Raw genomic sequence first — 1,153,433 nt, forward strand, 5'->3', positions numbered from 1 at the left:
TGTGTGTCACTTTAGACTATGTTATTTTTTATACCAAGACCGAATAGCACAATTGCTACACATTTAATTAATAAAATATTTGAGCCAACATATTAGTACATCAAACAGTGAGTAAATAAAACTCCAAGTAGAAAGAGAATCTTCTTTGCAGAACTAGTTAATAAACCATTTTATTGCTGTTGTTTAAAAAATGGTAGTTTATCATTGAGATCCAGAATCAAAAAGTGCTTAAATCTTTCATAAGAAGAGGTGTTATCACATAGTGGTTGAAGCCCAGACTCTACACTCAGCCTAGCAGACTGGCAAAGCTATTTGTTCACTCTAGGATCTTGAGTAGATTCATATAGTCTTCCTGTATCTCAGTGTTCTCATCTGTGAAAGGGTGACACAAACAGCACATATCTTTTTAAAAAGCATGAGAAAATTAATACTAGTAAATCTGTGGAACTGTGATGAACATATAATAAGTACTTTATAAATGTTAGTTATTATAATTGTTAATGAATAAATAAGGTAAACCCCACTGCAGGAGATGTTTACATGCTGTAGAAAATAAAGAACAGCAAACAGGTTTGCTATGTATCCATGTTTCAGTCTGAAAATTGTGCAGCTAGGTAGATATTTTTTTCCTAAGAAATAATACTCTGTCTCATGATGTGTATGATGGGCATCTCTGTCAATTATTCTGAAGATCTCTGGGCTCTGCTGAAACCCCCACTATTTCTACAGATATATGGGATAATCCCAGCCAAAGGTAAATAAAATCCTAATTCAAAAAATATATTGTACAGCAGGTATGTCACATTATAAAACTCAGGTTAATCGACTAGTAAATATTTCAACCATCTTTTGTAATCTCTGCCATAATCAGGGACAGTGGCCCTTTAGATACTAAACGTAATTTCATTAGAGATGCTTTAAACAAGCAGAGGAATAAGGACCCATCACTGAGGCTGGATCTGTACCAATTTTCTTTCATAGGAATATGGTCATCCCAGCTATGGCAACCAAGGTAATTATTTTCTGCTTTTGAAACAGTAGGCTTTTTTTTTAAAGAAATATTCTTTTTCATAATGCAAACAGCAGAAATGGATAGCAATAGGGAACTTGACGATCTGAGCTGCCTAGCGGTGAATCAGCAGAGATGCCATTATTGTAATGTTCCCCAAAGGCTGGAACTTGTAAACAGGATTACTTAAGTGATATATTTAACATTTAAAAATATTACTCTAAGTGAAGTAAAAACATGTCTTATGTAGAATTTTATATAGTTTATACAGTGTGAATCATGATATTTATAAACTATTACTTAAAACAATGATAAGTTAGAAAAATATAAGTCCATTTAAAAGTATTAAGATACTAATGTCCACTGTTATCATGTGTTGGAGAAAATTGTAATAGCGGCATGTGATCCACTGAGATGTAAAAATATATTTTACTTATTCTACTGGTAAATGGCATGTTTTTTTATTGTTGTCTATTTGATAGTTTTTCTTTAGCTTTCAATAATCCCAGAATCAAAAGGATAGTCCATTCCTGGAAAGTGTGCAGAATTGACATGAGTTGGTATATGGCACATACACACACAAACCCACACATTCCCTCTGCCTTAATTTTCTGTTACTTTTATTTTTTCTGTGATGTGTGGAGTTTTTTGGGGTTTTAAAAGTGATCTAAAATCTCTTTGTGGTAGAAATAAAATACTCTTTTTTGTTGTTTGTTTTGAGACAAACGACAAATCGGTTGCCTAGGCTGGAGTGCAGTGGCATGATCTTGGTTCACTGCAACCTCAGTCTCCCAGGTTCAAGCAATTCTCCTGCCTGAGCCTCCTTCGTAGCTGAGATTACAGGCACCTGCCACCAAGCCCAGCTAATTTTTGTATTTTTGGTAGAGACAGGGTTTTGCCATGTTGGCCGGGCTAGTCTCGAACTCCTGATCTCAAGTGATCCACCCGCCTCGGTTTCCCAAAGTGCTGACATTATAGGCATGAGCCACCGTGCCCAGCCGTAAGATGCAGTTTTAAAATGACACCTGATATCACCTTAGCTTTTTTCTGTAAGGTTGATGGCCAAAATAGCATCTCCTGGCTCAGAGTGCATAACAGTGGGATGGGGATGTGTGGCAAATGCAACAGTGTCTAAAGGAGGCTTTTGTGATCACCTCAAGTCATGAAGTATCGAGGAAGAAACTATTGCTTATCAAAGTAGCAGTCACACACCACAGTCAATGGGATGTGCAAATTTCCAGGTACACAGAGAGAAACCTGAATTCTATAAAATAAAAGTTCAAGTTAAAAATAAATACTAATTGCATTATCAGTACTTTCTTCCAAAGCAGCAATTTCCTAGAAAGACATTAACTTTGCTCTTGAAAGTTACTGAATTTTATTGAAGTCAATGGTTCCCCTGCGGGAAAATGGACAAATTCCAGCAACTAGATGGAGGGGAATAAAAAAGAACAAATGTGGAAAGCAAAATGTTGCTGTTATTTACAAATAATGTATTTTGTTAGAATTTTCCCACCATGTAACCTGAAGGAAACTAATGTTATATTTATTGTTATAAGGACCTTGTTTTACATCTGAAAATTGGACTATTGCCCAAGTAGAATCAATTTCTTCCTATTCCATGTAAACACTGTAAAAATAAAAAGACCGATATTTGGGGTAGTAGTTCATTCATTCACTCATCAAATATATGTTGAGTGTCTGCTTGGTACCAGGCATGATTCTAGGGGCTTGAAATACATTAGTAAACTAGAGTTTATCTTTCAGTGGGGAAAGACAATGAACAACAAGCATTGTAAATGAATAAGTAAATTATAGCTATGTTAGAATATGTTCAGTACTATGGGAGAAAAGAAGGAAAGTAGTTTGTAAATAGGATTGTTAATGCTGGAGAAGGAATTCTAACTTTAAAATGCAGTGGTCAGGCTCAGGTACGGTGGCACATGCTTGTAATCCTACCACTTTGGGAGGCCAAAGCAGGCAGATCACTTGAGCTCAGGAGTTCAAGATCAGCCTGAGAAGCATGGCAAAACTCCCATATCTACTAAAAATACTAAAAAGTAGCTGGGCATGGTGATGTGCACCTGTGGTCCCAGCTACTCGGGAGGCTGAGGCAGAAGGACAACTTGAGCCCAGGGGGCAGGGGGCAGCAGTTGCAATGAGCCATAATTGTGCCACTGCACTCCAGCCTGGGTGCTGGAGCAATACCCTATCTCTAAAAGAATAATAATAATGATAATAATAATGATAATTTAAATAAATAAATAAATGCAGAGGTCAGATACATTAACCCACAAAACAAGATTAAATACATTTAAATAGTTTGAAATCATACAAATTATATTTTCTGACAACAGTAAAATGAAACTAGAAATAATAATAAAGGAAAACTGGAAAATTCACAAGTATGGGGAAATAAAACAACATACCCTTAACCAACCAATGTGACAAAGATGAAATCACAAAAGAAACTAGAGTATATTTAGGGATGAGTAAAAATGAAAACACAACGTATCAAACTTATGGGATGAAGTGAATGTGCTTGGAGAAAATTTTGTAGCTATATACACTAACCTTAAAAATATCTTAAATCAATAAATTAATGTTGAACCATGAGGAGACAGAAAAAGAGAAAATTAAACCAAAAGCTGGCAGAAGGAAGGAAATAGTAAAGATCAGAACAGAGATAGATAACACATAATATAGAAAAACTATACAGTCAACAAAACCAAAATTTATTTCTTTGAATAAATCAATAAAATTGACAAAATTTAGCTAGACTGACAGAGAAATAAAAAAAGAAGACATAGTTGACGAAAATCGGAAATGAAAGCGGGAACGTTATTGCTGACTCTACAGAAATAAAAAGAATTATAGGAGAGTAATGTGAACCAATGGATTCTAAACAATTAGATAATCTAGATAAAGTTAAAAAATTATTAGAAGCACATATATTATCTTAACTGACTTAAGAAGAAATAGACTGTCTCAAAAAACCTATCAAAAGAGATGGAATCAGTATAATAATTTAAAACTTCCCAAAAAACAACAGTCATGGAACAGATAGCCTCACTCATGAATTTTTCCAAACATTTAAAGAAAAATTAATGTCAATACCTCTTGATTTTCTCCAGAAAACAGAATTTATACCATTTTATGATGCCAGCAATACCCTCATAGAAAAACTACATACAAAAATCACAAGGAAATAAAAATATAGGCAAATATCTCTTATGAATATAGAATAAAAAGTCCTAAAAAATACTAGCAAATCAAATCCAATATTGTATTACAATTAATAATTAAGCCACAACTAAGTGTGATTTATCCCAGGAAGGGAAGGATGGCTCAATATAAGAAAATCAATCCATGTCATATGCCACATTAATAGAACAAAGGGAAAAAATAATCATCTCGACTGATACAGAAAAGGAAATTGACAAAATCAACATGAAAATAATAAAGCCTTACCTTACACTATATACAAATGTTAACACAGCATGGATCAACAGCCTTAATATAAGAGCTAAAACATTACAATACTTAGAATAAAACATAGGGGCAAATCTTTATGACTCTAGATTTAGCAATGAATTCTTAAATATGACACAAAAAATCATAAGTAATGAAAGAAAAAAGTTAATAAATTGGACTTTGTTAAACATTTAAAAAATTTGTGCCTCAATAGACATTATCAAGAAACTGAAAAGATAAAAATGGAAGAGAACATTTGTAGACCATGTGTCTGATATCAGGAGTAAATATCCAGAACATATAAACAGCTCCAAAAACTCAACAACAAATAGACCACACAATTAAACACAGGCAAACAACTTGTATAGAATTTCCTCCAAATAAGATATACAAATGGATCAACATCCTTAGTTATTTGGAAAATTAAAATCAAAGCTACAATGAGATACCACTTCACACCTGCTAAAATGGCTATTAAAAAAAAAAAAAAAAAAAAAAAAAGAGCACCAGCATGGGCAACATAGTGAGACTCTGTCTCTAATAAAAACTTAAAAATTAGACAGGCATGGGGGTGCAGGCCTGTAGTCCCAAATACTTCAGAGGCTGAGGTGGGAGGATCAACTGAGCCCAGGAGTTTGAGGCTGCAGTGAGCCTTGATCATACCACTGCACTCCAGCCTGGGCAACGGCCTGGGTAACAGACTTTCCTCTTTCCAAAAAAGAGAAAAATAAGTGTTGGTGAATATGTGGAGCACTGGACCGCCATGCATTGCTTCTGGTAATATAAACTAGGCTAGCTACTGGAGAAAACGACTTGACAGTTCCTCAAAGAGCCAAACAGAATTACTATATGACCCAGCAATTCCATTTCAAAGAATATGTCCACAAATTAGAGAAATTCACAAACAGAAACTCAAACAGGTACTTATACACCAATGTTTGTTGCAGCATTATTCACAATCATCTAAAGGTATTAATAACCCATGTCCATTAACAGATGACTGAACAAAATATGATTATGATGACAGATGTATATATATTTATATATTATATATTTATATGACATATTATATATTTATTTATATAGAGAGATAATTCAGCCATAAAAAGAAATAAATTTCTGAGACATGACATAACACAGATAAACCTTGAGAACAAGCATTATGTTAGGCATATAAACCAAACTCAAAATGGCAAATGTACATTTTTACAGATATAAAATATCTAGAATATGAAAATTCACAAAGACATGAAGTATATTAGAAGTTGCCTGGAACTGAGGGTAGGGGAAAATGGGGATTTATTGCTTAATGGTTATAGACTGTGTCTGGAGTAATAAAAAGTAAAAGTTGTGAAATAGTAATAATGATTGCACAACATAGTGAATGCAGTTAACTCCACTGTATAGCACACTAATAGTTAACATAATTAAAGTAGCTAAAATGGTGATAGATAAATAGATATATAGGGAGAGAAAGAGAGAGGGAGGGAGATGGAGAGAGAAGGAGGAAGAGAGGGAGATAGAGATGATAGATAATAGATAGATATAGATAGATAGATATAGATAGATGATGATAGATAAGAAATAAATAGATGATAGTGATGGAGATAGAGATACAGAGATGAGATAGAGATAGATACAGAGAGATGAGATAGAGATAAATGATAGAGATAGAGATGATAGAGATATCTTCACAATAATAATAAAAAAAGAAGTGAAGAGTTGGTGCAGGCCTGAGGGTGAAGATTGTATTTAAACGAAGACTTGAAGCTAGGAAAGGAGTTCTTTACAGATATCAGAGAAGCCTATTTCCAGCAGAGGAAAAGCTGACGCAAATAACCTAGGCAGACATATGCCTGCATGTTTGAGAAGCAATGAGGAACCAATGGATCATAATGGGGTGAGAAAGATGGTCATTCAAACATGAGATTAATGAGAAGAGGGGCATCCACACTTTATTGGCCTTGTAGGACAACATAAGGGCTTTAATTTTCATTCTGAGAAAAGCAACTGACTCTTGGAGTTTTGTGAGAAGAGGAAGGATGTCTGGATTACCCCTTTTTTAAGAGGATCACTCAGGCATGCTTAGAACAGACTAGATGGGGGAAGGTTACACGAGGAAGACCAGTTACAAGGAGAACAGTTAGGAGACCCATAATAATCCAGAAAAAGGATGATGATACTTAGCCCAATTGGCAAGAGGAACTATTGAGACATGGTTAGATTGGATGAACTTTGCAGTCAGAAAGAGAAAGATGCTCCACAAGTATAACAGAGAAGAGATAAAGAAAACTTTACATTTTCTGGCCTGAATATCTGATAGAGGTGCCATTAACTAGGAAGTTGGAAGACTGGCTGCAGTAGCAGACTGTGTTTTGTGTGTGTGTGTGTGTGTGTGTGTGTGAGAGAGACATGAGAGGAGATGATGAGTTATGTTGGATATGTTAATTTTGACTCATCTTGGAAATGTCCAAGTATACTTGTTGAAAAGGGATTTGAATCAGAAGTTCTGATGTTTAGGGGAGAGATCCAGACTGGAATATGAGCTTCCCAAGAGAGTAAGTGCAGATAGAGAAGAAAAGAAGCCAAGGAACTGAGCCTTGGACCTTACAAAACATTCAAATAAGTCATAAACAAAGGAGAAACTAACCAAGAAGCCTGAGAAGAAATGGCCAGTAAAGTAAGAGGAAATCAAAAGATTGTGGTTTCCAGGAAGCCTGGGGGAAAAAAATGTTTCCAGGAGGAAGAAGTTCAAATATGTGCCTGTAAATTCAAAGAGATTTGAATTCACACCAGCAAAGCCAAATTTTCAGTTATATTCACATTGAAGTATAATTGTGTATGAATAAATTTAACGGTGAATGAATTTAAGGTTACGTAAAATCATTTTATGACTTGCTTCCTGTAATAAATCAAATGTACATCACATATAAAATAATTTGTCACAATTGGTTATGAGAATTTTCAATTAAAATAAAGTAGATGTAATCTCATTAAATATAAAAATATTGTAACTTTACTTATAATCACACAATAGTATGTTGTAGAAAACTTTGTGTTAGAGTTTCAGAGCAAAAATTTTTACTACTGTTGTTGGGTATTATTTTTCAAAACAATGTCAATGAAAAACAAACTAATGATGAAATTGGAGGTGAACTGGTTCAAACAGAGGAACCACAAAGGTCCATAAAAAGCAGTGTTTGAATTTAAGAATTTAAATGGGATTGTAATATTATTTGAAAATCACTGTAATTCAATATATTTGCAAATATGTGAACCTTAAGTAGGTGGTATTGAATGAGTCCAAAAATAATTGTGTTGTACAAATGCTGTTAGAAACACAGCCATAAGGTACAAAGAAAAAATAAGAATAAAAATCAAAGATTTTTATTTAAAAATAAGAGATTTTTTGCTGTAAAGCTTCAAGAATAATGTAATAGGCTAAGGTAACATAAATATGGACAGAACTCATTTCAATATGGTGCACTGTTTAAGAATTCTAAGAAATAAAAAATGCATAGGTAGAGGTAGAACTATATTTCAACTATATTTCAACTAACTATATTTCAACTCCTTATGTTGAAATATAGATGGTGGTATAATAGAAAATTGATACCTTTGGAATACATATTAATTTATACTTTCAGTGAACTAAAATATGAATAAGATATTATTTTGATAATCATGTTTTACAGGTATATATTATACCTTACAAAAATACTGTAATATTAAGATACTAATTTTCCATTTTTTAAACAGTGCAAAGTCTGGCTGATATCTACTAAAATTTAGATTGGTAGTTGTGAAAGCGTAAGAAAAGTGTATGGAGAATTTATTGTGTGATCACTGTGCCTTTAAGCACACTGGAAGAATTTTTAAGCACTCTCTCTCGAAAGAACAAATAAAGGAGCTTCCTTTAGGGAGGGAAGATCAGCTCTATTTAAAACAAAGCAGAACAATGAAGCATTTTTGGACTCACAACACCACTCCTCCTTTTCATAGGTTGGTTTTGCCCTCATGCAAAGTAACACCCTGGCATCTACATTAAAAATTGAAATTGACAAGGCATCCCTTTCATCTTTCACTGCCAAAACTCCTCATTAATAATAATTAACCATCTCTGGCCTCTATCCAACAGTTTAATAAATACTGGAACAACTCTGGGCCTCAGCTGCATTTGTAGCTTTAGCCACAGAATGGGAATGATGGGATTCTGAATGAGATTCACTGAATAGCATCAGTGCAGCAAAATGACTACTCAATTGTCTGTTAATGAATACCCATTATTTAAATACATATTTATGTTAGAGTATGTGTAGGAATGCTCATTCAAATAGGTCCTATTCAGGTTTATAAAGTTAATTTTTATATGTGCTCAAAAATTGCTAGTGTATACAATCATAATATTTGATAATTGCTATAAAAATCATTTTATACATTTCATGTAGGTATGTTCTCTTAGGTAATGTAAATAACTTTTGTTTCCTGGTAAATGACGACTCTTATGTCCAATGTCAACAACATAAAGCAATATAGATGATACTTAAGGAATAGTCATTGCAAATGTATTATTTTATTTACTTGATGGGTAAATTCTTCAGTTTGGTGTGTGATGTTATTACTCTTAAAATTTCACAGAGCATACAACCAAAAGCCTTCATAGGACTAGATATTGTTGTATTTATTAGAAGAAATATGGTAGGAATGGGAAAGGTGAGTGCCTTTTCAAAATTCCAGTTTATTCATGGCGAGAATATGAGCTTAGTTTCTCTTTACTCTTCAAGGCAGAGGGGAATGACTTACCTGATTGGTAAAAAAAAAAAAAAAAAAAAAAAAAAATTTGGCAAAGTTATGGTGCAGGCATGGATTTTAATTTCTGTTTTTCAGAATGTCCTCTTTTCAGGATTCATTCCCTGTTTGTATCTTGGGGCAGTCTCTACCCCTGTGAGGGAAAGGAGAGTGGTGCTACAGTGTACCTCAGACTAGGGGATAGGTCTAGCTTATTAGGAATGAATGGTTAGGATGTCATATTCCGACAATGGTCCAGGCAAATAACTTTAACACTATGCCTCTGACTCCCGAATCCTCTTTCACAATCCTTCAAAAAGCTCTAGGGCTTGAAGAGTCAGGCTCACTTACCTAGCCCAAAACTCCAGCATGAGTGAACATTGATGCAATTGCTCTAGGACGAGCATACACACATGGCATATGTTTGAGTGTGTCTTCTTATGCTTGATAGCTTTCTGTGCCTATTTTCCTAAACTGAAAGAAATACAGATGAAGTTTGACTCTGGGTTTAAATCCATAATCCCAGAATGATCTTCTGCCTTGGTCAATGATGACGTAAGTGACAGTTTATTCCATGAAGTCTTATTAAAAAGACAAAGAATCAAAAAATAACCTCACTAGTGCTACCAGCAAAGTTTCTGATTTGGGATTTCACTTTGATGAAACTTGCATGAATCTTGACCAGAAAGTGAGTGAACTTTCTTCGTGAATTTCCCTAAAAAATAGTTTTGAAGACCATTAGGGTAATTGAACACTTATCATGGTACTCACATTTTCAAAGAATAGGTACTAAATCCTAATGAATCTTCCTTAATTTCTAAATAAAAGTTAAATTTTATCCACATATATTTACCCAACAATTAGAAGTATAAATAACCAATTTGGATGTTGACTAAGAATTAACACACTACAATCAGGAATTCAGAACATTTATTGCAAGAGCTGAATAATTGTAAATAACGTAGAACTGGCAAAGCAGTAACAAGGATAATTGTTTAGATATTTATTCTGTCAAAATCATCAAACACCCCTCACAAACTGACAAAAATGTACTTCAATAAGCAATGCACCCCTACCCATTATTTTCCATTATACTGTGGAAAAATGTGAACTGCTATTTACAAAGTAATTTTATTTTTTGGTAAGAACAAATTAACTATCAGATTAGCAAACCTTTTTTTTTTTTAATTTTTTGGGTTTTTTTTTGTTTTTTTTACTTTTAAATTGATGGTGAACCGTGGCATTAAGATAACTTCCACTTCTTTCAATAAAGACATTTTGTTGCATGCTATTTATTTGTTTAAATCATCTGTCATGCCTTAACAAAAACCTCCTAAGAATGTTCGAATTTGGATTTGTTTGCACGTGCAACTGAGATCTTATTAACATTAGTTGTCACTTTGTTGGTTTGACCTAAGTGACAATATGCTGGTACCTGCCAGGCATTGACCAACTATGATAACAAACAGTTAAACAGCAATAATTAGAGATTTATCCCTTTATTTCCCCCAACTACCCTACCTGGAGAATGTTGTTACATCATGAAGGCACAACACATTAAATATTTTGTGGCTATGGTCTAATAACACTTGTGTTACAACAACATTATTGTATATGAGGATCAACACAAACTCTGCCATTTCAACAAAGTTGTAGACACACATTTGCCCAATTGAAACTATTTTAGAATAGTGATTTGTCTTCCATATATGCTAATTTTGATACATTAGTTTTGCATGAGTGACAAGTACAGGATATTATATCACTTTTTATGGATAACACTTTTCCATTACTCTCTCACTTAATGGTACTAATTAGATGATTTTGCTTTTGCCTACTTTGAAAACAAGGATGTAAAAATAGGTTCTGAATTTCCAAGCTTTTACAGAAGTCCTTTTTTGTATAGTTATCATTTTTTCTTTCATCTTTATTGTTTACAGAATTCCAGCATCATAAGCTATCATACAAGAAGCAAGATTTCAGAACCTTTTTTAAACACAAGTGTTTGAGATTCTTTGAACAATGTGTGTCAAGACAGACTACTAACGCAGAAACACCTCACTAAAAGAAACAACGAAAATAACAACGAAGAGGTAAATAAAAAGGACAGAAGCAACCATAAAACACAGAATTATGCTACGACATTTTTAGGTGAACATTATAAGTACACAAAAGTTGTTAATAATAGCTTGCTTCTATTTACAAATACTTTAACACTGATTGACTTACAAGTGTCCACTAACGTTGTTAACAGCACAATAGGTTTAATGCTTATCTCTTTAAGTTTTGTTTGCAGTATAATGTCAAGTATAGCGGTCCCAGCACAAATCAATGCCAAAAAAAAAAAAAAAAAAAAAAAAAAAAAAAAAAAAAAAAAAAGCACAATTTTTTAACTGGGTATGTTTTTCAGTCACTCTAATCTATGAAACTTTCTTACTTTCCAAATGCATATTCTATTGTTCATAGCAGCAGTCCAGGGTCAAAATAAAATGCAATAATAAAAAATTTTTTTGCACAATGGAGAGATCTCTGGAGAGTTTAATCAATTCTAGTAAACAAGATTGCATGACTAGAACTATCTTCTCTCATATGTTGCAAAATATTGTATTCTCCACGGTGCTAACACAAAGTTATAAGTATCCCTGCTAGAAGGGGCATAGACTTGTAGAGATCTATTGAATACATAAAGCTCTGACACACACGGTATTAGCATGTCTATTTAGATTAAAGTTATTAGGTCCCATATAGCCTTTCTTAGAGTTGGTGCTCCTTAGGACTCTCAATAGCACCTCCTGCTTGCTTATAAGACTTCAGATTTGCCAGAGGAATGTCTGTCATGTGGCTGCCATTGTTGAAATGGCCTTCGTTGGAGCCATACTGCTTACGGTCATTGAACTGGTTCCTGTTGCTGTCTTCTTTCCAGGCCCTCGTCAGGGTGTGCCCATTCACAAGCTTGTCCTTCTTCACCCATTCTTTCTGGGGTACAAAGGTTGAGAGAGGAGATTTGGGGTGTTGATATGGACCCAAGCCAGGAGGCATCCAGCAATTATCAGAGTGACCCAAAACCAAGCACTCTTGAGTGCACATCTCTGTAGCTTCGGCTAATCCTCGGGGACCCAGAGGCCCATCTGCAGAAGACAAGAGGGAGAATATAAGAAAAGAAAGTGGTTAAGATTTTCAATTAAAATTATCTCTTAGAGAAAAAGTATGTTATTAGTGATCTTACTTTTTCATAAAGTCAAGCATATCTTTGAGTCAAGTCAAGCAACTCAAAGATATATTTCTCCATCTTTTAAAGATTAATACAAAAGGAATCAAATTTGTTATGGAGGTAAGATTGATCTATTAATATTTTCCTTCTTAATCCTTTATTTAGTTATTTAGATCCAAAGACATGGATAGATAGATAAAAAGACAGATATGGGTGAACAGATATAACCATGATGTATCATTTTTTATCAAGTCTTTGATAAAGGCATACAGATTATTACTAATTTATGTTCTAAGAAATCCCAGAAATAAACTCATATTTATGATAAATTATAAAAAGTAGAATAATTTTATGTGCAATATTAAAGAATATAAAAATAATACAACTCCACTAAGTTAAAAAGCAAAATTACCACTTGAAACATAGCATCATTAAAAATAAATACTCTAAATGGTTATATAAAATATTGTTTTGTTTACATAAACACATTATTTTTATATGAAAATATCTTGCCACATTTTTTAAAAGTGAAATACTCATTTTGAAGAATAACTATTGTATCTTACTAATGATACACCTGGTCAGCTACAAACATTCTGAAATCCAAGTAAAGAAGAAGCCATTTGCATCCGGACAGTGTTTGGTTCCTCTGAGCTTAACTATTTTCTAAATTTCTAAGGGATAAAACTGAAGCTAAATTACAAATTGAATCACATGGAGTCTAACATTCAGGGGAAAGAAAGTGATCACAGAATTTATCTTCTACTTTTTTACCAGCAGGTTAGAATATACATTTTAACCAGGATTTCAAAAGTAAACTATTTTCTGATTGTTTAAAATAGAAATCAGCCCTTTACTAAAAAACAACATAAGCCAAATGGTTAAGAAATAAATTGGGTTTCTTTGTTGCTGTTGTCTTACCCCCCTTGATTAAACAGCCACGTGATAGATAAATGATAGCTTGGAAATTAGGAATTGATTTTACGAATGAAGTTAAGTGGATAGGCAAGAATGCCTGAGGCATAAAGCATTTTCAAAAGCAGAGAGTCATCAGAAAAAAACGCAGAACGAAAAGTAAAGAAAACATACCTGCAAGTTTGCTTACTCATCAATTTAAATCGCTCAATAATTGGAATGTAGGTCTTTGCTAAAATCCAAGTTAGCACAACTAATATTTTTAAATGTCCAATAATTGTGAGCTTTCTATTTGTCTTAATAATATTCTAATTATTTCTTGCATGTGAAAAAAAAAAAATTCCCACTGAGACAGGCAACAGTTGATGGCAAACACCAGAGGCAGCAAACCACAGGCAATATCAAAATAGATACTGAATGTACCTTTCCTGGGTACGATGTATACTACTAGGGTGATGGGTGCACTAAAATCTCAGACCGCACCACTATACAATCATCCATGTAACCAAAAACCACTTGTACCCGAAAAGCTATTGAAATAAAAAAAAAAAACTTATTTAAAAACAGAACAGATACTAGATGTGAAAAAAGTGGCTGAAATGCACTATTTCATATAAACTCAAACTTCAGCGATTTTTTTTTTTTATATCTAAAAGTCTTCCTTTTAGAATAACCTTAAAATTACTTCCCATCTGAACCATATTCCCAATCCCCTCAAAAGCAAACAGTTTTATTTTGTTTAAACACATATTCATTACTTAAAACTTTTCCTCTCACATACCTCCAATGATTACTTACTTTTTCTGGATATTTAATTTAAACTTCTCTATGAGCCTTTCTTTGCCCTCTACAATCTGGCCACATTTTAAAAGTTCAAACTAATTTCTCACTTCTAGACTCCCTTAGGTGTACTCAGTGACTCTGCATTCACAGAGCTAACACATTTTGCTTAAACCAATCCATGCTCCCTGCATTAGGATCACAGGCTTAGAAGACGTTTTTGCCAGGCCTGTTTTCATTTAATTACTGATCTCTTCAAGGGTCACTTTATGTCCCACACACCAAAAGCAAGCTTCCGTAACTCTACCAATTCATGCTTCATATGCACCTTGATTTCCACAGAACTTTCTTTATTGATGAATAACAAATTTCCTAATCGAACTCCCTCAACTCTTACCTTAATTCCATTTTTGTCTTTTGGAGGGGATTCGGTACATTTGCAAGTTTTGATTTTAACTTCCTCCCAACTAGATTGAAAATTGATGGGGAAAAAAAAAAAAAACCGGCACATCGGTCTTCTGATTCCTCATAGTGCTATACAATAGTAGTGCTCTACGAACAATGTTAATTGTTAATTAAACTTTTATGAGGTTGAAAATGTTCTAAGGATTATTAACGATATCCCCTGCTTAAAGGCAGAACTAAAGTAATTATAATAGAAGGTGCTGATTTCACAAATCTTACACCAAATGCTTCCTCAACAGCAAATTCCTTTGCCTAGTAATACTTTGTGACAGTTTATAAATGAATAATTTAACTTATCTGTTAAATATATTTACTCCTTTCTAAACATCAATGGAGTTAATCACCAATTTGATGTGTAACATACCTTGAAGCCTATAAGCAAACTTTTAATCTTTACATCTCCAGCGTCATTAGTAAGCTTTTTATTGTTAAAATCTCCAAAGGGAAAAAAATTACCAGCTACCTCAGAAATGTCACCACATCAGGGTTTTATTAAGCTCATCAAAAATGAGAGGATGTGCAAGGCTATTTTAAAATTAGCCTTATGCAACACACCCTGCCATCTTATTAATTTAAGACATATCACCTAAAGATTGAGAATGTGTTGTGTGTGTGTCTATAAGAATATTTATACCTTAGATTTTCAGCATTGAGTGACACATTTTAACAAATAGAATTTATCCTTTTAAAAAATATTTACAACGAATAACATATATTTATTCCAGAAACATTTACTGAGCATGTACTATGTGCTGGCACTGTGATCGGCACCAGAGCTACAGCCTTGACAAAAACAGATGTCAACACTGTCCTCATGGAGCTGGGAGCTATTCTGGGAAACAAATAATTGGCTTCAGAGCAGTGAGCTGAGAGGGAAGTAAAAGTGTCATTAAAATGAGCTGAGGGCCATTCACTGTTCTAGGAAGGTTTTTCTCTTTATGACTTAACCAATAGACTTTGTTTCAAGGTACATCATTTCTTCTTCAATTTCTTTAAACTTTTTTTACATAATTGACATTAAGACATTTACAGTTAAAATTTTTATGCACAAAATCTTTAACTTGCAAAACATGAGTTTATTTTCGTTAAATAATATTAATTGTTCTTTGTGCATTGTACTTCCCATGATTCATTCCTGTAAGTAGACTTGAAGGATTTTGATAAAGTCTATAAATAAATTTATAGAAGTTTTGTAGATTTATAAGTAAGTCTTTCAGATAACTGGTTGCTGTAAAAATTTTAAAGATCTATCCTCAGGCCAGTCACACACAGTGGGACTCTAGATGAAAGGCAGAAGTTTTTTGTTAGAGCTCTAAATGGGAGAAGCCTGTCAGGCAGAGCCATACAAGGGACTAAATCTGGGAATAAGGTAACAACAAACTGGAGCTCTAGGGGACAGTTTATGTATGAAAAACTGACTAGGGTTAGCTAGGGTTTTAGGGCTCTCTAAGGATTGGCTAATTTGAGTAATTTCTCAAGAACCAGGTCAAAACAGCAACGTCAAATTATCTAATATCAAAGCATTTGCTTAAGGAGGTTGCTTAGTGACTCAGAAGTGTGAGATCACTAGAAGAGAAGTAGAGGAATATGGATTTAGCTGCTCAAAAAGGGGAAACTGACCAGTCTCTAGACAGGGGCTCAAAACTAAGCCAAGACAGCAAACAATAAAACAAAACAAAACATATATACATCAATCAATCCATCAACAATCTACTTATCTGCTGTGTGTCGTTATAGTATGAGCTGTATTGTTGGAAAATATAATTTGCTTTATGCTTTAAAAATTTTTATTTTTAATTTTTCTGTTACATGGTAGGTATATGTATTTATGGGGTACTTACTTTATGTTTTGGTAAGTTTTTATTTTGGGACACGACATTAAATAAGGAAAAGTTTAATTTTTTTCTTTGGGCCTCTATGTAATTCCCAGTAATTGCTGTGATATTAAGGACAAAACAAAACAAAACAAAAAACAAAAGCCCAGTGAGTTTTATCTTGGGAAAATAGCAATGCTTCCGTGTTTTCTTCCTTAAAGTCAGTGTTGTAAATTGGTAAAAAGAAAAAGTAAGTATTTTTTCAAAATTCTGTGATGAATTATTAAAGGGAATACATTCATTCTAATGGTCTCCTAAGTCAGTCCCTGCCCCATACATGTTTATAATCTGATATATGCTAATAACTACCTAGTTTCTAATTCATTTTTCTCATTTTTAGAAGTACTGAGTTTTTTATACTTTTAAAAAGGAGAAAAACATTGTTTTTAAAATGTTGTCAAATATTGAAATTTTCCAAAATATGATCGAATGTAATCTATAGTTCTCCATCAATATATAGCATTTTAAATCTCAGATGTTTGCTAATACTGCATAAATTATACGCACTAAACTATAATCCTTTTTCTTTGATATATTTTTATTATTACTTTAGGTAACTGTATTAATTGATGAATAATATTTGTTTTTCATTCATACAGTCTCTCAAATATTTATTGAAACCTAACGTGCATCATAGCTCTCATTGTACTGCATTCTTATTAGATGTTTTGACCTTTTGTTTGTGTGTGAGTGTGGTGTGTTTGTGCATGTGTAATCATGTGCATATGTGTTTTTTATTCTGTTTCTCTATTTTTTTCATAAATTTTATAATGTAATATTTGTGCTACGTCATAAAATATATGTGTAGAATCCTGATCAGAATTCCAAACTACTTATAAATACTTCCTATAATTTTATCATTACACCAGTTTATTTCCTTTCTTTTAAAATAATTAAAATCATCCATCATAAATTTTTTAAACACAGAAACATTTATTGATTTTTTTAACTCAAATTCTTTGTTGCTTTGTACAATCTCAATGTCTGAGTTTGGTTATCTGTGGTTAGGGTATGTGTAAAATCGCAAGTGCAGATAACACTGTGCAAGCCATCTGTCTCTGCATTTAAATTTTGAAAGCAAAAACAAAAGCACACAATGAAAAGCTTCTGGAAAGTTGTTTCAGATAATGTTTATGTCAGGTCTCAAAGTTCATCTTCACACTACTCACCTTCTTGTTAAAAAACAAATAATATATTTTTCAAAGTTTTAGGCATTAGCAGCTCTCAGAAAGGTGCCTGAATTACTAACTTTAAAAGATGCAAGTTTAAAATGTAAAACAATCCAAGTTAATGGAACTCCACCTATACTTAAGTAGTAGGATACTGCAGTGGTTTTTTATGTCATTTTACTATAACTGGAAGCAGAACTGTTACTTCATTAATTCAATGCTGTAATTAAGAAGTAGCTTCTGGCCTGTTGACCACCTACATTTCAATCTCATTATTTGAAACCCTTTAATACCAAAGCTAGAAACTGGCAGTTTTTTAAAAAAACTATGGGACTTTTTATATTCCTGGCTAGTTTTCATACTGTATGAAATTTTGGTCTTTTCTATTAATAAATTTTTCTTACAATTTTTACTGGTAGGTAAAATAAGTTTAAACAGACTGCCAAAATTGATTTGTAAAATAAACAAGTCATTTTCATATGATTTAGGATCAAATTCATCACATCTCACTCTGTTTTTCATTTTGTTCAATTTTTATTATAGGCAAATTCCTCTTCCATTCAATACACATCTGACTGTCACGTTATAATATTATTTCTGTAGTAAGAACATATATTGCTATTTTTGTGTAAAACGTTTGTTCGTAAGTTCCAATTTTGCTGTACTTCTCCTTTATACTATCATGGGTGTCTATTGTGCAAAAACTTGTGCACCCCAACCACTTTAAAGTGAAAGATGCATTCCACTGATTTGGATTTGCTAAAGCAGTTTCCCTGATATTTAGGCATAGTGATGTTTTAAAGAAATTTCCTTTTTATGTAAACTTTTACTCTGTAATTTTGCTTTGTACTTACAGCTATTAATATGCTCAGCAAAATCTTAATCTTCATACTTGCTCCTTGCCTTAACCAATATTTCTATAATAAAATTTCAGGGAAACAAATATTCTCATTCATTCATTTGAAGTTAATTTTAGTGTCTCCAGAATACTAACACAACAAAATTTAGTATTTTTACTAGCTCATTTTATCTCTCAATTTATTTCTCTCTCTCTCTGTGTTGTTGCGGGAAGTCAGGGACCCCGAACAGGTGGACCAGCTAAAGCCATGGCAGAAGAACATAAATTGTGAAGATTTCATGGACATTTATTAGTTCCCCAAATTAATACTTTTATAATTTCTTATGTCTGTCTTTACTGCAATCTCTGAACATAGATTGTGAAGATTACATGGACACTTATCACTTCCCCAATCAATACCCTTGTGATTTCCTATGCCTGTCTTTACTTTAATCTCTTAATCCCATCATCTTTGTAAGCTGAGGATGTATGTTGCCTTGGGACCCTGTGATGATTGCATTAACTGCACAAATTGTTTGTAGAGCATGTGTGTTTGAACAATATGAAATCTGGGCACATTGTAAAAAGAACAGGATAACAGCAATATTCAGGGAACAAGGGAGATAACTTTAAATTCTGACTGCCGATGAGCCAGGCAGAACAGAGCCATATATCTCTTCTTTCAAAAGCAAATAGGAGAAATATCACTGAATTATTTTTCTTAGCAAGGAACATCACTGAGAAAGAGAATGTGCCCCTGAGGGTAGGACTCTAAAATGGCTGCTTTGGGGGCGGCTGTCTTTTACACTCAAAGACAAAGGGATGAAATAAGCCCTGGTCTCCTGTAGCACTCCCAGGCTTATTAGGACGAGGAAATTCCCACCTAATAAATTTTGGTCAGACTAGTTGTCTGCTCTCAGACCCTGTCTCCTGATAAGATGTTATCAATGACAATGCGTGCCCAAAACCTCATTAGAAATTTTGATTTCCCTCCATCCTGTGGTCCTGTGATCTCACCCTGACTCCATTTGCTTTGTGATATTTTATTACCTTGTGAAGTATGTGATCTCTGTGACCCACACCCTATTCTTACACTCCCTGCCCTTTTAAAAATCACTAATAATAACTTGCTGGTTTTATGGCTCAGGGAGCATCACGGAACCTGCCAATGTGTGATGTCTCCCCCAGACATTCAGCTTTAAAATTTCTCTCTTTTGTACTCTTTCTCCTTCTTTCTTGGACCAGCCAACATTTAGGGAAATAGAAAAGAACCTACATGAAATATGGGAGGTGAATTTCCCCAGATAGTGTGTGTGTTATTTATTTATTTTTTTGAGACAGTGTGTACCCGCATAACATTTTTTTGTGGATTACCTTGAATAGAAAGCTGAAACTATAGGTTTATGTAAATCTAGAGGGACCTGAAAGAAATGTCAGAGGCAAATTTACTTGATAGACACCCTAAGATCCACTATTCTGTCCTACATTCTATATTTATTGAACAGTTGCTATTAAAAATAAAATCCATTAATTTGACTCAAATCTAAACATGGTAAAATTAATTTCAAATATGAAAGTTGGCATGAAAACCAAGAAATAGTTCACCGTTGCCCTTGTGCCCTTTGGAGACTGTATTACTATTTCAGACCATTTTATTCTATGCCCACTTTATTCTATGCCCAATCAATACTTTTAAATGAATGTCATACAATAACAAATAGTTGTTTAGTTATTACTCTGCTCTTGTTGTACAGAAAACCAGTCAGAGGGTGTGAATCTCATTGCCATTGTATTCAGATTTTATATGAAATCATATACAATAGTTATGCGAGCAGTTCAAATCCAAAAGTAAATGTGACAAATTTGTGTGTACTTTGGGGAGAAATGCTTTCCATTCATTTATTCAATAATTTCTGATTTAGCTTATGTTAGATTCAAAAGACTATTGTATAGAATATCTAAAATCAGAATCAATAGGAAAAGCTCAAGACACAAGATTATTATAGACAGGCAAACAAATAAATATATTTTAGCACTAGTTGAATGATGAATTGCTATGGACTTTGAGAAAGTAAGCATAGACTCCGTAGCTCCTAGTCTCTTATCTATAAATTGAGAGGATAAAAAGGCTAGATTTTGATGCATGCCCTCTGTACATTCTTTTATTCCTTAATTAAATATCATTGTGGTTTGTCATTGATATAACGTGATAATCAAACTTTTCAATGCTACTTCGTTTCAGTAAAAAAAAGCCCAAAAGAGAGCAAAGAAATGATAAATCTATTGTTCAGATAGATTAGGGTAGGCATGGTGGCTCATGCCTGTAATCCCAGCACTTCGAGAAAAGCGTGGACAATATGGTGAAACACTGGCTCTATAAAAAGTACAAACATTAGCCAGGCATGGTGGTATGCCCCTGTGGTGCCAGCAACTCAGGGGAACTAAGGTGGAAATATTGCTTGAGCTGAGAGACTGAGGCTGCAGTGAGCGGTGATTGCAACACTGCACTCTATCCTGGGAGATAGAGTGAGACTCCGTCTCAAAAAAAAAAAAAAAAAAAAAAAAAAAAAAAAAATTACTCTAGTACTGAGGTCACATTAGATTTTTGAGTGTGAAATTATATTGTGAATAACTACATTTTAAAATCTAAATAAAAATCTAGTGGCTCTATCAGAGTTAGATCTGCATTTGTGAATGCATCTACAGTAACCTTGAGAAACAAACACATGTGAATCCACACCACCAGGATTTGACAAAACCTCTGGTTAACAAGTAAACAAGGATTAAACGTTTTACACGTTTTTCATACAGATTTCTTCCTTGGTCACAGATGAAAAGTCAACATTTGCAGATGGAGACAGTCCAAATACAATAACACATGGCCATGCCAAGCCGCGGATTCGCTGCCAGAGAGGATATTGCTATTTGAACAGACTTTATGGCTCACAAAGAATGAAGAGCACTTCCTTGTACATCTTCAGCCTTCTTCTGCAGGGCATGAAAATCAGCTGCCTTTTTCTCATCTACTAAAGCTAATTGCTGTAAAGAAAAGCTTCTCTGATGATTTTATGTGTTCTCTGTTAGTATTTTACATTGCAATTCATTGAATGACAATAGTCCAAAGAGACAGACCTTCATTATTCAAACTAACTTTCAATTTTCAACCAAATTGCTTGATGTGAAACATTGTATTTACTTTATTGCAGATCATATTTACTTTCTTCTATAGTTCATTTCTTGTATTAGTATTTCATGTTTTTTGTTTCAAAAATTCATTCATATACTGCTATCTCCTGAATTACTCTCCATTTCTTGCAATTTGCATTGTTTCTCAGACAAACTCGGTAAATCTTATTTGATGTGAAACACATTTTAAAGTGCAGATCTAAGGTGTTAAGCAGTGAAGTAATACTTTAGAGATTGATTTTCAGACTATAGTCCAAGTGAAAAATAAGCCACTTACATAATATTTTGTCCCCTTTAAAAAATGTTGCAATTGCTGGCCTGAATACAGGTAATACACAATGGTAGCACACAATGTTATGAAGCAATTTGCCTTTATACAACTCCACTGTTTCCTATATTGCAGGGATATTTAATCACATGAGAACAGGAAAAACTGATGATGTTCATTTTCATGCCTGTGGTCTCTGACAGTTTTTACCCAGGACACTAATAATATAACTTCAGCATTTTTCTTTCCTAGTCTCTGGGTTAGAGTTTCTGCTTCTCACAATCAGCAGAGGCGATAGAGACTTGCCCCAAGTGATTTTAAGCATTGGACAAATGGGGGAAAATATTTTGCTAAATTAATAAGGATTTAAAGACATAATAATTTGTATACTTTAAAATATGTCTGAAAGATTGGATTTTAAATGGAATAAAACATCAGATATTGTCCATGTGATCTGTAGGTGTATATGTGTGTATGTACACCTGGATTGTCTTTCCATCACTTTAAATTAATATATCACAGTTTAGTGCTTCTCAAATGTTAATATGTATATGAGTCACCTAGGAAAATCATTAAAATGCAGATTCCAATTCAGTAAATCTGATTGGGTACTGAGTTCCTGCATTTCTAACAGTTCGTTAAGTGATTTTGCTGATGGTGTTCAAGAATCACACTTTGAGATGCAAGACATTTAGAACTTACCTGTCTTTATTCGCTCCTTTCCTAGTGGTCTAAATTAATAACGTTTTCAGGCATCATCTTGTATTAGACTTCACCAGAGAGTTTTAAGCACATAAATTGTTCTCATCAACAAATTCTAAATCGGTAGGTGTGCCAATTCTCCTAATCCCCCAAGTCACATTCTCCTATTTTCCTAATCCATCACTTGCCTTCCTGTTCAGTTTCCTTTGATGGTACCACACCCTTGTCAGATCCTGAAATGTTAGAATGCTCAGAGCACTTTATCTGCACTTCACTCATGTGAGTGCATGTAATCACTTGGTCTTGCACAACAGGCATGTGCAATCACTGGCTAATTTTTGTATTTTTAGTAGAGATGGGGTTTCGCCATGTTGGCCAGACTGGCCCCGACCTCCTGATCTCAATTGATCCAACCTCCTTGGCCTCCCAAAGTGCTGGGACTACAGGTGCCAGCCACTGTCCAGCCTCTAGCTTTGTTTTTCTATTTTTTTTTTAAATTTATTTATTATTATTATACTTTAAGTTGTAGGGTACATGTGCACAACGTGCAGGTTTGTTACATATGTATACTTGTGCCATGTTGGTGTGCTGCACCCATCAACTTGTCATTTACATCAGGTATAACTCCCAGTGCAATCCCTCCCCCCTCCCCCCTCCCCATGATAGGCCCCGGTGTGTAATGTTCCCCTTCCCGAGTCCAAGTGATCTCGTTGTTCAGTTCCCACCTATGAGTGAAAACATGCGGTGTTTGGTTTTCTGTACTTGTGATAGTTTGCTAAGAATGATGGTTTCCAGCTGCATCCATGTCCCTACAAAGGACACAAACTCATCCTTTTTTATGGCTGCATAGTATTCCATGGTGTATATGTGCCACATTTTCTTAATCCAATCTGTCACTGATGGACATTTGGGTTGATTCCAAGTCTTTGCTATTGTGAATAGTGCTGCAATAAACATACGTGTGCATGTGTCTTTATAGCAGCATAATTTATAATCCTTTGGGTATATACCCAGTAATGGGATGGCTGGGTCATATGGTACATCTAGTTCTACATCCTTGAGGAATTGCCATACTGTTTTCCATAATGGTTGGACTAGTTTACAATCCCACCAACAGTGTAAAAGTGTTCCTATTTCTCCACATCCTCTCCAGCACCTGTTGTTTCCTGACTTTTGAATGATCGCCATTCTAACTGGTGTGAGATGGTATCTCATTGTGGTTTTGATTTGCATTTCTCTGATGGCCAGTGATGATGAGCATTTTTTCATGTGTCTGTTGGCTGTATGAATGTCTTCTTTTAAGAAATGTCTGTTCATATCCTTTGCCCACTGTTTGATGGGGTTGTTTGTTTTTTTCTTGTAAATTTGTTTGAGTTCTTTGTAGGTTCTGGATATTAGCCCTTTGTCAGAGGAGTAGATTGCAAAAATTTTCTCCCGTTCTGTAGGTTGCCTGTTCACTCTGATGGTAGTTTCTTTTGCTGTGCAGAAGCTCTTTAGTTTCATTAGATCCCATTTGTCAATTTTGGCTTTTGCTGCTGTTGCTTTTGGTGTTTTAGACATGAAGTCTTTGCCCATGCCTATGTCCTGAATGGTACTACCTAGGTTTTCCTCTAGGATTTTTATGGTATTAGGTCTAACATTTAAGTCTCTAATCCATCTTGAATTAATTTTCGTATAAGGAGTAAGGAAAGGATCCAGTTTCAGCTTTCTACTTATGGCTAGCCAATTTTCCCAGCACCATTTATTAAATAGGGAATCCTTTCCCCATTTCTTGTTTCTCTCAGGTTTGTCAAAGATCAGATGGCTGTAGATGTGTGGTATTATTTCTGAGGACTCTGTTCTGTTCCATTGGTCTATATCTCTGTTTTGGTACCAGTACCATGCTGTTTTGGTTACTGTAGCCTTGTAGTATAGTTTGAAGTCAGGTAGCGTGATGCCTCCAGCTTTGTTCTTTTGACTTAGGATTGTCTTGGAGATGCGGGCTCTTTTTTGGTTCCATATGAACTTTAAAGCAGTTTTTTCCAATTCTGTGAAGAAGCTCATTGGTAGCTTGATGGGGATGGCATTGAATCTATAAATTACCTTGGGCAGTATGGCCATTTTCACGATATTGATTCTTCCAATCCATGAGCATGGTATGTTCTTCCATTTGTTTGTGTCCTCTTTTATTTCACTGAGCAGTGGTTTGTAGTTCTCCTTGAAGAGGTCCTTTACATCCCTTGTAAGTTGGATTCCTAGGTATTTTATTCTCTTTGAAGCAATTGTGAATGGGAGTTCATTCCTGATTTGGCTCTCTGTTTGTCTGTTACTGGTGTATAAGAATGCTTGTGATTTTTGCACATTAATTTTGTATCCTGAGACTTTGCTGAAGTTGCTTATCAGCTTAAGGAGATTTTGGGCTGAGACAATGGGGTTTTCTAAATATACAATCATGTCATCTGCAAACAGGGACAATTTGTCTTCTTCTTTTCCTAACTGAATCCCCTTGATTTCTTTCTCTTGCCTGATTGCCCTAGCCAGAACTTCCAACACTATGTTGAATAGAAGTGGTGAGAGAGGGCATCCCTGTCTTGTGCCAGTTTTCAAAGGGAATTTTTCCAGTTTTTGCCCATTCAGTATGATATTGGCTGTGGGTTTGTCATAAATAGCTCTTATTATTTTGAGGTATGTTCCATCAATACCGAATTTATTGAGCGTTTTTAGCATGAAGGGCTGTTGAATTTTGTCAAAAGCCTTTTCTGCATCTATTGAGATAATGATGTGGTTCTTGTCTTTGGTTCTGTTTATATGCTGGATTATGTTTATTGATTTGCGAATGTTGAACCAGACTTGCATCCCAGGGATGAAACCCACTTGATTATGGTGGATAAGCTTTTTGATGTGTTGCTGAATCCGGTTTGCCAGTGTTTTATTGAGGATTTTTGCATCGATGTTCATCAGGGATATTGGTCTAAAATTCTCTTTTTTTGTTGTGTCTCTGCCAGGCTTTGGTATCAGGGTGATGTTGGCCTCATAAAATGAGTTAGGGAGGATTCCCTCTTTTTCTATTGATTGGAATAGTTTCAGAAGGAATGGTACCAACTCCTCCTTGTACCTCTGGTAGAATTCAGCTGTGAATCCATCTGGTCCTGGACTTTTTTTGGTTGGTAAGCTATTAATTATTGCCTCAATTTCAGAGCCTGCTATTGGTCTATTCAGGGATTCAACTTCTTCCTGGTTTAGTCTTGGAAGAGTGTAAGTGTCCAGGAAATTATCCATTTCTTCTAGATTTTCCAGTTTATTTGCGTAGAGGTGTTTATAGTATTCTCTGATGGTAGTTTGTATTTCTGTGGGGTCGGTGGTGATATCCCCTTTATCATTTTTAATTGCGTCAATTTGATTCTTCTCTCTTTTCTTCTTTATTAGTCTTGCTAGTGGTCTGTCAATTTTGTTGTTCTTTTCAAAAAACCAACTCCTGGATTCATTGATTTTTTGGAGGGTTTTTTGTGACTCTATCTCCTTCAGTTCTGCTCTGATCTTAGTTATTTCTTGCCTTCTGCTAGCTTTCGAATGTGTTTGCTCTTGCTTCTCTAGTTCTTTTAATTGCGATGTTAGAGTGTCAATTTTAGATCTTTCCTGCTTTCTCTTGTGGGTATTTAGTGCGATAAATTTCCCTCTACACACTGCTTTAAATGTGTCCCAGAGATTCTGGTATGTTGTATCTTTGTTCTCATTGGTTTCAAAGAACATCTTTATTTCTGCCTTCATTTTGTTATGTACCCAGTAGTCATTCAGGAGCAGGTTGTTCATTTTCCATGTAGTTGAGCGGTTTTGATTGAGTTTCTCAGTCCTGAGTTCTAGTTTGATTGCACTGTGGTCTGAGAGACAGTTTGTTATAATTTCTGTTCTTGTACATTTGCTGAGGAGTGCTTACTTCCGATTACGTGGTCAATTTTGGAGTAAGTACGATGTGGTGCTGAGAAGAATGTATACTCTGTTGATTTGAGGTGGAGAGTTCTATAGATGTCTATTAGGTCTGCTTGCTGCAGAGATGAGTTCAATTCCTGGATATCCTTGTTAACTTTCTGTCTCGTTGATCTGTCTAATGTTGACAGTGGAGTGTTGAAGTCTCCCATTATTATTGTATTGGAGTCTAAGTCTCTTTGTAAGTCTCTAAGGACTTGCTTTATGAATCTGGGTGCTCCTGTATTGGGTGCATATATATTTAGGATAGTTAGCTCTTCCTGTTGAATTGATTCCTTTACCATTATGTAATGGCCTTCTTTGTCTCTTTTGATCTTTGATGGTTTAAAGTCTGTTTTATCAGAGACTAGTATTGCAACCCCCGCTTTTTTTTGTTCTCCATTTGCTTGGTAAATCTTCCTCCATCCCTTTATTTTGAGCCTATGTATGTCTCTGCATGTGAGATGGGTCTCCTGAATACAGCAGACTGATGGGTCTTGACTCTTTATCCAGTTTGCCAGTCTGTGTCTTTTAATTGGAGCATTTAGTCCATTTACATTTAAGGTTAAGATTGTTATGTGTGAACTTGATCCTGCCATTATGATATTAACTGGTTATTTTGCTCGTTAGTTGATGCAGTTTCTTCCTAGCCTCGATGGTCTTTACATTTTGGCATGTTTTTGCAATGGCTGGTACCGGTTGTTCCTTTCCATGTTTAGTGCTTCCTTCAGGGTCTCTTGTAAGGCAGGCCTAGTGGTGACAAAATCTCTAAGCATTTGCTTATCTGTAAAGGATTTTATTTCTCCTTCACTTATGAAACTTAGTTTGGCTGGATATAAAATTCTGGGTTTAAAATTCTTTTCTTTAAGAATGTTGAATATTGTCCCCCACTCTCTTCTGGCTTGAAGAGTTTCTGCCGAGAGATCTGCTGTTAGTCTGATGGGCTTCCCTTTGTGGGTAACCCGACCTTTCTCTCTGGCTTCCCTTAAGATTTTTTCCTTCATTTCAACTTTGGTGAATCTGGCAATTATGTGTCTTGGAGTTGCTCTTCTCGAGGCGTATCTTTGTGGCGTTCTCTGTATTTCCTGGATTTGAATGTTGGCCTGCCCTACTAGGTTGGGGAAGTTCTCCTGGATGATATCCTGAAGAGTGTTTTCCAACTTGGTTCCATTTTCCCCCTCACTTTCAGGCACCCTAATCAGACGTAGATTTGGTCTTTTTACATAATCCCATACTTCTTGCAGGCGTTGTTCATTTCTTTTTCTTCTTTTTTCTTTTGGTTTCTCTTCTCACTTCATTTCATTCATTTGATCCTCAATCGCTGACATTCTTTCTTCCAGTTGATCGAGCCGGTTACTGAAGCTTGTGCATTTGTCACATATTTCTCATGTCATGGTTTTCATCTCTTTCATTTCGTTTATGACCTTCTCTGCATTAATTACTCTAGCCATCAATTCTTCCACCTTTTTTTCAAGATTTTTAGTTTCTTTGCGCTGGCTACGTAATTCCTCCTTTAGCTCTGAGAAATTTGATGGCCTGAAGCCTTCTTCTCTCATCTCGTCAAAGTCATTCTCCGTCCAGCTTTGATCCGTTGCTGGCCATGAGCTGCGCTCCTTTGCCGGGGGAGATGCGCTCTTATTTTTTGAATTTCCAGCTTTTCTGCTCTGCTTTTTCCCCATCTTTTTGGTTTTATCTGCCTCTGGTCTTTGATGATGGTGATGTACTGATGGGGTTTTGGTGTAGGTGTCCTTCCTGTTTGATAGTTTTCCTTCTAACAGTCAGGACCCTCAGCTGTAGGTCTGTTGGAGATTGCTTGAGGTCCACTCCAGACCCTGTTTGCCTGGGTATCAGCAGCAGAGGCTGCAGAAGATAGAATATTTCTGAACAGCAAGTGTACCTGTCTGATTCTTGCTTTGGAAGCTTCCTCTCAGGGGTGTACTCCACCCTGTGAGGTGTGGGGTGTCAGACTGCCCCTAGTGGGGGATGTCTCCCAGTTAGGCTACTCAGGGGTCAGGGACCCACTTGAGCAGGGAGTCTGTCCCTTCTCAGATCTCAACCTCCATGTTGGGAGATCCACTGCTCTCTTCAAAGCTGTCAGACAGAGTCGTTTGCATCTGCAGAGCTTTCTGCTGCGTTTGTTATTGTTTACTGTGCCCTGTCCCCAGAGGTGGAGTCTACAGAGACAGGCTGGTTTCCTTGAGCTGCTGTGAGCTCCACCCAGTTCGAGCTTCCCAGCAGCTTTGTTTACCTCCTTAAGCCTCAGCAATGGCGGGTGCCCCTCCCCCAGCCTGGCTGCTGCCTTGCCGGTAGATCACAGACTGCTGTGCTAGCAATGAGGGAGGCTCCGTGGGTGTGGGACCCTCCCGGCCAGGTGTGGGATATGATCTCCTGGTGTTCCTGTTTGCTTAAAGCGCAGTATTGGGGTGGGAGTTACCCGATTTTCCAGGTGTTGTGTGTCTCAGTTCTCCTGGGTAGGAAAAGGGATTCCCTTCCCCCTTGCGCTTCCCAGATGAGGCAATGCCTCGCCCTGCTTCAGCTCTTGCTGGACGGGCTGCAGCAGCTGACCAGCACCGATCGTCTGGCACTCCCCAGTGAGATGAACCCAGTACCTCAGTTGAAAATGCAGAAATCACCGGTCTTCTGTGTCGCTCGCACTGGGAGTTGGAGACTGGAGCTGTTCCTATTCGGCCATCTTCTAGCTTTGTTTTTCTTGATAGCACTCATCACTACCTCTCACAATATATTTATTTGTTAATGGTCTATCTCTCACACTAGAATATAAGCACCATGATGTCACACACTTTGCTTTTTCATACATCTATGCAGCTATGAAACAACATCTCTTACTATGGCATGGCACATGGCAGATAATTACTAGATATATTTGAAGAAAAAAAAAAGTTCGTGCTGAGCCTTAGATTGGTGAGCCAACAAAGAAACTGCATGTAAGACATTATGTGGCAAATAATTTTCATCAAGAAAATAGTAAATAACAGGGACACCTGTAACCTGCACATGAGAAACTTTGGTAAGAATTTATAGCATAATATTTTTAATAATATTTGGAAATGTCTAAATGAAATTAACAAAGGCAAAATAGCTGCATTCAGATCACTTATATCCCAGCTATTTTAGAGTTAAAGGAACTATGAAATCCCCAAAGTAAAATATAATTAGGTTGTTCCTTGTATCCCACCTATCTATTTAATCATAATTCCTTTAACCATCCACACTTTTAGATGTCTTCAGAAATCCAGATTCACAGGATACATAACAAAACATTTCCTTAAAGCCTAAAGACACTAAAATAATTATTAATAATTTTTCTGAGACAGAGTTCTAATGTGATGTAGATAACAGTGCAGAATTTAGTCCTTTGATACAGGTATATTCAAGGAAGTGGGAGGATATTTAAGAAAAAAAGATGATTAGCAAATTTATTGAAAACTTAAAAGTGGTTTAGATTTTCTATAACTATATTGGCTTACAATGATAAGGGATGCAATTACTTTTCACAAAGTTTAGGGGGAAAAGGTGACTTTTTAAAAGGCTAATATGTCATTTTAGTGTACATATAGAATACCATTGTGAAATACATTGCTTAAACTCAGCTGTATATAAAGAAGAACTACTCTAAAATGGGAAGAAATAAAATGTTATATTTTGAAAGAATCTCCTAAGGGAACTGTTGAAAATGCCATTACTCCATTATTGAAAATGGCCTGTAAAATAGAGTTTGTAGAGAGAAATCTTGCCCTCTCAGGGTGATACATAGGAGGATTACGTTTTTCAATCTAAAATGTATGTTTATCTCTGAACACACCTTGCAAATCCGGGGAAATTACTTCATTAATATGGGTTCTTGAAAGGTAAATTTCTCTCTTAAAATAATAAATATTGCATTTGAATTTTATGACATCCATATACATTTTGCAGAGATTTTCCTGCAATCGTTTCTGCTCTGTTTATTGCCAATCGTCAACTGCTATTTTTTGACAAAAGAAGAGAAATTGTGTCTCTTATACTTTAGTTACTATTTTATTAGTAGTTTGAGGATCAGTCCCAAATATTCAATAGATACAATGTTGCCATATTTATCACAGACAAACCATTGTCATCACACTTTTATATAAGGCATGAATCATTTATCATGTTTCTGAAACATAAAAATTTTGTTGCCACATCAATATGCTTTTCAATAATCTTTAAAAATCTCTCAATATGAAGATGAAATTTGCATTCAAAATTTTAGGAAAGCCTGCATTGCCCTCAGAATAAAATGTCTTAGTTAATGTGAGGGAACAAAGTGGAGGCAGAAGGAGAAATTTCCATGAAGTCCTGTATCTAGAAGAAAACAGTCTTAGTGCACAAATAGACCTTGTCTTCTGAAGGGTTATCTTTTTGCATCTTCTGGGTTGTTTCCAATAATTTCTTCTGAAAAGTTATGGTTAATCACATTTGCTTTCCATCTAGATTTGCTTTCCCTTAACAATTAAATATGTTTTATTATTTTCCAAACTGTCCTATTAAAATTACCCATCTTCTTGGTATAATAACTGGTGGTGACTTATCTGATAAGTTTATTGATATTACAGTGTTATTGACCAAAAGGCCATCATTCTCTGGAAGGATATCTACACTTCAGTAAGAGTGTATTAGTCTGTTTTCACACTGATATAAAGAACTGCCCGAGACTGGGTAATTTATAAAGGAAAGAAGTTTAATTGACTCACAGATCTGCATGACTGGGAGGTCTCAGGAAACTCCCATCATGGTGGAAGACAAAGGGAAGCAAGGACCTCTTTCACAAGGCGGCAAGAGAGAGAAAGTGTGTGTAGGAGGAAATGTCAAACACTTATGAAACCATGAAATCTCTTGAAAACTCACTATCATGGCAACAGCATGGGGAAAACTGCCCCATGAACCAATCACTTTCCTTCCTTCCTCGACACGTGAGGATTACAATTTGAGATGAGATTTGGGTGGGGACTCAGAGCCAAACCATAGCAAAGAGCCTTATAAAATTTGCTTTAATCCAAATGCATGGGTTCTTGAAACACAGTGGCAGATGAATTTGACTTTGTGGTAGACAAGGCTTTGATGCATTTATGAAATCACAATGTGAAAGCATGACTCCTCCCTGTGAGGTGACATGGCTTGAGCATCTTTCAGTGTACTGGCATAAAAGAAATGACACTGAAAGGTATTAATCCAAAAGAGTTTAATGAAGGACTTTTTATGGCATGTGGGATGGTGAAATTAAACTAATAAGGATTTAGTAAGGGAGACAAGGACCTAAGAAAGTAGGAAACTATCATTACCCCTAGGCCTGAAGGGGCAAGAGGAGGGTGAGATGTGTCTAGAATCTACAAAGAGCTATGGAGGATTCAAAAGAATCTATTCAAGACAGCAGAGAATGAAGAAACAAAATAACTTGTAATATAAAAGTCAAAAGCAAATGTGGAAAAATTTTGTTTTTGCTAATTTGAGATTCACGTGGTATAAGATCATTACACGTTCTTCAAGATAACCTTCCAAATTATAATCCAAATTGTGAAGACATAAATGGTCTAAACATAATTCCAAATTCCTTTGTCATCATCCACCATTAATACTGACGGGCACAATCAACTTAGAAGCAATGCTGCCTTTTACCTATAGGTAATATGCAAGCCAATTACTAAGATAATGAGTCAAAATAAAAAATATAAAACTAACAGTATCCTTGTGAATTGAAGAAAAGTGAGCTAGTGAAAATGAAATATTCTATTGTCTTTAATATTTTAGTAAAAATTTTTGAAATGTGCTTTATATATTTAACAAACACTGGGGCATTTTGCAGCATGGAATATTATAAAATAACTAATCTAGTTTTGTATTCATTGGAAGAAAAACTTTATGCTGAATTTATAAATCGTAGTCAATATGTCTTTTTGATTTCATGCTGTAAAGTATGTTAAGATACGTAATTCCTTTTTTGAGTTCTTGACTTGGCCTCAGTGCCTCAGTCTACCATATTAATAAAATCGTAAGACCGTTGGCCCTCACCAAATATTATCAATACTGCTTAGGATGTCAGTCTGTTTCTCCCTAATAAAAGTGAACTGCACAGTGAACCTTTATTTTTTAATCTAGATGACAGTCAAAGGTTTCAAGATCTGTGAACCTTTGGCAAGATTTATAAAGTTAAGCTGTTGTCTAGAACAATTGGCTTCGGTTCAAAATCAATCACTAAAAGTATTTTTTGTCTGTCTGAAACACTCCCAAATGTTCTCCCTTTCAGCATGAAATGTAAATGGAACACCAACAAACAGCATGCTTCATGACCATGTTCTAGCTAATGAATTACTTGGCGTATGTATCCTGAGAGAATCTATAACGATATGTATCTACCTATTTATTCATAAATAAGCTAATTTAGGACTACCTTGTTGACAGTAGTATTATTTTAGTTAATGTAACCATATTATGTGGGTCTTAATTATACTTCCCAAGCCTCATTGATTAAAATGTGACACAGGTGATAGAGGATGAAACGGTGTTATTTGACTAAATAAATGATTTTAAGATCATCACATATAGCGTGCATGTTCTTCCTTTAAGCAAGGCTACTGAACCAAGTTTCTTTTCCTTTCAGAGTGTTTTTCACTAAATCAAAAGCATGGCTTCTTGATAATCACTGTTATAGCCACCACAATGTATTCTCCTTTCAACTGGATATGCTACAAACACCTCAGGCAGAGCTTAAGACATATACCAGGCCTTGCTACACTGTCTTAGCTTATAGGGCTCCTGAAGCAAACTGTAAAAATATACAAATGATTAAAATCTGCTCTTCAAGTTCTATGACATTAAGTTTAAGAAACCCAAAGTCATGAAACAGGAAACATACCGAAGTTTTTCCTCAGAAGCTGAATGCTAATCTGCCCTTAGATCACTCTTCATTTGTTATAAAATAATGATTTAATGGTTTTTTAATATGCTTGTTTGCAGGGGGTGAGCAGATTATAAACTAACTCATTTTAAAATATGAACTAGAAATCACAACAGCGAATTACATTTTCCTTATATAAAGATCAGATTTTTGAAGATGGAATCCAGGTGATTGAGCATGGATGATCAGTGTGATGCCAACAGCAGATCTGAACTGATATAAACTACGTTTTTTGGTTAATGGTCATTGCTACTACCTTAGGAGCTAGTGCTCTTTGAAAGTGTGTTGTTTGGCTGGCTGCCTATCTCAGAGCCTTTTGAATTCCTAAGGTGGTCTGTTAAATACATTGAAATTCGAACCTATTTTCATTGGTTTGTTTGTTTAATTAAAATGGTCACTATAGATGAGTAGGTCATGTTTGTAAACATACAGAACACTTATTTAAAAAGAAAACAAACAAACAAAAATTCTAATCACTCATGCAAAAAGATGAGCAAACCCTGTGTTTTCTAATTGCCTATAAGATTTAAAATTACTTTTTAGTGTTTTCTCTTTCAAGGCTGCTTGAAGTTTCTTCTTTGGAACTCACTATGGAGTAGATGTTTTCTTTCTTGTCATCCATTCTTTGTTTCTTCCCTTACTTGACACCCCAGGGTCCATTTTACTTAGCTTCAGTGCCAATGGACTAGAATATTCTAAGCCTGTGATCAGGCTTAGAATCCTCATCAACTTCATTAAATTTAAATTATATGTGAAATGGGTAAAATGATATAAATTACATTGACAGAGCCACACACTGTATATTTGGGAGCATGGGGGGGTGTGATTACTATCATTATTATTATTCTTTGAAATTGATGCTAAATTTGTGTCACATTATTGTTCTCTGTTTTCTTGAAGGACATGCTAGATTTTTGCTTTTAAAAATTTCTTTCTATGATAATACATTCTGGGTTCAGAGTACTCAAGTCCCTAACAAAATGTACCAAGCGAATGGAGAAAAGTCAAGCCGTTCCATTCCCTCTGGTTATCTCAATGACAGGTATAAATTAACCTATGATCATTGTGGCTGGGATGATCAGTACTGATTGTGAAAATGGCCACAGTTCAGTTTCACATAGATTGTCTATACTGCTTACGTGTTTAAAGATATCAATAAAAAATCTGACACGGTTAAGTTCAATTTGAGTGACAACACTAATGGATCTTTAGGGACTGGAAAGTAGGCTGGATTTAAGGTAAGCTGGCAATATATGCCTGTTTATGATGTACCATCTTGCACTGACACATCTTTTCTCAAGCCATCTGCTTCCTTCATATCATTAGAGAATCAGGCACAGGCCACATTTCCTCTGTTTATTTAACAGCATACTTGTTGGCGACTGCATGATAGAATCCTTATTAATTCAAGAACTTGTTTTTTCAGATAGAAAAATAAGCTATACAGGCATTGGAAATTATATACTCTAAGAATCAATGACATGAAATTTTCTGAAGTAGATCCAGTGATTTTATAATTAGTATTTATTGGACATTTTGATTTCATTTATGTAGGCACATATATTCACTCTCAGCTTTGCTAACAAAACTAGATGTATAAAAAACATCTTTATATATTTCATGCTCAAATGGATTACAAAAAACTATGTTGTGGTAAAGCTCTCTGGCTCTTTTTAAAAATTCTTCTAACCAGACTTAACAGAAAAATTATTTCACTGTGAACTGTGATGTGTTATATGTTTCCATTTTTAAAAGCAAAAATATAGTCTTAACAGAACTATTAAGATAAGGAGGAAAAGAATTATTGCATTTCCAAGCGTTAACATATTCAGTGTTTTCCTTTCTTGACAAGATTAGCAGTGCAGATGTTAATTATGATACATAACATGACTCGTCAAGACACCTAAAATCCTTGGTCTCTGGTTCTCTTTTAGGTTTGATGACTGGCTTATAGAGAAGAATAAGGAAATGGTCCTCTAAGAATCATTTTAAATGAGTCTTCATATCCTCCCAAATATTTTTTGAGAACATTTGGCATTACTTCAAAAATTAACTTTAGGAAAGGAACTATTATAACATTTTAAGAGGGGAATTGCAGTCGCACTTAAACTAGAAACTTCCACTTCCACTTGGTGAATTGAATTATTAAGGAATAATTGCAGAAGAAAGCGTAAGTCATTTACAGGCAATAATAAGCAATAAAAATATACATATATGTGCATGCAAAAAATTATGGCAAAAATAATAAGATTTTAAAAAATCATTGTGTTCCTGAAGAAACAAAGAACGGTTTGGTTTTCTTCTAAGAAATTAAATAGTTTTGTTTCTTCGGCCTCTCTCTTGTAATTTGCATTATTTCTTTTAAAGTGTAGATTTTGTGGGCAGTATGGAGATTCTTTTATGGTAAACAGATTTTTATTTTGTTCCCTTTTATTGGTTTTGTTTTGCTTTGGAACTTCTTTTTTTTTTTTTGAAACCTATGGCAGCATCACATCTTAAGTAGGTTTTATAGTGAGTGATGAAGACAAAATTCAAGTATAGTCAAAGCTATCCTTGAAGTGCATTCAGTATGTCAAGATGCTTACATTTTGAGAAGCATGAGCTTTGAGGGAACACATACATTTGTCACCCACAGCAGTTTACTCAGGGGCATCTGCTTAGTATCCTTGGAAGGAATGACCATCAGAATCATCTGGACTATTGAAACTGTCTCTCCTCTCTGTCTAACTTTCTTGGCTCAGCAAACACAGTAGAAGTTGCATCACTAAAATGCACATTGCCTATATGCATTGTGACTTTCCTCTGTAAGATAAGAATTCCTTTCTGATCACAATTCTTCTCTTGCTCCACCCTCCTCTTCTTTTACTTTTTCTAAAGGAGGACTATTAGAGAGGAAGACAGATGAGCTCTGAGCAGAGTACTGTAGACAAAGATGGCAAACTGTGAAAGACCATGGGAAACCCATGAGGCGGGAGCTTCCTTTTGCATCTGAGAGAATACTTAAGGGGTCCTGCTATATAACAATCCTACTCCACTATCCTGCCATCTGCTCCCCTTCACAAGATAAAAAAAGGTAGAGCTATTGGTGAATATTGTAGACAAAACCTGCTGTTTTTTAACTGTCCAAGAGAAACATTAGAGAGCATTCCCCTTAACCCCATTATTTCCATTAAGAAGAGTGGGTTAGAGAGATAAAGTGACTTGTTAAAAGTCACAAGTTACTTCGACCTGGGATGAATTTAGAGCTTCTAATTCCAAAAACAAGGCCATATGCTGCTGCCTGTTATTGTTAGAGGACATTAATTTTAGATGAATAATGGTAATTACAACGAGCATGACCAAAATAAAATAAAACTATATGTGCCAATTACAATAGCCTCAAGTGAAAGTGCAGCCACTGGCCATTCTATATAATAAAACATTTGAAAAGGTAGGGTAGGCAGTGTAAGAGTGGCACAGAAAAGCTAATTGCAAGGCGAAGTGTAACAGAAAGTTAAATTTCCTAAGCAAGCAGAGCAATTAATTTTATAAACACAGAAAGACATCATCTATAATCTGGAAATATTCAAAACATGTAGATTAATATAATTCACCAAGTTTTACCACTGTAGAGTTCTGTCACCAATATTTTCATGTTGGTCATCAGAACCTTAAAGTTTTACTCATGCTAAAATTAAGTAAACCTGGACACATATGCAAACTTAGAGCATCTGTCATCTCTCACTTCAATTGTGGGATACTAGATGTCAGCATCTAGTAATCTAGATCTAAAATGTTTCCATCTAAAATTTGACTAAGTTATAAATATTATACCCATGATAACTCATAAGAATATCATTTATTGTAGTAATAAGATAGTAGCAATATTTTTCACTAGAAATCTGTTACACTGCTCAAAATTCCGGACAACAAAACACGTAGGGTCCCTGTAATACAAACTTGATGTGTATTTGTACAATGAATTCCATAGCTAGTTTTAGTCTTAGATGAAACATATTTGCCATTTCATTCTAGCGATGGATGTTGTGGTCTTTCTGAGGGAGAATAGCTATTCAGAAAGCTATTCTATTAAGATGAGAAGGATAAGCGCTGGTCTTTAGGTCTCTAACAGATTGCTTCCCAGTTCCATGAATTAAGGTTAAAAGGCACTCATGATGTCTCTAGGACTTATGATGAGTTTTCTGTAGCCTATGAGATGGAGGAAAAAAAGTTTCCAGAAGCCAAAATAACTTTAAAGGCAGAGATAACATTTGTGTAGAGTTAAACTATGTCAGCCTATTCCACAGTTAGAGCTGACAAGGTTAAATTTCTGATTTTCTTTTATTAAGTAAGCCAGCCTTCAGAGAGATAAAGGATGCCTTCCCGTACATCATTTCAGAATTTACTTAGACTAATGGTACTTAAGAATGATCATGTGCACTTACATTTACATACCACACATATTTTCTATAGGGTCGCTGTTCCTGGTACATATATTTAATCCAAGCATATATCAATGGGAGGTCACTCTTATTTTATTCACAATTTTCAAAGCTAAGACTTCTGGTTGCTATTAGTGAATACAAGTACTTTGAAATGATACTAAAAAAAAAAATAGTCACAGAATTAGATTAACTATGTGATCTTGTGTCTATGGAGTTTGACTGAATTACAATTAAATAGCTTTGAAGCACAGGTTCATTACAATCGTAATGAAGTAAAATTGTCAGATCATTCCCACCTCCTATTCAGAAAACTGACAGGAAGTGTGGCTTATTTTTCCCTTGTTATATGTCTCAGGTACATTATTCCTCGCAGTACTCTATCAAACCTCTGTCTAGTTTCGGGTTGTTTCATGTCCAGAAAACTCCAACAGCCTTGTTTTTACCAGCCTCTGGCTTTTCACATTTTTAGTAGTCTGCTCTAAGTATGAGGACAATATTTTCCTCCTGTACCATCTTGATTACATCATTACATGTTTGAAACCAGAGTACGGGTGGATAAAACTTAATTATCAATCCTTTCCCACTTACATTTATGTAACCCAAGCAGTGTTCTCTTGACTGTCTCCCCAGTATTCCACATTTTCCCATTATAAATCTTATGAGATTGAGTCATGTATTTTACATTGCTTTATAAACATACACATTGACACCTGAACAATTTTATGGATGTGTAATTTTTTTTTTTTTTTTTTGAAACAGAGTCTTGCTCTGTCGCCCAGGCTGGAGTGCAGTGGCGCGATCTTGGCTCACTGTAGGCTCTGTCTCCCGGGTTCAAGCGATTCTCCTGCCTCAGCCTCCCGAGTAGCTGGGACTACAGGCATGCGCCACCATGCCTGGATAATTTTTTTTTTTTTTTTTTTTTTTTCAGTAGAGATGGGGTTTCGCCATGTTGTCCAGGCTGATCTCCAGCTCCTGGTCTCAGGCGATACACCTGCCTCGGCCTTTCAAAGTATTGGGATTACAGGTGTGAGCCACTGCACCTAGCCACATAATGCATTTTAATTCATGATAATTATATTCCTGTGAGTGAAAAAAGGCCAAAGACATCTTGAAATTTTATCCAATATTTAAACTTTATACATAAAAATAAACGTATGAATTTAAGTTTTAAAAACTATTAAAAATATAAAACAAAATGCCTCCTCTTCCCCACCCAACTGAAGCACAGTTTCAGACCTGTGGCTTATCGCTCAGACATGTCCGATAGTTATAAGCTGGGCTCCTTGTCTACAAACAATGAGTGTTTGTTTGTTTGTTTGTTTGTTTTCTGTGTTTCGTTTCCTTTCCAAGGCAGTCCAAATTGTCTTTCTTAATACAATTATCTTTCCAAAGTTTAACATACGCTTTTGTACACAAAGCCTTAGGAATAGCCGTATCAAACTCTGAAGTAAATACACCAAGTCACATTACTAAGAATGTAATATGTGTTAGTTTGCTTTGGATGCTAAGGAAAAACCTCCACAGTAAACCTGTTGCCAGATTGACACGTGTTAAAGTTTTGATATCAGGGATGCTTCTGGTGCTTTCGCTAACCTAAATCCCCCCTGCTGTATCATAAAGCCCCAGTATCTAGTTCCATGTTTGGTGGAAAGAAGGGTAACAATCTACTACGCTCTCAAAATGTACTTTGAATTATTTTGGTTTGGGGATCTCACCTCCATAAATAGGAGAATGGGAGACCACTAAGTGTAGAACTTTGAGAAGCAAAAGAGATTGTTTTGTTTGGAACTATGTCCTTTGTGTGTCTTTCCTTTTCCCTACATGTACCATATTAAAACTCTTTAAAAAATATTAACCTAGGAGAAACAAAAATATGCACTACATAAGTATGTAAAACATACACTGAGAGGCAGCGTAGTGTGGACTAGAGCTCTGGACTCAATTTTGAGCACCGAAGTTCAAATACCTATGCTATTATAGGAGTGGACGCTGGAGGGCTTATGTATTTTCTCTGCACTTTAAATTCTATATCTATAAAATTGTGAAGTATAATACTTGATGCATTATGAGGCTATTGTGAGCATCAGAAATCAAGTAGATAAATGTACTAGGTGAAAATTGTATGTAATCATTACAAAGTAGAATGAAGGATGTATAACCAATGCATCCCAGTTCTTATACTCTATCTCCCCAGCTGTGAAACCTAGAAAGAACTTATTTTGTTTATTCCTGCCTAAGTCTTTAATCTCTCTAAAGCTATATTTCTCCATAATCCTTGGGACTGATTTGGTATCATCTGACATCTAATTAATATGCCTTTAGTTACTTATTAAAGATCAATGTTGAAAACATAAATAAAATATCACCAACCTTTCAAAGATCCTATTAAACATCCAAAATGGATGTAGGGTAATCTATAATTAGTTGTTGCATAAAATTCATCAGTCAATTTTTAGTCTTCATAGATTTATTCTCATCAAGGCCAGAAATATTTTATTCCTCCAAAATAATTTTGAAGCATTGAACAAAATGCTTTACCAAATTATTATAATTTATTACTTTTATTCTTTCTTTTTTTAATTACAGAAATCAAACCAGGAATATTTTTCAGACACAAATAATACTGGCTCAGCTCTGATTCAGTAGGCTCACATCATTTAAACTCAAGAGTACCTTGACAGCACCAGAAGAAAAATAGGAAAGTAAGAAGTGCCTTAGAAGTATGATATTATCATTTATCACAAAGGATACAATAGTTAAGGTGGGTTATTAGTATATTATTTATTCATTATTTTGTTTTTATCTAAAATGCAAAAAATTTACAAGGTGGTATTATGATCCAGCCTCCCTGTATAGCAGAATCCTCCCAGACTGCTCTCATTTCTACTGAGCACTCAAGCAACCTGTGTGAGAGTTGACGTCCATATGTCTTAAGGGCAGTGGAGTAGTTTATATTCTTTCCAAGTGATCCATGTTAACTGAGAATGGGTTTTCTGCCTGGATTGAGGACATTCACCAAGTGTGACGCATGTGACTGACAGCAGCAGCACAAGTAAGCACTTTAGTGTTTCAGTATGATTTCTCCAGTCAAGAAGTGATTTTTTTTTTTTTCCCTTAGACAAAGATATTGAATTGAGTTTCAAATTCAAGGACAGTCTTGGAAACTGTCCCTAAGAGCTGAACATTAATTTTTTAACTGGAAATTACCTTAAAGAAGTAATTTTTAAACCTTGTTTTTGTCCCTGAACTATAGTTAATATTTTAATTTGTCAGTTTTCAGTTAACCATTCAAAAATGTCATTTTTTAACAGCTTTCTACTTACCTTTTCTTTTCTTATTTTCAAGAAAATAAGTTAAAAAGTATTTCCACTTCAAATTAAATGCTGTATTTTTGCTCTATGTTAACTATAGGAATTTAAGAATTTGTGAAGTTATAATGGAGGAAGACCGAAAATAGTAAGTCCTGTCATACAGCATATATCATTTAACCAAGGTAGGTTCTGCTACAGACTAAACTGTAATTTCAGTGCTTTTATAACTATAACTTTGAGTCAAAGCCCTCAGCTATAGTTGCCTATATGACTGTGTGATTGGCAGACACTGAATGCTTGACAATTATTCTGATTTTTACTGAGATCTAGGAAAACTAGATTAAACAGTCTGAAAATAAATGTTTTAAAAAGTTAGCATTAACTGATTCTGGGAGCTGCTCAGTGACTGAAGGTGCAGATTCAATTCAAGTATATAATTTCAACTAATTATCTCATCTCCCCTTATCTTTCCTCCTCATTTCCCAGCACTGTTCCCCTAAGGAATCTATGCTCAACGTTTTCCAAGTTCCTTTTTCCTTGAGAGAGTATAGCACTGTAAAAAGAATGTCCCCAGTTGATGAAGAACAATATGATTCATGGTGCTCTCTAACATCTTTCCCTGTGGCTAATACATGGAATGGGCTTTTAATAAAATATCCAGGGATCACTTTTTAACCCTTGTCAACCAAAGGCAGCCTTACTGTTTCTCAGCTCTTAATAGTATGTGCCTGTGTGTCTCCATGCGTGTGTTGTGAAGTTTGTGTGTAAATGTAATTGTGCACAGGTAGGATGAATGGAAAGTATAAAAATAGGCCTCTCTAAAATGATACAGATAGCACTATATATACATATATATATATATATATATATATATATATGAATTTTCTTTTCTAGCTTAGCCAAAATCTACTGAAGCAAAACAGGTCTTTCTTATTATAAGAGAGTACTGCATTTCTAGAAAAAAAAATGCATAACTTTGCAATAGCTACAATAAAAACATCTGGTAGCTGTTGTGAATATAAACGTTGTATTAAGCACTTAAACTGCATCTTTTCAGTGCTAATTAAATGAATTGAACCCAATTAGAGGATTAGAAACACTTTGTAAGTGCTCAATAGCAAAACTGGCTGAGAAACATTGCACTCCATCACTTCATTCCCTTACACGCCACTTGCACATGGCATGAATCATATAGAAGTCTGTTCAGTACTTATTTTGATAGTCTCTTCCTGTTTTTCTCTGCCCTTTAAAATCCACTGGTCCAATAGCTTGGCACTGGCTGCTTATTCAGGATGCTTGCTAATTCACCAAGTAATTGCTCATAGGGTCCCATTTTCAGAATTGAAAGTAGAAGTAGGGAGATCTTCTGTTTCCTGCTGATCCAGTGACATATTTAGAAGCAATTGTCTATACAAGTGTCCGCCTCAGCATGTCCTGCGGCAAAATTCAGCATCCACCATAAGCACTTGCCCATGCTGCATATTTACCATGTTTCAGACTCTCATTCTTTCTGCCAACACCTACTGTGCTTCAACTATAGCCCACTGGACAGATTTGTTGACAGTGCTGGGTTTGTTTTCCACCTTACTCCTCTGCTAAGGTGAAAGGAGGAAAATGTAATTTGTCAGGGGGAAAAAAGCCCAGTCTTAAAAGAAAAGATCAAGGACAAAATAACTTCCAGAAAAAAATTAAATTTTTCTGGTATAGTAGAGTTAAAAAATAGATCCTATAGGCTTTTAAGACTTGTTTTATTTTTACTTGAGAGAAAAAAGAAACCCTGCACGTAATCATACAATTCTGCATAAAACAAATGCCAGCAGTATGCTATGTGTTCAAGTACGAATGGCCTCTATTCATCACATCCAGTCTTAGCACAAGATCGTTCCTGAATTGACTACTATATTTTAAGCAAAAAGGATACTGTTTGGAAAAAATTAGGCTCACATCTGACAGGCTATGAAATTTGTTGAGAATAAATGTGTGTTGCAGGATATTTTATTTACATCTGAGATAATATCTCATAATGTACTTTGCCATTTTAAGAGAAAATTATACTTGGAAGGATCCTGATTAGGAGTCAGTCGAATCAGTCTCAGAAAATCATGGACACATTTTTAAACTGTGCTGAGAAGAGAAAGTTTGTGTGTCTGTGTCTTTGTGCGTGTGTTTGTGTGTGTGTACATCCATGTGTGTTTGCATATCCTGGAACATATTCAGTTATTTAAAACAATAATTTATATTGCATAAAAAATAAGACAAACAAGGCTCCAAGGCTTCCATACAACTGGGGAGACTTTTCAAATTATAGTCATGTCTCATTGTTACTGGGAAAAATCCAGTCTTGGCAAATCTATACATGAATGAGATGAAGGTTGGTCAACACATACTGAAATATTATTATGGGAGTCCTCTGGCCCCAAACTTCATGAGTGCAAGAGGACAAGCAAATGGTTATAATACATCTCTTTATTTGAATTAACACTTGCTGGAATTTCTCATTGGGCATATCCACATGCATTAAGAAACTATCATATAAATGATCCAAAATTATCTGAAGATTTGGTGAAATAAATTTTTTAAGTAGTATAAAATGGCCCAAAATGTTTAATGACTTAATGAGAAAAATTATTGAAACTGGTGATCAACCCAAATGAATTAGCAGAAGGTTTGTTTTTCTGCAAATCTTTATTGATCCTCTGGTTGTTTCAGTTACTCTGCTAGGTATAGGGAATACAACTAGGAACAAGACAGAGTATCCCCATGAGGGTTACACTTAAGTGGCAATAAATGAGTAGGCAATTCAGACTTGCTCTGTCTCGGAACTTAGGAACAACAAGTTCCTTGGCAAGAAAGCTATGAGACTTTACCTGAAGCACAATGTATTTATTTAACTTCTATGTTTATTTAAGAGATAGGCTACAGAAAGATTAAATGAAAATAGAGAGGGGCTACAGAAGGGAGGATTCTGTATGTTGCTTCCTTGGTAGTCCTGCAGTGAGATAACCAAATGCTAAATTAAAGTAATTGCAGATTGTGATAAATGTTATAAAGCAAAGGAAGAGAGCGCAGTCAGGGAGATGACAGAGACTCAAGGTTGCCAGCAGATGTTTGCTAAAAAGCAAAGAGAAGGCTGCTCTCAGTGGTCCCACTAAAATGAGGATTCAAAGCCTCTCCACGCTCCTTGGCTTACCTAGGAAAGAATTTCCTTCCAAACTTCTGAGGCATTTAGACATGCTAAGTAACTTTCCACTATGAAGCGATACTGCTGTGCCCATTCAAAGGAGATGGACGAAACCAGAAACAAGAAGATATATGCCAGCGAGCATACACCTTGTTAGAATGAGGTCTTCAATCAGCTCTGAACAAGCCACTGTTGTCCATGACAATCTTCATTTTTTTCAAAAGAGAATGCTGCCAAACCCTTTCATTAATACAATTGACACAGTTCTAATTCTTGAATCAATGGAGCTCACCAGTTGTTCACCAATTTATTACTTTTTGGTAGCTCACTGGCTCAACAAATAAATACTGATGATTCTATGGACTCCAGTGCTGGTCTCTAGGGAAACAAAGACCTTTAAGGAACACTTAAGTCTCATGGATGAGGCACACAAGTCAACAGAGGAGGTGAAAATGCTATGACAGGGAGATACTCGTGTGCTATAAAAGCACTGAGGTCTAGCCTCTCAGAGGAGGGGTGGTCAGAGAAAGCTTCCTAGGAGGATGACTCCTGGGATCTATTCCATAGGAAGGACATTTTGGGCAAAAGGAACCAGAGGAAAAGGGGACAGAGCAGTGTGCATTAGAAAAATCACTGTTTAGCACAACTCTAAAGAAAGGGGTGTGTGTGTGTGTGTGTGTGTATAATCACTATGTGAAAACTTATGTACTTGATAATTCTCTTCTTTCACAGAACTAAACAGGAATGCGTTTATGAATGTTCATTGAGATGACAAGCTCATTTCAATGTAGTTTGAGTTTTACTCTCTTAGCATTTAAGGCATTAGTTGCTCTCTTACATTGATGCTGACAGATGCTTGGTTTATATTTAACCTAAAGGTGGCATTTACAACCGCAAAGACTTTTAATTATGATAGAATGGAAAACATACAGAATTCCCACTGCAAGGAAGGCTTTCTTACTAGCACCTGTCAAATGCAAGGTAAGATGTAAAAAGACAAGAATAAGGCACTTTTATCTTAGGTAAGATAAATAAGCAAGTAGTATGTGTAGATTTGCAGGAACAAGAATAATATAGTAGTCTTAGCATAGTTGTCAAAGGATACAATGGAGATTTTATTTTTAACCTGCTCCCAGACATTAACTGCATGTGACATCAGAAATCTGAAATTCCCTTTGCTACAGCAGTATAGCACTGAGGCAGAAATGATGGACTAGGCACCCTGTATGATGGCCAGACCAGCAGGGTGCCATGTTCTGCACAATCCAGCCTCAAGCCACTGTCCTTTGGCAAAATGTTTTCTTCTCTGTCTTGTAGTAAACAGTTGGGTCCCCAAGGACCAACTACCTCTGTGAAAGATAAAAATTATTTTAGATAGAAATTTTAAAATAGATTGACCTAAGAACAAAGAACTTTATTTTTCATTTTGTTTGTCTTTTTCTTTTGTATAAAAATTACAGGTTAAAAATGGAAACAGGAAAACTTAGACTTCTTTCAGAAAAAGGTTTTGAAGGGTTATTTTTGTTGATTAGAATAAGCATCAAGAAAATATTTGTTTCAGCATGTTTGCTTTGATGCTTAAAGTATATATTACTAACAGAATGATTTAAGTTCAATTCTGTAAAAAATGCATGTGACCCTGTGATGGTTAATGTTCTATGTCAACTTTTTGGCCATGGAACCCAGATATCTGGCCAGTCATCAATATAAAGGTCCCTGTGGAGGTATTTTTCAGATGAAATTAACATTTAAATCAGTAAACTCTTACTGATATGTAGTAATTATACATGTGATATTTTGATACATGCATACAATGTGTAATGATCAAATCTGGGTAATTAAGATACTTATCACTTGAACATTGATCATTTCTTTGGGTTGAGAACATTCTAAATATTCTCTTCTAGCTATTTTCAAATATGCTTTTTTGTTAACTACAGTCACTCTACTGTGCTATCAAACATATGGTACTTATTTCTTCCATCAAACTGTGTTTCTTTAACCCATTAACCAACCTCTCTTCATCTCCCTACCCTACTACCCTTCCCAGCCTCTAGTAGCCACCATTCTGCACTCTGCTTTTATGATACCAACCTTTTAATCTCCCACATATGAGTGAGAATATGTGATATTTGGCTTTCTGTGTCTGGCTCACTTCACTTAAAATAAGGGCACATTGATGTTGCTGCAAATGACAGTATTTCATTCTTTTTTATGGCTGATAAATCAGCAGGCTTTTAAGTAAAGAAAACACCTCTGTAATGTGGATGGTGGGCCTCATCCCATCAGGTTGAAGATTTTAAGAGGATAAATGATGGAGACCTCCAATAGAAGGGGAAATTTTGCCTCCAGAATGCAACATCAACTCTTCTCTCCAGCCTGCCCTCCTACCATACAAAGTTTGGACTTGCCAGCCTCCACAGTCATGTGAGCCAAATTTTTAAATCTCTCTTTTTCTGTTTCTCTGGAAAATCTAATACTCACTCTTAGAATAAGTATGTCTTTACTACTAAAAATCAGTTTTATTATCAGGTCATACCATACAACTAATTTTTTTTTTATAACTTACTTTTCATGCTTACTTGGTGGAATATTTGTGACTCAGGGCACACACTCCTATTAGTTTCACAATAAAAAATGTTCTTTTGATTCATATTTTATGAAGATCAGATAAAGGCATGAATTTCTATATTTGAACCTGTAATTGTATACTACAAGCTACCCCGTATAACCATGTAATATTTTACAGCATATTTATATTCATTAGTTTCATATTATTTAATTTTACACCCCCAAATAGGTATTTCTATACCTATCCATTCAATAGGTGATGAAAGAAGACACGAATCTTGCCTAAAGCTTCATAAAACCATGTGTGGCATAGTTAGGACTGAAATTCATCTAAATAGCTTTCAAACCCTTGTTTTTTTTTTTTTTCATCACATCACAGTTGCCTAAGTCAAAATCATACACTATAGAAATCATTACTATTTGCTTAGGGTGTTATTATTTGTTAGCCCAGCAGGACATATAAAAGAAAGCAATAGGCAGTCATCCTTATCCTATGAGCAAACTCACTTCTACTTACATTGAAGTACAACATTTCTAGATCCTAATTGTTTTTCTCATTTGATTTTTGAGAGTTGTGTCATCTCCTACTTATCTCCTCTTAAAATCGAGCTTGCTCTGACATTTTCTACATGCTTAATAATATTTAGGTATTTCCTAGCTTGTTAGCTTGTTTAGATTATAACAGCAACACTAACAACCAACACCAACATAAAACCAGTAAAACCAATTAAGTGAACAAACAAAAAATGCTAACATTTTTGGAGTACTTGTATACCAGGGACCATGCCAATATCAGATACACATTATCTTATGTAATTCTTAATAACCTTGAGAGGTAGATCTTTTTATTCTTATTTTGGCAAAGAATAAATGGAAAATCAGAAACATTAATTTGTATAAAAAAACTGAGCTATTAAGTGGGCATGAAAGGATTTAAACCAAGAGATGTCTGATTTCAAAACTTATAGCCACAGTGGTAGGCAGGATGAAATATTGTGTTACTGTGAAATATGTTTTGACTCTATAGTTTTTCTTCTTGACAGTTTTTATTTTATGATTTTTAACAATAAATAAGAGGAACCTGACTATTTTCTTCATAAACCAGTAACATATTAGTATAAAGTACAAGGCAGTGTCTACTGTATTTGAGAGCGTGGTTTCCAGAGGCCTATACTGCCAATGTCAAGCAAGGTTTGCTGCACAAGACTGGTCTAGCAATAATCTGGCTTTTGGCAGAGCACACACTGGAAAACCCATGAGAATAGATCGTCAAACTCCATTCCCCGACATCCTCTGGACTGTGGCCCCTTCTAAAGATAAGCAGTCATGTGCGGTAATGGGTACATAATGGAAAGAGAAACCTTTCAAATAAACGAGATACGAAAGACGCCGTCTAGAGACTCTATAGGAATCTACTCCCTATGTACAGGAGTCATAGGACTACTAAAGATCTTGTTAACTTTGTCAATGTAAGTGTCACTTAAAAAGTATATACAAGAAACAATTTGTCCTACATTTCAGTATCCCACTTAAAGGTGTGGCAGAATTTTTTTTTTTTAATTTACAAAATCCACAGTACTGTACCCACTGAGAATACATGTTTGGATGGTCGGAAGTGGGTAAGATTTGGTGCTAAATGCAAAATCACAATGCAGACCTGATGTGGCCTATGTTATGTACTTCAGAGCTGTTCAAACTGAATTAGAGAGATGATGTCACCCTCTAAAAATAACAAAACTATCTCAATGATTTTAATAGAGATTTTGGAATTAAAAGTTTATTATAAATTTACAAAGAAGAGAAATATGTTAATATAAAATAGCCTATGGATGCTTTAAAAAATGCCAAATAATCTTTGATGGACCCTAAATAAAGAAAAAATAGTTTAATTTTATTGTAGCTTTATGAAGAGGACAATAAATGAGTTTGCTGTTGGATATAATGAGGTTGAAGTTAAATTTAATAATTCATATGTTTTTTAGGTTTTGAATAATAAGACGCATGTTGGTAATCTGTGGCTCTTTAACATCATTTTCTTTGTTTATCCTAATGGAGAAGTCAGCATAGAAACTATTTTTTGATTGTTTTGTCAACCTCAGCCCAGAAGCATCTTCCTCCTAATTCCAAATACTCTATTTTTCAGCAAGTAAATATAGGCAGTTAGATTAAATGCATTATATTATATGCAAGCTACTGAGACATTTCTTAAAAAACTGAAGTAAAAAGTAAGAAAATTCTCTTTTGCAGTTATAGAAGATACTGTTAAATAATTAGACAATTTTGTCCTTATAATAATTTTTTTTCTTTCCCTTAGGGAGTATTTATTTCCCTAAAATAAAGTTTGAAGATCATTTGAATATAAATTAACATCAGATACTAAGTAGATGGTGTGATGAGTATGCCTGTAAAATCACTATGGGAATATAATAACAGTAAAAGCAATATTTGGTATATTTCCAATATCAAATATAAAATCACTTTATTAAAAATACTAAAAATGACATAAGGTCAAAATTAGACTCAATAATAATTATAAAACTTTCTACTCAATTTATACATATTTATCAACTAGATTGCCCTGAAAATTATTCCTGGACATTTTATTTGGTCTTTGGCGATAAATGCAAACACACAAGTAAACGATAAATCTTCTTTGAAAAACCACATAGGCGATTTGCCCAAAAGACCTCAGAGTTCTGCATTCTGGAAGGCCCTTGGTGATTGAGGTATGAGAGTAGAATATCTGGCTTTTAATGATTATATCCTATCTCAAAATTGGTTAATCCCAAGACTCACACTATTGAATTGCAATCCTGTTATTCAGTATTTTCAGTATTTCCAACTGTCTTCATGGGATGCAAACTCATCTGTAGGTACTCAGTAAAACAAACAAACAGAAATACAGACTTCTTGGCTATTAATGTCTGATAATAACTTTTATTTCTGAGTTTAGGACAAGGACATCTCAAGCAATTTAAGGATATTTTAAATTGTACTAGGAGACTTTGAGATTATAGTCATAACCACTACACAAAGTAAATAAAAGGACAATGAGATCTCATGTTTACTTAAGAAATGTTTGTTTCAAATGAAGAGAAATGTAATTAAATGCATTTTTAGCCTGATCTTGGAAGACAAATCTGTGCTCCTGATTTTAGAAACTCAAAATACCACTAAGAATATGGCAACAGTGTTGAATAACATACACTACAATGAGGATGGATAAAGGGAATGCCCATATTCAGGGAACAAGCTTCTCTTCTTCATTGAAATCAGATGCACCTGGCTCCAGATAACTGTATATTTTACATGTGAGCCTTGTGACTTTGGGAAGTTGATTAGGCAGCCAAAACCTCAGTTTTCATATTCATACATAAGGAGGATAATGTCTACCTCTCAAAATTGTTGCAAAGCTTCTTGAAACACATGAAGGAAATCATGTAGCATAGTACATGGAACATAGTAGGTGTTCAATTAACACATTCCCACTCTTTCTTTTTCTTTCCTTTTCTGCTTCCCTAACACCTATCTTTCTTATGTCTATATTATCACAATCCTTACTGAATCATGTGCACTGGAACATGAACCTGAAGTGTTCAAAACATGATTTAGCTTACTATCCCTAGTAAGTATTAACATTTTTTTTATAACTAATAATTAAAATGAGAGGTTTTACAAATTTTAAGATGGCAAGAAATGATAGAAACACCATCAAAGTTTTATTTTGGGTCTGAAAGTAAATATTTTCTGAAGCTTTTTAATATTTGGTTTCATAATTATTTCACAAACTTAATTAACAATATTTTAAAATAAGAGAATACTTATTTTTAAGGCATTACATTCAATAGCAGATGAGCTCTTTCTCTTCTCAGCATAATTTACTGTGAAAGGTGTGCATATGTGGAGGGCTAGGGGGTGTTCTGTGTGAGAAATTCTATCTGCCCTCTAGCTAAGTTTGTTTCAGTGGAAATGAGATCCTGACCACTGGGTTGATGGATGTACACATAACTGAGTTGTTCAATTCTAATTTAATTCTGGAAATCTATCTCCTTTATGATTTTAATTTTTCTGACATGAAAACGTTCTATCTTTTTAGGCTTCCATTGCTTCTGCAGAGATGAAGTATTCTCTTGGTGGAAGAGAAAAAAAAAAGAAGTAAAGAAGCAGCAATAAACAATTCCACAAAACCAATTTTCACATTGGCAGAAAAACACGAGAACTCCAAATAGCCATAACTTGAAACAGTGGCAGATTCTTGGCAGCGTGTGATTTGAGATTATTTACGAAAACCTTTACCAAAAACATGCACATCCTTTAGTTTCAGGAGACGAGTTTTTCACCTATGCAATTGTCTGAAAGTATATTAGACCAGAAGAGAGAAAACGTAACTTCAGCCCTCAGCGTGGCCACAGTTGTAGCTTTTATGATCACAGGTGAGATGAAACAAATTCAGTAAAGTATTCATTTTTATTGTCTGTAGTAATGAGAACAAAGAAAGTAGCAGCATTACTTTATTTTTTAAACTTAATTAACAGTATTCTTAAATAGGAGAATATCTATTTTTAAGACATTACACTCAGTGAGCCCTTTCTCTTCTCAGCATGATTCATTGTGAGAGATGTGTGTGTGGCGGGGGATGGGGGTGAACCTAAAGGGACTCTTTCTACACCTCTTTTGATTAACCTAAGTTTTAGAGAGAGCCACATTCCTCTGGCATTCTGACTACATTAGTAATTCATCTTTTTATCAAAGACATACTTTTACTTGCTTCTTTACATCACAGATATTTTGTTGAAAACTATTAAGATAGTATTTCTAGAATATAATAAAACATTCAGAATAGCATTGCTAAGCAAATACACCGGGTCATGATTATATATTTTTTGCAATGTGTGTGCAATTGCTTTATTTTACATTAGGAAACAGATAAAATGCATCCATTCATTTTTCTTTTTAATCTTAATCTTTTTGAACATGCATTTGTGGTTGAGTCAAATAGCAGAATGAAAAAATAGCTCTATCCACACTATGGGGCACTTTTTTAAAAAGGGAATATTATAGCAACCTGTGGCTTCTTCTAGTTCACTTCTCTGGTTTTCTTCACAACTTCTATCATATCAAAAATGCCCTTTATTCAGTTTTTGTTTCTCTAGGCACAAAATTTTGATTCTCTTTGAAGCTGAATCCCCCAACACCTCTTAAAAATCTATTGTTCCTAAGGCTTAGCAACCTACTGACATGAACTTCCTCCTTCGTCTTCCCTGAGCAACTATACTTGGAGAGAATGATAAAGATGAGGTTTCTCAAACCAAAAGTTAACCACTGTTTTCCTCAATTAAAAAAATCCAGAGTAATTACACATATCTAGCCATTTGAATAAATAAATAATGTAATGGCAGTATATTATTTTCAAATATTTCAAATTAAACCCTTTATATGGTGAAACCAAAATTCATTTGGCAAAAGAGAAGAAACAGCTAATGTTTGAAAAGTCCTGAGGAGCTTATCTTTTTTTGTCCTCAACTAGTCTGAGGCTAGCAATTTTCCTCAGCTAGGAGAAAGGTAGAGTTGGGAGGCATGAAAGAACCTAAAATCTTTTCTTGAAGGGATAGTTTTCATGGTGACACTTTTCTACTACATGACTTGTTTTTACTGCCCCAAACTAATGGGCTTAAATGAATTTGAGCAATATGTAATACCGGAAGGACTAGATGTAGATTTTTAATTGCAAACAAAACTGAGTTCTTTTCACATTTCAGTTATGCCCATGGAAGGGTGGTTCAAAAACATGACAGCTAAACCCTCTCAAAGATGTTCTTCAAAAAGGATCTGCCAAATATGTGCCACTTCACACTTCACATGCTCACTTTCTTGAAAAGACTTTATTCTTTTTAATCTAAGCTTTCTTTTTAAGTTATTTCCATGGTTAATTCATTTAATCCTGACATAAAAACTCTAGTCACAGGCACTATCTGATTCTCCACTATACAAAGAGGTGAGGTGTTCTGCTCAGATCGCCTACCTGTGTGATGACCCAATGTATGACAAGTAGATCATGGGTAAACAGACATTTCTTTCTTTTACAAAATCTGAATTACTAGGAATTATTTTATTAGTAGATTTTCTGAATGTCTTAATACTAATGTGCAAATCTCAATTCTCTGCAGGGTTTATACGTTTATTTCAGGGGGAAATTATTTAACATAGAAGCCTTTATCTTGATTACCATTGCCCTTACATAGAAGTCAGACACTGAATCTATATTCCTATAGTAAAATTCAGGTACTATGAAATTTTTAAGTATTACAGTGCAAAGTTAAATATATTGTCACTTACTCATAAATGAAAGATGACTTGCTTTATTTAGTTGCTTTTAATTTTAATTTAATTTTTTTTTTTTTTTTTTTTTGAGACACAGTCTCACTCATGACTCACTGAAGCCTCAACTCTCCTGGGCTCAAGCAATCCTCCCACATCAGCATCTCACATGGCTGGGACTACAATCATGCATCACCTCAGTCAGCTAATATTTTAATTTTTTTGTAGAGACCAGGTCTTACCTTATTACCCAGGCTGCTCTCAAACTCCTGAGCTCAAGCAATCCTCATGCCTTGGCTACTCAAAGTACCGGAATTACAAGCATGAGCCACCATGCCTGGCCAACTTGCTTTAAAAGAAGACACTTGCTTTTAAATGCTGTTTTAGGTTTTGGCTATGCAAATGGTGGCACAAGGAGCTGCGGCAGTGGCGTCACCTAAGAGGTTGTTAGAAATGTCAAGTCTTAGCCCAGCCCCCACCTCAGATCTCCTGAATCTGAACCTGCAATTTTAACAAACCTACAACTGATTCCTATGCACATTAGAGCTAGAAAAACACCAACCTAATTAATGATTCTGTTGATTTTTCTGCTGTGCAAGTGACCCAGAGACAAACGTCTTATATCTAGGTGTATTCTGGGGTACAAGGTGTACACTTGCACTGAGCTGGTTTGCTAGAACTAATCCTATACTAACAGGCACAGGACTTTGGTATAGCAATGGGCATAAATCTCCAGAATGGGGCCACGGTCAGGGCAGAACAGAGGCAGATTGGAGGAGAACTTGTGGCTCACTGCACTCAAGGGAGACATAAATATGCACACTTGAAGTGTGTACTTACGTGCACTTTGCTAGCAGCTGTATGGGCTGCAAGCTATAACAGGGCAAGTGTCCAGCTCACTTAGACTGAAGCCTCAGAAAAGTGAACAGATGGAAAAGAGGAGACTAGGCTGGGTGGGGACTGTGTGTTCATATCTTCGTAAGTTTAAAGAGAGAAACTTGACATCATTATTTCTGAATAGGAAAGAACGTGTATTAAAACTGTTATCTCTTACATCACTGAATTAAATTGAATCTGAACATATAATTTTAAAATATCCATAATATGGAGCAGTTGCCACATAAAAGTTGAGTCATCACTTAAGAATATGTTTCAATGTTAAAAGAAATAGCAGTTGTTTCAAAATTTTAAGTGCAAGAACTGCTACTATTTCATTTTTAAACATACTCAAAACTAATAAAACATGACAATTCCCTTTTAAAATAGATTTCCTACGAAAATAGCTAAATGCATTTTACACCTATAAAGATGGGCAACTATAATAATCATCAAAATAATTTTTGTTTATAAACTGTTTACTATATGCCAGACATTACATGTATTAAGGAATTTACTCCTCATAACAGGATAGGTACTATTAATATTCTCCTTTTAACGATAAAGAAAGTGAGGCACAGAAAGTTTATGAAACTTGACTGAAGTTAAACAGAACCTATGTGTTACATTCAGGAGGCAAACCCTTTCAGTCTGTCTCCAGAGTCCTTTTCTTTCTCTTTTGGTTTTTCTTTCTGAGACGGAGTCTCGCTGTGTCACCCAGGCTGGAGTGCAGTGGCACAACAACCTCCACCTCCCAGGTTTGAGTGATTCTCCCTTCTCAGCTTCCCGAGTACCTGGGATTACAGGCTCCCGCCACCACGTCCGGCTAATTTATTGGTTTGGTTTGGTTTGGTTTTGTTTTGTTTTGTTTTGTTTTGTTTTCAGTAGAGATGGGGTTTCACCATGTTGCCCAGGCTGGCCTCGAACTTCTGAGTTTGGACAATCCACCCACCTTGTCCTCCCAAAGTGCTAGGATTAGAAGCATGAGCCACTGTGCCCGGCCCCAGAGTCCTTTTCATTATTGGACTCCACAACCTTCTGACATGCTATTTTTGATAAACAGACATCCTTTTTCATTTCCACTCCCCAAATCAACAAACAAAAAAACAACCAACCCACAACAACTTCACTGGTATCTGGAATTGCTGTAGCTGGGGACATGTATTTAATTCCATCAATAAAAATAATAGTTACAATGCAGATGTTCCCAGGAAGAGTAAACTTCTGAAAGAATACTGGAGGATAGGTATATTAATTTTCTATTGCTACTGTAACAAATTACTCCCAAATTGAGTGGCTTAAGAACATCCATTTATCATGTCACAATTCTGCAGGTCACAAGTCTGGTACAGAGTGACCCAGCTGAGTCCTCTGCTGAGAGTCTCGGAAACACAAAATCAAGGTATTGGCAGCAGTGCATTCCTTTCTAGAGGTTCTGGAGATAAATCTGCTTCTCAGCACATTCAAACTGTTGTCTGACTTTAGTGTTTGTAGGGCAAAGGTCCCTGTTTCCTTGCTGTTGCTGATTGTCAGCTGGGAACCAAGCTCATCATCTTAAGGTCTCCTACATTCCTCAACACACTGGCACCTCCCACTTCAAACCAGCAACAACAGGGGAGCCCTCTCACTTTGAATCTCTCTGACTTCTCCTTCTATCCTATATCTTCTGTCTGTAGTTGGAGAAATATATCTGCATGTCAGCACTCACGTGATTAAGCGCTCACATGATTACTGGGTCCACCTGGACAGTCTAGGAAAATCTCTGCATTTTAACATCCAATTACATCTGCAAGGTCTCATTGGTCATGTCAACTGACATATCTTCTAGTTACAGGAGTTAAGACATGAACATCGCTGTGGGAATGGGGACATTGCCTACTGCTCTAGATTTGGAAAGGGCTGAGGATAGTAAATGAGCCCAGAGAGATTAGACTGGAGGGGGACCAAAAGTGATCTTTGAAATCGTCTCAATTTTGCCTAATATATTGTTTAGCTCTCACACATAATCTTTAATTATTTGTTTCATGCAGGAGGGTGTCACATTATTTGCCAAAGTATTCCTCAGAAAAGAAAATGTTTAAAAAGTTAATTTGGCCACTTACTGTAAGTAAAAATTCTGATAGAAAGTGTAAGTATCCTCATTAATATTGTCCAAAATATTGCATACTAATGAAAAAGAAAGTTTTGTTTTGTTTTGTTTTGTTTTGTTTTTTGAGATGGAGTTTTGCTCTTGTTGCCCAGGCTGGAGTGTAGTGGCCAATATCAGCTCACTGCAACCTCCGCCTCCCGGGTTCAAACAATTCTCCTGCCTCAGCCTCCCAAGTAGCTGGAACCATGCCCAGCTAATTTTTTTGTATTTAGTAGAGACAGGATTTCACCATGTTGGTCAGGCTGGTCTGGAGCTCCTGATATTAGGTGATCCACGCGCCTCGGCCTCCCAAAGTGCTGGGATTACAGGCACGAGCCAGCATGCCTGGCCAATAAAGTATTTTTAACTCTTAACTTGATAGTGGCCCAAACGTGCATTGACATATTAATATAATCAGCTGGATGCAATGTAAGTATTGCTGGTATATATACGATAATGAAAAAGTATGAGTCTTATCACAACCAAATAAATCAAATGTGCTACCCAAGTGTCAAGTTAACTAGGGTAATATGTTTCACTTTTTACCAAAATGTAAAATCCAATACAAGGGGTAAAATTAATTTTAGAGTTCTGCCCTTTAGCTATATAATGGCTTTGTTTTTATGATGTCTTTATTTCTGAGATACTAAATATTCTCATGACTAATTCTCTAAATGTTGTAGGCCTGTTGCTGCTGCTGCTGCTGCTGCTGTTATTAATGTTTCTTAACGGCCCCCCTGTAAATACGGTGCAGTTTCAACCCAAACATACATGCACGTCTCCAGAGAAGAAGACTGATACAGGACTGCTGACACATGAATGGGATGCTTTGTCTAACACACACAAAAATGCAAATTAATTGCAGAGAAAGAAAACTAAGGAATTCAAAGGCGTTCTTGATTGCCTTCTTTAAAATGCCAGGAACTTAAGCTGGCCTTTCTTATCTTCCACTACATGCTTGTGACACTTTAGGAGGTCTTTCTTATTGTGCTATAATTCAGGGATTGTTCCAGCTCTGTGCTCCATGCCTTTTTCCAAAGGGCAGCCTGAGATGTATAATTCGGGCAATGAACAGCTGCATAATTTAAGGGTCGAGCTAGTAGGGCAGTGTTCCTTATTTTGTGTTGCTTTAGCAGTTGCCAAGATGTTCCAGGCCTATTTAGGAATACAATTTTTTGACTGCTTTATTTCTCTCAGATGATATATGCTGGGATTTGGTTGTGTTCCAGAAAGTGAATTTTATCAGCAGAAGTACCAGAGCAAGCTTTTCTCTCATTTTACTCCAAAGGGCAACAGCACTGAGCTATAATGAGGTAATTTTTTTTCCAGCCATGCACACTCTGTTTTATCAGGCAGGATTGTTTAAACCAAGTCCTGTCCCTTTCCAAAGCATGATAGACTCAATCACTGAGCTATCAAAGGCATTTCCACAGTACATCCCTCTCACACAAGGCCAATCTCCTGAACATTCAAAAGGGCCAGGCAATGAGGCCCTTCAAGATGAAGGCTGCATGCTGATTAATCAGTTGCCTTTTTATTCCATCTTGGCAAGTATTCCTTGTTTGTAAATAAAAGGTTTCCCCTGAATTTCCTGTAAACTAAGGAGCATAAGGCTGATTTGGACCTTGTTCACAGAGCAAGAAAACTGCCTGCTGTCCAACCCAGAGATGCCCCATGTCTACCATTGTAAGTACTCCTTCAGGTGTCTTGAAGCGTACCCTGCGTATGAGCTAATCTAAAAACAATTGTCGTGTCATTGCGATAAAGCAGAACAGACTGACTTTAAAAAATATTTTCCATCTCTTTTACAATAACACTCCCTGTTTGAGGAAAAGACCCCAGTGAGCAGTTTGCAAAGGCATTGAAGTGTACACCACGCAATAAGCGTATAGGGGAAAAGCCTTCAATAAAACAGGATATCTTTTTTCAGGAAATAAATTAGTGTACTCTTTTCCTCGTCAGATGGTAAATAGCTAATAGAAAAGAGATGTGACAGACCACAAAGACTAGGAATTGTCTGTAAGCTGGCAGATGCAGTGATTTGTTCATGACCCAAATTATATTCAGGCAGTTTGGCACATCTCTGTTTGTCACACTTACACTACCAAGCCAAATGTGTTTAATTAATATGGAGTATTTTCCTTTCCTTGAAGTAGGAACAAAACAGCAAGCATTTCTTGATTGCTCTCAAACACACCAAACAGCAAGAATTGTAAGCAAGGCTCTTGTCATCACTCATCACTCATCTTTGGTTATCTTCCATGATGAGCACATGACCACAGAAACGTTGCTTCTTGACTAGGAATTTGTGTGCATACAGACACATCTCTACTGCATATGCTGTGTGTGTGTGCAGAGGCGGAGAGCTTAGAAAATGTGGTTGCTGAAATAACTAACCTTCTAGGATACAACTTTGGCATTTTTCCCTCAGTTTTGAAAGCAAGGTGTAGAGGCTTACTTTGTGAGAGTGAAATCTTCTGAATCAATACCAGAGCTTGCCACTGCTGTATAAACCCATCCATCACAATGCTTCAATTCCTACAATACCCCCATTCTATGGCCTATGGCTGGTAGAGAAGCCTGGGTATCTAGGATACTTCTGGAAATGCAGAACTGGGGAGGATTATTTTAAAAATCTCTTCTGTGATGAAACAGAGGTATATCATCCCGAGAGCACTGGCTCTTTCTCTAACTGCCTGTGGGTCAGGTAGCCTGTGTTGGTGTGGCTTCTCACATCCTTCAAATGAGGAATTAGCTCGGATGAATGCCAGTGGGCCCTCACAGCTGTGTGAATTGCAAACACTCTAAGAAATATTTTTATTAATTCTAAATAAAGGCGTAAGAGTGAGCAACACTCATTTAAAAAGCCAACAATAGTGGAAACACAAATGCTAATTTTTCCCCCAACAAAGTGACTTCATTGTATTCAATTTAAGATTATGGAGATATATTAACTCTTTCAGGCTCTGAAGGGCTTTTTGTTTAAAGAACACATTTTTATAACGAAACAAGTACTATGTATTACAATTATAAGTTACAGCTAGCTATATAAATTTTATACACTGATATAAAATGTACCTGGCATGGAAAATTTAAGAATGTCTCCAAAGAAAAATATATTAAAACTCTGGTTCAATTGCATACCAAGTACATTTTAATGTATTCATGTTTCTGAATATATGTAATACACAAATAGAAGGCACTAGTATGTTGCATTTACATCTTGAATTTTAATAGTTTTAGTGAGTCATTTTGTTTAGATGGAAAAAAATATCTTTAACAGTTATAATCCCTTCATCATTCAGTGTACTTAAAATGTATAAATATTTCAAGCCTTAGGCTATGGTGGAGACTGCAAATTAGGAACCAAAACAAATGTCAGATTAGGAAGAAATGATTCTATCACTCAGGAAAAAAACAAAAATAAACAAAAAACACTATTTTTTCTGCACCACTTCCCAAAAAACATAACTTCAGAAATTACCTACAAACAAAATTCATCATGTCTTCTTTCTTGTGCCTACTGAATGTATTTGTCATCCTAATCGAGATCTGTAGTACCTTAGCCACTTCCTAGTCCCTGGTTCATTAACCTCTCTTCAGCCTTACCTGCCCTCCTGCCCATCCTTGACCCCATGGTCAGTCATTTTAGATGTTCCTGCAAGGACCTGTAAGCCTAGCTCTGCCCACCTTCAGCTGTGCCCACTTGGCTAATTCTCCAGGTGGAAAAAGCCTCTCCCCATCTGCTTCCTTTACATCTCTCCTGGGCTGCGAGCTATTGCTGAAACAATTCAGACACTGGAGTTGACATGCTCTTCTACAAATCTGTGCTGTTTGACCTTACCTCCACTCCAGCTGCTGTTCAACAATTCCTTTAATCATCACTTACGGAGTCACAGGACAATTCAAATGGCAGCCTTTCTTCAGGCCTCAGTTCAGTCCTAATCACCTCATTCTTGGAGAATGGTATCATCTGATATTTAACTCAGACTACTGAGGTTCTAATTTTCTTTATCTCTTCTTTACATTCATTCCTTCTTTCTTATTAGTCTCTGAGAAAAAGAAATGATCTTTTTCCTTTTTACCATCTCCTGCTTTCCCTCTAATCTTTTCCCTGTTTTCTTTTACTCTCTTTTGTGTCACATTTCTGGTGTCTTCTAGGCTTACCAGCACACCTGCATCTGGATCAGTAAATTGTCACTATTCACCCCCAATCCCTGCCACCATGCAGACACACACTTCTATTCAACGTTCCCTGTCTTCAGACTACTTCTACCACAGAAATGTTCGATAACTGCCCCATGCCATAAACAAGAAAAAAAAAATTCAACAACAAAAAGTAACATTTTCTTTTTTGTTGTTTTGTTTTTTGAGACAGAGTCTCACTCTGTCACCCAGGCTGGAGTGAAGTGGCGAGATCTTAGCTCACTGCAACTTCTGCCTCCTGGGTTCAAGCGATTCTCCTGCCTCAGCCTCCTTAGTAGCTGGGATTACAGGCATCCACCCCCACGTCCGGCTAATTTTTACTAGAGACGGGGTTTCGACATTTGGTCAGGCTGGTCTCAAAAAGTAACTTTCTCTTCTAACCTATTGCCATATTTCTCAAGTGCTTATATGGTGCTATTCACTTTTTTTTTTTTTTTGCTGCCAAGTTTCTCCAATGGTTAATAACTTAATACCAAATAGATTCTACTTGCTCATCACCCTAAAAAATCTTTGCAATCAGTACCTACTCCTTGACTGAAATTAGTTTTTCAAGGTCACATTTGACTTTTATGTTAAACAAATTATATTTTATTTTCTGAAAACCACATTGTTCTTCCTCTCTATAATACTCATACTCCTTATCACACTTGTAACCTTTCCCTTCCCTTGTATTGTGGGAATTTTAGCCTAAGGTTTAAGCTGTGTACACACATAATTCAGATATACATGAGATGCCAAAAATAGTCACCAGACATATCTGTACATTAGAAGTATCTAGAAAATAGATTCCTGGACTCAAACCAAACATCCTCAATCAGACACTGCAGTTGTGCAATTCTGAATTAGTGAGAGTTTGACAAACAAGGGTCTAGAGGCCTGCTGGCATGAAGAAGACACCTCATCACCTCATTGTGTGGCAACCAGTAGGCAGTGTTTCCTGGAGGAGGGAAGATGGCACATACTAGACTCTCCCTAAATATTTGTTGAATAAATGAATGCATGAGGGCATGCCTTGGTTGTTGAAGGAAAGGGGTGATTTAAAGCATATGCCTGTGCTCTACACTTTGTTTATCTTCTGTCTCAGTTTCCATTATCTCCTTGATGACAAGTTACTGCTGTAGGATATTTGAGACCCAAAGCAGAAATGATTATGACAAATACATAGAAGGCAAGAGAGGGCTTCCTCCCACTTTATGTCAGAGTGTGGCATTGTGCTTTGGAGAAGACAGAAAATATGTCACAGCTTTGGCACACCCAGAGCTTTTTTCACAGCAGCAGAGCCTGCAGCCCTGGCAGGGCTTCTAGGATCTGGTGTTCCAGGGCTACCAAGTGCCAATATCTTCAAAAGCAACTGATGAGAGTACTAGTAGCTTTTGGGGCAATAGGAGACAGCACTGAAGAAAGTAGTCCCCAGAGCAGCGGTGCTACCTTTACCTGGCTTAGTTGGTAGTGAGAGATTTGCCAACTTGATGAACAGAAAAGGTAGCAGAAGGAAAATGTCAGATATCAGTTACGAGCTAAAACAATGGAGTTCATGAAAGCTGCAGGTCTTAACAAGGTTGGAAAAGTTAGTGCTAGGGAACCACTGTTCCTTATTGGTATGCAAGCACATCTTAAATATAGATTTGTATAGCCAAAATAAATTTTTGACTTTATAAATATTATAACATTTCTAATTTTCTCATATTGCTCACACTGTCATACTTCTCCCCATTTTAAAAATTCATCTTTATCCTGCCCTGTGGTTTGGCATTTCCAAGATCCCTCCATCGGTCACGTCACACTCCACATGCTCATTGATAGTATCTAATCCCACAGCTTGGACACAATTTGTATTCATAGGACAGTCGATCTTCAGCTTCCAGTCCTGACCTGACCATGACCTCCACACTCAAATTTCAAGTCAAAAATATGTAACTTAAGATCTCACCCAAATCATAAATTCAACTTGACATAAAGCAAATTCATTACCTTCTGCCCCAAACTACTTCTTTCGGACTCCCCAGTGCTAAGTAAAAATAACATTATTTTTCCAATCATATAGACTGAACATCTTCAAGTAATTCCATCTTTCCATAATACAGCCCTTAATGACTTCTTCCTTACTGAGATATTGTACTTTCTTCATTTGACTTGGAGCAAACACTCTCTTGGAGTTATGTGACATCACTGTCCACTCCTTCTCAAATGTCTTAGTTACAACTACTAGGTCCTGGAGCCTTACAGGCTCACTCCTTAGTCTTCAGCCCTCTTATCTTCTCTAATTATATTTGTTGCAGAGCTAGTCTCACCTAGTCTCAGATTTTCCTTCTCTGGCTCTCAGTCAATGAAAAAGCAATTCTCCTGGTGTTTCAAGACAAAAAACATGTAATTATGTGACTATCCTTTATTCTGTCTCACATTCAGTGCACAATCATATTCTGTGGATCTTCACAACAATCCAAAATCTGACACTTCTCATCATTTCCACTCCTAGCACCCTTGTCCAAGTAGCTATCATTTCCTGTCTGGATTATTGCAATAACCACCAAAACGACATTCCTGCTTCTTATTGTCTACATCTATGTCTCAAACAGAATCAGAATCTCTCAAAATTCTTCTATAGATTCCATCTCACTGTAATCTCAGGATCATTGAGAATGCCTTTGTTACTTGATATATTTTGAAATCTTTCATAGGCCAAAATGTAATTTGCCTTCTTACTAAATATCATTGCTAATCTTTTCTCATGTCTAACAAGGTCCTAAGAATACAGCACCAACTGAACATAACCAAGAAGATGGACAGTATAGCCCAAAGGATATAATTATTAGATTAATAATGATTTTAAAATAACTCTATCACAAGTAATCATTTCTCATGAACTTGCTCCATGCCAGACACCCTACTAAATACTTTACTTTTTTTTTTCATTTAATTCTTGCTATAACACCATAATTTATGTATCAAAATTATCCTTCCAAGTTTTGGCAGATGAGCCCAGCCTGGCTAGGTGTACCTTGAGTAAGTTCATTTAAAGAGTACTGGAAGATAATAGGATCATGATAGGAACTAATAATGGAAAGGTAATTTTGACTCATTTTACATCTTTCATGCCAGAAGTCTCCTATTGATGATAATACCAAAAGCTCCAGTCATGGGGTTACTTCTGTCCTTTCTAAGAAATTAGTTGTTTGTTGTATATTTCAAGTAAGTAATGGGTGTAGGGAAAAAGAGATGTTTGATTTATAATTATCTTTAAAAAACATATAATATTTTATTTAACCAGAGCAGTATTTATGAAATAATGAAAAATGGGAATAGCCTTTTAAATCTTCAAATATTTTTGACTATTTAGTACCAAGTGCTAAGTTTAGTTCATATTACCTTATTCAATTTTCAAAATAATCACTTAGTGTATTATCCAGAGTTACACATTAAGAAACTACATTTTAAAAAAGACTAACTGACATGCCCAAAATCATCAAGCAAAAAAGTCAATGAATCGGTATTCTAAGCTATATCATCTCAATTTTGGTCCACTGCAAATTATCCCTATAACAATATATATTAAAAAACAAAACAAAACAAAACAAAAAAAACTTTACCTTACACATTCCTTTTTTTTTTTTTTTTTTTTTTTTTTTTTTTTTTTTTTTTTGAGACAGAGTTTCACTCTTGTTGCCCAGGCTAGAGTACAATGGTGTGATCTCGGCTCACTGCAACCTCCGCCATCCAGGTTCAAGCAATTCTCCTGCCTCAGCCTCCAAAGTAGCTGGGATTACAGGCACCCACCACCACGCCCAGCTGATTTTTGTATTTTTAGTAGAGGTAGGGTTTCACCATGTTGGCCAGGCTGGTCTTGAACTCCTGAACTCAGGTGATGCACCCACCTCAGCCTCCCAAATTGTTGGGATTACAGGCATGAGCTACCGTTCCCAGCCTACACATTCATTTCTATGCTGCATCTTTTTCCTCAAAACTATAATCAGTGTTATACAATGAAACAGTCTCAAAAAAGTTTATTAACTTTAACCACAAATTAATAAACATTCCAACCAAAGATACCTCTTTTGTTCCCTTCATCTAATTCAGAGGGTTTTTTGACATTATCTGTGCCTTTGACTGTCCTTGCTGTTTTATACACTCTCTATATAAGTGTGTTTGCCTGCTTGGACTGTCATAACAAAATGCTACCAACTGAGTGGCTTAAACAACAGAAATATTGCATAGTTCTGGAGGCTGGGAAATTTAAGGTCAAGACCAGCTGGCTGAATAGGTTCCTTTCTGAAGCCTCCTCTCATGGCTTGTAGGTGGCCGCCATCTCATTATGTACTCACAGGACCTCTTGGAGTTCCAGTGGAGAGGGATAATGAGTGAGCTCTCCTCGTGTTGCTTCTTATAAGGACACTAATCTTATCAGATCACTTGCCCCACCCTTTTATATTCATTTAACCTTAATTACTTCCTTAGAGGCCCCATCTCCAAATACCACCACACTGAGGTTTAGTGCTTCAACATATGAATTTTGAGTGGACACAAACATTTAGTACATAATAATAACCTATCTTGTCACTTGTTCTGTATAATATGGTTTATAAACAATAGCTAAAAGTATTTCCAGGAAGTTGCAGTTCCAAAATAAAACTGCTAGTTGACACTGATTGTCACGAACATCTGGCAACTTACAGAAGCACCACAGCACTGTAGAACACTTAAACGAATTCCTCCACTCTGATCTAGCCATTAAATGATAACCATGACCTAATGCAGCCATGATCAATACAAATGTGCATAGAGGCTGTAAAACAGCCTCTCTAACCAGGGCGGGTAATCCTCCATTTTTACAGATTTAAAGAGCGAATCAATTAAATACTGGATAAGGTCAAATACTATTGATTCAAGATTCAATGAAATTCCATCCTTTACCTTCCCCTCTTTTGATTTTTTCTTGTGATCTAAGTATAGTTTCCTTAAAATACATTTTTCCAGCAGCTGCACTTACATACTGGTAGAAAGCAAGTGGTCCTCAAAAAACATAATGATTCACTGACACTGAAATCAATAGTGTTATAAAACCTTGAAGGGATGAAGAGGCTGAAAAATACAAAATATTAACGCTTAAACTTCAAGAGCATACTTAAAAAGTAGAATTTAAGACATATCCATTGCTAGCAGGAGGTAGATAGTTCATACATCAACTTAGACAAAAAACTTCCCATAGTGTATCTGTGGATGTTAAAAATAAAACAGGATAAGGTTATTGTTAATGTTGTGTTTAAGCATCACTTTTCGTTCAATTCAGATTTTTGACTCAATTTTAGATTATTTCTTGAAAGTGCTCTTGGTGGTCATGAGGCAAATTTTTAGATACACTTACAATATATTATGTATGCCTTTCGGTTTTTACTGGTGTTTCTCTTTACCTGTATAGCTGATTACCTTTTAAAATTTTTATCTCATAAACTACACTAAATTCCACTTTTCTATGCTTATTTTATACCATTTTTTTTTTCATGGTTGTAAAATATACTACAATATTTCTGTATGTGAAACAATGCATTCCTGTTTGAGTCTCAGATACTTATGTACACTCTTCTGGAGATAGAACTATTTGCTGCTATATTTTTATCTAACTGTCTCCAGCAACCAGTAAAGAGAGAATTGTAAATACTGCATGCTTGGAAAAATTCCACCTGGCACAAATCAGTCACTAGGTGGCTAAATATTGTGAATGAAAACAACTGGTAAGAAGGAAAATCCTCTTATTAGAGTCTAACAGCACAAAAGAGCTCCACATTAATGTGAAAATAAAAATTTGCTTTTAGGAGCTTTGATACTATTTTAAGGGCAGCAAAACTCTTCCTTTTTTATACTTCCCTCTTATCACTGAATTCATAACCACATGCCTTATAAGCTTGGTCAAAGAGGGTTGTTTTTCTTTTTTTTTCTCTCTTTCATTTTTTTTTCAACTTTACCCAAAGAGGAGTTGGAAGCAATAAGATTAAATACAGACTCCTTCTGATTTTCCAGGAAATTTACTCTGCAACTGGAAATTTCTTTGATATATTTAAAGAGAGATATTCCTTCAATCATTTTCAAAAGGCAGCAATAAAAGATAAAGGTATTTCACATTATATCCATCCATTAAAGAAATCCCAGCATGGTCATCTCTTATTTTTCAAATGAAGGTGATTTATTTTTTTTTTGTCTGCTTATTTTGCTGCTGTTGTTCTTAAATGAGAAAAATTATTGGCCCAAATGATCTTGAGAATGACATTTTAAAAATCTAATTTGGCCTCTTAGTTGCAAAGCTTTTTCTTGGGATGAAAAAATTGACATACTCTGTTTCTTTTTAACATAGTCAAAATAAATAATAGTAGAAAGTGGTACTTTCAAATAGGGGTAGAAGGGAAAAAAATGGAATAGAGTGCAACTGCTGAAAAATGGATTTTAAGAAATTTAGACTTATAAAATAAGAAAAAAATAGAAAAGCTTTCAGTTTGAACAGGTTGATTTAGCTATGTAATAAATATACCCCTCCCTCTTTTCACCACCATTAGAGTCCATTGCTTGACTCTCTATATTTTTACGGCATTTAGGAGTGTACCTAGAATCGTCATATAAACTTGCCTCATTCAACTTTTGCCTGGACAGACAAGGTAGACATTATTATCACCACTTTAACCAATTAGAGATTAACTTACTATATTCCAGGAGTTGTATTGTTCAAACCTTCATGTGCATACAAATTGCTAAAACCCATATTCTATTCAGTTAAGTCTGGGTGGGATAAGGCCTGAGAGTCTGCATTTCTAACAAGCTCCCAGGTGCTGTTAATGCAGCCTGTCCATGGATCACACTGGAGTGACAGGGCTAGAGTACAAGCTGAAGGTTAAGTTTTCCCAATTCAGCCTAACAGCATACTTACAGAGGTGCCATGTAGTTTCTCACCTTAGTAATGGCCTTAAGCCAAGTAGAAACTGTTTTTTTTTAATCCCCAGGCTTGATGAGAAAGCAAGTACAGTTGGTCATGTTTATTCACAGATTCTGTATTTGTAAATTTGTCACAAAACTCAAGATCACCCTTTTGCAGTGAGTCACAGACATGCACATGCTGGGTGCAACAGAATATATGAGTAACCTAATATCCATGTTTCCAGCTGACCTCCAACATGGAAACCTCCTGCCTTTTTATTTCAGGAGTTACACTGAAAAAAGTGTCATTTTCATTGTCTGTTTAGTGTCATGTCTTCTGTTTTTGTGTTTTGTTTGTATTTCTGTGCTTTTTGATGGTGATTTTGTTGTTTAAAATGGCCTCAAGCATAGGGCTGACATGCTGTCTAGCGTTCTTAAGCACTAGAAGGCTCTGATGTGCCTTAATGGAAAGAGCGCATGTGTTAGGTCAGTTTTGTTCAGGCATGAGCTGTCAGGCTGTTGGCCATTAAGTTTAATTTCATGAATTAACAATATATATTAAATAAAGTGTCTTTAAACAGAAACACACATAAAACAAGGTTATGTATTGATTGTTTGATGAAAATAATGTGACCACAGGCTCACAGGGGCCTAACTTTGTATTGCCCCAAGGAGAAATGATTCAGTATTGGCTAATTCAGTGTTCATGGAGACTTTATAAAACATAAGTACTGAAAAGAACAAGACTTGACAATACCTTCTGGACCATTTCTCAGGAGAAAACTTCAGTGGAAACACAGACTTCACAATGATGTTCTCTCTGACTAATATTTCCCTTTAGGTGTCTACCCCAAATGACTCTCAAGCTAGATATTTTTAAACTACTTCTAAGTTTAAAAAAAAAATATTAAATAAGATAACTAAAATAAATGAAATTGTGTGGAAATCAACATATACTGTAGGCAAAGTGAAATTTTATTAGAATAACGGTGTACTATGCATTAAAAATTAAAACATTTACTAATAAAAATCAACTCAGAACAAAAGTTAAAAGTCTTGGAGGGCTCCAATGAATTAACGGTTTGAAAATACAATATGTTTGAATGGGTTCTTTTGAAATTACAGCTTTAAAGTCATATAAAATGGAATGACAATTAAGCTTTTACAGAATCTCTGCAGCACCTTCATGGAAGTCTTGTATTTTAAAGATTAGTTTAAAATCCACTCTCTAAATAAATCTGCCTTTTTAGGTATTTGACAAAATCATTAGCTTCTATAAATATACTTTCTTTTCCAACATTTATCTTTGATGAACAAAAATCTGATTTCTTCAAATCTCTTCTATATACCCTCTCTGCAGATTCATAATTCTTGTTCTACAATTCTAATAGCTTTAATTTGTCTTTCTCACTAGTATTTTCTTTTTTCTTTGTCAGTGGTTTTCACTCCAACAAAAAGGAAGGGTTTTTAAACATCTGCCATTATATCAACAACATTAATGTAGCTTTCACACAAAAGGCAAGTGAAACAAAGTGCAAAAACAAAGATGATACATTGGGACCATCACAACAATTGTATCAGATTCAATTAAACAAATGACTTCTTAAAAGGAAGAGGACATCTTGTTGTGATAGTAAGCTGAATTACTTAAATACTGAATAAATATATGCTACATCCTTACTAGGTAAGATAAAGCTTTTTACATGAATTAATATCTTATCTAATTATTACAACATTCTCGTGATGACAGTACTATTATTATGTACCATTTACACCCCTGAAGACAGAAACACAGCTATTGGGTAATTGGCTTAAGGTTACAGGGTTAGTACATTGTAGACTTGAAAAAACAAGCCTGGCAATGCACTTTAAAGCCCACCTTTCCATTTCTCCCTACCAGTGTGTCTGGGAAAAAATATTAGAAAGATTAGTAAGTTATATTCCCTGCCACAACAAAATGAAACTTGTAGCTTCTGGAAGAGAGAAGAGGAGCATAATATGATGATATAGCAAAACATAATCAGGATCTCAAAGGAATTAAGAGAGAGAAATAAACTCAGAAGTCCTACCCTAACCATCATAAAGAAAGATGCACTAAGGTGGGCCTTGGTGATCAGGTAAGATTCCAACGGGTAAAGAGAAGTGTGGGTAGCATTTACATTAGGAGGCATGGAGAAAACTGCAACATGCAAACAGACAGTAAAAGGTTTAAATCAGTACATGGGTGAAATCAGATTTTCAAGATCAGTGAATTTCTTCAGGGTAAAATTAGGGAGAAAATCTTGAAAGGCAAGTTGTTAGGGAAATTGTATTTTCCCCATAAAAGTAGGGAGTGTATTGTCTACACTAACAGAGATTAGCCACAATGAATGAGACAATTTATCAACTAATTTTTTCATCATTCAAACTAGCAGGATGTCAAATCCTTCATAGCCACTCTCAGACTCTTCCTGTGAAAAAGCAGATTATAAACAAAGGAATGTATATAACTCCATGTGTTAAAATTCTTAGTTGCTTAATTGGATACAAGGATTCAACCTCACATAATTTATTTCTCTCAGATGTCTATTCTTACACTGCAAGACCATGAAGAATAACAATTATGATCAATGTTTCTTGGATTGCCAAAGATATGCCTTGATTAAAACCTACGTGTATGCTCTCACAATAAGTTCTCTGCAACTGAGAACACTACTTAGATAGCTATAAACAACTTCAGCGTGGAACAGAGAGTTTTATTTGGGTAACAGAGCAAACACTCTTCAAATATAAACTATATAATATACCTTTTAGAGTATTTTCTCAATATCCTTCATTAAGTTTATTAATGCAGAAAGCGAACAAGATTTTTAATTCTATTATCATAGTAAATGGAATAAACATATTGCTTCTGTTACTAGCATAAAAATGTTAATCAGTAATACACTCTGAGCAATGCAACATGAATTGTAATTCTAATTAAAACTTGATACAATGCAAGCAATACAATTAAATTGTCTGCCAAAATTCAGTGTAGGTTTATAATTCTAGAATAATACTTTTCATAACTTTATCATTTCTTTAAAACAATATGCACTAAATTATTAATTTTGACTTAAAGCTACTACTTAAGGGAAAGTCTCAGTTTTATAAAATATTAAATGCATAATCATTTTTTAAAATTTATTTATTATTATTATTATACTTTAAGTTCTAGAGTACATGTGCATAACGTGCAAGTTTGTTACATATGTTTACTTGTGCCATGTTGCTGTGCTGCACCCATCAACTCGTCAGCACCCATCAACCCATCATTTACATCAGTTATAACTCCCAATGCAATCCCTCCCCTCTCCCCCCTCCCCATGATAGGCCCCGGTGTGTGATGTTCCCCTTCCCGAGTCCAAGTGATCTCATTGTTCAGTTCCCACCTATGAGTGAGAACATGCGGTGTTTGGTTTTCTGTTCTTGTGATAGTTTGCTAAGAATGATGGTTTCCAGCTGCATCCATGTCCCTACAAAGGACACAAACTCATCCTTTTTTATGGCTGCATAGTATTCCATGGTGTATATGTGCCACATTTTCTTAATCCAATCTGTCACTGATGGACATTTGGGTTGATTCCAAGTCTTTGCTATTGTGAATAGTGTCGCAATAAAAATACGTGGGCAAAGGATATGAACAGACATTTCTCAAAAGAAGACATTCATACAGCCAGCAGACACATGAAAAAATGCTCATCATCACTGGCCATCAGAGAAATGTAAATCAAAACCACAATGAGATACCATCTCACACCAGTTAGAATGGCAATCATTAAAAAGTCAGGAAACAACAGGCGCTGGAGAGGATGTGGAGAAATAGGAACACTTTTACACTGTTGGTGGGATTGTAAACTAGTTCAACCATTATGGAAAACAGTATGGCGATTCCTCAAGGATCTAGAACTAGATGTACCATATGACCCAGCCATCCCATTACTGGGTATATACCCAAAGGATTATAAATCATGCTGCTATAAAGACACATGCACACGTATGTTTATTGCATAATCATTTTTGTTTCAGTATAGTACCTTTGTAAGATTATAATTATTTACTGCACATTTATTACTCTTTCTTCAAAAGTGAACTACTTAATTTCTTAGAAGTAATTTAGCAGATTTCATTCAGCTACTGTTACATAGAAATAAGAGGAAAAAATATCGCTATATGAGGCATACATAGGAACTTTTTAGAGCTTGCATGGTGAAAACAAGTACTTTATAAATTATTAAAAATAATTTTAAAATAGTTAAGTTCACTTATCCATACTGGATAATTACAAATTTTCACTTTTAAACAGTAATAAATACCTACGGAAAACTTTTTTTTCAAGGTATACATTATGTTATAAATGCTTGTTAGGTTTGAACCTACTTTTATAAACTATTGCAAAACAGTTGGCAACTGGATTTCAATATTAGTATAAAAATCAATGATGTAAGAGGAACAAATCTGTCTCCTCTATATAAAATAAGCGTATTGTTTATTTCCATCTCCAACCTAACCATTAGACCATTAGTTTCAGCGTGTGTGTGTGTTTGCCTGTGCTGTTTTTCATATGAGGATAAATGACCTCTCCCAAGGTGATTTATAGATAGAAATCCCTAAAATGTTCACAAGATTCCACATTCATTTCCAGTTTCATTTTAAATGCTACCAACGTTGATTTTTTCACAAAGCTTCCCTCCCACTGCTGACTAGTAAACAATATTTTTTTCCTCTAGAGTCATCCAAAAATAGTCACAAATTTCAGGCAGAAGTCACTCATTAATGGTGGTTTCACACTACATTGACTTATTGGGTTTCTTTTTGGCTACTTTCAAGTATAATTAAGCCTAAGGAATGTCATGGGAGTAAAGTGAAACATAGAGAAACCCAGTGGACATTGAGTGATACAATTTTATATTTCATTCACATAATTGACTACAATTTCGTTACCTAAAGTTTTAATTCAATATCTAAAAACACAAGAAAATCATTACATTCCTTATTGTATTATTTTTTTCATCTGAAAGGCATTTGAGACATACTAAAGGCATCTTAGTTTGAAAGAATGTCAGCATTCCACAGGGGCTGTTGATATCCTTCATTAGCTATAACATAGTTAAAATGTAGCACCCGCAATAAATCAAAGTATTGGGAAATTGTATTAAAACTTATGACAGTTACAGAGTTTGGTGGGTGCTGGTTGTTTTTTCCTCCCCAGGATTCTAGGGTCATCACTCATAATAGTGGAAAGTATAGCATAAAGGGGAAAAAAATTTAGAATGTTCCTAAAAATAAAATAGAAAGCCCTCAGGAGCCCTTTCAGAACAACAATAAAAAGTATTGCTAGCTGTAAAATTTGTAAGCAGGTTCCATCCTGTCAGCACAGAAACAATGAAGATGAATTATATTCTAGGAGAAACATTGAGACTGTCTAGTAACACAGTGCAAATCTACTACAGTGAGGACAAAGCAAAACTATTTCTTCTCTGTCTTGAGTTGAAGGTGTCAGAACAGGAAGGCCTGAATTAAGTGGAAACAAAGGACCGTCTTTAGAAATTACTTCTAAGCTTAACCATTCAGTTTATTCATTTCGGCGTTGTTTGGGCTATTCAGTTTTCAGAAATCTCTATTATCTCTGCACTCATAAAGTATATAATTACATTGTTAAAAGTATAAGTATGTATATTTTAATACATAAAAAAGATGCATGTAAGTTAGGGTGATGGTAGCTATTTATACATCTTTAAATATATTTAGGTTTGATGAAAAAACAAGTTTAAAGTTTGTTTGGTTAGCTCTGTGCAAAGGTGTTTTTGTCTTAAGTAAAAGACATTTGGTCTATGTGGGAGATGTTGGCAGTAGGTATGAAATGTTGGGGAGGATAACACAGAGTCCTGCAAAGCAGATCTACTGCACAGTCTCTTTTGCACAAAAACTAAGAGTTCTTTTTTGCATATGTCCTTGTTTGATGCCTCGGATATTAGTGTGATCTCTGATAAGACATGCTGCTAAAATAAGAAATATATAGATAGGAGTAGTTTTGCAAAAAGTTGACGTCCACCTTGATGGCAGGTTGTAAGTTTAATAACAAAATTTCCACATCCAAAACCAAGGTCAGTATATGCAAAACGAAACTCACACCAGCAGCAAAAACGGGGGAAGTGTTTATTAATCCTTAACTGTGATTCTCAGAGGACGTTTCTGTGTGCAATATGCCTATGCTCTACTAAAACAACTTGACTTTTAATTTAAATTTAAAACTCAAAGGTTTTCTTTCTTATGTGCTTATGAATGTTAATTAAAGGAGACATGAAATAGTTTGAACAACTATGTACAGTCTTTATTTGACAATATTTGAAAGTTGCTTTCCTTTTATGTTGGTATTTAAATTGTCTACCTATAAGTAATGAATGTGGCTTGAGTCTATTGTATATTAAAAAATTGAAAGTAATATTAGGTTCTCTGAAAATCACTGGAAATTGACACAATTCATGTTTCTGGGGTCAGTGATTGATTGCATTAAAGCAGTGGTGGATTTCAAGGTGAATAGAAATAAATGTTAAGCAAAGACTTTTTTTGTTTAACCTCTTCAATACCTTTCTAACAATTCTTTTAATTTGGAGGAGCAACTCACAGGAACTGAATCTAAGCAATTACCCAGCACTAGGTAATGTGTTTGTCGGAGTACCTAATAATCTCTTAAACCTTGCTTCTCCCAGCTGAGCTAATTTTTTATGGAAAACCATTGAGAACAGTGGGTCACTGAGAGCAAATGAAGTGGGGCGACCACTGTGTTTCCTCAAGTGCTCTTATATAGCCCAGTGTTGGATAGCTGATGATGTAATCTGCATAAAAACATGGCCCTAGTGTGTTTCTATTAAGTCAATGGGGCATTGACTATAGACAAAAGCACCACTGGCGTCTATTAAACGGACTGGATCTACAGACCTACAATGACTTTACTCATCCGATAGGAAGAGTTGTGCACTAATTTCATAATTATACCCCTTTACTCCTCCACTCAGTTTAAATTTTGTCTATTGGCAGTAAAATAAGTATCTATCTAACTATAATTCTAATTAAATGAGTTAAAATGCACTGCTCTAATTATTTGTCTATGTATGTGATGTGAATTAAATGTGGGTAATTATTAATTCAGATTAATACATTTTAATGGAAATGTATCCACAACAATACACAAACAGTATTCTCATGGATATGGTAATAGATGAAAATGTGATTTAATTAGGTAGTAATACATAAATTAGTTTTTTATGTCATTAGTTGTTTGTATCTGAACAGGATTTTCTTTTTCTAAGATGTCATTCATTTCATATCTCAGGTGTCAGAAAATTAAGGCAAAAATGATATTTCAAAATTGAGCTCCTGAAATAATTTTAAACCATATATTTCAGGATGCCTGCCATGTTCAAGAAAAAATGGAAAAATAAACCTATTGTATAAATTCATCTATTGATCACTAAGATATACATTTTAAGGTAAATAAGTTTAAACTTTTAAATGGTACAAAGTATTGCATTTTTCAAAAAGGTATATGTTATATAACAAGCTTATTAAACATGCATAGGTTTATGTGCAATGATAGCCACTGCCTTGATTAATGTTTGAGCAGGTATCCAAAGTTCCTTACTTAGCTGGCTAATGCAGTACCATCTACTATCTCTTGGATTACACTAAAACTAACATTTTAAAATGTAGAATAAAACAATCTCTTAATAATTTTGTAATATTATCTTTTTTTTTTTTTTGAGACGGAGTCTCACTCTGTTGCCCAGGCTGAGTGCAGTGGCGCGATCTAGGCTCACTGCAAGCTCTGTCTCCCAGGTTCATGCCATTCTTCTGCCTCAGCCTCCTGAGTAGCTGGGACTACAGGTGCCCGCCACCATGCCCAGCTAATTGTTTTTTGTATTTTTAGTAGGGACAGGGTTTCACCATGTTAGCCGGGATGGTCTCGATCTCCTGACCTCATGATCCACCCACCTCGGACTCTCAAAGTGCTGGGATTAGATCCGTGAGTCACTGTGCCCAGGCCATATTTTTAAATTGACAAAATTTTAATTAAATTAGGGAAAGTTTTATTTTAAATCCCTGGCCAAGGTTTTGGATTCATCTTCTTACTCTGACATCATTTTGGAACAAAATTACTGATTTCTAGAGCACTAAATATCATTAGAATACACTTTAAACACAACCTACATTTCCTCTATTAGCTTTCGATAAAATTAATTAATAAAATTGTCAAATAGATAGAGTACCTGTATGTTATAACAGTGATTTAAAGTCTTTTATGAGTTTAAACTCAGTCTATCAGCTTAGAACAGCTTATTCTCCAGTGAGATATATTTGTAATGGAAAACTTTTAGTCAAATTGTTGTTTCATGTAGTAGTCTCTGTGAGCACTCCATTTCAAGACTATTCAGTTTAACCATTAGCCAACTTTCAGGCTATTCCATCAAGGGACTATTCTCAAAGTCATTGTTATGGGAAGATCCCAACATTACAGATACGTTACTGTGATTTTGGGAGTGAAAGTCATTGATAAATATTTTTAGAGGTGAAATCCTTTATTCATTGTAAAAAGCCTCTATGCATGAACATGTACTACTGGACATACGTTTTTATGTGATAAAATAATGATTCTCTGAGAAGTTCCAGAGCTGAAGGATATGTGTATGTATGTTTCTCTTTCTTCTTCTTTGTCTCTATTTGTTCCTCTCTTTCATTTTCTCTCTCTGTGGGTTTCATTATGGGTATGTTTCTGTGTGTGTGCATATGATTATGGAAGCTGATGGGGACAAAACAGTTGTGGCACAGTGTGCAATAAAAGGATCATTGTATCAGGCTCTAATTGTAGCCCTTGTGAATTAGTATGAGCAACATCTTACACAAGGCACATACTTTATCCCACTTATATCTTCCTTCGTTCATAAAGAAAGGCAGACCAGGCATGGTGGCTCAGGCCTGTAATCCTTACACTTTGAAAGGCCGAGTTGGGAGGATCACTTGAGGTCAGGAGTTCGAAATCAGCCTGGCCAACATAGCAAAACCCTGTCTCTACTGAAAATACAAAAATTAGCCCGATATGGTGTCACACGCCTGTAATCTCAGTTACTCAGGAGGCTGAGGCTTGAGAATCGCTTGAACCTAGGAGGCAAAAGTTGCAGTGAGCTGAGATCGCACCACTGCACTACAACCTGAGTGACAGAGCAAGATTCTATTTCAAAAAATAAAGAAAAAGAGATACAACTTGTATAAAGGTCCTTTTATGTTTGAGATTCTCTGTGTGACTAAACAAACTTCTTTCAGATTTATTAATCATTATTTTAACAGATCTTTAATTTTTCCTCATTAGGAAATTTAGGATACAATATATTTTCTTATATCTTTTTAGTTTTTTTGGCAAAAAAAAGATAAAGATTAAGATTGTCCGTAAGGATATCCAGCTTAAGCATTAGCTAGAAATGATTTGAGAACTATAGGTATCAGGTTCAATGCAAATGAAAAAAATGAACAATGTATTTGTAATAAGAAAATTAATAAAATAGAAGTTTAATATTCAAATAATACTGCAGGGGGTGTTTCACAAAAGGCGTACACACAACGTTTAAGGAAGAATTATGTAGCAGACGATTTCAAGTCCATCGTTTTTGCTTATTTTGTGGATGCAAAACCAACTCCACAGAAAATTCTATAACTAAAATATGTAAAATCCAGAAGGCAGAGATAAACTTTTACTGAATTTCATATGAGACAATGTACTTAAATATGAGTGACTATATTTGTACATGTGAACATATTTAATTCATGCATAATGCATTATTTTCCCCATGTCGTATGTAGATACTCCAGGAACACACATTGATACTTGGGATAATGATGTTGGGCCTACTACTTTCACAGTTTCTATGAAACAGTTTAGGCCAGGTGCGGTGGATCGTGCCTGTAATCCCAACACTTTGGGAGGCCGAGGCAGGTGGATCAGCTGAGGTCAGGAATTCGAGACCAGCCTGGCCAACATGGTGAAACCCTGTCTCTACTAAAAGTACAAAAATTAGCCAGGCATGTTAGCAGGTGCCTGTAATCCCAGCTACTCGGGAGGCTGAGGCAGGAGAATCACTTGAACCCAGGAGGAGGAGCTTGCAGTGAGCCAAGACCACAACATTGCACTCCAGCTTGAGCAACAAGAGCAAAACTCAATTTCAAAAAAAAAAAGAAAGAAAGAAAGAAAGAAAGAAAGAGAAAGAAAGAAAGAAAGAAAGAAAGAAAGAAAGAAAGAAAGAAAGAAAGAAAGAAAGAAAGAAAGAGAAAGAAAGAAGGAAAGAAAGAAAGAAAGAAAGAAAGAAAGAAAGAAAGAAAGAAAGAAAGAAAGAAAGAAAGAAAGAAAGAAAAAGTTTTTCTCATATCCCTTTTACTTTTTATGCTTATTTTATTTACATGCATATTCATCCAGTGGATCAAGTTTAATAAACTATCTGTGATTTGATTGTCATCTACATATACTCAGACACATTTAGCCATGAAACTAGAAGGAGGAAGAGACCTTACATTTTTAATTATGAGTGATTATATTATCAATAGGAAATCTTTGCAAGTCCTTCATCATTGGAACTTCAGTAGTGACTGTAATTGGTGAATGTTTAAGATGTGTGTACAGAAAAGAATATGTTGAGCAACTCTCTGAATCAGGATCTTACTGAGCAGTAAGTTTATTTTTAAAAATCCTTTTTTTGTGGAACTAATACACTTGGAATGTATGTGGAAATGATTAGGGATATCTCCTTTCTACCCACTGCATTAAATTGCCTAACTTTCTGACAGCTAGGAATACATTACCAGTGTACACAGAACATGGAATGAAGTAGAGAAAGAAACCCCATTGTAGATTAAGGAAGAGAAAAAATGATCTCTATATAAGAAAGAAAACCTTGGAGAGAACAAATAGCTAGGTACTGCTACATCCTTCATAGACATGAGGTGCAGACTGATTTTCTTGCATTTTCTGCAGAGTAGATGCACAGATTATGCTGAAAACAGGAGAGAGCATAATTGTACAACTGCCAATGTGAATGGCAGACTCAAGTCAAATAGAGGCTCTGATGTTAACAAATTCAAAACCTGAGAAACACTCAGAAGGTATTTCTCACAAGCTCTTCCATTCCTTAATTTCTGTAACATTGCATTTCAGAAAGGATGGTTGTGTCCTCAGAAATACTTTTATGATGACTGCTCTTTTAAGCATTGCCACTTCCTTTTTCATAAAAGAAAGTAACACAGATGAACTTAATTTATTTCTTTGATATGCACACAGTTGGGGTTAAAATACAGTCCCCTCTTACACTTGTTCAGTACCTTCCTACATGCTATTTTCTAGCTCATCACATGGCAAAAGTGAAGCCCCTACAGTAGGCAGGGAGCAGAACAACAAGGTTCTCTCTTGGAGAAATGTCATCTAACGCCTCTTGTAGTCCAAGTGATATGCTACCTCTAGAGAACATGGTTGTCTGACAGTTATTTCTGAGTCATCCTGGTGTATTTGAAACAGTTGGTTCTCTCTTTCAGACACTTGTCAACATGTGCAGATGACGTTATAACTGGCACAATGTCACCAGCTCCCTCAAATCAGGAAAAGCTAGTAGCTGTGAAAAATGTGACTTCCAATTCAAGTAAAAATTAAAGTCCTAGAAACAGAAGCACATCTCATCAGATGAGGTATTACTTGAATTGATTCAAATGTGTGAATACTGTGTTAAATGATAACCAGTTAGGTATATTTATTTTGTCTTTCTTGCACTCTGGTAGTGATGGTTGAGAAGAATGGACTTATTAAGTTAAAAAGTAGAGAAAAGTTATCAAGAGGTATTTTTAGGTATATGGATGCAACTACAAAATCCATCTCAACTAGTTAATTTTTCCCTTTGCAGTAACAAATTTCGTTTGTCTTTAAACCTCTAGTGCCTAATACATTGCTTGATATATAGTAAGGTTCAAATAAATGTTTATTAAATGTGTATTTTTCTCTTCCTTTCTCTCTCTTCTCCTTTTACTTTGTTTCTCTCTTCCTCTTTCTCTCATTACTGAATAAATGAATGATTTGATTAATTATTATAAAACACATGTAACCAAGAGAAATCATGTAATTATATAGGCATAATGGGAGATTAGCATTCAATTTTGCAAATATGAAAAGTATCACTTTGTGATTTATTGTAATAATTTCAGAATCACTCAAAAAGTATACATAGTAAAACTTTCAACCAAGTTATATTAATTCCAGGATTTACCAAATCAAATTGAGGGGATAAAACAATGGCCAAGAAAATCTATTATTTCTTCCTTGGGCTATAGCTTGAACCTGGATGATTTTTTGGCTTCTTTTAATTCCATTAGTTTTTCTTTTTCTTAATCTTTTTCTCACCCAAAATGCTATTATTGTCATCATATTATTGAACTTTGCAGAATTAAAAACTTAATTTCCTAATTATAATCATTCTTTAATTCTACCTATGGAACACTTAATATTAACAGATTTCCATATGTAATTTTTTTGCATATTTCTAAAATTTATTGAATAATATTTTCTCAAGAATCTGTTATTTTTCTCTTCTAGGACATTATCCTTCAACTCACCCTAAATCAGACTCCGTCTTTCATTTAAAAATGTCCACCTAAATTGATTTATCTCTCTTTTAAATCCTTCTAATAGCATTTCTTGTTTGTAAAATTGAGCTATGAGATTTTTTAATATTGACTATTTTTAAATTTTTAAATATGTGAGTACATTATTTACCTAAGTAAATTGCATATCTTAGAGGGAGGTGAAGGTGTTAAACTTTTAATAATTTATCAGAGAGCATTTCATAGTTCTTAGGTTAAATGTGTGCAGAGCTCCTAGACATATAGTAAGTATCCCAAAAACATTAGCTGATAAAAATAGCAAAAGCTCAATAAATAATTGATTTCATTATAATTCAATGTACCTGGATGGTATATGTGATTATACTTAAATTACCGTGGTTTGCCTGAGTTACTTTTATAGTATGTGATAGAAGTAGCATAACTCACAAACATTTATCATTACAATTTACCTCAAGTTTTGCATGCCCAGTAAATCCCAGCAATTTTCATCATCTGTGGTTATGTTTAGCAAGAATCAACACTAATCATCTTTTATTTCTTATTTTTAATATTGCACATAATCTATAAAATAATCTTCACAGCTTTTTGTGCTAGTGCAACATTAATTTTTAAATTTATTTAAATTTATTTGTACATTTATTTTTTTCAATATTATTCATATGTCTACCCAAACCAAACCAATATTAAACATATATTATGTAGGTCATTTATTCATTTTATTTCTCCTTTGCCTTCAGCAACATTTTATTTTTCAAATGCTTATCTGTTGACTTCAAATCCATTTCCAAAAATAGCTAATGGAATGAGTCATTTTAAAAATTACAAGCAAAGAAATAGAAACATGCTTACAGAGGTAAATGTAATAGACACTGTGTTTGCCTTAAGTTCAGAATAGAGGCTACAATATATAAAAGTCAATAAACAATTATTTTAAATAAACACACATTTCCTTGTCAACCAAAATGTTTCACTTCTAACCGTTGTGCTGAAATTGCAACTACAGACTCAAGAGCTACGCTCCAGGGAAGCATTTTTAACTAAACATTGACTGTCTCCTTACAATATCACATGAAGACTGAAAAATTCTGGGTTCAAAGGTGGCCAGTGGGAGAAATAAACAAAAAGGTTTCACATGGTCCTGCAGAAAGAAATAAAATGGCAAGCATAGAGAACTGCATGATATGATAGAGCCTCACATTTTTGAATGGGGGGACACTAAATAGATAATCAGGGAAGTAAAAGAAGTGGCCATTTACAAGCATTATGCTTTGCTCAGATGTTTGGACTATATTAAAATGAGTAGAGGAAGTCATTTAAATATCTTTGAAGAGGATGTAATAAAGTTTGCCTTTAAAAAATAACTCTGGGAACTCTGTAAAGCTTAGAAAGAATGAAAAAGACACCTTCCTTATGTAACACATAAAATTAAACCTATTTGTAAGCAACTTCCATGCAATCCTTAGAAATTTTCTAGAAATTCTTCATCTCTTGGAAGTGTAATCAAAAGGTCAAGATATAAATATGTTTTTGAAACACAAATTCAACATTTAAGTGAGGACTTTGATTAAAAAAATGTAAATGACTAAATATTTGAAGCCAGAATAAGTGAGATATATATTAATAAAATTTAGCTTAAAAAAGAAAGAAAAATAATGCATTTTTAAGAATAACAATTAAATTTAACTTTTCTAGAACAGAGAGTGGACATTTTCTAAATGTCTTTAACATTACTAAACAAGTTAAAATTTTAATGTAAAAATTAATTTGAAAGTATACCAGTTTGTGTTCCTTTTACCAAGAGATACAGCCAAAATGTTTTTCAGAATTTTAAAGACAATTTTAAATTGTTGAATACATCATCAATGAAAAATTTTAAGATAGTTTTCCTCTCTCTTAAAATAAGTATTTGTTAATTCCTTTTAGTGCTCAATTATTACGCCTACTAAAATAAGTGACACCTCTAATTTTATAGTACATAAGAGTGATATAACCTTCCCTGTACATTTCAGAACCAGTTTCTGAAAAAAAGATTAAATATTATGAATTTACTTTCAATGCATTCTATTTTATATATATATGTGTGTGTGTGTGTGTGTGTGTGTGTGTGTGTATCTATATGGCTAGAAAGCAAATGTTGTATCAATTAAATCACGTTACATTTATATGATTAGTGTATTAGTACATTTTCATGCTGCTGATAAAGACATACCCAAGACTGGGCAATTTAAAAAATAAAAAGGTTTAATGGACTTACAGTTCCACATGGCTGGGGAAGCCTTACAATCAGAAGCCAAGGAGGAGCAAGTCACATCTTACATGGATGGCAGCAGGCAGAGAGAAAGCTTGTGCAGGGAAACTCTCCCTGATAAAACCATCAAATCTCATGAGACTTATTCACTATCATGAGAACAGCATGGGAAAGACCTGCCCCCAGGATTCAACTACCCCCCACCAGGTCCCTCCTACAATACATGTAATTCAAGATGAGATTTGTGTGGGGACACAGCCAAACCATATCAATTAGGACTCTTCTTTTGTGTCCTTTTCTGCAACTACATAGTTTGATGCTTATCTGAGAAGAATATGTGGTTAAACTTGTGCACTGTACCTGCTAATTCACTTTATTTAGCATAAATCAGGAATATTTATAGGTTAATTCTGTATCACTTTGAGATGCCACTTTATACTAACACAATTTTGTTTCCTGTAGTTAGTTTATGACAAAATATTAGAATCAGATGAGTTTTTCTTTTTAAATGGGATTTTGACTTGGTGAGAAGGAAATGCAAGATCTCTTCCTTCTTTCCTCTTTTCTTTAGTAAAATGCAAGTTTCTTGATGTAGAGAAGAGTTCTCTGCATTCCTGCACTCTTGACAATCTCTTTGACTAAAATAACACACTACCTCAGCAAGTATACTACTACTTATTTTTTTTAAAAAGAAGGTAATTTTATGTTCCTTATTACATAAATAATGGTAAAATGGGTCAAAGAATAGAGGGAGACTCTTTCGTCATAGGATATGAAGTTAAACACTTAAAAGTAACTGAACTTAAAAGTAACAGTGCTTCTTTCTGAGTTAGCAAGTGATTACGGTATATGGTGAAGGCTGGCTGGGAATGAGTCAGCCAAAAATACTTTTGATTGAAAGACTGTTATTGGAAATTGTTGACAGAATGGCCTAAAATTGTTTATTAGTAGTCCTTTGGGATGATATTTTATTTGTCAAAAATATCAGAAATGAATATTCCCCAGAAAGCAGTGGAAGTATTTTCTTTGGAAAGAATTTCTGTCATATATTGGGTCAGAATTTCTCCAGTGAAAAATACGATGAAGAATACATGTGGACGTTTTGCTAAGCAACTATTATTGCTTTTAAAATCAAATATCCACTGGTCTCAAGAAGGCCTTAACATTCCTCTCCACTGCACTCAACATTAGGACAAATAGCTTTCTGACTCTAGGTACCTGATCGCCTTTTCTTTGAGCTTTTACCTTAAAAAACATGTGATTTTAAATACTTGCTCTGCCCCTTTGAGATTTAAATCTTCTACAAATCAGGAATGTCTTCCTCAAGGACCTAGGAGCCATCCTTCTGAAATGTAATACTAGAAAAATAGAGGCCCTGTCTCCCAGTCTCTGTGGGAGAGTAGAAGCTTAACTTGGATAAGCACCAATTAGCAAATACAGATGGCTAATTACATAGCTCGACCTCCCTGCTAAAGTTCTCCAGTACTTTCCCATTGTTTACCCCTTTTTGTTTCAGTAAAGTGTGTTCAACTTCCTCCCTCATTACAATAAATTGTACTTCTATTGCCATAATGGTTTTGTTTCTTTGTTTGTTTTTGTTTTTTTTTCTTTTCTTTTTTATTTATTTATTATTATTTTTTTGGGACAGGGTCTCCTTCTGTTGCCCCAACTGGAGTGCAGTGGCATTATCATGTCTCACTCTATCCTCGAATGCCCAGGCTCAAGGGATTTTCCCATATCAGCCTCCTGAGTAGCTGGGACTACAGGTACATGCCATCATGCCCAGTTAATTTTTTCAAAAAATTTTTGTAGAGACAAGGTGTCACTATTTTGCCAAGGTTGGTCTCAAACTCCTGGGCTCAAACAATCTGCCTGCCTCAGACTCCCAGCATGCTGGGATTACAAGTGTTAGTCACTGCTTTTGGCCTCCTATTGCCATAGTCTTGAATGAACTCTTCCTTGCTATTTTTAACTAGTGTCTATCATGATTTTTCTTTTAAAGCTGTCAACATTTCTTTGAATTTAAGAATTAAAATCACGGTATTCAACTACATTTTTTAAACTTCTCATCATGGGTAAATTTAAAACAATATTTTGCTGCCTTTATTAGAAAGTTAGAAGTGATAATGACACAGACATAGCTGATTAAAGCTTTATGAGCTTTGAGGGAAATCATAAATGTTCTTTTTTCATTATAAGACCATCTTTCCTAATGATATAAGATGCTTTTTTTAAAAGTAATATTGTGAGTTCAAAAATAGCACAAAAGTGGTAAAATTATTCTCTGTATTTGAGAAAATCTTTCATGGTCGCATTTGTCCTAATCTTTTTCAAGTCACTAATGTTAAAATAGCATCTCCCAGAAAAAAGTCAATCAACATGGGAAAAGTGAGGGAATTAGCTTGGTGACTTTTCAGTTAACCTGCCTTTACTACATGATATTGAGATTTTCTTGGATCGTTGGATATTACACATTCTTACTGTGATCAAAGAAAGATATAATTTATAATCATACCTTCTTGACATTCTGTATACTCTGCCTGTATAGGAAAAACTTTATCTGTATTTCAAGGGATATATCTTTATTTCAATTAATTAAAGTTTTGTCCTTTGTTGGAGGGGTAGGTATTGAGGTATATTTTATAATATTTTTGGAGAAAAATTTGTTTGTTCAAAATAGTGTGTCCTCTGCACCAACTAACTACAACAAAACTCTCTTTACATTTATTTTTTCTTTAATTTTTAATACCCGTGAAATAAGATAGAGATGTAAGTTAAAGAACCTAACAGATTAAAGCAGCTCTTAATTTTAAATTGAGCTAATTCTTAGCTTTCAGGCTAAAAAACTAAGAACAACAACAAACAGGATACTAAACACCAAATGAAACACTAATTTTGATAATAAGAAAAATCCTGTGCCATTATTTACATTTTTTTCCTCAGAGCTTTATTTCAGAAGTCAAACTTTTTGGTTTGTTTCCCTCATGATCTCTTCCCTGCAGAGAAAAGTTGCAGTAGTTTGCCTAAAAGATTTGTGATCTTCAGGCTCAACTACAAGCCCTGCTTGAATAGCTTTTTCCTTATTTTTTCTCTGCTTAGCAAATACAAAGCTATCACCACCTTTAAGAATCTGAAGAGACTCTCTCCCACTTCTTAATACTTATGTTAATTTATTTGTTGATTCATTACTCTCAAATATATATATTGATTGCTAATTGTGTGCAGAGTGCTCTGTTATGCACCACAGAAGTTGAAAAGATGAAAACACATGCACAATCTGCCCTCAAGTTATAGCTTGGAAGCTAAATCTTGTATAAAAATTAAGATCTATAAATAATTAAAGTACAAGACAGAAAGTGATAAGTTCCATAGAAGAAAAATCAATAAAGTGCTACCAGAGTTCTAGTTTTGAAAAGGTTGTAAAAAACATGAAATCAGGGATGGTTTCAGAATTTTATCTGGGGCCTAAAGGACATAAAGGATTTAATTGAGAGAGAGAGAGAGAAAGTTCCAGATGGTGAACAACATATAAAAAGAGTCGAGAAGATCAGAAAGTAAAAAGTGAAGGAAATATTTCTGAAATTAAGACAGACCCAGTGAAGGGAAATGGAAGAAGCTAGATGGGTAAGAAGTTAAAATTATAACAAGTCTTGATCACATAGTAGCCAATGAATGGAGAAGCTTTTAAATACCAAACAGAAGAACAGCATCAGAGTGACATTATAAAGACATCATTGGTAAGAAGTTTAAAAACATATTGGAGGAAGGGAATTTCCATTGGCAAGACAAGACCCTAAGCACGTAAATATAATGATCTGGGTATGAAGCAATTTCGTCTATAAGCATGACAGCATCAGGACATGTTGCAGAGGTAGAATATGTAAAATACAATCACTGATTGGGCGTTAGGAGTAAGTCAGAGAACAGAGAATATTAGATGACCCTGATTTAGCCTGGTTCCTAGGGTGCCTTGTAACATAGATGGCTGGCTCTACCGGTAGGGTCAACACTACGATGGTTCTTCAAAAAGTAAAAAACTAAATATACTTATTACACAATCTAGCAATACCACGTCTGAGTATGATACATATCCAAAAGAATTAAAAGCAGAATCTCATCGACATGGTTGTAAATTAATGTTATAGCAACATTATTGGCAATTGACAAAAGGTAAAAATAATCAAAATGGTCATCAGTCAATAATTGGATAAACTACTAATAAATATAGTATACTTTATAATGAAATATTATTTATCCATAACAGGGAAGGAAATTCTGACACAAGTCACATGAATAAACCTTGAGGACATTATGCCAGATGAAATAAGACACAAAAAGACAAATACTGCATGATTTCATTTATGTGAGATGTCAAGAGTAATCCAACTTACAAAAACAGAAAGTAGAATGATGATTGCCAGTGGTGGTGGGTGAATAAATGGGAAATTGTCATTTAATGGGTGTAGAGTTTCAATTTTGCAAGCTGAAAATGTTCTGGAGGAGATTAGTTGTTCAAAAATGTAAACATATTTAACAATACTGAACTATATACACTTAAAATTGTTAAGATGGTAAATTTTATGTTATATATGCTTTATTGCAACAAAATTTTTTAATTAAAAAAGGAAAGAAAAAATGAAAGATGAAGAAAGAAACACAGATATACTCATATATTTAATCAGAATCATTTCTTCAAAACAGTGAATAGTGGACAGAGAATGTCAAACAGAAATGACGTTTAAAAATGACCAGGATCTATTAAAGAGCAACACAAATAAGGAAGAGAAAGTTTGGTCTATATAAGAGTAGGTAGTAATATTTTAACAGATGGATAAAATTAACTGTTGAATCCTGTCAAACAAAGGTTTTCATAGTTCCCACTTTGTGGGTATGAGCACAATGTTATAGAAGGTCAGACTTCCAGTCTTGGCTTCGGATACCTTCTATTTATAAGACCTTGTAAAAGTCACTTAATGATTGAAAACAAACAATTTATCAGTAATACCTGCTTATACGATTATTCAGAATTTCAAAAATACATTTATTAGTGTTTTGTGTACAAGAAAGGCAAATATTATTATCATCTGTTGACCTCCTTGATGGGTTTTGTATAAACAATGATAATTGCTAGGTTAATTGCTGCAGGGGATTGCCAGAGACTGTCAAAGGCAGGCAAAGGTCATTATTAGCTATGAACATTGCATAGGGCATTGTGATCAATGCTGAGAACAAAGGAGATAATATAGACTCAAAAATCTGAACTCACCAGGTCTGTATATTTATATTAATATAATTCAATTGTAAACTCCAATATTTATTTTCTCCTTGATACATGGTATTATTAAGTGTTGATCTTTCAGGTAAGTTCTCCATATAGCATTAGAGAGGAAGGAGTGGGAAGAGAACAAGCCACATGTGAATTTGACAGAACATGAAGAGGAGATAGGAAAAATGAGCATGAAGGAGAAACTAAAAAGTTGCTACTTTTAGAAATCTGATTAGAGAATTTTTGTTCATTTATATTGCAGCCCATAGGAAGCCAGGGAGACAGGAAATAGCAATTTTTATCATTGAGCTTGGTACTCTACACGTTATTTAATTTAATTTTGACAATAATTTAAGAAGACAGATTTATATTTTCATTTTTAAATGAGGACATTGTCATATAATTTGCCCCAATCACACAAGTAGTACATGGTAGGTGGATTTCCAGTCAATTCTCTCTGTCTGCTGTGCATAAGCATTTTTCATAATGTCACTCCATCAAACTTCCACTTCCCAAAATGCATGCAGATGGATTAGCAGAAAGATCGCAGCTCGTGTGGTATTTCACATTCTAAACCTAAACTGTCACTAACTGGAGGGTATGTGTCTATAAAACAGAAAATATTCCTTTGTTGATCAACAAAATGAATTTCTTCATTGAGGACAGACTGGTCAAAGTTTGTTAGAGCTGAAGGAATAGCAGATCATTACAGCTAATGTTCTCATTGAGGACAATTCGAATCAGAAAAATGAAGAAATTTACCTAAAGGAACTCAATAAGTTGACTGTTTGAGCTAAACAGATACGAATTGTTAAGTATAACTTAGGAAGATTTTAAAGCCAGTCAGGGATTAATAGAGTACTGTCTAATACATGATTAACTCTATTTAAAATATCAAATATGCTACTAAAGATAACATGAATTTCATTAACAATAGTATAGTTACTTTATCAAAAGTTGCCAGTCATTGACAGATGAAGTTAAGGCAATTTTTCTGTAATTCCATATAATTTGTAATATTATTTTTACTCACTCATTTCGTATATTTTTTACTCATTCCCAAAACTAGGCTATTGCTTTGTTTTTGTAAATGTAACAAGAAAAAAAAAAAAAAACTTGTAGTATATTTGCTCTTCCATTCTCAATCATAATAGGTAATATCTAAATACTTTAATAGGAAATAGCAGGACAAGTAACAGAAAGGAATGTCTTCAATATTTAGTGACTGTGTTTTACAAAATTTTAAGTATCATTTTGTAACATTTCTTTTGTTTTTACACTTTATGTTCTAGGGTACATGTGCACAACATGCAGGTTTGTTACATATGTATACATGTGCCATGTATACTGTGCTGTACCCATTAACTCGTCATTTACATTAGGTATATCTCCTAATGCTATCCTTCCCCCATTCCCCTACCCCACAACATGGCCCAGTGTGTGATGTTCCCCTTCTTGTGTCCAAGTGTTATCATTGTTCAATTCCCACCTATGAGTGAGAACATGCAGTGTTTGGTTTTTTTGTGATAGTTTCTTGAGAATGATGGTTTACAGCTGCATCCATGTCCCTACAAAGGACATGAACTCACCCTTTTTTATGGCTGCATAGTATTCCATCATACATATGTGCCACATTTTCTTAATCCAGTCTATCATTGATGTACATTTGGGTTGGTTCCAAGTCTTTGCTATTGTGAATAGCACCACAATAAACATATGTGTGCATGTGTCTTTAGAGCAGTATGCTTTATAATCCTTTGGCTATATACCTAGTAATGGGATGGCTGGGTCAAATGGTATTTCTAGTTCTAGATCCTTGAGGAATTGCCACATTGTCATCCATAATAGTTGAAAAAGTTTATAGTCCCACCAATAGTGTAAAAGTGTTCTTATTTCTCCACATCCTCTCCGGCACCTGTTGTTTCCTGACTTTTTAATGATCGCCATTCTAACTGGTATGTGATGGTATCTCACTGTAGTTTTGATTTGTATTTCTCTGATGGCCAGTGATAGCACTTTTTCATGTGTTTGTAGGCTGCATAAATGCCTTCTTTTGAAAAGTGTCTGTTCACATCCTTCACCCACATTTTGATGGGGTTGTTTTTATTGTTGTAAATATGTTTCAGTTCTTTGTAGATTCTGGATATTAGCCTTTTGTTAGACGAGTAGATTGCAAAATATTTTTTTGCATTCTGTAGGTTGCCTGTTCACTCTGATGATAGTTTCTTTTGCTGTGCAGAAGTTATTTAGTTTAATTAGATCCCATTTGTCAATTTTGGCTTTTGTTGCCATTGCTTTTGGTGTTTTAGACATGAAGTCCTTGCCCATGCCTATGTCCTGAATGGTATTGCCTAGGTTTTCTTCTAGGGTTTTTATGTTTTTATGTCTAACATTTAAGTCTCTAATCCATCTTGAATTAATTTTTGTATAAGGTGTAAGGAAGGGATTCAGTTTTAGCTTTCTACATATGGCTAGCCAGTTTTCCCATCACCATTTATTAAATAGGGAATCCTTTCCCCATTTCTTGTTTTTATCAGGTTTCTCAAAGATCAGATGGTTGTAGACATGTGGTATTATTTCTGAGGGCTCTGTTCTGTTCTATTTGTCTATATTTCTGTTTTGGTACTAGTACAATGCTGTTTTGGTTACTGTAGACTTGTAGTATAGTTTGAAGTCAGGTAGCATGATGCCTCCAGCTTTGTTCTTTTGACTTAGGATTGACTTGGCAATGTAGGCTCTTTTTTGGTTCCATATGAAGTTTAAAGTTGCTTTTTTCCAATTCTGTGAAGAAAGTCATTGGTAGCTTGATCAGGATGGCATTGATTCTATAAATTACCTTGGGCAGTATGGCCATTTCCATGATATTGATTCTTCCTGTCCATGACCATGGAATATTTTTCCATTTGTTTGTGTCCTTTTTATTTCGTTGAGCAGTGGTTTCTAGTTCTCCTTGAAGAGGTCTTTCACATCCCTTGCAAGCTGGATTCCTAGGTATTTCATTCTATTTGAAGCAATTGCGAATGGGAGTTCACTCATGATTTGGCTCTCTGTTTGTCTGTTATTGGTGTGTAGGAATGCCTGTGATTTTTCCACACTGATTTTGTATCCTGAAACTTTGCTGAAGTTGCTTATCAGCTTAAGGAGACTTTGGGCTGAGAAAATGGGGTTTTCTAGATATACAATCTTGTCATCTGCAAACAGGGACAAGTTGACTTCCTCTTTTCCTAACTGAATACCCTTCGTTTCTTTCTCCTGCCTGATTGCCCTAGCCAGAACTTCCAACACTATGTTAAATAGGAGTGGTGAGAGAGGATATCCCTGTCTTTTGCCAGTTTTCAAAGGGAATGCTTCCAGTTTTTGCCCATTCAGTATGATATTGGCTGTAGGTTTGTCATAAATACCTCTTATTATTTAGAGATACATCCCATCAATACCTAATTCATTGAGAGTTTTTAGCATGAAGGGCTGTTGAATTTTGTCAAAGGCCTTTTCTGCATCTATTGAGATAATCATGTGGTTATTGTCTTTGGTTCTGTTTATATGCTGGGTTACTTTTATTGATTTGTGTATGTTGAACCAGCCTTGCATCTCAGTAATGAAGCCCACTTGATCCTGGTGGATAAGCTTTTTGATGTGCTGCTGGATTCTGTTTGCCAGTATTTTATTGAGGACTTTTGCATTGATGTTCATCAGGAATATTGGTCTAAAATTATCTTTTTTAGTTCTGTCTCTGCCAGGCTTTGGTATCAGGATGATGCTGGCCTCATAAATGAGTTGGGAGGATTCCCTCTTTTTCTATTGATTGGAATAGTTTCAGAAGGAATGGTACCAGCTCCTCCTTGTACCTCCGGTAGAATTCGGCTGTGAATCTGTCTGGTCCTTGACTTTTTTTGGTTGGTAAGCTATTAATTATTGCCACAATTTCAGAGCCTGTTATTGGTCTATTCAGAGATTCAACTTCTTCCTGGTTTAGTCTTGGGAGGTTGTATGTATCCCAGAATTTATCCATTTCTTCTAGATTTTCTAGTTTATTTGCGTAGAGGTGTTTATAGTATTCTCTGATGGTAGTTTGTATTTCTGTGGGATGAGTGTTGATATCCCCTTTATCATTTTTTATTGCATCTATTTGATTCCTCTCTCTCTTCTTCTTTATTAGTTTTGCTAGCAGTCTGTCAATTTTGTTGATCTTTTCAAAAACTAGCTCCTGAATGCATTGATTTTTTTGGAGGGCTTTTTGTGTCTCTATCTCCTTCAGTTCTGCTTTGATCTTAGTTATTTCTTGCCTTCTGCTAGCTTTTGAATGTGTTTGCTCTTGCTTCTGTAGTTCTTTTGTGCTGTTAGGGTGTCGATTTTAGATCTTTCCAGCTTTCTCTTGTGGGCATATAGTGCTATAAATTTCCCTCTACACACTGTTTTAAATGTGTCCCAGAGATTCTGGTATGTTGTGTCTTTGTTCTCCTTGGTTTCAAAGAACATCTTTATTTCTGCCTTCATTTCATTATGCACCCAGTAGTCATTCAGGAGCAGGTTGTTCAGTTTCCATGTAGTTGAGCAGTTTTGAGTGAGTTTCTTAATCCTGAGTACTAGTTTGATTGCACTCTGGTCGGAGAGGCTGTTTGTTCCAATTTCTGTTCTTTTACATTTGCTGAAGAGTGCTTTACTTCCAACTATGTGGTCAATTTGGTATAAGTGCGATGTGGTGCTGAGAAGAATGTATATTCTGTTGATTTGTGCTGGACAGTTCTGCAGATATCTATTAGGTCCGTTTGGTGTAGAGCTGAGTTCAATTCCTGGATATCCTTGTTAAATTTCTGTCTCATTGATCTGTCTAATGTTGACAGTGGCGTGTTAAAGTCTCCCATTATTATTGTGTGGGAGTCTAAGTCTCTTTGTAGGTCTCTAAGGACTTGCTTTATGAATCTGGGTGCTCCTGTATTGGGTGCATATATATTTAAGATAGTTAGCTCTTCTTGTTGAATTGATGCCTTTACCATTATGTAATGGCCTTCTTTGTCTCTTTTGATCTTTGTTGGTTTAAAATCTGTTTTATCAGAGACTAGGATTGCAACTCCTGCCTTTTTTTGTTTTCCATTTGCTTGGAAAATCTTCCTCCATGCCTTTATTTTGAGCCTACGTGTGTCTCTGCAGGTGAGATGTATCTCCTGAATACAGTACACTGATGGGTCTTGACTCTTTATCCAATTTGCCAGCCTGTCTTTTAATTGGAGCATTTAGTCCATTTACATTTAATGTTAATATTGCTATGTGTGAATTTGATCCTGTCATTATGATGTTAGTTGGTTATTTTGCTCGTTAGTTGATGTAGTTTCTTCCTGGCATTGATGGTCTTTACAGTTTGGCATGTTTTTGCAGTGGCTGGTGCCGGTTTTTCCTTTCCATGTTTAGTGCTTCCTTCAGCAACTCTTGTAGGGCAAGCCTGGTGGTGATAAAATCTCTCAGCATTTGCTTGTCTGTAAAGGATTTTATTTCTCCTTCACTTATGAAGCTTAGTTTGGCTGGATATGAAATTCTGGGTTGAAAATTCTTTTCTTTAAGAATGTTGAATATTGGCCCCCACTCTTTTCTGGCTTGTAGAGTTTCTACTGAGAGATCCGCTGTTAGTGTGATGGGCTTCCCTTTGTGGATAACCCGACCTTTCTCTCTGGTTGCCTTAACATTTTTACCTTCATTTCAACTTTGGTGAATCTGACAATTATGTGTCTTGGAGTTGCTCTTCTTAAGGATTATCTTTGTGGTGTTGTCTGTATTTCCTGAATTTGAATGTTGTCCTGCCTTGCTAGGTTGGAGAAGTGCTCCTGGATAGTATCCTGCAGAGTGTTTTCCGGCTTGGTTCCATCTCCCCGTCACTTTCAGGTACACCAGTCAGATGTAGATTTGATCTTTTCACATAGTTCCATATTTCTTGGAGGCTTTATTCGTTTCTTTTTACTTTTTTTTAATCTAAACTTCTCTTCTCACTTCATTTCATTAATTTGATCTTCAGTCAATGATACGCTTTCTTCCAGTTGATCGAATCGGCTACTGAAACTTGTGCATTTGTCATGTAGTTCTCGTGCCATGGTTTTCAGCTCCAACAGGTCATTTAAGGACTTCTCTACACTGTTTATTCCAGTTTAGCCATTCGTCTAATCGTTTTCCAAGGTTTTCAGCTTCTTTGCGATGGGTTCAAACTTCCTTCTTTAGTTTGGACAAGTTTGATCGTCTGAAGCCTTCTTCTCTCAACTCATCAAAGTCATTCTCCATCCAGCTTTGTTCCATTGCTGGCAAGGAGCTGCATTCCTTTGGAGGGGGAGAGGCACTCTGATTTTTAGAAATTCAGCTTTTCTACTCTGTTTTTTCCCCATCTCCGTGGTTTTATCTACTTTTGGTCTTTGATGATGGTGATGTACAGATGGGGTTTTGGTGAGGATGTCCTTTCTGTTTGTTAGTTTTCCTTCTAACAGTCAGGACCCTCAGCTGCAGGTGTGTTGGAGTTTGCTGGAGGTCCACTCCAGGCCCTGTTTGCCTGGGTATCAGCAGCAGAGGCTGCAGAACAGCAAATGTTACTGCCTGATCGTTCCTCTGGAAGTTTCATCTCAGAGGGGTACCCGGCCGTGTCAGGTGTCAGTCTGCCCCTACTGGTGGGTGCCTCCTAGTTAGGCTACTCAGGGGTCAGGGACCCACTCGAGGAGGCAGTCTGCCTGTTCTCAGATCTCAAACTCCATGCTGGGAGAATCACTACTCTCTTCAAAGCTGTTAGGCAGGGACATTTAAGTCTGCAGAGGTTTCTGCTGCCTTTTGTTCGGCTATGCCCTGACCCCAGAGGTGGAGTCTACAAAGGCAGGCAGGCCTCCTTGAGCTGCAGTGGGCTCTACCTGGTTTGAGCTTCTGGACCTGTTTGTTTACCTACTCAAGCCTCAGTAATGGCGGGCACTCCTCTCCCAGCCTCGCTGCCTCCTTGCAGTTCAATTTCAGACTGCTGTGCTAGCAATGAGCCAGGATCCATGGGCGTGGGACCCTTGGAGCCAGGAGCGGGTTATAATCTCCTGGTGTGCCCTTTGCTAAGACCCTTGGAAATCTTGTAACATTTCTTACTGACTTATAATGTAAATGTAGCCATGCTAGAAAACACTCTAAATTACAGGCAGAATTAAGAAAGTGCATATAACAAATTGAGGCTTTTTTATAACAATGAAGTTATTTAAGATGAAATATGACCTGAATAAATGTATTATTTTATAGAGTATAAAATCATTATATTTAAGCCAAGAATATATATTCCTCCTCAAAAATATATTTTCCGTCAACTACTCCATTATTCCATAGTGTAAGTTAAGCCTCCATTAGGGTCAAAGTGCTGCATGAGGTAATTAAAGCAAAAAACAACAACAAAAATAAGCTTCAGTTCTCCTCTGTGAGTACTGTGCCTCTAATAAGAAACAGATGTTTGACTTACAAACAACCAAAAAACACCCATAAAGGCAGCTCATCCTTATAACTGACTTCCATGAAGTTAGACAATGCAAAGTTTTCTAGAGATGAGAATCATTCACACAGAAATGTGGAGAGAAAATTCCGTGTACCCAAATTTACCACTACCAAAAATAGAAGGAATTAAACAGGGTTGATGGGAGAACCTAGCACCTTAACCCACATCATAATACTGTGGAGGTTCACTAGGTAATCACCTTTGCCTTTAAACAACTCACTAGATAAAATGAGGGTGTCTTGTAGTCTGGAGTCTAAAGACTAAAATCTTTCACACACTGAATGCTGAAGCGAAGTAAGCCAGCTCCTGTTCCTCAGCTCTCACCAACTGGGCTGCCTGCCTAACTACTTTTGATTGTTCTCGAAATTGATCTTAAAATTGAAATTTTTCTTGTTTCATATAATTAATATGATCTTTTTATTGCAATTGTTCTCTTATAATTGTGTAATTTCATTAAAGTTTTATGCATCATTAATATTGACCTGTAAAACAGATGACATTTTTTCATGAAAACTAAGATGCTTTCTTTTAAAAGGCAAAAATGAAAACAAGTTATAGAAACAACACAAAAATATAAGTATTTTTCAATTATTTGTGGATAAAATGTGTGACAGTTGAAGGTAAATATCATAAAAATTCAGAGACGTGTATATCAAAACTTCTTTACATATATCTTTAAATGCTAGCTCCATGTAGAAGATTATGAAATAAATGATTTTTACTACTGTTAGGCAAGAAAAATAGAACTTCACTAAGGAGACGACTGCCAAAAGACAGTTCTGGCATTACATCAAAAAGATTGGCAAATGGCTGTACATTTACATGTTTAAATTAAAATGTTTTTTGTTGTTCCTACTTTATTCAAAATTGAAATAATCAACCATTTATCTGGGATGATAACATCAGTAATATGGCCTTCTGTTATACTAAATTATTAATAGTAGAAAAATAATAAAAAAAGTATGCTGACAATACTAGAAACCAGCTTAACCAAGATGCCCTGCACAGAATATAATAGGTACAGAGAGGATTTGTATTTTGGTGTGGTCATATTGTCATTTGTAAGTAATCACCATATCTGTGAAGAAAACATTATTGGGCCAGAATTGTTAGTTTTGCACGCACATGGACCAAAGTGGGACAGTCATATTTAGTAGCCACCCACTCTGTACAGCTCATTGTACAATGAGCATATTTGAGTTGAGACCAGTTGTTCTCAAATCTTAGAAGGATCAGAATCACCTGGAGGGCTTGTTAAAACCCAGACTGCCAGGCCGCACCCTAAGTTTCTGATTCAGGAGGTCTGGGATAAGGCTTAAGAAGTTGCATTTCTAACAAGTTGCCAGGTGATACTGCTCTTGCTGGTTCAGCAACCATGGTAGGAATGTTTTGGTATATGAAAAAACAAAGGTAAACCAAATCAAGATAGTTTTACTAGTTTTACTCTAGAAACATTTTCATTCTAAAAAAAAAAAAAAAAAAAAAAGCTGAAATCACACGCAAAAAGCAAAGTGTATCCATAATTCAACATATAAGTTAACTGCTTGGTTGGCTGTCCACTAATGCATCCCAGAGTCCTCTGGAGTCAATAATATGAAAGGACTTGGAAGGAATTAACCAGAAGAAAACATTTTCCTTCTTAACAAAAAAGCAGGGTGAGTGAGCACTTGTGGGAACAAACAAATGTGACTTAGCATGTGCTAAGAAATATTTTGAAAGCGCACTGAGAAAATTGCATCTGTCTCTTTCCTTCAAATTTGACTGTGCAATTTAGAGGCAACTGATAAGATTCTTGCTATCAACACTGTTATCTATATGTCCATCATTCTTTCACCTTAATTTTTCTGCCTGGTATTCTCTTTTCTTTTCCTAACGTTTCTTTCTGTATTTTTAGGTGTAGTCACTGTCACAAATGAGATTTTCAAAGTCAACATTTCAGTAATAGTTCCAGTTCTGTTATAAGCTGGTTCTAAATATATCATTCTATTAATTGGTATAATAGATTAAAATCTACTTGGAAAACATTTAAATGGTGGAGAGAAAGGAAAATTTATTCAAAAAGAGACTCTGGGTTACATTTTTCTATTCCTCTTTAAAGGGTTGATCATAGAAATAACTTTGCCGAAAAGCCCTGAGGATGAAGAGAAGTGCAATCTGTGTGCTCAAATGAAAATAGATTTAATTACATGGACTGTGCTGGAATTATTTTCATTCAACATTTCAAAGATATAATAATATTTTATGCCAACTTGCCCAAGCCCTAGTTTTTATGAGAAGTAATCCATCCTGAGTTCATTTTACAGTGGTTAGCTCCTTAACTGGAGATGGGTAAGTGCTTTTTTTTTTGTCTCCAAAGATACACTCTGCAAAATAGTCCTTCTGAGATTGGAACAATGAATAATCTCTGTGTGTATGTGTATTTGTTTAACTGTAAATTTTCACACAGACCTCATCAGACACTACAAGAAAGTCATTGTAAAGAGTGCATTTTTTTTTAAGTTAAATGAGAAACCTGAAAATATGTTTTTAGGAGCTGCACTAAAGAATTATGATTGTAGCCAGGTGTGGTGGCTCATGTCTGTAATCCCAGCACTGTGGGAGGCCAAGGTGGGTGGAGCACGAGGTCAGGAGATAGAGACCATCCTGGCTAACACGGCGAAACCCTGTCTCTACTGAAAATACAAAAAAAATTAGCCGGGCATGGTGGCAGGTGCCTGTAGTCCCAGCTTCTCACGAGGCTGAGGCAGGAGAATGGCGTGAACCCAGGAGGCAGAGCTTGCAGTGAGCTGAGATCACACCACTGCACCCCAGCCTGGGCGAGAGAACGAGACTCCGTCAAAAAAAAAAAAAAAAAAAAACAAGAAGTACGATTGTAGAATGATTCTAGAATTTCCTAACCTAGACCTGAGGCTATGTGTGGTTAGGAAATGCTCTTGTGTATCACTATCATAGTTATTCTTGTAAATAAGTATTCATTAAATGTTATTACAAAGGAAAGATCTAGGAAGACTAATTGTTGTAGCTCTTAGAACTTGTTATAACTACCTATGAATTAAGCTGTTGAATGTTTACACATATAAGGACTAGAACTAAGTTTTATTGTCTCACTCATAGCTAAGAGTGATATGTATGCTTAGGATTGTTAGACATCTAGTAAATAAGGAAAAGAGTGTAGGTCATTCAATTCTGTGAACCTGGAGTTTGCTGCTGAATTAGAAAGATGACAAAAGTTCACCAGGCAAGTCACCTTTGAGCTGTCAATATCTGGCCTTTGTCTCTCAAGGGAAACCATGCAGTAACAGACACTTAGAATTTTCCACTGTATAGGCAATCCCTACCTAATTGTTTAGCAGGAAGTATCTCAACAATCTGTACAGCAGATGTCACTACCTCGCTTAACACTAGCAGATGAAGAAATAAGGGCAGAAGAGTCATATGCTAATGGAAAAGATGCACAGAGAAACTGCTGCATGGGCATAGATAATACACCTCTCTCCGGCCATCTGTCCTACCATGTGTGCTGCACATCACAAGAGGATGTGAGAAGGGGTGGACAGCTGAGTACAACTTACAAAGAGGTTTTTCAGAGTGAAAATATGATTGCTTTCAATAGTAGTGTGACACTGGAGTATGCACATTTTTATTAATATTGCAAAGAATGTGTTACTAATATTATTTAAAGAACCAAAGGCCTTAAGTATTACATACTTTTATAAATATAAATTAGTGTCATGTCACTCAATACTTTCCATCACTGTGTTCTGGTATTATTTCTTGAGTGGCAAGGAAAAATGCATAGTTATTCTGAGATGCAAGAATTACACGTGGCAGTTTCTTTGTGTGACACCATTTCTGCATAAATGAATGAAACAAAGGCTGAGAGGAGATTCTGTAGGACACCGCAAACCAAGGTAATGCTTACAAAGCTCTGAGCCAAAGAGGTGCGGTATCTATAGTGCTGTATTACCCTGGCATTAATTCATATTACCCTGGCAATCAAGTCAGAACTCAGCTTAGTACCTTAGTAGTTTGAGTGCCATGTTAAAAAAAATTAAATTTTAAAATACTGCCTCTGAATTATATTTTTGCATGTATATATAAACAAATCAAATTCAGGCAATCAGCTTTCCAGAATTATTTCTTAAAAAGTAGAACTATCTTTGACTCTGTTTGAGGGAAAAAAAAAACAAAAAAAACCAAAACATACTGAATAACTAGTTGGGGGAAACGGCCTGTGCCTCAAAACAAGCAAACAAACAAATAAAACCCTAAAACTAGGTTGTCAGTTTTTAGATAGATAAGAAGAAAGATAATTCCAAGAATTTCACTTAGAATATATATATTTCACTTAGAATATATATGGACCTAGTTAAATCAACAGCCATTCAAACATACAGTTGACATCAGGAATTAATATGTAGCATGTAGAAAAATTGTATAACCTCTTTGAGAGCAAACTGGCTCTCTGGTCATAAACAATTTGGTGGCAACAATATAGATTTTAATACTGAGAAAAATATTGTGTTTTGTAAATAGAATATGATAATTAGCTTCTTAATACTAGGATAATAAGACAGTCAAACTAGGTAAAATAATAGCTATGTTTGGGATTTCAAGAAATAAACTTCAAAACTGTTGTCAATACCAATGGTATCTAAAGATATTACATATTCTTTTTCTAGTTTATGGATTTCCTTAAGCTTTCACACTGAAACAACTGAAAGCAATCTGAGGAAATTGTGAAGTGATAAGACAAAAAACAAGATGAAACTACACAGTGAATTGACATTGTAATGAATATAGTAGATTACACACAATGTAGGAAGAAAAAAAACTAGAGAATAGATGATATAGAGCATGTTCTTTTTTTTTTTTTTTTTTTTTTTTTTTTTTTTTTTTTTTTTTTTAAGAGACAGTCTCCCTCTGTTGCCCAGGCTAGAGGGCTCACTGCAAGCCTCGCCTCCCAGGTTCCCGCCATTCTCCTGCCTCAGTCTCCCGAGTAGCTGGGACTACAGGGACCCCCCACCAAGCCTGGCTAACTTTTTTGTGTTCTTAGTAGAGAGGAGGTTTCACCGTGTTAGCCAGAATGGTCTCGATCTCCTGACCTTGCGATCCACTCGCTCCTGTCTCCCAAAGTGATGGGATTACAGTCGTGAGCCACCGCGCTGACCAGATCTTGGTTATTTAAAGAGACAAAATCACATTTCCCTCCATGGTCTGTAAGATATGATGTAATCTGTTTTTCTTTAGGACCCAAAATTTAACTCTGATTAAAGTTGAGGAAGTAATAGGCATGTCAACTTTCAATAAAAGGCACACAAAACAGTGTTTCTATCAATGTACAAATACTTGCAAAACAGTCTAGTTACCCCATCTTTACTCTTGTCAAAAAACAGTTTTCTTTGAAGAAGAGAGTGTGAAATTATACTTCAAAACTAGGAGTTATATGCACTTCTTCCTCTGAGACCATCATTTTGGCAGCAGTCTCTCAGAAATTATTTCATATTCCTTAAGCCTCAATCAGGTCTTCAACTTACTGTTCCACAGGTGACAAAATTACATCTTATAAAGAGTTTTGAATTCATTATGAAAAATAATAGATCTTTAGGATTTAAAAGTAAAAGAAACATGCTGGGCAAGTATGTGGATCATCCATATCCTCATTTTATAGTGACATAATCTTTGATTTGATTAAAATGTTTGACTGTGCTCAAGTAGTAAAAATTACGTGTATTAGTAGCCCCTTAGTAGCTTCCATAGGGGTTACAAAGAATTCAAAGCAATTTTCTTCTTGTCACACTGTGTGAGGCTTACTTTCAGCACTAAAAATAAACAATATAAATAAAAATAAACAAAATAAATAAAAATAAAAAATATAAAACAGTCTTCCCTGAAACACAGAAACAAAATACAACAACAACAACAAATGTGCCCTAAATCATAAGCATAGCGTATGTCTTGGTTGGCCATCTTAGAAAAAATAAGCTTACAGCCAGTCAGTAAAGCAACCAAAGGCTAAGGCAATGAAAAGCAGTCAAAATTCTAAGCTAGGTCTGTTCAAATTATTTTTTTTATAAAAAATTCTCCTGGTTATTTCATTTCTCCTTGAAAAGAATTTCAAACTGTACAGACTTCCCTGTAAGCATCTTATGTATGAGTGGTTTTAAAACTTTCCAACTCTCACCCTGGCTCTACTTTAGAACTGCAGTAAATTAGACAGGAGTTTTTAAGTTGTCTCTAAATGGCTATAATTAAATCCTCACTTAGCACTTTGCCATCTATACCAAGGGCAAGCTCAATGTGATAAGGGATGTGTAAGAGTAGGATTACTGAAAGAAGAAAAATTAAAAAGAAAATCTGTGACTTGGCATAGATTCTTGTGTAAAGAGCACAGGTTAGACATTCCAATAATTTATTCTACAGAGAAGTTGTTATATAAAGATGAAAAAGGGTAGGTGAATAGATGAAAAATAGTATAATCTTTCCTTTTACAGCTATGCTTAAAAGTGAACTCTTACACAAGAAATCTATTACTTGCTAAACTTTTCATCTTCTAAATTCATCGTGAAAACAAATGTACTTTTTTGAAAATGACCCTAATTCAAATCCAATGTGTACTGATAGGTCAAATTGTTTGAAGTGAATCTAATTAGCAAGAATAGGCCACCTAGCCCATGGGTAAGGAAAAGTATCTGATGAGACCTAGAAACAGGATGATATTAATGTCAAGAATGGCAGGGTTGGTGGTTACTCAAAAAATATAACTGCTAAGTTGAATGAAAAAAAAAAAAAAAAAAAAAACACTGTCCTATTTGAGATAAGAAGGGAATTACTAATTGCTATTTTCCTAGCTACTAAAAAACTTAAAATAGAAACAAAGACACAGAACACTGCTGTTGTAGCAATTATAATCGTGTTTGAATGAATTTTTATGAACTTCTCACTTGATCAGTTAGTAAACTACTTTTTATTTTCAGGAACAAATTAATTTTTAGAGATGAAGTGAACATTTATCAGACAACTACAGTTTAAGAGTGAGGATTTCTGATTTTTCTATAACTGAAAGACAAGCTGGACTATGATCTAAGTATTACAAAATAATACTTCATTATTTTGTGGCAGCGTGCGGTGGCTCATACCTGTAATCCCAGAACTTTGGAAGGCCAAGGCGGGTGGATCACTTGAGGTCAAGAGGTCAAGACCAGCCTGGCCAACAGGGTGAAACCCCGTCTCTACTAAAAATACAAAAAATGAGCTGGGAGTGGTGCTGCATGTCTGTAATCCCAGCTATTGGGGAGGCTGAGGCAAATCCCTTAAACTCGGGAGGTGGAGGTTACAGTGAGCCAAAAACATGTCATTTCACTTCAGCCTGGGCAATAGACCAAGACTTTGTCTCAAAACAAACAAACTAAAACATACAAACAAAAAATTATTTTGAATATGGAGGAAAATGTACCATATATTTACAAAGCACAATATAGTTCACTTGAGTATTATCAGGCATTATTTTCTGATGATCAACAACACTGTCTGAATATAAGGAAAATTACATTGTGAACATTTATCTGAGAAAAAGGAGATGCAATGAGAACAAAAAAATGGCATGCCTCCATGTGAGTGCTTCACCAACATATAAGAGGAAGGGTCTTTTGACTCCTTCTTCATTCATGTTTCACCCTCATAACATTGGTTTTAAAACACTGTATCTCATCTACCTTTCTTCTAAGAAAAATTGAGTGCTTGGTGTTCATGTTTCATTCAAAATGCTCAGAAACATATCTCCTCCTAGGGGAGGTACAATGTCATTTTCAAGGGTAGTGCTAATCAAAGTCAACTTGTTAATTGGTTGTGATTGTTTTCCAAGTATTTGAATGCTACCTAGTTATTCCAGCTGCAATTCTAGGACATTAGACATCTAGATCTCAGCCAAAATAACAAAAATACATTGTAATCATGGTTTTCAATATAAATTTAAAAAAAAGTATAGAACTCCTTTGCTAGTGTTTCATTGATGAGCTAAAATCAATCTTTTCACTTTCTAGGAATTTATTACAATCATTCTAATTTTATATATTCTAAGTTTTCTCATACCTAATATACTATATTAGTATCACCACAAATACTGTAAAATATTTCTAGACAGAAATAATCCAGGCACCACATTGCCTTAGCAAGCTAATCTTTTAGCAGAGAGTAGCAATAACATTTCAAAAACTAATGTTTATAGTAAAATGCGTTAATTGGTTATTTACTTATGATAATAGGTGATTGGTGAACATTATTAAATATATGTGCCCTAGTTCTTCTTTCTTCAATATGTTTGTTTTTAAGGACTTAGATTTCACATTAAAAATATAAACTACATGACTGTATTCAAGTAGAAATAACTAGTCAAAGTATAAATAGTAATTTCGAGAACATGAAATTTTATATAAATAATTAACATATAAGTCATTATACAAATAATTTTCTCTTTGTGCATCCAGCTACAGACATCATAAATAGTTGATCTTTAGTTTTCACATATTTATACACTTTGTTGGTTTTTGGCTTTAGAAATATAATTTTATTACATATTGTTAAATGCTGAATACATCTAATTTTATAGATGAATTCTATTGGAATTTGACTATAGTTCCAGAGAGTAACCTTAGCTTCAGAAGACTGTACAATGAAAATGTGGAATGTTAAATGTATTAGGGTTTACAAAAATATTATTTCAAATTTAAAAAGAGAGAATATTATGATGAATGTTACATTGTTTGTGTTGTTTCATCAGAAAAAAAATGTATTGCACATATTTAAGGTGTAAAATATAACGCTTGATATACTTACACATAATGACATAGTAATTTTAGCCAATTAACATATCCATTCTCTTGCATAATTACCTTTTGTATATGTGTGGAGTAAGAGCACCAAAAATCTATTTCTTAGGTAATTTCTAGTATGTAATATAATATTCTAACTATAGTCCTCATGTTGTACCTTAGATCTCTAGACTTATTCAACCTACATATCTGCCACTTTAATTTTACTTATTTATTTACTTATTTGAGATGGAGTTTCACTCTGTCACCCAGTCTAGAGTGCAGTGGCACAGTCTCAGGTCAATACAACCTCCACCTTCTGGGCACGGGTGATCCTCCTGCCTCAGCCTCCCGAGTAGCTGGGATTACAGGCAACTGCCACCACACCCAGCTAATTTTTTTGTATTTTTAGTAGAGACGGGGTTTTACCATGTTGGCCAGGCTGGTCTGTAACTCTTGACCTCAAGTGATCCGCCTGCCTTGGCCTCCCAAAGTACTGGGATTGCAGGCGTGAGCCACAGCGCCCAGCTCATATCTGGCACTTTAATACCTTTTGTTCTACATCTCCCATTTCTTCACATTTCCCCCTACCCCAACCCCTGAAATCACTGTTTTATTCTCTATGTATTTGTCTTTTTCTTTTTTTTAAGATTTCACATACAGGGAGATCATGCAGTATTTTCTTTCCCTTTTTGGATTATTTCACCTAGCATAATGTCCTCCAGGTTCATTCATGTTGTTGCAAATGGCAGAATTTTCTTCTTTCTTTACACTGAATAATATTCAATTGTTATGTACTTACCATGATTACTAGTTAAGTACCCTGTTTTAAAATTTTATAAAATCTAACATTAAATCTGTATGTATAGTACAAAGAACGATAAATGAGCATATTTTGTGGGTAAAAAAAAATGAAGAATATATGAACTGGATATCAGAAAAGGTAAAAAAAAAAAAAAAAATACATATAAATCAAATCCCCTTTGTAATTTTTTCTCATGCTTCTTTCTAGCCTGCCCTAAGCTCCCCAAATAACAGGACTTCAAGACTATTAATTCAATTATTGACTCACGAAATACTCCCTTTTCCCATTCCAGCCCCACAAATTAACCAGAGTGTTTAGATTATCTAAATAAGGTGTTGATGGATGTAATGGAAATAACTAATCAGACTTAAGATGATATTTTCAATAGCCTCCAGGAACTTTTGTATTTTTTCATTATTCCTTCTTATTATATAATTTAAATTTATAGCTGTGCTAAAATGGTTATGGATTTTTAGAAGATTCTAACAGTAAGATTACAAGAAGGCAATCAAATATCATTATAATAAGAGTTCAATGGGTCTATTTACATCTTAATTCTATTAGCAATTTCAAATATTGCCTGTCAAGTAAGGTTTAACTGAAACCAAAATCAGGTTTAGAACTCTGGGGAATAATGTGTCAATCTTGAGATAAATCATAGAATGTAAAAGTCTTTGGTGGACAGGCATGTATTTGTGTTTAACGTAGCAAAAGAACACAGTTACAACGGTATTTCCTATTTTGTTTTAAGATGCATATCTGATAAAGAAAGGTAAGAAAAAATATCTTATAGCTAGAGTAAAAAATGTTGGTAATACATTAGTTTAATGGTCCATAGGTTCTTCTCTTATAAATACACAAATTAAATATTTTTGCGATGATGTTGTATATTATCCATTAGTTCAAAATAGCACTGTGTCTTGCACTGTTCAACAAATAATATTATGCCATTATGCATTTTTTCTCTAAAACTTATAATTCACTATTATTTTATGATACTGACCTTCAATCTTCTATCTCAATACAAAATCCTGTGAAATGAATTCCCCTCTTCATTACTTATGGTTATTTTTTGGTGTTTTATTGTTTAAAAGTCAAATACTGTTTCTTTGACTACTTTTGTATTCTTACTACACTCCACAGTGTAGAGTCCCCTGACTAACATGCAATGAACATGCCTTTTTTGGATGGGGGTTGTATTGGCAAATTAAGTTTAAGGTGGATGAATCTTTTATATCATCAAAGAATATAAGAAATACTTACTAAATGTAATTTTAAAACATGATTTATTTACATATTTCACACAGCATAGTCTTACTAATAGTAGCAATATTTTTGCAATTATTAATTATATTAATCTGTTATAGATTATTTATACTATAGTCTCTACATTGCAAATTCATTCCAAATGTTATGGCATCATATAAATATTCATGTAGTGATTGGCAGGAAGGGTTATTTAATTCAATTCTGAATTAACAACAAAATTGGGTGCTATTCAACATCATTGAGCATGTGTTACATGGCAACAGCCTTTATTATTAATATTAATTTATTGGGAGGAAAATACCAGAGAGAGAACTAAAAATTAGGCCATTATTAAATTTTTACTATATGTCAACTTTGCCATATGATGTTACAGTTTCTCAGTGTTTCAATTCATGTAGTAATGTCAAGATAGTTATACTTGTATTTTAAAATAATTCTTAAGGTTTGTACTTTCTACCAAGAAAAATCAGAACTTGTCAATTTACTGACCTCTGAGACACACAAAAAACCAAGCCTATAATTAGTTCTCAGCATTGCAATAACGATTTACTCTTCTACACTCTAAGGATAATATACCAGTTTTGAGAAATGGTCTTTATGAACATATTTCTTTAAAAGCACAACCAACAAGTAAAAAACTCAGACTCAAAGCATCTTCTTAATTATTGTTCCTCTCCTGACTATGAGCCATTATCTATTAGGAGACTCTCTAGCCAATGTAGTAAGCAACAGCCTCCAACTTTTGGTTGATTTCTACACTTCCTTCAAATGTATCTCAAAAGTTATGTCCAATGTGAAATTTCCCATAAAATTACAGAGCTTGTGTCTTTCTCCTATGAGCTTCTCAAGTAGGTTTACTCTCTGATATAGTTGGATATTTGTCCCCTCCAAATCTCATACTGAAAATTGGTCCCCAGTGTTGGAGGTGAGGCCTGGTGAGAGGAGTTTGGGTCAAAAGGGCAGATCCCTCAAGAATGGCTTGGTGCCATTCTCATCAGATTGAGGAAATTCTTACTCTTATTTCCCACAAGATCTGGCAGAAACAAAAAAAAAAAAAAAAAAGGTCTAGCACCTTCCTCCTTTCTCTGTCTCATCATTCCTCCCTCTTGCCATGTGATGCTGACTCCCTGTTGCCTTCCCCTTCTGCCATGAGGCCCTATGAGGCCCTTACCAGAAACAGATGCTGGTGTCATGCTTCTTGTACAGCCTGCAGAACATTTTCTTTATAAATTACCTGGTCTCAGGTATTCCTATATAGCAACATAAATGGACTAAGACACTGACAAAAACCTTTTTTACTGCAGTTATTACTTTTGTGATTTTTGACCAGGAGTTTCTCAAACACAGCATTCTGTTCCATTTACACCTCAGTCTCCAGAGCCTACTATGTGCTGGTGCATGCTTGCACGATTATTTGATGAATAAATAATTCAATAAATTAAATAGATTTAAATAGGTCTCTTCCTCCCAAGCTAATATTGGGCAGTTTTTAAAAATCAGCTTGTTATTATTTGGATGCCAGTCAAATCCCTTGGAATATATGTCTTGAGAGAGGGTGATTATTGCAAACATATTTTAAATGAGCATTCTATCAGATTGATTTCATTAATTTATAGTTGTCTCAAATTTTATCCATGACCACTCAAAGTAAAGACATATTTCCCTTAAATAATTGTGTTTTCCAACATAATGAACTCTTCCAGACTAAAAGGAATGGAGAATATATCATTTATATCTATGAAACTGTAAGATGTATGACGATGTTTACACTCATAAGAATTATACTCCCTACTCACTGGAAATAGAATTAGTGTATATAGGATAATTATTTCACCTTCAGTGAACTGATTTTAGTTTTTTCTCATTTACTGGATTAATATAGATTTCACAGTGACTTTTCCAAAGTTCAAACATAGTCAATGAGGTATTTATGATTTTTACCAAGATATTTTTCCTTTTAGTTCCCTCCTCAAGCACTTCACAGGATTTTTCAGAAATATGTAATGGCTAGATGTGGTGGCTTTGAAGATTTATAGGATTTATTTTTAACTTTGAATAGTTTATAGTTTACAGTTAAAATATTGTTTTGTTCCAGAATTGAAAGAAAAATGTTCATGCCTGTGATCCAAGTGATGTGATTTAATATGCACAAAATACAATTAGAAGTTATATAAGTTCACTGTATTTTGAGGGTAAAAATATTCATTTCATATGACACTGTTATTTATATTGTTGGATATCATGAGTACTTATTTCAAAATTCTGTTAACCAATATGTATTTTCACAGAGGTGTTCAGGCAAGTATCTTGGAAAAAAATAGTGCCACTCTCACAAATATGTAAAAATGTAGCCCCCTCAGAATACATACATAGTAGGTCCATACATATTCAGATCATATTTCCAAGAAACAAAACAAATAAAGACCAACATAAATATTCAGCTTAAATTAACCATATTTTATCTTAAATTATTTCAAAATAAATTATTATGCAACATTTTATTTTAGATTGTGTGTCCAATCTCATTTTTTCTGTCCATGTGTTTTCCTTAATCATATTTTTCCCACTACTGCATTTGTAAAATCATTACAGTAACCAAAAATCATGCACAAAGTAAATTTTCCTTATTTTATGAATAAAATTGTTGGATCTAGAAATTAACCATTTCAAAACTTAGCATCTAGTCATAATGTTTATAATGTGTTTAAAAATATCTTTGTGGGCCCATTTATCATTTTGTATTCTCCAATATTAACTTTTCTTCATTTTCCAAACTATGTTTTAAAATGACTGAAACTGATGTGAAAGGACTTTGAAAAAAATGTGACCTGTTTCCTTATATTGGCTGCAGATGGGAATTGGTTCATGAAAAGCAATTTCTAAAAATGCATCAACAAATATGTTCTGCCATTATGCACAAGTCAAGTTCTGGTCAAGAATAAGGGTGACGATTTGAAGCTATAGTAATTCTCAAACATGGTTTAATTTTTCAGGACCTTCAGATATGGAATTTTAATTAACCAATTTTGAGATTTGTACATGAACTTTAATGGCATATAAATTCATTTCAACAGGATTTCCTGTAGATATGAACACAGGGTACAAAAAAGGCTTAAAACTTGATGTTTATGTCTGCTCTCAGCTGGCTAAAACTTAACTGGTAAAAGGACTTCAAGTGCCTTGACGAGCTAGAGGGGTCTAAATGTAATATCAGATAAGAAGAGCTATATTGATCTGCTTCTGCTTCCTAGATGCTAATCTTCCAGTTTCATGAGGACTCAAAAAACAAGTCAATGACTTCCATCATGAAAGTTCTATTCCAGATAGTGATTTTGCCTGAACTAAAAAAGTATTTAAAGAGACCATGATTAGAATTTTATACATTTTCTCCTAGAATGTTATCTCCTTAAAGTTCTTTTCTTGAAGAAAATGGTGCCACACAGACACACGCAAAATTATTTTTATTTTCATAGTCACTGACTTTTTGCAGTCAGAGAGAGTGAGAGACAAAGACAGAAACTGAACAGAGATATCTTCAGGCACATGTATCTATTTGTGCCTGTTTACATTATTTGATATCAAAAAATTGCTAATATTTAATCACTGTCTAAAATTCACATATCAGTTTTTCAAAATGCTGTTCCAAAAGAGAATACATTTCCCCAGAGAAGTGATTTATGTGCCTCTCAAATTCTGTGGATGAATGGTAAGCATGATAGACTAAGCCTAAGTTACCATTAACCTGAGAGATCAATGTGGACTATTGGCCAGTCTCATGGCACTCCATTTCTTCTTCACTCTAATCGCAAAAAGAAGTCACCCTTTGACCTTATAATTAGATCACATTCTCTACTAGATCTCCAGAATAAATAAGAATTCCTGGGGAAACGACAGCCACAAATGGATAGGACAGCTAGAGGTCGTGTAAAAATCTGGGCAAGGCCAGGCATGGAGGCTCATGCCTGTAATCTCAGCACTCTGGGAGGCCGAGTCGGGTGGATCACCTGAGGTCAGGAGTTTGAGACCAGCCTGGCCAACATGGTGAAACACTGTCTCTACTAAAAATACAAAAATTAGCTAGGCGTGGTGGTGTGAGCCTGTAGTCCCAGCTACTTGGGAGGCTGAGGCAGGAGAATCGCTTGAACCTGGGAGGCAGAGTTTGCAGTGAGCCAAGATTGTGCCACTGCACTCCAACCTGGTGACAGAGCAAGACTCCTCTATGCCCCCCACCCCCCAAAAAAAATCTGGGCAAAATCATCCCACCTACAATGTTGCCTCAGAGACCATGACTATCACATGCTAGGAAGTAGAATCTGTATGATAAGCATAGAAACTGCTATCATGGAGAATTGGGAAGAGCTTCTCAGTTCATCAATCCATTGATACAGAGTACAGTATGCCAAGGTAGTTTTCCCAGCTGTATGTCCTCTATCCCAAACCAGCACCTTAGCATTAGGAAAAGATACAATGAGAGAATAACTCCTGTAGAGTGTTTGGTTTGCAGTCCTTTTAGAAAATAAGCTCAAATGACAGCTTTAAGTTTCACTAAGAGCATTAGTGGAAAACAATATGTAATATACTACCAATATTGTCTCTTATTTTAACAGTGCTCTGTAATTCATTAATTCTTTTCAGTCTAATGCTGTAATGTACAACAAATTGCCTCCTGTAAAATGACAAAAAGGAAAATAATGTCAAATAGTAACCACAATTTCAGGAGAATTGTGCTACACTGTGATCAAAAACTGTTTTAAATTTTACGTTCTGCATATGTACTGCCTACTGACAAGCTATGCCATTACAAATATATTCTTCATGTTGATGTCTTGAATGTTCCTAATGAAAGTTGCATAATGTAACGAGAAGGTTTCAAATACTGCTAAACTCTACAAATGCTCTGTCTGTTTTATCATTTTCTTCAGTGAACAGGTACATTTTTAAGGCACCCAAGTGTCAGCAAGTGTATCTAATAGAGCCTTGAGCTTCAGTGATTTCATAAAAGAGGAACTTGCCAATGAATTTAAGAAAAGTACATTATATATTCAGGTTAGATTCACAAATTCAATGTTGCATGGCAAGAAGTCTATGCTCATTTCTTGGTATCATGAATTGCAATTTTTCCCCCAATTCAGAGAACCAAACCTAAATAAATGAACAACTTGAAGGTAGCTTATACTGTAGAAGTCTTACAGAAGGAATTTATCATGTATTCAGTTTAAAGGGTTCAGTTTATGAGTGCCATGAAAGTGATACATGTCATCTAGTATGCACTGATATGGAATCAGGTGGCCCGAAATAAATCTAATGTACAATTTGTAGTAAAAATATGCTTCAATCATTCTCTCTCTTTTCCATATATATATATACACACACACACACACATACATGTTTGTGTATACATACACACAATCACACATATATAAACATACATATGTTTTGTTTTGCTTTTTAAATTTAAATTGTAACTGCTGTTGTAGGAAAACAATATATTAATAGCCACACTCGCAGCCATCTCAAAACATACTGCTATGGAAAGCTAGGAATTAGAGATACATTTAGAATGACTGAAGAAAGGGTGATTTTCTTATTTTGGATACCAAAATAAGTCAGGTAGCAAATAAAAATTTGTCACTGAAACTGAATTGAAATACTAATATTAGGAAGTGACTGGAGAAAAAAATATATATCTTTTTAAGGGTAAACAAAATAAATTTAGTTAATCATTAAAGGAAACCATTTCTTAAGCCAAGTGAGACATATATTTTAAGATGAGATCATTAAATATTAAAGAGTAATAGGATAAAAGATTGCAATACAAGACAAAATAATTGTTGTTCATGACATTTTAAAAATTATATAGCTCTCATAATTTTCAAAATATTTATTAAATTCATCCTGGAAAATTTAATAACAAGTCCAAAATTCATTCCATCACTCATTGAATTAAAACTCATAATAGTACCATTCTCCCCAGAATGAAATCTTTATTCCTTAAGCTGCTCCTCAATTTGTTTGCAGTGCAATTCAGTTATTCTTTAAATTTAAAACAGTGTTGTTTGCCACAGGAACTGTAAACTTTAAAGTCTGCAGAGCACAAAGTGAAGTGGAGATCAATCAGCGGGTTAAATATATTTTCCTGGGCAGTCTACATTTCGTGGCTTGAATTGCACTCTCGTTTCTTATATAGATAAAATTAGCCAGCACCACTTTAGGTTAAACTGCGTAGAAAATGCTATGAAGGTAGCATCTTTATATTTCTGAACTGCCCCACCATGACTGAGCTAAAAAGAAATTCCCTATCTCTGCAAGCAACATATTGTTTTATTTTCAAAGGGTAAAAATATGGGCATTGCTTTTTTTTTTCCCAAAGGTAACACTTTAAAAACCCACCGGAAGAGGAATAATTGATTTATTCCTTGTGTAAACAACATTGATAGCTTTTTAAATCTTGCATGTTGTTTTAGATAGAAATTAAAGCATTGTCCCATACCTTCAACTTTTCTGTGCTCTGAATATTTCATCTGACTTGTGTGACCTTGAGTAGAGCTATTGAAAAGTCTAGACTTGATCGTTCTAAGTGTAAGTTTCATTCTATTCTTAAAATGGCATGATTCTTATTGATGTTAAAATCCTGAATCTAAAAAAAATGTGCATTCTTCTAAAAACATCTGCACACTGATAATAGAAAATTCGGAATACAGGTGGTATTTCATGTCCACAAGTAGCCACTTATCTACACAGGAAAGATAAGTAATGATTTGTGTTTAAGAATAGGTAGAAAAAAAGAAGTCTTGTAAACAACCATAGGCACAGCACCACTGCTAACTCTTTTTTATGTAAAGAACGAGGTTGGCACTGTTTCTTCAAACCTCTGTAGGGAAAGAAGCTGGCACAGTGCTGGAGGTAGCTGATGCCTGGCTGGAGAACAGAAACCCATCAACACTGAAAATAATGCAAAGTATGGACATGTTGACAGAAATAGGAGATTCATGTCCTTAGGGAGTGCCCACAGGAATCCAAAGTAGCTTTTGCCAATGACCATTCACTAACACATAATTAATACTGAATATAAATTTATTAAATAAATTAATTACTTCAAAAGTAACTTCTGCATAAGAAGCTCAGAAATAAATAAAATAATGTGCATAAACTATTCTAAAATTTCAGGATGGTGAAAGAAAGATCAAGGTTAACTAAAGATAAGGACTTGTTTCCAAAGGTCATGCTTGAATTGTCTTTTAAATGAACAGTGCACTGTAAGCTGTTGGTGACAAGACCGAAGTTCATTTATCTTTGGCTTGTCACACATTGTAACACCTACTGGATAGTTAGGAAATATTTATTGAATAAGTAAGGAGAAAGGAGGTGAGGCAAGAAATGAGAGGCATCTGTACCGTTTGTTAGGGGCTAATTTGTACAATGCTAAGGCCTTTAAGATTATACTATGACTGGAGAAATGGAGGGTTGTGAAGCTGAGGAGAAAAATATGATTTCATTTTTTATTTGGTAGAAATGTGGAGGGTGACTTAGTGGGCTGGGATTTGATGGCAGGGAGTCCAGTTAGAACAGTACTGTGATTATGTAGACAGAATGATGAAGATCTGATAACTTAGTTGAAGAACCTTCTCAGATTTTTAGGGGTCACTCACTTAAATGATAAATTGTAAAGGTACCCTTCCATGGCATTCAGTGAAACAGGTCTTCTTGAGTAAAGTATAAAGATACCATATATATAAAGTACCATAGTTTAAGAAACATCAACATCAAGATTTCCTTCTATTAAAAGCTAACTTCTATTATGCTTTCCAGAAATAAGTTAATATTTATATCTCTGGTGGAATACCTACATGCCTATCTGTTTGCTTAGGAGTGGAAAAGAAAAGAAAATCTGACTAAAACACTGGGATTGGTTACTATTTCAATGTTTAATGGTCCTTTTCTTTATAGTTTATCAATTACATAAAAATCTACAACATAACTATGTGTCCATAACAGAATTAAATATGCTTATTTATGGGTGATATAGGCATATTTCCATTTAATGTTCTTTCCAAACTATAAAAAAGGATGGAAAAATTTCCAACATCCATCTCATTTAAATATATATTAAGTGGCTATCACCTTTACAATGTCAACTGCCCTCTTTTTAATTTGATGTTTAAAGACAACATGTAATTAATGTACAATTTTAAGGAACGAACAAGATAGAAACTAGTGGGTTAGATGATGATATTTCTTGAGTGAACACAAGCTATTTTTTAAAATGAATTAAAAGTACAACTATGCACAGGAGGTGACACAGCATAGTTAACAAATGCAGCTGCTTGACAACTAGAAAATGAAGAGAATATTCTATACTGAATGAAAACAAATTATTGTAATGTATATCAATGATAAGATGGGAGTATATATATTCAAGTAATTCTGCTGGTCTCTCAAGAGAGAGGCATTCCAAAAGTTGCAAGGCTCACGAGTATGTCCTCACAAAACAGTACTGGTCATATACAGTGTTCTTTTTTGCTTGTTTGTACAGTTCTGTCTCTTGAGAAAGAAAAACATGACATTAGTCCTCATACATGAGAACAACTCTAATGCCAATGAAATGCTCAATAAAACTAAAATTTAGTAATGGGCCTTAAAGGATGGAAAAAAGTAGAGGCACTCTTCAGTTTTGCATTCAATACACAATTGATGGATCTTCTTCAGTAATATTGATACATTCAAAAATCTCCTGCTCCCTTGAAGAGTGACTTTATAACAAAGTTGGAAATAAATAAACTGAGCTTGGCCAGGTGCAGTGGCTCACACCTGTAATCCCAGCACTTTGGGAGGCCGAGGCCAGTGGATCACGAGGTCAGGAGTTCGAGACCAGCCTGGCAAAGATGGTGAAACCCCGTCTCTACTAAAAATACAAAAATTAGCATGGCACGGTGGTGCACCCCTGTAATCCCAGCTACTATTCAGGAGGCCGAGGCAGGAGAATCGCATGAACCCAGGAGGCAGAGGTTGCAGTGAGCCAAGATCATGCCACTGCACTCCAGCATGGTGACAGAGTGAGACTTTCAAGATAAATAAATAAATAAAATAAAAAATAAAAATAAAATAAACTGAGTTTGTGCAGTATCAAAATAACAGAAGTCATATATTAAGAAAAATGTTTTATATCAGCAAAGTTCTCTGCTTCCTCTTCTTGGCTTATAAATCAAAACATCATTATGCACATGACAAGTATAGGGTAAACCATGTGGGGTAAACATTTGTGCATTCTAAACGGCAAAAAATGCTTTTATAGTATCTTTTCTTGTGTTGTATTCTGATTCATACTGAAGTCTTGTTGCACTATTTTGTGATTTTTAAAGTTACTACCAAGTGAAAAGCACTCTTCTAGTATAGTTTACCTCAAGTATGAATTGTGGAAGCATGATTTTAAAAGTATTTATTTTCTCAAAGAAGATTTAAATCTATTGAAGGAGGCAGATATAAACAAAAAGAGTTAGAGAAAGTAAGAGTAGGAAGTTTGAGTTTGTATTTAGAATGTTTCTAGCTAGTTTCGAGGCTTGAAGTTAGTATAATCAAGAGGAGGGTTTAGGTATAGGGATGTTAAGAATCACAATTATCCTGGGAACTTGAGAAAAGTACACACACCCAGTGCTTCTTGCCTCTCAAGAAATATCAGAATATTAGGAGGGCATTTGGGGAAGATGGCTATACTTCTGATTGTTATAGAACTCTTTTCAACTCCCCTTTATGAATAACCATGTTGCTAAAACGTAAATTGCTCAAAGACAATAACATAATCTAACCTTTGCCAAGGGCATAGTAGCTTCTCCCGAATAGGTGATGAACTGACTGGATAATTATCTACCATATGCTGGAGACCTGGACTAAAGCTTATTTTACACAAACTTTCAAGTACCAGCCAATGTCATTTGAACACTAATTCCACGTGTAGCAAATACTCATCAGCAGCAGTCCTTACAACCCCTGATGCTTATTTTATTTTTGTGAATGATCACAAACGAATATATGAAATAGATGGACAGACAGATAGACAAACAACTAAAGATCTATGGCTCTAGGGTCACCTGTGTTGCAGTGGGACATGGGATATAGCGAAAGTCTCAGTTTACCCACCTTGCACATACCAAGTTTACAGATGGGAATAGTAACACCCTTATTCATATGATGGGAAGTAATAAAGACAAGAATGTATATGAAAATGCCCATCATGAGGCTTGGGACATAAAAGCTTTCAATTGAGTACAGTATGACAGATTTTGAATTTGGAAGTCAGAAAAGGGGAGTAGGTAATATTAGGACTCATAAGAAAAGTGGATCTTTCATTTGTCTTACATTAAAACCAAAATCATTTGGGTCAATAATTCCAACATTCTGAAAAAAAAAATGTATGTACACAACTTTGGAATCAAAAACACCTTTGAATTCAGGCAGAACATCCACTCGAAGAAAACATTAGTGTTTGATATTATGTAATCACTGATTGAAATATATTCAAGGAGTGTTCAGCCCTGTGTCTAAAAACAGGAACAACAAACCATAAAAATATTATTTTTGTCTGGGCACAGTGGCTCATACCTGTAATTCCAACACTCTGGGAGACCAAGGTAGGGGAATCTTTCAGGTTAGGAGCTCAAGACCAGCCTAAGCAACATGGTGAGATACAGTCTCTACAAAAAAATTTAAAAGTATCTGGGTATAGTGGCTTGCACCTGTTGTCTCAGCTACTTTGGAGGCTGAGGTGGGAGAATTGCTTAAGTTCAGGAGGTCGAGGCATCAGTGAGCTGTGTTCACATTTTATTTATATATATATGTATATATATTCAATATATATACATATTTTGTATATATACATGAAATATATGTACATTTATATATTTTTTATTTTTAAACAACTATGTGAAAGTGTTCCATATGTTCCATGTCATCATTGATGTGTCAAACAGCTCTAAAATAATTCCTGAATTAATTTTTCTTCCTCTCAGTATCTTCTTTTATTCTCCATAAAGAAGCAGATAACTGGAAAACAGCTTCTCATATGAATGCAAAATAACAAAAATTATTGGTGTGAAGTAATTGCTATTGCCCATGAAAACCTTTATAATTATTGTTGCCTTTGTGAAATAATCAATATTTTTGAAAAAAGAGAAATTATATATACTGAAATTATGAAATTAATAATACCAATAGTTTTAACTTTATGTAATCCTAGTTCATTCAGAACTAAACAAAATGTTGTGGTTTATACCATAGAACATCATTTTACATCATAGAACAATGAAATTCCAAAAGGTTATATGACTTCTTCAATATTATATAATATATGACAGGCAGAGTTAGGACTGGAAGAAGTGAGGTCACCAGATACACCTCAGAATTTAAATAAAACATTAAGTGAGAATTGTAGCTTCGAGAAAGTTTCTTTAATTAGATGCTGTGTCCAAATTAAGGACAAAAGTTTTAGTAAAGAGTACAGAATTTTTTGGGTTGACATTTCTTGAATTATTGTAGACACATTCAATGCATGTATTTAGAAATTCTGCCATTGGAATGGTTAAGACTTCATTTTGTGTATAATATGCTGTTGGGTTTAGGTTTGCATCAGTGAAAAGCATAAAAGACCTGGGAGATTTAGAGACATCTAAATTAATTGAAGACTTGATTTGTCTATTAAAAAAATACATATCCCTGTTAGGTTTCTTACTCTCTCCTTTGTTGATTCTCACAAATATGTTAAATTGGTATTTCCCATTAATTGTGAAAAAAGTTTATAGATAACATTTAAATGAATTATAAATTGACTTCTGGAATTAACACATATAATTTTATATACATTCAAAAATAACATTTCAGTACCTATCTAGAAAAGTTTAAAAACTAAGAACAATGCACTATTCATGTCAATCACCAGACAATGGCTAATCGTTATTAAAATATCTGTGCGTAATTGTTATTACAAATGAAAGTATGATTTTCATCCACTGAACACAAAAAATTTATAAGAAAACAAAACAAATATCAAAGATGATACATTCTGTGTAAATAGCATGCACCCAGAGAAAATAATTTGTAATTGTATACTGTGAGATTTGTTGTTTATGCTGCCAAGGGGTAAGGTTTACTGAATCCCACCTTTCATTAAATCAGTGGCCTTGAATTGCACTGTGCTGGGGGAAAAGCTTTGTATTTGGAATTAGGCACAACTTTAATTGCATCCTAGTACTAACACATGCAAATAGTGGACTGGAAACTATTATTATGCTTTTTAGAATCTTGTTTTTTCTTTTTTGTTGTTTATAAATGTTGGAATAACAATTCCTATTCTGTAATGCACAGTGGAGTATCAATGAGAATGTATATGAAGTCTCCTAGGACACAGCTTGGCCCTATGAGTATTCAATTGTCTTTCTCTCCTGAGTAATCAACCTGGGTCTCTACCTAGGCTCTTCCCCTGATCTAAACTGGAAATCCACAGGTTCACCTAGGGTGGGGCTGTACTATTTCCTGTGCCAGAAAGAAACTTCTGAAATGTGTGTATTAAGCCTAGGGTCAGACTGCATCTTTCTATCTTTTGTCAGCGTCTTATTTTTAACGTTCAAGTGGTTTAGACAGGAGTGAAGATTCCCCTCCGCTCCTCTTCTTTTGACCATGCTTAAAATAGGAAACTGGGAAGAGAAGTTTTGTACTGTTACTGATGCTTGTTTGGAATTAGAATGAGAGAGTCAGAGTAAGTAAATATGAAAACACATTTGAGTGTAGTAAGTAAGATATGTCCCTAAGCCTACAGGTCATTTGCTCATTTTATTCTAAGGCATGTTAATAAAATCATTTAAATTTAAAACAGTCAAAACAGAATTACAATTCTCATTATTTACTCTAGAAAATGCCCTTTTGTCAAAAAAAAAAAAAAGGAAGCAAAAAATAAAGAACCATAAAAAAAAAAAAAAAAACAGGCTGGGTTTTTAAGTAAAATGCTACCCACAAAAAATCAAAAATAAATATCTTAGTCTGGGTGACAGAGTGAGACCCTGCCTCAAAAACAAATAAAACCCATCAAATATCTGTTTATATATACAAAAATATTTAATTTGTTAAGTGAGAAAAAGTGAGAATCAGACCCTGGGTTACAATTTATTGTCTTATGTTTTGATTTTCTGACTTTCCAGTTCAATTTAAGAGAAGAAATCTGGGCTTCATGAAGCAAAGCTATTCCTAGTGCAGTCTACAGATTGTTAACCCCCTAACAGCTCAAGGGGCTCCATATTCGCTCACACTCCGCAGTCACTCAGGCCACTGCAGCCTGCTCCTCTCCTATCACCGCAAGAAGTACTTGCTGTCATTGGTTATCCAAGCTAAGGTTGGATTTAGAAACAGTATTTTTCTACTTTCATGTTTTTGGCATGAAGCCTACCTACCTGATTTCTAATATTCAGCTAAATATACTAGTCTGTTAAGGTACGGCTTTGTTATCAATGCCAGAATGAAAACCGCTGGTACAAATGAGTATCATTCTTAGGCAAGGAGTTGCTAATAGGTGAAGATTAGAAAAAATAGATACTTTTTAATCCTTAGAAATAAACCTTAAAAAGGAAATGCATAAGTATGTCATATCTCTGTAATAAATCTGTAAAAGCAAAATGTGTGATCATCATTTATCCATAGTTAGCAATTTCTCTCCAATTATAGCTTTTCTGCAGAAATGAGTCATACTATATCCAGATACCTTTATCAATTTACATTTGCAGTAATAAATAGCAGGAGTGGCAGATGCTTTCCAGTCACTATTATTGGGTTTCCACATCCACTGAAAGCAAACTCATAGACTACCTATTCTACAGGTAGGCTGAAGTGGGCTAATCTAATGTATAATGGATTGGAAAAATAATTGATTAAGTCTCAAGAAAATTTGAGTGAAAAATGCACAGTTTTTTAACAATGATTATACAACAAATATAATAAAAAGTGTTAGATTTCAACTGTTCAACTTGATAATGTAATATCTAAGGAAAAAAATATAGTCTAGTGGATTCCAAGACTCTTCAGTCGGTGATTTTCATTCCTCTGTGCTTTAGAAGTTAAGATGAGTCCTCCGGGGACTGATAATGTCATCCTGCAGAATGCAATAAGCAATCTTGCCTCCTTGAACAATTAACAGAAAAGTAAAAATTAGAAATGACATGACTCTCTGACACCATCTTAATTGTGTAGGGAAATCATAAGTGTGTGAAAGTGCTTTTTGACCTAGTGCAATGGTATATGATTACATGGACAACCCTTATGCTGGTTTAATCTTAGCACTATTTGAGTCTTGAAAACATACCCACACACAGGTGGGTAATATGGTCTGCCTGTGTGACCCCACCCAAATCTCAACTTGTAGTCCGAATTGTAATCCCCATGTGTTGGGGGAGGGATCTCATGGGAGGTGATTAGATCATGGGGGTGGTCCAACCATGCTGTTCTCTTGATATTGAGTGAGTTCTCATGAGATCTGATAGTTTTATGAGTTTTTTTTTTTCCCTGTTTGCTCATTTTTCTCATTCCTGCTGCAATGTGAAGAAGGACGTATTTGCTTCCCCTTCCATCATGATTGTAAGTTTCCTGAGGCCTCCCTAGCCAGGGCAGAACTGTGAGTCAGTTAAGCCTCTTTCCTTTATAAATTACCTAATCTCAGGTATGTCTTTATTAGCAGCATGAGAATGGACTAATACGGTGGGGGAGAAATGCATTCTAATTACCTTCTAAAAAATATAATTTATAAAATGAAAACTGGCCCTCACTAACTGAGATCCCTTGAGACTTTTTATATCACTTAAGGTCCTAGATAAATATTTTTATGGTCGCTTTTCCATATGTCTTTACCTAGCTAACTCTTACTCTACCTTCTAGACCTGGATTATGTACCCCGCATTCAAGTGTACCTCCTGCCAACTACTCAGATTGGGCTTCCTGATCCTCCTTTTGAGCCTCCTGTGTATGTTTCTGTGTTTATAACTTATCATTTGTGGCAAAAGCTATTAGTTTCCCTTCCTGCCAGAACTAGCATATTTTTCAGAGTGTCAAGGTACCTCACCCAACAGTTGACTAAATGGTATAAATCAATTATTCAGTTTGTCTTTGTTCCACTTGATATTCACTATCCAAGCTTTGCTTGACCAGGAGGATGACCAAGTGATCCACTTATGGGCAGGGAGATATTAGGAGAAGTCTGTCAGAGGGTTTCAGAGCAAATCTTTCTTTCTGCTTGAAAATAAATAAATAAGTTATTCTCCTTTCTCACAGATGGCTTTCTGCCTTTGGAGTTGATATGTGATATTTGACTCTATCATAGCCATGTTGGAACCAAGTGGCAAGAAGATGAATAAAGGTGAGAGTAGAAGAAGGGAAAACACTTCATTCCTTGCTGACATCATTAACTTGCCATTAAACCAGTTCTGAAACTAAGTATTGGCAGAGTTTCTGTTAAGTAAACAAGAAATGTCTTTATGCTTAAGAAAAAAAATGATTTGTTTTTTTTTAATAAAAGCAACACTGAACTTAAAAGTTTGCATAAGAAATGTGTTTAACATCCCTAATATCTATCTTATAATAACAAAAATATATTATTACTGGGTATATAGAGTAATGTCAGTGTAACTTAGATTCAAGATTTATGTCCATCTTCCTAATATAAGATTTTAAAGTCATAATGATCACAATCTGATTGTTGATTGGCCTGAATCTTTGATTTATTAAATTGCCTTTAGGGATGCAGCAGAGATGTCACTATTAATTTTGTTATAAATTCAAATTCTTATTAATGTTGACACACCATATGAATATGTAATATGTTAAATTTACCTCTGCTGAAAACTTCGGTTTCTCAGCATTTTAAACTGAAATCGTGTTCACTCTTGACTTAGTCATGAAAAATAAACTTGACGTAATAGAAAACAAAACAATGAAAAATGAAGGTTGTTGATCACATGGTCACAATAATGACAGAGATAATAAGCAAAAGCCAATGTACATTATGTCTCTAAGTGTTTTAAATACTTTCCAATATCAGTTAATTTAATCAAAAGACGATGGCAGTTAACTAAAAACATACTACTACTAATATGCTTTAATGAAATAAACACAAATGTAAATACTGCTTAAAAACAAACACATTGTCCTTAGACATAAAAGTTTCTATAGGTATAACAAACGTATCTGAGAAAGGAGAAAAAGACAGGAGAATTACTGGTAACTTGAACTGTCAAAGGAAAGGCTCCTAAAGCCATTTAGGAGTACAATTTTTAGACGTACAATTTATTCATTTTTTTCAAGACAGGGTTTTACTCTGTCACCCAGGCTGGAGTGCAGTGGCACAATCACAGCTCACTGTAGCCTCAAACTTACAGGCTCAAGCAATCCTCCTACCTTAACCTCCCAAGTAGCTGGTATTACAGGTACCACCATGCCTGGCTTTTTTTTTTTTTTTTTTTTTTTTTCTTTTTTCTGTAGAGATAGTGTTTCACCATGTTGCCCAGTTGCCCAGGCTGGTCTGGAGCTCATGGGCTCAAGCAACAAAGTTTGGATGTAAAATTTAAATTTCACTGAGTATGAGAAATAGGCAAAATATGTTTGTAATTTTAAACAAATTATGCATTTTATAGTGATAAATTGGGACTTGGTAAAACACTATTTGAGTGACCTATAGCAGTGGTTCTCAAATATTTTATTCTTGGGAACTACTTATACTCCTACAAAATACTGAGGACTCTAGAGAGCTTTTGTATGTGGGTTACATCTATCAATATTTACTATATTATAATTTAAAACAGAAAATTTTAGAATACAAAGAATAATGGGATCACTCTTTACCCATTAAAAATCAGAACAATAAAGCCATCACCCACGATGTAGCCTTTGAGTTGTCATCTCGAGACACCCATGAGAGAACAAGCCTGGAAAAAGCAAAGAATGCCTTACTATTACTGTGAAATAATTCTGAACTTCCAGACGCCAGGAGTCCCCAGCGCTAACTCTGAGAACCAATGGATTACAGTAATAAGAGGAAAAACTTGAAACAAAATGAATAGTCCAAAGTTTCTAGGAGGTACATTGTTTTTCAGGTAATCATACAAAGAGAACAATTAATTGGAGAAAGAAAGATAAAGGCTGAAATTCTACTGAAATATCTGCAACATGGATAATTCTTTTCTAATTCAGTTTAAATTTGACAGTGCTCATGGATACGTTAACTATCAGGAAAACTGCAAGGTAACTCAGTTATCTAAAAGTAGAATATCTGATATAATTTAAGACTTGTCTTGAAGTCAATTTTATCTCTTAGAAAGTAGACATAAATAGAGACACTGCTTACTCCTGGCTTAATTCTGATAAGGAAAATACTGATGCTTGTTTATGTGTAAGTGAATGGAACCATTGGAAGACACAAGTTTCTCATATTTGAAACAATAAAGCAAAGAAATTATAGTCAGAGAGAAATGTGAGGGATGAGCAGAGGCCAGCATTTGCAAGAATGAAAATGTGATTTTATTTCCGGAATTTCTGAAAAGTAGGAACAATAAGGGAAGGGGGAGTTTCCCAAAGTGTAAATGTAATAGTACAATTAAATATAAAACTGGTAATGAAAAAGTAGGGTAAATCTCTTCTAAGGAAATTAAATTCACAAGGAGGCCGATAATCCACAACTATGAGTAAATAAAATAAAATTTAAAAAGAATGAATCAAGCAAGAATAGAGAAAGAGAGGGAGGAAATGAAAAGACAATAAATACAATTACAAGGTGTGAATTATTCAGTGAAATATGCCACTGAAATTCACAATGTAATTGTAAACCTTATAATTTACATACGCTGTTTTAGTGCATTTTTGGAGGGAGGGTAGAACTGAATAATCTTTTAATATTTTTACTCACATCTTTATCTTCATGCTTTTTTCCTCCCTTTCTACTTTAGGTTAAGTTTCTATCACATTAAGATATACTTACTTCACTTATGTGTTTTGTGTGATTTTTAAGGTGACTTGTTGAAATATTCCTGCTTATAACAATACTATAAAACCAGATTCATAATCTATCCTCCTTCCATTTTTTTATTCCTTGTATGCTATTTAGAGGTTATGTCTATACAATAAAATTGTTTTTAAAGAAATTAATGATATTTGTTTTCATCACAGACACCTGGTAAAGATGGGCTGACATATGCATTTAAGAAAATTCACTGATCCTAAATGGATAAATCTCAGCAAAATCTGAGGCAAACACGTAATACAGATAGCTACTTTTTGTCCATTTCCATCTGCTCTATTTTTTTCTTTCTTCTCCTCCACCTCCCCTCCTCTTGGTTCAATCATCTTATTAAATAATCTGCTTATCTCTTCTTCATTTCTCTTTAATATTCTCATATAAAAGATTTAACCTAGCACCAGTTTTCAAGATGTTATTTGCAATAAGAAACTGTTGCAAATAACTGGTGGTTGCTGTGATAGCAAAATTTGCATTTGCACAGTTTACAAATGCATCTTCCTTTGCAGAGATACTTAGCTACGATTGAACAAATCATTTTCCACAGCACATTTCTTTCTAAATACATAGGTTGTGTATATGGCCACTGACCAAAGGATTTCAAGGAGAACATAAAATGCTTTTATCCATAGATCCTCTGAACATAAAATAGATTATTTAAATGTTATAAGGAGAAGGTGCCAGTTATTCATATCCCCTTGGTCTGAGGGAGCAAAGAAAGTTAGAAGTTATTACATTGCTACAGAGGGTGACTGAGCATGAACCAAAGGCTGCATTAGTGATGCAATGATTTTACTCTGGCCTTCAAAAGGAAAGGTGTATGTGTCCATATATAAGAGGACAGAATGTTCTACCTGTTATCATCAGTATTTTCCTAATTAACCCTAATTTAAACTTTGGAGTCTTATAAATGTGGTGACCATATGTCTTGGCCTCTCCAGGATGGAGCTGGTTTATAATGGTTAATCTAGAGTAATGATTATTAGTGCCCCCTTTCACTCCTCCAAATGCCCTAGTTTGGAAGATAAATTACATGGAGACATTATGTATAAGGGGACTGATTTGGAATGGAATGAGGGAGGAGGTGATGCTAGAGAGAGATGATTTTAATAGTAGTTGACTAAAATATGTTCTGTGGTTTTGTTGCCAGAGTGCTGTATTTATGAAGAAGTTAGCTAACTGTCTTGCTGCTTTGAGTATGCCGAATTGTGGATAGAAAAAGGTATAATTTGTTTCTCTCTCAAAGAGGAAAAAAGAGAAGGGCTTCTTCAAGCAGTGCCGACCTCGGATTAAGCATCAGATTAATACAGGAGAAACACATGGGCTTTGGCATCAGATAAATGTGGTTCACCTTTGTTCTGACAAGTAGCAGCTGTGAGACTTGGGCAAGTTTTAATTAGGCTCTTGCCCTAAGCCCCAGATTCTTCAGTGAAGAAACAAGATGACTACATGTACACCTCCCAGAATTGCTGGGAAGTTTGCAGACAATATTTGTGATGCACACAGTCAATGTAAAAACTTCTCCTGTTACTACTAGACTACAAGCACACATCAAGCATTACTGACAACTAGTATTTACTGTAATGCTCCCCATTAAGGCTTGACTTAGGCTCCTTACTTTCATTATGCAACATAAACTTCAAAAAAGTGATAATGATCTGTTATTTACCCATGAGAAAATTGTGACTCAGAGAATTTACCACATATATTCATCTTCATGGGGCTTGTAAGTGGTCAAATCAGGATCACAGTTTAGCTTTGTTTCAACATAGTTATATTCTTAATCTCTGTATGACTTAGGACTTAAATCCTGTAAAGAGGAGCTGGTGTTTTCATTCACCACTGAATCATCCGCACCTAGATGGTGCAAAAACGAAACAAAAACAAACAAATCACTAAAACAACTGTAGAAATTAAGCATTAATGACAGCAAAATAAATATATATTAAATTAATAAATGCCAATAAGTTGTAGATTCCCTTATCATGTTTTCATCTGATATCATTTTTTTTGTTTCAAATACATATAAGAGATTTTTTAGCTGCAGAAAAATTTCTATTTTCTCTGATTCAGCAAAACCATATACAGTGGTTTAGAAAGAAGTACCCAAGAGGCAACTAAAGAAAGCAGTACCTTAGCAAAACAGGGTTTATGTGCTCATCGCAGAAACAAGGCACAGATCTCACTTACAGCCTAAAAGACACACTTAAAAGCATTAGACAGTAAAACCTTTCCACTGGAGCAATGTCCTACTACTAAACGACTTTCATCATTTCTCCTCGGAGATGGGAAACTTTTCAAAGTTGAAAATGCTAGTAATACTAACAAAGCAGTGAAAAAGGCAGCAATAAATATGCTCAAGCGTAAATACATCTGAGAGAGAAGGAAATGTTCCAGGAAGGGGCTTAGGAATGCTCCCTGACAGCATCTCTTTCTTCTAATCTATGTTCACTCTTGCATGCTAAATACTGTGTTCAATAAGGGACACAGGTTTGGACTCACTAATAGAGAGACTTTCTTTGTGATTCTAAATTTATTCTATAACTCCATAGCGGAGAAGCAATTGTGTGGTCTGGCCTTGGGCAGCATTCATCCCATCCTAGTCACGGGGGAGTCCTGAGGAGGAGATGTTGTCTTTTAATGCTGTTGCTCTAGCTGTAATTTCCATGTAGGCATAAAACTTAATTTAGAACATTTCAATGCATCACATCTTAAACATTTCATTGAGACGTCTACAACATTCAAAGGAAGATTGCTTTCAGTTTAACTCATTACAAAGTATTAGAAGCGATCTAAAATTACCAATAATTTTTAACATGAAAACTTACTTTGTTGAGCATTTAACATAAAGAACTGTAATCCATCAGTTTTGGTATTCTTGACGTCCCTGATTATTTAAAATAAAACAAATTTTTATTTTTTTAGCCACTGGAAAAATCCCTGTGATCGCTCTCTTTACATCTTTAAACTGCGGGTACTTTAATATAAGGCAACTTCATTTAAGTAGACTATCGTATTTCAGTATTTTAAACATTGTTAAAGAATATAAGTCAGGTTCACTAGAATGCAGTGGATTGTATGATTGAGACAAACAATTCCGATTTTAAACAAAATTCAAGTGAGTATCCTCAATAGAAACAAAGTTTTACTGGCAGGGATCACTTTTGAAGGGCAGAGAAGCTACAGGAACTTCAGTATGATTACTGGAGAACTGTCGCCATTTGCCATTTTCTTAACAGGGACTACAGAACTTAAATGTTAGTAAATGTAACATAAAATAACTATTTTTTCTCTGGATACACATTTTCATAAACAGGAGATAAGTAAGCTAGAATCATGGATATGCATGGATACATTTTGGCTTATATTCCTTAAAAATTTGGAAATGTTAAACATAATTACAGTCTTTGGTTTTAGTTTGTTTTACTTTCATTAAATAGTAGAACCTACTATAAACATTTGGATAGCTCCTTGTGAATATCTAGTTGCTTTGATTCTTGAATAACCAAATACAAATATATTTTTCTCTTCTTCCTATCCCTCACTGCTTTCCCCCACTCTCTCTTTTTGTCCTTTTCTTCTTCTGCCTTTTTTTTTTTTCCAAACAGTAATTATGGAAGTCACGTACACAAAATCACTGAATAGGCTTAAGTTAAATGGCATGAGGTAGTAAACATTTTCCAGCTTCAAAATTACTATTTCTGTTTCACTTGATAAATTTTAGCTTTTAAGATTTTTCTGGGGAGGAAAAAAGTCTGTACTGACATATAAGGACAAAAATCTTCCTACTTCTAAGGCTACAGAAACATATTTAAGAGATTCTGTGAAGTAAAGCAGACAGTATAGAAATGCTTCCCATGTAAGGATTAGGTAATATAATGGAAAGAATACATACAAGAATAGAATGAAAGGGCAGGGAGAAAGAAGAAGAGATTAAAATAAGGATGACTATGTGTGGACTGGATTGGGTAGAGGCAGAGAGATTTAATGCTTGAATTCCATACAGACTTTGAGAAATGAAAAAAAAAAAAGGAGCCAGAAGGCCAAAATTTTTTTTATAAATATGAGAAAATAAATTCAGGGCATAAGATTTAAAATACACGTCAATAGAAAAATATGCTTAACATTATGTTCCCTTACTGTGAATTCCATGGTCATTTAAACATGATTTAAGTATTTGCTGTATTTCAAATGCTGGATTTTGAAATACAGCAAATATCATATTTACATATTTACTTTAGTTTGCACTAATTGTTCTCATCCCCATTTTTTCCCTATTAAAATACATTTTGCATTGCAAAGGTAGCAAACTCTATACTTCTAGGAATTGTCTTCCACAATTAAGCTCACCATGAATGCCATAAGGTGTGCAGTATTTTCCACATCTGAACATTATTGCAAATTCTCTGAATTAATAACATCTCTTTATCCCTAGGTATTGTCTTAACTTGTCACCAGCACCAAAACTAGATTTCTCCAACATACTCATCCCCAAAATTGAAAGCCACTGGATTAAGAAAACCAGTTTTTGAAATAACATTCAAGTCTAGACATAGGCTCATGGGTAATCTGTATATTCAAGATCATCTCATTTTTATTGCTGAATCATGAATTTGAGATGGGAAGCAGGACATGTTTGGGACATCTGGGCTCCCATCTATGGCATTCAACAATATCAGTACCTAATACATTAGCTAGTCCTGCTGGTCTAAGTGCACCCCTCCCTGCCCCAAATCCCTAGTAGACACATATGCCTACTCCACATTCTGAAAAGTTAAACCTGGCAATCCTATTTTAAGGTTCCCAGTAGTCACCTAACAGCAGTGAGAAGCAGCAGCAGGAAAGAATAAGCTTTGTCTGCCTTTTCCCTCTCCTGAGCAGATGGTTGGCTAAAACTCACTTCACACGGGAAATCCATTTTAGATTTTTAACTTGGATATAAAGTAACAAATATAACTGCCAAGTATGAGAAAAATAGCCTTTGTGTTTATTTTTAACTTTTATCATAATAATGGAAAGATGAAAAATAGAAGTGTATTTCTGAAGTCTTTATTCTTTTTTTTTTTTTTTTTTTTTAAAGCTCAATGGCAATTTTTAAAATGACATCTTGAGGAGGACTTCAATGGAGAAATGTGATTCTCTATATAAGGATTAGTACCCTAACATTGTTTCACAGTGATCAAACCCATAGCATGTTCTTAAGTTTGGAAATGGTTGAGAACAGCAAATTATATTCATATACAACTAATGAACAATTAGATGTAATCACACAAGTAATGCTGAACATTCCTGAGTGGCCACAGGAAACTACAACTTATGCCAATGTCACTTTCTGATTATTTTGAATAGTTACCATTATGGACATTTTTAGGGCCAGATGTTACTGTTCAAAACGAATGATTTCTCATGTTCCAGAAAGTGGAAGACCAGATATTTGGAAATGCTCCAGCCATTGCAGTCTTACCTAAATCTCTTGCTGAGTAGGTTAGCTCCTGAAGGACAGAAATATTGCTGAGTGTAAGGATGCTATGAGGAAAGTGAGAAGCTGAATATCACTCACTGAATTAGGAACCTTTGGAAGAGATTATGACTTAGAATCATTTCATTCTTTTTGCCCTACAAGTTTAATGTTGTCAGCTACTGTAGTAGAAGATAAAATGCTGATGTTTTCCACCTAAGGAAGATAAAATATTTTTAGTTATTTTTCTGCCTATATCTCTGTTACAAAAAAAAAAAAAATCTGGAAAACTTCTGACTAAGAAATGCATCAATAATGCAATGTTTTGAAACCGATAATTTCCAAAACAACAACAAAAACCTAAGTGCTGACAGAATTCTCTAAGCAAATTCAACACTTGTTTCTGTTATTTCTCAAAATGGTAACAAGTGAATTTTCAAAGAAGCAATTTCATCTGTATTATGTTTAACTTCATATTACCTTTTGATTTTCCTCCTAAGTTTCTGAAATTTACTCAGATCACAGGAAAAAAAAATATTTTGTACTTCTCAATGACTCCACAGTTCTACATGATGTCTGGCATCCCATGTTATTGGAGTCTTTCTCTAAATTGGATGCATTGGATAATCACTGCTTGATGCAGTGGCTTAAAATATTTTTGATTTTTTAACTTTGCCTAAAATGGTATAGACAATTTTCTGAAATGCAGACTATTGTAATTTTGAAGATTTTGAAGAATTGTCCAGGCTGGAGTGCAGTAGTGTGATCACAGCTCACTGCAGCCTCAGCTTGCTGGGCTCAAGCAACTCTCCCACCTCTGCCTTCTAAGTAGTTGGGACTACAAGCGCATGCCATCACATCCAGCTAATTATATATATATATATATTTAGATATGGGGTCTCACAATATTTCCCAGGCTGGTCTTAAACTCTTGGGACTCAGTGATCCTCTTGCCTCAGCCTCCCAAATTACTGAAATTAAAGTACCTCACCCAGCGTTAAGAATTGTAATTCTGAAGATGTTTGAATTTGATCACTGAAGATAGATACATAGATGATAGATAGATAGAGAGAGAGAGAGACAGATAGATAGACAGGTAGATAGATATCCTAAAATAAACACCTTGGAGGCAGTAAGACAAATTTAATATGTTGCATATAAAAATGGATTTATGTTATAAAATGTTCACAACTTTTACCATGTAAGGTCAACCTCACCTGAAGGTTTATATGTCAGTGTTGATCTAGACAGCTACTTATGAATGTACCAAAGGATATCAAAATCCAGCATTATTCACTAGAATGGGGGGCTGCTCCCATAGAAGTGGAAATAGCATTCTGCAAACTATTTTCAAACCACTCAAAACTATTTTCAAGTCACTGTTCCTTTAGAAACCACAAACAAATTCTAATGATCTACATAGGGAACATAAGAACATATATCAACTAATTACCTGCTGTTGACTTTTCATGAGAGAACACACATATAAAACTATCAAGCCTAGCTTGAAAGCAGATATTAATGTTTGGGAGTTTGTAAAAGTTATACTCAAAACTCAGAGTTGCACTACATTAAGAGGAATATCTCTGATAGGTCCTTTCCTTAGCAGAAATGTAAGCCAGGGAAGGACAGAAGGATTTTTCTAGAACACATCATTCTTTGGAAAGAGGATTTTGTTATTTCTATTGCTACTCCATTTATCATAGTATCTTTGCAGCCATGTTTTATTTATGTATATATTTTATACATTATTTAATTTGAAACACTTTTTTCCTCTCAGTGGTGATAGATAATTGGTGTTCTGAAGATACAGTTAGATAATTGAACAATGCTATTAAGTAACATTATTTTTTCCTCAGGCCAACAGTCTGTCCATACCGACACTAGTGCCCAAAAACTTGTATTTACTTTTAGTTGCTTGTATTTATTTTAGTTGCTTTCATTGACCCCTTTTCAATTTCTGTCCTTCTGCTAATTGAGTAAAAGTAATCTGGCATGACTTTGAGAGGACTGGAGGCTGAATTTGGAAAATTGCCTTAGATACAGAAAATGTTTTTTAGGGAGAGTTAAAGGCACTAATTGTGCTAAACAAACAAACACAGAGAGTATGTTCATTATTTGCTGCTCCTATACATGAATAGATATTTTCAGTGGGGTCTGTAGAGATTTGGATTAACAAGCCTTGTTACTGTTAACAAGCATCGTACACCTAATTCCAAGTACATTTTTCTGCTCGTTGACACCTGTACGTTTGACTTAAACTTTCAAAGACAAGGAATTTTGCAGGAAAAAAAATGCAAGTGCTTCTAATTCATTCCCTTTCTTTCCATAACTTGCCATGTTTCCATATGTCCATTGTATTTACAAACTACAGGATACAGTTTCTTGATTTTTAAATACTTAAGTTGTTCCTAAAGAAATTATAAAATAAAATCATTGTAATTTTAAGAGCTTTATAATTAAGACATGTATTTTTGCATGAATCTCCCTATACCCACATGTCACAAATTTAATATATAAGCAACTGTAAAGATATAGATATTTCTTTTAAATTGTCTAAGAATCCTCAAACTTGGCCTGCAGTGGTGGCTCACACCTGTAATTCCAGCACTTTGGGAGGTCAAGGCGGGCAGAACACGAGGTAAGGAGATCGAAACCATCCTGGCTAACATGATAAAACCCTGTCTCTACTGAAAATACAAAAAATTAGCTGGGCATGGTGGTGGGAGCCTGTAGTCCCAGCTACTCAGGAGGCTGAGGTGGGAGAATGGCGTGAACCTGGGAGGTGGAGCTTGCAGTGAGCCGAGATCACACCACTGCACTCCTGCCTAGGTGACAGAGCAAGACTCCTTCTCAAAATAAAATAAAATAAAATAAAATAAAATAAAATAAAATAAAATAAAAAATAATAAATAAATAAATAAAATAAAATAAAATAAAAATTTTATAAAAGGATCCTAAAACTTTTGATTATTTTTTGTTTGAAAAATATGTGTTTGGATTGAGCTATAATAAATCAAAAAGAAAACAATAAATATTTGTATGGCTAAACTATGCATCTGTGACTTAGGAAAGACCACCAAAAAATGTATGGTGTCTAAGCACTATGGCCAAAATAGCTCCTGAAGCAGCTTCACATGCTCAGTTTCAGATTTTAAACTGGTTCCTTTGGTACGTTATCTTCAAATGTGGTTCTTTTTCTTCCTTACATAAAATTCTTATCTAAATAATGAATAGAAAAGGGGCTTTTGCTCATTGAAATACCTGAAAACTCAAAGAAAAAATGTATTTTTATCTTAAAGGATTAAAAAGAAGACTACACTGGAAAAAAGAAATCAAAGACTAGACATGTATTTTATATAGTTCATTTATTTTCATCTCTCTCCTAACACTTTTAATTTCACTCTGCAATTTGGAACAGATTTGATCAACTTGCTTTCATGTGTCAGTGTTTTTCAACTGCAATGAAAATAAACAAATGGGTTTGGTTTTCTACAAAATTGTGGAGATGCTGACTTAACTACAAAAGTTATTTACTTCGGCATATGTCACTTTGTACAGCTTTTATAGAATAAAGTAGTGTCTGGTGATCCAAAGTTTACATAAATTCTCTTGTCTGCTTCAGGTTCCTCACATTAATAAATTCCCTTTTGGATAGGAAAGTGCATAGTTCTCTGCAACTGCTCCCTTTTATTTTAGAAAGCTTAGGATGTATGGATTGCTTTACGATGGATCCTAAGGTAGATCTTATTTTAACTTTATGGAAACATAAACATGTTTGCTTTGTGCAGTTGAGCTCTGTATGGCCTATAAAAATAGCTAAAGAAGTCCAGGAGTTAAAGAAGTTTAAAGGCTTATAGTTTTTGCAGTATGCCACTAAATACTGCTGAAAATGTGGAACATATGTTATTTCTGAGAGATAAGACTTGCTCATGTGATTAAATTGCTGGTATAATTCTTCTCACTATAATTTGTTGTCAGCTTTGAAAGTAGAATATTTCAACATGAAAACTATTATGTCATACTTTTTATTTTGCCCCCCAGAAAATAAACAGATTTGAATTTTAAGAATAAAAATGTTACGGATGCATGAACAAAGCCAAATGGATATCTGTTTTCCTGTATGAATAAATGAGCTTACAAAAAATAAGACAAAAAGAAACATCTGAAAGAGTAAAAATAATGTACTGTTAAAATAACTACCGTTGCTCAGAGGAAGATATTCATAACATCTTAGCTATAGATATGGTGTTAAGGATCAAAACTTTGATTCTGAAAATGTACTTGAGGGAAATTGATGAGATTAGGTAGAGTCCAGTATAATACTGAGTTTCAATTTTTAAATAGGCAAGATGAATACAATTCAGATATTAATTTTGTTTATTTTGTTTATAGCATTCTGATTAAAGTTATTCTTAAATATTAAACTAAACTTGGTTACCCTCCAATATTTTTCTCACCTTCCACCCTTCACCTTTCTAATCAAATTAGTATACTTTTGTTATTCAAAAGAAAATAGCTGTGCTATGAACTAAAAGCCCAGGAGAGTGTTTATAATGAAAACAGTATTTGCCAAAATGTTTTCCACAAAATCCATCTGTTCCTGAAAACATTTCAGATTTATTAACCACAGACTCTGCATTGCCACACTTGTGTCTATTTCACATGATAAGTGCCATCTCTTCATGGGTGGAATTCATCATGTGTCAATTCCCACAACACACAAATAAATAGTACCATAATGTGACTAGGTAGTATCCAAACAATGTATAACAACCATTAGATTGTTTGGTTACACAATGTTCTACCCTTTGCTAAAGAGTGTCATCTTACATTCCCTTATGCTTCTCTGTCTTTCTTGGAAACTGCTTCCTACTTCTTTACTTCTTTCAACCTGCACTCAACTAGAAATAATGAAAGATATTTATCTCAAAGGCAGATAGGTAAGAATGTCAAGAAAATAAAATAGAGACATGTAAAATAAGAAAAAATGAATCATAGGAAAAACTAAGATAAATGAAAGAAACAATACTTTACCTTATTACTTTACCTTATTACCTTATTACTTTACCTTATTACATTATTACTTTACCTTATTACTTTACTTTAAAGACAAAAAGTATAAAAGTAGCATAAATAAAAGATCGCTATATTAGTATACTAGGAGGTTGCAAAGTAATTCATAAGCAGTAACATAGTACCTCCCTTTAAAAAAAAAAAACGTTAGAAAAGGCATAGTGTCTTAACCCATCAAAATTTTGTTGATTATTGTCACAAATTTTTTATTGGTTTCCCTTGGAATCTTAGACTATGGCAAAACATTAACAGATGTGAAGCCAGAGGAATGCCTCATTACTAAATCCTAAGTGTTGCTTCAGTGAATTCCAAACTGTTTTAGTAGATTTTGCAATTTTGGGGAGATGGGTAGAGGAGAGGGGAATATGTTTTGTTTTTTTCTGGGCACTCTGAATAAAGTATGACCTGAGTATTCTGAAACCATCTTTGCCTTCAGTGATAGCAATCAAAGTCCAAAGGAGATAACATCTGGAGATTATTAGTTCATGTGCCCCAGGAATATAGTGTATATCATTAGCCCATGGAATGAAGCTTAAAAAAAAGGAAAAGAAAAACTAACCTTAAAAAAATGCCAAAATTCCTACATATTCTGCTTCAGATCATATTCAGGACCCCAACAGCCTACCATATGGGCAGTAGACCTCAAGATGTAATATTATGCCCAATGTCTTCCAAAAATCTAATTTAATACTTTTATAAATGTCTAAAATGAGAGTAATTAATGCCCTAAGATAGGATGTTATTTTCAGAAGTCAGAGTTAGTTATAATGCATGTGCTTTGAATCTACATTAGTTTGCCCAATTTGACAAGCCAAGCTTTGCAGCAGGGAGTTTTATCATAGGGTATGCTTAGTGTAGTTCAGACGTGCAAGAAGTCCAACAGCAACTTGACCTGGAGGTGGAGGCAAAATACATTAACAAAGTTGCAGGGTTCACACTTAGAATTTTATCTGTAGCAATGAAATTGATAGTCTGACTTCTAGTCTGCATTGGTCAGAGACTGAAGATATTACTGTGCTGAGCTCTGAGTGCCAAAGAGAGAATTTGCTAGAAGAAGTTATTAGGAGACATATCCTGAGAAAACTTCCTGAATGATACAAGAGCTTAGATCAGCAGCAGAAGGAGATGTTCATCCCAAGAAATAAAAATGCCATCAAATATTTTAAGTGTTATAATGTTATGAAGTATTGGACTATTTCTGTATAATACTGAGTAGGACAAGTGGGTGATGATGATAATTTTTTTTAAATTATACTTTAAGTTCTGGGATACATATGCAGAATGTGCAGGTTTGTTACATAGGTATACAGGTGCCTTGGTAGTTTGCTGCATCTATCAATCTGTCATCTACATTAGGTATTTCTCCTAATGCTATTCCTCCCCTTACCCCCTACCCCCAACAGGCCCCAGTGTGTGACTTTCCCGTACCTGTGCCCCTGTTTTCTCATTGTTCAACTCCCACTTATGAGTGAGAATATGCGGTGTTTGGTTTTCTGTTCCTGTGTTAGTTTGCTGAGAATGATGGTTTCCAGCTTCATCCACGTCCCTGCAAAGGACATGAACTCATTCTTTTTTATAGTTACATAGTATTCCATGGTGTACATGTGCCATGTTTTCTTTATCAAGTCTAACATTGATGGGGATTTGGGTTGACTCCAAGTCTTTGCTATTGTGAATACTGCTGCAATAACCTGTACATGTATCCTTATAATACAATGATTTATAAACCTTTGAGTATATACCAAGAAATGATATTTCTGGTTTTAGATCCTTGAGGAGTCACCACACCATCTTCCACAATGGTTAACTAATTTACACTCCCACCAACAGTGTAAAAGTGTTCCTATTTCTCCACATCCTCTCCAGCATCAGTTGTTTCCTGACTTTTTAATGATCGCCATTCTAACTGGCGTGAGATGGTATCTCATTGTGGTTTTGATTTGCATTGCCCTAATGACCAGTGATGATGAGCTTTTATACATATGTTAGTTGGCCGCATCAATGTCTTCTTTTGAAAAGTGTCTGTTCATATGCTTCACCCACTTTTTGATGTAGTTGTTTTTTTCTTATAAATCTGTTTACCTTCCTTGTAGATTCTGGATATTAGACCTTTGTCAGATGATTGGATTACAAAAATTTTCTCCCACTTTGTAGGTTATCTGTTCACTCTGATGATAGTTTCTTTTGCTATGCAGAAGCTCTTTTGTTTAATTAGATCCCACTTGTCAATTTTGGCTATTGTTGCAGTTGCTTTTGGTGTTTTATTCATGAAGTCTTTGTCCATGCCTATGTCCGGAATGGTATTGCCTACGTTTTCCTCTAGGGTTTTTATGGTTTTAGGTCTCACATTTAAATTTTTAATCCATGTTGAGTTAATTTTTGTATAAGGTATAAGGAAATGATCTAGTTTCAGTTTTCTGCTTATGCTAGCCAGTTTTCCCAACACCATTTATAAAATAGGGAATCATTTCCCCATTGTTTGTTTTGGTCAGGTTTGTCAAAGATCAGATGGTGGTAGATATGTGTTTATTTCTGAGGCCTCTGTTCTGTTCCATTGGTCTACATATCTCTTTTGGTACCAGTACAATGCTGTTTGGTTACTGTAGCCTTGTAGTACAGTTTGAAACCAGGTACCATGATGCCTCCAGCTTTATTCTTTTACTTAGGATTGTCTCGGCTATATGGGCTCTTTTTGTTACCATATGAAATTAAAGCAGATATAAATAAGTTATTTGAAACCAATGAGAACAAAGACACAACATACCAGAATCTCTGGGACATAGCTAAGTCAGTGTTTAGAGGGAAATTTATAACACTAAATGCACAGAGGAAAAAGTGGGAAAGATCTAAAATCAATACCCTTAAATCACAATTAAAAGAAAGAGAAGCAAAAGCAAGCAAATTCAAAACTAGCAGAGGATAAGAAATAACTAAGATCAGAGAGGAACTGAAGGAGATAGAGACACAAAAAGAACTTCAAAAAATCAGTGAATCCAGGAGCTGGTTTTCTGAAAAGATTAACAAAATAGATAGACCACTAGCCAGACTAATAAAGAAGTAAAGAGAGAAGAATCAAATAGACGTGTAAAAAATGATAAAGGGGAGATCACACTGATCCCACAGAAATACAAACTACCATCAGAGAATACTACAAACACCTCTATGCAAATAAACTAGAAAATCTAGAAGAAATGGATACATTCCTGGACACATACACCCTCCGTATATTAAACCAAGAAGAAGTCAAGTCCCTGAATAGACCAATAATACATTCTGAAATTGAGGCAGTCGTGAATATCCTACCAAAAAAAAAAGTCCAGGACCAGATGGATTTACAGCTGAATTCTACCAGAGGTACAAAGAGGAGCTGTGACTATTCCTTCTGAAACTATCCCAAACAATAGAAAAAGAGGGACTCCTCCCTAACTCATTTTATGAGGCCAGCATCATCCTGATACCAAAACCTGGCAGAGACACAACAAAAACAGAAAATTTCAGGCCTATATCCCTGATGAACATCAATGCGAAAATTCTCAATAAAATACTGGTAAACTGAATCCAGCAGCACATTAAAAGGGTTATCCATGGAGTGTTGCAGAAAGTCAGGGACTCTGTACGGAGGGACTGGCTGAAGCTGTGGCTGAAGAACATAAATTGTGAAGATTTTCACAGACATTTATTAGTTCCACAAATTAACACTTTTATAATTTCTTATGCTTGTCTTTACTGCAATCTCTGAACATAAATTGTGAAGATTTCATGGACACTTATCACTTCCCTAATCAATACCCTTGTGATTTCCTATGCCTGTCTTTACTTTAATCTCTTAATCCTGTCATCTTCTTTGTAAGCTGAGGAGGATGAATGTCACCTCAGGATCCTGTGATGATTGTGTTAACTACACAAATTGTTTGTAGAGCATGTGTGTTTGAAAAATATGAAATCTGGGCACATTGAAAAAAGAACAGGATAACAGCAATCTTCAGGGAACAAGGGAGATACGACTTGGTGTCTGACTGTGATGGTGAGTCAGACAGAACAGAGCCATATTTCTCTTCTTTCAAATGCAAATAGGAGAAATATTACTGAATTCTTTTTCTCCTCAAGGAACATCCCTGAGAAAGAGAATGCTCCCTGAGGGTAGGTCTATAAACGGCCCCTAAGGGTGGTCGCCTTTTATGGTCGAAGCTGAAGGGATGAAATAAGATCCGGTCTCCTGTAGTGCTCCCAGGCTTACTAGCACGAGGAAAATTCCCACCTAATAAATTTTGATCAGATAGGTTGTCTGCTCTCAAACCCTGTCTCCTGATAAGATGTTATCAATGACAATGAGTGCCTGAAACTTCATTAGCAATTTTAATTTTGCCCCATCCTGTGGTCCCGTGATCTCACCCTGCCTCCACTTGCTTTGTGATATTTTATTACCTTGTGAAGTCTGTGATCTCTGTGACCCACACCTATTTGTGCTCTCCCTCCCCTTTTGAAAATCACTAACAAAAACGTGCTGGTTTTACGGCTTGGGGAGCATCATAGAACCTGCCAACGTGTAATATCTCCCCCGGACACCCAGCTTTAAATTTCTCTCTCGTACTCTTTCCCTTTATTTCTCAAACCAGCCGAGATGCCTAGGAAATAGAAAAGAACCCACGTTAACTATTGGGAGCGGGTTCTCCCAATAATGGAGGATTCCTGGGCAAGATGGCTGAATAGGAACAGCTCCAGTCTGCAACTCACAGTGAGACAAACCCAGAAGGTGGGTGATTTCTGCATTTCCAACTGAGGTATCTGGTTCATCTCACTATGACTAGTTAGACAGTAGGTACATCCCATGGAGGGCAAGCAGAAGAAGGGTGGGGAGTTGCCTCACACCAGAAACACAAGAGTAGGGGAACTCCCTCCACTAGCTGAGGGAAGCCATGAGGGACCTTGAGGTGAGGAACGGTGCTTTCCAGCCCAGATGCTATGCTTTTCCCACTGTCTTTACAACTCACAGACCAGGAGATTCCCTCGGGTGCCTACAACATCAGAGTCCTGGATTTCGAGCACAAAACTGGGCAGCCATTTGGGCAGACGCTGAGCTGGCTGCAGGAGTTTTTTTTTTTTTTCTTCCCCCCCCCCCCCCCCCCAGCCAGTGGCACTGTAACGCCAGCAAGAAATAACTGTTCACTCCCCTGGAAAGGGGGCTGAAGAGGGTCTGGCTTCAGACCAAGTGGTCTGGCTCAGCAGATCCCACTCCCATGGAACCTAGCAAGCTAAGATCCACTGGCCTGAAATTCTCATGCCAGCACAGCAGTCTGAAGTCTATGTGGGATGCTCCAGCTTGGTGGGGGAATGGTGTCCTCCATTACTAAAGCTTGAGTAGGCACTTTTCCCCTCACAGTGTAAACAAAGTCTCAGGGAAATGTGGACTGTGCAGAACTCACCACAGTACCACAAAGCCACTGTAAGCAGACTGCCTCTCTAGATTCCTCCTCTCTGGGCAGGGCATCTCTGAAAGAAAAGCAGCAGCCCCAGTTGGGGACTTATAGATAAAACTCCTACCTCCCTGGGACTGAGCACCAGGGGTACTGGCAGGTGTGGGTGCAGCTTCATCAGACTTAAACATTCCTGCCTGCCAGCTCTGGAGAGCAGTGGATCTCCCAACATAGCACTCGAGCTCTGCTAAGCGACACACTGCCTCCTCAAGTGGGTCCCTGACCCCTGTGCCTCATGATGAGAAGACACCTCCCAACAGGGGTCAACAGACATCTCATACAGGAGAGATCCAGCTGGCATCTTGTGGGTTGCCCTCTGTGATGAAGCTTCTAGAGGAAGGAGCAGGCAGCAATCTTTGCTGTTCTACAGCCTCTGCTGGGGATACCCAAGCAAACAGGGTATGGAGTGGACTCCCAGCTAACTCCAGCAGACCTGCATAAGAGAGGCCTGACTGTTAGAAGGAAACCTAACAAACATAAAGCAATAGCATCAATATCAACAAAAAGGACCATCATGCAAATCTCCATCCGAACAGCACAGACCAAAAGTAGATAAATCCATGAAGATGAGGAAAAACCAGCACAAAAGGCTGAAAATTCCAAACACCAGAATGCCTCCTCTGCTCCAAAGGATCACACTCTTCACCAGCAAGGGAATAAAACTGGATGGAGAATGAGTTTGACTAATTGACAGAAGTAGGCTTCTGAAAGTAGGTAATAGCAAACTCCTCTGAGCTAAAGGAGCATGTGCTAATCCATGCAAGGAAGCTAAGAACCTTGATAAAAGATTAGAGGAATTGCAAACTAGAATAACCAGTATAGAGAAGGACATAAACAACCTGATGGTGCTGCACAACATGAGAACTTCGTGAAGTATACACAAGTATCAATAGCCAAATCTATCAAGCAGAAGAAAAAATATCAGAGATTGAAGATTAACTTAATGAAATAAAGTGTGAAGACAAGATTAGAGGAAAAAAAAAAAAAAAAAAAAAAAGGAAAGACATGAATGAAGGTTGCAAGACATATGGTACTATATGAAAAGACCAAACCTATCTTTGATTGGTGTACCTGGAAGGGATGGGGAGAATGGAACCAAGTTGGAAAACACACTTCAGGATATCCAGGAGAACTTCCCCAACACAGCAAGACAGGCCAACATTGAAATTCAGGAAATACAAAGAACACCACAAAGATACTCCTCGAGTAGAGAAACTGCAAGACACATAATTGTCAGATTAACCAATGTTGATATGAAGGAAAAAATGTTAAAGGTAGCTAGGGAGAAAGGTCTGGTTACCCACAAAGGGAAGCCCATCAGACTAACAGAAACCCTACAAGCCAGAAGAGAGGGGAGGCCAATATTCAACATTCTTAAAGAAAATAATTTTCAACCCAGAATTTCATATCCAGCCAAACTAAGCTTCATAAGTGAAGGAGAAATAAAATCTTTTACAGACAATCAAATGCTGAGGGATTTTGTTACCACCAGGCCTGCCTTAAAAGAACTCCTGAAGAAAGCACTAAATATGGAAAGGAAAACATGGTACCAGTCACTGCAAAAACAAAATAAAATGTAAAGACCATTGAAACTGTGAAGAAACTGCACCAACTGGTGAGCAAAATAACCAGCTAGCATCATAATCACAGGATCAAATTCAAACACAACAATATTAAACTTAAATGTAGACAGGCTAAACGCCCCAGTTAAAAGGCACAGACTGGCAAATTGGATAAAGAGTCAAGACCCATTGGTGTGCTGTATTCAGGAGAACCATCTCATGTGCAAAGACACACATAGGCTCAAAATAAAGGGATGGAGGAAGATTTACCAAGAACATGGAAAGCAAATAAAAGGAGCAGGGGTTGCAATCCTAGGGTCTGATAAAAGAGACTTTAAACCAACAAGGATCAAAGGAGACAAAGAAGGCCATTACATAATGGTAAAGGGATCAATGCAACAAGAAGAGCTAACTATCCTAAATATATATGCACCCAATACAGGAGCACCCAGATTCATAAAGCAAGTTTTTAGAAACCTACAAAGAGACTTAGATTCCCACACAATAATAGTGGGAGACTTTAATAGTGGGGTCACTGTCAATATTAAACAGATCAACAAGATAGAAAATTAACAAGGATATTTGGGACTTCAACTCAGCTCTGGACCAAACAGATCTAATAGACATCTATAGAACTCTCTGCCCCAAATCAACAGAATATACATTCTTCTCAGCACCACATCACACTTCCTCTACAATCGACCACATAATTGGAAGTAAAACACTCTGCAGCAAATGCAAAAGACAGAAATCATAACCAACAGTCTCTCAGACCACAGTGAAATCAAATTGGAACTCAGGATTAAGAAACTCATTAAAAACTGCACAACTACATGGAAACTGAACAACCTGCTCCTGAATGACTTCTAGGTAAATAAAAAAATTAATGCAGAAATAATTAAGTTCTTTGAAACCAGTGAGAACAAAGACACAGTGTACCAGAATCTCTGGCACACAGCTAAAGCAGTGTTTAGAGGGAAATTTATGGCACTAAAGGCCCATAGGAGAAAGTGGGAAAGATCTAAAATCGACACCCTAACATCACAACTAAAAGAACTAGAGAAGCAAGAGCAAACAAATTCAAAAGCTAGCAGAAGACAAGAAATAACTAAGATCAGAGCAGAACTGAAGGAAATAGAGACACAAAAACCTCTTCCAAAAAAATCAATGAATCCAGGAGGTGGTTTTCTGAAAAGATTAACAAAATAGATAGACTGCTAGCCAGACTAATAAAGAAGAAAAGAGAGAAGAATCAAATAGACACAATAAAACATGATAAAGGGGAGATCACTACTGATCCCCAGCAATATAAACTACCATCAGGGAATACTATAAACACCTCTACAGAAATAAACTAGAAAATTTAGAAGAAGTGGGTAAATGGCTGGACACATACACCCTCCCAAGAATAAACCAGGAAGAAATCAAATCCCTGAATAGACCAATAACAAGTTCTGAAATTGAGGCAGTAAGTAACAGCCTACCAACCAAAAAAAAGCCCAGGACCAGATGAATTCACAGCCAAATTCTACCAAAGAATTTCTAACAAACGTACATACAAAGAGGAGCTGGGGCCATTTCTGAAATTTTTCCAAACAATAGAAAAAGAGGGACTCCTCCCTAACTCATTTTATGAGGCCAGCATCATCCTGATACCAAAAGCTGGCAGAGACACAGAAAAAAAAAAAAAAAAAAAAAAGAAAGAAAGAAAATTTCAGGCCAATATTGCTGATGAACATCATTGTGAAAATCCTCAATAAAATACTAGCAAACCAAATCCAGCAGCATTTTAAAAAGCTTGTCCACCACGATCAAGTCAGCTTCATCCTTGGGATGCAAGGCTGGTCAACATGTGCAAATCAATAAACACAATGCATCACATAAACAGAACCAATGACAAAAATCACATGATTATCTATTGAGATGTAGAAAAGGCCATTGATAAAATCCAACAGCCTTCATGCTAAAAAGCACTCAATAAACTGTGTATTGATGGAACATATCTCAAAACAATAAGAGTTATATATAACAAACCCACAGCCAATATCATACTGAACGGGCAAAAGCTGGAAGCATTCCCTTTGAAAATCAGCACAAGACAAGGATGCCCTCTCTCTGCACTCCTATTAAACATAGCATTGTAAGTTCTGGCCAGGGCAATCAGGCAAGAGAAAGAAATAAAGGATATTCAGATAGGAAGAGAGGAAGTCAAACTGTCTATGTTTGCAGATGACATGATTGTATATTTAGAAAACCCCATTGTCTTAGTCCCAAATCTCCTTAAGCTGATAAGCAACTTCAGCAAACTGTCAGGATATAAAATAAATGTACAAAAATTGCAAGCATTCCTATACACCAAAAATAGACAAACAGAGAGCAAAATCATGAGCCAATTCCCATTCACAGTTGCTACAAAGAGAATAAAATACCTAGGAATCCAACTTGCAAGGAATGTGAAGGACCTCTTCAACGAAATCGACAAACCACTGCTAAAGGAAATAAGAGAGGATAAAAACAAATGGAAAAACATTCCATGCTCATGGATAGGAAGAATCAATATTGTGAAAATGGCCATACTGTCCACAGTAATTTATAGATTCGATGCTATTCGCATCAAGCTACCATTGACTTTGTTCACATAATGATAAATAAACTTTTATTCAGGTTTGTAGAAAGAAAACTTTCAAATTGAGCAAGCCTAAGGATAACAGATTTCTTCAGGAAGGGCAAATGCCTTTCCCTAGAGTTATTCAAACATGGTATAGAGGACCATTTGGGAGAAGTATGGAAAGAACACAAGCAACAAGTGATCTGCATGGATGGCATTTTTTAAACCTAAAACTTCATCATCTATATGGGCAAAAGACTGCCAAGTCTAAATTGAAGATAAATAAAGTAAAAGTCTGTATCCTGATGACAACACTGCATATTTCCTGATTTACCCAGAAGTTTTCTTAATCATCCTTGAAAAGTTTCCATTACTGCATTCCTTGTACACTGGCCAAAGATTTATATAACCAGAACAAAATCAAACATCAACAGAAGAAAAAGGTGAAGAAAAAATTTCATCTGAGATGATCACATTTATAAATTTATATAATTTTTATTTGTGTAAATATCTCTGAGATTCCAGGTAAAAGGCACAGGGATAAGTCTATAAATCATCTTTTGAATGATTTTGCTAACAGGAATTTTACCAGCCAGTCTTTAATTTCTTATATTATATTGAAAACTAAAGAAATATTTAACTGGAAACTTCACCAGTGATACCCACAATTATAATTAAAAAAAACACATCCACTCAGTTTATTTGCTAAAGAAAATTATGAAGTCGGGAGGAAGATGGCCTAATAGGAACAGCTTCAGCCTCCAGCTCCCAGCGCCAGCGACACAGAAGACAGGTGATTTCTGCATTTTCAACTGAGGTATTGGATTCATCTCACTGGGGAGTGCCAGACAATCAGTGCTGGTCAGCTGGTGCAGCACGACCAGCGAGAGCTGAAGCAGGGTGAGGCATTGCCTCACCTGAAAAGAGCAAGGGGGAAGGGAAACCCTTTTCCTAGCCAAGGGAAACTGAGGCACACAACACCTGGATAATCGGGTAACTCCCACCCTAATATTGCACTTTACCAAGGGTCTTAGCAAATGGCACACCACGAGATTATATCCCACACCTGGCCAGGAGGGTCCCACGCCCACGGAGCCTCCCTCATTGCTAGCACAGCAGTCTGAGATCTAACTGCAAGGCAACAGAAAGGCTGGGGGAGGGGCGCCTGCCATTGCTGAGTCTTAAGTAGGTAAACAAAGCCTCCAGGAAGCTCGTACTGGGTGGAGCCCACCGCAGCTCAAGGAGGCCTGCCTGTCTCCGTAGACTCCACCTATGGGAGGAGTCTGACAGCTGTCTGACACCTTGGAAGAGAGCAGTGGATCTCCCAGTATGGAGGTTGAGATCTGAGAATGGACAGACTGCCTGTTCAAGTGTGTCCCTGACCCCTGAGTAGCCTAACTGGGAGACATCCCCCACTTGGTGCAGACCAACACCTCACACCTCATATGGCAGGGTACACCCTTGAGACGAAGCTTCCAGAGCAAGAATCAGACAGCAGCACTCGCTGTTCAGAAATATTCTATCTTCTGCAGCCTCTGCTGCTGATACCCAGGCAAACAGGGTCTGGAGTGGACCTCAAGCAAACTCCAACAGACCTACAGCTGAGGGGCCTGAGTGTTAGAAGGAAAACCAACAAACAGAAAGGACACCCACACCAAAACCCCATCAGTACGTCACCAGCATCAAAGACCAAAGGCAGATAAAACCACAAGATGGGGAAAAAGCAGGGCAGAAAAGCTGGAAATTAAAAAAAATCAGAGCACATCTCCCCCTCCAAAGGAACGCAGCTCATCAACAGCAATGGATCAAAGCTGGATGGAGAATGACTTTGACGAGTTGAGAGGAGAAGGCTTCAGTCGATCAAACTTCTCAGAACTAAAGGAAGAACTACATACCCAGCACAAAGAAGCTAAAAATCTTGAAAAAAGTATGGAAGAATGGATAACTAGAATAATCAATGTAGAGAAGGCCATAAACGAACTGACAGAGATAAAAACCATGACACGAGAAATACGTGACAAATGCACAAGCTTCTGTAACCAACTCGATCAGCTGGAAGAAAGAGTATCAATGATTGAAGATCAAATGAATGAAATGAAGTGAGAAGTCAAGTCTAGAGAAAAAAAAGGAAAAAGAAATGAAGAAAGCCTCCATGATATATGGGATTCTGTGAAAAGACCAAATCTATGTCTGATTGGTGTGCCTGAAAGTATGAGGGAAAATGGAACCAAGTTGGAAAACACTCTTCAGGATACTATCCAGGAGAACTTCCCCAACCTAGCAAGGCAGGCCAACATTCAAATTCAGGAAATACAGACAACACTACAAAGATAATCCTTGAGAAGAGCAACTCCAAGACACATAATTGTCAGATTCACCAAAGTTGAAATGAAGGTAAAAATGTTAAGGCAGCCAGAGAGAAAGGTCAGGTTATCCACAAAGGGAAGCCCATCAGACTAACAGCGGATCTCTCAGTAGAAACTCTACAAGCCAGAACAGAGTGGGGGCCAATATTCAACATTCTTAAAGAAAAGAATTTTCAACCCAGAATTTCATATCTAGCCAAACGAAGTTTCATCACTGAAGGAGAAATAAAATCCTTTACAGACAAGCAAATGCTTAGAGATTTTGTCATCACCAGGCCTGCCCTACAAGAGATCCTGAAGGAAGCACTAAACATGGAAAGGAACAACCAGTACAAGCCATTGCAAAAACATGCCAAAATGTAAAGACCACTGCTGCTAGGAAGAAACTGCATCAACTAACAAGCAAAATAACCAGCTAATATCACAATGACAGAATCAAGTTCACACATAACAATATTAACCTTAAATGTAAATGGACTAAATGGTCCAACTAAAAGACACAGACTGGCAAATTGGATAAAGAGTCAAGACCCATCAGTTTGCTGTATTCAGGAGACCCATCTCACATGCAGAGACACACACAGGCTCAAAATAAAGGGATGGAGGAAGATCTACCAAGCAAATGGAAAACAAAACAAAGCAGGGCTTGCAATCCTAGTCTCTGATAAAACAGACTTTAAACCACCAAAGATGCAAAGAGACAAAGAAGGCCATTACATAATGGTAAAAGGATCAATTCAACAGGAAGAGCTAACTACTCTAAATATATATATGTATCCAATACAGGAGCACCCAGATTCATAAAGCAAGTCCTTAGAGACTTACAAAGAGACTTAGACTCCCATACAATAATAATGGGAGACTTCAACACCCCACTGTCAACATTAGACAGATCAATGAGACAGAAAGTTAACAAGGATATCCACGAATTGAACTCAATTCTGCACCAAGTGGACCTAATAGACATCTAGAGAACTCTCCACCCCAAATCAACAGAATATACATTCTTCTCAGCACCACATCGTACTTATTCCAAAATTGACCACATAGTTGGAAGTAAAGCACTCTTCAGCAAATGTAAAAGAACAGAAATTATAATAAACTGTCTCTCAGACCACAATCAAACTAGAACTCAGGACTAAGAAAATAAATCAAAACCGCTCAACTACATGGAAACTGAACAACCTGCTCCTGAATGACTACTGGGTACATAATGAAATGAAGGCAGAAATAAAGATGTTCTCTGAAACCAATGAGAACAAAGATACAACATACCAGAATCTCAGAATCTCTGGGACACATTTAAAGCAATGTGTAGAGGGAAATTTATAGCACTAAATGCCCACAAGAGAAAGATGGAAAGATCTAAAACTGACACCCTAATATCATGATTAAAAGAACTAGAGAAGCAAGAGCAAACACATTCAAAAGCTAGCAGAAGGTAAGAAATAACTTAGATCAAAGCAGAACTGAAGGAGACAGAGACACAAAAAACCCTCCAAAATATCAATGAATCCAGGAGCTGGTTTTTTGAAAAGATCAACAAAATTGATAGACCGCTAGCAAGACTGATAAAGAAGAAAAGAGAGAACAATCAAATGGACACAATAAAAAATGATAAAGGGGATATCACCAACGACCCCACAGAAATACAAACTACCATCAGAGAATACTATAAACATCTCTACACAAATAAACTAGAAAATCTAGATGAAATGGATAATTTCCTGGACACTTACACTCTCCCAAGACTAAATTAGGAAGAAGTTAAATCCCTGAATAGACCAAGAGCAGGCTCTGAAATTGAGGCAATAATTAATAGCTTACCAACCAAAAAAAGTTCAGGACCAGATGGATTCACAGCTGAATTCTACTGGAGGTACAAGGAGGAGCTGGTACCATTCCTTCTGAAACTATTCCGATCAATAGAAAAAGAGGGAATCCTCCCTAACTCATTTTATGAGGTCAACATCATCCTGATACCAAAGCCTGGCAGAGACATAACAAAAAAAAGAGAATATTAGACCAATATCCCTGATGAACATCAATGCAAATATCCTCAATAAAATACTGGCAAACCAAATCCAGCAGCACATCAAAAAGCTTATATACCATGATCAAGTGGGCTTCATCCCTGGGAGGCAAGGCTGGTTCAACATACACAAATCAATAAACATAATCCATCATATAAACAGAACCAAAGACAAAACCCACACAATTATCTCAATAGATGCAGAAAAGGCCTTTGACAAAATTCAACAGCCCTTCATGCTGAAATTTCTCAGTAAAATCGGTATTGATGGAACGTATCTCAAAATAATAAGAGCTATTTATGACAAACCCAAAGCCAATATCATACTGAATGGGCAAAACTGGAAACATCCCCTTTGAAAACCGGCACAAGACAGGGATGTCCTCTCTCACCACTCCTATTCAACATAGTGTTGGAAGTTCTGGCTAGGGCAATCAGGCAAGAGAGAGAAATAAAGGGTATTCAGTTAGGAAAAGAATAAGTCAAATTGTCCTTGTTTGCAGATGACATGATTGTATATTTAGAAAACCCCATCATCTCAGCCCAAAATCTCCTTAAGTTGATAAGCAACTTCAGCAAAGTCTCAGGATAGAAAATCAATGTGCAAAAATCACAAGCATTCTTATACACCAGTAACAGAAAAACAGAGAGCCAAATCATAAATCAACTTCCATTCACAATTGCTTCAAAGAGAATAAAATACCTAGGGATCCAACTTACTAGGGATGTAAAGGACCTCTTCAAGGAGAACTACAAACCACTGCTCAGTGAAATAAAAGAGGGCACAAACAAATGGAAGAAAATACCATGCTCATGGATAGGAAGAATCAATATCGTGAAAATCACCATACTGCCCAAGGTAATTTATGGATTCAATGCCATCCCCATCAAGCTACCAATGAGTTTCTTCACAGAATTGGAAAAAACTTCTTTAAAGTTCATATGGAACCAAAAATGAGCCTGCATTGCTAAGACAATCCTAAGTCAAAAGAACAAAGCTGGAGGCATCACACTACCTGACTTCAAACTATACTACAAGGCTACAGTAACCAAAACAGCATGGTACTGGTACAAAAACAGAGATATAGACCAATGGAACAGAACAGTGCCCTCAGAAATAGTACCACACATCTACAGCCATCTGATCTTTGACAAACCTGAGAAAAACCAGAAATGGGGAAAGGATTTCCTATTTAATAAATGGTGCTGGGAAAATTGGCTAGCCATAAGTAGAAAGCTGGATCCTTTCCTTACTTCTTATATGAAAATTAATTCAAGATGGATTAAAGACTTAAATGGTAGACCTAAAACCATAAAAACCCTAGAAGAAAACCTAGATAATACCATTCAGGACATAGGCATGGGCAAGGACTTCATGTCTAAAACACCAAAAGCAATGGCAATAAAAGACAAAATTTACAAATGGGATCTAATTAAACTAAAGAGCTTCTGCATAGCAAAAGAAATTACCATCAGAGTAAACAGGCAACCTACAGAATGGGAGAAAATTTTTGCAATCTACTCCTCTGACAAAGGGCTAATATCCAGAACCTACAAAGAACTCAAACAAATTTACTAGAAAAAAACAAACAACCCCATCAAAAAGTGGGCAAAGGATATGAACAGACATTTCTCAAAAGAAGACATGCATACAGCCGACAGATACATGAAAAAATGCTCATCATCACTGTCCATCAGAGAAATGCAAATCAAAACCACAATGAGATATCATCTCACACCAGTTAGAATGGCAATCATTAAAAAGTCAGGAAACAACAGGTGCTGGAGAGGGTGTGGAGAAATAGGAACACTTTTACACTGTTGGTGGGATTGTAAACTGGTTGTGGAAAACAGTATGGAGATTCCTTAAGGATCTAGAACTAGAAATACTACATGATCCAGCCATCCCATTACCGGGTATATACCCAAAGGATTATAAATCATGCTGCTATAAAGACATATGCACACGTATGTTTACTGCGGCACTATTCACAATAGCAAAGACTTGGAATCAACCCAAATGTCCATCAGTGACAGACTGGATTAAGAAAATGTGGCACATATACACCATGGAATACTATGCAGCCATCAAAAAGGATGAGTTCGTGTCCTTTGTAGGGACATGGATGCAGCTGTAAACCATCATTCTCAGCAAACTTTTGCAAGAACAGAAAACCAAACACTACATGCTCTCACTCATAGGTGGGAACTGAACAATGAGATCACTTGGACATGGGAATGGGAACATCACACACTGGTGCCTATTATAGGGAGGGGGGAGGAGGGAGGGATGGTATTGGAAGTTATAACTGATGTAAATGACGAGTTGATGGGTGCTGACAAGTTGATGGGTGCAGCACACCAACATGGCACATGCATACATATGTAACAAACCTGCAGGTTGTGCACATGTACCCTAGAGCTTAAAGTATAATAAAAAAGAAAATAAAAAAAAAGAAAAAGACACGCAAATGTGAAAATGTATATGAAAAAATGTCAACATTGCTATCACCAGAGAAATGAAAATCAAAACCACAATAAAATATTGTCTTATCCCAGGCACAGTGGTTATTATTCAAAAGACAAAAAACAAACAAACAAAGAGATGTTGGTGAGGATATGAAGAAAAGGGAACTCGTATACACTGTTGGTGGGAATGTAAACTAGTACAGCCACTGTGGAAAACAGTATGGAGATTTCTCAAAAAACTAAAAATAAAATTTCCATATGATCCAGTAATCCTGCTCCTGGGTGTCTACCCAAAGGAAAAAAAAAAATCAGTATATCAAAGGGATACCTGCACTTTCATGTTTTTTGCAGAACTGTTCACAATAGCTAAGATATGGAATCAACCTAAATGTTAATCAACAGATGAATGGATATACACAATGAAATACTATTTGGCCATAGAGAAGAATGAAAACATGTCATTTGCAGCAATACGGATGGAACCGGAGGCCTTTATTTCACGTGAAATAAGCCAGGGTCAAAAAGACAAATATTGCATATTCTCAGTTATATGTGGGAGCTAAATATTAGATCACATGTTTTTCACACATGGAGGTAGAGAGTGGAAAGACAGATGACAGAGACTAGGAAGGGTACCGAGGGAGGGAGGCAGGAGGATGAAGAGAAATGGTTTAAAGGGTACAAACATACAATAAGATAGAAGGAATAAATTCAATGTTTGATAGCAGAGAAGGGTGACTATACTTAACAAAAGTATACTGGACTCAAGTGATGGACACCATAAATATCCTGACATAATCAGTATGCATTATGTACATGTAACAATATTTCACATTACTCTGACAAATAAAACATACAAAAGTGTTAAAAAAAAAAAAGAAAAGAAAAGAAAATTATGACATGCCAGGGTGGTCAAACCATAACAAAGAGAAGGCTAATATTTCAACTTACATCAACTACTTCGCATAACTTGAATGAGAAATGGAAAATGCTATTATGTTCATCGTTTTATGACACTTTCTGTTGCACACAAAAGAATGAAGAGTATTGCACTATATATATTCTTTGAAAATATTCCACTGTCAAACAAATAACATTTGATCTCTCCCTCTCTCTACCTAAAGAACTTTGTGAAAGACATTACAGGTAAAGACGGTTAAGCTTTGACAACTTTGATCACAGTTAACTTTTTAATTTAATGTGTTCTGAAATTATTACATTTAACCCAGCAGCAGACACACAATCTAGACTGACTCGGTAACCTCCTATCACACTGACTAGATAACTAATTTCCCACAGCTTGCCAATAATAAAAGCAAGAATTCAAACAAAACATAGCCAATAAACTGTAGGTATATCTTTAAATATTTCAATCTCATCAGAGACTCTTATGTTTACCTTTTTTGGAAAAGAAAATTCATTCCAATAGTTGCAGAAGTTACCCTACTTTCAAAAAGTGAGAAAAAAAATACCTTTGGCTGTGTCTTTGTCCTAACAGAGTTCTATTATGAAATCCTCCAAAGTTATAATTTATATCCTAGGAATGAAGGAGGGAACCAGGTGAATAGATGTTCAGGTCATCAGGATTGTCTATCATAGCATTTTATATTGTCTAGGTACAGAACAAACCTTTAGAAAAACAGTTTTCATACAGAATCATTCTGGTTAGAATGACTAATACTCATCAAACATTGGATGAATTTGGACATCTGTCAATGGTTTACCAGAGTGAGGACAAACTGTCCTAAGAAAAGTCTAGTAAATGTGCTATCTGTTGAAGAGAGAAGGGTAACTCATGAGGTCATTACGAATTCTAATCTCCATCAAATCTCATCAGCAAAAATGGACACAGACATCCGTCTAAAACATAATGAAAGATAAATTGTAGTCTAATAAATTATAACAATGTTCATCATGATGTCACGTTATGTGGTAGAAGCTGATAGGTACTGATAAGACAGAAAGAAAAAAGAGGTAGAATTATAGTTTCTTCATTTGTACCAAACACTGATTATGGAAAAAAGTTATCAAATCGGCCAAATGGATACCCTAATCTATTCAGTGGGTGGCAGGAGAATTATTTTTTCTCTCTGTTGAACTCATCATATGAATGAAAAAAGAACCCTATAACGAGTAGAGAATTAGAACTAATGAATGGCAGTACAACCTAATGAGAGTAGTAGACCCCATAATTTTAATTACCATTTTTCAACCAAAGAATATAGTAAAGTATATTTCCTAAATTTAAACCACATCTAGAGAGGAAATCTTCAGTGAAGTGGTTAATAATCTTAAATATCCTTCAGTTTATTGGTGTATCTATTTTGTTACAGCATTTTATTTCCCATACTATTATTTGACCTTTGAAAAATGCAAAATTAAGTTTCCTTTGATTCTATTTCTAAGTACAGGCCAAAATATGCTATGTAATATTAGAAATTCATATGTTAAAGTTTTATTATTCACATAAAATATGTGGATACTAATATAATTATAAAAATTAATTGAAAACTCATGGTAGCAACAAAAAAAAAAAGACCTTCAATTAATTAAATTCAAAGTATCTGGCATTTACAAAAGGCCAACACCTTGCTAAGTAATTTTATGCATTTTTACTGTCATCTTAATAAAGGTTTACCACATTTAAAGGAATCATGTATGCTTTACTATTAATAACTCCTTTAATATTTATTACAATGGATATAGATATTTTTCTTTTGTGTAATAAATTCGCAAGTAGAGTTCAACATGAAAAACAATTTTTAACATTTTTTATAATTAGAACATTTTGTCATTGTATTTTATATTAAGTACAATTACCGTTTAGTTTGTGATAAATTCTGATTTTATATTTTGAATTTGAAATCAGGAAGATAAATACCTTGATTTTGATGGCATATGAACACATAGCAAAACAAAAAAGAGAGGAAGTTTTAGCTGCAGTGTCAATGTCAGACAATTTATAGTTGTTTTGAAAAGACTAATAAAATATTTTCCACATGAATAAAACAACATTAAATATCAAGCTACTATTTTTCTAAAAGTTATAAAAATAGAGATGGTCATATTAATATAGATCATGAACCTGTGAGGAATAAATGTTTTATATATCTGCTAAATACGTCTGATTACAAAGCTGAATTGCTACCATAATGATTAAATGTTAATTATATGATTCTCAATTATCTATAATACCTCTTGGCTGCACATTCATTGACAGAACAGGCAGAAATGTATTTAATTATTTAAGTTATTGATAGGCAATCTCTCCATTTTCTTTCATTGTTTGCATTTATTCTTGCATAAATGCATATCCGTTCAAATTCACTTGACCACATGTCATGCTTGGGAAACTAAGAGTTCACTGGTATACATAGACATGTGTTTTGTGTTAGTTCAAGATATGAAAGTTTGCTCTTGTCAGTCATAAATTGGAAGTCAAAAGCCTAGGAATAAAATCTGGCCAACTGCCCCATTTCTATTTGAATTGCATCCTCCTAGAATGGCTTCCTTTCTTAGTATAGATTTTCAGAACAGAAAATATAAAACTTTTAGCCCCTTGCCATCTCTTTTTTTCCTCAAGTGTAGTTCATCAATAACTGAAAGTGGGCTAAAGTATTCTTGCGAAGAATGCTCAAGTAGTTGCATCAATTTGAGTTTTAGTGTCTTTGTTTCAGGTATTCTATCTTACACAACTTATTCACAGTAAGCTGTCATAACGATTCACAGTAAAGCATTCAGTTAGTCATTCTTAACTCCAGGAAAATATTTCATAGTGATAAAAGAAAATTAATGGAAGTAAATAAAAACGCTGATAATTGTTAAGTAATACAGTAAGCAATACAACAAGATAATTACCATTATATATTCTGAGGTAATCAAATATTAACTAAGTTTGCAAATGAAAACTTTGATTATTTTTCTCCTCTTGATGAAAAATATGTTATTTAAAGAAATGATGTGTGGCTGTAAGGAGTAGCATTTTGGGCAACAGTGTATATTATGTTCTGCAGTACTGTGAAAAAGTTCAAAATAAGTTTTGCACACCAGTGTCCAGATTAGTTGGCAAATCAGTTTTCTCTAAATCTTTTTTTTTAAAAACCTGACTTAGTTCTACATAACCAAATGCATAAAAGATAGAAACAAATATCACAATCAGTGAATCCAGCATGTCAGGAGAACTCTCAGATAAGAAAAACTATGTTGGGTTTATTAATAAACATCTAGAACCAGTATGTGTCCTTACCGTAACTCTATATAAAATATTACTAAAATATGTACTATCCACTCGATTTAAAGTCCACTGGAACTAGATGAAGGTCTTAGCAAGGGACTGTATAGAATACATATAAAATGTAGCATTTTGAAATGCCTCAAGACAGATATTAGAGCTGTCATCCTTTTATTGACAACTTTTAGTCTATGGTGAAATGTAAAAGACAGTCAAGGGCTACCACTTCAAGTAAGTTACTTAATCTTTTACCCTCAGCATCCTTATTTATAAATCAGGGAAAATAATATTTACCATAAAGCTTCTATAAGAATTGTATATATATATTTCTACATAAATATATATATATTTCTAAACTGAATAAATATGGAATGATTGACTATATGGGATATATGGGATATTTAGGGTAAATGGATTTGGATCATTTGCAGATATTCTTTCTTACTTTCCATAAATTAGATTATTAAATTCAGCTCTTGGTATCCCACTTATTTAAATCAATAAAAATGGAGCATTAGCTCAAACTTAATATTAAAGTATATATTCAACCTTTTAAAAATGATATGCCCCAACATTAAAAGTTAAATTGCTTAAAAATATAAATCTATAAGTAACCAAATAGCTGCACATTTAGTGTAATAATGGCCATATTTTCATGGTGTATAACAGGATCTTAGTCTAAAAGAAAGTTGAAAAGACGAAAGAGAATTTTAGTTTCATTGTAATATGCATGTGATTAAATTAGTTCTAGCACATGCAGTTTTATATTACTGACCTGAAATAAGAAAGAATACACACTGTTTCTTGTTTGCTTTGTGGCAAATTATGCTCATACAGTAAAATTCACTCTGATACTGACTATTGCAATTTAGCAAAATAGGAGACTGTATTTCAGACTGTAGGTAAATAAAGCATTTAAAGAATGACATATCTGAGAAAAGCAAGAAAGATTAATAAGAATGTACCCAAAAGAATTCAGTGCATAGAAAAAAAAAAAAACAAGCTAATGTCATTTCCTAAAGAACAAGCAGTATAACTAGGAGGAGAAAAATTATGTAAATGATGACTATGGGAACAACAAAAATCTCTGGTTTGATTTGATGTTTTTCTTTTTTAGATTTGTTATTTTTTTCTGTTCTTTCTTAAATATTTTGCACCCACAGTGGGTAAAAAGATTGCACAAAAAATGTTTTCTAATACAGAACATTTCTGCCAGAATAAATATGTTAGGAAATAGGTTTGGAGGATACAAAACACTGAGTTTGAAGAGTCCAAACGGAAGAGCTCCCTGAGAGGGATCAGAACGTGGTCTATAAATATCTTCAAGGTAACTGTGAGTCTAAGGGGAGGACATCATTCATAATGTCAGAAGGTAGAAAGACACAGAACAATGCCCTGCAGCTAAAGAAGAAGAATAAAAAAAAAAATAACTTTTTTTCTGGTTATTTTAAAAGTTCTTAAGACTGAGGTCAACTAGTTTGAATCACTAACAGACAAGGGCACAGCAGTGATTGCTGCTGATAGTCAAGGACGGTTTGTTAAAGGTGTCAGCACCAATGGTGATCTTGATCATACTTAGCATTACAGAGCCTATGAAGCACAATGCAAATACCGGTGAGAATATACCTTCATCGATCCTCCTCTTTACCCATAGGTACGTAGATCAGGGAGTCAGTTTCTATCAACCACACTTGAGGTAGCCAAAAGAGCTCTCTTGTGTCTAGATAGAATTCAAATCCAGATTCCGTGGCCATTTCACATTTTGTTTCAAGTCAAAGTTTCTTCTCTGTTTTTAGAATGTTTTTTCCCCCATGTATAAAAGTAATGCATGCTTACTACAAACCTTCAGAGCAATAAAGCTAACTCTTTATTCAACCACACAGCAGAAGCTACTATAAACATTGTGGTTTGTATTTACCTGTATTTTTACTAATGACAGACACACTCATACATTATCCAAAAATGAGATCATGCAACACATTGCATTTTAACCTAACTCTTTCATTTAATATATCAAGGGCACATTTTCCACATCAATAAATATAATAAATTCCGCTTGGTATAAGAATAGGCTAAGCTAAAAGTAGAGTAGGATTGAGAGAAACTAGCTCTTCTATTTTCCTCACAGCTGCAAATCTTGGCTCTGAGTAGTCTGTAAGGGAGAGTGAAAGATGTATTTTTAAAGATGTTGCTAAATCCTTCCAGTGAAGCAATAACATAGTATATCCATTTATTCATTGAGCAAACATGTACCAAGTAGCAACCAGGTGTTGGCCCTGTGTTAGTAACTGAGGGACACCCACATGGTGAGAGGGTCCTCCCATCAAGGATGCTTCCTTACCCTGCTTTCTTAACCTGCTGTTCACTGTGGGATAACAGTAAACAACTTTTATTCATTTTTATCACCAACACATTAACAGTGTCTTGGCATATTGCGCCGAATTAAAGGTAGACTTACATATAAACAATTATTTGAAATGTAGTGTGAGAAGAACTGCAATGGGGTCTGACTCAAAGTACAGTAGAGGCACAAAGGGTCTGTGGTGCGGGTATAAAAGAACCTTCTCTTCCAAAGTTGGAGAGAAATTTGAATTGTTAATTCCCAAGTCACAAGGAGAATACATGTAGCAATTCATATATTCACAAATAAATTTGCAAATCTACAGTTTAGCTACAAGGCATACTTTGGATACTCATCAGTGCATTAAAATCTCTTTGAGCACTGTTTCAACAAAACTGGGATGTCTATATATCTCACCAAAGTCCCTTTTTCAAGAAATTTGACTATAGCCATGTGCATGTAGGTCCTAGGGAATGAAAGAGTAATTTTCCATTCACTGCAGGTCTGTGTCTATAATAGTTAATAAATTCCAACTACCACATATTCTATTCAAAGGAACAAAATTTGAGTTTATTTTTGATTCAATAATAAAGCTATATAAAATGTATTTTGCATCCTCTATGTGTAAGAAATAATACAAAGTACTCCATATTAGCTCAATTAATTAGTACATCAATACTACAAGTTAAGTATTAATATCTTGATTTAACTAAGTAAGAAACTGACACATAAACAGATTAAACAAATTGATGAAGATCCCAAACCACTAAATGGCAGAGATGAGACTGAAACTAAAGGAATCTGTTTTGATTCCACTCTACTCCATGATTTTATTCAAACTGTGAACTGTTTATGGTGATTTATCAATAATGTATTACATAGCATTGTAAGTCCACAGGGGATATGCATCATATCTAATTTGGCAAATCATTTTTAAGGATTTTACAATATTGCTACCCAAATACCAGTATAACATGAACGTACATGTGTTTAACAATACACATTGACACAATGTCTGTCAAACTTTTTAGTAGGCCTAAAAAGCTTTCACTTGAAAGTCTTGTATTTTGAAACCAAGATACCCACAGACAAATTAAATGATTCATTCAAAAGCATTGACGATATAGAAAGAGGCTTTAAAAAACAAAGCTTTGCAAGAACACAGATGATTACATTTTAATGATGTCTGAGATTCATTAGGGTTTGTATCTCATCATACTCTTTGATATGATCTCATAGACTATTGAAAAAAGACAAGTGAAATGACAAGACAAAATAGTCAATGAGCAGATTCTAACATTGTTGGTTTTGATTAATAACAACAGTATTCAATTTACTATTTCTAAGTAGTTTCTCAAAAAGTGCTTACAATGGCAAGTTTTTTAATTATTATTATTGGTTGTGTTTTTCATGATTTTAAGCCACAAATTTTTCTTCTGTGCACTTTCCTTTACATTTAAGCTAAACTGGGTATATTTAAACATGTACTTCTTACTTATTTGTTGTAAGAAAATGTTAGCAACTAAAGTAGATATTTATTATCCAAATGTTTAAGTAAACTTCAGCCACATAGAACCCTTGAATCAAGTGGAATATTATAGCATTTGGAAGGTCAAAAATATCCAATGAATACAAGAATGTAACAGACCCAATAGAAGAATATCAGAGAGGAAGCCTGTTTAAAGATAACTCTGGGAATTTGTGGCAATATGATGTCTGAGCCTTGAGGTAATTTACTTAAGAAAAGCAGAGCATGATTACTTTCAAAGTAATAATTATTCATGACTTTTATCGTAACTATGACAACATGCCTGATAGTCTTGAATATTTCTTTTCTTGAAAGGTATTAAGCTACTTAATTTTTATAACAATATGTAATATTTAGTGAAATTAGAAAAAATAATGTTTAATCATGAAAGGCACGTTGGAAAGGCACCCATTTACGTACCAGGCTGTAGCAGAAAGAAAAACACAGACTACCGAACAATGACTAATGAGTGTGATGGGACAACTTCTTCTTGTCTTTTGGGACCCTCTCACTATTAACAATCTCTGGTCCACTACGTCTTCCCATCACAATTGAACATAAGACTGAAGACATGAGAGAAAGCAAGAAAACAGAATTATGGATGATGATTAGGAAATAGAAATGATAACATGCATAAAATCATGAAGAAATAGTGAATACCATTTAGTCTAAGCCATTATTTACCAAATAGCATCCTATTGGCTTGTATGAGTTCACATGGCTTCCCAATGTGCTTCACTTAATCCCAAGGCAGAGACTGTGCATACCAGAAAAATATGGCTCAATGCCCTAAGGAATATATGTAATTTGCTATAAGGAAGTAAATTCTAAATTGGGAAAATCCTATATAGCATAAATCATATAAATGACAGTCTTAGGGCAGAAGAATATTAAAATTCTATTGTTCTTATTAATCTGTGAAATGAAAGGGATGCTTAAGCAGGTAATTGTCATTTGAAATGGAAGGCAAAACAACATATATTTTAATCAACACACTTATTAAATGTCAATTAGAATTTTCATCAACCAAATTATATCAGACTAACTTGCAATAGCAAGTTTGCCAAATGTTAATTAAAAGAATAAACATTAACTATTAGTTTAATTTAAATGCCTTTGGAGTTTTTCAAAATTGTGTATTTCGGATTATAAACCAATTAATCTTTCCGTATACTTTCATCATTTATTAAAAATCTAAGTAACCTTATCAAACAGAAACTGCTCTCAAAAAATTATCTTAATTAACATGTAATTGAGAACTAATGAAAACCTGAAAACCTTCCTTATTTTTCAAGCTATTTATCTATTTCATAAATAAATCTGGAGAACAAAGAATAACGCCTGCATGCTAATATGAACAATTCAGATCCTGCAGGAACTGAGTATATTCTTATGATTCATTTAAGCATGTGTATGCTGTCATATTAAAGTGCATATTTTAATTGATTTATAGTAGTTGAAGAGTTGAGCTGCAATGTATTATAATATTATAATCCTTATTTCCTAAAGTTAAGTATCCCACTCAATGCATTGCTATGCTAGGTATTGAAAACAGAGTTTAAATATTGGTCTTATTCAAGATTGCTCTTACTTAAGTTAGAGAAAATATATTTTGTTGTTTGCATATACTCTCATATTAGGAACATATTTTTATAAATATAACATTAAATCACAGTATTGTTCAAATAAGCATTTTCCCTGGTAAATATTGAAGGAGTATTAATTAAACTTTCAAGAGTCAGTCTTTATTTTAGTGGCACTGACTGATCTTTTGCTTGAATAATTTTGCTTGAAACCAATAAAATAATCAGAGCGATATTATTCCTGGTCAAGAGGCAATAACTAATTTTCTAAACCTTAGACTTAAATACAGGGATGTTGATGGAGTGGTATTCAATGTCCCTTTAACTTACAATGGCTATAAAAATAGAAATATATTCAATGTAAGGTTATCAAGATATTATTATGTGAAAAAATTGTTGGAAATTTGAGAACTTTATCAAAATCCGCAAGAAAGTTATATTTGACCACAATTGATCCCAATTCATTTTTATGGTACGATTTCACATGAATCTTTTCAATATTCTTTAACTGACAAACAAAAACCAGGGACATTTAAACATCAATAAGGACCTGGGTTTTATGTAGGAAAAAAAAAATACTTTTCAGGTAAGTTTTGTTTTTACTTTTGGTAAATTTCAGTCTTTAGAAAGTAAGTTTAAATGAATTGTCCATTAAACTTAATCAAAAGAACTGTGCATTTCCTGGGCTAATATTACATATCACATATTCATGTGTTTATATTCTGCCTCTAAAGTAAGGTACATTAAAGTGAAGGATATCCCTATTGTGTTCACTGCTGCATCATTAGCGGAATGCAGTGTTTGGCACATAGCGGATGATCAATGCTTGCTGAACAGATAGAAGTATGAGCAAAGCTAAGGAAATGGAATTACAGTAGTTGGAATTGTCATCACATTACTTTTAATCCCATGAACTTAAAATATATGTACATTTGTAAATAGCATGCATTTAAGCTGAAAATTATGTTCAAGCACTCTAGCTTTACTTGTAAGCTACTTCCCAATGTCAAACTATAAAAAAATGTATTCATTGTGGTTTTGATTTGCATTTCTCTGACGGCCAGTGATGATGAGCATTTTTTCATTTGTCTGTTGGCTGTATGCATGTCTTCTTTTGAGAAATGTCTGTTCATATCCCTTGCCCACTTTTTGATGGGGTTGTTTGCTTTTTCTCGTAAATTTGTTTGAGTTCTTTGTAGGTTCTGGATATTAGCCCTTTGTCAGATGAGTAGACTGCCAAAATTTTCTCGTTAGAATGGCAATCATTAAAAAGTCAGGAAAAAACAGGTGCTGGAGAGGATGTAGAGAAATAGGAACACTTTTACACTGTTGGTGGGATTGTAAACTAGTTCAACCATTATGGAAAACAGTGTGGTGACTCCTCAAGGATCTAGAACTAGAAGTACCATATGACCCAGCCATCCCATTACTGGGGATATACCCAAAGGATTATAAATCATGCTGCTATAAAGACACATGCACATGTATGTTTATTGCGGCACTATTCACAATAGCAAAGACTTGGAATCAACCCAAATGTCCATCAGTGACAGACTGGATTAAGAAAATGTGGCACATATACACCATGGAATACTATGCAGCCATAAAAAATGATGAGTTTGTGTACTTTGTAGGGACATGGATACAGCTGGAAACCACCATTCTCAGCAAACTATCGCAAGAACAGAAAACCAAATACCACATGTTCTCACTCATAGGTGGGAACTGAACAATGAGATCACTTGGACTCGGGAAGGGGAACATCACACACCAGGGCCTATTATGGGGAGGAGGGAGGGGGGAGGGGTTGCATTGGGAGTTACACCTGATGTAAATGACGAGTTGATGGGTGCTGATGAGATGATGGGTACAGCACACCAACATGGCACAAGTATACATATGCAACAAACCTGCACGTTATGCACATGTACCCTAGAACTTAAAGTATAATAATAGTAAAAGAAATGTATTCATTCATTCTTAAAAAAATTGTGAAAATTTCCATAATATGCTGGCCATAAAGTTAAGGATCTATGAGTCAAACTCAGAGTCTATGAAATGAAAAAGTGATGTATAAACTAGTTCAACAATATTTTTAAATGTTGTTATAGGGTGTGGAAAAAATACAATAGAGGAGCCCAAAGAAGGCCATGTTTAATTGCTTAAAAATTAGTACGGGCTGCAGTAGAAGTGAGGTTTGACTTAAGACTGGAAGGATAAATCAGACAGTGGATATCAAAAATCAAGGAAGGCATTCCTAGGAAATCATAATGGTGCAAAGGGCTTCATTAGATGGCTTAGGAAACTGCTCACTCTTTAATAAACTGTAACCCAAGATATGGTGGAGAGAATGATAGCAACAATGTCTGGAAGAGTTGTAGATAAAATTATTCATTATTTAAAACTGAGGAATTAAGAGAGACTATAAATTGTTGTGTCTTTGACAAGCACTGTGTCTATATCTAGTTTCTTTTAAGCAGAAATCCATTTTGAGAAAGGCAAATAGGATATATGACTCCCTTAATGATATGTCCACTGTGAGTTTTTATGACATTATCTAGAGCATATAAATCAGTTATTAAATGGAGACTACCAGGGTTTTATCAAAGCTAGTAATTCAGTATAAAACTATTACCATAACATTTGCATTGGTAGCACACTGATTGCTTTCTTATCACATGAGCCAACTTGGAGTTTCAAAGTCACTAATATGTTGAAGAAGTGATAATATTTTAAGATGTATTAATAAATTTCATAAGATTCACTCATTTCATTTTCATTCACATCCTAAGACTTTAATATTATATAGCAAAGCAACTTTTACATAATAACCATTAAAATTGAATTCATTAAGACAAAGGAGATACTAGAGATATTATATATATTGACTGAGACTAATGAAATGTTGACTTGATTGGTGAACTACGAAATGCTTCTGTTTTAATTATATATAGATATTCACAAAACACTAAACAGCTGAGAAAATAAATCTTTATTAAGATTTCATGGCTGCAGGCACACCCATGCTTGGAGATTACAATGGGAGCCAGAGACTTGGAGAAGAAAGTTATTTTCTCTAGAGCTTTCACATTTTCATTCTGTCTTGAAACTCTGGATATCAGTGATTCTTCACTCTTCATTCTGATGTTTCACATATTTTGCAATGTTAGGATGTGAGCAAGAAAAGAGCATTATTTTTCAAAATACCCTTTTTAAAAAAATCGTTGCCTAGTAATCATAATAAATCTCAATTTGCTGGACTTTATTTTTGCTTTGCAGTTTAGTTTTTTTTAATTTAAATTAAATATGAGGAGAGTGACTGCTGTGGCTTAAATGTTTGTTCCCTTCAAAACCCATATTGAAAGTTCATTGCCATTGCCATTGCAGCACTGTTAGGAGGTGGGACATCTGGGACGTGATAAAGTTATAAGGGCTTCACACGCATAGGTTTGAATAATGTGTTTTAAAAGTGAGTCCTCTTGTTGCCCTCTTTTGCTTCTTTGCCATTCTACCTTCCGCCACAGCAAGAAACACCTCACCAGATGATGGTGCCTTGATCTTGGACTTCCCAGCCTTCAAAACTGTGAGAAAATGAATTTCTATTCATTATAAATTCCCCAGTCTCAGGTATTCTGTCAAGGTAGCACAAAATGGATGGATCCACTTACTAAAATCTTTATAGGAGTGGAGATTCCTAAAGGTTTTAATCTATTTTTACTTACAAAAATAACCCATTTTCTCAGCTTTGCTTCTGGATTGTTCAATTCTACCTATTCTTGTGTCCCAACTTTCTTTCTGAATGCAGTAAAGTATAGTATTCTAACTTTACTTCTGAAGTGGTTTGTTAAGTTGACTTTGGAAACCTGGACTGTGCCTTAGTTTCGATTATTTAAATTGTCATAATTGTTGACACAAATATAGTGCAGGCCTAAATTACATCACTTTAGATTGTATAAAGTTATATATAACATACAAATGTGTTCTTTTTTGAAGTCAAAGAAAAATTATACAAGAGAAAACTTCATGAGCAATTTTTATTCAGTAGTGTGCCAGTTTTTTTATTGATTTCTTTATAATCAATATTTATTCAGAAAACAACACATTTTGTGAGCTGCAAAAAATTTATAATAAAATATTTTTATGTCAAGTTCAGCTGAGTAGACATAGGTAATTCTCTTTGTTGTATGTTAAAGGAATTATGATCTAGCAGATCAGAGTTCCTATTCAGCCTCTATCCCGTGATGAGAAAGTAGGAATCTAGAATGCATACCTCACCGCTATGGACAATCCCTACAGTTCTACCTTGTTAAAAACAAGGAGAGAAAACAAAGGTAGTGTCTGAAATGTCAAGATATACTTTGAAAATAAACAAAAAAGGGTAGCAAAGAGGAGTAGGATTCTTATCACATAAATAAAAAAAACCGTGGCTGAAAAGATGCTCAATAAAATTAGCCATCAAGGAAATACAAATAAAATTAAAATGAAATAGTTTATATGCCAACAGTATGGCTAAAACGAAAAGGAAATACTATTGGTGAGGATGTGGCACACTCAGAAAGTCTCATGCACTGTGGTGGGAGTAAATTGGCATAGCTACTTTGGAATTCTGCTTGGCTTGGCAGCATCTGCTAAAGCTGAAAAAAAATGCATGTCTTATGCCCCGCAATTCCACTGCTATGTATATACCTAAAATAATTTCATACATATGTTGACTAAAAGATATGTACTAAAAGAAAGCTGGAAGAGTCCTAGGGGGAATTCTGGGATATTGGCAATGTTGTTTCGTGATCTGGGTGCTGTTTCTATGGTTGTTTTCAGTTTATAAAGGTACTTAGGGCTGGGCGCAGTGGCTCATGACTGTAATTCCAACAGTTTGGGGGGCTGAGGCGGGTGGATCACCTGAGGTCAGGAGTTCGAGACAAGTTTGGTCAATATGGTGAAACCCCATCTCTACTAAAAATACAAAAATTAGCCGAGCATGGTGGCATACATCTGTAATCCCAGATACTCAGGAGGCTGAGGCAGGAGAATTGTTTGAACTCGGGAGGTAGAGGTTTCTGTAAGCCAAGATCATGCCACTGCACTCCAGCCTGAGTGACAGAGGGAGACGCCTGCTCAGAAAAAAAGTACTTAGGATATGTATACTTCAATTTAACTCTATTATAATATTACAATGCAATACAATTTTTCTTTTTATTTAATACAAAGTTTTATTTTTATTTAGTAAAAAGAGTGTCCTGGCTTCTTTTTGACATCAAAGGTGAACTATTTTATCTGAACAAATTGGGCATTCTTTTGCTGAGTCATACATGTTTAGGCACTAGCAAGGCAAGGAATGCTAAATAACTTTTGATAGCTAAATAACTGTTGATGTGTATTTGAATCACTAAACAATTCTAGATAAAATGATAGAGACTAGTCAATTATTCAGAGAACAATTTCCCTTTCTCTTCTGAGCATACACCAAAGAATATTTCCTGTTCTTCCTTGTTGGTGGATAGCAGGTATGTGACTGTTATGGCCCTCGTAACACACACGAGTGTTATTCATCACTGGCAGGCCCAACCCATAAAAGCCCACATAACACTCCTTATCTCTTTCTCCTAGTCTGAAAATTCAAACATTGAGGGAGGTGGTCTAAAATATAGAAAATGATGCTGCAGCCAAGACTCTGTCCTTTGACCCATTCTGGACAATGACACAAAAAGGAATAAATGGCATTGTGTTTAGCCACTGAGATGTAGGGTTGTCATAGCAGCAAGCCTATCTTAATACTGCACTGAAGCCAACTCAGTAAGCAGAGGTAGCTATAGGCAGTCAAACAGGATGGGAAATAATAGGAGTTCTTCCCAATGCTGAAACTTTTGTTCCAAAATAGGTTTAAAGTAAGGGCAGCCTGAGCTTAGTCAAATTTAAATAGGTCTGATGGAATTCCAAGATACTGAAAAAACGTATTTATATAGAAAATTACATACAAAAATGGTGACTCAGAATGAGATGAAATGGCTGTTTCCTCCTGGATTTTAAGTACGTAGCTTCCCTTCATCTTTGTTAACACTCCTATTGCCTGTTTCTGACCCAATCTTGTGTTTTCAAATCAAGAAATGCCTCAATTCACTCCTTTTAATTTGGCTGAGTTTTATCTGAGATGGCCACTTCTATCTGTGTGAACTTCAGAAGAACATTTAATGTATTTTGGCATTTGTTATCTCATCTACAAAATACAGTGAACAAGACAATGGTATTTTTTTAGCGGGTTAAAAACATAAAGTACATCATGAAGACTTTAATAGTTAATAATACTGTATTGTGTACTGGAAATTTTCTAAGAGTAGATTTCAGATATTCTCTCCACAGAAATAAAATAGGTTACTATTCAAGATGGTGGATATGTTAATTGGCTTAACCGTATTAATCAATTCATTCTGTATACATATATCAATATGTCATATACACAAATGCATACAAATAAATAAATAAATAAATGCTTGTAAATTATGCTGCTTGTTGTGTGGTGAGCATCCAATAAATGGTATCTGCCACAGTTTGTTTTGTTAGTGTTTTTATTATTGACAGATCCTAATTACGTTTCATCCTTTCAAATAGCTTATTGTTAGGGCTATTGTTTCACATAATTATTTATGGTGTTAGGCTTCAGGGTATGTATAAATTATACAGAATGTTGTACATACATCCTTTTTAATTTCTCACCACCGACTCTTGAGTTTTCCATGGTTTCCATGAGGTTCAGATTGGTTTTGTGTTCTAAACTAGCTGCCACAGCACCATTCTGTTAGAGGAATTAATAAAGGGTTACAAATTTGACATCCAATTGCACAATTCATTTTAGATTGTAGGTAAGTTAATGAGAATCCATACTGTGCCCTTAATTTCTCAAGTTCACTTTTGTTGAACAACTCAAAGTTCACCTTGAGCTAAACATGCATCACACAAAGTAAAATGACAGGTCATATCAAGAGTAACAACAATAAAGATCCTTAAACGTGACATAATCACTCAGTCGTTTTTTATAGTAAACAAAGATGAAAACTAATTTCTGTCTACATAATGAGAACTCTTTCATCAAACTGTTGGTGTAAGCATGTGCTTTCATATGCAATGTAGCAACAATTCTGCAGAAACATTTTGCACTTTTATCATAAAGGAGTGTCTCAGATAATTTTCCTTACACACTTAACTTTTTGATCCATGCAGGCCAGTTTTGAAATCACTGCTACTTTTGTTTATAAAGGAAAATTCCTGAGTCATTGCAAAAAGAAATTAGGCCATTGCTTAATTGATTATTCATTTCCTGTGCTTGATGTCTGGAGATGTCTTTTAGATTTTTGGCTGGATATTTCAAGTGTGTAAAAAAATCTGTAATGACTATTATATTTATAAATACTCTACTAATAACAAAATGTTGAAACTATGTTAATTTTATAATAAATATAATTTTTATGATCTGCAATATGATTTATAAAAAGTAGGTATCATTAACTCTAATCTGTAGATGATGAGAAAATAAGTTCAGAAACGTGTAAAGTCTAAAGGCAAATAGCTAATGAATAGAAGGAGTTGGGACTCAAACAGGGTCTTCTACAACCTGAGTCATAAACCCTGTTGCATTTCTTCTTTCTTTAATGCAACTCTTCAATAAATATTTCCAACAGAACAGCATTTTTATTTTTTTGCTCTAAGGAACCCTCATATTCTTATTCTTATTTTCTGTCTTTATTCTTCTAGTTTTTCTCCTTGCCAGCATGCCTTTCTAATGCCTCCAACATAGACGCTGTACCTGTCTTGTTTTCAAAGAATGGCCTCATGGAAACACACAGATTCTGCATTGCATATATCAGCTACACAGCCACAAGATCAACTACAAGCATAATTAACTGTAAAGTGACTCAACTTCATTCACCATGATCGTGCTGTCTTTATTGAATTTTAATGTCTTTTATTTTAATCAAACAATATCCCTTCACAGAATATACACTAAGAAATGAGTTTTCCTAAATGAAATTGCTTTTTTATTGCCATTCTACCATACACTCCACTTACATCTCTAGAACATTAAAATCATTCTTTGGATGTTGCTTCACCAGCAAGTGAAGTGTGTCATCTGTAAGAGCTCTGGTGGATGAAACACTTTCTCTCCAGGCATGGGCCGAGAAGCTGCATTAACAAGTCTGAATATCACCAGTGTTTCCAAAAATTACCCACCAAAGCTATAGACAAATTTTGTATCCTCAAAGCAATGAAAATTTGAGAGATCTATCCTTGGTTTTAATTTGTAATTTTTCTATGTCTTGAAGGAGGGAAGAAAAAACATTAGAAAACCACCTGAAAATATATGAAAACAATTTTTTATTTTTAGAATGTGTGTGCAAAGCAAGATAAGTATGAAATAAATTCTGTTTATTCTAACAGAATTGATTGTTCTTAAATAATTGTAAAAGGTATCAAACAATATAGGCATGAAGTGTTTTAGCTTCAGTGGTTTATTTTGAAATTCCTAAATTAAAAGACAGAGTTTCCAAAGCTACGAGTTATCTTTACAATAAAAACATTCAGGACAAAAACTATCATTAAGTTGGTATTTTTGTATTTACATTTTATTACTTTGTATTATGATTAAATTTATTATAGCTTTTATTTTAATAATTTAAGGAAGGAAATGGATGATCATTGGTTAATAAAGAGAAACTAAGATGTTTTAAAAACAATAAAAATTATGCATTTTTATGACTTCTTAGTAAATTTCTTCACTACTATATAGTTTCTGGGTTTCTACATTAGAAATCTTAAAACCATTTCTTTATATGTACTAAGATAACATCCAGCTTCCAAGTTATGTATGCAAATAGCAAATTGGAATTCCATTACTCCAGAGGAATAATCTATTTGGGTTTTTAATCTGAACTGAATGACTTTTGGAAAACTATATCTGGTTGTATCCATATCATAAGTTTACAGGTAATATTTCCAACTGCTTAAGGGGATGGGGGAGGCTTCTTTCTCTTACTTTTACAAGAGTTCTTGTCCAGTGCGCAAAGCATGGCTGTATAAAAACTGACTGCCACATACATCAATTGGCTTTCTATCTCTGGTGAATATCTTACAAAGGAGGCATGAAAATAAATAAATAAAAGTTTAGAGATCACTGTAAAAGTCCCTGGAGGACATACAAAACATAGATGTGCTCATAAGGAAGAATGAGAGAACAGGCATGAAATCACATACTCTGATCTTTCAAAGAGAAAATGCATATTACCCCCTTATATAAAACCATAGAGGTGTCTAAACAAAGAGGTGTTATGGCTAGGTGAGGCCTTTACTTACTTAGTTGGAGAAATGTGCAAAAATGATTTCTTCCTCTCCTCATTAAGTCATGGAGTAGCATTCTTTTCATAGAAAAATGATAAATGGAATAAATCTGTGATGATAAAAAATCTCTTTTCCAAAGAATGAGATTGTTGAGATTACATATATATATATGTGTGTATAATATTTTAAGTATTCAAGTAACTAAGTATTAGATCTCAAAGTAGGAACTAATAATTGTCTAAAATAATAAGTTCACCTCCAGTTTGTTGTTTTTTTAGTCTTATCTAAATTATTTTGGCGTGAACTTTAGAGAAAATATTGCTGGGACAGAATATGAATTTAGTGATGAATGATGAATTTGGTTATGAAATCATTTGGACTCTCCTCACATAGTGCCATTTATTTGTGCATCACAATATTTTTCCAGGTTTTTGAGATTTAGTCATTGACAAAAAAAATACTTAAACATCTAATTTACCTTCATGATTAACTTTTAAGTTAGCAAAATGTGTAAATGGTAGTTCCCAATTCCAGGCATATCTCTACATGATATTTCCCTTTTCGGTTTACACAGCTGCGAAAACTAACACATTTCATCAGGGCAAGCCAAAAATACATGGCACAAGTGCCAATTGAAGCCTGGACCCTCTGTGAATGCCAAAACAAGAGCAAAGCAAGCGGCTAACTGCACATATCAGAAAACTAAAACAGACAGAAAATATATTAAGTAACATGAAATGTCAGGAAATATTGACTTGTTTTTTGTATTATCTCTCATAAAAGAATCAGATTTAAGACATAGCCAGAAACTCAACAAACACTTTAGAACAAATATTCATTCATCTCTGGGACAACAAGCTGAAAAATGTTTAGTTAGTACTGATGATGGGCTTTACATATGTGCTGCTGAAGGGAGCAAAATGATGGATTTTAATGGTCAAAAATGGTATAGCATTTTAAATTCTGACAATTTTTGGAACTGTGTAACAATGTTTGAGATTTTATGTTTTTATTGTTCTGAATAAATTATTTCTATGTTACTGTTAATCTTGTGTGATTTTCTACATATTTATTATATACCAATAAACCAGCATCATAAATGAATTTCAAAATGTTCATAATTAATAGTGACAACATTCTAATAAAACTAACAGTGCTGCTTTTCATGTATTTTTTTCAAATCTTGAAATGTAAGTTGAAACTCTGGGAAACATGGTTTTGTCACAATTTTACATGAAATGACTATATGAAGAGTTTTTAAATTAAGAGCTTGTCTTCAGTTCTTGGTAATATTTATGTTATTTGATTTATTATTTTGGAATTTTACGCAATAGCTTGAGTAAATATGTAGATATAGATAACTAAATTGAAAAATCCTTAAAGAATGCTATGCTTTTCATCACAGCTAGTTGGTCATTACCCTCCATATATTATAGTTATACATATGCAAATCAGAACAATAATCGTTCAGTATTATGATCTGATTTTTTGGAAATTACCATGAGCGTTGTTTAACAAATTTCAAATTTCTTGTACATTCTTTCTTCCCTGTTTAAATTCCAATTTGAGAAGGCAATCACTTGGTGAAGTCAGCTTCAAAATTATTTTCCCCCTCTACAAATTCACCTGTTTATCTCTAATCCCTGGCTAGTTCAAGACTGATCCTATAATCTGTTAATATCTGATTTACTGAGAGCCAGTTGTGCCCCACAGAGACTAAGCCATTTTTACTCTCCAGCACATTAAGAATTAATATTTACCCTTACTGGACCTTTAAGCTTCCACAAGAAACTTTAACAAAAGCTGTGCAAATCCCTATCCGACATATCCTGAGAGGATTAATAATAATTCCTTTTGATCAGAATTACTCTGTTGGCCAGCAATGGTTTCCATGGTAATCATGTGGTAGACAGGGCTGAGACTGATTTTATCAGTTGTAGGACATCATTAGAATTATCCTACATGTCTAATTATAACTTACCAGGACTGACTTTTACATAGTGTAGTTCAGAGGCACAGGAAATGAACTTACACGTTACAACTGTTAGAAAGCTTCCAAGAGGACAAAAATTATTTTGCTTTCTCCTAATAAGACTTTTTTTTTTTTTCCTGCAAAGAGCATTAGAGAGGAGATATTTTAATTTGTTTTGTTCTGTTTTGTTTTTCCGTTTGAGACAGAGTCTCACTCTGTTGCTCTGTCGACCAGGCAGAAGTGCAGTGGCGCAATGTCGGCTCATTGCAACCCCTGCCTCCTAGGTTCAAGTGACTCTCCGGTCTCAGCCTCCCGAGTAGCTGGGACTACAGGCATGTGCCACCACGCCTGGCTAAGTTTTGTATTTTTAGTAGAGACGCGGTTTCAGCATGTTGGCCAGGCTGGTCCGGAACCCCTGACTGTCAGGTGATCCGCATTCCCGGCCTCCCAAAGTGCTGGGATTACAGGCATGAGCCACCACGCCCGGCCTTAGAAAGTATTTTTATGAGAACTGGAGCCAAGAGCAGTATCAATGAGAATTTCACTGAAAGACTATTGTGCTAACAACAACAACAAAAAATTTGGTTCCTAGACAGCTTAGACTTCAGAAAATATTAACATATTAGAAAAAATTGTAACACACGATGATTGTGGTGATCTTTTCACTATATATATAAATAAAATCATCATGTAGTACACTTCAAATATATACTTTTGCCAATTATATCTCAATGCAGTTGGAAAGAGGAGATAATTTCACTAAAAATAAAAAATCTGAGTATCTTCTTTGTCCTCTTCTGATTCCTATTTTTTCAAGGAAAAGATTTAGTTAATTGCAGAAAGTTACTTTAAATGCTATACGTATATTTACATATGCACATATACACACTGTTCTATATTTATCTAACTATACAGATAAATTAATATATATAGATGTGTGTATATATATATACACACACGCACACACACAAGCATACACATACATGAAGAAAAAAATATATCTATATTTTCCTTTCTCTTCCATGTTTATTTCATAGGCTTGATAAGCCTTTCAATGCCAATTTCTAAGCATGAGCTTCCACAAAATGGAATGTCATCACTCAGATATTACATAATCTGGAAATTTCCTGCAAACTTGTCTTTCAAAGTATTTAAAAACAAAGCGTTTCTCCAACAGTGCAAAATTGAAAGAATTATAACATTCAAAACTAACAGCTATTAAAAGATAAATAATCAGGGTTTATATGTGATGTGTGTGTGTATGTATTTTTGTGTATGTGCTTCAGGTAAAAACATCTGAACCTTTTAATTTTTGAAACAGGAAGTCCATTAGCAGAATTTTATTCCAGTGTCCAGCTGGTTACCCTAATAAAAAGAGTAACCAGCATTTGCCAAGCTTGCCAGTTCAGCAGTTAATCCTTATTTTAAAGGCAAAATCCATACTGAGAAACGTTTTAAAAAATGGAAGACAGCTGGATATTATGATATAAATTAAATACTGTGGATTTGCATGTTTATGCCAACATATAGCAATTCCATTAAAAATAACTATTACTGGAATTTCCGAAATATGAGTGGGAAAAAGAGGACCCAAGATGAAGTACACCTTGAAGAAACTAGAATTATGAAAAGGCTAAAAGCCATGATTTACAAGGGATATTAAAAGATCCATACTACATTTGAAAGAAATGTTACTAGTTCTCTGTGCTGGACTTTAAAATGATGACTTTAACATTTCCTTTCTAAGCCATTTAGCTTGTTCATAAGTTTATGAGTACGACAATAATCATACAACTAATTAATAAACATTTTTTTTAACTCTCTGGAAGAAAGTGTTTTTAAACTAAAATTAGGAATCCAAAATTCATACTTATCTATTTATAGTCAGAAAAATTTAGTAAATTTTTATGAAGTGTTATTTTTCTGAGCCCGATAAAAAATATTGAAAAGCTTCTAATATATTTTTAAGTTGCAAAATATATTTCCTTTATCAACTGAAGCATCCATTTTATGGTATTTTTCAACACAACTCTGCTTGAACATGTGTATTAAGAGTTAACATAATTAATAGCCTCAGAGATTTGAGTCTAATATTAGGCTTATAAATTACACTGTTCATAATATACTGCTAATGCTTCAAAAAATATAACTGGGAATAATTACCACAAATTATGATACTATGTCAAAGGAATCTGCCCATATTAATGCATCTTTTTGCAAGAAATTTACTTGTGTCTCTCTTTTTTAAAATTTTTGCAAAATAAAAAAATTAATTTTGCAATATTTTCTACATAATGTTTTAATATGTGTGCATGGTTAAATCTATCTGTGACAATTAGGGCTGGGCTCTGTTTTAGCAGTCTGTCATTTATTGTAGTTAGTTTTAAATAAAGGTTGCAATATTTAATATAACAAAAACTGAAAGCATGGTTAGCTAGGATAAAGCTAATCTGTTTATTAGAAACACTTGAACAAATAATAATTGAAATAAAGTGAGTGAAAGTTGTCTTGTAATTTGTAAAAGGTGGGTATTCAACAAATTAAGTTTAATGTTGCAAGGGGAAAGAAAGTAAAACATAATTAGATTATTGTCTTGAATGTATCTTTGCCAGATTGCAAATCCTACTCAACTTATTTTCAAGTAGTGAAAAAATATAAGTTAATGACATTATAGCTGAGTTGTTTCCATCAGTTTGGAGAACAACAAGAAAAAAACATCCTTCCTCTTTCTCACTGTGTGAGCCTCACTGTAGTCATTTATGCCTTAATCATTTAGTTATCACACTGTAATTAGTTCCTAATTGGGTAATATTTGGCTGAATAGGTTACTTTTTTTTCTCTTTATCCAATAAAGAAAAAAAAATTGCAGGTGGGAAATTTAGTTCTTGGCTCTTAGGAAACAATTTCCAGTCCAAAACAGACACAAATTCAAGTCCAAGAAAATGGTGTGCTTGAGATGTGAACATCTCATCGTGTAGTATTTTCTGATGACAGAGTGTTGGAAATTTTGTATTTCTGATGACTCAGAACCACAGTACTCCATATACATCCCCAGAGAAATAGCCGTTTGCTACGTACAGTGGATGTGTGAAGTTCACATGGATGTGTGCAGTAAATTGAGTGAATGACACGTTTTACATTGTAAGGGCCAAGCCCTAATTAGAGTACTGTGTTAGTTCTTTTCACTACATAGCAAAAAGACATTGCAATATTTTAAAGAAAAGATTAGTAGAATTTTAGCTAGGTTAATCCTAGGATTAAAGAGACTGGGTTATGAGGACAGGTCAAAATCTTAGTGTAAATGGAAATGTTTGAAATTCTGTATACAGACCTTTCTTTATAACATGTATAAAATCACATGCAGTTTTGATAATACCACATCAAAGAAGTTGGGACAGAGACTTAATTGTGGGCTAACAAAGGCAAATTAGACCATATATTAAAAGTACCACACTAATGAAAGGAAAACACTAGGATACGGAGGCGGGAGGAAAATTATTTGCTTGTAGCAGAAATAACTAAAACATTTGCTGCATACTATTTTTGAATTTCAAATAAGTTTTTTCAGTCATATAATCAAGTTAGTAGATTTGTTTCAGGAAATTAATAAGTTATGTTGAAAGAATTTATTTGAAAGCATAAAATAATTCTAAGCTGAACAAATGGTGATCATGGAAACTTAGCCACATTTTGGTATTTTTGGTCCTCTTACTAGTCCAATTCCTCCTTAGTTTCAATCAACACTTCAGCCCCCAGCAGAAGTGAAAAGCCTTTAATATAAAGAAATTGAATAGTTTAGACAGTCTTTTTAATGCAGCTCAGCAGGAGACAAGGGAATAAAATCATCTGCTCCTCCCAGTGAGCTTATATAATCTTCTATAAAACACTGACTGGAACCAAAGAAAGAAAAAAAAAATCTATATCTGAAGGTACTTTTATATTAAATACCCAATTAGCCACTACTATTTGAATATGTAACCAGGAGAAGGCCTTCAGAATGTTTCAGAAAAACAGGAAAATTAACGAGAGTGAAATTGAATATCATTTCATGATTAAATTTGCCGTGCAATGACAAGATAAAACTTCAAAGTGATTACTTAGTCTTTTTTTCATTTCTCATTATAACGTCTTCCTGTCTGCCTTCTTTTCTCTTTTTTCTTCTACTATGTTTAGTTAAGAATATGGTTTGTTTTGAGAACAAACAATGATCTAGACTTGATATTTTGTTCTGACACTCTTAGCTTTAGGACTAGGAGCTTGCCACCTTACTTCCATCATTTTCCACTGTGTTATGGGTATAATGGAGATATTAACGCTGCTATGCCCACCTCACATGAGTGTTCAGAAAATCCTGTCTCACAAATAAAGTGTAAAGCTGAATAAAAGGTTTTAAAATACATAAAAACATACATAAGATCAAGACCTCTCTGACAGAATTTTTCAAATAACTGAAATAGTCAAATCATGCATTTAAATGTATGCATAATGCCTCTCTAAATTTTTATTAAACTTTTGTACCCCAATTGTACAGTAGTATAAACTGATTATAATATTCCTTTAATAAAGATTATATTATGCATCTGTATTAATTTTATTTAAGAGTTAGAAAAAGTTTTCTGTATATACTCATTAGATTAACTGTATGTGAGTGACTTTTCAATTCCTAGATCAAAAGACAGATAAATATTTTATCAATTATACTTTATGAGGGTTACCTCATTTACACAATAGACAGGACTGTTGCTTTGGAAAACGCCATTATAAAATACGAAGGGCGCAGAAGAATGCTTCCAATACTTCCATTCATTCATTTCAAAATAGCTTATTTTTTCAAAGTATAATGAAACAATGAAAAAATATAGACAGCCACACCTTATACTAGAAAATGTCAGTAGCCATCAGTTTATTTTATTTATGATCTTTCAATATTGTACAAAATCTAGAGGATGTGCAATTAGTTAATACCACAATAAACAAATTTATTGCCATTTTGTACCAAAAAGATATTCAATTTAATAGCACATATTATACCTATGCTATTATACACTATGCTATAAGATTTAAAGATGATTAGGAGTCTCAGCCATTAAGAATCTTTCATATGGACATGAGAAAGCATTGCCTAATAATGGTAATGAATGATAGGATATTTTCTAGAGAACTATGACTAAAGAACAATGGAATGTGAAAGCACTTTCCTATTGACTTGAGGGCTCCGCAGAGACTTTGAAAGAAGTTTAAGCACTTAGAATAACATAGAAGGATCTGTACTATTTCAATGCAAAGAGAGTGGAGAACAGTGGGGAGGAAAGAATGAACAAGAGTTTGAACATACAAGACCATTTGAGTAATACAAGTAGTGACCAATGGCATTTTCAAGTGAAGTTGTGACAGTGCCAATGTCATTAAATGGTAATCTATATCTTATGTAATTTTTATGCCAAAATTTCTGTTAGCTTAGGAAAGTAATGGGTATTAAAAATCACTCAAAAAACAGTATTTCCAATGCCAGGTCTATGCTGCAAAAAATGAATGAAAGGAATTACTTTACAGAATACAATTCAGGAAATATGAATTGAATTTAGACGACTGTCTATTTTACTAACATTTTAGAGAATTACTTTCACAGAATGTGTTTTGTTATATAATTTACCAAATATGATTATTGCAAAATAATAAGTAGGCTCTATTATTTCAAGTTGAAATTTCCAAAGTAGCTGCTATGGGGATATTTTAAAATGAACCTAAACATAACAACAATTTTGATTAATTTCAATATACCTTTCTCTTCTAAATTATTATTTACTTAATATTTTCAAAGCTACTATGAATTAGTTTAACAATAAAATAAGTCCTTTCAGTAATTATCACAATTATTTGTAATCACATAGTACATTTTATGTTCAAAACACTAGCACATCCAAAAGTTGTTTACAAATGAGGAATCTAAGGTTCATAAAGGCTAAATCAATTCCCAGAAGTCACAAAGCTACCAAATGAGACGTGCATTACTAAAAATCAAGTGTTTTGCTATCTAGCTATCTGGCATCAAAAAATAAAAAGCATAAAGATCTAATGTATACTATTAACATATGGAAAATTAATCTACACTTTTAAATTGGAGATCCTGTGATATTCCTTTTTCACTAGACTGTTTAGCAGCTTAGAATGTATTTGCACACTATTACTATTAATTCAAAGATAATAATGGCAATAGCTATCTTTTTCAATACTTTTGTTACGTTAACAATATTTCCTTCAGCATTTTTGCTTGTTTGTTTTTAAATTTGGGCAAGTGTCTAAACTATGATAGGGCTCTTAAATTCTGAAATATTCTTTTAAGTCTTGATGACTTGTGTCTTCGGTAATACTATGAATGTATGTGAACATATCACAGCAATCAATAACAACTTTATCAACTAATATCTGAAAGAAAATTACTTGATAGTATATATAAGAAGACTGCAAAAGAGAAGCATGTAGGTAAATACTGAGAGATAAAAATGCTTTTTGAGGAGAGGATGGGACATTTTTTCCATTCTAATAATATAACCTATGACTGGTCTTTGTAAAGAACCTCACTGCTCTTCAATTAGATTATGTAAAGGGCATTGCATATTATGCTCAATAGATCCAGAGCATAGCATAATAAACATCCCCCTCCAAACAAACTCCATTTTGCCAAGTTTTAAACTCTGCCAACATTTTAGCATTTTCCGCATAGTCCAAACTTAAAATTTTGGATGGGTTTCTGACTGTTCCCTCTTCCTCATCCCCATTTATAATATATACGTATTTCTTGAAGATTCTTTCTTTTGAGTGCTTTAGAACTTACCTGAATTGTCACATTCTTACACCATTTCTTTGGTTTATGACCTCATTGCTCTATGCCCAGATTGCTGAAATAAACTCCTGACCTTTAGTCTTCTCAATCTGCTGAGATTACCAGTTCTATGACATCATTCTCCTGAATTAGAGAATGCAACTACTTTCTCAAAGTAATTGCATTTAAGAGTTTGCAATTACTTTTCCAAAGCTTCTTAAGTCAAGTGCACAATCATATTGGTGGCCCCTGAGAAGCTCTATAGGTTCGTCTTGACTATACAGGCAAATGTATCACTTTACCTAAACATATACTGTTTTAGACAAGACATTACCCTGAGGAATATTATCCCTTTTCATAAATATCCCTTCTCACATGACTTCAGTCAAGATAATCTTTTCAGTTAGAATATGCTCATTCATCCATCCATCCATCCATCCATCCATCCATCCATCCATCCATCCCCACAGCCATCCATTCAGCCAGCCAACCACCCTACCAGCCCTCATGTAAGGAAAAGGTGCACAGCACAGGATAAGACATTTAAAATACATTCTAAAATAATTTTCTGTCCTCAGGATGCTCCCAGACAAGTTGCTAGGCAGAAATTATCTAATTATAATACACGACACTGTACGTTACAGGTAAGACAGGTGTTATGTGAGAATTTGAAAGGGCTTTTAAGTCAGCCTCCAAGGAGTAGGTGACATGTAAGGTAAATCTCAGAATTTCCTTTTCTTTGATCTCTAACTATCTAAAATTCTGCCTTAAAAATCTGACTCTACTCTTTCAAAAATCATCTCAAATCTAACTTCCTACATAAAACCGTCCTCAGTAAAGTAAGATGACCTAGAGAGCTATTCTTCCTACTAAAGGGCAAATGTATTTTTTCACATAGTGATAGCCTATGTGATATTGTTCCCTCATATTTTCTTTTTGCAGGTCCCCAGCACTAAAATCTATCCCCACGAAATCACTACCTTCTTTAAAGGCAGACTTGTTCTTCTTCTTTGTTCCTCCAAGTGCCTATTATAATGAATAACCTTTAACTGTGCTAGCATAAACACTCTCGAAGTTAATTAAATCAGCTTCTCTTCCCAGCAATCCTTTAACCATTGTGGACACCCATGGGGACATCTATACAAATGTCATTTTGGGGTCTCATGGCAGTGGTATAAGGCCCAAGCTGGACTAATCAAATTCCTTCTAGGATCTGAAAATAGGACATCAATGGATTCTGCATTGGCCAAAGCTGTTTTGCAAAAATTATTGTTTAACTTTTACTAATGAGATATGCATATGTCATTAACAGTAAACCAAGAATAAAAGTGAACAAAATAAACATTTTTATTAAAGTTCATTTTCTTATCAATAACCAATATACAAGGAACTCATAAAACTTAAAACATGTAGAAGAAAATATGATATTTGTCTTTGGAATAATTATTTTAAATACATAATCAGTACCCATTTTTACATTTGAATGTATACCTTGGGAACTAAAAAAACTCCCAAGATCTCCTTTTTGTTGTTGTTCTTTCTGATAAGAATCGTCACATAATTTCTTTCCAAACCAAAATACATCCACTATGGGAGGAAAAAAAAGTAGTCTCCAAATAAGACTTGGTTTTTATTTTTAAAAATGCATTTTCTTTCTAAAACTAATTTGCAGCTTTTGAGTAGTTAGGGGAAAAAAAACATTATTGTATAGTCAGATAACATTTATATCTGAGCAAAGAAAATATAATGAGCTACAGCGAAGGAGATAAAATAGCAAACTTGAATTTATCCACTGTCACGTTTTTAATTAGCACCTATAATGTTTAAGAACATTGACAAGTACACTGGACACACAAATTGTATGAAATTAGAGGAAAGGTCATAGGGACCTTCCTTCTCTGTCTATCTAAAACAGAAATAAAATTTCACCTCTCCAACCATATGGAATATGCAAAAGGCAGCAGTGCTGAGGAGAGAACTAGCCTCTCTTTCCTAGCTAATGGTGTCCTGTATAAAAGATATATATGAAAGGCTGTTTTCTTTATTCCTTAAACATTCATTACCTCTTCATGGAGGCCTTGAATGGAAGGAGGCTCAGACTATCCACTCCCCTGGGAGGAGGGTAATGAAGTAAACGTTAGGGGTTCCTGGCAAGATTTTCTTTCTTTGTGAAAAACATAATCATCGCAAATCATTTTCTAGAAAATGTAGGGAATGCAAATTTTAAGAGTATAAATTAGTCCTGTAAGCTTCTTAGTTGATCCTTTTAAATGTATAGTTGTAAAAAATTACCAAATTTCGAACTTCTGACCTCAAGTGATCTATCCACTTTGGCATCCCAAAGTGCTGGGATTACAGGCGTGAGTCACCACACCTGGCAAAAATTACCAAATTTCTATCTTACTATGGGGGAATCCATTTTAAAAACAGTAAGAATCACTTGCTATTTAGGAAAGCATTTTTTAAAAAAACAATTATTTGAGTTGATTTTCTTTTATTTCTTATATCTTTCAGAGATGTTTGCCAGTTTTCTTTTTACATATTTCTGTGGTTATACTAAAAAAAAAGTCTAGGTAAAATCATCACCTAGCCAATTCAATTGTAAGTTTAATAATTCAATCATAAAACAATATAAACTTTTTAATATTTATTGATTTCAGTTCTCTTAATCTTAGCCTACAGCATCATTCTTGATTTGACACTAATTAATATTGACTATATATTTCTTGTCTTTATACATATATATATTTGTTATACATATTAAAACCTAAAAGGTTATAAAAAAAAGCAGAATTGTGCTTTTGAATAAATTCTTATTCTCCTTAACAAAGAATCTTCTAAAGAATTTTAACAATATTCTCATAATAGTTTTTAATCACTTTTTAGAATAAAAATGTAAAGTTCTATTAAAAACATTCTTTGCTGTTCCTATACCAGAATTCAACGACAAACTATTATGTTTCACTCTTGGCCCAATCCCTCTTGGAACATTTTAGAACCCCAATAAATTTTTTGAGACTGAGAGCATAAAATAATAAATGAATACAATTCTAGTCAATTCCAGTTGGATAATCCTTCCAAATTGGATTTCTCCTTCCATTCTAAATTGCTCAGTGGGTCTATTCATTTTTACCAGTTCTATATTTTTAGAGCAAAACTGAATGTGATGCTGAAAGATGATTTCTCTTCATTTAAAATATTTAGTTTCTTTTGATATTGTTTTACTATAGAGTATCACAAACTTGGAAAGTAATCTTTTTTCTTTTCAATTGTTATTATTCATTGTAAGACAAAATAACCAGCCAATATAGTGCTTTATGGTAAATTTTTATATACTAAAGAATGGAAAGAAAATAAAAAGACTGTGTTCAATATTTTAGTCTAAAGGTAAGAGATTAGCCTTCAACATTAGCCTACAAGCCATGTTGAAACGTCAGAAGAATTCTGCACTGGCTATGAAGTTATATAAACAATGTTGCATGAATATACATTAATTTATCTGATTTGAAGGTCTATTGATCTTCTAAAAAGAGTTTAGAACACCTATTTGAAAACATCATGTAGTGTGTCTAAATGAACATATTCCAATATATCTGAATAATCTGAAAATACTAAAAATTAAAGGCTTTTTATCTGATGGTTATGCATTAAAAAACAAAAGTTAATACAATTATCTGGATAATTCAAACCAAAAATTTCAAAATCCGCATTCTGCTAATAAAGAACTGGATAAATTTAGAACTTGAATTGTCTATGGTTTTTCTTTTTAGAGACAGGGTCTGGGGCCTGGCTGTGTTATCCCAGGCTGGAGTGCAGCAGTGCAATCACAGCTCACTATAACCTCAAACTCCTAACCTCAAGGGATCTTTTGGCCTCAGCCTCCTGAGTAGCTAAGCCTACAGAGGTATACCACCACACCCAGATAATTTTCAAATTTTTTGTAGAGATGGGTTCTCATTATGTCGCCAGGCTGGCATCAAACTTCTGGCCTCAAACAATCCTCCCACTTCAACCCCCAAAGCACAGGGATTACAGGCCTGAGTCACCACGCTCAGCCTTCAAATTTTCTTTATGAGTTCCCTCTCTGTTTAATATTACTTTATTAAAACTCTGAATTTCATTTCCCCTATGGTAAGACTGTAGCATCCCAATTCTTGTGCTTTCTCAACATGCTAAATTGTTCAAAATGTCATAGCCTATTCAGTTTGATTTTTTCCCCTTTTTTTTTCTTCCAAGTATCACAGCATAATTCGTTCTTGTTTAGTTTGAATAATAGATTTGGAAAGAATCTTTCATTTTTCTGTGGAGTACGGTAATCAGACCAAAAAAGAAAAAAAAGAATAATATAACAAACACATGTGTACTGCCATAGGCTTTGTTAAACCTTACCATTTTGCTGTATTTTATTGAGATATTATTTAAGGATATAAAACATAACTGTGTACCCATTCCTAATCATGTTCTTATGCAAGTGCCCAAAAGTAATCACTATCCTGAATTTAGTAAATATTATGCCTTCATGCTTTTAATTTCATATTTTCTAGAGGGAGATGATGTGAATTAAGTCTGCGTACTTGTGCCTATAAGGGAGGTATTGCAATCTGAATAGTTTAAATAAAAAGTGGCTCAACATAACTCAGTGATTGCCAACAACAAAAGCAATTATTTTATGTCTCCTTAAACTTTATATGAATGATGGCATACTGTATGAAGGCATCTCCAGCTTTCCTAAACTAAAAAAGCTTATTATTTGATTATTTATCCTCAATAACATGTGAGGCTTCAATATGTTTATTTTTAACGCTTCATAGAATTTCATTGAACACATCTAACACCAATTGATGAACCAAATAATTCACATTGCCTTTTGAATACAATTAGATAGAGCATTTCCAGTTTTAAAATAAAGAGCATGTTGATGTTTATAATCAAGGAAACCTACAAATAGAAAGTTTGTTCATCAAAAAAGGAATACCTTCCTTCATATACATAATTTTTAAGAGTATAACACTTATGCCATTAATCCTCAAATATTGCTGTACATGAAACAGCCTAAGGACTTTTTAAAATCCCAATGCCTAGGTCACACCCCATAATAATTAAGTCAGAATGTCTGGAAGTGAGAGCTAGGCGTTAGTATTTTTACAAGATCCCCAGGCGATTGCAAATTACAGCAGAGTTGGCAACCACTGAGTTATGTTGAGCCATTTTCTATTTAAACTATTGGGATTTCAATACCTCCCTTAGAGCTGTAAGCACACTGACTTAACTCACATCATCTTCCTCTAGAAAGTTTTCCTTGAAAAAGTGTTGGTGATTTTTGTGTGGGACATGGGGGCTTAAAATCTAGATACATGTTAATCGTAAAACAACCTACTCCAGTCCCTTAAATTGTTTCATTCATCTTGCTCTCAGGTTTGCTGTCTATTGTTTTCAAGTTTTGTGTGCATATATGTTTATACTGCTATCAATCCTATATTTCAAGGCTCCAAAGATGTGGAAACTGGTTAGTTAATTCTCTCTATATACTACGTAACAAACCGTTACATGCAGAGACAAATCATGCTTTTTTCTGTTAATGATACCTCATGTGAAATAAAAACTTTAACTCCCTAAAATCTGGTCAAAGTCTCTTAAATCATACATAATGCCTGCACTATTTTACTCCAGACTTTATTTTTGTTGAACCTTGCATATTATATGTAGTGATCTAAGTAGATTTCTGGTTATTTTAGATCACAATTTTATTCTTATTTATTTAAATATAATTACATCTAAATGAAATGGAAACTACATAGTATTTAGATTTAAAACCAACAATCTATTCTCAAAAGAATATTTTATTCTTTTAACAGTGAATATCTCCAGTACAAATAAATCTACGGATTGGGTTCTTAAGTTCTTATTCAACCTTAGGAAGCCACATCTCCAATAGAAGGAAAGTATTAAGAAAACACATGACCTTTTTCTGTTTTCTACATTTTGCTGATTTCTACTGCTTTCTTCACTTTCCTACTTTCTCTCTCCATCCTTTCCAAAGGTAGCAAGTGTTTAACTTATCCATACCTACTTTTAATTGGAAGTGTAGTGGAATGAAATCAGTTTACATACATCACCAGTACAATAAAACATCACATTGATTCTATCCAAAAATCTTATTCAAGAGAGTTTGTGTTACTACCTAGAAGACAAATGGTGACATTCGAAGAGTCCAAACTTGCTGTGACCTTACCAAACCTTTCCTATGAGAAAACACACTATAAAATTGTCATAAAGTAGACCTAACCACTTAAATTAAGTTAAATAACTCTAATTCAAATTATGCCAACTATACATTACTGTATTAAATTTCTCACCAAGATGATACTCTGCAGGAGGTAGTAATGTTTATGCAGTGGAAAAATCTAAAGCTAGGGCCTGAGTTACGACTCTATCAGGGTTATTAAATGAAATGAAAGCAATATGTTTTGAAGTGTTTTCGGCGGGGGAGGGGGAGCGGAGGGTGCTTTAACTCCAGAAGGACCAAAACATGCTGCTTTTGAGTCTTGAAAATAAGAACGTGTTCCACTGCTGCCTGTTTACAGTCGAAACTACAGGGAAAAATACTTTCAGGGGCCTGATGTTTCAGGTGCAAGATATTAAACTTGCCTGTGGAGAGGTTGACCCAGAGGATAAAAATCCAACGAGCAGAGTCACAGAAGCATGTATATTCACAGGTTCTGCTTCAGGGAGGTTTATAGTGTTGGGAGGTCCAGTTTCTAACTATTCCTGTCATTTAATGCAGTAATGCAGAGGAAAGTAGCATTGTCAGCATTTATAACATTGGGTATGATCTCTGGGTGAAAAACAGGTGTTCCTTTCTTTCTTCCAAGGGTAAGCCAGTGATTGCAATGCCATGAGGTTTTTACTTTTGATTTTTTTTTTAAAGTTGTGTTTTTTTTTTAACTTTTTATTTTTTAGTTTGAGAATGTATTCATTGAGGTAGATTCATTGATGTAAGTTTCTGGAGTGCTTAAAAATGTAAAACCACAAAATAGATGACAACTACAAACATTTTAAAACAGGGGAAAAAGCTTGTTCTAAGAGGAATACTAGAAAGTCAGTTTGAAGATTACTACTTCAGCATCCAGCTGCTTTGAGGCCAGTTTACTTCACTTTCTTAATTAACATGAAGACAAAATGTATTAGCAAGCTTTAAGCTATGCGTTAATGTTTGATGTTTTAGCATCTAATAAATATCTGCATCTCATATCAGATTCTAGATTCAATACAGTTAGCTCTGGGCTTGGTTTTGAATACTTTAATGTTTACACAGATTATGTAAATCACACATAGCTCATAATGTGATAAGGAGATGTGTGACTGTAATTCTCATGTAAAATATCATTATCTAAGTCCCACCCTCAGTTTATAGTGCAAGGTATTTGTTTAAAGAGGATCTGTTTTCAAGACAAAAAGAATGAGGAGCAAAAACAAGAAACTAACATCTATATGGTATCATTTAAAAAAATCAGTGGTGTCATTTTAATCACTTTATACCACTTAATTTTTACATACTTTTTGACAGGGAATGACTTCTATGTAGAGATATAAAACATAAACATTACCCATATTGTTTAAAATACACAATGGAAATTAGCATGACAGATAAACAATGGAACTATCAAGTAAAACTATGCTATTATACAATAGGAAAGATAAGGAAGATAGAGAAAAGTAGTTTATTATTTATAAATACAATACAGATATCTAAATGCAGAACTGCTACTTTTTCTAATTTGAAGAGCTTTATCAGCCAGAAGTAACTTTAACAAGAAATAGAAACTCATGCAGGAATGAATTCCACACCTGCCCAGTGCCTGCTTACTTAACAAGAATGTCCTTCAGGGTCACATTAGGAAATCTATAATTGTGAAGTGAAATGGTGGGTATCCAGAAAACTTGGCCAAGTGAGGTGAAATGTAAACTTTAAAGTAGAAACATAACTAACGGATAAGTACAATTTATAAAAAGCCTGAGCCTTTTCTCATGGGCACTTCAAAGCATTGAATGGTTGTTGTACCTATACTACTATAAGATAGCTCAATATAAACCATCTTCCTGTTTTAAAGATATCAGAATAAAGATACCTGGAATTTTAAGTGACTTTTTCCAAGGTCACATAGATGAGTCAGTGGGACAGACAAGTATAGCTACTGAGTGACAGAGACGAAGAGCTATAGACTTTTCTCTCCACACCCGCAGAAATGCCTAAACTACTCCAGCATGTAAACCCTTCACTGGTGACATCCCATCCTAATAATTTTAGAATCTCAGCAGAGATGGCAACACTGGAAGCTTCTACCTACATGCTGGTTGCTTCTTCATTTAAAAATAATAATACTGATAAAATTATTAGCATTTATGAAAAAGAGCACTGCAAGAGAAATTGGCCAAGGGTTTTTCATATCTGTTCCAACAAATTATTAGATACTAAAATATGGAAGGTTAATGGTAGGCAACAATTTAGACTGTCCATATCCTCCTCCCTCCCAGTGCTAAGTATAGCCTCAAGAGACTGCCTTCAAAATGCTAAAATAAATTAATCGGGAGTCAGTTCCTGAGATATCACTAGCATATTAAACCTTCTCAAAAGATTATGCCTGACTCATATACATCTTTAGTTATTCAGTCATGTGGAATTTGAGACTACAAATCACATTTGTTACATTTTAGAAAATTCTCTTTGCATAGTTTCAGTTATATCAAAACTAAATAAATCATCTTTAGCCAAAAAAAATGTTCTTAATCTTCAAGTTCTTCTGGGACACTTTACATTTCTATTCTCAGACTTCACTGAACTAAAATTAGCGTTTTCTATTGAATGCAGAAAAGTGATTAGAAGTAATATTGACCTTGAAAACAAACGCTTAGCTAAAAATGGGTTTAGTTTAACTAACTTATATTTTTTAATGCATACACCTTCTAATCCATTAAAAAAAGAACTGTGTCCATATAGTCAACTCTGCAAGAAAAAAAATCATGACTTATATAAATTGTGATTTTGCATTGCTTGCAGGAGATACCATGACATTAAAGCAATATACACAAAATGGGAAGTCTACCATTTTAGAAGTTCATTGTTTTATGTACATGTATAGTCCTTTTGTTTTTCTGAGAAATGTTGTCAAACAATGCCTTGAGAATTAACAAATAACTACTTTAGACACAATATCAATTGCACTGTACAATATGTAATTTCCAGGTAAATTGTGAAGAAAAATAGAATAGTACTAAATAATAATTTTTCTTTTGTTATTTAAAAATTAGTATATTGGTTTATAAAGTTGAACAACTTATCTATTATACAAGTGAATAGATGTTAATGTCAAAATACTTAAATAATCAGAGGCTTTACCATACCATTCCTGTTTCTTGCCCAGTGATTCTATTTAATGACTTGCATTTATTCAGTACTTGTTGCAGCAGTGCACTGGTGCTAGTTCTTACCAGCTTGCAAGAGCCAATTGTTTAACATCTACAAATACTGTAAGTTTTCGTTAGTGTGAAATCAGCCATGATAGGAATATTTACACTATGGAAATTGGCAGTGTTACAAATCATGCACCCCCAACTCCTTTACCAATACACTACTGTGATTTTATATATATATATATATATATATATATATATAAAAATAAACTGCACACAATGCTATAGGTGGCAAACAAGAATAACTAAGACCCAGCCCAGTTCTTAACATACTTATTTGAAAGGATTGGATTGGAAACATAAAAATAGCTTAAAAACTGAAAAGAAGTAGAGTTAACGCATATTTTGAAAGCTTAAACCTTTATGGTTTGAAGAATGAAAAGTGCCATTATCAGAAATAAGGAAGTCAGAAAGAGACATCTATTGGGGAAGTTTGGTTGGAACATGGGTTATTTGCCTAAGAATGAATTCAGTAGAAAGATCATGGGAGTTAAATATCAGAGTTCAAATTATCCATGATCACATCTTTGTCTACAGGCATGGTTTCTAAAATTATCCGCACATTAGAATCAGCTGGGAAACTGCAAAAATTACTATTGTTGTCCTAGCCCTGGAGATTGTGACTTACTTGGTCTGAGATACGGCCTGGGCTTTGAAATAGTAAAAAGATTCGCAGGTAATTCTAATGTGCAGAGTAGCTTGGGAAACACTGGGCTATGATTTAAACACTTTTAAATCTTTTTACACCTAAATTCCTGAAATGGAAAGATAAATGGATACATCACAAGCTTTAGGGCCTGCAGGTCAGTCCCCAAAGCATGCTTACTATTTGCCATTACCTAGAGCTGAGGAAGAAAGTCAGTCCTATTTTCTATTATGTAAGAGGAGTTCAGTCAAATAAATTCACTTGCTTTCCACTATACAAATAATTTTAATAATTGATAGGAAATTGTGAGGAAAAAAAAACTAATTGTTCTTGGTACAAACTGAAATGTGATGTCACTCCTTGCACAAGCTAGCCCAATAAAATGCCTTACGCATTTCATAATATGTGTCTAACCCATCAAATATAATTCTCTCTCTCTCTTCTCATATATATATATATATACACACACACACACACACACACACACGATGCAAACTCACGTTTGTAATTTTGGTGAAAGAAGTACCTTAATCACCTAAGTGATTCTTCGTAAGGAAGAGAACTACCTCCTTAGGGATATATATGCTCTTCAACTGGGAGAATTCAATGAGATTATAAACAATCAGCTTGATTCTCCCCTTTGCATTCAAGAGAGCAAAGAATGCTCTTGACATAGAGTCAAAGGTCTCCCTTTCTTTTTTCTAAACAGCATGTAGAATTCCAAGTTATTCAAGAAAACAGAATGACTTAAAACACGTTGTATAAAATTTGAGTGATGTTTTTTCTTCTCCAGTTGTGCTTTATTATATATATTTGTGCTGCACATCAAATAACAAGACAGCGAGAGAGAGAGAGAGAGAGAGAGAGAGAAAGAGAGGAGAGAGAGAAAACAGAAACAAGGTCTGTCAAACAGGATTTGTAAGTATTTATTGTGCATTGAAAACACAAGTTTTGATTCAATAGGTCTGGATTGTGGCCTGAGATTCTGCATTTTCACCAAGATCCCAGGTAAATCTGAGGATGCTTTGTAGTCTATTTTTTCATGGATCACACTTTGAGGAGCAAGATGGTGGAAACCTGAAAGAAAACGTTTGTTGGATCCATTGGAGTCATTCCCTTATATCCTTATAGGCAACATAGAAATACCATGCTCAGACACAGAAATATCATATATACAGCAGGAAAGATGAGGAAAATCATCACATTTTCCTCAAAGGTACAATTAGTCATTATTAACAAAGGTTGTTTTACCAGGCATTTGCTTGAGTGAGCCACAAATCTACATATGATTCTGTATGATTTATAAACATATGATTAGATGTCTGGAGGGAAAAGAACAAAACAATTCATTGGCATTAAAAATTTAAATTTATCTGATGCTAGAATTACAGAGTATTTCTCTTTTACACTAGGACTACCAAAGTGACCAATGGCATCCTTTCTGCTGAAATATTTATTTTGTAATATGAAATCAAAATATTGGAATCTCCTCTCATTATGTGTATTTGCAGATTCAAGTGTTTAACCCAGTATACGATGCAAAGCAGCCCATTAAGACAAACACAGTCACTGTTTTATGAAGTAAAGTGAATGATTAAAAAAAATGAAGAGTGCTCCTGCCGCAGTTTCGTGGTGTGATCAATGGCATTCACCTTCCCCTCTCAGTGTAACCGGAATGTCTATCAAAACCAGAAAACGGAAGGCTTCAGAAGCATTATGTAGCTAAAAAAGGAGACTATTTTACCCATTAGTAATAAATGTACCTGCTGAGCAGAACACAGCTATACCTGAAAAGGTTCCACAATTCTCTTTTGCTTAGCTCTCCCTGCTATGAAAGAACCAGTGTGCTAAAGAGCATTTTGTAAAAGCAAAAGAGTTCATATAATTGACTTTACTGGAATTAGAAGACGGAGTACAGTGTGCTAAACCTGAAGCAGCCCAACTCTATGATGAAGGAAAATTGCACAATTTAATAGCCAGATACAGGAACTGTGAAGTAATAGAAGTAATCAAAGGCTTGGCCATGCTTAAAGGAACAAATCTGTTACTTTTCCTTTTGCTCCAGAGAGGGGCCTGCAAGTGGACTATTTGCAGGAAAGTGCATTAACACAGCTTCCTAAATTTGGGTAGTACTTTTATGAAAAGGAGAATTTAGAAAGAGATAAGTATCTTAATGTTGAAGTGTCCTTTGGAAATTTGATTTATGAGTTTCATGATTCTAACTTCTATTTCATGTGAAACAATTAAAAAGAATACATCTAATAATTTCAGTTAATTTTTCCTCCTCTTCCCCTTGGCCTCAGCAAACTTAACCTTCATTAAGAATATCATCTTGCTATACCAAACGCATATTTTCTATAGAAAGGGAACAAACAAGCCGTATTTAGGGTGAAAACATATTAGCCTTTCTTGAACATCTGGTGAAAAGTGAAGTTTCAGCAGTAGCAATTTATACATCTGTACCATCTTGGGGGAAATGTGACTTGAGTGATTTAATAGCAAGAAGGAACACTGATTTACAATGCAGCATCCACACAACAACAGCCTGTGAAAATCAAAAGTATTAGGATCATAACCTTGAATGATCTTAATAAAACCTTAATATAATCAGAATTCAAGAGATGAGAAATATTTTGCAGAGGACCAAAATATTTTTAGCAAGTCCAGAAATTTAAATATAGAAATTATGAGGGTTGAAAAACTGCATTAGAAATCATTTAAATCTTGTCATAACTTGAATCTAGCAGTGTTTATAATGATTCAGATGAAGTAGTTGAGCTTTAGATTACAACTAAATTGTCAGTTAAACACATATAAAATTAATTTCAGTAAAAGGTAAGTATATGTGACAGCTCAATTAGTATGATTCATATACTTCAAAATAATTATACTATTAAGGTAGACAGTATACCGTCTAGTTTTATTCACATCAAATTTTTCATGCTTTGGTTAGCTTAAACTAACCATGGCATTTTAGAAGAATGAACAATGAACTAGGCTCTTCCACTAACTTTACTAATATAAATATTGTTTTATGTCATTATGCCTCAGTTTTCCCATTTTTGAAATTAGTATTAAAAGTATGAAATCTCCTTTCATTATCCACATAATGCCAGAAAAATTAAAGGTCTAAGATTTATTTTAATAAAATAAATGCATAAATTTCTAACTGGAATCTTTTCTGTATTATCCAATAAAATGTTTTATCAAAATATAAAACTGTGGAAAATTCAATAAGCTCTTATTGAAGCTAAGGGAAATAATACTATTAGATCCTATGTAATGTCATTCAAATTTGCTAAGTAAAGAAAGATTGCCTTAAGTCCAATGTTACTGTTTCCTACATGTTTTTCAAGAACCACCAAGTTCACTAAAATAAACGAAACATTCTCACAATAAAAAATAATAGAAACTTGGTTCTGAAATTACTTTTTTTACATATTGTCAGATTCTTCATTTATCACAGAAACACAACTACATCCCATGACATAGTTTTAAAATCAGTTCAATTCCATAAAATTAATTTTTCTCTATCTCTTCTCTCTACCTATTTTTCTATCCCTCCCTCCTCTCCTCCCTTCATTCTCTGTAAGTCCTCCCCAACCATGGACAAGTGAGAAGAAAAAAAGTTCACATTGGAAATACCTTTTACTGTCCACTGATATACTATGAATTTTAATTCAACAAATCCACTCTTGACTTCTCATCTCCTTCACACCTCTCACTTCTCCCATTTCACCAATAACCTACTTTGTGTCATGAATCTCTTATCTTGATTTATGATGCCAGTATTCCCTCAAGCCACTCCATAGGAAGAATAGGCAGATACTTTTAAGTCTTAAATTCCCTCATCTTCCAACGATTTTTTGCATCTCCATGGCATGCTGAGTCTAAGCCTTCTGAGGACTTCTCAGGTAGTACTTGTACTTTTTCATGTGTATTTCCTGTGCACTTTCCTGTGCTTTGTCTTGGTTCAGGGCCCCATACTAAGGCAGGCATTGCTGCTCATGAAAATTCCCACTCCCATCGCGTTAATTTATTCTTCCTGCTACTTTCTAAAAAGATATCTGCTCACATTACTTTTTTAAAAATGGCAACCTTTTATCTAAAAATGTGGTTTTCAAACTGTAGTGTTTGAAAAGATCATGTTTTAATATACCTGGAGTGTTAAGAAACTGTTTTAACATATATCTCAGGTGATTCAAATATAAGTGATTGGGAAACACACATTAGAAAAGTAGTTATAAACCAAGAAGTACACCATATGGATAATAGTGTTGCAGTTTTGACAATTTTGTTTAAACTCAAATGCTGTTGAGAAGACTTAAAGAAGTACCAGGTTCCATAAAGAATCTCTCACTACTTACTGACTCTGTTTCAGGCATTGCAGAGGGGCTGGTGGCAAATAATTTTGACGAAAGATGCCCCTAACCTGGAAGAATTCCTAATACAATGGGGAAGTAGCTTTTTCTTTAAGTAACTAGTGTAAAATGTGATAATCTAAGAGAGCACCAAAAAAGTACATTACACCTAAGGAATACAGCAAATCACTTCACCATAGAAGTAATACATTTAGATGTTTGCATATATTTAAATATGTACATGTGGAAAAAACAATTGAAACAGCCTGAAAGGACTACATTTAACAGAATGAAAAAACAGCAGTTTCTCCTCATGCCAACCCTCAGCCATACTGGTCCTCTGTCATAAAGAGAAGACTGCTCCTGGTTTCCTGTGGATTCTTGGAGAAAGCCTCCATGCATAGTCAGGTACCTACGTCTACTCACTAGAAATTGTCTACTCCTTCTCAAACTTTTAATACTTTCTTTCCCGACTTTATCCTTAGATGTCTAACTACCTTTGCTAACTACCCTGAGAAAGAAGCACCCACATCTACCAGCCAGCTTACATCAGTGTGCATATCCTCAAGCTTTCCTTCTAAGATTGAGTTGTCGATTCTCTTATCCCATTATCTAAGGGCATGCTCTAGATACCTTCCTGAGTCTCTAACTTAAGAACATTGTTTCAACAATTATCCCCCTGTCCAGTACAAACTATGATTTCTTTTGAATGGATCCTATATATCAGAAAAAAGAAAAAGAAAACAAATTTTAAAAAATCAAAAATCTATTTTAACCCTAAGTCCTACTCTGATTATTGCATTCTTTGCTCTTATTTATAGCAAAAATTTTCAAAATTGTATGATACTTGTTTCTCCCTTTTTGTTTTCTATTCACTTATGAACTCACTCCAATGAGGTTCCTTGCTCATTTCTCATTGAAACCACTCTTGTCTATGTCAATAATGATTTTCCTGATACTAAATCCAACAGCGAATTCAGAGACCTAGTAACACTTTGTCATCTGTCCCCTTTTTCCCTGAAGTCTCCTAAATTTGTATTGCTACCCTATCATCTCCTGATTTGTTGATCCATATCCCTCCTCCCTGCTCCAGCTGGATGTCTAAAAGGTTTCTTAAATTTAACATGCCCAAAAGTGTCCTAATTACCTTTCTTCCCAAGCACCAGCCTGTCCACCCTACACTCTCTCATCCCAGGAAATATCACCACTATGGTGTTTCTGAAGTGAAGGCCAAAAACCTTCAAAGTGTTGCTTGTTTTTCTCACACATTGCCTGCAATCTGTCAACACCCCATCTACCTTAAAAATCAATTGAAAAACAGTATATTCTCACTATCTCTACTGTCACCACCCCGGTAAAATCTACCATCATCTCAGACCCTTCTTCAATGACCTGTCAAGTCTCAATACAGAACCCAGAGTAAAATTTTGAAAGAAAAGGTAGATAACTGTCTTTTCCCTGACTCACCTAGTAATGAAACTGTTAGAATTGTCCAATTTTTATTAACCTACTCTCGTACTCTGATGTCTTGAGAAGCAGATTTGTCAAGCCTTACACTTCATGACAATACATACTCTTCTTGTAGTACAATGATGATAGTGATGCTATTAAATGTTTCCCAGAAAGCACATTCCCAGTCATGTATATTTTTGACTAGAATCCTAGTTTATTCCTACATAAAACCTGGATGATAATATAATCCTCTGCATAATTGCTTGTGCACCTCAAATTTATACATATTAACCATTAGGATAACAATTAACAATTATACATATTAACAATTAGGATACACATATGGTGTCCATATCTACAAGTATCACTTTGGTAATGAGTTGAAAAACGCTGTGAGTATATCTATTTTATAGAAAAACTTTCCAAGCGTTCCTCTATATACTCCCTGAAGTCTTAAATACTTGAAGTTATAGTCATGTCCACAAAGATATAGTCAGGCTGCACCCAAGAAAATGGGGTTAGGAAATAAATTTGGCCAAAATATATTCAAAAGTGCTATTCTGGAAGCCTAATGTAAGTAAAAGTAAAGGGCTAATTTATGCATTTGCACATGTGTGTGATTTTTATAAGTTGTGTGTGTGTGTAGGACCTAATCGGAATTTGAGTTAAAAATATTTCTGTTGCCAGGCTAATATATTTCTCATATATTTATCATTCTGAGACTGAACTGTATCCTTTGTATTTAAATCCAGCTAAAATTTTTCATCATACTCCTTCAGAGCTGCTTATAAATTAAATAATTAGATATGCAGTTAGAGTTGACAGTTTAATTTGTTTTAATAAGGGTAGTAACATACCTGTTTGCACAAAAAGAAACATTTTGCTATGGCAAAACCACATTATGCAACCTTGTCAGATAACTTCAAGATACTTTAAAAATGTATAATATATCAATATTGACTCACAGAAGGCAATTATTGTAGGAAGTAAAGAAGGAAAAAAGAAAGGATGGAAGGGAGAGAGAAAGGAAGAAAGGAATGAAAAAGGACAAAAGGAAGGGATGGAGGAGGGAAGGAAGGAAGGAACAGAAAGAGGGAGGAAGGAAGGGAGGGAGGGAATAACTGTTCAAATTGTAACAAATGCTACAAACTGGATTCATTTTCTCTATTAACTTACAAGCTATCTATGACCCAGTAGATATTGATATTATTTCTTCTATGCCACAGTGTGTTTTAATTATATTATAGTTTTAAAATTATAAAATAGTCCATCAAGGTGCGATTACAGTGCGTGAAAAAGTGTCAATTCTGGTATCTCCGGTCGCCTCTTATTTGTACATAGAGCTATGCATTTCTGCATTCTGCAGATTTCTCTATCACTCACGGTTTCCCTCTCCCTCTTACTTTAGTTTCACCCATTCTCTTTTTTATCCTTCTATCACAGACATTTTATCTGCTGAGTCTGTAATTGATATAGAAAGCCACCACATTTCATGGACAGGGCCACTTTAGTCATCCTTCAAAGCTAATGGCAGAGTGGTGATACTGTGAATTATACTGTCTGCTTGTCTTTCTAGACTTTTTCCACTTTTAACCATGATCTCTGGTGAATTCTTGAACTACAGAACCAGCTCTACTTCTCTCTTTTTCTTCTCTGTGCTTTGTTTCACAGGAATGATTTTGTTCTTGGTAAGTGCTAAGGAAAGCACTGATTGATGCCACTTCTATATTAGTATAATTGCCTTCGTAATTAAAACAATATGACATGACCTTCCTTGCTAGTTTGAATTGTGACATCTGTAGGTATATATAGACACAGAAGAAAAAGAGAAGATAACAAGAAATTAAATTTAAAAACCCAGTGTACCTTAACAGCACTTTTGTATTCAGAATTATATATACCCTTCTGTTGAATTTTAGCATGTATGCACACCTAACACATGGTTTGTTGTATTTATCCAGTGCCTGCTCCCTAAAATGTAGGCACTTTTATAAGATGCACTAACTCAATTCCCTAAGTACATTAGTACCAGTCACTAAAATACTCTGGAAATCTGAAAGTGTTGATACATCTTTGAAAAGTGAAATGTTGCTGAAGAGTATTGGTGACTTATAAAAATCTGGGTCAGTTTAACTTTGAAGAGAAGCTCACCTAAGCAGGGCCCCACTGAATGACATATACAAACACTTCTCTGTTCTCTATCATGAGGTACAAAAAAACCCTAAAAATGTGAAATGTTATAAATAACTAGAGAAAAAGCCAAGGGGGATGTATCTAACATTGTACAGAACAGACACGAGCTCTGAAATTAAAAAAACAAAACAAAAAAGACTTTGGGAAGCTCATATAAGAATTAGCATTAAGGACTGTGTAGACAAATGACTGGGATCAATTCTACCTATCCTTGCTGAGCTAACTTGGACAAGTGTTTCATGTCTCTGAATCTCAACTTTTACAGTTCTGAAATAGAGGCATATAGAAGATCTGATCAGCAGGTCATTTGGAAGAATTTTAAAAAATAAATGCATCGATATGCACAAAGCACACTAGATGGAAATTATTAAGTGCTCAATAAAAGGCAGCCTTTATTAATGCTGTTTAACTACTAAGATCTGATTAGAAGCAAGTATAGTACTTCTACTGAGCATCTGGGGGAAAGGATTCCTTATTGTGTAAGCCAGATCACCAAAGAATGCTTGCCTAGAGCTTTAAAAAAAATTGCTACTTACACATAAAATCAATCTGTGTTTTCTACTTAATATTTTTAGCTACAGTTTTAAAAGGACTGATCAGTTTGTACATGGTTTTTTTCAGGGAAGAGGGAGGCAATGAGAAGAGATGATTGTTAAATTGTTACTTTGAAAACAAAGAGAACCAATAGTGAAATAAGCAAAAAGACATTCTTAGCAGTTACTTAGCTTCTGTAAGTTTTGCTAAAAACAGTCAATACTATTTAATTGATCTTATGGAGCTTTTTTCTTCAAAAAATGATTTACTAAAGGAATCTGCAAAAATGAAAGTTAAGCATAATGTTAATTTCACTTTAATGGATCTCAATTTTCTCAGCTTGTGTATGTGTAATTCTTTGAAATTACCAAACCATTGACATATGTTTAGCTTAACATTATAATACCTAACACATACATCATATTCTATTTGTCAGACACTATGTGAAACAGCTTGTGATTAATGCATTTAATCATTAATAATGAGACTCTGAAGAAGATACCATTATTACCTTTTTCACATTTGAGGAAACTGAGGCAACAGAGGCTAAGTAGCTTGCTCAAATTTCCATAGCAACTAAAGAACGGAGTTAGAATTTGAACTCTGGTAGTCTAGCTCTAGAGTCTCATGACTCTGCTAGTATCAGAAAAGTATAAAGTAACAGAAGGGAAAGTGTAGGTTATTTGGTGATTTCCCAAGATCTGGGTTATTTGGTGGTTTCCCCAAATTACATTTTTTCATGTAACGTTTTTATTCATTGAAAATAGAAATATGGCCGTGCGCAGTGGTTCATGCCTGCAATCCTAGCACTTTGGGAGGCCAAGGCGGGTCTCGGCCTTAATCACTTAAAGTCAGGAGTTCAAAACAAGTTTGGTCATCATGGTGAAACCCCGTCTCTACTAAAAATACAAAAAATTAGCTGGGCGTGGTGGTGGGCACCTGTAATCCCAGCTACTTAGGAGGCTGAGGCAGAAGAATCTCTTGAACCTGGCAGGCAGACGTGACAGTGAGCTGAGTTTGTGCCACCCTACTCCAGCCTGGATGTCAGAGAGAGACTCCATTTAAAAAATAAAAATTAAAAAAAAAAAAAAAAAGCGGGGGGGTGGGTAGTGGGGAGGGATAGCATTAGGAGATATTCCTAATGTAAATAATGAGTTATCGGGTACAGCACACCAACATGGCACATGTATACATATGTAACAAACCTGCACGTTGTGCACATGTACCCTAGAACTTAAAGTATAATTAAAAGAGAGAGAGAGAGAGAGAGAGAGAAAGAGAGAGAGAGAGAGAGAAAATAGAAATGTGGTTCACATTTGTCTGAAAGAAAAACGTAGGTCAGGCGTAATTGCTCATGCCTGCAATCCCAGCACTTTGGGAGGCTGAGGTGGGTGGATCACTTGAGCAGAGGAGTTTGAGACCAGCCTGGGCAACCTGGCAAAACCCCCTCTCTACATTTTTTTTTTTAAATTAGTCAAGCGTGGTGACACGCACCACCTGTAGTCCTAGCTTCAGAGGCTGAGGAGGGAGGATCACTGGAGCAAGGAAAGTCAAGGTTGCAGTGAGCCATGTTCATGCCACTGCACCCCAGCCTGGGTGACAGAGTGAGACCCTATCTCAAAACAACCACCACCACCAAACTCATCCATATTATAACAATTTGTTCTTTGGATTGTCTTACTTGAAGTTATTGACTTTGGTGACTATGTATTAACATTGAAAGTGATTCCAGATCTCTCATCTTTGAAAATCGTTTTTTTCCCAGTTAAGAGTTTTGTATACAGGTTTTATGGTTTAAGCATCCAAGCCTGTCTTTATTTTAGAATCTTCTAAAACTTACAAAGCACGAAAAGAAAGAAAAGAATATAAGCATCAAGCATTTATATATTCTATATTGTAAAGTAAGTAATATATATGCTATTAATTCAATGAAACACTGAATCTTCTCCTAAAGGATGAAAGTTCATTTTTTTATTATATTTGGTACTTTATGATTTGTAGTTATATTTATTCCATTTAAAAACTAATGTGTGATAACTAACATGTAAAACCTTCTTACTACGTTATATAAATTTTATGTCTTTTATGGATTGATTTGCAATAGGTATCCCAGGAATCTCAATTGACAGTTGGAGTTTCACATATAATTTAAGACATTAAACACTGGCAGTGGCAGTTTATTCAAACTTTTTTGGAGACTTCACAGTGATGCTAAATCTTACAAAAGAAGTAATAAACTTTATGATTATTATCTATATGACAATTTTTAAGGTAATTTCGGTCATGATGTTAATAAAAATCAAAAGCAAACACAGAAAAAAATGAAAAAAATAGCAGGGAATGGGAATTGATCTATCGATATTTGCTATGCTTACTTTCAATAACCTTTCTAGTATAAATATGAATTATAAGTTAATAACAATAAAACTACATGTTCTTTTTTTTCATTTCCATTGGTATGTGTATGCTTCTGTGGATGTTCGCACACAATCCACTTAGTAACATATGCTAGAATTCTTACAATAAATACTACTAGTAGATGCATACTGGAACCTAACATGTATATCTCTATTAAAATTGTATCAATAACTACCGAATAATGCATTTATTAGGACTCATGATACAATGTAACTAGTAATTTACTACATACAATGTGATAAATGACAAAAGATGAGCCCTTCAGGATCACTTTGTACATGTCATTAGCAATTCACTTCACATTCTTACCTATACAAAATATCTTAAACCACTTAACAGCTTTCTAAAGAGAGCTAAAGCTCAAGTTATTAATATCTTTATTTAAATGTAGATCTCGACTTCTCCTTGGGGACTAGTAAAGCTTCTTTCATAATGCTACAAGGAAAAAAACAAATTTTGAAGGAACATATCTGGCTCTCTGTCTCCTGTGGATATGCAGGTCTCTGTATGTTTGTGTAAGTTTGACATTATCAAACAACAGTGCCTTGAACACTTGTCTTAATAAAAGATATAAAACTCCTTAATTCTTTGATCTTGATATGTGTATAGCAAAAATAAACTTTTAATTTCTATTTAAAATTTCCAAAATCAAAATGTTTTCATTCACTTAGCTTTGTTTAATGTCAGCATTTAAGGAAATTGACTATGAAAACAAATGCATTCAATATACTATTATAAACCTAGACATAACTAACCTATGAATATTGTCATCATCATGACTAAATTTAGTCAACTCACACATTTACATCCATGTCTCATTTTGACTTACCTATCTGCATGGGTAAGCCACAGTGTGAATTAGAAAACACAACTGCATGGCACAAAGAACACAAAGATTGTCTCCGATTAATAAAATAGCTCTTATTTCTCTGGGTTTATACTGGTATCTGTTTTGAAGGCAGAATTTCAATGGATAAAATGAAGAAACCATAGAAAAACAGATAAATTCACTTCTTCCATCTAATATGCTGATCTGAAGCAAGGTACAATAGATGGAGCTATGACTAATACATGGCATAGTAGCTATCCAATAAATATCTGTCAAATTAAAATTATGAAAGTTATATGTAGTCAATATTACAAAAAAGCCTTTGCTATTATTACAAGACATTAAGTAAACTAAAAGTCATTTAAACTATTATATGAAATATATCATAATATAAACATTAATAATGGTTAATGGTTTATGTTGATAGTTTATTATAATTTTAAAACATAAAACATAAACTTACAGTTTAATAGGCATACATAATATATTGATAAAATCATTTCAATGACTACAGTTGAAACATAAATGGTTGATATGTCATGGCTCTTACCACTATCACTGACCCATCAAGTGCTTCTTAGGTTGGGAGTCACTATAACCTATTCTCTCTCTTTTTCTTCCAAATTCGAAATTCCAGAGTTCTTAAATTTTGGTCGCTAAGGTTTCTGTCCTTAGTGCTAATGAATTCTGAGGTGGAGCAGAAGACATTACCTAGAGTCTCCTTGAATGAGTTTCATTGTCCCAAGAATAATTGACAGTGTGTCTACAGCTGCAATTTTCTCTATGGGTTAATGTTATCTTGGGACACTCTGTCACAAGAGACAGGTTAAAAATATATAACCAATCCAATTAGATGATGTACAAGGACTTCCAGATTGGTAGAAGAGGTTAGTTATATAAAATTTCTAAGAAAAAGAAATCACTGAATATAATGACACTCTTTTCTCATTATACAAGTGCTATATGCTCACAGCATAGAGGAAAGCATTTGTTGTTGGTTGTAGAGACTATCTAGATACAAGATTAGCAAATATCTGCCAGTTTTGCTAAAAGAGACCATATGTATGAAGCACACTTGCTGGCACATAGTAGATGCACAAAATATGTTAATTACCTTCTTACAGTCCTGCTGTCACTGTGACCTAAAGATAGCTTTGCAGAAAATATGTTTCCTTATAAGGATTTTCATTATGATATTTTACTACATACTATTGAATTCATAAACAATAACTTAAAACGTCTATATTTTTGTATGTAAGGTGCCATATTCTCATATGTAAGAACTTATCCATTCTGAGACCAACCATTTGGAACTAACATACTATTTTTTGCAACTTTCCAATTTTTCATTCACAAATGTATTCTTTTCCTCATTTGTCTTCCCTCTTCTCCCTTTCACAATATTTTCCTATCTTTATCTTTCCTATGCCCACACAAAGTAGAGAAAAGAGAATGCAATAAACATGTATTTGATATGAATTCTATTTAGTAATGCACCCTCAAAATGGTCTCCTGTCAGGGGAGAATAATATTTAGCTCACCAATGAAGACGCACAGTTGCATTCCCAGAAAGGGAGATATAAGACCTACTTTTCTCTAAAAAAAAAAACTGCAAACAATTCTTTGATGTGAATATTGCCACAAAGCATTCACAACCACATTGCCTTTCACTGTATCTCTTCTACCTATCTCTAAATTCTGACTCCAGAATTCACCTCTAAGTCTCTTCCTTAACTTAGCTCTGTCTTCTGATTTGTCCCTTGGCCTTTATCTTTTGTTGTTCTTCGAGTTAACTCTGTTTTTTCATGGTTTTAGGTTGAATGTTATTTCTTACTCTTTCAGCCTTCAGCCCTCACCATTGTGCCCTTTCCTTGCTGAGAACTGGGTTCTCTTTCTCTCTTTGAAGGTCTTCTTAAATCTTCTCTAAGACGAATGCCCTAGAATCATACCTGACCTCACTTATAAGACCTCCATATCCTTATAAAACCCAAAAGTTTGTTTATTGTTCAAGTTTTTCTGATGTATCCTAGAAGTTTGTTTTGTGATTGTTCATTATTAGTTACAAATCCAAAGTGTCACCACCACTTATCTGAAGGCTACTCCCTCAACAGGAAAATTACATTTTAAAAAAACACTAAACTATTATATGATGTTACTAATACACAAATTATTAGACTTTATTACATAGAGATAGATAGAAGATTATTTTCTTATAAAGAGAACTGCTAGTAGAATTACTTTTATATATGATGTGTTTCAATCTTGTTACCCCATTTGATGATTTGCAATCCTAATTAACTGTAACTGTATTAAATTATCATCAGATTAAAAACATTAATATAATTTTAAGTAAATGAGAAAGATGAGTATACATTCTCAATAGTGGAGATGAGTTATATTCCCAATGTTTTAAAAGGTTACAATAATATTTCTGTCACAAAGTGAACACAATGTAAAATTTTGACATGTCCATGCTTTAAAGCCCAGCAAACTGGATGCTTGTCTCTCTTCCATGTCATCTAAGAAGGCAAATACCTTCTTGTGTATAAGTGACATTGTTTTAATATCACAAACCAGGAGTGTTATCAGGAGACTAATATTCAAAAATATTGTCAGGAAGGGAGGTATAATGTTAACATGATGGTACTAATGTTACTTCAACCCTCAGTTTGTCAAATGAATAGCTCTGTAGAAACATTACTTCTTAAGATGTAAAGATCCTTAGGCCATACTCAGTTAAATATGTAGGTGAATTATCATTATGAATAATTCATTTTTGTTAACTCTTCTAAGTTTTTATTCAATGATATGAGTTATAGAGTGACTAATCCAATAGTCATTTTACTTAAACAATTAATAAGGCTATTTTACTTATTTTAGTCACTAGGCGGAATGCAGAGTAGAAATTTTGACATTAAGAGACTAAGCAATTCAATGTGCGTGTATGCTTAATGAGACAATATGACAAGACCACACATTTTATTAGGAAAGTTTTGTTAAGAGCATGTATTCTAGAGTCAGACATACCTGAAGGGTCTGGAGGCCACTTATTTATAAGTGATGTGGCTTGGGCAACCTATTTTCTGAAACTCAGTTTGTTCACCTATAAAACTGAATAATAATATCTAATTAATAGGATTATTGTGAAGACTAAATGGGATCATACACATTCAAGCACTTGGCATGTATATTATAAATGTAAACCTCATTGTAGGCTATGATTATGGTCTTTCATGTGAATTTATGCTTACGTAAATTATATGATATTTGAGATGAACTGTGGATAAGTTATAGATATTGAAAGACGGCAATCCAACAGACATTTTGGGTTTGAATTACTTCAAACTTACTGGCTGTATGGTATTAGGCAAATTGCTTTGCCTCTCTGTGTCTTTGTTTTCTTGTTAAAAAGGCAGAGATAATAACACCTAACTCTGAGAGTGTTTGTGAAGATTAACATAATTAATATGTAAGACATTTATAGTGCCTGGCATATTAAGTTTTCTACAAAAGTTGATGATTATTGTTATCAATAGAAATCATGTGCAAATCATAGTCGAATCCACATCCCACAGGGATTAGCTTCAAGAAAAGATAAGGTGATAAAAATCATGCTTTATCTATCCTCATCCTCTTAAATTGTACAAACTTGGCTTACTTTGCATAAACTCATAATTCTCTTCAGGATGATCTCAGATGATCATGACACTCTACCAAGGTGTGATTATGAGTACAAGTGTGCCTCTTTTTATTGTATTTCCCGTTACTGTGCTTCCCAGATGCTACATTTTTTTACAAATTGATAGTCTGTGGCGAGCCTGCATTGAGCAAGTGTATCAGCACCTTTTCTGCAGCAGGATGTACTTACTTCTGTCTCTGTGTCACGTTTTGTTAATTCTTGCAACATTTTAAATGTTTGGTGCATTATTATTATATCTGTTATGGTGATCTGGGATTGGTGACTTTTGATGTTACTGTTGTCAGAATTTTGGAGGACCACAAGCCACACTCATATTAGACAGTGAACTTAATAAATGTTGTGTGGGTTCTGACTGCTCCACCAACCAGCCGTTCCCCAGCCTTTCTTTATTTCTTTGGGCCCTCCTATTCTCCGAAACAAAGCAATATTGAAATTAGGCCAATTAGTAAATCTACGATGGCCCTTAAGCGATCACGTAAAAGAAGGAATCACAAGCCTCTCACTTTAAATCAAAAGCTAGAAATGACTGCGCTTACTGAGGAAGACATGTTGAATGCTGAGGCAGGTAAAAAGCTAGACCTCTTGTGCCAAATAATTAGCAAGTTATGAATGCAAAGGGAAAGTTATTGAAGGAAATTAAAATTGTTACTCCAGGGAACACACAAATTATTTTAAAAACTGAAACAGGCCTATTTGCTGATATGGAGAAGGTTTTAGTTGTCTGGGTAAAACATCAAACTGGCCACAACTTTTCTTTAAGCCAAAACCTAATCCAGAGCTAAGCCCTAATTCTCTTCAATTCTATGAAGACTGAGAGAGGTGATAAGCCGCAGAAGAAAATTTTGAAGCTAGCAAGTATGTGCTCATGAGATTCAGGGAAAGATGTTTTTATAACATAAAAGTACAAGGCGAAGCAGCAAGTGCTGATGGGGAAGCTGCAACAAGTTAGCCAAAAGATCTAGCTAAGATAATTGATGACAATGGCTAAATTAAAAAACAAATTTTCAATGTAGATAAAACAGCCTCTGTTGGAAGAAGATGCAATCTAGGACTTGTATAATTAGAAAGGAAAAGTCAGTGCCTGGGGTCAAAGCATCAAATAACAGGTTAACTCTCTTATTAGGGGCGAGCACAGTTAGTGACTTTCAGTTAAACCAATGGTCACGTAACATTCCAAAAATCCTATGGCCCTTAAGAATTATACTAAATCTACTCTGCCTGTGCTCTAGAAATGCAACAAGAAAGCCTGAAATGAGAGCATATCTTTTGACAGCATGGTTTAGTGAATATTTCAAGCCCACCATTAAGACTCTGCTCAGGAAAAAACATTCCTTCCCAAATATTACATATTACTGCTTATTGACAATGTATGTGATTATTCAAGAGCTCTGATTGAAATGTAGAAGCAGATTAATGTTTTCATGCCTGCTAACACAACATACATTCTGCAGCTCACGGATCAAGAAGAAATTTTGACTTTCTGGTCTTATTATTTAAGAATTACTTTTCATAAACCTAGATCTGCCAGAGACAGTGCCTGATGGATCTGTGATGGATCTGTGAACACTAAATTAAAATCTTCTGGAAAGAATTCACCATTATTGATGCCATTAAGATCATTTGTGACTCATGGGAGGAGGTCAAAATACTGAGAATTGAAGCCAGCTGGACTTCCTGGATCGAGTGGGGACTTGGAGAACTTTTCTGTCTAGCTAGAGGATTGTAAATGCACCAACAGAGCTCCGTGTCTAGCTAAAAGATTGTAAATGCACCAATCAGCACTCTGTAAAAATGCACCAATCAGTGCTCTGTGTCTAGCTGAAGGATTGTAAATGCACTAATCAATACTCTGTAAAAATGCACCAATCAGCACTCTGTAAAATGGACCAATCAGCACTCTGTAAAAGACCAATCAGCAGGACATGGGCAGGGACAAATAAGGAAACAAAAGCTGGCCACCCCAGCCAGCAGTGGCAACCTGCTCAGGTCCTCTTCCACACTGTGGAAGCTTTGTTCTTTTGCTCTTCACAATAAATCCTGCTGCTGCTCACTCTTTGGGTCCGCACCACCTTTAAGAGCTCTAACAGTCACCATGAAGGTCCGCGGCTTCATTCTTGAAGTCAGTGAGACCAAGAACCCACCAGAAGGAACAAACTCTGAACACAATACCAACAGTAACAGGAGTGTGGACAATGTTGATTCCGGCTCTCACAGACTACTTTGAGAGGTTCAAGATTTTAGTGGAGGAAGGAACTGAAGATGTGGTGGAAATAGCTAGAGAACTAGAATTAGAAGTGGAGCCTGAAGATGTGACTGAACTGCTGCAGTCTCATGATGAAAACTTAAACAGATGAGAAATTGATTTTTATGAATGAGCAAAGAAGGTGGTTTCTTGAGATAGAATCTACTCCTGGTGAAAATACTGAGAACATTGTTGAAATAACAAGAAAATTCTAGAGTAGTACACAAACTTTGTTGAAATAACAGTGGCAGGTTTTGAGAAGTTTGATTTCAATTTTTAAAGAAGTTCTACTATTGGCAAACTGCTGTCACACAGCATCATATTCTACAGAGAAATCTTTCTTGAAAGGTAAAATCAGTTAATGCAACAAACATCTTTGTTGTCTTATTTTAAGTAATTGCTTGCAAATCAAAACCACAATGAGATACCATCTCACACAAGTTAGAAAGGCAATCATTAAAAAGTCAGGAAACAACAGATGCTGGAGAAGATGTGGAGAAATAGGAATACTTTTACACTGTTGGTGGGAGTGTAAATTAGTTCAACCATTGTGGAAGACAGTGTGGTGATTCCTCAAGGATCTAGAACCAAAAAATACCATTTGACCGAGCAATCTCATCACTGGGTATCTAATCAAAGGATTATAAACCATTCTACTATAAGGACACATGTACACATATGTTTATTGCAGCACTGTTCACAATAGCAAAGACTCAAAACCAACCCAAATGCCCATCAATGATAGACTGGATAAAGAAAATGTGACACATATACAACATGTAATACTATGCAGCCATAACAAAAGATGAGTTCATGTCCTTTGCAGGGACATGGATGAAGCTGGAAATCATCATTCTCAGCAAACTAACACAGGAACAGGAAACCAAACACCTCATGTTCTCACTCATAAGTGGGAGTCGAACAATGAGAACACATGGACACAAAGAGGGGAACATCACACACTGGGGCCTGTCGGGGGATGGGGGGGTTAGGGGAGAGATAACATTAGGAGAAATACCTAATGTAGATGACGAGTTGATGGGTGCAGCAAACCACCATGGCACATATATACCTATATAACAAACCTGCACATTCTTTACGTGTACCCCAGAACTTAAAGTATAAAAAAGGAAAGAAAATTTAAAAAAAAGAAACTGCCATGGCCACTTCAACCTTCAGCAATCATCACCCTGATGAGTCAGCAGCCCAGCAACATTGAGGCAATATCCTCTAACAGAAAATAGATGACAACTTGCTGAAGGTTCAGATGATTCTTAACATTTTCTGGCAATAAAGTATTCATAAATTAAGGTATGTACATTTTGAGACATAATGTTGCACACTTAATAGACTACAGTGTAATGTAAACATAACTTTTATAATATATGCACTGGGAAGCCAAAAAGTAGTATGACTTGCTTTATTGTGATATTTGCTTTATTGCAGTAGTCTGGAACTAAACCTGCAAAATCTCCAAGATATGCAGATAACTATATATTGTAATTTAAAACATCTGTCTTGTTAAACCATGTAAACAGCACAGCACAATGTTGAATTTATTCAAAGTTAGTTGTAGATCTAATTACAAATATTCTGTCTTTGAGAAAATAATTGACAATCATAATCTACCTCTTGCTACCCAATTTCTTAAATTAAGCAAAATCTAAAATTCCTACATCTGTAAGAGGTTTGTTGGAAAGATATCCAAAGCAAAATCATTAACAAAAGTACTTCAGAAAACACCGAATAACAATCATAAGTCCTGACACACACATACACACACAATACACACTCAATCAATCAACAGTGAAAAGTAAAACACAAATTCTAAGTTCTTTAACCCAGTGTGTTGACCAAAAACCATAAACTCTATTGTTGGGCACTTTTCATTTTTGCAGATAGAGAGGGAGTTTATTAGTGTGGGATGGTCTCAGGCACATGTAACAGTATCAATAGAATTGTAACTGTAGCGGAAGCCATCAAGGCATTCATATCCCACATAGCTGGAGATAGGAAAAACAATGGTGGAGCTGGGTCTCAAAAATGTCCTCAAGAGCCAGTCGCTTTCTTCTTTTCACTCTGCCATTTTTGGCAGTTGGCCTTTTAATCTAACATTTGTCATTTCCGTCTCCCAATGTGGCTACTGCCGCTCCAGGAATAACATCTGAAAGCAGCCTTAGCCACTGCTGTCTATGAGGGAGAAAGCACACTTTTCAGGACACGCAGGCCCCTCTGTAGGAGACTTCTCATGTTGCTCTAGTCTGAAGTGGGTCACTCTACCACCCTTAGCTGCAGGAAAGCTGAGAAATTAAGTGCCTCAAAAAATAGAATCAAATTGTCATGATGGGTTTAAACAACACACCATTTATCACATGATGCTAGACTTACTGCTACCCCAAATACAGTCAGTCTCTGAAAGCAAGGAAAGGAGACACATCCCGGGAGAGCTATTGGTTGGACAACTCTCAGTATTGTATCTACAAAAAGTAGTTCTTTCATCAGCATCAGCAGTGTTTCTAATTGCTATAACATGATTTACTTCAGTTTTATGTATTCTTTATTTTGATCTCCCCTATATTTGGTTAATGCTAATCATTCTCCAATACTGTGATATAAACATTATTCATACTTGTAACAATGTCAATCTAGAAATCCAACCTTCACCACTGGGATAAACAATGTGAAATAAGTTTGAAGCTTTGTTTCATGATTTTAACAGAACAAATGGTTCTGTGGTAACCTTTTTCTAAGAGCCTCTGGCTATTTCTCCTTGCCTTTGCTGCCCACTTCCTCCTACACATACTAAGCCCCACCGTGCTTTGCTATGGAATTCATGGACACTGAAGAGAGTTTTTGCTACTGGGAAGAATGTATGCCAAATGATTGATGCTAGAAAAAAATATTCTTTGTGACTCATGTTCTAAAACGTCTACAATCTATTTTGGAAATTGTTAATTCATCGGAACTGCGCAGAAGAGATGTGCAGTTATATCTGTATGTTTGGCCTTGAAAGTGTTTATTACTTTCTCTGATTAGAGGAATTACACAGAATTGGCTCTTTCTGCATTATATGCACTTTTTATTTTATAGGAAACAAGCGTATACTGACACAGGAATTATGGATTAATATATTATGGCTAGAGAAGGGAATATTTGTGTCAGTATATTTATTTCAATGGACAATAGAGGTGAGAAAACTAGAGTCAACCACACCTTCACCAATACAACAATGTCCTGAAATGTAGGGTGAAGGAAGTTCCTATTATGTCAACAACAACTTGGAGACATGAAGTGAGTGTGAAACATGGGAAAATTATCACCATCAGTGTCTACTTATTTGAGTGTGCACATAGAAAAGTAAATAAAACTCATTTTGTTAAAAGGAATACTCTTTCGGTATTCCTTTGCTATTTGTGCTTCTAACAGGAAATGGCAGCAGGATGTTATTGATAGGGAAGTGCTGGGAAGGGAAGAGCATGGTCCCTTTAAATGATATCGAAGTGGAGGAGAGAAGTGCGGGGTAGAGGAGGGCATGGTCCCTGGCTAGGGCTCCACCCCACGGACCTAGGTGAGAACAGGCATTTCTTGCTCAAATGTTGCATTTCCCAAGACCACCCTGGCCTGCCACACCCCCATCCTGGGCCTACAAAAACTGGAGACCCCTAGCAGGCAGACATAGAAAGGGCTGGACATCAAGAGAAGAGGATGGGTAGAAGAAGAGACAAGCTGTTGTAAGGCAATAGGACATCAACGGGAGCACCCCCACATGCCTGAAAGCCATCAACCGGCAGGACAAGGCAGAGTTTGGCGGGAGCACTTGGAGGAGAGCCCTGACCACCAAGAAGCCAACTCCAGGGGAAACCCATCTCCTTTATGGCTCTGCCATCTGCTGAGAGCTACTTCTACTCAATACAACCTTGCACTTATTCTCCAAGCCCATGTGTGATTGGATACTTCCTCTATATACCAAGGCGAGAAACCCTGGGATACAGAAAGCCCTCTGTCCTTGTGGCAAGGAAGGAGGTCTAATTGAGCTGGTTAACACAAGCTGCCTATAGATGGCAAACTAAGAGAACACCCTGAGACACACGCCCACTGGGGTTTCAGGAACTGTAAACACACACCCCTAGATACATACTGCCCTGGGGTCAGAGCCCCACAGCCTGCCCATCTGTATGCTCCCCTAGAGGTTTGAGCAGCCAGACACTGAAGAAGTGAGCCACACACATCACACACCATGCGAGGGGGATAAAAGAACTTTTCCCATTTCATTATTTTTACCTGGTATACCTTTCATAAAGTACCCTAAATTCGAGATGGAAGAGTAGATTCTAGAATAGCATATTTCTAGCAGTATTAAACAGTTTATATGATTAAACTACAGTTTCCTAGCTGCCATTGATACTGAGAAAGAAACTCTAACACAGACCCCTGTATGAGATGGTTATTCAGTGCCAGGTGCATTTTATGATCACACAAATATGTACATATAATGAGAGAGCACTAGCTTCATGCCATGGGAAAAGCGGGCTATCTCAATTCTTATGTGACTGGATTCAAACTCTGCCCTGGGAACATCACTTAACTCCTCTGAGATTTTGTTTCCCTATCTGTAGAATAAAGATAATTATGTGAATACCTCTATGGCTTGTTGTAAAAATCAAATAGAATAAAACATGTAAGAATGCTTTGTAAAATGAAGCAAACTCTACAAATATTTGTTATGAAATAAAGGATGTATAGATATACACATGTACCCTTTAAAGTTCACCCTAGTATTAAAAATAAAACGTACCTGCAATTTTTGTTATTTATGTATTCACAAAATCAATTTTAAAACACTGATATCTGTCACTTTTTTATTCCATTTTGCAAGAAAGTGAAATAGAAAGGTGGATGATAAATTCTAAGGTGTTCAGTACTGACAGTTAAACAGTATTCTTGAAAACTTGAAGCATAGCTTAGGGAAAATTTAAAACCACTTTCGTTTTCTGTTTGTTTCTTTAAAGAATAGAATATTATGCCACGGAAACCTGTCTAAGGCTGATGGGAAACCTCATCAAGGCTAATTTCCTTCATAGTTTTTTCATGTACTAATTGCTATAAAATTTACCTTGAAAGGTTTATACATTATTTCTTGATATTTATAAGCATTCTATGTAAGAATGAATTATTTTGAGACTATTGACCATTAAGTTAATAAAATAATATGCTGGACTGTTTAAATTAATATTTCTTACAGGAATTATTTCGTGTGTATACCTACATCAGTCAGTGAGGTCTGGATTCAGATTTAACAATATTAAATAAGACTTGGTCCTTGCATTCGGTTTATATATTCAAGGGAGAAAAAAGAAATGCACCAGAAAGGTATACATGTATGTGCATATATGCATATGACAAAATCATATATAGAGACATAGAGACTTATGATAATACATAATTTATTATAAATTTATTTTAACTAATAAAGTATTCTTCAACCCTATTATTTCATTTTATTTATTTATTTTTTGAGACTGAGTTTCGCTCTTGTCACCCAGGCTGGAGTGCAATGGAGTGTTCTCGGTTCATTGCAACTTCTGCCTCCTGGGTTCAAGGTTCAAGTGATTCTCCTGTAGCTGGGATTACAGACATGCACCACCACATCCGGCTAATTTTTTTATTTTTTTACTAGAGACGGGGTTTCACCATGTTGGCCAGGCTGGTCTCAAACTCCTTACCTCAGGTGATCCACCCGCCTTGGCCTCTCTAAGTGCTGGGATTACAGGTGTGAGCCACTGTGTCGGGTACAAATCTTTTATTTTTAACACAACATAGTAAAAGATGTTATCATATACAATATGCATGATACAAGTCAAGTCTAGTTTTTAAATAATATCAAAATTTCTCAACTTTAGAGAGGACTAAAGAGTTTCAGTTGTGGCCAGGTGCGATGGCTCATGCCTGTAATCCCAACATTTTGGGAGACCAAGGCAAGAGGATCATTTGAACCCAGCAGTTTGAGACCAGACTGGGCAACATGGTGAGACTCCATCGCTACCAAAAAAATAAATAAATAAAACCAAGAAAAACAATTAGCTAGGCACAGTAGCACACAGCTGTACTCCCAGCTCCTGGGAGTTGGGGATGGTGCTGAAGTGGGAGGATTGCTTGAGCCTAGGAGGTCAAGGCTTCAGTGAGCTGTGATTGTGCTGCTGCACTCCAGCCTGAGTGACAGCTAGACCCTGTCCCCCCCCAAAAAAATTAAATAAAACAAATTAGCCAGGCATAGTGGCATATGCCTGTAGTCCCAGCTACTTGGGAGACTGAGGTGGGAAGATGACTTGAGCCCAGAAGGTTGAAGCTACAGTAAGCTATGATTGTGCCATTGTTCTCCAGTCTGGAGGACAGAGTGAGATGCTATCTCAAAAAAAAAAAAAAAAAAAAAAAAAAAATTATTTGAGTTTCACTATTTATTCAAGTTTAGATACGTAATACGTATGGTCTCATAAATTAAAATTTGCTTATTTTTCATACTTCTAATTTAAGGATAACCACACTATATGTTGTACTGGTTGTCCCGAATAATAAAGAGGCAATCTGGCTAAAGGTTTATGTCTATTATATGAGATTGGTACTGACAATACGTGTGGCCAGAAAAAGCTCGTAGTGTATCACTGGAATTTTAGTGGGTAGTGCAATTTCAGAAGTGACCTAGAGAATGCATACCTGCCACTAAATGTACTTCATTAAAAAATTCTATGGAACCATTGATGGTGTGCATATACATAATTTTTTCACATGACTAGTGAGTTTAACAATTAATTACATTTAACTTGTCTGTATTATAGATTTTAAAAGGATCATTTAACATATCACCATATGTTCTCTTTTATAGTAACATATCAAAATAACAATAAATATATGCATTTGCAAGTGTTTTGACAATGATTCTCTTGTTTTGCCAGGATGCAGTGCTATAGATTTCCATTGTGGATCAAGCTGTACTTTGAATAGGTAAATAATACAGGCTCTCAATATCAACTGAGTATATGCTTGATGTTGTTCCATAAATTGCAATGTACAAAAGTATATAGGTGACTTGCAATAATTCCTCAAAGCATTATCTAAGTCTGTGCACATCATATCTAGGATAAAAGAACAATTCCCACTTTTTAAGGGAGGCTTAATTTATAGCTATTAATTTACTAGAAGTACATATATGTCCATCACTAAATTTCTTTATATGGATTTTTTGTTATAGTAATTGTTTCTATAAATTTAATATAGCACTGAATATTTATAGTATTGCTATAGTAACAACTCTTCTATCATTTGCCAAACTTACTTTGTCAATGTCCATATAATATTTGCAATATTATATGTACATCTTTAAACGTAAACTGACTTGTATGAATAATCAAAATATTCTATCCCTATGAAAAATGAGCTACCACTTCAAATCCCTATCAAGTATGGTTTTATTGGGTGAATTTTAGAAACATACCTGAAAGTTTCCCCTCATCTCTATTACCAAATCCACTTTTTAGTTTTCCTAAGTTAATCTGATGGATAATTCAAGCCAGATGCAATGAAGACTAAGGATCTATGGAATGAATTTGACTATGTAAGCTTGTAGAGCAGGATCAGTGAACCTTTGGATGAGAACCAGAAGATATCTCACTCTGGGAAGATACTGCAGAAATCTGTGTTGCAGAGTTCACCATCAGCACTGAGTCCTCAAATGGATGAGACATATGGAGTAGAACCACAGCTTTCCTGTTGCAGAGCCATACACAGCATCCAACATGCTTTCATGGTTGAGAACTTACATTTGTTTTAAAACCACTGAGATTTTAGGGAAATTTTATGCTGCAACCAATTTATGTTTACACTATACAACTCCAACAACCACTCCTGAGCTAGAAAGAGCCGATGCTGAAATCAAGCCAACGTGTCCCAATATCTGGTGGGAGATGGTTCAGAGAAATACAAAACGATCTAATGACATAGAATTGCTTAAGAAGAGAGATGACCTCTAGAGATACAAATGCAATACCACGGAGAATTCTACTGCTAACAAATCTGATTTCCTAATTAAAAATTCAGTTAATAAAGGGATGGTTCCAGTTGAGGGCCAAATGAGTGCCCTAGAAAATCAAATGCAATCGGTATTACAAAGCCCAGGGGAAAAAAACCAACAACATATTATTTTTAAAAAGTGATAAATCGTGGAGCAAAGATAAGAGATTTTAACGAGTAATTATGTGGCATAAGTATAAAAACTCAGCAATTTATGTGGAAAAATAAACAGCCAAGACAGCTAATAATGGAGTAAAAAAAAAAAACAAAAACCAAGAAAATTCTATCAGAACTATTGTGATCAAATAATATGTATTGGTAGAGGAATAATTTACATAAATAGAGATATATACAGGTCCACATAGATGAAAATTTATATATGTGTGTGAATTAATATAATTACACTGGTGATAGCTCAATTCTATGTGAGAAGAATCAATTATTTAATAAAAGTTACTGGTATAAAAAGTACTAGTAATCCATCTTGAGGAAAATAAAATTGAATCTCTATATTGCATTACATAAAAATGCATTTCAGATGGATTAAACACTTAAATAAAACAAACCAACCTATAAAAATGATTTTATTAATTAGTTCCCATAGGCAAGTACACCAAAATATATAAAATATAAAATAAATGAACTGAAATATGTGTTTGTATACATACAAAAATAGTTGCATTTTAAGTGCATTATAAATCCTTTGCTATTTGCTAAGTGGTGTTATAATTTTAACAACTTGCAAAGTTTTCAATCTACAGAATTAATATATAGGTAGACACTTTTCAAACTAAATGTAAATTGTCTTTAACTTTATTTTTTGCTCTTTGGAATTAGCCATAATGTTTCTGTTTGGCATGATTGATAGTGATGTTGTATATCACATATCACTGTTATCACATTGAAAAATTATTATCTGTCTACTCAACAACCCAGCATTCCAAGACTTGGAATTTTGCCCTTTGTTCTTACTCCAGAAGTCCTCTAGCAAATTTTTTTTGAGACAGGGTCTCACTCTATCACCCATTCTGGAGTGCAGTAGATTACAGCTCACTGTAGCCTCAACCTCCCGGACTCAAGCAATCCTCCCACCTCAGTCTCCTGAGTAGTTGGAACTACAGGCAAGCACCACCACACCCAGCTAATTATTTTATTTTTTTGTACAAACAGGGTCTCACTATGTTGCCCAACCTTGTCTCAAACTCCTGGGCTCAAGGGATTCTCCTGCTTCAGCTTCTTAAAGTGCTTGGATTATAGGCATGAACACCTTACCCAGTCAACATTTTTTTATTAGTATACAATTACATGTTTGCTGCCACCTTATAAATCTACCTTCTCCACTGCAAATCCCATGAAGAAATTTCCATCTTTATATGCCTAGTTTGTAGCATGATTTTCTTGTTCCCACAGAACACAAAATAAGTGAAGAAGCCTCATCAATTACACACATACATTCTTAGCAAAACTTAAAGTATAATCAGTTTCTGTTATGATAAGAACATGGAGAGCTAGCTACAGTCTTAAAATGTTCACACTTCATTGTCCTCAAACAGGATAAACCATATCTATTGCAAAACTCTTAGCAACTGAGTAAGCTAGTGATATTCTGATTCCTCCTGATTTCCATAAACACAGAAATTCAAGCACTGGGTAGAAATATTTCTAAATCTTGTATTCTCTTTTCTGACTTCTTGAGGAGAATGTGGTGTATAAAAGGGATGATCTAGGTTCATAATTAGAAACATCTGTCCTTTTTAGAAGGCCATCAGTGCCATTAAGGCCTCCTGAGTTCTTTAGAGTTTTTGACTTTTACCAAAAGTTCTGAGACGGTAATTTTTCCATTAATGCTTTCTCTGTAGATTTGCTAAGACCTGAACACTGTTATACTGGCCGGCTTCATGTGGTGCTGCTCTCAATGGGAGAGCCTGTTGCTATCCATCTCTTCTAATTTGCTTTTTAAATCTGTGGACTTTAAAACCAGATAATTAAAGTGGAAAGAACAGGAGAGGAATTTTTATGGGTGTAGTTCCTGATATTTAGCACAAGGTTTATTTATTTTTTACATCTACCACCTCAATTTCTGTGGCTTTTATTTTACTGGTTTTGTTTTTTTATTTTTGTCTTTTTCAAATCAACTCGTAATGTCCAACTGTTTTTAATAGGTGAGGTGGTGGTCTAATAGAGTGTTTTAGGGAAGAGAGTTATCAACTGTGTAAATCTGTAGCTTCCTGAACTATTTTTAATAGATGAATCAAGGCACATAAAATTCATAAAAAAAATTCCTAATGTAAAATCTGTGAGCAAAGCTAAACAATTATAATCTCAGAACCTGATCTAAATAAGCCTTTTTTCTCATAGGTAAAAGTTAAATCTGGATAAATGTATTTCCTTAGTTAGAACCTTTTGTGACTTTTTTTGCCCAGCATATCTGTCCCTGCTTCAGGCTACGCTGTTGAGAATGACAGCTTGTCTTAAGTTAGTTTACCAATTCTTTTGGCTAATTAAGTCCTCAGTTTATAGAAATGAGATATACTCTCACATTGGTATATACATTATTTACTGGCATCTATTTTAAACTAATGCTAAACTTCAGTAAATTCTTTCACTGCCTCTTACAAAACAGGCACTTCTTTTGCCTCCCCTCTTTAAATGAAAGCACACTTGGATAGGATTCAGATATGTAGATTGTGTTTGATAAGTCCATAGGTGTTCTTTTTTAAACAGTGGTTAACGATCACTTGGCTTAAAGCACAATAGGAATATTTAATAATTATTAAATTATTTTCAAATAATTATTTTCAAATAATAAATTATTAAATGGTTTTCACTGAAATTCTCAGGTAAATTTTGCCGCCTAGAACGAAACAGGTTTTGGCCAAAGGAATGGTGTGTGTGTTGGGTGAGGATGGGGGATATCGTGTGTGTGTGTGTGTGTGTGAGGGTGTGTGCTCAGTGAATATGTAGTTAGGAACTACAGTACTGTGATCAGTGAGGAATGCAAATATCCCATGTTAGAGCATTAAGTGACTTGTTGGTTTCCAAGTTCAACACTTGAAAGCTGATTATCTTCTCTTTAGTTCGTATACTTTCCACAAAGTCTGCCATTGATTTGAATTGTTTGGGTAATACTTAGCTATTTTGAGAGTTTAACTGATACACTGCGTCATGTAAATGCAATTCCTTTATTCATTTTGTTATATTATCACTTTCCCAGTTAAGTTTAACATAGCATATGTGTTTTTCTCATAGAAAGGTAAGTTTTTAACGTATGCTTTTATTAAACAATCATTGATTACTTCTCATGGTCCATTTCTCTCTTCCTCTTTCCTTTAGACATATGTTCTATTAGCCACACCTAGTGCAGGTACTTTGGGTTAAGCTGATTGCACATCACGGGACTGTGATAGTGGTAGGCCCCATCTCCTGTTCTCTAAATTTTGCATCAGTGAAATTGATTCAGGTCACCCAGACCTAAGCCATAGGTGCATGGCACTCCCCTGGCCACAAAGCTTGGTTTTCAAATGGGTATATATGACTCAATTTGGATCAATGAAATGAGGGAGAAGATTTGTGCTCGGGTTTCTGAGAAATAAACTCCTTTAAAAGAGATCTTAAAGAGAAACATCACAGAAAAGATACTTGCTGTTTGTCTTCTGTTCTGATATTACTTTTTCATGATGTACATTTATAGCTGTTGTGATTTGTAGTTATTTACTTTCACGGTTGTATTACCTTATGAGATAATAAGGTTCCTCAGTCTACCGGCCTTGTCTTACATAGACACAAATCTCAATATCATTCAACTTTTTCTCCAATCAATACATATAAAAGCTTTCTGAGTGTTGGTCATTCTATCCTTAGCATTAAATAGGTTACATATATAAAATTATATATAGATAGATAGATATAGATATATATGCATTTTAAAATGGGTTCAATAAAGGAATGAAGAATACATGGGTGGATGTTTTGCAAGTGGCATTAGAGAAAAACATGATGCTGGGTTAGTAACACTGTGAGCTGTCAGAAAAGATAGATGGCTTTGCTGGTCATGCTATAAATAACCACCAGGTGCCACTCAGAGCTGGTGGGAGCCTCATTTTGCATGACAGCCATTGATCAGCTGCACGACTAAGATGCAACCTTTTGTGACACCACTTGAGGAGAAAAGGTTATGTTTCACATTTAAGCTTTGAATAATAAGGTCAGGATCAAATTAAATGAATTTCTCTGGTGAATACATGAAATATACACAAATTAATACAACAAATTAGATACATTGTTACAAAGAAAAGGTGAGCAAGCTGGAGCTAAGTGCGATCCTGGGACTTTGTCCTTCTGAATATTTTATTAATGAAGTGGATTAATAAAAATATCCAGAGTCTCATTAAAAATATCCAGAGTGAGTTCTCACCACCTATGTGAAGATACTAAACTGCGATCTAGACTAGAATACTACAGAATAAAGAAATAAAATAATAAACATGTTTCCTATGTGACTATATGCTTATTAGAGCATATTCCAAAGGAATGCAAAATACTCAGAAGAAAATCAGATAATAGGAGTTTTTACATTTAAATCTTTTTGCAGACTTGAAGTAAATCTCATATTTATTATTTGGAGGAAAAGTTCATTTATATTTTATGTCAGTGTGGCAAATATATGTTTGTGGCATTTGGATACTAGCCAGCAAGTCTTCTTTTATGAGACAAAGAAACAAATTACGTCCCTAACTTAAACTTTCAAAGCAACTGCAGATTGTTCCCAAGGTTCTCTTCTTTATAATCAATTATTTTATTACAATAACAGTTGTATTAGTAAACTTAGCACATGTCTATATGTTATTTGACATACTTGAGTAAATAATAATACAAATGGGTTCATATTTTCAAAATTATCCACTTATATCTCATGCAACCATGGTAATTTAATTGGCTACCATAAAAATTTTTTAAAACCGTTAAATGAGATTGGTCAACAAAAAGCAGACTAAATGCAAATAACTGAACAGCATAAGTAGTTACCAAGGAGCTGCCATAACCAAAGAAGTTACCACATCATACATTTAAAACATTGTGTTATCATGGAAACCATGTACTCATTCATTCAACAAGTAGTAATTAATTTCTTACTCTGTGTTAGGCACTGACATAATCAAAGTTTGAAAGATTAGCTGATTTATAGAAACAGCTCACTTCGTCAACACATTTGTTTTTCATAGAGTCACGCTATGGGTGAATAAACCATTTAATCAATGCTCAATGCCTATGATGCCACATACATTTTATATTTAATAATGATTGCAATTGCAATACTAAAAAGGTTTAATAACATTTTCAACATAATAGTAAAATAATTATGACAATATGATGTTTCACTAATAATAACAATAGCAATGATAAACCATGATTATGTTGAATAAATGGTTCACTTACATTTTTAAGACTTATGAATTTAAAATAACTTTATGTTAATTTATCAATGGGGAAACAAACTGTAATAGTTGAAAGAAAATAAAATATAAATTTTTGCTCTATGAGAATGCAGAGATGTAGAACCTGGCTAGAAAAGGAATCTAGTTGGCTAAAGAATAAGTTCAACAAAGTTACTAATCAAAAGAATTTTCTATGTAAAGAATTTCTATCAAAAGAATTTTCTACGCTTTTAAGATGGCAAACCTTCAGAAAACAGTAAGCTCTCAGATATGATATTGATATTGATATGACATGATATTGGATTAACTGCTAATCATTGACAAGATACTGAAACATTCTACCACACCATAAAATACTAGGAATAGACAAGGTTTACATGGACAACAAACCACCAAGCCTGACAAAAAATGAAATGCAAATCTAATGGAGGTAGCTTTTGATTTTGTAAATAAATCATTAAATGATTGAAATAGCTTTCTGAAATTTGCCATGAGTTTGAGGAGATAAATATATCCTGAGTGCACATCAGACTTACCTAATTTAAGTGTGTGCTTGTGACTCTCTCTCTCTCTCTCTCTGGCTCTGTCTCTCACTCTCTCCATAGCCCACCATTCTACTGCCAACAATTGCACCAGAAACCAGACACTCTGTGGTACATACCCTTTAAGGTATGTGCATTTAAAAAATCTTTATAATATGTTATTTTTAAAAATTTAAAGCATATCCAGTTTGTGGGATATTTTGCAAGATAACTGACCTGGTTTCATAAAAATATCCATTACATTAAAAATTGTTTTTAATGAGTTGGGCAGGGGAGAACGCTTTAGATTAAACAGATTTATTATATGTTACAAGCGAAGGCAATGTCTTAATTCTTTTTGGTCCCTGAATTGAAACAAAAACCAAATGTACAAATATTGTTCTTGAGAAATTTGTCACAATTTGAATATAAATGACAGTAAATAATTACTAATTTTATCAAGTGTGATTATATCAATGGGTTAAGTAAGACCGAGGAGAGGATGGAAGGAAGGAATAAAGGAAGAAGGGAAGAAAAGAAGAACAAGGAAGGAGTTAAAAAACATGAAAAAAAAAATAGATTTTTAAAGTAATTGTTGAATTTAGCAATAGGTATATGACGTTTCATTAAACAATTCTCTCTAAGGTTATGACTAAAAATTTTCAAAATTAAAAGTAAGTACAACAAGAAAATTAAAAATTCTGGCAAACAATTAGAGATTTTTGTTAGCATGTTTCAACATCATCTTTGTTAGCATTCTGATTTCTAATTCTAGCTTGAGCCTAGGAACCTGCATTTAAAAAAAACACTTCAGGTACATTACATGCAGGCTTTAAGCAATGACAAGTTGAAAAACACTAAACAGAATTATATTTTCTGACTCCAGAATAAATAATCTGAAATAACACATTGAAACCAGCTAAGGACATTCAGCTCTTATTTTATTCAATGGTATCACCTTCAAGGCCAGATGGGGATCGGGAAGAAGTTATCCTCGGTCAAGGTGGACACTGAGATGATGCTTCTGATTCAACATAGTGCTTTGGAAATGGAGAACATCCATTCCATGTTTACTTGCAAAACACATACATACATACATACATAACTCTGGATGATCAGTCAAAACCCTTCCTTCTTGAACTAGAGCATTCTAAAAAGGCAGAGTTGTTTAATTTGGTTCTGGATAGAGACCACACTGATGACTCTTTGACCTCTATTTGACAGGCTGCATTTCTGCCTGTCGCCCCCAAACTATGCATGCCACTTAAGGTTAAGTCCTTGATCTCTTTAGGAGCCACTGCACACTAATTCTTCCTAGTAATCATGGGCACAGATGCTACAATCCCATTGTTTATGACCAAATCGTGACTCTGCCACATATTGAGTGTTCCTGAGCAAATGACTCTACTCATCTTCTTTGTAACTCAGTTTCCTCTTCTGTGAAACAGGGGTAATAATGATACCTACCTATGTTGATTTGCTGACAAGATGTACTTTACTTGTTTAAACTGTTTAAGATTGTACAAAACCCATAGCAATACTTGTAAAATTTTGACATTCATTATTGTTGTGCTTCCCTCATGCTGTTAACACTCAACTATCCATCTCTTACATTATCTTTATTCATTTTCCCCTGACTAGGGAAATTATTAACTTGGTTGGCCCATGCTGAACTTGTTCAAACTATAACTCTTCTTCTCCTACTCAAAAATCATGCTTTTGAAAAATTAACATTTGTCCAGTAAACCAAGTAAAAACTTGGTTTCAATCTTTGTCCACTATATCCAAATTATCCTCATGTGTCAGACATCACATACCTCCAGTTCTGTTTTCATTTTTGATCCCCCAAAGCTCCAAGCACATTTTCATGTAGCTACTGATTGTCCTAAAGTTCCATCCTTCCATTCCTTAAATCTTTCTTGCACTACTACATTTATTTCCTCCTCTCATGGTTGACACTAAGCCCCTAGTACAAGTTATTACTTCAAACATGACATGTATTTATAGCCCTCTCAGTGCTATGAACTTAAAAATAATAATACTGGTTGAATAAATAATTATTTTATATGGCAGTTATCTGTTATAAACATCTGTCCTGTAATGGCCTTTAAAGGTTTATACAAGTTAGTTATTACAGAAACAACATGGAACATGTCAATAATTCCTCAGTGAGTTACAATCACATACTTGTACTAACAATTAGCTACTTGTCCCTTATTTAATAGTGAACATGGCCTCATATCACAAGCAATTAAGTTCTCAATAGTGCAATTAGTGGCAAAACCAAATGCAAGGCAAAAAAGAAAATGGTTTTTTAAAACTAAAATTCCAAGGCAATGTGGGATTGTGTATCCATGATATTCTTTGAAGGCTCTTATATCCAATGCATAACTGGCTATGATTGGTTATCTCTTTCACAAGGCCACATGATTTGTGTATTATCTTTTATTTTCCTGCCAATCCCTAAAATCCCCATATTGGCTTCATGTTACAACAGTTTTATTTTTGCAATGGATTTTTCAAAGTTTCTGCTTACTTTTGTAGTTTTCTTTTCTTTTTATTTTTAAACGGGTGCTTGCTCTGTTGCCCAGGCTGGAGTGCAATGGTGGCATCTCAGCTCACTGCAACCTCCTGTCCCCAAGCTCAAGTGATCCTCTTTGCCTCAACCTCCCAGATAGCTGCAACCACAAGCGTGTGTCACCACACCTGGCTATTTTTTTGTATTTTTGGTAGAAATGGCGTTTTGCCATATTGCCCAGTTTAGTTTCAAACTTTTGAGATCAAGCAATCTGCCCACCTCAGCCTCCCAAACTTTCTGCTTATTTTTAATAAATATGTTAGACTCATATCAAGAATTGAGTGGCACTTCCAAATTATCTATATTTCATAGGTTATGCTTTGTTTAGCATTTTGTGAAGTCCTACTTATTAGCCTAGTTGAATATAATTTCAGTTGAATTTCTCATTTGCCCAAAAGTCACACAGTCAATATAAATCTGAATTCATGCTAAAAAATCAACCATCTCTCCACCTTTCTTTCTCAGCTTGTCAGGTTTACAGTTGAGGGGGACATTAGAGATCATGTTTCAAATGCTACATTTTAATGATGAGAAATTTGAGATCAAGATATTAGGAGACATTTTTGGCATTACTTGGTGGTTAAGAGGGTTTGATAACCCAATTTCAGACTTGTAAGCAGATGTTCCTTACACAGCAGCAATTTGCTCCTCATGAAGTTGTAATAGCTAAGGACATATACAGAGTTGAGAAAAAATGCTATACACACTCTTCCTTTTTTTTGTTTTTGTTGTTTTTGTTGTTTTTTTTTTTTTGAGATAGATTCTCACTCTGTCATTCAGGCTGGAGCACAGTAGTGTGATCTTGGCTCACTACAACTTCCGTCTACTGGGTTCAAGTGATTCTCGTGCCTCAGCCTCCCCAGGTAGCTGGAATTGCAGGCACCCACCACGATGCCCAACTGATTATTGTATTTTTAGTAGATATGGGGTTTTGCCATGTTGGCCAGGCTGGTCTGGAACCCTTGACCTCAAGTGATCCTCCTGCCTCCTGCCCTGGCTTCCCAATGTGATGGGATTATAGGCGTGAGCCACCATGTCCTGCCTACACTCTTACTACATTTTTTTTTTTTTTTTTTTTTGAGATGAAGTCTCGCTCTGTCGCCCAGGCTGGAGTGCAGTGGCGCGATCTTGGCTCACTGCAAGCTCCACCTCCCAGGTTCATGCCATCCTTCTGCCTTGGCCTCCCAAGTAGCTGGGAATACAGGTGCCCGCCACCACGCCTGGTTAATTTTTTGTATTTTTAGTAGAGATGGGGTTTCACCATGTTAGTCAGGAGCACTCTTACTAATTTTTGACACTCTTTTGCCTCTTGATTGCTACCAACTTTTCCCAGTCTAATGCCCTATTTCCAAGTTGAAAAAACATTGGCAAGAAGTGTTGAAAGAATATAGGGAAGAACATACAGGAAAACTCCTCGCATTGGCTACTCACCTACTGACTTCCCCAATATCCCTGTGATCTGAAAAGAAACTTATAACACTTTGGAAATTGTCACCTACATATAATATTATAATGATGTATATAATTCCCAACCCCACAAATGTTCAACTTTTCAAGTATAGCATTCAAATAATTTAATCAAATAGATATCTCCACAAAATTAAACAAATGTTTTATAAGGTCCTGAAAAAAAAATTTTTAATGTAATGTTGATACGGTATCCCATATTAGGTACATAATACCTAAAGGACAGAGAAGTATTTGTCACCTTGCCTTTGAAAAAATTAGTTCTTACAGTTGTCTTCAGTTTGTCTCTTAAGTTCATTGGCAGCCATACCAAAAGTTGTTTTTCACCAACGGAATTGAAATACAAGACCAGAACAATTTTCAGATTTAAACATCTAGGATGTCATTCTCAAATGTCACATGGCAATAGTTCACTTAAAGAACAACAAACAGAATGAAGTGTTGAAGGAACATTTTACTTTCCATCATTGTTTACTTATATTCTGATAGATATGTCAGACCTGAATGCCTAAAAGCAAATATGAATGAGAGAGACAAAAATAAAAGCTTATGAGTTTGTGAACCAGAAAAATCCTTATACTCTGTATATTTTGAACTAGTGTTACATTTAAAACATAATACTACTACAAATTGAAATTAAAAGATAGACGATATTTGAATGAGAAAAAAGAAAAGGTGATGTTAAAATGATATTTTATTTATTCTTTCCTTTATATTAAATCTTTAAAGTAGATTTTTATTTTTTTATTTTAATAAGGTCAATATATATAACAAATTTCTAAGATATACATACTTGAACATTAATGAATGAATAAATACAGTATACATAAATTCATTTTTCAAACTATGTCTAAAACAGTGTAGCAAGATACAAAAAACATTGTTCTGACTAACCAGCTACGTGACTTGCACACTTCTTAAGATGGTTAAAACTCATGATGCTCAAGATGGTGGTGATGGAGACAGTGTTGTTGGAAGCATATATAAAAACCTCCAGCAGACCATGCCAAACTACACTGCCCATGGGAGTGGGTGGTGGCTCAGAATAGTTATTAATCATTTACTATGATGAAAATATGTTGTTTACATGAATATTGTAATGACAAATAAAGTTTAATGAACTGATATAGGTTGAATGTTTGTACCCTTAAAATAGCATGGTAATGTAATCCCCAGTGTTGCAGACGGGACCTAGTAGGAGGCATTGGATCATGGGGATGGATCCCTCCTAAATGGCTTAGTGCCATCTCATAGGTAATGAGTGAGTTCTCAGTCTATTATTTCACAGGAGAGCTAGTTGTTTCAAAGAGCCTAGCATCTTTCTACCTCCCTTTCTCATTATGTGGCATGCCTGCCCCTCCTTTCCCTTCCACCATGATTGAAAGCTTCCTAAGGCTATCACCAGAAGCAGATGCTGGTGTCATGCTTCTTGTACAGCCTGCAGAACCTGAACTAAATAAATCTCCTTTATTTGTAAATTACCCAGTCTCAGGTATTCCTTTATAGCAATGCGAGTGGACTAACACATGCAACCATTAAGATACTTTCCTTTTCTATTTCTATTAGATTATATGACATTAATAAATTATTAAGCATATGATGAAAAAGAGGGTAATTACATGGCTACAATAATTGTTATTTCTAATTGTAAACCCTGTGTATGTCTCAGGATTTCTATCACATGATCTTGCGATTTCACTTCTGGGTAAATATTTAAAGAAAATAAAATTAGTATGTCAAAGAGCTATCCGGGCTCCCATGTTTAACACAGCATTATTCCCAATAGCCATAAAAAAGAATGAAATATTGTCATTTTTGACAACATGGATGAACCTAGGGGACATAATATTAAGGAATTGCTTTTTGTTTTCATTTTTTTCTAAATATATAAGACAAGATAAGTAAATTTTTTTAACAGGGTTTTTGTTTGTTTGTTTGTTTGTTTTTTAAATAGGGTAAGCATGGAAAACATTTAGTAGGGTAACTAGTGGGTAAGAAGTGCTCAAAAAACTGTGATTATTGCTATTTTTATTGGTATTATCCAAAATCTGAAATGATTTTTTAATATTTTGAAAATTATAACTTTTACCTATTTTATTATCAGTTTCCAAAAATGGATTAATTCACTTACAACAAAGCCTACAGTATATTCTTGCTGTTTAGCTTTTCCTATATGTTTCCTACTGTTTCTATTTTATTTCTGTCCTCTACATTGCATTGAAATTCTAATATCACCATTAATATTCTAATATTATAATGCCATCATTTCCATTACAAATGAAATATCCTCTCTGTATGTTAGGGCAATTACTTGCCCTTTTTCCCTACATCCACATAGCAGTTTTTTTATTTGGATGAGATTAAGCAAAGCAAAAAATACTTGGAAAGCTCAGATCTGAAATACAATGATTGACACATCCAAGAACTTTATTAGGTTTCACTATATTTCAAACAGCTGAATTAATTGATAAGTGGTAATATTTATATAGAAAAATAATCATCAAGAACTTCTAAATTTAACACACAGCAGAAGAATTCTCAAGAGGCAGGCCAAACTTAAGAACTGCTAAAAATAAAATGTCTTTTAATTTATAATAAATGCACATCCTTATGAGTATGTCATTTGAAATTAATGGAATTTTTGAAATTGATACTTGTCAAGTTTTTGCACTGCTTTCCTGTGAGGGGAATTTCTCCTTCTTAATTGTGAGACTCATGAACATCAGTGTTTTACATACCATTTCTCTATTAAGGATGAAGCAGTCTTAGACTCTACAGTATTTCATTATGTTGTGAATCATCATTAAACGTTTTGCCGACTCTCAAATGTCAAATATTCTCTTGTGTCATAAAGAATTTCATTAAACAGCATGGGGGAAAGAACAGAGTAATTTTAGGAAATCTTCCCTTGTGTTCATTATGAACTTTGTTATTTATCTCCCATTCCATTTTCTCCTGGCAACTATGAATGATCTCTGCCTCATCCAAATGGTTCTATTACAATTACAGGTTTATATGTTTAAGCAGAATTTACCTAGTATGAAAAAGTCACTTTCTCAATAGCAACAGTAGTTGTACCAGTAAATTCTACAAGCATATTAAAAAATTAAGATAATGAGAATATCAAGTAATAGTCATCATTGTAGTAATATGCATTCTCAATGACTAAAAAAATCAAACTGACCAAAAAGAAAAAAAAAACAAAAAAAAACACCTCCCTTCACCTTTGGGGACATTTTTTAATGTACTTTGTGAATTTTACTTAACCTGAAGCATTAAGCCCTTTGGGAAGGATTAAAAAACTAGAGTCATAGTTTTCTTAACAAAACTCTGTAATGTAACAGAAAAGAGGGTGGGTATATAAGAAAATTCATAAAAACTTAGAGTGCTGTTCTAGTCTGGAGTTAGTGCATTAGGCATCCTGAAGGTGACGTGAAGGCTTACTTTAACAAAGGTGAGAAACAGATGCATTTTTGCAATTTTGCCAATTGCCAGTTTTGATATTCTCTCTGAGCTACCTGTTATGGTAGCTGTTACTTACAAGTGGGTATGCAACACTTGAAATATGCCCAGTGGCTACATTGGGTGAATTAAATTTTAAATATAAAAATGGAAACAAATTAAAGTATTTTTTCTATCAAGTAAACATTCTTGTTTTGAGTACAACTTCATTTCACATTAACTATCACATTGAATAAGGTTATTGTTGTTGTAGTACACATGTACTTTTTACAATTTTAATACATGACTGTGAGAAAATTTTAAATTTTGACTCATATTTAATTCACTTCTATTGGCAGAGCTGTTCCATATAATAGACTACTTATAAAAATATGGTCTATCTTTTATGATCAAAATATTTTTTCTTAAAGTTTGTTTTATTAAATTTAAAGAAACACACAAGTGATATATTCCTTTTGTAACAAATAAAACTATATAAACACACTACTAAAAAATTTGTCATCCTCTGAAGTGAGCAATTTTACCTGCCAAGATTTTAAACAATTTTCCTGTGTGTTGTAAAAGGATGTGAAGGATACAGAAGTACATACTACGGAAGAATGTCTAGATAGTGAAATAACAGTTAACTTAATGAAGAACAAAACCTTTAATAAAATAGAAGTGCTCATGGCAATTGGTGGAAATATTAATAGGGTAAAAATTCCACTCTAAAATGTTGCTTTTTAAGTTCATTTGTTTAAGTTTTATTTGTTTGGCCAATTAGGAGTATACTAAACTACACAGAATTTGCTGATGTGAATATCTCATTTTAATTTTGTTCTTATGGCTTGTTGAATGTGATTTGCTTCTACATTTGCAAGGCCAAGGAGAAATTTAAGAGAAAAATACAACTAATTTAAGTCTGCCAAGAATACTGGGTACTTGTGCTAGTTGCTCCTTTTGCAGAGGAAAAAATAATAGGCATGGTCCTGCCTACATTCTTTGTAAATACTCCTTCAAGAATCAGTCATTCTGCTGAGCAGTCCGGGCCAGGGCGGGAGGGAAACATAAATATAATTAAATAAAAAATACAGAATCAGTCAACACTTCCCCCAAACATGCTTATTATCTACAATGTGTAATTACATTGACTCTTACTGTTAATTTATCTTCACAAGCATGTGCTTAATCTCCAGTATCACATCATTCTTAAGCGATAGAGTAACTTGTTTGCTAGAAGTTTCAGAATACATGACTTTACCCTGGAAAGAAGCATTAAGGCATTGTGTGCCAAAATAAATCAGTGTTGGGGAATGAGAGGGCCTGTTTAAAATACATATTTCCAAACTCCCCTGGGGGACTGTTTGATTTAGTAGATGTATATTTTGGTACTAGAATCTGCATTTACCAATCACACAAAGTTCATTCATGTAACCTCTTCTATGTAACTTTAAATAATACTATAGAAATACTATTTGAAGAAACTACTAGTGTTTATTTTTTCTTCGTTTAATGACATGTTCTTTTGTTTTTTAAAAAGAGAGCGTAAAACATACTGAGTTTTGGATAAAAATAAGTATATACCAATAATGTCTGGGTGAATTGAGCCGGTGACTTGCCTTATTTCTGCAAAAAGAATGATAATAATATGTATCCCACCTCTCTGTAAGATCCAAAAGGTAGTAAAGTGAAAGAACTTTGTATAGTACACTTTTAGTTCAATGGCTGATTTAAATCTGAATATTTTTACATTTTTGTGGGTACTTCTTTTTTCTCTTATCTCTTTCACTCAGATTGCAAACATTTATTGACCACCCATTATGTGCATAATTATTTGAGCCCTTCTTTCATGAATATATATATAAGATCCTACCACATCAGCAAAAAACTATTAAGTCAACAGAAGAGACAGACAAAACAGGTCTGGGGAAGTCAGGCTGTGTCCTAACTACATGTCCAACTTCATTTCATGCCAACTGCTTCTTAGCATCAATATGCTAAGGACAGACACACTGACTTGATCTCTGCTTCACAAACACAACCACCCTTTATTCCCTGCCTTTCCCAGCTGAGTCATTGTACTTACTGGCTCCATTTGTCTTTCAGGTTGCTGGTAAATACCACCTTCTTAGAAAGACCTTGGCTGACACTTTTTTCTTAAAAGGTCTACTGAACCTACGTGAATCTTAGGATTAGGCCTGTTTCCTTCAGAGCACAGTTTTATATTTGTGATTATTTATTCAATCTTAATAATTATTGTAATCAATGTAAATCTTGTAATTATTTATTCAATCCTCCTATGGTCGGATGACAATATTTCTTTTCAGTTTCTCCCTTCAAAGGATGAACCCTATTTCTCTGACCCCTGAATCTGAGCTGATTATATTAGTGAGGTCATCATAGCCTCCAAGGTTCAGGTGGATTCCAGTTGAACACAGCTGCAAGAGTAAGCCCAGGTAAGACTAGTGATAAATTGCACAGTCAACCCACAGAATCATGAGGAAGAAAATGGTTATTTTCTTAAGCTGCTAAGGTTCTGAGTGGTTTATTACATATCAGGAGGTAATTCATACATCAATAGACTGAACTTGTGTGAGCATGGAGACTATCAACTTTGGTTATCCCTCTGTCTGCGGAGCCGAGGACCATGGCTGGCATAATGAATGCTCAGTAAACACATGTGGGAAATGGTGACTGGATAAAAGCATGGACTGATGAATGCTACCTGCTGGGAAAAGGTGTCAAGGACATTTCAGAGAGATCTGAAAGCTAGATAAGTAATGCTTATGAGGTAAAACATCCCTTGAGTGAACATCCATTGCCATGGTTATCTTTTCCCAAGTAGTCTTAACAAATCTCTCTCCTCAGTGGCTGCTAATTGCTACCACATACATTCAAACTCCTTACCAGAGCAAATGTGATTCTTCAAAAACTTGGCTTCCAGGCATACCTTCAGAAATTCACTGCTACACATCCTACACCATTTCCATATCATATTACTTGTAATTATCTATAATTTTGAGAAACATTGTGCTTCAAGATTTACAAATATTTGCTGATTTATTCCATTTCTCTAGAACACATTTTCTGTGTTTCTCAGTCTTAGATATTACTCATCCTTCAAGGCCTATTACTTTCTATTTATTTCTTTATTTTTAAAAATATTTTAAGAGGCAATATGTATTAGTCTGTTCTTACGCTGTTAATAAAGACACACCTGAAACTGGGTACTTTATAAAAGAGGTTTAAGTGACTCACAGTTCCACGTGGCTGGGGAGACCTCACAATTATTATGATGGAAGGTGAATGAGGAGTAAACTCATATCTTACATGGCAGCAGGCAAGAGGGCATGTGTGGGGGAAATGATCTCATGAGACTTATTCACTATCACGAGAACAGCACAGGAAAGATCTTCCCTATGATTCAACTACTTCCCACCAGGTCCCTCCCATGACATGCGGGGATTATTACACTGCAAGGAGATGTTTGGGACACAGAGCCAAATCATATCAGAGATTTGATTGGTTCACAGTTCCACATGGTTGGGGAGGTCTCACAATCATGGCAGAAGCTGAAGGAGGAGCAAAGTCACATCTTACATGGTGGCAGGCAAGCGAGTTTGTGTAGGGGAGCTCCCCTTTATAAAATCATCACATCTGATGAGACTTATTCACTATCACGAGAACAGCACAGAAAAGACCTGCCCCCATGATTCAATTACCTCCCACTGGGTCCCTCATACAACATGTGGGAATTATGGGAGCTACAATTCAAGATGAGATTTGGGTGGGGACACAGCCAAGCCGTATCACAAGGTATTGCTGTGCTGCCGAGGCTGGACTCAAACTCCTGGCTCAAGTAATCCTCCTCTTCAGCCTCCCAAGTAGCTGGGACTACAGGTGCACTGCCACCATGCCCAGCTCAAAGTCTATTCTTCTTTTTTCTCTGATAAGACACGTTTACTAAGGCAGGAGGGTAATCTGTACTCTCACGTAATTCTTATATGTATATAGAGTAAATTTCCTAACCATGCTCTTACAGTAAATTGTTAATGCTTATGTTTCTCTCTTTAGACTATGTGATTCTAGAGGAAGGGCATCATGCTTCATTGCTTCACTGCCTTCCTTATCCTTGTCAAGTAGATGCTCACCAGAAACCTTTGTGAAGCAAATAAATAACGCCTAGAAGTAGGTAGGGGAGAAGCATCCAGTTTTCAGTGTCTTTTGTGGGCCTCCAAGTTTATGCATGCTTTGCTTATAGACAGAGTTAAGTTACCATACACAGCAATCCTGAATGTTTTCTGTGATCGTATTTTCACAACTGAAAATGTAAAAAGCTGCAAGCTACTGTATTTCTCATTCTTCCCTCTTACCCTGGAAGATGGACGTAATAAGAGTTTATTATAAGGTTCCCCAGAGACAGAAAAACATGTCAGAAATGAGAAAATGCTCATGGATAATAAGAAAGATCTATTTATAAGCATCATTAATAGAAAAGATTAGATAGTTACAGTCATTATTCTTAAACTCAGTAAGCAAAGACACTGAGTGGGCTGGAGTCCATTTTGCGGTCAGTGAGCAGGTTACAGGTCATGCTGTTCTAATGGACAGAGACCACGTCTGTTTCCAATCCTGACTATGGCATTATGGCGCCACACACTAAGAAAGCTTAATAAATGCTTAATGATGATAAGATACTACCTATTGCATTTGAGGCTATTTGAATTTAAAATAAAAATGCAAATTAGTTTTAGATGCTCACATAAAAAAAAAGTGTTTTGTAAAACCACCTTTGCTTTAATAAATAATAGCTGAGGAAGAAATACTTTTTCAATATCTTTAAATGTCTATGCCTTGCTTTATAACACCAGATTAAATGCATGGAAAATACTCTGTTGTGCAGGAAAACCTGGAAGGTTGTAACAAATGATGGACAAGTTCTCATTCTTAGGCATTGCCTATAGCTAGAGACTTGCATATTTTTATTGTTATGATGGTATTGATTGTTAAGTCAACAGAAAGCTATCACAAGGGATTGCAAATTTCTATACCAATACTCTGTTCTGTAAGATTAAAATGTCATTACTGAATCACCAACTTTTCCCCCTGCTGTAATATTATGCTCTGTTGATTGCCTGCCTGAGCTGAAATCTGAAACTGTCACCCTCAGACTTGCAAAAGTGATTCAACTTCTCTTATAAGGAAAGTGAAATTAAATATTCATTCACGGGCTGCATTTCAAGTTCAAACTGTCTGAAGCTCCTTAAGGCAAGATGTATTTAAGTTGAAATACATTTTTGCTTCATTTCTATGTAGCAAAAATTCAGAATTGCTATCACGGGTGGACAAATCACAAAATAATAATTTATTTTGAACTTTACAAGGGAGAAGAGTTAAGCTTGCTTTCTTTCTTTCTGCCACCCCTCTGCTGTTTCTGGCCTATCCCATTTATCTCCTTTGTCAGGAAAACTGTATGTGTATGTTTGTAGCTGTTGTTTATTGTTTGATTTTTTTGTATGTGTTATGTTTTAGCATTAATCAAGTTGTAAAGCATCGAGGTATTGAATGAAAATACAGTTGTGTCTCTGTCTGCCACGAAGATATAGGACTGCCAGTGGTAACGGGATAAAATGGGTTCAAATCCTCTTAATATACCTGTACTTTGCATTTCCTTTCTTTTTTGTTTCTTCATTTGTTTGTTTGTTTGTTTGTTGAGATGGAGTCTTGCTCTGGCGCTCAGGCTGGGATTCAGTGGTGCGACATTGCCTCACTGCAACCTCCAACTCCCGACTTCAAGCAATTCTCCTGCCTCAGCCTCCTAAGCAGCTGGAACTATAGGCGTGTGCCCCCAGGTCCAGATAATTTTTTGTATTTTTAGTAGAGACAGGGTTTCACCTTATTAGCCAGGATGATCTCAATCTCCTGACCTCGTGATCCGCCCACCTTGGTCTCCCAAAGTGCTGGGATTACAGGTATGAGCCACCGCACCCGGCCCTATCTTGTATTTTCTTTGTGTCCTTCTGCAAATTGATTGACCTCTCTGCCTCCATTTGTTCACAGAGTTGTCATAAGGATCATGTTATTTGATAGAGAGAATTTTAAAAAGTTCCTGAAACATGGTACGCCCTAAATAACTATTTCTCTAAATGAGTATTAACTGTTATTTCTACCCATTCATACCAATAACAATTTGCATTTGGAAGAGACCTGATATTTGTGGGGGTTAGGGGAGGAGGGGATGGGGAGCAACTGTTTAATAGATGTGGGATTTCATTTGGGGTGACAGAAATATTTTGGAACTAGATGGAGATTGTGGTTGCACAACATCGTTAATGTACTAAATACCACTAATTGTTCACCTTAAAATGATTAATTTTATGTTATGTGGATTTCGCTTCAATAGAGAAGGTATGTAACCCACAAAATACTGTGCTAGTCAGATAACAGACACTGAATTTTTCACTCTTGTGTTGCTCACCAGTAATCATAATACCAAAGAATGGACCATTACTTTGAAACACAGGTGATGCTAAATACATTCAAAAACACATCAAGAACTTCGTAGTCGCTTAATCAAGTTTTCACAAGCGCTGTGACCTTCATTATACAAGGGATCTTAGTACCTCAGGGATATTCATTAAAAAAAAAAAACAACAACAAAAACACCAAATACAGTTACTCAGTACCACACATCACATCAGTTTAATGGATGATTCATTCCTACTATCTTGCACAGTATGACAAGCTGAATAATAGATATACTGATATCCAATCTGTTTTGTGAAAATATGTTTAGGTTTTCAGTGAAGAATTTGAAAGCTACTTTCTTTTGGAAAACTCTTGGGGAGGTAGTAGAGTATGATTGTTACTAGGAATGAGATACACAGTCCCACCTCCTTCATATATAAATTGGTGAACATGAGAAAGCCTTCTCAGGATGTTGTGAAGACGGACTAAAATAATAAACGTAATGAATTTTGAATTCTGCTTGGCATTTAATAAGTATTTATAAAGGCTCCTATGGAAGAAAGTTTATTACACAATAATGTTGTATGTTGTATTAGACAGTGCTGTGATTCTCACAGGCATACACTGTGACTGAGCTCTGACTAACTTCCCCCCTCAGCCCAACTACACTGTAAACAGATTTTTGTCCTGATTCTAGGCCTTGTCCTCTCTTTTATTAAAGCATTTACTTTAGAAAACTTGAAATTGTGGGGTCTTTCTCTTACTCTTTAAAATGTAGGCAAATCTTTTCCCAGCCTCTTGCCAATTTTACAACCCAGACAATGTCTTCTTCAAGAACCTGGGAACCTTCTTGTTGGAATGTAAATATTGAAGGATCCCAGTCACTGCAGGAGGTTATCAGCCTAACTTCTTAGATGGGTAGCAATTAGCAAACACAGATGGCCTAGTCAAAGAATAAAAACATTTGCAAACTCAGAAATAACTAAATGAGCTTGACACATCCCATTGATCAACTTCCCTTTTGTAACATCCTCATCCTCCGGAATGTTTCCACAGCCTCACCCCAATTATTAAACATCCTTTCACCTTTTATTTTGGTACGTCTTTCTCTCTACTCTATTGCAATAGTCTTTTTTTCTTCTTCTTCTTTTTTGGTAGAGACAAGGTCTCATTATATTGTTCAGGCTTGTCTCAAATGCCTGGGCTCAAGAAATCCTCCTAGCTTGGCCCCAAAGCACTGGGACTGCAATCATGAGCCACCACACCTGGCCTACAATAGTCTTAAATAAAGTCTTCCTTGGCTGTCTAATTTTTTCCAGTGAAATTTTTGCTTTGACGATTCACACAGAGCCAAATTACATCTTCCTAAAATTTCGTTTTATGTGAAGATTTAAGAAGAAAAATACAACTTAACTGGACATTTAAAACATTTTTCTATGAAAACAAAGATGGATATATCATAGGGTAAAATTCAATTTTCACATGCACTTTCAAGGTAAAGAAATTTTAAATGTTTCCAAATAATGGCTGACAAATTTTGTCTAACTTTTCAGGACCCCAGTGATTTTTGGCTTTTATTCTTTTTTTTTCTGAGCATAATTCAGCAGAAAAAATTCCTTTCAGGTTTATATGTGGTGAAGCCAACTCAACACGTATACTGAATTATTAGTTATGAATATACATTATTATTTCTATATTTTCTATAAAAGCATTTTTGCTTAACCAATCTACTGCATGGTTAGCATTTTAATGTGCCTCGGTTTAAAACTGAATGAATTATCTACTGCTCAAGAATCTAATAATTTTGTTTTTAATTTCTAAAGCAGCCAGTCTTGAATTGTATATTTTGATTAAATATACATTTTAAAAATCTTTTCATTACATCTTCTACTTACAGAGTAGCTATGAATATATATGCAACACTAGACCTTTTGGATGACCCCTGAAATTTTTCACTGAAGTGCTGTTAAAGTTTAATTAGGTGTAAACAACTAGGTAATGTTTGGAAGCCAAGAAATTTGTTGTGGCAATGCTTCCTGTGCTCACTAAAGAAAACTACTCTTTCCACAAATACACGGGACAAATGGTGTCAATGAGGCTTGAAACTGTGATGAGTTTTGAACGTTCCAGTGCCTCTCAACATTCATATCCAAAAAGATTCTTACATTAAAACTGTCACATTAAAAACCCTGAAGTAGTTATGAAACACACAATCACCATAAATTTGAGTATTTCCCTGTATGAATACAAAAATTTTTGTATTTGTTTTGTATTGTAGTTATTATTAATAAAATTCAAAATAAATTTAATTTATTGAATTTACATTCACATATACTTGGATTAGAATTCTTGCTCCTCCATTTGTTAGTCTGCATGTTCTGGGGCATGTTATTTAACCTCCCTGAATATTAATTGCTTCATCTCTAAAATGTAGATTAAAAAATCACACATACCTCATGGAGTTGTTAGAAAATTCAATGAGATTATTAATGCAAAGCACTTACATAGCGCCTGGAATGTTGCAAGTGCCCAATAAAGGACGATGATTATGATGGTAGTGGTGCTATCAATTGATCAAGTCATGATAAGTAATCTAGTGTGGATGTTTTTCCTGCTCAAATCTCATGTTGAAATGTAATCCCTAATGTTAAAGCTGGGCTTGGTGGGAAGTGATTGGATCATGGAGGTATATTTCTCATGAATATTTTAGTATCATCCCTTTGGGATTGTCCTGAAGATAGTGAATGAGTTCTCATGAAATTTGATTCCGTAAATATGTGTGGCACCTCCCCCGACTCTCTCAGGCTCCTGCTTTTCCCATGTGATATACCTGCTCTCCCTATGCCTTGTGACATGATTGGAAGCTTCCTGAGGACACTCCAGAAGTAGAAGCTGCTATGCTTCCTGTACAGCTTGAAGAACCATGAACCAATTAAACCTCTTTTCTTTATAAATTACCTAGTCTCAGGTATTTCTTGACAGCAATGCAACAACGGCCTAATAAAATAACTATTTACCTTTTACCTATTTTTTTTTCAACCTATGACTTTTACCTATGTTTGAGGATTTTAAAAATCTACTCTATTTTGTAAAAAAATTAGAGATGAGTTTATCATGACGTTAATGAAGCTTGACTTTTAAGAATTTTCACTTTTACAGGCCTCATCCTAATTAATATTTACTTCCTTAAATCATGTTTGTATTCACACTTTTACATTTCTTTCTTAAAGTCCTGCAAGACTGACCACATTTAGGTTGGCTTCATCCCTGCCTATTTTCCTAAAGAGCTTGTAGAGAAACATATTATACAAAGCAATTAATATATCTAACAAAATATATATAGATACCTTAGGAATTATATATATACAATAAGAATTCATGAGAAACGAGCTATTAACAATCGATAAATGGGTTGTGTCAATTATATATAAATGATTGTATTTTATAAAATATGTGATTTTCGAACAATATTAGTTAATGTTCCCTTTGAGAAATTAGAATGAGGAAACTACAATAAAGATAAATTCTAATAGTTACTAGAACCACTTCAAAGGAGGGAAATGAAGATGTTTCTGGCTTTCTGTAGTCCTGAATGAATATCCATAATACTCCCAGATTCTGTGTGTCAGAACTTTGCTGTGAACGTCTAGTCCCATTACTTTGTCGGTTTGCCTATTTTTTTTTGAAGTAAAACACACACAGACACAAACACAGATTTTAGACTTATCACAAAAAGAAAAATTATTTCATATTGTATATTGTTAATGTGATAGAAAATTCTGTAAAACTGAAACTGTAAATGATTTTAAAAATCTCCATTTTGTAAAAAAAAAACTAGCAAAAAGACAAATGCACTCATTATTTTTTCTTTCTTTCTTTTTTTTTTTTTTTTTTGTTTGAGACAAAGTCTCACTCTGTTGCTCAGGCTGGAGTGGAATGGTGCAATCTCAGCTCAATGCAACCTCCACCTCCCTGGCTCAAGTGATCCTCCCAGCTCAGCCTCCCACACAGCTGGGACTGCAGGCACATGCAGATAGTTTTTGTATTTTTTGTAGAGATGGGGTTTTGCCACGTTGTCCAAGCCGGTCTCAAACTCCAGGGCTCAAGGAATCCACCTGCCTGGATCCCCAAAGTGTGGGGATTACAAGTGTGAGTTACCGTACCAGACCAGGACACATTCTTATATATATTACATAAACAGACTAATCTATTTCTGTTTGCTTATAAAATAACAGATATTTTTTCCTGTCAGTTAGAACACTTTATATGCCAGGGTGAATAAAGTGCCATTTTTTCTTGTATCCTTTTATTATTTTTTTTTTTCAGTAGCAGATGAAAACTTCTACAAAATGTCTGCTATAGTATATGTAACTTTCTTTAAAAATAATTTAAAAATCATGCTGTATTATATGTTTAAGATACTTTAATACTTTACATTTCTTTCAAACCACCTGTCCCTAAAAATTGCCATGTTTTACATAATCTCATTTGCTAGCAGTGTTTTTATGCCCTTGCTCTCCACTGAAGACAAAAGAAGACAAAAACTACAGGCCCATCAATCAAAAACAACACAGTCAGCACCAAGTCCAATAATGAAAATCATGATTTCATAAATCATCTTCCACAGGTTGGGGTCATCTTTAAAGAAAAAATCTTATCAGGTGCAGTTGAATATCTTCTTGGTCTTTCATTCTTCAGTTTTTAATAAAACAATAGAATGGCTGTCAGAATACAAATGTGTAACCTTTCTTAAGTAAGAAAAAAAAAAAAAAAAAATAGCCCGAACTATATCCTGACTGTGCCCTTGAAATAAGTTGAAGTCAAGATATTTTTTCCTCAAAAGGTCCAGCATTCCTTTTTTAACAGTTTGGCAATGAGATAACTTTTTTTTTTTTTTTTTCTCTTACTCCCTTTTCAGATATGTGTGGTTAATTCAATCAAGCGGAGATTAAATTTAAGAACTCAGTTTCAGAAAGCTATTTCCTGGCAGTGACTAACACTGACTGCAAAAGGAGATTTGACATGGCATTTTTGTTTTAGCTGAATCAACAATTCTTGGGTGAATTCTGTTTTGTGACCCCATGTCCACATCCACATATTAGGAAGTAAAATAAGTAGCTTGTAATGACTGGGTAGATTCAGACTGAATGGAGATTTATCTCTTTAAAAATATGAACTCTATATTTGCAAACCTGGTTAAATATGTCTGAGTAAAATAAGGTTTGATTAGGCATACACAGTACTGTATACCTAATCAAAGTTTCCAAATTGATTTTGCTAAGATATCGCTGCCTGGCATATCTATCCAAGTCCCAATGTAATCCAATAAAATCTATTTTTTGGACTTGAATTAGCCACACATATTGGGACATTCACCTTGTTGCAAAGACATAGACCTGGTTTGTATAAAATAAAATTCATTTAGCAGTAGTATTGAGACATGGTGCAGGTTCATGTCCTTATATGTAGACAGAGAATGGCAGTGCGTCTAAATAACAAATCATTTTGAGTTTAAAAATTAATGAATGGGAAAATGGAGTGAATTTAAAAAAAAAAGAAAGACATGCAAAATAGGTTGCTGAGTGTAAGTAGGAGATGCCTTAGGCAACAATTTATGTTAAAAAAATTTAAGTATATTATAAAGAATTTGGAAATTCGACACCAAAGGAGTTTATTCTTTGGGTGTGCTTTTGTGGCTGACATGAGAAAACCTTTTGCTTTAGCAAAGCTCCCATTGTCTTATTTAGTAAGCATTCTGGATACCTCTATTCAGAAGAGGTTGATATTTGCAGGCATTTTGAATTCTTACCAATTTTCTGCCTGCTATATAATGTAAAAGCAATGAATGGCTATGCTGCATCATTCACACTTTCAACTATATGTGATTATCTGGTCCACTGGTCTACTGTAGTGTATTTCTGAATTGAATTGAAGATAAACCCATAATAGTCCATTTCATACAAAGACATTTGTCTCAGTTTAAATTCAGGGCCCACATATCTACTTATTTCCATTCTGTTTTATAAGTGTGGTGTTTTCATCATCATAAAATCATATTAGCTCCCTGATTATACCTGGAATTCTGCAAGTGCTGTGAGAGCACTACCAGTCTCATTTCTGGTTCTTTAGCATCTACTTTAAAATAAATAACATAGTGACTAAATAAAGAACAAAGGTTCAGAAAGGAGTTGTGGGGAATTTTCCTCAAGATACTGTATTATGTCCAGTTTTGCCTAAACAAAAGGATTTCTATATATTATCAAGCTACTCACATTAACCTTGCTTTGTTCACACAAACACTTGTTACATTTGAATGAGAAATAAAAATATAATTGGTGTTTGAACAAATTCAAGTTTATTATTCAATCAGACAGCATTACTTAAATGTTTAGTAACTGTATGTGAATCAGTTAAACTTATTTGTACAACTAATCAAATTTATTATTATAATATTCTTGAGATAATCTGATTTTTAAAAAGAAGTTCCAAACGATAAAAACATGATATCATGTTGTTTTAAAAATCATAACATCGTACATATTTAGAAATTATACTCCTGAGCAGCAGTAATGCTTTTATTTGGTATAAAAATTAGTAACCAGAAGCTAATACAGTAAAATGTTAATATCTGCTAGGTCCATGTAGTACGGACATAGATATTTCATTTTTCTCCATACTGGAAATCTTTCATAATTATAAAAGGAAAAACAGAACATACAATTTAACAAGAATGTAAATAATTAGTAAAATTTATAGAAAAATTATGAATTATGTAGAAGAATTGTAAACATGTTTTGTACAGATGCAAATTTGTTGTTTCTTCTTAATAAAACTAATTTGGAAAACTTTCTCAAATGAATTTCAAGTATGTGAGCTACACAAGTTTTTTTGAGAATATGAGATCACCACCTGAATTTCTTTTTGTGTTTTTATACAAAGGAGGATGACTTTACCACATTTACAAGTTTACAAGAGAACATCTTTCTCCCACACCCATTGACTTTGCTGTCACTGAAAATGAAATATTTTATTTTCAGAGTTTCTTCTTAACACCATTTGAAATACTTCAACTTGAAAAGACATTATTGTCTCATCTAACTTTTTTTATTAATTCTCATCAACATGGAAATTGTGTAATAATTCAATGTAATTTCATTTTCCTCAGAAGTACTATTCAGTAGATAAAACATGTTAGGTTTAGAAGTCAAGAGTCTACTGAATGCCTATGATACCCGATAGATACAACTGGCAAACATTAAGACAATCACTTATATAGTAGTTCAAGATTATTACTGGGTCTTTCTAGTAAAGCTATAATATTACTCAATATTGCTAATACTATCAATAATAATCTTAGAAGTTTGGCCTTCATTTTTATGCTATTCTATCATGCTATGTAAACACAGAAAAGCCAAAATGTTACTGTAAGGCTTTGATATCTGCACTCTAATATGTATTAACTACATCTAAAAAAATTTTATATATAGGCCAAATTAGAAAAGTTCTGAAATAAAACATATTTGTAAAGGATGAACACAGAATAATAAGACAGTGTAGCACAGTTTATCATTTTTCTATATATTCTTTGTGAGCAATTCAATATTTTGACTAATGGATCCAATTATTTTTTAGATTATCCACTATCTTGTCTTTAGGCATTTGACTACACGCCTAAAATTGACAATCTGCCATCCTCCAAAAAGAAAACCATCCCAGATCTTTCTCTGTCTCCCTCTCTCTCTCTTTCTCTCTGTGTCTACGTGTGTGTGTGCTTGCATGAGTCGTTTTATCTATCCTGAATATAATCAAATTCGTCCTCCTCATCAAAACCTTTAGCGCCTATCTCAATTAAGAATATCTTTCCTGTTAATTTTTTAATACATCTATGGTGAGTGTCACGTAGTTTATAATTAATTTAAATGCTATTTGCTATAACAAGAGTTTCCAAACTACTGAAAATCAGATCTAATAACGTCCATTTGTTTAGTATTTTCTGTGACTGCTTTCCTGTTACAATGGCAAGATTGAGTAGTTGCCAGAGACCTTAGGAAGCTAGCAAGACTTGAAACATCTAGGCCAGTAGATAAGAAATTTGCCCATACATGGCAAACTATATATGGGATATTTCTAGTATCTTTATGTAAAGTTACTTTTTCAGGTAAAATACAATATAGTTAAACTTAAGAATAATTTTTAAAAATTTATATTTTGAACTCAAAGTATTTGTCATTGTTCCAGGGACATATTGGACACTTTGTAACTGACCAATGTATTAAGTCATTGCAGAGCAAGAAATCCATTTATGATATAAACTGTACTTCCTCTAAGCTTGATCACTTTAGCTTAAGAGATCACCAGAATGCTACACATTTGGGTTGCATAATTGTGAGATTAAAGATAGCTTTGAGGACTTTTGATAGTAATTAAGCTTTTAGCTTTTCCAATCAAACAGGCATTCTAAGACATTTCTGCAATTTAAAAACAACAACAACAACAAAACTTGCTATCAGGGACAATATCCACTGTGTTCTTCACAGACCCTCTTAAAAGCTCATGTGTAATTCCTACCACAATTCAGCAATAAAGAAAAAACATGTCTTGGAATGAATTACGGTTTTCTTTATAAGATAATGAAAACTTCTCAATTCATTGCCTTTCCTTTCTAAACTTGGCCTTCAGGAAACCCAGAACTAAGATTTAAGCTCTACTTTAATAGCGAATCTTAAATTTCCTTTCCTGTCATGTACTCCATACTTTTAATAAACAATTCTTGATTTTTTTCCTCTTAATGATTTTACATCTTTTAAAATTTTGTGCTACAATAAACTTATTTTTGAAATTGGCATGATAGAAAAACAATGAATGTTTGTATGAATTAATAAATGAATAAATGAAAAAATGTGCCCCCACATTCTGCCATCCATTACTCTCAACAAAACGAATGGACATGTTCTATCCATCCTGTGTTAGTTCTTTCCTACATTGCTATAAAGAAATACCTGAGATTTGGTAATTCATAAAGAAAAGTAGTTCAACTGGCTCATGGTTCTGTAGGCTGTACAAGAGGCATGGCTCCAACATGTGCTCAGTCTGGGGAGGCTATGGGGAACTTTTACTCATGGCAGAAGGCAAAGCAAGAACTTACATGTCACATGGCAAAAAGAGAGGAGGGGAGGTGCCATACACTTTTAAACAACCAGATCCCATATGAATTCAGAGCAATAGCTTACTTACTACCAGGAGGATGGTGCCAAGCCATTCATGAGGGATCCACCCCCCATGATTCAAACACCTCCCACCAAGCCCCGCCTACAATACTGAGGGTTAGATTTCAACATGAGATTTGGACAGGCACAAATATGCAATCCCTATTTTCCTGAACCATCAATAAAGTCACAATAAGACAATACTTCTAAAAGTTTCAAAAGTGAAATTTAGAAATAATAGCTGATTTTTACCCTAAGTTGCAAACTCCTCCTTCTCGATAAAATTTGGATTTGAATATTATGAAAGCACACTTTTTTATGGGCAAGGTAGGGCTGATAAGCAAGGATTAAAATGATATACTTTGGAAGATTCAAATATTTTGTTAGTTTATTTACCCTCTAGGGATAAACCAATGAGAAAACACCTGAGGTTTTGAAGTTATATAAGTTCAGGGGTAATATAAATTTACTTTAAACATATGTGGGGTGGTGGTAATAAGTTTGACTTACTATACTCCAAAATCTCTGGACTGCAGTGCTGTTGTTGGGAGGAGTAAGGGGATTCAATGGGCAAGGAATTTTAAAACTTTTTGAGTAAAAGGGACCAAAACCCAAATGCATGAATTAACACCAGGGCAAATTGCTGTATTGGAACACAGTGTTTCCAAGAAAAGCCCAAGGGCATAATAGTGCAAAAAGATCTCTGAACTAAAACTGTTTTAAATAAAGAAAATCTAGTCTGGTGTTCCAGATACAACATACAATTTTCTCCGGATTCATGCGGAAAGACTAGTTTCTGATATAGTTTATATTCGAGGCTGGGAACTACTGTGGATGTGGCCACACAGAAATAATAGTGCATTTTGGAAAGTTAACTGAGCACATGAGCTGTATAAAGTTAGGCTGGTTATCTCCACTGGCAGTGCTTTGATATCCTATTCTGAAAAACAGTGGTGATAACAGAGCATTCCTCTTAGGGTTCTGTAAGGATTAAATAAATTAATGTACAAAAATCCTTTTAAAAAAAAGATACCTAGTAAGACCTATATTAGAAATTTTTTATTATATTATAACCAATCAGTACAGATATATATATATATATATAGAGAGAGAGAGAGAGAGAGAGAGAATGTTAAATTCATCGTTAATCAGGTTATACACAAACTGGTAATAGGAAATGGGCAAAAGTTTAACGATGATCAAACTGACCATCAACGGAAAGAGGCAGACGAGCACCCTTTATAACCCCAGGCCTGCTTCTAATTAGCAGTATGCCCTTGGGTAAACCACTTAGAGCTTCTGAGTCTCAACTTTCATATATGAAAAATAAACGAGTTAGTCTAGAGAATCCCTAAGGTCATTGTGGCCCTAAGATTTTATGAGTCTATGACTCGTCTTAGAGTGTGCATGTCATATATTCAGACCTTTGCTAGGCCCTAGGAGAGACACAGACAACACACAGGCCAGTTCCCTTCCCTGCAAGAGGTTATGATCCTGATATGATGAAAGAAGTTTGTTACCCACATTTGCATGACACAGTAACATTCTCAATTATATAAGCTTTGTAAAGCATTTTTCTGATTTTGTAGACCAAAGCAGCTCTCGGCCACTGGCAAATATTGTGAGCCAGGATGACTAGCTCCACAGACTTAGAGCTTCTCTTCTTACTCGACTGGTCGATGGCAGTCCTATTAAAACAGAATCTACACTTTCATATTTTACTGACAAGGGATTACACTAAATAAACTTTTTGACTGACGTGTGTTTTCTATTACTCAGATTGTTCTTTTCTGACAAAGCAGCAATCCAAATACGTTTAGGACAAAAAACTGAGCAGCCCTTGTCCTCTCCTGACTGTGAATAATGATGAGAAGGAACACTGTGCCTCAGTGCTCTCAGAGTGCCGTAGGGTTCTTCGTGGCTTAAATGCCCTTTACGTCCTTTCCCTACCTTCAATACTATCATTATTTTTAGCATCTTTTCTTCTGAACTTCTTAAACTGATAGTAGTGTGGTAATAAAATGTCGATGTCAACAGACTTTCCTGAATTTGTATTAAATGTGCATACAATGATTTTTTTCCCCCTACTTCATTTGCTTTGGAATTCACAATTGTCCTGTAATTCCTTAGGTCTTCCTTTCTAGTAATAGAAGAAAACAGTGATTCAAATTTGAACTAAATGCATTTACTTTTATTCACAATACTGTGAGGGAGATATGATTGGGTGGGAAGTTGTCTTTTTTCCTGCATTACTGCAATTTCCTGCAGTAGTTCTGCAGATCAACTTGCAGGTTCAAAGCCACGTGAAAACCCGTGATGCAAAGCCATTTCCTTGGGAACAGACATGCTTCATTTCAATGCTTGTTGCCTTTAAAATTAATCTATTGAATATCTGATTATTTAGCTGATCCTTTCCAATGGTGGAATCTTCAAATCCTGTGTATCCACAGGATAAATTCTTAACTCTGGACTTTATTTATGCCTCAGGGCTTATCAAGTCCATAATAGAAGCACTATGAACCATAAATGGGGTATTTGCTTCACAGTAATTGAACCATATGATGCTTTGTGTTTAGGTATCTTATGTCTTAATTCATACCCGATTTTAAAAGGGCCTGTTTCTGTGACATCGGGAAACCCTTGTCTTCTAGGACAGAGGAGAATGAAATGCTTCATGATTAATGACACTATCTAAATACCGGCAGAAGCTGGTGAGCTCTTGCAAAGGAGGCGTGTTTGACTGTATTCTGCCCAAGACAACAGCTCATTAGGCAATATTTTCCCCATTAATGCTTAGTATTAAACACTGAATGAAAGACTAAATATCATACGGAAAAACAAATTGAAAACAGCACAGTAGGGTCTAGGGTAGGCAGCCAACAGCCTCCCCTTCATTTGGAAGATAGCTTGTATACCTATTCCAAAGATTAATGAGCAATCAGTTCTAAATTAAGCCAAGACCTGCATTTAAATCTTTTTTTCCCTCTGTTGAAAGCATGGCTATGAGTTACACTAACTGAGATAAAATACAGTATTAGCCTTTCCATGTGTTGTGTAATGTGGTTAGAAACATGAAAGATTGTTTCTGAAACATTTCCTTCACATTTTTTCATCATTTATTTTCCTGCACAATTTGAAAGGAAATGGACCATGATGAGGTCGGTAGTTCCTGCCATATGATGCAGAATCTTGCTCTCTGTCAGTCACTCAAAAAACAGTCACCACTTTGAAGATGGAATAAGAAAACTGCTTTTATGAACATCACAGATCCTATCATAGGTAGCTAACACAGAATTTCAATTTTATGAAAACTGTCAAAAGAAACTACCTTTCAGTAGAAGCACAGATACTGTTATAGTGCGTGAAAATATGGAAGATTCTGCTATATTGCTGAAGCCTCAGGACACTGATAACACCCGTGGTATGTGTTATGGTGAGATATATTATATACACAGAGAGGCTTGGTTTAACAAACCATGTGATTCAATCCTCAAACTGCAAAACTGTTTCAAGAGGAATTCACTTGGTTAGAGGGCTTACTTTAGAAAAATTTGATATAGGATACAACAATTCACAAAACAAAAACAATATTTAGGGATCCTTAATCTGGGTCTCTCTAACCTTAGTATATCTATGAAAGAACTGTGTACACACCTAATTTTTAATACATGATTCTGTTTGTGTGTGCATATATATACATTATCATGAAATATATTTTCATTAAATTTTGAAAGAGAAATTTGATAACACACTTTAAAGAATCATTGCTGTACTCCAGCCTGAGTGACAAAGTGAGACCCTGTCTCAAAAAAAGTGTGTACATATATAATATATATAATATATAATATATGTAATATATAATATATGTAACATATAAAATACATAATATATACACACATATATTACATAAAGTAGTCAATTTTCCTCCTTTGACTATACTTTAAAAATTACCTGAGGAACTTTTTAAAAAATACCAATATAGAAAACCCTTCCACAGCTCAATTAAATCACAATATCAAGGGGTAAAATCAAGGCACGGCATTTGTTTTAAAAAATCTTGTATCTTAAAATAATACATGAATAGGAACCAAAATAAGTGACAAAGACAAAAAGAAATTACATTTTCATATGGAAAAGGGGAATCTGATGTAAATGGAAGATCTCTTAGAAAGATTTGACCAAGACTTCAAGAATTGTGTAGCTTTCAGTATGAAGAAAATAGATTAAGTAATTTCAAAATTGAATAAGAAAGACAATTACAACAATTTTTTTGAAACAACTGTCACATAACTTACGCATATCAGTAGGAGGTTGAATGGTGTTCCCCCAAAAGATGTGTTTGTGTCCAAATTCTTGGACTTGTCACTTTGACTTCACCTGGAAGAATAGTCTTTGCAAATATGGTTTAAGAGATGAGGTCATGGTGGTTTATTTGAGAGAGCCCTAAGTCCAATGGGAAGTGTCTTAGGAAAGGACACACAGAAAATAATGAGGCTCTGAGACCATGGAGATAGAGAGAGTGATGCAGCCACAAGCCAAGGGGCATGTGGAACCAAGAAGATCTGCAAGAGACACGGAGTGGAATCTCCCCTAAAAACTTTGGAGGAAGTGGGGTCCCTCGATTTCAGATTTCTTGCCTCCAGAGGTAGGAGAGAAAAAAAATGTATGTTTTTTGTTGTTGTTGTTGTTTTTGTTTTTTAATGTCACCATGCTTATGACAATATGCTACAGTCACAGGAAACTGACACAGTATCTTATTCTTATTTGTCTGCTAGCAGACAATATAGTATCGTAACATTAGCATAGTTTGCTGGATTGAAATTACAGTCTCTGAATAGCGCACACTGCATTTCTTTTACTTGCAGGGTGTTGCTTCAAAATGATTTTAAAGCAAGTCTTGTTCAAGGTGAATTCATAGCAATTTGTTCAAGAAAGAATCATCAGCATTCTTGAAAGTTCAATCATTATCTCATTTGCTCTTCTTGAATCATTACCTTTATGTGAAATGCTGTGTCCTCCTCCTCCTCCTCAATCTTCATTACTATCACCATCAAAATATACAATTACAATTACATAGAATTTCCACTATGCCAGCATACTATATGAGAATATTTATTTAATAATGGGAGCAACCCTACAGAACAGGCACTATTATGACCATTTTACAGATGAGGAACTGAAAAGCAGAGCTTCAGAAATTTGCTCAAAGTTGAAGTAAAGAAAGGAAGATAATATGAGAAAAATAAACCACCAAATGGTAATATTTTTACAGATGATGACAATATTTCATTCATTCACATAGCATATAACGTGTGTCTTCTGAACATAGTTTCTTCACCAAACCAAGATTCAGATGAATTTAACATATATATACACACACACACACATACACATACACACACACACACGTATGTATACAGATAATACTATGTGCACAATGATTCAGTGGAAGAATGCATATACAGGCTGCTCTATAGAAGTTGGCAGGGGAGGGTGGAGTGTAGCATCAGGGAAAAAGCATAATGAGGGGTGAGAAGAGATTAAGGATGATTTTTAAAATTATTATGATTACCATTATCACATAGAAGATAATTGGATCAAGTAATTTCTATGCAGACACAGAGGGAAAAAACTATGCATTATAGAAAATAATTTTGTTATGATTTTTATAAATTTAAACTTTTGAAAAATACTTAAACATAAAATAATTTCTATAGCAGAAAGTTTTATAATAGGTTATATACTTCATAAGTTCAGTGTCTACCAGTGAAGGCTTGATCAATATTCAGAGGTAATCAAGGTCATCATCACTCATTATGAGGTGGTGCTAAATGATATTTAGAGTGCTTGGTCTTCAGCCCTCAGATGGAGAAGTGAGGGAAATAAAATAAATAAATAGTGGGTGTGGGCTTTAATGAGTTAATGATTAATTTTTCTTTTTGCCACGATTAGCTTTCATACTCATTTGTCACAAACTATTTGCAGGAATTATTCAGTTAAAATCAAATATATTGAAAGTAATAAAAAAGTTGAAAGTATTTTCTGTATGAAAACTCTTTATAAGTTAATAATCATATGAAATGGCTATTAATTTCCTTTGATATGTATTCTGTTTGTATCAGAATTTTTGCTTTGCTCTTTTGTTGTACCTATATCTTTATTCTGCTGTGGAAGCCTGGAATTTTATTCTTGTTAATACTGTGTCTTGACATTTTAATGTGTAATTACAGAACAGGTAACCAGCATCCTTTCTGCTGATGAAATCTGGAAAGGGTACTGACAAACCTGGCAAATTTCAAGACCTGTTTCAAACTCTCACATTTTTCAGCTAAATGGGAGTGTTAATAATAACATACTTTGGACTTGCAAAATCATATGGAGAAATCTGTAAATATAGAGCTATTGCAAGATAACCCAAAGAAAGAAGAACAGAATTAAAATATATTAGTGCATCCCGTTCCCACACATGATAATTCAGCATTTGTTGAGAAAAAGGACTAAGGTAGTTATATTAGCTTTCTAGCAAAGCAAACACAAGCCAATATGTTGCCGTTTATCATAATGTATTTTGGGAAGTCAAAAAGTAGAGACATTTCATTCATAAAATGGGGAGTATCATTTTAAATCCAAAATTTATAGGTACCTCTGCTATCCTGAAATTATAGCCATCTTTGCTCCTATTTCAATATATCTTGCAATATTCTGATGAAATCATTGTCTATTAAAAATCTTGAGTGATGTGTGTGCGTGTGTGTGTGTGAGAGAGAGAGAGAGAGATAAAGAGAGAGAGAGAGAGAAAGAAAGAAGAGAGAGAGAGAGAGAGAGAGAGAGTGCGCACATTAACATGTGCTTGTATGCCTCAGGAGAAAAATCTTAGAATCTCACAGGTTGGTGTCACTACTAATCTGTGGTTCTAACCTCAGCTGAATATTCCTCAGAATTGCCAGACACAACTTTCAGTTCTCCCTTGTCACTCTCATTTTCTTTCTCTACAGTGGCAATTTTACAACTTCTCCACTCTCTTTAACTCCTGATCTCCATCAGCGTCTCTCCAACTCTTAAAAGGTCAGGTCAATTCTGGGAAGCAGATGTCATCAGTGAAGCATTCTCCCAGTTTACCACCTCTTTACAGTCCTCCAGGATTCCTGAGTTATTCTTTCTGCTTTCATGTGTTTAGAGTTAGCACTGGCCAGTCTCCTGCCAGTCCTAGCCCCTCCACATGTGTTCAGCATCCAATTTCCTTTTCCCTTCCCAGGAACTAAATACTCAATTACATCTCCTTTATTCACTCTTCAATGTTTTCTTCTTTTCTGGAACTCTTCCATCAGCATTTACACTTGTCCAAATCTTTTTCCATCTCAAAACAAAGCAAAAATGAAAACAAAACAAAACAAGCAAACAAACAACAAAAGTCCTTTATTTTTAGCCCACTTACTTATTCTTGCTTTTAAATGCCAAATTTCTTTAAAACATTTGTCTACATTGAATGCCTCTAACTTTGTATGTCTCATTAAAGTTTCAAGCTGTTAAAATGTGGCTTCTTCCCACAGCATATATTCTAGTGCACTTCAGCCATTTTATTTGCATCTTCCAAGAATACTTAAAAATCAGCGTGCCCAAAATGAAGCTTGTCGTCTCTTTAAAATTCCCCAGCTTTCACCTTGTTGTCTAAGCTAAGACAACATAAGTTCTTGACTTTATTCTCTTCCTTAGCTCACGCAATTTAATCCTGACATTATAGCTCTTAAATGGTGTTTAAATCCTTCCATTTATTTACATCTACGCTGTACAGCTGTTCCTTTTCAACACACTTATTGCACTTTTTCAGTGGACATTGATCTGATTCCCCCAATAGAAGGAACCATGACTATCTTATTCCTTGCTATATTCTTAGGGGTGAGTTCCAGGTTTGGACATGATTGATGCTCAATAAAAATAAATATTAGTTTTGTGTGTAAAACCAAGTTTCCATTTTTATCAAGAAGGGGAGAATGCTTCTACAAACAGGAGTCTTTCTGTTGCAAGCTCTTTAGAGAAGAAATAATGCTATTTATTTTAATTTGAGCTGAATGAGCACAAAGGAAGAATACCTGAGGTTTGAATTATAAATGCTGTGTAAAGTGACTGTGATCTTGTGGTGTTAATAAAACACGAGAATAAAAGTATTGAGTCATGGGCAAATATTTTGATTAACCATTTTGTCAGAAGAGGAAAATCTCAACTCAAAGTTCAGAAATTTTGCTCAACTAAAATGTCTGAAAATCATGGCAGTCTTAAAATCCATGTATTTATTTTTACTTATACAATGCTTTGAAATCTCTCTCTCTCTCTCTCTCTCTCTCTCTCTCTCTCTCTTTCTCTCTCTCTCTCTGGAGTGCATAGCTTCACAATTCCCTCTAGATCACAAATATTTGTCAGTTAACCATAATTTGTCTTTTTATGTGTACTTAGGAAGAGATTAATTCTCACTGCATTGGGAGTGAATATACAAGACACTTTTGATATCCTGGGTTTGCCCTGCTAGAGTAAAATATATGTGAAACATAATAATTTCGAATTCATTATGAAGTTACTATATTCCCAGCAAGAATGTCTCAAAGTGGCCTAAATTTAACTTTAAAAAATATAAGAACTCTGTAAATAAGAGAACCTTGTATTTTAAATTACTTATACATGATGAACCTACACAATATATTTGATGCAAGCAAAAGTGCATAAAGGTACTGTGAGCATATCATTAGATTTGCACTACTACCATAGTGATAGAAAAGGCTTGGTTGAGCTAAATGTTAGCAGGTAGGCCACAAAGTGGCTATGGGGTTAGCATAGTAATGTTTTGGTGATTTCTACAGTCCTGGGCCTCCTTTGTGTTGAGATATGAAAGCCAACTACCACCTAACTTCTGCAAAAGCTTTCCATAAAACTATCATTCTTATTGTACACTTCTCGGGGAAGATACCTGATTATATAAAACTTATGTTTTAGCTTTTATCTATCTTTCTAATGTTATAATAATTCCCAAATTACTGTAAGTAAGTGTCAGGGTGAAATATAGCTGGTCACCTTTTTTTTAATTCAAGTTGTCAAAATAAAAAAAAAAAAAAAAGAAAAATTCCAGACCAGAAAATATTTTCACATCATTTTTCCCTAAATTAAAAGACAGAAGTATCTCATCTCTCTTTGAATTCATCACTTTGTGTGGTAGATACAAATCTTCCCTACTACTCTGACCTACAGGTGATTAATGTTTTCTTTCTCTGTATTCATCTTTGCCTTTCCCTTTTAATTTGTATAAAACAGGTAACACTATTAAGGTCCTTATGTGAACGTACTTCTGATGCATCAAAATAGAAAGTGCAGTCTTCTAAAGAACTTTTTTGGGTTTTTTGGACTGCTTAATATATTTTGTGCTAAAGAGGTTCCGTATGGTTGAAACTACATAAGGAAAAGTTGTTACCTTTAAAAATGTTTAAATATGACTTGACACAGTGGTCCAAATTGTGTAAGGAAGTCAAAGAAAAAAAGAAAGTATAAAGGAACAGGTCACTTACTAAAGATAAATTATCAGTTGGGCACAGTGGCTCATGCCTGTAATCCCAGCACTCTGGGAGGCGAGGCAGGCAGATCACTTGAGGTCAGGAGTTCAAGACCAGCCTGGGGAACATGGCAAAATCCCGTCTCTACTAAAAATCCAAAAATTAGCTGGGCATGGTGGTATATGTCTGTAATTCCAGCTACTTGGGGTGCTGAGGCAGGAGAATTGCTTGAACCCGGAAGGCAGAGGTTGCAGTGAATCAGGATCATGCCACTGCACTCCAGCCTGGGCAGGTGACAGAGCAAGGCTCTGTCTCAAAAAAAAAAAAAAAAGACAAATTATCAAAGACATCATCATGTATACATTGATCAAGTATACATGAACATCCATATTTGTCCCTGAGTACATATTAATAGAAATCAAATTAAAGTAGTTGTGCTGATGATTTATTGTGGGATAGTCTTTACAGTGAAGGAGGTAAAGATGTTGTTAGAAGGAAAACAAACTCAATTATACAAACAGTAAATAATATATTGTTAAAGGGTGACAACCCTGAATAAACAGCTTTTTATTTTCCTTCTGCAATTTCAGCATCTCTCAGATGACTAGAATTAGAAATATAAAAACAGAAATGGCAGAGGAAGTGAAAGTGTGGTCCCTTTGGAGCTAGCTTTATAATTTCCGAAAGATCCACCCCCTCGCTCTGTTATATTGGGCAATGAAAACTCTCAGCAGTTCGCTTCACAGGGGAGTCTTCCATTACCGACTTGGCATTCCTCCTCCGCAATACAAGGTCACTCAATTATCCTCTCTTCAGATGCCAGCCCCACAGAAGGAAACTACTCTACTGAGGAAGCTCCCCGTGATAGTGCAATTGTACAAACAGAAACAAAGTACTGGCATCTTGCTAAAATGTGTTTTCCCAAGCAACTGAAGTGTAATTTTTAGTCGTACAGTATCAACTACTAAACTACACATAAAATGTGAGTGCCTAGTCAAAAGGAAACAATCTTTTTTCGTTCTAAGCCAGTCACACCTTTTGTATTACTGTGTGAAATATCATTTATTTAAGTCAGAGTAACCTATCCATGAACAAGGAAAATCCATTTAGAAAGTATTACTTTAGCACAGCAATTGCGAGCAAAATTCTCTTAAAAGGATAGGCAGGAAGAATAGGACAATGCCTCCTTTTTTTATTTTAAACAGTAAAACCGCACTGATTTACAAGCTTATAAGAGCTGCAAAACTTTTACTGAGAGTTATAAACTTCTTTTTCCTCTTGAATTTGTCCAAATGAATGCATCACTCTACTATTCACTTGGATAGGTTTGTAAGAATGAATGTGTGTTTTTAAAAAATAACCTCTTATTACTCAATTAATTATCAAGGTAGTAGAAAATTCACCTAGGAAACCACTTTTAAACTTTGAGTGGTACCCTTCTCTACTCTTCTCTAGCAAAGTCTTATGGGGATTGATTGCTCCACAGTATACCTCCTTTAATCTCCTCTAACTGCTGTTGACCCATCTCTGCCATTCCTCTCCAAGTATATAATAAATCAAATGCATTTTACATGAAAAATGAAGTAATTACTCAGTGAATCCAATGGCTAATTGCACATAAAGGCCTCTGGGAAATATAGGACAAATCAGTGTCAGATTTCAAAAGACAGAAAGGAAGTTGAAGTTAATAACTCTCAAATACTGACAGGTTGAAAAGGACTTGAAATGCACCATCTCTTCAGACACGAACTGATTCCCCACTTAAGGGAATTGAAAAATTCTAGATATACGCACCATCTTTATGCCAATAATAGTACTAACAACTAAGAAAATAGAACCTATTGCACTGAAGTGAACTATTTTGGAGAGAAAACTGAAACTGCCTTTTATTACTATTTGTATGAAGTCTTTGAACAGCAAAAGGGTCTGTGTCTCTTTCCTTTTGTTTGTGTGTTGGTAGAGTCATATTTGTTCCAAAAACTAATAACTAAACTATTTGTTTAGATGTAATGAAATCTGATTGCCTCTAGAATGTTGAGTAAAAACATATTGGAATTAAATATTATGCAGTCTCTTTTTATTACAAGAAGTCCATTTGAAAGTTTTTTTGTTTTTGTTTTTTTTTTTCCTGTTTGTAAAAGTATCTGATAGCTTGCACTGATTTGTTTTGCCTCTTGCTTCTTATATCTCTTTTATATGGCAGGTAGTATGTATCTATGACATAAAAGATGATAAATACCACAGTTACAGAATAAAGGTATAAAGCAAAATGTTCCTCATACAGATCAATATCACCTGAATACAAGATAGTATTGTGTACTAGAAGGAGTTATATCACTACACTGTAAAAAAAACTCCTTAATTTGTTGCAGAAAAAAAAAATTATTTTTTCCTAGGAATTTAATGATCCACAACTTTTATGATGAATTAAAATCATAAATACACATACAACACATTTACATCACGCATCATGAACACACACATGCAAACATTTCTCTCTCCCTGCATATATAGTTATTATATTGATATTTTGTATTATAAATCACTATTACTGGAGTTTATTAAGAAATAATATCTCTGCTTCCAATTTCAAACAAAAATGCAGGCTTTAATTTCCTTTTAAGCTCCTCCTACTTTTTTCTAATATGACCTAGGGTTCTGAAGGTATTTTTGTCTGCAGAAAGAAATTATAAATACTGTCAGAGCAGGAGAAGATATGTATTTGTGGCAAGGATTCCCAGTGGCCAACCTTTCAAACTTCATTATTTTTAGACAGTGTGTGGCTTATCTCCTGAAACATGAAAACTTAATGCTGACTTGGTAACATTTTACCTCCCTTTTGCTGTCGTGCTTTGAGTATTAGATATCTATTCATTGAGATAAATTACATCCATAGTTACACCTTTATTTTGAGATTCTTATCTCTGTGTCCTCTATCAAGTATCTTTATGTTATCTTTTTTTATTCTTAACAGAACTATGACATTAAATAGCAAAAGATAATAGGTCTCCTATCCTTCATCAATCTAGTATCACAGTAAGTCTAAACAAATGCTATTTACAATTAGGACAATCCTCAATATACATTAGTGATGCCTGTGTCCATGTATCTGTTGATCCAATGAAAACATAAACATATGATTAATATCAGCAACATAGGTTTTTTTCTCTTTTCTTACCAGCAAGTAAGATGATAGTAAGAAAAGAAGATGTTTTACCCAGTTGAATAGCGGGACTACATCCATTGCTGATGTTGGTTGCATTATAATTGTGAGGAGTTTGTCTAGGGAGAACACTAACTGCTGAAATATACAACAAATCTGTTTCTATTCTGAAACATTTGCATACCTTTGTGTGAAACTCGCTGACTTTTACCACTGATTTCCTCCCATTTCCTCAGGCCAGGCCATGATTCTGGGTGAAAAAAGGATTCTGTGTTTTGTTTTTTAAATCATCCATTGTGTTTTTCCCATACTTATTATCATGACAGTGCTGCAGTGTCTTAAGAGAAAGGATTTTTAAAATAACTTGAAATGATTAAAAAGTGTTGGAGGTAAAAAAAAAAAAATTCATTTTTTTGTTTTAAACATTTTCTGTATCTTTGATTCTTTTTGTCTCCTGCTTCTTTGGTAATATTGGTTCTATCAGACTCAGGTTGCGATAAGACTTGCTAGTCTAAAGAACAAAAGACAAATGAGAACTTTCTGATAATAGATAGCTCCACTTTTGCATTTATTTTGAGACTGGGAAGATGCATTGCTTTATTCCTATCAAGTACAAGAAAACAACTGTCTTTATCCCCACTTAATCACAATGGATTGCCACGGTGTACTTATTAATAGTTATATATGGAAAGCTGGTTAAAAATCATTGTTCTCAATCTGGAGATCCCAAGCACTGTTGTGAACATCAAGGCAGAATATTAAAACAAATGGATAGTATGTTATAAAAGTCTCAAGAAACAATTTTCTTGTTATGATATGCACCAATTTCATTCACTTGAGATTCTTTACTGTTAAAAATCTAATCTAAAGGAAGAAAAGTGTCAACTAAATTTTAAGGATTCTTCTAAGCAATATTGATTATGCTTTGAACTACGCTTTAAATTGTTTGGGGTGGTCCATTCTCTAAATGCGTAAAGTGCAAGAGGGCGCCTGGACAAACCAGGGAAAAACATTTATTTGAAGCTCTAAATAAAAGTCATTTTAAGATACTGTTCATACATTGTACTACTGCATTAAAATAAATCTGTGCATTAGATTTTAAGGTAGAATTCCATTGAACGATTATTAATCAACAGTAGCACAAATGGAATTTAGACATATGCTACATGCTTGCATTAACTTAAATTCTCTTGGCTGCGATTTTCTCTCCTATAAGATGAGGAGAATATCTATACCTCTCTATTTGTTATTTGCATTCTAAGACGTTATTTGTGTTCTGATTTTGTTTTGGTTTTGTTTGAGAGATAGGGTTTTGCTCTTTTGCCCAGGCTGGAATGCAATGGCACAATCACAGCTCATGGCAGCCTCAATCCAGGGCTCAAGTGGTCCTCCTACCTTAGCCTCCTAAATAGCTGGGACTAATTACAGGCAAGTACCACCATGTCCAGCTATTTTTTTAGTATTTTTTTTTTCTTTTTAGAGACAGTGTCTCACTAGATTGCTCAAGCTGGTCTCAAACTTCTAGGCTGAAGCAATCCTCCTGCCTTGGCCTCCCAAAGTATCAAGATTACAGGCATGAGTCTTGTATTTACTTTGTAAGGTGGAAATGCTTAAACCACATCTTTATGCTTAAACTTTCCCCATGGGTGAATCAGCATAGAATCTGTCTAAATAAGGATTGGAAAACATTTACAAATAGATCAGTATGTTTTAATATGTAAGACACTAAAAATGAACTGTAAATGGGGAAGCAAAAATTAAATATTTAAACAAAAATTCTTGGCAATGAATTGAAATGCTATTTTATTGTCAAAATACATATTCGATTACTTTTTGTTTGTTTGTTTTGTTTTGTTTTGTGACGGAGTCTTTCTCTGTCACTAGGCTGGAGTGCAGAGACCCGATCTCGGCTCACTGCAACCTCTGCCTCCTGGCTTCAAGCTATTCTCCTGCTCAGCCTCCCGAGTAGCTGGGACTACCGCACATGCCAGCTAATTTTTGCATTTTCGGTAGAGATGGGGTTTCACTTTGGGAGGCCAAGACTGCCAGATCGCAAGATTAATTTTATTTTTTTTAATCACTTACTTCCATGTCTTAGTAGCCATTCTCCTTGGTCTTTTCTTTCTACCTGTTATTAGTGACTGCCTGTTGTAGCACTTTGGCACAGTATTATAGTATTTGAGACTAAGTGACAACAATAGAACTCATAATTTCTAAAAAATGGCTTAACCACGGGTAAGATGTAGCAGTTTAAAGCTATGCATGACTCAAACTATCTCTGAAGAAGTTAAAAGGTCATCTTATGGTCTTAGCAACACATCTTTCTGTGGTTGAGGAAGCCACTTATGTGCTCACACTGGGTGGAACTCCGGCAGTTCAGTGCTGTTGGGATTGAGGGCTTCTGGACTGATGTCATTTCCAGCAGAAAAGCATAACACTGGAGCTTCACTTGAAATGATGGTGAAAGCTGTTTCCAGATAATCATGGGTATGTTCCAGACTATTAATATATTCCTTTGTAGAAACTTTAAAGAAAAGTCATTTTAAGATACTGTTCATACATTGTACTAATGCATTAGTTCATTAGATTTTAAGGTAGATTGTCTGCTTTTCTATTCTCTCATATTAAACCACTGCACCTCTTTCTATATGTCATGGTTGATATATTTTAGTTAAATATTAAGGATATATAAAAATAACTGGAAAGTGCAAAACTATTTGTAGATCATCATAAATTAACAAATTATTTTTGTATCTAACTATGAGTTATTTTCAGAGAAAAATTTTAAAATAAAAATCACTGTTCCCTAGATCCTAAGATTCTTTGTTAGCTAGCTCTTAAGACATTAGTCAATTAATCCAGAGGACATTCAAATTAATGATTGAAGTCTACAAAATAGACATGATATAATAGTTGTCTGAAATAAACAAAAACCATTGTTAAATAAAAAAATATACTTGCAAACAGTATGCTGAACCTGATTTCTTTTATATTTATATCTACATCTATTCATTTAAAAATCTTAAAGATGCACACTACCCAGAAAAGGGAAGTTACGGAAAATTTTTATTGTCACTTGTATTTTCAAATCATCTAACTGTCCTTCCAACCTCCATAAACATATGGCCCACACTGAACTCCCAAAGGCAGCCGATCACATTAAAATTGGATTAGATGAAATAAAATGAGTTGACGTTTTTGTTCTATGTCTTTAGATATAGAAAATAACACTATGAAATAACATCATGGCAGCATATATACTTCCTTTGTTTTTATTCCATTATCTTCCTTACCATAGCTTTTAGAAGTGGTATTTTCATTAGTGCATATCGAGATTTCAACTTTAGAGAGTAAACCAAATAAATTCACAACTGAAAATGTAGCTAGCCCCAGCTCTACTATGTCACACTGATATAACAATGTAACTTAGAAGGTAGCAGATATTCTCTAGGACTAAAAGTCAGGAAAACTTTTTGTAAAGAGTCAGAAGAATGTGAAAACTCTAGTTTTATAAAGATGGATTGTTTTCAGTTGTTTCTTTTTAAAGTTATTGTCTTAGTTCAGGCTGCTATAACAAAGTACTGTAGACTAGGTGGCTTATAAACAACTGAAATTTATTTCTCACAGTTCTGAAGGCTGAAAGTCTGAGATCAAGGGGCCAGTATAGTCGTGTTCTGGTGAGGGTTCTTTTAGTTTGCAGAATGCTGACTTATCTTTGTATCCTCATGTGGCAGAAAGAGGGCAAGACAGCTCTCAGGGGTCCCTTCTATAAGTATATTTATCCCACTCATGAGGGCGCCTCAAGATATAATTAATTCTCGAAGATCCCACCTCCTAATTCCACCACATTGGAGATTAGGGTTTCAACACATAAATTTGGGAGGACACAAACATTCAGTTCATAGAAGATGGCTTAATTCAATTTTTATTGTATGTTTCTTTTTTTTTTCTCTTTCCTACACACATTTTTCTTTAAGTTATGACTGTAGTTACACACATTCTTATAAGAACTATGCGAACTAGTGACTCAGAATAATTGTCTCATGAATGTAGTATACATCAAGGCCGACAACCTTTATTAGTACCTTTAGGAATATGGGAAGTATAATCTGTTGTTAGAGATTCTGAAATTCATAACAAATTCAAAAATAGCTCTTGTCAAGTGTGACATAAGCTATAGTTATTAATACCTGGCAGTCATATTTTATTATAAAATGGTGACTCACCTTTTTTCCTCAATTTATTATGTAAAAATACACCTGGCTCCCAAAGTATTAAATGGCTCTGTAATAAAGAGGTGTTACTGAGTCCTTTGATCCAAACCTGCTTGATTGTTCATGTATAAGTGGCACGAATAGAAACTAAGTCAGAGAACCACTAAAATTTTGACATTCTGATTAGTAAAAATAATAATAATAATAGTAATAAAGTACCAGAACAATATTTAAATTATATTCTTCATAACATGAAACATTAGAAAATGGAAAGTAATTGAAACAGTAAATTACATGTTAAGTAAATGTTTGTAAACACTTTCTGAGTATTCCCATTTCTTTTGCAGCTACTTACCAATAGGTCGGGAGTTATACACGGAATAAAATGTTCTCTTTTAACCAATATGAATTTTTTTTAAAAAAAGAAACTGAGTATCACTGCAACTTCTTTAAGTCTAAAATATCTTACTATGGCACCAAATATTATTGTTAAATGTCTCTTAGAATTACAAGCTAATAGGTCGGCTACATTTACTAGCTATGCTTAATTCTGCTCAATCCGCCACTAAATACCTGGTGTGAGAAAAGCAATAGCAGGAATAATCCCAACTACAACAATTTATACCACTTTATATATAAAGTATCACTTTGTTTTGAATTGCCACGTTCCAGAATTTCTTACTAAACTGGATTGATTATGAATGTAACACATGAAAATGTGCCCTTTACCAGCTGGAAAGCAGATATTATGCTTATTATGCTTCCTGGAGGATCCTAGACTCAAGAGACTTGAATCTCAAAAATCCCTCTTCTTTTATGCTCATCTAATTAAAATATTACTCAGAAAGGGCTCTGGTTGACACTGCTTAGATAACATGCTCTCCAATTTTTCAAGAATCATGATATCATCATTGGCAGTCCCCGCTATAACTACAGAGTTGAAATAGGAGTTTGATGGAGCACTTCTCTCCAAGAATATGATGCTAGTCACCAGAAAGAAGAAAGTTTCGAAGACTAAACCAGAAATATCCACTATAAAGTGTTTTTGAATGACTCTTGCTATATTTGTAATACCATTAAAATGAGGAAATCAGTTATCAAATGCTATCTTAAAGATCACATGTGTGTCTGCTTCTCTGCCCCTCTTCCCCACCACCTACAGATTATCTGTTAAGTTTAAAAAGCAATTTTTCCATTAATATCTCAATTGATTATTTATACCACCCCATATGGTTGTAGGAAAAGTATTACTTCTATATTATAAATAATGTGTTCTTTGAGTTTATAAGGTGAGTTATTTAAGGTCTTAAACCTCAGGGAGTACATAGCTAACTCTCAAACATGGATCTTCTGATTCCTTGCCCAGTGCTCTTCCTTTTATACCATGCAGGTGTGAATGTAATAACAACAACAACAAAAATATTCAAAATAACCAGGTATTGGAGTAATCATTTGGTACCATCTTTTAAACATTAAAAGTAAACTTAATTTGTTGCACTTTTAGAAATTTTTTGTTGTGTTCTTATTTTATATCTTCTAAATGTTTCCTATATATTTTAATATTCAACTGTCACATGTCTGTGAGGAAAACATTACTCAATGTGGCTTTTTCTGCTAGGTACAAATGAAGAAAGTCTTGATATTTTGTATTTTCAAGATAACACAAATACAAATGATCAAGAATAATTTGGAGAAATTAGAAAATTGTTAACTGAATTCTGCAAACATTTTCAAATGAATAGATATAGCTTCTGAAAATTAGATGAATGGAATATTTTGAAAATGTATATGCTAAATGAATACAGTACTGATTTCAAATTATGAAGCCACGCTTTTATATCATCACAGAATATGTACCCAAATAATTATAAGCAGAAGTTGAAATGAGTGGGCATTTAAAAGCAGATATGACACCAATTTTATCAATATATAAATAGACAAGTTGAAGAATAAAAAATAAAAATTGCAGATTTGCATTCAACTCATGAGTTTCCAATGACTCAGTCAATGAATTTTGGAGCTAAAAGCTCCCAAAATATTTTTTGAAATCCCTTGGGGGTACAACATGGAATTATTAAAACTCTAAGTGTACATGAATTTGCTTATTTATCTTTCAACACTGCTGTTTTGACAAATAGACCTCAATTTTGGAAAGGATGAGGATAACTGAATGTGTAGCTATCAAGTATGTGTTTGTGGGAATGCCAGAAGCATGCTCAGGTATTTCTAATTATCTGCCTTGATGCGAACCGCTAGTTGCATTGTACACACTGATCATGAGCACCCAAGTCTTCAGGGCTCATTAGTCAGCCAATGATGCATTACGCTCAGTGAGTGTTGAACACTGGGTTACTCTTTCTAGATGTAAGATCTGGATTGAAGTAAACCCGAAATCTATATCGTCCATATTAACTATTTAATTAGTATATATTTTACATAATTGGTATACATATTTTGATATATATAATAAATAGGTAAAAGAAATAGGCTCAGTTGATATATTATGTAGCATAAAAGGCCTACAGAGAAGATAACATCTAAACAGAAAACCTACACAAAATAAAGGAGTTTGATATGCAGATAACTGAGCCCAGAGCATTTCAGAAAGAATTTGCTTTGCAAGTTTGAAGAATAAAAGAAAGCCTGTAGTGTGGGAGCAGAGGGAAATGTGAGAGACATGTGGGGTGATGAGGTCAAGGAAAGAACCTGGGGCTAAATTACAAAGAGCTTTCTAGACTGTTAAGAAGGCTTTAGTATTTACTCTGTGAAGATTAACACAGAAGTCATTCAAACAGTTATTTTAATTAAAATAAATATTTAATTCAGGACACATTTGATCAGTGAGTAAGTCACTAAATAGGAAGTCTTCTAGCTTTGGTAGTTTAGTGACCAAAGTGAGTTAAGCATTTTTGTTACATGTTCATCTTAAAAGCTATCTAGTAAAAGTTTCATTAAACTACAAATGGACCCTCCAAGTAATTTATTGTGAATTGTTCCTAGGCAAAAGTCAGTTTACTTTTCCTTTTATCTTTTTATGTTTTTAAGGCCACTGAAAAACCAAAAATTCATTACAGGAAAGCAAAAAGGTAAAATATGTTTTTCTTTACCCTTCTCATTAGAGTTACCTTGGTAGCCTAGTTCAGTGACAAAGATACTCTTAAAAAGTCTTTCATGCTAGTGATGTTCAGATAATACAAATGTTTCACTTATATTTTCATTAATTACTGCTTTTGCACTTTTGGTTTCTGCATATTATTCATGGAAATAGAAAGAGTGATGGACTAACAATTAAAATATGTATATAGAAAGCAATTAAGACTGGGGAAACATCTACAAAAAGAAATATCACAGGAAGGCAATGATTTAATACTTTTCAATACCTTTTTATAGACAAATGTTCAATAACCATTGTCCACAACTGGAAAGTTCAAGGAAATTATTTCACTAGAATGGTGTCTTTTACTGAATTACATTTCCCTATTCTTCAATATTCACATCTCCTGGTGTAATGTAATGTGATGGTCAGGATTCTCCAGAAAAACAGAACCAACAGGACATATATACATATTGGAAGCTCACAAGTCCCAAATCTGCACAGCAAGCTGGCAGGCTGGGGACTCAGGGAAGGGCTGCAATTTGAGTCCAAAGGAAGTGTGTTGGCAGAATTCCCTCTTCCTTGTTGGAGGTCAATTTTTTTTTTTTAATTAAAATCTTCAACTGATTGAATAAGGCTCACTCAAATGATGGAGAGTGATCTGCATTACCTAAAATCTACTAATTGAAATGTTAATTGCATCTAAGTAATGTTTAATCAAATATCTGGGTACTTTGCCTAGCCAATTGACACGTAACTATCATACATAGAATGAAGACCATTATAGGTTGGGATGGAATGTGTTTTTCCCTAGGGAGTGTTAAGAGTCTAGTCTCAGTAAAATATTTGACAGAAGATTTTTCTTCGGTGAGAAGTGTAATTTTAAATATGGTGTCTTATTCTAGAACAATTAAAATAGAAACAAAACTTTAAATTATATATACACATGTCTATACTAATCTATATTTCTAACATAGTATCTCATGATTCTAAAACCATTACAGAAAATTGAAGCAAAAATATACAACAAAATATATCTACATATATATTTATATATTGCAATATTTAACTAATATGGTCATAGAAGATTTTAAAATTAAAATTTATCTCCCTCTTAATTCAAACTTCTCAGAAAAATAGTTTACATCCACTGCCTTCACCTCTTTAATAATATTCACTCAAAATCTTACTACAATCTACTGGAACTACCTTCATAGAAATTACCATTTACATCTTGATATGGTTTGGCTGTGTCCCCACCCAAATCTCATTTTGGATTGTATTTCCCATAATCCCCATGTGTCATGGGAGGGACTCAGAAGAAAGTAATTGAATCATGGGTGCGGTTACCACCATGTTGCTGTTCTCATGATAGTGAGTGAGTTCTCACGAGATCTGATAGTTTTATAAGGGCTCTTCCCCCCTTTTGCTTTGCACTTTTTGCTGCCGCCATGTGAAAAAGGACATGTTTGCTTCCCCTTCTGCTGTGCTTGTAAGTTTCCAGAGGCTTCCCCAGTCATGCTGAGCTATGTGTCAATTACACATAAATTACCTAATCTCAGGTTTCGCAGCATAAGAATGAACTAATACACATCTTTATAACTAATGAACACTTTTCAGTCTTCTTTGTTTTATAAACTCCTTTTTCTTGCCACTCAACATATCTTCTCAAAGCCCATGATCTTCTTAATCTCCTTCATGGGTTTTTCATTTTCTGATCATTCCAGGATTTTGCAGATTCTCTCCTCTCTCTACACAAATTCCAAAGTCTGTATTATTCACATAGAAAGATTTAAGGTTCCTATTTATGTAAAAAAAATTACTTTTCATCTTCTGAATATCCCCAGATATCTCACAAAGTAATATCCAAGCCTTTTGCCTGGTGTCCAAGACCCTCTGGTACAGAGCCTTAGCTTTATCCCTTTTCTGATTTCCATGCCACATCGATCACTACATTGTATCTTCATGCAGATTGGGTTATTTCTCTTTTTCCTATCTCGCGACTTGCTTCACACTCTCTAACCTTTGGCCTGTCCTACTGTCCTCAACAGTAAGACTTAATTCATATGGAACCTCCTTAGGCATCCTTCCAAAGAGCCACAATCTCAGGTGTGTTATATGTCTCTTCTTAGCTTTGTAAGAAATAAAATAAATAAATAAAAATTAGGGCATACCTCAACCAGGAACGTGTCCCTTTTTTTGTATTACAAAACACTCCATATAAAGTGTATGGCATTGAAATAAGCTCTATATCAAAGCACAAAAGCCTAAAGAAAGATATTTACTTCATACAAGTGTTTTAATCTAGATAATATAAGAGCCTTATAATTTAAAAAGACCTATTACGTTGACATTTTATATAAAAGGATACCATTTTTCTAAAACTGACCCATTGATTTGTAAGTATTAAATAGGCCAGGCACAGTGGCTCATACCTGTAATCCCAGCAGTTTGGGAGGCTGAGGCAGGTGGATCACCTGAGGTTGGGAGTTCAAGAGAAGCCTGACCAACATGGAGAAACTCTGTCTCTACTAAAAATACAAAATTTGCCAGGCATGATGGTATGTGCCTATAATCCCAGCTACTCCAGAGGCTGAGGCAGGAGAATCACTTGAACTGGGAGGCGGAGGTTGCGGTGAGTCAAGATCGTACCATTGCACTCCAGCCTTGGCAACAAGTGCAAAATTCCATCTCAAAAAATAATAATAATAAATAAATAAAAATAAAAAGAAATAATAATTTACCATAATGAGTAAGATATTTTTGTAATAAATGTAAATTACTCTATGTAAATTGGAAAATTCTTTTAAAAATTGGTGTGTAATACAGTATTTAATAATTGGAAATACTTTCTGAGGTCACTGAAGTTAGCTGGCAAAAATTGCAGAATTGATTGGACACTTAGAAATATCAACTGTAACTCAAAATTTTATTGTTGGGGAAATTAATACTCAAGAGTGTGATTTACCCTGACTTTATAAAAGCATTGGTATTTTGAGTGCAATTATAGGCTGTTTTGGTAAATGTATGTTTCTGAAGTGGTTTCTAGACTAACTAAATCAGAATCTTTGCATGGAGCCTTAAATACTTTTTAGACAAGCATCCTTTGACAGACTGCAAATACAATCATAATTGCCCATTTTTAGTTTTTTAATTTTTTTGCATTTTATCTGGGCAGCTTCTCCCATCAATACATACAGTCTGTATACTTACACCTTGTAACCTGGTAAGATTGTGACATGCTTTGAAGCCATAGAATTTGGAAGGCAAAATAAAATTGTTTCAGTTCTGAGCCTAGGATTCAGGAGGCCTTTCCCACAGTCACTCTGACTCCAGAAACCCAGAAGGGCTTCCATGTGAGCAAGCCTAAACCAGCCTATGAGATAATAACAGACATGTGGCCTAGTAGCTCTGTCATCTCAGCCAACAGAAAACTAACAAGAGATGTGAGTGAGGGTTATCTTAACGCAACCATCCCCTAGTCAATCCGCCATAATACTGGGAGGTGAATACAATCATAGAGCTCAGACATGGCTGGAAGAATCACTGAGCTGAGCTCAGCCCAAGTTGCTGATCCACAGAATGTGAAGCTAAACAAATTGTTATTGCTTTAAATCATGGAGTATGGGGTTTTTGGTTTGTTTATTTTGTTCTGTTTTTACACAGTAGTACACAACTGATAAACATCCTTATGTTATTTTTGTAAACACAAAAAGCTTAACATTTACAACTTTTTTTTTTTTTTTTTTCAAGACATGGTCTTGCTATGTCACCCAGGCTGCAGTGCAGTAGTGGAATCAAGCTCACTGCAGCCTTGACTTCCTGGGCTCAAGCCATGCTCCTACCTCAGCCTCCTGAGTAGCTGAGATTACAGGCCTGTACCACCATGCCAAGCTATTTTTTAATTTTTACTTTTTTGTAGAGACAGGGTTTCACTATGTTGCCCAGGTTGTTCTTGAACTCCTGGGCTCAAGAAATCCTCCCGCCTCAGGTGCCAAAGTGCTGCGATTACAAGCGTGAGCCACTGTTCCTGGCCCAAAGTTTAGAATATTAATGACTGATTGCTAAATAATCTTCTAAATAAAACTGAGCAATAATACATTGAATTTTGGGGGAAAAGAGGCAATTTATACACATGTACACATTCATGAAGGAACTACTGAAAAGCAAATTGAAGGCTCATATAAATATATAATGATGTAGTGCTGCTTTTGTAAACAGTAATTTTAGTAAGAAATTAAATTTTATCATAATCACAAATCAAACTTTCAGTTCTGTTCATGTAAGTTAAAGATAACTTGTGCTGCATCAACAACATAAGCAGAAATTTTGTTAGTAAGCTTGTTTTACATAGCAACTAAATTTTAAAGGTTTCTCAAAAGCTCTCAAGGATAATTTTACATTAGATGCCACCCAGGACACAATTAAAATTTTATGTACACTTATGCTGACAGTTGTCAGAAAATGCCTTGAGAACTTTGCATATTTTTCTTTCTGTATAAGAGTAATTAATACAGATTCCCAGAAGGGTATGGAGTGTACAAAAGTAACTGGCGGCTCCCTTTGGGCAGATTTTAACTGCATTATACTTTAGATATACAATAAACCATTAGTGGTAATTAAAATTCATTTTGTATCAGTGATAAGCTAAGGGATCATTAAAGGTCATGACTTTGTCCTTAATTATTTGGGTTTTTGTTTTTATTTAATTAGATCCGTTTAATGAGTCTTTGGTTGCAGTGTGACTCTAAATTGAGCAACACACCTTGAAGGGCCACATCTTTGACAGCCTTAGCTGCTCATTCGTAATCTAATGGAGTTAACTTATTGCACTTCACACACCAGATTAGGTTAATGAATTATCTTAGGAAAGCAGACTGGATTTTGTTACAAGTTTTGTCTAGATTTAGTAGAATTCAATTTAATTCAACTAATGATGTACATTAAACAAATTCCTCTGAAGAATCCCTTTCTCCTTTTAACTATAAACTACACTTATCCATTTCTCTAATAGCTATAAAAGACTGAAGGGAAGTTGCAAAATGGGGCACTACCTCTTTATACAGACAAAGTTCCAACATTCTTTCAGATAGCGCAAAAATCATTTAAGGTTTCTCTGTGGAAGTGTCATTGTTCTTTTCTAAAATAATGTAAGGTAGAGAAACCTCCAGTTGTTAAGAGTAATGAGAGTATATTCATTTATTAGTGTTGTCATACAAAACTACCACACACAAGGTGGCTTAAAACAACATAAATTTATTCTTTCACATTTCTGAGGGTTAGAAGCACAATATCAAGGTGTCAGCATGAAGATACTCACTCTAAAGGGTCTAGGAAAAAAAATATTCCTTTCCTCTTCTAATTGTCAGTGGTTTCTGGTGTTGCTTGGCTTCTGACAGCCTAATTTCCATCTGTGCCTCTGTTTTTACATGACCATCTTCTCTGTGTGTTTCTGTGGCTTCATATAGTGTACTACTCTCTCTCTCTACTCTTCCAAGAGTATGGCATTGGATTTACGGACCACTCTAACCCAGTGTAACCTCATCTTAACCAATTACTTCTGCAAATATCCTGTTTCCAAATAACAGGGCTACATTCTGAGGTTCCAAACGAGCATGAATTTCGGGTGGAAACTCTTCGACACTACAGAGTAGACACTCATTTATAGACAAATCACTGAAAGAATTCTGAAAATGTACTCCTGCATCTACTCAGAGAATCAGAGAAGTTCCTTGGAGTTTTGTTTATCTGTAAATTGATTACTATTTTCCTTATCTGTAATTGGTGAGTAGTTTTCCTCCTCTGTAAATTAATGAGGCTCTTTCAATTTTTAGTTCCTACAATGTTTGTTTGTATTTAAAAGGCTTCCACATATAGATAAAATGAGTTAAGGAAAAGCCTTGGGAGATCTGTGTAAAACAGCAGATGAGAAGCCTTTAAAGGAGACGATGTGAATATTTTTGGTGGGTTTAGACTAATAATCATTTTTACCATAAATTATACCATTTCTATCTTAATTATGTAAAGTACTCTATGAAATATACAACAGAACATTTCCACTAGTGACCTAATGACACCAGACTACAAAATTAAGTTTGACCAGTAGAATATACCAATAAAGTATGTTATAGTTACTTTAATGTATTGACTTGACTAGGCTATAGCACCCAGTTATGTAATCAGACTCCAATCTAGGTGTTGTTGTGAAGGTGTTTTATAGACGTTCATATCTATAATTTGTTGAATTTAAGTAAAGAAGGTTGCCCTTACTAATGTGGGTGGGCCTTGCCCAATCAGTTGATGGTCTTAAAATCGAAAAAATAAAATTTTCAGGGAAAGAAGAAATTCTGCTCTCAGGCTATGACAGCAACTACTGCATGAGTTTCCAGCTGCTGGCCTGCCCTATCCACTTTGGACTTCCAGCTCCTACAATCATGTGAGCCCATTCCTTAAAATAAATACCCTTATGTATATCTGTGTGTGTGTATTTAAATATTAAAGTTACATTTTTATATGTATCTGTCTCCCATTGGTTCTGATTCTGTGGAGAACCCTATACAACTATTACATATCCATCATAATGAGAAATAAACTTTTTTTTTTTAAAGGTGAGCCACAGAGTCATCATAATAAAGGAAATTTTCAATATTTATAACTTTCAAATTAATATATGTGTGTAGAAAGTCATATGGTCATAAAATGCAACTTTCCTTAGAAGAAATACACAAATATAATTATAATGGAGTGTTAATCAAAATATCTTTACTTTTCAATAATTTTATTTTTTTTTCTTTTTACTCCATTGTACATTCTCATTAACATAATGCTCTTCTTGAGGAAGAGACATTAAATAATATCAAACCAGTTGCACATTAGATGAAAATCACTGACACGTTATTGTTTCATATCACTAGTAGAATGAAATAATCAGCAGTATGTATAACCTGCACCCCAGATTTAGAGAAAATAGTTATATGAGTAAAATGATGGCTGGGCACGGTGGCTCACGCCTGCAATCCCAGCACTTTGGGAGGCTGAGGCAGGTGGATCACGAGGCCAGGAGACCGAGACCATCCTGGCTAACACGGTGAAACCTCCTACTAAATATACACAAAAATTAGCCAGGTGTGGTGGCACACTCCTGTAACCCCAGCTGCTTGGGAGGCTGAGACAGGAGAATCGCTTGCACCCAGGAGGTTGAGGTTACAGTGAGTTGGGATTGTGCCACTGCACTCCAGCCTGGGCGACAGAGTGAGACTCTGTCTCAAAAAAAAAAAAAAAAAGATTAAGTGATACAAAATTTAATCTGTTCAGTTAGTAAAATTCTTTCCAGTTTCAGAAGTGAATATTCACCACTGTAAGGAAATTAAAGAGGGAATACAGAAAAGTCAATTGAAATAAACATATTTAAAAAGACACGTCATAAAAACCCAATCTTTCAAACACCATGCAGTATAAACAAATAAGTAAGAAAAAGAAATTATAGAAATGAAACATAGTGGCACTGCGCTACAAGAGTTTTGTCTCTAAGCAAAAATCATGGAGACTGAAATTACCCTTGGATCACGTTTTGTGAGGCATTCTGGAAATGAACATAATGGGGACATAGCCAACTCCCATCACACCTGCAATTGGTGCTCACCTCTAGAGGGGCATCTACCGAGTCCGAACAGCTCCTTACTGCTGAGTGGTTGAATACACGTAAGTTCCAGACAGTAATGCCTTGACTCCATTGTTTACAGATACAGAATTATAAATGTACCAAAATTGAATAATTTTCTTCCTATCTGATATAGATAAACTTTATACTTACAACATACAGGACTTTTGATGCCTTATTTAAAGAGCAGCAAGCTCCCATGACTACAGGGACTGGATCTCTCTATTTTGCTGATGTTTCCCTACTTCCTATCACTCTTTTTCAGTCCAGGATTATATTACCAGGAAAAACTTCATAATGAACTTTTACCTATTTCCTAAATTGAATGAAAAGGTACACTTACAATGTCGACTAAGAACATGCCTAATTCTTATATGAACTTCAGAACTTACCAAACATATTCAATTAACTTCAATAATGGTGGTTTTACACAAACACACACATTCATATGACACATATATCTGAAAGTGATGCAGGCCAGGCAGGTGAGCCGCAGAATTGGAGCTTAGGCCGTGAGGGTTCTTGTTTTTTCCCAGGAAATAATTCAAGAAAGAGCCAGTGGTTTTAGGAATCTTTTATTGAATGATATTGCTTCTAGTAGAGCAGTGCTACCTCATAGGCAGTTCACCCAGAGATGGCTACCTGTGGGCTGTTGACAACTGTATTTGCAGGCTCTTGCAATTATATACAAATTAAGGAGCAGTTTAAATGTAAATTGAAGGACAGTTTATTTAGAACTTTCTATGAAAGGAGAGGTAATTTCCAGGTTGTTGCCATGGCATTTGTAAACTGTCATGAGATTGATGCTCCCATCAGTGTGTCTTATGCTAATTAACAATTAGAGCAGCTAGGGATTGCTTTCCTCTGCATGTTGTTTCAGCCAGTTTCTTCATTTTACCCTGCCTGGACCAGATCTTGTTTTAGTCAGCAGGGTTGTGAACAGAAAACAAGTCTTGCAGTTCTCCTACCTCAAAAGGGCAAACTCATTTTTATTCAGGCTGATCTAATATTACTTGGCCAGTTTGAATAACAGACTGTTTAGTGTAAATACAGATAGGATATAAAAATGGTTCAAGCAAACGTAGATGTCCTTTAAATTTTTGGTACCCTAAGACTATATAATTACATTGAATAAGAAAAACAAGGTATTTTTATTTTCCTTTATTTGATTTGCATGTTAATTCCCATTGTTTGTTTTATTGGTCACTAAGTGAAACAGAATAAACATTCTGATACTGATAAACCTATCTCTAGGTTTTTATTCTCTGTTAAATAAATTCAAAATAGAAACATATCAAATGAGTTAATAAAATATTTCAAGATATGTAATAAAAATCAGGCTGTTTTAATTATATTATGGCATGTCAATTTTGCTTCCATATCTGATAAAATTTGTCTTTTACATTTTTACAAATTATATACTTATTGTCATGCACAGTAATGTGCCATATTATAACATATCAGTCAATGACAGACCACATATATAACTATGATCTCATAACATTACAATGGCACTTGAAAATTCCTATCACCTAAAAATTCCTATCACCTAGTGATGTTTTAACCATGATAATATTGTAGTTCAATGCCTTATTCAACTGTTTGTGATGATGTTGGCATAAAAAACTCTACCAGTTTATTAAAAGTATAGCACATACACTTATTTACAGTAGGTAGTACTTGATAATGATAATAATCTACTTTGTGACTGGTTTATGTATTCACTATGCTATGACTTTTATCTTTATTTTTTATTTTATTTTATTTTATTAATTAATTTATTTATTTTGAGATGGAGTCTCCCTCTGTTGCCCAGGCTGGAGTGCAGTGGCGCATCTGGGTTCACTGCAAGCTCCACCTCCTATTCTCCTGCCTCAGCCTCACAAGTAGCTGGGACTACAGGCGCACGCCACCATGCCTGGCTAATTTTTTCTATTTTTTTTTTTTTTTTTTTAGTAGAGACAGGGTTTCACCGTGTTAGCCAGGGTGGTCTTGATCTGACCTTGTGATCTGCCCACCTCAGCCTCCCAAAGTTCTGGGATTACAGGCGTGAGCCACGCACCCAGTCATCTTTTTTAAACTATACTTCTTCTATTTATTTAAAAAAAAAATTAACTATAAAGCAGCCTCAAGTAGGCCTTCCAGAAAGTAGTCTAGAAGAAGGCATTGTTATCATAGGAGATGACAGCACACAAACGTTATTGCCTCTGAAGACCTTCCAGTGGGATAAGATGTGGAGGTGGAAGACAGTGATACAGATGATCCTGATCCTGTAGGCCTAGGCTAATGTGTGTGTTTGTATCTTCATTTTTAACAAACAGTTCAAAAATTAAAAAATATATATATAATAAATAGAAAAAGTTTAAAATAGAAAAAGCCTTATAGAATATGGATATAAAGAAAGAAAATATTGTTGTACAGTTATAAAATATGTTCATGTTTTAAGCTAAGTGTTATTAGCAAAGAGTAAAAATGTTAAAAAAGATTAAAAGTTTATAAAGTAAAACTGTTACAGTAAACTAAGGTTAATTTATTACTAAAGAAAGAAACAACATATTTGATTTAGCTCAAATGTTCAGTGTTTATAAAGTTTACAGTAGTGTACAGTAATGACCTGGGCTTTCCCACTCACTGCTCACTCACTGACTCACCCAGAGCTATTTCCAGTCCTGCAACCTTCATTTGTAGTGAATGCTCTGTATAAATGTAACATTTTTTTACTCCTTTATACTGTATTTTTATTGTATCTTTCCTATGTTTCCATATGTTCAGCTACACAAACATGTCATTATGTTATAATTGCACTTAGTATTCAGTAAAGTAACATGCTGTACAGGTTCGTAGCTTAGGAGCAAATTAGGCTATGCCATATGGCTTAGGTGTCTGTAACCATCTAGGTTTGTCCAAGTACACTTTATGATGTTCACACAACTATAAAATCACCTAAGGACACATTTTTAAGAATGTATTCTGTCATTAAAGGACACATACTGTAACTACTTCAGTCTTCCACTTAGTTATTCATCTTACTAAACTTTATAGAAATGAAATTCAATTTAAAATTTGTAAATTAATCACTTCTTATTTGTGATGTCAGCAGTATTTGCTAACAAGCACTAGCTGCCTTGAGATCACAATAAAGCTTACATACTTTGTATGACACTTTGCAGAGCCAAGAGTGCCTTAGGAGCGTTTATTCTTAATCTGAGGGTATTATATGCCCTAGTGGAAAACAAAACAAAGCAAAACAGTATCCTTAATATTCTGCACTTCATAGTTAACATTTTTTTCTTTGTTCAAATCAACAGATTCTGTAAGGCAATTGTTGTGAGATTAAGGTTAATTAAATTGACTTTCTAGTAATCACTGTCATACTCTCCCACAGAACCATACAGTAGATTTTTCTAATGGGTGCAAAGGTGATTACGTTCTGCACTGCTTCCCGTATTAGAAAGAACATTCTTACATCCCATCTGTACTTGTTTTAAAATACAGTCTTTCTCATTAACTCTGATCCAAGTTAAACATGCCATGATAGTTCCACTAATTTTACCCAAAAATAACATAAATAATTGCCATGTTGTTGATAGTCTTTAATAATTTGTGAAAGGAAATTTTCTTGGGAGTATTCTAATTTTAAAGAGTGATTTGCCCATTTCCCCTTCTGTATAATAGAGCAAGACTATGAGGCTCGTAAGATAAAATGCACATTTTTAAGTAATCTTGATTGACATGGGTATGTCAATATATAAATTAAGTCATAATAATTTTTAATTATATTATTATATGTTAATATTTAATTATATTATTACATACTAATATATAAATATTTAATTATAAAATAGTAAATTTAAACCAGATGTATAGAAGCTTTTTGTTGTTTGCATGTATATTTGCATGTATATATGTATGTGTGTTTATGTTTTCATGCCCATCTTTTCATTACTTTAACTGTTGAGAAGAACAATTTATACTTTCATCGTGTAATGAGTTGTGGTATGCCAAAATTTAACACTGAAGTTTCCTGGAATAGACCGTTTAAATTTTGCAATATTAGAGCCTCATAATTGAAATTGTCACTCCATTTATTAAAGGTCTATTCCTGTAAAAACTTTAAGTGTAATTTTTTTTCTTATTTAAAATTAAAAAAAAAAAAAGTTATCAGGCTAGGCACGGTGGCTCACACCTGTAATCCCAGCACTTTGGGAGGCCAAGACGGGAGGATCACCTGAAGTCGGGAGTTCAAGACCAGCCTGGACAACATGGTGACACCCCGTATCCACTGAAAATACAAAAATTAGCCAAGCTTGGTGGCATGTGCCTGTAATCTCAGCTACTAAGGAGGCTGAGGTGGGAGAATCTCTTGAACAGAGGTTGCAGTGAGCTGAGATCATGTTGCTGCACTACAGCCTGGGTGACAGTGAGACTCCATCTCAAAAATAAAAATTAAACGTTAAAAAATTAAAAAAAATAAAAACAGTTTCTGTAAGTTATGAAACTCTTGCCTTTGTATTTGTATTTGTTATGATCATAATAACTATAGTGATATCCACTTTAAAAGGCCTACATTTGAGTAAAATAGCATTTCATTTTCATGAAAAAAATTTGAGCTTTTCAAAGTTAATTATAATTATTAGTCATGACATTTATGAATAATGCTTATACTTACCTTTTATATTTAAGAAACACTCTTCCAGAGTAACCAAAACTTGAAAAGAATCTTGAAGTTTTAATTTCATTAAAAATTTAATGTTTTTATTAAAATATTATATGATTAAAAATCAGAAGCTTATTTCTGATTTTTAACATTTCTTTAAAAAGGAAGTTTTTAAAGTTTCTTTTATTTGGATAATTAATTCAAGGAAAAACATAGCATCATAAGTGAGAGAAGACTTAAACTTCTCAACTCATTGCAATTTGTCTTATTCTATTTCCAAGAAACTCTTTTCCTCTGACATATGTTTCCAAAGTAGCTTTGACAATTTTTGATATATGTATTTTATATATATACATACACAATATATATGTGTGTATATATATCTCAAGTCTATATATAAATGAAATATATATAAACCATATGTATATGTTAGCATGGCAGTATTTTCAGATAGCTTTTTGTTTTTTAGGAAGTTGGGGTTTGAGCGGAGGGGGAAGGATTAGTACTTTGCCTGAAATAGCTTACTTTATAATGGCGGAATTGCTTTTACTTTTCGTTTGTGATTTTTTTTTGAAGTGAAATTTAGCTTTTTGCGCCAGTAGTACTATTACACTCATCTTCAGTGTCTTCCATGTACTGTATCACATTCCATACCCTCATTTAATTCTTAATAAACTGTTCACTTATTAAAAAAAAAAAAAAATTGGACTGGGTCCAAGGCCCTGCTGCTCAGTTAAATCTCTTTAATTGACCTCTAAAGAGGTCAAATCAAATTAAGTTTTTAAGAGTTTGAATCAAAAATTTGATCTAAATATTGAGTATATCTTGGGAGCACCTACAAAGATCATTATGTTGGTTATATGGTAGTAATCAAAATAATTAAGGCTGGGTGTGTTGCCTCATGCCTGTAATCCCAGGACTTTGGGAGGCGAATGCCAGAGGATTGCTTGAGCCCAGGAGCTCCAGCCAGGTTGGGCAACATGGTGAAATATCTCTATTTAAAACAAAAAGAGAATTAATAGATGAGCCTGTAAGAAATGCCACTTAGGACTCATGGCCAAAATAATACTATTTTTTTCTTAAGATTCTTGAATAGAAAACAAACTCTTCCCAAATTAATTGAAAAAAAAAAAAGATAAAATCTCATCTAAAAACTCACCTTCTATATTTAGCACAAAAGCAATAAGAATTTTTAAAGGAAGAAAGTCTATAATTCAAAAATGTTTTTAGTAAAGAGCACAGAGATAATTCGATACAGATAACTTTAACTCTTTAATTTGAATTTATTGTTTATAACATCTATATTCTTGTTTAATGTTGGTTGATTTGTGTTTTTTAATAATTGTTAAATGATTTAAGCTTCAGGGATAAATTTCAGTAATAGACTATCACAGAAAGTTCATAAAACCCTCATTATGAAACAGAAATTAAAATCTACTTAGTATTATATCAAAAACTGTAGTATAAGAATATTAATATTTTAAAAGAGTTCTCAGAAACAAATGAGATTGAGACTTCCGGTTTTTCCCTAACATCTCTTCCCACATTACCCCAGAGAAACATATGTTATGGTTGTTATGTGGACACCCTGATATATTTTTCAACCTGCCTTGGGAGGCTAAATGAATTGTAAATGCTTTGCCTGCGATGTGTTTGGCCTCTTCTTCATTCCCTCCACCATCTTTCTGCCAGGTTGATGGAGCTAACATCCTGAACCTTAAGTTAAAGGCAATGCATGGTGGAGCAAACAGTAAAAAGAAGCCTGTGTCCTTGATAGCACAGAGCCCCGTATCAGTTCTGAACTTTTACATGAGAGAAAAACAAACTTTCATCTTGTTTAAGCCACATGCCGTTCGCGTTTTCTGTCACCTGCAGCTAAACCCCCTCTTACCTAATACGAATTTGTGGGAACGAAGAGAGATAATGCCAACTAAATAGGCTGGCATCTTTATCAACGAACACTCATTCTTTACCTGTTAAGTGATTCATGAACACACAAGAGAGACATTGTAAACTGAATGTTTATGACATTACAAATGATACTCTAGACTAATATCCCTGATTTCTCTGCTACAACTTGTTTGATTAGCCCCTTGACATTACTCTCAATTGAGGGAAAGCAAAAGTAATTCATGACATTTTTAGAAATGTGGCTAATCTACTTTTACAAGCTTTCCAGCTGGGGATTTCAAGTTCAGAGTGACTATAGTTAATTTTTTTTTTATTATTATTTCTCATTTTCTAAGGGAACCAGAGCTTTTCTACTAACAAATATTTTTTGTTGTTGTTGGCTAAGAGTGTCTTTACTTTGATGTGATGTGTAACCTCCCTAAAACGACCTTGGAACTCAGATCCCCAAGGACCATATCCAATTTAAGCTCTCTCCGCCAAAGGGAAGCTAGATTGTTATTTTTTATAGAGACAGACTTGTAGCACAATGCATTTCACTGTGGAATAGATACAGAATATGATTCATAGCACTGCTCATCAGGTGAGGAAAGGGCACCTGCAATCATATGTCCTTCTGCTGTTCCTCAGTTTTCTCTCTTCTGTTAAAAATAATTACAAAGGAGGTGGCAACATAGGGGAAAACTGAGAATGAGGAGGTGGCAGGATATGAAAGAGTTCTAGAACCATGTCAAATTTAAGTCACACTCATGGTGACAGCTAATCAATTTTTTAAATTCTCCATATTCTCTACATCTAATTGATAGTGTAAACATAAACATTGATGTCCCAATGACATAGAAGGAGTCCTTTAGTAGATTTCAAGTCTGAAGCAGAAACAAACTTTGGTTAATTTAAACTTCAAGGCTATGGTCAACTATCAGTGTACATTTGTAAATTATATTTTTTCATCTTCTACATTATAAACCACATAGAATAATTTTCTACCTCAAAAGAAATAAAAGTATATATAATGTAGGACAGCAATTTCAGGGTCCAAATAACCTATATTTGCTTATTCGGTTTTTTGAATAAAGAAATAAGTATATTTCATATGGAGATTGTATCCTAAGTGAGAGAAGTATGTGATTTTTGTATCATTCATTACTAAATATTAAAAGCTAAATGAACCTACTTGTGAACAGGCTGAACACAAAGAATATTAATATTGCTTGTCTTATAGTTGTCAATCCCCTATAAAGTTCTCTCTCCAGTCCACCAAAGATGAGGCAACAGATGCCTTGTTTGGTCCTACCAACTTTCTACCTGAATCTGTTTTGAGGCAGATGTTCACGCTGATCTCTACTCTTACATAGTCTGTGGCAAAACAGTGAGACTCAATATTATCCATGTCACTCCCAAACGTGTAATCTTGGTTGAAATTTACTGATATTGATTCCTGGGTTCTAAATTATTCCCCTATCTCAACCTTTACTGCTTTAGTGTTTAGTTCAGTGGAGAATTGCACAGTCAGCGTTCCTTTGGGCTATTTTTCTGGTGTCTCCTAGGCGCAATATTTGCATGTCTGGATGTCTACCTCCTATCTCCATTATATATTGCCTTAGACTCTCAATACGGATATGCCTAATAGGAGACCAAAATTTGTATGATGTGATTCCCTCTAAAGTTATGTGAACATAACTCCAATAACTGCTGAAATATTCAGTGAATCAATGCCAGAGCCTGATGCCTGTCTGAGTTCTTTGTGTTGTTGAGATAGTCAGTCTTGCCTTCAGTTTAGTTCCATAAACTTATACTGAGAACCTACCACATGCCAAGCACTGGATACATGAAAGTAATAAGATAATGATTAAATCCTTTGGGGGAAAATCACACATGTAAAAATCAACGTAATGTGTTTGATAATGTCAATGATTGTTCTGGAGATTTAATATTTTGCAGTAGTGAAAAGAAGAAAGATGGGGAATGTATTAGTTCGTTCTCATGCTGCTAATAAAGACATACCTAAGACTGGGTAATTTATAAAGGAAAGAGGTTTCATTGACTCATAGTTCAGCATGACTGGGGAGTTCTCAGGAAACTTGCAATCATGGCAGAAGGGGCAGCAAACATGTCCTTCTTCACATGGTGGCAGGAGAGAGAAGTGCCAAGCCAAAGGGGGAAAATTCCCTTATAAAATCATCAGATCTCATGAGAACTCACTATCACAAGAACAGCATGAGGGTAACCACTCCCAAGATTCAATTACCTCCCACCTGGACCCTCCCACAACACATTAATATTATGGAAACTACAATTCAAGATGAGATTTGGGTGGGGACGTAGCCAGACTATATCAGGAAACTATACCAGTCAAAAAGAACATCCGATTCCAAAACAAAAAACCACGAACTATTTGGATGAAGGCTGAAGAAAGAACCAGCATGACAGCAAACCTTCCTTATGGATCCTTGTATCTCCAGCACATAGCTTATAGCCTAGAGAAGATTTGAAATTTACTAAATACTTGTGGAATGGATTATTGATTGACTGAATTAACAAATATTCTTAGAATATATTAAACTGTTGGATAAGTTAAAGAGATTACGTAAAATTCTTACTGAGACAGATCTGTGACTTACATATATACCGTATGTACTAAATTGTAGTATGTCAAGTTGTTTTGCAAAGTGGCTTTATTAACTACTTTCATTAAATGGGCACAAATGCCCAAAAAGGGAGTGAATACTCCACTAGAAATTGAAGAGTTGGCTATGATTTGCGTAGATTGGTATGCACAGGAAATAAGCCTGGCCCTCAATAGAAATGTGATTTGAGTGAATGCCAGGGAGTACACAATTTTGTGTTAAATTATTTGGAAATTTACAGAAATCTCCAGAGATATTGCTTACCAATGCCAAGTACCTCTTGAATATAATACATGCAGAAACACGTGTGCACAAAATATGGACATTGTATTTTCTCTGCAATTTCTCCATGTTGCCACTTGTACACATTTGGAAACCATTTCTATTTCCATTTTAATAATATAATTCCCAAAGAACTATTTAATCTTAGTTTTGTAAAGTAGTTTTATATACAAAAAATAATAATTGATAGGTGCCATAATGATTTCATTCCATTTACATAGAGTTCACATGGCTTTGTGGAGGTTTCTCAAAAATAAATAAATAAATAAATGCTTCTTGTATTTCAGTTCTGTACTAGGCTATCTATTTGTATTGGAGACAAAAGAGTCATTTCATAGAAACCAATAATATTTTCTTTCAAGTGTTTTGTGTCTTTTTATAGATTCTCTAATATAACTAATGGAACTACTGAGTCATCTATGTTAGAAACCTAGATAGCAATTTCATACGTCCTTGTTCCTTTTATCATCTGAATAGTGGCTATATTCTGGGGGGGGGGGGGAAGCAATAAGCAATATATGTTTTTTACTCTTTCTTACCACTGTTACTGGCCTATTTCAGATTTGTGTTAATTCTTTTAACCTCCCTCCTGAAAGTATTTGAAGTTTTATTTGCATACTATAGTTCTCAATTTGTTGTACTATTATAATCAACTTATATTCAAACTTGTCATTTACACATCAATGTTCTCCATTAAAACTGGTAGATCACTTAGGGCAGGGCTTTTGACATTTTCATTTTTTAGCCTCTGCTATCTAAAACAATATATGAGTTGAATGAAATTACGTTCAGACTCTTATCTTCAGCATCAGCTGCTATTACTAAGCTTTGAATGCAATATAAAACCCAGTTTAAATTTACTCACTGTGTTCTATAAAAGCAACTTAATTAACAATGGGCATGGTCCCAATATATACCATGAAATTTTAAAATATTATAGATAATTGTGACTATAGTCACTACCGAAGTTTTATATATATATAATATATATACATATATTATATATATAATCAATATGCTGAAAAGTGTCTTTATTTCTACTGAAAGACAGAGAATACAGTTCTGATAACTTTTCTAATACTATTTTTTGCTAATGATAATTAATATATGTGTCTGTTCTGTATCATTTTTAATTTATTGATTATCCTCTTCATTATATGCTGCATTTTTCTGCTTTTTTGTGTGCCTGGTATTGAATGTCAGACATTTGAATGTTATCTTTTCAGTAGCACTGTATTTTTTGACTTCATATTTTTTATAACTATATTTGAGGATATATAAGCTAAATATATGTATATATATATCTTAAAATCTGTTTGTTTCTCCCAGGGCATGAGTGTAAGATACGGGGACTAAGAAAAATTGGCTACAATAAAATTAATAGTTTGCCATCCTCATGTAGCTGTTCCATTAGGAGCATACAGTCTTCTAGGTCACCTCAGCTGAAAAAAAGAGACAGGCTGGAGAATTGGAATTTTTATTAGCCTGAAAATGATATATCACATTCCATTGCCCTGAACAGGTCAGATGACCCTGCCTAACTGCAAGGCAGTTGGGAAATACAGGAAGACAAATAGGATATTTTTAGTAAGAATGACCCTATCTCAATAACCAATAGTTTACATGTTATAAATGGTATTGTAATATGCTGACCATGTTGTACTAGTAAATTATTTCTGTGATGTTTGCATGAACTGCATAATTTAATCATAAAAAAATTTTCAAGTAAAACTGAGAATAAAATTCTAAAGTATTATTATTTTTACTTAAAACTATATTGCGGCAAATACTCAGGCTACAGCTGTTTGGTAGAAAGAACAAACAATTCTACAACGCCTCTTTGAGACAAAAGAGTACATTATTTCATAACAATAAGGGCAACAAGGAGGTAGATAGAACAAAACCTAAGAATATAAGTATGTTACAAGTACAACTAGATTGGCAGCTATGTTTTATTATTTAAAATCAATACTTAAGAGCTTTTCCTTCTTCACAAAGACAAAGGAGTTATCAGAGCTAATGGTTGATGTGAGAGCTAAGCACTGCTTTAACAGATTACAGGTCGATTTTAATTTTGCTTTACAAATTACAAAGGAGCTCATCAATAAGATTATGAAGGAGAGACACCCAAATACTGCTGAGGAAGTAGTCCACCCTTTCAAGTTCAAATGGATGCGAGGGGAATATAAGGGGAAATAATTCTGCCAGCAGACATGGAAAATGAATGTATTTTTAATTTGTGCATAAACCATTCAAAAACTTACTGACATAATTACATTGAAACAGTAGCTAGTAATTATATATCAGTTAGATTTGGTGAGAAATTTAGACAAATTTCCTTGATTAATCCAAATAGAGAACTTTGTGAATTTTTTTAAATACATAAATTATCAATAACAAATAATATATTCACTGAGACTTTTAAAATGTAAGTGTATAAATAGTAATAGTAAGTGTAGTCTATTTTACAAATTTATATTTTGGTATTACTTTTTATTTAGGATATTTCTTTCACAGATCATTAGAAAACTTCAGAGAAACATATGCTTCTCATCTGCTCATAAATATAGAAATCATCGTGTACGTAATTACATAGTGATTTATATTGCTTTCTCTTCGCTGTAACAGAAACCAGGATTGCTCTCTGCACTGGTTATAATAGAACGTTCCCATAAATTTAGCAGGCGTTTTTAAAAATAAAGGGAAAACTCAAAGGAAGATGAACTGTTATAAGTATTTAGAGTTCTGTTAAGCTTAAGGATACAACCAACATCTGAAGGAGAAGATGTGCTAATGATACAGTGGATTCTGATAAATATAAAGGTAGATGGGGAGTACTTGTCAAGACTGGAATAGGATTATATGCAAAGGTTAACATCAGATATATAATTGCATTAGAGACAAAGAACAGAAGTGGGCTGGGAACAGTGGCTCATGTCTGTAATCCCAAAACTCTGAGAGGCCAAGACTGGAGGATTGCTTCAGGCCAGGAGTTTGGAGACCAGGGTGGGCAACCTGGGGAGACCCCAATCTCTACAAAAATACTTTTAAAATTACGAGATGTAGGGGTGCGTGGTTGTAGCTCCAGCTACTCAGGAGCCTAAGGCAGAAGGATTGGTTGTGTCCAGGAGTTTGAGACTGCAGTGAGCTGTGATTATACCACTGCACTCCAGCCGGGACAACAGAGCCAGACCCTGTCTCTAAAACAAACAAACAAAAGCTAGCTCTGCCACTATTTCTTTCACTTTCATTACTACATTTCATTAAATACTAAAATGCATTAGTACATTGAAAGAAAGTAAATTTGAAAAGACTTTTCAGAGATCATTTTATAAACTATTGAACAAATTTATGCTTTCCTTAAAAAAGCCTTTTATGACATGAAAAAATTAGCATAGTCATAAAAGAAGTCAAGGGTTCTGTCCTGTGCTGTCTTGTAAGGAGGTGGAGGAGAGGTCATACTGCATTTGGCTCCTGTCTATATTTTTCTGAAGTCATTTTGCTGGGCCTCTGGTGAGACCCCATTCTCTGCAAAGCACACAGGAAAATATTTCAGAAGGGGAGAGTTAAAGAGTTGCTGTGGAAGAAAATACCTCCAAAACCCTCTTTGGTACAGACAGAAATTTTTTTTAAAAACCTTTCCTTCCTCTCTGAAACTTTCAGAAAGTGCTCTAGTGCACAGTCAGTTCCTCTGGAGCAACTGCCAAAGTCAGCACCTCAAGCAGAGAGGGCAGGCACTAACAGTAAAAGAGCTCAGTGATGCAAAGTATGGGCTTAGTCTGGAAAACGCTGGATTCCCTTCAGACCACTCTGGATGCAGTCAGTCAGAAGCTAAAATTTGGTTCTCAAGACTCTTTAGGGCAAAGGTTCAAATGGCTTATTCCTTAAGTTGTTCCTAGGAGTTTCTAGGATTGTTTGTAGTTGTAATTAAAGGAACTAAAATTCTGTAAACCAAATGGAAGAATTCGTCTATGAAGTGAGACATAATTATCTGGTGAGTTCTTAATTTATGCTTCAATGACAGAACTGACATGCACAGAGTTTTGAAGTCTTGATAAGTGGGATCAGTAGGAATGATTAAAAGGCTAGGACTGGAAACTTTCCCCTTAATTTCTCTTGTGCAGTGATTTACAATCTAGTTACTTCCTTAGCAAGAATTACCTTCAATAGAAACCAGAAGAGAATTGTCAGGAGTAAAGAATGAAAGATCTAAACCTTCTAGTGACTAACTTATATCCTATCAAAACTACTCATATGTTCACTTACTGATACTTAGTAATCTTGGTGATGTAGTAAAGGATTGTGTAAACAAATCAGCCAAGAGCTCATATTTCCTGAACTCCTTCTTTCCCATGCTTATAAAGAAGGAAAAATTGCCTTTGGTGTTGTATTGGAGGCCACTGTGTGTTGGCTTTATAGCTAGAATTTTATTATATGTTATCTTATATAATCCTACAAATCTCTTTAGGAGGACATGATCTTTGCTTTAACATTATGAAACTGGACTTCACAGAAGTTAAGTAATTATGTGATAACAAGTAACTTAAAAATATGAATCAGGATTCAAATGTATTAACATGATACAAGGCTCTTTTTCACTTCACCATACTGCATTCTCAGTTATTTAAACATATACAGCTAAAGAGTATCTTGTTTGCACACTTAGGAGAATAACAGAAATTAAAAGTTTAAAGTATGGAGTCTATTTCGTCCAAAATATAACTGTTGTTTCTCTGTGTTAGGAAAGGCTGTCTCCTGCACTCAGTCCTGTGTGTGGACTCCACTGGATCACAGAAGAAGGAGCCTTCAACCCGAACACTTCCTTACCAACAGATAAAGAGCCTTCACAGCACGTGCCGGGTTTATCGCCTGGTATGGGAATATCTTTCCCTGTTTCAGACTCTGTATACTCCTTTATTCTGCTTAAGCTCATGTGTCAATGGCCCTCAGACATACCTCCAGCTTTCTGTATTTCAAACTGCATGGGAAGGCGGAAGGGTCCCTCTACTGCAGCACAAAGAGGGGTGTGTGCAGCTAACATACAACGAAACAAAGTCAAGACAACATGGCAATCTCTGATTCCTCAGGCAGAATGGTGTCCAGCAAAACCCATGAATGTTAAATAAACTTCAAAAAGTCAATGAATTCCATAAGGAAAGAAAACTTTTAAAGGGCATGTAAAACTGAATTTTCTTTAGGGTATTACTACATATACTATATGTATATTTATATGTATGTGTAGTACATTAACTTCAGAGACACAAATATACACACTACATATACCCCAGTTTTAATATGAATGAGGACTGTAAGCATAAACTGCTAGTTTTGTTTTATCTTTTCTCATATGAGATGGTTCTATGAGTTCTGTGACTCTGTTTCATAACTCTCCATCCACTTACTCAAGGGAGTCAGCTTTGCTCTGACCACTCAGGCATTGATAACATTTGACTGTGTCTCCACCCAAATCTCATCTTGAATTGTAGTTCCCATAATCCCCATGTATCGTGGGAGGGACCTGGTGGGAGGTAATTGAATCATGAGGGTGAGTTGTCCTGTACTGTTCTTGTATTAGTGAATATGTCCCACAAGATCTGATGGTTTTATAAAGTTTTCCTTATTTTCTTCATACCTCAAGCCCATTCAATTCTCAAGACATTCACATGATTCTATTTGGGAATACTCTTTGTCAAAACCATTCCTCCATTCCTGACACTTTTCTGTTTTTGAGTTTTGGCTTACCTGCTGTATCTTAGAGACTGATTCCTTATCTAGCCATTCTAAATTGGCAGCCTAATGCCCACCCCCTCTTTTTTGAATCACATTACCCAGTTTTATTTTCATCAGGACACTTTTTGTAACTGAAATATTGTTATTATTAATGTAGTTTTGTTGTTGTTGTTGTTGTTAGTTCTACTCTCCCTTACTACAGCCCTTTGGACAAAACATTGTCTATCATTACCCTTTGTATCCCCAGTGGCTAAAATATGTTTGGTACATAATCCAAGCTTAAGGCACAATTGTGGTAGAAAAGAAAGGGCTTTGTTATTAAAATAAACCAGGGGAATACAACAATAACAAAAGCTGGCAATCAAAAAGCAACAATGACATTGACCACTTGTTTCAATATTTTATGGGAAATTTTGATTTTTTTTAAGACAGTGTTGCTTTGTCACCCATGCTAGAGTACAGTGGCATGATCATAGGTCACTGGAACCTCAATTTCCTGTGCTCAAGGGATCCTCCCACCTTAGCTTTTCAAGTAGCTGGGAGTACAGGTGCATGCCACCATGCACAGCTAATGTTTAGATTTTTTATAGAGATGAGGTCTTACCTTTTTGCCCAGGCTGGTCTTGAACTCCTGGGCTCAAATGATTCAGTCACTTTGACCTCTCAAAATGCTAGGATTACAGGCGTGATCCACCACACTAGTCATTGATTTGCTCTTAGTAATGGCTTGGTAAACAATTTAATCATGTTTTTTTTTAAATATGGGAGGACAATTGATAACAGAGAATTGGGAGTGTTAATATATATGATGTCACTGACATAGACTAAAATCAACAGCCTTCTGAAAATACAAGACAATTTTAAAAACAGAGAGTACCACGATTTTTTCCCCTTTCTTCTAGTTATTTGAATTCTCCTCTCTAAAATGAGTATATTCGTCATAAAATATTCCTTCTTGTTGCTGAAATTCTAACACATTTTACTTTTTTTCTGCTGCAAAGTCAATAGGGAGTTATCTCCCAAAAGTGATTTTTCTACAGCTTTTATCTATCTCACAAATGCAAATACAAAATTAAACTCACTCAGAAACATTATGCACATAATGTAGGGTTTTTTTGTTTTTTTTTTTTAATTTTTGATACCCTGAGGATTTCTTTGTCCATAAATCAATGGAAGGCTTATACTCATGCACATGGATGTAACCTCTTTTCTCTCTGATAGACATCATGGGGAGAATATTCTTCCCTCAGGAAGCTATACAAATATAATGCAGTATCATAAAATGTGTACATATTCTTTTAACTGTTTCAGGGCAATAATTGTACTTTCAGTGCTAAATTGCTAAATCATTTTTGTGCCTTAAATTTCTGTGTATTGAAATTGCAACCTAACACTATTACTAATGCTTATGTGCTTGTACAAGGAATGTGTTTGTTTTTATACAAGAAAGAATTAATATGTTTCACTTTGTATCAGTAGACTTTGAGACTCCTGGAATGTTTTCACCCTTATGCTGAGAACATAACAACATGCAAATAAATAAATGGTGATAACAACTTAAGTGCAGAAGAATAATTATCTGGTTTTTTGATAAACATTGTTCTTCCATTTTCATGAATAATGTACTCTCAAGATTCACAGGGTATCATAAAGAAAAGCTGTATGAGAAACCTAGAAAGTACAGTAAAACAAATTCCTGGAATGAACTTTCTCAGTAGTGGGATCACAGTAACCAGAGAGAGTGGCAGATTTTGACAGAGCAGCTGTTGATGCTAGTACAGAGAAAGCTTGAAATTTATCTCAATCTTAGATTTCACACTCCGCTGTAGACCTCTCATATAGTTAGTGATCTCATCTTTAGGCAATTCCATCATTCAACATTTTCATACTCAATCATAAGATTTTGTGTGTGTATGCTAAAAATGTCATTTTCTGAAAGAACACACGTATCTGGATAAAACCTTATGGCTAGACTCAGATTCCTTAAGGAAATTTACAGATATTCAGACATATTCCTCTATATTTGTATACATTCCTTCAATTACATTGGTCTATTAGGATACAAATATAAAGGCATTTTATTCATTGTTTTAACATCTCTCCTCCTATTTTCTCCTATGGAAAAAAGCAAAGTTGTTTGGGAGAGAAGCTAAGACTTTAGAAAATGACGGAAAGAGCCTAAATAAAACAAGAGAAGCCCTACTCTACTATTCCTGAGACAAGAAATCTTGTTTGTGTGTTTGTTTTTCTCCAGCAAGGAGGAGGGAGTGAGGATAGCAGATAAGGGAAGATTTGGGGAAGAGAAAAGAATCCCAGGATCATGCCACAGGGTGAAGCTAGGCCTGAGAGAAATTCAAGGTGGCAGAGTCTCCAAAAGAACTTTTAAAACCATGAAATTTTAATGCTCAATTGGAACCTATTTGACTTTTGATGTACTTTTTAGAGTTTTCCTTCACTCTAGAATATTGGAAAATACTTTGTAGGAATCTGCTTGTTTTTATACAAGACAGAGCTAATGTGTTTCACTTTGCATCAGTAGACTTTGAGACTCCTAGAAGCAGACCAGCCATAAGAATGCAAGCCCACTGTACATACCCATAAAATATAAGGAGAGCTTTCGATTTCCACAGGATACCAAGGATGTTAATCCAATTTTACCTCCATAAAAGCAGCAAGTCGCCCTTAGATATTTTTGTTTTCTATATATATGTGCCTTGCCCAATAAAGAAACAGCAATAGGGTCTGAATAGATCACTTCTCTTTCTTCACACAAAACAGCTAGGCAGTGTAAAGGTAAGAGAGTTCACAACACAAAACTCAAACAAAAAAAGTAAAATGATTATATTAAAATCACTATATATTTTACATGCATTTCTTTTACTAACAGTAACTTTGCCTGTCAGGAATTTAATAATTGATATGTCAAAGTGATTTGGCCTGTTATTAGTTGCTCTGAAGTGAAATTGTCTTTTACATCTTAGAAACCAAGGGCCAGTCTTGATGGTCAATTAGCTCATAATTTTAACATCTAGTTATAATTTTGTTAGACAGCGTCTTATAAAAAAAATGCTTAAATTTTTGATGCATTCATTTAATTATATACCAAGAGTAAAAGATAGCATTTTAAATGTTAATGGAGAATATTTTGACATTGCACAGTCATATAAGCATACTGCAATTAGTAAGCTGTGGAAGGAGATGATAACATCACAGTAAATCTACTAGGATCATGTGGAAATATAGACAAAACAAAAATGATACATGAATGAAAGAATATAGTGAGGAGAAAGTTCTCCATTCTTATATTTAAAAAGAAATCCTTAAAATCAAATTGCTTATTAGAACTTTAGCAGTCCTAGAGGAAAAATCTTATTAAATTTAGTGCCATTCAGTTTAAGTCAATATCATTCAAGGTGCATTAAGTATTTTTCTGTGAAGAGCTCCATGCTGGGTGCTGCATGGGGTATAATGGAATCTACCTACCTGCTTTTTTCCCCCGAGGAGTTCATGTTCTAATTAGGGAGGAAAAGTTTGTGTATGTGACAGAACCAGACTGGATTTGAATAAAAAATGCGTGGTATGGGGATGGCGCTTTTAAAGGGTTATTGTCTATTGTTTTTTAATTAGCTCCTTTTTCCTCAGACACTTGTCTTCTTTCTTCCTTTCCCATTCATTACACCAGAATGTCAATCTTCAACCTTTGATTATTACTTCGATGTGTTCCATATTTACAACACTGAATAAATCCATCTGTCTGCTAATAAATCAATAGTCTTGACCTCAACAAATGATATTACAACGCAAATGCATGATTCTAACAAAGAAATACAGAGACCTCTTAAATATTCACACTTTTTATTTTGCATAATGGACCCAGAGGACATGTTTAGAGCAATATTTAGTGAAACACAACTTACCACCATTATCAACAACTCAACAGAAAGTTTTCTTTCAAATGATCAGAAGTATCATTTTAAAGTACAAACCAAATTTAATTGACATTATAATCTGTAACTTTACCTTTTTACCATCAAATTATGCAAGGAATACATAATTTTATTCAGGAACACAGAAAAATTGTAGTGCTTATCAGGTTTCTGATGTACAATTTACTTCTTATATAAACCAGAGTCACCTAATTTAGAACTACATTTTAGTTAAGACATATGTTTTCCTTATTTATATTCCACTAGTGCTGATTTGCATCCTAAGCCTAAATAATTGCTTAATAAACACACTTAATGTGTGTTTATTATTAACCGTATGTCTGTGCCCCCCCAAAATTCATATTTTGAAGGCCTAACTCCCACTATGACTGTGTTTGGAGATAGGATCTGTAATGAGGTGATAAAAGTTAAATGAGATCATGAAGGTGGGGCCTAATCTGATAGGACTGGTTCTCCTAATCATAAGAAGAAGAAATAGCTGAGTTCTTTTCATCTACCATGTGAGGACACAGCAAGAACACAGCCATGTGTCAATCAGGAAGAGGGCACTTGCTGGGAACTTAATTGGTTGACACCTTGATGATGGATTTCCCAAACTTCCAAACTGTGAGAAAACAAATTTATGTCGTCTAAGTCATCCAGTACTCATGTGGTAGATTTTTTTTTACAGCAGACTAAGATTAATGCACAATTAAGACATGGAAATATTTAGTCTCACACACATACATACACGCGCACGCACACACACACACTAACACACTCACTCAAAATGATTTGCACCAGCCTAAGCAACATAGTGAGACCTTATCTCTACGAAAGAAAGAAAGAGAGAGAGAGAGAGAGAGAGAGAGAGAAAGAGAGAGAGAGAGAGAGAGAGAAAGAGACAAAGAAAGAAAGAAAGAAAAAGAAAGAAAGAAAGAAAGAAAGAAAGAAAGAAAGAAAGAAAGAAAGAAAGAAAGAAAGAAAGAAAAAAGAAAGAGAGAAAGAAAGAAAGAAAGAAAGAAAGAAAGAAAGAAAGAGAGAAAGAAAGAAAGAAAGAAAGAAAGAAAGAAAGAAAGAAAGAAAGAAAGAAAGAAAGAAAGAAAGAAAGAGAAAATAACTACATGTGGTACCATCTACCCAAGAGTTTGAGGTGGAATGATAGCTTGAGCCTAGAAAGCTGAAGCTGCAGTGAGCTATGATCATGCCACTGCAATCTAGCCTGAATGGCAGGGCAAAATCCTGCCTCAAAAAAAAAAAAAAAAAAAAAAAAAGATTTGCAGGGGAGTGGGAGAAATTCAGGTGTCCCTTTAACACTCAAGGTAAGCCAAAAAAGTCAAAAGCAAAATATATTCAATATAGGTACATCTTGAGCAACATTCAAAGGAAAAAAAGGAAAGAAAAAAGAGGTACAGTTTGGGAATGAGAAGGTGAAAAGTATGGAAATTCTGGAGGGGTGGGTTTCTAAACACTAGTTGAATATAGGATAAACAGTTACTGATATGCAAACACTAAGTAATATGTAGTATGAAAGGTTGGTATATTTGGAGTTTCTATTAACCTTCTGTTCCTTGAAACATGCCTTTTTATCTTTTTGTTTTATTTTTGAGAGAGGGTCACCCTGGCTAGAGTGCAGTGGCACGATCTCAACTCACTGCAACTTCCACTTCTTGAGTTCAAGCAATTATCTTGCCTCAGCCTCCCTAGTAGCTGGGACTATAGTATGCACCACCATGCCCAGCTAATTTTTTTTTTTTTTTTTTTAGTAGAGATGGGGTTTCACCATGTTGGCCAGGCTTGTCTCAAACTCCTGACCTCAAGTGATCCACATGACTTGGCCTCCCAAAATTCTGGGATTACAGGTGTGAACCACCACACCCAGCCAAAAATGTCATTTTAAAACAATTAGAAAGACTAGATAAATAAAAATAAATTATAAACTCACCTAAAATGCCACTACTCAAAATTAACCACAATGAAAGTTCTGTTGTTTCTTTGGTATATATTGTGTACAATACATACAATTATATAAGTCTTTTCCACTTAAGAATATATCATTAATACTTTTCAGTGTCATTATATGTCATTGTACAGTAATGTCATTACAAACGACATTATATGCCATTTTTCCTCAACATAATTTTTAGGATACCATGCAAACCATTCATTCTATAGATACTCAAAAAGTTGTATAGTCAAATTACCATTCATGAACATTTTGGTTTTTTATTGATTGAGGGTATTTCTATTTATGAAGAATATTCAGAGCATTTATAGGTTAATTATATAAGAGATGGGATGATTAAGTATTAATGGAAGACAACACCAAATGCTGGTGAAGAGGTAGAGAGGATGGCTCACTCATCTGTTGTAGTGGGAATATAAAATGGCACAGCCTCTGGAAACTAGTTTCAGAGTCTTACAAAATTAAACCTGCAATTGTCGTATGATTCAACAATCACACCCTTGGTTATTTATCCAAGAAATAGAAATTTATTTGATTTACATAAAAATGTAAACACAAATATTAAATAGCAGCTTTATTCCTAATACACAAAAATTTGAAACAGTCCAAGTATCTTTCAACAAGTGAATGACTCAAATAACTGCTATTATCATGGAATTCTACTCACCAATTAAAAAGCATCAACTACTGATACATTTAACCATTTGGACAAATCTCCAGGGAATTATACTGAATGAAAAAAACCCATAAAAATGTTAAATACTGTATGATTCCATTTATGCAACATTGTTGAAATGACACAATTAAAAAAATGAAGGACAGATTATGGTTACCATGGATTAGGGAAGAGGAGGGAAATGTGGAGGGCAGTGGGAAACAGGTGTGTGTGATTATGAAAGAACATGAGAGATTCCTGTGTTGTTGGAACTGTTGAGCATTTTGACTACTTTGGTGGATACACGAACCTACACGGGAGATAAAATTGTGTAACACTAAATATAACACAGACACACACAAATGAATACCAGTAAAACTAATGAAATCTAATGAATAAGATAGGAAGATTGTATCAATGTCAATATCCTGGTAGTGATATTGTACTACAGTTTTGCAAAATGTTACCAATGTGTAAACTAGGAAAAGTGGACTAGGGCCCTCTCTGCCTTATTTCTTCCAAGTATATGTCAATCTTCAATTATATCTATCAACATTTCAGTTAAAAATCACTGATAGAAGATGTATAGTGACCACAAACTAAGGAAAACTGAGATTTTAGAAAAGAAAAGGGAATTGATTAACTTGACAAAGTAGTTAGATTTAGGCAATGGATTCTGAATACAGGATTGTAGAAGTTGACAACAGAATACAAATATGACAGTTACTTTTGTAAGACACATTTTAAAAATGTATGTATTTCATTTGTCATTAGAGGACACATTAAGATAAATGGCTTTCAAAATCTGAGAAAAATTAATGTCTAGTACATATTTTATAAGTTTCAGTGCTTATATAATGGAATAATGCATATGCATAACAGGGAGGAGGGAGGTGAGATAGAACAGAATGCATAAATACCTGAGTGAACTATTCAATAATAGAAATATATAATTTTTATTTTAGAATTAACCTTCCTAATATTTTATCCTGCTATTCTAGGCATCATAGATACAAAATCTTACTCTTGGTTAAAAATAACAAGAATTTTTGCTTTGTCAAAATATATTTGATGAAGCCTAATAACATTTTAATTTTGTTTCCTATGAGAGAATATTTATTGTTACATGGTAAGTTATCCTACACAAATAGCACACTCACATATTATATCAGATACTCTGATCTAATTTTGATCCTCCCAGACATTTATTGTACATTTTTATGGCTTTATATCAAACAATATCATAATTCATCTGGAAGCCTCTTTATGAGTAACAAAATATCTGTAATTTGAAAACATTGACCCTTTGCTTGGTATTTGCAGACCTATGATTTGCTCACCTAACTGTACATGGAAAATTATAATAGCCATAGAATGAATGTTATGACAAAATATAAGGGCATTATCAAATACTTAGCAAGCTATGTTTAGACTAAAAATAGCAACTAAATAGCACTAATGTTCTTTTTTTTTTTAACATTGTTGCCATGAGAAATAATTGTCCTCTTCTGCCCTACATATCAGTTGTACTCCAGGCTACCATCCTCATTATCACTTGATAGTTCAACGGCTAAAAGACTGCTGTTTTTCTGTAATTATTCTTATTAGCCATTTTGCATAAAAGCTTATGAGACAGTAAGCCAATTGTATATGCAATTATAAATGAGAAACTCAAGAGTGAATGGGTAAATAATTCTTCTGAGGTCACAAAATAGTCAAATGTTTGGGCAAAAATTAACATTTTTCTTTTTCCAGTCTCAGTCTAACATTGTGTTCCTGATTATTTTGGCTGGGTCTTGGATATAAATGTTTCATCATGTATGCCTAAACTAATATGAATGTTTGATTACATATAAAAATCTATAATTTATTATGGTTGTTCTAGAAAATTGGTAGTAACATTAACTTTTAAATATATATGTTTTTGTAGACATTGAGTCACAATGGTAAAAAAAGAAAGGAAAATAATCAACTCAGAATTCTTGAATTCTCTTAAACTTTTAACTCTTTTTGACCATATAAGTTTTTTTATTGATACATAATAATTGTACATATTTATAGGGTACATGTGATATTTTGATACATTCATACAATGAGTAATAATCAAATCAGGGTAATTAGGACATCCATCACTATCAAACATTGATCATTTCTTTTGGGAACATTCCAAATCTTTTAGCTATTTTAAAATACACAATAAATTACTGTTTACTTTATTTACCCTACTGTGTGTGCTAGCAAACACTCAAGCTTATTCTTCTTATATATCTGTATATTTGTACCCATTAGCTGACTTCTCTTTATCCTCCCCTCCTCAGTCACTTCCCAGCCTCTGGTAACCACCATTCTACTCTCTACCTCCATGAGATAAATTGTTTTAGTTCTCACATACAAGTGAGAACATGTTATATTTGTCTTTCTGGGCCTGGCTTCTTTCATTTAATATAATGTCCTCCATGCTCAGCCATATTGCTACAATTGACAGTATTATATTCCTTTTATGGCTAAATAATATTCCATTGTGTATATCTGCCACATTTTTTTTTCATCCGTTCATCCACTGATAGCCACTTAGGTTGATTGTGTATCTTGGCTATTGTGAATAGTACTGCAATAAACATGGGAGTGCAACTCTCTTCTACACACTGATCTCCTTTCTCTTGGAGATATACCTAGCAGTGGGATTGCTAGAACCTACAGCATTCTTTTTTCTTTCTTTTTCTTGAGACAGGGCCTTGCTGTAGCACTCAAGCTGGAGTGCAGTGGCATGATCACAGCTTACTGCAGCCTCACCCTCCCAGACTCAAGAGATACTCCTACCTCAGACTCCCGAGGAGTTGGGACCACAGTTGTGCACCACTGCACCTGGCTAACTTTTTTTTTTTTATTTTTTGTAGAGGGGTCTCAGGATGTTACCCAGGCTGGTAGTATTTCTATTTTTAGTTTTGTGAGAAACCTCCATACTGTTCTCCATAATGGCTGTACTAATTTACAATACCAAGAACAGTATACTAGAATTCCTTTTTCTTCGCATCCTTACCAGCATTCACTCTTTATCTTTTTGATGATAGTCATTTTACCTGAGGTCGATGATATTCCATTATGGTTTTGATTCGCATTTTTCTTATGATTAGTGATGCTGAACTTTTTTTTTTTTCATATACTTGTTGGCTATTTGTAAGTCTCTTTTTGAGAAATGTCTATCTGGACCATTTGCCTACTTTTTAAAACGGTTTTTTTTTTTTTTTTTTTGCTAGTGCATTGCTTGGATTTCTTATATATTCTGATTATCAATCCTTTGTTGGATAGATAGTCTGCAAATATTTTCTCCCACCATTCTATAGGTTGTCTTTTTAATCTGTGGATTGTTTCTTTTGTTACTTGGGTAAATCTATTAGCCCCTTCTGAATCCCTTGTTCTCAATTACAACTCCATTCAGCTATCTTCTCCTATTCTTAATTTTGCCTGACCCTCCTAGATAGATTTTCTTGTCACATGTGTGAGTTTCTTAAAAGAAAAGATTATGTCTTGCTCATCAATTTATCATTAGATTCTAGATAGTATCTGGCAGAGGTTGAGATGCTAGGGTAAGACAGTCCATTTGCAATGTTTTATAAACTAAAAACTAATTTACAGACTTACATCTTTTTATATTGCAATCAAATTGCAGTCAGTTAAGGGTATTTTGTTGAGAGCAGCTGGAATTTTTTTTTTTTTTTTTTTTTTTTTTGGTGCAAAATCAACAGAAATGCAATGCAATTGATCAGTCAATATTACTTGTATGTGGACATAGGAATCCTGAACCATCCCACTATCAGTTTCTTTTACATGATGGAGTGTTCAGTTAATTTTTTCCTCTACTTTCTTCCTTTCAACCAATATTTTCCAGCTGTATTTCTCTTCCCTACTTCTAGTTTTAACATTCCATAGGACATCCATAAAATGCCTCTAGTCAATAGCTTAGATACTCTTATCATTTTGGACAAAATCACCTAGGAAAACACCACCTGTCAATAAATTCAGTTTTCTGCTTTCCTACTTGCCTACACCAAAGCTGTAAACCATTACCAAAGAAAAATCACAGGGAAAAACAAGAATATCTCAACAACACATTCTTAGTTGAGCTATTGAATCTTAATATTGCTGAGCCTTAATTTGAATCTCAGTATTACTGAGCGACAACTATGTTAGTTTTCTGGTCAATTTGTTGTAAGCTCTCTATAGTCAATTTTCCCAACCAGCTTCAGTCTCCTCAAACCTGTTTTGTCTCCCTGCTTCCACAATCTCATTTCTCTTCCTCTATGTCTTTACTGAACCAGACCGTCTTCCTCATGCAAATGATCTTGTCTACTAATACCTACAGAAAGTAGAACTTTGCAGGTGAAAATAACCTTAAATTGATGATATACAAACTACCCACACATCCTCCGTTTATATGCTCCTTTAAAATGGAGTGCATGCTCCTTAATATTCTCTTGTGTCTTCCGTATCCCAATTCCTCCAGTCTTCTAAACACTTTGCTGCTCAGTCTATTTTCTGTCTTCAAATTCCCACACTTAATACATCTTTCAAAAAGGTGAAATCATATTTGTCCTCAGAAATAATTTATTTAAGCCAATGTGTCTATCTACTACTGAGCTGTTCTCCCTTTCCATCTGTAATTCCTGTAAAAGACATATTTCTCACAATTTCTATCCAGTCATTCTCACCCTTCAACAAACTGGAATGTGGCTTCTGCCCTTGACTGTTTCGTAGAAGCTGGCCTTTCTTCAGCCACAAACAATTCCACTGTGACAAAACTCAATGCAGGAAATAAAGAATTGAGAGGTGGCAATGTGCTAGCAGCCCTCACTGTCGCCTCGTCGGCCTCAGTATCCACTCTGGCAGCACTTGAGGAGCCCTTCAGCCCACCACTGCACTGTGGGAGCCCCTCTCCAGGCTGGCTGAGGCGGGAGCTGGCTCCCTCTTCTTATGGGTAGGTGTGGAAGGATAACCACTGGCGGGAACCAGGGCTGGGCGCGGTGCTCACAGTCCAGAGCGGGCACGGGGACAGGCTCAGCAAGCCCCACACTCACAGCTGCAGGCCTGCGCCCAGGCCCAGGGCAGTGAGGGGCTCAGCACCCGGGCTAGCAGCTGCAGAGGTTGCACCGGGTCCCCCAGCACTGCTGGCCCACATGCACTGCGCTCCAATTCTCACCCGGCCTCAGCTGCCTCTCCTCAGGGTAGGGCTCGGGAACTGCAGCCCGCCATGGCCCAGCCCCCTACTCTGTGGTGGGCTCCTGCTAGGCCCAAGCCTCCCTGACAGGCACCGCCCCCTGCTCCATGGTGCCCGGTCCCATCCACCGCCCAAGGGCTGAGGAGTGCAGGCTCCGCTGGGGACTGGTGGGCAGCTCTGCTTGCAGCCCCAGTGCGGGATCCACTAGGTGAACCCAGCTGGGCCTAGTGGGACTTGGAGAACTTTTATGTCTAACACTCTGTATCTAGCTAAAGGATTGTAAATGCACCAATCAGCACTCTTGTCAAAACAGACCAACCAGCTCTCTGTAAAATGGACCAATCAGCTCTCTGTAAATTAGACCAATCAACTCTCTGTAAAATGGACCAATCAGCAGAATGTGGGTGGAGTCAGATAAAGGAATAAAAGCAGGCTGCCTGAGCCAGCAGCAGTAACCTGCAAGGGTTGACTACTGCTTGTGGAAGATGTGTTCGCTGGTCGCTGTTTGGTTCATGCCACTTTTATGAGCTGTAGTACTCACCGCTAAGGTCTGTAGCTTCATTCTGAAGCCAGAGAGACCACAAACCCACTGGGAAGAATGAACAACTTCAGATGCTGATACATTCACCTCGAGGGTCTGCAGCTTCACTCCTGAAGTCAGCCAGACCACAAACCTGCCTGAAGGAAGAAACTGCGGACACATCTGAACATCTGAAGGAACAAACTCTGGACACACCATCTTTAAGACCTATTTCCATCTTTAAGAACTATTTAACACTCAGCACCAGGGTGTGTGGCTTCATTATTCTCTAAGGCAGGGAGACGAAGAACCCAGCAATTCCACAGAATGACCTAGTAATAACAAAGATATTTTTTGGGCCAGGTGCAGTGGCTCATGCCTGTAACCCTGGCACTGTGAGAGGCTGAGATGGGAGATCACTTAAGGTCAGAAGTTCAAGACCAGCCTGGCCAACATGGTGAAACCCCTACTTTACTAAAAATACAAAAATTACCTGGGCATGGTGGCACATGCGTGTAATTCCAGCTACTCGGGAGGCAGAGGCAGGAGAATTGTTTGACCCTGGGAAGCAGAGGTTGCGGTGAGCTGAGATCTCACCATTGCACTCCAGCCAGGGTGCCAAGAATGGAACTCCATCTCAAAAAATATATAGATAGTTGTTAGGAAAATACTATATTTACATTTTCAGTCCTAGCTTTCTTCTGGTTCCTGACACATACATACCTGTTAGTATTTCTCACAAGTGTCTATCATACTTCTATGAGTTCCTACTTCAGTAAATAGCACCATAATCTGCCCAGTTGTTTAAGTCAGAAATCTGGGTGTCTTTATTGGTATGTTCCCTGAATCCTCCTCACATCCAGTCCCATCAGGATCTACTCAAAAATCTGGGAATGGTTCTTAACTGGCTTTGGAATAATGCTGAAAAGCCTTAGAAAGTCCACGTGACCCTGTAAGATCACACCATGCCTACCACTTTCCTCTTCAATGAGTACGCTCCAAACACATTGCCTTCGTTTAGTTTTAAAAATATGTCTTGCTTTTACATCCCTCTAGGCCTCAGATTTCCCTCTTCTCACTGTGTGGTATCCTCTTCATCCATCAATACCTTTTCATCCTTTAGGTTTTAGCTAAGATATTCCCTCAAAGACATTTTTGAAACCATCTCCCTCTAACTATATCAAGTTATATCAAGTTTCTCTTTTATTCACTCTCAAAACACACTAATTTTTCTTGATTGAATTTAATGAGATTTTTATAAATTAATGCTATGTGATTTCCTTATCAGACAAGCCTTATGAGATAAGAAACTGTCCTATACTCAGCACAATCTTATAGATAGTAACTGCTTACTAAATATGTTGATTTTATGTTTTTCTACTATAATTAGCACATAATCATAGTACAAAAAAAGTCACCAGAATAAAATATGTAAGCTAGACACGTTGGATTACTTTTAACCTAAATAAAAAAGATCAATTATCATAAAACATCACAGATTTAAAAAAAAAAAAGTAAAGGCAAAATTGAACTGTACAAAGCAGGTAGCCTTTACTTTCATAATCAACATGAGGTTAGAAACTATTTTGTAAATTCAAATCAAGTCTTCATTTATAAACACTTTATTTCTTTGATAGTTTTATTATTTTAAAACTTCAAAATTAATATATATTCCAAAAGTGTTAATTATAAATGAGAATTGTAGCTCTGTGATTAGGTCTTCCAATTGCTTTATACGTACACACACAGACACACACAGAGCTATGTGTACATATATATATTTTTATAATGTCCATAATCATAGCAATGAAATTTCAGGTCATAGATTTAAACCTTTATGGCTATTACAGGGCCTCTGGCCTCTGGAGGGATCTTGTTTAAGATTGTTAAAGATAGCATTCACAGTTAGAGTCCTAACCTTGGTAGATCATTAAATAAGAAACTACTAATGAGACATTCACTTCCTCTAGCCAATGCTTCTTTTTTATTCAGCATGACAGAATCCACACCATAACTGCAAAGTAATCTGTTTTGTTTTGGAATCATAATTACATATTGACAAGTTAAACTGTGAGACCTAAATAGGGGAATTTAAGCTATTATGGGAGCATTCTCATGGGGAAAACCTAAAGGGACATCAATTATTTTGCCACAATCTCACTCCTTTTCAATTTTCCATTCTTGTGTGCAATGAAATCCTGGGAGAAAAGAAGCTATAAAAATACTGGATGCAATACATTGCCAGGAGATTGAGAAATAGCTTCTATGGGTAATTAAAATAAAAACAGGTACAACTCATCAGTGAACGTATTCAAGGGAAAACATTTCTATCAGTGCAATATATTTATTTTTATTTTTCATATAAATTTACACTAAAAAATTGTAATATCAAACTACATATGCCTGTGTGTATACAAATACATATAATTATGAAGATATTATAACTGCTTGAATAAAAACAACACATAACCTGATGGAAAAAGTAATTGACACAATTATCTCACCGAGAAATAACCGGGTATTATATAATTTAAATTCATTTTAAAAATCTTTGCTACTGTTACATGAGATCAGAATTATTGTTATTGATTTTGTCAGTGAACCAGTCTACTAACAAATAAATATATAGGAAATTAAAATTAGAAATATTACCATGTATACTATTTGCCAATAATATATGTTAAGATGGATTTTAACATAAAAAATATTATTTCCAGAATTGATTCATCTTAAGCATAGAATTATTACTTGCAGGAACAATACTCTATCCTGGACTTCAGAAACAGGAATTATAAAGTAAATAATAGAATCCAAAGTGAATAATGAAAGCATTTTTAAAATTTAAATTTTATTTCATTAATGACATTAAAAAATAGTATCTGTATTATCATTATTATATGAATTCTATATTTGAAGCACAAAATACTTACATTGAAAGAAAGCTTGGTATGCTCTGACACCTATTTTGGAGATTTGTCATTGTCCCTCGTCACTCAGTAGCCCAGAAATACACTGCATAGGATAGACAGTTCATATCTGTATTTCTATTACTTTTGTACCCCACTCCCCGCCCCGCTAACACACACAAATTGAAATAGAAACAGCCTGGCTTACTGATAGGAGATTGCTTTCACATTTTCTTAAGTTTTTCAGTTCCACTTGAGTTGAAGAGCATTAGTTATTGGTTAAAAGAGGGTTTTCAGAGTTATGGATTTTAGCACTTTGTTGACAGGATTCAGATGCTTGGCAAACTTGGCTAAAACCTAGAAAGTGACAGATGCGTGAAAAGTTGAAAAAATAGGACACATAACTCTAAGCTCAGCTGATAAACTTCTGCCAGAGATTTATTATTTCTTAAAGTGCGGATTCTGAGAGAAAGGTAGAAAAATTATAATCACAAACTAATTTCTGGTCCCTTAATCACAACTAGTGATTAGCCTGAAATCAAAATTAATATTTGTCTCTATGTAAAAGGCATACTGTATATTTATCAAGAGAGGTATAGATTATCTAAAAGTTTATTTCATGTATTTTCCCTAACGTATTCAATATGCTCCATAAAGACACTTGAAGCAAGTAAAAAATGTAATATTACAAAGATACTTGTAAAGTAGAGAAATTTACTTTTTCAGATAATTTGTTAAAACATTCTTCAGCATCAAGGAAAACGTCATACCTTCCAGCCTCATATGATCTTCCTATCTGAATGTGGTATTTACCTACTCAGGGGAGGCTGAAGCTGTAGTGAGAGTTTTCAACAGTGAGAACTGACTTTTGAGTTGAATATTATTCGTTGTCTGACTTCAAACAAGTTATTTAGGTTTCATGAGCTACAATTGTTTTTCATCTTTAGAGTGAGGATAATAGCTACCCACCCTGCAGGATGGATGGCCGAGAGGATGAAATACTTGTAGTCAGCCTGCTGTAGGGACTGGATAAGTACTCTACATGTTTGTTGAGTGGTTGTAGTTTGACTCATGGGAATGAAACAACTAGAAATTTTGCTTTTGATAGCACCTCTAAAACAGTGATCTCAAATGCTTCCATTTCAGACTAGCATATTTTACAAGAAAAGAACAAATGTACAGAACTGGAAGCTATATTGAAGTCTCCAATGGTTCATGCGTTAAGTAGAAAAAAGAGAAAGTCAGGCTTTGAATGGTCCATTGAACATCTAATTTCTTGTATTTATTCTTCTGTGTAAACAATGCTAAAAACAATGATTGTCACATAATGACATATAATATGAGTTTAGAAAGTCAATTCAGTAGCCATGTTGAGAGCCAACTGAGTTCACCCTGCTCTCCGCCAACTAGCCACACTTTCCTCTTCCTGTGAATTTCCAGTCAGTCTCTATGCTTCTTAAATCTTTGCACATCTGAGTGATGCTTTAATGTCTCTGCAAGGCAAGGTAACTTACAATTCCATCATTGACCCTATTGGAGACACGCAATGTGGGCCTTTGTTTTGTTGCCGTAGGAGATAAAGAAGACCTATAAATCAACCAGTAAGGACTGGGACCTGTAGAATAAACTTTCTCTCCATTGTTTAATGGCCACAAAAACTGCATATGTAATAGATGCCCCTCTATTCCACAGGTACATGGTTCCTTAATTGCCTTGTCTGTAGTTTTGGCATGTATAATGAATAAGAAACTCTTTCTCCTAAAATTGATGTTCCCATTAGTTTTATTTTGCAGTAGTCATTAGCCACAACTAAAATATAAATATATAAATCAAAATAAGTGTTCCATAATGGAGATAATAAAATCTACTACATAAAATGGCTTCATCTAAATATACTGAAGTATATCAGCAGCCCAAAATGCTAAACTTCAAACTGGAAAAATATTGCTTCAGGGACAAGCAATGTTAAATTATTATCAAACAAAATCGTGCCATATTAATTTGTTGAAGGTCAAAAACATGAACAGGAAAATGACTGCTATGAGAAATACATTCCAGTGGTAGAAAAATAGATTTTCTATGCTGACAACTTTGCTGTGAGCCTGGACACCTGATACCATGGTGTGATGGGGAAAAGAAGAGGTAAAAGGAAACTATCAATTGTAATAATTGTGGCAATAAAATTATAGCAAAAAATGGGCATGTAAAGTCAGTTAGATTGGACATATTTATGTATACTCATCCAATAAAAAGATTTGAAGTGGCTTGATTGTCTAAATGAGTACACTAAAATAGTGTCTGGCACACAGTAGGCTCTTAAATATTTGAGGAGAAAAAGAAGGATAAAAGGTAGCAAGGAAGGAAACATGATAAAGGTAGGATTCATCTTAGATCTATTTGACAGAACTAGTGTTCTTAACTATTAAGTTAAAAAGAAGTAATCTTCAAAGACCCCTCACTGGAGCACATTAAATGAGCTGATACTGGAGATAATTTCAAAAGTCCAGGTAACATTTTCAGAGTCAAAATTAGATATACACCATAAAAAGATTTTTGAAGATGTTCAAATACCTTTCTTTTATATATCTTTTATCTCTTAAGTTTCCAGGAGCAATAGGATCTATACATCTCTAAAGATTATAGATTCAAGTCTAACAGAAATATGTTATTGTTAGAGTAAATGAATATTTTAATTAAAAGTTAATAAATAATTTCCTATAGTATCTGTATACAAACTTTGTATTTTCTTTACCTCATGTAAATCTAACCAAATATTCTCTTATAATTATGTATCAACTTAAAACATCTTTGTTAAATTATTTGTCTTTTTTTCTAAGAACTATTGGCATATACAACTATTTATTTTGAGATTATTTTCTTACTAGGTTGTTGGAGGCCTAGGATCTAGTGTTATATTCAGTTTTCTATCCTCGATACCTATCATTCTGTCTGGCACCTGGGAAATTGCCAATAAATGCTTGTTAAATAAGTATATGTCTGTTATTAGCATAAATGCATGTATAGAAAAAGTCATTAAACCTTGATTGAAGTGCCTAATATTGTCAAATGCTCAGAAATACAGAGTGGGTGGTGGTGGGAAGTATTTGTCAATGGTATGGACGTCTTTCTGGGGTGATAAAAATGTTGTACAGTCATTAACACTATCAACTTTAGAACATTTTTATCACCCCAAAAAGATGTCCTTACAATTGACAAATACTTCCCACCACCACCCCACACTGTACAGCTTAGCATTTAACAATGAGGCACTTCATTCATAAAGCCATAGAAATGTACACTTTAAATGAGTGTATCCTATAAGCAAATGTGTCTCAAAATTGTTAAAAAGACAATAAGCTCAATAATTGCCACATTAATTTTGACGATTTTTCCCCTATCCATGCAAGCTGATGTCAAAAATAACTGAGAACAATCTGAACAGGAGAAGACAGAAGTGACTATGAAGGATTACAGAGGTGGGTATCTTCTTAATGCTGAACATGGCGTTATTTCTATCCACAGTGGTGGTCAGCAACTCTGATCTATAGGCTACAGCCTCTCCAAATTTTATTTCCACTGATATCTTTTCATTTATGAAGCTGTAATTCTTACATTAAAATCTTTATACCCATTTTTGAAAATGCTATGAGAGCTACTAAACTTTACCAGAAAATAAGCAATGCCTTCACATTCATCACAAATAGAAACCATGAAATGGTAATTTTTGAATTCCAGACAGCAAAACATTGTAAATAGATTATGTCTGGAAAATGGGTTAGCTGACTACAACAAATTTTAAAAAGCAAATGAAAGTTTTAAAACCTTAAAACTTCATTGTCACTGGCAACTCAGCATCATTCTATGGATGAGCTAAAATAAGCATTAAGATAGCATAATTGTTAAACCAGATCATATTTTGCTATGTGAAGGTTTCTTGCAATACTGGGTAGTGAATAATAAGGATATTAACATTAAACACACCATCTGTTGTGCGTTTTTTGTCTCAAAGAAGATGCACAGCAAAAGTGAATTCCCTGAAGTACAATGTTATCAGAGATGCTTTTAATTATAGTATTTATTCCTTCTCCTCACAAGAACAAACTTACATTGGAAGGGAGAATGCAGATAAAAGATGGGTAAAAGGAAGTACGTTACTTCAAACTTAAAAACAAAAAGTTTTCATCATGAAGCGGAATCATTTAATTACTCTAAGATTTCCTGAAAGGAGTTCAATTTCATCCCCCAAAATTGAATTATATCCATGTGTGCCCAAGAAATGAAGTGTGCCAGGTGCTGCTGTAAAAACGAGCAACTCAATGGCAGTCCCCATTTCTTTCTTCAGTCTCTTTGTGGTTTAATTGCTTACCACTTGAAGTTGTGCCTCAGAGATCTACATAATAATACAAAACTTACACCGTCCACCAGTCATCCTATTTAGATCTTGAAAAATGTACCTCATCTAGTCTGCATAATGACTATTCATATGGATATGGAACAGAGGATCAGCTAATCTATTTCTCTTCATGTCGTTGTCCCTTTTCAGTGTAGAACTTAAATCTTCCTCTGGAAAGCCAATGAGAATCCCATGCTTCAGGAAATCACTCTGGGTAATGTCTTGAGATCAAAGCATATATCATTACACACCTAACCTATCATAATGAGATAGAAAAGTACTCTTATTTTTATTAAAAAGGACAGAAATTGCATTCTGTTCTCTTAAAAAATAATAATTTTGGCTTACCTTTGGAATTTCACACTGTTATATTCCACATTAGAAGAATAGGTTATGTCTTTACTAGATGTCACCATGCTAATAATAATCTGGATAAGGTAAAATGTTGTGAAGTCATTTAAGTAATTATCCTGATATTTCACTCATCTCAAAAAGCTAATCATTTCACATTAAAGATAAAATAATGCCGGGCGTGGTGGCATGTATTTTGTAAAAATACAACAATTAGCCTCATGTGGTGGTGTGCACCTGTAGACCCAGCTACTTGGGATGCTGAGGCAGGAGGATCTCCTGAGCCTGGGGGGTGGAGGTTGCAGTGAGCCAAGATCATGCCACTGCACTCCAGCTGGGTGACAGAGTGAGACTCTGTCTCAAACAAATGAATTAAATAAATAAATAAATAAATAAATAAATAGATAGATAAAATATTAACAAGTTGACTGATATTTGCTACTTCAAGAGAGACTTGTTCTTTTAGCATTTCTTTATATGAAAGATATCTTTGTGTGAACTCCCACATTCAGTGTAATTACCTTAGATTATATTTCATAAACATTTCCAATGCTGAAGGTACTATGGAGTCCAGTGTCTTGTCAAACTATGACTTTGGTCACCACTACCTAAACAGTATGGAGGGATAAACAATAAATAGACAACTAGATTTCAAATAGTAAATACAAATCCTCTATTTACTCTCCACCCAAACACGTGATTACCTCTCATCTGGTTTAGATTCCTCTTTTTACTTGAACCCCTCTACCATGTTTATTAGTCTTTTAGACTTCATTTACATTTTGTCCTCTGCTAAATAAGGTCCATACGTGGGCATAAGAATGCTCTTGAAATTGTGTGTGCATGTGGTTTATTTATTTTTTAATTATTATTTTTTTTTGCATTGGTTCATTTTGGTGTCATGAACTATTTGCATAATGAGATTAAGGAAATGAATATCCTCTTCAGAAAAAATGCATATATACATTTAATAAAATAAATAAATGCATAAACCCACCTACAACATCATGTTCATTTTAACTTACTCGATTATAATTTCTTACCACTTGATTGTCTACTCAATTTTTAAGAATAAAACTCTTAGGCTGGGCGCTGTGACTCACGCCTGTAATCCCAGCACTTTGGGAGGCCGAGGCAGGTGTATCATGAGGTCAGGAGATTGAGACCATCCTGGCTAACACAGTGAAACCCCGTCTCTACTAAAAATACAAAAAATTGGCCGGGCGTCGGGGGACGCACCGATAGTGACAGCTATTCGGGAGGCTGAGGCAGGAGAGTCAGTTGAACCCAGGGGGAAGAAGTTACAATGAGCCGAGATTGCAACACTGCACTCCAGCCTGGGAGACAGAGAGAGACTCCCTCTCAAAAAAAAAAAAAAAAAAAAAAAGAATAAAACTCTTTGAAATAGTTTGTCATTTCTTGCTCTATTTAATCATATTCTCTGTTTAGCAAGAAATTAGCTGTTTCGATAGGAAAAGCCTAAGAATGCTACTTCCACTGTGAAACAAACATAATATTTGTAAGAAGGTTTTTTGTTTCTTCATTTATGGAACAGAGAAATATAACTTCTTGCTAACTGTTCCAAGAGTTTAAAATGATGGCCAATAGGAATACTATCATCATTTTTTAAATCTACAGCTCACTACATGTAGGTTATACAGATGGTGTGAGCTGATGTTACCATTTACATAGTCAAACTATAATTTGGCCTTTCCTCCTTTGTGTATATTTTCTTTCATGTAAGAAGCCCAAAACCTACACCTCACAACTAAGATTACTTCCAAACCCATTGCAGACACTTTGATTGTTTGGGAGAACCCAATAAAGTAGTATGTTGTGTTTGATTTGAATCAGTGGCTTTGCGAGGAACTAAAAGCATCTGGCTAACTTTTTAATTTATCAAAGGATTGTGATTTGGTTATTAGATAGAGTAGAAACTTGTGGTTAAGGAAAAGGGATACCTTCACCTTATGAACTATATTTTACAAGTTTTATATGATATTAATAGAACACTAAATCACAGTGCAATATCTGAAAGCAATCCAAATAAAATATATACTCAACAGAATCAATTTGGAGTACAGAATTAATCATTCAGTACAGAATTTCTCCCAAAAGCAACAATTCCAAGATTGATACTAAATATTACTGCTAAAAACAACCTAGGCATTTTATTTTGCTTACAAGTTTCCTAAAGTTGCTAAAATATTGAACAATGTTGATAAATATTAGATACTGTCACCACACAATCGTTAAATAAGTGATTCATTTAAGTTTCAGTTATCATTCAGGATCAATGGATTCATTATGCTGCTATAACATTTATTTAAACTCAAATTCATATTTTTCTAGATCATTTCTAACTCTAGAAAAATATGATTTAAATATTTTTTATAACAGTCTTCATCATATTAAAGGCTATCAAAATATATCACTCCTAATTCAAACAGCATTTATGTAACTCCAAATATACACAAGGAATGGTAGTTGATAGAGGAAGGAATGAAATACAGTTACTGGCCTGCAGAGGCTCAGGATGGAAATGGGAGGCAGTTTTTTAAGTGCTAAGAAGCACCTATCTTAAGAATATGAGGTGAAGAGTTTAATTGCAACTAGCAATAAGCTAAGAACACTGTGAAAACAAGGTGGTATTTAAAATGTAGATAAATAAAATTCTGTTATGTAACGAAAGTGATATAGTCATCCCAGTTGGAGAAAATTGTTTGTAGAAAGGCATATCATTAGAAAACAAAGGCATATGATTGGGGGTAGGGGGGTTGGGTAGAATTAGAAATTTGAGTGACCGAGGTATGGGGGTTCATATTCAGAGAGTGCCTCAACAACTCCAAAATATCGAGGAGGTGGTGTATGCATTTATTTATTTTATTAAATGCATATATGCATTATTTTTCTGAAGAGAATTTTTATTTCCTGTATGAGACACATAAAAATAGAAAATTCTCTTTGTACTATATAAAGTTTTGATTATCTGTGAGAAATTGAAACTAGTTAGGTAGTTTTTCAATATAGCTGGGACCTTTACCATCCCTCAAAAAAAAATCTGATGCAACTAAAATTAATGTAAATGTATATCTCCCCTTATTTTTTAACAGATTCTTATCACTGCATTCCTGAGCAAACTTCCTGAATAAATAAGAATAATCAAATTTCCTTCCTGCTTTATCAATCTATTTTTCAAAATAAAATATGTTGCTTTAAAAATATTTTATCTCTTCATTTAAGAACTTAAAAAAATATTTCAGAAATCAGATTCCTTAACACATTCCCCACTATTCATTATTTTATCTTAAAAATAGTTGCCTTGTCATAAAATGAAAAGCTAATGATACTAACACTAGGCAGAAGACTTGATGATAACCTCACTTATTCTGTCAGAGAACCTCAGGAGTGGCCTGGCCTCAGGAGTGATGCCACTGGTCTTTTTCTCTTTTCTTTTCTCTTTTCTTTTCTTTTCTTTTCTTTTCTTTTCTTTTCTTTTCTTTTCTTTTCTTTTCTTTTCTTTTCTTTTCTTTTCTTTTCTTTTCTTTTCTTTTCTTTTCTTTTCTTTTCTTTTCTTTTCTTTTCTTTTTTTTCTTCTCTTCTCTTCTCTTCTCTTCTCTTCTCTTCTCTTCTCTTCTCTTTTCTTTTCTTCTCTTTTCTTTTCTTCTCTTTTCTTTTAAAGGACTAGCAATTACATTAGACTGTATTGCAGTGTGCAGAGGTGAACAAATGATCTTAGAATAAGAATATATGACCAACAAATTCAGTTTCGGTTTGGACCTAAGACAAAGAGACAAAAAGTGGTCTTTTGTGGTCAACCCTCTGCATTTCAAGCAGAGCCCATTAAATGAGTGATTTATCTTCGGTCAAGACTATTGGGTTAGCACATTATATTTCTGTGAGATAAGCTTGCTCCATTTCAACCCACATCAAACAAAGACCTTATTGAAAAGTTCTAGCTATGAGACAGGAGCAAGGAAATGCATTCACAAATAAGAGTCAGAGGATACCCTTGTTAACTAAATGATGGCTAATAGCTTTATTTAGATTATTCAATAGATACAGGGAGAAATGAGTATAAATAAATTAAAAGTAGGGAAAGTATCAGCATAATGACAGATTAATGATACAATATTTGCAAAATGAAAAAATATCAGTGATCCGAAGTAATGCTATGTAATGGATGCACACATACACACACACACACACACACACACACACACACACACACAGAGAGATACATTAACTAAAATTTAAAATTTAGAAATTAAATTATAGATTGTTCATTTTCATTGAGTCTGGTTTTCAACCAAAGCAATGTTTTTTGGAACAAAGTAATCACTGTGACATCATATGCATTCCTGAGAGAAGATCTAAGTGTGCACCTGTTTGCCTTTGCAGCAACATTAAATGGTTGGGGCTCTCTTCCTCCAGGAGGCTAGCCCAGGCTACTTGGTACAGATGTCTCAAGGTTCACAGCAATAAACAGAGCAAAATCCAATGTGAAAACACTTTTCAAGTCTCTGCTGGCACCACATTTGTTAACACATAATTGGCCCAAGGAAGGGAAATTACACTCCTAGATGGATTGTGTGGCGAAATATATTTCACCACTAGACAAAAGGAGTTGCAAAATATTGACACATCAAAAAACCCTACTGTAATACTATTATTATACAATATACTCATGACTTAAAATTTTAGGTGGCAAATGTGGAAATAAATTCAAAGTTCCTGGTAGTAACATAATCTGTTATTTCTAAAAATAGATTTTAAACAACCTCTCATATCATCATGGAATCAACACTTTTGTTGTTGCGAAAGTAAGTAGATTTTATTGACTGAAACACTACTAATTCCTTGACCATATGAATGTAACTTATTAGCAGGAAAAATGAAAATAAAATTAATATTATCACTGCGAGTATGGCATCCATCAGCTGGGCACAGTAATCCCAGCACGGGAGGCCAAAGCAAGAAGATCACTCAAGCCCAGGAGTTCCAGACTAGCCTGGGAAACATCGTGAGACTTTGTCTCTGCAAAAAATATTTGAAAATTAGCTGGGCACAGTGGCACAAAACTCTAGTTTCAGCTACTCAGGAGCTTGAAGTAAGGGGATCCCTTGAGCCCAAAGGGTTGAGGCTACAGTGAGACATGATTGAACCACTGTAGGCCAGCCTGGGGAACAGAGTGAGACCCTGTCTCAAACAAAACAAAACAAAACAAAACAAAACAAAACAAAACAAAACAAAAAGACTATGGTATAAATCAAGGAGTTAGAACACAATAAAAAACACAAACATACAAACAAAAAGAACATCATATTAAATAGATAAAAAGATCTCAGATCTCATCTTCATTAGCTACCATCTTCTGAGCAATTATATAAAGAAAATCTGAAGGCAATGTTGTTTTAGCACTCTAAAGGTAAACCACCCTCAGTAACCATGAAATCTACTTAGCTGCTGTCATCACTATATGCTTCCAGCTGGGAGAACATCAATGTCTGTTTTCTGAGCTCTGAACCTCAGGTTATTTATCAGAATTGGCAGATGGATGGCCTAATGCTATGTGAAAATAATACAGTACTCTATGTGTATATGAGGTTCAGGTTTCTAAGATGGTCAGAGGTAGACTTCCTGAATCACTTCCTAAATCATCTTTCTTTCATGGGAATGAATGATTCAGCAATACAGTAGAAGTGAACTTGCAGCATAATTTAAAAAATAATAAGAAGAAAGTTTTGGAGGTTATAAAATCATTCATGAAACTAACTTTCAAATCAAATAAAATATTGCCCAAAGAATCAAGAATGCTAAACAGGTAGAGGATAATAATTCATGAACTTTCACATCTTTAGTGGACCTCATGCTTTTGGATGAATGTCGCTCACCTCTAAGATATCTCTGCTCCTCCCTCCCTCTTGCAGCTATCTTGTTCTTTGATATTCTGGGAGACTGGGCAAAGGAAGAGAAAAACTGACCATAACCTCTTCACTTCTTCTTTACAATAACTTTGTAAAAAATCATTTCTTGCTTGACAGAGCTTCCCTATGGCATTGGGCCACCTTCACATAGACATCTGTAATTTTTCTCCTGCTTGAAACAATCTCCCACATGCCACTCTTGTTAATGACGGAGATACCCCTTGATGGTGCTTAACATTTAATAGTGCTAGAGCTCCAGATTTGCCCAAACAACCTTTTCCATTTACCTTACCTCAAAGGCCTTCTAATTTTTCTTCAGAGACAGAAATCCTTTAAGCCCATTGTATCCTTAGGCTACAAATTTACTGAGATTTAGGTTTCCAATAAGAACGTTGAGATGAATGCCACCATCTCATTTATGAATCAATTTTTGCCCATCGGCTTTTTGCTGTTATTACTTTTTATTTTATTTTGCACTCAGAGGAGAGAATCTCATATATATATATGTGTGTGTATATATATATACACACACACACATATATATGCACACATCATATGTTTATTTAAACTGTTGAAAAATTAAATAAAATTAAAATCAGTGCACAAGGAAATTTCTAAATAATTTTTTTGCCCTACAATCTATTATACCTTGTCATTCATTTCTATGTTCACTGGAGAAAGATTCAGGATAAAATTCCTGAGGATTATGTTTAAAGCTGATTAAACAAGTTATTTTCTTGAAGATAATTCATGAAATGCAATATAGCTGACAGTATGATATATGCCATGTAATTGCATGGCTTGGGGTTCTAATGCAGACAGAGTGTTGAAGCAAAAAACAAAAAACCTACAGAGAAAAATTATATTTTTTCAGGGGAATTACAACTCCATTATTATGAGAATTTAAAAAAAATTTCATAGTTTTATTAAAAAAGAACAGAAAAAAGTAGACTTTTAAGTTCCTTAGTAATCAATATTTCTGAAGGATTTCCCATTTTCCATTTGACTTTTGCTCTTTTCAGATGTACATGTTATATAAAATGTTCACTTTTACCTAAGCCAAAATGTTGCTTTAGTTGTTGGTTATCTCTCACCTAGTTTCAAAAGAAAATTAAATGTGTCCTATTCTTTAAACCCAACTAACTGAAGAGTTACTGCATGTTTGCCTTATAAATAACATGTTCCTGTACCTACATAATTTTCCATCATACTTATACTTACAGATTAGAAAGAGCCAGTGTACTTGAAAGAAAGCAATCAACTCTGAGAGCTCTTCAATTACAACAAAATTGTCAGCTAGATAGGAGGAATTAGTACTAGCGTTTGATACCACTGTAGGATGACCATAGGTAACAAAAATACATCATTTAGTTTAATATAGCTTGAAGGAGGATATTGAATGTTTCCAGCATTCAATAAATATTTATGATGATGAATATGCTAATTACTGTGATCTGATCACTATATTTTATATGTAGCAAAACCTTGCTCTGTACCCCATAAATATACACAATTATTGTGGATCAGTAAAGAAAATAAAATGTAATTAAAAAGTATAGAGTGGAATCTCATGAATATTAAAATATTAATTACAAAATAGCTATATGGGATAGTCATATATGATGCCATAACTTGAAAACCAGAGTTCCATTGATCCCTAGAAGCTCCTAAGTGCCTGGGGGTTATTTGGAGAGGTAGGGATGCTGGTGATGTGGGCGCTGGGATGAATCCTGCTGGGGTGGGCAACAGGCTGAACTCTGGGTCTCTTATCCTATATTCAACCACAACAGCTGTTTTATATTCCAAATAATACTGCACTTGATTGAAAAGTTCTCTAATTTAAGAAATTAAAAAGTTCGAGAATACATATTATAGTTAAATGAAATAATTTTACATCTGGTAAGATTGTGTGACTGCAGAAATTTCACACAGATATTTATTAGGAAGAAGAATATTTTTCCTTTAAATATTAATATTCAAATTATTCCATGTGGTTCTATAAAAGTATAATTTTTAAAAAGTATGATTTAATAAGAAGGCACAATCCAATATATTATGTCATGTCATAAACCAATGGCATGCCTTATTGGACAAATTAAAAGCAGAGTGTTATGGTTTTTGTGCACACAAAGCTTTATCATCTAATGGGAAAAATAAGGAGAACCCTAACAAAATTAATTCTCAGTCCGTTTCCATAGATGTCATGTAAATTTGTTTCATGCTGTTTTAAGGTTTCCTATTTTTATACATTTATATAGGTTACTATGATTTAAACTAACCAATCAACCAAATAAAATTGATGGCAATTGTATTCCAGAGTGATAATTTAAGTACCATGAGATAATGGTCATATTGAGGCTTTGATAAGAAATTCTTAAATCTATAAAAAGCTCTTAACATGATTAATAACTCCAACTAATATTCTAAAGATATTAAACATAATAAACATGAAACAAAGTCTTTTTGAAAGTTATCTAAGTTCATGTTAAACTATGAATTGGTTGTTCCACAACCAAGTGAAAATTAGATTCTAAATATAAAATAATAACTCTCTGGGACAAAAAATCCACATGCTATTTATTTAGCAGAGAATGAGGGTCCCTTCAAGGAAATCTAAATCTAATCTACGTTTACCAGTTTCAGAAAATGACTGGAAGTTAAGCTAATTGCAACATACAACTATTTGTTGAAACTTGTTCTCAGTGTTTGCTTTTGATATTTATTGCACAGATATAGTATAGGTTGAAAACAATGTCTCTTAAAATTTACTTTTCTAGCTTACACTCAGAAATCTTAAAACTAAGTATAGAAGAGTAAGTGTACATCTTTAACTCCCTAGATTTAAAAAAATTGTATTTTCTTTACATATAGCTCTATTTCTCCATTTATTTCCTCATAGTGATTTATTCTCTTCTTTCATTAAATATATAACATAATAGGACATATAATTTAGCACAAAGTTTTCTTTCTTTTAAATATCAGTATCCAAATAAACCCAAAGCATGTGGTTCTGTAAAAGTATGATTTTAAAAGACATACAGAATTAACACCAAGACTCTAAACAATCTTTACTTGATGTTTAAAAATATGTACTTCACTTGTTCTTTATTATTTAATGTTTCAAGTTAATGTTAATCTATAATAACCAAACAGAAGTTTGTTTTCTATATTTGTTTCAGTTAAAACTTTCTATGGGAATTTTGTATTAATATCCCTAAGGAGGCATCAATCCATAATTCAATATTTTGTCTTTGAATAATTTTGATATTAGACCTAATTTATTGTTTTGCACATAATAAACCAGTGATATATTGGTTTACACAGAATCTCACACACTTTATGCAGCTCTTTTCATGTCAATATTTTGTAAATACATGATCTAATAAAATATATTTCTTGTTTAAATCTAGATTTTTCTAATATTGCATTTATCTTAAGATAAATCACATTAAAGGTAATAGCAGTATGGAAAATTAAGCCAATATAAACCAAAATTTACACATAGATGGTAACTATCTTAAAAACAAAAACAAAAACAAAAAAAACGTAAGAGCAGAAATCTCACTTTAGGAGTCTTGTCAAGTAGTGTGATCTACTGCAATACAGAAAGCAGCCAAATTAAACAGAAATCAATTAGCATGTAACAAGTAATGATCAGCTATGATTTAAGCTTCAAGGAAATATGAGTTGACTCAGACAGAATAACAATTGGCCTAGAACATATTTTAATTTGTAATTATCTGACAACAATGAATTTTGAATAAGCCAGTAAAAAAAGATCTGCAATGGTTACAGGATGTAAAATATTGAAATAGTATAAAATTGTGATAGTTCAGTTATCTTAATATAAAGTGTTGCAGGGTGGGAGGGAGTACTCATACTGCAAGGAAAAGAAGATGATAAAATAATTTAGAAAATTAAATTACCTGCATAATTTAAACATTAAATTATAACGTTACAAGTAAACAAAGTGTGTTCTCATGATTAATCTTGATAGAAAATATCCACTGAAAATATGACAAGAAAGAAAGAAAATTGAACCTATCTGCTGCTTATGTGAGGTCAACTATTTAATGAGTTCTACATCAGGGAGTATAAACGTGATATGAGCCTCTCTGTAGTAGTACTTATCAATAAATGAAGGACAAATAAATACAATAAGATAGAGGCCTTTTTTATAACCTGAAAGTGATTGGACTAAATTCATCATTAACAAAAGGCAAGGTTCAATCAACCAAGCAGTGCTTTATGTTTTAAAAAACAACAACAACAACAAAATAGAACACAATTTCAGTTAAACTAGAGTTCTGGGCATGAAACATGATCAATGCTCTGCCCTTGTTAACTCAGAGATCAGTATTAAGCTTCCAATGAGGGGGGGGAGAAAGGAAGAAAGGGTTTAAAATATTCTATTTGATGCTTTCCTGCGTCAATATTTAATTGATGGTTCAGAACTTTTCAGAGTGCAGCACTACTGAAGTTTGATATATCTTTGGTTTAAGACATTAAAAGCAAAAGAAATTAACTCAATCTACATTGACAGCAGGAACTTATAGTGCTTCTCAAAAACAATACAGTTTATCTTTATTTTCTGTGATTTTTCTCTTCTAAATATCAAGTGTAGAAGAAAAATTCCATGAATTGAGGATTTTATAGTGTTTTATTCCAGATACATATGTTTTTTACTAAAACTGGTTTGTCTGAACCTTTTCTCATTTTATCTATGCTGTCTATTGTAAGATAAATGCAGATTAATTTTCTGTAATATTAGTGTAGAAAAGTAACAAACAAAAAGTTCAAAAGAATAGAACAAGGAGAAAATGACCAGAATAAAAGAAGTTATAACAATAGTTGTTTCTTCAGGGGTTAAGACTACTTTACATGAAAATGTTTAGGAAGTGAAATGTATAGAATAGATATGATAATTTAATGTCAGAGGAAAAATGTAAAACTAAAGATAGAAAAAAAAATTTTCATGTAGTTGATTTTCTATTATTTTAAATACAAAATAAGCATTATTTGGACATTTACTTTCCACTCCACCTGAAGGTTAAGGATGACAGCAACAAAGGCACAACGAAAGATACTATCTCAAGAACATGGTGGACAACGAATCCTCAAATCTCTATCAATGGTTCTGTAATCTTATGTAAATTTGGAAATATTTGTTAAGAGCTGATAAAATTTCATGGTATATTTTGGGTATATGATTAAATGTATTGCTTTTACGCACCCAATGTTTACATATAGATGCTTAATTGAAGAGAATCTTCCGAGGACTATTTCTTCTTATCATTTTGTAAGGCAATTTTAATGACTGAATTAATCAGAGCTAGATTTTCACTGTTGTATCAGAAACAAATTATCACGATATGGCTGGAAGACATGGAATGCAATGAATTGATATATGAATTTTAAAAAATAAATTCAGGAAAAGCAGATATGGAATACATTTTCTATGATTATATGTTCTTCCCCTAGAAAGTGGTTTCCATGTGGATACAGTAGTCTAAAGCTGAATAAAGATGCCACCATATTGGTAAGTGATGTTGCTTTATGACTGAGTATATATTATTCTGTACATAAAAATCATTTATAACAATGAGAAAACATTAAAATACAAGGTGGTTTTTCTTACAGGAGAAAAATTTTTGACACTGGTCATGGAGCCAGAGAATCTATTTTTCCAATACCTTCAAAGCATTAGTTAGTAGTAGAATTACAAGTATCCGCAGAAAACATTCATTTTGAAGTTGAAAGGGGAAAATCTTTGCTTTTGTTTTATTTTTAAATATAGATTTGTGTTTGAAAACCAAAGAGAATACGTACTTTTTGCAAAGGATGAAATTTATTTGGAATTTGTTGTACTTTGTTAATAATTTTCTTCAACATGACACCAAATTCTTCTACACATCTGTAGAATGTGTACATAGTCCTCATCAGAATTTGGAGCATGAAGAGATTAATATTATTACATATAAAGTATTTTTATAGTTTTTAATCATTAGTTTTTCTCAGGAAAAATGGTGTTTTGGACAACACGTGATATGGCATAAGTGACACAGTCACTGTTTTTTAATGCAACATACTACAGGACTACACAAAATATCTATTTGGAAATAGGGCTTTGCTAAAGTTAAGCTAATTTAGAAGTGATGCATTAGGACAGAATATTTTCTGAAGTCAGAATAATATGACTAAGAAATGTGTTATATGAGGGCACAGACAGGAAAAATATCTAAAGCATTTTCAGGAGAACAGTATTCTACTTAGCCAACCACAGCATTTGAACATCACCTTTCAAATCAAAGGCAAAAAGCAAAGAAAACCTCCAGCTATGGCCCTGTGAAAAATCATCCAGATGTAAAATTTCTGTGAAAGAAACGTGCAACTACCACTCCAATGTCTTACTTTAAGGAAAATAAACAGGTCTTGAATATAAAAATATTGATGAGCCCAGATTATAATTGGTTATGATAGCCAAAATTAAGGTAGCATCAGGTTGCTTTCTGTTTATTTTGTTTTATTTTATTTTAAGTTATGGGTTACATGTGCAGGATGTGCAGGTTTATTATAAAGGCAAACATGTGCCATGGTGGTTTGCTATACCTGTCAACCCATCACCTAGGTATTAAGCCCAGTATGCATTAGCTATTTTTCCTAATGCTCTCCCCATCCTCCTCCATCATGCCCCAGTGTGTGTTGTTCCTCTCTCTGTGTTCATGTGTTCTCATTGTTCAGCTCCCACTTATAAGTGAGAACATGCAGTGTTTGGTTTTCTGTTCCCGCATTAGTTTGCAAAGGATAATGGCTTCCAGCTTCATCCATGTCCCTGCAAAGGACATGATCTTGTTCCTTTTTATGGCTGCATAGTATTCCTTGGTGTTGATTAAATAAATGATTGCAGCTTCGATAGTTTAAGGACAAATTAAAATGAAAAATAAGAGAATTAATATTGAAAGTAAGGGGAGAGCTCCTCCTCCCCTTCTTTTTCTTAGAGCACTAACTTAAAAAAAAAATTAAAATAGTAAGCCCTTTTTCTTTTCCCTCTCTAAAATAAATACAAACACACACAAACACACACATTTTTCTGAAAACTAGATAGACCTCTTGAGATAGGCCTTATGTCAGTTTAATGGCTCAGGAATGTCTTTCTCAAGAACCTGGGAACATCTCTTTGAAAAGTAAAAATCATCAGGAGAGAAAGCATTTTTTTTTTTTTTTAAATTTTCCACTTCCTGTGGGAAGGTAGGAGCCTAAATTTTGTGGGAATCTTGCTCCATGTTGCAAACCTACCTCCTGTCATAAAGACATGAGAAATGCAATTATCTTCTGGACACAATCCAGTTAACCAACACACATGGTCACCCCAATTACCAGGAAAAGTTATGTTGAACTATGTGTGACAAATGGTCCTGTCAAGTTTTCTTAATTGAGGACTAATTATGGTTTATCTTGAAAACATGGGTATAATGCATTGTATATGCTTGGTTATATAAAGGGGTGAGGTTTCTTTTTGTGTTTGCAGTCTCTTAGTGGATTGCTTATCATGAATATCACATTCTAATTTAAGGCTTATTCAATTATAAGTGTTTCCTTCCTCTATTGCCTTTGTAAAGAGGATTTCTGATTTGTTAGGAAATTGTTTATAATTATAATTGCTCAATAATGACAAAAGTAGACAGAAACGAACAATTCAGGATATTTGCACTAAGAAAAAATACATTAAATATAAAATAAATTTAAAAATATGTTTTTTATTAGTAGTGGAATAAAGTAGAATAACTTATGAATAGTCATTGGTAATCACATTCTGCATACAATATATTAACATATAGGAATTATTGTTTTTGTGGATAAAAATGAATAAACACAAACTCTGAAAAGATTGTAAGATTCTTAGCATATAAACACCACTATAAAGTAAGTGAAAAGAGAAGACTGTGACCTTTCAAAATAAACATAAAATTTAGCATAATCTTCTAGCAGAATAGGATTTTAAAAATGCATAGAATTGTATATGAAACATACAAGGTCAAAGACTGCAGTAATAAACATTAAGAAATATTCATTTTTAATCAATAAGATCATTTAACAATAATTTGTGATAAATCATTACAAACAAAACCAGAATATATTGGATTCCATGATTCAAAAGAAAATCACATCATTTTGATCCAATATCGAAGGTAACTAAGGAATGCAAAATTGTCTTCCATGTTCTGTAGGGATTTATTTCATGCACAAAAAATGATTAATATTACATACTGTCTTGCCCAGACAGAGAAAAATTGTTATTCTATGCCTTCATTAAACTTATCTGTTCTCTGTCTCATTTCCCAACAAATGATTCTTTAGTGAATACATAATCAAATTGAACAGCGTCCATTTGTTTCAGAAGAATTTTCACATTTAAAAAATAAAATACAGAGATTAAAATAAGATGATTGTATGTAAGCTTGTGTGCATATATATGCATATTCACACAAGTATAAGAATACATGCACATATATACATCCATATATATGTAAATTTCAAACAGATACATTATATTTTCATTTCTTCTATATGTTACACATATTACAGGACATTTGCTATTTGGAATCTTTCTTTTTATAATTTTACATGTGACCAACATAATTAAATGGATGCATCAAATATGAGAACATGACAAGAAAGTTCTCCATCGCTGGATCATTGTTTTAGCTAAACCATAATATGTCAAATGATCAAAAATTTCCAGAAATACTTGAAGTCTATATGATGTAATTCTCATATATACTTTGTAATTATTCATTGCCTTACTGGAACATTTTTTTTTTCATTCACTTTTTCCTGATTAACCTCTTTTATAACACACACACACACACACACACACACACACAAACAAACAAAAAAACACATGGCTTGAGTTGTTTGTGCTATAGCTTGTGCTGTAGCTGAACATGGCTATTCTAAAGATAACCTAATTTTTTTTTTTCTGTTTTGTTTCATTACCTTTACATTAAATGGAAAAGTAAATGTACAGGATATACAGAAACAAAAGACAAGTTGATAGAGGATTGTTCAAATATTGTAACAGTTTATATTTAAGATTATACTCAAGAAATTAATACATGTTTATCTTTTTTAAACTAAATGAAGTATTTGAGTCAGAAAGCTTAAAAATGGCTCAGGGAACAACCATGATAAGGGTTTTAGGGCCTTGATTTATGCAACAAGTTTAGTTTAATAATGAGCAAAACTGCTAATCAGTGCCCACAGATATTAGATAATAAATTCAACAGGGCCAAATGGATATTTGCAGCATAGCAACTACTGGCTTAATGATTTAATTAATCTAAACATGCAAAATTTTGTGTTTGCTTAAATTTGTTTAGCACATGACACATTAATGGAGATTAAACAACTAGGGGTGTATTCATAAATTTAAAATGTGTTTTAAGGGAAAAGGGAAAACTAACAGATCTTGTATAAATGCCTCCTAAGAACCTCATCAGGAACATGAGACAATGAGCTCATATATTTGGCCTTGCAATTATTTACCTTATATCGCTAAATTGAAATAGCTTTGATTAGTACAGTGTATCTATAAAACTGCTCTAAAGAAAACACAGTGATAATCAAAGTAGCATACAATTAGGAGATTACTAGCTTTCCTTAGAGCTGCCCTTGTAACAATTACTTCTAGTGAATAATTTAAAATCAAGTAATTTATTTTTTTCTTTACATCTAATTGGAAATTTAGTTATTTCCTTTTTTGTAAAGTAACCTTTATGAACATTTAGAAACATTTTATTTCAAAAGTTATGTTAATATACAGAATATATATGCATTTTATTTTCATTTATTGTTATTTTTACTAATTGTTCATAATATAAATTGAGCTGTATATTTTACTACTTCATGTAGTTGTGAAGTACAATTGTATGAGCATCCATTAAAAAGAAAAATATTGTGGGTTTTTTTTGCTGTGGAAATGCAATATGTATTTGTTTTCATTGAAGAGATTTTGAATTTAAAAAACCAGATATATTTAAAATCCTGATTGAGAAATATTTAAAATCCCTAAGGATTTAGGATATCACTTCATAGGTTACTTGTAGAGCACTTGTCAAATATTAAAAGTTGTTACCTGAAATGTTAATGTTTTGTTTACATTTGCAACTGTTTTTACTTTCCAAAAATTAATTACATTACACATCAATTAACAAATATTTAAATCATGGGCTGTCTTTTTAACTTTTTTTTTGTTTTTGAGAGGGTTTTACTCTGTCACCCAGGCTACAGTGCAGTGGCACAATCACGACTCACTGCAACCTCGACCTCCCAGGCTCAGGTGATTGTCCCACCTTAGCCTCCCAAGTAGTTGAGACTACTGCTTGCCTCAGCTTCAAAAAGTGCTTAGATTGTACTATTTTTAATTGTTTAAATGCTCTCAGTTTAGACTATATCTACTAGAGAAAAGTCATGCCAGACACAAAATTTTAAGAACTTCAAAGTTTTCTAAGATTGATTTTGTCCCTAAGATAATTTTCTCAAAATTTTATTATAGGGGGATTTCAGAATTGGGTCTCACTTTCGATGTTTAATAATGATGAGCTTCTTCACTGATAGGATATTATGCTTGCAAATGGCATATTACCTTTATTATGGCACTTGTCAATTTGAGACCATATTTCATTGATATTTCCTTCTCAGTCACATATAAGCTGGCAGTAAAATTTGAATTAATAAAAGCACAAATGAATGACTGGAATATGCATCCCGGAAGTAGAATTAAATATCTCCCCCTGCATCTACTTCTAATGAGTTTATCTGATAAACAGACGAAGACCTAACTATTAAAATATTAAATGGCTAAATACTGTGTAGGCTCCCAAAGTGATTTGAATTCTGTAATATTCAACATCAAGTGTGAAAATTCATGATCAGAATCACAGCTGTAGAATTCATTGTAAGATAATTCAAAAACAATGTATTTTAGAACTACGAAGTCTACTGAGGAATTGTCTCACAGTTGATATTATCCGATTTTCAACTATATTTTTTCTAGAAAACAAAAAATCCTATTTTACTCTGCTAGTATTATTTTCAGTGACTGGTTTTCTTGTGTTTCTAATAAGCTGACAAAAGATAAATACAAACTAAAAGTACATCAAGCAATTCTGTAATTATAATTTTTTTCCCTAACATTTTGTGTAAGGGCATGATTTAATTGCCTCATACCAGCACTTAGGAATTGTGTCTGTTACATATTCTGCACAAGTGAAGTATTATATTGTCATATCTGTTTTGTGCTTTATATTTTATTAACAGTAATTACGGATATTGGTATGGATGTCAACATCACAGTTTATGCCTGAACTCTTTCTTATGTATTCATAAAAATGAATGTATAATAACATTTTGGAGGAACTAATTAAGAGTGTGTGTGTTTGTGTATGTGTGTGTGTGTGAGAGTTAATTTTATACCGTGTAATAATTGTTTTTTCCCTTAGATTTATGCATAAAGACAAATTACACACAAGTCCCAGGGAACACTCTAATTTGCTTGAGAACACTTAACCTTAAATTTTTTAATGTTTTTATTCTTAATTACTATAAAACTACAAGGAGGGAGAGAGAGTATATCATTTCATTTCCATTGGTTTTCATAAATAAATATTTCCCAGGGGCACACCTGGGATTTATTTGTACACGTCAATGAAGTCAGGCTATGAGAAAACATCAATTTATATTTGAAATGTCTTTATGACTCAGGTTACTATTTTATTCATACAGCATATAATTCACAGAGGATCCTATTCTTTAGACTATAGCTATGGGCTAGATCTAATGATTTCTAGATTTTTTTCCCCACAACTTGTAGAAATTATTTTGAAAGGTATTTCTAGCAAAAAGATATCATTGCCTTTTCTCTTTAAAATTAGTGTTTAGCTTTTTAAAATGCCTTCTATGAACCTTCTTAAAATGTATCTTGCTCTATTTCTTAAAATACAAACACACATACCACTCCAGATAATTTTTGCTAGAGAATTACAATGGCTACTTATATATGGTACAAGTGCAATTAGTTTGTTAATTAATTTTATTAATAGAGACAATGAAAATACATATACGTTTCACTGAGTAAATGAAATTGATTTTATTTTGATCAGTGAAGGAAGAGCTAACTAATCAGGCCATGCACCTATTGGAAATGTAAGTAATTTCATTGTACTAGTAAATTTTTTCTTTTGACTCTGTCATCGTTAGTATCACCATTAAATTAAGTCAAATATCTTAAAATATGTAGCATGTTATATGTGTTGACATTTTTGCAGAAGTCTGCTTTAGCAGATAGAAGTCGAGCCATGCACTGCGGAAGGACATTCCAGTTAGTGATGACCTGTGTATAGGATGAGATCTCAAAAGATCAAAATGGAGCTGAAAAATTCCTATTGCTGCCTAGTGATGTCATGTCCATCATAATGTTGTGTAAGGCATTATTCATGTGTTTGTGGTGATGCTGGTGTAAACAAGCCTACTGTGCTGCCAGTCATATAAAAGTATGGCACATATAATTATATACAGTGCATAATACTTGATAATGATAATAAATGGCTATGTTAGAGCTTTAGGTATTTACTATATTTTACTCTTTATTTTAGCACATACTCCTTCTACTTATTAAAAAAATAAGTTACTTTTACTTTAAGAAAAAAATGCTTGGAGGACCTAGTCCTCCAGGTGTTAGTGTAGAACAGGGGTGTTCAGCCTTTTGGTTTCCCTGGGCCACACTGGAAGAATTATTGTCTTGGGCCACACAGAAAATACACTAACACTAATGTTAGCTGATAAGCTAAAATAAATCACACACACACACAAAATCTCATAATGTTTTAAGAAAGTTTATGAATTTGTGTTGGGCTACATTCAAAGCCTCCTGGGCTGCATGTGGCCCACAGACTTGTGGGTTGGACAAGCTTGATCTAGAGAAATCATTGTTATCATAGGAGATAACAGCTCCATGCATGTTATTGCCCCTGAAGACCTTCCAGTGGGACAAGATGAAGAGGTGGAAGGCAGTGATATTGATCCTGACTGTGTGTAGGCCTAGATTAATGTGTGTGTTTGTGTCTTAGTTTTTAACAAATTAAAAGAAAAAAATAGAAAAGGATGATAGAATAAGGATCTGAAGACAGAAATATTTTTGTAAAGCTGTAAAATTTATCTATGTTTTAAGCTAAGTGCTATTACAAGAGTCAAAACGTTCTTAAAAATTAAAAGTAAGCTAAGTTTAATTTATTACTGAAAAAAGAAAAAAATTTAAATAAGTTCAGTGTGGCCTAAGTGTATAGTCTTTATATAGTCTATTAGTGCAGAGTATGTCCTAGGCCTTCACATTCACTCACCACTCACTCCCTGACTCACCCAGAGCAACTTCCAGTCCTGCAATTTAAATTCATGGTGAATGACCTATATAAGTATACCATCTTTGATTTTTTATACTGTATCTTTACTGTACCTTTATAATGTTTTGATATAATGAGATATACAGACATTGTATTATAATTGCCTACAGTATTCAATATAGTACCATGCCGTACAGATTTGTAGCCAAGGAGCAATAGGTTGTACCATGTAGACTAAGTGTGTGTAGGCAATACCATCTAGTTTTGTGTAAGTATCCTCTTTGATGTTCACGCCATGACCAAAATCATCTAAGGATATGTTTCTCAGAACACATCCCCATCGTTAAGTGATGCCTGACTATACTCTGGAGCATATTCAAGAAAATAAGTCCTATGAGTTTAAAAAGAAATTAGAGTCTGAAAGATTTCTTGTGACTAATAATTGTCTTAGTGCTGGTTCTGACTAGGCATACACATTTAACATGTATACATCCAATAGAGCTTAGTTAATTAGAGAAGAGATTAGCCGCTTTTTAACTTAAAGAATGTGGCTACAATAACCACCAAAAAGGTCTTAACATTTTTATTTAAAATTAGTTTGAATTTAAGAAAGTAAAATACCTTGGATACATTTAGCAACATCTTTCTAAAATCTAAATATTTTTATATTCTACCAAATAGTTTTCTTTCATGTATGAAGTATAGTGATAATTAGTCTTCGAAAATTGTTCAATGCATTTAATATAAACTCATAAAACGTTCATAGAATGTATGACTGAATAGACACTTACAAGTTATACATTGATATTCATATATAGGGCAGTAAGGAATATTTGAACTTTAATTAATGTATTTTCATGTTTATAATCAGGTCCTCATTTACCACTTTTGTATGTCATGTGGAGATATGACCCTTATTCAAAAATGTAAGAATTTTTTTTAAAGTATGGCATGTATTTGGTGCCCCAAATCGTTTCTTCACAATTACTTAATGTAAGAGTTTTACATTTTAGTTGTCTGTGTAATGGTTCCCATTAAGACTTTGTTATGTAATAAGCAGTCTAAAATCAACAGAGAAATATTTATTATAAGCAAACAAATCAGTACTAGAACATAAGATTATAATAAATATGCCTGTTTAATGAAATTTTAGGTGTAATCTTTTCTTCTGATTTTCTTTGGTAATATTTTCTTAAATTAGATGTGGTTGTAACTATGAACTCCCCTTTCATTTATGATGATTATTTTGACTTCTCTTTATAAAAGTAAATATGCTTTTTATGTTATATTTATAATTTAGGTTGCCAAATTTATATTCCAATATACAGTTTCTCAAAGTGAGCCCTCACCATGGCATTCCTCCTCACTTGCAGATTTCCCCTTGCTCGCACTTTATTCTCTTATGCTTTCTCTGACTTGGTCAGCAATCCTCTCAGTAGCTCTGAGTTCTTCTTCTGCATGCTTCAAAGGGAGCTGTTCTTTTTCCGGTGGAAATCTATTTTTTTCCAATGAACTTGACTGAACACATGATTTTTTATATTATAAGCATTCTTCGTAGAATGAAAATATTATACATATAATTTAAATGTATAATGGATGAATAAATAGTGTGTGTACACACTTATTTTCATCAATTCATTCTGAGGATGGGGCAAATAATTACTTTTATTCAAACTAAATAATTCTGCTACATAAATGTATAATTAAACCTATGTTTGTGATTTCAGGTACGTTATTATATATTATTAATGATTAATTTATTTCCATCCAAAATTAGTATATCTTTCCTTTGTAATATGAATCTAAATAAGTGCTAATGACCACTTGAGTGATGGATTTTTTTCTAAGGTGATTACTAAAACTGTTAACTCAGTATGTAATAACTTCAAAAAGTTGTTTACAAGAGCTCTTTTATTTAATGAGAACTGAATGTAGTATATACACAAATAGAACAAATCATAAATATCTTTTCAACCCCATCATTCAATAGAAACCATGCATTATCAATTTTTTTTTTCAAATACTTTTTATGTATAACTTTTCCTAACGAGATCTCTACTGGTGGGGACAATAGCCACATTACTTTCCATAGTATCTTTTTCTCCAGATTTAATTCTTGCATCTTAAATAAGGCTGCAAAATTCCAGCTACATAAAGTGGTCATGTACTCATCAAATGGAGATTTTTATTAGGTTTCTTGGATGTTAGGAGAAAATAAGACATCAGAATCATTGAGAAACTCTAAAGTATATTTTAAAATACTGTAATCTCTGAATTTCTTTATTTTAATACAGTAACATTCATTACTAGAATATTTATGCTATATCAAATATATCATCTCTCAAAACTTACCACAACTGGTGTGTACAGGTATATATGAACTGAAGTTGCTTGTAGATTATTTTGTAATAGTTTCTAAATATTTGAGCAAATACTTGGCAAAAATAATATTTGTACCACTAGTGACCCAAGTGTTGCAATCCTATGATAAACTCATTCGATTTGTGGAGAGAAGGTACATTCTGATAATAATGAAAATCAACAAGTAATATATGTTGATTAACTCTGTGGAATCCAGAGGACTCCTCATATGTGTTTCTTTATGATATGTTACAGTTTCAAGCAACCAAGGTTAAGCATAAAAGTTCTGAAAGAAAGGACACAGAAGAAAAGGACAAAAGAGAAAAGAGCAAAGGCAAACATATTATTTTTACAAGCAGCACTTACAAATATTGAACTGTAGGCTTAATAATGAAGCCTCATCTATATTTAAAAGTTATTGTCTGTTTGGCTACTGCTCTCTGTTGTGTTCAGCCTTCAGCTAAACAGTAAATGAAGTGTCCACATGGCAGACTATTCAGCAGAACTGGCACTCTGATGATTTATTTAACAGTTTTATTTATTTATCAGTTTTGCCAGACAAATCAACATGTTTTTCATACATTATCTTAATAGACTTGATGATGCAAAGACAATATTATGCAATATCATGAGTGGCTTGAATGATTGTAGTTTTTTCTTTTTTTTCTGTAATTCCTAGTGTCGGATAGTAAGACTTCATACACCATGTGCTAGGGACATTTTTTTTTTCCCCCTGACTCCAACAGTAACACTGGCCGAGTTTACTTTTTCAAGTACAATTCATTATTCTGGAGAACAGGGACACTCGCCTCCTTGAAGGTCTACTAGATTTGCAGGATCTAAAATGCAATTTGGGGTAGTGACATAGAAATCATGGGGCTCCCCTCACCATTCCATGGGGTTCACCTCAGCATTCATGCAGGCAGCTCCTTCATCTATCAGTGGTCCTTAGGATTAAAGTTTGTAGGGGTAGAAGGCTCTCATCTACTCACTTAATTTTTTTCCCCATGCAAAACCAGAATGAGGACAGGCAGAGAGAACAAATGGCTTGTTCACTGCCTTGGGCACAGAAAGTCACAATTTTTGTGCTTCTATCAGTGCTAAGAAAAATGCACACATCTCCCTCCTTAATACATTTAGAATTTCTAATGTCATTATAATAAGTACTTTTAATCATGCCTCCTGTGTGCAGCCATGATTCTTGGCACCATGAATGCAACACTGAACAAAGTTTCTCATGAATCTTCTATTCCAATAGGAGAAGCTCATAAGTATGTTAGATAACAATAAGTGCTTTGGAAAATATGATGAAGGGAATAGTACTGAGATTTTTGGAGTAAACCTGTATGCTTCTACAGGGAGTTGGGATGATAATAGGTCTTATTTTTTTGTCTCATTGTACTAGTATTCCAGCACTGTAATAATAGGAAAGCACAATCAATAATTTCCACTAGGCATATAGTTGCCAGATACAATAGAATGCCCAGTTAAGTTTGAATTTCAGATAAACAATAAATATTGCTTTAGTATGTCTGTCCTAAATCATTTATGTTCCATGTTAAAAATTATTATTTGATTGTTTGAAATTCAAATATAACTGGATGCCCTAAATTTTTATTTGCTAAAACTGGCAATCTCAACTAACTGGTGTTTTTTTTTTTTTTTTTTTTTTTTTCCCAGGTAGTCCTCCTAGACTGAGTAGCAGGAATTCTCTTTCACTTGAAGCTTAAGTATTAATATCAAAATCATCTAAACATTGCTTAAGCAAATGTTAAAAGGTAATCTGAGCCACCGTATTATTGTCGGTTACCACCTGCACATTTATGTTCAAGTCATCTGTAATACTAGGTTGTAGTAATCCTTCTGTGTTTTGTGATTTCAAAAATAAAGTTAGTTAATTAATTGCTAATCTGAGATTGCCGATTCTACTCATATTCAAAATAGTCCAAAATTGACTGGCTTTCAGAGGTTCTATTAAGACACAAAAAATTCTCACTAAAACACTATTTTCTAAATATAAAAATATTAAGATTAAAAATAAAACATTAATTAAGGCAGTGACTTGTGAAGGCTGTTAATTAAGTTGTTTAAAACTAATTCAAGACCCTTTCTTCCACTCATCAGCACTGTGACCTTGAAACAATTCTTCTCAAATTTAAGCTTCAGGTTTTTTTTTATGTGAAAATGATAAGTACGTGTTATGAGAATGCAATGATTTTAGTAAAGAAAAAATACAAAACTGCCTAGTACATTGTAAGATTGTAAGTGCTTGATAAATGGTAATATTATTATTAACGTCCAAACTCTTACAAATTATGTAGTGACTTCTACTTTTCTATCATTAAACATGTCATGCTAATTACAGTCCTCTGAGTAAAACATTATGGAGCCCCTACAATATGAACTACTCATAGTAAAGGCAAAATAAAGTCTTCTCAGGCAAAAATTACTACAATATCCCAAAGTCAGTATTAATTTCTGTCCTTCTGTAATTAGTTATGCTACATAAATATACAATATATTTGATTAACATCTTATACACCCATATCTCTGTATTGTCATAGTACCAATGAATTATTCTCAAATGTTATTTGATTGTATTGGTTATAGAAAAATAAATCCAAGATCTAAACATCTGCTAAATAGAACAGATTGTTGGTTACGGTAAAGTGGTACATTTTTCAAATGAGTGCATGTTTAAATTATAATGAAAATAACTGAGGAAGGAAAGAAATGAATCATTCTGTGACTATTTCATAATTTATCTAATTATTATGTGACTACATATTTTATATATAATCATCTCTTCCACAGAAAGAAAAAAAAGAGTGAAGAGATGTGAATGAAATATAGCACATTACAAAAACAGTTTTTCAAACATACTATAACATGGGAAGCAATTGAGTAAAAATTTGCCAAATGTATGAGTAAATTGTTGCAGGAAGTCAGGGACCCTGAACACAGGGACCAGCTGGAACCGCGGCAGAAGAACATAAATTCTGAAGATTTCATGGACATTTATCAGTTCCCAAAATTAATACTTTCATAATTTCTTACTCCTGTCTTTACTGCAATCCCTCAGCATAAATTGTGAAGATTTCATGGACATTTATCACTTCCCTAATAACACTCTTATATAAATTTCTTATGCCTGTCTTTAGTTTAATCTCTTAATCCAGTTATCTTCCTAAGGTGAGAACGTATGTCACCTCAGGACCACTATTGTACAAATTGATTGTAAAACATGTGTGTTTGAACAATGTGACATCAGTGCACCTTGAAAAATAACAGAATAACGTGATTTTCAGGGAACAAGGGAAGATAACCATAAGATCTGACTGAATGCGGGGTCGGGCAGAATACGGCTAGATTTTTCTTCTTGCAGGGAGGCTATAAATGGATGTGCAAGTAAGAGAGATATCACTGAATTCTTTTCCCAAAAAGGAATACCCTGGGGAAGGAATGCATTCCTTGGGGGAGGTCTATAAACGGCTGCTTTGGGAGTGTCTGTCTTGTGCAGTTGAGATAAGGACTAAAATATGCCCTGGTCTCCTGCAGTACCCTCAGGCTTACTGGGATTGGGAAATTCCAACATGGTAAATTTTGGTCAGACCGGTTCTCTGCTCTCGAACCCTGTTTTCCATTAAGATGTTTATTGAGACAATACATGCACAGCAGGACATAGACTTTCATCAGTAATTCTAATTTTGCCTTTGCCTTGTGATCTTTATTGCCCTTTGAAGTATGTGTTCCTTGCGACCTAATCTCTGTTCATACACCCCCTCCCCTTTTAAAATCCCTAATAAAAACTTGCTGGTTTTGCAGCTCAGGGAACATCACGGACCTACCGATATGTGATGTTACCCCTGGAGGTCCAGCTCTAAAATTCCTCTCTTGTACTCTTTCTCTTTATTTCTCAAACCGGCTGACACTTAGGAAAAATAGAAAGAACCTATGTTGAAATATTGGGGGCTGGGTTTCCACTGATAGTAAATAAATGGAAAAATGTACTCATCAATTAATCAATGAAGTGAATAAAAAAGGAATATTCTTCTATGGGAGAAATCAGGATCAGAAGGTGTTTTACAACTGTATTTTGTGGAATACTTGTCTTTTAATACACAAGAAATATATGTGTGTGTGTGTGTGTGTGTGTAGGTATACATATATACACCAATACACACATGCACACACCCCTATATATATAAACTGATAAAATAGTTCAGTATAACTCTAAGTTACAGGTCTTTGATAGCTGATTATAAAGAATGTACACAGTATCACAGATTTAAGATTATACTTTCAATTTATTGTGTAATTTCTGTAAGCTGGTCCGATTGCCTAGAATAAACATTCTAAAGTCTAAAACTTCAAGGAGATTGTGTGAGTTTTTAAAATAATTACAAAATTTCACATACTTATGTTCACATACATTTCTTGTAAATAATCCATTGGAAGGTGAAAACAATTTTATTATTAAGAAGGTGTCTTAGTTTGGTTTTATATTGGTACAAAGAGGCAGCATTATAGTTGACATTTTGTTCCAGATGCTTGGAATAAGAGAATAAATCACATCATTCACTCAAACCTCCAATTCCCCAAACTAATAGTGTTAGGAAAGAGGCAAAGGGAATAGACAGAGTTTGAACCTCACCCTAAAGGCTAATAGAAGATGGCTCTGTCAAACTCCTCCAAGCAGGAGACACCCTGAGCAACACTCAATCCCAAATTCAAACCTACGTGCTCTTTAGGCAAAAAGACCTCCATATCACCACAGCACAAAAGAATAAAAAGTAAAAAAGAGAAAGCAAACGTTCTTAATATAGCTGGAAAATATATTTAAAATGTTTTGCATCAAAATTAGCATCTTGAATTGTAATAAGAAAAATGTATTTGTTAGTGCAGAAAACAGAGAGAAGATGATATTTATCTAATACAGCCTTGAATTGCAGCAAATACTTTAGCTAAGGGACCTCACACTCTCCTTTACTGTCTCATTTTCATTCTAGGGAGACCCCAACTTGGCATGTATTAAATGAGATCTTCAAGTGGGTGTCAGGAATGCTGTTGAGTACAAACTTTAGAAGATAATCATATTGTAGCATGTAATGTTATACATGGAGAAAGGAAACACTCAATAGCTATATAAACTAACTGTTTATATAATCCAGTGAAAAAGAAGAAGTAAGTGCCACATAATAAGCTTTCTCTTAATGCCAGGAATGTCTATCTGCCTGCAGTTAATTTGAAAGACAAAAATGACATATAGAAAATAAAAAATATGCTCCAAACAAAATAGAAAATTGATTTATGTATCAACAGCATTTTAATGCAATATAAAATAAGTTAATATAAATATATTTCTTTTGGTTAACTTAAAATGTTTTGTAACAAAAATCAATGTTTTATTTCATGGTTATCTCTTCGTAGAACTTTTATTTTACTACAGGTTACCACTATTATAACTCAAATGTCTATTACTATAACTTAAATTAGTAATTTGTGAATAGCTATTTTGTGAAGAGAAATATAACAGAAAACAGAGGGAGGATTTTAGTTTTGAAAACTCTTTATCAAAATGTATACTTTATATATGCATTTGACATATATAAAGCAGATTTTTTTGAATAGCTGACCGTTTTCAGAATTTTAACACTCTTTATTCAATACCACCTAAAATACCTTAATTCCCCACATGGCTTTTTTTCTGATTTTACATTTTAATAATTTTTAAAAAATTATTAAAGGTATTTAATTTTGAGAACAAAAAAGCAAATCAAATATCCGAACAATCAAACATTCATATATTCATAAAATATTCATAAAATATAAATGCTTGTACTTCATTCATAAAAATATACACAGGTCTGTATCCAAATTTTCTCTTCAGCTTACCAAAATTGATTAGAAGCATCATGTTAGAAGGACTAGGTCTGAGAACACTGATACCAGTAAGCAGAAATAGCATTTCCTCTATATTTAATAACAATAGTACCGGGATTTTTCAGCTCTTGTTATCTCCCAGATTTTATTCATCACACCTTGCTTATATTATTACTAATGAATCAAATATCCACACTGTAAGATATTTGTATTATTATCTTACAGAGATAGAGAACAGGGGTAAAGGGGACAAAAGAGAGAGAAAGCAAGAGAGCAAGCGAGAGTGAGAATGAGCATTTAGACTTCACAACCTAACTTGAAAGTACAGGGCCAGTGGCAACTTCAATTTGCTTGATTCTGAAGCTTGTGCTCCTAGGACCTTGCAGATCATAAAATACCTTCATACTTTATACCCTTTGTGAACAATAAATGAACTAAAGCAGCAAAAAGCCTTCTGATTGTGCTAGCAAGATATAAAACTGATAGAATATAGGCCAATTTCTCTTTCCTCTTTATTATGCTGCTTGTCGCTTATGTCAAGATTTTACTATCTGTGGAATATTGGTATTTCTGGTTCAAAATACCTGTACTTCTTATTTTAAATCATAATCTTCTACTCCACAATTGTTATGACTTAGGAGAGATTACTGAAGAGTTACTGTTAGGTGTTCTGTAGTTATTTCTTAAGCAGCTTAAATCGGAACACAACATCCTCTTCTGGATGAAGCACCTTCTTTCACGTTATTTAAAAATATTTTTTCATAATAAAGAGAGGCTTTGAAAAACATTCTAATGACGCACTACTCCTCCTGTGACAAGATGATACCTTTTTTAAGTCTGTGCTTGTTTTGTGGGGCCTCTACATTTGTGTTTGGTCTGAATCATTTCACAACTGTCAGACTGTGCATAGTCTAAGACTCCATCTTACAAAACATAAAAGATAATGTACTCCCTTTCTTGACTGAAGCAGTTTCCTTTTTCATTCATGGAAAATTTTAAAAGCTAGTTCAAGTTTTCTTACATTATTCTTAATGTGAAAAATGTTTTCAGTAGAATGTTCAGGCATGTAAAATACCCATTAATGTTAGAACACAAAAACATGAAAAAAAAAAAAGTCAATGAAACCAGTGCCTGAACTTTAGGAAGTTCATAGTTTAATTCTTTCCTTTCATTGAGCACTTGAATAAAAATTATCATTTTATTTATAACCATACATTTCATTTGCAGAGACTAACTGGCAAATTCACCCAATAGTATAATGTATTTTTGCAGACTTGACTTGCAGTCAAATTATGACTAATTACAAAGAAATAAAGAAGTTTATGGCTAATTAGAAGAAATAAGTTTGTAAAGGTCTAAAAATCTAATAGAGATTGGGAGTCTGGAATATCATAGGATTTTTATTCATGTTCCTTATATGTAACCCAAAGCTCACCACTCAACCTATTTGAGATGATTGGGTTGATCCTACAGAAATACCCAAATCCCTCCATGTCATTATTCAAAACTGTTTTTCAGCTAAATCTGTGTCACTCTACAAACAACTTGTGCTAAATCACGTGATTTTTTAGAAAAAAAATGACTATAATTAAAATGAAATGCAGAGCTAAGATTATCTTGATGACTCAAGATACACTAAAGGAATACTTATCTTTCTTCAACTAGTTAACAAGAAATTTGACAATAGGGAAGACTGGTCCAATATTTCTTTCTTTCTTTGTTGTGAGGACAGAATTGAAGTCAAAGAGTGCACTTAGCTAATTGTCATTTGACTTTAATTTTCATAACAGCTAACATAATTGAAGACTTATTATTAACCCAGGACTATTCTAAGTGGGTTACACGTGTTAACCCATTGCAATCTGTATGACAAGTCAGAGTTACCTGCTTAAGGTTATGTAGCTGGCAAACAGAAGACACATTATCTGTACTCTCTACAGCAGTTAACCACTACATACACTTTTCCTCAGTCTCTTACTTGAGATGTGTTAAAAATATATTTTATGGATTCTCCATGGATATATTTGCTGGGATATTTAACCTAAGTTTTAGAAACAAATTTAGTCTCAATATGTCCCTCTCCTAACCTCATTCAATGTTAACAAAGGACCTTACGGAGTGGTTTAATCCTGAATCTATAGGTTAGATCATGAGAGCAAAAGAAATACATGAAAGTCAATGAATATATAAAGAATCTAAAAGTATGATGTACCAAAAGGATCATTAAACAACAAGCCAAATAATGCATCAAAAATTTTAATCACAAACTATTTGCAACAACCAGTGAAAGGCCAACTTTTTGCAATAATCAGTGAAAGACTAACAAACAACCAGTGAAAGACCAATGGTGATCAAACTCAACATTCTATGCTAGAGCAATGCATTTATAGTGTTAAATATATAAGCAAACTGAAATTCTGATGTTGTGATGATGTTGTTTCCTGGACTTGCAAATAACTACAATATAAATTGTAAAGTTGCCAGGTAAAATACAGTAAGAGAAGTTAAATTTGAATTTCAGAGAAACAATGAATGATATTAAAATATTGCAATATTTGGAGCATACTTAGACTTAAAACATTTGTTTATCTGAAATTCAAATTTAACTGTGAGACAGCTAGGTTATAAAACAACAGCCAGGTTGGAGGGGATCCCTGAAGAAACTTGAACCAGTCTGGCCACTGAAGTGGAGCCTGGGGAAGTTTATGAGGTTTGCAGCAGGGAGGAGTCTGGCCTCTCCTTTTCCTGTGTGGAAATTAGGATTTGAATGGCTGGGCAGGTAACACTCTAGCAGGGACTCTGGCCTAGTGAGAGTCTATGTTTCTGCTTTTTTATTTTCATTTTCACCCAATAACACCCTGTGCTACTCACCATTCAAATTGTCTGTCAGCCTGAATTTTCATGGCCTTGGGACAAAGTACCTGGTCTTTGTTAGGCAGGAATCTAGACCCAACATGGCAGTATCACCCGGCATGGCAGGCCCTTTGTTAGGACTTCCCGCCCTTCACTTCCTGCTAAGACTCTCAGCCCGCGAAAAAACCCCTGCCGGCCAAAGAACCCCTGCTCTGCGCAAGCTCCTGGACACGTCATTTCCCCAGAAATCGAAACCTAATTCAGGAAAACTGAAACCTACAAACCCCGCCTACCTCGCCCTATAAAAGGCCCCCCACATACCCGCCCCCAGCGGGACTTCCTCGGCCCTCCCCCTAGAGGACCGGTGAACCTTGTGTGCGAGCCCAATAAAGGCTACCTTTGTTCTCATCTGCCTCGTGTCTTCTTACTCGGCTCCCCATTTACATTACAGTCTTTAGTTGAACTAAGGAAAAGTACTGCAACATTTTTGGTGTGCAATATGGGGGCTCAATAAGTGGTGAATGAAATGGGGACTCAAAACCTCTCACTGTTGCTTCTAAGCCTTTTCATCCATAGACTTCTGAGGGTGGGGGAAACCATGTCCCCATCCCTGTCACTCCTGGGCCTTTTCATGACCTTTTCTTTTTCGGGAGAGACCCGAAAACAGAGGCTCCCCTCCACTTCCACTCTCTGCAAGGCCTCCACACTTGGTCCAAGGGTGCAGCAGAGCCGGCTGGCTGGAACCTGCCATTGGCCACTGCTGCAGACTTCCCCATCCCTCCGTCAAACAGTAAATAAGCTTAAACTTATGCCCCTGGTGGAGGAACCACTTGCATGAGAATAAGAGGTTCTTCCCCAGGCATTTTTACATCTTTTGTGTTGCCTCTTCTCGACTCCAGTCAGCAATTAACCTTTAAAGTTCTCTTTTTCTCTTCATTAGGCTAGGCCCCTAAACTATCACTGTTTATATTTTCTATAAAGCTTTAATTGTGAGAAAGGATTTGTGGGGCTTGTCTTGGTCTGTGGCGAATCTGGTGTGCTTTGCATGTCTGTATGGTTTGTGTGGCAAGCCTCCATCTTGCTTTACATCCTGGCGCCATGGCCAGTAACCACTTGGAAAGGTTTTGTTTAGCAATCCTGCCTTAGAGCATGAGCTCTCTTAGGTTAGATATCTGCATGTTCTCCTCTCTCTGCATGGGTTCCATCCAGCCACTGGGTTTTCTTCTGCCTGTGTGTGTGTACTGTGTGTGATGTCTGTAAAAAGAGCTCTAATTAATTTGGCCTAAAGAAAGGGGATCAAATACTTTTTTTTTTTTTTTAAGGGAAGGTAAAAGCTATGGTATCTTTCAGTTCACATGACTTTAATATTTAAGAAATAAAAACAGTCCTAAAGACTATTAGTAAAATTCAGGTCAGATGTATTTGCTAAGTATTTTGAGGTTATAAACTGCTTTTTGGGTTTTGAGAACTATTTGACTTGCAGGCTTCACAATTGGTAAGGTCTGGAGACACATGGAAGTAACCACACCATACGAAGGTCAACCTTGGCTACACTTAGCACACAACTAAAGCAACCTACCAAATTTTACCTTAATGTTAAAAATTGCTAGGAGTTAATCGAAACTACTGGAAATAGATTTATATGCAAGGGGAGTAAAAAGAGTACAATGTGCTTTTTAGTAAAAGATTATTAGAAGGCATGGAAATGTAAACTTTGGCCTAGAGTTAAAGGATTGTTTTTTGAGTTAATTAGGAAAAAGCTGAAGGTTCAAAGAAGTGGTGGAAGAATTCTGGAAATTAATCTTGCAGAAGAGATTCTTTGTGTGAACATATTGACTAAATTCAAAAAAGGGTATTATATGGTTTTTCTGTAAATTGAGCATTGAAATAAAAGCATAACAAGGTTTTCCTAAGGCACTAATCTGCTCTTTGGTAAAATTTGTAAAGGATTATAAAAGGCTTTTGCTTGTTTAAAATTTCTGAGTCATCATTTTGGCAAAATAAATAACTTATGGTAATCTGGAATTCTGTTTCATAATACCAAGTGTTTTAACACGAATATTTAACAGCCTTCTCAAAGTCAAACTTCAGTTTTAAAATTGTCTTCCTTGGAAGCAAACTTTTCAAATACTTCAGAGGGTCCCTGAAGTGTCCAGAAAAGATAGGTAAACAGGATTATTTGACATGCTTATATTAGAAATGCTTGTTCCCTGGTGCCGTAAAGAAATAGCACTTGAACATAAATTTTATTTCCTCAGCAAGGCCATTTTTACTTTCTGCAGAAAGGGTACACTCGCCAGCAGTTTTGCCATGAGAGAACACTGAACAAAGGAGGCAGGGTCATTTATAACCTGACACATCCACCCTACTGGCTATGTCCGACTTCCATTGGCTGGAATGGGGCCTCAAATTCTGTATTTGTCCTGATCGACTAGCAACTTAGAACTTTTTAAAAGAGGCAAAGGCAGAGGAGAACAAAGGAAGGAGGAAGTAACTTGTAGAATTCTGAGAAAGGTAAAACCACTTTCAAATAAGCAAGAGGAACAAACTATGACCTAATGCTTGCTTGGACCAGTATAAGCATGCCAGGGCACATATTTAGGCTAAATTGTGGGAGCTAAGAACATAAAGTACCTTGATTTCTTTATTATGGCTAGTAGATATTTAAGAATGTTAACACAGGTCTTTGAATAAATTTTTCTTCTAAGAGAAGTTACTATTTATTCCTAATTAGATGGGGAGGAAAGTCTTTGAAGAGGAACCTCTACTTTTTACACTTAGGTATATTGGATTGCCAAAATGATGCTCAATCTTCTTTAGGTTATATTTTTGTGAATAATGCTAATATTTGTTCCAAAATTATATGGGATTTCTAAAATTATGTCTGAGTATAAGCTATCAGCTATCAGTCAAAATTAAGGTTGTTATCTTAAGTTATTGTAAACCACGAAGATAACCAAACTTCTTCGTCAAATGTGTTTCTAACTATAACTACCCTCGACATTTTGCTATTCATAGACAATTGTCATCTTGTTTCAATCCTTTTCAAAGATGGTTCGTAATGAACTATAAAACTTTAGCAGGTGCTCTCAAATACAGGCTTCTGATAACTTTGAAGATTGTGACATCGGTGTACAAAAAATGTACAAAAATCAAGAAGAGCTGAAATGTTCACAAGTATCAAACAACACCAGCGTTAACTAAATGACTCAAATCAGAAAGCTGAAGCAACTTTTTTGACTTTTGGTTGGAATATTGCTGATCCTTGTTAACTTTGGTTGGAATATTGTTGATCCTTCTTGTTCAGAGTCAAGGAAACTTATTTTAAACTAATTTTGAAACTTATTTTGAACTAATTTTGAACGTTAATAATTAAATAAGGTGTATTCCTATCAACAAAATTTGAAGCATGTTTGTTTCTCCCTGCCTGGTTCCTCTAAAACTTGGAAACTATCTGTGAGTATTCTTATGGCAATATAGTTGTTGGCATCAGTGCAATAAGGATCCATTTTTCTTTTGCAACAGGACACAATTGGAAATACCGGTAATTTTACCAAGACTTTGACTGGAAGTCTATGCTGCCCTTTAAGGATTCGAGCTTGACTTACAGAGTCGATAGAAGCCCAATGGGGAAACAGGTCTCATACCCTTGTCTATGCAGTCGCTGTGCTGGGTTCCTGACCTGTGGTCAGTAAAGGATGTCACTTTCTAACAGTCTAGGAGCTCCAAATTTATCTTGGGATCTTAAGAGGAGAGGAACATCCAACTCACAGGTGTTTGAGGATATAAACCTGTGCTTGGGCTCTGCTTTAAATGGTCTTATCTGAGATTCTTGTGGAACAGACTTGATCAAAGCCAATCCAAAAGGCCTATGTAGAAAAGTAATTATTCTCACTGCACTTTATGCAAATAATCAGGTCAAGTATAAGTGTAACATCTATTTTGAAAATCACTCATTCCTATCAGAAGTTTTTTGTCTGCTTGTTTGTGTTGTTGTTTTTAACAAACAGGGCTGGAAAGAGATAAATCATGTTTCAAAACTTATCATATATTTTGTCATTAAATTCTAAACTCATTAGTTGTTTGTTTTTTTTTTTTTAATTTTTGCCTACATTTTAGACTAGCCCTGTTTCTTCCTGTGAACCTACCAGCAATCTCTGGCTGCAGCTCAGAAAGAACAAGAGGGATGGGTAATGTAAAAATCTGGATTAATATTCTAGTTCTGAGCAATTATCCAGCAAATCCTGCCAGGTGATGAGAATTAATAGGATGCCTATCACTTGGAGGTTTCCTTTCTGGGAAAGTAGGACCAAGGGAGCTAACCAAAGCAAAGCACCATGCCCCAAAATCTTACCAAGCATAATTATAGCCACTAATTATCTGAGTGTCACAAGTCATCCTTTCCTCTCTCTTGTTTGAGGAGGACTGAGTTTGGCAGTTTCACCTTACCATTCCACTTATGATAAGGAGTCCGTATAATCCCCCAAGACACATTTTTTTGTCCCAGACTCAATTCCAAGCTTCAGGTCAAAGCCCTAGGAGGGAAAACTGGATCTAAGGAATCCCAAGTCAGATGGCAGCAAAGCTTAAAAGGCACAGCTAAGGTGAGTGTGACTGATTCCTGCTGATTAAGCCAAGCCCAACCTTCCTGTTTCATGGATAAAGGCCACGTTAATATCCATGGCATAAATGAAGTCTAGGGAACTCCAAGGCTACTGACAGTGGGTGGGAAGGAGATATAGGTCAGAGCAGATAATTCCATTCCTTTTCTCTAGGCGCCCCCTGCTTCATGGGTACAAGCCACTTTTGTACTCATGGTGGAACCTGCCAAGGTTGCCAGAACTTGGGGATGCAAGGATGGAAGACGGAAAGAGGGCACTCTTCCCTGTCTCCCTCACATACCCTGGTATCTGCTAGGAAGAGAAGAGAACCACGGATGCCTTCTCCCCTCTTTCTAGATGGGTAGTCATTCATCTTCAGTCCGTACCCCTTTCGAATGCATCCTAATCCCTTGGGACTTCTTTAAAAAAGGCTAACTTTTTCCTTTCTTCTCCTCAGTTCTCTCTTCACTGATAGGTAATTGTGTCTCTGTATTACAGGACACTCCCCTCAGATGCATCCTCTGAACTGGAAAGAGTTAATTTCCCAAACCTTAAACTGGTTGACTTAGGATTGGGTTCACGGGAAGGGAATCCAGAAGCCCAACATGCCAGCAAAATGGTAAAGTTTTTTTTAACCTGTCAGGCTTTTGGTCTCCCTCTCCCTGTGCAAACTGGTAAAAGGCCTAGGAAGTTTTGAGCTGTGCTTACTGCTCTCCTTGCTTTATTTTGATACTTGTTTTATAATAACCTGTTTTGTCTGCTCTTGCCTTCAGGCCATCAAACTCCAAACAGTGATGCAATCAGAGCCTCTGATGATGGCCTCATCTACTGGGAACCCTTAGGTCGCTGAGGGAGCTCTGACTGCCATTTACACAACACAGAGGCCCCTGTCAGCAGGAAGCAGGTCTTTGTCCTTTAATTGCAGTTAGATGTACCACTTTAGACGGGGGGGGGGGGAAGGAGACAGCCAGGTGAGAGGGGGTCTGTGCAGAACCTCCAGCCAACCTGCGCACTGAGGGGGAGCCTCGGGAAGTTCATGATGTTTGTAGTGGAGAAGAGCCTGGCCCCTCCTCTTCCTGGGTGGAACCTGGGATTGGAACAGATGGGTGGGAAACACTCCAGCAAGGGACTCTGGCCTAGTGAGAGTCCCTGTTTCCCCCCTTTATTTTCCTTTTCACCCAATAAAACCCTGTCTGACTCACCATTCAAATTGTCTGTGAGCCTGAATTTTTGTGGCCATGAGACAAAGAACCTCACCTTTAGCTGAACTAAGGAAAAGTCCTGCAATAAATGGACATTCTGTATTTCATCTGGAAACCGTCCTTTAGTATTATTAAAATCCAGGCACTCATGTATTTGTCAGCCACACTAATCTGAGTAATTCTCAATCACTGGCAGAAATACATGTTAAAATAGCATTAAGGTAAATTTGGGGGAGTTTAGACAAATTACTATGGTTTCTTTAAAAATTTCAAATTGTTTTGTAACTCTAGATAATTGTATGTCTCTATTAAGGTGCATATGTATGTTTATATGTATCTAAAGATAAATATATTAATTTGATATTATGAGAATATATTATTTATAATTAGTAATGTTATTTTCTGTAATATAACTTTATTTTGAGGTATTTGAAAAGTTAATTTTATACTTCTAAGAGTTACTGATATCAGCAAGTTTCTTTATTTTTAGATATAGATACTGATTTGCATATCTATTTATCTCTCATTTTTACCACTCTCAAATTACAATAAACACAGATTGACAAATAATAATTTTCTCCCATTGGGAAGATTACATATCCAGGGTTAAGTAAATGCCATTTCTCTTTGTTATTTCTTAGAAGAATGGATCATCACATGACAGCAGCTATGGAAATGAGATTCCACGCAGTACACCAGGGAAAGTTGACATTACCCTTACTTTACACTAGGAGGCATATTGTTACTATAGACTTTTCCACCATACTAAACATACTATATTTACGATCTCTTAAAGAAGCTTAAACATGATAAAATATTACTAGCTTTAAAATTTTTATACTAAACAATATTCAAAGATAATTCTTTTGTAAGAAATAAAGTCATATTTGAGATTGACAACTTCTAGCAGACAAAACTGTGTCCTTGCTTATTTTATATCAATAGCTTAACTACATTAAGTAATATTATAGAAAATTATCCTGTGGTACCCCCTTTTAAAATAAAATGGTAGTAAAACATTAAAGTGTACTGTGAAAAGTTAATATTTAAGAAATTCTTTAAAATCATAAAGTGAGTATAACTGCCTTTAAGAAAAACAATGAACACACTGTAGAAAAAAAATGTTTTACTATGGATTTTATTAGTCTTTAGAAAATGGGTGTTTTGGAGTTTCCATCAGGCATGGTAAATACAAATAAAAAGTTACCCAAAAATAATTTTAAAAATAAAACTTTGGGGGCGGAGCAAGATGGCCGAATAGGAACAGCTCCAGTCTCCAACTCCCAGCGCGAGCGACACAGAAGACTGGTGATTTCTGCATTTTCAACTGAGGTACTGGGTTCATCTCACTGGGGAGTGCCAGACGATCAGTGCTGGTCAGCTGCTGCAGCCCGACCAGCGACCAGCGAGAGCTGAAGCAGGGCGAGGCATTGCCTCACCTGGAAAGCGCAAGGGGGAAGGGAATCCCTTTTCCTAGCCAGGGGAACTGAGACACACAACACCTGGAAAATCGGGTAACTCCCACCCCAATACTGCGCTTTAAGCAAACAGGCACACCAGGAGATCATATCCCACACCTGGCCGGGAGGGTCCCACACCCACGGAGCCTCCCTCATTGCTAGCACAGCAGTCTGTGATCTACCGGCAAGGCAGCAGCCAGGCTGGGGGAGGGGCGCCCGCCATTGCTGAGGCTTAAGTAGGTAAACAAAGCTGCTGGGAAGCTCGAACTGGGTGGAGCTCACAGCGGCTCAAGGAAACCTGCCTGTCTCTGTAGACTCCACCTCTGGGGACAGGGCACAGTAAACAATAACAACAGAAAGCTCTGCAGACGCAAACGACTCTGTCTGACAGCTTTGAAGAGAGCAGTGGATCTCCCAACACGGAGGTTGAGATCTGAGAAGGGACAGACTCCCTGCTCAAGTGGGTCCCTGACCCCTGAGTAGCCTAACTGGGAGACATCCCCCACTAGGGGCAGTCTGATACCCCACACCTCACAGGGTGGAGTACACCCCTGAGAGGAAGCTTCCAAAGCAAGAATCAGACAGGTACACTCGCTGTTCAGAAATATTCTATCTTCTGCAGCCTCTGCTGCTGATACCCAGGCAAACAGGGTCTGGAGTGGACCTCAAGCAATCTCCAACAGACCTACAGCTGAGGGTCCTGACTGTTAGAAGGAAAACTATCAAACAGGAAGGACACCTACACCAAAACCCCATCAGTACATCACCATCATCAAAGACCAGAGGCAGATAAAACCACAAAGATGGGGAAAAAACAGGGCAGAAAAGCTGGAAATTCAAAAAATAAGAGTGCATCTCCCCCGGCAAAGGAGCGCAGCTCATCGCCAGCAACGGATCAAAGCTGGACGGAGAATGACTTCGACGAGATGAGAGAAGAAGGCTTCAGTCCATCAAATTTCTCAGAGCTAAAGGAGGAATTACGTACCCAGCGCAAAGAAACTAAAAATCTTGAAAAAAAAGTGGAAGAATTGATGGCTAGAGTAATTAATGCAGAGAAGCTCATAAACGAAATGAAAGAGACGAAAACCATGACACGAGAAATACGTGACAAATGCACAAGCTTCAGTAACCGACTCGATCAACTGGAAGAAAGAATGTCAGCGATTGAGGATCAAATAAATGAAATGAAGCGAGGAGAGAAACCAAAAGAAAAAAGAAGAAAAAGAAATGAACAAAGCCTGCAAGAAGTATGGGATTATGTAAAAAGACCAAATCTACGTCTGATTGGGGTGCCTGAAAGTGAGGGGGAAAATGGAACCAAGTTGGAAAACACTCTTCAGGATATCATCCAGGAGAACTTCCCCAACCTAGTAGGGCAGGCCAACATTCAGATCCAGGAAATACAGAGAACGCCACAAAGATACTCCTCGAGAAGAGCAACTCCAAGACACATAATTGCCAGATTCACCAAAGTTGAAATGAAGGAAAAAATCTTAAGGGCAGCCAGAGAGAAAGGTCGGGTTACCCACAAAGGGAAGCCCATCAGACTAACAGCAGATCTCTCGGCAGAAACTCTTCAAGCCAGAAGAGTTTCAATATTCTTAAAGAAAAGAATGAAAAGAATTTTAAACCCAGAATTTTATATCCAGCCAAACTAAGTTTCATAAGTGAAGGAGAAATAAAATCCTTTACAGATAAGCAAATGCTTAGAGATTTTGTCACCACTAGGCCTGCCTTACAAGAGACCCTGAAGGAAGCACTAAACATGGAAAGGAACAACCGGTACCAGCCATTGCAAAAACAAGCCAAAATGTAAAGACCATCAAGGCTAGGAAGAAACTGCATCAACTAACGAGCAAAATAACCAGTTAATATCATAATGGCAGGATCAAGTTCACACATAACAATCTTAACCTTAAATGTAAATGGACTAAATGCTCCAATTAAAAGACACAGACTGGCAAACTGGATAAAGAGTCAAGACCCATCAGTCTGCTGTATTCAGGAGACCCATCTCACACGCAGAGACATACATAGGCTCAAAATAAAGGGATGGAGGAAGATTTACCAAGCAAATGGAGAACAAAAAAAAGCAGGGGTTGCAATACTAGTCTCTGATAAAACAGACTTTAAACCATCAAAGATCAAAAGAGACAAAGAAGGCCATTACATAATGGTAAAGGGATCAATTCAACAGGAAGAGCTAACTATCCTAAATATATATGCACCCAATACAGGAGCACCCAGATTCATAAAGCAAGTCCTTAGAGACTTACAAAGAGACTTAGACTCCCATACAATAATAATGGGAGACTGCAACACTCCACTGTCAACATTAGACAGATCAACGAGACAGAAAGTTAACAAGGATATCCAGGAATTGAACTCATCTCTGCAGCAAGCAGACCTAATAGACATCTATAGAACTCTCCACCCCAAATCAACAGAATATACATTCTTCTCAGCACCACATCGTACTTACTCCAAAATTGACCACGTAATTGGAAGTAAAGCACTCCTCAGCAAATGTACAAGAACAGAAATTATAACAAACTGTCTCTCAGACCACAGTGCAATCAAACTAGAACTCAGGACTAAGAAACTCAATCAAAACCGCTCAACTACATGGAAACTGAACAACCTGCTCCTGAATGACTACTGGGTACATAACGAAATGAAGGCAGAAATAAAGATGTTCTTTGAAACCAATGAGAACAAAGATACAACATACCAGAATCTCTGGGACACATTTAAAGCAGTGTGTAGAGGGAAATTTATAGCACTAAATGCCCACAAGAGAAAGCAGGAAAGATCTAAAATTGACACTCTAACATCGCAATTAAAACAACTAGAGAAGCAAGAGCAAACACATTCGAAAGCTAGCAGAAGGCAAGAAATAACTAAGATCAGAGCAGAACTGAAGGAGATAGAGACACAAAAAACCCTCCAAAAAATCAATGAATCCAGGAGTTGGTTTTTTGAAAAGATCAACAAAATTGACAGACCACTAGCAAGACTAATAAAGAAGAAAAGAGAGAAGAATCAAATCGACGCAATTAAAAATGATAAAGGGGATATCACCACCGACCCCACAGAAATACAAACTACCATCAGAGAATACTATAAACACCTATACGCAAATAAACTGGAAAATCTAGAAGAAATGGATAATTTCCTGGACACTTACACTCTTCCAAGACTAAACCAGGAAGAAGTTGAATCCCTGAATAGACCAATAGCAGGTTCTGAAATTGAGGCAATAATTAATAGCCTACCAACCAAAAAAAGTCCAGAACCAGATGGATTCACAGCAGAATTCTACCAGAGGTACAAGGAGGAGTTGGTACCATTCCTTCTGAAACTATTCCAATCAATAGAAAAAGAGGGAATCCTCCCTAACTCATTTTATGAGGCCAACATCATCCCGATACCAAAGCCTGGCAGAGACACAACAAAAAAAGAGAATTTTAGACCAATATCCCTGATGAACATCGATGCAAAAATCCTCAATAAAATACTGGCAAACCGGATTCAGCAACACATCAAAAAGCTTATCCACCATGATCAAGTGGGCTTCATCCCTGGGATGCAAGGCTGGTTCAACATTCGCAAATCAATAAACATAATCCAGCATATAAACAGAACCAAAGACAAGAACCACATCATTATCTCAATAGATGCAGAAAAGGCTTTTGACAAAATTCAACAGCCCTTCATGCTAAAAATGCTCAATAAATTCGGTATTGATGGAACGTACCTCAAAATAATAAGAGCTATTTATGACAAACCCACAGCCAATATCATACTGAATGGGCAAAAACTGGAAAAATTCCCTTTGAAAACTGGCACAAGACAGGGATGCCCTCTCTCACCACTCCTATTCAACATAGTGTTGGAAGTGCTGGCTAGGGCAATCAGGCAAGAGAAAGAAATCAAGGGGATTCAGTTAGGAAAAGAAGAAGTCAAATTGTCCCTGTTTGCAGATGACATGATTGTATATTTAGAAAACCCCATTGTCTCAGCCCAAAATCTCCTTAAGCTGATAAGCAGCTTCAGCAAAGTCTCAGGATACAAAATTAATGTGCAAAAATCACAAGCATTCTTATACACCAGTAACAGACAAACAGAGAGCCAAATCAGGAATGAACTTCCATTCACAATTGCTTCAAAGAGAATAAAATACCTAGGAATCCAACTTACAAGGGATGTAAAGGACCTCTTCAAAGAGAACTACAAACCACTGCTCAGTGAAATAAAAGAGGACACAAACAAATGGAAGAACATACCATGCTCATGGATAGGAAGAATCAATATCGTGAAAATGGCCATACTGCCCAAGGTAATTTATAGATTCAATGCCATCCCCATCAAGCTACCAATGAGCTTCTTCACAGAATTGGAAAAAACTGCTTTAAAGTTCATATGGAACCAAAAAAGAGCCCGCATCTCCAAGACAATCCTAAGTCAAAAGAACACAGCTGGAGGCATCACGCTACCTGACTTCAAACTATACTACAAGGCTACAGTAACCAAAACAGCATGGTACTGGTACCAAAACAGAGATATAGACCAATGGAACAGAACAGAGTCCTCAGAAATAATACCACACATCTACAGCCATCTGATCTTTGACAAACCTGAGAGAAACAAGAAATGGGGAAAGGATTCCCTATTTAATAAATGGTGCTGGGAAAATTGGCTAGCCATAAGTAGAAAGCTGAAACTGGATCCTTTCCTTACTCCTTATACGAAAATTAATTCAAGATGGATTAGAGACTTAAATGTTAGACCTAATACCATAAAAATCCTAGAGGAAAACCTAGGTAGTACCATTCAGGACATAGGCATGGGCAAAGACTTCATGTCTAAAACACCAAAAGCAACAGCAGCAAAAGCAAAAATTGACAAATGGGATCTCATCAAACTAAAGAGCTTCTGCACAGCAAAAGAAACTACCATCAGAGTGAGCAGGCAACCTACAGAATGGGAGAAAATTTTTGCAATCTACTCCTCTGACAAAGGGCTAATATCCAGAACCTACAAAGAACTCAAACAAATTTACAAGAAAAAAACAAACAACCCCATCCAAAAGTGGGCAAAGGATATGAACAGACATTTCTCAAAAGAAGACATTCATACAGCCAACAGACACATGAAAAAATGCTCATCATCACTGGCCATCAGAGAAATGCAAATCAAAACCACAATGAGATACCATCTCACACCAGTTAGAATGGCGATCATTCAAAAGTCAGGAAACAACAGGTGCTGGAGAGGATGTGGAGAAATAGGAACACTTTTACACTGTTGGTGGGATTGTAAACTAGTTCAACCATTATGGAAAACAGTATGGTGATTCCTCAAGGATCTAGAACTAGATGTACCATATGACCTAGCCATCCCATTACTGGGTATATACCCAAAGGATTATAAATTATGCTGCTATAGAGACACATGCACACGTATGTTTATTGCAGCACTATTCACAATAGCAAAGACTTGGAATCAACCCAAATGTCCATCAGTGACAGATTGGATTAAGAAAATGTGGCACATATACACCATGGAATACTATGCAGCCATAAAAAAGGATGAGTTTGTGTCCTTTGTAGGGACATGGATGCAGCTGTAAACCATCATTCTTAGCAAACTATCACAAGAACAGAAAACCAAACACCGCATGTTCTCACTCATAGGTGAGAACTGAACAATGAGATCACTTGGACTCGGGAAGGGGAACATCACACACCGGGGCCTATCATGGGGAGGGGGTAGGGGGCAGGGATTGCATTGGGAGTTATACCTGATGTAAATGACGAGTTGATGGGTGCAGCACACCAACATGGCACAAGTATACATATGTAACAAACCTGCACGTTGTGCACATGTACCCTACAACTTAAAGTATAATAATAATAAATAAATTTTAAAAATAAATAAATAAATAAATAAATAAAACTTTTAGAATTTGAAACTAACAATTTTCTAGAATTTTATTTATTTGTTAAGTGTGTAACAGTGATTTTATAGTTCAGAATTCACCATAGTAATTTTTTAAGCTTGAAACTTTGCTAAATAGCTAAGATACATGTTTTGCTGCTTCTATACCTTTTCAGTATCTATTGATAAGAATAATAATTAAATGTAGTAATTTTGTAAGTTAAGCTTGCATTATATGCCAGCAACCCTGTAGCTCCGAGTTAGGATCTAGGTTAGTCTGACCCCACCGTCTGTGTTCTTAATCGCAATTCTACATTACTTCCAAATATCCACCATTAGCTATGTGTAGAGCTCAAATATCCCTGAAGCTTTCAAATAATTTTCTGGCTGTACATTCTTAATTTTTTGATCTTTGCTCCCATCCTGCCCCCACCTCTGCCTGGCCTAAATATAAGGTTGCAGTGATTTCTGTCTTAAACTTCTTCTGTCTCCTCTAATTATCATACCTAGAATTTTATTCAGTTTCTGTGTTGTAAGTTTTCAATTTCCAATTTTCAATCACATTTCTAGTTCCAAATAATCTTGCACAGCCGCTCAGACTTTAAAATTAAAAGAGTTAATTCCTAATCTGATTTTATTTTATATTCTCTTTTTTAATTATGCAATTTTCCAATAAATCTTGCAAATCAAAGAAATATTCTCAATTTTTCCTTTTATCTCCTATATCCAAATGAAATCTATCCTAGACTTTCCAAAATTCAAAATCTGGTCCCAACCTATGTCTCAATCCATTTATTCTGTTCAAGTAAGTGACAATTTGTTTACTGTCACTTACTTGAACAGTTAGTCACTTATTGAGCATCTACTGTGTTTCAGGCCTTTTAATTTTTATAAGAATATTCTCAGATATTACTAGGCTCATTCTGGTGGTTAAGTATCTGAGACTTAAAGACCATGTTGACACTAATTTTACATGGATATGCTCTAAACAAACTGAGATTTTAACTTCTATGCCTTACTGGCCATGACCTTTTATAGGCCAAAGAAGGCTACACTGCATACAAACACACACACACATACACACACAGACTTTACTTCGGTAAGATCTATTCATCCCATGTCACTTGTTTAAAGCATCACTTTATCTACAGATTCTTTATTGATTATTTATCCAAGGCTTATTCTATGCTAAAACCCACTTTTTTGTATATTTACTAGTATTTATTCTAACACACTAATTTTATTGGTATCTAGTACTTTCTCTCCAACAAAAATCAGTGTTCCTTTATTTGTCTTTTTTATGGTTTATAACATCTTCATAGCATCACAGCTTCATAGGTCATAGAACAAAATTGCAAAACAATTTCAGGAACCTCACATATTCCTAAAAATCTACCTGTGGTCCTCTTGGACCAAGTAACACAGGCTACGAACTCTTGCACTAAATTAGAAGTTGTTTAAGCTTACTGAGTCTTGTTTTTAATGTCTTTCACCCAAACCTAACATAGTACCTAGTACATAATTGGCTTAACATGAATGTTTGCAGAATGAATAGATAAGTGAATTTAAAAATTGGTGAATCATGTAAAGCTCAAATGAATAATGTATACTAAGGTATGTCAAGGTAACATTTATATAAGTTTAATATGAGTTTCTAAAAGTTTCATATAGACTGTGGCAAACAAATTCTAGGGTGATCCCTCATGATGCCCATCTCCTGATGTTTATGACCATTTGTCACCTTGAGTGTAGACGAGACCTGAGGCTTGCTTCTAATCAACAAAGTAAAGCAAAGATGATGGGAAATCACTCTGATGGTTATGTTAAGTTATATAAGACTCTATCTTGATACAGACATACTATAGAGACCTTGTCTGTGTAGCTGGCCTTGAAGAACTAAGTAGTAATGTTAACAGGTCTACATGGCTAGCAGCTGAGTGTGGCCTCTAAGATCTGAAGGCAATCCCCAGCTGACAGGCATGGAGAATAGAAAAGTGAGCAAATAGTCCTTAGAGATTAATGAGGAGACAATTGCTAATCAAATAATTGTACCTATTTTCTTTGAGGTAAAGGTATAAGGTTCATGATAAGAAAGTATTGTTCCAGTGAAAAGAGCACTTACAGAGGAGTCGGCATCTATGAGTTTTATTGTAGACTCATAAACTATGTGACTTCAGGCAAAGCACTTTTCTTTTTATGCCTCTGTATAAAACACTGTTATACCAGATGATCTGTAGGGTCCTAAGATCTAAATTTTTATTGATCTAATACCAAAAACAAACAAAAAACAAAACAAAACAAAAACACTAAAAACTGCAGAAGTAGTTCTCTCACAAGTTATTTATCCTATCAGCAGACTATTTGACCAACGCATTGTGTTAACATTTAATTTCTCAAACTTCTTCTTAAAAATAAGATTACTGTCCTATAATTAAAAAATGCATCCCCAGTAGTATTGTGTTGAGTCATGTACTGTGTTAAACCATGTATTCACTGAAGGACGTCTCTCTGAATAGCAAAAGCTGTGGAGTCAGACACTCCTGAGTTCATATTCTGGGGCTCACCTACTGGCAAGCAGGCTTCCCCCCCCCTTTTCTTTTTTAAGAGACAGAATCTTATCATGTCACTGGGGCTGGAGTGCCTGGGCATGATCATAGATTACTGCAAGCTTAAACTCCAAGGCTCAGGCAATCCTCCCACCTCAGCCTCCTTAGTAGCTAGGACTACAGGCACACACCACTTCACTTGACTAATTTTTAAAATTTTCTGTAAAGACACGGTCTTGTTATGTTCTTCAGGCTGGTCTCCAACTCCTGGCTTCAAGTTATTCTCCTGCCTGAGCCTCCCAAATTGCTAGAATTATAGGCATGAGCCACTGCACCCAGGTCACACTCAGCAGTTTTAGACAAATAACTTAAAATTTCTGAATTTAAGTTTACTTATAATACTATCTAATTTACAGTAATAATGTGGGATCATATACAATGTATCAAAATATTTACTAGAATTCCTGGGTCATAAATAGGACTTATTAAATATTAACCATAAATGTCAGGTATTAAAACTATACTCTGAGAAATTCATCAACCGATTCATAACATAGTCTAGATAAAGTCAGAGGCACATGACAGGCAGGCTTTTCAAAGGAAATCTAACTTGTAATTTTGTACATGATTAAACAGCAGAAAATCCTTTAAAATAACATTCAAAGAAATATCAGATACAGAAATAACTCTATTCATGATTCTCAATGGGACAAGATTAAGACTTAATTTTGAATTAGTGGTAATAAACTGTTCCTAATCTGAACACATAATTGTTTTTGTCTGCTCTTGAATTAGTGAAATTCTTTCATCATCCTAGTTATATTTGTTTAAAAAATAAGAATCCTCAATTGAAAATCATTTTACCATTTTCTTAGAATTAATGGTTTCATTGAATTTTACATAGAGTTTATGATCATGTCAATGAGTTAACTTCTTAAGTAAATATGATTTACTGCTACTTGAGAATGGAATAAATCTTTACCTACAGTAAAAGGTAACAAAATTCAGTGCAATAAATACTGTACATGTGTGCCTCATTAGGGCAATTGATTAAGTGTGCTGTAGGACTTGGATATTCCTAGAACCCAGAGACCCTATCTATTTGGTTACCAGAAGGATACAAGTTAGGCCCTACCTTCAACTTCTCTTGGGCACCCTACAGACAGAAAAGCACAGACATTTGTGGTTAACAGTTTTATTGCTAAGTTCCAGAGGGAAGTTTTGAAAGACTTTATTTTACTTAAAAGGTCTTTAATGGGAGCAGTTACCAGTTTATGTTCTAGTCTTACAAATACACAAGTAATTACTGAAAATCTCTGCTTAATTGCAACGTCATTGGAAACATACTTAAATGTATGAAATATGCTTGCTATATACAAAAATATCCACCCATACTTGTGTACAGTGTACAGTAAACCTTATTTTTGAATCAAAACAATAGAGAAAGAAAGAGGAAATAAAATGTGAGCTCAAGTATCTTACATATTGATTCTGAGTTTTATACCAGTCTGACACTTGTATTTTGGAAAATTTAAAACATGTGAAAAAATAATGAGCCTAATGTAATAAGTACCCATATAGCCATCACCCAATCTCAACAGATACTAATATTTTATTGTTTAATGTATTCCCACCATTATTATTATTGTTATTATTTTGATAGAGTAATATTAAGGCAAATTCCCAGACATTATATTGTTTCTTTTATACTCTTCATAATCGATCACTATCAATGATAAATTTCTCCTAACAAAACACAATTCTATTATTACTTCTAACAAATAATAATTTTAAAATATCATTTAAAAGCCAGCCCACACTCTTACATCTACAATTATCTCAAAATTTTAGTGTCTTTATGATATTGAAGAAAGGAAGAAACCAACAAAATTTTAGGTCACCATTAGAGTTTTTTAGGGCACCAGCTCATTCTGTAAATTGATATTCAAATCAAGTATGTATATTGCATTTCCTGTAAGAACTGTATTTCAGGCTACTCAATAATTAATGGAGGGAAGTTCTTCACATATGTTCTTTAAAGCCACTTGGCAAAAGAGAAATAATCCCTTTTGTATATCATTTTCATATCTATCCACTGTACATTTAAACTGAATGCTGATATAATCATTTTATCAATAAACAAATATAATTTTACACAATTATTTTTGATAATAATTTTGAAATGTTAATCTATGTTGGGTTTATTTTTTTCATACATACATGTATGTATTCCTTTGCCTACTCCACTTTTGGCCAACATATATTGGCTCTTTTTTTTTTTTTTGAGACAGGGTCTCACTCTGTCACCCAGGCTGTAGTGTTGTGGTGTCTGTCATCTCGGCTCACTGCAATTTCTGCCTCCTGGGTTCAAGTGATTCTGGTGCTTCAGCCTCCTGAGTAGCTGGGATTACAGGCACGTGTCACCACACCTGGCTCATTTTTTTGTATTTTTAGTAGAAATGGGGTTTCACCATGTTGGCCAGGCTGGTCTCGAACTTCTGACCTCAAATGATCTGCCCTCTTCAGTCTCCCAAAGTGCTGGGATTAAAGATGTGAGCCATGGCACCTGGCCTAGATGTTGACTTTATAATTCATTGATTAGATGAGGATGAGACAGGATGGAGAACAGTAGGAAAGCAGTTAATTTGCAAAGCTGTAAACCTATCATGAGATTTTTTTTTTCTTGTTGCTGAGGCAAAAAGAAAATAGAAGAGTTGTGCTTTTGATGAAAAAATATCAAGAAAATCAGTAGGAGTCTCTGATCCTAGATGTTAAATACATTCACTCAACCTGATTGGGAAGAAGAAAGAGAAGTGAAAGGGGAGGGAATATAAAGAGGAGAGATTCTGTATCATGTTTGTTGAGCAGAACTCAGAGAAACCTAGAGGATAAAGATTAGAAAGACCTTGAGGCTAGATTACATCGTAGAGTCCAGGGAGTCAGGAAGATCCCCAAGAGTAGTGATACATGCTGTCCATCTAGACATGGGAGTCCAAAGATAAACTCACTGAAAACCTATTTACTATCCCTATGGCATGAGGTATCAGCAATTTCCCAGAGTCCAGGAGGACTGGAATGAAGGCAGTCTCATTTGAGATCCCTCTGGGCAGATAAGACAATGGACATAAAAGCAGATCAATGACCCAAGGTTGAGAATATTGCACTTCCTTTTGATGATGACGATCCCCTGGAATTGAGATAAAAAAGAACTGAAGTTTCTGTCATACCAATGCAATGGGGATTCAATATTTTTAAAAAATGGAAGAAAAAAATGAAAACTCTATTTCCAGCACACAAAAATTAGTGACTTATGAGTCATACTTTATGTAGTAGAGACTGCTTTAGATTTACATCAACATCATTCTTAAAAACCTATCAATTATTGCTTAATTTGCAAACAATTTGTTTTTGGCAATGCAGGTAAAGACTTTCATCATTTACTTATTGTTTTAATTAAGAGTTAGATATAATATAAAATCGATAATGCTAATAATCCAAATGCATAAAATTGGGAATAAAGAAGAATATTGTAGATCAGTATTATCAGATCAAATGCCACTGTGTGTGTATGTGTGTGTGTGTGTGTGTGTTTAGAAGCAATAACCTATATGGAAGCTTGAAGTTTACAAAAATGTCTCCACATGTTACTACCATTTGTATTAATTTCTTTGAAAAAAATACCCACTGGAAATAGTTACTATAGAAATTAGTACTAGCTCTCAATGACTTTCTTTATATGAACCATATTTGAAAAAATAGAAATATAGATAAGTATAATCAAAATTACTTAGTACTTCTACAGATAATACTGACATCCAATAGAAACCTATTTTACGTGCTATAAAATCACAACTCTTCAGGAACTATCAAAGCCCAGTCAAAAAATTCCACTGAATTCAAAGGGGACAATAGAGAACTAAATAGCAAGATTATTGCTAGAGATGATTACTGCATCAATATCACTGTACCTCACTTCACAAATTTCTCATAATTCCCAAAAATGTGACTGCAAAATTTAAAGATAATATGTAATAATTCTATCCTAATATGAATGAACATTCAGTTTGACTATCTTAATATTTCTAGGCCATTCTAATTAATTCTGCTCTAGACATTTACAAAGGAGGTTTAAATTTTATGTCCCATTAAATGTCAAGAGAACTGCTAGCCTCTAGGGGCTCTCAGGGGCTCTCGCTTCTCCACTTTCTCTTTTCTCCCCTTCCCAGTGATGAACAAGGCACTGTTACAACCTAAGAGCCCTGTTCTTTCCTGTTTAAAGACATTTTATTGATCATTATGCTTGTGAGTGATGTCACTGTGTTGGGTGAATGTTGGACTGCCCAAGGTTGTGCTGTCCATTGGGTCTCTTTTTCCATGTGACTAGATTGATAAAATGTCTAGAGATTTCTTGAAGCTAGTTTTAAAGGTTTTTGTTTGTTTGCTTTCTTTTCCTGGTTTCGGACCTCGGCTATCTTTTTCCATCTGGCACCTGGCCCATTGCCGCTGCCTAGGTCAAAATCATTCGGTAAATTGTTATATGTATTGGATAATATTTTGGCCTAGGGAGTTTAGTTTAAACATACTTTAAAAGCTAGCTAGGAAAAATACTTTTTTTCCTTTTCCCTTTTCTATGATTGGAAAACTCAAACATGGGCTCTCTTAAGTGTGAGCTTAGGAGAAAGCAGAGCTATATTGGTAAAAATCATTTCTAGCCTAAAAATCAAAAACAAATACAAAACAAAACTTGTCTGTCCATTTGGTCTAGATATTTGGTCTAGATGAACTTACCAACCATCAAAAACCTGCTACTTTTTTCTCATTCATGTTTTATTTTTTTCTTTCTTGAAAATATATTTCTCTTAGAGACTTCAGACTCTTTGTGTTAGACTCTGATTAAAGTATTCAAAGCATCCCTGAATCTCTTGACAAACAAACAAACAAAAAATAAAATGAAATATTACCACATGATTCTTTTTAGCAATATATTTATCATAATAACTTTATACATTTGCCTTTAATTTAGAATTTACTACTTCTAAAAACTAAGCTATAAAACATAAACCAAATTTTTTATTATAATACCTATGTTTTGAGACACTCCCATACTTGAGGAAAAGGTGGTCTTGCTCTGTTTCCCAGGCTGGAGTGCAGTTGTGTGATATAGCTCACTGCTGCCCCAGACTCCTGGCCTCAAGTGAACCTCTTGCCTTAGCCTCCATAGCAACTGGGACTATAACCACGTGCTGCCATGCCAGGCTATAATACATATTTAAGTGAGCCTTTGCACATAAGCCTAAATTTTACTTTTCTCCAAATATATTTTCAGTAATGCATTATTTCTTATGAGTCAACACAGTTTTCATTTTTGTGCATATATATTACTGCTATGATAGTGAAGGTATAGATAACATAATTTTGCAATTTTTTTCTTTACTCAGATACTTCTCTGTTGGCCCTGGCTGACAGACAAAAAAATTCTATGGCAAATAAAATATATAACTCTCATTTTATCCCTATAGCTATTAAATTTGAAAAGCTGCCTTTGCTTTCTAGTTGAAATAAATTTTTAAATCTCTAATTCAATTAGTTAACTAGAAAATTACCCAGATGTTCATTGGTTTCTGCAACCCATTGATTAAATTTACTGTACCCAGATATTCTTGCATATGTATCTAAAATATTTCATTATTCTAGCTAAAAAAAAATCATGAAATATTGTCTTAATCTTATTCATTGTAAATATTCTACCTAGAATTGCACATACTGCAAATACTTTGAAGATATCTTTGTAAATTAACTTTGGTAAACTCTATAGACAAGCCCTAAAACAATTTGTGCAACTGTGTTTGAAATGGGACTCTTTCTTGTTTGGTTTAGTCTGATGTCCATAGACAAGAGGAGTCAACCACTCACACACACTTAGAGAAAACGTGGTCAGGAACCAGCTGTGAGACTCTTAGCTTTACTCCAACAAGAGATGTTTTAAAGTTGGATAGGGCAAAGTCAGAGACTAGGAAAACAGTTTTGAAAGAGCTATGTGAATTCCACCTACACAAACCTCTTCACAGAAGTCTACAGAAGGTTGATTCAATGAAACCACTTTGATTCAGTGGTGCTTACACTGGTCAAAACCTTGAAATCGAAAGAGGATAGTTCTCGTTCTCCCAAATTCAGTGTAATAATAAGAGGTTGCTTCTTTGGGTATGTCCTGTTCTCCTCTATGTGTGAAATCAAAAGATGCACTTATGTTTTCTTTATGTGACAAAGGTATAGGACATGAAATAACAAAAGCCAGAGCTGGCAGGGAGTTTACTTAGATCCTCCTGAAAGAGTTCCTTGAGTAGAGAAAATTGTTGGTAGAGAGACGATAAAATGTAACTTTGCCTGCCTTGTATTTGCCAATGAGAAGAGATTTCCAAAAATGGGGACATGCTGAGGATTGGGAGGAGGCATACCTAAGAAAGAACTCTCTCCTTCTTTTGACAAAAAGAAGAAGTTTAAAATTCTGGAAGTCAGAGAACACCAATGCTGTATTACTATCACAGAACTGGTTAAGAAAGCCTTTTTGTACGTTTTACCTCCTCTTGGTATTCCTACTTCCACCATAGAAATGCCAGAGATATTTTCATGTTCGAAAAAATAAGAAGCAAAATAGGCAGAAAATTAAGAAAAAGTCATCATACTTCAATTTCCCACTTCATGCAACCAGTTTGGAGCATGCTCAAGACGAGTTAAACAAACAAAAACAAGCAAAAACATTTTTTTTTGCTCTGATTAGTTTAGATGCATTTTTATAATTACTATTTGTATTATTTACTTCTTAGAGCAATTTTAGGATCACAGCAAAATTGAGATAAATGTACAGAAATTTCTTATATATCTCTTGCTCCCACACATGCATAGCTTTCCCCACCATGAACATACCCCACCAGAAAATAATTTGAATTTAAGTAAAATAGAAATTATGGTCATTAGACTGGGGATAATAATTGATGAAATGGTCTTTTATTTATTTAATAAAAATAAGCTAGTCAGTTTGTTTTATTAGCAAAATCATTAGCACTTGCCCAAGATTTCCTCCAAAGGCCAAGGAAAACATGCCCCCCAACAATGTTTATTTGGAGTGGGCAATGATTTCTGGAGTGGGGTATGGGTCTGTGGAGAATAAAAGTTTTGGCCAAATATATCTCCCTCAACATATTAGTAAAAGAACAAATTATCCAAGAATTCAAGTAGACGATAAAGGAAATACAACCCCCAAATTGTTATCTTCCCTCTTTACGCTTGTTTTAATCACGATTTAATCCTTTTTTTAATTTTTTTAATTTTCTGGTAAAACCCAGAAAATCTGACAGACAAATTCTAAAATACCTTTAATTCTAATATTCTTTATTTGTTTTTGTAAAGTGTTCACTGGAAAATCAAATTTCATACGACATTTATATACACAAATAGATATTTCTTTTTTTAATTGACTGTATTCTACTTAACTATTTTTGCAGTTCTAAAATGTGTTCAAATTTTGTAAGATCTCTGACACCAGAATATCTTGCAACAAATGGCTTCTTTCAGTTATATTTATAGCATGTTTTTTTCTTTTTTAATGGTTCATAAAATGAAGACATATCATACAATTTAACAGCCAAAATCATATCAAACATATTAAATGTGTATCTCAAACAATACAACAACAATAAAGCCAGCAAAAAAAACAATGAGATGTTCATCCTTGCACCCTACAATTACTGTTGAAAGCTCAAGTGCACAACAAAACCAGAACAACTCCAAGCAATCAAAATTTTGAAGGGGACTCACCAGAGTTGGGATCAGAGTTGCCATCTGCTTCAGTCCTCTTGTCCGGAGAGGCCTGGTCATAGAATTCGTCCTGTGGCTGAACCAGAGGAAGAGGGTGTGAGATCAGGGTTCCACTACCCACCGGCTCGTGGTCTCCTAGACCACTGTCACTGCAGCTTTCCTGGGAGCCATCAGGGAGGTGAAACGTAACACGGCGCTGCGACTACAAAGAAGACCACAGGACATGCTGATTAACACTCCTCTCAAATAAAACAGACCTAGTGGAACACAAAATCAAAACACTTTCAACAAGTGACACAATGTAAAAGCAAAATAAACCAAACTAGGAACAAAGCTAAGAACAAGTATTAATTATATGCCATTTACTATGTAATGGCAAACCAGCAAAATACCAAAAAGAATTTCAATCTTGTATAATTCACGACCTTAAAACTAAAGTTGGGGCTTTGAAAAGTGTAACAAGAGAGGCAAAACAAAACTAAAAAAAAACTCATACTAGTCGACAAAATTACAGAAAAAAATTAAATAAGATGAAATATGCAAATATGCTTTTGATAAATCTAAATAAATACTTAGAAAATGCAACATTTCATTTCTTTTGAATGGCCAGACACTGCACTTACTTGATGTTTTTAGCATAACATTTGTAGTCAATATATTTCCTACAGTACCGCCTGTCTTCTTTTTTTTTTTTTTTTTTTTTTTTCTTTGAGACAGAGTTTTGCTCTTGTTGCCCAGGCTGGAGTGCAATGGCGCGATCTTGTCTCACTGCAACTTCCGGGTTCAAGTGATTCTCTTGCCTCAGCCTCCCAAGTAGCTGGGATTTCAGGCACATACCACCATGCCTGGCTAATTTTTGTTTGTTTGTTTGTTTTTTGTTTTTTTTGAGATGGAGTCTCGCTCTGTCGCCCAGACTGGAGTGCAGTGGTGCGATCTCAGCTCACTGCAAGCTCTGTCTCTCAGGTTCACGCCATTCTCCTGCCTCAACCTCCCAAGCAGCTGGGACTACAGGCGCCCACCACCACTCCTGGCTAATTTTTTGTATTTTTATTTGAGACGGAGTTTCACCGTGTTAGCCAGAATGGTCTCGATCTCCTGACCTCGTGATCCACCCACCTCGGCCTCCCAAAGTGCTAGGATTACAGGCGTGAGCCACTGAGCCGGGCCATGCCAGGCTAATTTTTTGTATTTTTAGTAGAGACGAGGTTTCACCATGTTGGCCAGGCTGATCTTGAACTCCTGACCTCAGGTGATCCGCCCGCCTCAGCTTCCCAAAGTGCTGGGATTACAGGCATGATCCACCATGCCCAGCCCACCTGCTATTTTTAAAGGACACCGTATCCATGTGAGTGTCCCTAAAGCAATACTGGAATAATTAATGAAAATTATTATTTGAAGAGTCTCGGGGTCTACTGACTGAGCTAGCTGTGCTAAAATTATTATTTTAAATAACCAAATTCTATGCAATTGCCATTGATATATATAAAAAGAAGACTATATTTTAAAAGAGATTAAATTAGAAATTATTCTTGCCCATTGACCCAGATATGACTCTAGTCTTTGGCTACATTGCTAGTAGAATAGAATATCCTAGTTGAAAGGTATTTGGAATATCACTTTGGTATCTGTTTGCACAATGTCACTCTCAGATATGACCTAAAGTGTATACATGGTAACTTCAATAAACTGTAATGTTTACACAAAAAGTTATTTTATAAAAAATAATGAATAAATTTTAATGTTTCCTCAGCACAGATAAGTTTAGCTCTCTTGGAAAATGCTCTTTTAGCTGCTATGATCCCTGAAACTATCTATAATTATGTGAGGTGGAGATTTAGGCCTCAGAGAATTGTATGCGAGCAGTACATTTGTGTTATTTGAATAAACCTAGTTTTCTTTCTGCTTAGCAGCCAAAAGACCTTTCAATATCATGCCACATATGACCACTTAAATTCAGAATTAATAAAATGATGAATGTATATATCAAAAAATATATAATATACAAGTATATAATGTATAATATAATCATTTTCTAGTACCTAAAATTTGTGCTTTTCAAGAGACAATTTATAGATTGTATCCATTTCAAAGAAAAAGGATTGCAGTTAGAAACAAAATGGTATAGATAGGTATACTGAAACTCTATGAATGCATACTTATAGACTGACAACCGAAGGGAGCCTATATCCTGTGAGTCACTGGTTTGAATACAGCTCAGAGTCATAATGGAGAAGAAATGATATCACTTTACTGCTGCTCAATGATCTGTGTGAAATGAGTTGATAGTTCAGTACATTTTTAATGAACTGATGCCAACATCATATAAACTATAATCATAAATAGTACTAATTGCCTCTATTGCAACACATTTCACCTTCATGCACATTTATCTCAAGAATATCATTCCCTTCTCAAAGGTATTGAAACGTGCCTAGGTGAGTGCTATAGAGAAGGCAAACTAAGCCTGAATATTAATATCTGATATGTATTTCTTCCTGGATAAGAAAGATGATGCTACATGAGTATTTATTGTAGTGTTTACTCTCTTATATATATTTAACTCTTCAGGGAAAGTCAATAATACAAATATTTGCTATTTATGTTTCAATATGCCCTCAACCTATCAATATCCTTTTGTGATAAAGACTATACTAGGAAACACACTGTTAACTATGGACGACTATCAAACATAGCTTTTACAGTGACTGATCTACTAAAAACTCATAGATTTTAATGTATCTTTGGTATTATCTCTTGAGGAATACCTCTTAACTCTGGTGAGTAAAAAAAAAGTCAAGACTTAAGAGAAAAGCAATGAAACAAATGATTCTTGAATCTTTGTAAAGCATTTCTGGAAGTGCCTTAAGCCATTAAGAAGTTTTTGTTTCATAGACAGAAGTAAAAAAGAAAAAAAATACATCTGCGATATTTTTAAACATAGTTAATACTGTTTTAATGACAATATTTCTTCCTCATAATGAATGTTTAAATATGCACCACTAGTTATACCTTAATCCTGCAGTTCTTGCAGGTTGTCCATGTAACAATTTTTTATTGAGCATCTACTATATACCTGGTACAAAGATTACACTGAAAAGCAAAAGTAAAACATTGTTTTCCAAAATTATTTCAAATATAGCTTATTACAGTACGTTTCACATACACTACACTATTTTTCTTTAACATTTTATAAGTGAGAATAAGAAAAATGTAAGTTTACTATAAATTATTTGAAATGATACACTGTAAATTGGAGTGCTATAATGTTTAAACAATGGAGGCTTATAAAAATCTTTCTGAATTAATTTGACTCAGAGACGTTTAAGTCTTAATTGGCAGATTTGTGCACAATTTATCAGTCTGATGGGAGGGAGAGTGGTGATGTGTATGGATTAAGAATCAGTACATGGATATTATGGTATGAAGCAAATTGATGAAACAAACCCATCTTTAATTTATCATCATAATGATTGATGCAAGCAAAAGAATATCTAAATTATCAAGGCAGATGTAAGGAGACTAACTGAGTAAACTGACATGCAGAAAAACAAAGACCAATAGGGTGTAGGAAACAAGGATTTTTGGTGTGTTTAAGGGCTCAGTAGTACTTGCTCTGGTTGAACTGCAGAGCACTAATTTAAAAAGAAGCCGGAACCAGATCTCATGGCTGTTGAATGAGTTCCTGGCTTTGAGAAACAGAAAATAACACCTTGCCTGTGGAAGTGTTGAAAGGCTAAAAATAGTGTTTCTGGTATGCAATACATGACACATAGTAGACAATGTTCCTGCTACGCAATACTTGACACATAGGAGATAGTCAATACCAAGTAGTTGTAATTATTGAAATTGAAAACGACATTTTTAAAGCTTATGGTCTATCTATGTTTGGCTGGTTTTAAATATGTGATTCCCTCATTCCTCCCTCGTTCACAAGAAAAATATGTGATCCACAGAATTTGGCATGCCTCACCATATGCCCTATTGATCCTGTCAACTCAGGGCCTTCTCTGAAGTGACACAGCTCTTAGTGTGGGGTGGGAAAGACTGAAAACCGGGAATACATGTTTTCTCCATGGAGAAAGTGAATACTTGTCCATTATCCTTCCAGTGCATCTATAAAGGCATATTCAGAGGAAAAAGAATTTACTTACTGCCTCCAAAAATTTTGCATCTTGTTTCATCTTTATGGAAATAAGCTCAGTCTGGGTTATAAATGCAGTCAAATCCTGACTAGCTGAAGAGGGACGCCACATATTACAATAAGACTCCTTCAGCCTCTCCAGAGCTGGGCAGTTACATTTTGTTTTCCTAAGTCTATTTCTTGCCCATTCAATTTTCTCCTGTGGGAAATATTTTTATTATTACTCCTTCTGTCTGGTTAATTGTTTGCATGTCACATTTGTTTACCTGATTTATCATAGACAGGTTATATCCAGATTCTGGGCTGGCTTGAGAAAGAATAACATGAAAGAACTAACTACTAAGGCTTCCACACTTTATGTTCTGTCAGGACTGCCGCTATGAATCCTGATTAGGCAACGTTTGTATCAGAAGTTCTACTCTACACAATTAATAGTGCCATGTGTTCACACATGGGTGTGTACAGGGTCCTGAAAGTCAGAAGGTGACACACTGGTTGGGTTTGAGAAACACCACCAAGAACCTCTACAATACTTTTTTCTTCTTGCAGCTTAGAACAAAAGCAAAAGAAGGAACATTCACGATGCCTAAAGAAGATATGCATGTCCAGCACTGAGCATTGTTCTTCAAGAGTCGCTGAAAGAGTGAGTCACCTAAGAAATCCCAATCATTGTTTGAATGTTTCTCTTATGTATTTCTTACTGGTATAGAATAGCATGCACAAGTGAAAGAGTCACATTCAAGCCTACTATTTCAGTCTTATGAATTTAGAGACATTCCTATGTGCAAGGATTTGGGGGTAAATTTCATTGTTTTCTGCATAAAATAGTCTAAAGGTAAGAAAACAGTAAAATGTCTAACAGATGATTAATAAGTTATGTAATATCGTGTAAAGATTACACCATACAGTTGTGTTAAGTATTGACAATACTAACAGTTATGCTAATTAATATGTATTGGCATAGAAAATATTTATAATCTATTGTTAAAGATAAAAACCAGGTTAATAAATATTTTGATAAATTGAATTTTGTTTTTGTTCATGTGTATTTATGTGTGAATCTGCATAAGCTAATTTCTAACCATGCATATACCAAGTGTTTAAAGTAGTATTGTTTGGTCATGTGATGATGGTATTCAAAAATGTTATTATTTTGACCACACTAAAATTTCCACACATTATCTTTGTAATAATAAAACATATCCCAATTTTTAATTGTTTATCTTCATCACTTATAGAAAATTAGAGTTTAATCCAAAAGAACAAAACATTTGATATATGGCATATGGGTTTTCCCTTGAGCTAAGGAATGCCAAACCATCTTCTGATCCCTTCTCTGTTATTCTCACTTCCATTCTTCACTTTCTTTACCTAGTTTTTTAATCATTGCAGTTAAAGATCCTTGCCTTCTCAGGTAACATGATAACAACATGAGTCTAGAACTAAGCCAATTATTACCAACTAAAAAAACCAATTATGCAATAATGACTGACATTTAAAATAATTATTGTCCAATGGAATGTTATACATTAATATTATGAAAATAGAAAAAAACAGTTATTTGTAATTGTTTAAATATGGTTTTATATATAGAGAGTCTTTAAATATCTTCTCATGGAAATATACCTAATTTTGATTTAATTCCCTTGCCAAGCTTAAGAAATAATATGTCATTTATTTATCTATCATTCTAACTACATATCTATGTATCTGTCTATTGCTAAATAAATACACACGCACACAAACACACATACACACACGCCATCCAGAAAGTACTCATGATGAAGTAAAATATAAAACCATGGTAAAATTTTATATTCAAACATGTTTTTGCTTTATCTCTGCATAAATCCAATAAAGATTTGATTTTTCTTTATTTGAAATATTTTCTTATATATCTCTTCCGAAGTAGCAAAGGAAATCATTCCAAAGAGGCTTAAGAAATATAGAGACCAGGAACTGCATTTTAACATGCATATTTCTTATAATATTCACTAAAAATATTTTGAACTTCCTTATTTTTATAAGAACACAATTTAATTGTGATTTATAAGTAACTGTCATAAAGATAGTCTATGGTAAGTTCCTCAATAGCTTCTTACCATCTAAAATCAATACATGCACACATTTCCTCTTAATAAAATCCAAAACTCATTGTGGTTTAGAAAGTAAAGTAAATTGGACCCAAAAAGCGATCTATGGTTATGGCCTAATTTGCTATTACTCTGAATATGTGCAGACTCCACTTAAGGGTAACAAATACTAATACACACATGTACTTCATGTTTGAAAGATGAGAATCAAACCTTAAGAAAAGGTTTCTGAATTTATGATTTATGGAAATTACTAGTACCTATGTGTGTTCATTATCAAGGATAATAAACAGTTTTGAAGGATAAAATCACAAACACTTTTCTAGTGATGATAAATAAAATATTTTATGAGCTGAGAATTTTTTTATGAGTCATTTTATCATTTGTAGCTCGAAAATTGACTTAATTTTCTATGCTGTTTATTGGAAGTACTTACGTTAAAAGGGCTCCACTAATGTAGAAATTGCATCTTTTTTTGAGTGGGAAATTGTTTAGAAATTTAATTTTCTGGCGGGGTGTGGTGGCTCATGCCTGTATTTCCAGCACTTTGGGAGGCCGAGGCGGGAGGATCACGAGGTCAGGAGATCGAGACCATCCTGGGTAACACGGTGAAACCCTGTCTTTACTAAAAATACAAAAAACTACCCTACCGTGGTGGCGGGCGCCTGTGGTTCCAGCTACTCGGGAGACTGAGGGGACAGAATGGCATAATTCCAGAAGGTGGAGCTTGCAGTGAGCCAAGGTCACGCCACCGCACTCCAGCCTGGGCAACAGAGTGAGACTCCGTCTCAAAAAAAAAAAAAAAAAAAAAAAATTTAATTTTTAATTTTCTATTTTAGCCTGTTACATTTTTTTAGACAAGGAAATAAGGTAAAGTGACTTGTTTATGTAGGTTTCAATGAGAGAACCAAACTAAAAACTACAATCTCTGATTTCCAATATAAAGGTATTAGTACTGCTCATTCATCTCTTCACTTAAATAATTATTGAGTACCAACTATATGCTTGACACTATTCTAGCTGCTAATACTACAATGGTCAACAAGACAAATATTATATTCCACAACTTCGTAAATAAGATCATATTCTAAAAAGTAGAATTTCATTAAGCTCCTCGCCATCAGTCCTGACGACTGTTTTGACTAGCAGCTGTGTCACCTTTTCATAATGTCATTCTCTTCTAAATCTTGCAAACTATGCAGACTTAGGCAAGGTCAGTGCGTGAATGGGAGACTTGCACTGTATTCATCAGCAGAAATCTAGGTAGGAAAAAAAGGCGAGGGGACTGTATCTGAGTTTATGCCAAGAAAACCTGCAAAAAAAATCTGTTTCCAGCCATAAATTAACATTCACTACCAATTTGTGAACATAACAAATAAAAGGAATATAAAAATATCAAAGACTGCTAGAGTAATTCTGGACTCAAAAACAGAATACATGTGAATTTTGCATGTCTTAATGAGCAATTTTTTTTCATCTAGGTAGTTACAAAAGTATCAACAACCTCAATGAAATAATGATTGATGAAATCAAAAGTAGCAAATTTTTATGAGGAACATATACACATGACATGTTATGAACTTACAGTAAATATTTATTTACTGAATGAAGATGAGTTAACCGGAATTGACGTAGGAAATCTAAACGGGACAGAGGAGAAATGAAATATTATTGTCCATCCTTCAGTGTGATTTCTCACGGGAAAAGTCCCCTGTCTCCTTTACAATAACTTTTAAGAACCCTGCCCTGTTTTAGAAGTTCCAAAGTGAAACATGATAACATTCCACTAGCTGTCAGCCCTTCCTCCTTTCCTCTTTGAATTTTTACATTTTGGAATATTTGGAGACAAATGGGAAGGTTCAGTTTGTGTTTGAGAAAAATATGCAACAACTTCACTGATCCTATTTGATAAACGTAAAGGTGTCAGCAATTTTAAAAAGAATTTTTTGATTCCTAGTTTTATGCATGTTATATAAAGTAGAAATTGGGCGCAGATGATAACTGGCCATTTAAAGTCAAGCAGTGTTTTCAGAGGAAGTGGAGGAGTTTGTCTGCACTATACTTACTGCTCTTTTAACCAGTTTGCTGTCTGCTGCTAAGCAACTGCTTCTTTTGAGGATAGAGCTGTCAGCTTTTGTTCTAACTTACTATTCAACTGCATGCTTAGTTGTGGAGACTTGTTTTCATGTGTGTGGAAAACTCACATGGACTTAAACTTGGCCTGTTTGATTTGTAAATGTCTTTTTGTGAAATGAATTCCTCAAACTAAGGATCTGCATTTTGTCTGGGATTTGTAAAGTGTATCAAATATCTCTTAGGACTCCCTGTGGTAGAGGACTCATATTAATGTCATATGGTGATAAGTAGTATACTGTAATTTGATATTTATTTCTTATGATTTCAGTTAAGTAGCATTTATCATGTGAAAAAACAATTGGTAGATTTAAGAAACTTGAGAGAAAAATATACTGTGTACTCCTTTTGGGTGTAGTCTTGGTGCTTCAATTTAAACATTTGAAACAAACATAAAACAAAACAAAACAAAAAAAACTCTCCTCTACATCTTTTTCCCCTGTGGGATATTAGAGAGAAAAAAAAGAAAGAAAAAAAGTTTCTGAATTAACTTCCCTTTATGGTTTGGGGACATTACCCTACCCTTATAAGCCTCCTCAGGGGTTCAAAGCAAACAGAGAGGATTAAAAATTGTCTGCATTGTTGTTGATTTGCTTCTTACATTCTTATTTATTAGTCCCTGCTATCAGAAATGTCCTCAACCTATTTCTCATTGCCCAGTAGGAATGCGGTACTTTATCTGAGCATACGAAATATAAAATGACTACATTAAACAGGAGCAGCTGTTCCTGAATCTGCAAGCAGAATTTTGCATCTATAAATGATATGTACAGAAATATGGAGGAAAAAACCCAGCAAGAGTCCTTTCCAATTTAGTTTTGTAGAAAAAACAAATCCAACTGACAAAGTAAGTTACCCCTACCATATTTACAGAATCAGCATACGTGATGGTTGTAGCAATTTAATTATAAATTACATTAAATTATCACTATTATTAGGTAAATATATAGACATCAGAGATACAACATATGGTCTTTGAAAAAGGAGGCTTTACTTTGGATAACAATGTATCACTACAAAATGTGGGATAAACCTCTTGTCAATGTTTATGACAAAAATGGAATCTGATTCAGTGTCTACTATTAAAGAATTTGTCTCAGTTCCCTGTAGCAGATTTTACAAAAGAAGTAATGGGAATCCCCCTAGCATTCCCCTTGTTAATAATTCTCTATACAAAATAAGACTTGTAAAACCAAAGTAGGCCACGTTTTCAAAGTAAGTTGCAACTTTTAGGACATAGCCCCAATTTCATACAATAATTAACCTCAGACTATGGCCACTTGACTGGGAAAAAAGTTTAAACAGGCACACACCCACGCAAAGACACACACACACACACACACTCACACATACATCTAAACATGCTTTAAACTTTCCTCATGTATTACAGAAAAAGGAAAAGATTGTAATTACCTAGTAAGAATGAAAACTAGTAATTCAAGCCTTTAAAGGACTGATAATGTTATTCCAAGTTAGAGAATGAAACACAAATAGAGAGGTTGAAGAAGTGATCTCTGCAGAAAGTCTCTGAGAAGTATTATTACTACACAATAAGGTTGTTTAAAAAATGGTCATGAAGGATTGTTAATTTGCACCTATAATGTAGCATAATATGTTTCAACTGATCCTGTATCACACAATTCAGTTTTATTTCATTTATTTAACTTTTGGATTTTTTTTTTTTTTTTTTTTTTCTGGCGTCTCGCTCTGTCTCCCAGGCTGGAGTGTAATGGCACAATCTTGGCTCACTACAACCTCCACCTCCTGGGTTCAAGCAATTCTCTGGCCTCAGCATCCTGAGTAGCTGGGATCACAGGCACTTTCCATTGCGTCCAACTAATTTTTGTATTTTTAAAAGAGATGGGGTTTCATCATGTTGGCCAGGCTGGTCTCTAACTTCTGACCTCAAAAATAGTGAAGGAGTAAGAAGCTCTTTGCAATAGTCCTAGATATACATAGCACTAGATATATAATGGATATATAGCACTGACAGATCATGGATTATGATTAAGTCTGAGCCATCAGTCACATCTTTTTCAGCAAAAAAAGAAAAACGTCAATGGGAATGATGTGTCCCTGTAGCATAGCTTTCTAGTCTATGATTCAAGGAGACAGCCATGTAACTATTAATTAGGATAGGATTCACAAAAACAAGCAGTCACATTAAAGAACTTGATCCTCTTCAGTAGGTTAATGAGAGGATTAATTTGTATGGAGAAAGTGCATGGTCGTGCATAGTCTACAAAATGTAGGTAAAGATCCTAATTACACTGCAGGGTATGGAAATATGTGCATGCAAGAACAGAACATGACAATGACACTATTGACAAATTACCGCATTCTCTCCTCCAGACTCTGCTAAAAGCATGATATGTATTTGAGAAATGTTTTCCAGAATGGAGGACAGAGGGGAAACAATAGATTTGGAAAGGACTGTCTCTAGCCATATAAAGGACACAAAAAAGCATCCTTTGAATTTCATCTTAAATCTTAGACTTATTAATAAATGATATGAAGGGACAGATAGATGATGGATGGACAGAGAGATATAGGTAGTTAAATAAATAGAAATATCCATATGGATTAACTGTCCAATGCAAAGCTGTGTCTGTAGTTAACTACCAAATAAAAAAAGAAAGTTACGAAAAATTCATTTATTTCTTCTTAGTAATGGTATTGTGAAAAATGTTTGTATTGTGAAGTGTAAGCATATTCCAACTGGACTTCTTTTAATTTTCTCAAAGGTTGTCAATAAAAATGTTTGCAGTTGAAATATTTTGATTAGAAATGTACAATATTCAAGCACTATTTCTTTACTTCCAGTTATGTAAGTGAAGAACAAAATAAAGACACGTTTAGGATGTAGATAAAATGTATATATACATTTGTGAACACATGTATAGGTCTCTATATATTTATGTAACAAAACGGATGCACAAATACCAATACAAACGTATTATTTGTGTCTTAAAATGCAGACTTTATATTTTTAGACAGTAAAATTGTCAAACATATCTGAGATCTTTACTTATTAATGTTGAAAATAAAATCTAAACTTTATTAACTGAATCTCAAAAAGCCTAAATTAATGAAGATAAATTCTGATACATGTTATAGTCCGAAAAAGCCCTTTTTGGCTATGTTCGGTGCCAGGCAACATATAGCCTGAACAGGTAACAAAAAATTACTTGTTTAGAAATATTTCATTGAGTGTAGAATTTATCATATGTAATTGTGGTTATAAGATGAGAAAAACACATCCCGAATTAACAGAAATCTTATAAAGTATCTATTCTATTCTTTGTTAGGTACTTAATGATTCATACGTTATGGCAGTAATACCACTAGATTCTTTAAAGTTTTCAAATTTGTAGTTTTGAATTGTTTTGAGACCTTGCATATTATAGGACACAGCCTCAAGGGGTCAACACTTTGCCTTTCATGACCTGATTTTATTTTATTTTTTTGAAACAGCTAAAATACATTAGTAGTAGTGAATAGTACTTTTTAAAAAAGAAATTATAAAGTAAAAATGGCACATTTTCTTCAGTAGCTTAACAATTATATTTGAGGACCTTTACAAAAGTGGAATTCCAAAACATTTTGAGAAATCACAATATTAAGTGTAGCTATGAATGAGGACAAATTTGAAGGACAGCACTCATTTACATGCATAATTTCTGTTCTTTAAATAAAGATCAGTCTCAATTTTATTCTCAAATTACATGCAGAAATGTTCTTTTTGGATTATAAATTTAGTAATAATAGTAAAGGCAGTACGGTATGAGATAATGTGATGAATAGTGGACTTCATAAGGGGTTTTGAATCATAGAAATCTGAGAAAAAGCTTATGAAACAAGTTTTCAACATACATATTGAAAAGTAACAGATATGGAAATAATATCAAGATATTTTGGGAAGTTTTAATAAGCATTAATCAGTAGATGGAAAAACACGGACGTCTTGATAAGCTGGAGGAAAATATGTTTTAAGCCTCTCTCGCTTTGAAAAATGTAGTATGTAACTACTACTCTACTCTGCTAGAATCAGTGTCCTTACAATGATCTTAAGGAAACAGAGAAACTAACCCAGTTGGAATAAACATGAATAAGATTTTATATCTCTTTTCTGCTGGGGAGAAGAGTCTTTGCTCAGAACAGTCGAAGTAGCTGGACTTCATTTTTTTTAACCCACCTGTTATTTCAGACAGCCACTGTGACTTTGAGTCTGATATTTGAAACAAAAATCACTCCTACATTTCAGCGATAACAGCTACTCGCCCTATGGATTTTCAGTTAGTCTGTCCTTTGAAAACATTACCGAGTCACCTATCTCAGTTATTTGTGTACTAGGGACAATTTGTTTCCTCTGGATACAAATATAAAATTCAAACATATGTTAAGAACTTCTATATGTCAAAAGCTTCTGTAAGTTTAGGTAGCTTCTGTAAAATACTGAATTGTACCAAAAAATGTAGTTACTTTAGAAGGCATACATTCTCAAGCATTATGTTCTAAATGTGGATAGAGCAATCTAGAAGGTAAACATCCTAAAATAGTAGCAATATGTTTTTTGAAGATAAAAATGTAAACACTAGTAAGTTCTCTTGACTCTAAGATCTAAACAATGTACACAGAATTGCCTTCTCATTTTTGTCTAGGGCAGAGAGGGAAAGATAGTTTCAAAATAAAATGTGTGCAAAATTTCCCACACCTGGGGGATCTTACTGTCTAATACAATTTGGCCTATACGTTAAAATTCAAGAACAATAAAACAGCCTGCAATTAGAAAAAAAACATTAATTTTTCTAAAATTTATACATAGGCTCACAAATATCAGAAATACATTATTGTATGTATATAATGTTAAAGATGATGAAAAAATTGCAAGTCTGAAATAACTTTTTCAATGAAATTATTATAGTCAACGGTTGCTTAAAAATGTGTATTGTAACAAAATGGAGGAGAAATAAAAACAAATAAAAGAAAAAATTTATTATCTAGGTTTAAAAAAAAACCCATAAAACACAATGAGTTAACACTAACATAAACTATAGATTTTATTAATAAAAATGCATCAATACTGGTTCATCATATGTAATAGATGTCACACTCACGCAAAATGTTAATCGTAGGGAAAACTGTGTTCAAGAAGACAGTGTATATAAGAATTCTTTGTACTTTGGGCACGATTTTTCTGTCAGCCTAAAACTGCCCTAAAAATAGTCTTTAAAAAAAAAGATTAGAAGAGAAAGTAGACAAACTTTTGTAGTAAAAATAAGAGACTTTGGGCAATCTTCAAATAATTTAAATGATAGCACTGTTCTATATTATGTTGAAACTTATTTCTATTGAGCCTGTGTGCATGAGAGCATGTGTGTGTGTTAGTGATATAGATAATTATGTATCATCATTCTTATATTTAGCCCTAAATGAGACACTTTACATCAGTCATCAAGGCTCTATATTCATATAATTACATGTATTTCAAAAAAAGTACTTCTGCTTCCACAAATTTGTAATTGCGGTCCTCAATAGTCCTTGGCTTCTATTTTTTAATTTTTTAAACAGTATAGACTTTAAAGTTTCTACAATAAATAGACATTTAAAAATATTTTATAATGATTTAAAGAAATATTTATTATCCAAGAGACATATTTCAGAGAGTTAACTTCATGAAGATGAAATGAAATACTCCTCATATCAGAAAATAATTCTGATCTAGTTCATGTCCTGGTCTGACAGATGGAAGAAGACAGATGATGGCACTTTGAGAATTAAGAAATCACCATTCCTGGAATACATCATAGAGCTTACTGTCTGTAGAAGGCATCTTATCTGAGGCTTCACCAGCTGATAAAGCACACAGAGAAAGCAGTGCAGATATCTTGTTTTATCACTTACTTTTCATAGGTACAAAAATCTAGAAGAGTTTCATCAGACTTGCAGTTTGGGTGATAACCAATCAAACACAGCAGTTCAGCAATATTAGTTACTAAGAAACTCTGATAGAAAAAAGTTATTTTAGTGTAAGAGTATGATCTTATGACCCCTTCCTCCTCCCCATCACCCCATATATATAATCACCCATAATGTTTGTAGGGCAAAACTGTTAGAAGAAAAAAGTACAATCGCAGTGTTTCTGGTAAAAGAAGAAGTTGAAAATGAATGATTTGAGATATAAATATATTTTAGCAACATTGTTTTAAAACTTCCAATCTATTCTCCTTACTAATTTCATTACTATTTTCCAAAATTCATGCAACAGACATTCATATTTAAAAAATAGAGTACAAGAGAAAGTAGCTAAATTATGAGTCCTTACAAAACTGATATTTTTAAAACTAAAACATACATAGAATTTGAAAACATGGAAAATGCCTGCTAAAATAGAAGGATATAAGATATACTTGTAAATGTGGAGAACCATATTCTAGGATAGAAAAGTTTAAGAACAGTCGAGATTCCCTAGAGCTTTTTAGTCAGCTATTCAACAAAAACTGTTGATCACCTACTTCTATCAGAGACCCTGTTAGATACTGAGATTTTTGTCAATTAAGAATGGTATAGTCTCTCCATTCATAATGTTTATAAAGTAGTAAATGAAATAGACTAGAACTAGTAACTACAAATGAAACAGGTATTATGAAGAAAAAATTCAGGGTACAATAGAAATAAGTAATAGAAAGATCCAGTCTATACAGGGAAGTCTTCCAATAAGGGATATAGCAGGACATGAAGGGCCACTTGGCTTACACTGAGAGGCTACAATTCATAGTCCCACTAGCTTATAATTCTATGCAAAACAATGAAATAATAATTCTACAAAAGCAGCCTCTTGTCAGCTTTGTTTGCATTCCTGTGTGGAACACAAACTCTGTATACCTGAAATAAAACTAATAAGAAAGATTCTAGATGTTACTGAAATGTTTCCCAAAGCTCCCAAAGTTCTCTTGATTTTTACTCTGTCCACCTAAATACATTAACATCAACATAGATGTAGTGATGCTTACCTTTTCAGGATTGAATTATTAAGTTGCAATAATGCTGGGTGCTTAATAATTCTATCCTGTTATATTCTCTATTGTTCCTTTCCGGATTTCTTAGGATAGCTGAGATTTTCACTGTATTTTCTGAAATTATTATCAAAATCATACATTAAGAAAATTATAACCAGCTATAGCTAGAAATAGAAATTTCTAAAAGGCAGGGACCATGTCTTATTTGAATTGATATATCTCGCACTTCACATCATGCTTAGCACATGACAGGCACTTGAAATACGTGTTGAATGAAAATATACAACCACGTACATAATCAAAAACTATTTTTTCCTTAATGACAGTGAAATGAAGTAACTGACTTGACTCTTTTTTTAAACATGAAAAACATGTTACTTATCAGTTCAGAAAAAAATACTGAAGAGATGGAGCAAGATGGCTGAATAGAAGCCTTCACCAATCATATTCTACACAGAACACCAAATTGAATAACTACCCACACAAAAAAGCACCTTCATAAAAACCAAAAGTCAAATGAATGATCACAATACCTGGTTTTAACTTTATATCATTGAAAGAGGCGTTGAAGAGGGGTAGAAAAGAAAGTCTTGAATTGCCAACACCACCCCTCTTCCATGCCCCAGCAGTGACCTTGTGGTGCAGAGACAGAATCTGTACACTTAAGGGAGGGAGAGCGCAGTGATTGTGAGACTTTGCATTGGAACTCGGTGCTGCCCTGTCACAGTGGAAAGCAACACTGGGCAGAACTCAGCCAGTGCCCATGGAGAGAACATTTAGACCAGCCCTAGCCAGAGGAGAATCACCCATCTCAGTGGTCAGGAGTGAGTTCCAGTAAGCTTTGCCACCAAGACCTAAAGTGCTCTGGAGTGCTAAATAAACTTCAAAGGCAGTCTAGGGCACAAGGACTGCAAATCCTAACCAAATTCTGATGCTATTCAGGGCTTGAAGCCAGTGGACTTGGGGAGCATGTGACTTAGTGAGACACCAGCCAGGGTTTCCAAAGGAGTGCTTGCACTATCCTCACCCAACCCCAGGCATTATAGCTTGTGACTCCAGGGGAGACTTCCTCCTTTATTTGAGGTGAGGAGAGGGAAGAGTAGAGAAAGATACAAACATTCACAAGTATCAAGAGCATCCAAGAAAATCTGACCTCACTAAAAAAAACTTAAGAAGGCATCAGGGATCAATCCTGGAGAGATGGAGATATTTGACCTTCAAGACAGAGATTCAAAATAGCTATTTTTAGGAAAGTCAATGAAATTCAAAATGGCACAGAGAAGAAATTCAGAATCCTACCAGACATATTTAACAGAAAGTCTGAAAAATTTTTAAAAAACCAAGCAGAATGCTAGACATACTAAAGAATTTGTCAGAGTCTGTTAACTGTAGAATTGATCAAGCAGAAGAATTAGTGAGCGTGAAGACAGGCTACTTAAAACTACACTGTCAGAAGAGACAAAAAAAGAATGAATAAAAAAGATTGAAGTCTTCCTACAAGATCTAGAAAATGCCCTAAAAAGGGCACATCTAAGATTGATTGGTCTTAAAGAGGAGGTAGGGGTGGGGGGAGAAGATTATTCAAAGGGATAATTACTGTAAACTTCCCTAACATAGAGAACATATCAAAATTCAAGTACAATAGGTTATATCAGAACACCAATCAGATTTAACTCAAATAAGACTACTTCAAGACATTTAATAATCAAATTATCAAAGGCCAAGGATAAAGAAAGGGTCTAAAAGCAGCAAGAGCAAATAAATGTATGATACAATGGAGCTCCAAAACGTCTGGCAGCAGACTCTTCAGTGGAAACCCTATGGGCCAGGAGAGAGTGGCATGACATATTTGAAGTGCAAAAGAAAAAGAAAAAAACCCTTTTATCCTAGAATAGTATATCAAACAAAATATCTTTCAAACATGAAGGACAAATAAAGAGTTTCCCAGAAAAACAAAAGTTAAGGGATTTCGTCAACACCAGACCTGCCCTAAAATAAATGCTAAAGGGAATTCTTCAGTCAGAGAGAAAATGGTGTTAATGAACAATAAGAAATCATCTGAAGGTACAACTCACTGGTAATAGTAAGTAAACAGAAAAACACAGAATTTTATAACACTGTTTTTGTGGTGTTTAAACTACTCATTTCCTGAGTAGAAAGACTAGAAGATGCATTGATCAAAAATAATAACTAACTACATTCACATTTCACCACATCAATGGTACAAAAAGATACAAATAGAGACAACAAAAATGTAAAAAGCAGGGGGGCAAAGTTAAAGAGTAGAGTCTTTATTAGTTTCCTCTTCACTCGCTTGTTTGTTTGCTTAGGCAATCCGTGTTAGTTATCATTATTTTACAATAATGCATTATAAGATATTATTTAGAAGCCTCATAGTAACCTCAAATTAAAACACACACACACACACACACACACGCACACACAACAGTTACAAAAAAAATAAAAAGCAAGGAATTCAAACATACCACTATATAAAATCACCTTCAGTAAAAGGAAGACAGGAAGAAAAGAAAGAAGAGTAGGCCACAAAACAACCAGAATACAACAAACGGTAGGAATAAATCTTTACTTACCAATAATAACATTGACTATAAATGAACTAAACTGTTCAATTAAAAGAAATAGAGTAGCTGAATGAAAAAATAAGAGCCAATGATCTGTTGCCTGCAATAAACACACTTTACCTATAAAGACACACCTAGCCTGAAAATAAAGGGATAGGAAAAGACATTCTATGCAAATGGAAACCAAAAGAGAACATAGTAGCAATATTTATAACAAACAAAATAGATTTCAAGAAGAAAACTCTAAAAGAGATACAGAAGGCCATTATATAATGATAAAGGGGTCAATTCAGCAAGAATATATAACAATTGTAAATTTATATGTACTTAGCAATGGAGCACCCAGATTTATAAAACAAATGTTATTATAACTAAAGAAAGAGATAGACCTCAATACAATAATAGCTCTTATATATATAATAGCTCTTATTATATATATAATAGCACCCCACTTTCAACGTTAAAAAGATCAACCACACAGAAAATCAACGAAGAGCAAAGGGATGTTGTCTTGCAAAGTCCCCTTTACAGTGGACTTAATATTCCCTATAGACCAATTTGACTTAATGTACACTATAGACAATTGAATTTACTGTGTACTATAGAGCAAAAGGGCCTAATATTATATAATATTTCATCCAACGGCTACAAAATACACATTGTTATCCACAGCACATGAATCATTCTCAAGGGTAGACCATATGTCAGGCCACAAGACAAGTCTCGAAAATTTAAAAAAATTGAAATTATATCAAGTATCTTCTCGATCACAGTAGCATAAAACTAGAGATCAATAACATGAAGAATTTTGGAAACTATACAAATACATGAAAATTAAATAATACATGCCTGAATGACCAGAAGGTGAGTGAAGAAATTAAGAAGGAAATTTTTTAAGTTTTGAAACACGTAATTATGGAAACACAACATACCAAAACCTATGGGATACAGCAAAAACAACACTAAAAGTAAAGTGTATAGGTCTAAGTGCCTACATCAAAAAAGCAGAGAAACTTCAAGTAAACAACCTAACAATGCATCTTAGAGAACTAGAAAAGAAAGACCAAAGCGAACCCAAGTTAGTAGAAGAAAAAAATAATAATAAAGATCAAGGGAGAAATAAATGAAACAAAAAAAGTACAATTGATCAATGAAACAAAAAAAAAGTTTTTTATAAATAAAATCCACAAACCTTTAGCCAGACCAAAAAGAAAAGAGAGACAACCCAAATAAACAAATTAGAGATGAAAACAGAGACATTACCACTGATACGGCAGAATCAAAGAACTAGAGGCTAGAGGCAAATATGAGCAACTATGTGCCAATAAATTGGAAAACCTATAAGAAATGAATAAATTCCCAGACACATACAACCTACAAAGATTGAACTATGAAGAAATCCAAAACCTGAACACACCAATAACAAGTAATGAGATCAAAGCTGTAATAAAGTAATAAAAAGTGTGCCAGCAAACTAAAGCCTAAGACCCAATGATTTCACCGTTAGATTTTACTAAACATTTATTTAAAGAACTAATATCAATCCTGCTAAAACTATTCCAAAAAATAGATGAGGAAGGAATGCTCCCAAACTCATTCGACGAGGCCAGTTTTACACTGATACCAAAACCTGACAAAAACACATTAAAAACAGAAAAATATAAACCAATATCCCTGATGAACATTGATGCAAATATCCTCAACAAAATGCTAGCAAATCAAGTTCAACAACACATTAAAGGTAACTCATTATGATCCAGTGTGATTTATCCTAGGGATGTAATAATGGTTCAATATATGCAAATTTCTCAATGTGATACATCATCTCAAGAGAATGAAGAGCAAAACCATATGATCCTTTCAGCTGGTGCTGAAAAAGCTTTTGATAAAGTTCAATACCCTTTATGATAAAAACACTCAAAAAACTGGGTAGAGAAATAACATACCTCAATACAATAAAACCATATATGACAGACCCAGAGCTAGTATCATACTGAATGGAGAAAACTGAAAACCTTTCCTCTAAGATTTGGAAGAAGGATGCCCATCTTCATCACTGTTATTCAACATATTTCTGGAAATCCTAGCTAGAACAATTACACAAGAGAAAGAAATAAAGGGAATCCACACTGGAAAAGAAGAAGCCAATTATCCCTGTTTGCAGATAAAGAACCTAAAGACTCAATCAAAACATGATTAGAACTGATAAACAAATTCAGTAAAGCTACAGGATACAAAATTAACATATAGAAATCAGTAGCATTTATTTATGCCAACAGCGAACAATCTGAAAAAGAAATCAAGAAAATAATCCCATTTACGATAGTCACACATAAAATAAAATACCTAGGATTTAACTTAACCAAAGAATTGAAAGATATCTTCAATGAAAATTGTAAAACATTGATAAAAGAAATTAAAGAGGACACACAAAAAAGGAAAGGTATCTATGTTCATGAATTGGAAGAATCAATATTGTTAAAATGTGCATATTACCTAAAGTAATATACAGAGTCAGTTCAATCTGTAAACAAAAAAATGCAATGATATTCTTCACAAAATATTATTTTTAAAAAGTCCTAAAATTTATATGGAACCACAAATTACCCAAAACAATCCTGAGCAAAAACAACCAAAATGGAGGAATCACATTATCTGACTTCAAATTGTACTACAAATCTATAGAATCCAAAATAGCATGGTATTGGCATGAAAAAGACGTATTTACCAATGGAACAGAATAGAGAACAAATGGAGAAGCAAAATAGAGACACAAATCCGTACATCCACAGTGAACTCATTTTTGACAAAGGTATCAGGAACATACATTGAGGGAAAGGATAGTGTCTTCAATAAAAGATGCCATGAGAACTGCATATCCACATGCAGACGAATGAAACCAGATTTCTATCTCTTGCCATATACAAACATCAAATAAAAATGGATTAAAGACTTAAATCTAAGACCCCAAACCATGAAACTATTAAAGAAAACACTGGGGAAACTCTCCTGGACAGTGGTATGGGCAAAGATTTCTTAATAATACCCTATAAGCACATTCAATCAAAGCAAAATAGACAAATGAGATCACATCAAGTTAAAAAGCTTCTTCACAGCAAAGGAAAGTCTGTTGTCTAACAAAGTGAAGAGACAGTCCACTGAATGAGAGAAAATATTGGCAAACTATCCATCTGACAAGGTACTAATAACCAGACTACATAAAGAGCTCAAATAAGTCAATAGGAAAAAAAACCCTATTAATCTGATTGTAAAATAGTCAAAAGATCTGAATAGACATTTCTCAAAAGAAGACATACATATGGCAAACAGGTAAATGAAAAGGTGCTCAACATCATTGATCATCAGAGAAATGTACATCAAAACTACAATGAGATATCATCTCACCCCAGTTAAAATGGCATTTTTCCAAAAGACAGGTTATAACAAATGCTGGTGAGGTTGTGGAGAGTAGGGAAGCCTGGTACACTGTTGGTGGGAATGTAAATTAGTACAATCACTATGGAGAACAGTTTGGAGGTCCCTCAGAAAAAGTAAAATTAGAGCTACCGTATGATCCAGCCATCCCTCTGTGAGGTATATACCCAAAAGAAAGAAAATCAGTATGTCAAAGAGATAGCTGCACTCCCATGTTTATTGCAGCACTATTCACAATTGCTAGGATCCAGGATCAGCCTTAAGTGTCCATCAGCACACAAATAGATAAAGAAAATGTGGTCCATATACACAGTGGAGTATTATGCAGATAAAAAAGAATGAGATCCCATCACTTGCAACAACATGGATGGAACTGGAGGTTATTATGTTAAGTTGAAATAAGCCAGGCACAGAAAGACAAACTTCAAATGTTCTCACTTATCTGTGGGAGCTAAAAATCAAAACAACAGAACTCATGGAGATAGAGAGTAGAAGAGTGGTTACCAGGGACTGGGAAGGGTAGTGGTGGAGTTGGAGACATGGGAATGGTTAATGGGCACAAAAATATAGTTAGAAAGAATGAATATAATCTAGTATTTCATAGCACAACAGGGCAACTACAGTCAATAATAATTTATTGTATATTTTAGAATTACTGTAAGAGTATAATTGGGTCTTTTGCAGCACAAATAAAGGATAAACACTTGAGGTGAGGCATACCTATTTATCCTGATGTGATTATTACGCATTGTATACCTGTATCAAAATTTTATGTACCCTATAACTATGTACACCTACTACATACCCACAAAAATTAAAAAATACTGAAAATTCATTTGAGTTGACATATAGAAAAAAAGACAGATATGCTTGTTTTTCTTTGTTTTTTGTTTTCTGTTTGTTTGTTTTGAGACAGTCTTTCACTATCACCCAAGCTGGAATGCAGTGGCATGACGACCTCAGTTCACTGCAGCCTTTGACCTCCTGAGCTCAAGCAATCCTCCCACCTTAGCTTCCCAAGTAGTTGGGACTATAGGGATATGCCACTATGCCCAGGTAATTTTTTTTTTCTTTTTTTTTTTTTTTTTTGTAGAGACTGGGTTTTGCCATGTTGCCTAGGCTGGTCCCTAACTCCTGAGCTCAAGCAATCCACCCACCTTGGCCTACTAAAGTGCTAGGATTATAGGGGTGAGCCACCACACTCTGCGGCATTTAAAAAAAAAAATTAAAAAATGATTCTGTGTAAGTGTTGATTGTCTCAAAGGATTTTTCCTGAAGGCCTTTCAACAAGTTGCATTTCTGTTCAGAATGTCTTCTTTTCTGGGAACTACAGAAGAAAAAAAAAAATGGAAAAGAAAATAAAGAATCACAGCCTGAATTTCAACCATGAAAAACAGTAGTTAAGAGTGAGTGAGTACTGTGTGACAAGTGGTAAAACTCTTTCTGATCATGGGGAAAATAAAATAAGGCCCAAAAGATCTGTGCAGAATGAGGACTAGAAAGGAGGAAAGTGCTTTGCAGCATTGTTTTATTCTCACATGAGGAAAATATTTAAATATTGAGAATTTTATTGTTTATAAAACTTCTTAACGTTAAGGACTATTCAATACAATGAAATGCTGAAATAAGGCAATTTGGGCTAGAATATTTTTCCATGTAATCTTTTTAATATAAAGTCAATCCTTTAAAATATTTAGTTTAAATATATTTTTAAAATTATAATGTATGAATTTAATGTACTCTGACTGTAAAATGATTTATCAAGGGAATATATAGTTACAAAATGTGTTAAGACAAATAAGGTTCAGCAATATTAAAATCCTAAAAATTATCATTGTACAAGTTATTTCTTAAGCTTTTTGTCGATGAATAATTTGTTGCTATGGTAATTGGTAGGTACATTTTGACACAGCAAGAATGATGTCTTTTGCTTCAATCAAAAAACATCCTAAAATGTATTTACTCCTAATTGTGTTTAATTTCATATTACAGTGACTAATCAGACTGAATGTCTTTATTTTCTGCTGTTTTAACTACAAGAAATGATCTCTCCTGTTTTTATCCTATTATAAGGATTGTTACAAAAATGGAAAACAATTAACACAGGGTTTAATGCCTGAATGCTATAGAGCTGAAGTAATTGCACTCAAGGTCTGCTAACTTTTTAATCAGGCATTTGGTTGCAAGCTGCTCACAATTGATTCTGAGAGAACTAACACTATCTGAAGAAGAAAGCAGGTGTGCCAGGAAAGCAGGCATGTTGGCAAACCAAATGAAATATTTTAAAAGGAAGAGAAAAAAAAAAACCAAAGCGAAGTGCTTGTCAGCAGGCCATTTTCTTGCTGAGCCTGTTACTGAACAAAGCCAGTATATGTACAAGCACTGTGGTGGAAGCCCCACTGACGTACTACTGCTTTCAAAGTGGCGCACTAAAGCTTAGCATCGAAAAGTCCTGTCCATCCCAATGTTAGTGAATTGAGTTAATTAACAGAGAAGGTTTGCAATATCCATATTCAGTAGAGTTAAGATGCCATCAGAGGTTTCTGGAATTACATTCTAATTAGAAAAGTTTCCTTTTCTTCTCATTCAGGTTACTCTTTGAAAACAAATTTGTTCTCTCATAAAGGAAAAAAAAAATCTGCAGTTTTCCTCTGAAAGCTAATTATTTCCTTTCTTTTTCTTTCTTCAATAAGTGTCATTCTCCAGCTGTGAAACTGATGTCTTCTAGGCATGTCGCACACATTTAAAGGTACACATGTTGCTCAAGAGCACTGGGGGGATGGGGGCGGGGAGCGTTGAAAATGTCCTCTTCTGTAGTTTCTTGAAAAAGGAGCCACTAAGAGTTAATTAATGCTCCTGTGAAAGTGCCTCATATTCACTAGAGAATATTCTGACAAGTAGGGGGATATTTATAAAATTCCAAGTTTGAATTTTTTTTTTTTTATGATATGAGTTAGGTACACTGTTGATCTCTCTTTATACAGAAAGAGGAAACCAAAGGAAAGATTTGGGTATTTACCTGGTGAATTCCAAGATGCTTGCTATTTCTTTCTTAAATCCCCAGAAGGAAATGAGAGCATTTGAACTTTTAAAAAGGAGTATAAAGCAGAAATAGCTCTTGCAGCAGAAGAGCAAGTCAGAGCAAGAGGAACAAGGAAAAGAAAACAACAGAAATGAGCTACCTCAGACAAAAGCCTATGTACATTTTAATTACACCGATTTGCCTAGGCCACCAGGCAATCTGTTAGAATTCATTAGTGTGGCTCAGGGTCCAGAATAAGTTACATAGAGATCAGTGGATATAAGACTTTATAACCAATTACATGAGTTTCTACTCCAGTTCCAGACATGTTACGGAAGTCTCAGCTCCTGTGTGTGGCATCGCTTTAGCCTCCAGGAAGCTATCTCTTAGTCTCTCCTACTGTAAATGTTTCTCCCTGAGTCACCACAGCATCTGTTGTTTCTAGGTGAAGGGTTAATACAAATAAAAGGGAGGTGCCTGGCATCTGGCCACCTACACACAAAGTCACTTAATCATATGGGAGTCTCTTCATTGCTATGATCTCAAGCATTTCAGGAAGAATGCCAAATGGAGAACAAAGAGACAGGCAGGCAAAGAGCTCCTTGGTGGCCTGGATTACGTCACAAGTATAGTTTTTGCCAGATTAACATCTATGCTTTTTCTGACTCCGAATGTGACTTTAAACAAAAATTCTCATTCTCTGTGCAGTATTTTACAGCAATTGGAAATCCAGTATTGAAGCAATTCTTTGGAATCCAGCAGATCTGAATGATGGGTGTCAGTGTATGCGTATATGTGAATTATATTCTAAGAACTCATGGAAATAGATGTCATAATATCTCCTCCTGCCAATGGAGCAGGGAACAACATCCTACACTCCTGGGCATATTTGTGGGCGTAAAGCATCACCACTTAGAAGGATTACCTATCTATTATGATGTGCATTTTTAGCCTAATGCTTACTCTTTCAGAACCTGAACATCAAAGAAATCTACAGTCCAGTCGGCCCTCTGTGTTCCAGGGTTCTGCATCCTCAGACTCAACAGGCTGCAGGTTCAAAATTCACAAAATAAAAATGCTTTTTAAAAAACGGCATTAAAGAGAAAAATACAGTGTAACAACTATTTACATAGCATTTACATTTTATTGGGTATAGGAAATCTAGAGATGATTTTTAAAATATGGGGGGATGTGCCTAGGTTATAATCAAGAACAATGCCATTTTCTACCAGGCACTAAAACATCTGAAGATTTTGGTATCTTCTGCAGTCCTGAAACTAATCCCCCCTTTGTACTAGTAAAACCTTGCTTTTGTTAGATTTTTGTTGTTTGAATTTTTTGTGTTGAGTGGAAATAATGAATATTATAATCAGAAACACTATTACTTTGAGATATGTTAAATTTGTAGGTAGTTCTTATATCTCTTCTAATGTCTCAAGTTGAAATAAAAACACATTTATTTTAGATTAAGAGGTACCTTTAGCTTTTAAAGATTATTTATATTTCTGTTCCAGGCTATTGCTCAAACTATAGAATAAACAATTATTAAGGGTAATGTTTAGTCGTGATCATTTATTGGCTAATTTACTTTTTATTTTTATGTACTTCCTCAACACTTTCATGAATGTATATACATATAGCAATCAATTTTATCTTTTGTCTATCGCATTAACATGAGTTATCTTCAAATTTAAAATGCCAAAATCATTATATTTTACAAACACAATTTTAAACACTCATTTGTTTATTCACAATGTTTTCTTAAACATGTATCCATACATTCTAAGTTCAGGACATGCTACATAATCAATGTGCTAAGTAAGTATGATGTTGTAATTTAATTGTTAGTATTATTTTCTTAATGGTATATAAAATGATGGTACTTTGTACTTTGCAATCTATGACTTTTCCTATCGTTGAAATACTATGTTGATATCCAAGAGGAGGAAAAGATCAGAATGAACATTTTTAAAGCATTTATTGTTTTCTGGTGACTACATTAGGAGTTTTACGTTTTCTATCATATTCATCAAATTATGACTTAAGAATTGGTGTCTTCTTTTTGCAAAGGATAAAGTAGACTTCAAGGCATATAAAAACTAGCCTACTCTAAGTCATATTTTTTTTACTGCAATTATCAGGATCAAATCCCTTTCTTATTTGCATGTACTTTCTCCATTTGCAAAAAACAAAACAACAAAACACAACAACAACAAAAAGCAAAGCCTAAATTATCACAGATGATGAGAAAATTAACCAAAATTAAATAAATAACAATAATAACAAAAATATATTAAATGGTCAATGCAATGGAAAAATCAAGTACTCTTCCACTAGCTTATAAGCACCATATAGACAAGGTTATGTTTGTTTCACTGTCAAATATATAAATGTATCCCTAGCCTTAGAACAGTGCTCAATAAGTATTGACTAAATCATAGAATTTGTCTCAAAGGCTTATTTTGTGCATGCACTAGTCATCCAAAAAAAGGTAAAACACCATTAGATGCATCAGACTTGATAATAAGTCTCACTACATTTTACATCCTTGGGGAGGACCACTGCTCCAAGTCAGAATGACTTATGGAAAAACAACTGCTAAAATAGACCTTGGAACATTTGAAACCAGATACAGTTTAATGTGGTTTATTCCTCCATTTAGGTTATGTTTGTGTGTTTGTGTGTGTGTGTGTGTGGTGTGTGTTTGGTAGAACAAGCAAAGAAGAGGTTTGCTTAGTCTTTACAGGTTTTAATTTTCTTCTCCAGTTTTACAGCACATGAATCCTGCTGTATCTTCCCTGAAAGACGTTTTAAACATTTTTTTGTTCTGTTACTGCTTCTGCCAGCTCAGCCTCCTTCCCCAATCTCTTAATTCTCTATACCTTCTGTTCTCAACTTAACTCCATCAAAATGTGGTGTGACTTTTGTCACAAAGGTGAGCTGATTTGGGGTGTGTGCCTATATGTGTGTGTTTTAGTTTATTTTTAGCTAGGACTGGTACAAGTACAAGTGGCCAAAATGAGTGAAGCATAACAAGTAACAGCAGAGTCAAGGATGACACCATTAAGGTGCCATTGCTTTGAATGGCACTGAAATAAGCTTATTAACTGCTGGTGAATTCTAAGCTACACTACCTGAAAGTGGTAAGGATTTAAGTCTTTCCAATATTTGGAGTGAAACGAATGCCTAAAATCTTTCTCTTTTTCTCTCCAGCTTTTCTCTGAGTTGAAAGTGATAACACACTACCACACAATCAAGTGAATCATAACCTGCTGGGACTTGAGGTATGGAAGATGAACACCTGAGCAAAAGGTATCTTCCAGCCTGGTGAAATGTCTGTGGAAATGTGAGGCCATTTATGTTTTACTAAATGCCTCAGCAACAGCTCTCATTCACCTGCAGAAGCAAGAGCTGTTCTGACTACTCACAGTATATGGTGTTGAGGTCTTTATTTCTTCACCATTTTTTCCTGTGAGTTTCCTTTTATGTCATCATTGACCTTATAATGAATCACTGCACTGTCTGAGTAAAAAGACTGCAGTAGATAAGGTTCCCTGAGAATATGAAGGAAGAGGTAGGTTCAGCAACTGCTCACTGACTTACCCACTTCATTATAGTGACCAGTCTACTCATATATCTGATTTCAAATGCTCAATACAATGTTAATAATCTTATTAAAACTTATTTGCAGTAAAAATCAAACTTATTTGGTTGATGTTTTTTCTTTAGTTTTAAAATTCTAAGTGGAGCAGTAGTTTTAAAGTTGCACAATACAAATATTTTAGTGATAACTTCTGGAAATCCCTCTAGCAACTTGTTATTTACAATATACTATTAGTAGTACATTATAAATAACTGAAATCTAAAACATAATTCATAAGGAGTATAGAAAGAAAATAGAAGGGAGGATATCGGTTTAAATATCATAATTTAACAATTTGATATTTGGAAACAAAATTGTTAAAATAATCAATCTCATTTTAATTTCTTTTTATATTTTATTTTCTTTTTAAGAATTTTGATTTGGTGACATGCTGGTTTAGCAACAGCCATAATTATGCTGCCATTTCCTGTGTCCTTTATTAACTAAGAATTTTAAGATGAAGAATCTTATTTCTTACAGAAAGTTAGCTGAGTATTTTCCTTTCCCTTTCTGGAACTGAAGAATTGAGATAACTCAGAAACCTGACACTTTGATATGAGTTCTAGTGCTAGGAGGATGAGTGTCCTTCACTTTGATCTTGGCTAACTTTAAGTGACACTTCTCATTACCCCTCACTAGCTCTTCCCCAAAGCATCCTGCCTTTTCACAAGCTGTGAATGAGAACTCTGACTGGCATCACCAATATTGTTTGCTGAGTAATAGTTTGTTTTCAATGTGCAGCTTCAGGATCATTTACTAATTAAAATTGCTTTACCACTGAGAGGCCCCCTGAGGTATGCCCTTGTTTATCTAGATTAGACCATGAAATCATATTTGAATCAATCCTTAGACCATAATTTTCTGCTAATCCAAATGAAAAGTTGGAAATAATAAATTGATAAAATTCACACAATTTTATCGGCACACATGTACAATTAGGTTCATCATAAATCAAATAAACACAAACACAGATATCCACAAAGCTTAAATGTGGAGGAGTGGAACTATATGACTAACTTTTAAATATGCTACTAATAAAGGGGGAAAAGTGCACTTTAAGGAAACTGCATTTTCTAGTTAATTTGTATTTATAATCTAAAAGTTCTGGAGGTATTTATAATATCATAGCCTTTGGAACTTAATTAACACATCCACACTTTACGAAATCATCACTCAAGTAAACCAATAAAATAGCTTAGGTTGACTTTCCTAGGTTAATATTGTGACATCCTCAGGTTCTCAGTGTTACATTTGTTTAAAGCTGTGACATGATGAAAAATTATCGTTTGTGAGTACGTGTGTGTGTGTGTGTGTGTGTGTGTGTGTGTTAGGAAGTGGGGATAAGAAAGCCTCAATAACTTTGATTGCTTCAGCGTAGCTAGCAACATTGAAATAAACTATCAAGTATATCAAAGATGAGAACGTAAAGAATGTCACATAAGGCCAGGCATGGTGGCTCACCCCTGTATTCCTGGTACTTTGGGAGGCCGAGGCGGGTGGATCACCTGAGGTCAGGAGTTCGAGACCAGCCTGACCAACATGGAGGAATCCTGTCTCTACTAAAAATACAAAATTAGCCGGCCGCAGTGGCGTAGTGGCACATGCCTGTAATCCCAGCTACTTGGGAGACTGAGGCAGGAGAATTGCTTGAATGTGGGAGTCAGAGGTTGCTGTGAGCTGAGATTGTGCCATTGCATTCCAGCCTGGGCAACAAGAGTGAAACTCCATCCCAAAAAAAAAAAAAAAGGAATGTCACATAAATGATTCAAAATCATTAAGGAAAATAAGACTTAAATATCAAACAAATAAACAATTCTACTGATTTACAAGAATTGTCCAAGACATTGAATATCCAGTATCCAACATAAGGACTAGCATGGAGCAAACTGTCATACATGTTTGAGGAGCTATGTGGGGAAAGAATGGATGGGCGAATGAAGAAACAGTGGGTGACATAAGGAGTTGGTGGTGTAGGGTTCTGGTCTGTTTTATTCGTAGTTAATAACTCCCATTCAAGGGCAAATAAGAGAAGACAAGAAAGTAAGGCCTAAATATTTCAATTTTAAAACATGGTATGTTATAAGAGAATTAGTAAGTAAAACTGTAAGAAAGTGAATGAGTAGATAAGACATACTATTTTTTGAATTGAAACACTTCTATCATAGATTTCTAGTGGCATGTATTATTTTCTATAACTATGCAATATCAAGAGTTCCCTTATAGATTTAAAAAGAAGTAACAGTGTATATATGATTCTAAATGACACAACTCAATTGTTTTACTTCTTTTTCCTAGTTAGCAGTATGGAAAAACAATCTCTCTATGAGAATCTTAACACTACAGCCTAAATGATGTGAAGAGAGATGAACAAAAATACAAGTAAATTGTCATGTTCCTGTTTAGGTTGTGGACTTAATGATATTGGCTTATGATATTTCACAAGTGTTTTGGGAAGATTTCTCATTTATTCTATTTATGAGATTGATGTCCTGGATACTTAATATAAAAAATGTATATTTATCCAAAGCAAAATAAAATAAGTCCTTTTCACCATTAATATTTATCCTGTAGCTTAAATGCAGCAGGATTCTTCCAAATATCAGAGCAAAAAAATCTGGGCAGAACCTGACAGCATAAGAGAAAAACGCTGCTGAATTAGCACTTTCTGAGAAGGCCTTAGGGACTAGACATATATTATCTTTGGAGTCAATGACAAAAAGAGATTTGAGAAATAAACGTGAGCATGAGGGTTTTCATGACTATGCAATAAATATATGTTGTAACATAGAAAAGTGACCTATGTTCTAAAATATTGCTAATTATATCTTCAAACAGATGGATGTCTATGTGTGTTTATCTGTATATACCTTGACACTAATGACCTGTAAATTACTACTGTATCTCCTGACACATGAACTAGATGCATGGAGAGATTCTCAACATAAAAATTAGTTAGGTTTACTTTATAAAAATCTAAATATCTTAAGTCTCTTTCAAATATAAGATTCACTCAGATTTACTCTGTAATTCATAATTTCCTCTTGTGAATTATAGATGTGTACATGCCTTGAAGGTTCCATGGAACCCTTTCCAGATAGAGCCTGATCTAAAAGGAGGCATATGTTAAATCTTCTAACACAAGGCCAGGCTCTCATCTTCCTCTGCACCCCACAGTGCTCATTCAAGTGAGGAGTCATCTTTGAAGGCAATTGGAGCTTCTTGCTTGGCTGAGCATCATGGAGCTTGGAGCAAGATAAAAAAGGAACTACAGACTTTCAACTAGAATTCTGCTAACAGGACTCACTGAAACCAGTCAGGCAGACCACTGTGGGATAAGTTTCCTAGCCCTTTAGCCACATACAAAGTGTGATATATACTAATTGGCCTACAGTAATTTCCATCAAACAAATAAAAAAAGTATTTCCAATCATATCCAAGATTTATTTTATTGAAATTCTCTCCTGAAAAATTTGCCTGCTTACATAATTATGCTATTTATAGTCTGCATAATTTTATCTGTCTTGGGATATGTACAAATAAGACATTCACTTTATTAGTTCTCCTTAAAATAGCTTATAGCAATGTCATCAGGTTAAGAGAGCATTAATAGAAGTTTGTTATGACTTCCAGGAAAGCTGGAGGTTGAACATGGACACTCTTGTATCATAATCAGCAATTTTCACATCCCTTCCCAAACAGCAATGTCTTTTTTTTTTTTTTTTTTTTTTTTAACAATGATTCAAACACCTCACCCAATGCTACTAAATATGAGTAAGAATTAAGGAATTGTTCACATGATTCGGATACATAATCAGGTTTAGGAAGCACTGTAGTGGACAACAGTATGACTCCTAGAAACTTAGATGAATTCAAGAAAGAATTCATGTTTAAAGTTTATTTTCTAAAAAAGGAAAATGTGACTTATTTCTCCTTTAAACTATGATATACATTTTCCATGGACAATAAAATCCTTAAAGAGACAGGCATAGTTTAAACATTTTAAGCCTGCATGTGTCCACTCTATGCATTGTCTCCCCATCCATCATTTCCTCTGTATTCTCTACTTTACCTTTTGTTTAGGCACTTATACTCTCCTACCTGGAATGTCTCTAAGGCTTCATCCCATCCCTTCATCCCATGCTACCCTACTTCCAGTCTTCCTTCACTGCAATTTAAAAAATAACCTTCCTAAGGCATAGATAAAACAGACCCTGTCCTGCCATTCCCTACATAATAAAATGCAGTCTGCTTACACAAACTTTGAAGGTCCTGGTGGAAAAACCTGGCTTAATAGTCAACACTGTTCTATTAATTTGCTATACCCATAATATCCCTTTGCCAAAATAGAAGGCTAAGGACTTTCTTCCTTTCTTTCTTTTCTCTCTCTCTCTCTCTCTTTTTTTTTTTTTTTTTTTTTTTTGACAGAGTTCTGCTCTTGTCACCCAGACTGGAGGGCAATGGTGAGACCTCAGCTCACTGCAACCTCCACCTCCCAAGTTCAAGTGATTTTCCTGCCTCAACCTCCTGAGTAGCTGGGTTGACAGGTGCCCGCCACCACACCCATATAATTTTTGTATTTTTAATAGAGAGAGGGTCTCATTATGTTGGCCAAGTTGGTCTCAGACTCCTGACTTTGGGTGATCCACATGCCTTGGCCTCCCAAAATGCTGGGATTACAGGTGTGAGCTACTGCGCCCGATCAGAAAGCTAAGGACTTTTCTAATGACATTCCATATTTAACCAATCCTATGCATTTTCCCTTATTGTTTCCTTACCCTATTTGGTAGACATATTTCCCAACTTTCTGCCCAAATCCTGGTAGTTCATTAAGGGTCATATCAAATTCTTCCTGGACGAGGAAGACTTCCTTGATGCCTCCAATATACATTGTTTCTGTGACTTATTAACTTGCTTTGCTTTGTCTCTGTTGTTATTTTGTAATATACCTCTGGGGCACCTGATGTAGTCTGTTTTTTAATGTGGTCATCTTATGTCCTGTGCTGTCCTCTGTACATGCTTTCCAATTGTATGAGCTCAATATAATTTTTAAATTTAATTATTGAGTTTTTTTTAGACTAACATTTGTGTCCTTCACGGAAGAGTAAATACATGCTGGAAAGATTGGTTTACTTATGGCTTTGAGAGATACTAGATTAGGGTAGGAAATTATTCCCCACTAAGGGTAAATAATGAAATGATTTTCCAAAACCACCCACTAAAGAGGGACGTAGAGAGGATTCAAATAGCCTCAAATAATCAAGCCAAAGATTTATTCTTCAGGGTCATTTTTGAGACCTTGGGTGAAACTCAGGAGGTTACAGCTGAATTAGAGGCCTGAAGCAAGTGCACAGATACTGTTGCAAATGAATTCAAGGCCAAGAACTGAGCATGCCACTGTGTGTGAGTGCAGGAGCCGCGACCAGAAGCCAGGCTTAGTCAAAAACCAAGGACTGGTAGCCATGGCAACAGGGGCACATCCAGAAGTCAGAGCTGGAAAACAGAGCAGGTCAAACATGGAACGGGCTTTTGGCTGGAGTAGAGAGGTGATGCCAGAAGACCAGACTAAGTGGAGGCCCTGAGACACTCCATGGTGCACAGGCAGCAAGGGAAGTCCTGTTGTCCGGGCCAGATGGCATTCTGCTGGATGTCTGATTGCGATTCCAGCTGGCTCAAGGTCCCATTTACTCCTCATGCCACAGATTCCTCTACCTGGCTTCTGATGTTCTATTTTTTTTTTTCCCCTCCATATTTCGGATGTTCTCAAAGCAGCCTCATGAAGCTATTTTGCCAGAAGCTCTGTAAGGTGACCCTAATTATAGAAATGCCAGAAGTAAGTTAAAAGGTAGGTTTTTCTCTTTAAACTACCTAGAAAGAGACAATAAATGTTTCTGTACCCTAACAAAAGTCCAAGAATTTTGTTGCACTATCCTGGGCAATTCCAGAATAAGTTTCCAGAATAATTGTCCTACAATGTGTCAAAAATACTGTATAGTTATTAATACTGATTCAAAATAAGCTAAATAGACTGTTGTGAGAATCAGAGATTTTCACATTCCATTAATTCCTTCTTTATAATGGCTGACACTTCCTGATACTGCTTTGACTTGCTGTATTTGAGGTATGAGGCAAAAAGAGTTGAATATATGAAATATATTAACAGTTATATTTGTCTTACCAACTCTCTGAAGTAGGTTATTTCCATTACTCTCCTCCTCTTTTATATTTAAGAAAAATAAAACCTAGATACACTTGTGGACCAAATAAATGTGGAGTTAAGATATAAACAAGGAATCTGTAATGCCAGCCTTAGATTTGAAATAGAAATAATTTATTTAGGGACATAAAATTTTAGAACTTGTAGGGTCACTGTCAGCACATTTAATCTAAAAATATGAACAGAGTATGTTGAGAAAAGAAAGGGAGAGAAAAAAATCTGGTGAAATGGATCTAACAGTGGATAAAATATAGCTATTCCTGATAGTCCCTGGTTTGAGGGTGGTGGAAAAAGAAAGCAAAGAAAAGACTGGAAGGAGAGAGGGATGGAGAGAAAGGAAGTTGGTTGAGAATGTGTCATCCCTGTGAAAGCTCTTTGCAGTCACAGATGTGGTGGTTTATTATTTATGAGAGTCTCGTTATTTCTAAACATTTGGATATTTTATAAAACATCCATAGCAATGGAAATATAAATATGCTGAAATAAAATTCTACAGAATGGATGTTTACACAATCTTAAAATTTTATGTCCTTATTTTTTTCTCTCAGTGCCTTTTGAGAACCTATCGAAATCCCTCCAGCAAAATGCAAATGAGCACAGAAACCTGCAAGTACTGTACCTAGGTTCATGGACCTAGTGGAGCTGATGGGTCCTAGGTTAAGAACTCCAAATGTATCATGTTTTATAACTTAGTAGCTTTTATAACTCCTTTTGAATATTGAAATCATGGTAGGCTCTGTCTGCACATAAAAATGGGCATATTTGAACTTGATCTTTTTGCCATAGAGGACCACAACCATTTTACTCCCCTAAATACATAATTTATTCCTGACATCTAAAATACACATCTAGTATTATGCACAATATTGTGTTATATATTATTACACCTCGCTGATATAATTTGAAGGCAACCTATACTTAGCTTCGCAATTAAATCAATCTTAATAAGTATTTGTCTAAGTAATATTAACTAAGTATTGAGGGAAAAAACCCTGCAAATGTGTTCATGAAGCATAGATTTAAATAACTGTAATTTAAGCTTATTCTAAAGATTTATGACCAATAGCAAGTAAAAAGAATTATGTATTTCTTTGTACATCTAATTTTACAGTGGAATAAACATAATGAATAAAATCCACTGAATGACTTGAAACAATAAGAGCTTCGGGAGCTTGCGAATTAAATTACTTATTTGTTTCTCTGTCTCTGTAGATTCTACAGTTTTAATTCCTAGTGGCCCAAACTGAGTAAGGCAGATTCATGTGAATATTTTTCTGTCTCTTCATTTAGGACAGTTTGAAAAGGTGAGTGACAAGTATATAACCAAAATATTGGCAAACCTTTCTCATAAAGGCATGGCATTTTTAGCAGCACACATGATTTTTGTCAACAAAATTCATATTCAGTCACTTTTCTTCTGAGGGTTTTTCTAAGCTTTCTTTGTCATTCATCTCTCCTACTCTTTAGGAGCCCAAATGCCACAAGATTGTATTTTGCTCATCAATGCCATAGCTTTGATGGCACCTAAAAACTGCTCTCCACTGAAGGACCCTGAAGCCTGAAATCCTGGTAATTCTTTCATTACTATCCTCCAAACTTAATTCATAAGCAAATTCCCTCATTCTTCATTCATTCACTCAAAAACTAGGTAATCTAAATGTCCTCATTGTTTGTTTAAGCAATTCGTAGTAAGAAGTGAATTTCTTGGTGAAATATAGATGGTAATATGCAGTGGTGATGGAGAGAGCCCTCTAAAAATTTCCAGAGAATCTGGCTTTCATTAGTGAAAATTTGGGGAGCAACTTATTATTGAAAATCATTCCTTCTCTGAAGAAACTCTCTCTTACTTCTTTGCAAAGATATATGTTGAGGGTTTAGTATGCATACGTCAGTTCATTATAATGCAGAGGTATTTGTATTGTTAGCCCTAATTATTTTTAAATCTAGATTCTTTAACAGATTTTATTCTTTCATAGTAGTATTATGGTCTCAGGTTTATTTTTAATAATTTCTACTCCACTGCTTTAGAATAACTAATTTGATAGACATAGAATTTTCATCCTCTAGGAAAATATTTCACCTAAATATGAGATTTATTTAATCTCATGTTACATTTGGCTTTAAATTTGGCTTGACCTCATTGAATCTATTTTAATTGTTTTACATCTTCCTGTAAGCAAATGGAATGTCTACATGTTCCCTTGTGCATCTAAGGCAACATCATTAATTTTGATTCCAGCATTTCACTTAGAGAGAGACAATTTAGTTCCTAATTGGTCTGAGACACAAAGAATAAAAATGTAAAGCTAACACTGCTTATTCCTTAATTTCTATCTCTCCATATCTATTTTTTTTTCTTTAAAAAATATCTCACAGTAACTTTTCAACCTCAGCAAACAAGTATGAAAACTCAGGTTGTTTTCACTCTGAAAATGAACCAGTTTCCAGCCATTGTGTTTTATGTCGGAATTGTCTAACTTAAATTGCGTGTCCTTGGGGCAGAGAACAGTCTTCTATCTTTTTGTTGTTGTTGTTTTAACAGAGCCAAGTATTCTGTCACTGTCCTACAAAACAATAAATAATGAAGTAAATTGAAGATGTATGAATTGTGCCAGCTTGACAGAAACTGGAGCCGATATTCTTGGAGGTATTACAGCAGTATTTCCTAACGAGCAGCCAGAGCCTCTCTTTAGCATCTCAGAAAACCAAACATGAATGCAGGATAAGAAAGTGGAAGTAAAAACAAAGGGAATATTTATTTGGGATTAACTTGTAGTTACTTGAGCTGATATACCTATACTAAAGGAACAAAGGAAATGATGGATCTTGTAACCATCAGGCTTATTGTATAAACATCATTCTCTTTCATTCCACGTTGGGAAAAACAAACCCTTTCTCCAAATTTTACTTTATATATAAAATGTGTTAATAAAACTAATGTGTTTTAACAAATGTGTATTAATAAAAACTAGTGTATTTAATAAAACTAAAAATAGATGATAATATTTGTTCAAAAGTTCTTACTTGGTTTTTCTTGTAAACGAGGCATAAAGAGCTTTGTGTACTTCACAAAAAGGTACCTCTAAGAGAGGACTTACTTGAATACCATATATAAACTAACTCTGATCCTCTAACTCCTCCCCCAAAAGTCACTCTTCCTCTATTCTGTGTTATTTTCCTTATCAAATTCACCACATCTGAAATTATGCATTCAGTTTTTTTTAATTATATCATATTATGAGCATATACATTTCTGTGAGGGAAATGTCTCTGTATTGTTCCACTAGCACCTAATAGAATTCTGCAACATAATAGTTTTCAGTCAATATTTGCAGAAAAGTAAAAGACACGCAGCCTTAAAATAACCTAAGTTGTCTAAGTAATCAATACTTTGGTAACCCTAATAGAATGTCAGTAATAGCACATCAATGAGATAGCCTTGATAGAAAATATGGCACAGAGTATTTAGTCAAATATGATGAAAGAAAAAAAGAATTGAGAATTGAGAATTGAGATAAAAGCTGTATGAACATCATCATCTTAATTATAAATTATGATTCTAAAATTTAAAGATGCATCTTTTGAAATACAGAAACTTCTCCAACTTGGTGGCATGCAGTTTTTAAAAAGTATGTATCTCTATGTATTTATACCTTACAGCAGATGATTGGTACTCAGTTAAATGAGAAGAGGAAGGGAAGTGTAAGGAAAGATGAAAATTGTAGAACACTAACTAAAACAGAAAAGCATATTCTACCTAATTTTGCCTGTTTTCACACATTCACAGGTACTGATTATATATCTGGAAAAAATATATTTGTATGATGTCCATATGTTATGGATTGAATTGTGTTCCCCCAGTCCTAACCCCCAGTATCTGTGAAATGTGAACTTAGTTGGAAATAGGGACTTCGAAGATGATGAAGTAAAGATGAGATCATTAGGGTAGACCCTTATCTAACATGACTGTGTTCATATGTGTGTGTGTGTGTATCTATCTATATATATATGAACAGAGCCAAGTATTCTGTCACTGTTCTATAAAACAATAAATAATGAAGTAAATTGAAGATGTGTGAATTGTGCTAGCTTGACAGAAAATGGAGCCAATGTATATATAAAAAGGGAAGTTGAGTAATATGGTTTGGCTGTGTGCTCACCCAAATCTCATTTTGATTTGTAGCTCCACATGTCATGGGAGGGACCTGGTGGGAGGTAATTGAATCTTGGGGTGTGTTTTTCCCATTCTGTTCTCGTGATAGTGAATAAGTCTCAAGAGATTTGATGGCTTTATAAAAAGCAGTTCCCCTGCACATGCTGTCTTGCCAGCTGCCATGTAAAATGTGACTTTGCTCCTCATTCACCTTCTGCCATGACAGTGAGGCTGCCCAGCCATGTGGAACTGTGAGTCCATTAAACCTCTTTTTCTTTATAAATTACCCCGTCTTGGGTATTTCTTAATAGCAGTATGAAAATGGAATCATACAGTAAATTGGTGCCAGTAGAGAGGGGCACTACTATGAGGATACCTGAAATGTGGAAGCAGTGTTGGAACTGGGTGACAGGCAGAGGTTGAAACAGTTTGGAAAGATCAGAAGAAGACAGGAAAATGTGGGAAAATTTGGAACTTCCTAGTGACTTGGAGGGCTCAGAAGAAAAGAAGATGTAGAAAAGTTTGGAACTTCCTAGAGACTTATTGAATGGCTTTGACCAAAATGCTGACAGTGACACAGATAATGAAGTCCAGGCTGAGGTGGTCTCAGATGGAGATGAGGAACTTGTTGGAAACTGGAATAAAGGTGACTCTTGCCCTGTTTTAGCAAAGAGACTGGTGGCATTTCTGCCCCTGCCCTAGAAATCTGTGGAACTTTGAACTTGAGAGTTGATTTAGGGTATCTGGCAGAACAAATTTCTAAGTAGTAAAGCATTCAAGAGGTGACTTTGGTGCTCTTAAAAGCATTCAGTTTTATGTATTCAAAAATACATGGAACTTTGGATTTGAACTTATGTTTAAAAGAGAAGCAGAGCATAAAAGTTTGGAAAATTTGCAGCCTGACAATGCAATAGAAAAGAAGAAGAAGAAAAAAAACATTTTCTGAGCAGAAATTTAAGCTGGCTGCAGAAATTTACATACATAATGAGGAGCCAAATGCTAGTCACCAAAACAATGTGGAAAATAATTCCAGGGCATGTCAGAGGTCTTCACAGCAGCCAAAGTGTCCCATCATAGGCCTGGAGGCCAGGGAGGAAAAAAGAACGGTTTCATGAGCTGGGTCCAAGGTCTTGCTGCTTGTGCAGTCTTTGGACCTGGTGCCCTCTGTCCCAGCCATGGCTAAAAGAGGTCAACATACAGCTCAGGTTGTGGCTTTAGAGGGTGCAAGCCCCTAACTGTAAGGAAATTATTATCATAACTTGTTCTGTATTCTGGAATTATATAGCCTATAGACAAACATTCCATTTGTAGTTTTCTTGTTACGTATTGTAAAATTGAAATAAGAACTTTTCACTAAATGGGAGGTCCATCAAAGCAAAGCTTACACGTGGCATTGGGCCTGTGGGTGCACAGAAATAAAAAATTGAGGTTTGGGAATCTCCATCTAGATTTCAGAGGATGCATGGATATGCCTTGATGGCCAGGCAGAGGTGTGCTATAGGGGAAGAGTCCCCACTGGGTCACTGTCTAATGGAGCGGTGAGAAGAGGGCCACCATCCTCCAGACCCCAGAATGGTAGATACACTGAGAGCTTGCATCATGTGCCTGGAAAAGCTGCACAGACTCAACATCAGCCTGCGAAAGCAGTTGGGAGGTGGGTTGTACTCTGCAGAGCCACAGGGCCAGAGCTGCTCAAGACCATGGGAACCCACCTCTTGCATCAGCATGACCTGGATGTGAGACATGCAGTCAAAGGAGATCATTTCGGAGCTTTTAGATTTGACTGCCCTGCTGGATTTTGGACTTGTCTGGGTCCTGTAACCCCTTCATTTTGGCCAATTTCTCCCATTTGGAAGAGGTGTATTTACCCATTGCCTGTATTCTTATTGTATCTAGGAAGTATTACTAACTTTCTTTGATTTTACAGGCTCATAGGTGGAAAGGACTTGCCTTGTCTCAAATGAGACTTTGAACTGTGGATTTTTGAGTTAATGCCGAAATGAGTTAAGACTTTGAGGGGCTGTTGGGAAGGCATGATTGCTTTTGAAGTGTAAGGACATGAGATCTGGAAGGGGTCAGGGCGAAATGATATGGTTCTGCTGTGTCTCCACCCAAATCTCATCTTGAATTGTAGCTCCCATAATCCCCACATATCATGAGAGGGACCTGGTGGAAGGTAATTGAATCATGGGGGTGGGTTTTCCCATGCTGTTCTTGTGACAGTGAATAAGTCTCATGAGAACTGATGGTTTTATAAAGGGCAGTGCCCCTGCACATGCTCTCTTGCTTGCTGCCATGTAAGACATGCCTTTGCTCCTCCATCACTCCTCCTTCACCTTCTTCCATGATTGTGAGGCTTCCCCAGCCATGTGGAATTGCGAGTTCATTAACCCTCTTTTTCTTTATAAGTTACCCAGTCTTGGATATTTCTTCATAGCAGTATGAAAATGGACTAATACATTGGGACACAGAGATAGACACACAGAGATATGCACAGAAGGAAGATGATGTGAGTGCATAGAAAGAATGCTATCTACAAGCCAGGGAATGTCTGTGGCTACCAGAAACTGGCACAGAGGCAGGGAACAGATTCTCCCTCAAAGACATCAGAAGGTAGAAACTCTGTGGACACATTGATTTCTGACGTGTAGCCTCCAGAACTATGAAACAATACATTTTTTGTTGTTTAAGATGCCCAAACTTCATACTTTGTTATGGTATTTCTGGCAAAGAAACATACGATTCGTTCTCAATTTCAAAGACTGAAATCACTACGTAGGCCCAATATCTAGATATTGGCAAAATTAAGTGACTTATATTCCACAGCATTCTGTTAAATAATTAACATTATTTAATAACACTTAATTCAATTATCCAGTTAACTAATTATATGGTTGTAATCAATTTGTATTCCTTGTATCATTCAATCTCTTGGTACAAAATTAGTTTATGATATCATTCTATTACCACCAACACATTTAGGAAATTATAATAGGGCCTAAAATTTGCAAATATTATTTTTAATTTTATCCACAGATCATATAAAATTTAATATTAACACATTTATTCACATAAAGTGAGGAGTTAACATAATTTTTGAATCCCCTTCAAATATCAGATAACAGATTTTCCCACCATCAAACCAGATGTTTAATAAAAATAATACAGATAATAGATAATATAACATTATAAAACTCAATGGAGTTGATTTTATGAGTGATTTACCAATCTGTTCTTATATTCATAAGTGAATATTTTAAATAAACGTTGTCTGATTAAAGTATGAAAGGTATTATCACTGTTATTTTGCTTTAAGCTTAAAAACACATTCTGTTTTGACTCTTCATAGTATAAACTGAAAAGAATAATTTATATTGATAGCATTTATGTACATAGAAATAATTTCTACTTTATATTGTATTGTGTTAAAAAAATTGACTTTACATGAAAAACAAATAGGAGAATTTAAAACTACTGTAAATGACCTCTGTGATGAAACTATTATCTTAACTTGTGCTGTATTCTGGAATTATATAGCCTACAGAAAAACGTTCCATTTGTAGTTTTCTTTCTACATATCATGAAATTGAAATAAGAACTTTTCACTAAAAGGGAGGTCCATCAAAGCAATATAAATCCCATAAGAATCAGAACAAATTGATATTTAAGTTTAACTCAATGATCTGTTAGAATAAATGCATGTCTTTAATGTAATTCAGTTTCATTTAATTAGTATTCATTTGATTTCTCTAAGATACTCTAAACATTACAGAACAAAACTCCATAAACAAGTTTCCTACTATGTATATATGAAAATCCAGATTGAGTTTAGATGTCAAAGTATGGTTAATTTATGCTTCTGATGGAATAAAGGGAACTACCATTAAATTACTTTTCTAGAAACATATCTGAGTATATTTCATTTTAAATCAGTCCAGATAATCTTTTAATTTAACTTGTTTCATGATTTGTGTTTTTATTTATGAGTCCAATCTTATGTTTGTGGAGTTTGCTTAGTCTTACTAGAAAACTAGATAGGGATTTGTGAGAATAAGAAATTTAAAATTTTGATGCCTCAGATTCCTTATCTGTAAAATACAGTGAAGATTTTAAGATAAAAGCCTATAATTGCATTTTGTAAATTTTTTTGAGTTTCAATTCTCTAAGCTAAAGAACAAAGTCACTAAACACAAGTGACAAAGAGCTGTGTGTTCCTTTCAGAAGACAGTTTCTTGTGCCTTTGTCCATGGTTTGATTTTTATTCAAAAGAGTATTTTAATCGCAAATATCACTGTCATGCAATTTACAATAATATTAAATAAGCAAAAGATATGCGTGTATGTCTGGCCCTCAAAGTTGCAAACTTAGTAGAGTCTGCATAAAATTGTGTTGATAATTGTTTTGTGAATTATTGCATGTTTCTGGTTATAGACACTGCTGTCTCCTGCAAAGTAGAGTGGTCAAACACATTTCTTTTAGATCAGGGTCTACATTCAAGATTTAGATCCAGGATAAAATCTTCCATTCATGAATTTTGAGTAGTAACTCAGGTGTCAAAGGAATCAACATCTTAACCAAATTGAGCTTCAGGTGCCTTTTCCCTAAAACAATCATAATGATGTCTGCTCTGTAGGATGAGTAAGTAGTGTTAAAGCATCTAGCACAGAATCACCAATAGGCATTTAGCCAATATTACTTTTCATCCTTAACCTGTCCTTCATCTTTCTTCAGAATGGTAAGAATTGGTGTCAGAATCCTTGGACTTTGTAGCTCTGTTGACAAGAAATCTTTCTCTTGTGTAAGTCAGTTAAGTACTGTGCCAGCTTTTTGTTTGCAGAAGTACGGCATTGTCTTCTTAGATCTCTTTCCCATAATTATTGTCTCTACTTTTATTATTCTGGCCTATATTCATGCATTACACAAAGTAATTTGAAACTGGCAGATTGTTAAATTTATCCCTAACATCGTGTAACAACTTAGAACTGCATCTAGACAATTTTAACATCCACAAATAAGTGCTGTTCTGTAACCCTGGATTTTGTTAAGGGGCATCTATCATTTGTCAGTCTCTGTGTTATTTATTTTACATATTTAATATCAATCTTCACAGCATGAAGATTCACAAATTCAATAACTTTCATTTCATGTTGGTTACTGTGGCAACTCCAAGTAAACTCTCACCTTAGCATTGTAACTTGAAAAATAGTGAAAAAGTATTTGCCTCATTTTAAAGTGACTCATTGAATAACAAAAGAGATAATTGTAATTATTATTACACTTCAAAGTAAATATCACAGGAATTTAGTAACAATATTCTATTCCATGGAACTGAACTTATACATTACTTATTTTTAATCAGTATCAAAGAATTCTTTGAAAAACTGCAAAGATATTAGGAAAAGTTAAATACACCTAGCCAATAATACTGCGTGTAATTCTTACATGACTTAAGATATATGCTTTAAACTTGAAAAGTTGTAGAGAGGTTACAAATTTGCTTAATATCCATGACAGGATATCAGTGAAGCTGGAATTTTCACCTACGCCTGTTACCCCTCAAACAGGTCTCTTTTCATATATCATCATTTCTCTTTAAAAATAACTTACTGAAATTCAGGATTCATGAAACATAATTATTATCTATCAATTGACCAATCTTATATCCAACTAAGGGGAATACATTCAATTGTATATTTAAATGTACACAGGAGGTTCTCATTCTATAACTGTTTGTCATGCATGTTTCAGAGTGCAGATCATGTGTCTCCTATTAGTCATAAACTATAGGACTTCAGATATAGAGAAGCATAATTTTCTGTAAAATATGTATTGCAATTAGCAAACACAAAATAATTTATATTTGTTTGCCTTTATATTATGCAATTTTAAATATCTATTTACATGTCAATATTGATTCAGTTTCCAACTACTCTAAGTATGTGGATTAAAAGTTCTTTTAGATCAAACTGAAGAAGATACAGATAGTGATACAGGAATGTCATGAAGATTAATGGATTGACCATGGTTATAAAATCATTAAAGGGTGTGTAGCCATCAGAGTACCTGTCATCTTAACTTCTTTATGAAGCAATTTAGAAAACCATAAACACAAATGCTCAGACAGCAATTTTAAGATAATAGAATTTTTATAAATGCTATCTAATCAATGGGAAATTTCATTTTAGGTACTTTAGAAAGAGAAGAAATGCATGTCTAGGTTAACTTATAAAAAGCCACTTGTCAACAATGTTTTTATTTTTTTTTTAAGTTATATAAATAAAACCTCTGCTCTTTCAACATCTAGGATAGTAAGTAAACTGGTTTAAAATGTATATAAAAACGTTTAAACGTTTTTTTGAAGTAAACAGGCAGCTGATATAGTTGGATATTTGTCCCCACCCAAATCTCATGTTTAATTTTAATTCCCCAAGGCTCAAGGTGGAGCCCATTGGGAGGTATTTAGATCATGGGAATGGATCCCTCATGGCTTGGAATGTCTTTGTGATAGTGAGTTCATGCAAGATCTGATCATTTAAAAGTGTGTGGCACTTCCTTCTCTGTGCTCTCTCTCTCCCTCTCTCTGCCTGCCCCCCATATGCTCCTGTTTTCATCATGCGACGTGCCTCTTCTCCCCTCACCTTCTGCCTTGATTGAAAGTTCCCAGAGGCTTCACCAAAAGCCAAACAGATGCCAGCACCATGATTCCTCAAAAACGTACAGAATTGTGAGCCAATTCAACCTTTTCTCTTTATAAATTACCCAGTCTCAGATATTTCTTTATAGCAATACAAGAATAGCCTAATACAGAAGCACATACAATATTGAATAAATATTTTAAAGTATGTACTCGTTAATATTCTGCTTCAGTGATAGTTGGTTTCCCTTCAAAATACTTGCTTTGCACATAAGTGCTTGTTATAAAAAACAAATTCAGCATTACTTAAAAATCAGCAAGAGTAATTTTCCTTTTTAAATTGTAATTCAACAATCATGAACAGAATCTTCTAAAGAGACATTGAAATATTATTGTAAGTTATTTCTAAAATTTTGAAAATTCACAATTATTTTATAAAGCTATGCTATAGTTCTCATTTTCCTTCCACCTATTCCTGATGTTACTGTTCAAACGTTGACCTTAGCTTTCTCTTGGTTTCCTTTATCTTTTCATTCTTTTCATTAGTTTCATTTTGAAAGTTCATGGAAAATTGTAATAAATATTATAGTCAACAACTGTCATGGTAAATCATGTGATTTTAAGTGCGTATATAAATTAATGCAATTAATGAAATGAGTTTCAGAAACATATAGAAGTATAGAATTTAGATCTTATCTTCAATATTCTAAGACTGGAAAACTTCCAAATGTAGTACTAATTTAAAATGCATGAAGCAAAATTGAACAAAAAATTTTTGATGTATTATAGAACAGAGCCATTGAGATTCACAGGGTATATTATCTTGTAAAATACATATTTTACAGAATTGGAAGCCAAGTTTCAGGGTGACTGAGTAAATAAATGATGGTTGATGCTTACATAATAAATTTTGGGGGCCAGGCACTGTTCTAAACATGTCTTACGTGCTTAATATACTTAAAAACCTATTGATGTGTAAAGCCAAATACCAAATAACAAGAAAAACTTGGCAAACTTGCTAAAAAATTCTGTTGAGATTGGCATAAGCAATTGTAGAAAAATCGAGAAATATTCAAAAAATCTCAAAGAATTCCCTATTCAGACTTCCGAAAAAAGAAAACAAAACTAGAATTCACATTTAGTACACTCTTTTAGTTGCTGTTTTGCAAGAAAGAAGGGGCAGAGCTCTAGTGAACACTCAAAAGAAAACCTTGGCCTGGTATCAAAAGTTAGGTGACTGGATGCATATTACACACACATCCAAGGGAAAATAAAAATTCGAAAGCACATATGCATTATATTTAACCTACCCACCATTAATATTTGAATGAGTGCTTATATTATATAAATAATACATAATACACACCTATACACACCTGTTCAAACATTTTAAATTAATTGAGGTTTTTCAGTATTTTCTCAATCATTTAAACGCATTTCTTGTCAAGCTCTTGATCATACTGTACATACAATTATATTCTGAAAAAAATTTAATATTTAAAAAGGTTTAGCTATGGTCTTTTTATAATTCCTTATTATCCCTTATTGACATTTACAAGATGATTATATCCTAATGGTCATTCTGTCATAAAACACATACCTACATTATTATAATATCACCTCAGTGGAACTAAAATCTTAAAAAGTTAGAGCTCAGTTGCATTTTGCACATTGTAATAGCGCACACACCCATGGGCACAAAAATATACAAGCAGAGCACTGGATCCAATAGCTTTTTGAATCTTTTAAGCTAAAGATTACACTGTCTTTTCAACTCAATATAACTTTCTCGTGTGTGTTTAATTTTTTTTTGCTCCAAATTATTACTGCATTTTCTCTGAAAGATGAAGAGAATAAAAGGTTTAGATTAGAATTAATGTATCTGAAACCTTTTTGTATGAATATAGCAATGTTAATGTTACAGTAATTTAATTTGAAAAGCAAATCCCCAATAGATTATTTAAATGTGTTATCTAGGAATATAGAGACATAATTGCTTTTAGTAATATAATATGCATAGCCTTTCTTTCCAATGTTGAAAAGAACAATTTCTATAATTTTATATGCAAATGCTTTTGAAAATTAGCTCACCTGATATATGGCAGTGTCTTGAATACATCTAATTAGATAATCTTTTGAAAATTCAATTTAAATAATGGCAGATGATTCATGGGAGAAATAATCAAATTAAATTACTTTTTTAAACATCTGTTTTAATACTACTAAAAAATTCTGATAACCTCACTACGGTTTTCATAAATGTTTTCTTGTTATCTGGTAAGAATATGCACAGGTGTTTAAGAGTTCAGATTCCCAATTTCAACTTCTGGATTGCTTTGGCAATATTTATGGGGGATTGACTATGTCCAAGGCATTTTGGAAGTTGTCACATGCATGCTGTCATCAAAGAGCATTTCAGTTTTATGTTGTATCTATCTTGGACTTCTGTGAAATTAATCTAAGTCAGAAAGCAACTGAAACAATACACAAATATTTTGATGCTGATTTAGTGTTTCCTCACTTTGTAATTAACAACCATTCTATTTTTAGGTAATTTAGAAAGTTTCCTTTCATTGAAGAAAGACAAAGATTAATGGCATCTTTCCAAGGTAGAATGAAATCAATCAATCAACTAATTCTGCAACCTGTGATACTTAACACAGAGTTTATTCTCTAGATAACATGGATAGTTTTATTTGAATTAGTATATTTAATTCTTTTAGCATTATAAATTTAAAGACAACATTGTATCCATTGACTCTGTAATTTTCTTTTTTTCTAGTAGTTTGCTATTTTATAAAGTGTTTTTCAACAAGCTAACAATTTTTTCAGGTCAAACTTTTATCCACATGTTACTGCTATAAAGTAAAATTGTGCTGTCAATTATAATTTCCCGTTTTGATTAATGACATTTCGATAGTTCTGTAGCTTTATAAATGAACCCAGGGGCCACAACCAATGAGCAATAGAACACAATATACAGTAAAAAATTAAATTTTCCCAAACTCAAACTCAAAAGAGAGCCACAAAAGTAACCTGATTCAAGGAAATGTGATTAATATAAATGTAATGTTTTATAAATATTCTTGCAGTCAATATATTCTAACAAAAAGAGAAAATAGCATTAATATTAACATATCAAAAATAAATATTATACATACATACATAGTAACTATGCATTGATACAAGAATAAAAGCTGTTGTAAATAAACTGAAGTCATATAGGTCCTGGGAAACCAGCTCAATTATATTCAGACATAACTACCTTTATTCAAATTCTGTGTCTAGTTATTCCATCATCATAAACTAGTGCATTCACTGCAGAAATGTAAGGCAGAAGTCACAGACAACTTAATCAAAACATCCCACATGCCCTGTAAAAACCTGTCACAATCACTTTATCCCACACGATATACTATTTGTATGTTTGATTAAAGAAACCATTGCATTATTTCTTTCCTTTACTCCAATTTCCAGACAGCATATTGCCAAACACACTAGCTTCCAGTCTTCATTTTAAACAAGTGCATTATATGGTTCTAAAGTATTCATTAGTTCATAGAAGAAAATCTGTTTCTAGACATTTAGAGTAGTTTTGTTTCCATTACATTGAAAAACTAACTTGACCTAATTCAGTATTTTAGTCACACAACCCTAATGAAATGAATCTCTCTCCTTTTTAAAATTACAGAATGGTTTCTCTTTTCCTTTGGGAAATACTCCAAAATGCTAACAGGACTTATGCAGCCTCCGTCTGTATCGTCTGAGCTATAATCTCCGCAGTCTCCCCGCCTTCTACTGGCGTCTTCTTTTTCTCTAGGCCCTACTGGATCCCATTTGTTTATTTGAACATGTCACACTGCCTCTGACTTCTGGGCTTTTGAACATGCTAGTTCCTTTGCCTGACTGCTTTCTTTTATCATCCAAGTCTCATTAAAAGTCGCCTTCCAAGGGTTTTTCTGCTATATGCTCTCCCAGCATTGTACTTTTCCCTTCCAACATCATCTCTGCTGGTAATAGTTTGATGTCTGTTTCCATCTAGCTTCTGTTCTTTATGAGATCACATTTACTGTTCTATTCCAGAGGAAGTACAATGCCTGGCATAGACTAGACATTTCATAAATAAATGTGGAGTCGTGTTGAAGTTAAAGATATGTTTAGTAGGATATATCTGGGTAAATATCAGTATATATAAATGTATATATATTTGAGAGATTTTGGTTTTTGTTTTGTTTGTTTGGGTTTTAGTTTTCACGCTCCTGTTGTCTCTGACACACTTATCTCTGTGCAGTTAGAGGACCTAAAAAATAGTTATCTACGTATGACTCAAAGCCTGCATACCTGTATCATTTTTCCACAGATTCATTTTTCTCATTATATCACTACTGAATCTTTTTAGAGATTGTTTTTCCCCAATCATCCCTGCTCCATGAAATTTTAAGACCTCATATGTAGTGAATAGCTGTTTATGTACTGTGGCCCTTTAGAAGGTCCATCATCATTATAACACATACAATTTTTGTGTCACTTCAGGCAATATTGCCTCCTTTATGAATGCATGACCTACCACTATGCCTGTAGCTGTGTTTATTATCTATTATCTATCTATCTATCTATCTACCTATTATCATCATCATTTTATTTAGTGAGAAGAAAGAGAGAGAGAATGCCTAATTGAGTACTCTTTTATGTATTGTTTCTGCTGTTCATTGCAGAATTTTTTCCTGTTTCCAGCTCAGTTTCGGAGTTGAGTCCACCCAAAGGCTTTGCACAAAAAAGAGCATCTTTCTTTCTGATTGTTGTGTTGGTCTCCTGGCTATTGAGTACTTTACTGAGAGTTAACAAAGCATTAATTTGTATGGAAATATTATAGTCAGAGTGTATTGTAATTTTTAGAATTTCATATTTTATATTTACCATAGTTATAATTTTATTCATGTCAGTTTCCAAATGAAATGTTTTATGTGTTCCCAACCGGAATTAATTTTCTTTATCTAATTACTTTCAAAGCTTTATCAGAGTTGAAGCTTTGAAAGCTATTGGTGGCATTAAGATCCATTCAGTTTTAGCAGGCAACTTGAAAAATAGCTCTGTATGGGCAAACATCTCAGGTGCAGGGAAAACCATGGTCTTACATGAGTAGCTGCAGAGAGAATAGGATTGCAGCCCTATTTCTCGCTTACTCTGGCTTTTATTAGTTCACAGAATGGTTAGAAACAAATGGCAGAGGTTTGCTGGGAACATTTTATAGTGCCTCTAGGGACCATTGACTTGTTAAGTCTATTTGCTGTGGCAGTTGTCATTTAAATACAATGTCACAACCTGTTATGACACCCAAGGTGAGTGGCTTGTAAAGCCCACAATCAAGGAGGCTTCAATGGTGATGTAAAGATAAAAGACTTCCCATTCATCTTTTTTTTCTCCCTTTTTCCCAGCGGGCACTCATAAACTACCTGTCTAGCATCAGTTTAGTCCAGATATACTGTCAATTTACATGGTTTAACTGACAAGTCATGCTTGGCACCATTCATTAGTTATTGCCCTCAATGGAGACATCTAATACCACATTGCTTTCAATAGCAAACAGGCATTAGTTACAGCAACATTGAGAGAAATGTTCAAATGTTCCCACTTTCCCTCCCCTACACTAAACACTCAGCCACAGGGATGATGTTATCTTATTTAGCTACTGCAGGAAGCCTCTGCTCTGGTCCAAGGGATGCATTCACAACCCATATCTTGACAGCAACAGCTAGCACTCACTATGTTGGTGGGCACCCTGTTTAAGTGCTTCACTACATTTATACTCACATCAGTGACATGATATATGTATTAATATCATTCTGTGATTTTACAAATGAGGAAACAGGCTAAGGAAAAAATACAGGGTTTTGCGTGAGGTTAAAAAGGCAGGAAACTGTAGGTCACAGGGTTTTAAATTGTATGCATACAGAACCAGTCAGCTTAATCTCTACTCTAAACTGCATCTCCTTGCTTAATATTCTAAAGCTAAGCCAATTCCCTCCCCACCTTATTGACACATACCCAAACTGTAACCAAAGTTAAGCCCCTTTTTTCACACAGTCTCCCTAAAGGACTGTAGTTCATAGTGATATATCCAGTGTACTCCCTCATATAATTTATTTGTAAAATGACATCAATATTGTTCTGTATGGTACTATTTAACTTTTCAAGATTCTATGCCTTATTGCCTTTAAATAGAGCATACACTTATAGGGAGAGGGATGTTTCTTACAGTTGTACTACTTTTTAATAATGAACAGTACAATGCCTCACACATAGTTTGATATAATACATTTTAAAAAATCCTTTGATTTGATGATAGCTGGGAAATGTCTGGAGTTATTACACACTCCAAGAAAACAAATGACAGTTTAGTCTAGTTTTATACTCGACTACTAAAGGTTAGCCAATTAAGAGAACTGTATTTAACTACAATTGGGCTTCTTGGTTGTCCTGGAAAATAAATCATTTCGCTGATTTAACCTACTCTGATTGCTATAATCTTATTTATTAATACTTTAGAGGCATGCCATCAATTCAGTAGTATTTTAAGTTACTTGGAGAAGTCATCTGATGTGGTTTGGCTGTGTCCCCACCCAAATCTCATCTTGTAATTCCCATAATCCCTATGTGTCATAGGAAGAACCCAGTGGGAAGAAACTGAATCATGGGGGCAGTTACCTCCATGCTCCTTGATAGTGTGAGTTCCCAAAAGAAAACAATTCCTGATGGTTTTATAAGGGGCTTTTCCCCTTTTGCTTGGCACTTCTCCTTCCTGCCTTCACATGAAGTAGGATGTGTTTGCTTTCCCCTCAGCCATGATTGTAAGTTTCCTGAGGCCTCTCCAGCCATGCAGAACTGTGAGTCAATTAAAGCTCTTTCCTTTATAAATTATCCAGTCATGGCAGTTCTTTATAGCAACATAAAAATTGACTAATACAGTAAAATGGTACAGGGTAGTGAGGCGCAGGTCTAAAGATGCTTGAAAATGTGGAAGTGATTTTGGAACTGGATTACAGGAAGAGGATGAAACAGTTTGCAGGGCTCAGAAGAAGATAGGAAGATGTGAGAAAGTTTGGAACTTCCTAGAGACTTGTTGAATGCAAAATGCTGATAATGACATAGACAATGAAGTCAAGGTGGAGGTGGTGTTTAAAGCAGTCAGTTTTATATATTCACAACATTTGGAAAATTTGCAGCCTGACAATGCAACAGAAAAGAAAAAAAAAATTTTTTTCTAAGGAGAAATTCAAGACAGCTGCAGAAATTTGCATAAGTAACAAGGTGCCAAATGTTAATCGCCACGACAATGGGGAAAACGTCTCCTGGGCATGTCAGAGGTCTTCTTGGCAGCCTCTCCCATCACACACCCAGGGGCCTAGGAGGAAAAAATGGTGCTGTGGGTCAGGCTCAGGACCTTGCTGCTTTTTGCAGTCTTGAGACTATTTGTCCTGCATCCTAGCTGTGGCCAAAATGGGCCAAAGTGCAGCTCAGGTCATTGCTTCAGAGGGTGCAAGCCCCAAACCTTGGTGTCTTCCACATGGTGTTGGGCCTGCAAGGGCACAAAAGTCAAATATTGAGGTTTGAGAACCTCCACCTCTATCTCAGAGGATGTATGGAAATGCCGAGATGTTCAGGTAGAAGTTTGCTGCAGGGGTGGAGCCCTCATGGAGAACCTCTACTAGGGCAGAGCAGAAGGAAAATGTGGGGTTAGAGGCTCCACACAGAGTCCCCACTGGGGTACTCCCTAGTGGAGCTGTGAGAAGAGGGCCCTATCCTCCAGACCCTAGAATTGTAGATCCACCAACAGCTTGCATTATGTGCCTGGAAAACTGTAGGCACTCAATGCAAGCCTATAAATGAAGGAGGGCTATACCCTACAAAATCATATAGCTGGAGCTGCCCAAGGCCATGGAAGCCCATCTCTTGCATCAACATGACCTGTATGTGAGACATAGAGTCTAAGGAGATCATTTTGGAACTTTAATATTTAATGACTACCCTATTGCATTTTGGACTTGCATGGGGCCTGTAGCCCCTTTGTTTTGGCCAGTTTATCCCATGTGGAAGGGGCATACCCAATGCCTGTGCCCTCATTGTATCTAGGAAGTAACTAACTTGCTTTCAGATTTACAGGCTCATAGGTGGAAGGGACTTGCCTTGTCTCAGATGAGACCCTGGACTTGGACTTTTGGGTTAATGGTGGAATGAGCTAAGACTTTGGGGAATTGTTGGAAAGGCATGACTGTGTTTTGAAATGTGAGGTCGTGAGATTTGGGAGGGGCCAGGAGCAGAATGATATGGTTTGGCTGTGTCCCCACCCAAATCTTACCTTCAATTGTAGTTCCCATGAGAGGGACCCAGTGGTAGGTAATTAAATAATGGAGTTGGTTACATCCATGCTGTTCCTGTGATAGTTAGTTCTCACAAGAAAATCATTTCTGATGGTTTTATAAGGGGCTTTTCCCCTTTTGCTTGTCTCTCCTCCTTCCTGCCATCATTGAAGAAAGATGTGTTTGCTTCCCCTTCAGCCATAATTGTAAGTTTCCTGAGGCCTCCCCAACCATGCAGAACTTTGACTCAATTAAACCTCTTTCCATTATAAATTACCCAGTCACGGACAGTTATTTATAGCAACACGAGAATGAACTAATACATCATCTAACATACTCAAATTGTAGCTTCAATACAATATTTGTAATTAAAGTAATACCAATTTATCTATATGCTGCAATAATATTATAGAACAAATTTTCGGCACTGTTCACAATGTATACATTGCTCTTATCTACTACTATGTCTGTGTGAATAAGAGTTTATATTAGTCTAACCATTTTTTACTTCCTACCACTTTACCACATTTGCTAATCAGTGTGTAGTTTGCTAAGTAAATAATTTTCTAATAAACACTGGATCCAGGATTTGAACAGAGGCCTCTCTTACTCTCAAGCCTTCATTCTTTCTTTCAAAAGCAACATTCTGGACAGGGCACAGGACTAGAAAAATGAACATATGGGGCTTAGAAAAATTATCAAAAAAAATACCGTTAAAATTTAAATTATAACCTCTAAACTTTAATCAGAGAAGGAGACTGAATACAGAGAAATGGAACTTTTATCAAAGACTACTCAGAAGAAGAAGAAAAGCCCTGGGTTCTAATTGTGCCCCCCAAAATACATTTTGATTTACCTTATAAAGTAGGATCAGATATAGTTTTGGGAACTGCAAAGTAAACTACACGTGACTCATAAAACAGGAATATTATGAGATGAGGGCTATTAAGCATAAGTTATTCCTGTGTGATAATCACAAGCTCCAGTAAACCAAGTTTTGTGTTTATGTCCAAACTGAGGAATGTACTTTATTCGAGCTTAGAAATACTAGGAAAGGAATAGACAATAACATGCGTGAGTCATCTTCAGAGTTTTTGTGACAAGATTTTTCTCTATTCTCCAACATTTGAAAAAGTTAGGTAGTAACTCTTTAAACTTCTGCTTCATCAATGTCTACTGGTTCAATACCTTTTCAATTTTATTTGCTTTCTCCTTCTTTGATTCAGTTTGTGTCACGGTATTTTTTTCTTGCAGATACTGCCAAAATACATTTCATTTGACTTTCATCATGACTTTGTATGTTCTCAGAATTTGCATCTCCTCTAATTAGGCTCAGTCATCACTCTATGTAGATCTCTCCCAGTTTTATACATCAAGTTTTGACTTACTTTCCATATTCTATACTTAAATTTCCAATTACTTATTGGACATCCATAACTATGTATTCTTTTGGCTTCTAAAACTTTAGTGCCTGCTACTTGCAAAATAAATATGCTTTGGATGAATGAGTAGATATGCAAACCCAAGTAAAGTAAGACACATTTTTACCCCTTACTCCCTAATTTTGGCCACTTAATTCCCATCCATTTCTACTGACACCACCACTTCCAAAAATAATCAGTAAATGAGGTTGCAAAGTGCCCTCGACTGCTCCCTTTTTTACCTTTCATTTTGTACTGTAAGGTTACTCTCTTCAAGAGATCTTGATGTTCCTGTTGCTCATTACTTCTATGACAGTTCTTAGAGCATGAAGTTCAAAAGTTTTTCTTTTGACTTCAAAGTTTATGTTGTGAAATTGAGTATTGTTCTTTTCTGCCTGGGAAACTTTCCCCACGCTTTCCTTTCTCCTTAATGGTTTTTTGTCTGTACTTTTCAGTATTACCCAAATCCCAAGTCTCTCCCAAAGCCCATCTTGCTTATGCGTGCTTTACTAACACTTCCTCTTCTATACACTATTTTCTTCATTTAATGTTTCTTTCATTTAAGACACTTTTATTCTGTCTTCTTTTACAACTGTGTGTATACTTCCTTTATACCATTGACTCAATGGATTTCATCTAATCATCTTCTGTCATAAACGCCTTAAGCTACTGCCTTCATCCCTATACCTTTGATCCTCTTAATTGATGTACTCCTAGCTTTGTAATAATTACACAAACTATTTAGAACATGTGCCCTATTTATTTTTTGTTTATGCAGACTGAGATGTCTCAGTATTCTTCAGGTCTTCCTGATGAATAGAAACCACTGAAGGGATATGTGATTAGGCATCTTACAGAAAAGTGTTTTTCTAATTTTTAAAGAAAATTGAATTAAAGAGAGATATGCAAAAAGTGTTAATATCTATTATGCCTGAAAGTAGAAGTAGAAAGCTCGTGTTAGCTTATAACTAAAAGTTGATATTAACAGATGTAAGTATTGAAGCCAAAAATAGTATGGGAGAGTTATCTTTCTTTGTGATGTGGTTTTATTTCAAATGCTTCACCAGTAAGTGCAAATTTATCTAATCTAATTCAGTTTGCTATTATTACAGAAACCACTGTCTGAAAGTAATCAAATTATAGAAACTTACTGATTAATAACAATAATTATAGCCACCTTACATTTATGTAGCACTTGCATATTTTCAAAGCATCTTTTTGAGCTATTTCCTCATTTCCCTTCCTAACACCCCTGTTGTTATATATATGGCACAAATAGCAATACATTCATTATAACTACATCCAAATTTTTTATATGAAATCATTAATGTGCTATTAGAAACATACTAATTATGTAGGAATATATATTACCTATGGTAGCTGTGTAGGAAAAATCTATGGTCATTTAAAAAATAAGGTCATGTTTCAATGAAGACCAATAGATTCAATACACAGGTGTTCTCAAGTACAAAAATTATGCAGTGATATATACCATATCAAGGAAACACAAATGTGTGTATCTAGCCACTTATATATGCTGTCCTTATAAATTCTGCTTTCATTTTCAAATATTGAGGCTTAATTTTAATTTATAACATGAACCTCATTTCTCAGGGAATCTAGCACCATTATAGGTTATTTTAAAAAGACTTATACAGCCCTCTAGTGTTCCAAAGTTAGAGACCCCCAATACAAAATATATTCAGGCATGGCTAAAATCGTTCCCCCATTCACCTCCTTTAATGTGGAATCACTGCTGACAATACTACTGCTAGGAGCCCGTATTATTTAAACTACTAAAATTACAGCGTTGGCCGTGGAAACGGAACTGTTCTCATTCACATCACTAAGGAAAAAGCGGAGTACGTGACAGCTTCGAAACTGCCTTCATGGGGGAAATGTTCAGATAAATCAATTTTTTTCAGGAAAAAAATTAATTTACTGTGTACTTATTTAAACAACTGACTGAAGAGTTTATTATGCTTGATTGTAGGCCTTCAGCAATAGTTATTGCCTTCTTTTCCTTCCCTCCCTCTCTCCCAATGAATTTCCATTGACAGAGCCTACAGCGATCCTCTCAGAAATCATATAAAACCTGACATTGCTAAAAAATTAACCTCAAAAAGGTATCTTCGGGTGTTGCCTTTCACATCAAATTTTAATAGACAACTGCAGGCTGAGGGCTCATTCTTTATAATCTGATCACTAAGCAAGATTCACGAGCTGTCCCTGGTCTGCAGATGGAGCTGTTGACAAAACAGTACTATCCACTTGAGAAAAAATAGGGCACAGACTTGAGTTTTATTGAATGTTTCTTGTCTTCTTTTTTATTTTTTAAAGACTGTGCCTCAAGATATATCCTAAGTATTATCTTTTCAATGAAAAGAAATCCATCCTTTGAAAATTAAATACAGCTACTAAATTTGAGAGCATTATCTATCTTAGTTACAGAATTGGACCACATTAAACCTACATAAATAAAAGCAGAGATGTATGCCAGTAAAAGTGGTTCATGCACATAAATAAATCATGCAATAAGAAACAACTGCACAGAAATAAACATTCTGTATTATTCTCTTCTAAACAAACATGGTGCACTAAACTATTTAACTTCTAGTATTTAAACAATACTTTTTTTGATGGAAAAATGCAGTTTTCTTTTTGCATTTAAATAGTTCATCATCACAATATAGTAGGTAGGTGACATAAGTTCCTTAGGAAAATCTAAGTATGATGTAGGCAAATACAGAATTGTCTAATTTTAAAGTCAGAAGAAAACTTCAAGGTAATCCTGACAAGGATTGATAGATTTTTTAGTCTGAAGACTTCAGTGATGATTCAATGGCTCTTCAAAGGAATACAAATGTAACCTATACAAAAGGTTACATTTACTTGATATTAGGGTTGAAGAATCATAAGCCATCTTCTGCTCTCAAGAAGCTTACAGTGAAGGTGTGTAACAGACACACCACAGGGTTTAGTGCAGAATTTAAAAAGGCTATGAAAACAGAGGGAAAGGCTCTAATCATAGTACAGGGGGTATGTCAGAAAAGGCAATTTAAAAAGTCACTTAAACTGAAGTTTTAAAGTCACCAAAGGAAATCATTTTATGGAAGTGGAAACTGAGTTGGCAAAGTAGTCCAGAGGATAGATGTCAAAATCAGGGTCAGAAATGAGCTTTCCTGAATTTTTTCCCTGAATTCTGTCCACAGCAAAACATATTCCTAGGTGAAATATGTGTTAGTCTCTACTGAGAATGGAATTAAAGAGTCCCTGTGAAAAATCTAAGTAAATGCTAGAACGCAAGCAAGACCTCTGTCCTCCACTACATCTCATGAACTATACCAGCAGTGTCATCAATTGAAGCCTGAGACATACTGCATTAAGGTTTTACATTATTTTAATATTCCCTTAAGTTTTAAAAAATATATTTTACCTAAACATAAATCATTTTATTTTCTAAAATATTTATTTATTGTGAGATGGAGTCTCAACCTGTAGCCCAGGCCAGAGTGCAGTGGCACAATCGTGACTCACTGAAACCTCTGCCTCCTGCAAGCGATCCTCCCACTCAGCCTCCCGAGCAGCTGGAATTACAGGCTCCTGCCACCATGCCTAGCTCATTTTTGTATTTTTAGTAGAAATGGTATTTCACCATGTTGGCCAGGCTGGTCTCAAAATCCTGACCTCAAGTTATCCTCCCGCCTTGAACTCCCATATTGCTGGGATTACAGGCATGAGGCACCGCACATGGCCAACATAAACATAAATCATTTTAAAGTGCTATATATTTTTATTGACATAGTTAGAATAGCAGAATACTGAATTTCTTTTATTATGGAGCACTTAAAGTATGCTAATAAGTAACATCTAGTCCAATGTATTGTCAAAATATCTACTGTCTTTTGTTTCATTGATGTAAGATTGGACACAATTAAATTAAAAGATACTTTATTTTTTTTACTATTATTTTAACTTTTAATGTGATAAGCAATAGAAAAAAATAAACATAGATTCCTTTGCATCTGAAAATTATTATAATACCTGTTCTGATATCTCAGAAGAAAAATAATCATTATAATCACCACTGAGAAAATGAACCCACATATTTTTACTCATTGAAATTGGAGCTCTTTAGAAGAAAACAAGATAAGAATACATGTCTTATATTTGTAAAACTGTATTGAATACCAAAAATGTTATACTGTGTTTACAAATTTCATATTATAGTCATAATATTTGAAATCATGGTCAGTGCCTGTACTTCTTATCTCCAAAGACATGCTTATTATATATTTGAGTCCTGTGAAAATATTACCACCTACATAAGCCTGAGCGATATCTGTTGCACATGGAAAATAAATTTTTAGAAATCCACCATTACTCATCCAAATCTCTGGCTAGGTCATTTTGAGCCATGGGGCACTGTGCTTCTGTATCCTATTTACAACTTTACACATTGGTGTATAAATCAGCTGCAAATAGACTAGATGAGGAACATGCTATAACAAAGCTTATTTGATATTAGCTTCTATATGGCATGAAGCAATTTTGTCAGTCTTCAATTTACCTCCATATTATGAATTTGAAAGAGACATCTGTTAACCTGGAATAAAATTAAAATCTATAGCTTTATCATCAATGTATGTAATGTTGAAATATTAGAGGGCGAATATTTCCATGATCACAATATATACATTATTAAAATTAAAAACGCATTTCTTAATTCTGTTGGACTGAAGCATCATATTTGGTTTTGAAGACCTTTGCATAATTTAGTGTTCTTCATCTATAATAAGAACTCTTAAGGAAGTCCTGAGATGAAATAATATAATTATGTTCACTCTACAGCTGTCGATTAAAGTTCACATGGTAGGAATGAATTTAAAAAATTCTGAAATATTATTTTTGTTCTTAAGATATTTAATTACAATTCCAGTGGAGCCAATGGATTTGAAAAGATAAATACAAACCCATATTATGACATAACCACTCATTTAATTGAATTCACTTAAACTGCTTCTACTTAAGATACTATATAATATTTTACACAAATACTCTTAATTATGGTATAACAACATAACTTAAATATTATAGGTATTACAATTATATTTAGAATTACTTTTAATTTTGTTCTAAAATATTCCAATCATGGTACTACTATTTACAGACGAACTGAAAAAACAACTATATACAATCTCTAATCAAAAAGAATGGCATATATGAATCTATCACCAGACAGTTAACAGCATGACACTGTACACTCCTGGGCACAGTTAGTGATATAAACAAGGAATGGACTATTTGAGGAAAAATGCGCAAGCAAGGCTATGATACAAGGAACAAAATAAGAAACAATGGGTACAATATATGTGGTAACAACAATATCTATTATCAAAACTCAAAAGAAATCAAACTCTTTTTGGTGGACCTACTTAAGGTTTGGAGAAGATTCATGGTAGTATATTATAAAGTGCACTTACCAAGATAGCAAGAGGCATATATTTTATTCCACGTTCTACCCTAACCTTGTCATCTTGTCAAAATGCATTACTCTTTATGAATATTAATTCTTCGTCCACAATTGGAATGGCAACATTTTTCTGCTTATATCACAGAACTGTGATATTATAAGTCTTTTCATAAACTTTGACTAGTTTTCAAATTGTCAAGTCTCATTCAAATATATATTGATTATAAATCATTTTTCAGATTTTATTATCTGTTCCAGTAAGCATTTTATATTATACCAAGAAAAAACACTTTCATCTAAGATTTTTACAGAACCCACAGACAAACATAGAAATAAAAGTGTTTTTAAGACGCTATACATCATTGTGACTTGAATATAATAATTACCAATGAACATTTGGTGATAAAATTAGTAAATGATCATAATTCATGATTTTATTAAATACATTAGTTTTAAAAATTAAAATGCCCAGACATTTGCTGACAGTGCTCCCTATGGACAATTTGTCAATTGTTTACATATCCAGGTTCCCTAGAATTTTGTCAGCTGTTTTCCCAATAGCAAATAAAAATTGTTTTAGCAGACTTTATATTTTCCCAATTGTATACAAAATGGGTCAAATTGTATCTTCCGAAATAGAAGCATGCAATGATTCACATGATAAAGACAAATATATTATTAGGTGGGTCCAGTTAATTAGTCTTAATATCAGTAACACAAAATGGAAGTGGTGGTTAGGAAATTGAGCTTCCATCTGTAAGACTCTTTTGCATGCCAAATGGCAGTGTTCCAGTTAACAGTTTTAGAAGAGAGAGTAGAATATATTGACAAGTCTTCAGCTACACATTATCTCACAACTATAAGGTTGAAATACACAAAAAATTAAAAAAGAAATGAAGGTGAAATGTGCAGGGCATTTAGCAGTCCCGCTGGTTAGCATATAGGATACTCCCATAGGGATATTCCAGCTAAGAAAGCTAGTTAATGCCCTGCTGTTTTCAAAAATGCTTTCATACCATCAGTTGAAAATATACTTCTATAAATGTGAAAAGTCAACTATGGGTGACATTGCAACTCAAAGCTGAAAGAATTTCATCTGAATTCCTATAATGGGTGTCTGTAATAAAATCTTGTATGTAATGTGATTTGAAGAAATGCATTAGCAGAAGCATAAACACCTTGTTAATAGTGGCTGTGCACAGCATTGGCCTAAGGAGCTGTCAGATGATCAACGTAAACTAAAATATCAGAACACCGCCATGTGGGCTGCAGGTAGGTTAATTTATAAGGTCAGTTAAGGGAAAAACATTATCACGCAACTAAAGTTGCATTTACTTCTCAAGAGAGTATTTTGGCTTATACTGATCGCATCAGGGACACGCTTAGTTTTTGTCAGGCATTAACTTGTGGCTACTCTCACACAAACATACTAGTAGGTTAAGAAATATGACCCATGTAGGAAATAACATCATTATAAAAATTTGTGATTGCTACATGTTAATCACTGATTTTAAACAAAGATTTTAGCAGATATTTGAGTGAAAGTTAAATAGTCAAAAGGAATATATATAAAAAATAAAAATATATGAAAACATTTTTTATAAAATATAAAAAATATTAAAATAACAAAATAGTATGATATCATATATATGTGTATATATACAAATGTGTATGTGACTATACACACTATATATATTTATATTTAAAATTGTTTCTTATTCATGTTTGCATATCCAGAAACTTTATGGGCATATCCAAGTACATTTCAGGTCCTCAACAAGTATTTGCTGAATTAAATATATGAACATTGATTAAATAATGTATATTCATCACTTACATAGTTTTTTTTTTTTTGAGACAGAGTCTCGCTCTGTCATCCAGGTTGGGGTGCAGTGGCACAGTCTTGGCTCACTGCAAGCTCTGCCTCCTGGGTTTACGCCATTCTCCTGCTTCAGCCTCCTGAGTAGCTGGGACTACAGGCACCTGCCACCATATGTGGCTAATTTTTTGTATTTTTAGTAGAAACGGAGTTTCACCATGTTAGCCAGGATGGTCTTGATCTCCTGACCTCGTGATCCATCTGCCTTGGCCTCCCAAAGTGCTGTGATTACAGGCATAAGCCACCGCACCCAGCTATATACAAGCTTTAAATTACTAATGTATAAACTGAAACCAGTTTAAATATGGAAGTCAAAATATATTAGCTCTAGTTTACTAAATCTGAGAATTAAGGACTATAATACAGTCTATTTTCAATCCAGTTTCTTTCAGTAACAGCTTCAATGAAACCTGGGTCTATTGTCTAGCTACCATATCCCCAAGACTGGGATATTTAAAATAAGTCTCGATAATTATGACTTACATGATGTGACTGCATCTTGAGCACATATAACATAATCAGGCTTTTTTCTTCACTAATTTGCTTTAGGTACATTAGTAAGTTGATAGCAATTTTCTATGCTAGAAGTAAATGTCACATATATTATACCATAATTACATCGTAAGAGAGGCTTTGAAACCAGTTTAGATACTGTGCTATCCCTATCTTAAAAGCTCTCTGTTAAAATAACCAATATAGTTTCCCTTTACCTAACTGGATCCTGAAAAACTCAGGTCCTTATTTTATTTTAACATTTTAGCTCTATAAAAATATTTTTAATTAATCGATTGCACTGTAAATACAAAAATACACCTGTCAGTTTTAATGAGTCTGAACTTCAATGTGAGATTAAATGTAGTCCACATAATATTAGTTTAATTATAAGGGGATTAGATTTTGTCCTATATTAGTATGGCTATTTTAATATTTTTTAAGTGGTTAAAAATCAATGTTATGGTTTATATTCTGAGAATAAATATTAAAAGCAATTAGAACATTATTTCTTTTGTATTATCATGCAATCATTTCATTTATCATGACTCAGAAAATATGAACATGGCGAAGAACCACAAAAAATTTAGTTATGTATTTTGGATTTTAAAAAATCTTTCTTACATTGAAAATTATTTAATGCATGAATTACATGAATTACGTTTGGCTACTTAAAAGCAGAATATTATTCACTGATTAAAATTCATGGTAATTAGAATTATACTATAAGTGATGAATGAATATGACGAATTTTTTAAAAAATCACTTTCTTAGGCTATATCACACTAAGAAGAGGAGAAATAATTTTCAGTTTCACTAAATTAAAGATCACTGAAACTTCATTTATGTTACACCAACTCAGTATTCCGTTATCATTGATGTACTTTTCTAATAATTATTCAATCAATGTTATAAGAAGAATAACTGAAATATTAATCTGTGCTTTTTATTTCTGCATCTATTTTAGAAAGAACATAAGGTAACCTTCTTAAAATAATTTCCATATTTATAACAATGTCAGGCAAAACAAATCTTCTCTAAACTTTCCATAAAGAAGCAGCGGTATGCCTTGTTCATTTCACTGGGTCTTCTACACGATATATCTCAGTTTATGTCCGCACAAACCATCACTCTTGCTGGGTAACATAATTGACTTTCTAACAGCAAAACTGGATTCCTCTGAGAAGATGTTTTGGTTAATAATACGCTACGCAACACTACTTTGTGCACTCAAATGTTTGTAGTCACAACATCTTACCTCTAATTTGTACACCAGATGATCTAATGGGAGCTGGCATTTCCAACACTGAAAGAGAAACCTTGCTGGTTTTTCAGGCAAACTTTTTTTTTGGAGATTTTAAAGGGGACCAGGTGCAGCGGCTCATATGTGTAATCCCAGCATTTTGAGAGGCCAAGATGGGAAGTGCTTGAGTCCAGGAGTTCAAGATCAGCCTGGGCAACATAGTGAGACCTACATCTCTACTATATATATATATTTATATAATCCAGGTATGGTGGTATGTACCTGTAGTCCCAGATACTCAAGGAGGCTGAGGAGGGAGGATTGCTTGAGCCTAGGAGCTTGTGGCTGCAGCGAGCCATGATCACACCACTGCACTCTAGACAAGGCAACTGAGCAAAACCCTACCTCCAAAATAATTTTTAAATAAAAATTAACAATAATAATAAAAATATTTTAAAAGGCCCCAATGTGCTTAACTTTTAAGAATGTTTTTAAGCTATGGTCTTGGAAATCACAACTTAATAATATTAAGACATTAATATTAGCAGTCCTCATGCATGATATCATAAATCATTTTCTAAAATTTATTTCTTCCCCCACAACAAACCCTGAGAAAAATATTGCAGTTGAGAAGCAATTTTCTTCACTGTCCACCTCTCATATCAAAATTATAGAATAGAACAACAGAAGAGAAATGTGACAGGCTCTCACATATGTAAAGATAAATTGTACTATATAGTGTCTAATGGCTGGGGCACTACTTATAAAATTTTATAATGCCATATGCTATATTTCCCTGGGGATAGTTGAAAGAATTAAAGTAATTGCACCAAGACCATTCTTAGTTTAAGACTTATTTAAAGCAAGATTTTTCAATAGAAGCATTATTGACATTTTGCACCAGAAAATATTTTGCTTATGGGGGACAGTGCTGTATTATATTATATAAGATGTTTAGTAGCATCTCTAGCTTCCGCCCACTAGATGCCAACAGCACCATCACTCCCAGTCACAGTGATGAAATTGTCTCTATAGTAAGATGGTTCTTCAAAAGACTAAACATGGAATGATCATATGATCCAGCAATTCCACCTCTGGGTATTTACCCAAAAGAAGTGAAAACTAGAATTTGAATAGCTATTTGTATACTAATGTTCATAGCAGCATTATTTATAATAGCCAAAAGCTACAAACAACCTAAATTTCTGTCTATGGATGAATGGTAAACAAAATGTTATATATACATCAAAATGTAACATAATTCCATCTTTAAAAAGACTGAAATTCTGATGCATGCTGTTATATGGACGAACATAAAAAATATTATGCTAAGTGAAACAAGCTAGACATGAAACGATAAATGCTGTGTAATTCTACTAATATCAGTATCTAGGGTTGTCAAATTCATAGAGTTAGAAAATAGAATGGTGATTGACAGGGTCTGTGGGGCAGTAGAAATGGGAAATTATTGTTTAACGGGTAGAGAGTTCCAGTTTGGGTAATGGAAAAGTTCCGAGGTGGATGGTGGTGATGGTTGTACAACAATGTGAATCTACTTAATGCCATCAAACTGTATTGAAAATGGCTAAAATAGTAAATCCATGTTATGTGTATTGTACCACAATAAAAAAATCTCTGAATATTGCTAAATGTCCCCTGTGGGTGGGTGCTCTAAAATATGGTTTGTATTTGAATTATCTTTAATTTTAAACAGCCCATTCCTTTTATTTCACATAGTGCTACTACTATTTGTTTCATATTTCAAACTTTTCCCTCATAAAGGAAAACATTGTCTCCTATTTTAACTAATTAGTGCTACTTTTCTCACAAATCCCTTTTAGATGGGAAAGAATTCCTATCTTATTTTATTAATTCGAGACAGGGTCTTGCTCTGTCACCCAAGCTGGAGTGCAGTGGTGTGATCATAGCTCACTACAGCCTGGAACTCCTGGGCTCAATCAGTCCTCCCACCTCAGCTCTCAAGTAGGTGGGACTACAGGTGTAGGCCATCACACCTGGTTTATGTTTACATTAATTTTTTTGTAGAGATGAGGATCTCACAATCTCTCCTGGTGAGGCTGGTCTCAAACTCCTGTACTCAAGTGATCCACTCACCTTGACTTCCCTAAGTGTTGAGATTACAGAGGTGAGACACCTCACCAGGCTCAATTCCTTTGTTGTTGTTGTTGTCATTGAGATAGAGTCTCGCTCGGTCACCCAGATTGGAGTGCAATGGTGAAATCTCAGCTCACTGCAACCTCCACCTCCCAGATTCAAGTAATTCTTCCACCTCAGCCTCACGAGTATCTGGGATTACAGGCGCCCACCATCAAGTCCGGCTAATTTTTGTATTTTTGTAGCAATGGGATTTTACCATGTTGGCCAAGGTGATTTTGAACTCCTGACCTTAAGTGATTCTCCCTCGTTGGCCTCCCAAAGTGCTCGGATTACAGGTGTGAACCACCGCGCCTGGCCCCAATTCCCATTTTAAAATGAGTTTTTAATTAGCACAACAGGAAATAAATGTTTGAAACTAGAAATCATGTGACAAATCCCTAAACACACTAACACCCCGCATGTCTGGGATCTAGCAGATAAAATAGCGGTTCCCCAAAGCATACGTCAGCGTCCTAATTCCTAGAGCCTGTGAATGCAATGTTATATAGAAAAAAGCATCATCGCATATGTAACTGAGTCAAATATTTTCAGACAAAATCATCCAGGATTATCCAGGTGGACCCTCAATTCAGTGACGTGTCCATATCAGACACACATAGAGGAGACACAGAGAGAAAAGGGAAGTGTGCGGATGGAGGCAGAGATTAGAGTGATGCCACCACAATCCAAGAAACGCCATGGGTGGCCACAGCCACTAGAGGCTGGGAAAGAAACATGAAAGGGATTCTCTGCCTAGAGACTCCTGAGGAAGTAAAATATTGCAGACCCCTTGATTTTTGGACTTTCAGCCTAGAATTGCTAGATAATAAATTTCTATTTTATGAGATACCTAGTTGGTGGTAATTTGCTATGGCAGCCGCAAAACTTTACTACAAAAGGCAACTACAAGTTTCAATTTGAAATGCTATGCTGACTCTTCTCTAAAGTAAGATATTAATATAAAATATTTAACTGTATCTGAAACATAAGGTTGACAGTGAGAGACTGTGTTAGGCTGATTTTTTTTTTTTTTTTTTTTTTTAAAGGAACTATACTATGTAGTGTTTCTATTATTACCTTTTATTGTTACCTATAAAAAATCACACAATATTGTCTGTAACTGTTTTAAACATGTTAATTTAGAGACCTCAGAAATATGTACAAGACATCTGTCCCTGTTCCAGTGTTGCTAAGGCCTTTGGTTGTGATGCAAGGAGCTAGTTAACATGCACCTACTGTAGCAAACCCCGGCACCTGTATTGCCAACACTAATCAAAGTGCTCCTTCATGGGGTGAGAGAATCGCTATTTGTAATGCAATAATTAGGCTGGGTAGAAAGGCTTGTAAAGTAAATCAATCTAGTCTGCTCTCCAGATCTGACTCCATTCTCTTGGCAGATTGTTAACATAATGAGACAGAAGCCGACAAGAGGTCCTGCAGAAAAAAACAGTGTCATTCCGTTCCCTTCTTTCTTTAATTTTACAAGGTTTCTTAGGACATAATTGTGATTAAAACTAATATGAGCCATTGATAAAACATGGAATTCTAAGCCTTTCAAAGGTTATGGAAAGGATGACCTGAAATGCAGCAGCAGTCTGAGCCCATTACAACTTCTGTACTGTTTTACTGCAAGCTTTCAAAAGACCACAAGAATTCCCTGTGAATAATTACAATTGAGAGAAAAAACAGAAGAACATAGGAAGGCTAGCTTGAAAATACTGGATTGATTAATCTGAAGTTCAACAGAAGGAAATAAATTAGGTGTTCTTTATAAATCAGGACGAGACTTTCAAAAGCAAACTTATTTGTTCTGTCTGACTTGCTGAACTGGCAAAATCTGCTGCTCTACTTCCACAATGAAGATATTTTCTATATACTGCAGGGTTCTCATGCAGACTTTCAAAAAACATATAAAATGAAAATAATTCTCATACCTCCAGAAGCTATTTTCTTTCCTTTTTTATGCTTTGAAATCCTCTTTCTGAATATCTATTATACATATATATGAAAGTATATGTGTGTGTGTATATATATATGTCTGTACTTTTTCATAAGTATAGGGCATTAATTTAGAGGACTTTTTCTCTCCACTTATCTATTCTAAAGTTTTCACAGAATTCTGTTTTTAAGTTAGGTTTTCTCTGGAACAAGCAAATATAAACTTAATGAGAAATAAAAATTTGAGATATTTGCATTTCATAAACTGCGTCAAAATGACCATTTATATGAGGAAAAGCATTAGACTTTACAGTGAGGCTCCTCTGGATTGAATTGTCCATGATGCTCTCATTTTGCCCAGATTTTTGCATCATGGCTACTGTGAACAACAACTGTTCATGTGTGTATATATATATATACACACACACAAACACACACACGCGCGCACACACACACACGTGTGGGTGTCTGAGTATGTAAATATACACACTGGTGTACATATATGCATATGTAAATATACCAGTGTGTGTTTAAATATATATACACATATATGTGTGTATATATGCATGTGCATATATGTATATGTACATTCATATACACATATATGTACACACATATATACATTTTATCAATGCTCAGGCCACTTAATACTTGAGAGTAATTCAGAAGAAGTTAAAGAAACATTAAATTCTTAATTAACAGGATTATCTTTTTGTTTGGCCTAGCTTTTTATTTATCCTCAGAATAAAACCGTATTCTTTTAAACTCAAGTTCACAAGGCTTAATCAACAACTGAATTTGCTGGTGTTTGTTGTTATTGCTATTGTTTGGCTTTGTTTGTATTTTTCTTTTCAGTAACAAGATAATTTCATAGATTTCTGTAAGTTGAATTTTATTTCTTTAATATTCTGTGTGAAGCATAGTAGTGATTAATCATGTGGTTAAAAATCAGCAACAATTTTCATTTAATGCTGGTTAACTATGTGCTCAACACCGTGTACATTATTCTCACTTAATCCTGATAATATTTCTTCTTGTGATGCAGGGATTGTTATTCTCTTTGTTCAAGTGGAAAAGTGAAGTCTAACAAAATGAGTCCCTTGCCCAAAGACAGGAAGCTGGGAAACGTGCAAGTACCCAGATCTGACTGTGAAGAACATGCCCTTCGTTGGAAAGCTAAGCTGCCTAGACAGTATTTTCAATTATACTCTCTTTAATATTTATTATGTTCATTTTTAAATAGCAAAATAGGCAATACATACTTGCAAAGTTTAATAACTTCAAGAAAGTAAAATTGTCACAATTTGATAGAGTAAGTACTTCCTTTATGAAATAGGTTCATGTTTTATTTTTTAAAATGTTGCAAAGGGGAATATAGAAAGTATAAAGAATTTAAATTTTAACACTAAAATTGCCATCACTAAATATATTTAAAAGGAAATCTACAAAATAAGCCTTCCAGAACACAGGGTTTCCAATCTAGAAAATAGATCTATGTATGCATGAAATCAAACGAAAATTAATGCACAAAAGCAGAGAGCATAATGATAGTTGTCAGGTACTGGAGGAGGGGGGAAATGGGGAGATATTGGTCAAAAGATACAAATGATCAGTTATGTGGGATTAACAACTTCTAAAGATCTAATGTGTAACATGGAGACTATAGTTAATAATATTGTATTTCACACTGAAAATTTGCTAAAAGCGTTGGTCTTAAGTGTTCTCATCACACACCAAACCCCTGCCCCCCACAGATATACAAAGGTAGCTATGTGAGGTCATGGATAAGTTAATTAGCTTAACTGTGGTAATCTTCATAATGTATATGCACATCAAAACATCATGTCGTACACCTTAAATATATACAATCTTTGTCAAGTATATATCACTAAAGTTGGAAAAGTATATCAATGTACTATGAATAAAGGAAACCTGGATGAAGACAATAAAATCTGATGTTAATAAGGGTTGCAGTATTTTAAGCGAGAACAAAAATTTGGAATATACAGCATGGAAGTTTTATATGAAAGTTTCCATCTCCAATGTCACCACTATAGTGGAAAGAGACTTCTAGTGATAGAAATAAATCAGTTTGGAAAACAAAATGCCAAAAAAAATATTAATCTGTCCATACACACACACATATATGTGTGTGTGTGTGTGTGTAAATGTGTCTGTGTGTGTGTGTATTTTCCAGGATAAATCTGTAATAAACAATAAAATTACAAATTGAATACAAATGAAAACAACTGAGTTCTTATGGCTACTGAAAAGTTTTAAAATGAATAGCAGCATACATTACCCAGAATTTTAATATTTTAATTTATTACTATCATGCAATGTATTGTATTATCACTGCTGTTTATCTTTAAATATTTATCTATAATGCTAGTCAACACCTACACTTGAGCGAAATACTTTCTTCCAAGAATTGTCTTTCCCTCTCACTAGCTCATATGAGCAATACCACAAATAACTTCTGTCTTTTATTCTGAATTTGTGTAATGGATTATATCCACTTTGTTTATGTAATTAATAGTGCAGAGTGCCAGAATTTTAATAATTGACCTAATGAACTTTAGTTAATGCTATAATAGATCAAGCTTTGTGTTATAGCCCTCAAACAATCATATTCAATTCTTTATGTTGCTTACCTCCAGATACAGAGGAGTACATGAGATTGAGGATATTTGTTTTCTCAGATTTGTCTATACAGATTTAATGGACAGATAGATTAACTGAAATTAAGAAAACATTACTGGCAGGGCATGGTGGCTCCTGTCTGTAATTTTGGGAGGCCAAGGTGTGAGGATGGCTTGAGCCCAGGGACAAGAAATCAGCGTGGGCAACCTGGTGAGAACCCATCTCTAAAAAAAACACACACACAAAAATTAGCCGGGCATGGTGGTGAGTGCCTGTAGTCCCAAGCTACTCAGGAGGCTGAAGTGGGCAGATCGACTGATTGAGCCTGGGAGGTAGAAGTTGCAGTGAACCATGACTGAGCCACTGCACTCCAGTCTGGGCAACAGAGCCAAACCCTGTCTCAATTAAAAATAAAAATAAAAAAAAATAGGAAAATATTTCTATTTGGTAAAATCTTTCTGGCCATACATTCACTTTCATTAATTTTAATTCAGTTCATAAAGAATAAAAAGTGATCAGATTATACATGCTGTGTGGATCATTCTTTCCTCTATCAATACTAACAGTGCTTTATTACTTTTAGAATATTATGATTCAGAGTTAAAAAAAAAAGAATTTTTCAAAATATTTACTTTTGTGTATTTAGACATGTAGCTCTCCTATAGAAACTAACATTGTGAATAGATACATAACCTTGATTAAAACAAGCTGGTTCACAAAATAAAATTTGATATGTTCAATTATGAATGAAGTAAACTCATAATACATTTAAAAATTATAGCTTCAATTTTGTAACATGCTTTCACTTCAGTTAAAGCAGAAACTGATGTGATACATGTGACAGACAGTTTAGTTGCCCAAGGCTAAGCTGATATGAGCCACAAGACTAGACATTTCTTAGGGCTGTTTTCTTTCTGTAACATTTTTGCCTTACATAGATAATTCATGTTTTATTAAAAGTCTAAATAAAAGCAAATTTAGTTGTATTTATTCATTCCTAAACTTAAAATGAAAAAAAAAAAAATGACAACAAGGGAAGTCTCTGACACTTGAGAAAACTAAATTTAAAAGGTGGTGAAGAAGAAGGGAGAGGAAGATTTCCAATTCATTTACAAATTGTAGGAAATTATTATAATATCGCAAGACAGAATGATGACAATGGAAAAGGTGTTAGGACAGAAAAAGAGAAAGCGTAAATTTTTGCAAAGTGAAGGAAACTCATATTTTCATTATAGTAGACTGATTAGAAATGTGTTCTAGAGAAACAATTCTCTAGATGCTGATTTGGAAAATTCAAGTGGCATAAGGCACTTAATTTGCTCACTTTTATTCCATTTAGAGTCTCTTAAAATACATTTTTCTTCATTTGGCTAAAAAATACATTGGGATTAAAATATTCACATACCAAAACATATTTCTAATGCTAAACCCTTTATTATTTTATTGTTTATAGCAATTTGTTTTCATCAATGCTTAAGTATTAAAAAAGTTAAATTGGCAAATTTTTATTTTTTTGAATTTTACTGTTCCATAAAATTTAGGGCTGTAAAATATATACCTTTTCTCAATCGAGTAAGCAGTTTTTCTTCAAATGGTTACATAGGGGTAAATGTATAGTGATGGTTTATACCGTAGTGTGTTTATAGAAGAGACAACTCAGTTCCTTCTACTCCTGAAAATAAATAAGGTTTCTTAGAATATTTTTACATTATAGAAATATTATAAATGGCACATGTGCATGCCAAGACATCATTTTCTAAAATGAAGAACAAAGGAAAATGTGTAGCATATAAACTGCTGCTATTGTAATAATGTTTATAGGTGACATGGGAAGGATTTTTCTTTATGCTGGCATTAATCAAATTTGGATGCTAACACATTTTTCCACGCTTAACTATATGTTGATTCAACATGTTCGTCACTTATGTTGACTTCCTCCTAAATTACACAGTTTACTAGAGGAAAACAACAAATCGTCCAATCCCCCATCACATCTAAATAAAGTTCACCTCATCTATTTTAGTAAGACAAGTTTGAAAGTGCCTGAGATCTGGTATAATGTATGGCATTTTCCATAAATAAATTTATGTTTCACATATATCTTAAAATTTTGCAAGCAAAGAAACCTCTTTTTGTTTGTGAAAATGTCACATAAAGTAATAAAATCTAAAATGCAGTTTTCGCTCCTCTCTCCCACATACAGAATATAGAATTACAAGAGAAGTATATATGCTTATGATGAAGAAAATGTATCACAAAAATAACTGAACGACAAGTCAAAACTTTACTAGGGATTTAATTCAATAAACCATATAAATAATTATAAACATATAAGAACTACAGGAAACTTAATTTTACATATCATAAATATATTCAACTATTCATTATTGAAAGGAAAAAGTCCTTTATTTCATGGCTACTTTTTCTTAGCTCTGTAGGCATCTGATTTTAGACAATTTCCTCTGAAGTTATTCATCAGCTATTGATCACAACTCAAGTGGCTTTAATGAAATACTTTGATTGCGGGAGTATAGAAAGCACACTTGGGGCCAAAAGACAGCAAACACTATGTAAACGAGGAGTCGTCAATTATAACTCAGCCAATGCATGAAGATTAGAGTATGTATTTGAATGGGAGAAATACTCTTACAAAGAAATAATTTAACTTAGAATTGCTTAGAAAACAGGGAGTAAAACCAAGGCCATAAAACTTAGTGGCATCATTATTGTCAGCTTCAAGAACACTTCCACATAATGGGTTATGTTGGATGACAGGAATACAAAGACACTAGGCTAGATTCATAAACGATGTTTTCAAAATTCAGTCAGCCTGACCTTGGTTCAAATTCATGTGCTGCCAGTTACCAGCTGTGCAAATTTGGACAAGTTCCTTAACCTGTCTGAAACACTTTTTCTCCAACATACCAGAGTAAAAGCACACTTAGACCGCAGTGTTTGTGTTAGGATCTCATCAACTGAGGTATGTGAAGTGATTAGACAAGTATACCTGGTAAATATTACAAGCTTAACTGACATTAACTGCTAGTAGCTGCAGTAGTGGTAGTAGCAGTAATATTTACCAGTTATTATTAAAACTCTTCAAAGTCACAACCTAAGACAAATGCCAAGTGACAAATGATGTTTCAGAGAGTAGAAACAGATCAGAAATTGTGACTGAGAAGCTAAGAGTGGAAGGCTACGAAAGACAAGAGGCCAGCCTTGGTTTTATGCTTTGCCCAGTGAAAATGTGGAAAGCGAAATGAAGACAGGAAGAGTTAAGAAGCAAGATTTGTCAGGGCAAGAAGTAAAAGGAGTCAGTTATCAAATGTTCATGGTGCTGCTCCTGAAGCCAAGAGTTTGGGTCACTGGGCATCTCACTCAGTCATGGAGACTCCCATATTTCCATGCATCAGGACACAGATGTTGGGTCCTAGGCCTTTAGGAATACAGATGTGGGGCACAGGGCTGGGGCCAAAGCTTTGAGCCAAAGGTAAAGAAGAATAAATCAGAATAAATAATCTTCCCAATTAATATGAGCTGAGGCTCCTTTAAAATTTTTTCTACTAACAAATATTTTCATTTTAGCCCCTCTTCCACCCACCAAACATCAGGGAATAAACTATTCATGTGAAAGAGGTGAACCTAGCATAGTAATACTTTGTCCTTAACCATAACATGTAGCAATAACATGGTCTAGGAACCTAAGCAGTTGACATTTAACATAGATACAGTAATTTTAATTTTTTGTCATTTTGAACCCTACAGAATAATTTTAACTAGATTTTCAAAATCTAAATATTTGTGCTATTGACTTATATTACCATATTGAAAGAGACACTATGCACTTAGAAAAAAACAAGTGACAAATACAAAAAGGTAGCACATATTGCCAGTTATTAAGTTACAGTTACCCTCAAGTGCTGGCAATTTAAAATGAACTTGTCTTATCTTAGGCAGGAGTTAATTCACTCTGCACTTACAGAGAAATGCTCATCACTTTTAGATGTTCATGCCGATCAACATAGCAATGAATGAGATTACATAGGCTCTTCTGCTAAACTGGGATAATAAACATTAATTAATTAACTAATCAATGGAAATAACTCATAGAGATTATCAAGATTGTAAAGATGACAAATTAGCAGAAATTGGAAAAGAAACATGCTGCTCTCTCTACTCAGATCACTCACTTATCTTTGCTGTGCAAGGAGAATATTTGGCAGGATTTTATCAGACAGCCGTTATTTAACATGTATTGAGTGCTTCCTGACTATATCACACTGTATTGAATTGCCAACCAATGTAATATTCAAAATATTTACAAAGTTTAACATGCTCTCCTTGATAGGCCAGGATAAGCACTTTTTGTTCATCTTAGATAATTATTTTGCCTATTTATTTTTCCACCAATTTCTTAACACCAATTTTCATATCAATGATCAGTAGAATTCTCTTTGCCTTTTTTATTCCATTTTCTTATTTTGAAGAAAATCTTTAAATTGAACACAGATAACACTTTATATTAATTATTATTTTAAACTTTAAAGTATACTTTGTGATTTAGTTTTTTTTTCTTTCTTCGGTCTAGTTTGAAATAGCTAGGTAACAACTGAAATTCCAGGGGATACTCCTTTAGACACTATTTTCACAGCATAGTCTTATATTAAGGAAAATGTAAAGACACAGGAAATTACTGATGGATAGGCAGATATCCTTTAATGAAAATAAGGTCAATATTACAGTTTGGGTATTTAAAAAAGAGCCGTAAATATGCACTATCAGTGGGTAATTTTCCATATCAGAAACACGTAGAAATGTGGAAGATACATGGCTTCCTCAGTCTAAGTATGTGACTCAAATAACAGACACTGTTTTCAGTGATAGGAGAATCAAATTTGCAATTAAATCACAGCCCCTGTAGCCCAAAAGTGGAGTGTTGGCAAAACAATCCCTGACTTCAAAACTAACACCCAAGAGCAAAATCCATGACATTCAGCTGCTGTTTTAATAGAGATCATTCATTCTGCCCCCAACCAAATCTTCAGAGGTCTGGTTTAGGGAGATGATTATACCACCCATCAAGTGTCATAGTAGTTATGGTGCTCTCTGATATATCTTTGGGAAACATACCATTTCCAAGTAAGCCCTCAGTTAAGGGACAAGATCAGAATTGAGATTGAAAGCTTTAGCCATAAGAGAGTCTTCAGGCTTTTTCGTTTGTAATATATTGTGAGATGTGCTGGTAGAAAACACGACTTGACAATTGATTTACTGTACAACTTCCTAGAAGGAGGTTTTTCCAATTCACTGGAGAAACAACATAATATTTCCTACACTGCTATTATTAACATTTACAGACTTAGGGAACCATGGCACTATGAAGGACAGTAAGAGAATACACAGTTAAACCGGTTACTCTAAAAATAAATTACATTCACAACTATATTTTACATTGCTATTTTAAAATATCTTTCCTAGTCTCAACAATAGCTAAATACAATTGTATCATAGAAAATCATTATTTAGGAATTCTGAATTGAAACCGGTATTTGCTTCTGTTCCCAGTTTCATTCAATCTAGGAAAAGCAATGTGGTACACTATGCAATCATGCTGTCCCAATTTCTAAAGCCAAACTTCATTTCAAGCCTCGTTACCTAGAAGGTAAGTATATGAATTAACAGATCTTAAAAAACAGAAATATGACTAGATTAGTGAGTTACCAATAGGATGCTTTCCCAACAAATAAGCAAACAACAAATCTGTCTTCTGGTGCCTGAAAATGTCACTGCCAAACTATTTTGAGTCAAGAAAATAGCCTTTGAGCAATAATTTTAAAATAAATATGTTTGCAACATGGGAATCATATGCTAAAAATCATTGGCAATGAATAATTGAATTTGTCTTCCAGCAAAAACCTCTAGGGATGTGATACAGGACAGGAAGGTTTAATGGAATAATAGAAAAAATGTAAGAGAGTATATACTTAACAGAGTCAGAGAGGATTCAAATTTCAGATCTCCCATCATTTAAGAAAAATATCCATTTTAGGAGAAGGATAAACTAGACAAGGTCTAGACTGTCAGCAAAAGAAATATCTTCTCCTTTAATAGAAATAACATTTATCATAGTAATTTAAAATATCAATGGATTTTTCTGTTTTTAGACAGTTGAGTGTTAAAAATTACCCAATGTCCTATGTCAGCTATTAAGAGAAGTTTACAAAAAGGAATAATCATCACTTTACTTGACATTATACACATTCACTACACAGTGTGATGTGAGACTTATAGAGTGAAATCTGACTCATTTAACATACAACTAGAACTAGAATAAGTTTTATTTTTCTTACTGAAAATTAATATATAGTTTTTTAGTACATTTGTACCTCTACTAATTATAAATATGATGATGCAACTGACTTGATTTGATTTTAATTTCAAATTCTAGAAGGAAACAGAATGTCTTGCTCTATTCTGGCACCATTAACAATAACACCTAACCTTTAAACTTTTAAAAGAAAAGTATACAAGATGACAGGACACAAATGCTCTTTGCTATGTGTGAAATTTGCTTTTACTACGAAAGATATGTTTTCCAACTGGGAAGCCTTTATACCCCTCTTGAAACACCTAAAGCATATTCTGCTCTGTATTGTAGTAACTCAACTTCTAGAAATGGGTATCAACAGAACTGTTGTTGCAAACATAATGTACTCTGTTTTTTATTCTGCTGCTAAACATCACTACAAACTTGTAACTTGTAACACTCAGATGCATAACCTTACATTTTCATAGGTCAGAAGTTGGACACAGGTCTTACTGGGCTACTATCCAGGTGTTATTGATTTTAGGGCTCCCTTCGTCTTGAGGTTCTCCGGGAGAATCCATTTCTTTGCCTTTTCCATTTTTTAAAGCCTGCCTACATTCATCGGCTCGTGAGTCTTTCCCTCCACCTTCAAATCCAGCAAGGTCGCAGCTCTCTAACCATTCATTCATAGCCACATTCCCTTCTCTCTTATTCTGCCTCCTTCTTCACTTTTAAGGCTCTCCTGATTACATGGATCATATCCTGGTACTCCAAGCTAACCTCCCCATCTCACATTCCTTACTTATTCACATCTCATAGTCCATTTCCCATGTAAAATGATATATTCACAGATCCTTGAGATTAGGACATGTGGTTTTGGGGATAGGGAATATTATTTGTCTACCAGCCAAACAAAATTATAGAGTATTATTTCTTCCCCACAGTACACTAGAAACTACCCACCAACAGAAAATTGACAGGAAATTTTGATACATGAGTGCAATGCAACATTATGAACTTGCTACAAATGACAAGGCACTCCCATATATAATGACATAGAAATATGATTACAAAATCTTAAATACAAAACACAAGATTTCTAAAGTGTATTTGTTAAGACCATTGGGTCTGTGAATTCAGGTCTATTTTGGTTCCAAGTTTGTATACTAACTTCTTATAAGAAAGGATCTATACGTACTGATGAAGAAGAAAATTGCAAAAAAAAAAAAAAAAAAAAAAAAATTACCTGACATACAACCACCAAAGTATTGCAGCTTATGTTCATAACAGGTCAAATGGAGTCTGTGATGTTGAGAGTGTATTTTCAGTCTTATTATTGCATATCACTATCACTAAGTGACAAAAATAAAGAAAAAATCAGTCATCTTTTCCTTAAATTAAAATGTTATTTCATATTCATGTTTTACACATAAAAGATCATAAGACCCAAGACTGGTAGACATTGGGTTATCTCAGTAATTTTGGAAATAACGAAAATTTCAGTTAATGTTACTTTTGAAATATGCTCATTTTCTAGGACAAATTACTTATCCTTTTTATCATCGATGATCACATTAATTGAGTCTTTTACAATCTTAGCCATGAGCTCTTTGGAGTCTGCTGTATGCTCAGCATTTTAAAGAACATCTTCTACGATAGTTTTACTTGATTTTTTAGCCCTTGTTGTCTTCTCCTCTAGACAGCAGCGCATTGCTGAGATTCGATTCAAACTCACCAACAGCATCTTTAGCTTTACTTTATGTCTCTGTTTTCCAGTTCCCAGGTTTATGACATTGCATGATCCCTTTCCAGCTCATGAAGTTCTTTTTCTCTCTTTCATTACGGTCCTCCTTCATGGGTTATAGAGTAAGAGCACTGCTAAAGCCCTTACTTGTGAATCTGAATTTTTAACAGTTATATAGATAGTTATTGGAACAATCAGATGTGGAATCATATTTAATTTGTTTGTTGAACTTCTGAACACATTTTAACATGTCATGATAGTCCTTTGCATATTTTAGGATTTCTAAAAATATTTCCTTTGAGTTTTATTACAGGTATCATGCACATAGTCAAAAGTATATGACATAATACATTTGTCAGCTTACATTGAATGAAAATACGGTTATTGTTTCATAAAACTGATATTCAAGGGAAATGAAACAAAAAAGACAGCACTTATTTATTTGCTACTCAGCTTAAATATGATAGTGTTAATTTTGATAGTTGTTAAAATTCAAGCCTGAATTTAGAGTATTTATTTTCCATAAAATAACTTATATAAAATAGAAGAATTGTCATTCCTTTAAATACAAAAACAACTCTTATATAGGCATGAGAAAATTAAAAAAAAAAAAAACTTAAACATGTAAATACAACACTTTTTTATTACAACTTTAAAATAAAGTATTTTTTTTTGAAAGGAAATTAGGCAATGCCAAGCTTCAAAGAAGTCCTTTGGATAACTTTTCCAGCTATTTCATACTGGAAATTACACCATCAGGTGATTGTCCAATTTTTATTTTCTATTGTTGCTAGTTCTAAATGTAGAGTTGTGGAACTATTGATGTTGCACATACATTGTATATTTGCTAGTATATTATAACAATATTCTACCCTTTGGCTTGACTTTTCCTGCATAAACTAGAAAAGCATATATTATATTAAATGTATGCATAGAGCAAATGGCCAAATTCAGCCCTCAGTGACAATCCTAAATAATTAAATGGTTTAAAAGAGAAAGTGCTTGCAAACGTGTAAGAAGACAATTAAAATATTTACAGCTTAAATTTTGTTTGCAATAAATCTTCTAATGTCTTTATTGTTTGTCAATGCTTCCAGTGAACGTGTTAGTCATCCAACACTCGTATGTTTTCAAATGGCACATTAATTTTTAGGCAACATTACGTAGTTGTTTTTGTTCCCTTAAAAACTGCCTGGTCACCCCTGAACAAGCTGAGCGTGGAATGAGTTTCTGTGCTTTCAGAAAGGCGAGTACAGACATTAAAGAGAGTGATCTTACCAAGAGGTTTTAAAATAAACACCTGTCTTGTTTATTCTTTAAATTATATACCTTGTAATAAATGTTTTGTGTTGTGCACAATGTTTATGTTTCATATCACTGCCTTATTATTTTTAAATAAAAATGTTAAAATGATTGTTCTCTTTGGAAAAAAAAAAATTCAAAGTAGTGGCCAGACATAGCATTATCCTAGCTGTGCCTCTTGGATTTTTCTTTTATTCTTCTTCTCCATTCTCTACTTCAAAGTTTCACTCTCTCTCCTAACAAACTACATTATTACCACATGTATTACTACATTAAATCGCATGTAAATTTCAATATTGCAACATTTTAGATTCTTTCAGATCATCTCTGCAAAGTCTAATTACATATATATATAGTGTATAATATAAAGTGTATAAATATATATGTATATAAACACACACATATACACTTTATATACACACACACACACGGTTGACCCTTGAACAACACAGGTTTGAATTGCATAGGTCAAACAGACATATCTTCTTACCCCTCCACCACCTCTAGTATAGTAAGACCAACCCATCTTCCTTTTATTCCTCTTCAGCTTACTCAACATGAAGACAATGAAGATGAACACCTTTAAATCTATTAAATCCGCATGAGGCAAGCAGTCTATGTAATATATTGAAGTCCTCATATCCCACCACATCTCTGTGTAATGCAAAGACATGGAAAGTGACTTCTGCTAAATATTCTTTTTGTAACTGATGACTTGAGCCCTACCTATTTCTTGTGATTGACAAATTGATTTATTGTGTCTTCATCCTATAATTTATTCTTAATGTAATACAATTAATATACTTTTGAAGGCTATTGCAGGATCCTAGGTAACGGCTAACTGCTAATGAAATAAAATTGTAACTATTAGGTTACAGTTGCTGCATATAAAGAAAAGAATTTTGCTTTTAAATATTGTTTTAAAGAAAATGTTGGCCCGGTGCAGTGGCTCACGCCTGTAATCCCAGCACTTTGGGAGGCCGAGGAGGACGGATCACGAGGTCAGGAGATCGAGACCATCCTGGCTAACACGGTGAAACACCATCTCCACTAAAAATACGAAAAATTAGCCGGGCGTGGTGGTGGGCGCCTGTAGTCCCAGCTACTCAGGAGGCTGAGGCAGGAGAATGGCGTGAACCCAGGATGCCGAGCTTGCAGTGAGCCGAGATCGTGCCACTGCACTCCAGCCTGGGTGACACAGTGACACTCGGTTTCAAAAAAAATTAAAAAATAAAAATAAAAATAAAAAAATTACATTGATTTTATAGGAATGAAGAGCAGTTTTATGGTTCAATAAATAAGTAATGACTATGAAAATATTAATATTAGTAACAAATTAATGGTATATTAATGGTCTGTCTATCTAATCTGGCTTACTTAGGTGTTCATGTACCCTGTTAATCTTTTATTAAATTATCAGTTGAGATTATATTAACAAATATTCACTGAATGTTGTAATAAAAGTATGAATTTACCATTTTATGTGGGTTGAGTTAGGTTATTAAGGAGTCGCTATCACATAAAAGATTACTACTTTACTTCTATGTGAGATTTTCTTGAAACTTAAATAGCATTAAGAACCATGAAAGCAGCAGATATTCAAAAATTTTAAATAATTTTAATTCTAATAACTCATTGTTATTACCTCTACCCAAGCTCAGAATAATAACTAAGAGGGAATGGCCAGAAAAGTAGGTCAAACACCAGGAATTGTCTCTTAGTTCATCAGAAACATTTATCATACTGCCTCTATTGGAGAGAGCATGAATAAGAAAATGTTAACAGTCTTATAGGATCACTGAGATGTTAGGATAAAAAATTAGTATTTTTGAGCAGAGAATAATGAACACATGTATTGATTGTACCTGCCATATCTAGCACATTTCGTCCCAAATCATCAGTCACTGGGCATCTTTCTGTTTCTTTAGACTGACAGAGATCCCTTCAACTTCAATATTTGTAATATTTACTTGGCCACAATTCCAAATTATTTTCTACTACACAGCATCTATGATGTATAATTTCTGCCATAAAAGGTATACTTCTCTTTCTAATCCTAAATGTTAATCTACTTCATTAAAGTGACAATATCTTCCCAAAATCATGTTTTGCTTGTGTTTCAGTAATGCTAATTATGAGGATTTCAAAAATATATGACTTAAAAATGATGCAATTAATAAGAAGATCATGCAATAATGAGATATTTGTTTACTTGAAAATGAAAGATCAATAATTCAGTAGTCAATATGTTGTATTTACAGTATGCTTGAGCCATATACAATTTATAATTGGGATTCAACTCTATTATTAACTCCATAATTTACATAGCATTGTAAGAGGTTATAGTACAGATGATATGCATGTATAATTCATCATTGTGCACATCTTTGTGTGTAATGTGCTATCTGCTTCCACAATGATCTACTTCCCCATAATAAAATGTCTATTCTTTATCTGATTCCACTGAGTAAAAGGTGCCAATAAATAATGCACAGACAAATAAATGCAACAATATCCAGATAACAAAAACCAATAGATCAATGTGAATGTGCATTAATGTCTGCATTTCAGAGGTGGTTTAACTTAAAGAAAAGCTCAATTTCACATTCATGTTTTGCCCTCTTCACTATTTCAACATTTGATTTCTCAGATGTACTGGTAAGAAGGGGACTTTGAAATCTTTAAAACATTTCATAAAGCAAAATAGAGGTAGTAGAGTGGTAGTACATTATCTCCATCTGAAGTAGTTGCGGAAACCACTCCAAGAATTAGAGCCACTATAAATTGTATGAAATAGAATTAATAAAACATGCTTAATACTATCAGAGGAAATTAAGAGAGTAGCTGTAAAACATTCAGAATAGGTTTATATCCCTGATTTATGATTGTTTTTAAAATTTCAAACAATAATCTCAATTTATTTTGAGAAAGCATTAGTTTTTGTCTGGAAGATTAGTAAAACATCAGCTAATATAAAGAGTGCTACAGAAATATAGCTGTATGGAGTTGACGAAAGCAGAAATTCTGGGTTACTTGTTCAATGTTTGCACTATACATTACATTTAGAGAGATAATTAAGCAATGCTTAGGCTTAGACAAATTAATGTGTGTAATTTGTTGGCCTGTTTACTAATTTGCAATAAGAAGTGTAGAGGAGACCATTGGGTCCTGACTTATTTTGCCTGATCATTCTCTTCCTGTAAACAGAAAATGGGGGTTTGGGGCTTGGGAGAGTAGAAGAGTGAGAGGACTTGGGTGGGTATTAATCTAATGTTAGCTTTGTAAATAAGGAGTCAGATCCCGGTAAGATTCTACAATAGGCAGATGGATTCATCTCACATTATAGGCAGTTTTGCTGACAAAACTCAAATCCTCAAATCTATTAGCTATGATTCTTCTCCCTGGCTTTGCTTGGATGGGCAATGTCAATATTTATCTCAGGGACTCTCCTGATTATAAAATTTCTTGGCTGACCTACTTTTTTCTTATTGACATGTTCTTCTTTCAGATATGCTCATACATTCAATCAGCTGTACTCAGTGGTAGAATTACCCTGAAGCTAAGAAGCTTAAGCTTCTCACTCAAACAGGCCTCTTCAAAGCCTGGGGAGAAGCCAGAACAAAGTGTCCACATGGTAATATATTTTTATGAGATTTTCAAAACTAACATTTATTTCTGAAAGAAGGTCTTTCAAATTGTATATACTTCAGGCCTCAGAAAACCCAGATCTGTTCCTAGTTTGGTTAAATATAGTGATCCTAGCCTGGGAGCTATTTTTCAAATCACAGTGATTTTTCATGAGTACATTCTGATAATAGAGCTTAATTTTTATGAAGTTATCTATTTTTCTTTATTTTGTTAACTTCTTAGAGGACTCCAAGGTGTTTCCCAGATTCTTACACCATATGGCAACTTTAAAAATACAATGAAGCTGGCCGGGCACGGTGGCTCACACCTGTAACTGCAGCACTTTGGGAGGCTGAGACAGGTGGATCACCTGAGGTCAGGAGTTCAAGACCAGCCTAGCCAAAATGGTGAAACGCTGTCTCTACTAAAAATACAAAAATTAGTCAGGTGTGGTGGCTAGCGCCTGTAATCCCAGCTACTCAGGAGGCTGAGCTAGGAGAATTGCTTGAACCCGGAAGGCAGAGATTGTAGTGAGCCAAGATCACACCACTGCACTCCAGCCTGGGTGACAGAGCAAGACTCTGTCTCAAAAAAAAAAAAAAAATTATATATATATATATATATATATATATATATATATATATATATATATGCTACAAACCTTAGTGCAATATATGTCTCACATACAATTGCAACTTTGATTAAGGGTTTTAGCAGCCTCAGTGTACACATAATCTACTCTTTAAATGGCCCTAATTTTTGCACACCACCTTTAACACTGCCTTTAGAACACAGCAAAATGTACAATCAGCTTGTAGTCAGTCTTCTATCTCAAACCTCTTAATTGTTCTTTATTGTGATATTTTCAGAGTAGGTGCAGATATCTATGTATTAACAATGTCAACTCTTCTTAGATCTGATTATCAGAACAGAACTTCCTAAATGCCTCATATGTACATATTGGTATGTCCAACACAATTTATAAGTATGTATCTATTTATTTACATAGACCCACACTTCTCAAATAGAGCAACACAGAGATCATTTTGGTATTCCCAATAGTGATCGAAATAATTAGGATCATTTAACGCACACTGTTGCTATTCATAGCTTAAGAATTTTAATAACTACAGATTGTTTTTCATATTAAAAAACAGTTGAAAAAGAGTACTTTGATTTTATTTTCATGATGGGAAGTAAAGGGAAGGACAGAAAGTGTTTCTCACTATTGTTCTTTTTAAAAATATGCTCAGGGTCAAAACACTGGAAATAAATATTTTAATTGCTAAATTGGGGTTCACACACTTAGCAGAATTAAAAGGTAAGTACAAGGGCTAGAATTCATATTTGCTAATTTATCCTGAGACTCATTCAAACTGAGAGAGAAGTTGCTATATATAACACTTTATAAGGTGTTTTTGTATATGTTGTGTTACTCAAGCCCCACAAAATCCTGTTGCATCAGGTTTTATTCGTGTACAAATTGGTGTTCAGAGGGTTAAATAAATTAAAAATGCTCATAGTATACTATCCTGTTGAGGGGGGATTTCAATCTTGGGCTCCAGAGGTAGTCAACTTTGATTTCATAATCCACTATGCCATGCTGCTGAAAAAGAAAGATTATGTGTATATCTATGACAAATAGAACTAAAAGACAAAACATGTTTCTATTGTTACCTGTCTCAAAATAGCTAAGTACTAAAACGCAAAAAAATAAAAGGCATAAAAGCTATCAGCAGAGTATAATACCTAGAAAGCATATAGTTAAGTTACCATGTGAATTATAAGTAATTATCAAGGGAACAATCAAAATGGTTCAAAGTTTACAATAAGACAAAAGCACCAAAAGATATGTTGGTCCCCAAAATAAACACCAGGGTTAAGCATTTCCTGTGGTGATGGAAGGTCTGAATTTAAGTCTGGCCTGCAAGAAAAGTTTTAATATTTTCTTGAGCAAATTAATTTTCTCTTTGCAAAGCCTTAGTAGTACCTGGCTTGCACCGTGGAGCAGATACTCCAGAACCACAGACATGGGATTGTTCCAAGTGCCAGCCTAGATATGAACTAAGACAAACTCCAAGACTGAGGTTGGGTGATCAAGAAGATTGTTGAGTTATTTCACATGCACAAGTTTTGTTTTTTACAAATTTGTGAAAATTTGCAAATCTAAATTTACAAAACTTAGTTAATATGGGCTTATGTTTTTCTTATCCTCAAATAGGAACCCCATATGTCTTAATAATCAATCCCAAAGATGCAGTCGAAGATGTGGTTTAATAGATTGCAATTTGGTCCTGGAGATAGCCATATGGGATTTGTTCCTAACTCAACTACTCTGTAGCTAGATGGACTTAGACAGGTCATTAATATTCCCGTGGGTCAATTCCTCATTTTTTTCAAATACTAATATTATGGATTAAAGATTGCTGTGATTTGAAGGTATCCCTCCAAAATTCATGTTGAAACCTAGTGCCCATTGTGGTGTTATTAAGAGGTGGGGATTATGGGGGAAGTCATTTAGTCATGAGGTCTCTGCCCTCATGAGTGAGATTAGTGTTATTATGAAAGAGTTTGAGGAGCATTACCTGGGCCCTCCACCATGTAAGGACTCAGTAACAAGGTATACTCTACGGACCAGAGGTCAAATTCTCATGGGACACTGAATCTGCCGGTACCTTGATCTTAGACTTCGTGTCTGCAGAACTGTGAAAACTAAATATCTGTTGTTGTTGTTGTTGTTGTTGTTGTTTTAAATACATTATTCAGTCTGAAGTATTTTGTTATAGTAGCCTGATTGGACTAAGACTAGTTTGAACAACAAACATGATAATTGCTCAATATATGGTGATAATAGTAATGAAGAAGGAGATAGGTAAACATTTGTATCGAGTTTGTTTAAATAAAATATTTGAAACATATTCTAGACCTTTCTTTAAACAACCACAGTTAAGTTGCTCACCATTAAGATGTTCTTAGCATACTAACTTGAAAATAATCCAGATCATTTTATAAGTATCCATAGGGAAGTTGTTCAGTCAGTAATATAATTAACAACAAATGGGAGGAAAAAGATTGATGAAAATACAGTGGTTTAAGTAAAATCAAGCTTGGCAGTTCCACAGAAGAAGGAAGTATGTGTGGACTTTATGTCATAATTAAAAATTCCTTCTACTACCACAACATTCAAATTAACTGCTGATCACCCAGCCACCATGTTTTAGCTCTTAGGATGACTAAAGCATGACTGGGAAGAATCAATATTAAATGTTGTTAACTGTATTTAACTTAGGACCATTTCCTAGATTTCATCTATTTTTTTTTTATTTTTTATTTTTTTATTTTTATTTTTTGACACAGTGTCTCACTCTGTCACCCAGGCTGGAGTACAGTGATGCTATCTCGGCTCACTGCAACCTCCAGGTTCAAGTGATTCCCCTGCCTCAGCCTCCTGAGTAGCTGAGATTACAGGCACCTTGCCACCATACCTGGCTAATTTTTTTTTTTTTTTGATAGAGACAGGGTTTCACCATGTTGACCTGTCTGGTCTCAAACTCCTGACCTTAGGTGACCCACCTGCCTCAGCCTTCCAAAGTGCTGGGATTACAGGCATGAACCAACACACCCAGCCTCATTTCCTAGATTTCATTTAAAGGCTTATCTAGTAGACAATGTAAAAATAAAGATAATGTTTATTTTGATATACAGTACGGGTAGTTTTTTAAAAAATGGACATTTTTTTCTTCTAAGACCACTAAAATCCTAATTAAAAATCGTATATACCACATAAATTTCTGCTATAAAATGCAAAATTAAGATTTTAGGAAGCAAATCTGGCAAGAGACTAAAATGTCAAATATATTCTGTGAAATGATTTTTAATTTTCAGTTCCCAGTTATAAGCAATAACAAACTCAAAGTGTTAAGTAAAATTAGGATAGCAATAAATTCTGCCACACAATAAAACCCAAGAGAGAAAATTGTGATAATAAGAGTAATTAAACAATGTAATAGGAACTTGATAATTGTATAGTCTGTGTCCAAAAATCCAAATAGAATCGTGGGTATATGCAGGGGAAAAAAAGCATAAGGTGGAATGAGAGAAATAGCAGTAAGTTAGTCCATTATGTCTGTGCACCTACACTGAATGGGACTGTATCACAATGTTACAATCACTGTTATACACGTAAAAAATAATTCATTGATGAAAAAGCTTCCAAGTGTAATGGGTTATAACCATTAGCATTAATTTAACACAAAAAGTATTTGTGCACAGGAGTTTCAAGTGCTTTTAATGAAGTATGTATGAAACTGTCTTGCTGTTGTTGTACAGGTTGTGCTGATGATATTTGACTAATTTGGGAAAATTATAATGTGATAAGGAAAAACAATGTAATGAACTTCCGTTTTCTGAAGTGAGGTCTTCCGAATACCAAGTCTCGCAAGGTGGACTGTGGAAAGGGCACTCAAGTCAAATATATCTTAAAAATTCACCATATTATCTATTCTCAGCATGGACTTCATAATGTACATTGGCATTTTACAGTCTCTCTGAAGTCCTGCAGTAAAGATATCCGTTTATCTTAGTTTAATCTAGTGTGTTTTGTATCACCTATTAACATTTACAGAACGTGCAATATGCTTTGAAAGGTGCTAATCTAAATTATAAAAGTTTTCTGAGTATATTTATGTCAGAGCATGGATATTTTAGTGTTTTCATTTTCTTATTACAGCATGACAGAACTCATGTTCATCCACAACCACATCTTGACTCAGATAAAAACACCTGGAATTTAGAAAACAATATATACATTTAAAACTCTCTGCATTTCAGCTGGCACTATACTGTTAAGTATTAGCAGCTACTCCCATTCTGAAATCAAGAAACTTGACATCACTGCTAGGCCTCTCATAGCCAATATCATTTACACCTAGTCAGTAAGTAAATGCTCCAATAACTTTCTAAACACATTTAATCTTGTATTTTTCCTTTTGCCCTTCCACTGTCTCCTGTTGTAGTGCTGCTCTCATTCTGCCTCAAGTACTAGAAATTCCTCATATCTCCCAGAACCTCCAATGACATGAGCGTCCAATTTATAACTTCACTGTGGTTTCTAATCATTTTCTGCAGAAATAAATTTATGAACACAGACCTCAAGGGGACATCCTAGTCTGTTTCATCCTCTTGGGTATCATTTATCTTCCACCATTATCTAAATATACTTGCTGCAAGGAAAACTTAATACCCTCTGTATCTTCTGCAGTACTTAGAGTGACCTAGATAATCATGGACATTTGCCAGTACTGTTATCCATGTGTGAATGGCCTCATAATATTAAGAGGTAAGTGCTGCTTGGCTTTTGAGTATTTGTTTTCTTAAAACCGAAGCTACATATCATACATATGTGTATACCAAATTAGAATGTCTTCTACAATAATTGTATGGTTAGAATATAACTGCACTCAGTGTTTTATTTTTGGCAATAATAATGCCTACCACATAATGGTCATCTTACTTAATGAGGTATGTATTGTAACTCCAAAAACTCAAATCGCAAAGAGATTGAGCCTGTTGTTCAGGTTAAACAATTAGAAAGTACTACAGAGACAGACTTCCCCGTAAGCCATGGTAGACTATCCAGGGTCACTCCTTACACTACAATGGTTATTAATTGGACCCTATTGGTTTAGGTAGGCCAAGCAGAGTTCCTTCCCCTGAAATTCTCCTGTGAAAGAGATTCCTGTGTGAGTGTCTGCTGATATTTTGAATGTGTGATTAGTGGGATAGCCATTTTCTTCTTTGTGGACAAAGACAAACAGAAAAGAAAAAAATAAAACACGTATGTGCCGAGCGCGGTGGCTCACGCCTGTAATCCCAGCACTTTGAGATGCAGAGGCGGGCGGATCATCTGAGGTCAGGAGTTTGAGACCAGCCTGGTCAATGTGGCAAAACCCTGTCTCTACTAAAAATATAAAAATTAGCCTGGCACGGTGGTGGATACCTGTAATCCTAGCTACTCAGGAGGCTGAGGCAGGAGAATCGCTTGAACCCAGGAGGCGGAGGTTGCAGTGAGCCGAGATCATGCCACTGTATTCCAGCCTGGGCATCAGAGCCAGACTTCATCTCAAAAAAAAAAAAAAAAAAGCGACGATAAACAATGAAAAGACTTTTAATTGTGACATGCAAGTTCCTAATTTCTGTTCCTGGGTCGCAAGGCATACTCATACATTCTCATAATATAATAAATCCCCTCATAATTTTTTCTGGCTTGGGTAAGTTAACATTGCTTTCTATTATATGCAATCAAACACTTTCTAATTAATATTCTGGGGTGCCTCATTCTTCCTTTGCCCTATATTACATGGTGTTTTCTTCATATCTATTTCTTCAGCTTTTTATTAAAAAACAAAACAAACAAACAAAAAAGGAGTTAACAGGCCCCTCTAGATCTCTGAAAGAAGAGGTTTCCATATATAACATCTTATGGAAAAGAAATCTTCACTCAAGAAATGTGTAATTGTTTATAATTTAAATTTTCAGAGTAAAGTTTTCAATAGGGCATAGCATTAGATTTTACAAATTCAGGGAAGTGATATAGGAAAGTTATACTAAAGGATTTGTCAGTGTTTCATATAACTATTAATGAGAGTTATTTCAATGCTCTGTTTAAAAATTCAATTGCAAATAAAGACAAGTAGCTAAGCGAAACATTGTGGTTTAAGGTAAGGATTTCGCTTGGAACCAGATGGCCTGAAGAAGGAAACCGTAGGGCAAAACTATAAATCATAACAGAAGAAGACAAAGAGGACAAGGAAGCAAGTCAAAGAGGGTAAAAGAGGTTGGGTAACAAAAGATCCAAAAAGAAGCAAAAGAGAAAGAGGTAAAAGGAAGGGCACAGTAATAAAGGGAAGGAGAGGGTTGCCAGCACAGTGTAACATGACCAGAATACTAATGAAAAGCTGTAGCACTGGAGAGTCCAGAACCAAGGAGCAACGGTAAAAGGCCACACAACAGTTGGACAGTTTTTAAAAGTCACATTGTGCCAGAGGCTTGTAGCAATTCCAGTCCCAAGGATAGTCCTTTAAAATGTAAAGTACATGGCTTTCCTTAATTGGAAGTTATTCTTTAAAAGAAAGCTACAAAATTTAGAGAAGAAAAATGTGACAACAGAATGCAGTGAATGAAGTAAAGAAATGAAAGTCACCAGTGGGCAAAATGACAGTAAGGGCAAAATTAATCAGTTATCAAGTTGACTGTGACCAGGAATTTTTCTTTTTTCCCTTCAGAAAATTTGCTGATTCTTTCCAAATGACCTTGACTGCATGCTTTGGTATCACTATATAACAATCTAATACTGAATGTCTGTATACAATTCATTTGATTGTTGTTCACTTCAGGTGTTATTTAAATGAGCCAAAACAATATTTAAGTGAGCTGTGTCCTTGAAGAGACAAGTAAAATTTGGATCAGAAGTACCATGGAAAATATGCAAAACCATAGGGTTTTAAAAAATTGCCACTAGCAGTCAGGAAAACCATACCCCTGCTTCATCCAAGGGAGCAACAAAATAATTCAATACACATTGACGTGGATATTAATCCTTACATTTCTCTCCTTATCTTTTCCACCTATGTTTACTCCCATGGCTATCTTATCTATTGCAAGAGAATGAAGGTGCAAAGTCTCTATGTCCAGACCACGTATGATAATACGATTCTGACCTACAAATGATGTCCCGGAAGCCAAACCACAATCTCTGCAGCCATTCTTCCATAAAGGTCAGGACTGTGTCAATCAATCCTCCTTATTTTGGTACCCTACTCCCATCTCTCACCTTTCCAACTCCAGACCAAACAGAGAAAGCCAAATAATCTAACCTGAAACCAATCACATAAGATGCTACACTTCTAGTTAGCCTATCTCCAGCCTCCCTATGTTAACAACCTCCAGAGCATGTCTAGTGTCTAGTGTCTCGTGTCTTCCCCACATTTTGCCCACTTCCCTACCTGCCTTGAAGTCTGCAAAGCACAACTAATAGTGGCTGACTTCCTTGATATAGTAAGCTCTGAATTAATGACCTCTTTTTGTTCTTATCTGGGTAGTCATTACAAAGTTCAACCAATGCTTGAGATTTAAAAATTACATAGTGCCGATGACTCCCAATATCATATCTCTAGCCCATAATTCTCTCCCAGATGACTGGCGTCCTCCATAAAATTCACACTCAGAAATTTAATGGGTTCCTTAAACTTAACATGGGCAAAAATACACCCCCACACTCCCTAAATGCTCCACCACTCCAATTTCTTAAGTCCAATGCTTTATATAATTGTTGATTTCTCTCATTCTCACATACCCTGCATCTAATTCAACAGCAAATTCTGCTGTCTCAACTTTCATAAGATATCAAGAATTGTATTTAATTCTACTATTTTACCATTACCTACTTGGTTGATTGTCCAAGCTATTATCACCTTTCATCTGGATTAGTGTAATAGCCTTTTAATTGATTTCCCTGCTTCTACCCTAAGCCTGCTGTTGCCTATCAGAACCACAGCCAGAATGATCCTCTTAAAGTGTCAGTCAGTTTGGCACTTCTTTTCTACCCTTTTTGCACAGAGTGAATGACAAGCTTTTAATTTTTTTCCCATAATCCTACATGACTTCATCACCAACACCCTCTTTCTCCTAGTTACCTCCCAGCGACTATTGTTTAGACCGTGATAGGTACTTTTCAATGGCTAGAGGATGTTCTAGGATAGAGTGTGATTTTTTTTTTTAAAGTATTGAAGGATACACTTCAAAAGAGAGTATAATCATAACTTTAATAAAAGTATACAACAAAATGTGTCAGATAATTTGTTTACATCATTAATTCATGGTTGAACCAGTAATGAATGGGATTCAAAATATAATCAAAAAAGCAGAGGCATGTATAGAGAAAAAAGAATTCTGACACACATTTACAAATAGAGGGGGAACAGAACTATCCACAAGGCAATAATAAATTTCATTCCAAGGGACAATTAACTTATATCTCTAAGGATAAGTATCATTTCCATTATTACAACTTTTCTACAACCTGTGGAGTTGTAAAATAGCCTAATATTAGGTTGGTGTTGGTGTAAAATAGCCTAATACTAGGTTTTGCATTGAAAGTACTGCCAAAAACAGCAATTACTTTTACATCAACATATAAAATGACAGAGAATAATATTCTAGGTAGGTGAGCTAGATAGGATACTTGCTAATCTATTTCAATTGTGTTTTTTAGATTGAAAAATGTTTTACAAGTTTTCCTGATAAAAGGAAGAGACAGAGAGAGAAAGAGAGAGAGGGAGAAAGAGGAGAAATATGTGTTCCTACATTGGAAGTAACTGGATAATCTTTCTTTAAGATTTGAAAAAGGAAATATGGAACAGTCACCGAAGTGTTCTGAAGGAGAAAGGATGGAAGAATTTAGGAGAAAGAGTCAGAGCTGTAATAGGGAGGAAGTAGCATTGAAGACAAAGGGTGGCCTTGACAAACAAAAAATTTTAAGTTAGTGACAAATTGCACAATGTAAAGAAAAAGATAAAAGAAAAAAATGCAATTAGATGGCGAAAGAAGCATACAAACTCATAGGGTAATAACAATGGAAAGTAAGTGAATCTGTTTGAAGCATAACATTAGAGTCAGAAGATCCAAAAATGCACTCTACACAAGTCCCTAGAGGTACACTTAAGTCACTGTGACTCTCTCATGGCTCTGAAAATAAATTCTCATCTCTGCGAGGCCCAGATGTTTCAGGGCTTTGGTGGGATTTCTGCTCCACTTATTCCCCAAATTACCTCCAAATAATCTTGCAATGCTTGAAGTAGCTTGAATGAAAAGTTGTTTTTTCCTCCCTGCATACCAAAGACCCCACATAAAGCACCATTCGTGTTGGTATCCGATGTCTAGCACAATTCTTGAAGTGCAATATGTTTTAAGTGAATGTTTGGAGAACTAAACTAACTTTCATAGATTTATTCAACTTTCTCAGCCATTCTGGCTTTTAAAGACTGCTGATTATCTCAAATATTTTCATATTCACTAATAACAAGAAGCTTCCATCCCACTTTATTGGCCTACTTGTTTGCCTTATTTCTGACAAATTCCTAAGTATTTGGATTGTTTTTAAAAATCTAAAACTAGAGTCAGGCAGTGGCTCATGTGCATAATCCAGGTGCTTTGGGAGGCTTAATTGGGAGGATTGCTTGAGGGCAGAAGTTCACCAGCCTGGGCAACATAACCTGGACAACATAGCTAGATCCCATCTCTATAAAACATTTAAAAAATTAGCCAGCTGTGTTAGCACACACCTGTAGTCCTAGCTACTTGGAAGACTGAGAATATCCCCTGAGCCCAGTCCAAGGCTGCAGTGAACTATGATCATGCCACTGCACTCCAATAAGGATGACAGAGTAAGCTCCTGTCTCAAAAAAGGTAAATTAAAATAAAATAAAAATATAAAACCCTTAATAAGATCATAATTTACACATTAAACTTATATTCTCTTCTAAATATAAGAGGAGTGTTCATGTTTTTAATTTGCTATCTGCTTAATAATGAAATTTAAGCCTCGATTATTCATTGCCTATCTTTCTGTCTATGCTTTCATTTTCAAGAAAATAAAATGATAAAGAAGAGATTTATGGAAATTATTACGCTCGTGGGGAGAAATGCCACTAGAGTGTGCTACAAAATATTGAATTCCAAGGAAAGTTAAATAAAAATATATTATATTTTTGTAGCCAAAATACTACTATGTGAGTGTGTGTATTATGGATATATATGCAGATATATATAGGCATAGACTTAGATATAGACTAGAAATAGACACAGAGGCATCTATATGGCAAGTAAAACTGAATCATTCTCCTCTCTCTCATCTTACATTCTTCCTTTCTCTTCCAAAAATGATGTTTGATATTGAAATTAATATGAACTAGGTACAAAATAAAAAGAATGCCTATGTTTCATTTTTTCCAATGGGGTTTCAGTATTGAAGAACATTATAACTAAATTAAATGATGTTAAGGCATACATAAACTTAGAGACTATAAAAGCCTCTAGTAGTAGTTCACTTCTAAGATGTAGTGGCAAATAGCTCATTATATTGAGAGAGAGTCATTGTATTTACTGATAAATATAAGTGTTATAAATTTATTTTATTTCAAAATATATCTCTCCATACTTTCACTTAATTTAACATATGCCTCCTCTCAATTCCAACTTGGTCATCCAGCGTAATAAAAAATAAACATAATCTCTATTTTTCATCACAAGCCTTTAGATATTTAATGATATTTGCCATAGTCTTTCTAAAGACACCTCAATGATGTTAACTATTCTATATACTATATGGTGTACATACTATTCACTACTTCAGTTATGCTTTTGATAGCCCTGGTTTTGCAGCATTATTTTAAACTTAGGTTGTCAATCCTGCATTAATAAATTTCTTTTGTACACCAGAGTTTCAAAATCAATTTTTGTTCCTCATTCAACATATACATTTTAAACTAGTTTTTGACTAATTAAGAAGGTATTCCAGGAGTTGGCATGCTGGGAATTTGCTGAAATTAATATATATATGTTTCCAGTTGTTTACTAAAATCATAGTAGTGCTAACCATAATCACTAGTTTTAGTGAACCCAGGCTGGCTCCAGGCGATCTTTCTTTCCTAAGTGGTTATGAAATTCTGGATTCACAAGGACTCTATTTTTTGGCATTGAGTTATTGTTTCTGCTATTGACCCTTATGCACATGGGCACATTCACCTAACTTTAATCTCTCAGTTCGGTTCCTCTCCTACTTATTTCCAAACTAAGAATGCCTTCAAATAACCAAGTATATAATTGTCTGATTCTGGAAACAAAACCTTTCTGTTGTAATCTATTACTCTAATATTATTTTCATATTTAGACTTTGACTCCATCACATCTTTCTTTCCTTTGCAGTTGATTCTTTTTGACAAAGGTCCTTGATACCATCTTATACCTGTTTTCTGCTCTTGTTTTCAATTTTTAACTCACTTATGTGTTCTGCTTCTTTTATCTGATTCCAAAATGTTAGCTTTTTGCCACATTTTTATTCTTTCACATAGTTGCTGTCCATTGTGTTTTTCTTGTTATAATAATCATTTAATTGTCATAAATTATCATTTATTCCCTGATGACATATATTTGTATGATCAATCTAGATACCTCTTCTGAGCTCTCAGTCTATAAAATTTTCTGCTTCATAGACATGCATATCTATGAAATGTCAACTTGGATGTCCCAGAAAGATTTCATATCTAACATGCCTACAGCAGACTCATTATCTCTCCAAATTTGTTCCTCTTCTTGTGTTTCTTCAGTGAGTGAAAGATGATGGTGTCACATCCTTCCCAGTCAAGTGAGTCCCAAATTAAAAACCCTGCTAAGGCATGTTTAATCCTCCATTTCCTTGAGGAATTCATCATGGCTTCCCACAAATCATAAATTCCCCTTGGATCAAGCTCTTATTATTTTACTACAGTTAGTACAATAGACAATCAAGTGCCCTCCTGACTTTTAGTCAGGTGCATCTATATTACTATGCATGTAGTTTTAAAAATTCATACATTTTTTGCTTCCAGAGACATGGTCATAAATTTCAAATTGATTTGTTTTACTCCCCTATTTAACAATCTTTATACCTTCCTCTTAGCTTCAGTAGGAAGTCTAAACTTCTGAAAATGTTTTACAAAGTTTCTGATGATTGTTATTTTTTTTTTTTTTTTTTTTCAGCTGTCTACCCTCCTCCCCAACCTCTATACACTTTCCTTCCTGTCACACTGACCAAGGCACTATTTATTCTAGTTAGCAGCTTACATTGCTATTGTTGCTCCTTCTGTGTGTGAAAACTCATTTGACTATCTACCAGGCCAATTTGCCTAGCTAATTCCTATTACTTTTTCAACGTTAACTCAGAAAAAGCTCCTCCATGAGGCATTTCCTGAAATGTCTTGCCTTTTATGCATTGATGATCCTCTATCCTAATCAAGATTTCCACATGTATCACAATGTGCTAAGTCAGACCATGTTACATGTCTGACTTCCCACAGTAGACTATAGAATACTTGAGAGCAGAAAACCTGACATCTTATTCCATCTTTGTCCCTAAAACCACAAAGTCTGTAGAATAATATATGTTTAACAAAACTTTTCTGAATGACTGTGATACACTTATTTTGTATTTATTTCCTTTTAAAAAATATTTAACCATCCACAGTGGGCCTATAGCCCCATTATACTACTTCTGTAGAGATAGGATTTTCTGTATATTCAATAAAATTCAAATCATTTGATTAATTCTACTGACAAGATTTTATATACGCATTCATTTTTTTCACATCCTGGAATCTTCCTTTTTCTTCTTTTATTTCTACTTTTCTTTTAAACTGAAGATATTGACAAGCTTTCCTGTCATTTAAAAATATTTGATATCTATACTTTTTCATAGCATGTTTCCAAATTTTATAATTAAAATCAATTGTTATTTTAATCTTCTACTGCATAGTGTCTGTGACGAAATGTGGTCAACAATCTTAGAATCATTTTGCTTCTTCTTATAATCTAGTGAACTACTACCACGCAGTTTGCAGATCTCAGCTCTAACATCTCTTCCTCTAGAAAATATCATTACCTTTGTTTTGATCTGTATTCCTTTAATATAGGCTCCCAGGGCACCATGTACCAGCCATCACAGTCAAAATTGTATACTTTACAATCACTAACATTTGCATTCCATGAGGGTGGAGCATATGTATACATCATCTCATCATTTTATATCCTGCACCTCACATAGTGACTGACTGACATAATAGGTGCACATACAATGCATACTTCCTTTTTTTTTTTTTTTTTTTGAGACAGAGTCTTGCTTTGTCACCCAGGCTGAAGTGCAGTGGCACAACCATACCTCACTGCATCCTTGACATTGCAGGCTCAAGTGATACTCCTGCCTCAGCCTCCTAAGTAAGGCTACAGGAACTTGCTATCAAGCCTGGCTGTTTTTTTGTTTTTGTTTTTTGTGGTTTTTTTTTTTTTTTTTTTTTTTTTTTTTGGTAGAGACAGAGGTCTCACTATGCTGCCCAGGCTGTCTCAAACTTCTGGCCTTAAGCTATCTTCCTGTCTCGGCCTCCCAAAGCACTGGGATAACAGGCTGAGCTATCAGGACCAGGTGTATAATATATATTTCTTTATTCATAAAGACTATATAAATACAATTCCACAGGGGAATGGTTAAATGTGACTTCCTACAATCTGTAGATTTACAAAAGAATCATTCGAAGAGAATGATGGGTTATTTCTCAAGTCTATGGAAGAGGAAATGATGAAAATCAGAGGCATAAATCTCAATTAGAGGTTTAGTTTATTTCCAGTGAGAAGGTTTAGAAAATAAAATAACTCGCTAAGGAAGCTTATGGAATTTCTTCAATACAAACTCATGGTTATATAGAGGATTGGTGTCAAAGTCAGATGTTTTGTATAAAATTTTTATACAAATATGGTTCTAATGAAAACAGTGAGATGGCTTTCTAGGTTTACCTTCAGCCTTTAGATTTTAAACTAAATTTATTTTACTCGTGATTAAAGCATTCTTGAACTGCATGCTCAGATAATACTCCATATTGTATCATTAGCCTAATAAAATCACACTTTGTGTTTCCTATGCAATAAAATGAAAATTATCTATACAGTATTAAGTTTACAAATATGTTTCCAAAACAAGAGCATGATGGATTGCAGTCCCACTGAACATTCAATATTAGCTCTTGCAGGGAAAGAAAAAGAAAATTCACTTTGAACTGAATTGAGATAAACATATCTCATAAGTGAATCAACTTTCAATAATTCACAGCAGTAAAACCCAAAATAAAGGTGATATATTATAAATACCAAACCTCAAACCAAAACTAGCATCATCAGAATATTAAATTATACATCCTATTTATCACCAGATTTCCCTTCCATTGCCTGTCTTTAAAACACAATTCAAAATATTTTGTATCAGTATTAAAGAAAATTGATATATTATATCATGACAAATAGACTCCACTATATTTCTTAAAATTTCGATGCTACTGTTTATTTTTTGTGGACCATAAGAACTTCATCATATGTGGAAGACTATAAGCAATAGTATGTTGGCTTTGAAAGTAAAAATACATTAAAAATATTTTTGACATACATTTTCCTTCCATATTCAAGATATGCTTTTGATTTCACAGCAAAATGAAACCTTTGGTTTTATTATTAGAAAATAGTATTTTAAATTTATTTTTATTTTTAAAAACTTTTCATTGATATACAATAGTTGCACATATTCTTGGAATACATGTCATATTTTGATACTTGTATAAGATGTGTCATGATGAAATCAGGGTAATTGAGATAGGTTTTACCTCTTATAATTGTCTTTATATGGGAACATTATAAATCTTCTAATCCAGCTATTTTGAAATATACGGTAAATTATTAACTATAGCTTTCCTACTGTACTGTTGAAAACTATTATTAACAGTCATCATACTACCGTTATCTGTGATATAATATAAAATTTAACACATATATTGATCTGACTCAAATAATATTTATATGTGTCTATAAGGGCATTGCCAAGCTTGGAAAATTATTAATTCAATAATTAGCTTCTATTTAAACTAAAAGAAACAATATCACTAGCCCAAAGAGAATCTAATTTACAAAATAAAATTATTTCCCAAAGGTATTAAAGCCAAATTTCCAAATCCTAAATATCTACCAAGTACTTTCATTGCCTTGTTTCCTTTTCTTACCTATGTAAGAGCTGCCTTTTTTTATTTCTGCTAACTTGCCTATGTCTCCCAATTAGGTTCATGTAAGACTCATTGAGCCACTGAACGTAAGACAGCCTCATTTAAAACTATCATTTTTTTTTTGCAGATAGAAAAACATGAAAACTTAGATTATTAATATTTTAAATTGTCTCAAAACTTCAAAATATTCCCCAACCTGAGATCTATGAGAAATATTTTATGGCAGATAGTAATTATTAATATTTTACCTACTTAGTTCTTAGAGCTTCCTTTACACCAATTTGGACATACATACACACAGATGTATATTCATATGCACATGTATGACCCTATCTCTGATAATAAAATGGAAATTCACGTTTTAAGCATATATGTTTACATTTTACTAAATTACATATTTTAACAGCAACAGGTGTTGGGTCCACCATTGAGAAAACAAATAAAGCCTTGTAAACTGTGAGGTAGACCATTATCCTATAAAGATTTCAGACCTGGCTCTGTGGCTTTGAATTTAACCTTGAAAATCCTCTGCATATAATTTTATAAACTTAGTCATCAGGGAGTGTTTTCATTTACATAATTATCCTCCAGGATATTTCCATCTCTCAAAATGTCCCTTTAACCATGACATCAATAGGATAGAAACTTAGAACTCCTCCTTACTGTTCTATTAGGTATAGCTGCAAATTATTCCTATCACATTTTTAAATTTTAAAAAGTGCTATTCAATCACTTTTAGTTAATTATTTAGATCACCTTCTTCCACACTAATTATTTTTGATGGATAAATTTATTAATCTTTTAACTAAAAACACACAAAGTACAAACCAATGACAAGAATTCATTCCCTAATTTGGCAGGTATAAGCTATAGAATATATGCTAATATGCTACAAATTAACAATCATGTAGATAGTTGAATTTCCATATAGATCTCAATTTCTCTAGAAAATCTGTTAAGTGGCATCCAAACATTTATTGGTAAAGTAGTTTTAAGATTAGTGGCATTTTCATATATAGAACAATGTATAAAGGTGTTTTGTTTGTTTGTTTGTTTTGTTTTGTTTTTTTACAATATTAACACTTTGAAGGTCACAAAGCTGTCTATCTTACAGGTGTCTTTATAATATTGACTATTAAAGACTGTACTCTGAAAAATTTCACCAAAATAACAATATTTTGTATTCATATTCTTATTTTTTATTACTTTGTTGGTCATTTTACTGAGTTCTTATGAAATAACAATGCAATAAAAACAGAACACATCAACCTATTTGTATTCAGGCTATATATCTGTGCAGTAGGTAGTTTGGCCTTGCCCTTAGAGAGGTCTGTCCTTTTTCCTTGGCTTTACGGATATAATTCATGCCATACCCAATAGAGTATTTTTGCTTAGGTCAGGGGCTGGCCACTCTGAATCTTATGGTAAGATTTCCCACACTAAACAGTCTTTGGGTATTGGCTAGTCAGACCAGAAAAACAAACCATATGATTTTAGGGTAGGGCTTTGGGTCACATGATGTAAATTGACTTGGAACTGAGTTTAAGCATGTGGGCATTTAATCAACTAATCAGTTTTGCCTACATAATTAAAGCCCAATAAAATATCTGGACAGCAAAGCTTGGGTGAGCTTCCCTGGTTGGCAGTACTCATTGCAAATTGTCATACCTTGTTGACAGGAGGGTAATACATCACAACAATAATTGAAGTTTTAAGTTTGGAGCATTTCTAGATTCAGCCCTATGCATTTCATCCTTTGACTAATTTTAGTCATATCTTTTAGTCATATACTTTCCCTGTAGTAAACAGTAATTGTGAGCTTCATGGAGTTCTTTAAGTCCTTCTAGTAAATTATTGTACCTGAGAGGGGTCTTTTGAACCATGCAAATTTGCAATTGGTGTCAGAAATGAAGGCTTCTGTCTCAAAAAAAAAAAAAAAAGAAAGAAAAAAAGAAAAAGAAATGAAGGCTTCTTAATGACTGCGTCCTCAGATTTTTCAGTTTGGCTAACTCTGGGGTAACAACTAAGTGTCAAGCTTCCACCACATTCATTTTCTACACTAGACACCAATATTAATCAATGTCTACTTCTGCTAAGTTTCAAATTTTTGATGAACAATCAAAATGTGTATGAGGTTAAATAAATAGCAGCTCTATTCATGTAGCAGCAATTACAAGCTAGGTACTGTCCATGTATTCTATATCTCATTTCTCATATCAGGCAGTGAAATACACATTGTTATATGTGTATTTCAAAGTGGAAGAGAAATAAATAACTTATACAGCACTTAGTATGTACTAAAGCCAAAATTCAAAACCAACTACATTATGAATCCCATGCTCAAAACTACTACCAAATGCAGCTTGTCCTTGTTAACATAACTCCCAAATCTATTTTGAGGCTGAGTAGATTAAGGTGGAAATATCTTACAGCTAGAATAATATGGACATGTTGAATAACATGATTTATTAAAATACAAGGAATAGCTTGTTCGGTCACACGAATATATATAGTACTGGGCGCTATTCATAACCTCAAAATATTAGATAGTTGTTCACTGAAAAGTTATATCTACAACAGATTGTGCTATTGACTTCTCAAAATTTCAAAAGTGTATCAGCTAATTGGGGCAGCTGAGAAATCTCTGCATATACCACTACCTTCCTTTGACACATATGCTGCCTGGATGCTCCAAAATATAATGTAAAGTTTAACTATCAAACACTTGGAAAATCTTGTATTTCTAAAGCATATGCTGTTAAGGAAAGGTTTCAAATTAATGAAATAGAGAGATTTGTGAGACTCAGAATATATCTCATAAACTAAAGATTGGGTACATTTTGTTCACAAACAGAAGGATATACCATATCACATACATTTACACAGACAGATGCATATATAACCCTATGTATATAGAAACATGTGAGGCTTAGGCAGAGTACATTTAATAGATTCATAAATCTTAAATATGGGCACATTTAGAAAATATGCCAGGTATGAAGGAACTGTGTTTTTAAAAAAGCAACAAAATTAGAGTCAGAATTTCATGAAACAGAATCTGAGATATGTCACTGTGTGAATTTGGTCTTATCTTTGTATGCAGTATTAATAATTTTAAAGATTAGGCTGGGCATGGTGGCTCACGTCTATAATCCCAGCACTTTGGGAGACTGAGGTGGGCAGATCACCTGAGGTAAGGAGTTGAAGACCAGCCAGGTCAATATGGTGAAACCTTGTCTCTATTAAAAATACAAAAATTAGCTGGGTGTGGTGGTGCACGCCTGTAATCCCAGCTACTCAGGAGGCTGAGGCATAAGAATCGCTTGGATACGGGAGGCGGAGGTTGCAGTGAGCTGAGATTGTGCTACTGCACTCCAGTCTGGATGACAGAGTGAGACTCTGTCTCAAAAAAAGAAAAAAAAATAAAGATTAAAGAAGACATAATATATATGAAAATATTCAGTTCATATGCTGGAACACTGTACTTCTTCAATAAAAATTAACTGAGTATAATTAAATATTGATTCATGTATGTTTCATTATCTATTAATTAAATACAGCATACTATGATTGTTAATGTATCTATGATACTTATTTTCTTATGCCTGAACTTTGGTCTTAGTTATGGGCTGAATTCTATCACCCCAATTTCATATGTTGATGCCGTAACCCTCCATAGTTCAGGTGTGACTAATTTTGGCTACAGGGCCTTTAAAGAGGTGATTAACTTATGATGATGCTATAAGGCTGGGTCCTAATCCAATCTGATGTCTATAGAAAGACCCAGCTTGGTCACCCAAAGGGACACCAGGTATGCACATTCACAGAGGAAAGAGCATGTGAGGACATAGGGAAAAGAAGGTGCCCATAGGCCAGCCAAGGAGAGAGGCCTGGAGAAACCGAATACACCCATACCTCGACCTTGGACTTCTGGTCTCAAGAACTGTGAGAAAGTAAATTTCTGTTGATTAAGCCACCCAGTCTTATTTTAGATTTTGTTACTGTGGCATTTTATTACCGCAGCCCTAGCGAACGAATAGCCTTATAATAAAAAACAAACTTTTCAGGGTGATACTTAATTGACAGTACAATTGCTTGTTTAGGCATTGAAAAGTGATCATTGCAACATTTTTAAATGTCCTCAAGCATGGATTTCATAATATGAATAGGTAAATCTGTTTTTATCTTGAAGATGCTTAGAAGAGTCTCATTCCTATGTGTGTTCTCCCATTTCTGAAAATACACTTCCTTTACACCTATCTGAATCCAATCTGTCATGCAGAAACTAGCTCTCTTCATAAAGACATACCTAACAACTCTGTCTTTCAGAGATCTTTTCCCCGATTCGACCCTTAACTGCTGCCTTCTTTATCAGGCAACTTCTCAGGATCATTTGTCTTACTTATAAAGCCATATAAAATATACATTTCTGAGGGGAAATAACCAGTGTAGCCTGTATTGTTTCCATCTCCCATGTAACGCAGGGTAGTGCCTTGAATAAAATAGCACAAAAATAATGTAGAGTTAATAAATAATTTTAATAAAATGCAAGTGAGAAGATGTAATAATTTTTATTTTATATTTATTCATCAAATAATAATTGTTTTAGAAAGATTGCACTAAGTTAACACATATACTTGTTCTCTCCTTATTTCTATTTTTCATATAAAAACACGTGATTGCTTGCATTTTCCCTTTGTCTGTTTTCTACCATGCCATTAGCATAGTAATTCAAGGCTGATAAATTTAGTCCTTATGCAGTTGTTCAGGCCTTAATAATAGACCACTCGTTCTTGAAACTTTCTTTCTCAATATCTCTTTCAGAACTTAATTAAAAGGTTTTGGTGGTTCTCACCAAAAGTGGGATATACACATGAGTTGGCAGTCTATTTACTTTTGTTGAATTAATATAAATTAAAATTGGGGAGAGGTTAATCAAATGATACAAAATTTCAATTAGACAGGAGAAATAAGGCCAAGAGATCTATGGTATAACATGGCGAATATAGTTAACAACAACGTATTGTATGCTCAAAAATTGCTAAGAGAGTAGATTTTAAGTGTTCTCACTACAAAAACAAATGTGAGTAACACATATGTTAAATAGCTTGATCTAGTCATTCCCCAAAGTATACATATTCGAAAACACCATGTTATATACCATAAATACATACAATTTTAGTTGTAAATTAAAAACAACTAAGTTAAAAATTAAAAATAATTTTAAAATTTATAATTTTTTAAAAACTTCTGTAAGAAAACAAAACCCAAGTAGGGTTATGAGATAAAACTTAAAGATGCATTAGACCTAATGCCTGCTCTTAAAATGGCTTAAAGTCTACTGGCAAAAACAGACATGTCTACACACACCCACATACCAAATTGAAAAAAAAAATGTAAATGGGAAAGGGCAGATGAGAAAGGCCATAAGTGCATAAAAAGATGGCCAGAAGGTGTCAAACAAGGTTACTGGTATTATTCATGTACTATTTAAAATCTTCTCCTATCATCGTGACTGGAATTAGAGAGCCCCACGCATCTAGGTAATGGAATTCTGACTGTCTCCACACTTCCAAAACTGTAAACCCTTCTTTAAATGATCAACAATTCCTGGGGCATGTATTTATTATTTTGTATTAATCAATTCACATATCCTTGGAGAAAGATGCTTCATGACCTGATGAAGGCTAAATAAGCCTGACGGAGCCAAAATACTTATTTTATTTATGAAAAACAATAAATCATCTCTATACATGGATCACATGCATAAAACTATGCAGGAAGACTCTAAAGCATGACTTGAAGTAGAGGTTATCAGTGTTATTAGTGAATGTTTTTTAAATTTATTTATTTTGAAAAGCCCAAAACTAAATGAAAGGTACATGACCAATCTCTTGTCCTAAATATCATGTTTGTGTTAGTCTTACAGCAACTATCACACACAGAATATGTTCACATGAGAAAATACATTCCCAGTACTTGTTTAATTACTAGAAAGTTGTATGTCATTTTACTGTATATATTAATCAAATGCTAATAACAGAATATCATATATACATATATAAAATTTCCTCATTCTATCTATTACTTTCAATATAAACACAAGAAAGAAATCCAGGTATAAAAAATGCAATATGTTATTCTTCCAAGGTAAACATGGACAGAGTTTTAGACTGAAAGGAAATATGGCTTCTGGTCCCAGCTGGCCCACTGACATATTGACTTCCATCAATCTGACTTCTCAAATATATATTAGTTCTGGCATTTACTGATTACTTCCTCATCTCCAGGAATAAAACAAGATTACTTGTAAATATCTCAGACAGAAAATTTTTGGTTTCTTTTCTCTATTTCTTTCATTTTATTTCACATTTCTTTTCTCTATCTCTTTCATTTTATTTCACATTTGTACATTCACCTATATAAAATGAGCACATAATCCAGAATCATATTGCCTGGATTCAAACTCAGTCTCCATAACTTAGCTATATAACCTTAGCAATTTACTTTTTGTGTGTGCCTCAGTTTTCTCATCTGAAAAACAGAAATAATAGCACTCAGCTCATAAGGATGTTTTGAAGACCAGTTGGTGAAGGGATCTTTGGCAATTAGAAAAAATATCTGACATTTAATAGTATTAAATCACTACTGAGTATTGTTGTTGATGACGATCTGAATAATGTCTTATCCATTTGAATATTTTATTAATCTATGTTTCACACCTGTAGAAATTCATAAGTGATAGAAAAGTTCTTCCTTTCAAAACCCTAATACGCAATTTCTTTCTTGAGTGAAATTCATCATTGCTCATAGGGAAGACAAGAAGAGTGCCATCTCAAAATGTGACCAGAATAATATGCCTGATTCAACAAATGATAAATTGCACCTGAGCAGGAATTTTCCTAATTTGACTTGAGGGATCAACCAAGCAGGGGTGAGTCGGTTCAAACACCTCAGTACAATGCTAATGATTTTTTCATGTTGAATTAACAGGATTGAAATGTTTGTGATTTCAGTAGCTGTTGGGAACAGTGGGAGAGCTTTCACCAACACACTGACAGCCTTGTGCCGCTCACATGGCTGTGTTTAGATAAAACACAAATGCTAACAGTCTGTCTAGAGTATGCTAATCTTAAATTAATAATAACTATTTCCACCAAAGGCAGCTATCAAATATATCCCCCATTCCATGGAGAATTTGTATATAAATTTTTAATGTGTGCATGAAAGAGTAATTTGTTGTGCACATAAACTAAAATTTATGTTTTGAAGCAGGTGAGTGGCTAGTGTTTAGCTGTCAGATTAATTACCACAGCAAGATATGATGAGAATTTGCCAACAAGGAGAACATTTTTACTTTGCTCAAGCACATTATTTCTCCCTTAGATCCTTTCTCTGGCTCCCTATTGCTTCCTGTTTAAAATTTAAGTGTTTCCCCAACATCTGTATTGAGTTTTTCTCCTCTCAGAAATACTACTACCAACATTCATTTCAGCTCATTTTCCCCCAACACATAAACATATTCATTTAAGTCATTTTTTTCCTTATTTCACTCTGTCTCCATTCACTTGGCATTACCTGTATGTTATCATACCCTTTTCACTTACCTGTTTTTTTGATAACATTAGATTGCAAACAATGTAATGAGAATGCTTCCTTTCAATGCATTTTACTTATACCACCTAAAATCAATGCTATGTTAATAAAAATAATAAAAAGAATCTTCAGCTCTGAAAGTGTGTTTTAACTGAGATTAACTTTAGGAATAATACTTGATTTATAAAAGCAATTATCAGTGAAACCCCATCTCTACTAAAAAAAATACAAAAAACTAGCCAGGCGAGGTGGCGAGCGCCTGTAGTCCCAGCTACTCGGGAGGCTGAGGCAGGAGAATGGCGTAAACCCGGGAGGCGGAGCTTGCAGTGAGCTGAGATCCGGCCACTGCACGCCAGCCTGGGCGACAGAGCGAGACTCCGTCTCAAAAAAAAAAAAAAAAAAAAGCTGTCAATATTTCTTTCATTTTAAATTAAATATTGTTGATGTATGCAAATATCTGAAACAATCATGAATAAAGGTGCCAGATAAATCCAATTCCTGATCAAATTGTATGTTCTTTTGCTGAAAACACTGAATTATTCAAGGCAGATAACCAGAGAACTACAATAAAGAGAGAAAGAAAGAAAGCAGGAATCAAAGGGGAATAAGTCATTAATAGTAAAATAGCTCTAAAAAAGTAAGCAAAAAAAAAATCAGTTGACAGCCTTAAATACTTTGAGAAAAGTGAAAATAAGTATATACAATTTGATTTGTATAAAAGAGATTTAGACTCTTTTTTCCTAAAAGTGTAATGTCATCTATTACACTTTTGATAGGAAATTTGAAATCAAACTTCTTCAAGAATAAATAGTAATAAATGTTTTCACTACTGAAAGTCAAATGGGCAAAACCAGAACAAGATTAAATTTTTTTCATCATGTAGATGAAAAAGAAATTAATGTTTTGGAAAACCAATATTACAAATAGTATAATAAAGTTTGGTACTTTTAATGTAACAATTGTGTGACTACTACTAAATATGAATAACCTTATCCCCCAACTTTTGTGATTTGTGAGTTTCTTGCTATTTTTTCCTAAATGTCAGTGTAAGCACATCATTATAAACATTTTATTCAAAAAACTGTATCTATAATGGAATAAAATACGACTGTGTTTAATATATGGCATGACCCGGCTGGGCGTGGTGGCTCCTGCCTGTAATCCCAGCACTTTGGGAGGCTGAGGTGGGCGGATCACGAGGTCAGGAGTTTAAGACCAGTCTGGTCAATATAGTGAAACCCCATCTCTGCTAAAAGTACAAAAATTTAGCAGGATGTGGTGGTATGCACCTGTAATCCCAGCCACTCGGGAAGCTGAGGCAGGAGAATAGCGTGAACCTGGGAGGCAGAGGTTGCAGTGAGCCGACATGGCACGACTGCACTTCAGCCCAGGCAATAGTGCGAGACTCCATCTCAAAACAAAACAAAACAAAAAACAAAAACATATATATACACGTACATGGCATGACACAAACTTTTTTCATCAAAATGTTTAATTGTGACCAATGTGAACATTTTGTTCAAACTCCAGACCAGAAAGAAATAAAGAATCCGTAAGTGTTAAATATACTCAGGAGAGGATAGCTTATACCTGAAATGCAACTTCTGCAAAATAAATTAAGAATTTACTTATTAGGTGGTGCTTTTTTCTTCCAAAAATGTGTGTCTTAATATAAATGCATGCATATATGCATATATATGCATATACATGTATGTTTATAATCAAAAAATAAAATATTCTAAATGTACATTTTTTCAGACATTTATCTAAGATTAATACACACACATATACAAACATAAATTCACTGAAGCACACATATGTGTATATAATCTTCACATTATTATGGAAGCCTTAAGATTTCTGCTTCATAAAAATATGACAATAATTACTAATTGTGGTGTCTAACCTCTAAAACTGCACTGTTAGACCTTGTTCGTTAAGTCATAATTAGAAAGAGACCATTAGCATCAATTCTGTGAACTTTTCAATGTAGTTCAGGATATAGTGTGGTATAGCCAATTAAAACAAAAACATTTAAGGAAGTAAGGAAATCATTAAAACCAATTCATTAGACCTTCATATTTTGGGTTCAGTGGTACTGAATATGTATATTCAACCACATAAACTTGAATTGCTGATATATCTCAAAGCATATTGTAAATTTAAGAGGTAAGAAAGCTTAGCTTAGATTGCTGGTTTTACTTTGGCAAGACTACAGAAGTGACTTAAACTACTGTTAGGAATATCAAAAACCAAAATCAATAGCAATAGTTGAATATAAAGTGGATGCTTCTAGAATTATCTGTTTTGTTATTGTTGGGATAACTTTAATGAGATAAATTTAATTTCATGTATACCTTGGCTGTTGTATGCATTTGTCAAAAGTCTGATTCATTCTTGAAGCAAATGAGTGTACAATATCAAATCAAAAAGGAATGTTTAGGACTTTTTCCTACCCTGAAACACTCAGAATATTCAAGTACATGTAAGATAATTCTTTAGAAGTGGTCATGCATTCTCAAATGCAGTTTTACATTTGCTTTGATTTCATTATTTTCTATAGCTATACTTTAAATAATTTTGGCCACTCTGTCTCTACTTGATCACAAAGGGATGTAGTGTGTCAGCAAAACAGACTCCATGTGCAACTCATTGAAAGTTGCTCTTGAGAGCTTAGGAAAGAGAACGAATAGTATAAATTGTGCAATTATTTGTGAGATCCTGGGCCTCTGTTGATAATCATCATTATCACAGCATAATATTGCTTAAGGATACACAAACAAACACAGATACATAAGACACTCAGCTATATCATTGACTTTTAGGAGCACAAAGAGCTTCAACTTCTCTAATATGGTTTGGCTCTGGGTCCCACCCAAATCTCACCTTGAATTGTTAATCGCCATGTATCAAGGGCAGGACTAGGTGGAGATAATTGAATCATGGGGGAAGTCTCCCCACCCTATGCTGTTCTCATGATAGTGAGATCTGATGTGGTTTTATAAGGGGCTTCCCCCTTCACTCATTTTTCTTCTTCCTGCCATTATGTGAAGAAGGACATGCTTGCTTCCCCTTCTGCCATGATTGTAAGTTTCCTGAGGCCTCCCCAGCCATGTGAAACTGTGAATCAAACCTCTTTCCTTTAGAAATTACCCAGTCTTGGCCAGTTCTTTATAGCAGCGTAAGAACAGACTAATACATTCTCAAAATTCTATATCAACAAATCAGATGATGTGGGTGCAGGGAGCACTTCAGCAACCTCTGCCATATACAACAGTGACTTTCCTGTTTAAAATTCTGCATGTATTTTAGGCAATCATCAGCTATGATGATATAAAAATCAAAATCCATCTGCACCCTCTTGCACCCACCCAGGAGGAATAACAACAAATACTACATCAAAATCAACCATCATTTATGAAGTGCTTAACATGTGCCAGACAATTATCTTCTTTTCCTCAGAGCAACTCTATGACCTAAGCACTGCAATCTGAATTTGCACAGGAGAAAACTATGATTTAGAGTCCAAGAGACATAATCATATTAAGAATTCAGTTCTGGAATTCAGTTTAATTCCAAAATGAATTATCTTAACTGCCATAGAAAATTTTCTTTCCCATTCCTACCAGCTCAAGACCAGAATTTAGAAAAAAATCTCTACCATATTTTAAAGCAAAAATGCTCAATGCCTAAATTCAGGTGTGAATGCCTGTACTAGAAGATGGGCACCTACCCCTTACTAGTTATATACCTGTAGGTTCCAACACAACCCTCTAGTTTAAGCTGTCCTTTAGACATAGGATGAACTAGTGACAGAATTCAGACAGTACTAAGACAAAATTACAAGGACTTGACACTGGTCCATCCCTTGCACCCTAACTCCAGATTATACTTTAAATATTCCACAGTGCATATACATACTTTAAAACATCATGTTGTATATGATAAATACATATAATTTTGATCTGTCCATTTAAAAATATTTAAAAAGAAAAAATGATGTAAAATGTTCTAAAAGAATAAAGGATCATGAATAAGCACAAAAACTGTTTAGGTACAGTGGGAAAGGTTCATTTCAATCTCTCACACACACACGTGCATGCACACACACTCACAATAAAAAATTAGGAGATATCTTATTTCTCCTTTAAAAAGTGAGCATCATTTAATTTTAGATAAAGAGGAAGGGCATTATTACTATTTAAGAAGAATGACAAATATTCACTAATAGAAGAAATAGATTCATATTTAAAATCAGTTAATTATCAAACAATAAAAATACTAAATATGTGAAATAAGTGCACTCAGGAAACACATATAGAAAAATAATTTTTCAAAAAGTAGTTTTCCATGAGTAATAACAGCCATTTAAATAAGTGGCAATCTTGGTTATGTCTATGTTTTAAAACAATGACTCTCATAGCACTATGAAGGCTAAATTATAAAGAGAAAACAAATAAAACCTTGGGACTGCTACAATGGTCCTGGTGAAAGATAATGTTTTCCTGAAATAAAGTAGTGACATCAGGGATGGAGAAAAGATTTATGAGGTATTTAAGAAGTAAATAGACAGAGCTAGATGCTTGACGGAGAGTGTAAATTAAGCAAAAGGGAGAAATAAGATACGCCTGTAAGACTAATCTGGTAAATATTTCTATAGGTAAAATTAATCAGGAATGACTACATAATTTGTAGGGCCCAGTGAAAAATGAAAATGTGGGGCCCTTTGTTCAAAAGTATTAATAATTTCAAGATGGTAACTGCAAAGCATTAAAATAAATGCAGAGCCCTTCTGCACATGGTACCCTATGCAACCACATGGGCCACAAGTCCATGATGCTAATTCTGAAAACAGTTTACTAATTTGATGGAGCAGGGAAGCAAAATAAAGAAGTTGGGAAAAATTGGTCATGAAATATTTTAAATAAGTTTCATATTAGAAAAACAGGTTCAATGATAAGAGAATCTCATCTTTTGTCCCCATTTGGGCTAGGTCTGCCTTTCATGACAAACTTTGCCATTTGCCCAAGAGCAGTAAGCATACTTCCACCCCAGGTTTTGGTCCTGTGGGAAAGTAGCAAAGCCCTGCCAATTCATTGCATTACTTAGATCTGTGCTCAATGACTTAGCAACAGAAAACATGGTGACAGGGAGGGGATGAAGGTGTGGCAGAAAGGGTGTAAGAGAGTGGAGGATATTACTGTCTTGCTTTCTTCTTCAGCTCTGCATTTCCCAATACCTTTTCTTTTCTTTGGGAGCTAAGGTCTTACTCCTTCTTGATCAGACAACACTGCCAAAATCATGATACATACCTGGGGTGGGGGGCAAAAGTGGGAGTGGTGGGAGGTGAAGGCAACTCATGGTCTACTGGGGCCAGGGTGAAGGCAATCATTCCCATTATGATCTAGTCTGTTTCCTCTCACTGGGGCTGACTTGTCTGTCAGAGTGGATGCAAGACTGGTGGGGAAGCTTTCTTCACCTTGCAAATAAGTGTGACATTTACCAGCCAGGTGCCAAGACATAACACTTTCTATATATTTTCCTGGGTCCAATGAGAAAGTCAAAACACCGTCAAACAAGGGAGGCTCTGTTGCTTACTTGGAGAATGAGACAACTTCTTCAATAAAAGCCCCAGCTCTTTATTTACATAGATGTAGGAAGATGGAAGAGAGGCAATGGGACATAGAACCTAGGGTGTTGGAGTCAAAGTGGACATTTCCTGACATAGGCATGTAACTCCCCAAAAGGAGACTGGAGGAACAATGGAGGGCTTTTTCCCTTTCACTGCTAATAGAAAGTGTGGAGGGGTAGTAAAGGCATCTCCTTGCTGTGTAAGGAAAGCCTAAAATGTGAAGTGAAATTTCTGCTGGTCTCTCTGCTATCCCTGAAGCTGCCTTTGTGTTTGTGACAATACAAAGCCAATCTCTCACTCTCTCTAAAATCCATCTTTGTAAAACAAAAAAGAATAAAAGAGAAATCATAAAAGCATAAATCAGAATGACAAATGAAAGACTAAATTTAACTAGCGTAACAAAATAGGAAAAATCAAATCTGCTTAAATTAACCCCTTAAACATGTACTGGGTTGAATTTTTTTAATCTAAAAATGTTGTCCAAAAAATAAACAAAAAGAGGCTTAGAAATAAAATTTCATAACAAATATAAAAATAAAAAGAGCACAGCTCTACCCATAAAACATTAGCAAAAGGGAAGCAGATGGGTTATATTACTAGCAAACTAATATTTAAACCTTTGAGGCTAGATGGCATGTTTTACTCATAAGTCTAATACATAGCATTTTTGTAAGACTTAATGAGTACAGCACATTCATGAAGTTGGATTATTAAGACATGAAACATCAGAAACAGGGGCCATTTTAATTTTGTATTAAACACTAACTTATAACAAATATCTAACAATTGACTTCGACATTCTCATGCTTTTACTTAATCTCTTTATTAAGTTCTTCCCTTCGCCTTCTACAACTCGCACCCCCTCTTCAGGGACTCTAGTTTTCCTCAGCATCTATATTTCATAATAACATAGGTACCTTGCAAGTTCTGAAGCAGAGCAAATAGACTGCAATTCATCAAATATTTTTTTTTTCATTTTATAGATACATGAAAAGAAATAACATTTTGCCCCTGGCTCAATTCTTCTATCTCCTATTTCTTTTTGGATCTCCCAATGACTTCAAAGAGATATTTTCTCTGGGAGAACTGAGCAAGGTCGGTAATGTATAAATCTAAGTTCTTTAATGTCAAGGCATAAAATAACAATAATTCACTTTTTAAAAATGAACAAAAAGCCCAACAAAAACAAAAACAATTTTAGAAGCCCCTCCTACTATTAAAATCTCTTTGTCCTACTGCCAGAGATAGAATTTGACTAAGTAAGTTCATGTACCCAAAACATATAATTTGTTCAACTTTGTTTTATGTTAACAATTATATCTCAATAGAGTGATGTAGAGATTTCATGAAAGCAAGCAACTGAAATGTTCATTCCAAAGCAGCACAGTTCAATAGGACTCTTTACCTCAATCATGGACATGGTCCCGGCACTAATAAGGTAGCCACTTATGTGCCCCTTTTAACAGTTCAAATGTGGCGAGTATAACAGAAGAAATAAACTTTTAATTTTGGTTAATTTTTAATTAATTGGAATGTAAATAGTTACAGTGACTGTTGGCTACCATACCAGACAACATAGTTCCAATTTTGCTTCTACAACAGGCAATCTGCTAAACAGGAGTGCAGTGAAAAGTGAAACCAGTCTTAGACTCATGAAACTTATGGTTTAGTGCTGGTAGCAAGAAACATGTAAAGGAATAAACAAAAATGTGAACTGAGTAGAAAAGCATGTTTTTTTTTTAAAAAAGGAGATTAATTTACTATGATTAAGGAGACAGGGAAGACCACATAGAGGGTATGGGCTAACACCTGAATGATAGAAAGTGTTCAATCAATCACATAGCTCAAGGAAAGGGCATTGGTGGCTAAGGTCAGCAAAGCTAAGTCCCAAGCATCTTGGCTTTCTCATGGAACTAACAGAAACTTGTGGCTGGAATAGTATAAGTAGGAAACAGAAAAGAACAAGTCAAGTTGAAAGAATTTAGCAGTGTCCAGTATTATGTCCCATCTTCAAATTTATAAAAAGTCTTTGATCTTTTTTAAATTGCAAATTAACACTATGACTTTATTTTATTTATGTATTTATTATTTATTTGTTTTGAGACATGCAGTCATGCAATCTTGGCTCACTGCAGCCTTGACCTCCTGAGCTCAAGCAATCCTCCTGTCTCAGCCTCCCAAGTAGCTGAGACTATAGGCACATACCACCATGATCAGCTAATTTTTGTGTGTGTGTGTGTATTTTGTGTAGAGACAGGATTTCACCATGTTGCCTAGACTGGTCTAGAACTCCTGAACTGAAGCAATCTGCCTACCTTGGCCTCCCAAATTGCTGGGATTACAGGCATGAGTCATGGTGGCTGGTCACAACTATGGCATTTTTAATGGAAGAGAAACCTTATTATATTTGTGAATTTAAATTTTTACTTTCATTTGCCTCATATAGAATTAACCAGAGAGAGTGACAATGGAATCTGGGGAGAAAATTTAAAAGGATGTTACAGTTGTCTGATTTGATATAGTAGGAGCATCTGAAGTGAAAAGAAGGATCTAAGGTCCACATACACAGTATGGATTAGATTTGGTGTTACGAAGAGAAATAGGGGTTAACCTTTCAACATGAGAGTAAACAAATCTCACTGAGACAGGGAAAGCTGTGGGAAGAACAAATGCCAGGCCTCAGTCACATATTTGATTTTATCAATTTTAATGTGTTATTGAAATACTCAAAAGGAGTTCTCAACTAGGTAATTGGAGCCAGAGAGTGGAGTTTCAGCCCGAGAGACAAATTTTAGAGTCTTCTAAACAGAGATAGTGATTTGTTTTTCATTAGGATTTAAATTTTTAGGTTTAGTTAGGTAAATTCTTCACAGCTTTATTTTGTATGAAATGCATCCTAAACTATTGAAATAATTTATATTATGTCAATATTTGTCATTTACTTAGAAGTACTATAAGTTTTTGTCTTAAACTTTTTCATATTTGTGTGCCCCCAAATTTTTTAGTTGATTCTCAACATAATACAATGTTATAGCTAGATAGGAAGAATACGTTTTAGTATTCTATCCCATTGAAAATGACTGCAGCTAATAATAATATAATAAATCATTTCAAATAGCTAGAAGAGGAGTATCAAATGAACCCAAGACAGAGAAATCACGTTTGAGATGAGGAAAATGCCAGATCTAATCATTATTTATGTATCAAAACATCACTATGGACCCCATAAATATGCACAATTTTTATATGTTAATTAAAAAATTTTTTTAATGTAAAGCAGTAAAATTTTATCCTAACAAAAAAATATGTTACAGGAAAAATCCATAAAATAAATACAAATGAGGTAATGTCATTCAATCAAGAAAACTGACTCAGAGGATCCTGACAGGAGGGATAAGGTGAGCAGAGCAAGCTCTCTATAGCACACTGTTCTCTATTTCTCATTATCATCTGTCTTCCTACTCTCATCTCAGTCATACATGTAAAAATGTTTCAATGCATTGATCCAAACCTCAATACTGCTAAATCATTCTAAAGAAATGATACTATACTTCTTTAAGTACTAAGTATAAGACAAAAATGTGCCATGATTTATTTAAACATAAGGTACCTAATCAAATCAAGCGACAAAAACACACATGGTGATGAATAAATATTGTGAACACAAAATTTGTTGTAATAACATTAATACTGAACCTTCATATTCTTCTGTTAGTTAGAAATGCATTGATTATCAATGAAGTCAACTTAATCATTCATTTTCTTCTAATTTCTGGTAGCATATTGTTAGCCATTTTTTTCTGAACCTCTCTTTTTATTTCATTAAATTACTTCTTGACTTTTATTCTCGTTTTTCTAAGAGGTATGTGTCAGGAACAGAAAACCAAACACCACATATTTTCACTCAAAAATGAGAGTTGAACAATGAAAACATATAGGCACAGGAGGGGAACATCACACACCGGGGCCTGTCGGGGGGTAGGGGGCAAGTGGAGGGATAGTATTAGGAGAAATACCTAATGTAGATGATGAGTTGATGGGTGCAACAAACCACCATGGCACGTATATACCTATGTAACAAACCTGCACATTCTGCACGTTTATCCCAGAATTTAAAGTATAACAAAATAAAATTTAAAAAATAAAATAAATAAACCTTATTTATAAAAAAGGAAAAAAAACCAAGAGGGGTGTGTATGTGTGTGTGAGAGAGAGGGGGGGAGAGAGAGAGAGAGAGACACTGTAGGATCAGGGAAGAAGCAAAGCCATTTCTGAAGCAAACTGTATAGTCCAGAGCTTTGAAGAAATATTTTATGAAGAGATTAAGAAAACACATCAAGATATACCTAATCTATAGACGCTGTAGGAATTCTGAATTCTTGAGAATTCCATAGAGAAACACAGTTGCTGATTGACAAATTTCATAACAATGTAATAAATACGTCAACCAGATTAAACTGGTGTAAGTAGAAATACAGCTAGCATTTGTATTGAAACTAAAATGAAAACTCTAGTCTTTCTTAGATCAAAATAATACATCATAATGGTATCCAATTATTTTTCTTATTTGTAAGAGCTCTTCACCAAGATATTACATGCATACTATATATTTATAAATACATAAGTCAGAGCTCTTCACCAAGATATTACATGCATACTATATGTTTATAAATACTTATGTATTTATAACACCAAGATATTACATACATACTATATATTTATAAATAACATTATGTGTCATACATAATGTTAATATTCTAAGGTTGAAATTTATATGAAATTAATATAACTCTAGAATTTATTTTGTGTGAAGAAATCTCTTATCAATGGGGAACAAATTATATGAATTATATCAATGTGGAATGAATTTGTGATAAATTACTCATCTGACATTACTCAGCTTCTAACGCACTTTGGGGATATTTACTTTTTGCTTCCTCTATCCAAAGTCAATATTCAAATAACCCTGAAAACTGCAATGTTAAAATTTTAAAATCACTTTGGTTCATAGAACCAAAATTTTGCTGAGCCTAGACCTGAAATATAGAAGATCATATTCATTATAATCATGGGAACAGAATAAATGTAATTTGATCCTCACAATATTCTTATGAGGCAGATATTATTCCTTTTCTACAGAGAAGGAAACTGGCATGTATGGATATTAACTACATCACACAGTTAGTGTATTGTAAACACTCTTGATAATTAGGACTGTCTTATGCTTTTCTGAACCTGCAGGACATAGTTGGAGAGTGACTGACATGTCATAGGTGCCCAGCATATGTCTGTTTAGTTGAAATAAAGCAGTGGTGCTGCAAATTAAATTGAATATTCCCTGACATTAAATTCATTACCTTTCCCTCTATTGTATAACACTCTACTGAATCGAGGACTAAGCTCCCTCCCCCTACCCAAATATAGATGTCTACTACCTTGAAGATTTCTCTTACTTAGCTTTCTTTAAAGTAAACCAAAAAGGTGTGGGTTGGCGGACATCACAATTGCATAATTACCGCATTTTTAAAAAGCATACCACTGACCACAATTGAGGATCCAAGATGTCAGTAAATGGGATGGGGAAATCTCATAAAATCCATTAATTGAGGACATAAATAGCATAAGCTCTGGATTTGAAAAATGTTGTCTAGGGAAACAAGGATGAACAAAACAGTGGAATAGAACAAAGAAAAAAATCCAAGGAATAAAAAATTGACACATGCAGAAAAATACTCCAGGGCGCACTTGAATCCCAGACTCACATGTCCAGATGGCGACAGATCAGGAGGCCTCTGCAGTTGAGTGGCTTTCTGTGCATTTCAAAATCATTTGCATCCCTTAGAGCTCTCAATATGGTGCCTATATTAATAATGATTGCCCAGTAATGGTGGTCAAATATTGATTAATACCAAGGACCCACTGAAGGCCCCAAGTAAACAATCACATTTCTGAAGAGAGTGAAGATATGGATACTGTTTGAAATAGTCTGAAATTCTATTTAGATCTACAAACTTGCAATTAAGTCCCTATTGTGAGCAAAACAGTGAATTCAATGCCAAAGGAAAAATAGCTTTTCCATTCAGAATTACATTTTTAAAATCATGAGGAATATAAGGTAAATATAAACATGTTAAAGAAATTCCAGCATGTCAGTACAATTAAAAATCAATCATCTTAAATAAAATATTAGGATGAGTTGGTATTTTGCAAACTGAGTTAATTTATTAAGTAAATTAGCATACAAGACTATCAAGTCTGAAAATGTAAATAAAGAATTTCAATAGATGACACACCACTGTTTACAATTAAAGACTGCAAGGAGATATTGGCAAATTGATCTATAACTTTGATATTGGTATCAGAGAGGTCAACAAAGTGTTTTGTAGGATAATCTTTGATGTAATCTGAATCTACAGCTGCATGCCACGGGAACTGCAAACAGATCCATTCCACTTTTCTGTAGCCCTATTTCTGAGCCTTATACTTTTTTCAAAATACATGCTTGTGTCATTGACAAGGAGACAGTGATTGATACTGCTAATTTTATACCAAATTCTGTTTTCTGATTATTTTACAATAATGGAATTGTAGTTGGGGACTGCTGCCCATCTAAGGACAATATTTTTCAGTACTCCCTGTAGTTATGTGTGGTCACGTGATTGATTTATTTTATTATTATTATTTTTTTTTTTTGGAGACAGATTCCTCGCTCCATCACCCAGGCTGGAGTGCAGTGGCCGCAATCTTGGCTCACTGCAACCTCCACCTCCCGGGTTCAAGCGAGTCTCCTGTCTCAGCCTCCCAAGTAGCTGGGACTACAGGTGTGCACAATCATGATCTACTAATTTTTGTATTTTTAGTAGAGATGGGGTTTCACTGTGTTGGCCAGGCTGGTCTCGAACTCCTGACCTCAAGTGATTCACCCACCTCAGCCTCCCAAAGTGCTGAGATTACAGGCATGAGCCACTGCACCCCAGCCTCATGTGGTTGATTTCTGAGCCAACTTGCATTTGAGTTCTTCAGTGCTCTGTCCCTCTGTCTTCTAGAGTGACTTTGAAAATTCTCATTGAAGATGGCAGAACTGCCCTTCCCTTGGATTGAATGACTTCATGAATGACAGCCATTCATTAACTGGAATAGCTCATTTGGACCATTACTTTATAAAATAAATTTCTTTGTTTCACTTTACTCTCATCTTACTGTATTATTTAGATGACTAAATTATTTTTAGGTATCTTGCTAAGGGCTTAGTTTAAATTAATTCCACCAGTAACATAGCTCTGAGAATTTAGGCCCAGGTTTACTTAATTTACTATCATTGGGTTGTTTCTTTCATTTATTTATTCAATCAAATTCTATGTGTCCTCATTAAAAATTGAAAACTTCCTGAAATATGTAAATAGTAAAAAAACAGACTAGAGAATCTACTTTTCAGAATGTAGGATTAGAATTCAAGCATGTCATATACAATATAGAGCCAAACATATATAAAACATATGAGGAAAATTATTACTCCACTTCTTAAAAAAGGGAAAACTTCATTTCTTTTTGCTTATCCTATTTGTTGGCATGTAATTGTTCATAATAATCTCTTACAAACCTTTGTATATTTCTGTGGCATTAATTATAATATCTCCCTTCTCTTCTCTGATTTTATGTATATGAATCATCTCTTTTTTTTCTTAGTGTAAAGATTTGTCAACTTAATTGATCTCTTCAAAAAGCCAACTCTTTGCTTCATTAATCTGTTTTGTTTTATCTCTATTTTATTTTTTTCTCTGATCTTACTGCTGTCAATATTTACTTTATATATTTAGTTGCTCTGAAGTTGGGTACATATATATTTACAATTGTTACATTCTTTTGCTGAATTGGACCCTTTACAATTATATAATGATCTTTGTTTCATTTTATAGGTTTTTTTTTGTTTTTTTTTTTTTTTTTTTTTTTTTTTTTTACTTAAAGCCTAATTTATTTAATTAAATATAGCTACTCCAAATCGCTTTTGGTTGCTATTTGCTTGTAGTATCTTTTTCCATACCTTGACTTTCAGTGTGTGTACCCTCACAGGTGCTGTGAGTCTCCTTTTGGCAGCATATAGTCAAATCCTGTTTATTTTATATATTCATCCACTCTTTGTTTTTCAATTAAATAATTTAATCCATTTACATTAAATCTAATTATTGATAAATAAGGACTTACTATTGCCATTTTGTTAATTGTTTTCTAGTTATTTTAGAGATCTTTTTTCTTTCTTCCTCTCTTATTATGTTTCTTTCTTCCTCGTTTATTTTGTTTCTCTGTATACCTCTAGTAATAGTACTTTCTTGCTTTTTACTTTTTGTGTATATATTCTAGAGTTTTGCTTCATAATTACCATGAGGCTTATAAAAACCTTTTATAGCTGTAACAGGTTATCTTAAGTTAGTAACAAGTTAACTTTGATGGAAAATAAATCTTTATAATTTTACTTGAGTCTTCCACTTCGTTTTGAATTTCTGATGTTATACTTTACATATTTTTAAAATGCATGCCTTTTAACAAGTTATTCAGATTATTAAAATGTTTAATATTTTTATCTTTAAATCTCCATACTAAAGATATTAGATATTTACATATCACCATTATAGTATTAGAATATTCTAAATTTGACTGTCTAGTTAATTATAGCAGTAAATGTTCTGTGCTCGATGTTTTTGTGAAACTCATTCATTTAATTTTCTCTCAGATTAAATAACTCCCTTTAGCATTTCTTACAGATCTAGTGGTGATGAACTTCTTAAGCTTTTGTTTTTCTGCAAAATTATTTATCTCTCCTTCATTTCAGAAAGATAGCTTTGCAGGATATAGTATTTTTGGTTGCCAGTCATTTTTTTACCCCTTCAGCAGTCTGCATATATCATCCCATTCTCTTCTGGCCTGTAATGTTTCTGTAGAGAAGGCCTCTGCTGGACATATTAAAACTCCCTTTTATGTTATTTGCTTCTTTCTCTTGTTGCCTTCAAGACCCTATATTTGTCTTTTATCTTTGAAAGTTTGATTATAATATGTCTTGAGTTAGCTTCATTTTCACTGAATCTACTTGATGTCTTTGTACATTACTATACCTGGATATTTATATTTCTCTGGGTTTGGATACATCTATTCTTTTTTTATTAAAAAAATAAGCTTTCTACCCCCTTTATCTTTCTCCACCCCCTCTTGAATGCCAACCACTTGAAAATTTTTTTCTTCTGATGGTGTCCCATTAATTCTGCAAGCTTTCTTCATTTCTTTTCATTATTTTTTTCCTCCTCTGACTCTATGTGTTTAAATAACTTTCCTTTGAGTTTAAAATTCTTTCTTCTACTTTATCAGTTCTGCTGATAATACTTATTGCAGTTTTCATTCCAAGTATTGTATCTGCAGTTTTCATTCCCATCATTTTATTTTTCATCTCTAAGATTTCTGTTTTATTTTTAAATAAATAAAAAGCTCTGCTAACTTTCTAGTTCTGATAACATTGTTTTTCTCATTTTGTTTATTGTTTCTTCGTATTTTTTGAATATTGGTGAGCTTCATTAAAAATTATTATTTTGAATTTATTGTCAGGCATTTTGTACATCTTCATCTCTTTAGAATCAGTTACTGATACTTTATTTTGTCCATTTGGTAGTATCATTTTCCCCTAATTATTCATGATCCTTTTGGTCATGTGTTGATGCCCTACACATTGAAAAAACATTTTTTTTTCCAATCTTTGCAATATGGATTTGTCTGAAAATGCCTTCCAACAGTAAGTTTTTCCAGAGATTCTGGGCAGGTCGTTTGCTGTGGTCCTTAAACCAATGACTCCTGTAGGCTTTTCAGTGCTAGGTGATGCCCTTCCCTCAGAACTACCATGGTTGGTGCAGTACCATACTGGAATTCCATGGATGCTGAGGCTTGTGCGGTGCCAGGGTATATCTGCAGCCCATGGCTGCTGAAGCCTGCCAGTTGCTGAGGATTGTGCAGAAGCTATGATGACTGTACATGGCTGGTGATGATGCAGGCCAAAGATTTTGCAGGGATTATGCATTCCCTCCTGGCACTGAGACAGGCCAGGAGGCTAAATTCATGGACAACAGCCTGAATTCGAAGGCCATAGGTGTCTTCCTGGTGCTAGGTTTTACTGTGGTAGGTCCAATACTAAGGACCAAGACAAAATCCTGTGCTCACTTCCCATCTTTCTTCAAGCTCATGATACATTTCTTTGCATTGCACTTCCTGGGGTTGGTGGAGGAATTAAACAGGTAATGTAAAACTGTCATTCCTACCCTCTTCAGTTCATTTTTTCCTGTTATTATGCAACAACGAGGTACTGTAATCTCCCAGCTGGTTTTCTTACCTCTTCTCAGGTAGTTTTGTGTACATATAGTTGTTCAAATTGATGTTTCTGTTGGGGGAATGGCAATCGCTGGAGGGCACTATTCTGCCATCTAACTCGACTCAATCCTAAGCAGATCATTTCTAGGTGGTATATCTTGAAATGTATTTATTTGGTATTATGAAACATAGACTAAACCAGGTTATTGGGTCAGCTGATATATGAATATCCAAATTCATTAAGATACAAGTCTCAGAGAAAAAAATAAATTTAATTTATATACACAATGAATCAGGTCATATCTAAATTCAGGAGATTCAAAGCGAATGTATGGTAAATCAGTTTTCACAATAATAAGACTTTTTTTTTTGAGATGAGGTCTTATTATGTTGCCTAGGTTGGCATACAATGGCTATCGACAGGTTCAACGATAGTGCACTGCAACCCTGAACTCCTTGTTTCAAGCAATTCTCCAGCTTCAGTCTTCCAAGTAGCTGGAACTACGGGTTCCCAGCTAAGACTACTTAAACTTTTTGTGTATATATTTGTGTAGGTATTTACAAATAAATATGAATTTTATTAAATGACATATATTTTATATATAATCTATATACCTGAGTGAAGAAAGCCATGATAAATATATATCAAAGTGGAAAATAAACATACAATTTTGACAAGGCAACATTCAAACAAGAGCAAGCTGTATTTAACTATGTAATGGTTATATCGAAAGATAAAGTCAGAGCCAAATAAAAGGCAATATTTAGTTGCTAGGATGTGAAGTATAGAAGCATAAGGGATATAAGTACGAGGTCAGACCAAGATAAAGATGATTCCACAAAGGTCAATAGAAATTTCATTCAATATTTAAAATGTACCCAATACAGTCAAATATTTTATACCTGTAACCACTACTCCACCCCATTTGCCTATGGATGTTCAAAAGGAATTCCAAAGAGTCGAAGAAAAAATTATCTTGTAACAGTAAGTAGAGAGGAATGAGAAGTCGTCTTTACAAAAAGTGCAATATTTGGTAGAGAGAGGAGATACTGCTAAAGCTGACTACAGAGTAGAAGTCATGTGGAAGACAGTCAGCACACTCAGTTTATATTTCCAATGATTCTTTGACCATGGTTGCCTATACCTCAAGTTTTGTTTAATAGTATACCTCAGCAACTTAATCTCTCTATTGGTTGTTTTTTTGTTTGTTTGTTTTGTTTTTGTTTTTTCTTTTTTCTTTTTTGATGGAGTCTTGCTCTGTCATCCAGCAGGCTGGAGTGCAGTGGCACAATCTCAGCTCAGTGCAACCTTTGCCTCCTGGATTCAAGCAATTCTTGTGCTTCAGCCTCCCAAGTAGCTGGGATTACAGGCGCCCACCACCACACTCTACTAGTTCTTGTATTTTTAGTAGAAACAGGGTTTCATCATGTTAGTCAGGCTGGTTTCGAACTCCTGACCTCGGGTGATTCACTTGCCTCGGCCACTCGAAGTTCTGGTATCTCAGGCATGAGTCACTGCACTCAGCCTATTTAATTTCTTCAAAAGTTAAAATTGGGCAATTATATGTAGAGCCTTCCATATTATATTTCTTAAGAGGTGGAATATGGAAAGATTTATATATTGATAAAGATATAATGATTGATCACATACAAACACATACATTTCCATGTATGCACTGAAAAAATAAAAATAGAGAACTTTAATTCTCATTCTGTCTTTATTTTAGAGAAAATTTTCTTTGAGTTAAACAAAGTCCGATTAAAAGATGTGGCCGAGGCAACAAAAAGCTTGTGACTTAGACAGGAGTCAACTTACTTCAATTTCTTTGGGTTACAGTCATTAACATTTGCATATAAAACTTTCTACATAGATTATATGAGGTGTTTCAGTTCCAGACCTCGAAACAAGCATAGATCATTAAGTTACACCTTTATCAAGGTAAAAGTTAAATAGTTTGAAGAAAATGACAGGAATTCTCAGAGCATAATGTAATTTTAGAATTTAGCTTCAAACTCTCTGGTTTCTAAGACAGAAAAGAACAAAAGTAAAGAAAAAATTATTCTACATCCTCTAAAGCAGATCTATGGAATGGAGTTTGAAGTCATGGGCAAGGCTCTTCAGCTTTATATAAATTAAGTAATTTTTGAGCAAGCAAAGAAGTGATCAGCAATGCCAAAACATGCTTCTACAACTTTGCTTCATTATTAGATGCACATTGATTAAGAAAATCCTGAGTTATTGGCATTTTTCATATATATAATTTTTTATCAGAACTCTGAAGTAGTGCTAAAAATACAATAAAAGAAAAACACATCATATCAATTTCTTCAGAAATTCATAGGAAAAAATAAATTCAAAACCATTATCATCATATAATTTAAGAAATAATTTTTTTCTGTCTCTCTGTCAGTCTCTTTGTCTGTCCATCTGTCTGTCTCTCTGTCTGTCCTTTTCTCTTTCTGTATCTTCGTCTCTGTCTCTCTCTGTCTCTGTCTCTCTCTGTTTCTCTCTCTCTCTCTCTGTATCTTTCCCTCTCTCTTGTCTCTCTCTGTCTTACTCTCTCCCTCCCTCTCTTTTTTTCTGAAGTAAGCTGAGGCAGGTCTAATCGAATCCATTACCAAGGCCTGAATTCTTAATTTTAGAAATCCCAGATCTGATCTCCATACAGAATCCTGTACAAAACTGGCAAGTTGATTTCTGGGCTTGGACACCTCATAGATATTAAATATTAATAAAGATCCAACCCTGAACAAAAAATAAAAATAAATTTTTAATTTTTCTATCTGGACCCCAAATTGATAAACACGTTCTAATATATTATATTTGGGAGTATTCTTAATGTGTAAGAAGTCATTCATGCCTGTTTCTTTTTTGGAATGGACTACAAAATGGGACTACCTCACACTAAAATTTGCTTTCTCATGAATAGAGATGTCTAGTATGAGATGCATGGTTGAGGTTAATTTTTGTTTTGCATGTGATGTTCTTCATGAGTATTCACAGCAATCAGCTCTAAGCCGTATTTCACAGAGTCTGGTTTCCAAAGTAATTTAATTCCTGTCTGTAAAGAATAATTTGTTAGGAATACGAAAGGATAATAGATTTGGAATAATTTACTTTCAAATCCTGTACTTCAAAAGTATGCTGGAGCCGATTTGTAGGTACCTAGCACTGAGGTCTTGTTTACTTTCACTCAGGTATGTTTAGTGTTTAGCTGTGGGAGAGAGAAATAGGTGGAGCTGGAGTTGTCTTACAAAGGATTATGCAGTTTGAGTGCCTATACTGGCAAAAATGGACCAAGACTAGGTGTCTACACTATGAATACAGAACCAGAGAAAGAACATTCCTTGACACAGTGCACTATCTTTGTTAGCTTCTTAATTTTTTTAATCTAAAAACATGATATGTATTATTATTTAAAAGTTTGTAAATAAGTTTTACACTAGGGGGATCTCTTACATAGTTTATTTTATGAAGCCAAATTTTATCACTGAAAAATTATTTTAAATTATTCCAAAGAGATATTTAATAAAAAAAAAGTTGATAAAAGCATGGGGAAGTGTTTGGTGATATATATACATGAATATGTAACCTATATACAGGAATGAAGAAAGTCATAAGCCAAATACAAGTAGCTGCAGCTCTGAGTGTGGATACTGGAGATTTTGACAAGGGTAGACAGCAGTAGTCAGTCTACCAGCTCTAGGAGAGTCAGAGATGAAGATAGACTTACCAAGCCATGGTACTGCCAAGGTAGAAGAGGCTGTTCCTTAGAAAGGGTAGTGTCTAAGAGCTTTCTGAAACCTTAGGCACACAAATGTAAGGTACATCTAATCATTCCCAAACATAACTAAAGTATTAGAAGAAAAAAATAACACAATACAAGATCCCACTTGAGACCTATCAAAACCTATCTTCACAAGTATTTTTAATTTCAAGTATATAGATATTAATACTTATAATGTAGATAGCACAGCAGTAGTCTACAAATCTGAGTTTGGGAAATATTTTATATTTCAGAGAGAAGAATAAGAATAAGGAGGGGGAAGGGAAGGAGAGGGAAAAAATGCAGAGTTGGGAAAGGAAAGGGGAAAGGGAAGGAGGAGAGGGATCAGAGTACTAAAAATAGCTTCAGTCAGTCAAATATTCTAACTTTCTAACTTCTCTGTGTTTGGAAACTTCAGTTATTGGGATGGATCAGTCATTAGTGATGTTGTATGGCTTGAAGTTGACTGTATAAAACAGCAAACTCAAATACAAATTGAGTCTTTAGTTTTCTTAATAATATTTCTCACAACTGATATCAGCTATGGTAACATTGTGTCAGAGTACCGCATAGTGGTTTCATTCAATAAGTTTTTTAAACATCTAATGTACTTGTCACTTGAAGCTATAGTAGAGTTCTACATTCAAAAGAAGTGCAAAAATACTGCTTTAGAGCAAGTTAAGCTATATAATTAATACATTGATAAATATATAATGTTTAAAATCTCCTTACATTAACTGACTGATCTAGAGTGTAAAAATATCATTGAAGTAGAAATCTATGTGAAGAAACGTTGTGTCAATCTGAACAGGATATGACAGAGAAAGCAGTCAAGAAAAAGAAGTTACGGAAACACACAATGACAGTGACTTCCCGGAACTGTGCTGGGGAGATGGTCTCACAAAAAAGAGCAAAGGGAAGGTTTAATCTGGAGAGTGTAGATGCATTATGTTTAAGGCAAACATCTCAGCCTAATTCTTCTAAACAGATCCCACCATTAGAATTGCTTGATCACTAAGCAATATCCTGGCAATTTACTTTTCATTCCACATCGCATTCAAGAACAAATGTGAGTCAAGTCAATCTTAATGGTGCCTGATTTAATGTTTATTCAGGTATTTTTCACTTAAGATTAATAACTGGGGACTCTGGTTTATATATAGTTCTGTTAGTTTATGCCAGCTGGAGACTAAAATTGACACCCACATTAATAGCAGTGTACCTACAGATGCTTTCGAACTTCTAAAAGTACATGGGAGGTACTTTTCAGGAAAGAGTTATGTGGAACAGCTTGACAGTAAAAAGGTTCTCTGTAACTTTTTTCTAACAATACACACTAGAGTGTGGAATTCAGGATAAAATAATTCTATTGAACTCTGCTCAATATGCCTTTTTCTCCTGAAGTAATAAAAGAACATCTGTAGCAGTCAATCTTGTCTATGGAGCAATTTCACCAAACAGATATTAAGAAAATCCTTTTTCCCCTTCCCTCTTTCTTCCAGAAACATTTATTGAAACCATGTAAATATTCCAGGCAATACAAGAAGAGCTGAAACTGCAGAGACTCATAAGGTTTAGTTCTATGTCTACTTTGACTAATACAGTGGACAGACTTGAAAAGTAAAAATAGTAACACATTGTGAAAATATATATAAGACTGCCAAATCAATTCTTCAGGGGAAAAGATGAAGATTGAGCAAGCTCTAGAGTCAAGCAAGGTCCCAGTTTATCAGTCTAAATGCTCTCAGCCAAAAAAAGACCTATTTTAGTACAAATCTTGTATTTGATTTTTTGGTATCTGTATGTGTTTTTTGTATATTTATGACTTTTGTTATTTGTTGACATCCTGTGAAAATATATCTGTCCATTAAATGTGTAGATGTTCCCCCTATGGCAATAGTAGATAAAATCAAAGGCATAAATAATGAAAAAAAAATGAACTAAATTTATAACTCATGTGGTCAGCTAGGTTTTCCAGAAATTGAAATTTATACTTATGTATATAAGGCTAAGCATATATAACAAAGCTTTTGAGGTAATCCAGTTCTCATGAAGCCTGATTTCCTAAACTACTATAATGTCAATAAATTTAAGGATGAGATGGTTTACTTCCTTTCTCTTCAGGGAAATATGCTTTATACTACTGAATAGGGTATGAAGAATATGACAAAGGAAATTCTATTCCTATAAAGTTGTATAAATTCTGAATCTAATGAGAAAGTTTTACTCATACATAAAACAATATTTTTAACAGCTTAGAAAGTTGGCCAGAAAGAGTAATACAATTTTAGATTTTAATCTATAATTTCAAAGCATTTTCCTGATGAACTCTAAAGAGAATACAAGAGTGTACCAGCTACCAGAAAGCAAATATGAAAGAAACCCCTTGCTGACAAAGCAACCTTTTATCCTTGGTATTTTATCTATGTCCTAGAGGAGATTTAACAGGCGAAATGTCACTGTGGATCAAATGTCTTCCTTCTAGAGCTCATTTTATTATATCTTAATTTATAACATAAATTAATGTCCTCAAAAGTAATAAAGTTAACAAACAGGTAAATCAGATAGTGCAAAACAAACAAACAAAGAAAAACCCGTTAACTCTATGCTGATTTTCACATTCAGGGAGATTATGCAAAAGATCAAAAGGATTTAATGAGAAAAATGTTAAACTTAAAATATACAAGGTATGCATCATCTTACTTTGTCCACATTTGCATTTAATTTTCATGGAGAAGGACTGTTTTATATTTCTACTCAGACACTGACTCTGGTTAGAAATATCATCTTTATTAAGTCTCAACCAGCCATCAAACAAACAAGTACATTTAAAAATAGTATTCCCATCCTACAGGGTTCCAGTAAAGGAAATAATAAAGTAAAATATGAAAAAAAAAATTGTTCTTTGAGAGGAAGAGACCTAATTAAGAGGAGGCCCTAACAACTCCGAGGATTAATTGGGAGCCCACTGAGATAATTGGACCTATGGGAGTTTGATTACACCCATCATAAACTGCTTTTTTCACAAGTATAGGTTAAATGTTTGATGCTTTAATCGGGTGTAGCCCTAAAATGAAAGTAGGGATCATATAGAAAAATTAATATTTGGGAAAGCGATCTCCTGAAGTTTTCTGGCATTGTTAGTAGCAACATTTTTTTTTCCGATATGTAATTTTGTAGGTTTTTTGGAGCCACTTTCATAACAGTGTGGTTACAATCCTATCAACCAAAATATACTTATGCTATTAAAAGTTGACCTGTAGACCACATGTAGAGGCTTTGCAATTTGAAATTCAACAAGACCACGTCTCTCTGCAATGGAAGTTAAAATGGGCTGCTGTTTTTAAAGATGATGTCCTTAAATGTTCATTGCAACAAACATTGGCTTTCAATCATATGATTTTCCAGGAAATAGAACCACAGAATTGTAGGGCCTAAGGAAACCTCATTGATCATTTATCTGGCCAAACCTCCTATTTTTACAGTTGTGGGATCTGACATGAAGACAAAAGGTTGAAAGTTCTAGGTAAAAGCTAGGTTTTTATTAGGGGCTGGGAGATGTAGGGGCTCATCGGGGCAAGACAGGAGGGGGCAATTTCTTTTTGAAAATAAGTGACTGAAAAAGGGCATCCATCTGCATGCATCTTAAAATCTTGTGCTTCTGCAATACTTTATAAACAAATCTCTATTGAGGGAGGTATGGAAGTGGAAAATTGAGAGTCACCTTATTTGCACTGGGAAATAAGGTTGATGCATATTTTAATAGTGAAGATATATTCCTTTTGTTAGGATAAAGGCAGAAACAATATTAAATTATTATTATAGATAGAAAAGATACTACTCATATACTCGAAGTAGGCAAATAGATTAGCTTAAAGAATAGGGAGGAGGGTGAGGGATAAAAGACTACACACTGGGTACAGTGTACACTGATCTGGTGATAGGTGCGCCAAAATCTCATAAATTACCACTAAAGAACGTATCCACGTGACCCAAAACCACCAGTTCCCCAAAAACTGCTAAAATAAAAAACAGGATAGGTTTACTAGCAGCCTCTAGCGTCTATAGGTTTTAGTAGTATGCCCAAAAGTCTTAGACAAGCCACTGTTATCTCTTAAGAGGACAGATCTCTGAAAATGTGCTGGATATTTCCTTTTCTCCACCTGCTTCATGCCTAGTAGGCTAACCTTTTTAGACAATTTCAATAGGGGCCTCCTGCCCTCCAACTTTTCTGGGGGGTCCAGCTAATGGGTCATCAGCAAGTGATCAGTGATGGACAGAAATACAAGTGGGAGTAATTAAAGATAAGTCGTCAATGGACTGTTCTTGAATTCAATCTGTCCCTCCAAAAAAAGGCTATAGCTTCTGCCAGACAGCCTCTTCTACTCATATAGCAACAGCTCTTTTTCCCATTCTGGCAAACTCTTCCTTCTTTGTCTTTTTGAGCTAAAAATCCATATTTTTGACTCTTCAATACTATTTTGAACACTGAAGCCAGAGAAACATTTCAAAAAATACAAATATGGTCACTGATAACTCCTAAATTCTAACCTAAGCTAAAAATTGCAGGAGATTCTGGCTGCTTCTCATCACTCCAGGATCACCTGAGTTAACTCCTCCTACATACCTCTCAGGACTCAGCTTAAGTGTCACATTTTGGTACATCTACTATGTTCCAGTATGCCTACTGTATTCCACTATGTCTTCATAGCACTCACCTGAAATTTATTTTTATTTACTCTTTTTTTTTTTAAGAGAAGAGGTCTTGTTAAGTTGCCCAGTCTAGAGTGCAGTGGCTATTCACAGATGCAATCATGATGTACTATAGCCTCGAACCCCTGTTCTCAAGTGGTCACCCTAGCTCAGCCCCCTTAGTAGCTGGGACCATAGATGTGCACCATTGCACTTGACTCATTTGAATCTTAATATAGTAATTTGTTTAATTAGCTTTTGATCTATAGGAGAACATGTTTCTTTTCCTCTTTCCTTTCTTCCATTCCTCCCTTCATCCCCTCCTTCATTTCTTCCTTGCTTCTAATCTTAGGTCACTGTCATTTAGTCTTTATTTCCCTTCAGTCTGTTCTTCTTTTTGTAAATAGTTTGCCATGGTTCCTGCCTTTCTGGATTTTACATTTGACAAGAGAGGCAGATATTAAACCATTAAGTACGATAGTAGTAATTCAATTACAATCATGATAAGTGCTAGGAGGACAAGTTTCAAAGTCATATACCATCTTCCTTGAATGAACATCAGAGCCTAAAACAGAAACTGGCAGATAATAAATTGACCTGCAGTGAGGTAAGGAGGCAGTATAGAGTTTTGATAAAGAACATCAGTTGTGAAGTCAACTCGAATTAGATTCAAGTTTTGGACTCTAACTTTTGCTGCCTATATACATTAGGCAAATTGATTTATCTCCTCAATTCTCAGTTTTCCAATGATAAATGAGACTTACAATTTTTTCCCCATGAAATTATCATCAATATTAAATGAGAAAAGGTTACAGAAATCACTGAAAAGAGGCCCTGATAGACATGTTGTGCTAACATTATGGTAGTATTTTTAGAAAAGCAAAGACATCTCGGACTATGTGATAATTTTTAGAAAAAAGAACAACAAGCTCAAACATAAACCATTTATTTCTTTTCTATTTTTAGCAGACTATCACAATTTAAATTAACCATAATTAAAATTTCACAAAAACATGGAACAATTGAGATCTAAGCACAAGGCATAAGGTAGCCAACATACTGGCATAAGGAATTTGGAAAAAATATTATATCAGCTTCAGACATACAGCTTTATGTACAAGAAGCCACCTGGTACATGCAATAAAACAACTTTATTAATACAGTATGTTTCATGCATCAATCTGATCAGATTTGCTCTAGCAATCATCCTGCGTGCCTCAAGACACCTGCAGTAGGAGAAGAAATCATGTTCTATCCATTCTCAAAACTCCCATGTTTTGTGGCATCATTTGATGTTAATTTGCAATCCGAAGTTAACTCACATCTCATTATCAGTGCCACAATTTGTTTACATGCAAGTGTTCAATTTCTAGCTCATTTTGTCCTCATTTATAAAATTATCTTTGGATTATTTTTCTGTTTAGTAAATTGTAAGCAAATGAAAGCTGTGTGTTATTCTTTCATATTATAGAGTCTATTACTGAAAGGTTTGCTTGAATTGTCTGTGAGAAAATTAACTCACACATTATTTGTATTTGTATTTTCTATATTTTATACCACACAAACTCCTACACAATACCCAGAACATGGTGTGAATCTTGGTTGAAATAATAATATTTCTAAATGTCACTAAGGGGCTCCAAATAAATATAATGTAACATTTTAATAAAATAAAAAATAAAACTAAGAAAATATCAAAGTAAATCTTACAAGTTGAAAATATTTTGATTTATCATTCTCAAATATTAAATATATAATTTTTTAAGCAAAGCATTACAAAGCATACCAGTGTCATGCAGTTATCAATATTTACATTTGGCATATTAGAGTAATTTTAATTTCTCCATTATCTATATACAGGTCCACACTGTTTGGTGGAAAGTAAAACAGAAAAAAAAAAAAAAATGTCTCGGCCGGGCACGGTGGCTCAAGCCTGTAATCCCAGCACTTTGGGAGGCCGAGACGGGTGGATTACGAGGTCAGGAGATGGAGACCATCCTGGCTAACACGGTGAAACTCCGTCTCTACTAAAAATACAAAAAACTAGCCGGGCGAGGTGGCGGGTGCCTGTAGTCCCAGCTACTCGGGAGGCTGAGGCAGGAGAATGGCGTGAACCCGGGAGGCGGAGCTTGCAGTGAGCTGAGATCCGGCCACTGCACGCCAGCCTGGGCGACAGAGCGAGACTCCGTCTCAAAAAAAAAAAAAAAAAAAAAAAGTCTCAGAAGTATAGTTTCAGTCATTTAAATTTCATTGATTACAAAGGATACCCGCGACACTGTTAAGCTTGATTAGATGTGAACCTGAATAAATTAAGCTAAATGTATAACTGGTGGAATTTTACTTTTTATAATAGTATGTATCCATTCAACTACATGACTGATCCTAAGTCAGCCAGCAGGTGTGTCTTGCATGTGTAACTCTCCATCACATCAAAGACAAAAGAAAAAGAAAATAACATGCTCAGGGCTTTCCAATAGAATTTTCTTCAATGGAAGAAATGTTCAATGGCTGGAAATGTTCTAGATATGTGCTGTCCAATACAGTAGCTTTTAGCCACATGTAGCTATTGAGCATTTGAAAAGTGCCAAATCTCACTAAGAATTGAACTTTAAAATTTAATTTAATTATAATAAACATAAATCTGAACAACATGTAACTAGTGGTTACTGTATTAGAAAGCAGAAGATGGCCTGCATAATTGTCCCTGGACCAATTTCTGTAATCTTTTTTATTTATTTATTTATTTTTTAAGATGGAGTTTCACTCTTGTCACCCGGGCTGGAGTGCAATGGCACAATCTTGGCTCACTGCAACCTCTGCCTCCCGAGTTCAAGCGATTCTCCTACCTCAGCTTCCTGAGTGGCTGGGATTACAGGAACCTGCCACCAGGCCCAGCTAATTTTTGTATTTTTAGTAGAGATGGGGTTTCACCACGTTGGCCAGGCTCGTCTCGAACTCCCGACCTCAGGTTATCCACCTGCCTCAGCCTCTCAAAGTGCTGGAACTATAGGCATGAACCACCGCACCCAGCCATTCTTGTATTTTTTACACTAACATTTGCATTGAGAAACGAGACAATTATGTCAGGAACATATTCATAGTAACCTGCTTCAACCTGCAGACTACAACCCTTCCTGAGTCTCTTTAGTTATATTCATAAAGGACTAAAGACCACAGGGCATAGACTTGCTATTAGGAGAGCCAACATCTGACTCACCCAATCTTCACCTGGTGGAATAAAAAGCCAAAGCCACCTTGCAAGCCTCACACGCTTGCAGTGTCCCTATGTGAATCATCTTCTTCTTCTGTGTTGAGAGGATGAAAGCAGCTCCCAAACAGATGGTTTATCATCATGCAGAAGAAAGAGGGGGGAAATGATGGAGTCACTTCTTTCTCCTACTCATCTACTAGATTTCTTTTTTTAAAAAACTCTGGAGGGAATTCATCAGCAAATTTTAAAAGTTATTTAACATATGAACAAAGCATAGAAAATGAACAGATTGAGGTGGCTGTGCACTGTGTTTATATTTTAGTCCTACTTTTTCTATAAAAGAAACCCATGCATTTATTGTGCTTCATCAAGGTACCCACATTTGGGCATTGGTTAGCCCTAGAGTTTTCATATCAATCCCTCAAGGTGATTTACAATACCCCAAATGACGTATTGTTATTATCACCTAAGCATTAAAGTGGCCTCCATTCAAGTAAAATCAGTACTCAGTGAGCAGTAATTCTGTTGTGTATAATTACAATTATCCCTGTCCTCCTAACTTTCAGCCAGTGTGCACACTTGCTCACCTTCAATCAGACAGCTTTGTTTTGTTAATATCTATTCAAGTTTTGGCACTTGGTTCCTTGGAAATTTCATCCATTTTATCAACTACCTTGTTACTTTTCTTCATTTGATTTAATTTGGATATTATTTTCTAAGTATATGACATTGAAATCTATTATAATTATCAGAATCTATCTGCATGATGATTAAGTTCCCATTTTTTATGCTGATTACTGCTAATGTTTCACAAAAGAAAGTGCATTTCACCTGAGCTGCTTTGATTTAAGGATTATTAGCTAACACAGTGTTTCTTTTAAAAATGACATAACATTTGTTTGCTTTTTCAAAAGTATCACTTTTGAAGAATAGAAAGTGGGATAAAGAGATTTATTAGTGTCTCAGGAAGCATGTAGTAAAATTAAATTACTTCACGCTTTCCATATGCCTAATGTTGCTTTCAGATTTGTGTGGAGTGTACATATAATTTATTGTCCCAAATAAGACCTTTTCAAGAGCAAAACAAGGCTTTGTTAATAATTAAGCTGGACCAGTAAATCAGAACGGAGTGACCCTGGATTCAAGCATGCTTGGATATATATCTGACTTTCGAACAACACAGGTTTGAGCTGTGTAGGTCCACTTGTACATGGATTTCCTTCTGCCTCTGCCACCCCTGAGACCGCAAGACCAACCCCTCCTTTTTCTTCTCCTCCTCAGCCTACTCAGTGTGAAGATGATCAGGATGATGAGCTTTGTGATGACCCACTTCCACTTAATAGATAATAAATATACTCTTCCTTATGGTTTTCTTAACACTTACTTTTATCTAGCTTACTTTATGTTGTAGGAATACATATAACGTACACAATATATGTTAATTAAATTTTTAAGTCATTGATAAGGCTTCAGGTCAACAGTAGGCTATAAGTAGTGAAATTTGAGGGGAACCAAAAGTTATACACGACTTCTCAACTGTGTAGTGTTGGCACCCCTAACTCCAACGTTATTCAAGTTTCAACTATGTTGACCCTTTAGATGGAGACTGACAAATGGGAATAGATCCAAGCCTTTCCTGAGCGCCCCTATGTTACAAGGGGACCTATTATCAATATAAAGGAACTTACATCCACCATGTTGGAGGCCCCATGCAACTGCTTCTGTTTTTGTCTCAGGTCTTTTGACACGTTGCTGTTGTTCAGGATCTCACTCTGTTTACCCTATTCTTTAAAATGTCATTACCAAATTCCATTTCAAAAATACTCTCCCCTCTTTAATCTTCTACTGAAATATTCCTCTCTTCCCAATATCATCACCAGTAACACTTACAAAAATAGTATTTTTGGCCCCTGGGTTTGCACTATAGTTTTAGCCTCTCATTGTAGTTCATGAATATTTCTTCAAGTTGTATTAATTATTTGCATATCATTCCTCTATTATGGCAGGAGTGATGGCTCTTCCAATGTTTGTACTTACCATGTGACCTGTCACAGTGTACCTCAACATCCTGTTCACTGAGTTAAAAAAAAATAGTGAAGAAGTAATGGGGAAAGTTCGAAATTACATAAGAATTACATTGAGGTTATATAACTAAACCAATATACTGTTTTCTATGTGCCTGGCACTTTGATAAATGCTCTAAAATATTATTTCATATAAGTCCAGACTACCCATATGTGACATGCCAATGATAAAGCTGAGATAAGGAAAATTCAATGCTATGTCCTTATTCATAGAAGTACTAATTGGGCAAGCTGGAGTCAAACTCAAGCCTATCAGATTTTTATGTTGTTAGTGCAATAATGTGACGAGCAGCCCCATGGTGCTTCATCTAGTCACTTCTGATAACATAAAACATCTTCCCAGAGTGGTTGATCTCTACTTTCTGTTTATCCTTTTATTTACAACATAGGTAAATCAATTTTAGTTTCCTTCACATTTTCTCATGTTCATTCAGGATTTGAGCATTATTCTGACAAATTCAGCTACTCTTTTCTATTTATCTTAGGTTTATTTCCAGTTTATTCTACCCATATTTCATGTTTTTAAATATTAGTCTCTCAGAGTTCCCTATGCAATCTCCTAGATTTTGATAACTATTTTGGTATCTTTTTTCTCAGTGAGATTGTTCATATTTCTGTAGTTCAATGACTTGTTTTTTGTTTTTTGTTTCTTTTAACATTTCCATTCTCCTTGAGCAATATTTCATTTCTGAAAAATCACCCAATCAAAGAAAATGAAATCACTATCTCATAAAAATGTTTGCATTCCCATGTTTATTACAGTATTGGTCACAATAGCCAAGATATAGAAATAACCTAAGTGTCCACTGAGAGATGAATGCATAAAAGAATCTGTGGTACATGCATACAATGGGATATTATTCAGACCTAATGAAGAATGAAATCTTGTCATCTGCCACATTGGATAAGCCTGGAGGACATTATGCTAAGTGAAGTAAGCCAGCCAGACAAAAAAATATATTGCATGATCTCACTTATATGTGGAATATTTAAAAATATGTCCAATATGGCTGGCGCGGTGGCTCACACCTGTCATCCCAGCACTTTGGGAGGCGGAGGCAGTCGGATCACAAGGTCAAGAGATTGAGACCATCCTAGTCAACATTTGAAACCCCGCCTCTACTAAAAATACAGAAATTAGCTGGGTGTGGTGGCGTGCTCCTGTAGTCTCAGCTACTTGGGAGGCTGAGGCAGGAGAATCACTTGAACCTGGGAGGTGGTGGTTGCCGTGAGCCAAGATTGCGCCACTGTACTCCAGCCTGGCAACACAGCGAAGACTCCTCTCTCTCTCTCTCTCTCTTTATATATCCAGTATATAGAGCTAGAGAACAAAACAGTGGTTACCAAGTGTGAGAAAAGATGGAGAAATAGGGAGATATAGGTCAAAGGATATAAAGTAGAGGTATGTAGAACAATCAATCCAGAGATCTAATGTATAACTTGAAGACTATAGGTAATAAAATTGTACTGTGTATGAGATTCTTTGTAAACAATTATGTTTTAGCTGCTCTAGGCACACAAGAAAGGGGTACCTATGTGAGACGATGCATATGTATGATTACTTCATTATAGTAACCACTTCACTATCTTTATGCATCCCGTAACATTAAGCTATATACCTTAACTACAGACAATAAAATGTATTACAGAGTAAAAGGAAAGTTTGCTTATGGAAGCAAATCTATTTTTTTGCCTAATTTTATTTTTTAAATCATATTTCCAAATACATGGTTTTATATTTCACTAGGAGCAGCATCTGCTTCTTGCTTTGGAAAGCATGTCATATGAGGCTGTGCAGAGCATTAAAGAACACAAGCAACCCAGGTGCAAATCCTGACTGCGTGACTCTGCTGTTGCCATTCTTTAAGCAACCAGATGCTACCTGTCTTAGAAACAGGTCCATTCTCTCTGATTAGAGTGCCATTCTTTCAGATTCCCATGTGGCCAGATTGCTCTTTCCTTGGGATATTCACTCAACAGCTATTTTTTTCAGTGACTTTCAAGACCATCTATTTAAAAATGACCCCTTCCCACTTTACTCCCTAGTCAATATTCTTACCTTACAATTCTCCATGATACTTATGAGTTTCAGTGCAATATATAAATATCTTATACATTTATTTCTTAGGTCTCCTCCACAATAGAATATAAGTCCTAGGAAAGCAAATTGTTTTATTTCGCTCAGTGCTTTATCTCCAGTGCCTAGGACAGTACCTAGTACATGGTAGATATTCAATAAATATTTTTTTGACTGAGCAAATTTTGAAAATTGTGTTTTTATTAACCTGCAGTTTAGAAGACCAGTAACAAAGCCTTAACTGAAGTAATTGCATGAAGCTGTAATTGTGGAGTTTGAAATCAGACTAAAGACTGTGGGATGGGGGTGGGGATTGAATTAAAATTAACTAACAAATACTCAAACAGAAAATGACTTTCAGTGTATTAGCTGAATGAAAGTCATTCTACATTCCGCCTTTAATGGCAACAACTGTACTAGGATTCACCTCTTGCAGGGCAAAGTCAAAACATGGATTTAATCCAATTTTTAATCAGCTGTACAGATGGGTTTATTTCACAAATATGCTATGCTGCACAGATGGAAGTTCCTGAATGCCTGACAAGGTGTTAAAATAGTTACTGATATTACAAAGGAATTAAAAATCAGCATACGAAATTATAATTAGTAGAGATTTGGTCTCTGAAGAGTTTATTAACTTAGCACTTATATTTTGTCCTTGGCACCAAAATAATACATTTTTTGTGAAGAAAATTTACAAGTACACGTTAGGCTTATATGATCTTACATTTTTACATGAATTATTTTTTGGCATATAAGGACCTTGTGACTTCTATAAAATAATAAACTAGAAAAAAATATATAAATTCATGTATCTTAAAAGGTATTTTTGAGATTTGGATGCTTTAAGTGTCATCCTATCTAAAATATAATTATAAAAGCAATACTTCAATCATGAAACTGGCACATAAGTAATGAACTTACTTTAGTTACATAGTAATTCATTTCAATAACATCTATCACATAATAATCAGGAAGAAATGGCTGCATCTCGGGCTCAAACAATCAAAAGCCTCTAGGCACTCTGAAAATCTGTCCCAAACACCTGTGGTTCATTATTAAGAGCTTATTTTCTTCGTGAAAAAGAACAACTATTAAAGAGATAAGATGTTTTAATTATTTTGTCCAAGTAAATCTCAATATATCAAACTTCTTAGGTTCAGAATTTGGTATTTCAATTCTCTCCAATTTTTCTAACATGAACCTATTACAACTTGCCTGGTGAGTCCTTCCCTCTTTCCTTCCAGCCCCACTCTATCTATCTCCTCTGCCAATTGCGGATATTGTTAAGAATTTACAAGCATTTTATTCATGAAATGAAAAAATCCTTAATTCCTACAAACTTGGAATTGGAAGAGTTTTAATGGCACAAGCATGCCTAATGTATTTTTAAATTTACATTTAATAGTTTATTAAACATAAATTTTTCCTAGTTTAACAAAAGAACTAAGTAAGCAAGAGAGAATGCAGGAGAGATGGCTGTCAGCTGGCAGATTGATTTTTTTCAGTGGGGTATCAATCACGGTAATCTCTAGAACTAGGTGGCCCAATGTGGTAGTCACAACACGTGATTAATGAACACTTGAAATGTGACTAGTCTAAACTGAGATATGTGCTCTAAATGTAAAATACACATTAGATTTCAAAAGAAAAAAATTCAACAATGTCATTGATATTTTTGTAGCAACTTCCTGCAGAAGTGATGTAGGCATATAGGATTAAATTAACATATTATTAAAATCAATTAATTAATTACACTTTATTTTCCCCATTCTTTTTACTTTTATGAACATAGCTACTAAAAAAATTAAAATTACAAGTGTGACTCACATTTGTGGCTCAAATTATAATTCTATTTTACACCACTGGTCTAGAGTTCATTCAGAGAGAATATCTCAAGTACGGGAGTGTGTCCTGTAAGAGGTAATTATACATAACTTCAGATAAATAAGCTTGCTTTTCTGTTATATGGTAATGGATACTATTAATATTTCTAAATTAATGACCCACTATTCAGCTGTGGCTCATTTAACATAAATTAATCTAAACAATTTCACATTTATGTGTTTTATTTTTTTTTTTCCCACTGTAAGAAAACAAACTTTTTGTAAAACAGCAAGGCAGGTCTACAACTAGAATCACAGCAGCTCCATAGGCCGTTTAGCTCATTTAAGGTCTTACTTGCTCACAGATTTCTACTTCTCTCTGCATGCTACTTCGTCTTTTTTATCTAGTACATATCTTCTTGACTCCTCACTGTTTTAGTTCTTGTTCCTCTCAGCTTTGGCCATTACATCGCCAGAGTGCTGTTCTCCAGACTCTGCATGTGAATTTCTTTTCTTTATTGCTTTTGTTCCCAGTGTTCTCAGCCAATTCTTTATTTCATAATTTGCATTCCATAGAGAGGAAACCTGATGGTCCTTGCTCATCTTGTCCTACCCTTCCATAGTTGAAAGGTGACTGGCTAGGCTTTGTATGCTGGAGCCAAGAGAGACTAAGTCACCTTAACAGACACCTCAATCATACTTTAACCTAAAATATAAGCAGAATAGTTCTTCTTAAAGGAAGGCAGGTATATTGTGAACAATGTCATGAATAATAGAAGAAATTAAATCAACCTAATTGAAACCAATATATAGTGTCTCCTACCAAAATCAGAAACTGATATTTATAAAAAATATGTACAGATTTTAATGGTTATTATTTTAGGGTAATTCAAATTCATTTACAAAACGAACAAAAAACAAACACACAAAAACACTCCATATATATTACAAAATAAATAAACAAAAGGAGTGAGACGATCTTGCTGTTATACTTAGCAATGCATAATGTTTGTATTTGACATTATCTATTCTTTTCTCTAAACATTATGCATCCTCTATTTCTTATATATTTAAGGACTTCCTTTAGGTACAACACAGCAGTATTAAAATACCTTTAATATTATCAAACCTTATATAAATTCACATATTTATTTCTTTTAAATTCATTTTAATGATTGCCACATCCTTGAACCTGATTTAATTTTACCTAAGGGCTGAAATATAACAGAATAAATCTCAAAATTCAAAAGAGTAAAATGGGATTAAATAATTGAGAAAACCTTCATAAACAAGTTAGATTATACATAAACTTTATTAAGGAAAGAATAGCCATATAAAAATTATGTATTGTGGTTTATCATACATATAGTTTATCACACATATGTTGAAGATGCTGTTTACCTACCTCCAGAGCCGCTCTCGTCTTCCCCCTTAGTAATAGTACTATAATGTTGAGCAAGGTTCATTGCCACCAGATGTAAAAGACTACACCTACCAATATCCCTTACATTTAGGTATTACCAGATGCCTAAATTTGGGTCGATAGGCTATTAGCAGAAATACTTTATGAGACATCTGAAATTTTTCTTTAGAAAAGGTTAGTTTTACCTGGTTTTTTTCCTTTGTGTTTTACCTACTTGGACTGAAGAAATGCAGTCTAGAGTTATAAAAACCCTCCTAGGACCTGTGGTGAATTTGAGAATGAAAGCCACGTTCCAAGACATTATCTCAGTACTCTGGCACACTGGGAAGCAATCCAGAAACCCTGGACCATACATCTTCAGACTTAATTTACATTCAGGTAAATAACCCTCTATATATCTTAAGTGAGTCTTATTTTGAGTTTTTCTATTACATGCAGCTGAATCTGTTGACAGAGTGTTACAAATGTTAAAACCATGTTCTTATTTTAATTCACACAATTTCCTCAAAGACTTATAAACGTAAAACCCTTCCATAAGTGTCTCCATAGATGTGTATTAAAACAATCAAACTAGCAACATTTTATATTTGGTTGGGCATACACCTTATCAATACAAAACAATTTAGATTGTAAATATTATTTTTATATAAATAGCCCAGTTAACATATAGTCCTGAGGTAAATAAATTACATTGCTCTTTCCAAGAGAGAAATCATATATAATTGCCCTGATCATACTTTATAAACTATCAAAAAACTCTAAATAATAAACTTCTGTATTTTTTTAACTTTAAAGGGTTCTTCTGCATACAATCTTTCCCTTTTATTTTGGAAATTTCTCATTAGTAGTTCACTATTATTAAAAGTTATAGGCCGGGCGCGGTGGCTCACGCCTGTAATCCCAGCACTTTGGGAGGCCGAGGCGGGTGGATCACAAGGTCAGGAGATCGAGACCACGGTGAAACCCCGTCTCTACTAAAAATACAAAAAACTAGCCGGGTGAGGTGTCGGGCGCCTGTAGTCCCAGCTACTCGGGAGGCTGAGGCAGGAGAATGGCGTGAACCCGGGAGGCGGAGCTTGCAGTGAGCCGAGATCGCGCCACAAGTTATAAACTTAACACATGTAAAAATTCTAATATTGTATTTCTTTCTTTAAAAATCAGATGATGCTAATCACAGTTTTTACACCTACTCTATTCAGTTAACAGGATAACAGCTTCATTAGCCATGGCATTATTCTCCAGAAGTAAATAACTTTTCATCTAGAGTTAAAACGTGTTTTATATATCCATTGGATGTTATAGGTTTGTCTAATGTTTCACTAAAATAAGCCATAATAAAAAGTAAATAAACCCTTGTCTGTATCATCTACTATACCTCTAGAAAACTGATGAGTGAAATTTTGAGTTAGAAGATTTGAGTGTTTTTAGTATGAATACTTTCAAGTTGATCTGTTGGAAGAGTGTATTATTTTACAGTTCTCTTCACTGTACCTTTACTCAAACAGGTCACTTAATGATTTCTTTTTATTTTACTGATGATAATTTTGTTTTAATTTACATTTAGTGGATTAATAGATTTCTCTTTACTTTTTGATGTAAGAGAAGTAGAGATATCCTAGAAGCATTTACCACAGAGAATGTATATTGATCAAAACAAGAAAAGTGTCATGGTTTTCAATCCACTTCAGGGAATTTCATTCTATGAATAAGTCATAGGATATCAGCAACATTAAGGTGACATTTCTGCATATTTATCTTTTGGCTGTACCTCCTTTGATTTGGTTAATCCAACAGAAAGTTGTTGACAAAAAAGGTGAGTATTAATTCACTCTTCCACCATGTTCCCCAATTGAGGAGTGTCACTGAATAGAGCATGTAGGGATCACCCTACATCTTGATTCTTACTCACTGATTATTGTGAAGATTTTGTGGGTTTTTCAAAAAAAAAAAAAAAGAATTTACTGCTTGAGACTCTTATTTATCCTACTAGGAAGAGATAGCAGTGATCCATTTTTGGAGTTTTAAAAATAATATTGATAGAAGTATAATATTGCTATAAAACAACTAAGTAACAATTTTGCCCATAGAGCACTGCCCAGCAATTAAATGATTACTTTATGTTCCATTATCTCATTTAATTTATTAGTTCCTTATGGAGCAAAATTTGAATATTCATATTCATACTGTTCTGATAACCTAATCAACGTTCCCCTGGTTACATGGCTAATTAGCACCCATAGCAAATAGGTTGAATGGGCAATATCCATTCCTCTCACTTTCCTAATAGAACCCTGGTAACCCTGGTATTATTTGAGCTGTTTACCTGTGTTACATACAGCAACATACATCAAGGAAAGCTGGGCACAATTCCCTTGAGAAACCAATTTCTCATGAGTATCAGCTATGTGGCATTGCCCTGATGACCACCTCCAGTCAAGAATTAAGTCCATTATGCAAGCTGACCCAATAGAATCCAAGGAGAAGGCTCATGCTAGGAGGGAAAGCTTGCTTTTATAGACTCCTACGCATCAAGAAAACTGTCCCAATTGTCACTTGCATTCATCTTGAATGAAACTGATGCTGGATGGCAAAATATAGAAGAAGAAAGTTCTATTTTCTCAGTGATATTATTGAGCTATTGATCTGATTGCATCAAGATATTTAAGCGAAGTACATATTTTCTTATTTTTTAAAAAGGCAGTTTAATTCAAAATTTCTATTACTTGTAGCCAAAATCATCCAATTTGTACCCCTGGCCTATCTTTCAACTGCACTACCCTGAAAGAAGGCAGGACTAGCTTTCTTTGGAAAATATCCCATTTGGGTAACTGTATAGTTTAAAGGTAGCAAATACCTTGGAAGCCCTGACAATTAAGACAGACATTATACAAACAGTAAAGTCGTTTGTATTTGAGAAAATTTAACCTTGATTAAACTTCAAAGAAAAGAAAGGAGATAAAAAATGCTCATCATGCATATTAAGGAGAAGAAAAAATAAAGCACAACTGATTATGAATCACAAGAGATGTCGAAGCATTGCACTAAAAAGTACAAAGAAGATAATACACATGATAGTGACAGATTCACTAAAACAAATCAAAATAATATTTATCCAACATCTTAACCAAGCTTCTCTAAATGACAAAAATTTAGTCAAAAAGGAATCCTGACCTTGAATAATTTAGGTGGGAAGTAGAATAAATTATGGATTCCTAGTCTGCGCTTATTTTTGTGTGCAGTTAATCACAAGACCCTCAACTCCATGCAGTACCACTTGGTGTGACTCCTGTCTCTTTAGACATTACCTCTGATGCACAAATTTAAGACAGTACATGGTAAAGAACATAGCACTTTTTATATGTGAGCCTGTATTGTTAATATTTTTCCATAGCGAAGACTTTTCAAGAAAGTATATGTTAAGACAACACTGAATCTGGGCCAGGCACAGTGGCTCATGCCTGTAATCGCAGCACTTTGGGAGGCTGAGGCAGGTGGATCACCTGAGGTCAGCAGTTCGAGACCAGCCTGGCCAAGATAGCGAAAGCCCGTATCTACTAAAAATACAAAAATTAGCCGGGCATGGTAGCGTGTACCTTTAATCCTAGCTACTAGGAAGGCTGAGGCAAGAGAATTGCTTGAACCCGGAGGACGGAGGTTGCAGTGAGCTGAGATCACACCACTACACTCTAGGATGGGTGACAGAGCAATACTCCATCTCAAAAAAAAAAAAAAAAGAAAAAAGAAAAAAAGAAAAAGAAAACAAAAAGACAACACTGAATCTGTATTTGCTACTTTAATTTAGTAATTATTGAATGATACTTTTGAATCATAACCCAGCACTTTCCAAACGTAGTTGACCTTCTGAATAACCTAGAGAGAATTTTTCTTCCCCTCCATTCAACCAGTTGGCGACCCAGTGCCATAACTACTTATTTTTATGTGGAATATAGGCCTTCTATTTTACCTATGACACAGTAATAAAGTTTTTAATATGAAAGTATATCAAGGTAATTAATCCATTTATTAAAAGAGGAGAGGTCTCCAAAGATAAAGGTATAGAAGTTGATATTATATAACCTTTTTGTACCCTCATTTGGGCTCATGTTTGAAACAGGGAACAGTGTGGGAACAGGATACCTAGAGTTTGTGCACATTTCTGTTGTACTGTACTGATATTTACCAAGTATCTTAGTCCGTTTTGTGTTGCTAGAACAAATACCTTGGGTTAGATAATTATAAGCACCATAATTTATTTCTTCACAGTCTTGAAGTCCAAGATCAAGGCACCAGCATCTGATGAAGGCCTTCTTGTTACATCCTCACATGGTGGTAGGACAAGAGAGAGCCAAGGTCTTCCATAATCCCTTTTTATAATGGCATTAACCCATTTATGGCATCAGAGCCCTCATCAACTAAATCCCTCTCAAAAGACCTCGCCTCCCAACTCTGTTACATTGCAGATTGAGTTTTCAACACATGAATTTTGAAGTGGATACATTCCAACCACAGCATTAACCTTGGGTAAGTTATATGATTCACTTGACTTTCTCCTGCCTCATCTATAATATAGAATAATAATATACATGTAATAAGAATTGATGGTTAAGTTAAATAGCATTTGTAAAGGCATTTATCGTGATGTCTAGTATGTTCAGCATCTTCCTGTTGTTCTAATATTAGGTTTTGGAATTGGCATGCTAGCTCACTGACTTCCACTCCGAATTTCAGGTTGAAACTTCAGTCTATCATCTCCCAGGGTACAAAGCTAAACAGTATTACAGTATTCTTTTTTTTTTTTTTTTTTTTTTCTGGGCTCCAAGTCAATATCTTAAAGGCTCAAGGGAAAAGTCAAAACAAAACAAAAAACATCCAAACAAACTTAACTCATCCTACTACTATCCTCACAGCAGTATTGTAAAAATCAATGGTCCATCCCTGTTGTTTTTTCTATTTATTCTTTCCTCTTTCCCAGCAACACAGGACTCTGGCACAATTTAACACTTCCAGTCTGACTAGCACATGTAGAATTGTCCTGATTTTCTAAAAATCCACTTGATTTAAGAAAATCTAGCACATGTAGAATTGTCCTGGTTCTCTAAAAATCCACTGGATTTTAAAAATCTCTCTGCTCTTCTTTTTCTCCTGGAGCTCAACCAGAAATCTCAGCAATCCTAAACCCTCAAGCAACAGTTACAGCAAGGAACATCTCCCACTTGCAAGTCGTTTCTCTGTGTCAATGTCGAACCAAGATGTTTATAGATACTATCTTCTTTAATCTTCACAAAATCTCTATTGTCTATATGGGTAATTCAGCCCCTCAGTAACTGGCTCAAATTCAGCAGGGTGAAATCTGACAAAATTGAGATGTGAATCAGTGTTTGACTTCGTAGCCTAGGCTCTTAACCAGCACCCTTTCACCTCAAGGCAGTCTCCTCCATGGCTAACAGTTTCTATTAACCAGGCCACTAACATTGCGAGAACTTCTATTTCAATCAGTTTCTGCTGTTTTAGTACATATTGAGACCATTCTTTCCTCAGCTACTGGGCAAACTTAAAAGTTTACCTCCAGCTTATCAAAAGAATCTCTATACGATACGGCACAAATCTATCCAAGGTGGGTTTATTTTTTTATTTTTATCGCAGCTAGGAAGTTTTTTGCTCAGAATCTAGGTTTTACTTAAGAGCAATCAAAACTACTTTAAATCTCCAAAATAGATTATATATATTTTCTGACCCTGAATATATTCTCCATTAGTAAAGCAAAATTTAAGATTACAACTTCCTCTCAGCACTATGTATCACTGTTTTATGCTCTATTGGTCTTACTAACATTTATCAATTTCTGTAGACCATATAATTAACTTATTTCTTTTGTACAATATCTGGCATCACAAAAGATAAGCTCCATAAGAATAGAATTTTTGTCAGTGTTGTTTGCTGCTATATTCTTGCATCTAGAACTCTTTCTGGCATATACTTGGTGTCTAACAAATAAGTGAACAGTGTACAAACTGTTCTATTCTTCAGCAAAAAAATCTGTCTATTTGAGTAAGGCTAAAGGCTAGTTATCAATATTGTTGTCAACCAAGATTATTTCTAGGGCATCTATCTTCTAATGCAATATCTGGGTTGCAGGGTAGTTACTAGGTAATACTAAACTTTTTTAAGGTGGCTTTACCAATTTTTGTTTCCACGTTAATAAGAATTTTACTGAAGCCACATGCAGACCACTTAACAATGTCAGACATATATATACATTTTTTTTTTTTTTTTTGGTCAGTCGAGTAAATGTAAAATGGTATTTCACTGTGGTATTACTTGACATTTCTGTAATAAATAATAAGGTGGGACAGTATTTTATATAGTTATAAACCTTTATGCTTTCTCCTCTATAAACATTTTTTGGCAATTTTTTCCCCAAAATATTTTATTGCTTTCTTATTGATTCCTAACAATTCATAATATGCTTTGGGTAGTAATCATTCATGAGTTAAATAAGTTGCAAATATCTTCTAGTTTGACTTTTTACTCATTTTTCAATCACCTCTTGAAAAGAGAGGTTCTAATTTTTTGTAGTTGAATGTATTAACCTTTTCTGCATAATTTATAATTGTGTCTGCTTTATAAAATTTCCTGTCTATGAAGATATATTTCTATACTGTCTTCTTAAAGTCTATTTGTTTTGCATTATATATTTGGTTCTTTAATTCATCTATAATCGATTTTGTGTATGGTGTGAGGCAGGGCCCTATTTAATGTTTTTAGTAAAATGAATAATCACCTTTTTCATCAATAGAGTAAATTTTATACTTTTACCCATGATATAAATTGCCACCTCTTATATATCAAGTATCCCTATTTATTTTTCAAGTGCCCAATCTCACATATAATTCCATATGATGTTCCTACCTATGGTTGGAAATCCTTAGCCATATTATTAATCTATGAAACTTTATACAGGATTAAAAAGGAAATCTCATGTCATGTACAAGACTAATCACCTATACTGTTTTTAAAATTGTATTTTATCTTAGCCAGCCAATGTTGGCTCTCTGTGGGAGTTACAGTTCAATAAATAATCAATCAAACATAAGGTAGAAAAGTTAATACTCAAAGGCAAGACAATTTCTAAACAGGCGATTTACCATTACTACGCAAATTCTCTAGCTCTAAGCCTTTAGTGCAGCAGAAGCTATTGTGTGAGGTTAGCTATCATCCTACACCACGCACTGAATTTATTGCTAGAGGAGGTGGAGTAACTTCATTTTCTATTGTAGCTCTGTTCATCTGTAATAATGCAAGAGTGATCCTTTGCACATAAACACATGGAGAAATTAATACATTATAAATAAGTACAGCAAAATCAAGGTAGGTGAGTCATAAAACACAGGATACAATGTTTGACAATTATTAGATATTTGAACTTATAATGAAATTTTCAATATATTATAACTCGAGCAGTGTTTTTTTTTCTTTTTTTTTTAAATTGAATACATGTTAAAAAAGGGAATTCATTACTATGCTATGCTGGTAAACATTTCAGTAAAATAATTTTAGTCCCTTGACAATGTATGAATGACAAACTGCAGGGCTATAAAGATTCTGTGATTATATACACACATATATTAAGTTGGTGCAAAAGTAATTGTGGTTTTTGTCATTACTTTCAAATATAAAAAGTGATTGTAGGTTTTGCCAATGAAAGTAATGGTATAATTTGTAAATACTTATATATTTACATGCATGTAAATAATGTATAATAATCGTATTACATACATGTAAATAATGTAGTGATGGTATAATTTGTACATGCTTATGTATGTATTATGTAAATGGTATAATTTGTAAATGGTATCATTTGCCATTACTTTCAATGGCAAAAATCGCAATTACTTTTGGATTAATCTAATAACATTTGTTGTGATTGTTTTCTAAACATATATAAACCACACTCTGTAACTCTTTTTTCTATCATATGGACTTTTCTACAATATAAATAATATAGTGTAACAGATACACACTCTGCATACCACCCATAAATACACTGCATTACGCACACAAAAATATTTGTTTTACTGACCCAAAGTCAATAGACAGTTATTCCAAGACTCTTAAACACTTGGGTTATGAATTTTATGATAAAAATCAATATTATCCTATTTTGAAAGCTTACTTTGCTCTATCAAAGTGCTCTGTAAATTTCAATTCAAGAAACTCCAAGGGTATATTAAGGCATATTTGTGTGATTTTATATAAGTCAGTAATTACATGTAAGTCAGTAATTGACAATATTTTTGTTGTTGGTCAATTTATCACCTTCAGGATTTACTTCAGAATCACCTGAAGAATTCTGCAATAGTAGAAAACTATCTGTATTATCATATACAACTGGATAAATTATTCCAAGGACATGCCATTTAAAATGTTGTGATGTACTCCCAGCTACTCAGGAGGGTGAGGCAGGAGAATGGCGTGAATCTGGGAGGCAGAGCTTGCAGTGAGCTGAGATCGCGCCACTGCACTCCAGCCTGGGTGACAGAGCAAGACTCCGTCTCAAAAAAAAAAAAAAAGTTGTGTATATAGATTTTATTAAACATAGAACATATGTATACATTGTACTCCTATAGAGTTAGGAGAACACAGACCATATATATGCAGCTTGTTATAAAACCCAAACCTGGGTCAGGCATGGTGGCTCACACCTATAATCCCAGCACTTTGGGAGACTGAGGTGGGCAGATCACCTGAGGTCAGGAGTTCGAGACCACCCTGACCAACATGGTGAAACCCCGTCTCTAATAAAAATACAAAATTAGCTGGGCGTGGTGGCGCATGCCTGTAATCCCAGCTACTCGTGAGGCTGATGCAGGAGAATCACCTGGACCCAGGTGGTGGAGGTTGCAGTGAGCCGAGATGGTGCCATTGCACTCCAGCCTGGGTGACAAGAGTTAAACTCCATCTCAAAACAACAACAACAAAAACAAACAAACAAACAATAAAACCCCAACCAAACCTGTGGTAATTTGCTATATTACTACAGGTTACCTTTGAAAAAATCTGATCATTAAATTGACCATACATGTGAATGCCTAATAAATATACATACACACACACACACATATATATATATGTAGGTGTTGCACTTAAGGGTAGTGTAACAAAACAGATTCGATACTAAATTCAATTAACCTGAGTAGTTACTATAGTGCATTGGTAGTGAATAGGTTAAATATAATCACAAAAATCATTTAGAAATAGCTTATTTTCAGCAATGAATCAAGGAGTGAAGAATATTTTCACCTTAGTTGATTGGATTACATCATGGTAAGATTCCTTGTGAACCAGAACAAACAGAAATTAAAACTTACATTTACTGCCAATTTTAAAATTTCATAATACTGCACATGTAATATATGCATATATATATAAAGATATATATAAATATATAATGCATTGTCATATGATGGTCATTAGATGTAACCCTGAGCCTACAGTTAGTCTTCAAACATCGACCACTCACTAAGCACTCATCTGGAGAGAACTTGGACTCTTCGTGTTAATTAACTTTGATTATTTGCATGCCCAAGGCTAGTGTATTTATTCAACAAATACCTTTCGCTATGTATAGATAGAAAGATGTTTTCTGGTAAGAAGATGGAGTCTAGAATAAAAGAGATAGAAAATAACTTAGTATTACTTTAGGATGAGTCAGTGATTTTATAGGTAAAGTGAAACAAGACCCAAGCTATAAATTAATCCTAAATAACATTATATTGGCTTTAGTGGTACCACTCACTTACATTACCACTTCACTGAAATGTATCTAAACAACTTTCACATTGTCTTTCAACATTTATAATGTATTTATTTGTAACTAGTGCCAGAACAGTTAATTGAAGTATTATAATATGGTTTATTGGTCCATCACCTTTTTTGCTCTTTCTAGAAAAAAAACAAATACGACTATATTGTTTAAAATCAAAAGGAAAGAAAAAAGGCTATAAAGAGTTGACTAGTAGAACCTAATTTCTTTTCGAAAGAACTGTGCTGAAAACTTTTAACAGCTGTTGTGCTTGATTATTGGAGCATTATTTTCACTGGCTTCTAAAATAATGCTGTTACATTCAAGCAAGTAGATTAAATGTTATTAGCTTTAATACCTTTTAAAACAAGTAATCTGTTGAAATGATAATGGAATTCAAAGTAAGTACATTTGTTAAATTTGTTTTACACTATTGTGTTTTCCCTGTTGGCCACATGAATCTCTAAACCCAACATTGCTAATTAAAATGATCATACACAATACATGTATATGTGATTAACTTCACACTACACTTAAAGCAGACATAAAGGTAACTGAAGAACTCCACTGTCATGTATAATTCTATGAAAAAAATAATTCTATTTGCTATTTTATTTGTCTTAGAAACAAGAAAGATTTTTTTTCACATAAATTTATGAGCCCATTAAAATAAAAAACATAGACTGTAATGTTAATTTACTATGAGATGATAGGCATCTGGTCTAATTAGGAAGAAGAAGGAAGGAAGGGAGAAAGCCAAGAAAGAGAAAAGGAAGGAAAGAAGAAAAGAGAAGGAGGGATAGAGCAAGGGAAGAAACATGGATGGGAAAGATCCTAGAGTAATCTTTCCAATTAATACACACCAATTTAGATTTTCAGTTACTTAGGTTTGAAGAATTAGCTCCACCGTCATACATGGTTAGAGGCAAACTTTCAATATTTCTTTTTGTGTCAAGACACCTGTCTTTTTACTTCAGTGCCAGAAGGGTTTAGCATCTTGTCACTGAAGCAACACAGCCTGCACATTTAAAGGTGTCACTCTCTCTACCATCTGTTCCTTAGGATAACAGCCACCATTATTATCACCCAACCTCCACCTAAGGCTTTAACAATCTTTGTGGATTAAAGTTCAGATCTACAAGGAAGAATGGCTGGAAGTAATGCTGCTGTTCAACTTTGCTTGACCTTAACTCTCCTGCTGTCAATACTGTATTGCAGCCTGTTAACTCTCTTTTTCATCCTATGTGTATATTGCCCTATAAAGTTCTTGATGTAGCAATGAAACAATATAACATCTTTTGCACTGTTATTACCATTTTTGGTCCCTTTTCACTTTTAGTTCACTAAAACACTCATGACTACATCTATAGTACCTTTAATAAATAAATTCAAAGTGAATGAATCCTAATTAGATTTCAGTTCTGGTGTCACTAATCACAGTTTCACAAATGAAACTAACCCAAACACACACACAGGCATACACACACACACACACACACACATTGAAATAAGAATGAAAAGGAGGGTATTGTGTTAAATGCCAGCCAATACAGGGTAATAAAGTTTCTTAAGAATGCATTTACTATAATTTCACTTATTTTTCTTTTTAGTATAAAACGAATACAGTTTATTATCTCTTCTCTAACATGCTTGGGACCAGAAGAGTTGTGTATTTGGAATTCGTTTAGATTTTGAAATATTTGCATTATATACTGACTGGATCAGCATCCCTAATCCAACAATTAGAAATCTAAAATGCTTTGAGCATTCTTTGAGAATCATGTCAATGTTTAAGAACGTTTCCAATTTTGGAGCATTTCAAATTTCCAGTTTTGGGATTTGGAATGCTCAATCTATAAGACTATGTGTAAATATATGACAAATTGATTAACAAATACTTATTGCTAACACCTTTATGAAAGGTACTACCTGACAAATAATTTACAAATAGCTTTAATCAATTAATTCCAGTCAATATATGACTGGGGGAAAATATCACAGTGCACCATATTCTCATTATTTTATTAATTTACTTTCTCTCTTTATTGTTGATATGATGCTTCCTGATTAGTAGTATTTTTATGCTTTTGTGGCTTTTATTCTTCTTATATAAGATATTATGCCACATTCAAATGAAAGAGAAAAGGGAGTGTGTTCTGTTTACTCCTTGCCAATCAAACTAATAAAAATGTTTTGCAAAGATGGTAAAACAAGATAGTGCTGTCAATTTAAAGCAGCTCATTACAGATGGAATGTTTGCACTCATTTTGTTCTACAACTGAACTTTTACTGTGGCTATAAAACAGCATCTCTTTGTTACTACAAACACTGAATTCTGCTGAATCCTTTTGCTTTCCCCACTGATTTGTTTGTGTGCTCACTCGCTCATGGCTTTTGGAAGGATTCGTTTCCTCTCTCCTCTGGGAAGCAGTAACTGCTGCCCGGTAATGTTCTGGCAGGATGGCTGTCTGCACACTGCCTCCTCCATTTTATAGGCAACGTTAGCAAGTTAACCCATGATTTTCAACAAAATAGATAGTTTCGGATTTTGCTTAAGGATGATATTTCCATAAAAATTAGCATGGTCTTTGGAAGCATTTTCTACCAGTTTTCACTAGCCATTGGCTTAGGGGGCACCTGTGGCTTTCATCTGCAGTTAGCTGGCACTTACGTGTCATACCCACTCCTGATCCATTTGAATGTGTGTGAAGAAAGCTTATTTATTCAGCCAGCTCCATTTATATACAGCATTGTGGCATTTTTGTCGTGTGTACAGAGGCTGGGGAAAAAGGAATGTTGCAGCCCCTTGTCTGTAAAACATGGAAGCCTACCATGGAACATGTCAAAGGGATGTTCTCATGAATGCAGTAGTGTTGCTTATAACTAACTAGTCTCTTTTCTTCAATTAGGACCAGTAATTTAAGCAGTACCCCAGTTTTCTGCTGATAATGACAGCTTCCTCAAACTAGTTGGCTTCTCTGGTTTGAAAAATTAAGTAAGTGCAACTATGTTTTTGTTTGAGATGATACTCAGAAAAAGCAAACATAAGGCAATGTTTCTCATTTGATGGGTGCATAAGTAATAAACTGAACAGAGATTTTTAGTAATATGCAGAATATAGGTTCACCATAGAGAATTAATCCTTTCAACAAATACTTGAGTTTCTACCACACACTGTGAAAATGGTGAATAAATTATTTCTTGCCTTCAAGAAGGACAAAGCCTAGGAGACATAGACATATAAATACATAGTTATATTAGATGTGTGTTATTAATATAATAAAATTGATGAAAGTGTATTAGCAGTTGAAGAAAAAAGTAATTAGCACATTAGGAGAAGTGGGGAAATGCTAGGCAAGAATATAAACAGGAAGTAAATTTTAATTTCTGTGGCAGATGAAGACTTTAAAAGGTGGGTGAGCACTGAGGAAAACAATTCTGTGCAAGGAATGTAAGAGGTGAGAAAACATAAAGTAGTGCAATAATACAGTTTATTAGAGGAATTTTGAGAACTTCAGTAGAGCTAGTTCATAGGATGAGATAAGGAGAAAGAGTTAGGGAAGTGGAAAAAGAAATAATTAAGGGGATAGTTCCACACCATGCAAAATAATTAAGATTGTATCTCTTAGGTTACAGATATCTTTTGACTGGGAGTTATATTTTAAAATATGTGTTGCTCACATTTTTTTTTTTTTTTTTTTTTTTTTTTTTTTTTTTTTTTTTTAGTATTCTAGACCATTAGTTAGGCATTGCTCTAAAGACTTATTAAACCTACCCATATATAGATTTCATGGGGAAACTGGGGTATGGGAGTAATTAAAATGCAAGATAATAATGATTTACGGTTATTTAAAAGTAATTTATACCCCATAATCTAAATATACGTAGGATTCCAATTAGACTCCAGCACTTTACCATAGGGACATAGTGCTTTGAGTTGCTAATCTTTGTCTGTTTTAAGGTTATTAGAGAATAAATTTCTTATAGAACATAAAGTCCTAACCCTATAATAATACACTTTCTAAGTAAACCATCAATGTAAATTTTAAAACAATTTTACGTAAATTGTAAGTGGAGATAAATCACTAAGTACAATCATATGTATGCTATGGTGAATAAAACACATGTGATACTTTCTTCAAAATAACTCAGCATTAAACCTCCACCATATGAAGACATGTCTTTCATTTGTACATAATATAATCTCCCATATTAATATGTTTGCATTTATAGAGTATGTGCATTTAAATAAACAAACATATTGATTCTTTTTTTAATATGGGGCATCACTATTTATAGAAAAGAACAGAAAATTGTGACTTTCAGCAGGGTCTTTAAAGCAAGATCTACCAATCTTACCTGACTAAAACATGGTGTCCTCAGGTCATACACACAGAAGGCATTAAACAATGTGTTCTGTTTTTGTTTTTTTTTTGGGGGGGGGTGTGTGTGTAAGAAAGGGAAGGAAGAAAAACTAAGAAAAGATAGGGAAAGGAGGAAGAGAGTAAGAGAGAGAAAAAGAAAGAGGGGGAAGAAAATGACAGAGGATAAAAAGAGAGAAGAAAGCCATGCTTGGGAGCTCAACAAAGTCAGTCTTTTTTTTCCTGTTTTTCCAAATATGGGCATTAAATTAGATATTTACTACACTCTTAACCAACACCAATACAATCCTACAAAATGTATGGCTTTCTCTGCAAAACCATTAGTTCTAAATATAATTTAACCACAACGTTCTAATAATTTTTGAACATTAAATGCGCTAAATAATTTGATTTAAAAATTGCATCTTTTTATGGCCACTGACTTTCTTGATCCAAATGCTGCTTTAAGACAGTCACTAATCCCATCTTCTCTTCCTTTGGTCTTCCTTTCTCCTCTGGAGTATATGCATTACTGTTCCCATGCATAGGTGTGCACAGACACTGAATCCAGACAAAAGACTGATGTCCCAGAGATAAGTGTCTCACCTTTCCATGAAAATTAGAAAGAGAAAAAGCAGCTCCCCATTCATTTGTATAATAGGTAGGCATATTTGAAATGATCTCTTAGCAACAGAAGAGTTATCCTGGAGGAGAGTTTTGCGTAATGGAAATCTACCCTGAGCAACTGACCTCAGGGCTGCTTCATTCAATTTGCTTAATCTTCATCATCTTCCCAATATCAAACACCTTCATCTTAGACCCACAATATTTTCTACCCAAAGAAGGTGCTTTTAATCTGAAATGCCTGGTAGAGCATAGGCGCAGAAAGAAAATAGCTCTGAATTATTAGAATTATTTGACTATATGATGTTTATTCCTGCTCCTCGTTTTTGTTTTTGTTCTTTTTTGTTTGTTTGTTTTCTTTTTGAGATACAGTCTCACTCTGCAGCCCACGCTGGAGTGCAGTGGTGTGATCTCTGCTTACTGCAACATTTGCCTCCTGGGTTCAAGGATTCTCACCCCTCAACCTACTTAGTAGCTGAGATTATAGGCGCATGCCACCAGGCCCAGCTAATTTTTTGTATTTTTAGTAGAGATGGGGTTTCATTACCTTAGCCAGACTGGTCTCAAACTCTTGACCTCAAGTGATTCACCCTCTTCGACTTCCCAAAGTGCTTACAGGGATTACAGGCGTGAGCCACCACACCTGGCCTGTTACTCTTTATTAAGATGCTATTTTACTATGCTTTCTTTTATACATTTCATGACTTTAAACTCCCTTCTTCTCTAGAAGCTCTGTGATTTATGTCCACATACTGCTTTTCCCTAACTTGGAAAGCACTGGAAATAATCTATGCAGTCAAATGGTCAGGAAGGTAAGCAAATTGATGGAAGAAGGGAAAGTAGTCAGCCTGTTGTGAGAAGCCTGTCACATGCATCATGCCAATGACAGATGGCGGGCAAAATCGAGACTGGGCACGATTGGTATCACTTAATAAAATCTTTCTGCATTGAAAGACTGTCACCGATAATTTATCTCCCTGATGAGTCACTTCATAAGCATATGATCTACTTTACTAGCAAGGTGTCCCATATGGAATAAACTTGTGTTCCTCTAATAGATAGCAATATTCAGTAATTATCTGCTAAGAAATATAAGGACCAGTATTAATTTCACTCATAATTTATTCTCATTGAATAAGAAATGTCTATATATTGTCTGTTTCGAGTTGCCCTTTAACACAACTTACATTTAAATTAAAACATTCAATGACTGATTTGTAATAAGGAACAATTAGTGATTTTAAATTATTTCTCTTAACTTTTGTCAAAACCTCTCCTGTTAAATGTCAATTTACAATATCAGAAACCAGGTCAAAAAGTTTTATGAACCTGCTTAAAATTCGGGATTTTAGCAATCCAGTGACATGTTTAAAACTCCAATCATCAGAGAGTTTCGTTGGTCAAATCGTTTAACCATTTCCTGAGTCTGACTGGTCTGACTGTATTCCACTACATCCATCATACCCTCCTGGCCCCGGTCAACTGGATGGTGACAGGAACTTGCTAGCTTGTCTTCCTGCTTCCCTTCTTGCTGCCTTAGAGTATGTTTTCTACACAGAAGCCAGAGCCATCTTTTACAATTATAACCCATAGCCCCCAACTTCCTTCTTCAAAATTCTCCATTGGTTTCACATGATATTTAGAATAAAATCCAAACTATTTTTCTTGGTCACCAAAGTTTACACTATTTTCCAGATGTTCCAATCCCTCTAGCCACATAACGCTCTCAACTCCACCCTTCTATCTATTTCCCTGTAATATAAACCCTGCCTTCCCACCCCCAGCCTGGGGTCTATTTCTTCTTTCTGAAGCACTTTGTCTCATGTTGTTGAAAGAATCACTCCTCATTTCATTCAAGTCTTCGTTCAACTCTTCAACAAAACAATTCCTAGCTACTCAAACTGAAATTGAACCTTGCCCTACCCCCACTGGCAATCACTTTGCACTTCATTCTTTTTTTTAATCACTACCTGAAAATATATTTTATATATATGTCTTTAGTTGTTTATCATTTGTTTCCAGCACCCTCATGTAAGCACCAAGACTGCAAGGCTTTGTCTGTCTTACTGACCATTGAAATCTTCAGTGCCTAGAACAGCCTCATTGTAGATGCTCAAGCATATCCTCATATGCCAAATGGATAAATAAAAAGTACTTTGCTAATCTGAAAATGTGTAGGTTAGGATTGCAGTCAGTAAGATGCATCACATGCATACTGATTTTGGTTGACTGCCTTAGTACATTTAAATCTAGCCAGAAAATCTTGGGGAAAATCAATCTTTGATTTTTCAATCACAATATAGGTCAAATTGTTCTTTTTACAAACATATTTAACAATCTCATTATTCCTAATTTTCCTCACTTAAAATTGAGATAATAATGCTACATATATTTTAGGGTTTTTATGAAGATCAAACCAGCTAATACATGTCTAGTAGTTAGAAAAATGCCTGGCACATCCTAACTATTCAATAAATGTTACTTCTTATTATTACTATTGCCATTTAGTTCAGCTCAAACCAAAATGCATTTGGAGCATTTTCTTTGTTTTTTGCCACAGCAAATGTATTATTCTTAACTAAAAATGTGTAGGCTGAAAGCTCGAGGAGGGGGATGTAGGTCTGTATATATCCTCAGAACCTCACACATTGCTTGAAAAACAGTAGATATTCAACAAATGCTAGTCAACTAAATTAATGAACATAATTAAAAATAAGCTTGATTTTTTCTAGTGAAGGGTAAGCAATAACATTAGCTTTATTTTGAATAATGAATGCTCCTTTCACTATACTTTGTTGGAATACCTAGAACTACATGTAAAATGTAAGTAGTGACCAATAGAAAACAAGGTGACCTTAAGTTTCTTTTCCCTGTGTGTTCTAGGACAGAAGTATAGACATTGCCAAGGTCAGAGAATCAAATGCTCATTGAGACTGATTAATAAAATTATACTTACTGATATTTACACTGTAACAAATTTCCATCTTAAAGCAAAATGAAGTTTACATATTGCTGCAGGCATTGTGCAAATTAGAACTTCATTGAATATTAATGAATTACTCTTTGTAGCCAATTGTTATGCAAATTACCAGAGTGTCAGAATTTATCATTTTATTTGGTTGAGGATTAAGGGGAAAAACTGCTTTCAAAATCAAGCAGAACTCTATATAAACTAATATGTGAATTCAATAAATAAAATATAATTTCTGAATGTTCAGGATTAACTATCAGTTTTTGGTTATAAAAATATTAATCAATGTATGTTCTTCAAATTGCAGAATGGTTAAGATATATTATTAAGCAAGTGGAGAGTAATCTTGTGGCTTTTTGAAAATCTTTATAACATTAAAAAAAATCTATACAGCATGTCTTTCTACAAATAATGTAAAATCACTATAATCATTCTAGAAGTAGTTTAAACTACACACTCAACAAATTCCAAATCATGGTAAGAAATGTATATATATGTTGAATTTCTAATTTTCATTGTATGTAGACCAGATGTTTTTCTGTTTGTTTGTTTGTTTGTTTGTTTGTTTTAAACTAAAGTATCTTTAAGTGTTGGGGGAAATATAACTAAATGGCAATACAACTTCTAAACAGGTCAACTGTGCATAGAATTTATTAATCAGATTTTTTTTTCTCTTAGAGCTGTTTATTATTTGTTTTAGTCTGCCCTTAAAAAATAATTCTAGTTAATATTAATCAAAGTTTCATCAATACAGTTCTAATAAGTGACTTGAACATGAAAAGATCACAGAGACAAAACTTCTCAAAATAATGAATTCCTTTTAAACATACTGCCCCTGCAATATAATATGTTGTGAACAGTCAGGCACATATAAGGCTGTTGATTCATACAGGATAGTTAAAAGAACGAACAATTTCATTAATAAACACGATGCACATTTTTTCATAAAAATAGAAATTGAGATTATTCACCTATTTTACCCTAGAGATTTTAAGAAACACAGATGTAACAAATATTATTATAATGACACATCTTGTACTGCATATTTCTTAAAGACAATGGAGAATCTTATTCAAATGAAAAATGTGGCAGGTACTATCCCTTTCATTGATTATTTAATCTGATACAAAAAATGTACACTTCAATAGGGTGTTGTGTTGTAAAGTTTAAAAGTAGTTAATATTTCTCTCACAAGAGTCATTAAACTTTTAAAATTATACTCAAGTAATTAAAAAACTATTAATATGTGATTTATTAAATTTTTTTCTATAGCATTGCAGAACTGATAATAACAAAAAAATCTTAGAATGTAATAATTTCTTACAGTTTTCTCTTTATTTTATTATTTTCTCAATTATTTCAGAGCAAGAGGTATTTTGCTAGTTAAATAAGGTGACAGTGGGGTCAGCAGCACTCTAACACTATTAACATATTATTTTAAGGGAACATTTTTCTCCCAGATTGAACCAGGTATTTAGGTACTCTAACAGAATCATCTCTAATTTAGCAGTCAAGTAATAAAGCACAGAAGACATTACTAATTTAATTCCGTACTTCTAGAATTTGAGTTATTAAAGTGAAGTTTATCAATTTACAAATAGAATCAACTCTGACCACACAGCAATGTCAAGGTTGAATTTCATTCCTATGAAAAAAATGGGTGTAATTAATTATGATGTCAGCCTCTCTAGAGGGGGCATCCTGTCCCTAGAGGTATACAACTAATGTGTGCTGTTTGCAGCCCCAGGCCATAAAACAAGTATTCTTTTTCTTTTATCTGCTTTCTATAAACATGAAATTCCCAATACAGTAAATGGTCTGATTAAATCTATCACATGCAGGGATGGCATGTGTATTGCTACTGAGACAGCCAGTAAAGTAACCACCAGGTCAAAAGATAACATTTAAGAGGTAAATTAAACCAATTATCCCTTTCAACTCCCTCTAATTTCAAATACAATTATGTACTATTCTGGACACCAAAGCCTTAATGCTCCTCACAAGGCACTTAATGCCACTCCTGAGCATCCAGTAGAGACCACCTAACTCCACCAACTGCCCCAGCAGAGCTCCTGCAGCAACCCTATGAAATCACAAAACCACTTGTTCACTGAAGCACTCCCCTTCTTTTGGCTGTCTTCAGCACCGGGGCAGCAGGTTTGGTTTTATTTTCCCTTTCCTTTCCATTACTCCAGGGTGTTTTGAATTTCATTATAATAATGAATCATTTCATATGCATATTATAAAAGGTTTAGAGACTGCTCAGTGCAGAAATGGATGGATAATGTTACAGAAAATTTGACCCATGAGAAGGAACTGCCATATATATTCCTTCGCTTAGTAAACTATTTTAAACAGTATCTAAAAATGTGCACCATAACTATTCTGGCTTATGGAATAATCCACAGAATATGAAGGTGCTTTCCAACTGACTGAGACAGACATGCTGTTAAGTGATCTGTGTGATTTGCTTGGTGTAATAACCAGTTGTCCCTGGCTCACTGGGTGCCAGGGGCTACTAGAACAACTCAGCCTTGAGTTTGACAGGGACTGCTGAGTGACCACACATGATTTTGCTACAAGCAGCCATTTGCCTGGTTAAAATCAATAAAATCCTGTTGTAATAGCAGCATTTGGATATGTGACTTTACTGTTTTCATTGAGAAGTCTTACTATTTAATTTACTCATATGCATCTAATTCTCTCTTTCTCTTCCCCTAGCAGGATGTCACAGTTTACTACATTGTATTTTGGACAAACACTCTCAAATAATTCAGCTGTAAACTGATCCCTGGGTTAGCAGCCTTTCCAGGGTTTTGTTTACTGAATCACCAATAATTAGATCATAAGAGTATATTTCTACAGTCACATACATGTGAGGAGAAGAGGCGACTGGTCATTTGGAATAAACAATGAGAAAATAATACATTTCAAGACACTTTGCATGGCTCCTAAATTGCTTAACTTTTAAGGACAAATTTTAAATTATTTTAACAGTTTCTTGGTTAGGGTAGAGAGGAAGATTGTAAAGGGAACATGATTTCACAAGCACTATAAGAGATTGCAGAATTGCAAGATAAGCAGTGTCAATAAACAAATAAATTAATAGGTAAAAATAAATAAACAGCAAGCCTCTTTTGCCCAATTACTGTTCAAAGGATTTGTTGTTAACTAATTGGAATTAGTCCTGGAAGAGTTAAGCTAGTTCTCATCATAGCTCTTATACTTTTCCTATGTGAAAATTACTTATTTCATTTTCTGCAAATTTGGGATATAAATGACACATCCCAACGTTTCCCAGAAGAGTAAGAAGAGCAATTTCAAGGCTAGACAGTTTGTGGGGTTTTTTTATACTTCCTATAGGAGGGGTGACTATATATAATTGTTTAATTTCAAACACTTTTGAGAGCGAAAGGAAGTATTATTCATAATTACATGAAGACAATCAATACAGTTCTGGACAAATTAGGAATATATAGTCAACCAGGCAATGTTTCTCAAGGTTCTAAGGACACTGGCTAAACTTACTAACCACAGGAGATCCATGGAAGGCATACTTTGGTAGGAACACAAGAATGTATCCTATTCTACCACCTCCTTATCTTGACAGACAGGTAATAAATATGTTTCATCCATTATTTACTTACGTTCCTTAGGACTTTCAAATGCTTCATTCCATGATACTGTAAAGAGCCAACTTTGTTCAATGTTACATAAAGTAAATAGTTTGAAAAATTCAATTTTGCAGTGTTTCCTAAAGTATGGATACAACAGAAATCCTACAGGACATGTAGCACAGATCTCTAGAGATATTGTTAAGTCTTAATTGTCAAACAAGGGAATTAATTCTGCAGTCAAATGTATTCAGTATACTTAGTAGCACAGGTCCTAATGCAATAATTCAGGGATGGTGCACATTTTTAAAGAATCCAGAAGTGACAACAATGTATCCACATAGTCTTTCAATAAAGATGCAACTTGAAAACTAAAATAGGTAAAAATAAAATTGCATGTTAATCTACAAAATTAGAAATACAGATTTTCTCACTGGGAGGAGGTGAATGGTGATGTACTTTAATCACCTTATTTACACAGGATGGACATCAGGTTCACTGACGTTAAATAACAGACTGAAAACACCCAACCAGGTACTTGTCCACTGGGACTGCAACACAACCGTGCCTCCATTTCATATCTTATGAAAGAAAAAAATAGTATTATTGATATAGAACATAGAAATACTCCAGTTCTTTCCTATGTCCTCAGATCAAGATGATACTATTTCTTTCTTATTTATTTTGCTACAGTATTTTTATCCACTCTGGATACAATGCAATTACATTTGAGGTTTGGCAGACTGCCCTTTTGGCTTAGCAGAGTTGATAAAAGGTTGCCAAATACCACAGTAGTTCATATTTATTTTCTTTTTTATGACTTTTTTTTCCCCCAAAAATCCTGTGTGCTTTTACTCAGTAAACCATCAATCAACTCTAGAAAAAAAAAACATGACTTCTTCTATGGGTTGCCAATGTCACTCTAGCTATGAACAACATGCCTTTTATGCACACAAAATATGTTTTTAATAGTTCTAATCCAGGGGGGAATATCATATTTTAGAAATCTTATGTATATATGCGTTTGTGTGAATAGATCTACATCTCTCTGTACATACATATAAATATGTGTTTATGAATGTGTAAACCTTCCATCTAAAAATATGTTAAAACTTATTTTAAATCCCAAATATGTTTAAAATTTGATTTAATTTTTTCCTTTTTGAGACTTGACATTCAGAGTGGTTCAGTGTTACCAGAAAACCAACAATTTGGAGCTCTGGTAATAAATACAGAATAGCCCCAGGCGTTATAATCAAATGTTGACTAATTCATGGATTGGAAGATATTTGAATATATATAACCATCTCTTGCTGCAGAGTTAGGTTTCCAAGCCAGTATCCAATGTGAAATAGACTATTGGTTACTATGTTGGAACAGGCCCATCTGCTGAACATTTGTGCCCAGTATAGTCTTGGCTATACATGATTACCTTTGCCATTGTTGTTATGGAAGCAAAGAGTTAGACACCAACTCTACAGTTTCTACAGCCCACACATACTCACTAACATAATTAAGGAGCTAGTATAATGATTAGCAGCATTATTTCTGGGTTTGTAGTTTGGATCTGCCGTGTACAAATTCTTGCTTACTTTAAGTGAAGCACTTTCTCTCTCTAAGTTCTGTATATAAAACTGGGATAATAATATTTCCCCTACTGTGCTGTAGTTAATGAGACAAGGAAGTATGGTGCTTAGCACAGCACCTGCAGGCAAGCATTCGTCAACCAATTAATTTAATTTTCAAATATTGGCAACTTGTATATGCATAATAAATAATAGCAATTGTTTTGCACTTTTCAAACGGAAAACAGGGCCATTTGTATCCACTTATGATAAAGAATTGTTTTTAATTCTGTCTATCATCACACTTCCCCTTCTACCCCTTTTATATAAATAACTGAATTTGGGAATGATCATAGCAGGCACTTTACTGCTGCTTTTTCCTTAAAAATGTAGATATAAGCTCCACTAACATTCTCAAAACTCGTTTCATTCATAATTGAATCCCAGATTTATAGTGTTTTTTACAGTATGAAATTAGACAATCTTCAACCATCTTACTCCTATGAGAAATACAAATACAAATATACTATAACTTACAGGATTATTTAATATTATAAGCTTAAAAGCTACAGTTTTGACACTCCACCACCACTCCTTTCCTTCACCTAAAACATACATCATTCCAGCCTACAGATTCCCAAACATATGTTATCATAATGCTGGAAAGATTAAATGATTACCAAATGGCTGGATTTGTGCAACACTATTAAACATACTATTTTTCTAATTCTTCAAACTGAAAAATTTGAAATAATCCAACTCTGGTCCATCTCATTGTTTAAATAAAAACAAATATTATGGGGTGGTATATAAGAACTTGTAGCTGGGATCAGAAAAGTTTCTAGCCCATTTTTTGTTCTTCAAAAGATGTATAAGTTCCTTAACTTCTCTGGCTCCAGTTTCCTACTCTGAAATGGGAATAAGTACTGTTTTAATGAGCTTTAAATGAGATAATTTATAGAAAAATGTTTACACAATGCACAGCATAAAAAACTCTAAGTGTTTGTTATTTTATTGATATAATTTTTGAATGTTTTCAAAAGTATAAAATATTAGGCAAATGAATGTATTATGTTTCTGTTAATAATATATTTCAGGCCCTTAGAATTTTTAATCCTTTTTGTTATATAAAGTACAATGTCTTAATTGATAAATGTTAAACTTACCAATTTTTCTTTACTTTGCAGAGGTGTTCATAATTATAAAAAGTTTATGAACTTTCATGAACTCATTGATGGTAAAATCTAAAGAAGTCTGATATACAGCATTTCAGTATTGTCTGTTTTCTCAATGCATCCTGGGAGGTCTGGGTGTGAGTGTTACAGGGGTAGATGGGGGAGAGTTTAGCAGTCATTGCTCTAACAAACCAGACCAGGGGGACAGGTTGTCTGTGCCTACGAGTGTTTGGAGGTAGTTTCCCCTTCATTTTACATCTGAACTTAGGCAAGTGGCCATGTCTGAAGAAACACCTAGACATTTGACGTTACTATCTAATAACAAAAAATAAGTAGAACAATCATAGTCCATGAGTCCATTTTACGGAGCAAAGTAAATCTCTGCAGTTATGAGGAAAGGATTGTATTTCAGTATTTTGATTTCTTTCTGTTATTGAAGGAAAGCAGGTCTGCTGAAATTTAATTTTAATTATTTTCTTAGTTTGATGGTATATCCTCAATAAACTATAAAGCAACGTAGACCAGATAAAAGGTCTATAAAGATTATGGTCCCTAAAAAACATATAGGCAATATGAGTTTACTATTTGTAACAAATATAAGACATATATTTTTTACATTTACAATAATATCTTTAAAAACAATTACATAGTAATAGGGCAACTTGTTCCCAAATTATATACTGCTAAAGTTAAAAAAAAAAATGAAATAAAAACAGAATTAGCAAATCGTTAACAGATTTGAGGACATGTAAACCAGTTCTTCATAGTTGCCTGATAAGTCCTTCAAGTCCCAGATGATTGCATTCAATTTTGTTGAAAATATTTATATTCCTGCTTCCCTGTAAAGCACTAGTAGGCTAATTGACCACAGTAGTGAAATATGCTAGAGAATGCATATTTATAAATTGCAGTTTATTCATTAATACTCTTGGTCCTTGTTACTTAATGTGCAGACCCTAACCCAGTTGCCTCATCAGAACCCAGAAGCTTATGAGTAATGCAGTATTTCAGGCCTTACCCAAGATTACTAAAAGCAGATTTGCATCTTAACAAGATTCCCAGGAGATGTGTATGTATAGTATATTTTGGGAAGTCCCACTAAAGGTATTTTTATGATTTAAAATTTTTAAATATATTTTTAATAGAAGAGTACCTTGAGGCTAGGTATAAAAATTACTGTGTATACAATATATTGAATATGTCTTACCTTTTATAGAAAATTTGGTTTACATTAATATGACAAAACAGGCAAAATGACAAAGATCACACAATCTTCATGGAGTTTGTGGAATCCATTTTTTAAAAAATCTACTCTGCAATATATAACGTTGCTTAAATTATTACCAAATCTGTAGTCAAAGTAGGAAAAAATCAATACATTCTAGAGATGAACTAAATATGGTAGCAGGGCTTTCTCTCTCTATGGCTTGGATAAATTGCTGCTTGGAATCATCAAGACTACTTTTGTGTGTGTGTATCCAGCAATGGTGCATGATTATAACAGTTTAGTATCTACATGTAGAGACTTTCAGGTCACTGGTTTCTAATTTCAGTGCATTTCTTTGTTTAATGTCTTGCTCTATTTACAGACTCTTGAAAGCAGGGACTGTGTTTCATTAGCTTTTATAATTCCAGCAATAGCTTTAGTCCTTGGCAAAAAAAAAAGAGGGTGCTTAATGAATATTTATTGAAAGTAACTGAAAATACATTTAACAAAGTGATCAACATAGGATCAAAGGCCTTTTAAAATTTTTTTATAAGAATATTCCATATATTGTCCTTGTCCTTAGTGGGCAAAAAAAGTAACATTTAAAAATAATAATAAGTCCAGTATGGAAAAACACACAAGACACAACAATAAAACAGACACATGAAATGCTCAGAGTAAGAAAATTAAACATAGAGGAGAACATATGTGGAAAATGTTCACCGAAATGACTGCATGTTTGTGAAATTATATTTTATTTGCTATGTTTCTTACTATCATAAAACCATGTGGGCATAATCCATTGAGCATACATATTTTATAATCATTTTATATTAGACTTTTTTACTGTTAACTTAAAAATAGTTTTAAGCATAGGGCTTAGAATCCTTTTTTACGAACTCAATATCCTTTTTGAAAGCAGAGTGTTAGTATAAATACAGAATTTTTTTCTTTAAGGTGGCTTCTATGTGATATTTTTGATAAGTGGTTAATCAAAAGCAATCAGTATAGAAGGTTTAGGAGTCTTAACAGTTCAAAAGATTGACTCAAGTTTAAATTCAGCCATCTCATTTCCTAGTTATGAGCCAATGGATACGTCATTTAACTTCTCAGATTCCCAGTTTCCTCATCTGTTGAAAATTAGATAAAAATATAGAGCTGATAATATTCTTGGGAATATAATAAATGTAAAGTACTGGGTGTATGTACCTCCTCAATATCAGCTATTAATATTGTTTATGCTACTCTATATATACAACAGTGAGCACCTAAGTATATGATGAAACATTCTTACATTAAACTTCTATCACTAGTATTCTTTATTTCTATCATTTCTAGCACTCTTCTTAAAGAGAGCTTATATTATGCTGTAAAATTTCTATCTAAAATACACCAGAGATGTAAAGAATCTTATAACTGACTACTAGAGAGCAAAATATTTTCAAGTAGCAACTATAATTTTGGTGAAATATTTCAAGCTTAAGAAAAAGAGGTATTAATTACAGAAGCTGAATGTATATATATATACAGTGTTTTAACACAAGATATATGTTGCTATCTTCTTTTGTAGATGAAGAAACTGAAGAAATACAAAATTCCTTTTATCTAATATTAATATTATTATTTCATGATATTCATCATTGGTAATTGTCTTAACACTGATAATTATATTGAATCTTTTCTTTTTAAAGTTTGAAAATTTATTGTAGTTTCATTGAATATTATTTTAACATAGACATACTTGGGTCAAAAAGAAATCAAGCCTATTAAAAATTTTTCTTCAAATTTATTTACAAATATAATTTTAATTCAGTAAAAAAATTTGTTAATACTGTAAATACCAAGATATTAAGCATGTTGATTTCAATTATTAATTTACAGCATTTTGAGTCTTGTATTGACCAAAGGGCAAAACAAGTGGAAAGAGATATTCTTGCTATTTTGAAAGGAAATTCTAATTGACACATGGCCCCGAACCAGTGGATTAACAATTCTGCTATTAAAGTCCTTGTGATCCTATATTAAACACCCTCCTGTGCACCACGTGTGTGATTGTGAAAGATTTTGTAATCATGAAGGGAATAAGTAGTAAAAATATTTTACGTAATACTCCCATTCAGCTTCCATAATAATGCTATTTTTCCTATATTTAAAATGTTACGCCAAATTCTAATAGTTGCTACTTGGAAAAAGTTTTGCTCACTTCCTTCCTTCCTCCTTCCTCCTTCCTCCTCCCTCCCTCCCTCCCTCCCTCCTTCCTTCCTTCCTTCCTTCCTTCCTTCCTTCCTTCCTTCCTTCCTTCCTTCCTTCCTTTCTTCCTTCCTTCTTTTTCCTTGGTTACAAAGTTTGTGACCCAAAATATCTTCACAAGCCTAGCTAGAGTAAGTAGTAAAGGATAATTAAATATATTTTAAGTTTTTTGTTTTCCTATTAGTTACTGGGTTACACACGGTATTTGTTTACGTGAGGAAGTTCTTTAGTGGTGATTTGTGAGATTTTGCTGTACCCATCACTCAGACAGTAAACAGTGCACCAAATTTGTAGTCTTTTATACCTCACCCTCTCCCACTCTTCTCCCTAAGTCCCTAAAGTCCATTGTATCATTCTCATGCCTCTAAAATTGCTTATGGATTGAGCCTCTTCTTTCAATATTTTCTTATGCGCAGAACTTTCAGGATAAGCATAATAACTATGAAAGATTTTAATGGAAGAAAAGGCAGTGCCAAAATATATAATGTGACAACCTATAAAACATGGGAATAAAAATCCCTAACATTACTATACAATAAAATGTATGAGAATCGGATAGTACTAAACTAGACATCTAAGGAAAAACAGAACAAAGAAAAAGATACTAGAAGGACTAGTCACCATTCCAACCAAATCTTATTGGGTCAGTAGGATTCTAATATTTAAATGGCAAAGAATAGACACTGATAAATCACTGTGTCAAGCGCACAAATTAATGTACTCTGATGATACTAAGGAATAAATTATTCACACAAAATGTACCTGATTTGTCTAGAAGCAACTCATTTTCTATTCTGATTTCACTGCCTAGGGCACTGCTAGAGCCTGCAGGGATTAAAAAAGTATATGCAAGAAACAGAACAACTAAATATCATAAAATAGAACAAGGCAGAGTACTACATCTAGTTATGGAATGTTATTTCCATGAGCAGTAACATACATAAAAAGGACTTATCTTACGACCAAGTGACTACAGTGTAGTTGTTACAGAAGAGAAAATAAAGTTTAGGAGATAATTAGGAATAGGTTTATTGAGTTCCATCATTGCTCTTTGGATTAAACTTTATTTGTCCTATAAAAGCCAAGTGGTAGCATCATTCCCTGATATTTATGACTCTGATGGCAACAATCATAGGCACCAGCTTGTCCCAACGCCATCCTAAATCCATGGCTAATGATTTTCAGGCTTGTCACTCTGTAGCATCCAAAATGGGGATAGATCTCCAAAAGAGCAAACAAACCCCTCTCCCTCCATCAGACAATCCGTGTAGTTCCTCACACCTGTAAGTGCAGATTGTTCATCTGGAACAGTCCATTTTCCTATTTCCTGACAGGAGCATGAGGAATTGAATCAGTGATGATTGTGGGGACTGATTTTTCGCCAGTTCCAACTCTTTTCACTGGTCGGTAAGAGAGATAACTACCATTGGCTGATTCATATGATGTAATGGAACAGAGACAGTCACTCAAAGCATTATAACTCTCGGAATGCCTAAAGTAATTCCGACAGCAATAAAAATTGTATCAAATGTAACCATAAGCAAGGGAAGCATGAAGAAAAGTGGATGTATCCTATTATTTTACCAAAATATTAATAATAGAGATTATCACTGTGTAATCCCTGGTGTACAGTTGATACTCAGATATATGTTGAATGTGTAAATGAAGGAGATGAAAGGAAGGAAGGAAGGGAGAAAGGGTGGGAGGGAGGAAGGGAAGAAGGGAGGGAAGAAAGGAGGAAGGAAGAAAGGAAGGAAGGAAGGAAGGAAGGAAGGAAGGAAGGAAGGAAGGAAGGAGGGAAGGAAGGAGGAAGGAAGGAAACAGGTATCAAGATAAACATAAACAGTATTTATCTGGATTTTATTGTACATATAAATAAAAATCTGAAAGAAAAAGATATCATTTGATAATGTATTATTTTATGGTGCTTATTTAGGTATTACTTAGTATAATTTGCCTGTTATTCTATTCTTTATCAAATATAAGAGGTTAACCATTGTTGTCAACCATGGTGCACTATATACTATATGACAAATGGTCCTTCGAGTGTTCTTATAAAAGAACAAGGATTCGTGTGTTATTATGCACAATATAGTAAAATTCAGGTTCAAAAATAACCTAGACTTTTTAGAGAGTTGGTCTAAATAAAAATATCGGAAGTCAAGTTGAAAAATAGTAAAGGTGACTACCAAAGCACAGGCTTTAAAATACCAGCAGGAAAGAGTACAGCAAGTGACACACAAACTACCAGCAGCTTAGTCCTAATTAGTAAAATAGTCACATTAATGTGTAAATGTAGCACTGAAGTAAAACATACAAATGCTACTACTTTTTAGCTTATCCACTGGCGACAGGAAAAAGTAGACACCAAGGCTATTAGCATCTGAAAAGTCAACACATAATGTTTTATGGAGGTACTTAATGCTCTTTTTAGTTAACAAAAAAAGTTTAAAAGATGAGATTTAAGAAAGTAGTGCCCTCCAAATAAATGGGCCTGTTCAGAATGAATTCAATAACTTCTCTCAGAGTAATTACAAATAATCACCATGGAAATTTAAGCTCCAGCAACTGCAGCTTAACTTTATATTTTCCCCTTATAATTTTCTTTAGTAGAAATTTATTAGGCTATTATTAATTAATGCTGAAGTTTATAAGAAAACTGTACAGTATCTAATGCTATATTCTGAAATATCCTTAGATATTAATGTAAAAGCTATTAAATGTCTATGCCATTTTTGTAAAGGATTATAATTTTATCAAAATAAATACATATCAAATTGGTATAATAATAGAAGCCTTTTATTCAACCATAACTGGAACATCTTGGTTTGATGCATACACAAAAAAAAACTTAACATTTATGTCTCTGGTTACAATACTCCAAATGTCCATTATTGGGCTCCTAATAAAATACCCGGCTTCCAATGAGGAAAGGACTTCTCATTTGATAAATGGTGCTGGGATAACTAGCTAGCCATATGCAAAGATTGAAAACTGGACTTCTTCCTTATACCACATTGTAAAATCAACTCAAGATATATTAAAGACTTAAATGTAAAACCTGAAACTAGAAAACCCTTGGAAGATAATCTAGGAAATACCATTCTGGACATAGGACTTGGCAGAGAATTCGTGACATGGACACCACAAGCAATTAAAACAAAAACAAAAATTAACAAATGAAAACAAATTAAACTAAAGAGATTTTACACAGCAGAAGAAACTATCAACAGAGTAGACAGGCAACCTACAATATGAGAGAAAATATTTGCAATCTATGCATCCCACAAAGGTGTAATATTCAGAATCTATAAGGAACTTAAACAAATCAACAAGTAAAACAAACAGAAACACAAATAATATCATTCAAAAGTGGGCAAAGGACCTAAACAGACAATTTTCAAAAGAAGAGATACACACAGCCAACAAGCATATGAGAAAAAACATGCTCAACATCACTAATCAATAGAAAAATACAAATCGAAACCACAATGAGATACCATCTCGCTCCAGTCAGAATGACTGTTATTAAAAAGTCAAAAAAATAACAGATGCTGGCAAGTTTGTGAAGAAAAGAGAACACTATACACTGCTGGTGGAAATGTAAATTAGTTCAACCATTGTGGAAAGCAGTTCAGCAGTTTCTCAAAGAATTCGAGCAATCCCATTATTCAACCCAACAATCCCGTTATTGGGTATACACCCAAAGGAATATGAACTGACCTCCCACAAAGACACACGCACAGGTAGGTTCATCGCAGAACTATTCACAATAGTGAAGACATGGAGTCAGCCTAAATGCTCATCAAGAGTACACTGAGTAAAGAAAATGTGGTACATATACACCATGTAATACTACACAGCCATAAAAAGAACAAGACCGTGTCCTTTGCAGCAACATGAGTGGAACTGTAGGCCAGCATCCTAAGTGAACTAACACAGTTACAGAAAACCAAATACCACATGTTCTCACTTATAAGTGGGAGCTAAACATGGACTACATATGGACACAAAGAAGAGAAAAACAGACATCAGGGCCTACTTGAGGGCGGAGGGACAGAGGAGGGTGAGGATCGAAAAAACTACCTATCAAGTACTATGCTTATTATGTGGGTGGTGAAATAATCTGTACACCAAACTCCATGATATGTAGTTTACCTATATAACAAACCTGTACATGCACCCCGAACCTAACATGAAAGTTAAAAAAAAATAACCAGCTTCAAATGCACTAGATCTATAAATTGAACTCTTAGATTAAGAACAAATACTACATTGGGCTTGTCCTCCTAATGATATAACATAACTCTCTCTAATACAAATGCAGTTACTTTCCATGACATTATTTCAAAGTTTAGGAAAAAGTTCATTGAGTGCCACTAGGCATTATGACAGGTGCTTTACATAAATAATTTATGTAAACAAAGCAATTCTAAGCAATTATAATTCCATCTCACAAAGTGGAAAATTGAAGTGTGAAGAAATTAACTATTTCAAATACATATAAATGTTAGGTGTGCAGAATGGAACATAAACATCTGGGAGAGACTGCACACTATTTCCAGGACACTGTGATCTGGCCCTAGATTAGAAGGCACAGGTGTCTATGAAACAAACATGCTAAAGCTAAACCTGTCCTAGATCAGTAGGACTATGATCAAGCAATAATATAGCCCAGGTAGAACCCGTGCATGAATATGGGTATGCACACAAGTGGGTTTTTTTTCTCTCTCTCCACCTGCCCCCCAACACACACACTCACACTCACCATTCACAGTCACAGTATTTTAAATTTATTCCTTTTTTTAATCTAAATTAGCATTAATGTTCTCTTCCTACCCTCTCCAGGCCTGGAGATACTTATGCACATCCTGAAGAGAGCAGGAGGATAAATTCCTCTTTGGGTATTTCAAAAATTAGGTGTAATATAACAAATATTTTGGGTCGGGTGTGGTGTCTCACACCTCTAATTCCAGCACTTTGGGAGGCCGAGGTGGGCGGATCACTAGGTCAGGAGTTCGGGACCAGTCTGACAACACGGTGAAACCCTGTCTCTACTAAAAATACAAAAATTAGTGTGGCATGGCGTGGTGGCACACACAATATTTTAAATCCCCATGGGTTGAAATTATGTTAAAAGACACAAGTCTTTGCAAAACAAGGTTTTTTTTTTTTTTTTTTTTTTTTTTTTTTTTTTTTTTTTTTTTTTTTTTGGTAAGTGTTGGTGTGTTGATGGCATTTTATGTGTAAAGGGTAAAGTGAGCTGACTATAAGTCAGCCCTCCTTATCCATGAGAGGGTTCTGCATCCTCGAATTCAACCTACTGTAGATCGAAAATAGTCAAAACAAAACAAAACAAAACAAAACAAAAAAATAACAATACAACAATAAAAAAATACAAATTTAAAAAGCAATGCAGCAAACAACTATTTGCATAGCAGGTACATTGTATTAGGTATTATAACTAAAATAGAGATGACAAAGTATATGGGAAGATGTGTAAGAGTTACATGCAAATACTATGCTATTTTATATAAGGGCCTTGAGAATCCTCAGATTTTGGTATTGCCTGGGGTCCTGGAAACAATTCCACGAGGGCTGCATAGCATATTAATGAGGTCACAACATTTTGGAATTTTATCAACTCCTTTAAGAGAAGGCAGTGTGCAGAAGACATACTGTAAAGGATACTATTTTATTTAGAAATGTTAATTTGTATAAAATGTGTTCCCTCTCATTCTCTTTCTGTTTGATACATATTACTGAACTTGTTTCTCTAATGAACCCTTCACAATATTCTACATCATGTATTACAAAACATAGATGGAAGCTACATGAGCATATAAATACCTTAGTATTTTCTATTTTTGATGATAATTTTTATAAAATATCACTGTAATATTTACTACTTAGACTTTCTTAGTAAAATTACCTTGGTAATTTCATACCAATGATATTATACACTTAAATGTATTTTTATTTATTTTTATTTACTTATTTATTTACTTTTTGAGGCAGAGTCTTGCTTTGTCACCTAGGCTGGAACGCAATGCCATGAGGTCAGCTCACTGCAACCTTGACCTCCTGGGCTCAAGCAATCTTCCTGCCTCAGCCCTCTAAGCATTAACAAGCGGCACCACAGGTGCACGCTACCACTCCCAGCTAAGTTTTTGTAGAGAGAGGGTTTCATCATGTTGCCCAGGCTGGCCTTGAACTGATGAGCTCAAATGATTTGCTGGCCTTTGCCTTCCAAAGTGCTGGGATTACAGGATTGAGCCACCACACCTGGTCTGATTTTTATTTTTATATAGATAAATATTTGATTCCAAGAATTATTTTTAAGATTCTAAAGAACTATCACACTGGGGACCAAAATAAGTATATCCAAATAAATCATTGATCCTGATTCTAAACTATACAGTCTTTCCCCTCAATGGACAGTTTTATTTTGCTTTCTTCATTAATAACATTTTCATTTTAGAATAAATTTTTTATCAAGGTTTGAATTCTTGACTGGTTTCAGCATATTGATTAAATTTAAGTGTATAATTATGTCCCTTTCTCCTAGCCATGGGCGGATTCACTAGCTTGGGCAAATGAGAAAACATATATTTTAATTAAAATGTGTGAAAAAATTAGCAGGACTAAAAATTCCATTTTATATTTGTATTACTGTTTTTAAGTGGTGTTTAAGTTATTCTGTTTACTTTTTCAATTCAAAACATTTTGATAAGGTTTTTCAGGAGAGAAGGATTTACTTCAAATCCAAATTTAATTAGTATTTAATTTTTTGTTTTTAGAAAAAGTGTTTATACAGAATAAACACAGAAAATGACATCTTAAACTCATATGCTATGGCACAGTATCTGCAGGAGAGAACATGAAAAAAATTAAACTCAAGAATATATAAAATCAATAGACTAATAACTTACTGTAGTCTCCTTCCATATTGTAAATCCTGGTCAAGCCAGAAATATAAGACAAATCAGTGTTTTCTGTCAAAAAGGTATGGTGATTTATTTCAAATGAAAATCCAAAGGGTTTAATTTAAATTTAAAATGGGTGTCAATATGCATGATGACAACAAAATACCTTATAAAGAAGAGGTTCATGAGGATAGCCAAAGCCAACAGGTGTATTTCCAGCTCATCAGGTCCTCCAACTGAGCATAGGAAAGATAAAATGCTTGACTGGGGAAATCATATTCTACATACATAAAAGAGAAAGCCACCAGAACCACTGGTTTGCCAAATTTAATCAGGTGCCCAAATTTTACCAGGGTGCCCATTCAAGCTTTATTATTTACTTATGTACCCCATTGTAAAACTTTCCACTTGCTTCCTCCCAAAGTAATTGATGGGGGGGAAAAAACAACCTTTCAAAAGGTATTTTTGCTTGACTTTTTCTTTACTAAAATGATTAACCTTGGAAGGACCTTAGAAAAGGGCTGGGGATTTGATTACCTCCTCATCTGCAGTCCAGATGAGTTGGGGATAATGACTTTTACTATGATAAAAAAATATATGATATCTTTATTATTGGAAATGATTCAATGAAAGGACGATAATTCCCATTGGACTTTCGGGGAGTCCCTTAAAAATAGTTAATTAGGGAGAGTATCTGTTGTAACGTTTAAAATACACTTTTGAACAGGCACAGCGGCTCATTCCTGTAATCTCAACTCTTGGGGAAGCTTAGGCGAGAGGACTGCTGGAGGTCAGGAGTTAGACACCAGTCTGGGTAACATAGTGAGACCCCATCTTTACAAAAACAAAAATTAAAAAATTAGCAGTGCATGGTGGCACCTGCCTCTGGTCCCAGAGGTGGGAGGATGACTTGAGTCGAGGCTACAGTGAGCAGTGATCATGCCACTGCACTCCAGCCTAGGAGACAGAGCAAGACTCTCTTTCAAAAATAAATTAAAAATAAATAAATAAGTTTTACAATAATCTCTTTAGTCTAATTTATTAGAAAGGGTAACCAAGATGTTCAATAGAAAAGATAATTATGGATGCTTTAAAGTAAACAAAAAGAATGCTTACCTGTTTCTCTTCATCAGAAGTAATTTTTAAGATAAGTATGACATAACAAATAATCAATACATTTTTATATTGAACTTGTTCCAATAAGCTATTTTGTAAATATTTAGTTTAAAATGCTTATCTGACTTTTCAATGACAAATTTAGTCATCAAAAAAATAACATACATAAGCCATATTATACACTATGTACTATATTAAATACTACTGCAAGATAAAAAGCAGGTTTTGGTTTATTATTTCTTTACTCCTAGAAGGACATTTTTAGTCAATACCCCTAGATTTCTATCTTCTGTTTAACTCATTGAGTATTAAAAGGTTTCCTCCTAGAAAAAGTAATGCTGATACACTGTTGGTGGGAATATAAATTAGTTCAACCATTGTGGAAGACAGTGTGGTAATTGCTCAGAATCCTAAAGACAGAAATGCCATTCGACCCAGCAATCTTATTATTGAGTATATATCCAGTGGAATATAAATCATTCTATTATAAAGGCACATGCATGTTGTAGCACTATTCACAATAGCAAAGACATGGAATCAACCTAAACGCCCATCAATGATAGACTAGATAAAGAAAATGTGGTACATATACACCATGGAATACTATGCAGCCATTAGAAAGAATGGAATCACGTCCTTTATAGGGACATGGATGGAGCCAGAGGCCATTATCCTTAGCAAACTATCAGAGGAACAGAAAACTAAATACTGCATATTCTCACATATAAGTGCGAGCTAAATGATGAGAACACATGGACACATAGAGGGGAGAAACACACTAGGGCCTATTTGAGGGTGGTGGGTGGGACGAGGAAAATGATTAGGAAAAATAACTAATAGATACTAGGCTTAATACCTAGGTGATGAAATAATCTGTACAATGAACCCCCATGACACAATGTTTACCTCTGTAACAAACCTGCTCATGTTTCCCTGAACTTAAAATTAAAAAAATAAATAAATAAACAGATTCCCTCCTTTGACAAAATTATTCTATTCATAAGCTTCAAATACCAAGTTCTGATTATAGAGCAGATTCATATTGCACCATGTTTCTAGTTATTTACATTTTGTAAATGTTTTATATCACCAGTGACTTTGAATTCTCTATTATACAGTCGTAAGTTAAAGGTGGAAATGTTGATCTCCATTTTTATGTTCAGCTGAAAGCGGTATTTTGCACTGGATAAATAAGTACAATTATGTTTTCTCACTCAGATCTTTCTTAGACCTGTGGGTCAGGAAAAAAATGAAGATACTTCAGAGGATCAGAAAGAAATAGGCAACAAGAGGAAAATTGAATCATGGAAATATAGTAGCTATTTCTTTTTGAACCTTACAGAGTAATAGGGTTTATATAAACATAAGCTAAACGGACCATTTTATATTCCTCTGAGACGTTCTGGGAAGCCAAACTCATAAGAGTCATACTTCACTAGCAATGGTACAACATATCTCCTACCAAGTACTCAGTAAGTATTCATAGAAAAAGTCAGTATTTTAAATGGCATCCTTAAGAGAGTAAGCCAGACCATTTATTTTTTGAAAGAAATAAATTTGGAGTGGTAAATGATGCAGGAACTTTTTTTTTATTAAGTTATTCTAATTTCAAAGTAGTTCTACAAATTATGTGTCCAGAATCCCCAACTTAAGAATAAAAATATATATTAATTATTTTCATATGAAATTATTATTCTTATGCAAGGATTCTCATGGTTCATTCAATTCCCCATGTGCCTTCATACCATAACTGGAAATAATTAGCAACATGTCTGGAAGATTTAGCTAAGAAACATGTTAATTTTGCCTGAAGACAGTTCTTTTATGCTGCACATTAATTTTCACAAATTTCTTACCGAGTTTGTCAATGTGATTTTTATGTCAACTGACTACTCTGTAAAATAGCTGTCTATATGAACATCGCTTTATAAAATGTTGAGAGCTGTTTCTTTTATTATTGAATTTGATGCCTCAGCCTATATCAGGGTTTTTAATACATTGGTACAGATCAGCATGATTCAGCTCAGTAGTTCCTTGGCTTTCCATTCTTCAAGAGTTACAACTATATAATAAGGTTGGCCCATTACACACGCGCACACACACACACACACACACACTCATATATACACATAACTATTAAGATTTTCCTCTTATATATACATTCATATAAGATTTGATTGTTTCATGTATTTATTTTTTCTTGGCATGTAGATTTCAATGTTTACCATGCTCTCACATTTATTTATAATTGCTAGTAAATCAGACATCTCTCATTAAGTTAAATGAGAGTTAAATGAACATATTTTATGGATTACCAATATTGATACCAAAGTATCAAAAAAAACTTTCAGTTTGTGACATGTTCAAAGTCATAATTATAAACAGAAGTTTCCATGATGTAGTGCTAGAGCTATACTAAACAATAGACTCGTTTGAATTTGTGATACTCTGAATTTTTTTTTTTTTTTTTTTTTTTTGAGACGAAGTCTTGCCCTGTCACCTAGGCTGGAGTGCAGTGGTGCTATCTCGGCTCACTGCAGCCTCTCCTCCTGGGTTCAAGCGATTATCTAGCCTCAGCCTCCCAAGTAGCTGGGATTATAAGCATGTACCACTACGCCTGGCTAATTTTTGTATTTTTATTAGAGATGAGGTTTCCCCATGTTGGCCCCTGACCTCAAGTGATCCGCCTGCCTCCATCTCCCAAAGGGCTGGGATTACAGGTGTGAGCCACTGCACCCAGATGATATTCTGAATGTTTAAAATAATTAACATACTTACACTCTTATTATATTAAAGGGATATATATTAAATAAAAACAAGTGAATTTTCTGAATTCTGAATAAATATGCTGTATCACATATACACTATATAGGAATTACTAATATATTTGTGTTTAAAACTCTATTTTAAAATGTTAACTTGTACGTGTATTTTAATATATACAAATATTTTATATATTTTTTAGATACTATAATACATAATTATACATATATTTAGAAAAACAAGTGAAAATTTTCAATTTATTTAAAATTATTGAGAAATACAAATGTGGTCTATCTCATATTCTCCATTAGGTTATAAAATAACAGTACCAAAGTTGTACATATTAGAACATTTATTTTTAGAGGCCAAACAGAAAAAAACAGTTCTACTTTTTTATAAATATATATATTTATACATTTTTAGTTCTCCATAAATATTAAAGTGTAAGAATTGCTTTTTTGATGATCACACTGTTTTCATATAATGTATCTAATAAAGGCAGCATGTTGAGTCATGTGCTTTTTTTTTACGAAAGAGAGAAACAGGGAATATACATGTACTGAACTACACTAACAGTATAAAATATAATACATAAAGATAATTCCTTCAAAATATTGAATTGTATATGCATACACTAATATGTACCATGAACATGCAGGCAAAAATAGACAGATTTTTAAAAGTAGACATTTCACAGTATAGGATGAAGATGATAATTTGCAGATGGTTCCCATAGGACGTCTTTATGTGAGTTTAACTGCGAAATTATAATATATGGATTTTTCAGGAAAATTTACTGGTTTTTGAGATACAGCTAAAAACTTGTCCTGTCCTCAAAATGTATATTTGGTTCATCTCAGCATTGGTGCTATAAATGAAATATTCTAAATAATTCAATACAGAATTCATACAATTGTCCACAATGTTTACTGTATATTTTATTTTCAGACCATATAAAGGCTTGTTCTAGTCAACAAAACTGATTTTTTGACCCTATATTAGTTAGCAAAAATGTCGGGTTTTTTATTTCCTTTTCTATGTAGTTGTCACATCAAATGTGTTCATCCATTCAACCTAAACTTATAAAACAGCTAATATTTATAAAGCATTCTACTTAGGCAAGTACTATATAGATTCCAAAACTGAATGAAATCTAAACTTGTTTTATAGGGCCCTACTTGTTTGGTATCAAGAAATTCTTTCATAACATACTGTACAGTCAAAATTAATAATCTCAATAAAGAGCATTTTAAAAAGTTTTTTTTCTTAATAGAAAAATGGAATCTCCTTTAAGCATATTAAATCCACTTAAATAATTTAAATCTATTTTAGAAATACTTGCTTTAACTAATATATTTTCAAAATAATTTATAAATTTATCCTTATTGACTTGTCAAAGATAGTTAGAACTAATTTTAAAATTTTGCCCTCATTTTTTTTGAAATAATATATATATATATAGTTAAACGTTAAAAAAATATATATTAAGGCCAGGCATGGTGGCTCATCCTGTAATCCCAGCACTTTGGGAGGCCAAGGTGGGTGGATCACTTGAAGTCAGGAGTTTGAGACCAGCCTGGCCAATATGGTAAAACCCCATCTCTACTAAAAATACAAAAATTAGCCAGGCACGGTGGCGGACACCTGTAATCCCAGCTACCTGGTAGACTGAGGCAGGAGAATTGCTTGAACCCAGGAGGCAGAGGTTGCAGTCAGCCCAGATCATGCCATTGCACTCCAACCTGGGTGACAAGAGTGAAACTCCGTCATATATATACACACATACACACACACACACACACACACACACGTGTGTGTGTGTGTGTCTATATAGTCCAATTATCAGATGTAGAATATTAAAATATTAAAATTCAATTTTCAACTCAGCAAAATGATCAAGGTGAGACAATGGGGCATATTCCAGAAATGTCCCCAGTGAAAGTCTTAAATCTGTCTAAAAGATTCTATCCTCATAACAGGAGAGATTTTACAGCTGTTTTTGTGTCCCAGTGCCAGGTATCTCAAGCTGCAGGGTACTTCTCTTATCAGCATAGGTTATAAATTGTGAATCAGGGTTAAACTATACTAGAATAAAATATTTTGAAAGGTTTAAGACGTCCATATTGTTAAGAGAAATAGCATGTCATTTAAAAATTTTATTTTAAATCAATTCTAAATTTATTAGCATTTTTAAGAATGTGAAACAGAAAAGTGGTTCTGGAATGTTCTCATTGTATTTGGTCTGCCACTGAATGACCAGAGGGGGCAGGGGGGTGGGAAAAAATATATATATATATTTTTTCTTCCTTCGAACAGGTATGTTTTCTTACCATATTGGGATAATATTAAGAACTCATTATAAACCTTATTGTATGGACTGTAATTAACACTAATAGCATAGTGTTATAAAAGCTTTTAAAAACCATAATATAAGTTTATGAAATTATCAGTTTAGCTAATAAAAATTACAAAGGAAATGATAAAAGTAGGCATGTTTCAAAACAAAATCAACATGATAAAATTCTAGTTTCTCATACATCCAACAACTACTCTACATGAATGCAATGATTCAAGAATATGGCTGATAGACAAACAGCTTGATGCAATAAATGGTGCCGAAACAACTCACAAACTACATGGCATTATAGAATAAGGTCATTAATGCTTATCTTTAAAGAAATAATAAATAAAAAGTAACAATTTTATGTATAAATTTATATTTTCAGCACTAAATTAAAACCTAAAGGCTTACTAAAGATTTCAGTGAAAAACTACCCAAAGAATGAATATATTTAACATTCCATAATCATTTGTAGGGTGATCTGAAGATAGCTTGAATATTAAGGACATATTGTATAACATATTCAAAAACTTACATAAGTCACTTCCTGTGCCTGTATCCACCTCAGAGTCATGGAATGGATTCCAAAATGGCACAATGTCAGAAAAGAAACAAAAAGGGTTTCCAAGACTGCTTATCAAAAATATCACTTGCCAGGATTCCCGAAAAGATGTGTTTCAAAAACACATCAAAAAATGATCTATTTTTTGGTTTTGGTTCTTTCTTCTTGTGGCTTATGTTGATACATTATAAAGGCCATGGATAAAGTTAGAGTCCATTAATAAAAGAGATAATATAAAGAATGTAGGTTTTTGAGGTCAGACATGTCTGAGACAAAATCTCAGTTCTGCCACTAATAGTTCCATGACGTTAAATAATTTCATTAACACCTGTTAGGTAGTTTACTTACCTGTATAATTGGAATAGCATATTATTTTACTCAATATATATTTATGAGATTACTGTGTCCTTGCCAGTACTGTGAATCTAGGAAATGATTCAGTGAACAGGACAAATGCTATGACCTCAGGGTGGTGAAGGCAATAAGACAGTAAAAAAAGAAAATATTAGTGTTATATGAACTATGAAGAAAATAATACAAAACTAAAGAGTGGGAAGAAAGGAAGATTTTTAAAACATATAGTCAGAGAAAATATTTTTGAGGAAGTGGCTTTAAGCAGAGACTTAAAGGATGAGACTAATCATATTCTGGACAGAAAAGAAACAACAAATAGAACAACTTGGAGGCTGTAAAACCTCGATTTGCTAAAGAAACTAGCTTTGGTTTCAGCAGAGCAGTTCAGAGGATGTGTTAAATTAAATAATGACTCCTCATCCCTACAACCTGTAAATGCTACTTTATATGACAAAAGGGACTTTGTAGATATGATTAAGAATCTTGAGATGAGGGAATTATTCTGGATTGTAAGGGTGGAATACACTTGTAATCATATATATCTTTATAGCATGGAAGCAGAGGAAGATTTGACTATAGAAGAGTGGTAGGAGATATGAAGCAAGAGGTTGGAGTGATGTAAATAAGGAGTCAACAGCTAAGGATGTGGGAAGCAAGAAAAGGCAAGTAATTAGATTCTCCCCATAACACCCAGAAGGGCCAAGCCCTGCTGATACCTTGATCTTAGCTCAGTGAAACTGAATTTGGGCTTCTGACTTTCCTCACTGTAAGATAACTTTGTATTGTTTTAAGCCATTAAGTTTGTGGCAATTTGTTACAGTGCTAATAGGATACTAATGCAGAGGAAAATGGCAAAAAGAAAAAGAAAGCTTAGATAGGTAGCAGTTACCGGATCACTTGAGGCACTATAGAAGATGAATAGCGAAGAGAAAAATAAAGGCTCTCAGAGGCTTCTACTAATACTCTAAGCAGCAGATGGTGATGAGCTGGACGTGGGTGGTGGTGGTGATGGTGGTTGAAGTGAGGGAAAGTTTCAGGCACCTGCTAAATTTTGAAGGTGGAGTTGGCAGGACTTGTTGATGGTTAGGATGTATGGAGTGAAGAAGAAAGCCTTCCAAACACCTAGAGCAACCAGGTAACTTTGCATCATTCATGAGAGATGGTTCAACTTACACAAAGATTTTGACAGCTGCTGGAAAGAAAATCAGAGTTCATATTTTGCCCATGTTCAACTATAAGCAGTGAAGTCACTTTAAATGTCAACTGATGGGTAGGGAAGACTCACCTAGAGGATGACCAGGGACAATGAGGATGATATTCTTTTACATTCCCAATCCCTATGGGATACTTAGAGATACACCAGAAAGGACAAAAGATAAGAAACCTACTCCAGGGTTTACATATTTTCTTAAAATGTATTAATTTTTTTAAAAAGTTACCTATTTTTAAATTTTGATAAAAATATAAAAATAGATCTCATCTTCTCTCTGTCCAGTTTCTGTACAGATAAAATCACAAACATAGCCACTGAGAAATTAAATTCAAACTGACATGTGAAGTAACATCTAAGAAAAATACTGACAGACAAAATAAAAGAAAAATACAGAATACTAAGTTTAAAACGAGAAAGTACTAATAACTATAGGGCTGAGCATCAGTGAAAGTGTAAGTGAACATCAGTAACCTCACAGAATAAGAAGGTAAATCAAAGCACTATTTAGAACTTCAAAAGTTCTATGTGATAGCTAATTTTAATCCCCAAAGCATGATAATTTCTGCATTCCACTGATGTAACCATTGCAGAAGAGTGATATGAATTTATAACCATAAAAATGAAACTTCTAAAACATACTAATGACAATATTACCAACAGGAATAACAAATACTAGGTTTACCCCCACTTATCCAGAGTACATGCTTTTTCTACCACTATTCATATCTCTCTTAATTGTGTCACTTAATTGACTTTTCAAGGTTAAGCCATGGACATCTATAAACAATACTGCATATCATAAATCATCCTGGAAAAGCACTGTTTTCTTAAAATCTATCAGATAGTACACAATGTTTTAGAACAGCAGAACAAAGCTAAACTAATTTAAATGTCCATAAATCACTGTCTTGTCTTAGTAAATATTAATACAATATATTATGAAAAAGAGACAGAGGGAGAAACACAGAACAATGAAAACATTTCAAAAATACACTGAATAACTTATTAAACATAATTCGGAGAATTACAATGATTGCTCCTTAAATTTTGTTGTTAAGCCATACATAAAATAATAGTAATAATAATAATAACAATGTGGGGAAGAAAAAATGGTCACATACATACATATATATATATGAGCAGCATTAAAAGTATACCTTCTGCCACACTTAGATTCAGTAAGGATGTTTATCTCTATTAGGTGTTATATACAACCATATAACGGCATTGATAATGGTATTATTAAAAATGAAAGATTATATGGGAATTTTTTTTTTTTTTTTTTTTTTTTTTTTTTCTGAGACGGAGTTTCACCCTTGTTGCTCAGGCTGGAGTGCAATGGTGCGATCTCAGCTCACTGTAACCTTCGCCTCCCTGGTTCAGGCGATTCTCCTGCCTCAGCTTCTCGAATAGCTAGGACTACAGGCATGCGCCACCACACCAGGCTAATTTTGTATTTTTAGTAGAGATGGAGTTTCTCCATGTTGGCCAGGCTAGTCTTGAACTCCCAACCTCAGGTGATCCACCCACCTCAGCCTCCCTAAGTGTTGGGATTACAGGTATGAGATACCGCGCCCATCCAGGAATCTTTTTGTTTTATTTTATTTTATTTTATTTTATTTTTTATTTTTAGAATTTTTTTTTCTTTTTTTTTATTATCATACTTTAAGTTCTAGGGTACATGTGCACAACGTACAGGTGTGTTACATATGTATAATTGTGCCACGTTGGTGTGCTGCACCCATCAACTCGTCAGCACCCAACAAGTCGTCATTTACATCTGGTATAACTCCCAGTGCAATCCCTCCCCCCTCCCTCCTCCCCATGATAGGCCCCGGTGTGTGATGTTCCCCTTCCCCAGTCCAAGTGATCTCACTGTTCAGTTCCCACCTATGAGTGAGAACATGTGGTGTTTGGTTTTCTGTTCTTGCGATAGTTTGCTGAGAATGATGGTTTCCAGCTGCATCTATGTCCCTACAAAGAACACAAACTCATCCTTTTTTATGGCTGCATAGTATTCCATGGTGTATATGTGCCACATTTTCTTAATCCAGTCTGTGACTGATGGACATTTGGGTTGATTCCAAGTCTTTACTATTGTGAATAGTGCCGCAATGAACATACGTGTGCATGTGTCTTCATAGCAGCATGATTTATAATCAGGAATTTTTTTAAAAGGCAGAATCAAAAGATTACAAACTATAAAATTATATTTATGACAAGAAATATATAATTGAAAAGGCAAAAAATATGGGGACAAAAAACTAGTGTACATGGGCTGAACTGGGATTGGGGGAGGAATTGGCTACAGAGGAAATGGAGAAAATTATTGGAGTGATGTGCTGATAGTTACATAACTGTATATATTTGTCAAACACATTAAATACTAAAAAGGGTGAATTTTACTGTATGTAAATTATTTCTCAACTAAACTGATTTTAAGAAAAGTGAAATAAATATAAATCTTCTTTAGAATACTGAAAAACTATAGATTTGTTCTAGAAATCTGAGGTTCTATAATTTATTTCAAAATTCAAGTTTTTAGCCTATTTTTAACTTACCAATTCTTTCTTCAGAAATCCAGAGTTTAGATTCAAAAACAGCTCATTTATATTCGACCCTAAGGCTAACACATGTAAAAATTATATAAAAGAACAGAAAATTTTTCCAACTTTTTTTCTATAGTTTTGAATTTGTTGAGGTAAGCAAAATAAAATAACAACAATGTAGTCTAGCCAAGTGATACACATTACAAATACATCAATAAAACCTAATGTAGATAAAGCCAGTACAAACATTTGCAGCTAGAAAGAAAATATGCAACATGAACTTCGTTTCTTAGTGGTTAGCAGCATTCTCATAAAACATAATTTTAGTAATAAAAGTAGGAATATATTATATTACTTCACATTATATTCTATTCAATATACTGTGAAGTGAAATGAACACTGGCTGATTAGACAGGTGGCTCACACCCATATGACTGCTCAACCTCTGACTTGGCTTTCGAAAAGTCTAGAGGCTACTTCATTTGAGGCACTTTGGCTGGTTTGTCAGAGGTCATTAACCCTACTTCATTACTGACTGCTCTAAAAAGAAGCAGGTCACACTAAATTTGTTTTCATAAATAAACAACATCTCAGAATTCTCAACGTTAATAAATATATTCTAATTAAATATAACGGAAACTAAAGATGCAACATTAATATATACATATGCTTACATATTGGGCACATATAACTAAAAGTATTTATATTTACACTATGAGAAAAGATCAAGAAATTAAGTAATGAGTTATGAGTCAGTGGGGATTTAAATTAAGGCCTGTTACCTAATTGTAGCTGTCCATATAGTAAAATTCTTAAGTCAGTTCTATTAAATTCAAAATACATTAATTTTAGCTATTTCAATTTAACCATGGCCAACAAACATGTAAGTCAACTCAAGATATTTTAAATAAACAGTTACATGGTTGTTTATTTTTCACAATTGCATAAACAAAAAATTTCAAGGGGGTCTAGAAAGAGAAGGAAAGAATGAATTAAAGTTGATTAGTATATATGTAAATTAGATCTAGGTAATATTTATGCTAAATTTTAACTGTTTTAATTTTATATTACACAAATTTTGTACCTGGGGCACAAGTGCCATACTGAAAACACTAATAGAAAACACATAAAATGTGAACAGCTGCAGTTATTAAAAAGATCCCTTAGGGTAGGTCAATACACAGACATGAGTTTATATCATAGCCTGTTGCACACGGACTCTAGGAGGCTTAAGGGAAATATGAGTTATAGAGAATCAAGTTCTCCATGGACAGATGCATCTACAGATAAGATTAAAATTAATTCTTGGGCAGTGGTGTCTCTTTCTGTCATACTGATCTTTGGTACATACTAGGTTGTTGACTCAAAGTGTATTACTATTATTTCTATGGGCTTGTGTGCAGCATTTTGCATTTTGAAAATGCATCTACAACGTCTTTTTTGTTTCTAGCTAAAAAGCTCTTTAACATCGACAGAGTACTGCATGAGATGTAGCTTCTAGACAGCAATCTTTCCTGGAGATTAAACTGCAGTAAGCAGGCATTGTTTTACTTATCTTTCGTATTTTGAATTTTTACAAGGGAATCCCAGAATGATAGCAGCTGTGACAAGCATATAAATTTGTGTTCACCATTTGTTTATTAGTTGGTTTGAGGAAGTGAGTCAGGAAGATGACACCGACACAAACAGAAATAAAACCTGGATGTCTCATGGTGTCATATTAAAGCCGAGAACATTTAAAAAGCAGAACAGCCTAATCTTCAGCTAACCTCTATTTAATTTTCATAGATAGAATTTCATCTCAAGCACCAAATTAAAACTGAGACTGAGAAATGAGCCTGTATATTAAGATGTGTCCAAATCAATTGTTGTCATGATGAGTTGCTGGTTTTCAAGCTCAGATTTACAATGTGAGTCACCAGGTTACTATATTGGGGTTAAAATTAGTGGGGGAGCATTTAAGTATGGATTTTACCCTTGTATAAGAACATGACCATGAGCATCTGGGACAACACTGCTTATAGAATTACAAGTCATTAGTGTAATAAAAACTTCAGTGGAAAAAAAAAGTGCCAAAATATCTGCATAATTCGTTATATATCATTTTTTTAGGGAATACAACATTGGGAAATGATTTCAAATACATTTCTTGTCTTTTCATATAGCTGTGTGCCTGTATTGGGTACAGACCAAAACACAGGAGGCCATTACAGTTTTCAGAGTTAAAGGATGACAGTAACTAATCAACTGCCTAAAAAAAGTTTCTTTAACATAATAACAGTACAACCAGGGAACATTGCTAGCTGAGAGGAACAAAATTCAATTCAAGATTTAAAAAATTAATGATTTTAAATAAAAATTATATTGTTTGTTTTCAACAGAACTGAAATTTACAATAAATGAATGCCATATGCAAGTTTTATACAGAGTTGAGTTTACTCTGTTTAAAGATGATTAATAACTGAAACAGAATTAGAATATTCTTACATTTAATGAGGTATCTAAAACACTTTACAAAAATTTAGACACTGTATCTAAAATATTATATGTTTTTCCTTAAATCTTATCTTGAATAATGATAAATTATAATAATTATTAATACTTTATAGATATTTATGCAAAATCAAATCTCTATGAAATATGAATATTTTATAGAAATATTTTTCAAACACATCTATATATGTGTATATTTAGTATACACATGCACAGATAGGCATGAATAAGTGTATTAAGAATGAGTAACAGTTATCCATTTACAACCTCATTATATATTTTCCTCCATATGGGATGATACCATTTGGATAAGTTTAGGTTATAATGCTTAAATGCCTTTCCCAAATATTCAACAAAACAAAATTTAAAATGTATATTTTTTTCCATGATCGGAATCTTATAAAATAGCTGTTAATGTCAATTCAGAGATGTTTAACCATTAGCTTAAATCAGATGATTAACAAACGTTTCTCTGGTCCTATGCACTCCCAAGATCTCAAGTCACTATGATACAATACCAGTTATATACTAATCATAAATAGCACTGAACTTAATTGTACTACCCCTTGTATTCCTCCTCTACTACCTATACTTGTTGATGCAACCAACATGCCCCAAATTGCTCTGGCTCTGAATCTTAGTGTCCCACCTCTTCACATCATAACAGAATCAGCTGTCAACTCTCTTTCTATCTCAAAGTTTTCCTTTCTTTTCATTCTCATTGTCCCTATTTTAAATTGTATATTCTACCATGTGGTCTCGCAGCCAACAAATATTTCCCCTTCCTAACAATCCTGCCCATTACTGCCAGGTACATGTACCTTGAGGAGAGCTATGCTGCTCCAACCTTGCTACTCTAATGTGGTTACTGATTTCTCAGAGTAACATTACACAATATGCCCAAACTTATTTCCTTTCTTTCTTCTTTCTAACAAAACGGAACTGAATCTCTTCATTGGATTCCATATCTTGTTTTGTTCACACTGATACCTTTGACTTCTCTCGGTCCTTTATTTGTATTTCTATGCATGCAAATTCAGCTTGTTTTCAGTCAGACATGCCAACTCCTCCATAACATTTCATCTGATCCTCTTTCCACTCCAAGGCAGAGGGTACCCTAATATTGTCTTCCTCACTCACTCTGTACCTCTCTGGTGACCAGCATAACATTCTATGTTTTCTATACTGGCAGTGTAACTGTCCTTCATATTTAGGGAGTGGAATCACATTGGAATTGGGAACAATTTCTCATCTTTGTAGTCTTCACAATGTCTAAAAGATTATATTTACAAGGGCATGTGACAGACACTTAATTTTTAATAGGTGAGTGATTTAAATATAGTAATTTTTACATTTCTCCCTATTTCTTCCTATAGTTTGAGTTTAAGTTAAGAACTTCATATAGAAAAAAAGATCAAATGTTTGCAGAACAGGCCTTTATGAGTATATGATCATTAGTTTCCATATTTAAACCTTGGAGAGGACGAAGAAACCAGTTTTATAAATTTGTAATTTAAGCAAATTATTTCTCATGCTATTTAGGAAAATACGAATAGCAGCCAATCAGTTGACAGAAATGACTTGTCTATGACCTGTGCTGGTTAAATAACTGATAATGAGCTGACAAATACTGAAGTTCATTGAAACTGCTACCAAAATATCTGTTTCTATGGGGAGAAAAAACTTTTGTAGAATGAAAAAAATCAAATTTTATAAATCAATTTTTTGCAATATGGCACACTTTATATATACCTAATCTTTATACTTTGATGTCCCCTCAACATTTGTTTGACAATTTGTTATTTGTTATCCTGAATCTAATTTTATATACCCATGGTCTTTTTTTTTTTTTTTTTTTTTTTTGAGACAGAGTCTCACTCTGTTGCCAAGGCTGGAGGTCAGTGGTGCGATCTCGGCTCACTGCAACCTCCGTCCCCCGAGCTCAAGCAGTTCTCATGCCTCAGCCTCCCAAGTAGCTGGGATTACAGAGGCCCACCACCACACCCAGTTAATTTTTGTATTTTTAGTAGAGACAAGGTTTCACCAGGTTAGCCAGGCTGGTCTTGAACTGCTGACTTCAGGTGATCCACCTGCCTCGACCTCCCAAAGTGCTGGGATTACAGGCATGAGCCACCACCCCTGGCCCCGATGGTCTTTTGGTTTACGAACTTTTCGAGGAATGCATTTTATACAGTTGTACTCCAAATTACAATTTATAGATATCTTAAATGTTGTAGAATCTCACAAAAACACTAGAATGCTCTCGAACCCTTGGACATTTGCTTTGAAAGAAGTACAATGTAGTATACTGTATTGTTCATATATGTAGCTATTATACACTAACTGTAAGATGCCAATTCATTGCACATTGGGGAATCTAAAAATTAACCTTTCTGGTTGTGTTTCAGCTAGAACACTCTATGAAAAGAAATATAGCAAAGAATCAAAATGCATAACGTTTACTCAAATGCCACTAATATTTAAATACATCTGTAAGTGAAGCTTCCTACTGATCCACTTAACACTTCAGCAACAGGCTAATGAACCACAGAATGCTTTGTTCCTCTTCCTAAACTGGATGCTATGTTTAAGAGAATGCTCTCTTTTAAGTTAAAGCAGGAATTCTGTTTAAGTTGAGGTCAGAAAATATCTGTCTAGTTAGCTAACTTTTAAACTTAAAAACAATAACCTAAATAATTGGGACAGATCCACAATCATTACAGAAGTGTATTTACATATGCGGGCTTTACTGGGCTTCGTTCTATGGAGAGACAGAATCCAAGGATAAGGCCTGGTATGTCCTGAGGACTGACTACCAAATTGACATAGTCACTAAAGACAATCGTCAGCCAGGCCTAGTTCCAATGGGAAACAATTTCCTCTGGCAGCTTTTAAAGTCTGTTTTTGTAGGAAATTGCCTCTTGGAGCATATAAAGCTAATTCATGGCGGTTCCCAGAACTCCCGCACACCCGGCTGGAGCTCCCCTGTGGATGAGGCTGTCTTGTTGACATAATCGAGCTCGGCTCTTGGCAAAGCTCCAGCTGTTTGTGTGGAGCCAGTCAGATTAGGCTGAAAGCCTCTAAATCTTCCAAAGTGTCCCCAGGAAGGGAATATAAAATGGTGATGGTGATATGGCAAGACCCAGGGAACACAGCAAAGTCACGACATTTGTATTTGGGTCTGTCATTGTGATTAAATAACACAGAATTTGTTAGTAGATTTAGCAGAGGTCACGACACAAAAGTGATGAACGATCTGCAGTTCTATTTTTGCCCACTGAATCTGTGTTATATGCCGGGTTAACTTTTCTTTGGGGATTTGTTGTGGTGCTACAAAACCTGTCCTCCTGCTAACCATCCAACAATTTTTTTTTTTTTTAATGCTAGAATGTCTATAAATATCTGAATTAATACATTTACAACCAATGGACTTTATTTCTTTGGCACAAAAATATTAGAAAACTGTTATATATATTATATTATTGAAAGATAGGACTGCTTTTCATTTGACTATCCTCTCCCCAATCCGTTTAATACATACTTATTAAAGAAGATTGTCAAAAAAATGTTATTTACCTTAATTATAAAAAGCAAGGATGAAAAAAGCTTAAATATGACCCTAGACATTTAATTTGAGATAAAAGTTAAAAATCAAAAGCATTTCATTTTAAAATATAAAAGAACCAGCATATCTTTTCCCAGGTGTGATAAATACCAAAGTTTGAACATTAAAGTAGTATTAAGTGAGTAGAAACATTAGAAACAAAGAAAGCAGCAGCTATACACAGAATAGATAGAAATAAAAATGAGAAAACCTTTAGTCACATGAGGAAACAAAGTTGAAATAAACTGTATATTTGTTTGAATTTGATATTATCCACAATATCATATATTGTGGACACTGATGTTCAAAACGAAAAGCGATTTCGATTTCTCTTATACTCTTGACTCCTCTTTCTTGATAACCAAAATCTGACATGAGACCTCTCCCCAATAGTTTAGGATAAATTTGAGGGCTAGAGATTATTTTTATGTTATCCAATTTTTATCCAATTCTTTATGTTATCCAAATTTTACAAATTATCCTTCTTTTATCATATCCTTCTTTTATCGTTTCTCATTTAAATATTATTTTCATGTATTTTTTTTAAAATTACATAATGTTCATTTTGTTTGAAATGTCTTGCTGATACTTAGTCTTATCTCCCTACCAAACTTGACCCTCTTAATAATTCCATTCAATTTCCTTTCTTTGTTATATTTTCACCTGAATCCTACACTTAACAGGAGCAGAAGTTAAATCTATTCTCTGTGCACCTGTGTCAGCCCTGATTTCACTAAGTGGTAATTTTTACTTTCAATCTGTGTTATCCAACAGAAACTGAGCTGTTTGAAACTGGAAATGCCATTTTCCCCAACTGTTGCTACATTGTTGTCTAGAAGAATTTCTAGCCCTTTGTGGAATTTGAGTAATGTCTCCTAACAAATCCATCATGGACTTGCCTTGTTTCTGACTTTCCATTTGCTACCATTGGTGGGTAAAAGTAAAATCCTCGTTCAGATTTTCTTTTCTTGAATTCCAGATCTCTGATGTACCATCTGGAATAAGTGACTTTTTTGAGCTTCAAAACTTTCCTATAAAATAGTCTACCTCATGTAGTTCACCAGAGGAATAACAGTGCTCAAGTACAAAATTTGCTTAAAAAAGCTCCAGTATTTAAAATGTACCCAAGTACATGCTAAAAATCAGTACCCTCCCCATCACCTCTTGTCAGCATCCACGTAAGAGACCACCTGTGTGGAAACAATGAGGATTTCCTTGGCATATGTTCTCATGCATGGGTGGAATTGCTAGGTTATAGAGCATGCTGAATTTCTGAAGGTCAACTGCTTCAGCTTGCACTTTTGAGGTATAATGTTAACTGATGCTTTTTATTTTAAAATTTTTCTTCCTAATTCCAAAATCTCCCCAAAATGAGTTCTCGTTTGAGTTTCTCTTTATTTTGTACTTCATAAATACAGAGCACTTAAAATTTCCCAGGTCCTTTTCTGAATGTTCTACAAGTGTTAATTCCCTTGGTCTTCATGAAATAAGGTACTATTAGTGGCTTCGTTTTACAGTGGGGAAAAGTGAGGAATGAAGAAGTTAACTGACCTGCCCACAATGAGGCAAAAACATATGGTGGAGCCGGAACAGTCTGGCTCCAAAGACCCTGCTCAGGACCGCTGCATTCCTCTGTGCCACGCTGAGTTGTTCTGCCTTTTTTAAGCCTTTACTGCCCTCCTTTTATTTGCTCTCTTTTCCTTGTCCCTTTCTACTTCCCTTCTCCAACTCAAGTAACGGGGAAGGCAAGGAGGAGAACAACACTGTGTAGGGGACAGAAAACTTTCCTTTCTTTCTGTTCTTATTTCCAATGTTGCTCTGCTTTGATGCCTACTAAGAACAAGTGTAAAATATTTCAATTCTTTATGCCCAAATGACTTTTTCTTTAAAAAATAACCTTTCCAGTCATCTTTGTGTAACTATGAGGTCTTGGTAATATTTTCATCAAATAGACTTCAAGGAGATAAAAGCACTCCCCAGGCAATAGAGTTTCAGGACACAACTGCCAAACACACACCCAGGGGAATGAACGCAGGGTTTCTTCCTCCCCCATTTTAATCAAAGAGTGCCAGGAAACGCAACAGTAATAAGATGATGTAAATGGTATTGAATACTAAATTTTCACTGAAATGTAAAGAAAAAAATTATACATCAAAAATTAAAATTAAAGCATAAAACATTTAAAATGAAATTAATCCACTATGCCAAATTTTCCAGTTTTGTACTTTTTACCATGACTTCCAGGTTTCTAAATATGTATTCATGTTACAGAACATATATTTCATTCCATAATATTTTTTTCTCCCCTTTAATTCTACTGTAAACCTGAACAACTCATTACAGTCTAACTGGAAAGCTATTTCCATTCTCTTCTTGAAAGTTCTCTTTGGATACACTGCAGACATTTGAGAAGTGTAGACCAGCAAAATCAACTGAGTAGTACCATGCACATTACACTTTATATTTGTAGGAGTATTTTTATTTCCCTTAATCTTTAAAAATATTCAATTCCTTTTTTAATAAAATCCATTGTCAGTGCAGTTATTTGGAAAAAAGTAAGTTCTGAATTTTTATAAATAAAATTAATACTTTGTACACATTCATATACCCACTAAGAATAAAGTTAAATTTAGCCAGCTTTTCAAAAGAGAACCTGCTCTGATATTAATAGCTAAAATGTGTTTGATATATGTTACAACCTTTTGTTCTACTTCATTAAAATTAAACCAATATTAACACAATTTTTCATGCTAGCATGAAAAACTCTAGTACATAAAAACCCATGTGAATGTTTGCATTTTAATAATTCAATTGAAATAAAATGTATGAGTTTATAGCCATGTTTTATTACAAACACAGTTAAATATAAGTGCTGTGATTTTATTCTTTTTTTCATTTAAAAGGAAAACATGATGTACTAGAATTATTTAGAGCAACTCGTTTCTCTCTTCTGCTTATAATGTATGATGCACTAATCTCTAGTAACAGACTTTTTATTCAAAAAGGAGAAATGATCACTTTAAAAATAATGTCACTTATTTAAATAATTCAGAACCAAAAAAAAGGCACTGCAAATATATTTTGAACTAGTGCAAAGAAACTAACTCCCTCAAATGATTATCCAATCTGTACTTTTGTAAACTGCAAAACATAATAATGAAATTTTAATCAGTTTCCTAATACATTTTGTATAAACATTATTTATTCCAAAAGACAGAGTATTAAAAAAACTTTAAAAATAATATTATAAAAATTTCAACATACTGATGTTCAAAAATATCATCTTATAGAATATTCTGAGATATATATATATATAATATTATGTAACTTATTAATGTGCAACAATCACATTGTATTTTTTATGTTCAACTAGACATCTCTCTTTCTTGGACTCCAGTTTCTTGCTTCTGAAAAATTACCTTATGTCGTCTCTAGATATTTCAACAGAATTTCCAAGATATGATGTTCCAATTTTTAAAAATGTATCCCTCAAATCTATTGTTTTCTTTTCTCTTGTGTCTTTCCTCTTTTACTAACGGCAAAGCATTTCTAGTCAGTCAGGCTACAGATACCTAGGTCATATTCTAGTTTTTGCTTCATACTTCACAGAGCGTGGCAGCCAGTCACACCAGTTACGCCTCTGAAATGTCTTCCTGTGCGATGGGTACTTGCAGCGGCCTTTGCCATTTTCTTCTTCAGTTCAGGTATCTTACCTGCATATTTTAACAAGCTTTATCTTCATCTCCCTGTCTCCACTTCTGCATCTTCAGATGTACTCACTATCATATCATCAATCATTTTTCAAAAATGCCTCTATGATACCATAAGTCATTCAGTCATCTGCCCAAGTTAGCTAATTAGCCCTTCATGTGTCCACCAGGGCTTAGAGTTCTGATGTGCATCCTAAAGCCCTTGACTGGTGTTCTATCACACTTCCAAACACTTGTCAATTATTTTTCTCTGCCACCCTAGTCCTCACAGTCTCAGGGATTGCCTGGGGTTCTGAAAAAAACTGAAAAGAATAGTTGGAACTATGAGGCAGCCATTCATTATATTTTCTGATTCACAACTATTCAAATATTTTTCTTTCATATTTTGCCTTCTTGATCTGACTTCATGAGATTTTTGCCTAAAAATCTTAGTGCCATGGACACTACATTTGGGCATCTCACCCCACCTGGACAGGTTGTTGGCCATTCCTAGGATGTGGTCAATTCCCCTAGTCCTTGTGGTGCTCTGTTCACACCGTCTCTTTCCACAATAGTCAAGCCACTGTGGACCCAATATACCCATACAAAAGTCTATCAAGCAATGTTAAAAAAAATCTAGCACCATTTTCTGAATACTGAATATGTCGTCTAATATGGAATCAATTACTCAAAGATCCTTTGTATTACATCAGAAAGGCAGTATTTCTTTTCAAAGCAAAAACTCTGCCTCTTGAATAGAGTTGTAATTAGAATTAGATGACCTGGAGTTTCCTTTTGCATTTGCAAGTATTTCGAAAATAAAAATATAGTTAAATATTCAAATACATCTTAATTTATTCATGGGCATTGATATGTTTATGTAAGGTTAATTATTTAATCAAAATAAGGTAAAATAACTTGACAAGCGAAGTATACAGAGAACCCTGTCTTATTTAATGTATCTATCTTATTCTTTATAACCCTTACTATACAGAATCACATAAAAAAGTTAAGAAGCATTCTATATTAAATCACTAGAATTTTATATTGACTTGTGCAGCAACAAAGTACTTGCAAGGAGGCAAAAACCTAAACTGTTGAGAGAATGGGAACTGTGCTATAGGAATGGCTCTGATTTCACTCTAGTAGGGCAGTTTTTCCATATGCCACGTTGAGTGTTTCTGTTTGTACATCTGTTGTATGACAAACATAAAATGGTTGGGTTCACTATCAATTATAGGCTGGAACAAGTAAGATTTCAATTACAACAGGAGAGCAAAACAGCTGGGAAATCCCCAAAGGGAGGTGCAAGAACCAAGGGGGTGAAGCAGGCATCATAATGGTACATTGCACACTACTAATTAGAGAGAGATGAAGTCAAGTTAAAAGAAAATATACCCCTGGATGCTCTGTTTTGTAGAAGCCATTTGGGTACTGAAAACGGTACCTCGGTGGCTTGTCTCTCTCAATTCTCATGTAATTGTTGCCTCCCGAGCAGCTTAAATAAAAACTCTAGTATGAAGCTATGGGTTTTTTTTTTTTAATAATTTATTTTTCAAAAAATAAATGTGATTAAATCTAGGCATTTCTGTAATATCCAAATTTATTCAAAGACAGATATCTTTAAAAGGTAGCAAAATTTAAAAATGGAGAAAATGACAATATTGAGTTTTACAGCAGCCTACAGCCACCTAAATAAGGAATGCATAAATATAGGCACATATAAAAGTCTTCTTGACAAACATATGTATGAAAAAAAATCAGGGTTCATTCTACTGCTATGTGTACTGCATGAAAATGATGTGATTCCCCCCACGCTTGTTTTTCATGTTTAACTAAGTGAACTAGAAGCAGTGCAAATTAAAACAGCATAATATGCTATTGAAAATAAATTCTTTTCACACACAGCTAAGATCTAGGAACATAATTAGGAATTAGCTATAGGTTATAAAATGTTAGGCAATTTAAACAGCAAATTTTCTCTTTTGTTTTCATACTCAACGTATTTCATAACAATAAAGAAAACAACAATAATAATAATTTTAAAAAGATGCCATATTTGAAAAGTCTGATCTATAATCCATTCCATCCACTTTTGTTGGAGATTCACTTTTGTTGAGCTATGTGAATATCTTACATAATAACAATATCAAATATAATAAAAAATATTATTTTGACAAGTGTTAATGGAAACACTCTAATGTTTACTGTATAGCTCAAAAATGGCTGCTCTGAAATATGGAGGGTTTAACATAAATGTGAAGTTTTATCTGGAGTCCTCCCACAATGACTCTGTTGCTTTATTTTTCCTACTAGAAAAATGTTTGGGAAAATATAAAATCATGGCATTAGTTCAGGTAAAAGTGATTATGGGGTCAATTAAGACAATGTGAGAAAAACTATGACATTCCAAAAGGAGAAATTACAGATGTTAGAGAATAGTTGGAGGTGAGGATGAGGGGAGGGAGAACCTAGCATAACTCCAGGATTCTTAGCTTGGGAAATTAGGAGCAGAAAAGGTAGGAGAGAAAAACAATTTGATAGGAATATTAGCATGGACTTCTCTAGGCACACAGTATGATATTTTACTAACGTCAAATGTAGCTTCATTTAACTTCATAATTTAAAATTATGTTTTTCCTTAATTTTTCTTCTACATGGCATGGTCATTTTTGAAATCCAATAAATCCTCATATGGTCACCTTTATGTCTGAGGGCAACATCTGCTACAAAATAATTTATCTATGACCCAAGTCTTATTTAAACATTATACTGAAAAAGAAAATGCATCTCCCTTACTTGCTCTCCAGATGTATACATAGTAAATTAATTCTAATGTAGTTTAAATCCCATTCCTGAAAGTTACTTGCACTGAAAAGAAAAGTGCAGTTCTTGGCCCCTCTTTCTCTCTCTGCCCTTTTCTTTTGAAACATTTGTAGGCTTTGTATGAGACTTCCAAAAAAGCCCAGCATGGCTCCTATTGACGATTTGCCCTCTTTTAGCCCCCAAAATTCTGTATTATTTTCCTCATACTATAGAAATAAGGACATTTCATCTCTTTTCTGAACTTAGAATAGCATAAAATTACTTCCAATTTGAGAATAAAACAACAAAATAGTATCAATTTTGTATACATCAGTGTTTTTGTAATGACGTTAACTGTTAATCCCAAGATTTCAAAAATAAGAGTAAAATATTATATCCTGTTTTGGGTAATGGGAATTCAACATTTTAAAACTATTCAAAGCGCTAATGAAGAGGGAAAGTAATGAATTGGATGAGGGTGAAGGGAGTGATTTTCTTTTCAGATCTGGTAGTGTGAGATGTCTCTCTAACTCAGATGTATAGGAAGGAATCAGGCAGTGTTTCAAAATTAAATTCAGAAACATACCCAGCCTCTATGGAAATGACGAAAGAAGGGCTCGGTATGACAGGCAACAGCAAAATTGCAGCTGTTGAGATTGTGTGTGTAGCCAAGTGCCACTTCATTCTTGATCTATGTTAAGCTGACTGAAGGAAGAAAATCAATTACTATTGGCAGTGAACTTCAGGTAGACCCAGGTTTGAAATGCCAGTTACACACAGGTGTGCGCCCTCAGCAAAGATAATTCTGACTGAACATTCATTAAGAAGTAGTGCTACTGTATTCCCTGCTTTGAGATTTAAAGTGGTGGTATTTTACATGTAGACAGAGACAGATGGAGAAACCCAAATATTGTAAATCTCCCAACATCACCAACAAAAATATCTGCCTTTACTAGTTAAAACTTTTCTAGAAGACTAGGCCTATTAAAGTAGTATTCAGCTACACACGTGCACATACACACACACACGCACACACATATACATGCAATTATACACACATTATAAAATGTTCTGGTGAATACCATCTAAACTTATTAAAACTAAAATTCAAAGGCCACATGCATTGAATATTTTCTGTTGCCTTCTGACTGGAATCCACTTCATTTATTTTAGTAACAGTGTCCAAATTTGCTCTGGATAGATTCATTACTTTCCCTCTTCATTAGTGCTTGGAATAGTTTTATAATATTGAATTCCCATTACCCAAAACAGGAGATAATATTTTATTCTTATTTTTGAAATCTTAGGATTAACAGTTAATGTCATTACAAAAACACTGATGTATACAAAATTGATGTTATTTTGTCATTTTATTCTCAAATTGGAAGTATTCTCAAATTGGAAGACATCTTCACTTTCAGTCTCTGAATCTGAGGCCAAGGGCAAGCAGGGCCCATTAGAAACAGCACCTTCTGTTCTCATAGACACTAACATTTGTTCAGGGATGGCCTTGTGGCTCATTTTCATAGGGAGATGGGGTGACTATCACAGCTTATATTCTGTGTGTGTATTCTGGACAAGACTGCATGCTGAGAACATATGAACTAGGCCTACTTCTGGGGCGCCATAGCAAAGTCTTTCAAAGGAACAACCCAGAGGAATGAGGTTAAGAGATGGTACCTGGTGGTGACACTGTTTGGCTCTGAAATGAATGTACAATCAAACTGCAAGTCCACAAATGTCCTTATAAATGGCCTTTTGGGGTGATATCATGTATGTTACTGCATTTGTGGCTTAAATTACCAAACATACTTCTGTGGTGTCCAATGCATGATGGAACTAATAGACCTGACTCTAGAATGTAACAATACTTCACTTTCTAATATATTTTTTTCCAGAATATCTGAGCAACTACTGACAAAATGAAAAATGGGAAGTGAGTAGTGTGTGAAATTCTGTGATTGAGTTTAGTTCTCAATCTAGTTAATTTAGAGAGGAAACCCTACAAATGTTCGAATTATGATTTAATCCTGTATTTGATTTTATTTTTCAAATTCTTCATATTCAACACCAATAAAAAGATTAGTTTCTAGCTTGAATCAGTGGATAAAACTTCAGAGAAATAAGAAGAATATACTCCAAACACTACAAATGGCATAAAAGTTCCCATATTGGCTGGGCATGGTGGCTCACTCCTGTAATCCCAGCACTTTGGGTGGCCGAGGCGGGCGGATAACGAGGTCAGGAGTTCAAGACAAGCCTGGCCAACATGGTGAGACCCTATCTCTACTAAAAATACAAAATATAGCTGGGCATGGTGGGGGACACCTATAATCCCAACTACTCAGGAGGCTGAGGCAGGAGAATTGTTTGAACCTGGGAGGCAGAGGTTGCAGTGAGCAGAGATCGTACCCCTGCACTCTAGCCTGGGTGACAGGGAAGGACTCTGTCTCAAAAAAAAAGTCCCTAAAATTGACATAACCTAAGTAGCATGGTAACCATGAGTATCCAGCCTGTAAGAATTCTTTGTAAAATAGAGAATGTCTAAAAATCATATTTCATGCAATGGTTGTTTTTATTAGAGAACAGTTACCTCATCCTGCCATGTGTCCATGCTTTTGAAGTAATTTAGTCCAAAAAAAGAAAAATAAAATCCAAAAAGCACTTCTCATATTCTTATCGAATCTTAGGTAGTACGTTCATACTTTCCAGGACAAAGAAAATAAAACATTAAGAGAAAGCCCAAAAGACATGAGCATATTGTTATGGGAAACTTGGGGTGTTGCTTCACCAGTCAGAAAAATCTATGGCCAGTGGTGCCTTTGCCTGAGTTTTACTTGGACCCACTGGGCCCACTCAGCCTGGCAGGTTGCACTTGGCTCACGCTACCAACCTGGATCTCATGCCTGCCAAGGGCAAGTGGAGCAGTGAAGGGTATGTGAGCAAGCAAGCCTGGGTTCCAGCCACTATGCACAGCTAGGCATGCTGTCTGCGGCAGGGTGGCTATCTCCAGAAGCTGGCATGGGCATTGGTTCCCTGCAAGGCTGTGACTGGACCAGGTGTACCACAAGCAGCTTCAATGATTGGCACGAAGGAATGCAGTGGTGCCCAGAAGCCTGGAGACACCAAGAACTGCAGATCCCCAAAGATTATGTCCCAGCCCTGGCTCAGGAAGCTCCTTGGTTTGGGCTCCCCAAGGGGCCACAGCTCCTCTCTCCTTCTTGTCGCCCACAACATGGTGAGCAAGGGGCACGTTTCAGCCCTGTTGGTGTTACAGCTCTTTCAGTCCTGCCATTTGGTGGGTCCCGAGTTATTGTCCTGCACCAAGGAAGAAGGATTTATGCGACAAATGGAGGGCAAGCAAGGTGAAGAGGAGCTTTATTGAGTGATAGAACAACCCACAGGAGACTCACAGTGGGTAGTTCCTCTCCGCAGCCACCATGTCCCAACGAGTGTTCACCTCTCAGCAGAGAGGAGCCCTTGGGGTGGGTGGCTTCTCTCCACAGCTAGTTGTTCCATTGGTCCCTCAGTTCTCATCAGAGAAGAGAACACACGGTGGGTATCTCCTCTCTACAGTTGGTTGTCCCGTCTGGATGAGTTTGGGTTTTTTATGGGTTTCAGAGGGGAAAAGTGCATGCTGATTGGTCCATAGGCAGCCATGGGTGGGCCTGGAAAAAGAGCCATAAGTTCTCACTCCAGTCTGCAGCCAGGCCTCCAGGTTTCAAGCTGCCCTAGCTTGAAGGTGGGGCTTTACGAGGGACCTCCCTTTTTCTGCCCAGGAACCTGTCTGCGTCCAGCAGCTGTTCATAGTGCCCAGGCTTACGCTACGGGGCACCTGCAGGCCAGTGACAAGCTGCCCTCAGCTCTCCCTCAGCCTCCATCCCATGCTCATCGGTACCCAAAGTCCAGAGGGGGCTGAGGCAGCAGGGAGCTGGCATTTCAGCGCTGCCCTGAGTGTGTGCTCACATGGCCAGGTTGTGACAGCGCCCTGGATCAGCCTCACCTTTGCTCTGAGATCTGGCGAGGGAATCAGGGAGAGGCTAAGTAGCAGGACCAGGCATTTCTGAGTCTGTGGGGGCAGGGAGGCTTCCTGGGTCCCCAAGAGTGAAGAGATGCCTGGGTCCACAGCCATGCGTTGGGTGGCTGTAGCTGCGACTGGGAAGTTAGGGATCTTGCCTGCTCCCGGCCCCCAAGTGCACAGGGATACCTGGATCCACAACCCTAGCTTGGGCAGCAGCAGCTGTACCTAGGAGGGTAGTGCTCCTGCTTGCTCTGTGGAGGACACACTGCCAACTGCACCTCCCCCACTGCAGCTAGAATCACAGCAGTGGCCGCTCCTATGGGCTGCCACTGCCATCAATACTTTTGCCACAGGTTTTGGAACAATTCCTCCAAAAGGAAAATGTTAAGCTCTCAAACTCAGTGTGTTGCTTATAGTTAAATGTACCTTACAGCTTTGTGTATTTTTTTACTACTACTACTACTAATAAATAGTTATAACATGCATAATACACTTTATCATATAAACACACATGTATGGGCCTTTCAAGACACAGATTAAGCTGGTAAATATGTATTTACACACTTCAAGTGGGGATCAGTACAACGATAGCTGATAATGTCATCCATGTATTTACAGAGTTTCAAATATGGATTATCAACAAGATGGGCCATAATACTTCGACTGGGGCCATTACAATCCAGGATGTAAACACACATAGATAATGCAGGAGGGAAAAAAGACAAAAAACAAAAAACAAAAAACAGCTTATATACAAGCAGTGAATTAAAACTTTCTGGGAGCTAAATACAGGATACTCGTATGTATTTAGAAAATGATTTGTAAAGAACTTGGAAAAAAATTACTAAACACGTAATACCTTTTCAATAGCAAAATCTAATTTTGTTTTGTCTAAATATAAAAGGAAATCTCAAATCTCAATAAAAGTTAGTTAACATATTTTGTTAATAAGCAGATTTCAATCTCGCTGACTGATGGAATATATGAATGCCTTTTTTCACTACCAACATGTTGAACCAGACATTTTTTTAAGCCACCTAAAATACTATAAGTGGAAAACAATTAAGTCACCTAAAATAATGTAGATATTTCCTTCATATTTAAAAAAAATATTTTTAGGAATATGATTCGTATTGTTTGTCTTGTGAGAGTTATTACATTCCTTTTTCTTTATTTTTCTCTTGTTTTATATTTTATCTTTGCTTTCCTTCTCTTCCACTTCTTGTCAGAAATAAAACTATTATTCACTATATTAAGCTAGAGTTCCTTTATATCAGATGAATATCCATCTATGAAAAATATATGCCTATGACTAAGAAAGTACAAAGTTTTTAAACACTAAGCAAAATTGTCAACAATTTTTAAAGAATACTTACTTCTCCTTGATTTTCTGTGTAAAGGCTGTAATAGTTCAACTTGCTATGAAAAAGAACAAAATCTTCCTCTGGGCATTCTATCAATTTCTCTCCCTTTCTCATAATACACACACACACACACACACACACACACACACACACACACACACACACAGAGTATATCACTAAATCCAGTTTTTCCTGATAAATAAGATAACTTTTAAAATCTGACTTCAAAATTCAAATGAATGAGTTCCCTCATTTTTTTGATAAGGTAAATAAATAAATATTAGAAACTATACACATGAAATAAAAATGTCTAAATAGCACATTTTATAAGTTTAATACACTAAACCTATTAAGTAACATCTCTTTTAGAAAAGATTTGCATTAATGTTGTCATCAAAAGATGGATTTAGAATTATTTTCCTACATCTAAATATTAATGTAAAGTATTCAAGTTGTTTTTTTAAATAAAATTGAGTCCATAATAGGTTGTTTTCCTTTTTACTATGATTATAAGCCATTTTAAAGTAAGAAATTTGCTATTTCACTCCAACAAGTTTTTATAAAATACATTTCTATTTGTATGTATCTAAACTACATCTCCCCCCTTATGAAGGGGATGTGTTCTAAGACTCCTAGTAGGTGCCTGAAACTGCAGATGTTTTTTTCCTGTACATACACACATACACAATATGTATGTACATATTATACCTGTACTTAATTTCCTGTACATACATACATAAAGTTTATAAGTTAGGCACAGTAAGAGAATAATGACAGTAGCTAATAATAAAATAGAAAATTCTAACAACATACAGTTCAACAATTTCACAAAAGAAGATTCATTCTTACAGTAGATCTTAGCAATCTCAACATACTATTTTTTTTCCTTATTAATTCCAGAGCTTTCACTTATTTACTTAAAAGGAAGTATTTTACGACGTCTTTTTGACATATCTGAAGTGCCAGTATCACTACTCTTGAGCTTTGGAGGCCATTATTAAGTAAAACAAAAGTTACTTGAACACAATCATTGCAATACTGCAAGTCAATCTGCTACTAAGTGACAAACGAGTAGGCGGCATATAAAGCCCAGAGACAGAAGATGCACATGCCACCTGGGATGGACCAGGACAGTGTGAGATTTCATCATGCCACTTAGAGGCCGCAATGTAAAAGTTATTATTTATTTCCAAAATTTTCCATATAATATATTCAAATGATGGTTGACTATCGGTAACTGAATCTGCAGAAAGGGAAACCTTTCGTAAGAGGAGCCACTATGACTATTTGTGTATTTGTGTGTGTGTGTTTATAACTGTGCTGATGTGTGTTTATGTTTTTAGTTTGATTGTTCCAGCATCTCTGATTTCTTATTACCCATGGCTTATAAGAAACCCATGGCTTATAAGATCTCCTGTATTTCAGCATATCTCCTATATTCAGTGCCTAAAAGGCAAGCAATATTTGAATAAAGTTTAAAAGAATGATTTTTCCCTTCTATTTTGCTATATTAGAAGAGAATATTAAAAGTATTAAGCTAAATAAAAATAAGCTATATTTATAATTATGGGACATTTACAATTCAGAAATAGCTAACATTTTTTAAATTCTGCAATTACATTTTTCACCTCTGCTTTTGCTAAAACCAGACGAGATTATCTTCAAGTGGCCATTCACATTTTATTGTTTCCTTACATTACCAAAAAAAAAAAAAAAAAAACTGTCATTTTAATTGTTTGTTAGAACCTGATCAATCAAACATTTACACTTAAAAAGCAATAACAGCAGATCCTAAGTAGTATAATTTAATTAGTTGAATGTGGGAGTATTAATAAAAATCTACACTGTGTCACTAATGGCTAAATATAAATAGCACTCTATAACCCAAATCTTGTCATCAGTATGCAGTTTAGATAACATCAGATACTCTGAGAACATGATTTCTAGAATGTATAAGAGGAGCCAAAATAGGCCGGGTGCAGTGGCTCATGCCTGTAATTCCACTACTTTGGGAGGCTGATGCGGGCGGATCACGAGGTCAGGAGAGTGAGACTATCCTGGCTAACACGGTGAAATGCCATCTCTGCATTAGCCGGGCGAGGTGGCGGGCGCCTGTAGTCCCAGCTACTTGGGAGGCTAAGGCGAGAGAATGGCGTGAACCCGGGAGGCAGAGCGTGCAGTGAGCCGAGATGGCGCCACTGCACTCCAGCCGGGGCGACAGAGCGAGACTCTGTCTCAAAAAAACAAAAACCAAAAAAAAGAGGAGCCAAAATATTTTTTCGTTGGTTATAAAGAGCTTACAGTGACTTCACTACCAAATATTCTGTGTGGTCTCCTTTAAGTTAAAAGTTCGAATACATTAACGTTTTAGTATATGATTCCTTTGTTGCAACTTTTATCATCTGTTCAAGTCATAATAATTGAATATACAAAGATTTTTATTGTTTAATTTTTCTTCCATGGTAATATATTGATGATATATGGTCATTTGACCAATATTACTATAACTACTACTACTAAGTACAAAATGCAGTGATATTAATCTGTTCTGTTAAACTAGAAAGAATACCTAATTTCGAATGCATGTGGTTTTGTTAAATTACAGGTTGCAAGACGTTCTTCTTCAAGGTACAATGAATTTGATGAATTATTGGGTTTGCATCTACACAGATGTTCTATGGGACCCCATGTGAGAAGACATTTAGGGATGATATCATATGAAAATATATGACAATATACATGACTATATATATGACAATATATGACCTCTATGACAATCAGGTAGGTAGGTAGGTAGGTAGATAGATAGATAGATAGATAGATAGATAGATAGATAGATAGAGATTGCAAGTCTTACCTGGGAATGCCTTTAAGGCATGAGTGGGATGGGAGAACTGTGCCGCTTTAAGGTAATCAAATCTAGGAGAATCAGTAAATGTAACATCTAGCCTCAGGGAAGAATGTGTGCTTAAGTCATTTGAAGAAGGCAAAGAAGCAGAAATCAGAAGTGTGTAATTATGACTCGGACTCAGTGCCAACGAGAAATGAGATTGGAAGAAGTCTCTGGTAATGAAAGGAGCTACCAAGAGATGCTGCTTTTTTTTTTTTTTTTTTTTTTTGGTGATAATCAATTTTTTTTTTTTAATTTATTTATTATTATTAAACTTTAAGTTGTAGGGTACATGTGCACAACGTGCAGGTTTGCTACATATGTATACTTGTGCCATGTTGGTGTGCTGCACCCATCAACTCGTCATTTACATCAGGTATAACTCCCAATGCAATCCCTCCCCCTCCCCCCTCCCCATGATAGGCCCGGGTGTGTGATGTTCCCCTTCCCGAGTCCAAGTGATCTCATTGTTCAGTTCCCGCCTACGAGTGAGAACATGCGGTGTTTGGTTTTCTGTTCCTGTGATAGTTTGCTAAGAATGATGGTTTCCAGCTGCATCCATGTCCCTACAAAGGACACAAACTCATCCTTTTTTATGGCTGCATAGTATTCCATGGTGTATATGTGCCACATTTTCTTAATCCAATCTGTCACTGATGGACATTTGGGTTGATTCCAAGTCTTTGCTATTGTGAATAGTGCTGCAATAAACATACGTGTGCATGTGTCCTTATAGCAGCATAATTTATAGTCCTTTGGGTATATACCCAGTAATGGGATGTCTGGGTCATATGGTACATCTAGTTCTAGATCCTTGAGGAATCGCCATACTGTTTTCCATAATGGTTGAACTAGTTTACAATCCCACCAACAGTGTAAAAGTGTTCCTATTTCTCCACATCCTCTCCAGCACCTGTTGTTTCCTGACTTTTTAATGATCGCCATTCTAACTGGTGTGAGATGGTATCTCATTGTGGTTTTGATTTGCATTTCTCTGATGGCCAGTGATGATGAGCATTTTTTCATGTGTCTGTTGGCTGTATGAATGTCTTCTTTTGAGAAATGTCTGTTCAATCCTTTGCCCACTTTTGGATGGGGTTGTTTAAGCTGAAACTGGATCCTTTCCTTACTCCTTATACGAAAATTAATTCAAGATGGATTAGAGACTTAAATGTTAGACCTAATACCATAAAAATCCTAGAGGAAAACCTAGGTAGTACCATTCAGGACATAGGCATGGGCAAAGACTTCATGTCTAAAACACCAAAAGCAACGGCAACAAAAGCCAAAATTGACAAATGGGATCTCATCAAACTAAAGAGCTTCTGCACAGCAAAAGAAACTACCATCAGAGTGAACAGGCAACCTACAGAATGGGAGAAAATTTTTGCAATCTACTCATCTGACAAAGGGCTAATATCCAGAACCTACAAAGAACTCAAACAAATTTACGAGATGCTGCTTTTAGTACCCGTAAGTCTTCAAGAAGAGCTACCGGAAACAGACATTGCTGAGAATGATGACTGACCTTGGTGCTGGCACATTAACATACAGGGAATGTCAGGTCAGGCTGCATAGATGCCTGGGCACAACTGTTCTTCAGCATGCATCACTCTTCAGGGAAGGAAAGGGCAGTCCCTAATGGCCACTTAATATCCTGGGAGAGAACTAGATAGCTGTTCTTGCAATTTTCCACTTGCCAATTTTCTTTGTAGTGGCACAAAATTATTGTTGTAATAATACAATTATTGTTGTGTTATAATATTACAACAATAATTTTGTGCTACTAAAAAGGAGGTGCAGAAATCTTGACTGATTGCTCAAGAACACTAGAGTGACACCACTAGATAAACATATCATTTTGACGGTAAGGTGCAACTATCAGAAAGTAAGTTCAATTGACCAGGCATGGTGACTCATGCCTGTAATGCCAGCATTTTGGGAGACCAAGGCAAGCGGATCACCTGAGGTCAGGAGTTCAAGACCAGCCTGGCCAATATGTGTGGCGAAGCTCCGTCTCTACTAAAAATGCAGAAACTAGCTGGGTGTGGTGGCAGGCACCTATATTCCCAGCTACTCAGGAGGCTGAGGCAGGAGAATAGCTTGAACCCGGGGGGCAGAGGTTGCAGTGAGCTGAGATTGTGCCATTGCACTCCAGCTTGGGCAATAAGAGTGAAACTTTGTCTCAAAAAACAGAAAAAAAAAAAAAAAGTAAGTTAAATTAGCAACATAATAAGAAAAGACATTAAACAACAAGGCACGATTATCATTTCCTTTGTTCAGAAGGTTATCTGATAAATTTAAAATCTATTGAAGCTTCACCTAAAGATGATAACAAAAATGATTTCTTCCCTTGATGTGAAAATATATTCCAGTGATTAGCCCCTTCGTATTTGCTATTTTTCATTTGCAATGACTGCAAATTTTGATATGATTGTACATTGAGCTAAAACATTAAAGAAGTTTTAGTTCAAACAAAGGAATCAATCTTTATAGGAAATATTTCTGTTTGAAAATACACCCAGCTGATCTTTCAGGTATCTTACGTGGAGTCTCGTGTTCTTCTCAAGTTATATCACAGTGTTAAATGCTTTGAAACAGTGTACTTATGGACAAGCTAGTCTTTTCTAAACTGAAATTTTGGACCTCCTTGAGGAAATTCTGCCTCTGCCAACTTACATATTTTCAAAGAAATGTTGAATTAAACCAATAGAAATCTAGTTTAGGTTCTTCTAACATCTTTTGAATATGAGGCAATGTACCTACTTTCAAAGAACTTGAAAATATAAAGTATAACAAAAGACAGGAAAGCATTTGAGAAACTCTTCTAAAATACATGCTGCCCTTAGACAACTTTCCTTTGAATTCTGTAACAAAAGCGTTAGTATCTAGAAATATTTCAACCTATTAGAGAAAAAAAAAATCTCCTCTGAATGAATTGCAAAATTCTTGTCTGTATTATAAAGGCTCACAAGCTCTTTAAAACAGAAATATGAATAAATTTATCAATAAAGGGCCTATTCAACATGTAACAGTAGGTTTATACAATGATGAATTGCAAAACTTCTCAAAACATAAATTACTTAAAATGAACAGTGATTTTTAAAAGTAAAATCTTTAAATTGTATGTCCATACTAAAAATTTAAGAGTTAAATCACACACATCTATAGGAACTATGTATTGGTTCATCACTAGGAGTTTAGATTCTGAAGTTAAACCGTCTGAGTTATATTTAACACCCACCCCCACCACCCTCACATGCACACATTTTATTGACCTTGAACAAGTTATTAGGTTGATGCAAAAGTTATTGTGGTTTTTGCCATTACTTTTAATAAGTTACTTTATACTTGGGTTTTTTGACAACCAATGGCTTATACTAATTTGTCTTAGAATTTGTAGCACAACAAAATGAGAATATATTAAAGTTCTTTTCTTGGTCTGCTAAGAAACATGACAAAATACTGTAAACTAGGTGGCTTAAAAAAACAAAAATTTAATTCTTACAGCTCTAGAGGTGGGGAAGTCCAATATGAAGGTGTCAACCAATCTGGTTTCTGGTAAAAGTTCCCTTCCTACCTTGCAGATACAGCTGCTTTTTCTCTGTGTTTTCATATGGCCTTTCCTCTGATTGTGGATATGAAGAGAGAGCTCTGGTCTCTCTTCTTCTTCTTCTTATAAGGACTTTAATTCTATCAGTTCATGGCTCTACCCTTATAACCTCATTTAACCTTAATTACTGCCAAAAAGGCCCTATCTCCAAATAGTCACACTGGGGGTCAAGGCTTCAACACATCTTTCTACAATGTAGTAAGAGTAGTCCTTAATCTTCAAGCAATAGTAGCTCTATATGTTGACAACTATTATAATATTGATGATGATGATGACAATGATGATAATGATAATGTTGCTCACTCACTAACAGAGGGACATCTTCCCAGAAAGTGTCATTCAGTTATGTTATCTGTTAGACAATGACTTACTATTTTCCCTCCCAGTCTGTTGATGCAAGTATTATCAATCATCCTCCTCTGATCTTAGTTTCTCTCTTCCGGTTCTACTTAAACCCCATAAAGGTAAAGCATTTAATGACCAAATTATCAGTTAAAAGAGAAAAAGAAGGTGTGAACAAGAAAGATACATATGTATAATCTCTCATTTTCCTCCTGAGAACTGGGGCTGAGAGGAGGAAGTTCTCCAAGGCCAAATTCACAAGACCCCTTCCCCCAAAATTGCACCCTTCTTACCAACTTCCTCTTCCTAATGGTGTGATCAAATATTTTATAGAACTTGTTTCTGACCTCTCTGAAATGCTGATTGCATTCACCTAGGTGTATTTGTAAGTAAAGTTTATTTGGTAACATTCATGTATGAACTTCATTTTCTTTTACACTGTAAGTCACATGACTCAAGTAGAGGGTGTGCCATATCATCTCTATGACAACTACCTGGGATACAGGTTACAAATACAGATTCCTGAACTCCATAGCAAATCTACTTGATCAGACTATCAGGAGGTGATGTCCACATATCTATACATTTTTTAAACAATAGCATCCTTAGGTGATTTTTATTTACACTAAAATTTGAGACACAGCAAAAGCAGAAGGAAAAAAGAGGAAAAGAGAAGAACAGAAATAGTAAGAAATTTGAGAAACTTGTTTCTTTTCATTAACAGCACTAAATAATTATTGATGCAATCTGAACATTAGAGATAAGAATATAAATTATAACTTTAAAATCTGTAGAATTATTTTCTCCAAAAGAGTACAGAAATGGTCAAAAACAACAAATGGTGGTTATTTAAAAAGTGAGTTTACCAGTCAAAATCTGAAGTCAGTAGCAATAATAATAATAATAAAAGATACTAGTTAGGTAGTATCTGATTCTAAGAGGATCTAAAGAGTGCTAAAATCACTAGGAATCTTTCTGGTCTCCATTCCTTATTCTCAGCTACTTCACTCTTTCCAAATTTCAGATCTCAATGTTTCCTTCTTTTCACCCTCTCCTGCCCCAAAGTTTCTGGAGTCCCATCCATTTCCTTTCTCAGACCTCCAGCAATGCCTTTGATCTGGAGGACTCTCCATACCTGTTGTTTGTCAAGTGAATGTGAGTTCCTAATCAATTGCACTAGGGATATATATTTTTAGCATTTCAACTAGGAACTGTGTTTTCCCAAGGAAACATTGTTGTAGAAGGTGGTTCCAAAAGTGCTATTGGTGTTCTTTTTCCAGTGCAGTTTCACTATGAGATAAATGGGCTTAGAGGGGATGGTTTGGGATACGACCTGATGTGTTTATATAGAAAATTTCAAAAAGACTCGCTTACAAATAAACCTTGGGATAATGACCGATTCATAAATCATTTCCTTTTTTTCTTTTCAGGAGACAGGGTCTTGCTATGTCACTCAGACTGGACTTGAACTCCTGAGCTGAAGCAATCATCCTGCCTCAGCATACTGACTAGCTGGGACTATAGCCACATGCCACTACACCCAGCTACGAATCATTTTTAATGCAAATATACATTGAGAAAACTATGAAACTATTTAAATGATGTAAATTGGAGAAAAATATAACCTCACAAAATATACAAAGAGGAAAATATTATTTTACATTTCAATAGCATATTCAAAGATGTGAGGTAAAGCTTTGAACATGAGATTCAAAAATCAAAGCAGCACTAAAATGTACAATGCTGTTCTTTTAGCCACTAACATTGCTCTATTGTGAGTAAATGAGTATTGTACTGCTTATAATGAGAAGTATAGCATAGTGGTTGGAGCTTTGAACTTTAACAGACATTAGTTCGAATCCTGGCTAGTCCACTTCTAGTTGTGTGACCTTAGTTTTATTTCTTTAAGCCTTTACTTTACTTTGTCTACAAAAGAGCAGTAAAGTCATGGTTGTTAAATGGATATAAAGTCCCTGATCTGCCATTTACTCAATAAATACTTTCATTATTATATTTTATTATGAAATCATCTCTGTTCCATTGTTCTCCTAAATGGTTCTGAATAAAGAATCTTCATTGTTCATGGATTCCATATTCGTGAATGTATGTACTTGCTAAAATTTGTAATGCCCAAATCAATATTCATAACGTTTTGGCAGTTATTCACAGACATGTAGAGCTCTGAAAAAGTTGAATCATGGATGCACATGTTCCCAGCTGAGGTTGAACAAGGCAATGCTGTTTCAGCTCTCATATTGTAAACAAGTGTCTTTTTTAACATCTATTTAGTGCCACTTTTTTTTTTTTTTTTTGCATGGTGTTGCTTTTGTTGGTGATTTTGCCATTTGAAATAGACCCCAAACATGGTGCTGAAGTGCTGTTTAATGTTCCTAAGCACAAAAACTCTGTGATATGCCTCACAGAGGAAATGTGTTAGATAAGCTTTGTTCAGGCACGAGTTATAATGTTGTTGGCCAGGAGTTCAATGTTAATGAATCAACAGCATGTGTGAAATAAGGTGTCTTTAAACAGAAACACATATAAAACAAATTTATTTATTTATTGATATATGGAAATGTAATCAGAGTTTTCCAGGAACCTAACCCTTTATTTCCTCTAGGAGCAACGTTTCAGAATTCACAAATACAGAGTTTGAGGTGACTTTAAAGAACATAACTACTGCGTATAACAAGACCTGAATGCATTCCTTTCTAACTGGAAATATAAACACAGAGTTTGAAAATTTAGGTAACACTAAATTCCTCTTTCTTGTACTTTATAAGTAATGAAGTATGAGGAAATTATAAAAGGTGTAAAAGTCGGTTTGGCATTGTGCTACCAATGCTAATTGGAAGATGACTAGTCTGTGCCCTTGGATCATGTCCTTCTGATTCTATTGTATTTAACAATAATGTGAATTTGGTCCAGGAGAAAGATGCCATTTCTCTCATTCACTACGAAATGATAGTATAAGATGAGAAATCAGCTCCAACCTTTGCCTTACAACTAGTATTTCAGAAATGAATAATGGATTATGGATTGCTGTGTTGCAATAATGTCTTGATTGATTGTTTCCTTAATATGTGCTGAGTGCTGACAAAGTGCAAATCTCCCAATCTGCTGTGATGGGACCACTGTTATTAAAGAGTACAATTATGCTTTTGGAGCCTTCATTCATATTCTGATTTTGCTGTACTTTTCTTGAAGAAATATAAACAGTTCTCTAACTGACAAAGTACTGAAATATATAGTGAACATTTATTGAGCTATTAGTCCAGACACTATGTTAAGGAGTATATATATATATACACACACATATGTATACGTGTAAATATACGTGCAAATCTATTAATTATGTGTTATTATTGTCCTTATTATCTCAACTCATTGTGAGTTAAGGAATTTGTGTAAAGTGAATGATTGATAAAGCTGGGAAGTCAAACCCATGGATACTGTACTGGTCTACTGTGCTTTCTTTTCACAGGGAATGATAATTTGTTGATATTATATATGCATAAACATAAAAGCTCATATATTATCTTGTTAAAAATGAGACATTTTTATCATGGAAAAGATGTATTGAAAGGATAAAACCTTAGAAATTCTATAAATGACTTCAAAATAAAAAGACATGAAATCATGAATCTCAAAAAAATGATGAACACAGTTTACTAAGTGAATGATTGATAAAGCTGGGAAGTCAAACCCTTGGATACTATACTGGCCTACTGTGCTTTCTGTTCTTTTCACAGGGAATGACAATTTGTTGGTATTTATATATGCATAAACATAAAAGCTCATATATTATCTTCTTGTTAAAAATGAGACATTTTTATCTTGGAAAAGATCTATTGAAAGGATAAAACCTTAGAAATTCTATAAATGACTTCAAAATAAAAAGACATGAAACCATGAATCTCAAAAAAATGATGAACATAGTTTACTAAGTTTTTTGGTAGAGAGGCAAATAGAGAAAGGTGGATTACTTGAATACATTATAGGTGTAGGTTTTTACTTTAATAAATACTGCTTTACTTTCAGATTTTCTTCAGTCCTTTTACTTTCCACAATAATAAATAATTTACTAACTTCAATAACGAATATAAATAGAAACCTTAAAAAATGATAGTGTTTTGATAATTTCTCACACATTGAAGCATGTTTGACAGATAATACATTAGTTTAAACTAAAGGTTTTATTACCATCTTAGAGACTGTAAAAGAAGAGTAAAATACACTACACATCAAGGGGCTATGAGAAAGTTGCAAGTAATCTCTTTTCAACTTATGAAAGCAATGGGAGCTCAAATGCATGTAAGACACTGAGCCTTACAAAATAAATATGAAACAAAGTAATAATTAGTTTCTCTGATCACTTGAAAATAGGTTATCAACCACAATAAATAACTTATTTTGAAAAAAATAGTTTATGCCTTGAAAGTATTTTTTGAAACCTGTAGCAACAATAACAGGAAGTTCATTTTCTCCCAGGGTTTTTTTAGACACAGGATATGTGTGTTTTCTTATTATCCTTCCTCTGAAAAATCATGAGTTCCCATTAAATTTTTTTATAAAAGGTTTATCCACCCTGTCCCTTTGATTAGCACTATTGCCAGAGGCCTACAAATTAGCAGGTGATGTAAGCCTGCCATGGCATTATAAAAATAAAACTTTTATTGTAAATACGGATTTTCAGTAACTGTCTTAGCATTGATATTAATGGTATCTTATGCCAGAGGTATGATATTCATCACTTAATCTCATCTATACTTATGTGCTTTCACCAAAATAGTGTTTCTACAATCATATACCCTAATAACCAGGTACAAGTCTTTTTACTTTGAAAAGGAATGGATTTACCTTGTAGGAGGGGCATACCCTATTAATTTTTTTTCATATAAAAATAAAGTCTCTTAAAAAAACACATAATTGAGTATAAGGAATCTGTCTTTCCCTATATAATATTCGACATCTTAACCCATCAATCTCTTCACTTTAAAATAATTCTGTATTTTTTTAGTCTTTTTATTTTTTTCTTTAACTTTCTATTTTTCAAGAATTTAATCATTCCAATTAAATTTCTCCAGCCATGATGCTAAATTCTCTGCATCTGTCTTAAATTCTAAGGTCCCTGAATGTTAACAATATTTTACAGCAATGTCTTTGAAGAGGTCAGAGGCTATTGAGAGAGGTGTGCTTTATTATAAGTTCACAATGTGTGTTTCACGTTTGAAGTTCAAAGGACTCATTTGCCTTGGAGCAAATAAGCATTATTCTATTGGTACATTTGGTTTACTGAAATCCCTTAGAAAACAAATGAGCAGTCAAGAATTTTTTTTCATCTTACTGATTAGCAATAAGTGTGCAAAGGAGTGAGAGTGGAGGGGGTAAGAAAAAAGAATCTTAAGAAACAAGAAAGCAGTCTATGAAAATGCAGCTTCTCTACTTGTACATTGCAGAAAGTTGGACTGCTAAAAGCAACAATATCTAAACAAATACAGAACTTTATTCATATTGACCTATTGATACCCTAATATAAAGTACCTATTTTGCATCAGAAGTTTAAACAAACTCATTCTTTTTTTTGGTACTGTATATTCATTCATTTTTTTTCTATGTATAATCCTCCCATTCTGCCTAGATGAATGATTTCAGATTGGTTAGTATTCTTTGACAGGGAAATGAAATGTAGGACACATAAAAGCTTCATTGATCATTTTGTCCTATAATTATTTCTTTGTAAACATGATCCACATACTGAAAGTACAGCACCTTTTCCTCCCAACTCATAGACATACTGATACCATCTGCTTTATCACAGCAGTATCCCCAAAGCCTCAAAGTCAGGGACAAAACAAAAAACAAGCCCTCAATCACTGAGCTGCGTATCTTCTACCTTGCGTCTAATAACCCAGGAAGTATCCCACTATCAATGTGCTGGGATGACTAGACTCTGGAATCTTCCTTTCATCAAATTAGTTAATGTGCCTTTAAAATAGCATCCTTACTAAAATAAATAACACAATTAAATTACTAAAGTCACCTCTGCCTCTTCCCAAAGTTTAAACATTGTAAATTTATTCCACTTTTATTTGATTTGTTTTTTCTCCTTTGGTTCCTAGAGATTACACTGTGGAGAGTATGCCCTTAAATAACAAGCTCCATAAACCTGATAAAACAATAGGATAGTTATTTTCAAAAACTTACTGGAGTTTTCATTTTGTTTATTTTATCTAGAAATTAGTTTTGATCCTTATAAACTTTGCTTAAAATATGTCATTGTTCTTCTTGTGGTACAGATGAAATGTCCAAATTCATTAGATGACATACAAGGTTACAAGTGGCCTGTATTCCTGTCTTTTCAAATCTATCTTGTGCCATGTCCACACCTAACACCATTGGGCCAGCCACTTTGATTACTTACGTTACATTAAGCCTACACGCATTGCACATAATTTCTCTCTGTCATTTCCTAGCTTCTCCTTCTTCCTCCCCTTTTTTTCCCTGAATGCTCTTCTATATCTTAAGAATCAGTTCAAATTTTAACATATCTTTGAAGCCATCTCTGCCCTGCCACCTTCATGTCATGGCGGCCGTGAGACAGAGTTTGCTAAGTATTTCTGAATATTCCCAGAAATCTCTATTTTATTAATATGAATCTAATAAAAATGTAATTGTAATAATTCCCACAAGTTGTAATTATTTGTTTACATGTCTGCCTCCTTGATTAGGTAACAACTCCTCATACATCTATTGATATTTGTTTCACAGTGCTTAGAAGAATGTCTGGCTGACAACAGACACTTAAAGCCTCATAAAGCCCCTTCTGTTCTCTCTCTGACTTCCTCTGATATCAATTTTATGATGTCTACAAAATCACTACATCGTTTTATTTAATATTTTACAGTAATTACTGGTATAAATGTTTTGAGATGTTCAGTGCCCTGAATATGAGCTGCTTGAAAATATCTCGAAACAAAGACATTCATTTACATCTCTGTCCATGTCACCTTCCTGAACATGTAGACTTGATAAGTCATGATTTTTATAAAGAACAACAAATGGCTGTCATGTTAGTTTGTACATTTGAAAGTAGAAAATACAAGTAAAACTCTTTCTTCTCCGAATCACGAATCAGACCTTTCTATTTGCAGGACACTCGGGACTCTACTCCACCATTGTTAACATTTTCTTTTTGGTGTAGTAATAGGCAGTATGATTCATCATTCCTTTGACTGTCATTTCCTCATATTAATTTCTATTAGTGTTTGTATTTGAACAAGAAGGGTGTTTGAAATGCCAACACTTAACCAACACTTCAGCTTACATACAGTTCAAGGGTAAAATTTAGGTTAAGTTGATTAATTGTATTTATGCAAAATCCTATAAAAACTATCTTCGGGTTTTACAGTCACTATTCACAGGAAAAGGAAGTCTGTATGTGTTTTCAGGCACAAAAATCATTTGAGTGCAACTTTAGTGAAGAAATTTTGTGATTAAACCAGTATATAATACTGTTTCAAGTAAAGTAATATAAAGTAACCAAAGTTTAATGAAGTAATTTCTTCCTTTATCAATATTAACCTGAGTGTGAAGGCATTTCTAAACGCAAATTTTACAATTATTTTGAGAAAATACAGTATAAGATCAACTATATAATCCCCGAAGAAGGTACATGCGGAGAATCCATGCTGGTGTCATTGTCACATAATTATTGATTGCTTTGTAACCCTTTAAGGAAATGCACCCCTACTAATACAAAAGTTAACTTGTTTGTAACCTAAGAAAGCACAAGCCATTGTAATGAAATGGATTTTCAAATTTTAAAAGTTTACAAACATCTGCGCCCTAGATTTATTATGACCTGTTGTATTTTTAGGTCCTTAGTTAGTCTTTTGCAGTACAAGGTAGACTGAGTTACAAAGAAGTATATAGGGAATTATGCAGTAGGCCAATCATTCAATGTTATGTAAATGAAATGAGGGTAATACACTCAAGGATCCCAGAGCAAATAAATTATATTTCCAAACAATGCCAATGTCTACTGCAGTCTAACAAAGCCTGTCTTGAGTGGCATCTGTTTTTAGCTAGGGACAAAAAGGAGAATCTTCTCACTCCTAACCTCCAGCTATGTGAATGAACCCACAGTCCATAAGACCTCGCTCTACCTAAAGCTATATAAGCATTTGCAGCAGCTTCTGGAAAGATGCCACTTCTGTGCTTTATTGGCTGGGGGAGGGGAGGGGTGGCATGGGGGGAGCTACTACCTTTCTCCCAAGGTTCAGCTTGCTGGTGAGCATAGCTGACACCAGTTTCTGGCCCCAGTTTTATAGGAAACTAATATAAGGAGGCATCATGGGAGGCTCCTGTCAGTGCCACCGCACTTGATCTGTAAAGACATGGAAAAATTCAAATTCCAAAGCTGTCAGCTTGCAAACTTTCAGCAAAGAGAAAAGCCTCACTTTAGGAATGTAAACAAGGACAGTGAAGGTCTTGCTATCTAAAGATATCAGCATGCAAGAAGTGCTCTGGCAGCTTGAACACGCTGAAGCGGTGGCAAACCCCAGCGCCCTGTTGTGAGACTGAGCCTACCTTAGAGACTCGTGGCACTATCTTCTTCCTGCTAAGTACTTTACCTGTGATTGCAATGGCAGATTCTTCAAAAGAGTGAAACAGAGGTCTGACTCTTTAGAAGCAACAGCAGTCTCTCTGAAAGAAGCAGTTTGGCATTTCCAGGGGAAAGGTCATTTCTTTACACCTCTGAAGAGGATAGATAACAATAATAGAAAGAATATCAGGCATGAAAAGCTTTATTTTCCTAGACCCCTAAAGGAAATCATGACACAGCTGTGAAGCTGGTACTATAAGCCAATGCACTAATTTATCCCACTTGAGTGCATTGACTTTCCTCTTCTGTGAACTGGCATCCCAGCTGGGAAAAGAAATGTTTACTGAGACTTGCTGAATTGTATTTACAGATCTAGTGGCTTCTTCTAAGTTGCAAAGAAGAGGTACCTCTAGTGTTGGTGAGATATGAGGTGGTGTGAAAATCACCCAAATGTACTTGAAAGATAGTACTCTTGTGACCCAAGGAAGGATAATATCGAGTTAAGTGCGGCACTTTCAATTCATCCAGCATAAATACCAGTGCCAAGGCAATCACATGGAGGGCCCTTGGGATACTGGGGTGATAAATCAGAACTTGGAAGGAAGCCTCCAAAATTACCCTGATTGCAGTTCCTAAGGAACAACTGATTGAGCCCTGTATTAGAAACTTTTCCCCATCAGAAAACAGAGAAATATTTTGTCACACATTATCTAAAAGAGCTGCATTGTTACAGACATTCCTATTCAATTATTTATATATCCTCTTTCTGGTAAATCTCATCTGATTCTCTCTCCTTTCTAAATGTCACGAGTTTTACTCTCCCACTGGCACTGATGTTAACATTTGAAGGGGGGCAATGTTGTACTTAAGTTTAATAGATTTCATATTTAATAATGTAGTCAATAAAGTCTGTCCACTTAATCAGTCAAAGGCTATTCCATTCTGGACAGTAAATGCCTCCAATGGGCTATGTTGCTTCCATTACATACAACTTACCCATTATTTTTAACTCTCAGAAAAATATTTTAATATTTCCAGATCTTTACGTGTCTATAAATAAATAAAATGGCACTGCTTTCAAAGACATGAAATAGAGCCGACATTATACTTCATACACTACCATTAACAAAATCACAGGACAAAGAAAGAAATTCACATCTGTATTGAAGTGGACGATTTCAAACTCTTGTGGAAAAAAAAAATATTGTTATAAATTTTTATCTCCTCTCTTTTCTCTTGCAATACCCATTTTATAAAAGAAGGACTGCTGCAAAAGGGAGAACAAAATGAGAATTCCATAACCCAACTGTGGACTTTAACAGTCTCATTTGTTGTTTGTGTCACATTCAACTTACAGCAATATACCATCATTAGTCATAGCAATATTATTCTAAACAATATCAGCAGCATGGCTCTGTTATCTTTACATTAGCTTTGTAGTCATTTAAATAATATTTTCTCAAACTTCAAATACTAGTACCTAACAATCTTTGGAGAAAGGGATGGTGCATGTCTAAGCATTTCTTTTTCTTATCTTGTGGGTGTTCTATTAGCGCAAAAGGAAGCGCATGCAAGAAAAATCACTGCAGAAACCTTCAAGTCAGCAGAGCATCTACTCGTGGCATATGTCTATAGTGTGTGGGTGTAGGGTTGTAAAGCATAATATGTCTAGCAATTTTCAGAATTGAGAAATTGAGAAAAATACTGTTTTGTTAATTGAGAACATATTTCCGTGTTATAGAGAAACAAAAAGAATTACATTCCCCGCATCATTGCTTATCACGGACTCCCATATTTTTCTGCTGTGTAGACAGCCTGCACCCAAATGCCTGTTAAATTTAAAACTCTTACTTTAATTTGATATGGATAGATGCATTTTACTTTTGGTAGTTTTATAGTAGTGCAATGAAAATTAGTTGTTTATTCTTTATTAACTGTTTTTAAACTATCTGAAATGTAAACTGCTAAGAAAATGAAGTCCCTTTTTTCCTAATATATTGAATTTCAGTTGAGGGTCCCCTTCTCAAAAAGAATGACCCATGACTCATCATTGCTGTGTCTGTCATTCTCAATTAATATGTATGTGCCACTTATTCTGTATATTTTCATTTTAATAAACACCCCAGTAGAAAGAATAGTTATAAGGTAGAACAATTTTTAAAATAACAAAAGAAAAACTAAATATTGAAAAATGTATTCCATTTTTTTCTGGATATTTGGGAAAATAAAAATTTGTGTTTATTTTTAGCAGTCCATCACAGGTAAGAAATTCTTATCTGTACAATATTGCATTTGTCTTAACAGTGGAATGTTTGAAAGTCACATTTTCAAATACATAGCATTCTATTTCTTTAAAAAAGTTGATACCTTTTAAATATGTAAATATTTGTACTTAGAGGCTAATTTAAATGTACCATAGTGCTGCAGTAGTGTTAATAAACAAACAAAAGCAAGATATAAATAAAAACTTCTTAGATTTTAATTCTGGATCTGTCCTCTCTGGTAATGAAAGTTTTAGAAAGTTGCCTAATCTTTCTGGACTTCAGTTTTCTCATCTGTAAAACAATGGAAATAATAGTAACTACCTCAAAATTTGATTTTGAGGATTAATTGAGATAATGCATGAAAAAATGCACTTAGTATACTGCCTAGCAAATAACAAATGATCATTAAGCAAATCCCAGAAAGTCAATTTCTCAGTTTCAGTTGTTTAAATAAAACATATGATTAAGTACATTTTGAAACTGAATTGGTATAATACCAATTTTTATTTGTTTGTTTTGTTTTGTTTTGTTGAGACAGAGTCTGGCTCTGTCGCCCAGGCTGGAGTGCAGTGGCGTGATCTTGGCTCACTGCAAGCTCCGCCTCCCTGGTTCACGCCGTTCTCCTGCCTCAGCCTTCCGAGTAGCTGGGATTACAGACACCCACCATCAAGCCTGGCTAATTTTTGTGTGTGTTTTTAGTAGAGATAGGGTTTCACCGTGTTAGCCAGAATGGTCTCGATCTCCTGACCTCGTGATTTGCTCACCTCGGCCTCCCAAAGTGAATACCAATTTTTTTTTTAATGCCACTTTATGAACTATGACTCGCAAAATTTCTAGGGAAATTTTGGTACTATAAGACATTGTATTAGTCCATTCTCCTGCTGCTAATAAAGACATACCTGAGACAGGGTAATTTATAAAGGAAAGAGGTTTAATTGACTCACAGTTCAGCATGGCTTGGGAAGGCTCAGGAAACTTACTATTATGGTGAAATGGGAAGCAAACACGTTCTTCTTCACATAGTGGCAGCAAGGACAAATGCCGAGTAGAAGGGGGAAAGCCCCTTATAAAACCATTAGATCTGGTGAGAACTCATTACCTATCACGGAGGTAACTGCCCCCATAATTCAATTATCCTCCCACAACACACGGGAATTATGGGAACTACAATTTAAGATGAGATTTGAGTGGGGAAACAGCCAGAGCATATCAGACATTATGGGACATTATAATATAAAGATAGTTCACAGGATTATGAGAAGTCATAGTGAAAACACTCTGCATGGCACTTTTCATTTTCTTGGTCACAATGGCGATATTTCTGAGGTTCTTCTGTCCTTGGCCCATTCAGTTCCTGAGGTTCAGGCCAGACACCTCCCTCTCCTCAAAATGGGGGGATGGGTGTGAAAAGACAAAAGCAAATATCAGATGTTTTGAAACAAGACCAACTTTATTCTAAAATCTTCATAGGCTTCTTTTTGGTTGTTGTGTTATCCTTGAAGTTATTTAATAAGATATGTGATTGTGGATGATTTACTCTCAATATCTCATTACATCACTATCAAAACACATTTCAAAATATATTTGGACACTTAGAATGTTTCTGTTATATTTCACTTTATCCAAAATGCATGAGCAAACTAATTTTCTCCAGAGTCAAACTCTACCCACTTTTTTCCTGCCCCCAAAATTTCTCATGCAATTGTCTCTTTCCTACTAATCACAAGGCTAATTTGGTGTTTTGCAGGTGGCTAGACTGCACTGCTTGTTTGTTTGTGTTTTAGAAGTGAAACTAGGAAGCATTAATCAGATCTGAGGGTGTTTTATTTTGTGCATCGTTTTAAAAATGCAAATAAACTTTAAAGCTGACCAATTGCTTGGAAAGCAGCAAAAATGAACAGTTGTTGAACAAAGGTGCTAAGAAAGAAAACCTAACACATGTTCTCAATCACTTTGTGATGGTGAGAAGCTGGAGGAAAGATGAGAAATACAGAAGGAGGACAAATACAAGATAAAGATTATGCCAAGATCTTTAAATCAAATTCTTCCTATTAAGTTTTGCAAATATATTAAAAATTAAAAGTGTATTTCCCTGAAACAGAATCTTCATACTTTTATGAAGTTTTTGCTTCATAAAATAAAATTTTATTCTTTTCCAAAAGATACTGTCTAAATAGTTTGGAAACATGGCCAAAAATTTTAAAATGAATTTTTAGATATGGTTTAAATATTTGACCCTTAAGTACACTACTGGCATATTAAAATCCATTGTACTCATTATGGGCATTGATGGACACTTCAGGTATATGGACACACTTGTCTCACAAGAGAATACTAATAATGTACCAACAGGCCATTCAATTCCAGATTATGGTATTTCGTTTTTTGTTTTGTTTTGTTTTGTTTTTTGTATATAGTCAAATTGTTCTGTACAATTTTAAACATTTATTTCCATGCTGTCATTATAAATTGAATTTTGCTTTACTAAAATGACTAAATAATTTTATTTGAGTAAGTAGAACTTACGAACAAATTGTATCTTTTGATCCTTTTCAGCTTTCCTTTTACAGATGCAGCTTTAATTCTTTTATTTTTCCATTGGTCAAAAGTATTAGATAATAGAGATTTGACAATTTCCAGTGGGTCTCTGCCAAGACACATCACAAAACGTATCTTCCCTCTGGCGTAGGTATGCCTGATGAACATTACAGGGACGGATGTGGGATATGTTGGAACTGTCCACTTCCTACACAGTGTGCTGTGGTAAAGCCTCATTCCAGTGTGGTAGAGATCACTTTAATTTTATACTTCAAGTAAACTCTTGAATTATGGCAGCTGTAACAGAATTTATATGTAGTAACATTAAGCTGTCAAGTTTTTTGAAAATGCACCCTTTTCTGTCTATACAAGTAATTTGAATGAGAAATGTATATGGTCTGTGTAGAATTCAAGGCTATCCTTAAAGTTCGTTGTATCAAATTCATTAGTTTACCACACATTTTTATTTTTATTAAACTTTTCCATTTCTATCCAAGAATAAATTGTGAATAGAAGTTGTGTGGCAGATTGCTTTGCTGTGGTGGGAGAAAAGTGAAACAAGAACATGAGAGAAGAAAAGGAGGGAATATATATGTGCACACAATATTTGTCGACTGAGAATCACTTTAAACCTGTTCATCACTCTGTGGGGGCAATATATGATGTTGGAGACAAAAATGTAAAACTTGCTCTGCTGTGCGCGGTGACTCACGCCTGTAATCCCAGCACTTTGGGAGGCTGAGGCCGGCGGATCACGAGGTCAGGATATCGAGACCATCCTGACTAACACGGTGAAATCCCGTCTCTACTAAAAATACAAAAAATTAGCCAGGAATGGTGGTGGGCGCCTCTGTATCCCCAGCTACTTGGAAGGCTGAGGCAGGAGAATGGCTTGAACTCCGAAAGTGGAGCTTGCAGTGAGCCAAGATCGCGCCACTGCACTCCAGCCTGGGGGACAGGGCAAGACTCAAAAAAAAAAAAAAAAAAAACCAAACAAACAAACAAACAAAAAAAACTTGCTCATGACTGGGCATAGTGGTTCACGCCTGTAACCCCAGCACTTTGGGAGGCTGAGGCAGGGGGATCACTAGAGGTCAGGAGTTCAAGACCAGCCTGGTCACAATGGTGAAACCCCATCTTCACTAAAAATACAAAAATTAGCCGGCCGTGTGGCGGGCTCCTGTAGTCCCAGCTACTCAGGAAGCTGAGGCAAGAGAATCACTTGAAGCCAGGCTACGGAGGTTACAGTGAGGCCAAATCGTGCCACTGGACTGTAGCCTGAGAGACAGAGGGAGATTCTATCTCAATAAAATACAACAAAACTTGCTCACATGTATGTGGATACCATCATTTCACAGTAGAGAGAGATATTTCTGACATTTCTGAAATCCAGTAAGTCTTATAAGAAAACACAATTCTTCTAAGACAGTAGCATATTATTACTGGAAAACCAAACACTAACTGTGGATGGTTTTCAAATTGTTTATGTTAATAACCAAATCAGTTTCTTGTGACGTGGTGTTTTTTTTTTTTTTTTTTTTTTTTTTTTTTGCATTTAACAATTAATAGCACTGAGGGCTGGATTGCTCTTTCAGTTATGTATTTTGAGCTTTTTATTCTTGAACTCACACAGAAAGAGCAAACTAAAAGATAAATGATCATTTTCTTGTTAGTGGTTATCTCTCAGACCCTAAGGATCCATTGCAAAGTAAGTGTTACTCACGGTTAGTCTTCATTTAAGTTAAAATCCCATTAAACTATTTCCCAGTTTCTACTGAGGCACATATCTAATGATTATTAATGTTCTCTCTGGTGATGTTTATGGATGCAGAAACAGGGAACAATTTGTCTCAATAAGAGAGACTAAGACCGTAGAATGATATTTGGGTATCTAAATATTTAAAATACCTAATTGCTTATCTCTAAGTAATATATCCTCCCTTTAGGGAGGCTGCAGAGTGTGATGTTGAGCTACTGAAAATTACATAATTTAATATTTTCATATGAACAATCAAATGCAAAAGATAAAGCAGAGGTATGTATGTTTGATGAGAATACCTTTGAAAAAAACTTAAAAATATAGAATGTGCTGAATAATTGACAGTGGAATGAAAAATAATTTGTTAATCCATGCTAATGAAAAATATAGCTAAAATGTATTATCAAGGGATGTATATTAACCTATCATCTTTCTTTGACAACTTAGGTTTTGCTATTACCAAAGAGTAATCCTTTCAAATACCATTTATAACATGCATAATGTAAATTTATGATGTAAATAATTTTGTTGGGGTCAAGTATAGAATCTGATCCTACAAGTGTTATGAACTTTTTGAAAAAAATCCAGTTTTTATCCTTCTTTCATTGTTTTTCATTTTCCTCTTAAAATCAAGCATAAAAAGCCTCCTGTTCTTTTTGTAAGTTGATGGGCAAATTAATGTGGATTTCAATTAATTTCATTCTGATTAATTAAAAGCATACTTTATAGTATGTATTCATATAAATGTAATTGGCAGATTGCTGAAATATATATTATTTAAATAATAAATTAGCTAAAATTAAAATGTCTCTAAATAGGTTTCCTAGACTGATTTACTGTCATAATATAAATGATGAAATGTAATGAGTGATTCAAATTTCACTGATATAAAATGACATCTGACAGTTAATATTGGGTTCCTGAAACTGCTGCTAAAATGTAATATACAGTATAAATTTAGCATGGCTAAATTCAATACTAGTCTATGAAGATAACAGTACAACTGGGCAAATTAGGTAATTTTACCGTGACAAAATACTATAATTAGTTTTATAATCACATTTATTTACATGGTGAATTTCGATAACATTGACTAACTCGTTTTTAAGTCATCATCACATTTTTTATAGAAGATAATATATAATTATAATGAAATACTAGAATCATTTATAATCATTGGTGGTGGCTTTCATATTCTCATAGATATATTTACACAAATTTACCAATGTACTGTTACATATTTTTAATAAATATTTGAGGAACATCAACCATATGCAAGAAAAATATTAAGAACTGTGAGAACAAAAATGTGCTAGGTGTTCTGTGGAATGTGTTCATACTATTTATCTGTCATCATGGGAAGAAAGAACATCACAGACATGAGTCCACAGTAAATAAAAATCAAAGATAAATATTTTACCTGTGAAATTTGCCAGTGAAATAAATTTGCAGTAAAGCACAATGATTAAGAGACATATGACATAAAAGTATGGAAAGAGTAGATTGAATCCTAGTTGGTAAATTGCGTTCACTTGAAGGCAAAGTTGGGAAAAATTAGTTGTATATCAGACTTAGTGAACAGATATTTATTGCATACTTACCATTTGCCAGACACTCTGCTAGGAATTGTAGTTTTAAAACATGAGAAAAATATGATTATCTTTGAGTAACTTATAGACTAGCATGATAAATATACACTTAAGAACTCTATATAATAAAGTAATATAAGCAAATGTGTTATGCTGTGGGAAAAAATTTATTAATTCATAGGTTTGGCTCAACTGACTATACAATGAAATTCAGATTACATTAAACCACACAATATTTTCATTTATGAGTTTACTCAATGAAAATAACTATACATTCTGTATCTTTTCTCAGTCTGACCTGTAATTGTCAGTCATGGTTCAAGACTGCCTACAGTAAGATGTCCTTCATCACAGTTGCTGGTCCCTCACTGTGGGACACTTGAAGAGGTGATTGAAAGGTGACAAAATTAAAGCTGAGTTTAACAAGTAACAGTGGTAACAATGAAGAGTTTTAATAGTGTCCTTGGATTAAAAGAAACTTCATCACCATCATCATTGTCAAAACTGGCATTGCTTGAAGGCTTACCGTAGGCTAAATACTACTTGCATTATTTATTTTATTTTTGCAACCCTTCTAGGGAAGAAAACTGAAGCACTTTTTTCTCTTCTCTTTGAAGAGAGGTCAGTCAAATAAATTTCCTAAGGTTTTACATCAGAAGCAAGAGAATTGGGATTTAAACATAGATTTGTTGGATTATAAAGACTGGAAGTTCCCTTTTTAAATTGTCTGGTTTCCCATCTTTACTTTTTGCCCACATGCTGTTCTCTAATAGAAATATTTTGAACAATGATAATATTGATGCAAAAACCTGAGGACTTATTCTGTGTATCTGTATGTTTAATTGTTATAAAAGAACTGTTAAAAATTAGACTGATGTTTTTTTGCTGGTCAAGTATGTGTTCATTCCACTTGAATTTGAGAAACTGCATCAACACCACCACGCCAACCCCCAGCACACAAACATATACACATTCCCTGTCACCCTTTTCTTACTTTGTACACTACTATTTCCTTAGTAGCTAAAAGAGTGGGCTTAGACTAGAGAATCAAAAATATTTTGGGATGGAAGGAAAGAAGAGAAGTGAAGGTGAGAATGGGTCCATAGAGAGCAATCAAAGTCCAGTTCACACGTGATACTCTTAAATTCCTCTTCACACAGAGGAGAAATTGAGCATAAAGAATAAGAATAATAAGATGATCATGATGGTATACCGTAGTTAGTCCTTCTGTTACTTATTGTTTGTTACTTATCACTTTTTGTGATAGTTTTCTAATTCATCCTTCTGAATCAGGATAAGACATACTTTAATCCCTCTGTCCACATGCAGCCAGAATGGTCTTCTACCATATATGTATGGTGCTGCCACTAACAGCTTAATGTTTACATTATTTATATTTGTTATATGAGAAATATCTTGATCTACCCTTGTGCAAATTTTCAGACCTATTTCCTGGCATGCAGACAAAGTCAAATGTATTTTCTAGCCAATGCTATTTCATTTCCCCCAACAACAGTTCTTATTCCCTTTGTCTGAAACATACTCCCCTCATTTCACTGCATAACAAACTTAACCTTCCAGGCATAGGCTGAAATTTATCTCTATGGAATACCTTCTCCAAGCCCCACAGTTAGAATGAGCCACAGTTCCTTTCACACATTCCTCTGGAATATTTGTAAAACTGCATTTTGATTATCTTAACATACCTGTCTACTACTAAGTAGTAGTAGACCTGTCTTATTACTACTGTAAGACTTTGAGCTCTTACAGAATTGTCTGAAACAGCACGAGAGACTGAAGAGTCTCCATAAAGGACATATGATTAAATTATGAAAGTATATGCCAAATCTGAGGACAGTGTCAAAATTAATGATGTTGCTGATATATTGTAGATCTTTGATTTCAATATGGTGAAATATAGCTTTCATTATGTGCTGCAACTATGTTATTGCCAGATTTGGATGAGTATTAGTAAAAGTATTTTATTTTCATTGAGTTAGTGAGTCAATTCATAGGGCAACATAAGATTCTACTTTTTTTTTCCCCTCAAGAATTTTCACATGCCCTTTTCAATTCTAATTTTGATGGATAAAGTTGAAATAATTTTACTATATCTGGCTGTGCCCATGTCTTTGGCACACATATAGCAAGGATACAATGTTTGGAGAAGCATTAAGCATACAGTAATTCTTTACAAAATCATACAGTCCTGGGAAAAAGAGCATAATAAATTAAAAAGTTTAAAAACAGCATGAAGAAATTTTATTAAAATTTAATAAATGCTTTTTTTAAACAATAAATCGCTTCCTGTATTTATTCTCTTAAAACATTATTTCACATTTTTCATATTATATTCTTCAGTGAGGACAACTGAATGCAAAACTAAAAAATCAATGTGATATTTTAACACAGATATCCCATAGATCAAATTCTGTGGGATTCAACTTTCAACTCTTTGAAATTAAATAAATGTGCTCAAACATATTGGCTAATTGAATCTCCTCTACTTCTCCCTCTAATTATATATATACTCAAAGATTGTGCTCTTCTGAAATCAGAAACATTTTTGAGAAACAATACCTGTAAACTTGGATTGAAGTGTCTGAAAGGATGATGGCAATACACACACTAATCAAATATAAGATAGCTCACACCATTTAGCTGTGAATGATGATAGGAAGAAGATAGCTTCTCATTTTTAATTTATAAGTCTAAAACTTGAGTTCTAATATCTAACCTCCTAATGTGTATATAGAGGCATTTTTAAAAGTTACCTTTAAATATTATAAAGCATTCCTTTTCTCCCATTTATCCTGAAATACATTACTTTGGCAAGAAAAAAAATAGTCAACCTAAGCCGTGTCTGAATAAGATCTTATTTTTGCTAGCAATATTCATGCGTCAGTCTACTTTGTTATTTTATGTTATAATTGCCTGCTATGAAATGTCACCCAATATCTATAAAAACATTTAAAATAAAAATTAAATTATAGGAGAAATGACATTTTTATATATTTAAAATATACATAAGCTATTTTCTCTCTACTTCATCCTACATTTAAAGTATAAAATCTTAAGCATTCATAGGAGAAGTAATAGTGAATGTCAAACAGTCCAATTTATTTTTAAACATGAGAAATGCATTTCCAAGGACAAGAAACTCTTTACTTACCAAGTCAACCTGTTCCATTGTGGGCTTGATATTCTATTGTGGTTCTCCCTATTTGAAAGATTTGTCTTTCAATGTGTCAGGTTTTTCTCCTAATCTCCCTGTACAGGTTCTATTTAATGTTATAAATGTGTTTACTACACTTCCTCAAGATGATTTTTTTAAATATTGAATGATACATAGACAAAACATAGCTCCTCCCACACTCCCACTCCACTCCCCAGCTTCCCAAGCCTTCCCGTTTTCCAGATATACCACATTCCTGGTTGCCACAGGAAATGGGGTACAGATTGCTCTGCTCCAAGTTTTCCTCCTTTGTACACACTACACTCTAGATATGCATCATTGAAAACTTGGTGCCCAGAATTGAATATAAAACTTTATATATGATCTGGCCAACCTAATTTAAGGTCAATCACATCATTAAATTTCATCTTTTCTTTTCTTTTCTTTTTTTTTTTTTTTTTTTTTTTTTTTTTTTTTTTTTTTTTTTTTTTTTTTTTTTGTTGTTGTTCGTTTGATATAGCATCTCACTCTTTTAGCCAGGCTAGAGGGAAGTGGCACAGGTATGACTCACTGAAGTCTGTGTCTCCTGAGCTCAAGTGATCCTCCCACTTCTACCTCCCAAGTAGCTGTGACTACAGGTGTGTGCCACCAGGCCCAGCTGATTTTTGGATTTTTAGTAGGGACAGTATTTCTCCATTAAACTTCTTAATATAGATTGTGGACATTTCCTAATCTGATGTAAGAGAATATTATCATTTTCAGTAACAATCTAAACTTGCTGGATTATAATAGATTATGACAAACTCAGCCCTGCAAATCTTAACATGGTATTTACTGAAAAGCTAGGTCAAAGGCATGTTGTATTCACATTTTTCTTTCGCTCTAACTCATATTGAACATCACATATAAGACTGCTATTTTTTGTATTTTTATTGTAGTCACTTAAAGATATTTTTACCCTGATTCTGTCATCTGCCTTGTAGATTTTACTTTATACTATGTGTAGATATGATAAACATACTTTATGGATCTTTACCAAAGTCAGTCAGTAATTAAAATAAGGCCAGGCTATACTAAAGGCAGGGCAGCACTGTGCCCCTTAGTAAAATTTAGAACTCCTTTCTCTTTACATAGCTATCTCACTGTAAAGATTACATCAGAAAACTATGAGAAGTAAAGGAGGTGAATGAGGATACACACGGAAACATTTGGCATAAGATAGGTGCTCAGAAAATATACTTAGCATCATTATTTTGGGCCTAAAACAATACATAATTCTCATTTAACGAGATAAGATGCATTTCAGCTGGGTATCTGAAGGCTTGAAGGCTTCTGTAAATATCAAATCTTCTGTGAAATTGTTAAACTATTTCAGACTTAAAATTCCATTAATTTTTTTCTCCATCAGAGTTTTTGAGGTAAGGAAGCAGATAATATATTGTGTGTACAAAAGCAGCAGTGTGTGCGTGTGTGTGTGAAAGAGAGAGAGAGAGAGAAAGAGAAAGAGATGTAGGAGGGGGAAGGAGGAGGAGAAAATGAGAAGTTATCAGAATTTTGGTATCTTAGGGGAATTGACACTTCATAAATACATGAAATTTTAAAAAAAAGTAGCTTCAAGCCACTAGCTAACGTCTATTGTACCACCTACAGGGTCAGTATCAACATCTCCCCTAAAGGAGCTAGACTTGATTATGAAATTTTTTCAAATATGATGCCAGCGGCATTCAAACAGCAAGATGACTTTGATAATTCAAGTAGCATAATTCAAACACATGGTTCATGAATGAGGGATTACAATACCACAACCCACTGTGTAAAAATCTGGTTACAGAACTCTGTGTGTGTGAAAAATTAATTTCATATTAGATATAGATCAACATGTGTCTTCTAACAAATTATTTGGAATATTCAAGCATATGTTATGCTTGTCTTATGCACTGTGGTAGGAAACTGTGCATCCTGCTGTTAGGTAAACATCAACATGTGTGGATACTCATTGAGTGCACATGATGCCAGACACACAAAGCATACAAAGCACAGGGGTAAAGGGCTGCTTTAAACATTTTTCTTCTTTTTTACACGAGAGAGTTTGGGCAGTTTCCATTCCAATGTCTATTTCAGTGAAAAGAACTGCACTATGTATTTTTAAATGTCAACCAAGGAAAAATTCCCACTTACCATAAGAATCACATTTTACCCTGACTTTTCTATATAATACCATATGCTTGTCATCTAGATTCTAAAAAGTAATCTTTCTCTAGTTTTACAGCTTACTGCTAACAATTTACAGTTGTTTACAAATGCTAAAGGGTGAAGAGACCCCGAACATCTATTCATACTGTAATGTATAGATTATTAAATTTGGCAATTTGGGAACTGGAATATATACTTGCCTTTTTCCCTAAATACTGTAAACACATGTTATGTGTCAGGCAGCATGCCAGGTCCTGAAGTCCTACCCTTCTCTTGAAAGACGGCCAATTCTAAATGCCTATGTTTTATAAAACGTTGAGTTTGGACTTTAAATTTAGACACTGCTGACCAACAAAACAACTCATCAAGACGTTAAATATCTTCATTGCAAACTCGGCTATCCATTGTGCCATCATATGAATGATAAATGCATTGATAAGTGTCTAGTGTGAATTATCACAATATTTAGTAGTTGATAAAGTTATTCATTAAAATGTCATCATAACTTACTAAAACCAATGGCCAGAGTGGATTACACTTAGTACTATAAATTACAGTGAATAATATCCATCAAGAATAAGAGAGTAAAAACGTTAAAAAAAATTACTCAATTACTGTGTATCTGTCTTTCTTGGCATAAACATAAGATCATAACTACAGATCAGATATTCAGTTACTGCTGATTAAGAATGAAAGTATGGCATAACAAATAATCTTGCCATAAAAGGAGTAAGGTAAAAAAAAATTATAAAACATCATGTTTCACATTGTTAATTCAAATCCGATTTATTAACTCTAAATTAAAATACATATCTCTGCTCTTCAACATGTCCAAAAGACCAATGGAACTTATGTTTTAGTAGAATGAATTTGAGGACATGTCTGTTTATCCAATATCAGATATCATTTGATTTTTGTTTTTGCTTTGTAGACATGATCTTCATGGGCAATTTTAGGTTAAGCACAGTGTCTGTAGCTTAATTCATAGTCAAAACTAAAAGTGAATCATGAAAAAATACATTATTATGTCAGAGAAATTATTTTTGAAATCAGTAGAGAAAAGAGACTTCTAGAGTTTAAAATGCTTTAAACATCAGCAGGCAAAATACAACCTTACAGTAAAGAAAATTTGATAGATTCACAAATACTATTTTATTAATATGGTGATATTTTTCAATGTCCTAAAGTTACATATATCTTTGGAATATTGTCCAGGAATTCAGACAACTCTCACCACTTGATATTGGATCCCTCTCACATATGGTAAGGGTTTTACAATCCTACTATGAAAATAATATCTATCTCATAGATTTAACTGAGTAGATTAAATATGACAATGTATATGAAAGCTCCTGACAAGGTTTGATGTTCAATTAATCTTAACCAAATTGAAAAAAAATGCATTAACTGAAAGACAGAAAAGTCAGTCTTTTAACCATCAAAAAATATATTTATCTTTAAAATAATAAAAGAGACCACTGTATGCTATTTTTGAAAATTTAGCTTTCTATTATTTCTAATACTACACATGGTCTTCATGAACAATTTTAGGTCAAGGACAGCGTCTGTAGCCTAATTAGTAGTCAAAACTAAAAGTAAATCATGAAAAAATATATTATTATATGAGAGAAATTACTAGAAATAGTATTAGAAATAATAAAGCAAAATATATATATATATATATATATATATATATAGTGACTACCATTGGATTACTTTCTGTCCTAGAAGCTTTAGTGGGTTTTATTGCTATTATTTTTTAAACCTCAAACTTTCAAAGCTTCCCAAAGTACTTTTAAATTCAAGGAGAATGCTGAGTCATAAGCGGCCAAAGAACAAGAGAATATGAGCTTACATAAGCCTTGGAGTCACCAGCTTCAGTTAAACAGGCTTTTAGGAGTTTCCTCTGGGAAAATATGCCAGCATTCTGCCCATTCTGAGATTCAGAGATTTGTGAAAGCAATCAGATCATTTTTACTACAGTTTTTCCCTCTAGGCATCTTATGGTTAGTTTTATGTTTAAACCAACACCTCAGTCAAGGAACAACATCTTCATTGGACTGTACCTTTCAAGTACACAATATTTGATGTTCATAGAGGGAAAAAATATTCTTCAACTCCTTAGAACCTACTTTTTTTTTTTTCTTTTCTCTGGTGGGTGGCTCCTGCGAGTTAAAATACCTTATGTGGCACTGTATTCTTTTGAACTCAGTAAAAAATAGGGAACACTTCCTCACTTCAGTGACTCCCACCAGCCCTTTCACCTTACTGTGTGCTTAAATTAACTTTTAGCTTGCTAAACACAGAACAAAAATTAGAGAAGACAAAACTTTTCATCTAATACTCTCTTTTCCTTGATTAGCATTTGACACCAGTCTTCAATCTAAGAGGTTTTTAAAACCTTCATGAATGTCTTCACAGATAGTGAAAGATACAAAAATAATGACTGAGTTCTAAGGAAGAAAAAAGAAGATGCAAAGCATGAAACAGTGAGATGACTAAAGGCAATCCAATTTATGAAGAAGCTAAATGTAAGGGTCGTGGGACTAATTTTTTATTATTATTATTATTTTATTTTATTTACTTATTTATTTTTTTTGAGATGGAGTCTCACTCTGTCGCTCAGGCTGGAGTGTAGTGGCGTGATCTCGGCTCACTGCAACCTCTGCTCCCTGGTTCCAGCGATTCTCCTGCCTCAGCCTCCTGAGCAGCTGGGATTACAGATGCCCACCACCACACCTGGCTAATTTTTGTATTTTTAGTAGAGACAAGGTTTCACTTCGTTGGCCAGGGTAGCCTGGAACTCCTGACCTCAGGTGTTCAGCCCGCCTTGGACTCCCACAGTGCTGGGATTACAGGCATGAGGCACAGTGCCTGGCCGGGACTAATTTTTTAAAAAAGAAAAGAAAATCTTATATTTGGGCCTTGAACACCTGATTTTATCTTTAATGGAGAATGATGTTGGGTACCATCATGGAGACAGAAAATGAACACCTAAGTTGTAGCATCTTTGAACTTGAAAGTGGACTGTGAAATAGGTGCAACATACACTTAAAATAGACAAAGTGTAAGATAACTCTATTTATAAACAAAGGTATCTGCAAAGGAAAATCATTGGGAATTTGAGATTAAGGAGGAATCTTGGTGGGCTTAAAGTATAAAAAGCAGAGATCAGAAGGTAAAGGATGTGGCATAGGACAAGCAAGAACACCAGAAAGACAGCTTCAAGTGTTTTGTAAGGGTTCTTTTCTAATGGGTGGCCACTAACTGGGCAGTGCATCATTACCACAGTAAACAATTAAAGAAATGCATGCATCAATGTGAATAACCTACGATTATGATACACTGTCATTCAGCATAACAAGGAGGAGGTATCACTATAGAAACAGTAAAGCTCTTATGTGTGAAAGGTATGCTTCTTCTATGGAGTAGACAGTCATTTTGGAAAAACACTTAGCGCTCATTTAAAAAGAGTAGAGAGTCGTGCCTTATTCTTGAGTCAAATAAAAAAATCTATACTTATGCACAATTATTAATTATATTTCTTTTATTTTGAATTTTGTCATGTAGAATAGTAGGAATTCCCACTTTCCAAACACTAGCAGAAGCATTGTCTAGGGTGGCAGAGAAACAAACAAATACAAATCTTAAGCTAATTTTACAACTGGCTACATAATTGCTTTGGCAACAGTCATAGACCAGTGTCTACTCTATAATGTATTCTTATATTGAAAATAGATGGTTAAGGAAAACAATATGCCTAGAATGAGGGAGCCTAGCAGAATAAATATGATTGCTTTCCTTGTAGTCCCCAGTGGTTGGCTGTCATTTTCTTTCTTCTGTGAGATATACATACATACATACACATCACTACAGATGACATGATAGCTTTGGAAAAGAAACTAATGCACTTCCAAATATCAAATAGCAATTTAGAATTAATTATGTGTAAATAGCACAAATATGAAAGAAGTACATTTCCTCACCTTGTTCATGTTAAAAATAACCTCAACTAAAAGATACCTTTTAGAGCCAAAAAATGGCTCTACTCATTTTGTCCAGACCTAGAGATAGGGAGAAAAAAAAAATGAAAGGAAATCTCAAAAACCCTTTTGTAAGACAACACAACAAATGTCTAATTGAATGAAAAATCATTAAAATTAAATTTACAATAGGTTGAACAATTCCTAACACTATAAAATTAAAAAGAACAGGAAATGAAATAAGACCTCCTTTAGACATTACTGACATATTTAAATAATTTAAGTTGCTTGGCTTGAAGACAAAAAGAAAAAAAAAAAAAGAAATTTATTACAAATGAATGCAAACAAATCCTGGAACCAAAACACAAACAGAAGGAATATAAGCAAATCCAAAAAATGCTCCAGGGTACAGAACAAGAAAGAAGATGTTTTTATGGAAGGAAGAATAGCTGCAAAGCACTCAACTCAATGCATAGCTGCAGTGAATAGAACAAACCAGAGGCTGGCTGCATTGTGCTATTTAAGTACAAAAGAATAAATCAAAGTAAGTAGAATAATGATAAAACACTGGTTGGATTCATAGTACTTACTATATAACTAGTACTTTGTTAGGAAGCTATGGTGAGGGCATCACTTTTAATGTCCATGAGACACTACACACAGCTGCCTAAAAAACCCCTGGGTACAATCATCCTATGAAATTCAAGCATAAGACATCATCATTTGTGAACAGCAACAACTTCAAAATAGATGAGAATTGATGACGGATAAGACAAGTGCCTTTCAAATGAGATAGTCTATTCTTAGTAATTGAAAACAGGCAATCATTAGCAGAAAGATTCTGAAACTTCATTGGTTTACAGAAAAACAAATAATTACATTTCCAGATAGGAAAATCAGCTTAAATATAAAGAAAAAAAATCTAACTTTATTCAAGTATCTTTCCCAACCTCTATCAATTAATATTTTCTAGTCTCAGTATGAATAATCTTAATTGACTTAAACTATCTCAAGGTCTGACCCCCTTCTAGGTCTATGCATGAAAAAGGGATTCTTAGCTGCAACATGAGAAGAATTAACTCACAGTGTATTTCATTGACACGATATAAATTAAGGCATAGAATGGGCACTAGGATCAAGGAACATATTAGGTTATTTCCTTTAACTTGTCATAATAATTCAAAAAATTAACCAGAGAGTAATTGCTTATTGCTTGAAAATTTCTGATGATATTGAGTATGATGTTGTGGTAACAATTGTAGATTCTATAGTCACAATTCAAATCCCAACACCAATCCTGTTGTATGACCTTGGACAAATTACTACACCCTTTATACCTCAGTAATCTCCTGTGTAAAAAATGAAAGGTGGTGATACATTTTGAGTTTTCAATGAGATAATTCAATAATTCATGCAAAGCATTTCAGATATACCTGACAATAATAGGTTGTCAACTGGTAGTAGTTAGGCAGCCATCTATATAATAGTGATCTAATAAATGCAGTTAACTGAACTATTAGTCAAATATTATAACTTGCAGTTTTGATTTATGATTTAGGGAAGGTGGTTTTATATTAGTGTGTTAATCCATTTTCATGCTGCTAATAAAAACATACCCAAGACTGGGCAATTTACAAAAGAAAGAGGTATAACTGGACTCACAGTTTCATGTGGCTGGGGAGGTCTCATAATCGTGGCAGAAGGCAAGGAGGAGTAAGTCACATCTTACACGGATGGCAGCAGGCAAAGAGACAGCTTGTGTAGGGCAACTCCCACTTTTTAAAACCATCAGATCTTGTGAGACCCATTCATTACCAAGAGAACAGCACAGGAAAAACTCGCCCTCACAATTCAATAATCTCCCACCGGGTCGCCCCAACAACACGTGGGAATTGTGGGAGCTACAAGATGAGATTTGGTTGAGGACACCAAACCAAACCATATCATTCAATAAGGAATATATAATAATATATGAGTCTGAAGCATATTACTTGAAGATATTTCACAAACTACAATTACAAAATCATTTAAAATGGGTTATTGTACAAGGTGTGGGAAAATAATATAAGTTTTCTAGAATTGTATTTCTGAAACCCCAGAATTATTTCCAATGCCTTCTATAAATATCTAATTTGTGTACATTCTTGAATTCATACTCATAGAAATGGGGCAAAAGAAATAAAATAAGTGGGTATATGGAATTTGGGGAAGGAAATATCTCTAGTGTTATAGGGAGGTAGAACAGGAGAATTTTATAGGTTTGTCGAAGATAACCTTAAGCAACGCTTTAAAAATATATGACCTGTTCTTAATTTAGTAGTGACACTATTTTATGTATAAACTATTAAATCTGAGTGTAACACAATCCGTTCTTTAAAGTAAATTTATGCTTATGTAAATGTAACTTACTATTGTATTGAATACTTGGGCTAGAGAGCCAAGCTGCCAAATTCAAAAACAAGTCATGTTCTATTTTTGTGGAACACTGGTGTCTCAGAAGTTCTCTTTGTGGTAATGTCATCATTTCTGAAACTAACATTTATCTCATGTGCCATGGAGAAACTCTGGTTAACATTCTCAAAAACCTAAAAATATTCTACTCTTGTCTAAATTGAAAGGCTTGATTGTCATAATGTGCCTTTTATGTCCTTAATGAACTTCTCCTCCATAAATAATATTTATTTGTGATGTCAGAATGGTGCCTCTTCCTCTCCAACACCAGGCAAATGATGTAACAAAACTTTATGCCACAGTTTTGCTCCTGCTTTCTCCTTCCAGCTTAACTTAATTGTCCCTCTCTACCTTTCCAAATTTTCTTCCTCCATCAAAACTTGGCTCTGTTTTTCCATTCTTTTTTATTTTGTTGACTTCTTGTTCCTGTACTCTAAATTGATTGTATTTATACTTTAATTCCATTCAATACAGCATATAGTTGCCCTCAAAATGTCATATATGTAAGTATAACTTACCCTCAATCAAACTATCACTTTGATAAATTTAATACAAATTTAATTTTGTATGTCATCAAAACATACTCACAAAGCAGTCACTCAATGGCAATGTGTTCGCTGGTTTAAATCCAAGGTATCAGCAACTACGTTTTTACTATGACACAAGTTAATGGGAAAGAAGCCCCTTTATAAGAGGATGTTTAAAAATATATGAATCTCGTGAAACAAAACTGTCATCCACAAAATACCTCAGTACATAAGGTCTATCAGTCCACATTATCTTAGTTGAAGATAAATAATACTGACCTCACGAAGTCCTCCACGTTTCTTCCATTTTATGATGTCACAATTCACAAACTCACAACTTCACACTATCTAGAGAATGACTTTCAAAGTCCTTATCATGATATTCAATACCCTTCAGTGTCTAGATAAAATTAAATACTTTTTCTCATTTTTCTCATCTTTTATTTTCAACACATGCTGCACACATTCAGTCCAACCAGGGTTCTTCACCACCCCCTGAAGCCCTGGACAGACTTTGATTTATGCTTTTTCCTCTGCCTAGAAATCCCTTTATATATATCTACATCACCTCTAAGGCTCTGATCCAATGCCACCTGCTCTACGAATGTTCAATTATTTCTAGAGGTGAAAATAATAATTTAACTCCTTTGTAAACCTTGAACACAGCTGTAAGTTACATAGAGACTAAGGGTGGGTTTAAACTCATTTTTTATTATGCTTACAGTGTCATAGGTGTGTTGCCAGATGTATAATCAGCACTAATGTGTGTGTGTGTGCATGTGTGTGCGTGTGTGTGTGTGCATTTATTTGAAAGAATGTGTCCCAGTTTCAGGTATCCAATGAATCTAGAATACCTTGGTCTCCCTTCCTCTAACAAAACAGCCATATTTTACTTGCCGACTGAAGATATTCTAACTCAGCCTTTCCCACATTGTGTTCCATGGAACACCCCTTAAACAACCATTAAACACCCCTTGAAATAATGGTTCTAAGCACAACCATTTATTTAATGAGGGAATGTTCCTTTTATGAGAGAGTAATAATATACATTAGTTTATTAAAGGAGTAAAACAAAAGGCCTTCGAGAAAGAAAACTGGGGTTTTTAATATTTGCCTTTGTTACACTATGATGTGGTCACTGTGTTAGGATTTTGTGGTTGCTTGTTTGTCGCAGCTGCTTTTCCACAGAACACCTTCTCATTGGACATTGTTTGAGAAGTGCTCACTTCTCTCCTGCACACAACTGCATGCTTACACCTCAGTTCCTTCATTTCTAACCTGTTGTTCCCTTCACCTTGAGCGTTTTTTGTTGTTGTTTTGCTTTGTTTTGTTTTGTTTTGTTTCTTGAGTCCAAATCTCACTTTGTTGCCCAGGCTTGAGTGCAGCAGCACGATCTTGGCTCACTGAAACCTCTGCCTCCTAGGTTCAAAAGATTCTCCTGCCTTAGCCTCCTGAGTAGCTGGGACTACAGGCACACACCCCACCCAGTTAATTTTTGTATTTTTAGTAGAGATGGGGTTTCACTATGTTGGCCGGGCTGGTCTTGAACTCATGACCTCATGTGATCCGCCTGCCTCCGTCTCCCAAAGTGCTGGGATTATAGGCATGAGCCACCATGCCCGGCCACTTTAAGCATTCTTGCTCTTAATTCCCTACCTACTGAATTTCTGGTTATTATTTAAGATCGTTCTTAAAATTCATCCACTACTGATTCTTCAACTTGGCCTCTCTCAGAATCCAATTGTTTCTGTGTATTCCCATAGCATCTGTAATATAGTAAGTAGCACATTGCTGTTAGAAATTTTAACTTTGTCTCTGATTCTTAATTTGTGTGAGTGTAATGTCCTGCACTCTCCAAGCCATCCAAATTCTTTGCAGCATTGAAATAATCTTGTGAGTTAGGATGATTTTCTGTGGATGTGTGTTGGGAAACTGAGTTCGTGGGGGTGATGTTCATTTTGAAGGAGTAGAAGGTAAATGGAAAAATAGCACAAGAAAAGGATTCCAAAGCAAGACGGGCTTTCCTACACTATAATATTTTTATTAGCTAACATACTGAGAGTTGGCCAGACCATAAATGATTCTGTGGACTGACCAAGTTTACAGCATTTTAAGGTATTCAAATAGAAGACATACCTTTGAAGAAGAAGAAAAGGAAAGAAAGGAGATACGCCAAATGAATGTAATTGATTAAAGTTTCATCTTCTTTTTCACCTATCAAAACATTACTGCATGAAAGAGAAATTTTCTTTATGATAAATTTAGGGAACTACAAAAAAATGACAAGTTACATACTGTGCCTCTCAAAAATATTTTTAAGCATTTATATTCTTATATTCTATTACTGCCTATCTCAGTAAGTCTTTACTAACTGAATATTATTTCTGATTTACAAATTCATATCAGCAATAAAATTGATTACAATTTCTCTCTCCTGATAGTATACTTCCTGTACCACAATATACCCTGATTTTTTCTATCCTCTGCCCCTCACTTTTTCTATCTAATTTGCCTAGATGGTACTACTCCCATGATATCTTTTTTTCCTGATTAAGCTCCAATCTTCTGATTAGCTCTCCTAGTATTCTCTGATGTTCTGCTCAAATCACACAACTTCCATGAGACACTCCTTGATATATCAGCCTATTTCTATCTCAACTTCCACTCTTCTTCCAACTTTTTGCCCTATTGCAGCATGCAATGAAAATGTATGTGTAGGATCTGTCTCAAGCTCTAGGAAACATGAGTGTAGGAGTTAGGAATTCAATAAATACGTATCTCTAAAATGCCTAGGAAAATATCTATGTGTAGCAGTACATAAGCAATATGCTAGTACATGTATGTTAAATTGAAGAATAAAAGAATATACTTAAATAGCTTGGCTATTCTGTATTAAATGTACTTAGTTTTGAGCAATGATGATATAAAACAACAATTTATATTATATAATATTTTTAAGATTTTGAATTCTTTATGAGAAAGAGAGAAAGAGTTCAAGTAAAAATTGGGATTATGCATTTATATTGCCAAACCAGCTAATGTTCCAATTCACTAGCTGATGTTACTGAATTCTAAGATGCTTTTAGTTTAATAAAGGCCTTTTAGTCTCCTACTTGATAAAACTTAATTTCTCCTCTATATTTATTTTGAAACTTATAAGAATAAAACTTGAAATAGAATGGAAGAATTGTAATACCACTGATAGTAAATGGAGATGTCTGCTGTGCTCCAAATACCTCAGACCCAGAAAGAGCATATACTTCTTCTGATGAAACTGTTTTCTTTATCCAAAAACTAACTTGTATTTAAGGATGTCTCTGTTAGACTTTTCCTCTATTTTTTGCATATGTTTCATGCTCTACCCCATAGGATCCTCTGGTATTTTAATAAAATATCATCTCTTTTCTCATTAGTGAAGTCTCTTCAGCAGGAAAAGCTTTAACCATGGATCAATTTTCACACCATGTTTCAATGGAGAACATGAACTCAGGTACAGTAACCACACCTGACCTTCTTACTGTTTTTGTTCTGTTAATTCATTTGTCTTTGTTAGGCCATTAAACCTATAAAAGGAAATTCTCTGTTTAGCTCTGTTTTTTATAGGGCAAAGAGGTCACTAAGCCCAATCTCTGATCTGTGTTTTTCAGAGTATAACTGACCAGTTTTCAAAAGGGTTAGCTCACCCTGAGGGGTTGCAAAAAAGGAAGAGAAAATTGGGTGAAAGAAACGCCCATTCTCTATTTACCTTCCAATCTCCCGCACAAAACAGGCAGAGTTAAAATCAGAAAGGAGGCTGTGAACATGAGTCTAGGCTACGTAGGTGTTCCTCAGTGTCTGCAGCTGCAGCTTCTACTGTGAGCTTGCTGGAACTTGATTCTAAGTGGCTTTGAAAAGCCACTGAGGAGTTTGTGTTAGCCAGAGGCCACGAAAGCTGCCATCCACAGCTGAGCGATTCTGTTCAAATTGGGTTTATGCCCAATTTGAACAGAGAATCTGTTTTCTTCCTTCCAGTTTGAAAGGGTACATTTCTGTATGCACCCTCATTTGCAGGGGTGAACTGGGAACAATAATGTTCATCTATGAAAGAAATCATAATGCTAATTATTATAACTAGGTGTCAGTAAACAGCTAAGTAGCAGTGTGATATGGACGTGTGTGGGTATCTGAAGAAGCAGGCATTCTAGCCCCTTCTTTAAAAGAAAGATATTTTTCAAAATTATTTAACATTCAGGAGCTAAATTCTTCAAATTATAAAGTGACACCAAACTATCTGAATATTCTACAATTCATGCACTCTGAGATACATATACCTTTATGATAGAATTGCCATGTTTATTTAACACAGTCTTGAGGTAACTGAATACTCCCCAATCTCATTATTTCTTTTAACCTTTCTCTATTCTGTTGTGCTCGCGCTCTCTCTCTAATAACCCACCAACAAATATAATAACACACACACACACACACACCCCGTGTATTTCTAGACAATTCATTAAATTATTCCAGAAAATCTTCTAGCAATGCCTTTTTTTTTTCTGGATTTGCAATTTTGGCACCGCATCACCAAGTTCACATCCTGGACCATGCCTTCTATTAGTGAATGTCTGGGCAGTCTCCCAATAAAGCTGAGCAGCTTCAGTATCATTAGTGGGATGATGGTATTTCAGTTCCTCTTCCTTTCATTCCTCTTTAGTTTACTATCAGTGCCACTGAGCTTAATGAACCAAAACGCCTGCTTATGCATTAAAAACGGAGACGTGCATTCTGCCCTAGAAAAAAAAAAAATGCTACATTCTACTTTCTACAGCAGAGATTTTTTTTTAACAAAGTAGGAAAGGAAACACAAGTATATTTGTATAATGTGGAGATGTTAGTAAAGGCATTTTGAAATTTTCATAGAATGAACTAATTTGCAACTATAGAGTGCCCTCATAAATAGCATGCACTTATAACAATATGAAATCATGAAAGTATTATCAGTACTAGCTGCTGCTATACTTAAGCACTAGTTATGTTAGTATTAATACACTACTAATATACATCCAGAAGTGAGTATTATGTAAGAATTATGTTATAGAATATTACTGAGATCTTCCATTCATATCTTTATTTCACATCATCTCTGGTATTGTAAATAAACTAGACAGTAATTTAGAAGTTAAAGCATACTCATATGGCTAAAGTTACTTAAAAAAACCTGATTGCAAAATGTTAATGTCATTTTTCCACATAACAAGGATATCGAAAAAAGTCTATTGTTACAAACCTAAAAGTAATAATATTGCTTTTAAATCAAGGTATGATCATATGTATAATGTGGATGATAAAGGTACATTGTTATACAGGTAGTTTTCTGAAATTTTATCCCCATAGTTTGTAGTTTTTGAAAAGTCACTCTATGATATATCAAATTACTGTGACATGGTTTTACTGAACTCAGCTTGCAAACACCTCTGGCTATTATGCTAATTCATTTTACTCACTTGCATCTCAGTGAGAGTGAAATGGGAAACTGGCTTCTCAAAATCGTCATTCTCATCAACTACATGTTCCCCAAACTTAGCTCTGCTGCACACTCAGAAAATGGACCACCGGCCAGGTCCAGTGGCTCATGCCTACGATAACAGTTCTTTGAGAGGCTGAGCTGGGAGGATCACTTGAACCCAGAAATTCAAGACCAGCCTGGGAAACTTAGTGGGGCCTCATCTCTACAAAAAATATTAGAAACAAAAAATAGCTGGGTGTGGTGGCAAAAACTTGTAGTCCCAGCTACTTGGGAAGCTGAGTTGGGAGGATTGCTTGAGCCTGAGCCTAGGAAGTCAAGGCTACAATGAGCCATGATCACGTCACTGCACTCTAGCCTGGGCGACAGAAGAAAATAAAATATAAATTAAAAAAAAAAAAAAAAAATCAGCCTGTCTCAAAAAAAAAAAAAAAAAGAAAAGAAAAGAAAAAATAAGAAGATATTAAAAAGAGGAAAGAAAATGGGAAGGTAAATCACAGAAAAGTGATTTTTGAAGAGAAAGATGGGCCTTAGAAGAGTAGGTGTATTTAATATCTGCTGAGGCAAAGGGCAGAAAAGGCAGGGTTCAGAAAAAGGAGGCAGAGAACAGGAAAGACAATCTGAAAGTGTCTTGCAATTTTACTTCTTTCTTTTAGTAAACAAATTTTTATCTGCCTTTCTCTACCAAGAAATGCACTGCACAGAGCTTGTGAGCTTTCCCAACTTTCAGAAACTCTTAAAAGCAGTCAGGGCTCCTCTTTACAGAAGCTGTGATTTTCCTACAATAATTTTCTATACTTGTGCCAAAGAGCTAAAAATAAAAATGACATAAGAAGTTTTGCCACAGTGAGAATCACAAGCTCAATTGTAGAACTGAGTCATCATCTTCAACTTTGAGGAAGATATATGCAGGTTAGGAAATTCACTGTGCTGATTGCCTTCCTCCTGTCTGTGCTGGTTGATGTATAAAGTCTAGGGTATGGTTATCAATAACTGCTAGGAACTCTGGCCATAATCGAGTAGATAGCTGTAAAGTACTATTGTATTGAGAAAGTAAATGTAGTAAGAACCATAACAGGCTGAGGTTTATTGAGAAAGTCCTGATTACTGTGCAGACTGAGTACCTCTGATCCGAGGCCAAGGCCACAGAAAGCAGTTATAGAATTTATTGGGTCTTATTTAAACTAAACATATATGTAGCTTTCTCCATTTTATTTCTCTTCATCATGTGGAAGAACATTTTTTTTTTGGTTTATCACAAAACTTCTGTCTGTTTCATTCTTTAAGTCATTCATCACATATCTCAAGGTCACGAGCAAGCATCAGAGGGCAAGTATATGTGCTAATTGATTGCTTCTATGGTTCTTATGCCTATAGGTGCTGGTAAATGAGCTTTTTGTATTTTCAGTGAAGTGACTCAAGTGGAGTAGAAACACTTGTGATTTATGTTAATAAGATACATAAAGCACACTGTTCCCCAGAGATCTTGGTTCCCTGCATCCCAAGCTCCTTGTCACTTACTCCATGGTGAAAATGAGAACTTTGCCCTCCGATTGCTACTACCAGGAGAGTAAACACTCTCCGGTTGTAGAATTAAAATGAAACATTCTGCAGTATAGAGTCAAAATACAGAACCTCTCTTTTCTCTTTCTGCCACTGTACTATTGCATTTTGAGAAAGAGGCACAATTCAATAAAGCAAAGTTCACTCCTACTGAGATGCTTTTTACCTGACTATGTACATCGCTTGTTGGTGAAAAAATAGGACAATTGCCTCAATTCTGTGAAGCCATGTGGATGCTGAGTTTGGAGATAGCATTTGGATATATTGATATATTGATTCAAATCAAATACATTTCTCTGGGTAACAGCTTCTTGCTCTTCTTAACAATTCAGTAAACAAAAAGATATGCAAGCAAACACATTTTGTTATGTATAGCAACGATGGTCTCTGTTTTGTATTTCTTAGCAGAGCCTGGGTATCTGGGAATATATTAGGTTTGTAAATTATCATGTCACTAATGAAAGATGTTAGATGTTCTCTATATGGAAAAGAAAAAACTCATTCTCTAGGGTTATAATCTTACTTTTCTCTTCCTGCATAGCATCTTTATTCTATTGCTCTTGTTCTCTGCCAGTAATGACATCTTACCTAGCTACACTTTTTAAAATGTCAGGTTTATTGGGGTATGATTTGCATATAGTAAAATTCAACCTTTTAGGCGTAATTCTATGAGTTCTGAAAAACACATGCAGTCATGGAACCTGACTAAGACACTCTTAACCTTCTGCTCAGCTTGACTAAACTTTAGATAGATTTCTTCCTAACTGTAGACTTCTGTATTTTTATTTTTTATTTTATTTTATTTTTTTTTTGGTTAAGGCATTTACTCTGGAAAACTTGCAATTGTAAATTCTTTCTCTGCTCTTTTGAGAGGTTGCTGATTGTCAGTTTTACAAACGAGGATGGTCTTTCTCAAGGACCTGGAAGCCATCCCTTTGAAATGAACTCATCAAGAAAGATAGCACCCCTATCTCCTAGTCTTAGTGGGAAGGCAAGAGCCGAACTTTGATAAAAAGGCAATTAGCAAACTCAGATGGCCTAATCACATTGACCAATCTCTCACCTAATAGCCTCCAACATTTTTCCACTAGTTTAAGAGCTTAAAAACTCTCCTGCCTTTTGTTTCTACTGATCTCAGTTCCACCTCTCTCACCCAATGCAGTAGCCTTGAATAAAATCTCCCTTGTCTGTTTAACTCTGTCATTGTAATTTTTCTTTCACAGACCACCACTACAATCAAGTAATAGAACATTTGTATTGCCTCAAAAACTTTCTCTGTGCTCCTTTGTATTTAATGCCTTCCTTCAGTCCCCAGTTCCTGGCAACCACCTATCTGATTTCTGTCCCTATCACTTTGCCTTTTACAGAATGTCAAAGAAATAAAATCATGCAGCATGTAGCCTTCTGTGTCTGTTTTGTTTTTGTTTTTGTTTTTGTTTTTTTTACTTAGCACAATAGTGTTGAGGTTCATCCATGTTATTGCCTGTGTCAGTGGTTTCTTCTTACTGCTGCATAGTATTATATTGTACACTACCACCATTTGTTTATCTATTTTTCTAATCCATATCTTGAATATAAATTTGGCTATCTTTATTGTATCAATACTTGTCTTATCTAAGATATTACTTATCATGTTGTGTTTTCTAAATACATTCTTAATCAAGACTGGACTCACCAAAATGGTTCTTTCTTTTTCCTTTCCATGGCCTCAGCTGAAAGGCTTCTTATATAACTAGGCAGATAAATAGATGAACAAACTAACCACCACTTTAGAAAAATTACTAAACCTCCTGTGAAATTTTGGAAAAAACACATGTCTACAAATTGCTTAAAACTAAACAGTAATATAAGATTTGCTGAAATTTTATCCTAGCTGTTTATTTTAGATAGATGTTATGTCCTAAATACCTACTGAGTCAAAACTGAGATAATTTAGCCAGAAAGTGCATTTAAAAGTAGCTTGGCTTCCAGGGATAAATATGGAAATAATTATACACCAATAGAAGAGTATTAGAGTATGAGATCAGTTTCAAAAAGTATAAACATCTTTCCTAACATATGCTTTTTAAAAAACAGCATTTCTGCATGTGGGCTAAATTCATATATTAAGTATATTTTAAATGAGTGAACTTCCTTATTTTATAATTCACTATATACTCTACATGTATTATATATTTTTTTGTTTTGTTTTATGTTTTGTTTTGGTTTTTGTCTCATCTTCAGACCTCAGCACTGAATGGAATTATTTGAGAGAATGTAAGTCCTGGATATCAGGGCCCTGCACCTTCTGCAACTAGAAAACAGACTCTAAAACAGTTTGTGCTGGCATTCCTCTCACTTTTATTCCAATTTGAAGATGGAAATAAATGATGTGGCATATTAAAACTTGAAATATTATAATAAAGTATCAATTAAAGAATATTTTTCCTCACCTCTCTTAATACCCTATGAATCTAATTAGCTAGTTTTTAATAAAAGTGGCCACTGTGAATCTACTTAAATTACGTGTGTGTGTGTATACTCCTTATTACGTGTATGTGTATATATATACACACACACATAGTGTAAGTAGATATTTACATATATAAGTAGTTTACTTTTACAAAATATACTTTAAACCATATAAAATGTACTTTTACGATGTTACAATTAATAGAATGTCCATAATAAGATGTCCATTTTATGAAAAATTCAAGCTTTTATACATTACCTAACAATGAAGCTGGAGTGGCCTGACATCGAAAATGTAGCTACATGTGTGTCATTCTTCACTATAGAGCAGTATTTGTACAATCATTTCAACATATCACAGAATTTGGGCTTTACTACATTGTAAAGTGTTTAGAAACCAGAAAAATTATGTTTATCTTATTTTTTAAATATTCGCATAAATGGAAAAAAAATAAGACATGTAAGTCCTTTAAAAAAAAAAAAAGATATTTTATAAAGGGAAACAATACCAAAACCAGGAAGGCTTTAGCCTGTGTAAGAAAGTCTTCGGGCTTCTGCTGTTTGAATGAATATACATTTGAAAATAATATGCTGGACATATATTATTGAAGATTATATCTAAAATACAATGTAGAAGTGAGGACTTTAAAAAATACCTGTACCTATTTCATAAGTGTGCAGATAATATGTACACATATATACAAGCACATCTTTGATATCATATATTCATGTCTTTTTAAATTTCTGATTTGCGTGTTGCTTAAAAATGGAGGATTAACTGTACTTAAATTTTAAGAGTCTTGATTATAATATTAGAAAATCTGTTTAATCATATAGGATCATTTATGACCTATGCCAGCATTCTCCAAAATAAGTTGTATGGAATATGTGTTCTTTGAATATCATTTATAATCAAATAATTTTACAAGTGAGTGGGTTAAACAAATGTAAATAGATTAATTTACTTTAAGTTTATTAAATGCATGTTTATGTAAATCTGATTGTGAATCACTGGTTGAATCCATTGAGGATGAACCTTCTCAACTTCATTTAGACAAATAATCCATGAAACATATGTCAATAAATTCTGATTTAGGATTGGAATTTGGTCAAACAGAAGAGGTAACTGATGAAGTAAAACAGTATTGCATTACACTGTGAGTCAGAGGGCTGGTCTCCAATCCTGGGTCTGCTGCCATTTTTGTCAGAAGCCTTAGATTAGTGACAAAGAGCACAGCTTCTCTGGGGTTTAATCCAGCACAGCCCTTTATCTGCTAAATGACTGTGCAGGTCATCTCTTGATGCCTTCACTTAATCAACTGTAAATAAGAAGCCATAGGAGATTTTACCTTTAATTTAATTAATACAATCAAGTGTTTTAAAGAAATATGTGATAAATAAGAAGTGGTAGGTAAGTATGAGCTATTTTTTTGTCAGTGGTTTTCAAACTTGGGACTTGGACTTACAATAATCAACCCACACTGAGATGCAGTAAAAACACACATGCACACAATAATATATACAACTAAAATAAAAGTTTAACTGAAATAATACTTTGCTATGCTATATGACATGCAGTCTAATATAACCTAATATTTTTTATTCTCTTCTAATTTTTCACTTGTTCCCGTTGTTTCCACATGCTATTCCATTCTAACCTATTTTTTTCTATTCTATACAATCTATTCTATTCTACTTTCTTCCATTACATTAAAAATTGTCCTCATCCTCAGGTTTCAAGACACTAATTTCACTGTATGACCTGCTGAACATCATTTAAACTCTGTCTTTAGTCCTTCTGTTCAATTGTCTCATAAAATCCATTAGTTATTTCAAAAAATGTAAAAACAAAATTCTAATATTCAATTTCAAACTCCATCTCTGAACTGTGGAATGTGGATCTCCTGGTAGTTTTGGCCCCAGAATCTCTCTGTCTCTCTCATGCATAAGTTTCTGTAGACATCAAATAATCTAGGTTTATTCTAATTCCAAAATTGAAGAAATAAATGACATTTAAAGAGAAGCTCGGCCGGGCGCGGTCCTGTAATCGCAGCGCTTTGAGAGGCCCAGGCGGGCGGATCATGAGGTCAGGAGATCGAGACCATCCTAGCTGACATGGTGAAACCCCGTCTCTACTAAAAATACAAAAAATTAGCCGGGAGTGGTGGTGGGCGCCTGTTGTCCCAGCTACTCGGGAGGCTGAGGCAGGAGAATGGCGTGAACCCGGGAGGCGGAGCTTGCAGTGGGTCCAGATCACGCCACTGCACTCCAGCCTGGGCGACAGAGCAAGACTCCGTCTCAAAAAATAAAAAAATAAATAAAAATAAAATAAAATAAAATAAGGAGAAGCTCATTGCTTACTTTATTCTTTTTAATGATTTAATCTGTATTTAATATATGCACCATACACCTACATTCTGACATAAATACACTGTCTGAATTATCTAAACAAAAAAATTAAATTCAAATAATTTTCCTTAACAATTAGAATGATTACATTATGCTTCCTATTTGTAAATAAGCTTTTAACATTTTTCAACTCAAAATTATATAAAATTGAAGTATAAGCTAAAATCTAGTCAACCCTGAGATTATATAGCTTATGTGAGCTGCATTTTTTTTTAATTTCATGGTCATAAATAAGTGTATCAGGCAATTTAAACAGATATAACATTCTTCTGCTATATCCAGACTTTTAGATACAACAGAGCCAATGATGAGAATAGCTATAACTGAACCTCCATTTCTCCCAGAATTTGGTGAGACACCAAACAATATCTCAGAGCCTCTGATGTTATTATTACATGTGACTATAGAGTATGATAATATTACTTATATTTTATAAACTAATAAATATCCATTGCAAACATCCAAAAGTCTATTTTCAGTTTAAAATATCACTCATTATTAGGATTTGTAAAACATCTAATACATACATACAATTTAAATTGTATCATAAAATATGAAGGTTTTTTTTTTTTTTTTTTTTTTTGCAAGGTCTTGCCCTGTTGGGCTGCACCTCCAGGCTGCACCAGGCTGGAGTGCAGTGGCACAATCTCAGCTCACTACAACCTCTGACTCCCGGGTTCAAGTGATTCTTGTACCTCAGCCTCAGCCTCCCAAGTAGCTGGGATTAAAAGCATGTGCCACTATGCCTGACAAATTTTTCTTTTTTTTAGTAGAGACAGGGTTTCACCATGTTGTCCAGGCTGGTCTCGAACTCCTGACCTCAAGTGATCTGCCCGCCTTGGCCTCCCAAAGTGCTGAGATTACAGGCGTGAGCCGCCACGCTCGGCCAGTATTAGATATCTTGTATTAAAAGATTATTTACAGTCAGTATTTTGAAATTAGAATGGGTATTTTATAATATGAAATGTTTATGTGAAAATATTTATTTAATTTGATTTGTCAATGTGTACTTCTAACCATAGCTACTTTTCATTAGATTTCTAGTTTATGTGAATAGTAGGTAAAATGGGATCTCACAGTTTTCAATCATCAATGACTGAAAAAAATTTCATTCATTATTACATCAACATAAGCACATTTTTCTAAAAATGAATAGTAACTTTATATTTTTAGTTTTCCCATGTCTACACCCTTCTCACATATATGTGGATGACTTTTATTCCTCTCCGATGTCTCCAATGTCTTGAGATTTTTAGCATCCCAATATTATTCATGACCATGTTCTCTACAATAGTTCAAATACAAGGCTTTCTGGCCAGCTTTCACATTAGTATCTATGCACATGTGTAGAAACTTCTGAAAACTCCACATATCTACATTAATTTCATTAGCAAATGCTTGAGCAGCACTAATTACAAGCACATGCAACTTCCACGGATTTTAAAAGAACTTCCAAGGCAGCTGTATTTTCCTGTCACTCTCACAGTCTGATATTATTTATCATCATTTCATGTGTGGGTTCCACATTCATCCAACAGATATTGATTTACACCTTTTTTGTACTCTACATTTTAGTTGTTTTGTTATATCTTTAGGATCCTTCAGTGAAAGATACTACGGTTGTCATTTATCTGAAAGGCTCATTCCCCTCTCTCTTTGTGCTCCATTCTCTCCACGAACAGCTGCATCACAGCTGTCATGCTGAATGGTAAAGATGTCTTTGGCTGATAAGCCTATGCCTGTGGCACACAGAGTGGCTTCAAACAACTAATTAGCAGGAGCTGGGCCTCAGCGAGGTTTGGTGCTGTCCATCAAGCCTGTGACCAACGCTGACACCATCAGCAAATCTGTCAAATGCGGCTCTTCCTGTGAATAAAACCAAGCCCACTTGTTTTGTGGTGATGAAAGAATTGGCAGAATGTGTTTAATAAAAAGTTAAAGAAGGTGATGACCAATCTTTATAGCGTGTTAAGTAATTGAAAAAATACTGAACTGGTGGAAAATTTGATCACTGATTTATACACGGGAATTCAACTAAAAATGTCTCCATGAATTTACAATGAAGCAATTCATAAGGCCACTCACATTGCTCAAGTACATTTGTTTAGCCTCAGGAAAACACCACAAATGTATGCTGTTTTTAATAATAAGTGACTTACAAAAATAATAGTTATAACAAACCTGCATGTCCTGCACATGTACTCCCGAACTTAAAGTATAATTTAAAAAATAAGAAGCTATGATCATATGTAAAATTGGATATTAACATTTACATACATATGCAACCATATACTAGATTTACATAATTATAAAATTGTTATGTATAATAATTTCTATAAAAACCAAAATCTATTTGTAGGAATGTATCTGTAAATATGCATATCTGCATTTACAATTGTTTAAAAGTTTCAAAGCTGACTCTGTTGAACACACATTGCAAAACATTATATAGTCACTGTTCTTAATAACTAAAAATGTGTTTAGCTACTATACTAAGTAAGAATGCAAAGTTTAATAGTCACTGCAGTTTTACATTTTGAACCACGTCTTAGATCGGAGCCAGGAAAAAGGTCTGCATTGAGGAGACAAAGAGCCAGTGGAACTTTCCTTAAAATTTGTATGTCCTCTCCTGACACCTGGCCTTCACACAAGATTTAAGTAAAATTCTCATTTTTCTACCAACACACACCAACACATCGCTCCTGAACATTCACCTTGTAAACTCTATCAAGTCTTATCTTAACAATATACTTTTCCCGTGCTATGTTAAATTGCTCTTATGATGTGTTCTTCCTGCATCTTGAATATCTCTTATTTTAGCACTGCTTACACTTTATGGTAACACGTTGATATGAGTATACTCCCTTGGACTGTAATATCTGAAACACAAAGAATCATGTTTGTATATACAAGTGATGTACTTGGCATGTGTAGCATTGCCTCTGGTATACTTGCTGGATAAATATTTATGGAAGGAAAAAAGGAAGGGAGAGAGGGAAGAAAGGAAGAGCGGGAGATTAAAAAGGAGAGACAGATTAATACATGACTCATAGACTAAGTTCAGCATAATTATGAAAAAAGAGAGGTTGGATAATTTGTTTCCCCTCCAAAGAAGTCTCAACTTTGTGTTTGTGAGCAAAAACAGAGGAAGGGATGTCTAGTACCCTATCCATGTTTACTTGATTTAAGGAACATACTGACGGCCCCGTTTACAAAATGAAATCAATTCACATCAGAAAGCAGAGATATGTAGTATAGAGTTGATCAAATATGTCTGTTTTTATATTTGCCTACATCCCTCTTAAAAGTAACACAAAATTTTCTCAAGCATAAGTTCAATAGTCTGAAATAAACCAACAATCATGTTTCTAGAAAACTGTATTATACATAGGCATTAGTGTATGTAGTGTTTCTATACTACTGTAGTATAAGTTCTTTAAATTCTTGGTAATTTGTTACAAATTCACATATGCTTATTTCGCAAGCAATAGGATCCTGTCAAATATTTTAAGGAATTTTTTGAAAATATATCTCTATATAACACAAATTTTACATAACAGATCTATATTAAGTTCCAAGATTCCTAAATGCTATTTGGAATTGTAGCCAGAAATTGTCCTGTGATTTGTTAGAAATTATTTTCCAGGTCAATCTTACCTAAAATGGCATAAGATCTTTGACTATTCCCAGTTGGGCATGTCAGGGCTTAACTCTAACAATTCTCCAATCCAATATGTATTTTATTTGTCATTTTTCTGAAGTGCAGTTTTGGAACCTTCATGGTAAAAGGGTGAAAAACTTCTTTATCTAGTGAGTGAGCCAGACTGACACCCAACATGCTTTCTCTAATACTTGTCATATATGCAATGTTTCACAGTGACTGAGATGTAAAATATTGCTTATCATTTCTCTTAATTTATTGTACTTTGGAGAGTGATGTTACTAAAAATTTAAATATTTTAACATGTTAGGAGTTATTCCCCAAATATGCACGTATGTAAGTATGTAAATAACATGTACGTGTGTGTATATGTATCTTTTACTACCCTGGGGTTTTCCAAAAAGCTGTCCTTATGAAGAAAGAAAAAACTAGCTTGTGAATTAATTTCATGTTATTAGTAAATAGCTATTAATTGTAAATAACTTTATTACTCTAAAATATAATGTAAAAATCTTCAGAGAATTATTGCAAAATGATTTACCTAATTATTTTAATTTTAAAGCTGATATCAACAGCAACACCTATTCTAAGGACTGAACATATTTATTTGTGTACTTGTACATAATTATGTAAATGTACTTGGGTAATATGACTACATAATCACGAAGAACAGGAAAATACAGGTATGTGGTATAATATTCATAATACAGCAATAACAGGAAAATATAGGTGGGTTGTATAATCTTCATACACCAAATCAGATTTAATGTATGAATATTTTTTTTAAAAGAAAATAAAAGACCAAGTAAGACAAAAGCAAAAGTGTTTTGGCTTCATCTCTTTCATATTTTAATATTTAAAAGTAGCAGATAATGTTACCATGTTGCTCCTGCTCCATTTGGTATTATTTAGACAATAACATTCTAGACTGTGTAACAAACTTGAGCCCCATTGTCCTCTAGCTATCAGTGTGTCCTTGGTTGGTGATCTAAGCTCAAGATCACCTAGGCACCTATAACTTTATCTTAATGGGGAGGAAAATTAGACTTACTTTGAAGACAATTGTCTTGAATTAGGTAGCAAATGTGAAATACAAGACACATAAAAATAGTTGAATACATTGTAGTTCTCCTCTCACACACTCCTCTTACTCATCATTTGACATATTTTAATTTTATTAAATATTTCTGTCACATGACACAATTGGCAATTTCATGAAACCGATGGTAATTTAACTTCTACTCATTTAATGAATCCAGCAAAACTTGTGTTATGAATTTACATAAAAGGTCAAAAATATGTTCCTTATCAAAATGGTTTTCTCAATTTTTCTGTGGAGATTTATAGCAGTCGCCCATCCTGGTATATCTTAATCAACCATCTGCACCCAGGAATTTCATACTCACGATAACTCCCACATTTCCAAAGCCTAGAGGCTAAAATTCACACTTATTTTAAAACCCTTCCACCAATCTCCCTAACTCTTAGAGCTAAGATTTCCATCTGACATTGATTTTCGGATTTCACCCCTACAAGGGAGAAGTCTTATCTCAAAAATTCATACACTGAACGCTAAACCATTTTGTAAAATATTATTTAGCTCAAGCATCAAAAACAGTGACAGGGAACAGCTACTCATACTGAGATGCAGTCTTGTGTGAATTCCAGTAACTATGAGACATTTTCCTACAGATTGCAGAATATAGACACTGAAAGCTCTGCTTGCATTATATACTGTTTCATGGGAAAAGGAAATGAAATATAATAGAAAAGAAGTGACAACGAAATATGGATCAAAGATGCTTATTAAAGGCGATAGGCATTTATGGCATAAAAACAATGTGCACTTTTTTATGGCGGTGCTTCGATTTTAATCATTGCAATGCTTTGTGTATCCAATGACAAAAGGTATGTCAAGGAGAGAAAACTTAAACATGACAGTTTAAATTCCACACCATTTTTAAACCTAGTTTAAGAAAGAAATTCAAGTGTAAACTATTTTATTTAACATTTGCTTGGAAACTTTGTGTTTGAAGGTAAAGTCTTATTTATTTATTTATTTATTTATTTAATTATTATTATTATACTTTAAGTTCTAGGGTACATGTGCATAATGTGCAGGTTTGTTACATATGTATACTTGTGCCATGTTGCTGTGCTGCACCCATCACCTCGTCAGCACCAATCAACTCGTCATTTACATCAGGTATAACTCCCAATGCAGTCCCTCCCCCCTTCCCCCTCCCCATGATAGGCCCCGGAGTGTGATGTTCCCCTTCCCAAGTCCAAGTGATCTCATTGTTCAATTCCCACCTATAAGTGAGAACATGCGGTGTTTGGTTTTCTGTTCTTGTGATAGTTTGCTAAGAATGATGGTTTCCAGCTGCATCCATGTCCCTACAAAGGACACAAACTCATCCTTTTTGATGGCTGCATAGTATTCCATGGTGTATATGTGCCACATTTTCTTAATCCAGTCTGTCACCGATGGACATTTGGGTTGATTCCAAGTCTTTGCTATTGTGAATAGTGCCGCAATAAACATACGTGTGCATGTGTCTTTATAGTAGCATGATTTATAATCCTTTGGGTATATACCCAGTAATGGGATGGCTGGGTCATATGGTACATCTAGTTCTAGATCCTTGAGGAATCGCCATACTGTTTTCCATAATGGTTGAACTAGTTTACAATCCCACCAACAGTGTAAAAGTGTTCCTATTTCTCCACATCCTCTCCAGCACCTGTTGTTTCCTGACTTTTGAATGATCGCCATTCTAACTGGTGTGAGATGGTATCTCATTGTGGTTTTGATTTGCATTTCTCTGATGGCCAGTGATGATGAGCATTTTTTCATGTGTCTGTTGGCTGTATGAATGTCTTCTTTTGAGAAATGTCTGTTCATATCCTTTGCCCACTTTTTGATGGGGCTGTTTGTTTTTTTCTTGTAAATTTGTTTGAGTTCTTTGTAGGTTCTGGATATTAGCCCTTTGTCAGATGAGTAGATTGCAAAAATTTTCTCCTATTCTTTAGGTTGCCTGTTCACTCTGATGGTAGTTTCTTTTGCTGTGCAGAAGCTCTTTAGTTTAATGAGATCCCATTTGTCAATTTTGGCTTTTGTTGCCGTGCTTTTGGTGTTTTAGACATGAAGTCTTTGCCCATGCCTATGTCCTGAATGGAACTACCTAGGTTTTCCTCTAGGATTTTTATGGTATTAGGTCTAACATTTAAGTCTCTATTCCATCTTGAATTAATTTTCATATAAGGAGTAAGGAAAGGATCCAGTTTCAGCTTTCTACTTATGGCTAGCCAATTTTCCCAGCACCATTTATTAAATAGGGAATCCTTTCCCCATTTCTTGTTTCTCTCAGGTTTGTCAAAGATCAGATGGCTGTAGATGTGTGGTATTATTTTTGAGGACTCTATTCTGTTCCATTGGTCTATATCTCTGTTTTGGTACCAGTACCATGCTGTTTTGGTTACTGTAGCCTTGTAGTATAGTTTGAAGTCAGGTAGTGTGATGCCTCCAGCTTTGTTCTTTTGACTTAGGATTGTCTTGGAGATGCGGGCTCTTTTTTGGTTCCATATGAACTTTAAAGCAGTTTTTTCCAATTCTGTGAAGAAACTCATTGGTAGCTTGATGGGGATGGCATTGAATCTATAAATTACCTTGGGCAGTATGGCCATTTTCACGATATTGATTCTTCCTATCCATGAGCATGGTATGTTCTTCCATTTGTTTGTGTCCTCTTTTATTTCACTGAGAAGAGGTTTGTAGTTCTCCTTGAAGAGGTCCTTTACATCCCTTGTAAGTTGGATTCCTAGGTATTTTATTCTCTTTGAAGCAATTGTGAATGGAAGTTCATTCATGATTTGGCTCTCTGTTTGTCTGTTACTGGTGTATAAGAATGCTTGTGATTTTTGCACATTCATTTTGTATCCTGAGACTTTGCTGAAGTTGCTTATCAGCTTAAGGAGATTTTGGGCTGAGACAATGGGGTTTTCTAAATATACAATCATGTCATCTGCAAACAGGGACAATTTGACTTCTTCTTTTCCTAACTGAATCCCCTTGATTTCTTTCTCTTGCCTGATTGCCCTAGCCAGAACTTCCAACACTATGTTGAATAGGAGTGGTGAGACAGGGCATCCCTGTCTTGTGCCAGTTTTCAAAGGGAATTTTTCCAGTTTTTGCCCATTCAGTATGATATTGGCTGTGGGTTTGTCATAAATAGCTCTTATTATTTGGAGGTACGTTCCGTCAATACCGAATTTATTGAGCGTTTTTAGCATGAAGGGCTGTTGAATTTTGTCAAAAGCCTTTTCTGCATCTATTGAGATAATCATGTGGTTCTTGTCTTTGGTTCTGTTTATATGTTGGATTATGTTTATTGATTTGTGGATGTTGAACCAGCCTTGCATCCCAGGGATGAAGCCCACTTGATCATGGTGGATAAGCTTTTTGATGTGTTGCTGAATCCAGTTTGCCAGTATTTTATTGAGGATTTTTGTATCGATGTTATTCAGGGATATTGGTCTAAAATGCTCTTTTTTTGTTGTGTCTCTGCCAGGCTTTGGTATCAGGATGATGTTGGCCTCATAAAATGAGTTAGGGAGGATTCCCTCTTTTTTTATTATTTGGAATAGTTTCAGAAGGAATGGTACCAGCTCCTCCTTGTACCTCTGGTAGAATTCAGCTGTGAATCCATCTGGTCCTGGACTTTTTTTGGTTGGTAAGCTATTAATTATTGCCTCAATTTCAGAGCCTGCTATTGGTCTATTCAGGGATTCAACTTCTTACTGGTTTAGTCTTGGAAGAGTGTAAGTGTCCAGGAAATTATCCATTTCTTCTAGATTTTCCAGTTTATTTGCATAGAGGTGTTTATAGTATTCTCTGATGGTGGTTTGTATTTCTGTGGGGTCAGTGGTGATATCCCCTTTATCATTTTTTATTGCGTCTATTTGATTCTTCTCTCTTTTCTTCTTTATTAGTCTTGCTAGCGGTCTGTCAATTTTGTTGATCTTTTCAAAAAACCAACTCCTGGATTCATTGATTTTTTGGAGGGTTTTTTTGTGTTTCTATCTCCTTCAGTTCTGCTCTGATCTTAGTTATTTCTTGCCTTCTGCTAGCTTTCGAATGTGTTTGCTCTTGCTTCTCTAGTTCTTTTAACTGCGATGTTAGAGTGTCAATTTTAGATCTTTCCTGCTTTCTCTTGTGGGCATTTAGTGCTATAAATTTCCCTCTACACACGGCTTTAAATGTGTCCCAGAGATTCTGGTATGTTGTATCTTTGTTCTCATTGGTTTCAAAGAACATCTTTATTTCTGCCTTCATTTCGTTATGTATCCAGTAGTCATTCAGGAGCAGGTTGTTCAGTTTCCATGTAGTTGAGCGGTTTTGATTGAGTTTCTTAGTCCTGAGTTCTAGTTTGATTGCACTGTGGTCTGAGAGACAGTTTGTTATAATTTCTGTTCTTGTACATTTGCTGAGGAGTGCTTTACTTCCAATTATGTGGTCAATTTTGGAGTAAGTGCGATGTGGTGCTGAGAAGAATGTATATTCTGTTGATTTGGGGTGGAGAGTTCTATAGATGTCTATTAGGTCTGCTTGCTGCAGAGATGAGTTCAATTCCTGGATATCCTTGTTAACTTTCTGTCTCGTTGATCTGTCTAATGTTGACAGTGGAGTGTTGAAGTCTCCCATGATTATTGTATGGGAGTCTAAGTCTCTTTGTAAGTCTCTAAGGACTTGCTTTATGAATCTGGGTGCTCCTGTATTGGGTGCATATATATTTAGGATAGTTAGCTCTTCCTGTTGAATTGATCCCTTTACCATTATGTAATGGCCTTCTTTGTCTCTTTTGATCTTTGATGGTTTAAAGTCTGTTTTATCAGAGACTAGTATTGCAACCCCTGCTTTTTTTGTTCTCCATTTGCTTGGTAAATCTTCCTCCATCCCTTTATTTTGAGCCTATGCATGTTTCTGCATATAAGATGGGTCTCCTGAATACAGCAGACTGATGGGTCTTGACTCTTTATCCAGTTTGCCAGTCTGTGTCTTTTAATTGGAGCATTGAGTCCATTTACATTTAAGGTTAATATTGTTATGTGTGAACTTGATCCTGCCATTATGATATTAACTGATTATTTTGCTCGTTAGTTGATGCAGTTTCTTCCTAGCCTTGATGGTCTTTACATTTTGGCATGTTTTTGCAATGGCTGGTACCGGTTGTTCCTTTCCATGTTTAGTGCTTCCTTCAGGGTCTCTTGTAAGGCAGGCCTAGTGGTGACAAAATCTCTAAGCATTTGCTTATCTGTAAAGGATTTTATTTCTCCTTCACTTATGAAACTTAGTTTGGCTGGATATGAAATTCTGGGTTTAAAATTCTTTTCTTTAAGAATGTTGAATATTGGCCCCCACTCTCTTCTGGCTTGTAGAGTTTCTGCCGAGAGATCTGCTGTTAGTCTGATGGGCTTCCCTTTGTGGGTAACCCGACCTTTCTCTCTGGCTGCCCTTAAGATTTTTTCCTTCATTTCAACTTTGGTGAATCTGGCAATTATGTGTCTTGGAGTTGCTCTTCTCGAGGAGTATCTTTGTGGCGTTCTCTGTATTTCCTGGATTTGAATGTTGGCCTGCCCTACTAGGTTGGGGAAGTTCTCCTGGATGATATCCTGAAGAGTGTTTTCCAACTTGGTTCCATTTTCCCCCTCACTTTCAGGCACCCCAATCAGACGTAGATTTGGTCTTTTTACATAATCCCATACTTCTTGCAGGCTTTGTTCATTTCTTTTTCTTCTTTTTTCTTTTGGTTTCTCTTCTCGCTTCATTTCATTCATTTGATCCTCCATCGCTGACATTCTTTCTTCCAGTTGATCGAGTCGGTTACTGAAGCTTGTGCATTTGTCACGTATTTCTCGTGTCATAGTTTTCATCTCTTTCATTTCGTTTATGACCTTCTCTGCATTAATTACTCTAGCCATCAATTCTTCCACTTTTTTTTCAAGATTTTTAGTTTCTTTGTGCTGGGTACGTAATTCCTCCTTTAGCTCTGAGAAGTTTGATGGACTGAAGCCTTCTTCTCTCATCTCGTCAAAGTCATTCTCCGTCCAGCTTTGATCCGTTGCTGGCGATGAGCTGCGCTCCTTTGCCGGGGGAGATGTGCTCTCATTTTTTTGAATTTCCAGCTTTTCTGCCCTGCTTTTTCCCCATCTTTGTGGTTTTATCTGCCTCTGGTCTTTGATGATGGTGACGTACTGATGGGGTTTTGGTGTAGGTGTCCTTCCTGTTTGATAGTTTCCCTTCTAATAGTCAGGACCCTCAGCTGTAGGTCTGTTGGAGATTGCTTGAGGTCCACTTTAGACCCTGTTTGCCTGGGTATCAGCAGCAAAGGCTGCAGAAGATAGAATATTGCTGAACAGCAAGTGTACCTGTCTGATTCTTGCTTTGGAAGCCTCCTCTCAGGGGAGTACTCCACCCTGTGAGGTGTGGGGTGTCAGACTGCCCCTAGTGGGAGATGACTCCCAGTTAGGCTACTCAGGGGTCAGGGACCCACTTGAGCAGGCAGTCTGTCCCTTCTCAGATCTCAACCTCGGTGTTGGGAGATCCACTGTTCTCTTCAAAGCTGTCAGACAGAGTCGTTTGCGTCTGCAGAGGTTTCTGCTGCGTTTGTTATTGTTTACTGTGCCCTGTCCACAGAGGTGGAGTCTACAGAGACAGGCAGGTTTCCTTGAGCTGCTGTGAGCTCCACCCAGTTTGAGCTTCCCAGCGGCTTTGTTTACCTACTTAAGCCTCAGCAATGGCAGGCGCCCCTCCCCCAGCCTCGCTGCTGCCTTGCCGGTAGATCACAGACTGCTGTGCTAGCAATGAGGGAGGCTCCGTGGGCATGGGACCCTCCCGGCCAGGTGTGGGATACAATCTCCTGGTGTGCCCGTTTCCTTAAAGCGCAGTTTTGGGGTGGGAGTTACCCGATCTTCCAGGTGTTGTGTGTCTCAGTTCCCCTGGCTAGGAAAAGGGATTCCCTTCCCTCTTGCACTTCCCAGGTGAGGTGATGCCTCGCCCTGCTTTAGCTCTCGCTTGTGGGGCTGCAGCAGCCGACCAGCACTGATTGTCCGGCACTCCCTAATGAGATGAACTCAGTACCTCAGTTGAAAATGCAGAAATCACCAGTCTTCTGTGTCGCTCGCGCTGGGAGTTGGAGACTGGAGCTGTTCCTATTCGGCCATCTTGCTCCGCCCGGTAAAGTCTTTAGATTACTCTGGGATCAGTAATTCTAGGATCTAATTCTAGTGCTATCACTAGCTAGCTCTGAGAGGTAGGGCAAGCTACTCAATGGCTCTTGTCTTCACTTTGTGTTTCAGTAATATGTATAGGTAATCTCTGGTCCCTGACAATCAAATAGCCTGTGAGGTTTTTTGCTTGTTTGTTGTTACTTAGATAATATCATGGCATAGTTATCTTTGCAGTTTCTGAAGCCATGTAGCTGTGGCTATCTTCCAGCCCACTCATTCCTGTCTGTGTGCATTTGAGCAAATTATATCACCTCTCAGTGTGTCCTTTTCCCATCTGTAGAATACGAATAATAATCATACCTACCTAGTGGGATTGCTGTCAGAATTAAATAAGCTATATTTCAACAATTCTAATATAAAAATAAACCCTTATTTTTGCACATATTAAAACAGGACAAATGTTAAAGAAATCAAAAATAAGCATTTGTCAGAGTTAAATTGGCAGCATTTTACCCTAGCAGTTCATAAAATTGTAGCATGTTTATACTCTAGTGGTAGATTAGAAGAATTATTGTAATGCATATGACCTGCTTAGAATAGTGTCTGGCACAATTTTTTCTCAATAGCTGATATAACATTTCTCTATAAGTAAGCAATACTTCTTATATCTAAGTTAAGAGTGATAGGTTAATAATAAGCTAATAATAATTAAAAACTTGCTGATCACATCATTCTCGGTTTTATTATGTATCTAGTGTCATAGCATAAATTTAAGAATTTCATCCAGATTAGTCAGCATTCATTGACATTGAATATGACTCTATTTAACAGTATAGTTTTCTACAGTTAAATATTTGTGTATTTGTGTGTGTTAAACAGAACAATCATCTTTCTTTTTACTATATTAAGGGGATTAAAAGGGAGGGGAAATATACATTGTGAAAAAATAAAAATTAGGGAACACCACGCTTGGTACAGAATTGAATATATTGAAAAATAACATTGCAGATGCCAATTTTGTAGGTTATAATCACCTTCCATTGTTAATTCTCAAGAATAATTAACACTAGATTAATAACCTTTAAAAAAGTGGTTACTAAAACTACCCATTTTATTATTGGTCTACAGATATTAAGCATATATACAGAAACCTTGTATCTTAGAATGTTTTTTAAAAAACTTGAAAGATGACATCACTTATCTCTTTTCTTCAAGTTTTATTTTATAAGAAATTTCAGATATTGTCTCTCTGAATTTAATTATAAATGCATGTTAAAGAAATTAAATGTATTATGATCAAAAACAGTTTAAACTAACCAAGGATAAAATGTGAATGATGGGAGAATATACAAATAAACTTCTTGAAACGGTCCCTAGCACAGAGTACAAGGTACTATTTAACACAGAAAGACATTTAACTATAGAAAACTATGCTGTTAAGTAAGTATAAGTTGTCAATATCATCATCATTATTTAGTATCACAGATCATCAGGGATGGGTAGGGCCTTCCAGATAACATAGTTCAAAACCATTCAGAGGAAATGGGCCTGGAGCATGATGGTTAAGAGAGAATTTATGCAATGAAAGATTTATAGAAATATTTTGCCTTCTTTGTTTATAAATAAACCACAGTAGATTTATTTTCACTGTTCTTTGACAAATGGTCTAATAATATAAATAAACATCATAATTCTAGATGTCATTTTTTTTCTTCAAATTCTCTAGACTTTTAGTCAAACCCTGTACAAACTGTCTTCTTGTGCTTTGGACCTTATAAAATATCTAAGGGAGAAAAAAGTATGATTTATAGAAAATCATTTGAATTATATCTCATTTAAATTCTCTACAAAAAATAATGCAATCTTCAATAAATCATCTCACCACTTTTGGTAATCAAGGGGATTTTCTGAGGAAGATGGTTTCTGAGGAGTATGGTTAAGTCAATAAACACAAACATAAAATGTTATAAAAATAAATATAATTCTTAGAAATCTGAAATCTACTTGGATCTTAGTGACTTTCACAACATCCTAGGAGGGTTTTGTACTATTTATTTTAATCTTCACTTATGAAAAAGAAATTTCTCTGCCATCCAATTAGAACTATTGTGTTATTGTTGGTAATTAATGGGAACAATTTTATTGTCTTAGATAGTTGAAATGTACACAGTGAAGAGGAAAAATCAAAGGGTTAAAAACTATGGTTCTTCGCTCAATGTTCAAGTGATTTAGGTTTTGGATAAAAAAAGAAAGAAAAATATTAAAAAGTATATATACCGAAGTTTAGAAACACATTTCTAAGTATTCAGACCCACACAAAGTAAAATAAATAGAATAAAAATATGCGAAGGAAAATTAGGGGGTAGAGCTGTTCAAAATATTATTCAATCCTCTTTCAACCTCCACTCATGTTTTATCCAAAAAGAAGTTGCTTTCTATATTAAGTCTCTATTAATCAAAGCAGTTTCTTCAATATACATTACCAGTGGGATTTTTGAAAATAATAGATTCCTTTAGATGGTAAAAGCAATAATTATTACAATTTTTTTTTTTTTTTTTTACTAAAATGATTAAGAAAAGGTTTTAAGGGAATAGAGGGGACCTACGTTCTGTAAGAAAAGAGAATACACACACAGGCACACACACATACGCACACACATACATTACCTCTCTTTCTACAATCTATATGTTACAGCTGAAAAAAAATACGTGAAACAGTATGTATGTTTTAATACTCGTTAACTATTAAAACATAATTCTTTAAAAATGGGACTCTTCTTCCATTTCACAACAATGCAAAAATAGTTAACGCGACTGAACTCTACACTTAAAAATAGTTCAGATAGTAAATTCTATGCCATGTGTTTTTTACCACGACTTGAAAAAAAATACATGAAAGATAATAGATTTCTATACCCAGCCATAGTGGAATAATTGGCAGTAGAAATGCCCTTCCAACATAAAAGAAAAAGATAAAAACAACTATGGATCTTCTACCTTTTAATGTGGATGAACTAACTTTTTTAAAAAAAGAAAGTAATGGCTTTTAAGTTCAAAAACACAGGGAAATAAAAGATCAAACTGATAAAAAAGTAGTAAAAAAAAAAAAAAAAAGGAAAAGCTTCATTAAAATTCAAATTTAACCAGTCATATTAAGCAGCAATGTCTTTCTCATTTTCCTGAGTATGGGAGATGAATCGAATCAATCTTTCAAAATAGGTGTGCTTTTCTTTCAGTTCAATTAATAAATACGAATCAATCCAGAACATCTAGCTTTGAAATAAAGTTGCTCATTACTTTCTTTAATAGGTAAAAATCAGTACTTTTCATTCCATGTTACTAACATTATGTTTAATAGTTGGACCTTTACTCAACAGAAAAAATTATATATATATATATATATATATATATATATATATATTCCTGGATTTTTGTTCTAAAATTATTTACTTAAAATTATTTTCAAAAGCATTAGTATAAAAATGTGACCACAGAAGAAGTGGGCAGAGAAAATAATACTAGTTAAGATAGAGTATTTAAAATTATGAAGACAATGAAAATTTATCAGTACTAACATGGTCTCTATAGATATATGGCATACCTCGTAATGGCTTTCTTCATTCTCCTGAATGTGGAAACCCGCAGAGCTGGGACATTTCTGAGGAGTGACAGGAATATTGTCACTTTTGCTGTGTGAGTTACACTGAAAGAGATTACCAAATAATTGTGACAAACTACTCCACATTTAGAGTGTCCATTGAGAGACATGGCTGTTTGCTATGAGCCTAATAATGGAATACCACTTGAGCTAACAAGGGTCCACACCCAGAGATACATGCATTAAGACTGAGTCTGTACCACAAAGATTTTTTAATTGTCCCCGGATAAACAAATTGTTAAAATGTTTTTACTAAAACTAGAGAAATATAAGATTCAATAATTTTACTTTTACTTTTTTTAGGCAATATTTATTTATTACATTTATGACTTCAGTAGCTAAAGCTCATATGGTGCTATTTGGGTGAGATATTATTTAAGAGTTTGATATATATTACACACATATTAGCCTGTGACACAGATATTATTAACTACCTCCATTTACAGAAGAGGAGACTGAAGCATAATTCCTCCCCCCATAAAGTTATGCTGTTGCCTAGCCTTTCTGGAACCATTCCCCATATCCTTATCTACCACATGAACTGCCTTTTAAGTGATACATTTGAAATAGATAAAACTGAAAAAGCAGAAGTTTAGGATCTTAAAATACTAATTGACTTATTTCTGTACTAAATAGACAGCACTTTTAAAAAAACAGGTTATCTAAAATAATTTACCTGGAAATTGATATGAATTATAGAACATAAGATGTTACATTATGGCTTGGCCTTTCTCTGTGAACATATTAAAATGACAGTTTTCCATATTCCTCACACAAGTTTTTCATGTGAAAAGAAGACATTTTCCACTTCCTGTTTTCTTACTTCTTTTCTAAATCTTTAATTAGACTCAAGGAAAGCAATATTTGTAAGTATTGCTGTTTGGCCATTTATTAAACATAACTTTGTAGGTTTTAAGGTTTCTACTTTGATAAAAATATATTGTTGTGCCTCCAGAAAAGGTTCATCATTATATATAACCTTTCTTCTTAAATAAAACTATAATATATGCATAGATTTCATGACATTATGAGCAAAGAGACTATTCTTTTCAAAACTAGTATGCCATGTTTCCTATTCATTGATTAAATGCTACCTTTACTAGCTTAAAGAAAAATCTGTTAGAAAATTACTGTTAGACATTTTTAAAAGCAAATGTGTTTTAGAATTTTACTAGCTCAAAGAAAAATCTGTAAGAAAATTACTTAGACATTTTAAAAAGCAAATGTGTTTTAGAATTTTAATATATTGTGTTCACTCTATTTTCATTTCAAGACCATCATTTTATATATTTAAATATATGTTAAAGCACTGTCATTACATTTTGAAGATATCAATTATCTCATTTATTTTTATTTGTTTAAAATAAATAGCTATGTGGCAATGAAGAAGGCATAACTTTAAATTCATATACCCATCACTATAAGCCTTTTAACATGAAAAATTATTTTGTATCTGTTCTCTCTTTACAATTTAATTTTAACCCTATTCAAAACTTACCTCCTCTAGCAACTCTCTTCATGCGTTATTCAACAAATGTTGACTGCCATTTTAATCTGTTTTTAAGTAACTTTCATGTGTAATTTGTAAAATGTTCCCTTGCAATATTAATTATTTGAATGTTCCTAAGTTTGTCTGAACAAATTCACTGTTAGCAACAAAGGCCTTTCCTCTCCACAGCAGATTTTTGGCATTCAAAAAAAAAAAAAAAAAAGAGCATAGACCTTAAAACAGTTATTTTCATCTGTGATGTCCATAGACATTTTAATCATTCAAATCCTATCCCTAGCCTCTCCACATATCTATTCATGCTGATTAATCTTTTTAAAAGATTTCATGTATTATACAGTTTTTCTCCTAAGAAACATTTCCTAAATTTCTCTGGCCCAGCAGTGAGTCTCACCCTGACTATATATTAGAATCACCTGGGGAGATTTTTAAAAATGTCAATGACTGAGCCCCACCTCACATCAGTTAAATTGAAGCTCAGATATAAATATTTTAAAAATATTCAGGCAATTCTAATGTGTAGCCAGAGTTTAGAATCCTTGGATTAAGGTAAAAATTTCCTTGTCTAGCACTCAGGAAGCTACATTAAATTTTGGCCTCACTCCTATTTCAATCTGATATCTTCCTCCACAGAATTTTTTCTTCCTTGTTAAAATTTAACCCATCATATATTGGGTTTCCCCCCACCCCATGCATATATCATAAAAGTGTCTGAGTCTGAAAAAAATCCTATATTTGTATAACAGTTTTTGCTTTAAATACAAAATCTTATGTATTATCTACAAGGAACCTCTGTAGACTGGTAGAAAATATAATCCATCCTTTAACAGATTATGAAGACACAGGTTCAGATATATTCATTGCCATTTGCTCAAGGATTTGCCCTGTAAAAACAGGACAAGTGTTCACTTCATTCTATTTTGGGCAATTTCTACTGTGCCATATCTCCCTTAATGGGTTCATCTATTACTCATTCATTCACTCATTCTATTCTGTTTGTTTGTTTGATAATCAGACATTTACTGAGTGCATGTTATGTGTCAAGATTGTACTGGAGCATCAAGATATGGCGTTTAATACTCTCACATTAGCCCTGAAACAATACATGAAAATAAATAACTGCCATGATGCATGAACATGCCACCTGCAGACTACTAAGGGACAGAGAAGAGCATGCATAGACTCCCAGGTTAGACACATGAATAGAGAGTCTCAAGAGATGGACTGATGAGGGAATCATGGTTAGCACACATTTGTGACAGAAGGAACTGCATATGCAAAGGCCAGAAGACACGAATTCTCATGAGTCGTGAGTAATTTGATAGTAGTTCAAACATGAAGAATGTAAGGATTGATTTCAGAAGAAATAGAACCTGTCAGTGCATTAAATTCAATAGTACAACACATAACAAGATGTTGTAGAATTGGACTTAATATAAAGGCCAACAGTGCCAAGAGTGAGCTTTAAAGGTCATTCTTTTTCTTCCAACTTTTCCAAGAAAATATGCAACATAACAAAATGAGTGCATTTGCAATATCATTGTGATGCCCAGTTAAGTCCTTCCGTCCCTAAAAGATCTCACCCCTAAGCCTCTCCTGTATTTCATTCTGGAGCAGCTCTTGTTTTTGGAACAGTGAATGGCATCAAAGGAAAATTTTTAACTTACTGTTCTTTCCTTATTTTTTAAAATTGAGTCTTATGAGGTAAATTTCCTCTGCAAATTATAAATATATAACTCAGAGCAAAATAAAAGAAAAAAGTAACACCGTAAACAATATTTTGAGATTAACTATTATAAATAGCCAAACTTTTAAGAAAAAAAAATTCTTATGGGAAAAAATTTAATCACTATGAATCCTTCCTAACAAATTTCTACTTCCGGAAGAGTTGCAGCATTTTCTAAAAATAATATTTATTTTAGAAGTCTCAGCTTGGTGCAATGGCTCACGCCTGTAATCCCAGCACTTTGGGAGGTTGAAGTGGGCGGATCACCTGTGGTCAGGAGTTTGAGACCAGCCTGGTCAACACGGCAAAACTCCGTCTAATGAAAATATAAAAATTAACCGGGTGTGGTGGTGCATGCCTGTAATCCCAGCTACTTGGGAGTCTGAGGCACAAGAATAGCTTGAACTCAGGAGGTTGAAGTTGCAGTGAGCCGAGATTACACCACTGCACTCCAGCCTGGGTGACAGAACGAGACTCTGTCTCAAAAAAAAAAAAAAAAAACCTCTCGAGGTTCATCCAACCCAACAATTTTACTGTTTGCCAAATTTAATATAAATGACTGCATATTGGATTATGGGTAAGATGGATTTGCTAAATCAGATTTATATTGGGGGGTACATATGTAAATCAAACTTGAGAAGTCTAAAGTTCAATAATAACAATCATATTCAATGAAAATCACTGAAAATACATTTGATTTATACTTTAAACCAGTTCTTTATTTTTCATCACCTATGACTGAAAGTCTGTATTGTAATATGTGGATAAATCTTGCCACTCCAAAACATCCATTGTAGTTCCTGGGAAAATTATCATTCACTACCTATAGAAATACTGGCTCTAAGTTTTCACATAATCAGGTATTTTTTCATTTTTGATACAAATTTTCAAAAAAGAACTTCTAGCCATATTAAGAGAAAAATAATCAACAGTAGTAAAAACAACAAAGTTTTATGAAAGATCTTTTTATGAAAAACACAGCTGGTTTTTTTTGCTAAAAAGAGGGTTCTTTACATTTTCCACTCAACTGTAATGCAGTAGCAATGTTTAATATTATTTATGATTCTATTACTACTCCTACTTTCTTATAAAATCAAAGTTGTTTACTAAAAATCAATAGCACTTTCATAAAAGTTTTGCAGTCATTATAGAGGCAATAGTTTTGTGCTTTTGTGCTATAGGTTTCATTAAATAACACTTCCACTTATTTAAAAACTCCCACTGAAAATGTTATTCCTACCCATTTTAATAAACTAAAGATTCTTTTCATGAAGAATTCTAAAACAGAACATTTGTTTAATAATTCAAAAGAAATTCATATTTGCAGAAATGAATCTACTTTAAATAATAGTCTAAACTTAGTGTCTTCAACTTCTCTCTATCCATTTTTTTAGAGATCCACATGTATTAGGTTTCAAGCACGCCCATTCCACTGAAATGGCCCTACTACAATCACCTATGATTTACACATTACTAATTCAAATGGCAATTCTCAGTTCTTATCTAATGCAACACAACTGAGTACTACCTCTTGTTTCATTTATGTACTGGCTTTCAAGGACGCTATACACTCATGGCTTTCTTCTCGTGCTCTCTCTCTGGAATCATGTAACTGTTTGTGCTGTTGTCAAAATTGAAAGGACTAGAGAGGATGAAACTGAGTACTTCCTCAGAAAGTGTTTTCTTCAGTGGAGTCAGTTTAGCAATTACACCCATATTGAACAGGTTCTGATTCCAAAATATTTTCTCAGACACAGGAACAATCTTCTATCCATAAGAAGATAAGAAAAGGGCTCTTAGAACACCTCCAATCATTCTTTCATCAAACCACGTATCTTTATACTTATATCTAGAAACTAATAAAATTTTTATTTTAAGAGACCCACAGTACAGATTCTTATTCTTTCTGAAAAATTGTTCTAATCATTTAGTATCCTGAAATTTATTCTGGCCCAAATAAGGAAATCTTGAGCCTATACCCACAGCCTTTTCTTTAATGTTTTCTATGTACTTTCTTTTTTTGCTTATTTTTTGTTATCTTTAAACATAACTAGAAAATTGAGCTAAAATGCTCATCAAACTTTATTGAACAAATCAATGTTCAGCTGCAGTGACACATATTTTGATTTAAAATGAAAATGTCATATGACAATTTTTTAAAACCGAATGTTATATAAACGCCTAATCAAATCATAGAAATGTAGATGGCTATAATACATATTAATTTCAAAATAGGGATTGCTTATGTGAAATAAGAAAAATAGGCAGACCATAAAAGGATATGAAGGAAATGTTAACTCTATCTATAGTATCCAGAGAGTCTTTTTTATTTTTATTTTTTGCCTCTCTTCTTTAAAAAAACATTTTTTTCTTTAAAACTTTGAGACAGAAATAAATACACAAAAATCAGTAGCATTCCTGCACAACAATAAATATTCAATCAAGCACCAAAACAAGAAGTTAATCCCATTTACAATAGCTACAAAAAAGACCTATGAATATATTTTACCAAGGAGTTGAAAGAACTTTACAAGAAAAACTACCAAACACTGATTTAAAAAAAAGTCATAAATTGCACAAATGGAAAAACATCCCATGTTCATAGATTGGAAGAATTAATATTGTCAAAATGACCATACTGCCCAAAGCAATCTATGGATTCAGTGCAATCCCTATCAAAATGCCAACATCCCTTTTCACAGAAGTACGAAAAAACATATCCTTTTTAAAAGACATCTGTTGAAAATCCGTATAGAACCAAAAATAGCCTGAATAGTCAAAACAATCCCAAGGTGGAAAAAAAAAAAAAAGCTGGAGGCATCATATTACTAGACCTCAAATTATACTACAAGGTTATCACTGAAAAAAAAAAAAAAAAACTGGAGACAGAAATAACGTAAAATGTTAGCATATTTTAATTCTAGGTGATGAGGACAAAGGTATTTTCTTTTCTTTTTTCTTTTTTCTTTTTCTTTCTTTCTTTCTTTTTTTTTTTTTTTTTTTTTTTTTTTTTTTTTTGAGAGGGAGTCTTGCTCTGTCGCCCAGGCTGGAGTGCAGCAGCGCAATCTTAGCTCTCTACAAGCTCCGCCTCCCGGGTTTACGCCATTCTCTTGCCTCAGCCTCCCGAGTAGCTGGGACTACAGGCGCCCACCACCACGCCCGGCTAATTTTTTGTATTTTTCTGTGACGGGGTTTCACCCTGTTAGCCAGGATAGTCTCGATCTCCTGATCTCATGATCCGCCCACCTCGGCCTCCCAAAGTGCTGGGATTACAGCGTGAGACACCACACCCAGCCAGGTATTTTCTTATTTCTCTTTTTTGTTCCTAAGTTTTCCAGACACCTGACAATGAAAATACACATAGGAAAACAATTCGCAAAAATAATTTGTTAGTTTAACAAAATTGATAGATCTGGTTAAAAATCTGTTTCATCCAGCTCAAAAGGTTGATGGTTTTGAAAGTGCTTTATAAACTGTAAATGTTGAAATTATGCATTTTCAGAAATAAAGATGCCACATGCATGTAAGGTTTCTTCTGATTTGTCTCAATCATTCTCCTTTTTGGAAGAAATGTTTTTCCAAAGTTCAGTGAGGAACATGCTAGCTTTTCCTTTTCCTATGGCACTATAGCTTATAGGTCTTTCTCTACTTAATTTAAATACAGTTTTCCCTCTTTTATTTCAAGAGGGTACAGTGATTTGTATTTACCTAGTTGGTTTTGGCTTTACCTTCTAGAAATTATTATTTAAAATTAGGAACATTAAACAAAGCATTTGGCTTAGTCATCATGCTTTGTTCCTCCAACTGAACCCTTGGCAGTTCATGACAAGCAGTAACTTGGTCACAGTAATATATTAACTAACTAGATAAACTTGAATTTATCCACTGCATAAATCAGCTTATGTTCAACTTCGAGAGCCTGACACATGTTCCTACCCAGTGGATTTTGCAAAGTTCACCTTTCCAGTTCTTCTAGGGGCAGGAGACCTCCTTCAACCCCACTGCAAGTTGACTGGCATCCCTTCAATACTCTCTTGACCCTACACATAACGCTCATCAATTCCTCTATGTAAGTCCTCTTCTATCCTCACAATTCCCATTCCAGATCTTTCCACCGAGAGACACCCTTTTTTCTTCCTTCTTGATGTCTTCAAGGTGGGAAAAGTCCTCTCTTCTCCCTCAAAAGCACTTCCTCTCTCCTTTGTTCCAACAAGCCATTTCATTTTTAACCAGGTTTGCAGAGTCTAGCCAGATGGAGGCAGTCACTACTGCTCAATGAACAGTGAGAAGCTGACTGTCGCACATGGGATTTATAAGAAAACAAAAGCTGATTTTAAATGGTCTTCTGGAACAGGTCATTAAATAGACCAGTTGACTTCCCTCAGTTATAGTTCCACGTGATCAAGTGAAATTAATAGATAAGATATATTTCTTATTGTGTACTTAGTTGTTGCAAGTGGGCCACTTGTAAAGTGTTTGTATAATATTTACCTCAATTTGCTGCCTTATGGTACAATAAATGGAACCAATATGTTCCAAAACAGTTAAGATATAAGAGTGCGTTATGTGTAAAAAAACCTTAACAAATCTAAGTAAAAAGAGGATTGGGGAAAAAAAGCTAAGGATGTTGAAGTCTGAAGTAATTCAGTAAGTGGATTAAGCTTATGTACCAGATAAAACACTTTTTTTCTTTGTTTAGAAATTCTCCTTTTATATGCTATTCCAAGATTTAATGGTCTCTATCATAGGCTGGCTGACATTTTTCAAACAATTCTAACAATTTAATAAAATGTTTAGGTGCCATGTACCGTAACCAAAAAATAGCTTTATCCTAGCATTTTATTGCGCAAGTGGTATTTCAGAGAAATCTTTTGCCATAAATATCTTGGTTACTATAAAGTTTTAGCAACTCTGTGCATTGTTCATTTCCTGAGAATGCGTGTTCCATTGAGTTTCTGTCTATGTGTGACTTTCAAGGCTTTTCTTAAGAAACTTTCGACAAATGCAGAAATAAAAGAGATAGAGATAGCAATAGAGTTATATTCCCAAAATAAATAATCATTTAGCTTTGGAGAAAGCTCTACTAGGCTGAATTTATTCTCCTTTTCTCAGCAAACAATTTAATGAAAGTGGAGAGAAAGGCAAACATAGTTTTTTTTGTATTCTTACAGAATTTTTGGTAATGTAATCAAGAATTAAGCAATAGAACCCTATGTCAAACTTATTCAGCAGGTTCCCTCTAAATGTGCAGTAACAGAACTGACCATTAAATGTGCCAGAGTGTTCAAGGCAGATGTGCTAGGTTGCTGGGCATGGGGGTGTGAACACAATTCTGCTAAGTGAATAAATAATGGGAATAAGACCATGTATTTTTCGACATCTGGCTGTAAATTCCTTCATAAGTAATTACTATACTTCTAACCTCTCTAACTTAATAGAGATAAACTGGATGCAATTTCAAGTCATTACTAACCAAGGAGGAACAAAACAAAACCACTTTTATGAGAATCACAAATCGTAGCTCCTTCTGTGCACATGTCACTTTTTCTTTAAATGGTTCGTGGATGTTATATGAGTTTTACGCAATTCTTTTAACCCAGTTGCTATGAGCATGCATTGAAATAAAATTTCCTTAGAAAGTATACTTCAAACGCTAATGGTCTACACTTCACAATTTTCCCATTGGTTCCCTCCTTGTATTATTACCTTACTGTAAAGCCATTTCACAAGAGCAATAATGCATTGAAAGGCTTTAAATTACAGGATTACATGTTATATTGCTTGAGCAAAGCTCTATTAGTCAGCTTTGCACATTGCAACTTAATTCTGTATTTTAAATAAGTGGATGCAAGCAATGCAGGACTTTGGAACTTCCTAGACACTTGAAAAGAAATGAAAATAAATACTTCTGTTCAAACGCATTCCAAATAATACAACAACAGACAATTTTGGGTGCCAGAGTTAACCAGGATTATGTTTAAGACCATTGTTTTGCAGTTCATTTCAATTTATTTCATTATTTACTGTGATAAAATCCCTGGGATTTTCCCCATATGATTATCATTTAACCATATTTATACCTTGAAGAAAAACTAAAGTGGAAATTTCTGCAACACAGATAAACGTAGATTGACTAAACATTTATTAAATTTCAAATATAATGGGAGAGGTCCTGTTTTAAAAGTGTTCACTAAGAATTTAAGGGTGAACATTTCCAGATTAAACTGAAAGACTTCAGGGATGGAAAAATCATCAATTGCCTTTACTGATTTCCACTGTTGCGTTTCATTTTCTCTCCAGGTAATTAGTATTCAGAATACGAAAGTCAATCCCTTTTCTAAACTTTCTAAGGAGTTCTGAAATACTGACAGATACATACTGAAACTAACTTGTTAGAAAACAACAGTATTAGTTTATAGCATGTTTCATTAACTGCATATATGAGCCTAAAATGGAGATGAGCCCAAGTATGTAGCAATGGGCTCTCCAGGCAGAAAATAATCTTCTTTACAAAGGTGGCCATTTGTGAATTACAATCATAAGTGTGGACACACACACACCATGCTTATGAATACATGTTTTATGTATGTGGTTATCTTGTTCAGGTAAGTGATCACATAAACTTGTATTCATGGAATATTTATTAAGCAAAATCAAGCACTGTATCTGCATAAAATATTTCATTTTAAAATATTTTAAAAATTATACATTATATTAATACAAATATTTATTTATAAATTTGTGAAAGTGCTATAAATAAACCACATACCTTACTAAGTTAATCTACATAATACTTAGCATAAATGCATCCTGGATTTTAGGGCAGAATATTTCTGAAAAGATATCCTCATTAAGAATTATAAATACTTTTTGAAATTTCTGTGGTAAAGAGAGGAGTTTTAAAAGCCTAAATTGCATATAATTTCTAGTAATATGGTTATATTTATTTATATTATGAAAATTTTTTGTCCAACATAAACCTTTAACATAATATAAGCCTTGGCTATGTGCATGCCAGTCTTTAGAAACAGTCTGCAGATCAACCTTCAGCCAATGAAATCAGGTAATAAATTTGGAGATTCAAATCTGGCGTGCTTTAAAGTGAGTTTAAAATTCAAGGCTGTGTCAATTATTTGAATATTGTCTTTTTGAGGCAAATTTTTTAAAAAGTTCAGTGGTTTACTATGCTTCTCTTACTGTATAACACTTTATAAAATCAACCCTGAAGCTTGAATTTATATTTGTAAGAGGGTAGATCGAGAGAGAATGCGGTGAGGGGGGAGGGAAAGAAAGGGAGTGCATAAGCTTTCTTTTTTTTATAATGCAGTAAAAAGAAACAAACAAACCCTACACTCTGAATATATCATTTCAAATTGTGTTTTTGCAAGTGGAGTGTTTCATGTTTTGATTTTAAATTCATTTATGCAACTTGAACAGTATCTAAATAGGAGTAAAAATGTCTCACTTTTTAATTACTGATTTAGAGTAAAAAGGATGTTCCTGAATACCCTGGAAATGTGCCACCAGCTATGTAGGGAGTATTGGGCTTGAACCTCAGCTCCATCATCATCTGACTTAGTTTCACAGCCTTGGTGGCCTTCTCCATACTGTATAAGTTTAGACCAAAGGATCGCCTCTGCTTATCCAAGTCAAAAACGTAAGATATTATTAGATGTGTTACCTCAAAACTTAAGGTAGATTTTTATTTGCTTGTTTGTTTAATATCATTCTCTAACTTTAGACTTTTATAAAATGATGTAAATAAATGATTAGTTGATCTAAATGATTAGTTGTTAGCTGTAGGAAATATGAAACTTTACCATGACTTTAGTTATACATTTGCTTATCTCACTGATATCTTTGAAAATATGTGATACTCTATTAAAACTAAATTATGATTTTTAACTCTCATTTCCACATATGTTTTTCAGTTCACAAAGAGAAAAACACCACAATCAAAGGCCTGATGTTTGTTGACTGTACCTCCACTTTCTTCCCAGAAAAAGAATTGGTGCTTCGAATACCTTTTGGAATAGTTTAGAATAAATCAGGCCAAATTAAAGAAACTAATTACAGTAATGTTGGATGGGAACTCTTCAACAAGCCTGAAACCTAACTAACTGTGAATGTTTAAAAGGCCAGAATGTTTTTTTAAATCTATTTTTAAAATGAAAGTTCTATATATTTTAAGGAACAAAATCAAAGTATGTGAGAAACATGCTTATTTTCAAGGTCTTAAAAATGTTTCTTCTTATAGGTCTGGGCAAAGAATCCCTGAAGGAATATACTTTAACAAACAAGGAAATGTCTGTAGATGTAGTCACTGTTAATAGAGTCTGTCTTTTGAATTACTTCCTTTGTCTCCAAGCTTCAAACTAATATAACTTCAGCAAAACTACTTTACTGTTTATCTTTTAATCCTCAGGCCACAGAACTGTAACCCTTAGAAGACTCTCTGGAATACTAACACTTCTCTGATTGATCCTCATAAAATTGTTTTCCTGATGAAAGGAGGTATGTAAAGAAACCAAAAGAGATTATAGAAACCTATACAAAAACCTACTTTGAAAATGTATATTAATAAATATGAAGCATAACTAAGAAACACATTTCATTTTTAGAGAAGAAAATCATAAAATACTATATGATTCTATACTCTCCTCAAAAAGCACATGGAATGCTGTAACTTTTATTAAGATTCTCTCAAATAAATGCATGCATGCATTCATTCATTCAAATAGTTTTGAACTTCATTAAAAATACATATAAGAAATAATTTTGTCTTCAAAGAGTTGACAGTATATCAAAGTTCATTTTGATCAACTCTCTACATCTCACAGATATATTCAGCAATATATATATCATTTTAGAAAATTAAAAAATGATGGTGAAAGAAGAATAAAATTCAAAAACAAGAGAGTAGATAGTGTTATTTCTACAATGTGTGTGTGTGTGTGTGTGTGTGTGTTTTTTTTCCTGCAGTGTTCTTCAAAAGAATACAGAATGGATATCTTTGTTAGAGAACAACCATATTTTTGTTTTAAAATGATATTAAAATAAATACATTTACTTCAAGTAAGGATTATTAAGTTCATAGCAGTTTTCTGTGACATGGAAGTGGGGGGCAATATTTAAACATAATTAAACAATATATAGAGAACATTTTATAAAACATTTATTTTAATATTAATGATACTGATAATAGCAATCCACTTTGAAATGAAAATAATAAATAATTCAGGAAAATAATTTTGGAAGAGCAATAAATACATTCTAATAATTTTAGGAAAAGCAGTATATAAATATGTATATTAAATATATATATTTATAAATATATAAATTAAATATATATATTAATATAAATATACATATAAATTAAATATAAATATATATAAATTAAATATATATGAATTAAATTATATATAAATTAAAATATATATAAATTAAATATAAATATATATAAATTAAATTAAATATATATTTATAAATATATAAATATTATAAATATATATTATATAATATATAATATACAATATAATATTATAATATTTATATTATAAATATTTATATTTATAATATAAATATTATTATAAATATTATAAATATATATTAAATATATATTTATAAATATATAAATATTATTATATGTAATATATATATTTATAATATATAAATATTTATATATATCTTTATTGAAGCGTGCCTTTTTTGTGATCTTGGATTAGCATTCTGTTACAATTCTAAGCTCTTTCATATAAGTTTTTCTTCAACCTTACATGATAAGGATCTAACAAGACCAAGTAAACTTTTTCACTTCCTTTCAATGAACTAAAATAAAAGATGTTGCTAGACAACTCACATAGGTATTTTTTTCTTATCATTTGATTACCAGGAGATCTAAGATAAACAGAAAATGAGACCATGAACACAACACTAATTTGTGTTGGTGTTCTTATATCATTATGGCAAGATGTTGTTTAAAGTAATCCTACAATCCAGAATATTTTGCAATCACCCAAACAGTTATAGATTATGTAAAATACATATGCATAACTTTATTCAGCTTATAATGGGTAGGAATCTGTTGGATGTTTATGTGCATGCAGCAAAGTGGAAGAAAGCAGCATCATAAGGTAGCTGGCTCCTTGGAGACTCAACATGAAAAGAAACAGGAAATCAGTGTAAATATGATCCACCTTCCTGATACTGAGCTCAGTAGCTCTGAATCCCTCTTTGCCCTTCTTTTAGCCCTAGCTCTTTTTAAGTTCTATTAGGTCTTTTTCTCTCTCCTCTCCATGGCACAGAAACTCTGAGCTTGGAAACAGGGCTTGAAAATTGTGCTTGTAAGTAAGAATTTGTAGCAATTCCTTTCCCTTTGGGTGATTTCAGTATCTGGTAGACTCATGGAATATTAGAGTTGAAAGGGGCATTACAGATTGTTTTCCTCACCTCTATTATAGATGAAGAAATGAAAGCATAGAGACTAACTTATCTGAGATGAAATTTTCAGAGATCAATGAATGATGTATTTTATTTTATTTAGATGACCTAGGGTAAAAATTATCTGAATTCCCTTTATGATAATTGAAGCAAAGACAAATTCAGATATATTCTCAATCCCATACTTTAAATTATATGTTGACATCCTTTTAAAAGGACCTTCTAACTCTGCTCAATGTTTCTCACGAGTCACCCAGATCACTACTATGCAAAAGGCTAATAACAAACACCTAACATAGACTAGATTTAGACCACTAGCTCATTCAATTCAGATGGCCATTAATAGGGGAAGAAAACTCCCCCTGGAGACACTTTTAACCAAATCTGAAGAAACTGTCTGCTTAACTCAATATTCAAATGTATTCATAAAACACACCTTTTATTTAAGTCAAAATATCTCTTCAGAATCTGTGAGATCAAAAGGGTCAATTGGATATTCTAAAAGATCAGCTAAAAAGGAGGATCTGATGAGTTTAAAACCAATTACTCTGATAAAATGTATCTGAATACAATCAAAATATAGCTCTGAGTGTAAGAGCTGTATATGCAATTTATTCATATAACTTGGATCCTGTTGTGTTCATGGTTGATTGTGATCAAGGTTTGACTGAACTTTACTAACCTGTACTTTGTGTTTTTAAGCTGATGCCATTGCACATATCTTTTCAAAACTACAGAATATTATTTCCATTCCTATTCCCTAGTGAGCTCTCTAAAGCATGAAAAGAATAGAAATTTGCTTACCATCTTATTAAAATAAAGAGCTAAACACGATAAGGGAAGCTTAGCTAAGGAAGGAAAACCCATACGCACACATACACCTAATAAAGTGTGCATTCAGCAAATACTTACAAACTTTTAAACAAGCAACAGAAAGTACATACGAAAGATAACAAAACCTTATTTTCTGCTGCTCATTAAACTGAAACTACTTGCAAATGAAGTTTTCTTTAAAAATAAAGTCTGTTCCTACATTCCCTTATTTCAATTGCCTACCTTATAAATTGAACACTAGCTAATAAAACACACTTCACTTGTTGAAACCTTTATCCACTCTTTTGATGGTTTATGTTGATGTCAAGTGAGTCAAGTTAAACAAAGCAACAACTTCTGCTCAATTTATTCTTCATGTATAAACAAGCATACATGCATACATTTTAAAATGGCCTGCCACAAAACTGGGCCTTTGAGAATATGTTGCTTGTAAAATTGGTACACACTTGCCTCACATATATTTTACTAATACAGTATATTAAGGGCTAAAATTGTCCTTTCCATTTTTTACCATCTTTGAGAAGCCTGAGTCAAATGATTTACCATATTTTAGAAACATTTTATACTTCAAATCCTTTTTGAAATATAACTACTAATGAGTTATTTGATTATCATAATCAGAAACACTAATCACTACAGTCTTGATGAAAATTCAGACATTATCTCAAGAGGGCTCTGGTCGAATAAATGTGTTGATATGCTGTTTGTTTTTATGATAGTTATTCAGTGATTCAGTGTAAAATAAGTTTGTGGGAAAGAAGTGACAAATACTTGGTGTGAGAATCCGATACAAATAGAACATAAGCAAGACAGAATCTGCCATAAGTTTTCTTTTAAATCTACTAAAAGATAAAGAGATACATGAATATTCCCTTACTAAATGCCTCAGAGTAATAATGCTCCTTATTAATATAAACTGTTCTGCAGGTTTCAGGTGTCATGCTTTCATTTTAACATCATGTATATGATAAACTGTTAAGGACATCTCCCTCTGCTATACCCAAATCCCCTGAAGAGACATTCCCTATATACAGGATATGATCATCTCTCTCTCATTCCGTCCCGTCTACAGAACGGGTACATTAGGAAAATGGTGTGGCTTGGGTGTCCAGATAAGCAAAAGTGGGGCTGACTGACCAGTGTCATGAACTGTGTATGGCTATGTTCAAGGATGATTGGCTCCTTCCCAGTGATTTTGTGAACATTTAAGCTAAGAGGAAAAGAAGAAGGCCTCAGTTGGTGATTGAGATTGAAATTGAGGGGCTAGAGTATAAAAGGATCCAACTGCAGCCATGTACAAGTTGTGAAGACACAGTCTAAAGTAAACAGATGTTTTGAGTAATGTACAAGTATAAACTAGAAAGGAAGAGAGAGGTGAGAGGAAGAGAAGGAGAGAGAGGCACAGAGAGAAACTGCCTTATTTAACATTTTTCCACCACTTTAGATAAAGACTTTAGTGTTCATTTTTTTCTCCTTGGTTTCCATGAGATCTCTATTTTAATTTAGTTAGTGTAAGTGAATTTTTGCTTCTTATAACCAGAAGTGTGTTCAACAGTAACTTTTATAATTGTAACATTATACATTATTAAGACTATCTTTTTAAACTGGTAGGAGACTTAGCACTTTGTTACTGTTTTTGATAGTAAGAGCAAGAAAAGAGAAACAGACTTTCAAATGCAGTATTACTTAGGCAAAAAAAAAAAAAAGATTTGTATCCTAATTCACCATTTTAAAAGTTTTTATACTCATGGTAGCAGTAAATTTTACTAATTTTTTCCTCTTGTAAAAAAATAGGCAGAGAAGTAGAGTATGTACTCATAAATAAAATAGATGACCCACTATTTTTATATTATTATGATAAGGCTACTAAGTACTCCCCACATATCAAATGCATTTAAATCTAAGGATTAATACAATTTTATTACTTCTTTTGTAAAAGATTTATATTTTTCATCATGCAAAATAAATTTACTTATAATTAATTGAACTCTTATTTGTGCTTTCAACGTTAGGTTTTCTACTTACTTCTCTCATCATGCACTTTGGAAGGAGTATTCTGCACCATCTATTTTCAACCTACTTAATTCTGTTATGCCTCAGCTTTGCTAAAACTTGACAAAAATTACTCTTGGAAAGTCATCATTCTTTTTTCTTCCAGAATGCTAAGCTCTCCCCTACTGTACGTCTCTGTTCATTTCCCTATCCTTTACTGTTCCTTTCCCGTTGGAAACATCCTTCATGTTGGTGTTTCTCAAGTCTGTATTATTGATTATTTTATCTTCTCACTATTTAGTATTTCTCTGGAGAACTTCATACAATTTTGTGCATTCAGTTACCTCCAATATATATATCGAAGTGATGACATCCAAAGTTATTGCTTCAGGACCAATTGTTCTATGCTTCATGCCAAACAAACAAAATATTTTTTGCTAAATATTTCAGCTGAGATTTCTTCAGGCATCTTAAAACAAACTTGTCCAAAACTCAAGCTTACACCTTCCTTACTCAATCCTCTTTCCCTTTCGCATCCAAAGCAAATACAGCTTCTTTAACATTCATTCATCTGTATGCTAATTGTGTGCATGTTTTGTCTGTTTCTTCCTTGATGTCTTCAGTGCTGTGCATAGTGTCTGGCAGGTAACAGATTCTTAAAAAGGTTTTGAAATAAGCTCAACATTTTCAATTTCAAATTCTGCTGTGGAACCACACATTACATTGCCATTCATAGAGCTATACAAATTTGCTATGGCTAATTGGAAAAACTGAATATTTGGGATTGTTTAGTTCAGAGAGTTTGCATGGAGGCATAGTCCTCAGAGTGTTGTAATGGAAGAGAGCACTGTAGTCAGTGTAAACCCATGAGCAAGTGATAAAACACTTAGCCCTCAGTTCCCTATGGGGATAAAAACCCCTCTTCTGCCTGTCAAGGAAGATAGACAAGAAGTTCAAATGAGATAATTAGATGTGAAATAATTAGAAAAGTATGAGGGAATAAAAAAAGTCAGTTTCTGTTAATATTAAAATTTAAAATTATATATAATATATTCTCACTATTTCTTATTAAGTTTTAAAACTATCCTGATGTTCATTTTTCAAAATAGGATATTAGAGTAATGTATTTTTAACATCCTTACATTCTTGAAACATATCCATGTAACCAATAACAAGTTTACCCCTACAATAACCTGAATAAGATGCTATCTGTTCCCCTTACAGATACTATTCCAAGAATAAGCATTGGCATACTATTGTTCAGAATAAGCATTGGCAAACTGATACTTGATATCTAAACACTGTTTGCATTTACATGTAAGAGATATGACTTAATAAACCCACACATTTTATGTAGTTTTAACTTTTGCTGGGAAATGATAGGATTAGACAGATTTTTCCCATGCATTTTTAAAGGAGATATGCAGAATAAGAATGAAAGAAAGTATCCCAAAATTGAATAGGTTTCCAGGTAAAAGAGGAAAATATTAACTGTATTCTGACTGTCACTAAAGCTCAGGACCCTTATCACAACTTTCTGAAAATTCCTGAGCTGTAGCATTAATCCCCTTGAAAGGGAGACACTCAATTTACAGTGTATTTTGCATGTCCCTAAACAAATCTTGAATGATGAATTTCACTGTCTGACTGAGGTGGTTTACCTCAGCACATAATTTCTTATATTAATAACCTTTCCCACCAGAGTGAATGACCTTCTATAAATATAATTCCTCCATTCAATCAAAAAATTAAAGCCTGTAACCACCTCACAATTCATCATCTTTTCATGGGCAATTGTTGAGGCAAAAACAAATACAAATCCCCACTCCTCAAGCCGTGTAATGTAAAATTATGCAGTTTTCTGCATTTATGTAACATGGATATATTGAAAATTATGTAGCATTTCATACTTCAAATCAATTATAGTGAGTGAATTCCTGTTTCCAGTGAGCTATAATTTTCTGAGAAAAAGATATATCTCTCTCTCTATATATAAATACATATATATATATAAACTCCTTTCCAAAATCAAAGGTATCCTAAAACAATAACTTCCTGAATGTTTGTATATTTCCTATCTGTCTTTTAAAAAATGCTTCTTCCTATGAATAACTCTGAAATTATAATAAAACCAGATTACATATTTATCCTTAGAATCTGCAACACTACCATTTACATAAAACTATCTTAGAGTGAATCTCAGAATTTAGGAATGAAGGTTTCTTCTTTGAATGAAGATGATCAATGCTTATACTGAATTTCATAATGCATAAAGATCCTAAAATATATACTTAACCTGACAGAAGTTATGTTTCCCTCTTGCAAAAATCTCTACCTACAAGACCGAATCTAAGAGCAGATAATTGAGTTGTGTCAGAGAATCCCCTCGTAAATCAGAAGATTGAAGACAAAAGACTTCAGATAATTGGTATATTGTCAAAGTAAATAAATTAGAAATATTGAATAGCATTTTAAATTGCAATATATTTAACTACCTTCAATTATGGGAACTATGCAAGCAGACATTGTATTTACGTGAGAGAAAGCGTATTTTTAAAAAAACGAAAAAGTGAAGTTAGATTTAGTATAGCTCTCTGTGTAAGTTAGGCAACTCGGTCATCTTGAGCATGTTCTGTTGCCTTATCCAGTTGACAAAACTAGAGTGAAGGGTTGTATTTTTTGCATATGGTCCTTTCATAAGCCATCTTTATTTTACCAGGAATATATAAAGTCAAAGCCAATTTCAGCGGAAGTCCTGACAGATCTAAAATTTGCCACATGAATACACACACACATATGTCATGAATATATGCTTTGCATAAAGCAGGAGAAAAGCACATATTCAAACCTCACTGGGAGAATAAAAAAGACTAATACACAGTATTTATGTCTCAGAATATCAGACCTTAAGGGAAGACCACGTGTACAAAAAGTAATTTAATAAAAGGGGAATTGTTATCTGAGTGCTTCCTATTTTGAGTACAGTGGGGCTGAGGTGAGAGGTTAACAAAACTTCTGGAGAAATATACAAAACAATGCTAAGAGTAATAGTTTCAACAGTCATTTAAACTGTCCTGAAATGTATTCAAGTCATTGGTAGCCGATTTCACATAGCTAATTTGTAGAACAATTAAGGTCAATTTACTGTTCAATTTAAGGTCAATATCACTGCTGAGAGAACAAAAAAAGTTCATGTAAACTTTGTCAACTGTTCCCTAAGATGACTTGCGACTTAGGTTAACTTGTCTTATTTGTAAATAATGTCAATATTTATTTTCATAAAGATAAACCAGATTATGTCTTCAATTTACTATATTCAAGTATCAGAAAATGCTTCTAACTGAAACTAGTAGTCAATGTGATTGACTGTGAATTGATTAAACAATTGTGTGGGAAACAAGTGTGATACAAATGTACTTTATCAGAAATTATTAATATTTTATAAAAATGTTTGATAGTATATAAAATATATATCTAGCTGTAAATGTCATGTTCCATTTGGAATTTTTAAAAATTGATCAGCTATTTCTTCTTCAACACCAGGAGAAGAATTTCCCTGCTTTCTTTTTATGTAGACTTTCCCTTCCTAACCTGAGAATGAGAACTATAATACACTTTGCTTCCAAATGGTCAGGAGAGCTAACTCAAGGAATGCTAATAGACATTTTCTATCTTTAATTTTCATGATTCTACAGATGTGTAGGAGGAAAGTAATAGGACAAACTTATTCCAACAACTCACCCAGAATTAACTTCCTTATGTTCATAGCTTCCCTCGGCTTTTGGCTTGAATAACCTTGTTGGTGAACAAACATTGCTACTGCCTCATGCTTGGAAAGTTCTGAATGTAATTGTCTGTCAATGATATGATGATTTATAATGCAATCTGCTCCTATTGCTACTACTGCAGATAACTCTAATTTGCTGCTCTTATATTAGAAATGAGGAGCTTAGTCTTTTTCAGTTTTAAAGTTTTTCTTCAGATGGTAAAGCCAATCGCAACTTTTATACAACTTGGAAAAATGATAATGCTACCAAGTTTAGCTACTTTTTCCAACTCATTCATTTTTTTCTCCTTTAAAAGAAAACTCATTATTAATTTTTTAGAAACCAATACATTTTAGAAGTGTTTTTCCACTTTTTATTAATATCTTATTAAATATTTAGTTATATCTTATCACTAGAGTTTGAAAGAGATGAGAATATTTACACTTAAGTCAAAAACTCAAAATAAAAAATGGTTAACATAGCATGATTCGGATAACTGAAAACTATGTAGAATTTGATAAAAAAATAAATACTTGGTGAGAATATAATCAAATAATTGTAGGCTCACCGTTTGAATCGGGACAAATTGGATAATTAATAACTTAATACTTTTCACAGAATTAATTTATAAACCATGCTGCACCTGACTAGTACACACAAACAGTTCTATAATTGACATACATTTGATAGCTAATTATATGCACCAAATCTCGACTATATGGAAAAAGTAAAATGAGAAAAACACAGATCATCTTCTAGTTGTATACATAATTATATGTAAACCCTGTTTCATAACAGAGTTATTTCTAAAATTTTGTATTCAAACATTTTTATTTTGTAAACTGAATTATAAAGACTTTATCTTAAGCAAGACAATTAACATATCTAATTTATATAATTGGGGCTTTTAAAATATTCAGTTTAAAATAAAAAATCTATCATCATAGGTAACATTAATAACTATAAGCCAGACACAGCTATAGGTAACTCAGATATAGTCTTCTTTTGGTTTTTTATAACTACCCAATACAATGTATGCAACCAATATCTTAATTTTAACAGATAAGGAAACTGAAGCATAGAATGATTAAGTAATTTGCTTAATGTCACAAAGCCAATTGTTTCAAAAGCCCAGATGTGAATTCCCTGGCAGGTTTACAGGGCCCAAGTGTTGCCGTTGCACTTTTCTATTACTGCTTGATTAAAGAGGGTGGCATGGTTACTAGAATCAGCAAAAACTTAGGAATGCATCTCCACAATTATTTCCATTTTACTAACTATAATCTACTTTATGAAAATGTTGTCAATTTGCTGTTTAAATACAGTACTTATGGGCCGGGCATGGTGGCTCATGCCTGTAATCCCAGCACTTTGGGAGGCCGAGGTGACACCTGAGGTCGGGAGTTTGACACCAGCCTGACCCATATGGAGAAACCCCATCTCTACTAAAAATACAAAATTAGCCGGGTTTGGTGGTGCATGCCTGTAATCCCAGCTACTTGGGAAGGCTGAGGCAGGAGAACCTGGGAGGCGGAGGTTGCGGTGAGCCGAGATCGCGCCATCGCACTCCAGCCTGGACAAGAGCAAAACTCTGTCTCAAAAAAAAAAAAAAAAAAAAAAAAAAAAAAAAAAAAATTCTTATCATACTAATGAAGTTTAATATATTTATGTTTTTAAAGGGTTTAAAGATATATAATCCTGCTACCACATTTATTCCCTGCAGTGAACTTGAACCTTAGGGCCAACTACAAAAGCACACACTCATGTTGGTACAGACGTAAAGCAAGAAGCATGAGGGCCAAGAAAAGAAAATGATGCTATACAAGTAAAGAGACCACCTCTTCTCAGAACCTGTAACCTAAATAGTGCATCATTTAAAAACTATTCCTGTAATTTGTAAACCACTCTTCTAAAGCCTTATCAAATCAAATCGCTAGTGTTATATTCAACAACGTATCTATTCTTATCTCAGAAAGTCTTCAAATACAGATAGCTCAGGATTAATTTTTAAAGCATTAACCCTTTCAGGTAATACTGCTTTGAAAATATTTTAAAATATTCCTATTTTAAAGTATTCTTCTACCATGTTATTGTTTTCAAACACATTGCAGTGTTAAGCACCTGCTTTACATAAAAATATAGTGTCTGTACTTTGTACATATTTTCAATCATCTTTTTAAATTAGGTCTGAGTGGAGGTAAGAAATTTGATGTTCTTAGTAATACTACTTAAAATCAGATTCTACCAGTAGTTAAATATACTAGAGAAGCTCTTCATGTAAAGAACATATATAAGAAATTTCCTGATGTAATGAAAAATCAAACAAACATATAATCTGCAAATCTGTATAATCAGTCTCATACATATTTTGAAGAGCATATTATTAATACTTATATAAAAACTATAGATATATGAGCATAGCTACATACATACAACAAATATATACTCATGACAAAAATGTAAAACGTAATACCTGCAGGTTTGCTCAATATTAAAGGAATTTCACCGCTCAGAGTTAGAATGTTTAGAATTTTGAGTTGGCTGGTGTAGCTATATTACTATTTCAGTCTGTAAGGATTTGGATTAGTAGAAGGCAATATTCCACAGGGCAAACTGGAACACTGGAAGGCAGAATATAAGCCCTTAATACTTTTCAATACTGACAAAGTACCATGAATGGATAAATGAATGGCACAAATATAAACATGATTTTTTTAAATAAAAAACATGAAAGATCTCAGCAAATGATCTGAAACTGTCAAATTGGAAATAGAAAGAATACAAATTACAAAACTAAAAGGTAAAAAAGGCTTAAAAATAAAGTTTAAATCTGTTCACTGTCAATTTGATTCAACTACTAATATTTAATTCTTAAATACTTTTAAATGGACTGGGAAGTGTGATGCCAGTGATAGATGATTGTTCACTCAGAGAGTTTAAAATACGATTTCTAAACATTCTTTGTTCAAGCAATTTTATTTTTAAAAATCGAGTGGTATTCAGTAGTGAAAATAATTTACTTCCCCATGTTCAGCATCCTAAAAGCCTACATTTACATTGTTGGCTCTACCGTATTTACAATATATACCTTATAAAATATTTTTTCTCATATGAATTCACTTAATATTTTAAGAATTTTATATGTATTCTTTTTTGTAGTTCTATGGGGAGAAGCCACAATTCACAGATCTTATTTAACTAAATGACACTAGAATATAAAAGTTTGTTTTTCTCTGCACATTATCTTAGTTTCATTTCCTGTTCATTTCTTAGTTCAAGGTTGGCATATGTAGTCTTCACTTGTTATTTATTGATACTCTATTTAAGCTTTTTAACTACATTTTGTACATTCTCTCTTTATTTGTATTGCATATTAAATGCCCGTTTTTAAATAGCATATTTGGCCACTTTTTAATGTATATTCCCTTTATCAAAACATTCACACAAACAAACATATTGTAATATAATAATATGTAATAAAATAAGTAGATAGTATCATAAAATACTTTCCTAAGAATTTTCTGTGATACTTTGTAAAGTTAATTTTTTCCTCTGGATATAATTTAATCATCATTCATTGCAGAGCTTTATTTATTTATTATGTACACATAATCATCTGAATAACATAGCAATGGCAATAGTAATACTGAAATTATGATGTTATATTTCCAGAGATTATTTTGTTTCTTAAACCATATTTTCCCAGATAATCTTTATTAACCAAATTGTGAGTTTAAATAGAAAACTAGTTTCCTCACATATTTCACATTACATTTGACTCCTCTGTGTTGTCTAAGCAACGGCAGAGCGTGTATTTTTTAAACAATTTCCCCTGATTACAACTTCTCCTGTTCCCTTTCATAACTACTATATAGTACCTGGGAAAAAAAATGAATATATCACTTTTTTATGTTGTACTTTTGTTCTTTAGATTCAGTAAATGATGTTGGAAATACTGTAAAAAAATAACAGTACCTTATGGTAATTGTTTAAAGCTGCAGTGCCTGCAAGGTACCTCGCAGTACCTTGTAGTAATTGTTTAAAGCTGCAGTGCCCTTTGTGGACAGCACCTTATTCACTACCCAACCCACTCATACACACACCCTATTGATGCTCATACTTTATCACTAGGCTCCTAATCCAAACTTTCTGTTTTCTTCTAATTAATATCACATCACCCTAATTGGATTTTTCACTTGTAAGCTTTGTGGATTAGCATTTCTATTGTTATGTTAATTAGCTCTTAGTTACCAAGGATGATCTCTACAACCAGGAACCAAAATTTCCATTCTAGAATTTTACTATAATAACAAGGGCATGAGCAATCTCTCCTGGAAACTATCCAAACAAATTTAATTATTGAAGTATTTAAGAGATTATGTTATAAAACTGTTTTACCACCAAAGCAGTCAGTTACATAGCATAGGTACTCATATCAGCATTTTGAAGAGGTTTCAGTCTAATTCCACAAGCATTTTTCATGTACTTACATGTGCTACATACTACAATTTTTTGTGTTAAGTGCTTGCTGGTAGAGTTCCTGTTTTACATGAGCTTTCATTCTTTTAGGGGTGATAGATACACAAAAAAATCAGTGAAGCATAACATAAAGAGTTTTATCAGACAGACAGCTGCATACAAGAGTACAAGGTGATTTTAGAGGAGTAGACTAGGGAAGTCTTAGAATAACATTAGTATGGCCTTCTAATGAGAGATTTCCGGGTCTCTCTGTTTTTCTTTGACTCTCAGATGGTCATTATTCCAAGGAAAATAGTAAAGTCTTCATTTGGGAAAATTATATTTATGTTTACACTAAAATTAGAATGACCGGGTTTAAATTTCAGCTCTGAATGCCACAATTTACAGTTTCAGACAAGTGCCTAGTGCCTAGTACATTCATTTGCTAGGGCTGCCATAACGAAGTCCCACAGACCGGTGGCTTAAAAAAAAAAAAAAAAAAACCAACAAATAAAAATGAATAAGATCATGTTCTTTGCAGGGACATGGGTGGAGCAGAAGGCCCTTATCCTTAACAAACTAACACAGGAAAAGAAAACCAAATACCACATGTTCTCACTTGTAAGTGGGAGCTAAAATGATGACACCGAACAACACACACTGGGGCCTATTGGAGGGTGGAGGATAGGAGGAGGAGGAGGGAGACGTTCGTGAAAAATATCTAATGGGTAAAAGGTTTAATATCTGAGTGATTAAATCTGCACAACAAACCCCATGACACAAGTTTACTTATGTAACAAACCTGCACATGAACCCCTGAATTTAAAATTAAAGTTAAAAACAAAAACAAAGAAAACTCTGGTAACTTATTTTCTCACTATGCTAGAGGCTAGAAATCTGAGAATGAGGTGTAGACAGGGCTGGATTCTTCTGAGTCCTCTTTCTCCTTGGCTTATAGATCCAGCTCTCTTCTTTCTTTTTCTTTACATGTTCTTCCCTCCATGAGTGTCTGTGTACTAATCTCTTCTCATAAGGACACCAGTCATGTTGGATTAGGCCCACTCCAGTGACCTCATTATCGTTTTCCTTGTTAAAGATCCTGTCTCCAAATACAGTCAGCTTCTGAGGTACTTGGGGTCAAAACTTGGACATATTAATTTTGGGGAAACACAATTCTGCCTATAACCCCTACTGAATTGAATACACATTTGTGAGCTGGAAAATAAGTAGACAAAGTAATCACCATTGATCAAATAAAACTAATTAATTTGAGGTCCTTTTTGAACTCATATCCCTCTCTCTGCATCCCTGCCACAACCAGAGTAAGGGTGGAAAATTTTAGGAAAGACACATTTAACATATTTCTTCTCTCTGAAGGTAATCAAGTGGAAAGAACACTACACTGGGTGTCATGAGTCATGGGTTCCTTCCCAGTTTGCTACACACTTGCTGCCTGGCTTAGAAGGTCAGCTACTGGGGTCTCAATTTTCTTATTTTTAATATAAAATATAAAAGAGAAATATTCTGATTTTTCTCCAAGTTAAAGGAGACTTGACTGGCTTCTATCTTAATAACAGGGTGGGGTCATGATGATGAAGGTGGTACTAACTTCCAGCATGTATTTAGCACAAGGTTCAGACACTCTATTCGTCTGGCTCTTAATATGGAATTTCTTTTTTTTTTTTTTCATTTATTATTATTATTATACTTTAAGTTCTAGGGTACATGTGCATAACGTGCAGGTTTGTTACATATGTATACTTGTGCCATGTTGGTGTGCTGCACCCATCAACTCGTCAGCACCCATCAGGCCCAGTGCAGCAGTGTTAAGAGAGGAGCCCATTAGGAGGTGATTAGGTCTTAAGGGCCGATCCCCTATGAATGGGATTAGTGCCCTTATAAAAGAGAGCTGAATGGTGCATGTTTGCCCCTCTACCATGCAAGGACACAGCAAGAAGTCACCATGTCTGATCTAGGAAGCAGGCCCTCAACCAGATTATTACTAGTGTCTTAAATTTGAACCTCTGAGCCTCCACAACTGTGAGAAATACATTTCCATTTTTTATAAGTTATCCAATCTAAGGTAGTTTGTTATAGCAGTCTGAACAGACTAAGACAGACATAACGAGGGAAAAAATGACTTTGTGTTTCCAGTTAATAAACTTTCCATATCAGGGTGAAGTAGGACTATACTTTCATAGTCATGACTGGTACAGTTATTTAAAAAATCTCTTGACTCCATCTGCAATGCTGAAAAATGCTTTTTGGACAGAGAATAACTTTGATACAGAATGCATATGTTACAGGAAAAAAATATGTTCTTTTAAATGTATTTACCTTTAAATTGATAACTTTTTAGCAAAATGGAAACATGTCTTCATTTTTCCTCTCTAAAATTATACACAAAAACATAGAAACTTATGCTATCAAAATTATAATTATAAAATATTTTAGTCAATTTACACAGAATAAATTTTTATGCTCTTATAAAATTCTATTTACTAGATTTCTTATTTTATTATGATATTCTTTCATATTTGGTGGCCTTATAACTTGAAGCTTATCAATTTTTTTAATTTTTAATTTTTTATATTTTTTTGAGATGGAGTTTCACTCTTGTTGCCCAGGCTTGAGTGCAATGGCGTGATCTCAGTTCAATGCAACCTCCACCTCCCAGGTTCTAGCAGTTATCCTGCCTCAGCCTCCAGAGTAGCTGGGATTACAGGCATGTGCCACCATACCCAGCTAATTTTTGTATTTTAAGTACAGATGGGGTTTCAGTATGTTGGTCAGACTGGTCTTGAACTCCAGACCTCGGGTGATCCACCCGCCTCAGTCTCCCAAAGTGCTGGGATTACAGGCGTGAGTTACTGCACCTGGCTGACTTACTAAATTTTTTAAAAATTGTGTTCTCTACCATAACAATCTGTACACAAAAATACTCATTCCCATGATAATAGATAGTGGTGTATTTTTTGGAATGCATCCGTAACTGCATTGCATATTTTACAAATCTTATCTAGCCTTCATAAGGAAAATGTTGGGAGATACTGAGGGACACAGTGAGACTGAATTTTCATATAAAGTGTACCATGCAAAGATCTTTGTAATTCCTGGCAGTAAAATAAATAGAAAACTGAAAGAGATATTGAGCTCTTCCAAGCTCTCCAGTGATCTATAATCTAGTCCTAGTGACAAAGTCAGGCTCGTATTCTCATACTACTAATTGGTAGTTATGTGTTAGATAATTTTGTCTCTGCCTTCTGATTATCTATATTAATAAGAAACCAGTATTCATCTCATAAAATGGAGATGTGGTCTTTTCGTCTGACAGATATTCCTATGATAGGATCTAGCCCTGCAGAGACTTTGAGAGTACTACCTCAAACCAATGTTCTATGCACTTTTATTTTATTAAGGTAATTCTATTTAGCATTCTGTTTTCATTCAAAGATGACAGTCATTCAAAACTGTAACACCAATTGTGACCTTAAAGATCGTTTTGTGTAGTTTTTACAAAATGACCAAAATTTATTTCCTCTATTGTTCCTGTTATAAAATATACTCTAAAAGAGTAATTTTGATCTAGTACTTTCCTATGCCCTGTCAGTGACAGCAGTGGTGAAATCTTCAACTAAAGATTATTTACAGGTGGAAAATGAAACTAGAGAGGATGCTGCTTGGTTTTCCATTTCAGAGCTTTGTTTGCATTACATATTGCCTTTCATCTATAAATATAGGATATCTGGCATAAAAACCGTTGAAGAAGTATGAGCATGAAAATTTTATGAAACCATTTTTACAAGATTACTTCATCTGACTACACATATATTGTAGGGATTATGAACAATTGTCCTGTTGCCATTCATCTATTAATGATCATGGTGATTAATTCCTTTGTAGGGGAGGGAAGAAGGTGGAACCAAGTCTAGAGACATACAAAAATGTATTTTGCACATATTAATGGTAGCTTGCATCTGGAAAAAAACAAGCAATAGCATAATGGCATCAATGTTACCTCTTTTAATGTAATTTTTTGTAGGTCTCCACATTCTCTGCCCCCACTGAAAAAAAATTAAAATGAGAAGGCACACTGGGAAACCAAACAAATTTCCTTTTTATGACAATGACCTCCATATAAGAAGCAAACATACAAGTGGTGAAAGGAAATGCGATTAAACTGTCTACCAGAAGCCTTGTAAGGTTTTCATAAAAATTGGATGTGCAGGAAATACTTGAACAATGCATTAAGTGGCAGCACACACTGAATGTGCTCAGAGTTTTAAAATTGTCAAAAGGGAAACCTGTCTTTTCTGTCCACATCAACTAATGTTTTTCAACTCTGTTTTGTTGACTGCAGCTCACTGAACTACTATCCCCACCCTACTTACTTCAAAAAAGGAATCAGCTTAGAGCTTTGTAAAATCTGCATTATTTATAAATAGAATGTTATGTATTTTTAGTTATGAGTTCAATTCCATTTATATATGTCACCTTTTTCTGCCTTGTTCATTTAACATTCAAAGATGAGCTAGCCATATTATAGTAAAAAATTAAAAATGTAAAAGTATTCTCAGACTACATGGGGTCTCCATTACAAACAATATATTAAGAATAAGAATAAAATGAATTCATCCCTAATCAACTCACTCTACTCAGTGATTTATAAATATATGGTTGAGGAGTCTCCAAAAAAATAAATTATTTGGCCAATCAGAAGATTTATGCTGTATCCTCAGGAAAGTGTAAATTAATGTGATTGATGTAGGAAAGAAATATAACTTGCTTAATTTTATTCTGAAGTGAATGATGTTTGAGAATGGTGGGGGGGAAGGAAGTCAAAGATACAAATGCTATCACTCATAGAATTTCTAATGCATTGTAGTTCCAGTGTTCTCAAGAGTAGGAAGCAGCAAGAAGCTCTTATGACTTTTCTGTTCCACAGGTTTATCCATAGGTTGCCTGTGTCAAGCCCTTAACACCCGATATCATCAGCCATTGATTCCCTTAAACTAAGTGTACTCTAGTTTAATATTATTAATCATTTCAATGTTTGTGAAGATTTTCCAGAAATGACAATATGGTTACCAACTGGCACCCCCGACACCCAAAACACTTATCTTGCAAAGTCCTATGGAGTGGCTGAGAAAATTTATATTCACAGTGACTGAAATGAATAAGGTACTAGAGTGCATATATGTATGTTTGTGTGTGGGGGTGTATGTGTTTTCTCCCTTGTGTTTGAATAAAACAGTTATATTCCTATGAATGAAGTATATGGTAAATTAGAGGAAAGTCAGTAGCCAAATGGACACAAACATTAGTACCTGTGATCATAACAGGAAGGAAATTGTGCAGTCTCTCTTTCTGGATACCTTACAGAATAATTCATGATCCAGCTTACTTGAAAGAGTACCAGGGCACTTTTGATTCATAGCATTCAGAAGCCTTGAGTAAAAATCTTGGCTCTGCCACTTGCTAAGTGTTTAATATTAAAGTATATTCACTTAGGTTTCCTGTGTCTCAGTTTTTTCTGCCATAAAATAACAGCCTAAGCCAGGAGCATCCTTTCTGTTGTCTTTCAGCCATAAATCACTTTGAAGAAATGAATTCGTGGAGTCCTCCATAGTTCTTTAATTCCAAAGCGATTTCTGAAATATTTCTGCTATAACCATCAAATTGGATGAATATTCAAAATTCATATCAGCAAAATCAAATAAAACTAAATAGGAGAAAGAAACTCTGAAAATATTACTTCTCCAGGGAAATTGTTTAAAGGGTAGCATATTCTAATTAAATATCCTATTTAATTCCCACTTGTGCGAAAAGAAGCTGAATCATTCACTTTTGAAAGTTTTGGGAAAAAAACACTATTTTTTTCTAGTCTTAAATGTGTAAATCCTCATATATATGTATATATGTATATATCATACATATGTATTTATATGTGTATGTATATCATATAATGAACTTGCGAAGCTCAAGTTATACATTACAAATTCAGAATACAGTATAATCACAGTGGAATAATTGAGGGTAAAAATATGTTCACTAAAACACTTCTAGAATATTCAGTAATGTGCTAAAAACGTACAAAATAGCCAGTTGTTTAGAAAATATTAACATCATTTTGTACATAAATATATAAATATATTATGTAATATATTAATATATAGTTAAGATAATTAAATGTACTCAGTTTCTGAGAATCTTATTCTTTGAGCTGTTTAAGGTCCATATTTAAATTATAGAGTAAAAACTTTAGAAGTATTGGACACTTTATATTTTGTTACCCAGCGAACCATAATATTAATACTACTCAGTGTTATAGGAAACCAACACAATATTTTTGCCTTTTTAGGTCCTACCCTTTGCTTCCTGAACATGTGATTTCTTAGTGTTATTTGAGTCTGTCAGAAAACAAATGCCTTATTTTAATAAAGAACTTTCTTCTTAATAATCTAGGAACTACAATGTCTTTTACCTATGACATCAGTATATTTTCAGCATTGTCAACAAAGATGATATTAAAGAATCAGTTTAGAGGAAATAACTTTCTCAATTTCTCAGCTGAACAAGGTAAGTAACTGTTTTGTAAAACTCAATAGGAAAGATTAAGACGACTTGTCAACAGTATATATTATCATGTTGTAGTTGGTATTCTTTCATAATCCAAAAAATACAGCCAAATTTGGCACCCACTAGGAGAAACTTCAAACTTGGTATTGCTACAATAGCAAAGCAGATTTATTAGACCCCAGTATCTAAATTGGGAATAAGAATGTTCTAGTTGGTTCATAGATTAGATTTATGAAAGTACTTTACTGTACTTAGGGTAAGAGATATTTTTAGTTGTTGCTTTTTCTGTCAAGACAAAATGTTCAGTTCTCCTATTTAGATCTTCAGCAATTTCAACGTCAGGCAAACAAGGCAAGGAAAAGTGTCATCAATCAAATCTTAGAACCCTGTGAAGTGTCTTGTGTTCTGTAAATATTAGTTAGAAAATTTGTATTAATTTGCCTCAGCTCTAATTAAACAGCTCAAAACATGACATTTGTTTTTCCATGAAACACTTATAATCCAATAATTTTATAAAAACATAAGCTATGCAAAAAAAAAAAAAAAATGTACGGGGGGGCACAAGAAACACTGAGTTCCAACTAAAAGAAGACAAAGCTCTACTTACGTGTAATCATGCTGAACAAAATTAATCAATTTTTCAATGTTGGCATTTATATAAACACAAATCATGCTGACAAATACACTCATCATACCTGCAGTCTATCTGCCTACTGCCTGCCTTGCTACTGGACAAGCAAATGACCCCCACTAAATGTTTCCCAGTGAATCAGCGTTGACTCAGCAGAATGACTTGACAATATGGCATTGTAGTTATTTAAATAAGCTGATTCTTATTCAATCATCTTCACCAATCTCTACCACCTAAGAAAAATGCAAAACCTCCCCCAGGAGTGGTGACTCACATCTGTAATCCCAGCACTTTGGGAGGCCGAGGCAACCGGATCACCTGAGGTCAGGAGTTCAAGAACAGCCTGGCCACCATGGTGAAACCCTGAAACCCCGTCTCTAGTAAAAACACAAAAAATTAGCTGGGCGTGGTGTCGGGCGCCTGTAATCCCAGCTACTTGGGAGGCTGAGACAGGAGAATCACTTGAACCCGGGAACTGGAGGTTGCAGTGAGCCAAGATAGCGCCATTGCACTCCAGCCTGGGTGACAAGAGTGAAACTCTGTCTCAAAAAAAAAAAAAAAAAAAAAAAAGGAGAAAAAGAAGAAAGGAAAAATACAAAAACTATGAAGCATAAGAACAAAAAGCAGATAAAGCAAAAAGCAGAATAGTTGTATGCTGAGGAAATTTTAGTGAATATTTTATGAAGATAACATTTCCTTCTGACATTGTATTCAATTTCCATGTGTTTGCATTTTTACACTTCACTAATTCATTCATTTTAATATTAATTATTAATATTTTTTGGAGACAGGGTCTCACTCTCTCCCAGGCTAAAGTGCAGTGGCGCCATCATGATTCACTGCAGCCTCGACATCCGGGGCTCAAGCATTCCTTTCGCCTCAGCCTCCTGAGTAGCTGGGACTACAGGCATGCACCACCATGCCTGACTATTTTCTTAATTTTTGTAGTGATGAGATCCCACTGTTTGGCCCAGGCAGGTCTCGAATTCCTGGGCTCAAGGGATCCTCCCACCTCAGTCCCTTAAAATGCTGGGATTACAGGCATGAGTTTCCATTCCTGGCCTCATTCATTCTTTGAAAAATTGAGCACTTAAGGTATGCAAAGTAAATTTTAAGTTGGTACTGAGTTTAACTCAAAGGTCTCTGTGTTTCCCTATCTTTACTGAAATGTACTAGGTGTAACTTGTAAAAATAGAAATAAAGTGATAAATTGTGCAAATAAATTGAAGAAATAAGCTCCACCTAAGTAAAGAGTTACTATTAATTCTAGCGCAATAATACAAAGGGAAATTTGTGTATAATTATTCCATAATAGTTATTCAAGTGGAAGTTCATTGTTTTTATTACAATATAGACCTTAACAGAGAAATCACAAAACAGTAAGAATCCTTAGCTCAAACTAAAGGAAACAAAAATACATGTTAAATTATCATTAAATAGTTCTACTAGTCACAAAGTTAGTTACAGAACAACCCTTTTAAGTATTTGTTATAGAATATATTTTGTTGCTGGGTGCCATGGCTCATGCCTGTAATCCCAGTACTTTGGAAGGCTGAGGCAGGCGGATCACTAGGTCAAGAGATCAAGACCATTCTGACCAACATGGTGAAACCTCGTCTCTACTAAAGATAAAACATAAATAATAAATAAAAAATAAAAAAAATTAGCTGGACATGGTGGCGAGGGCCTGTATTTCCAGCTACTGAGGCTGAGGGAGGAGGATCATTGGAACCCGGGAGGCAGAGGTTCCCGTGAGTTGAGATCGCACTACTGTGCTTCATCTTGGTGACAGAGTGAGACTCTGTCTCAAAAACAAAACAAACAAAATAAAATATATTTTGCAAAATTAAAATTGGTAGGCATTTCTTTGGGTCTAAAATGATACCAATTTTCTCTTAAATATCTTATGCAGGTTATGCTTTGAAGTGTTAGCAGACTCAATCAATCTCATTTGGAGTATTTTTTAAGTATAATGCAAGTTACAGCTTAACATCAGGGATCTATACTTGTCAATTGTAACCATTTTCTAATTTGAAAGTTTGTAGTATTTTTCTGAGATTCAGATTTTTTTGTTTTCCAATTAATATTTGAGTCCAAAAACTCGATCTAGATCTTTGCAAGGAACAATTAAGAGCTATTTTTAGAAAGCTTTAATTCTTTTAAAGGCATATTTAGCCAAATTGCTGGAAGAAAAAATTTAATGCAATTATACCATCATGTTGGGTGACAAAATTCTAAACAGCATGTTCTTAGTTATCTGAAGTTGTTACATGGAGAATAGAAAACTGGGATCAGATTTCTCTATCTGCATCGTATGTATCACTATTTGAAATTATATATTTCTTCTTTATTCTTATTTCTGCCTGTCTCCACAATTTGTTTCTAAGCTCCACAAGGGCAGAATCTGTATTGGGAGTTCACTACTTTATGCCCGTTTAAGGAAACTAAGTATGACCTGAGTAGGCCTCCATACTTACTTCCATATTTGAGCCCTTGTGGATGAATTGTAACCTAACTTAATAGTCAGACAAAGTCGAAAACCTAACTTAGTAGTATATCACTTGTAACAATGGCTGAGTATTGACCAGTCCCAGTGGTCATACTTCAACCACTCCTAGACTGCTGAATGTTTAAACTGCGTTCAAATAAGGCAAGCACCGAGCCTTAACCAATCTCACTGTTTCTGTACTTCACTTCCAAATGCTGTGCATCATTTTACCTTTTTTTTGGGGGGGGGTCTATAAACTTATTCTGACCACGAGGCACCCCTGGAGTCTCTGTGAATCTGCTGTGATTCTGGGGGTTGCCCAATTCACGAATCATTCATTGCTCAGTAAAACTCCTTTAAATTTAACTCAGCTGAAGTTTTACTTTTAACATGCCTAATGCCTAGTTTGAATAAATACATAATAATCATTTACATGGGCCAGAACTGTGTGTGGATTACACCACAGTGCTCTAAAAGAAGAGTTCATTCCCTATGGTTCAGAATAGATTTTAGCAACTTCTATAAGTAGCAGACATTTTAGTCTTTCAAACTAAGAAACCTTGGCCTTAACTCCCACAGATAACTGATGGGTGAACAAGAGTTCAATTACAATGACATAATTGGTTATCATTAGGATAAAGTAAAAGAAGAAGGCGTCAACAGGGCTTCTTTAACAAAAATATTCATAGTTACAAAGTTGAGTTTAACAGAATAATTTCCTTTACATTACATACCAGAATAAATAAAGCATTACTATTTGAAAAATAGAGCCATAGAATTACATAGCTGTAGTGTTTCAGTTATAGACTTCTATGATGCTTGCACCACAGTTCTTTTTGAATGGAGGATGTGGACTGGATTCAGGTGAAAGAAATAAGCTGTGGCAAACTCTGTATACAACTGCAGCACACACAAATCAAAAAGCAATCATTACATGTGATGGTTATTTAGAGTTTGCAATGTTCTCATCAGTAATTCCTATCTTCATGCAGAAACCACTGCCACTGATGTTATAGACAAAGAAAAAGGAAACTTATTTCCTTCTTAGTTCTCACCTTTTTCCCTCCACTCTTTCATCTTAAGCCCATCACCATAACATCACTGGAAGACTGAGGGAAGGCCAGAGAATTGTTTTCGTTAAATTCATAGAAACATGTTTTGCTTTTGAGTAATATGTGTACATTTTTGGCTTGTCTGTCTACATGCAAACTTCATATATGTAGATCATTTTAAAAGAACTTACATGTGCACACATATCACAAGTAAAATTATTGTAATAGAATTATAAAAATTGCATTTAGTTTATATAATGTAATTTAATTTCAGAATTGTCTATCGGTGTATTTATTTGTATTGAGATATAATACTAGAATATTTATACTAAAAGGGTATATCTATTTATTCAAGTAGTATCTGATGAGTTAACTACTCTAAGATAATGGATTTTGCTTGTATTTGGGCCCAATGTTTTTTTTTTTTCTTCTTCAGGTTGTTCTGTATTTTAATGTTGAGTCATTAAAACTATACTTTGAGCAATCTATACTGTATAAGATTCCATGTAAAGCCAAAATATCACCACCAATCACTAAAAAACACACTGCTTAAATATGATTTTTTCCTTAAATATGTTGTATTTATTAATGAAGAATCATGATTCTAGGATCAAATGAAGTTCAATTTAAAAACCATGAAAGATTATAGTTTTTCTGAACTGTATATGTTTTCCAAACGTGTTTACTTAATGTAAACAAGAAAGAATCCCAAAGGATAATTTTTACTAAATAAATTTCTAAGAAAAATGAAGTTACTTTAAAATATATATGTGTGTGTGTGTGTGTGTGTGTGTGTGTGTCTGTGTGCGACGGAGTCTCACTCTGTTGCCCAGGGTGCAATGGTGTGATCTCTGCTCACTGCAACCTCTGTCCACCTCCCAGGTTGAAGTGATTCTCCTGCCTCGGCCTCCCAGGTAGCTGGGATTACAGATGGCTTCCATCATACACTGCCAAGTTTTGTATTTTTAGTAGAGACAGGGCTGGTCTTGAACTCCTGACCTCAAGTGATCCACCCCTCTCGGCCTCCCAAAGTGATGAGATTACAGGCATGAGTCACCATGCTCGGCCTTCAAGTATATATATCTAAATAAATTAAAACTCACAAGTTAAAACTCACATGTTAAAAATTATGAATGAAAATAACTGATGGAAGACTACACAGGCTCAATGTACAGGTGCATTTAGTATGCTGTCAGATAATAGTTATTTCTAGAGCTGTGTATCAACATCTTTGGGAATGAGAGAGGTCTATATGTTTTATTTTATAATACTTAGTTTTTCCATTTGATGTATAACTCCTTAAAAATGTTAAAGATATTCTGTAAAAAGACTGTTCATTACATGTTTGGGATTTCAAAAATTATTTTGTTTTTTTGATGCAGCATAATATAGATTTGGATCTAGGTGGAGAATAAGAATGCTTGTAAGGAAGGTAAAAATGGGTAAGAAATAATACCATTTGACTTATGCTTTAGTAGGTGTGAAACTTAAACGCTTGGTGTAAAAGCTTTAATTCCGATTTTCTTTCCATTCGAGTCCCATTTTCAATTCATTGGCTTTCATATTCTAATGAAAACTGGATCAATTTGAAGGCACTTATACAACTGTTTCCTAACACGGAATGAGTCATTTTGTCAGCTGAGTTCTTATTCACAATCACCCTGCAGTGTAATACTTTGTTGCTGTTGTTGTCGTTGTTGCTGTTCAAAAACGTGTTGTGAGTCAGTAATTTTTTCAGAGAACCATTAAGTATTTTCTGTGTTTATAGAGAGAAATTTGAGGTGATGATTAAACAGCATATATAAAAAAGCTTTTTTTTCTAATTTCTGATTATCTTAGTACCTTATTAATCCCTATTAAGTTGTTGTTCAAATGAATTTGTATAATCTATATCTCATGTTTAACTTTTGAATAATAAAGAGTATCAAAACTGTAATTAAAGAAAATGAAAATCAGTATATTAAACTCTGAGGACCAAAATTTTTCTATAGACATCCAAAATAAGTTTACTTTTTTGTAAATCAGATTGGTCATAATTACCAATTAATAAAAATTCCATAGTACATTATGTGAGAGTAAAAATACCTAAAATAAGTAAAAAATGTCAAAAAAGAGGACAAATAGCAAACTATAGGAAAAAAATTTCAGAGTCATTCATTTTTCTCGTACTTGTTTTTCTTGTGTTATAGGTAAAAATATTATCTGCTGCTGGGGAGGTGTTTTCCTACATTCATTGCTTTTACTCTTTAGGATGCTTATGAACAAACTGTCCAAATTATAAAAAAATATTGTTTTCATAATATATACTTGAAGGGAAGTTTCATGGTTTATGTACTTGTAGGAAAAATACGTAAAGGGCATACTGTAATTACCAGTGGATTCACTATACCAAAATGCAAAATAAAATACAATTTTATTTTTAAGAGCTCCTGATTATAAAATTAGAACTTACAGTATTTATGATATAAAAGTATACTCTATCACTATAATGTAGTGATTTCACTATAATGTAGTGAAATTTCTGTATTATATATAAACAGATATAGTATTACTGGTAGGTAGAAAGTAGTAAGTTGCAGATGTACTATAGTATTACTGGTAGATAGAATGTAGTAAGTTACAGAGCCACCCTAAAGCAACCAATAAAAATTTTAAAAAATGAAATACATGGTAATAGTCCAACAATAAATATAAAAACATATTATAAAATAATCCAAAATAAGTCTGAAAAAAACAAAAAAAAATGAACAAATGGGGCAAATAGATAACAGCAAGATAACAGATTTACAGCTAATGCTGTGAAGAATAGCAGTTACGTAAATTGTGTCAACAACCCTATAAAAAGGCAGAGACATCCATAATGAATAAAAAGCAATACCTAATATGCTGTCTATAGAAAATGTACATTAAATATAAAGACAATGGCTTGTAATATAAAATGTGTTCTCCCTCCTTTTCTAATAATTCATTCTATCATTTTTCTATCTACCTTTCCCTATGTGCCTTCATGGAATAAATTGCTGGATCTATTTTGGTTTTAGGCACAGTTGTCTGTTTCAAGTAGGACAGTGAAAGATTACTATATCTCTTTGGACTTTTCACCCCAGTTTTCTACATAGATAACCAAGATTTGTGGAAATCACAGAGGACTGACATTTCTCTACTTCACTATCCCCAATAATTTTTCTAGTGGTAATTCTAATTCCTCAAAAATTTTGGTTTACTGAACTTAGAAAATTTGAAGTTACATGAAAATGATCTCCATTAGACTGAAACAAAATTACTCTAGGTTTTGAAAACCCCTTTTTCAAATTGACTATAGACTTGTGAAGTTACAGCTTTTCTCTGGAGACTCCTGATGATTGATACAGTTCCCTGTACTCAAAGGATATGTGTATTTATGCTTTGCATTCAGAAAAAGGAATGTCTCTTAGTGTAATTTTTCTGTCAATCTAAGGATATGAGAAAACCTCAAGCAATTCATCTGTGTGGACATGGGGAGGAGGAAAATGAGACTATAGATATATGTTGCTTTGGATGCCACCAATATGGGCCAGAAAGCTTGCTTGAAACAAGATGAAAGTATGATTTGGAGACCAATGAAGTGACTTTTTGAATCCTTGCCTTCCTAAATACAAACTGCACGACCCTGGATATACCTCTTAAAATTGTAGCAATTTATTTTTCTCAGTGGCAGATTTGAATTATAATGATTCTATGTCTATAACTTAACACTATTGTGAGAATCAAATGAAATAATGATTAGTAAATAACTTTGAGAATCATTAAGCAATTTATCAAACATGTTTTGTGCAAGGTACATATAGGTTATAGTAATTATTGTAAATAATTTAGGCATAGTTCAAAACCATAATGCTTTTTAACAACTGACCCACTTTATTTCTTGTATGAAATATATTTTCAATAAATGTTCTATATTTTTCTAATAAATCTCTGTTTATTTAATGCAACTATCTATTTAACTTTAAACAAGAGAAATTTAGAAAACATATTTTGCATAAAGAGATAAAGTGTTCTCTAGTTTGTATAATATGCAATTTTTTGTAAATATTTTCAGCTTCTTGTCTCATTTCTTAGTTCTTCCTACAAAACAACTGAATGGTTTGTACTGAATTATTATTTGTAACAGGCACTATGCCAACTATATTTTCTACTTTACCTTATTCAGTTTTTAACTGGAAACTGTGGCCCAGAAAATTTCCTAAGCTCTTACCTGAGCTAAGAATTATCTGAGTGTAGAGTTTGGAAGGGGATGTGGTCATGAAAAGTTTGATCCCTCCCATTTTGTCCTCTTTTCTTAAAAAGTTTGATCCCTCCCATTCTGTCCTCTTTTCTTAAGCCAGCTGCCTCTGGAAAACACACTTTATACTGTGCTTACTTCTTCATGCTCTACATTTGGTGGATAACCAACCTTACCTGGGGAGTTTTGAGGTTGTGCACACATCTCTGCCTGTGATAGAATGGGCAAATGTAATTTTATCATTCATTGTTGGGATACCTATTTCTGCGGCACATTTAAGGCCCATCTTCTAACCGTGTGTGTGTGTGTGATTTAACTGTATCCCTCCCACATTCCAAATTAAGATAAGCAAAACTCCAATTTAAGATAAGCAACCTAAATTCTGATTTGATTATTCTGTTGTGGCTCAGGACACACTACCCTAAAACCTGACTGCAGGATATCAGAATACAGGACTCCAAAATTAACCTCTTTGGCATATTGAATATCTCTAGCTGATTATTTTGAGAAATTGCAGACATAGAATTAGCTCTGAAAAGGTACCTTTTATAAAAAAAATTTACATTTATAAAGGAAATTTCTATTAGTAAAGGTATCTATGTTGCTCTGAGCCAACTTTTACCATCTGAGACTTATCTGCCTAAAAAGGCAACATTTATTCACAATTCCTTACTTTCCCTCATCTTCCCATAATTTGTCTCCCCCATACTCCCCCAGCAGCCCCAAGCAACTAGTTCTTTCTGTAGTGCAGCATACTATATAAGTTTTGATCATCTGGCCCTTCTTTGAGTGCCATATTCTTGTGGTACTTCTGTGCATACATACATAGTTAAAATTGTTTTCCCCCATTAGCCTGTCTTATGTCAACTTAATTTATAGCTCAGCCAAAGAATCTAGAAGGGTAAAAGAGAGGCATCTTTTTTTCCTCTCCTAAAATACCATTACTTACTTTTTCATATAGTTTTATCTATTTGTATCCGTACATTTTAATGGTTATTTTTTTCTTTTAACTTAAAAAAATGTAATCATATTCTATGTAGTCCCTTGAAATATATTTTTTTCTCTGAAAATTATATTGTTAAGATGCAGCCATGCTTTTGAGTACTGTTGCATTTGGACTCTTGTGAAATATTTCATTCATTAAATATACCACAGTTATTTTCATCTACTCTCTTATGAGGTGGACACTTTTTCTTCCCTTCTCATATTACAGGTTTATATTACTGTTAACAGTACAGATACCAGCATTCTTGTATGTGTTTTACAGTGTACATGTGTAAGAAATACTCATGGGTATGTATCTTAGCTAGGTTTTGAGATATGTGAATTGTAGTTTCAAAATGTAACAATTTTTTCAAAGTAATGGTACCAATTTACATTTCTACTGATAATATATATAAAAAACTCTAAAATTTTCCAACACTTGGTATTTTCAGGTATTGTAACATTTCCTCATTGAATGGATGAAAATAGCATCAAATTGTGGCCTTGATATGCATTCATCTGGTCACTAATGACTTCTCTTCTTATTTTTATTGACTCTATATATATTTCTTTCTTTTGTGAGATGCCTGAGCTTGCCATTAGCCTATTTTTATTGTTTAAAATAGTTAAAATAAACACCAATAAAAAGTTATGAAATCTTACAAAAGGGAATATGATTAGTGTGTTGAGTAGTTGAGAACAAATAGATACTCATTAAACATTAGTATAATTACATAATATTGAAAACATAGAATGCAAAAACTATCATACCTTTACATTTATGAGCATATATAGCATCCAAGTTGCACACTTAACAATATTTTACAAGGCTGGGCATGGTGGCTTATGCCTGTAATCACAACACTTTACAAGGCCAAGGAGGGAGGCTCACTTGAGTCCAAGAGTACAAGACCAGAATGGGCAACACAGCGAGATCCCATCACTAATGTTTTAGAAAGGATTTTCTAGTATATACAAAAATGGTACATATTATGGTACTAAATATTTGGCAGTAATCATGGTAAAGTAGGAAAACATGGCAAGGGCCATTAACATGTAATACTAAATTATAACAGCTTTTGAAAATTAGAGAACCCAAGAATGTTAGGCTTCTCAAAGCCCAAAAGGCTTTATGAATTTTATGGCAAAACTATCTTTTCACCTATTTCTGACCATATCATGAATTGTATATATTTTAGAAACAAACAAAAAAATTCTAATAGAATTTTAGTCCCAAAAGGTGTAATATATAGTTAATATGTATTTTCAAGAATAGCCCACAAAATATGACGTTCTTCTGCAAAATGAATGTACATATGCCTTATACAAAATGTATGTTGAATAAATGTGCTATGTTTGCATTATGAATCTTTCTTCCTTAACACAAATAGGCTCCTTAACTTTCAAACACAGAGAAACTTACTTTAGAAGTCCCATTTTAGCACAAGGATAAAAAAATGTTAACCGGGCAATTAAACTAGATTGACTTTAGTGCATAAGATTCAGGTGTGTTCAATTCCAAATTTGTCCTGCCATGAAGCATCTCTTGGAGGTGTAGCTGGTTGGCACAACAGCAGGACAGGTTGCAATGGCTGGAATATACAAGGTCAGACAATTCTTTGAAACTTTTCATTCTATACAATTTCTATCTCTGACACCCCAGAATGAGAGGTAAAATAAACACATTTGTGCTAAAGCAATTTCACATAGTGTTATCTAACTAAAAATAGCCATATAATAACAAATTATTACCCCTCTTTTACAGTTGAGGAAGCCAAATGTCAGATACAGTAAGATTGTAGTGTAAATTTTGCTGTAAAAATAAACTTTTCTATAAAAATAAATTGATAATCATCATGTTCTCTTTCCAAAAAAAACCCCTTATTATGAGGGTTATGACAAATACACAGATTACTGCAATACAAGTCAGAAAACTATTGTCTGGAAAAGTAAAGATAAAGCCTGAAGAATTCAAAGAGTGACATCTTGCTACAACTTATTTTACTGTTTGTTGGTGGAAGAAGGGGGTGTGGGTAGGAAAGTCCTCATGGAGACAGATGTGAATAGAGATTAGAGGACTAGACCAAAGGCATTGAATCAGCATGAGCACCTGTCCTGTCCACCATTGGAGAAGTATGAGATCATTTTTGTAGGAAATAATAAATCACTTATTTCTGCTAATAACTTGGATATGTTAAGGGAAACAATCAGGACAAGATAAGAAAGGTAGGTTGGAGGTGACATTGTACAGGATCATGCATGGCCAGGCTAATAAGTTTATGCTTTATCTGGGAAGCAGTCAGATCTCTTTGAACAAGGTGAATCTGTCTTCAGTGAGTTGGATGAACTGAAGAGGAGGCACTGGATGAAGGGAGAAATATCAGGTAGTTATTGGAACTATCTAACCTAGAGGAAAATAGAATGTGGTAGAAAGAATTTTTTAAAGGGCAACGGGGGGATGATGTGAGAGACGCTATGGAAGTAAAACTGACAAGACATTGTCAACTTACGTGGGTGTGTGGAGGCTCATGCAGTTTTCAAAGATACTTTCATAAACTGCAGTTGTATGCCTCAGAGTGTAGTATTGATATTGAAACCAGTTAGTACTCTGGAGAAATGGTCTGTTAATCATGTTCATTTGGAGATAGTAGAAGGTTATTCACAGACTTCAAACTATATAAATGGTAATATTTATTTGGATGTCAGAAACAGATGCAGTTCATGCCAGTATAGTTTCTAGAATATAGCAGGAATTGAATACATAGCTTGTGTCTAATGATTAACTGGTCAACCAAAATAGAGGTTAGGGACTTCTTAAAAACTTCAGTTTGCTAAATGAGCTATTACAGTTTTGTCTTCCCTTTTCACTCCTCAAAATTAGTCATGCTTACTCTTGAGAAGTTGGTTGGAATGCAGAATTTGTATTTAGGGTTCAGATTTTCATGCTTATTATTATTATTTTTTGCTTCATTCTTGAATATGTATAGTGATACAGAAAAAAAATATATATAAGTATGGCACTGAAAAGCTTATCTTTAATTGTAAACTCCATGATACAAAAGTATTCTCAGAATGTAGGGAACAATGAATGCTGTAAAACAGGAAACAGCTAAATGTCTACAGAATTTCATATAAAAAAACAAAATGAGTGGCAAATGTTAACATTTTGTCAAGAAGGAATCTTGAACTCAGCAGTCTAATACGAGGATATGAATTGATTGACGAAATGAAGACCAAGTTTTTCAGGATGTTTCTGTAACTTTCTTCATTACAAGAATATATTTGAAAGCCTCCTTAAATTGTTTTCCATTTTTAACGCATTATCATCACATTTAATTACTGAACCTTTGGGGAAATTATTCAGCATTTTAGGTTTGAAACTACCCAGTAGGGTGTCTATTTTTGCATAGAAAATTACTACGTGAGAGCACACGATTTAATCTAGCATACATGCTAAATCAGTGCTTAAAAGGAAAAAAAAATTCTCTTAATCTTTTCAGTTCTTTCATTTGATAAAACAAGTAGGCGTACGAGCTTGGCTAAATATGCTTTAAAGAGAGAGTTCTGCAGGTGAAGCGACAAAAGCTTTTTGGGTGCTTTATTATGCATTCTTTTCTTTATATCTAAGAGGATTCTAGCATTTATCCAAAATGGTATTTCCCTTTTAGGTGTGCATGATAGCACGGCAAAGAAAAGATGGCACTTCCAGACAAGTCTTTCATCCTGTGACAGCTGAATTATTCTCTTCCAAATATGCTAAAACAACAGATTTTCATTTTGTTCAAGGCCTTACATCATCGTTAAAAAGCCTTTTGGAATTTGTTCCAGTCATCAAAAATGTGGAGGAGAGAAACTAAACATGGAGTATCACACCATCTCTAAGACAGGGTTCAAACCTTCGAAAAAGCATGTGCAATTACAGATATCTTCTCACTGTAAACAGCAAAGCCAAGGTCTTACAAATAAATGGAGTAGGCAGCTTACGGGATGTGATTAGAGGGGCAAGCCAGATGCTCCTATCTAAAAATATCTCTCATGCCTGTACCTTTAGAATTCATTCCTCTGCATCTTGGAGGTTTTTTTGATTGGCAAGAGATCCCCATTAAAATGTAAATACTGCTGGGAGATGCACAACCTTAATCTTTTATCAAGGATCATCTCGGTCGACTAGTTGGAATGAAACAAGAAATAGAATAGAGCTTTGGAAAAATGAGTAAAGAAACAAGTTAAAGGCAAAAGGATACTGGCAAGAGAGAGAAGACCCTGAAATAGAAACTTCTATATTTTACAATTTGCCTGATGCCAGTTCTGAGTAACTGGGGTAAATATATAAAAGAAAGAAAACAGACATAGAAAGGCTTTTAAGGTGAAAATTAAACTGCTATTCAAGCAACTTATAATAATTTTAATTTAGTGGAAAAATCTAGTGATTAGAAGACCATGTCTTCTAGGTTTGATGTTCATTTTGTTTACTTTCAGATGATGACCAGAAGATTAATTATCTCAGGAAACAAGATTATCACATTAAATGAAAAATAATACTGCTTATCAAATGATTTATATCAACATTAAATTAGGAGATATATAGTAACAAAAAAAGAATAACTGTATTAAAGCAAAATCAGATTCAGCTACTGTTTAAGAATAGTTGTATATGCTTCAATTTAAGCCACCAAATTCCTCAGAAGTTGGTGTTTCTGCTTCCTGTGCCTGTGACATCCTACAGCAATTGAGTAAAATCAGATAGAAGAATATTTGAATCCAGATTCTGCCACTTAATAGCTGTGAGATTTACAGATGTGAAGTTTATTCAACCTTTAGAAATGCTAATTTCCTCATCTACAAAATCACTATTGTTATGCTATGCCATGCAGGAATCTTTTAAACATTTGAGATGATTTATGTAAATATCAAGGATTGGGAAACGTGGCAAGTTCTTCATAAAGGATATACGCTTTTTTTTTTTTTTTTTTTTTTTTTTTTAGTTTTAACATTCCTAGTTAAGTTAAAATGTTAGCTTTTGTTCTGGGAAAATACTGTTCTCTCTTTGTGTATTAGGCCATTGCATATATTTGGTAAGTAAGAGATTGTCTTCTTAATGTTTAATAATCATAAGTGCCAGAATTTAAAGAAAAATAAAACAGGTGACCATAGGTATCTATACACAGAAAATAACTTCCTGGAAAATATCAACTCAGCACTGCCAGGACCTTGACAAATAGGTGATCATGTGAACCTTTGAAACAATCAAAACCATGTGAAGAGCTTAAAATTGTCTACTTAACCAAAAACAGCTCTGCCTCTGCAAGCTATCTATCCATCCATCTGTCATACGGCATGGGACAGGTTTTCCCATTGTGTATTTATTTTTCCTCATCACTAAGGACAGCTGGTTGAATGTGAATGTTCTATCAGATACACTTAACCCTTGGCTTGTAAGCAAAAACAAAACAAAACAAAATTGAATTTTGTCATTTAATTTATTTTTCTCAAAGTTTACTGGATGAAATATCTTCCATCCTACCCTCATCCTTACTTATCTGGAAAGCTAAAGTATGTGGTGCAATGAGCACCTCACTTACTCCGCGAGGCCTCTAACACAGTGCCACGTACAAACAGGTTATCAAGAATTGCTTCATAATGACGAAAGGTTTGGGTTTAAGTACTCATTTATTCCTCTTTTTTTCACTTTTCAGTGCACAAGAAATACATACCATTTCCTTATAATGATGTAATTATATAAATGAGGTGAAGATACATAGAGACACATACAAGCGCTCAGAGTGAATGAAAGTCTACAAAGCTGTTTGGATTGAAAGATGTCTCTGGAAAATCAGGAAAATTGAGTGTATTTTTCTGATCCATAAGGGTTTATTTTGTTTGTTTGTTTGTTTGCTTGCTTTTTTGTTTGTTTTTCATATGAGAAAGAGTGAATGCAGATATAATTGAGCTCATAACTTCAAATGAGAAATAAGCAGCAGTCACAAATGAAATTGTCATCAAAGAACCTATTCTCATAGGCGGAATTATTATTTTAAATGCTGGGGGAGAGAACTAGAGAGAAGAGAGGAAAGATGGGAGTATCTGAGCAAAATGTTCTCCCAGGGCACATCACTTCTAACAGAGTCACTATCCATTATGATGCAAATGTCAAACACCAAAGCTAGTTCTCCCGACAAAAATAGACAGATTTGATGGTGCTATCTAGATTTTTCTTACTGAAATTTTTAGAGCATTCGTTTGAACAGAGGGTAGTTTGGAGGTCACATGTTCCTTTCTTGATAACAACCTAATTTCCTCATTCCTTTTTGTATGTAGATACAGTTTCTATCTTCTAAGTGCCTGCAGGGATCTAGCTGTTAAAAGAAAATTTCAAAGGAGAAGGTGAATTTGTATGTTAATCCCCTTCCTATAAAATAAACATGGGGTATGTTGTAATTATTTCTTTCATCTGTTACTAGAGATGATTTTAACTAAAGTAGGGGTGAGCATCTGTGCTAAGGTAAGCAAGCTGGCTTTCCCAAAGGCCTGGTAACTGTACAAGTTGTTTCTCTGAATTTTGTTGTATCTTCTACATTTATATTCCTCATATGAACATCTTATAGGGTTATGTACAATCTAGTTTCCCCTTCATAAAATAGCAGGATGCTGACAGCACACTGTCGGGTACATACGTTTCTCCAGCAAAAGCACAATGCATTGTGGAAGGCACCTTGGGTAGTAATTGATACAAGTCTGTTTCCCTGTATTTATTGAGTGATGTTCAACCTCCTGCATCTACAGCCACCACTGTTCTAATTATTCAAGCTGACATTCCGTACTGTAGTGCTATATGACTGCTTCATAGACATGTCTTAAAAATTGGTGTAAGTTAATAATTTATTTCAAATACATGAACGTACCTAGCATATCATCGGTGCTCTAGAAATGAGTGTTTCTTATTTTTATATTCTATTTTTTTCTGATTCCTCCCATCCAAAATAAATTCCTCATCAAGACAGTGAAATAGTTTACCCTGGAGGGTAAAGAGTAGCATGAAGCCAGATAATTGTAAAGTATTAAATGTAAGGTCACTGATTTAAGAGTTATCGATTAGGTGCTATAACCTCCATTACACCTTGGCTACCCATTCCTCAATGCTATTCATTGCCTCTAACTCTCTCAATGGCAGAAACCACCTGTGGCCACCAGGGCACCAGTTCTGTGTAGGTAACAAGATGGCTCTTTTTCCCAAGTCACCATCTTCTATTGACCAGACTAAGCTCTCACATCCAGACAGCGGGGGTACAGGTCTTAGGTTCTTAGTATAAACAAGGGAGGAATAAACATACCAGGACAGATACTGTACCTGTCAACCTCCCTGCCTCTTATCTCTTGTGTGGGCCCTGGAGGCCACACATCTTTCTTTGTCTCTTGGTTTCAGAAAAATTTGTGTTCTTAACCCATATTTAGTTTTTTTTTTTTTCCTATCATTTCTATTTCATACATTCTCATACATTTAACTTGTAAAATGGACTGTAGTATTATTACCTAATGTAATTAAAGCATATGAATTAAAATATTTCTATAGTCAAAAAAAAAAAAAAGTACCCAAACAGGTTACTAGATATATGACCTTTGAGAAAAAAATAAAGCCAGAACATGTATTCACAAACATACATATATAAACACGTATTAGAGGCACTAGTCCATATAACATTCCACATGTAAAGAATAATCATTCATATGTGACAGTATAGTTTTTGACATTTCCACCTAAAAATGCTAACATTGAAGCTACATGCCAGAGAACTGTAAATATTTATCTGGAGTCAATTACGTAACCGTGTTTGTTCATCCCCGCACCCCCAGTGTCTATAACACCTGAAGCACAGTACATGTTCAAAATACACTTGCTGAATAATTGATGAGCACTCCACTTCTCTTAACTACAAGGTTAGTCATTGCAATATTTGTTTTATATTTTGTATACATGTATACATAAACTTCTTACAAAAAAGGCAAGTATTCTAGTGTACAGTCTTATTGTTACAATATAGTATTCAAGTGATTGATAACTATATTGTTATCAATCACTTGAATACTATATTGTAACAATATACAATATTGTTGTCCCTTCTCTCCTGTTTTCCTGCCCTTTCCTCATCACAAGTCTGTCCTACCCCTGCACTCATTAATAACGGTGGGTGGTTTTATGTTAAGTCTTTGTAGGTCCTCATTTACCACTTCATTCCCTTCAACAACAAACCCAGTATGTGGTGTATGTGTGAAATAGCTTGCTTCACAGTCATTGTACCTAGTATATCAAGTGTACATATTTTCTCCTCAGGTTCAGAATTCTACTGGGTGAGCTTACATTAAATAGGGGCCATCACAGAAGATCAAGAAAAACACACTCTCTTTCCTACAGAGATACCGGAAGACCTAATAGTCATCTTTACTTCACCCCTCCGCTTTGCTTCTAATTGGTATATAGTAGTTTTGCAGTTCAGGAAAACAACTACAATTTCAGGGACATGTGACAGCCAGGATGCTTCACACTAGGTAGCTAAATGTATCCAGGGCAAAATATCAAATGAAGAAGCATCTGATTAGGAAGGGCCACCCCTCTAAAACAGTGCGGCTGAGCAATAACATCTACCAAGTATCAGGAGCTGTTGCCACCTTGAAATAACACAATTATCTACTTTTCTTAATGTTCCCCAACTGCTCCTAGCCCATGTCTTATGATCCTATGACACTTACAACATTCTCTCTTTAATATGTGTGTGTGTGCGCCATATGTATAAATACATAATTATATATGTACATATTATATTTATATAATCTCACAACAATCTTGCAAGATAAAAACTATTTTCTTCATTATCCATAAAACTGGTAATCAGAGAGATTAAGTCCTTGCACAAAATCACTCTCTTAGTGATTTCAGATTTAACCTGTGCCCATGGCTCTGCACTTACTGCATAGACTCCCACAATTTTTCAATCTAAATATTGGATAAGCTGGAGCTGACAGAGAGAGCTGTTTCTGGGTTATTGCAAGGGAAACACTACCTTGAATGATCAAATTTACCAAGGATGCTGGGTGTATCAGTAAAGGATACTTGGGTTCCTTCCATAGTATCTTGGATGAAATCCCTGAGATGTACACTACCGCAGGTCTCAGTCCATGGACCCAGTTATGCTCTGGGCACAAAGTACAATACCAAAACGCATGCCCTCCCTCTCACAGACTAAGAATAGGAGCCCTCGTCCTAAACTTGCCCTTTCTGAGATAGAATATTTTAAATCACAACCCTGATCACCACCTACCCTTGCTCAAGAGCATATTATTGACTATTTGCCATCTGATTACTTAAAACCTCTTGCCAGGTTAAAATAATGTGAAAGATCAGAATTCTGAGAGAATTAAAGATTCTCTGATAGAGCTCTTCAATCACTATCAATCAATCAAATGTTGGTCATCCAGCTCTATGTTAGGGGTTTCAGTGACAGTAAACTTACTCTCCTAATCAGCTTATTTATTAGAGCATTAAAATTATGAGAACATTAAGGAAGAATTTTAACTATGAAAATAAATAAAATCAGTTGAGATCTGTCCCCCAAAATTGGTCCTTTGGAGCCAGGAAGAGTCATCATTCCACTTTTTAAAGATTTATCAAGCACCATATAATGCTTAAATAAGGTGATTTTTTTTTTCTGAAAACTATGCCTCAGAACAAAAGGGATCACACTGTTGGGCCTTTTAAAGATTCTTTCATGTTATGAAACCTGTTTGAAAAAAACACATCAGCCTTTGCAAACATGAATCAATTCTTATTTTGGATGCGTAAAGAGGTCAACTATTTAAAAAAAGATGACAAAGTGCTTTAAACACACTTTAATAACTGGTCAGGAGGGATGAACTAAAATTTGCAAGTATTCTATAACTTAGATAAGATACATTTTAAAGATCACTTTAAAAATTCAAGGGAGAAATTGCATTTGTTATGGCAATGACAAATAGATACATGAGGGATGAACTAAAAATAAATTATTCTCTTGTTATGCAAATATAAGAACATAGGGCTATTGGTCAGGCACGGTGACTCACTTGAGGTCAGGAGTTCGAGACCAGCCTGGCCAACATGGTGAAACCCCGTTTCTACTAAAAATACAAAAAAAATAAATAAATAAAATAAAAGGTGTGGTGGCCAGTGCCTGTAATCCCAGCTACTCAGAAAGCTGAGGCAGGAGAATTGCTTGAACCCAGGAGGCGGAGGTTACAGTGAGCTAAGATTACACCATTGCACCCCAGAAACTCCGTGCCAAAAAAATAGAAACAAACAAAAAACACAGGGCTGAGCTTTGTTACCTTTCTCACTGAGTCAACCCCATTACCTGTATCTACAACAGTACCTGACAGCTAGGAGGGGCTCAAAACTCATCTGCTGACTAAAAAAATGAATGAAAATATGGCTAATTTTGGCTTGAAACAAAAGTTTCTAGGAAGAACATCAAGTTCAAAAAGTACTGTTTCTCAAGTAACTTGTAAATGGAGATGATGTATTAAATTGCCTCCAAGGTGACCTTGGTAATGACTGAAGTGCAGACAATAATGAGGCTTAAATTTTTTTAAAAAGGTGAGGTTATGTAATAATCAATAAATCATAGCTGTTTTCAGTATTACCAGTAGAAATTTGTCCAGGTGCGGTGGCTCACACCTGTAATCACAGCAATTTGGGAGGCCGAGACGGGCTGATCACCTGAGGTCAGGAGTTTGAGACCAGCCTGGCAACATGGTAAAACCCCCTATCTACCAAAAATACAAAAATTAGCCGACCGTGGTGGCACACAGCTGTAGTCCCAGGTACTCGGGAGACTGAGGTATGAGAATCGCTTGAACCCAGGAGGTGGCAGTTGCAGTGAGCTGAGATGGCACCGCTGCACTCCACGCTGGGAGGCAGAGTGAGAATCCGTCTCAAAAACAAAGAAAGTAGAAATTTGACTATGTGTCATATCCCTAAGTGTTTGTATATTTGGATAGGCCATTATTGCTGTTTTGCACTGCAACCACTTCTTCCCTACTCCCCCCACCAAAGCATACTCAGGAATTATTTTTAATTTGGACTGGCATTTTATTCCAATATATGAGACATTTGAAACCCTGGCTTCCAAGTTGGTTTATCTCCAGACTGAATTTTCTATATTTTCACAGGGGCTAAAGGCTTGGTTTTGATTCACCCTAATATTATCACTGAATTGTAGCACCCACAATTTAATGTAACAATGCTTTGTAGTTAGATACAGCATAGAGTGAGGTTTTTATCTCCCTTACTTTGGAAGCTGTGTGCTGACTAAAGAAGCTTAAAATTGCATTTGCACTTTGGCAGTCACATCACACTATTGACTAATATTGAGACTTCCTGAAACTAAAATCCCAACATCTTTCTGACATGTGCTGATAAGCCACATAATCCTCCAACCATACTTGTGCAGGTAGCTGCAATGAACTCTTTTTTTACACTTACTTTTGTCCAGCTTACAAGATAACCTTCTAACAGAGTACTATCCCTCCAAGTTTTACATAATCTGCAAATGTGATGCCTGTTGGGAATCTGTGACCTCACTGATGTTTTTGATAAAGTAAATGAAGATGCATTGGAGGGATGTCATGAAGTGAAAAACAGGTTCTCTCCTAAAGAAAGGCCAGTCAGCAATGTTAAATATTTTAGAGAAGTTGCTGTGAACTGAAATGAAAGCCCTAACCCTCCATTCCTCCATGAGGTATTTGGAGATGGGGCCTTTGAGAGATAATTAGGTTTAGATGAGGTCATGAAAATGGGGCCCTCATGATGGAATACTGTCCTTATGAGAAGAGACACCAGAGACACCTCTCTCTCACACACACACACACTCACTGTCTTTCACTCTCTGCCATGTGGAGACACACTAAGAAGGCAAGCTAGGAGGACAGTCCTCATAGAACCCAACAATGCTGGTCTCTGATTTCATACTTCCAGTTTCCAGAAATTTGAGAAATAAATTATGTGGTTTTAATCACCCAGTCTGTGGTATTTTGTTTTAGTATCTTGAGGTAACTAATACCAATGTAAAGTATAAAGGGAGTTATTAGTAAAATTTGAGAGGTGACATTATACTTTTTATGATGAATTAATATGATAAGATTTTAAGAAAAGATAACGAAGATATTTGGTTTATTTCACCTAACTGGAGAATTCCGGCTTCAAAAACCAGGAGAGATATGATTGATATGTAGAAGAGGAAGAATTATACACAAAGGTATGTTCAAGATTAAGAGATCCCCCCATTTGAGGGCAGAAGAAATGAAATAAATGAAAACACAAAAGTGAATTTGATGGAGTGTACAATATGGTTGTAACAGAGCAACTCCTTGAAATGAAAGCTAATAATGAAGAGGGTAATCCTGGAGACTGAGTACTATAATAGGAGTGTTTACAAAGTTCAAAGTATGAGATGGGCTGGGTGAAAAACACGGAATTCTATGACTAATTTTGCAGACTGGAAATAATAAAATCTAAAGAAGTAGAGATTGCTTCAGATGATAAAATACAGTCAGGGAGTTGCATTGATATAGAATAATTCATTGTTCACTTTCTTTCATGACATGCCTTAAATTTTATGAGGCTAGAAATAAACAGAGTAGAGAAAGATGAGGAATCAGTAACATGGATTTAAGTGGCTTTAATTTTATAAACACACACTGTATAGCAGTTAATATTGAAGGGCTGATATTTTTTTCACACATATTACGACATTACCAAAAACATTCTTCCATTCATTTTTCGCTCTTAGAAGTACAACTAGGACAGGCTATTCATTGATGTATTTTTTTTTTAAAGTTTTTGTTCTTTTATTTTCTCATGAAATGGGCTAGATCTTCTGAGAGCATTTCTATATTAGGCACAGAGCTTTGCTGCTGTTTTTAAGCTAAGTTAAACATAAATAGGAGCTCTCCCCATTTCCACTGAAGTGTCACTCAGCTAAGTACCCACGCTAGAGAGGAGGTGGTTCTCTCTACAGAGATTCGTCATGCCATGTTTTATACTTAGACATTTTTCTCAGAAATGAAACTATTTAAATTTCCCTTCTTATTGGTCTGACTGTAGTTTTTCTTGGAAAACTTGCTGTTGTTTCTGTACTAAACTCAACCTTTAGCTTTTCTTCCACTTTTAGTACTTTAGTTTTAAATAATCACAAATATTTTAGTTTGTGAGAAGACCGTACATACATTAAAATAAGAGCTTATGCGGGTTAATACAATTTTAAATAACAGACGTACATCCTTAAGTTTAGAAAAATTTAAGTAATTAGTCACCTTTTAAAGAGCATGATAAAAACACATATTTGAAGGTAATATTTCTCACATAACATGAAACACATATAAGAGGTGTCACTTAGAACCTCCAAAAATCTTAAATGAATTTGATAGCAGGTACAATAAGGAAAGTGTGACTTTAAAATTTAAAAAACAATAAACAACATTCTACATCACTTTTTTTCTATAAGAGTATCTGTCATTTGTAAATTACCAAGAATAGCATGATTTCAATAAGAAAGAAATTCTGAAAATATTTGGCCAATTGTAAACTTAATAATTGAAATGATCAATTAAGAAATTACCTAAGAAAAGACATCCGGGGCCTGATTCAGTGGCTCAGGCTTGTAATTTCAGTGGCTTGGAAGGCCCAGGTGGGAGGATTGCTTGAGGCCGGGAGTATGAGACCAGCCTGGGCAACATGGCAGGACCCTGTCTCTGCAGAAACAAAAAATTAGCTGGGTGTGGTGGCACACACTTGTAGTTCCAGCTACTTGGGAGGCTGAAGTAGGAGGATTACTTGAGCTCAGGAGTTTGAGACTGTAGTAAATTATGACTGCATCACTGCACTCCACCCTGGGCAAGAGAGTGAGACCTTGTCTCGAAAAAATAAAAATAAAAATAAAAATAAATAAAAAGAGAAGAATATACTTTTGTGACTAAGAAGATGGATTACCTTTTTTATTAAGTCACCAAACCTTAATCAATGAACCAGAAATTAGCATATTTTATGAAATGCTTGAGACTCTCTATGTCAAAGTTTTTCATGGTTTCTGAACCCATTTAACTTACTAAGCACACTGTCATTTCTTAGTGACTCAGTATTCTAAAACAGCATCTAACAAATCAGAATACTTATTAGGGAGAGATTTTGACACGAAGAAGAATAAAAGACAAAGTTCTCACAGAATTATCTGAAAGCTTTGTTTGCAAATTGACTTACATGCAAGAAAGATCAGTTTTTAAATTTTTGTAACTGGACTGAAATCAAAACCCCCCTGCTGACCTCACATTCACTTACAAATATATTTAATTTCAAACAGAGCTCTGATCATCAGCCAGAATTAGTTGTCAGTGTTCTATAAACATCTTACAGAAGCAGTTTAAAAGAAAATAATCACAAAAGAATGGTTTTAATTTTTTAAAGTGACATACAATTAAATATTTCTAAGCAATGCCATTTCATTGGACACTATGTGAATCACAGTGCTTTGTTGACTACCATGTAAGTTATAATCTACATTTATTCCATCTACTGTCTTTCATTCAGTAATTTTGAAAACCCTATAAAGAATTCATGATAGAAACTCAAGCACTCTAAAGAATTTCAAAGGGTCACAGTGGGTTGATGGAAGGAGTTGTTCTTCTGTTAATTAAATTCTGCCCAAGAAATAATGAAGGTCACTCTCACGTCATTTTCTTTGAATTTTACATGAAGTAGTAAAGATACAAATAATTTCTATTTACAAACTGTAAATATTTTAGCCATTGATGTTATAATTATTACTTTTATAAAATTTACAGCTGGGCAGTTAAGAAAACATAAAATAGTAGCTTTCATTACAGTCTCAATGTACTGTATAGAATGAAGAAAATATTCAAAGAGGTACAGAATCACTAACACAATTCATGTTAGTAACATTCAATCAGCTTACTAAATTGTAAAAATAGTGTTTATTTTGTTTTTCAAAATCATATATATTTAAGCATCTTGAGTTTTGTTTCTATTGAGGGTTAACCTCTTTAGAGTATCAATTGGTAAAATAATCAAAACACTATACAATTGATTTATTGGTTATCTCTGAAAACTAGTAACTATAAAAATCAATTTTAATGAATAAATATATACATTCTTTTGTATATTCAAACCTTTGTCTATCTTCTATTTGTGTCTTCAACTGATTTGTACTGACTTTGACATGATTATGGTACAAAAAATTACCATGTCTACTTATTTTAAATATACAACTTAAAAATAAAGCCAAAACAAACACTGTAATGCTATTGAAAGTATGTGCTCCAATACTCTACTGATGTTTCATTTTAAAAGGGGTGGTATAAAAACAATCAGAGAGTGCAGTGTTTTTTCTCTGCCTATGTATGACATGGGGATTATATTGCTGAAATAAGGTCTGCTGGACTTTGAGCACAATAATGGCAAAAAAACAAGTCACTTTTGTGTCAACATTGTGTCCCAATACCAGACCCATCTCCTGATGCTAAAAAAATAATTATCGATTTAACTAACAAAATCAGTGGAATCCTTAAGTGGGACCTCAAAGGAAGGAATAGAAGCCTCTATGTACATTTTCAAAATTTAAGAAATACTGAAATTAAATTAAATCAATGAAAGGCTGGGTATTGAGGCTCAGGTCTATAATCTCAGCACTTTGGAAGACTGAGGTGAGGGTGTTACTTGAGCCCAGGAGTTTGAGACCAGCCTGGGCAACATAGTGAGTCCCCATCTCCAAAAAACTAATGTAACTTAAATGTTAACCCAATCAATGTAAGGCTGCAAAGCCAAAAGTATCAATTTTTCCATTAGAATGAAATTGATTAAGAAAAAATTACATTAATTTTTTTATGTTGATGATAAACTTTGATTATAAATCATAGATGGCCAGGTGCGGTGGCTCACACCTATAATCCCAGCACTTTGGGAGGCCGAGGCGGGTGGATAACGAGACCAGGAGTTTGAGACCAGCCTGACCAACATGGTGAAACCCTGTCTCTACTAAAAATACAAAAATTAGCTGGGCATGGAGGCATGCACCTGTAATCCCAGCTACTCGGGAGACTGAGGCAGGAGAATTTTGCTTGAATCCAGGAGGCGGAGGTTGCAGTGAGCTGAGATTGTGCCACGGCACTCCAGTCTGGCAACAGAGTGAGACACCATCTAAGAAAAAAAAAACATAGCTGTCTTTGGCTAATAAAAATTGTAAAACAAGCAATTTCTTAAAAATTCATTTGATAAAATTGGTTCCATTGGAGAGAGGGATAAGGAAAAGGATTTTTGATGAATAAAGTTTGATGATGGCATGACTAAGAATTTTAATCTTCTAAATGAAGACACATGTCACTTTCGTAGATCCACAGTTAGATAGGGATGTTAGGTATCTGCAGGTACTCCAGCACAGCTGCAAAACTGAATGAGTTCGAAAAGCTTCTCAAGTACTTCTCAAGACACCTCCAAAGAAAAACATCATCAATGACAGTCATATGTCACTTAATGAGGGTGATTAGAACTGAGAAATGTGTCATTGGGTAATTTTGTAATTGTGAGAACATCATAGAGCACACTGACACAAAGCTAGATGGGATAGCCTACTATATACCTAGGTTATATGGTATAGCCTATCGCTTCTAGCCTACAAAAACTAGCGTTACTGTAGTAAACACTGGAGGCAATTATAACAAAGTGGTATGTATTTGTGTATCTAAACATATCTAAATATAGAAAATATTGTATTCTAATATTATGGAAACACCTTTGTATATGTAGTCCATCATTGACTGAAATGTTGTTATGCCACACTTTGCTGTATAAGGAGATCTTCCCTTTTATTTAGAATGCATCAGTGGTTCCCAACTTTTTGGCACCAAGAACCACTTTCGTAGAGAATTTCCCATGGATCAGGGTTGGGGGCCAGGGGTATTGTTTCAGGATGATTCAAGCACATTACATTTATTGTGCACTTTATTTCAATTATTATGTTGTAATATATAATGAAATAATTACACAGCTCATCATAAAGTGGAATCAGTAGGAACCCTGAGCTTGTTTTCCTGCAACTAGATGGTCCTATCTGCAGGTGATGGAGATAGTGACAGATCATCAGGCATTAGATTCTCATAAGTACACAACCTAGAACCCTCACATGCTCAGTTCACAACAGGGTTTGCACTCCTATGAGAATCTAATTCTGCTGCTGATTTGACAGGCGGCAGAGCTCAGACAGTAATGTGAACAATGGAGAGCAGTTATAAGTACAGATGAAGCTTTGCTCGCCAACACTCATCTCCTGCTGTGCAACCCTGGGACCCCAATAGACCACAGACTGGTACCAGTTCATAGCCTCGGGGCTGGAGACTCCTATAACACATCACTGAAATATTACAGGAAAAGGCAAAGTGCCAAAATCAAACATTAGATTATTGTACTATGAAGAGAGAAGCAAAACATTGTATAAATTCCCAAATTACACTTTGGCTTTTAAGTACAATCTCATTTCCAGCGTTTCATATTTGCTCTTTGGTTTATTTCTTTTTCATAATTGAATATCTAGAAGTTGGGTTCCAATGGGAATTTAATTAAATTTTTTAAATCACTACTTCGAAATTTTTAATGATTTCCTTACTAAGTGCACCACGTTGATAGACTTTGATTTTTATCATTGGTGTTAGCACTTCTTAAAATTTGTCCCCTTTTCCCCTAATAATGCAGAGATATGTGATATAATATTCAAATAATCTTATAAATACATGTGTTAGGCAAAAGTGACAAAGATAGGACCAGCATCTTCACGTGAACACTCCAAAAATTCATTATTCTTCTTTTGGGATATAACAAAAAACAAAATTTAATGAGTCAATGTACAATGGACATATGAGTTTTTCAATCTAAAAACAGAGAAATTTGTATGTTTCTGATCTTGTGTATAGCAACAATTTTGATAATGCAAATTTTTTATATTTTTTGTGGAAATTGGTGTAATATGTTAGATGTTCTCTTAGAGTAAGTTTATGTGTCAAGTAACACATTAAAATTGTAATGTAATACATATTAAAACTACTAGCAATACTATTAGTAGTTTCCAGACTTAATAATAAAACAAATAATAAATTAGATCTATATGGATAATCTATGAGTTCTCTAACTGCAAAACATAAATAAATAGTGCAAACTTAGCTGTTGCCTATATTCAAAAAACCAAGTGTAACATGGATATCTTTATTGGTAACAGAGTAAGCAATATATAGATATGTAACAAAATATTATTCTCTATAACTTTTTAGAGAACAAAATGCTGTCTGATACATTTAAAGATTAGGCTCAAATGGAGTACTCCCTCTGTGCTCGTATTTTTTACTTCCTCTAAGACAAGGCTAAGCAAACCAGATAAAGACAGGCAAAACAAATCTAATGGTACTAGTAACAAAAAAAAAAAAACATTAGGGAAATGAATTGCAGTGATTGTACACTTTAGCACTGAGAGAGAAAGAAACTCTACACCTATGACCCAAAGCTATTGCATTCCTTCTTGGCTTTGATCTACCAGGTCACTGTCAAATTCTCTACGTTAGCTTTTTCACTTCAATGATTGCTTTAAGGTAACATGAACCTACTATGTGCCTTTTATGACTCAATCTATTTATATCTCAATCTGTGAGCAGAAATCATCTATGAAATGCTTTCCCGGGCAAAATGTAATACATATTTTATATATTACACACACACATATATATATATTTTTTTTTCAGGATTCTAACAAATCTTCAATTAAGGATTTTTTTTAAATCTCTTGAGTCCTTTCTTGGCAAAATGTCTGTCAGAATGATAGACAAGATGCTATTCTAGAAATATTCCTTCACTTATCTAGAACAAACACCTATACATAAATACTCTTTTAAAGTGAATGTGTGTGCTCAAGACTAATTCATGTTGTAATTTTTTTTGACTGAGAGATCTGGAGCACATGAAAATCCAAGAGCATTACCAAATTACACATTTTGTATCTACCTAACAATTGTCAAATAAAAGTCTAAAATTATTAAATATATATATATATCCATTTACTAGAGATAATGCATTAAATAATTACAGCCAGCAAGTTCTTGCACATTTTGGAGAAAAAAAAATTTAAACATTTCTTTTTAGAAATGAATAAAGTATTTAAAATTTTTGACACTGCAAAATATCCTTACATGAAGAAGAAAAATAACACACATTTTAAAATAAAATAATTATGTTATATAATGAATAAAATTTAAAACTCCAGCTTACCCATTACTGGACAATCTTAATTCTAAGTTCTACTTTAATCAATATGTGGAAATTGGAAACTTACATTATGTAAAATCTTCCTTAACCATTTCAGCCAGTGTAGCCCTTTATTGAACTATTATAGGAGCTTATTCTTTTAAAGAGCATAGTCAAATTAATCTCCTGATGTCAAAAGACACAATGGCCATTTCAACATCTGTTCTCGTTTCCTTCCTCCAGGCATTTCCCTTCCCCCAGGCTTTTCCCTTAATTTATCCAATTTTCATCTTTCCTAGCTAGCATTTCTGTGCCACTTTTTCTCACCACTCCATATGCTTAGGAAGTCTTCCAGATTACACTCATCAAGCTATTGCAGCTTCCTTTATATATCCCAAGAACAACCAGCTCAAAGATTCCAAATGTGACCGTTTACAAGTCTCCTTTTCTTTTATTTATATTAAATTGGTTTTTTTCCTCCATCAGGGCCATCACATCTTAGACCAGAAGTTTATTATTAATCGATTGCAGAAGTTTCCATAATTTATTTATTGTATTGCTTATGAATAAACGATTATTTTTAATCACAGCAACTCATTATGCCTTAATAACATCGTGAAGGTTATAACATTATTACCATATTAATAGAATAAGTTCTGATTATTTTTAATGTCGGTTATAGTAATTGCATTAAACAGAAGATAAAATATGTAAAAGTAGATGTAAATTCTTATGTAAAATATTATATATATATATTTCTTTAAAACATGCAAATCAATACCTAATCATATATTAAGCGAAAAAGCCAGAAATTCAAGGTCAAAGAATACTTTATATTTTTAAGAATTGAATTTAGGTCACCTAAATCTTTTTGGAATTGTTCTCAGTACTAATTTATGACATACATGAAGAAATAGATGAATTTGCATGCCATATTTTAAAGAAATATGTATCATATATTTACTTGGCTCTTCTTATTTCTGGACATGGAGATTAGGTGTTTCAAGCCAGAGAGGGCCTGGTTCATCTCCCACCTCAGCAACTCAGTACACACAAACTCTTGCGCAAGCCCCTTGGGTTTCTGAGCTTCTATTTCCCTTTTCCAAACAGGGACGCTACTGACTACCCCACCTACCAAACTTGTTGTTTGAGTTGTTTCAAGTATCAAATGAGGTAACATAAAACATGTTTATAAAAGATACCAAACTGAATAAGAAACAAGTGATGCAGTAGAAACTGTGGGTGACGAAAACAATTCCAAACTTTAAAACAGCTAAATGAAGGTGTGTATGTAAATTCTTCAGCATACTACTCTCTATGGTGTCTGTAATGATAGACCCTCAGTCAGGGCTGCCAATAAGGAGGATGATTTTAGGAAAATAGAACCATTTACTAGGAAATATTCAGATATATTTCCTTGAAAGAGTAGAAGTGACAAGAAAACCAGGTTTAGCAAAAAGCAGTAGAGAGGTTGAAACATTTCTTCAATTCATGTTTGCTACAAATTTCTATAATTCCATGATTTTAAGATGACATTTTGTTAGCTGCCTTCATAGTAAAGTAAAAACTATTCACAGTAATTTTTGCGCCTGAGCTCTTTTGATGAAGGGTCATGAGGGCATGACAGTGTTCATAGTTGCAGTGGCTCATCCAAAAGAATATTTAAAAATGAAGTCTACAGTGAAGAGGTGGGAGAATGAGACAAGGAATATGAAATAGAGAAGAAAATTGGAAAATCATTACAGGAGTTGTTAGTAACTTTGAATCAGGATATGTGAGCAAACAGAATGGAATGGCATCAAGTCAAATGGGTAAACTAAAAGCAGAACATAGCCTACCCCCAAATATATGAATAAATAAATATATCAAATGAAAAATTCAGTGCTTAACTTGCAGATCAATGTAAAAGAAAAGGAACAAGGAAGGAGGACTATGCGAAGGTGGCTCCCAACTTGAAAATTGTGAAGTCAGGTTTAAAGAACCAAGGATACTATACTCTGTCAAACATAAGACAGATTCCAAGTTATATTAGAGAAAAAAATCACCTAAAATGGCAGAATGTATCTAAATCCTTATAATGGCAAAGAGAAGAAATAGTTCCTTTAGTCTTATATATGCATGCTCATTGACAGGTGGAATTATTTGTAGTAATATCAGATTAATCCAGTTGTTTAAAGCCACATTGTCCAACACTGTTGCTCTTCACCACAGGTAGCTATTTAAATTTAAACTAATAAAAATTAAATAAAATTTGAAAGTTCCTCAATCACACTAGTCACATTTAGAGTACTCAGAAACTACCTGCAGCGATTGCACTGGCTAATGTACACATAGAACATTTCCATCATTGCAGAAAGTTCTTTAGGAGAGTCCTGTTTTAATGCAATACATTTTTTCCCTAATATTGAGACATACATGCATATTTAATAAGTAACAAGTTTATCTAAAACCATAGATAAGCCCAATACAAGACTATAATAACACTGAATGCAAAATAACAACAAATAATACAAGTACAAAAAAATACAGTTTTTCCTTAATAAATGCTATGCAAAAGTCTTTAAATCAGACTAAATATCTTGACATCCAAGGTTTAATTTGATCATTGTATTTTAACCTGTTAAACTCTACTATAGAATTTGCATTTACAGGATAATTAGAAGACTTGGGGTGGTTTAGATGGTCCTTCATTGAATCCTAGAAAATGATGCTATTACCCAAGTTATGTCATATACTGGTCTCTGTTTATTATTTTTGAAGCCCTGGAACCTAGCATGCATTTGGTTCATGTTTGTGGAATAAGGGAGTCTCTCATCCAGTTCTAACAGGAGATCATTCAGCATCTGCTTCAACACTTACATTGGCAAGAGATTTACCACCTCATAAGGGAAAGCATTCCATTTTTAGCAGTTCTGTTAGAAAGAAGTTACTTCATTACAGAAAATCCAAATTTACCTGCTTATATAACTTCCATTAATCTTATGTTTTGTCAGATAAAGTTTAAAAGAAGTTTATTTTTTTTCCATGTAAAAGCTTTTTAAATACTTGCAGGTGACTATAACACTTTCCCCACCAACTATCCTTACATGGCTTTATTTCCAGATGCTTCTTTGTCATCTTCTAATTTTGCAATGTCTCTTAAAATGCAATGTCCAAAACATTACATTATCTTCCAGTTACACTGATCAGGGCAGAGAACTATGGGAATCACCCCCCATGGCTTCATGCAGTATACTTCTATTAAAGATGCCCAAGATTCCATTAGCTTTTCTTGGCATTCTCATCACAGCATGACTCATAGTCCACTTACAATCAACTAAGAGTTCCTACCTAAGTCTTTAAGATGAGTTGTTGTCAAATCATGACTCCTTCGACCTTGCTTCTTTTGTAGGTTTCTTGTATTAGAGTGGAGGACCTTATTTCATGCTGATGGCTCAGGTATATTGTTTCCATCAGTTAAGCTTTTCTAAACTTTGATTCTGTCAATCATCTAATACATTAGCTATCAGTTCAACTGTGTGTTGCATGTAAATATGATAAGAGTAAGCTATCAAACATTAAAATCATTGTTAAAAAATAGTCCACGTACAAATACCCATATCACAACACCAGAAACCTTCTAAGATGATACCCACATATTACCATGTTTGATTATTTATTATGTTTTAGGAGCCACATATATATGATCTTTAACTGTTATAACAACCATTTAGTGTGCTATTCACATTTTTTAGAAAAAGAAAGTAAAAATATGAATGACTTAATACCACTTAAGTAGAGCTAGAATTTCAATGGGGACCTTCTCAATCCACAGCCTGCCAGTTACCACAGAACACAAAGATTCCCTTTAAGTATCACTGGAACCCTTTAGCTGTAACATGTCGAGCATATTCATCTATTTGTTTCCCTGAAATAGAAGAAAGACTGTCAAAAGCCATACTGGCATTGCTAATTTATTTCTTAGCATTTCAGTAAGTTGTCAATTCATTTTTTCAAAGTTAAAACGAATTTTATTTGATACTCTTGCTACTGTGAATACCTCTTAGTGATTTGATTTTTTTAACGTTTGCAACACATCTAATTTTCAACCCATACTTTGTTATGAATCAGTGTTAAGTCCACTGACTTTTATTTTTTAGAATTCATCATTTAAGCCTTTTTGGAATTCAGAGTCTTAAAAAGTGAATGTCATATGTGGACATTTTCTATTTCAATATTGCCCATTGTTACATTCAGCAGCTTATATACTAATAATAAATTGAAATCACTACAGTCTAGAGCCTACAATTATGTTGATAGCATAATCCTGTCAGGTGAAAGAAAGTTTCAGTATTCTTGAATTTCAGTAGTACGATTGAGAAATCTCAATTTGACTTTCTTGCCCAGCACTTTCTGCATGAAACAGGATTATGTGCACCAATTAAATACCTCTCTTTCAAACCATTTTTTTCAATAACAAACAGTGATTGATTCACTTTATAGCATTTGTTACTCAAAATCTCAGAAACGTTTGTGCTTCAACCTAAAGCATCTAAAATGGGATTTTTTATCAAAATTCCATTTTCACAGATATACACAGAATCAATTATAGAACCTAAATGTTTTCTTAATATCAGTTATGAGATTTTCTTGATATAGAAATCTGAAGTGTGACATGTGTACACTCTCGAAGCATAATTAGCTGGTTTTTATTTTGGAGAGGGAAAGTTTAAAGCAAAAGTGCTTTCTGGAAAAATCACAAGTCTTAATCATATTAATAACAATTACATTTTAGGTCTTGGTTATGTATCCAAAGTATGTGCATGTATGTGCATTTTAAGATATTATCTAGTTACAATTGTCCCTTTTTATGCAATTGTAAATACACTCTCAAAGAAGAAATGGAAAAACAAACATGCCTTAGACATTCTTGGAAAGGAAAACTAGATCATCTCACACCTAGGCAGGTTGTTCCAGGTTGATGCTTCTTGAAACTGATTAGAATTTCAGAAAATCTAGTGGCATTACAACTAGAGATAGTGTGATGATTATTACTTTCACATAATTTTCACTGCAGAAGAACCTAAAAAATAATTTGTTGAAATATGTAGTATTATGTGGGTCTTCATGCATACTGAGAATAACAAGTTATTGCTTTGGCAGCCCTTAAGAAAAAATTAGAGTTAAAGGTCTGGGTGGGGTGACTCAGGCTGCTAATCCCAGAATTTTGGGGGACCAAGGAGGGTGGATCACTTGAGGCCAGGAGTTCAAGACTAGCATAGGTAACATAGCGAGATCCCCATCTCTACAAAAAATAAGAAATAATAAAAATCAGTCAAGCATAGTGATGCATGCATGTATCTTGACTACTGGGGAAGCTGAGATGAAAGGATTGCTTGAATCCAGGATTCATGCCACTGCACTCAAGACTAGGAGTGAGATCCTCTCTAAAAAAAGACAAGAAGGCAAAAAAAGAAAAAAAAATAAGGCTTAGCCCCCCCCTCCCCCCATTCTCACACATACCCACGATTTTTCTCCTTAGTTCTCACTCTGGATCGCTTCTCGATTTTGAGACTGATCCTAAGATTTTTAGAGGGCAGTAGGAGTGTTTCTGGCAGTGAAATCTGTTATTCCCCAATCCACTCCCCATTTCCATTATACATACAAGTCACTGAGGGCATCTGTTTATTTATTTATTTTTTTAACAAAGGGCTAACCTGTATTGAATTCTTTTGTCTAGCCTATAATGATCAGTGTCAGAATTGCCGCCTATTCAGTCTAATTATTTGACCATCTTATCTATGCAGATCACTGTGCAATTGTGTCAGTCCTAGATATTGATTAAAGGGGGCCAAGTTGTGCAGATCTGTGGCCATGCATGAGCTCAGTTTTCTAACCACAGTTCTGCATATCTGAAGTCTGTTTGGACAAATTGTGTGTTTTTAGACTCTTCTGCCTTTTAAATGGCAGTATAATACTGTGGAATTGTCATCTAACACTCTGTACCATGTTTCACTCATCTTCAGTGCTGAGAACAGTCAGGATATTTTCATAGATTACAATAATGTATATCACAAAGGATACACGATTGTGTTATTCATATGTGTAATCACCCATGGACTAACTAGAAATAACGGTGGTCTTATTATGCAAACAGCAGTCCATAATATGCAAATGAATATAAACAAAACCAAACACAAACCTCCAGAATAATGTTTACTGATGTATCCTTAAACATCTCTTTTTTCAAAATCACATTTTCCTGTCTTCTCGAAAACATTAAATAACCTCAAGGATGAATGCATGAAAAAGTTTATATTTTCTCCTTTGCATTTTTGAAAAGGAACCACAATATAATCTTATTCTGATTATTTGATTTATATTCTCCCAAGGCCATTACTGCCTCCTGGCATCATTATATGCTTGTGTAAGGTTTATATGGTGTCTCTTTTAATTGCTTAAACTAATCTATTCAATGACTGCAAATCGAATGCACACTGGAACAGGCAGCCCATGAATTCCATCCTTCAGAGGTGTCCTTGAACATGTGTTTGTCCTGATGAAGAGCAGAGACAAAACAAGAATAATGAAATGAAAGAAAGTCTTGTCAAATAATATATCTGAAAGAACTTAGAAGCCCAAAAGATATTTTAGTTAAAGAAATAAAAATAAATTAGTTCTTGCTGTTTCACGTTTTTGTAAGGAATTAGTCTAATTACATTACAGTTAAGTCTTCGAACTATTGTTAAACAATGGTGTACCATATGGAAAGATAATAATATTAGATCATTAAATATGATCTTACTATGATTAATGTTATTATAAATGTTGGTTTAGGTATATAGCCTCCATCGAATAGAAACATTCTTAACACCACGGAAGAAAATTAAGTTGGGCCATGATAACTGTTTGCATCTGAATCTTACATATACTGTTGCACACTGATTCTAGAAAGCTCCACCTGAATTGCTAATACACACACACATACACACAGATTCATACTGCAACACAATAAATCAAATTACTTACACAAGGTAATTTTTCTAGTTTTTAGAAATAGAATTACTGAAAGATACTCATAGCTACATTATCTTCTATGTTAAACAGAATAATTAATTGTGTTTTTCTACCAAATATACAAGAATAATTACAGACACAAATAGTAGTAGAAGAAGAGGATGAGATAATTATCATAACACCGAGAAAAAAATTAATAACTTTCTCTTAAAATTATATTTTCTGCATACCACCCTATTTTTTGATGGGCCTTTTCTTACCTTGCATTATAACCTACTATTATATTCTGAAGAAGAACATGGCTTAAGTCATGCAAATTATGTGTTTTCAGTCATTCCTCTGCCTAATAAATGACTTTTGCTACTCTCTTCACCAAGCATATCTGTGATATTTTTAAATTCATTTTTCTCAAACCACTAGAGCATAGTTCACAGTAAGTCCTGAAATAACTAATTTGTGGCCAAGCTATTGACATCTATGGCAGTTTCCACAAATATCCATCTGAAATCCTGCTTTGCTATCACATTTATTTTTTCACAAGGATGTTCTGACATAGCTCTTATCTCCATTACATTGATACAGCAACTCTGAAACTGGTTTTGGAAACTTCAGTCACTACTAATTCTTATTGAAATTTTAAGTCTATGACTCACACTTGTACTTGTCCTGCCTTTAAAACAATGAAATAAGATAAAGACATAAACTAAGTTAGATGGCTAGTCACTTTATTTTCTTTGCCCATGTATTATATGGGCAAACACAAATTCATCTGGTATCAGATAAACAGCAAAGTTGCTTTAGAGACTTTCTTTCCTTCCCTGTTTTCTTCCATTTAGTATATCCATCTTCCTTCCAATCAGCACTCTGTAAAATATAACTGGATATAACCATACTCTGAAACTGCTACCTGGCTTCCTTTGAATTCAAGTCCTACTTCACTGAATTGTATTATCACTGGGAGAATTAGCTCTTTAAAGAGCTCCACATTTTGTTCTTCTTGTGGCTTCCCTACAACATAGTCCTTGGATCCAAATTCTCAGCAATCACCTTTTGTCGTAATTTGTACCAGCCATATACTAAACACTATCACGCCTTTTGAAATAATGCTTTAGTCCTTCAGAAATCTAAAGGCTCACTTTTATTTTTTTAATCCCTTGTAGTAATATAAGTTGATACAAGCAAGAACAAAAGCAAACTGTTAAAAACAAGATGCCCAAACATGGCTATTTAATTAAAAGAATGCTCATGAGACTAGATAGAACTCCACAGACAGCTAGGAAAGGAGGAGGAAAAGGCCAATAATGGAAGTCCTTAAAGAAAAAGGAAGAGGTGACAGAAAGTCTAGGCCAGTGTTTCAAAATACTTTGATCATGTACATGAATCGGTTTAAAAAATAAAATGTGAAGATAAACCTGCTAATTATCTATTCATTTTTAATTATATCCATGTACTTTCATTGTTAGCTAACCTATCAAGGCATGATACAAACCTCGGGTAAAAGTCGTCATTCATAACAGATGGACAGTTTAAATATCTGATTTCAAATAACTTTTACATTTTCAATTTTTTTGTATTACTTCTTATTGGATCAGATCATGTTAGTTTTTAAAAGGTATAATAAAACCTATTCTAAAACTTATTCTAAAACTAGAGGAGTCATTTTTCCCAAGGTTTGTTAGCATTTGCTTACATTATGTTTACTTTTGCACACTGTCCATTTGAAAACAAACACATCTCCACTTGCTGAGAATTTGTTTAGTTACAATGGAATAATAGGATTGCTATCTTGCTTAACAGGAGTATGGAAACTGGAAGCTGGAACATGATACATTACAGTGAAAGCAAATGTGTGATAAAGGATCCACTATATTCCATGTTAGAGCTCACCTACCCTTCCCTCAGCATACCTTACAAAGCTGCACGTGACCACAATGACCTTCGTGATGGGGGTGAGTCTGTCTGTATTTTAAATACAAAAAGGTTACATTTATTTCTTATCTCCAAGAACAAAATGATATGAGAGTCTAATATATTCCACACACTACAATGCATCACCTCAACTACCTCTCAGGGAGTGTGCCCCCAACTTTGGAAGCTCCTGAGGTAATGGAGTAGTTGCGAAGGATTGTAGAGAAGAAAATTTCAGCTCTGTTTTCCCTGACCTAACCCCATTTTCTCCCTCCCTCTCAAGTTACAACCCCTTTTCAGAGTCACTCTAAAGCCTACCTGGTTCAAGTTTCAGCTTTCAACTATAGTCTTGGAATGAGGAAGGATTGCCTCTATCTGTACAGAAGTTGGACTGGAAAAGAAGTAGTGAAGTGGGGAGATTATAGTCCAGAGTTGAGGGTGAGACCGTCCTGGCATCTCATTTTTAACTTCTGAAAGCATTTTCCCATACTACAGTTATGTATTAGTAATATTCTATAGAATTGTTTCTTGAGGTAATTTATGGGCAAATTGTTTGTGACCCAGTCTATGCGCCTAACTCCTTAAAGCACATTAAAGCATCTTTCTAGTTTTAAACAATTGAGCTTAATTACACATTTTAGAAACAAATCCCATTCATAAATGACAAGTTGCACATATACAGAACTTCAGTTCTTAGGCCAGTTGAGAGTTGAAAACAGCTTTACAGTGAAATTTTATATTGTGGAGTTTAATTGTGAGTGACTGAACATGCAGTACGATATGAACTATTCACCTTTTCTGCAACAGTGTTATGACATAACCTGGTTTAAATAAGACAGTTTTAACCACATAGTAGTTAAATGACTTTTGATATGACACTAATAAAAGCCTGTCTATGTTAGAGATGCTTAGGCTTTTACTCCTTTGTTTATTTTGAGAATATTAATCATTGTACTAAACTAATAAAAGAAAATTGTGGGTTTAAAGTTTCCATTAAAAAGTCCTTATCTTCACCATGAACTAGCATGATAAATGCCTAGAAAGCATCTCTGTCTATCCTAGTGGGATTTATAGTGAACAGAAGAGACACAGATAGGCCATGTCATGAAAGCAGAAATATAAAGGACCTCAAATTAGTGAATTATAACAATCAAAAGTACTTTTAATGCTGTTTGGAGAGATATCAATAAAATATGAATTATTTGGGAAGGAAGATACAATCCATTCTAATGACAAATTATCTCAATGGATTTTTTGTTAGGATAAGGACTAATAGTGGCTTCAACATTTACTCTGTGTTAGACATTGTCATAAATGCCTTATGCTTACGAAGGTATTTAAACTAAAAACCATCCCACTAGGTAGATAGGTATTATTGTTTCCATTTGATAGTGAGGAAGAGAAAAGCGCAGACATGTTAAGTAATTCGCCAAGTGCACCCAGTTAGTGAAACAAAACACTATTAACAAAGCATGATTTTAAACACTTTGCTGATGTAGGATATATGCAGTTCAGGAAGCTGAAAATCATTTCTGAGAAATTCAAAACATCGAGTCAATGCTAAACATTTTTTAGAGCAAAGAGAAGGTGGAACAGGGGACAAGGAGATGGAAGAATCCTTCAACAGTCATTATTGTATCATTAATGCTCTCATTCAGCAAACCTTTATTAAGTACCCACTGTGTGCCAGGAACCAGATAACTCAGTGCCAGAAATACAAAAATAATGTACTTGTCCTTGGGAAGGTCTCCGCATCGTAGAAGAAATAGAAATAATTGCCATAAAATATGGTAAGAGGCAATATATGTATACACTAACTGCTATAATATCATCCCCCTCCAAGAGGAACTTTACAATGAATGGAAAGTAACACACTTCTAAATAAAACTGTGGAAGAGCAATTCAGTAATCAGTGAGATACAGTTAATCACAGAAAACAGTCTATAAAAGGTGAATTTTGCTATGTTTTTAAAGAAAGGATAAGAAGGTGAAATTGGTAGAGAAAAATAGGGCCTTCAAGAAAATATTTCTGTTGAAAGATAGGGCATGTACAAAGTAAGACAGGAGACAGTCCCTCTGTCCTTTGAGGAAAAAAATACACAAAGTGTCTGCTGCCTACTTTCTCCTGCAATCCATCTAACTGATATTCTTCAATTCTAAAATCCCCTCATTGGCAAATTATTTTTCAGTTGCATGCAATTACTTATTTTAGTTTTAAATATTGGAGGAAAAATATTTATTATTCATTTTAAATAATTAATAGAAATGTATAGAAGATATGGTAGCAGTCTATGTAATGTAGTCAATCTAAAGAACACACAAACTGGAGATGTATTTAAAGTTATACTGGGCACCTTTCATATGGGTATGGTTTGAGGATTATCTGAGCTTTGAGTTTCAAATTACTTTTCATAAATAAACTGTAGATCACCCTCCATAAGACAGATACCTCATTACCATACATACAATATCTTACTGGAAGTAGCAGTTCCATAAACCCAACAAGGCTCAAGACCAATATGAACAACAGAAGTCAATATTTAGGCAAGGCAGGTAGTGCTAGGATCAGAACAAGTACCTTTAGCTGGAAGTCAGGGTAGATGGGAAAAACAGATACAAACTGTAATTTGTCATTTGTATGACCTGTATCTAGTTCAGGATATTACACTTTATCTGTAATCAAGTAAGAAAAAAAATGATAAATCTGATGTTTGGGAAAGTGCAGAGAGTTTATTTTACCTTTGTTTTTATCCATAGGACCATCTTTATTATCATGTTTTCATTGTTTAATTCCTGAGGATAAAGACAAAATAATAAAATCAGGCTTCTGAAATTGAAACTAATTTTAGATTTTTTGTTTTCCATTTAAACACTAATGTTGAAAAGCAGACCACTGCTCCACATCCCAGTGATCCAAACACTTAGGCCATCATCTTTAAATGATTTTCCTTATTTACCAGAAACTTTTAACAGGTTTGGGTTGGGTCATTTTATTTCTCATTCTCTTAATGCATTATCTTTATAGTTCTTCCTTGGTGATAATTAATAAATAATATTTTGCTCTTCTTGAATGGTACACCTTTATATATTTAGAATATATACCATCTATATGCTTGACATTTGGGGGATCTTGTCTAATTTTCATAGGAAAAAGAAAAATCTGGCTTGCAGGGTGTTTAGAGTACAGTGATGACAGACTTGATGCCAATTTCACAAGCATTGCAGCCTGAATCATAGGCTGTACTATAAACGGCAGCATATGGCTGGAGAGTCATAGCAGCAGGATAACGTGGTAGTGCCCAGATCACAGCTGTAGGCACACAAAGAAAGTTTTGATGCTGGTATCCATATCCCTCCTTCTCATCAACAACAAAAAGGATGACTACTTAAGATTCTGTTGTCTTAAAGGCTTTATTAAGTTATTGCCCAAGGTAGGAAAGGGATATTATTGTCTACATATGTTTGCCAGAATCATGTAGCTTCTCTATTCTGGCTTTCCTAGCAGGTGTCTCTTTAAGTACTTATTCTAAATGGAACACAACTGGGAGACATCAGAAAGGGCACTGTTGACAACTGTCATAGCAGGTTCCAGCTTGAATGGTAACTGAGCAGAAGGTCTCTCTCCAGAGTACTTCAGATCATTCTAATAGCAGCATCATTTCCACCAGGAACCCAGCTTCTACCAGAAAAGAGTGCTGGGAAATGGTGCTTCTGGTAAAATCTGATCTCCTCACTGGAATTGCTCTATCCCACCAGATTTCGTATGGAAAACAGCTATGAGGCAATTAAAAGAATGCTGATTTTAAAGGCAAAAATGTAGTATTTAGAGGAAGTACATACTGCAGACGGATGTTAATAATGTTAAGTGAAAATTTGCTAAATAGTTTTTCTTACCTGTTTTATATCCTTTAAAATACTTCAAAGCCTTTCATAAGTGAAAAGAAACACTAAAATTTTCAACTGTTTAATTAGACATAGTAAAGATTAATTTACCAGATAATAGAAATTATGTTTTCAATGTATAGTTTCAGGTTATTGATAGTTTGTTATCATCTTGAATTATAATTTTTGTTAGTTTAGAGTTTTGTTGTTGCTGTTATTGTTGCTGTCACTGACCGTAAGAAAATAGGAGAATTATGTTCAGATGCTGAAATTCAGGAGCCAATTTAAATGATAATTTTCAGATAGATCTTGTAAGGTATTTAGGGTGAAGTAACTCTGCAAACTAAAATTGAAAAAAAAAAAAAAAACACTGCTTTTTCTCCTTGCTTACTATTATCCATCTGCAAAATAAAAGCAATTGCAATTTCTGCATGACTGCAAGAAAAATAGATACTATTCCTTAGTGTGCTATTTTACTAGTTTCTTAAAGGTACCTATTGTGCAGATATATGTGTTTAAAATGTAAAATTTATTATGAGAGATTCACATATGTTCCTATTTCAGTTCTTCTACATAGGCTACAAAATACAATTATTCAGACTTCTTTTGTAGAAGTATGTGAATTATAGATCATAGATTTATATATGGATTGCTTCTTTTCTTAGTTTATGCTACTTATTATGTTCTATAAGAATATGTATATTATATATAATTGTATAATATGTAATTTCATAAGAATACATATAATATACATATGTAACTATATGTAAATGTATATGATTTTTGGCCTTAACTTCATATATATGTACATAAATGTATGTATATATGTGTATATATGAATATATGTATATTTATATATGCAAATGTATTGAGTTATTAAGGCCAAAAATCACATATATATTTATATACAGTTACATAGGTATATATACACATAAAGTTATGAAGGCAAAAAATCATATACATTTGTATTTATAAAGAATATACATTTTATTTATAAGGAACAACACAAAATTATCTTTTATTCTAGTGCTGAATATCCAAATTTGGGTGGCAAAGAAAGACATGATGTTTGTTTTGTTTTGTTTTGACAAGTTATAAGTATTGAGTTTAAATAAAATATCAGTATCTGAGCAAAGAGGTTAAATCCAAGACAAAATGAAACAAAAACCTTAGAGTTTTCACTTCCGTGAGTGTCACTGACTTGGAATGCATGCAAGATGGACCCTGGGCAAACTTTCTCATAATTATGTTTTTCCATTACTTTAGTAACTGAATGCCCTTGTATAAATTCCAATGAAACCTTGCATCACATTTCATTGAGAAAATAAAAGACATTTGAAACTCCTTCATATTTTATCCAAAGTCTGTAAATCTACATGGTTCTGAAACTATTGTTTCTATTATCTTATTCATTATAAACAGTGAAGATATCTCTCTTCCTATTGAAAGTCCATATAACCATCTGTGTTCTGGAGCCCATTCCCTTCCTTCTACCTTATGTTTTCTCAAAGGCTTCTTTCTCCTGAATCTTCAGCATTCTTCTCTAATAGAATATTACAACATGCAAATATCCTACAGTGACTCTCATTTTAAGATAAAACAGCCAAATACACATCTCCTTCAAGATATCTACTTTCTATTCTCTCATTCATGTCCAAAATTCTTATCCCCCCTTACAACTCCAAACCCTACAGTTTCTAAGACCACCAATAACCTCTGTGTCTGTCAAATCACAAACACTTTTCTGTGCTCATTTTACACGATTTGTCTGACTATGTTATATTTGAATCTCCTTTTTTTTTGTATCTTGCCTATTCCTCTTTTTTCTCTCTAGCTTTGCCCACTCCACCATCTGCTATTTATCTTCTCCTATCCCTCCACCTTTTTCTCTTTCTTTCCTAATTCTCTATTTAACTACTGACTGATGAAATTTCTCATAGCTCAGCGCTCAATACTTTTCTGTTCTCAAGATGATATATTTTATTCCTATTGTTTCAAATACCATTTATGTAGCAATGACACTAACTTAAATTATCCATCTATCTCTACCTATCTATCTAGCTGTCTCTCTCTCTCTCTCTCTCTCTCTCTCTCTCTCTCTCTCCCTACCTAGCTACCTACCTACCTACCTTTCACTTCTGATCCTTCCATCACCTTGTTCCTTATTTCACTTTTTGATCTCAATGAAGGCAAAATTCGTTTTCATTTACTCATGTTCCCAAACTAGGGGACATTCTTAAAGCCTCTATCTCCCTCACCACCCCCATTCAATCCATCCAGAGATGATCTTCATCACACACACACACATACACACAAATGACTCAATCCAAGTCTAAGTCCATTTCCCACAAGGCAGACAAGGTAATCTTGTAAAAGTATAATGGGATTATGCACTCCTCTACCTAAAATGATTTTTCATCTAAAATCAGATAAACATTTATTATCTTGGCCAATTTCTAACCAATCGAATCTCTGCCCTGTGTTCTAGAAGTTTTTATCTATCCTTCAGATCACAATTTGAATATTACTTTCTACAAGATACTTCTTGATTTGACATAAAGTTGGTCCCTTTACCCTTTCTCCTATGTTTTTACTTTTCCATTACAATCCTTATCACAATTTATAATCGTATCTTCCTTTGCATACTCACTTTAAAGGAGATCTGCTCCTTTAAAGGCATGTGGCACCCCTGCCCCACTCACTCTCTTGTCTTGCTCCTACTTTCACTATGTGAAGCCCCTGCTCTGGCTTCACCTTACACCATGTGTGAAAGTTATCTGAGGTCTCCCTAGAAACCAAGTGATGTCGGCCCATGCTTGTACAGCCAGCAGTGAGTGCTTGAGCCAGTTAAACCTTTATAAATTACTCAGTCTCAGGTATTTCTTTATAGCAATGCATAAAGAAATGCTCACTTATTTAAAATTTTATCAATTGCTAATTTTTAAGATTCATAAAAATTTTGTTTAGTTTTGTTTTGTTTACTATTTTATATCCTACTCCTTGCTTAGTAATTGGCACCCTGTAGGAGCTTATAAATATTTGTCAAATAAACAAATCTTCTAGCTAAACCTTTTAAGTAGTAAAGACCCATTAGGGTGAACTTTAGTATAAATCTACAATGAAATAAATAAAATACACATAAAAACATGCATGCTGATTCCAAGTTGTTTTATATGCTATATTTATTTTATCACAGCCTTTGTGCAATGCTTATTAAAGTAAGCTCCATGTGTTTTTCATAAAATCTATTTTAAACGTGTACTATATTCTACATGTTATATCTATTAACAGAATACACAAATAAATAGAATATATACTGCCCATAGAGACACTTACAGAATATGATAAAATAAGACTAAGCATAAAAAAGTAAAAGGTAGGCTAGTCGCTGTGGCTCAAGCCTGTAATCCCAGCACTTTGGAAGGCGGAGACGGGCGGATCATGAGGTCCGGATGTGAGACATTCCTGGCTAACACGGTGAAACTCCGTCTCTACTAAAAATACAAAAAATTAGCCGGGCGAGGTGGCAGGCGCCTGTAGTCCCAGCTACTCGGGAGGCTGAGGCATGAGAATGGTGTGAACCCAGAAGGCCCAGCTTGCAGTGAGCCGAGATCCTGCCACTGCACTCCTGCCTGGGCGACAGAGCTAGACTCCGTCTCAAAAAAAAAAAAAAAAAAAAAAAAAAAAAAAAGTAAAAGGTAATTCATTTATACTAAAAAAAAAAAGTACTTGAGCAGGATTTAGTTTTTCTTCATTACTATAATTGCTTATCTGAAATTTGATTCAATTTCAACTTACTGAATTATTACATCTTATTAGATCCTATTAATTCTACAATTTCTAGCAAAAAGAAAAAAATTTAATTAATCAAATTCTTGCTATTCTATAAAGCTCTTTACTTATTGAAGGCAACCTATGTTTATATACTTTCCTGATTTCTCATAACGTCAATTGCAAACATTATTAAATACTTAAAATAATGCTTATTAAAAATGTTATAAAATACATAAAATATTATTAAATACTGAAGAGCAAAAGTTGAAAATTAACATATCCCTAAAATTCATCACTTGGGTAAAATTTATAATAGAAAATTACTCCAACAGTAACTTATTTACCAGTAACACAAATATAAAATTGAATAATTGATATTGTTTGGATATTGATTCCCCACCCAAATCTGTTGAATTGTATTCACCAATGCTGGAGGTAGGGTCTGGTGGGAGGTGTTTGGATCATGGGGGCAGATCCCTCATGGCCTGATGCTGCCTTCATGACAGTGAGTTCTCCTGAGATCTGCTCCTTTAAAGGCGTGTGGCACCCCTGCCCCACTCACTCTCTCTCTTGTCTTGTTCCTACTTTCACCATGTTAAGCGCCTACTCTGGCTTCACCTTCCGCCGTGTGTGAAAGTTATCTGAGGTCTCCCTAGAAACCGTGTGATGTAGCCCCATGCTTGTACAGCCAGCAGTGAGTGCTTGAACCAGTTAAACCTTTACAAATTACCCAGTCTCAGGTATTTCTTTATAGCAATGCATAAATGGCCTGATAAAATAACCAATCCCTTCTATCAGCTACTATAATATATATGTTTTCCTACAGAATGCACTTCCAAAAAACACTAAAAAGTCATAACTACACCAAATATGTAAAAGTAGGCATAGGTATGTATTTGAATATAAGAGCCACACTATAATTCAATATTTGGTTATAAAGGTAGGGCTAAAAAGAGCCTTCTCTGCTGTGGTTAAATTTGTTAAAATATGTGAAAACTGTCTTCAAGCCCTACCTACTACGGATTCTCCTGGAATGAGGTTCACTCCACCTACTCATCCCATCTACCAAATCTTCCTCTCAAAAATGTGTTAGATAATTTCTGGCACCTCTGTCAAAACTAACTTGCTCAGGGTACCACTCCCCTGAAACCCTACCTTGTAAACAAACAGTGACTCCACATTCTTTAATCAGAAATTCTGGAAAAAGAGAAAACAACACCTGGATTCTTCAATCTCCCTGGCAACATGTATTTCTTAATTTCAAACAGAATAATTTTATAAATGTATTTTTCAAAATAATAATGTTGATTCTTGGTCTTGACTTACATTTAAATTTACTCTGTTTTATGACTTCAAGAGTGAAGTTTTCATTAGGCCTTTAAATTTGAAGACTTTATTAGAGAAAAAAATGTAGCTTAATGGAAAAAGACAAAGTTTATTTATGTTTGTCAAGTAAAATGTTTATAAAAGTTCTGAGAAACGGGGTAGTTCACCTATAGGGGAGTCCCACTCAGTGTAGAAGCTCGTAGTTAAGAATCAAATGATTTTGCTATTTTCTACCATTCTTTCTCAGAAAATTTAACTTCATTACTGTACTTTCTTGTATATGACAAGTCAACTAGCATCTCTGTACAACTCTTTAATTTTCCTAAAAAAGTGCTTCCATTCTTAACATAATTACATTTAATTATTTGGTTTGAAGGTCATAAATTTGAGATCAGAAAGATTTAGGTTCAAAATCCTTTAGGCAAATTAACCATTTTTCTCATTTTTTAAAATAAAAATAATAATGCCGAACTTATAGATGGTTGAAAGGTTTGAATGAGATCTTAGAAGCACTCAAAAATTATTAGTCTATTCAGTGTTACTGTGTACTGGTCCTTATGCTATATCTCTTCCTTGCTTTTAGTTTTTTTACAAGGATAAATTGTCTAAATATTTAAGTAGAATAATGTAAATCCATTCACATCTAGTCCATTTCAATTTCTTTATTTGTATTTTAAAAATGTCTTCCAAAAAGGATGCTTTTAGACACATTTATATCCAGTATATGGGGATATATGTTTGTGTGTGTGTGTGTGTGTGTGTGTGTGTGTGTGTAGGTAGATAATTAGTCTTATTCTAAACATTAGCAATGACCCTAAAAAATGCCACCCAACGTCTGTAAGTGAGAGTCAACAGAAAGGAAGAAAATAAAGACCACATAAAATTATTCACAAACTAAACACCTTAGACACTATTGGCATTTCAGTTCTAAGTAGGGTATCTGGGCATGTACCCACATTTCTGAAGACAGGCAATATAGTTTTTCAAAGCAAGAGCATATATGTGTTCTTCAACTTAAAAGAATTCACGTCGAAAATTTCTCCGATTTAAAAAAATCATTTTATATTCAGTAAGAGATTTTTTTAGCAAAATAGCCAACCTGTTTTACACTGCATTACACATAGGACAAACACACACATATATTATATATACATATATAATCATTCACATATGTGTGTGTATATTTATAAATCATGGGGGAGAGTATCCATCTGTGTATATATCTCCCAACTCTTCCACCATTAATTACATGTTTGAAATTGCAACCCTGAAGTGAGACAAAAAAAGTATTCATTACATCATTGAAAGAGGGCTGGGCAGGCATGAGCATCACGGTGATTTTCTCTTCATGCCTTTGTTACAAAGAATAAATTATTCAAAATAAATTAGACCATAGACTATATTCATATGCTTAAATAACACAGTCCAACAATTGCATTTGTATTTATATTTAGGAAAATGTAGATAAAATATTTTATTAGCTTTCTCTATTTATCTTACTTTTTCTATTCATCATGATCTCGATGCCATAGCCATATATTATCTATGTTGGTTGTAGCTGCATAGTTATATATTTATGTTTAGCTTTATGTTATTTGACTACAGGTAAACAGAGTTTGTTTCCTAATTTAAAAGTTTTCCATTTTCCCACATTTACTGTTCTAAGAACAAAAACAGTCTTAAACTAATGTAAGCAATCATAATTGATAAAACAATGCTTGTCCTGTATAGGTTCTTCTGATTTGTTTTATTTTAAAAAATATTTTTCAAAAAATAAGTATTTATTTAAATAATATGGTCATCTTTGTTGGTTAATTAAATGTGCACTACGTTTGTTCAATATGCTTTTAACCAGGTCCTAATTAGCTGTGTAGGAGAGGCTGAGTGGGACATGAGAAAAGGTCTGACCAAGGCTGCACGTTCAGGAGCTATAGTCCCCAACAAGCGCATTGTAGTTGTCAACCCTGGCTCTACTACTTTAGCACCAGATTTACTCTCAGCTTCATTGACTGATGTGTAAATTGGGGGCAAAAAACAGTAAAAACAGTATTTACTACATAGGATTGATGGCAGAATTAAACGAGGTAGTTCAGGTAATTGCTAAAATAGTGACTGCCACACTGAAAGCCAAGACTATGAGTATATAAAGCACTCTCCCAACCCATAGCCTATTCTCAAACCAGAAGCCCAGATAGTCCTTCCAAAATATGTCAGACAATGGCATCTTTATGCTCAATATTCTGCAGTATCTTCCCTTTTGAGATTAAAGTCTAAAGTCTGCCTGTGTACCTCATACAAAGTCGTCCATGATCCAGTCCCTGCTTACTCTCATCTCAACTCTTACATTCTTCCCTAATTCTGTCTTTGTTTCTGAAAGAAACCAAGAAGCACCTGATTTGGGCCATTACATTTATGTTCTGCTCTGAACCTTGATCATTTCTACCAGTGCTTCCAACAACCTTTCCACAAAAGCTGAGGATTTTCTTGGCCTGCTTCTTCCTCATTTTTGGTCTCTGTTCAAATTTCATTTTATAAGAAAGTCCTTTTTTTTTTTAAACTCTTATTTTAGGTTCAAGGTTACATGTGCGAGTTTGTTATACAGGTAAATTGTGTGTAGTAAAGGTTTGGTGTACAGATTATTTTATCACTCAGGTAATAAACACAGGACACAATAGGAAATTTTTCAATCATCTTCCTCCTCCAACCATCCACCTTCAAGTAGGCCCCAATGTCTGATGTTTCCTTCTTTATCTCCATATGTTAAGCTCTACTCCCACTTATAAGTGAGAATGTGCAGTGTTTGGTTTTCTGTTCCTATGTTAGTTTGCTTAGGAATATAATGGCATCCAGTTACATACATGTTGCTGCAAAGGACATGATCTCATTGTTTTTCATGACTGCATAGCACCCCATTGTGTATGTTACCTACCTAATCCACATTTGTACCCACAGCACTGATTGGTATCCACTTACTTTATTTTATTTATTTATAATTTCATAGAACTTAAGAAATGGTTGACATGCCAATTATTTACTTATTTGCTTATTGTTTGTCCCTCTCCACTAGAATGGGAAGTGAATGGAAAGAGCTTTTTTTTTTCTGTTAGTTCACAATGCTTTTGGATGATAAGTTGCATATGGTGAGTTCAATAAATATTACCTGGCTTAATTAACAAACCTTTCAGAAATCCTATTTCCACCAATTAAACAGGCCCCAAACAGAATCTTGAAGATTAAGTAAAATATAATGATTATCCTGTTTTAATTTGGAGAATTTATATAAAAAGCACACTTTTAATAATTTTGTATCAAGCATTCTATAGTATGAATAATAAATATGATGTAGAATAATTATATTCTATATTAAATTTAATAATGTTAAACTTTCCATGAATGTTGTTATTCATGAAAAATATGAAAAATTGCAATTTTAAAAAATTTCATTTATAAAAAGTATTGAGTAATAAGAGAATATGATAATTTGTACAATCATTTTAATTTCATGATGAAATTAGCATAATATAGTCTTGATAGAAATTGAAACATTTAAAAATATATAATGTATATATCCATGATGCAAATTACATCACATTTTAATCAAAATTTTTAAAAATTCCCTACATTCATTCTTATTATAAATGTACTTCTGTTTGTTTCTTATTTTTTTTAACAAGATACATTGTAGAATTTGGTATTTTTGTACATCACAAATTCTCAGAGTTTAGAAAAGACCACTCCACCCTTGTCTCCAAAGAGGGCCCCTGGATGCTTTACCAATCCAATAATAATACTCCTTGTACAATGGTTGGTCTGAGGACAGGTATATAACCCAATTTAAGCCGATCTGGACATGGTATTCCTTAGACATCAGGGATTATTTTGGAGTGAGTCAATGAACAAATTGGTCCAATTAGAGGGAAGCCTAGGACTTGGGCTTGATGGTCTGGGTAGCTATGTGAGCATGTGAGCTCAAGAACTTTTGTAACACTTGCATGCACTACTATGAGGAAGCTAGCCAGATGATACATCTTAAGACAAAGCAAAGAAGAACTCAGAAAATGGCAGAGAAATGGAGCAGAATCTCTGATGAAGTTATGACTGAAGCCTCTATGTCATGGCCTTTCCAGTATGTGAACCTACATATTTTCAGGTTTTGTGTTTTGTTTGTTTGTTCAGGACACTTTGAGGTGGGATTTTTGTTGTTATCAGTCAAGTATCTACCATATTTCTATAACTTTCTGTGAGTTTTCACACATATGCAAATTTCAAAACTGACACAGAACTGCAGATTAACATGAATGGCAATCCTGTCAGACTTAATAATGCAATCCTGCAACAGACAGAGATATAGCTAAAGTAGCATATACCTGTTTCATCATACATATATATTTACATTAAAATTACATTTTAAGTAACTGAAGGAGAAAAGATGCCCCATTGTTTTTAATGGAGTATTTTCTGATTCTTATGAGATTATTATTTTCTTTCCTTAAGTGCTACTGATTCTGCTCAGAGTTGTCATTACCTTTAAAAGAACAAGTTATCAATATTTAAAAAGTCACTTTGCATAAGCAGACACTTTTCTAAAGAAGACATTCATGCAGGCAACAAACATTTAAAAAAAGCTTAACATTATGATCATTAGAGAAATGCAAATCAAATCACATGAGATATCAAATCATGCCAGTCAGAATGGCGATTATTAAAAAGTCAAGAGATAAGCCAGATGCTGGTAAAGTTGTGGAGAAAAAGGAACACTTTTACACTGTTGGTGGGAATGTAAATTAGTTCAACCATGTGGAAGACAGTGCAGTGATTCCTCAAAAATCTAGAAGCAGAAATATGATTTGACCCAGCAATCCCATTACTGAGAATACACCCAAAGGAATATACATCATTTTATTATAAAGACACATGCACCCATATGTTCCCTGAGCACTATTCACAATAGCAAAGACATGAAATCAACCCAAATGCCTATCAATTATAGACTGGATAAATAAAATGTGGTGTGTGTATATATATATATACACACACACACCATGGAATACTATGCAGCCAAAAAAGAAATGAGATCATGTCCTTTGCAGAGATATGGATGGAACTGGAAGCCATTATCCTCAGCAAACTAATGCAGGAACAGAAAAACAAACACCACATGTTCTAACTTATAAGTGGGAGCTGAATGATGAGAATACATGGACACATGGTGAGGAACAACACACACTGGAGCCTGTCAGGGAGAAGGGGGAAGGAGAGCATCAGGAAGAATAGCTAATGGATGCTAAGCTTAATACTTACGTGGTAAGTTGATCTGTGCAGCACATCACCATGGCACACGTTTACCTATGTTAAAAAAACCTGCACATCCTGCACATGTACCCCAGAACTTAACACAAAATAGAAGTTAAAGAATAAAAATGAATAAAAATAATAAATGAGTTCAGGCGTCTGGTACATAAAAAAATTAAAAATTAAACAAAATAAAAAGTCACTTTGTAGAATGAAATTTGCTAGTCACTTACAATGAAAGAATGCTTTGTTCCCCTTTACTATCCATTAGAATTGGGTCACTAAAAAAAAAAAAAAAGTTTTCATTTCCAATTCATGAAAAAGTGAGTGAGTGTGAAACAAAAAAAAGAAAGAGAAAACAGAAATATAATTAGCCAAATATAAATAGCCTTTGGATTATTCACTGCTTTATTTTATACTTTTGAGAAGGTAATTGGGAACTGATCACATTCTCAGAATTACTAGAGATGCTGCAGATGGCTTTAAAAATATTCTCAAATTAAAAGACAAGTATGTGTGTGTTCTGGCAACAGAAATCATAAAACTTTACTTCATAAACTCACTTAAAAAAAAAACTTTTATTTTAGGTTCAGGGGTACATGTGTAGGTTTCTTATACAGGTAAACTCATGGCACAGGGGTTTGTTATACTGATTATTTCGTGACTGAGGTGCTAAGCCTAGTACCTAATGTTTTTTTTTTTTTTTTTTTTTTCTCCTTTTCCTTCTTCCACCCTCCACCATCAGGCAAGCCCCAGTGTCACAAACTCACCCTTATTTTCACTGAGATAATCCAATGAAACATATTTTATTCTATTGAAAAGCTACTTTTTGTAAAAGTTCTCATCCTGAGCATTATATTCTAATAAACAACAACTAAACATACAAGAAAGAAATGCTCATAATTATAGACATTCTTCTCTAATTTATATATCTTTTATTCATATTATATAAATATTCATACCAAATTATAACATTCAGAATTTTATGAAAACATATGTAAATGAAATTGTAACTTTATCAAATATTAGACTAGGATGGAGGAAACCTCTTTACTATGTCAGATTCCACTTACTGTAACACAAAACAGGGAAATTGCTCACCATGTATTTCTTTAAAAATGGCTGAAATAACATTTGCTATCTACTAGGGTTTCTTTAACAATTACTTAAATCAGACATTTATGTACTGATGAAAATTGTCAGATGCTTTTAAGATAGTTATAATCTACATTTCCAAACCAACTTCATTTTTCCACCTCCTGAGTGTTTCCATAACAGATTTGCATGTGTTGCAATAGAAAAACACATACTGTCTGAGTGCTCTGATGATGTTACTTCTAGAGCCTTTCTTGGTATAGCTTGTTTTGACCTAGGACAAATCACTGGAACCATCTGGTCTTTGGCTTCCTCATTTTTTTTTTTTTTAATTTATTTATTATTATTAAACTTCAAGTTGTAGGGTACATGTGCACAACGTGCAGGTTTGCTACATATGTATACTTGTGCCATGTTGGTGTGCTGCACCCATCAACTCGTCATTTACATCAGGTATAACTCCCAATGCAATCCCTCCCCCCTCCCCCCTCCCCATGATAGGCCCCGGTGTGTGATGTTCCCCTTCCCGAGTCCAAGTGATCTCATTGTTCAGTTCCCACCTACGAGTGAGAACATGCGGTGTTTGGTTTTCTGTTCTTGTGATAGTTTGCTAAGAATGATGGTTTCCAGCTGCATCCATGTCCCTACAAAGGACACAAACTCGTCCTTTTTTATGGCTGCATAGTATTCCATGGTGTATATGTGCCACATTTTCTTAATCCAATCTGTCACTGATGGACATTTGGGTTGATTCCAAGTCTTTGCTATTGTGAATAGTGCTGCAATAAACATACGTGTGCATGTGTCCTTATAGCAGGATAATTTATAATCCTTTGGGTATATACCCAGTAATGGGATGGCTGGGTCATATGGTACATCTAGTTCTAGATCCTTGAGGAATCGCCATACTGTTTTCCATAATGGTTGAACTAGTTTACAATCCCACCAACAGTGTAAAAGTGTTCCTATTTCTCCACATCCTCTCCAGCACCTGTTGTTTCCTGACTTTTGAATGATCGCCATTCTAACTGGTGTGAGATGGTATCTCATTGTGGTTTTGATTTGCATTTCTCTGATGGCCAGTGATGATGAGCATTTTTTCATGTGTCTGTTGGCTGTATGAATGTCTTCTTTTGAGAAATGTCTGCTCATATCCTTTGCCCACTTTTGGATGGGGTTGTTTGTTTTTTTCTTGTAAATTTGTTTGAGTTCTTTGTAGGTTCTGGATATTAGCCCTTTGTCAGATGAGTAGATTGCAAAAATTTTCTCCCATTCTCTAGGTTGCCTGCTCACTCTGATGGTAGTTTCTTTTGCTGTGCAGAAGCTCTTTAGTTTGATGAGATCCCATTTGTCAATTTTGCCTTTTGCTGCCGTTGCTTTTGGTGTTTTAGACATGAAGTCTTTGCCCATGCCTATGTCCTGAATGGTACTACCTAGGTTTTCCTCTAGGATTTTTATGGTATTAGGTCTAACATTTAAGCTGATCAGCAACTTCAGCAAAGTCTCAGGATACAAAATTAATGTGCAAAAATCACAAGCATTCTTATACACCAGTGACAGTCAAACAGAGAGCCAAATCAGGAATGAACTTCCGTTCACAATTGCTTCAAAGAGAATAAAATACCTAGGAATCCAACTTACAAGGGATGTAAAGGACCTCTTCAAGGAGAACTACAAACCACTGCTCAGTGAAATCAAAGAGGACACAAACAAATGGAAGAACATACCATGCTCATGGATAGGAAGAATCAATATCGTGAAAATGGCCATACTGCCCAAGGTAATTTATAGATTCAATGCCATCCCCATCAAGCTACCAATGAGCTTCTTCACAGAATTGGAAAAAACTGCTTTAAAGTTCATATGGAACCAAAAAAGAGCCCGCATCTCCAAGACAATCCTAAGTCAAAAGAACAAAGCTGGAGGCATCACGCTACCTGACTTCAAACTATACTACAAGGCTACAGTAACCAAAACAGCATGGTACTGGTACCAAAACAGAGATATAGACCAATGGAACAGAACAGAGTCCTCAGAAATAATACCACACATCTACAGCCATCTGATCTTTGACAAACCTGAGAGAAACAAGAAATGGGGAAAGGATTCCCTATTTAATAAATGGTGCTGGGAAAACTGGCTAGCCATAAGTAGAAAGCTGAAACTGGATCCTTTCCTTACTCCTTATACGAAAATTAATTCAAGATGGCTTCCTCATTTTTAAAAGGGTAGAGGGAAATATTTGGATCTGATGAATGCAAATAATTTTTTTAAGACTCTAATGCTAAAAGGGAATCTTACACATTGGTTAGTCCCAAGAAAGTAAATAACAGAAAGAAAATCTATCTACATATGATAAATTGCAAAAGGAATACTTTAACTATAATTTAAATTTACTGTCAACATGATTCCATTAAATGACTTTGACTATCACTTTCTCTTTTAGCAAAATAATTTACAAAAACATTTATGAAGGAGAAGATGTGTATATTTTCTTTCTGTTTTTAGGGATAACTGGGTTTTTAATAATTTCCCATATGGTTTTCTAAGGGCAATTTTAAACCTTGTTTATATATGTGGACTTTCCATCTCAATCTCCCTGTTCCCATTGCATTGGCTGTCTCCAAATTCTTCCAAAATCCATGAGAATCCTTGCCTTAGGTTACTTGCATTTGCTGTTATATCTGCCTAATAAACTCCTCCTACTAATTATTGCTTGCCTGGATCATTTGGAACACAGTTCAGCTCTCATCCTTTCATTAAATTGTACCTCATTAGTTAGTCTAGCCATCATTGTCTGTTACAGTCTATACTATTATTCCTCAGTATTTATCTTTTCCATGGTTCCTATTGAAAGATAAAATTCCTTTATGTATTTACTTACTCAACCTTGACAAGAATATATATTCTTTCTGTCTTCTTTACTACAGTGCCAAGATCAATCCCTGGCAATAAATCCTATCTTTGTTGAATGAATCGGAAACTACCTTTGGCCATGTATAGCCTATAAGCTACATTATTATTAAAATATCAATTTAAAATGTATTCAAACTTAAGCAGTTATGATTATGTTACATATTTAAATTGTTTCCATAATTTGACCCATGAATAAGTAACTATTCCTAGTATAGTACATTGTATATACAGTTAAATGCTTCCACACATTCTTTTTTCCTCTTAAAGGTTATTTGAATTTTCAGATGGTAACAAGTTTGGAATTGTCTTTTTCTTCAACTATGGACTGTATCAAAGTTTATGGGCTACAATTGTCTTTTGGTTTCTGCCAGGCATCAGCATAGCTCATTTGCATGACTGGTATAAAATTTACTTATTCAATGAATGATGCCCAGCTGCTGTACTGTTCAATCTCTGTAATAATAACTGCAGGGTGACTGACTAACGATAACGAATCTTCTCTCAACTACAAAAGCATGTAAATTAGTAAAATAAATGTTTAGTTGTGTATGTGTGTGCTTGCATGTTGGATTTGGGGTGGATTATGCTCTTCAATTTCAATGCAATGCGGCACACTCTTTATACAATCTGGAGAAAAAATGTGCAGAAAATGACAGTCCATCTTAGGCATGAATCAATAGTCATTATATCCATTCTCTTAGCCATGAATATGACATAAAACTTTATAAATGAATATATTGTCTATATTTAGTAGTGAGGTGTATTAGTCTGTTCTCACACTACTGTAAAGAACTGCCAGAGACTGGGTAATTAATTTTAAAAAAGGTTTAATTGACTCATAGTTCTGCATGGCTGGGGCGGCCTCAGGAAACTTACACTTGTGGTGGAAGGGGAAGCAAACATGTCCTCCTCCACATGGCAACAATAAGGAAAAGTGCTGATCAAAGGGAGAAAAGACCCTTGTAAAACCATCGGATCTCATGAGATATTACTCACTATCATGAGAACATCATGGGAGTAACTGGCTTCATGATTCAATTACCTCCCACCATGTCCCTCTCATGACACTTGGGGATAATGAGAACTACAACTCAAGATGAGATTTGGGTGGGGGCAGAGCCAAACCATATCATAAAGTCTCTTCATCACATCAACCAAAATAGAAACTGAAGCATGTCCTGCATCTTCTTGGCACCCTTATGAATTAATGATCATGACAAAGCAAACACAACTGAATAATCTGTTTTTCACTGGGATATGGAATTCAGTATAACCTGAAGTTACCTTTAAACTGTGGTATTAGAAATAAGCAAAGTCCGAATACTAGATAGTCCATTTGCACAACTGAAGAGAAGAAGAATTACATAGATATAGCTACTCATTTTATTTAGGAATATAAATTAACTAAACATCTTATTAATATTTCTATAGCAGACTTTCAGTAGTAATTTTCCAATAGATTTTAGGGTACTGAAACCATGATGATTTGAGATGTTTAAAAATAGGTAGCAAAATATTTTCAATCCCACTGTATATTAACCTATTTCCTGCAACACAAGATGGTTTGTTTCATTTTCAATAATTTTTAAAATGTTTAAACATGAAAACAAACACACGACTGAGTAAAATGGAAAAAAATAAACATGCAGAATATAGTGTGATTCCATTATTATAATATCTATGCATATATAATAGGTAGGCATATATCATACACATTCCAGATGAAGTTTATGATATATTACATATATCCCAGATAGAAATATTGAGGAAATAATTCAAACTAAACTGTTGAGACTACTTACAAAAATGGCATTTGAGAGGGCAGATATTTGATTTTTAATTTTCAAATGTTAGTTTTACTTAAATTTACTACAATGAATGTGTATATTTTTATAATTTAAAAGTAAATAAAAATGGCTCTGATTTATATTTTATATGTTTCCATTTTATTTATTCAATGTATGCTTTGTAATATGTATATTTTGAGCTTCTTGTAAGCATTCAAAATAGAGTTATTTTAACAATTTCAAGGCTAAATAAATGCTGTTATTTTTCTTCAGCATATGTATGAAACATCTATAGAGCCCAGCTTCCCTGCTTGTTTATAAACACTCAGAGGACCCTGGTGTGATCAGTGGCATCATCACATTACTGCTTAATAACACATGCTGTTGATACATTAATTGCTTTATTGACTATTTAAAAAGTTTATGACCTCATCTGCATTCCAGTTTGACCTTGTTTTGCACTTTCTGAGTGAATTGCCACATTCAACAACTTATGTAATATGTATTATACTAATAAATTTATAAAATGAAAAAAAGAGAGCTGATAAGCACCTCATTTTTTTAAATCAACTAAGTCATTGTTAGGTAGACTCTATGGTACAGCTTCATGATTAGAAAAGATATTCCAAATTTTTGTAATTTTCTTTTAAATAATAATTACCAGATGAAAAGGATGGGCAGTATTCTCACGGTTTGAAGCAAGGGAAATGGCTCTTAACTTCATACAGATGTCTTATTTGAAAATGACAAATGGATTCAGAATGTGCTCCTTGACACCATAAATAACTGTTCAAAATAATATTGTAAGTGGAAATTTTAATAATTTAGTTTAGTTTTTGTTTTTATTTTTTGAGACAGGGTCTTGGTCTGTTTCCCAGGCTGGAGCGCAGTGCTAGAATTTTAGCTTATTGGGCTCAATAAGCTCTTGGGCTCAAGTGACCCTCCTGCCTCAGCTTCCCTAGTAGATGGGACTAAAGTGTGTGGTGCTATGGTCAGCCAATATTTGTTTACTTATTGTAGAGACAGGGTCTGACTATATTGCCCAGGCTGTTCCGAAACTCCTGGGTTCAAGTGATACTTGCACCTTGGGAACTTTTATTTGTAAAACCCAAGTAAAATCTTTGCTTCCTAAGAAATGAAAGTTGACTGGGAAATGTTTCTTAGTTAATTGAGGCCATAGAAATTTGGTTAGGATTGCAATATGAAAACAAAATCTTGTATTTTACAGGTAATCTTTTAACACGTAGTCTGATGTTTACATAATAAAATATCGCTTTTGGCATGTTTGCCAGTTTCCCTTCCTTTTCTACTCTCAAAACTCTGAAGAAAATGAAAACAACAGCTCCTTAATGCTATTTATCCTCACTAAGCACAAAATAGCATGTTTGTGAATTTTACATTCTAAGAGAAGTTGGACAAGGTGTTACATTCCATAGCAGAAAGGATGGCACAGACTTTGGGATATTTATTGAGTTTTCATCATTGGAGAGTATTGCTATATAAGGTTGTGACTGCTTAAATGGTTTAGAAAGTGGAACACGCAAAGTGTTTCCCAGATGGAATGTAAATGAAAGAACCTGGAAAGCATACAAATGAAAGAATGAGGAAATAATTAGTGGAAATTAGAATTTCAGAGTTTGATGCAATAGGGACAGTCATATATTCTTATTTATTTTCACTGATGAAGAAATGAACGTCTAGAACAATTAGATGACTTGTTCACAGCTTCAGAATTCATAGTTAGTGCAATGGTGATGTGAAACTAAGAGGTCTTGCTGCTCTTTATCCAGGGCGTTATTACTGATTGCAATTACAGAAGACTGTGGAAAGCCAATGAAGACAATCAGACCATGTGCAAAGTTGCTAACACATGAAGGAGATGTAATTTCTTTCATATGCTAGAAATTTCATATTAGAGATATTCATGTTAGAGATATTCACACGCAGCAGACTTGTTTGGAGCACAACATAAGCATTAAGCGACAACTGGAACTAACAGAGTCTTAGAGGAGGGTGAGTCTTAGAGGTGAGTCTTAATTGAGTCTTAGAGGAGGGATTTTGGGGGCAGGAATTAAAGATTTATACTCCATTAAAGATTTACACTCCATTCCCAATCATGGTGAATAAGTATTGGAATAAATATTATATATGTTACAAATCATGAATTCATTGTGATTTCAATTAATATAATGTGGAGCAGCTGGGATGTGGAATATTTTAAAAGTCATTTTATAGATGAGTTTATGATTATCACTTGTTAAATTAGCTAGAAATATTTCCCACATCTGGCCCACGAAAATCCCAAAACTTATGAAGTTAGAAAGTCACATCACTATTAGGAATAGAAAAGTTCCTTCACGCAGAGATTGTAGCCATTAAATGTATTAAAATTTAATTTTATCTTTCCAATGGTTTGCTTCCTATGCTCATACAAATACAATTATTTGAGAAACAGAATAAAATGTATTCCTTATCTAATTTTATCAAGTAATGAATGTCACTTCTTGATTGTAGAAATAGCACTTTATGAAATTACTCCATGATCTCAAGTCTTTTTTTCACTCAACCTCTTTACCAGGAAGACTCTCATCTCAGCTTCAGCTCTAAATCACTTTATTCATGAATAATGAACTAACGATCCTGTGTACTTGTGAATTATTTTAGATATCTAAATTATTGTTAAAATTTACATTCTCACTTTATGTGACAGAATGTCTAATTGAATATGCACTTGGTATAGCAGCCACTTCCTCAGACTCTCAGAGAATATTAAAGAACAGAGTGAGGTATTAGCAAAACGGGAACAAAAAATTGAACAAAAGGATATTTCCTCAGATTAACAGCATTTTTACCTGCACTGTAGAACAATTGAGAATTACTATTCTGCTAAATGCCTAGGCCATTTTCTTAGAAGAAACAAATAAGCACTCTGTAATAGCACATTTCAAAGACAGGTAATAAAATTTTCAGGCCATAGCAGTATAATAAATGTATCATTAACATTTTGTAACTGTTAAAGATATTTAAGATGCAAGAAAAAGTGTTTTGGGTTTCTTTGTTTTGTTTTACTGTAATTATCTGCAAAATTTTTAAAGCCTTAGCAAATTTTAATAATAGTTCAGTGAATGACCCCATTAATCTAAAGGCTAAACTGGATGAAGCCTAAATAACCATCTTGTATGTCTTTATATCTTGATTGGTAAACAAAATAAAGTTCTACAACTTGGAATATTTTAAACAATCACAAGCAACAAACGCCAAGCATTAGCTATGCCTGGATTGGTGAAAACTTGAGTGACAGTAATTGTTAATGCAGTTCATCATCTCTCTCTCTTTCTTTCTCTCAAAATAATATAACATTTTTCATATTCTAAAAGAATATATTAAGCAAATATAAGAACCTACATATACATATACATATAGGTTAGGTTCTTACATTTGCTTAATATAACAGATCTTTTTTTATATATAAAATAAATCATTAAATCATATTATTGTATATACTCATATATACAGAATATATATATCTTTTTATATATAAAGGACATATAATATATAAAATATATACATATATACACATATATAAACATATACATAAATATACATATATATAAAATTCAGTGACAAAATTGATAGCAATTTCTCACTTCACAGATTCACATCTCTGAAGAGGGTAAAGTAGATGTTGCCACACAGAATTTCTAGTAATACTAAGATTTATGTTTACTTAATTTGATGTAATCATCATCCAGCAGATAATCAATATATTTCCATCTTCCAGCTCCTACTTATCCAAATTTTTGACAAAAATGTTCCATGTTGTTCATAACAGATAAGTTTGTCTAGTCAACAATATGCTTACTACATAAAATATCCATGAAAATAGGACCTGAGCATTATCTCTCCATCAAGTTTGGTTTTCTTGTTATTGTTTAATGTTAATTTTCTTTTCCAGAAGGCTCATCTGAATATATTTTTAATATTAGGGTTTTTTCTTTAAAGGACCTCCTTGACTCCAGCTTGCCAGTTATACATCTCATCTGGACCAGAGGTGGTAATATATTTTCTTGTTATTTTTCTGTGAGACAGTGTCCTGAATCTGTCAACAGTCCATAACTTATCTCTATATATAACAGAATTAAGAGGGAGCTCCAAGACATCAGCAGGTGTAAGCTCAATTTTGTTAGATCAATCCAATACTATCTAAAAACTATAAATAGAGAAGAGTAGATGAGACACATTTTTTTTCCATTGTCCAGTGGACAAGAGCAAGGCTAGTAGACATTATAAAGTAATTGATCATGTATGTCAAGACCAAGAATATATGAATTATATAGCCTTACCAAAATTAACTGTCTCCTATATATGTTACCAAAAAGTTACAAAATAAGAAAAAATACATATTAAAGAATCATGAGAGACCTCAAAATAAAATTACTTTCTCCAGTTACATAATATTTTTGAAAGCATAATTTTGATTTCTTTATATACAGAATCCTTTATTCAGTTTTCTTCAAATTCGACTTATACATTGCAATTTCATTTGATTACTTTTTAATTCCATTAACATTTTCACCTGAACTCAAGCCTGAAAAATAATTTTGAATGAACATTTAGAATGAAGTTGATGTGAAAACAAACAAACAGAACCCGAAGCAAAATGAATTCTGTATTTCAGAAGTAAAGCATGCTTTTCATAAAGGAAATAAAATATTTTCCTCCAGGGAAAATAATAGTGTTTCAATGAAAGATACTAATAAATTTCACTAGCATAAATATAAATGGAAACAAGAAAAAGAGGTAATATAAAAATCATAGTACATATTCAAGATATTAAGAGAAGTCTCATGCATTAATATTTAGGAAGGTAGATAAAGATAGATTATCATGTTTAAGTATATATATTTTTTAATTTAAGATCATATTATTCCAATTTGGTGGCAGTTTTAAGTCTGTATTTGATAAACAGTGTTTTGTCTAATGTTGCAATGAAAGGCAGTTTCATATACTCCAGATTTTTTGATAAATATATTAGGATAATGACCCGTAACCTCTACATAATGTTTTCTGACTGTTGACCTAGCAGTGAGAAGATTATAACCAGAGGATTCTGGCAGAAGAAAGGCAGAAAATATACCCTTAGAAAAACAAATGTTTCGATCATCTGTACTGATAGTTGCACTCTTCAAATATTTTCTGAGTACTTACTGTGTTTTACATCTATGCTAGCGGTGAGAGTACAGTGGAGGAAAGGTACTGCCACTCTGTCAAGAACTGGCTATGGATCTAACATACTGGGGAAACCACCCACTCCAGCAGAATGATGCAACTTGAAATTTGTACCAAGTCTTCAGAAAACCTGTTTGCTTTCCTTGGCAGTGCACCAGCCTGACTCCATCTAAACAATGGTCTTCTCTTTAACTCCTGTTCCTCTTTTGTGATATTAATTCATTTTTTCTTTAATATATGTCAGCACACTTCTTTTGGAAGAGGAGCTCTTTTAATTTTGGAGCTCTTTTTAATTTGTTTCCACTTCACAATTCCCTGACATTCTTAGATAATTATAATGGTTGGTAAAAAAAAAGAAATATATATATATATAGGCTAATTGATTACTTATTTCAGACATAAAACTGTGAACAAGTTTGAACTAGTCACACCAACAAACTGAACTGATAAAAATGCCTGCCTTAGAAGACAAAAAATAGCACAGAAGAGAAAACAGGCCACAGAATTTCCTCATTAAGGATCTTCTAGGGCCAGGGTATATCATATTATTGTCTATCAGTTGTCTTTATTAGCATGTAATTCAGAGATAAAGAATGAACGTGTTTCATCACTTTAAGCTCTGACTCCTAAAAAAAAAAAAAAAAGATGCTCCTTAAAAAAAAAAAGCATCCTGAATAGACTACATCTGAAATGTAAAATAGCAGCAAAGAAGAAAAGATGTCTGGCCATACCATAAATGAAGGAAATGTTTAACATTAAAGTTAAGACAATAAAGTTTAAATTTCCCATGAAATGAACTCTAGAGGGGACAACAAATAATTTGCAATCTTCATGAAATGACTCGTCTGATGAAACAGAAGTATTGCTAACACTAGTTATCATTTGAGTGATTACACAAAAACACTTAGTTTTTATGTCATGGAATACATACTCACCATTTATGAAATATATATTTAAAAGAACAAATGAACACATTAAATTTAAAAATACTTAACCAAGAAAATGGTTGTATTTATTTTCCTGAATTTACCTTATGCTTACTTGGGATACTGAATATGAAAACGTGACATCAATAATTCTAACTTCCTAAAAAATATATTTGCTGCTTGTAAGAGTAATCATTTCAGAAAGCAAAATTATTAGTATGATGATAAAAGAAATGAAAAGAACTTGGGTAGCTTCTCTGCTTTTTTACCTGAGGCTTCTCATTTACTTCGAAGGAACAGGGAGTGGGGAGGCTGAATTAGTGGACCTTCCTACCAATTTGCACAAGGATGATACATAGAGAAAAAGATTCAAAGTTTTGGCCACTATCTTACTATTTACTATTTACTTCATCCTCCTCACACCTTGGTTTAAAATGCAGGACAGGAACACAAAAGCTAACAAGGGTGGGAGCAAAGCAATCAATGAGTGAATAAGCTGTGAAATAATCTGGTAGGAATCCTGATTTAGAAAATCATTTTTTTTTGAAATTATGTATTTTATAATAAGATATGTAAAATAGTTTCAATTACTTGAGATAAATGGGATCAGAATTCTATAATCATTCAATTATATTAAGTCCTTTTAGTAGCTAGAGGGAAATTGGATTTGCTGATTGACTGATTGATTGATTGTCTATGGCATTTGCATCAGCCGAGATCTAGTTGGGAATATAGAGAGCACGTTAGTTGTTTAAATAGAGAGAATTTAACATGGGGAATTGTTAATTGATGGAGGAGTAAGAGTACAAATAAAAAGTGAGAAAAGGAAAGAAAGTAAAAGGACACTGATGTAGCCTAGCAGTGAAAAATTGCGAGAAAAACTAGAATACCTGTATAGCTTAGGAAACAAAAGGAAAGGATTCGGAGTTATCAGAAACTAAAAGTCTGGCAGAGAGCCCTACGGAATTAGGACTCAGCCTTCTACAGAGAGGAAACTGACTGGCGACTCTTGGTAACTCCAAGGGGTAGTGATGAGACTGATTCCAGGAATGCAAAAAAGAAACCAAGAAACTGACACTGCAACCAGAAAATGGCTGCTGCCAGGATGAAGTGCCATTGCTGCGGCAACCCTGAAAGGAATGGCTTGCAAAGCCGGACGCAGTAGCTCCCCTCTCCCCAGCCATTCGGTCTCCCTCTAGCGTGCCCTACTGGCCAAACTTAGTAAGAAGCCAGATGGCAAAGCGGATATGCAGAGTGCTGAGACTAGACCGGGAATCACAAAGCTGGTGGGTTTGGAGCTGAAAGATAACAACTTAAAAACTGACACTGACGTTTAATTAAGGAAATTAAGATGTGATAACTGATAAGAATTCTTTCATTCTAAATCAGAATATTATTCTGTGGAAAAAACAAGCTAAGGTACTGACTCCAGAAATAGCGCTGAGCCTGCCCAGAGACTAGATGGTTGGGGACTTCTGGAAGCAACAGAAAAGATGAAAATGTTCAAAGCACAATTTTGTCATCAGATCTCCTTTTTTGAGTCTCCTTTGAAAAGAATCACTTCCTCGGTAATTCAGTGACATTGTCTATAAAACTATACTGACTTTTTACCCTACTCAATGCTATATATAAATATAAGCCAAAACCACATAGGACCTGGCTATATTTGGTGTGCCTCATCTATCATGGATATTTAATTTGTGCATTCATCTTTTAAAACTAATAATGAATTTCTGAAACCTTTTAAACGGGCTTAAGTTTTGTAATCCATTTACTGAACATGCCTGCAATGAAAAATTAATTATTAAACAAGAGCCTTGGGAGGGCATCAGCAGCCTTGTCACCCACGCACTTGATTGATAACATGTCAGTTTCCAGACCACGGAGGGTGCTGACAACTCTCAAATTTAAACCCGGAAGGGTAATGTTAAGCATGTCATGGCATAAGTCACATTTTAAAATTATTTTTTATTAAATGTTAGATAGAATAAATTCATCCATGCCTCTCAAACTCAGCCTGATTAAATGAGCTGGCACTCTTTCAAATGTAAAGCATGGTTATGGCTTCTCAAGGGCATCGGAATCGCTGAAGCGTAAGACACGGTAAATACAAAAGGCAAAAGAGGTGGACAGTGATATATTCACAAGCACCATGGGCAAAGTGAGGTTTTTGAAAATGTTGAGGCTAACAAAACAAGGGCAGCACAGTCCCCAAATGGTAAATGCACCTGCAGTGAGAGACTCTGCTTGAGTGCTGGTACATAAAAGTGTCCACCACTAAGGGAAAAAAACAACAAGTAACAACAACAAAACCCTAAGAAACAGAAAGGAAGAGCTGTAACCAATTTTCAAACCCTAAGTTTTGAGGTTGGGTTAGGAAGTTAGAATTGTTCCATGTTTGTGTCAGTTCTACCCTTTACTTTCACAAAGTTAAGATGGTTTTCTGTGACTATAAAAAAAGAAAAGAACATCTGTTATAGTGTGTCTTCCTGTAGCAAAGACTACTGCTTCTTGAGTTTTTCTTCTTTCAGGCAAAGCTCAATCTCACTCTGTAAAATGATTGAAAAATTATGTATATCACATATACTCAAACAGTTCAGAGAGAACATATCGTCTGCATTACTGCTGTCTAAAAATCCTCTGATATACTAAATTCAAATTAAAAGAACCTAAATGAAGAAAACAATAATTTACTTAGACCCAACTGGGTCACAATATTTGAAAAATGATACAAATTATTTTCACTGTATATTATGTGTTAGCGTATTCACTTCATTTATTTTTTTTTTCAATAATTATTTGCAATTAACTGGGCTGATGGGCTAAACTTTCTGGAAGATGCAAATATGTGAAGAACACTGTCTAGTCTTGCAGAGCTTTGTATTTAATGGGAAAATACAATAAAGGAAAATGTTCTGTCTTATCTGAGAGACACAAGGAAAGTGCTATGTAAACTGAAGCTTGGGTTCTCAGAGGAGGTTTCATTAAGAGAGTATCTTACCAGCAGGACATTTTACTGAATGTTACTATTTTTGAGGTAGTTGGAGTACATTGGTGAATAGTTACCACTCTCTGATCTTGTGAAGCTTGTATTCTAGTGAGTATAGGCAAATAATATTCAACACACAGTAATAAATATGTTATATAACATGTCAGAACATTAGTGTTAAAAAAAGAGAGAAAGCACAGGATAGTTGGGATTCTGAGTTCTTCATGCTGGGAATAAGTGATTATAGTTTTAATTAGGGTGGGTGAGATGGGCCTCACTGAGAAAGAGATATTTGAAAAAAGATTCTACTACATTCTTTCAACTTTTAAACTAAATAAATTTAACTGTTAAAGGAATAAGTAACTTGATATGTGAAGAATTTTAATAAGCATTGCTAGTGTGAGAGTGTTTTAAGAAAGGAAATAGCATCAACATTATAAATTAAGTTTATGTTTATGCTCAGAGCCTAGTACCAAACTGATATAGAGTAAGCACACAGAAATGTTTACTGAATAAATGTACAAATAAACTGATAGTATTATGAAATCCCCGAATGAATGTGACCAAATGTTAATAGTCCTATTTGGCTAGCAAGTGTCTGGTTTCTTGCAGAATCATGAAAGGAAAAGCTAATGAGTTAGGTCAAGACCTTATTCCAAATGGAAAGTTAAAGGATTTTATAGAAAATTCAGTATAGAATTGAAAACTAAGTGTTCAGCATCAAGGAAGAAAAGAACAGAGAAAAAGTTGACAGGAATAGCATTGTACTTTGAAGTAGTGGTTAAGTTTGATTAGATATGAAAGACACTGGAAATGTGGGAGGTGATTATTAGACTCCTAAATGTTCCTTTCAAGAGATAACACAGACTTAAGGTAGGATTATTATATTGGAACTTGAAAACTGGGCTATATCCAAAATAAACTTATCCATTCATTCACTGAATCTTTTATCTAGGAAGTGTGTTCATTCATTCGCACTGCTATAAAGGAATACCTGAGGCTGGGTAATTCATAACAAAAAGAGGTTTATCTGGCTCATGGTTCTACAGACTGGACAAGAAGCATGGTCTGGCATCTACTTCTGGTGAGGGCCTCAGGAAACTTACAATTATAGCAGAAGGTGATGGGAAGCCAGCATATCACATGGCAAGAGCAGGAGCAAGAAAGGGAGGGATAAGGTGCCAGGCTCTTTTAAGCAACCAAATCCTGTGTGAATTCAGAGAGGGAGAACTCATTACCAGGAGGACAGCACCAAGCCATTCATGAGGGATGCGCTCCTAAGACCCAGACACCTCCCATTAGGCTCACCACCAACACTGGAGGGCATGTTTCTTTCTGTTTGTTTGTTTGTTTTGAGACAGAGTCTCACTCTGTTGCCCAGGCTGGAGTGCAGTGGTGCAATCTCAGCTCACTGCAACCTCCACCTCCCGGCTTCAAGCAATTCTCCTGCCTCAGCCTCCCAAGTAGCTGGGACTACAGGTGGATGCCACCTATACTTAGCTAATTTTTGTATTTTTAGTAGAGACAGGGTTTCACCATGTTGGTCAGGCTGGTCTTGATCTTTTGATATCATGATCCACCTGCTTTGGTCTCCCAAAGAGCTGGGATTACAGGTGTCAGCCATCGCTCCTGGCCTGGAGGCCGTATTTCAACATGAGATTTAGAGGGAACAAAACTACCAAACCATATCAGGATGAAAAGAAAGAAAAAATAAAAATTCTGGGCCCGGTTACATGTAACACTAGAATAGAGTGAGGATGAAACCTGTCAGTTTGTGTTTGTTTAATTCTCATAGCACTCACAATGCAATCATAAAGACATATAGCTGCAGACTGTGATTGTTGATATTATACAATGAGTGTGCAAAGTCATATGAGAAATTTTTATATGAAAAATTACCTAAGTTGGACACCCATTTGGGCCTTCAGGGTAAATAATGATTAATTCAGTTTAGAGAGTGGCAATAGTGTCAAGTGAGAAGAGAATGTGCCAGGGCCTGAGGGACAACTAAAGGAGCTTAGAAGAGGGCAGGAATGGCAAGGAGATGATAATCTGGAGATTGTTGGTTTAAGGAGTTCTTGGAATTGAAGAAAATTAACAACAATGTGTCAACCAATAGAGTTGTTTTTTTGCGAAACTCCATAAATGGTTCTTCAACTACCACACATGCCAATAACTAGTAGTTTTAAAATATCTATCTACAGCTCTGCTCACTCTTCTGAGTTCTGTACTCTCACAATCCTACTGCCTATTGTGATTCCAACCTGTGTGTGTGTATATATATATGTCATTCAGATCAATATATTCCCAAATTAAACCTATACATCTCCCCTACTTCCTTAAACTTCCTTTTCCCCTTTTTACTTAGTTGGTGAAAGAAACCAAGTTTTAATCTCAGCAGTTGCCAAAATAAAAGACAACATAATTCAAGCATGGTTGACTTCTCCCTCTTCCTCATACTTAGCCAGGTCCACTTCTACTCACACATTCCTGCCAGTGGTCTCTGCAATGTCTCTTATAACCAGCCCTTACACTCAATGATCAGTTTAGTTTCCCATCAATCTTCCACTCAGACTGTTATAATTAAATTCTAATTATTCTTCTTTCCTTTATTCCTTGTTGTTCAATTCATTCTTTCTACTGCTCCCCATGCAGTCTCTACACAATGAAAGAGTCACAAAATGTCATATTGAAAGGTGACAATGTACTAGCAGCCCTCACTCTCAGTGCCTCCTCAACCTCCGTGTCCACGCTGGCGGCACTTGAGGAGTCCTTCAGTCCTTCATGGCACTGTGGGAGCTCCTCTCTGGGCTGGCCGAGGCCGGAGCTGGCTCCCTCTGCTTGCGGGGTGGTGTGGAGGGAGAGGCGTGGGCAGAGCCTGGGGCTGCCACCGCGCTCACAGTCAGCGTGAGTTCTGGTGGGCACCGCACTCGGAGCAGCCAGCGGGTGCCTCTGGCCCAGGGCAGCGAGGGGATCAGCACCAGGGCCAGCAGCTGTGGCGGGTATGCCAGTTCCCCCAGCAGTACTGGCCCACCTGCGCTGCACTAGAGTTCTCACAGGGCCTCAGCTGCCTCCCCACAGAACAGGGCTCCGGACCTGCAGCCTGGCCATGCCCCAACCCCAACCCCAACCCCTCCCCCCCGCCCCTCCCCACGGTGGGCTCTCTCTCTGCCGAGCCTCCCCACTGCTTGGGCTGAGGAGTATGGCGGCACAGAGCGGTACTAGCAGGCAGCTCTGACCATGGCCCCGGTGTAGGACGCACTGGGTGAAACCACCTGGGCTCCTGAGTCTAGTGGGGACTTGGAAAACTTTTATGTCTAGCTAAGGGATCGTAAATACACCAATCAACTCTCTGTAAAACAGACCAATCAGCTCTCTGTAAAATAGACCAATCCGCTTTCTGTGAAATGGACCAATCAGCAGGATGTGGGTGGGGCCAGATAAGGGAATAAAAGCAGACTGCCCCACCTAGCCAGCAGTAACCCGCTGCAGTCTGGTTGTGCTGTGTTTAAGTGGTACTGTTTCAGTCTTTACAATAAATTTTGGGGGTGCTCACACTTTGGGTCCACACTGCTTATAAAAGCTGTAACACTGACCGGGAAGGTTTGCAGCTTCACTGCTGAAGCCAGCGAGACCACGAACCCACCAGGAAGAAAGAACAAATGCAGACACGCTGCTTTTAAGAGCTGTAACGCTGTTCTCAAAGGTCTGCAGCTACACTCCTGTCAGGGAGACTGCTAACCCCCCAGAAGGAAGACGCTCCAGACCCATCTGAATGTCTGAAGGAACAAACTCTGGACACACCATTTTTAAGAACTGTAATACCGTGAGGGTCCACGGCTTCATTTTTGAAGTCAGTGAGACCAAGAATCCACCAACTGTGACAATATTATTAAGGCTCAATTAAAAAAAAAAGCAAAGAGCAACAAGTCAATTGTTGCTTAAGTCAACTGTTAACTATAAATGTAATCCAAGATAAACCACCAACTCCTTTGAAGTGCTGGGAGTCCTTTGCCATCAAAATCAGCTTTCTGTCCATGCTGTAATAATAGTTATTTCCCTAGCCAATCCTTTAGAACATCTTGCTTCCCAAGCAGATTGGGTTCTTGCCTACCTCTCTGCCTGTGCTCAGATTGTAAATTTTATTCATTTGTACTCAGTCTCACACACACATACTTCTCCTGCAAGGCCCGGTTAAAATGTCATTTAATCTCTAAATTCAATTAATTCGGTCTGAAATGTCAGGTAAAGTCGAGGTACAGGTTTCAGTCAGCAGCAAATAGAAATATTGATAATAGATGACAGTAGAAAAGGAAGATCCCTTAAAGAGGTGAAGAGGAGCAAACTCAATTATAGTTCTAAGGAGTATACTTCAAGGTTCTATATTCTCTGAACTTTTAAACTAAATATTAGGTTTCATACTGATAAACTAAATATATTTAACTGTTTAAGGAATAAATTTTTATACAGTTAAATATATTTAATTATTCAAGGAATAAGTAACTTCACATCATTCCTATTCATGTTTCTGGGAAAATACATTTCACAAATAATAGAATCAATATTTCTTTGTGCAGCAAGAAACTAATACCATTCTTAACTTCTATCCATGCCAAAAAGGGGATTTCCAGATTAATTCATGACCAAGTGATTATATTCACAGTACTTTAAAATAGTGTAAAGCTAAGAAACAAATATCGAAATATTTTCTTCTGTTTTAAAATATTTCTTTCCTGATCCTTTCAAAGTGCTAAAGTCATTTATGGAAAATATTTATTGGTATTTTTGACTTGCATGTATCAAATACTTACTTGGGTCTATCAGATTTCTAAGTATTTATTTACGAAATGGTAGATGAGGAGTAACAATTACAACTACCCACATTTCACAAAAGATTAAACCAATACTTAGAAAGACAAACTATCTTGCCAAAGTGACGTAGCTAATAAATTCAACACACAAATAAGTGTGTCTGATTCAAATGTTTATTTTCCAACTAGAGACCCCATAAGCTTAATTTTATAACAACTTACATAAAGTGGAGATTTGATGTTTAAGATTCAAATAGTTACTGTGCTTCTATTGACAACATTAGTATTTAATATAAAGCAGCAAACTAATTTTAAAACTGAATTCAACACTTAAAAATTGTGTCTTGAAAGTTTTAAGAATTATGTCCTCGAAAATGATGTCACCAGTTGTAAAGGGGCAATAATAGGGAGCTATGCCATGCTGCAGGGAATCCCAAGTTTTAGTTTGTTACTTTCTCACTACTTACAAAACAAGGGTAGAGAGAAATCCCAATAAGGGAAAAGTACTGGCTTGTTCCCTGGCTGGCATGGTCTGAGAATGCTCTTGGTACAGCATTCTAAGTACCTAGGAGAGAATGTCAATCCCCTTGGTTTAATTAGGACCAGTGTTGTTTGGCTGTGACTGAAAGCTAGAGAGAGGACAACAAGGGAGCTAAGAAACAACAGGAACAGACGGGGCTGTGTATGCTTAGTGGGGCAGAGAGGACGGCAGAGTCCCCCGAGGTAACAGTGAATCCCAGGTACCCTGCTTAAGAGCAGAACCTTGAGGAGGCCATCTTTGTCACTCCCAAACTTGGATATATTAGCTCTATTAGGCTTCTTTAGCTTTTACTTCTTACTTGCCTTGTTTTAATTTCTACCAGTACAGATAACTACACGGCAGAAATCTTGTAAGAATTTAGTCTTGCTCAGGAAGATTTTCAGCTTATTGATGGTTCCTCACAGTTCCTGTCCAAAAATGTAGGTTTCTGCTGTACTGAATCATTTGTTAAATAAATATTTATTATGTGAAATAATGCCAAGAAATGTGCTCCTTGTTTTCAGAAAGAGTTACAGACACACTAGTTATATAACAAGTAAGCTAGTTAGATTCTCTTGTGGAATGTCTTTATCTTCAGATTTTCCTTGGGGTGAAAAATTTAAAAGATTTTAAATGTTTGGTTTTATGTAAAGCCACACCATTAATTGTTAAAACATAGAAAGCAGAGTAATTATTAAGAAAAATATTTATTACTAAAATTTTAATTTTTTATGTCAATAACCTCACTATTAAACAGATATTTACTAAGGATATTAAAGCTTCTTATATAAATTCATAAGCTAGTCAATAACTTCCTAATTAAACTCAAATTTAAAAATAGATACAATGATGTTCTCAAAATTTATATTAAAATGCTTATGCTTGTAATCTAGACATATACATGATATTGTATTTTATACTGTTAGAATGGTAATCAAATGTGTTCAAGTCTGAATTTTTAAATTTATTAAGTCTGTCCTAAAAGTCATTATTCTGTTTTAAAATTAATTTTACAATTAATCAAGAGTCTAAGAATTAAATCTTTGCATTTCTCGTTTCTCTTTTTTAAGAAGATAGAAAAACCCTCACCAATTTTTAGAGATCAACAATGATCACTGTTTTGTTTCCAGACAGGACTAGTGATGTGCTAAATCTAATTTTTCAGAACTTCGCTTTCACCAAAATAAAGTTATTCTTCCTGAGAATTTAATCTTCTATGAACTTCTTCTTTTTTGTGTGTATTTGCCATCCAACTCTACTTTTAATTAACAGTTTTATTTTGGTATTTTTGTCTCTAATTTAAAATATAATAAATTGTGTTCAAAATGGAACATATTGATCTGTCCATTAATCATCAAGCTATCTGATCTAGTTCTTTCATTTTCTAGTTCTTTAATATCAATTACTAGTTTTTTTGGTTTTTTGTTTTTCCAGCCATCTATGTCTTGGGCCTTTCTGTACTCCCTGTGTGTACATGGAGGCTTTTTTCTTTTTTTTTTTTTAATTTGTTTGTTTTTAATCTTAAATGTAGAAATCAGATTTAGACAAAGATGATTTTAATGGAGCCACTAATCAGTTTATGAAACCACCTTGACCTTTACCAGACCCAATTTCCTCAGTCTCCCAAACTGATTGACCTGCTTTATTTAAGGAGCTTTCTCACAATTTTAAGTGTATACACATACGCATACGCATACGCATACACATACACATACATGGTAAGTGTATATGATTTAGAAATTCATTGTACAAAGCAAACATACTAATGAAAGTATTAAGTTATATATCAAAAGCGACTTTACAAATAACTACCTTGCAACAAAGCTCTTATCTGATTACTAAAAAGCCATTTTATATATATGAAAAAATACATTCTGGCCCTTTGCATTGGGCTTTGAGCAACTTTAAGTAATGGCAAAAAGAAAAAAAAAGATTCATCTCCTTATTCCATAGTATGCTTATTATTAACATGTATTGTTATCACTTGTTTTAAGGAATTATAATGACACAAGTTTACTTTCACATTTCACTTTTTTATTCTATGTGAGGATATCTACACAAGATATGTTTCTTAATATTAATCAGCCCTTGATGGATACACATATTATTAGATAGATATAGCATTTCTGGACTTTGAATGTACCTGGCAACATCACATCCAACAACTTAAATGAAGATGAAAAGAGAACCAACATAGTATGAAGCAGGAACTTTTATTACTTCATGCACTGCCAAGGAGCCTGTCCCGTTGCAAAATTATTCATGATACACTCAAGATGTTTTACTCTCTAGTCTATTCATTATAACTACAAAATTAAATAACACTTTACAGGAACTCTTTTAATGATTGCTCCTCATTATTATAGATAGCACAGGAAGTAAGTGTCTTTATTTTAAAAAATAGTCTCTTTAAAAGGTATATCTGTCACGAGTTCTCTATCCTGCTAGTCTCTAGGGAAGGCAGATGGATGTGCCCATTCCCGTGTGCAGGGGAAATGTAACAGACTCTCTACAGTCCCGTTAGTTTTGATGAAGTTCTTTGAGAAACTGAGAAGAGTAAAATGCCTGTGAAAAACGTCCCTATTCTGTAGTGTGGTGTTATCAGGACCCTGATTTATTTACTAGAAGGGATTCGGTCACAGAGGTAAAAAGTAACTTTTTTTTTCTTTGTTATATACATTTGCTTAGTGCAAACATATGGTTAAAAGCCTAGCTATAGATGGAAAGACTTTTCACAATATAATACATTAATTATCAGATTCCTTTAAAATATTCCCACAAAATATTGGCTTCTTAAATTTTTTTTAAAAAGAAATTTATAGGACGGTTGTGGTGGCTCGCATCTGTAATCCCAACACTTTCGGAGGCCCAGGAGGGCGGATCACATGAGGTCAGGAGTTCGAGATCAGCCTGGCCAACAAGGCGAAACCCTGTCTCCATTAAAATCCAAAAATTAGCCGGGCATAGTGGCAGGTGCCTGTAATCCCAGCTACTCAGGAAGCTGAGGCAGGAGAATCACTTGAACCTGGGAGACAGAAGTTGCAGTGAGCTGAGATTGTGCCATTGGACTTCAGCCTCAGTGACAGAGACTCCATCTCAAAAAAGAAAGAGAGAGAGACAGAGAGAGAGAGAGAGAGAAAGAAAAGAAATTTATAGCATGCATTTTTGTTGTAACATATTTCAAAATAAATATGTTTTAAAATGTTGGCAGTAAGCAATACAGTATGGGCTTCCATGGAGTCCAGGTTGGAATCCAGCTTTTTTCACTTGGGAAAATGTGTGAGTTTGGAAATGTTTCTTGAATTGTGCTTCAATTTTCTTAGCAGAAAGTAGATAAAGAAACAGTTTCAAATTTATGGGATTTGGGGAATGATTAAATGAGATATTTTATTTAAGCCTCTTGTTATTGCTGACAAATAATAATAAATAAATGCTTTAGCTACTATTATCAGCATTGTCCAACCAATCTTTGGATTTTTCTCTAACTTTAAAGGACAAAGGTGACTATTTTGAAGTGGTCTACCTAGCAATAAATATTCCTTTCCAAATTATTTTTGTGATCTTTCTCCTCCTTTCTGTAATTTAGCTTATATAAAAGTGAAGTCCCCTTTGTAAAGAGGAGAACATAGGAGAAAGAGAACAGATACTGTGTTCCAAGTGTTTTCTATTAAAAACTATCAAGAGAGGAGAGGAATACCCAAAAATTAAGGCATCTCAAAAATAGAAGATTTCCATTCCCAAAACTCTGATCTCTTAAAAAAAAAAAAAAAAAAAAAAAAAAAAAAAAGTTGTAGGAAGAGGAGTAGGGAAGATAAGTTGTTTGGTGAAGTCAGGGGATTTTCTTTTATTATTTGAGTTCGCTTTAAATCATTGGCCATTCATTTTGAAGATTTAGGTAAGTTTGCTGGGCTAGCAACTTACTATATAAAAACAGAGCTAAGTAGGATTTTCTATGCAACAATTTCAGGTAATACATATTACTTTGTCATTAGAACAAATTCCCCTCACACAGACACACAGAAACACAAAAATGCACACACACTTACACTTTAAAACTTTAGGAATACCTTTCACTTTCCCCAAACATTCCATGTATGCTCACTATGTTTGACATCCCATGTCCTTGCCAGTAAACTGATCTTAAGGTCCTTGTGCCTCCTACAGTGTCAATTATACTAAATTAAACCATAATAATGGCAATGCACACATTTTACATATCTTTCACAAATAATATGCTTATTTCTAATTTCCAAAGTAAAGAAATGCATTTAGCTAGGTAATAGATGGTGATTGCATTCTCTCGGTGAGAGCAAAGTATGAGTAGGGTGTTTTGATATTCTTTTAATAACATAATTCTGCTTATTTCATAGGTATTTAGTCCTGCCCTATAGCCAGAATGACCTTAGACAGAATGACCTTTTTAGATGATTAATGTAAAAAGCAGTAGTAGGCATCATTACATAACAGTATAAAAATTGGATCTTTTAGGCCGGGTGCGGTGGCTCACGCCTGTAATCCCAGCACTTTGGGAGGCCGAGGCGGGGGGATTACAAGGTCAGGAGACTGACACCATCCTGGCTAACACGATGAAACCCCGTCTCCACTAAAAATACAAAAAAATTAGCCGGGCGTGGTGGCGGGCGCCTGTAGTCCCAGCTACTCGGGAGGTTGAGGCAGGAGAATGGCGTGAACCCAGGAGGCGGATTTTGCAGTGAGCCGAGATCACGCCACTACAGTCCAGTCCAGAGCAAGACTCTGTCTCAAAAAAAAAAAAGATCTTATAAAATACAAAACCGGAATAGAAATGGAAGAGGCTTCTCTGGTAATCTAGGTCATTGGTTCTGAATCTTGGCTGCAATTGTCAGAATTACCCGAATAAGGTATCAAAAATACTGATTCCCAAGTCTCAATCCATAAAGATTTGGTTGGTTAGATCTGGAAATAAGTATTTGTAGTCATATCTCTGGCGATTTTCTGCAGTCCCTTTCACACAGGTCGTTGAACCATAACTTAGAACTCAGTGACCTAGAAGAAGAAGGCAGATCGGTGACGGAATACATTTAAAAACACAAGAGATGTTTTGGCTTTTTAAGTTGAATTAAGGTCATTTATTCTAAAAAGTGTCTCTTATGAGTACTTATTTGGATGTAATTTTCATTTGTTTAGTTCCTATTATGTAGTGAGCATTACTACATTTAATATCATATTTGATTAGTATATCTAATATATTGCTATATAGTATATATTTCAATGAGATATAAGTGACTTATTTATAAAAATCCCTTAATTACAATTTCATAACTTATTTATACATTGAAAGGAAAATATAACTTCAAATATTTTTGCAAACATATAATAGAATTCCATTTTAAAGGGAAATGATATAATTTCAAAAGGAAAATACTTTTTTAAAGAACAAAAATTGATCTAAGCCTAATTTGTCATCCAGTGTCAACATCCAAAGTATTTGCATATACTAATGCTTCACCATTAGTACCAGTGTGTGAACATATTGCCTTGAAAAACTCCAGAGAGTATCAAAACTTATTCTGGATTTTTTTTTCTGGAAAATTGTCCTAAGTATACAACAGTAGAAAGATCTATTCTCCAAAACTTCCCAAACAGCAGTACTTAAGGGTTGAAATAGCTAAAAATATTTTAGAACATTGGTTCATTGTTATGGCATTGAATATTGTGCCAAAATAATTGTAAAAATGTAAGACACAATTATAAATATGAAAAGATAAAATTTTGAGTAAAAAAACACAAATAGGTTCTATATAGGAAGCTAGTAAATCTGTTAATACATTTATGTATGAGTATAAAAACTGAAAGGAAGAATTAAAACATATTAAGACAGTGGGTTTCAGAGGGGTTTTTAATATTTAATTTTAAAAGATAAATTTAATAATAAAATGTAAAAAATATTAGTAAAATAGTATTAATTTGGCTTAAAAATTCTTCTGCATCAGTTATTTGTGGTATAATTGAAAACATTATGGGAGCATGGGATATAGAGGAGTAAGAAATAACTTAAATTCACTCATTCAGCAAAAAGTTGTGAACCATACAGTATATTCAGGCTATGTATATATTGGAATTTGAATAAGAATCCTCATGTGCATGCAGGTAATGTCCACTTTTGTTTCTATGTTCCTCATTTTGACAAGTGCTGATCAATAATTTGTGTGAACAAATCCCAGGACTGATGCATCTCTGAGTCCTCGTGCATATGGTTAACAATTTTCTCCAAGTGTCTTTCCTGAATTTGAGAATGGTTGGGGTATTTGTGAATATATCAACTTGACCTCATGAAAAACATAAAATGAAAATATCTCACTGCTTTTAGAACAACTGGTACATAGAAAATGCTTCTGGTCCTCTGTGATTGTACCCAATGGGAAGGCTTCAAATTGAAACTCATTTCATCATTCATATTAGCATCCTTCATGAAACACACATATTTATTACGTATATGCTGCAAAAGCACACATACATTTTATTAAACTTAGAATAATTTCTCATCAGTGTTGCATACAGTTGCATAGATTTGGAATAAGGGAATAAAACAAAACATAATAATATGGAACAAAATAATGAAAAGTTCTCAACAAATCCTTTGTTACTGTTTACATTATTTTTAGCAGTTAAAATTGCTAGAGCCTATTCAAAGTTACTGGAGAGTATAAAGCACTATAACTAACGGTGGAATTTCTTTTAAGTACTAGCTACCCACTGGGAAAAGAACTGTATCACATTTCTTTTCTGTGTAAACAATTTAGGCAAAGAGAAATCAGCTAGTACACAATCTATAAAATTGTTGGTTTATTTTTTGTGAGGTGAGGACTGTGTGTAATTATATATTGTTTTGTTTTATTGTTATTCAGGAAATAGGCTACCTCTATATTTTCAGTCCTGGCAACAAATTCCAGTGCTTTTTACCCCATTGGCTACTATATACTTTTTATATAGATATCCCTCAGTGATAAGTAAGAGTCAGCATATTCAAAACACAATTTTCTATACTTTCTCCACCCACCAATATTATCTTTACTCTGCATCAAATCACCTCTTCTTACTTTTTCTTCTGCTGTCTAAAAAGAAGTCTGAAGCCTAGACTCATCTTAAATAAACCCTCTCCTTCTACCCAACATGTAGCAATTATATCTGGTCAATTCCTTTTTACTTACATATTTTCTTATATCCATTGTATACCTATAAGTGTAAGAGAATCATCACTTGCCTATTTGCTTCTAATCTAGCCAATTCTGAATACCCATGGTGCACCTAAACTCCTTTCATTCATGGAGTATATCCTTCACTTATAGTCTAAATTCTAATAGAATAAGAACATTAAAATATTGACTCACAAGTTTATCAGTTATTAAATGCATTCTATCAATTGTATGTAATAAAGATGAATAAAATAATTACTACTTTTCTAAAATAAAACTATTTTATTTTTATTTTTTATTTATTACCAATCTCATCTTCATTATAGCAGCTCAGAGCCTAACCTTCTACACAGTGATTATCAAACTTTAGTGTTCATCTCAATCAACTGAGGGCCTCATTTAAACACAGGCTACTGGTCTCAGAGTTTCTGAATCAGAAAATTTAGTGTTGGGCTCTAGAATTTGCCTTTCCAACAAGCTTGTATATGAGTCTGATGCTAGGACTGTACGTTGAGAAGCACAATTCTAACACATAGTGTAAACACCTCTTCCAGATTTCAGAGCTGTTCATAATTTCACCCTACTTATCTCATTGTACTTAGTGCAAACTTCTCTGCTAGATAGATGTGGATTTATTGGGAAATTGACACAAAAGTTGCAAGTCTCCTCACTTGTACAGGCCTCTTCAAAGTCCTTATAATTTGTTTTCTTTTCTTTAAAGAGAGCTCTACAAATATATAAGCCTCAAGTCACAAAAAGCCTAGATCCTCCCCTGAATCAAGCATCTAGGATTTTTTATTGACTCTGAGTACATTAAATTCCTTTTCATTTCTGTGCCTTGTCTTATCTGTACTCCTTATTTAGTCAGGAGATTTAGCCCTCACTCTGCATTTGTTTCTCTCCTACAGCAGATTCCACCCATCGGTGACTCTCAAGACCATTTATTTATTTACTAAACGGATCAAACTCTTTTTTTTTTTGGAGACGGAGTCTCGCTCTGTCGCTCAGGCTGGAGTGCAGTGGCGCAATCTCGGCTCACTGCAAGCTCCGCCTCCCGGGTTCACGCCATTCTCCTGCCTCAGCCTCCCGAGTAGCTGGGACTACAGGCGCCCGCCACTGCGCCCGGGTAATTTTTTCTATTTTTAGAAGAGACGAGGTTTCACCATGGTCTCGATCTCCTGACCTTGTGATCCACCCGCCTCAGCCTCCCAAAGTACTGGGATTACAGGCGTGAGCCACCGCGCCCGGCCTCTTTTTTTTTTTTTTTTATTGATAGTTAACTGCCTTGGATTGCTACTAGTTCTCTTTTTAAAAATACTTGGTATTCAGGTCACTTTTTTTTTTTTTCAGTGTTGAATGTATTAAATACAATATAGTTATTATCAATAAAACAAAGACATGCAACAGATCACATAGTAAACACTATACATTGGAATGTTTCTATTTAATAAAGAGATGTCCTACCAGCCTTAAAATGTAAGGAGCATGTGACTGTCTTTAAAGAGTCCAAATATAGACCAGGTGCGGTGACTCACGCCTGTAATCCCAGCACTTTGAGAGGCCAAGGCGGGTGGATCACAAGGTCAGGAGATCGACACCATGGTGAAACCCCGTCTCTACTAATACAAAAAACAATTAGCCAGGCGCAATGGCAGATGCCTGTAGTCCCAGTTACTTGGGAGGCTGAGGCAGGAGAATGGCATGAACCCGGGAGGCAGAGCTTGCAGTGAGCTGAGTTGCGCTACTGCACTCCAGACTGGGCAACAGAGCAAGACACTGTCTCAAAAAATAAATAAATAAATAAAAAAGAGTCAAAATATAAAATCCTTTTGGATGCCACTTTACCAAACTACATATCTGCTAATTAACTAATTGATGTTCAGGAAATGTGAAGAGCAAGTTAATCAAAATAACTATAAAAATAAAAGCTGATATTTATTGAAGACTATCTAATGGGCAGGCACTGTGCTAAGAGGTTTACACATATTAATATGATCTAACCTCAATTTTTCCTTAAAATTAACTACTATTATTGTTGCAGTGGTGGTTATTTTAAGATAAAACCGAACTTAGGTTAATAAGTTCCTCAAAGTCCCCCAGCTAGTATAGAATACAGATTCAAACCCCCAACTACAGGACTCCAAAGCCTTAACTTTAATTTACCTAATCAGTTAAATTAGCAGCTGTAATCCATTACATTGAGACACAGTGGGTGTCTCACAGTGGGGAAATCCTTTCAATCATTTTTCTTCTCTCTATTGCCTATAAAAGCCTGTTAGGCAGGAAACTAACTTCACTTAGCTGTAACTTCACTTAACTATAGCACAACAGCACAAACAGATATATTTGGAAATCAAGAGATTTCCAATGTCATTTTTATAGCTTTCAGACTGATAAATACCAGCTAACAGATTTTGATGATGGCTATTATTTGATGAATGTCCTATTAGTCCTAGAATCTTCTATTACCAGTTTATCTTGTTCTATTTGCAATATTATTTTCCTTAGTTGTGTATGCATTGCCCAATTCATGGCAGTTCTGGACTCCTGCAGTGATTTTTTGTCCTTAATGACAAAAATACACCTCAGGACATATTTACATTACAACTGAACCTTTACTATTAATAATTGAAAGAAAAGTAATTCAAACTCAGATCAGTCACCATTGATGGGAGGTAGAAACTAGTGGGTAAAGTAAAATGTGAGATTATTTGAATTCCATTTTTCCAAAGTAGAAAGATTAGATATTTAGTTCTATTTCTCTGCAGTTAACCTTCTATGGATTCAAAAGAATTTCACATCGTGATATTTATCACTATATTCGTATGACTAAAAAGTGAGTAATATAATTTCCTACATCAATGTAAAACTACAGAAAAAGGAAATGAAGACATATGTATGACAAGCTGGCAATAATTTACAATTTCTGACTCTATTTAATATAGTGCCACATTTTTTCTTCATATATCATTTGTATTGCCCCTTTTAATCATGATGTTATTACTCCATGATAAAGTAATGTCAAATATTTACTTACAGAACTGTCACCCCCCAATACTTATTAGGCACACATTACATTCAATGTAAACATGAGGAAACAGAAAAATATTTATCTATATCCTGCATTTGTAGTCTAAATTCTAATAGAACAAAAACATTATTCAAATAGTGGATTACAAATTTATCATTTATTAAATGCATTTTACCAACTGTATATAAAAAAGATGAACTAAAATAATTACCACTTTTCTAAAACAAAACTATTTTATTTTAATCTTGGGAGATGGAAAATTTTCCAGAATGCTTTTCATGAGATATCTGTTAAATTAATATTTTAGCAGTCACTCTACTACTGAGAAGTATTATTCATATGCCTAAAATGAAATATCTTCTGTACAGCACCTACTCATCACAGTCATGCAAGAAACTGTGTCCCATATGAAACATCACTAGAACATTGTAATAGGACCTGAGGCATTTCATTTTTAATTAGAGAAATGTCAAAAAGACTAATCAAATTAAACATAACAGTACTAACAGACTAAATAACCTATTTGGAGTGAGTCATGTTTGATGGTTGGAGAGCTGAATATTGTAGGCTACTCTTCTTAAAATTATCCTGCAAAAATGTTTTGCTCTTGATAGGGATGTTCACATTTAGATCACTTGTTCCTTGAAAATATGACTAGGTGGCTACTAATATCAGCAAACCTGTACTCCCAAATAATGAAGTACCTATTTTGAAATCCATATTTCTTTTACTCAGCAAAAACAGTACTCTTCTTTATTGCTTTATAAAGAGAAATTTCATTTCAATTATCAGTTAAATCATGAAACTAAGGATAAATACATGACCTTGCCTTGAATACAGTGTCCTATGTAGAGCAGTAACTTGTTTCTTTTTCTTCACTTGCTTCCTGCCTTCCCTCCTTTCTTCCTTTTTCTTTCTTTCTTTGGCAAATCTGAAATCATTCTATGGTTTCTGTAGTGTTTCATTCAAAGAACCAAATTTGAAAGAATTGATTTTAAAAGGTTTTTAAATGGTGATTCTATTGTTGCTTGTTGAATAGAATATTAAATTATTAGAAATTAAATAAATTTAACCGTATAAATTATAAAAATTATGAAATATATTTATTATTTTAATAATGTGTGTGTGTGTGTGTATGTGTGAAAGAGAGAGAAAAAGTGAGAGTAAGCCTGGCCATCATGTTTTCTCTAGTGATTTACATTCTTTTTCAAGGCACAACAAGTAAGTTATTGCCAACAACATTTAATTACTTTGTCTGATTTTTCACTGATGCAAGAAAGAGAGATAAAACAACAAAAACAAAATAAATGGTGGGACTTCAAGATTTCTCCTGATGAATGAACGCTGATAAGAAAATTCTGAATCATTTTTCCAGCCAGTTAATACTATTAATGGACTAATGAATAGCAAGACTACAAATATGTTGAATGGTTAGTGAGTCACTTTTTTTGCATTTCATGAACATAAGAGATAGCCTCTGACTCATCCAGCTTCTGCTCCCATAATTGGGATGGTTCCTGCACTCCTCTCCTCCAACGAAATCAAACAGCTAATGCTAAAACACTCAAAATAGACAAATATTTCCGTTTTATATGTAAAACAATTAAAGAGTCACACTGTAGAGAAAATTTTGAAGTGTTACCATATAATAAAAGGCCCAGAAGATCAATTGTAGCGGGCCTAAGTGTAAATTGGCTGGCATTAGACATCCTGGAGAAAAGAGCACTCTTCTCTCAGACCTCATGGAGATAATTAGGCCCAATTACTAGGTGAAGTCACTGTACTCATTGAAGACTGAGACAATGTGTCAATGTGTGCATTTGTGTGTGTGTTCCATAAAAACTGGGGCATAACAAAATTATAGCTGTGATCACACAGTATTCTTTTTTATTAATAACATTTCTGTGATTAGAAAAGTGATAACATGGTCACTGTAAAAATTTTAGAGTATCTACGTGAATGTATTGGAAAAACATAAATCACCCATGAAATCACCACTCAGAAATAACCAGTGCTAAAATCCTATTACAGTTTTTCAAGGCCATATCCTAAACATATGCTTGTTTTTAATGTAACACACACACACACACACACACACACACACACACAGTCCCACACATATTTCCCCTTCCTGAAATATGGATCATACTTTCATATCCTATTTTTGTTAGTTAACTTTATGACATAAACTTTTTATCCCATATCATTGAATGTTAAATTTTAAAAAATCATGATTTCATCTTCTGGATGTAGATTATTTAACCACCTATCTGTGGTAAACAGCTGCATGCATATTTTTTCTCCATATCTCTGATTATTTTCAATGATATAAGCACCTGGATGTCTATTAAGTTTTTGATTTTTATATACTGTAATTATAACACAATGCTTTATTTAAATATATCATTGAAACCCATGCTTCATGACCACATAACCTATTATTTGTACATAGACTGAAACAGCTCACTTATCTTCCTCAGATGATAGCCTCATTCATCTTTAATTGGTTGTCCTTGGATATTGTTGATGGATAAGAAAAAAAAAAATCAAAGGTTAAATAGGAAAAATACAATGTCCCATATAAAAACAATTCTAGATTTGAGAAAAACAGGTTTAACATAAGACTATTGATCTTAACTATGAAAAAAAAACAGACAAGAGAGGAAAGGCCATGAGAGGAGATGACAGTATCAGAACAATTGTTATCATCACGCGATAAGCATCACCTGTGTCCCATGCTCTTGTTCTAATTCTCAGTATAACCCAACACTCTAGCCATCAGCCTATTTCAAACTGTTTACTTGTTCTTCAGAAACAGTTTTGTTTCCTTCATATTCAAGGTGTTTAAAAACAGAGATCAAAACATATATTTTCCTGTTCAAATATGAAACTAGTCAGAACTCTTTTACTTTCATAAAATCTAGGAAATGTATTTGTCCCCACTAAAAGAAGAATTACTTTCTGTAAAGTGATAGTAATACTAGCTTACAATATACACTTTTTACTAAAATACTGTCCCCAGACAGCTGTTCTGAGTCTGGCTAATAAGTAAGATTTTCTTATATTGATGCCCTCTGTAGAAACAAAGAACTAGCAATATGTAGAGGTAGAAACTGCCACAGGTACCACAGGCACAGTCCTATACTAGATGCTCTCATATTGCTTTCCTTGCGTAATATCCTTTTAAGTTGATGGTATCTTCTAGAACTTTTATTCACTTGTAAGAAAAAAATTGAAGTCATCAATCTTTCCCCAGAATGTTCCCTCTATTACGCTACTTACCTGAGGTATGATTTTCTGTTGATAATATCATTGCTTTTATCTTAGTTCTACCAAGCACACTTAATGATATCTACTTGACTTTCTTTCTTATTTTCTTTAACAAGGTTCTGAGCCACACTCACTCTACTCAAAATTCCACCCTACCCCACACACACACAGCCAATTCTTCAGCAGGTGACATATTTCTGCACCACTATTAACTGACTTCTTTATAGCTTCTTGGGAAGAAGTAGCCCAACTAGTTTTGAATTATGTTTTTGATCTCCTACCCCTCCTACGATCTTATTCTTCCCTCTGAACTTCCATTGCCTCCATCTACCATTTCTGTGCTTGTAAATGAGTTAAAATATCCTCAATGTTCAAAAACCTCTTTTGAGCCTTGCTCCTCTGCAAGAAGCTGCCCCATCACTCCTTTTCTTAGCTACCAAATTTCTTGAATTAATTGTCCACCTTTTTTTTAAACTCTAAAATAACCACTGCCTCCCATTTCACAGTGAATTCATTATTGTCAATTCCAAAGATCAATTCCAAAATGAGTTTTGGTCCTCATCAAGTTTCCTTGACTTCACAAACACATTTAACAAGAGGATACCCCATATTTGTAACAATTTTCTTCTTAAACATACATGGAGATTATTGACTCCTGGCTCTTCATTTACCACCCTTTCCTGGTATCTACATGGGCAACTCTTTTGAAGACACCCCTTTAATTGCTGATTGAACCTGGGCCTCACTCTCTTGTGTTATGGGTCTGCACACAGACACTGGACAGGCTCACTGGCTTCTGTGGCTCTATAAGCAGGTAAGTATCAAATCTGAAGATGTGTGGGCAAATGTTAAAAATATGGCCTAATTTTTAAGTGAGATTTGGAATGTGTGATACAGAAGATAATGAAGCTTAATTTATAAAAATCAAACTTTGTTAGTTATCGCTTCTCTCCATTGACCTTTGCTTCTCCTCTCTACTTCTGGTATTTCAATGGTATCACCACTTAACCAGTCGCTCAACTTTGAAATCATCAAAGTTGATTTGATCAATCATCTTTATCATTTGTAAATCATCAGACTTACCCTTCTTTGTTGCCATCTCTCTCAATGACTGATTTCTAATCTACTTTGCTTACCACCATCGCAATTACCTTTCAAATATCTAGAATGGAACATACATTGAATAGATTAAAAAGGCTTAAAAACTTTGATGATTCTCTCAGCAGCATTCAACATCCACCTACTATTCAATTGTTTTACATGTTAGTCCCAACCTTGATTTCTAATCTCTGTTCTTGCATAATTGTTCTCTTCATTCTACTTAAGGAAAAGTAATCTCTCTCTCATCTATGTTCCTATGGCTCATTGTTCCTGTCAGTAGTTATAGCTCTCAACTACTTCTGTTTTATGAAATTATTTTCATGGCTACCCCTCCAGTGAAATTATAAGTTCCTGATTGGTAGTGGCCATAATATTCAACTCAATTCCCACACCAGTACAATTCCTAGTAAATATTTGGAGCTCAACGTATATTTTAATAGTGAATTTCAATAATTAAAATCATTCTGATATACCACAAGTATAACCTGATTTTTGATGAGGTTAATTGAATACCAAAACATACTTTAGTGTAGCTTTAGGTTTATTAAAAGTTAGAGACTGCCTTAGCTTTGGAAGAACTTCAGGAATTTTTGTAAGTATTGGCATGACTCCTTACACTAATCCCCATGATACTAAGTGAAAAGTATGAATATTTCTTCATAGCATAAAGAAAATAAGACTAATAGAAATTAACTTACTTATCATTGTCACAAAGCCAGTGAGTGATACAGTAGAGATTAAAAACACTTACTTTGAATTTCCATTCATTAACGTATTCACTCCATGAAGCATTCATTCAATAGAAACTTCCCATCTTTTTATAAGGACAAATGAGATAATGTCTGTAAAACAATTTGAGCTACTCAAGAAAAGCATGCTATATCATTTAAGAGATGAATTTGATAAATTGGATTCATAAATAAGTGGATTGGCTCAACGCCATTATATAGAGGAAGTTATTGTGTCATTTTCTCAATCATCTTGCCAGTTTACCTCAAGCCTTGCAATCCTACAAATCTCCTATAAAGCTCAGCAAATGAACTTCTTGAAAATGAGTTTTGGTCTCAATCCAGTAAATTTTATTTGTAATTTCCCCATATTCCCTCCAATAGTTCACTGACCCATTACATCACCAAAGCTACTACTTAATCAAAATCAGAATACAAGCACATTTGACTTGTTTCACAGCTAATATTTTAGCAATAGTCTCATATAATGATTTGATATAAAAAGCATTTGCTCTTTTGTATTATTATACTTATGTGTAGGTTCTACTTAAGAATTCACCATGTAAGCCTTCAAGAGTGTGCTTATCACAGTGCAGTCTTTTTCAATAATAGCACCTACTACATAGGACCCAAGGGCACCCATTAAGTACTCAATGATATTTTCTACTACTCACTTTTTTTTCCTCTGAGAGCATTTCTAGCACTCTCAGAAGGGCAATACAATCAGTGTGCAACCTCCAATAGTTCTGAACTTAACAATGTGGATGCTATTGAAATAGCCATAGTGTATGGAAAAGAAGTTGCTGATACATCGAGCAAATGTGTATCAGACAAAGCTGGTCATGTCCTGTCTTACACTGTTTAGAAAAATAGAATGATTTCATTTAGGGCAGAAGTTGAACAGAAATAGAGTAGAATTCAATTTGATTTTATAAGTAAACTCTGCTCCAAGAAATGTAGCTCTCTATGTATAAACCAAAAATGCAATTTAAACAACACAATACATTTCAGATTTCTGAACGTTCATTCGGTTTTACTATAAATGAAGTTTCACTTTAAGTGAATTACACCATCACTTTTGGGAATCTAAATAAATCTCACTCTCTAAGCAATTTACAGGCATCGATATTCCCTAACAGTTTAAAATACCCCTGTTTACAAGAATAAGGCAGATGGGTACCAGCAGATGGGCACCATGAGGGGAAAGGGAGTGGTACCAACCTGTTACTGTGTGTGTGCCCATGATCCCAGGTTTACTGGGTAGATGGTTCTATTTTTAAGTTTTTGTCTCATATATGAAAGAGAAATTAGATAAATGATATCTTAAACACTTTTACTATTTTAGTATTTTTAGAACTTAATTATATCCCAAATGTAATATGCAAATGTTACTGTTAGTAGCAACTTCCTCCAAAACAAGAGGAACAAAATCTCCAGGAATTTTTAAAAATCATTGCAATGAACAGTCTATGGGTAATTAAAATAGTGCATATAAATTTATCAATATGGTAAATTAGGACAAAAATTTTAAACGTTTTTGCTGTACACATAGAAAAATTACACATCCAATAATCTCAGGGAAGTACTCCATAAAGTACACATTAATTTAGAACCAACAGTATAGTGAAGAAAATGACATTATTAAAGACCCAGAGCTATATGACTCAGCTGGACTTAAGAACAAATATTTGGACACAGACACATGTCTTTCTTGTCGTTCTGTTAATTTTTTTGATTTTACAAATTTTTGTTTGATTAGAAGCAATTCACCTATCAGTAACATGCAATATATTTTTCCCATGTTACCATTCTTGGACACTATCTTGTAATAGCTGAAATGGGTCACAAATTCATTCAACGAATATTAATAGCTAATTACATGCAAATTATATTGGAGACATGAAAAGCTATCTGAAGTAAATAACATCAGAGTTGTAAATGAACTTGCAATTTAGTTAGCAAAAGAGTCATAAATGGGTAAATTAATTGATTAATATTGCATTTCAAAAGAAATGTAAATAAATAAAATATATGACCTAAGATATGGCCAGGCATAGTGGCTCATGCCTGTAATCCCAGCACTTTGGGAGGCCGAGGCAGGTGAATCACAAGGTCAAGAGATCGAGACCATCCTGGCCAACATGGTGAAACCACGTGTCTGCTAAAAATACAAAAATTAGCTGGACATGGTGGTGTCCGCCTGTAGTCCCAGCTACTCGGGAGGCTGAGGCAGGAGAATCGCTTGAACCCAGAAGGTGAAGGTTGCAGTGAGCCGAGATCATGCCACTGCATGCCAGCCTGGTGACAGAGCAAGACCCTGTCTCCAAAAGAAAAAAAAAAAAAAAAGATACAAAACAAGGGATTGCCAATAATGAGTTATAAATTAAACAAATTCTCTGATGAGGCTCCCAGAAAGAAATAAACAAAAAATTATGGGTCATCTGAATATCAATTTCACTGGAATGTCCCTGTTCTAGTCTCTCTGCCTCTATTCTCAATAATGCATCCTCGCATACTGATGATTATATTTTCTTTCTGAAATTTAAATATGATCATGTCACCTTTGCAACTCAAAACCGTGATACAATTCTAGCTTAACTTATTTGACAAATAAGACTATTTCTGATCTCGTGATTTCACAAATACCCAATCTTGTAACCACTATCACCACCTGCCCTACTTGTTTCTCACTGTCCTCTCAAACAGAACTAAGATAATTATGAGGCCAACATCATCCTGATACCAAAGCCTGGCAGAGACACAACAAAAAAAGAGAATTTTAGACCAATATCCCTGATGAACATCGATGCAAAAATCCTCAATAAAATACTGGCAAACCGGATTCAGCAGCACATCAAAAAGCTTATCCACCATGATCAAGTGGGCTTCATCCCTGGGATGCAAGGCTGGTTCAACATTCGCAAATCAATAAACATAATCCAGCATATAAACGGAACCAAAGACAAGAACCACATCATTATCTCAATAGATGCAGAAAAGGCTTTTGACAAAATTCAACAGCCCTTCATGCTAAAAACGCTCAATAAATTCGGTATTGATGGAACGTACCTCAAAATCATAAGAGCTATTTATGACAAACCCACAGCCAATATCATACTGAATGGGCAAAAACTGGAAAAATTCCCTTTGAAAACTGGCACAAGACAGGGATGCCCTCTCTCACCACTCCTATTCAACATAGTGTTGGAAGTTCTGGCTAGGGCAATCAGGCAAGAGAAAGAAATCAAGGGGATTCAGTTAGGAAAAGAAGAAGTCAAATTGTCCCTGTTTGCAGATGACATGATTGTATATTTAGAAAACCCCATTGTCTCAGCCCAAAATCTCCTTAAGCTGATCAGCAACTTCAGCAAAGTCTCAGGATACAAAATTAATGTGCAAAAATCACAAGCATTCTTATACACCAGTGACAGTCAAACAGAGAGCCAAATCAGGAATGAACTTCCATTCACAATTGCTTCAAAGAGAATAAAATACCTAGGAATCCAACTTACAAGGGATGTAAAGGACCTCTTCAAGGAGAACTACAAACCACTGCTCAGTGAAATAAAAGAGGACACAAACAAATGGAAGAACATACCATGCTCATGGATAGGAAGAATCAATATTGTGAAAATGGCCATACTGCCCAAGGTAATTTATAGATTCAATGCCATCCCCATCAAGCTACCAATGAGCTTCTTCACAGAATTGGAAAAAACTGCTTTAAAGTTCATATGGAACCAAAAAAGAGCCCGCATCTCCAAGACAATCCTAAGTCAAAAGAACAAAGCTGGAGGCATCACGCTACCTGACTTCAAACTATACTACAAGGCTACAGTAACCAAAACAGCATGGTACTGGTACCAAAACAGAGATATAGACCAATGGAACAGAACAGAGTCCTCAGAAATAATACCACACATGTACAGCCATCTGATCTTTGACAAACCTGAGAGAAACAAGAAATGGGGAAAGGATTCCCTATTTAATAAATGGTGCTGGGAAAACTGGCTAGCCATAAGTAGAAAGCTGAAACTGGATCCTTTCCTTACTCCTTATACGAAAATTAATTCAAGATGGATTAGAGACTTAAATGTTAGACCTAATACCATAAAAATCCTAGAGGAAAACCTAGGTAGTACCATTCAGGACATAGGCATGGGCAAAGACTTCATGTCTAAAACACCAAAAGCAACGGCAACAAAAGCCAAAATTGACAAATGGGATCTCATCAAACTAAAGAGCTTCTGCACAGCAAAAGAAACTACCATCAGAGTGAGCAGGCAACCTACAGAATGGGAGAAAATTTTTGCAATCTACTCATCTGACAAAGGGCTAATATCCAGAACCTACAAAGAACTCAAACAAATTTACAAGAAAAAAACAAACAACCCCATCCAAAAGTGGGCAAAGGATATGAACAGACATTTCTCAAAAGAAGACATTCATACAGCCAACAGACACATGAAAAAATGCTCATCATCACTGGCCATCAGAGAAATGCAAATCAAAACCACAATGAGATACCATCTCACACCAGTTAGAATGGCGATCATTCAAAAGTCAGGAAACAACAGGTGCTGGAGAGGATGTGGAGAAATAGGAACACTTTTACACTGTTGGTGGGATTGTAAACTAGTTCAACCACTATGGAAAACAGTATGGCAATTCCTCAAGGATCTAGAACTAGATGTACCATATGACCCAGCCATCCCATTACTGGGTATATACCCAAAGGATTATAAATTATCCTGCTATAAGGACACATGCACACGTATGTTTATTGCAGCACTATTCACAATAGCAAAGACTTGGAATCAACCCAAATGTCCATCAGTGACAGATTGGATTAAGAAAATGTGGCACATATACACCATGGAATACTATGCAGCCATAAAAAAGGACGAGTTTGTGTCCTTTGTAGGGACATGGATGCAGCTGGAAACCATCATTCTTAGCAAACTATCACAAGAACAGAAAACCAAACACCGCATGTTCTCACTCGTAGGTGGGAACTGAACAATGAGATCACTTGGACTCGGGAAGGGGAACATCACACACCGGGGCCTATCATGGGGAGGGGGGAGGGGGGAGGGATTGCATTGGGAGTTATACCTGATGTAAATGACGAGTTGATGGGTGCAGCACACCAACATGGCACAAGTATACATATGTAGCAAACCTGCACGTTGTGCACATGTACCCTACAACTTGAAGTTTAATAATAATAAATAAATTAAAAAAAAAAAAAAAAGATAATTGCAGGTCCTTGAACAGTACTTTTTTGATTCACGTTATTATTTTCTCACAAGTTTTCTTCTTCCACTGCTTGAAATGTCCTCCCTCACAAAGTTCTCATGAGAATCTACCCTTCCTTCTTAAAATGTCAGTTTAAATAGTCGCCCAGGAGACCCTCCTTAACACCTTCAGGCAGTTGCTCTTAAACAAACAAACAAACAAACAAAAATCTACATATCCTACATATTTCAATCTAATATTTGCTTTTTATGCATCTCCCACAAGACTGTAGGGCAGTTGCTCTTAAACAAACAAACAAACAAACAAAAATCTACATATCCTACATATTTCAATCTAATATTTGCTTTTTATGCATCTCCCACAAGACTGTAGGGCTAATGAGCGAAGGCACTGTAGTCTTTCTTTGATGTGTGGTTAGGTCCTGACCATTTCCTTGTCCTTAGTAAGTGCTCAGCAAATGCTTAAGGAGATAAGGGGTAATCTCAATCTATGGTAGACTAGGGCAACTTGAGAGCTGACAGGGATGGGGATTACCTGGATGGCAGAAAAGAAGCTGCAAGAGATTCCCGGAAAGGCTACAATAAAACTTCAACGGCAGCAGAGGTCAATACCAGGCACACTCCAGGGACAATGAGCAAACTCTTTTGGCTGTATTGCAGTTAACTGGGAGAGAGTCCTGTCTGCATGAATCTGGATAAAGCAATTTCTATCTAATAATTTGTTGTATTGAATACACTCATTCATTCACAAAACTAAGAATTCTCTAGCTATAAAATTGTTTTATGTTTGATGGACTTAATAAATTTTGTACATTTCCTGCAAGTAAACCTTTGAATTTCCATTATATTTTACATTTCAGAATGAGTATGTATCAAGTTACATTATATTTTTCTTTTGAGTCTGTGTCTGTAGTATGTTTCTATTTTGCCTGCAAAAACTGCTTACAAACAGAATCTATCTGTGAAAAAAGAAACAAAATAAACAACACAGCAATGAAAGCTTTTATTAGTTTGTGTGATACCTATCTGAGTTAGATTATGCTATATTATGTATGACTTATGCCAACACATCCAACCATCTGTCCCTTCCTACCATTGACAAGCTGCCATTAAATAGAAGCTGCAGTACATGAAGAGTCAAAATTATTATTGAATTCACTGTTCGAGTAAAGCTTTATCAGATCCACAGCCATCCAAGCAATATTTATGGGTCTGAATTGCTAAACAAGCAAAATATGGGCCAGGTAGAACTGAACTCCTGAAGAAGAATCCCCACGTTAGAAGACAAAATGAAGATATTCCTTTATTCCCAAACTTATTGCAAAGGAAAAAAACATCAAGAAATGACTATCCATCAAGAAAGCAGCTGGAAAAGTCAAAACAGTAAAACATATAGCTGGCTTGTTACTAGCCAAATCCCTGCAGGGAAAAAATCCCATGTAGATTTCAGTCAATAAACAAATATCTGAAAAGAGGTTAAATAAGTCAATCTAGCCAGTTAAAATATATCATATGTAGAGTCATGGGAAGAGAATCATCATCATAACACCAGTAATGATGTGTCTAGTTTTAACTGGATTATATATCTGTCATTTGTTAATTCTGAATCCTATGGGATTATGGCATATTTTTATCCAGTACTTTGAGCCTACAAATCTGAATATATGAGATTTCTATTGGTAGTTATTAGAATACCAGTGAAAATATGTATGAGAAAACTGAGGTTAAACAAGACCATTCAAACAAAATATATGATTAAATGTAAATGTTTTCATTATGTAAATACATACATATTATAATTTGGCATTTCTATCATCTTTTTTCCCTTCTTTATGAGAAATAAAAGAAACATATTTCTTTTTAAGAGTTTCAGTCTTCCTTTACATTTCTTTCCATTCAGTGTACAACTCATCCCTAAGTTACCCAATACAGACCTCATCAAGCTTCCAACTCACAAAGCAAAGTGACAACTGCTTATGTTATATTGCTGTACTATACAAGTACAGCAAAGAAAGAATACTTTGCACTACCTGTAAGCCCTGTTGAAGAGATTAAGTGGAATTCTGCAAGAACCACTCATAGTTGCATCCAGAACATCGCCTGAGCACCGAGTACTCAGTAAATACTTAATAAATGAAAGTAACAGGAAAAAAGGAATCATTAAATACTTGAATGAATACTTACATGACAAGTATTATAGCTTTATTTTATTCAAGTACCCATAAAAGTTTTTGATACTAGAAAAGTATCATTGAAAGAAATTACATAGTTTTTCTCTTGTACCTCTGGGTTTAAAAGTTTATATGCCGCTATGAATGTGCTCAGACTCATGAAGGTGGATTTTTATTCTAATGATAATTTTTTTTTTTTTTTTTTTTTTGAGACAGTCTCACTCTGTTACCCAGGCTGGAGTGCAGTGGCGCGATCTAGGCTCACTGCAACCTCCACCTCCCGGGTTAAAGCAAATCTCCTGTCTCAGTCTCCCGAGTAGCTGGGATTACAGTTGCACACCACCACGCCTGGCTAATTTTTCTATTTTTAGTGAAGACAGGGTTTCACCATGTTGGCCAGGCTGGTCTGCAACTCCAGGCCTTAGGTAATTCACGTAAATCAGCCTCCCAAAGTGCTAGAAATATAGGCATGAGCTACCATGCCTGGCGATAGTGTAGTTTTTAAATGTAAATTATTTTTGTTTTTTCTCCACCCCAATATATGTGTGTATATATGCATGTAGGTGTATATATAGGTATGTGTATAATATATCACTTGGATTTTTAAAGTATTCACCAAGTGGGCAGTTAGAAAAAATATGTATGATGTGATTAATTTGTGTGAATTAGGGCCTAAAATAGGAGCTTTCTTTATTTCATAAGAAGGTTCCAGCTCCTAAGTGAAAGGGTGGACAAGGTGATGTTTTTTGTTTTTTGGTTTTTTTTTTTTTTTTTGAGACAGAGTTTCACTTTTGTTGCCCAGGCTGGAGTACAGTGGCGTGATCTCAGCTCACTACAACCTCCGCCTCCCAGGTTCAAGCGGTTCTCCTGCTTTAACCTCCCTAGTAGCTGTGGTTACAGGCATGTGCCACCACACCCAGCTAATTTTGTATTTTTAGTGGAGATGGGGTCTCTCCATGTTGGTCAGGCTGGTCTCGAGCTCCCAACCTCAGGTGATCCGCCCACCTTGTCCTCCCAAAGTGCTAGGATTATAGGTGTGAGCCACTGCACCTAGCCAGGTGATGGTCTTTAATTAGAGACTTGAATATTTAATCAAAACCATAGAAGATTATGTTATCACAGCACACCCCTCACCTTGAAATGTGAAAAGTGTGTTAAATTACTTTGCTACTTTTTCTTTTACCTAGGAACTATTCAATACTTTCACAAGAACCTGTTTAACTCAGCCTGCTACACTGGCCATCGTAAATAACCAAAACATGATTTCTTTACTTTCTTTAAGGAAACAGTATCTTGCACTTCCAGTGTTCAGTCACATTTAATAAAGATGAATCTTTCTAGCAGTTCAACACCCTCAGCTATTTTAAAAACAAGGAGGCAGAATTTTGTGTGATATTCTCTAAGTTTATAAATCGTGGTGTTCTCTCCATTAGAGGTGAAAAAGAGTATTGCTTAATGACCAGACATCAAAGACTCCTCTCCTATGTTGAGGCTTCAGGAATGGGTAGCAATTATTGTCACTCAGCCTGGGCAACAAGAGTGAAGTAAACCTATTGTTGAAGACTAGCTGCTTCAGTGCCCTGGATACTGAGTGTGACAGGTTCTGCAGGTGTACAGGTCTTTGCCTATTGATACAAATTGAATCTGAAAGTAGCAATTTATTCACCAAATCAAACCAATCACTGCAATGCAGTTTTCTCTTTCAGCTCTTATTTCCAACCAACCACTTTTAACCACTTTTAAACTTCTGTTTTACAGTAACATTTCTTTTTCAGCAAGGGGTTTAGGAAAGTTATCATGAAAATCCTTATTTTGTTACTCTTTTTAGCTTTGAGCCGTTCTTTTAGAAGTCCATTTGTTTACAGTTACACTACTTATTCTAGGCAAAAATGATCAACACCTGTTCCAAATTAGTGCTTCAGTCTCCACACTCCTTTTTCTCTTCACCACCAACTGTCATTTGCCTTCCTTTACCCATAAAAAAGCAATCACATTAGCATTCTTTGTAACACAATTTCAGGACTTCAAAGACATACCAGAAATTCTGTAGTAAAATTCTGTCTTATATATGGCAACATAATCAACTTCCAGGAACTAAGAAAGCTCATAAAATAAAGACATTTTTGAAGGGGATCTTTTTATTTTAACAGATACTTGAAACGACACCTAATAGCCAAGAATTTGAAACACTGGCATGAAAGAATGAAATGAAAGAGTTTGCCTGAGGGAAAGCAAACAGAGCAAAGAACTCTCAATTTGTATCAAAGACTGGACAAATAAATGAACGCTCTTGAAGTCTGGAATCAACTCATATTCCTGGCACTTGATCAGCCTTCCCGAAGCTCCTTAATGGAGAGGCTAGCAATGGCTAACCACAGACCACAGGTTGTTGCCATGACTACAAGCAGCCAAAAGGAGAGAAAAAAAGAAAAAGCAGTTGGGAAACACTTAAAAATAAAGCAAGGTGGACTGAAAAGAATAAAACTTAAACGCAAATTTTAAGTGAAAAGTCTATCAGAAAGAATATAAACAAAACTCATTAAATTATATCAATAACGGACCAAACTGTACATTAAAGATGTTCCATATTATAAGGTGTTCATTCAGAGGAGAAAAAAGATGGAAGAAAAAAAAAAAAACAAGAAACAAGAGGAAGAAGAAGAAGGGAAATAGTAGTAACAGCAGTAGCTCTGGTTACCATAGTTGTTTTCTGTGCCTTAGCACTTCAGAAAAGTAAAACCTGCAGGCAACTATTAGCTCATGTATTAATCTAAACTCTATGAGGAAGCCACCAGAAGCTGATTTGGGAATTTTACCTTCAATTACTGGATAATAATTTAAAGAGACAATGGGAAAACACTTGGTCATTTAGATCAAGAGGTGTAGAAATTTACATTCAGCTGAAAACTGAAGTTGATATTAGCAAAAGTTGACCAAAACTTGGTGATTACTAAAAAGCAAACATCTGTATCAGAGTTGGGTAACTATGGTAATGCTCAATGGACATGGGTCGTCGTGTCTAAGTTGAGGTGTGCAGCACTCTATGGACAATGATGTACTGGAGCTGTTAATACCTTTTATGTTTTAAGAAATTTTGTGAGCCAGTTATTATGTTTAGCTATTATTAAAAATCAATATATAAACTTATAATGTAATAAATTATATTAAAATAACTTTACTTCCTTTACTATAATTTATGCTGTTGAGATTTTTTTCTACCTGTTGTATCTGTATGGTGGAAATAGCATATATTGGTAAGCTATGTGCATCCCTTCTGAACACACTCAGTGATATGACATCAGTAGCTTGAAATTGGCCATGGTGAAGTCCTTACGCTGTAAAACCTGTCAAACTATACTTACCAGGGCTTTATTTATGGTGTTATTGATTACCTAGACTTAAGACAGTGAAGAACAAAATATTAATAATGCAGAATAAACTTAATATGTATCGTATCTGTTGCTATTATATTGCAAATAGTAGAAAAAATTATGAAATACTCTTTCCATATTTAAAAATAACATTTTCTGATTTAACAAAGAAGTACTCACATAATTGATGAAAGAATGACGTTCTGAACTAAGTCTTCATTGTTTTAGTTGTTTCATCTACTTATATAAATGAAAATATTAACCAATATGTATTTCATAAGTATATTCGTTTGTCATTTGAAACTAATTAACAAAGTATTTTCTAAAAACCAATTAGTTACATGGAATTTACCATGAAGTATATATTATTATTTATAAATTGGGAGCTACACATTCTTTGTGTCAGTCAAATGTATAATAAATATGTGTGTGCATGTACAAACACTGGGGAAGAAGAAGTTATTATTCACTTGTGGCGCTATATTGTAATTTTTTAAATTTTTTCTAAATACATAGGTGAAATGGTTTGGTATATTTTCTCTTAACTCTTCTCTGAAAAGCCAGGCCATGTGGTACACTTCTTATTAGAATACTGGACAAATATAATGAAACATCAAACAACAAGTCATTTCAAATGTAATTTGTGAATGTTCCAGAAAAATAAATATGAATGTGTTTCCTTTTTCTTCATGAAGTGTTTACAAATTCCTAATGCAATTGAGAAACTCTTCTTTTTTTTTTATAATGTTTCTTTTCTCTCTAAACTGCAGGAGCAATTTAAAAAATATGTAATTATGACCAGGTCATTGGTATCAGAAATTAACTAAATCATCGTCTCTGAAAAGAATGGCTTTGGAGTATGAATTTAATAACAATTTACATAACTTGCATTTGTTGAATATCCACTGTGTGCTAAGTTAAAAGTTATTACATTTCAAAAATAGTATATTAAAAATTACTGGGAGGAAGGGGAGGGAGATTTAAAAAAGACTTCAGTAAACTTTTGCCAGTGTTGGGTATGTCTATTACTACCTTGAAAGTAGTGATGATATCACACGTATATCCACATGTCAAACGTATCAAACCGCACTTTAAACATATGCACTTCATTCAATGTCAATTGTACCTTAATAAATCTGTTTTAAAAGTTTCTAAAATGAAGAAGGGTAAGTTAAAGCGCATATATATATACACACACACATATACACACACTATATATACACAAACATATGTATACATATATACACACATATATACACACACATATATCATTTATGGATAAAAACATATATGTATAATTAGATTAGGGTTATCACAGTGTAGCTGATTTGGGGCCTACTCTTAAGCTCTTTGGTGGTTATGTTCTTCTAAAAAATAACAAACACATTATCCTTTATGATATATAGATATTCTACATTTTCAAGAAGACAAACAAAAACTACATCTAATGAATTCATTTTTAAAGAGTACACATCAAGAAAATAAAAAATAAAGATGTTTAACTGTTGAAAGTTAGTTAACCCAAGGCTCTATGACTTAATTTGTAAACTTTTCTTTCTTTTCCTTTCATCCTAAACATATTTTTCTTCCAAATAAATTACTAATATATATTTCTTCTCACTTCAAAAATGTTTAAATCTCTATTTATAATACACATACTGACACTTTAGAGTAAATGACACCTCAATTTTAATGAATAATCTATAAATTTAAGCAGGAGAGCTAGATGTTTTGGCATCCTCAAAGAGCTTTATTCTTTCTTAACCTAATGTAGACTACCAGAGCTGAATTATATCAAAAAAGAATTCTGGCAAAATCATGTTGTTCTGTCATGAAGTTAGCTTCTAAAAATAGCCTATACAAACTCTGCAATTTTAAATAAATTCTTAATGTATTTCCCTAACTTTATTAATTTAGTCAGTAACTTAAACACTGGTTATGCAAAAAAAATGAATAAGGAAAAATATGATCTGGTGTCAAGCAACTCATAAGCAGGCCAAGAAAGATTAAAAAGCAATTTTGATAACATACTTAAAGAACTTTGGAAATCTTTTTCTCATCACAAAGAAAAAGCAGAAAGGGGAATGGTGGTATCCTACTGCCATTTGTCGTTACATGAGATTTACGTGTGAAAAGCTGTGAAAACTAAGAAGTATGAGAAAACTATAATGGCTACTTAAAAGGAATCTTAATGCAGTCTTTGCAAGTTCTTGCTCTTTCTAATTTTCTAGTTCTGTAAAATATTCTATATATACTCTTATGTAGGCTCTGTCCTCAATCATAAGGAATTATCTATCTTTTTTGATATCTCCTATGTTTTTATTTTTCCTTCCATCTCTTCTAAAAAGAGCTCTTCAGTGGTTAATCTCTTCATTCAAAAGCTCATATATCCCCATGTTCCCTAGAAAGCAGCTTCCTTTACTGGCATAATTCCCTGAATGTGTTTTAAGAGCCTTGACTAAGATGTTTTGCCTTTTAGTTTGCACTGTGCTTTTGAATGATCAATATGCATTATGGAACTAAGCTTACTCATCATTTTTTCCAATCAGGAAAACATACCAAAATTCTGATGAGAACATTTAAACACAAATAATAATACTCACCTAATGCAACTTCTCATTACTCTCCATTTTTCTACTTCCACACTCAAATATTTTTAGTTTTTCTATTATTATGTTTTCATATTTTCCAGTAAAATTTTCAATTTAATAAGTATTTTTTGAAACAAGCCAGAACACTTTATCTTCCTGTCAAAGCTATTGTATTAATGAAAATTAGCAGAAGGCTTGAAACACCCACATTATTGCAATATTTGAGTCAGTGGCTTCTTTTGCTGGTTATGTGACCCCATTATCAGAAAGAGACTACATTTTATCTTGCAGGAGTAGATGAAGATATGTCTCATGCATATCCTTCTCTGGAGCTATAGCTTTATTTATTTATTTATGAGACGGAGTCTCGCTCTGTCGCCCAGGCTAGAGTGCAGTGGCAATATATCAGTTCACTGCCACCACCACCTCCTGGGTTCAAGCTCTGGAGCTATAGCTTTAAACCAATAATGAATTATTTTCAATACACACAAATGGGCATGGGTCAAAGACAATAACTGTTCTAGCAATCCAGAATTCTTAGAAGGATTTTTAAGGCACAGCAGTCCATTCTAGAGTAGGTTGCTTCAACTAAGGCTAAGAAGATACTTCTACCAGAGGTCCCCTCTGTCCTGCTTTTCATCAAAAAAAGTTTATAATCACCCTCCTATGCTATCAAACACCCACTTATTCCTTCTACCTAACTGTATATTTGTACCCATTAACCAATCTCTCTTCATCACCCCACCACGAACCCCACCAACACACACACCTTTCCCAGCCTCTGCTAACCATCATTCCACTCTCTACCTTTGTAACATCAAATGTTCTAGGTAATGGATATCGTAAATACTCCGATTTGATCATTACACCTTACATGCATGCATCAAAATATCACATGTACCCCATAAATATGTACAAATATTATATATTAATAAAAGAGATTTGCTTTCCACATCTCCTTAGCACCTTTATCATGAAGGCTGAGGGTGTCATTCCATGTATTTAAAGTTCACCTTCATCCTTCTCCCATTTGTTGAATAAAGGTGTTACCCTATGACTTAAAAAGTTAGATTTTTCATTTTTGACTATAAAGTAAAAAGCAGTAGGTATGAGAAGATCTAAAGCACCCCAACTCCCAAAGTCAGTTTGTTTATTTAGTATTTTAAACTATTCATTCACAGTAATCTATTCATACTCTTAGTGACACTGATATAGGAAACTTAGACTTACTAGCCCTATAACTATATGCTATGGTTTCAAATATGATGTGTTGAGAATAAAATAAAGAAAAGGAGTTACTGCTTCCTACTGACTTTGTATTCAAAGCATAAGTGAGTGAAAAATTGAACCATTTGTAGAAGCTTTGAGTTAGCTGTAACTAACTAATGAGTTAGTTGTAACTAATTTGAGTTAGCTGCCTAATTTCTTTTCCAGTCATAAACGACATTGAAAGCAGATGTTTAGTAAAGAACCAATAATGAAACTACAGTATAATCTGAAGTTGAAAACATTCATAATTTTTGTAATCAGCAGTTATTTCTAAAATTAAATTATATAGTGAAATAAAAAATTATCTACATTTTCTACAATTTACCATAAGAATTTCTCCCAGAATCCTTAATTATTTTCCTACCTGTAAAATGCAATTCAAATAACACCTATGTCTTTCCAAAATGTTTATTAGTCTATGTTTATAATATAATTATACAGGCTGGGTGAGGTGGTTCATGCCTGTAATCCCAGCACTTTGGTAGACAGAAGCAGGCAGGTCACTTGAGATCTGGAGTGGTGAAACCCTATCTCTACTAAAAATACAAAAATTAGCCAGAGATGGTGGCACACACCTGTATTCCCAGCTACTAGGGAGGATGAGGCAGGAGAACTGCTTGAACTTGGGAGGTGGAGGTTGCAGTGAGCTGAGATCATGCCACTGCACTCCAGGCCTAGGTGACAGAGTGAGACTCCATCTCAAACAATAAAAATAATAATAACATAATTGTAAAAAATATTAGATTTTTATTGTTAGGATATTTTGATTTATTTTTCCATTATTCATATCTGAAACATTTGCCTTTCTAGCACACTTTTATTAGAGCATTAGAAATGTTTATATTGTAGCAGATTCATTGTTTAACTGTCAAGAGAAGTTGCTTTTGAAACTATGCCTGTCAAAGATACACAGCCCTTCTGGTCTTTTATTTAGTCCTCATTGATGTAGCAACTTGCCAGTGGTAAATTAAGAAAAAAATAATCATTTTGAAAAAACGTTCAAATGAGTCTCAATAACAGGCGGCATTATATGGAGAGCACAGGTACACTTGCACCAACAGAAATTTTGTAATTAGCTACTGAGCTTCCAGTGGAAAAGCCAGCAGTCATAGATTATAGATATAAACTCAAATTCTAAATGGCTTTTAAAGTTTAAAAACCACTTTTTTATTCAGGGGGAGGGGAGGCGGGGGACTGGGCCTTGTTCTGTCACCCAGGCTGGGGTGCAGTGGCACAATCATGGCTCACTGTAGCCTAGACTTCCTGGGCTCAACCCGTCTTCCCACCTCAACCTCTCCAGTATCTGGGACTACAGGTGCATGCCCATACACACAACTATCTTTTTATTTGCTTTTTTTTTTTTTTTTTTTTTTTTTTTTTTTTTTTTTTTTTGCATTTTTTGTAGAGATGGGGTTTCACCATGTTGCCCAGGATGGTCTCAAACACATAAACTCAAGCCATTTGCCAGCCTAGGCCTCCCAAAGTGCTGGGATTACAGGCATGAGCCACAGTGCCCGGTCAACATCACTCTTCATAAGAACGATTTATTAAACAAGTAATTCCAGCTTAAGAGCAGCGTAGAATTGTTTGCATTTATGTAAACATTTTCATGAACGTTAAGAAAATTACCTCCCTTGTTATAAGAGGCACATGCAAAACCAAGGTGTATTTATGTGTTATTAGCACAATATTGACAGAGACTCATTATGAGACTATTTGGACAAATGTCCACGCTTTTCATTTTGAATTATAACCATGAAGCATTTGTATCATTAGTTTTACTATATTCATAGCACAGAATTGAAGAAGATAGTTCCTGATATATCATAAAATTGATGCTGTTACAGGCAAGTTACTGAGTAACAATTTGAAGAGCTTGCCTCCTAAGCACAGCAACTGCAGTGTTTTGAAGCATTCAGAGTCAGTTATTATTTGCAGTTCTACCAGTATGGTTTTCACAGTTTGCAAAATCTAAGATACTGATTTCTAATACTGGCCTATGTTTTTAGTCTGCTTGTTAAATTTTCTTCTAATTTGTTCTTTTCTTTTTTTTTTTTTACTTCTGTGATGCATAATTTAAAAAAAAAAAAAAATAGGCTTGAGGAAATCCTTGGAATACAAGCTGGAGTCACTTCCCTGACTTTCTATCTACCTTCTCTGCTATTCCTTCTACATCGAGGCACAGACAATAAGACCATAAACAGTCACCCTCAAACAATGAAAATTAAGATATTTCTCTCTTTGCTGTGATTACATGCTACCAATCGGTATTTCTCTTTTTATTGAATATTGAAACAGGATACTGACATATTTTTCATAATTAGTGCTCTGGGTCACTGCAGAGAGTAGTTGATTTTCAAATAAATGATAGCTCCAGGCAAGCAAGGAAAAGGTAAAAATGAAGGAGAAAAAGAACATTTACTCATTGGTCAGGAAGTGTTTTTGCAAAGTGAAAGAGAAGCTGAGATCATGTGTCATAGGTAAGGTAGAAAAAGACAAAAGGGAAGTTTTCTTTCTTTCCTCTTTTTTCTTTCTGTACCTAAGGGAATGTTCTGTTATTCAATCTGTAAGCAAATAAATGTTGGGGTTGTATAACTTTTGCTAATCAGGCTATGTTGCTTTAAGTGTCTTTCTGCCAGGAATGACAGAGTCAGGTCATGATGATGGGTGCTGTGGCAGGCATCTTGTAAACTTGAGGGGAGACCAAGATAATTTGCAAAATGCTATTCCTCACAAATGCTATACTCATACCACTAAGCCACTGACTCCAGAAGTGCCAATCACTCTGCTTTCTGCAATATAAGCTTATTAAGTGTCTTTATTGCTTAAGAAGAGTTGGTTGAGTATTTTGTATACCAGAAATCTTCCTGAGACTCTCTCAAGAAGCAAGATATTCAATATTTTTTAAGGGTTGGTGCTCACTTCAAGTTAGCAATGGTAAAAAAACAAACATTTATTCACTGAAGACAGCAACAATTAGGAAGAAATTCAGACTCTGAAATTATTTTATAAGAAAATCACCAATGAAATTTACAAACTTCCAAAGGATTGTGTTTTTTTGTTTGTTTTTGTTTTTTGAGACAGTCTTGCTCTGTCGCTCAGGCTGGAGTGCAGTGGCGCAATCTCGGCTCACTGCAACCTCCACCTTCCGAGTTCAAGCGATTCTCCTGCCTCAGCCTCCTGAGTAGCTGGGATTACAGGCACCCACCAACACACCTGGCTAATTTTTGTATTTTTAGTACAGATGGGGTTTCACCATGTTGGTCAGGCTGATCTTGAACTCCTGAGCTTGTTATCCGTCCGCCTCAGCCTCCCAAATTTCTGGGATTACAGGTATGAGCCACCGTGCCCAGCCAGGATTGTGTTTTAATATTTACAAATAAAAAGGACAGTGATATCATCTTAAGTATGTATTATACATAATTTAATGTTTAAACAATAGCATATATATGTAATGATCTAGGACCAATTCTTTCCATTTTTACCATACTGATCATGCCTATGCCATTCATACTAACGACCTCTTAGAGTTGAAATATATACCTGACAATCTTCCTGCACATTCAGCTAATGATAAATAAATAAAAACACAAACCAATGTATATTGTATAATACGGGTCTATATTTTACCCACTGCACTCTGGGCCACACGTGATAGAACCAACTCTGAAGGAAAAATGTGCCCATATACCATGGCCATATTTTTACACTAGAAAGTCCTTCCATTTCTTTTCTTTCTTTTTTTTTCTTTTTTAACTTTTAGTTTCAGGGGTATATGTGCAGGTTTGTTCTTTAAATAAATCGTGTGTGTCACGAGAGTTTGTTGTACATATTATTTCATCACCCATTTCTTAAAATTTAGTCTGTTCAAAAATTGTTTTAACTATTTGAATTATCACTTAATGCCTATAAGTTCAGTGACATATCACTGCTGAAAGTTTAGACAATTTGCACAACTCTTCAAGACAAGCCAAGAATGATACATCATTCCTATAAAAAAATAGCATGCGATTGCTTTATGATTATAATGATCCCGAAATATGGCAGTTGTTTGGAAATATGGTAGCATATATACATATATACACATGCATATATGCACATCTGTGTTTTATAATGCTTAAAGAAAAAGAAAGAGGGTTCAACTGTTATCAAATGACTATCAACTTCATGGTGTATATGAAGTTCCAAGCTGAAGAAATTGCTCAGTCATATTATAAATAGATCTTTTGACAAAGGGTACGCCACAGAATACAGTGAAAGACAAGCAAATACGTCCAAAGTTTGCAAGTCAGATAGAGGGCATGCGTCTCTTGCCAAAAGTTCATATCAAGGTTTATTCTTATTTGTGTGTGGTGCATATAACTTTTATATGCATATAAATCACACATGCACATACATATATATAATCGCAACTTCAATTTTTTTCTATGGTATTTTACTCAGAATTCCCATGTGGCTGAATTATGTTCATAAAGTTGACATACAGTTTTCAATTTCTTAAGTGAACACGTACAATTGTTGATCATAACCTAATGTTTCTCTTTCTTTGTGAGCCTTTTAAAATTAAACTCAGAAATTAGACTTCTATGAAAACAAATACTGCTTAAAGAAATAAATATATAATTAAATTTAAACGATTTTGTATTATTATATAATTAAAATTACATACTAAATTTTGACTTGTTAAGAAAAAAATGGGTAGTAATAATTCGGCACCTAAGGTAAATGTGAACATAAATGAACTTTTCTTGGGATCAAGTCTCTCCCCAGCAAACTCCACAACAATTCAAAAAGTTGAAAAGGAAAAGATAAATATAAGAAAATCTTTCACTATCTTCAAAAGAGTCTCAGCTTGCTTACCAATGATGAGAATTCATCTTTACAAAGCATAATACAAATATTTAAAACTTAGCTTCAAATCCAATATTTCTCCTTGACTGATCTTCTCATACCCTAAAAAGTTTTCATCTGGCCACACCCCAATTTTAACCTTGAAAACTTGCAAAAGTAGATCATTCAAGCTGTTCCAAACAATAAAATGTTTCAGAGTAATAAGGAAGAACAATGATATATTTTCAAAACTCTAATAAACTTTTTTTCCAAAATGATTACTCATGTCAGTGACCAAAATTGGAACAGCATATCAGCATTCTAGTAGAGTCACAGTCTGTTCTAAATCTTAAAAAACAAACAAACAAAAAAAACATAAAGCACCACATCTCACAATAAACAAAATATATTCAGATACAATTGTAGGAACAGATTTTTTTGTTGGAGGAAAGCATGGGCATTTGAAGAAAGTGTTTTAGGTACAGTGACATTGGTTTTTGTCGCCACTGTTTCATAGTTTATCTACTTGCATAAGCTAAAGTACATTCCTCAATTCAGATTCCAGCCATTCAAATCTCTGTTCCTACATAAAGCTCTAAACCCACTAATCTCTCAGGTCTTTGATAAGTCAACACTGCAATCAATAGCTTGCTGTCTTCAGCTTCAGGTCTCAGTGGCATTCTTTGATTAATATCAGCTTTCCAGGAGAAACATAAAAATCATATCATGTGCAACTGGATCAAACTGCCATGCAACTTCAGAAAACTGAGATGTTCAAGGAAAATATGAAATGAACTGTAGTGGATAAATGTCAACTTCAGATTTTTTGACATGTTGTTATATTTAAATTAAAGGCAATGTTATTTTGGTTCCTTCTTGCTCTAAACATGTTGGTTTTCCCTTTCAGGAGATTCTGATAAAATATATGATCATCCCTTGCCAACATTTTGAATTCCTCTTCTGTGCAGACAGCAGGGTTTATTTGATAAAATTTTAATGACCATGGACCTGCATAACAATGTGAGGCACCAGCACACTTTCAATAAGGCTATGCATTTGTTAAGACAGGCATTGGGTGGTATTCTCTAAGCGGAAGCCTTCGTGGTCCCAGAAGCAGGCTTAGTGGAGATAGAAGCTGCTCTGGAGAAAGTGCCATTATCATGCAGCAGTTGTGTGGATGAAATGGAGATTTATGAATCACTGCCAAGGAAAACTATGCTATGGGTTGTAAATTAAAACTGGGGTTTACCGTATACCCAGCACTAGGCTGGGGAACCTAGTTTTCAGATTACCCCCACAGACTTCGTTAAAAGCAGCTTTAGAGTGCCCCTCAATCCCTGATTACATCCCCTCAACTTTCCACAAAATCCTACACTGTTTTCTTGTTGCAGATGCATAGGGGCTGAGGGTGTCTAAATCTATTCAGGAGAGGTTTTGGATTTTTGTTTAACTCCTTTTCAATTCTGGGCTAAGAAGTGTTGGAACTGGACTTCATCAATGTTAAGTCATGCAGTTATGTTACTTGCTTGACTTGCAATGAAATGGTTTATGATCTTGGCTTCTTGACTTACATATATACCCTCAGAGCTGAGTCTGGGGATATTTATACTTTCTGCAGCTTTACTATATGCATTCTATAAACAAATACAAAAATCCAGCATAACTTTTCAACTCCAAAAATGTTATTTTAAAGGATGTTTTGTTTGTTTGTATTTTTGTTTGTGACTCTGGCTATCTTTGTGAATTATCATGACCCAAATTGACAGAATATAAGTACAAAATTATTAAGGTTTTATTCTTGATCTACAAGTATTATCTTTCAAGAATTTTCAGGTTTATGTTGAGTATACACTGTTATTCTTGTTACATTGTGAAAATTTGACTGATACTAGGATAGCTCTTTCAGTGAGAACTGTAGTGTGGCTTTCATGTGGCAGATATCTTTTGAAAGTTCTTTTCTGGCACCAAGAGTACTGACCGAGAGCGGAGGAATGAAACATGGAAACTCAGATGGGTGATGGTTCAGGATTGTTCCAATTTGTAAATGAAAATATATGACTGCTATACTTCTGTATCTCAGCAATGTGAAATCAACTGGACTGTATGGTAAAGAAGAAAGTTGAAAATGTGGAGGAGTCATTTATTTACTCTATAAGAACCTGGATTAATCACCAGTGAAGAAATGTTTTCCTGAGCAATAAAAATATCAGAATACTGACATATAAAACATTTTTTGGTAATAAAAATAGTGAAAAGAGCATTGAAATGGAAATGGAAAGATGAGGGGCATGAAGGGAGGAAGACTATAACTATTAGAATATGGTTGTTAGATTGTCCAGTAAAGAAAATAATTGCCAGAAGTCTGACATTATGATGTAAATAACAGCTCATAAGTAAAAGATGAAAACAGCTCTTCAACTAGAGACAGAAATCACAAATGCTTTAAAACAAGTTGCACAAAACTCCACTTGGAATCAAGAACTTACCCAAAATCCAAGGAAATAGCCTTTAACATTGGCTTCCAGTATAAGAAATCATTTTGGAGGCCGGGCGCGGTGGCTCAAGCCTGTAATCCCAGCACTTTGGGAGGCCGAGACGGGCGGATCACGAGGTCAAGAGATCGAGACCATCCTGGCTAACACGGTGAAACCCCGTCTCTACTAAAAAATACAAAAAAACTAGCCGGGTGAGGTGGTGGGCGCCTGTAGTCCCAGCTACTCGGGAGGCTGAGGCAGGAGAATGGCATAAACCCGGGAGGCGGAGCTTGCAGTGAGCTGAGATCTGGCCACTGCACTCCAGCCCGGGTGACAGAGCGAGACTCCGTCTCAAAAAAAAAAAAAAAAAAAAAAAAAAAAAAGAAATCATTTTGGAACTTTAGAATATAAAATGAATGAAATTTGATCACATACAAAAAGCCACATATTTCCAACTTTTTTAAAAGATATTTTAAGATCACTATAGGCTTGAGAGAATAAGAATAAAGTGATGATAAACATAAATCCTATATAAATAAACTATATAAATATGTATATATATTTAGGATTTTAGGAAAGTGTAATCCGGTATGATCTTTACAGTATTAATTTTTAATGTAATTGCTCATAATGTGATACTATAGCAAGTTGCCTAAAGAAAGATGCACATACCCTAAATCTAATTTAATTAGATTTGAACCAAAATTAGATCCAGTTTCCCAATGAAATTACAAATCTAATACTAAAAAACACCTAGCCAAATAATCCATCTTCTTCATACTAGTGTCATATTATGCTATAATAAGTAATATAGTTTGATCTTTGTCCCTAGTTTCTGGCACAGAGTTCCTAAAATCCTTGTAATACATGGAGTGATCATGGTGGTAGGAGCATCTTTTGTTATAGTATTGGGTTTCTTTGCCCTGGCTTCTGACACAGAGTTCCTACATTTCTTGGAATTTTGTGAGTAATAGAAGAGTTTTTTGTTAGGAGGCAAATCTTAGTCCTGTACTCTGGCTTCACCAGTCTTGGTCGCCAAAAAGACTAAACCTTGATTAGAAGCTTGGAACTTTTGACCCCACCCCCAAACACCAGGGAGGAGAGGGGGTCAGGAGATTGAATTAATTATATATTATGGCTATGTGATGAAGCTTTCATAAAAGTCTCCAGATGATGGGATTCACGGAACTTCTGCATTAGAAAATGCATCCATCTGTCTCCAGATCCAAGGGGAATCTTATGGTGGAGATTCTTCTGGAACTGGAACTGCATCAGACCAGTCTGATTCAACTTTTATGTAACAAAGTTGTGAGTTAAGTTGTTTTTCAGTTTCCGTGGACCCCCAGATTGAAGGTCCCATCACGTGAGTATGCCCAGATGAACCCAAAATGCAACCACGGGCAGAACCTAAGTACTGGACCAAGGAGCAAGGACTGTATTAACAGGCAGATACAGAATGGCAAGATGTAGAATCCAATCAGATCAAGCCCCGGTATTACCACACGGCATGATCCAGTGAGACCTTGGCTTCCAGCATCATTTCACTGCAAGATCCAATCAGACCACACCTCATGCCCTATGCCTATAAAACCTGGCCCAGACCCCAGCTTGGGGAGACAGATCTGAGTGTTTCCTCCTCTTCTTATCAGTTGACTCACAATAAAACTTTCTCACTACACAAACTCAGTGCTTTGGTGTTCAGCTTTCCATTGTGTGTGGGCAAATGGATCAGTTTTCTTTAGTGACAGAATTTCCTCTATGTACCTCTTCAACCTGGCTGTATATTTGTATTTTTATAATATTTTTATAATGAATCAGTAATAAGTGAAATGTTGCCCTGAGTTTTATGAGTTGTTCTAGCAAATTTTCAAACCTGACAAGGGAGCTTTGGCAAACTCCGACTTTGTAGCGAAGTTGAACAAAAGTGTGGGTACCCTAGGCCCTGAATAACTTTGATTGGCATCTGAAAAGGGTGCAGTCTTGTGAGACTAAGAACTTCATTTGTGGGGTCTGTGCTAACTCCTCGTACTATAAAAACCACATTGAATTGTAGGTCACCTAGTTGGTATTTGTTTACAAAGTTGAGAATTGGTTGGTGTGGAAAAAAGAAAAACAAAACAAAACAAACAAACAAAAAACAAGCATTTGTTGTCAGAAATGTTAAATAAACAGTCCGTAATACTAAAGCACTTACACAATAGCAATCACATTAATGTGACTGGTTTACAAATATAAACATACAGATCATATTAAAAATGGAATTGGGCTATTTCATAATCAGTGGCCCCTTTAATCAGTATTTTGGATGGAATGTTTATGTTCCCCCAGACGTTTATACATTGAAACTTAGCCCCCAACATGACGTTATTCGGAGGTGGGGTCTTTGGGAGGTGATTCGTTCTGAGGGTGAATCCCTCATATGTGGGATTACTGCCTTTATAAAAGAGACAGTGAAACTGCTCATGGTGATAAACACCTGCTTGTCCCAGCTACTCAGGATGCTGAGGCAGAAAGACTGTGTGAGCTCAGGAGTCCAACATCAACCTGGGCAACATAGCAAGACCCAGTCTCTAGAAAAAAATAAGACCTCAGAGAGCTCTCTTGATCTCTTTCTTCCATGTGAGCACACGTACCAAGAGAAGTTAGTAGTCTAAAACCTGCAAGGAGGCCCTCATCAGAACCCAACCATGCTGACACCATCCTCCCAGACTTGTGGCCTCCAGAACTCTGAGAAATAAATTTCTGTTGCTTATAAGCCACCAACTTTATAGTATTTTGTTACAGTAGCCCAAACTGAATATGACATTTAGGTTAAATATTGAAATACAAAATGTGGTGCGGGAGTGGAGGTCAGGGATGTTAGAAACAAAGAAATATTTAATAAATTTTACCGGTAAAATTTTTTGTCAGTTTAGAAAAATATAAAGTATAGCTTATAACAATATATCAAGTTGCAGTTTGATTAAATATTAAAAATTATAAAAATATTTATTTTCATTTTGAATGGAACAAACACAATCAGGGTTCTACTGAGAATGAGAAGTGAAGTCACAGATGCTAGGAAAAAAACTAAAAATATTCGCATGGCTGAAGAAAGAAATTGAGATAATTTTTGAAATTTCTTCATCCTGAATCTTTGCTCAATGGGGAGAAAAAAGCAAGAAGAGGCAAGAACATTAAAAAAAAAAAAAAAAAAAAAAAAAAAAAAAAAAAAAAAGATTAGATATACTCTTTTTACTAGTAATAGAATGTTGTTAAAAGTTCTTTTCCTTACTATTTTTCCAAAGCATAGGGTATTTTATTTCAGAATGTGGATCTGCTGGACAAAGAGATGATTTGCATCCCAGGAAAAATGGGGTGGGATAGTAAGAGATTTCATATGCTACTCAGATTGGTGCACAATTTAAAACTATGAATTGTTTATTTCTGGAATTTTCCATAAATATTTTCAGACCATGGTTCACCGCAGGTAGCTGAAATCACAGAAAGTGAAACCATGGATAAGGAGAAACCATAAGTAATGAAATTGTAAAACTTAAGTTTCAAAAGAAAAACGGTATTACTTACTGGAAAGAAATTCATAACAGGTCTTTACTTTGTCTCCCTGATGCTGTAAAAATTTTACTAACTTTTCCAAGACTGGATTGCTATAGTTCATCTATGAAACAGGTATCCTAAGACTGTGGCGTAAAGAAATACTGACTATGGCCGGGAGCAGTGGCTCAAGCTTGTAATCCCAGCACTTTGGGAGGCCAAGGCGGGCAGATCACGAGGTCAGGAGATCGAGACCATCCTGGCTAACACGGTGAAACTCCATCTCTACTAAAAATACAAAAAATTAGCAGGGCATGGTGGAAGGCGCCTCTGGTCCCAGCTACTTGGGAGGCTGAGGCAGGAGAATGGCGTCAACCCAGGAAGTGGAGCTTGCAGTGAGCCGAGATCGTGCCACTGCACTCCAGTCTGGGCGACAGAGGGAGACTCCGTCTTAAAAAAATAAATAAATAAATAAATAAATAAAATAAAATAAAATAAAATAAAATAGAATACTGACTATTCCATGTATACCCTCATGTTTTCAGCCCCTTTGCCAGTTAGGCAAGACCATCCATGTAACTAGTTCTGGTCACTGAATTGTGGTCAAAATGAAGTATGTCATTTCTGGTTGAGACTATAAAAAACATTTGTACAATTCTCCATTCTCTCTTTCCATGTTGTTGCTCTTACCAAAGCCCATGTTTCTGGCAATGCATCTCCAGGATGGGGGTGTTTCATAAGTCTGGATCCCTGACTGGTCGACTGTGTGGGATGGAGTTATTCCACAAGCATGGGGCTTGTAGCGCCAAAGAGAAGTACAGTTTTACAGTGTCAGTCTTCTGAGATTTGGGGGATTGTGTGTATGTGTACGTGTTAGTCCATTTTCATACTGCCATAAAGAACTGCCCGAGACTGGGTTATTTATAAAGGAAAGAGGTTTAATTGACTACTCACAATGCAACATGGCTGGGGAGGCCTTAGGAAACTTACAATCACGGAGGAAGGCAAAGGAGAAGCAAAGCACCGTCTTCCCAAGGCAGCAGGAAGGAGAAGTGCCTAGCAAAGGGCGAAGAGCCCCTTGTGAAAACATCAGATCTTGTGAGAAGTCACTTACTATCATGAAGACAACATGGGGGAAACCACTTCCATGTTTCAACTACCTCCACCTGGTCTCTCCCTTGACACATGGAGATTATGGAGATTACAATTCAAACTGAGATTTAGGTGGTGACACAAATCCTAACCATATCAATGTGTGTGTTTTGTTATTCTATGTCCTAGCGTGTCCTGATAATTGCAACACCTTATCTGCCAAAAATAAACTATAGAAGATCATCTAATTTCAGTATATCTCTTCATTTTATAGTCTTCCCTTAAATCAAATGTAATATAGTTTCACTTAATATCAGATAATATGTAATTTTCAATAAAAATGTTATTTCAGCCGGGTGCAGTGCCTCATGCCTGTAATCCCAGCACTTTGGGAGGCTGAGATGGGTGGATCACCTGAGGTCAGGAGTTCGAGACCAGCATGGCCAACCTGGTGAAACCCCATCTCTACTAAAAGTACAAAAATTGTCTGGGTGTGATGGCAGGTGCCTATAATCCCAGCTACTCAGGAGGCTGAGGCAGGAGAATCACTTGAACCTGGGAGGCGGAGGCCGCAGTGAGCTGAGACTGCATCATTACACTCCAGCGTAGGCAACAGAACCAGACTTCATCTCAAAAAATAATAATAATAGTAAGTTATTTCAGTAGTGTTTTCCTGATTGTGACTTAAATACTTGTTTAAGACAAATCCAGCTTAATATTTTTTATTACTGTATACATGCCAAAGGAGAAAAATAATATAAAACTAGAAATGAAGATCTCAAGTATCTAATTTAAAACAAACAAACAAAACAAACAAACAAAAAACAAACACAAAACTGGCCATGGGTTATCACAAGGACAATTGCAAACAAAAGCAGTTAATTCTCTGAAATTTTCTTTTTTAACAAGTTGAGTTGATGTCATGTACAGATAGCTTCTACTCTTTACATTGGCAATTGTCTTTCTTACCATTCATTCGAAAATAAATATCGCTTGTCTATTATGTACCAGGCACAATGGGAATAACAGAAATACAATGACAAATGGTGCTTAGCTCCAAGTGTTCAGAGTGTGGTAGAAAAACAGACAAGAAACTACTAGAATTTGTCTTGTTAGATGTTCTAACATAAACATGGAATGACACTATGAGAACCCTGTAGAGAAAGGACTAATGCTTTCTAAGAAATGTTAGGTTAGAAATTACATAAAAGATAATCCCTGACAGTTTTGGAGGATTAAAACAAAAAGTTTGTCATACAAAACTACAAATTAGAGGGATTGCATAGAAAGAGGTGAATTTGTAAAGTCTACAAGTTGTGAGTAAATGTCATATTTAAAGAATTTTTACAAGTTTAGTATAATTGGGACATGAGATTCATACAGCAATAACCTAGGCAACGCATACGAAGTAAAAGAAAAAATGTCTTAGATGTCATGCAAAAGACTTGGAACTTTATCCTCAAGGGATAAGAAATTGCTTACAAATTTTAACCAGGAACATCACATGCCAATATTTTATTTTAGAAAGTTCCTCTTGGAATCAGCTTAAAGATTGTATTGCTGGGGAAGAGATGAAAGGCTGAGAGAGTGATTGGCATCTATTGTAACAATCCATGTAAAGAATGATTGTGGCATGAAGCAAACCAGTTGAAGTCGATATAGGAGGATTGTATAAATTTAAGTGATATATAGAAGTTTGAATAAGTAAGATGTAGTGATCAATGGGATGTGAAAAGGAAAGGGGAAGAGGAAGGAGAAAATCAAAGATTTCTTTCTCTGTGACAAAGTGGATGGTGATGCCAAATACAGGGATAAAATATATAGGAAGTAGAACATTGGAAATAATGTGATAAAATTATAGGGTCTATGGGCCAATGAGATAAAAATAAGCAATAGCTGAAATTATAGATTAAAATAATAGACAAACATCTAGGCTGATTTAAAAAGAGGAGATGAATGGCTTAGAGTGTATGGAAAAACATTGGATCATTTAACAAGAATCCATAGTTAGAGCAAATTAGGGCTGGATTATCTGGTGGTTTAAAATGACCAGCTAAGCTCTGCAGTGGCTTCATCAGAAATTTGCTAAGTTTTGTGGCCATAAGATGGCTTCCAGTATAATAATCATGATTATATATACATAGCTTTGTTTATGCCCTGTAGGAGAGTAGTGCTGATTTTCTATGCTCTGTTTTATTTATTTATTTTATTCTCCCTAAACATCCATGGTATATACTCTTTTAAATGCATGGAAACTTCAAACCTGGCCATTGCAGACCACTCTTCAAATTAGCTCAAATTGGTTTAGGTCCGTCAATTCCTAGTTCAAGGAAAGAGGAATAGGATTAATAAGATTAACTCATTTTAACAACATTCCATCCCTGGAATGGGGGTTGTCTTGGAAGACACCCAAGCACAATAAGGGTTCTTACTGAGAATAGTGAGTGGAGTCACATACTAAGCAGAAAACCAAAAATGTTGTCAAGGCTAAAGAAATAAATTGGGCTTATTTTTCAAACTTCCTTATCCTGAACCTTTGTTCAATAGAGAGAAAAATGGAAAAAAGTAAGAATATTTCAAAAAGAAAGGTTAAAATACTCTTTGCTTCAGAAAATAGTACGAAATATAACTTTACAACATCTTATTACTAGTGAGGCTAGAAAGAAGAGACAAAAATTCACATCACATTTTGTATGGCTATCAAAATGATACCCCAAACGCCAATTCCACATGGCATCCTTAGTACTTCTCAAAAGTATTCATTGCATTTCCTACACATATGAAAGTGTGTTTGTCCACAATGTATGCACACACATGTACAAAGTGAAATATCTGACTTATTTCTTTAGCCCCAAGATAATTATGCCCTAAGCTTGCTCCAGGCCATCCCTTTAAAAACAAGTCTAATTCTTTCAATTGAGTACCATAAATGAAATGGCAGATGTTAAAGAATATCCTGGGATCTTCCAAAGGCTGCTGACTTTACACTAAAGTTTCACAGATAGGAAAAAGCTGTGACCAAATCTTACTGAACATTAATTATTCAAAAATATGAGCAAATTCATGAAGGTGGTGAGGGAGTCCCTTAAGGGCAAAAATGTCAGTTTGCATCGGGATTTTAGCAGGGGAAAGAAAATGAATGAAATGGGAAGGAGTAGAGAAGAAGAAACACAGAACATGGCCTGTTAAATCTGCAGTTACTAAAAATATAAAAGATGTGTTGTAGATTATCTGGTGGAAATATTAAGAAGATGAATCTGATATACTTCCAGATATAAGGTGAAGCAGAGATTGCACAAACATAGAAGACAGAAATGGAGCAAAGAAATGGAAATGAAAGGTTTTGGAAATTCACAAATTGTTGGAGAAAGATTGAGACATTCACAGAATATAGAGAATTAGGGGGACAGGACAGGTTTATTCAGATCTCCGAGAGGCAGGCTTAGCAGAGATCTGGGTGAAATTACATTAGGAACACAATCCTTTACCCAGCATCCTTATGTCATGGTCTGATCACCAACTATAAGGCCTGATGTGATCAATGTTCTCAGCTGAGTATTTGAGTCATTCTACAGCATGACTCAAATTTCCTTTCCTATTTTATTCTTTACCATCCCTTACATAAATTCTGTGTTCCAGCTAACCTAGATAGTTTAATATATTGTACCATTTCCTTTCAGGCCTTTCCCTTTTCCATCACAGTCTGTGTTACTTTGAGTATCTCTTTCCATCTCCACCTTGTCTAGCCAATTATACCTGGTCCTTGGAGTCACTCAACAACTTTGTTTCTCTCTCCACCTCTCATTTCCACTTTAGATCACTTGGTTTCTTGCTTGATAATGCAGCCGTATTACCCAGAAACAATAACAACAAAACAAACAAACTAACAAACAAAAACAGAAAAGGCTATTCTGTGACTAAAACTAAGGTTTCAAATTACCTCAAAGGTCACTAAACTCTGGATTTTAAAATATGCTATTTAGTCATGAAATTGGAAACTCTGTCATAGTGTAGCATCAATAAGTATAAGTTTTCAATGCTCTTATCATGTCTAGTAATAAAATGTAACTGAATGTGATGTGAGGCTTCCAATTACTTTCAAAAGCAGTTAACCTTAGCCTCATTTTGGCACTCCACAACAACTTTCCATCAAACTTTGGTAATTTTTGTTCCTTGATTATTTTTTATACTTGTTTGTGTTTACTTTTATGTTCTTTTTAATCCTTATTCTTATTTTTCTCTTTATCCCTTTCTCTTCCTCCTGAATGATACTTGAGCATTTTAATAATCAATGAGAAATAAAAGGAAGAGTGTTTAACCATAACTCCTCTCACTCACCCCAAATATAAAATGAAAACAAAGTTTATGCTAATAGATAATCTTCATCTCAACAGATTATAATTCCACAATTGGCCAGTGGCCCATGCTATTATTCAAACTATTATAATATGTTAACAACAAAATTCCTTGAGAATATAATTATTATAAATTAAGGTACCCTGCTAGCTATGTGGGCTTCTCCAGCAGTTATAAAAATGTTGCCAAAATTATACTCTAGCAATTAGCCCCTAGTGTGGGCTGCTAATGGATTTTACACTCAGCTTTAAATGATACATCCTAAGACTCTTTTAGAAAATAACTCTTAAAATATGTTTTTAGATTGGATTGGGACAGACTAGCAGATCTTAGTCAATCACACAAACTTTCTTCTGTTTGATAAAATTGATAAAGCTGAGTAACATCTTAATAGTTGAATCACAAATGCAAATATAAAAACATAAAAAGGTATAGGTTTTTAAAGAGACTTAAAGTCAGGTTCACAATGATCAATGTAAAGATTACTATTTTGGCAAACACAGCATCTTTGCTACATATTTTAGTGTAGCATGGAACTGAGGATCTAGGACTCTTTTTTCATTTATTTTATCACTATGGACAATCTATTGAGGGAATGTATTTAGTTCACTGTGTCTGAGTGAGTCATTTAAGCTATAAATATAAAATTGGAATGTCAATGGTCTGTGATAGAAGAAATGTATACCATAAACTACTATGCATAATATATTCTAACAATGATTAAAAAAAAAAACTAAGAAAATCCTCCTCATCCTGATGAGGAGAAAATATGATTTTATTTTTATCTGACAGAATAAAAACACAAACAACTGAGAAGGGTACAGAAGGTCAGCCCAGCTTAACAAATTTTTCTAAGCACCTAATATGTCAATAAGACAATCTCTGTCACATATGAGAGTTAGATTCATGAACTGATAATTTCAGTATAATCCAATCGACATTCTGACAGAACATTTCAAATAGAGAAATCCATATAAATAACTTACCATTATGCCTGCATAGTAAGAACAAGATATGTGTGAGCTATAATACATATATTACATATTAAAGTGCTAATGGGGAAAGAGGGAGAAGCACTTAGCCCAGGATAATGATGTTCTCTCGGTTACACAACTAGTGCCAAAAACAGCTAAAATTCATATTTCTGAACACCTACTCTAATGTCTTTTTCCAAAAGGGCATGGTGCTCACAAGCTCCACTGTGATGAAATCTTGGAGTTAAATAGTAAGCAGCACTTGCTAAAATGCATTTGCCATTCTTTCCCCTCCTTGAACCCCACCCAAGTAAAAAGAAAACAGTTTTAAATACTAAAGTTATGTTTTTCTAATAATAGCTTTAACTAGGATGACATCTGCAATAGACAACAGTGGCATTTATATTTCTCATATATAAATAAGTCACACAACACTTTAAAGGTTAAGTAATGCAAACTATATAGTTACATACAAAGGACTCTCCCTCCTTCTGTTCATTGGCAGTTGACATCCCAAAGATCCTCTCTGTGAGTGTTTTATTTCTTTCCTCATGAGTGCCTATGAATTTGGGTTTACAGTTTCACCATGAGACATTCTTGATACAGTTTCATAGATAAATTCAGGGAGCAGTTAATGTAACACCTTTTAGTAAAATTAAACATATTAGTTAAAATGTACTTTGTCATTCCAAGTGAAACAAGGTCTAACAGCATGCCTCCAAGTTCTTGTATTCTAATACATGCTTACTTACACCAAAAGCCAACTCTCTTGATTTTAAAAATATCTTGCATAGTGAAATGGGAATGCTAACGCCAAATTGGAGGTTAAGGACCTACATGAATATTTTAAGATCATTCAACCAGAAGCACTCTACGTTACCAGTTTATCTACCAACAAAAGTACGGTGCAATTTATGAACCAAATTTCCTTGAAAAATCAATTTGGGGGATTAATTACTTAAGCAAAGGCTGTTTCTGATATTGTGTTTCTTTTCAGTAATGGAAAAAGAATGTTCCTGCTATGTCTGCCATTACATGTGTTGCCCACTGACTGATCCCTGACCATCCGCCTCAAAAACCTAGGGCTCTAAACTGTGAATAGTGAAATAGCTTTATCCCTAAAGGAGACCTTGGCAGGTAATTTATTTCAAAAAGGATCCAAAGACTTGCTCGTCTTAGAGCCTAACATGGGAGCCCCTCATTCATATCCTAGTGGCTGAAAATGGCATGGAAACCAGTGTTTAATAGCTTGACTGGGTGTATTTTTCCCCATCCATAAATCCATCCCTCTCCCAAGTGTTTTGCAAACACTGCATTTTTCCAGGAAGGTACAGTAAATTTTATGTATGTGCCATAAGTGGCTCTGAAGACAAGCCCTGGCCCATATGCTCAGGGCCTAAAGTGATGCTGTCAAGAGTGAAGGGGAATAAGGCCATGCTGCTGAAAGCAGAGCAGGCTGCCTGTCCCTTCTGTTTGTTTTTCATGTGGTTGTACAGTAACTCAGGGCATTTCCTCCCACACAGATGTATATTCTCAGCCTCGGAGGAAAGAGGCCAAAAGAAAGAAATCAGACTGCATGGGAAAACAAAAGATAACAGTAAATGTGTGGGTGGGGAATAGAACAAATGTGAACTGAATGGAGTTTTTCTGGGCCTGCTACCTCTGAAGCTATTTGGCTTTAATTAAAAGCTCAGTAAAACCTGTACCTTTCCCACTAGATTGTGGGCAGCTTACAAGCAGGGGCTCTGCCTTACTCACAGGTGTTTCCTGCTCAATGACTCACACAGTTTTCCACACAGTAGGTGTTCATATCATGTCTCTAGAATTAAATCTACTGCCGGGGTACTTCTGTTATACTGGCAGGCAAACATGAAGGCCCAGGACAGCTTGAGTTAAAAGTAAAACTGCTGGAAGACATTACAGCACTGAAATACTACAGGGTTTATGGTGTTGCCATGTGCTGAAAGCCTTGGGAGACCAAAAATCTGAGTCACCCTTGAAAAGTAAATTACTTTGTAGATATGATTGTATTGTAATCAGATATTTCTAATAAGCTAAAATTTAAAAAGGTTTGCTCTCTTTAACATTTAGCCTTCCTTAATCAGTACTTCTTGTTTTAATGAAAAGTGCCTTTGTTAATACTATCCTTTCTGTGCTTTTTAAAACATGTGCATAAATCTAGAAAAAAGAAATTGAACAGCATAGGACTAATTAGTTCATGGGCCCAGTACTTTGTTTTAAAAATAATCTTGAGCATATCACTTATACAGTTCTGATTAATATTTTATGAGGATGTATTAAGGATGATGTTTCTAACAGCAGGAATGTGTAAACTGTGAAAAATTAACAAATCATCTGCTATATAATATTTCCCACTTGGACATCTGTAACAATAGGGATAAAATCTATTCCAATCATTGTGGAAAAGTAATCAGATTCTTCTTCCCAGCAATGAACAGTTTTCTCAAGGGGCAGATTATTCTAGTTCTCGCCTCATTGTTGGTGGAGCATAAGCCCAGGAGGCGTAGGTGTATATATCAAGAACTTATTAGCACCTTTTGTAAGAATCTGTGCCTGAGGATGGCAATAAAGGAGTCAGGTTCCTTTAAACAAGGCACCAAGCGCTTACTGGTAGCTTTCTGAATATTTCCATATCTTCTTCAGAGTTAACTTTTCAAAAAAAAGGAGACATTTACCTTGCCAGTCTAAGCAGTAACTGCCAATTTGGGAAACTCTTGTACCTCAGCAGTTTAAGAAATCTAAAGAGTCTGTAGGAAAATAATATGTTCAGGAAAAAACACAAAATTTATAAACATAAATACTTTTTTCCACCATGTTCTGTAGAACTGCATGCAGCCAAATATTTCTGCAAATAGACAACAAGACAAGATATCCAACAGTTAGTGTTTGTTCTGTATCTTGCCTTCTGAGAACAATGACTTCAGAATGAACAATAGTAAATTCGGAGGGAATCATAGAGAATGAAAATCTTATCTAGTTGACCTTAAATGTTTCTCACAAGACTTCCTGCAGGTTCTCCTGAATCCCAGGCTGATACTGTGTGGGGTGCACAGTATGACACAACAAACTGAAATCCTTTGGTTTTAAAAATAAAAATGTATCATTTTCTTCACTAGATATTTGCTCTTTGTAGGCATGTCTTCCATCCTAAGTTTGGTTGCCAGAGATACCCAGGATCTGATAGCATTTATTATGAAGGGTTCCTTAAATATGTCTAAGCGGTTCATTGCTGTTTCCTCTAATATGTCTGAACTCTCCAAACACTCCTGAGCAGGTAGGGGAAAAAACGCAGTTTTACCATAATGAAAACTGGTGATCCCACCTACTCAGTTCCTACCATATTGGCATTTTAGTTTATATTTGCAAATTTTTATCTATTCTAAGAATGACTCTTATTTAATGTGATCTCCACCAGGTATTTATAAGAAGCACTAATAATTGTGTTCTTGGCATGCTCATGAAAATTAAACCTAAGCAAGAATGAAAAAGAGTGGAACCCAGTGTGTAGTAAAGTTATCACAAGCTTACTCATCTATAAGCAGTAGGCAGCTACATATTGTTATTGTACAAAGCACCTCTAAAATATGTTGTCATTTGGCTCAAACTTAATGGAAGCTTAGGATGTGTACTTTAATGATTGGAACAGTGACTCTGTCTAGCGTAAGATACAAAACTAATGAAACTGGCAAGTTGTCTTTAAGCCAGCAAATTCTCTGCTCTAAAAATCATGTCTGTCTGACAAGCAGGAGTGTATGTCTCACAGCAGATCCTAGAGCATTTACATTCTCTCAGATTTCCATATTTCATATTGCTTCTTCTTCCCTAGATACAAAACAACACGTATTGATTCAATATCACCCTGCTGTCTATTTTAATTGAAATCTTCAGCATATACAAACATGTCAAGAGTTAGTAATAAAAAATACGACTAAAAGCTCAACAAGAAATAGATATAGATCTTTGGGGGTTTCAAAATCTTATTCTTTCACTTGGGTTTTGAATTGTATTAATGGCCACAAATGAAGACGCAGTAGCACAAGGGATCAGACTCTGCTCAGCTAATGTTTAGAAATTCCATAAACATAACCCGCTCCATAATATTTACCCACCAGACTGCCCTCAGCAGTGAAAACACCTATTACAATAACATTTGGGTTAAGCCATGTTTTACTCCAGAAGATGCTTGTGAAATACAAACACACTAATGAAAGGGAAGAAATCATGAAGCTTTTGAAATCAGCATTGATTCGTGATGTCATCTTTTTGGGAGGTGGGTTTGCACAATCTGAAGTAAGAATTCAAAAAAGCAGAAGTACCAGGAAAAGGAAAAAACAACACAAGATTTTTTTTTTTTTTTTCCTGAGACAGAGTCTCACTCTATTGCCCAGGCTAGAGTGCAGTGGTGTGATCTTGGCTCACTGCAACCTCTGCCTCCCGGGTTCAAGTGATTCTCCTGCCTCAGCCTCCCGAGTAGCTAGGATTACAGGTGCGTGCCACCATGCCCGGCTAATTTTTTGTATGTTTAGTAGAGACGGGGTTTCACCATGTTGGTCAGGCTGGTCTCAAACTCCGCCCACCTCAGCTTTCCAAAGTGCTGGAATTACAGGCTTGAGAAGAAATTTTTAACAAACAGTGGAGGGCTAATAAGAAAAAACTTAAAGGAAGCTGATAATTCTTCAAAATTTTGGCAACCAGAAACCATCCTTACTTTCAGTTTCTCTCTCTTCTTCCTTACATATATTAAGCTATCTCATGATTTGCTAAGTTACATCTTTGGAGGATGTAACGAATAGATTATACAACTAATTGGAAAGTTGAAAAACTTTTATGTTGAGAAATATTCGGATAATAATAGCCACAATTTATGCTATGTTTTAAGTGTTCCCTGCAGTGTTAGCTATTATATGATATATTAAAACTTACCGCAGCCATGCAAAACTGACATTATTGTCCACATTTTATAGGTGGAAGAAATGAAACTCAGAGAAATTAAGTGGCATCCTCAAAGTCACTCTGCTATAAGTGATACAGTTGGAATTAGGCGCTTGTGTTTCTGTATCCAAATCCTATTTCTAAAATAATTATTTGGTGCTGTTAAACTCTGGGAGATATCAATAAGCAACATGAATGATAAGGGCAAAAAAGCAGGGAGTAGAGCATATATAGCCAGGGGCTCAGTAAGAGGGGGTCAATGGGGACATCCTGAAAGTGGCATTGAGGTGAGAGTATAAGTTAGCCCTTTAATAAGGGGTTAGAGAGAGGAAAGGGAAGATGATTTCAGGCAGGGGAAATGTGTGCCCTCAGGCTAAGAAAGAAATAAGAGGTTAATGGGCTCCAGGAACTTGAAAAGGTGAGGTTTGCAGGGGTCAGTTCTCAGATCACCTTGTAGGCTTAGTTAAGGACTTGGGAGGTTATCTGAAGGATAAGTGAAAAATCCACGAGAACTTTTACTTGGAAGGATCCTATTTGCATTATAGAAGACCATTCTAGCAGCAGCTGAATTAAAAAAAAAAAAAAAAAAAAAAAAAAAAAGCACAATTGTAGGTTGCATTAGAGCGCATAAAAACCCAGGTGCACACAAGAAGGTAGGAGGGAGGTGCAGCCATTCAAATGAAACGCCCTGGTAGAGGTGGGGAGTGAATGTGGGTTGACTTTGAGAAGTGAGAATTTTATATAGATTATATATAAGTATATAAATTCATGAGATATGTATTAGGCAGAAAGAAGCGATTTATTTGACGGCGGAGGCGGAAGGTGGGGGATCAAAGGATGATTCAAGGTTTCTAGTTGGAGGAGGTGGTTAATGTTATCTACTAAGATAAGCTACACAGGCAGAGCAGTAGATTGTCCCATTTTAGAAAGAATGAATTAGATGTGCTGCAGATATCCATATGGTGCTGCCCATATGGACATGACAAGGAAGCCGTTCCATCAGAGCTTGGAAGTGAGTTAATGGTCTAGAGACGCAGCACACAGCCTGAGACAGGGTGGAGAGGTTTTGCGCTGTGGAATGCCTTGTTTCGGAGAAGCCACTGGGAGCAGGAGATAGCCCAAGGTGGATGAAATAAAGATCAAAAGAGTGGAACTTACATTGAGCACAATCTACAAGTGATAACCAAAAAAATGGGAATTTTAATTTCCATCTAGGTTATCCAACCCATTTTTTTAATGGAAAAAAAAAAAAAAGAGGAATTTGTGGCAGAGCTTTGTCCAAAAATAAATGCCAAATAAGTGCCACACATATGTTTAGAACTTTACTTTTGCTCTATCCTCCAGGAACTGCAGAATGGAAGAGAGAAGCATAAGGATAAGAAAGCCACAAATAGCACAGAGGAAACAGGACATAGGACAAGAAACAGCAAAGTGTTAGAGAATAAAGAAAATAAAGTATGGCACGGTTGATTGGGAAATTCCAGTAAACAGTATAAAAAACACAAAGGATACTGGAAGGGGAGTATAGACTAAAATAAACATAGAAGACATTAGGGTACTCAAAATATGCAAAGAAGACATTAGGAGAGAGAGAGAGCCTCTTTATTCTCCAGATCACAAGCTATCTCAAAAGGAGTGACTTTAGGCTGATTTAATCTCCTTCCATATTTGTGCACTCAAACAAACTAAGCAATATGAAATACCTTAGTGATTCACTGGTAGAATAAGTTGTATGATTTGCCTTGTAAGACAAGCTGGCATTTACATTAGGCATATTAACAACACAGATGACACAATTTAAGTTTATAATTTCAGTATTTATCCAGGCCCATGTTGGAAGCAAAAATCTCATGATTACTTGAATAATACCTAACATTTAATGAGCATTTACTATATATCAGATATTGTTCTAAACAATTTACAACAATTAACTCATAAAATCCTCATAAAAATCAATATAAGCTAGATATTATTATCACTCTTTTCAGTGAAAGTGAGTTCTCAATTATGAAATGCTCTACAATTATGGAAGCTCTCAGTCAGCAGTGTAAGGACACACACTGCCAATTTCTGCCCTCCTCCCTCACCACATCCCCAAGTTGGGAAAACCAACAACCCAGTAGAACAGATGGGTGAAATAACCAGCAAAAAAAGGAAGGGACAAACCACTACACTACAAAAAAATTCTGACCATGCATTTAGAATAATTTTGAAAATCTCTTCAAATTATGAATAATAGTTCATACTGAGGACATTAACTTAGTTAACAGAAGAGTTAATTTAAACATCTGCTCTTTTGAAATTGTATTATTTTTATTTTCATGTTTTAAATTTGCAAATAAAGATCTAAATGTATTTTATTATTTACCTATATACACACACCCACAGACAAGCAGACAAAAACCTTTTGTTATTTTATCTTGGAATGTGTGAACTTTTGTACACAGTGGCTCAGAAGATGTTGGGTTCATTATAGTTGATCTCCTACGTATTTTGCTTTTGTTTGAAAATAATTTATTGAAGAGCCATAAAAGCCCTAACGAGCAGCCTCAAAATTAGATAAATTAATATTGGTAAAGCTTCAGAGTTTTTCTTTCTTTCTTTTTCTAATGCACATATAATGGATATATGCAAGTTTTTGACAATTATTATATTAACATTCAACATCTCAGAAAAGAAATATATTGCAATGTTTAAAATTGTTGAGAAATTTGTTGAGAATGTTATCATCTCTGTTGAGATTGATTATAATCTGTTATAATCAACGTTGAGAAATTTGTTAAAATCAAAGCAGCTTAAAGAGTTAAACATAGAAATAACAGGGCCAAAATCAACCTGAGAGAAATCACGATCCTTAATCAGAAACATTTATGTCCCTGCATCTGTCATACTATCCAGCACTCTGACTTGTAGGCAACGGATGGTCCAAATATACTTATCTCAATGGGGAAATGAGAGAATGTGTTGGGCTGGGCAAATATAGAATAAGCACAACTCTATTTGCTTAGAACGTTAGAAAACCATATGATTTTAAATTTATCTTGAGGGTCTAAATTCTTACTAAAATTCCTGCTAAAGTTCTCACTATTGTGTTGGTTCTTTTATGAAACTCAATTTCTATTTTATGGATTATATTTTACTATTTGCACCTAAAAGTCACTGAACTTTTTCATTCTATCTGAGTTTTTCCTCTTTGGGGAAAATATTACACATACTAAAAAATTATTCTTATTTGCTAAGTAGGTTTTGATATTATTATAGTACATTTGTCAAAACACTAAATATGAGAGTAATAGATCCTATAGGACACATTGGTCAAAGTGAACTCTGACAGGCTCCAGCTTATAAATGTGAAGTTATTTTTCTAAAATTCTGGTACAGTTGTTAAGATTTTAAGATAGTTATATGTATATTTGGACAGGTATTGTAAGCAGAATCAGTAGTCATACAATTCACATTCACTGAGCGTCTTTAAGCGGACAGTACTCCCCTTAAGATTTTTGGTTTGATTCAAATAGAATTATGTATCCTAGACCTCCCTTGGAGGGTGGATTTATATCCTAAGACAAACAGGCTGTGTGCAGTGGCTCACACCTGTAATCCCAGCTCTTTGGGAGGCTGAGGCAGAAGGATCAGTTGAGGCCAGGTGTTTAAGAAAGACTAGACTAGCCTGGGCAACATAGCAAGACTGCATCTCAAAAAAAAATGTATGTATCTGGGCATGATGATGTGCACCTGCAGTCCCAGCTACTCAGGAGCTGAGGTGGCAGGATGCAATGAGCCCAGGAATAACAGGTTACAGTGAGCTATAATCACACCATTGTATAGTCTGGATGATAGAGTGATACTTTGTATCAAAAAAACCCCAAAACAATAAAAAACCTTATAAACACTAATAAAAACATTGTCTGAATACAAACAGTGCAATAATTACAGAATACAGAGGACCAGGGATGGTGGCTTAAGCCTATGATACCAGCACTTTGGGAGTCTGAGGAGGAAGGATCACTTGAGGCCAGGAGCTGAAGACCAGCCTGGGCAACATAGTAAAATCCCATCTCGATGAATTAAAAACCAAATAAAATAAATAAATAGAATATTTTAGAATACAACATGCAAAAATGTATAGATTTACTAAAATGAAATATTCAGAAATGAGTGCTGTTATTTTAAAATGTGAAGTTTCATATATTAAGCGATTTTAAGAGGTCTTATCAATTATCATAAGGTGGTTAACGTAATAAATGAGGCCAGGGTTACAATTTACTTATTTAAGAGTCAAGTGCTTATTTGTGTAGAAGAATGTTTGGCACTTAAAAAACAGCACTCAAGGCCTAATTAACAAAAATGTGATTATTTCTGGATCTGATCACTCCATCTATTCTATTTAGCTAGCTGATCTGATACCATCTATCTATGTATCTGTATGTCTATTTTTGTATCTCTGTGTTTGTTTTAATTTCCTGCTGCCAATAAGATGCATAGTCAATTATTAATTATATTCACCGAAAGAGAGGGCAGAGGTTCAATATTACAGATGATAAAGAAGCTTTCTTGATAGAAGTCTGTCTCAGGGGAATAATTTAGGGATGATCCCAGGATGTAAGTAATTCCTTACAGTTACTTGCTTTTCCTGAGACACAACAAAGTGTAAACTGAGGGGAACATGTTCTGAAGTCGTAACCCCTTTGTTCAAATCATGGCTCTATAATAATATATAAACCTTGACTAATTAACCTCTCCATTCATGTATTTCCTTCTCTGCAAAGTGAGGTAGCTTGGGTATGACGTATTATGACAATAATATGGGATAATATATGTAAAGCACTTAGTATAATGCCTGGTACTTAGTGAGTGTCAGTGGATGCTTTATCATCATCATCATCTACCACACCATCATGAAGACAGGAAGGATAGCTTCAACTCAAACTTTTAAGACAGTACTGATAATGTATGTACAATTTTATACAAACTTTGCAAAGAATTTTGGATACAAAGATGAACAATTTTTTATCCTGTGTCTATATTACTGCCATATCTGTCATACAGTCTCAGATTCATGACCATACAGAGACTTAATTTTAAATATATAGATTATAACTATGAATTGAGTATTCTTGTCTTTTTATCATTTCTAGTTAAAGATTGGCTTATTTGAAAAACAAGTGTGCTCAGCTCAGAACACATTATTTTGAAGTGCCTCCTAGGGGTTAGGAATACATATAGCTTAACAAAGTTACCCTATGAATTCTGATTTCAATCTCCAGATTGAAATGCATGATACAAAACATACTTTCCTTAGAGTAGTGGCTGCTTGGTTGATGAATGGAACTAACTGGGCCTTAATCTGATTGACATTAGCTTGGGAAAGAGGTGCTGAAGCTGACTTCACACCAAAGAGAAGCATGACCTTTAGTCTCAGTGATTGTCCATCTCACTGGCATGGTTACTTAGTGAGTGGAAGGATAACGCACCTCGGATTTCCTAGAATTCAATATCATTGATATACTATATGGCAACTTTTTTTCCTGGGGAGGCATGGCAAACAGATCATAGGCTTTAAACACAAAACAATAGCTACAGTATTACCTACCACACATAGAAAATCACCTATATGTCACAAACTAGTTGGGGAGTGAGAGTGAAAATCAGGTAAGATCAGACGTAATGAAGATTGACTTTGAATTCAGAAAGATCTAGGTCTGAATCCTGGTTCTACAAATGACAATTAATTTGGCTGTGACCAAATTACTGAACGACTCAGAAATTCTGGTTTCTTTTTCCTCTAAAATAGACATGATACTTAGCTTTTAAATTTGCTCTGAGAATAAATACTATGACCATCAGAAAAACCCAGGTCAATCAATACACCTGACCATCCATCATAAGCCAACTAGTAAAATGTGGTGGTCTTCCTTTCCTTTTGCTTCCTTGCAATTTTATATTGTTGTTGATCTTTTTTTCTGACGCACAGTGTTATTCTCTGAAACTCTGTAAATATAAATGTGCAATTAAAAATCCAAAAATTAAATTTTTCTTGCATGTTCCCAATTTACATCCAATTTGAATAGCAGCGTGCCTAAACAATAGTTTTAAATTTACAAGAAGGCATTATGTCAGAGTTCTTATGTGTTATATTATCTGATATTTTCTGTTTTTATTAAAGCATTGTAAAAGAATGTTTGCTATGTCATTAGAAAAGGAATTTTCATGACTTCAGAAATTTTATCTCAGTATGTAAATAAAGTTTATTTCTTCAATATACACATATATCTTTGTGTCTATGTGTATACGTACATACACACTCACATGCGAACATATAGGTCATCCAAGAAGTTCTAGGCTTTTAAACAAGAGCTACAAAACCAGTGTCTTAGCTTCTCTGCAGGATATGATTGAACACTCCTTATCTTACTATAGTGACCCTGTGTTCTCCTGTGCCAAGTGTGCAAGTCCCAGCTGTGAATTTAAACCCAATCTCATTTTAAGTTTCTATTGTACTCAGCATGATCCTCATTTTTCACTGCATTGCCCTCGTCAGGGCCACGGTCTAGTCTAGGACACTGCCACTGATAAACCAGGAGCTGTAATTGAACTTATAACTACACATACTTTTCCTCCCACCACAAAAGTATTCCTATAAATGAGAGCGAATAGACTTTCATGCTTTGAAGAAGGTGGGTAATCTTAAATAGCAATAACAGCATGCCCGTGATCAATGTCAAATAGAAACACTGTGTAACTGCCTCACATCTGACTCTCAAACAGGTACAAGTAATTGTACTCACATGTTAGCACATCTTTGAAAAGCACTTTTTAGATGGAGATGGAGATCACCTGGCACAGGGAAGTCCGTATCCTGACATTAATCAAATACAGCTACACTGCAAATATATGCCTTCTAATAATTGTAAACACATGTACTCTCCTTGTTTTTAGGTGTATTTTTTCAAAAGAAAGGTCTTTCAATATCTATTGAATAAAGACTGCTTAAGGGGCATTTTAGTAGATAACCACAGCATAAGTTAGGGCATTCCAACTGCACCTGACTTCATGCTGCCCTCTTCTTCCTCTTCTTACACAGCTGTTCCCTGGAAGAGTCTGAGCTCTCATCGGACCACTCAAGTTTCCTGAACCAAAATTTCAGATTTAACTTCATCCTCTCCTTCCTGTTCTTTCTGCTTTTATCTAAAACAGCAAGCACATTTCCACGGTTGTTCACGTACAACTTCTTGCTACCTAGAAACTTTCATTCTTTTATGCAATAGACATTGGCTCCCTACTGCATGCTAGTATTATTCTAGGTGCCGAGGACAAAGCACAAAGTTCATGATCTCTGATCTCGTGAATCTGACATTTCAATGGGGAGATAGGAGTAAAAAAAAAAAAAAAAATTCAAATATATATATATATATGCTGTCAAATAATTATAATTGTTATAAAGAAAAATACAGCAAAGTATGGAATACAACATGTTGTGGAGGGTGATTGCAAACGAAGTGGTCAAAGAGGGCAGTGACCGGGATTATACAAGGAGTATAGTCACGCGGCTGTCTTGGGAAGACAGTCCAGGCACATAGGGCCCAAGTCTCCTTTCAAGACACTAATGAAGCTACTAAACACGTGCCTAATCATATGGGGTAACACAGGAAGCTTAACAGAGCAAACCGTCTTGAATGAAGATGCTTTTATTTCTATTGTGACACTAATTTTCTAATTTTTAAAAAATTTTACAGAAATTAACTTTGAGGCTATCAGTTTCTCAGAGGTGTTTACTGCCTTAATGGTATCCATAACAACAACGTTTTGTATCTATGCATTTCTGTTGTTTTTTGCTTTGTTTTGTTTTCTGCATGAGAGCCCACCACTTCACTAGATGCTCAAAAAGTTTAGCAAACACTATTTGCAAAATGAAGAAATGCTCTTTATTGAATATGAGCTGTGTATGGGGTATGAGTATGAAGGGGTGTGGCTCTGAATTCAGAGAGACTTGGATAAGAATTCTAGTTGTACTATCACTATCTGTGTGACTCTGGGCAGGTTACTAGCATCATTTGATCTTCACTATCACAATTCACAAAGGAGAGCAAATAACATATTGCTGGAAGAATTTCATCAGGTCAGGCAGATAAAGTGTCTGAGCCTGGCTTGGCACTCAATAGGAACAAAAGAGATCATCCATGGTGAGTATTTCCCACACTTTATTCTATATCATTTTTACAGCCACCCTATGCTCTATGCATTATTACTCCCATTTTACCCAGGAGGAAATGGAAGTTCTGAAAAGTGAGGTAATTTTCCCCACACTCTCACATCTTGGAAGTGGAGTGTTAAGTTTCAACTCTAGGATTTCTTCAACCACAAACACCTGGCTGTGTGTGTTTGTTTCCTATTTTTGTTTTTATAATCTGCTATGTCACGTCACAAATAAATGATAACTATTCTTTTTTTCACCTGTCATACCTAATCACTCTCTAAGACCTAAGTATTGTTTTCACTTTTTTTAAATGACTCTTTTATTAATCCCTTCTTTTCCATTCTCACTGCCAGCACCACAATTCTGACAATTATCACCATATAATAGAAATATGATGGCATTTTAAATCAGCCTCTTAGCCCTCATTTCCTCTACCTTCCCCAAATTAGTTTCCTTAAATCAATCTCAGAGCAATAGTCACTAATTTAGACCCAAGTAGGGCATCAAATTAATAAAGACCTAGTTCATCTACTCCATCCTTTCCTAGGTGATGTGAACTAGATATTTCCCTCCACAATTCCTCATGACTAGGAATCTATGAAGCTTCCGTGCTGTATTCTCTTTAAAGGCTTCCTTTAAGATCATTTAAGCTAGAACTTGTATGCATAACATCTTTGTGAAGGAAGTAAGAGTAGTTTATTTGACAAATAAATTGTGATTGTCCTATTTTTAAAAATCATGATTAAAGAACCAAATAAAGCTACATTTTCAATAGCTGGCGAGTTAAGTGACTTTTAAAATTTTAATTACTGCTTTTATACTCATATGAAGTTAGATCATGTCACAAGAAATATGAAGAAAAGATAATATGTGTTGTTTAGTAGTAGTAAAAACAAAAACAAAAACTTAAACCTTTTCTTTTAAATAAGTAACATTTCCCCCCCATTCCAAATCTCCCACTGTTTCCATTACCCTAATTTAAGCAGTTGAGAGATACTTCTGGAGATCATACCTTGGGTTTCTTTCAATCACAGAAGTTATCAACAGGCTTTATTTTTTTTCTGTTTATTTGACTGCCTCAAATGAACTGCTAGGTGTTTGAAAGTAAGAACAATATTTCAACTATATCTTTCTGCCTCTCTAGCTCTCTCTCTCTCTCTACGTGTGTGTGTGTGTGTGTGTGTGTGTGTGTGTGTGTATCCAGCACAGTTACAATATAATTGCTATATTCAAGTGCACAGAAGCTGTGGTTTGAAAACTGGCAAGATGCACATTTGAAATGACATCATGACTTATGAAAAAAGGATTGGTTTAAAAATACATGTCCTTTTCAAAAATTTTACTTTGTAGTGGTGTCATTCCTGGACCTTTCGTCTTTAGAATATTTATAATAAAGCTATTTGAAACCCAAATCAATTAACTTTCTCATTCCCCTTCATGTCTCTTACCCCTCAACAAACTCTCAAAAAGAAAGGTGCTTTTTAAAAAGTGCATTATACACTTGTTCTTAGTGGGTTTACAGATAAAGAAAAACAACCTTACATTCTCAAACATTTTCAGGTAATTATCTGAAACAGACCTTGTAAGAGCAGAATTCACTTTCTTGAATCTTCTTTTGGGCAGAATCCAAAGGCAAAAGGACTAAAATAAGGAAATCAATTCCTGCCAAGGAGTGCCTGAAAAGCTCCAGCTAAATGAACTGATGTAATCTCGGTACGGGGCTAGTAGGCGGTAACGGCAGGGAATTCTCATTACGCCTGAATTTTGAGGAGGAATGAAAAAGAGTAAAGCACTCTAGCAGTTTCAGCTGGTGGAAGTCAAAGATTACTGATAAGGCATGGGTGGAAGAAGTGCTCCCTTGAGTCAGCTTGGGCAATGTGTCTTACACTTTCACCTGATCCCACGTGACAGCAAACCAAGGTACCACTATCAATCTTATTTGTCCAGATAGTGAAACACAGGCAAGAAATTGGAGAGATTAGATAGATAGATTAAAAAATGAAAAAATACAACACATTTAAGCTTGAGACCTGTGTCCCAAATCCCTCAACATATTACAGGAAAAATTCCAGTATTTATCTGAATGGGCACAAGCATGCTACGGAGTCATCTGACAAAAGAAAAGCCGTCTCTGCAGTTCCCAAGTATGGTAAGGGAGAAATCTGCAGAGGATGCAAGATTTCTTTCACAATGTTAACCATCTCAGATAATATAAAAGGCAAGCACATCTCCTGGTATTTCACTGTATGACTACATATTGCATATTGTATATTGTTAGCTCACATTTGCAGAGACTGAAGTATGTTGAAAAGGAAGGAAAAGAGAATAATCAGGAACTGTGAACAATTGTGTGTTCTGTACAACATCTGGAATACTGGTCTTAAAGAACTATTCCTTTGTCCTTGAACTTGCAAAATTGTATACAGATATATTTCATACAGCAATCTATGGAATTATAAAAAGTATTCTGAAGTTAGAAGATTCGGGAGTGAATTTGTGTCCTATGAAGTAGGATGATGTAGATTTGGTCCTTTCTAATATGTTTCAGAAAAATAGGATATAATCATTTTCTTTCTTTTAAGAGGGAAGAGAAGCAATCCAGAAAACATGCATTAAAGCTTCCTAATCAAGATCAGCTTTAATTGTTAAAAAGTGTTAAGTAGAGCCTAACAGGTGAAATTATGATGGTATTAGTACACTATACTTACTTAAAGGTTATGCAAATCAGAACAGGCTAGATTACGCTGCAGAAAATAGCCCCAGATTCTTAACGGTTTAAAGCAAACAAGGTGTATTTCTTACTCATACTACAAGTCCATCTCAGGTCAGCGGGAGGCTCTATTGTGAGTTGTACTCACTTTGTGGTCTTAGCTGATGGAGCAAGTACTACCTGTAACATTGCTGGCTGCTATGGCAGAGGGAGGTAGAGAGTTCTGGACAATCTCCCATAAGCAATTACATGCTTCAGCCCAGCAGGGATAAACCTCATACCAGCTCACAATTCACTGTGTACCATTCACAAGGGACCATCTACCACAAAAAAGCCAGGAAGCAGAAATACCAGAAGCAACAGCTACCATTTATTAAGGACCAACTACATGCTAAGCTTGGGGAGGTGCTGTAACTACTTTGTATAATTTTAATACTTACAAAAACTCTTGCAGGTAAATATTATTAAAATTCCATTTAGCTTACTAAATGAATCTGCAGCTCATAGAATTTAAGAAGCTTTCCAAAGAAAAAAAAGAAAAAAAAAAAAGCTACCACATTCTGATTCTGATAATGGTCACCCTCCTTTCCTCTATACCATACTGCCAATTTGCCAACGAAGTCTCACATGCTTTTTAATTCATTACTTTAAAAACAATAGCAAAATGCCTGTTTCATGCATAGAGCCATTTGGGTTTGATTTTATAACTTTATATAACAAAATGTCTGTGAAGCAAATTAATGACATAGAGCTAAGACATGGTTTTAATAGCTTATTTATAGAAAAGGAATGAGCAGCCTTAACACAAATGTGCTCAAAGTACATATTGTTTCTATTTCTTACAACACAAAAATATACAACGAATAGGTTGCAGAGTGACAGGTACTGTGAGGAATTGATATGATATTTATATCGTTCAAGAGTCCAGCCTATATGAAAATTGTAGAGAGAGCAAGAACATTTTGCATAAATTATTTAACAGAAAAAAGAAATAGGATACTCCACCCTATGAATCCCCTCTTTGCTTCTTTTCTTTGCTTGGATAGTTCTCCTGGCCTCATTGTTAACCTCAGAAAATTGTCCCATCTGGTCCCAACTGTTAAAGTGCTGGAGACCTCTGTTGAGCAGCATCTTCAAAATTGCCAAGTGTTCTAACTCCCTGATATTAGAAAACAGTAGACTGGAAAATTACAGGAGATTGGTTTCCATAGACCCTTGTTTACAACTGTAGCTTGTAACTAGACAGCTCCAACTCATTCTATGGCAAGTGGTTTCTCGGAAAAATCTCTAGATCAGAAAAATCAACCTGTGCAGCGAATTTTAAATCCTATCTATTCCTTCCGAAATCACTGCGTTTTATAGAGACAATCAGCCTGCGTACCCATACAAGAGCCTAAAATATTTTCTAGATTTAATATAAACATTACAGAGGAAATTATTTAATGGTAATAAAATAATAAGGAATAACTATTTTTAAAAACCTAATAATCAGTTAGTGCTTTTATCATATCGAATGCATTAAACTTCTCTGAAGTCTTTTCATCATAATGTACTAAATTAAATATCTGTTCCTTGTAGAATATGATTCTGCTAAACTAGATTAAAATCAAATCGTGGACAAAATCAATTTTACTTACTTAATCCCAGCCTACTGAGACTCCAGTCTAGTAATCACAATAAATGTCTCTCCTCTTCATATTTCTTCTGCAGTTTTGGACATTCCCAAAGGATAGAATTTGTTGACATCGCACATGTTTTTAATGTATTTTATTAGAGTACTATGAAAAGAAGCAAATGACACATTTCAACAATCCCTTAGGGTCTTCAAAGGGGTAAAGTATATGTATTTTTTATCTGTGTATGTCTGTGTATCTGCCTGTGTGGAGATGATAGATAGATAGATAGATAGATAGATAGATAGATAGATAGATGATTGATAGGTAGATAGATAGATAGATAGATAGACCGATAGATAGATAGTAGATAGAGAGGTAGACAGATATATATATATATATATATATGGAACCTGAATGAACCTAAGGGATTATTTGATTTAAGAGAGAATGCTAAATATTTAAGCTGTCTTGGGGGAATTATGGTGACATTGGATCTTAGGATTACTTCTCACATAAAACTCAGAGGATTTGGTATCTTGTCAGAAAACTAGAGTGAAGCATGCTTACATGACGTTAATCATGCATTCCATCATTCTTTTATCGCAAGCCCACTAAATGGTGACAAATCAAACTGAAAAGAAAAACGAGCCTGTTCTCTGCCATGGCTGAGCATTTTTTTAAAGAGCACACTTTAAGAGTTTAGTTTTGGTCATTTGCCAAAAAAAAAAAAAAAAAAAAGTGTTATTTTATTAGTCTAATTTTAATAGAATACATGAAAACAAATACTTGCTTATCTTCTACTTAAAGGTGCAATTATTCTTTCCCAAATTTTTTTCAATTCTCTAAAATTACACTCTAGTTTTAGATATCAATTAAACTTCAACTCCAGTAAAACCCAGTGAGATAGAACTGAACTTTGAAGCTGATGAATCATATCATAATCATACATGTTAGAAACCTGTAAAGGCTAAAAATTCTACTAAATACACCATAATAGTCTAGTTGAGAGGATACTTGTACAACTTGGGTTAATTTTAATTTTGAGCTTCAAAAATTCTGCTGGTAAATACTGTCTGCCACTAGCACCGGTTCTGAAATGAGGAAACTGTGAATCAAATAATTAGCAGGAAAATTATAAAGCCTTATGGTTAGTAGGGGTAGAACAGGTTTTACTTCAAGGCCAGTAGTCTTTCACTTGAAATGAAATATAAGAATTTTGCTATTGTTACTCCTTTGGTGGCACTTTGATTTTATATCTAAGAAAGTTAAGACTATGCTTAAAAGGCACATGCTAATTAGAATATTTAGCAATCACGGTGGGAAAGAAAAATCAGTACATGTTTTGAAAGACTAAGATTAAAAGATATGATTCAAAAAGAGTCAGTCTCCTATAGTGCTGGTAAAAGTAAAAGCTGACTCGAATTTTCTGGATAATACGGGTTTAAGAATCACATGCTACAATATGTGTTTCCTTCACTAAACACGCCTGCCTTAAGAAATTTAGTTTTCAAAAATGATATAATATGTGTGCTTGATGATGTGAGAGTTCAAGGTTGTTTCTCATAGCATTTTTTAAATGGAAATGGTATATTTGTGCATGTTTAGCCTATCAGCTCAGTGGAATACTTAACAGTCATTAAACAGCAGACCATAAATTTGGGTCAGTCAGTTTTTTGTTTTTTAGACGGAGTTTCACTCTTGCTGCCCAGACTGGAGTGCAATGGCGCGATCTCGGCTCACTGCAACCTCTGTCTCCCGGATTCAAGCAATTCTCCTACCTCAGCCTCCTGAGTAGCTGAGGTTACAGGTGCCAGCCACCACACCTGGCTAATTTTTGTATTTTTAGTAGAGACGAGGTTTCACCACGTTAACCAAGCTGGTCTCAAACTCCTGAACTCAGGTGATTCACCTGCCTCAGCCTCCCAAAGTGCTGGGATTATAGACGTGAGCCACCGAGCCTGGCCTGGGTTAGTCAGTTTTAATACTCAAAGAGAGTAGAGAATGCGTGGTTTGATTTAAGCCGGATATGGAGAAACCTTCTTTTTTAAAAAATATATGACTAAAATAAATGCTTAACAATTTTTAATGAGGCCTTTCATACAGAAATTTTTTTATTATATTAGTTTAAAATTCTAGGGATTTTATCAGTGTTTTTCTTACTGCAGGAATAGCAGATATAGTTGACATGAAATTTAATAAGTCACTTCTTATTTTTCCACATTAGCAAACATCTAATAATTTTTCCCTATATAACCAATTCCAGTACGTCCAATTTGGTTGCAACTTGTTCAGGTCATATATTTCCCTAATCAGATTATAAGCATATGCACTTACAATTTTCCCTTAATATTATATTCAGAACAGACACAACATATCCATATGAAATGCACGAATCTATATCCTCAGTAGCATTGTTGCCTATTAACGGTGTTGAACGCTGCTTCTAAGAGTGATAAATGACTCAGGCCTGGAAACAACCTAGGGTTGTCAGGCTTGCTGTGGTTATTTGATGCTTTTCCTATTGTCTTTTAAACCAAGAATTTTAGCTAAGACTTTTTCGTTCCTATTTCTAGCCATCCTACTACATTCTACATTTTCCTTCAATTTAATTGTGGGAGAAGGTGTCTGTGTTAATGAGCAAAGAACACAATTGGCAAGTTCGACACTGGAACCACTCAGTAAGAAGGATGTATGCCACATAGATAATTGTAAATACTAACTAATAATTTAAAAGTCACAAGAAATAGGCAAAATAAATTCTAATAATATATTTTACCCTATGTATCAAAAATTGTATCATTTTGACATGTAATCCATATAACATACTATGAATGAGATAGTTCCACTTTTGTGTACTGTCTCTTGAATTACTTAGAGAACATCTCAATTTGGACTAGTCAAATTTCAATGCTTAGTTGCCACCTGTGGCTCACAGCTACCCTATTGGATAGCACATACTTTATTAGTGTGAAAAAATCATCTGTCTTCCCAAAGTAGACACTATGTAACCATGTGATTTTATTTTTTAAACACTTAATTTTTTTTAATTACCAAAGCTAATAAAACAAAACAACAGTAAAATAAAAATCTGAGTATATTAACAGAAAGCCTGACAGCAGCGAAGTGGTCTTTGTAAGTCACTGATATAGGTAAAGAATTTGGGGGGTTTAGGGCCGGGCACGGTGACTCAAGCCTGTAATCCCAGCACTTTGGGAGGCCGAGACGGGCGGATCACGAGGTCAGGAGATCGAGACCATCCTGGCTAACACGGTGAAACCCCGTCTCTACTAAAAATTACAAAAAACTAGCCGGGCGAGGTGGCGCGTGCCTGTAGTCCCAGCTACTCGGGAGGCTGAGGCAGGAGAATGGCGTGAACCCAGGAGGCGGAGCTTGCAGTGAGCTGAGATCCGGCCACTGCACTCCAGCCTGGGCGACAGAACAAGACTCCGTCTCAAAAAAAAAAAAAAAAAAAAAAAGAATTTGGGGGGTTTAAATGTTGATCATCATGGGGAATAGTGACGGGGGTGAGGGCAGTTTCATCCAAGATGTACTAAAATATTAAAGATTGATAACTAGTTTGGTGGATAGGATCAGGTATATGTAAGTGTTCTTGGTCAGAAAAGCCTTCAATTAGATCCGGTAAAGGTCTGACATCTTAGGTCACTCAGAGTTCATAGTTCTTTATCATTTGCATGTGGTTAGAACCAGTTGTGATGATAGCACGTAGTTTTGATAGCTTCTAGTCAAATTCCTCTAAACATAGCACTTTTTTATTTTACAATAAAACAACTTCAGAAAGCAGTGTAAAACAAGTACAATAAATATAAGGCAATACTAAATGCTTTCTAACTCTACAGGGTACAATCACAAGCAATAGTATTAATAAGATCAGTATATATCAAAATAGTATCACATTTAAATGTTCTTTTAAAATATCTCAGTGTTAGGTAAATGGAGTTTATAAAATATGGTTTCTATTTATTAAAAGTTTGTTTATTTAATCAAGTATTAAGTTATTAAAAGTTTATTTTATTAAAAGTTTTTTTCAAAAAGCAATGATCAACAAAAGTTAGCTTTCCATGCCACATGGGATATGCATTATTATAATCTGGATATGTAAAGGTGCCTGAAATGTGGTCTCTATCCTCAAGGAAGAGAAATAGGAGGAAAGAGAACCAATATTTATTCTGTTTAGAAAATTAGGAGCTACATAGTTATTATATTTAATCATAATACCTTTAAGAGTGAATATTGATATCTACATTTTTCGTGTGAGGAAACTGAAAGTCAGAAATATTACATAGCCTGTTTCTGTTTCAACAGGTAAATGGCAGTCAATATTAGAGTAGGTGTGTTTGATCCCAAATACCAAACTCATTTCTGAACTGCCTGTTGCTTGCAGTTGAGAATCCTGTAGCACAAAACTTAAAGCAGAAAAAATAAAGCCAACAGAACCCTTTTTCAAACATTTGCCAAAGTGACACATTTAACTCATGAACTATTTAGGTAAAAATAATGAATACAACAACTTTGAATCCTAAAATTATCCTGTTATGTGAAAATATAAGGAACAAGGACTAATCCTAACAGAATGTGCTCACATGTTACTTTCTTGTCATCCAAGTTATTAAATACAAAATAGTAAGTCTTTGAATTAAAAACTGTCATCCTATCTCATTAGAAAGGTCTCTAAACAAAAATCAGTTGCACATAAAACTTGAGTCTTCCTGACATTTTTAAAAACTTCCCTGACATTTTAAGATTGGGAATGCTTTTACAGTAACATTTATATTGAAAGGAACACTAAATAAAACCACTTGCTTCAGATTTAATTCTCACTTTTTAAGGCATATAATAAAATGCATTTAACTTACATTTTCATAAAACTTTATCATATTAAAACTCATTTTCTAATAATTTTCTAGAATGACTATAAATATGCTTTTTCAAAAAGAATTGTTATTAAGGAAAGGAACATCATAAATGATAACAGTATTGTTCTGCAACCTCTGAATTCCTCTGAAACCCCAAATAAACAGAGTACAGTGGAATGTAGGGTCAGCCGTTATTTTCTGCATTGGTGTTAGGTGTTGGAGAAAATAATACTCAAAAGAAAATAAATTTGAAATTCTATTCACCTGTACAATTATTTTAAAAAATCAACTCAAATGTTTTTAATTTAATAATCTACTAACAAACAAAATTTTAAAAAATCCTTTACATCAAAACCATAGGGTAATAGGATTATGTCAGTCTCAAAAGCATCAGACCAGTTACAAGCCTGCTTAATTCCCTCTTGCTTCCCAGTCCATGCTGAGAATGAGCAGCTTGATCTCACGCTAGTGCTTTTCACACTCTATAATAGAACATCTCCTTTCTTTCTGAATTTGCTTTTTGCAGACCACAAAACTTCTTTATGGTAAAGAAATCATTACATTTATTTACTGTGAGGAAATTTCCTCTAATTAAATTGTTGAATAAACAGTACTAATGGGAACAGATTTAAGCAGATTAATTGATAAAGAATTTTTGGTACTAATTGCTCTGCTTCTCATAAAAGTCTTGGGATTGTCAAATGTTGGGTATATTCCTAGGATTATGTTGGACAAGTGAATATCATTCATCCTTTGTGTCACATCAAAGAAAAACTAAGAACTTTTTTTTATACAATTCATTAATCTTCCCTCTATCTTTTCATATAGAGTGTTTCAAAATTAATTGAAAGGTTATTGATTTTTATCAACCCTGCTACTAGGACATGCAGGTTAATGTATTACATTATTAATATAAAAATATATTTTAAATAAAATAGAGTTATTTTACATTTAGAGTTTTTTTAAATGCCTACATATAGCTACTCTTTTTTATCGTGGATTGAATTAAGATTTACCTCCTCGATTGTGTGTTCCTACCAAAAAAAGCTAAAGACACCAATCATAAAATTTAACCTCCACCTGATGTTAATTGTTGCCGAGCATAACTACTGTAAAGAAAAAGAGAGGCTCATTTCACCTGCACAGTTTCAAAAAAGAAAGTTCATTTAAACCTGTCAACAGCTACTAAGAGGTTTCTGAAATCAGTAACAGTAAATGTAAAGAGAAGTAGACAGCCTTTCACTGTTAAGTGTGAGAGGTATTAACATCTTACAGTTGGCATGAAAGTGGTCTTTATCACTTTTAAACTTTTCCTCTTCAGACTCACAATTGTTTCAGTAATCTACCTGCTGTGTTTGTTTATAATGATTACAGACAACAAGCAAAACAACTATTTTATGTTGAGCCTTTCCTGTTTCATCTAAGCATTGCAATTCGCACGAATTAAATTATACAGAGGACATCTAGAATCATTAAATTCAGTCTTAATGTATATTTCCTCTGTAAATTATGCATCTTAATAGCTCTCCTTTTCACAAAAAAATCACTGGGATCTGTAGTAGGTATTTCTAATTATTGGTTCAATTTAGTTCTTGAATGTAAAATCTAATAATTATGTAAGTTGATTCTTTTTTTTCTTTCTGAAAACATTGGTACTCAAAGTTTATATTTAGGCAATATCAAGATGCAGATTCTTGCCCCACCTTCTAGAATTCTAACTCAGTAAGTGTGGAGCAGTTGTCTGTATTTTTATCAAGCTCCTGAACTCTAAGTAGTATGGCATATATTTTGACAAAATGCCATTCTAGCAAATTGAGGCAATAATCTGAATACTCAGATTTACATATTCATTTTCACTAACTTCCCAAACAAGAGGCACTATCTCTTCAGAGATTTTCCTCTAAGGAAAATCAACTCTCCCTCCCCTGCGCAACCCCTTAACCCCCAGTCATAACAGAAAAAAACAAAGAGAGACAAATTATTTTACGACAATAGAATAATCAAATGTAATAGTTTAGTGACCCCTTTTTTTCTCTTTCAGGCTTAGCCACTGGAAGCAATATTTTATTAAACCAAAAAAATGTTCACCACCATTTAAATCACAAAAGAAGAAACATAAAAGGCTAAACTCATTAAATATTATACAAAGTCAATGGATATCACTACATAATGTAATTTTTGACTCTGAAATTGGCAAAATTTTAAAATTTGTAAACTGGTAATTTCTACCCTTGGCAAAACCTTGGTAGGGATACAAATGTATGCAATAGTGAAAGTAATTTAGTAGTATCTATCAAAACTAAAATTACCATAATATTTGTCTAGTGAGCTTACTTTTAACAATTTTTTTCTATGTAAATAGAACACAAGTTTATTGAAAGTGTATCAATAAAAAATACAGATAAATTATTTAATACTAAGAGAATGCTTTAGGCTGGGCACAGTGACTCACACCTGTAATCCCAGCAATGTGAGAGGCCGAGGCAGGTAGATCACCTGAGGTCAGGAGTTTGAAACCACCATGGTCAACCTGGTGAAACCCTGTCTCTACTAAAAATAAAAAAAATTAGTTGGGAGTGGTGGCGGGTACCTGTAATCTCAGCTACTCTGGAGGCTGAGGCAGGAGAACCACTTGAACCTGGGAGGCAGAGTTCGCAGTGAGCCGAGATTGCACCACTGCACTCCAGCCTGGGCAACAGAGGGAGACTTTGTCTCAAAAAAAAAAAGAGAGAGAGAATTCTTTAAATGAAATGGTTCCATAACCTGTTACCTCATAAATCTCAGAAAAAAAAAAAATACCAAAGTTACAATGTGGTTTATGCAATTGAATGTTTGATAACTGAAAGCCGTAGAGTTTTGCATAAGGCTTATTTTTAATCATTAAGTGATACAATTCTGAGCAGACTAGGAGTGAATACTGATCTGTCTGTAGGTATTACAGAACACAGAAACTCAGAACACAATGCCCCAAAATATGGCACCTCTGCACTGAGTATTTTACACTGAAGGAAATTGAGAAAACCACAGAAGCAGAAAGGTCACTCTCTGACCATCTATCACCATTTCCCCCTGAGGCCACAAAAATAATTTTCTGTTCTACTTCCCCTGAAAGTAGGTCATAAAACCCCCGTTCTAGAAGAGTTTTACCGTATGCCCAGAGGAAAGGGATGAGACACCCAAACTCAGAAAAGTTAGAACAGCCTTTACTGAGGTCCCTGCATTTTTCCCATTCGATCGTACCCTCTTGACTGCCAATCACACTTCTGCATGACTGTCCTTAAAAACAGTTTTCCTTGGGCCTTTGGGTCTTTATTTCCAAAGACTTCCATGTCATTAAATATTTTGGTTACATATATTCGTTATGATTTTCTCTTGTTAATCTTTCTTTTTTATAGGGATGTCAGTCATGAACCTTCTGATTGGTGAGAAAGAGTTACTGCATTTTCTTTCCTACACTTAATCTATATGAAGATATTAATCCCAAATTATTGACAGTGGAAGGTGAAGTTCTGAATGCTGAAACTCAAGAAGCAGAGAAGGAATTTCTTATGTAATATACTTAAAAAAATAGTAGAGGCATTATGGTAAATATTTCAAAATTTCTACAAGCGCCATGTGTTCTGTTATATAATAATGTATGAGTAAACACTAAAATTAAAAATAAATCTCAGATATATGTATTACATTAGAAATATCTGTTACTGCTGGAAAGTTTCAAAAACTGTATACAAGATGATTCTCGTGGACTAACAACTTTATTTTTGTTCTTCCAACAAAAGAAAACTTTTGAAATAATGGTTGACCACATGCAAGAATGAATTGTATATTTTTGAGAAGAAAACAGTTTGGTGCTATACAAGCACATTTAAAGATGTTCAATTGATTCCCTGAATTTCATTTCTTCTTAGGCTTTATACACCCTATAATCACACAAGGAGCTTGTTAAAATTGCAGCTTGCATGGCATATATGTCCAAATAGTCTTGGGTGGAGCCTAAAGATCTGAATTTGTATAAAGTATCCATTGTCATTCTTATGCAAATAGTCTGGGAATTACAATTTGAGAAATGGTAACCCAGAACAAAACTAAAGTGAATGGGTCTGGAAAACTGTCCCAAGAAGTGTTACTGACCCTTCTACTACAAATAGAATAAATCTTCAATAATATTATAATGAAACTTTATATATCAAGAATCAAAACATTCCAAAATTCAACATAAAGGGAGGGTTTAAGACATACCTGAAAGTAATCAAAGTAATTTATTTTTACATGAGGCTGCTTAAAGTTGACCAATTGAATTGTGGCAAATAAAAAATAGAAATTTTTCACACACACACACACAAAAAACAATATTGTGAATCATTTGCTCACATCCTAAACCTTTATAATTTATTTGCTTTAACCAATCTCTTATATAACTATGTGCAATAAAATGTATTTTCTAAATGTACATAGTTTTGAGATTCAAAATCTCAAAATTTTGAAGATCTAAAACTTTTGAGGATTTTTTGAAGTTCTCCTGGTATATATACATTCCAGTTTTAATTGATAGCATTACTTATACAGCTTTACATAAAAGAAGTTTCCATGTTTGGTAACTTTCACTTTTTATGATGCTTTTCTTGAATGCTAACTAGATGTCTATTACTTCTATTTTTAATAAATAATAAACACCCTGGTTTTCAACATAAAAAATACTTTTATTTCTAATAAAATGAGGTACTCTACTAAATGTCTACCTCTTAAATTGCTTTAGGAGGTTTTACTTTTTAGTGGTAATGCTTGGGGCCTTTACCTTCTGGATTTCACTGTCGTTTTGCACTATAGAAGAAAGACTTGGTCCATATCCTTTTTGAATCTCATTGAGATGAAATTCTATGTATGTACGTATGTATGTATGTATGTATGTATCTATCTATCTATCTATCTATCTATCTGTCTATCTTACTGTTATAGACTGAATGTGTTCTCTCAAAATTCATATGTTGAAATCCTTCCCTAAGGTAATGGTATTAGGAGGTGGGGCTTTTGTAGGGCACTGGGTCACAAGGCTGCCTTCATCAATGGGATTAGTGCCTTTGTAAATGTGAAGAGGGAGCACTCCCTTGCTCCTTCCCTAGATGAGGACACAACAGATATCTATGAACCAGAAAACGGAGTCTTCACCAGACACTGAGTCTCTCAGCATGTTGATCTTGGAGTTCTCAGCCTCAAGAACTGTGATAAATAAATTTTTGTTGTTAAGTTATCTGCTCTATGATATTTTTGTTATAGCATCTGGGATGGACTAAGACACTGTTTATGTACCTATCTACCTCCCCATAATAGCAAAGGCTACGGAGTAAAATTCAATACAAAATAGTTTTGTCTTGAAACCAATCCAAGAGGATATTTATTTCCTGAAGTACCACTCAAGAAGTTGTTTCATGTATAATGTTATCTAGGGAAAGAAAACTCAAGACCATAACCGGTTTCACACAAGTGTAAAAATATAAAAGTCAAGTAAAAATAAGAAAAAACTTTGGAGGACATATTGTTGCCTAATATGTTTTAATGTATGATTTATAATCTCTAACCAAACAGGAATTATATAAGCATATAGAATTATTAGTATTAATAAGCAAAAAAGTTATAAACTCACACAAAAAAAGAAATTTTTAAATAGATTTAAGGTTCTCAATATATATTGGTTTATTCTTACACTTGAGAATATAATTGCCTGGTACCCTATCAAGCACTCTGTAAACCTGATCTGAAAATAAGATTTGCTCTTCCTAAGTTTAGACATTTTTTTTTAGGTGCCATCTGTTGTCCCAATGGAATATGGATCAATTGTCATGTGTACTTCTGTTTGCAGCCCCTCAGTACATTAGTGTGATAGTGACAAAAAACAATGCAATTTCTTGTTTAAAATAAAATGCTTAGAAGCAGATATCCAAATGATAAAAACCATTTCAGGACACCAAGGAATATAATCCACCTACATCTATCATTTTCAATGTTTCTTACTTTTGCAATTGTTTTGCTCTAAACATAGCCCGCATAAATCCAATACATATATTTTGAGGAACAGGATTATTGTTCTTATCGAAGTTGCATAAAAGGGAAGGTTATATTGGATAAATAAAAAAAAAGGAAACGAACTGAGAATATTCTGATTTGACATAAACATAAAGTGAAAGAAACTGACAAATGTAGTACAAGAGAATTCTAGGGCATTCCTTTATACTCCTGTCATACGTTTAACTTTCTACTTACATAATATAATATTCGAGTTAATTCAATTAATTGTTTCAAAGAAAAATGTAATTTTAAAAATCTTTATCTCGTAAGAGTGGAGAATGGAGAACCTAGGATTTCAAACTTTACCATTCCCTGCTACGACCTCTCCCTGGCAATAATTCATTCTTCCTGGAGGGTCTGAGGAATCAGGATGGTTCTTTTTCTTAATTATGATGGACACTTTTTAGAACGTTTCTTAAAATCCTACTATCTCTTTTCACATCAAGTTAAAATTCCATGACATCTTATTTCTATGTCCTTCGTTCTATACTTTTATATATAACTGAATACATTCTCCACTTTAGATGAAAACTGCCACAAGATCTAGTGTTTTTCTTATTAACCAGGGTAAAACACTCCATTTTATTATTCTAATTATAATTGTTCAAATGTACTTTATTCAATAATTAAGAAAATAATGAATGACAATAATAATAATAATACTGGTATACCATAATCTGTCAAAACTGTAAGACTATTAATAACTTGTGGAACATTTGGTAGCCCCATTATGCAATTGTATACATTTAGAAATTGGAAAAATTTGGGAAAAAATTGGCAAAAATATTGGAATGCAATGATATGAATACATTATTAGATTTAATTTTCATACCAAAGCTTTAATCAAAATTAAAATAAACAAATGTTTATAGTTTAAAGCAAGCACTCCACTTATAACATCTATCCTTTCATCCATTTCAAAATATAAAAGATTAGTATGATCACTAAACAACAGTATGGGAGTGGAGGTGAAAGGCATGTTGAGCACTTTCTATGTGCCAGACACTGCCCTAAATATTTTACTGTTATTATTTCAGTTACAGATCTTAAAGACAGTAATAAATGTAAATCTCCACTTGAGAGTGAGTTCCTATATGGAGATTTAGCATAATAGAGCATTTGAATTTGTGAGAATGGATGAGGTTTAGTAAATTTATGAGAAGCTATCTATGCCTTTTCTATATGTGAATAACTATAAACATGCATTATTAATTGGTAAATCAAATAGCTGTATAATAAAGCTGAAGAAGTTTCATTCAGTAGAAAGGGCTACTCAGCTAAAGAGAAGAGAGAAGTTTAAATCACAAGATTTGCAAAAAATAAGTGTCACAGCAGGTAACATAAGGAGGGCCGTGGGAGGACAAAGTGGTAATATGGAAATCTGTGATGTGGGCTCTCTGTCAGGAAAGACTTCTCCACTGAAGCATTACTTAAATCAAGAGCTAAACCATGAGGAAGGGAAATCACATTTTCAACAAATGAATCAGCATCTGCAAAGTCTTCTTTAATTTCTATGAAAACCACTAATAGAAGTTATAATAAAATTTTGTGAAACAAAGCTATTTTTCTGAAGACTACTGGAAGAAGAATGAAATATTTTATTTATTCCAAACAGATCACCAGCCCCACTCAATGGAATGCACAATATAGTTTAATTTTCCTATTTAAAGTAACATAACACATATGGTTATTACCATTGCTCCAAACTTTGAGAAGTAAATATGGTTAGTAATGACAGGGAAGCAGTTTTTAACATCTGATTATGTCTGATTAATATATACAAAATCTAATATCTTCTGCCTGGTATTGAAATAATTTTGCATAAAGTTGCCCTGTTTCTGAACTTGCTCACCTATGGTCTCTTCTCAAGAGTAAGCAGAGTGAAGATTGAAGACAGATCACAGCATTCTTCTGTTCAAAAAATGACCTTTAATTTTATGCACTGTCTTAAAAGATACCACTCCCTAATCAAAGCTCTCACTCCCTAATCAACATTGCCCGTTAATCTCTGGAATTGTTTTCTGCTATCCTCCCTGTCACTCTCTTTTCTTCAACTCTCTGGCCCCTTACTGTCTGCTGAGCATGTCAGGCATGCTTTTATAGGGCCTTTGCCTTTATTGGTTCCTTCGTTATTTTGCCTCAGATAGTCACTGGCCTGCTTGTCCAACTATTTGTTTTTCAACCATCATTTTGCTGAGGTGTCCCTTATCACCCTATTTAAAAAACAATCAGTCTTCTCACCTCTCTGGCACTCCTTGTTCCTCTACACCTTCCGCTTTCTTTTCTTACAAATATCACCACTTGATGTTGATAATCTCTATATTCGAATGTAAATTCCATTTTTGTCTCTTTGTATCACTGATGTTTAAAATAGTATTTGGCACATAATAGAATATGTATTCGTTGAATATATGAATAAACAGATGACATCAACAATGTTTAAGAAATCTAGACTTAAACTTGGGAATCACTTCTCTTCCCACTCTTTCAATTTCCTTACCTTATTATCTCACCCCAATATATGATTCTGTTGTCAATCTGTTTCCCTGACATTGCATTTCAACCACTAACACTAACATTTGGAGCATTATTTTTCAGTTGAATTACTACAGTAGATACTAAGTGGGTTTATGCAGCCAACATGCCCTCCTTAAAAAAAAAAAAATCGTATGTATATGGATTTAGATATAGTCCTAAATGATAATTCTTTCTAAATGATATTTCTACATACAAGTCTAAAACTTTTCCATCTTTCCATTTGATAAAGTACACATTCCTAATCATGCCATTTCTGGCCTCTCATGTTGTGGTTCCAACTTCTTCCCTCCGTTATATTCTACATGTTCCAGCCAAAAGAAACTACCTGGCATTCCTGCAGATGGCTGAGGTGTCCATGGGTATTCACCACTCAAATATCCTTCAAACCTGTTGCAGGAGTCATAGCTGGCCATCGTCTTCAGTGGCCACCCATCAATACCGAAGCCATGCTTCACCTGAGCTGCTTCCCACTAAAGGCTGAGTGACCAGGAGATTAGTACTGGTACCTTGACTCCCAGCTGCACAATCAGCTGGTCAAATTTTTATTAGACCTGCACTTAGTCCTGAGCCTCTTTCTATCCAATCCTTCCTTGCCCACCTCTTCTTTTATAAGCATGAAACCTGCATTAATGTCAAGACTCACCCTGTCTCCTTCAGCTCTTTCCCCTTTATTCTTCAATGAATGCCTTGTAGGCCTTTTACCATCTTAGTGTCCGCTTCTGTTGAAGGATGCAAACTGACACACAGTTCCTCAAAAAAGTTTCATGTTTTTCTCTCTGTTTTTCCTCTTCCTATAATACCCTCCTTCTCTTTCTACCTTTCTAAACTTTACATGGACATAAAATGGCAAACTCAAATCCGAAATGCACCTCATTATATACCCCTTCTGTAATCTTTCCAACTTGTGAACTTTTATAAAAAGTTCTTTACTTATAGCTCTTCCTAAACAATATTTCATGCCCCCACTGGACTTCAAGTGTCTTGATGGTATGAACCGTGCCTTACTATCTTTGTAAGGAAGAAACACAGCAACTTGGAACTTCTAGAAGTTCAGCACCTATTTAATATATTAAATTCATTAAATAAAGTAACATTTGTGATCTAGAGCCCCTCTTTACATTTATATCTAAATCTCTCACAACATTGTAATAAATCAGAAAGCAATTCTCTGTTACAGTCCTGCAGTGGCCAGTCTGGATCTGGTCTACAAATAAGAAACTAAGAAAATGGCAGTTTAGTCATGAACACAACCTGAGAGTCATGGGTGGTTAAAGAAGTTCACAGGGAAGGCCAGACACGGTGGCTCATGCCTGTAATCTCAGCACTTTGGGAGGCCAAGGCAGGCAGATCACAAGGTCAGGAGTTTGAGACTAGCCTGAACAACATGGTAGTAGCGTGTAGTATAATTACTATAACCTGAAATATACTAAATACACTAAAGAATAACGAGTAATAGAACGGAGGATTTTTGTAGAGTACAAAAAGCATGCCATTCAGGATACATTTCAGCACATAAAAAAAGAAAAGGTACAATAAAATATTATAACAGTCAGAAATCTATAATTATCTACCACTTACAAATATAATAAGCTGTGTGATATAATATAAAACTACATAAAATAATAGTTTTTAAATGTGAGGACTATGACCTTCTTTTTCTCTTGCCCAAATTCCTATCTAAGGGGGGTCATGCCCTACAAACCGTAAAATCTCATGAGACAGGTTTTATGAACCCTGTATAATGTAGCTTACTTTCCAACCTGACTCTGGTATACAGTATAACAGGGCAGATAGCAGATGCTGAAGGAAGTGAAAAAGATTTTATCCCAAAATATATTTCCTTAACATATTTTGAAATGGCTGCCACAGGATCATCAGAATAAAATGACCCTGCAAAGCTGTCTTTTGTGGAAAAATTTGCATCAGATTAACGTTCCATTAATGTAGCCAGACCTCTCCCTTTCTAGACTTTTTCAGATCTGGAGAGATGAACTGAAAGCCTGACACCTTTGAAGTCTGGAAAGAGACATTTTCCATCTATTCTCTCTCAGGGCTGCCACCTACGAGGCTTCATTTACATACTGAGAACCTTGGTCTCCACAACCCCCTTATCTTAACTGAAACATTCCTTTCTACTGATTTCAAGTTTTAGACATTAGCTTAACTCTCCCAACCAATTGTCAACTAAAGAATCCCTAAAACCCACCTATGATCTCCCCAGCCCTCTGCTTTGAGATATCTGGCCTTTTTTTCTTTCTTTCTTTCTTTCTTTCTTTCTTTTTTTTTTTTTTTTTTTTTTTTCTGAAACGACTCCAGCCATAGTTGCCCAGGCCGGAGTGCAGTGGCGCGATCTCTGCTCACTGCAAGCTCCGCCTCCAGGGTTCACGCCATTCTCCTGTCTCAGCCTCCCGAGTAGCTGGGACTACAGGCGCCCGCCACAGTGCCCAGCGAATTTTTTTTTTTTTTTTTTTTTTTTTTTTTTGTATTTTTAGTAGAGACAGGGTTTCACCATGTTAGTCAGGATGGTCTCGATCTCCTGACCTCGTGATCCACCCGCCTCGGCCTCCCAAAATGCTGGGATTACAGGCTTGAGCCAACGCACCCGGCCGAGATGTCTGGCCTTTTAAAGACCAAACCAATATACACCTTCCTCATAATGATTTATGATTTTCTTGCAATTCCTGTCTCCCTGAAATTTATAAAATCAAGCTGCAATCTGGCTGCCTCAGGCACATTTTATCGGGACTTCTTGAGATTGTGTGACCCAGGCCGTGGTCACTCATATTGACTCAGAATTCACCTCTTTAAACATATTTTGGCAGAATTTGGATTTTTCTATTATCGAATGTATTTTCATGTATGGAAAATAAGCAATATTTTAGTAAATTAATAAAATTTATAATAATTTAAAACATAATTTTATCATTCCTTAATTATGTTTAAACTTTAAAACTTCATTAACAAATTACCCAATAAACTGTGATAATTTTTGATTCCTATCCATGTTTTTCACCTAGATTTCAGAACACCAACTTTGGAGATTTAATGAGAAATGTGTAAAAAGGTTAGTTGAATCAAAATTTTCAAAAATACTATTCTGAAGGATACATTCTACAATAGCAACATTTTTGGCCTGACAACCAATGTCCAAAGGACACTCTTTAGGTACCACTCAGATTAGTCATTTATTAAACTATATTTCTGTGAGCTGTTAAGGTTCAATGTGATGCTGTTTACAGGTAACTATGACTGCTTTGTGCATTAAAGTGTATTAGCAAATCAAAATCAATAAAACAATTTGAGATTTCAGAATAGATAAAATTAAAGCACATTCTTTGTATTTAGGCAAACTCCCTTAAAATTAATTGTCCTATATTAGCAGCCTATTAAGATGGCAGCAAACAAATACAGCCAATGCTCTGAGTGGATAACAGAAGTGTCGACAGAACAAACAACCTGTGAGTTAACCACTTTATGAAGTATACATGTATCACCTATGATAACATGTATTGTTACATAATAAAAAACACACTCATGAAATTGAGTGAACTTGTTGTGAAATTCAAAGGAATACCTTTCATAATTTCTCAAAAAGTGTAGTAACTTTTGGATTAGCAAACTATCAAACTTTTGCTTATCAAACTTAATGTGAGGTGTTCTTATATTAAGGCATTAGTGATGGTATAAGAACTTTCCAATATAATTCTGAAAAAAAGACATATCCATATGTATTGTCTTATAGATTCAATGTTGTTCAATTTATTACACTGGTAGTAGGAAGAGGAACTGACTCAGAGATAAGACAAGGATATAGAGGATAATGGTAATCACATGTCATAAATGGTTATTTGTAGTGGTAGTATTTTGAGCATTGCAGTTATTTTGGCTTGTTTTCCTTTGGGAAACAGTTAGTAAGGCTGGGCGCAGTGGCTCACACCTGCAATCCCAGCACTTTGTGAGGCCAAGGCAGGCAGATCACCTGAGGTCAGGAGCTCGAGACCAGCCTGACCAACATGGTGAAACCCCATCTCTACTAAAAGTACAAAATTAGTCAAGTGTGATGGCTGCACCTGTAATCCCAGCTATTTGGGGGAATGAGGCAGGAGAATTGCTTGAACCTGGGAGGCAGAGGTTGAAATGAGCCAAGATAGTGCCACTGCACTCCAGCCGGGGCAACTAGAGCAAAACTCCATCTGAAGAAAACAAAACAGAACAAAAAACAGGTAATAAAACATAGTCTGAGCTTAATGACCATCTCATAGAACAGGATGTTAATTTATATGGTTAATTTTGAGGTATGTTGAAACCGTAAAAGTGTTATCTACATTCACTACTATGTACTGCAAATCTTCTATTCTAAAATGGTAAAATCTTGTCCTACCTTTAGTATTACCATTATTATTAATATCTGAAATGTAACATTCCTTTCCTACTTTCAAATATTTCCAAGAGATTAACTGGCAAAAGTCAAGAGTTTAACTATTTTCCTTTATTCAATGTTTCTTCTTTCCTAAAATTTTTAATTTAATTTAATTAGTTAATTTTTAAACCACTTTATTGGGGCCTGATTGGCATAAGAAAGCTGTACATTCAATGCATACAACTTAATGAGCTCGGAGATAAATGTAGACTTGTAAAACCATCGCCACAATCTATGCCATAAGCATTGCCATGCCTTCCGAAACTTTCCATCCCTTCCTTTATTTATTATTGTTACTATTATTATTGGCATGTGATAAGAACATTTAAGTTCTACCATCTTAGCAATTTTTTAAGTAAACAATACAGTATTGTTAGCTATAGGCAATACAGTAAATCTCTAGGGTTTAGTCATATTGCATAACTGAAACTGAAACTTTGTATCCTTTGACCAACACTTCCCTACTTCCTCCTGCTCCCAGCCCCTTGAAACCACCATTTGACCCTCTACTTTTATGAATTCCACTCTTGGATTCCATATGTGAATGAAAGCAAGCAGTATCTGTCTCCCTGTGGTTTGGCTTATTTCACTTAGCATAATATCTTCCAGATTAAAGGCTGTAACAAATGGCAAGATTTCCTTTCTTTTCAAGGCTGAATACTATGCCATTGTATGTAAATGGCACATTTTCTCTATTCCTCCATGTATGAACATTCTGGTTGCTTCCATGTGAATAACTGGCTATTGTGAATAATTACATTTCTTTTATAAGTGATCTTATTTGACCTCTGATAAGACATAATTTAGGTCTTATACACTCACTTCCTTTGCTTAATAGGTCTCTTAATTGTGGTTACATTTTAAATCAAAATTGCACAAATAGTTTTATCTCTTTATATTATGTTATCCCTTATTCTACATATCCAATTTATTTCTTAAAAAAATTTTTGAAAAGAAATTTAATTACCAATCCTTATACACCAATGGTACGTCTTACCACTTCCATGTCTGTACCTTGCTCCAGAAATATTTGTGCTCAGAACTGTAAACATATACAAATTTCTAAATGATAGACCAAATAATTTTTCCGATACTATGTTTAAATAAAAATAATATCAAACTTCTGAAACTTTATCTTTTCTGACATTGATTCTATTTGTTCTATTTAATTGAAAACTCAAGTATACAAAAAATACTAGAATATCTCTGGAAATTTTCAATAGATCACGTAAGTATTCAAATTAGATTATGAAGCTAAAATAAAATTAATGGAAAGGCTACAAAGTCCTGGTTCACCCTGAAAAATGTTTTCTTCTTCTAACTGGATAAGATTAAAGAAAATAACCATACAAAAAGTACAGGCAATCTCTGTGAATTGATGATATATTCTGCATCTCATTCAACAAAAATATATATAAATAACATATGTATTAGTAATATGCATTTATTTTCTCTGAATTCAATTTTATAGGGTTTTGCATAATTAATGTGGTATTTTAATCATGTTACAATAACAAAAGTCGGCTTGAAAACATAACTGGGTTAGATACATTTGGTGATGTCTAGTGGGAATCATTCTTGTATCAGTCTTACATAAGCAATTAGAGAGAGCAACAAAAATTATGTCACTGGTATTAAGAAGAGAATGTCTATATATCAATTTAAAAAGTCAACTTTCAACCAGGAAAAGGAAATATGACTCTTCAATGTATAAACAGAGAATTACAGAAAAACAATCAGCTCTGGGACTTTACTAAGTATCCTTATAAAATCTCACGAGCCAAGTATTTTCTTTTATTTTTAATTTTTCTATGGAGGGTGCTTTTTACCTAGTAGTAAAAGAATTGACGTGAAAATGGTCAACAGATAAACGAACTCAGAGCCTCAAGGCCTCCTTAAATGGAACATGTCATAGTATACATTATGTTAGTACAAGGTATCCTGAGTGCTGCATCTATGAAACACCAGAGAGGGCTGTTCTAGAAACTGCCTTTATGAGATTCCAAATATAAACATGACATAATGAATTTATTAGCATGTCCTAGGAACACTCATTTTGAAATGGGTAAACAATTCAGTAGAAAGGATTTTCAGTGTGTTTTAGTTTTCCAGCCCATGAAAATTCCTCTAAATGTAGGACATGGATTAAAAGTTTATGGATACACCATTTATCCCACTAGTTTCTAGTATATGCCAAACAGAGCAGAGATCACCCCTCTTAGGGGATTGTGGGACTCCCAAACAAGGAAACAAAGGAAAACCTTGAGTTTCTTCAAGGGAAATTTCAGGCATTAACTTGCCCTGAGAAGTGAACATGCACCATAAGAAGCAAGAAGGTAATAGAAGCTTAAAACAATAGCCAAATAAGCTAGAACCACAGGATAGTTCCTCTACAGAAACTAAAAGCAACATCTTAACATGTGTCTCTGAATTGTTTTTCAGAAACTCTACCAAATGGATTCACTGGCACACAGAACTCAAATAAGGGAGAACTGGGGACTGAACTCTGACCCCCATTATTCGTTCTAAATTCTTTCTAGGGAGCCTGGAGAAAGTCACACTCATGAGCCAGAGCTAACACTTTCTTCTGCTGATCCCAAATTGTTAAATAAAGCTTTTCTTCCTTAACCAACTGCAAATCAGAAACTCCTTGAATCTACCTATGACCTGTAAGCCCCCGCTTCAAGATAGCTTGCTCTTTTAAGACAAAACTATACTCCTGCCTTTAAAAACCCTTACCTGCAAGTCACTGGGGAGGTCAGGACTTAAGCATTAGGTTGCCTGGACTTCCTTGCTTGGTGACCTGCAAATAAAAGCCTTCCTTTTTCCAGCTGCAAACCTCAGTGTGGATATCCAATATTACTGCATCAGGCAAGAGGACCCCAAATTGGTTCAATAGCATATGTTGCCATTTAATCTTATAACGGAAGCATATTTGTTGATTAGAAGCTATAAGTCTTGGTAACATATACCCTAACTGTTAGGGGTCAAATATTGGAAAATTTCATTCTCTCTGTTTTCCTTTAAGTCAAAAATTTATTCTGTGAATGAATCTTCACATCAATAATTTAAAGAGGCTTTCTGGTGGAAATCCCATTGCAAAAACAATCAAGATGGAGATCTGTGAATATTGCCCTGGGGAATCCTAAGGATTTTTATAATCTCTGCAGGAAGCAATATTGTATGTCCTTAAAGAAAGATTACAAAACAATAACAAAAATAACTAATGGGAAGAAAATGAAAGATAAAGAAATATTTAACATTCACCTACTATGTGCTAGCTATCTTCAAATATATGTAGGAATATTTCCATATGAACTGTGAAGTGCAAGTATTTACAAGGGAAGTGTTATAAAATGAATTAGTTTTCATCACTTATAAGTAATGTTGACAAATAAGCATTGGAAATTTAATTTTGTCAATATTCATTTCACACCAACTAGAAGGTAAAGTACTCTGATTGGAATAACTGGCACCCGTGATCTAAAGGGCAAGATTTCTCAAACAGAGAGAGACAAGTTATTGAATGTGCTTATTTGGTCAAACAGAAAATAATTTGAGACCTACTTTGTTGTTTCTGTGGCTAACAAGCAATATTCCAATAAACAATTTCATCCCTTGACTGAACAAATTTGACTTTGGACAAGGAAGAAGTTTGTTCAAATGACCAATGGAGGGTAAGTAGACCTTTCAATATAAATTAGCATTTTCTTATTAGCCTAGTTAACAAGAATGAATTCCCTACAGCCTCATCATTTATACATGTGAATAGGTAATGTTCAGTTTCAGAATCTGTGAAGTGAAAAAAAAATATTGATCCAAAAGGATGCCTCAGAAAATCCTGTGAAACTAAACTTTATATAGCCTGCAGTTTTCTCCCTAATCATGTTTATAACTAAGGAAAATATTAATACTCTTTTCAGGCAAATTCTATACAGACATAACTATGGGTGAAAACGAAGCATGTATCCCCTACGGATCCCCAATGGTTTGCCTTTAGATAAATAATCTAAAAATATGTTATTCTTTAAGTATAAAGCATCTTAAATTATATAACTCAATAACAAATTGTCTATATATCAGGCCTCATTTGCACATTTCCAATATATATCAATTTTAGTCACCATGGTTTTGTTATATAACATCAGTCTTCCAAAAACATGGTTCAAATTTCAGTTACCACAGTGTATTAACAGTGGGTGATATATGGTTTGTACAGTTACAGAGCACAAACTTTGCTGTTAGCCATGCAATTCAGAAATAACTATGTAAATATCAGTGACCAAACTTGGCACTTCTTTCAAAGTGCACAGACAGTCAAGCACATAGTTCTGCTGCCTCTGTCTCCCAGTGATAAACTCACATGCTGTTTTACAAAATTAAATAATTGAAAGAGGTAACTGGCCAACAAAGATGAAAGTCCAAGCAGGAAAAGAAGTGATAACATCAGAAGTAAAATTTGGATGGAATGTAACAGAGTCAGGGAAGAAATAGCTGAGCATAGGGGTGTTGATGCTACTGTTGTTCAAGAGACTAGATCTGTAGCCAGGTGAACTTAGTGAAGGCAAAGTTATCAATGTAAAAGAGGAAAATGGCTGTAAAGGAAAAGATAAGGATGTCCCAGAGGAAGTGACACTGGCAAAATCTTTACAATAAGGAAACTCTTCAAAACATTAAAACTGCAAATGATAAAATGTTGCAAGTTGATACAACCTTAGAAAGGAATATGACAATTTACCAAAGCATATAAAAGATGCAGGTTCTATATTAAGTTATTCAATGGGAAGAATAAGGCAAGCACTGTTTAAACAATTCTTGACAAGATTTTTTTGCAGAGAATAAAACTTTAATCCTCAGCATTTCTGAGGTTGTAAACTACAGCGCTAAAAACGTTAGTTTTACAGTTTGTTCATTTCCCTGTACATTTGTAACCATCAAGAAGAGAGTTTTGATGTTTTGTTAAAAAAAAAATTAAAGGTCACAGAACAGCTGAAATTTTTCCCATTGATTATTAAGATCTCTTTGCATGGTTTCAGCTCTCAAAGTCATTTTTAAGGTCCTTTACTACTGTATAACACCTGGACAGCCTGTATTTCAAAGAAGGGGCTTAACTGTTCCCTCAAGAAGACATGTGTGCTAAAAACCCCCACTAGTCTTCTGAGTTTTAGGCCTTAGAAAAGCATTTGATATGCTCCATGAGAGCAAAGATTAAAGGATACAAGAATAAATCTTCTTAGTACCCGTTTTACAAACATGTCGCAAACCCCATTTTACTCTAATCTACAGAAAGGTTTATACTTTCTAATCTTCCTTAAGAAATAAATTTTAATATAGTAAGTAATTCAACCATTACTCACAGATAAATAGTAAAAGCAAGTTCTGAGAGTTAAAAATATTTTAAATGCTCATCTCTTAGCCTCCATGAACGGCAGCACATTTTGGAGCTGTAAAATATCCTCCCTCCAAGCTTTGTTCCATTCCATTGGCAAACATTAGCTGTGCATGCCCCATCCTCCTGTTACACACACTTTACTTATACAACACAGGCCAACGTGTTTTTTTCTTCTGATTTCTTTTGGATCACCATAAGCATTATCGACATTTTCATCAGTGATGCCAAGAGAACTGGGAATATGTGAGTTTACTTTTGCTTCCTCTGTTGCCTAGTTGGCTGCTTCTGTAGCAACAGAACAAAAAGAGGATCATGCATGAAATACAGCTATTATTTATGAGAGAATGACTGCTTTTAAAACAAGATAGATGTTTAGTATTCTGTGGATAGTCCCCCACCAGATTGTAACAGTTCTGAAGGAGGTTAAATTGCAAGCCAAGACTGTCAAAATTCTCTCTTGATATAGCACCAAAATAGCCTGATCAGCCCAAAAGCTGCTGAGCCTCACTATTAGGAATTCAGCTACTCTGCAATGTGGAAGATAGGGAATTTGGTCTATTTCATAGAATTTTTTTTTTTTTAATTCCCTGAGAGTTACTGCCTAAAGAACAAGAATTTCTGCTTGGATGGCTGGATGTGACATTTATCTCTAGTTTTGCGAATGAGGTCGTGTTGTTGTTTAATGCATTACATTAACCCATGCCTCTTGGATCTGAAATCATTTTAGATTGTGATTTAGTTTTACCCAGCATCTATTAGTTAGGATGAAAACAAGTTCAGATAATATTTTAAGTCAAGACTAGATCGCAGGCCATACATTCATTCACCAAATTTTATCAAGCATCTACTATGTGTCAGTGAAACATCTTGCATGGATAATTAATTAGGGACAAAACAGGTTTTTCCTTCACAGACCATCACCCAGGATTTTTCTTATAAGGTTGATATAAAATAACTTAGATTTTTACCAAAAGTCATAAGAAAACCCTAATCGTGAGTGAAGTATCTCATCTAACAAGTTTAAACATCTGACAGACTGGCCAACTTGTTTTCCCCTAAAGAGGGAGAGTTATGACCATTCTTTAGAAAGTCTTAGGAAGAATTGGGCAAATAGTATAATAATTATATTGACCAGGGAAAACATGTGTTTAATGGATTGAAGCATAATATAAACATCAGGGTCCAGAGTACCTGAGTTAAGAACTAGGTGCCCTAAGTTCTGTAACATCTTTTGCTTTATCAAACACATGTCGTAAAATACTGCTAAGCAGTTTAACTATGCAATTCTACTTTTATTTCAAAGAACACTACGAGGAAGACAATGATTGCAGTTCGAGTCTCTGACAGTTGAGTTGATAGCACTATATCTAATTTGTGGCATGAAAGAAGAGTAAGAGCAATATCTATATGATCAGAAAACACAACTAGAAAGATGACAGAATTTGAAAGCATATAAAAAAGCATAATCTATCTTTTTACATATTTCCCTTGTATATGCATTGCCTTCATTCAAAATTTTTTCACCCAGTGAAGTTTTAAGGTTATTTCAGACTACATATGCCAAAATTAGGAAAGGTAAAGATCATTAATAATGTCTGCATCATTTTCTAAATCCAGTTCCACACTGAAAGGCAGAATATCATTAACAATAAAAAGAAATAGTGTATAGGGGATGTTTGATTAGAGATTCAAATATCACATTTTCACTTTTATTATATACAAGTGCAGAAATAGAATTGTCCATTTATACAAAATTGTATTTTATTTGGCTTTTTAATAAGCTATCTGCTTATTAATAAAACCCAAGAAATATAATGTCTTTGGTCCTTCTCTCATTGATGAGATAGCATAGCAGTGATTCACCTGAAGAAGTGTGACTCCAGTGAATGGATCCAAAGGCTACAGACAAGTTTCATTCATACATTCTTGTTGGACATATACTTTTTTTTTACATATACCATACCCATATGTTGCATTAGGCCATGAATACAAGCAGAATAAACATATTTGGACTCTTCCATCAAGCCATGCAGAGTTTTGTGAATATTTTGCATTTTTTAAATAAAAATTGATCATAGTTGGACAAAAAATGAGCTCCATAAACACAAGTATTCAGCTATATCTTATATATAACATTATTTTAAATACACAAGGGAAACAATGCTTTAAAAGACCTCTTTGGTCAAATAGTCAATCCTCTAGAACATTAAAATTTTCACTTACATTCACCTGCATTTCAACATATATTTTTGTTCCTTTTCAGATGTTCATAGAGATATCCCTAGATGAAAAATAGAGATATTATATGTTGTGTCATTTCTTTACCCTTCTTGTTTCTGGAGCCAATACCTGTACATGTAACTACAATGATTCATACTTGCTATGTAACATTAATAGTACCCCAAATGCACAAGATTAGCCATTTTAATTTTTCTTAATTGGTTTTGCAAGTTTTCCACAAGCCCACGCTAAAGAGCTCATGTCTATCGAGACTTGTCATTCAAAATCAAACTTAGCCCCTTTGCATTGACCATAATCTCAAACTATTAGAATGGAAGAACTTCAGGAAAACAAAATAAATATTTAATAAATATCTGTTGAATGAATGGACTAAATGATTACTAATGAAGACTACATTTGAACAAAAATGTTTTAGTGCAGTCTTTCTCAAATATTAATATATATATGAAACATCTGTGAAGGAACTTGTGAAAATGCATATTCTCATTCATTATATCTGGGGTAGGACTTCATACTTGGCATTTCTAACAAGCTTCCAAGTGATACTAATGTTGCTAGTCCTTAGATGACACTTTGAATAGCATGGCTTTTGGATATTAGTATAAAACTTTATTACTGAATACATGTTTTCAGGTCATAAACATTTTTGGGTTAAAAATCTATTAGGAGGCATAATCCTGCATTGTACCTAAAAATAAAGATGGTGTTTTTTTCTTCATTTAGTGCTTACTTTTAGCTTACTGTATGGCAAACACTGTTATAGCTTAGAAATTGGAGTGAATAAAGAATATTTTTAAACATCAAAAGGAAAAAAAAAATAGTAGTGACTGAACTAACAATTACCAGCTACAAGCAAAAGGGTTGTGTAAACTTACAATGAAGTTTTGAAATGTTAAAGAATAAAAATGAAAAAAATCATTAAGCATCTCAGAAAATATGAAAAAAGGAAGGTATGAGATTCTGAGGGTATATTAAATCACCAAAAGGCTTGAATCAACCACATTTTAGATGTTCACGTTTTTAAATGTATGTAAATAATCTAATACAGATATAGACATTATTTTGTAGATGAAGAAACAGTGCTGTAGGTTGCCATTTAAATGACTTCATCTGGGTTCTCACAATGAGGAACTAGCAGAACCAGTATTCATTTTACATCTTATTGCTGAGCCTTAAGTGAAATTATTTTTGTTTAACATTAGAGAGACTATAGATCTCAAAGTGTGTTATTATTTTTAGAACTTCACTGTACTTTTCATGTTAGATCTGGCCATGGTTATGAAATGACTCAGTTTCAACTTCTTTCCCCCTTCAGTGCTTCCTAAAATGTTTCACTTCATTTCTCCTCCAGTGACTTTGTAAATTCATAACATGTTTGAACTCAAGTATTAATTTAAATGAGTTCTACATTCCTTTGGAGCAATGGAATTTAAAATCACATATGTTCTTTATTTAAATGACTTAAAAATATTATAAATGTACATAAAAGTGAAATTCAAAATAAAATCTATGTTTTATCTACACAAAATACTTCATGAAAAATGCAAGAGGTGAAGCCAATCCAGTGAATATTTTTCTAATTTAAATCTATTCTGTCATAAATTACAAAAGCTAAGGTTTCTAAAGCTCCAACTACAAATATTGTCATGTTTCACTGAATATGTCAATTACCATCATTTGAAGGACTTGCTGCCAACGTTGTTCTCTTACTGTTACACGCAGATTTTAGCTTATATGCCCAACAATCTGAGATGGCAGCCACAGCCTTTGAATTTGCTCAGCATTTCCTTCAAGGCCATATGTATTATCGCTGTGAGATCATTGGCTTTGAAGTCTCATATAGCTGATCCTGTTTTATCTATTATTAGTGGCTTCATTTGCATAATGAAAATATTAATACCAATACAATCCTTAGACTTATAAAATGTATGTAAAAATCAGCAGATTAAAATTCTGGTGTGGCTCAAGTCATGAGAGCAATTTACTGTTAATAGTTCTTCGGTCATATCATAGACACTTATAATTTTTCAATATTATTTATAGTGTCAATCCACAAGTGACTGCTAAGAAATAATCATGTAATTTTATCCCCAGTGAATAAAATGTCTTTGTTTTAAGGATTATTTATTATTTATTAAGGTTCATGCTTTTTCACATTGTTTTATAATTATCAGGTGTGTAGGTTTTAAGATAATCTTCTAAAGGGAATGTGTTATACTTATTCCTAAAATACAGAAATAATATTTAAGATATTGGATATATTCTAATCTAGTTTCTGTAATGATTTGACTTGCTAGTCTATGCTAATATTTGAGTTTTAAATTAACTTATTTTCATTTTGAGTTTACCTTTAAGGTGAAATAATTGATTTTGTTCATTTACTTGGGTTGCTCTTAGCTTTTTTAAATGGAATTTTAAATTTCTTTATATCTATCGAGGATCTATTGTGTTTCTGGCTTATGATACATACAATAAATGCATGTAAAGCAATTTAAATCTCCTATCCTTGGCAGATTTTTAAAAAATAATTTTCAGTATTTTGCTTTTGATTCTGTAAATTGACAGTGCTCAATTTGTAGCAAAGCCAAAACTTCAATAACCTTTTTTTTTTTTTTTTTCAATTTCCTTGTTAAACCTATGTTGGATTGCAAAGAAAAGTACTCAATAACCATGTACCTGGATATATGTATAGCCATTAGAATTCAGGCAAAAACCTAAGAGAGCAAAGCAAAAGTCTCATTTTCAAGGGCCCATTGAGATTTGAACTACTGCCACTCTCATAACTCTTCCCCTGTACTTTATTCCCCTAGAACGAGGAGACAGTTTCAATGCCTAATGCTGCTCCAGCCTTCCTTGATAGTAGCATACCTTGTTTGCTAAAGTTGTCATCTCAATGGTACTAAACCGCATGATTTCTTCCCTATGTTATTTCATTTTATTTCCCATAAAATGCACAATGAGAAATACCCTAGGAGCCAGAGATTTTACTTTTCAACTCTAATGTTGAGTTTTATAACATCGTTAGGTTTCTTACAGAAAAATAATAATGTGCGAGATATGAATCAGTTTCTCATGTTGGCTTAAGCATTTCCGAGAGGCTCAACCAGCCATCAGATTCACTTACGAACTGGAATTTCAGCTTTTAGTGGTGTAGACCACTAGGCCACAATGTAAAGAAGGGGAGGAAAAAAAAAAACAAACAAAAACTAGTAACTTCTAAACTAAGTAGCTACGCAGTATCAGTTATCACCCTGATAGGATGTGAGCTAAGAATATTTTGACCTCCAAAAGAGAAATACCACTTGTTGCCATCTGAAACTCAAAGGACATAGCTACAAAGGAAGTTTAATTGTATTAGTTAATAAAAAATAAAATTTGATTACTTTGTCTTTAAAAGAGCAAAATAGGCCAGGTGCCATGACTCATGCCTGTAATCCCAGCACTTTGGGAAGCCAAGGTGGGCGGATCATCTGAGATCAGGAGTTCAAGACCAACCTGGTCAACATGGTAAAACCCTGTCTCTACTAAAAATACAAAAATTAACTAGGCATGGTAGTGCGCTCCTTTATCCCAGCTACCTGGAGACTGATGCAGGAGAATCTCTTGAACCCGGGAGGCAGAGGTTGTAGTCAGTTGAGATTGCACCACTGTACTCCAGCCTGGGTGACAAGAGCGAGACTCTGTCTCAAAAAAAATAATAATAATAAGGAAATAAATAAATGAGCAAAATTAAGATTGTCAGCTATACTCTCAGAGCTCTAAACCAAGCAAAAATATCCTGGAGTAACAGATTTTAGATAAAAATAGTCTAATTATTTCCTTGAAAATTAGTATATTATACACATGTTTCTCATTAGGAGACCAATACACCTAGTTAAATACAGTAGATTTGAAGGGATTCTGACTACTATAGTCAATACCTGCCTGCAAAGTGGCTACCTAGTTACAGACAGTGCGGACCATGACTGGGGTTGTCAGTCATTTAGACCATTTGGGAGAGACCTTGAGAGTGTAGTGTTACAGGAATGGTGGTACAACCTGGGGTCTATGATCTAATCCAAATCATTATTACCAACTAGTTCCAATATTATTTATCAATTTTTCTTGGTAAATTTACTTTCTAGTTTTAGTGAATTAAGAAGATGAGATGGTAGAAAAGGTACAAGATATAACGTGAATAAGTTTGATATAAAATAGAAAGTAGAGTCAGAATTTTCTACTCTTCTTTTTCCATGTACTCCTATTGTCCCTGAAGAATACATATGCTGATTTAACAACAACAACAAAAAAACTTTATACCCCTCTAACCTGTGGCTAGCATATTAAGTCATAGGAAATTGGAAATGTATTGTATAAATACTCCCAAACAAGGAGTCAGAAGTTCTGGATAGTCAGGGGCAAAACAGAACATTCTTAAGTGGTGTCTGTAGCAATCATGGGCATGAATTCAAATCATGAATTAGTGAGGATACTTGGTGGAAAAGTACTCTAATCATTCTACTATTCATTTACCATATTTCAATTTCACATTCCTGTAACTTAAAAGAATTTTCAACAAAACCTTTTTTGCTGATGTTATCATTTTTACCCTCCAGGCCAGATATAGCTTAACACAATGTAGGTAGCTCTGTAAAGAAAGCTAATGTCATAGGTTAAAAAGGGGAGTAAAGAATGTAGCTGACTTTCATGGAATATATTCTCTGCTGTCAATATTTTGTAGTATTTAACACTGACTCCTACCTTTAGAAACACGTATTTGCATCTTTACTTCTCAAATGTTGGTAATAAGGTTAAGTAACATGCCCAAGGTGACAGAGCTGGCATAAGAATATCATGATATAAATCCATGCCCAGCACTGTTGGGCTCCTACCAAGAAGGACTTCAGACATTCCCAGCTTCTTTTTTTCTTTTTGTCTTCATAAACACATTTAATAAAATAGGCTTTAAAAAAAAAGTATAATGTCAAGCCAGTTCTTTGAATAATGAACTTTCCATCCAATTTCCAAATCTTGTGAATTTTCTGAATTCCATTCTTGGGAAATCTAACCATGTTATTGTCACTGCCTTTAGATCAAAAAGGGGTTTGTTCCTTACAGTGGATTTATCAATTTTTCTTCTTAGCCCCAGAATCTGGCAAAAATCTCCAATAGAAATCAAGAAACAATAATATTTTAAGAGCTGAAAAAGAACCTATATTTGAAAATCAAGTTGTATCCCTCAGCTGATGGGGAAACTGTGAAACATTTGGCTCTCCTTATGACATATATATTTTGATTTAAAAGCATGAGAGTTTTTTTTTTCCAAAAAGACAAATATTCTTTCAAATTGTTTTGTTCATTTTTACTACCTTCACTGAAGCATGAATAGCACAGAGGTAGGCATTAGTCTTTCAATTGTGTGTGATTCAACCAACTGTTACTTGCATTCCAATTACTCAGCCAGCATAGGATACAGCTGTATCCAAGGAGTATTTCAGAGTTTCCTAACAACTTTATACATCACAATTGAATTTATTTAGATTGTATGTTAACTATTACAGTTTGGATCTGAACTCTAGGTTATTACATTTAAAGTCATACAATACCTAAAAAAATTAGGAAATGAAAATATTTTAAGTTATTATTTTTAAAAAGTAACATATTTAAGATTATCAGGGTCAGTTCATATGTTTATGTGGGTAAAATTAAACAATAGTCCAACAATGTCAGATAAAACTGCCCATGATGACATCTTCTCATTTAATATGGAAGAGGGACACATGTTTGACAGGTATGAAAATATCTAAATAATAATTGAGGAATTACAGCTTACTAAATTCCACCTCTGCACTTGTATCAGTGTGACTTTGGATGTATTATTAGCTTTCTGCTGTTCAGTTTCCTCTAATGGAATTCCTGTTGCAAGGATTAAATGAGATAATGTCTATAAAATGCCTACCATAATACTTGTCACCTTCTGAGTCTGTCACCAAAGAAATGACTAGTTTGTTTCCCCAAATACATAAATACAAAACAAGGTCTCAGACAATATCTTCTTTATCACGTACTGTTGACTTTGTTACTTAACAACACAAGGTCAAATAACTACAGTTAGAATTTTGATTCTCTCAAAAGAAACACAATTAAATAGAAACTAAATTCCTTTTCCTAAAAGGCCAATCTGATTTCCCCATGCCAAGGCTGAGGCTGTAATTACTCAAGACTAGAAAGGAACAGAATGGTAACTCGTATAATTATACACATTATAGTAATAAAGACAAGCACATATGTAAGAGTCGACATTTTCTTTTTGCCAAAACATAGTTAATATCTTGTAGAAAATAGATTTTTCTTAAGATACTCAAATAGAGAACTTACCATATTTTGGGGAAAACATTTACTTAATATCTACATAGGTTAGCCCAGCTAGGAATAAAGAAATAATACAAGATAAATTGTGTGTATGTGTTGGGGCTAGTGTTTCACAGAGTGCACTTTCCTTATCAATTTACAGTATTGCTGTCACTATTTTAACTAAATTTTCATACAGCAACACACCAAAGCCACAAACCATAAAATACCACTAGTTAATTTGAAATGCATTCTATTTTCTAGACTCAGAAGACTTGAATTCAGAATTTACTAAAAATATTATTTTTATTTCAATCCCATGTCTCTAGGATATATTCTCAAGAGAAGAAAGAGAAGAAAATACTTACTTTAACTTCCTCTAGATAATCTCCCCATAGATTGATAAGGTTCTCAGCAACACAACAAAAATCTTCAGCATCTCAAGGAAGAGGATCCTGATTAATTACATCAGGTTGGTGGAAGGACAACTTTTAGATGTTGTTCACATCTCTTCAACTGCTGTTATCAGAGTTTCTCACTTACACTGCTGACTAAGGATAACTATTGTATACTGTAAGAGAGATGGCAGGACTGCAGATTTTGTGTTACTGTATTATTTCTCTGGTTTCTTTCTCTTTTCAGAGTAAATGTAAAAGTCTGTAAAACTCTGGTGGAGGATGGTGATGGGGGGAAATTGCATGTGTTGGGGCGAGATACATGGGAATTATTTGTACTTTCAATTATTCTTTAAAATTGCTCTAAAAAATAAAGTTTATTAAATAAAAAACTATGTAAAAATGAAAACATCATTTTCCTGTACTTTGTTTGACTGGCACAGTTTTTAAAATATTTTAAGAATTTTAAGGCCGGGCACAGTGGCTCACACCTGTAATCCCAGTGCTTTGGGAGGCTGAGGTGGGTGGATCACTTGAGCCCAGGAGTTTGAGACCAGCTTGCACAATGGTGAAATCCTATCTATACAGAAAAAAAAAAAAAAAAAAAAAAAAAAAAAATAGCTGGGCAAGGTGGCACATGAAGTCCCAGATACTTGGGAGACTGAAGTGGGAGGATCACCTGTGCCCAGGGAGGTTAAGACTATAGTGAGTCATGACTGTGTCACTACACTTCAGCCTGGGCAATAGAGTGAGACCATGTTTCAAACAAAAGCAAAAAATTCAAAATTGAAATAATTTTAAAATATAAATGTAAGTTTAACTAAAAGCTATCCCGTTAATTTCTCTTCTCATTTAGTGTTGTGAAAGTTATGGGCAATTTAAGAATTTTATCTGCATTACAAAGTAAATAACATAAATAACATATATTTGTAGGGAGCAACCAATTTGAAAAAAAATCAAATGAAAAACAAAGTATAGCAATATGATATTTTTTTCACTAGGAAAAAAATACTTTATTAATTGTTAAGCTGTTTATCATTAGAAACAAGGGAAAAAGTATGTCTGTAATAGTAACTGAGCTTTTTATGATAGTGTTGCACAAAACATCTTTACAAGTACCACTCAGTGAATTTTCTGCTCTCACAATCATTTGACATGTAATTACTCATTTCGGTAAAAAAAAAATAAAAAAAAAAGAAAAGAAAATTTAATTTTCATTTTAACATTCTGGAGCCTACACTAAATGAAATTTGTGGTAGGAAAAAGCATTTATAAGTTTTTCATATAAAGAAAAACTACATACCTCGAAATGATGAAAACAAGAAAAACCAATAAAGAGCCAAGATGCCTACTGTTACGGAGTATATTATAAGATAAAGACTTCAGAGTGCTATATAAATATGCTAAGTGTTTTTAATCAGCTAATGCCAAACAACATCCTCATGAAGCTGATAAGAGCTATCCACATTCATAAATAAAAAGTTATAAAATTAATATTGCAGAACTAAAGCCGTTCTTCAAAGACCACTCTTACAGATTTGGTTAAACACACATATACATGCAAACAAATGGACGCCAAAAACACTTACACAAACAATTTCTGACCCTGAAGTATATCATTGGGACACTCAAAATAGTTTCATTACCAAGATTCAAAAGAAACAAACAAGCAGCAGGAACAACAACAAAAGACACAGGAGGAACAAACGACTCTAAGAAAAATCAAATAGTGTGACAGAATAGTAGGCAATAAATAAATATTAATTTGCAAAATGTCAAAGTACTTATGAAATCTCTGAATCATGACATTCTCTAAGCACTGGCATCTGTTAAGTAATGGAACTAAGAGATCTTGGAAGCATTGCCTAGCTCTGTTGTTATACATCTAAAATTAAATAATATAATTCTTAAAAATGAATATATGCTTTAGAGAAGTGCCTTTTAACATTAAGCATAGTTTTAAAAATCAATAAATTATTTATTAAACTTATAAATGCTTTTTCCCACCATAAATTTCCTTTAGTGTAGGCTCCAATAGTAACAAATTATTTATTTATGATTTGTTCAAAGTCTCTGAAATCGTGTCACTTTTCTACCTTCTGAGTATAATAAGGTAGTTTATTGCCACAGTTATTTTTAAGTTCTTTTGCTAAATCCTGCTTCTGGTTATATTTATTCAACCTAAAATTTTTCAAAACCAAACAAAGGTAAGAATGAGATGGAGAAAATTTTTATTCCCACAATCTGTTCTTCCTTGATGAAGTAGATTAATTAATGTTTAGTAATTGGAAAGTGTGGTTAAAAATATCATTGCTAGGAAATACAAATAAAGAATAATGCAAAATAATGCATACAAGACACTAACTAATGCAGAATAATACAGACAAGAAATAATAATGCAGAAAAGAAATAATGAAGAAAAGAAACCGGTAAAAACGATATAGTAAAATAGCAAAAAACAAAACAGTGAAACAACAAAATAATTGATTCCTGATTAAAATGCAGATGGTGGTGGATTGTTCAGTTTTCTAGAAATGATATAGATACTTAATAAATTACAAAGTATTTGCAATAAAGAAATGTCATCTCAGGTCATCTTTTGTAAAGAATGATCTCATGTTGAACCCTCTGAATCAGAATTTTGCATTAAAGTCAGTGGATTCATATTGTCATGATTCTGTCATGCAATCATTCTAGTCAACTAAACAACACCAAAGTCACCAAAGAGTAGAGTCAATTTACATGAACGTAGAGACACTGTGAATACTGTATTGCTGTTAGTCAGACTTTTGGGATGTTATCTTGATGTTCCAGTAGTTCTCTTTTATCATAGAAAAAAATATTAGAGAACTTGTAACAAGGTCTGGTTTGACAGATCTAAATGACCATTCTCCACATCCTTTTACGTATGCTCTTTGTCAAATAACTAACGTGGCTTGTATAAAACCAAGAATTCAAGTCAAAATCAATGGATTTTGCAATCTGTCATTCAATTTGTAAATATGCAAATTAATGAGGTAAATTTCAATGACTTCCAATATTAACTTCTTATTATTGGGCCCTATAAATCTAACTTAAGGGAGTTTACTACAGTCAATAAATTTGGAGTCTCATCTAGCATATCCTAAATGAAATCATGTAAAGAAGTAACTTTTCCTTAATATTCAGAAATGGAGAATATTGTGTTTTTAAGCACAATTCATCTGACTAGACCGCACAGTGGGGAAAGCTAACTCATCTACAATGCATTAGATAAAACAGAGGCTCTCAGGTGAAGGGCCCCATGGAGAACACAACAGGACCTAGCAGAACTTGATATGAGAGGCTGACACTCCAGCCCAGATAACATTCACGCTCAGTCGCTGCAAAGAAACAGCGAGTGAGGAGTCTCTAAGGATAATAACTTCGAAATACCTTTCAACCCTTCATCTAGCTTCTTCCTCTAGCAAAGGTTAAATGTAAGTTTGACACCTTGTTCTATTGCCTGCACTTACCCTCAGGTAATAAAAGAGACAATGAAATATAATAATGGGTCCCCATGCTCCATGGCACCGTATAACATCTATTACACATCTCTCAAAGTTCAAACACACTCTTCCTAGTGATGTTAAATCACTGAACTATATTTAAAAGAAAATAAAAGAAAACATTAGAGTAGACATGTCACTAAGTCTACGGGTTTTTGTACTTGCCTCTGAAGTGGCTGACATCTTCATTAAATACTCCTCCCCAGTCGCTAAGGAACCTGACATTACTTCAGCTATTAATGCATTTTAGACCAGCTGACCCATAACACATTAACTAATTAGATTATACTCCTATAGCTTTTTAAAATCCTCATTACGTTATTGGTTAAGAAATAATAGTAAACATAATGACAATAAAAATAATAAAGAGGTAATTTACTGAGTGCTCAATATGTACTGGGGACTGTGCAATGGTCTCATAGGGATTATCTGGATTATTTTTTCTTAAAAAGAAAAACCACTTGAAGAACACAAAATACCAAATCCTTAAACATATGTGTAAAGTGCAGCCTACTGACACATAGAAATTATTTATATCTTGAATCATACTAACTTTTAAAATGTAAAGCCTACTAAAATGCAGAAATGTTTCTATCATAATTGCATGTATATACTTAAGGAATGCTATTCAGTTAACAAAAGAATTAATACTAAGAAACTGAAGAAATAAGCACAAAAAATTAATTACTGAAGTTTCTATCATACCTAAGCTTTACCAAAAATTCTCCCAAAAAAATCTTCCATTGCTTTTCTCTTCCTTAGATATGTTTGCAGTCTTTTCTTTTCTCCCTCTTTGGCTCATCATCTTCTAATATCAGGAAACACTTTGAGAATTTCATTGCGTGGTTGCTTGCAAATTGCTCTAAGCTATTCATTCCTTTTCAACCAGTTTAGTGGAGGTTGAACATCTGTATTTCAGGCTGCTGACGAAATATCTATGAAAGGGGCCTCTAAAGAAGTAGTGCAGAGAATAAAAACTACTGGGAAAGATATGCAATCACTCAAAAAAATGGGTATGTTCCTCTAGAATGCAAAGTGACTCACAAATGGAATGCCTGATTTACCCTCTGAAAGGGGTCTGCACCTGCATAACCATGACCACTATTCTGGAGAAGCACTGGCTTCAGCAGAAGGCAGACCCATTGATAGCAGGCATCTTTTGAGCCCCCGGAGCCATGCAGCTCCTCACTCTTACCCTCTGCCGCTGCCATCAGCAATGGAGATTTCTCAGATAAAACATATAGTAAACACTGATTCTCCCATGGCTATTGATGCGTTCAGAAAGAAAAGACTTTAGATGCAATCTGATTATAAGTACCTACTATTTTAAAACTGTATTTGTGATATATTGTGATGTGTACTGCCACTGAAACATCATTCACTGAATGAGCTTTCTGTACAGCTGGAAAAAAAAGTTAAGGGAGTATATTTCATGTGTGAATAGCAAACTCATTAGTATTTTATATTTCAGCTTTTCTCCTGAGATCCAATGTAACAGGGTGATTAATAGGAATTTTAAAAATTCAAAAGTAGGTTGCTTAGTTGCCAATGAAGTAGAATATAAATTTCCCTTACCCATTTAGAACCTTTAACATACATGTGGGTTTGTTACGTGTGTGTGTGTGTATCTTTGTATACACACATATCTATATGTGTATCAACAGAACTCAAAATGTAAACCAGTGTAAAGTAGTGTAACTCTAAAATATGGTAAGAGTTTTTGTTCAATTTGTATGTTGGTGTTACACACTACAAATAATATTTCCGTATGTATCACTCAATGAGTATTTTAACCTCAGAGTGAATAATCTACTGATTTTTTAACTCTAGGTCTGTTTTAGTATCTTCAATTATGAAACAAATTCTCTTTTGTGACATTGAGAAGAGGCAAGAAAGAGTAAGAAAGAAATTAAAACAAACAATGGATAACTCATAGTGTTAAACGGAATACTAAGGCTGTTATGGTATGGAACAGAATGGCATTATGCCTCTGTGGAATACCAATACCGTTGAGTAATTGAAAATTTCTAAATCTCCCCAGTATACCAGTCCCACTACCGAGTCCTTGTGAAAATGCTTCCTTTCTTTGTAGTCCTAGTATTTACAGGAGTTTCAATAAGCCTTCTCTATCATAAAGTGGCAAAGAGATCCCTTTTCAAAAGTCCTATATTAAAATGTTCTCCTACATTAAAATATCAGAAAATTCCAAGTCTTTTAGCGCTTCAGTTAAAATAGATCAAAGGTGAAGGACAGAAGGAACTTTGCACAGTACAATAGTGAAACTGCTATCCCTTGATTCTTAACAGTTTCTGGACAAAATAATCATAGGTTTGTACTCAAGCAGAACAAGGGCCCCTTCATTTCTACGTTTATGGTCTTGCAATCTTGAGATCTTTCTCAGCCTCCATGGTCTCTTCTGGAAAACAGGCAATCTGAGAGTATTCTAAACCTGTAATCCGAGAGTATTCTAAACACAAAATGACACTCAAATGTAAAACACTGACATCCAGACATATTAATGTTGCTGACACAGAACTCTAATATTTGTTTTTAATACAAAATAACAAAAGTCAAAAGGAGCTCTAAATGATGAAAGAAAATACTTTCAAATAGAAAAGAAAATGTTAAATGCCCAGTTATCATCTTTGTTTATTCTACATACTTCTCGAAGTAAAACACACATCCAGTTGTTTATTTTCCCTCTGAGTGTGAAGACGATACATGACAGAGATAATCTAATCTAAAAGTTTAAATCATCAGGAATGACTGAAACATTCTGTGAAAGAGAGAGAATGATTAGACCTGAACTGTTGGATATAAAACATCTTATAAATCTACTATACTTCCGAAAGAATATGTTACAGATACTACTGATAAAACAAAAAATAACAGAGAGACTAGTATGTACCTGAATTTAGTTCATGTGATTAACATGACAAGAAAATCATCAATTTGCTAATGAAAAATCTGCTTGAGAGACAACATAGTTATATTTCTACCTCTCCTCACATATAAAAATACACTTTCTATACAATAGGTCAATAACACATTAAAATATACAGAAAAAAATAGGTAAATAATTACCTAATATATTTTTCTAAGTATTATGGCAAAAGACACAACAATAAAGGAAATAAGATAGCTCTACTACACACAAGTTTTTAAATGTTTCTAAAAAGGTAACAAAATGCAGGTACAAAACTTCAGAAAATATCACAATATATGACTAGGTGCTATATATATTGAGATGGTTACAATTAAGTAAAAATCTAAAAATACTACAAGCGAAATAACACAAATCATGAATAAAATATTCTTAAAGTTAAAATATCAAATACTAACATGCTAACATATGTGAAAATAATTGGGGAAATGGACACCTCTTTATTTCTGTTTGGAGGTTAATCAATGTGATGGTCTACAGGTGAATGTGTTGATACAAACCGAAAGGCTTTAAAATCTTCCTGCTTTGTAAGTCAGTAATTCCACTTTCAAATATTTGTTTACATGTAATAATCAGAGATGCCCATAGAATGTATTCATTGCATAATATCTTAAAATGGTGACAACTTAAATATGCAGCATTAGGAGATTATAAACCTCTAAATCCAATATAATTTCAAACCTGCTAACAATGTTAGCAATTAATACTGATGTTCTTCAAATGGCAGAAAAGCAAAGACTTTTTTCTTTTTTTTTTTCTTTTCCATATTTTACTAACCTACTGTAAACCTATACTACTTATACAGTAAGGGAAATGGTTGTAACTTATGTTAAACAGAAGTGGTGGATGACAGACGAGAAACAGTAACTTAGCTTGTACTCATAGAATACACAGGAGAGTGGAGGGTTGCATGGGGACTTGAACGCCTGACTAGGGAATTTCTACATCATTGAGTAGGCAGTGGGGAACCGTCAAAAATCTTTGAGCATGGAATTCACAGAGTCATTTTGGCAGTTCTGTACATGGCTAAGTGAACGACTTTGAATCTAGTTATGAAGAGGCCAATTGTGAGAGTTCAGGGACCTTCAGAATGTAACATCAGGAATTTCAAGATAATCAGATACACTTAATAAGTAGCTCTTATATTACATATTAAAAGTAAGGCCTTGCTGTCAACTGTCATTGAGAATTTGTCATTAGCAAATTTCTCAGTGATATCTTGAAAAGAACAGGCATGGAGTTCATGAGATTCATATGAAGAACCAACTGACAGCACCACATCCACAATCTGGGTCCTGGAGTTTTAAGCATATCGTGTTGCTTTTAGGCTAGATTTAACTGTGAGGATAATAAGAAACGTGAGTATCTCTGTTACTTCTAACTAGCTGGTCTATGCATTGCACTGTTGGAAACTCAAATATTTCAGAAATATATGGCAAAATAATAAATTCACATGGATTTTTAAAGGTCTCTTAGACATGTAGAGCATTGTCAGGTTAGCTATATCAATGATAGGGGGTGTCATGGCATTTCTGCGCCCGCCCACCCAAGCCTTTGGAGTTATTTTCCTTCCCAATTACAACATAGGTTTCAACGTGTGGCTATAAACCAATTTCAAACTTGCCTAATGCAACCGTTTACAAATGTTCTCCCTAGATGACCAAACATATAAATTATATCTTGTTATACAATAATTTGTAACAGTACAATACAATAACAAACATTATTGTTTGTTTGTTTGGTTGGTTTTTTGAGATGGAGTCCCGCTCTGTCGCCCAGGCTGGAGCGCAGAGGTGCGATCTCGGCTCACTGCAAGCTCCGCCTCCCGGGTTCACGCCATTCTCCTGCCTTAGTCTCCCGAGTAGCTGGGACTACAGGCGCCCGCCACCACGCCTGGCTAATTTTTTGTATTTTTTTTAGTAGAGACGGGGTTTCACCGTGTTAGCCAGGATGGTCTCCATCTCCTCGGCCTCCCAAAGTGCTGGGATTACAGGCGTGAGCCACAGCGCCAGGTCAATAAAATGGTTTTAACCTGTAGGATCTCCCTCTTTCTATAAGATAATCCTTTATCTCACTTGTAAATCAGTTCCACGTCACTGAAATAAAAACCATTTCCTGTTCCCTAAAATGTTTTTTGGTATATTTCCTTTACAGGATCATCGCACTCTGGAACTCAAATCTTCTCCCTTGGCTAACACTGCTACATCTAGTCTGCAGTCACATATCGTGTCACTAACACTCTTTCAAGATGGACACTTCTTGGCCTTGGAGTTTCTGTTTCATTCATTCCGTATTTTATGTCTCTTTTTCATAGTTGGATCACGAACTGATTGGGAAAAAAGATGATGTAAAATTGCCTATACTTTTTAGCAAAAGAACAAAAATATAGAGGATTGTAATATTTTTGTTCTAAGAATAAAATCAGATAACATGAAAATCTTTTCTTACTCTGTCTGTAATTTAGTAAACTAAAATAATGCTATGAAGCAAAGAAACTCTAAACTTTAGAAATAAAAACATAAGGATCAGAACATTTTATGTTAGCCCATAAAACACCATATTCTTTGGCTACTGGTTTTGAGACTCACACTCTAGATTACTGGAAAAGAAGCAGTTATTGCTAGGAAAGTCCTGAAATAAATTATCTGGGTACCCAGAGATGAAGTGAGCATATGTATTAACTATTATGAAACTTGCTTATTTGTGAAATAAATTTATACTTTTTTTCTTTATTCAATTTAGGGAAAAGACATGATGTTTATGAGTGAGAGGAGAAATGATGCAGCATCTTTTTAAAACTGTTATGAAACACTTTCGTGTGTGTGTGTGTGTGTGTGTGTGTGTGTTTTTGACTAAGCTGCTTTTCACTTTCTCCTTGGCCATTAAATTTATACATGTCTGAAGAATAATATTTACTAAATTCCAAAGCTTAAATTTTGATAATTGCTTAAATGTGTAATACAATAATAGGCAAAGATCAATGTATATAAATATATCAGATACATAATATTTAATGATCTACATAAGTAAAGCTAGTAATCTCAAGAATACATATATGTTTTTATACATTATAGGATAGAGAAATATATCTAAGAAATATACATATATGTTTATAACTCTATATCTATATATTAGTTTATAGTGTAGGAAAGAAATTTTGAAGGGACTCTGAGTCAGCTAGAAATTTGGTCAATACTCACACGGCCGGCCACTAAGTTGAGGATACCATTGAACGGGTCATCCAACTTTTCAAGTCTATTCATTAGTAAAATAAAAATACTGATGTTAGAATTAAGGGACATTAAATATATAAAGTGTCTCCCATGTAAAAGGGAGTCAAAAAAGGTATCCTTGCTTATTTCAGAGTGATTGTGAGGATTAAATTGGATAACTTTAAAACTCTTGGGGCTCTGCTCTATCTATGTTTGCTATTTACCAATTTATTCATTTATCCATCCTAGGCATTTTAAGTACTTACTATGTGCTAGATATATGTAACTATTCCATGTTAAAAGAGTTAAGTGTTCCATATAAAATTCAAGATAAATGTAAGATATTCAATGTTATCTTAAGCTTAACTATATTTCTGGACTTGTTCTGTATTTAATGTAGCAAAGGATTATATCATCTTTAAGTGAAAAGCAGCAGGTTAATCATCAGTTGTGATTTCATATTTCATGGTGAAACTTAATTTGGCCCTACCACAATTCTAATTTTAATATGGTATTGATGACAGCAGCAGTAGCCCCTCTGGAGCAGCCACTGTGAATATGCTGGCTGCAGCGGAGGAGGTGAGGCCAGGGTTTTGCACTCCACGGAGCTAATGGGAACTGGGAACAGGCAGGAGACCGCCCTCCCAGGCACAGCTGCAGCCACCCAGCCATGGCTGCTGATTGGGCATCCTTGTGCTCCTGGGCCTGGGAAATCCCTCTGCCTCTGTAGGCTCAGAAGTGCCTGCTCCCACTGCCTGGCCTCCCCCTGGCCTCTCCCTGCTCCTGGCCTCTTCTCCAATTTTGGAACAAAATTGAGGCTGAGCTCCAGAGCTGTTGCAAACCAGCCCTGTGTGTGGGCACTTATGATGGTGTTAACATGCCAGCACACTGCGGCCTTGGCCCCCTGTGGAATTTGGGTGCCAAGGAGCATGGGAGGGAGGCCGAGGTGGGGCTGAGGATGTCTGCATGTGGTCTGCAGGTGCTCCTTGGCATGAACAGCTGGGTCACCATGGACATGATTGATGGTGGCCGACAGGCTCCTTGGTGGAAAGGGGCGAATCCCCAGTGAAGCCGCTCCTTCAAGCCCATGTCAGCCTGAAGCATAGGGGCTGGGCTGTCACTTCCAGGTAGAGTAGGCGGCCCCAAGTGAGATCTTATGGTGCTTTTTATGGGCCTGCCCATGGCCACCCATGGGCCAATCAACATGCATATCCTCTCTTCTAAAGTCCATAAAAACCCAGCATTCAGCCAGAGTCACAGAGATATTGGGACAAAATCCCTGCAAATAGGAGCTACCACTCTGGGCCTCCTCTCCACTGAGGGGGCTATGGACATCAGAACGATCTGCCTGTGGAAAGGCACTACTCCCTGTAAGTCTCCTCTCTGCTGACAGCTGGACACTCATTGGAAGGACCTGCCTGTAGAAAGGAGCTACCCACTTTGGGTCTCCTGAGAGCTGTTCTGTTGCTCAGGGAAGCTCCTCTCCACCTTGCTCACCCTCCAGTGGTCCACATACCTCATTCTTCCTGGACATGAGACAGAACTCAGGACCTGAACTGAGACCTGCCAAGTGGCGGGACTGAAAGAGCTGTAATACAAACAGGGCTGAAATGCCCCCATGATCACCATGTTGCAGGCAACAAGAAGGAGAGAAGAGATACAGCCCTTGGAGAGGCCTATATCTAGGGGCTCCCCAAGCCAGGGCTGTGACACCCTCTTAGGGGCTCTGCGGTTCCTGGTGTTTCCAAGCTTCTGGGTGCCACTGCATTCCCCTTGTCCAGACATGGGTGCCCACAGTGGAAGCTTCATGCAGTACATCTGCTCCAGTGACAGCCTTGCACAGAGCCAGCACCTGTGCCAGCACCTGGAGCTGCTGTCCTGCCACAGCAGCCAGAATGCCTGGATACGCACAGTGACCAGACCCTGTGCTCACTTGCCCACACACCCCTCACTGCTCCACGCCTGGCTCACCCTTGGCAGCTGTGGAATCTGGACTGGTAGCACAAGCCAAGCACAGCCTGCCAGGCCGAGCGAATGGAACAAGCCCAGCAGGCATAAGCAATACTTAGGCAGAAGGTGTGGTCTGCCACAGAGGTTTCTGGCTGGCAAATTGATATGCCAAGGATCCCATGCCAGTATAGTATGGGTAATGCAGTCCTGATTCAGGATATTTATCTTTTAAGAATAATTAAGATAGCTAAATGGTGCGTGCAGATTGTTTGCTAGTAACTGATAACATAGTGATACAGAACTGAAGACTATGCATATACTAAATAATGTAAAATGTGTTAAATTGTGACAGTTAATGGGAATGAGGTAGATACATTCAAAAATTCATGACAAAGCAATAAACAACTTGTTTGATCCATTTCAAGGTAGAAAATAGCATCTAAGGTCAATAATAATATCAATGTTTAGAGGAAAAACTAATTTCCATTTGTATCATTAGTATTGCATGGCATATAGCCTGATCCAAACACTTATTACAGGAATAAAGATTAATTCACAAAAATATAGCAGAGACTAATTAAATTCACACACATGAATGTAAAAATCACCATTTTTAATCAAATAATTCTACAATTTTAATTACAGTGGGTACTACATTTAATAACTAGGGTGAGGGTAAGTTGAACATTTTAATAAGCATACATTAATTATACTGCAATGAATGCATATTTGAGGGAATATGCAGTTTTCCACTTTAATAATGCTAGAATGACATTGTAATATGGACCCATAGAGCAACAACTATTGATTAGGCCACCAAAATATTTTAGCATGATTTTAACAGTTTGGCTCAATACCATGATTACCATGTCATATTCAGTCAATTTTGGTCAAAATCATGTGGACTACTTGAAGTGATATAAGTAGTCTCAACACAGTATCTAGAAAACAGATGTGTAAACTAAAATATAAATGTACATATTTTATAAATTTTCTTTCAGTGACACCTAACCCACTTTAGACTCTCACAAATTTGAAATTTGTAAAGAGGTAATGGAGATTACTCATATATCATAAGGAAAAAAGAAAAGGTGATCTTTAGCTTGTTGAAACTGGGTTCTCCACCTTTGCCACTTTTTCACCTTCCTCTACGCTTCCTCATCCTCTCCCTACTTTATGTTCAGACCCTAACATTGTTTTTACCAGTTAGGATCTTGATTTATTTTGAAATTCTATTGTGCCAATGAGATTTAGGTAATTTTGTGTTATGAAAATGATTAAATTCATTTCCCTAAGTCAGTCAATAATGTAGCCTAATCACGTAGTTTGGCATATTTCATTCTTTAAATGCATCTGTCTTCAATTGGTTTGCTTATAGAATCAGTCCAAATCCAAACATCTTCCCTATTCATAAGCACAAATAAACCCTCACTTGCGATTTTTAAAAAGGTTTCTCTAAAATTGTGTTTAATGCTTCCTAACCTGTAATCAATATTTATGCTAACTATTTGAATGAAAATCTCTATAAAAGTTTAGTATTTAGCATTATAATGACATGAGAATTATTTCAAAAATGTTATCTCCAGTAAGACTAAATTGATTTTCAAGCTATTTTAGAAATAGTAAAATATTTTATTTTCAATCAAAATATTTCCTTGGGTTAATTTTTAAAAGCTGTGTCAAATATTTGTTATATTTATTCTCTTTTTAATTTTAGGACAAGCTATTTTTCATCTTGAAGCTTTATTATTTTTTTTAATTTATGAGATGAAAAATCACAACATATATGATGAATCTCTGGGCAAAGGATAATATGCCTCTTGAAGTGCATTATATAATATTGTTATTTTTAACCATAACGAGTGACCACTTACTATGTATATAACAGTTACTTTGTGCACTAAATTTCTGTAATATTTTAGAGAAATACATGGATTCTTGGTTTCAAGGGCTTGATAATTTGATTGAGGAGCCTTTGCACATGCAAATGGAATAATTTAATAATCAATAGACTAACAAAGCAACATCTAAGCAAGCTCACATTTTTTAAAAGTCCTCATAATCTAGGTTTAAGCTCATCATATGGAAAACTGCTATGCAAAAGAGTTCATATACAGAAAATTAAAAAAAAAAAAATTAAAAAAAGAGATACGGCCGGGCACAGTGGCTCACACCTGTAATCCCAGCACTTTGGGAGGCCGTAGCAGGTGGATCATGAAGTCAGGAGTTCAAGACCAGCCTGGTCAACACGGTGAAACCCCATCTCTACTAAAATATAAAAAATTAGCCGGGCGTGGCAGCATGAGGCATAGTCCCAGCTACTTGGGAGGTTGAGGCAGGAGAGTTGCTTGAACCTGGTAGGCGGAGGTTGCAGTGAGCTAAGATCGTGCCACTACACTCCAGCCTGGGCGACAGAGACTCCACTCCGTCTCAAAAAATAAAAATAAAATAGAAGGGACATTACAGAAAAGACATAACTACATGAGGGATCTGTGTGACTTTTATTGTGTGATTCTTAATGATGGATGATTATCAAAGACTTCCTATGCATCAAGCATTATACACATAATATTTATAATCTCACAGCAGTTTTACAAGGTTGGTGTGATCCTTCTTTCTCAGATAAGGAAACAGAAATTCCTTGAATCTAGGTAACATAATTCACTGAGGAAATGGCTAAGCCTTGATTTATATATGTCTGTTTATCTCTCTGACTCTAGGCTAATGTTTTGTTTTTATATCATCTACTCATAAAACTTTCTCACCCGATGCAGTCCATTTTATTCTATTACCCTGTTTCATACTATAATGGTCACTATCTGAAATTATACAAATTAATTGTTCACAGGATTATAGGCTTATCCATTAGAATGCAAATTCCATGAGGCCAATGCCTTCTGTACTCCTAGCATTTAGAACATAGTGACTACTCAATGCATATGACTGACTGAATAAAAAAACATCTTGATTTAATAGAATCTCATGCCTCTTTCCTTACATGGCATGTAGTTATTTCAGATGGATTCTTGAAAAAATATTTCTTTAACCAAAATGAGTTAAGATTCTATTTCTATGTGCATATATATGTTTATTAAAATATTTTCTAATCACTTTTTGTAAAATAAGCGTAACAGATCAAATTAAGTACTTAAACCTGGTACACAAAATGAGACAAGTAATGAGTCTAGCAAAATGTACAATTAAGATATAGTCATTATCATTCTGAGATATTAACCCATGCACATTTTCTATCTTATTCTTTTAGACAAGTGATCCCTCAAGCTATGTAAAATTTTACACGAACACACAAACATACTTGTTTTCAGCATAGGTGAGCATGAGGCCAAAGGGGGTCGTTCTTAGGTTGTACTATGTACTAGTCTATACTAGGTCTAAAAAATAAACACCAGACAAGTAATGATTCATCATAAACATAGTTATTATGTTCCTAACCCTCTTATCAAAGTTATAAAGGGAATATTAGAGAAATTTCAAATTCACTGTTATATTACTTATTTTTAATTAACCATTGTAAAATTGACAATTTTCTTTTGCCACTCATTCTTCTAAAGACATATTTTCTTAGTTACTTAAGTGGAAGTGGAGTAGTTACTGGAAATTAGCAAGTCAAGTCTTATTTTTGAGTGGCTTTGATAAGAACAGTGGAACCGAAGACAAAATGTAAATGTAATTAATAGCTACAAAAAAGTGAGATTATTATGTAACTTTCACTTCTTTAGGCTAATTAAGCCTCCTATGCCAACATTTTCATTTATTTTAATAAAGTTATTAATTTCATATAATTAATAGTGCTATTACCCTGGCCTGGAACTAATTTTAGAAAATTCACACAAAAGTTTAGATCGATTTTATTTATCCAGTCATTAGTTATGTCATGTCACTATCCTCACCTTGTCAATAAGCACATTAGCTTTATATGCATTTTTAACAGTGCAATTTGCTATCAGAATAATGCCAGTTAGAGTATACCTGTGTCATTTTCTGCACTTGAGTTCTGACTGACTTTGATTAGAGCCAGGCTCCAACTTTCACATGTGCTTCTGCTCAATACTCCTTACAATGCCATGTTTACAATTACTGTTATTAATACCATTTCCATCATCATTATTTTCTTTATCTCTATTATTAAACTGACTCTGAACATTTATTCTCCCTAGGCAGGGCATTTGATACGTTATATGTATTTGCCTTCAAATAAGTAGATTTATGACACAATTATTAGATTGCCACTTAATATGTGAAGAAACACATTTGTCCAAGGAAACATTGGTACTGTGTGGTGCCTATGATGAGCAGCAGAACTCTTATCCTGAAGAGATACATTCCACTATACCTCTCCCTGTACATTATTCTCTTTCACTCTCTGCATCGTTAATCTTGCATGGAAGAAATTTTCATTTGCACTGGGTCTTCTGTGCGTAATAGAACATATTAACTAATTAAGGCGCTATCAAAGAATTAAAAGAATATGTGAAGCTACACATTTTCAAACGTAAAAAATAATGGATATCATTTTCTTTCTTCCTTTCTTCCTTTCTCTCTTTCTCTCTTTTTCCCTCCCTCCTTCCCTTCCTCCCTCCTTCCCTGACTTCCTTCTTTCCTCCTTTCCTTTCTGGACAGGGTCTCACTCTGTCACCCAGACTGGAGTACAGTTGAACAATCGTGGTTCACTGAAGCCTTGACCTCCCCAGGCTCCAGTAATCCTCACAACTGAGCTTCCCAAGTAGCTGGGACTACAGGTATGTGTTACCACACCTGGCTAATTTTTTGTTATTTTTTGTAGAGATGGAGTTTCTCCATGTTGCCCAGGCTGGTATCATTTTTTTTTATCACTTGATTAAAATGCAAAAATGTCTAAGACTTTTGCAAGATAATGTCATGTATCTATTTGGGCCTCCTTTTCCTTGTAACTTTAGCCCAATCTCAGTATCATATTTGACTTTTCAGTTAAAATCATATCACTGACCTTGGTGAAATCTTATTTCCTACTTTTAAACTTGAATTCCTTATTAATATTCTGCCTTTAGGTTGAAACTTTATTGGATTTAATTTCAAATTCACAGTACAATACAGTACTGAGTTAAAAAGTATAGTGGGAGAGTAGATTAAATAGACCTCTAATCTTAATTATATACATATAACTCTACTCAAAACAAAAACCCACACAAAATATTTCTGACTATGTATCTTCTGCATTTGTCCCTAGAAAAGGGCAAAGAAAAATGTTTAATACATTCACAATGCAGGTGATTTCCAGTGGTCCATGTTTTATAACATCAACTACAACATTGTCAGCTGTAAGAAATATTCCCCCCCAAATTGCAAGTAATATAATGACTGTTCCTCTCGTCATTAATAATTACTTTTTTCCCCATATGGTAACAGAAAAAAAAAACAACTTACATTAGTTTATTCATTGCCAAATCATGGGTTTTTTGTTGTTGTTTGTTTTGTTTTCTGATATAGGAAACACCAAAACTTTGCCCATCAAACATTTGGATTACACTGAGAAATGCAATCACTGAGGTGGGCAATAAAATGAACTTCTTTTACCGGCTAGAGCTAACTAAAAGTCAAAGTGTTCACTTTGGTGCATCACAGATAATAATGCTGCCTACAATACATGCCAAGTCTTATTTACTTACTTTTTTGACTCAAATTAGAGGGCATAACATAGCTTCATTATAACTCAGCAGAAAAATCTGAGTTCATTCTGTTTAAATCATAACAACTGGTCAATTCTATATTTTAAAAAGGCAGACAAAACCATGAATTGATTATATTGTAATTTATGATTCCCTGGACTGGAGCTCTGTTTTTCAACCTTTTTTAAAATGTCTCTTCTAAGAAGCCTTTTAAGACATTTTTTCTTAATTGTGAAATCCATTAATACCACAGATAAAGTGTCTATCTGTTTATATAATATATGTAAATCTGTGCTTTATACATGGAAAGAATAAGAATATTTTAATCTCCCCCAGGAATCAATGTTAGCCTCTTTGGGGTTTATATATCTCTACTGAGACTATATGAAATAGACAAAGCTCAAAGTTTCAAATTGTAGAAAAAAACATTTTCACTTACTTTCAATGAGGCATCTGCCAGTTTATATAGTTCAATGTACTCTTACAGTTTTTGTAACAGAAATAATTTTAAATAAATGGAATGAGACAAATGAAGCAGAGCAGATAAACATTTTTTTCTAAACACTTTTACAGCAACATATTGCACACTCTATAAGGCAAAGTACTGATGTAAGTAAAATTTCAACGATGTTTACAAATAAAGAGTTTTACATCAACTCCAGAACTGTGCAACAGTCCTCTATGTAACAGTCCTTTCCATGCAGTCTAACTTTATAAACTAAAATCTGTAAAAGATGAGAGGAGATAAATGTATAAAGTACATAAGAAATGTGTCCCTGTATCAGAAAATTTGGTGCTAGATAAAGACAAAAGGAGAATATTGCCTATATTTTTTTTTTACTTTTTATCTGTTAAACTGGCATTATGCAGGAATTGCTTTAGTTTTGCATATATTTGGTGTCCTTACACTCATCCGTGTCAGCTCCTATTCATTGTTATCTCATTGTCTTTGTCAATATTTTTTATTGTGTGCTTTGTTTTGTACAGATAGAATTTAAACTAGAGAAAAATAATAGTACATGGCAGGGGTTAATTTCAACTAATTTGGATTGACCACATGCTAATCTCCCAATGCTATAGAATCCATTAACTATAGATAAATGATAATCTGTAATCATAAGTCATGGAGTAGGATGTATCAGGTTGTCAGTATTGTTTAGTAATAATAATTGGATTTATAATTTGCATCTGGTTTTGGTGAAGCCTGGGTGGGGTTTCAAGGCTAATGCTGGTCACATACCTTTGTGAATAGCAGGCCTTGCACCTTGACCCAACTTTGGGCTTCCTGATATAGGGATGCTTTGCATGTATGCTGGTGGTGGTTGAAGACAATGCATGTTCTGTGCAACCCATTCAGGAGCAGAAGGATGAAAGAGCTTTCTGCCTCTGGACGCTTTTCAATGCAAATCCTTCTTTTGCTGCTGCTTTTCTATTTCTTTTCCTGAAATAAAGGTGTCCCACGAGAACAAAGTGACCCTTGTAAACTTTCCAGTAGTGGAACACTTCCAGTGATTAATATGTGATTAATATAGTTACTAATGCAAATAATTTCTATTCATAAAAACACAAATGTCTCCACTGAAATACAATTGATCGATTATCCCCCTCTGAATATTGACCAGTTTTGCCAGTTTTTTATCCATTTGCAAATTTATTTTGGCATTCCTTATCTGACTTTAATATGTGGTATTTTGAATTTTCCTTTGCACCAAATATAATATCTTATTGGTTTCTTTATTAATTAATGAATTAAATAAAATATTTGACAGTTTTTCATTATATATCAGGATAATAATAATATATCCTATATCATCTTTCAAATTTTATTGCTTATCAACTTAAATAAAGAATGGTAGCATGACTTACTTCTAAGGACCAAAGGCACTAGTCAGATTGCCCAGTTTTGAATCCAGATGCCACCAGCTGTGTGCCCTTGGCTAAGTTACTTAAATCCTCTAAGTACCCATTTCATCAGCTGAAAAAAGGATTATATAACATGACTTCCTTATATTTTAAAATCAATATGTCTTTGATTTCTGTCAACAAAATGGGAATATTAACAGCTCCTATCTCATATGACTTTGAGATGAGTGAATGAGAAAGTACAAGCAAACAGCTAGCTGGATATGTTAACATTATCACAATATCAACCAGAGAATGCTGGAAACACGGCCACACAGAATCAGGGAAAATTCAATGAAAGCATTATATTATCTTCATTCCTATAAATTACTTCAATTTATATCTTTCTATTTAAGAAATCCTATTTTAGAAATAAGATTTAGAAAGGAGATCCCGACAAAATTTGATATAACTGCTGAAAATCAACTGATGAATTTCCCCACATCTTCAGAATGTTTATCCAGTCAGGGAGGAGCAGGAGGAAAATGTTTAGGAGAGTAAGTTGAAATATCTGCTAACTTAAGTACTAATTATTTTCACTCTTAGAACCTGAGTAAGATAAATTATTACTGATTCAATTAAAAAAATTTATTGTTGAAGCTTATTCAAGCTACCTACAAAACACATGGGTGAGTAGCAACTAATATTTTCCCATTCTAAGCTCAACTAAGTGAAATAAGGCTTGCAATATTGATAAAACCAAACCTATTACTCCTTTGTTCCATCCACCCTCAATATACACAAGATACTATAAAAATCATTATGTTCAAGGTGAAGAAGATAAGTTGTTAATTCAAAATTCCATGTTCTTTCGAGCCCAATATACATACTTTCCCCAAAGCAACAACAAACACACCTTACAAATGCAATCAAGGTGTCAAACCCATTCTGGCAAACATATATTGTCCACCCATTATTAATGCTGTCTCTCAGGGAATTTCCATTTACACAGGATCTGGGCTAAATTTTATTCACGACTTTATATAATCAAACTTTTATATTATCCATTAATAAAAAGAAAGAAACTGACAGAGTGGAGAAAGATGAGCTTTAAGGATATACTCTTAGAATAGAACCAATCAAAGAAAAAAAAAAAAAAAACAGGAAAAAAGTGTCTTGGCAAATTTGTAAAGAATTTATGATACTGACACTAACTGGTGGCAAATTTGACAGGTTATAGATAAGTGAGTTGTTTCTGTTGAGGAGCTATTCTGTAGATCCACTTTTCTGTATTCCTTTCCATGCCAATCACTGAAGATGCTGGTAAACCAGCCCAGCTGAATTGAGCCATTGAAGGCGAGAGTAGGGAACTAATTGTGTTCTCTTGCATCTTTTCCTACTGCCAAAGAAAAGCACTATTGTCCTTCTTCAAGAATTCCCTTTCAGCCTTAAGGATCTCTGCCAACTTCATTGAGAAAGTCAAACTGCATATCCAAATGGAAGTAAGGGAAGTTCACATCCAGCTTTGTTCTTGGGGGAGGCAGTTGTGATGAGTTCTAAACATAAACATCACTGAGCATCACATTTTATGTTGAAAGTGGCTTAATGAAAAATGAGAAACACAGAAGTAAGAGTGAGAAAGGAAAGAGAGTAAAGTATAAATTTGTAGCCTGAATAAGTTACACCAAATGCTATTTATAATGTCTATATTCCGATGCTATGAAATTATACTTGTTAAATCCATTGGGGCTCTGAATCACAGAAAGCAATCTTATCTGAAGTAATAATATAAATGTCCACTTTCACAGATAAATGGATGGATGGGATTTTTTAAAGATCACTTTCCTTAATGTGGCCTAATTAAGGGTATAAAATAAAAAGGATTTTGAGTTATAAAAATGTCATATCTCAAATATAACTAATTTGAGGATTTGAAGATATCCCACACAAAATACAGGAACTACTCAGTGACTGCCTCCCCAAAAGGACATGTTAGCATAATTTCCATGAGAAATGTGGGCAAGTTGACTAAATAATAAGGGGAAAATTTTATAAAATTTTCAAAATAGTATAACACCACTCCATAAATAAAAAATGATTTTAAAGTTTCAACACTGAGTTTGTCTGAACTCAGTAAAATTTAGCAATCTAACTTACAGTTATGAGTTCATGTGCACAGTGTTAAGTCACTTCAAGGTAAGAAAATATCTAATTTCTTTTTAGGAACAAATGTTGCATGCTGCAGAAAATTCTGCTGCGGATACTTGAGACAAGGATACACTCATCCAAACCCAACAGAGAGAACGTTATCTTCATTAGAATAAATGTCCTAGCTTCTTGGTACTATTAGCAGGACTGGGATACAATTAGTGAATACTTTTATTCACTGTTCTAGTTTGATTTCATTTTCTTATACTTTCTGCAGTAAGAATAAATTGTATTTTGTTTGTTTTTGTTTTGGGATACTTTTTTGGTAGCAGCCTGGGCAAGTAACCCTACAGAAAACCTCTAAAACAGTGGACGTGTATAGTAAAAACTGTGAAATGCATAAGCCAACAGTTTTATTTGGTAATAAATTCAATCGTATGGCATAATTCCCATATGGCATAATGGATTTTGTTTGTTTATCTGTGCTTCATTAAAGTAAGCTCCCAGAATTTCTCCTTTGCCTATGGAAGATCTATTATAAACGTGACTTCCTGCAAGACAAGCAAGGTAAAACATACACATACACCTTTAAATTAATTTTCCAAGTGGTCATAGTTTTTTGCAAAGCAAGGAGCCAGAAAGTATGATAGTATTCAATGAAAGATTGGCCTGAACTCAAGATAAAAATTTAATCAAGATTCTAAATATCTATATCTATGACACCGCAGCACCTTCACACTACAACCTATTTATCCTAAATACCTTTTCCTAACAAGTAATTTTCTGGATGTCACCACAATTTACCAGGGTCAGCATCCAAATGTAGAACAAGTAACTCATTTAAATTAGTTTATTTGGTCAGAAAAAAGCTATACAACCTGGCATGCATCATATGAGTATTAATTTAGTTTTGCTTGAGATTTAAAACAACTTCTTTGCAGTAGCAGGTGGTTTATAACAGTGAATTAAAGTGCAAACTGTGTAAGATCATGTTTAGAATATATCAAGTAAGAAACAGAATGTCCTTTCAGCCAGGCCACAATGGATGGGAAATAAAAGATTTCCATCCTAAAATCTATTATGGGCCTAAAGCCTTACAATGTTTAGAAGGTTTTTTCTTTTGGGGTTTGTTTCTTGATTTTATTGTTGTTGAAGATATTGTTTATTGCCAACATTATTTAATCAGGTGTGTTTAGATCTTAACGGAGATTTAAATATATGATATATGTCTTTTCTATAAGCAGTCATCTATGAGAGATTATAACTGTTCGGATCAACACATCCCCCTCCTCTTCATCATGAAAACTACCACTGCATTAGTAAGTAAGCTGAAGCCGGGCGCGGTGGCTCACGCCTGTAATCCCAGCACTTTCGGAGGCCGAGGCGGGCAGATCACGAGGTCAGAAGATCGAGACCATCCTGGCTAACACGGTGAAACCCCGTCTCTACTAAAAATACAAAAACAAAATCAGCTGGGCATGGTGGCAGGTGCCTGTAGTCCCAGCTACTTGGGAGGCTGAGGCAGGAGAATGGCGTGAACCTGGGAGGCAGAGGTTGCAGTGAGCCAAGATCATGACACTGCACTCCAGCCTAGATGACAGAGCGACGAGACTCCATCTCAAAAAAAAAAAAAAAAAAAGGAAGTAAGCTGAGATTATTTATTTTCATTTCAATTTTACTTTCTTTTTAAAATTAAATATAACTATTAAAAATAACTTTCAAACAGATTTCTTAGACATTGTCTAATATAGGGCAAATAAGTGTAGAATTTGCTACTCAGTAATAAATTAGCACAGACAAGTGTCATGAAAAAAAATTTAGAGCCAAGTAGAGACGGAAAAGCTGTTCAGTCAGGAAGTATGAGTGACTTACACAGGAAAATGACATAAATTTGTTTTATGTTTTATTTTCGGGATTCAGGAGTAGCCCTTAGACATAGGTATTGATTGGCCGGATGATGTAATCTACCCTGAGAAATGGAACCCACATATTTTAGAATTGCTTAAGCACTTATTTGTTGTGGTTATTAAACAACTAGGAGATGCTATGGTGGGGTGAGTCAGACAGACGTCCTTAGGGCTTTAAAGAATTGTGCAAGAATGGTTAGAAAAATTCTGGGCCAGGTGGTTATGAATAGGCTAGGCTGGTAACACTGGGTTTCTGGGTTTTAAGCACTTAGTGGCTTTTGTTTAACATTATCAAATTTTCCATAATTGATTTTTTACAGAAAATACATAAAAATATGAAGAAAACAAAGATAATTGTTTTACACTAATTTTATAACTTAATATACCATTTCTTTAATCATCTCTTACTGTCCCTAACAGAAAATATATGAAATTTCTCAAGAGTTTAAGACTTTCTGTTGTTTCCCAAGCCTACATATGTTCATAGTGTGTGAATTAAAAACAAGCCTTTTAAATTCTGCTGCACACAATGCTCATGCATTAAAAAATAATAATAATAATAAGGATCTGTATTGATATCCTGAAAAAGGCTGATACACCCAGAAAAGTCATTTAGATCTGCATTATTGTTCTTCTCTGGGTCTACATGTAATTTATAATCAAATGTTCTATGTGTGCAGGCCACGTCTGCGGATGCCGGTACTGATCATTATGATGAATGTGAATCTTCACTAGTCCTCATGGCCAGCCCCTGGAATTAGGGGTTAGAAATCAGTGTGTAATTCCCTTTTCTGCCACCAACAACTTTGCTTTACGTACCCAGCTCTTGCTCCTTTGCTTCTTTTTTTCTCCTTTTTGTGCTACCCAATTTTATAGATCCAGTTTAAAGTACTACATTTTCTATAATTACCCCTAACTCTTCCTCTTCACAACAAATCAATTGCTTTCTTATCATTGCTTACATACACTTTACTCATACTTCAGTCACATTCTATCAGTTGTTTAGTCACAGAAATACTTCATCCAATATGACAAAAAGTAGGTTTTATTAATATTTGAATCTGCAATGTCGAATATTAGGTCCTCTTTAAATACTTGCTGAAATAAATTGATAATTTATTTGATACACTCTTTCTCATTTATGCACCATTTTTAAATTATTTTCTCATATATCATGATGCAAAACATGTTGATTTTGCAATAAGGAGCCAGTATATGTTTTTAAACATCAGAAAAATATCTTGCTTTGAGGAAATCACTTGGGCCACCACAGAGGCGGGGGGGAACTAAAAACATTATTCTATTGAGAAGAAACATTCCGTTGTTAACATATTGTATCTACTTATTAATCTGTTTAACAACTACTAATTTCCTACCATATACTAGATTCTGAAGACACAAATTAATGACAAAGTTAGTCACTCAAATGACTCAGCATAGAGAAGCGGGACAGACATATACACAAAGAGCTAGTAAGATAATCTTCATATTTTTCTGAATGTTTCTTGATATAAATATTTACTTTAAAAAATTTTGGAATTGTAAGAGTTGATATGCATTATAAATTTTGCAAATATGATTTATTTTGGCCATCAGTGTCATCTGGGACACTAAAGCTCCTATCCTTGTTCCTAGAAGATCCAACTATTTGCCCCACAAGCAAACAGTGAGTATGAGCTATCATTTTAAAATGTGTTGAACCTGCAGGCCTTGTGAATTACTGTGCTGGGATTGGGGAAATCTGCTCTGTGTTCTGCCAGAGAATTACAACATATTGCTGCCTGGAGCAATGTTAACTTTTAATGTCTTTGTTGTGGTATCTTTGGCTATTTTTCCTCCCATCATAGAGAATAATTAGTGTTTGTCCTTGCCCTTTCCACATTACTTTGTATCATACTTATTCATCTTTTTTACATATTATCAGGAATCTCAAGAGAGGGCTGCTTAAAGGTATGCCCTTTCAGAATTTCTGGCTAGAAATAGTACTTCTATAAAAGCAATGAACAGAATTTTCTTGACGCAAAAATCATATGACAATGGCTATGTCTGTAAGAAAAATCTTTCTGTTTTAAAGTTTAGAAAGTGGTCTGCATTTCGTAGTAAAAAAAGATTGGGCACTCTCTGAGTTTTGTTATTAATTAAGTGTATATAATCATATAGAAGTCATGTAACTATCCTGTGCCTCCATTTCTTCAGCTAGCTCTAGATTTTTGTTTGTTTTGTTGTTTTTTAAAATGGCATCCTTGATTATGATGACTACACTCTAAACACATTGTTTTAAAGCTGTACACATACCTATTTTAAAGTGGCCAAGTTAAATATATTGACTAGTCCTTTCCCCAAGTCCTGTTAATAGATCCAGATTGCGATGTTTTCTTTGTTCTTCTTTCATTATTTATGAATAACTGAATTACAGATGTGACAATTCCAACTAAAATAAAGGAAATTAGTTTCTACACAAATAAAATACGGCGCTTAATTGTAAGTTCTAAGCATTCTCCTTACATGGTAGAGACACCCCAGAAAGGGAACAATATCTTTTGAATGCCTATGCCTAGCCATTATTAAATATAAATCTTTCATTGTAATTTACATGACTACAATGTGTAATTACACATTGTAATTTTACAAAGTTATTTTGAATCATAACTTTTAGTTTTTAAATACCAAATAATAAGGAATCCATCGTTTAAAAAGAATGTAACATGCTCTTTTTTGGCATGTTATACACATTTTCTAGTTCAAAAACCTCATGAAGCATGCATTATCTTCATTTTACAGATGAGAAAGTTGAAGCTCAGTGTGAACTAACATATAAAAAGCAAATAATCCAGCCGGGCGCGGTGGCTCATGCCTGTAATCCCAGCACTTTGGGAGGCCGAGGTGGGCAGATGACGAGGTCAGGAGATGGAGACCATCTTGGCCAATATGGTAAAACCCCATCTCTACTAAAATACAACAAACTAGCCGGGTGTAGTGATGCGTGCCTGTAATCCCAGCTACTTGGGATGCTGAGGCAGGGGAATCGCTTGAACTCAGGAGGCGGAGGTTGCAGGGAGCTGAGATCACGCCACCGTACTCCAGCCTGGTGACAGAGCAAGACTATGTCGCAAAAAAAAAAAAAAAAAAAAAAAAAGCAAATAATCCTTTTTAGCTCAAAGCCTCAATGTAACTTTATCATACCAAACAGTTTTCCAGGGAAATCAGACAAATAACATTGCTTTAAATTAGTAGATTACTTTACCACGGTATTGATTTTATTTTATTTTTTGGAGAAACAATTCTATCATTATTTTTGTTAGTGACACAAACATTGAAAATAGTCACACTATAGAGCTAATCAAAATTAATGTGAAGATTTCCTGTTTGTTTTAGGCATTCATTCCTTCATTCCTTAATTGTTAAGTTAACATAATCATTTTTAAATTTGCTCGATTTTTCCCTTAAAACATGGAAAAACAAAAATCTACTAACCTTTCTAGGCATGTTATAGCAAAGACTCTTTTTCTACCCATCTTTATGTTATTAACTGATTCACAAAAGGTAAGTTTCCAGGGGGAGAAATCAAATAAATAAAGATTGTCAAGGTTTGCTGCTTTCAAGTTTACTTATATGGCAGCATATTTTCTATAAGAAATGCTGAGAGATGTAAACACCTAGAGCTCCTTCCTTTCCTGCACTGGCCTACCTCCAGTTAGTGAGAATCAAGACGTGGTCGTGCTCCAGCACGACAACTCTATGCACAAGATTAAGGCAAAGAAAGATACTCTCCCTCCTTTATAAACAAACACCTGATTGGAAAGAAAAGCTTCTGTTGCTTATGTTTTTATCTCCTTCATTTTAAACACTAGCTAAAGCCTTCTTTTGATTTGCTTACTTAGATATGTGTCTTACTATAGTAATGTTATAATAATCATTATTGATTAGTTTCATTATTAAACAATGAAAGTAGGATTAGAAGAGAATTTGTGCCTAAAACTAAAATGAATTTGCTATTTCATTTGTACCTACAATTAAACATTCATAATTTTGCCATTTCATTCTTATTTAATCTAAACAAGATATAAAATATTAAAGAACAAATTGGTTCTGAATATTAAAAAGAAATTAAAAGTTTCCAAGAAATAATGAAAAAATGTTAGTTTCTGTATTTTCCCTTTGTAAAACACCTTGTCACAGCAGATTATAGAAAATCTGTTATTTGCATGTATATTATACATTAATATATAAATTATTTCAGATTAGTGAGACGAGAGACTCAGTACTAAAGAATCATCCCAAACAGTATCTTCATTCACAAAATATGCTTCATCTGAAGAGTTAAAGAAAAAATAACAAAAATGCTTGCTATTATGCCTAGCCATGATTGAATATGAATCATTAGCTGTAATTTATACAATTATTTTGAATCATAAATTTTTGTTTGTTTTAAAATAATAAATCATAAGGAATCCATGGTTTCAAAAAAGTAAAATGCATGCACTCTTTAACTACTAAACATTGTCAAAGGAGCATCATAGGTAGCATGCTATATTGCTATCAACTGGGGATAAGAAAGACCAAACTGAGTTTTAAGCATGATCACTCAGGTCTTTGCTATTCACAAAAAGTAAATAAAAAGATGAAAATGCTATGCTCAACTGGAAAAATTCTTAGTGAGACTGTCATGAATGTAGTATGTAGTAGGCATATATATTTATTTGAAGAATTTAATATACACTTAGTGAATACCCAATATGTATGCAGGAATATTATATGTGTAATAAAAAATAAAAGAAAAGAAATAACTGTTCTCTTTCCTCAAGCATCTTACAATCTTGTGGAGTAAAAATGCATGCTAAAAATGAATTTTGTAACAAGGTAGAAGGTCTTTTGCGGCTGCTTAATCAGTTCCTTGCTATAAAACAATAAATATATTGTTGGCTGCCCAGTAATAATTTATGATAGACTCAAAGCACTTTTCAAGCAACATTATTCTTTATTAAATTTCATAACCTAACACCTATTAGCATATCATCCTGCCTTCTTCTTGTGGCATTGTTGATGTAGATCATTGACCTCACAAGACAATAATTCAATTCTCACTTGTCTTGACCAAAGTTTTGGAGGAAGAGGAGACAGGAAAACAAAGCATTTCTTGTTTTGAAATATACAATGAATCAGGAGTGAGAACAGAAGGAGATTTTGGATTGTCTTTGATTTTACATCTCCCCCTAACACTTACCCATGGTTACTGCTGTCTAGAGTAGATTCTCAAAAACCTTTCTAAATTAACTCATTAGGAGAGTGACTTTTTAAGTTATCATAGCCTGTGACAAGTCTGGTACTAGAACGCAGGTTGTGCACAAGGCATAGGAAGATGTTGGGCTTGGAGTCAGTGCAGAGAGAAAAAGTCTGGTTCTTCAACTCATGAAACTTCTGACTTCGGGCAAGTCTTTGAGCCTCACTTTCCTTGCATATAAAATTGGGAATGTTCAGAGATGTATGAGAATTTCATGCAATAATAGATGTAAAGTGTTTCTGTCTGACACAGAGAAGACACTCATAAAATGTTCACCCATTTTTCCTTCTTAAGACCTCAGAAGGATGTGAATTTTGACCTGTGTTGTCATATGTTGTATCTCTGTTGTGACATGGCAGCCTGATCACACATCATGTGTATTACTGTTGCCAGTGAAAAGATAATAAATGTTATTAAGAAACAAATCCCCCAGATCCACTCTGTGTATGGGTGTGTAGGGCATGGCTTAAATCAAGAACTCTGTGACTTTATTTGGCCTTGGATAGGAGGAAATAAAAATACAGCAGGAGAGAAGAATCTCTTCTGTTCCCCTTGTTACAGAAATATTAAGCTACAGAAAATCACAACATAATTGTGAACATGGTGTACATGCAAAAAGAGAGGTGACTAAGAACTAGGGATTTTGGAATTTATGTCACTAATCTCTGTTATCAATAAATATCACCAGCATCCAGTCTAAGCTGCAACTGAAATTTATTTCTTAGTTTTGAACTCAAGAAAAAGTAGAATAAGTTCTCCATCACCACCTCTCACATATTCCAATGTACTTCTTTCCCATATTCTTACTCATTTTGTATTAATTTGTCTTTAACATTGTCACAGCGTCTTGCATTTTCCTACCTTTGGCCAATATAATTAAGTTAAAAAATGTGTGTGTGTGTATATATGTATATATATATTTATATTTGTATATATGTGTGTGTGGGGGTGTGTGTGTGTATATATATGTATCCTTCACTGTTTTAATTGTATTACTTGTGCTAACTCATTTAATATTCCTAGCAGTCTATCAGTAACCCCATTTTTCTGATGAGATATTGAAGGTGAAAAAGGTTAAAAATAAACAAGTAACATCATATATTTAGTAAGTAGTGGTCATAATTCAAATTGAGACCATATGGGCTTTCAGACCTTACACTGTGGTAGGCTGATTACTATGCAGAAGCTATTTCATTTTAATTTAACTATCTTAATCAACCCATAGCACTGTTTTTTCATAAATTTCAGTATTCTCGTAAATAGAGTGAAACTTTATCTCTTTAAAATAAGCCCTCACCAGATCAGAGTAGCCAAAATATCAATTTAAAAACCTATGGTTTTTTTAAAGATTGAATTTGTAGATCAGTTGTTTAAATATGAAAGCAAAGCATTACATTGTGGTTAGATAGCAAGAATACTTCACAAAGGTCTGTTTAACACATTATACATGGACTCATTATTAATTAAGGCATTTATGTTCCTGTACCCTGGCAGCAGGGAGGCAAGTTCAGCCAAGAAAAGAATAGACAAGTTTCCTCCTTATTTTGAAAAGAAATAGGAGCTGGGCACGGTGGCTCACACCTGTAAGCCCAGCACTTAGGGAGTCCAAGGCGGGTGGATCATGAAGTCAGGAGTTTGAGACCAGCCTGGCCAACATGGTGAAACCCCATCTCTACTAAAAACACAAAAAAATTAGCTGGGTGTGGTGGCACATGCCTGTAATCCCGGCTACTCGGGAGGCTGAGGCAGGAGAATCACTTGGACCAGGGAGTCAGAGGTTGTGGTGAGTGGAGATCGCGCCACTGCACTCCAGCCTGGCAACAGAGTGAGATTCCATCTTAAAATAAAATAAAATAAAATAAAATAAAATAAAATAAAATAAATAGGGATGACTCTAGGCAAAATTTTAAAATAGTTAAAATCTGACGTTGGCACTTTCCAAATATCCTTAGTGTCTTCCAGCTATTTTAGACTATAATATTTCATTTTCATGGCAATCAAGATTTCTATTCCCTTAAGTCAATTGATCTTTGCTATGTGTTAGGTGGGAAACAATGGAAGTAAGCAAATCATAATATATAAATTATGGTTGCCCCATGATGGTCCCAGAGGTATTTTCGCATTATACAAAGATTTTCCTTACAAAGATTAATAGTAAATTAATATAATTTGGTCCATAAATGAAGAGAGACAAATTCAAACAGCCCTGGAGGCATGTTTTCTTCTCTAAGAGGCTGACTCAGCTAACCCGATGAACTCAATGGAAAAACAGGTGGACTGGGTGTTCTGTGAAGCCATCCTCATCCAACCCATCCTCATCCACTTTGTGAACCTGAAATTTTATCTGTACATAGCGGTCCAGACACCTCTGTCGTTTAACCTCTAATTACATTGCAGGGATGGGGATCTGCTCATGGAGTGGTTTTCCTGTTGTGACTGGTCTTGCTGTGTCCAGCCTAAGTATTCATCTCTATGAGACGAAGGAGCTTGGTGGAGCTTGGTAGTGATTCTTTCCCTGCTAACCCAGCACTCTGCAGGGTGCTAGTGTGTGTGCATGTGTGTGTATACTTTTTGGGGGCATTTTGGAGCATGCCAAGTTACTCTGGCCTTAAGTCAGCTCTCCTATTCATTTCAAGACGTTTTGTATCTGATTATATATATATATATACACACACACACACACACACACACACAAACAATTTTTTTTTTCTTTCTTCATATCAAGCCATACCTTTTCTAATTGCACTAGTGTGGATACCGGCAACTCATGTCACCTGTTGCAAGGGAGTCAGTATTGGAGACGGGAACACTTTTTTGTCCATAAAGTTAATTTGCAAATCTGGTGTTTATATGTCTGTCATTTTGTTAATAAATGGAATTCTTCTATTATTTTTCTTTGCAGATGAACTAGATGTTTTGGGATCTCGTTGGTACTACTTGATTTTGCCATTTTGGAGGATATACAGAGGTATTCTCATCAAAGTAATTAGCTTGTTAGATAAGCTCTGCAGGTGGCAGGTAATGTGATACATTAATTAAATTGTAGCCCCAAAGGCTTATGGGAATCAGAATTGCAAACGCAGTCTGAGTTCCCAACTCCCATGAACCTACCATGTACCTCACCTACAGTGAGAGTGAACACTGCAATAATAGGTCATCATCATAAGGGCATGAGCCGATTCTCCTGGAGAAAATGCTCATGTAAAGACAGTGCTTAGAGAAGCACATTTGGACATGCTGAAATTTTTCCACAACCCCCAGACATGCCAATCAAAGATAATGCAATTCAAGTATCTCTGAGTGACACTTTAGGCTGCATTCATAAGCATCTTGCCCCATTCAAAGTCAATGAAGAGACAAGACTTACAAGCCCATGCTGAAAAGTTATTGAAATGTGACTGACATCTCAAAGAAATGGTGTCAAAGGGTTTGCATGACCTGGTGCTGAAACACAGCAGGGTTAATCAACGTTATGGCAGTTGGGTACCACAAAGACCTTCTTTAAGTCTTATTTAATTTAATTCATATCACTCAGTGGGGTTATTATCACCCTTCTGCTCTCTCCCTCTGTCATTTCACCCACCATTTGTGCTATTTATTGTAAACTTTTGCTTTGGTTAAAGTGTGGAAGGTAGGAAGTAGAGCCTCTGTTACCACTGAGGCTTCTGGATAAACGATGGTGTTACATCTATTTCCATTGATTGAATTCCTCTAGAAGATGTTGAGCTTCCACTGTTGTGTTTCAAGATGGGGTGCCTCCTGGGAGAGGATGGAGCAGCAAGTCTATAATCCTATTCAGATAATTTTCAGTGGTACATGAGTTTAATGATTTACTAAAACCCATCTATTCTCAAAAATGGTCAGAAAGGGGATAGCAGAGGTATCCCCTTTGAGCTGGGTCTATTTAATTATTTTGTCACTCCCCAAAGGCAGACATATTCTCCTGCCTGGTGATAATCACCTGCCTACTGGAAACTGTTTTTTAATTTTTTTTTTTTTTTTAACTTACCACCACCTTGGGACAGAAGTCAATCCTCTGAGAACAATTTGTTGTAATATTACTATTTATCAGCATTATTGTTATATTTATATTTTATGCTGAATATGTCTGTGAGTTTTCTTCCATATCATTGTAAAGTACAGAAGGTATATCATCTGACAGAATAGCTAATGACCTTGCCTAATAAAAGAAGGAGAGAGAAAGAAGGGAAAAACAAAACAAAACAATACCAACTCTTTGTGATGAACAGAATCTGGCAATTGCTATAATTATATTCATGGTAATTATGCCTATGGTTTAAAAAGTGTAAGCAATTATGAGTTATGTTTATACATGTTAGTAATAATGCATGATGGACATACGCATAAAGTGTGTGTGTGTGTGTGTGTGTGTGTGTTTCAAACTAATAATCTGGCTTTATTTCAACTCCATATTTTGAGTCCAGGATTGTTGGGCCTTTTTGTACCATGTGAATTTATTAGTCTATAAGAATGAGTCACTGGTTAAAATAATATAACCATGAACCCTAGCAAGCTTGGCTGCTAAGGGCACAATCATATACTCTTCTCTAGAAACATATATGTATATATGTATATGTATGTATTTTAGCTAGAGGTAATCATATATTCTACATAGAGAGATTTTATATGTGTATATTCTCTCTATAGCTAAAGGAGCCAGCAACGAAATTTGTTTTTCTATCTTTGCAGACACTACAAGACACTACTACAAAAATAAGTGAATAACTACCAGGTCTGATAATATCAAATAAATTATCTATTCTGGAATAAATTCACAATTCCTACTAAAGCCTTTTGCAATAAAAGCAGAGAAAAAAATTAAAGTGAAAAATGAGAGTTAAAAAGACCATATTCCTTATTATTAATTATTTTAAAATTTTTAAAAAGCGTGAGAGTTAGACTTGGGAAAGATCACCTTGGAAAGAGAGTATATCAAACATGATAGCAATAGACTTTTCTTTTAGGAAGAATAATGGTTTAATGTTTAATTAATCTTATCCATTTCTGCATTTATGGGAAGGCAGAGAAGAGTCTGCTTTATAATGTAGAAAATTAAATATTAAAACCTTGGTGCCTACCAGACTTACATTTTCGTATTATGAATGAGCATTTTCACTTTCTGCACACACAAAGAAACAGGAGACAGATGCAGTCACTTAGCTCTTCAGTAAAGGGATTATTTCAAAGTATTTCTGATACCGTCTTGCTACTAGAAACAAAACACATTGAAGATGAATATTTAAAATCAAAACAAAAATGCAAAACTTTAAGATGTCTTTCATATATAACATACATCCTTAAAATTGTAAAGGGTGTAAATAAAATCGTTCTTCAGTGTTTTTTTTTTTTTTTACATATGAATTATCCAAACTTAATAGATCTAAAATCAAAAAAAAGGTATTAGTACAAACTGCATCATTTTGTAAGCTCCTCACTGTTTTGCAGACCTTGGTCAAAGTGAAACATTGCACGGGGGTTCGGGCCATGAGAAACATCCTGCCTAACCACCTGACTACAAGGCAGACAAAGGCCCAAATAGAGAAGCATCCCTATTATATCTTGCTGGACAAAGGTCCAAGGAACACCATGATGACATCGCACCGGAACAAGAGCCAGAACTGCTTCATCATGGGAACACCTTATCAATATCCTGCCAGGCAGTAAACCATATTGCCCAGACCCCTCCCATCCATACCTATAAGTACCCCTAGCTTGTATGCACTGGTGGGCCCTGGCATTAGGCTGGTCCCCCACTTCCGTAGGTTTTATGCTGGACATAAAGCTTGTATTTGCTGTTAAGCCCCCCTCTTTCTGTGTGTGTGTCTTTCTTTAACCCTCGCCTTCCCTTCAAAACCTAACAGGTATACTGCTTAAAGAATATTACAATAGTTTTTACATACTTTAATGCCCGTTTCAGTAAGAAAACTGAAGATATGAATTAAAAGAAAAATGTGGTGTCAGATTAAAATACACAAATGACAAATGAGAACAGAGAAAAGAAAGATCAGATATTTACACGTTTAACTCAAATTGGTGCATATTTACTTTACTTATAGTTTGGGTCAGATTATATATTTTCTAAGTAAATAGAATATTTAGACTCCTATTTTAAACTATAATTGGACCTTTAGTCTCCAATGAGTTATTATTTATTATAATGTGAGGATTGTAGAAGAGGTGAAAGAAATGGCTATATTAGAGAGTCCCATCTCCTTTGAAATGGATGTGAATCAATGTCATCTCCACTGGTCCAGGAAGATAGTTTACCTCTCTGTGACTGGTTTCTTGCTCCAGAAAAAGAACAGAATTGCTTTAAAAGGAAAATAAGGCACCGTTAACCAATATCTTTCCTAAACTTAAAAGATTAACATGTTATTTAATATAAGAAATTCTTCTAATTTTTAATACATGCATTTCTGAACTTTTGACATCTTGATTTCTAACCTTACAATTTGTTGCTTCTAAAATTAAACCAGGTTTAAAAATAGCGCAATCAGCATGGTGACATGCTATTTTTCAATATGCATTAATAACAATTATGGGGGAGTGTAGCAAAAAAAAAAGAAAAATTCAGAGAATGTTTAGGAAAGAAATAACATATCAAAGAAACTAAGTACATGTCTTTATCTTTTTATCTTATTTTCACACCATTTTTAGTTTCCACTTCAACAGTTACCTTCAATTACAATTGGCAGCACATCATGGACTTTAGGCTGCTACCTGAAACAAGTGCCGTTGAGACAGAGATGATGGATTTATGTATACGATTTAAGTTCTAACAGATGTTGTCATGCCCTGCATATCCCATCCTTGTCCTGATCACAGAAGACCATTTTTCAATAAGAACTCAATGCCTGCCTATCCATCCATCAGCACATTTGACTGTGTGAACCTTTGCCAAGCCAGTCAAATGACTAAGTAGAATTTCTGCTGTTGTTATCAGGAAGCAAATGGTTTCCATTCACGAGAATTAAAAACTCAAATGTCTAGTCCTGTTTAATTATCTAGCAAGTTGACTTTGATACGACTGAAGTTTCTAGTGGTAAGTTTTAGGAAACTATGTGGAGTCAGAGAGTTAGTTGATTTTCTTGTCTATAAAAACAGGAAAAGAATGACTACTACTTCAGTTTCAATTTTCATTTCTTCCCGATTAGCAACTAGTCTTCCCATTTAACTACATTACCGCACCTTCCCGCCTCCAAGAATGTACCTGTTCTTGGGTCACCAGAAATATACCCCTCATCCTACCTGCATCTTCCCCCATGCCTGTTCATCTTCCAGTCCACAATTAAAAGGCTGTATCTTGCAAGAAGTTGCTCATGGTTTCTCCAGCTAGAAATTTCTTAGGTGAGTTCACTATAAAGTTTACTCTCTAGTATATTTGCCAACCGAAAGTGCAATTCAAAGATCTTCCATTTTCACCATGTTTAAATCAATACATTAAGAATTAGAAGGCATGTGTGTCAAATAGGTGATAACATATAGTTCATAGCAATAATGGCAGATGACACCAAAAATTCAAAATAATTCTAAGAGACTGTAAGAATGGGTCAAAATCAACAAGATGGAAATTAATAGTAATTTATGACAAGTACAGAACATAGTATTTAAAAAAAGAACTTTATATGACTACAGATATGATTGACAAAGTATATGTCAAAAATATTGGGGTTCTTAATGTATAGGAGGTCAATAAAATTTAAGAATTCAATACAAAGTGTTATGTCATACAGAATAAATAAGCTTCCCTTCCTTACTTCTAGCTAAAACTCTTGCATTCCTCCAGGCCCTGCTCATATCCAATTAAATCCAGAAAGCCTATCCTGACTACTCTGTGTGTTTTCTGAATTCCTGAAGTACTCACTTTATGTACCAGAGCTTTAAATGGCATCTTTTTGTACAGTATTACACTGATGCTCCTCAAAAGATAAATTCAAAAAGATTGGGCACCCAAATCATGAGAAGCAAGACTTTAAACAGCACTTTGCCACTCCTAGACTGTCTATGGGCCTTCCTGTGCTCATACAATCTATGTATCGGTTTTTGAAGAAGAAAGGCAAAATTTCAAAACATAAAATATAAAATAAATTTGACATGTGACTTCTGGAGATATCTATGACAAACAAGGGCATCATAAGCCACTTCATAATTTTGATGGGCCCTAAACTGGAGAGAAATTGTTCTATCCACTTTTGTTTAACAGGATAGAAATAGGAACAACTGATAAAAATAACAGAGAAGAAGATTTTAGCTTTAGTTATAACTGAGGCCCCATAATAAAACATGCTTCCTTTAAAAATTATGAATTTCATATGTCTGGATGCATTTGCATAGAGGCTAAATGAGACAGAAAGGAATTCTGAATTGGAATTCTTACTTTGCTTACAAAGTTGGATTACATAACATAGGACGCCTTACCGTCTGTAATTCTATAATTTCAAATCTAAATTCTATGTCATAACATTTGAGAAAAAGACAACCTCTTTTCATTAGTTCAGTGCACTATAGAACCCTGGTCTATATCAAAGGGAGATAAAAGATCTGCCTAAGAGGATAATTGGAACAAACCCAGGATCCCTGGCAGGCAGTTTGTGTTTTATCTAAGTGACTGTATTGCCTTTTCTTGTGTTGCTCATCTAGAAATGAAAGGTTATAAAAAAAGACTCAGAAAATATCTTAATAGTTAAGGTTTGACTCTTCATGCAATAAATTAATCAAAAGCAATGTTAGAATGAGCTACTGTTTCATGCACTAATGTAGATTTGATTCACATAAGAAATCCACAGTGAGGCTGGAAATCGGAAAATTTCTACCTAAAGATACCTACAGATGTTCATAGTCAAATTTCATTAAAAACATAGAACTGAATGTTTATTAAAACAGGTCTTGATGACTCTCATTCTTAATTCCACTCAAAATCAACAGCATTTTGATTATTTTAAAATTCTGTATATCCAATAATTGATATTGAACAACTTAACTTGTTCTTCTTGAACAAAAGTCACTTCTTAAAAAATGACTTTTTAAAGTAAAATCCTCTAAGATTGCCTCCAGGTGTCTTTGATATCACTATGCAAGTCAGCATTGGCAAAATATTCAATTAAATAAAAAACAAACTAAAGCTCTAATGGTTGTATCCTGTTCTTTTCCCATGTTCAATATAGTAAAGATCAGGACTCAGGACAATTTAAAATTCAAAACACTCCCTGAGGTTTTTAGATATAGATCATTTCATTTAGGTAAAAACACAAACTTCTAATAATTGATATAAATCACCCTTTATCACAGAATTAGCTGTTTTAATAATCCAGAATAAGCTGTTATTTTTGGCACTCTAATTCACTATGGATCCTGTATATGGTCACCCCAAAGGGACCTAGAATGACTAGCCCTGCTGTTCACCCAGCATTGAGAAGACTCTAGAAACTCAGAGTCAATGACATTTTGGACCCACAGCCAGTTCTCCCTTGATGCCTTTTTCTCTACCCATATGCATTCTTCTTCATTTAAAAGCTTGTTTTTCTTCCTTTCTGTCTTTATTTTAAATATAAAATATATAAATATATTTTAAATATAAAAACACATTTGTTTTCAGGAATATAAGGCTGAGTTGTGGCGTGGCTTCCTGCTGCAGTACATTTGAAAATACTGCCAAACAGCAGCAAACACACACTCAGAAACATGCTTGAGAGCAAACAAGCCATCTATAAACACACTCCAGAAGCTTTTAAAACAATGTAAAAGTGGCATCTGGCATGAGTAAGACAGCAGTTTAAACTCCTTGACTGACCATCCAAATTTATGTTGAAAACTCTCTCAAACAACTGATTATTTAAAAAGATTTAAAAAGTCACACTGTGTTGGTTGATTTTTGTACCATAGAAACTGTGAAGGAGCTGTATGTAGTTAAAGGGTAGCAATGACAAGTGAAAACTTTCCAGTCCCTTGTATAATATGCTTAGGATTATGCAAATTATTTCTGTATAAGAAAGATGAACATTATCTACTATTGCTAATAATAATGCATTTCATTGATTTTATGTTACCATTATTTATACAATTTACTATGATTTCCTGCCATTAAAAAATTTTGTCAATTAAGTTTTAAGATGCAATTGATGGCAAGATACAGCATACTTTCAGAAACACCAAAATGTATGTTGTGAATTGTTAAAATATATTATTAACAATATTTTCTAGTTTTAATGTTTTACTGTTTAATAATTCTGCCATTTAGGGGGTGGTGAAGGCCCTGGGGGGGATGTCATAGTCAGCTCAAACTTGACATTTGGCCTCAAAGCATAGCTTGGAAAAAGAATTCTAAACTCTAGCTATGTGTATCCAATTTATATTTTCTACATCTCTCTTCATTTTTACCCCATAGATCTCATTTTATAAGAAGCATTCCTTTCCTTTTTTCCACTTTTTAATATTCCTCATTTTGATTCACATAAAAAAGGTTTTCTAAAATTATGAAGTAGAACATCTAACCAAATGCCAGTACTTTACTAGACAAGGTAATTTCACAGTAAGAACATTGGTGGGCAGTGTTTATGAGATCCCAACAATTAGTGGTTTATAAATAGCAGAGTTCTAAGGAGAAGATGTCAACAAGAATGGACAAGTAGAATCTGAAAATGGATGCAGTAAATTTACAAGGAGTCAATTAAAAACAAAAAGCACTTGAGAAATAATAGAAGTAGGAGAAATTGTAGTACATTTGCAAAGTGAAGAGAGGTGTTGGCATGTTTTTCTTTCAGATTTTTTCTCTCATATAATGCCTTCTTAAACAGTGGGAGATCTAGAGACCTGGTGGTGTTGACTGAGGGGATTCTTTGCTACCTTCATTTACAATAACATATCCTGTTCCTAGAAAGCAAGAAAGGGTCTCTCTGGTATCTCTGCTATGGTGCCTCCTCAACTACTATTACTTCCTCCCCATCCATACTGAATATTCTTAAAATCTTAAGTACAGCCATGTGCTACATAGCGATGTTCCACTCAAGGATAAACTGCATATCTGACAGTGGCTGCTATCTGACAATGGTCTCATAAGATTAGAATACTGTATTTTTATTTTACCCTTTCTATGTTTAGATGGGTTTAGATACACAAGTACCTCCCATTGCGTTATAATTGCCCATAGAATTCAATACAGTAACATGCTGTAGAAGTCTGTAGCCTAGGAGCAACAGGCTGTACCACATAGCCTAGGTGTGTAATAGGCTGTGCCATCTAGGGTTGTGTAAGTGCACTCTACGATGTTAACACAGTGATAAAATTGCCTAACAACACATTTCTCAGAACCTATCCTATTGTCAAGTGACACGTGACTGTGTAAGTGATAAGGTGGGGAAGAATCAACCCTTCTCTGCAGTACCTGTTTCTCTTCATGTGTGCCTGTGTTCTACATGACATTATAGACTGGACCTGCAGGTGGTCCTTTGAGTTTGTTGCATCATATAATGGTAGAGTAAGAAAATTCGGGAGAGTTTATACTTTGAGAATTCAATATGCTATATTAAATTGTACTCACTGGAAATATAGGCTAGCTAAACTCTACATAAATGGTGTAGTTCAGACAGATATTATGATTTAATCTCTTTGAAATGGAGACTGAAATTGCAGTCTAAATCAATCACTTGGATTTTAATTTTATATTTTACAAATGTAAATAATTTTATATTTTCCAAATTTTACAAATATTAGTTAATAATAATAGTTACATTATATATGAAATGGAGACTCAAATTCCAGTCTGAGTCAATCACTTGTACCTTAATTTGATAGTTTACAAAGGTTAGTTTATGATAATAGTTACAGTAATAGACATCGAAATATCTGTGGCTATAGTTTCTCTGTGTCTGCATTTTACACAACGTGTTTATGAATAAAAGGTTCTATAAAATGATTTATGAAAATTATCTATATTTATTTATCTTGCAGTACTGTGAAGCAGCGTGAGAAGCTGGAACATCTAATTTAATCATTTTATTCAGTAAATATTTTGTCATTGCCTGTGAAGAGCCTGGGTCTGATATGGGTAAGCCAAGTCATATTCAGGTAGTAATATAAGGAAGACAACTGGGTGGTAATCTATTTAAATCAAATTGTTTGTACCGAAACTTCAAACTGTAAGCTCAACAGAATGCACCAGAGTATCTGTCACTATTTCCTCAGCCTGCTTTGTCAAGTGCAATTTCGTAGGTAAAAACTTTGGGGTGATTCTCGTGCCTCCATCATAAAGATGAAAATATAGCATGAGTTATCTTTGGTGATAAAGAACACTTACCAAAATAGAGATGACTCAACTTCTACACACAGTAGAGCTATGTTGTAATGGAAATTGGCTTTCAGCGTCTGAGACATGTAATTTTATAATACATTTTAGAACATTTAACCTCTCCACATTTTTTTCAGCTCTGTCTGCAATAGTGAGAGGTAGTCTATTGTTACAGAGTCTGCTAAAGCGACTTATGTGCTATTTATTCTTCCTTCTCTGGTGGTCTCTTTCAGCTACTAAAAAAGTTGCTTGGCCTAAAAATGTCATCAGCCTCTGGGATTATTTGATTTGCTTTGTCCATAATTGATTACTTGGCTTTTACACACACAAAAGCACATCTCAAAAATGTCCAAAAAAGGAGAGGAAATACGTTCAATTCTATGTCCAAAATTTCTAAAAATTTTTGAAGCTGAAAGGGATGCCCATAAACAATCTGATTCCAGTCTTATTTTCAGTAGTCATGCATAAATCATGTTCTATGACACAAAGAGAAAGAGAGATTTTTTACCTACAGTGGTATTTATAAGAAATTTTAGCAGACTTGGAAGAAGTCCATTTCAGCTAAATTAAAAAAAAAAAAAAATCACCGACTTCTATATATTATGAAGTGGTTTTGAATTCTATCTTTACTATTTATTTGAAATTTCTCAGCAAAGTACTCTGACTCATTGATCCTCAATGTCCCCTTATATAAAATGGCAAAAAGAATACGTCGCCATTTCATCGAAGTGTTGCGGGAACCAAATGGGCTGAAATATTTGGCCTGTTTAGAACATTGTCTAGCATACTATACGCACACAATACAGGTTGCCCATTATTCGTGTGACTTACGTAAATTACAGGAAATATTCTAGATATTATTATAATGGGTTTTGTTTGTTCATGCTTTATTTACAGTTTGTTCCACCTGTTGATCTGAACTGAAGCAGGAAAATAGGTTCTGGAGGCAGGGAACATAAGGCTCATTCACACTTCAGCTATGACAGGAAATAAATGACTTTGCAACTTTACTTCATCCTCTTCATTTACACAGGGCATACCCCAAGTGACCAATGGAATCCTCTGGGGATATTTAAACTGCCCAAAATTCTGTAATGGGGTCTTTTGAGCTCCTCTGCTCAGGCCTGCTCCTGCACTGTGCAGGGTATTTTCATTTTCAGTAAATCCCATTGTCCTCGTTTTGTTTGTGCATTTTGTCCAACTTTTTGTTCAAGGCACCAAGAACCTGGATACCCTCCACTGTTAACAGAACTACTGAACTTATTGCTAATATGTTAATATATTATTGAAACTAGCCGATACATATCAGAGCAACTAAATACTTTGATCAAGCCACACAAAATTCTCCAAGGAAACAAAGTGGAACAGTTATGGTTTAAGGTAAAATAATGTAAAATAGTATCAATAGTATGTATGGCTGTGTGACTGAGAAAATGAATCTTGTTTAGTAAGGATCCAGAGCAGTAAGATAATACCTGTATCAGGAAGGAAATGCCACTCCCTTCAATTCTCAAGGGCAAAACCCTAGTCAATCCTATCACATGTGCACCTTCTTCTGCCCTGACATCTGCCATGTCTTATTTTGCATAAGCCACGGTGAATTCTGTCAAATCATCCAGTGATAACATAACCATCTGAAACATTAACTGAAGACTTTCTTCTGACATCAGTTGTTACACTATGTGTGAATCAAATTTGCTTCATTAAAATAATTTGGTTTTTGTTCTGACTGCTCAACATTGCCATTTGAATCTGTGAGCAGCCTTATTGACTCTTAACCGCTATTACCAAGTCTTAATCGCTCAGAGATTCAGCACAGTTGGATACTGCAATCAGAGCAAATTCCCCATTTGATTCCAGCACAGAAGTTACCAATGAAACTAACAGAGTGATAATACAAAATTATCTGACTTCGTCTCTTTTTCTCTCAATTCTCTGTGACTAAAATGAAACCATTTAGGAACTTGTAATCTGCGATTTCTTGAGTTTGTAGTGGCTACTGAAATGCCCTCTGGTAAGATTTCGGACATATCTCAAATATACTACTCTTATACTGAATATACTGTTTTACAATTAGAAGTGTCCTGATAATCAGCAGTTTTGCTTTTCAAAGTGCACGACTTGTACATCTGGTTACGCAATCCAGTTGAGAGGCAATCGTAATAGGTTCAGGTTGCACCAAAGCACGACATCTGCTCTGCAGTACCCAATCTGACTCTGCATATGAACCCTGGAAATAAAGTCATTATGTTTTCATTAAATCCAAAGCAATTCCCATCAGCTGATACTTGGTCACAAATGATAAACAGTTAATAATTAAGCCAACTGAAATATTTTCAAGTCCTCTTTTTTTGATGCTTGCAATTATTTTTGTGACAGGATAGGATAGTTTTCTTTCTGTGAAATATACCTTCATAGGATATTTCCATCAGTTGCATTTCCTTCTGCTACTGAAAATGTGATTTTCTGATCACCCCCCATTGTGTTATTTTTTAAAACAACACTATTCTTGGAGTTTAAGGAAGGGTTAAATCAGAAAAGAGCATGCTTGCTAGCATCAGCGGCTACTGATTTATGACAAGAACACTTTTAGTCAATTATTGTCTGAAAGACTAAATGTACCTCCTGGGGTCCAGAATTTAGTCATACAAAGTGTCTGGCTCACATTGCCAGAATTGACCATTAATTATGATGGCTACAGGTAACAATCCATGCATATCTTAGCTTTTTCTGGAAATTTTACAGCACAGAACCTATTAGAGCTAAGGTAAGGTACGTTTACCAGTGGAAAAATAAAGAGGAAAATATTGCAAAATTTGAAAGACCCTTTAAAGTAACTAATTCAAGTGCTGTGATTTAGAAATCAGAAAACCCAAGAGAACGATAATGACAAGCACATACAAATGGTATTTAACTGCTTCAAGTCTAGAAACCAGTCCTCTTTTTAGAGGTATGGAGCAGGTCAGGTGTTCTCAAACCTCAGGGCCCTTAATAATTACCTTCAGGGCTTTATAGAAAATAATAATTCTAGGTGTCCACCCACAAAGATCCTGATTTAATTGATCTGGGATGGAACCTATACCTGGTATTTCTTTTAAAAACCCAGCTAATTCCAGTGCGCCTCCTCCACTCTACTGATCTCTTTATTTGTACCCTCAGGAGAAATGTTTCTCTTTTTTTAGGATAACAAACCGTTTGTTCTTATTGTAATAAAGGCATGCCCTGGCCATTCTAAGCCAGGTGCAGCACATTTCTCTCATCATCTTGGCTATTAGAAAGTTTAAAGTCAATTATAAAGTGAACACTGTGTGTCTGTGTGGTCCTTCAGTGAATATATTCTTTCCTCCATCAGTTTTACGATCCTAATTTTTCTCTTTTTTTTTTCTCCTTCATTTTTTTGGTAATATTTACTCTCTTGCTATTGTATGTATTATTGGAAGCTATCTTTTCAGCACAACTTGGGCCATCAAAAGAGGTAAGGAACTAGATCACTAAAAATGTAGAAAAGAAAATGAAAATATGTGATTAATGGTAATTACCATCCTAAAGAAAAGAGTTTAGAATGGCTTTATCATTTTGTTTGGAATTCCAAAAAGCCTTAAGGTAAATAAAAAGAGAGAAGAGCACATACGCAATACAGTGGGCTAAGTGTTATGAATAAGTAGAAAAAGTGAAATGAGAGTTGAAACGCTGAAGGCGTGAAAGACTAGCAGTGGGAAGAAGAAAGAAAGGGAAATGGGGCTGAGTGTGGTGACTCATGCCTATAATCCCAGGATTTTGGGAGGCTGAGGCAGGAGGATCACTTGACCCCAGGATTTCAAGACCAGCCTGCGCAATATAGTGAGAACTTCTCTCTCGATCTCTTTTTCTCTTTTTTTTTTTTTTTTTTTTTTTTTAGATGGAGTCTAGCTCTCTTGCCCATGCTGGAGTGCAGTGGCACAATGTCAGCTCAGTGCAACCTCTGCCACCCAGGTTCAAGTGATTCTCCTGCCTCAGCCTCCTGAGTAGCTGGGATTACAGGTGCCTGCCACCACACTCAGCTAATTTTTGTATTTTCAGTAGAGACAGGGTTTCACTGTGTTGGCCCGGCTGGTCTCAAACTCCTGACCTCGTGATCCACCCACCTCAGCCTCCCAAAGTGCTGAGATTATGTGTGAGAGCTCCTGTGCCCAGTCAAGACCTTCTCTCTTAAAAAAATAAATAAATAAAAATAAAAACAAAATAAAATTTAAAAAAGGTTGGGAAACAGAGTGATGTATCAGTATTGTATTATACAGGGTAACCATAATCTATAGTCTCAGGAGATTGCACCTCCTTTATCATTCCTGATTTTTAGGCAACATGATATGGCATCCATTCTGCATCAATAACTCTTTACAAAGTATCTGCATTTTCATTGTCTGTAAGAGTCGCTTCTACACCATTTATAAACATGGAATTTGAAATTTTATATAAAATTATAGATGACTACCTAAATACATGTTGGGTTAGAAAATATTGTGGTGGTGGTGACTGCTATTTTATGTTACCATCAAAAGAAAAAATAATTTTCCTGATATGAGAATCTGAGGAAACATGGAAATATCAGAATATGCTCATTTAGATTAAGAATGTGGACAAACCCTTTTCATCCCATTGCTCTGCTACCCTAAGTTTTTAAAAAATCAAATAGAATTAAAATTTTGTATAGTTTAGTAAATTTATAAATTTTAATAGACTTTTATCTAGCTTCATGTATCAATATTAATTGCCTTAGTGAAGATCTTACATTGTTTCAGTGTGGAAATAAAATTGCTGTACATAAAATACCTAGGACAAAGGGCTCAAACTAACTCTATATAAAAACGAGGTATTTTATCAATTAGGAATTATAATTTATTTTGATTTTGTGGTTTTAAAATCAGCAATAGTTTTAATGGTTCATACCTGATGTTTGAATTTTAAATAAAAATAAAGGTGACAGCTTAGTTCACTACTCTCCTCCTGGCAATTAAAAGTGTTTGGCACGTAGTATGTGCTCAACAGAATGTGAGAGAACGAGCAAAGACAACCTTTGAGAGTGTATAGTGGTATTAAAAAAGAGTAAAATTAAAATACTGAAAGAATAAATGAATCCAAATAAATGCCAGGAAAATTACGGTTGGATTTCTGAAATAGAAACCCTTGTAAAATGTAAAAATACGCCAGGCGCTCACGCATGTAATCCCAGCACTTTGGGAGGCCAAGGCGGGCGGACCATGAGGTCAGGAGTTTGAGACCAGCCTGGCCAACAGAGTGAAACCCTGTCTCTACTAAAAATACAAAAAAAAAAAAGAAAAAAAAATTAGCTAGGCATTGTGGCAGGCACCTGTAATTCCAGCTACTCGGGATGTTGAGGCAAGATAATTGCTTGAACCGGGGAGGCAGAGGTTGCAGTGAGCCGAGATTGCGCCACTGCACTCCAGCCTGGGCAACAGAGTTAGACTATGTATCAAAAATAAAAAAAAAAAGAAAAGAAAAAGAAAAAAAAGAAAGAAAAAGAAAGAAGAAAGAAAGAAAAAACAAAAACTTAAAAATAAACTCATAAATGTTATGAGAGCAAAATGAAATGAGAAAACAGGCATTAAAAAATCACACTTCTTTCTCCTAATGTATATTAACTATATCTAAATAAGATTGTTTCATCAAATACATTATTAGCATCTTGGACAACAATAGGACCTGTTGATTATCGTTTTAATAACTCATTTTTACAAAATTTTACTCGTCACACTTCCTTATAAATGCCCCAAACTGAGCTTTACAATAATCCTGTGAGTTGGAGGATTTCATATTAAGGAACTAATAATTCACAAACCTTGTAGTTAAGTTTGGTGTGTTCCAGGTTTGGGGGTTTTGTGTAATATTCCCTCTGCTAGTTATTGGAAAAATGGTTCTGGTCACACTGACTTCAAAATACAGATGAGCACAAAGTAATATGGATCTAGTACCAGGTCATTCATTTCTCCCCTTGTTCACTTTTATTCATAAGCTGAATAGCAACATTCAGCCATTTCAGACAATTTGCTTCAAAGTGGTCTAGCCAAATAATAATAATAATAATAAAAATAAAATTACAATAACAACATAAAACTCTGTAGTATTTATATTGAAAAAAGTAGGAGAGCTTTCTAAGATGTTTCTTCTCTGCTGGGCTTACAGCTATAGGAAAGTCACAAAAATCTAATAAGAAACGAAGGGGACACTCTGCTGGCCAAACAATAGACTAGACCCTGAAGAAGAAAAGAAGAAGGGAGAGAAAGTCTATATACCTATAGCCTCCTCATGACAGAGGACTCCATCTGAAACTCTATGTTCAATTCCGTCTCATTTAAAGTGTTAGCAGTAGTTACATTCTTTAGGTAAACGATGAAAGGGAAATTGAAGAGAGCATCCCTACAGATAATAAGGTGAGTCATAAGCATTATGCATCTGTACGTTTTGGGAGAATAAACATTGCCAGGAAGCACACTTTCCATCTCCTCCCTGGACAAATCAGGTCCAATATCTCCCTAAAGGGCAAAACTATCTCAGAGAAATTCCTTTTAGTCCAAGAAAGGTGAAAAGGTATATTTGGAGAGCTTTCTAATATCAAAATGTGTAAAGAAGAAATGCAAATAGGACTATCTTTAAAACTCTAGAACAACAATTCCCTTTCCTGGTGTTGCCACATAATCTCCAAAAGAGGATTTTAATTTGTTTTAATGATGGTGGGTTTATTTGCCAGGGAACAATTTAAGGAAGGAAAGGTTTTAAAATGAAAGAGGAAGAAGGTGCTAAAACTTTGTAAAATTTGTAATAACTATCTCCTAGGAACAATAGTCTTGTTTTCCGTCTTTGCTTTTCATCCTAATTAATAGTGATCATGTAAGAAGACGCTTGCTGTACAAAATATCCTGTTGTTGGAACTGTTACTAAATAACCTAAAGTCCAGTGTCTATTAATTCTGAACCATCTCAGTCAATTAGTGAAAAATTCATATATTTTATAAAATATTCACACTGAGAAATAGCTATCGTTCTGGGAACAAGTACATGAATTAAATGTGTAAAACGTTAGATACTTGCTAACTACAAAACTGACATTGAAAGAGTAAAAATGTCAAGGATCCTAAATCCCTGTATGAAGGATATTTTTTCATTCAGTAGTAAAGAATGCTAATAGAGTGTCCAAAGAATACCTTTGTATATCAGATCCAATGTTCTTAATAATTTATTCTACTTATGTTTTCAAGCTATGGATGAAAGGTGAGTATGGTATACATTAAGGAGAAAAACAGGCAAAGAGGACATACAAATGTTCTGGAACTCACTAAGTACTTTCTTCATACAAAAAAACAAGACAAAATGGGAAATGCTGTCTCTGCAGTCACATTCTTCTGAATTAAAAGCCTCTCATGTTTGTCAGTGATTTAAATCTCACCTGTCACGTTAACCCCCTTAATTCCTACAGTAATTTCCCATATACATTAAACCACTCAAATTGTTCTATTTTACAAGTACCTCTGTGGACTGCGTGGGAAGGTGGGGATGTTCACAGATTTTCAGATTCCCTATCATCATTAGTATTTGACATAGAGTAACAGGGGAATGAAAGTCCTTTCTTTTTCTTTCTAACTGCTTTTAAAGGGACAAATCTATTACACACCGTAATACAATGCAATGATGACAGTTTAAAAACATCGATCTCAACACGTATTTCATGATGAGAGTCCGAAGCTGTCTTTGTATGACTGTCTAAATATTACTATCAAAGAGGAAGTTTTCAAGAACTAATGATTTAGTCTGAACAAGATGCGTGTAAATGAAGTGTCTCTCTATTAAGATGCTTAGGTTTCTTTCAAGTGTTCCGAATTAATTATTTTACCTTGTCAAATTTTTTTGTTCTTTCTTTCTCATACATGATGGGAATGTTGAGGGATTTTACACACCTCATTTAGTACCACAGAAGCTCAAGAGTCTTAATTAAGACAAGGTATGATTTCTCAATAACAAGAAGAAACTATTCATGCTTAATAGGAAAAAAATCTTACTTTATTAAATTATTATAATACACATTATATTCTACAGGTCTTATAGTATAAAATGCTAGACTATACAAAAAAACATCTTTTGAAATTTCAGCCATACATTCAGATGTATGGCTTCAAATCCAGAAATAAGTAACAGAAATCTTTTAGGGATAAAGACTAAGAGAGGCATTAATGCAAACCATTCGTCTCAAAAGGTAAATTACTCCTGGATGGCTACTGTACTATTTTTTATAGGATATAAAATATACTAGTATAATGAATGAAAAGTCTTCCTAAGGTGTTTAGAAAGTCACTTCAATGACTTTCTTCAAATTTCAGAAGAGATGATATATCTGTCAATAAAATGACACCAAAATCATATTTTATAAAGATTTTATATTAACACTTGCTTTTGAAAGATGACATTATAGGGTCTTAATATCTATAATCAGAAAGTCCTTTTCTCAACTTGCAAGGCAATAAGTTTAAGAATTAATTCCGTCTGCTGTAAAGCTGGCTTGCCTTTAATCTTCAGATTTAATAGGTCTCTTTTTGCTGAATGTTTTAGGCAGGTAATTGAGGAAATAGTCCACGTTTCGTTTCAGTCAACATAAAATGACATTGAAATGTCTTCAAATGTTTCCAGGAAATTCATGCTAAACAGTCTCTCTGTTATATTTGACATTGAATCAGAACAGAAATCCCTGTATTTAATAAAGTCCTTGCTAAGAATTTAGGTAATGAAGCTGCATGCTCAGGATAACTTACTACAAATTAAGATGCTTAACAATATCTTATACTTAATAGCTAAGCATACATAAAACACATATAAAAATATGTGAAAATGTGATGATTTGTACAATGAAGAATATCACATATATATCATTTCCTCCAAGTGAAATGTATTGCTATAATTTTGAAGCCAAACTTCTAAAATATAAACCAAACCAAACAAAAAACACAACAGAATGATTGTCCTTGGTTTGCTCTGATGGACATTTTGATTCAGGCTTTCTGCCATTATTTGTGTCAATGAAAATCCTGAACAATTATCTGCTCAGTAAATTTTGTAAGGTGCACAAAAATATGCACGGAACATCAGAAACCAGCAAATGACCCTATCCAAAATAGATCCTTCCAGGAATCTTTGAGACTGTTCACATTTAGAAGCGGCAGTGGTTGCATTAAGGAGTTATGAAGGAGTTCCAATTCTGAAATGCTTTCAATGCTTGTGGATAACTGGCAACTTCTTTCTCTTTTATTAAAAGTACTCTGCCAGAAAAGCCTACTTCAGTCAAAACACATTTCCACTTAAGAGTGTTTTTTTTTTTTTTTTTTCCTGAACATTTTTGTAAAGTAAATATTGAAGCTTTTCTTCCTCCTTTTCTCTCTTTTCTGATAGGAAATGAGATTCTAGTTTGTCAGGAGACAACTGTGATTCTGGCTTCCTTTTTTTAGGTTTAGTTATTCATTCATGGTTCTGAGTTTTGTTATATAGGTGCCCAGAGGCAAGTGGAAGCATTTTTATACATACAAAGTAGATAAACAGTGTAGGAAAGATGCTCTAATGGACCATTTCCCTGCTCCCCTCATGTAGCCTACAGCATTTTTTTATTCTGCAAGTATGACAGTTCATCTGAAAAGACCTCCAAAATCATCGTTTTCAGGCTTAACTTTCTTTTTTATTCAATTTCTTATCGGCAGCTGAAAATAGGATGCTAGGATGCTTAAACTTTCTATCAGACCTTCATTTTTTGAATGAGAGATAATTTTCAGAAAAATAAAATGGTTTTATCTTTGCAATTACTCATATCTACTTAGGTAGGATATTTTTAATAGGAGAGGTGAGACTGGGGCAGGAGGAAATGTGAGAGGAAGTACACACCACAGATATAAAGCTGGGAGTGTGTATCTATGAGAATAGCAACAACATGCTGTTTGGTTACAGTCTAAACAGTTGGGGCCCAGGCTTTAGCTCTCCTGTCAGGCAGCCTGCAGTGGCCCTGGAGAGAGTCTATGCTTGCCTTACGTTACAGTGACGTCTTTGACTCATGTTCACAGCTGTGTTAATAAGCTTGAAAAAGGTGCCCTATCCAGTTGTATTTTTTGAAAAACCAGAAGAAATAATAACTGAGACTGAGTACATTTGGAATAAAGCCAGGAAATCTGGGGACTGTCCTATAATTACTACCTTTTCCATAGCCAAAATTGTTGCTTTATATTTCATGGACACGTTTATAATGTCCACTGTTCATACATTCCCTCAATAAGTATTAGGAGAATGGCTTTGCAGATAAATTGCTAAGAAATAGCTTGGGTATGGGCCAGTTCTCTTTTTGTTTTTGATCTGTGACCTCACTGTCAAAGCATTCCATCCTTCCTCTCTTCCCACTCCCGATCCCAGTAAATGAGTATGCATTACATGCAGGATAAAACTATCATATCCTTAAACAAATGTCCTTTTCAAAAGTATAATATAAAGCAGACCCAGAAAGTCGGCTGCTATAACGATTTCATGTTTTGCTGATCCCGGTCTTTTCTTCTGAAAGGCTTTTTAGTGGTCCCCAGTGAAAAGTTGAGATCAGCATTTAAATGCAGGTCTATCTTTTTAACATACTTTAAGTCCTCAGAATTCACTAAGTCTCAGTGACTTTGACAATTTGTAAGCATATCTAGGATGTTAAGGCTACCTCCATGTCTTTTATTTTTTTTTTTCATCCTGCAAAATTACATTAATTGGAATTTGTATTTTTCTTCCCCTCTGTGATTTGAGGGAAATATACTACTGAATAAGATTTCTTCAAGACCATTTCTTTGTGTGAAGCAGCTTTCCCCAGACAGTTAGGGACCAATTATAGGAAAACTTATATTCTTTGGATTTTTACAGCTGATATACACTGGTTCCTCTCCGAGGTAACAGTAACATGCACATGTGCAATGAGTCACAGGAAAGAAAAAAACAGCAAAAAGTAATTATGTTGTTTCTTGTTATATGCAATAACCAGCATTTGGTTAGAACACCCGTGCAAGTTTTAATTTTAAATGAGAAGATGAAGGCAAAAGAAGGCAACATTTTTTTTTAATTACCACTTTTCTGAATCAATCAACATGTTCATTTAAATTTAAAACTTAGCATTTTTACTTCAGTCATGTTTTTCTTCGATGTCCTTTGAAGTCCTTCTCTATGTTCTTTACACATGTCATAAAAACAATTTTATTCACTATTAAAAGCCTGAGAAAAAGCTGATTTAGGTTTAAATGTTTCGTGTTCTTAAAGGTTTCTATCTACATGTTAAATGGCAAAAATATAGCCACTGACAACTGTCCCAGGATGAATTTAACAAATAGACATGAATTTGATCTTTAAAAGATGTATTATGTTAAGTTTTTGGTTCCTATGATGGAAAACTATTATATGATTTTGTCAGTTCTAGTTAGGAATGGAATCATCCAATGAACAAACTTTTACTACAAGGCTGCAACTACAGTAAGGCACCTATAGAGCAAAATTTACGAAGGTATTCACTTTACTTTTAGATTCCTGCTCTAACCTACTACATAGCACCATAGCCCTTACAGACTGACCACGTGCCAATGATATCATAGGTCTCTTAAATAAATAATAAGATGAATAATTACATTAAAAAATGATAAGATAGAAACTTGGCCTGCTAGAATTTGTGAATCTTGAAAATTTTCCTATCAGTATGAAAACAGGTAGCATAATGTAACAAAGACATGGTCTCCTGTTGTTGACTGCCTGAGCTGGAATTCTGTTTTACTTCCTATGCATGTCATGTTGGATATGACAATTTAAATATTTCTAAGTCTCATTTTCTTTATGAATTCTTTATAGTCATAGTACCTACTTTACAGGTGTGATGAGAATTCAATAAGATATTTTAAGCAGTAACCAGGACATTGTTAGGTCCTGATAAATATTCATTGTTGTGATTATCATTATCATTGTATTTATAGGAAAGGAAATAAATCTGAACAAAACATCAACTTTCATACAAAAGAAAGTAACATTAAAGGGAAAATAAAACTGTAAATATTACTAATGGTCATGAATTTTTATTCTTTTTTTATGATTACTAGTTATCCTAAGATCACAAAGGAATTACAATTTCAACTTCCATGAAGAAAAATTGCATTAAAAGTTTTTCCTTTCTATAAAAACACCCTAAGATTATTAACTTTAAAGCTAAATAATGGCAGTAGTAATAAAAATACATTTGTATGGCATTTGAGTTCTAAAAACTGTGCTTTTAACTGAACACTTTCATGCAAATTAGCATGTTTAATCGTTATGAACACCCTATATGGTATTTTTAATCCCCATTTTGCAAATAAAAAACTAAGACCCAAGGTTACAGTACTTCTTAGTGGTATTGATATTCACTTTTGAATCAAAAATTTCAAAAATAAAAGTCTTTTCAGGTAATATGTGGGCAAGAATATTTGCAGTTTGTATTTTAATAATATAACATAATTTGAGTTGTATTTATTTTATTTTTATTTTTTTGATATGGAGTCTCACTCTGTCACTCAGGCTGGAGTGCAGTGCTCCCTGCAACCTCTGCCTCCCAGGTTCAAGTGATTCTCCTGCCTCAGCTTCCCAAGTAGCTGGGATAACAGGTATGTGCCACCATGTCCAGCTAATTTTTAAAATATTTTTAGTAGAGACAGGGCTTTACCAAGGTGACCAGGCTGGCCTTGAACTCCCGATCCCAAATGATCTACCTGCCTCGGCTTCCCAAAGTGCTGGGATTACAGGCATAAACCACCGTGTCTGGCCCATAGTTTGAGTTTTAATCAATATGAGAAGCCCAAAGTGTTGGTTTCCATACAAGTCAGAAAAAAATCAGTATTAATAGAGTATTAATTTTATTAAGCCACACTTTGACTGCATTGGTGGGTAAAAAGGATGGGAAACTAAGATATCTTAAACAAATGTTAATCATAAATATAATCATTAGCTTTCATATTCATTTCAATGGCCCCAGGGTGTTCCCCCATTCAATCCCTTGGTTTTGTCCTAATAATAAGTATTTTAAATCATGTGATTCTTAAACACAATACATACAAAACATGTGCCAATAATTATATCCAGAAGTGAGAACAATAATTTGTAAATAACTAGAGAATCATTTGCAATTAACACACATTTGTTTTAAATTTACCAACAGGCTGGACGCAGTGGCTCACGCCTGTAATCCCATCACTTCGGGAGGCCGAAGTGGGCAGATCACAAGGTCAGGAGATCAAGATCATCCTGGCTAACACAGTGAAACTCCGTCTCTACTAAAAATACAAAAAAAAAAATAAAATAAAATAAAATAAAATTAGCTGGGCATGGTGGCAGGCGCCTCTAGTCCCAGCTACTCGGGAGGCTGAGGCAGGAGAATGGCCTGAACCTGGGAGGCAGAGCTTGCAGTGAGCCAAGATCATGCCACTGCACTCCAGCCTGGGTGACACAGCAAGACTCCGTCTCAAAAAAAAAATAAAATAAAATAAAATAAAATTACCAATAAAACCACTGGCAAATAAAGTAATTTGTACTCGCCCTTTGTAAACACAGGTATTAGTGGTGTTCCCTAATCTAATAGAACTCCAGAAAGACTGTATCTTTCCACTGCACTACTATTGGCAAACACAGTTAGTCTTTAATCCCTTTTAATCCAACCTACATATACAACAAGATTAGCTTTCTTGTTTAACCTGTTTAACCAACTTTGTAAGTCTCACTGCCCAAGGCCTTCCAATTGCTTCCCACCATTCACTGCCTAAATAAATCTTAGTTTATTCTTAATCATAAGACTAGATTCAACATGCACCATATATGAATTATACTTTGTGCTACTGTTCCCTCTGTCCTTACTTATTTTAATCCAGAAAAATTCTCCATCTTTTTCAAAGTGCAGTAGAAGGGTCATCCTCTTCTTGAGGGTCTCTTTGGCCATTTTATTCAAAACCCACCATTTGATGAGTACCAATAGCCCCTTTAAAAAAAAAAAATCACATTCATGTGTTTTATCTCTGTACTATCTTGAAATAGGGCCATTTATTATGATTTTTCTGCTACCAAAGCCAAACTAATAAGTAGGGATGGAATTGTTTCTTCACTTTTCTATCCCCCCATTTGTTCCTCTTTAGGGATATTAATGTTTAATGCAATGAAAGAACATGCCCTTATCTCCTACAGCCTTTGCACGTCTCTTCATGGGTTTCTGGTTGTGGGTGTGTGTGTCTGAGATGCAAAAAGCTGAATTGGGTAATCTCAGAGCTGGTAATCTCAGAGCTGCTACTTCTTTGATTGTTTGCCTGAAAAAAATAGGCATAGTTTTGATTTAGGTAGGGTACCTAAGAGTAGTGTTTCATTCCCAAATCCAACACTGTGAGAGTTAGAAGATCCTATATAATTCAAGCACCTAGTTTCATACAGTGACTAAGGATGGGGAATATATCCCTTCTAAAAGCTGGCAAAGCTTTTGCTCTATACTTAGAGGAAGAAACAAAATTCATCTTTTCAATCTATCAAGACTGAGGCACATAATAATCGAGAGGAGAAACTTATCATTATGCTCAGGGACTTTATGTTTTTGAGGCCTCATAAAGGACTCAGGAAGTGTCAGTCCTTGTATAGCTGCAGGGAACATTTCCACCCAATTCTAGGCCACACTCATTTTTAAGGCACCAAGGCTCAAATGCACTCAGGGGTCTTGCATCATCATTTTGCCTAAAGAGAGATAATTTTCTTGTTGCAGGACTAGATGAGTGAACTAAAAGCCTTAAGGATACTTTCTCACCTCATAAAACTCTCATCCCAAGTTACATGAGAGAAACTTAAATAGTATTTTACAAATTCCTCCAAATTGTATCGTCTTATAGCTGAAGAACTTACAAGACTTTTTGTGTCCTGTTTGTTCCAAGAATTGTAAATTTTACATGAAATAAAAGCATAATCTGCCTTTTGGAAGTGAGAACATTCCATACCCCCAGAAAAAACCTGTATGTTTTACTGTTGATAGGAAACGGAACTCTGCCAAGCAGTGAACTAATGAATTAGAATTTGGCAGCACTCCATGCCTGATACAATTTAGTTCAAATTTATGAAATCTACTGGTTCCAGAAATCCACTTGTGCCTAAGGCCTCTCTGTACATCTCAGAGTAAAAAGCATGACATTGCTAGACTTCAGATTTTACCTTATTGATACAGAAAAATTTACAAACAACGGATTTTTCAACCTAAATCTCTGAACATTTCTTCAATTTTGCAACAACAATAGATCAGTTAAAATAAGCATATCTTTGGTAGATAACAGAATATTTCTCAATCTCTCATTAAATTGAATCCCCTTAGACACAGCTGACCTACACATCTCAAGAAAATGTCTACAGCCTCATAATGACTGATGCCCTTGTGGAAAGGAAGGAATATCAACCTTGTTCAAAGACACGTTGTCTCATCCTTATATTCTTTAAACAAAATAGCCACCCTCCCTGTTTTTTTTCCAAGTGAGGGAAAAAGAGTAAAGCCTCTCAATCCATGTGAAGAAAGAATCATAATTACTGCTACTAAAACTCACTTTCTTTGTGGGAACCTCTTTCAAAATCACACTCAAGGAGTAGGAATGAGGAAGATGAGAAGGTTTTATGTTTTTAATACCTAGGAAGAATAAATCTAGAACGGTAATTAGAGGAATGAGGCTTAAGCCTCAAGGAAGCAATGTTTTCTTTCTAAAATGCATAGAGGGTAATGACCTTTCTTATGTATCCCCTGACCCAGTGAAGAATTCCAGACACTTCTCCAACTAGTCCCGCTAATCACTCCCACCTGGACGTGCACTCATTCTCACTTCTGGGTTTATGGACATGCTCACCTCTCCCTCTTTCCTGCTTGCCCTTGGATACTTGGATGGCATTATGACCCAGTCTAGGCAGCCTCTTTGTAACTCCTCTCTGACTAAATTAGTTTTCCCTTTCACAGTTTTTTTTTTTTTTTTTTTAAAGACAGAGTCTCTCTCCGTCCTGCAGGCTAGAGTGCAATGGTGTGATCACGGCTCACAGCCTCAAACTCCTGGGTCCAAGCAATCCTTCTGCCTCAGCCTCCTCAGTAGCTGGAACTACAGGCATGTGCTACTACTGCACTTGGCTGATTTGCTTATTTTTTTTTGCATATATGGTGGTCTCCCTATGTTGCCCCAGCTAGTCTTGAACTCAGGGCTCAAGTGATCCTCCCACCTTGACTTCTGAACTTTGGGGATTATAGGAATCGGCCACCACTCCCAGTCCACAACATTTTTAAAACAAGTATCTTATAGCACTTTTCACAATACACTTAACTTGTTTAAACGTATTTTCTGTTTTTCAGATTATGAGCCTCTCACCTAGAAATGTCTGTTTCATAACACCTGTGGATGTCGTTTTCATCTTTGTATTACGTGAAATGCCTTACACCTTAAGGGCATTCCATATGTGTTGATGAAGGTTATATAATTAAGCAAGTTTCTAAAAACTAGATACATTTTAAAACCCTTTAGTATCTACCCTTTTTGCTAACTTAGAGGTTTCCACTGTGATGCTTTTATCCACAGTTACAGGAGGTTTACCATTTGCTGAAATAATACATTTACAGTCTAATAGGCACTGATGAAAAATGTAGTTTACTCTGAAACAACCGAATTGCCAAAGGAAATCATGTTGTATGAATGACAAAAACAATATCAGTCTCATCTGGGCTTGTGACCTTAGAATTAAAAAGACACAAAACGAATACACACATATACTTTGGCACCTTGCTTGAGGCATATATTGTTTTATGCAACTAATTTAAGGAGAATTGGTGGATTGAATTGAAAACAAATGTAAAGGAAAAAGAATAAAAATAAACACAAATTTAAAATGGCAAAACTCTTCCTCCTATAAGACAAACAACAATACATGTATATAAGATAATTAAGCACTGGTTTAGAACAAGTAAGAAAAGATTCAATAGCCAGGTGTGGTAGCTGACGCCTATAATCCCAGCACTTTGAGGGGCTGAAGCAGGTAGATCCCTTGAGCCCAGGAGTTTGAGACCAGCCTGGGCAACATGGCAAAACCTCGTCTCTATGAAAATACAAAAATTAGCTGGGCATGGCAGTAAGTGCCTATAGTCCCAGCTCTTGGGGAGGCTGAGGCAGGAGGATCATTTGAGCCTGGGAGATGAGGCTACAGTGAGCCACAATTGTGCCACTGCACTCCAGACAGGGAGACAGAGGGAGACCCTGTCTCAAAAAAATATACATATATGTGTGTGTGTGTGTATTATGTATAAACACACACACAAGATACAGATATACACATATATACACACACACACATACACGATACTCTCTTGTTTTGATAACTTGTGTTAAGTAATTTTGATCTGTAATCATTTTTCTTGTTTGAGACAGAGTCTCACTCTGTCACCCAGTCTGGAATATAGTGGCATGATCTTGGCTCACTGCAACCTCCGCCTCTAGGTCCAAACAATTCTCCTGCCTCAGCCTCCCAAGTAGCTGGTACTACAAGTGCGTGCCACCACACCCAGCTAATTTTCTGTATTTTTAGTAATGTAAAAGAGACAGGGTTTTGCCATGTTGGCCAGGCTGGTCTCGAACTCCTGACCTCAGGTGATCCACCCACCTCCCAGAGTGCTGGGATTACTGGCATGAGCCACCATGCCCAGCCTATAATCACTTCTTTTTATCTAATTTTGTGACATTTTCTTACTACTGTGTATTTTTTGTCAAAGATGTTTTACTTTCTGTACAGATGGTTTTCAATTTTGAAAATTGCCAAATGGTATTTTGTCATCCCATCCCAACTTACCAAATATTTCACAATTTCTCACCAACTTGCCCTTTTAAACTTTTATCAGTTAGTTTTCAGAAGCAAACTAAAACTGTCTGAAACTGAATGCAAAAGGCCAGCAGGCTCAAGTAATTCCAGTATCATTTCCAGATCTTTCAGGATTTTCAGAGATAGTTCAGTGCTTCAGGCTTTTCTAATATTTTGAAATTTGTTATAAGGTTCTGAAATTTGTTATAAGGTTTAGTGATCAGTTGATATTGCTGTATCAGAGGTTAGAATGTTCCATAAGCATGGGAAGATTTCCAATGGAAAAGAGGTGTAGAAAACAAAACTGATTTATGTTGAAATTGGATCATAACCTTAAATTGTAATTATCAAATTTATGAAAAATAAGTAGTCTTGCATTTTTTAAAATTACAAGTGAGCATATGATAGATGCTTGATTTGTTTCATAACGTGATTTTTTAAGAGTTATCCTCTCTTCAAGTCTCAAGGACAGCCTCCTTTTCCCTCTGTGTTTCTAAGGAATTAGCAATGCTGACAGAATCTAGATACCCTAAAGGAAATATAGAGAACACTAAGAATTGTACAAAGAGGGGTAAAACATTTGACTCACTCTGAAATAACCAACAAAAGGAAGCTGTTTCGTGGGAATAATAATAATATTAGTAAAAGCAGTGGCAATCTCATCTGGCTTTTGCTTACTTGTCTAAATTCTATTCATACCTTAGAACCCAACTCAGATATTAACACAACATCAAAACCTATGCCTGCTACAGAATTTTTGGCTTGCTCTTCCTCCTGCCTGGAACGTTCACCTCCCTGATTCTCACATGGCTGGTCAATTTCATCATTCAGGTTTCAGCTTAAATATAGTATCTTTAAGGACGCCAGAGATACAGGAGTGCTGGGAAGGGAAGACCACCGTCCCTTTAAATGATGCGGGAGTGCTGGGTAGAAGAAGAGTGTGGTCCCTGGCTAGGGCTCCACCCCCACCGACCTAGATGAGGACCAGCACTTCTGCCTGCACGCCCAAATGTTGCATTTCCCAAAACCATCCTGGCCCACCACAGCCCCATCCTTTGCTATAAAAACCTGAGACCCTCGCAAGGCAGAGACAGAAACGACTGGACGTGTAGAGGAGTGGATTGACAGAAGAACACAGAGGCAGGGGGATGTCAAATGGAGCACATTGGCGTAGGAACACACAGGCCGTTGAACCAAGAGAGGAGCACATCAACTAAAGAAGACACAAGCATCTGGATGGCGAGGGGATGTTGAGGGAAGCATGCCAGCAGAAGAGCACACCGACAGGACACACACCGGCACTGTCCACCGGTGGGAGTGGGACGAGGCGGAGTTTGGCTGGAGCAGTGGGAGGAGAACCCTGGCCATGGAGTGCCCCAACTCCAGGGGAAAACCATCTTCCTTCTCACTCCCCCATCTGCTGAGAGCGACTTCCACCCAATAAAACCTTGCACTCATTCTCCAAGATCATATGTGATCCTATTCTTTCAGTACACCAAGGCGAGAAACCCGGGATACAGAAAGCACTCTGTCCTTGCAACAACGAAGAGCATCTAATTGAGCTGGTTAACACAAGTCTATAAATGGCAAACTAAGAGAGCACCCTCTAACACACGCCCACTGGGGCTTCAGCTGTAAACATTCACACCTAGACACTGCCGTGGGTGGGAGCCCCACAGCCTGCCTGTCTGTATGCTCATCTAGAGGTCTGAGCAGTGGGGCACTGAAGAAGCAAGCCACACCCACATCGCATGCCCTGCGAGGGGGAGCTACTGAACCTTTCCCGTTTCACTAGCATATACAATATAACCCTCTGGCCTATTGCTCTAACACATTTCCTCAGAGTATTCAACATCATCTGTTAAATACTTGTATTATATTTTATCTCTTTATTTCTTTTGCTTTATAAAATAAATTGCTTATCTTTTCTGTGATCCTCTGTATCCCTGGTGCTTCGATCAATGCCTAACATATATTGAATAAATATTAATTGATGAAATAAATGGATAAACACACTCCTTCCTGAGTATGAATATATCTTAACTGTACCACATACCTTTTTTTTCACATTCTTTCTTGCCTCAACGGTTTGAATATATTTCACCTAGGTCACTTATCACTATTGGGATTTATGTAATTTAAAAATCTCCTCTATTAAATTGCAAATTTCTTGGCAACTGGATTTTCTTATATTCATTTGTTAAAATTTGCATGCCTTTAAGACAAACCTATACTAACTGCTCAAATAATATTATTTAAATGAATGGATCTAAATTATACTAAGGGCAAGTTTAAGAATTATTACATCCTTTTTACCCAGAAGCTTAAAAACATTTCATTTTCTAAAATTCTATAAGAAGGCATATATATGATCATAGCATTGGCCTGCGCAGTGGGTGAACTCTACTGACTCTCACACCCATGCAACATCATGTAAAACTAAATGTCTGTAACTGAGTGATTTCTTTCATTGGATAGGAAATGGACAGAAAGTAAAACTTGCCATGAGAATTAATGAAAAAAACACATGTGAGTAAATAAAATATAAATATAATTATGAGTGATGGTCATTTTTTAGCCAAAATACTTATTAAATATACTTTTCCTGTGATCAGAAGGACCTTTAGAAGAAGGCAGCCTTAAGTGTAGCACACAGACAGATTTTTGGGGGAAGTTTGAAAGTTGAGTTTGAAACCTTAATGGGCATCATCTTTTCTTCACTGCCAGCATAATTCTCTCAGTCTGGGCTCTGGCAGAGAAATAAGACAACTCTCACTGCAACCTGGGGGTTGACATTAATTAAAAACAGAAAATCATAAAGCATCTGTGGTGAGTTTAGATGCCAAATGAGATGGAGCGAGTTTAAAAGTAAACTTCTTACAAAGGTAACTGAATGTCAGAATCTTACATTTTTAAAAAGAAGATAATTAAAATGCTTTTCTTTAGTACATCATATGCAAGCTTTTGTGATACGTAATTAGTATCACTAGACTGTCTAATATTCCTGAGAGATATTATAAAGGTATAGAGATATTAGTGCTTATTTTAGGCCCAAAGAAAGTAAACATATGCATTCTCATTTTGCTTCACACAATGTAAGCTAATAGAACAAACACCTATTTGATTTCATATATCCATTGCTTGAATATCTATGTAGCTTGCAAACTGAGATCAGAAATTAAAAGTGCAAACTTATACCTTCAGAGTTTTTAATGCCAATGAACGAAAGGCCCTAAAGCATGAATACTGCTATGGACTGAACGTGTTTTCCCAGAATTTGTTTGTTGAAGCCTAAATCCTCAATGTGATAGTATTTGGCAGTGGAACCTTTGAGAAGTAATTTGGTCATGAGGGCAGGGCCCTCATGAGTGGGTTAGTGTCCTTATATGAAAAAATAGGAGAATCTCTCCCCTTGTCTGCTATTCAATTAAAAAGTGGCTGTCTCCAAACCAGGAAAAGTGCTTTCACCAGACATCAGACCTGCCGGCATCTTGATCTTGGACTGTCCAGACTCCAGAACTGTGAGAAATAAATTTGTTGTTTAAGCCACCCACTATATGATGTTCCGTTATGGCAGCCCAAACTGACTAAGATGGATACCAAATAAATTGGTCTTGTTACAGCTTCACTCTTTATGAGATGTAGTCAGTTGGACTTGCTGTCAATGATATTTTCTACCACAACTATCTAATTTTATGAACACTGAATGACTCAAGCAAAGGATGCATAAGCCACCATGCTAAAATTACACTAGTTTATTTCTCATTGCAAAGACGAAATAAGTCTCCCTGTAGACTAAAGCAATATCAAACTCCAAATGAAGAAGGGTATCACCCTATCCACAGACAATTAGCCAGACACTGGCCCAGTGTCACTATCTTTAATCTTCAAAAGAATCATAAAAGGAGATGCTATTATCATTCTCATTTTATGAGTAAAGAAACTGCAGATCAGCAAAATTAGACGATTACCTTGAGATCCTACAACTGGATATTGTTGGCAAGAAGGGAGAGATTTGAGTGGGAGAAACTCCAGGCAAGATGGTGGCCCTATAAGGTGACAGCCTGGATTTGACTGGGATTAGAGGGCTCCTGAGACTCACGCGTTCGGGAAGACAAGGACAGTCATAGGCAACCCAGGAGAGTGGGCACCCTGTGTAGAAACATAGAAACCACAGTGAGGAGGTTAGAATTGATTCTAAGGGAAAAGGTTTACTGCTGAATATGGTGAGCAAAGAATGACATAACTTGAAGCCATCGTATTGTGTCACATCTGGCATACTATTGGCACACTTGGCCCTTCACAACCCTTCTTGAAATGGAATGGAATTTACAAAAAGAAAAGCATAGAGTGAGTTCTTGGACACTGAGTAGGAAATAATGGAGGTCAGAGAAACCAGACTGGGCCCCAGAAGTGAGAGTAAAACATTTTGAAAAAGAAAATGTTACTTGAGATTTGCAGTTTATTTAAACATTCTCATTAAAACCTTTAAGATAACTGGAGAAATTACTAAAGGGGCAGGTAATGAATGTTTTTTTTGGCCTGAAAAATAATAACATACTTTTTTAGAGATAGATTTATTCAGTAATTGACTGAAAAACAAATTCATTCAGGGAAAAGAACAAAAGGGACCTGACATTGAAAACAATGTAGCAATTAGTGCAAAGAAAATAGATACTGTAATAAAGAAGCAACTAAACTATTTAGTCAACATACATAGTTTTGTAAGAAATGGGCCTTTGCTGGTTTCTTTTTTCTTTCTATTATTTTTTTGCATAGTCGCTGAGATTTTAAGGGCTTCTTTGCAACTATGCAAATGAAGAAACTCCTGATATGAACTTGTTTCCTACTTCTTCCATTGTCAAAGAACTCCAGCTCAGCGACATTCTGAAGAGCCTCCTCAGATGAGCATCTCTGCCATCTGGGAAATTCTGACTCCTCTGAATTTTTGTGATTCATTTCTCTTCAGTCTTGTAGATTTCAAACTAACAAATCATCATCTACAACAACAGCAAAATGCAACAACAGCAAATACTCCAAAAGTTTTATAAGTTTTCTTCCCTGCAATAGAAAATTATTTTCTTACTTCCATTTTGATTAAAAACACAACCTGGCCGGGCGTGGTGGCTCACGCCTGTAATCCCAGCACTTTGAGAGGCTGAGGCAGGTGGATCACAAGGTCAGGAGATCAAGACCATCCTAGCTAACACAGTGAAACTCCATCTCTACTTAAAATACAAAAATAAATTAGCCAGGCGTGGTGGGGGGCGCCTGTATTCCCAGCTGCTTGGGAGGCTGAGGCAGGAGAATGGAGTGAACCTGGGAGGTGGAGCTTGCAGTGAGCTGAGATGGTGCCACTGCATTCCAACCTGGGCAACAGAGTGAGACACCATCTCAAAAATAAATAAATAAATAAATAAATAAATAAATAAATAAATAACTGATATACTCAAAGGCTATTTTTTTATTTTAGGGTTTATGATTTAAATACTGTGATTCAAGACAACATGTAGGTTGAAATACTCTTCACACCATTGTGTTTTTAAACTAGATATAAACTAGATATAAACTAGCATTTTATCTGAATCAGCTACAATCAGATGCTTGTGGCTCAGTATCATTTCTCATCCCTCTTAAGAAAAGTTACTTACACTCACAGGAGCCTAAGAGAACCATTTGTCCTATGGAGGCAGATTCTGTATTCCCTTCCAGGCATCCGGGTAGCACTGAGTACAATTGAATTCTCACACCTTTCGAATTAATGTGGTTAGGAGCCAGGTTGTGGAATAGTCAAACAACCTTCCTGGTCACTTAGATATTTTAAGCATTTCTGAAATCCAAGTACCATGGGAAAATTTATTTGAAATTTCAGATAATCTATCTGGAACAACAGTGATAAACGCAGTTGCTAGAGTGGTTCTCAGGAAGAGTATCTTTCTAGGGTGTTTTTCATCACACTTCCACATTACAGTACAATTAATAGAATGAAATGATTTAACAATCTGGGTATCTGGAGGAAAACATTTCCAATCCCCTTCTCAATTGCAGAATGAGTCCAAATTGTTAGACAATTCTCTTTAATTTTACTTCAGATATAAATTTCTGTTCAAATATAAGGAAAGTCTCAGAGAAACAAAGCATATGCAAACAGACAAACCTCTCAGTTAATGAAATGCCTCCGTGAGGATTGCAATCAATAACAGTATAATCTATGTTCATAAATAAGAGTACAGCCTCAGAAGAGTGTCGGGCAGTGATGAATTATTCAGGAGGCCTGCTTTGCTGCTGTTCAGCTACATCCATGCATAAAGCTTCTCAGTGACAGAAACACCTGGCTTAGCACCTCTGATTTCAGCCGCCTTTGAATAGCTAAATCTCTTTCTTCCCTCTTGTTCTAAACACAATTTATCCATGGAGCCCTTACCTGAGAGTAAGCTCCAAAGAGAGCCACTGAACTCCAAGAGGAGTAAGTTTCTGCAGGTCATAGACTCACATGCAGATCTATTTTTTGTGGCAGGGAACTGTTGACTGTAGAATGTACCGCTCACAGTGTACAGAAGACAGGGCCTAATAAACACTTTAATTTCCAGGGACTGTTAGGCAGGGTTAATGTGAGCAGGGAGAGGGAAATTAGTAGTTAGTAAGGGAGAATAATAGAAAAGGAGACTGTTTCCTCTTGCAAAAAGACTATAATCTGTATCTCTTACTTCTGTAGTCTCCCAACTACAGATATTATAACAGTAGCAATGACACAGTTCCTCCAAGGAATATAGAGTTTCAGCCTTCTCCTGACTTTCTAAAGTGATAACTGTGATATTCTGTGGGCAATAAATAGTGCTTGGGAATTGGAGAAGGCCAAAACTTATTAGCTAGCCTAATCCACAGTCTAAGAGTTTTGTTCAAGTTGGCCTTCCTAAACGACCTTAGAAGTAGAGTTTTTTGCTGTATCTTCTGCGAAGCAATTAAAAAGTCAATGATTTTTAGTGTTATTAATTTTTCATATTCAGGCTAAATTTTCCTTGGCTTTATTGCTTCCATTTATTAATATTTACTGGCCTAAATAGCCATCCCAAATAACATACATGTACACAAAACTAATATTTGTAGATTATAACATTTGACAAGATCAAAAGATATGTCAATCTCCTTCTTGAATTATAGTTATAGTTCTCCTGATATATAAGTATTTCAAAATACATGTCAACTTTCAAAAAAATCTGACTCTTGGAAAGTGTATCTCTAGAATTTTAGCTTCAAAATTTCAGTTGATTAAGGTGGACTGGATATTTTCTCTTGGGAATTTTGATATAAAATAGTTTTATTAAAGTTCATCTTTTATGCTACATACCAAACACCACAAGCAGTGTGAACTTTCACTTGCAGGAGTCCTAACTCACAGAACAACCATCAAAAGCCTTTCCTATCTGATCACCAGAAGAAATTCTTCACTGAAGGTCAGCAGTTTTTGACCTAGCTCCTGGCCTGCAGGAGTCTGCATCAGAAAAGAAAATTGGCCATACTTCAATGCCCTCTTCTAAAACTCCCGAGTGAGTAGAAAAGGAAGATAAGGTGTCTCAGAGTCTTTAACATCTTTTTCCACATCAGAGAGAAAGGAAAACAGATCGAGTACCCCCCAGACATTACTATTTCAGTAATAATGTATTCAGAAAAAAAGATAACTGTTGAATATACAACTGCCTGCACTGCTCTGAACTGAAAGAAATAGCACATTGGTTTGAAGTACTAAAACAGAAAATATTTCTTAAGTATGTCATTATATTCAGTGGTGAAATTTAGAAAAGTTAACAAGAAAATATGGTGAAAATCATGTATGTACTTTTGCAGCTCTTTATTTGCGATCCGGTTCTTCCACATTTAGATCATGATGTAAAGTAGCAAGAACAATTAATTAACTACCATATATAGATAGTAACACTTTGAAGTTTGGCTTATAAAATCAGATAAGTGGCCAACTCCAGGCTTTCACATATTTGGTTACTGTAGAAACTCCATGTGCATGAATGAGAATCAAAAGGAATCAAATATAAAGAAACACACACAGATCTCACCCAGCCCCGATAAATAAAAATGTGTAAGTAAAAACTATTGTTTCCAATTAAAATTGCACACAAAGCTTTATCACTTAGTAGAGATGAACCAAGCTGCTCTCAGGCATAATATGTATTAAAGAAAGTATCTATAAACCTGTATCTGAAATAATATACAGGATCTTGAACAGTTATTTGAGAAGATAGATCAGGTGTTTTAACCTCATTTGTCAAACAAAGTTATTAAAATTGTCATATATAAATATATGTGCTCTAACTTTACTATCTTAAGTTTGGTTCTCTATCATTATATTCTAACTATTTAAAATTTCAGAGCACATTTGCTGTAACAAGGTCACATAAAAACATTAAACTCTGTAACTTCAAATCATTTTAACATCTCATTTTATCTTGTGGGAAGGCATTCAGACAGTAATTACAATTTCTGGTTTTAGTTAATTCGTATGCCAGAGCAGACCATGAGAAAAGTTTGTTTTTAATCCCAGAATTTGCTGCATCAAGTAACTGAATTTAAACACTGTGTAATGTTTGCAAAGATATGCAATCACTTACAACTTACATTGACGCTTCTAAAATGTACAGTTCTTTAAGGAATAATCAGTGACTCAAATGGTTAATTTTTTTCTTATACATGATCAGGAAAACTAACTGTCAATAAATGTAATTCAGATTGTTTATTAGTGATCTGAAACCAAGCCATTACAATAGAAAGAGTATAATGACATGAGTTTATTTTATTGTAAAAATTAATTAGTTAAAAGTTTAAAAGATTTAGTTCTTAAAAAGTTACCAATCCACTGTAACATAATCGTGTTTTGACATCTTCTAGTTATTACTAAATGCACGTGCACCTGCACATAATGCAATTATAATGCATCTTCAAGTTTTCTGTTGTTCTAATTTCATCCACAAATATTTTTATTTTCAGTTTTTCTTCCTTCTTAAAATAAAACAGATACATATTTCAGTTAAATATTTGAAAATACATATTATATCTAGTATAGGAAAATTCAAAAATTAGCAGAAGTATTAAGAAGAATATGTCGGACACGGTGATCCATTTCTGTAATACCAGCACTTTGGGAGGACGAGGCAGATGGACCACAAGGTCAGGAGTTCAAGACCAGCCTGGCCAAGATGGTGAAACCCTGTCTCCAATAAAAATACAAAAATTAGCCAGGTGTGGTGGCAGGCACCTATAATCCCAGCTGCTTGGGAAGCTGAAGCAGAGAATTGCTTGAACTGGGGAGGCAGAGGTCGCAGTGAGCTGAGATCGCACCACTGCACTCCAGCCTGGGTGACAAAGCGAGACTCCACCTCCAAAAAAAATTTAAAAATTAAAAAAAATAAAAAAAGAGACTGTAACATTCGACTCCAGCCTTGTGATGTGCTGTCGCAAACTCTCCCTACCCTTCCAGGTGCCTGCACTCTGCTCAGGTCACCTTTCCATTGTTAGATGAATAGAGCCGGTTTTCATCTCAGGCCTTTGAGTAGATTGCTCTTCACAGGTTTGTTTTGGTGACATCATCCTGATTTTGGTTTATTTGTTAGCTCCTAAGATCTTCCCTGACCATCTTCATATACAGGAACTTCTGCATCCCTCCTCTTGCCCCTGCCCAATCACTTTGTATGTCATTATTCTGTTTGTGTTTCTATAGCACTAGTCCTACCGAAATGATCTTCCACATTAATTCATTAACCTGTTGACTATATACCTCCATGAAAGCCCCAGCAGGGGAGAGAACTTAGCCATCTTATTGACCATAGCATCCCCAGCATCTGAAACAGGGCCACGAAAAAAGTGTAGGTACTTGATAAAGTGTGTTTAAAAATAATATATAAAGGATTAAATTAATTAAAAATTTAAAATTCCATCTATTTCTACCATTCAGAAATTAAAACTGCTAATTTCTTTGATATTATTTACTTCTTTTGCTTTACTTTTTTATTAGTGAATTGTGCTGATGAATAAAAAGTTTGAGCTAAATCCTAAATTACAATGTGATTCTACATTAAACATACATGATTACTTGTACAAAACGAGATCATACTATAATTGTTGTTATCTGATTTTAAACATTTATCCATATATTAATAAAAAATTCAGCATGCCATTTAATTTTAAACTGAATTTGATGACTGCGGAGTATATCATACATTTTAACAATAATAATAGTGAATATTTTATGGGTGCATACTGTTCTATGTTCTGTGATTAAAATATTCCAATACTTACCTCATTTATATTCCCACTAACTCTGATATTGCTTCAGTTTATCAGTGGTCAAGACTGTCCTGGGCTTACATGGCAGAAATGAGATTGAACCCATAACAAAGAGAACATTTTAATTCTATTATCTATCTATCTATTTATCCCCTCCAGGAAAAAAAAAGAAAAAGTTATTCTACTTTATATTGCTAGCAGCTCTTTATGAGAATATCTGGTTTTGGAACCTAAGTCAATTTTAAACATATTATCTTTTAAAAAAATGTTTGACAGCTGTTTTGGCATTAATTATCTTATTTTTAAAATACAAGTTTATTTCCTTGTGAATTTGAAAAAGATTTTAAGATGCATGGTCATTTGCATTTTTTCATTAGTGTAACAAATCTTATTTGAATGACTAGTTTGTTGATGTATGATTACTTCTTAACAGCCTCTCATGCTCTGTAAATTAGAAACTACATAACTACCCATTTTACAGACTTAGATGTCTATTACAAGTAATGAGCTAACCACATTCAAAACAACATGACTAGTTAGACTTTCTAAATTTTTTTTTCTCTTGAGTTAAAAAAGTCATGATGTGGAGCCAATTTGCCTGAATGGTTAGGATCATGCTTTGCAATGGATTCCTTTGAATTTTCCTATCAGCGTGGCCTCTGCTGAACACTCCATGTAAAATAACTTTCACATCCACTATAACTCCCTGGCTTCTTATCCTGTTTTATTCTCCTTTGATACAATTATGAACACTTAGATACAATATATTGTTACTTGTCTTTCTTTTCAATTAGATATGGATGAGTGACATGAAGGAAGTCTTCACTTTGCATATTGCTGTTTTTCCCAACCTCTGATGTGCTGTGTAACCTAGAGCAGGCATCTAATAGATAACTATGAACAAAATGAATTCATAAAATCCTTTTGATTGGAAGCCTGATTTCACTACATGATACAACCTTGAACAAGTCACTTAACCTCTTTGAATATTCAGTTTCAGATTAAACAATATGAGGATATTTAAGAATGGACCTTAACTATGACATTTTAATGAGCTTTTATAAATTACATGGATAGTTTCAATTTGGTAACTGTTTCAGTTTGTTGACACAACATAATTAATATTTTCTGTCAAATGAAAGTGTCCGGTTATTTTACTATATTCATACATGAGGCTTGATAAGTAAAAATTTTTGAGTTTTTGATTGTTTTGTTGCACCTTTTTTTATCCTGTGCTATATTATTACAGTGGTAATAAGAGAAATAAAGTTCTTTCTATAGCAAAACATATAATGTTGTACTAAAATGGCTACTATGAGTGTGTGGCTACCATGGCTACAGGCACTGTGCCTACATTTGTCTGGATAAAAGACCATCGCTTATTTATCATTTTTTTTACTATGTGGAAATATTTTTTTCGTTGGTAAACTAACTGTGGAAAGGGAATTTTCATGACATTAATAGTCACCTCAGTTTAGAAAGAACACTAAAAAGCAAGTGTTCTTTACACTGTGCCATTAGTAATTACATAATTTAGATCCAACTTCTTGTCCAACAACAATAACCTTCCTTGTTATATCTTACAATAGTATATTTATAAGAATTCATTATGATTTTTTAAGTCATTGACTCAACTTAAGTATTAAATATTCATGCTACATTTTTGATTTTTTAAAAGACTATGTATGTGTTTAGTGAAATGGTTAAGAGCATGGTGAAATGGTTAAGCGCATGATGAAGTGGTTAAGAGCAGACAGAATATGAGGTCAGGCTATATAGGCTTTCATCTGCATCTGCTACTTAATAATTGCATGCCTCTCAGCAAATTACTTAAGTTCTTTGGGGTTCTGTTTCCCCTAATTTAAAATGAGGAGGATAATAATGATATCTATTTCACAGTATGATTGTGCAGACTCAAGACACTAATATAAAAATCTATAAGGATAGTATCTGACTTTGTTAAGGACTGTATAACTCTCTAGTACATAAATTCAAATTACTCTTTTATTAGGAGAAAAGTTTGATGAAGCCACTTTTCATCAAACTTTTCCTTAACCATAGAAAGGCTTTTGATGTAGCCTTTTAACTCATTTGCTTTAAGTCAATATCTTCTTCTTTACAGAGTTGACATTCCCTTGTGGCAGGAAAATCAACATTTTGAGTCACTTGCTTTAAATAATGGACTGAGGCCCAGTGTCAGCATCTATGCGTTTGAATTTACTTTCATTAGCCCTTTAAACATGCTGAAGTTCTAAACTCCATTTTATCTAAATATCCTGTTTTTTGTTTTTATTTATGATTCTACCTTTGTTGTAATTATTGTCCTGTGATCAAATTTAAAACAGATCAGCTGTCTGGAGTTATACTCATAACCCAATATGTTAGCAATAGCATTAAGACTAATGCATACAGGGATTTAGAGTTATCTGCAATAATCAGAAACCATGTTTCCCTATATACCCCAGGAACAAGGGAAAAGGAAACAGAACTGTTTCCAGGAGCTTGAGGACACACACCCACTATTTCATAAAGAAACAAATGATTTGCTTTACAGCAATAGATAGCAAAAGCTCATATTAAAAATGACAAACACAATCCTGGGAGAGAAGAAAACATACTGATAAAGGTAACCACTTTGTAGAAAACTTCTCCAGAAAATCACTTGTTATCCAAAAGCAAGGGAAAATCCATATTCACATTTATGACAAGTTGTGACAAAACCTTTATTTTTGCACCCTTCCTCTAATGTAAGATATCTGATTTTAAAATGATTTCAATATATAATCCCTCTGCTAAGCCTCAGCACCATATCACCATCTTATATTGCTGTAGTTCAGGAACATTGATTCTGAAGGCTGATACAGAATGTTCATAACCATGGGGAAATAAACAAGGAAGAAGAAATATGGAGAGTGAAATAGTTCTATATTAGGAATACTACCAAGAATATCAGTGACCTTAAAAAGTGGTAAGAAAAGTCAAGCCATGCACAGCAGCTCACACTTGTAATCCCAACATTCTGGAAGGTTGAGGTGCAGAATTGCTTGAGCCCAGGAGTTCAACGCCAGCCTGGGCAACATGGTGAGACCCCATTTCTACAAAATGTTAAAAAAAATTTAGCCAGGCATGGTGGTGCACTCTTGGAATCCCAGCTACTCGGGAGGCTAAGGCACAAGAATCACTTGAACCTGGGAGGTGGAGGTTGCCGTGAGCCGAGATCACGCCACTGTACTCCAACCTGGGTGACAGAGCAAGACTCTGTCTCAAAAACAAAAACAAACAAACAAAAATGTGAGAACCATGGAGAGAATTTAAAAGTTGCATGGAATCATAACTCAGGGAAAAATATGGTCATCCTATCCCTGGAGCTGTCAAAGGGTGACGTCATAAAGTTTGGCAACTCCTGGCCGAAAGAACCTCTCTCCTAGATGAACACAGCATACCAAAATCCATTTACCATGGGCTGGTGCCATATTCTTATTGAGAGATTTCTGTCATTTTAATTTTATTTTTCCAAGTACATTTTCCCACAGGGAATAATTTTTCTTATTAATTATATGCACTCTAAACCAAACAATATTTAAAAGAAAAAGTTGAAAATAGGGTATCTACAGTAAGTAAAAGCAATCATAAATATATATGAGTTGGGGTAGAATTTAAAAATTAGGGTAACAGTTGACTTTTCCAGTTCAGGGTAGCATTGGCGGTCTAACCTCATTAACAGCAGATGTTTTTGGAGAACTAGATTTTCATCAATCATTAACCCTCACTCTCTGGGAGGATCACATTCACTCAATATTGCTGCAAGTTGGTATACTTCTTCCATATGTGTCAGAATTAAAATTCGAAGCCTTGAACCAAGCCATTGAGCTATCTATGATTTCATTAAAACTCTTGAGAACTAGACTCAGGCAAAATTGTGACTGTAGCCATTTATCTCTGGTTATGTTATATCTTTATTTTGATTATGCATTTCTATCAACACCTTTAATGGTGCAGTACATATAAACTCCAAATTTAAGAAATCATCCCCCAGGGGTTGAATTCTGCCTCAGTGACTTACTGGTTCTGTGACCTTGGATACCTATTTGAGACTATTGAACCTGAGTTTTCTCTCCTATAAAGTAGTGATTATGATACTTTCCTGCAAAGTGGGAAACTGTAGCAGTAAAGGAAATGACCTATGTTAAGTTCCTAACAGCATGGCAAGCACACTGTAAGCCCTCAATAAATGAGAGCAGTGTCATTTGTTTCCCTAAAGGGCCTTATCACTACAGGTATCTGCCTTACATTGCCTGCTCTTAAAGATGTGAAAGTATTAAAAAAATTAAGAGAGCACAATATAATAGAGCTGTACAGTCACAATTTAAGACCACCACTTACTAGTTTTATCACATTGGATGAAACTTTTGAACCTTATGCAGCCTAAACCCATGAATGTATGTTAATGTCTGACCAAAAGCTCAGTAAACATCAGCTTCTTTTTCCAATTGCTGTCATGGTACTATTTCAGGCACCCTTACTGTCCTTCAAATCTCAAGTATATGTTAACTATATCTAGCATGATTATTCTCACGGCATCCCCTGGGAGACAGTAGAACGTTGGAAGGCACATTTTTCTGCTGAGCCAAGGCAGAGCCCTGGCATCATTCTAAACATACCTCTCCAGGTAGCACATACTAATAAGAGTTTCAGAAAACCTGTAATGTCTATACCCTTCCTATAGAAAGATAAGCAAACTTAAATGACTTCAGTGTACAGGCAGTTAAAGTATATAATTATAACTAAACAGGGAGTAAGACGAAGAATGGTAACAGAGAGTTGGCTTCAAACAATGACATGACAGGAAGCTGTCGGAACAATTCAAATTTGAGGGAGCCTGAGAATTAAAGTGATAACAGGGGCTCAACTTCAGAGGGCTTGTGTGGCCATTCAAGAATGGATGGTGTTGGCTGGGTGAGGTGGCTCACGCCTGTAATCCCAGCACTTTGGGACACCGAGGTGGGCGGATCATCTGAGGTCAGGAGTTCGACACCAACCTGGCCAAAAAGGGGAAACCCCATCTCTGCTAAACATACAAAAATTAGCTGGGCGTGGTGGCACGCGCCTATAATCCCAGCTACTCAAGAGACTGAGACAGGAGAATTGCTTGAGCCCGGGAGGTGGAGGTTGCGGTGAGCCACGATCGTGCCACTGCACTCTAGCCTGGGTGACAGAGCGAGACTCCATCTCAAAAAAAAAAAAAAAAAAAAAAAAAAAAAAAAAAATGGATGGTATTGGCAATTTATCCAAACATTCAGAGAAGGAGAAGTTAACATTTTTTTTAATTCTTAAATATTGCAGGACTAACTAAAACAACGCAGAAACACAACTTTGCAACCCCAAACAGCTGAAGTCTAGAAACCAGGGAGTCACGCAACTCTCTGGAACTCTATTTCTTACAGTTCCAGAAACTCAAAATAACGATTAAAATAAAAACAAAAAACTTTGTTTAAGCATAAATCAAAGGCAGGTAAATTTAGACAATCTTCATTACCTTACAGAAATAAACAACAACAAAAGTAACGCAAGAGGAGGGAGGATTGAAGGTTATCCACATTAGGATATTTTTCCCTGTAGTAATCTCGAATAAATAGAATTTGACATTTGTTACATCAAGTAACTGGAAGTCGGAGAAGAGAGTGGGGAACTCTGTCATCTCACCTGAGAGGTAAAGGTATTGAATCCTCCTTCCTGTGAGGAGTATTAAATCAGAAAATGTAGGGGTGAATAACTTAGCCCCTTGAAAGACATATCCTTTAAGATCAGCAAATTATATATATTTTTTTCCAACTACAACCCTGATTCACAATATAGGGACTTGTGGCTCATCTGTCAGTACTTAGCTCCATTTTCCCCTCTGTGGCCTCACTGCAGGAGTTTCACAAGATGGAAAATTCACTTAGGCTACCTGCTCTAGATAAAAGTCTAGAATGGTGAACTCAAATCCCAAGAGCCTCTGGTACACACTTCAGTTCGACAGAGAAGAATTTTAACTGCACTTGAAAGAAAATGACCCTGGAAAATAGGTTAGCAAGGCAGCAGGAAGTGTGTGCCTGGACATGTTTTAAATTTTGAATTTGAAGTATTCTTTACAGGCAGAAAATGCTGTTTTATGCCTCCAGCTAAAAGACAAAAATAAAACAGAATCCCACCACCCTCTTATCAAACTGTAAACCTCCCTCAAGAGACTTGATCTATAGAGTTGCACGCATGAATTATTTGTGTTTTAAAAAGATCATTTTGCACAAAATCAAAAGCTAACTCTTTTCAACAACTTAGGGACAGGTTTTGCTTCTCAAATGAAAATATCCAAGAAAAGGGGTCAAAAAACATACCAATCCATATGATATTAAAGTTTATAATTAATCTACTCATATTATTATTTCATTTTCTAGATGTTATATAAATTTTAAAGCATCTTTACTTTTTCATAGACAATATGGTTGGCATGATAAAACATTGATTGAGTTAACAAGATTATTTGTGGGGAAATTAAAAATCCTTCTTAAGTACTCCTACATTCCACATATACATACAATGTGTCCTTAGTATTTCTGTTTAAAATACTAATTTTGAAATATATTATTTATAGCAGATAGGCAGATGACAGATAGATAGATAGATAGATAGATAGATAGATAGATAGATAGATGGATGGATGGATAGACACATATAGAGGAAGGGAGGGAAGAAAAATTTATTGCTTATTAAAATACTTCTGTTTACAGAAAGCTCAGCTAAGAAGTCTGTGCTGCTTTTATTATAGATTGTAAACAGTGTTGATTATAAACACTGTTTATAGCAAATTTATCTGTTCATTGAACTGAGAGCTAAAGCTGCTTTCATCAGGTAAGCACGAGTAAGGTGAGATAAGATTATGTGTGGGAGCTCCTATAGCATTAAACACAAGGCTGATGCATCTATCCTGGTTTCTTAAATTCTTCTTAAACTAGCTTTCAATTTACTTATTTTGTTTTAATGTCAAATTGACATTTGATGAGTCATTATAAATTTCAGGAAAAAGACTTTGATCTAAACAATCTTAAATGTTCTTTCATAAAGTGTCATTTCTTTATCAAATTGAAAGGTTGCAGATAAATTTGCTTTTGAGCACTTTTGCATTATATATCTAGATATGGACAGAAGCAAACTTTCTTTGTTAAATTAAATTCAATATGTCTTTAAATCTCACCACTTTGGGAGGCTGAGGCTGGAGGATTGCTTGAACCCAGAGTTTGAGAATGGGCCATGTTGTGAGACCTCATCCTTCTGGGAAAAAAAAAAAAAAAAATGTAGCCCAGAGTGACGGTGCAAGCCTGTAGTCCCAGCTACTTGGGAGGCTGAGATGGGAGGATTGCTTGAGCCCAGAAGGTTGAGCATGCAGTGAATCCAAATCACGCCACCACACTCCAGCCTGGGTGACAGAAAGAGATCCTGTCTCTAAAAAAATGAAATAAAAAATGTTTTTAAGGACCCTCCAAGCTCTGGACAATATATATTTATTCCTACGATATTCTTCAGAGAAAGTAGCCTTCTAGTGACTAAAAGTAGTTACTGTCATAGGAAAGTAATTTTTGTAATCCCAGAAATAAAGGAATCTCAGTTGGTTTCTATCCATCACAATCTAAAAATTATAACAAATAAAGCATCTTATGTGAAAGTAATTATAAACTTCTTCCTCAACTAATCTTCTCTCATATAAACCACCTTAGCTACCTACACAAACACTATATGCAGGGCCTGGAACAAACAGGGGCTATACAATGTCAAAAAGTTCAAATAAACAGCAGTATACCCATGTATACATACAGGGATGTTTGTGTTGGGTAAGATCTGGCTTCTTACTTCCTCACCTATTTCCACCTCACACTTGCTCACTGTACTACCCATACATTAATCCTTCCCATTCAGGATTTGGAGAGCATCTTAGATGAATGAAAAAGACTTCATGAATAAATTTTCTCTTAGGATGAGAAAGAGAATGAAAACTAAATCACAGTTCAAATTAGTTACAGATAGAATATACTTATTTCTATAATTGTCTAAACTCACCTAAAACTCATACTTCCAATTCTATCTCCCTTAACTAGTTCTAAAGAGAATTATGATCTACTTACTTGTATAAAATGCAGCACTCTTTAGATTTTAGAGATGCACAAAAATTCAGACATAGAGAATATGCCTAATGTTCAAATAACAGATACAGACTGTTGTAACAACACAATCCAAGTAAAACATTTTTTAAAAAAGAAACTGGTCTGTTCATTCACAGCAAGAAGATGTTTCCAGCTGATGTGTTTGATTGAACTAGCTGATAAGTTTTATTACTCTCATGTAGGCAATGAAACAAATGCCTAATGGGGAAAATTGCATTGAGTCTAACTTGGAAGCAAAGTTGGCCTCTGGCTAGTGAATGTGTCCAACTGGGAAAACTAGTTTCAAGGACTAAAATGTAAAGCAAGAAAGAAAGACAGAAGATGGATATTTCATTAAGATAGATGAACTCAAAAAGAGCGGTGATGCAGAGAAAGTTAATAAGGGAAGTAGAGAATAAGTGATGTTGTAATTATTACCAGCATAAAGCAAATTGCTCAGGGTCCCATAAATCTTTTCAGGTTCAATCCCCCATGCTTAACCAGATGATCTGCCTGGATCTGTGCACATGCATTTTACCCCACTCTCTTCATTTATTTCCTCTTGAACTAAAAGATTCTTTCCATTCAGTGTTAAGGTTTCTGGCTAAAATCATTCTACTACAAAAACACTTTTTAAAGCACCCTTTGAATGGTTTTCAAAAATACAAACAAACAAACAAACAAGAAAAACAGTCTCCATTAGGACAAAGAAACATATTTAGAAATGCTTCAACTAATGTCTTACATAGCTTCACTTTTCCTGTAGTACTAATATTTTTAGACAAAGTGAAAATGAATATATATTATCTATAATAGAACATCAAGTAAGAATGCATTATCTCCCCGCTTTTATATGATTGTACTCATCCCAGTATCCATCTGGCTCTTTTATGGGACTTTTTTTTTTTTTTCCACAGACATAGGCATTCTCTTTTCTTAAGTCATGTGAGGATACTTTTATTAACCCTCACTTTAAAAATATATCCACTTTCATTTATCTAATGCAATAAAGGTAGTATGCCTGTGATCGTATTACAAAATAATTAAGAATATATGCTATAAGGACTTGCTGTTGGGTAAGAAAGACAGTACAATAGTTATATTGCCTTTGGTACTAAACGTGTGATCTCTCATAGTCATAATTTCTTCTTTTCAAACAATGGAAGCAATAAGCATTGCTACATTGGCTGTTATGAAAATTAAAGTATCTATTTATTGTGAATAAGGAACACTGGGTGCAACCCATGGTAAGTATTCAATACAATACCTTAATTATTTCTATGACTACTTAGAAATAATAGAAGATTTCTAATATTGATCTACCACTTTCAGGATTTGGATTCACTTTAGTAAAAATTAAATTGAAAATACCTATCACTTCTTGTTATTAAATAATTCACATTTTCTTTCTTTAAATAAAACCCCCTGCCACCTGTCATTCCTCCAAGCTTCCATATCTTCTCCGCCCTTTCAGAATTGATTTTCTTGAAAAAACTCTTTGTTCTTTCTCCATTTCTTTCACCCCAACTTTCTGTTCAATTGGCTGTATGCCAGCTGGATTTTGCCACTTTGCTGAAATTTATCTCACAAGAGTCTCTTTACCAAATCGAGTTAATTTCTCAGCCTTCACTTTACCTGTATCTTGACAGCTTTTGACACTTTGACCCTCTTTCCTTTCTCTTTGATAACACTGTGTCTCCATTTCACTCCCCACCCCATTCCTCTGTCCATCTCTGAAAATACAACCTTACAATCTTACTTCTGTGCATAATCCTTGAATATTGGTGTTGATTCCCTTATGTTGGTGTCTCTCTCCATTGTCCTTTCATAATCTCTTGCAGACAAGCATTCAAATACTGCTCATTACCAGTTATCACTGATGGTCCTGAAATCTCTATTTTCAGACAGTAAAACATACTACTTTGCTATAACACTGGACCTTTCAACTTCGATATATGCCAGTTGCTTCAATCTCAACATGTCCTAAATTGAGCCCACTGCATATAATAATTGTTCAATAAACATTTGAAGGCTGATGACTATACATTTTTTTTCAAAATGTCCAAAATTGAACCCATGATTTCTAACCTACACTCCTAAAATCAATCTTCTGCATATGTTGTCTTTCTCAATAAGGGAAAGCAATACCTGCCCAATTGCCCAAGCCTGGCATGGAAAACATCTTTGAAACATCTATCTCACTCTAACACAATATACAAACAGGAACTAAAAGCTATTGACTTTACTACTCAAGGTTGTCTTTTTTTCTCTACCTCACTTAGTGCAGATGATACTATGTCTTGAATTCTTACTGCTCTTCTCTCCTACCTTACCTATCTGTATACCAAGAGAGATCTTGCTAAGATCACTAAGATGGGGAAAAAGATACTATGAAAGTTAAAGGTCAAACCAAAATACGTTAGAATTCCATTTTCACCCTGCAATTGTAGGATCTTTGGCAAATCACTTACTTCTTTATGTCTCACGTCTTTCAACTATAAAATGAGGGTCAATAATATACTGGAAAAAATAAATGAGATACTTAGCACACAATAACTGTTTATTCTAACATCCAAAAACTATTTCTTATTATTGTGATTTCTGCATTTGATTATGTCAACTGTTTATAATAATAATGTTGATGTGTTCCCACTGCAACTTAGAAAAATGTCTATATTTTCTTAACTTATAATTTACCTCTTTGTAACTTGAGCCTTGAGTACTGTGTTCCTTTTTGTGTGTGTATGTAGTAGCAGCCACATCTAATGTTTTAAACTCCTCTTAAGTGCCACTCTCATTCACCCCAGGTCTCTTCATATGCTGTTGTATTTTCCTGAATCACCTTTCCCTGTTTCTTTGTCATTTAAGTTCTACTGGATTTAGAAATTTTAGATCTCATCTTAAACATGTTAATGCTAGGTAATAACATTTGCTGTATGAGGATTTTGTGCCAAACACCGAGTAAAGATTTACAGAAATAATTTCATTTTTAAATTCCTCAAAACCACCTCATCCGGGAGAAAGACTTTCCTGAGCTCAAACAGAGAGACAAATCAATATGCTGGCTGTAAAACTCTTGATACTCTATACTTACCAAAAATAAAACAATACAAAAGCTTGTTTAATTTTCCTTCCAGTTCTACTATAAAGTCCATGAGTACGAAAACGTTAAATATAAACTTGTGTATTTATGCTTATATCCCCCAATTAAACACAGTTGCGGAACATGATAATTGCTCAATCAACATTTGAAGAGTGTGGCTACATAGTTGATTATATTACTATGTCCCAGGCACTGTGTTGAGTTGGCATTTTTTTAGCCACTCGGAGTTAGATAGTAAAATTTCTGGGTTACAGAGGTGGAAACTGAAGTTTAGAGAGGTCACCTAGTTGTTGTTCAATGCCCATAGTAGTTGTCAGAGCCAGTGCTCATTTTCAGACTTGTTAGACCCAAAGTTCCATGTAGAAATTGTATTCTTTTTAATTTAAACGTCTGCACAACTAATCCTTGTGATGGGATCATTCAGGCTTAAGTAGTTAAAGGTGCTTGTCACAGAGTCAGTGGCTGTGACTGATCTATAGCAATGTCTTCACAGGCCATCAGCCAGTTCATATTCTGTACACAATTGCTCAATGACTATGAAGTGCATTGTTAGAGTAACTAGCTTATAGGTCAAATCAAGACTACAGGGACTATATCCTAGCAAACCAGGTTAAGAAAAAACAGATTTCTAGTGTTAACCACTTTTTATTTAATTTATAATAATTGCTGGCATTAAATCTAGTTTTTATGCCTGTCATGCTCTATTAGAATTGAAGCTAGCATAAGGGAAGCCTTCATAAGGTCATCATGTATGAAGTAAATATTGTACAGATTATCTGTAAACAAGGGTTGTTATTTTGGAGAGGAATTATTTAAAAAATCACTTAGGCTACCCATTTTTCTGTTCAGTTGCTTGGATGTGTTAGCATTACTTCTCTTGGGAATTTCATCTTTAAAACTATTTCAAAGTCAAGGTTAAGGGTGAGGGAAAAGAGAAGGAGAATAGAAAGGCAAATATTGATTGAAATATAGACACAAAACTATAGTTGACTAAGAAATCTATGATCTGTATTTCAGGTACCCAAGGTAACTCCAAACTAAAGTTTATGCACTTTTGCATATATTTGTAGTCAATTCTTCATCTAAATTAGAACTTTTAAATCACCATATGACCAGTAGAAATTATCTCTTATAATTTTTTCTACAAAATTTGATTGCCTTGGAAGGTAGATGAAAGAACTAATGACTGTTTTATTTAAGTGTGATATACCGAGATGGTTTTCAACAATCTGTAATATTTCCTAGAAGATCAGTTTTATCTCCTTAGTTATGGATACTTTCTGCTTTATTGTATCTAATGGAAAATGAAAGAATGGAGGGGCTGCAGAGCTCGAAGCCTACAAGTTTTAACTCACAAGTGGAATCTGTAGGGTATGTCACTAGCGCCAATTTTAAGGAATTTTTTTTAATAGTTACACCATTTTATAAGTATTATGAATCAAAGCTTTTATTATCTCCAGATCTGCCAGTGAAGCTCACTGTTGGGCTCCGGTATGGCTCACTGAAAGACATGGTTCTGCTGTTATTATAGGATGCCTCCCACTCCAGGAGTCACTTGTAGTAAATCAAACCATCACATTATTTATGTCTTCAAGTTCCCTAATTCACTTTTTGTTATTGATTTTTGGATTTTGCTTTTGACCTATAAGACTCTGCATGGCCTATGTATAAGACTCTGCATGGCCTATGTCCATTTAAAATGACTATTCAAAATTCCCCGGTTGGTCTTCATGAGCAGAGCCAACTATGTGAGCTGCTCTTAAGTCCTGTGTCGTTGTGATTACCCCTTAGGCTTTTCTATCTATTGCTCCTTCTACCTTCAGAATTAATAGATTGGGAAGATTAGGTCAATTGGCATTTCTAAGGCAAGTCTGAATTAATTTTCTTTGGCTTGTCTTGTTGAATTTCACACTCCCTGAACATTTCTCACTGATAAGCAGATTATGATGCTGGCTCATGTTCAGGGATAGCAACTCCAGATGTATTTACAGAGTCGTATTGTTACCTTTTAGCACTATCAACTGCAATAAGCATTATCGTTTATAAAGTTAAAGCTCTTCATTTTAAATCTGTGTCAAGAGGCTAATATAACTGTGATTTTAATTACTAAAAATCAATTTCAAATTAATGTGAAATTTAACAGTGGGAGATATGTAGGAACCCAGAGACAATCAGCTTGGCCTTTACCTTAGGTGTGTTCCTCTATAAAAGACATTAACATAATGCTGGTTTTCTAGATCACTGACTTTCAAACTAGTGTCTATGAAAAGCTTAAGTCAAAAGAGGAGTTCCTGGGGATTTATTATTGAAATTTAAGTCATGGTAAATCAAACTTGCATACAGTGCAAATAATTTTTTTCAACTTTCTACTTAAAGCAGCTGCATAGGGAGAATAATCATAAGAAGCTATCGGTTTTAGTGTTTAGGAAATCATTGGTGTCATTAAGCAGAGCGATTTTATAAGCTGTATAGGAAATTCATTCCTCAGGAGGTTTAGGAGAGAGAGGAGAGAGGAATGGGTAGAAAAATCACATAGATCATTTTCAAAATATGTTTGTGAAATGAATATCAAGACAACTAGAAAGCATGGAAGGTTACATTATTTTCTAACTTGCTAAGATGGTATGGCATAATAATGCTTTGTAGGTACAGTGTAATGGAGGTGGCATAAAGTTCTGTGCACATATCCTAAATAGGGAGAGAATTACAGTGGATGCCAGCTCTATAAGTGGATATGAAATCAAAGCAAAGTGAGTGAATCTTGGAAAGAAGGAGGCACAATGTAATAGAGCTGTTTATTTAAAAATTACCAAAGGGACACAAAAGTGACTAAAAATTAGGCCATAAAAAAACCCCACTACAAAATAAGTTGTTTCTACAACCATTCTTCTCAAGATACAAGCATTACCTATCTTCCAATGGTTTATTCTCTGTCTTCTAACACCCTCGTGCCTCCTCAGCAGCATTTAAATAGCAAATCACCTTCTTTTCATCAACATTTTCTTCACTTAATTTCTAGGACACTACAGTCCCCCCAGTTTGGCCTTCGCCTGATTGACCAGTCCTTTGTGTACTTTGGTGGTTCCTCTCCTCCTGCCTGTGAATGTGGGTATGGCTCAAGGCTCTGCCCCTGGATCTCTTCTTTCACTTGCTACCAACATCAGTTTCATGTTTCAGGGCATTTAAACAACACAGTGATGGCTCTCAAACATGTATGTCCTGATACAAACTCCTTCTCAGGACTCATAAATTAAACTACCTTCACAAGATTTCTATTTAGGTGTCTAGTAGGCATTTTAATCATTCTACCTAAAACACGACCGTCGGTTTTTCACCTGAATATATTCCAGACATAAATTTCCCTATTTCCCCTGTCATTAAAGTGAAAAAACATGGAGTTGAGAGGTTAAACACAAATCTTCTCTTTCCTTCATACCTCAATGTCTAATCTGTGAACAGGCCATACGGGCTGTAACACGTATGCAGTACATATCCAAAATCTCATCATTCTTGACCACCTTTTAGCTATATCTTAGTCCAAACTATCATTATATGTACTGTTGTTTCACTCTTTCCTCACTAAAATCAGTTCCACACATAGTAATCAAAATGTTCTCTAAAAATTAAAAAAAAAAAAAAAAGGAAATCATAGGTCAGATTAAGTCACTTTTCTGAAAACTGTAAGTCACTTTTCTTCCCACTCAGGATGCAATATAAATCTGTACTGATTAAATCAACTGATCTCTGTTGAAAAATTTACACTGACAGTAAATTGTTACCACCTAGACTAAGAAGCCATTGGCTGAAGGAAGTAGAATAGTGTTTACTAATTCTTCCTGGAAAAATTATGAGATGGATAACATTTATTCTGGGGTACCCTCTTCCTTTTACCGTGCCACTCTGCCTGTCCTCAAGTGTTCTCATTATGCCACAAACTCCTCAATACTATTCCTAATTTCCATGGAATGTTGGAAGGATCAATGTAGGAAGGATCTAAATTCTAAAATTACTATCTTTTCAATCTCCCAAAAAAGGAAAATGAACAAGAATGGCCCTATTATCTCAGTGCAGTTTTCTTAGCTAGGTGTTGGGAGGAATAAATTATAATTAATTAATCTATAGATTGTAAGGATTTCTATGACTGTTACTATTACTATAACCATTATCAATGATAATAAAATAATCATAATAATTGCTATCATTTTATGCCTGGCACTTTAAGTACTTTTGAACTTCACCACCAAACACTGCAAAAACTAAAGAGCAGAGAGCCTAAAGTTTTGCCCCAAACTAGAAAGTAAGCAACTGTCAGGAATCAAATCTGTTTCTATCATGTCCAACCCTGGACTCCTAACTATTTAGGAAAAAAAACCAAAAAACAAAAAACAAAAAAACACAAAATTAAACGTGTGAAGTGGAATTTGGGGTAGTGTAGGTAAATATATTTTTGAAAAAGTCTGCTATGAACTGGCTCTCTTTCAAGTTCCTGCATTTACAGTCTGCTTCCTGTCTTTTCTTTTGAATCTATAACTTCAAACTATGACTCCAAATTTATCTGTAACTACAAATATCTCAGCTGCTATTTTTATTATGTTTCTCTTGGGTCTTTGAGATATGGTTAAAGCAGAGTACCTCAGAAAAATGTGAATAAAGACAGTCAGTTTAATTACAACACTTTTGTATATTAGACACTTTTTTTTTTAAGTCAAAACCAAAAAACCAAGTAAGATATGATGAATGATGTTTAAGGTGAAGGACCAATGGTGTTTAAGCAATGCTGACATTTTTTACTTTTGTAATGAAAGATCACTGTTATATTTTAAAATAGTTATTTATGAAAATTTGGAAAAATAACACTGTGTCAATGATTAGAAAACAAGATTTAACCTATTTATGCCTGAGGTTGCAATGTTTTGAATTTTTGCATGAAATTCACATATGTTACGTAGAAAAATTCAAGGAACAAGAATTTGAAAAGAAAAATTTTGTTATTATGTTCCATTGGTGAGTTAAGTGGCATTCCAATAATGGAACACTAAACATATTAAGATGAAGATTTGCAGTAGCTTTTCAGACATATTTGCAAATCATTCTATGATGCATTCATTGATTCTTCTCTTAAACGTATGTTTATGAGAAAACTAGTATCCTGAATGTTGCATTTGCGTCTTTTAAAACATCTAGTGTTTGTGGTATAAATTTTCTGTTTCATGCCCAAAAAATAAAGAGAATATTGTCTCTTTCCTTAGTCTTTACTTCACAACCACCTGATTAGTAAAAGTTTAGTTTATAACTTCCTTCAGATGTTGGTGTCTGAACCATTCCATCAAATGGCACAGAGAACAAAACTGGAAATTAAGGCATACAGCTTCTTTAACAACAAAATTTGTGAAGGTGAAGGTTATAATAAAATAAAACGAGTTAAGTTCCTTTTCATACCACAAATTCTGTGCTAATTCTGAACCATGTTTGCCTTTTGTCCATGTACTAGTCTTACTAGATCCACATTCAGATCTCTGTGAATTTATGGAGGTCCAGGTTAAAAACTAAGGGTAGGGTCCAGGCATTGGTGACTCATGCTTGTAATCGCAGAACTTTGGGAGGCTAAGGTGGGCAGTCTCCTTGAGCTCAGAAATTCAAGACCAGTCAGGGCAATATGGTGAAATTCCATCTTTATAAACAATAACAAAAATTAGCGGGGCTTAGAGGCACACATCTGTGGTCCTGGCTACTTGGGGGGTTGAAGCAGGAGGATCGCTTGAACTCAGGAGACTGAGGCTGCAGTGAGCTGAGATAGCACCACTGCACTCCAGCCTGGGAAAAAAGTGAGACCCTGTCTAAAAACAAACCAACAAATAAAACCTAAGGGCAGGGTGAGGGGTATTGATATATTGGATTTTAGCAAATAATACCAAAAATTCTATAAATAGTGCAATTTTTCACTATTTTCTATTCGCGAGGAGTGACCTTTTCTGACCTGTCAAAAGGTTATTCATCCTTCAAACCTCATCTTAATACATCCCTTTTTGGTCCTTTCTGTTGACTGCAATAGCTCCTTTCACAGAATGTCCATACTACATAAGCAAGACTTGTCACATACTACCTTTGATGGCAATTGCTTGGCCACCATTCATGTAACTCCTATACCTAGCAATGCCCTGGAGAGCAGTGAGTGAATGTTACACTAATATTTGATCTACTAGAGAGCCTGGCAATTAAAATAAATATATTGTGTGTAGTCCATTAGAAAAGAAGGAAAGAAAACATCATCACCATCAAGGATATTATGCTTTTTTACATTCTCATGTTACACTTTCTTTAACAATATTTCTGCAATGTAGATTTTTACGCTCATTGCTTAGTTTTAGGTATTCTTTCATTTTATTTGTTTAGTGAAGAGTAGTGAAAAAATCATCAACAACTGTATATGAGGAATATAAAATAGCAACTTCAAAATTATGCTATTTTTCTTTGCACAGAATTTAATAACATACATTAATATTGTACTATGCTGTAACAAGTAGCTACATGTAAGAAATTTTAAAATATAGGGCTATAAGTTACTTTGAGTAATATACATAATAGATTTCCTAAGAAGAATTTGATGACATTTTGAAAATCTCTATTTAATCCTATATTTTACATTCAAAATCCAATGCTTCTCTACTGTTGGGTTAAAAAATGTATGATCCAAAAGTAAGTTAATTGGTTAAGTTAAAAAGAAATGTTTACTCAATACATTATTTTTATCTTTAATGATACATCTTTTGATGCACAAGTTTAAATGGAATTCCTTTCCAAATTATTTTCTGGAATTAAAAATAGTTAAATGTTTGGAAGATACCTGTGTTTTTGTTTTTGTTTTTGTTTTGAGATGGAGTTCCACTCTTGTTGCTCAGGCTGGAGTGTAATAGCACAATCTCAGCTCATGGTAACATACACCTCCTGGGTTCAAGTGATTCCCCTGCCTCAGCCTCCCGAGTAGCTGGGATTACAAGCATGCGCCACAACGCCCGTCTAATTTTGTATTTTTAGTAGAGACGGGGTTTCTCCATGTTGGTCAGGCTGGTCTCAAACTCCCGACCTCAGGTGATCCGCCAGCCTCGGCCTCCCAAAGTCCTGGGATTACAGGCATGAACCACCATGCTTGGCCCTGCAAGTATCTTTAATAAGCATTTAAGATCCTTTAAAAGTGAAAACTTGTTCTGGTGTAAAATATTTACATATATAAATACAAAGAGGTTACCAATAAATATGAAACAACCAGCTGTTGGGAAGAATTACATATCCCATTCTCTTTTGAATCATAAGAGTATATACTTTTATTAAAGATACAATCTTAAAGGATAAGGATAATCTGAAAATAATTTGTATTGATTCACCCATGAATATGTTGAGTGATTCTAAAGTTGAAAACTCGTGAGTTGATTGTTTTATATACTAGAAAAGCACAATTTCATTTCAGGAACCAAAAATGTATGTAGGGGATGAGGAAATGTCTACAGCAATATAATCCATACTATAATAAAGAACTACTTCTTAAACTTTAAAGTACATCATAATCATCTGGAAATCTTGTTAAAATGCAGATTCTGATTCAGTAGGTGTGGGGATTTTGCATTTCTAACAAGCACCCAGGTAATGCAAATGCTTCTGGTTCATGGGTAGACTGCATTTTGAGTAGCAAGTCCTTAAATAGAATTAGTTAATGTTTAATGATCTACCACAAGAGGAAAAGACTAGGATGATTAAAGTAAGGAGGAAAGGGAAAATTATTTTCCACTGGTAAAAAGTCAGCTGCATAATAATATTACATATCCCATTATTACATATCCCATTCTCTTTTGCATCTAATGAATTAATGTGTAATTCATTATATATACTAATGTTTATTTTTTAACATATTGTTCTGCTATACCCTCAAAATAAATATACACATTAACTGACCATTAAGTTTCAGACATGGAAAATTCATGGGCTTTATAAGGCTCAGCTGCTAACATCTACACAAAAGATAGTATTATAAAGCAAAAACAGAAATATCAAGGCCATTTTCAATGAGTCTTTAAAGAGAGGGAGCTATCATTAACTTTAACAGCAACTTACAAGTATTTCGTTGGTTTATTTCTTTCAATTTATGTGGACCCAAACAATTTCACATTTTTCCTCTAAACTTTTCAATACAAATGCAGCAAGTCTTTCTCTGTACTGTGTTTTATATCTAACCTATCCCCCACAGGCATCAAAGCTGAACATGATGGTCATGCTGTTCCTCAACGCCCTGAAACACAAACAAAAGAACAAACACACCCAACGACTTAAAACTTGGAGCCAAGGGAGCTCTCCAGGTTGCAGGATGCCTCTCTGATCCTCCTAGTAAATATAAAAGCCTCTTTCTTCAGTAACTGAAAACAATCATAACTGTCTTTCCCCAAGTCTTGTTGAACCTCTAGGGATAGAGGAAAGGCAGAGTATAGAAATGTGCACCAAAGTGTCCACGAATGGATTTGATTTATATAGTATGGCTTGTTATAACCTGAGAGGATTAGATAGTGGGTTTCCTTAGAGACAGTTTCTATTTCCAGTAGAAGACTTTCCAACATCTTTAACAGCTGTAAAATGCTATTTTTCTAAAATACAACTGATCAACTAATGCTCTTATTAAACTGCGTCCTACATTTTATACAACTCTATACCTAAATATGCATAATCACAAACATTATCACAGTTCTATGATTATTGATTGTAATAAAATTTAGAAATCATATTTAGTTATATTTTTAATATAGATGAGAAAATGCAACTATATTCACAATATAGAGATTTTAAAGCCCGTGTTCTCCAGAGGACAAAGTGAAATTTTTTAATGTTTAATTTTTAATTATTATGGATACATAACAGTTGTACACATGTATGAGGTACATGTGATATTTTGATACAAGTGTACAATGTATAATGGTCCAATGGGATAATTGAGATATCCGTCACCTCTAGCATTTACAATTTTTTTGTGATAGGAATATTCCAATTTTACTCTTTTAGTTATTTTGAAATAAACAATAAATTATTGTTAACTATAGTCACCCTGTACTGTAATTATTGTGACTATAGTTGCTACTGAACACTAGATCTCACTCCTCCCAATGAATTTTAAAAGTATAATAGAATTGTAAACATTTCATGGGAAATATACAGCAATAAAACCAACAAGACAATTTATATGTTACAGTTGACTAATACAGCTTTAAGGAGAAATTGGAAAAACCTGTGTCATATGATTATCATGCTAATTTCTGTGTATCTATGTGAGATTTCTGAGTTTACTGAAATGGCAAGTCACTTACCTTGCTATATCAGCAGTTCTATACAATTATTATTATAAAAGATATTTTATGTCAAATGCAACCCTGTCACTATCATCTAAACTTTCTAATATTTATTGAATCTAAAAATGTGAAGCAAATTAACCAAAAAAAAACATATTTTGGGACTTTTATCTTGACAGTGCTGTTATTTATTAAATAGAAAATAATAGAAAATAATCTTAAAGGTATTTTTAATTGGCATGTGAGGTATAATTCCTCATGTAATCTTGTATATTAACACTAATTCTATTTTACTAATATAAATTTTCTGTTAATTTCAGTAAGTTATTTATCTATAAACCATGTACGTTTTCTTTTAATGAAATCACATTTGAAAAGAGAAAAAAAAATTATCCTAGTGATTTGCCCTGGAAGACTTTTACTTTACTGGTGAATAAAATCCTGAGAAATAGGCTTTATGCTTTCACTCTTATAATATCTATAACTGCATGTGAATAATTCTATTTTTAAAAAACAAAACTGAAAGGTCCTTTTTATAAGAGCAGCTGTAATATAACTTTAATTTTTTAAAAAATTTCTATAGGTTTTAGGGGAACAGGTGGTATTTGGTTACATGAGTAATTTCTTTAGTGGTGATTTGTGAGATTTTGGTGCACCTATCGCCCAAGCAGTATACACCAAACCTGATTTGTAGTCTTTTAACCCTCACCCACTTCCCAACATCCTTTTCCCCTGAGTCCCCAAAGTTAATTCTTATGTCTTTGCATCCTCATAGCTTAGCTCCCACTTATGACTGAGAACAGACGATGTTTGGTTTTCCATTCCCAAGTTACTTCACTTAGAATAATAGTCTCCAATCCCATCCAGGTTGCTGAGAATGCCATTAATTCCTTCATACACACACACACACACACACACACACACACACACACACACACACATATATACATATATACTTACATGTGTGTGTGCACATATAAACACATATATATCTCTCACAATTTCTTTGTTCACTCATTGATTGATGGACACTTGGAGAAAAATCTTAATTTGAAAAGCATACCGTAACTTTTAAGATTTCTTACTTTTTTACTCATTCGTTGTTTTACTTGTGCACCAATTATATGATAGTCACTCTAGTACTGCCCATTAAACCCAGATGCACGTAACTAGCAAGCACTGAAAAGCGGCTAGTGTAACTGAAGAAATATTTTTCTTATACCATTTACTTTTACTTTTAAATTTAAATTGTCACATGTGGTTAATGTCTACCTCTTTGGATAGCATAGTAAATATAGGCAACAAGGATATGGATTAACTGCGAGTAAAGAAACCTGACTGATAAAATTTCTTTCTAATTAGTCATAAAAATATATACAATTAAAAAGTAAATGTACAATATAAAGTCAGGCAGTGATAAGTGCCATGATGAGAAAAGAGATTGAAAAATGTAAATGAAAAAGGATAGAAACAATGAATGAGAAAGTACTGAAAGGAGCCTTAAGTGAATGAAGGAGAAAGCCATTTTGACATCTGCAAAAGACCATTCCAGATAGAAAACTTAGCAAGAGAATAAGAAGTTACTTAGGCTAATGCTTCAAGGAAAAAGTGCTTTGTCTTCAAGAAAAAAAAATATGATGTTTTAATTTACTGATATAAATACAAGTAGTGAATGCAGTTTTTAAACAAAATAAAACAAATTATTGACATAGAGTTATTAAAAATAATACAACTTTAGATAGCTACCAAAGGCACATCAAATGTGTATGACCTTCTTGACATTAAAATTGATCAATTGAAATCTTACTTGCCAGTCTCATTTTGTAAGGCTTATAATATTAAAAAAAGTTTTGTGAAGGTCCTCATAGAATGTTAACTATGCAAAGAATCTTAGAAATTCTACTCTAAATTCCTTATCATACAGACAAAGACACTAAGGCTTAAAGATACTACCTGATTCCTGTCACTAGCCCTTTGATACCCAGTTCATCTTACTATACTATGGTGCTATGCTTCATATCTCTAATGGCATCAAAACATTAGACACGCAGAAAACAGGACAGGCAAAGATGCTAATTGTGAACAGAATATCAATGTTTGTTAAGTAAATAAATGTATGAATCACTGTAGGGCTAATTTTTACTTTTCCAAAATCAGAGTCTGCAAGACTTCTTCATGGTAATTTCACCTAGACTTTGATATCTTAAATTAAGAGGAAATGTTTTATTTTGTTTTGTTTATAATTAATTCAAAATAGAGAGGAAGCTGAGCAATTAATGGATCATTTTTGAGAAAGATAAACTAGCAAATTGCAGAATGTACTTTCTAAAGCAGAATTTTGGATTTCTGCTTTGAAAATGTTTGGTGGTCAGAATCCAGTAAAAAGCTGTTAATGTAAATTGGTAATTAAATTGTAGAATAAAGAAGTGTCCAAATACACTAATAATATAGGTTTGTCAACAAGGATTTCAAAAATATGAATAATTTTACTATTTATAACTCAAGCTTTTCTGTAATTTTTGAATAATATATTTTTAAAACATAGCAAAACTTTTCTTATCTACCAGAAAGAATACGCTTTGCCTGTTTATGTTCTACGTGCTTTAAGTTCTTGATCGTTTCCAATAATACCTAAAAATGTCAGATTAAAGCACACTTTTCATTTGACCTTCTTATGGATAAGTACACAGTAGGAAAATAGTCAAATTGTTAATTTCTATTTTTCGTCTTACTGAAAAACACTAACAAATGATTGTACAAGAAGTTCTCAAGGTCTTGACCTGCATTCTACTCATAGGTGATCTACTAAGACTGTAATTCTCAAAGCAATGAAACATGTTTTTACTGCTTGAATATCCACTCATATTTTGATGAATGTCTTGAAGATACCCCTCTTCTTTTAAAAAAGAAAACAATTCACTCTCTGAGCTTTTAAGTTTTACTATAGGCTAAATTCTCATTCCACAAGTTATAAAAATATATTCTTACTACATAATTTTACAACTACTTTATCTGTTGAGTACATTTCTCTGTTTCAACATAAATTCTTGGGAGAATGTACATTCCTTGAAAATATAAATTCCTGGAAAATAGGGAAGATATCTTGTTCATTTTGTTGACTCTAGGTACTAACATATTATTGGCTCTCAATAAATACTTGATAAAAATTTGAATAAATTTGAAGAATTTATCTCTATAAATCACTATTTTGTTCACATCCTTCTCCTGCTATCTTGAATTGCTTCCTAATGAGTGTAATTATTTTAACTCCTTTAAAGGAAACTATTAAATAATCTCGGATAAAGTTAAGAACACATTCCCACATTTCAGTTTGAAAACATTGGAAACAACTAAAACATCAAGAAAGGTATTGTGCTCACTGTAATTTAACACTAGCCTGCCACTTCAGGTGTTTCTCTAACCACTTTCCTGCACAAATCTCTGCCCTGGTCAAGCCATTAGCACCCCCACCTGGACTTGCCTTATAGTCTTCTGAACGTCGTTCTCTCTTCTCTACCCGCCTTGTCTCAGGCCCCTCCCAAGAGCATTCTCCATCTCTCTTTTTCTGTTAAAACTCTGCTAATCCTCTTTCAAGAAACTATATGAAAGAAAGAAACTGAACTAACTCAGAGGTGAAGGGTCCTTGCTGGAACTGAACCACTTGTTTTCAATATGATCCTAAACAAGTCACTTTAGTACTCTGATTTCTTATTTGTAAAAATTGGAGTAAATCACCACATTAAAATTAGCTTGAGTAGCAATTCCACAATGATATCTATTTCAGAAAAAAGAATATGTTCTACATGGTAGAGACAAGTGTAATTTATCAATTAATAATAAATTTTAAATATTGGGACAAATCAGTCTATAATTAAAAGAATTGCTGGAAGACGTAAAAAGAGATGAACACAGTTCCTAGTGTTTATTAAAAATATAATACATATTGGGGATGGGGAAAAACAAAAGACTACAATATGTATTCTTCCACTATGCAATTGACATATATTTTGTCAATGTTAATATGTGAAAAAAAAATCTGATTTTCCAAACCTACTATATTTTTGGAATATTTAAGTGAAAAAGTGTTACAATAATATGAAATAACTAAAAATAAATATTAGTTATTGACTTAAACTTATTTGAGACACTTCTTCAAAGGTTTAATCTCTCCTGTAAAGGTTTCTCTGACCATCCTAGTCAGAAATAATAGCTTCTATTTCTATAGCACTTTTTGGCTGCATATATATTGCCTTATATTATACATATAAAACCCATAGGTTTATGAGTGATTTTATAAAATCCTTTTAAGATAGTTGGATTTCAAATAACGAGAACATACTAATTCTGACTGAACAAAAGTGAATTCAAAATTAGAGGGGTAATTCACAATTAGAGGGGTGGTGTTAGAAATGTATTAGAAAGGATCTGGGTTATCTCATAAAATAGAAGGAAGGCTGAATAAGCACTGGTGGCTAAACTCAGAAAGGTGGAAATCTTAGTGAATGGAGTCTATTCCTGAAGAGATGTGGATAAAATAACACAGATAACCTGTAAGAGGGATAGTCCTTTCCTTACATTTACGTCCAAAGCTGCACCTTTGAAACCACTCAATGTAAAGACTTGGTCCCTTGAACCTTTGCCAGAAGCACATGTAAATTCTGTTTTTATAATTACAGTTCAGGTAAGATACTATTATCTTTCAACGAGTAGCAGAAAGGGAAAACCATTTAACAGGAACTGTCCCTCTGACCAATTCTGTTGGCAAGAACCTTAGTCCTGTTTTTCTTTTTTGTCCATCAACACCTAATCGGTTTTGTAAATTCTAAAAAGTAAGTTGGAAATATGTATACAAAACCCCAATTATAGCAAAAAGTTAAAATTAATACTATGCTCAAATGTACCAGACAAAAATCACATTGGTCTGGAACCCATGAAATATCCAAGGACATGCTAGATCTTGACCGTACCCAGGACAAATCTCCTCAGCCTAGTGAAATAAAGATGTCTGCTAAATTAAGTAAATCCCACACCAAAGATGGTAGTGTCATAAGATCTTCCCTTTCCTTGAAGGTTTAGCTCTTTACTGCATATGAAGATTTGTGCTTTGTGCTACTGGAGATTAACACACACAAACACAACATAGGAGAAAAAATCAATCTCTGGCACTCTTCCCTTTTAACACAGTATTTTTTGCAGTCTTTTATCTATTTTTTTCTCCAATCAGGTTTCATTATATTTAACACAATAAAAATAAATTCAAGAATGTAAGCACAATATCTCAAATCTTGCCGGAAATGAAGGAAAGAACATGAATCTCAACTAGAGTACCTATCTGTTAAACTCTAAAACATGAGGTTTTTTTGAAATAAATGGTGTATAAATAAATAATGCCTTGTGCAGAGCCTATGTTACTATAGATGTATATCTTGGATATATATTCTTAATTACTTCCTTCTAAGGGAAGAGGGTATCTTTACTTACAAGTAATATTTAAAGAGAATCTTATAGTTATGAGTCTATGGAAGCTTCAAGTAAAGGTTCTTTTAATTTTTCTATTTGAAAGTCTCCTGAAATCCCCATGGAAACGACCTTTTACTAATTCTGTCCATATTTCTATGGAAGTGAAACCAGTTTTAAATATTCCTGTTAAGTCAGATTTTATTATACAAACGAGTCTAACATTTAACTTTAGTGTCACTAATATTTAAGTTACACAAACATACATAGAAACAAGAAACAATGTAACTTTCAAATTGTATACCTATAGGTTATTTACATTTTTTCTATTACATAAATCAAGAGGAATTTTTAAAAAGTTGATTGGACAGAAGACTGTCAAAGCAAAAATAGTTTTAAAAGTTAAATCGAGAAGAAAACTTTGTTTGGGGAGTCTTATCAATCTTACTTACCAAACACTTAATGATGCCAATTTTGTGCCAGATACTTTTCTAAGTGCTTTCAAATATTGACTTGTTGATTACTGCACTCATATAAGCACTACAGAAATCATAAAACATTCAATATTTCTCTGTTTTACTAATGTTGAGTCACTCATAAAATCATTGTCTCCAAATAAAAACATAGGGGACAAAAATTCAATCATGACTATGAAAAACTAAAATAAGCTTTTTAAGTTTCATTTTATCTTTATTATTTTTTTGTATTTGATTTTCCAGAGATATAATGACTCTTCAATAAACTACTTTGTTATTGACCATTTCTGGCCATCTTCTCAAATTACTTGTTTAATATTTGTTTGGAGAATAAAACTAGCTTAATATTGGCTCAAAATTTATAATTGCATAATTTAATTTGCTACTATAAACTGAGGAATGGCAGCTTAAGTTTAAAAGCAAATAAAATTCGGATCATGGGCTATATTTTGCAATGTAAATACCTTTGCTTACTATTTCCAATAATATTCATATTTATTATTGTATTAGATTTAGCATCATTTAAATTTTGCAGTTTGGAGTTTCTGATGCCTTGTATAGAACTGCCAGGAAATGGTGAGTATTTGTTTCTGCTCATTTAATTTACTCTGGGAGAACTGAAAAGTTTTGCAACTTTTGACATAAGGGGCACAGTTGGAACTACTCAGCAGTTAGCGTAGATGCTGAAATACAGGAACAAAACAAAATAAAACAAAAATGTTTCCAACAAATAACAAAGAGACATTATCATCAATATAAATATGAGACTGTTGTATGAAAAAAGTCATTTGTAATTACAATGGATGTGTTTTGTATCAAGGAAGAATTACTGGCTTGATTGAGAATGGGAACCTGGATCAGTTGTGAAAACTGAGAAATTTCCATAAGAGGATGTTATCCCTCCAAACCACCGACAAAACAATGCCTATGAAAATACCAGTCAATACAGTCTCCTGGGACAATTAATACTGTCTTGACTATTGTTTGTTTTCATACATTCTGAGATCTTTAAAAGTAGCTACTTAATCTCTTTCTTAACAGGTACCGAAGGATGGAAATACCAGTTTGAAAGCAAGAAAAATAATTTGTTACTCTTAAGTTATTTGACTTTACCAGAACTTTTTGAGCAAAATAAAGATTTGTGCCAACTAGAATGCTTTGGGGAGAAATTATTCATATTTCTGGGGATATAAGGATTATTATATTTTTATAATATTGATAATTATAATGACATTTAAAGGTCTATTCCCTTAAAAGTAATAACAAAAATGATTACTAAAAAGCAAGATACAAGATATTACATACAGCATGACTCCATATATATGAAATACCCAAAAAGGTCAATTTTATGGAGCTATCTGACTCCATGTATATGGGAACAGATATTAATAAATGGGTACAAGGGATCTCACTGGAGCGATAAAAATGTTTAAAAACTGGTTTATAGGAATGGTTGCTCGACTTGATAAATTTACTAAACATTATAGAATTTTAAACTTTAAATGAATGACTTATATAATATGTAAAATGTACCTTAAGTTGTAGAAAATAAAGAGATCACTAACTTTCAAAAGAGAGGTGACATTGAAGTGGTCACTTAATCGGTAATAGTTTGTTGTGAAATGTAAACAAACTCTTTGGATACATCACTTAATATCTCTGAAACTCAAGTTTCTTCATCAAGGAATCAAGGCTAAAAATAACATTTACCTAATAGAGCTGTTTTGAAGGATAAAAATAATCCACAAAAAAGAATATGTGGAATGTATTTGGTGCAAAACCAGTACTAGGTATAGTAGCTCTAATAGGGATATAAATTAGCCGAAAACTAATGAGGAATTGTAATTGAGAGGAAAAAAGAAATGCATCCTAAAGAAACGGACTGATAGAGAATGCTACTTGTAATATGAACATAAATGTGTATTGATTATAAATTCCATCCAGGATGTTTTACTCCTGAGTCATGACAGAAACTTCTCCCAGCTCACAATTCTGACAGAAAATACACGGCAAAACAAAAGAACAAAAACATACTAATTCATCAAGTTCGAAATGTCTTTGATCATGAGTTAGAGAAAACTACTTACAGTGTAAATGTATGGAAAAAAGCATCTCTGCATATATGACAAATACTATTAAATATTATAGATAAATAACAAAGTTTTGTACATGTTCCAAAAATGAATACTGGGCAAGTGCATTTTAATGTACAATTATGTAAATGTTTCATTCATTGTCTTTTAAATGAATATTTTTGTCTCTTTTTCAAATCAGTCCTGATTCTTGGGATGAGTGTTAGATTACCAAAAAACCCAAAATCCTACCTAAGCCAAATAGGAGCTCTTGTGACCTTGAAAAGTGCTTAAATACCGAGCTTTAATTTTCACAGAAATGGGGATAGAAATAAAATGTGCACATTTTCAAACACTATTTCATGTGAAATTATGAAATATGGCTATAGGCAAAAAAGAAATGTACTGTTTTTACTAGTTTATTTGTAAGAAGAAAGAGAATGTTAAGCAAAGTCTAGGTTGGAAACGAGAAGTTGAACAGGAAAAAATACCTTTATCTTGTCCCTCTATAGGGATTACCTGTGCAATTTATAGTAGTGAAAGGACAATGGACAAAATATATATTAAAAAAATCAAATTTAACAAATAATGTGGACTGCATACATCAAAAGGAGCTTAAATTTAAAACTGCCACATTCTGTTTGGCTAGCTCTATCTGGCTGCATATTTGCATGTCTGGTAATAGCCTCCATTATATATTCAATAAAAAGCATTTCATTAATGTGATCGATGTGTTCATTCCTATGGCAAATTGTATGTCTTTATCTCATTTTTATATTGTACAAGATAAAGAAGCTAAATTGTTTCAAGGTTTTAGCCATTATTACACAAGGAACTGATTCCAAAGAAAGTTCATTTAAAAAAAAAATAGCTAGTGCTGGGAAAAGAATATTAAATTCTTTTCATTTGAAATACTCCAAGCTATTTTCAAAGCATATTTATTAAGAGTTGCATTGAGAGTCCAATAACTTTTTATTTGGTTGTTACTCAAGGCCACAGGCTCCAGGAAGATTTTACAGATGGGCTCCATGAAGTCTGTGGGAACTTTGATTTGCAATTTCAAAAAATATATATCTGCAGGTATAGGAATTTTTTCTGGAGCAGGCCTATAGCTTTCAAATGATACTCAAAGGAGTCCAAAACATAAAGCCTTATAGAACTGACAATCTTTAAATGAAATATTTAAACAGCAAATAAATTTCTGTTATATCAATAACCATTTATATGCTTAAGGCTATTGTATATTTCCAAAATGATTAAAATAAGTAATTGCCAAGAGGCACAATATTACATGGATGTATTTAACACATATATTTTTAAAACCCTCTTAAATGTATCAATATTGATGATTTATAAATGAATTAATATTAAAACTCTTACAATTCTATATAAGACATGAACTAATAATGCAAAGAAAGTAACACATGGTTGTCAACAAAACAACATAGATTTTCCAGTATTTATTATTTTTGATATTTTAAAAATAAAACATAATTTTATTAAATATATATTTACACTAAAAATAGCAAACTGAATATAGTTGTTCAATGATTTTTGTGAACTATAGGGATAATACATTTATTTAAAATATCATGTACAGATTTTTTTAGACAAAAAGCACAAATATGAGGTGCTATTTTTTCCATTATAGGGAACACACTTTGTTCTATCTTGCAAATATGTCAAGGGGAAAAATAAATGAAATAAAATGCTAAAATTGACCTTAGTATGCATCTTAAACTATAACAAGGACTATCTACAATTTTATTTGGAAATAAAAGTGTAAATTATTATTGCTGATACATATTTTAAGAAGAAACAAATCCTAAGGGGTCTCCTCTCATTTATTCAAAAAGTATTTATTAAGCACCTACTGTGTACCAGAAATTCTGCCAGTTTTTTTTTGAATTTGTGGCATTTTATTAAATCCCACTTGGCATACACGATTTCTAATTTTATCCTTTCTTCCACCAAAACAAACAAACAGTCACCTTAAAAATCTGTTAGGATGTCTGCTAAGTGTGGCATGTGAAACATCAAATCATGAATATGCTCATGATCCACTTAACAAAACACACATACTATAATCTAGGTAATCTATAAAAGCTCATGACATTAATAAAGTGTGGAATTACCCTTTTGGGGGGACAGTCATAGTATTTTAATGTGATATAAAAAAGCTAAAATAATGACTCATTTAAACCAACTTGATAATTTTGTATTTATTTATATGTTCATAAGAATAAACAGTTACTCTCATATTTTCAAAAACTAAATGTTGGTGGTTGTGCTTTAAGAAATGCTTAAACAGCAAAAGTGGCTATAGGAGAAATAATGACCTCTGCTTATGATAGTTAGGTTATTAAGAAAGCGATTAATGTTAGTTTCAAAAGCTATTTCTATTCAAAAATTTAAAACAGCAATGTGATACATTATTCAAATAACATCAAAAGTAATTATCACATTAACATGCCTTAAAATCTGACTGTATAAAAGATAACTAAACTGATAATATTTAATAAACGACATAAATTGTAAGTTTTTTCATTATAGAAGAATTTGTGCTTCAATCATTTTCAATCTATCTGAACTTATTTATAAAATATATTCTATATCTAAGTGCATATATATTATAATGTATTTATATCTGGGTGTATAAATATATGAACATATATCATATATAACTACATCTCTGAGATTAAGCACTACATTTCTAGTGAACAGATAATTAAATTGAGGATAAACTAAATTAGTTGTATTGTTTATAAAAACATGCTGTTGGTTAGTCATAATTTTCCTTCCCCTGCACTCTATTCTTCTCACTTAAAAATCACTTGCTTCTGAAATGACCAATAACACATATTTAACCAATATGTATCAGAATATTAATATCCAATTTAAAAGCAAAATACATCTTTGAAGTGAAATTAAGTGATGAACATTATGTGGACAATGTATTGTATCAATGTGTATTGACAAAATATGTACTACTTGTAAATAAAAATGTGTGCAAAACCTTTGTAAGGAATTACAGCTCATGAAAAAATACTAAAGAATAAAGGAATGAATAGAACTGCTGGAAACCATTAAAATAGGAAACAATTTCAGGGAACTAATCAAAGGAGAAAATATTATTTGAAATCACTTCTTTTTTTATAGAAAAGCATTTATCTTGAACTTTTAAACATTTAACTAAGATACCAACAAGCCACTTGCTCAGTTCTTGTTTATCTTCACATTTCACTATTTCATTATGCAAAATATTTTTATTTATGGGTGGAACATGAAAATATGCTCTGTTTTGTGTGCACCATCAGAACCTCAAAAAAAGCTGACAGTATTTTCATTCAACTAGATTTACCAAATGGACCTCAGTAAATTCCTTTCTTTATGAAAAACCACTGGCAAAAACAGAACTAGCAAATAGGGCAGAATGGGCTAAATACCTCAGGTTAAAATAAATATAACTTTAAGACTAAAAACAATTTTGGAACATGCATTCTACATTTAGGATTAGTAATTTTTCACCTCTGCTCTTTCAATGAATATCCTTGCAAAATGGGACCCTTTTCAAATGAAAGATCCTGGGAGGTTTAAATGGCATCATTGATTTTTTGCTTGTTTGTTTTTAATTAGTATATAAATAAAATAATCTACAAATTGGGGGAGTTATTTGCTATTTAAATTTAATTGAATTTCCCATTTCTATTGTAGGGAATCAAAACATAAAACACATAGCTAAAGTAAATGCATCCCTACACAGCAGCGTAGAGGTACATGTGTTTCTCTGTGGTAATAGCCAGGTGGTTGTATCCCAGCAGGTTTCATAAGGTGGTATTAAATACTGTGGTGACTCATGATGGTACAGGGTTTGTGCTCAACCCAGAAATCCAAATTTTCTTAGCAAAATAAGTGAATTGATCCTCTGGTGAAAAAACCTAAACCAAGTCTGTATATTTATATTTACTATATTTGAGAGTCTAGCTTTATCTTTTTTCAATAGTATGCCAAAAGGAATGTATTGCAAACTTTTACTATTAAATGTCTTAAATACATTTGTAAATTAAGCACAAAAGGGTTTAACAGACCTGCATATATTTTCTCCACGTCATCTCCTTGTAACTGCTTCTCTGCAGTCTAGAATACTCAGTTAAAGTGCAAACTGCTTGACATTCCGATGCTGAGAAGTGGACATAATGAGTACCTAGGGGTTGGGAGAGTGAGGGGGAAAGCCCAGTCTGTGATCTTTAGCCAGTCCGTGACTTTAGCCTAAGGTTCCTCATGTGTGAGCAATTCATCACTTAGGAGAACGATCTCCTATTTACACAAGGGCTATAGCTATTTCACGTGTTTTCACTTATCATTTTATCAGTAAGATTAAGGTCAGGAAATCCTTATTAGAAGACCAGAGCAAAATTTCAAAAAATGTTCACGAACAAATTCAACACGAAGTCTCAACACTGTACAAAACAATTTCTGAAACTTTATTGTGAATTTTAAGGTACATTTAGTAAAGAATGTTATCCTTAATATAATTAATTAAAATAAATTGGAAAGAAATGCACATACTACTTTTTTAAAGCAAGAATAAGTACAGACTTTTGAAGCCACAATATATACAATTATATGAGTGCAATAAGCTTTCAAATACATTAGGTATATATCCGCTTAAATAAATAGTAGAATACTTAATTTGACATATGTGAGAGTCATACTGATTACACCAAAAATGTTTTACAAAATATAGCCAAAAATGGAACGTTATACATTTTGATATACAACTCTTTAAATACTTTATATATTCATTACTTAATTCAAATCATAGTGTACAAAAGTCCATTTTAATGAGGACAAATTTTAATTGTGTGTTTACCACTGTTGAGCAAATATGGATATTAAGATGCATCCCTGTATGTTACTAAATTCCCATTCAACTTAAATCATTATCACAGGGAGGAAAGAATTCTACCATTTTTTAACAGTAATAATTTTTATTGATAAGTTATCCATATAACATATTTCAACATGACTTTGGCTATTTTAAATTTTTTAAAATGTATCATCTAGTTTTGAGCCAATTTGTTTTTGTGTAATGAAAACTTAATTTGAAATCAAAATAGAAATATATTGCTACATTGAGCTTCTTATCTGCTCTGCAATATACATATTTTAAATACCTTTAATTATCAATTTTCAATTGGGAAAATTTCCCCTCTAATTCTTTAATAATAGTGCTTTGTGTAGTGCCTTACTAAGTATCTCAAGAATTCATTTCACGATGTACCAATTGAATATACTGTACTGTAAGTGTTACCTATAGACTAATAGTATTATAAGAAAATGTGATTTCAAGGGTTTTACAATTATTATTATTATTATTCACACATTATAGTACAATAAGTGAGATAGTTTTCAGCTACATTGAATTATTTTTTGTACATAGTTACACATGGCGATTTATTTGGGGTATGTAAAAATGTGGCTATTTTTCAGAAATAAAATGAAATATAAATTATCAAGTTTTTTTTTTTTTTAAATAGAAACAATACTGTTATTTTCTATAGGATTCTTTAAAAAGTGAAAGAAAGGAAATACAAAAACACATACCAACCTATCTTGGTGTGGTGAGGTGAGGAGAAGGACCATTCAACCATCATCTCCTAAAAGTTACTTAGGCAATAATTACTGAAAAAAATGTACTTTGTGCTTAAATAATGAGCAATATGCTTATCTGGCTCTGTCTACAAAAACTACCTGGTAACATTAGAAAATGATTATAGAATGACATACTATTATTGTTATGTTTTACATCTGGACCACAAAAGCAGTATGAGAAAACCTATTATAATGTGAACTGAAGTTGCATTTTTATATTTTTGTTAATAGAATATTAGAATATTATCACATCTAAGAGCACATCTAATAACAGTAAAGACAACTTAAATTCTCCTAAACCTCCCCAGTTCCAGTTGTCCACTGTTTTAATGGAGCAGCACCACATGCCAAGCACCCAGTCAATCTCTATAACTCACCAAGTTGCCTCTTATTGGTCAATCAAAAGCATATACACCTTCTGCAAGAAGTCAGGTGGCATGAGGAAGGTTTAGTAGAGGACACGCACAGATGCAGATTTATCTATTTTTAGTGAGGGCAATAAAACTGTAAAACAGGGGCTTTGCATGGAGTAAGCATGGCACCTTATTTTTCAGTCAGAGAGAAATGCCATGAGAGCTATTCACATTCGATTTATGAGAGTAAGAAATAGACTGATGTATAAGTGAGGGTGTTCATTTTGTCCATATTTGCATTAGGGTTGTACGTATGTGTGCCTGTGTATATGTGAATGTGTGAGTGTCTTAGTATATTTCCAGGGTAATAAAGAGATTAAATGTAATTCAGGTAACACGTGATTGCCAAAGAGGATCTTATTTCTTGCCCTGTGAAATGAACAGGAGTTAATGAAGCAAATCTCTAGGTTGTTTTGACACAGGGTTTTAAGACTTTGATAGTAGCAAAGCAATAATTCCTTTAACTGTAAAATTACACAGTCACACAAAATAAGACATACCAGTCTTTTGACCATTCTCTCACAATGTTACAAACTACATACTAAGAATCTCAAATATCCTTTAATTCTTTCTTAATTTTTGAAATTAAATAAATATAAACAAGGTTTTATAAGCTGCAAGTATTCTTAAATTGACTAACAAATTTATTGAAAGCTTAAAGACAATCATTTAATTTTATCTGCATCTTGAACTCCATCATTATGGTTAATAGACTTTGTAATTCTGACGCCATCCTGTATATAAAAAACTCATTTACAATCACCTTAAATACAGCATACTTAAGTTAGTGATATCTCTCTTTTCCAAATAATTATCTTAAATTTGGCATATCCTTGACCCTTTTGGCTTTAAAATCACTATTTCAAGAGATAACAAAGAAAAACATGCTTCAAAAAATACTGTGATTTACCAGAATACCATTGCCTAAGTGAACTGGGTCTGTAAACGTGATACCAAATAAGTCATTTTAATATTGCTGTAGTTTACTTTTGCTAATTCTTGCATAGCTTTTAAACACATTTTGTGGTTAAAAGATAAAATGCATGCAATTAAATAAGAGAAGTCTACCTCTTCCACTGAATAGATATGAGAAAAATCACATTGTAAAAATCTAAAGATTAACACTCCTATCATAAATTATGTATAAATACGTGTAAGAGCTTACCAAATTAAAGTCTGAGAACAGAAATTTTATTAAAGCACCTCTACGGAAATAATTAATTTGCAATAATGACAGTCAAGTTTTCAGATAACTTGGAAAAAAAAAATCCACAGCCTTAGTAGTAGAAAATATTGCCATAAATCTACATATGATAGCTAAACTTTATAGTAGAGAAATAAATAAATAGTACGCATTAGGATAGCTCAATATATTGGGGTTAAAAAATCTTATTAAAACTTTAAAAAGGCATGGAAACAATATTTTTCCCCTCAGAGATATTTCATAAAGCAAAATGAATATGACTACATATAAGGTTGGTTATGTATATTCATTTTTGCATCTAATCTGTTTTTCTTATTGTGGATATGGACTAAGCACAATTTTTCTTTAAATAATTTTAAGAGATAAAAGTGGCCACAATTTTTTTTATAAAATCATACATTGCACACAGTACTGGCTTACTCAGTTGAATAACTCCTCTCTATTTGTGAAAAATTATGTATGTATTTGATGAGAAAAATTATTATGCCAGCTTTAGTTAGTTGCTTTCCACTTCTCTTTTCATTCATTTTCTTGAAATTCTAAAAGTGCAAAGGCTAGGAGCTGATGCCCATTTGCTGGTCTACTACATCAACGCAGAAAAATCATTACAGAATTCTCACTTCACTTGCGTAATGTTGTCCAGTTCCATTAATCCTCTCATGTCATTCCTCAACTGCTTAGAATTGATGTATATTAATCTATAATTGTGAAGGTAGAAAACAAAGTGCATGTTGAAAAGCTTCTGCTTTCCTCAAGGCAGAAATTTCCAATGCTCAGACTATTTAATTTGGTTCTTGTAATGCCCATTTGGATCCCGTCTGCCTGCCTGTCACACTCATAACCAATAGGCATAATGTCACTACAAATTATCACCAACATCCAGAATGTCAATGCAAAATTAATTTTCTTTTTCACAAAACCTTGAACATTAGTCCCCGGATAAAGGAAAACCCCAGCTATATTTTAAGTAATCTAGAAAGCTAATTCAACACATCATGTTAGGCCACTGTATTCATGTGTGTATGACACAGTTTCGTTTTCAAATCCCAACTGGGAATTCTATCAGAAGACTGTAAACCTATAGTGAAACCAAAACAATTTGACACTCTTCCATGAAAATCTGCTAAAAAGAGATTACTTAAAGTGTTTGCTTTTATGTTTGGTCTAATTAAATATGAGTTCCATTGAAAGAGCATCTATTTAAAAAAAAATGCTTCTCTAAACAAATATACAGATAAAAACTTCCTCATATCCTCGCCACAAATTGATGCCTATCTTTGCATATGCCACTGAGCTAAAAGTAAACTTGCCTGCATGTCTTTGAGTTCATGTCTACGAATTATGCATTTCCAATATCTTTTCTTAATATTTTAACAAAAGAAACCCTGCTGCTCTAGTTTACAAATTAACAGGTGAATTTAACTTTCTCACATCAATGATCTATCTAAAATATTCCCTTCCCAATTTCTTATTGTCTGGTGAACAACATAAACTCCACCTTAAGTCAACATGTTGAATACTGCTTTTTAATTAGAGTAATTGAAATATTTCTGCTTACTATACTTATCAGTAAGGGACTTCAAAAAAAGCTGCTGCCTGATAATAGCTCTCAAACCAAACTTTGGAAGATAACTGAGTTCTTGCAATAAAAACGCAAGGTTTAGAATTCTAAGTGTTTGTAATTGAAAGTCAGTCTGCTTGTCTCATATCAAGAAACTCTTTTTGAACACACAAATCTTTTTTATTTTCTAGAAATGTTACAGAATGTATGTTCTAAATAAGAACTGTAGTCATGAAAGTGATTCCATCTTCCATATGCACTACACACAGTGGACAAAAAAGGTAGCATATTATTCCAAGAATTAATTTCTTTTGCCAAACATAATATGGAAAGCTATGCAGCCATAACTCTCTATTTCATTTTAACCTTTAAATGGACCTTAAATTACAACTGTAAAATTCTCACCTAGACATTTTATCAATATACATCCATTATAATAATCCATAATAAACAAATTTAATTTTACTATATAGCTGAAATGGCTCTTTCCAGTTCTCAGGTTTAAGAGGAATCTTGAGAGTTCAACATGCTGTTGATGAATGTTTTATTTATTTTCTTTTGTTTGAGACAGGGTATTGCTCGAGTGCCAAGGCGTCACTATGCCTGGATAATTTTCGTATTTTTTGTAGAGATGGTGTCTCGCTATGTTGTCTAGGCGGCTCTCAAACTCCTGAACTCAAGTGATCCACCCTCAGTCTCCCAAAGTGCTGAGATTAAAGGTGTAAGCCACCACACTGGCATTTACCAAATATTGTTACAGTTTTGTTTGTTTGTTTGTTTGTTTTGAGATGGAGTCTCACTCTGTTGCCCAGGCTGGAGAGCAGTGGCCTGGTCTCGGCTCACTGCAACCTCCGCCTCCTGGGTTCAAGCGATTCTTCTGCCTCAGTCTCCCGAGTAGCTGGGACTACAGGCACGCGCCACCACGCCCGGCTAATTTTTGTATTTTTGGTAGAGACAGGGTTTCATCATATTGGCCAGGATGGTCTCGAACTCCTGACCTCATGATCCACCCGCCTCCGCCTCCCAAAGTGCTGGGATTACAGGCATGAGTCACCACGCCCAGCTAATATTGTTAAAGTCTTAAACAAGGAAGACATTAAGCAGCCGGTAATATGGTATATTTATAAAACTGTAGAAAATAACTGAATAATTTTGTAGCTGTGGGTGATTTAAGTGGAAAACCTACTCTAGGAAAAGGCTAAAATTTTATAAATAGTAGTAAAATAACTTATTATATGCATGTTTCTAAATAGATATGAAGATATATTCTCCCAGTGCATTACAGACAAGTTAGGGGAGGGCCCATACTGATCTTAGTTGGCAAATTTGTGCAGAGATGCCTGGTGATTACTTCTGAATCATTCAGGCACAGGGGCTGGAATAAAGATTTAAAAAGAAAAAAGAAAGGAAAGCATCATTCCAGTCAAGTAGTCTAGGACTGAGATATACTTGTTATCATTAGAATTTGACTTTCCCCTCTTCTAGATCTTTTCTTATCTGATACGGGGCATTGTATGAAATAAGAATAATCACAAAACTCTGCTTTGAGATGCACAAATTTATCTAAATTAATGACTAAAATTCACTGTTGGTGAAAAATATATAGAATCCTACTGCCTAAAAGATACAAATGCTAATTTCTACTTTTCCCATATATTGTCTGTGAATGTTCATTGTAAACTGTAAAGTATCTCCCCATCTCTCGGGAATAGTTCTGTCATAATGCTATGCGCTCAGTGGCAAAATAATGAAGCCAAAAAAGAAAAAAAAAAAAAAAAAAAGGGTTAAATTAGACTTTGGTGATTTTTTTTTTTTAACCTTTAAACAAATTTTTTTTTGGCACAATTTACTTTTGCTGATTGACTACAAGTTTATGTGTTATATAAAAGTTCCATGATAGAGACAGTATTAATTAGCAGCTAAGAGAGTGCAGTGTCTAGCATAAGACTGCTAGGGTTGGAATCGTAAATAATTCTCCCCTGACTAGAACTGTGACCTGAAGCAAATCATTCAACTTCTCCTCAGCTGTAAAATAGGGACAATAATAATAGTATCTGCCTCAAAAAGTAGTTGGTTCTATTTGAGTTAATACATGTAAAGTGCTGAGAGGAACTCCAGGCACCTGGAGTACTCAGTAAATACCAGCTATTATCATTATCTGGTGTTTGACATCTACTTTCAAGGTGCTGCAAACTGAGTTTCTAGAAATCAAAGATAATGGTACCAAGGTGAACGCTGTGATCTTCTCTTTACAAAGCCTCAAATATCCTCCACTTTTCCTGTGAAATGGTTAGCTATTTAGCTGAAATTAACCGTGGATTATTTTGGCCAGTTAGTTTTACATATGTTTAAAAGCATGTTCACATTTTTAGTAATAAAGCTATGACAATTCATGTCAATGCAATCAATAATTAGTTTCAATGCCAATAGCAAACCATTGAGATTAATGAATTGATTACGTTGTATTATTACCTTTTTCTCTATATAGGCTACTCTAACACTACAGTGGTTATGTAACATTGTTTTTGTTCAAATTCCTAATGAATTTATTCTTTTTTGAGGCAAAATATTGGAAAGCACAGTCTATACCAGTTTATTAATCTACAAGCATCCAATTACAAATCAGATTCCAGTGACATCATCTCTTTGTACTTTTACAATAGAGAATTGATTCGATTAATCAAATAGTTGTAATTCACACTGTATTGTCCCTGGAATGCTCACGCTGACAATGCTCTATGAACTCACAGAATTTTCTTTATTTGTCCATCTTCTAACCTTGCCAGATGCTGCTAAAATTTCATTAATCAATTAACGTCCTAAATAGATAATGTGTGTCTTATGCAAAAATCCTTGCGTGTTCATTTGACACAAACCATTTTTTTGTTTTACTTTCATATTCCTTAAAATTTCCTGTCAGAGGCATTATCAACATTAAAAAATTGGTGGGCTTTATTTTTAGTAGCCTCCATATAACCATATATTTGTGAGATGAATACTTAGAAAGCATATCATGTTCAGAGAGCCATATGGTTATTCTCCGATGACATATTAATGTCATTTAGTATTAATAATATTTGTGTCACTTTTTTCCTACATGTGCAAAATCTCCATAATAAACAATTTTGACCAAAAATTAGATATTCCCAATTTTTGATTGGGAAACAATTAGGCTGACATAGGCAGTGAGTAAAACATTTGGCACTACAGATAAGTATTTCTCATATTTTCTTCGGGGCTATAAGTAAATTTACCACTGTCACCAGAAATAAGAAAGAATTGGCTGAAAAAAAATGTAAGTACATTTGCTGTCGGTCATGTTTGAATATGACAGAAAAGCATGCAGGAGCTGTCAATGCAGAAGGCTTTAGCAGAACATAGACTTTGATATGAGTAGTTGGAGGAATATGCATAGAAAAAAGCAAAGGGCTTGGAATACACAACCTGTATTTAGAACAGCACCATGTTTGCTGCTACTGTTTGTGATGTTGACATTGCCACATCTCTGATTTTATGTTGAAGTTTGTCATTACAGACACCAGGACACTGATGATTACTAAACAAACTTTCTTTAAACGTTACTTTAAGTGAAACTTTAGATTGTGTAAGTATTATCTATCTTTCCCACTTCTCAGTATTGGCCATAACGTCTGCTCTGCTATTAGGGAAAAACTCATATCTTCCCCGTGAAAAACACTAGAGTATTGTTCTGAAAGCCTACACAATGTATTACAAGAGCAGAACTGACTGAATTCCCAGTACTTGAGTCCTGTAACTAAGCCCTTACACAGAATGCCTCACCTTAGCATCACATATTTCAGATAAGTCATTGGCACACTTGGGGGACTATAACATAAGAAGAACAATTCCTTAAGAATATATATTCTTTCTGTGATTTGTTAACCACATTTATATTTTAACCCCTCTTCAAATTGGAAGTGTTTAGAACATTTTAAGGAAGGCATTCAGGGTGTGAGCTTTAGAGAGACAGCTTAATATGATTAAAAAGTGTCTTGCATCCAAAATGTGGCATTTCTGGAACTATTTAATACATCTCCGCCATCAATGTCAACTTTCCTAACTTGCAAAGTGACTCGTAGACCGATCCACCTACAGTGTAAAATAGTCTCTATCATATCTCTATTAAAAACACCAAAAGAATTTGGTCTTCCTAAACTTGTTAGAAGATGAAAGGGTACAATGCAGTAAGTAGTAATAAATGCAAGCAAATTGAGTTATTAGACAAGTAAGTATTCTTAAACTGCTGTTCAAGATTCAGAACCAACCTGTGGGTTCTTGTTTCTGCAGTGTTCTGAAGAAAATGTGTTAGACTCATTGATGGCAAAATCCTTTTATTTTATGTCCATGTAACCAAGTAACACTGTTTTTGTTGTTGTTGTTGTTTGTGGTTTTTTTTTTTTAATTCATGTGATATATTTGGGTGCTATTTCATTTAATATGAAGTTTGCTTTTTCTAATCCCAAAGTTGATTTTCCGTCAGCATGAGATTGGCAGTTCTGATTATTCAAATTATTTATTCAATTTAACATCACTTTTATTCTGAATGAAGAAACTGCCTATAAAACCAGTGGGTACCATTTGATTAAATTAGCTTTTCTAAGACTTGTCCTGATAATTAACATTATCAGTCAAAATTACCACTGTTTGATATTTTGTTATATTTACACATTATTGAAAAACTATGTGCAATTCTCCAACATTAACAAAAGTTGAAATATGCTAAAGTCACCTTAATGTGTTACTATAGACAATAAAATCAAACATTGTAAGAGTAATATTACTGACAAAATATGGCAACTACATAATGATTTTAAGTTCACGGTTTTCCAATCAAACAATAAATGCCAACAATCTGCTTGAGGTTTTGTAGTTCTGTTTTTTGATTTCTAATTCAAGAGAAAAAAGTTAATTTTCTAGTCCAGAAGGAGAAAATTAATCAGATAGCAACCTCAAAAAAGATAGAGGCAATACTGTGTTATCAACACTAATGCAAGAGAGTGATAACATAGATCATACAAACAATGGGAATATTGCAAATCATTCATTGTCAGGAGAGACTGAACCATGTGGTTTATTTTGTAATTGTTTTTCTTGAGCCAATGTTAACACTGATGTGCACTATTTGAACATATATCAACTGATAATAGAAAGAAGTAGGCCAGATGGATGTTGGGTGGCAAGAGAAAACTTGCCAAGGAGTAATGTTTCCCTAAGTAATTAACAAAAGCTGTAGTTCAATTTTTAATAATAGAAATGAAAAAATGGTTGAGTCCAATTATCTAATTTTCAGAGAAGAAAATTGAATTCTCAAGATGCTAAATGTAATTCTATCAAAGTATAAATGGTTTTGAATAGACATTATTGTAACCCAAAAGAGAGAAAATAATGTATTCTACACTTTATAAAATGGGAAAATTTAAGTACTGATTTTAATAACCACTACTTGTTTATTTTATGCGGTAATGCACTGCATAGTCACTTATCAAAATCAGAATAAGCAACGAATTGAAACTATGTAAAAACACTAAGTTAACTGTCACTGTGAAAAGTGATGAGAATGCCACGTTTTTGATTTTATGTAGAAATCGGTTACTACAGACAGAGCAACTATCATGTGACTTCTATACCAACCTTTATTTAAATGCCTGTACCTTCCTAAGCTTAATATATCCTGTTGCTTCGTTCTAAATTAGTTTACCAAACTGTCCATATTTTCATAGTATTAAAAAGTGATTTATGTATAGTTTTTTGGTTGGTCATATCAATCCAATAATAATTTCTAAAATAATTGTAATCAATAATATTTAATTAACAAATGTTAATACACATTTTATTCCTGAGATCTACATATTTTAGCAGGTTTCAATTTTGCAGTTCATTTAAATTACAGTAATTACTTGGTGATAGTTGCCTAAGCCTAAGCATCCACAGAACAGTTGAAAAGATCCTTTTAGAGTTAGGCCCCAGCTTGATGGATATCACAGAAGTCTAATTGCAATTAAAATAGTATGTTTTCTGGCAATAAAGATTTATCTCTTAAAATCTGTTTGTACAAGAATGTGCAGGTGAGGCATTATATGCATTATTTTTTAAAATACAAAGTTTTGGCTTAAATATGATTTTGAAATTGGGGGATGACCTGCCTATACCAACATTTATCCATATGTAAGTTAGTGTTTTGGAAATAATTGAGTTAAAAAAACATAGTCTGTCTTGCCTGTAATGTAAAGCCCAATTATGACATTTTCCTCTATGATGAAAGAAGACCAGATTTTCAGGATATGTATGTTTCTCAATTTAGGAAAACATATATATATATATAAAATAAAGGTCTCTGTTTTCAACATTTATATCATTGCATTGGTTCCATGAAGTATTGTGATAAATATTCATAAGAAAATGGACTTGCCAAAATCAGAACCATCGGGAGGCAAAAGCCAATGAAACCAAACATTTATTCCAGTCAGAGTTTAATATCTATGTTCCATATCTATGTTAAACATGTCCTTTCAACGGACAGCTAAAACATTTTTTCAAAATATCATGACTTGAAATACCCCTTTTCAAAATGGATGCCTCTACAGGAGAAATTCCACTTTTAGAGAACCACTGTCTACTTTAGTTTGGGTTATTATTCAACATTATCAATGTGTGCCATGTTTTTAAAGTAGTTTTTAATATAGCAAATATGCTAACCTCATATAGTTAAAAAAATGAAGTTTTACTTGCTACTATATTTTATTAACACCTTTGCCTGTAGAAGGAGTGTGATTTTAAGAATGAAAAAGTACATTTTCCTCCAAATTAACCAAAGGATAAATTTAAACCTGGCATTCTTATAATTAGAGTAATAGATCTTACAATTTTACTACCCCATTGAAAGATCAAGTCTCCAGCAGTAGTTAAAAAAAATGTGAGACAGACTTTAAAAAATATATTTCAGGGAAATGATGACATCTATTTAAAATTGAGAACGAACTCATAATTTTTTAACAAGGAAATTCCAAGGAAAAAAAGTATTGTGCTTAAATTTTAATGGAATATTTTAAAGCAAAGACAATTTTTTTGATATTAAAAAAAAATTTCCCATTGTCTAATGCTGTTCCTGGATCATAGCAGTTATTTATTAGATGTCTGTTGAGTAACAGAATTAATACAAAATTTAAAAAGCCTAGCTGTGTATCTATCCATGGATCATATGACAAGGTTTTTGGTAGCAGAAAATTTCACAGCTAAATGTCAGATACTTTTGAAAACATGCAAATTTAAAACTATAGAATATATTTCTGGAATAAGCATTGGTGTCCATTAGGGAAAATAGAATATGGTTCAGTAGTCTAGTAATAAGTTTGGATATTATCTCGTTGTCAGACTTACCTCCAAATAAGTGTTCAGTAGGCAGAAAAATTTCTTCAGGGAATCCATAGGGAAAGATGTGAAAGGTACAGTCCGGGAAATACACGTCTTCATAGAATAAGTAGTTGTTCATTATCTGAACTGGAATTTACATAGACTTTCTGAGACAGTTACCTGTATATTATAAAAGCTAATAGAAGGCTGGGTGCAGTGGCTCACGCCTGTAATTCCAGCACTTTGGGAGGCGAGGCGGGCAGATCGCGAGGTCAGGAGATCGAGACTATCCTGGCCAACACGGTGAAACCCCATCTCTACTAAAAATATAAAAAATTAGCCAGGCGTGGTGGCGGGCGCCTGTAGTCCCAGTTACTCGGGAGGCTGAGGCAGGAGAATGGCGTGAACCCGGGAGGTGGAGCTTGCGGTGAACTGAGATGGCGCCAGCCTGGGCGACTGAGCGCGACGCCGTCTCAAACAAACAAGCAAACAAAAAAATGCTAATAGAGAAACCACTGATATGAAAAACATAAAATGGTACCTTCATATAGTATACATGTATATATACTTGACACCATGAGAATGCTAAATATTTCAAATAAAATAATGAATCCAAATCCTTAAAGCCTGATTTTAACCATTTAAAATGTGTTTAACATTTTGCCTGATTATAGGTCCATGTCTGCCTATGTGGTGGGATTAAATACAATTTACCGAACATGTACTATACGACATGCTATAATCCTTGTAACAACCCTAAGAGGTCTGATATCCAAGATAATATCCACAATGTCCCTGCCCTGTTCCGTATCCCAATGCTATAAAATGGATATCACATCTTAGCATAAAACAAGCAGAAGCCTAAAGAAAATCACACCAGTTTTCCAGGTTTTATGTGTTTGATTAAGTTTTCTAAGTACAAAGAATGAGTATTTTTATTTTAAGTTTGTTTTGTTTTAAATTATTTTCTTCTTATGAAACCGTCTTCTTATATAAAACTAGAACTAAACCATAAGGCCAATCCAAAAACAATTGTATTGCACTGAGAGGGTGGTAAAGATCAACACGAAGTTATATATTTAATTTCTTCAATCAAAATCACAATAAAGTCAGTTGAAATTTGACTAGATCTACTTCTTATTTAGTTAATAAAGTTAACTGAACTAATAACAAATCTCCACTACATTCTGCTCCAAATACAAATCAGCAACTTTATTGTGATGGTTTCAGCTGTTCCAACGAAAGGAAATGATTTTGGCCCCAGGATATTATCAAAAGGTATTTTTGGGGTACTATCATAGTGTGTAATATTTTTATTTGTTGTGTCTCATTTATGTTATTATGTCACTCACATACTCAAACATTACAAACTTGTATATTCATACATGAAAAACTTACTTATAAAATGAATATAGGTTAAATTAAGAAAAATTGTAAAAGCTGTTGGTTATTATGCTTCTAGCATAAATTTGATGAATCTCAGAAATATGACCCATATATTTTAAGGCATTTTTGCTAGTTTGATTACACCATGGATGCCATTACTTCAAAAGGGATGCTTTCCAGTCTATGGAATAATTGGAAGCAAGAACCAGCAGGTTTCAAATGATTCCAGCTGTGTTAAGTACTGACTGTGAAACAGATTCACTCTCTTATATGTGGTTTTGTAATAGGAGTGATGTATACGTGAAAATTCCCAGACGGGTGGAGCTTCTGGGTAATCTATGGGGAAGTAAATTCATTACAAACACTAAAAGAAACAGAATAATTTCAAAACATGACATGCAAATGAAATAGGTAAAATACTCAAAATGAAAGACGAAGCAATTATACAAATGTGAAACAACAGAGACTAAGATCAAAAACAACATCACATATGCTATATTGAGATACCATTATGAAAATCAACTTTACAAAAGTCCTAAATAATCCGAAAGCAGATAGTGTTCTAACACAAAAGCAGATTAACACAGGTGACACGTGAAAAAGATACGATAGAACGCAGATTCAAGAAAACAACCAAAACAAAATCAAGAAAGCATTTACTAAATGAAGGTGTAAACCTCTGTCAATGGCAAGCTGGTATTCTTGGACAGGAGGTAACATTTTTTGAGTGTTTGACTATTGTGGGCCAGATATATATATATATATATATAGAGAGAGAGAGAGAGAGAGAGAGAGAGATATTCACTTAATCTCAGGACAACTTTATATGGATTTGGCATGATTACACCCATGATTGCAGACAAGGAAAGCAAGGACTAGTGCATTTAAATGATATGCCCAGTGTCACACAGTCTTTATGTAGTAGTTCACCCAGTCAGTTTTTCTTACTCCAAATATCAAATTAGTTCTCTAGTCTCCATTTCTTCAGTCAGAAAAAGTATTAAATAGGCCAAATAATCCCAAAGGTGCATTGGAGACTTGAGAATGTGTAACTGTTCTGTGAGTTTTATTAGATGCCAAATTTATCTTTCTAAAATTAATATAGTAGCTAGACACTGCATTAATCACTATTCAGCTATTATTTTGCTTCTTTTTATAGAATTTATACTTGATTCTGGCATACTGTCTGGACGTTTCAAAAGTCTATTAAGAAAACTTGGCCGGGCGCGGTGGCTCAAGCCTGTAATCCCAGCACTTTGGGAGGCCGAGACGGGCGGATCACGAGGTCAGGAGATCGAGACCATCCTGGCTAACACAGTGAAACCCCGTCTCTACTAAAAACACAAAAAACTAGCCGGGCGAGGTGGCGGGCGCCTGTAGTCCCCGCTACTCGGGAGGCTGAGGCAGGAGAATGGCGTAAACCCGGGAGGCGGAGCTTGCAGTGAGCTGAGATCCGGCCACTGCACTCCAACCCGGGCGACAGAGCAAGACTCCGTCTCAAAAAAAAAAAAAAAAAAAAAAAAAGGAAAACTTTAATGTGATACTTTATTTTTCTTACCAACTTGTATCTCTATCAAGCACCTATCAAAGTACCTATATTGATCATTATGTTTAGTAGTAATAAATCAATGATCTAAGTACCAAAAGGTTTAAATAAAAGGTTGGGGTGAAGAGGTTTGGAAGTGAAGGAATCTGATCCTGTTTATTTGGCTCACCTCTTGCCTTCTTATTATGTCCTAATATGAAAAACCATGAGATTATGGGCAGACAGAATGATATGTCCAAAATCACGAAGAAAATAGGACCCACAGACATCTCTAAGTGATGGAAGAATATATTTTGAACATGAATGATGTCTTTCTTAAATGATTGTTGTAAAGATTAAATCAGTGGAAAATATTATATATATAAATTATAAATTCAAGATCACTGATTTTCAGGTTACATCAAAATTTACTGAATGCCTACTAAGTTCACTCTTTTCAGCACTGTTGTGAGTTCAGTGTTAGAAATACAAAGGTAAGTAAGACACAGTCTCTTACTTTGAGGAACTTTCTTATATTCTCTAAGATTATTATGCTTTAAGTAAAGGCCTACCAGTATTTGGTTTTACTGAGTTGCCATTTGAGACCAAAAGATCATCAGGAACCAGGGCCATGTTAGGAACAATCCTAAAATACGCCAGGGTTGACACAGTATCAGCTGGAGAGGATGCACAGTCCCTGCAAATAACAGATGGTTCTGCAGGAATAGTTTAAACCCTGGGAAGTGTTGCTCCCAGTATCATACAGAAGTCAATGACCCTTAGCTAAAGCAGAATTTAATTGTCTAAAACAGAGACTTTAGGTGTCAAGAAGTTTTTACTTAATTATCATGTTTAAAAAATCAATCAATGAAATCAACATATTTTGTTACCACTGTATGGCAGAAAATCTTACCATTTAAGACCAAGAATGAAAATGAATTTATGTCACACTAAAATATCCTAAAAACTGTGTCCATTTTTACTATGGTGTAATGCAATTTTGATACCTATTTAAATTTTGAGGCAAAAAAATGATTATTTTTGTGTAAATTCTACCATCTCTTTTATGTTGGAAATTTGAATGGGTTGAGAATGCGTTGAAATATTATTAATCTATATAGCTAAATCTAACATTATTCCTTAACTTGGAAAAAGGCATCAGTAAGAAAAACTCAATTTAAAAAATAGCAAAGGAAAATATATTATCTGAGACCATACGTCAGAATAAATATGAATTTACTATTTCTAGCAAGAAAGAACACGTCATAGATTTTATTTCACACTTTATGGTTGTCTTAAGCAAATATATATGGAGAAGATTATGCAGAATTAATTTTACATCACTTTAAAATCCATCAAGAAACTAAGAAGTCAGATGTATTAACAACATACATGAATACAGTCCACCTAGTGAATGACAAGAAATGGAGCAAAGAAAAGTAGCCAGTCCAGGTGTGTTCCCAGCTGACACACAGAAGGAAGGCTATTGTGATTCTAGACACCCAATGTGAAAATCGGTTCAATGACATGAATATATGACACAGGACAGCATCAACTCATAACTCAGAACTCACTCCATTTTGTCTCCATTTGTCACTTGCACCTTCTACAAAAAGTTTCCTGCCGAATCCTATATAGCTGTGTATTTGAAAGTCCTCAGCATGCAGCTGCTATCACACAGAGGCACAGATTGGTTGCATCCACCAAATCCAAAAAACCACCAGAATTTTTCTTTCCAGAAAATGTCTACTATAGAACTACTATTGTCAGCAGAAGACATTCTCCTTCTATAAAAGATACAGCTTCATTTCATAAGTACTTCTGTGTTTCCATTCTTTTCTTTATTGAGGTTTGTTTAATGAGAAAAACAAAAACAAAAACAAAAAAACCTAATTCATTGAATTGCAATTGCCATTGTCTTGCACAAAACTGTTTTCTTTTCTAAATCAATCATCTATTATGACTCTCACAGGCCCCTGTGACTACTGTGGGCTGCATATGGATTATACACTTTTTCTAATAGGTGAAAATATAGGATTTATAAAATCATTTCAAAATATGCATGGCTCCGTGCTCTGATTTATATCTAACAGGGCTAGTCAAAGACATTAAGCATTAAAGAACTGCAAGGGATTTTACTGAACACTGTCATGAAGGTAAATATATTGAAATCCATGTATGTCTAGAACAAAATGCTGTGCTACAAATACACACCATATTTACAAACGCAGCAAAGATGAATTCTAAAAGTACAGTTTGAGAAATGATTCAATAGCAATTCCTATGAAGATGGAAGTATTCACTTAGTACCCAGGCCTCTTCATTATGGTAATGCTATATAGTCTTAGAGACACCTAGAGTGTTAATCTGATTTATGTTCAGAAGACAGTCTGCACACACAATTGAGAATTTCTTCTTAGGAGAAATGAAGGCCAGATCATGGGCATCAGAGATACCACAAGGAAGTACAAGCAAGCCGGCATCATCTATCTTGAATAATTAGCATCATCAAACAGCAAATCAGTCCAGTGTAAGGCATGTATTTGAGATTTTATTCTTTCAGTCACATCCAATGTTTCTGCATTTGGAAAAAATAGGCAAGACTAATTCCCTAGACTATAAATCACTCTAATGTGGAGGGAAATGTGTTAGCTAGTTGTATTACAAAGCCTTTACTTCATATTTAATAGGCACCTGCAATACCAGCATTATACAAAGCTCTCTACTTTGCAAATCTTTAAAACCCCACTTAATTTTCAGCACTGATTTCCTGCAATCTAAGAGCTTATGAAGGGTTCACTGTGTTCATACAGATCTATGCAAAATGTGCCAGAGCTTCCCGGTCTGTGATGGCATTCATTTGGAGGTGAATCCCAAATTTCTATCACTGGCATGCTTATTTCCGACTAAAATAAATATTCTCAGAATGAAAGCTGAAGATTAAGAGGACAAAAAAGGAGTCAAAGTAACTAGCACTGGGAGAGATATATGCAAATATCAGCTCAATGACAATTCTTCATACCATTTACGATAGAAGCTTAAAGACCCAAATACTCCGCAATCCATTAGCTCCTCAATATCCTGAAAGGGATTAGAGTGTTTCTTAATCAACTGCTAACAGGCTGAAAAGGCCCAGAGAGTGGATATTAACAAAGCAGTGTAATACTCAAATGCAGAGATGGTTGGATAGACAGACAAACTATAGAAGAATGTTAAAATACAAGATATCACACAAACATGATAAAATTGACTACATTTCCATTCTTTCCTACAGCCCACATGATTAAAAATCTATATAAATTACTAAGTGGTGAAGCTGTATTTAGCAGAGTCCTTTCAAGGACAGATAAATTAATTTCATATATTTTCTCAAGGATCCGGAATAATTAGTATAAAATGAAGAAAGAACCAATCAAATATTCCTCAAAGACGTTGACTGTGTTTCTATATTTGCCATTATTAGCTGTACAGGTGGTCCCAAGCCCATCATTTTAAAAGTGATACGTGCTTATGGCACTCTAATCAATCAAACTGTAAAAGATCAAGGGAAAATATTTTCATATGCCATTTAAATAATGAATAAATATGTGAAAACAGATCCCTAATGAATAACTGTGAGTTCTTCATTCCTTATATTTATATGCTATGCCTCAGAAAATTCTACTGATTCTGCCACTATTCTTGTCTATCAGAGACAAACTGTCTATAGGACAAAAATATGAATGAGAAAGATTAAATATGGGTTGTTTTTCCAGTTTATTTCTGTATCACTCTTTACTGTTAAAAGAAGGACAGCTGTTTAATTTATTTAGGAATTTGAAAATTTAATGAGTCTTGACTTACAGAAAAAAAGAATATAAATCAAAAGCAAAATGTCAATCATGGTAATAAATCTTTTTTGTTCTATGTTTCTGATGACTGACAGCCCAATAGGTTTGTATCAAACAAAAGCAAAAAGCATGTATTCCTTTCTAAATGAAATGTTTGACAGATTTGACAGTTTTCTTAAATAACAACCAATAAAATCTTAAACAACAGAGTACATCTCCTATGTACATTAGAGATCCTATTTCTACATTTGTCTTTACTTCTGTAGTATAATGCAGATTTGGGGATTGCTGACTATGTCAAAGGCTATAAGACATTAGCATTATTACTTACAAAAGAGTCTGACTTCTGTGTCTCCATGAAACTTTAGAATAAGCCTCTTCCTGACTTGCATTTCCAAATTTTCAATAATACCTGACCTGTGATTAGAGTCATATTTTAACAAATCTGATATAAATTTTAGGGTCCTTATATGTAATAAATTGTGGAAAAAATATTAAATGCCAAGTTGGGTGTCAAGAAGGCCAAACTTTTAAAAATCTGCATTAACTGATTTATACTTTCCAACTCAATGAAATATATAAGATATTAAATGATGTATTAATATTAGTAAGAGAGTAATTTCTAGTTATAATAAAGAATTACTTTCAAGAAGACACCAAACTAAATTCAAAGAAAGCTTGCACCAAGGATTTTAAGTCAAAGTAGTAAACAATCCACTGGATTTTCAGTTTTGTATTGTTTTTAACTATATACAAGCTAAGAGTTCACCTTTAATAAAATCAAACTGAGAAGTATTGTAAAAGAGCAATACAGACATCTGACTTGGCCCTGAAACCCTGTAAACACCCAGACTGGTATAGCGGGACCAAGGCTACAACTGTAACTTTGAGCATTTAGTGGATTTCTGAATTCCCCCAACCAAAAAAAAAAATAATTAGATATAAAAACAATCTAAATAACACAACAAAAATTGTTGTGGAAATAAGATTATAGAAAACAAAATGATTTAATGGTGTCACTTTCATAACTCAGCACTGTAGTATAAAATTATGTAATATGAAAAAGGATGCATTACAATGCCATATCTAATACTATAAGTATAATTTATAGATATTTTACATACATCAATATGAAAATGAAACCTCAAGGTTCAAAATAAATCATTGTTCATTATGAGAAAATTTGATTTTAGATTTGAGGCTTTTCCTTAAATCTAAATTCCCTCTGTTTTACAATTTCACATATTTTAAGTTAATATATGAAATCATGAGAAGAAAAAATGATAGCTTGCAATTATTTAAATAATAAGAATATGTTCACACCATAAGAATGTAACACGTTATTACAAGTACAATATTTTCAAAGTAATTTCAATGATACCAAAGCCTGAACTGTTTCACCATAAGGATGACTGATCTGAAACTAAGGAGAACATTAATGTTCCTTATTTCGATATCTAGAATTAATGGCAACAAAAAATTTATAATAATAAGAGAATAGAATATTGTCACCACATATATTATTTTCTCTATGTTATCAAATATTCAGGAATCAGCAGACATGTCTATGTTTAATACAATAGCAACTTTTCATTTTTATTCTCCTTGAGGTTATTAGCAATGGAATGCCAAAGTGCATCTTGAATTTTATAGCTTAGGAATATCAAGATGGAAAGAAAAATAGTCAAATGTTCGTCTCACAAACCCAACTGGAAAGATAGTCAGTTTAAATGTATGGCCTATCCTCATTTCAAAAACCCGTGTCAATATCCAAGGGTTCTGGGTATCTTCTACCTCATAAGTATGAAAACTGACTTCATGACCATAGGGCACTTAGCCAAAGAGCCATAGCAATAAAAATCACAACTGATAACATTTTAAAAATGATTCGCATTTGGGGGATCAATTGTCACCCGTGTTCAACTGTCACTATATATATCTATTCCAAAACTTAATAATTGAAAATATCTTAAAGTTTTTTGCTAGCCTCACATTAGTTAACATTTGCTCCCTTCACTTTCAATTGCATATTTTTCCTAGCTGTTATAAATATCAATTCTATGACTGCCTTCTGCATTTTACATAACATAATAACATTTCAGTAGTGGTTGTAGTAGATTATTCAAAAATGAAAAGTAATCACAAATGTAATATAGTATCTCTAAATGGTTTGGAATAGAAGAAATTCCCTTTACACGGTAAAAATTACATGTATACACTTAAGTACAGCATGCATACACATTTTCAGTGTATATATTCCTCAATATATAGACAAATACATATGAACAAATACTCTAGATTGTGAAAAGTCAGGATGTTTAAAGCTCTAAAATGAGTATTTCCTTTAGAAAATTAAATGACTGTTTACCCAGAACCACAGTCTAGTGCAACTCTTACAGACTGTTTTACTACTTGAAGAAGTTGTCAAATGTTAATGGGTGACTATTTCTTTTACTTTAACATTTTCATTTATCTTCCCTCTTCCCACCCCCGAAAAACCACACAGGGGCCAAGAAAATTAATTCCCCAAATGCTGTCAACTGGGTTGGGAAACAGTAATAAACAGCTTACTGTAAAGCCTCCAGCTACAATAAAACAGCTGTCAATAAGTGGGCTGAGAGTTGGGCTGTGCAAAAACAGGTTCTCTGGATATGATAATATGAGAGGGAAAGAAGCTGACACTTTCTGTTTCAATATGCTAAGGCAGTGGTTCTCAAAGTGTGGGCCCTGGACTAGCAGCGTCAGTATCACCTAGGAACTTGTTAGCAATGTCTATTTTCAGGCCTGACCTCAGTGGTACGAAATCAGAGCCTCTGGGGTAGAACCCAACAATACATGTTTTAAGTAGTGCTCCAGATGATTCCCAGGCATTCCACAGGGAGAATCAGTATCAAATTTTAAAACAATATCCGTCAACAATACCGTTTTTCTTTTAGGCAAATATACCAATGAATTTTATCGTTTAAAGCCTTATTGGAATTGATAATGTTGTCGTTTTCATCCTCTTAACCGTTTGGCTGTGAACTTTGTTGTTGTTTTTTACAAATAAATACTAAGACATGATCTTTTGCCAAAAAAAAAAAAAAAAGCTAAATTCTTAACCTATAAAGGCTAACAGCACTTCCAAAAATGTGTAAGAAATAATCTGTGAAAAATTTAGTGACATATGAAAGCTTTATAAAATAGAGTGAATGAGGAATATGATTTACAGTTTTTCCTACGTTCTTTGCAGGTTAACACAAGGGAAAACAGCAAGGGGAAAAAATATCAGACAATATGGGAATTGATGTACCACAAACAAATTCATGATGAAAACATCAGACGTTATGTTTTCGTTATACACACAGTATAAATGAGTGAAATTTAAACTTGGTAAACTTTGACCCAAGAATCTTGCATTTTACCCACATATCAATCAATAGCATAAAATGAAAAGATGATGTGAGCAATAGTGCTCACACAACTAAAATCTTCACAGATTGTATTTTTAAAATAAATTCCTTAGAAAGTTTTTGTAGTAAGAAATGTTACTCTTTCAAAATGGTGTAGCTTCAGGAGCACATTTTATATAAAAGCCACTAGTTGAAAAAGATTTTACTTTTTAGTTTAACTAGAACAGCTGCAGATAGCAATCATACAGTTCAGTGAAAACAAATTTGTAAAGGGTAGTATATATTTGATGTTGTTCATTCATAGGAAATATGCTTCTTTTATCCTAAAAATGTACATATTACTCTGTATATCACTACTACTTCTCCACCGGCTTCTCTTTTCTCCAACATCACATTATTTCTTTTTCAGCATGAAAACTTTTAAAAGGTGTAGGCAAAGTCATTTTAATAGCTCTTTATCATAATAGTGAATTACCTAGTTCCATATGAACATTGGAATACCTATAGGAGAACTGCAAAGTGACACATGGTCACAAGGAATTTCTAAAATGCACTTTAGTACCAGTCAGAGAATTACTCAGTATCCCATTTGAAAGATTACGTCATACAAACAAAGACTTTTATGACTGACTAAGCCTCAACAAAAGATCTTTTGCATACTTTGCTGAAATGCACTTAACATTTATGCCACTACACTATATATAGGTTCAACTTTTGGGAAGGTCAGAAAAAGTGGTTCTATACATCAATGCTACTAACACCACACATAGACAGAAAAAAAATATGATGCTGGAAGTATATCAGTACACTTCTTTGGAAAATAAATGTCAGACTTTACATGAAAAATTTTAAGTCATCATATTAGTTTCTCAACATAATTATGCATATCATAAAATACCATAAGTGTATTGTGAGTGACCTTTACAATAGAAGTAAATAATTTGAAAAATTTTCTTTCTGTTCATTAAAAGAGCAACTTTCAAATTAAACTCATTTAGTTTCATAAATTACTTTTCTTATCATAGTTAACTATTTAACTTTTAAAAACCTTTACTAAGCCTGAACATTTTCTAAATTTTAAAACATCAACCTCTTTTCAAATGCTTACAAAGTTAACACAAAAATTAGTCATTCCAACTTTGACTTATATGTAATCATCTCATAGTTTCCTTTAAAATTCTATACTGATTTAAGTCCTTTCTTCCTGTGTATTTAAGCTCTAAATATTTGTACTTTTAAAACGCTCTAATGTTTAATATATTGCCTTAAGAATGGAAATTTTAGTTGTATGGTAATATGTATTATACTTGATGTTCTGGGAGTATCTGTGTGACTCATTGTCAAAATTACTCTTATAAATATTTTATTACCATGAAGCCTTAAGTCATTCCAGAGCAATAAATGATAGTTGGTAAGGGGGAAACTGTTTCAATAAAACACCCTATTTCACCCCACCCTCAGAAAATGGAAACTCTTGATTCTCTAAAGACTAATCAATGATAACTGTCAATACTGTTCTGCAAATTAATTTTGCCTTACTTGATTTTCTAAAATCTATATGTTCCTTATTTATAAACAAGTACTCAACATAGGTGAACTCCATACCAACAAAGACAGAACTAGCATTATGAAATCCTAGAAAGTTGGTGTGCTGAGAGCTCATCACAAAAGAGCAAGCAAATGAACTTAAATGCTAGTTGCTCCAGAGCAACTATCATTAAATAAAAGGTATCTTTGGCTGTACTACCAGCTTGATCCTTCCCTCCCCCTTCTCCTTGCTACTGCAGGATTGGCACCTGGCCAGCACAAGAGACATGATACCCTAGTGCCATCTACAGGCTATTATCGATATTCAAATTTTGTGGCAGCAGACAAGCCCCAGTGAAATAAATTAGACAGCGCTGCATTTAAATCTTTATTAACAAGGAATTATTAGACCTAAGAAAAACTAATTCTGGATTTGGTTGAAATATGAGTTTCTCAGCCTCTTAATCCCTCTTCATATGGCATATTTCACAGTTTAAAATGAGTTATGACAGATAACTTATGCATTACTAAGATGAGAGAATATTTACAATGGATTCATTCTTTTCTTTTTAAATCAGTTATATTAGGCAGCAAGCATTCTTTTTTTTTTTTTTTTTTTTTTGAAAGAGCATTTGGCCACTGTGGACACTAAAAATCTTTCTATTAAGTACCGAATCTAATATATTACAATAAAATAATTTGAAATCAAAGAGAAGACTTCCTATATGGCTTAGTTGCAATCTATCAATGATCATGTGCTTCATGGCTGATGTACATTTAATATTCTACTATCCTGTTTAGAGACTAAAAAAAAAATTAACCCCTTTAGTAACCACAGCTCCAACATAATTGCAGTCACACCTTCAAAAGTCATTTAAAACTTGACATTTGAAGGTGACTTTTTAGATCAAAGGGTAAGGTGAAAATCTTGAAGCAGTCAATTTGAAAACCCCAGGAGCAGAATGTGGCATATCAGGACAGGTTTTCTTCTTCAGCAAACATTATCTTGGGACATTTTGGAATAATTTTCTCTTTTCATCTTTTGCCATTTGAAGGAAACTGGGAGGTTAAAATATTCTCAGAACTCAGAAATCTCAAAGCTGTTCTAAAAATTCTTGACTGAGCCCCAGAGGAATAGAAAAGGGGTCAAGTTTTTTTTTTAACCTCCTTCTAACTAAGCTAAAGTTAGACCAAAACAACAGACACACTGGCACGTTAATACTGGTTGACTGGGCACTTGTATGCAGTACTTATAGACCAGTAAAAGTGCTCGTTTACCTGTCTCGTGTGTAAGGGGCCCTTTGTCTTGAAGCCTCCTTGGGAACTGCACTCTGAGGCACTGAAGTGATCTGAACTAGTGGAAGAGCGTTTAGAAAGGGTGTCACAACCCCCGACAAAGGTGTTGTCCAAAGGGAGTTCCTGAATCACATGATGCTTTTTCACGGAAACTGGAGTGTCTGGTTTGAGATGAAAAGCAGGCTGTGGAGAAGCAGATTTGTAGTGCTTGGCCAGGTCAGGACTGTTAGGCTTGAACGTTGTTGGAGGTGCCGGGCCCCAGTCAAATCTTCCTATACTTTGCTCCTCCAGTTCAGCCGGCAGGCTTATTGTCCCATTGATAGGTTCATGAACTGCATCATCGGGTTTGGACTCTTCGATAGTAACAAAGTTCAAAAGAGAGCTCTTGGGAGACTTCCTTTTCTTTCTTTTCTTTTTCTTGTTTTGTTTGTTCTCCTGGTTTGGGGACATCCATTCAGCACCTTGCTTGCTCCTCTGAGCTGCTTTGAACCTTGATGCATGGCGACAGCGCACCAGAACGGTGACGAAGATCACAACAATGACCACCATGGCACCGGCGATGATGGCAATCATGATGGTTAGATAGTCCTCATTTTGATAGGGTTGGCTACTATCCCCTATGTTCCTGTCCAACGGGGTCTCCATAGTCCTGCGGATCAAGTCATAGATATAGGAGGCATTTCCAGCAGTATCGTTAACATAAAGGAATACAAGCACAAGCGTGTGCAAAGACTTAGGGTACCCCAGGTCACTTATGTTGACCACCAAACGATGCAATCCCACATCAGTAGGTGCTGGTTTTTCTTCCAGAGTAATGTTACCTGTTACTGGATCAATCCGAAATAAGCCTTTGTTGTTTCCACTCACTATAGTATACTTTAGTTCGGCATTCATTCCAGTGTCAACATCCACTGCAAAAACTTCTGCTACCACGGAGCCAGGAATGGCTGAGAGGGGTACCAACTTAAAGGAAGTATTAGACGGTGGAGAAATGACAACTGGGCTGTTGTCATTGACATCCATGACGTTGATAGTTACTTTTGCAGTAGAGGAACGAGGTGGCTGTCCTCCATCAGTAGCTTTGACATCAAAAGTGTAGGAACTCTGCTGTTCTCTATCAAATGAGACATTTGACTTTATGACTCCAGAATAGGGATCCAACACAAAATTATCATTGTCATTTAGAATGGAAAGAGTCACAGCTTTATTCTCTCCAGCATCTGCATCTGTCACTGTGATTACCCCCACAGTACTATACTTTGGCAGATTCTCAGACACAAAAAATTGAAAATGATTATGAGTAAACTTGGGGCTATTGTCATTCTCATCCAGAACAGTAACTATCACAGCCGCTTGGCTTTGGAGGGGAGGGGTCCCATTGTCCCTCGCAGTTACTGTAAAAATGAATCGTTCTTGTTCTTCTCTGTCAAAGACTCTGGAGGCTGTCAAAACTCCTGTTTTTCGGTCCAAATCAAAGAAGGAGGCATTCGGTCCAAGCTGATAAACAATGTCTGCATTTTTCCCACTGTCTTCATCTGTGGCACTAATAGTTGTTAAGTATAACCCACGTCGGTTGTTTTCAGAAACTGACAGCTCAATTACAGGCTGGTTGAAAATTGGTGGGTTGTCATTTTCATCCTCAAGCTTAACCCTTACCAGGGCAGTCTGATTTAAACTGGGCTTCCCAGAATCAGAGGCAACAATTTTAAAGCTGAATTCTTTGGTGCCCTCATAGTCCAACAAAGAAGAGGTCTCTAACAAATATTGGTTGTCATATACTGCCTTCAAATGAAATGGGACCTCTCTTTCAATAAAACAGATCACTTTGCCATTCACATCTGTGTCCTTATCTGAAACTGTAATTAGGGCAATCTTTGTATTGACAGGATCTTTCTCAGATAAATACACGGTGCCATTGATGGGACTTATAATGTACCTGAGGTCTATATTAGGAGGGTTATCATTTACATCGGTGACATTGATGGTAACCGTTGCTCGAGCAGGAGTGGAGCTGCCATCACTAGCCAGCACTGTCACTTTGTGAATGGCTGTCTCCTCTCTATCTAAGGACCTCTGAACTGTAATCAGCCCAGTAGTATTATTTAAAGCAAAGAGTCTTTTGGTTGCAGGGGCGACCTGGGCACCAAAAATGTACCGGATTTCAGCATTACTGCCTATATCTGCATCAGTGGCATGGAGCTGAATTACAGAGGTACCTACAGGAGCATTCTCTGGAATATGAACCTCCACTTGACCCTCTTTAAACACTGGCCGGTTGTCATTTACATCACTTACTGTGACCTGCAGTATGGCCGTACTGGATTTCTGTGGAGTGCCTCCATCTTCTACTTTGATTTTCATCACATAGGTATCTTTCTGTTCTCTATCCAAGTTTTGCTGAACAATCAATTGTGGCCACTTCTCTCCCTCCGGAGTTTCCACGATATCCAGTCCAAAAACACTCTGCCCATTTAACAATTCATAATGCTGTACACCATTGAAGCCTGTGTCAGGATCTGTTGCTGATGGAATTGGAAAGCGGCTGTTGATCAAAGTGTTTTCTGGAATGGAAATATTGATGACAGGAGATGGAAACATGGGGGCATTATCATTGGTATCCTTGACAATTATTTTTATTTTGATCAGCCTGAAGAAGTCATTGGGGAGGATCACCACCTCAAGTTCAAAGAAACACTCATTCTCCTCAGCATATGAGGCGCCAGCACAGAGTTTTTCTCTGTCTATTCTGTTGGAGGTTGTGAAAATTTCTCCAGTGCTGCTGGATACTTTCACCAAAGGGGCATCCCCAGCTTTAGAAACCAGTCTGTAGACAAGGCTGGCACTGGTCCCTGTGGCAGCATTGATGTGAGAAATGTTCAGATCCTTTGGTATGTTTCCTATGGGCACATTTTCAGGCAATTCCTCTCTAATAGTGTAAATAAGTTCTTGAGCTATTGCGGAATCCAGCCTTAAACAGGCAATCAGAGCAGCCAACAGGTAAAAATCCCTCAGGTCCATGATAATGTATTTATTTTCTTTTCCTGGATTTTAGGGTTTAAAGGTTTCCACTGAGGAATGATGCACAAATTGCAAGAGGAAGCGTGCATGGACTGGAGGATGCATTATATCTCATCACTTATTTGGAGACAGCCACTGTCAACACAATCGTATAGACAATATTATTCTTCAGTAAATAAAAACATACTGTCACAAAATATCACCACACATTTTCCCCTGCACATTAGTAAACATGGCAGTTTGCTCTGCCACTGTTTGCAAGTTTACTCTGTGGAGAAAAAAGCACTAAATATCTCCTGCTTGTTGCATTTGCCGGGAGGAAATAAAATTTTCTACTTTTGAATTAACGACAGCTGCTATTTTTACCTATATTCACGCACATTGTTTTTCAGAATACTGTTTAATTCAAAACAAGCATTCTTGTTCTCCTCTCCCCCTCCCCCCATCTCACCCTCCTCCTAGAGCCTCTAACCCGCCTCCCTCAGTCTTTTTAGGTGCAAGTGAAAAACCCTAAGTATTTAGCTATGGTTCCTACTAATAGCTTTGTCACATGTCAAATGTGTTTTCTTCTCTGCCACACTGAGTCACCTATTTTTTCTAAAAAGGCTATCTTTTTCTTTCCTCCCAGTTCTTCAACTGCCTTCTAATATACTGGGAAACGAGCATCCGGACATGCTGCTGCAGCATCAGAAGCAGTAGTCACTGGCCACTACACATCCTCATTGCCTAAAAGCACAACACCAAGACTTCAGATTTCTTGCCCACAGCTTGCTCTCCTTTCTCCATATTGACAAATTATCCCCATTAGGATTCGTAAACACATTAAAACTTTTAAAAATGTATAATAATATAGGATTCTTTTTCCTAGAGGTGGAAGAGAGTGCCGAGATATAAGTGAAACGCAGCTAACATTCCCATGTAACATCACAATATTTTCTACTGAACATAAAAGAGAAAAAAAACAAAGCTATTTCTTAATCCTGATTTCTGGTTAGAATATTAGTAACATTTGCCACACATCAATACTGCAACCCAATCATGCAGGTAAAAAGGCTTCTGCTTAGATGCTCCTGTAACTGCAATTTAAACGGGTGCAAGGCTCCAGGCAGCTACGTACTTGAGTAGGACTGGTCAGTTCTCCGGCTCTAATCTTATCTGCATTAGGCTGCACAGTAGCTGATGCCCGCGATTAGTTCCGGCAGAGTGATGCAGGTAGGGATGCAGATACAGCCGAGTAGGTGAGCTCTGCCCCAACCGTCTACCCAATTACAAACATCTTTCGTCTACACTGAGGACACATCTAAACACGAATTTACAATTATGCATGCGAAACTCTACACTTACGTTAGTTGCCTCAACCTTTCTCCTTTCCCAGTATGCTGCAGTTAGGAATGATTTGTTCCAACACATAGAAAGCCATGCATCTGGTAGCACCAGTTTGGGGAGAAATCAGAAGCAGCAAAACGTTTCCTCCCTGTAAAATGTGTTGCTTCGGACTGGCAAATTAGCAACTCCAGAGAACAAATTCACGGATTTGTCGTTAGTCATTCTCTCCACATTTCGTCTCTCTTACCCACTGGGTCTGGGTTCTTCTGGGTATTTAGCACACACACAACATTCAGTTGCACTTCTTCAGCTCAGGGATATTTTCCACAGCATCAAGCATACCATTTCCAACCGATGCCAGTACTGCTTAAGTCTCTAACTTCTTGTAGGAAACGTCAGAGTTGCGGTGACGGTGATTCTCTGACCTTAATCCAGGTGACACTTGCCCGAAAAATTCCTAATCTGTTATTTCTTGCGTGCTTCAGAGACTCTAAGGCGCTCCTTTCCGTCTCGCATACTCTCCTTCTCTCCCGTCTCCTCTGCCCCTCTCTCCTTCTCCCTCTCCTCTCTCTCCTCTCTCTGAACTGAATTTCTGGATATAACTCTCAATAAGCCCAGAGGGAGGGCGTGATTGCCCAGGCCCCGCCCCCGGGCTCTGATTGGCCTGCATCTTGCGGTGCGGGCGGCCGCAGCCGGGCGCGAGGGAGGGGGCTCGGAACAAGGCGCTGACTGTCTCCCAGCCTCCCCTCCTCCTCGCCCCCTCGGCAGCCGCGAAAACCCGGAAATCTGATCCTGACCCCAGGAGAGCCGGGTTCCAGGAGGTGCACTGAGCATGCTCAGCAGGGTCCGGCGTTGGGTGGGACGCGCCGGCGCTCCCCAGGCCCGCGCGGAAGCGGCGCTCGCAGGCTCAGGCAGGGAGAGAACCTCCGAGCCCGGGCGGTCCGGCGGGCAAGGGCAGCGCGGGAGCCCTGCAGGGCGCGGGCGCGGATCCGGGGAACCGGGGCCACCGCTGCGGGCGGATCGGTGTCACCGAGGCGGCTTCGCACATCTCTTTGCTAAGTGGAGGGGCCAAAATGCATAGATGGGGGAGTCTACCCAGGATCCGAGGCGCGAGACGTACAGCCACCCCTGGGTAGGGAGCACGAGCCAACAGATCCCCGGAGCGCGTTAAATGAACAACATGCGCGGTGCTGCAAATAGAAGCTTTTGCTGGCAGGGACATTGGAAAGAAGGGCAAAGAGGGAGTACAGCGAAAGGTGGGGACCGCAGAATTTGGGGTCTCTGCGGAGACAGGAAAGAAAATTAATCGGAGCACTTCCTACACGCACAGCCACGGAAACTGCCTTGGAAAGAGACAATGGCAGCGTCTGGGGTCCCCTTGGTCAGCCCGGGCCAGTCGGCTGCGCTTGCGAAGTCTGCTCTAGCGGAGCGAGACCGGCCGCGGCGGTGTATCGTGGCGGTCCCTGCACTTCTGCTCCAGCCGCGCCTGGAAACCTGAGAACCTAAGCTCGCCGGGACTCGCGGCTGCTGCAAAACCCGTTTCCAGCCCACCTCACTGCAAACTTTGCTTCCAAGGTGCTGGAAGGAGTCCCAGACAGCTGTTTCCCAAGCTGTGGAACACTTCCTTTCCCCTAGGCACTTTCTGCTGATTCCAACTTTCTTTCCTGTGATTCTTGCTTTTCCCGTGCATTTCATTTCTCTTGACTCCAGCTCTGTACTAAATCCTCACAAGTTTCTTATTTTCATACAGGAACTGGATGGAATGACTCCCGAAAAATATAGCTTTATTTCTCAAATACTGACCCCCAAAGCACTATCTAGTAATATATTGGATTGATTTTTTAAGTCAGTAAACCACAAAGGTTTGTGTAATGGCTTGTACTTAACAACGCCTGATACCTGAGTAAAGTTTGAAGCATTAACATAGAAACAGTTCACTTGGAACAAAAATTTATTTTTTGACTGACCCATAAAGGTTGTCTGAGAAGGTCTTAGTACATGATTGAATAACTTGGGCTAACTCACAGGAAGAATAAAGGGCATTTATTTTAAACCTGTGTGTTCCCCATTCTGTAATGGGCTGCCTAGGCATACTTAAGCACTATGAGGGCGTGTTGGAGATTACCTCTTGTTTTTGAGTACAGTAGATTTTTTTTTTTCTTTTTTAAATAACATTTGTTTTTAGATATTTAAATTAAAATTTTAAAAAATCACGAATCAAGCCTACTAAGCCATATATGTAATAAATAATGGCATTATTTAACCAACTCATTTGATATCACAGTTTTCCAACATGAAATTGTAAGCTCTTTTTAATTCAAACTTTTCTTTGAGTTAATAGTCACAGTTCAACTGCAGTGTCTAAGAGCCCACTGTAAAATCCGTTAATCCCTTATATGTAAAATATAAAATTCTTTCCTTGCAGATAGTACACTGTTTTTTTAAATAGCAAAGCAACTTTTATTATAGTAATGTTTTGTATGATTAGAATGTATATAATTTAAGAACAGAAGGGACTTCTAAGTATCCAAAAGTCAAAATAAAAATATTGCCTCACAGAATAATGTCAGTGAATTAAAGGATGATTCTTTTATTTTACCACAGTAAACGATCATTTTGCCATTCACAAAATCTACAATTAAAGCTGGTACATTGTTCCAATTGTCACCTATTTTATGCACTGCACTGTTTTTAAATAAATGAACCATCATTCTGATACATTTACAATAAACATAGTAGCACAGCCACTTTCCAGTTCATTTCATAAGCACTACAGTTATATTCGTATTCTAATCATACCGTAGTCATTTCAAAGTCATGTTGTAGTCGCAACACATAGCTTAACAATAATTATTTAACATCATTATTAAACGGAATTGTTTCTCTTTGCTAAGGGATAGCTTCACGTGCTGGCAGAACCCATTATTACCTCGTGCTCATAAATGAAATCAGTATGAACACAAGATGAAGGTTAGAGAAGAGAAAAAAAAAATCATCACATGATTCCATTTATGACTATGAGACTTCAATTAAAGAAAACCACAGGTCAAAGCCCCAGAATGAAATATGTCTAGATTCTTTTCAAAGGAGATGGAGTTTAAGAGACAAATAGAGCTATGGACTCGGGGCATTATATCCTTTAGGTGTTTATTTGGCATTATCTAAATGATTGAGATTCCTTAATGGTCTCAGTTTTACCTCTTAAATCTAGAATAGTTGAGGCTAGTTTGTCCTATAATAAATAATCCGACTTCTAAACTCTAAAATTAGAACTATTATTAGAGATCTTATTAATATTCCTAGAGGAAAAGTAAATATAAAGGGTCATATTCCTAACCCTGTGTTATCACAACTTAAGGTTTCTTCCCAAAACACTGTATAAATCATTTTCCTAATGAGAGCTGTTCGTAATCCACCTCTCCAATATTAATTTTTAAGTTAGATCTGTGTAATTATGAATTAGGGAAATATTCTTAATTTCAGTTTTTGTAAGGGAACACCTATTTGTTTTTATACTGTGTTTTATCATTGTTTTTCCTTAGCGAATTTAATAAAATGTTAGATTTCCAATATCGATCTTCCAGTATATATATTAGACTTCTAATTAGATCTCTTTAATTAACCCTTATTCATCTTTGTCAAAGCATATTTTCTACTGCAAGGAATTATGATGTTCTCACCTGTGTTGTACCTGATTGTAGCATCAGGAATCAGGATACTAATGGGAATTATGGCATTTGAGCTATAGTAAAATTGCTTTAGTGTTTTCTGCTTGTTATATAGGTCATGGGATACTTGTGAAGCTAAGTCACCTTCGGCCAGCTAACTGAAGACTAAAATGCTTTTGCAGATTTAAACACAAACAGATGTGGAGTTAATAAAATTATTTTGTGTTCCACAAGTTTAATATTGTTCTATTTATATATTTAAACAATGATTTCTATGTAATGGCATTTAATAACCTAAATTATTAAGCAATTCAGTTTGTTAATTGGATTCTCATCTAGAATTTTCTAGTTACCACTCAGCATTTTAAAATTACATTTCACACGGAGATTGTAAAGGCTGTTTCTGTAAGTTACATTTAGAGAAAAGACCGACTGTAATATTCAGAATGATCAAATGACCTCCACAAGGACTTCAAGACTAATATTTTTAACTCTAATATACTAGTTCTATATTCCAATCATAGTTAAAAATAATATAAAAAATACTTTTGTGGCCTGTACTTCTAAGACTCCTTTAATCCAGGTGTCTTATTGTGTCTAACAGACACTAATCAATCAATCACAGGGGCTCTTATGTCACAGCAGGCATTATTGTCCCCATTTCACAAAAAAGACTAGACTATTGTACTGTACTTCTGGGGAAAATTGTGCTAAAAATACTCAGGGTTATTTATATTATCACTGTTTAGAAAATGACAATGCAGAATTTTAACACCGCAAAAAGAAAATTAACACCTTTTAAGGCTATGCAAACTGGCAAAGTATAGTAAGCTCCTTGAATAATTCTGTTGCTTCACTATTTATTATTAGCTCTTTCATTTTGAATACCTTTTTAAAAATCTTTTTACCTTTTCATTTTTAGAAAAACCTAGTCCAAGATAATCAAATCACAAAGGAAAGCAGGTGACAACCTTCATTCTTTTTGAAAGACTGAACTAAATTTATCCCAATTTGCTATATTTTTATGACTGACAAGGATTATAAATGTCAGGCTTGTAGCTCTAATAGTTATCACAATGTAAACTGACATTTTCCAGTGCCACTATTTTATCATGATTACTATTTAAATAAAGAAAATATTGAATTCTCAAGTTTTGTAATTACTTCTTTAAAATTTCAGATTATTTGTAGGTGTAGCTTTCATAATAGATTTTTTCCGCATCACATGTAGGGCTCAAGCAATCATGTAGAAAACATAAAAAAATGTTTTAAGATAGTAAACAGAATAAATGTACAATAATTTGATTACTTTAAAGTCTTGTAATTTCCAGTGAAATATAATGTGAAAATGTTTTTATTTCTTGGGTCTTTATGACATGTATTTCTCTAATCTGTAAGGTAAGAACTATTAGATTGAAATATCGACTATTAGCTATTCAAATTACATTTATAAAATGATAAATGTCTAACGACGTAAGAAAAGCTTACATATTTTTTGGAAGCATCTCTGCTTGAACTTAAAAATAGAGACAAGAAAATGTTGAGATAAGAACACAGTTCAAGCTCAATAGCATTTGCCCAAAAATAATTCAGGAAATAGTTTTTTAAAAAGGTATGAGAAATTTTAGGAATTAATAAACATATTACAATGTATTAAAAATTCTCTTTCATTACATTCTTATTCAAAATATTACATTCCCTAAAACAGAACTTTGTGTTACCTGAAATAACATTCTTTTGGGAACTTTTCATTACGTATTTCTTCAGTCCTCCCTTCTTCATTCTTACAATGTTTTTTGTCTTTTGTTTTTAAATAAACTTACATGATATTCTTCTAGAAGCCCAATTTGTTACATAATGTGCACATAAATAGACTTACTAATATAGGGGAGGATGGATAAGCCTCATTTTTCTCTTATAGTCTCCTCTTAGGAACCAAATTCCCCCCACAGTCTCCCTCTAATTGAATTAGGATGAGTCAGGGAGACAATGTATATTGTTGACTTCTGCAGTCCTGGCTTAACTCCATATCACTGATAACACCAAAGTAATGGAAATGGGGATTGCTAAGCCCTTTAAAAGATACTGTTCTGCTTTTTATGGGAATTAAGTTAATGCTACTCTGCTTACAAAAATTACATGTCTTTGTATGTATGCATGTGTACACATATGTTCTTTGAATAATTTTTTTCTTAAATGAAAATCCTATTCTCTAGTGCCATGTAATACAAGCCTTTAAATAGTCCTACAATGTACCATGTCTTTTCATTCCCATGCTTATGAATTAACTGTTCTCTAGCCACAGATTGGTAAAGCGTTCAGAAAGAATTAAGAGAACGTCAAAGAAACTTGTTGACGTCAGGGAATGGGGTTGGTAAGCCAGAATATATCATAAAAAAGATTAATTTTTTTAAATAGTATGTCATAAGAACCATTATATGTGGAGCTTATAAGAAACTCTAATTTAAAACGTTATCCTTCGAAAAATATCACTTGTAAAATACAAGACAAACAATAAGTACCTGTAACAATAACATTGAAAAGATTATGAATGTTTCCTGATGTCACAAAAATATTCACATAATGTTTTGATTTTAAAGAACAAATGAGTACTGTGTTTTACATCTATGGGCTAGTTGCAAATTACTTACATAATTTCTACACATTACAACTATACCAATGTAGGTGTCCTTAATGGCTATGCTGAAAGAGACTAATTACATTATTTTTGAATAATATTTGTCCCTCACCAGGAGATGAGGCCAACTTTTCGGTATAACAGATAAGTGGATTCTAAAGACCAGGTGAAACTTCAGGTAAATGCCACAATTAGTTGAAAAAGGCAGAAGTGAGAATTACATAAAATAATTGCAAAGTATGTAAGGGAGAAATCCATTGTTAAAAAATATATTAATCAGCTCATTCAAAAACCTATTTTCAAAGACATACTATATTTAAAAAATAAAGATTAAAGATATGTGCTATGTTGAAAAAAAATTGTACTACTCTGAAAATATTTTCTACTTTGTGTATCCCCATCACAATATCTCTTTTATGTTTTAAATTTTAAATATTTTGCTTGTTGCATTAATCTTAATAGTTTGAATACTCACTAGCAAGTAAGTTCTTGATTACATAAATGTACTACCAAATTATTTTTAATCTTTATATTGGTTCAGATGGTTTATTGGGTTTATTATTATAAGAATAACATTGTGCTAAAGTTGACTTTTTCTTGATTTAAATAACATTCCAGGATATTTACTGAAACTGAGTCCATGTTTCTCAAACTTTAATGTGAGTAAAATAGCCCAGAGATCTTGTTAAATTAAAATGTAAATTCTGATATATTAGCTTTTCAGTGGGAGCTAAGGTCCTATATTTCTAAAAAGTTCCCAGGGGATACTGATGCTATTGATCTCTGGACCACAGATAAGGTAGCAAGGACCTAAAAGGCATGTTAAATACAATGTATCATGGCTAAAGGGTGAGAGTGGAAAGCAAAAGCAGAAGGTTACAGAAAGAATCACCCCTACCATTTTATCATACAAAGATTAGTTTTGTTACCAAGCATTCTTTTGATGCTAGTACTGCTCAGAGAGGCAAGAAATGTATATATCATTCACATATTAATTTAATTTAGATTGTCTCTTTCTCTCAGAGGTTAGATATCTAGAGCTAAATTTTAGTTTTACTTTGAACTAGGAGTGAGGAAGAGGTCTGTTTGGACCTTGGTACTCTTCAGAGGAAGGCAAATTACACAGAACAGATCAATAGGCCTTAAGACACTTGCTGAGCAATGTAGGGTACCAGGTCAGATGGGGGTGGAAGGTGTCAACAGGAGGTAATTGAACACGTGGTGGACACATTTGAGTCATCTCCAAAGCTCATGAAAGTTCTTCCTTCTTTAGAATATATACAGATAGATAGATAGATAGATAGATAGACCATATATATACACACACACACGTACACTATATATATACAGATATATCATATATATACACTGTATAATAGATATACTATATATATACAATATATATACAAATATATATATTACTCATTTAAGTAAATTTATATCGAAGTTCCCAAATTGCCAAATCAAAAAATAAAATATCTCTGGAGTTTATTTGTAAAGACCTAGAGGAATATGTCTGTAGAAAATATGTTACAATTTATTTTTCCAAAGTACAAGTTAAAAATTGAAGAAATAAATCTCTTTTCCAGCCTTTAGTGATAAATGTTCTATCTTTATGGAAGGCACAGGGAAACTGCAAATCAACAATTGGTCCTGAACTTGACCATTTCTCTCCAGTCTTATTTTCAGAAAAGATAAGATTCCTTAATGTGTATATTAGCACTTTTATGTTTTATGGTAACATGCAATATATTCAGTATAAAACTCAAATATATATTATACCTTTATCATTTCTACAATGAGAGTAGTTAAAAATAACTTAACCCACCCACAAATTTTCCGACAAAATATGGTTGCTCTAGATTCTGTTATACACCTGGGACTCAGTTGGAATATTCATCAGCTGAGAAAATTAAAACTACGATTACTTCAAATAGAAGATGAAGCTCTCCCTTGGTTCTAATAAAGCATCTATAATGTCCTTCAAATCTGTGGTTATAAACAAACTTGGAAAAAATGTAATTTATGTAGTTAGTTGCTAAGATGTGTTTTATTCTGGTTACCACAGTCTCAGTAACTTACTTTAATTCCTCCAAAGAATACAGAGCACATGTATATTGTATTTTAAAGATTTTGGGTCAATTTAATTGCTCCTGAAAACTAGCAAATTAAATTGCAATAACAACCTGAAAATGAGCAAAAACTTGTTGAATTAGGTTAAATATGCATTCAGAGCAAAACAAGAATCCTAAAGAAATATTGAATACAAGAAAAATTAGTTTTTAACGATACAGTATTTAGCTCTATTGTCGTTTTAAGAGTTAAAAATAGTGCTAACATAAAAAAAAAAAAGGTGCTAACATAATTCTAACTATGGTAAACACTGCCATCTAGAGGAATTTTATTGTAATGCAGAGCAAAACGAAAATGCCTGAAAGTGGGAAATGTACAGGCCTGTACTGTAGTTTGTTTTTTTTTTAATAGATTTCTCAACTCTGACAAAAATTATTTATTTCAAGAAATTAGCTTAACTGCAACAGTAATTCATTAAGGAATTATTTACTATGATTTACAGTATCAATACTAATACATTGTCAACAAATTTATTTGAAATATTTTTATTAATCATAAGTTGTTACACTTGTAGGTAATTTTGATATTATAAAAAAACTAATTATAAGATATATAGTCATATTCTTGTGAAAGATAAATAAGAGTCAATAGCTAGAAAAACTAGAAATACAATCATGTTAATATATATATAATGAATACTTCTTTCAGAAAAGCAACTAAATTACCTGTACTATTCTTATTATTTCTTCCTATCTTTCCTCTTTTGATGTGAATACTTTTCAGTCCTGTTACATTAACTTCCATAATGTGCTGATTTCCAAGGTGGTGACTGGGCCTCTGTGGGTTTGCTCAGGACCTACAAAGGTGTTAAAAGAGAGGTACCTTGCTATGTTTGTTTCCTGTTTAAATAGAAATACTAGCACATAGACAGTTTCCATTGTCAAAAATCAGTGAATAGGAAAAAACATTATTTTCTACGACAAATTTTCCAGGGACCAGTAGTATCTATTTTTAAGTTAAGTGAATATTAGACACATTTATAGTAAAAAATTAAAGAAATGTTGCCTAATCAAATTTATTTTTACATGCTCCCTAGATTTCAGATAGTTAGTGAAATTTGTGAAACAGTCTACTTCTTATGAATTGTAACAAATGTTATATGTATTTGCAGTTTTTTTAGATGACTAGGATTTTATTTTAGTTTTAGTATCTTTTTATGGTAACCCTGCATGCACTTAAAGAGCTGGAGATTACAAATTTAATTCTGTGCCTAGAAAGAAAAGTAGTGTGTAAATTTCAAATCAATTCAGATAAGACAGATATGTAGCATTAAAATGTAATTCTGTCAATTTGCTATAAAGCTGTGGAGATGCCTATTTAAGGGTGAAATCTATGACAAGCTAAAGTAATTTTTCTTCTCATAATTTGATGTTTTAATTACAATGAATATCCATAAGAATCTGACACAATTTTATTTGATTATAATTTTACATTTATGTGAGTAAGAATTACAGAGTTGATGATAGTGATGGAATTTTGACTAGTATAATCATCATCGTATTGAATCTGGTGTTTCAATTGTAAATGATTACTGAGGAGAAAGGAATGAATTAAATCAATATCAATGAACATACCTATAATAACTTCTGTTTTATTAGAGACTTATAGTTTTATATTTTTATCATACATATATAATATACATGTATAATCACTGTGGAAAATATATAGGAATAAAATAGAATATAAGAGAAGTAGAAAATGTAAAACGTTTAGACATCTCTGAAAACTTCTTAAATTTGATCCTTACTAGCTTTTTTACTAAGAAAACTTTCACGTGTAGAGAAATAGTAAAATCTCTAGATTCAACAATTTTAAATAGTTTGTCCAATTTCTTTGATTCCTCTTTCACATATTTGCTCCAACATTTGAAAGTAAAGTATAGATCACATTACCACAAAATCATTCAAAATACATCTCCGAAGAATAAGGATCATTGCCTACATGCCATGCTATTATTAGCCCATTTAAGGAAGTAATAATAATTCCATAAACATCATCTTATATCTACAGTATTTTAAATTTTTAAAAATTTATTTCCAAGAAGTTGATAGACATTTGTGGGTTTTTTTTTCTTCTAAATCCAATCTAGTCTGATCACGTTGCCTTTGTTTTCTCCTTAGTTTCTTAGTTTAAAACAGTTCCCTCCATTTTCTTCCCCATGACTTTGAATTTCTGATAAGTTTAGAAAAGTTGTGGGGTAGACTCTTTCACAATCTGGATTTGCATAATTGCTTCTTCTTAGGATATTAACTTGATTCTCTGTGACCTGTATCTTTGTCAACTGGAAATTAGATCTTAAGCAGTGCTAGCCAATAAAAATACCATTTGCGGCTGGGTGCCGTGGCTCACGCCTGTAATCTCAGCACTTTGGGAAGCTGAGGTAGGAGGATCAGCTGAGGTCAGGAGTTTGAGACCAGCCTGACCAACCTGGTATAACCTTGTCTCTACTAAAAGTACAAAAAATTAGCCGGGCATGGTGGCGGGCGCCTGTAATCCCCGCTACACAGGAGGCTGAGGCAGGCGAATCGCTGGGAGGCAGGGGTCGCAGTGAGTTGAGATGGTCCCATTGCACTCCAGCCTGGGTGACAAGAGCGAAAATGCTCAAAGAAGAAAAAAAAAATTATTTGCATCACTTACATAATTTTAAATATTTTAATAGCCACTTTCAAAAAATAAGGTGAAAAACTATTTTAATAATGTATTTAATCCAATCCAATATATCCAAAATACATCATTTAATATTATATAACTAATATAAAAATTTGATATGTTTAACCTTCTTTTTTAAAAGTACTATATTTATAAAATGTGATGTGTATTTTACCCTCATAGCACATTTTAATTTGCACAAGTCACAAATCATATGACTACCATGTTGCCTATCACAAGACAAGGTCTTAATTAGATTACAATGGAATATTCTGGGTGATATTAGTTCATAGGTGAGGTTGTATTCTTCATATTCAATTACACCAAGGGACTCGTAATGCCAGATTGTTTCACTGTTCATGATATGATGTATGGTCATTTTATTAAGGAAATAACTGCAATTCCTTGTATTGTAGAAGATCTTGCCACCTTTCAATGAATAAATGATTTATGGGGTGCTGCATTGATTCCAAATATTCTGTCACTGCACAAACGGGCACCAATTAATTCTGACATCCATTGATGACCTTCATATGAGCCCCGAATTAATTATGTGTATTAATATTAATTAATATGATGTGTGCCAAAATAAAGATTTTCTAATCCTATTTTTCCTTCTCTAGTTTTATTTTTTGAGACAGGATCTTGCTGTGTCCCCAAGGCTGGCATGTAGTGGTGCGATCATAGCTCACTGAACTCCTAGGCTCAAGCGATTCTCCCACCTCAGCCTCCAGGGTATCTGGGACTACAGGCACGCACCACCATTCCTGGCTAATGTTGTTTTAGCTTTTTTTTTTTTTTTTTTTTTTTTTAAGAGAAGGCATCTCCCTATGTTGCCCAGGCTGGTGTTGAACTCCTGGCCTCGAGCGATCTTCCCACCTCGCCTCCCAAAGTGCTGGGATTACAGGTATGGGCCATAGCACTGGCTTCCTTATTTTACTAAATATCACTCTTTGGTAGAGAAAATCTTTCCTCTTTCTCTTTTTCTCTTACCCTTGCTTTTTAGAAAATTCCCAAACAACCAGATTTTTAAATTCCAGATACTCCTTTCTATTTTCTGAGGGTTTCTTTTCCATATTATCCTTTTTCTTGAATGCAAATTTTTCTCAAATTATTCTGAGTGTACTAGGTAGTTCTTGGTTTGGTTTAATTTTGAACTCACTTTATGAACATGGTCCAGGCTAAGGGAGCCAGGATCCAGAACTCATGCCTAGGAGGAGAGCCAATCCCTGGTCAGGAATACCCATTAAGGAAGGGACTTCTGTATTGTCAGACCGAAATTTCAGGTTGCTCTCATACACATCAGCTAGCATAACCTAAAGTCACATATAGTCTTTCTTACTCTCCAAGTTGTGAGTCTTGGATTATTCTAGGTTTACTCCCGAACCTCCTACACTCTGAGCTATAGTTTTCTTTGTTTTGTCTGAATATATGCTTCCTTTGTTTTTTGATCCTCTAAATTAATTGAAGCTTCAGATCTGCTTATTGACTTTTGCACTCTTAACTCCTGTGGCTCTTGTTTTACTGTCATTCCTTTACTGTCATTGTGAGAGGGTTTTTTTGAAAGAGTTAAAACAAACATGAAATCATTCTTCTATCTGAGAAAATAAGTTTTATATGTGCACAGAGACATGCACAGCCACATATATAATCTGAATAAATATATCCCAGAAACGGACAGGTGTGGTGGCTCATGCATGTAATCCCAGCACTTTGGGGGGCCGAGGTGGGTGGATCACCTGAGCTCAGGAGTTTGAGACCAGCCTGGCCAACATGGTGAAACTCTGTCTCTATTAAAAATACAAAAAAAAAAAAAAAAATAGCTGGTTGTGGTGCAGTGCGCCTGTAATTCCAGCTACTTGGGAGGCTGAGACATGAGAATCGCTTGAACCCAGGAGGCAGAAGTTGCAGTGAGCCAAGACTGCCCCATTACACTCCAGCCTGGGTAACAAGAATGAAATTCCATTTCCAAAAAAAAAAAAAAAAAAAATCCAGAAATGAGTTGCTTCAATTACACTAAAATGAATACAGCATCACCTGTGCTGGTTGCCCTTGGAACAGCCTCCAGTCATCTGATTATTTCTCCCTTAAGATGATAAATTCAACATACAATTTTCTTTGTTTTTTTTTTTTTTTGCATATAGAATGTGTGGACCAGAGAAAACACTTTAAAATCTCACCTCTCATTGCTCTGTCAGCTCTTTGCGCTCTCCCCCGAGCATCCCATTTCCCTCAGATGAAAAGTAATATTCAGCTTGTTGTTAATGGCAGGAAAATATTCCTCAGTCATAGTGTAGGAGATTAGAGACAGTTTTCCTTGCTTTGCTGTCCAGCAGGAATTAATTCTTAAAAGAAAGACCACCACCTTGTAATTGAGCTAGTGAATTCACTTCAAGGTAAGTTTCTATGTTTGCAAAGCTGTTTAAGGAAGAGTCTCAAGAAAAGGAATCTCTGTGGCTCCATTTCAGTTGCTAGGGCTTTTACTCTGTGCTGAAAAGTCTATGATCATTGCTCTTATATGCAAAGACAAACTTGAAGAAAAGAGCAACAGAAACGAATTAAACAAACAGATGCTCCCCACCCCAGGGTCAAAAGTGTCAGGGAGGGTGTTAGGTTTCTGCTGAAGGGGTGATGTTCCTTCTAAGTTCAGCCCTGCCATGTTAGAGGCAGCCCACTCAGTCCTAAATCAGTATTTCCTTTAGTAAATTGGGAGTACAGCTTACTGGGAGGTGAGTCTGCAACCAATCTGAGAGTCATCTTCAACGACAGGGTGAGGTCTCAGCATGACCTCCCGTGGAGCCCCAGCCTCCTCTGATGTTTCTGCCTCTACTTACCCAATCCTATGTGTGTGCTGGTTTTTCTTTCAGTTCCCCACATGTTCTGAAACCTGTGAGGAATTCCAGCCAGCTTGGCAGACACCCTGAACCACCCTCGCCTGATGTTGGGGTCTCTTCTCGTTCCTACTCCACCTTTTTGGAGTCAGTCTTAATACATACAGAAACAGAGGAGTCAAATACTGTCTCTGGCCTGATTTTGAGAAACAATGCCATCCAAGAAATAAACAAATAATTATTTTACTTGACTGATAATGTCTCCTGCATGTTTTGATTTGGACTTGAATTCATCAGTTTGCCTTGGATATTAACATGTGTACTGCTTACCCTCTTCATACCTATTTATACTTCTGTACTTCCTGGAGAATGATTTCTTTTCTTTTTTTTTTCTTTTTTTTTTTTTTTTTTGAGATAATGTCTCATTCTGTGACCCAGGCTGGAGTGCGGTGGTGCTATCTTGGCTCACTGCAACTTCCATCTCTGGGTTCAAGCCATTCTCCTGCCTCAACTTCCCCAGTAGCTAGGACTACAGGCACACACCACCACACTTGGCTAATATTTGTATTTTTAGTAGAGACAGAGTTTTGCCATGTTGGCCAGGCTGGTCTCAAACTCCTGACCTCAGGTGATCCACCTGCCTTGGCCTCCCAAGGTGCTGGGATTACATGGGTGAGCCACCATGCCCGGCCAGAATCATTACTACAATCAGACTGAACTTCAGATATGTGTGCTGTCTGCTGTTTGAGATGCCTGCCAGACATACCTTCAATTTCCTTCCATCTTTTTTCCTTCTTTTCTCTTTCCTTTCTTCTTCATGAATATTAAAAAAAAAAAAAAATTGATTGGGATTTCCAATGCGCTGTATGTCTATGCACCCCACTGCTCCAGATTCATATAATGAAATCCTAACCCCAAGATGGTGGTGTTAGGAGGTAGGGCTTTGGAGAGGTGATTGGATCATGAAGGCAGAGCCTTCGTGAATGGAATTACTTATTATAAAAGAGACATCAGAGAGATCCCTTGTCTTTTATACCATGTAATGTTACAGCAAAAAGACTGCCATCCTTGGGAAAACAGGCCCCCCCATCCATTAAATGTGCCAGTGCCTTGATTTTGAACTTCCCAGCCCTCAAAACTGTGAGAAATAAATGGCTGTTGTTGATTAGCCACTCAATCTGTGGGAGTTTGTTATAGCAGCCCAAACGAACTAAGAGTTGCCGTGGTTTTCCAGTTCATTTTAGGGCATTATCATTTGGCATTTAAATTTACTGCACAGATATTTCTCAGATTCCTTGCCTTTTAATTCAAGGGGTTCTTTCCCTTTAATTTTATCACTTAAGAAAGATAAATTTTTTTTTTTTGGCCGGGCGCGGTGGCTCAAGCCTGTAATCCCAGCACTTTGGGAGGCCGAGACGGGCGGATCACGAGGTCAGGAGATCGAGACCATCCTGGCTAACACAGTGAAACCCCGTCTCTACTAAAAAAACACACACAAAAAAAACTAGCCGGGCGAGGTGGCGGGCGCCTGTAGTCCCCGCTACTCGGGAGGCTGAGGCAGGAGAATGGCGTAAACCTGGGAGGCGGAGCTTGCAGTGAGCTGAGATCCGGCCACTGCACTCCAGCCCGGGCGACAGAGCAAGACTCCGTCTCAAAAAAAAAAAAAAAAAAAAAAAAAAAAAAAAAAAAGAAAGATAAATTTTTATACTTTAGACAAACAAGCAAAGCTAAAAGTCCATAGTGCATTGTAGACAAGCTCACTCGCAATTTGAAGAGTTGTCACCAGCCTGCTCTGATGCCTAGTGCTGATGTTTTTCTTAGGTTTCAGGACTGGGTCCCAATTCAAGACACATGTGACATTGCCATGCAGTAGCCAGCAGCTGTGTAAGCCACACTCTTGCAACACAAAATTAGAAACTTAATACAACTCTGTTGAGTATAGTAAAATGAACGCATACATTGATCAAGTTTCCAGCTTTCTATTAACCTTTTATGAGGTAAAAATCACCCAGCATAAGCATGGTTTTTCTCTAAAAGTCCTTTTAAAGTTATGGAAAAAGAACCCAGGAAATTATGTATACTTGAAAAAAATGTAATTTAAAAATATGCTTATTACTAAGACTTTGTAGTTTAAGACATGTACAGAGGAATTGCTGAGTATCATTTCATTCTTAAAAATATTCGCATTGGATAATTTACATTGATTCTGCTGTTTTCCAATTTTCACTAATTTTGTTTTTAAGGTATTTTTATTTTTTATATTGTAAAATGTTGTCAGTGTGAGTTATTTTGCTGTTTGCAACTCTAATAATTTGTATGACTCCAATAAATTCATTTACCACTTTGTTTTTAATTTATATTATATGCCTATTTAAATTCAAACCCCTAATAACTTGCTTTCAATGGCTGAAAATTAGTGAATATTTTCTCCACATAACTCAAGCAAGTGTGTTGTGAACATTTTAACAAATCCAGGTTACTAACATGATTACTTAATTTAGTATGATGTGAAAAGAATTGTTGCCTTTTCATGTTAGTGATTAAATCTCACTTTTAATTTAATCTTTTTAATATTCTTTTTCTCCTCCAAAATGAGGTATTCATATATGAAAATGTTTTTCACAGTTGCTATATCTTCTTAAATTATAAAATCTATACGAACTCCTTAGGGAAAAAGAAAAAATGTAGAGAGTGGAGTGTCTCCTCTCATTCTCTTTTCCATATAATCCACTTCACCTGCCAACAGATTGGTGTATAATAGTGCTGGACTCTCCCAGGCTCTCCTCTTCTCCACCCCACACTTGAACACACATAAATGTGCATATAGATATTCAAAGGTATTTTAAATGGACAACTTTGTATGGAAATGCTTAGAATCCAATTTTACCAATATTGGTGGGGACATTGTGTAAAACTTTATTTGTAAATTGTATCTCAGAAATGTCAGGAAATTTTTTAGAAGAAATTCATTCTCATGTACTTTAATTTTTTCTAAAAATCCATGTTGTGTTGACCATCGCAATACATATATCTTTGTTCCCTTTGTCTCTTAGGGGATAAACATCTAGCACAGTGATTGTTAGGCCGAAGGGAAGGCATATGATATATTGATAAACACTTCCAAATTGCCTTCCAGATAGATACCAATTTAGAGATGTACTACTAGTGTACACTCAAATCTTTGCTAACATTGAGTATCATCAAACTTTCTTAATTTTTATGTCTCATGGGCAAAATTTTTTTAACTTTTTATTTATTTGATCATTAGAGATTCATAAATAATGCATATTATTATTTATATTTCTTTTGGTAGTTGCCATTTTTTCTATATGTTTATATATGTTTAACTGAAATATAGAAAATAATTTATTTTAAATAGTATTATTGTCTGATAATGCAACTATTTTTGTCTCTTATTTCCTTTTCATCTTTGATATATCTTTGTAATAGCTTAAATTTATATACAACCAAATAAAAATTGTGTTTTCTTCTAATCCTGAGTTTCAACTTATAGCTACAAGAGCCTTATGCATCCCAAGATCATTTTTTAAAAAAATCTACTAGTTAAGCAGGTTACAGGCTTTTAAACATATTTGTATTCATTTTCTTTCATCTTTATTGAACACGGCAATAATAAAATCCAAATTTTAAACTTGTATGTCTTAGCAAGGAATGTTCTTCATACATTTTTACCAGAAATAAACTTTCCAAATTATTAGACATTTTCAAAAAAACTGATATTGCATCCAAGTCAAATTTATATAACATGCCACATACTGAGAATCCAGAACAAATAACGTAATATTTCCATCCTCTGAAGGATAAAGTAGGTAATGAGAGAGAGAAGAAAAGCCTTCTTTAAAATGGTAATTTCTATGTCTTCTAGTTGTATTTCCCATAAAGTATTCTTCAGCACTCATCAGAGGATAAACATCTAGAGAAATGGGTTCTATTGTCAAATACATTTGGAATTTTATATATATATATGAGTTTTATAATTGAGTTTTATATAATATAAAATATGAGCTTTAAATACTATTTCATATGGTAATATGTTTTATTAAGTACCAAAACCACAAAAAACAAAGCATGTTTCCCAAGTTCATTTATTGATGGAGCATTTTTACAAAGAGGCGGCAACTAAAAATAGTGTTTCAAAAAACAATACCCATACTATATTTTTAATATATAATTAGCATGTTTCATGTATGTGTATATATGCATGCATGTGTGTACATTACGTATGTGTGTGTTTGTATGTTCATGTATGTCTTTATATTAAACTGATTATCCTCTAATCTGGGAAATCATTACTTTCTACACTACTAGGCTCCAGCAATGGAAAAGTTCAACACATGCTTTAATAGTCATCTCAAAGGCATTAATTTGAGAGAAACAAAAATTGAGTTCCAAAAGCTTGGATTTCAGAGCTAAGCTGTAGAAGCCCGCAGGGTCTTCCATGTGAGAACAAGTGGAAGAATCACTCAAAAGTCTACGCCAAGCCAGGCGCAGTGACTCACACCTCTAATCTCAGCACTTTGGAGGCTAAGTGGGGTGGATCACTTGAGTCCAGGAGTTTGAGGCCAGCCTGAACAACATAGCGAGACCTCATCTCTACAAAAAATGAAAAATTAATTAGCTGAGTGTGATGATGTGGACCTGTAGTTCCAGCTACTCAGGAAGCTGAGGCAGGAAGATCACTTGAACCAAGGAGGTTGAGGTTGCTGTAAGCTATGATTGCATCAAACCCTGTCTTAAAAAAAAAAAAAAAATTCGACACCAGCTTCAAGTGATTAATCACCCCTTCTCCCCAGCACCAGGCAGCTGGGTGGAAGCTGAGCAGGTAATCAGTCTTTCACTATTTGAGTGAATACCATGCATAACCCCACAGCCAAGGAACTACTTTATCTGCTGCTTTGTCCAGAAATATAACTTGTTTTTTATAGTAACTTGTCTTCCCCTAAAAGTTTGGTGGGTTTGATGACCTTTGAGTCTGAATCTTTGCTCAGCCTATCTGAACTACCCCACCTGACCAGACTTTCCTTTTCAATGATGCAGAGCACTCATAAACAGCTCTGTGTACCTAGAGGGACAGAAGGGCTGGGAAATGCACAGGAGTCCAGCACTTGCACTGTGTATACGCATTTCTGTGCCCATGAATGGCGGTCCAGATTAACTCAGTACTTTCAGCTGAGCAAGAATTATGGATTCTCAATGAAAAAGCAGTGATTGCCTTTCAAGATGGGAACTATATTTACTGGGGCAAAGAGGAGGGAGACTTACTTTTCACCGTAAACTCTTGTACCTTGGGAATTTTGTACCATGTGCATCTATTACCTATTCAAAAAATGAATACAATTAACAAAATAAAACAAAACAAAAAAAAAAGAATTACGGATTCTTCCTTTCGATGTTTGATCCAAAGGTAGTCTTCTAATCCCCACTGTATTGTATCAAATTGTGATATATAGTGATAAGATTAGAAAGCAGATAGGGATAAAATTTGTCAATTAAAAGTACCTCAGTGTTCTTATTTAAGAATGGACATTTTACGTAATCACTTCAAATTTCAACTCTATAGCAGCTGTTTCTCTCCCACTCTTGCTTGCATTTTTTTCCTGCAATCCTATTTTCCCTTTCTTCATTTCTTTAACTTTTCCATGGCAAGGAACCCTCAACTAAGGCATTCCTTCATCCAGAAAGCCTTCAGTCTACTCCAAGAACCATTCTCTTTTTCCCCACTACTTTCTTTGGTCACACATATCCTATCATCGTTCTGTCTTCTTCTATCTCACTGAATGGCCTCTATACATATTTATCAATATATAATATCCATTTTCTTTGATGCAGTAAATGAAGTTCTCAAGGATATGGAGAAGGTCGTGCATTTTCTTCTTTTCTTTTTGGATTCTCTGTGGTTCCTATCATAGTCCTGGTTACCTAACAGGCACTAAGTAATTATGTGGTTGACAAATGATTTTGTGAATAATATAAACACTCCGAAATATTCTCACAGCAAACTTGAAGACTTAATAGAAAATGGAACCAATGATTAAGATCTGTTCAGTCATTCATATTACTTTTCTGATTTCAGCCTTTCTTAACAGTTTCACCTACTTCTAACCTCAACTCAAAATCACAATGATAACCACTGTCCTTATTCCAATTGTTTCTTCCCATGCCTGTGAAGAAAATGGTAAAGTAACGAGATCTCAGAATGACATGAGAGCTCTAAGGTCTGTAATTCTTCAAACTGGCAGGGCCACCATCACTTCGTTTCCCTATTTTTAACCTTTATTTTCCTATTTTCACCCTGAGTAGTTTCCCTATTTTTAACCTTTATTTTCCTATTTTCACCCTGAGTAATCTCCTTCTCACTGGAAATATTAAGTGACCCTTTTCAGAAAGTTATTAAGCCATAGGTGAAATTGTCCTGATTCCTAGCAAAATTTATCAAGTCAATAATTGTTAATTTAATGTAATGTGTGATGCAAAGGTGCTAGGACTTAGATATGCTGAATGTAGTTAATTCAATATCATGCTTTGTATTTTGAAGGAGCTGCTTTTGGTCATCATATTTCATTCTCCATGATGCAAATCAACTTTTAAAACAAACCTAATTGTAGGTTTTTATTTTCCTTTTGCTGTGCCCTTTCTAAAACTATAAGGATTCATAAGGTCAGGGACAAACACAAGTTTAGAACAAATTGTTGGGCACATATAAAAGCACCTGCTATTTGGGAGACTGGTACAGGAAGATCGCTTGAGGCCAGGTGTTCAGGCTCAGCCTGGGAATCATTACAAGATCCTGTCTCTAAAACAAAAACAGAACTATACACATATACAAAAAAAAAAAAAAAAGAAGAAGAAAGAAAGAAAATAATAATAAGGCAAGCCTGTGGTCAAGTTCCAACAGCATCTTCTCAAAGAGACCTTTCTTTACATGGCTTCTCGCTCTCTCCATCCTTGGGAAAAACAATTCACCATTGAACGCAATAGCGACCACTTACTGAATGCCTGGTACATGCGAAATACTCTACTAAGTACTTTACAAATGTCATCTCTCAGGTAATCCTCTTCCCAGTTCTAGGAACTTACATCTTCATTTTACATATGAGCAATCATATTTAGAGAGGTTAAATGATATGACAGATTCATGCAGTTTGTTTGTGACACAGCAGGAATTTAATGTTCTCTTCAAAGCTTAGTCTATTTCTCTAAAACAGACTGCCTTGCCAATCTGTAGATATCAACTCAATATATTGTACTTAGTTTACTTGTTAAATTAGCTCTAAGTTTTTAGTTTTAATTTTTTTAGTGTAGTTATTCCATTTAGAAAATGTTTAAAATTGTGTAGACTGTGCTTAAGATATATATATTTATTACTTTATAAGGCTTGTCAGTAGCTGTACAAACCAAAATACTACATAAAAAGAACACAGTTCTGAATACTGATAGTTAAATAGCTTTTGTTTACTAGTTTTGATTTTTACATGTACTCTAATGACTTCTTTGTTCTTTCTCTATATATATTCATTGTCTCTTATTCAAATATGGTATCCTGTGATGATATAGCATAAGTAGATTAAAAGTATGTTGAAGTGTTTACTATAGTTTGTTTAATGCTAATTCAGCAAATATTTAATCTTTGGATAGTGATATTCTTGCCTCACTTCTGTGACTCTCATTCCAACAAATTATTTTAATTTCACCGGTATTATCTTTCATGCTGGTCAACTTAATTTTATGGGTCCTTTCTTTAACTTTAAATGTAAATGTAATATTCCTAGAAGTTGAGAGAAAACCTCTGTGTAAGAATCTTTTACAAGCATTTACATTCTTAACTAAGCATATATATCAGTTGATAATATAAGTTAGCATATTTAACTTGGAAATTTCAAATATTTAAATTTTCTTGCCTTTAGGCTTTCTTCAAGTGTAAGACATTGCAACTCAAAAGTATATATTTTTGGAGGCGACTCATCATCATCCCAGAAAAAACTGCGGAGACTTTGTATATTTAAAGGAGAAAATTCCAAACTATTTTTGCCTTGAATAATCTTTGTAGAAAAATGGTTTTTAGTGCCTTTGGCAAATTGTCACTGGCAAACAACCCTACTTCTCAACTTCAAAAAAATGTGAAATTTACCAACCTTAAAAGTCTTTTTCTAGGACTGTGTCCATCACTGTTATGGGGCAACACAAGTACCTGTACAAAAGCACAAATCACATCCACTTTCAATTATAGAGTCTTATCCCTAATTTCTAGAAAGGATGGTGAATTTCAGAATCATTATGAAACAACAATACTAGAAGAAGGCGAAGAACCACTACAAATTACATTTGCAATAATTATTAACTGCTCCTGGACATTACTTCCTTTTTATAAAGCAAATCAAATCCAGTTCTGGAACCTCAAGTTCTCACTCAATGAGAACCTCAAAGACACACATGCATGGGTTAACCCCAACTGGGACTACTATGTTCTATGAAAAGTGGAGAAAAGTGTGCAGGTTGGAAAAATGCCTCTGGGTCATCATCCATTGTGGTGGATATTTTTTCAGTCACCATGTAAAATATATATCTATTTGATAACTGTGATTAAAAAAAAGCTCTGAAAAGCCAGTATTTTAAGGTATCATTAGAGATTACTAAATAGGCAATCACCAAGAATTTGGAGAAAAAAATGCAAGGGTAAAATTATGAAAATCTAATACCGTACAATTAACAAATAATTCCTTTAAGAATACTAATTATACTTATTCTGAGAGGAGCAAATGAGTTACGTCTCATTAGCATAAATATTGATTTTTGTTAGGATGCAATAAAAGGTAGGGTTAGGGGACATTTATAGAACTATATATATTATGGAAAAGAAAACAACTTTTGCATGTAGAAATCACTTTGGTTAATTATTAGAATTTTGGTTTGGTTGTTGTTCATTTACTTGTTTTTAGGAACAGGGAGACAATTAGACCTACAGCATTGCAGTATCTTTGGAAAAAACAGTGTTGAAAAACCAAAGGATTAGGGGAAATAAGGAAACAATTGGTTATGAATACAAAATTAAACTAAAGTCAATGAACGTAGATGAGAATTAAATAGATGGCTTGAAAGCTGTGAACAAAAGAGTTTCTAAAAATTGCTTATGAGACCATTATCATTTACTTATCTTAATAATAAGATTATTATTTATTATCTTATTATTAGAAATAATAACATTTCTAAAGTGATTAGTAAGCCTGCTCAATTTTTAGGTGTCATTAAATCTTCAGAAGAATGAAATGACAGAATGAGTAGCAAAATCTAAAGATTATCATAAGAGATTATATGGAGGGAAGAGAAGTATATGAACTTCACAGTAGATAAAATAAATACCTGTACTAGATATAAGAAAATGACTTCAGTTTTAATTTGATTCTTTATAAGTCATTCTTATTCCAGGATAAAAGTGCCATTATGTGCTTTGCTTTAAATATATCAACACAATACGCTTGGATATTTGAAAATCCTAGATGGAGAGTAGTGAACACAAAACTACAATATTATTCTACACCTGTACAAAATAATGATACCCTCAGACTTGAGATATGCATTTCTGGAAACTGCACTTCAGGCAAGAAATTACCACATTGAGAAAATCCATAACAATGCAATACAATTATTAAAGCAGCAGCCCCCAACTGGTCAATAGATGATGCTCTAAGCATCCCTGAATCACTGCACACAAGGCCATAACTTCAGGACTTTGATTATGGAGCAAACTTCCCTGTGGCCCTTTTTGAAAATTCATAGTATTCCCCACTAGAAACCTAATGTATTAGAGTATCCTGCAGTGTGGACTTAGCTTAGATATCTGTATTTTATAAAGTCCCCCACAGAAGATAATCACAGGATATAAATGACTAATCTATTGCTTACTAGTAGTTCTTGTTACAGTTTGAACAGGTGGAGGGGGAACATCATAATCAGCACCTTAGTCCTGCTCTCCCTTCTCTTCATAGGCATACAAAAATTATTAGACCAGTGAGGACCAGGGCCCTGCCTAGTGTAGTGTAGTGTGTGTGTGTGTGTGTGTGTGTGCATGCATGTTTGTGCATGTGTTTTCAACTCCGAAATAGTTAGCATTACCACAAACTAATTTTCAAAATGTATTTCTTAAATGAATAAATTACTAAAGACTTCTTTGAGCTAAACAATATATTAGGTCCTTGTGCATTATACCTTGCACTTTTTAAAGCAATTCTAAAAGGCATGTGATATAATTCCTAGGTTAGGGTAAAGACGATCAGAATCCACCTTTCAGTTGTGTGAAGTCACACAGCTCGTGAGTGTGTGCCCCGCCAGCATCAGATCACTGATCTTCCCTCTACACAAGGGATCCCAAGGCTTCAAAAAAGCAAGTCCTCTCATCGCAAAAGCTTGAAGTCTCATGAATTATGGAGGTGAAAGCATTTCTATGTAAGTAATGATTTTTAAAAATAAATTAGGATTCTTCAACCTGGAGAAATAAAAATGAAGAAGAAATATTATAAACTCCATAAATTCAAAAATATTATGAGAGGCCGGACATGAAAATTTTCAGTAATCCGAGAATGTTTGAAGAGGCTGTCCCCAGAAACTCACAAAAGATACTTTTTAGAACTAATAAAAGATACTTCTACTTTATAGAGTTAGTTGTAAAACTTTGGGACTTAAAACCCTGAAAATGCTTCATTTTGAAGATCTACATGAATCTGAAGAGGATAGTGAAAATTCCATAGGTGGAAAACCCATAATAAATTGAAGGGAAACTAGGACTCGAAGGCAGATGTGGGTCTAAAGTATTATTTGTATTAATGAAGTATCTCAATATCTCAATATTTTAAGTGGAGTCCAATTTCTTTGAAGTTCTAGAACTCCCAATTCTCTGCCTCCTATCTACTTAAAAAAGAACAAAAACAAAAACAAAAAAACTGAAGTTTATCACAGTTGCTGTTCAAGTAGAAAAGCTAAACCAATGCTGTAGTTCCATGTGAGTAAAAATGTATATTATACTAATGTTGGAATGAATGCTTAATTATAAGCTGAAGTTATTAATAAAATTCTATTAATAAATTAATGTAATCTACATCTTACTGAACTTTTTAAAAGACAAGTCTATGAATATACATATTTTTTGCAGTGAGTTTTATGATAACAGGATAGGATTTTAACCAAATAATTACCCTTAACCTGGAGAAATTTTGCACCCCAAGGGACATTTGACGAGTTCCAAAGACATTTTTGATTGTGACAACTGGGGTGTAAGGTATAACTTATCTGGTGGATAGAGGCCAAGAGACACTGCTTAATATCCTACAATGCATGAAATGGCACTTACAGCAACAAATTATCTGGTCCTGTAGTAGTTAGGATTCTAAGGTGTCTCTGAATATTTACAACCCCTTCCCAGTGTTTACACCATGCATAATCCCTGAATTGTGAATATAATGAGATTTCATGTCTATGATTGTTGTGGCACAGCTGAGTTTAAGGTAGGGAGATAAACAGGTATGAGCCCTTTAAAAGAGGACAGTTTTCTCCTGATTGTCACCAAACAGGAAATGAGAGAGAATCAGAGCGTGGGAGGGATTCAACACAAGGGAGGTCCTTGTGGGGATTTAAGGAGCCATTGATCAGGGATCTGAGAGGAGCCTCTAGGAGCCAAGAGCAGTCATTGGCTGACATCCAGCAAGGAAACAGAGACTTCAATTTTACAACCACAAGAAACTGAATTCTGCCCATAACAGGAATAGGCTCAGAGAGGACCTTGAGCCACTAGGTAAGAATGCAGTCCAAGCCAGTGCAAAGATCTTGGCCACACCACCTTGAGCTATAAGCTAAGAAACAGGTGTCTAAAGTCATAAAATTTGATTTGTTATGCTGCAGTCTAAAACACATACAGGCCCAATGTGTTCATAGTGCCAAGTTTGAGAAACCCTGGCTAAAGCATTCTGGTCTAGCACTTCTCAAATTGCTATTAAAGGGATGTTACTAGGTAGTTTTCAAAGAAACAATGAACAAAAACCTTTCCCCGAGGATAAACATTTGTTTAACTCAGGTCAAGTTAAAGATGTCTTATTACTGTGGGACATTTTAGAAACTTTAATATCCTGGTTATGTTATGAAGCTACGGGAGAGGAGTTGATTATAAACCAATTCCAAAACTCATTTGAATAAAGATCTGGTGTTACGGGAAAATGGATTACTGTCTTTTGATTCCAAAATCAATTAATATCTTTTGATTTGATTAGGCTCAAATTTAGTCAAATGTACAACAAAACAAACAAAAAAAAGAAATTGATTTCATGGCTCATCTTCCTAATTTCAAACTAAATCAAATATACCAAAAAAAAGTATACCCTTTATGATTTAGACTATTATCACAATGACAACAATGTTTTTTTGTTTGTTTGCTTGTTTTGAGACAGGGTCTCTCTCTGTCACCCAGGCTGGGGTACAGTGGTGCAGTCATAGCTTACTGTGACCTATGAACTCCTGAGCTCAAGTGATCCTCCTGCCTTAGCTTCCCGAGTAGCTGAGATGACAGGTGTGCACCACAAAGCTCATCTAATATGTTACATATATTTTGTAGAGATGAGGTCTTGCTGTGTTGCCCAGGCTGGTCTTGAACTTCTGGACTCAAGAGATCCTCCCACCTCAGCCTCCCAAAGTGTCAGGATTATAGTTGTGAATCACCATGCCTGGCAACAATGATGCTTCTTGATCTTTTATTATTACAGAGGTCTTCAAATAGTGTATAGCATATCTGGAAGTTCAAATCTGCAAAGATACTGTATGTATATTTCAATTATTTGTGCAGGAGAGACGCAAGGACTGAGGGAAATGCCTGTTAGACATTACATCACATTCTACTTTTACTAGCTCTGCTATTTTCTTCCATCCACGGTTGTCTTCTGGTCACTTTTAAAGCATCTCCATAGACCTGGAGGAAACTTTATTTTCTCTTTTTCTTGCAACACCCACAGATTATCATTCTGTTAATAACGCTAGCACATGGAGATGGGGATGGGGGTGTGGTAAAGGGATCTTCTGTCTTTCTTCAGACTTCCCGAGTGTGCACTATCTTTCTGTGAGTTTCAAAATGCCCTCATCCATATTTTCTACTGTGGTTTAGACACTCGCTTTGTCTGCACTGATATCTGTGATTGCTACAAACTACTGGACACCATTTCTGTCTGTTTTTACTTCCAGGTTCCACATTGCTTGCAGTAGTATCAGTTTCTCCCAGTACAGTATCCACCTCAATATGTGGCTCTACTTTGAATGATAGCCAACCTTTAATATATATTACACTACAGATAGTAACCAGTCACTGCTGATGAGATTCAAACTATGAGAAGGCATTTTTTGAAGAATGACAATAGCCCTAGCAATACTTTAAGGGAAAACAATTAAATCTCCACCAAAAAAAGGTTTCAACTATCTGTTAGTTAAATAGCTACTATGTCTGACTTAGTATATAATATTTATATTAAAAATATCAATGCCCTATATTCGTTTTCCACTAAATACAGCTAACATATTTAACTATTATTATTCCAAAATGATTATTTTTAGCTTACCTCAAAACCATTTTAGAGAAGGATTGTTTATATCTGTTTTATACAGAGAACAACTTTAACATGTAGTATAATCGATTCTCTAGATTAGAAATCATTTTTATTCTATGCATTACTTGCTGGTGATTAATTTTCATGTGATCAGAATGAGCCTGCTATTTAAATACTGAATTACACCTACTACATTGAGAATAATTGCTTTCTACCTGGCATTAAAGGACTTCCATAACAGTCCCAACCGGCCTTTACAATCTAATCCCCCATTACCACCCTACACAGGTGGCATACTCTAGCCAAAATAAATTTGTCACCATTTTATACTCTTGTTATATTCACTAAAACATTTACGTTTATTGCTCTTTTACTCACAAAGACTTTGATTGAGGATATCCTAAGTTGTGTTACAGCAACAGATAGTTCCAAAATTGAAGTGACATAACCCACAAAGTGTCTATTTCTTGCAAATACTTTATGATTAATGCAGGTCATGGAGGGGTAGAGGGGTCATGGGATTACTGTGATTCACAAGATATCTGAGACATAGGGTGACAGAGACTGCAAATTTAATTTCTTCACATTTATTTAGAAGTAAAATGGAAAAAATAGTGTCTACTTTTGCAAGTCTGTCATGAAGATTAAATATGGAAAACACTGTTCGGATACACCAAAGATAACATTCCTTCTCTCTTTCTCCATTGACTACCTGTAAGAAACAAATTTCACCTCCCATTTGGACTATAGTTATGTTTTTGCCTGCTAAATGTTAAGTGCTTGAGGACAACGCATGTCTTCTTCATTCTTGTATCTGCTTAATCGTCCAGATGTTTCCAGTAGACTTTTAGTAATACTTGTTGAATATAGAGAACTCATAATTCTCCAATACTGGAATGGCTCTCTAAGTGTTCTCTGCAATCCTTGCTCTGTATTTAATCTGAAATAGAAATAGAAATAGAAATAAAATACTGAATGTTTTATTTTTAAAGAGTCATATAAGATAAATGCATAACTAATTTTAGCTTTAAATTTTTCCTCCTACAAACCTTTATGAAAGTTTATAAACTGAGAAACTTTTTTCCAAGAAGTATGGATCCCAGCATATAGTAGTCGCTTAATGCATATTTATGAATGAAGTCTGATTCATTTGCAGAGAAAGTATACACATCTAGAGGTATTAATTATACATCTGTAAAATATAAATTAATATAGGGTTTTGTCAAGAGATTTTTCTCTGAGTATCCTAAAAGAAATATTTCGTGATCTTGAAGTTAACAATCTTAAGCCACATGTGTTTTGATGTAATTTAGTAATGTTAGGATTTTTATACTTTTTCTTGATATTTAATAGGCACTTTTATAAGTCAGAAAAGAAATGTTAGAAAGTCATACTTCTACAAATGCTATTTTCAGTCTTTGCATGGCTTATTGAAGTGTTTGGCTTATGGAATGCATTTGGGTTCCATTCCTTACTCTATCAATGACTACATAATTCAAACATAAAAATATGAAAATGCTTACTTGTTCAGATACAGGTGTCTCATAACATGTAAGAAAAAATTTGTATAAAATCTGTAAATTCTTTGAAATGCAAAGTATAAGCTATTATTGCTCTACTATTGTTTTAACAAATTAGTTTCCTTCATCAATAGTCATGTATAGAACTGGATTAATACAAGTAGACATACACTTAAATAGAAGGAATATATTATCAATAAGGTTATTTTGTCTAGAAACACAAAGAAAGATTCTCAACTACATGGGAATTTTACACACATACTATTATTCAAGTGTGTTGGGAGAAAAATCTTACTCTACTAAATACATTCAGCAACATTTTAGGATGAGATACATGTTTTGAGAATACATTCATATCTGAAATATGCATTTTTCTTATAAATTCCTTACTTCTTGATATTCTAGGTGTCAACCAATTTTTCACTGGATTTTCAACCCATAAAAAGAAACTGTAAATTTCAGAAATACGAGAGTGTGATTTCAAGACAAATACATCACAAAAGTATGAATAAGAAAGAAATGTGTTGTTTCAGCATAGGCAGGTATTCCTCTTAATTTATGGAGCCGTTTGTCCTGCTTGTAAAATTCCATTTTTTATGGAATAGAGAATTATTGCTGCTGTAAGATGTAACAAAATGGCTAAACGCCTGAGGGAAACATAATAAGGACATTTGGGTTAGGAATATAATAATATTCATAAGATTTCAGTGGGAAGTTAGAAAAAGTTATCCCAGTTTTCTTTTAATAAATTGAAGCAGAATGCTAATTTAAAGCTAAATGAATGTAACAATCTGAATGCTGCCATACACACTAATATAATTTCTTTAAAAGATTTGCCAAATGGTCTGTATGTAACAATAATTAAAACCATTAATGAAATTCCATGACTTTTTTTTTGCCTTGATTATTATATCCATTTGTCTAATTTAGACTAAATATTAAATATTCCAGTCACTTTAGCGTGCTACATAAAATTAAACAAATAGAGATGGGAATGTTAAGGAAAGAAGATACATACTGTACAGTGCTGGCTGTCCCTAAATATTCATTCTGCCTTTCATTTTTACTAACTGAAACCCAGTTCTGTGTGGTTTAGTGTTGTTCCCAGATAAACACTTGATTTCCCCAGGTGCTGCCCATCTAGGTGTGGCCTAATGACACATTTCTGGCCAATAAGATGTAAGTAGAACAATGTTGGGCAAGGCACCCAGGAGAGCCGTGTATTCCTGGATTAAAAGAGACAGATTTAGCTGTCATTCCCTTTACTTCCCCATTCCACTTTTATCTTGTGGAATGTCTTTGTGATGCATAGGAGTGCAGATGCCATGTTGCAATTGAGGATAAAAGTCACATTTCAAAGATTGCAGGCCCCATAGGTAGATGGTGCCTGAAGCATCAAAGACATCTTAAGGCCACTGCCATAGTACTGGGTTTCTTATTATATGGAGAAAATAAATCACTTTTGCAATCTTGTATTTTTTTTCCCCTTATACAAGTGTTGAACACAAGAAAAAGGAAAGGGAAGAGGAAGAGAAGAGATGACAATAAATCTATGTCGTTTAGAAAGACGAAATGGGAGATTTTAAAGTAGGCAAATAAATATAAATCCTATCTTCAGTCTTCAAAAATGACTTCAAGAGTTCTAGTTATAACATAATCACTTTCTGCATTCTAGGTGTTACCAGAAAGGGGGTCTCGATCCAGACCATAAGAGAGCATTCCTGGATATTGTGCAAGAAAGAATTCAGGGTTAGTCCACAGAGTAAAGTGAAAGCAAGTTTTTTAGGAAAGTAAAGGAATAGAAGAATGGCTACTCCATAGACAGAGCAGCCCCAAGGGCCGCTGGTTGCCCATTATTATGTTGTTGTTGTTGTTTTCTTAATATGCTAAACAAGGGGTGGATTATTCATGCCCTCCTCCACCCAACCTTTTTAGGGCATATAAGGTAACTTCCTAACGTTGCCATGGCATTTGTAACCTGTCCTGGTGCTGGTGGGAGTGAGGACGACCAGAGGTCATTTTCATCGCCATCTTGGCTTTGGTGGAATTTGGCTGGATTCTTTACTGCAAACTGTTTTATCAGCAAGCTCTTTATAAACTGTGTTTTGTGCTGACCTCTTATCTCATCCTATGACTTAGGGTACCTTAACCATCTGGGAATGCAACCCAGTAGGTTTCAGACTCATTTTACCCAGTTCTTATTCGAGATGAAGTTGCTCTGGCATAACTGCCTCTGACATAGGCAGGAAGTAAAACAAGAGAAAAGGGGGAAAAGAGCATGTGAAATTGAGTCAGCCCTCTGTTAAGAAGTGCTCTTAGAATCCTAAACCACCAATGTGGATTTGAACACAAGAGTCCCATGTCTACCACCGTCTGTAGGGAGATTGAAGAATATGTTTCCTTACCTGGGTACATTGATGCTACTCTATCATTATAATATTAATCTTATAAAATGAGACGGGTATCTTTTTTTTCTTACTAGTATTCTTTGGAAAATTTGGGGCAATTTCTTACTTTCATCGATGTAGCTGTTTTTCAATATGTATTTCACACTTTCAGACTATGATGTAAGGTTTACTATCATCAAACTGCAAACTCAAATTAGGGCTGGATCAGCGATCCTGAATTCTTGAAGGGAAAGTTGTCCTGTTTTTGTCTCAAGAATCCTGGCCAAGACAGATTCATGTATGTTCTCTCCCTCTCTCAATTGAGCTCTCTTAGTTTACACTTTCACTGAGGGTGAAACTCTTTCAGTTTCTCAGTCATTTTAGGTAATTCTTTTTGTGGTAGTCTTAATTGTAAGTCTCCATCTTACTTCTCTTCATTCATGTCTTTTAAAAACACCAGACTTTGGTTACCTTGATGTCTTTAAAACATGTATATAAATTATCTGATGTTCCTCTTCAGTAACAGATTCATAGATTCATGAGCAAAACAAATGTTAAGTCCCTGAGTTCTAGTATAGTTTGTTTTGCAGCTATGGTAACAGGAAAACTCAGGGAGATTGCCACTACCTTGTCTGTATGGCTCCTCATCCTAATTTTCTGTTTCTTCATTTGTGAAGAAGGAAGACTTTTGTTTCCACAGGAGCATTTTTTTTTTCTTGAGACAGAGTCTCGCTCTGTCCACCAGACTGGAGTGTAGTAGTACGATCTTGGCTCACTGCAACTTCCGCCTCTCTGGTTCAAGCAATTCTCCTACCTCAGCTTCCTGAGTAGCTGGGATTACAGGCGTCCACCACTATGCCCGGCTAATTTTCGTATTTTTAGTAGAGACAGGATTTTGCCATATTGGCCAGGCTGGACTCGAACTCCTGACCTCAGGTGATCTGCCCACTTTGACCTCCCAAAATGCTGGGATTACAGGGGTGAGCCATCACACCCAGCCCACAGGAGCATTTTCGTTGAAAAACAAAAATAATTTAGGGAGTAATATGTAACCTTATAACTTTATTTCAAAAAATATCTTATTTAAAAGCTTGAAAATCAACAGCATGATAAGGAGCAATGCAAGCTATTAGGGGTCTAGTATGTGTGTTTTGTGTTCAGGATATACATTTTCAGCTACTGATACTATTTCAATAATGATTATAGTCATTTCACTTTCTCTTTAACTTTCTCAGTTTTGTTAAGCAGGATTCAAGAAATTGCTCACTTGTCAAAAATTTTGATTTTTTGACCTTCATACATTTAATTTTTATGTACAATCACATCTCCCTTTAATTATGTCTTTTGTGTTTTTCTTGATTAATACTCAGTGATATTTGTTTTATTCAACTTTATAAATAGACTTGGCATTTTGTTCTTTTCTATTAAAACTTTCAAAAAATTGTCTTTCTTATATCTTTTCTCTACAACTTCAAAAATTTACTCTGACATTTATATTCCTTTCAAAGTTCCAGATGATTTTCAGCTTTTATCCTCATTGAAAAAAAAAATCAAATATTTTAAACCATTTAAACCATTATAGAATAGACAGTTATTGTGAGAAATTAGGAAAATGAATTTTTTTTTTTTTTTTTTTTTTTTAAGAAGCTTAAGACGTATTCTTAGGAGTGAGATGCTGAAATAGAGTGGCAGTAGAGGTCACTCAATGGAGAAAAATTTTTTAAATCATAGATTGATGGTTATCTAAATAGAAATGCATATTTTCAGTCTAATGGCAGGAGTTGGGATAACAACGAAGGAGACTTTAGTTTAATTGAACTCCTGAATGAATAGGAGCAAATGACCCATCAAGATATATTAATGATAAACAAGGGGGAGACAGTATACATTTGAGGAAAGGAGAGTGTTTTATATGAGGGAGAAAAAAAAGATCAAGCTTTGAAAAACATGGCTAGAAGAATGGGTCATGGCTCTGCCTCCAGACTTCATGGACAATAATGTGAGGTAAGAGAAGGACCAGTTTCCAATCACGGAGAGAAATACACATTTCAGTGTGGAAACAAATAAAAGTTTCTACAAATAGATGATAAATACAGTGAACTTTTTTGGAAATGCAGCGAAGTTGGATTGTACAATGTGGTAGAAGGAATAGAAAGCTGTATATTAATAAAGTCATGAAAGCAATGGGTAAGTAGAATATGCTATCTTCAGGAACTGTGGATATGAGAGATATAGATGGAATCACTCTATGGATATTAAAAGCCACACTAGATGGCTGAATTAAATCAGTGGAATGTCTGTGGCTGTGACTGAGGGGGTAGCTTGAATTGGCATGTGGCATTGCTTCAGTAGGAGCTGTATAGTCTAAGTGGAAGAGTGGCGAGTGGCTTATTCTTCTTCCTGTGTTCAGGGCTCACCAGGGTGTTGGTTGCTTCTACTGCTGCTTGAGCCTAGCCTTGCTGAGACAATCTACTATTGAGACAAAGTCTCAGTGGTGCTACAAAGGTACAGTGCTCTTGAGTGTGCTGTTTCCACTGAAGAGTATAAAGGTTGTATCTGCCAAGTGGGACTTCACGTTCATGAGTATTTCCTCAAGACAGAGTAAAAGTTATATTAAATTGTTAGATTAAAATAGAGAGGTCCAGAATGAATTGGTAGTAATTAATTTAATCTGGAAATCACAGAATGCAAGTATTTTAAGTCACCAGGAAGTAATATTGCCGCATTAGTCTTAGGTTGGGTTGGTTGACATTCTTTCTCTTTGTTTTGAAAGGCAGGGATGAGGTCTTTTTAACCTCCTTCTTTTTCTCTCCCCATTTCTTTGCTCTCTCCCCTCTGGCAAGGACAGTGGAATAATAGCAGTCTTATGTGATGTATCAGACAAGAACACCTTCTTCCCTGGTAATCCTTATAGCTTGGTATTCTCTTCAGCTGGCTTCGTGGGTATTCCACTGTACTTTTTCAACATTAATATTCCCATTCTATCCCTTAAATTACCCACTAAGAATGATATCAAAGTTATTTCCAGTACATTTTCATTTAAGGATAATGATCATTAATGACTACAAAGATGAGATTTCCTCAGCTCAGAAAGCCTGAATATAGCTAAAGAAGATGAGCAGGGATGGATATTAATGATAAATATAGAAGATTAGCTTCTTTATTGGGGTAGAAAAAGATATTTAGATTGCTAAGTTGTAATGAAAATTAAAACCTATAGTTCCTAAATAGTTCTAGGCCAACCATTACTTATAAACAGGCTATTCCTATATCACTTATACAAAATCTTTGTCAGTCTTGCCTCTAATTGCAACTTACATGTTGGAAACAGCCCTAAATCTCCTGACATTTTCATGTCAGTGTCTTCTTTTGCATAGCACACACCCTGGCCCCTACATAATGATTAGCATATCCTCTCTAATTCTGTAAGAACTACAAAGTATATCATCACTTAATTTTGGTCACTCCACTTCAAATTCTTTATTCTTGGTCTAAAAAAATCCTATATTTAGTATAATTGTTCTGCTTATTTCCCTATACCATTTCTATTAAATTAGAAAACTTCCTCCATTTCTCATTTCAACTTTTATTATGTTGGCCATCCTTAGTTTATGCAAAAGAAAATGATGGGAATTGGTCATCTTCTCCCATGTTTAAGCTTTCCAACTTATTTTCTCTGGACATGCTTCCCTCAACCTCCCCCACATAGAACTATTGAAGCTCTAGTACTGCTTTCTTGACTGACAATGTTACTGATGAACCCTTTAGCCTTCTTGGCTCACACCTACTGCTATATTAGAACCTCATGAATGAACATGTGGGAGTCCGTTTGCTCCCAAGTCAGTTTTCTACTTCTCTCACAGTTGTAACTTTGTAAGCAGAACTGGCAGTGTCTTAGAATTCTAGTTTCACTCCAAGATCAGTCTTGAGTCTGTTGTTTGGTTGAAGCTTTGTTCTACCCCACAATGCTATAATGTTAAGATCTGCCTTCCATGGCTATGTGAACTCTGGATATTGAGCTTGCTCATAGAAAACATGTTGTTACCATTGTCTAATATTAGATGTGGCCTCCATTTCCACTCTAACTTAATATACTTCTGAAACTAGTCTTTACAAATATGTTTTCTCATGTTTTCCGTGATCTAGATAACAAGTTTTATACAGCCTTTAGTCCAAGTGAACAATTATGCTACCAATCTGAACTTCCAGTAAGATACTGGTGGCCGTACCATGTATCTTCCATCAGCCTCACACTCACTCTGCTTGCATCCTACCTAGCACTCCATAATTCTCAAAAAGCTAACCTAATTCTAGGTACAAGCAATTCTATCGTGCCTAAATAGAATTAAAAGTGTGTCCGGATACTCTATTTTATTTCATTGACTCTGAAAACTATTGTAGGTATGGTACTGGGTATAGAAAAACAAAATGCATGTATGACACTATGTAGCATGTATATATGTGTGTGTGTGCATATGTATATATGAGATAAATATATATTATATATGACATATAATATATGATATATAATATATACTTATATATTGTCATATAATCATATAATATATGATATATATTATATAATATATATCATTATATATATCACACTATATATATATATGTGTGTGTGTATATATTATATATCATATATAATGAAGCTTTGTTCTACCCCACAATGCTATAATGTTAAGATCTGCCTTCCATGGCTATGCGAACTCTGGATATTGAGCTTGCTCGTAGAAAACATGTTGATATATATATAATGATATATAATATATACACACACATATGTATATATAGCTTTTAAGTATACAAATACACAAACTTGGTATAGTTTAATTAATAGTGCCAGTCTTATCTATTATGCCTTCATGGATTATGTTATTTCTATTTAGTAGCAAAGACCCAAGACACTAAGGATGGCATCTAGGCTACCCTGTGTCAAGTAGCACTCAAATATGACATGATGGTAATAATTGATAACATAGGTATCCAACACATACAATGGGCAATTACATTTACATGAAGAAAAATGATAATTTATTAGTTTAGAATAAAAAGGTGAAGGTGATGGTTTGAGCAAAACTCATTTGCCTGATACCACTTCCCAAAGAAATGATTAACTTTCTCTATGCTATTTCTCAGAGTAACCCTTAACTATGTTGAAAAATTCAGCACGAGCCATTGTGCCTGGTCAAAAAGACACTTACATTTTAAAGTTCAAGTACAAATCAATTGACAAGTATAAAAATACTATGTTCTTTCTCTATAACTGACAACACAGCCGAAATGATCATCTAAGAGAGTAGGTACGAGTCTATTTATTATATGTGTACATCTCTTCTTAAAGTATAGGCTGACAGAAGATTTCACATGGCCGAAAGTCTAGAAAGTACCCTGAGGGAACACAATAATCTAAATCAAAGAAAACTGACAAAGACAAGATAAACAAGGTAATAACAGGGTCAAAACATTCCTGTTGCCACATCTAATGAAACAAACAGGCAAAGAAATAAAAAGAAAAGCAGCAGAAACAAACAAACAAGCAAACAAAAAATGTTAACATTAATCAAACTAGGAAAGGGTAAAAACTTATGTCAGGTAGTTGGAAAATCATTGACCACAGCAAGAAAACCAATGATTGAATATGTGAATGTTACTCTACTCCTCCAAAAGCACATTGGTGTGTAAGGAATTGGTGAGTGGAGTAGAAATTACTGGCTGTATGACTGGGCATGGTGGCTCACACCTGTAATCCCAGAACTTTGGGAGACCCAGGTGGGCGGATCACCTGATCCTGAGGTCAGGAGTTCAAGACCGGCCTGGCCAACATGGTGAAACCCTGTCTCTACTAAAAATACAAAAATTAGCTGGGCGTGGTGGCAAGTGGCTGTAATCCCAACTACTCAGTTGGCTGAGACAGGAGAATCGCTTGAACCCGGGAGGTGGAAGTTGCAGTGAGCCGAGATTGTGCCACTGCACTCCAGCCTGGACAACAAAGAGCGAAACACCATCTCAAAAAATAAATAAATAAATAAATAAATAAATAAAAAATACTGGCTGTCTCCATTATACATTCTTTCTTTCTTTTTGTTAGTACTAGAGACTCCAGTTTTGGCTTGGAGCACAAACACATAGGATAAAAGATTATATTTTCAAGTCTTCTTGCAAGTAAGTATTGGAAGTGATTTAGTTTTGACCAATGTGCTGTAGAATGAATTGTGTGTGATTGTAGGTAGGAGTCCTGAAGGAAGGGTGCATAATCCTTTCCTCCTCTGTTCTCATTTCTGCTGGCTGGTGGATGCAGTGGCTGAAGCTGGAGTGCTCTTGAATTACAGCATGGAATGTGGGTACTAAAAGCAGGATTCAAGTTAAAAAAGATTGGATCCCTCGTGATCCTTGAGCTGCCATATAATCCCATACTACACACAGGATGTAGCAAAAATTTAAGCTTCTATCATGTTTTACCTTCCATTATTTGGATTCTTTCACAGCTGAAAATAATCTCATTTTTGATGTAAAAGGATATCAATCATTGAAATATTCCTGTCTTTCTGTTTTAATCCTTTCACTCAATTGGGTGTACCAATTTAGCAAAGTTCCTAAGTGGAAGGTTATACTTTCCTTTCTTCCCTATCCAGGGCCAGAGAGAGACAATGGGTTATGTAAATGCTTCAGCTCTACAGACTCACATTTATCCTCTAGTGGGTTTTGCCAAAACTGTGGACTAGGTGGATTCAGGGTCACCTTGAACTGCTTTCTCCACCCTATCTGCTGGTGACAACATATTCATCTTGAATACCACAATTTTACATCTCTCAGTTAGCTTAGAAATAAGCAGGAGAGAATAATTTATCAGTGGTCTCAATCCCCCAATAAAAGTTAAGTGAAAACAACAACAACAACCACAACAAAACTCATCCAGCTCAAAATTTAGAGGGAAGGGAGTGTGATGTGCAGACGGAAAGCAGCTCAGAGACAACAAGTCATGTAACTGTTGTCTAGGAACCTTCTGCACTCCTGTGTATCAGTAGAAAACTTAGGACCTGCTACTGGAAGGAAAGCATAGGAGATCGGAAAATTTATCATCATCATATCATTATACTTACTATCTTCTGGTTCAAAAAGAAAAAAAAAAAGCATAGGAGAAGGAGTCAGAGGAAAGTAATAAGACAAGAGGCTGGCAGTTATGAGTGTAGCAGAGAAAAACACAGAGTGCCTGAAAAATGTAGCCTCTTTGAGCCTAAGCCTTCTCCTGGATAATGAAGATTATATTATCCTCACTTCTCTTATTTGGTGGATGTCGGGTCAGATGAAAAAGGTTGAAAAATGTACAACTCTCTAAAGCGTTAAACCTATTACAGTATATTCATTTTGCTCTTTCATCCTCTGTTCTCTTGGTTTGGGATATTTTTATTTTTGGAAAAGTTCTCACTGATTTGGGTATCCAAATTTTTTACATTCTTTACATTAACTCTTTCCATAATTCCTTTCTCATTTTAATCTTAGGTTCTGGGAAATAGAGTGGTTACTTAGAATATTGTATAATCAAGAAAGTGATATTTTAGGGTCCACATAGCCCTCAAGCTGCCATCATTTCCTTGTTTATATCTGATGGCTTTTTTTCAGTATCAGAATTTCTAATTATCAGAATCAACTTGTCACTAAAATAGCTTTCTCTCTGGATAGTCTATTTCCCATTGTCTCTCCCAAATCTTCCTTGAACTTATTTATTTTCCCATTAACAGATTACTATTGATATATATCAATTTTATTTCCTTTTATCAGCTTGATTTCTTGCACCTCACTGTTTTCAGATAGCCATTGTCATCTTTTCAGGTCATTTCAACATTTCCTTTCTGGTCTTTTTGTTTTTGTTTGTTTGTTTTTTTCTTGGATGATATAGTTCTTGTAACATTGATATCCTTGGGGAAAAAAAATGTCAAGTTGCATTTATACAAAAAAGTGGGGGGAGAGGCAAGAAGTAGTCTTGACACATAAGGTGGGTTACAGACCCATAAATGGTATCTTAAGTCAAAATGATATAAATCAAATCTGATTTTCCTACAGAAATAATGGTAAAATATTTCTGACAGAGAGGCACAGCACTGAATTTTTAAAAGAAATGCCTATATATTTTAAATTTACACTAGTATGAATAATTTTTTGAAACCTGAATGCTAAATCCTTTCAGATGTATTAGCAGAACAAGCTTTCCAATCATATAATTTTACTAAATATATTACGTGGTATTGACTCAGTAGGTATCACATTCTGCCATAGTTAAATCTTAATTCCAGACATTGTTTGAAAAAAATAAAGAGGAAAGACATACTTTTACTAGGTGAAAGCCTTCCATAATGTTATTTTTCTTTTGGTAAGTAATTATAATGGACATGTTTGAAGGGACTTTATTTTTCCTGGAGCCCGCTATAAGATACCTGTGAAGAACTAAAGGAACACTGAGGCTTTAAAACAGAGTGAATCTTTTGATAAGCAAATCTAAATGTAGATTTGTATGAGATCATTTATTTGGCTCTCTGTGCTGATGAATTGATAATCTGCGTGTAACTGACTGAGGTTCATCAATGAAAAACCCAAGAACCAGCCTACTCACCTTTCCCTGGGGACAAATGTGCAGGCAAAATTTGAAATAGGTTTTAAATGAAAATAGTTCTACTGAGTTTTACCTTCAAAAAACAATGTTATTCTCTTAGATTATGAAAACAATGAACTTCACGTTTTCAATAAAAGCCTTTTGTGAAAGAAAGAATAAAATAGACCATCCTCTTACACATGCATGTTCCTTGACACATGGTAGGCGCTTAGTAGTTATTTATTGAATAAGCAAAAATTAACTAATGACATTTGGATAACAAAACAACCAATTGGAAGTTAAAATAAATGATTGATTTTATAGATCCCTAAACAAGAATGTGAAATGACAGCTGGACTACATTCAACCTTTTTTCCCATCGTAATTTACTGGAGCCCATCTTTGTGTATTGAGCCACAGCACTAGCACTAATCAAATACCCCCACTGCAGATTTACTCACAGTTTACACCTGTGGGGTTGGATGCAACATAAATATTCTGCTAAGCTTTCTCTTAAATCTGCCGGCAGTACCTTACAGGAGTTATGGTAATATAAAAATTTCTACCTTCATCATATTTATAGTAATGAGTGGTTTAATTGACTTCCCTACAGCAGAACTCTCTTCCTTCTGAATTAAAGTAAGAGTAAAGACGGGGATATTAAACGCTATTAATAGTTTAAGATGTAATAAATGGCTCAACCCGAAATAGCTGACTCAGAGACGACAAAGATATTTTAATTTCTCAACAATTCGTATGCAAGGAATGATTGCCCAAGTACAGAATCAGGGAACTGTGGGTTCTGCATGAATCACTTGAAGGCCCAATTCAGAAACTCTGAGAGAGGAATCTGCATTCTTTAACAAAATTTTCTGGTGCTTTTTGTACAATCCAAATGTTGTCAACCATTGTCTTACAATTTATCTTACTGATTTAAAAAAATATTTCTTAATGAGGATGGTGTGTTAAGTGTTTTATCCTAGAAATTGTTTCCACATCAATAACTGACTAGAGTCCTACATGTAATATTAATAATAAAAACAGTAGCTATAGCGTTTGTACTGATAATAGCATTTTTAAGTATTTTTAGGAAAGAGGCAACGTGATTAATATTTGTAGAGGAAAATACAAATGGCTATGTGTCAGTAGGAGCGAAAAATTCACCAGCATTAATAACTCCTCTAGTGAGCTCTCATTATGCACTAAAGCACTATGCACGGTATTCTTCCTGTTGCCATGTTAGTAAATATTTACAATAGCACCACATGATAGCTATTAGTGTCTCCATGTTAACAAAGAGACTGAGGGTCAGAGAAGCAAGATGAGTGATCTGAAATTACATCAATCAGGTCCTTCTTTTGTAGAGTTTGCATTTCAAATTTTGAGAAGCTAATACTCTAAGAACAGAAGAGGCAGGGGACAGACAGAAGAGCCTACCCACAACACTGAGAGAGTATCAAGCCTGAGGCTCCCGGGAGGTCCAAAAATCTCACTTTCCAGGAGCTGAATTTTCTTTTATTCCTCTAGGTGTACATGTCGAGTGCTTGTGCTTCTGCCCACCCACCCACTATCTTTTCCTTTCCTCAGCTCCTGATTGGAGCTGAGATTTTGCTAGGGCCTTATCCCTAAAGGGAAGGTTCTGATTCATCACACCCGGGACAGAGGCTGGAGTGAGCTATTTAGAAGACCCTCCCCAAGTGTGGTGGTGAAACAGGCTTGCTGATGCCCCAAATTAATCACTCACCGCCAGCTCACAAGCTACTTGGCCTACTTAAATTTCTTTAGTATCCAGTATCCTTCTTTATTTTATTTCTACCATTTTGCCTCAAGATTGTACCCTGTCTACAACCTCTAATGCTCAGCTTCTGTCAGGTAAAATTTAGATTTTTATCATTTGTACATTACTGAGTATTTTAGATTTTTTTTTTTCATCTCTGTGATAGAAGCATTTCAAGCCTTAAATTTTGGAATGGTCTTTAGCTAATAACTTTCAAAATGTAGGACAGCATGAGGAGGAAGTGCCTGACTCACTGGCCCATAGCAGACATTTCATAAGTCATTGTTGAACGAATGAAATAACAAACATATAATGTTTTGCATACAAAGCCCATATTTTCATATGGTTGGTTGGTTTGTTCTCTGATCTTTCCCCTTTCTCCCTCTTGGTGTCTTATTTTTATGTTAAAGATGCAGCTTTCTGTCCATCAACAGATGAATGTATAAAGAAAATCTAGTATATATACACAATGGAATACTATTCAGCCACAGAAAAGAATGAAATCCTTTCATTCATGGCCACATGGATGATCCCAGAGGACATTATGATAAGTAAAATAAGTAAGTCACAGAAAGATAAAAGCTACATATTTTCACTCATATGTGTGAGCTAAAAAGTTGAGCTCATAGAAGTAAAGATTAGAATAGTGATTTCCAGAGGCTGGGAAGGGTAGGGGAGAGGAGGAATAGGAAGAGGTTAGTTACACAACACAAAATCACAGCTTAATAGGAGAAATAAGTTCTAGAGTTCTATAGCACTATAGTGTGACTATAGTTCACAGTAATTTATTGTATATTTTCAAATAGCTAGAAGAGAAGATTTTGAATGTTCCTAATACAAATGATAAATGCTTAAAGTGATGGAGGTCCCAATTACCTTGATTTGATAATTATACATTGTATACATGTATTGAAACATCACACTATACCCCATAAATATGTACAAGTATTACATGCCACTTAAAAATAAAATTTTAAAGAAAGATGTAACTTTTTCTTAATCTCTTTAGATATACCAATTATATATTTTAATACTCTCTTTTAAATTACGTATTTCTCTACAAATCAGCTTTTGTTTTGTTGATCTTGGTTGTTACCTTTTACCACCACTAGTTTTCTAAAAATATCTATCTGGTAATCTTTGATTGTCTGTGTGTTTTAATAATTAAGCACTGAGAAGGTAGTTTGGGCAGCTTCTTCTTCTGATGTATATATGAATGATTTCTCATCTTCCCTGATTGGGAAGTTTCCAGAGATCTCAGTGTTGGGGGAGAATGTTAGAGTTCACTGAAGTTCTTCACTTTAGGGTGAACAGATGGGCTATCAGATAAGGACTCTCAAATCCCGAGAACAGAAGGGGTTTTACTCTGAGGCTGCAACACTCTGTTAAAAACCTTTGCTTTCATTTTATTACTATTTCAACTTATTTAGAGAAGAACTCCTTATCTTTCTGACAGAAATTGAGCTCTGTGTGCAGGTGCATGCTATGTGTGTGTGTGTAGAGTGGTGGGATAGTGGCATACATTACGCACAGTTGTTTCTTTTGGAGACTTTCAATTAATCCTCTGGTTTTTCAGCTCTGCTTCTTACTTGGGCCCTCCATACTAGGTGCTGACTTACAGCTCAGTGCCTCCCTGAAGATTTGAAGGATAGATTAGCTCCCATTGCTGCTATAGATCCCTCGTAGAGTACTTCTGCAGTTCAATTTTTGAATTAGTTTTTATTTCCAGATTTATTAAGCAGTGCTGTTAACTTTTTAAGTGGTTAGTTGTTTTATTTTGTTTGTTTGTTGTTAATTTCTAGTTTTATTGCAATGGGTTCAGAGAATGTGACATTTATAACTTTGAACTATGGCATTATATTACATTTTGAGGTTTATTTTGTTTTGATTTGATTTTTGGTACCAAGGATGCTAGTAACATAGTGAATTTTTTGGCTACTCATCACCAAACTCTTCTATGCTTGAAGAATTCTCCCAGTGATTCCTAGGGTGGGGCAGAAACCTCTGATAAAAGAAGCTGGTGGGTAAAGCTCATTCCAGCACATTCCCTGTGGAAGAATGTAGTATCCAACTGGGCTCATTGAAGGTTACTAATAGGTTCCTCAAGGCTTTGATCTAATTTCTGTGCCTCACTCACCAATCTCTACATTCTTTCATCTTCTGCCTGTGGAGTAGTGAGAATGTCTTTCACTCTAAATACAGTTATTAATGCGCAGGACATAGGAAAGGAGTTAACGTAGAGACTATTCTGATCTGGAGATTTCACTGCTTACCAAAGGTTTTCCTTCTTCTGTAATTAGTGGGGTAGCCCCACTCCAACATTTAATTGGGGAACTGCTTCCCTGCCATTTCGTAGTATAGTCTCCATCTTGGACTGTCCATTGGAGTCACCAAGTGTAATAATGTAAGTCACAACAAATTTTGGTCCTGGTGAAGTTTCCAGACTGCTTTAATACCTACCACCTACAAAATTCACAAAGAGGTATGCATGCACACACATAGACACACATACACACACACACAAAGATACATACACAGGCATGTGCTTACATGTTATACTGACTCCTCTCAAGTTCGAACTAGTGATGTTTTTGGAAAAGAGGAAAAGTCCACTTGTTTCTGTTTGTCTTCTTTTGATATGTGCAGTCAAGTGATGTGTAAATCTAATTGGCTTTTTCCTTAATCCAATTACATTTGGTTCCTCTATTACAAAAATTAATTCAAGTTTTGTTCTATTGATGGCACTTACTCTTTTTTTTTTTCTAACTCTGCTGTAAAACTTGTCACATTTACGTGATACTCCTATTATACCTAAAAGGAGCAAATGTAAATACTTGGGCTCAATTCGATATCTTGAAACCAATAGTTTATTGCCTTTGTTTCCTTTTCAAAAAGTAAAGCATCCATAATGCTTCCACTAACATGAAGCTTTTTGACTTAGTATCTGTATTAGTTCGTTCTCACACTGCTATGAAGATACCCAAGATGATAATTTAAAAGTAAAGAGATTTAATTGTCTCACAGTTCAGCATGGTTAGGGAGGCCTCAGGAAACTTACAATCATAGCAGAAGGCAAAGGGGAAGCAAGTAACTTCTTCACAAGGCAGGAAGAAGGAGAGGTGTGAGCAAAGGGGGAAGAGCCCTTATGAAACCATCAGATCTTTTGAGAACTCACTCACTATCACCAGAACAGCATGGGGGAAATGGCCCCCATGATTCAATTACCTCCATCTGGTCTCCCCCTTGACATGTAGGGATTATGGGGATAATGGGGATTACGATTCAAGATGAGATTTGGTTGGAGACACAAAGCCTAGCCATATCAGGCTTTGGTCTTATGGTCTCCTTTACAATGTGGTGCACTTACAGTAACTCACCTCATTGGACTAGGCAGTGCATGCAATTTCTTATGAACACTCTAACACAAAGTCATAATAGGAAAGCCAATTAAGCAAAACTACAATAAATATAACAATATCTGGCATTGAGGGATAAGTTTCCTGAGCACACTTAGAATCCCTTAGTAAATACACCTATTGAATAGCCATTTGCCTAATGCCTAACCACTGACATGTGTGTTTCTCCATTAGCCTCACAAGGAAAACTTTTGGTGATGTGCTGTGTTTCCATTCTTACCTCTTAGCTTTCTAGCTTTTACTGAGCTGAGTTTGGCCCCCAACATAACTTTCTGTGTAAATATTTTTACTTCCACGTGGTCAGACATTATACACAAATTTTCTTCTGCCTATTTGATCAAGAAATCAAATAAGAAGACATTTAAACTCCAAGTCAATCAAGCTATTATTCTCCATTTCTAGAGATATGAATCTTATTCCTTCGCTTGTTGTTCAGGAGACATGCATTAAACAACAGAAATCTTCCCAAGATCCTGGAATATTAATGAAAAGTTCAAACTCATGAACCTAAATATCTAACTAGCATTTATAGCAAAAACTTTTCTTCTATGTATGTTTTCCTCCTTTATAATGTGTTATAAAAGATAAGATGCAGGTCTCATTTTTTATAGGGCCAAATAAAGCAGAAAAACTGAGCACTTAACAGGCCTTAAGGCAGGGAGCAGGACTCATATCCCTGCTGAATAGAATAGTTAGCCAAGAGACAGAAGCCTTCTCAAGTTACATTATGGATATCAGCCAAGTTTGCAAGGAGGTAGACTGTGTGTCAGCATAATTTTGACCAGAAGCCAAAGGGATGGACTTGGGGCCAAACAGGAAAGAATTCTTCACTACCCTAGAGACTGAAAGAAAGCCCCACGACAATAACTTGAGCCAGACATTAGACATATGAATGAATAACTAGACCAGCTACAGCCTTCAAGGTTGAGAGGTCTACAGAATAAAGGAGAGTAATGATGAGTGTGCTGTGAAGTCTGCATTTTTAAAATTCCACTGCTTATTATTTTGAGGAGAAATGCACCTAACATAAAACTGCTTGTAGTAAAGAAAGGGTTAGATAACGATGCTTTCTTATTTCATTGAGAAATTTAAAGCAATTAGGCATGAGAGTTCTGCTTTCACAACTACAAATATAAGGCAGGGAAATTCTGGGCCAAAGACAGCAGGTTCCACTGAGGCCCTCAACCTCAAGCCAAAAAGCCTGGAACCACGGCCCAAAGTGAGAACTTACATTCTTATTTTCCCACTCAAATGTTGCCTTTTCCGAAACCACCCATTCCCACCTGCTCCCCATCCTGTGCCTATAAAAACCCCAGAATGCAGCTGGCAGAGAGGAGAAGTGGGTGGATGTTGGAGACTGTGGCTGGATATCAAAGAGAAGTGGCTTGACTTCAGAGGGACAGCTTGACAGTGTAGTTTCAGAGAAGAGACTGTCCCTGCCTGGACCCCAGGGGAAGATTACCTTCCTGCTTTGACCCCTTTTCAGCTCCCCTTCCTGCTGAGAGCCACTTTCAATGGCAATAAAATCCCCCACATTTACCGTCTTCAATTCATTAGTGCAATCTCATTCTTCCTGGATGCCAGACTCAGGTGCCAAGAGTGCGGGTGAAAAAGACTCTCACACCAACCCTTCACTGAGCTGCTAACACTTAAGCCATCCATGATGGCAGAGCTAAAAGAGCACTCTAACACTCCTTCTGGGGCTTCAGGGGTTGCATGCACCCCTGTAGATGCTGCCATGGCACCCACATGGAATTTTGCTCCAGCCCAAAAGCACTTGCCACAGCTCTTGCACCTGCTCACCTGTGCTCTCCCTCCAATCAGGGGTAGAACACAGGGGGAACAAGTGAGTGGAGTCTGTCCCCCTGCTGGCACAGAAGTGCCCAGCTGGTTCTAGTGCCCGTGCACTCCAGTTCCTGCCCATGAAGGGGTCAGGGAAATGTCCTGCTTCACAACCACCTCACCTGCTTTCTTTCAGTTTCAGAGACAAGTTCTCTTATAGGGTTGAAGGCCAGTATCTCCATTTGTGCTGAGTCTCTTCTCCTACTCTAGGGGTCTTATTTCCTATGAATCTTAAACTGCTCTCTTTTAGCTATTCCTTTAACATCTAATCATATTAAGTAAACATACTCTGTCTTTAAAATAGTGTTTAATTCTATATTCTCTCTCTAGCTAGTACCCCCATCTCTCCCTTCCTTTATAGCCAAGCCTCATGAAAATTAATCATTTTTATTTTAATTTCTTTGTGATTTAGCCTATTGCAATATGATATAGCTCCTATATTCTGAGAATATTGCCCTTTTTGAGGTCATTATAAAATTTTTTTTGTGATTAAATCCAAAAAAGTACTTCTAGTCCTTGTTTTAATTGAATCCACTAAGCATTTGACTGCTTTATGTCTGTATACATTCATTCATGTCACTCTCTGAAGAGAACTTCCCTAGGCATTTTATCTTCTTCAAAAGCCTCTACTTAGTTTGTACAAATGGGCAACAGAACAGTGATAGGGGAAGAAGTCGAAGACAGTGGTAAAAAACTGGAATTTCAGAAATATGGGTTTCACTAGGATAATTTCCTCTTCTTGGTAGGTTCAGGTTATTGCAGAGAGCAAAAAAATCACTTAATGAATAAGATACTGCTGTATCCCATTTCAACCTAGAAAGTAGTTTAAACACCTCCAAAGGGGAGCAACATATCAACACAGAAATGACTTATTCATTAAATTGATAGAAGTATAACCTCTCACTTTCAGAGCAAACCTTCTATTACCTCTTTTGTGAGAACACTGACAGTTTCTATTTGTTCTCCCAGCATTTAATTTTGACTAGAACTCTATTAAATTAAGAATGCATAGTGACACTGTCAAATGTACAATCACTAAAAATGTAAAAATGATGAAGGATTAAGAATAGATGATTTAAAATTTACTAGTAAATTTTAAAAAGATAAAAAACTTAGATAATATTGGGACAATTGGAAGTATCTATTATTTATAGAATAGCTTATGAGAGGGTGAAAGATTTGAGGCTGGAGAATGAGGACTCACAGAAAGTGTTAAACTTTTGAATACTACATTCTGGATGTTTTATTTTCTCACATTAGACATTTTTTTGAAAATCAAGATTATGTATATTTTCAAAATAGTAGCTTTAAAAGATCTTCCAAAAAGTTATTCATCTTCACCTCTACCTTTTATTACTTCTCTTTCCTTATGAATATATATAAATACCCACAAGCAAAAATACTCTTTGAAATGGGCATAGATGATTACACTGGTTTGGCGTATTCGGTGGAAAAGAGAGAACAGGAAACTTCTCTCACATGAGACGCAAATTGGAAAATATCTGTGATTTAATGGCAGATTAGCATCATTTATTTTTATATTTGCTGCATTTTGTTATTTTTAATAGAATTTCATTTGCCTGGATTTGACTCCAAAATGTAAGTTATTTAACAGATATCATTAGGTTGCTAAGCATTAACACTTAATTATCATATTAATAAACAGTTATTACTCTCTTCTACACTGTGCCTTGCCTCTGCCACATTAGTATGCATGCACTGCTCTTAGGCAACTTAATTGTCCTTAAAGGAAATCATTACAATTTAAATGAAATTGGGAGCTACTGGTTAGGGAAGGCTGTAGGGCATGCACAATACATACTAAACAAGGAACTGTAATTTCCCCAAATCACTTTTTTTTTTTTTTCAGTAATTTTACATCACAGCACTATATCTATTTGGTTAAGGGGAAAACAGTTTACTTTTTGCCTTGCAATTTTATAAGGGCACCATTTAACCAAGGACATGCAAGACTTTGAAATGGTAGTAAAGGAATTTGAGTAAATCAAATAATTTCTTTGCGGCTGGTAAACTGTTGTCAGCATTTGCAGCAGTCAATGAAGCAATAAAATATAGCATGGTGGGCAGCCATCAACCACCACGTCTGCCTCTAGGACTGAGGGCAGCAGGAGGCCAGAGGCTTTATGGAGACAGCTGTTGCCTCTCCCCATATGTGATTTTGTTCATTCGCTTCACAGCAACACACTTCACACGCTGCTGCAAAAATGGGTACTAGGGCCATTCTCTTGTGTCCTGTTACCCCTTTCTCACAGTCAAGAACTCATCTTTTTTCATCCTCAATCATAAAACGACTTAGTTTAGTGATCTGAGTTAAATACTCTGCTATTGAGATGCAAAGAGTTTAAATATCCCTGGACTCTTATTTGTGATAGATAATTAATCAATGTTTTACACAACCTTAAACAGCTCTTCATTTTTTGTGAGTGACTTATGATAAAAACAAGGATTTAATTCACGTGGGTATTTAGCATTTTCAGATTAATCAGTTAACCTTATTAATGCCCAGCTTTGTGGAAATATATGAGGACTGACAGTAAAATAAAGGAAAATTCTGCTTTTAAAAATTTATAAAGAATAAAATAGGAATTCAAAATATTGAAACTAAACCACAGGGCTGACAGGTATTGAGAAGCCTATAGTAGGCACCTACCAAACCCGTGGCAAAGGTTACCTCTCATTGACACCAGTTGAATATTTCTATTTTACATGCAAGTTAAATGTCTCTATTTTACACATTAGAAAACCGAGAGCAGAAAGTCTCATTAACTTCCCTCTTTGTCTTGTAGTTATTAAATGGCTGTATAAGGTCTGTCTGCCTCTGGTGTACATATTCATACTTGAATGCTTCACTGCAAACCCCAAAAACACCTTTATTATTACTATGGGCCACCCTGTTACATCTAGAACTTCCTACTAATATAAGAAGAAAAAACTGATTTATTAATCATTGCAAAATAATTTACAGAGATTCCCTTCTCTTTGATATTATGAGTTACTGTATTTTTCTGTTTTTTCATCAGTAAGAATGCTTTCTGAATAAAATCTATATTATAACAACCCTTCATAGAGTTTTGTCTTCCTTTTTAATATGAAAAAATAACCAAATTAGTAGGCAGAAGTGACGAATGATTACTGGTGAAATATGATGCATGATATAAAGTCCTGGAGTCCTTACGGTGGCCTACTGAATTTCCAGATTGTTGATAGAGATATTTCCTTAATTTTCTACTTCCCAGGAATGTGAACTTGGGTATGATGTTCAGAATCTCAAAGCGTCAGGTTTATTACTTGCCAAGTAAGAGGAATAACTTATGTCATATCATTCTACAAATATTAAAGGAACAAAATATACATTCACTTTTTTTTTTTTTAACTACAAAGCAATGTGTTTTTTTGAAGACAGTGTCTCCCTCTGTCACCAGGCTGTAGTGCAGTGGTGTGATCATGGCTCACTGCAGCCTAGGCCTCCTGGGCTCCAATCATCCTCCCACCTTAGTCTCCCAAGAAGCTGAGACTACAGGTGCAAGCCACCATGCCCAGCTATTTTCTTTCTTTTTTCTTTTTTTTTTTTTTTGGTAGAGATGAGGTCTTGCTATTTGCCCAGGCTGGTCTTAAACTCCCGAGCTCAAGTGATCCTCCCACCTCAGCTTCCCAAAGTGTTGGTATTATAGGTGTGAGCCACTGTGCCCAGCAGCAATATCTTTTTGTATTAATGGATTTGTCATTCTGTAGTAGGAAAAGAAGGGGCTTTAGACTCAGACAGACCTAATTTGGGCTAAAAAGACTAATTGTCTCATAATAAATGTTATATCTTCATAGTTTCAGTTACTGTCTCTCTAAACTGGAGAAAATGTGTATTATAGTTGTAGTAAAAAATGAAATAAAATGTATGTTAACTGCTAGTTTGCAAATTATCTAAAGAAAATGATATGAATTGCTTCTGTTAATCCAGGTATGATTAATCTAAGAATAAAACCCAAAATATACTATGAAAATAAAATTTGTCCACTGTTCAAAATTTATATTTACATTGTGTAATTTGTTATCAGACCCAATTTAAGTACCCACCTGATTAACTTATTCTCATTTTCCTTCTCTGTTGTCTGATCAATGAAGACTATGACCACAGAAACTTCTTCTGCCTCATCACTAAACACCTAAACATTGCCGGCTGTTTCATCTTTCCTGGACTAAAGACTAGGCAGTTTCTGTCGTTTCCAACGTAGTGGGAGTTGTAGTAGTTCCAAAGTCCAAGCCTAGATATGATACTGAGTAAAGCTGAGCCTTTTTAGTAACAAGTCTTATATTGGCTTTCTCTTCATCCTTGCAGCATGTTCATTTTTCCCTTCCTCTTATCACCTGGAATTTCATTCACCAACTAAGCATTGGCATGCAAGCCTTATCTAAAGCCACACTTTCAAGGCAACTTGAGTTGAAACAACTGATTAGGACAGACCCTGGAAAGTCAACCTGAAGGATGGGATTTTACAGGAGGGTTTGTGCTGAATGAAAGAAGGCCATGTTTCTTATGCTAAATGGGGTGCTAATAGTTTCTGTATTCAATGACATTATAGTCCTTGTTTTCATATGAAGTGTAACTCTAAGGCAAGTACAGTTGATCAGTAAAAGGCCAATTAGAGTTAAACACTTAATAATGTGGTATAACTTTTTTGTGACTTTGAAGACTTTCTATAAAGCTAATTACCAATTTAAGATAGGCTATGAAAGCCAATGAGTCTCTATTGTAGAATTTAAGGAGACTTTTATCTTCTGCAGGTACAAGATAGATTCTGATGGAAATCAGACCAAAGATCTAATTACAGAATTGAATCACAAAATAGGCTAATCTGTTGCCTTAATAGATGTCGTATATCCAAGTGAGGATTAGGACAGGGAAATATTGACAGAAGATGGTAAAAAATCCAGATACCTGACAGATTAGTGATGGTTTGGGGGGTTCAGAGATCTGAGGAATTCCAGAATATCCTGCATTAAATTTAAGTTGTTGCTCTTGGCATTATGTACCACAAGGAGCCATTGTGCTTGATATGGCTTTTTGCATTATGGATGCACCATGCACGTCACTTGAAAGTATATCCCCAAACCACTGATCAGAAGATTCTGAATGCTATCTGTTTTGAATGAGGTTCAGAGATCCAGTATTCAGTGCAGGCTGCCCTGCTTTTATAACCATTTCATTCATAGACCCATTTATTCTAGAGGAATCGGTAGCAGATAACGATGCTGAGTTCACTCTCTGGTTATGAGATAGTCATATGGGGTCCTGTGGCCACACCCACCAAGGCAGATAATTACCCTACATTTGTAAAATATAGTTTGTTTATGCATGTCAGTAAGTGCTTTTATCTGAGCACCTAAAGAGCACCAAGAGCTTGTATAACCAAAACTTTCCACCATAAACTAAATTATTTTGAATTCAGCTACTCATAAGGTTAGGCAGGTGGTATAGCAATTGAATATTCGATAGAAGTGACACATTTAGAAGTAGGCTGAAGCAGATCCAGAAAGCACAAGTAAATTAAATGAACAGATGGCCCCAACTCCCTTGTCACTTACTTCTGTTTATTCGATGCTTATCCTTAAACTCACAACTATGTCCTTACGGAGGGTAACTTTTGACCAATCAACAAAGGGAGAAAAAACAGAGACCTGGCTCACAGATAAAACACCACAATATGTTGGCATTATCAGCAAAAGAACTGCTGCCACATTATATCCTCATTCACAGGTTGCTCTGAAAGACAATAATGAAATCAAGTCATATCAGAGGGTGAATCTGTAAGCGAACTACTCATTCATCTACTTTGCACAGAAGGATATGTCATCTAATATATGAATAAACATGAAATTCTGTGTACTGGATAATGACTGAGAAGAAATAAGAAGGGAGGACTGGGGATAAGGAGGTCTAAAGAACAGTTATATGGATAAACTTATGGGAGAGGTTATCAAGTATGCAGATTTTTTTCTCATATCAGTGCCAACCAGTGACCTTCTATCACATAGCAGAAACAAGGTGGACAAGGTGACCTATACAGTACATATCAGCAAGCCTCTTTCCTTAGCCATCCCATTACCTATCAAATGGGCCTATGAACAGAATCACTATGGTTTCATAGCTGGAAGCTATGTACTTGTCAAAAATTATGGGTTGCCTATTGTGAAGGCTGAAATAGCTACTGCAGAATGTCAAAGGACTGAAGTAAAGATGAGTGCTGACTCTTGAACATGGCACTGTTTCCCAGCGGAAACATACAGTGGCAAGTAAATTATATTACGCACCTTCAGCTTTGGAAGGAACAAAGCTGCCTTTCACTGAGATTGATACACACTCTGCATATGGGTTTGCCTTCCATACTTCTGCCAGCCTCACCATTTGATGACTGTTAGAATGCCTGATCCAATAGCATATCCCACACAGCACTACCTCTAATTAAAGGAGCCATATAATGGGAATAATTTTTGATAATGGGTGTATGACCATGAGATTTTCTGATCTTACCACGCTTTCCATTTATCCAAAATGATTGCTTCCACAGAATTATGCAATGCCTATTGAAGTCTGCTAAGGTATCAACTTGGAATCAACATCTTGAGGTGTCTGGAATACTCCTTTGGTCATCTATTGCTACACAATGAATCATCCTTAAACTAAGTGGCTTAAATGAATTACTATTATCTCTCACCCTTCTGTAGATTGACTAGTTTCAGCTGGAATTACCTTGTTGGAAGTTTTTAGTTGACTGTGGCCAGATGATTGGAGCTGACACTGAGGCTGAATAGGGAGGACAACTCACCCACATGACTGAGAGTTAATGCTAGGAATTCAGCTGGGGCTAACTGAGGTGTCCAAACACGACCTCTCCATGTAGCTTGACCTTGACAGCCAGATTCTCAACATGAACATTCTAAAAACAGGGATTCTAAGAGACAAGTTGGAGCTGCAAAACTTCTTATGACCTGATCCATAATATCATTATTGACATTATTTTTGGTCAAGGTACTCACTGAGGTCAGCTCAGATTAAGGAGGTAGAGTCTAATGACATATGAGACTGACAAAGTTATATTGCACAAGAGCGCATGTGATGAAAGATACTGTGACCATTTTGGAAAATACAATGAATTCAAATGAATCATCCTCCTGGAGGTGGTATATAAGCTGATCCAATGGCTGATATATGGGTTCAAGAAACCAATGGGAGAAGTAGGACAGACTCTGTCATCATCATCAATTATCTCCTTTTTAATGGAGATCACTTCCAGCAGAGGAAACTGTAAGATTCACGAAAATGGAAGTTGCTAATATCACTAGGCCATATTTGGATCCTCATTCCGGAGGGTTAGCAGGCAAGAATTTCTGGACTGCCTGGGATTGACAACTTTGATAACCAGGAGAAACTGGGAGTGCTTCTGCACAATGGCTGCAGGAAGGAATACGTATTAAATGAATGAATTTTAATGTGACATTTCTTGGTGTTTCTATGCAACAAATTGAGCCTGACATGAGAAGGGAAACTATACTCAGAACCTTTACATATATAGATCTTGGTCATTTCCTTACTCCATCAAGCAAGGTGAAATATTAGTCAAAGAGGGTAGGGGTGGTGAATCTAAATTGGTTGGCAGAGGAATATCAATCATATATATCTCAGTAGCAGCTGCAGTAACATGAACTATAATATGGTTTGCTAACCCTCAACAATACTTGTTTAGAAGTCTTCAACTGGCTTAGGCTTTAAATGGTTGAATTTGTGCCTCCGTTCTTGATAAATAAGTAGTGCAATCTTATTTTCTAATTAGAGTACATTAGATATTATTGGAGAATGTGAGCAGATCTGACTGACATATGGAATGCACTATATGAAATACAATTTTTGTGTTCCTCCAACAGATTTGCTCAGTCCTACCTGTCTCCTGAGCTGGGATGCTTCCTAAATCGAGATCCATGGCTGCCACAATTGTCTAACCCCTAGTACCACTAGCTATATCAGACTTCCTTTAAGTGATAACCTGGCCCCTACTGCATCTCCTATGGAGAGAGCAGAGCGTCTACCCTAGCCAAGCCCCATGTTAGTGAAACTATAGACATTCTCAGTTCTCACCACTTTCAGGCTCATATAATGCACCTCTTTGCTGGATGATGGTCGCGGGGCATTTGACTTCCCTAAGTAACTGTCCATCCGAATTAATACAACTTAGCACTGTAGGATAGTTAATACTTCATGTGATGAACTTCAAGCACTGAAGGATAGAAGATAGAGAGGAGTTAGCAGATAAATAATTACTCTTCCTTCACTCAGTATTCCGTACCAGAGTGTGGTCGTTTTGTATGCCTCTTCAAAGTGTCATGTATAAATAAGCAACTGAGTATTACTTTTTGCAAGTCTTGCAAGCTTGGAAATGAACCTTTGGCTGCCCAAATTCTATTGATCAAAGTAAGTCCCAGAGCCAGGTCAGATTCAAAATGAGTAGAAATAGATTCCATCACGTGATACAATAAGTTACATGTGCATGCAACTATATAGGAAGGAAAGAAATTCTTGGCATCCAACTCTCTAGATAATTTAGCACAATATTCTTTTTTTTTTTTTTTTTTCCAAATTTGCCAGTTATTTGTCTTTCAGATCTAATGTCTAGAAATGTTTAACATTTTAATTTCTGGGGTTTATTTTTTTAAGTTTTTACTGAATTTTTAATACTTGATATGAAATTTAAATGTTCAATAATGGGTTTTTATTTTTAGAAAGTTCCTGTTTTGGAATAGGGCACTATTGTTTCTCCAACTTAATATTTGCTTTTTTGTTTTACAGATGATACAGTGGACATTCTTCAAAATGAACCTCGATGGTCCTCATCTCCCGGTAGCCTCACCCTTATGGCCCCTCCCACAATTAATAAAGTTTGGCCATGGTGGCCAAGAGTGACAGTTAAGACTTCTGAGGCTAGATCATAAAAGATAATGTCGTTTCTTTGTTGGGTTTTCTTGAATCATTTGCTCTGGGGACACCAGCTATTGATGAATTCTGGACACTCAAGTAGCCCCAGAAAAGGGCCTACATAGGGAAGAACTGAGGTGTCTGGTTAAAAATCAGTACCAGTCCATTAAGTATGTAAAAGAGTTGTCTTGGAAGCTGGTCCTCCACCCCAGTCAAGCTTTCAAATGGCTGAAGTTTCAGACATCTTGACTGTTACACCATGAGAAATCCTAAGCCTGAACCACATTACTAAATTGCTTCCAAATTTCTGACCCATAAGAAACCATGGGAGTAATAGAGTTTCATTGTTGTTGTTGTTATTATTATTATTATTACTATTATTATTTTGAGACAGAGTCTTCCCCTGACACCCAGGTTGGAGTGCAATGGTGCGATCTCAGCTCACTGCAACTTCCACCTCCCAAGTTCAAACGATTCTCCTGCCTCAGCCTCCCAAGTAGCTGGGATTACAGGCTCCTGCCACCATGCCTGGCTAATTTTTGTATCTTTAGTAGAGATGGGGTTTCACCATGTTAGTCAAGCTGGTCTCGAACTCCTAACCTCGTGATCCACCTGCCTCAGCCTCCAAAAGTACTAGGATTACAGGCATGAGCCACCGTGCCCGGCCGGTTCATTGTTATTTTAAACCACTAAGTTTGGGATAGTCTGTTAATCAGCGCTAGATAACTAATATAGATACTATTAATTTCAGATTAGGAATAATAGTTTTCTTTCGGAATGTTTTTCTGATATTTTATGCGTTCCTTTTTTGTGTTTTTGCTTGTTTTATTATCCCCTGTTTATGGTTTTCTTTTCCTTGATGGCCAGTTTATATTTAGGATTGAGACACTAAAAAGTTAACTAAAAGCTTAGTACTGTCCCTACATTTTTCTACATTGTTTTAAAGCTTTTCCCTTTTTCTGAGAGAAACTTACCTATCAATATTTATAGATTTACTCTTTGATTTACTGTTTCCTCAGACAGGAGTCAAATCTTCAAATTTTCTGTATGGGAAGACTGCTGTAGAGCTGGGGAAAGAGGCTTGGGTTCTACAGTTTTAAGTTGGAAAATGTTAGTTAATATGTGTTGTTTTGGTGGTGCTTCACAATCTTGCCTTCAGCTAAGCCAAGGTTTCTCTTATGCAAAGTATCTCTGATGCAGTCTCCTAAGAGAATAAACCTCCTATCTTCTGCTGGTGTGGAGAAAGTGATCTAGAGATCCTATTAACTTCAGTCTTATCCTTCACCGGCCTTTCATAGGTGGTTAGGAACAAGAAAACTCTAAAACGAGTGGCAACTCTTCCTAGGGATTTTCCGGAGACCCAGGTTCCTTGTATTTTATTGTTGTCTCATGTATAGTATTGCATTCATCTACCTGTGAAGGCTGGAATGACAGCACTGGTTCAAGCTGTAGTCAGAAGAATGGACAAAAATCATGAGTGGAGGGCAAATAGCTTTGTTCTTAAAGGACACGTTTGTTTGTTTGTTTGAGACAGAGACTCGCTCTGTCACCCAGGCTTGCTCTGTCACCAAGGCTGGGGTGCAATGGCATGATCTCAGTTTACTGCAACCCCCATCTCCTGGGTTCAAGTGATTCTCCTTCCTCAGCCTCCTAAATAACTGGGATTACAGGCACTCACCACCACGCCCAGCTAATTTGTGTATTTTTTTAGTAGAGACAGGGTTTCACCTGTCTCGAACTCCTGACCTCAGGTGATCCACCTGTCTTGACCTCCAAAAGTGCTGGGATTACAGGCGTTAGCCACCATGCCCGGCCAAAGGACACATTCTGAGAGTCACACAAACTACTTTCATTCACATTCCATTCCTTGTATCTTAGTAAACATATAATACAGCTGCGAGAGATGCTTAGAAATAGAGTCAGATCTGAGCAGTCACGTGTCCAGTTAAAAAAGAGAGGGAATGTATTATTGAAAGGAGGAAGGTGGATATAGTTTGTGTTTACTACTTCTGATAATTGTGGCTTTCTCTTCTTTAAAACTTTACCATTCATCATATACATTCAATCTCCCAATATTTTGTTCATAAATCTTGTCTTTTATTATCTTTCTCTTTCAGTGTATCTTTCTTAACTAGTATTTTAGTGGGTTTGAGGAGCAAGTAAAAACTCATGTACTTAACCTTCCATATTAAATTGGAAGATACTTTTGCAAAATAACCACATCTATACAGTTAAAATATCTGCTAAAATATCTGCTATCGTATGTATTTCAATTGATAAAGGAATTTTGCTAAGACCCTATTTTGTGTTCTCTCCAATATAATACTTATACTTAATTATCTGAAATAATATGTCTTAAATTTTGTTATTCATGATTTCCTCTAGGAATAAATCTTTGATATTTTCATAGTTTTAGTACTTTGTTTAGTAGCAAAATGTGTAACATTTATATTGAAATTAATACTGAGACATTGTTCTAGAGAAATGTGATTGGTTTGGAAATAGAACATTGCTTTGGAAATAATACATTTTTATAAATAGTAACATACTGAATACTTGAGGTAATGAATTTCTAGTTCAGTACAACCCATTTTCCAATCCTATGATTTTAAGTCATTTTTATCTATTTATATAAAATCATCACACTTGCAGTTTTATTTACTCTGTCTCATACTGATTCATAATCTATATTAGTACTGGTATGTACCTCACTATACTTATTTATCACAAGTAGAGATTGTAATATTTGTATGACTATTTTCATCATAACTTTTATCCTTTCAATAATTGATTTTGAGCTCTCACCCTTTATATATGCTTTTTTATGGTTCAATAAAAACGTGAATTTAAAAAATATAATTTCAACATGTACAATGACTTAACCCCCTCTGTCTCAGGCAAAACTATTTAGTAACCTGATAATGAATGTTCAGTAAGACAAAGAAAAGGTAAAGCCCAGGAAGCATAGTAAAAGCCATTAAGAATATAAGACCATTATGATAGTAACAATAATTTTGAGAAAATATTAATAAAATTTAAAAATCAAGGTTGTGAAATGTATGTGATCAAAATTATTTTATAGCTTTTTGAAACAATTAAACTAATTGTGGATCTTTTGACAGACTGTCAGATACTTTGATTTTTATATATATATATAAATTTATATTTATATATATTTATATATATATACACACGCACACACACAAAGCACACACACATATATATGCACATATTTATATATTTTTATTTGAATATGCAAGCTTTATAATTTTTGTTAAAATTCTAACTTACAAAATATGTATACAAACTACTTTCCAGAGGGGAAGATAGCTTTTCTTCTTAAAGGATGACAAAGATCTTAACCAGTTATACTCTCAGGAGTGCTTCAAATTTGAAAGCAATAATTTCATTTTACGGATGTAAAATTTTTATTAGATCAACAATGAAACTGTTGTCACTTAAATAAGTAGCTCTTTCTATTAGTTTGTTCTCACATTGCTATAAGGAACAGAGGTTTAATTGACTCACAGTTCTACAGACTGTACAGGAAGCATGAGTGAGGAGGCAACAGAAAACTTACGATCATGGCGGAAGGGGGAGGGGAAGTAGGCATGTCTTACCATGGCAGAGCAAAAGAGAGAGAACTAATAGGGATGTGCTACACACTTTTAAACAACTAGATCTCGTGGTAACTCAGTATCATGAGAACAGCAAGGGGTAAGTCCGCCCCATCATCCAATCACCTCTCATGAGGCCCTTCCTCCAACATTGGGGACTACAATTCAACATGAGATTTGGATGGGCACACAAATAAAAACCATACAACTCTCCAAAATAGATCTATATAAGTTGATAGTTGGCTGTCAGTATAAAATGATCACCTGAAGAAACAACTTAAAATATAGATGCATAGAAACCACTCCTACAAATTCTAGCTCATAAAGTTGGGTGCAACTAAAGAATCTACATTTCATAAAACTTATCTTACAGTTCAAATTTGGGCACCAGTGATATACATGATAAGGTATATAATTATTGAATGCCTAACATGGTGAGAGAATGTGTGAGACATTTTTCTATGTGCTCTTATTTTACTCACAGAATAAACCTGTAAGGCAGACTTCATTTTCCAAAATTTACATCACAGGAAACTAAAGCTCATACAGGTTAAGTACTGTAGTTATACAAAATAGAAATTCTGGAGCTTGTATAAAATTTTTATCCTATATGTATTAGTTTCCTAGATATCTCGTAACAAAGTAACATAAACCAGGTGGCTTAAAACAAGAGAAATTTCTTTTATCACAGTTCTGGAGACTACAATTCCCAAATCAATGTATCTGTAGGGCCATGATCCTTCTGACATCTGTAGTGGAGTCCTTTCTTGACTTTTGCTAGCTTTTTGTTGTCTACTACCGTCTTCTTATAAAGACACAAGTCATATTGAATTAGGGGCTCACCCTATTCCAGTATTACCTCATCTTTATTAGTAGCGGTTAAGTACTGGTGGTTAGGACTTCGTCATATCTTCTGTGGAGGAAACAGTTGAAACCACGTATCTTTCACTAAAACATATGTTTCCAGTATGCCACACCACTTCTATGGATCAAATATGTACATAATTTCCCTGGACTTCTAAATGGCAAGAACCACTTTTTGAGCAGTGAAATTTTTTAGTAATCTTTGAAAATGGAATACCTTTAGAAATGAGAAGGACTTGGGTGTTATTTACCTTATCCTTTTTATTTCAAAGATGAAGAAAACTGAAGTTAAGAGACAAGAGACCTTATATAACTTGCTCAAGGTCATGTAGCTAGTGAAACAGCATAGGCCAGAACATTGATCTTCTGAACATTAAATAGGCCAGTTCCTTATTATAATATAATTTTGGCTGCTGCTATAGATTTTATGAATTTAATGTTTTCCAAAAGCAACATTCTCCTGGAAATGTTTGTCCTGAACTATTCAACGGCATTATTTGTAATAAAGTAGGTTTTTTTCTGAATTTGTTCATACTAATACATCATCATGGAGGGCAAATTAATAGGATAATCCTTTAAAAATATTTATACAGCAAATTCCTAACTCAATAGCTATTAGATATTTTGGTTTTAAATAGTTTTGTTCTTGAGTTGATACTGCTATTGTTTTGATGATTGACTAAGGTACAATAGCATGATAAATCTTAAAATATTTAGAAAATAATTTAACAAGAAATGTGCCAGATTTCTAACTTTGACCAGATCAACCAAACAAAACATGGTGAGACAAATTAAGGAAATCTAAGTAAGTGAAAAAATATACAATATTAATTGCTTGGAAGATTCACTATTGTTAAAATGTGGATTCAATGAAAAATAATTCTGAAATGAATACAGTCTCAATCAAAATCTCAACACCTGTTTGGAGACATTGACAAGTGGGTTAACATTTATATGAAATTCAAAGGTTCTAGAAAGCAAAGAATGTTCACTAAGACAACAAAGCTGAAAGACTCACACTACCTTATTTCAACATTTACTGTAAAAGTTCAGTATTCCAAACACTTTGGTATTGTTTTAGGATTGAAAAATAAAACAGAATGAAAAGTCGATTAGATTAAATTCATTTTCAACAACAGTGCCAAAGCAATTTCATGTAGAAAAGGCTGTATTTTAAAGAAATGTTTCTGGAACAATTTGATGAATGTAGTAAAATGAATCTTGATCTCCACATATCATACATAATAATTAAGTCAGGTTTGAATTAATTGGCATACACATAAAACTAAAAACTACAAAGCTTGTAGAAGAAAACACAGGAGACTATCTTTGTAAGCTTAGAGTAGGCAGTGATTTCTTAAATAAGACCCCAAAACCAAAAAAGAATAAAAAGTTAAAACAATAAACTGGAATAAAACTATCCCTGCTCATGAAAACATGCAATAAAGAAAATAAAAAGGCAAGACATAGACTTACGTAATTAGTTATTAGGCAATTAAAACTCAAACCACAATGAGAACAATTTCACACCCACTACAGCGGCTAAAATTAAAGGGCAACACATACTAGTAGATGATGAATATGGAGCAACTACAACTCTCACATATTGGTGATAGATTGTTTTGTGTTTTGTGTATACTCTTTGGTATTGCATAAAATATACACAATATTGTAATTATTTTGCCCTTATATATAAACAGAGGTATTGTTTCACTCTCTGTTTTCAAGATCTATTTCTTTACCTTTAGTTTTCAAAGTTTTCTCATGTTGTGTCTTGGTGTGGATTTCTTTAGGTTTACTTATTTATTTCTGTGTGGTTCACTTAGCTTCTTGTGTCAGTAAGTTTATGTTTTTTGTCAAATTTGAGTTTTGAGCCATTATTTCTTCAAGTTCTTTTTTAGTCTTACCTTCTTTCTCCTTGCCTTCTGGGAGGTGATGACATACATATTAGATTATAAGATAAAAATATATTGTCTGTTATAGTAGCACAGGTCTATGAGGGCTTTTTCATTTTCCTTCCAGTTTATGTTTTGTTTTGTAGACTGGATAATTTTCATTGTTCTATTTTCAAATTCACTGATTTTTCTTTATGTTCACTGATTTTTCTCTATGTTCTATTTTCAAGTTCACTGATTTTTCTCTATGTTTTCGCTATTGAGTCTATCCATTCAGGTTTTGGCTTCCATATTGTGTTTCAGTTCTTAAATTCCCAATTAATTTTTCCCTGCAGGAAGAAGGAGTGGGACCTTGATAATGAGAGGAAAGGGTGGATGTTAGGCACTGGAAGGAAGAATAGTTCTAGCTCCCTAGTTGTCTTTATCTGACATCATCCTAGCAAAAAGGGTAAGGTGCTTTGTTAATCCTGCCAAGGGTGAAAGTCTAGATTGTCTATTAAACCTTGTACTTAGGGGTGGGGGCAACAGGTTTTGTGTGTGTGGCTGGTGTTAGGGTGAAATAAAGCAGTTAATGTCTGAAAGTGTATGTCTTGCTATGCTGTACTGTTCTTGCTCTCCTAACTAGAGACAATAGACTTCTTTTTATTATTCTTATTTTTGTTATTGTTGTTTGTTTGTTTTTCTGCTCCCATTGGATTCAAAGTTGCTGGCTACTTCATCTCCAAGTCTTGGATATCTGAAGCAAAAAAACAAAAACAAAAACAAAAACAAAACAAAAACCTAGGGAACTCATCAACTTGTTTCTCAGGTCTCCAGGTTCCTGGATGGTCTGCCATTTTCTCTCTACTTTTTTCCAAGTCTGCTTATTTTTTTTTTTACTACAATCACCAGGGTTTTTCACTGTACTTAGGAAGGAAAAATTGGTAAATGTATGTCTGCCAGTCTTCCTAGAAGTGAAGTCTCAATTCCCCATTTTTGAAGTAAGGATTCACAGAGATATCTCACACTTCTTGAGAGCCTACAAGCACATTAAATTTTAAATTTTTATCAGATGCTTTTTGTTTGTTTGTTTTTTAAAGTCCTTTCAGGGTACCCTTACTACCATCATGATAAAATGCCAAAATATATTTTGGCATATTTTCAGAGGTGCAGAAAATTGAACTTTTCCAGCAGTTAAATCTAGAGAGTGACTTATCTTCATGTCTTATTTTGATATTTGTTTTTTTAAAAAACATGTGCCTATATTACCTTTTGAGAATTATAAATCAGTGATTCAGAAATATCATCAGCCAAGGAAATTCAAAACCATTCAACCATCACCACTGTGAAACTAGACTCAAGGCTACTTTAAAAAGTAAAACTAAATGAAATATATGGACACTGGTACATGGTTGGTAATTAGTTTCATAATTATATTTATGCTATTAGGATTATCATGTCACAATGGTAAGGATTACACATCCAATGGACCATAACAAATTCAAAATATGTTTTATCTAATTAGTTAATAAAATGTGACTAAGACTTTTGGATAGATTAAAGGTGGTTTTTAAAAATTAGTTTGTGTTTTAAATTATCCTTCAAAAATTGAGATTCACATACAGTAATTGAGATTTGGCTTTATGAGGTTTCAGTTATCTGAGGTTAATTGTGGTTCAGTAATATTAAATAAAAATGTTCAGAAATAAACAATTCATAACTTTTTCATTGTATACTCTTCTGAGTAGTGTGACAAAATCTCATGCCCTCTCACTTTATCCCACTTGGGATGTGAATTATCCCATAGTCCAGCGTATTTACACTGTATATGCCATGTGCATCCCACCACACCACACCCAATTAGTCACTTAGTAGTCTTCTTGGTTGTCAGATTGACTGTTGTGGTATTGCAGGGCTTGTGTTCAAGCTAATCCTTATTTCAGTTAATAATGGTCCCAAAGCCCAAAAGTAGTGATGCTGGTCTTTCAGATATGCTAAAGAGAAGCCATAAATTGCTTCCTTTAAATGAAAAGGTAAAATGTATTATCTTAATAAAAAAGAAATCATGTGCTGAGGTTGGTTTCTATAATAAGAATGAATATTCTTTCCATGAAAATGTAAGACAAAAATATTCATGCATAGTACATTTAGGGTTTGATGGTATCTGCAGTTTCAGACATCCACTGGGGATCTTGGAATTTATCCCCAGTGAATAAAGGGGGACTACTGTACTCTGTTGTATTTATTCTTTTCATATGTCTCTTTCTTTTACTAACAAAGCTAAAATCAGCTAATTATATCGTGCCTCAAGTCCATGCCTTTCTTGTTCAATGCCAGAAATGGAGGTGCTAGTTTCATGCCATTTTTATTACACTCATTCCTAATTTGTTTCATCCTTTCCAAAGTTGTACATTCACTTTACTATTCACTGTGTCCTTCCCCTTCATCACATAGTCTATTCCATTCATCACGCTCTTAGAATTCACTAAAAACACAATCTTACAAACAACCACAACTTCATTGTCCCTTAATCTTTCTGCTACATGATCTGGCCAAGTTCAACCCTCAATCAATCAACTGTCCATTGCCTCTACTTCTTCATTCAGGTTGCTGAATGCTTTTGGGAAAAATCCCTCGGTGGTATGGATTTGTGTCAGAACACATTCATTGTCTGCATCCTCAGCTGGAGATTGTAAGCTGTTTGAAACATGTATTATATTTATTTGTACTCAGTTTCTAACCCAATAAGTTGTAAATTCTAGGCACTCAAGAAATGCCACCTGATGGATTTGTTTTGCTAAATCCTATTTATCCAAGCAATACTACTATTGTACGTTTGACATGTTTCACATTTCTTGATTGTGAATTTATTTTGAAAACATTTTAATTACTTCATCTAATATACTAGAGGAAATGTTCATGTAAATGACCTTTAAATACTACCAAAAATTGGTTTTAATTGTCCTCACTTTACTTATCATTTTAACTTCTCTTGCTGCTTCTGTCACTCAAGGAATTCACAAAGCGATTCCAGACTTACTGGCATTTTGGTCCCCTGACTTGCAGCACATTATACCTCTAATTAAGTCTCTGTGTTATTTTAGTATTTTGCTTGTTTGGCTCAGTATCTCTCTTCCTTTCAGGTTAAATGTTGTAAACAGAAAGTGAGTATAATGGCTGCCCAATCAAATTATAGAAGGAATGCTGAAAAGGTCAAAACAGCAAAACACACTATGGTAATTTATGTAATGTAGACCGTATTAAAATTTTGGCCTTCATTTGACTCAAGAAAAAAAAAGCATAATGGCACAATAGAAATGGAACAGTCTATTCAGAGTGAAATCTTATCTTCTAACTGGCAGAAAATTTTCACCTTTGTTTGTTTTTCTACTTGGGGAACATCTCTACCCTGGTTCAAAGGAAAAGTCATTCCTGTGCCCACTGGCAACCTCCTTTTTCTCCTCCCTTTTTCATTTGTCATTAATATGGGGAAGAAGCACATTAAATCTTTCTGCCTTTGTGAAACCCTCATAGACTTCATGTTCCTTCTTTTATATGCACTTCTCTCTTCTACAAGCATTGCTTATTAGGCTGACCAATGACTCCCTTACTTAGTTTCTAGGGGTGTAAGATGTACTGGCTTTGGCATGAGCCATGTAAACAAAAGCTAGTTGTTATAAATAAAAGCAGAGCGGGAAGGAGTATCACCATTGCCTACTAAATTAACATGAATTTGGAATGAAGTGAGGAGGAACATCTTGGTTATTTCTATCAGGTAGTAATTGTAAGTGTATTGTAAAGCAGGCATGGGAACATAAACTGAAATTATTAAAGCAACATATTTTTTTCATTCTCATTATGCATTTGATACTGTGGTCACACAGATGAGAGTAGAGGACGGTTTCCTTATTTAGAAATATTGTTTATATTGATGTGTCTTTAAATCGTGTGAAAAGTATCCATAGGGACGTAGGTTATCTTAATATTTGTCTAACTGTGGTTAGCTAAATTATAAAAAGATACATTTATACATGTGTCAACTAAACAAAACACCTTATCATTGTTGATTATTGGGTTCCTTAAGAAGCTGACTCTGAGATGAAGTTTGGTGTGCAAGATGTTTTAAGGAGAATCCTTGGGATCAATAACTGTGGAAGCAAGGAAGGAAACATTGGGCAGAGAGAGACGTCACACTCCAACCTAGCCATGGATGAGCCAATTAATGACAAATGACAAGGGGATGACAAAAAGGGGGTTGCCAGTGGACACAGGAATAACTTTTCCTTTGAACCAGGGAGACATGTTCCCAAAGCAGGGTGGCTCTAGAAGTTGAATGGGATTTCAGAGTTGTCCTCGATTGTGGTGAGCAAGCCAAACCTCTGTATCTCCACTTGGATTTGTCATTGTGATTAGGCTGCTCTGGGATGGGACTTGTCCTTAGGCCAGGAGACTCTATGAAATTGAAGCCATACTTAAAAGGACTAACAGCTGAAATATGTCTACTCACAGTGCTCCAAGAAGCTGACTCAATGAGTTATTCATTAAAGAGGAGTCTGTCTGGAATGTTCTCCAGCTAAGTGTGGCCAAGTGACTAATTTCTCTGTAATAAAATATGGGCAGTTGAAGTAATCTGTGCAACATTTGAGCCTCTTGCTCAAAAGGAAGTAGCCTGACCTCACTGTGATTGTTTCTGTTTCCACAGGCTGAACAATGCATTGAAAATGACCCATTTAGGGACATACAGATGAAATCAATACCCAGGGAAGGAAAGAGCAACAAAATAGAAGGAACTTGAGTTCCTTCATAGACAGGACTTCACAGAGGCATGATGTCTTCAAGTCTGGACCACACCCAAACTGCATATGTGAGAGAAATAACTCATATTTAAACTACTATATTTTGTGGTCTATTTGTAACCAACTTAGTCTTTAATTAATACAGAAAAGAATACCTGGATGTGAGCTGCTATAAACAAAAACCCAATTTAAGTGGCACTGGCATTGCTATAAGATGAAAAAAGATGGTATGAGAGTTCTAACTGGAAAGATGATGACTCATGTTGGACCTGGCAAAACAGTTGTAAAGCTATCACCCGTGAAAACTTCAATGGCAGACCATATGCTTACCAAGTCTGTAGTTTTACTAGAATGTTAGAGAAATTCAGACTAACGATGTGTTTTGGCGGCTCTTTGCTGTTTTAGCAAAATTACTAGAAAAGAGAGCTGAGATTAGGCAAGAACTGATAATTTTTGCAGCCCTATAGGGAAGAAAATATAGCATTGCTAAGAAAGGCACTCTCTGTCTCCAATATGCAATTACATTGATGGAGCAAGCAATAATCTAGGCTCAAAAAGCATTAAAATACCAACGACTTTTTTATCCTAAATAGCAGAAGATGAGATTGTCACTTGCAGCCTATCTTTAGGGCCTCCAAATTAAACTTTTTAGACAGAACAGGGAGCCAGTCTCTGGTAAAATTGTGATGGAGGATGTTACTTTCCAACCTAACTGTATTGTTTCAGGGTATTTTCAATTTAGCTGCCTAACATTGGAGAATGGATGTGTTTGCCCAGAATAAGTAAATAAAAGAGAAGAACTGGTAGGTTCGAGGTGTATGTCTAGAAGAAATCTTTGAGTATTGTTATTTTAACAGAGGACTGACTGGAAGAAAATAAGGTGAAAACCTCTTGTTTTGTTGAGATAATTTTATTTCTAAGGAAACCAAACCAAGTATCTAGCCCACCAATGCCAGTTATTTGCCTAGATAGAATGATATAGTTTTCAATGACATATTGAGTGAGAAGTGGTAATATAAAATGTGTTTTAGTTTATAGGTTACCAAATTTCAAAGATTATATTTAGGCTTGGATGGAGAGGCTGGTGGAAGGAGTCTACATGTGAGAATAAGGAAAGACACATGTGTTTGGTTTCATTTCCTCCCAGTTGCTCCAAACCCATTCTTTTATTACAGTAGATTTGTGCTGGGCATATGACTGCTGAGACATCTTCCAATCTTCCTTGCAGTAAGTTATGACTGATTTTTTTTTTCAATGGAATGTTAAAATGAACGATCATCCAACTCATTCATTAAATGAAATTTTTTAATTGCCTTTTCTCTCCTCACAGGATACAATGTGGAAAAGTGTTGACTTATTTTCAGCAATGCAGATGAGAATGATGTTTTGGTAATGGCAAAGCAAAAACTATAAAATGAACTTGGAACCCTACTTATTTCCTGGAGTAGGGTCATCTGACCTGCCACTCATTTCTAGACTGTCATGAGAAAGAAAAAATATATTCAGTTTATTTAAACCACTATATTTTGGATTTTACAATTTATTTATTTTTAAAATCGAAGCCTTTACTGCAACTCATATATACCAGCAGTTTAACTTTTGTACCAGTTTTATTGTTTTTTTCTATAATAAGGAACCATGAACAGGCATAGTTTGTCATGATTAACTACATAAATAACTACAGATTACTGCTTCACAAAGTATTAATTTTGCCAAAAGTTGTTTTCTCTGATGGTGACAAAAGTATTTTGAAATAATGGACATAATTTTCAATAAAGTACAGTAGACAGTTGGTATATACAAATATTATCACAAAAAAGAGTATCAGTTGCATAGACGTCTTGAAATTCAAAAAGACTTTTCTTCAATTGCTAAATTCTGTTCTTCAGAATTTTAGAATTCTTTCAGAATTCTGTTCTTCCGATTTTAGATTTTCCAAACGTACAAACTGATAGTCAATTCCTCGATCTTGATCTCACATATTGGATACATCTGCAAGTCCCTAAGCATTAACACTAAAATTATGATCATACGACTATTCTACCCTTTTTTTTTTTTTGAAGTGAACAACAAAAACTCCTAAATGAGACAGTAAACATTAAGAAATTCAAATATCTTTATTGAAATTTAAGAATTCAACTCCATTAAAGGAGTTGGTTAGATGTGTCCTTTGTTCTGGTTTAAGTTCTTAGGGTCACCGACAGTTTATCTATTGTCTGGGTCACAATGGCAGGTGACATTGACAAATTGACATTTTTTATTTTTGCACCAAAGCATACTTTAAACATTTTTTTGAAAAGCAACTAATGAGTGAGTAAATATATTACTCATTAGAATCCAGTAATTAAACTTCCATATTACCATATATTTCTCTGCACTCTATAATTTACTGAGAGCCCAGAGAAACCATTCATGTTATTTGGGTAGTCTCCCACTCCTCATTTTAGGACCACTTTTCTCCAAGGGCTGCCTGTACCTATACGTTATACTAATCAAAATTTAGAAACTAGTTTGCAATCATCCAGCAGGTTGATGAATTGCGGTGTGAGACTGGGGCAACTATTAATATAATTCAAATGATGTTCAGTTTCATAAACTGGTAGGAATAATGGCACTTTCAAGCTTTTCCTTATTCAAGCTGTGTATTAAACATTAAAAAATGAATAACAACAGGGGTTGTCATTGTTGCTTACATTGTACTAAACTCTTAAGATACTAAGGAACATTGAATTTAGTTTGTGGGGAGAAGGTTTTATTTATTTTTATTTACAGAATTTTGAAATTTAGTTAAAAAAATAAGCTAATTACTTTTGGAAAAATTTAAATCTTTAACTCTGTCAAATGCATGCTGATTTGATCCAAACCAATTCAGGATGATATCCATCAGTATTATCTTTTTATAGTTGCTTTATTAAAAGTGATTATTATTAATAACATGAATAGAAGTCAATTATCATAGAAGAAATGGAAATATGTAGACTGCAATTGTGTGCATATGATTATCTGTTGGCCTTCTTTCTCCTGTTATAAGCAAGAAAAAAAATCATAAATCATAAGCAAGAAAAATAATTAGAATTTAACTTATTCTTCACACGAAAAACATCCACAATCACTAATAAAGTATTCATACATAGCTTATCCTACACCTTTAGTTATTTCAACTTGCTTTATCTATTAATAAAAATATTAGAATCATTTTCCATAATTATGCCAAATTGTCAGTTCAAATAGTGTCCCCAAATCAAGTTTCATTACCAAATGACTTTTTAGCAATTCCAATTTACTATAGTTTATACTGAAAATGTTTATTTTTTTCAAAACTCGCAGGCACACACCTGATTTTCTCACCCTCCCAGAATTATGGAATGATACAGAGATGGCTAATTTACCAAGACGTCCACCTAAGCAATTTGGAAGTAATAAAATTTCTACATTTTTTTCCATTTTTATTTTATTGGTATTTGAGTCATGCAGATACATAGGTTATATTAAACTGACACATATTTGAGTGTCTCTACTTATTTCATTATTATTTGACTTTTCATCTCTTGCTCTTCTTCATTAACCAGTTCAATCTCCTACGTTCTTTTTATACATTGTCGGAATAACTTTTTAATTAACTACATTTAATCTGCCATTAAAGCCAACCGCTTGTACAGTAAGGACATATTTATTATTTCCCTATGGATCTGTGCTCAAGCAAGTAGCTCAATTTTTTTTTTTTTTTTATGGGAGGCAGATTTCTGTTGCATACAGGCCTTTATGTGAAGAAAGCAAGATTGTATTAGAATGTCTTTGTCACTTACTTCCCTTATTGCATGCCAAACAGAACTTTAGGAATTTTTGAATTGTGGTATCATTTGGCATATCAAAGTAATAAGCCTAGGTTTCTAATAGCATACATCCTGTGATGTACTTCTGCTATGTAAGTCCCTCTACGCAGAGTTACCTTAAAGTGGCTCATTATTTAGAGTCTGTGTAAGAAAAGTATTTCCAGTGGACAAGGAAAAAAGTCCCCTTTAGAGCAAAAATTGTCTAATGCCTCCCAGGTGTGTAAGAAAGGTGAAAAACTACAGCTCATCTGATGTGCTGTTCATGACTTAGTGGGCTTATTAGTTCCCTGAACGAAGACTCATCTGCCCTGTATTTCCGTGGTTTAATTTAATGGACAGATTCTCCAATAAAGGTAGATGGAAATAAATGCATTAGACAGCTCAGGCAAGGAGCAACAGGAAAAGGATTTAACCATCAGGGTTTTTATACTTTGAAATGATATGTTGTTTCAAACAATCTCTATTTCTCTAGTTTAAGTTTATTATTCTTTTGTCTGATTCTTACTGCCATCTGGCTCCTGCGCAAGTGCAAATCGTAAGCAAGAAAAAGCAGAGCTAATTTTCTGTGTCAGCTTAATAAACAAAAGCTGTGAGATATGGCTAGTTATCATTAAAGCTATCTATCATGAAATATTGATCAAAATAGGCTACTTTTTTAATGCCCAGATTTGAAATGGCAATTAGGATTATTTGAAAAAAGGGTGAGTGTTAATCTGTAGTGTGGGAGACTATATTGATTGTGGAGAATGACTTGGTAGAGCAACAGATATTTTCTACACATTTCTAATGAATCAATCTGTTGAATGCTTTCACAGTATAGATTTTATTAACTGAAAACATATTAATTAATAGATTACCTGAACTTTCACTTGCATATAAATAGCTTTATCTTAGAGTCCTTAAATGGTATAAAATATAAGTTACAGTTTGGGTAGAAATCATAAACCTAATAGAGAAAATATTATCTAAGTGAGAGGAAGGCAGGCATCCTCCTCATTCCCAGTTCATTGTTGGCTTTTTATTTTTTCATCAACATTTACTTTAGTTCCAGGGTACATGTGCACGATGTGCAGGTTTGTTACATAGGTAAATGTGTGCCATAGTGGTTTACTGCACAGATCAACTCATCACCTAGGTATTAAGCCCAGCATCCATTAACTATTCTTCCTGATGCTCTCCCTCCCTCCAGCTTTCTGAGAGGCCCCAGTGTGTGTTGTTCTCCTGCCAATGTGTCCATGGCTTATATGTCAGAGGTAGGTTTAAATTGCTCATTTTTCATTGTTCCTTCTTCAGAGGAACAGAAATATTTTCTTCTACAGTAAATAAAATGATTTACTGACATGAATCTTAAAATTGTTAAGAACTATTAAAATTATAAAAATATTTTTTAAATGACTGTTCAAAAGACGTTAACCTCTTATAGTGTTATAATAATTTTATTTTGCTTCATAGCATTAAAATTATTAGGTACTTTTAGAAAGTACACAAGATTATTTTATCAAATAGAGTTACTGTAACTTGTCATAAGGATGTATGTCCACATATATTGTCCACATGCATAAATATTTCCCATCAGAGTCAGTCACATCTTCTTCCAGAGGGAACAATTTACCCTTTCTAGTGTATAATTATGTGAAGCCAGTTATCAACTAACATGATAGCCAGATGTATTTACATAAGAAATAGAAAATTGCCTCAGTGAGACTTCTGGTTTTTTATAATTTCTTGGGTATTAATTCCATATTTGTAAGAGCTGAATAACTTTACTTTGTCTTGATAATTTTCTGTTTTAAAAACACAACAGTCAACATTGTACTTACTTTAATCACTTAAGAAATGAAAATACTGTGGTAGTCATTGTCTAAGTTAGTCCCCAGTGACCATTCCTTCTGGAATTTGTGCTCTTCTGTAATCCCCTCTGGAGTGTGGGTGGGACTTCTTAAACTTTCTTCTGAGGAATAGAGTATGTCAAACGCAATGGGATGTCACTTTCAAGTTTAGGTTATAAAAAGACTATGGCTTTTCTCTTGGGCACTCCATCTTGCTCTCTGTTAGATCATTAACCGTGGGAGAAGCCAGCTGCCATGTCATGAGGAAGCTCTATGGTGAGGATCCAAGACCTGCCAACAACCACATGAGCCTACACATGAGGCTGCAGCTCTGCCAACAGTTTGATTTCATCCCGTTGGGACCGCAAGCCAGAAGACCACGTTAGACTATGATTAGAATACTGACCCACAGGAACTGTGGAATAAAATGTTTTTTAAGCTGTTAAATTGAGAGTAATTTGTTATGTGATAATAGATAACTAACACAGATGTTTTAGTAAGTTTTGGATTTTTATTTTAGTTTTCTATAGAGATAGAGCTCCTTTTTTTCACAGTTTATTTGTCTGAAAACAGGATGCTTTTCACGTATATGACACTATGTGCCTGAATCATGATATTTACAAAGCTAAATTCTCAAGTTAAATTCTCAGATAAAATTAATTACATTGATATGAATCCTTCTGGATCTATGAAACTGAAATAATATAATTAGCGAAAGCATAGGCATATACTAACATAAATCATTTAGAGAACTGATTGCTGTGAGACAACTGAGAATACTATTTTTGTGAAGCAAGTAGGGAGAAAGTGGAAAACTATGCTAATGCTATGGTATTTATTTCAGAATAACACACATAAATTCTAAAATAAGTTCTTTATGTGCTTTTATACACCATGTAGTGATTTCACTTATTCAATGTTTTCTCCCGTTTAGGAATATTTATACTTCTTGTTCTCTATTTTTCTAGATCTGTATATTAATACCAACACTTACTTGAATAAATTAATAGTACTTGATATATAATTCTTAAAATAATATCTTAAAAATCATTTGAGAAAACATTTAATGAATAATCATTAATTTTATTTGAAAATATACAACAATAAAAATGAGAAATAAAAAATATAGTAGCTTACTTTGCTAGATTTTAGAGTATATAAATATTGCATGTAGTTACGCTTGAAGAGGCTGTCATATATCTATTAATGCTAGATAGGACAATTTTTTATTTGTAAGACAGAACTGGAAACTTTCTGCAAAATGGTTACTGAAATAACATTCTAACAGAGTAAGTGCATAGAGTTTAATAATAAAGTATGACCTTTGTGACCTTAATGGACAAGGCTGAACATTAGTATTAAGTTCCAAGCCATTTGAATGCGTAAAGCATGGCGTTCATATCTAATTTTGAATGAATTTTGGACTGCCCACAAATGCCTTACACCACTTCCTGAGCCATTTCATCAACAGCTTGCTAGACTGCATCCAATTCACCATCTGGAAGTGTCACTTGCTACAAAATAAACCTGCTCCCTGGATGACAGCAGGATACCTAAGCATCTGCTGTTTAATAAGCTGCGGCAGAACATCCACCAGCAGCACAGAAAGGGGCAATATTTCAAGGAAATGATGGAATCATTTAATATTAGCCCTTGAATGCACCTTAGGGATTCATCCAATTCATCATTTTCAAGGTGTATTCCATGGTATACTAGTAACTGCCATATGACAATAGGGACTCCATGTTTAAAAAATAAAAAAGCTCCTCCCACTCTCAATTAAGTTTAGGTAATGCTATATTGACAAAGACAAGTCAGAATTGATATTAAATGATAATACCATAAACTGCATGATCTTAATTAGGATACAAGACATGTAAATATATATACATATATAAAACTCCAGAAATAAGACATAGCATAAAAACTAACCAAAAAATGAAGACACAATTAGGGGCTGGGGGAAAAGCAACAGAGGTTTGGAATCTGCCTTCACAGAGGAGTGTGGTACGATGGAAAGAACATTTCATTTTGGGCGGTCGGTTCTCTATTTCATCTTTGATAATTCTGCTTTTTCTTTTCATTGTGAAAGATAATTGCTACTTCTTTCTACTTTCCTAATGCCTTTCTCTTAATTTACTTCTCACGTAAAAGATCAAGTTTGGACACATTTTGAAGAAATCCTAGACCTAAGTCCCATAGTCTGGGGAAAATTCTAATCTGGCTGATATTTATAAACTTCCAACCACAGATTTTATTCTCTAAGTCACAGTCATATCTGTAATTCACAATCACAGATATGATTTTCAAATTTATACTAGTTTATATTCTTTTGTTATTGCCTTTTCTTAAATTATGGAGTATTTTAAGCATATATAAACATAAAGAAAGAAATACTATAAATGTTTATGTGCCTACCACATAGTGTAATATATCCTAACATTATCCCATATTTCAGATTTGTTTTTGAGAAATAAAACATTAAAAATATAATGAAAGCTCTGTTTGTATCTTTCTTCTATGCTATTTTTCCCTTCTTTTCCAAGAATTCAAAGCCAGAGTATGTGAACTTTTTTATGTTGAAATTAACACAAAATAATCACTGCTTTCCTGGCCTTTTTTTCCCAAATCTTTCCCCGACCTTCTGTGACTTCAGTTAAAACAAGTCCCTCTCTTTGACTCACGCAGAGCATTTAGATTACATCATCTTTCTTCATAAAATTCTGAGCCTAAAATTTCTTCTTTCCCCTCTATTTTTGGTGGTGTAATTTGCAGAACAACAATCATTAGTTATCAAGGAGGAATTTGGATACCAAGTTTCAGGTTAAACGTGTGTGCCTCATTATAGTACTATGTGTATCTTATTTCTAAAAAGCAGCAGCACTAAGCTTGTCAGAGAGAAAAAAAAAAGGCGTCAAATTTGTACTACTTGGAAAAATAAAGTGCCAACAGAGAGACAACAGGACATGTTTTAGGGAAGCAGAAGTTCCATAGAAAAATAGCCCATGGAGTCTGTGTATTTAAAGAATCAACTTTCAGCCATTACAGACCAAAAAAAAAAAAAAAAAAGAAACAAACAAAAAAAAAATTTCAGTTAGTGAACATGTGAGGATGGTTTCGGTATTACTTAGAGTTCTCGTTTTGATGGCTGCAGATAGAAACACTGCTAACTCCAGTTTACTTTAAAGTCAGCTATGTAATTGGTACTGGAGATAGTGAAACTTGCACAGAGATATTGTCCATCTCCTAGGAGATGAAACCTCCATGACTTTATAATAAGGGAGAAATGAAGAACATTGCAGTCTAATGAGGACAACAGTTAGGTGAAATTTTCACTAATGAGAAATTGAAAAAGAAGCAGAGATTCAGTTAAACATGGTGGGTTGAATGCACGCTTCTATCTACACATTCTCTGGAAACTTTGTCAATATAACAATGAAGAATTTTAAAAAGTTATAAACATGTGAGCATCAGGAAAGGAAAGTTGAGAAGACAGGATACATGTCAACAAGTTTGAAATGTGGGTGAAACTCAGCAGGGCTGAGAAAGTTGATAGTTAAGCTTTCAGGGAGATGGTTAAGAAATACTTTAGAAATTATGAAAAGTCTCAGGAATGGGAGTGTGTTATAAAGAGGTGTGCTCCTTTGGTTAGAAGCCAGAAGATTGTTTGAAAGTTTGTTACAAAAGGTTATCAAAGATTCTTTTGTCCCTCATGCGCGGCCAGGCAATGCTGGTGAGTATTCCATAAATTCCTCTCTGAAGAAGTTGAATTAGAGGACTCTGTAGAAATACACCTGAAGAGGGTACTGATGGAATAAAAACAGGAGTAAGTGAGATTTTTACATGCTTAACAGGTGATTCCTCGCCTCCTTCCTGAACTTGCTTGTAGATTGGGGCAGACATTTTCAGATTGGAACTATTGTTTTTGAGGAAGAAAAACCTGGAAACTTAAGAGAAAAGAGCTACACGTTCTCAACTAGTCTGATGGGTCCCAATAATAATCAACGGTTAATCAACTCAGTGCAGAGGATTACTTGTGCCTCATTCCTCAATAGGAGCTGAGAGGCAAGGAATGTGAGACATCTGTGGAGAATGGTTAATGTGAGAAAAAGAGACCAGCACAAATGAAACACCCAGAATGACAGTCACGCAGCTGACATATAGAGGAGACTATTTATATTGGAGCAGGAGAACTGAGAATTCCAGTAACACTTTCTCCAAAAAAAAAGAAAAAGAAAAAAAGAAACTAATAGAAATACTGATGTATTTGTATTAAAGGAGATACTCACTTCTATGGGTGAGTTTCAGCATAAATTAAAGTACACAAAAACACCTCTCATTAGTTATAAATAACTATGCTGTACTATAATTATGAGGGGGAAGGAAATTGTACAAGAAAGGAAATAGTATAACAATATATCGCATAACTCAGCTGCAGATCATAGTCAAAAATTAAAGGAAAATGTTAATAGAAATAATAAAGAGCATATTACCCAACATTTTCTTTTAGCTACATTGAAAGCATAGCATTGTTTGGGAAATGTCTGTTTTGGATTAATGTAGATAGGAGGGTTATGGTGGGTGTTTGAAGGTGAGGAAGATAATCCCCAAACATCCAAAGATATAATTTCACACGTAATATTTAAAAATAAATAAATTAGATATATAATATCTATAACTAAAATAATCAAGAAGAAATGTGTATAAAGTTACAGAAAAAAAAGATGACATGAAAATTGCTGCCTCTGGGGGATAGGCATGGCATATAAAGAAAGACGAGGCACACCTGATTTTTCATAACAAGTTTCCTACATCTCTGATTGCAAATTCATGGACATGTACTATTTTGGTAAAAATAAAAACAATTTTCAGAGAAAATAAAAACAATTTTCAGAGAGTAACAGAGAAAGAAAAGACAAAAACTGTACAGGATGATCTTTGGCAGGTGGCTTATATACCAACAAAAGGAAGAGGCTCCTATAGCTTCAAGGAGTGTGAAAACAAGGTGGTAAGGACTGGTAAATATTATAGATATTATTTGAGCTATTTAGAAAAATACAGATTTTTTATATTATGGAAAGGATGGAGAGAGAAGGATCTAGAGGAGGTGACAAGGTTCTTGTGGACAAGAAATATCAACCTGGACTATTGTACTGGACATTTAACATTCTCGCTGCATAGTAGAGAACTGCTGGAGTAACTATGCATATACATTGCTTCAGTTGACATGAAGGTATAGGATTGGAATATAGAGAGTGTTGATGCTTATGTCAGTTACACTATGTCTGGGGGACTCATTTTTTGTTGGTTGACAATGGGAAATTGGGGAAGCAGTAAGTGATAAGTATCCAGCTTCAAAGAAATAATTTTGCCAAGGTAAAACAGCATGGGACATGCAATAATCAAATAAAGGACAATGCAGCTCTTCAGTGATGAACGGAGACCAGCCAAGATGTTTGTTCTTAGTCATACTTGCCTAAATGTTCTAATAAATATTTATTTAAGAGTTCATGATAATTAACATAGAATCTATATAGAATATAGAATATATAGATAATATGATATAGAATTATATATATATAATATATATAGTTAATATAGTAACCTAATATAGATGACTGAAAGCAGTCTTGTTGAGTGGGCCTATGTATCTCCTCTCATTCCACAGTGTGGACTCTTTCTTTCACAACTAATTATCTGATGTCTTTGTAAAGTCCATAGTTTAAAAAGTGATCCTTTCCAGACACATAGATAACTGGATAGAGTGAATGCACTTGAAGAACAACATTTAGTTTCCTGATTACTTGAGTGGAAGAACCACTTTAGTATCTTTCTCAGAGTCATCCAGAATAGACATATTTTGGTCCATGTGTCATAATTTCTAACATAATGTCTTTATGGAATTGAAATATTTAAATTAGAAACTTAAAAATTCAGTATCCTGCAGGATTTGAGTGTAAGATTTGGAATCATATGACCATTTGATCGTTTATTAATTGAATAACTCTAGCACAATTTTTTTAATAAAACTAAAATAATCCTTGAAGATTGATAATAGGAGTAGTGATGGTCAAAACTCATATTCTTGACTCTTTTTTTATGAGGTCATCTTTCTCTTGATATGCTCTCACTAATTTTCATTATTATTATTATTGTTGTTATTATTATTATTATTATTTTGAGACAGAGTCTTGCTCTGTTGCCCAGGCTGGAGTGCAATGGGGTGATCTTGGTTCACTGTAACCTCTATCTACCAGGTTCAAGACATTCTCCTGCCTCAGTTTCCCAAGTAACTGGGGTTACAGGCAAGGGCCACCACACCTGGCTAATTTTTTTGTCTTTAGTGGAGACATTTCGCCATGTTGGCCAGGTGAATCTCAAAACTCTGACCTCAGGTGGTCCACCCGCTTCAGCCTCCCAAATGTTGGGATTACAGCCACCGCACCCAACCTCGCTAATTTTCATAGCAGCACCAGACTCAACCCAGTGACTTGTGGCCCCCTAATTACTTGTAACACAACTGAAACATAGCTAGGGCATTTAATCATGACTTTACTGTCATATTTTCTGGAAGTTAACACCTCATCGAGTTAGAAAACTTAAAATCAATTTTTTAAATAATTTACCCTGTTAAAAGCATATATTTTTTTGGCTCGGCATGGTGGCCCATTCCTGTAATCCCAGCACTTTGGGAGGCCAAGGCAGGCAGATCACTTGAGGTCAGGCGTTTGAGACCAGCCAGGCCAGCATGACAAAACCCTGTCTCTACCAAAAATACAAAAATGAGCTGTGCATGGGGGTGCACACCAGTAATCCCAGCTACTCAGGAGGCTGAGATGGGAGAATCTCTTGAATCCAGGAGGAGGAGGTTGCAGTGAGCTGAGATCATGCCACTGCACTCCAGCTTGGGTAACAGAGTGAGACTCCATCTCAAAAAACAAACAAACAAAAAACATATTTTTTTAATGAATCAAAAATCGATAATGCTATGTTTTCAATTCTCACCCACTTTATCTCTTAAATGTCACAATGAGAATTCGAGTCTATACCTAATTCAACTTCAAAGTACAAATATTTTTGTGAAATCACCTCAGGTAATTGACAATTACTGCATCATTGTGACACACTCTAATTGGTAATATTTTAAGCTTCAGTATATAAGCATCTTTAAGTCTTAGTATGTAAATTCTAACTAGATCAAAGACTCATAATTCTGTCTGCATTTTCCATTTGTCTAAATTTTTGGTTTGTTTTTATTGTAATTAAATTAAATATTATTGAAAGTTAACTAGCTCTTCCTGAAAATGTTTCTAAAGAAAATATTTTTCTTTTGAAAGCTGTTGGCATCTGTCTCCTATTCTTCATCACGTATGAATCCATTCACCATGAACTTCTAGCTTTGGAAAAGCTTATTCTACACTGAGAAATTTGGCGATTTCTACCACCTTTGATTACATTTCCTGGTATGTGACAGGCCACTTTCTGTGTTGGAAAATAAAAATCAATTTGTGCTGGATCATAGTGCTATTATTTTGAGGACATTTTAAAAAACATTCAGGGATCTCAATTTAAGTTAAAATTTAAATCTCTGCTGTGTTGTACTGGCAAATAAATAAGTTGACAAAAAGATAAACAGGTGAGACCTATGACTAGGTTTGCCCGTGGGTAGATAGTAAAATTGATGGTGAGCCTCAGCCTTTGAATCTAATTGTCATCTGGCACATTTCTCTTGACATTGATTATAATACATATACAAAGGCCAGAAATTGTAATTTAGAATATATATATTAAAAAAAAAGAAAATAACTTGAGTACCAGTGTGTGAAGGTAAGAAAAGAATATGAACATAAGCAGTCTTATGCAACTGGGTAATATAACTTCATTTTAATAAAAGAAACCTATACAGGAGTTGTTTAAATTGCTATGTTTTGAAGAACCTACTGATTTGAAGCTGCATGTGCATATCGAGCTATTTCTGTATAGCAAAGGAAATAAACTGTTTGTGTTACAGGTGTTGAGGAATGTTATAGCCATTAGTGTTGAGCAGCAGGGAGAGCTATAAAAGTCCAGGCTACTCTTTGGAACCACCATTGATTTGACTTCAAATTTAAGTTTACTTATCTTTGAGATCCACTATTTCTCTTCATTTCTTCAGGTTTATCTTCATAATATAGAGGCTTTCTTTATTTTCCCACCTGAAAGGATACCCAACCTGTCTAGAATCTTTTTTCTTTTCTTTTTCTTTTTCTTTTTTTTTTTTTTAAGACAGTCTCGCTCTGTTGCCAGGCTGGAGTGCAATGGCACGATCTTGGCTCACTGCAACCTCCGCCTCCCGGGTTCAAGCAACTCTCCTGCCTCAGCCTCCCAAGTAGCTGAGAAGATTACAGGCATATGCCACCATGCCCAGCTAATTTTTGTATTTTAGTAGAGATGGGGTTTCACCATGTTGGTCAGGCTGGTCTCGAACTCCTGACCTCAGGTGATCTGACCACCTCAGCCTCCCAAAGTGCTGGAATTACAGGCGTGAGCCACTGCGCCTGGCACTTGTCTAGAATCTTTAAAACTTGTACGTTATGATTCAAACATGAGCATATCATAAAATAATAATGGAAATCTGATATTCATGAACTAAATAACACAATTCACACTTGTATTTCATGTGTGAAATGGCCATGTCATCTCTACCCTTTCTGATTTTTTATGTTAATCATCTACAATTTGTTCCAAGAATAAAATAAAATAAAAATTGCAAAGAGTTTGATGTTTAAAATGGCTGCCATTATTATTTAAAATATCTATCAATCAACATATTTTAGATTTTAATAGTATAAATTATACATGTGAATAGTAGATTGGTGTGGTGGCAGAATAATGGCTCCCAGAGATGTCCAAGCATAATTACCAGAACTTGTGACAATGTTGCCTTACAGGAAAAAGCGTCTTTGCCAATATGGTTAAGGGCACGGCACAGACTTTGAGATGAGATATTATCCTGGAATATCCAGATGCACCCAATCAAATAATGTAAACGTAATAGATTCATTGCCTGATGTACTCCTCTGTGGGAGTCTTCAAATTGGTTGCTGGAATTCAGGGTCTTAACAACATCTTAAGTGATCCTTAAACAAATGCTTTGTGACTCTAATGTCAGAGATCGTGTCTATAGGATTAATGGGGATGAACATGTTCAGTATCTAGTGCTATGTGATTTTTAGCAACAAGGAAGTGGGCCAAAGTTCAGCCTGATTAATGCCTAATTATAGCTATATTTCTGTCCAGAACCCAGAGTAGATTTCTTGTCAACTCTGTGGGGACGTTTTCAATCACATGAGATTTTAAAAGCAGAGAACCTTTCCCGGTTAAAGGCAGAGAATTGAAAGACAGTGGCATGAGAAGAACTGATGCTCTCCGATGTTAATAAGTGAGTTCTCCCCTTAGTGGTTAATGGAGGGCTGGTTGTTTAAAAGAGCATGACACCCCTCTCCTTACTCTCCTTCTCCTTCTCTCAGCATGTGACACACTAGGTCCCCTTGCTTTCTATGAGCAAAAGCTTCCTGAGGGCCTCACCAGAAGCAGATGCTGGTGCTATGTTTCTTGACTAGCCCACACAACTGTGAGCCCAATAAACCTCCTTTCTTCATAAATTACTTAGCCTCAGGAATTCCTTTATGGCAATATAAAACATGTTGATGCATCATGGTACTAGAATTTAAGTGTAAGCCTAGAGTTAAAAGAATACCCAATAAATAGAAACAAAGTAGAGCAAATCAACAGAAAAAATATAGTTAAATATTACTGAACCTTCATAAAGGTGTTTGTGTTTGAAATTATTCCATTATTTTAAAGAAACGAGAAAGGCACATGATCACGAGAATGTTAAAAGACTCTAGTTCTATCTTTCAAAGTATATTAGTTTCCTGTGGCTGATGTAACAAATTACCAGAAACTTAATGACCTAAAACAACACACATTTTTTCACCTACAGTTCTGGGGGTCAGAAGTCTAAGTGTATTTCATTGAGCAGAAACCTAGGTTTTGGTGGGGTGACTATATTTTCAGAAACTGTACGAAAGAAAATGTTTCCTTGCCTTTTCCAAACTCTAAGGTTGCGTTCCGTCACTCATGCTCTCTCCTTCATTGTTCAGATCAGCAGCTCAACATCTTCAAATCTGTTTTGTTCTTACATCTTTTTCTCATTTCTCTCCTTTCTCTCTGGCTGTATTCCTCTTACAGAGATGCATGTGATTGTATTTAGGGACCATCCTAATAATCTAGGATAATCTCTCTATCTTGACATCCTCAATTTAACCATATCTACAAAGATGCTTTTTCAGATATGGTAACATTCGCAGATTTTGTGGATTATGACCTGACACAGGGATCATTAGCTTACTACAGTAAGTTTGAAATGAAATGTTTATTTCCTTTACACCTTGAATGTTTTCCTCTCTTTCTCTAAAATATCAGTCTCTCTTTTTCTCTCTGTCTCTCTTTCTATCTTTAATACACTTTGAAAATTATGACACAAGATATGAATTTAAGGTAACCTGATTATACAAAAATCTCTCTTACATGTTTTGTAAGAACTCTTTCCTTATGTGTCTTAATAGCAAAAGATCTGACCTCATTATATACACTCTTTCATTCTCATTTCCCCAGAAAACTCTTTCAAGGCAGAAACTGCTTAGAATATTTTTCTGCTTAGAATATTTGATAAGCTTGTATCAAAGCACACATCTGATTATAGATGATCAATATTTAAAAATTGACTTGAACAATTAAATTTAATTTGATGAGTTCTGGCCTCAAAACTTTATCAAATAAAGCTATTCCATGGCTTGACAAAAGTAATTCATTTTTCCTAGAACAGATTTATGAGAATGCTGTAAGGATTTTAACATTGTAGGTTCTTCTGTAAATCTACTTCTTCTCCACTAGAAAGGAAAACAGCTTATATTTTGAGAAAACACTTTTATAGTGGAAGAGAGGCCAAGTGTTCTTTTTTTTTTCTCTTTTCTTCAACTTTTATTTTAAGTTCAGGGGTACATGTGCAGGGTGTGCAGGCTTGTTACATAGGTAAATGTGTGCTGTGGTGGTTTGCTGCACAGATCAGCCTATCACCTAGGTATTCAGCCCAGCATCGATTAGCTATTATTCCTGATGCTCTCTCTCCCTCTGCTCTATTACCCCCAACAGCCCCAGTATGTGATGCTCCCCACCATGTGTCCTCATTGTTCAGCTCCGACTTAGAAGTGAGAATATGCAGTGTTTGGTTTTCTGTTCCTGCATTAGTTTGCTGAGAACGACAGCTTCCAGCTCCATCCATGTCCCTGCAAAGGGCATGACCTCATTTGTTTTTATGGCTGCATGATATTCCACTGTGTATAGGTACCACATTTTCTTTATCCAGTCTATCATTGATGGGCATTTGGCTTGATTCCATGTCTTTGCTATTATTAATAGTGCTGCAATGAACATATACATGTGTGTATATATATACACACACACATATATATATAAATAAATATATATTTATGTATGTATATGTATATTAGAGTAATTTATATTCCTTTGTGTATATACCCAGTAATGGGATTGCTGGGTCAAATAGTATTTCTGCCTCTAGATCTTTGAAAAATTGCCACACTGTCTTTCACAATGGTTGGACTAATTTACACTTCCACCAACAGTGGAAAAGTGTTCATTTTTCTCCATGACCTCACCAGCATGTAACCTCACCAGCATTTGTTGTCTTTTTACTTTTTAATAGTTGCCATTATGACTGGTGTGAGGTGGTATCTCATTGTGGTTTTGATTTGCATTTCCCTAATGATCAGAGATGTTGAGCTTTTCTTTCATATGTTTGTTGGCCGCCCGTATATCTTCTCTTAAGATGTGTCAGTTCATGTCCTTTGCCTACTTTTTAATGGGGTTATTTCTTGTTTCTTGTAAGTTTGTTTAAGTTCCTTATAGACTCTGGATATTAGACCTTGGCCCGATGGATATATTGCAAAATTTTTCTCCCATTTTGTACGTTGTCTGTTCACTCTGATGATAGTTTCTTTGGCTGTGCGAAACCTCCTTAGTTTAATTAGATCCTATTTGTTAATTTTTGCTTTTGTTGTAATTTATTTTGGTGTTATCATTCTGAAATCTTTGCGTGTGTCTATGTCCTGAATGGTGTTGGAGAGATGAGTTTTCTAGTAAAAAAATTGCTTTAATGGGTAGTGTCTGCAAACGTCAGTTTGTGTGAAGGATCATAGTCTACATCGAGAATCATCTATGCTACTTTAACTCACTTAGGGCTACCACAATGCACAACTCCTGGGGTATTATTCTCAATTACATTTATGTGTCTATGTAAATGGTGCACCTGGAGTCATGTGGCATATCCAGAGCTGCCATATCTAATGGGCTTGCAAAATTGACTCAACTGCTTTAAACTGGAATTTTTTTTTTTTTTTTTTTGGTAATTGAGTTTGATAGTGGAGATTACAAAGCAAACAGGGAAATCTGCATTAAGAGGAAGAGTTATGGAACAACCCGAGGTGACCTAATATCTCCATGTTACTGAAGGGGATGAATACATTCATAATCCTCCACAATTATTAAATATCAGTCCTAGAAGATCAGTCCTAGAAAAAGAAGACATAGGCAGGAATTTCACTACTTGTAGAAAACCTGTTCCAATATTGTTTTATGCTTTTCATTATTAGTCACCCTCAACATTTCAGTAGTCTGTACTTTTGCCAGACACTGTGGTGAAACTGATACACTAATAGTAGTATCTCTTGGTTCTCATTTTCAAACAGGTCACAATCTCACGGAATTTGCAGAAAGGCACATGTGAACATAATTCTCAGTTAAGTAAACTATCTACAAGTCCACTTCTTATGGAATGTGCCCTACATAATCTACTCTAATCAAGAAACAAAATTTTACATTTTAATTTTTCTATCTTTAAATTCTAAATATGATTGTTGCATGCATTATTTAATTCAACAACTGTTTATTGAATATTCAGCAAGTTCTCATGTCATTTCTTTTCCAAAATAAAATACTAGTTCATCTTGTGATTCAAATAACATTATGGAGTGGGCTCTTTTGTTTTTTAATAATGTTAGTGGCTTGTGTCTGTCATTAGTGCAGTTGTCTGACTGTCTTTGAATGTTACAATGGCACTGACTTTAGACAGTTCCTCAGGGCAGGGACTGAGTCTGCTTAAATTGCTTTGTGCAGAGCACAGGTGGCTGAGTAATAAACAATTTTTGCTGATGCAATGTCTTGTATTGAAGACAAAGCCTCTGATTACTTAGTGTTTTGAAATTAGTTTTTAAAGATGCATCAAGAATCCAATTAGTGTAATGTGTGCATGACACCAACATGGCTTTGGAGCAGATTAACAAGACCACAACACCCTTATCTCAAAAACATTATATTCTAAAACCAATAGTACAGGATGAAAACAAATGTGAACATTGAATAATAGATTATCTTTCCATAACCTTAATAGAATACCTAATCTTGTACAAAACAAGTATGCAAATGTGTGTGTGTGTCTATACATTTTTCTTCATCTCTCCATTATGCAGGTTAGAAATAGAACAATGGCATTGTTATAGGAATAATCAGAAGCAAACTGGCATTAGCTCAGCTATGAATATTAGTTTGATATGTTCAATATAATTTTTTATTTTTGTTTTTTTCTCCTATTAAATATTACTCTGAGGGGGGAAGTGTCATTCTTTCTGGGACACCTGCCACTCCAGGTCTTCCTCTCCAGAGCAAAGCCCCTGGTCACTTTTTGAGAGGTCTTTGGATTTCAGAAGAGATATGAGAGGCACAGTTCATTCATTTGACCTGTAACCCACCTAGCTGCTCTGACTTAATCTCTTTTTTCTTCTCATCTTGGCTTACCTGTGACTTGCACATGGAGCATAGGCTTCTGCTTTTCTTGTCTTTTTAATCCAACCCCCATCAACGATGCCAGAGTAATCATCTACAAAGCAAGCAATCATATCATACATCTATCTAAATTTATTCAGTGGTTTATTTGTCTTCCCTGATTGAAAATTCTGAAAAGACACAATTCATTTCTCATTACACTTCCATCCTAGTACTTGTACATAATACATACTCAATACCTGTTTGTTAATCACATGGATGGATTGATCTGACAACATCTTGGTTCTTCACTTTTGACTCAGTATTATCCCAGGTTTTCATTGAATTTTGTTTGTGTTTTAAATTTTAGTCTTAACCATATCGTGGTGATTCTCATTCCATTTTCCCTCTTGCTTTGCGGTGCTAAGCTTACTCAATCTCATCAACCTATAGATTGTCTTCCACATAGGGTGCCTGGTTACAGTAATGCATATTGGAGTAGTCTCATACAATTTTTCTACCTGCATTTCTTTTATTGTTGCTGTAACACATAACCACATACTTAGTAGCTTAAAATAAAATGAATTTATCCTTTTAGAGTTCTGGAAGACAGAAGTTTCAAAACACTGTTACAGTACTAAAATCAAGGTGTTGGCAGAATCAGCTCCTTCAGGAGGCTCCAGCAGAGAATCTGTTTCTTTTCTCAACTTTTAGAGGGCACTGGCATGCTTCTACTCATGGCCATTTCACAATGTCTGCTTCTGTCTTCACCTCCCCTTCTCCTCTCTGTAGTCAAATCTTCTTCATGTCCTTGTAAGTACCCTTCTGATTACATTGGGTCCACCATGTAATCAAGGATAACATTCCCATCTCAAAATCCTTAAATTAATCACATTTGCAATGTCCCCCTTACCGTGAAAGCTTTGCAGGTTTTGGGAATTCTTACATCGACATCTTTGGGACCATTATTCATCATATCTTATCACCCTTGTTTATACTTTAATTGGCAAGTAAAAACTATACATACTTATGGTGAATAATATGATCTTTCATCTATGTATAAACAGTGTAAAATGGCTAAGTTAAGCTATTTAACATATGCATTCCCTCATATACTTTTTTGGTGAGAACACTTAAAATCTACCTTCTTAGCTATTTTCAAGTATACATATACTGTTATTAACTAAAATCATGATATACAACAGATTCCTTGAACGTTTATTTATCCTGTGCAATTAAAATTTTGTGTCCTTTGACCAACATCTTCCTAATCTCCCATCCTCCTCCAGCATCTGGTCATCGTTTTTCTCCCTGTTTCTGTAAGTTCCAGTTTTTAGATTCCACATGTAAGTGAGCATCCTTTTTGAAACAACTTCAAAAAGCAGCTAGAGTTTTCCAAAAAGGATTCCTTTATGTCCCCCATATGACATATCTTCATTTTGTTTCTTATTGATTTATTCTTTTTTCTTTTTCAACATCAATATACGGCCATCGTAAAAATTTCAAGCAACACAGAAATATTTAACATATAAAGCTGCCTTTGCCACCTGCTTCCCAGCGATGACCAATCTTAAGAGTTCAATGTGAATTATTCTTTTTGGTAAAGAGAAAGGAAGAAAAACAAAGGCACATTCTATGTATTCCATGCATCTACAAATACAGATGATTAATAAGAAGCAGACATTATTCTAGATTTTGATGTTTTCCAACTAATAATATAGGTTGAGCATATTTCCATGTCAGCACATGTATATTTTCTTCATATTACAAGTTAGAAGAACATTACATTGAAACTGCGTGTTAATTTTAGGATGATTGGCATATTTGTATTATTGATTCTTTCTACTCAGGAATATAGTATTTTTTAAAATAAACACTTTACTGTTTTGTTAATTTTTTTTCAATCATATCTTTCTCAAATTTGTGAAGTTTACTTGTAAGTATTTGTAGGGGTTTTTCTCCTATTTTAAATTGTGTGTGTGTTCCTGGGTTATTATTGCTGGTATTTGAAAAAGCTATTATTTTGGTATGTTCCCTTGTATCTGGCTATTTCACTCAATATTCATTAGTGTTATTGGTTCTTAAGTGGTCCTTCTGCGTTTACTAGGAGTAGAAATATATTCTGTGCAACTAATGACACTTTAGTTTTTTCCTTCTTGGTTCACCAATTTAAAAGTTTGCCAGCTCTAGATATATAATTACTCTCTGGATCCTTCTGCTTCAGACACTTGTGCGTGCCAAGTAGCCATGGATCAGCTTCTTATAATAATAAACCATCTGACATCTATTGTAGAAGAAGATAAGAAATAATGCTTGAGATCAATATTAGAATAAATTTTTATATCTTTGTAGGAAATCACAAAACTCTGTTTTAATTTAAAGTATATTGTAAAAACAGTGAAAGATTCAAAGAGAACAGAGTGGAAAGCATGTAAAACTGTTTCAAACTGTGTTCCTTCCAGTCTTCATTGTGTGTCCTCACAGCCTGGTATTTAATTTTTCTCCTTGTTAGTTTTCTTACCTGATGGTGAATAAATATGAAAATGGTACACAGATCTAAGAAGTTCAGTGAACACTATTTTTATTAACAAGGTATATTTCTATCTAGGAGTATTATATGCCAAAAATTAGCATCTTACAGTGTAAAACAGTATGTGATTTCTAGTATTAATGTTAAGCGCTAAAAACACAGAAAAAGTTGTATATTAAAAATAAAGCAAACATCATGATAAGAACTAGAATGCAAATTTTCCAAACAGATAGAATGTCTTGAAAGGAACGTATAATAAACATCACTGATAAAGTCAAAGCAAGTGGTTGAGAAGCAGACCACAAGAACTTGGGAGAATGTCATATAGTTTCCAAGCATGTTCATCTTGCTTTCAAAAACAGGCATAATTTTCAAGTTCAAGGCATATTTTTTCATTTATCTTCAGCAATTTTGAAGCATGCTTGCTATAAATATGGGTGCATGTATTTAGATATATTCTTCAGTTTCCTAACTGTTATTACCAGGAGAGAGCTTCGAATTCATTGAAGTATCCTGTACTCAGTATCATAAAAATCAGTTACAAATGTTAGTCAAATGCCGACTTACTTAAGCTTCATAAATAATGTATTCATTTTACCAGCTATTGATAAATCATTTAAAAACAAATTGCCAGTGTGAAAAGAGTTACACCATTACTATCCTTTCAAAAAATTAGTTGTATTCATTTTATCTTTTAAAATATTTTATGAAATATCTTAAACATATGAAATGTTTAGAGCATAATTTTGAAGATATCAAAGTAAATACATATGCATGCATCTTCACATTTCACCATATTTACTTCAGATTTTTAAGAAGTAAAATACAACAGATACAGTTGAAACCACTTTGTCCCTTTTTCAATCACATTTTCTTCCTTCTATACCCCAAGTTAACCAGTATGAGGTCAGTGATTATTCTCCATCCATGCATTTTAAAATATTTTAAGAAATATATATATATATCTCCTTATGAAATATTGTTTTGTACACTTAAAAATGTACACAAACTATATTGTACTATTGACCTAATTTTTCATTTTCTTTTGAAATCATGTTATATTTTTGGCATTTGTCCAGATTAACATCAGTCAATCTATTTATTTATTTTAAGTGCCCTGTAAACTATGCTATTGAATGAATATATATTGCTGTATTCTGTTATCAATGGGCATTTAGATAATTTCCTTTTGAGATATACACTGTTACATATGCAGGCTTTCTCTAGAGTGGTGCTTCATCAATTTTAATTTGCATGTAGAACCACCCAAGACACCAGTTAAACTGCAGATCTTGATTCACTGGATCTTGAGTGAATCCTGAAATTATGCATTTTTAAAAAGTTCCTTAGTGATACCTCTGCTGTTTGTCCCCTGAACACAAAACACACTAGCAGGCAGCAAGTCACTATCACATACATGTGAAGTATACCCCTTCATAGTATACTTACGTACCATGTGAATGTGTATATATGTGTTCATAGGTATACTTCATAGGTATGCTTCACATGTGAATGTGTATGTACATTCACATGGTGCTGAAGTGGCTATACTTCACACACATACACATTCACATGTGAGTATATCTATGAAGTGGGTATGGCAGGCTGGTTCTTTCAACACTTCTCAAAGCCTATTACATCTGGCTATCTTAACTTCAAAGGTTGAAAAGCAAACTACTCTGAATTCCAATCCCTTTTTCAGCTAGCTGTGAAACAGTTCTGGACAACACAGTACAAGCATAAACTGCTGATGCCAATTCAATCGTCCCAACCTTTTTCTTGTCCAGAATTATGATGATCCTGGAGGTGCAGCAGCCACACATTAAGGAAGGCAGAGTGACAATGTAGGTCTGATCCCTTGAGGCCACTGTAGCCTCTGCTCCAGCCCTGGGATGCCTGCCCAGATAATTTTTATTTTCATGTCTGAGATAAACCTCTTTCTTGATTAAGCCATCGTAATCTGGTTTACAGTTACTTATACCACTGTATCATTTTAATGTAGTGTGATGGTGAGGGTGCAGGTGGGAGATGCGGTGGTGGCTAGATTCATTTTAATGATACAGTGCCTCTTCAGCTTTTTTAGATATTGCAAATTGCTCACAAAATGCTGCTATTTTACTCTTCCATCAGGTGCATGAGATAATTTCAAGTTTTATTTTTTATGTCTTTGCTGATTCTTGGCACTTTCAAACATTTTAAAATTCTTGCCCATTCAATAGTGAGAACGGCATCTAATTGTGTTTTATTTTTGATTTCTGTGATTATTAGCTACAGTAAACAGATTTTCCATGCTCATTGCTCATTCAGATATCCTCAGCGTTAATTGGTTTTATTGTTGTAAGTTTTTTCATTGGGTTGTCATTTTATTATGGGTTTATTATTATTGGAGATGTTCTTACCAAATAATTTTTTGCCGGGTTTTATATATACCCAGTAAATATCTTCTTTTATATTATGATTGGTCTTTTCACTTTGTTTATCATGTCTCTACTTAGACAAAGTTTAAATTAATTATTATCAAATTTATAAATATTTTTCTGTACATTTTGTGCTCTTTGTATCTTCTTTAAGATATCATTGCTTATTCTGAGATCATATCTTCTTACATATTTTTTTTCACAGTTTTAGCATTTTGCTTTTTACATTTAAATTATATTCTATCTGAAATGAAGTTTTGCAGTTTAATGTGTCGAAAGAATCCAATTTCATATTTTTCATACAAACAACCAATCATCCTCCACTACATAAAGAATTCATTCTTTACTGCTTTATAAGCCAAATTTGTCATTTAATATATATATATATGTGTGTGTGTATATATGCTATCTTCTCAGTCCTTTAAGGGTAGTACACTGCCTTAATATCATGTAGAGTGAGTCTTCTCACATTTATTCTTAAAAATCTACTTCATGATTCATGCCTTTTTGTTTTCCAAGTAGGTCTCTGGGATAAATGGTTAGAGAGACCAACCTTATTTCCACGGCATGGTTCCCAGACCTGAGAATTCTAGCTGCTGAGAATCTATCACTGTATATAAACTATCGGTTCAATGTGTATGCTGGAAAATAGAACTACAAACTTACCATATATATTAATCTCTGCTGTTTCTTAATGGTGACTGTAATATTCATTCCATCATTCTATGAGGAAAGTTGGGTGTTTGTGATGCCATACATTGTAAAAGATGTGAGTTCTATGATTAGGAGCTCATTGTCACACCTCTTTTACCACAAAATTGATCCCCTGTTATGACGTAATGAAGTATAGAACGCTATGCCATTAAATCAGGGCTTCTCTTTGTCCTAAGATGATAATGTTTGCAGAGGCACTGCAGCAGGCAAAGAAGATAAACTCCTATTTGAGGTGTGTGCCAATTCCAGCAAGAATAAATTGCTGTACCTTCCAGGATGGAAAGGGTCCAATATATTCAACTTGACACCAAGAGGTCTTTTTGAGGAATAGTGCCAAGATAAAGGATTCAGAGTTGTTCTCTTTTGTTGACAGGTTTATGGGTGGTGAAGGGAAACAATTTCTTAAGCCCATACATAGTTTATAGCCGTGCTACCATGTACAGTCTCTTCTTGGACCCATGGTGGAAACACCAGAGTATCTGATGAGAAGAGAGGCTGGTGGACATCTGCTAGGAAGATAACCCTGTCCGCCTTGTTGTTAAGAGTCTCCAACATTGTTCTCTAGTAAGTATTAATATGAGAAACAAAGATGTGTGTATTTTGCAACCAATCTCAGTACTATCCACGTGACTCTTTGCTAAACTGTTTGACTCTAATTTTCCTATCTTTGTCTTTACGTATCTGGATCAAATAAGCCATTCATGCCTGCCTATGAGTTGGTGTGAATCAATACTTACACTCATCCCCATCTTTCCAAAGTAAATGCCCAAGTGCACTGCATTGAGCTCTTGACACTGGGAGATTATTTCCTCTTGCCACTTTATACAGGGCCAGCACTGAAAAAGACTGTAGTTTGGAAGCAGTCCCTTTTCCTCTAATAGCAACTTATTTGCCCATAAATCAGAGGTGAATTAGTGTCCACCTTCGTCAGTGAGTCTTAGGAAACCCTCCAGAAGTTCACAGTTGTAAAATTGAGGACAAGGCAGAGGTGAGACAAAGTAGATGAAAATTCAGCCTTGGCTTCTTGTTCATGTACCTTATTATGGTCTCTGAATCTTCTAGGGCTATTTGCAAGTGTATCATTTCCATTGCATCATGAATTATTGTTGTATCCATCTGACCTAAAGTTTCTTTGTAATAATATCCTCTTATTGATGTCACACAATCAGGCACTCAGCCTCAGCTAATGCTTAATATATTACAAGGAGCAGCTTTTTGACTTGATTTCTGATGCAGATGGTGTGGCTTTACATTATTTAGAATTTTCTTTAGAACTACAAATTCTTGAGCTTCAACCTAGATCTGTTTATCTGAGGATGATTCTAATGAACATAGAAGCTTGAGAACCACTGACTTAAAATGATATCCTGGCACGCCAAAGCCTATTTAAATACTAAACATTTCACTGAAGCTTCTGTTTTTGTGGACTTTAACTCTCATCTTCTGGCACATATGCATCTTTCCAAAGCAAATATTGTATTTGTTTCTGCCATTAGGTCTAATTAGCATGATGAACCATAGTGCTAACTATTCTAGAGTTTATCCTGGGTTTTGTTCTCAATATTAATATTTTTCAAATATTTCTAATAGATTTTTTAATAGCCATCTGATATTATCTCATTTCTGCACATTTTTTGCAGAAATAAATTTTCGAGAGTTATTTCATTTATACCTATGATATCAAAGATAATTTTTATGTTTTTTGCATATTATCACATTATTCTTATTTCATCTGAAGAAATTCATTTGAAATACTGTTTTATTCTCTAATCTTTGTGCCAATTGAAATTTCAACTTTTTGGGTCATCTTGAGTGGTATATGGCAGGGACAAGAGCAGTGATTCATTCTCTTTCTCATAACCCATCTTGCATATTTTTGAATGCCTTCACCTAACTCATGAAACCCCCAATTTAGAGTCATTTCTCACAGTATCAGCTTGGAGCTCCTTTCTACAATGACAGAAAGGTGGTATGGTCTGAATGCTTCTGTCACCCACAAAATCCATAAGTTAAAATCCTAACCCTCAAGGTGATGGTATTAGGAGGTGGGCCCTTGGGAAGTGATTAGGTCATAAGGATGGATTCCTTATGAATGGGATTAGTACCTGATAAAAGAGATTTCTAGAGAGCTCTGGGCCTATCTTACCATGTAAGGTTAGAGTGGGAAAAAGACTGTCTATAATCCAAAATGCAGGCCCTCATCAGACGCTGAATTTGCCTTGAACTCCTCAACCTCCAAAACTCAGAAATAAGTATATGTTGTTTATAAGCAACCAAAACTCTGAGAAATAAGTTTATGCTATTTATAAGCTACCTATTTAATTTACGGCAGCCTGTATGGACTAAGGCACACTGGGGATATTGCAAATCCAGATCTCAAATCAGAGGTGGACTGTTTTAGATCCTGGTCTTAAATCGAGCCTTTATCTACACACTCCCCAGAACCTTAATTTCAAATAAGCCATAACTTTGGGTCTCATTTAATGTTAACTTATATACATTTTATATCTATCTATCTATCTTTCTTTCTATCTATCTATCTATCTATCTATCTATCTATCTATCTATCAATCATCTATCTATCATCTATCCTCCTTTTACTCTCAGTGGAAATCCTCATTACCCTGGTTTTAGGAGGTGAGCCTATCCCTGGACTCCCCCATCTGACATGGTACACTTTTCATCTTTCTTAGACAAAGTGAACTTAAGACATCTCAGCCTACATTGAAACCTGAAACTCAGGAAGCATGTGATATACCCTCTTTCCATTGGTTTACATTTATATTCTACTTCTCATACCTGGAAATGTTTATTTTGTTGTGTTTTAAAAATATCTCCTTATATTTTATCTAACATTGTCACACTTTTTTTTAGGAGGCAACTTGTAAGATAAATAAAAATTTCCAAGTGTCAATGTATAACGTCACTGTAAGCAGAAATTCCATATTTTATTTTCCTATTTTTTAAAGTCTAAAATTAAACTTTTAAGCAAAGCAGAAAGCATTTCACAATGAAGAAATAACAAAATGATGCTAGCTGATACACCTAGAATGCCTTACCAAAGTATAACATTAATAATATGTAGGTAATCCTAGATACTATAACTCTGGGAGACTTCCTCTTCCTTCAAAACTATAAAGCAGGGGAAATTATTTCAGCCAGATAACATCCTGCACAATGGCCAGGCAGTAGCTGGGAATTACATTAATATGTATTAGCTCTGCATGAAATTGCATTTTCTTCAGTATTTCCTTATTATCTAACAGATCAAGTCCAAACATCTGCACTTTTTCAATATTTTCCAGGAGCTATCTACTCCTTCCTAGCCAAACATTTATCAAATTATTCCTTGACATTTCATCATACCGTATTCCTCCTTTCTTCTAAAGACAAGGCATACTCATTGCTAACGAACAGCTTTGCTTACTCTGGCCTGTCTTTCCATGGTATTCTCTAACACCTTTTCTTTATCTGTCTGTATTCTTAACATCCTTTATGAACCAGATCAACTTCAATCTTCTGCAGGAAGCCCTCAAACTTTTCAGGAGTTTTACAGTAATTTGGTCCATTCCATTTGAATTGCATCCTATTTTTCTCCTAAGTTATGATTGTTCACACTTTAATGCTGTATATGTTGGCATGTGACTTGAACTTTAAGCTCTTTGAGAAGAAAGGCTGTGTCCTATATTTATTTGGATATTCCACAGTGCGTGGCCAAATGCAGAACATGTAACTGACTGGCTGATTTGGTGAGAGGTCTAGGGATACAATCATCACTTGCAGATCACTTCTTTCATGACAGACAGCCTCACCTTGACCTGCCCATTTTTCTTTTCAGAGATGTCTGTGGAGTTTTTGCTGGGAGTAATTGAAAAGACTAAATGTGCAGCCCCTTCATTGGAGACAATTGTTCATTCTCTGCCCCCATCCTCATACCTACACTTTAAAAAAATCATATCTAAAGATATTTGGTTCTGCAAACTTTTTTTTTTTCCCTAAGCGTTCTATGTATCAGTTGTCAATCAATTGTCAAGTATCAAGCATTCACTGGTCCCTTGACTGAAACTCTAAACTTTGACAAATATTTTATGTATCAATTATACAGGGAACAGAGTAGAAACAGTAAACACAGAAGTCAATGCTATACAATTAAAACATATTTATAAGAATAATCCATTTAATAAAAATAAGCTTATCAGTATCATACCTGCATATTTTCTATGAATTATTCTATTTTAATTAAAAAGTTTAATAGATGATATAGCACTCAATGGCAAATGTACAGCATATGACTTGGAAGAATCAAGATAATATGGAGAAAATAATATTTAGGTCAAAATTTAATTTACTTTATATGCTTTAACAAACAAATCCACTGGAATATTTTCTGCATGACTTGTGTCCTTTTAAATTTTTAAGATTTGCAAAAGCAAAGAAATTCAATGAATTACAGGCAATTTATATAATGGTGTTACAGTTTTTGCAATGTAAGCAAGCAGTGGTAAAAATGCATTATCTTCCTCATTATGTGGATTTAATGTATTAGTTTGTAGCATATGGCATGTGAGCCTCATGATAGGAAAATGAGCTTAGGTTTTTTATTCCATCTACCAAGGGGTGCCAGCATTCATTCAGTTCCCTCCAGGCATGGTAGTTGTTCACATAACAGCAGGATGTGCATCTAGACTCATAGCAATGGCTGAGAAATTGAGTTCATCTTACATTTTTTCTCACCAGCTTTTATTGCACTGTGTATTTTAGAGTAGTGACTTGATTTTTATGCAATTTAATTCTCTTGCTGTGAGCATCATCTTTGGGAACTCATGATCTTTCAGTTCATTCTTCATGCAATAATGTGTTTATGTGTTCTGTATACAACATTATTTTGATACCAACTATTCTGTCAAATGTTCCAAAATGAATCAATTTATATAAACTAAGCCAAATAAATCAGTCCTGAGAAATACACCATCAATTCCATTATACAAAATAAAGGATATGAAACACTGTATTTTTAGTGAAAAGTGGATCAACTGTAGGCACTAAAGTATACATTACTAGTGTATCAGTCCCCTTATTTTGGTGCATATCCCTTCTAACTGGCTTTTTTTAGGGCAGTGATTACCATAATATAATTTAGTTTCTGATCGAGATCTGAGCTGTAAAAGGAATGATGGAGTTTGTAATGACTAAGGTTGTTTCAGGTAAGGCATCCCAGAAGACATGTCACACCACCACAAGATAGTGTTAACATATCTAAAAGATCAGAGTGATAGAAGGAAAGGAGGATTTTCTAGGAACAAAAAAGAACTCATCAAATCATCAGCCATATAGTTAATCCTAAAAAGAGAGTATCAATTATATTACTGTAGCTATGTCGCATATCAAAACAAACTCCTGGTGAATTCATTTATATGATACAATCAGGTTTTTTGTTTGTTTGTTTTTATAGCCAACAGCAAAAATCACTGATTCTTTTAGGCAGAAAATGAACACATTTTGGAAGGATGTTAGATGGTTCTCAGGAACCACAGAAGGATGGAGAACTTGACTCAGATGATGGGCAGTAACCAGGAGACACAAGGCTGTGGGAACCAGAGCGAGGGTCACATCCCAGGGATGGCATCTTTTGCCTGCATCATGGGTGTGCCTCCCGCCTCAGTCTCTGCTCTAGCACCAGAGTCCCCATCACAACATCCAGACACTGAGGCTAGGAAAATAAACTGAGATCTCCCCCTTCCCTTTGGAGCCACTTGTTCTAGATTTAAAGCCTTGGGCAAGAGATTAAGAGTCTCTAATTTTAGATCACTTGCTTACAACTAACCACCTTGGGCTGTGAGAGTGCCAGATACCAGTTTGTTATAGGTATAAACATACAGTCAGGTAGAAGAAATAGGTTCTAATATTTAATAGCAGACTAAGGGGACTATACTGACAGTAATGTGTGTATTTCAAAGTAACTAGAAGAGAGGACTTGAAATGATACCAACAAATACAAACGATAACATTCAAGATACCCCAAACACCTTGACTTGATCATTACACATTCTATGTGTGTAAAAAATACATATGCTCCATAAATATGTAAATTATTATATATTAATGCAAGAGAAAAAAAAGAAATCTGCCTCCTTTAAGATGCACCTACAATTCAAATAGTATTAAGATACCCATAAAGCCACAGCTTTCAAGCAGACTAACCATTACTTATTACTTAATTATACACCTTCTTATAGCTTGTAACAATTTTATTTCACAATCACCTTTAAACATCCCATAGCACTGTGAGTTATGTATGGTAGATATTATATTCTATATTTTACAGATGAAGATTCTAACATGAAAAGTTTAACTTATTTGCCTGATTGAAACTCAGATCTTTAACACAGGTCTAATGTGCTTTCTACTACATTTAAATCATGGACATACTTCTATATTTTCTTTTCAATCTTGTTTCACTTAAGTAAGTTTTGGCAAATTATATAATTATCTTAACTAGGAAAGCTTGTGTATTTCAATGTTTATTTGTGTACTAATAAATCATGCTCATACAAACAATGGAGAATACACAACATGACTGGGGGACATAAGTTTACTGGGTGTAAATTATTTCCCAAAATATGTTACAATTAGAATATAAAAATGGCTAGTGAAAATATCTTCCCTGCAGCGAAATTTGGCTGATTCCTAACAGTTTATATTTTTTCTAATTTTTTTACCCATTTTAGAGTGAATGGTTTCTAAGGTAAAATAAATTAATCAATTTTAGCTTCATTTTCTGAAATACTTTTTGACAATGATTTTAAATATTAAATATACAAAAACTTAAACTGACAACAGATTGATCATCTTTATTTTTTTAAGCTTGAAATTCTATGGTTGTCCATTTTACAGCCAATTATGCAAAAAGCCAAGACTTATGTGGAGTTACTTAGGAATAAAAAAAGAACCACTTTAGAAGTTCTCTCTCAGGTATGCAATGTGCCACTTAAAAAAATATCATTTATGTTTACAAAAACAAATTGGACACTAAGTGTTACCTACTGGGTAGAGATACAGGCTTCCAAACTGTCTGTCTGCCTTAGCATTTCTTCTATATTTGGTTACTGATGTCCTCAGGTTTGAACTGCTTGGAATTCTTTCCCAGCCATATTATATACATGTGTGTACATATGTTTCAATTTATAAATGAAAGAAGTTTAATTGGCTTATGGTTCTACAGGCTGTATAAACATGGGGCCGGCATCTACTTGGCTTCAGAGGAGGCCTCAGAGAGCTTTTATTCATGGCCCCCATAAAACTTGACATCAGCCTACTGTAAAAAAAAATAGTTACTAGTGCTAGCTGGGACATCTTTCTTGGTCAAAGACATTATACGTTGCCTAAAATGTCGTATAAAACATAGGCTTAAGCAAAGAAAACTGGTGTAAAAAGAACATGCATTGTTCAAGTACAGTTGAAATGTTTCACATTCAAAACTATTTTGATTATCCGGATTTTTCTTAAAACCTGTATTTTGTAACCACATAAAGGTTAGTGAAAGCTTCCTTTACCTTGGTCACTTTCAAGGACACCTTAATGTGAATACGATTTTGTGGCTATAGCCTCCCTCTCTTGGGAAGATATTAAGATACTTGTGTCGAGAACTATCTTAAATTTACTATGAAGTGCTATACTGCCTTGCACCTACCTGGGATTATGAACAATGATTAACTTGGTATGTTCACTAGTTGAAATGGAGTTTTTTCTCAATATTGATCAAAGTACTATTATATTGTGCAGTTGAAACCTACTAAAATGAGAAAAACTAGAAACTTATCTAGGACACATTAAACCCTCACATTATTGAAAAAACAAACAAGTATATTATACTCAGATCATGGGTTCATGTATTGCATTATTGTCAAGCTAAATAAGAAGAAAACAGGTTATATTTTATTAAATTATCAACCCAAATTATCCTTTCAACACAGAAGAGATTTAAAAAGTAAGTTTTATATTACAATATAAATTTAAAAAGAAAATAGAGTTATAATACAGTTATTATGTACAAGGACACCAGAAATCATATAACCAAGGACTGTTTTTAAATCGTAAATAGATGTTTCATTTTTCAAAGTTAGGTTTTACGTAATAACCCCTTCTTCAAATTCCTCATGATTCTTCACACCAGGAATATAATTTTCCATCTCTCTGGAAAAGAAAATGTATTGTATTGACATTCCCCAAAACACAGTGCACATAGTTGAAGCAACATCTCACAGCCCATTATTTTCTGATATAAAGTGGCTATAATGCATTATCTACTGCTGAAGAAGTGAAGCAGACTAGTGAATATCACCCAGAAGTATATTGGGAAGAAAAAAAGACAGGATCCCTAGATTGTATTTCTGCACATTCAGTTGGGAAGAAACACAATTTTGAATTGCAAGGTTTTCACCAAATATAAGCTGGAACTCCATATTTAATTCAGGGTGCCAAAACATGGCACCAAACTTCTGCCTGAGCGTGTACATTAATAGGAAAACTGTTGCCTCCAAAGATAGTCCATTTAGTTTACTTTCTATGTTGTTGTTATTAATGGGTGTCATTTCCTGGGCACTCACCCTTTTATACACTCAAAAGGGATGCAATGTAAATTATTCCTTCCAACTTCATTCCATCTAAAACTTTTCTCTTTTTCAGGCAAGTGCTACATCAGTCTCACAAACAACATTTTCTGTAACATGATTTCTAAGCCCTCTCTAATACCTAGCAAACTGATTGACAAATAATCAGCATGGTAATAGATATTAAAATGAATAGTACTGGTTGCTCTCTTTAACATAAAATTGTTTGCCAATGTTCTTTGTAACACAGATGTCCAGAATTGAACAAAAGATATGTAGAATATAATGGGATATTGCTCCACTTAAAAATCATAAACCTTTTAATAGATATTTTAATGTTCTTAGATTTTTGAGGCATCAAATGAATACCAATTCATAATGAGAGAATTATTTCCATTGATATTTTTGTGAGGTTGTGTTTTCCTCATTCTGTAGTTACCTCCCTGAATTTCTTCTAATCATCATTGAAGTCTTCATTATTAATTATTCATTTTATCTTTATTATTTCTGACAAATATTTCAGTATGTTAGAATGCTGAAATTAAAATAGTTGAACTACATTTTTATATGTACTCCCTAGTTTGGCTTTGTGCAAAGGGTCATTATTGAATGAAGAATAAATATAAAATTATCTAATAGTTTTCATCTGGATCTCCCAGTATAGAACCATGAACTCAGAAGTTCTTGCTAACATTCATATTGAGAATTTCAGTTTTTAATTCAGGTGAGTTGAAAAAAAGTAAATTTCTGTGCCTCAGCTTGGTTTTCCATAATACGAGGATGCACTGAAAATCCTTCTACCACATTCAGATACTAAAGCGTCTGTGATGGTAAATACTTAGTGTCAATTTGATTGGACTGAAGGATACAATATTGATCCTGGGTGTGTCTGTGAGGGTGCTGCCAAAGGAGATTAACATTTGAGTCAGTGGACTGGGAAAGGCAGACCCACCCTCAATCTGGGTGGGCACCATTTAACTAGCTGCCAGCACAGCTAGAATAAAAGTAGGCAGAAGAATGTGAAAACACTAGATTGGCTTACTCTCCTGCCCACATCTTTCTCCTGTGCTGGATGCTTCCTGCCCTTGAACATTGGACTCCAAGTTCTTCAGCTTTGGCCCTCGTGGGCCTTTGAACACAGACTGAAGACTGCACTGCCGGCTTCATGACTTTGGAGGTTTTGGAACTCGGACTGGCTTCCTTGTTCCTCAGCCTGCAGACGGCCTATTGTGGGACCTCACCTTGAGATCGTGTGAGTCAATACTCCTTAATCAACTCCCCTTTATATAAATATCTATCCTATTAGATCTGTCCCTTTAGAGAGCTCTAATACAGCATCTCACTGTGACTCACCCAGAAACATATATCATGCCCCACTGATCAGTGTCCCAACCTACTGTCTGATACCAACCACCCCTGAAATAGCACTATCTGTCCTCCCCCTTTCTCCTAATACCTGCAACCTGGACCTTCTTGTACTTCTTGTGCTTCTATGTGGCTGTGTAACCTGGTCATGGTCATCTGACTTGAACTGTACAACAGCTCATCAAACCTCAGTTCTGATTTTTTAAAAAAAATCAAAATAAAAAAAATTTTAAGATTCCCTTTAAAGGAAGTTGAAAGTAAAATATCTTTACTCAGGAGAAACTTCAAATGGGATATATATTTTATGCTATTTAGGATTCCAATTTATTTAAGGCTGGCTTAGAGCTGTTTAGGTTTTGGTGTTTTTATAAGTTGTATTTGAATCGTTACAGTACAGAATGCCCAATATTTGGGAAATAATATGCTGAAAGGGACACAATTCTGCCTTTATTCATTCTTTAGTGATTTTCATGGCCCTTGAAATGCTGTGTTGACTTTTATATGATTATTATAGCAAACATCTGGAATACCAGATGTGAGCAGACACATTAAGGGACATTTAATCTATACATTTAAGAATGAGTCAAGTTAATCAGAAATCTCATTTCACTTCTGAAAATGAGTTAGAGAAGCCAAATCAATAGTAAATGTCTATACAATCTGGAAGACAAAAGATTTAAAAAGAGAACATATGGCACTTAAGGAATTTGTGTACATATGTGTTTATACTGAAATACAAACCCGTTTGCAATTTATATATGTTCCTGAGAGGGGAAGGCTAAATAAGTGAAGAAAACAATGCATATCTATATTATCTCCTTACATCAATTATACAATAATTATATTTAAAAATATTGATCAGATATAAACATTATAGTAAGTATGGCTGGAGTATACTATATATTTCATACATTATATTGCAAGTTTCAGAGATATTTTAGCTTCATCACTTATCTTATTACTGTAACTTATGATAGTTAAATTAAGTGTGTTTGTGTGTGTATGCATATATAGATTTATATATCCATTGTATGTATGATATTGAGAAAAATGAATATATTATGGGAAACTTTGTCCTCCAATAAATTCTGCTAACAGGGATGTAATGTAGGAAAGGGCATCTCACTTGATCATTTTTAATGTTGAAACAATTAAGCAATTCTGACTGCTGAAAAATATAATTGAACTCTGCTCACCATGAAAACAAAAATGTATCTTTGCCTTACATGTCAGTCTATATATAATCTAAACCAACGTTTCCTAAAATCAACAGAAAACAAAAATATCCCCTTTTTCTTACAATATTTCATAAGAATTTACCCTCATACTTTATTATGCATAGGAATCAGGTTGTGAGTTAGCAAAAATTGTAGACCTCAGAGGCCCAAAGGTCAGAAATTTTGATTTCTTAAATTCGTGGTGCCTAGGAATCTGCACTTTGACACACACTTAGAAAAACTCAGTGCTTTTTAACCATCTCTGGTTTCTATGTAAATGTATGAATACATGTACAAATTTACATAAATATGTAAAAATAAATTTTTTTAATTGTTTTAAAATTATACTTTAAGTTCTGGGATACATGTGCAGAGCGTGCAGGTTTGTTACACAGGTATACACGTGACATGGTGGTTTGCTGCACCTATCAACCCATCATCTACATTAGGTATTTTTCCTATTGCTATCCCTCCTCTAGCTCCCGACCCCCGACAGGCCCTGGTGTGTGATGTTCTCCTCCTGTGTCTATGTGTTCTCATTGTTCAACTCTCACTTATGACTGAGAACATGTGGTGTTTGGTCTTCTGTTCTTGTGTGAGTTTCCTGAGAATGATGGTTTCCAGTTTCATCCATGTCTCTGCAAAGGACATGAACTCATTTATGGCTGCATAGTATTCCATAAAATTAAATTTTATTTGCAGAATCTGTAATTTTAATTTACTTCCTGTGACGGTTAATACTGAGTGTCAACTTGATTGGACTGAAGGATGCAAAGTATTGATTCTGGGTGTGTCTGTGAGAGTGTTGCCAAAAGAGATTAGCATTTGAGTCAGTGAATAGGGAAAGGCAGACCCACCCTTAATCTGGGTGGACACCATTTAATCAGCTGCCAGTGTGGCTAGAATATAAAGCAGACAGAGAAAACTGAAAAGACTAGACTGGCCTAACCTCCCAGCCTCCATCTTTCTCCCATACCGCATGCCTCCTGCCCTTAAACATCGGACTCCAAGTTCTTCAATTTTGGGACTCAGACTGGCTTTCCTTGCTCCTCAGCTTGCAGATGGCCTATTGTGGGACCCTGTGATCCTGTGAGTTAATACTTAATACTTACTAAACTCCCCTTGATAGAGATAGGTAGATAGATAGATATAGATATAGACATAGATATCTCAGATATATATATATGATATATAGATATCTAGGATATCTATATATCTATATATATTTATATATATAGTCTTTTAAATTTTCTCTGCTTTATATTCTAGCTGCACTGGCAGCTGATTAAATATATATATCCTAGACATCTATATATCCTATTTTTGATATCATATATCCTAGATATCTATATATAATATATAATCCTAGATATCTACATATCCTATATATATCCTATATATCATATATATATATATCTCAAGGAGAGTTTGACATATATATTAAGCTGATATCTATATATCTCATTAGTTCTATCTCTCTAGACAACCCTGACTCATACACTTTCTATTTTTAATATTTTGGTGTGAGTGTTTCACTTTATTCTCTTTTTAAATAGCTGTTAGTTGAGAGCATACTATGTTTCAGTCATGTACTGTTTGATAATACAAAGATGAATAGAACCTTTCAGTAAAGAGACTTTGAATCTAATAAAAGAGGTTTGTTAAAAATAACAAATAATGATATTAAAGTTTGACAAATAAAAATATGAACACTGCATAGTGGTATCTACGTGAATGTTATAAATTTGAGGTTTTAGAAAAAAAAGAAAAGGAGACTATCTCTTTCTTAGGAGGATCACAGAAATATTTTATAGATGTAATGCTTGAGTGAAAGCTTGAAAGAGAAATAAGAGGAACAAAATGGGCATTCTGCTCTGAGGGAAGAACAAATGTAGAGAGTGTAGTCAGGAAATAATTGGAAAGAAATGTGCAGGAGGATTTGTACTTGATCATGGACTGCCTTTAAATCATACTGAAATATGTGGATATTAGCTTTTCAGCGATGGAAGCATTGCAGGATTTTAAGAAGAGTAATATGATTAGGCTTGTGTTTTAGAAAAAAATCAATTAAGTGACAGTATGGTGAAATTAGGGGCAGAGGTCATTTAATACTTCAAGAGACAAAAAAAAAATGGGGCTTGAACAACTGCAGTAATTATAGGGCAGAAAACAAGTATTTTATTCTCAATTTTATAATTCTGTAATAAAATAAACTTAGCTGATATACAAAAAAGCCTAAATTCACTTCGGAAAAGCATACAGGTCTTCAAGAAGACATATATAACATAAGAACAAGAAAATATTTGAAGGGAACTTGATAGACACCACAATAAGTACATTGACAATACCAGATACACATAGAAGGTCAAAGCTACAGTACAGCTTAGACGCATCTTGTCCAAATCAGAGGAGAGTGTGTTGTACTTCTGGAGAGTGGGGTGTGTGACTAGAGAGCTTAGTGTGTCCATTGAAAAACTTTGAGCATGATACTGAAAGACTTAGTCCCATAGCAGGGATACTAGGGGCCATTTTTGCAATTTAGAAAGGATTTTCTATGATTGAAAGAGTGAAAAGTTTGAATTGGTAACAGTGTTTGACATGAATGAGAATATCATAGTAAAGTCTAAATTTTCACATTTTACTTTCTGTATTTGCCTCATCATTGGATTATGGGAAAACATAATGTAGTGATCTAGGCAGAACTCTTGAAATTATTAAAACATATGTGGTTAAGAGTTAATGATAGGTTTTTTTATGATTTTGTGCCACAGTAATTCATCTCAGGAATCCCTGGTTAAGATCATGTTAATCATAAGTAAATCTTTACTGTATATATTTGTATATATCTATCCCTTTGCCTTTCTATCATCTATGTATCATTTGTGTATTTATGTTTCTCTGTATCTATTTACTCACATACATATGGATATATAAATATACATACATATGCATATCATGCATATAATGCATATGTATGTATGCCTACATACATATATACTCATTGTGAAAACACATTCACCCATCCAAACCCAAAGAATGAACTCAGAGACACAAAGAACAGCAAAAGGAAGACTTATTTTATTTTATTTTACTCTTTTTTTTTCTTTTCCGAGATGGAGTCTTGCCCTGTCATCCAGGCTGGGGTGCTGTGGTGTGATCTCGGTTCAGAAGCAGGAGTTTTAATGGCAGTCTTGCAAAATCAGGTGTCTGGTACGTAGACAAAACGAGGGCAGTTACAGCAGACAATTTATTTCCTAGCACACAGGTCCCTCCCTCAGTTCCTCATTGGTCAAGTACTATGGGTATACAATGTTCCTGGACTTTGGCTAAGTTTCATTATTCTCTTATAGAGTCATACCCTGGTCCCCTTCCCCACTTAAGTTTCGATTTCCCAGTAATGACACTTTATTCCTTTTATGGGCTGACCCCTCCTCTACACCCTGTTTGCTTATCGTGACTTTCTAGGTGCATGAGCCATGCAGTTTGTCACATTTACAGGCTGGTTGCTAGTACTTAGATTTACCATGCCTTGAAAATGGACCATTACATGTTTTCTTATGAATTCCTTCCCCCTCTTTTTAAAAATGTTTTGGTCTCATTTTCACTTTAATTTTTGTGTCTTTTGGTCCTCAAGTCATTTTAGGACTAGTTTATTTTCTTCTTCATAGTCTGATTTGATGTCTAACAGCAGTAAGTTACTTTGCTGGTAAGTCCTGGGCATTTGTTTGTTAATAGCTGTTTCAATTAACCTTTGTGCTAGTCCCCTTATACAAGGGATAATATGAAATCCCACTGCTGTTAAGATCCCTACTACAATTATGAGCGATGTAAGGATTGAAGCTACCATGCTTTTCCATTTCCCAAACCAACCTTCTAGCCAATTAGTAAATGGGTCATCAATTCCAGCATTTTCTGCCAGTTCATTGGCTAGAGTTGTTAATCCTTGCAACACTTTTGTGATGCTTCTATCTGGGAAAGTATTGTTGGGAATGAAAGTACAACATTTTTCACCCAGCATAACACATACGTCCCCCTTTTCTGCTAGTATCATGTCTAGTGCAAGCCTATTTTCCCATGCTATTTAGCTGGTGGCATCTAACTGGCTAGCCATCCCTTTGAAGGTGTCCTGAGTATAACTGATGAATCTCTGTTAATTATAGTAGATGTAATTAATCCACTCCACATTTTTATTAATGGTTGACCACCAGAAGAGCGCTGACTCAAACCCAGCAGCTATTTGCCTTCCGGCCTTAAATTCATTAGGCACCCCCAAGCGACTCTTTTCGAGTCAACACATATATTGGGATCAAAAGAATTTGTTGAATCTCTACAGTTTCGATGGCCATGTGTATTTTCGGGTATCTTACAGAATGCCAGGGTGAAGGGAATGGCCAACTGAACTAAAGCACAAGTCCTGGTCCAATTGGATGGTAACAGGTTGTGGAGGTTCCTTTTCCCACAATACCACCACATATCAGCCTGGGGTATATGGAGAGCTGAGTAACTGCCATTGCCTGACTCACCAGTGATGTTTATGACGTGGGCATAAGTCGAGAGTTCTCCCATGGGTTTATTGAACTGTGTTCCCTGTCTAGAGAAGCAAGAAGAGTGATTCATATTCCCCATAGAGAATGAGGGTATTGCTCTGGGATTTGACTGCCACAATGCAGGAAAGAGGAATGACAGACTTACAAGTCTCATTTCCCCATGCATCCTTGTTCTGGTATACAGCCCACATGCAACACATTCCTTCAGGATGGGTATCACATGCTAGGCATCCGAAAGTGGCTCCCATTGAATGAATCAATATTTTCTACCTGAGGTTGTTCTGAAGCACAAGTGTAGCAGTTACTCTTGTTAATGGCTTTTACCAAATATTTGACCCATTTGACACAGGCATTCATATCTCCGTACCCCATCTCAATTTCTAAGAGTTGCCTTAAATCTTTGACTTCAATTATTTCTACTCTTTTAGGGTCATTATTGAGTGCACTAAAATGTTTATTAGGGTCTGGGGATGAGTAATCTCAGGCAAATGGAGGTTGAGTTCTTGATCAATTTGAGAATAAATCACCTTAGGGGGTCTTTCTCTGTGCTATCTGCTCATAACACATATACTCGAGATGCTACTTTTGGTTCTTGGTCTAGAACAGCTGGACAGTCAATGGTGATGAATATAGGATTGCATTCTAAATTCTGGCAACTATTTGGCAGGGAGCCCTTGGACAGATGTAGTTTATTCTTCAGGGGTCTCCAGCTCAGTTACCCTCCCCATGTTTACTGTCTAACCCTGGAATTGGGTAGTTCATCATACATTACCCCAGCTGGGGCAGGGTGATGTCCTACTGTAACCTGTATGTTGTTCAGGGCAAAGATATTTATGCGTCTGTAAGAGCTGTCTCTCTCTGATTTTCTAAATTCCACAAGGTAAAACCTGGCAGGCATCAAATCTTATAGTCTGAGGTGCTACCGTCTTAGTTACATTAATCACCGACCTGATTGGGTAGAGAGGATTCCCCTGCCAATTTCCATTCTGACCTTCTTCTCTTTATATAGTAACCCATACCAACCATATTAACTTCCAGAGATGAGGCCAGCCCAAGTTTTCCTTTTAGGTTTTTCTTAGAGTTAACTTTAAGGATTCCTCAGGTGACCCACACACTTTCCACTGGTCTTTTTCTCTCCCTTCCAGGGTCGTTTTCACAAGTCCCTTGACTCAAGTACAGTGAGTCCACCCCTACTCAGCTGTTTACACAGCCATCTTGGTGGTCAGGGGCACTTGATAGGGACCTTCCCAGCTTGGGTGGAGCTTATCTTCTTTCCAAGCCTTAATCAGTACCAAGACGCCAGGCTGGAAGTGATGAACAGCAAATCCAAGAAGCAAAGTTTGAGTCAGAAGTCCTTTTAAAGTAAGGGGTGACAAGGTGGAAGATATGGCCAGTTCATAGTTTCTTAAGAATTGGTCCTTGGTTTCCATAGTAGGAAGATCTGTAGCTCTGCCCAAATATGAGAGTCCATATAATAACTCACAGGGGACAGTACCAAGTCTTTCCTTGGGGTTGTCCTAATCCTAAGGAGTACTATTGGGAGACATTTCCTCCAAGGCTTTTTAGTTTCTAAGATGAGTTTAATAATATGCTTTTTGAGAGTTTCATTCATTCTTTCTACCTTTCCAGAGGAAAGGAGATGCCAAAGGGTGTGATAATCCCATTTAATGTGTAAATCTTCCATAATTCCCTTTAGCACCCTTGAGGTAAAGTGGCTCCCATTGTCTGAGCCAATATTTTCTACCAGGTCAAATCTAGGGATAATCTGCTCTAAGATTATTTTGACCATGTTCCTAGTGGAGGGAGTCAGCAGGGGGAAGGCCTCCACCCAGCTGGTGAGGTAGGTGGTCTACCATTACCAGTAAATATTTTAGTCTCCCTATTCTGGGCATTTCTGTAAAATCTACTTGAATGCTCTGACATAGTCTTAGCCTAGGAGGTCTTCCTCCTGTAGCCTGTTTTCTAATCACCTTTTTGTTTATTCTTTGACAGGTTATACAACCCCCACACACATGTTTAGCAAGGGTATAAATTCCTATACACCCTTTTGAGTATTTCATCACACATAGCCTGGGGACCCCAGTGGCTTCCCTGGTGCAGTCTGGACATTGGTTCTCTCATCATGGGTTTACTTATTATTTCTCTCCCATCAGGAAGTACCCATCTTCCCATCTTCAGTTTGAGGGGCCCCTATCTTGTCTAATTCTTCTTTCTCCTCTCTAGTAAATTTACCCCTTAATACTGTCTTAGGGATGTATGGGATCAGGCCACACAGTGTAATTTCTTCCTTCAGGGAGGCTTGCTTAACAGCTTCATCTGTAAGCCTGTTTCCTACAGCTTCTATAGTGTACCCTTTCTCATGGCCATTTACATGAACTATGGCTACCTCTGCTGGAAGCAGAAGGCTTTCTAAAACCTGTTTGACCAGTTCCCTGTGTACCAATTCATTTACCCTGCTATTTATCAGGCCCTGCTCTGTCCAGATTTTTCCAAAGGTGTGTACCACCCCATAGGCATATTTGGAATCAGTATATATAGTGCCTTCCTGGCCTTCAAGGAGCTTTAGGGCCTGTTTAAGAGCATATAATTCACAGATTTGGGCCGACCAGCCATTAGGTAACCTGCCTCCTTCACAACAAGATTGTTTGTCTCCATCAAAGATTGTATAATCATTATGTTTTTTGCCTTCTATCACTCGGGACAATCCATTCTGGAACAACCTTATTCCATTATGTAGTGGGACCTCTCTTAGGTCTGGTCTGACCTTGGTTTGGTATTCTATAATGTCTACGCAGTTATAATCTGATGCCTCTTGTCTCTCCTCTCCTTTCCACAGTAAACTGGCTGGATTTAGGCAAGTATCTGTTGTCAAAACCAAATCGTCTCTTTCTGATAATATGGCTTCATATTTTAGAATTTGGGAGTCTGTTAATCATCGACTGGCCCTTTGATTTTGTATACCGATGACATGATGCAGAATGCTTACTATCAGGACCCTGCCAAAAGTCAGCTTTCTGCTCTCTTCTACCAGCAGGAAAGTAGCAGCCACGGCCTGCATACACTCAAGCCATCCTCAAGAGACAGGATCAAGGAGTTTGGAAACAAAAGCAACAGTTGTCTTTTTTCTCCTTAAGTCTGGGTGAGCACCCCAAGGGCCACACCCTGGCTTACTGTCACAAACAGGTAGAATGGTTTCTCCAAAGATGGGAGGGCTAGGACTGGGGCTGTAATGGGAGCCTGCTTTAGCTCTTCTATTGCCTGAATTTCATCTGGGGACCATTGCAAGGGATTGGGCTCCTCTTTCAGTAACTTGAGATACAGAATTCTTGTCTTTTGAGCATATGAGTCAATCCTTAACCTACAGCAGCCAGTTAAACCTAAAAAATTTCGGAGTTCTCTCTGTCTTAGGCAAAGGCAGACCCAGTATTCCCAATATTCTCTCTGGGTTTATTCTCCACATGCCTTCACTAATCAGGTGTCCTAAATATTTAACTTCTTTTTCCACAAATTGCAATTTGTTCTTGCAGACTTGCAATCAATCCCCTCTCCCCTAGGAAATTAAGCAAGCCTATGGTGGTTTCTAATACCTCGGTCCTCCTCTCCCCAGAAATTAAAAGATCATCTACATATTGTAATAACTGGGTTCACCTGGAGGGTTGGAATTCCCCCAGGACTTTTTCTAAAACTTGACCAAATAAGCTTGGGGCCTCTGTGAAACCTTGTGGCAGCACAGTCCCACAGTACTGTTGTTTTCTCCCAGTTATAGGATTTTCCCTTTCAAACGCAAAGAAGTCCCTACTTCTAAAGTCAAGGGGACACACCCAGAATGCATCTTTCAGATCCACCACACTGAACCACTTATGTTCATAGGGTATCTTACTAAGGAGGGTGTAGGGGTTAGGCACCACATGATGGTGAGTTTGGATAATTTGATTTATAGACTTTAGGTCTTGTACCAATCTATATGAACCATCAGACTTCTTGACTGGGAGGATTGGAGTATTGTATGGTGACATGCAAGGTTCCAAGAGTCCATCTTTAATCAATCCCTCTATTACTGATTGTAGACTTCTACTTTCTTCAATGGGAATGCAATATTGCTTTCTGCAAACTACTTCTCCTGGTTGTTTTAGTTCAATCTGTAAGGGTGTGATATTTAACCCTCCCTGTTGCCTTCCTTAACCCACACAAGAAAATCATTTTTTCTTTCTTCCTCCTCCGTTAGATGGCTCATCATTTCTTTCATTTGTCCCTCCTCTATTCCTAATCCTAAACCCAATCTCACAATCAGATCTCAACCAAGGAGGTTAGTTCTTCAGCAACATATAAGAGTGACCCCTTAATTGTTCTGGTCTCAATCTAAGTAACATTTTCTTGAATACTGGAACCTGAAATCCCTTCCTCTGTACCCCGATACTGTTAACTTTTCCTTAGAGTGTTTTGTGCACCTTGGTTGTTGTATTAGGGAGGAGCAAGCCACTCTAGGGTCAACCAAAAAAGTCATATCTTCCCCTTCTCCAATCCTTAAATTTATCAAGAGTTCCTGGTGGGACTTACTCAGAAGGAACCCCTGACTCCCATAATCTTCATCAAAAGTCATAAGGGGGATTACCTTCTCTGCTTTTTTCTACTCTGGGCATTCTCTTTTTAATATGTCCTGATTTTTCACATTTGTAATATCCACTTACAGTCTTACGAGCTTTTCCCTGTATCTCCCTTTTATCTTTTTGCTGAAATAAGTTAGTATTCTCTCATCTCCTCCAGAGGGGGTCTTGATCTAGTCTTTTCCTGACTACCTCTTCTACAGTGGAAACCATGATTATCTCTTTTTGTTTCTGCTTCTCTTCCTCTCTCCTTACAAATGCCTTCTGACTTTCCCTCAGCAACTCTTCAGTTTCTCATTCCACCCATCAATCTTCTATAGTTTCTTACTAATGTCAGGCTAGCTTCCTTCAAAAGGCCTTGCCCTACTGGGTCTTCTGGATCTAATCCTGAGTATTTCCTCATTTGATCTCTGAGTCTCCGCAAGAATGCAGAGGAAATTTCTTCATTTTCTTGTTGAATCTCGAATGTCTTCAAGACATTTTGTATCCTAGGAGTCGACTCTTTAATTATTAATTCCCTGAGGTGCTGCATTTGGGCCAGATCCCTGAGATCGTTATTTTCCTATTCAGGGTCAACATACAGAAATTTTTATTTGGCTGGTGAAACTCCTTGTCCAGGAGGGTGTTGCCTCTTCCAAATGGTCATGGCTGCTCTCCAAATCATTCCCCTTTCTTCTCTTGTGAACACGATATTCGTAATAGACATCACTTCAGCCCAGGTTTGAAAACTGGGTCCTAGGAGTTGGTCAGCCCAGGTGTAAAAGCTGAGTCCTAGGAGTTGGGAATCTTCTAGGAGTGGTTTCATTTACTTTTTCAAATTCCTAACTTCAGCACTTGTAAGAGGAGCATTTACAAAGCCAAGCTCTCCCTGTCCCATGGGAACTTCCCTAAGGTGGAAGATACTAGATGTCTGCTGTTTGGAGGGGACAGGAAAATTCTCTTAAATTTGGATAAGTATCTAAAGGAGCAGTTGGTTTGGCTTTCCCACAGTCTCCAGGTCTTTCTTTCTCTAACCCACCTGCTGCCCCCTAATCGTCCTGTTCTCCATTTTGGTGACCATATGGAGGGGGCAAGCATGATAGGGCATCCCAGGGCTTTTTACTGGACAGGGCCTTTTTACTAGGCTCCTTAGACTTAGATGTAGAGTTTAATTATTTGATTCAGCAGAGAGTATAAACTACCTCTTCCTGTGAGGATGGGGTTTTATCATTCATATACAGAATTAAAGCTTGACATACTCAATCCTCACCTAAGCCAAACTTAGGCCAAAAGACCAAAGGCTTATGAATGGGGTCTTTGGGACAGATAAAACAGCAATGCTTTACCATCTTTTGCTTTCCCTTGTTCCTTGTTTACAGGTTCAAGCATTGTCCCTCCAAACCTGTAGCATTCTCCCCAAAGGACTACCTGGGCGAATATCAGAGGGAGTCTCCTTGGCTCCCTCTTTCCTTTTCCCCCTGGGCCTAGAATTTCTGTTTCCCATTTCTGGCCAGTCTCTGTGTCTGACTTTTTCCCTGTATACTCAACCACTCCCACTGTAGGTTTCTTGGACACCCAGAGAATCACTTCATCTGTCTCCATCCATTTCCCTTGTGGGAGAATGGAACTATGGATTGGGACTCTGTACTTGCTTCACATCTAGGATATGTCTCAGTCACACACACCTGACCTCTAAAAATGCCCAACCACCAAGGCAGTACTTATAGCTCAATTTTCCTACCTTGGCTCATGCACAAGGTTGCTTGGTTGCCACAGTGCCTGCTTTTTCTCTCTGTGTTGCCTCCGCTGCCTCCTGAATAACAATCTTGGGTATGTCTATGTCCTCTGTGGATAGCTGGGATGCTGGGTCACAGCAGGCCACCTAAAATCGGGTGGGATGTGTCTCCTCTCTCAGCTGGAGAACCATTCCACGCAGGCACAGAGATCCCAGATAAGCCCCCAAGTTTGTGAGAAACATTCACTCGTCCAAACCCAAAGAATGGACTCAGAGATGCAAAGAACAGTGGAAGCAAGATCTTTAATAACCATCTTGCAAGATCGGGTGTCTGGTAGGCAGGCACACATGGGGCAGTTGCAGCAGGCAATTTATTTTCTAGCATGCAAGTACCTCCCCTAGCTCCTCATTGATTGAATATTATGGGGTTATAATCTTCCCGGACATTGGCTAAGTTTCATTATTTTCTGATAAGGTCATACCCTGGTCCCCTTCCCCACTTAAGTTTTGATTTCCCAGTAATGACACTTTATTCCCTTTTATGGGCTGACCACTCCACTACATCCTGATTGCTTAACATGACTTTCTAGGTACACGAGCTGTGCAGTTTGTCACACCCACAGGCTGGTTGCAAGTACTTAGATGTACCATGCCTTGAAAATGCACTTTTAAATGTTTTCTTACACCCATAAATATTAAATATACAGATAGACACACACACACATATTTTTTTAGGTATGAGAAACATGGCTTATATTTTCATTACACCACAAGTACTGCCTAGTGCACTTGGGAAAAATAGTAATTAAATAAAAATGAAGAAAAATTTCAGTGATTTGTTTCTACATTCAAATTGAACCCCTTGTTTTTATAATTCTGAAAAAAAGCATAAGAATAAATACAATTTCTTGACTTACCTCATAATTAATAAACAATACATATATTTTATTTCACAGCTACAAACGTTAAAAATTTTATCATCAGAAAATAATTATATTTTCATTGTGAGGTTTTTTAAATATATTCTTTGCAAATACATGTATAGTCACCCTCTACAAAGGCATTTAAATTATAATTTTGACTTAAAATCTAAGGCATAACCACAAATTACTAGTATGAAATAGTTTTAAAGATAGAGCTTATTCTCATCAAAATAGTTCTTCACTTTATTTTAAGATCTGGAGATAAATAAGTAAATCAGAATAAAGATTCTATGTGCTTTATATTATTTATGACAATGTTGAGAATGTATTTTTACAGATATTAAGATTTATATATTCTCTCTAGTTTTAAGTCTGTAATGACAGTTCATTGAATTCTGCAATTTAGAAAATTTCCATTAACATGGAAAATTGAGCCCCAAATGATCTAATCTTGTGATGTTTTTTATTAATGTACACATAAAATTAAAATGGTGATTTTTTAAATTATACTTTAAGTTCTGGGATACATGTGCAGAACATGCAGGTTACATAGGTATACATGTGCCATGGTGGTTTGCTGCACTCATCAACCTGTCATCTACACTAGGTATTTCTCCTAATGCTATCCCTCCCCTAGCTCCACACCCTATGACAGGCTACGGTGTGTGATGTTCCCCTCCCTGTGTCCATGTGTTCTCATTGTTCACCTCCCATTATGAGTGAGTACATGCAGTTTTTGGTTTTCTGTTCCTGCATTAGTTTGCTGAGAATGATGGTTTCCAGCTTCATGTATGTCCCTGCAAAGGACATGAATGCATCCTTTTTTTGTGGCTGCATGGTTTTCCATGATGCATATGTGCCACATTTTCTTTATCTAGTCTATCATTGATGGGCATTTTGGTAGGTTCCACGTCTTTGTTATTGTAAACAGTGCCACAATAAACATACATATGCATGTGTCTTTACAGTAGAATGATTTATAATCCTTTGGATATATACACAGTAATAGGATTGCTCTGTCAAATGGCATTTCTGGTTCTAGATCCTTGAGGAATCACCACACTGTCTTCCACAATGGTTGAACTCATTTACAGTCCCACTGACAGTGCAAAAATGTTCCTATTTCTCCAGATCCTCTCCAGCATCTGTTGTTTCCTGAATTTTTAATTCTAACTGGTGTGAGATGGTATCTCATTGTGGTTTTGATTTGCATTTCTCTAATGACCAGTGATAATGAGCTTTTTTTTCATATGTTTGTTGACTGCATAAATGTCTCTTTTGAGAAGTGTCTGTTCATATGATTCACCCAGTTTTTGATTTTTTTTTTTTTTTTTTGTAAATATGTTTAAGTTCCCAACATCCAGTATAAGATTCTGGATATTAGCCCTTCGTTAGACGGACAGATTGCAAAATTTTTCTCCTATTCTGTAGGATGCCTGTTCACTCTGATGATAGTTTCTTTTGCTGTACAGAAGCTCTTTCATTTAATTAGATCCCATTTGTCTATTTTGGCTTCCGTTGTCATTGCTTTTGGTGTTTTAGTCATGAAGTCTTTGCCCATGCCTATGTCCTGAATGGTATTGCCTAGGTTTTTCTTCTAGTGCTATTATGGTTTTAGGTGTTAAGTTTAAGTCTTTAATCCATCTTGAGCTAATTTTTGCATAAGGTGTGAGTAAGGAAGGGGTCCAGTTTTAGTTTTCTGCATATGGCTAGCCAGTTTTCCCAACACCCATTTATTAAATAGGGAATCCTTTCCCCATTGCTTGTTTTTGTCAAGTTAGTCAAAGATCAGATGGTTGTAGATGTGTGGCATTATTTCTGAGGCCTCTGGTCTGTTCCATTGGTCTATATATCTGTTTTGGTACCAGTACCATGCTGTTTTGGTTACTGTAGCCTTGTAGTATATTTTGAAGTCAAGAAGCATGATGCCTCCAGCTTTGTTCTTTTTGCTTAGGATTGTCTTGGCTAGATGGGCCCTTTTGGGGTTTCATATGAAATTTAATTTAGTTTTCTCTAATTTTGTGAAGAAAGTCAATCGTAGCTTCATGGGAAGAGCACTGAATCTATAAATTACTTTGGGCAGTATGGCCATTTTCACAATATTGATTCTTCCTATCCATGAGTATGGAATGTTTTTCCATTTGTTTGTGTCCTCTCTGATTTCCTTGAGCAGTGGTTTGTAGTACTCCTAGAAGAGGTCCTTCATATCCCTTGTAAGTGGTATTCCCAGATATTTTATTCTCTTTGTAGCAATTGTGAATGGGAGTTCACTCATGATTTGGCTCTTTGTCTGTCTATTATTGGTGTAAAATAGGGATTTTTAAAACAATAACTATTGAAACTCACAGAAACTAACAGATGTATTTATATACTATGAAATTCAGCAGTTTCATGAAATATTAATGAAGATTTGCAAGAATCCCATTTTAAAATTCAGTGATTAAAAATTGATTCATCTGTAAAACAGATATATTGCACAATAGTATCAGTACTATAACAGATTTACTTGAAAAATTTAATTAATCTAAACTGCTATTTTTTTCTTACAAATTGGAAAAACAGTTAAAGCACTCTTATTTGTATTGATAGCATTCTGAAATTTAAGGTCTCTACTCATTCTCTTATTCCTTTTTAAAAACTAATGTTGCCTGGAGATATCTTAGGGAAAATGAATATTACAAAAATGCATTTCAATTTAAAGAAAAGACGTTTTGTACTCAAAATAGTAAGTTGTTTCCATCAAGTAAACATACAATGATACAAGTAAAACATATGGGAGGATGAATTGTATCAATTTTTTCCCACTTGCCAGTTGCTTCAAATGTGGTCATATGATAACGAAAGTCAATTTCAAATAAATTAGCATTCAAATACACCAGCTAACCCCAATTTTATGCTTCATTTTTTCCAGAATTCATACAAAAATAAGAGAGTTAATGGTGTAAAATTTTAATGTGATAAAAATGGGAAAGCCTCTTAGGAAAAAAATTACCTTTTAAGAAAATAGAGAATTTACACTCACAGACAAGGGTAATTAATATAAGAAATTCCACAGATTTTTTTTTACTTTAAATTAGAATAACTATGGAAGATTTGTCAGGCATTCTATGAAATCAGTGGATGAAAATGCACCCACCTCTAAAACTCAAACAAACAAAAATGAGATATCTCCTGATCTCTCTGTCTCTCTCTCCTTCTTCTGTATGTGAATGTGTGTGATAAGATATCTACCATTCCTCAAGATGGCCGAATAGGAACAGCTCCAGACTCCAGCTCCCAGTGCGAGCAACACAGAAGACAGGTGATTTCTGCATTTTCAACTGAGGTACTGGGTTCATCTCACTAGGGAGTGCCAGACAATCGGTGCTGGTCAGCTGCTGCAGCCGGACCAGCAAGAGCTGAAGCAGGGTGAGGCATCGCCTCACCTGGGAAGCACAAGGGGGAAGGGAATCCCTTTTCCCAGCCAGGGGAATTGAGACACACAACACCTGGAAAATCGGGTAACTCCCACCCCAATACTGCACTTTACCAAGGGTCTTAGGAAACGGGCACATCAGGAGATTATATCCCACACCCGGCCAGGAGGGTACCATGCCCACAGAGCCTCCCTCATTGCTAGCACAGCAGTCTGCAATCTAACTGCAAGGCAGCAGTGAGGTTGGGGGAGGGGCGCCCGCCATTGCTGAGGCTTAAGTAGGTAAACAAAGCCACTGGGAAGCTCAAACTGGGTGGAGCTCACATCAGCTCAAGGAGGCCTGGATGTCTCTGTAGACTCCACCTCTGGGGACAGGGCACAGCTAAACAACAACAACAACAACAACAACAACAACAAAAGCAGCAGAAACCTCTGCAGACGCAAACGACTCTGACAGCTTTGAAGAGAGCAGTGGATCTCCCAACACGGAAGTTGAGATCTGAGAAGCGACAGACTGCCTGCTCAAGTCGGTCCCTGACCCCTGAGTAGCCTAACTGGAAGACATCCCCCACTAGGGGCAGATCGACACCCCACACCTCACACGGGGGCATACACCCCAGAGAGGAAGCTTCCAAAGCAAGAATCAGACAGGTACACTTGCTGTTCAGCAATATTCTATCTTCTGCAGCCTTTGCTGCTGATACCCAGGCAAAAAGGGTCTAGAGTGGATCTCAAGTAATCTCCAACAGACCTACAGCTGAGGGTCCTGACTGTTAGAAGGAAAAATAACAAACAAGAAGGACATCCACACCAAAACCCCATCAGTACGTCACCAGCATCAAAGACCAGAGGCAGATAAAACCACAAAGATGGGGAAAAAGCAAGGCAGAAAACCTGGAAATTCAAAAAATAAGAGCACATATCCCCCTGCAAAGGAACGCAACTCATCGCCAGCAACAGATCAAAGCTTGACGGAGAATGACTTTGACGAGATGAGGGAAGAAGGCTTTCAGTCCATCAAACTTCTCAGAGCTAAAGGAGGAATTACGTACCCAGCGCAAAGAAAATAAAAATCTTGAAAAAAGAGTGGAAGAATTGATAACTAGAATAATTAATGCAGAGAAGGCCATAAACGAACTGACAGAGATGAAAACCATGACATGAGAAATACATGAAAAATGCACAAGCTTCAGTAACCGACTAGATCAACTGGAAGAAAGAGTATCAGCGATTGAGGATCAAATGAATGAAATGAAGCGAGAAGAGAAAATCTAAAGAAAAAAGAAGAAAAAGAAATGCACAAAGCCTGCAAGAAGTATGGGATTATGTAAAAAGACCAAATCTACGTCTGATTGGGATGCCTGAAAGTAAGGGGGAAAATGGAACCAAGTTGGAAAACATTCTTCAGGATATCATCCAGGAGAACTTTCCCAACCTAGTAGGGCAGGCCAACATTCAAATTCAGGAAATACAGAGAACGCCACAAAGATACTCCTCGAGAACAGCAACTCCAAGACACATAATTGCCAGATTCACCAAAGTTGAAATGAAGGAAAAAATCTTAAGGGCAGCCAGAGAGAAAGGTCGGGTTACCCACAAATGGAAGCCCATCAGACTAACAGCAGATCTCTCGGCAGAAACTCTACAAGCCAGAAGAGAGTGGGGGCCAATATTCAACATTCTTAAAGAAAAGAATTTTAAACCCAGAATTTCATATCCAGCCAAACTAAGTTTCATAAGTGAAGGAGAAATAAAATCCTTTACAGACAAGCAAATGCTTAGAGATTTTATCATCACCAGGCCTGCCTTAAAAGAGACCCTGAAGGAAGCACTAAACATGGAAAGGAACAACCAGTACTAGCCATTGCAAAAACATGCCAAAATGTAAAGGCCATCGAGGCTAGGAAGAAACTGCATCAACTAACGAGGAAAATAACCAGTTAATATCATAATGGCAGGATTAAGTTCACACATAACAATATTAATCTTAAATGTAAATGGACTAAATGCTCCAATTAAAAGACACAGACTAGCAAACTGCATAAAGAGTCAAGAACCATCAGTTTGCTGTATTCAGGAGACCAATCACATGCAGAGACATACATAGGCTCAAAATAAAGGGATGGAGGAAGATCTACCAAGCAAATGGAGAACAAAAAAAAGCAGGGGTTGCAATACTAGTCTCTGATAAAACAGACTTTAAACCATCAAAGATCAAAAGAGACAAAGAAGGCCATTACATAATGGTAAAGGGATCAATTCAACAGGAAGAGCTAACTATCCTAAATATATATGCACCCAATACAGGAGCACCCACATTCATAAAGCAAGTCCTTAGAGATTTACAAAGAGACTTAGACTCCCATACAATAATAATGGGAGACTTCAACACCCCACTGTCAACATTAGACAGATCAACGAGACAGAAAGTTAACAAGGATATCCAGGAATTGAACTCATCTCTGCAGCAAGCAGACCTAATAGACATCTACAGAACTCTCCACCCCAAATCAACACAATATACATTCTTCTCAACACTACATCACACTTATTCCAAAATTGACCACATAATTGGAAGTAAAGCACTCCTCAGCAAATGTACAAGAACAGAAATTATAACAAACTGTCTCTCAGACCACAGTGCAATCAAACTAGAACTCAAGACTAAGAAACTCAATCAAAACCGCTCAACTACATGGAAACTGAATAACCTGTTCCTGAATGACTACTGGGTACATAACAAAATGAAGGCAGAAATAAAGATGTTCTTTGAAACCAATGAGAACAAAGACACAACATACCAGACTCTCTGGAACCCATTTAAAGCAGTGTGTAGAGGGAAATTTATAGCACTAAATGCCCACAAGAGAAAGCAGGAAAGATCTAAAATTGACACTCTAACATCACAATTAAAAGAACTAGAGAAGCAAGAGCAAACACATTCAAAAGCTAGCAGAAGGCAAGAAATAACTAAGATCAGAGCAGAACTGAAGGAGACACAGACACAAAAAACCCTCCAAAAATCAATGAATCCAGGAGTTGGTTTTTTGAAAAGATCAACAATATTGATCGACCGCTAGCAAGACTAATAAAGAAGAAAAGAGAGAAGAACCAAATAGACACAATAAAAAATGATAAAGGGGATATCACCACTGACCCCACAGAAATACAAACTACCATCAGAGAATACTGTAAACACCTCTACACAAATAAACTAGAAGATCTAGAAGAAATGGATAATTTCCTGGACACTTACACTCTCCCAAGACTAAACCAGGAAGAAGTTGAATCCCTGAATAGATCAATGAGAGGCTCTGAAATTGAGGCAAATAATTAATAATTAATAAATAATTAATAGCCTACCAACCAAAAAAAGTCCAGGACCAGATGGATTCACAGTTGAATTCTACCAGAGGTACAAGGAGGAGCTGGTACCATTCCTTCTGAAACTATTCCAATCAATAGAAAAAGAGGGAATCCTCGCTAACTCATTTTATGAGGCCAACATCATCCTGATACCAAAGCCTGGCAGAGACACAACAAAAAAAAGAGAATTTTAGACCAATATCCCAGATGAATGTCGATGCAAAAATCCTCAATAAAATACTGGCAAAACGAATCCAGCAGCACATCAAAAAGCTTATCCACCATGATCAAGTGGGTTTCATCCCTGGGATGCAAGGCTGGTTCAACATACGCAAATCAATAAATGTAATCCAGCATATAAACAGAACCAAAGACAAAAACCACATGATTATCTCAATAGATGCAGAAAAGGCCTTTGACAAAATTCAACAGCCCTTCATGCTAAAAATGCTCAATAAATTCGGTATTGAAGGAACGTATCTCAAAATAATAAGAGCTATTTATGACAAACCCACAGCCAATATCATACTGAATGGGCAAAAACTGGAAAAATTCCCTTTGAAAACTGGCACAAGACAGGGATGCCCTCTCTCACCACTCCTATTCAACATAGTGTTGGAAGTTCTGGCTAGGGCAATCAGGCAAGAGAAAGAAATCAAGGGCATTCAGTTAGGAAAAGAAGAAGTCAAATTGTCCCTGTTTGCAGATGACATGATTGTATATTTAGAAAACCCCATTGTCTCAGTCCAAAATCTCCTTAAGCTGATAAGAAACTTCAGCAAAGTCTCAGGATACAAAATTAATATGCAAAAATCACAAGCATTCTTATACACCAGTAACACACAAACAGAAAGCCAAATCGTGAATGAACTTCGATTCACAATTGCTTCAAAGAGAATAAAATACCTAGGAATCCAACTTACAAGGAATGTAAAAGACTTCTTCAAGGAGAATCACAAACCACTGCTCAGTGAAATAAAAGAGGACACAAACAAATGGAAGAACATACCATGCTCATGGATAAGAAGAACCAATATCGTTAAAATAGCCATATTGTCCAAGGTAATTTATAGATTCAATGCCATCCCCATCAAGTTACCAATGAGTTTCTTCATAGAATTGGAAAAAACTGCTTTAAAGTTCATATGGAACCAAAAAAGAGCCCGCATTGCCAAGACAATCCTAAGTCAAAAGAAAAAAGCTGGAGGCATCACGCTACCTGACTTCAAACTATACTACAAGGTTACAGTAACCAAAACAGCATGGTACTGGTACCAAAACAGAGATATAGACCAATGGAACAGAACAGAGTCCTCAGAAATAATACCGCATATCTACAGCCATCTGATCTTTGACAAACCTGACAAAAACAAGAAATGGGGAAAGGATTCCCTATTTAATAAATGGTGCTGGGAAAATTGGCTAGCCATAAGTAGAAAGCTGAAACTGGATCCTTTCCTTACTCCTTATACGAAAATTAATTCAAGATGGATTAGAGACTTAAATGTTAGACCTAATACCATAAAAACCCTGGAAGAAAATCTAGGTAATACTATTCAGGACATAGGCATGGCAAGGACTACATGTCTAAAACACCAAAAGCAATGGCAACAAAAGCCAAAATTGACAATTGGGATCTAATTAAACTAAAGAGCTTCTGCACAGCAAAATAAACTACCAGCAGAGTGAACAGGCAACTTACAGAATTGGAGAAAATTTTTGCAATCTACTCCTCTGACAGAGGGCTAATATCCGGAACCTACAAAGAACTCAAACAAATTTACAAGAAAAAAAACAAACAACCCCATCAAAAAGTGGGCAAAGGATATGAACAGACAGTTCTCAAAAGAAGATATTCATACAGCCAACAGACACATGAAAAAATGCTCATCATCACTGGCCATCAGAGAAATGCAAATCAAAACCATAATGAGATACCATCTCACACCAGTTAGAATGGTGATCATTAAAAAGTCAGGAATCAACAGGTGCTGGAGAGGATGTGGAGAAATAGGAACACTTTTACACTGCTGGTGGGATTGTAAACTAGTTCAACCATTTTGGAAAACAGTATGGCGATTCCTCAAGGATCTAGAACTAGAAGTACCGTAGGACCCAGCCATGCCATTACTGGGGATATACCCTAAGGATTATAAATTATGCTGCTATAAAGACACATGCACACGTATGTTTATTGCAGCACTATTCACAATAGCAAAGACTCGAAATCAACCCAAATGTCCATCAGTGACAGACTGGATTAAGAAAATGTGGCACATATACACCATGGAATACTATGCAGCCATAATAAAGGATGAGTTTGTGTCCTTTGTAGGGACATGGATGCAGCTGGAAGCCATCATTCTCAGCAAAGTATCGCAAGAACAGAAAACCAAACACCGCATGTTCTCACTCATAGGTGGGAACTGAACAATGAGATCAGTTGGACTTGGGAAGGAGAACATCACACACCGGGGCCTATCATGGGGAGGGGGGAGGGGGGAGGGATTGCATTGGGAGTTATACCTGATGTAAATGATGAGTTGATGGGTGCTGACGAGGTGATGGGTGCAGCCACCAACATGGCACAAGTATCCATATGTAACAAACCTGCACGTTATGCACATATACCCTAGAATTTAAAATATTATAATAATAATAAAAAAAGAAAAAGAACAAAACCAAAAAAAAATAATAAAAATTCATAGTCTTAAAACAAATGTGAATTTTGTTTCCAGATATTTATTCTGGGGTACAAAAACCTCCCAGAATTTATAGTAGGAAAGGAAACCCCTTTATGATGTGGCTTATTATTAAAAGCATTCAGAAGTGATGCTGGCTAAGTCAAATCATTCCTTAAGACAGTGTTTCCTAAATGTAATACCACCTTCCTGAATTCTCACATATTCTGTATCATGGTTATTTTTTAAAAAAATATTTTTTAGCCTTTTTTAACCTTAGTCTTGTTTTGAGCAATCATATTCCATGTTTTATGTGCTTTTATATTTTTTATAATAAATATTAAAACTATTTAAAAAATATCTACCATTCCTTTAGCAGGTGTACATATTCAGGCTAATTCTACTCCATTTTTATTGTGAAATAGTTGGTATATACCAAGTGTTAGATTCATGCCTAAATTATGAAGCACAATAGGAAATAATTAAATAAATATCTGTGCACACACTCCCCATTCAAATAAAGGGAACATAACCATTTCTTTTGTGGATTTTTTACCATCCCATCTTTTTGCCTTTCTATCAACACAGACACAGACACAGACACACACACACACATACATTGTTTTCAAATTGATTTGTTTTATAATTTATTTTATTCTTGTAACATATTTATTATTTATATATCTACCTCAGTTTAACTTGGAGTTTTCTGCTTTGTCTTATTAAAATATGTTCATATGTAAGCATTTTCTATTTGTAAAATTTTGATGCTCATTGCTATAATGCAATCATTTTCATCTACATACAAAAATATTATACAAGTATTAATTCCTTGAAAATTTAGTTATCCATTCTCTTAGTAGTCATTAGGTTGTTTCTACATGTACAGCATTAAAAACAATACTGCTGTCACGTTCTTTTCAATGTTTCCTGGGAAAAATGCACAAGAATTCACTTGTTTATAAGATGCCACTAAATTACTTTCCAGAGTAACTATAACAACTTACAAACTCATAGGTACTGTATGGAGTTCTTGAGCACCACAAACATCCAACATTTTATAGTCTTATAAATTCAAAATTATGGAAAATTGTGATATGAAATATTATTTCAGTGCAGTTTCAACTATACATTTTCTGATATCTAAGGCCGAGGGTACTGTCAAATGTTTTTGATCATTGTGTTGTCTTCTGATATGTTTGTTTATAACTTTTTCCCATTTCTCTATTAACTTGTGTTTTACTTATCAATTTTTAGTATCTTTTAACTTTTATGTCAATTATTCCTTTGTTAATTAGATGAAAAACATTTTCCAACATGTCCATACTGTTTTTTCCTTCTTTATGTTGCCTACACTTTCTTTAAAAATAATCCCTGATCAGACAGACTGCAAACAATTAAATAAAAGTGCTTTTTCCCATAAAGACCCTGACAGACTTTGAGAGTCCAAGGCAGGATAAGTCTGTAGATTACTGAGCAGTTTAACTTGCATAGGTGGAAAAATATAATCCCTACTTTATGGTTATCAATTGAGGACACTAGAATCTGGGGAAGGACACAAGGATCTCAAGTTCTGGTAATAGCATCTCCTCCTGAGATGCAGGAGAATGGGACAACATTTTGATGGATTTGATGGTGACAGGAGAGTTATTATAGTCAAATGAGTACAAGAAAGAGAAATAGACAGATGACATTTAAAAACTAAAATTATCTACCAATTTCTGAAACTGTTAGGACAAATTTAATTATAACGATGCTGGATTTCATGCAAAATAGATGAACGTTTCAATTAGAAGATTTATCTAACAGTTATGCTGATCCTTTTATTTTCTCACAAGTGTTTGGGAAAAATGATGATAAAAACAAAAATTCAGATTAATTCAACAGAAAGCTTCTACAAGCCTTAGTGACAAATACATGTGAAGTATTTGGCTTTCTTTGGATTATGGTAAAATTTTTGCCAGGCCTGGATGCTTGTAATAGTTTTGAAGTCCTAAAGTCATAATGCAGTGCAATGTAACACGTTAAGGTTAGAAGACAACTCTCCATGACATTTCATTTCTGCACTTTGCATCAGGTTTTTTTCCTAAACTAAATTCCAAGTATGTTTATATAGCAAGCAGCTTTGGAAGACAGAAATAGAGTCTCTCTCCAGAATAGAGGATAAATTTGTTTACTGACCAGTTTAGAAGAAATAATGTCTTTCTCCAAAAAAGAAAAAAAAAAATGTGGGCAGGTTTGCTAATAGTCATTTTTAAAAGATTAGGGTTTCTTAAGCTCAGAGTTCTTCAGCTGTGACATAATTCAACTGTGTGCAAATCCCCCTGAGCCCAGCTCAGCTTCAACTCTGTGGAACTTGGTGAGTAAGAGGAACTGATGCACTGTCTGCTCTGTGATGCATAATAGAGTAATAAACTCCTTTTTCTCTAACCCAGGAACTTCATGTCTTCTGTCATCATCTATGAAAGTGTTATCTTGCAATCAGGGTAAAATCTCAGACTCAGCACAGTTCTTGAAATGTAAAATGACTCTTCTTTTACTTTCATTATGGAAGTATATGTTTTTATTATCTGTCACTACCACACATTCTTATAGAACTTTCTGAGAGTTCTTCCAGTAATAGAAGGGCTTATGAATGCTCATGGAAGTGGATAAAAATGTACCGTAAGTGGAGATGTTTCTTAATCATCCTACACCAGTTGTCTTTCAAATTTTCTGTTGTATTAAATCTCTAAAAGCATAAGAGAATTTTCTGAAATGACTAATCTGGTAAAGGAAAGTGCAACATGATAAAATAATTCTGAACCCTTAAATTAGCTTAAATTTGTAAAAAGCAATTATTATTCACATTTTTGTACGTAAGATGCTGAATCCAGTAAAACAGTCTATAATGAACCAAGATCAATACTAAAATATAGTGCATAACTATTGGAAAGGTAAGTTTTCTACTTCACATACATTTATGCCCTAGTCAACAGTTAGGGAGATCCTAAGGAAACTTCTGTTGCTTTTGTTTTAGTAAGAATCTAAATGTTTTTAACTACTGTAAGTAATCCAAAGTATATAATATGCAAAAAAGGTACATTTTTATATTTAGTGTCTCAATGGCCCAGTGACTATTTGTGTAGGATGTGGTAAAGGCTTTTTTTTTTTTTTTTTTTTTTTTTTTACAGAAATATTATCAGGTTCCTTTCAACTCTAAGACCTAATATTTTTAAAACTGTCAGAAATTTTAAAAAATACATACAAATACTTCTAATCACGTATTTTTTGTAACAAAATTTTAATTGTATGGTTATATTTTACATGCCCGTAAATTAATTCTCAATTGGAATCATCTTGCATTCATTGTGACACAATATTCTTCAGTTTCATTGTTTACATATGCTAAAAACTAAAGTAAGAGTTGAGATATACTGGGGAATTTCAGGAATAATATGCATTGGTTTTATATAAAATCTAAAACCTATGTGTTCAGAAAGCTTAACTCATCTAAATGTAATCTATAACTCACAAGTTTACATACTGATTATTCATTCTTTTTGTCTTTTAACTGTAAAAAAAACTGATACAATCTCTTTAAGAAATTAGATTTTAGAGTACTATGAATTTATTTGTAATGACATTCCTTGAAGAAACATCCAATTACTCCAAATAAAGTTCTAAAAAATCTAATGTATATTACAACTTTAAAGTTTAAAATGTTAAAGCCAGCATATTATATACAAACAGTTTCAGACAGCACATATTGGTTTGAAAATGTAACTTATTTCTTAGAAAAGTAAAAAACCTGGACAATTATTTGTGGAGAACAAAGTGAACAAATGCATAATCCAAAATGTGACAAAGTTTTTTTTTCTCTAGTAGCAATACAACTGAAATATTTGATTTCATTCTAATTCTAGCTCAGCAAATGGTAAAAAAGAAAACCCCTGACCTAACCTTAATAGTTTAAATTGTTTTAGCCTATTGTTTTTATATCGATGTTTATTATAATGTTGGAGTTAGTGGAAATCATGTCTGCTTTATTCTAGAAACAGGAATATAAGAGATAGGGATACATACAGAAGAAAGAGAAAAAGAAAGCTAGAAGAAAAAAAGTAAAAAGTACTGGTTTTTAGCAATGATGAAAAGCATGTTTTAAGTGAAAAAAATGAGATGCATGTAAATGACAAGAAGGCTCTCTGTATCCTGAAAACATTCAATTCAGAGTGACCTGTGGCCATAAATTACCAGAACAAAGCTTCAGATCCCAGTCTTGTAATTTCATCAAGGCCAACAAGATGCAATCTTGAAAACTGTTTGCATGGTGTGAGGACGAATTGATGCCCTTGTTCTTTGAGACGGCTGAGCTTGATGCACAGAGTCTGACTACTTTTGTGTCTCTGTGTAGCCGTATATGGTCATTGTAAATAATTAAGTAGAAATTTGTTACCCTTTTGTCAAATGTATTTCTGATGTTGCTCTTCCTAGCGTCCATTAAGAACTCCCTTGATTAAATTTTAAAGTCTTAAACAATTTGAGCGTCTGAGAGCACTGGATACAAACTAAAATTTAAATGTTTTGCAGAGGAAAGTCATATTCTCTTTGGGAGTAGGGAAAATAATGTTAGGTATTTAGTATGCAGCCCCATGATTCCTTTTCAAGACACAGTATTACAGATTTGATTACCAACCCTGTAGCTGGTCCTTGTAGGTCGTTTATTTTCCCAACTACTGTCTTGTAGATTTTTAAAATAGGTTGCTTAAAATATTTGAGAATATTTTAAGTTAAGCAAAATATGCTTGTAACTAGAAACTTAAATTCTTAGTCACTCCAGCTCTTACATAACATGATAATAAGAAAATACTTTAAAACCCATAATTCTGTTTTTACAAGTTTATTTATACTATTCTAAAATAATTTTTAGAAAAGGAAACAAAACAAAAAGAAAACAAACTAAACAGTGAAATACAATTTTCATTATGCTTTAGAAAAAATGAGTAACTGTTTAAATTTTAATTATATTCTTCCTCAAATGCATGAATTCAAAACAGATTGGTATGAATATGTGACACTTGTGGTTTTATTCCACATTTATTATCTATATTTTGGAAAAAAATAAAACAGTGTTTAAACCTAGAATACATATAATTCAAAACCAAAATATGGCATTTAGTTTTCTAATTAATAAAGAAACGGAACACATTTTGTATTGTGAGGTGATATTCCACAGCAACATAATTAAAAGTTTTCTGTGGATTTTTCACTTTCTTTTATGTGGGTGAATGTTGCAAGTCTTTATTCCTTTTCTCTGCATGTCATTTTTCCTTTGCCTCAATAAAATGGATGAAAATGAAATTTATATTTATAGTATTTGGAACTACGCTCCTCAGGGACTTTATTTTCATGGTGATGCATTCCCTTAATAACTCATCTTCTATTTTGACCACTGTAGTCATGACATTTACATAGTGTATGTGTCTCTTTCATTTTGGGATAAGAAAATTAGAAACCTCGTGATTTCCTTTTTATTCAGTAATTCTATCCGGGTTTTGAATTATGCTTTGCATATTATAAACCCTGACTCTAAATAGAAAGTGCTAAAAAATTAAATTTGTACCACTTCACTCATACTGCCTCATCCTCACTCCCAAACTTTGCCTTTCATGAACTCTCAAGTGTTCATGTTCATGTTCATGTTCCATTATTTTTATATTTCAGTGCCTGCTAGACTTTGACTACTGAAACCTGACAGTGCAAACCAAATTTAAATGTAAGGGTTGTTGACCCAGAGACAGATGCTGGCCATAGCAGGCTGTCAGTTCTATTGTTTCTTTTAGGGGAATACTCTCCACAGGCTGGCTATGGTCAAGGTCCCTGCTCAAGCCTATCCCATAGAAATGCTCTCTTATAACATTACCTCCTTTCTGAAAGAGAAAGAGGTGGATAGCCTCAGTTTTGTAGCTGGAATCTCTAATTGAATCAATCATCACAACCTAAGTTGCTTTATTAAAATAAAAAAAGAAGGATAATTTGTGCTTGTGGAGTGGCTTTAAGGATTGAGATTATATATGTATATGCAAATGAACATGATCCTGATAAATAGTAGGCTACCAGTAAGTGGTTAACATTTTTGTTACATCTGTTAAAATCCTAGTCCTAGATCCTTGGATAAGAGGGGTGCTATGGTTTTGATTTGGTTATTAAGTCAACACATCTGTTTTAAAGGTGTTAATCAGGAAAAGAGTTTTGATTACAGCATTAAAATCGCAGGCATGGAGAACGGGAGCTTTGAAAAATATTGATGTGTGGGTCTCAACTCCACAGATTCTGGTATAATTGAGCTGGGTCCTGTGTTGGGCATTGGGAATATCAAGAGCCCCATGAATTATCCTAATGTGCAGCCAAAACTGAGAGCCACTGGTGTAGTGTCCCATACATTCATGGTGTTATTTTTAATTGCAGTAGTTCTCCAGCTGGGAAGTATCATCCACTTGGATGTATTTACAAATGTTTATAGGCAGTTTTGTTTTTTATATTGACTGATGTCACTGGTGGAGGCACAGAGAATCATTGCTCCTAACCCACAGTCAGTAGTCCTCCTCTTCCCCAAACACACTGAGATTACAAAGGTATGTTTCTCTACTTATCTCCCTTCCTTTCTTCTTCTCTTTCCTCCTTCCTTCTTTCCATTTTTAAAATCTTTCTTTTAATTTAATATTTTTTCTTTCTTTCATATTTGTTTTAACGACTTCATGGTATTATTAGAGAAAATAAAATAAGAGCTTGAATTTACCTGTGTCCCCTGGAGACAGGCTAGGATTACTTCAGACAAGAGATGTTTAGGGAAAGGTGGTAATTTCTAGAGTGTGGGATAGACATTTTGTGCAAGCTGTTCTGAAAGTACTCTTTAACCACTCTGAGTAAGTAGGTATCTGTTCTATTTACTCCTTACCATCCTTACCCTGAGATGATAAAAAAGCAATCCATTAATGCAATTTGTACTTTTTTTTTTCATTGATTATACAATATTCCAAGGCCACTGTAGAGGACCAAAGCAGCAGCAATAATTACTACTTATTGAACACCCACTGGGTTCAACGCAAGCTCTACACAGTAGACCACTGTGTGAATCTTTAATAATTCTGCTACTGTAAACTTCAATGAAAAATAGACAAATAGCACGTTTATATCAGGTGGGAATTTATCTTTTCAAACATATAGTCATAATTTAATTCAAATTTACAGTTTTCCCTGTGCTGATTAAATTTATAAGGATTTGTTCTTTCTCTCTGTGTTTCTGTCTTTTTCACTTGGTTCCCTCAGTTACCTAGTTATTCTTGGTAACTATAATTGCCAAATGAAAAACAGCTGCAACTTCTTTTGGCATAATTATATAGCTAGTAAAAAATAAGACCAATGTTGATGTACAACACTTGGTTTTGACTCTGATATTGTTGAATGTTTCTCTGAATCTTCTTTTCTCAGAGTCTAATCACTGATATGTAGAGCATATATTCTAGAAAACCCTTGTTTCGCACCCACCAAGAGGGGAACATGCAGACACACCAAATGTTAAAGAAGCATGAGAAGACGTTATTGAACATTTTCTACCACTGAATTTTGGGTTTGCTTTATTTCTTTTAATGTTAACTGTTCTAAAATCAATTATTAAAATCCAAGTTAGGTTGAGAAGGTGTGAGAAAGGGGTATTGGGTAGATAAGCAAGTCAATGACCTAAGTATGGCACCTTATGATTTTTCTGACTCCTTATCTCTGATATCCCTGGATTCAAATAATGACAATCCATGTCTGCCTAACAAATAAATCAGGATATGAAACAGTTAATTTTGCCAATGATTTGTATTAATATGAGTATTTGACTGTTATAGATGAATAAGTAAAGAAATCACAGTGAAATAATGAACTTGTAGCTCAGAAATTTGTAAGAATTAAAATGATTCAGTGCTTTTGTTTGTTCTTTGATGTTTTTTAAGTAATTAATATATTGTTGTTTTATATATTAATATATTGATGTTTTTTAAGTAATTAATATATTGTTGCAAGTGCAAAATGCATGCATTTCCTAGAACACTGCTATTGAAGAGATCTTTTTGATCTTCTTCATTCATTTTTAATTACTAGGGTTGTGTTGATTTTCAGTTTTTGCAATGCAATATCACACAAAGCACACTAGTACATAAAGGAATGAGTAAAGATCCCATTGCACTCTTCTGTTGATTTTACAATTGATATTTTTAAGTACTATGTTAGATAAAATACTAAAGCCTCCAGCAGGAGAGTGACTTTACCAAAATAATTCTATATAAATATATTGATTAACATTTTTAATAAAGAGTATAAGGATCAGAACATTTCAGTATTTTATTTAGAGATCCATAGCCAAATAAGTAGAACTTATTTTTACAACTTTATAGCCTTTAATAACAGTATAACTATTTAAATATGCAAACCTGTTCAACTGCCCAGCATGAATGCTATCCTTTCTGCCATAAGCATCTTTCCTTTCCAAACAGTTTACACATTTATTCTTTTAAAGTGATTTCTCTTATCTATTGTACAACGAGATAAAATCTCCTTCGAGTTTATTTGGGAGATAAGGAAAAAGGGCATATTCATCTTGTTGAATATGAAGAAATTAATTACGAAGTAGTTATGCCCTGTGCTATATTCTTTAAATGTTTAGTGTTTTAACAAAAATATCCCATTTTAGATTCTATAATTAAAAAAAAAAAAAACATTGTAAAAGATTCAAGTGAAATAATTCATTGAAAATATGAAATTATATTAAAATATGGTATACTATTCTAGCAACCCATGAAAATACTGAAAGCAACACTAATCACAATTCTATTAGGTAAGCATAATATAGATCATACTGTAGTCATAATGTATATTATATATTTCAATAAAGGGGTACTTTATATTGTGATTTCTCTATGGAGTGATATCATACCAATGATCTAGGAAAATACTTATATTTTTATTAACTATAATAAGCTGTTGACTTAAATTGACTTATTAATGTGGCATGCTAATATGTTTTAATATTTATCCATATTTAGAAATGGTATATATCTCAGCAGGCTCCCAAGTCACAGAGTTACACTTAATTTAATGAGATATATAGCCATCCTGCCAGAAATTACTATTACTATGGTACTTTTATCTAATAGCTACTACTAACCTGCACACCAGAAATATTTTTTTAATATTGAGTGACACTTCATCAGGAATAGATATTTATATGTAATAATATACTAAGGGTTCTAAAAATTGAGATTTTTGAAAGACAAAAATGTCTTAGAGAACCAGTGAATATATAATAAACCAGAGAGACAATAAGTGAATATGAAATAGGTTATATAGAAGTTTCTGTACGGATGCCAATGGCGTTATCACGAAGAAGTCTTCTCATGACCTCAGAAACAAGTTGGGTGGCACACAGAGCAACCATAAGTAAACATATACAGGTTATGAATTATGTCTTAGAGATCATTTAGGATCAAAAGCTTCAAAGCAGGCCAAAGCGGGCAGATCATCTGAGGTCAGGAGTTCGAGATCAGCCTGGTCAACATGGCGAAACCCCTTCTCTACTAAAAATACAAAAAAATAAGCCAGGTATGGTGGTGTGCACCTACAATCTCAGCTACTCTGGAAGGCTGAAGCATGAGAATTGCTTGAACCCAGGAGGCAGAGGTTGCAGTGAGCCAAGCTAAGTAACATAAGTCACATTTACATTTGTAACCAAAATACACTGCATTTTTACTAGGCATCATTCTTCCTTCCATTTCATAACATTAACATTTGATTAAATCCAGTAGAAAAAAAATATGACACCAAAAGTGCTGAAGATATTCAGCTAAAGTTCTTGGGTCGATGGAAATCGGATAACATCATATATAACACAACATACTCCCTTTAAAATCTGCCTCTCATCCCAAAGTTCCCCACCCAAATAGCGAATTCCTTGTCAGCATATCCATTTATATGGATTCCACTTACCTTTCCTATACCTTCTTTCTAAAAGTCTGTCTAGGGTCCTATACAAGTTGGAAAGACTAAAGCTATTTAAGCACAACCGACAGTTGCTCCCTGAGAATAACCTGAAGTCTTTCAGTTTACTTCAGTACACAGAGATTAGATGAAGTAATATGAAACCAGCCTGTGGTGTGGTAAGTAGAATAATTATTCCCCCATACCCAAAATGTCAAAATCCTAATTACTAGAATTATCTCAGTTGTTTTGCAATCTTGACTTATTTTTAACATGTAAGGTATCATATTAATAAGTCCTGGTAATTAGGTTCCACAGGTTGTACAAGAAGAATGATGCTGGCATCAACTTGACTTCTGTGAGGTCTCAGGAAACTTACAATCACAGAGAAAGGTGTACGGGGAGGCCAACACTTCATATGGCCAGAGCAGGAGGGAGATGGGGGGCGAGGTGCCACACACTTTTAAACAACCAGATCTCATGATACCTCTATCACGAGAACAGCACCAAAGGGATAGTGCTAAGCCATTCATGAAGGATCCACCCTCAGTATCCAATCACCTCCCAACAGGCCCCACCTCCAACACTGGGTATTAAAATTTGACATAAGATTTGGGTGGGGACACAGATCCAAACCATATCAAACACTATCAGCTTTGGGTTCTTGTATTAGTCAGGGCCCTCTAAAGGGGCAGAACTAATGGGATAGACAGATATATATATATATATGTATATGTGTATATATATATATAAAGGAGAGTTTATTAAGAAGCATTAACTCACATGATCACAAGGTGAGGTCCCACTATAGTCAAGCTGAGGAGCAACGAAGCCAGTTTGAGTCCCAAAATCTCAAAAGTAGGGAAGCCGACAGTGCAGCCTTCAGTCTGTGGTCAAAGGTCCAAGAGTTTCAAAGCTGAAGAACTTGGAGTTTAATGTTCTAGTACAGGAAGCATCCAGCCCTGGGGGAGAAAGATGGAAGCTAGAAGACTTAGTAAGTCTAGTCTTTCCACGTTCTTCTTCCTGCTTTTATTCTGGCGGCTCTGACAGTTGATCAGATTGTGCCCACCCAGATTGAGGGTGGATCTGCCTTTTCCAGTCCACTAACTGAAATGTTAATCTCCTTTGGCAACACCCTCACAGACACACCCAGGAGCAATACTTTGCATCCTTCAATCCAACCAAGTTTACACTCAATATTAACTATCACAGCTATCTTCTTAATTTTCTAGCCCTTCTCCAAGAGGCTTCAAGATTCTGCCTCACTAGTCTGCTCTTATGCATTCTACTGCTATTCCTTGAGGTTCTACCCTTGACCCACTTTTCTAGTTTGTCTTCTAACAGCTGAGTGATCTCATGCATAACCATGTGTTCATTCATTCTTACATAAAGATGTTTTTCAGATACATATTTTCTGAAATATGAGAGATACAGATATCTCTCCTACGTTTCAAAACTGTATATTTCACTGTCGGGCATGAACCTACATTGCAGGTTCTTAATCAAACTCATTATATCAACAGTCTTAATCCCTCCTCTTTGAATCAAGCTGACACTCTTTTGTTCCTTAAGTTGTTATATACAAATTTCTCTCTTACCAATCTTTCTTCTATCTGCCTTGCATCAATTCCTACAATAGACCGAAGATATTTATAATTACTTAAATACATTAGGCTATTTCATATCTCCTTTCTCTGGTTGCAGTCATTGTTCTACCTGGAATCCATTTATTCTTATGACACTTCCCAAGCTCACTCTGGGCTGGATGAAGTGCCCCTTATCTGTGTCCCTATCAGACCATGCACACTCTTTTTCTTTCTTAGCATTCATCAAATATTATTGACTTTTTATTTTAGCGCACATCTCTAACAGCCAGCATGACCAATGCTTTTCAGAAGAAAGAATTATCTCATTTTCTTTCCCATTGCCCAATCATGTGATAGGCACTGATCAAAATAGGCAATGAATAAGTATTCGTTGAATGAAAGTGAATTGAAGATGTACAGAAGCCTATTAATACAATTACCATACTTTCTCCAGTAAGGCTTCAAATCCTCAGCCAGAATTAAATAAAAAAATATAATGGACTTACTCAGGTTTGGCCATCAGTAAATGTGCACAAAAGCTATAAAGCAATATCTCTTAGTGTGAATATATTTTGGGTTTGGGTTGTATAAGATAACAAATCACATTAGAATTATGTTGGAAAATTATGATAATGGCTGGGCATTCATTGGGAAATAATTAAATATTATAATGGGGAGAAAGAGTAAAGGACATTAGGAGCTGACACAGGGAGTTGTATTAAAAGAAAAAATGCATGTTTGTCATCCAAGCAGAATGTAAAATCTTGGAAGTATCAAGTGATAGTAGTAGTTCACCTATAACTTTTTATCTAAATGATATTACCTAACTGAAAAGTATATATTAAATGCTCTTTAAGGACTATTTGTTATGACTTACACATTTAATTATTCATATTATAGCAAATTGAATTTTGAACATGTTATCTTCGCAACAAAATTTGAACTATAAGATGTATTTTCTCTTTCCAGTTTCTGTATTCTGAGTAACAGACTTTCCTGGGTGGCCTTGTGTAACAGCTCCTTGAAAATGCCTGGATGAATTTTCTATAGTACATGATGACCTCAAAATATATACGTTTTTTTAATCCTGGAGGCTGGGTGCAGTGATTCACGCCTGTAATCCCAGTACTTTGGGAGGCTGAGGTGGGCGGATCACCTGAGGTCAGGAGTTCGAGACCAGCCTGGTCAACATGGAGAAACCCCATCTCGACTAAAAATACCAAATTAGCCAGGTGTGGTGGCGCATGCCTGTAATCCCAGCTACTCGGGAGGCTGGGGCAGGAGAATCACTTGAACCTGGGAGGCGAAGGTTGTGGTGAGCCAAGATCGTGCCGTGGGCAACCAGAGTGAAACTCCGTCTCAAAAAAAAAAAAAAAAAAAAAAAAAAAAAAAAAAATCCTGGAACAGGAATTAGGTAAATGGTGATAGTAATATTGATGTTATTGCTATCTCCCTCTTTCATATGGCATTTAAGTCCCATGTGGTATTACAGAATACATTTCTTGTTGAATGGAAGAGGAATGGACAGAGAAGATACTTGTAGAGCAGAAAGAAAGAGGGTCTGGGATTAAGAGCTTCCTCTGGCCTAAGAGGAGTGATATATGAAGAAACAGCTATGCACTAGAATTGAGAGAAGTATGTGTTGACAGTTTTGGGGTTTGTCTGTAGTAAGACAACTGTGAAAGTCATGTCTAATGATTTTAGTCTTACCAGAGAATGAAGAAGCAATGTCACCTGCTGAATGAGACAAGCAGAGATAATATTGAAAGCAGAAGGAGATCTGGAAACTTGGAAAGATCTGCCATAAGGCAGCCTAAATGAATCCACAAAATAAAAAAAGAAAATGATTGATAAGTAAAAATAAGAGTTTGATATAAATTATGGTTTGATAGCAAAGATTATAGTGACCCTTTTAGTAGAGCCTTATGATTTTATCCAATGTTGCTTTAAAGTGCAGAAACAAATTAGAGGAAATGAGATTAAAATGTTGACCAAAGGGTGCAAATGGTATGGCAAGTAGTGAGGAATGTCAACAGAGAAAATATTTCAGGACACGATGGATAACAATGGAAAAACTTGAGAATAACTACAAATCTAAGATGCAAGGCGCTGTTCATGAATTACCATAGGTTAAGATAAGTATGGATAATTTTAGAATTTGTTTTGTTCCATTGGATTTATTATCATAGAAGTTTATATGAAATAGAATGTATATTGTTTCTTAGATATTTAGCTATTAAATTATAATGAGTATTCGTTAATTCTAATTCAAACAATTTACCTATTAGAATAGAAAAAGGTATTCTATGAGTAAGTGTTATGAATTAGATTCTCAGCTAGATTTTACACAGTGCAGGTAGAAAAAGTGAACTCAGAGTCATGTTAGCAAACAATTAGAAATGGGACTGAAGTGATACACAGAAGCTTGTGAGTGAATATACAGGGTTTCTCAGTTCCAGAGTGCCTTGAGTTCCAGTGAGGTGAATTAAAAATGAATTCTATAGATAGCAAACTTTTGAGACCACTGATTTTTTTTTTTTTTTTTTTTAACTATGCTTGGTGCTAAAGAAAAGAATCAAGCATGTATGTTATCACCTAATGGAACTGGAGTCAATATAAAGAAGCCAATTCTCCATAAAATTGATCCAGTCTGGTGGTTAAGGACCAGGATGTATAGATCCCTCTAAGGTACACCTGTTGGAGAAGTAAATTTCCTAAAGGAATGAATTAGAAAAATACATGAAGTCACCCATTATTAACATAGAAGAATGGAATAATATGCCATGCATACCTGTTGATAGTATCCTTGGGAATAGCTGGACACTTCCTCAGTGTGGTTTTCTTTCCAACATAAAAGAGACAGCAAAGGAAAATTCTATTCAGTGATTTCTTGTGTGATATAAGCAAGAAATAAGAATTATATATTTTTTGTCAGCTGACTGTGTGCATATTTTCAGAGTCCTCTACTCACAAAAGCAGTAACTGCATGTATATTTGGCCATGTTCCGACTATATCTAATTTACCACGTTTTTGCAAAGTATGAACTTTAAGCCGTCCAATCAAAACTTTTCATTTATAGCCTATGAAATATGAATGCAAATTTTCATAATATATTTTAAAACTTATAGTTAACTTTTTTTGGAGTTACTGTTTCTGAAATGCTTATATATATCATTTAATCCTATATATTTCTTTTCTGACTGTGTGTGCATATATGTGCACAACTTTATGAAATGGATACTTTTTTCTTGGAGAGCAGATTTAAAATATATTAAGTAATTATTCTAAATCCTTTAAGACATTTTGATAATAGAGCAGACAATATAATTTTGAGTACTGAAATCAGAAGCATTTTTTAAAGAATGTATACTTTAAGTGGAAATATTTAATATTATTTCTTCCCATTAAATCAAGTAATTTTTAATTTAAATTCTAAGATATCTTTGTAAACTAATGATCATGGTAATTCTTAATCTTTTCCTTTTATTCTTCTTTTCTTTCTATTGAACCATTTTTAAAAATGTGATGAGCTTAATCTGTCTCAAGGCATAATTTAAAAATGAGAAAGGTTTTGATTTTTCTATTTTTTTTTTCCTTTCCGTTTTTATTGTAAATTTCAGCAACAGTGGGTGCCATACAGACACTTAGGAGAAGTGTTAGGGACAATAGTTTTATTTTTAGAATGATCAAATCTTGCCATGTTATTGAAGATATTTTAAAGCTGATTCTACTGTCCTTATTCTGTCATTAAGAATTGAAAAGAAGCACTTGGGGCCGCCCCTTATGATGCTATGTGCATTTCTGGTTACCAGCGTGACAGATTATGGTCATCTTCTCCCATTGTCATAGAAACAAGGCTACAACAAATGTAAATTGCCTATAATTTTCTCATTTTCATAATTTGCATTCACATTTACATAAGCAGAGATGTACAACAGCAGGTGTGATTCATAACTCTTACAGAGATGTTAAGCCTTAAATCACTATTATTTTCAATGTAAAATTAATTTAAAATGGAAAAACTCTGAAAGATTAATTGCAAGTTGTTTTAAAATATTTCTGAGTATTAAGGAAGGTTGAATCTGATATATAAACTTTTAAACTAATTTTAAACCTTCTAAATTAAACAAAATTGAACAAATTTCTACATCTTATATTACACTTACTATTTTCCTCATATTCTTGGTCTCATCGGAAAAAATTAAGAAATAAATCAATTAAGTATTATTTTATGTAAAATTCAATCCACAATACTATTAACTTTCTTGCGTACAGTGCCAGCTACTACAAAACTATAAATGCACTATATTTTCTTTTGTATTATTCCAACAATTGTAATGTTTTACAAAATAATTGTAACTATTTAACAAAAATGTGATATTTCCATTTATTACTAGATTACTAATGCATTCTTTCATTTACTCACTAAAAAATATTGTATGCAAACCACCCACTGGTTTGTGTTCCTGGGTTTACAAAACAAACCACAAAGAATACGAGAAGCAAATAGTGGAACAAACAACATAATGTGAAGTTAAACAATGGGTTTTTAATTTAATTATGTTTAATAAAATATAGAATGGAACAAGTCGTTTTTATCACTTTGAGTCTCAAGTTATCACCATAGAAATGGAGATACCAATAACACCTGCTTCATCAATTTTTTCTAAGTCAAATGAAATAATGCAATGGAAATTATTTTGCATTTGGCCAAATTTTATAAATATAAATGTTATAATATTTTATAAATATTATTGTAACTTTCAAAAAGTTCATAATATATTAGAAGAAGTTAGACAAGTATATACAGTCTGCCCTCTGTATCTGTGGTTCCATATCTGCTAATTCAACCAACCATGGATAAGAAATACTTGGAAAAAAATAAATTCCACAAAATTCTAAAAGCAGAACTTTAATTTGTAATGCACTTATTACTATATTAAATCCATGCAAATTAAGTGGTGGATTAATAGGCATGGATTTATTGTATTAGGATTTTATAAGAAATCTAAAGGTAATTTAAAGTATATGGGAGGATGTGCATAGGTTGTATGTAAATATTATGCACCTGAAATATTTCCCCTTTATTTAGTGTCTATTGTTGCACTGAAATCACAATGTGGAGCTGGATCTTACCTACACAAAGAACAGTGATGCAGCTTTGATTTGCCTTGTTCTTTATAATAACCTTTCTCTCTCAGACTCTGGCATTTGATTGAATGGAGTTAGATCAGGAGATAATATGAGAGGCTATCCAGTCAACATGCTTATAGTGTTCCTTCATCTCTCCACACAAAGACTGAAGTGTTCTTGGTTGAGGAGCTGGCTGTGGAGCCACACTGTCACCTCAGTTTTCCTTTCTTACTCCAATGTACTTTGTGCAAATCAAGGAGAGTTGGCAAACTGGTTAAATCTGCTGGCCAAATCCTTTTATTATCCATGGTCCTAATATGTAACAATGGTCTGTGGCCCACCTTGATGATCTTATTTTTCCCAAAGACTCCATTTTCAGAAAATAATCATAGGCATTACCTTCTGGGAAGGCATGAGATAGGGGCTTACCTGCTTTGTATAATTAATGTAAACATGGATTAAATTATTACCTTACATCTTTTAGAAATGTTCAAAGGATTTTTTTTAAAATTTTGAATATGATTATAAAACTAACGAATTATCTAGGAAGCACTAAACACTCAGTACAGAAAAAAAGCACATTCTAGTTTATAATAGTAAAAGTTTACATAGAATTTAAATGTATTTAGTATAATATTAATTATCATTATCATTCCGTCACCCAATTATAGTACTGATTAAGTCTCTACACAGGACTTAGTACTTCCTCTCTCATTTTGTTCTCATGTTCTTTTTTTGTTTTAAATTCCTAGCTATGTTGCTTTCAATTAGGTTGACAGCTCCTAAATATCAGGACAAAACATAAATTGCAGAATATAATCAATCAGTTAGAAATGGCTGTAAAATGCAATACTTTTTCCTTAGCTACCCACTATATTAACTGTATTTCTGTTTGTCTTTTTATCTCAAAGTCTACTCAAAATTATGATTGTAAAAATCTATACAATATGGGAATTGAAAAACAACCAGCATTTCATAGAAACGTGTAATGTCATTTCAATATATAAACAAACTCAGGTTTTTACAGGAGAGGAGTTTTTGTGTAAGTTCATATATTCAAGAGGTTACAGAACACTTGGTAAGTGAATAATCTCTCTAGCATCACTGCCATTACTAAAAAATTCTTCGTCTCAGGGCTCTTTCCTATCTCACACTACAAAAATACCACTGAAAGGGAACAGCTTGTCCCTATGGCTTTTGAACTTAGCATAGTCAGATGAGCAAGTACGTTTTATGTATGCAGTTAGAGGTTAGTAAAAATAAAGACGTGATGAAATCATGCTGGAATTCCAACCTCTTGAATTTCCATCCTAGCACTGCTTCGGGTTTATAAGGAAGATATATGAAGAGCATTTATAGTTTATTTCTATAGGGATTTAGCCACAATCTCCTACACAAAGTCATTAATGATGAAAAGCTAGAATGTACCATAATGGACATAAGTTTTCTTTTGTAGTCCTGGTTTAGAATCAAATCACTCTTCTGCTCTTTTTATTCTAGGCCATGCCATTCTTGAATAAAAAAAATCATATTTTTTCACTTATCACCAGGTGAAATTTAACTTCCTGCAATTGACTATACACAAACCTATAGCTGTATCAGCAAATCTGTTTATATTTACAAATAGATATTATATATTTTTTCTAGTTATTATAGATATCCCAAAATATCATTTACCACCATTTTGATGTCATGGTTGATATTAAACCAGCAAACTATATCTTATTATTTAATATGTTAATGAAACAAATATAGATATCATAATTTAAAAATTATTTTGATAAGTATATTTTAATATAACTGGTTCCTTTTTAAACCTGTGTATTTTATTTTATGGATTTAAATGGAATATTCTAAGAGGTTTATAGGCTGCTCCAAACTCTTGAAGGGGTTTACAGAACAAAGAAGTTTAAAAACTCCTGTTCTACTTTCACGTCTCAATCTTGGTCCACATGGGAGAATAAAAGGGATAAAGGCCAAGAAAAATACCTAGGTATGATTGAAAGAGATTGTCAGAAAGAGGTTACGGACTGAAAATTTGAACAAAAAATTGCAATATCATCCCACATCACACAAAGAAAAAATCCATAACATCATAAATTTGGCTCTGTCAAAGCAAACATTGGCCTAGCATAAATTAAGCAGACTTTATTCTTTATTTTCCCATTGCAATAGGGGAGAGAGACAGAAAACCCCACCAAAACAAATGTGGGAAAGGTTTTAAGAGCTGGAGTGGAGGAGGAATTTTAGTACAACTGTTTTTGCTAATTGGCCTTACCTAGTGAAAAAGCAAGCTTTCTCTTATCTTCGTGAGCGGAGGTAGTTTTACAACTTGAAGCAAGTCCACTTACCGACGTTAAGCTTCTACTCCCCCACAGAAACTGGGAGATGGGAGCGCTTTCTTCCTTTTTTTTTTTTCTTTCTTTTTTTTTTTTTTTTTTTTTTTTTTTTTTTTTTTTTTTTTTTTTTTTTTTTGAGACCGAGTCTCGATCTGTCGACCAGCCTGGAGTGCAGTGGCCGTGATCTCGGTTCACTGCAAGCTCCACCTCCCGGGTTCCCGCCATTCTCCTCCCTCAGCCTCCCGAGTAGCTGGGACTACAGGCGCCAGGCACCACGTCCGGCTAGTTTTGTTTTTGTATTTTTAGTAGAGACGGGGTTTCACGGTGTTAGCCAGAATGGTCTCGATTTCCTGACCTCATGATCCTCCCGTCTCGGCCTCCCAAAGTGCTGGGATTACAGGCGTGAGCCACCGCACCCGGCCCCTTTCTTCCTTAATATATTTCAAAGGCATGACTCCCAAGTCCTTGAGAAAGACATCCCTGGATTGTAAATCCTGTGAGAGGTTTTTGTTTTGTTTTTTTGTTTTGTTTTTTGTTTGTTTTTTTGGTTTTTTTAGATTTACATGTCAAAGGGGAAAATGAATTTTCAATTCCAGGTTTTCTAACATTTAATGCCCTTATAAATGGAGATCAGGACCTAGGCTCAGGAAGAAGCTTATCCAATATCCAATGAGGGAAATATTATGGCCATCCTTGCTAACTTTATCAGTTCCTCCTAGTGTTACTTTTCATAAAATAGAATAAGGAGAAATAATTCAGTTCCTTCAAGAGAGACTATGTCTGAGCATAGGTGTGTGTGAAAGAGAAAGTGTGTGTGTGTGTGTGTGTGTGTGTGTGTAAGTGTATGTGTGGTATTTCACAATAACGGACAGTGCTGTCAAATAAATATAAATTGGAATTTCGTGTGAACACCAGAAAAACAAAACTAAGAGCAAATGTAAAGAGTTCTTGGGATAAGAAAGACTCAAGAAAATGTTGCTTTTTGTTTACTAAATCTGATAGAATAAATTACTAAATAAAATAATCTGACTTTGTCAACACGTATAGGGCTTTCTGGCAGTCCTTTTATAAGAAAATAATTCCCATTTCTTTTTCAGTCTGTCTCCAAAAGAAATGATATGCCATCTAATCTCAATGTAAGCTCTCAATGTACCACAAAAAAGCAAATAAATCCAATGTCATTCTTGATTAAATAATCACCTTTTCAGGGCAAAGCCAAGAAGTGTTTTTTCCGCGCTCCCTGAAACAGGAACTGTGACCTAATTCTCATTCCTAATCACAGAATCAAAGGTTAGTATTTGAACAACCTGACACTCACTTTAAGCCATTCTATTTTTCTGCCAAAACTTCAACTTTGTTGACATTCCTTGATTATCCACACTAATGATTGAATCAGCTATTTTTGCCCTTGGATGTTTCTTGTTCTTTATATTCTGCACTACATTTTTTTCACACAATAGTATTCCCTGGTCACAATGTTAGAATTAATAATAAGTTAACAACTGATACAGACTGAATGTTTTTTATTTTTCCTGTAATCTTATTTAACCTTATAATTCCATTATTGTTATAATGACAGTTATTTGATTCCAGCAAGAAGTAATACATTTATGATGGCTGATGACAAGCAAGTTTAAACTTGAACTTCTTTGAACAAAGACCTTTTTTTTTTCTTTTGTACAGAAACTAAAATTATATACACTTTCCCAAGTCTTCCCTTTGCATAACAAAAAATAGAAGTTTCCTTGAGACTGAAATTTGGCATCATAATTAATTTTTTCTTTATTTTGAGAATTGCCCTCTGGATAAATTAAGAGAGAAGAGGGTGGGGAAAAAAGAGCCATTATGTTTTGTGTCTCCTCAGTGTAAATTAAATTGCTGGTTTGGGTCTAATGGGGGCATACATTTCCATGATAAAGGGAGAGATCTGTTTCGATTCAGGAATACAAATGGTTAAAAACAAGGTAAAGCTATTATCTACTCTAGGACTCTATTCTGCAGAGAAAACTCCTGGGTACTTCTAATAAGAAAGATACAGCAGAGCTTCCTGACAGGAACAGAGTGAGCCTTTGTTAGTCCTGGACTTTTCTGTCACTCACTTATAGATAATATCAAGCACTGTGACAGAGACAAGGTATATATGACTGCTACTTAGACAATGGGAATGCTAAGCCTCTAATTGAATTTCTCTCTGAGAAAAAGACATTTTCTTTGGGGAAAAGTAACATTTTGTCAAGTAAAAATGATCTGCTAATTGTAGAAAATTTCTCAGTTTAGATATAATTGATCTTAGTTTTATACTTAAGTCTCATTACCCTCTCCACATTACCCATTTGCAGCTTCTTTACAGTATGCCTGTGCTTGCTAGAGTAAAAGTAGATTTTTTTTTTTTTTTTAGTTTCTAGAATCTTATTCATGGAAAATCTTCATCTAAGTGGTGTTTTCACATTTAAAAAGCCACCTAACAAAATGTCCAAGTATTGTTTTATTGCTGTCTTCCTAATTATTCATGTATGTCTACGTGTATAGAATCACAATTACTTATACTTGTTGATGTCATGTATAAAATGTTGAAATTCTATACTGTTACTCTAGATGCACAGTCAAATGCACTATTTTCAAAGCACATTGAATACTCGTAGCTTTTCTTTTGCCTGGAGGCATAGAAGGCACACAGCTTCTTTATCATCATCTGTTTAACTCCAAACCTTTTCTGAAAATTGAAACTTTCTACTTTGTGTATGTGTCTTTATTTCCCTCCTTCTGTTTACTGATATGATTGATTTTACATTCCCATTACTTTATAGGAAAATATGGACAGATAAAAATTGTGACTCCCTTGTGTTTGAAGATCTGTTCATCACAGAAGGAATATTGGCTTCCGTTTTGTGTGAAAACTCATGTAATGGCATCTTGTGCGAGTTTAATGTCAGTAAGGGTGGATGAGTCATTTTGTTACATTTGTGTATGAGATAAGCACTATTAGGATTTAAGATTAGTGTAAATTGTAAAAGGACAGCAAATAAGCAAGGATTTGTTTTTTCTTATTTTTTTTCAAATATTTTATGTTTTGAACAGAGTTACTGAAAAGAGACAAATCCAAATGCCTGTAAGAGTGAGAATTTTCCGCATGTTCTCCCAAGATATGGTGACAAAAAATAAACATTCATTAATAACGAAAGCTTAATTTTATTTTTTTGTCTAGATAGAATACAATGAAGATGATGATTTTTAAATGAATATATCTATTGTTAATTTTATATGACTATAAAGAAAATTACTAGTTAAATTTAGTACTAGGTGTTTGAAACTCATCTCTCTTTGCAGCCACAGAAAATGACATCTACTTTTTCTAGCTCTAGTGTTTATATGAAAATCTGTCAATCATTTTGCAAGATGTTTTATATCTAAGTGTATCTGTCAGGAAGTCCTATTCAAGATCCATTGGAGTTATTCTGGGCAAACAACAGAAGTAAATCCTTTTGGAAATATTAAAAGCAATTACTAGGCCCAAAAATGTTTGTGCAAATTTGAAAAATAAAAAGTAAATTTTGGAAATACGTTGTCAAGTCACAATCTATTTAAAGGTAATATATATATATATATTTTTTGAGAGCTTATTTTAATATCTTAAGTAGTATAAAAATTATTTTTCTTTTTTATTCTGAAGGAGAAATTTATTTCAATGGGTCAATCTGAAAGAGCTATTTGCCAAATGGCTTTCTTTCCAATACTTAATGAAAAGATGCATTTTGTACTACTTTCAAAAAGGTAAAGATTTTTCAAAAAAATCGCCCATTCCTTTGCTTAATATGCCAGAGTGATTTTGATTGCTTTTGAAATTCTAAAATGATAGATAAATTAGAACCATGGTTTTATTATCATGTCAACTGGACCTTAGTTTCTATACTCTTCAAGGTAGACAGAAGAATCTGAGGCATGATCAACAACTTATTAAAAAAAAACCTTAAATGCCCTACTTACCAAGCAATTAAACTGTTTAAAAAGACAAAAAAAAAAAAAAAAAAAAATGCCTGTAATACTGCTTTTCCAAGTGTGTGAAAACTATTTGTAAAATAAATTATTTACAATAAAAATTTAATTGTATTATTTTAAAATATGTAAAGCTATCTATAAAGACAGCAGGCATACAACAAGGTTATGAATGCTTTAAAATCTCAAAATTCTACATTTTCCACTTTCTTTTTATTAACCTGCAAGAGGGATGCTTATGTGAATATTCTGCCTTCTATAAAGTTGGTGCTATTTTATTTCCATTTTATAGATGAAGGAATAGAAACTAGAAGATGTTAAATAACATGTCCCCAAACAGATTTTCTTGATGCAATTTTTACTTGCTTTCATGAGTTAATCAGAATTACACAATCATATTTATTTTCAAACACATTTCCGTCTGCTTACTTCCACAATACCTCTATTCAATATTGGTGGAGAGATTAAAGTGGAAGATTTGGGCAGTTACCCATGCTGTGACTTCAATCAATTTTCTTAACCTCTCTGTGGATTTTGTTTCTCCTTTCTAAAATGTGTATTTTAATAATAATCCTAACAATATTTTATCATTTTTTAAAATTGATGTATTTCAAAGTGAATTGTAATCTGCAGTGGTAACTATTTATTATAAGTTAACAATGTATTGGGAGGTCAAGGCAGATGGATTGCTTGAGCTTAGGAGTCTGCAACCAGCCTGGGCAACACGGTGAAACCCTGTCTCTACTACAATACAAAAAATTAGCCAGATATGGAGGCGGGTGCCTGTAGTCCCAGCTACTCAGGAGGCTGAGGCAGGAGAATGGTGTGAGCTTGCAGTGAGCCAAGATCGTGCCACTGCACTCCAGCCTGGGCGACAGAGCGAGACTCCGTCTCAAAACAAAAAAAAATAAAAAAGAAAAAAGAAGAGCAATGTAGTCAGTTATATATACAACTCTTATTGAGTATGCACTGTGTTTTCAACACTAGTTTAGGACCTGATATTAATGTGGTTCTGAATTTAGTTTTCCTATTCTTGAAGACAGTATCAGCTAACTTCAATTCATATTATAATGATGTTGGCCTAGAAGTCACTTGTATTAGTTTGTCATTGCTGTGTAACAAATTACCACCTACTTAGTGATTTACAAAAACACAGTTATTAGTTTGTAGCCCCTTTATCTTTGCCACATAATATAATCATGGCGGTGATATCCCATAATATTTATAGGTTCTATAACACCCAGGGTGAAGGGATTATACAGGTTATGCAGAACAGAGGCAGAAAACTTGGGTACATTTTAGAATTCAGCCTACCGATCGCAGTATGCCAGGGTCACTTGATTTGAACGGTAGAGGATGGTGACAAATGTGTCTTATTCACAGAAGGCTATGAAAATAGGCTAGATTTGGAATGGGGAATGAAGAAGAAACAAGTGACACCTTTTCCATGAAGTAGACACTCTAAACCTGCTATCACTGAAACGTACTACTTTGACTTTGTACAATTAGCCAGTCTTGACAATCAGAATATGAAAGGCATGCTGAATTGCCAAATTATATTGAATGTGTCCTATATTGGTGTTACTCCCTGGTATCGCAAGACAAGACAAATTGCAATCCAGGGATCTGACTAATGAATGTATCAGAATAGTTATGATGACATTGGAAAAGAAATAGAATCTCAGTATTTTGAGATATTAAGCCAGAGATACATGTACATTGATAATGGCACAAAATTGTCTGTATTCATGACTCAGTCCTTGAAAGTTTATATTACAAAATGAACAATACAATCAATCAGCTATTTCTAGTCACTTTATATTTGATTCTTCTGTCACAATGGCTTTCCTCCTCACTTTCATAACCCAAATTGGAAAAGGACTGTCTGCAATGTGGACTGTAAAAAATAGTCCACATTTTGATGGATCCTTATTACTTATTAAATGTTTAATAGGCTGCAGGACTCACTCTAAGATCTGTTTCATTTCCCTTGGTGCATATAGTATTACTTGATAGGGGAAGGATACTATCCATTTTTGGAAAGTTTTATAAATAGTATTAGGAGAAACTTCGAGATACTTATTATTTTCTCCTATTTAAGTTACACTGAGTTGAATTTACAAGTATAATAACTTTAGTGAGGAAAATTACTAAAGTTAAAAAGAAAATAGTGGAGAGAAAAATCATTATCTGTATACAGAAAACTAAAGAATTAAAGAAACATATTTTTTGTGTGATTTACACGATCTTCAATGTAATCGGAATAGAGAAAGGTCACAGGGCTCAACAAGCAACCCCCTGCTGCTTTTCTCATCGCTGGTTTCCTGTGCACTCTATACACTCGTCTCTTCTCTTTGTCTAATACATATTGACTTTCTTATTCCACAGACTCTGTGATATTTTGCACAAGGTTAGTAACCCTGAAGATTTTCTTTCACTGCAAAACAAAGGGTCATTCTTCTAAAGATGTTTATATATCCTCGTTTGTAAATGTTGTTTAGAAGAGGAAGGAATGCTGTGGTTTAAGGTAACATAGTTTTTATAAAAATTTATTTCTTTAAAACCCTAATACAGGGTTTATAAGGCTTGACCATATGTACTCTGTATATGTGTATACAGTTTAATTATATGTAGAATTAATGTTTACCCAACCTAAAGCATGCACATGCTTGTATACAAATGTGTGCACATATATGTGCATGTTTGGGCATGCCCTCCCCTACTCCCACACACAGAAACACATGATCACACACACACACACACACACACATATACCTAAACCTGATTGGAACGAAAGATTAATAGAATTTGATTTTCTGGGACTAGTTGTCAAAAATTCAAGAGGATAAGATTGGTTATTTATAACTAGAAAAAAAATTGTCCCAGCCCTTTCTCCATTCTCAGGAAATATCCAGTGGGTTCATGTTTTTGTTTTACTTTTCTAGGAAACAAATGTTTTCTTATTTATCATGTTCAACATCACTGGTTGCTACTGTTCTCTAACTCCCTTTTTTTTTTTTCCTATATGTTTGAGTACATATTATTACCTCTCCCTTGATAAAGAGAATCTTCGAGAAAAAAAAAAAAAAAAGGTCAGACGAATGGAGTGTTTTCTTTCAGATACATTTATAATCCAAAAACCTACTTGTGGAGCACTTTTACTTCCCACTGCTGAACTAAAAATTTTGAGTATTGCTGTTGGATCCCTTGATTTTTCTCTTCTCTTCATTCAAGCCTCTTCCTGCTTCAACTTCTCCCAAAGCTCAAGCTTTTAAAAGCCTCTTAGAACTGACACACCACAGAAGTGAATACTCACACCTACTTAGTCCATTCCATTTTGTTTCATAGTATTTTTTTTAATTGGATATGATTGCAATTACCATTGGAAACACAATGGTACTCTTTTTCCTCTCTAGACCACTTATCTAAGTGTATATAGTGTGTGTGCTTGTGTTTAACCTAATATTAATATTGTCAAACTTAGCAAGCCAACCAATCAGCCATCTATTTAATTTGAATTTCAGATAATAATAGATAATTGTTTACTACAATTTGTATTTTAGATAAACATCAAACAATATTTTGGTATATTTCCCAAGCAACGCTAGAGATTATTGCTTCGATTGTTGCTTTTCCATGCAACACATTAGAATATTTTATTCCATAGTTGGATCAAATCTCTGTTTATCCTCACTCACCAAAGCGCTCTCTACTAGTTTAGCATGGTGCTAAGTCCTACACACGAAACCAAAACAAAACAACTGCAATGGCATCATCTTTTGCAAACAACTCAATCTCTTTCATTTTCATTTACCTCATCTGTAAAAGGGGATAATAATACCTGCATATCCAAATTAGAAATAAATTTTATATATGTATATATATATAGCATTCAATAAGAATTTTCACATAGAAAGTACTCAGTATTTTGTTTTTATAATTAGCAATGGTACTATCTGTTTTTGTTTCCTGAATATCACTGCACCTTAGCCCTTGATCTCTCTGAGAACTAGATCTTAGATTATTCTTTTTTTGAGACTTTTGTTTTGTTTTTGTTTTTGTTTTTGTTTTGAGACAGAGTCTCGCTCTGTCACCCACGCTGGAGTGCGGTGGCAATCTCCGCTCCCTGCAACCTCCACCATCCGGGTTCAAGCAATTCTCTTGTCTCAGGCTCCTGAGTAACTGGGATTACAGGGCCCAGGCTGGAGTGTAGTGGCAATCTCTGCTCACTGCTACCTACACCTCCCAGGTCCAAGTAGTTCTCCCTGCCTCAGCCTCCTGAGTAACTGGGATTTCAGGGGTCTGCCACCACACCCGGCTAATTTTTGTATTTTTAGTAGAGACGGAGTTTCGCCATGTTTGCCAGGCTGGTGGTAAACTCCTTGACCTATGGTCATCTGCCTGGCTCGGCCTCCCAAAGTAGATTATTCTTTTGAGTAGAATATAATCAGAGAAAAGTATATATGTGTGTATATATATATATATTTCAAATAATAGCTCTTATTGAGATATAATTCAAATATCTTACAATTCACTTATTGAAAGTGTACATCAATGGTTTTTATATATTCACAAAATTATGTTACCATCATAGGTATATATTCTGTGTAGATTCTAATTTTAAAAGGATGCAGATGATAAATGCATGCCGATGATAAAAATATTAAGAGATATAAAATATTATTATACAATCAATGGAAAGTCTTGCGTCCATGTCTTATGATCGGTCTCCTACTTCTGTTCCCAGAGAGAACTACTGTTAAGAGTTACTTTTCAAAATATCATCTCTGAACATATATGCATATGTACCTAAAATATAGAAATTAAGTAACGGTATGCCCAGTTGTGGGCCTTGATTTTTCCTCACTCGATGTGTATCTTGAAGATCTTTCCATATAAGCACACATAAGTCTATGATTCTGAATTACTGCATAATATGCCAGTACATTAATATAGCATACTTCGTTGTTATTATTGAGAGAGACAGGATCTCACCCTGTTGCCCAGGTTAGAACACAGTGTGTAATCATAGCTCACTCAATCTCCCAGGCTCAGGGGATCCTCCTGCTTCAGCCTTCCGAGTGGCTAAGTTTACAGGCACACGCCACCATGACTGGCTATTTTTTTTTCTCTCTTTTGGTAGAATAAAATAAAAATGTTACCCAAACTGAATAACATACTTTATTTAAACTGATTTATGATGATGGACATTTAGGTTTTTACAGTAATTTGCTATTATAAATGTTTTAATGGTAAATATTTTTGTTTATATTATCTTTATTCACAAGGAAATGTATCTATAAATTCAATTCTTAAACTTTAATTCTTGGATTAAACAGTATGCAATCTCTTTTTTTTTTTTTTTTTGCCAGCCAAGTATTATAAGATAATAGACACATTTTATAAATCCCTCATTTTCTGCAAATAAAATTCCTTAGCTTGTAGGCTTGTTTTATTACTGCCTCAACAACCTATAAACAAATACACAAATACCGTCTTCCTAGGATTTTGGAAAAGCTACTCAAATGCCATTAATTATGTGATTGCTTGTGTATAACATCACAGATTTTACTTTCATTACAGTTTACTTAATTTAATGGTTACTTAAGTAACCACTATTACTTATTTTAAGCATTAAATGTGTATGTCTATTCGTTTAATATATATGCCTATATGAAAGAAACAATATAGAGTACCAATGTGCAAAAAGGGACTTGAGTCAATCAATTTACTTAAATTCTCCATGCATTCTAAGCCTCAGTTTTCTTATTTTTAAAGGGAATAAAGATTACTTTTCAAGGTGACAGACTTAGCCTTTCCTTAGTCTTTGCCTTCTCTTCCTCCTAGTGATATGGACAGGAGATGGAAATACTGGGTCGAAGAGGGCAGTTCCCTGGCAAACCTCACCCTCAAGCCTGGATACCTGCTGTCCTAAATGAAAACAGGCATTTGTGTTTTCATGCTCCAAAAGTTGTCTTTTTGCCCGCCACATCCCCTGTCCTGCACCCATATGAATCCCGAACCCTAGGCTCCAGAAGCAGACCAGCAAACCCGCAGACCAGCAGAAGGACGGCGGAATGATGTGGCTGAGAAAGGGAGAAGAGGAACATCTGAATGCCAAGAGGAGTTCAGCTGGGGGCAGTCAGAGAGGAGTCCAGCCACAGGGCAGCCAGAATCCAGAGGAGGATCACCTTTCCACTCCATCCTCTTCTTCCGCCTCCCCATCCATCCTGCTGAAAGCCACTTCCACCACTCCATAAAACCTGCCATTCTTCCGTGGAGTCTGTGTGTGACCCGATTTTTTCCAAGGCACTGGACAAGAGCTTGGATACAGAAAGCTGTCACCGTGGCCCTCTGCCCTTGTGAAAAGACAGAGAGTCCACTGAGCTGATTAACACTCAAGCCATCTGCAGATGGCAAAGCTGAAAGAGCTCTGTGGCTCACTCCTGTAATCCCAGGACTTTGGGAAGCCAAGGCTGGTGGATCATGAGGTCAAGAGTTCGAGACCAGCCTAGCCAAAATGGTGAAACCCCGTCTCTACTAAAAATATAGAAATTAGCTGGGCATGGTGGTGTACAATCCCAACTACTTGGAAGGCTGATGCAGGAGAATCGCTTAAACCAGGGAGGCAGAGGTTGCAGTGGGCCGAGATTGCGCCCCTGTACTCCATCCTGGGTGACAGAGTGAGACACCTTCTCACAAAACAAAAACAAAAACATAAACAAAAACAAAAAAGAAACAGAAAAACCTCAAAAAAAAAAAAAAAAAAAAGAAAAGCTTTGTAACACTGGGGTTGCAGGCACTCACCCCTAGACACTACCACAGGGCTGGAGCCCAAAGCGCTTGCCCCAGCCTCTACATTTGCCCATCTGCATGCTTCCCCTCCTGCAAGAGGTTTGAGCAGCGAGATGAAAGAACAGGCAAGCATGCACGGGGAATTAGGGAACTCTTCCATTTCACTAGGTCACATTAAAAGATTCAAAAAGATATTAAAACATATGCTACACTATTCTTAAAAAAAAAAAAACAACTGCTATGTAAGCCAGTTTTTACTAGAATACAGGAGGTTACATAGACTAGAACTATCTGAAAAGAGTGGAAATTCTTCTGTAAAAAGTCCATATCTTTAATGTTGGAGAAGAGAAAGGCGGAACATGGCTTGGGTGACTCTACACTTCCAATATCCAAAGCAATATAGAGATATATAACTTTATAAGGCATAAAAACAATTAAAATACTCTACCAGGAGAAACATTATCATTACTTAGGAAATAATTATGTGGATCAAAAGTATGTTTACTTATTTCCAATTCACAATCCCAAAAGGAAGCCTGTCTGTTAATAAGCTCTCTCCATTTGCACTGAACCTACAGTTCAGTACATATTCATCCAGAAAGTAAAATGAAAATTCAACAAAATAATGCATTGCAAAAGAGAAAGGAAAGTAAATCTTGTGGCCCCCAAATCATTAAGCTACAGGGAAAAGTCAAGCTGAGAACTGCTTAGAGCAAACCTGTCTCCCATTCTATTCAAAGTCATTCCTCTGCTCACTGAGATAAATATGTGTCTAATTGACTCCTTTGGAAAGGCTAATCAGAAAATCAAAAGAATGCACCTGTTTATCTCTCACTTACCTGTGACCTGGAAGCCCCTCCCTGTTTCAAGTTGCCCTGCCTTTCTGGACAGAGCCAATGTACATCTTACAAACACTGATTATGTCTCATGACTGTCTAAAATGTATAAAATCAAGCTGTGCCCTGACCACTCTGGACACAGGTCTCAGGACTTCCTGAGGCTATATCATGGGCACGTGTCCTCTATCTTGGCAAAACAAATTTTCTAAATTAACTGAGATCTGTCTAAGATATTTGGTTTCACACAACTAAGATTATACCTAAATTTCAAAAATAAACAATGAGTTATAAGACAATTGAAGACAGCTAATAGCAAAAAAGAAAAAGCCTAAGGTGAGTAAACAGAACATTTACTCAAATAAATACATATTTTAAAATTATAATTACTGATCTTAGAGATATTCTAAAATATATTCAAAAATTAAGAATTGAAAAGGAGTAATATGAGTAAATTAAAACTATGATTGCTAAAATTAAAAGTTAAAATCAATTAAGAACATGATGATTTGATTAGCTATTTGCAAGACAGACCCATGTATATAGTCCAGAATATAAGAAAAAAAAATTAGATGAAAAAGTTGAGATAAAATTAAGAGATACAGTTAATTGCTTTTATGATGATCTTAAAGAATTCAATAAAATTTTTGGAAAGAATTAAGCAAGGAAATTATTAAAGAAATTCATGAAGAACTTTTCAAAAGCAAAATTAAAATAGAGTTGTTTGAATTGAAAGGGCAATTCAGTGCCAATCAGTTTGAATGAAAAAAAAAATCCAACAGCATAAAAGGATTTCAGAGGACCAAACACAGAGAAAGATCTTAAAATCTTTCTTAAAGAAAAAACACATGATCTAAATGGAACGAGAGTTAAATTGTCATCAGGAATCTTTCATCACGAAGAATTTAGGAAGACAATTGAGCAGTAGCTTCACAGTTGAGAAGGATCATATTTTTGAATCACAAATTTTATACACATGAAAATCATAGGGAGAGTTTAGCTATTAATAAAAGGTAACCAAGCTAAGATAAACTTACATGTACAAAGTTTTATTATTATCACATAGCATATACCTGTTGGAAAATGGCTCCTCCTTAGCAATCATCCATGTCTTCACATCTGCCATATAGGCACAGCTAAGTCACAGGCTTACCCATCTCTTGGTGTAACACTATGTGTTGCTTCCTGGAATATGGTGATCTGAGCAGTCTTCCCAGGAGCTGTACACAGATGTTTTACATATACCTGCCTGGATGTTTTACATATACCTTCAGATATGGAACATTCCACCATATCCATCATTTGGCTAAAAACCTCCCTTATTAACTACTTGGTATCATCTGTCATCTGGCCTCTCTGATTTAAAGTCATCCTGTGGGATGTAGGAAGCCAACATGACACTGATCTTGCTTATGCTATCTGTGTAAATTATAAACTGCCCAAACCCTTTCATATGAACTCATTGTCATTTTACTGACCAAATCCATGAGACTGTGGCAAGCCAATCTCTAGCAGTTGTGTCAGAGTTAGACAGCACATTTGCTGCTTGGCCACTTGCAAATAGAAGTTTATCATCTAAGTACTGTTAAAAGAGATGCAGGCTCACTGTTTTCTTCTTCCTCTTTTTTTTTTTTTTTTTTTTTTTTTTTTTTTGTTTTTTGTTTTTTGTTTTTTTTTTTTGAGATGGAGTCTCTTTTTGTCACCGAGGCTGGAGTGCAGTGGCATGATCTCGGCTCACTGCAACCTTGGCCTCCCAGGTTCAAGCGATTCTCCTGTCTCAGCCACCTGAGTAGCTGTGATTACAGGCGTGTGCCACGATGCCCAGCTACTTTTTGTATTTTTAGTAAAGACAGGGTTTCATCATGTTGGTCAGGCTGGTCTGAAATTCTTTTTATGTTGTTGTTGTTGAGACGGAGTCCCGCTCTGTCGCCCAGGCTGGAGTGCAGTGGCCGGATCTCAGCTCACTGCAAGCTCCGCCTCCCAGGTTTAAGCCATTCTCCTGCCTCAGCCTCCCAAGTAGCTGGGACTACAGGCGCCCGCCACCTCACCCGGCTAGTTTTTTGGTTTCACTGTGTTCGCCAGGATGGTCTCGATCTCCTGACCTCGTGATCTGCCCGTCTCGGCCTCCCAAAGTGCTGGGATTACAGGCTTGAGCCACCGTGCCTGGCTTGGTCTGAAATTCTTGACCTCAGGATCCGCCCGCCTCGGCCTTCCAAAGTGCTGGGATTACAGGCGTGAGCCACGGCTTCCAGTCGTTTTCTGTTTGTTTCAGTCTTTGCTCTATTTATATTGGCTTCTGTCCTCATTCTTGTTGTCTCATGGTCACATGATGGCTTTAACTGCTCCTGATGAGTTTCACAATTAATGTACAAGACATTAAGGAGGTTGCAGAGGGCAGTTTACATGACATCAGCTGAGTTGTTGGTTTTGGTTGTTGTTGTGGTTTTTAATTTGCATGTCTTCAGGAGACATTTTTTTTTTTTTTTTTTTTTTTTTTTTCTATTGATATGTCCTTCTGTTAGCAGAATTTCACTTAGGTTCACCAGACACGACTGTGTTTCTTCGCCATTCATAGCTGTCAGGAAGCTGAGAATTAAGTACTGAGACTGAATTTCACTCTCCTAAGGCTTTATATTAGAGGCTGACAAGGGAACTTGGAGCTGGGAAAGAGTATTAAGTAAACCAGTCATACTCTTTGTAACACAAACCAAATTAAGTTTAAGGTAAAAAAATAAAGACAATTTCAGACACACACAAACAAAAACTCAGAAAATCTACCTTTCACAGACGATGCCTAAAGAAAAACTTACTTGATGATATACATACATACGTGTGTGTGTGTGTGTGTGTGTGTATACCTTAAAAGTCAAACAACAAAAAGGGGAGGAAGTTCTGGAATTAAAGCAACATTAAGCCAAACCCAGGAGTAGAAGTTTTTAAAATGTGGAATGTTAAAAGATGGCAAAAAATAAGAGGTCTGAAAAACATATTGCCAAAAGAGTGTTATATTACAGTTCAAGGAAATTTATAATATTATGATAACTGCAAATCAAATATTTTCTATAAATAAGGTGAAAAAGTAATCTAAAACTCTAAAATAAAAGCTATTCAAAAAGCCTTATTCTATCTATGTCAAAAAATGTAGTGCAACTTTTAAGCAATCAAGAAACATATACTTATTGATATAATTTTGTTTTTTTCTTTATGAGTTCAATTATATAATTTGAACTTGAAGTAAAAAGTAGTTACTTAAGCATGATATTGTGAATCTTGTATATTGCTTTTTAGTTTGTTCAATCAACGTACACACACACAAAAATAGACTGAATTCTAGTTGAAGCATCTGAATACTATAAACTTTAATAATGTAAAAGAACAGTATATTCAACATAAATCAAGAGACACTATGAGACATGAACCATGTTTAGAGTTTCCATAAATGCCTTCTATAACGGATCAAGGATGAGTTTTATGTATATATAGTCAGGTGAAAGACTAATGAACAAAAACAAAAATTTGGAGGCTAATTTGGAAGGAATTACAACAGGTAGGACAAATTCTCTAATACTCTTATTTCTTATGTTGGGGGATCAATACATTTTATCTAAATACAGTGAAATAAGTAGACAAAGTATAAGCATAATATTTAATATTTTGATATTTTCTTGATACCTATAAAATGACCTAAAAATATAAATGGTAAAAGTTAAAGAACTCAGTAAGGCCCTGGATATTTTATCACTGAATAAAGTAGCCCACTGAATGGGCTACTTTTTAAATTTTACAGCTTTGTTTCCCTAGTTCATTACATTTAAGATGGTGCAAATCAAAAGTATGATTTTTTACCAACTCAGAAAAGAAAATGCTGCAAATTAAACTGTTTTAATTCGTTACTAAAATTTAAAATTTTAATTTTATACTTTGAAAGAGTTCTGTCAGACTTATATATGTATATATATGGAGAGAGATTTTTTTAAGCATACATCACCATAGTGAATAACTGATGAAAAACATAAGTAAAATAAATCAGTTTAGGTATTTTTAAAGTTTTTTATATGAAGAGGTTGAATCACTGTTCCTCTCAGTTTTAGTAATGTCTGTGTGGTTTCTTTTTCCCCAAAATATATTCTCTATTGAACTATCAAGACAGTTAATGATACATGATTTTCTTCAAATATTGCTCTACTGTGTCTCCAGAACTTTCTTCTATGAGATGGAGACTGGAGACTGATTCTACAAGACTTGTTGCTCATACTCCATTTGTCTTACTAGCGTCTATGTAAGATTTTTAAAATATAAACAAGTCATATTCCTTTCTTAGGTAGTTCTCAAATAGTTTGTTGATGGAAATCTTGATCTATCAGTTGTATTATAATGTCACAAAGAACAATGACATCTGCTCATGTTCAAGCAGTGATATATTTGTCATATATTTATTTTTAATTTTTTAAAACTTTTATTGTGGGTTTAGGGGTACATGTGTAGATTTGTTATATAAGTAAACTGTGTGTCTTGGGAGTTTGATTTACAGATTATTTCATCACACAGATAATAAGCATAGTACACTGTAGGTATTTTTCCTGATCCTTTCCTTCCTCCCCACCTCCATCCTTTAATAGGCCCCAGTGTCTGTTGTTCTTCTCTATGTGTCCATGTGTGCTCCCGTGATTTAGCTCCCACTTATGAGAACACGTAGTATTTGGCTTTCTGTTCCTGTGTTAGTTTCCTTAGGATAATGGCCCCCAGCTCCATCCGTGTTGCTGTAAAGGACATGATCTCATTCGTTTTTATGGCTGCATGGTATTCCATGGTGAATATGTACATTTTCTTTATCCAAGTCTACTATTGATGGTCATTTAGGTTAATTCCACATCTTTGCCATTGTAAATAGTTATGAGATGAACACAGGAGTACATGTGTCTCTATGGTAGAATGATTTATATATATTTATATTTTTGGGTATGTACTCAATAATGAAATTAATTGGTAGAATGGTAATCCTGTTTTAAGTTATTTGATGAATCACTGCATTGCTTTCCCAATGGGTGAATTAATTTACACTCCATAGGCTCAAAATAAGGAAATGGAGATAAATCAGTCAAGCAAATGAAAAAACAGATAAAAGCAGAGGTTGCAATCCTAATTTCAGACAAACAGACTTCAAACCAACAATTTTTTTAAAAAGATGAACAAGGGCATTATATAATGATACAGGGTTCAATTCAACAAGAAGACCTCACTGCACTAAACATACATGCACCCAACATAGGAGTATCAAGATTCATAAAGCAAATTCTTAGAGACCTACAAAGAGACTTAGAAATTCCCACACAATAATAGTGGGAGACTTCAACACCCCTGACAGTAGTAGACAGATCATCAAGGCAGAAAATTAACAAAGATATTCAGGACCTGAACTCAATACCTGATCAAATGTATCTAGTAGACATCTACAGAACTCTCCATCGCCAAACAACAGAATAAACATTCTTCTTATCACTACATGGCAAATACTCTAAAATTAACCACAAAATCAGACGTATAAAAATACTTGGCATATTCAAAAAGCCCTCAGATTATACCAACCACATTCTTGGACCACTGTGCAATAAAAATATAAATCAATACTCAGAAGATCACTCAAAACTGTATAATTACATGACAATTAAATAACCTGCTCTTGAATGACTTTTGGGTAATTAATGAAATTAAGGAAGAAATCAAGAAATTCTTTGGAACTAATGAAAGCAAAGACACAAAGTACTAGAATCTCTGGACACAGCTCAGACAGTGTTAAGAGAAAAGTTTATAGCACTAAATGCCTACATCAAAAGGTTGGAAAGATCTCAAATTAACATACTAACATCACAACTAGAAGAACTAGGGAAACAAGAACAAACCAACCTCAAACTTAGAAGACCAGCAATAACCAAAATCGGAGCTGAACTGAAGGAAATTGAGACTTGAAAAACTATACAAAAATCAATGAACCCAAGAATTGGTTCTTTGGGAAATTAATAACAGAGATCTACCAATTGCTAGACTAATTAGAAATACAGAAGATCCAAATAAACACAATTAAAAATGATAAAACAGATGTTACTACTGACCCCACAGAAATACAAGAAAACTATCAAAGATGACTATAAACACCTTTATGTATACAAACTAGAAAATCTGATAAATTCCTGGACACATACAATCTCCCAAGACTGAACCAGGAAGAAATTAAATTCCTGAACAGACCAATAACAAGTTCTGAAATTAAATTGGTAATAGAAAACATACCAACCAAAAGAAGTCCAGGACCAGACAGATTCACAGCTGAATTCTACAAGATGTATAAAGAAGAGCTTGTACCATTTCTATTTCTACTGAAACCATTTTAAATAATTGAGAAGGAGAGACTCCTTCCCTACTCATTCTATGAGGCCAGCATCATACCAAAACGTGGCAGAGGCACAACAAAAAAAAGGCAATTTTAGGCGAATAGCCTTGATAAACACAGATGCAAATATCCTCAACGAAGTACTATCTTTGTTGTTTAATGCTATTTGGTGGACAGAAATTATAAGATTTCATCAATCATAGATGCATCTTGACTTTAAAAATGTTAAAATGTGGAAAAAACTATGCAGCTTATAATTGATGAAAAGCAATGCTTGACCTATAACTGTAGAGCTTTCTTGCTACTGAGTGATAAGTGATATGGCTCTCAAGTACTGACTTCTCAGATATTTAATGTTGAATCAATGCATAGTTTCTGTCCTCCATTTTAATGTACATGTCAGCTACCATAATTTTTCAATGAATATAACATTATTTTATCCTGACTTTCAATGTATATAGCATAAATAATAATTTTCTTTCTGCCTTTTATATTCTCCTTTATTAGTACTAAGAAAGAATATTTAAATGTGATTTTAGGGGTATAAAAAGTAGTGATTGGTTTAACAAAATTGGACTACATGTATTCTAAAGGTCTCTGGTAAAAGAGAGACACAGGTGTTATAGATGGCCAGGAAAATCATTTGACCTTGAAGATTGGGGCCGTGCACCAGATTATGCACTATAATTATAAAGCTTATCATCTCTGCTCAGTATGGGGCCTATTTTGTGAATTATCAGAAAGGCAAATTATTTTGTCATATAGTGGGGTAAGTTCTAGATGAGGTTAGTCCAACAGAAATGCAATTTGAACCACATATGTAATTTCAATTTTTCTAGTACTCACAATAAAAAAGGTAACAAAAAAATAATTTTTTATTATATATAACAAAGTCTTAACAAAATTATTTCAACATATCAATTTAAAAATGTTTATGAAAAATTTTACATGTTTTTGGTGCTTCATCTTCTAAATTTGCTGTGTGCTTTGGACTTAACAGCACATCTCGATTTGTACTAGTGTTCAATAGCCAAATGTGGCTTGTGGCTAACATACTAGATGATACAGTTCCAAATTTTAAATACCAGGGTAGTTCTAGACTATAGATACTATTGTCTTTGAAATAACTATTCCCAGCTTCCATTTTAATCTACCTGCCTATGGCCAAATAAATATATGTGTGGTGCTATGATTCCAGGTTCACTGGTTTCTTAAGCAGCAATAGTCACTGAAGTGCTGATGTATATATGAAGAGGGAAGCGTGGCATCAAGTCTATGAAATGCTATAGGCCTCAGGTTGTGGAGACATACAGGAAGAAACTTCAAGAAAACCTGTTCACTATTGGAATGGCAGTAGAAGGCTGATATGGAGAGAACTGGTCATTTGTGTATGTGATCTGCCTTGCATCTTAGCCTCTCTTTTCAGGCCTGGATTTTGAGAGTGAGAGTTTCTATTTTTGTTTTTCTTCTTGACATTCTCTCTCTCTCTCTCTCAGCTCTCTTCCATCTCTCTCTTATTTCTGTTGCTAGTCCTGTTTTCCTCATACAGATCCAAAATTTTTATATCAAACTTGATTCCTTTACTATTTTATTATCTTCCTTTCCTTTCCTTCCTCTCTTTGCTCTCTACCAATGTTTGTTTGTTTTTCACCTCTGTTTTTTCTGTCTTAAGACATAAAATCCATTCACTGTTTTTCCATTATGAGATGCAGTAATGTGTTTTCCCTTTGATATTAGTACATCCACATGCTCAAGCACGAATTGCACACTCTATTACTACTGCCTAACCCTGTATTTATGCAGAACATCAGCTACTTGCCATGGTTTTGTTGTATTTAATGCTTGCTTATAATTTATTCTCCACATAATTTCTTACATTTTATCTGACTCTTTTTCATCAGAATGCCTTCGACATTCTCAGCTGTATTCCTCAAGCAGTGTTTTGCTCTGGTAGGCACTCACAAATCTTTATTATTGCTGTATGCTTGGAAAGAAAGATTAAATAGTTATTAGTTTCTACTTGTCTAAAACAGTCTGTTTTTGCTTTTTAAGAACACAGAGTTTTTAAATGTAACATTATTTTTAGGCATTTTAAACACAAGAATAGGCTAATTGATAAATCTATTTAGCCAATTAATGAAGCCATCGCTTATAAAAGTGGACATAAGGCCGGGCGCAGTGGCTCAAGCCTGTAATCCCAGTACTTTGGGAGGCCGAGACAGGCGGATCACGAGGTCAGGAGATCAAGACCATCCTGACTAACAGGGTGAAACTCCATCTCTACTAAAAAATACAAAAAACTAGCCGGGCGAGGTGGCGGGCGCCTGTAGTGCCAGCTAATGTAGTCCCAGCTACTTGGGAGGCTGAGGCAGGAGAATGGGGTAAACCCAGGAGGCGGAGCTTTCAGTGAGCTGAGATCCGGCCACTGCACTCCAGCCTGGGCAACAGAGCGAGACTCCGTCTCAAAAAAAAAAAAAAAAAAAAAAAAAGTGGACATAAAATTTAAAAAATACACACACACACATCTTTTGTTAGAAGTTGTAATAAAGCCCCCATCTGGAAAAATAAAAAAAACTTATAGAGGCTTGATTTAGTTTTACATTAGGTATCACTGAACAATGTAGACTTTACAAAAATAAAATACAAGTCTATAAATAGGCATCAAAAGAAAAAAAATAAAAGACTAATAAATACTTTATTTTGAAATTCATTATTCCAGAGGAAAAGCAGCTACATAATTCTCTGGACTAACTTTATTAAGATCTTATGTACCAAATACTCTTCCAAGTGAGTATATCCAAAAACATAATAAATATTTATAGTAACCTAAGGAAGTTCATTTCCATTTAACAGATGAGGAAACTGAGATACAGAAGAATAGCAAGAAAGTAGTGGAACCAGGATTTAATCAAAGGACATACATTTTCAGAATTGATTTTCTAGACAGCTATATCATATTATTTCTTATCAGGTATATATGTCTTAAGATAATGAGGAGAACAGGGAACTATGACATAGGCACTTTTATTAGGCTGCTAAGATTAATTACTATAAATGTCAGTATTCAACTTACACTAAAATGGCAAAGTGCTAACCATCCTCTAGTATCTGTAATCATCCAACATTAAGTTTTTGGCCAGTGTCAAGGTTGCTTGGAATGAAGACTACATTTCCCATCATCCTTGAACCTAGATGGGGCATGTGACTAATTTCTGACTAGTGTGATGTTAAATGTAACTTAAAAAAATTTGTTAATCTTCGGGGTTGTGTGCTTAAAGAAAAATATGACCGAGTTATACATGCTTTTTCTCTTTTCCCCTTTGCCGTTCCCCAGTGAGTAGAGTGTACACATGGTGGTGAGTCACCTTAAACTCTGAAGTCAGGTCATTCCAAGAAGAATGTTTTCCAACAAAACAGAGGGCACTAGCATCACAGACAGACTCATGTCAGAGTCTCCATATTAACCACAATTTACATTAGAGATAAATAAATGTCTATTTGCTTTAAACAACTGTTACTCTGGTTTGTTTGTTTGTTTGTTTTTTGAGACAGACTTCGTTGAAACACAACAAAGTCTCACTGGAGTGCAGTGGTGTGATCATGGCTCACAACAGCCTTGACCTCCAAGGCTCCAGTTATTCTCCCCCCTCAGCCCCTCAATTAGCTGGGATTAAAGGCACGTGTCACCATGCTTGGCTAATTAAAGAAATTTTATTGTTGTAGTGATGGAATCTTGCTGTATTGCCCAGCCTTGTCTTGAACTCCTGGGTTCAAGTGATCCTCCCACCTCAGTCTCCCAAAATGCTAGGATTACAGGCATGAGCCACTGTGCCTAAACAATCTGAGCCTTTGCTAAAGCAGCATATCCAGTGTCCTAAGTAATACAAGTGGGCTGAATCTACTGTGTAGTTCTCTATATCAGTTATCACCAATCATTTTCCATGCCTGTCCCACATCTTCCGTTTAGGAGCTGGTAGAATTGTCTGCTGGAGAAAAGACAGCAGAGCAGGTAATATTATATTTCTACTATGCCTCTGTTCATGAATTTTATATCCAGCGTTCCTTACCTGCTTATAAATGACACTGTGCATGTATTACCTGCACATGTACACACATACACTTTAGAGACAGGGAAAACAGTTCTGCCCAAAAAGTATGTCTCTACAAGACATGTAGATGACAATGTTTTCAGGAATATTGTAATCTTATAAAAAGGTCTCCTTGGAAAACCTAAGCTAACTTGATTTATTCCGATTGACTGAGACAGCGACTAAAGAAAAGTCTTAGTTTGCAGAAGTCTGTGAAAGAAATAATCTATTTAGTTCTTTTAGACGTTGAAAGGTATGAGTTTTTCATGCCACTAAATAGTATCAGAAATATCAGTTAAGTCGATGTTCCAGCTCATAGATTTTTCTCACTATTCCCTGAAAAACTGTGGGAGTGGGAAAAGAATTTTGTTATACTTGGTTTTAACTGTTTTCAATTTTTACCTTAGACAAACTGTGTATATAGAGTCAAACGGTACTCAGTTTGAAATAACTTGACACTGCATATATTAAACTAAACAGAAGGCAATGCAAGTACACTGAAACTGATTTAATATGCAATATTTATCTGTGGTAGAGAGAAACACAATTCAATTGAGGCTGATTCATCCTCCATTTTCTGTGCACAGAATTCCACAGGAGGTCATCTGCTATTATTTTATCCCTATTAGGTGTCCTTGAATATATTAGGCAGCAACAGAGTAACCTGTGATAATGGCAGACAAGGTAACCTACTCTTCCTCATGTAGCTAGCATGCAGCATGCAGAGCTTAAGTTTTTGGTTTTATCCCTCATCCACTTTGTGACTGTGAAATTGCCATGATTGTTTTTGAAAAAAAATAAAAAATGTGTTTTCACTTTGCTGGGCAACCTAGGAGGCCTTTTCATGCTATGTACTGCTTCTAACTCAGGATGAATATCATTTTTGAGTTTGAACAGATCTTACTTATCTTACTTTTGGTTAATTCTCTTGTCACAGCTCATTGATAGGACATGTTATTTAAAATAATTATCTATTTTTCTAGATTAGAGTGCTTGCTCTCCAAATATAAACAACATTTCTTTCTTCATATATATTTCCAACTATTATTTTCTAAAGCTAGACTTACTTAAGATTTATATACTCATAGGAATGGTATTCAGGAGGATAAATTTGATCTTTAAATATATTTAATTCAATTTTTTTGTTTTTACTCCTGCTTCATTAAGTTACTATGAATTCCTTCTAGTATTACGCTGCCATCAATTTTAGTAATCTGCTGTCATAAAAAAGACAGCCATCTAAGTTTGAGAGTGGTTTTAATAACCTTCATTTTAAAAAAGTAAAAAGTATTTGTGTATATACATACCACACACACATTAACACATTAAATATCTGTATTTAAATACACAGTAAAGCAAAACACACACACACACAAACAAATATATACGTGAAGACTGGCAAAAACCACAGAACTTATTTTTCTTAGTGTATATACTAGAACTTCTATATTCAAATGGTAATTCTTTAAAATAGTTATTTTGGAAGGGCATCACTTACTTCAATAACATTATTGATGCTTACAACTTCTACAGAATGTTTTCTGTGAATCTTCCGAGCTACTTTATGTTTTATAAAATGACTACTTTTATTACTTGAGAGCCACACATGGTTTTGAAACCAGAAGGGGCTTTTTTTCCAGTTTCGTTGCTTTCCACATTTCCATTCAATTTAAATAAATTTTGGCTTTTTAAAAATATATTAAATCCATACAAGATAAAATATCAGCAAAAATAAAAATATTCTTATCCAATCCCAGGTTGTAATTTTCCTAGACTACTAATTGCTCTTTTCAGTACTCTAGTTTCTCCTTAGTCATTTGGGATTAAAATATGACTAATGTGTTTTCTTTTGTCTCTTTATTGTCCTTAAATCAATTTCTGAACTCCTTAAATCTGTGGAACCCAACTATTTCCCTTATTTTCATAAATGCTACCAACATTCAGGCTTTATTACCTGTTACATTATAATTGGTTTATTTCCCCAAACTCTAGCCTCCACTTCATTTCAATTCTTAAATCTTTCACATTGTAACTTGAAGGCTAAGGAATGTGCACCTTGTCTAGTTTATAACTATAGGTTGCCCTTGACTCATAATTTGGTGGGGCTTCCATAGGGTTGGTATGTGGTCATAACAGGAGATAACTAGTTCTTTCTCCCTAGGATGACAAGATGACCACAGTTCTCTTAAAACATTGTAGATACATGTAGGAGCATAAGTGTATGTAAGCTGGTCATGTCTAAATATATATTTACTTAAGAAAGATTATATATATTCTTTACTTTTTAAAAATGCAGCTTAGAATTTAAAACAGCAACATGACTTTGTTCCAGGCTAGAATCTGAAAGCTCTGCTAGAACAAATGTCAGGCAAAAGAAGTGACGCTGGTTGCTTATTTTGTCTGGGGTAATATCAAACACTTGTTGGAGCTATGTAACGAAATTCTGTAAGTGAGAAGTGGAGGAGGCATTCCAAAATAAAGAGCATGACTATGACCATCTACCTCTCTTAATATGCTTTTAAAAATATATGTTCTAAACAATAGTCTAACATAGGTTTTTCTAAAGCTATGTTAAAATTCATGATTTCAAAAATTATTGCTACTAAAAATTTCATCAACTACAGCTGAATTCACCGTTAATCTTGGCAATAATCACACAAATTAACGATAAATGCTATATGCATTTTAACTTTCTTTTCCTTTCCGCATTTTTAATTTCTGGAAGCAGGGCCATTTGACTTTAACACTTTATTGGCAAGAGCATACACTTACTTGCTCAAGAGAAACCTGTGCTATTTTGATTTTGTATCTCATTGAAAACTATTAAGAAGACAAATTCAAAGGCCTACCTGTTCATAAAGTGCATGACCCCTGTTCTTTTGTTTCTAAGCCAGTGCAGTGGTGTACATAATTATCTGCTGACTGGGATCCCATATTGAATCTCTCTTGCTTGTGAAGCATTTACTTTGCCTCTTGGAATTATTATTCCTAGTCTTCTTCAGGCATATTCTCTTATTCTTCACAGTTTTGTGAAATTAAACCTGAAGTGTTTGATCATGATTTCTTCAGAAATGAAAATATTTTGAGCACAGTTAGAGAGATCCTTAGCTGATATCTACTGAGATGGCTGACAGTACTCCTTCATCACTGGGACATTGTCCCAGGAAGAGAGAATTAAAAAAAAAAAAAAAAAAAAAAAAAAAAAAAAAAAAAAAAGGATTGGAAGAATGGGCTGAAATGCTTTTCTTTTACCTTGCCCTTTTGTTAATAATTATCAGCTATTGGTTTTCCATTTTTAACTGCCACTTGACATGGCAAGACAGAAAAAGAGATTTACAGAAAAAAAATGTTATTTCATGGTTATTACTATTCCTTAATTTGTCACTTATTTCTTTGGCAAATAAATATTATTAATATTGGCTGGTATTTTTTTGAGTTCTTACTATGTACTAAGAGCTGTCTCATAGATAAAGCAACTCATTTAATCCTTAAGACAACTCAATGAGTAAAATATGTTATTACCTCTACTTTATGGTGATAAAACTGAGGCATTGAGAGATTAAAAACCTTGTTTTTCTTATTGCCTAGCACTTAGCAAGGGTTCATAATATATAATTTCACTGAAAGAATAAATGAATGGGTAAGTGAAAATCATGTTCTCTAGAGTTAATTTAAGGAGCAATCATTAATACACATGGATTTCCAATATGTATTTCTTATACCATTTCACTAAATACTGGAAGAAATCTTTTATCAGGATATTTAGAATTTCTGAGCTTTCTCTTTTCTGTGTTGGTTTGATTTCTCTTCTCTTGAGTCTTCCACATACTGATAAACTTATTTTGCCTTCATGTTATTTTGCTTAAACTCATTCCATACAAGAATGGTTATCCCCTTTTGTTCAGGATTAATATTTTCAAGGTTTGCTTCTGTTCTTATCTCAAGATTGCCTTAAGTATGGGATTTTTATCAAGTACTTGGCTGAGTGACTTTTGCATCTTTCCAATAAGTACACCAAAAGATTTCTATAGTTATTACCAGGCGTCATCTCACTTACTATGTATGTGATATTATGTCTAGAGCCTTCCTCTATTTGAAGAATCTGTATTCCCCAACTGGCAGCCTCACCACTGTGTCCTAGCCTTCTTCATGTTGCATGGGTTGTTACAGAAGGTATATTATAAATGAGTACATTTTGAAGGGAGTAAACTGCAAATCCTTGGACCAAGAATGTACAGTTATACTTCATGAGTAATATCACTAGAAAGCAGAACAAAATTCAGTGATTTGAAGTATAGTATTGGAATACTGAATGGGTTATAAAATTCATTTTTTAAATCACTCATGTATTCAAATAGCCATGGAGAACATGCTGCATGTCAGAAAAAGCTTAGTCATGAGAAACATAAGGAGTGTGTGTGTATGTATATGTTTTCTGTGTGTGTGAAGAGCTCACAAAATTAAGCAACTATTACATTACAAGAAAGTTTATTGTACTGAAAGAAAGATATTATTGCCATCCTCTTTCTCAATAAATTCAGGAGATAGTTTTGAGTTACTACTATGTATAAGCTAGTAGGAGGTAAAGATAAAGAAACAGGTATAAGAATATGAATTTAAATGAAAAATTATGTTTTAATGGCATGAATTAGAGATTGTTAATTTGTAAGTGTTGTCTATATATTTGCTATTTTTTATAATTACCACTTCAATTTTTTCACCTACTTTCTACTATCTTGGTTCACTTTCCTTAGTCTTTAATTAAAACCATAACAATTCCTTAGCAAAGGTCTTTTGATGGTAAATTCTCAAAGTTTTGTGTTGATATTCATGAATAATTGTTTTGCTCTGTATTCAGTCCTAGGCTGACAATTTTACACTTTTGAACTTGGAAAATGTTATTCATTATTATTGTTGGCACTCATGCTGCCATATTAATTTTTTATTTTATAAGTGATTATGGTAGTAATATTTGAAAAAAATATTTAAGACAGAATATCAAGAGAAAGAGCCAGTAAGATATTTTACACCTAACAATGAAACTAGTAATATAGCATTGAAATAAATGAAACAAACATTGAGAGAAATATAAAGAGAAATAAACATGTATCAATTCAGAATTGAAAATTGTAATGTACTATTATCAGTACTATTATCAATAATTGGCAGAATATGCAAAAAATGCCAGGAAATATGGATATTTTGAACAATAAGACTCACAAAGTAATAGAGGTTGATTTATGTATCAATTCATCTATATTATTCCTGCATGCAAATGTGTGATAAATATTTACTTAAGTGCTCCTTGAATATTTCCCAAATTTGACCATATATTATCCATGTAAAATGTTTCAAGTAACTCAAATTTTGTTCCCAAATGCTGAAAAACTAGCAAGTACTAGCCAAAAGAATAAAAAATGTTAGCAAGGAGTAAATTTGCCTCTAAGTGACTCATATTAGAAAAAGCCCTCAAAATTGAAATAATAGTATTTTAAACTGAATGATACTGAAAATATACATAAAACTTGTAAGTAGAGACATAACTACTTAAATGGAGAAGGAATAAAACTGATAATTAATAGCTTAGAATACATTTTAAGCTATAAGAAAAAGAACATCAATGACCATTAAATTTAAAATGAAGAGGATGGTAACACATAAAAGCAGAAATTAATTAAAAAACATGCAAAGACTTGTTAACAAAGAGACATTTGATTATGCAAACATCTAATAAGAATGATACACATAGTAAAATTGATATAAAATATGGAAGACACAAATACATTTAACAAACTATAGATATTTCAATGTAAAAATGCCAAATGATATAAAATAATTTTATGCTTATAAATTGAAAAATGTGGGAATAAGGGAGGAGACCTTCCCTCACACTGTCTTATGCCCAATTTCTGCCTCCAAAGAAAGAAGAAGCAAAAACTAAAAGGCAGAAATGAAATCCACAGGCATACAGCTCGGCGCCACACCCTGCGCCTGGTAGTTAAAGATTGACCCATGACATAATCGGTTATGCTATCTATAGGTTACCGACATTGTATGGAAAAGCACCGTGAAAATCTCTGTCCTGTTCTGTTCCATTCTAATTACCAGTGCTCACAGCCCCAGTGATGTACCCCCTGCTTGCTCAATCGATCATGACCCTCTCATGTGGACCCCCTTAGAGTTGTAAGCCCTTAAGAGGGACAGGAATTGCTCATTCAGGGAGCTCAGTTTTTGAGACGTGAGTCTTGCTGATGCTTCTGGCTGAATAAAGCCTTTCCTTCTTTAACTTGGTGTCTGAGGGATTCCGTCTGCAACTCGTCCTGATACATTTCTTGGTTCCCTGACAGGGAAGCGAGGTGATTAACAGAGGATTGAGGCAGCCCCCTTAGGCAGCTTAGGCCTGCCCTGGGAAGCATCCCTGCAGGGGACTCTGGCCAGCTCGAACGACATGGATCCTAAGAGTGCTCCTGGGTAGGCAATTGCCCTGGTGGAACACCTTGCCAGAGTAGCACATGACAGGCCCCCATGGAGGATCAATGCAGTGGCTGAACACTGGGAAGAAACTGGCACTTGGAGTCTAGACATCTGAAACTTGGAAAAACTGGTCTTTGGAACTTGCCCACTCCATTTGAGTGGAAGCGTGGTCTGATTACCCATGATGTGCCTGTACCGGCATTTTGGTTTTTGTTTTTGACTTGACTTGGATTGCTTGATACTTTGGTTTTGCTTTTGACCTGGCTTGGATTTCTTGATACTCTGATTTTGGTTTTGATTCTGGTTTGGTGTAAACTATAAAAGTGTATGTGTGCCCTCTTTACCCGTTCTTTGTTTTGTGGTGTGCGTGTGGTGTGGGTGTGGTGTTTTGTCTCAAGGAAATATGGGTCAGGCACAAACTAAGCCCAACCCACTAGGAACTAAGTTAAAAATTTTCAAAAGGGGATTTAAGGGAGACTATGGAGTTGCTATGACTCCAGGAAAACTTAGAACTTTGTGTGAGATACACTGGCCAGCATTAGAGGTGTGCTGGCCATCAGAAAGAAGCCTATACAGGTCCCTTGTCTCGAAGGTATGGCACAGGGTAACCTGTAAACCAGAGCACCCAGATCAGTTCCCATATACAGATTTTTGGTTACAGCTGGTTTTAGATCCCCCACAGAGGTTAAGAGGACAGGCAGCGCAGTACTAATGGCAAAGGGACAGTTAGTTAAGGAAAGTTCTCACTCCATCTGCCAAGGGAAGTCAGCACCAAAAGTCCTGTCTGACCCAACACCAGAATAATCAAGGCAGGAATTGGTACCAGCAGTAACCCCTCCTTATCGAGAGGAAGGGCTCCCCATTCCTGAGCCCACAGCACCTACAACTCCACCTCCACCAGACATCCACACTCCCAGATAAAAGAGGAAGTGAAGCAATGGTAGAAACTCCTGTCTTGACAGCTTGCTTATGGCCCAAGACTGGAATCCAAATGCCCCTGAGAGAGCAGCGATATACTGGGGTAGATGGGGAGGGACATATGGTAGAAAGGCATGCCTTTGTGTATCAACCTTTAACCTCTGCTGACCTCCTCAATTGGAAAAATAATACTCCATCTTACACCAAAAAGCCTCAAGCTTTAATTGACTTGCTCCAAACTATTATATAGACTCATAATCCTACTTGGGATGATTGCCACCAACTGTTCATGTACTTCTTTAAAGCAGTTGAAACATGAAGGGTGCTCCAGGTGATGACTAAGTGACTAGAGGAGCACTTCGCAGCTAATTACCAAAACCCTCAAGAATATATAAGAATTCAGCTGCCAGGAACAGACCCCCAGTGGGACCTGAATGAGGGACCAGACATGGAGAAGCTAAAACGGTACTGTGAGACATTAATAGAAGGCTTAAAGAAAGGGGCTGAAAAGGCTACAAATGTAAATAAGGTCTCTGAGGTCTTCCAAGGAAAAGAGGCGAGTCCAGCGCAATTCTATGAAAGATCATGTGAGGTTTACCTTATGTACACTCCTTTTGATCCAGATAGCCCTGAAAATCAGGGCATGATTAACATGGCCTTAGTTAGTCAAAGAGCAGAAGATATTAGGAGAAAATTGCAGAAACAGCTGGGTTTGCAGGTGTACCTCGCAGTTACTGGAAATAGCCAATCAAGTGTTCGTGAATAGAGATGCAACAAGCCTCAGAGAAAGCCATAAGGAAGGCAAATGCCAGACCAGGCGAAATGCCGACTTACTGGCCGCAGCCATTAGGGGAATTCCCCTGAAAGGAGAGGGAAAGGGGAGGTTCCGAGAAGAATGCCCAGTCTAATTGCCCACTCTTGCAACATAACCAATGTGCCTATTGTAAAATAATAGGACATTGGAAAGATAAGTGTCCCCAACTGAAGGAAAAGCAAAGTGATTCAGAACAAAAGACCTCAGATAAAGATGAGGGAGCTTTGTTCAATCTGGCGGAAAGGCTATTGGACTGAAGGGGATCGGACTGAAGCACTCCCAAGGAGCCCAGGTCAGGATTACAACTAGGGGCAAGGACATTAAGTTTTTGGTTGATACTGGTGCTGAACATTCAATAGTGACCACCCTAGTTGCCCCCTTATCCAAGAAAAACATTGATATAATTGGAGCAACAGGAGTTTCCACTAAGCAGGCTTTCTGTCTACCATGGATTTGCTCGGTGGTGAGACATGAAATAGTTCACCAATTCTTGTACATGCCTGACTGTCCCTTGCCCTTGCTGGGAAGAGACTTGCTTAGCAAGTTGTGAGCCACCATCTCCTTTAAAAAACAGGGCTCTTTACAGCTAAAGTTACCACGAACAGGAGTTATCGTGGCCTTTACAGTCCCCTGGGAAGAAGAATGGAGACTTTTTTTAACCGAGTCAGGCCAAGAGATAAAACCAGCTCTAGCTAAGTGATGGCCCCAAATATGGGCAGGGGATAATCCTACAGGACTGGCGGTCAACCAAACCCCTGTACTCATAGAAGTTAAGCCTGGGGCCCAACAAATTAGACAAAAGTAGTATCCGGTTCCCAGAGAAGCTCTCGAAGCAATCCAGGTTCATCTCAGGTGCTTGAAAGCCTTTGGAATTATAGTTCCTTGCCAGTCTCCATGGAACATCCCCCTCCTGCCTGTCCCCAAGCTAGGGACCAAGGACTACCGGCCAGTACAGGACTTGTGCTTGGTCAACCAAGCTACAGTGACTCTGCACCCAACAGTTCCTAACCCTTACATATTGTTAGGGCTACTGCCAGCTGAGGACAGCTGGTTTACCTGTCTGGACTTAAAAGATGCCTTCTTTAGCATCAGAATAGCTCCTAAGAGTGAGAAGCTGTTTGTCATTCAGTGGCAAGATCCGGAGTCAGGAGTCACCACTCAGTACACTTGGACCCGGTTCCCCAAGGGTTCAAGAACTCCCCTACTATCTTAAGGGAGGCCCTGGCTCGAGACCTGCAAAAGTTTCCTGCTAAAGACCTAGACTGTGTCTTGCTCCTGTACATGGACAATCTTCTGCTGGGACACTCCACGGCAGTAGGGTGTGCAAAAGGGATGGATGCCTTGCTTTGGCACCTGGAGGATTGTGGGTATAAAGTGTCCAAGAAGAAAGCTCAGATCTGAAGATAGCAGGTATGCTATCCGGGATTCACTATTCGGAAAGGGGAACGCAGCCTTGGGTCAGAAAGAAAGCAGGTCATCTGCAGCCTGCCGGAACCTAAAACCAGAAGGCAAGTAAAGGAATTCCTAGGAGCTATGGAGTTTTGCAGATTATGGATTCCAAACTTTGCAGTACTAGCCAAACCTTTGCACAAAGGGGTGCAACCAGGAGCCTTTTGAATGGGGCCTCTACAACAGCAAGCCTTTATAAATTAAAGAAAAACTTATGTAGGCCCCAGCCCTAAGACTACCAGATTTGACAAAGCCCTTTACACTCTGTGTGTCAGAAAGAGAAAAAATGGCAGTTGGAGTTTTAACCCAGACTGTGGGGCCTTGGCCAAGTTTAGTGGCCTATCTCTCAAAACAACTAGACGGGGTTTCCAAAGGCTGGCCCCTGTGTCTAAGGGACCTGGCAGCAATGGCCTTGTTAGCACAAGAAGCAGATAAACTAACCCTTGGGCAAAACCTGAAAATAAAGGCCCCCATGATGTAGTAACCTTGATGAATACCAAAGGACATCATTGGCTAACAAATGCTAGATTAACCAAGTACCAAAGCCTGCTATGTGAAAATCCCCATATAACCATTGAAGTCTGTAACACCCTAAATCCCGCCACCCTGCTTCCAGTATCAGAGAGTCTGGTCGAGCATAACTGTGTAGAGGTGTTGGACTCAGTTTATTCTAGCAGACCTGACTTTCAGGACCAGCCATGGGCACCAGTAGACTGGGAGTATAAATAGATGGGAGCAGCTTCATCAACCCACAAGGAGAAAGATGTGCAGGATATACGGTGGTAACTTTGGATGCTGTCATTGAAGCCAAACCGTTGCCATAGGGCACTTCAGCCCAGAAGGCTGAGCTCATTGCCTTAACTCGGGCTCCAGAACTCAGTGAAGGTAAGACTGTAAACATCTACAGTGACTCTTGATATGTCTTTCTAACCCTCCAAGTGCGTGGAGCATTATATAAGGAAAAGGGGGAAAAACTCTGGGGGAAAGGACATAAAATACCAACAAGAAATTCTACAATTATTAGCGGTAGCGTGGAAACCTCAGAAGGTGGCGGTCACGCACTGCAGAGGACACCAGCGAACGTCCACCTCAGTGGCCTTAGGAAACTCTCAAGCTGATTCAGAAGCTCAAAAAGCAGCATCTACCCCTTACTGGGCATCGGTAGCAGCCCCCGTACTCCCTCACACACCTAACCTGGTACCTACCTATTCAAAGGAAGAAAAATATTTTTTCCACCCAGAAGGGGGGCAAGTAATAAAAGGAGGATGGATCAGACTGCCAGATGGGAGGATAGCTGTGCCGCAGTTGCTGGGATCCACAATCATATTGGCCATGCACGAAACCACTCATCTAGGTCAAGAGTCATTTGAAAAGTTGTTAGGCCAGTACTTGTACATCTCACACTTGCCAGCCCATGCCAAAGTAGTAGCACAACAGTGTGTAACTTGCAGACAGCACAATGCAAGACAAGGCCCCACTGTTCTGCCCAACATACAAGCTTATGGAACGGCTCCTTTTGAGGATTTTCAGGTGGATTTCACAGACACCCCAAAATGTGGAGGTCACAAGTATTTGCTGGTTCTTGTGTCTACTCACTCTGGGTGGGTGGAGGCTTATCCAACACGAACTGAAAAGGCCTACGAGGTAACGCTTGTGCATCTTCGAGATCTTATTTCTAGGTTTGGACTGCCCTTACGAATCGTCTGAGATAACAGATCAGCGTTCGTGGCTGACTTACTACAGAAGACAGCAAAGGCATTATGAATCACTTGGAAGCTACATGCCACCTACCGACCTGAGAGTTCTGGAAAGGTGGAGTGAATGAATCAGATTATCAAAAATAGTTTTGGGAAAGTATGTCAGGAAACAGGATTAAAGTGGATACAGGCCCTTCCTATGGTATTGTTTAAAATTAGATGCACTCCTTCTAAGTAAACAGGATACTCTGCTTATGAAATACTGTATCATAGGCCTCCTCCTATACCACCGGGGCTTCCAGGCATTCCCTGAGAGTTAGGTGAAATTGAATTACAGCAACACCTATAGGCTTTAGGAAAAATTACAGAAACAATCTCAACTTGGGTAAATGAAAGGTATCCCATCAGCTTATTCTCCCCAGTTCATGCTTTCTCTCCAGGTGATCCCGTGTGGATCAAGGACTGGAACATAGCCCCTTTGCGGCCACGGTGGAAAGAACCTCAGACTGTCATCCTGACCACCCCAACGACTGTAAAGGTAGAAGGAATCCCAGCCTAGATCCACCACAGCCATGTGAAACCTGCAGCCGATGAAACCCGGGAGGCAAAACCCAGCCCGGACAACCCCTGCAAAGTGACTCTGAGGAGGATGACCAGCCCTGCTCCAGTCACACCTGGAAGCTGACTGGTCTACGCACGGCCGAAGCATGAGGAGAATCATTAGGAGACTCATTTTCCTTATAATTTGGACTTGTATAGTAAAAACTTCCACTGATTTTCCCCACATGGATGACTGATCTCAGTGTATACATCAGGTTACCGAGTTAGGGCAACAAATTAAAATAATCTTTCTGTTCTATAATTACTATGAATGCCTAGGAAGTTTAAAAGGAACATGTTTATATAGTGACACTCAGTACAAGGTATGTAGCCCAGGAAACGATCGGCCAGATGTGTGTTATGACCCCTCTGAGCCTCCCATGTCCACAGTTTTTGAAATAAGATCAAGGACTGAAGACTGGTGGGGACTCATAAATGATACAAGTAAAGTATTAGCCAGAACAGAAGAAAAAGTGGTGCCCAAACATATAATCTTGAAATTTAATGTCTGTGATGTCATTAATAGCAATAGGAAGGGGATGTGGCTCTTTTAATTGGGAAAAAGTCTATATGACCGAAAATAAGTACACTTGTCATGAATTAGGACTGTGTGGAAACGAATGTGGATACTGGCCTTATGTCATTTGGGCCAATTGGATAAAAAATGAAAATAATCCAGTTCACCTTAAGAAAAGAAAAAACGACCCTTCCTGTACTAAGGGACAATGTAACCCCTTAGAGCTAGTGATAACCAATCCTTTTGATCCTCGCTGGAAAAAAAGTAGAGCGTGTGACCTTAGGAATCAATGGGGCCGGACTGGATCCTTGAGTAAATATCTTAGTTCTAGGAGAAGTTTACAAATGCTCTCCTGAGCCAGTGTGTCAAACTTTCTATGATGAACCAAATGTACCAGTACCAAAAATTCCAGGAAAAACAAGAAATTTGTTTTTGCAGTTAACCGAGCATGTAGCCCAGTCTCTCAATGTCACTTCATGTTAAGTATGTGCAGGGACTGTAATGGGAGATCAATGGCCATGGGAAGCCTGAAAATTAGTACCTACAGACCCAGTTCCTGATGAATTCTCGGCTCAAAAGAATCACCCTGATAATTTCTGGATCCTGAAAGCCTGAATTACAGGACAATATTATATAACTAGAGAAGAAAAAGAATTAACTCACCCCATAGGGTGACTTAGTTGTCTGGGATAGAAACCATATAATGGTACCACAAAAGCAGTCACTTGGTGGGGTTCAAATCACACAGAGAGAAATCCATTTAGTAAATTCCCAAAGTTTCAAACTGTGTGGACCCACCCAGAGTCCCACTTGGGCTGGACAACCCCCACTGGATTATACTGGATATGTGGGCATAGAGATTACACCAAATTACGTGACCAGTGGGCAGTTATTGTGTGTTATTGTTGTGTTATATTGTTATAGTTGTGTTTGTTATTGGCACTATTAAACCATTTTTCTTCCTACTGCCCATAAAAACACGTGAACTCCTGGGCTTCCCTGTCTATGCTTCCCGAAAAAAGAGAAGCATAGCTATAGGAAATTGGAAAGATGATGGATAGCCCCCTGAGAGAATCATACAATATTATGGGCCTGCTACTTGGGCACAAGACGGCTTGTGGGGCTACCAGACTCTCATTTACATGGTCAATCAAATCATATGGTTACAAGCTGTCTTAGAACTAATCACTAATAAAACAGTCAGAGCCTTGACTATTCTGGACTGGCAAGAAACTCAGATGAGAAATGCTATCTATCAAAACAGATTGGCTCTCAACTACTTGCTAGCAGTTGAAGGAGGGGTCTGTGGGAAATTTAACCTTACTAATTGCTGTCTACAGATAGATGTTCAAAGGCAAGTAGTTGAAGACATAGTTAGAGATATGACAAAACTGGCACATGTGCCTGTGCAAGGGTGGCATGGGTTTGATCCATGATCATGTTTGGAAAATGGTTCCCAGCACTAGGAGATTTAAAACTCTTATAATGGGAGTTATAATAGTAATGGGAACCTGTTTACTACTCCGTTGTTTGCTTCTTCAAATGATAAAAAGCTTCATCGCTACCTTAGTTCACCAAAATGCTTCAGCACCCGTATACTATATAAATCACTATTGATCTGTTTTGTAAGAAGACATGAGTAATGAGAATGAACGTGAGAACTCCCACTAATGAGTGAAGTTCTCAAAGGGGGAGAATAAGGGAGGAGACCACCCTTCATATTGTCTTATGCCCAATTTCTGCCTCCAGAGAAAGAAGAAGTAAAAACTAAAAGGCAGAAGTGAAATCCACAGGCAGACAGCCCAGTGCCACGTCCTGGGCCTGGTAGGTTAAAGATCGACCCCTGACCTAATCGGTTATGTTATCTATAGATTACAGACCTTGTATAGAAAAGCACTGTTAAAATCTCTATCCTGTTCTGTTCCGTTCTAATTACCGGTGCATGCAAGCCCCATTCACGTACCCCCTGCTTGCTCAATCGATCACGACTCCCTCACACGGACCTCCTTAGAGTTGTAAGCCCTTAAGAGGGACAGGAATTGCTCACTCGGAGAGCTTGGTTTTTGAGACATGAGTCTTGCCAATGCTCCTGGCTGAATAAAGCCCTTCCTTCTTTAACTTGGTATCTGAGGGGTTTTGTCTGCAGCTTGTTCTGCTACAGATAAATTTCTATAAACACTATAGCAAGATCTATAATTAAAAAGTAATAGTTGAACATTTCTCAAAACAAACAAGCAATAGACCTCAAGATCTGATATACTCACAGAGAAGTTCTCCTGAAATGTTAAAGGAAAACTTAGATTGTTGTGGAATATAATGTTCTCAGGAGCGAGAAAGAAGGATTTCTTAAACAGAGTTTACCAAAAGGGCAAAGATTGATGGATTCACATAAGCTCTATTTAAGATTCTTTCTTCCTCATGCCTATAATCCCAGCACTTTGGGAGGCCGAGGCAGGCAGATCACGAGGTCAGGAGGCAGAGACCACGGAGAAACCCCGTCTCTACTAAAAAATACAAAATTTAGCTGGGTGCAGTAGCTGGCACTTGTAGTCCCAGCTACTTGGGAGGCTGAGGCAGGAGAATGGCATGAACCAGGGAGGCGGCGCTTGCAGTGAGCCGAGATCGCACCACTGCACTCCAATCTGGGCAACAAAGCGAGACTCTGTCTCAAAAAAAGAAAAAAAAAAAAAATCCCCAAAAAACCAAGATTATTTTTTCATCAAACTATACCACCGAAAGAACAGAAAACAAATCACAGCATGGGGGATAATATTTTCAACACTTTAATCTTATAAAAAACTAGTGCTCAGAATACAGTTTAAGAACTCTGAAGCAGGCCGGGCGCGGTGGCTCAAGCCTGTAATCCCAGCACTTTGGGAGGCCGAGATGGGTGGATCACGAGGTCAGGAGATCGAGACCATCCTGGCTAACACGGTGAAACCCCATCTCTACTAAAAATACAAAAAAATTAGCCGGGCGTGGTGGCAGGCGCCTGTAGTCCCTGCTACTCGGGAGGCTGAGGCAGGAGAATGGCGTGAACCCAGGAGGCGGAGCTTGCAGTGAGCCGAGATAGTGCCACTGCACTCCAGCCTGGGCGACAGAGCAAGACTCCGCCTCAAAAAAAAAAAAAAAAAAAGAACTCTGAAGCAGAAACCACCCGTAGGGGCCTGTTGGCTCCCCCAAAACATGGACATAGAGGAAAATCTTCAGGTTTTTCAAGGGAAATTTTAGGCACTGAGCTGGCCCTGAGAAGTAAATGAGCAATTTGATAAGCAAGAGGTAGCTTAAAACAATAGCCAAAGAAGTTAGTCATGTAAGGTTTGATTTCATACAGAAACGAAAGATAATATCTTAACATATGTCCCTGAGTTGTTTTTCAGAAACTTAGACCACTTACCGAAAAGGAATCCTCTAGCACATAAGACTTCAGACAGGGGACAGCTGAGGAGTAAATTCTGGCAACCGTTCTTCATTCTAAATTTATTCCTGAGGAGCCAGGAGGAAATCAAACCCACAGGCCAGGCCTAATATTCCTTTTGACTGACCCCAAGTGTTTAGACAAAGCTTTCCTTCCTTAACCAATTGCAGATCAAGAAGTCTTTTAGTCCACCTCTGGCCTGCCTTTTTAGGCCAAACCAATGTATTACTTCCATATATTGATATAAGATTTTGCCTGCAACATCCTTTTCCCTGAAATGTACTCCTGTCTTTAAAAACCCTTGCTTGTAAGCCATTGGAGAGGTCAAGTCTGAAACATGAGCTGCCTGATTCTACTCGCTTGGCACCCTGCAAATCAACACACTCATTTCTCCTGCTGCAAAACCTTAGTATGGATGTTTTGTCTTATTACACTGGGCGAACAGACCCTAGTTTGATGCAGTAACACTAAAAATTATTAGTGGATGAATACAGCCAACATTAGTTTCTCACTCACACTGCATACCTGTCACAAGTGGGCTGTATCTCTGCTTTGTGGTCTCACTTAGGAGACTAGGCTCCTGAAGCCAACCTGTCTGAAACATTACTGGTCTCAGGACAGATGATAAGGGATCATAAAATTCACAAGCTGGCTCTTAAATATTGTGCACAGACATGACACACACCTTTTCCACTCGTGTTTCATTTGTGACAGCAAGTAACTGACCACTCCTGAGTGTCATAGAACAGAACAGTATAATTCTCTTATGGGGAGGAATATCTCTTAGAAATCAATCTCAGAAAGGGATGGAGATTTTAAACATTCATACAATCTCTCATGGGGCATGTCACAGACAAGAAACATATTAAATGACACTCATTCTCATTACCAGTCATGAAGAAGGCAATCAAAGCCTTAATAAAATATACATTGATTTGTTGTATTGGAAAAATGAAAACAAAAATGCTGACAAATTTGGTGAAGATTTGGAAGAACTAATGGGATCCTCATATATTGTGGTGGCAGTGTTAATTTCTAAAAAACACTGTGGAAAACAATTATTATCTAGTAAAGTTAAAGGTTTAGCATCCCTATGACCTAGTTCTCTACTCCTTGGAATATATCCTGTGGAACACCATCACAAGTATCCTAGGAGCCATATACAGGAATATCATGGAAAAATTACTTTTTACATAAATAAATTATTTTTAATACTACTAAATTAAAAACATCTTAAATTTGTATTAATAATAGAATGGACAAATAATATATTTGTTTTACTTATTAATATAGCCCAAATAATTACATAGGTTTCATCTTTTTAATAAAGTAATATGTAACAATAAAATGTGTAAACTATAGCTCACATAAAATCACAGATTTTTTAACAAACTTATTATGTAATGAAAAAATATAATTCATAAATAAATATATGATATGATTCAAATCATATAAAACAAAACCATTGTAAACTGTTTTTTGTAATTATAATTACATTAGTTTGTATAGTAATTATAAGGATGTGTATATAGTTAATAAAATCATTTATTCAGGCCGGGAGTGGCAGCACAGGTCTATAATCCCAGCACTTGGGAGGCCGAGGTGGGTGGATTGCTGGAGGCCAGGATTTCAAGACCAGCCTGGCCAACATGGCGAAACCCCGTCTCTACTAAAAATACAAAAATTAGCCGAGTGTGTCTGTAATTTCAGCTACTCAGGATGCTGTGCACAAGAATTGCTTGCACCCAGGAGGTGGAGGTTGCAGTGAGCCGAGATCCCGCCACTGCACTCCAGCCTGGGCAACAGAGTGAGGACTCTGTCTCAAAAAAAAAAAAAAAAAAAAAAAAAATCATTTATTAAAACAAGAAACTATTTTTGAAGACATAATAGAAAAAAATACAATATTTTGTGGGCTCTTAAAATTAGAGACCTATACACTTTCCCCCCAACCCCATCCTCCCACTTAGCTTGAGTTAATGTCAATAACTTTTTAGGAACTGAAATTTTCTCTGCTTACATCTACAAAGCACAGTAAAGATTTTCTATTTAGTAATGTCTAAGATGGATTTGGGTTAAGTTTAATGGCAAAATAAATTGCCTTAAAATAATTATTTTCAAAATATCAAGTGGGACAGGAATAAAGATAGAGCTAATATGAAATTTCTAAAGTATGTGAAAAATACGTATTTTGATTTAAGAACACAGCCGCGTCTACTCCTTAAAGAAAAATCCTCCTTACAGCAGTAATAGTATTTTCTTAAAGCAATTTCTGTTGTTTTGGCCTTTGCCAACCTGACGAGATTTCAGGCATACAAATTGCAGTCTGCTTAGTTTAGCCAAATCAACTTGAAAAGTTCTGCCCATAAAAATCTCTCACTTCTCTAGCTCTCAAACAGATTTAAATGAAGAAAGTCTGGTACTTAATGTTCTCCTGGTTACGTTGCTTAGCGACCACTCTACCCTGCAGCTTACACTGTGGGTTAGGTGTGAAGTTAACTATTGCTACACTTACTGGAATACAAGTGAACATACAAACAAATGTAATGAAATAACATACCTGTAAAAATCATTTGGCACGTCTTTTGCCAGGATAAATGGAGTTTACTCCTTAATATCAGCTCTATTTTCTTTTTCATAAATTTTATTTCTAACAGCTCTGTATACCTAATTCCAGAATTGATTGAATGTTTACCTATTGTTTTTTAAATAGATTTATTGTCACTGATTTAAAGAGTTCACCTTCAGATAGTCTATATATGTAAGGTGACTTATGAAGACATCAATAAACATGTTAAACAAGTAAATATTTTAATTCACAATTTTTTGTGTGTTTGTGAGGGGAAGAGATATGGTTTGGAAACAAAGTTTAGATGTTTAGATTATATTAAGAGTATGAACTTAAAACATTTTCAAAGGAAATGCAAAACACCCCATAAATTGTTATTCTTTAAAATATATTTTTCATAGTTTTCATTCTTTAGTCATATTGCGAGTATCATGAATATGACTAACAAGAGTTGTGATCTCCAAAACTGTAATAAAAATGGTTCTTCTTCAAATGTCTTATTTCAATTTACAACAAAATCTTTGTTTGATTGGTGTTCTATTTTGGATCATTTATATTTATAATTTTCATCTTAAGTGTGTCATAAAAATTATCATTAAGGGTTTCCTTTTTCTCAAAAAACAAATGAAACCTGTTCTTACCTGTTTCTAACATACCTGTAAAATGGTGGACCAGATATGGCGCAAAAACATCGAAATCTGGACTAATATATTGGTAACATATAAATATTATTTCTTGTAAAAGATTTTTGATGGATTATTGAGGAGGCATCTAATCTCTATTTTGTATTCCTGTTATACATAACACTAATTACACTTTGAGACAAATTATGGGTTTATGTTATAAGTCTTACAGTCCAGTTTGTTGCCTTACGTCATAAAGAGATTCTGGTTTTTCCCCTTAATCATTAATTAAGTGAAGATAGTTATAGTTAATATCTAATAGATGTGTTACTGAAATGCATTGTGTTTAACATGGGAGTAGTTGTATTACTCATGAAAATATTTTTTTGGGTTTAATATTTTCCAGTGAATTGTAATGCATTGACTTCTTTATGAAGAGTAAAAGTTATATTAGAGACAAATCATTTTCAAAAATTGGCTATTTTGGCTTTCTATCACTTTTCTCAATTGAGCTTCATCTTTTCCCCAGGAAAAGAAAATGATTTTAAGTATTTCCCAAGCTGATAAGCATAATCACTGAAGTATGTTAAAGCCCTGATTTCTGTTGATTAATCCTATTGTTATCTTATAACTAAACTTATGAGATGTCAAAAATTTTAGAACCAGCAGGTAGCAGCGAAATAAAAAACAAAACTTAACAACTTGGTGGGCAACAAGGCTGACATTAGTGTGGAAAATAAAAAAAGAGAGTTCTGATCTTGGATACAAAAATAGTACTAATTTGAACATACATGATAGTATTTCTGTGCATAAAACCCTAGAATGCCTTGTGTGATGATGGTATGAGAAATAAATTCTTGAAATTGTAAATAAATGCATTTTTCATATGTATTCTTTCCTTTTAGATTGATCAGTTCAATAAAGGAGACACAAAATGGATCACAGAATTTCCTAAGTAGGAATTCAGTGCCTAGAAGTTGTCTTTAAATCTTCTTATTGTTATTGACCTCATGGTCCCTTGTTCTGCTGAGCGTGCCCAAGGCAGTTCTTCCTGTCAGTGCCTGAAAAGAAGCATTGATTCTCTCCTAACTATTCAGTACAGCACAGGCCGGCAGATTAAGTGAGGTGCTAATGTCAAGATCGGGAGTAGGGAGAAAAATAATTCAGAGACATGGAGATTCAGTAACGAAGTTATTGCCTGCATTAAAGAACACACACATAGACACAGACATTTATTGAAGAATATAAAAATGGATATAAAAAAGCATAATTGCCAGTGACAAAAAACTAAAATAAAAGAAACAAAGAAAAAAAAAGAAAACAAGGTGTTCTTTGAATAAACAAGTAACATTTGGGTAAGGAGGGTGGTGGAGAGGACAAAAGTGCGATGACAGATGGAGCTGGCTTACCAAAGTGCAAGATTATACTAAAGAACTTCAACTTAACATTCAACAAAGGGTTAGAAGGTTCTCTAGCACAGACTGGAATACCTTTCCCTGTAGTAGAAAATGAAATATTAAAAGACTTTATTATTGCACTGGAGCAGATAATTAGGCAATTAAAACTATTAAAATTTGATAGAATATCAGAACTAAAAAGCATGCTTGTCAAGTTTTAACTTTACAAACTGATACTTGGTTTTTGAAACATTACCTTTGCATTTAAAATTTATCAGTGCTTTGTTGCTGAATAAGTTTGATTTCTATTATTGGGAAGAAGAAATATTGAAGATAGAAGTACAGTATTGTGTCATAGAAAAATAATAAATGTGTAAAGAAATCATATATAGAAAGTCAAAAGAACAAGACTGTGCAATGGTGGAAAAAGGTTATGAATTAAAGAAAATAGTATTAGCTAGGAATAGTGCTTTTGAGAGAAAGACTAATATCAAAAATCTTTCATAGAGAGAATGTATACAGAAGAACAAGCATTCTCAAGGCAAATTTATAAAATTGTTATATATTTTTATGATTTCAACTACCTATAAATGTAATACATATGATAACCTAAGGCACAGAAAATATTTTAGCAACAAGAAAATGGAAGTTAATTTAAGATTGATAGTAAAAATTCTAACAGATCGAGTTTTTTTGAATCTTTACATAATATGTAACCTAGAATTATTAAGTCTAGTCTAATATTTTACGAACAGGAATAGAACAATTAGGATTTGACTTTTAACTAGGACAAAGGTGGAAATATAATCATTCTGGGCAAATTAAGTCTGTTTTGTTATTCTGCCTCAAAAATATCATGTTCTGTGGTTGTTATTTGATTATTGCTATAGCAGTATCAGGGCCTGGTTTGTACTATAAAAATAAGCTTAACTATTTAAATTTAGAAGTATCCTGAGAGTCTAGTAAATTTCTGATTGATTTATTAAACCACTAATAAGTCACAATTAAAATGTGAAGAACATCTGATTTTATATTTTGGATTTTAGATAAAAGTTGGATCACATTTTAGGAGAACATTATAGTGTTTTGAAATTTCCACCAATATATTAATGTATTTCTGAGTAAAATGTGTAAATTTATTTTCAGTTTTATTAAGAATCTGGTTTATCCCTTTTAGGATAACATTGAGGTTTTACTTGATTTGTCAAGAAAAGCTATGAGTTTCAAAAATAAAGTAATTTTTTTTTTTTTACTCATCTAAACAATATTGTTTCAGAGAAGTATATTATATTTAAAGAGTTAGCGTTTAAGATTTTCAGTCAAGATGACTAATTAATGACATTTAGGAAATCCTACTTTCTGTTCTAAAGGAATATTCATTGAATTTTTCCTAGAAAGCCACGTTCAAAAATAAGAAAAGGAAATCTCCAAGCGATCAGAAATAATATGGACATCCAGAATTGTGAGCAGGTGTGTTAAACTCACAGGGCCCATAAAAGGACAAGGAGCAAATACGAAACTTAAAAAGCAGGACTTAAAACTCACAGAGAACTCATCGTTAAAACCAGCCTGAATAAAGCCTGAAGTCAGAAAGGCATTACATTGTCTATGAATAAGAACCAGAATATATCTGTCTGCTCTCTTGGGGCTCAGGTAAAGATAGTACCCTATCTAAGCTGAAATATAGGAGAATCAACCATTAAAAGATCAAAAACCTAAATCTCACTAGGTGTTAGCTTTAGCAAAAAGAAAATGGGAGTTAAATTTAAGACAAAACTCACTTTAATTCACAATGGCATTTGATCTTCTTGTATTTTCGCATAGGTGAGCATTGGTCTGATATTTACCAGAAAAGGGTAACAATAGATGCACCACAGAGGAAAGGTGGAGATGATTACTGCTGAGGATAAATGAATAAACAAAAGCTATAGAATATATAAATGGAAAGTATTACCACTACATGGAAAACCATCTACAGACTCAAGCCATGGAAATTCACAACAGAATTCGGAAAGAATGCACAGCAGGCTGAGAGGGCTTGTAAAAAGTCTGTATTTAAATTGTGGCTTTTATTCTTTATTGGAATCTTTGGCAAAGTGTTTGAAAACTAGTTACCCAGGTGCCATGCTTGGAGGTTTTGGTAAAATCTAAGTTTGTAAGTTGACTCTAAGATACTGCCAGTGGTTTTTAATATTCGAAAAGTTTTGGGAAAAATAGATTCCATGAAATGACCATAAAAGATTATAAAAATCGAAAATAAAAAATATGGCTATTTTAATTTAAAAATTTGTCATATTTTTAGACTAAAGAAGCTCAGAGCTTCCTAACACCATTGTTCTTTGAGTGTTATAGTTTACTGTGAGATACAAATTATCATAAATTTTAATTGTAAATGACTTCAAAACCATTAAAAAGCCTATAGTTGAAATTAATTTAGAACATTTTTGTGTTTCTCTTTGTAAAATTTCTGAATTCAATGTAGATGTATAATTGTGTGACTTTATACTTAGTCCCTGCCACTAGAAAGGGCTTGATATTGGCCACACTACATGATCCCCTCTCCAACCTTCCAGTTAGTCTTAGTTTTGGCTGCTATGACAAAATACTATTAAGTGGGTGGTTTATAAATAACAAATATCTATTTCCCATAGTTCTGGAGGCTGAGAAGTCCACAGTCAAATTTCTGGCATATTCAGAGTCTGATAAGGGTGTTCTTCCGGGTTCATAGGTAGGACCTTCTCATGTTCTCACATGGTAGGAGAGGCAAGACAGCTCTGGAACCTTTTTTATGAGGGCGCTAATCTCACTGCTGAGGGCTCTGCTCTCATGACATAATCATTCCCCAAAGTCTCCATCTCCTAATAACATCACATTGGTGATTTCTTTCAATATATAAATTTTGGCAGGACACACATATACAGACCATATCGTAGTAGATGATTATTTATTACAATTTTTCTTTTCAATGGCATTTCTTGTTTTGTATACATATAAAGTATATTTAATTCTGTACATATTTTTCTATAATCTAGGATTATTGTTGAATTTTTCTAGAAATTGTGATTCCCATCATCTAATCTTAGTCACAGTTTGAAATTTGATGAAATGTCATAATAAACTGTTTTTTACAAATTGAAAACACTATTTATTTAAAAACTAGCTATTAGTATATAAAAGAAGCATCTTAAAATTGATTTTCTAGGTACTTTGTCATATATAAATTATCATATATGATTATATCATTTATCTACTAAATTATGAAACTTTTATGATTTCATAGAATTCTACTTACTGAATTAAACAAAACATCTGCTTTAATATTCCCTATTTTATTTAAAAGATGCTAGTTTTTCAACATTTTCACTGCTATTTTTAAAACATTATTTAAAAAATGATGTTTGAAGCTAAAATTTTTTACTTAAGTGTTTGACATTTAAAATAATTTGATATGTATGTACTTTATGGTCCAAGTGTAATAAATGATATTTTTTATTTCAGTCATCAAAGTCACACATAAATATGATTTAAAAATAAAGAAACAGAAAAGAAAGAAAGGAAGAAAGAATGAAAGAAAGAGGCAAAAATGAAGAAAGGGAAAAAAACAAGGAGGGAAGAAAGGAGAAAAGAAACATTAACATACACAAGTGTATTTTAGTGTGCCTCAATAATTCTTCCTATCCTTAAGCTAAAAAATGTACTGAAAATTTATACAATTAAGCAATGATGTCATGGATTGAATAGTTATATCAGCAATGCCACTAATAATTATATGATTATACTTAGAAATTACTACAAAAATATTCAGCGTGGGCAGAAATAACACTGAAACTATAACCTTTTATGAGGACATAACAAAAGAATCACATTGAACTCTATAAGCTAATCACAATGTCTTGCAGCTAATATCTGAAGACAAAGTAACACTCATAAGTGCAGAACAATTCTCTTACTTAGCTTGTAAGGCACTTATCAATATCATTTGATGTTAATAAAACAAGAGAAATAGAAGGATATGATTGCTGAAGACTATGATTAATAACTACAATGATAGCATGTCAGTTGATATATATAAACCACAAAAACCGATTGTCGAAGAAAAAATAGTTTCATTAGAAACTGGTGAATCTGAAGATATTAATGACTGTGCTTGATGAATAACACTAGCTATAAATCCTGGAGACATTACTGAAAGAACATAAATTATCCTTCGAAATTTAAAACAAACAACTGGAGTGAGCGGACTTGCCATTTGCTCAAGTGTGCCCTCTAAGTATTAACGTTTTCTAAATATTCTATGATGAGATGAAGACTTGGAAACACTGAGATTAAAATTTCTGTGCTAACACTTAGTGAATTAGAAGGTAGAGCAAAAGCATGCACCAAAATGCAAGACAGAGGGGTAAAAAGATGGCAGACAAGAAACAGAGAATAGGGGGCATGGAGATACAAGGAGGCTCTGTAGCATACTGATAGTGACAGGAGACAAAAAAATTCCTAGGCAGACAGGGAGGCAAAACATCCAATCTTCAAGCCAAATACAGTTAAAGCTTGAAAACTGAGCTGCTGGTTCTGGATAGAGTCCATGACCTGAGTGAGAACTTCTATCCCTGTCTTACTCTCTGTCTCTCTCAACTGGTTCCTTCTGGATGATGCCTTTTAACCAACGGAATAGTGCTTTTTCCAGGACCACCCATTAACCAATCAGCATGCACTCCCCTATTCTATGTCCATAAAATCCCTAGACTAAGCCACACAGAGGGCTATCCACTTTACGTCCCCTCTCCTTGTCAAGAGTTTTTCTGTTGCTCAGTAAAATTATTCTCTGCCTTGCTCACTCTCCAGTGTCCACATACCTCATTTCTCTTAGTCTCAGGACAATAACCCAAAACCCACCAAATGGCAGGTGTGAAGAAAGCTGTAACACTCCTGGCTGGCTTGCTGAGCTGCAGAGAGTGGGAATAAAAGAGTTGTAACATGCTCAGCTCCCCAGACTATCAGAGAGGAAGCTGTGAGACGCTCCCACTGGCTGAGCTATGGGAGTGAAGAGCTGCAACAGGTCCTGGGGGCTCAGACCTCAGGACCCTCGAGCAAGAGCTGTTAACACCTATTGGGGCCACATAATTGCTGGCATCTCCTAGTTTTGGGGTGCCACCACGTTCTTCTCTTCTAGACACCTGTACCCAGTGTAGAAGCTGCTCGAGGCATACTCCAGAAGCTGCTCGAGGCATACTCCGTCCATCCATGGGCTGAGCTTGTAGCCACAGCAGGTGCGGGATCCAGGCTGGAGTGTGGGCGCAGTACCGCCTTCCATGCTGAGTGAACGGAGCAAGCGCAGTGGGTCGAGTGAGGCCTGAGCAGAGGTGGCTACCGCCACAGAGATTTCCAGCTGGCAAAGCAGCACCAAAGGAATCTTGTAACATTTTGTCCAAAAACCAATAAGCAGGAGGAAATAAAGTGATGGTGGAGAGAGAATATTTGAAAAAAAAAAAAAAAATGTTTTCTGAGATTATTCTGAAGTGAAGAAACTTGTAAGTTGTCTAACTGAGAAGCCCTCTGAGTGTAGAATGGATACATTGTAGTAAAATTGCAGCTCTTCAGGCAGAGAAAATCCTGGAATCTACCAGAGATGCAAAGTAAGGTTATCTACAGATGAATAATATCAAGACAGCAAAGCTTTCTTTTGGCTATAGTATCTAAAAAGGGAAATTTATACTTCTTAGATTTTTCCCATGAAGGGACTATCAAAGCATGTGCTTCTGCAAGTAAAGAGAGAAAAAGAATGCAAA

The 1,153,433-nt window shown here is 34.7% G+C and overlaps 1 protein-coding gene, 4 long non-coding RNA genes and 1 other non-coding gene across 14 annotated transcripts; 3 read left to right on the forward strand and 3 right to left on the reverse strand.

Annotated features, from left to right (window-relative positions):
* Positions 1–10,184: 10,184 nt before the first annotated feature.
* PCDH9 (protocadherin 9) lies at positions 10,185–961,774 on the reverse strand. 9 transcript variants are annotated; one of them, XM_007960548.3, is made up of 5 exons: positions 961,204–961,774; positions 956,824–959,994; positions 629,595–629,696; positions 360,722–360,797; positions 10,185–12,399 (listed from the first exon to the last, which is right to left on the reverse strand). In XM_007960548.3, exons 2-5 carry the CDS (start codon positions 959,857–959,859, stop codon positions 12,026–12,028), a joined length of 3,588 nt encoding a protein of 1,195 aa, XP_007958739.1. In that variant the 5' UTR covers positions 959,860–959,994; positions 961,204–961,774; the 3' UTR covers positions 10,185–12,025. The 9 variants fall into 9 exon arrangements, with proteins under 9 accessions (XP_007958739.1, XP_007958737.1, XP_007958738.1 ...); XM_007960546.3 differs by having other exon boundaries at positions 360,722–360,923; XM_038007712.2 differs by having other exon boundaries at positions 11,647–12,399; positions 629,595–629,651.
* Positions 360,227–360,288, reverse strand: LOC119627596 (U7 small nuclear RNA). Its single transcript, XR_005243795.1, has one exon. It is a non-coding gene; the product is annotated as a U7 small nuclear RNA (small nuclear RNA).
* Positions 854,877–864,402, forward strand: LOC140711415 (uncharacterized). The gene is made up of 4 exons (XR_012092595.1): positions 854,877–854,958; positions 856,074–856,223; positions 861,476–861,541; positions 864,040–864,402. It is a non-coding gene; the product is annotated as an uncharacterized lncRNA (long non-coding RNA).
* Positions 961,775–1,028,275: 66,501 nt separating the features above from the next.
* On the forward strand, positions 1,028,276–1,034,477 carry LOC103214564 (uncharacterized). The gene is made up of 5 exons (XR_005243699.2): positions 1,028,276–1,028,436; positions 1,029,544–1,029,595; positions 1,031,696–1,031,784; positions 1,033,391–1,033,454; positions 1,034,257–1,034,477. It is a non-coding gene; the product is annotated as an uncharacterized lncRNA (long non-coding RNA).
* Positions 1,034,478–1,067,822: 33,345 nt separating this feature from the next.
* On the reverse strand, positions 1,067,823–1,143,365 carry LOC119627523 (uncharacterized). Its single transcript, XR_005243700.2, has 4 exons — positions 1,143,041–1,143,365; positions 1,100,393–1,100,442; positions 1,096,799–1,096,977; positions 1,067,823–1,067,973 (listed from the first exon to the last, which is right to left on the reverse strand). It is a non-coding gene; the product is annotated as an uncharacterized lncRNA (long non-coding RNA).
* LOC140711458 (uncharacterized) lies at positions 1,106,280–1,115,348 on the forward strand. Its single transcript, XR_012092673.1, has 3 exons — positions 1,106,280–1,106,364; positions 1,108,745–1,108,845; positions 1,114,915–1,115,348. It is a non-coding gene; the product is annotated as an uncharacterized lncRNA (long non-coding RNA).
* Positions 1,143,366–1,153,433: the final 10,068 nt, after the last annotated feature.

The sequence above is a fragment of the Chlorocebus sabaeus genome, chromosome 3 (genome assembly GCF_047675955.1).
Source record: "Chlorocebus sabaeus isolate Y175 chromosome 3, mChlSab1.0.hap1, whole genome shotgun sequence".
NCBI lineage: Eukaryota > Metazoa > Chordata > Mammalia > Primates > Cercopithecidae > Chlorocebus > Chlorocebus sabaeus.

Bases quoted from the DNA above. Each gene is read 5' to 3' on its own strand.
- PCDH9 (XM_007960546.3), bottom strand. From the start codon at position 959,859: ATGGACCTGAGGGATTTTTACCTGTTGGCTGCTCTGATTGCCTGTTTA. The intron at 629,697-956,823 runs GTAAACGAGCAC...AATCTCTTTCAG, and splicing joins GCCCCTTACACACGAGACAG to TGTAACTCACACAGCAAAAG. The intron at 360,924-629,594 runs GTATGCCATATA...TCTTCTTTGTAG, and splicing joins ATGAAGAAAGCCATTACGAG to TCGCAGCGCCGTGTTACGTT.